At 42.7% G+C, this 1,153,433-nt stretch overlaps 2 protein-coding genes and 1 pseudogene across 2 annotated transcripts; 1 reads left to right on the forward strand and 2 right to left on the reverse strand.

Moving 5' to 3' along the window:
- The first annotated feature begins 89,630 nt into the window (after positions 1-89,630).
- Positions 89,631-888,013, forward strand: ULK4 (unc-51 like kinase 4). Its single transcript, XM_040353131.1, has 37 exons — positions 89,631-89,757; positions 96,203-96,375; positions 101,177-101,276; positions 105,149-105,288; positions 111,655-111,817; positions 113,754-113,855; positions 114,064-114,141; positions 118,425-118,500; positions 123,371-123,460; positions 135,197-135,276; positions 135,363-135,432; positions 145,315-145,414; positions 152,158-152,262; positions 156,221-156,281; positions 178,000-178,175; positions 182,466-182,512; positions 199,772-199,850; positions 268,424-268,531; positions 281,467-281,550; positions 318,573-318,734; positions 328,903-329,085; positions 342,858-342,985; positions 367,978-368,111; positions 371,056-371,177; positions 372,909-372,965; positions 389,952-390,003; positions 390,126-390,220; positions 414,165-414,216; positions 414,317-414,461; positions 439,335-439,427; positions 465,290-465,338; positions 577,536-577,641; positions 635,903-636,069; positions 637,481-637,579; positions 683,711-683,896; positions 856,367-856,455; positions 887,132-888,013. The coding sequence occupies exons 2-37, from the start codon at positions 96,238-96,240 to the stop codon at positions 887,190-887,192; spliced, it is 3,777 nt and encodes a 1,258-aa protein (XP_040209065.1). The 5' UTR covers positions 89,631-89,757; positions 96,203-96,237; the 3' UTR covers positions 887,193-888,013.
- On the reverse strand, positions 400,251-402,008 carry LOC120940345 (annotated as a pseudogene).
- Positions 888,014-921,351: 33,338 nt separating the features above from the next.
- CTNNB1 (catenin beta 1) lies at positions 921,352-943,634 on the reverse strand. The gene is made up of 16 exons (XM_040353132.1): positions 943,340-943,634; positions 933,299-933,350; positions 932,612-932,839; positions 932,276-932,529; positions 931,837-932,075; positions 931,047-931,248; positions 930,074-930,218; positions 928,888-928,991; positions 928,450-928,788; positions 928,112-928,270; positions 926,156-926,275; positions 925,925-926,075; positions 924,952-925,073; positions 924,813-924,873; positions 922,893-923,117; positions 921,352-922,258 (listed from the first exon to the last, which is right to left on the reverse strand). The coding sequence occupies exons 2-15, from the start codon at positions 933,309-933,311 to the stop codon at positions 922,909-922,911; spliced, it is 2,346 nt and encodes a 781-aa protein (XP_040209066.1). The 5' UTR covers positions 933,312-933,350; positions 943,340-943,634; the 3' UTR covers positions 921,352-922,258; positions 922,893-922,908.
- Between the last annotated feature and the right edge of the window lie 209,799 nt (positions 943,635-1,153,433).

The raw sequence follows: 1,153,433 nt of genomic DNA on the forward strand, positions 1-1,153,433 counted from the left end.
TAGCCGCAGGTTCTTTCAGGGTTAGTTTACCTTTGCCAAAAAACTGCCTATGCAAATAAGGTTAAATATATAAACCTTAGAGCGCCTTTGGATATAGAAAAGTACTAAAGTGACAATATCAGCTGCAAAATAAACTTGCTAAAGAAAAAAAAAAAAGCAATACAAACAGTGAAAGAAAGATTGCGCTAGAAATCGTCTGATATAAATACTGGACAAAACAATATCAAATAATTTATATATATATATATATATATATATATATATATATATATATATATATATATATATATATATATATATATATATATATATATATATTTGGAAATAGATCATTAACAGTCCCATATGGTGCTTGTGCTCAATAGATGTATCCTATGGAGTAGTGCTCAGACTGGGTGCCCCACATAGATGTACGCTCACCCCTGGGTGTTGAGCACCTATTGCTAGTATGGTCTGGTAAGCATGTGGGGATACCCCAAAAATCAATTCCTTAGGATGGCCTCTGGAAGTTGAGATGAGCTTTGCTGAGTGCCTGATAGTCCTGGCACCCGGAGTGTATAGCAGGCTAATAAAATGAAGGGTAATCGGCCCTGGAACAAAATATTATTTTTTATTATACAGGATATTATATAGCGCCAACAGTTTGCGCAGCGCTTTACATCAGGGAAGACAGTACAACAGAGGGCCCTGCTCGTTAGAGTTTACAATCTAGAAGGATTGCAAACAGAGATCTGAGGATGCACTTTTAAATGTATTTATTTTTTGTCCTTTTAGTTAAATCTGAACTCCGGGTTATGAGAAAAAAATAAATACCTTTTGCAGCCCCCCAGCACTGCAAGGGCAACGCGCTCATTTAGCCTAGAACAAAGCAAGCATACAACCTTTGCAGTGCAGGGGTCCCAATGCACGGGCAATTTGTTTCCACTTACCCTGGATGGACATGTGTGACTAGCTATTTAACTTTTTTTTTCCTGGAAAGTCAATAGCAGCAGCTGATTAAGCTAGACCACAGCAGTGTTTATGAATAAGCCATTGAAGAGAGCCAGGAACACTTCATTGTGTGTGATGGTTTCATGATGTAACCCAGCATCAGACAGCAAGTACTTCTGAATGCGCAACAAACAATGACATGTAGAGAACAGACAGAAAACAAAACCTACATGCAAGATCTGGGAAGAGGGAGGAAAACGAACATCCGAAGCTGCTATAAAATTTAGAGGACAGTCTGACATTTGATCAGTCACAGAAAGTGCTCTCATTCCCACTCACATATATTATTTTATTATTTATGCCTGACCATGGCCAGAGCTGTTCTCCGGGTCTTATGCTGGCCATACACTATACGAAAATTCGGCCGAAAATCGGTCGTAAAGAAAGATCTTTCGTTTTTCGGCCAGTTAATGGGCACAAAATCGAAAATCGTTTGGACGTTTTTGAGCCGAAAAAACTAAGGACAAGTTTGGAAATTTTCTGCCGAACGAACGATAAATCGGAAGGTTAATGTGTTTCCCGTCCAAACTTCCTGCACTAGGTATATGTAAAAAAAAACTAACCATTTTTTTTTTTTTTTTAAGTCCACTGAACGATTTATCGCCCATTACATGATGGCACTATCGTTTGCACTCACGAACAAACTTTCGTTTTTCGAAAGGACGATTTTTCGTGGAGTGTATGGCCAGCATTAGTTTCTGCAGTGACTGAATGAGCAATGGACAACTGTCGTACAACTTTCTGCTTGGCTGATCTTGCTTACTTCTGGGGATTACACACAACCATTCTTTATTCTGAGATCACCCAAAACCATGGCTGATGTTGCTTATTTTTGAGATTATCCATGACCATGCTTTCTACAAAGATTACCCAGGGCCATGGCTGATCTTGCGTTCTTCTGAGATAACACAAGACCGTGCTTTCTTCTGAGGTCAAAAGACCGTGCTTTCTTCCGAGATCACCCAAGACCAGGGCTCGACAAAATCCGGGCGCCAGGTCGCAATTGCGACAAGAAATTGTGACCTGGCGCCCGTGCCCGCCGGTAATCGAGACCGCGGCTTTGCGGCCTACAAGGTCGCAAAGCTGCGGCCTCAATTACCGGCCGTCTCGGCCCCGCCGCGATCGCGTGGCGGGGGAGGTGGGGCGCACAGAGGCACAGGATTCTGTGTCTCCGTGCACCCCACCTCCCCCACCGCGTGATCGATACGGGCCCGCGACGGCCGGAAATTGAGGCCGCGGCTTTGTGAAGGCCCAAGCTTCCTTCTGTGACCTGGCGCCATCTGGTGGTGGCCGTTGGCATTACAAGTAAAACCAGTTCTAATGTGTAATTTTTCACTATTTTCACTGCCATCCCCTTCCCTCTAATTAGAACCCCCAAACATTATATATATTTTTTATTCTAACACCCTGGAGAATAAAATGGCGATCGTTACTTTCTGTCACGCCGTATTTGCACAGCGGTCTTACAAGCGCACTTTTTTGGGAAAACAAACTTTTTATAATTAAAAAATAAAACAGTAAAGTTATCCCAATTTTTTTTATATTGTGAAAGATAATGTTACGCCGAGTAAATTGATTGATACCCAACATGTCACGCTTCAAAATTGCGTCCGCTCGTGGAATGCCGACAAACTTTTACCCTTTAAAATCTCCATAGGCGACGTTTAAAAAATTCTACAGGTTGCATGTTTTGAGTTACAGAGGAGGTCTAGAGCTAGAAATATTGCTCTCGCTCTAACTATCGCAGCTAAACCTCACATGTGTGGTTTGAATACCGTTTACATATGCTGGTGCTACTCATGTTTGTGTTCGCTTCTGCGTGCAAGCTCGTCGGGACGGGGCGCGTTTTCTGGCTCCTAACTTTTTTACCTGGCTCCTAGATTCCAAGCAAATTTGTCAAACCCTGCCCAAGACCATGCTTTCTTCTGAGATCACCTAAGATCATGCTTTCTTCCAAGATCACCCAAGACCCTGCTTTCTCCTGAGATCACCCAAGATCTGTGGTGCCGACATCGAGGGACACCAGGACAGGAAAGTCTCCATTTATTAAAGGCCAGCAGCTGCAGTATGTGTAGCTGCTGGCTTTAAAAAAAAAATTTGCCCGGAATACCCCTTTAACACTGACCTTTAAAGTTGTTCTAAACGTTTTAAACGTAATGCATTACCACGATCAGCCCCCATCCCCCTCCCTTTATTCTTACCTGAGCCCGATCTCGATCCAGTGCTGTGCCTAAGAGCTCTCCCGCCCCTTCACTGGACATGGACTCCTGTCAATCACAGCCTGTGAGGGGGGGGACAAAAAGTTCCAGCAGGAGACCCAAGAAAAGAAGGATAGGGCCTGCACTGTGCAAAACCATTGCACAGAGCAGGTAAGTATACCATGATTGGAATGAAAAAAAATTCTCTTTACAACCACTTAAAACTGACCATACACAATCTGATTGTAAAATCTCCTTTAGAACTACCAATTACTAGGCAATAAGGGACTGCATGTGATTAGATACAAACTGAATGTATTATTTAGGTTTGTCATATTACATAACTTTATTAACTGTAAAGGGGTTTGTACAATCAGATTGTAGCATGTATTACCACCCTTAGATGTGTAGGCTTTCTGAAATGTAACTTGACGGAAGCTTTGGCTTTAAAAAAATAAAATTACACATGCTTATAATCATTATATACACATGTACGTATTATATAATTACTGTATATCCCAAATGTCACTTCTTTGCAAACAATGTCCATTGTATACACAATTTGTGCACTGACCGCCTTCAGAAATTGAATTTTCTGCTTGTGTAATTTGCTTAGTGCCTTTTTTCAAAGGAGCGCACAGACCAGAAAATCAAATTATAGGCATCCCCTGCAGCAGGACCTCCCAGCTGAGGGGATGCAGATGGTGCTCCAGTTCTTAGGTGGTGATGATGAAGGCATAGTCATTGAGCAGATTTGTTCAGAACTAAATACAGTAAAACCTTGGTTTACAAGCATAATTCGTTCCAGAAACATGCTTGTAATCCAAAGCACTTGTATATCAAAGCATTTTTTTTTTACAGGGTATAAAAGAGAAGAGAGGCACCTCTAAGTGTAGCGATATGTTGCTAAATGTTGTACCCTCATTAAAGTGGATGTAAAGCCACTCTCATTCTTTCTAAACTACTGCCATAGTGCTGATCTATAAGGATATACATGCCTCCTGCATGTATCCTTAACTGTCAAATGTCTCCCCTCTTTCTGTTATAAGAACTGAAAAACTGCAGATTCTGCGGGTGGATCTGTTGTCTGGAGCTCTGTGGGTGGAGTTGTGATGTCAGTAGACTCCCCGCCCTCCTCTACACTCCCCTTACACTAAATTCTGCTATGATCACTAACATCCAGTCAAAACCCAGAAAAGTAACCACATGACTTCAGAAAAGGAGTGGGGGTGGGAATTAAAAAATAATGCCTGTCTATGTAAAATAACCTGTCACTCACTGCAAGGGGCAGAACGGACTAATGTTTTTCTCCGTAAATCCGTTTTATTTCACTGAACAATAAAAGAGGATTGCTCAGAGCTGGATTAACTCTGTGTGGCAAGACTGGGCACAGATGAGGAAATCTTATACTGTACATTGTAACAGCAAATACATTTATTTTTTGAGTTTATATCCACATTAACTGTAACCATATTGCTACACTTAGGCCTCGTACACACGATAGATTAACCAGAGGACAACGGTCTGATGGACCCTTTCCATCGGTCAAAACCGATCGTGTGTGGGCCCCATAGGTTATTTAACCATCGGTTAAAAAAAAGCCAACTTGCTTTAAATTTAACCGATGGATTCCTAACCGATAGGTCAAAACCGATCGTTAGTAGGCACGACCATCGGTTAAAAATCCACGCATGCTCAGAATCAAGTCGACGCATGCTTGGAAGCATTGAACTTAATTTTTTTCAGCACGTCGTTGTGTTTTACGTCACCACGTTCTGACACGATCGGTTATTTAACCAATGGTGTGTAGGCGTGACGGACCATCAGTCAGCTTCATCGGTTAACCGATGACAACGGTCCTTCAGACCGTTCATATCGGATGGACTGATGGTGTGTACGAGGCTTTAGAGGCTCCTCTCTTCTTTTTTATACTCAGTTGTGACATGACGCTACTCTTATATCAAGACATTGCTTATATATCAAGACAAAAATGTATTAAAACATTTTGCTTGTCTTGCAAAACGCTCTCAAACCAAGTTACTCTCAAAACCAAGGTTTTACTGTAAAAAAATGAATCTACAGAAAAAAAAAATTTATATATATATATATATATATATATATATTGCTTTCTTTTTAAATGAAAGATAGTGTAGGGACTTTGCATTGTAAAGCATAAAATAACTAAAACTTTACAAAACTACTATGAGTTAACAGGAATCCTCAATCTAAATTTAGAAAAGCTGATACATGGAACAATAAGCATATCCAGGAACTGGGAAAAATTAGGCAGCGCCCAACCCAAAGGTTCGTCACGTCATCCTACTTTTCTGTCTGGAAACAGTTATGTATGGTACAAGTCTTTCCACTAAGGGTTAATGTAAAAGTACAGTACAGCTGGAGATGCCCAACTAATGATCTCACCACCAAATCATGAGTCTATTTTTCCCGTCTGGCTGATGTCAGGACAGCCATCGCTAGGAGTGGCACCGACCATCGTGTAGGAAAATTGATCCTGAACAAGAATCCATGGCGGCTGTAAGATGCCAGCTGTTGAGAAGTGCGTCTAGTAGCTTCATCAGGTCATATGTCCTTCTGCTGTCCTGCTGGCATATATAATAGCAGTCCACAAACACTTAGAAACCTCGGACACATGAGCAGAGCCTGTCAAACTGGAAAAGCAGATGGTAAAGGCTGATCAAGGCAGGCAGAGGAAATATGGAGGGGCAGCTCTGGGAATTCAAGGATATGCTAGCAGGAGCAATAGGCCACCTTGGTGCTCCGACATTAGAACTCTGGAAGTTCATTAGGCCCCTTTCACACGGACAGATATAATGGTGCTTTTAGCTGCTGATTTTCTAGTTTTCTACCGCAGCTAAAAGCACACAATGCTTTCCTATGGCCCCATTCACACACAGGGAAGAGGGAAGTTTCAGGAAAAGAAAACGTAAAATTTGAAATAAAGAACGGTGAAGTAAAAAAAAGGGTCAGTGACCATCTGCAGACCCCCAATTGCCAGGAATGCAGCACCCCAAATTTCCAGGAATGCACCCACCATTGCCAGGAATGCACTCAACCATTGAAACATATAAAATATAGATGCGCTAATATTAACTTAAAAGGTGATAAAACGTACAAAGAAAACTAATCAGGGAGAACACTCCATAAACTGTGAATTACTAATATGTCCTTAATTAGTGCACAGTGATTAGCAGGATTCCATGCAGGGAAAAATCACTCTCTTCAATCTGAATTCTAATCCAGCCCTCCACCGCTGTGATCAGATGATACAGGCACTCACAGACAGGGATTGCATGAAAGAAAAGAGAAAAACCTCATTGCGCAATATTCGATGACAGATCAAAAATGTAATCAGAGCATTGACATATGCACTCACGAATCCCCGCTTTCAGTAAAGCATGAAAACGCCGCTCAGTGTGCTGTTTCCTCAGCTCGATCCGATGCACTCGGATTCCATCGCAGGCTCCTCCCTACGCGTTACGTCACAGGCACGCGACTTACTCATGGGTTCCTACTAGTAAGTAATGCACAGTTTATGGAGTGTTCTCCCTGATTAGTTTTCTTTGTATGTTTTATCACCTTTTAAGTTAATATTAGCGCATCTATATTTTATATGTTTCACTGTTTGGATTTGGTATCACACAGGATAGCAGCTATATTATTTGTTTTTTTATTTAGGTGCACGTGGAATTGATTATTTAATTAGCGCTGTAGTATATTTTTCACAGCACTCAACCATTGCCATCAGAGCAGCCTTGGAGGAGGCAGGACGAGCGCCAAAAGATATCCTACAGGAGAATCTCCTGTTTACACAGCGGCCTCTTTAAGAGAAAGTCCTGCCTCTTTTGATGGACAGAACAGTGATTCAATGGCAGCGCCGGAGACGGGACTTCCTATTACAGAAGCTGCCATGTAAACAGGAAATACTCCTCCTGTGTGCACAGCACTCGTCCCGCCTCCTATCCCGAGGCAGCCAGCCTATATATCTTTTGTGGCCCTGGCGCTGGGATCGTCGGGGGCCACAGAAGATATATATATGTTTAGATAACCAGGCAGATCAAAACCGGACAGCGGGTCGGACTTTAGACATGCCTGATTTACAATGCAGCATGAGAGGTTTGGAGAGGTTAGAACACGGAATGGTGGGCAGGAACACTCAAAACTCCCAAGTCGACAGGAACAAAGAAAATAAACTCACAATATCCAAAGTATCCAAAACATGAGACGCTATGGACTAATGCAGCCATCTAGGCTTCACCTAAAACTAATACCGTACATATGTTTTGGCAGAACCCTTTAGGCCCCAATCATATAGCAGGTTAGAGCCGTACATCTCCAAGCATTTCTACGGCAGGAATCACATGCATTTTGTGATCAGATAAGAAGCTTGTATAAATCATTGACAGGCCTGACCACAAGAACCTGTGGTCCCTGCCGCAGAAATACATGTATACAGTGGTGGTGGTGTACGGCCTTAATTAGCCATGTGAGTGAGGTCATAAATGTTGCCTTACAATTTCTTGAATATGGCTGAGCCTCAATGTCTCTATTGACAATCGATTCTAAAATATATTAAAAAAAAAAAATAAAAAAAAAAAACAGCCAAACCCCTGTGGCATCAAGAACAAAGTGAGCACCAATATAGTTCACCCGTAATAGTACAATATACACAAATGACTCAAAAAGTAACATTCTGGTGAGCATCAACGTCTCTTCTAGTTTATAAGCAGGAAACATGTAGCAACCGGATTATACAATGTCCTAAAATATACCATCATCTATGTAATGTCAGAGCACATCTTACCAAAAATGGGTAGACCCTTGCACCACATACAGTGGACATAAAAAGTCTACTGTTAAAATGTCAGGTTTCTGTGGTGTAGAAAAAAAAAATTAGATAAAGATCAATAGTTTTAGAACTTATTTCACTTTTTTAATGTGACTTATAAACCGTACAAACTCAGTTGAACAACAAACTGAAATCTTTTAGGTGGAGGGAAGTAAAAAAATATGGTTGCATACGGGTGCACACCCTTAGGCCACTTTCAGAGGATAAGTCGGATCCAAGCGGGCTACCTATTGACTCCTATAAGCAGGCGGATGTCTGCTAAAAAAAAATAAAAAACGTATGGTGATACGTTCAGCCATCCGTCTGGTGAATTGGATGTTGGATGTCCGTTTTACTCCCATCTCCCCACAGCGGGGCTTCCGACAGTGACGAGACCTGTCACCCGTCGGCTCAGCAGAGATCAACTGAGCGATCTCCCGCTGAGCTAGGGGACTGCACTGAGCGGATCCACCTCGTGTGGAAGGGGCCTCCAACTAATACTTTGTTGATACTTGGCAATATTTGCCCACTCTATTTTGTAAAAACACTCCAAATCTGTCAGATTGCGAGGGCATCTCTTGTGCGCAGCCCTCTTCAGATCACCACACTGATCTTCAATCGGATTCCGGTCTTGGTTCTGGTTGGGCCATTCCAAAAATTGAATCTTAAAACTTTTCTTCTTGTTAAGCCATTCCTTTGGTGATTTGGATGTATGCTTTGGGTCGTTGACATGCTAAAAGATGAAGTTCCTCTTCATGTTCAGCTTTCTAGCAGACGCCTGAAGGATTTGTGCCAATATTGACTGGTATTTGGAACGGTTCATAATTCCCTCTACCTTGACTAAGGCCCCTGTTCCAGATGAAGAAAAAAAAAATAGCCCAAAAGCATGATGCTGCCACCACCATGCTTCACTGTGGGTATGGTGTTGTTTTGGTGATGCGCAGTGCTTTTGCGCTAAACATATCTTTTAGAATTATGGCCAAAAAGTTAAACCTTGGCTTCATCACACCACAACACATTTTCCCACATGCTTTTGGGAGACTTCAGATGTATTTTTGCAAAATTTAGCCAGGCTTGGATGTTTTTCTTTATAAGCAAAGGCTTCCGTGTTGCTACTCTATCCCGTAGCCCAGACATATGAAGAATACGGGAGATTGTTGTCACATGTACCACACAGCAAATACTTGCCAGATATTCCTGAAGCTCCTTTAATGTTGCTGTAAACTTTAACAATTTTGGAGGGCCACCCAGTTCTCGGTAATGTCACTGCTGTGCCATATTTTCTCCACTTGATGATGACTCTCTACACTGTGTTGTTTCATGGTATATCTAATGCCTTGGAAATTCTTTTGTACCCTTTTTCTGACTGATACCTTTTAATAATGAGATCCCTCTGATGCTTTGGAAGCTCTCTGCAGACCATGGCTTTTGCAATAGGATACGACTAAGAAAATGTCAGGAAAGACCTACTACAACACTTGGACTTTATTTAGGGTTAATCACAGGCGCTTTAAAATGATGGCAGATGTGTACCGACTCCTATACAACATGAGTTTGAATACGATTGCTTAATTCTGAACACAGCTATATCCCAAGTTTTAAGAGGGTGTGTACACTTATGCAATCACATTATTTTTTTATTTTTACTTCACTCCCCTCTAAAAGATTTTAGTTTGTTTTTCAATTGAGTTGTATAGTTTATAGGTCACATTAAAAAGGCAGAAACAATTCTGAAAATGTTTTATCTTTATCTTAACTTTTTACATCACAGAAACCTGACATTTTAATAGGGGTGTGTAGACTTTTTATATCAACTGTAGGTGTTGGTAAATATAGGATTTCACAATTGGACAGTAAACTATGCGGCCAGCTATATGTCCATCATATGAACACTTGTAATGAGAAATAAGAACATATGGATAAGTAACGGGGCACGCAAAGAGCAAAAGCGCCAAAAGCAGAACATTGAAAAGTTCAGATGAGGGGCAATTTGTATGATCGGTCCCAATGTTGCTTAAGCCCATGAAATACTCAGAAAAAAAAAAAAGTCAGGGTTTAAGGCAAGCCCTCCAATTCCTGGTAGCAGTCAGATTGAGCAAAAGGCCAAACAACAAAATAATTAGTAGTTGAAGTAATTACAAAGCAGATAACATTTTTAACATTTCAGTGAATGCCAGATTTTGCCTTAGAGACAGGAGAATAAGTGAAGCTTGATAGAAATCTTCCCAGAATGCACTGCATCACTGGTCTAATCAAGGAAGATTCACTTTTTATTTTCTTTATTTTTTATATTTTTTTTTTAACAGTCTGACAAAAAAATCTAATTTTCAGAACACATTCCCTTGCACACAAATTTATAGATGGAGTCTTCTATATTTATAATTTGCTCAAAAAATAAAGACAAACATATACACAATGAGGGAGATTTACTAAAAATGGTGCAAACAGCATCTAACCTCAGCTTGTTCAATTAGGCTCCGAGAATAAACATCTGAAATCACACAATTTCAAAGCTGCATTTCAGTGCGACTTCAAAGACATCTGTGTGGCTTCATGCACAGATGTATATTAACCACTTAAGACCCAAACCTTTAGGCAGCTAAAAGGACCGTGGTTGTGCGACATGGCTCCCAAAGTTGATTGACGTTCCTCCGACCGGCGCATACTGCGCGTCACGACTTTCCGACAAAAGCCAAACGTCATTGCGCAGGCGCCGTATAGAGTCGGCTCTATACGGCGCCTGCGCAGCGACGTTCGGCTTCTTTCGGCAAATCGTGACGCGCAGTATGCGTCGGTCGGAGGAGCGTCAATCAACTAGGAACGCCCAGACCCGCAAGAATTATACCCGGAAGCCGAGGGATGAAACGGCGATAACGAGGTATGTACGAAAAAAAAAAAAAAACAGCATACCCGCAGTGTAATCAGTCTTCTCAATGTATTGTTAGAATTTTTTTTTTTAGGGTGAACCTCCAATTTAAAAATGCATTGTTTACTGTGAAAATGACAATTGCAGTTTGGGAGTTAACCACAAGGGGGCGCTGAAGGGGTTAAGTGTGACCTCATTTGTGTTTCTAACTGTAGGGGGGTGTGGCTGTAGGTGTGACGTCATTGATTGCGTTTCCCTATAAAAAGGGATCACACGATCGATGACGGCGCCACAGTGAAGAACAGGGAAGCCGTGTTTACACATAGCTATCCCCGATCTTCAGCTCCGGGGACCGATCGCGGGACTCCAGCGGCGATCAGGTCCGCGGGTCCCGCGGTCACGGAGCTTCGGACCGGGTCGCGGGGGGACGCCCGCGCCCCACGGCTGGGCACTTAAAGAGGACGTACCTGTACGTGCTTGTGCCCAGCCGTGCCATTCTGCCGACGTATATGTGCAGGAGGCGGTCCTTATGTGGTTAAAGTCGCACCCGGGAGTTGCCAAACGTATTGCAGGAATTACTTATGCAAATCTTTGTGGCGTGGCACCAATTGGAACAGTGCCATTGCCGTTCAATAGGCCTTGACTTATCATGCAATTTGACCTGTCAAATCGTTTCAATGTGAACAAGGGTTTCAACCTAGAAGATGACTGCTTACTATGCCCAGCTGCACTAGAGATTCTGTGTGCACCAGATTTAGTAAATCTCCCCTAATGTCTATTATAAACTAGCCAACCAAAGGGTGCTAAGGAGGTGTCCAACAATGACACCAACATCAAAAAGCACTTGAACCATCTGGTTAGTCTTCTGGCACTGGCTTCTTTGACAAGCCATCAATATCACTGCCAACTCACACACAAAAAAATAGAAGTAAACCCATATCCAGTTGGATGTCCTCCCTAAAGTCAGGTCACCCCTCAAACTCAACCCTTATCTTGCCTAAACTAAGGCTACAAAGTACGTACCTTTCAGATTCTGTTATACATTAAAGTTTAAGCCCTGAAGAATGTGAGAGTCTATGCCCCTGAAACGTTGACTTTAGCTTACATTTCTGTTCAATAAACATCTTAAAGAAACTTTCAACTTGAATGACCATCCCTTACCAGTCATGCCCAACCACGATCTTCTGAAGAGCCGTTTCTTTATCATTATCAGAGAGGCAACCTAAAGCCTTAACTAGGTTTACACATCTACTGGTATCATGGGTCTACCTCCAAGGTGTATGCCCCTCTGTGGGATCCACAGAAAAAAATTATTCCCAGCCTTACTGGTCCAGTGCCATTTTAAATCTAGCAGTTTTATATTGGACAGAAAATAAAAATTGCTCAGGTAAGGAATATGGGTAGAACCTATAGTAACAACTGGATTACTTTATATGCATAATCACTTGTTTTGGAGAACCTGTGTGGTAACCTCAAACTATCCTTGAAACGTAAGGAATAAGTTCACCTTTTAAAAAAATAAAAATAAAACGCACATGTTTTTGCAGGTAAAAAGATAAAAAAAAAAAAAAAAAAAAAAAAAGTGTATTTAACCACTTCAGCCCTGGACCATTTGGGTGGTCAAAGACCAGGCCACTTTTTGCGATTCGGCACTGCGTCGATTTAACGGACAATTGCGCAGTCGTGCGACGTGGCTCCCAAACAAAATTGCCGTCCTTTTTTTCCCCCACAAATAGAGATTTATTTTGGTGGTATTTGATCACCTCTGCGGTTTTTTATTTTTTGCGCTATAAACAAAAATAGAGCGAAAATTTTGAAAAAAATCAATATTTTTTACTTTTTGCTATAATAAATATCCCCCAAAAAATACATGAAAACAAAAAATGTTCCTCACTTTAGGCCGATACGTATTCTTCTACATATTTTTGGTAAAAAAAAAAAACGCAATAAGCGTTTATTGATTGGTTTGCGTAAAAAGTTATAGCTAGTAGATAGTTTTATGGCATTTTTATAAAAAAACAAAAAAAAAATCTTTGACTAGTAATGGCAGGGCTCAGTGATTTTTTTTTTTTTTGTGACTGCGACATTATGGCAGACACATCGGACACCTTTGACACATTTTTGGGACCATTGTCATTTTCACAGCGATCAGTGCTATACAAATGCACTGGTTACTGTGAAAATGACACTGGCAGTGAAGGGGTTAAGTACTAGGTGGCGCTGTAGGGAGGTTAAGTGTTCCCTGCATTGTGCTTCTGACTGTAGGGGGGAGGGGCTCTCTGTCTCATGACACTGATCTCCGCTCTGAGTACACGGAGCCGAGATCAGTGTCAGTGTCTTTCTCATTAGGCACAAGCATCTACCTCCGTGAGACGATTGCAGGACCCATGGTCCGACTCACGGGGAAGGCGCCAGGGTCGCAAGCGCACACGGCAGGCATTTAAAGGGCCACGTACAGGTATGTGATAATACCTGTCCGTGACATTCTGCTGACGTATATCTACTGTGGGCGGTCCTTAAACGATTAATTGTTTTAGTGGGAGCCTGGAAAGCATTGCACCCATGATTAGCAGACTGTGGGTGCTATGCAGTGTTCTTGCAGGCTCTGTGTATAAGCTGTTTACAATTACACATCAACAGGAAGCATCAACAAACTACCACAGTGCTCAACCGTGGTCATGGTAGTTCATTAAAGAGGATGTCCGCTGAAAAACAAAATATTAAAAGCTAGCAGCTACAAATACTGCAGCTGCTGACTTTTAATATTAGGACACTACCTGTCCTGGAGTCAAGCGCCGTCCACAGCAGAGGACGAGCGATCGCTCGTCACTCTGCTGCCCCCCGCCATCCTCGGTGAGGGACCAGGAAGTGAAGCGCTCCGGCTTCACTGCCCGGTTCCCTAAGCCTGCCGATTGGCTCCCGCTGTGTTCTGGGAGCCGAGTGTTCCCATAACACAACGGGGGGGGGTGACATCATGCCCGCAGTTTACCCGAGACTGTGTGGCCGGAAGTGGGTGCAAATACCTGTCTTTAGACAGGTATCTGCACCCCCCCTCCCCCCTGAAAGGTGTCAAATGTGACACTGGAGGGGGGAGGGTTCCCATCAGCGGGAGTTCCATTTTAGGGTGGAGCTCCGCTCTAAGAACTACAAGCTGGCAAGCTTGTATTTTTCAATTCACAGAACTCTGAATGAGTGACATCAGGGATACGGGGAGGTGCGGGGGCCAATAGATTTGTAGCATGTTACACGTTTCACCCCGAATATGGGTGCAACATGTTACAAAAGGTGAACTTATCCTTGAGGCTCGGTTCAGACTGCTGCGCTGCGAATTTGTTCTGTTTTTTGTCCTGTGTGAGGTGCAAATTTACCGCGAATTTCAGGAGTTGGACATTCTGTGATTGATGTTCGAGCCAAAAAAAAAAAAAAGTGTCAACTGCCTGTGCATTTCCTGTATTTTGTGGAGAATATGTGGTGGAATTCGCACATGTGTGAACCATCAATGCGATTCCAGAACGATTTAAATTAATGTCTATGGAAACTAAATTCGCATTGCACCGCTGTAAACTCGTAAAAAGCCCCTTTTTTTTTTTAAATCGCATCACATTCGTAGAGGAATCGCAACGCATGTATGTGAACGACTGTAATTGAAAACAATGACTTTATGGATGACATGCGAATTTAGAATGTTTTTGACGCATCACATTCGTTATGAAATCGCATCAGTGTGAACCGGGCCTTAAGCCTCGTACACACAATGAGAATATCGGACTTGGGCCGGTTCACACTACTGAGTCTTCAAAATTGCAAGATTTTACCGCAATTTCAGGGAATGCCAGTCTATAGAGCTTAATTTGCATCGCACACGGATCAAACTCGCACAGGACCCTTTAACGCAGCTTAGATTCGCAGTGCATTGATGTGAACGCCACTGATGGAAAACTATGTTAGTAAAATGACTCTGAATGAATTTGAGCAATCGCAACAGATTAAATTCGCAACAAAATTTGCAGCAGTGTGAACCGGTGATCTGACGATATGGTTCCGGCTATCGAGATGGTTCCTTTAAGGACTGTGCAGGCGCAATCCTTGCCGACGGAAATCACCGAACCTCCAGGGCGACGTGGAACTTGAGGTAAGTGGCCAGTCAGCCTCCTGGCTCTTTTTTTAACATCCTCCAATCCACGGGGATGTTAAGGAATGAGCCTGGATGCCGGCCAAGGTTCGGAGATTTCCGTCGGCAAGGATTGCGCCTGCACAGTCCTTACAGGAACCATCTCGATATAGGAACCATAACGACAAGTCACCAGCCCTAATGATCGTCTGTTTTTTTGTTTGTTTTTTTGCATGCTAGCCTTACAATCAAAAATGCAGAGGTTACTAAAGTTACGAAAATTCTTGCAAGACAGAATACAAACGTCAGAAGTGATGTAGTGTGTTGCATTACAATTTTGTTTGCGAGCATGCGTGGTCCCTGGTTTTTCAATTTTTTCAGACAAATAGTGTACTGATTAAACAAAAATCTTACGTTTTGGTATCAGACGAGCAAAATTTTCAGTTTGTCCCTTCGAATAATTTTGCATGAACTGTCGTGATCGGCTCCATGGCTGAAGGCAAGAAATTTGCATAATCTATAGTTTGTCTAAGGATTACTCCAATAAAACAAAAAACTACAGAATGATCATATTCCCTTGCAATAAAAACAAAAAAATAATAATAATAATAATAATAATAATAATAATAATAATAATAATAATAATAATAATAATAATATGTATACATATATATTATATCTGTCAGCAACAAACCATTTTGAAGTCACAAAGAAAGCAAGACACAATCAGATAATGTAATTTCATTAACCCACAGATCCTCTTTAGAACTGTTAAGCCTCTTATATAGAGAAGCATAAGCCTCTTGACTTCTTAAGAGTGCAAATAAAGAAATGGACCAATGAAACTTGGAACAAGTGTGGGTTTTGGCAAGCTGCCCCCCCATAAATCCAAATTATATGCATTTATGGAATAGGTTTTTGTGGGTGAAATTGATGAAAATCTACAATGCACTCTGGAAAAGGAGGGGGGGGTAGTAGCCATTTTAATATTCTCTGTTCCATTTATTAGTCTCTGTTCCAATGGCTATATTTTTCCAAGTCAGTCCTAAATGTTAATGTGTTCATGTGCCAGGAGGTATTAAAGGTGAACTCTAGGCAGATTGAAAAAAGACATAAAATTAATGCAGCTCTGTAACCACTGAAAGCCTACAATGTGTGCCTGTAAATGACAATGTAATAGGTAGCAAAGCATCTTTACCCCACAGTGCTAGCTCAGTGATAGGGTAATGTATGACGTTATGTGATCATGATACAACTGCCTTTGTTTTTGTTTTGGTAGTTCACATATTATATACTTCAAAAGAAAGGTAGCAAGTCCGAGACCGTGTTTATAAGCCCTACCCTGAAAATAAGACCTAGTTAAAGTGGTAAACCCTTACAACACACTTTTTGCTACAGGAAAGTCTATAAGGTGGCTTACCTGTAGCTACCCTGGATAGCTCATAAACTTGAAAAAACTGTTTTTTCATAATACATAGTTGATAAATTTTTTAAGTCCTGACGAAGGAGGATTCTCTGGCCCCCAAACAGTAATGTGAGGCTTTCTCCCTGGTGTGGTGTCGTGCTCGCCCCCTTCCTTGGACTACAGGAGAGTCAGGACGCCCACTAACACACAGCTCATTTCTATCTGCAATGGAGAGAGTGTCCTGACTCTCCTGTAGTCCAAGGGAGAGGGCGGGCACGACACTCCACACCAGGAAGAAAGCCTCGCATTACTGTGTGGAGTTACAGACAGAAGAACAGGAAGTGAGGATTTCTCCGAAGAAATAAGGACATTTAAAAGCAAAATCGAAGGATGAGGTAAGTGAAGGAGGACTGCACGGAGGTAAAGGAATCTATTTAGGAAAAAAAAAAAATTGTACCTTTACAACCCCTTTAAAGCCCCACTTAAACATCAATTAAAATATTACTATGAAAGGAAAAAGTACTGTACATATTATTCCTAGAGTATAAGGAACCATAAAGTCTGCCAGTACATTTGTTCCAAATAACAGTGTTCCTGGTATTTATAAAAGCACAGTCACAACGTCTCCAGGAATTAACAGAATATTTCCTCCTTAGTTACAGTACAACAAAGCTGCTCTGCATCTTCACTTATTTTTACTTCCCACGGCCTCGTAGCATGCCTTCTGTGAATCGTAATATTTCGAAAACAAAGTCAATTGTATATTCTACAGTGTCATGAGATAACAATGTACCTCGGCACAACTGTGGTAGGACTGACTATTGTGCAAAAGGGAGTGCATGTGCCTGGTCCTACTTTTTTAAGGGGTTAACACTGAGATGGTGGCAGTGGGCCTGTGTGTAAGATCATAAGTTGTGCCCCTTCCCCAAGTCTACCCTACAAGCCTATGCTATGGGTACTTACACACTGGGTCAGGCCTCGACAAATCCCAGTCGCCAGGTCGCCATGGCGACTAGAAATAGCATCCTGGCGAGTGGGGTCTTGGCTGGGATGGTGGACATGGCCCAGTCCTCGTACTGCCCATCACGGTCATTTTGAAATGCGATTAGCGGCGTCAGCGGGAATGGAGCAGTAAGGGAGCAGTGCGGCAGCCACTGATGTTTATTTTTTGTTCCATAGGACCGGCGCTCTGCGGACTAGCCCGAAGCTGCAGCCTCGCCTAAAAACATCCTGCCCACAGCTCGCCGCAATCCTGGGAAAAGGCCGCTCGGGCCTAGTCCGCGGAGTGCCGGTCCTAAGTGGCTTCGGCCTAGTCCGTGGCCCTTTCCCAGGATCGCGGCGGACTAGGCCGAAGCCTCGCCTAAAACATCCTGCCCGCAGCTCGCCGCGATCCTGGGAAAAGGCCGCGAGCGGCATCCGGCCGCGAGCAGGGTGTTTTAGGCGAGGCCGCGGCTTCGGCCTAGTTCGCGGAGCACCGGTCCTATGGAACCGGCGCGGTGTCCATCAGGAAAAAATAAATAAAATAAAAAACTCGATGTGAATCAAGTTTTTTTTTTTTTTTTTTTTAAATCACAGATTTTTTGGGGGGGCCAATGACAACTACAAATTATTTTCAAGATCTCAAAACCTTGCTCTTGGCCACAGAAGGGCAGGATTGATGGAATTAGAATATCAGCTGCTTTAGAGGAAAATGGATTATTTAATTTGCCTTATAAGAATGCTATTAGTCTGTCAGAGAACATGATAAAAGAGGAAAAAGGCTCAGTTGTTTCTTAAGTAGCAGCTATATTAAGGGGTCTTTTGTTAAAGAAAACTTGTGACGAGCAGCAAATTGGGTGCCAAACATAGAGAACAAAATGGCCGCCATTGCAATACTTTCTGTCACACCGTATTTGCGCAGCAGTCTTACAAATGCACTTTTTTGGGGAGAAAATACACTTTAAGAAAAAAAAAAAAATTTATATTGTGAAAGATAATGTTACGCCAAGTAAATCGATACCCAACATGTCACGCTTCAAAATTGCATCGGCTCGTGGAATGGCGACAAACTTTTACCCTTTAAAATCTCCATTGGCGACATTTAAAAAAATTCTACAGGTTGCATGTTTTGAGTTACAGAGGAGGTCTAGGGCTAGAATTATTGCTCTCGCTCCAACGATCGCGACAATACCATTTAAAACCTGTGTCCCCCACCCCGAAGGCCTCAAGACTTGACGTTACTTGATTTTACCAGGTTTTTATAAATCCCTTTTATTATTTGGAATCATTTGTCGGGATTGGTGAAGAAAAGCATATTACATGCGTACTTCATAGTATTGACTGCACTGCACCCACCTACTTCAGAATGCAGGTGTAGCTTGGTGGGTCTTCTTTGAGGTGCAGCCACAACTGACAGGAGTGGCTGCCAAAGGATGGCATCACAACAAGGAGAGCTTTCTGAATTAAATCCTCAATGTATGCAGTGAGAGTACAGGGTGCCCCCTCCCCAATGGGGCCTATGTACACTTTATACATTAAGGACACACTAGTGGTGGGTGACATGGTGGTATGGATTCTTCCACTGCTACACAACAATGGGTACATAAAATTGCACAGGTGGTGTGCCAGGGCACGCCCTAATCACCCCCATGCGGCATACATTCCCCCCAGTGCCCGGGCCAGTGTCATTTACTGGCCGCATCCTTTTCTGAATGAGCACAGTGAGTGATTGATACATTCATAACTGTGGTCATTCATAACTGAAGCCTAGTAAACTGTGTTTACTAGGCTTCATATTGTGAATGAACAGAAAGCCTCCCAGTGCAGAGCATTTCCCATTTGTTTACTGTCCCAGTGCAGCAGATGCTGCAGAGAAAGGGGGTGGGGAATCTCTGTCACAAAAGTCCATTTAGACCCCTAATATTTCACCAAAGCCCCCAGTGGGGCTCCTAAAAGAATTGTAAGAAAATATAAAAAAAAAAAATATATATATATAAAATAAAGATAGAGATATATATATATATATATATATATATATATATATATATATAGATATATATATATATATATATATATATATATATATATATATATATACACACACACACACACACACACACACACACACACACACATATATATATATATATATATATATATATATACATATACACACACACACACACACACACGTGTGTTTGAGCTTTGGGGTGCACACCCTAATGCCATAGTCTGCGTACTACAATGAATGAGTAGTCATGGTCTATACTACACTATAGGCATTTATCCGAGGTCACAGATCTTTCAAAAGTCTATTAGAATGAAGCCAATAAACTATTTATGGCTACGCTCACATCTCTGCACTCCATACATCACAAATCATCCCTATGAAAGATGCCTGTGGTTGCGACATGGTGGTTCAGCCTTTTTAGGGTTAAAACAATTAAAACAAGCAGCAAGGAGGCAACATATCGCCGATCATTTTTCAGAGGCGCGGCAAGGACTGCCGTATATCTGAATGAGCCCTAACAAGGTAGCATATGCACTTTGAGGATCATTTGTAATCCCCCCCCCCCCCCCCAATGCATGTCAACAGTAAACAATGTACTGGATTCAACACACCACAACCAGGGCAGGACTTAGGGTGGTGGGGGCCCCTATGCTTGAGTCACTTTCAGGCCCTACCTTTTATACATTACTTTAAATAGAACAAAATTATACATACACAAGCTATGTATTAGAGCTACACAATTCTGGATAAACTGAGAATAAAAATAGATCACGATTCTGAAGTAAACCCCGGCCGATTTTTGCAGTTTTTCAATTATTAAGTTATAACAGCTCATCACAATGCAATACATACTGTGAGGATAGGACCTTGTGCTGGGTGAGAAATGGCTGTTTTACGCCAGATTCTGTAGAGAAACACACGTTAATGGGTCAGCTGTGGTTTGGGCTTTTTAAGGCTGATCTAAACAGCATTCAAGGCCCCACCCCACAGACAGGAGGTCTGTGCTAAGGAGTCAGGTGACTCCCAAAAGCTCTGTGAGCGAAGACAGAGTGGATGCATCTCTGCAGGAGGCAGAGGTTATTACTGTTTGAGCAGCAAGAGATAAGCTAGGTGTGTGCTTAGCTGCAGCAGGACGTAAGCTAGATGTGTGCTTATGTCTAAGAAGATGGTAGTTCTGAGGAGCAGAACTTGGGGCCTAAGCTAAAGGCCTGAAACAGCCGGATGGCAAATGTGAAAGCCGGGAGGCTGAATTGTTGATGTATTTCCAAGATACAGGAATGATGAAAACCCCCTGCGAGGGCTACTTTTGTTTTCTTTGAACTTTACTTTTAAATAAAAGTGGGCTACCAGCCCTTAAAAACTCAGTATTGGATTGGCGTCTCACTGAAAAAGGCATCTACCCTTGGAGTCTGATCCCCAATCTTACAATACACACACACACACATACAGTACAGACCAAAAGTTTGGACACACCTTCTCATTCAAAGAGTTTTCTTTATTTTCATGACTATGAAAATTGTAGATTCACACTGAAGGCATCACAACTATGAATTAACACATGTGGAATTATACATAACAAAAAAGTGTGAAACAACTGAAAATATATTTCATATTCTAGGTTCTTCAAAGTAGCCACCTTTTGCAGCAGACACATCTCTAGAACTGTTAAGAGGAGACTGTGTGAATCAGGCCTTCATGGTAGAATATCTGCTAGGAAACCACTGCTAAAGAAAGGCAACAAGCAGAAGAGACTTGTTTGGGCTAAAGAACACAAGGAATGGACATTAGACCAGTGGAAATCTGTGCTTTGGTCTGATGAGTCCAAACTTGAGATCTTTGGTTCCAACCCCCGTGTCTTTGTGCGACGCAGAAAAGGTGAACGGATGGACTCTACATGCCTGGTTCCCACCGTGAAGCATGGAGGAGGAGGTGTGATGGTGTGGGGGTGCTTTGCTGGTGACACTGTTGGGGATTTAACCAAAATTGAAGGCATACTGAACCAGCATGGCTACCACAGCATCTTGCAGCGGCATGCTATTCCATCCGGTTTGCGTTTAGTTGGACCATAATTTATTTTTCAACAGGACAATGACCCCAAACACACCTCCAGGCTGTGTAAGGGCTATTTGACTAAGAAGGAGAGTGATGGGGTGCTGCGCCAGATGACTACCTCTTGAAGCTTATCATGAGAATGCCAAGAGTGTGCCAAGCAGTAATCAAAGCAAAAGGTGGCTACTTTGAAGAACCTAGAATATGAAATATATTTTCAGTTGTTTCACACTTTTTTGTTATGAGAAGGTGTGTCCAAACTTTTGGACTGTATATATATATATATATATATATATATATATATATATATATATATATATATATATATATATATATATATATATATATATATATATATATATATATCCCCCTCCCCAAAAAAAACGAGACCTTTTTAGGATGGTTTTGTTCTCTGTATTTCCGGGTATCTCAAGAGCCATTCGTACTGCTGTTATGCGATTCAAATCATGACGTTGCTTTCGCCCTTAGGCCTTGTACACACGATCGGTTAACCTGAGGACAACGGTCTGATGGACCGTTTTCATCAGTCAAAACCGATCGTGTGTGGGCCCCATAGATTATTTAACCATCGCTTATCGCTTAAAAAAAGCCAACTTGCTTTAAATTTTACCGATGGATTCCAAACCGATAGGTCAAAACCGATCGTTAGTAGGCACAACCATCGGTTAAAAATTCATGCATGCTCAGAATCAAGTCGACACATGCTTGGAAGCATTGAACTTCGTTTTGTCAGCACGTCGTGTGTTTTACGTCACCGCGTTCTGACACGATCGTTTTTTTTTTTTTTTTACAGTAAAAGCACGATCGTTTTTTTAACCGATGGTGTGTAGGCGCGACAGACCATCAGTCAGCTTCATCGGTTAACCGATGACAACGGTCCTTCAGACCGTTCTCATCGGATGGACTGATCGTGTGTACGAGGCTTTACTGTGTCCCTGTCGGTAATCTCACGCATGCGCCGTAACCATTCGTTGCTGTGTCTGCGGTTTTCTTTCACTCCCCTTTTGCGACGTCTTCCTTAGTCACACGGGGGAGTATAAGGAAGAGTGGAAGGAGCTAAACACTGCAAGACTTCTCCCCTGTGCCAAACAGAGGGGAAGTTCTCACAGACTGCATTCCGGCAAGCCGGTTTAGAGGGGCTAATGTGCGCAAGCGCGGTGACGTCATGCAAATGATCAGCTGCCTGTGTTATGGGCTATTTTTTAAGACAATGTTGTGTCCGAGGGTTTACATTACAACCACTTTAAATGACTGGCATATTATTGAAAAAACTAAAACGTAAGGGGCCCCCTATGGGACAGGGCCCATGGGCTTGAGCCCAGTCAAGCCCAATGGTAAGTCTGCCCCTGACCACAACACATAGATGCGATGTGGTGTACCGCGTTAGCCAAAAACGGGTCAGGTAAGCTTTCTACAGTGTTCTATAGCAACAGGAAATTTAGACCTTATTTACACCAGCTTACTTCAGAATACGCCTGTGCCAGGGCCATGTTCTGTGCAGGAAGTCCCACATGTCAAATGGGATGAAGCGGCTGCACCGACAAAGCCACTGTTCCCAATCTGACAGCCGTGTGTGTGTCGACGAACGCACATTGTCTGCAATTGGGTACACACACCTGCACCCAAGGGGTTGGCAATAGACATGAATAGGACTGCCTGCACAGGGATGAACAGAAGAACAGTGTATCCCCCCGTGAACAAACACAGCCCTTGCACGGGCGTACACAGAAGAATGCCCTTGTGAACAAGGCCTAAAAAGCAGAGACAACAGCAGTTGTGGACAGATGTGCGTGCACCCATAGGCGTGAATTGGTGCGCATCTTTGTGGACCGGTTAGGATAGAAAAGCAGATGCTACTATTGCTGCAGACTTATTTTCCACAAAATAATTTTAGAACCATTTGCCACAATATCGATCTTATCTTCCCAAAACCAAAACAACACGGTCCTGGAACAGCATGCAGTTTCCATATTTCTTTCCTAGCAGGTTCTCTTTAAAGAGTTTGCTAGCTCACAGACTGGTTATCTTCTGATTTTAACATTCATATGTCCAGCACTTGCATACATAACAGGAACATAAACAGGTCTGTACAGTTATTGGAGACTGGATTAAATATAAAAACACGTCTATTTAACAAAGAAGGATGAAATCTATATTTTGATCGATTCTTAACAGGAAATACAAATTTTTACAGTTTTGCCCTTTCATAAAATGTAGTTTGGGGCCTTTTCTCTGCGAGCTGTCACCATATTTTGACAGATTCAAAAATATACCAACAAAATGTCAATACAATTGTTGCTAACCAATAAAGACTTTTAACTAGATTCAGGTAGAGTTAGGTCGGCGTATCAGTAGATACGCCGACCTAACTCAGAATTTGCGCCGACCTATGTTTAAGTGTATTCTCAAACAGAGATACGCTTAAACATATCTAAGATACGACGGCTTGCGCCGTCCTATCTTAGGTTGCAATATTGAGGCTGGCGGCTAGGTGGCGCTTCCATTGCGGTCGGCGTAGAATATGTAAATCAGTAGATACGCCTATTCACGAACGTACGCCCGGCCGCCGCAGTACATTTACGCCATTTACGTAACGCATTACAGGCCTAAAGTTATTCCGTCAATTAGATGGAATAGTAATGTTAAGTATGGCAGCCGTTCCCGCGCCGAAATTCTAAATTTTTACTTCGTTTGCGCAAGTCATCCGTGAATAGGGATTTACGTTGTTTACGTCCACGTCAAAAGCAATAGGCCCGTGCGGCGGACGTAGCCACAATGCACACTGGGAAATGTAGGCGCACGGCGCATGCGCAGTTGAAAAAAAATGTCAATCACGTCGGGTCAAGCCTCATTATCATAAAACACGCCCCCTTAGACAAATTTGAATTAGGCGCCCTTATGCCCGCCCGCTTTAAGGCTACGCCGCCGTAACTTAGCAGGCAAGTACATTGTGAATCATGTACTTGCCTCGCTAACTTACGGCGGCGGCCTTAAGCTACGCCGCCTTAAAGTTGCGGCCATCTATGTGAATCTAGCTATTTCTGTTCAATATTACTTTCTCCTGTAAATGTCAGATGGCCTCCACTTTTTTTACTAGGTAGGGAAAATAAAGAAAATACTAACGAGGCAAATTTTTCAAGACAATGGGGGTTATTTGCTTAAGGCAAATCCACTTTGCACTACAAGTACAAACTACAAGCGCAAAGTGCACTTGGAAGTGCAGTCGCTGTAGATCCGAGGGGGCCATGCAAGGAAAATAAAAAACAGAACTTTAGCCTGCACATGATTGGATGATAAGATCAACAGAGCTTCCCCTCGTTTCAGATCTACCACTCAGATCTACAGCAACTGCACTTCCAAGTTCACTTTCAGTGCAATTTCAAGTGAAGGCACTACTACTACTACTTGTAGTTCGCAATTGTAGTGTAAAGTGTATTTGCCTTTAGTAAATAACCCCCAATGTGTGGCCACGACATATAGAGTAGCGTTTCTCAACCTTTTTTTGTTGGCACCCTTTAAAAAGTATGCAAAATCCCAAGGTACTCCAATATAAAATGTAACAAAACATAAATGTTACTTATCGAAGGGAAACTTGAACCTGGGACAATGCACACAACTGTCTTGCTTTTTTGTTCCCATGTTCCCTGCACTGCATAGATTAATTGCTAGTTTTTGTATAGAGGTTTGGAGAGGGGAGATATACCCACCCAATCCTCCGATCCTCCCAACACAAGACGGGTCTAGTGCAGTGGGCTGTTCCTGACATCACTGTGCCCATAGACCTGCTCTGGACATGAGGACATCAGAAACAGTCCACCACTGGACTATGGAGAAGTGCCGTTTACCGCTGGAACGCAGGATCGGGTGAGTATAAGGTGTTCTGATCATCCCTAGACAAAACATGCAGTAAGGGCACTTTCACACTTCCAGCGCCCGGACGTCGGCGGTAAAGCGCTGCTATTTTTAGCGCTAAAGCGCCTGAAAAACACCTCCAGTGTGAAAGGGGTCCTGACCCATGCACTGCAGGCACAGCCCCGCTACATGAGAACAGAAAAAGATTGCCCCGTAATTTGCTTTAACTTCACATCAAAAGCCCCCATCATATCAAACCCCCCCCCCCATCATGTTAGTGGCTTTCCTACCACATCAGAGTCCCTCCTAAAAGTGAGATCCCCCCCATATCAGATTCTCCCCTCCTCCGAGTTTTCGTATAGCAAAGTCCCCCAAATCTGCAGAGCCCATCACAGTTCCCATCTTTTGCCTCCAGCAGTGCAGCAGAGGATAGGAGGTGCAGCAGGTCTGGAGGCGTCAGACTTCCATTCACTTCTGAATGCTGGGGGTGGCCCTGCATGCCACCTGCCCTGGATCAGCATTATGAGTTGCCATGATGTGGGTTGACCAGCCAGCAACACTAAACATTGTCATAGAGACGCAACAAGATCAAATGGCAATTTCACAGTGTCCAAAATAAGATACACAATGAACACATGAGGATTTTTATATTTTTTGAAGATGTCAATAGAATGTTGAAGACGGGGGAAACAATAACTCAGAACTTCTGTGTTAACTATTATTCCCTACTTAAGTAAAACCAGGGTTGTTTGGGATATGGAAATCCGGATATCATACAATTAGCAAACCAAAAGAATACAAAATAAAATCTTTGCGAGGAACCACCCCTCTGATCTGTAGCTGAAAGAAATGAGTCACTCGCTATGTTACTAAGAGGAAGTGAATTTTCTAGCAATAAGGCTTCATTTCCACTGGCGTTTTTACAGCCACTGTTGTTAGGCTTTTTTACAGCTTAAAAACGCCTGTCCATGTTTATTTTGTAAAAAAAAAAAAAAAAAAAAAAAAAAAATTTTTTTTTTGTGAGCTGCAGCTTTAAAAATGCCGCGGTCGCGTTTTTGCGCGTTTAACGTCTGGCGTTTTTACAGCTCTACTCTGGAGCTTCAGAACGCCCTGGTCCCGCGTTTTTTTTACAGCTCAAAAACGTCTATGCCACTTGCAGCTCAAAAACGCCTAGGTGGGAATGAAGCCATAGAATAACATAGACAGGCGTTTTTAAGCTGTAAAAAACGCTCAGAAACGTGGCTGTAAAAACGCCAGTGGAAATGAGGCCTAACAGTTCCTTCATGCACTCTATCACAAGGCGCATACAATGAAGGTCTGACTATTAACACACCCAAATTTGTTACAGATACAGTAAACATTCAAAAGACAGATCCCTACTGATATTAAAGTGATTATAAACCAGCAATCCCCCCGCCCCCAAAATAAAGGGACTCTGTAAAATCTGCATAAAAACAAACTCGTACTTCTATTTTTTTTTTTTTGTAAAAAAAAAAAAAAAAACTCTTACTTTATGCACTATAGAAAATATATCAAAATGTTAAAATTCTGAAAATGTATAATGTTATGAAGAAAAAAAAAAAATGAAAAAGAAAATTTTGGAATTGATGGAAGCAGTGCAGTGCTTTTCTCAAAGGGTCAGATGTCATATTGAGCAGTGTTTTTTTGGGCCATGGCTTTATCATAAAGCAGTGGCCACCATGCGGCCTCTTATAATCATATCCACTCCTTAGAGAAAAAACATCCACCCCTTAGAGAAAAATATTCGCCCCTTCCTGTACACAGTGAGAGGAGGGGGCGTGCATAACCAGCCCCTAGCATCGTGAGCGAGCGCAGTGTTCATTGCTTATTGCTCAGTTTACAGCCGACGAACAGCTTTTCGGCCTCGGAGATCTCCGTAGCCTCCGACTGCACAAGCCCGGCGCCTGCACAGTCGAGGCCGGACCCAATCCAATAGAGGAACCATATCGTTAGGAACACCGGCATCCGATCCAGTCCACTAAAAACCAGACGTTCCTCATGTTTCTGGCAGATCGGATCGAATGACAGTCAGATGGAAACGGACAAACAGAGAGCAGCGAGCTGCGTCGGCCACCTACTCAGCGGAGAAATCCCCTGAGCAGGCAAATCCACTTGACGGAGTCCATCCCGTCTGAATGGGGCCTCAGAGTTTCTCAGAAGTAAAACTAGGCAGAGGCTGACCAGTCTGAAAAGCTGTTTCTAAATATTGTCAAACTATTTAGAATAATGTTGCTCAACGTAAAATTTCAAAAGAATTTAAACATATCATCTACAGTACATACCATCATCAAAAGATTCTGAGAATCTGGCGAAATCTCTGTGCAAGGAACAAGGCCAAAACGCAGTATTGGACGCCGTGATCTTCAGGCCCTCAGACGGCACTGCATGCATGACATGCAAGACATCACTGCATGGGCTCAGGAATACTGAATACACAGTTCGCCTTGCCATCCAAAAATGCAAGGTAAAAACAGTGTAAACTGTGTAAAACTGTTCTGTGGTCAGACGAATAGAAATTTGACATTTTTGGCAACCATGGGTCCAGTGTGTTCTGGGCTAAAGAGGAGAGGGACCTTCCAGCTTGTCACCAGCGCTCAGTTCTAAAGCCTACATCTCTTTGGGTATGGGGTGCATTAGTGTGTATTAGAGCTGCACGATTAATCGCAGAGAGAATCACAATCTCGATTCTCCCCGCCCGCGATCTCCCCGCGATTCTTCTGTTTCACGGCCGGTTCCACGTAACCAGCGTGGAACGCAAATGGCGCCGATATCGGAACCAACGTCAGCAGCCTGCGCCACTGGATGGATGCCTGGGCTTCTCTTGCAGATCTGTACAACTGTAGTGTGTATCCATGCGCCACCCAGTGGTTGCTGGCGGTACTGCTTCTGATGTATAAAAAAAAAAATAAAAAAAAAAAAAGAGAGACCAGTGATATGTCTATAATGTTAACCACTTGACCACCAGGCACGTAAACCCCCTTAATAACCAGACCAATTTTCAGCTTTCGGTGCTCTCACAATTTGAATGACAATTACTCAGTCATACAACACTGTACCCAAATGAAATTTTCGTCCTTTTTTTCACACAAATAGAGCTTTCTTTTGGTGGTATTTAATCACCGTTGGGTTTTTTATTTTTTGCGCTATAAAAGAAAAAAAGACTGAAAATTCTGTAAAAAAAAATAATTTTTCTTTGTTTCTGTTATAAAATTTGGCAAATTTAGTATTTTTTCTTCATTCTTTTGCATAAATGTGAAAGATGAAGTTATGCCGAGTAAATAGATACCCAACATGTCACCCTTCAAAATTGCACACGCTCGTGGAATGGCGCCAAACTTCGCTACTTAAAAATCCCCATAGACGACGTTGCAGGGTATTGCGGAGTATTGTGGGGTATTGCGGAGTATTGTGGGGTATTGCGGAGTATTGCGGGGTATTGCGGAGTATTGCGGGGTATTGCAGAGTATTGCGGGGTATTGCAGAGTATTGCGGGGTATTGCAGAGTATTGCGGGGTATTGCGGGGTATTGCAGAGTATTGCGGGGTATTGCGGAGTATTGCGGGGTATTGCGGAGTATTGCGGGGCATTGCGGAGCATTGCGGAGTATTGCGGGCATTGCAGAGTATTTTGGGGTATTGCAGAGTATTTTGGGGTATTGCACAGTGTGGGGGCATTGCAGAGTATTTTGGGGTATTGCAGAGTGTGGGGGCATTGCAGAGTGTGGGGGCATTGCAGAGTGTGGGGGCATTGCAGAGTGTGGGGGCATTGCAGAGTGTGGGGGCATTGCAGAGTGTGGGGGCATTGCAGAGTGTGGGGGCATTGCAGAGTGTGGGGGCATTGCAGAGTATGGCTGGTACTGCAGAGTATTGCACAGGGAGGGATGGCTGGATCTGTGACTGCATGTGTCACAGATCCAGCCCGAAGCAGCAGCAGCAGCTGCTGCTGCTTCCGCTCTCTCCCCTCTCACACTGTACCGTTCGGTACAGAGAGGAGAGGGAGGAACCGGCGTCATCACATGACGCCGGTTTGTTTACTAGTGATCGCTCCGTCATTGGACGGAGCGATCACGTGGTAAATCGCCGCTATCAGCGGCGATTTACCGTGATCCGTGATCAGCCGGGTCCGGAGGACCCGGCGGTCACGGAGACTCCCGTGTGCGCGCCCCATAGGGCGCGCGGGAGCGCGACTCTGGGAGGACGTACATTGACGCCCTCCCAGAGTTAGCCCTGGTTCACACTGGGTACGATTTGGAACGATTTGAGATGCGATTTGACATGTCAAATCGCATCTCAAATCGGCAGCAATTGTCGGCAATGGCACTGTCCTAATCAGTGCGACAACGCATCTGCGATTTAAAAAAGTAGTTCCTGTACTACTTTTTGCGATTTCGGGGCGCGATTTACATTAAATTGCGGCCGAAATCGCGGCAAAATCGCGGCCGCGAAATCGCGGTAAAATCGCGCATTTTACCGCGATTTTGAATTCGCAGCAGTGTGAACCTAGGCTGAAGCAACCGCCTTGTAGACGTATTTCGTCTATAGGGCGGTTGCTAACTGGTTAAATACCATATAACTCATATGAAAAAAAGCAGAATCAAAGTTTGATTCTGCTTTTTTCATAGGAGTTATATGGTCTTTGACATTATAGACATATCACTGGTCTGTTTTTTATATATTCATATTTTCAGATAAATCACAGGTTTATTTTTTTATTTATTTTGGGGGGGTTGGTTCTGGCATTCAGTTTATGAGAATCGTGATCTCTAGTCTAAGCAAAAGAATCGTGATTCCCATTTTGACCAGAACCGTGCAGCTCTAGTGTGTATGGAATGGGCAGTTTACAAATCTGGAAAGTCACCAACAATGCTGAAAGATATATCCAGGTTTTATAGCAGCATATGCTCTGATCCCATCCAGACATCTTTTTCAGGGGAGGTCTTGAATATCCTGCTAAACCGCATAGCTTCATGGTAGAAAAGTCCAGGTACTTAAACAGCCTGCCTGCAGTCCAGACCTTTCACTAACTGAAAATATTTGTCACATCTTGAAACCAAAAATATGATAAACAGGACCCAGAACTGTTGAGCAGTTAGAATCCGAGGTATGTGCTAATGACCGCTCTCTCTGGTACAACACAATGAACTAGGATTTTAAATAATGTTAGTATTAGTTAGAAGTTGACAATACGAAGAGGAATAGTAGTTCGGGGTCAGGCCGGCCAACTCTCCAGACGGTAAATAAAGTGGAATATGTTGTTCAAATTATAAGGCGGGTCAACCGGGTGGGCACGAGGGCAACAATAGGCCTCCAGCTAACCTTCCCTCGCACATCACCCACAGCCAGAGTCCTGCTGTCTGTTTCAATGGACGCAGCAGCAGGACACGTGAGCATGCCTGCACAAGTGCCCCCATTGAAAGCGCCTCTCCCTGGGGGCACCCTATGAAGCGGAGGAGCCAGGAGCGCTGCTGGGGCACCCCAGAAGAGAAGAATCAGGGCTGCTCTGTGCAAAACTCTTGCACAGAACAGGCAAGTATAACATACCTAAAAACAAACCTTTACAATCACTTAGAGATTCGCTTTCTCTATGCATCCATTATATTTTTAAGTGAAAGTAAATCCCAAATTTTGGGTTGTCGTCAGAAAAGAGGGGAAAACGTCCAATGGGGACAGTAGTTCTGTGACCTGGGGGTCCACAAGGAATTTTCTTAATTTGCAGGGACTTTATATCCACTTCCTGTTTTGCTACAGGACAGAAAGTGATGGGAAATCTCCACAATAGGACACAGATGGCAAAAAAAAAAAAAAATCTGACAGGGGTTAAAAATGAGAGAAAAAAAAAAAAGTTTTGCCTATAGTTCTACTTTACCAATTCCCACCCGGCCTATAGCAGAATGACGGCTGGGCAGTGGTTCCACTATCCTGACTGGGCATCATATGATGGTACCATGATGGACGGTATCATGTGGAGTCCCCCAAGGATCCCCCCCGTCACCGGTGCTTTTCAACATCTATCTTCGCCCTCTCTTTGATATTATCAGTAGCCAAGAACTACTCTATCACTCATATGCAGACGACACGCAACTGTATTTTCACATCTGCAACAAAAAGGATCATCATCTCAGTTTAGAGAAATGTCTCTCTTTGATAGAAAACTGGATGACCAAGAGTTATCTTAAACTCAACAGTTCCAAAACAGAACTTCTCATGTTTCACTCCAGTCGTAAGAGTCAACAACCTGGTCACCTCCGCCCATTCTGGGCCAAATCATCACCCCTAGCTCCAAAGTCAAAAGTCTCGGGGTCATCTTCGACACCTACATGACAATGGATGCACAAATTGGGTCAGTAGTCAGCGGATCTCACCATCTGTTGTGCCTACTACGCAGACTTATTCCATTTATCCCCAAAGAAGACGTAGCAGTCGTGGTAGGAACAATTGTGAACTCCAGACTGGACTATGCAAATGCCCTTTACCTCGGACTCCCAAAGTACCAAATCTCTCGTCTGCAAGTCGTTCAGAATACGGCCGCCAGACTTGTGACTGGGAAAATAACATGGGAATCAATCTCACCTTCGTTGAGAACCCTTCACTGGTTGCCAGTAAAGGACAGAATTGCTTTTAAAGTGCTCTGCCTGACCCATAAGTGCATCCATGGGAAGGCTCCGCAGTATCTTTGCGACAAGATAAAACCCCACAATACCAATCGCGTTCTGCGATCCACCGACCAAAATCTGGTCAGGGTACCCAAAGCCAGATACAAGTCCAAAGGAGAAAGAAGGTTTGCTTTCCAAGGTCCTAGACTATGGAACGCTTTACCAACCAGCATTCGGTTGGAGGAAAACCACCTGACCTTCAGAAGACAGATTAAAACTCTGCTCTTTTGATGTCAAGAGACAGGAACAACAAGCGCCCAGAGGCGATTTAGTTTGCATGTGCCGCGCTATATACGTTTTTCATTCGTTCATTCATACCATGCGATCAGCCGTGTCCAATCATGGCTGATCACGATGTAAACAGGAAGATCCGTTGATCGGATTTTCCTCACTCGCGTATGACAGATGCAAGTAGGAGAGTCATTCAACGGCTCTCCTGACAAGGGGGGGGGTCTGTGCTGATTGTTTATTAGCACAGCGGATGCCCACCCAGGACCACCAGGGATGCCACCAGACCACCAGGGATGCTCACAAAGATACCCAAAAATGCTGCCAATTAGTGCCCAGGCAAATGGCAATAAGTGCCCATCAGCAATGCCTGCCAGTGCCGCCTATCAGAGGCCATTGTCAGTGCCACCTTAGTGCCGCCTTATCAGTGCCCATCAGTGAAGGAGAAAAAAAAAACGTACTTATTTACAACATTTTAAAGAAAAACTTTTTTTCCCCCCCCCAAAATGTTCTGTCTTTTTTTATATTTTTAGCAAAAATTTAAAACCACAGAGGTGATCAAATACCACCAAAACACAGCTCTATTTGTGGGAACAAAATGATAAAAAATTCTGTTTGGGTACAGTGTAGCATGACCGCCCAATTGTCATTTAAACAGCTACAGCGCTAAAGGCTGTAAATTGGCTTGGGCAGGAAGAAGGGAAAGTGCCTGGTATTGAAGTGGTTAAAGATCTGTACAAATAAAAATCTTTTCAGAAAAGGAAAGCTAACCCCCAACTGAAAGATGGCATTTAGAGTTCAACTAAAAGCACAGAGGCAAAGACAAACCTTATCTTTGAAAAAAAGTGCAACCAAGGAATTTCGGTTATGCGATTGCACAAGAGTCTCAAATAGCATTCCCTATAAGTCTTTGCTGCTTAGTGTGAATTATTGTCATGCTGCAGTAGGAAATACCAACCGTGTCCATTAAAACTACAAATCAACACTCCCTTATTTCAAGTTTGCTCCTAGGATTTTCCTGACAGGAATACTTGTATCAGGACAAAAAAAGAAACATTTGGCCACAGCGTAGGCTTCTTGCCCCACGGATTAAAAAAAAAAAACACAACACACACACACAGCAGTTGCAGCCAGGCATGTATCAGTTTTCTTACAGATCTGGACACGGGTGCATTGTGGTCTGTGGGACATGGTATATAGCTGCAATCAGAGATGCCAAAAAAAAAAAAAAGTTGCAACACAGGCAGCACAGTTACACTCCTGTACATGTGTAGCGACGGAGTCCGCCAGCTCCCACCGGCTCAGCGGGATATCTGTCCACTGAGCCGGCGGATGACAAGTCCCTCTCTGCTCACTGAGCGGGGGGGAGGGGCTTGTGCAGTGCCACTGATTCTTATGGCGAGATCTGATGAAAACGGACAGCATGTCCGTTTTCATCAGATCTCACTCGATCAGATGATATGGACGGTTTGCATTAAAATGATAGATAGATAGAGGGAGAATGTGCTGCCTCCTCTTTGCCAGAATACAGGCTGCATTTTTTGAATCACAGAGCCGACTTCCTGAAAATTAAATCAGGACTAGAGGTCGACCGATATGGGTTTTTCTCTGGCCGATGCCAATATTTGGAAATCGGGTCGGCCGATGGCCGATATGTGTTGCCGATTTTTGAGGCTGATATTTTAGGCCGATTTTTTTTTTTTCCTCATCTCAAAAAACCTAGGATGGCAGTTACTGGCCCGCGCTGCATTCTGGGGTTTGTAGGCAGAGACAGGGCGCACAGCACGTCAGGGGAAGTTTTTTTTACAGTGGAGGATGTCGGCAGTGGCGGCCGCCGATTGGCTGTTACAGGCCCGCTGGTTGGCTGCCGCGCTGGGTGTACCAAGATGGCCGCGGCTCCGGAGCTAGGCCGAAGCCGCGGTCTTTCCTGATGCTGTGACCGCGGCGGCAATCCGCGGATTGCCGCTGCGGTCACAGCATCAGTAAAGGCCGCGGCTTCGGCCTAGCTCCGGAGCCGTGGCACCGCTAGCGGCCATGTTAAATATCGGCCTAATTTGGAAAAAAAAATAAAAAAAAAAAATCGCCCAATGCCGATTTCTCTAAAAACGGCCAAATATCGGCCTGCCGATATATCGGCCTGCCGATATATGATATATCGGTCGACCTCTAAATCAGACATCTCTCAAAGTGGTTTTAAACCCACTTTGACAACTTGCACCTACAGGTAAGCCTAGATTTAGGCCAGGTTCACACCTATGCGAATTGAGTGCGGCTTAAGCCACATCCAATTCGCAGAACATTTCTAAATACATTAATTTCAATGAGGCTGGTTCACATATGTGCGATGCATTCGCACTGTGCATTGTCGAAAAAACGTGTGCGTTTTCTAGGCATTGCAGTGCGGCTCAGGTGCGAATTCAGGCCCATTATCTTCTATGGCCGGAGCACGCACCTGAGTCGCAGATGTGTTCATTTCTCTTCAGGATTTCTCTCATTCAGCTCAATACACTTCCCCCCTCCCCCTCCCCTCTCCCAGGTCTCCAAATTCGCAGCTAAAACTGAGATGATATGCTGAACAGCTCTCTTATCTTTTTGCAGAGATAACAAAGCTGGAATTCGCACCGCACAAGTGTGAATCCGGCCTAAGGCTTAACCATGTAGGGTAAGGAGATATTTCTTGAACCTACAGGTAAGGAGATATTTGCAGAAATCACTGCACCGATGTCTACGGCGCAAGGTGGACTGAGCGTCCCGGCTTTAAGAATGGGATCATGCCAGGATTATGCTGGTCCCGCGCGCATGCGCAGGAGTGATATCATTGCCGCTCCGGCCAGTCACATCGCCGAGGCGGCGATACCCTGCAGAAGCTCCGAGGGGACATGACGGCGGAGGGGAACGAGGAGCACTTTGGGGGCTTCGATTTCAGGTAAGTGCCACATAATGAGCTAGTATGCTATGCATACTAGCTCATTATAAATCCTGTATAATAATTATGTCTCTCTTGCAGGGTTTTCTTTTTTTTTTTCATTGTTTTTCGGGGGGGGGGGGGGGAATTCCTCTTTAAAAAAAAATACAAATGTAATAACTGTGTTTTGTGTGGGGGGTGTACTAATGGGGGATTATTTGTAAATCCCAGAGTTCTGCTTTAAAAGAGAAGTGTGGGAAATAAAATAAAAAAAAAATGTGCATACTCCACTATATGGCTGAAGCATGAATCTGTTGCTGCAGCTGTCCCCTGCCAGCTTTATGCCCAAGAACTGAGCGACCAGTGCTGCATCTTTACACAGCAAAGTATGCATAAAACACATCAACATGACTCCATGGGGAAACAAAAAAAGTATTAAACAATTTTGGCTCGTGATAGTCGCCCATGCCACTTCCTGGCTAGTATATTGATGTATGCCAAACTGTGCTAGAATTTGCGGAGGGCTGGACGCAGAGGCTTTCATTAACATGACTCAAGCACCTCGAGCTGTACGGCCAGTGCAGCACAAACACTATAAAGACAATAAAATAAAATAAAAAAGGGGCAACGCCTGGCAAGCCTTTTCTACCACTGTCAACAGATGTGCAGAATCACTTTGCCTGGCTGGCTAATTATTATACATGAAAGTGGAACTGAAATTATCGAACTAAACTCTGCAAGACCTCTCTTCCCCTCTGTGAAGGATGAGCTAAAGTGCAAAACTCACGAATACAAAGGAATCAATTTAATGCTACTGAAGTCCGATCAATGAATGATCAGTTCTGATTTGTTGATATGGGTTCAGTCTCAAAGCAACAACTATGTCAGTTCTCTAAACCTGAGACATTCTGTGATAACCTGCCTGTATGATGAAGAAGATTTTATATATTATAATATATATTTATTTATTTTCGTCTAATGCAGGCATCTTTACAAAAAAAAAAAAAAAAAAAAAACTGCCAACTCTGCCATCACATGAGCAAGAAGAATACATAGAGCTCCATTACATATAGTTACATAGTTGGTAAGGATGAAAAACAACACCAGTCCATCCAGTTCAACCTGTGTGGGTGTGTGTATTTATATTCTGTCTCTACCACTTCCAATATCCCTGTATATGGTGTTCAATAAGGCCGCTTTTACAAAGAGCTGGGCGATTTTGGCCCCCCAAAATATCTGCGATTAAGAAAAAAAAAAAAAAAAAAAAAAAAAACTCGATTCACATCGTTTTTTTTCCTGATGGACACCGCGCTGGTCCTAAGCTTTTAGGCGAGGCTGCAGCTTTGGCCTAGTCTGCCACAATCCTGGCAAAGGGCTGCAGACTAGACCAAAGCCGCAGCCTCACCTAAAACATCCTGCCCGCAGCGATCCTGGAGAAATGGTCTTTTCCCAGGATCGCGGCGAGCCACGGGCAGGATGTTTTAGGCGAGGCCGCAGCTTCGGCCTAGTCTGCGGAGCGCCGGGGACTATGGGGGGGGGGGGAATAGGATTTTTTGTACTTACCGTAGAATCCTTTTCTCTGTCGCCCATGGACAGACACAGCTCCTTAAATCTTGACAAGTGGGTTATGTTCCTGTTCACACCTCTACCAGGAACATAACCCACTTGTCAAGATTTAAGGAGCTGCGTCCGTCCATGGACGAGAAGAGAACAGTCGATTTGCCCTCGCAACTCGATTCGAGATTCAAAACTATTTTTTCCCCAGCCCTACTTTTACATGTCAGCGCTAAAGCGCCGCTCGTTTTAGCACTGTATACAGCGCTCCCAAACTACCCCAAAGATGCCCCTTGCAGGACTTTTCCTAACATCCTGCAAGCGCACCGACCAGATGTGAAAAGTCACACTGAAATTAATGGGAGGTGGTTTTCCGGCGTTATTTAGAGGCCATTTCTAGCGCTAAAATGCCTGAAAACCACCTCGGTGTCAAAGTAGCCCAAGATGCCCATAAGAGTTTTTAAAAATTTACAATTCCCAACTATTATACAAACTGACTGAAGTCTCGATCATGTTGTAATGTAGGGTTGGTATGTAAAACTTACATTGGCCATAGAACATCAAAATAAAATTAATCTAATAAAAAAAGGATCATGTAGCCAGTCTCAAAAGATTCCTTTTAAGGCTTCATGTACTGCTTTGACCGCCAACCCCAGCAAAAATCGTTCTGCGATTTTGCACATTTTGGGGCCGGCCGTCAAAACGTTCCTATCCTAAATGCGATTCTTCAGCATTCAGGAGAGGGAGGGAGGCAGCTCCTAAACTATCCTAAAAGCCTATGGCCCGGATTCACATACTTCGGCGCATATTTATGCCAGCGTAGCGTATCGAATATACGCTACGCCGACGCAGCGCAGAGAGGCAAGCACAGTATTCACAAAGCACTTGCTCCCACTCGCCAGCGTAGGTGGAAGTGGGCGTGAGCCATGCTAATGAGGCGTGACCCCATGCAAATGATGGGCCGAGCGACATACAAGTACTTAAAACGAACGGCACATGCGCCGTCCCGTGGCCGCATCCCAGTGAGCATGCTCAGAATCACGTCAAAACAACTGCCTAAGATACGTCAAATCACTGCCTACGACGTGAACGTAACCTACGCCTAGCCATATTCACGTACTACGTAAACGACGTAAAATACGACGGCTGTGTTCCCTGGTCCATACCTTTGCATGAGTTGTGCCTCCTATATGGGGAATAACTTTACGCCGGACGCAAGTCTTACGCAAACCGCGTACATTATGCGCCGGGCGCAACTATGTTCGTGAATCGCTGTATTTCACTCATTTGCATATTTTATTTGAAAATCAATGGGAGCGCCAGCATAAATATGCGCCCACGATACACCGGTGTAGGGAAGTTACGTCGGTCGGATGAAGCCTATTTTTAGGCGTATCTCTGTTTGTGGGCACGGCGCATAGATACGACGGCGCATATTTGCACTTACGCGGCGTATCTCGAGATACGTCGGCGTAAAGTGCTTTGTGAATCTGGGCCTATGTGTACATTGACACATAGGGGGTTATTTATGAAAGGCAAATCCACTTTGCACCACAAGTGCACTCGCTGTAAACCCGAGGAGAAGATCTGCTGATTTTATCATCCAATCATGTGCAAGCTAAAATGCTGTTTTTTATTTTCCTTGCATGTCCCCCATGAATCTACAGTAACTGCACTTCCAAGTGCACTAGTAGAGCAAAGTGGAGTTGCCTTTAGTAAATAACCCCCATAGGCTTTTATTGAGCCCACACCAAAAGCATACCAAGTTTAGAAGCTGCTAGTGTACATGGAGCCTTAAAATTCAGCAACCGCAAACTATCATATTGCCACTGGAAATATAAACAACTTCTATATATGATTAAAGCTGACAATGTTGCCATCCCTGGTCTCCCTTCCCCATCAATATGCTAATGAAAGTTTTAAAATAAAACCCTGTTCCTCCCTATGCAGTGCAGACAGATCCTGGCTGGTGGGAGAAGCTCTATATAGCTTAAATGGGTTGTAAAGGTTCATCTTTTTCTCTCTAAATTGGTTCTTTTAAGCTAGTGCATTGTTGGTTGACTTACCTTTTCCTTTGATTACCCTTCTAAATGTTTTTTTTCTTTGTTTGAATTTCTCACTTCCTGTTCCTCCTCAGTAAGATTTCCACCATCATTCCAGCGGTGGAAAGTCATTTAGAACAGCTTACTGAACACCTTACTGAGGAGGAACAGGAAGTGAGAAATTCAGACAAAGAAAAAAATTATTTAGAAGGGAAATTGAAGGGAATGGAAGGAAAAGGTAAGTGAACCAACAATGCACTAGCTTAAAGTAACCTATTTAGAAAATAAAAAACAAACCTTTACTACCCCTTTAAAAGGGGAGAGAGAGAGAGATAGACGCCACGTAAGTGCAAATATGCGCCTTCATATCTGTGCGCCATACCCACAAACTAAGATACGCCTAAAAACAGGCTTAATCCCGCCGACGTAACTTGCCTACGCCGGGCCGAACAGCAGCTCCGTGTCTGAATGGACAAAGGGAGCGGCTCGGCTCGGTTGCCCCCATAAGTGGCTTGCCGTGGGGGACATTCAACAGGAGGGAGGGGCCAGGAGCAGCAAAGAGGGACTAGAGAAGAGGAGGATCCGGACTACTCTGTGCAAATCCACTGCAATAGAGCAGGTAAGTATAACATGTTTGTAAAGTAAAAAAATAAAAATCATTATCACTTTAATGAAAACATCCCCACGTCCTGCCTCCTTAATTCTTGCATAAGCCCTCAGCTCTGATGCAAGCAACGGACTGGTTATTGGGAGAAGTTATGCAAATATCAAAATGCCTTGATGGATGTTAGTCAGGAGGAACATTTGCATGCAGACCTCCCCCAGGTAATATGGTGACTGAAATAATGATTGTTGCTGTATGCATGTATTAATAAATTCTTATTGACTACATTCTGAACTTGAAATATACCACATTTACATCCGCGTTGAATATCCTGTTGCCACCCCCCTTCTTTGACCCCCCCCCCTCTTCCCGCTCCCCCCCCCCTCTTTTCAGTAATTTACTTTAGGCTCTATTACGTTTGTCCTCTCAAGTACTGTTAAAAGGTTGGATATTGTTAAAACTTCCAGTGTGAGCACGAAAGGATTGTAGAACAAGATACGGTCCTAGAGTCAGTTTAGATCGCAATAGATAATTGTGGTAAGGCATAGCGACTCTAGGCATTTAGAAAACCAGTCATTACTATTCTTGTATGCACTACTCTGTGGATAATAAGTAGTCTATCGTGTAATGCACAATAACTTTATTTGTTAAGGAGTTTCTTCTTTTTGTAAAAATTTTACTTTATTGTACCTGTACAATTCTTTATCACTTAAATAAAGATATATTGACAAGGAATATCCTGTCGCCATCTGAAAGCTATACTCTGAGTGTGATGCGCAAGTGTGACAAAATATGCTTCTGATCTAAAGCTCTATACATTTTATTATGTTGCTTATGCATGTTTTCTTTTTTGAGCAAGCCATTTCTTTGCCATGAATGCCAAGGAGGTCCTTAGGCTAAATGTGAAATGCGTAGACTCCAAGGATCATACAAAGATAATTGTTGTCAGCTTATTAATATGTCTTGCATAATATGTTTTTTATAATAATAATTGTCATGTAATTTTGTAATAAATACATATATATTTGAACACTTGTGTGACCGTCTCTCTCTGGTACCAGTAAAGTCCGGAATTAAAAGTTTTTTTTGGTAGATGGTCATATTTGGATGAGGTACCTCTTTAGTTAGCCGATTATTCCTTATAGTTGAAAGAATGATAGTCAAATAATGAAACGGAGTGGGTCAGGGACAGTCAGGCTGGGGAAGAAAGGGATAGAACAGGGCATCTCAACCAGAATTCCTCCAGGAGGTTGCTGGAGGGTCATTGAGCAATAGGCGATTTCTGCCTCTCAGATAAGTAACCACCGACACCATTGATCTTTTTAGGCCCCTATGTCCGCATTTTCATCCATCCGTTGCGGATGAAAATGGGACATACATTGGTCCCTATGGGATTGCGAGTGTCAGCGGATGACCGTCCGCTGACACCCGTAATCACCCGCCTCCGCAAAGATCCTATTTTGGCGGATCGGGTGAACACGGACATACGGTCCGTGTTCATCCAATCCCCCATAGGGGAGAGCGGAGGAAAGACAGGGCGGTCCCTGCACAGTGTGCGGGGACCGCCCTGTCAGCCAACGGCTCAGCAGGGATTTTACGGAGGATTCCCGCTGAGCTTGACGGACACACGGAGGCGGATCATTACTGATCCGCCCCGTGTGAAAGGGCCCTTAGCCATCTATAAGATGGAATTCTTCGGCGTATTGCCGGCGGTAGCTCGGCGCTGCCCATTGATTTCAATAGGCAGGAGCACATTAGCAGCGGTGAGTTCACCGCTCCAAAGAAGTTGCCGGCAGCACATTTTCTGATGCCCTGCCAACGCACCACTCCAGTGTGAAAGCCCTCGGGCTTTCACACTGAAGACAATAGTTTATGGGCGGATGGCAGGCGCTATTTTTAACACTATAGCACCTGCAAAACGCACTCAGTGTAAAAGGGGTCTTATGTTCTATGAGCTGTAAATATAAAAATGATAAGCAGGGGTTCCCTGGAGCTAAAAAGTCATTTCAAGGGATCCTTCAAAAGGTTGAGAAAGGCTGTGCTAGATGGCGTTTGATGTTTTCCAGTCAGGAAATGAGATGGGCTTTATGTGACTTGAGGTAGTTTCTAATGCTCACCATGAGAAGTTCACAGTGTACGGTGAAAGGCTGGGGATCCAACTTGAGAGATAGATATACAGTACATATAAATAAATAAGAAAAGCCTCCCATTTCCTGTTCTTCTGAGGAGAAGTATTTATATCCAGGACACAAACAACTTAAAAGGCCTAATGGCACAATTAATAATACATCAATTTGCTTTGACTTTAGCAACATTACCATGCTTGCGCTCATTAATGTCTGCCACCTGACATCAACAGTAAAAGTCTCAAACAAGGAACGCGGCCATGCTCCTTCATATAAAGCATCTTATTTTTGGATGGACACCAGATGGACCTTTAACCACTTAAGCCCCGGACCATTTTGTTGCTAAATGACTGGTCCTCTTTTTGCGATTCAGCACTCATCGCTTTAACTGACAATTGCGCAGTCGTGCGACGTGGCTCACCAACAAAATTGACGTCCTTTTTTTTCCCACAAAGAGAGCTTTCTTTTGGTGGTATTTGATCACCTCTGCGGTTTTTGTTTTTTGCACTATAAAACAAAAATAGAGCGATAATTTTGGAAAAAATGCAATATTTTTAACTTTTTGCGATAATAAATATCTACAAATAAGATATAAAAATGTATTTATTTTTTTCCTTAGTTTAGGCCGATACGTATTCTTCTACATATTTTTAGGAAGAAGAAGAAGAAAAGAAAAAAAAAAAATCGAAATAAGCGTTTATTGAACGGTTTGCGCATAAGTTATAGCATCTACAAAATAGGGGATCGTTTTATAGCATTTTTAATAATATTTTTTTTTTTTACTGGTAATGGTGGCGATCTGCGATTTTTATCGTGACTGCGTCATTATGGCGGACACATCAGATACGTTTGACACATTTTTGGGACCATTGTTATTTTACAGCGATCAGTGCTATAAAAATGCACTGTTAGTGTGAAAATGACACTGGCAGTGAGCGGTTAACCACTAGGTGGCGCAGTAGGGGTAAAGTGTTTCCCAAGGAGTGATTTTTACTGTAGGGGGACGTGGCTTGCTGTGACACATCACTGGTCGTGTTCATGATGACTAGGAACACGATTAGTGACAGTGTAACTAGGCAGAATGGGGAGATGTTGCATTTACACTAACATCTCCCCGTTCTATATCTCCGTGAGACGATAGCGGGTATGCCCACGGCGATCGAGTCCGCGGGACCCACAGGCGCGCTCACAGAGATTGTGGCGGGCGCACGCCCGCAACAACTGCTTCTTAAAGGGGACGTACAAGTATGTCCTTTTGCCTGCCCGTACCATGCTGCAGATGTATATCTGCGTGCGGCAATCGGTTAAAGAAAGTCTGTCATGAAAGAAATATAGGGGTTGCCATTGACATTCTGAAAAATGCAAATTAACTGGTTGTTATGCTAACCCTCTGGCAATAAAGTGGGACTAAAGCCTTTTTTTTTTGTTATCCGGTCCTGCATCTCTGGCTTTCCTATGTCAGTGAGCAGGGGAGAGGAGGGAGTGCCAACAATGGCTGGGGCATGGAAGCCTATGGGTGATGTGACAGCTCCCAGGCACAGTTAAGCATTCCTTCACACGGAGAGCTAAAGCTGTAGGATCACGTCACCATACAATTCTAGAAAAAGGCAAATGTACAGATCTTTTGCACACAGTGTAGGCAGGATAGGCAAGAGTCAAGAGAAGGAACATACTTCACAATAGTCCATTTCAATACCCTTGGAGACACCAATGAATGTCGGAGTAACTCCAGATGTCCTTAGCTACATACTTGTTCCGGTTCAGTGTACCCAGGCAAAAAAAAAGAAATCTGACAGCAAAATAACCAGCATTTTTCAGAAGTAGTCAGTTATACCAGCTTTATGTTTTTTTCATGACTTTTAAAGTGCAAGTTCCCCTTTACAGAAAATCTGTAAGGTGTGTGACGGTATTAGAATGATATCCCCGTCAAGCATTCCCTTCTCCCCATACAAGAACATCCCCTCCTGGAATCGCCATACTAAGCCACACATGCCAAGGCTTAATGCTGGAACAAGAGACTTTAAAGCGGTGGTTCCCCCTAAAACAAATTTCTAACAATACATTCGTAAGACCCGTTACACTGCGGGTAGGCTGGCTTTTGTTTTTGTTTTTTAGTACATACCTCGATCTCGCCGTTTCGTCCCTTGGCGGTGGGCGTTCCTAGTTGATTGACGTTTCTCCGATGGGCGCATACTGCGTGTCACGACTTTCCGACAGAAGCCGAACGTCATTGCGCAGGCGCCGTATAGAGTCGGCTCTATACGGCGCCTGCGCAGCGACGTTCGGCTTCTTTCGGAAAGTCGTGACGTCACGTATGTGCCTGTCGGAGAAACGTAAATTAACTAGGAACGCCCACCGCCAAGGGACGAAACGGCGAGATCGAGGTATGTACTAAAAAACAAAAGCCAGCCTACCCGCAGTGTAACGGGTCTTACGAATGTATTGTTAGAAATTTGTTTTAGGGGGAACCACCGCTTTAATGACACAAAAACTCAGCTTATATTTGGTTACAACCTGTTAGGAACAATGAAATCTCCGCCCCCCCTCACACAGTGGGGTTTCCCATACAGATTATAGGAGACAAGTCGGAGCCGACCATGCAGACACATTTCTTTAGATAAAGACATCAGTGGAGTTAATTACTACACTGAAGCAATCAGAATAATTAACATACCACTTCTCTAATCATTTAGCCTGATGATACAATACACATCTTTTAAGGGTAAACACAGATCTTCTTCACACAACACAATAGATCAATTAACGTTTAGAATAGTGAGGGGACATTAGCACTTCAATAACCTGTTAGAGGAATGAATCACACATGAAATTCCTTTCTACCTCTAACACACATGGCTAGCAGGGAGCATTAAACTGAGACATATAGGCAAATGCATCACAATGGCCCCCCTTTTTCTCCCTGCTCCGGCAAACCCGGTTGGACCTTTCCTGGTCCAGTAGGGTTGACGGGTTCAGAGCTTTTAGTCCGAGGTTAACTCCCTTTTTGCGTAACTGACCTCCCTTGGCAACTGCTTCTGACTCAGGTATGCCACCGGGTCGTCAGATCACACCCCGGTCAGTCCCCAAGTCTTTGTGCGATCTGCAGAGTCACCAGAAGTCCGTGTGAAGACGGCGAATGGGTCTGTGCGCCGCCATCTAGGTGCCCCGCTATGGGAGGGGGCAGGTTATGGCTCTGAAGTGACAATCACAGGAGATTCATAAAAAGAAAAAGTTATATTTGTTGAAACGCTGTAGCACTGGTGCTCAGAGTTCGGGGGGGGGGGGATCAGTGCCCCATAGGGTCAGCCACCCTCTGCTCCCTCCGCAGCCGCCGGTTCTCCTCTTTGAGCTTCTCCAGCTCCATCTCCAGTTCATGGAGCCTGGGGGGGTCAGCCTGCTGTGACCTCAGGTGGTTGTTCTCCTCCTCCATGCGGCTTATGCACTCCTCCAGCTCTATGTACTCACGGATCAGCTCCTGCTTGCTCATGTCCTGCAGGCTCTCCACGTGGTCCTTCATCATCAGGAACTGGGTGGTGGTGTAAGGGGCCACCGGTGGGCCCTTGGCGAACATCTCGGCCCGCATCTGGGACGCCCGCTGCGACTCCCTCTCCTCCAGTCGCTTCTTCTCCTCCCAGGTCAGCTAGTTATACGGCTTCCAGGACCTCTTCTTCTTGGGGGGTAGCCGGCGGTGCCTCTTTCTGCCCAGCTCCCTCCAGGGCCCCTCCCGCTCATGGCTGTCGCCCATGACCAGCTGACAATGGTGTTCCCTGTTGTCCGTAATACCAGATTGTACCGTGAGGACTTCGTAAATGGTGTCCAATGGTTCTTCCGGACCCAGCTCCTGGAGATCCCAAGCCGAGTCTACACAATGGGCTGCTGCTGGTGGGCGGTACCCAGGTTGAGACCAATTTGACCTGGTGTTGTCGTTCATGGGGCAATTCTGCTTGAAGTGACCCAGCTGTTTGCACCGTAAGCAGCGTTGTTCGTTGTCCTCCTGGCGTGGATAGCGAGGGCTAGATGTCACCGGTCTGTTAGGAGGTTGGCATCTAGCGGCTGGTGGGTGTGAGGGCACCGTTGGTCGTGGAGGTTGTACCCGTGGTGTGACCTGGTTTGTCTTGCGAGTATCCGCATATTCATCCGCCAACTTCGCGGCCTCTGGTAGAGTCATGGGCCTGCGATCTCTCACACAATCTTTGACATCCGTCTGGATGCGATTGTAAAATTGCTCCAGGAGCATTAGTTGCAAAATGTCCTCTGCGGTGGTGGCCTGGCTGCTGTTAACCCAGTTAGAGGCCGACAGGGACAACTGGCATGCCCATTCCGCGTAAGAGTCTTTCGTGGTTTTGCGTGAGTCCCTGAACTTCTGTCAGTGGGACTCTGGGGTTACTGCATAACGAGCCAGGAGTGCTTCTTTAACCCTGGCGTAGCTATGGATATCCTGATCTGGCACGGTCCGGAAAGCATCAGAAGCTTTGCCTGACAGTTTGCCTGACAATATTGCAACCCACTCTCCTCTAGCTATTCGGTGCAGGTTACATTGTCTCTCAAAATCTGCCAGGTAGTTATCAATTTCACAGTCCTTTTCATCAAAAGCTTTAAAAGCGCTAAACGGAATCTTCCTTGTGTCTGCTGTGCTGTACTCACTGTTCGGAGAATGTGCGGCTGCTTGTTGGACTGCTGCCAGTTTTAACTGTAGCTCTGCGTCTCTTATTTGTTTAGCCTCCTGTAGCTCTGCGTTTACTAACAGGTCCATCACTTTCAGCACCACATCCGGCGTTGGGTTCGGACCGAACCAAGCTAGCTTCTCTCTCATTAGCTTGTTGGTTGGTGACTCCTCCTGAATCACTGGTCTCTCCATCTCTTGTACTGCTGGCGTTGCTGCAATCCCGTCCTCCTGGTCTAACTCCATTAATTCTGCTATGATGATGACCCGCTTGGTTTTGTTGCTAGCAATCCTTCCACAAACTTCCAGTAGTTCTTCCAGTGTCTGCTTGGAATCCGGGTGTAAAGGGGAATAGAAGGGAAAATCCCGCTGCTGCCAACCATTTGTGACGGTATTAGAATGATATCCCCGTCAAGCATTCCCTTCTCCCCATACAAGAACATCCCCTCCTGGAATCGCCATAATAAGCCACACATGCCAAGGCTTAATGCTGGAACAAGAGACTTTAATGACACAAAAACTCAGCTTATATGTGGTTACAACCTGTTAGGAACAATGAAATCTCCGCCCCCCCTCACACAGTGGGGTTTCCCATACAGATTATAGGAGACAAGTCGGAGCCGACCATGCAGACACATTTCTTTAGATAAAGACATCAGTGGAGTTAATTACTACACTGAAGCAATCAGAATAATTAACATACCACTTCTCTAATCATTTCGCCTGATGATACAATACACATCTTTTAAGGGTAAACACAGATCTTCTTCACACAACACAATAGATCAATTAACGTTTAGAATAGTGAGGGGACATTAGCACTTCAATAACCTGTTAGAGCAGGGTTTCTCAACTCCAGTCCTCAAGGCGCCCCAACAGGTCATGTTTTCAGGCTTTCCATTATTTTGCACAGGTGATTTGATCAGTTTCACTTCCTTGTAATTACCACAGCTGTTTCATTGGATGGAAATCCTGAAAACATGACCTGTTGGGGTGCCTTGAGCACTGGAGTTGAGAAACACTGTGTTAGAGGAATGAATCACACATGAAATTCCTTTCTACCTTTAACACACATGGCTAGCAGGGAGCATTAAACTGAGACATATAGGCAAATGCATCACAAGGTGAACTTACACTGGAGCCCCTGCCCATTGCACCTGGTCCCGCTAACCTGGAGTCCGGTGATCTCCCACTCTGGACAGATCGTATCACCGCTTTACTAGTCCGGGGATTTGAAATCCCTGCGGCTTTCCCTCTTTTTTTTTTCTTCTTTTTCTTTTTGCAAGCTGGTCTCATCGAAAACTAATAGGTTACTAAAGTTGTGAAAATTCTCGTTGGACAGAATACAACTTTGTAAATCATGCAATGTAATGTATTGTATCATTTTCTAGCATGTGCAGTCTTGGTCACTCAATTTTTTCATACAAATACTATACTAAATTAAACAAAAATCGTTCCTGTCATCTTACAAGAAACATTTTCCTGCTTGTCCCTTCGGATATTTTTAGCATGAACTGTCGTCATCGGCGCTCGAAAGCTGTGTAATAACGAACAGATTATCAGACAATCGCTCCAAATATGGTTTTCTCATCGTGTGTGTACGAGGCAAAAACTTAAAAAAAAAAAAAAAAAAAAAAAAAAAAAAAGGTACAACACCAGACACTTTCACCTTTCAGGACTTATGCCTCTCAGGTGAAATAATCGAGACATAGCCTCTCCAAGTCATACTCCATTCTCCATAATCTTCTGTGGTATTTGCTGAAGTGGTATGTCCCCATTAGGGAGAGAGTTCACCCCAGCAGAAATAGACCAAATCCTGTTCTTTGTCCATAAGACTTCAATATATAGTGCAATCTACAAATAAGTGTCCATAATTACCTCTCATTATAGTGTATCCTCCATCCTAAACAAGAGATTTCCAAATTGCTCACCAATTTGCAGTAGATTAGGTCAACATTTAGGTATAAATTCCAGGACAGCCCTACCTGCCCCAGGCTGTAGCTTACCTGCCCAACTTCTCATCCTTAACCACCCAAACTCAGATTTTGTATTCTACCACATATGCTCCCCTTACCCCCACCCATCTCTCCTTTCCTTTTTCCTTCTACACTAAACAGGGCGGGTGAACTTAATTCCCCTGCCGGTCATTTTATTCTGAGTGTCAGCAGCTATGGCTGTCAGAACACCCAACTTATGGCTGTATCTGACTGGATACAAAAAATGGCCAAACATTTTCCACCTTTGAGTTTCAGATTAAATTATTTCAGGCAGAGAGGTATCAACAGGGCCACCTAGGGATTGCATTATGACCAGTACATCAGAAACTGGGCAAAACATTGTGTATGACCAACTTTAGGCCCGTTCACTTTACATTTAGTGGGAACAGTAGTTCACGCTCACTATTTTTTTTTAAGCAACCAATGTGTTTCCAGGCGTCGTGTATAGGGCAGTCCATTCATTTGAACACTCATTTTTTGTGCCAAAGAAGCTCAGGGACCAAATTCTGGCCCTCATTCAGGTGTGTTTTTATACACGTATGTTGTCGTAGTAAAACTGCACCACGTTTGAGGTGCCATCAGGAATGGATGCCCCCTGAAATTTGGTGGAGCATTTTGCCACGATTTCAGCGCATTTTAGAATCACAGGCCCATGTCCATGAATCCAAAGTGTGAACGGGGCCTTAGGCAGAGAATATCCTAGGATCTACAAAGCTCAGCATGCTTTTGCCTAGACCACAGAGCCCTAAATTACGTGCAAGATAATAGAAATATGAAATGCTGAACAAGAAATTTACTTTTGACCTTAGCCAAGTTTTTTCTAAAATGGTCAAGCAGCTGGCCAGCAGAAAAGTGCTCAGCTTTAGTAACCCTTCTGTAGAAAATGCAGCCAGGCCTATATAATGGTGACATAATGTCTCACTTCTGCTCCAACACAATGACTGACAGGACAGTCATAGAGATCCTTACCCTCTACGGTAAGTTCAAGTGTCAGAGAAGAAATTTCTAATAATGCGCTCAAAGAATTTTCTACGTCTTCTACGGATTTTGTCTTTTACAACGTGACAGACAAACACTCTTGCATCTTACGGAACCTGTTAAAACACCATCAGGGAGCTCTAATAAGGCATTTGTGACACATTTCTGGCAGGGTGCATGTAGTTGAAAGCTATACACCAAACTCATAAAAATCCTGTCCTGTAACATTTTATTGTAGTACAGACATGTGGGACAACTTCAAATAGTTCTTATTTTAGACACTTATACAGCACGCCGCTATTGTTGTGACAGATTTGATATACCGGCATATCAGTGATAAGGAAAGTGGAAGTAAATAATACCTCTTTCATGTTCGAGTTCATTGTTGGATGTGTGGCATCTTTCAGACAATTCAAAAACAAAATTAATGTGGACCTTCGCCCACTTTCTGTCATCTAACCCCCATCCCCCTCCTTTTTTTTTTTATTCCCCCCCCCTATTTTCAGGGGAACCCTCCCTGCACTTCCTGAATTCTTGCCTTGTTGAGAATAATGTATGCAGGAGGCTGTAAGCCTCTGGGAAACCCACATCATGCATCTCAGGAGGCCTCGGGGTACTCTACAGGCATGTGCCACAGCGTTCCATTGGGGGGGGGGGGGGGGGGGGGGGAGGATAGGTGGGCGGATGTCTCTTCCTGCTTCTTGCGGCTAGCCCTCCCTATCCCAGATGATGTCGCAAGGGGTGGCTGCAAGAACCTGAAAGATACAGCTGGATTCCGATGACCTCAGAGAAAACTATGATCGTGCAGGAATGGCTGGAAAGCCGCGGAACAGCACTTGCAACACTGCTGGGTTTAAAAAACAAAAACAAAAAAAAACACATTGCGGGTGACATTACTTTTTAGGGCCAGTTCACACCAGACGCAGTTCTGTTCAGTTCTGTGTGCTTTTTTTCTGCACAAAATGCACGCACAGTGTTTACCGTGTATTCTAATTAGGGTTGTCCCGATACTAGTATCGGTATCGGGACCGATACCAAGCATTTCCCCGAGTACTTGTACTCGGGGAAAATGCCCTGATACTTTACAGATACCCGACTTTCCCTGTATCCTCCTCCAGTTCCCCCATCCGTTCTGCTCTCTACCTCCATGCTCGTGTCCCCCCTCCGTGCCGCTGCCGTTCTGCTCTCCCCCTCTGTGCCGCTACTGTCCTCCATTCTGCACTCCCCCCTCCATGCCACTGCTGTTCTCCCTTCTGCTCTCACCTTCCAAGCTCTCCCTCTACGTGCTCCTGTTTCCCCCCTCCCTGCTCTGTGTCCCCCTCCATGTCCTCCTCCGCCCCCTCTGTCAGGATGGAGAGCGGCGGTAGGAGCCGCAAAACCCGGCTCCTAACTTTTCCGAATGAACAGAGCCAGTGATCACTGACTCTGTCCATTCATATGACAGAGCATCGTAAACTGTGTTTACGATGCTTCAGTTTATGAATGGATAGGAGCCTGTCTTCTGTCCATTCATTTCCAGTGCAGATGAGAAAGGGACTGGGGAATCTGTGTCATTAGTCCCTTTCTCTGTCTCAAAGGTGAGATGTCAGGGGTCTGTTATGACCCCTGATATCTCACCAAAGCCCCCCAAAAGGGCTAAGGGAAAAAAATGGCAATAAAAAATAAAAATAATTAATTGTAAAAAATAATACATATTCAAATAAAAAAACACACTGACACAACCCCCCCCCCCCCCCAAGAAAGCATTGTAAAAAAAAAAAAAAAAAAAAAAAATTGTGAAAAAATTTAATTGTAAAATAAAAAAAAATACTGACACGACATATAAAAAAAAAAAAAAAGTATCGGCAAGTACTTGAAAAAAAGTACCGGTACTTGTACTCGGTCCTAAAAAAAGTGGTATCGGGACAACCCTAAGGCCCCATGCACACGAGACGCTGGTAAACTCGAGTTCAGAGGCATTTGGGCATTTTTTTCAACTGCCCCATAACACATTTAATGTTATCCTATGTGTCCATGCACACATTCACGTTTTTTTGCGTTTTAAAGCAGTTGGGTTTAGGCTCGTTTTTTCAGAAGCAAAATGTTGGGTTCAGACGCAAAAGTTTTTGCGTTTCAAAGCTTTGGGAGGGTCTACAATGTCTTTGTTGTAAAAGCTGATAGCCGTAAACGCGGTAAAACGCCGCTAAACGCGGCAAAACACAGCGAAATTCGTGGCAAAAACGGGCGTTTTAAACGCCGGTTTTTGCCTTTGAAAACTTGAGTTTACATGTGTTTGCATTTGCTTCTCGTGTGCATGGGGCCTAATTCTAATGGCTCTAGTTCACACCATGCAGTCAGTTTCTGCACTGGAAACTGACTGCATGGTGTGAACTAGAGCCATTGGAATACATAGAAATCACTGTGCATGCATTTTTAGTGCAAAAAAATGCACACGAAAATGTACGGAACTGCATCTTGTGTGAACTGGCCCTAAAAGCGTAACAAAAATCCCAAAAGGGGATTAGATCTGTTTAAATCTCCCTTCACACCCCAGAATTGCGGGGTTTTGTTCCTGTGTTCATTCTTTTTCTGGCCCCCACCCTTCACCACAATTCTGGCTTAGACCAAAAGGATGTGGCCCTGGTCCTGCAGTCTCCTGGGATATTTGCATACCATGCAGAATCGGGCACATGGAGTGATGGAGGGGTGGCTGATCTTGAGTATGTTTGGATGCTTATAAGAACCCATTTGACTGAGTCCACCAAGAAGCGGTCACTTGTAATGGGCCAATCATGTGCGGTGGGTGTATGACAGCTTCTTGGCGGGCTTGGTCATATGGGTTCTTATAAGCATTCAAACACACCCAAGCTCATCTCTACTCTGGAAGTGATATTTCATTCTTCTATAAAGCCCTGTACACACAGCCGAGAATCCCGTCAGGAAAAAAACACCGGTTTTCCTGACGGGATTCCTGGCAAGCTTGCCGTGCATACAGACGGCCATTCAAAAGAACCGCCGTTCTTTTGAATGGCAAGAATGCTGTGACGTCATCGATGCCGTCGTCGCAATCTTGCTACACCCTACACTATCCTTGTATGCTACCGCGCATGCGTCAAAGTCTCATCGAGCATGCGCGGGTTTACCTGGGGACAGGTAAGCATACTGACGTACGGTTTTCTCGGCAGGAAACACTCTTCTGAGAATCCCAACAAGGAAATGGAGAGCAGGTTCTCTATTTTTCTCGTCGGGATTCACGGCAGTTTTCTCGACGAGAAAGCATACACACGCACGGTTTTCACTGCAAAAGCTTTCTTGTTGAGTGTGTACGAGACTTTACTCTCCCAACTCCTCCAAACAGCTTTTCTGGTGATAAAACTTCACCACTTCACAGTGGAGATGCCGGAGTCAGAGTTGTGACCAATTCATATCCACCTTACCGACACGTGACATTAATCTGATGCCAAGTTCTGCCATTTGTCACACTAACATGAGACAGACTTCTAGAGGGTATCTACCACTCTTTTTGTATTCCGAGAACTGTTTTTTTAATATACCTCCATATGAGCAATGTAAGATGAAATGTCACCTCATACAGAGAGCACATTGCTTATGTTGTGCAATCATACAAGTTCATACTGATTAAACAGAGTTTATACTGTCTGCCAACAAGACAAGGAACACAATCCAGGAAAACCCAAGGGCCCGTCATACACAACATCAACATGTCCTTGTAGGTATCCATTCACCTTGAGGACATCTCCGAAAGAAAAAAATGGAGATCACACCATCTAAAAACATGTAGTCACTTCACAGATCACAGGCCCAGTGGTGGTTCTAGAACAATTGTAAACACATCCTTCCACCTGGCCTCTCCTAATACATCATCTAGATACCTGTGTGTCTTTACAGATATCACCTGACATAAATCAGATCCATCGGCCTCAGTGAAATCCCATGCAAATGCAAGAAATAAACCTGCCCGTGTGTTTTATGCGGTCACCACTAAGACATCCACATGCAAACTTCCATGTGTAAATAAACAGTGCATATAAATCAAACGATGGGGCTGCAATATAACTCACTGCAGATGGTATTCTATTTAACCCTTTGATTTCAGGACACATCTAGAGCCAACGGGTGGTAAACAAGCCTTTGGGAGTCATGACAGGCTATTCCTGCCTGAAGACTTAGAAAGCAAAATGCACTTCAGCATTAGACCAAAATAGAATGCTGCATGGGAACATAACAATTTCAGGAAACAGATCCGATTGTCACCCATGGCTTTCAGCTGATCCTATTAAGTATAGGAGGATCTGATTGGTTATGTATAAGAGGATCTGTTATGAAAAAGAGGATCTAGTCTGTTATGTTTAGTAAAAATGCAATATCCAAGGAGGATCTGATATGTTAGAGAAGATCCAATCTAATCTGTTATGTATAGGATTCACTTTGTTATGTATAAGACAATCTCATCTGTATAATAGGATATGTTGGTGTATAAGAGGGATGTGATCTGTTGGTGTATAAGAGGGATCTGATGGTGTATGGATGGATCTGATCTGTTGGTGTATGGAGGGATCTGGTCTGTTGGTGTATGGAGGGATCTGGTCTGTTGGTGTATGGAGGGATCTGGTCTGTTGATGAATGGAAGGATCTGGTCTGTTGATGAATGGAAGGATCTGATCTGTTGGTGAATGGAAGGATCTGATCTGTTGGTGAATGGAAGGATCTGATCTGTTGGTGAATGGAAGGATCTGATCTGTTGATGAATGGAAGGATCTGATCTGTTGGTGAATGGAAGGATCTGATCTGTTGGTGAATGGAAGGATCTGATCTGTTGGTGAATGGAAGGATCTGATCTGTTGGTGAATGGAAGGATCTGATCTGTTGGTGAATGGAAGGATCTGATCTGTTGATGAATGGAAGGAACTGATCTGTTGATGAATGGAAGGATATGATGCTGTATGGAGGGATCTGATCTGTTGGTGTATGGAGGGATCTGATCTGTTGGTGTATGGAGGGATCTGATCTGTTGGTGTATGGAGGGATCTGATCTGTTGGTGTATGGAGGGATCTGATCTGTTGGTGTATGGAGGGATCTGATCTGTTGGTGTATGGAGGGATCTGATCTGTTGGTGTATGGAGGGATCTGATCTGTTGGTGTATGGAGGGATCTGATCTGTTGGTGTATGGAGGGATCTGATCTGTTGGTGTATGGAGGGATCTGATCTGTTGGTGTATGGAGGGATCTGATCTGTTGGTGTATGGAGGGATCTGATCTGTTGGTGTATGGAGGGATCTGATCTGTTGGTGTATGGAGGGATCTGATCTGTTGGTGTATGGAGGGATCTGATCTGTTGGTGTATGGAGGGATCTGATCTGTTGGTGTATGGAGGGATCTGATCTGTTGGTGTATGGAGGGATCTGATCTGTTGGTGTATGGAGGGATCTGATCTGTTGGTGTATGGAGGGATCTGATCTGTTGGTGTATGGAGGGATCTGATCTGTTGGTGTATGGAGGGATCTGATCTGTTGGTGTATGGAGGGATCTGATCTGTTGGTGTATGGAGGGATCTGATCTGTTGGTGTATGGAGGGATCTGATCTGTTGGTGTATGGAGGGATGTGATCTGTTGGTGTATGGAAGGATGTGATCTGTTGGTGTATGGAGGGATGTGATCTGTTGGTGTATGGAGGGATCTGATCTGTTGGTGTATGGAGGGATCTGATCTGTTGGTGTATGGAGGGATCTGATCTGATGGTGTATGAATGGATCTGATCTGTATATAGGAGAATGTATGATGAGAAGAGTGCTCACAGAAGTGTAGTCTGATAGCTGTAACTCTATATTATAGAAGTCAGTGTGATCAGTAGAGGGGACTCACCGATTCAGCAGCAATGGCCGATGTGTGTGTCCGGTGTAGAGAGATCCCCGGATCCGGTGAGGATGGTCCTGGACACAGATCCAATGTGGTATGAATGATTCCAGGCAGAAGGTAGTATTGGAAGATGTGTGATGGCCGACCTTCTCCTCCAGTCCTCTGGGGGGATATGATCTGTACACACGGACTGTCCCGGTGATCGGTGTCAGTAGTTCTGATGGCTCATCTCCCGGTGTTCTATCCCTGATCACTGAACACGGTGCCGCTGTGCAACCCAACCCGTACAATCCTCAACTGCCGGCCGGCTCTGCTCTTCTCCCGCCCCTGGCTCCGTCCCAGAGCTGTAACAGGATGCAGAGCAGAGAGAAGGGGCGTCTGTTGTGTGATGGGGGAGGAGAGAGGATCCCCCTCTGTATGGACTGAGCACACCGCCGTCCTACACACCACCTACCATCCCCTTCTACATGCTTTCCCCGTGTGACATATTGCAGGAAGGGTGACGTCACCCCACTAAGCCGGCTGTCAGGGGCAAAATGGGCGGAGACCGGTCCGTAGGAGACCCGAGGCCACGCCCGATCGGTATCCAGGCAACCGGAGGCAGAGCGGCTGGGGCAACTAACTCTCCAATTGGACTCATGTACATGACGAGGACTTCATAACTATTGGTCCATTCACGTCATGCTGCATGTAAAAACTCAACGCAACAATTCCAAAATGCATGTGCGTTGATATTCATTTTGCGCCCCGTTCACACCTTGGCGTTTTTTGTGAATTTTGCAGATTTGCACTACAGAACGTGTTCCACAGGAAACCATGTTAAATGAACTGCAGTGCAAATCTGCAAAATGCAAAAAGCACTAAAAATGCCTAGGTGTGAATCCAGCCTCAATGCAGGTAACATTTTGTTGCATGAAAAATGTGCATTTTAAAAACGCATGAGACAAACTGCAAAAAAAGGAGTGCAGGAGCTATAATATCCCACAAAAGTGAGTACACCCTCATTTTTGTAAATATTGTATCCTTTCATGTGACAACACTGAAGAAATTACATTTTGCTACAATGTAAAGTAGTGAGTGTACAGCTTGTATAACAGTGTACACTGCGGGACTGATGGGCACTCATAGGCGGCACTGATGGGCACTTATGGGTGGCACTGATGGGTACTTATGGGGGGCACTGATAGGTAGGCACTGGGCATGGATGGGCACTGATGGACACTAAGGGGTGGCACTGATGGACACTGAGGGGTGGCACTGAGGGAATTGCTGGGCATCACTTGTTTATCCCAGTGCCCATGATGCCAGTCAGTGCCCAATTGTGGGCACTGATTGGCATCTTTCTCATTTTTTTTTTACTGCCCCCTTCCCTGATGGTCCAGTGTAGGCTTCCCTGGTGGTCCAGTGTGGGCATCCGAGGGGGGGCTGCGCTGATAAACAATCAGCGCGAACCCCCCCTGTCAGGAGAGAAGCGAGTGAGGAAGAGCCATCAACGGCTCTTCCTGTTTACATCGTGATCAGCCGTGATTGGAAACGGCTGATCACGTGGTAAAGAGTCTCTGCCGGAGGCTCTTTACCGAGATCGGAGATGCAGGGTGTCAGACTGACACCCGCATCCAGGGCCGATCCTAGGGTCACAGGCGCCTGGGTGCAGAAAAATTTCTGGCGCCCCCACATGGGCGTGGTCATCTTACTAACTCCTCCCTGTTACAAATGTTTCTATGGCAACGACTCAGAAACAGAGATGTTGCCTTAAGGAGTCTTCATTATCCTGGGATCCTCCAGTGATCTCTTAACAATAAACAAATTACAGGAAGAGAGTACACTAATGGGACCAGGAGGGGGGGGGGTCTCTCTGATGGACACAGAGAGGGCTTCTGTTAGGAGGTCTGGTAGAAAGAGCCCCCAGACATACTACATACATGATACAGGAGATGATCAGAGACTGCAAACATGATACAGGAGATGATCAGAGACTGCAGACATGAAACAAGAGATGGTAAGAGACTGCAGACATGGTACAAGAGATGGTCAGAGACTGCAGACATGATACAAGAGATGGTCAGAGACTGCAGACATGGTACAGGAGATGGTCAGAGACTGCAGACATGGTACAAGAGATGGTCAGAGACTGCAGACATGGTACAAGAGATGGTCAGAGACTGCAGACATGGTACAAGAGATGGTCAGAAACTGCAGACATGGTACAAGAGATGGTCAGAAACTGCAGACATGAAACAAGAGATGGTCAGAGACTGCAGGCATGAAACAAGAGATGGTCAGAGACTGCAGGCATGAAACAAGAGATGGCCAGACTGCAGGCATGATACAAGAGATGGTCAGAGACTGCAGGCATGATACAAGAGATGGTCAGAGACTGCAGGCATGGTACAATGGATGGTCAAAGACTGCAGACATGGTACAAGAGATGGTCAAAGACTGCAGACATGGTACAAGAGATGGTCAGAGACTGCAGGCAAGAAACAAGAGATGGTCAGAGACTGCAGACATGATACAAGAGATGGTCAGAGACTGCAGGCATGATACAAGAGATGGTCAGAGACTGCAGGCATGATACAAGAGATGGTCAGAGACTGCAGGCATGATACAAGAGATGGTCAGAGACAGCCGAAATTATACAAGAAATCAATTCATCAGATGCAAGCTACCAGTTCCCACCAAATCCAGCTCATCAGTGCACACCAATTGCAGCCTGTCAGTGCTCCTGGATCACAGAGCAGCGACGATCTCCTGCTGTCACAGAGCTTGGATTTGAATCTCCCGGGCAACCACTGTAACAAAGTCCTGCCTCCTAGACCAGCTTGCGGCTTCTATGATACACGTCACACTGATTCAATTTTACTGCATTAGATCAGTGTTCCGTCTAGCTCACAGGACTTTGTTACAGTGCCGCCCGGAATTTCAGACCAAAGCTTGTACGATGTGCGAGACACACACAAGCAGCAGCATCGCTAGGGTTGGTGTCACCTGGTGCGGTCAGCGGGAACCACAGGTCAGCAGCCAGCAGGACCCACAGGTCCACAGACAGTTCCCTGCAGGACCTACAGCCTGTGGGTCCTGCTGGGAGGTGGCCGCTGATCTGTGGGTCCTGCAGGGGGCTAGCTGCGGATCTGTGGGTCCTGCAGGGGGCTGGCTGCGGATCCTGCAGGGGGCTGGCTGCAGACCTGTGGGTCCTGCAGGGGGCTGGCTGCGGACCTGTGGGTCCTGCAGGGGGCTGGCTGCGGACTGGTGGGTCCTGCTGGGAGCTGGTTGCGGACCTGTGGGTCCTGCTGGGAGCTGGTTGCGGACCTGTGGGTCCTGTTGGGAGCTGCCCATTACCTGTGGGTCCTGCTGGCCTGTAGGCCACCATGGCTAGCTCCCAGCAGGACCCACAGGTAATGGGCAGGACCCACAGGTAATGGGCAGCTCCCAGCAGGACCCACAGTGGGCAGGACCCACAGGTAATGGGCAGCTCCCAGCAGGACCCACAGGTAATGGGCAGGACCCACAGTTAATGGCCAGCTCCCAGCAGGACCCACAGGTAATGGGCAGCTCCCAGCAGAACCCACAGGTAATGGGCAGGACCCACAGGTAATGGGCAGCTCCCAGCAGGACCCACAGGGGGGGGGGGAATAAATAGGATTAGCATGTGGGGGTCAGGGTCTCTCACCTCAGCCATGGTCCGATGGCAGCTGCTAGCTCAGCAGGACTTGCAAGTTGCATGGCCTCCTCCATTTCTTTGGGGGGGGGGGCAATGCTTCTGTGCTGTGGTCAATTTTATATCACATGCACTGATTTCAGCCGGCAGCATAAGAGGGATCCAAACCCGGAGTTGTAGCACAACTCTTCTCTACTTCAGTGATGCTTGCCGCGCATTTCTCAAGACTCATTTCATACACCAGGAGCCTCAGCACACAGCTACAACTCCCAGAACCCTTCTGGGAGTTGTAGTCTGCAAGATCGATGGCACTCAGTCAGTCTAGCCAGACCAGGCAGAAGGCATTCAAGGCACTGGGCAGGCTTAATCAGCTCAGCTGAATCAGGCAGCCGAGCGGAGATAAATCTCCAGCCGCAGAGGCGGCGCGCTGTGGATGCTGGGGCGGCCGCGGGCTCTGACGTGACGTCGTCACTGACATCCCGCTCGGCTATCAGATTGCTTCGGCGAATCGGCGACTCAGCTTCTCAGCTTTAAAAAAAAAAAAAAAAAGTCCCGGCGGCTCGCTCGGCGCCTTGCGGGTGACAGCGCTGGGGTGCGGGGCACCCACTGCACCCCGTGTAGGATCAGCCCTGCCCGCATCACCGATCGCCGGGCGCGCGTCGGCATGTAATCCTGCTGGACGTCAATAGACGTCCAGTCAGGATTTCACAACCACTTCCCGGACGTCAATTGTCTATTGACCGGGCGGGAAGTGGTTAAGTGGAAATTTCCAAATCGGGCGCAATTAGCCATTTTCCCTCCGCGGTGACTCGTTAGTCCCATGATTGCCTAGATTTGCATGGTTGCATAAGGAGGCATGTTAATTTAAGTTTTCCCTAAATATACAGGGTTCCTTATGTTCACATAGGAATACATGTCTGGATGGATATATGTTGTGTAATGTTGCATAAGACGTTCATTAAACGCATGCTTGCTTGCCTCATTATGTAACCATGCAAATCTAGGCAATCATGCAACTTTAGGCGATCATGCATCCTATGTGATTCAGCATTTTAGGCTTATGCCGCGCACACACGATCATTTTTCGGCATGTAAAAAACAACGTTTTTCAGCATCTAGAAAAAACATAATTTTTCCAATTCATCATTAAAACGATGTTGCCCCCACACGATCATTTTTAAAAAATGCTCTAGCAAAGCGCGGTGACGTACAACACGTACGACGGCACTGTAAAGGGGAAGTTCCATGCGGATGACGCCACCCTTGGGGCTGCTTTAGCTGATTTTGTGTTAGTAAAAGACGATTCGCGCTTTTCTGTCTGTTACAGCGTGATGAATGTGCTTACTCCATTACGAACGGTAGTTTTACCAGAACAAGCGCTCCCATCTCATAACTTGCTTCTTAGCATGTGCATGTTTTTTCAAGTCGTTTTAGCCCACACACGATCATTTTTTACAACCCGAAAACCGACGTTAAAAAATGCAGCATGTTCAAAGTATTTTTTTTTGTCGTTTTTCAGAACCCGGAAAATTATGTGAAGCCCACACATTGTAACATTTTTTAAAAACTTCGTTTTTTTCATGCCAAAAAATGATCGTGTGTACACTAGGGGACAGTACATCTCTTCCATCGCTAGAGTTAAAAAACAGCACTCGGCTAAGACTCAGGTGTGCGCAGCCCATTGCATTAGGGTGTGCACCCCAAAGCTCAAACACACACTACTGATCGCTCACTGTGTTCATTCAGAAAGAGTCAGTAAATTACATTTAACCACTTAAGGACCGCCTAAGTGCCCAGCCGTGGGGCGCACTCGCGACCCGGTCCGAAGCTCCGTGACCGCACCCGCGGACCCGATCGACGCTGGTGTCCCGCGATCGGGTCACAGGACCTGAAGAACGGGGAGAGGTGAGTGTAAACACACCTTCCCCGTTCTTCTCTGTGGCTTGTCACTGTTATAGGGAACGACGATCAGTGACGTCACATGTCCAGCCACGCCCCCCTACAGTAAGAATCACTCCCTTAGGGCACACTTAACCCCTTAGCGCCCCCTAGTGGTTAATCCCTTCACTGCCATTGTCATTTTCACAGTAATCAGTGCACTTTTATAGCACTTTTCGCTGTGAAAATGACAATGGTCCCAAAAATGTGTCAAAAGTGTCCGATGTGTCCGCCATAATGTCACAGTCACGAAAAAAACGCTGATCGCTGCCATTACTAGTAAAAAAAAAAATTATTAATAAAAATGCCATAAACTATCCCCTATTTTGTAAATGCTATAACTTTTGTGCAAGCCAATCAATAAACGCTTATTGCGATTTTCTTTACCAAAAATATGTAGAAGAATACATATCGGCCTAAACTGAGGGAAAAAAAATATTTTTTATATTTTTTTTGGGGATATTTATTATAGCAAAAAGTTAAAAATATTGAATTTTTTTCAAAATTGTCGCTCTATTTTTGTTTATAGAGCAAAAAAAAAAACTCTAGAGGTGATCAAATACCACCAAAAGAAAGCTCTATTTATGGGAAAAAAAGGACGGCAAAATTTTGTTTGGTAACCACGTCGCACGACTTAAAGTGATGTAGTGCCGAATCGCAAAAAGGGGCCAGGTCCTTTACCTGCATAATGGTCCGGGGCTTAAGTGGTCAAACCGGCCCCTTCCTTTATTCACCCTAAATTATCCCTGCAGCAACAGCCACCAGGAGAGGAGGGAAGCCAGCAGCGATGCAGGAGGAAGGGGGGCTAGGGCAGTAAGCAGATTAGGGTGTGCCTGGGCACACCTGGCACACCCTGTGCGCACACCTATGACTCAGACGTTGGAACAGGCGGTTACTGACCATACTGACACATACAACTCTGACCCCACCCCGGACCATTTTGATCTGTTGATGGCGGCTCAGAGGAAACTACAATTGCACCTCACTGAGATCACACGTTTAGAAACATATAAAGGCAAATAAAGGGCTTTTGAACAAGGAGATCGGAACGGCCGTTTGTTGGCCATGATGGCCCAACACAACCAACCTCTCACGCTGGTATCGACCCTACAGACCCCGGGAGGTGGGACAGTGTCCTCCCCCTCAGACATCTTACAGACCTTTAACGACTTTTACAAGACTCTGTACTCATCCAGTCTGTCCACGGATTTCCAGCCTGAGATGCTAAACGACCTACTAGACCCGCTGACGCTCGGCTGGTTCTCCGGTCACGAAAGGGAGACTTTGGTTCAACCATTTACAGCCTTAGAGGTTCAAATAGCCATCCAATCCTTTCCTCCTGGCAAAGCTCCTGGGCCGGATGGACTCCCAATGGACTTTTACAGGGTGCATGTGGGCCTCCTGGCCCCCCTGCTAGCACAACTATATACCACATGTTTGGCAGATGGCAGTCTGCCTGCATCCATGTAGCATGCTTACTTGACACTGATCTATAAACCCCCTAAAGACCCCACTTCCTGCGCTTCATATCGGCCCATAGCACTTCTTAACACCGACTTTAAGATCCTAACTAAACTTCTGGCCCTTTGGTTATACCCCATATTGCCCTCAGTGATAGATCCGGACCAGACGGGTTTCATGCCCCAGAGGTCCACAGATGTTAATCTCAAAAGGCTTTTCACTAACATTCATGCTCAACATGAATGGAGTGGCCCTTTCTGTGGGAAACATTGCGCAGGGTGGGCTTTCCTCTGCTCTTCATAATGGCTCCAGGTGATTTACAGGTCCCCCACTTCCTAGGTGCGTCTGGGTGGTGGACTATCCGTCCCCTTCAGGCTCTTCAGGGGAACTAGACAGGGTTGCCCTCTTTCTCCGGCCTTATTTGCCCTTGCTATTGAGCCGGTGGCGGAAGCTCTCCGCACTTCACTGTACATTAAAGGTCTGTGTGGGGTTGCTGGAGGAGAAGGTGGCCCTGCACGCGGACGACATGTTTCTCTTCCTTAACGATGCTGGTCCTTCGCTGCAGGGAGCACTGACTGTTCTGGACACCTTTGCTAAGGTCACAGGACTCAGGGTGAATTGGTCCAAGTTCCTCCTCTTCCCGATTGACCGGGCGGCCATGTCTACCTCCCCACCTGATAGTCCCCTTTGCTGGGTCGATTCTCTTAAGTATTTAGGAGTGCACATCTCCGCCTCAGCATCAGAATATATACCGTTGAATCTGGCCCCGGTGCTTCTAGAGGCCCAATCAAAGCTTAAAGTAACCTCCCTCTGTCTGTTTGGGGGCGGGTGAATCTCATTAAAATTAAGATTGTTCCCAAGCTTACTAACCTTTTCCGCCATTCCCTGCAATGTGTACCCAAGTCCTTTTTTCGGAAATTGAACCAAATTTTCTCCTCTTTCATATGGGGCTCCTCACCACCCAGATACCGGCTGACAACATTAATGAGGCCACGGACGCAGGGTGGCATGGCATTTCTGGACTGCTACAAGTACTACTTGGCCACGCAGTTGGTGACTGTGGCTTGGTGGTTGCGGCTGGACAGGACAAACTCGTCCACTGTGCTGGAAGCTACAGTGGTTGGCTCATTGGAAGCCCTCCAACTCTTGTTATACCGGGGGCCCTCGTGCTCCGTATCCACTGACCCCATCCATGCTTACCACCCTGCGAGCGTGGCGAGCTGGCCTGGCCATTGAAAAATCTAAACCCTCTGAAATCTCCCCAAATGCTTCAATCTGGATCAATCCTAACCTATCTCACTTTTATTAACTTTTAGATCCCTATGTATGGTCAAAATACGGCATCAAACTCGTATCACATATAGTGTCACAAAATGCCTTGTTGCCCTTCTCTGACCTCTCCTCCACTTTCAACCCGCCCAATCATATCTTTTTTTAGATACCACCAACTGTCACATGCAATTACAGCTCAGTTCCCGCTTTCCTCCTGCATTGTGGCCCAGTCGGAGTTGGAGAGAACACTCAGGTTTAGTTGTGATGTAAAACCCACCTCGCATTTGTACTCGTATCTGCTCTTTGTGTCTCTCCCCCCCCGCCATGAAAGGCTGCGGTCCAGCTGGCAATGTGACATCCCCACTTTAGATGCAGACGACTGGGATGACGTCTGGGATCTCTCTTGTCTGTCCGGGACAGGTTGGTGCAGTATAAAATTGTTCATAGAGCATATTTCACCCCACACAGACTTCATAAGATGAACCCTGCACATTATTTGGAGGCAGTGGCAGTGCCCCGGGGTCAGACAGTACTGGGGGAAAGTGTTGGATTTGATCAATAAAGTTGCAGTGGTCCATATACCATTGGGGATGAAAGTATGTCTCTTGGGAATCATTGAAACCATTGTCCCGACCTCCGCAAAAACACATTTTAGTCAGCCTGTTGCTTTTCTATGCACATAACAATATTGCTATGCACTGGAAAAACCCACTCCCTCCTCTTTGGTGCAGTGAAAACGCTTGGTGAACACCAGCCTTCCCCTGTACAGGGACACCTATGCAAACCGAGGCTGCCCACTGAGGTACGACAAAGTTTGGAGTGCTTGGCTGGCAGAACCTGAGACTGCTTGCTGCACAGAGATACTATTGTGAGGCTTGGCCCTCGCTATTACATAGGTGGTCTTTGATACACTCGCCCTATATGGCTGAGATGTCATACTTCAGGCTATATTTAGGCAAGGATTTGATGTACCCTCACCCTGTCATATTACTTGACACCATGTATACATTACAGTAATGTAGTGTGCCAACCATTCCTCTGACTATATTGTAAGCGCTTAGGCTATGTGTGTGTTTATGTTTGTTTGTTTTTTCTCTGTTTTTATGTGTAAAACTTTTAAAAATAAATAAAAAATTGTCTGAACGCATCGGTCAGACGGCAACCTTCTCCACCGCTCCTTCTGTGACTGACCGAAGCCTCGGCAACACGCTGTCCAGGACCAGGAAATTGTAAAATCCCAGGCTCTGGAAATGCATTGCACAAACCTTTCTGCAAAGCCTCACGAAGATGTTTCATCCTCTGCTCCCTCTTCGAAGGCTGGATAAGTCCTGCAACCTTACCCTTGTAACGTGGATCAAGAAGGGTTGCCAGCCAGTAGTGATCCCTCTCCTTGATCACACAAATCCGAGGGTCCTTTCGCAGGCTTTGCAGGATCAGAGAGGCCATGCAGCATAGGTTTGACGAGGCATTCGATCCAGAGTCCTCTGGGTCACTAAGGGTGACATAATCCGCAGCCACCTCCTCCCAGCCACGTACAAGTCCTTGGGTATCTGGGAACTGTAAATGATCCCTTGAAAACTGCTGCTGATGCTGAGTGCTAGGCTCCACCTCCATGCTGACACAATCCTCCTCCTTTTCCTGTGTGAGCGGTACTTCCTGTGTGAGAATACTGTCTAGATAAAGGGGGCCTTGAGACGTAAGGAAGTCCTCCTCTTCCTCCCTCTGTTCTGCCTCAAGTGCCCTGTCCATTATTCCACGCAGCGTGTGCTCCAACAGGAAGACAAGAGGGACAGTATCACTAATGCATGCACTGTCACTGCTCACCATCCTCGTGGCCTCCTCAAATGGTGACAGGACAGTGCATGAATCCTTGATCATGAGCCACTGGCATTGCGAAAAAAAGCCAAGCTCCCCTGACCCTGTCCTGGTGCCATACTCGCACAGGTACTCATTGGTGGCCATCTGCTGCATGTACAGCCTCTGCAGCATTGCCAACGTTGAGTTCCACCTGGTGGGCATGTCACAGATGAGACCGCTCTTGGGCAGGTCGCATTCCTTTTGAAGGTCAGTCAGACGAGCACTGGCATTAAATAACCACAAACTTTCCTGGCCTGCCTCATGACATCCTGCACCACCAAATTAAGGACGTGAGCCAAACAGGGAACATGGGTCAAGTGTGCCTGTCGGAGGGCAGAGAGGAGGTTGGTGCCATTGTCGCAAACCACCATTCCTGGCTGAAGCTGGCATGGCGTCAACCACCTCTGAGTCTGCCCCTGTAGAGCTGACAGAATCTCTGCCCCATTGTGGCTCCTGTCCCCTTAGCAGACCAACTCAAGCACTGCATGGTATCTTTTTGCCTGAGTGCTTGTGTAGCCCCTAGAACGCCTACAGAGCACCGCTGGTTCTGAGGACAAATCAGCACAGGAAGAGGCCATAGAGGAAGAAGAGGAGGGGATGAAGGAGAGAGGTGTGGCAGAATCACCACTACCACCATTTTGGAGACATGGTGGCGGAACAAGCTCCAATACTGCACCCTGTCCTGCATCCTTCCCAGCTGCCAGCAGGGTTACCCAGTGTGCCGTGGAAAAAAGGTAACATCCCTGTCCATGCCTGTTGGACCATGAATCAGTGGTAATATTAACCTTACCACTGACCACCCTGTCCAACAAGGCCAAGACATTGCCTTCCACATGTCGGTAGAGAGCGGGAATGGCCTTCCGAGAAAAAGAATGGCGTTTGGGAACCTGCCAAGCCAACCCCAAGCCAAAGGCAAAAGTCATAGAAGACTTGGCCCGAGTGGTAAAGGTGAAAAGAAAGCCTTCCATCCGTCTATGCATGAGATTGTTGGGAAAGATGGTAGCCTTATTCGAGGCTGTCCCTTACGCCCAGTTTCACTCAAGACCATTACAGGGCGGAATTCTGTCAGCTTGGATCAAAGATGTTCAGGCCCTGGATCTTCCTGTGATCTTATCTCCAGCGGTTCGCCAGAGCCTCAATTGGTGGTTGCTCCCCCAAAAAGTGTCAGAAGGAAAATTCTTCACTCCAGTTACCTGGAAAGTGGTGACCACAGACGCCAGCCTTCTGGGCTAGGGGGCAGTGCTGGAAGAAGCATCTGCCCAGGGGAAGTGGTCCCGGGGGCCGAAAAGCTTCTACCCATCAACATTCTGGAGATTCGGGCAATTCATTTGGCCCTCAAAGTTTGGTCTTTCAGACTGCAAGGCTGGTCTGTTTGAGTTCAGTCCGACAATGCTACGGCCGTAGCCTATATCAATCACCAAGGAGGCACCAGAAGTCTGGATGCCCAAAAAGAGGTGAATCACATCTCAGCCTGGGCAAAAAGGCATTTCCTCTGCGGTCTTCATTCCAGGGGTAGAAAATTGGCAGGCAGATCTTTTAAGCCGCCAGCAACTGAGTCCAGGAGAATGGTCTCTACACTCGACATGTTTCAAATCATTTGTCAGAAATGGGGAACCCCAGATGTGAAACTGTTGGCTTCCAGGTTCAACGCAAAACTGGACAGCTTTGTGTCAAGAACAAGAGATCCCTATGCTCATGGCTCAAATGCCCTGACAATCTCTTAGGATCAGTATTCCTTGATTTATGCGTTCCCTCCAGTACCGCTCCTCCCATGATTCCTTCAGAGAGTCAAGAAGGAAGGAAAGTTAGTGATTTTGGTCGCCCCGGCTTGGCCCAGGAGACCCTGGTATGCAGAAGTTGTAAGGATGGCAGTAGGAAAACCTTGGGTTCTTCCATTACGCCCAGACCTACTATCGCAGGGTCCAACATTCCATCCTGCCTTACAAAGTCTAAATTTGATGGTTTGGCTGTTGAGAGCCACATTCTGAGGAAACGTTGTCTCTCACTTCCAGTCCTATCCACCTTGGTTAATGCTAGGAAGCCGGCATCCAGGCTCATCTACTACAGAATCTGGAAGGCATATGTTTCCTGGTGTGAACCCAGAAAGTGGCATCCTAGGAAGTTTGCCATTAATAGGATTCTTGCCTTTCTTCAGTTGGGCTTAAATATGAAGTTGGCCTTGAGCACTGTTAAGGGCCAAATCTCGACTTTGTCAGTTTTCTTTCTTTTTTTTTTTTTTTTTTTTTTATTATTATACAGAATTTATGTATTTTTTTTTTATTTTTTTTTTAATTTTAAAATAAGTTTATTGAAGAGCAGTACAGTACAATTCAATGCCACCAGAACATCCTGGGGCGCAGTGAAAATCACACAATACATATTAATTATTCGATATAGATTAATAATCGTCACTCAATATTAAATAGGTCATCCTAATCAACTATGTACTAAAAGATCTTATAAAGGCAGGAAAACCTGATAAGTGCACTTAGTTCCAAAGTCCATCCCGACACCCCTAATGGGCACAAACTGTGTCGGGAGTCGACTTAAAGTGTTAGATTCAGAAAGTACACCGTTAAAGGCTGGACTGAACTCGTGGCTCTGAAGAAACTGAAATCCCCAGACCCACGTGAGAGTCCAATAGTGAGGAACATAGTGTTAAATTCCAGTGGCTCAGTGTAACCAGGGACGATCCAACAATAATATCCAAAGCAGAAAATATCTCCCTTGGGTATGATACCACAGAAGAAACGTTCTCTAACTCAAGAGTTGTGAATTAAACTGACTGCTGTCAAACAATGAAGTAAAAAATAAATAAAAACAAAACAATAAATAATAATAAAAAATAAAAAAAATAACAGAGAAGTAAAGCTAGAAATAAGAAAAGAGAGATGAGATGAGAAAAGAGAAGAGAGCATTGCCAGCTGCAGATTTCAAACGCTCGTGGAGGACCCCAAGATTCCCGGCTTAAGGGATATTCCTGCATATCTGGCCCAGGGTTCCCATGTTGCTTCAAAGAGTTCAGTGGTATTTAGGATTGAACTAACCATTTTCTCCTGATTCATAATCCAAGATATCTTCCTCTTGGCTGCCGAAAACGAAACCAGAAGTTGCTTCCAGGCACTGGCCAAAGTGATTTTTTCTCCCATAAGCATGAAAGCTATTAATTTTTGAGTATGCTTAGGAGCCTGTGGGATGTGAACCCCAAGCAACGCTATTTTGGGGGATTTCTCCACAGGTATGCCCGATATCTTTCGTATGAGATAGAAGATTTTATTCCAGTATCCCCTAATTTTCGGGCATTCCCACCAAATATGAAGCATGGAGCCCTGGGCATGACACTCACGAAAACAGAGCGGTGAAGCAGCTGGGAACATCGCCGCCAACCTACTGGGGACTAGGTACCATCTCATTAAAACTTTCAAATTAGCCTCTATCGGAGGAATATTAACAATTCCTTTAACCACTTCGTTACTGAGCCTGTTTTTCAGATTCAGTGTTTACGAGACTAAAACAGTTTTTTTTGCTAGAATATTACTTAAAACTCCCAAACATTATATATATATTTTTTTCTAACACCCTAGAGAATAAAATGGCAGTCATTGCAATACTTTTTGTCACACCGTATTTGCGCAGCGGTCTTACAAGCGCACTTTTTTTGGAAAAAATTCACTTTTTTAAATTAAAAAATAAGACAACAATAAATTTGGCCCAATTTTTTTATATATTGTGAAAGATAATGTTACGCCGAGTAAAATGATACCCAACATGTCACGCTTAAAAATTGCGCCCGCTCGTGGCATGGCGTCAAACTTTTACCCTTAAAAATCTTGATAGGCGACGTTTAAAAAATTCTACAGGTTGCATTTTTTGAGTTACAGAGTAGGCCTAAGGCTAAAATTATTGCTCTCACTCTAATGATCGCGGCGATACCTCACTTGTGTGGTTTGAATACCGTTTTCATATGTCGGCGCTACTCGCGTATACGTTCGCTTCTACGCGCGAGCTCGTCGGGACGGGGCGCTTTAAAAAATTTTTTTTTTGCTTTTCGCATTTATTTTTATTTATTTTAGAATTTTTAACACTGAAAAAAAAAAAAAAAAATTATCACTTTTATTCCTATTACAAGGAATGTAAACATCCCTTGTAATAGAAAAAAGCGTGACAGGTCCTCTTAAATATGAGATCTGGGGTCAAAAAGACCTCAGATCTCATATTTAGGCTTAAATGCAAAAAAAAATAAAAATTTTGGAAATGTCATTTTTTCAAATGACAAAAAAAAAAATGTCTCTTTAAGAGGCTGGGCGGGACTGACGTTTTGACGTCACTTCCGCCCAGCAGAGCTATGGGGGACGGGCGAAGGAGATTTTTCCTTCAGTCTCGTCCCCGCTCAGCTGCCGGATGGTCGCGATCCCCTCCGCCGCTACCGACGGCTCCGGTAAGCGGCGGAGGGCGCGGGACAGCGGCGGGAGGGGCCCCTCTCCCGCCACCGATAACAGCGATCTCGCGGCGAATCCACCGCGGAGACCGCCGTTATCGTGTACAGGACCGTCGGCACTAAAGATGGATACCTCAGTTGTGGCAGCAGCTGCTGCCGTTACTGAGATATCCATCTTTAAAAACAGGACGTCTTTTGACTATGGGCTGGAAAGCAAGTGGTTAAAAGCTTTCGTTCCTACCTTATGCCACTCCTCCAGATCCCAGGATTCCTGTAGGTCCCTCTCCCACGCCTCCATGTAAAAGAATTTAGAGGTAGATTCTGAAAGTGACATGTATATAATGGAAATGCCTCCCTTTTGCTCCGTCATTTGGTTACACCAGAGCTCATAACGAGTGAAGATTGGAGGACAGGGCTTGTTCTTCCAAATTAAAGATATGAAGTGGAGTATTTGAGAGTATCGGATCTTTTCAGAATCCGGCATCCCCAACCTCCTCACACAGTGCTGCAATGAAAGCGGGTCAGAGGTAGAAAGGAAGTCCCCAATTCTATAGATCCCCTTGTCCAACCACCATTGAAAGGCTGTAATGTTCATACCCGGACCGAACAGGGGATTACGAAAGATGTGTGCTAAAGGTTGAGTGTCCGATATCAAAGAAGGAAGACACCTCAAATCATCCCAAAGCTTGAAGGACTGAGACAATGAAGGAGACATTATTGCAGGCCTGAACTTTCGGGAACACCACAGTAGATTGTCTAACGAATGATTAGGAGCCGCCATACTCTCTATTTCAATCCAATCAGGTTTCTCGTATTTTGTGTAAACGGTCGATAATTGAGCAAGCATGGCCGCTTGATAATACTTAAACAGGTGCGGAAGACCCAGTCCCCCACGCGTCTTAGGGCTGTATAGAACATTCTGTGCCAATCTATATCCCTTACCCCCCCAAATGAACTTAAGTATTTTACCCTGGAATGACTTGAGTTGATCTCTTTTAATTGCTATCGGGAGAGACCTAAACAAGTAAAGCAGTCTAGGCAAAAGCGTCATTTTAATGGCATTAATTCTGCCCAGCCACGAAATTTTATGTTGTGCCCACGTCTGGAGATCAACCTCGAGTTTGCGATACATGGGAGGGAAGTTAGCCTGGTAGAGAAGTTCAAATTTAGGAGTTAGATTAATTCCCAGATATCGGATGGAAGCATCTGCCCATTTAAAATCAAAGTATGGTCTTAAGTGGTCCACTACTGCAGGTTTCATAGAAACGTTAAGTGCTTGGGATTTGGTTGCGGATTATGTTAACCCGCAACCCCCGAAATATCACCAAAGGATGTGAGCAATCTGCAAATATTAGGGAGAGAAGTGACCGGGGATGTGACAAAAAGAAGGAGATCATCCGCAAATAGTGCGCACTTATGTACTTGTTGTCCACAGTTCACCCCTTTTATACTTTGGTCAGACCTGATAGCGATAGCTAGTGTCTCTATCGCTATAGCGAAGATCAATGGGGATAGGGGACAGCCCTGCCTAGTGCCTCTAGCAATCCTAATAGGATCAGAAAAGTAACCTTGTAATTTGACCCTCGCCTCAGGTTCAGAGTATAGGGAATGCAATATCCCCAAAAAATTCTCCCCAAAACCCCAACGCTTCAGGATCGTGAATAGATATGGCCATGAGAGGGAATCAAAGGCCTTTTGAAGGTCTAATGACAGGAGAAGCCCCTCCTGGGAAGGACCTCCATCCCACCCTGATTGAAGGATCGATATAATGTCAACCGCTCGCCTGACTTGGTCTGGGCCCTGTCTCCCTGGAATAAAACCAACTTGGTCTTTGTGGATATATTGGCTAATAAACGAACTTACTCTGTTAGCTAGAATTTTGGTGAGTATCTTCAAATCATTGTTGATCAACGAGATGGGCCTATAGTTTTCCACATGTTCGGGGTCTCTATCTGGTTTTGGAATAACAGAAATAAAAGCCTCATTGAGATGAGGGTGCAAAGCTTCCCCCTTCCGTTTGGAATTAAAAAATTTCACGAGTTGTGGAGCCAGGGTGTCTGCAAATGTTTTATAGTAAGGCGCCGAGAAGCCATCCGGCCCCGGTGCTGAACAACTCTTTAAGTTTTTGATCACCTCTAAGGTTTCCTCCGTGGAAATTGGAGCCTCCATAAGATCAATGTGGCTCCTACAGAGGCTCAGTATCGGCAACGGATCTGATCTAATCCCAGACACCTCCGCCGTATCAGCTGACTTATATAAATTAGAGTAGAAAGTCTAAAACATTTGCAAGATGTGTTTAGGATTAAGGGTCGTTGTCCCGTCTGGGGTTCTGATTTTTGGGAGTGCAAATGTGCGGAATCTCGGCGAGAGTTTAGTGGCTAGTAATGTGTTAATTTTATCTTTATGTAGATAGAATCTAGCACCACTACAACCCATGGATTTCTCAGCCTTCACTGTGAGCGCTAAATTCAATGCTAATCGAGCAGTATCCAACTGAGAAACATGGACCTTCGTCTGGTCTTTCTTATGCTGTCTACATAAAGCTGTGAATTCCTTTTCCAATTTCTCTACTTCCGAGGCTCTGTCTTTTTTCAATTTGGAGGCTATCTGGATTAGCTTTCCCCGGATCGTAACCTTGTGTACGGCCCATAACATCTCAGCCGAGACTCCATCCACATCGTTAAAACTGAAATATTCTTTCAACGCCCTGTCAATATCTGAGACTATGATTGGGTCGTTCAATAGAGATTCATTGAGTTTCCAATGTGACATGGGAGATTTGGCAAGGTGGCCCTGTAAGGAGAGGACAACCATAGCGTGATCCGAAAGGGCTGTATCTTTTATATAAGCTTTATTGACCAAGGGGACGTGTCTCGCGGAAATAAGCAAGTGATCGATCCTAGAATAGGATTGATGTGGATTGAAAAAGTGGGTATAATCCCTTTTCGTAGGGTTGAGTTCCCTCCAGATGTCCACAAGACCCTGTTGAAATATCAATTTCGCTATTTGAGAGCTGGCTCTAACAGGATGGGTTAACTGTGCTGCTAAAGGTTTGGACTTGTCTAGACTTTGGTCAAAGGCGATATTAGGGTCTCCCCCGAACACCACCGTTCCTTCCAGGAGCGGTTCTAAAACATTAAACATAGATTGGAAAAATTTTGCTTGCCCTTTATTGGGAGCATAATACGAGACAAAAGTTCATCCATTACTCCTTTGACCAACAGAAATCTGCCATCTGGGTCCTTATGTTCTAACAAAGATTTAAATTTGCATGTTTTAGCAAAAAGGACTGCAACCCCTTTTGTCTTGTCTTCAGCGTTTGCAAGAAAAAATTGGGGATAATGAGCATGGATGAACGGTGGGGAGTAACTGATTGGAAAATGGGTCTCTTGTAAAAGAACAACCACCATTTTTTGAGAATGATAAGCTTGAAGTATCTTCCTTCTTTTAACAGGGGAATTCAGGCCCTGTACATTATGTGAGACCACTCTAAGTGGAGGAGAAAGTGAGGAGTCAAGAGGCATGATCAGTGAGGAAGATGCACCATGTATCAGTAATAGAACTTACCCCCAACGATGAGAGGCGTGGAGAAGATGGACACAGGTAGCGACCTAGACTGGGACCTGGATTGAAGCAAACGAGACCCTGCATCTGCAGTCTGGCAATCAAGGAAAAGAAGTTAGAAAAGAGAAGAAAAAAAGAAAAAAAACATATCCTACATTGAATCAATTTAAACAAACAACAACGGAAATGGGAAGACCCCACCCCATTATTGCCATACAAACAACCAACGTAGCCCCTACTACGGGCTACTAGACCAACCTCCGACAGGGAAGAATCCACTGCCTAAAGGTAGGTGGAGGCGCAGGGCAACCGCCCCAGCCACAGCCATCCCTATATATCAGAAGATATATCAGTTATCAACAAAATGCAATATTAGTGAGAACGATAACATTCTATGTAAAAAAATTAAGAAAATAGAACACGGTCGGCCGAAACAAAATATCAGTAAAGATAACCACTCCCTTATATATAAAAAAAATATATAAAGCATGGATACGGGGGTTATAGGGAGTTGTGAACCCAAAATATCCAATTACATGTTAACCAATACACATAAAATGGTAATACCAATGTTGAGTTAGTGAGAAGGAGAGCAACATATAAAAAAAACAAAAAAAAAAAAAATTTTTTATCGATATATGTTTTATAGAAAAAGCACTAACATATTGCAAACCCCTCCTCGTGCCATATATGACAGAGAAGAAATGTGAGGGAAAAGAAAAAAAAAATGTAATATTCCCAGTTAATGGAAAAAACAATGGTAGTCCCCATAGAAAGGCGAGAGTTCAGTTCGGAGGTCCAGAGGGTTTTCAAACTGTAGCCTCTTCTGCCAGTCCCAGGCAATTAGCGGAGGTGAAATTCAGATTCACACGGATCCCCAACAGCGGAGAGGAGACCCAATTTGGAATCAAGCCAAGAAAACACAACAAGGGTCAGAAAAAAGAAAAGTCAGTCTCAGTTCCGAGGTCAGGTAGTAGCCGGATGCTTAGTACACCTGCTTTTATTCATCTTCCATGTGGGGGAAATTGGACTAGTGGGAGTGGGACGTTTGGATGAACTTGCTTGTAGATTAGAAGTGTCCATTGCTGGGTCCTGCGTTATGAATTTCAAGGCAAGGAAGATTTTTTCTCCCTCAGAGAGCGTAGTAAATGAGTAGGTTTTTCCCTTGTAGTTAAACTTAAGGGCAAAGGGGAATGCCCACCAGTATTTGATTTCCCTCTGCGCCAGCACTGTCAGTAATGGCTTAAGAGCTCGACGTTTTTGAATAGTCATGGGAGAAATATCTGCAAATATTTGGATATCATTTCCCTGGAAGGAGATGCGAGACTGTTGGCGTGAGATTTTCATGATCTCTTCCTTCACAGTGTAATAGTGAGGTTTTACCACAACATCCCTGGGTGAACCATCTTTCTTGAGGGGACCCAGAGACCTATGAGCCCTGTCCAGCTCTAGCTTGTGTGAGGTAATGGAGGGGATCATGACTGTAATGAGGTCCTGGACTGCCTTTGGGACATCCGTGATGGTCTCTGGAAGACCCCTGACCCTAAAATTGTCCCTCCTTGAGCGGTTCTCAAGGTCATCAATTCTGTTTAGGGCCACATCAAGTTGTTCTTCCAAAACCTGAATGTGATCAGTATTTAGATTGGCCCTGGATACAGTAATGTCCAGCTTCTGTTCAATCGCTTCCATTCTAGAACCCAGGTTCTGGAAATCAATGCGGATGTCATTTGTAATTCTATTTGCAGTTTGAGCAAGTCCCCTCTCAAGTAATTCTGACAATTTCAGAAAGAGTTCTCCTGTATTCTGAGGAATAACCAGGTCTGGGTTTCCTGAGGAGATAATGGCGTTTGTGTGTATAGGTATTGTTCCCATAGGAGATAGAGCCTGAGGTAACGGACTCTCTAAAAGAGATTCTGTGGAGGTTGAAGAAAGGGACATGAGACTCGGGGTAATGGGAACAGTCTGAGGGGGGAATGTCAGTGAAGCTGGAGCAATCACTTGCCTTCCATCCGTGTGTCTCCCAGCGTTTGAATCCAGCATCTGAGGCGCGGCCGCCATCTTGGATTCGGCCTGGTTCTTCTTGGCGGAAAACTGCTGTTCCAGGCCCCTCCGGACCGCACTACTATACATGGGGTCAGTGCTGAAGTGTTCCCCTAACGAATCCACCACATAAGAAGTGTCCCGCCACCGTGAATCCGGTGCTAGGGCCGCTGAATGGCTGAGGCAGTGTGGAGCTCCCGGCTTACGCGGCCATCTTGGAAGCCCCCGCGCATGCGCCTCCGTCAGTTTTCTTTCAAAAAACGCTTGACTCATTCCCTAGTCAGGGCCTTTGTTCAGGGTGCACTGCCATTGAATCTGCCGATTAAGTCTCCCGTGTGCCAATGGGATTTGAATTTGGTGTTGTCTGTTTTACAGAAGCTACCTTTTGAACCTTTACACCAGGTTTCTCTAAGACTGTTGACACAGAAACTGTTTTTTCTTGTAGCCAAAGCCTCGGCTAGGAGGGTATCGGAATTGGCGGCTCTTTCCTGTAAAGAACCGTATATGATTATTCATGAAGACAGGGTGGTGCTGTGGCCTCACCCGAATTTCTTACCTAAGGTGGTTTCAGGTTTTCATCTTGTTGTGGCAAAAACTGTGCTGTATGCAGAACACACCGCCATTTTGCCCTGTGCTAAAAGCACATACTCAGTCTTAATGAAATAATCCATATTTAAGCTAAATAAATTCACTTACCATTCATTCTCTGCCATTCATACAAGTCACGAGACCTCACACCAGTTTGTTCTCAAATTATCCTAGCTCCAGCCATCACTGGTTTGCCGACGCCCTCACAGGCAGTTTTATTAAAAGCCCAGTAGGAAGTGATGTCACGACATGTGACCGCCTCCATAGGAAGTGAGCTCACAGGGTGTCAGCTCCACCCAGCAGATGCCCATATACGGAAACCCCTCCAACAGGGATTCCATACAGTAATAACAAAATAATACAACAACACCACAATACAGTAATAATCAATAACAATACAGCAATATAATAACAATAATAGGATACAGTTCCTGATGAGAGGAGCTTATCTGCAGGTGTATGTTCACATCACAAAACAGTATTGATCAGGTACTGAGGGTTGACAGGAGCGCACACCAGCTAAATTTACAATGCGCTTGCAGAGCGGACGCACTGAGAAGGCGAATATCTGTGCATCACACAGGGGCCCTTTCGCCGGCCGACATCCCCCCTCCACAAACACCCTTCTCCAAATCAGGAAGTGTATCTCGACCAGTCTGTCTTCCCCAATCAGCTTTCTAGAGCGGTCTGAGGGAGAACCAACCATGGGTGACACTATGACAATACATAATAAATACATCTTTAAATTTCCACAACAATCTGAACCAAGATATAGTCCTACCGTCTTTCTTTGCAGATCCGCAGTCTGCAGAGGAAGAGAGTCTACACTCTCAGGATGCTGTAAGAGCGGTAAAGGTTTATCTGCAAGCTACGGCTCAGATAAGCAAGACTGATTGTCTATTCATTCTGCCACAAGGCCCAAAGAAGGGCCAGGCGGCGTCAAAATCCACTATTGCAAGGTGGATTCGACAAGTCATTATTCAGGCCTATGGTTTAGAAAAGGAGATACTTCCTTTTCAGGTGAAAGCGCACTCGACTAGAACATTTGGTGCTTCATAGGCAGTGCATAACCAGGCCTCCATGGCTCAGATCTGTAAGGCTTGGTCTTCGGTCCATACATTTACTAAATTCTACCAGGTAGATGTGAGAGGTTACGAGGATGCCGCCCTCAGGCGTAGTATGCTGCAGGCAGCAGTATAGATCCTCTGGCTCGATGGCGGTCTTATTCTGATCTGTGTCTCCCTCCCCTCAAATTTTAGCATTGCTATGGGACATCCCATTAAGTAATTAAGGCTCTGTGTCTCGTGATGTATGGTCAAGAAAATAGGATTTTTGAATACAGCTTACCTGTAAAATCCTTTTCTTGGGAATACATCACGTGACACAGAGCTCCCACCCCTCTTCGGAGTTAACGTTGAACACTTATTGCTTTGCTACAAAACTGGGGTACTCTCCATTTGGGAGGAGTTATATAGGGGAGAAACTCAATTCTAATTGGGTTTGCCAGTGTCCAATCACCTGTGGTGACTACATAACCCATTAAGTAATTAAGGCTCTGTGTCCCGTGATGTATTCCCAAGAAAAGGATTTTACAGTTAAGCTGTATTCAAAAATCCTATTATATATTATATTCTACCTGCATTAAAATGCTATTATTAAAGTGATTTTTGAATAACTTCTAATTTATTAGTAAAAAAAAAAATGTAAACCCTAAAATATGGTTTTACCCATGGACTGTTCTATTACAGTTATACAGGGGTTTATACTTGTACACTTTATTAAAAAAAAAAAAAAAATCATTTTTAATTCATTTATATGAATGGTGTATAGCTGCATTACATATTCATTACATATGTGGATTCCATTCATTTACTATACACCATTCACATTTAAATAGGCACATGTATGATCTTTAAATATTGATAAAAACAATGTTTTTTAATAATTAGGTTAATGTATATTGTGTAGGGGGGAATGTAACTTTATTATTTTATTAATATGTGGTGTGTAATGTGTGGTGATTGTATTCAACTTTGGTATTTTTCACTTCCAATTACTGTAATCCCGCTACATCACGCAAGATTACAGTTATATGAGCTGTTCTCAGAATTTCCCGGCATTTGTAGATCGCTTCTCAACTCAACATGAGAAGCGAGCTACAAAGCTTGATAAACAGGCACTCAGAGGAGAGTGATCTCCTCTGAGAATGCCTGAGAACTGAATAGCGGTATTTCTCTTTTCGTCCATGGACACAGCTCCTTAAATCTGGACATTTGGGTTATGTTCCTGTTATGACTAGGCAGAACATGTTAGTTATTGTAGCGCCCCCTTACTTTCAGTATGGGCACTACGCTAAAGTTAGTGGGGAATGGGAGAGTTACCTTGCTCCCATTCACTATTTGTTCAAACTGTGGGACTTCTGTCATTCCAGAAATGTCCACTGGGTCAGTCTGTGGTCCAGGGATGCAATATCATCCCTGTCCAGCAGTTGGCGCCAAAGGGGTTCTGTCAGAGTAAGTTTCTCCAGCAGCCAATCAGAGGAGTTTTTCCCTCGGGGGCGTGCTGGAGAGGAGTATATCTGTGACAGGTGGGTTCCCGATTCCACTGAAAGGTTTGCTGTCATCTGGTGACCAATGCAGAAATCTGGTGACCAATGCAGAAATCTACTGGGAGGATTCGCTCCATCTATCTATCTAGCTCAGTTACTGTAATTGGCCTGTGGCAGAGGCCCGAGCCGGGCCTGTGAGAGTGGCCTGTTCCTCCCAGAAATCCTAAGTGACATCTTGGCTGCCAGGCCTGTAAAAAAATGGTCTGTCCAGGGGCACTTTACCCACTAAGTTGGTGTGGCGACGAGTTACAAATTGGTACTATGCAGAGCAGTACTGACTGCTCTATCTAATATTCAGGCCTGATACTGCAAGGTTCTTCCTCCCTATCTATTCATCAACTTTGTCCTTCCCAATTGATGTTGATGTTGGCCGTGTTGGCCTGGAAAATAAAGCATTGGAAAAAACCTTTATTCACTGTCTGGACCTTCGCTCACTGTTTGTCTCTACAATTGCACCCTTAGACAACGCCAGGGTAACTTAAATAGGCCGATCCCAAATCAAACAGCGGCTCCTTCGGGGGTAGCGCTACATGTGGGGGCTCGTCCGGGATTCGACTGTTACAATTGGCAACCAGAAAGTGGGTGATTATTTCCTAAGGAGCGGAAAGTGTGTCCAGTGTTGTGTACTAGAACTGTACTAGAACTGTCCGGCAACGAGGGCGTTAACCTCGAATCACTAAGCTTGGGCATACGTGCGGCATAGCACGCGCCTACAACGTGTCTGGGCAAGTTCTTTCAAGTGGGCGGAGCCACCCCTGCGTGCAACATGCAGAGAGTTTCGCGCCAAACGAGGGGTAGGAACGCCCACTAGTGCGCCAAAATCGTCAGAATTACCTTTGTTTCGAACGGGACGGATCACTGCACAAGAATGTCCGGAATTTCGAAGGCCCCTACTGCTATGAGACATCCCATGACCACCCCGGGGGTCCTTTCTGTGCCCGCTGCTTCCTGTGTGTCTGTGACGGACACGGGCATTCGCTTGTCCCCGAGGGGACAGTTCGTGTTGCTGTCCAACAATGGGGTAGAGATGATTGGGCTGGCCTGCCCCCAATGCGCGGAGTTGGCCGTCAGTTTCCTGCCCATTGCCCGGTGCCGTCGGTGCCGGGTCTCCCTATTCGAAGTCTTGCCACTGGTCCAATCTCCTCGGGAATACTGCCTGGATCCATCCGCGGGAACCCTCACTAGGGAGGAAGAGACTGTGGAACCGGAGATTGCCACCGAGGTGGAGGCCTCATGGCCGGAGGCTCTCCCCACCAAGGAGAGCGCCGAGCCAGAGGCCCTGGATGATGGGAGTGCCGTCGGCTCGTCCATGAAAGCTTCACTGCCGGCTGCCTGGATCACTTACCCCCAGGAGGTAAGCCCATTGAGCGAGAAGGGAGAATTAAGTAACTTTGTGGCCCGCATACAGGCCGAAACCGCCCACGAGGCCGTCTCAGTTGGCGCGGCCTCTGTTCGATGTGTGCCCATCGGAGGGAGATCTCTCCGACCTGTTGACTGGGGGGCGATACGAAGGCCATCCGGCCTAACCCGGCCACTGCCTCGCTGGCCTACCTCCCTGCTGGAGCGGAGGATTCATCTGACCCAGAGTTCTGGTCGGGCGACTCCACCATTGAGGGCGATGACTTGCCCGACCACCTGTTTGAGCTGCGATTCCCCGAGCAACAGGGCTTTGGAGAATGTTGGAGCTTCACGAGAAGGAGAAGGAGGAAGAGGCGCTCTGCCCAGAGTGCACCTTGTGGGCCAAGTGGCCCATGTCTACCATGGGGAGCGGGTGAGTCCGTTGTGTGATGTTCCTGTTGGACTCATCGCTCCTCCAACTTAGGACATACCGTCCCTGTTCGGGCGCCTGAAGCTTGGGCTGCCGGGTACTATTCGTGTGATCGGGTGAGTTGCCTTATCCGGGTGCTCACCCAAATAGGGGAAGGTTACGGACAAGTATGCCCCCACTCTGTTGTTTTTTTTCTCTCCCGGTTTTCCCTTTCCCCCTGGCTCCTCCAGAACCACATAGACTTTTGTGTAGAACTCTTGAGGGGGGGGGTTGGGTTCAGTCAGTTAGAGTGGGGACCTTGCCAACTTCTTCACGCAGCTTTGGAACATTCGATATGGAGAAAGAACTATTTTTCCATCTTTTTTTTTTTTTGTTCACTTCCCTTTGCTGCCACTTCTGCACTTTTGAATTTATGACTGTTGCAGTACCAGCACACTGACCACTAGGGGGCAGTGCGCTGGTCGTGTGTACAGCCTAGCGGACATTTTTCGACGGACATTTGTCCAGCCGACCGATGGTGCCATTCGATTGGGGAGTCGGTTTAAGGGGGACCCTGAGGCAGGTCGTCCACACAGAGCCTGAACAAACCAATTGGGGATCCGGTGACCAGAGTACTGACAGGTATGTTTGCTGTCATCTGGTGACCAATGCAGAAATCTACTGGGAGGATTCGCTCCATCTATCTAGCTCAGTTACTGTAATTGGCCTGTGGCAGAGGCCCGAGCCGGGCCTGTGAGAGTGGCCTGTTCCTCCCAGAAATCCTAAGTGACATCTCGACTGCCAGGCCTGTAAAAAAAGGTCTGTCCGGGGGCACTTTACCCACTCAGTTGGAGTGGCGACGAGTTACAAATTGGTACTATGCAGAGCAGTACTGACTGCTCTATCTAATATCCAGGCCTGATACTGCAAGGTTCTTCCTCTCTATCTATTCATTAAAGCGGGGGTTCACCCGTACATAACACTTTTTCCCCTTAGATGGATGCTCGTTTTGTCTAGGGTAATCGGCTAGTTGTTTTAAAATATGAGCTGTACTTACCGTTTACGAGATGCATCTTCTCCGCCACTTCCGGGTATGGGCTGCGGGACTGGGCGTTCCTATTTTGATTGACAGTCTTCCGAGAGGCTTCCGACGGTCGCATCCATCGTGTCACGATTTTCCGAAAGAAGCCGAACGCCGGTGCGCAGGCGCAGTATAGAGCAGCACCGACGTTCGGCTTCTTTCGGCTACTAGTGACGCGATGGATGTGACCGTCAGAAGCCTCTCGGAAGACTGTCAATCAAGAAGGAACGCCCGCTCCCGAAGACCCATACCCGGAAGCGACAGAGAAGACGCATCTCGAAAACGGTAAGTACAGCTCATATTTTAAAACAACTAGCCGATTCCCCTAGACAAAACAAGCATCCATCTAGCATCCATCTAAGGGAAAAAATTGTTTTATGGGTGAACTCCCGCTTTAACTTTGTCCTTCCCAATTGATGTTGATGTTGGCCGTGTTGGCCTGGAAAATAAAGCATTGGAAAAAACCTTTATTCACTGTCTGGACCTTCGCTCACTGTTTTAGCCAGATTCAGTAAGAGTTAGGCCGGCGTATCAGTAGATACGCCGACCTAACTCGGAATTTGCGCTGTCCTAAGTTTAAGTGTATTCTCAAACAGAGATACACTTAAACCTATCTAAGATACGACGGCTTGCGCCGTCCTATCTTAGGGTGCAATATTTAGGCTGACCGCTAGGTGGCGCTTCCATTGCGGTCGGCGTAGAATATGTAAATCACTAGATACGCCTATTCACGAACGTACGCCCGGCCGACGCAGTACAGATACGCCGTTTACGTAACGCATTATCAGGCCTGAAGTTATTCCATTAAATAGCTGGAATAGTAATGTTAAGTATGGCCACCGTTCCCGTGTCGAAATTTGTAAATTTTACGTCGTTTGCGTAAGTCGTCCATGAATAGGGTTTTACGTCATTTACGTCCACGTCTAAATCAATAGGACCGTGCGGCGTACTTTGCCGCAATGCACACTGGAATATGTAGGCGGACGGCGCATGCGCCGTTCGTAAAATACGTCAATCATGTCAGGTCAAGCCCCATTAACATAAAACACGCCCCCTCAGCCGAATTTGAATTAGCCGCCCCGTCCGCCCGCCCGATTTATGCTACGCTGCCGTAACTTAGCAGGCAAGTACTTTGTGAATCATGTACTTGCCTCGCTAACTTACGGCGGCGTAGTGTAAATGCCATACGCTACGCCGCCGCAACTATGCGCTCGCCATCCTGAATCTAGCTATAATGCCGCGTACACACCATCACTTTATGTGATGAAAAAAAATGACGTTTTTAAAAACGTCACTTTAATTGACCGTGTGTGGGGGAAAACGTCGTTTTATGTCTTCTAAAAAACGACCAAAAAAAATTGAAGCGTGCTTCAATTTTATGTGTCGTTTTTCAAAACGTCAACTTTTACTTCACAGAAATTGACCGTGTGTAGTAAGAAACGTCGTTTAAAACAAAGTTTTTTCACCCGCGCATGCCCAGAAGCTACTTATGAAGCAAGCTTCAATGGAAAAAGTGGTGAGAACGTAACCTCGCTTTGCTAGAACATTGTGAGAAAAACAATGGTGTGTAGGCAACTTCGTCTTTGAAAATTGAAGTTTCAAAAACGTCATTTTTTACTTCACAGAAAATGTCGTTTTTTTTCATCACATAAAGTGATGGTGTGTACGGGGCATAAGTCTCTACAATTGCACCCTTAGACAACGCCAGGGTAACTTAAATAGGCCGATCCCAAATCAAACAGCAGCTCCTTCAGGGGTAGCGCTACATTATCTTAAAACATGTAACTTTAACAGAGTTGAACAGCCCGCCCAGGGGGCTGTCCCTCCGGTCATAACCCCTCAACATGCAGCCTCCGTTTTTTTCTGCCTAGCAGAGAAGAAGGACGTGGCTCCCTTTGGGCCCAGAGTCCTGAAGAGATTTTTTATTTTTCTTTATTTTTTTTTTGTGATTCTTCTATCAACTGCCGGCTGGGTGACAGGCTGGATATTTTAGATCCTTGTAGTCTCCCCAGTCCGGCCATCGAGCGTGAGCAGTCCTTAGCTATGCGCTGGGTCGGCCCCATGGCTCCAGTGGTGGCTGGTGAGCTTTTGCTCCGGGGTCCACATATGACTGGTTTGCTGTTGTCTCACTCACAGTGGACCAGGCAGACAGCTACTCCGTACCATTGGTTGTGGGTCTGTCAGGGACGCGCCAGCAGTCCTTGCAAGGATGGGTAAGTACGGTTCCTCTTGCCTCGGCGGGATAAAAAAGCTGGGCATTCCCAGGATTAAGGGATTCTCCTGTCCTCCCTTTCCCCTCCTGCCCTAGGGCCCACTGCGACCGGGGTGTACCTGTGGGGGACCGTGGGGCGCAGGGGTTCCCTTTCTGTGAGGGGGGGTCTGTCTCCGAGGAAAGTCTGTGCGTCCTTCTCGTCCACATCGCGGTGTGCTCAGGCGCCATTTTTACAGCGCCAACGCCATTTTTTGTGTCTCAATTGAAAATTCCATTGGCGGCCATTTTGCCGTGGCCGTGCTGTGACGCAGGTCGGCCTTGTGGGTGGCCATTTTTTTTGTGGTCCGCGCCCTTTTATCAGTGGGTGATAATGGAGTCAGTATCTGGCCTTTCTGCCCCTGCACCTATGGTTCCCATGGATACACTGTCAGTCCTGGAATAATTTGTTGCCAGGGTAGAAGCGGCGTGCGAGCGTAAGGGGGGTAAAAAGCGCCCCCTTTCCCCGCCATCTTCTGGGGAATGCTCTGACTCGGATTCGGGCCTGGCTGCAGCTCAGGACGCCGGTTCTGGTATGTCAGAGGATGCGGACCAGGACCTCCCTGGTGAGGAGGACCCCTCGTCTGGGTCAGTGCAAGACAGGGCACTTGTGAGTGCTCTTATTGATGCTGTGAGGGACTCTCTTAGGCCAGTTACACACGAGGCGGACTCCGGAGTCCGCCTGCTCCTGCCAGCTCATCGGGAGATCAGTACGCAGATCTCCGCTGAGTCGGCGGATGACAAGCTCCTTTCTGCTCACTGAGCGGTTTGATTTGATTTGATGAAAACGGACAGCATGTCAGCGGACATGTCTCCGCTGACATCTGACGCTCCATAGAACTGCATGGAGCGGCCGTTCTGGTCTGCCGTCAAAACTGACAGGCAGACCTGAACGGTCTGTCCATGTGAAAGGGGCCTTAAAGTGGAGGTTCACCCAAAAAAATTTTAACAGTAGATTGGGCTTAATTACGTGAAGCAGAATCAAGTGTTTTGATTAAAATCAATGCAGTACTTACTTTTTTGAGATAGATGTTCTCCCGCCGCTTCCGGGTATGGGCTGCGGGACTGGGCGTTCCTATTTGATTGACAGCCTTCCGACCATCGCATACAGCGCGTCACCAGGTTCCGAAAGTAGCCGAACGTCGGTGCGCAGGCGCCGTATAGCGCCGTACCGACGTTCGGCAACACGTGACGCGCTGTATGCGACCGTCGGAAGGCTGTCAATCAAATAGGAACGCCCAGTCCCGAAGACCATACCCGGAAGCGGCGGGAGAACATCTATCTCAAAAAAGATAAGTCTTCCAAAGGTCTTCCTTCCTTTGGAGAAGTTGCAGACACTCCAGTCGGCGGTGAAATTGTTAGCCTCCCGAAAATGGTCGTCTCCCCGTTTTTGCATGCGAGTTCTGGGCCTCATGGTGGCCTCCTTTGAGGCAGTACCGTATGCCCAATTCCACACTCGAGTCTTGCAGAAGGAGATCCTGTCCAAATGGAACAGATCTCCATTGTCTCTGGATCGTCGGGATCAGGTGAGTCACCTGGTCAGGGCTTCCCTGAGTTGGTGGCTGAGATCCCCGGCTCTTCAGTCCGGGAAGTCGTTCCTTCCCTTCCATTGGACTGTGATCACGACGGACACCAGCCTCACAGGTTGGGGGGGGGGGAAGTCCGGGGGGTCCAGTCGGCCCAGGGTCGCTGGACTCCAGACGAATCCCGCCTACCGATCAATGTACTAGAACTTCGAGCGATCAGGCTATGCCTCTCCTTGTGGTCGCAGAGGCTACAGGGTCGTCCGATCAGGATCCAGCCGGACAACGCCACAGCGGTGGCATATGTCAACCATCAGGGGGGAACAAGGAGCTCGGCTGCAGTATTGGAGGTCCCTCACATCCTGAGATGGGTGGAAAGGAGCGTGCTGGCTCTGTCAGCCGTTTACATTCCGGGCGTAGAAAACTGGCAGGCGGACTACCTAAGTCGCCAGATACTGGATAAAGGGGAATGGTCGTTACATCCGGAGGTGTTTCAACTCCTTTTCCGGAGGTGGGGCACACCAGACGTGGATCTCCTGGCTTCTCGACTCAATCGCAAGGTGTCGGGGCTTGTGGCCAGGTCCAGAGATCCTTGAGCAGACGTGTCAGTGGCCCCGTGGGGTCAGTATCGGCTAATTTATGCCTTTCCCCACTAAAGTTGCTTCCTCGTCTGCTCCGCAGAGTGGACACAGAGGGGATCCTGGTGATTCTAATTGCTCAGGATTGGCCCGGCGTCCCTGGTACGCCGAACTTGTGCTCCTGGTGGGCCAATGAGGGAGGACCTTCTGTCTTAAGGTCCCATACTTCATCCTGCTTTACAGTCACTGGCTTTAATGGCACGGCTATTGAAAGCCAGGTGCTAAGGGACCAAGGTCTGTCGGATTCGGTCATTTCCACCATGCTGAGGGCACGGAAGTCATCTTCGCGGAAGATTTACCATCGCACTTGGAAGGCTTACATCTCTAAGTGTAAAAAAAATAAAAAATCTCTATCTCTATGTGTGAAGAGATGGGGTGGCGTCCAAGAACATATTTGGTTTCCAGAGTCCTGCTGTTTTTGCAGCGTGGAGTGGATCAGAGACTTGCCTTAAGCACCATTAAGGGTCAGATTTCAGCCTTGGCTGTGTTCTTTCAACGTCCCTTGGCGACCCATTCTCTAGTGGGTACATTTGTGCAGGGGGTTCAACATGTGATTCCCCCTCTTAGACCACTGCTTCCTCCATGGGATTTGAATATGGTGCTCTCAGTTCTCCAGGAACCTTCTTTTGAGAACATCAGAGAAATTCCTCTCTTGACGCTGTCTGAGAAGGTGGCCTTTCTAGTGGCCATTACATCTGTCAGATGTGTTTCTGAACTGGCGGCCTTGTCTTGAAAGTCACCATACTTGATCCTTCATAAGGATAAGGCGGTGCTACTCCCGCAACCGTCCTTTCTTCCGAAGGTAGTTTCACCTTTTCACCTTCCTTGTGTCCTCGACCGTCGCATCCCAAAGAGGCTACGCTCTATACTTTGGACGTGGTATGTGCTCTACGGGTGTACCTGTCTGCTACGGCTCCGTCTTGGAGGTCAGACTCACTGTTTGTGGTGGTGTCTGGTTGGGGCATGGCGGTCTTGTCGGCCACCATTTCTAGGTTGATCACACAGACCATCATCCAGGCTTATGCCCTTTCCTGTCACGGCGCATTCGACCTGGGCAATTGGCGCCTCCTGGGCTTTCCGACATCAAGCGTCTGTCTCACAAGTGTGTAAGGCGGCCACTTGATCGTCCGTTCACACCTTTTCCAAATTTGACAAGATTGATGTGAGTGCATCTTCAGATGCTTCCTTCGGCCACAAGGTTTTGCAGGTGGCTGTTTAAAGTTGCAACTCCTCCGTTGAGGAGCTCTGCTTGTTTGGGGTGAAGTTAGGTCTTCTTTTGATTGCTCTTGCCACCCTCTTTTTTTCTGACACTGCTTGGGGACATCCCAAATGTCAAGATTTAAGGAGCTGTGTCCGTCCATGGACGAAAAAAGAAAATATAATTTTTTGTACTCACCGTAAAATCCTTTTAAGTCCATGGACGGACACAGCACCCACCCCTCCTTTTAAGTTTGTGCTGCTTTTTGACAAACTGAGGCTGCATGCTGCAGGGTGAGGGATTATGGCCAGAGGGACTGCCCCCTGGGCGGGGCTGTTCAATTCTGTTAACCACTCGACATCCGGGCATATTTTGGCACTTTTCTCCTTTATGTAAAAATCTAAATTTTTCCCTAGAAAATTAATCAGAACCCCCAAACACTATATATTTTGTTTTAGCAGACACCCTAGGGCAGTGATGGCGAACCTTGGCACCCCAGATGTTTTGGAACTACATTTCCCATGATGCTCATGCACACTGCAGTGTAGTTGAGCATCATGGGAAATGTAGTTCCAAAACATCTGGGGTGCCAAGGTTCGCCATCACTGCCCTAGGGAATAAAATGGCGGACATTGCAACTTTTTTCTCGTTTGGTATTTGCGCAATAATTGTTCAAATGCCTTTTTTTGGGAAAAAAAACCAGTTTCATGGATTAAAAAATAACAAAACAGTAAAGTTAGCCCAATTTTTTTGTATAATGTGAAAGATGATGTTACACCGAGTAAATAGATACTTTACATGTCAAACTTTAATATTGCATGCACTCATGGAATGGCGCCAAACTTTAGTACTTAAAAATCTCCATAGGCGACGCTTTAATTTTTTTTACAGGTTACTATTTTCGAGTTACAAAGGAGGTATAGTGCTAGAATTGTTGCACACACTCTAACGCATGCGACGATACCTCACATGTGGGGTTTGAAGGGCGTTTACGTATGTGGGCGGGACTTGAATTCAAGTTCACTTCTAAGCGCAAGCTACCGAGGACAGGGGCGTTTAAAAAAAAAAAAAAATTGTAATTTTATTTTACTTCATTTTAACACTTTATTTTACATATTTTTTTGATCGCTTTTATTTCCTATTATAAGGAATGTAAACATCCCTTGTAATAGGAATCACTGTAACAGGTCATCTTTATGGAGAGATGTGGGGTCAATAAGACCCCACATATCTCCTTCAGGCTTACAAGCATTAGATCGGTGAAAAAAATTCACCGATCTAATGCCGACAACTGCGATTGCGGCTTTGTTTACTTCCGGGTACCGGGCGTGACGTCATAACCTCACGCCCGGACCTCCGACGGTCATAGAGATGACTGGTAACCATCTGGTCACCAGTCATCTCTATGCTTTCCCAACGAACACCGGCCGATTCGCTCTCCGGGCCCCCGATGGCACGGGAGAGCCCGGAGAAGCACCGGATGGCGGCGGGAGGGGGGGGGTGTCCCGCCGCTATGATCATTCTTATGTTGGACAGAAGACGGTGACAGAAAACGGTGATATCTGAATGATGCCTGTAGCTGCAGGCATCATTCAGATATAACCGCACAAAGCCGAGGACGTCCATGGACATCCTCGGATGTCAAGTGGTTAAAGTTACATGTTTTAAGATATCTATCATGTTCTGCCTAGTCCTCTCCTATGAACAGGAACATAACCCAAATGTCAAGATTTAAGGAGCTGTGTCCGTCAATGGACGACAGAGAAAAGGATTTTACGCCGAGTACAAAAAATCCTATTTTCACTGCAGTTTGATAAACGGACTAAGCTTCCCTCAGAATGACGCACTAAGGTTACGCTCTCACTTAATTGGCTGTCTCTCTAAGACCCCTTTCACACTAATGAGTTTTTCAGGCGGTTTAGTGCTAAAAATAGCGACTAAAAACCGCCTGAAAAACTCCTGCCCTGCAGTCTCAATGTAAAAGCCCGAGTGCTTTCACACTGAGGCGATGTGCTGCCGGCATCTTTGGAGCGGTGTGTTTACCGATCCTCCCCATTGAAAACAATGGGACACCGCAGTAATATCGCCCGCAATACGCCTCTGCAGAGGCGCATTGCGGGCGGTATTAACCCTTTTCCGGCAGCTAGCGGGGGTTAAAACCGCACCGCTAGCGGCCGAATACCGCCACAATTCCGACGGTATAGCGACGCACCTCCCACCCCGGTGTGAAAGGGGCCTAACGGTCTCGGGTTCAGGCTCTGCCCCCTCAATCCTGTCTAACAACTCGCGGCTCTGCCATTGGTCGGTAGGCGTGGCCTGTGACAGCTTTGGTCTCCCTGGTTCCCCCCCCCCCCCCTCCGATCAGGGCTGTGCGGACAGCAGCGCGGCTTCATAATACATGTATATCTCCAGCTATAATAAGGAAGAGAAACAGCACAGCATTTTAAACGACCAAACTTTATTTCTGTTTTGACAAATTGTACAGAGAACGCCTATAGGTCACGTGGTAACGAAGCGCCTCTGCTATAGGCTAGGGCTTCTCATTACCAAACAGGCAGTTTCTGATCCGTCCAATCATCAACAGTCTCTGTGAAGCGTTCCGTCCTTGCCTCCTTGTTACTATGGTAAGGGAGCAATCCATTAAACTCCAAAAATAGGGGTGGTGAGGTGTAAAAAATATAATTGTTTCTTGCTTTAAAATCAATATGATTCCGGATATTAGAATAGGTAAAAATAAATAACGATCACTGCACAGGTGTGTACAAGACACCACAGCGGTGTGTTTATGTCTCCTTCCCGCCAGGTGGTAATGATGAAGTTCCCCTCAGACAGTCTGTAGTCCGGGGTCTCTGTAGTTGGTCCGGGATTAGAAGCATGGACTAGTCCGGTAGTTGGATGGGATCTGTGACATTACCTGGAGGAAGGAGATCGTGAGAGAGCTGAGGTGAGCATAGATGAGGTGTGATCTCCCCCCTGTGCTCTCTGTGTGGTCCGCTCTACCCTACAGTCATGCTCTGCTGTCACTTGTAGTGCTTCTGCTGCTTACTGTGTCATTTCTGAAGTCTGCCCAACTATTTCCAGGAAGTTCCAAAATTAGGGAAGTTAAATCTCCATATATAGCAAAACGTTTAGTACATATGCTTTAACCCCTTCATCAGCAAACAAACCTAATGCTGGCTACATACGATGAGAAAATCGGACGACTAACTCCGCTTTCAGAGCTATCGTAGAATCATCTGATCGTCCCTTCTGATTATTAGTACACCGCTTTCGAGAGCCGATCGCCACCGATCATGCAAAATTATCCGAAGGGAAAAAACACGAGAATTTTTCTCGTACAATACCAGAACAAACGGCTTTCGTTTAAACGGTATAGTATTTCTCTGTAAAGAATCCAGTCACCAAGACCGTACATGCTTGGAAATGGAAGAATAGAAACTATTGAATACCTTTTCTTATCAGCACTATATACAGGGGCGTACCTAGAGCATTTGGCACCCGGGCGGATCCTATATCTGGCACCCCCCCCCACCTTAAAATGTAAAAATACCCCACTGTGCCCCCTGCATACCTCTGCATCCTTCAATATCTCTTTGACACTTCTGTGTACCCCCTCTCCACAACTGCACCTCTGGACCCTTTTACATTACACAGCACCCTGCACCTCTGGACCCCTTTACATTACACAGCACCCTGCACCTCTGGACCCTTTTACATTACACAGCACCCTGCACCTCTGGACCCTTTTACATTACACAGCACCCTGCACCTCTGGACCCTTTTACATTACACAGCACCCTGCACCTCTGGACCCTTTTACATTATACAGCACCCTGCACCCTTTTACATTACACAGCACCCTGCACCTCTGGACCCTTTTACATTACACAGCACCCTGCACCTCTGGACCCTTTTACATTACACAGCACCCTGCACCTCTGGACCCCTTTACATTACACAGCACCCTGCACCTCTGGACCCTTTTACATTACACAGCACCCTGCACCTCTGGACCCTTTTACATTACACAGCACCCTGCACCTCTGGACCCTTTTACATTATACAGCACCCTGCACCTCTGGACCCTTTTACATTACACAGCACCCTGCACCTCTGGACCCTTTTACATTACACAGCACCCTGCACCTCTGGACCCCTTTACATTACACAGCACCCTGCACCTCTGGACCCCTTTACATTACACAGCACCCTGCACCTCTGGACCCCTTTACATTACACAGCACCTTGCACCTCGGGTCCCCTTTACATTACACAGCACCCTGCCCTTCGGGAACACCTTTACATTACACAGCACCCTGCACCCCTTTACATTTCACAGCCCCCCACAGCTCTGAACCCCCTGCATGTTACACAGACCCCCCCCTTCAGCGTAGCCTACCCTTCAGTGTAGCCCCCTTCAGTGCAGACACCCCCTTCAGTGTAGCCCCCTTCAGTGCAGACACCCCCTTCAGTTTAGCTCCCATTCAGTGCAGACCCCCACGTTCAGTTTAGCCCCTGTTCAGTGCAGACCCCCCCTTCAGTGTAGCCCCCCATTCAGTGCAGACACCCCCTTCAGTTTAGCCCCCATTCAGTGCAGACCCCCACGTTCAGTTTAGCCCCTGTTCAGTGCAAACCCCCACCTTCAGTTTAGCCCCCATTCAGTGCAGACCCCCCTTCAGTGCAGACCCCCACCTTCAGTTTAGCCCCCATTCAGTGCAGACCCCCACCTTCAGGATACCCCCACCTTCAGTTTAGCCCCCATTCAGTGCAGACCCCCACCTTCAGGATACCCACCTTCAGTGCATGCCCCCGTTCAGTGCTGATCCCCCCCTTCAGGGTACCCCCACCTTCAGTTCAGCCCCCCTTCAGTGCAGGACCCCCCCCCCCCCCCATTCAGTACCTCAGATAAGCGCGGCAGCGTCCCATGCACAGCAGGTGAGGTCCCCCTGCCCTGTGTACACATAACAGAGGAGGGGGAGGCAGCTTCTCTCTGCACGGCTATGCCTGCATGTGTTATATCAGGCGGGACGGGATCACTCAGGTACACAGCCGGCGGCTGCGAGAGGGGGGATGGTTGGTGCAGCGGTGTGTCACCCTGCACACCCACACACGGCACACCCCCTCCCCTTCCATTGATTCTGCCTGCCTACCTGATATCAGGCGGTATCGCTCAGACACAGCCGCGCCGCGGGAGGAGGGGATGGTTCGTGCAGTGGTGTGTCACCCTGCACCCCGCACAGCCCCCCCCCCCCCCTCGGCCCTATAGCTTGCCTCAGGCCCTCCTTGCCTGCCTGTGCGGCTGTGCCTTTCATCGCGCTGTCATTAATATAATCGCGGAATCGCGGAGGGGGTGCCGGCCTGACACCCCCCCCCAGTGTGTGGTACCCGGGGCGGCCCGCCCCCTCGCCCCCCACTTAGTACGCCACTGACTATATAGCAGTCTTGTGACTTCTATCAGTGTCTGGTTAAAGCCTGTAGGAGGAGTTTTCATTCTCCCTCGATTGTCCTATGAGGCTGCAGGACCCCTGACCCTCTGTCTGGACAGTGCTGATTGGCCCTGTGCTGATCACATGCACCCTCTCAAGAAAAAAAGAACAAAACTCTTTAGCAAGTAAAGATGTGCTTGGGCGTGTTCGCAGCTCCACGTGCCTAAGCCCGCCAGTAAGCTGACAGCACGCAGCGCCAATCACAGGCTCTGAGACAATTTCCGATCTCTGCAGCTGCGGACCGGGAAAATGTCTCAGTACCTGTGATTAACGCTGCACGCTGTCAGCTTCCTGGCAGGCTTGGGCATGTGGAGCTGCGAACACGCCCAAGCTTATCCTTATTAGTAATGCACACCAAACTGAGCATGTGCAGAGTGTCCCCAAGGCTCTGTACTATCAGGAGATGTATTGGGGACAGTTAAAGTGATTGTAAAGGTAAATAAAAAAAAAATGACAAACATGTCATACTTGCCTCTTCTGCGCAAGGGTTTTGCACAGAGTGGTCCTGATCCTCCACTTCTGGGGTACCCATGTGGTGCTCCTGGCTCTTCCTTCTCATCGAGTTCCCCCCACGGAGAGCTGCATTCCATGAGGGCACTTGTGCGGGCACGCTCCCGAGTCCTGATGCTGCATCCATTGACACACACAGCAGGACTCAGCCCCACCCCCCCATCACTGCATTTGATTGACAGCAGTGGGAGACAATGACTCCCGCTGCTATCAATCTATCCAATGGGCACCCGAGACAGCGGTTGGAGCTGCTGGGCTCATCCTCGACACTGGAACAAACGGGTTCAGGTAAGTAAAAGGGGGTCTCTGGACAAAGCTGCAGCACAGAAGGGTTGTCACCTTAATGCTGAGCCGCTGCTTTATGCGTCCATAAAACACAGGTTGCAGGTTGCACTGCCCCCCACTCTCTCCTCCTGCAGCAGAGCATAGTATGCATTTAGGTAGAAAATCTTGAAGCTTTAGAACCACTTTAATGTTTTTGACTAAAATGATTAAATTATGCTTAAAGGAGTTGTAAATATATTTTTTTTTTTGCTGAAATGGCTGTTTACAGGGTTTAGAGACATAATAGTTAACTGATTCCTTTTAAAAACGATTAAAATAGATAAAAAACAATCATATAATGTACCTGTAGTTTCTAGTTTCGTTTTTGCATGTTGTTTCCTGCCTCTGCTGTACAGAGCCACAGAGCCAATACAGGGCAGTGATGATTTGGAAAACGAAACTGATTGGTGCTGAGGGGTTTTAGACACACAGTAATCACACCTCCTTGAAGTTGGCGACCACAGAGAGAAAGCTCCCAGCACTGTGGTTATCAGGAAACAGACAACCATTAAGTGTGGAGATCAGAGAAGAATTACAGCAACTTGAGAGCAAAATCAAACAATGAGGACATGAAAACAGCACTGCATTAAGGTAAAGGAAGCTATTAAGATAAAAAAAATAATTCCTTTAAAAAACCCTTTAAAAGTAAGAGAGGCTTAAAGTGGAGTTCCACCTGGAAAAAAAAAAAAGAAGAAGAAAAGTCAGCAGCTACAAATACTGTAGCTGCTGACTTTTAACCGCTTACCGACCAGCCGCCGTCATTATACTGGGGCAGGTCGGCACGATCCTGCGAACCGTTGTAGCTGTATGCTGGTCCCTTTAAGTGGGATAGCGGGTGCGCGTGCGCCCGCTGCACTGTGAGGGTGCCGATGCGTGTGGCCGGCAGTCACGGTCACATGAGGCAGAACAGAGACATGTGGCTAACTTAACTGTTGTCTTATTTTTTAATAAATAAAAAAAAAAGTGAATTTTTTCCAAAAAAAAGTGCACTTGTAAGACCGCTGCGCAAATACGGTGTGACAAAAAGTATTGCAATGGCCTCCATTTTATTCTTTAGGGTGTTAGAAAAAAATAACTTTAGGTGGTTAAGAATTTCTCGAGGTGACTTGCATGGAACCAGATGTGCTTGTGATGGCGGTGGCTGTTGTCAGCAGCACCCAGTTCCAGTGGCTTTCAGTTGTCTTGTTTGTTCAACACCCAATGACTTCTGTGAACATCTGAAACAGAATCTGGGTCGGGATAGAGTTCAGAACACCTGTATGCACTTTTATAAACACTGTACAAAATGCATTCTTACAGGCTCCATTCACACTCGTATGACTCCAAAGACGTGCGACTTTGGAGTGCAACTTCAATGCATGCATCTGGCGTGTGACTTGCCCTTTTGCAAAATCAGACCTGCTGTTGCATGAAAAACATTCAGGAACGACATTAATGCAACTTTTGAGGGTTAACATTAGGGGTGCAACGGATAAAAAAACTCACGGTTCGGATGGTTCCTCAGATCAGAGTCACGGATCGTATCATTTTTCAGATCAGCAAAAAAAAATCTCCGCCCACTACTGTAATGTCCACATCTCCCCCCACTGTATACCTAGGCCGCCGCCAGGTGTACCAAGATGGCCGCCGCTCCGGAGCTAGGCCAAAGCTGCGGCCTTTCCTATGGCCCAGGCAGCGGAGCTCAATCCGTGGATCACGTGGTGTGCCGATCCGAACACATTGATCCGTTCGGATCACGGATCAATGACGATCCGTTGTACCACTAGTTAACATTCATGCCTATGGCCCTCAAGTTGCGTGAAAGTCAGACCAAAGTAGTGCATGAACTACTTTGAAGTCGCTGTGACTTTAAGTCGCCCATTTATAAATGGAGTATGACTTTTCATGCAACTTTTATCTCCAAAGTAGCATGACATGTTATGCAAGTGTGAATGGAGCCTTATGCCCCGTACACACAAGGGGTTCTCCCGTCGGAAAAAAAACTGATGTTTTTTCCGACGGATTTCCTCTAAAGCCTGCCTTGCATACACACGGTCACACAAAAGTTTGATGAACTTTTGACTGCCAAGAATGCGGTGATGTAAAAGACTACGATGTGCTGAGAAAATTAAGTTCTATGCTTCTGAGCATTCGTCGTTTTGTTTCCGAGCATGCATGTTTTTTTTTGCACGTCGAAAAAGCATACAGACGAATGGTTTTCCCGCTAAGATTTTTTCCTGACAGGAAAGAAGAGATCCTGCTTTTTTTTCGTCAGTTTTCCTGTGGGGAAAAAGTCCGATGGAGCATACACACGGACGGGATTCCCGCCGAAAAGCTCTCATTTGAGTTTCTCCGATGGGAAAACCGATCATGTGTACAGGCATAAGTGGCAGTTCACACTGATGTGATGTGGGATACGCAGCCATTCCTGTATATTTTCTTCACCGCACTATGCAATGCAGTCCAATTTCTGTGTCAATCACATGCAATTTCCTCCACCGCAATAGTGTGAATCAGGACTTAAAGGGGTTGTTTTTTTTTTTAAATAACAAACATGTTCTACTTACCTCCACTGTGCAGCTCATTTTGCACAGAGTGGCCCCGAACCTGGTCTTCTGGGGTCCCTCGGCGACTGTCTCGGCTCCCCCCGCAAGGACTCAACACCTTAATGTGATCGAGCATGGTGTTGAGTTCCTGTGGGCATTTTTCCGTGATGCAGCCGCCGGCTATTGCCGCTCTCTGTATCACTCGGTCCCGCCCCTGGCCCGCCGCTGGATGTGAATGACAGCAGCGCGAGCCTATGACTGCGCTGCTTTCAATCCATCCAGTGTAGCCAATCAACGGCCAGGCTGAGTGGCGAAGAGGTTGTCGGGGGAGAGCACGGGACTTTTGAGTGAACAAACATTTACCTTTACAACCCCTTTAAGGTCCATGTCACACAAATTGTTGTATGCTTGCACTCATTCTAGTGCCTTACTACATGCTGGGATGTATATCCTTCTATTTCATGCAGTGCCTCATACCTATCTAGATTACCTGCAAAAGTTCAGTTTTACCTGAAAATAATTTTTTTGTCTTAAATTTTTTTAGGTTTTATTTTCTTTACCTTGAAAAAGATTGTAAGGATGGAGAACTACATCTTATATGAAGAAGTTGGAAAGGGAAGCAAGTCTGTAGTGTACAAAGGGAGAAGAAAGGGCACCATCAATTTTGTTGCTATACTCTGCATAGACAAAAGTAAAAGAGCAGAAATTACAAACTGGGTAAGTGCATGTCTCATGTTTAAAGGGCAAGTTTACTTTTTAGAAAAAAATGCACTTTAGAACTTTTTTCTTTTTCTTTAGATCGTGTAAAGCAGGGGTGGCCAACCAGTGGCCCGGGGGCCACATGTGGCCCGCGAAGCCCTCTGATGTGACCCGCGACCTCCTTCTCTGGAATGGAGGGTTGGCAAGCCCAGATCGCAGGTTACCGACTTGCCATACCACAGCATCAGTGTTGTGAATGAAGCTGGTGGTAGAGGAAGAAAGCGGCTGCAGAGCAGAACCCCACAAGCTGATGCTTCCTCTACAGCGCTGGCTTTTGCCACAGGTGGAGTCTATGGCAAAGTTCAGCTAACCCGCAGTATAAGATACGAAGAAAGAGGATGGATAGCCGCACTCCAATGACCAAACGGTTGTCTTTTATTCAAAAAAACACAGCAAGTATATCACTTCACAAGGTGCAACAAAGGAACAGGTAGATAGCCGACGCGTTTCGCACTGAGCTAGTGCTTAATCATGGCTAACCCGCAGTATAGACACAAGTGCACTACGCTGTGGGTAAACCGCAGCACATCAGTGTGAAAGCAGTCTTAGGCCCTTTTCACACGATCGGCCCGATCAAATGGGACCCTTAATTCACCTCTATAGATCGACTAATGTCCGTTTACGCCGGCCTACCTCCAATCCAAAAAACAGAAGAGAATTCATCCCCTTTCATCTGGGCGGATAGTAGGGCCTATAGAGAAGCCGCGACCTGTCATCCGCCCGCTACGCTCATTGTGGCCCTCGACTGGTTACCAAGTTACTTAAGTGGCCCTCGCTCTTCAAAAGGTTGGGCACCCCTGGTGTAAAGCATTGCATCAGCGGTCAGAAGATCGCTGGTGCCATGCAGGTCTCCAACAGATCTGCCAGTGTATCTGTGTGCCCATACATCCCGTATGGGCAAGCAGGTGCAATCTGACTGGAAGAGAGAATGAACTACATAAAAAAAGTTTTGACTTTTAGTTATACTTTAATGCATTTTTGGAGATACCATACTGACAACTTTAGCCCTGGTTAACACTGCTGCATTTTGAAATTGCGATTTGACATGTCAATCACACCGTCCTAATCAGTGTGACGCCGCATCTGCGTTTCATAGAATGAATATGAACCTTGGATGTCTGCAGACTTTTCCTGAAAAGTTTGACCAATTTAGTTGACAACTCGTTTAAACATATCCCAACTATTCAGGATAAAGTCATGCATTTACATTATCTTGGGTTTATTAAACGGCACGCGTGTTTTTAAAACTCATTGGGGTTAATTTACTAAAACCGTAGAGTGTAAAATCTGGTGCAGCTGTGCATGGTAGCCAATCGGCTTCTAATTTTAGCTTGTTCTATGAAACTTTGACAAAAAATTGGTTTCTGTGCGGAGCCGCACCAGATTTTACACTCCTCCGTTTTAGTAAACCAACCTCAATAACTGCTTCATTACATCTAGAGTGAAGCAGGTGAGCAGTTCCAACCTTTTAGCGCTTCTCGTTTTCTTTGCTGTAAAGTTTACAGTGAGTTTATGTCTACTTTTGTTTCATTTTCCCATGTAGGGCAAAGCAACAGGTTTCCTTTCAATAACAACTTTATAGTAACACATTTTGCCTGGACAATTTTTTTTTTACAAAGGCCAAATACAAAATAGTGGTGTGGGGTGGGGGTTTAAAGGATATGAAAGCAGGTCAATCACACAATATTCCATTATATAGCAGGAGGAGCACAATCAGGTTAATTACAAAAATACAAGATATCAATGACAAGGATTGGCATTAGAACCAGATAAATGCCTGATCAGGTAGGGGAAGAACCTGGAAACATGTAGCCAGATTCACGTAGACGTGCCTAACGTTAGGCAGGCGTAAGTTAGAGAGGCAAGTGCTGTATTCACAAAGCACTTGCGTCCTAAGTTACAGCGGCGTAGCGTAAATGTGCGGGCGTAAGCGCACTTAATTCAAATTGGGAAGAGGTGGGCGTGTTTTATGTTAATAAGGTATGACCCCACGTAATTGAGCATGCGCCGTCCGTGGACATAACCCAATGCGCATGCTCCAAATTACGCCGCAAAGACTCATTGGTTTCGACGTGAACGTAAATTACGACCAGCCCCATTCACGGACGACTTACACAAACGACGTAAATTTTTTTAAATTCGACATGGTTCCGACGTCCATACTTAACATCTTTTTGGTGGTTTATCTTTACGTCTGAAAACGCCTTACGTAAACGGCGTATCTTTACTGCGACGGGCAAGCGTACGTTCGTGAATAGGCGTATCTCGCTGATTTACACATTCTAGGCGTAAATCAGCGTGCACGCCCCTAGCGGGCAGCGTAAATAGTCAGCTAAGATACGACGGCGCAGGCGGTCGTATCTTAGCAACATTTAAGCGTATCTCAATTTGAGAATACGCTTAAATATACGACGGCGCAGATTCGGAGTTACGACGGTGTATCTACTGATATGCTGGCGTAACTCTACCTGAATCTGGCTAAAGGTCTTTTCCAACAGGTTGGCTTTGAAACATCCCTCTCCCTGCAGCTTATACTTACCTTTCCTTTGCTTCTCGGTACCTCTGTTCAGAACTGGAGACCCAAAGGAATGCCTGTTAGCACGTGAGGTGCGAGTAACCTACTCCATGCATCAGTGCTGTCACACAGAGTCCATGGCTCAATGTAAGCTACCACTTCAGAACCTCCTAGCTTACACTGGACTTTATGTTGATGGGGAAGGGTAAATTAAAGGGAACCTTGTTCATTTTCCCTTTGTGGGCAAACCACAGGTTCTCTTTAGCCCTCTACCAAAAATCAGGATGACAATCATCTGGACTGATCGTGTGTATAAGGCTTTAGTCAGGGCCATGCTAGGCACTTGTGCTGTTGTATGACTGATTTTTCTTACTTTTTTCTTTTATTTATTTTTTGTCTTGTGTTGCCACTTTACAAGTGTCATGTTTGTACTATGTTTAAAACATCAATACAAAGATTAATAATAAAAAAAAGGCATATCAGGATGCCTTTGGTGTGACTTTTAAAGCTTGCTCAAATTTGGCTGTCGAAGGTCACATCTGCAAGTAGCTGGGGAACTCTTCTATCAGCAGCTTAATTTCTATTTGCATTTGTTGATGAATTGGCCCCTATTTATACTCTACTCAATGCATGCACTTTTTTTTTTATATATAATAATTTTATGATGCTGACAATGAATTACCCTAATGTCGAAAGCAGCATTATAATATTATTAATATTTAATTTTGTCTCTAGAGTGCACTTATCCCTTAAGAGAAGAAAATACATCTTCTGTCAGTCATTTTTTGTAATTGTTTTCAATTCATTGTGTAATGTATTTGAATATTTTAAAATCTCCACAAAGCCAAACAATTTATTCCAGATAGATAATTGGTGATTTCTTACATCTTGTTAACATTTCGACAGCAAACTTGTCTTCATCATTTTCCAATTGCCCCCACCTTTTGTGCAGGCCATCATTCTGTTTTCCAGACCTTTTATTTATATTACAATACAAAAAAAAAATGGAGAATGAGTATTTAATACTTCTGTTGCAGCAGGAGAAATACAAAATATTCCATGGCACAGTAGAGTTCAAAACAACCATAGAAGATCTCGCTTTGTGTGACACTCCAAACGATTAGGAGAGTCACACAGCAAGTGGAGGAAAGAAGTGCAGGGGATCTCTATCCTTGAAAATTTCTTCAATCATCTCTATGCAGTGCTGGAGCAACCCCTAGATAACAATAAATGGTTTATAGTTAGTTCTATTTATTTATTGTTTACGTTTTTTTTTTTTTTTTTTACTTTTTATATATTTTTAGGGCTCATGTAAAATAGATTTACAAATGAAATGTAACAGAGTGCACCAATGACATAGAGTTCATGTTATGTGGTATTTGCTATAGGCAATTAGGCTATTCACTTTGCAAAGAAAGTTGCGCTTTGCAAGGGAGCTTAATGCCCCGTACACACGATTGGACCTTTTGTCCGACCAAATTCACATTGGATTTCCGACGGAATTTCAATCGGAGGAAAAGAGAACATGTTCTCTATGTAAACTCTGATGGAATTCATCAGAATTTCCGATGGGGCATACACATGGTCAGAATTTCCGATGGAAAAAGTTGTTCCAATTCCGATCGTGTGTAAGGGGCATTATGAATAGACTGAAATTTCACTTTGCAAAGAACCAATCAGTGCATAGACAATTGAGGGATTTTTTCTTTATATTTGCTTGCACATGATTGGATGTTGGAAGTCAGCAGAGCTTTACCTCATTCACTAAGTTCTCAGGCAGTTCCTTTGCAAAGTGAACAGCTTTTACTGTAGTAAATCAACTCCTGTAAACCCTTTATTTCAAAAGGGTAACTAAGATTAGACGAGTAAACGTGACAACATTTCATGTTTACTTTGATTTTCATAATTGTGTTAGGTTTTTAGTCCTACGGTACCTATAGTAAAGAAACAAAGACATTATATACATTGCCATTAGTGCTTATTCACTGGTAGATAAAAAAAACTACAATGCTGGATCAAATATTCTAACACCTTTCTTCCTATATTGAACATAATACAGCTGGCACCCCCTAGCACACATAAATATGAACATTGAATGGGAATTGAATGTGTTGGATACTGCTAAATGAGTAAATTGAAATCTGATTGCAGTTTTAAATGAAGGAGGATGTGTGTTCTGCAATGTGTTTCTCTTGACTTACCATTAGGAGGAATTATGTAAATTCAATATACGTTTTTGTCCAGGTCCGTTTGACTCACCATGTTAAGAACAGAAATTTGGTGACGTTTTATGAATGGTATGAGACGAGTAACCATCTGTGGCTTGTCGTTGAGTTATGCACAGGTAAGATCTTTTACCCTATAATTTTAAACTGGGGTAAATATCCCATGGCTTTGTCTGTTTGGGCTTGTTGTTTTACAATGGCTGAATGACCATGGATTACTTCCCTTCATCCGTGTCCATTAACAGACCATAAACAAGATCAATTCTTTGTAATTCTGTTTTCTCTTCAAGTACTTGAGATCTACAGTAGGCCCTGTTTTGCCTTATTGCTTTACTTAAATCCCTTTTGTCTGAAACAATGCAACTCCCGGAATGATCTTGTATGAGTTCAGTGGGCCGTAATAACAATTTATTGCTTAGAAAGTTGCAGAATTTCTGGAAAAGTTTAATCTCTTTATCAAGTGGTTCATATCCAAATATTCCTGGAAATTGAAGGCGTGCGACCGTTTCTTTTTCATTGACATCATGCATATTTGCATTTAATTCATATGAACTTAATAAAAAAAAAAAAAAATGTAGTCCAGCTGAGTTTGACGCTGATATAGCAAATATGTAGCATCAATTTGGCTTAGATGTTTTTTTTCTGAGCTGATAATTAAACACATTGTAAATAGATGTGAAGTCATTTACTGCGTGCCTTTTGCATGAGTATTTTACCACTAATACCACCCTAACCTTTAGGCCGGAATCACACTAGTGCGTTGCTTTTTTGAGCTGCGTTGTCGTTGCAGATTTCTCTAGAGGGTGTTCTGCAGATCAACTGCGGTTTAGCTGCAGATCAGGTGCGAATTTGGAGACCTGGGAGAACTTCCGGGTGAGAGGAGAGTGGGGGAGAATTGTATTGAGCTGAATGAGAGAAACTCCTGCAGAGAACTGAACACATGTGCGAATTAGATGCGTACCCATAGAAGATAATGGGACTGAATTCGCACCTGACCCGCACCGCAAGACATAAAAACCGCATGCGGTTTGGAGGCAATACGCAGTGCGAATGCATCGCACATATGTGAACCAGCCTCATTGAAAACAATGTATTTTGAAATGTCCTGCGAATTAGATGCGGTTTAAACCGCACTCAATTCGCATAGGTGTGAACCTAGCCTTACATTTTTAATGTTAGATTTGAGTTCGGCCCAGGTTAAGGGTAGTGATTGGCGAATGTCCTTGGGTTTGTTTTGCAGGATATTTGGCGAATTTATCATAACATTCACTAATTGTGAAGGTTAATGCAAACCTATTATAAGTCAATATGAGATGAATATCCAAAATCAATTCTGCCCATTTTTAAAGCTAATAGGCAAAGTATTATCATACAAAGGGCACGAAAAGATGGGCACTGCCATAGACCTGTATCAATGCAAAATATTTTTTAGCAGAGCTGGTTTTAAAGTTAAATACCATGCTTGGGGGGGGTGTATTAAATGTGTCTGTGAACTGGTGCACCTGTACTAAAGCAAAACTGACATTTTAAAAGGAAAGAAAAAATAAAGCGGCTGAGGTAATGATCATTAGCATACATAGTCAGTGATGGCAGCCAGGATTTATTTTTTTTGGCATAGGTACTCTCTCAAATGCATTTGGGTCTGGTATGGATTTTAACGGGGGCCTCATACCAAAGTAATGAAAAAAAAGTTGACCCCCCCCCCCCCCTTCCTGGAATAACTTCAATTTGCAGCACCAGTCTCCCTGCACTGTCCGATTTATTGCATGTGCAGTTGGGTGCAGGCTATGTGACATCAGGAAGTCACATCCAGGTCCTAAATCCAAGATAATAACACTGGGTATCTGCAGCGGTGGGGAAGTCAGCGATTGGACTGGTAAGTACCAGTATTTGTAGCTGTTGAGATTTCGCTTTCACACGTCCTTGTGAAACTCCTTTTTAATTTACCAGTCGGAGTTGAAGTTGATGATGGCATTGATTTTTACATTTTAAAATGGATATGGATATGCTTCTGAATCCCACATTGCAGACAGCCATAGACAGTTCAAATGTCGGCCAGTTCAGCAGGGACCGGCCTGAGATCGGAACCATGTATGGGCAAGCTGGTTGTACCAGCTTCTGAATCCCACATTACAGCCGGCTATAGACGGTTCAAATGTTGGCTGGTTAATCAGGGACTGGCCCGAGATTGGAACCATGTATGTTCAGGCTGGTTGTACCCAAGTGCGAGATCTCACCTCCATATTGTTTTCCCCCAGTGGGAAGGGGCAGGGAAAGCCGTCCCTGCCAGGAGAACACAGTGATTACTGCTAGTGTCTATAGACACTGGCAATAATCGCATCAACAATACAACAGGCCGGTTGTACCCAAGTTAACCACTTGCTGACGGCCGTACGACTTTGTACGGCCTCAGCGCGGCTCCCAATCTCTAACAGGCCGTGTTTTTACGGCCTCTCCTTTACACGTTCCCCGCGCGCGCTCCCGAGCGCGCGGCGGGGAACTTCTGTACTGGCCGTGTCCCTTGGACACAGCCAGTCACAGATCGCCGTGAACGGCCAATCGGAGCGGCCGTTTCCTAGGCGATCTGTGCGGCCAATGAGAGATGATCTCATATGTTTACATATGAGATCATCTCTCATTCCCGGCTCTCGCAGACAGCGGTGCTGTCAGGGGAGAGAGGAGACGGATCTGTGTCTCTTGTACATAGAGACACAGATCGGTCACCCCCCCAGTCACCCCCCCTCCCCCACAGTTAGAACACTTATTAGGGTACACATTTAACCCCTTCCTCACCCCCTAGTGTTAACCCCTTCCCTGCCAGTCACATTTATACAGTAATTAGTGCATATTTATAGCACTGATTGCAGTATAAATGTGAATGGCGCCAAAAATGTGTCAAAAGTGTCCGATGTGTCCGCCATAACGTCGCAGTCCCAATAAAAATCGCAGATCGCCGCCATTTCTAGTAAAAAAAAAGCATTTATACAGTAATTAGTGCATATTTATAGCACTGATTGCAGTATAAATGTGAATGGCGCCAAAAATGTGTCAAAAGTGTCCGATGTGTCCGCCATAACGTCGCAGTCCCAATAAAAATCGCAGATCGCCGCCATTTCTAGTAAAAAAAAAGCATTTATACAGTAATTAGTGCATATTTATAGCACTGATTGCAGTATAAATGTGAATGGCGCCAAAAATGTGTCAAAAGTGTCCGATGTGTCCGCCATAACGTCGCAGTCCCAATAAAAATCGCAGATCGCCGCCATTTCTAGTAAAAAAAAAAATAATAATAAGTCTGTCCCTTATTTTGTAGGCGCTATAACTTTTGCGCAAACCAGTCGCTTATTGCGATTTTTTTTTTTTTTTTTTTTTACTAAAAATATGTAGAATACGTATCGGCCTAGACTGAGGATAAAAAAAAAACGTAAAAAAAAAAATTGAGCTATTTATTATAGCAACAAAGTAAAAATATTTTATTTTTTTTCAAAATTGTCGCTCTATTTTTGTTTATAGCGCAAAAAATAAAAACCGCAGAGGTGATCAAATACCACCAAAAGAAAGCTCTATTTGTGGGGAAAAAAGGACGTTAATTTTGTTTGGGAGCCACGTCGCACGACCGCGCAATTGTCAGTTAAAGCGACGCAGTGCCGAATCGCAAAAAGTCCTCTGGTCAGGAAGGGGTTTAAGTGCCCAGTAAGGAAGTGGTTAAAAGAATGATCAACTTGGGTACAACCAGACTGTTGTATTGTTGATGCGATTATTACCAGTGGCTATAGACCCTAGCAGTAATCACTGTGTTCTCCTGGCAGGGACGGCTTTCCCTGCCCCTTCCCACTGGGGGAAAACAATAGCTGTAGGAAAGACATTTGCTCCATTTATGGTCAGCTTTAGTCGAGAACCTGTGAATCCGATATAAGAGGATATTGTATAGTTTTACTGGTGATTTTTGCTTTCACTGCTTTCTCCTATAATGGAGATTAATGCATTTCAGGAGGCTCCTTGGAGACTGTCATCGCCCAGGATGAGTACTTGCCTGAAGACACAATACGAGAATTTGGTGTTGATATTATTTCTGGACTTCATTATATCCATGAACTTGGAATTATTTTCTGTGATCTGACTCCTCGGAAGGTAAGACCTCAGTATAATGTATGTTTAGTTGTTGTATTTGTGGCTTATAGACCAGCCCTCAAAATTTCCACTCGCCTGCTAGCATTTGGCGAGTGGATTTAAGCTGGGGGCGAGTGATGACATGGTTGCATGACCAATGTCCCTTCAATCTGTGCCTACACTTAGAGCCCCAATGCGATTGGCGGCCGAAGAGGAAAGGTGCATGCTCAGGAAAAGTAGTCTGGTGAGCCGCGCACAGGCAGAGCAGTACACAGGTGCTCTCCTTACAATTCTCATTAAGCCAAGGGACCTAACAGTATGACCTCTCTGAGCCTGCCCCCCTCCCCCCGAACAATGTAGCTGGAGAGCAGAGAGCAGGGAGCAGGAAGTAATGAGTCAGGTGGAGGATTGCGAAAATTACCACTCCGGGTGTCCAAGGTAGGCAGTGCAGCGCTCCCTGAAAGTTGCCCTGACATGAGAGTGGCAGCCTTCCAGTTTGTGCAGTTTTCTTGTTCTTGTGCTCTATGTAGGTGTCCAGCAGTTCAGCCTGAGCACTGTGAGCAGACTGTTCTCAATGTGCGCTGTGCTATGGTGTCAATGGCTGTGCAGTTGTGTGGATCTTGGCGCTGGATTGTACTCCCTCCCGCTGTGCTGCAACTCCTCTCCTCACTGCCAGCCTGAATAAAAGGGGGTAGTGGAGACATGCAAGCATTGAAGCCGCACACACAGGCTCCTGATGATGAGATGAATAGGAGAGGGAGAGAGAGGATGGATGGATGGGAGTTGCAGAGGAGACAGCAAGAGAATGGGGAAGAGATCCAGTTCTAGTGCCCTGTCCCTCTGGTCTGCCCCCAGTGCCCTGTCCCTCTGGTCTGTCCCCAGTGCCCTGTCCCATTTTGTTAAAGTTGTTTTTGGTAATATTTAATTGTGTAACTTGATTCTGCATAAAACATTTAACAGTGTCATTCCATGAGATAATCTACGAGGGCGTGTTTAGGGGCGCAATTAGGCGTGGAGCAGTGTATGAATTAGGTGGGGCAACTGGTGGTGAGTAACTCTTGAGGCCTGGCTAGTAGCTCAGGGCTTGAAATTTTGAGCCCTGTTATAGACTATATATTTATCCAAACAGGAGGACTGGGTACATATCCAACACTCCTGTTGAATGAACATATATAAACTTTTATATTTCCTGTGTGTTGTGTGAAGGGGTGTATGTACCTTCCCTCCAATGACCTCTTGGCTTTCCTCACTAAGTGTAACTTCAGCTCCCTGCCCCCTGCTTTCAGAAAATTCAGACCAGCTGTATAAATTTTGGAACTTTGGATAGCTGTAGAGAAGCAAATACCGTAGATAAATAGGTACAACTTATGTAGGTCTAGTCACTTCACTTGGATGTAAGGGTTTACAAACACATTTAATAAAAATTGTAAAGAAAAAGCTCACCCCCCACTTCACCAAGAGGGGTCGAATTTCGGTCAGGGTTCCATGTTGGTTCAACATGGCTTGCAGTTGGGTTATCAGATTTGCTGAGACCTATGTCAGCCCGCACATCATATTCTCTGAAATATGCCCAAGCACACTCGGGGGGAAGATCTTAAATGAGGGGTTCTTCTGATTTTATCATCCAATCATGTGCAAGCTTAAATACTGTTTTTTATTTTCCTTGCATGTCCCCCTCAGATCTACAGCGACTGCACTTCCAAGTGAACTTGAAGTGCAAAATGGATTTGCCTTTCGTAAATAACCCCCTCAGTGTTATGAGCATGTTGTCTCCCCAATCCTCTTGTACTTTGCAATGCTTCCATCAATATGTCAGTGAGATCCTATGCATGCGTGGTGATCAACACTCTGTACTGGCATTATCGAGCTTGTGTGAGATCTCGCCTCCATATTGTCCTGCGCATGCTCAATAGTGACAAGTCTGTACTGCCACTACCCTGCATGTGTGTGACCTCCCTGTCATTATTCCGACATCACAATTTGGCTGCAAGGTCCAGCACGTGCAAGGTAGTGGCAGTACAGACCAAGCACAGGATCTATGCAGAGGATAACTTTTTCTGATTAGTACTACCACCATTCTGCCGAATGCCCACCCGCCATTCCTCCCTGGCCCCCTTACCACTCTGCAGCCACCCCTCTTACCCTTTAGTAGCTCCCACACTCGCCACTATGCAGACCCCACACTATAGCACCCGAAAGTTCTCCTAGTACCATTTCAAACCCCCTACCAAACACATGACCAACCTGTACTGCTATTACCACAGGATCTCGCCTTCATATTGTGATGTTAAACAATATGACCCTCCTGCTCGCCTCCTCCCCCCTCCCCCCTCCCCCCTCAAGAGGCTTTCTCCACCCCTTTAATATTGGTCTGTACTTTAAAGTAGCAGGCATGCACAGGACCTATAAAGAGGTAAGCAACTTCAGTTTATCACCTCTACCCCCCCCCCCCTCCAATACCACTCTGCTACATGCTGGTTCTTACCACTCTGACCCACCTTCTCACCACCCACCTGTCCCCTCACTGTTCTTCTCTAACTTTCTCACCGCTTGACAGCACCCCCTTTCTTGCCACTCTGGCCCGCTTTCTTAACACTTTGCCAACCATTTTTGCCATGCCTCCTTGTCTACCACCTTTCCTCTCATCCCCACCCACCTTGGGCCCATACCTTACAGCTCATGTTCATTTGAGTTGTTCAGAACTTTATGTTCTGGCACTTTCCACATTTTTTTTTTCCTTACAGTTTTCTCTATTGGGCATTTCAGGGATGCTTCCCTGCAAGTTTATTGTGAAGAAAATAGACTTTATTCAGTATTTTCTCATAGGTTTTTAAGAACCCCTGGACCGATCTGGGTGAAATTTGGATATGTTGGTCCCCCAGATCGGGGCTATCAGGAGATATGTAATGGTAGGGATACCTTGTGTGGAAAGGGGTGTTCCAACTTTTGGGAAAATTGTGTGCTCCCTGCCTGGAGATAATCGGTTTATTCCTTAACTGATCTCAATATCTCCCAGGCAGAGAGAGGGCAGGTGTACTATAAAAGCTTGATGTGGTAATGTCGTCTGCTACTGTCATGTAAATGAACCGTAGTCTGACTCTCAGGAACCTTTCATGGTGTGATGCTAATTGACACTGTATTGTGTGAATTTTGATTGATGATAAATGTGTATTGTGTTGCAGGTGAGAAGAGCTTATCTTTTGTCACCTAAATGATTAGTAATTAACTCATGTAGATTATCTCAGAGACAGAATGTCTGTCTCCTAAATTAGGTGTATTGGAGGCTCGTTAGTACCCACTGTATGATGTTGTTGGTGGAGTGTGTCATTGTCCATCTCATTACTGCAAGTATTCTTTTTGGTGTATATAAGAGCCTGCCTTCTCAATAAAGAGGTTCTATGCCTGGTACACCCTTCATGAAGTCTTGGCTCATGTTTGGGGGAATATTCTAACCATTGGGAAGAATCATCCTGGAAACTGTATTCATCTCCACTATCCCTATACCTCATATGGTAGCGATAATCACTTATGCTTGGCGATTGAGGGACGGAAAGAAGGCCGCAGTACCATAACCACTGCAGGTCTTAACATTTATGTTACCTTGGGGATTGAATTATTGTGTGACATTCACAAAGTTTATGATAGTATTTAAGGCCTCGTGCACACAGACATATTAAAATACTTCAAAGTATGTTGGATCTTTTCAGTGTAAAAAAATGCTTGTTTTGGCGCAAAATTACGCACTTTTATGTGCATTTACAGGTTATTGCATTTAGAAGCGTAGGCACGTAAATTCATTCTATTGGCTAGCCAGTAGAATGCATTTACGCGCACCCAAAAGCAAATTTGGGGCATCATTTAATGCCCCTAAATGCTGCTCTAAAACATGAATGTAAGTACCATAATGTGGACAAGCACATTCGCTAAAATAGAACTGCTTTCAGAGGCATAGAAAAAAAAATGCCAATAAAAGCAGTTTTTTTTTTTTTTTTTTTTTTTTTTTCTGCTTGTGTGCGGCCTAAATAACACTAATGGTAAAACAAGCAGGATGTTATTTTAAATTAATTTTTTATTACATAATTGTATAGACTCGAGAGTAAGCCGAGTTTTTCAGCACTTTTTTTGTGCTGAAAATTCTCCCCTCTGCTTATACTCGAGTCTCTCCCGGCACTGTACCCATCTGAAGCTTAATCCCCCGGCACTGTGATACATCTTCAGTCTTGTATCTCCCAGCGCTGTGCCCATCTTCAGTCTTATTATCTCCCGGCGCTGTGCCCAGCTTCAGTCTTATTATCTCCCGGCGCTGTGCCCAGCTTCAGTCTTATTATCTCCCGGCGCTGTGCCCATCTTTAATCTCATTATCTCCCGACACTGTGATACATTCAGTGTAAGCTGTGTAGTGTAACCAAGCGCCGCCTCCTCCTCCGTGATAGGCTGACTCACTGCTGGAAAACCAAGTCAGTGTTCCGTCACGGAAGAGGAGGAGGCGGCGCTTGGTTACACTACACAGCCTACACTGAATGTCTCGCAGCGCTGGGAGATAATGAGACTGAAGATGAGCACAGCGCCAGGAGATAACGCCGATTAATGTACCGTACTTGAGGCACAGTGAGGCATGGGCACAGTGAGGCATGCACATGGACACAGTGAGGCACGGTGAGGCATGTAGATGGACACCCTAGGCTTATGCTCGAGTCAATACGTTTTCCCATGTTTTTGTGGTAAAATTAGGTGCCTCGGCTTATATTCTAGTCGGCTTATACTCGAGTATATACGGTAGTTTTTACAGCACTCTAATGTATTATGTAATTACACCATGTTACACAGTATGTCGGTGTACTAAATGGTGTTTATGGGGTTTAAACATGTGTTTCCTGGGAACTCCATTTGTAATAAATAGTTAAATTCTCTTTTTTTCTTGACTGATATTTAGGCTTCCTACATTTGAGGCATTGCTTGCACCGACATGCATATTGATAGGATTGTCTACAATTGTCTTTGTTGTTGGCCAGCAAACAGCAATCTGATAGCCTTGTATCACTGAGGCAGCAGCTGGAAGATAGCTATCTAGAATTGGTGCTGTGCATGGGAACAGAAGTCTAAGTAATCCCAGGAGAGTACCATTGGCAAAACACAACAGGGTTCACTAATACTGTTACACACATCTTCCATAGCTCTCTTGGAAACTGTTTTGACTAAAAGGAAACATTTTTTATTAATGTTTGAAAGGTTTTTATTTTTTTTGTCCTAAAGTAGTATTAAAGCCTAACTCCATGCTTTAGTGAACTTTTTAAATAGTTTATCTGGACCTGCTTGGGCCAAACAAACAATTTCCTTGACTAAGAAATGCAGCGTTTTTTAGTGCTGCATTAACCGTTTGTAGCCTCAGCTACATATGGTATACTGTACCATGTTTTGGCAGTGAGACAGGAACTTCCTATCCTACAGAATTGAGTCAGGTTGAGCAGTGCTCAGCCTTAAACAGGAAGCTGTGTATTTACTGAGTGAATACAAGGCCTCCTCTGGCTGTGGAGAAGGGGTGGACGGATGACGTCACAATCCTCAAATCAGCCAGTCAGAGGAGGCTTTGTATTCATTAAAAAAATACAAAGCCTCCTGTGAATGGCTGAGCAGTGTTTTAGCCTGACTTGATTTCCATCTCACTGCAGTAACACAGCTAAGTATACTGTATGTAGCTAAGGGTCCATCCCAGGAACATGCACATCTAAAGGTCGCCCAGGGATATGTTGTTTTACTTTTGCAATCAACAAGAAGTTTATTTATCACCCCCCTACTGGCTGTAATGCAAAGACAAAAACACAGCTATAGGGATGGACTGATAATATGCATATATTTTCAAAGTAAAAAAATAAATGTTTCAGCAATACTAATACAACATTTTGTGTTGGTGATTAATGCTCATTATTAATATATATTCTATATTAAATGTGACTTTAGTACTCCTTTCAATAGAGTGAGGAAGGGTTAGAATCTCTTGTGTGTATTGCTGTCTGTGACTCTATTGAAGAGATATCTTAACATTTCCTGTCACACATGGTCAATAAATTAGAGGTAAGTGGGTCCCAGCACAGGAAAGCGCACAAAGCAATAACAACTTAAGCAAGGTTCTAACATTTCACTGTACCAAAATATTTGATGTTATTACTATTTCTGTACCCATTTCCCAATACTTGCTGGGAGGAAGTGATGTGAAATTTCCTCAGAATGGACACTGGACTGCAATAAAAACTAAACTGAGGTTCTAAACCTTCCGCACATTATGCAAAATTAAATTAAAGGTTTTGGCTGGATTTAAACAGACATTTCGGTAATGTTTTGATGCACAGAACGTTTGATTTCTCCAATATGTTCCACTTTTTTTTATAGATTCTTCTTGATGGACCGGGCACTTTAAAGTTAACAAACTTTAGCTTTTCGAAAGCTGAAGGAGAAAACCTAGAAGAATTGTTTGCCTTGGTAGGATCAGCTGAGAATTCAGGAGATACAGGAGAGACTACACCACGACGTAACCTGAGAAACCATATAAAAGGTCATTTGAATTGTTCTAATGCCTAGAACACTAGAGCAGGGGTCCCCAAACTTTCTAAACAAAGGGCTATTTTACTGTCCTTTAGACTTTAGGGGGGCCAGACTGTGGCCAATGGGGGTAGAAAATGCCCCAGCATCAGTGGGAGTAAGCAATATCTCAGCTTGGTGAGCAGTGGGAGTAAAAAGATTACATGGCACCTATGGTCAGTAAGGAGAACACATTGGCAGTAGTGGGAGGAATAGTGCCTCATCATCGGTATCAGGAGGAGGAATAGTGTCCCATCGTTGGTATCAGAGGGAGGAATAGTGCCCCGTCAGTAGTAGGAGGAATATTTCCCCATTTTTGTTGTCAGTGGGAGGAATAGTGCCATATTGTTGGTGTCAGTAGTAGAAATAGTGCCCCAGTGTTGGTATCTGTGGGAAGATTTAGTGTTCAATCATTTTAAATCAGTAGGAGGAATTATAGTCCACAGTTGATGTCAGTGGCAGGAATAATGTTCCATAATTTTTATATCACTGGAAGAAATAGTGCCCCATTATTGGTATCAGTGGGAAAAATTATGCCAAACTGTTAATGTCAGTGGAAGGAATAGTGCCTCGGTGTCAGTAGGAGGCATAGGGCCCCAAGGGCTGGATGAAGGCAAGCAAAGGACCACACCTGGCCCAATGGCTGCTGGTAGGAGACCAATGCACTAGAACAGAGGTCAGAAACCTTTTTCCAAGGGCCGGATTCAATGTATGTGAATGCATGGAGGGTCGCATTCACCTGCTAATAAGATAATAATAACCCCAACATACTAATAATAACAGTACAGGTTTACCTCCCTTTAAGGTGCTTCACTAAAACAAAGCCAGTTCACCCTGAGCGAGCATGTTGCTGGGCATTCGGATTTTACTGCCCCCATCCTGGCACCCAAGGGTGGTTGACGCCAGCCCTGCCAGCCAGCATGGTCTGGAGATGGGGTTCCTTCCCTTAGGGGAGGTGGGGTCCCTGTCCCAAGGGGAGATGGGGTCCCCAGTGTCGGATCTGCAGGATCGAGACATCATTAGGAGGGACGTGGGGACTGGATAGTTCTCTTTCCTACTACGGTTACGGAGACCACTAAACCTGATTTTACTCCAGTTGCCATATGGCAAATTTGGTCAACTAAGTCCGGAGTCTAGGAAATTTTTCTGGCATGGCATTTTATCGGAAACTTTGCTATTTGCTGTTTTTGCTGTACATCAGCCACTACGGTTTATCATTACTAGGACGTCTTTACACCTGAGAGGACTTATTTTTAGTGGATTTCGCTATTTTAGTTTGCAGAGAAATTTCAATTTTTTTTGGACTGATTTTTCACATGAATTGTATTTTATTTATATTTCTTGAATTATATTATATTTAAATTTATCCGCATGCACAGTGCACTTTAGGATTAGTTGTTTGTGTTTTATCAAAGCAGCTAGCACTGTTTTTTCACATGGAGTCACTCCGATGGATTATCTTATAAAATTGGACTTGCCCTAGTGGATTACTCAGAAATGTTGGCAGTATTTTGATAAATTGGTGTAAAATTTTAATTTAATTTATTTTTATTTTTTTTCGTTTTGGATAGACTATAAAAGCTGTCATACTTTTATTGCTTCTGCGTCCCGTCACTTCCCTTCCTGGTAAAACGAAAGGAGGTAAATAGCCCAAGTGGGGCCATGGAGCAATCAAAAGCATGATAGTATCCGACCTTTCTCCATTCTATGCAAAACTTTAAAACATGTCCAGAGCTTTGTATAGGAGTTCTGCTTTAACCTAGAAAACATATCTACCTTTTTTACAATTGAATTTTTTCCAGATGCAATTTGTAATTTGAGATGTTAACATTTTCAGTATGTGTTCGTTTTTATTTATTTATATATTGAATTATATACTGAAGATATGTTTTTGTGAAACATTTTTTCAGGATCACCAGTTTATGCTGCCCCAGAAGTAATCAGAGGAGCAGATTTCTCAATTTCTAGTGATCTTTGGTCATTGGGATGTGTGTTATATGAAATGTTTACTGGTAAGCGCTAATTAACTTTTAAGCATTTTATTTGTGATGTAACCCTCATTTTTTTTAGTTCATTGCAGAAATCAGAATTATTGTATGTGAAGGTTTACCAGTCTGTAAAGTCTAAACCGAGAACAATAGCACTACAGTTAAATAAAAGGTGAACTTGAAAGCAGTCAGACTTCAGTTAACATGTCAACGTTTGTTTCTATTTTGACAGGGCAACCCCCATTTTTCTCAGAAAGTTTCTCAGAATTGACAGAGATGATTGTGAATAAAGACTTCCCCCCACCTCAGGGTAAAGTACTACTGATAAAATTACTATATTTGTTATGATAGCTTTTATTGTGAAGACATCTATTGTTGATCGTAATGGGGCTTGCTCCTTATAAGCATACCTGTCAGAGTACTGCTTTAACTTTAAGTAGATTAATTCTGGTTCTTGGACCTTTCTGATTTAGTTTATTTTACTTATTTTTTTTTGGTATCTATGATTTTGGTTTCCTTTTCTTCCTAAAGCATGGATTTCCCTAACCTTTGAGCTTGGTGCCATCCAGTTACAAGAGTCCACCTAAGTGGTTTTTGAGTTTAGCAGAGGGTATGACATCACAATCACCGCCCCCCCCCCCCCCCCCCAGAGTTTGGACCTGGTGATTTAGCCAGTTCAGCACCCGAAAACCATGTTCGTTAGAACAGAGCTGTAGGTTGGAACTGAGGGGAGTCATTGTCATCTTACCCCAAATAATAAAATGACAGTGTTTCTTTAAAAGCACACTTAATTGGTAAGGATGCAGGCCACGAAGCTGGACCTAGCCCATAAATCATGCCACCAGTTTCTGATTAAACCAATCAGTGACTCCTTCAGAAAGAGCTTTATAGCCAAGAAAGGCTGAACAAACCTGGCTTTCTGAAGGAAACCTGCATTCTATTCTAACAGCCAAGGACATTAACCAGCAGGGCTGCCTGCATTCTAGTAACCAAAGATTTTAGGCATCAGGGGCCACTTGCATCCTAGCAACAAATAAAAAGATGGAGTAAATGGGGTCGGGAAACTGGGTGGGAGCCCTTTAATCAATATTCCCCCTCCTCCTGGAGAGGTCACTAAACGGGGTGCAGTGTCATATGATCTCTGCCTGAGCTTTACAGCTGCTCTGAGTAGGAGCAGAGAAGCTGTAAACTAAGGAATAAAGAAGGTAATATTTTAAATTTCTTTGGAGAAGCATGTACAGGTATTTAGATGTCAATCTATGGGCCTGTATTTAAATAAAATTTGTCAGATTTTTCTCTATATATTAATACTGTATTCATGCAGGCACAGTTTACACTCTATTTTCAATGTAAAAAAGTGAGTGTTATACGCCAATAAATACAGTACATTTGAATGTGCCACGTAATACAGTAGATCAGGGGTCTCAAACTCAAATTACCTGAGGGCCACAAGACAAGTTTCCATATCCCATGGGGGGCCGCATGCAAACTTTCAAACTTCAAAAACAGTACTGGTGTCAGCGAACGCATTATTAACCCTGACCACTACACTACACACTGACCACTCACCATCAGGGTACAGCACATCAGGGCACAGCACACATGAGTGCACAGCGCACATCAGGGTACAAAGCCCAGCACATCAGTGTACAAAGCCCAGCACATCAGGGTACAGGGCACAGCACATAGGGGTACAGCACAACAGGCCACATCAGTGTGCACGGCACATTAGGGCAGGGCATATCAGGACAGGGCACATGGCACAGTGCAGGACATGGCACATCAGGGCACAGCACATCAGGACAGGGCACATGGCACATCAGGGTACAGGGCACATGAAACAGCACATCAGGGTACAAAGCCCAGCACATCAGGGTACATGGGGCACATGGCACATCAGGGTACATGGGCCACATCAGGGTACATGGGGCACAATCAGAGCACATGGGGCATATCAGGGCACATGGGGCACATACGAGCACACCAGGGCACAGGACATGGCACATGGCACATCGGGGTACAGGGCACATGAAACAGCACATCAGGGTACAAAGCCCAGCACATCAGGGTACCCCATGTACCCTGATGTGCTGGGCTTTGTACCCTGATGTGCTGTTTCATGTGCCCTGATGTGCCCTGATGTGCTGGGCTTTGTACCCTGATGTGCTGTTTCATGTGCCCTGTTGTGCCATGTGCCCTGTCCTGATGTGATGTGCCATGTCCTGTAACCTGATGTGCCATGTGCCCTGTCCTGATGTGCTGTGCCCCGTGTGCCCTGATGTGCCCCATGTTCCCTGGTTGTGCCCTGATGTGCTCTCATGTGCCCCATGGCACATCAGGGTACATGGGCCACATCAGAGCACATGGGGCATATCAGGGCACATACGAGCACACCAGGGCACAATCAGGGCACATGGGGCACATCAGGGCACAATCAGGGAACATGGGGCACATGAGGGCACATGGGGCACAGCACATCAGGACAGGGCACAGGGTACCCTGATGTACAGAGCCCAGCACATCAGGGTACATGAGACACATGAGGGTACATGGGGTACATGAGGGCACATGGCACATTGGGGCACAATCAGGGCACATGAGAGCACATCAGGGCACATGAGAGCACATGAGGGCACAATTGGGGCACATGGGAGCACATCAGGGCACATGGGAGCACATCAGGGCACATGGGAGCACATCAGGGCACATGGGAGCACATCAGGGCACATGGGGGCACATCAGGGCACATCAGGGCACATAAGAGCACATCAGGGCACATGAGAGAACATCAGGGCACAGGTCAGCATTTACTTGTTGTTTTCTACAAAGGCAGAGTAGCGCAGGAAGCGTCTGTCATAAGTTCACTTGTCTCTCATGTCACGCTGCTACTCCTCGGCAGCCCCCCCTCTCTTCTCGTCCATCTCAGATGATGTCACAAGCAAATGGGGATGGACGAGAAGAGAGGAGGGGCCACCGGGGAGTAGCAGTGTGACATGAGAGACAAGTGAACTTATGACAGACGCTTCCTGCGCCACTCTTCATGCACCTCGATCTACGGGCCGGTACTTTGAGACCCCTGCAGTAGATGATCATAGCTGTAAATTATGTTAACAGTGTAATTGATGTTTTTAAACACCTTTCTTGACGAGTCTTCTGAAGCACCCAGTGTATCGGACGTGAAAATGTTCAAATTTTGCTGCATGTCTTGTCTGTGTCAGGTCACCTGTGGCCAGGTGACAAGTGCACCCCGTTGGGGTCAGGAATGCACCACAGGGTAGTGAACCCTATAGCCGACTGCTGCTTTCAGAGAGGAAGCGTGAACCCAAGATCGCCCAGGGCGCGGAGTCTAAGACCCAGATTTGTGTTCACCAGAGCCTCTAGTGGTGAGGATGGCCTTCGCCGCAGCTGGATCCAGGTCGCGACCCCTGGGATCCCCTAGGTCATGCTCCGCAGAGAGAGAGGGGAAGCAGCAAGCAGGACAAACGGTAGTGATGGGTAAGCCGAGGTCGGGGCAACAGGCAGACAAGGGTAACCCGAGGGACAGGCAAAAGGTCAAGGCCACAGGCAAACAGGAGAAGTCAGGGACGAGCCAAAAACGGTACACAGAAAGGTAATCGTAGCACACTGCAGACAGGAACTTAAGCAAACAACACTGTTAAACAGCACTGCAGACCTGTAGTGCAACAGTTAATATAGACTCTGCTCTGCTCTCCGCCTGGGGGTATTTGTACTGTCCCTGCATTTTATGGTCTCAAGAAATGCGATAAGCAGTCAGTTCATCAGGACTGATTAATTTTCAAATATATATATAATATAGATTGTTCTGTTATTTTTACAAAAAAACTTAGCGGAATACATTTTGCCCTAATTTTATAAAGAAAGCTAATTTATTTGTAACATTTCAAAACAAAACTAAGAATAGGTGTTGTGTGGTACTTTTTCATTTATTTAGCAAAAAAAAAAACCCCAGTGGTGATTAAATGGCACCAAAAGAAAGCTAAAAAAAAAAAAAAAAAAGATAATTTTTTTTGGGGGTAAAGTGTTTTTTTGGGGTAATTGCATAATTAAGTAATTGTCACTCAAAGTGTGATAGCTTTGAAAGCAGAAAATTTGGCCTGGATTGGAAGGGGGTAAACGTGTCTGGTCTTGGTTAAAGCGGGAGTTCACCCTAAAAAAAAAATGTAAGATTAGATTCATGCTCATTTTGTCAAGGGGAATCGGGTAGTTTTTTTACGAAGCAGTACTTACCGTTTTAGAGCGATCTTCTCCGCCGCTTCCGGAAGCGGTGGAGAAGATGTATCTCTAAAACGGTAAGTACGGCTTCGATTTAAAAAAAACTACCCGATTCCCCTTAACAAAACGAGCATGAATCTAATCTTAAAAATTGTCATTTCCGGGTGAACCTCCACTTTAAGTGGTTAAAAAAACTGCAGCTACAGAAAGACATAATGCCAAACACACTAAAGATAAAGTAGATTTCGGGTTTACATACACTTTATACCGATCTTCGATTTTTAAGTAATTCAAGCACAATTTAAACTCCAATGTAATAATAAATGAAATGGCATTCTAATGTTCTTTTTTTCTTACCAGGCATGTCATCTACCAAGCCATCTTCTGAGTTTCTGTCATTACTTAACGGTTTGCTACAGAAGGACCCATTAAAAAGGTAAGGAGACCTGAACAAAATAGCTGGATGAATGATGTCTGCCAGTGGTTTCCCAAGGCCCATGGTGTTCATATGACAATAAATACATGTAAAATGAAAACAAACCAAACAAATTCGAAAATGCATCTAGAACAAGATCCAAACTAAAAGTAAAAACTTGGTTCAGTTAGCAAATGGCAGCAGATGAAGGTGCACACATGTCGCAGTCGTTATGCTTTGCATTGCAGCTCAGCAAAAATCATCTCCCCCATTGTGTCTGGCGGGCAGCATCTCGCCTGCATCTTCTACCCAGCTTCAATTGGTGATACAGGATGGCGTCGCTCATTTCAGAAGGGACATTTCATGTGGGACCTTAGTTCTGCTTTAATGTATTCTGCTTCTAATGGCAACATCTAGAAATTTTAATTGTGCCTAATGCCCTGTACACAGGATCGGAATTTCCGATGGGATAAAATCAGATGGAATTTTCTGTCGGAATTCCGTTTAAACTGTCTTACATACACACTGTCAGACCAAATTCTGACTGTCCAAAACGCGGTGATGTAAAACACTACGACGAGCCGAGATGCTTCCGAGCATGCGTCGACTTGATTCTGAGCATGCGTGTTTTTTTTCTCCGTCGGAGTTCCACACAGACGATCGGAATTTACGATAGGGATAAAACATGTTCTATTTCTAAACTCAGACGAAAAAAGTTCGATAGGGCCCACACACGGTCAGAATATCCGATGAAAAAATTCCGCCTGACTTTTTTCATCGGAAATCCGATCGTGTGTACAAGGCATTAGATGTACCCTGCAATTTTTTTTTTCTCTTGAATGACTTCTGCATAATAGCATTGCACTGCCAGGTCTGTGAGTGTGCCTAGACATTCTTGTGCTTGCAGCCTTATAGCTGTAAATCTGCAGTGATACCCAAGGCACTGCTGCCTCTGACTTCTAGTTTTAAAGGAGAAGGTTACCTTTTGGAACATGTTACATGTTCCACCTGTATTTATGGTGGAACATGTAACATGTTTCAGCAGCTGCAGCCTCCCTCACCCCCCACCCCCAGTGACAGCGAGCGGGCATCTTCTCTGGGTGCCCACTGTCACTATTTGAGAAAGATGTGGCTGTTATTGACTCCGCCTGCACGGCCACGTCATTCATTCAGTCCTCTGTGAATGGGAACCTACAAGTCTTGGCAAGGCTTGTAGTATCAATTTACCACCACAGTGCTGTTGAGCGCTCTGCTAGTTCATTCATTCTTCCTGTCAGTGTGTATCTGTGTGCCCATATGAGGTACAAGCAGACAGATACACTGAGAAGTTTGAAGTAGTGTTGCATGGCACCCGCGACCTGCAGATCATGGGTGCAATGCTTTCCAAGCTCCAAGTAAAATAAATGCACATTTTATTTATTTTTTACCTGCAAAAAGATTTGCATTTAGTTTTATTTTTTTTATAAGTGCACTTACCTTTTTAGAGATTTGGAGTGAGATTTTAGTGTTGTCACTACTGTGTTGCTGCTCATTGTTTTTCTTGTTGGAGGCTCTGATATAAGGAGGCAGTTCCTGCCTATACCAAAATGACAGTTTCCACTCACAAACATAGTACAGAGCAAAGCATTATAAATCAGTAAGAGGGGGAAAAATCACCTACAGGAAGACCACAGGCAGACCTTTGTCCTCTGCCTGCTTTTTTTAGGGTAAATTTCAGTTTCTCTTTACATTTTCATTTGTAGAATTTAGCCTAGGTTCACATTGGTTCAATTTGGCATGCGATTTTACGTGTCAAATCGCATGCCATATCGATGGCTATTGCCGTCAATAATGGCACCATCCAAACCGAGGCAGCCCCACACCGATTCCCAAAAGTAGTTATTGTACTAATTTTGGCGACTTCGGAGGGCGATTTGTATAGACCTCTCTGCATGAACCAGAACAGATGTCTGTCATATCGCCCCCGAAGTCGGACTGCATTACCGTGTTGTGCCTGTTTTTCGAACCCGTAGCAATGTGAACCCGGGCTTAGAGACAGAATGCAGATTTGCGGTTTACTAAAAACACAATAATAAATAATAATGTCATCTGACCAGATATAATTTCAAGTCTATAAAAGGATATTAAGCCAGTGAAATTAATAGAAACAAATGATTCAATCCAATAAGCATGCAACTCTAATAAGATAAACAAATAGAATTAGCTGCAGTAAGGTTTGTTGTCTAAATCCTCAAGCTCATGTATTCATGTTTTACAACAGATTGACACTTAGATACCAGACTAGAAGGAATTGCTTTCACAAGGTTTTACCAGCTAAGTTGTGTGGAAGAAGTTTAAAGCTGAAATCCAGGAAAAACAAACATACATATTGGGGGTTATTTACAAAAGGCAAATCCACTTTGCACTACAAGTGCAAAGTGCACTTGGAAGTGCAGCAACTGTAGATCCGAGGGGGACATACAGGGAAAAAAAAAAAAACGCATTTTAGCTTGCACATGATTGGATAATAAAATCAGCAGAGCTTCCCCTCATTTCAGATCGACTTCTCAGATTTACAGCGACTGCACTTCTAAGTGCACTTTCAGTGCAATTTTAAGTGCACTTTGCACTTGTAGTTTGCACTTGTAGTGCAAAGTGTATTTTCCTTTCGTAAATAACCCCCATTGTCTACATGCAAAAGCCATGGGCATTCTTACCTGAATCTTGGTGTTCTTTGTGTATTTCTTCCAGATCTGTGCACTTTGCCTCCGTTCTACAGACCGGTCACTGCTGCTCTTTTTTTGTGTACAGTCACTGGTCTTTTATCCGCCCCCTCTTGTAGTTTTCTGCAGGCAGCCTGTAGTGTATGTAGCTATTGCGTCCCTCCCACAGCTCTCCTATTTGCGTAGGATAGATACAGCACAATGATTACATCGCTGCTACTTTTACAAGTTAATATCTGGGCTCGCAAAGGCATTTGGTGCACACAAAGTCAGTACATTTCCTTTGTGGCTGTTAAAAAAATATATTTTATAACGTTTTTGTGTTTTGAGTACAGCTCCTTTTTTTTTTTTTTTGCTGTTGACAAAAACACGGCCAGTCAGGTTCCTCCACCCGAAACTCGCCCATCCGTGCCTTTTATGGACCTTGCTTTGTGAATTGGTGCGCAGTCATGTTGGAAAAGGAAGGGGCCATCACCAAACTGTTCCCACAAAGTTGGGAACATGAAATTGCCTAAAATGTCTTGGCATGCTGACGCCTTAAAACTTCCCTTCACTGGAACTAAGGGGCCAACCCAACTCCTGAAAAACATCCCCACAGCATAATCCCCCCTCCGCCCAATGAGTTGGACCAGTGCACAAAGCAAGGTCCATAAAGACATGGATTAGTGAGTTTGGGGTGGAGGAACTTGACTGGCCTGCACAGAGCCCTGACCTCAACCTGATAGAACACCTTTGGGATGAAATAGAGCGTAGACTGAGTGTGAGTGTGTGTGTGTATATATACTCATGTGTGCATTAAAAAAAAAAAATCATAAACCCGGAATAAGTGCATGATAATGCCATACACTTAATACATAATTAGCGAGTGAAACTATTTCTTCCTTTATGGAAATAATTGGCTCTTATCTAGTAGCAGTATGCAAAAGTATGAACCAGAATGGAAAACTTGAGTGTTTCCAAGGGCAGAAAATTCCATTATTTTTACCTTGGCTGCTGTTGTGCTTTATGGAATTACGTAGTTTTCTGCACACTTAATTAGGTTCTTCAGCATAATTGAAGCTTAATTCAAGACAAGCACATAATATACACAGCTAAAACATGTAATTTTAATAGTATTCCAACTTCAGAAAATATTCTTAATTCTCTTCAGCCAGTATTCTTATACAGGAAATGCTGCTAAACAGGATAGCCAAGTTCTGATACATATCCAGTCTTCTGATTGGACTAGGAAGGAGCAAAAGCCTAAATATGAGGCATCCCCTTCTTTCTCCCCCTGTAGATATGTTTACTATGTTAAACTGACAGCACTGTGCTTTGCAGTGGAGCTTGACTGGCTGCCAGCGCTTGCACATTGTGCCACTCAGTTCTTGAGACTTAAAAAGACCTTGTCCACTTGCACATAGGATTAAATAATGTCACATTTTTTACTGATCTGAACACAGGTGCATTATGGTCTATGGAACAACGCACATAGGTGTGCAAAGATCAATAATACACCCATGAGTACAGAGGCGTAAAAAATAAATAAAGCATTCAAATGTAAAATGTTCTACTTTACGCATGTATATGTGTGTGTGTGTGTGTGTGTATTCACACTCATATTATGATGCTGTTAATTGAAAGAAGTTGAAAATAATTTAATGCACATTTATGTGCGGTCTTTATGAGCGGTCTTGCTTTTAACAAGATCCTGAGTAAAAATATCAGTAAATTATCACATCTGTGAGCAAAAGGCCTTAGCCAGGTAACTGCATTTAAAACATTTTTTTTTATGCCCACTTATCTGTTTTGTTACTTTGATATCTGCCTGGAATTCAGCTTTAAAAAGAATTCATGGATGCATCTTAACATACATATGTTGTTTTTCTCTTCATAGATGACATATATTACATTATTTCAATCAACCTAATTTCGCAATTACTTGTCAAATAGCTGCCATGAAGCTATGATTATGACACTTCATGTTACATAATCGTATCCTACAATCCGCTAGGTTATCTATTTTCATTTACATTTATAAAAGTTACTTTCCTGAATGATTACGCCTTTTTCTACTATACTGTTGTACATGTTCTGTTAATGGAATATCTTTTTCTATCATATTATTGTATATGCTCTGTTAATGGAATTTTGTTGATAATTATAAAAATTCAATTTAAAAAGAGCAAACTACATATGTTGTTTTGCAGGATTACATGGACTGAATTATTTCGCCATCCTTTTTGGAAAGATGCATTTTCTGGAGATCCTCGGCTGGACCAAACTAGCAGCACCCTTGGGTATGATATATGCATTCTAGTCCATAGCCAATAAAAAGGGGGGTATTCATTCTTTTATACTATCAGAAAATTTGGAAAGTGGCAATGCCATGGTACAAAATTGGTTTGTCTATCCCATCTTCCCAGTATGTTTGGAGTAGTAGCAGAATTCGCCTGCAGCAATCATAATGCAAGTTTAGCAACCATTTCATACTGGTAGGTTGGAGCTCCGCACTATTACATCATGATTTATCAACATGGTACTTTCTATTCAGTGTTAATGGCAGCAGGCATTGTTGCGTCTAACTGGGTAGGGCTGTGCCACTCTGTGGCAGCTTCCAAGTCCCCACCGTTATACAAGAATGCCAGACCATTCTGCCCCCACCCCCACATTCCTTTGGTCATCGTGGTAGCCCATCATAGTCATAGGCCAATAGGCATAAGCAGGAGGGAGCAGGCAAGTTTTGACATCTGGAACTGTCAGAATGGCTTGGCATAATGGCAGGGTAGGTGTCTGCACTTTATACCTTACAACATTGCTCTCTCTATGGCATACTTGCTTTAAAGCAAGTACCTTTAAATACCTTTTGCTGTTAATAATTTAAATGAACTTTGTCCCACCTTGGGTCTGATCCTCATTTGTAAAAATTGATGAATACCTCTGTAGCTACCACGCTCTAGGGCAGTGATGGTGAACCTTGGCACACCAGATGTTCAATTTTCAATGATGCTCATGCACTCTGGAGTGTAGTTGAGCGTCATGGAAAATGTAGTTCCAAAACATCTGGGGTGCCAAGATTTGCCATCACTATTCTAGGGTCTCCTGGTCACTGGGGTTAGCAGAACAACCCGTCAATCACAACCAGCGACCTTTCCCATTTTGGCTTATGCTCTCTTGTCTAGCGTACAGCTTCTGATGAAGTAGTTACATACCATGATATGCGTGAATCTATCCTGTGAATGCCCTTAATACTTCATTGCAGCATTATATGAGTATGGACTTCCTGGGATTGTTTTTCCAGCACTTCTTGGCTTTGTGTTTGCAATATAGGTTTTTCAGTATATTGGATTAGGATGCTCCCAGTTATGTTTGGTACAAAGGTAACAAATTTCTTGAAAATACATCCTCACCCGCACAGCGAATCCAGTGTTTTCCCACAGCGAATCCAGGTTTGGGTGACATAGCCTGGCTCCAGTGCTGCAATCCTGGTTTTGTTTCAGCTGGCTGCCTCTTCTGGGTATAGCCAAGTCACTCTCGATGTACTGGGCCTACCCTCCGGCACCTCTGTGTCCCTGATCCTGCAGCTTCTTGGAAGATGTGATGCAAGAATCCCAAGAGACTAAGAACAAGTGCTAATATCCTGGAGTTGGGCTTTAAATAGGCATCATTTTAAGGCTACAAGGGACACAGAGGCATACAGAGGCATACATTGGATATGTTCAAAGCAATTATGCAGCTGTACAAACCGTTACACTTAGCCATAATTGGATATCATACATACAGGCTCACTTTAAATATTTGGAACTTGTAGTGAATCCTGTTAAGCCAGGCATAGATGGTGCAATTTTTCTTTTTCCGCAAACACAGTCAATGTTGATGAGGGTAGGCCTCCTGCAAAGCCATTGTGTTTTCCCTGCCGCAGCCGGGAGAACACACAGTGATTATTGCTAGTGGCTATACTGGTTGTTCTCAAGTTGATCTAACTAGCCGCGATTCAATCCACCTATGGCTGACATTAGATTCTAGTTTTTATTTTTATTTGGAGAATCAATCATTAATATATTTAATGAAATACTACATGATGTAGGCAGTGGGGGCCACTCCATTAGGGGTGCAGGAGTGCCTCCCAGACATTAATCTATATGCAGGTTGCCAAACGCATGCATTTCAATGTTTTTTGTCTAGTTACAATGTTGCAGATGTGTAACTTTTTGTATAATGATGATGGTGAGGATAGTAGAGAGTTAATGATTGTGGTATTTGTGGCTGGTGGTGTGAATGTTCCTCTTCCCGCTATGCACACATTGTTCCCGATGATAGCGTGGAGGTGGCACCTTATATAAAGGTTATTTTTAGCACTTTAATGTTTCCCGTCATCCGAGAAAATCAGAGGATGAGATTTGTGGGCTGGTTGTATAGGTCAGGGCCTGCTGAGCGAGGAGCCACTTGTGCGACAGTTTTATATGGCTGCGTCGATGAGTTGACCACGTTGGCTTTCATCATCTTTTGGGCTTTTGTTGGGCTTCACCCAGTTTTAAGCCTCCAACACAGCTGTTTCTGTTTCAGTTAATGACTGTTTCAACCTACATATGAAATTGATGATTATTAGCCCTGGCCTGGTATAAGGCCCCTTTCACACAGGCGAACCATTCATGTCCGTTTTTTCGGCGGACCTGAATGGGCGCTCCATGCAAGTCTATGGAACGTCGGATGTCAGCGGTGACCATGTCCGCTGACATCTGATCTGATCTGCTAAAATCAGACAGATGCCGATACGTCACCATCTGTCCTGGCGGATTAGATCGGGTGAGATCTGATGAAAACGGACATGCTGTCCGTTTTCGTCCGATCTCTCCATAGCAAGCAGCGGTGCTTGACAAGCCCCTTCACGCTCAGTGAGCCTTTGCCTGTCATCCGCCGGCTCAGCAGAGATCAACAGAGAGATCTTCCGCTGAGCTGGCGGACTCCGCTGAGCGGATCTGCCTCGTAATAGTTTAATCAAAAACTGACTCTAACAAAATGGCTGACTTTGCAAGTGGAAGAATTTATGGTGGTTTGAAGACAAAGGGTAGTCACGCCAAATATTGATTTGATTTAAAAATGTTAGTTCTGTTTGCTCACTTTACATCTTGTAAACATATATTTTTTAAAGCATTCTTACATTTACACCATTTTTCACACCTGTCTAAAATATTTTCATAGTACTGTATAATATACAGATAAGTCAGGATTTTTTTTTTTTCGGCAGTCATCACAGACTGGAATAGCAATGCAATCGAACATATAATAATACACAGTAATGGACATTATCATGTGGTTTTATTAAAGCGGTAGTAAACATTGTTTTTTTTTTTCTTTCTGGAACCTGCAAGGTTAAAGGGGTTGTAAAGCCTTCTGTTAAAAAAAAAAAAAAAAAAGGGGTTGTAAAGGTAAACATTTTTTTCCCTAAATAGCTTCCTTTACCTTAATGCAGTCCTCCTTCACTTACCTCATCCTTCCATTTTGCTTTTAAATGTCCTTATTTCTTCTGAGAAATCCTCACTTCCTGTTCTTCTGTCAGTAACTACACACAGTAATGCAAGGCTTTCCCTGGTGTGGAGACAGCCTCTTGAGGGGGCAAGCAGGAGTGTCAGAACGCCCACTAATACACGGCTCCTTTCTCTATCTGCAAAGTAGAGAGCGTCCTGACCCTCCTGCTCGCTCCCCTCCCCCCTCAAGAGGCTTTCTCCACACCAGGGAGCCTCACATTCAGAAAAGTAGGAAGTGAGGATTTCTCAGAAGAAATAAGGACATTTCAAAAGCAAAATCGAAGGGTGAGGTAAGTGAAGGAGGACTGCACTAAGGTAAAGGAAGCTATTTAGGGAATTTTTTTTTACCTTTACAACCCCTTTAAGCCATAATGTGTTAGCATGCATTGTATACTAGAACATTTTGTGAAACTTACCATTGAACGAAGCCCTTCCAGTGGCGAGCTGTCCCCAATTCAAGGCTTCCATCTTCATCTGTCTTCCTTCTGGGTTCGCAGACTCCGGCTGTGTGAGTGTTCGGAGCCGTGATGATATTACTCCCGAGCATGCGCGTGGGAGCCGCCGTTTATGGCACAGGTGGTCATTCCTTTAGAGCGCATGCAGTACACATTTTAGGAGGTATTTACAGTACCAATAATAAGGCTTACATATAGGCTTACCTATAAGTACAAATTATGCACAGGAGGTGAGGAAATATTTTTTTTGGTAGCTTTTTTTTTTTTTTGCTAAATTTTGCAGCAAAACAGGGAACACAATCATTATGAAAATACACAAGACTAGATGATTGCACACAAGTTTTCATTATTATTAGTATAAATGCATGCAAAAGAAGCATTATCCATTCCTAAAACTTCAAGCGCATAAGATAAGCCAGGCCTGAGACTTGAGGTAAATCTCTGCGATAACCTCTCAGGGAAGAATAAATTCACAAAGTATTGTTTACATTGGATTTTATTAAAAACCACGAGCCGTGCCGTGTTTTATTAGTCTGGTGTTGCTGTGGAATTGATGTGTTGGAGAATTTCATTTTCCTTGACTATTGATGTTTATAGCCTGGAAAGGTAATTACATTTTTTGCCGTTTGTACGGATATCCACACAACTTGTAAAATTTCAGTCAAGCAGTTGAATGTCCTGATGAAATACAGAAATCCTTACTGTTTTACCTGACAAAGTATTTGTAATTCTTCATAGCTAGTTTTGTAATTTGCACACTTTATCCACATTAAACAGCCAAACGGGGAACATGTATGTCCTAATTAAACAGATCAGTTTTCTGTCACCCCACCCCCTCCATCTTTCTTATTAGGCAGCAAAGCAGCATTGTCACCTCTGTCTAGTGACCAGGAAGCTGACATGAAAAGCTGTAATGTTAGGGGTTATTCTCATGGGCGTTTAAAATGCAGCATTTTGATTCTTTTTAGTTTTGTATGCAACTTAAAGCAGGAGTTCACCCGAAAAACAATTTTTAACATTGGATTGAGGCTCATTTTGTGAAGGGGAATCGGGTGTTTTTTTTTTAAATCGAAGCAGTACTTACCGTTTTAGAGATAGATCTTCTCCGCTGCTTCCGGGTATGGTCTTCGGGACTGGGCGTTCCCGAAAGAAGCCGAACGTCGGTGCGGCTCTATATGGCGCCTGTGCGCCGACGCAAAACACCCGATTCCCCTAGACAAAATGAGCCTCAATCTAATGTTAAAAATTTAGTTTTTGGGTGAACCTCCACTTTAATGCGGCAATATAGAAATCAATGGGTCCAAATACACAGCTGTCTGCAAATAAAAATGTACACTGAATTTATTTGGAGTATGAAAAATTAGGACATAGTTGGGTTGATTTACTAAAACTGGAGAGTGCAAAATCTGGTGCAGTTGTACATGGTAGCCAATCATCTTCTAACTTCAGCTTGTTCAATTAACCATTTGCCTCATTGGTACTTTTACCCCCTTCCTAACCAGGGCAATTTTCAGCTTTCAGCGCTGTCACATTTTGAATGAAAATTGTGCGGTCATGCAACACTGTAACCAAACAAATTTTTTCTTTCTTTTCCACACAAATAGAGCTTTTTTTTTTTGTAGTAGTATTTATTCACCACTGGGGTTTTTATTTGTTGCTAAACAAACTAAAAAAGACCGACAATTTTGAAAAAAACAAACAAAAAAAAACAAAAACGTTTTCATAGTTTGTTTTCATAGTTTTTGCGATTTCGGGCCGCGATTTACATTAAATTGCGGCCGAAATCGCGGCAAAATCGCGGCCGCGAAATTTTGAATTTCGCAGCAGTGTGAACCTAGGCTCAATGTCCCTTTTTAACTACATGCCGACTAGCCGCCACAGTTCTACGGCGGCAGGTCGGCTCCCCTGCGTGAGAGCACGTAGTGTAACGTCACCACGCGAAGCGGCCACTAGGGGTGCGCGCGCGCCCCCTGCTCGCTCCTGACTCCCGCGCTCGTGCCCGGCGGTCGCTCGTTACAGAGCGGGGCCGGGAGCTGTGTGTGTAAACACACAGCTCTCGGTCCTGTCAGGGGAGAAATGCCTGACCGTCTGTTCATACAATGTATGAACAGCGATCAGTCATTTCCCCTAGTGAGTCCGCCCCCCCTACAGTTAGAACACACCCAGGGAACATACTTAACCTCTTCCCTGTCCCCTAGTGTTAACCCCTTCCCTGGCAGTGGCATTGTTATAGTAATCAATGCATTTTTATAGCTCTGATCGCTATAAAAATGCCAATGGTCCCAAAAATGTATCAAAAGTGTCCGCCATAATGTCGCAGTATCGGAAAAAAATCGCCGCCATTGCTAGTAAAAAAAAAAAATATATATAAAAAAATGCCATAAAACTATCCCCTATTTTGTAAACGTTATAACTTTTGCGCAAACCAATCAATAAACGCTTATTGCAATTTTTTTTTTTTACAAAAAAATATGTAGAAGAATACGTATCAGCCTAAAGTGAGGAGATTTTTTTTTTTATATATATATATATTTGGGGGATATTTATTATGGTAAAAAGTAAAAAATATTATTTTTTTTCAAAATTGTCGCTCTAAAAACCGCAGAGGTGATCAAATACCACCAAAATAAAGCTCTATTTGTGGGAAAAAAAGGACGGCAATTTTGTTTGGGAGCCACGTCGCAAGACCGCGCAATTGTCAGTTAAAGCGACGCAGTGTCGAAACGCAAAAAGTGCTCTGGTTATTGACCAGCAATATGGTCTGGGGCTTAAGTGGTTAAAGAAGCCGCTTATCGGCTCTCTTCTTCCGTCCTCATGCTGTCAACATGAGGAAAGGAGTGCCAATAACCGGGCCAAGCCTTTGATGGGGGGTGGAAACATGTGGGTAAACAAAAACAAAAAAAGTCAGATATCGGCGCTGCAGAGGGGGAGCAGGATGGAAAAGAGGAGAGTGCCGAGGGAGGGTGAAGGTCCGCTTTAAGCTTTGAGGGGAAATAAAATGGAAGCTGATTGTTTTCTTTGTAGAGCTGCACCAGATTTTATGCTCTCCAGTTTTATTGAACTAACCCCAGTGAGTCTGGGGCCATAAATATCTGCAGATATACTCATACATGCATAAAGTCATTAGCCATGTATCGGCTGTTTGTTTATGTGGATGGTGCCCCAGGTGCTGCGTTCAGGCAGTCTGTGTAAGTCTTTAGGTATGCAGCGCTGTACAGACACAGACGCTCCTCCTAATTTGACAAGTGTGGGGGTGAGAGGCCCTGAACACACACTGCATTTGGGGCCATTCACCTGCACTCCAGCCACATAAACAAACAGCCGATTCATGGTATACAGGCCTCTGCGCCAGTTTGAAGCCAGCCTTTCTCAAACTTTTTTTTAGCCAAGAGGAGAGGCAAGAACCCTTGAAATATTTTCTAGGTCTCAGAACTGCTAAAATCAAGGAACAGTGGGGAAAAATGTTACTTACATCAGTGGTAAGTGGGAAGAATCCCCCCATTACAGTGGTGGCCACAATGCCACCCTTCCCTTACTGCATAAAAGGTAGGAACACTAGACCAAAAGATCAAAGCCCAAATGAATTTTTTGGCATTGCACAAAAAAAAAAAACAATGCGCTTCAGGGGTCAAAAAACTCCCCCTCCATTACTGCTTCAGGTAAAATCAGAACCTTGGGCCAGATCCTCAAAAGGGATATGTCGGCGTAACTGCTGTTACGCCGTCGTATCCCTGTTTCTAACTATGGAACTGATCCACAGAATCAGTTTTCCATAGTTAGGCAGAAGATCCGGCATGTGTAAGGGACTTACACTGCCGGATCTTAGGATGCAGTACCGCATCCGCCGCTGGGGGCATTTTGCGTCGAAATGCCGCCTCGGGTATGCAAATTAGCACTTACGGAGATCCACAAAGCTTTTCAGCTTCGTTTCTTCTCCGTAAGTTTTAGTTTGCAATTGTAAAATTAGGGCTGCTTTTACAAAGTGTAAACTGTTTACACCTTGTAAAAACAGACCCTTCAGTCCAGCGACACGATTTTTTTTTTGTTTTGAATTTTTTTTTCGCGCCGTATCTTTTTTTTTCCCAACGCAACTTTATTGACCCGTCGCAATCCACAAAGCTTGGCGTAACGTAATTTCGCGCTATGCACGTCGGGAAAATGACGTCACAAGCATGCGCAGTACGGCCGGTGCGGGAGCGCGCCTAATTTAAATGGGAATCGCCGGCGGATTTTAAGTTGCACAGCCAAAAATTTCTAGGTAAGTACTTTGTGGATCGGGCACTTAGGTAGAAATTTTAAGGCAGTGTAACTTAAATGGGAAAAATTAAGTTACTCCGGATCTTTGTGGATTACCCCCCTTGAGTGGACTCAAAATGGGGCTTTCCTGTGTGAATCTGTTAAGAGAAGGGCAAAATTTGGAACTTTAGATGAGATGTGTGTTAGAAAAAAACAAATAGATTATACGCTCAAAGAGGTTTATTCATATAAATATGCATGGGACATGGGACATATGACGAGCTGATATCCCGTACAATCTATTTGTTTTTCTCTATCAGCTCGTCATATGTCCCATGCATATTTATATGAATAAACCTCTTTTGAGCGTATAATCTATTTGTTTTTTTTCTAACACACATCTCATCTAAAGTCCCAAATTCCCCCCTTCTCTTAATAAATAACAGGGATGAACGTGTATGCTCGTTTTTGACCCTATACTTCATTTAAAGTCTGAATTGCCCTCCTTTATACTACTGTGTGAATCTGTGCAGGGGAGCTAATTGCTGGATCAGAAGAAATAATGGGCCAGCAGTATCTTCTGCTGGTTATGCCAAGTGGCATTGAACATGGCAACTGGCACAATCAGATGGGAGGTCAATCGGCCATGGATCAAGAAACCCCTAGCAAACTCTGGAGGAACTCTAGGGACCACTGAATCCAGGTTGAGAAGGGCTGGTCTAAAGGCTGTAAACACATATTCTCCCCATTTCCCCCTTAGCTGTTATGCTCGGTTTCTTCATAAAACATACTTAATACACTGCAGTGATTTGCTGCTCAGGTGTCATAGACAGTTTCCTGCACCACCTCAGATCGTTGGATGCGTCACCTAAGAGGTCGCCTCAGATTAGGGTTGCCACCTGTCCGGGATTCTCCCGGACAGTTCGGGTTTGGAATCATGTGTCCGGGTTTCAGACTGCCTGAAACCCGGACACATTCAGACTGGACTATGGCTTTCCAGCAGGGTTTCTGGCTGCAGTTGTCTAAGCTGAGAGTGTCCGTTACACTCTTTCCCACTGCCCAAAGCCAGCACTAACAATCCCCCCCCAAACACACATACACACAGACAGGAGAGGAGAGAGGGCACCTCTTCCTCCCCCTGCCCCTCTTTGTCTGCCTGGAAATTTTAAGTCCGGCAGCCTCAGATACATCTGGATGAGAGGTGCTGACTGCCAAGGGGTGAGTGAGCTGACCTTCTGTGACTGAAGTCTCCCCTCTTCTCTCTCCTGCCTCTGAGTGGGTACCCTAAGTAAATCAGAGTTCTCAGAGCCCCCCTTACTTCAGAGTTCCCCTTTACACCAAAGGCCACAGTGTTCCTCCTTACATCAGAGTCCTCTCCGTACATCAGAGTTCTCAGTGTTCCCCCTTAAAGGGTTCCCAGAGCATCCCTTATGTTGGATTCCCCAGAGTTCTCTCTTACATCAGAGTCTGCAGAGTGCCCCCTTACAGTGAAAGGGAACTCTGCGAGTTCAGATGTAAAGGGGGGACTCTTGTTATTAACTTCATATGATTAGAAATGTTATTTAATAGCAAAATATATGTAGAATTTATACTATAAAAAAAAATTGCTGTGCGCTGCTAAAGTTTCCGGGTTTGACTTGAAGCAACAACGTTGGCAACCCTACCTCAGATGGCTGTCTTTTCTGGTTCAGGTAATGTGGCCCTTGATGACATGATCCAGCTCTGCCCTCCTGCTGCCCAAAAAATGTTGTGCCTCCTCACCCAAAAAGAAAATCTGCTATTATTATTGCTGAAGAAGATGGTTGGGTGGGGGCGGTTGAAGGTAGGGACTTAAAGTCCATTTACAAAGTGAGGTTTCACAATAATCACAACAGTTTTTCTCTCTTGATATATACTTTAACTAAGCCCAGCAGGGTGACTGTAGACTGGCAGCAGTCATTAAGAATTAGGGAATATTAATGTATAACAACATGCAGGAAGTAAAAATACAGCTACTACATAAGTAATTCAGAAATGCATATGAAAACTGTTGTCTCCATCTACTGGACACTTCTGTTACTACAAAGTTGATGCTGCAGCTGCATGGCAGGAACACAGAGCAGCAGAAAACTAGTGATATTATGAAGAGGAAAACCTTTGCGAATGCAACTGCAATATTTACCTACTACTTCTTACCTTTTATATGTTTTGTTTGTTTTTGTTGCATCACATTAAAGTATATGTATACCCAATCAATAAAATCTCGCATTAGCATATAATTTTAAGTTGCTTCCAATATTTTTAAATCTTCATGTTTTATCAAAATGACATATTTTGATTCTGCTTTGAAGCTCCTTGTTCTGGCACTTTTTGTTATTGGGTGACAACTCTTTGTGCCTGTGTCCCAGTTGTGCGCGTGTGTTGTCACCCTGGCTGGTTGGCTGCCTACATGCCTAAGGAAGTGGTTCTGCATGCCCCCCGAAATTTCACTCTTTTTTTTTTTCTGTGATGTCATCATAACATAAAGTGTTGGACCCCATTTGGAGATCCCTGATGTGCTGGTGACATATCTTTAATTCTATTTTGTCACCCTGTCATACCATCTTCCAATGGAGACCTACAAGTGAGATTTTATCATCCAGGAATTTCACTGGTAACATCCACAACTTCACCTATCATGTAATTAAGCTACCTTTGTGTATAATTTTTTGATACTGAATAAAAAAAAAAGATGCAGGGTTGTCTAATAGGCCATAATGAGTGTTTACAGCAGGGGTGCCCAACCAGTGGCCCGGGGGCCACATGTGTCTCGCATAGCTCTTTTATGTGGCCCACGGAGCCCTTTTATGTGGCTCGTGACCTCCTTTTATGTGGCCCGTGACCTCCTGCTCTGGGATGGAATAATATAGAATACTGTTATTAAAAGTAAGTTTATTACTAATATCACAGTGTATATATGGGCATATCTGTTCTGCAGTGGTTACTGGGCTGCTTTCCTACTGATCCGCAGATGCAGAGCAGTGTGCCTGCGGGTTACCTGCACTGAGCCATATACTTCTATTACCTGCGAGTTTGGTGTGCTGAGAGTAGAGTGGGCTCTATAGAGCCGAGTGGGCTGCCATCCACCCTCTTTGCTCATTGTGGCCCGTGACCGGTTACCAAGACGCTTAAAGCGGGGGTTCACCCTATAAAATAAAAACATTTTTTTTTTTCTTCTAGCCTAAAATTCGGCATTGTAGCGCGAGCTACAGTATGCCGGTCTTAGTTTTTTTTATCGCCGTACTCACTGTTATATCGTACATAGTAGATTCCGACTGCCCACGGGGAATGGGCGTTCCAATCCAGACGGAAGGTGATTGACGGCCGGCTCTGGCGCGTCACGCTTCTCCAGAAATAGCCGAAATAGGCTTGGCTCTTCACGGCGCCTGCGCATAGTCTGTGCGCAGGCGCCTTGAAGAGCCGAGACCTACTCCGGCTGTTTTCGGGGAGCGTGACGTGCCAGAGCCGGCCGTCAATCACCCTCCCTCTTGAAAGGAACGCCCATTCCCCGCGGGCAGTCAGAATCTACTATGTACGATATAACAGTGAGTACGGGGATAAAAAAATTAAGACCGGCATACTGTAGCTCGCGCTACAATGCCGAATTTAATGCTGAAATGTTGTTCTGCAGGGTGAACCACCGCTTTAAGTGGCCCTTTCTCTTCAAAAGGTTGGGCACCCCTGGTTTACAGAATAGTGAAGGCAGAGTTGTCAATGATCCTGAATGGCAATGCTTGCTGCATTTCCTGTATGATAACTGATTTGTCAAATAACAAGTGTTCATTTTTTAATCTGGCAGGATGAACAGCGGGGATGGGGGCAATCCTACCAAAGAGCAGACTGAAAGCCCTGGCAGTACACACAAATCCTTTAAGATTGGTTAGTGGCAGTGATCGCTTGTTAAGAAATTTTCACTTGCTGCTCTTTTCATAGTTTTCTTATATTATTATTAATCTCTGTTTTAGATCATCCAGAAGATCTCAGACCCAAAAGTGGCCTTGGTGGAGAAGCGAATGAATCTATTTTCTTACTCAGGTACAAAGGAAATGCGCATACAGTAGATAATGGATGCCTTTTTTCGAAGTAAAGCTGTAATGCCTTGTACACATGATCGGAATTTCTGATGGAAAAAGTCTGACTGCCTTTTTCCATCGGATATTCCGATTATGTGTAGCCCCATTGGAGTTTTTTCATCGGAAATTCTGATAAATTCCATCGGAGTTTAGATATAGAACATGTTCTATTTTTCTCCGATGGAATTCAGTCGGAATTCCAATGTGATTTGGACGGGCAAAAGCCTGATCGTGTGTACGCAGCATTAGGTTCTACCTATTTACAGCATCTGAAAAAACTTTTGTAAAAGATAAAAACAAAGAGGAGAATTAGAGAAGTTGGAAGGGGAAATGGGAGATTTTTTAGGTGATAAGGACTTAGGATCACGGTGATGGTGAAAAGAGGAAAGTATATGGGTGTATATATAGGTATAAACACTGAATTACCAGGTTATAGATCAACTTCCAATACTGTGATATATTGGGACAGGACCATAGGATGTGGAATAATGTACCTGATCCCCCGCATTGTCTCCAGCATTGGGGGGAGACCCCTTGGACAAATTTGAACAGTCTACTGGGAGTGAGATACCATCTTAGTTAGATTTTCTGGAAAAATTCCCAGAGGTTGGCACATTTGGTAGAAGAATATGTTGTGGTTAAAGCCATTTGCCATTGATCTTTTGAGTAAACCCTACCAAAGTCTCTTTCCAAGGCTTGCATATCAGAGGATTTCGTAAACACTAGTTTGTTTTGAAGATGGGAATAGAACAGCGATATACCCCTAATGATCGTAGTTTTCGATAGGTAATATTGGGATATTTGCCAAGGGAGGGAGGTGGATAACCTAGTGAGCCGTCTTAATAGGTGTGAAACCTGTAGGTATCTGTGATGTTCAGTTGGAGGAATAAAAAACTCCAACTGGAGAGCCCTAAAACTCTTGAGAGCAGGTCCCACAAAGAGGTCCTCCAGTTCCAGTTCTCTCCTAGATCTCCAGTGCACGAGAAAAATGCCTGGTATTAATAGGGATAGCGCAGATAGAGGGAATTTCAGTGGGGTAGGTTTAGACCCGGGGGAAACATGTGTCTTTAGTGTTTGCCACGCTTCAAGAGATGCTTGTATGGTTGGTCCCACATCAGTGGATGGATGTGAAAGGAAAGGACTCAAAATCAGGTAATTGTAAAGGTTCTGACCTGGAATCTGGTATTGCTCAAGGAGAGTCCATAAGGTGGGCGGGGAGGGACAGAACCAGCTTTTCAATTGGGCTAAGATGGCGACTGTATACTAGTCTCTGATGTGTGTGTGTGTGTGTGGCCTATTCCACCCACCTTCCTATGTTCTATAATCTTGCTAAATGCGCATTGAGACCTATAATAAGGCTTACCTGTAGGTATAAAGAATATCTCCTAAACCTGTACGGTTTAGGAGATATTCCCCTCGAAATGAGTAGATGGAAGTGAGGTAGTAGGTATTGGCGCCTCTTAATTAGTGTAAAAACCAAAAAATAATACTAAATGAAAATAAAACTTAAGATGAGGAATAGATCAGTAACCTCCTATGAATCCGTGCCTAGAGGATTGGCAAGTGGATACTTGCCAGAGAGCGACACAGGGCTAATTCTGTGAAAGCGTCTTACCCCTTGTGGGTGCCTGGATCTGGTGAGTGAGGGACCCACCAGAGCATGTGAAGAGGGAGCACTAAGCACACTGTCATCTGCATATTATATGAAGCACAAACCACCTTTTTTTGCATGGACTGTTTATTTAATATCAGTGGATATTCACAGCACAGAGCACTTTAATTTAATTCATCCATTAATAATATATATATATATATGTATATATATATATATATATATATATATATATATATATATATATATATATATATATACAGTTGTATTCAAAATTATTCAACCCCCACTGAAATTGATTGTTTTGCCAAGTTTGACATTGATTTTGATCATCCTGTCATCCTGCTTACAATTAAATCAAAGAGGCATGTGTAGGTCAGACAAATATAACATAACATTTATAATGAAATAACCACGAATGTCTTTTCTGTGCTCACATCATTATCAGTTTTATTCAACCCCCAATTGACATTCAATCTTAGTACTTAGTACAACATCCTTTTACAGTTATAACAGCTTTTAAACTTGAAGCATAGCTTGACACAAGTGTCTTGCGGCGATCTACGGGTATCTTCGCCCATTCGTCATGGGCAAAAGCCTCCAGTTCAGTCACATTCTTAGGCTTGCGCACTGCAACTGCTTTCTTTAAGTCCCACCAGAGGTTCTCAATCGGATTTAAGTCTGGTGACTGCGATGGCCACTCCAAAATGTTCCAGCCTTTAATCTGCAGCCATGCTCTAGTGGACTTGGAGGTATGCTTGGGATCATTGTCCTGTTGAAAGGTCCAACGTCTCCCAAGCCTCAGGTTTGTGACGGACTGCATCACATTGTTATCCACTATCTCCTGGTACTGAAGAGAATTCATGGTACCTTGCACACGCTGAAGCTTCCCTGTACCTGCAGAAGCAAAACAGCCCCAAAGCATGATTGACCCCCCCGCCATGCTTCACAGTAGGCAAGGTGTTCTTTTCATCATAGGCCTTGTTCTTCCTCCTCCAAACATAGCGTTGATCCATGGGCCCAAACACTTCTAATTTTGTTTCATCAGTCCACAGAACACAAAACCAAAACTTCTGTGGTTTGTCCACATGATTTTTGCATACTGCAGTCGACTCTTCTTATTCTTTGGAGACAGCAAGGGGGTGCACCTGGGAGTTCTGGCATGGAGGCCTTCATTACGCAGTGTGCGCCGTATTGTCTGAGCAGAAACTTCAGTACCCACATCTGACAAATCTTTTGTCAGTTCCTCAGCAGTCACAAGGGGACTTTTCTCCACTCTACGCTTCAGGTAGCGCTCAGCAGTCGAAGTCAGCATCTTCTTTCTGCCACGACCAGGTAGCGTTTCAACAGTGCCCTTTGGCTTGAATTTGCGAATGATGCTTCCTATGGTGTCTCTTGGTATGTTTAACATCTTTGCAATCTTCTTATAGCCATTGCCCTTCCTGTGAAGAGTAATCACCTCTTCTCTTGTCTTCCCCGACCATTCTCTTGACTTCACCATGTTTGTAACCACACCAGTAAATGTCTAGAAGGAGCTGAGTATCACAGTCATTTAAAAGCTGCCTGATTGGTGCTTATTAGGCTTAATTGCTGCTCCCTGACATCCACAGGTGATTTTAATACCTGATTGAAAACACTTCAATGAACCTCTGTTCTTCAGAGTGGTAGTCTTTAAGGGGTTGAATAATTGTGTAAATGAAGAATTCACAAAATAAACATTTACTACTGTATTACAAAACCAATTGATGTCATTTTAGTTGCATATGGTTCTTTAAGAAGTCCTTGTAGGATTTCATTCTGAATATAATTACAAATGTACACTAAATTCCCTAAAACCCTTCACAGCATTGGGGGGTTGAATAATGTTGAACACAACTATGTATATATATATATATATATATATATATATATATATATATATATATATATATATATATATATATATATATATATTCCAATTTTTTTTATAACTGTATGGACCTTTTTTCAAATGTTTTTTCAAATGTTTAGTTGTTGAGTTGATTTTGAGCATTATAGTCTTTGTTTATGATCTAGAAAGGGTTTGATATATATCCATATATACCCACACACCACAAATAACTATATAGGCACGGATTCATAGGAGGTTACTGATAAATTCCTCATCTTAAGTTTTATTTTCATTTAGTATTATTTTTTGTTTTTTACACTAATTAAGAGGCGCCAATACCTACTACCTCACTTCCATCTACTCTTTTCGTTCCATTTCGGTGGAATTTCACGTAGGGGCAGCCACTTAACAAGCAGTACACTTTCTATACTAGCACCACTGCAGCACTTGAAAATAACTGGTCCGTAGCGCGGGTTCTACCTACCCCCCTCTTTCACATTCCCCTCGCAATGGGCCGCTGACTGCAGCAGCGCATGCACAGCGGGGATCCTCGGCAGTCGCCGGACCTTGCTGGAAAGAAGTATCCCGTGCGCCTGCGCGGGAGTGACGACATCGCCGCTCCAGCCACTCACGGTGCACACTAGCTCATTATGGCTTTTGCTTTTCAGGTATGAAAAAAAATAAAAAAACAGCAGCGGGTTTACTACCGCTTTAACAGGTTATCTCCAGAACAGGGACAAAAGGCAAACATAAGGGCTTTAATTAGCCGTAAGCCACTTTAACGGTGCGTGCGATCATTTTTGGAGTTGACCAAGTTCCATTCCTTCACGGTGCGATCTGGGTTGCGGTTGTTGGAACCCTGGGGAGGGTCATCAGGAATGATATGCCATGTTTTAAGTAGCTCCAAGCCTTTAGCGAGGGTGTCCACTGTGTGCTCTTTCCCATCATTGGTGATAAGTTTTGTTGGAAACCCCCATCTGTAGGTAATCTTTTTGTTGCGTAGAGCCTTGGAAATTGTATTGAGGTTTCTCCTTTTTTGCAGCGTAAATTGAGACAGGTCAGTGAAAAACTGCAAATCTTTATATTGTACTGGGAGGAGATCCTTATTGTGTGCTACAGACATTAAACGTTTCTTCACATGAAAAAATTGCAAACGCATTATAATGTCCCTTGGCACCTCATCTGGGAGATCAGAGGGTTTTGGTAACCTGTGAATCCTGTCTATTGTGACCTCTATTTATGTAAGGTCAGGCAGGATAGAGGTAAACACTTGAGTGACATAGCTACGCAGATCTGACTGTTGGAAAGACTCAGGGACCACCCGCAGCTTGAGGTTGTTCCTCCTGGAACGGTCCTCAATATCTGCGATTTTAGCCTTGACAGTCTCCATCTCCTCGTCTTTGGCATCAACTAGGCTATTAATTGTGGAGGCAGACTCCCCCATCTTTGTTTCCACATGATCCACTCTTTCAGATACAGTTTGTATATCTTTCCCAAATTTGTGGATACATGCCATCATGTCGTTATGGAGTGAGCTTCTGAGTGAGACTAGCATATCCTTAAGTGTGATATCTAAGACTGGCTGATTGCTAGTGGAGAAGCGATCGATGGAGTCTGGGAGCTCCCTGGTATCATTCCCTGAGTCTAGGCCCGTGCTCACCTCATGAGAAGGATCCGTGCCATCAAGCTTGACTCTGGACTTCTCAGGGCTCCCAGAAGCTGAGGAAGATGCAGGAGAACGACCGCTGCCTGTTGGTGAGTTCCTTTTAGGAGGTTTTGCTTTTTTCTGTGTGAGATGGGGAGTACTAGCTGCGGATGGCTTAGGAGATCTGGCGCCATCTTGCCTCTGCTCCCATGTGAAGAACTCTGTCATCTTTGGCTGGTGTCAGTGGAGTGTAACCGCCGGCTGCAGATGTCACGATCGCCATTTTCTGGGCTGCTACGGTATGTGCCGCTGTGTCCCTGGTTCGCCTGGAGCTCCGGTCTCATGCGGCCATCTCTGTCTCCATCAAGCTCCGCCCCCCTGTGACTAATGTTTTATGTTTAATCTCATTTATTACATTGGGGTTGATTTACTAAAACGGATGAGTGCAAAATCTGGTGCAAAAAAACAAAAGAACAAAAAGCGGCGCCCTCTAAGCGTAGTATGACGTTTAATTAGAAACACAAAATCAACATGAATTCTTATGAGGATGGTACTCACAAGACTGCGAGGGATACAGGCAAATCAACAATAGAGTGTCATCCGTGGCTGACTTCCGGGGTACAGGGACTCCGCTGATGTAAGCGTCGCTCGATCAACACATGCTCAGACCTCACTTGGGGGGAGACATGGTGAACGGTCCAACGGCTGTTGCACGGTGCAGCGTCTGTAGGGGATCCCTGGGTGGTTAACCAACGCTGGTGGAGCAGGGGAGTACAGAGGCGCCGTGAATCGGCATGGTGGAACGCAGCCGTGGAGCGCAAGCGGCGGGGCGTCACTTCCGGGTTAGGTCACGGGGCGGTGCACGCGTTCGAGGCATGCGTGCCTCTTCATCAGGCTCTGAAGCCGTTGGACCGTTCACCGTGTCTCCCCCCAAGTGAGGTCTGAGCATGTGTTGATCGAGCGACGCTTACATCAGCGGAGTCCCTGTACCCCGGAAGTCAGCCACGGATGACACTCTATTGTTGATTTGCCTGTATCCCTCGCAGTCTTGTGAGTACCATCCTCATAAGAATTCATGTTGATTTTGTGTTTCTAATTAAACGTCATACTACGCTTAGAGGGCGACGCTTTTTGTTCTTTTGTTTGTTTCAGAAATTGCTTCTTCTTGACAGCTGGCAGCCTCCTCAGCAAGAGTATTTATTGTATACATTGTTATATGAACTTGATCCTATGGACTGAACTTTTTCATATCATATTTTTTATATGGTTTACAATTCCCATATATTTTTTAAAAGATAGCTGCCATTCACCTTTTTTCCCTTCCTGTCCTAATATCCAGTTCACTGCCATCTTACAATTTGTTTATATGTAGTCCTTATCTTCTACATTTCATCTGGAGAGCGCTTGATTTAATTGTTTGTTTTATCAAAATCTGGTGCAGCTTTGCATAGAAACCAATTGGCTTCCCTTTTCTTTTTTGTCAAAGCTAAGGGCCCTTTCACATGGCTCTCTGATCAGGTACGTCTGTCAATTTTTCAGGTGAACCTAATCGCACCCTCCAGTCTCCCCCTATGGAGCAGCGGATGTCAGCGGACACATATCTGCTGACACCCACCACCATCCGATCCTGCCTGCAAAAAACAGATGGATGGTGGTGGTCCTATTTTCTATCCATTCAGCGGATCAGATCCGATGGAAAAGGTTCGCCTGTCCGTTTCCATCCGATCAGCTGGACTGTTTCCCCATAGTGTGGAGTGGGACTGTGTCTCTGTGTGCTCTGCGTGGTGGAGCGGACACGGACCTGTTATCCATCTGCTCAGTGAGGATCAGCGGAGCGATCCCCTTGTGAAAAGGGCCTTAATCAAACAAGCTAAAGTTAGAAGATGATTGACTACCATGCACAGCTGCACCAGATTTTGCACTCTCCAGTTTTAGTAAACCAACCCCAATATGCATACAGTACAGCATGTCAAATTCAGTAGTACCAAATACAATCGACTTCTTGTATATTTTATCTATTGCAAATATTTAAAAAACCTTGTTTTGGTATATGGTTTGTAAGTTTAAAATGTATGATTGGGCATCTATATTTGCACATTCAATTCCCAGGCTCTGCTTCCTGCTGTGTTATACCACAAAATGGTTGTGCTTTATCAGTCCTTCTCATGATGCAAGTCCATGGGTCATTGTCACAAGGCAGGCTCATTGTAGTAATAATCTTCTCTGCCTCTAGTGATTTATCTACCATTCTCTACATTTATTACAAAAACACTATGGCATGCCATACTCATAGCAAATTCCTTTCCTGCAACCCCAGACAGTGCTGACAGGGCGATCCCTTTATATTCTCCCTGGCGGATTGTGGAGGAAGATGCCCCCACCGGGCGAAGAGAGTGATTTTTGCCAACGGCTATACCAGCCGCTAGTGATAATCGCATGCAAAATCCAGCAGGCTGGTTGTACTCAAGTTGATCGATCAACTTGGTACATTCAGCTTGCCCATACATGGTTCAAACCATCTATGACCTGCCTAAGGGCGAGCAAGCATATAAACATGTGAAAGTTGCATAAAATGTACTGTGGGCAAACAGTGCAGATTTCCGAAAAATAATTATGTACTGTGAAATCAAAATGTAACCACAAAACCCTGTGTCTGACAAGTTTTAGGTAAATTAAAAAGTTGGTTGTTGTGTTTATTCATTTTGAATGAAGATCCAGCCCACTAATAGTATTTATCAAACAACTCTTATTTACACATACTTTCCGCTGCCATACCTCCCACAAATCCTGATGTCATACAGAGGCGATTCAGTTCGCAAGTGTTGCGCTTTATAAGTTTTTCACTCACTCATACTATCTGTACTTCTCTGCTGCATGTACCTCTGACTGTCACAGCCTCCACACTCTTCCCCTGCACATACTGCTGGCTGTCGTAACGTCTATACGCCTCTTCTGCACATACTTTGGACCGTCACTGCTTTCACATTCTTCCCCTGCACATACTGCTGGCCGTCGTAACCTCTATACTCCTCTTCTGCACAAACTTCTGATCGTAACAGCCTCCATATACCTCTCTTGCACATACTGCTAACCTCTATACTCCTCTTCTGCATGTACTTCTGACCATCACAGCCTCCACACTCTTCCCCTGCACATACTGCTGGCCGTCGTAACCTCTTTACTCCTCTCCAGCACATACTTTGGACCGTCACTGCTTTCACACTCCTCTCCGGCACATACTGCTGGTCGTTATAACCTCTATACTCCTCTGCTGCAAATACCTCTGATCGTCACAGCCTCCACACTCCTCTCTTGCACGTACTGTTGGCTGTCATAACCTCTATAATCCTCTTCTGCACACACTTTTGACCATCATTAGTTTCACACTCCTCTCCTGCACATACTGCTGGCTATTATAACCTCTATACTCTGCTGTACATACAGTACCTCTGACAGTCACAGCCTCGACACTCCTCTCCTGCGCATTCTACAAGTCGTCATAACCTTTGTGCTCCTCTCCTGCTCATACTTCTGACCGTCACAGCCTCTACACTCTTCTCCTGCACATACAACCGGTCATCATAACCTGTGTTCTCCTCTCCTGTACATAAGGCCTGTGTCATACCCTCCTCTACACTCCTTTTCTATAAATCCCACAGCCATAAACTCTCTACTCCTATCCTGCACATATTGCTAACCATAATAACTTTATATACATTTCTCCTTCCCATACTGCCTCCTATCATACCCGCTGCACGCCTTTCCTGCACATGATGCCTGCTATCATGCCCTCTGCACTCCATTCCTGCACATGCTACCTGCTATCATACCCTCTGCACTCCATTCCTGCACATGCTACCTGCTATCATACCCTCTGCACTCCATTCCTGCACATGCTGCCTGCTACCATACCCTCTGCACTCTTTTCCTGCACGTGCTGCCTGCTATACCCTCTGCATTCCTTTCCTGCACATACTGTCATGGACTCCACACTCATACTTTGTGTACTCCTCTCCTGCACATACTGCCGTCCATCATAACCTCTGTACTCCTCTCCTGCACATAATGCTGACCGTCATAACATTTGTACTCCTCTCTTGCATATGGAGCCGACCGTCACAATTCTGTACTGCCGATCATCCTAACCTCTTTACAGCTTTACTACTCATACTCCCTCCTGACAAGTCCTTCACGCTCTTTTCCTGCACATGACCTGCCATCATACCATCTATACTTCACTCCTGTACATACTGCCCGCTGTTGTGCATTTGTTACATGTGCATGATGTCAAATTCCCTGCAGTCCTCCACCACTGAAAGAGGTCTTCAACATTGTTTGTATTATCCCCAAGCATGCCCATTTTGGAAAAGGCACACTTTTGCTAGTATTCTTAAAATGTGCCGAGCTGCAAAGCATAGGTGTGTACTAGCCACAGAATAATGAAGGGATTTTTAAAATGCATTTTACTGCTTCAAAATAGGCAAATGTTAAGAGCCCCTTCAGTATCCATAGCTGGGTATTGAGCACAAGCAAATCGGACCACCAGGAGCTGCTTTGAATCTCTTCCACAATTTATGTGCCATTGAAGGTCAGAAATGGCTTGATGAAAATCGGGAGCACCCCTTGCTATTAGATTCATAAATCATTAGTATGTCATATGTTTGTGAAACAAAAAAGTTCTACTTCAATTTAATAATACAAATTGGAATTATTGCAGCTCTTACACCACCCCAAGACCGAGTACTGCTACTGGTAAAGGCAAGAAACTACCAGATCCTATACTGGCCTCAGTGCAGGAGACTGTTGAAAGTCAAAAGGTAACCATTATTATACTTGTACATAATTTTTCTACATTTTCAAAGGTAACCATAACAAATTATAGTATAGCCTTAAAGTGTTTGTTATTTTTTTTTTCCTGTTCTAGTTCCATCTGTTCTATAACAGTAAGCTCCGCAGTGGCTGTCATTTATAAAAAATTGCTGTATAATATCCTTTTTCAAAGTGCCATTTAGCACTCAGGTGACTGCCCGCTGGTCTCCTCTCCTGATGTGATAGCTGCCGGGGGAGGTGCTGAGAAACCCCTGCTCACCCGTCAGCCAAAAAGAGGAGGAGACAGGCAGGCAGGCAGTCACGTGAGCACCGAACGGCGCTCTTAAATAAGCTACTATACAGCAAATTTTTATAAATTACATCCACTGTGGAGCTTACTGTTGTATAACATATGGAACTATAGAAGGAAAACGGAGCAGAAGAGGAGGGGGTGAGCACTGTTACTAGCTGACAGGCAGGGAGGGGAGGACAAAGGAGGACTCCCACACAGAAGAGTAGGGCTGCGGATGATGAAGGCATGTAAACTGACCACGGTGTCGGGGCTCAGCAGCCATGATACACCGTAGTCAGTTTACATAAGGGAGGGCTCAAACTGGCAGGATCAGCCAGGTTTTTTAGGTGTTACAGGGGCCAAATGACACAGCACAAGCACTGTGCTGTATAACATGCTTTAAAGGAGCAGGATTTTTTTTGGAGTTAACAAACACTTTACTCCCTGACTGGTATTTGTGTATCTCTATTAAAATGTCAGTGGTCAATTGTTGTTGATTCATTGAAGTAAAGGAGGTCAAATGCAAATTTGAGTACTTATTCTGATCTTCTAAATGACATGGATAGGCTCCATGCTTGCTTACCTTCTTCTTAGCATAGTGTGCCTTATGCTTTATACCTCATTGTGCAGTAAGTGCACTTATACATACAAAAGCTACTGCATGTGCAATTATGCCCACTTACCTAACAACAAAATTTTTTTAGCCAGCCAGCACTCAAAAAAGGATTCATACCTATAGTAAACAATAAAACCAGAATATAATGCAGTACTAACAAAACAAACTATAAAATATGAAAAAAGTTAACCATTCCCTCGTAACGAACCAGAACGTAACATAGAGGCAGCCAATCAATGTTCTTCAAATTCCTAAAAAGTTTAAAATGTTATCCAAGCTCCTTGAAATGGTGAAAGTGCATTCTTCAGTGAAATGTTCTATATGCATGCTTTTAAGAATATTGATTGGCTGTCTATATGCACACTTCACTAGTCCCTTCCACGCGTACAGTATTACGGTACGGTACAGTAAACCCCTTATGGTACATTTTAGGATGTACCACTCTTTCTTTGTTTTCCTTTCTTTCCCTTTTATCTCTCTCTATCCTAATTTCTTTTTTTTCTATCCATCTCTCTAGCCATCTTTCTTGTTCTTTCTCTTTATGCTTTCTCTCCCTTTTTCTTTGTTCCTCTCCCTCTTTTCCTCTCCCTTCCAATGTATTCTCTAATTGTATTCCTTCTCTTTGGTGGGGGGAATAGGGGTCGGAAAAGTATTAGTGGCAGTGCTGGCAGGGAGTTGGGATGAGTGGCAGTGCTGGCGGGGAGTTGGGATGAGTGGCAGTGCTGGTGGGGAGTTGGGATGAGTGGCAGTGCTGGTGGGGAGTTGGGATGAGTGGCAGTGCTGGTGGGGAGTTGGGATGAGTGGCAGTGCTGGTGGGGAGTTGGGATGAGTGGCAGTGCTGGCGGCAGTTGGGATAAGTGGCAGTGCTGGCGGGGAGTTGGGATGAGTGGCAGTGCTGGTGGGAAGTTGGGATGTGTGGCAGTGCTGGCGGGGAGTTGGGATGAGTGGCAGTGCTGGCGGGGAGTTGGGATGAGTGGCAGTGCTAGCGGGGAGTTGGGATGAGTGGCAGTGCTGGCGGGGAGTTGGGATGAGTGGCAGTGCTGGCGGGGAGTTGGGATGAGTGGCAGTGCTGGCGGGGAGTTGAGATGAGTGGCAGTCCTGGCGGGGAGTTGAGATGAGTGGCAGTGCTGGCGGGGAGTTGGGATGAGTGGCAGTGCTGGTGGGGGTGGGATCAGTGGCAGTGCTGGGGGAAGTTCTGATCAGCCAACTTAGGTGCTCTTGATCAAGGTCATCTGAGAACTGTAGTGGGGACTTTTAATGGCAACTCTAATGACAGGTAGTGTTACTCACTGTGTCTCCGGCTTAACTGTGTCTCCAGCTCTGTGGTGTCTGGCAGCCATGACACCAATGCCGAAATCAGAAGATAGGGTCTCCTCCAGCCCTTCCCACTTCACATTCCTCACCAATCAGCTGAGCAATAGTCTCTGCCCCCCACCCCTGCTGGGAAAAGAATGCAAAGAGGCTTAGTGGGCGGCCGCGGGCTCCAGGCACAGCTGGGCTTCCACAAGCTCCAGGGAGACAGCCCTGCTGGATGGACACGAAAAGGCTGGGAGAGTGGTGCGGGCTTCAGAAACCGCACATGATTCGTTAACCCCTGGCAAATAGTAATTTGACCCCCGAGGGGGTCCCAACCCCCAGGCTGAGAACCACTGCTTTAAAGTGACAGAAAACAAGATTCTTATTGTAAAAACGGTGTCTGTACACAACCACTACCTAATGAAACTGTAATCTACTTTTTGTGAAATCTTTTCCTGCTGTGTTTTTCTGCATCCTTGTAATGTCGTCTGTGAGCTCCCAAACCTTTTCCCCCTCTTCTTTTTGTATATTTGTTTGTAATTAGCAGTACACATTAATTGTGATCATGTGTACTGCTCTATGCCAACTATGAATGCCATACATGGCTAATATCCAACATACAGTGGTAGTATGAAGAATGAACATGGCTACTCTCCAATAGGAATTTGAAAAAAAGTTATTTGGAGATGGTTGAGAGCAATAAGTATTTTTTTGAATTTGGAATACATTCTCTTGAATATAATATATATTTTTTAACTGGCGTTTAGGGTGACTTTAAATGTGCTAGCAATACATTATATTATCCAGAAGATGTCACTGTTGCTCTTGCTGTTCATATTGCTCTTTTAAATGTAGTAAACAACTGAAGAAAAAAAACGGTGACCATGACATCTAACTCTATTAGTTTTTATATTTAATTTGTTTATTGGATTACAGCACGCACCCACTATTTGAAATTCAACAGAAGTGCATTAATTACAGGAATATAAATGTTGTTTAAGAGGCTTACTCGAGGTGTCCATGTGCCTGAACCTCTACAAATGCTTTTAGCAATTAGCTGTTGATCTGGAAGCTGGTTTAATTTTACATCTTCCCATTAATGTTTCATTTTAATGTTACAAAACAGTTTTCATTTGACCTAATTTGTATTTTGTTTCATTTTAAACAGCCTATAAGCTTACTTTTTCTTATTTCTGCTTTTTAGATAAAGCTTATTTCTGGTACCTGGTTAAAAGACAGTTTTCCCATTTTACAATTTTGTTCAAAATGATTAATTTAGTTATATTTTACAATCTATCATTATATTGCAATAAGACGATGATGTTTCCAGGTTAGACACAATAGCAAACTAATACATTTTTTGGGGAATATTTATTTATGTAAACCAGTAGTTTTCCTAGCAGCATTATAATACTATTTAGAGCAGTATGTTCGATTGATGCAATATTGCAATATTTTCATATTTCCCCTTGCTCTTCCTAACTTCTGCCTACAAAACCTTGTACTTGTGGCACGTTAAGCATGTTAAAACCCATGTTTTATTTGTTTTATAATGTGTGTTACGGTGCCATTCTGAATACATACATAAGTAATTAAAAGTGGTCGTAAGCCCTACATATACCCAGTGAAGTGACTGGCCTTGGGTGAAACACAGAGATGAAAAGAATCCTCCTACAAGAGATGCACCTCTTCTCTACATCCATTCAAAGTCCAGAACTTCTAAGGCTTGTCTGAGTGGTCAGAAAAGGCGCATTTACAGTACACAATGAAAATCGCAGATCGCCGCCATTACTAGTAAAAAAAACAAAATTAAAATGCCATAATTCTACTCCCTATTTTTGAGACCCTAGAACTTTTGTGCAAACCGATCAAATACGCTTATTGCAATTTTTTTTTTTTTTACCAAAAAGAAGAATACGTATCGGTCTAAACTGAGGGAAAAAAACGTTTTTTTCTAAAAAAAAATTATGATATTTATTAAATCAAAAAGTAAAAGATATTGTCTCTTTTTATAAAAAAAAACGTAGAGGTGATCAAATACCACCAAAAAAAACTCTATTTGGGGGGAAAAAAGGGCGTCAATTTTGTTTGGGAGCCACGTCGCACGACCGCGCAATTGTCTTTCAAAGTGCAACAGCGCTGAAAACTAAATATTGGTCTGGGCAGGAAGGGGGTGAAAATGCCCTGTATTGAGGTGGTTAATAAACATAAAAAAGGCTGGAACTCTGTTTTAAAGTTTAAAGTGTGCCTGGAGAGGTCTGGGAAAAAAAGGAAAATTTTGCACCATCAAACTCTACGTAGCGATATAAAGAAACAAAGGATCCAAAACTATGTTTATCATATATGCCGATGGCATTATTAAACATAGATTTTAAGATACTGACAAAAATATGAACACTGAGATTACAGCCCCTATTGGAAACCATTATAGATTCAGATCAGACAGGATTTATGCCACGAAGAACGACAGATGTTAACCTACGTAGACTGTATACAAATATTCATACTCGTCATGTACACGAGGGATCGAGGACGGTGGCCTCCCTAGATATAGAGAAGGCCTTTGATACTATCGAATGGCCTTTTCTATGGGAAATACTCAGACGGATGGGCTTTCCATTAATGTTTATTAACTGGATCCAAACTATATATAATAAACCCTATATATAATGGCACCAAGTCAGCCTTAGTGGGGAGGGATAGTATTTGCGATCGCAAGTCCTTGTCCCCTAGCACCTCTCCCACATCTGAGTGGCCATCAGGGCTGTCTGAGCAAGAGGTTGAGGTGGGGGGAGCGAGGACAGCAGTATTTGTGGAGAAGGGACCTGGGAGGTTGCACGTGCAGCACGAGATTGCTCACCCGGTGCCATCTTGGAATTGCCAGCAGGGCCTCAGAGAGTCTCTGAGAAATAAACATCCAGGGACCCGGAGCAGCTCCGAGGTGGTGTGCTTTGGCTGTGGGAATGTTTGCCGCTTTGGAGGCATAGTGTGTAGCTGAAAATCTCCCTGAGAAGGCTGCTGTAGGTGCGAACTAGCAAGCGGACTCATGAAACTCTGATGTGTGTCCGAACACGCTAATGTTGTGGCCATGCCCCTCTGCTCTATCTTAATTAATGTACGATATGGATGTTGGACAATGACATTATCATGGTTTGTATATGGGCAGGGCCGCCATTAGGGGGGTACAGGCAGTACACCTGTAAGGGGTCCGGAGGCTGCCAGGGCCCCAGATGGCAACCCCCCCTTTTTTTTTTTTTTTTTTTTTTTATAAAAAACTATATATATTTTTTTAATATATTTTTATTTTTGGGACAATTTTTTAGGGGTCCGGAGGTCCCCAGGGGCCCGGAGATCCCCAGGGCCCCGGATGACAACCCCTCCTTTTTTTTTAATAAAAAATAATAATTATTTATTATTATTATTTTTTTTATTTTTTTCATTAATAATATATATTTTTTTTTACTAAAGGGCTCAGAGGTCCCCAGGGCCCCATGTGGCAAACACCCTTTTTTTAATTTTTTTTATAAATGTTTTATTTTTTATTTTTGTATATAGATTTTTTATTTATTTTTTATTAAAGGGCTCAGAGGTCCCCAGGGCCCTGGATGGCAACCCCCCCCCCCTTTTTATTTTTATACATTTTTATTTTATTTTTTATATATATTTTTTTTTTATTGAAGGGCCCAAAGCTTTTTTTTTATTTTTTTTTATTAAGGGGCCCAGAGGTCCCAGATGGCAACCCCCCCTTTTTTTTGTAATTTATTCTTGTAATTTTTTTTAATATATATTATATAATATATATATATATATATATATATATATATATATATATATATATATATATATATATATATATATATATTTTTTTTTCTTTATTTCTTATTTTTTTGTAAAGGGGCCCCCCCTTCGCTTCTCAATTTGCAGCAGCCCCCCCCCGCTTCTCAATTTCAGCCAGCAGCACTCCCCCCCCCCCCCCCCCCGGTTCTCTGCTCCAGGGGGCCCATGCCTGAAGCTGTGTAAGGGGCCCCATAATTCCTGATGGCGGCCCTGTATATGGGCTTGTGTGTACTTTGTGTTATGCTATGTGGACATTGAGTCAACGATACTATCAGTGTGTGTTCTGTCTTAATACCATTCTTTATTGTTGATTTTTGTACCATGCCAATGTTTTCAATAAAGGCAATTTTTTTTTAAAAGATGAAAATGGGACCTATCCATCTCTTGACTACGAAACCTTTTTTGTAAATGGGACCTTAGCCACAAAAGAAGCAAGCAGAAAGAAGAAGAGAGCATTTAGGACTAGGTGCCCTTAATGAAAATCTGGCTCTAGGTGTCCCAACTCACTAAATAGCACATCAGTGCCGATTGCCTATATGCAAGACTAACCATTTGAACGTTCAATGTTCCCTGACCTCCTTTTGTTTTTTTTTGTCTGCACTGTACCAATCATAGTACTTCCACTTTCAGCAATAACTTAAAGTATTGTACCAATGCAATCCTTTTGTTTGTTTTTTTCTTTCTCCAAATATATATTTTTGTTATTGCAGGTGGACAAAGTATGTTCCAGTCAGCAGGACCTTCATAAAAAGATAAAGAGCCTTATTTTCACAGATTCTGATCTCGTTGTGTCACCTATCATAGATAATCCAAAGGTACTTTTATACTGTTTATTGCTATGCATTTTATAATATTATATATTTTTTTCAGTTGTTCAGTAAATCATTTCTTTGGCCAGAGGCTTTAAGACATTAGGGTTGATTTATAAAAGCTGGAAGAAATCGAATACATAAAATGCTGTGCTCTGAAGAAGTGAAATAATAGATATTACATTTGCTTGTCTTTCTTGATATACATGCATTTGGCCTTATGATGTTGTTCTTGTTTTTATGGCTGTTTTGTTGTACCTGACATCCAGCATTTTTTATTTATTTGGACTTCTAAAGATAGCAACAGAGGAGATTGAACCAGCTACAGTAACCTTTTATTTTTATATGTTTATTATTGTGTTTTGCATGTATGACACTGCAGTGTTTTCTGAACTTTTTTTCATGTGTGTGGAACTAAGGCCCCATTTACATGGGCAGTTGAGTCATGTTTTTACACCCATACACATCGTGGCAGCAAAGAGGCTTTGCAGGGAGGCAAAAACATTGGGCATGTCAACTAGAAATCCAGCAATTGCCATTTTATTCCCTAGGGTCTCTGCTCAAATATATATAATGTTTGGGGGTTCCCAATTAATTTTCTAGCAAAAAATATTTATTCTCACTTAAACAAGTGTCAGAAAAAGACGTTAAGTGGTTAAACTTCCTGCATTTACATACAGATGTGCTCTAAGAAGGAAGTTGGTTACAGTGTTTCATGTTGTTACAAACTTGGCAGACTACTTGGATTTTTTCTTTAGGCAGCATTTACACGAGGCGGACTCCGTCGCTACGGAGTCCGCCTGCTCCCGCCAGCTCAGTGGGAGATCTGTCTGCAGATCTCCGCTGAGCCGACTTATGACAAGCTCCTCTCTGCTCACTGAGCGGGGAGGGGCTTGTCGGGCACCAATGTCTCCTATGGAGCGATCTGATGAAAACGTACAGCATGTCCGTTTTCATCAGATCTTACCCGATCCAATCCGCCATGGACGGATGGGGACTTGGAGGACTGCCCGAATATTTTCTTTTGACAGCTGAGTGAGCAGATAAGTCTCTCCACTTGTTATGTGAAAGAATCGACAAACTCTGCATTGGAGATCTCAGGGGGGTTGAATCGTGATCACAATTTTTTAAGGATTAATTGTGCAGCTCTAATGTCAACTTTTGACAGGCAGTACCACCAGTCAGCCCAATAGAAGTGACTGGGGCCATGCAAAAACTGTGCTGTAACGGCATCTCATTGCTGTGAGGAAGGGTTTCAGGGTAAAATCTTTCTTCAAAAAGGCATGCCACGGCTGGCATATAACTTACTGATTACCTTTTAACTGAGGGCTGCCCGCTGCTGACATACAGGGGTTGGACAAAAATTTGGAAGCACCAGGTGAAAAAACAAAATTGTTGCTTAATATGGTGTTGAACCGCCTTTGGTATCCATGATGGTTTGAATTCTCTTGGGAATTGACAAATATAAGTCTTGGACTGGGATGGTGGATAATAAAATCTAATACCACTCTTCATGCAAAAATCATTTCAGTTCTCGCAAAGATGCTGGAGGCGGAAAATAAGCCTGAACCTTGTTCTACAAAATTGACCATTAAGGTCTGGTGACTGCGGCGCTCAGGGAAGGTGCTAGAGTTCGTCTGCATGCTCGGCAAACCACAATTTGATAAAACAAGCTGTGTGAATCAGGGCATTATGGTCTTGGTAAATGGCTCTGTCTTCGGGAATCAATGTCTGCACCATGGGGTGCACATGGTTGGCCAAGATTTGTACAGTCGCTGGCAGTGACTGTACCTTTCAAGGTGATGACCGGACCTGCAGAATACCAATATATGGCTTCCCAAACCATGATTATGCCGCTACCATGTTTTACCGTTGGCACAAGACAGTCCTGGTCAGAAGCTTGGGATGGTATTTGCCACACATAAACAAGTCCAGTGGTTGGGAACAGTGTAAAGTTCAATTCATCGGACCATATTACAGCCTTCCATTGATCGATTGTCCACGATTGGGTGTTGTACCGCTCTCTTCTCATCTGAGTATTAATATCGGTCACTAGGGGTTTGGCCACTGCAGCCTGCCTGTGAATGTTTTGCTTTTTTTTTCAGTTTTTGTGGACACAGCCTTTGGAAGACAGAGATTGAGCTCTACAGTCACTTTTGCAGCAGATTTCTTTTTCCAGGTCACAATCGTGCACAATAGCCTTTTTTTCTATTTCGCTCAGTTGACCATGCCGACCGTGCTTATGCTTATCAGACGAACCATTTTCTGGAAACTGTATATCCTGTCATAACCTTTGATACTGTACCTCGCAACACTGCAAATCAATTGGCAACTTTAGTCACAGAGGCAGCAGCTAAGTGGGTGCCAACAATTTTCCCTCTTTGAAACTCAGTAAGCTCTGACATGACTGTAATAACGCAGTGAATGATGAAAGTGAGGCTTCCCACCTGTTAGGTGTCTCATCACACAGCTAGGTGTCGCATCACTTCTGTTTTTAACGCGAAACATGTGGTCACTTTCTCAACTATTGGTCAGCCCATACGTTTCAATTATAAAACAATTCTCTTTCGGTGTTTTTTTTTTTTTTTTCTTTTGGTCTAATGGTTCCTCTCCTACCATTTATGCTAAAACTGCACTGTATTTTGTTGTTCTGGCCACAAGGGTGCAGCTGACCATGCGCACTCTTGTCAACAACATGTTCTTATTTTTATATTTAAGTGTCCTTCTACTATTTTTTGTGATTTCATTTATCACAGAATTTAGCGGCACTTTTCCCTTATTTTTCAGTGCCGATTTCCCCCTTTTTTTGGTTTAAAAGTTTTATATGAAGTATTTTAAAGTATTTTATATATGAAAGAATTTTTACCATTATTCTTAGATATCCAGTTGTTCAAGTTGTTTGAATGCTTTATATCTATTTAATAGCATCTTACGTTTTTATTTCCCGCATTTTTCAGTTTATCCCTTATTATCGGTTTTAATACTGGCAGGGATCCCAACTCTAAAATGGCGGCTCGCGCCCGCGATCTCCAAAGCTCAGAGCTGGGCGGTCCCGAGTGTTATGTTTTGCTAATAAAGAGTGGCGAGGCAGCAAGCCACTCGTGCCCCTGGAAGAAGTAATTGTTGTGACGAAACGGCGTAGGGAGGAGCGGCGTGCTGACGTCACCACGAACTGTACCACGCTGTCTACCCGGAAGGACGAGCGGACAGCAGAGCCGGCCGGCTATTGTGATTACACGCACTTTTTTATCTGCTTACATGTGAGTGCATTACTTTATAATTATTAAATTCTTGAAAACGGTATTACGATATGTCAGTGCTTTTCTTTTGGGTCACACTTATGGAGAAAATTTGGTCTGACGAGCAAGATCTGTGAGACAGAGATAGAGTGTCAGCATATCCTGGATTCCTGAAATTGGCTTGTGTGTCATACATGCTTGATTAACCTTTCGTTCTAGTAAGCAGCTAGGACTTAAGTGGTGGAGGCTATTCTCATCAGCTGTACTGATTCACAGGATTGTATTTGGACCTCTTATCACCTATTTGGAGAACTTTCTGTCATCTTTTGAATCTTTTTGCGATACCTCCTTTTATATGGACTTAGCACTTTTTTCACTTGTGTTTTACCTATTAGATTGCACTGGTGATTTTGGTGCACCATCTACAGCATATTGTCATTTTATGTTGGTTTAATTGTATTTGCAGCGCAGCTTCTATTTTTTCTATTCACTTTCTCACCTGCAAATTACGTAGTGTTTCCATATTTTTGTCCAACCAGCAAGTCAGCAGCACTACCCATGTGAAAGGGCCTAACTGTAAAAAACAAACAACCATTCATAATCCAATTGTCTGTCTTCTAATGCTGTCTTAAAAATAATTCAAATACTTCTTTGGTTGATACTTTCTTGTTGAATGCAAATGCATAGCTGATTTATAATTATGCATATAATGTTCTTTCTGTTAGATTTTTAAGCCAGCTCCAGTAAGATTTGATGTGAAGACTTTAGGCTTTCCTGCACATTCTGGTAAGACCATGTAAATTTCAGGAAAACTTTGTTGTTTTTCTATATAACTTATTCCATTAAGGATAAAAAAAATAAAACATTTATAAATATATGAAGTACAGTGCCTTGAAAAAGTATTTAAACCCCTTGGAATATTCAGTTTTTTTTTCATGCTGCAACCAAAAACTTAAATATATTTTATGTGATGGACCAACACAAAGTGGCACATAATTGTGAAAAGGAAGTAACATAATAAATATTTTTACAAATACATATCTAAAAAGTGTGACATACATTTGTATTCAGCCCATTTTACTCTGATACCCCTAACTAAAATCTAGTGGAACCAATTGCCTTCAGAAGTCAACTGATTTGTAAATAGAGTCTACCTGTGTAATTTAATCTCAGTATAAATACAGCTGTTCTGTGAAGCCCTCAGAGGTTTGTTAGAGGACCATAGTGAAAAAACAACATTATCAAGGCCAAGGAACACACAAGGCAGGTCAGATAAAGTTGTGTAGAAATTTAAAGCAAGGTCAGGTTATAAAAAAAAAAATATCCCAAGCTTTGAAAATCTCACAGAGCACTTTAAAATCCATCAGTTGAAAATGGAAAGAGTATGGCACAACTGCAAACCTACCAAGACATGGCCATCCACCGGAACTGACAGACGGGCAAGTAGAGTAATATATCAGAGAAGCAGCCAAGAGGTCCATGGTAACTCTGTAGGAGCTGCAGAGATTCACAGCTCAGGTGGGAGAATCTGTCCACAGAACAACTATTAGTTGTGCAATCCACAAATCTGGCCTTTGTGGAAAAGTGGCAAGAAGATAGCCATTGTTGAAAGAAAGCCATAAAAAGTCCTGTTTACAGTTTGCAAGAAGCCATTGTGAGGATGGGACCCTGTGCTGGGTGAGAAATGGCTGCTTTACGCCAGATTCTGTAGAGAAACACACGTTAATGGGTCAGCTGTGTTTTGGGCTTTTTAAGTCTGACCTGAACAGCATTCAAGGCCCCACCCCACAGACAGGAGGTCTGTGATAGGAGTCAGGTGACTCCAAAAGTTCTGTGAGAGCAGTCACAGAGTGGATGCATCTCTGCAGGAGGCAGAGGTCATTAATGTTGAAGCAGCGAGATGTAAGCTAGGTGTGTGCTTAGCTGCAGCAAGACGTAAACTAGATGTGTGCTTATGTCTAGGAAACTGGTAGTTCTGAGGAGCAGAACTTGGGGCCTAAGCTAAAGGCCTGAAACAGCCAGATGGCAAATGTGAAAGCCGGGAGGCTGGACTGTTGATGTTTTTCCAGGATACAGAAATGATGGAACACCCCATGCGAGGGCTGCTTTTGTATCTGTGAACTTTGATGTCTTTTAAATAAAAGTGGGCTATCAGGCCCTTAAAAAAAACTCAGTCTGGTTTGGCATACTCGCTGAAAAAACGCACCTACCATTGGAGTCTGATCCCCCAATCTTACACCATGTGGGGGGAGACACAGCAAACATGTGGAAGACTGCTCTGGTCAGATGAGACAACAATTTAACTTTATGGCCTAAAAGCAAAACGTGTGTGGCGGAAAACTATCACTGCACATCACCCTGAACACACCATCCCCACCGTGAAACATAGTGGTGACAGCATCATCTTGTGGGGATGCTTTCCTCTAGCAAGGACAGGGAAGTAGGTCAGAGGAGATGGGAAAATGAATGTAGCCAAATACAGGGTAATCTTAGAAGAAAACATGTTTAGTTTGCAAAAGACTTCAAACTGGGGTAGATGGTCACCTTTCGGCATGACAATGTTACCCATTTATTATATTTGAAATTTAATATCTCAAAGATATGATGTGGGTTAAATGAGAGTTCTTTTGACCACACGTGAAAGCTTTAACACAATAACACAATTTATTGGTGAGTAGTTAAGTCCATCTAATACACAGCCATCCATCTATAGTCTATACCAAGAAAGAAAATCTTAGGTTAAAATAAAGGGATAGAGAGTATACATTAATCTACAAACAGTAGGACATAAAAGACATAAGACAAACATATTTAGTTACAAGTACAAGGCAGACCTTTCCCATAGTTACTATTTTCACCAAGGTTCCATTCTGGTGGCCGCTCTACCATAGAGTGTTTCTCTCCCATCTAGTCTGTGTATGTCATTACAGGCTAATGCCTCATTGATTGGCATGGTGTGGCTCTGATTAGTGGGCTTCCCTATTCCTGGTTAAAGACTGGCTACATCTCCAATCCCTATACTTTGCATAAGTCAACCCCCTTTAATACAAATCCTTGTCGCTATTCTGAGCGGGAGATTAACTTGACCTTTTTCCGGGAAGTTAAGTATTGATTCCCGGTTGGCCTACCTTCATTGCATATCCAAACATGGGATTCTTTGAAGTAAATATTTGTAGAAGAAAGAGGTTTGGGTCCCATTGTTTAGATACACAAGCCTAGGCACCAAATTGTCTGTCTAACGGAGACATCTGTGAGGATAATATGTTACAACTCATAACATAGATACAACTAAATGAAATATATTCATAATTACAATATTTTACAGCTATTAATGGAGATTTCACATAAACTTATAAGGCAACAACAACCCTAAACCTACAGCCAGAGCTACAATGGAATGATTTAGATCAAAGCATATAAATGTGTTTATGCCTCGTAACACACAACCATTTTTCTCGGCAGGAAAAAAAACAAAGTTTTTCCCAACGTGATTCCTCTCCAGCCTGACTTGCATACACATGTTCATGCAAAAAATCGTCCGACCAAACCGCGGTGACGTACAACACGTACGATGAGAGAAGGGGAAGGGGAAGTTCCTTTTTAAATGGCGCTACCCTTTGGGCTGCTTTTGGGCTGCATACTTGATTCTGAGCATGCTTTTTTTCCCCTCGGAAAAGCATACACACAACAGTTTTTCGAGAAAAAAGAGAACTGGTTTCAATTTTTTTGCGGGCAGTTTTTTCATCAAGAAAACTGCTAGGGAGCATACACACGACCGTTATTCACGACCAGTATAAAAGATGGCAGTTTTCTCGTTGTGAAAACCGGTCGTGTGTACAAGGCATTAGAATGGCCCAGTCAAAGTCCAGACCTAAATCCAATTGAGGTTCTGTGGCAAGACTTAAAAATTGCTTTTCACAGACGCTCTCCATCCAATCTGACAGAGCTTGAGTTATTTTGCAAAGAAGAATAGGAAAAAAACGTCACTCCTCCTAGATGTGCAAAGCTGGTAGAGACATCCCCAAAAAGACTGGCAGCTGTAATTGCAGTGAAAGTTGTCTAGACGTATTGGGGGGCCGAATACAAATGCAAGCCACGCTTTTCACATATTTATTTGTAAAAAAAAAAAAAAAAAAAACATTTATTATTTTCCTTTCATGTCACAATTCTGTGCCACTTTTTTGTGTTGATGTATCACATAAAATCCCTATAAAATACATTTAAGTTTTTGGTTGTAATATGACAAAAGGTGGGAAATTTCAAGGGTTATGAATACTTTTTCAAGGCACTGTATATATGACATTATTGCATATGTATATTTCATATTTACTTATCCTACTCATACAATACATCACAATACATTACACAGAGGAAACAAAACAACTCCACTAGCAGGCCATCCAAAAGCATCAGTGTTAATATTAAATGGCCAAAATAAAATATTATTATGGCCAATCAAATGAATTCATGCCCAAATGCTTGATGCACCTGAACACGTTTATACATGTAAAGCGTTTTTTTTTCTGCCAAGATACTGCTGCCAGGGGGAAAGGCGTTTTAGAGCTGGGTAAATGCCCCGTGTGCTTGGGGCCTTAGATAAGCTTTAAGCACACTCCAGTCTGGTATTAATGCTGCAGCTTAGCTAATACATAATTTATACGGCATACAAATGTGTTTTCCATATAAACTGGCACATACTAATACCACAACCAGGTTCTTAATAACATTTTACAAAATGTATAGGAATTCCGCAGGAAAAGCTTTGTTTTTTTTAGATGGTAGAAGCAAAAATGTTATGGAAAAAAAAGAAAAGTTTGCTGTAACTGTCTCCATTTTATATTGAAAATGCATTATACACTGATAACTTGTAAATCTCAGTCTTGGCTGTTTTTCCAATGTTGGATGAATAGAGATGTAGCCTAATGTATCCAGAATAATAACATAATGCACTGTAACGTAATAGCAAAATGTTTCTCTTGCTTGAATGCTATGTTCTACCCACAGTAAAATGTGCCTTAAAATAAGGTATTTTTCAACTCTAAATGTACATCTAACAACATTATTTGTCTCTGATTACTATAATTTCAGCAAAACTTTTGCAGATTGCTGCAGCTGAAGGATAGCATGTAAAAATATAGCTTTTTACTATTTTTCTGGTGGTGTGATATTGTAATACAGTCTTTTCTATAGATAGTATTTTTTTTTCCATGTTAGTTACATAGTTTAAAAAAGACAACTATCAAAGTCATAAAAAATTAAGAAATAATTAAACGAGAAACAAAATATAATGCCTTTTATGCACACAACCCCTAAACCCAAGTTGATCCAGAGGAAGGCAAAAAAAAATCAAAAAAAAATCTTGATGTTAAAGTTAACCAATATATTCTAGAGAAGGAAGACAATTATTCACTAACCTCTAAATGACAATTAACAATAATGTTAATAAATAATAATTAACAATAAAGCTGACTGTCACCCAAAAACGAATGTTGCCATCATCCTCTTCCTCTCCTTAGCCGCCAATGATATTGCACCTTTTTTTTATGGTACCTGCTGCCTCTTTTCTTGCCTAGACAAGGAGAACATTGCCATCTGTCCCCCACCCCTGCCCCTTTGCTTCTTGGGGTAAATGTCACACATCCCAGGAACCTAAAGTAGCAGTCTCCATGAGATCCCAAATCCAAGATGCTAGTACCAGAGATCCAAAGATCCTTATGAAAAATTTACTGCGGGGAAGACCGCACTGGATTTCCTAGGCAGGTAAATCTCTGTTTCTTAAACATTAGCAGCTACAGTATTTGTAGTTGTTGGCTTTTTTAATTTTCACAACCCCGTGTGAAGTCTCCTTTTTTTACTGCAATGCATTAACACTCTACTGTGTATTACATATAAATTTATAGTTACCGTATTTATTGGCGTATAACACGCACAGTTATATAACACGCACCCTAACTTTAACAGGGAGGTTTCAGGAAAAAAACTTTCCACCTCCCCCTGCGTATAACACGCAGGCACAGTTTACCCTCTATTTTCAGGGTAAAAAAGTGAGTGTTATACGCCAATAAATACAGTAATTTTTTTGCCTTTAGAAATGCACCCAACCCCAGCAAGAAGTGAAATCCAAAGTAAAGCTGGCCTTGCAATGATTGAAATTTCATGTCCGTCCCAGTTCAATTGTTTGATCAACTTCTGCCCAAGGGACGTGTTAGAAAATATTTTTTGATCAACGGCTGCAGCCACTGTATGAATACAATGTTGGTGGATTGCTTTATCCACCTTGTTTGTGTTCATGGAGGCATTTGTTATTTTTTAATTCCGAAAATATAGAGTGTGGCCATCCTTAGAAATAATTCCCCCTTTATTCCTGTTTAAAAATGTTGGATTTTACCTCACTTTCACTTATTTGAAAGTGAATTGCGGCTGTGCCGAGTGGGCGCCCCCTGTGTTCAGTAAGCAGCAATGCAAACTGGACCTAGAAACCTGCAGCAATCACTCTAGTAGCGGTGCCTACTACAGTGATTTTCAGCTTCCAGGAGGATCCAACAGGTATGGCACACGCATACTAAGGCTTCCTTCACATGACCATAAAAATGTAACTGATGTTATGACACGTGTTTTCTAGCAAGAAAATTCCTGCGTAATGATCAGTAAATTATTTGTGTATAGATGCCTATAAATGCGTAAAGACGCGTAAGCATACATAATAAGAAATACATTTTTCTACCTTGTTTAGACTTAACTTATGTGTGTACCAACCCATATACATACGTTTATACGCGTAAGCTTATAAAACACATGTTCTTAGACGCAGGTTTTTGGATTCTGCTAGGGCACTTTCACATTGGGGTGAGGGGGCGCAGACGGTAATTGTAGGAGCGCTTTTTGGATGCTATTGGGGAGCTTTTAACCCCCGCTAGCGGCCGACAAAGGGTTAAAAGTGCCCACAAAGCACCACTGCCGAAGCGCTGGCCATTGATTTTAATGGCAGGGGCATTTTAGGAGCTGCGTTTTTTTTTTACTCCCACGTGAATGAAACCTTACCTATAGATTGATCATTGTAATTATGCAACAAGCTTGACCCGTTTGATCATTGCAACAATATAAAAATTGCCATGCTTGGAATTCAGTTTTCATTTATACAGGGAAATCAGAAAGATCTTATCCCATTTAATATTTAATTCAGGCAATATAAAATTTGGCTTATGAATAATATGTCGATTTTTATCTGGTTATCGGGTGGGGCTGATTACCTTCATAGGAAAAAGATAATGATTGTTGCGCTATGAGTGTCAGCTATAGGCAAAGCTGTGTTGTTAACAGGGTGGAAAGGAAGGGGTTAACCGTGTCCAGGGATGGGAACACAGTTAAAATTAGCAGCAGAGAGTCAGTGAACAGTTAATTGAAAAGTGACTCCTGGTGAGAATTCAGGGCCAGATCCACAAAGAGCCGCCGTAACTTAAATATTCTGATTTAAGTTACACTGCCGCAAAATGTCTACCTAAGTGCCCGATCCACAAAGCGCTTACCTAGAAATTTTCGGCTGTGTAACTTAAATCCGTCCGGCGCAAGGCGTTCCTATTTTCATGGGGCGAGTCCCATTTAAATTAGGCGCGCTCCCGCGCCTGACGTACTGTGCACGCTCACAACGTCATTTTCCCGACGTGCATAGCGCGGTTTTACGTTATGCCGAGTTTTGTGAATCGCGCCGGGTAAAAAAAGTTGCGTCGGGAAAAAAAAAGATACGGCGGGAAAAAAAAAATTTAAACAAAAAAAATAACAGCGTCGCGGGTAAGAAGGGTCTACTTTTACAAGGTGTAAACAGTTTACACTTTGTAAAAGCAGCCCTAATTTTACACATGCAACTTAATACTTGCAGAGAAAAAACGAAGCGTAAAAGCTTCGTGGATCTCCGTAAGTGCTAATTTGCATACCCGAAGCGGCATTTTCGACTCGAAATGCCCCCAGCGGCGGATGCGGTACTGCATCCTAAGATTCGGCAGTGTAAGTCCCTTACACATGTCGGATCTTCTGCCTATCTTTTGGAAACTGATTCTGTGGATCAGTTCCAAAGATAGAAACAGGGATACGACGGTGTATCAGTAGATATGCCGGCGTATCCCTTTTGAGGATCTGGCCCTCAGTTCCTTGAAAAATGGGAGAGTCTGTAGCCTGGGTATTTTACCACAGGGAAATGTAACTGACATAAAACAGGAGGCAGCACGCTGAAGGGTAGAACAACCTTCAGGAAAAATACAAAAGAAAGAAAACAAGCAGCGCCAACCTAAGTGCAGTAGTGTTATCACATGTTTTTAATTTTAGTAGAAATGCACTCACTCGGAGTAGAATAAAAGCAGGCACATCATGATAATGTCCAACGGTAATGTCAAGCAGATGCCAGACGAAGGAGCACGCATGTTCTGAACGCGTGCACGATACTAGCATCATCCGACCACGACTATTTCCCCCTGCGCCTTGTTTACTCTAACCTGGGACACTGGAAGCCACCGGCCCAGCCAGACAAGAGCTGCCAGCGCTAGAAGATCGCCTCTTGGAGCCCTGCTGTCCACCCTGCTGTCCATTGGACATTATCATGATGTGCCTGCTTTTATTCTACTCAGAGTGAGTGCATTTCTACTAAAATTAAAAACGTGTGATAACACAACTGCACTTAGGTTGGCACTGCCTGTTCTCTTTCTTCTGATTACCTTCATAGCTGAAGCCGAAGTTTAAATGCATGAACATGCTCTTGTGGTTTTACTGCCCAGCTGCAAGTTAATATTGCCAGCGGCCATGTTAATGCACACTGCCACAGCCACTGTGTGGCGCAAGAAAATTTCTGCCACATGTCGCATTTGGCAGTAAGTAATACCAACAAACATGACCCAGTGAACGGAGCTGTGCAGCAGTTGCATGTAATGCACCTTGTTTAGGCGAGGTGTAGTTGACTTTTAGTGATTAACACAGGATGTAAGGAAGCTCCCTGTCATATACCTCTAAAAAATTATCAACCAAACATCACTTTTCAGAGGGGCGGCAATGACAAGGTGCCCGAAATATAAAACTGTAAGTCAGAGATACAGACACAACACCTTTCCATAAACATGCACATTTGGACTGGTCAGGCATTCATATTATACCAGTGGAGGCCCAGGGGTTTTGGAGAAGTTGTGCAATATGCACTTTCATGATTTTGTGTCTGTGGATACCTTTACATTGTTGCTGTTTACCCTACAAAGAATGTTCCATTACATGGTTAAATATGGTATAGTTGTGTGTTATTTACAGGGCACAGACGCACTGTATTGTGTACCCCTTAGGCCTGGTTCACATCTATGTGTTTTTGGTGCTTTCTGCAGAAACGCACTACAGTCTGTTTAACATGGTTTCCTAAGGGATATGTTCACATCTGTGCTTTGTTCAGCTGCTGCATTTTTGGAAAGGGTCAGGGACTTTTTTAAATGCAAAAAGGTGCAGTCTGGGTTCAATAGATTTCAATGAGACGCTGCAGAAAAGCATGTAGTGCATTTTTGACATGTTTTGCATTTTTTTTATCTGCTCAACAACAAATTGCCCACAATAAAATGGATCAAAAGAAAACTGCCAAGGTGTGAACCAGGCCTCAGTTGATTCTGCTTGGCAATATATGGAAAGCTTACAAGCCAGTGGCACAAGTAGCTCAGCTGCAAATCGAAATACTAAACCTGTCTGCATGCAGTGAGATCACCAGGATATTGAACCTACTCCACCCAAAATAAAACCTCTTTATGTAGATGGTTCTTTAGCTGTCTTATTTGGAAAAGCTTACATGTGTTTTACAAACCACCACCAAGCACTATTTAAAGGCAGTAATGTATTCCTGCCCAGCCATGCTTATTCCTCCATGTGGTTTTCTGAAAGACAAGTTCATTTTTTTTTCCTGTTGAATGCATGCAGTGCAATGAACGTTTTAGCAACTAGGCTGACTGCTGTTTACACAGAATATTTTTGTGCTGTCTGACACTCAGCTTATATATTTATGCTGGAAAATGCGCGATTGTGAGAATTCAAAGCTTCATCACTGGCTTCTATTACAGCCACATTACATTTCTATATTTGGCTAGAAAATTTGCTTATGACAGCAAAAGTTTGGCATATTGTTCATCCATTTACTAGATTGTGAGGTAAATGGAGATGTTCAAAGATAGATACTGTTAATACTTTATATTCTACCAGCCTTTCCAAAAATTTCCATAAATGTTTTATGGACACAGACCTAAAATGTCAATGTTCAAAAACGTCTTTCTCCATAGAGTACCCCATTGGGGAGATTTGCTAAAGCTTGTACACATCGAATCTGGTGCAGCTCTGCATAGTAACCAATCAGCCTCCAGGTTTTAGGTTGGGTTCACACTGCTCTGACGTAGAAGTCGGACTACTTCTAATCCGACTTTGCCCTACGACTTCATGTTCGACTTCCATGTGACTTCAATGAACAGGATCCGACTTTGATCTGACAATACCAGGTCCTTCGGTCTGGTATGGATTTTAAGGGAACATCTGGTGACATCATCCGGAGACCCCATCCACTTGTGATGTCACCACCCGGGGCATGATGGGCGGTGATGTCACAATGGGGTGGGGTCTTCAGATGACGTCACCCGATGGCCACACCCCGTGGCTATTTAAATAATGGCAGTGGGAGCTAGCGTCTGGAGAAGACATCAGGAGGCAGAAAAACCAGAGGAAAAACACAGCAGAGGGAGAAGAATTGGAGGAAGAAGACTTCAGCGGAGGGAAAAGAACCTGTGGAATGAGATATCCCCAGAGAGTGAAGTACCAGAGGGAGACGACGTTGGAGCGACTTTAATTAAGATACACAAAAAATGGTTCAATGCTAGTGGGGAATAGGAAAGATTGCCCGCATCCCTAATGACACATCAAAAAAGCAAAGAAAACCCTCTGACGGGACTTGATAGGGCAATAACACCAAAGATTGTGCAGACAATTAGGTATAAAAAATTTGTTTAATACAAAGTCTAAAAAAACACAGATAAATAAAGGTTTTTATCAAAAACTGCATATTCAATTTGATGTCATAGATATGAGATCATAATCAAACCACTTATTTACAACACTCTTATGCAAATGTACACAGTGAAGCTCAATGCATTTCGAGATTTTTGTGTGATTTCTCTTCATTAGGAGCAAGTGGTGTAGGTTTATGATATATATACACATGCAGGTGTCTTGATGTTTTGCAACAAGCATAGGTATAAAAGGTCAGTAGGGAGAGAGGTGCATTTAGGCTGCTCCTAGGATAGAGGGGACATCACCGTATACTCCTGACCAATGATTCATCTAACCGTTTACTTGGTCGTGGATATCTATTCCAACTCTAGAGACTTATCCAATAAGGCGATTCCGTGATATCCATCCTAGCGATTATCACTCTATTCCAACATCCAGTTAAAAATTAGAGTTCGGGTCAGGATACTTCCTCTTACTTATTGTCTCTGGGTCCCTCTATCTTTGTGTGTGTGTGTGTGTGTGTGTGTATATATATATATATATATATATATATATATATATATTGTGATAGTACAGTTCCCTGTCCTGGTAATGGTCACCCAGGATTCTCAAATGGGCAGGTTGAGGGGCTCCAGTGTTATTTAATGTGGAGGAATCTGGTCAGTTTCCTCCCAAGTTTATAAAATCCACTTGGGGACCTGGAGCCCGTAGATTCTATAGTGACATGGGTGGGATGGAATCTCCAATCCTGGGACCGGGTTTTGGAAACGGCCAGGAGTCTAGCTGGTTGATTGAACAGGTGGTTCCTGGGCTTTTAGTAGAGTCAGGACCAGTGTTCTGGACTCCACCCTCCCGAGGAGTCCAGGCAAGCAAGGGAGAAGCATGCATGTCTGCATGGTATAGACAGAGGACCCAAATGTGTGGGCTGAGCAGCACAGAAGCTGAGAGAGGGTACAGTGATTTGTACAGGTACTTTGGTACGTGGCCAAGAGGGCTGAAGTGTAAGCCTAAAGGGCTGTATTTCTGAAGAGAGCCAGGTGGCTCGGCATTTTCGGTTGACTATTTCTTACTATTTGCTGTAGCAACTTGAAACCCCCTGCGTGGGAAATTCTGGATGGACGTTTTTCTTTCTTTTAATAAAAGTGGCGTGGACTCTGCTCACTGGTATGCTCTACCTAGATGCTAAAAAACCCCAACATTACTATATATATATATATATATATATATATATATATATATATATATATATATATATATAATATATATATAAAAAACCTATACACCACTTGCTCCTGATGAAGAGAAATCACGCAAAAATCTCGAAACGTGTTGAGCTTCACTCTGTACATTTGCACAAGAAAGAGTGTTGTAAATAAATATTTTGATTATGATCTCATATCTATGACATCAAATTGAATATGCAGTTTTTGATAAAAACCTTTATGTATCAATGTTTTTTAGACTTTGTATTAAACAAATTTTTTATACCTAATTGTCTGCATACACAATCTTTGGTGTTATTGCCCTATAAAGTCCCGTCAGAGGGTTTTCTTTTGTCTACTTTAATTAAGGACTTTATCAAAAACATGTGTACTGGTTTTATTTATTTTTGTACATTTTTTGGGTGAATGAGTAGGGGTACAATGTACCCCTCTACTCATTCACATAGGATTGGGGGGGGGGGCTGGAATCTGGGGGCTCCCTTGTTAAAGGGGGCTTCCAGATTCTGATAAGCCCCCTGCCAGCAGACCCCCCACAACCACCGCCCACGATTGTCAGGAAGATGCCCTTGCCCCCCACCCCAAAGCAACTACCCCCCCCATGTTCAGGGCATGTGACCGGGTATGGTCCAGGAGGGCTCGCTCCTCCCCTGTCCCCCCCTTTCCTGACCTGCTTTCACACTAGAGCAGTGCGCTTGCGGGATGGGAAAAAAGTTCTGCAAGCAGCATCACCCTGTTAGCGGCAGAAAAGCACCACTTAAACAGTGGTAAAAGTCACTAAAACTAGCGGCACTTTACCACTAACAGACCCGACGCCCCAGTGTGAAAGGGGTCTAAGGGCTGCCCCCACCCCCCTTATTCTTACCGGAGCCTGATCTGATCAAGCGATATGCATGAGAGCAGTGGCTCTCACTGCTTTGTCCCTCCTCATTGGGCAGATTGATAGCAGCAGGAGCCATTGGCTCCCTCTGCTGTTAAACAAATTTTGTGAAGAGGGTGCTGGGCTTTCCCTGGGGGCACTCGCCGAAGAGGAGTGGTCTGGGGCATTGGTGGGGGACCCCAGAAAAGGAGCATAGTGGCTTCTCTGTGCAAAACCAACCCCCCCCCCCCCCCAAAAAAAAGCCTGCACTGCTGGATCACACTGGTTTTGAAACTCTAAGGCCCCATACACACGAGAGGATTTATCCGCAGATACGGTCCAGCGGACCGTTTCCACGGATAAATCCTCTCAAAGAAATCCGCTGATTTCGTTGGGATGGAGTGTACACACCATCCCATTGAAATCCGCGCGGAAATCCTCTGCCGATGACGTGTCGCGCCGTCGCCGCGATTATGACGCGGCGACGGGCGCGACGCTGTCATATAAGGAATTCCACGCATGCGTCAAATCATTACGACGCGTGCGGGGAATCCCTTTGGACGGATGGATCCGGTAAGTCTGTACAGACGAGCGGATCCATCCGTTGGAATGGATTCCAGCAGATGGATATGTTGTGCAGCACAACAAATATTCGATCTGCTGGAATCCATCCCAGAGGAGATTTCTCCGCGGAAACAGATCCGCTGGCGTGTACACACCATAGGATCTATCCGCAGAAACCCATTTGCTGGGATTTATCTGCGGATAGATTCTATCGTGTGTACGGGGCCTAAGTATTACCAAATTCTGCTCCCTGTGGAAAAGCAGCCTGAGCAGAAATAATGGTTGTCATGAAGCAGGCATATGCTTAAGCTGGCCTTAGATGGATCTAAATTCTGATCCTGTGGAACTGGCTCAATTTAAATCCATATATAATAAGAAAAATTGCGCTTATCCAGAAAAAGGTTAATGCATATAAATTAATATAACGCAAGACAGAAGGATATATAAACCAAGGGGAAAATATATATATGGAAGGGAAGGCAGCAGTTTCTAGTGCCAAGGCACAAAATGTATAAACTGGAGAAAAGGAGGGGTTAAAACTGCGCCATAGCACCCAGACTCGTGAATTATAAAGTCAATTGGAAAAATCAGGGTTTGGAAAAAAGAAAGTCTATAAAATTTTCCAGGGATTCCACGATACTGATGTATGGAATAGTGGATCCCACCCAGATGGTCCACAATTTTTCGTATGTAACTTGGTTGCCAGAGTCATGAGCTGCTTACCAGATCATAGACTTATATCAGCGGTCGACTGTGACCCAGCCGCGGCCTTTGAGAAAAGCAGGGGGGGGGGGGGAGGGAAGCCCACTTCCTAGATGTATCAATCTCTCCCCTGAGACACAGAATTATAAGCGACGGTCCACCGTGATACACAGCACTCAAAGTGTGAAATCCCACCACCGGTAATAGGAGCAGCTTACCAGAACTTCAATCATAAACCACAGTCGGCTGTGACCCAGCCGTGGCCTTTGGGGAGATCCCACTCCCTAGATGGAAGCACCACTTGCACCCTCGGTAATATAGAATGGTGTCACCGCACAAAAAAGGGAAACAGCAGACATAGCATAATTCCGTGGGATAGGATATTTAATAAAACAATAAAACAATAAAAGGTTTACTCACATTTGGAGAAAAACACAAGGAGCATTTAAATTTGCCGGCCGGCATGTATCAGAGCAATGCCCGTATACCAAAACGTGATGACGTCACCGCACGTCCTCCCAGATGCGTTTCGTCATTAGACGTTATCAATGGGATAGGGCGTTGCGGTGCGTCATCCTATTAATAGGCTCAGAACCCGCCCTGAGGTGTGAGCAACTTCACAGCAGACGCCATCTTGGTCATGGGCAAACATGCCCATACCAGACTAACCTCTAACTGAACCCACTTAGATAAATGAACAAATACGTGAGCAGTGTTATACTTAGTGAAAAGAAGCATAATTAAATCTAAAGTAAAAAATAGGTAGGTAGGCAGTTGGCTGCGATCGGGCACTCTCGCACCAAACTCCTGAACAGCATTAAAATCTAAATTACAAGGCCACGCTATGCGCCGTGGCAATACCTATATCTGCATATAGGAATACAGTGCCATCTAATGGTGGCTTCACAAAAGTGCACCTAAATTTTAAATGAACGAAAAAAAGTGAAAAGGAATTTCTTAAGGAAATCCTCATATGCATCAATCCAAAATGAAGCTCACAAGAGACCGATAGCTGCCAATCTCCGGAGCCACCGTGAAGAAATTATTAAAAGTGTGTTATAATATGCAGTGTATATACCAGTGAACATATTATTGAAATATTCTGTGTCTCAGGGGAGAGATTGATACATCTAGGAAGTGGGCTTCCCTCCCCCCCCCCCTGCTTTTCTCAAAGGCCGCGGCTGGGTCACAGTCGACCGCTGATATAAGTCTATGATCTGGTAAGCAGCTCATGACTCTGGCAACCAAGTTACATACGAAAAATTGTGGACCATCTGGGTGGGATCCACTAAATCCATATATGGCCATTCCAATTTGTGAGTGGTCAATCTAATGATCAGCTTCTCATTAATAGGCTTTTGAGAAAATTTGTGTTTTTATTGTGTAGTAGCCAATAGGCTACAGAGCTGATCAGTGTATTTTGACAGTGGAGGATCCACCATTGTCAAAATACAGTAACACAAGGTGGGTGGGGGGAAACTTTTCAGTTATTTTTGATCAGCCTACTGGCTGATCGAAAAAGCGGAGTCATGTGGTCAGCTTTAGACTAGGACCAAACAGTTATTGATCTGATATGATGGGCGAAGGTGACTTTATTGCAGGGGTGATCAACCTTTTGAAGAGCGAGGGCCGATAAAGTGATTTGGTAACCGGTCGTGGACCACAATTAAATAATTATTTTTGGAATAGCATGATGAAGATTTTCCTCCTGCAGCCGCTGAATGCCAGCAGGAGAGAGAGGAGGAGAAGCCAGGTTTCAGCAATTGCAGGAGGAAAATGAAGAGGATTGTGTCCTGTATATGCCGCCCTTCCTGTCGTGTAAAACAGAATGTGACAGGAAGATAGCACAGGACCCCTGGAGCAATGGAGCGGGTTCACCATTGTGACCCCTGACGTTACACCAGTGGTTGGAGGTGTGTGGTAAAAACACATCTCAACTATGGGGTTTTATCGCCTCCCAAACCACAAATGTAAATACGTTTATGCTGTCCTGAGAACTCTATAAGACTGTTTTCACTGTGATGCTCTGTAGTTTACTCCCACCACACATGCAGCGCAGTGCACCTGCTGCTTTCGCCATAGACTTCTATTATATCTCGCAGGTATGGTGCACTTCCTGAAAGCACACCAAACTTACAGGATATGATAGAAGTCTATGGCTCAGTGCAGCCAAACACCGGAAAGCCTCAGGTGCACTGCGGCACACCTGCGGTTCAGTGTGAAAGCAGCCTAATAACCCTTTTTTTAAGTGCCCATATATGCCCATTGCAAAACTTTGATGTTTAACATACTGATTTTTTATCTTTTAGTTTCTACTGGCATTACTGGCTGTTTCACAGATTCCCAGATGGAGTGATACCAAATGCACTTTGCCTGGGACAGGAATCGGTGCTATTGAGGAAGCATTGGCTTATGCGGCTTCTGCTCCCTCCGATACTCCATCCACTCTGAAGCTCTAGGGTGGTGGGTAGGCAACCTGCGATCTGGGCTTGTTGACCTGACATTCCAGGGCAGGAGGTTGCAGGTCACTTAAGAGGGCTCTGCATGCCACTGGTTGAGCACCCCTACTTTACAACATGCAACTACAAGAACTTTTAATGGGCCGTTTGCACATGATAAATGCCAGATAATGGTGGTAATGTGGATACAATTCTGCTAAACCTGATTCAAATGCTGCTAAGCTGGATTAATGATTGACTTAATGTGGTGGTGAATCTGTTACTATGCTGCGGTATGTGGGTCGAACCAAACTTTTCAATAGCTCGGGCTGGATATACAGTTATACATTGAGCCATGTGTTTAAATGAACCCAATTTATTTACATGAATGATAGCACCTAATCCTGGTGTCAAGATTATAGGATTTCCTAATAGTTGCACCTAGAAGTATATATTTACACTGAACAGCCATGGATTTTATTTTACACCTCACAATCTGGATGTAAACACTGTCATTTATGAAGACTGGAAAGCTCGGGCAGACGATGTGATGAGCCTACCCTGGAGCCTGTGATTCATTAGCACTGACCCAGTTTACATATATCAATGATCCGACGGATGTGTCTTTCAATGTGAACTTGCTGCATGAGCATTTATTACATGTATATGGAAAGCTGTCCGGACTTATTGCGGGCCTAATGCAAATCGCTGGCGCGAGATACTGTATATGTATAGCTCCCTTTGCTGTTCATAGTATTATCAGTAATGTAAGTGTTTTAGCATTGGAGGAGAACATTTAAAGCTGATGTTTTGAATATATATTTTTTGGTTTGGGATACAACACCAAACACATTAGGTATGTGTAGTGATGTTTCTCCCATTAAGACAGACAAACAGAAGGCGCCACCTGAGTGTAGTATTAAAACAAGTGTTTTAATCACAGGAATAAAAATGCCCACAAGAGGAATGTATAAAATGGGCTCATCTGGTGCAGGGGGCCACCTGATCAAAATGTTTGTTTATTTTTATATATATATATAATATATATATATATATATATATATATATATATATATATATATATATATATATATATATATATATATATATATAGTGTGTGTGTGTATATATATGTATGTCCCGTTGTTTACCTGTATACATGTGTATACACTCTTTAATTAAGTGTTTGTGCAGAGTAGCAACAAAAATATATGTTTTATTGTTTATGGGTATATATTTTGTGTGTGTGTATATGTATATATATAATATAATATATATATATACACACACATGACCGTCTTACCCAAGATATGCATACTCAAGACGTGCTCCATATGTGCGTTATATATGTTTTTATATATATATATATATATATATATATATACACACACACAGTTGTGCTCATATGTTTGCATACCCTGGCAGAATTTATGATTTCTTTGCCTATTTTCAGAGAATAAGAATGATAACACCAACAAATTTCTTTCACTCATGGTTTGTGTCTGGACGAAGCCATTTATTATCAATCAACTGTGTTTACTCTTTTTAAATCATAATGGCAACAGAAACTACCCAAATGACCCTGATAAAAAGTTTACATACCCCAGTTCTTAATACTGCGTATTGCCCCCTTTAACATCAATGACAGCTTGAAGTCTTTTGTGGTGTATATGTGGATGAGGTCTTTACCTTCTCAGATGGTAAAGCTGCCCATTCCACTTGGCAAAAAGCCTCCAGTTCCTGTAATTTCTTGGGCTGTCTTGCATGAACTGCACGTTTGAGATCTCCCTGGTGCCTCAATGATATTGAGGTCAGGAGACTGAGAAGGCCACTCCAGAACTTCACTTTATTCTGCTGTATGACAGGTCGACTTGGCCTTGTGTTTTGGATCATTGTCATGTTGGAATGTCCAAGTACGTCCCATGAGCAGCTTCCTGGCTGATGAATGCAAAAGTTCCTCCAGTATTTTTTGAAAACATACTGCATTCATCTTACCATCAATTTTGAGCAAATTTCCTGTAACTTTGTAGCTCACACATCCCCAAAACATCAGCGATCCACCTCCCGTGTTTCACAGTAGCAATGGCGTACCTTTCATCATAGACTATGTTTACTCCAATCCAAATGTAGCGTTTATGGTTGTGGCCAAAAAGCTACATTTTGGTCTCATCACTCCAAATGACTCTGTGCCCGAAGGTTTGAGACTTGTCTCTGTGCTGTTTGGCGTATTGTAAGCGGGATACTTTGTGGCATTTGCATTGTGTCTTTCTTCTGGCAACTCGACCATGCAACCCATCTTTCTTCAAGTACCTCCTTATTGTGCATCTTGAACCAGTCACACCACATGTTTTCACAGAGTCCTGTATTTCACCTGAAGTTATTTGTGGGTTTTTCTTTGCATCCTGAACAAATTTCCTGGCAGTTGTGGCTGAAATTTTACTTGGTCTATATATGCACTCCCCAGAAACTTCTTACCCCCTTGGGGTATGACGCAGCCACAGTATTTGCCACTGTGTAGCAACCTGGGAAATTATCAGCTCCGGATGTCTTTGGTGTTCCTATCTGGTGCTCGGTACTCCGGTCTCCCGCTCTCACTGCTATGCGGAGTTGATCTTTTGCACACTTTGTCTGACAATCTGAGGATCTGAACTTTTTTTTGTTGCTCTACATAAAGATGGCCTAGGCTATAAGAAGATTGCCAAGACCCAGGAACTGAGCTGCAGCACGGTGGCCCAGACCATACAGCGGTTTAGTAGGACAGGTTCCACTCAGAACAGTCCTCGCCATGGTCGACCAAAGAAGTTGAGTGCACGTGCTCCGTGTCATATCCAGAGGTTGTCTTCAGGAAATAGACATATGAGTGCTGCCAGCATTGCTGCAGAGGTTGAAGGGGTGGAGGGTCAGCCTGTCAGTGCTCAGACCATATGCCGCACACTGCATCAAATTGGTCTGCATGTCGTCCCAGAAGGAAGCCTCTTCTAAAGATGATTCACAAGAAAGTCCACAAACAGTTTGCTGAAGACAAGTAGATTAAGGACATGGATTACTGGAACCATGTCCTGTGGTCTGATGAGACCAAGACAAACTTATTTGGTTCAGATGGTGTCAAGCGAGTGTGGCGACAATCGTGTGTGGAGTACAAAGACATGTGGCTTGCCTACAGTCAAGCATTGTGGTGGGAGTGTCATGGTCTGGGGCTGCATAAGTGCTGCCGGCAGTGGGGAGCTACAGTTCAATGAGGGAACCATGAATGCCAACATGTACTGTGACATACTAAAGCAGAGTATGATCCCTTCCTTTCGGAGACTGGGCGGCAGGGCAGTATTCCAACATAACGACCCCAAACACGCCTTCAAGATGACCACTGCCTTGCTAAAGAAGCTGAGGGTAAAGGTGATGGGTTGGCCAAGCATATCTCCAGACCTAACCCTATTGAGCATCTGTGGGGCATCCTCAAATGGAATGAGGAGGAGCGCAAGGTCTCTAACATCCACCAGCTCTGTGATGTCGTCCTGGAGGAGTGGAAGAGGAATCCAGTGGCAACCTGTGAAGCGCTGGTGAACTTTGTGCCCAAGAGGGTTAAAGGGGTTGTAAAGGAATTTTTTTTTTTTTTATTTCTAAATAGCTTTCTTTACCTTAGTGCAGTCCTCCTTCACTTACCTCATTCTTCGATTTTGCTTTTAAATGTCCTTATTTCTTCTGAGAAATCCTCACTTCCTGTTCTTCTGTTTGTAACTCCACACAGTAATGCAAGGCTTTCTCCCTGGTGTGGAGTGTCGTGCTCGCCCCCCTCCCCTGGAATACTGGAGAGTCAGGACACCCACTAACACACAGCTCATTTCTCTATCTGCAACGTAGAGAGCGTCCTGACTCTCCTGTATTCCAGAGGAGGGGTCGAGCACGACAGTCCACACCAGGGAGAAAGCCTTGCATTACTGTGTGGAGTTACAGACAGAAGAACAGGAAATAAGGATTTATCAGAAGAAATAAGGGCATGTAAAAGCAAAATTGAAGGATGAGGTAAGTGAAGGAGGACTGCACTAAGGTAAAGGAAGCTATTTAGGATTTTTTTTTTACCTTTTTATAACCCCTTTAAGCTAGTGCTGGAAAATAATGGTGGCCACACAAAATATTGACACTTTGGGCCCAATTTGGACATTTTCACTTAGGGGCGTACTCACTTTTGTTACCAGTGGTTTAGACATTAATGGCTGCGTGTTGAGTTATTTTGAGGGGACAGCAAATTTACACTGTTGTACAAGCTGTACACTCACTACTTTTACATTGTAGCAAATTGTAATTTCTTTAGTGTTGTCACATGAAAATTATATAATACATTCATATACAAAAATGTGAGGGGGTGTACACTTTTGTCAGAAACTGTATATAATGTCTCCCCCTTTTTTAAATATTATTTTTCTACTTTTATATGCTCTTACTTTTATCACCTTTTTTAACGTTTGATTCATATGTATGGCATTTTCCATTACCATTAGCTATAAAATTCCCTAGCAGTTGCTGCTGTTTGTTTTTTGTTGTTTGTTTTTTGCCTCTTGCACTGTTCGCGGAGTTGCTGGTTATAGTGGTCCCACAGCCAACATTCCTGTATAAATAGCCTGCACTAGCAGTACAACTCCAGGCCAGTAGAAGGAGCTGAAGCTTCGCACACGTAGCCTTTCCACCCCAATTGTGCTCTCTCTGTTTGTTTCCTGGCCGGCTCCCCGCCTCTTGTGACGTCACATCCGCCCTGCAGCTCATGGTGGTTTCTTCGGCTTCCCTGTAAATACAGAATGTCATCCAGCCTCTCCAGAGCACCAGAGCCCTTTGTGCGCAGCGCAATGTCCTTGGAATGGATCAGAGCGGTCCCCTCTTCACCAGATGAGCCCATTTTATACCTTCCTTTTGTGAATGTTTTAATTCCTGTGATTAAACCACTTGTTTTAATACTACACTTGGGTGGCGCTTCTTGTTTGTCGGTCTTCTTTTTATCCTACAGGGTTGGCTTATCTCTGAGGACAGCTGCCATCATTATTCATACATTGGACTATGGACTTTTTTAGCTGAAGAACTGTTTCATATGTATTGATGCCCAAGTGTTTACTTGTTCACCCATAGAGCTCCGTGTTCATGATCACACTGTATTTTGCGTCAGTCTTTAAAAAAGAAAATTCTGTGTGCCTTTGTTTCTCCCATTACTTGCGGATGACAGCTTCTGCCAAAATCAGTCCCCTCAGTGTGTCTCCTTCACAGAAGCTGGATACTGCCCTGAGTGTCTGTCTTCCATCACTGCGAAGGTTAACAGCAGTGGCTCCTACAGAGAAAAGTTGCACCGCTCTGCCTTTCCCTTCTACCACATTCACAGAACTGGTATTACTACACCCCCATAATGCATTGTGTTTGTGAACAGACATGGGGCAATGCAACAGGATCTCTTTTGCCCATTCACTTTGTACTGTAGGAATATAATAATACAAGTTCTGTGAATGGCAGAAATGATAGAAGGGGGCGGGCGCACTGTGCAACTCTATTCAGTAACAGCCACTGCTGTTAACCTTCACGGCACCCAAACACAGCCACTCAGGGTGGTATCCAGAGGCTATGAATGAGACACACTTTTAGCAGAAGCAACGACCTGTAGGTAATGGGATACACACCAAAACAACATATATGATATCTTAGTGATTGGGTATACATATCATTTAATGTTTTTACAGGTGAGAAACTTGCTTCTCTGAAAGAACCTGATTGGAACAACTTTTGGACGCAGCTCTGCTCCTTGCTAGATTCCCCAGAGAAAGTGGTACCACGGGCAAAGCTGAACATAGTCTACTATCTGTGCACAGTGTCGGCTCACAAGGAAGTGGCTACTAGAATGATCAACTCCCAGATAGTAAGTAAATCTTCTACATTTATTGCTGTAGTAGTACATCTTTTTGGCAAGCCACAGCTTATAGATAGCTGTTAGGATTGCAAGTTACATTAATGTCCCTCATAAGTCAAAAAGATACCTTGCTGGTAGTGGACAACTGACACAGGACCAATGTTATAGAAATGAACAGAGGGCATAGCCTCAGGCCTGCTTGTCGTAAAGTCAAACTGTTACTTTGCCCATTTGGGGCAATGTAACAGGTTCTCTTTGCAGTCCACTTCCTCTGCTATTAATATTTAGCCCAGATGAGCTATAAATAGAACCTGTTTCTGTGCCCTGAATTGTAACAGGTTTACTTTGACGCCTTATTGTTGGTATCCTAAAAAAGCATGTTTCCATGTTTCATTTTTATCTGTGGGCGAAAGCAAGTTAAACAAGGCGAGGAAAAACACGAATAGCTATTGGTCTCCACATCTACTAAACCTTGATCAAGAAAAACAAACACTGCCGTCTAGCAGCACTAGGGTCATCGGTTCAAATCCCAACCAAGGCAAAGCCTGCCTGGAGTTTGCGTATTCTCCCTGTGCCTACAGGTGTTTCCTCCGGGTACTCCGGTTTTCTGCCAAACTTCAAAGGCATGCTGGTAGGTTAATTGGCTTCTATCTAAATTCACCCTAGTATGTATTGTATATGTATGAATGTGAGTTAGGGACCTTAGATTGTAAGCGCTTTGATGGCAGGAACTGATGTGAATATTCGATTCAGGTGCCTGACAAGTCGCGGTCTGCTCTATTCAATGGAACAGTTCTAATAGGAGCGACGTATGTCGCTCCGATTTAGAAAAAGCTTCCTGTACGACTTTGGGGGTGACTTGCATTGACTTCAATACAGAAGTCATTTTGCAAGTTGCCTCTCAAGCGGTCTTGAGATCGCCTTGCCGAGTCGCCCCCAAAGTCGTGCAGACTGTGTGAGAACCGGCTCTTACTGTTGGCTGCTTGTGTTTTGAAGTATTATACTCAAATTGCATCTTTTTTCTTACTGCCATGAAAACTGGATGTTTTTCTTTACCTAAGTGTACAAACTTTTTCCAGAAATCTAATTTTCCGCCCAACTTGAGCTATATTTTTTAATAGCAGTGATTCAGGAAAAGTAAATACTTCTGTTTAAAGGTTAGCTCCATCTTTTGCACCGTGTTTCATGTTTCCCCGTATTTAGTTATTTTTCTAACCAAGGTTACACTTGCACTAAAAAGGACCTTTTTACCTACTTAATATTTTGCATTAATGTAAATTATATGAAAATATATGCTGCACTGTTACTTTAGCTGTCCTGGGAGCAGATCTGATTTTTAACAAGTTCACAGTTTGATAGCTGTTAAGTAGACTACCATGTTAATTAACACATTCATGTTTTATGTACCCGTCATCGCTAGAGCTGCTATTGCAACCATATCTTAATTCCAGTAGAACACGCACAATGTATATTATAGTCGACCCATAGAACTTCCAGTTTGAGTGTAAAGTTTCATTGGTGGGTTTCTGACAACAGTCATTTTTTCATTCATAATCGGAACCAGCGTATCTCCAGGATTGGCAAGATTCTAACAATTCTAGTATGATAACACCTACATTTCATCCAGCACTGCATTTTTATGAGCAGGATGCATTATATTTTTCTTAACACAGTATAAAGAACACATTGTTAATAATACAAGGTATAATATACTTAAGGTATTAAACAAGTAAAAGAAGAACATATAAACATAACTGACATTGAAATGTATCCCTAATAAAAAAAAAAAAAAAGTAGGGATATAGCCGATTTGTTAACAAAATCAACAAATTAGACGAATATCTTGTTTAAACAAGATATTGAAAGGATTAATATATAATGTAGTATTTACGTGGTATAATCATCATATGCGTATTAATCACTAATCTACTAAATGGTATTTTTAAGGTTGTTAAAATAAAGAAATAAAGGACAGATAAGAAAGAAAAATGTGGGCAAGACGAAGACAGTCCAGGTTTTTCTTTCATGAATATTTGTAGATGAATAATGTAACCCATGTCGCCACGTATTTTCAAAAATAGTTGGACGGTTATGTAAAATACAAGTCAATTTATCATTGATCATAACCCAGTTCAGGTTTTGTATAACATAATCAAATGTTATTCCAGATTCCAGCAATGCGCAATGGCTATACGAGTGGCTAGGATTATATAGGATATTAAGCCTTTGGCGTATTTAAAGGGGTGGTTCATCCTAAAAACTACTTTTTTTTATTACACTGGCCCCCCACATTACAATACGATTAAGGCTATTTTTTTTTTTTTTATGCTGTACATACCTTTGTACAGCATATTCACCCGTGGCTTCCGGCTTGCGAGTCCCGCGGGAGTGGGCGTTCCTAACATGTCTGTGATTGACGTTTTGACCAAAAACGAGCTCCCCCCGTCGCGTAAGCCGCGTCACGGTTGGCGAAAGGAGCCGAATGGCGAGTCGGCGCTATACTGCGCATCGCCATTCGGCTCCTTTCGGCAATCGTGACGCGGCTTACGCGACGGGGGGAGCTCGTTTTTGGTCAAAACGTCAATCACAGACATGTTAGGAACGCCCACTCCCGCGGGACTCGCAAGCCGGAAGCCACGGGTATATATGCTGTACAAAGGTATGTACAGCATAAAAAAAAAATAATCGCCTTAATCGTATTGTAATGTGGGGGGCCAGTGTAATAAAAAAAAGTAGTTTTTAGGGTGAACCACCCCTTTAAGTAAACTCATATAACATTTTTGAAAGAGCAATTTCAGGGGATTTAAGAATAGTTTGTTTGGTAATTTCATGTATAAAGTCAGATATTTTGATCCCAAATTTACGTATTTTGGGACATTGATACCAAATGTGTGCTATAGAACCTTCTTGACCCCAATTTCTAAAACATCTAGAAGAGACTTGTCTTTTTATTTTAACAATTCTCAATGGAACCCCATGTACCATCGCAATGAAGTAATTTGATTCCACTAACAAGGTATTGATCGATATTTTAGAGAGATTGTTGATCGTATTCTACTATTCCCAAGAAAAAATAAGATCTGTTCCCCATTATTCTATTATTGGGGAGTCCCAATGTGAACTAGTGCATTGGGAAGCTATGCAAAATAAATAGTACTGCATCAAACCAGCGAGTGTAAAATGGGTTACCGTCCGTGTTACCACAGCACAATGTCTGAATAGGCTCTTGCAAAACAGTCAGGTATTCATAGCAGCAAGAATGCAGCTGATGGGTACATTAATTTAGATTGTACAACACTATAAGCTAAAATGGGTTCACCATCTTTCTGTAACTGGTGCAATGGATTGGAACTGACTAATGGCTATGGGGTTGCAAAGTGTACTGTATGTGCTAAACTATATGGGATGTCAGATCATATATTATTATAATATATAATCCTTTTTAAAAAATATTTCCTTTTGGTTGCATTTTTAATAGAATTTTCTTTAAAGCGGAACTTCACTCTCTCAAGCAACATTGATTATTTTTAATCTTAAGGGCTCTTTCACACGGAGCGGATCTGTATTGATCCGCTCCGTTAGCCCGTTTGGCTCAGCGGGAATTCCTCCGTTAATCCCCGCTGAGCTGTCAGCGGACAGGGCGGTCCCCGCACACAGTGCAGAGACCGCCCTGTCTCTCCTCCGCTCTCCCCTATGGGGAATCGGATGAATACGGACCGTGTGTCCGTATTCATCCAATCCGTTTCGCCGGACGGAAGAAAAATAGGGTTTTCTTCCGTCCGCAAAAGCAGATCTTTGCGGACGCGGATGGTTGCGGACGTTAGCGGATGCATCATCCGCTAACGTCTGCAAAATTTCTTACAAATTTCTTCAGGGACGAATATGACTAGAACTGTTTATTTGATATAGTACTGCGTAATAGGTTGGCGTTCTATAAATACTGGGAATTAAATAAACATACATTTCTGTATCAATTTTATGTCTGGAAAATCCTGCTTTATAAATATTACTAATCCTTGGCTTTATCACATATGTTGACATTGGTGCAGTCATTTGCAATAAATGATGCAAATAAAATGATCCATACATAGAAGCGCTGTGCCACAAGATGTGCTATGACACTCTTCAACAGGTATTCAACTAATGTGTGAATGGGAATTAGAAAAATATTCAGTGCTATAGGATTCTGAGGCACTTATTAAATCTAAATCCCATGAAATCTCAACATATTAGATTTAATTGTGTGCCTGTATTTTAAAAGGATGTAATATAAAATGTTTACCTGTTTTTATATTTCAGTTTCCATGTCTTATGCAGCAGTTACGGGGAGCACCGAACTGGGATATGTAAGTATTCCCTTGTATTTTTATGTGACTTAAATTTTGCATTATGTAGTTGTAAAGGATATTCTGTTTCCCATAAGCACAGTGACAGAACATGTCAGCCAGTTCCAGGGAAATACTTCCTTGGCATGGATGAATGTAGGCCTAGCTAGATTAGGAAGACAGGAGGGTGAAAACCAAGCCTTTGTTTGGTATGTTACATGTTAAAGTGAACATGTGTGCTGATCCATGCACACCAAGTACGGTATTTATCGGTGTATAATAAGCACCTTAATTTTAAGAGGGAAGTTTCAGGAAAAAACTACAATTTTAAATGAAGTATTTTGAAGCAAAATAAGGGTCAGTGCCCATCAATGCAGCCTTATCGGTGCCCATCTGCAGCTTCGCCATTTCCCATCATTGCAGCCTTGCCATTGCCCATCTGCAGCCTCGCCATTGCCCATCACTGCAGTCTGATCAGTGCCCATCATTGCAGCCTTATCCATCATTGCAGCCTGTCAGATGCTTGACTGTGCAAATCACCTCCCGCCAAAAGGAAACAAGTTTGGGACAGTCCCAGAAAATGTGCAGCATCGTCCCTTCAGCATTTCCACACCGCCAGCAAACACTGGCGATATGTAGGAGGAAACGATGCAAGGTGGTGGGCACCCTGTACCAACGGGTTAGGATCTTGTAGCATGTCTCCTGAATCCTCGGTGCCCAGGTCGGACTCCCACTTGGTTAGGAAGGGAGGAATGTATCCCTCCACCGGTCTAGTCAAAGAGGCATAAATAATTGAGAGACCATGCCAGACCGGTTCCCCCCAGCAGCACAGGCGCTCCAATTCCGTAAAAGGACGAGAGGTGCCAAGGGTCCGTAGACACTTGCGCAGAAAGTTGCAAAGCTGGAAGCCGCTCCAAAAGTCCAATGGAGGGTCCGTGGCAGATAGCCCAGCAAAGGTGGAGAGTCGGCTATCGGAGCCCACAAAATCACAGAGACGAAGTCTGCGACTCGTGGCCAACCTGCTGGAAATGGGGGATCCGAAGACCGGGCTGAAACTCTGGGTTGCCCAGAACCAGAACCATGGGAGAAGGCAGCGGTAACACCGAAGTGTGTCTAAATGTGTCCCTGGTTACCAGAAGAAGGGTGCTACCCAGTGTGGGGTGATCAGAGAGGGCCTTTGGGAGTGGCGACGTGATCCACGGCCAGCTTTTAGCTGTACTGTCAGAGTCCTCCGTCTCCATGGCCCCAAAATACATTTTTATCTTACAACCAGCTGGCCTTAATATCCATGTAAGTGAAATCAGGAGGTCGGAGATAATCAGACAAGCATTGTTTAGTACCTACTTTAGCCCTCGTTGACATTGAATGCGGCTTTGAAATTGTGTGACTTCATCTAAAATCACATGATTTCAAAGCTGCATGTCAGTGCGTCTTGGAAGACATTTGTACTGCTTCATGCACAGATGTCTATGCAAGTCGCACCTCACCTGAAATCGCCAAAGGTAGTGCAGGAACTACTTTTTTAACGCGTCAGGGCACCGCAAAGTCAGTGTCACCCCAATTTGAACAGTGCTATTGCCGACAACAGGGTGCGACTCGTCCCCCGGTGTGAACGGGGGGCTTGGTGGGTAATATTTTAGGTTCTGCTGCTTGATTCTTATTGGTGTAAGTAAGCAAAACCCTTTGCTTTCCCTTCATTCAGATTTTATACATCAATTGAAATTATGTTAAATGACCCTGCAAACGTTAACTGCGTTTTTTATTTGGTAAAATACTGCCTATTTCATTTTTATATTTTGATTACTCCAGATAATCAAAAGCAATAAAAGTGAGCATTCAAGAGATGAAAGGATGTAGTAAAATATGTTTTTCCGATGGGCCAAGGATATTGTCTCCAATTAGTTGCAGTGTGATTGATATTACTGCATACATTTTAATGCACACTTAATAAATCTTGAAGGAACCGTGTAGCCTAGTTCCATCGTAAGTAATTGATGCTAGTAGTAAGCTGTTTTAGCTTAGCTGAAATATTACTGAATTAATTTTATTATGCAGCTGTAACACGTTTGTCAATATTATTTTTTTTGAATATTGTGCTATATTTATCTATTTAATTTCCATATAAAGTACATAACAAGCTAGGCGTTTTTCTAGATGTTACGCTTTATGGACAGAGAATGCCCAGTACATCCATTGTACATGTTAAATATCCTCTGTAATAGCTTTTCATAATTTATGTCCAAATCAGATAATATTAAATAAATTGTATTTGCATCCTAATGGCTGCTTGTAATTAATTGTATCAAGTTACAGCAAATATATTGAAAAATCTTGTGTCATACTACCCTCTAGTGGACTATATCAGAAGCAGCTACTAATGAACAGAATTTATGTCGGGTGTGGTAGGATGAAAAAAATGGAAATCAATTCTTTGTTCATAGTACAGCAAGAACTGTAAAAAACATTCTGCACTGCCTATAATACCATCATAGCATTTATAAAAACTCTTATTTTTAATTTTTTCTCTTATTTATTGACATATTTTGGTACCATTTTCATATACAGATTTGTAGATGCTGCCTAAAATCACAAAATAAAAAATAATGATTGAATGGGGTATTTTTCTCAGTTCTGCAGAGCTTTTTGTTTAACCACTTGACCACTGGGCACGAAAACCCCCTTAATCACCAGACCAATTTTCAGCTTTCGGTGCTCTCACAATTTGAATGACAATTACTCAGTCATACAACATTGTACCCATCTGAAATTTTTGTCCTTTTTTTCCCACAAATAGAGCTTTCTTTTGGTGGTATTTGATCACCTCTGCGGTTTTTATTTTTTGCGCTATAAAAGAAAAAAGACTGAAAATTCTGTAAAAAAAAAAAAAAAAAAATCTAGTTTCTGTCATATTAGCAGGTTATTTCTCACACACAGCATATGCATACTACAAATTACACCCCAAAACACATTCTGCTATTCCTCCCGAGTATAGCGATACCACATGTGTGCGACTTTTACACAGCGTGGCCACATAGAGAGGCCCAACATGCAGGGAGCACCATCAGGCGTTCTGGAGCACCCAGGCCAATTCTGACATTCCTCTCCTACATGTAAAAATCATCATTTATTTGCTAAAAAAATTACATAGAAACCCAAAACATTATATATGCTTTTTTTTCAAAGACCCTAGAGAATACAATGGCGGTTGTTGCAACTTTTTATCTTGCACGGTATTTTCGCAGCAATTTTTTGAACGCGTGTTTTTAAAAAAAAAACAGTTTTGTGCTTAAAAAAAAAAAAAAAACAGTAAAGTTAGCCCAATGTTTTTGCATAATATGAAAGATGAAGTTACGCCGAGTAAATAGATACCCAACATGTCACCCTTCAAAATTGCACACGCTCGTGAAATTGCGCCAAACGTTGCTACTTAAAAATCCCCATAGGCGACGTATTGCAAGGTATTGGAGTATTGAGGGTATTGCGGAGTATTGGGGGGGTATTGCAGAGTATGGGGGGGTATTGCAGAGTATGGGGGGGGGTATTGCAGAGTATGGGGGGGTATTGCAGAGTATGGGGGGGGGTATTGCAGAGTATGGGGGGGGTATTGCAGAGTATGGGGGGGGTATTGCAGAGTATGGGGGGGGGTATTGCAGAGTATGGGGGGGTGGGTATTGCAGAGTATGGGGGGGTGGGTATTGCAGAGTATGGGGGGGTGGGTATTGCAGAGTAAAATAAAAAAAATGATGAGTGCAATACTCTGCAATACCCCACCCCATACTCTGCAATACCCCACCCCATACTCTGCAATACCCCACCCCATACTCTGCAATACCCACCCCCCCAGGGTGGGTATTGCAGAGTATGGGGTGGGGTATTGCAGAGTATGGGGTGGGGTATTGCAGAGTATGGGGTGGGGTATTGCAGAGTATTGCACTCATCATTATTTTTTTTTTACTGCAGAGTATTGCGCAGGGATGGCTGGATCTGTGACTGCAATTGTCACAGATCCAGCCCACAGTGCGGCGGCTGCTGCTGCCGCCCGATCCCCCCCCCCTCCCTCTCCTCTCACACTGTACCGAACGGTACAGAGAGGAGAGGGAGGAACCGGCGTCATTACATGACGCCGGTTTGTTTACAAGTGATCGCGCCGTCATTGGACGGCGCGATCACGTGGTAAGGAGCCGCTTCCATTGGCTCCTTACCGCGAGTGCTGTTGCTGCGGGTCCCGTAGACCCGGCGAGCACCGGCGATCGCGTGTGCGCGCCCGCTCGGGCGCGCACAACGCAGTCTCTGGGAGGACGTACATTGACGCCCTCCTAGAGTACAGGAACCGCTCTGTAGCCGTATTTTGGCTATAGGGCGGTTACCAACTGGTTAAATCCCATGGGTCACCTCACTTTGTTTTCAGGTGGGCTCAAAATTTTAACAAAGTATTTGTCCCACAACAGACTGATAAGCCCATTCACTTTTATTGCTTCTCCTAGCGGTTCCCTCTTTGGAAGAATGTTTGGAAGCTAGGGAGAAAGCCAGGAGATGAACTTGCATGCCTACGTGTTTATCTCACTTTGTTCTGTTGTGGACCTAAATGTTGCATTAAAGTGGAACTATAGGCAAAACGTTTTTTTTTCATTTTGGATAGAGCAAGGGAGAGATTTAACCCCCGCCATCTGTGTCCCATTGCAGAGATTTACCTTCACTTCCTGTCCCATAGCCAAACAGGAAGTGAGAGGAAATACATGCAAATTAAGAGGATATCTTTGGGGGCCCCCATGTCACCAGAACTGCAAGTGTTCCTATTGGAAGATTTCCCCTCTATTACTTTTCTGGCGACAACCCACACTTTTAATGCTAATGGTAAAAAGGACAAATAATGAGGGTGAATCTCCCTAAAAGCAGAGGTTCACACAAAAAGTGAACCTCCGCTTTTTGAATCCCTCCCCCCCCTCCGGTGTCACATTTGGCACCTTTCAGGGGGGAGGGGGGTGCAGATACCTGTCTGAGGTATTTGCACCACTTCCGGGTTCTGATCCCTGCTGGGAATCCAGCCTATCACTTCACCCATTCCCCCGCCCCCGCTGTCTTCTGGGAAACACTGTTCCCAGGAGATAGCGGGGACCAGTGGTGGCACGCCGCGATCCCCGCACATGCACAGTAGGGAATCGGGCAGTGAAGCAGCAAGACTTCACTTCCTGATTCCCTCACCAAGGATGGTGGCGGAAGCAGCCGAGGACCGAGCGATTGCTCAGCCTTGGCTGCTGACATCGCAGGCGCCCTGGACAGATAAGTGTCCATTTTTTAAAAGTCAGCAGCTGCAGTATTTGCTGCTGGCTTTAAAAAAAAAAAAAACAGATGGACCTCCGCTTTAACCCGGGGGCACAGACAGCAGTAAAAACTGACAGATGTTCTAATCTCTCTCCACTTTTTCCAAAAACTAAAAAAAGTTGTGCCTTTAGTTATATACTTTAATCGTTTCATGCACAGCAAACTATGCCAGCCAGGTCAGTGTAGGCTATTTTTCATTGCAAAGGCTTGTAGACCAGAATTATTCTGTAGCATGTTGCAGGGCTTATCTACTTATGGCGGGAAAAAAATCAAAAATTAAGGAAAACAACCTATCAAGGGTAATAAGGTTAACCTATTTCTATATGCACTCTTGTTTAAAATTGTCTCACAACAGTTCATTATTTATTGCATGATAATGGTGTGCTGTCCATCCATACTGTCATGGTCTTACCTCTTTGCAGGCTTCTTACATCTGACATGTGCTGGCGGCCATGTTTGCTTCCTGGGGTTCTTATAAACTTACCACACCCTGCGGCTCCTCCTTCCCATTGGGAGGAGCTGGATGCCTTGTATATATATAGGAGGGCTGTTGCTGCAGTTCCTTGCTTGGTCCTCTTGTATACACATGATCCTGAGATTGTGCTGCTGCTCTTGGTTACCGACCCGGCTCCCACGGACGATCCTTCTGGCTCCTGATCCCAGGCTTGTCTCACCACCTCTCTCTTGTTACGGACTCCGGCTTGGCTGACTCTCATTCCCGGCTATCGAACCCTGGCTCCGGTGGAAGACTCTGCTGACTGTTTGATCATCCGTTTGGACTTTAACCTTGCTGTTTGGTTTTTAATAAAGCCTTCCTATTTCATTTATCTGTTGTTGTACGTCTGATTCATGCTTCCGTGACATTAGGACCAAGCCATGAATTCTGACGGTACAGGGCCACCTTCGCTACCCATGCTGGTTGCCAGACTGGATCAGCAGGATCACCTGTTGGGTCAGTTCGCTCAGGCGTTGCAAACCCTGCTTGCACGCACGGCTCATCTCGCTCCCATTGCCGATAGGCCGGTTGTCGCTCCTGGGTCCGCTCCTACTGCCGCTCCAGTTGTTGCGCCAGAGTCTACCCCGACACCTGTTGTTGCGCCTGCGGTGTCTCGGGGTATGACCGGTTCTGCCCCCCTTCTGCAGTGCTTTGGGGGAGAGCCAACTCAGTGCCGAGGTTTCCTTAATCAAGTGGGAATTTATTTTGAGTTGCTGCCACATGCCTTTCCCACTGAGAGATCAAAGGTGGGCTTCTTGATCTCGCTGCTCTCGGACAGGGCCTTGGCCTGGGCAAGCCCCTTATGGGAGAACAACAATCCGGTGGTTGCCAAGTTTTCCGGTTTTGTTGCTTCTCTTCGGAAGGTGTTCGATGTACCAGGTCGCTCTGCCTCTGCTGCGAGGCTCCTTATGTCCGTCAGACAGGGTTCACGATCGGTAACCGAATACGCCATTGAGTTTCGTACCCCGGCAGCAGAGGTGGGCTGGAATAATGAGGCTCTGGTCGCTGCTTTCTCCCATGGTCTCTCGGATGCCTTGAAGGATGAGGTTGCGGCTAAGGACCTACCTGTGGAGCTCGAGGCTCTTATTTCTTTCCTGATATTGATTGACACCAGACTCAGGGAGAGACCTTCCTTTAAGGAGAGCCTGCGGAGGTCTCCTAACAGATTGGTGCCTACGTTTGCTGTCCCACCCGTGCCTCCCTCTCCTCCCACACCTCCTGGAGTTGACTTGCCTGGGGGTGAACCCATGCAGCTGGGGTTTGCTCGCCTGTCCGAGGGGGAGAGGGCATTCCGGAGACACGAGGGCCGATGCATGTACTGTGGTCTCGGTGGGCATTTTCGGTTGGCATGTCCGAACCGTCCGGGAAACGCTCGCACCTGAGATCCTGTCGGGGGCAGATCTTGGGTGGAGTCTCTTCGTCCCCGGTTTCCCGTGCTGATAAACCACTGATCACCGTTGTTCTCTCCTGGGTCGGGGGCTCGGTGACGACCCAGGCGTTGGTGAACTCTGGTGCTGGTGGATTTTTCATTGATAGTAAGTTTGCTGCTGCCAACTCCATTCCTCTGCAGGCTCGAGTTTCCCCGCTGGTTCTCGAGGCGATAGACGGCAGACCCCTCCAGCCGTCGCACATGACTCATGAGACCCTTCCAGTAGGGATAGCCATTGGGGCCGTTCACAGGGAGTCCGCTTGCCTTCAGGTAATTTCGTCTCCACACTACTCGGTGGTCTTGGGGTACCCCTGGCTCCAGAAGCATAATCCGACTTTCGATTGGAGATCGGCCCAGATCCTCTCGTGGTCACCACAGTGTGGGGCTAGTTGCATCCATGGGCCTGTAAAGTTGTTGTGTACCTCCTTGGACTCTGTGTTGCCTCCTGAATACGAGGGGTACCGGGATGTATTCGATAAGGTGCGCGCTGGGTTCCTACCCCCGCATCGCCCTTACGATTGTGCCATAGATTTACAACCTGGTGCCGTTCCTCCTCGTGGCAGGGTCTATCCACTGTCGGTTGCGGAGAATGAGGCCATGGAGGAGTACGTGAAGGAGGCGCTTTCCCGTGGTCACATTCGCAAATCCTCGTCCCTGGCAGGGGCTGGATTTTTCTTTGTGAAAAAGAAGGGCGGAGAGTTGAGGCCTTGCATCGACTATAGGGGCCTTAATCACATCACGATCAAGAACGCATACCCGATACCCTTGATTTCCGAGTTGTTTGATCGCCTGAAAGGGGCCACAGTCTTTACCAAACTCGTCCTGAGGGCGGCATATAACCTGGTAAGGATCAAGGCTGGTGACGAGTGGAAGACCGCGTTCAACACCAGGACCTGTCATTATGAATCCTTGGTTATGCCCTTTGGGTTGTGCAATGCGCCCGCAGTCTTTCAGGAATTCATCAACAATGTTTTCCGTGACCTGTTGCAGCAGTGTGTGGTGGTCTATTTGGATGACATCTTGGTATATTCTAAATCCATGGAGGCCCACATTCTGGATGTCAAGCGAGTGTTGCAACGGTTACGAGAGAACAAGCTTTTCGGTAAGCTTGAGAAATGCGAATTTCACCGGTCCCAGGTAACCTTCTTAGGTAACATAATTTCCGCCGAGGCCATCCGGGCTTTTGAGGCTCTAAAATCTGCCTTTGTGTCGGCTCCAATACTGTCTCATCCCAACCCTGGGTTGCCCTTTGTTCTCGAGGTGGACGCGTCTGAGACGGAAGTAGGCGCCCTCCTGTCTCAGCGTCGGACACCAGAGGGTCCTCTGCTTCCCTGTGGGTTTTACTCTCGGAAACTGTCTCCCGCGGAGTGCAACTACCAGATTGGTGACAGAGAGTTGTTGGCCATCGTGCAGGCTCTCAAAGAGTGGAGGCATTAGCTCGAGGGTTTCGGTGGTTCCGGTTCTCATCCTGACAGACCACAAGAATCTGACTTACCTTTCTGAGGCCAAGAGATTGACACCCCGTCAGGCCAGATGGGCTCTGTTCCTGTCACGTTTTAATTATGTGGTCTCCTACCTACCCGGTTCCAAGAACGTCAGGGCGGATGCCTTATCACGTCAATACTCCGAGCTGTCCAGGGAGGAATCGATACCGACTTTGGTCATACCTCCTAATCAGATCCTGGCCGCCATTCGCACCAGCCTGACCTCTCCCCTTGGAGAGCAGATTTTGGCGGCCCAATCTGGTGCTCCCTCTGGGAGACCCAACGGCAGATGTTTCGTGCCTGAGGAGTTGCGCACACGGTTGTTGCGAACCTACCATAACTCCAAGACCGCGGGGCATCCTGGAAAGAATCAGCTGTCCTGGGCTGTTTCACGTTTGTTCTGGTGGCCTTCTCTACGTTCTGCCTTCGCGCATATGTAGCGGCATGCTCTGTTTGTGCCCAGAGTAAGTCCCCTCGGCACCTTCCGTTGGGCCTTCTGCAACCCATCGCCACTAGGGAGCGCCCATGGTCACACCTTGGGATGGACTTCATTGTGGACCTTCCTGCATCCCGAGGCCATACGGTCATTCTCATGATTGTGGATCGGTTTTCCAAAATGTGCCACTGTGTTGCTCTCAAGAAATTACCCTCTGCACAAGAGTTGGCCACGGTTTTCGCCAGGGAGGTCTTCCGGTTGCACGGTTTGCCCAAGGTGATAGTGTCGGATCGGGGAAGTCAGTTTGTGTCCAGGTTCTGGCGCGCCTTTTGCTCCCAGTTGGGGATTCAACTCTCCTTCTCCTCGGCCTACCACCCTCAGTCCAATGGGGCCGTAGAACGGTCCAATCAGGCCCTGGAGCAATTTCTTCGTTGCTATGTCTCCGATCATCAAGACAATTGGGTTGACCTTCTGCCATGGGCTGAGTTTGCCAGGAACACGGCGGTTAACTCTTCCTCTGGGACGTCTCCCTTCATGGCCAATTATGGGTTCCAACCTGCCGTGTTACCGGAGTCATTCTCTCCCCAAGATATTCCGTCTGTGGAGGATCACCTTTCCGCTCTACGTGCTTCTTGGGTACAGATCCAGAGGTCCCTTGAGGTCTCCGCTCAGCACCAGAAACTCCAGGCTGATCGCAGACGGGCGCCTGCTCCTTCCTACCAGGTCGGAGACCGTGTATGGTTGTCCACTCGCAACCTCAACCTTCGAGTGCCCACTCCTAAGCTGGCTCCTCGCTTTGTTGGTCCCTTCCGAGTGCTTCGCAGGGTGAACCTGGTTGCTTATGCCCTTGCGCTCCCACCTGGCATGCGGGTCTCCAATGTGTTTCACGTTTCCCTGTTGAAACCGCTGGTGTGCAATCGCTTCACCTCCTCGGTTCCTCGGCCTCGTCCGATCCAGGTGGGCGATCATGAGGAATATGAGGTGAGCGATATCCTGGACTCACGCTTGGTCCGCGGTCGGGTGCAGTTTTTGGTCCACTGGCGTGGTTATGGTCCAGAGGAGCGTTCCTGGGTTCCCTCCGCAGATGTCCATGCTCCTGTCTTGCTCCGAGCCTTCCACGCGCGCTTCCCCCAGAAACCGTTTTTTGCGCCGCGGAGGAGGGGCCCTTGAGGGGGAGGTACTGTCATGGTCTTACCTCTTTGCAGGCTTCTTACATCTGACATGTGCTGGCAGCCATGTTTGCTTCCTGGGGTTCTTATAAACTTACCACACCCTGCGGCTCCTCCTTCCCACTGGGAGGAGCTGGATGCCTTGCATATATATAGGAGGGCTGTTGCTGCAGTTCCTTGCTTGGTCCTCTTGTATACACATGCTCCTGAGATTGTGCTGCTGCTCTTGGTTACCGACCCGGCTTCCACGGACGATCCTTCTGGCTCCTGATCCCCGGCTTGTCTCACCACCTCTCTCTTGTTACGGACTCCGGCTTGGCTGACTCTCATTCCCGGCTATCGAACCCTGGCTCCGGTGGAAGACTCTGCTGACTGTTTGATCATCCGTTTGGACTTTAACCTTGCTGTTTGGTTTTTAATAAAGCCTTCCTATTTCATTTATCTGTTGTTGTACGTCTGATTCATGCTTCCGTGACACATACACACTCACCTCTCCCTCCTGCAGTGCTCCTTGTTGTCAGCCCCTCCCCACTACAGTATAGACACCATTGTAGTAATGGTGGTTTTAGAACAATTTGTAACTTTTTTAATATCCTAAAAAAGTGAATTTTTTTTTATATTGTAGTGCTTACTTTGGTGCAGTGCAAGCTATCCAACATTAATATAGAACTTTGAGCAAAACTTTTTTATTTTTTTTTCAATTTGGATAAAGAAAGAGAGGGTTATTTTTTAAATTTTCGTGAGAGGAAATCCCTGCAAATAATAGCTGTTGTATACCCACAAAAAAAAAATGCAAAAAAAAAAAAAAAAAACCTATAAGGCAAAGGCATAATGAGCTAGTATGCACCGCATACTACAGTAGCTCATTATGAAATGCTTACCTTAGAACGAAGCATCTGCATCGCATTACGGTCACCGCCGAGGGAGCTGACATTTGCGCCTCTGCATTTCTTCCAGGTTCACGGCTCCGGCAAGATACGCTGAACCTTTTCCGGACCTTCACTGCACATGCACCACTGATGTCAGCAGCTGCATGCAAGGGGAATATCTCCTAAACCGTACATGTTTAGGAGATATTCATTTTACCTACAGGTAAGCCTTATTATAGGCTTACCTGTAGGTGAAAATGTGCTAAAGGGTGTGAGGGATTAGCTTGTGGGGATCACCTTTTCTGAAATCACAGTCTGTAAGCAGGCACTTTCTTTTAAGTCTGGCGGATGCCAGATTTTATTTATAAACGGTTTGCAGATTAAAATAAACAAAACAGTAAATTAAATCCTTGCCGTCCGGCGCTAAACTAAACAAACAGGATCTCCTCTCTATACAGTGTGGGGCTAGTCCCTGACACCCACAAAACATGCAGTAAAGCAAACCTTTTCAGTCCAGCGCTCCCCTCACTCAGGTCCCTTCCTGAGTTTCAAGCCAGAGCCCTGTTGTGCTCTCTTCCTGGACATTTAAAGTCCAGCTGATTGTGGACTCCAGTGGACCCAAACATCCGGACCGGAACCCTAGCCAGGCCCAGAGGCTGTAAAACCCGGAATGGATTCCGGTTCAGTCTCTCATGATAGAACGTATGCGAGGTGAAATGTACCTATGATCATGTATCGCACCTCGCATAGCGTCACATATTCTCCCCCTCTGCTCAAGCCCCTGCGGCTGAGCACTTGACCCAACCATACAGTGCATACGGGAGAGGGCATCTGCATTATTTTGGAGCTTCCCTGGCCTGTGCTCCACCGTAAATTTTAAAAGGCTGTAGAGCCAGGAACCACCTTGTCACCCGAGCATTTTTCTCCCTGTTATTACACATCCACTTCAGGGGAGCATGGTCTGTGACCAGCTTAAATGACCTCCCCAGTAGGTAATACCTCAGGGAGTCTAAGGCCCACTTAATGGCGAGACACTCCTTTTCTACAATGGCATAATTTTTCTCGTGCTTGTTCAGCTTCCTGCTCAGGTATACCACTGGGTGCTCCTCACCATCCCTGATCTGTGACAGTACGGCCCCTAGTCCCACCTCAGAGGCGTCCGTCTGTATAACAAACTCCTGGCTAAAATCCGGGGTTACTAGTACGGGTACCATACAAAGAGCCTGTTTTAACTTCTGAAATGCCCCCTCGGCTTCGGGGTTCCATTTGACCATGACCGTGCCCTTACCCTTCGTTAAAACGTCAAGGGGGCGGCAATGGTGGCAAAATTGGGTATGAAACGCCTGTAATACCCCGTAATGCCCAGAAAGGCCCTCACTTGTTTTTTATTGACTGGTTGGGGCCATTTTTGAATTGCCTCAATCTTATTGGTCTGCGGCTTGACCATCCCCCGGCCAATAACGTACCCAAGGTATTTGGCCTCCTCCAGGCCTATGGCACATTTCTTTGGATTGGCCGTGAGACGTGCTTCCCTAAGGGAATCTACGACCGCTTGTACACGGAGCAGGTGCGATTCCCAATCTGGGCTGTGGATGACCACATCGTCCAAGTACGCCGCTGCATACGAGCGATGTGGTCTCAAAATTTTGTCCATCATTCGCTGGAATGATGCAGGGCTCCGTGCAGACCAAACGGCATCCGCTTATACTGAAACGAGCCTTCAGGAGTGGAAAAGGCAGTCTTCTCCTTGGCCGATTCAGTAAGCGGTATCTGCCAATAACCTTTCGTTAGGTCTAGGGTCGTTATGTAGCGAGCCTGTCCCAACCTGTCCACAAGTTCGTCGACCCGGGGCATCGGGTAGGCGTCAAATTTGGACACACTGTTACGTTTTCTAAAATCATTACAAAACCTAATACTGCCATCAGGTTTTGGGACCAGCACTATGGGACTTGACCACTCACTGTGGGACTCTTCGATTACATCCAACTCTAACATATTTTTTATTTCCTCCGCAACTGCCTCTCGCCGGGCCTCTGGAATTCTATACGGTTTTACATTTACCCGAACCCCTGGTTCCGTCACTATGTAATGTTGGATCTTGTTGGTCAGTCCGGGTAAGGGGGAGAAAAAGTCTCTATTTTTCTGCACGAATGCCCTAACGTCAGTTTGTTGTGCTATGGACAGGGAATCCGTGATGGGAACGTCAGGTATCATGGGTATCCGGTCTGTTGGAGGTGGGGACGTGGCCAGTAAAGTCTCTCGGTCCTTCCAGGGCTTTAAGAGATTTACATGGTAAATTTGGTGGGGTTTCCTTTTGCCTGGCTGGTAGACTTTGTAGTTTACCTCTCCCACCCTTTCGACAACCTCAAAGGGACCCTGCCACTTGGCTAAAAACGTACTTTCTACCGTGGGAACCAGTACCAACACTCTGTCCCCCGGGCTGAAAGTACGGACCTTGGCACCCCGGTTATAGACCCTCCTTTGGGCCTCCTGAGCTCGCTCCATATGTTTCCGTACTAGGGGCAGGACGGCTGCGATTCGGTCCTGCATCAGGGAGACATGCTCTATGATGCTCCTATATGGGCTGACCTCTCCTTCCCACGTTTCTTTAGCAATATCTAGCAGGCCCCTGGGATGCCTACCATACAAGAGCTCAAAGGGGGAATAGCCTGTGGAGGCCTGTGGAACCTCTCGTATGGCAAACATGAGATATGGTAGCAAAAAATCCCAGTTTCTCCCATCCTTGTCGACCACCTTTTTCAACATACTCTTCAGTGTTTTATTAAACCTTTCAACCAGACCATCTGTCTGGGGGTGGTAGACAGAAGTACGGAGATGGGAGATTTTGTACAATCTACACAATTCCTTGGTAACCCTGGACATAAAAGGGGTGCCTTGATCCGTCAAGATCTCTTTTGGGATCCCCACTCGACTAAATACCTGGACTAATTCCTTGGCAATAACCTTAGCGGAGGTGTTACGCAAGGGTATGGCCTCAGGATAGCGAGTCGCATAGTCCAGGATCACCAGAATATGCTGGTGACCTCGGGCAGATTTCACCACCGGCCCCACCAAGTCCATGCCAATCCTTTCAAAGGGGACCTCAATTATTGGTAGAGGGACAAGGGGGCTGCGAAAATGGGGAGATGGTGCTGACATTTGGCACTTGGGGCACGATTCGCAGTACTCCTTGACCTCTGCATGCAAACCGGGCCAGAAGAATCTTTGGGTGATTCTCTCCCGGGTTTTTTCGACCCCGAGATGGTCCCCCAGTGGACCCAAACATCCGGACCGGAACCCTAGCCAGGCCCAGAGGCTGTAAAACCCGGAATGGATTCCGGTTCAGTCTCTCATGATAGAACGTATGCGAGGTGAAATGTACCTATGATCATGTATCGCACCTCGCATAGCGTCACAAGGGGTATACAATCATATTATGGCAATTTCTTGGAGACCCCCTCATCACCAGTGTCCCCATTTGGAAGATTTCCCCGCTATTACTTTTCTGGGGACAACTTAAAATTTAGGATTTTCTTTTAATTTCAATGACAATGGCAAACAGCAAATAGAGTGAATCACCCTAACGGGGGGGGGGGGGGCACAGGCAGGCATGTACTGACCATCTGGACCTCCCGGGAGTTTCCTGGTGGGCCGATGGCTCAGTGGGTTGGCTTCAGTTACAGTGGAGGTAGAGGGGGCGGGAACTCCCAAACCCTGTCCACCGATAAGCTAATTTCCCACTGTGCAGCTGTTTAGAAGGAAAAAAAAAACATCTCTGGGTCTCCCCTGTGCTCAGTGGGAGTCGGGAGGTTAGCTTATTGGTGGGCAGGATTTGGGAGTCAACATTTGCTCACCTTGCCCCCCCCAGTTTCCTCCAGCCCTAGTTACCCAGCTCTGTGGTGCCCAGGAGGAAGGGAGAGGATCAGATGTACCAGCAGTGCACAGCTGGTCCCGGACTCCCAGCTCCAAAGGAACCACCTGCAGGGCAAGCACTGCACCCAGGACCTAGGTAGAAGAAGCTGTGCAGAGCAGGTAGTGGGGGGGCTAACATTGATGGGCACTTATGAGGCTGCGCTGATTGGCACTGGTGTGGCTGCATTAATGGGCACTGGTGATTTTTTTGAAGCGGAGTTATACCCTAAAAATGAACTTTCTATTAACGTAAAAAAAAAAAAGATGATAAAAAAAAGTTTTTTTTTTTGTTTTTTTTTTCTACTCGCTTCTATCTGGCTATCTAGCTTTCATAATCTGCCTATTTCCTGGTCCTAGGTGGTTCAACTTCCTGTCCTAAGACCCCATTGCCTCCTGGGAAATGATGACACTCATTTCCCAGGAGTCTCTGGACATTACTGTGCCTAAAAATCGCCCAGCATGCACCTCTCCCTGAAAACCAGGAAGAAAAGGGAACTGGGCTTCACATGCTCACACATATGGATACGGCCACAACATGAGCTAGAGGATATAAGGCAAAGTGTTTGCAATGATTTCTGGAACGATTGGGGAGCTATTAATATGTTTTAGGGACTATTTAATGTGATTAATTTTGGCTTGCAAAAAAAAACAAAAAAACAATTATGCCCGGAACCCCCGCTTTAATGGACAGTAGAGGGGAGGGGCAGGCAGTGACACAACATCTTTCCTGTCTGAGTGCCAGCAGTATAGCTATACTCCTGACACTTTTCTTGGAATTCTTTAAAGTTTGGTGAGGTTTCCAGAAAAGGGTACAGCTTACAAAGACATTTTGGACAGTTGTTCACACCCAACCTTGTGACAACAGTATGAGGAAGGCTTTTTGCTTCTCCAGCATGACTGAAGTCCTATCACAAAACCAGCTCCATAAAAACAAAGTACAAGACTTCCCAAAAGAGTGGAGACTGCTATAGCCAGCATGGGGTTGGGATGAGCATAGGCAGCTTTGTTTTTCAGCTGATGTTTTATTATGAACCAGTTTTATTTTTTATTGGCCATGTTATAGAAGGAATAAACACATGGTGATGTCACTACTGTTGTCATACCTTGGTGAATAGTTCTTGTGGCCTAGATTAAAAATAAATTGGGGAGAGTACACGATGTTACAGCTTGTTGTAACAATTATAATCTTATTGCAGTGCAATTGATGGAAGGTTGACTTTGATACTCTCTGTTCTCAAATAGGATCTGGGTAATGCAGTTGCTGCTGTGTTCACGCCCAACTTATCTTGTTAATGGTTAGTTCTCTGGAAATGGCCAATCTCCGAAGAGTTTCCCATTGCCAATTAGTGTGTTTTTTTGATGAAAACGGACAATCTGTTTGATATATCAACAAATTTAACACAAAGCAGACTTATACAAACTCAAATGTGCATCGGTCATGATTAATATAAATATATATGCAGCCATACAAATCGACCAATAATCATAGAAGCTCCAAGCCATGGGCGGGAGGTGGGTTTACAACCACTTTAAAGCATAGGATGCATTAAGGGGAAAAAAACATTTACCTTTACAACCCCTTTAAGGAAATATGTATTTATTTTTTTCGTTTTAGATGCAGAGAGATCAGAATGCTTGTCAGTTTTTATTGCTGTCGTTAAGGAGATTCACCATCTCTATTTGCCCTGTTTACCATCATCATTGAAAGTGAAAGTAAAGAAAATCCCAAATCTTGGGTTGTTCCAGGAAAAGAAACGGAGGGGAAATCTTCCAATGGGGACACTAGTTTTGGTGACCTGGGGGTCCCCAAGGAATTGCCTTCATTTGCCGGTCTTTCTTCTCACTTCCTGTTTTGGCTATGGGACAGGAAGTGAAGAGAAGTCTCTGCAACTGGAAAGAGAATTAAAAAAAAAAAACCTGACAGGGGTTATTCCCCTCCCTTACATTATCTAAAAACTAAAAAAAAAAGTTTTGTCTATAGTTCTACTTTAAGCGGCGTGTGGTCTCAGTAGTTTTGTGTCAGTTCAAAGCTTTCTACTGTGTTTATCCAAGGCTAAGGAGTTATTGAGTAAAGGGAAGCTGTGTACTAGTCCATTAGAATTCATATCGGCTCATTTTTTCACTGTAAGTACTTGTTATCATGTTTTTATTTTCTCTTTTCAGACGTGTAAAAGTGGTGAGAGTCATTGGCCTATTGGCTGCGCATACGACAGAGCTTAAAGAAGATGTTCCTGTTGTAGAGGTACATTAAAGGATGATTCTTAAATTATTGGTTAGCATTGTGTACAACGTTATACATTTTAAATATCGATTAGAACCGCACCCAGATAGGAATTTGTTTAGCTTAAAACAAAATAGATTTTTTTGGTGAAATTAATTAGAAGTTGGTCACTAAAATTAAAAGGATCTTAAGAACTCTGGGTTCCCCCCCCCCCCTTTTTTTTTTTTTTTTAGCCAGTATGCAGACTTCACTCAACAGTGTTGTCTGTTCAACAAATGCATATCACACACTACCACAAAGTTGTGATACAAAAGAATAATAATAATAATAAAAAAAAAAAACGATATATATATATATATATATATATATATATATATATATATATATATATATACTTGTTTTTATACTGTGTGTGTGTATATAATCTATACAGTGGATATAAAAAGTCTTCACACCCCTGTTAAAATGTTAAGTGTCTGTGATGTAAAAAAAAATTAATAATGAGACAAGGATAAATAATTTCAGAATTGTTTCCACCTTTTAAGCTCATGGTAAATAGGACTACACACACACACTAACTATATTGTCAAAAGTATTGGGACACCTGCCTTTAGATGCACATGAACTTTAATGGCATCCCAGTCTTAGTCCGTAGGGTTCAATATTGAGTTGGCCCACCCTTTGCAGCTATAACAGCTTCAACTCTTCTGGGAAGGCTGTCCACAATGTTTAGGAGTGTGTCTATGGGAATGTTTGACCATTCTTCCAGAAGCACATTTGTGAGGTCAGGCACTAATGTTGGATAAGAAGGCCTGGCTCGCAGTCTCCGCTCTAATTTATCCCAAAGGTGTTCTATCGGGTTGAGGTCATGACTCTGTGCAGGCCAGTCAAGTTCCTCCACCCCAAACTTGCTCATCCATGTCTTTATGGACCTTGATTTGTGCACTGGTGCACAGTCATGTTGGAACAGAAAGGGGCCATCACCAAACTGTTCCCACAATGTTGAGAGCATGAAATTGTCCAGAATATCTTGGTATGCTGAGGTCTTAAGAGTTCCCTTCACTGAAAATTAGGGGCCAAACCCAACCCCAGGAAAACAACCCCACACCATAATCCTCTCTCCACCAAATGATTTGGAGGGGTGGTCCAATACATTTGGCAATATAGTATGGATGAGCGAGTTTGGGGTGGAGGAACTTGACTGGCCTGCACAGAGTCCTGACCTCAACCCAATAGAACACATATGGGAGGAATTGGAGGGAAAACTGCAAGCCAGAGCTTCTCAACCAACCAATCAGTGGATGACCTCACAAATGCGCTTCTGGAAGAATGGTCAAACATTCCCATAGACACACTCCTAAACCTTGTGGAAAGCCTTCTCAGAAGAGTTGAATCTGTTATAGCTGCAAAGGGTGGGCCAACTCAATACTGAACCCTACAGACTAAGAGTGGGATGCCATTAAAGTTCATGTAAAGGCAGGTGTCCCAATACTTTTGACAAAATAATGTGTGTGTGTGTGTGTGTGTGTGTATATAATATATATATATATATATATATATATATATATATAACGATGATGTTTGCGTAATTCAATATTTGCATTTCATTTAGTATGTATTTATTATACAGTATATTACAGGTATTTATATAGCAATTCTTAGCTGCCATTTTCCTCTGTTCTGAATGCTGAAATGCCTAGCAGATTTATGCCCATGCAGAAGTTTTTATTAGGTTTTTGGTAGACTTTTAAGTAGTCATTCATCCTCAATCTGGTTTGATATTACCGGGCTAATGTAAACCAGACATATTGTCTTACATTGTGCTGTACATTGAAAAGTCCTGCATTCTGCAGTAGACATCGGTGTATATATTTGCAAGTGCAGTTGGTGTAAATAAACCTTCAGGCTGGGGATAGACTAATAACAATTTGGCTGCACAGTCCTTTGATGAGACAGATGGGCAGTCAGCTGCACACCAATATCAATTATCTGTAACTTCATCCTATAGATGGTGGTAAACTTCAGAGATCCTACAAGTATACCTATAATGTTCATCACCAACTCTTTCATCTAAGCTGGTTCATTTTTTATGACCTATTTTTATTTTTATTAGACCATAGCGCCTGTCCCATTATGAGAAGCTTTTGAAACCTACAGTAAAATATCTTTGGATTTGTGTATACCAGCATTTTTCTGATGTCAAACAAAATGCAAAACATGCTTCAAAGGAGGTCAGAAGCAGCTCAAATGCATCCCAGATGCATGTTAAAGGCACCTTTAAAGTGGTTGTAAACCCGTTACAACCACTTTTACCTACAAGTAAGCCTAGATAAAGGCTTACCTGTAGGTGCAAGAAATATCTCCTAAACCTCCACAGTTTAGGAAATATATCCAAAAATCACGGGCACCGATGTCTATGGCGCATGCGCCGTAGACAACGGTGAAGGCGCACTTTAGCAACGTCGAGCGTGCCGTTCCTAATGCATGCACGGGAGTGACGTCATCGCGGCTCTGGCTAATCACAATACCGGAGCTGCGATACCCGTAAGTCGGAGAGATGTCGGTCGCCCAATCAGTGTACGAGGACGGTTGCTGAGGCTTCGATCTGAGGTGAGTATTACATAATGACCTAATATCCATACTAGCTCATTATGCCTTTGTCTTGCAGGGTTTTTTTTAGGATTTTTTTTATAGGCTTTACTTCCTCTTTGAAGCATGCTGCATTTCTCATTTTCCAAAGGCAATGCAAAAAGATAGATACCATTATTATTATACAGGATTTATATAGTGCCAACAGATTAAGCAGTGCTTTACAATATAAAAGGGAGACTGAAAAGTTACAATACAATACAAGAGGGTAAAGAAGGCCCTGCTCATAAGAGCTTACAATCTAAAAGGGTGGGGCAAGTGGTACAGAAGGTTGTAACTGTGGGGGATGAGCTGATGGAAGTAGTAAAAGATTGGTTGAAGGGGTGATAGGCTTCCCTGAAGAGATGAGTTTTCAGGGATCACCTAAAGACAGAGTAGAAGACAGCAGGACAGATTGAGGTAGAGAGTTACAGAGGATGGGAGAGGCTCTGGAGAAGACCTGGAAACGGCCATGATTTTTACTTTGATTTAAAACATTTTCATATGACAAAAACTTTACAAGCCTAACCTGCTCTATCAGATTTTTTTTTTTTTTTTTTTGCTGGAGGTTTAGTTAGGCGCACACATAATCCTATAGAAGGTGCACTGATTTACTTTGTAAGGTGATCTTAGTTATTAGTGGATGATAACCGTTTGTCTTCCTGTTTTTCTATTAGAGTCTTGGTTACAGTATATGCTGGTAACCTTACAAATGGATGTAACAGGGGTATTGTTGATTGCTAGATTACTGGGGTTCTTGTGTGTGTTGGACGTTGAATATCTATGTTGCCATAGCAACAACAGTCCATATTCCAATTTTATTTTTAAAAGAAAGTGTATCATGAAAAACAGTAATTTTGCTTGAAAGGCCTTCTTTCTTTCAACACATGCCATGTGGAGAACCCCTAAAGAGTCACAGCTAAGATTATTGCTGTGTTTAGATTTTTTTTCCCATGCAGGGCAACTAATTGTTCATATAGTTTATTATTGGTTATACAAATATGGAAATGTCATATAAGCACAGTAGGGAAGAACTGTGTATTTTTTCTTAGAACATATGGACAATTATAGTGTAAAATCAGACCTTTTATACAGGCTGTTTTTGCATGGCCATTAGTGTTTGCTACGTTACAATATATTAAAATTATTTTTTCCCAAGGTTTGTGGCATAGCAATGTGGTGACAGGTTTCATAGTTATTCTGTAAAAAGGTCTCGGAATTGCAATGTGATTTCATATACAGCTTAACTACTTCACTTCTGTATCAGGGAAAAAAAACTGGAAGACCACATTTATTTACATTACACTGTATAGATATTTACCCCTTTGACATTAAACTTGAATATTTTATGTTTGATTTACATCACCGATTGTGTGATTTTCTGCACATCAGACATATTTGCATGGACATATTTGGGTAGACCAAAAACTTGATATCATCTTTGTTTGAATAGAATTACTCATCTCTAACTACCACCACTATGGTTCACTGTGGGAATTGCATTTGTACAGTAAAGGCCCAGGACAGAAGTGCAACTAGGAGGAGTGCCAGCATGACTGAGGTGGGCAGTGAGGCACAGGAAGAGCTGGGAGTAGGGGGAGGTACTTGGGCACGTACTGGGGGATTGGGTAGTCTTGGGTGTGGGGGGTGGTTGCCAGGAGGATATTAGGGGGGTGTGTCTGGCCACCAGCTTCAGTCTGAGCTTGTGGCCTCAGAGAGAGGAACAAATTTCCCGCCCACCCTCCCCTTTTTTATGGTTGGCGTTTTTCAGGGGTTTATATTTTTAACGTTTGCAACTTGTTGAGTTTCTTTTCAGAGTCGTAGCAGCTACAGGAGGTCTATGGGGTCTTTGAAGGTGGTGCCGAGAAAATAATGGAGGTTTAAGGGGTTGGGCCCATCTGGAGGTATGGGTGTCCCTTCCCCTACTAACAAGACAATGGGAACAATGGTTTTTGGTAGTTGGTTGTATCTGAAGGAGGTAAATGGTAATTGTCCCTGAGCTGGCGTAATATGCGGCGTGGGGCCGTCATGGGGTGTACAGATACAACTACTTAATGAAAATAATTGCCCTTCAAAGATCTCTAGACCGGGCAGGTTTAAACTGAGTTTTATTTGGTTTAACTGGTTATGTAAGATTTATTATAGGCATTGGAAGAAAAGTAAACCCTGTTGACCCCCTAACCTTGTGATATAAATAATAAATTGGAAAAATGAATCACCCCAAAAAAAAATTATATATACCCAAAACCAGGGTATATACCCAAAACAAGGGGATACTTGGACCCTATAAAGCTTGCACAGGCAGCCCAACTCCTCCAGGATGGCACACCAATACGTGTCATTGCCAGAAGGTTTGCCGTGTCTCCCAGCACAGTCTCAAGAGCATGGAGGAGATTCCAGGAGACAGGAAGTTACTCTAGGAGAGCTGGACAGAGCCGTAGAAGGTCGCTAACCCGTCAGCAGGACCAGTATCTGCTCCTTTGTGCAAAGAGGAACAGCATGAGCATTGCCAGAGCCCTACAAAATGACCTCCAGCAGGCCACTGGTGTGAATGTCTCTGACCAAACAATCAGAAACAGACTTTATGAGGGTGGCCTGAGGGCCTGACGTCCTCTAGTGTGCTCTGTGCTCACTGCCGGACACTGTGGAGCTCGATTGGCATTTTCCATTGAACACCAAAATTGACAGGTCCGCCACTGGTGCCCCATGCTTTTCAGATGAGAGCAAGTTCACCCTGAGCATATGTGACAGATGTGAAAGGGTCTAAAAATGCCACAGAGAACTTTATGCTGCCTCTTAAGATCGTTCAACATGACCGGTTTGGTCAGTGATGGTCTGGGGAGGCATATCCATGGAGGGATCCACAGACCTCTACAGGCTACACAATGGCTCCCTGACTGCCATTAGGTATCGGGATGAAATCCTGTTGATGCAGTGGGTCCTGGGTTCCTCCTGGTGCACGACAATGCCGGCCTCATGTGGGGAGAGCATGCAGCCAGTTCCTGGAGGATGAAGAAATTGATACCATTGAATGGCCCCCACGCTCACCTGACCAAAAGAACACCTCTGGGACATTATGTTTCGGTCCATCTGGTTACCGCCAGGTTGCACCCTCAGTCTGTTCAGGAGCTCAGTGATGCTCTGGTCCAGATCTGGGAGGAAATACCCCAGGACGCCATCCGTCGTCTCATTAGGAGCATGCCCTGATGTTGTCAGGCATGCATACAAGCACTTGGGGGCCATACAAACTATTGAGTACCATTTTGAGTTGTTGCAATGAAATTTCAGCAAAATGGACTAGATTGCTGCATAATTTTGTCACTTTGATTTTCGGGGTGTCTTTGAATTCAGGCCTCTGTAGGTGGATAATTTTCATTTCCATCAAATGATGTGCCATCCTTTCATTCCTAACACATTACCCAGTCCATATCTGTATAGATATCCAGCATGACATGTTTGCCCGTTGAGATCTGATATGTTTTTATAGTGTTCCTTTAATTTTTTTGAGCAGTGTACTTTGCAGTATGGTCCCAAACAGTCCTTTTTGAAGAATTCCCATTTCTGTTCTGTGTTTGTCGATGCCAATATTCCCTCCCAGTCTAAGTCCTGGAGAGCAGCCCTCATCCTTGGAAAATTTGCTCTCTTGAATTTAAGTGTTTTTATCTTTCCCGTATGTATTTCTTGCTTACAGTTAACATCAAATGAAATCATGTTATGATCACTGCTACCCAGTTGTTCCTTTATCTGAACATTAGTATTAAACGCTGCATGGTTTGAGATTGCCAGGTCCAACAGAGCATCATTTCTAGTTGGGGCCTCAATAAACTGGACCATAAAATTGTCCTGTAATAGGTTTGTAAATTGTTGCCCTTTAACTGTCCCAGCAGTGCCGTTACTCCAGTCAATTTTTTGAGTAGTTAAAATCCCCCATTATTATCACTGTCCCAGCCCTTTCCATCTGTGCAAGGAGCTGAGTCTCCACCTCCTCGTTAACATTGGGTGGTCTATAACAAACTCCAATGATTAACTTTGAACTATGCAGTTCCACCCATAATGCTTCAGACTCATCACACCAGGTCCTCTTTCACGCTTGCTTTGGGATCATTTCTCACATAGAGACAGACCCCGATACCTTTCCTTTTTACCCCGTCTCTCTGAAAGAGTGCATAGCCAGGAATATTAATAGCCCAGTCATGTGAGGATTGAAGCCAAGTTTCAGCAATACTGATTACATCTTGGCTCTCCGCTTGCACCAGAGCTTCCAACTCACCTATTTTGCTTGGCAGACTTCTGGCATTGTGAAAAATGTGATATCTCGTGCCAAAAAACTCTGAGTTATATATTATATTGTTCGTGTGACGTACAATAAATAGTGAGCAGCTCCCCAAAAATTGAGACCCAAGTCAAAAATTCTATTGGTGATAGTGCATAAAGGGGGCGCTAATACTGCATAATAAATGGGTGGGTGAAAAATATATGAAAATTATATAAGATGGTCCATCTGAACCAACAATAAACAGAAATAGCAAAAGTGATACAATATAAAATGAATGTGAGTCCATAAATAGATAAATAAATGAATAAATATAGTCCATTCATGAGTGTCCGTGTTAAATTAGAACTGAATAATACAGTGCTGGAAATTCGATACAAGAGATGTCCACCTCCCCCAAGATCAAGAATATCCACCAAAGGTGCACTAATGGATGGCTCCTTACCACAAGGTGTTGACCTGATTTGTTAAAAAAAAAAGGTCAAATAAAGCATTGGTCACTGAACCAGTATCCAGGATTCAACTGCGCGGCTCTACGTTTCCTTAGTCCAAACAATAGTTATTCTGAATCTCCTTTTTGCTTCTTGTCTGGGCTCAGATACAAATGAATCTACACCTGAAGCCATCAAAAACACCTGCTCAACAACGGAACGCAAACAGGCAGTGATGTAGACAGATCGGCAGCGGCAGGGCTCTGCCGGAACCCGCAAGTGATGACGTGTGCCGGCCAAAGTGGAGAAAGAAAAAAACTTTGGCCGGCACACGTCATCACTTGCGGGTTCCGGCAGAGCCCTGCTGCTGCCGGTCTGTCTACATCACTGCCTGTTTGTGTTCCGTTGTTGAGCAGGTGTTTTTGATGGCTTCAGGTGTAGAGTCTTTCGTATCTGAGCCCAGACAAGAAGCAAAAAGGAGATTCAGAATAACTATTGTTTGGACTAAGGAAACGTAGAGCCGCGCAGTTGAATCCTGGATACTGGTTCAGTGACCAATGCTTTATTTGACTTTTTTTTAACAAATCAGGTCAACACCTTGTGGTAAGGAGCCATCCATTAGTGCACCTTTGGTGGATATTCTTGATCTTGGTGGAGGTGGACATCTCTTGTATCGAATTTCCAGCACTGTATTGTTCAGTTTTAATTTAACACGGACACTCATGAATGGACTATATTTATTCATTTATTTATCTATTTATGGACTCGCATTCATTTTATATTGTGTCACTTTTGCTATTTCTGTTTATTGTTGGTTCAGATGGACCATCTTATATAATTTTCATATAATATTTTTCACCCACCCATTTATTATGCAATATTCGCGCCCCCTTTATGCACGATCACCAATAGACTTCTGGCATTGGTGAACAAACACTTTAATGGATTTTTACATTTTTCTGTTTCAATGTTTTTAATGAAGATTTTTGTAAAGACAACACAAAAAGGGGGGAAAGGGGGGTACAATAAAACAGAATTTGTCATACAATGAGATACTGTGAGAATAATCATTTGAGTAGAGGCATATGACATAAGAGTCATAGGCATAGGTGAACCATATAGACAAAAGTACACACTAAATGTAGCGGAAGAGTTGCCCCCCCCCCCCTGACACCCCCTCTGGGAGCAAACTGTGCCCAGGGGGAGAGGAGGCAACACACCTCACTTTTTTTTGTTTGTATAGTCCGACAAGAGAATCACCCATCAGAGAAGGCACCTAATCCCAAATGATTATGGAAATTTTGGAAAGGAAAAGGGGGATAGTTTATGGTGCATATTAAATTGGTGGAAAAGATGAGAAAGAACAATGTCTTTGTTATAAAAATACAAAATGGATTTTATTTAGTACTAAAAGATATACACAAAATACATATATTAAAATCTGAAGTTTGATTGGTTTTACAAATTTCAATAGTCCTCAACAGGCGGAGTAGTGGTGAATTTGACAAGGAAAATCGCATATCCCTACATGTTTCGCAGAGATTCCGCTTCCTCAAGGGAAAGAACAATTTCCAATTTGCTTAAATGACTAGATGGAAGATATATATAGATTAGCCATGTAAAATGGTAGCTATTTATTTACTGTCACAATACCATTTTATGTCAACATCATACTCTTAAATGATCATGTTGTTACAGTTAAATTGTATTTTACATGGCTAATCTATATATATCTTCCATCTAGTCATTTAAGCAAATTAGAAATCGTTCTTTCCCCTGAGGAAGCGGAATATCCACGAAACATGTATGGATATGCGATTTTCCTTGTCAAATTCACCACTACTCTGCCTGTTGATGACTACTGAAATTTGTAAAACCAATCAAACTTCAGATTTTAATATATGTATTTTGTGTATATCTTTTTGTACTAAATAAAATCCATTTAGTATTTTTATAACAAAGACATTGTTCTTTCTCATCTTTTCCACCAATTTAATATGCACCATAAACTATCCCCCTTTTCCTTTCCAAAATTTCCACACCCCACGTTTGTGCCTACGGTTTTTGTTACAGGTTTAAGTCATCAGACCTTCACGTTCAAATGATTGTCATGAAATAGTTACATCAGGGATGCAGCATCCGATAAGATCAGTGTTCCCAACTCAGTAAACATCACTAAAACATAATAACCAAGAATGTAGCGTAGTTGGGGAGACTTTATTATCTCCTGGCAGCATTCCAACAGAATATTTGCCACATGACATGACAGAACTGACAACAAAACAGTTCAAGAATAAAGAAGGTGAGAAAAGAAGAGAGAAAAGGGAAAGAGGAAAAAGAATGGGGGGGGGGGGGAATCAGGAAAGAGCAGAGCTGGGTGTATCCCTTCATTCCGGGTCCCCTCCCACAAACCTGCCACGCCCTCAAGGAGCCTGGAGGTAAGCGATCCAGGGATTCCACACTTTTTCAAACCTAGTTTGTTTCGTCGAATACTAGTCACTTTTTCATTGATAATGATCCATGATATCTTGTGTTTCACCATAGCAATATTAATTACAGGCGATTTCCATGCACGTGCAATGGATATTTTAGCCGCTAAAAGAATGAAGAATATGAAAGTGCGAATATGTCTGGGGATCTCTTCAGGGAGATCACCAAACAATCCCGTTTTGGCCCTTCTAGGTATATTTTGTCCGGTCACTGAGTAGATTAAGTTGAACATTCTAATCCAGAACCGTTGGACCTTCGGGCAAGACCACCAGATATGGTGCATGTATTTTTACATTTTTACATTTTGCTCTGGTGTTTTTCATATCATTTTTAGTAGTACAAATGGCACTATAGTTTCCAGTGGCTGTTTGCAACATGGGGAGTTTCTTGTCACCTGCCATAACCCACCCCCCATGTATCCCCATTTCACCCTCCATTAATGTCTGACCCCTAACTGACCTGTCTGCCCGATGTAATTCTAGTTCAAAGTAATTGATCCCATTCAGTTTATCTTATTCTGATTTTTCAATAACCTGTTGCAGCCACATTTTACATTGTTCCTTACATGTGGGTAGGTAAAACACTTTCTTTGTAACTTCCCCTGGATGCAACACTTATTAGATTCTAGGCAGGTTAGAATCAGATTGACATCTGCGGAAAAATTTCAGGCGTTGACATTTTCAAACTTTCTTTACGTGAGAGCCAGCAATGGGTCTGCAGTAGGTGTGTTGGAGAATATTTCCCTGGGGTTGATTTAAGCTGGCCATACATTATACAATTTTCTTGTTCAATTTCCTTTAGATTTACCTTCAACTATGTAGTGGAAGGGCTTGCCTGATTGCATACAAAATTTAAAGTGTTTAGGTGTGACTTCATATTATATGGTTTTGGTAAATCTAAGACCCCATACACACTATTAGATTTTCTGCAGACTTTTGTCTTCAGATTTAACAAAACCATATAATATGAGGTCAAACCTTAGGAGTTTCAATTTGTATGCAATCAGGCAGGCCCTTGCACTACATGGTTTTGGTAAATCTTAAAAATAATCAGCAGAAAATCTAAGTTTGTATGGGGCTTAAGGCTGGGTTCACACCTATGCGAATTCTATGCGTGTTTCCTTGTATCCAATTTGCATAGCAGGAGAATGTAACCGGCTCTATATGGAGCCGATTCACATATCTCCGGGTGGCTGCGGAGCACACTGCACAGAAACGCTGTGTGTCTTTGCCTCCGTTTCAGGGCCAAATTCAGGCAAAGATTCTGCCCTGATTCATCCCTGAAATGGAGGGACAGCGTTGCTGTGCGATCCACGGCCAGTTTAGGTGTGAACCGAGCCTTAAGAAAACTTGTAGAAGAAAATTTGTATAATGTATTGGCAGCCTTACTAAAACTGGAGAGTGCAAAATCTGATGCAGCTGTGCATGGTAGCCAATCCACTTCTAACTTCAGCTTGTTCAATTAACCACCTCAATACTGGACCCTTTTGCCCCCTTCCTGCCCCAGCCAATTTTAGCTTTCAGCGCTCTCACACTTTAAATTACAATTACTCAGTCAGGCAACACTGTACCCATATGACATTTGTATTGTTTGTTTCACACAAATAGATCTTTCTTTTGGTGGTATAAACAAAAAAGACCACATTTATTGGAAAGAAAAAAATTTGTAAATAAGTAATTTTTCTTTATAATTTTTGACTAAAATCTATACTGCTACATTTCCTAGGTAAAAATAACCCAAATCAGTGTATATAATTTGGTCTGTGTGAAAGTTAGAGTCTACAAGCTATGATACTTTTTTTTTTTTTATTGATCACACCTGATGTACTAACTGCCTCAGAATAAAAACAGATTCCTCAAATTGGGACTTTAAACCGGACCGCAAACAGTAATAATAAAAATATACAAATTTATTGGACATAAATACCAATCAACAAAGTCAGAGTGAAAAAAAAAAAACAAACACATATGTTGAGAGCTGAAAGGGAACCCCAAGACTGTCAGACAGACAGGGACAAAGGGCTTGCAATTTCCAGAACTGTAGCTTAAATCCCAAGTGTTAATGCTCCACCCAAAAAGAAAGCGATCATAACTCAACGAATGAAGAAAGTGGTTGGTCCGTGAGAGCTGCGCACAAACATCAGACCAAGAAGTCAAGACATCAAGTGATCCACGTAGGGCAGAGTAGCCCCACTAGGGAAAAGCCAGTAACTAAGATACTTGACTGTGGTATATATTCACAGAAACTCTAAAAGAGATAAAAAAAGATTTATTCCTCATAGGCAAATCAGATTGATATGAATTAGTCCGTGTCTTGGATACGGGCATCCGAACCATAGCAGGCCATAAACCGGTGCATGAGTCTACCAAACGGCTGGAGAAGCCATATTGATCTTGTATGTAAGATGGAGCAGTGTGGCTATTTGAATGTACCGGGTAGAGCCACCCGCTGCTACACACAGATTGCTGACTGGCTGCTGATCCCCCTCTCCATCCCCCTCTCCATCCCCCTCTCACTGAGCTCAGGAGGAGAGCCGACACAGACACATGCCTCTGTTTACATTGTGTAATGGCTGTGATTGGCCATCACATGATCAGGAGGGCAAATCCGAAAGCCCGATCTGTGATGTGCTGTGTCCAAGGCACACAGCAGTCAAGGGATCGCGCCGCTGCACAACCACACGTCTGACGTCCTGTATGGGTACATCCAGTCAGAATGGCGCTCCTCCCACCCGGCCGTTTATGTACAATGGCTGAGTGGGAAGCCGTAAAGCTTTGACAAAAAACCTTTAGGCTGATTGGTTTCTATGCAGAGCTGTACCACATTTTTCACAGTACAGTTTTTGTAAATCAACCCCTATGCATAAATGCAAAAGCAAAACCCAAAGCAGGAAGGTTGTTTTCTCTGTATACTTTCAAAGGTTCAGTTTTCAGTTTAGTTGAGCGTACTTTTACCTATTCTAAGCTGCTTTTGCCATTTGTCAAGTGTGCAGTGGCTGGATTTACAAGATCCCAATAAAAGTTACCCGTATCAATATTTGATTCTTACTAGAAAATGAGAGTTGCTATCCAGTTGATTAAAACAAGAACTGAAGCCTATTTCCTTCTCTTTTGTATAACAAATAGACCCATGATTGTCCTTGAAAGCTATATTAATTTTGTGTCATCCTACAACCCTGCACCCATTTACCTCTCTGTACGGGGATGTCATTTTGAGACTATACTGATCATTCAGACCATAAAATTCATCTTCTGGGCTCTTGATTTCCCTGTCTCTCCTGCCAGAATACATCAGTAGAGGGCACTCTGACATCTCTCAAGCCTTCAGTCTTCGGCTTCTATTTAATTTCAAGAAATCCTAATTATGGAACACGTCTTCAACTGTCTCCATTTTGTGTTTTTCATGCATTTATGTACCTGCATTTTGGAGTAGGACTACGGACGTTAATACGCTTGATATCTCTGAGAAAATCACAGCTGTGGTTAATTTGTTAGTTCTTACATTCCAGGCTGATTTAATTTACTGAAGGGACATTAAAATTAATTATTTAGCAGTGTGCATATAAGTGGGAAAACTATGAACATATTAACAGTCTGAGATTGCTGTTTGCTTAAGCTGTATGATGGGAAGGTCATTTAAAAAGCTTTTTTTTTTTTTTTTTGCCTTTTTATTAAAGAAATGCTGGACCATTGTATGCTATTTAATAGCACAGTATTTAATTGTAATTTCCTAGCTCACTAGGAAAATAAATTAATTGCTACTATCCAGGCTAACATAAATCCATGTTATGGTGCATTCATTAGTTACTTGGATGGAAGAACGTTGTGTTTCATGCTGCTTTTCTGTTTTCCTGGTATTTTAAAATCCAATTTTATGCATTGTTATTGGTAAGTTTGACCTGCTGAGAAAATGCCGGTTGAAAAAAATAAATAAAAATGGATGGCATCTTTTTGTATAAACACTTGATCTTTACCAGCTTATATCTGCAGTGTTAGCTAAAGCATTTTTGTGTGGCATTAGCGTCACTCAATTAGAGTGAAGTTTTAACAGCTATGCATTCTGTGCTAAGGAGAACTCTCCAGCGGCTTTGAAGGTCATCTGTAAAACAGCTGTGACAAGATTTTCATTTTATCTCGTAACTGGTATGACAAGGCTTGTCAAGTGCTCTATATGAAAATATCATAGAATTATATGAGGGAAAAAGTGATTTATAGAGGACTGGAGAGTGCATAGAATATAGGATTGTATTTTAGTCTTATTTGCTAGATCTTTATCTAATAGTGTGATCTTTTGATTCATCCATTTTGTTTTATATAGAACATTTTCAGTTGTTTTATTATTTGATCATATACTTAAAGTTGGACTGAACTCTGGATGCTGTGCACAAAAAAGCAGACAGAAGGCTAAGGACTTGTCCTCAGTATTGCCTGTGCTTTCCTAGCAACTGACTTACCATGCCTTGTTCTGCAATGGGTATTTGTGTGGAGGATGCCTTCTTGATAGAAACGGGGCTTTTGCTTTCTCATTTCAGAACCTTTTCTAGAGAATGACAGCGAGCAGCATAGTAGTGACATCATCAAATCTCACTCCATATCTCCTGAGTCTAGCAGTCCTAGGCAGCAGTTCCTTAGATCTCACATTGCAGATATACAGTCATAAGGCAGCAGGCACCTAGGCAGTAGGTACCTTGGCACCCTTGCATACTAGGAAGGGCACTGCTATTTTTCAGGAGGAATTCAGGATAAAATGTACATTTGCAGGGCACTGCTTATGTACAATTAACACTTTTAAATATTCCCCAACAAATCTTGACTTTTTGAGTTCAATGCGACTTTAAACAAGTCAGGTCTTTGTTCGAATATAGAAGCTTCCAATGTAGAAGCGGTTTCCGTGGATATGAGGGTAGCCATTTTTAACCCAATGTCCCAGGTATGGTTATACCATGTCCCTTATATAGGAAAAGAAACACGGTGCAATATTGGTAAATCATTTAAAGGGGTTGTAAAGGTATGCATACATTTTGAGTATAGCTTCAGGTTAGATCAATTAAATAAAAATAAAATGTACCATCATCCAGAATTGATTAGGAAAAAGAGGGGGACCAGGAATAGAGAGGTAGCGGCTGCTAGTACCGCAAACCCACACCAACTATCACCCAGGCAAAAATGTATGAATGGACTTTCTCGGTACTGATAACCCAAATCAATATGGTAAAAAAAAAAAACATTTATTATGCATAAAAACATACAGCTTTAAAAAAAATAAAAAATAAACGTAACTAAGACCATCAGCCTCACTTAAGATACAGCGATAGAATTTACAAACGGAAAACCGTGGGGTATCTGGGATTGTGAGGTGGAGTCATAGAATGACCTCTACCAGTTTCGCGGATGACCGCTTCTTCAGGAGGTAGTCTGTACAATAGATGACAACATATCAAGAACTATCAAAACATAAACATCAAAACAGAAAATAATAAACGTTGAGAGTTTGCAACTTCCGATCTCTCAAAGTTTATTATTATTTTCTGTTTTGATGTTTATGTTTTGATAGTTCTTGATATGTTGTCATCTATTGTACAGACTACCTCCTGAAGAAGCGGTCATCCGCGAAACCGGTAGAGGTCTTCCTATGACTCCACCTCACATTCCCAGATACCCCACGGTTTTCCGTTTGTAAATTCTATCACTGTATCTTAAGTGAGGCTGATGGTCTTAGTTCTGTTTTTTTTTTTTAAAAGCTTTATGTTTTTATGTATAATAAATGATTTTTTTTACCATATTGATTTGTGTTATCAGTACCAAGAAAGTCCATTCATACATTTTTGCCTGGGTGATAGTTGGTGTGGGTTTGCGGGTTGTAAAGGTAAAAAATTGCGGGTTGTAAAGGTAAAAATTCCAGCATTCGCAGCCTATGAGAACAGCCGGGAACACAGGGGCAATGGGAGATGACGTCACTTCCGGGTGCAGGGGGAGAAGAGGTGGCCTTGCGTTTGGGGCATGCTTGCTCCTTACTCAGGCCTCCATTGTGTTTATGCACTCTTTGTGAGTAGTTTCACTTTAGACTTATCATTAAATGGTTTACCAATAATGCACTTGGAGGCGCCATGTTTCTTTTTCTTTGTTGCATTGCATGCAGAGACTGCTTCTAGCTCTTTACACTGGCTGCCCTTAGTGCTGGTACATGGATTCCTCTCCCTCGTCATCTTAGAGACTGTTGCTATGGACTTTGTCCCTCCTATTTTTTAATCGCATTTATTTGATCTGTGTTCAGGGTCTCTCCTGAAACGAGCGCTGAGTTTATTTTTTGTTTGCATGTCCCTTATAAGACTCGCTGAAAAGACAATCTGGTTAACATTTAGGCTCCATGCATACCTTTTGTGGGCACTGGAATTGATAAATGTTTTTATAGGTTGCTAGCTATTCTTGTTTGGACAGTGAACTGTACAACCTAGTTTTGGTACTCGTAGAACTGTCTAACTGTATAAGCAAACAACATGTCTTTGTAGCCACACTGCTTTGGCTTTTCAAAAATCTGATTGATATGTAATCAACAGTCAAATAGCCATAATTTCCCCTCCAAAGAATTTAGACTTGCCAGGATGGAATGTTATCGATCATTTTGCATCTGTCTACAGCACTGAGATATTTTTGTTTGTTAATAATTTACGATCATAGTTTAGCTATCAAAATCCACTTCCCCATGTGTGGTATATAAATCAATTGGGTTGTCAACTATAGATTGATTATGCCTATTGGAAGAAATTGATAAGAAAAAAAATTGATAATTTTTCAAGGCATGTTGGGCCACCATTAGGTCTACCAGCTTGTGTTTGATCACAATATCCAGTAACCATTGACCATTTTTTTGGTTGTATAGTGGATGCTGATTACTTATTGTCTACTGTAATTGACTGCACCATGCTATAAAAGATTATTAACAGGTAAGCACCTAAATACAGAGTACAAATGTGAGGATTGTTTTACTTGCCAGAGGATTTATAATTCTGTTCAGCCGGTTTTGTGATCTGGATATTCTTGAAAGCAAGAACAGCTAGGTCCTTGACCTCACTACTACAGCTTGGTAAAGAACATGGGTCAAAACACATTCCTCACTTACTGACCAGACAGCCATGGAGAAGCACACAAATGGGTCCTCACTCTCTTTTCCTGTCAGCAAATATTCACTGCAGCAGTGCCTGGTTGGCTGCCAAATCTTCTCCCACTGCAGAAGAGTTAGTAGAGGTGCCTTTAAGACATAGGGGTTGATTTACTAAAACTGGAGAGTGAAAAATATGGTGCAACTGTACATGGTAGGCAATCAAGCTTCTAACTTCAGCTTGTTCAATAAACTGCTTCCCGACTAGCCGATGCAGTTATACTGCGGCAGGTTGGCTCCCCTGGACGAGCCATTGTAGCTGTATGCCGACCACTTTAAGACCACTAGGGGCGTGCATGACGACTGAGCCAGTGTGCGTGCCCAGCGGTCGCGATGTCTGCCGGGCACCTGCGATTGCTCCACACAGAGACAGAACAGAGGTCTGTCAATGTAAATAGACAAATCTCCTTTATGTCAGGGGTGAGGAGACTGATCAGTTGTTCCAAATGCTTAGGAACAACAATCGGTCTCCTCCCCCAGGCAATCTCATCACCCCACAATTAGAATCACTCCCTAGGACATATTGTTGCTCTGTTTGTTTATAGTGCAAAAAATAAGAAGTGATCAAATGGCACAAAAAAAAATCTATTTGTGGGAAAAAATGGATGTCAATTTTTGTTTGTGTACAACGTCGCACGACTGCGCAATTGTCAGTTAAAGCGACACCGTGCCATATCGCAAAAAAAAATGGCCTGGTCATTAAGGGACCAAATCTCCCGGGGCTTAAGTGGTTAAACTTTGGCAATGAAACCAGAAAGCTGATTGGTTTCCATGCAGAGCTGCACCAGATTCTTTTTTTTTGTAAATCAACCCCATATTCATTCACATACATTCATATATACATATCATCATAATGTAATGAAAACATGAAAAAAGGTTTATATGCCTGCGGCCTACCCAATCCTGTAGTGAAGATGTGTATTGCCCTGCACAGCTATAGAGTATGATGACATTTCAGAGCTGTAAGATGTTAAAACATTGTTTAAGCAGAACTTTCATGAAGAATATGTATTCTGCATTCCCAAACTAGTGCCAAAGAGTGTTTAAAGGGCTTCAAGAAAGCTGTTCCAAATTTGCTAAATGTTTTGTAATGCCTTTCCACATATTGACAGAATAGGATGTTTTTAATACCAGATTAAAGAGAACCAGTCACTCAGTTTTTCCAAAGCTAGCCATGCACTTAGATTTATTTTGTTCAGGAACTGTCTGGACTTCAAAAGGTGTATGGCTAGCTTAAAAGAGAAGCTTTGGATTTTGAAAAAACCTGATTAGACTCATCTAGGTGGATGTAGCATTGCTCCCCCACTGGCTCTGCAGTGAGAACTGAGCAATCAAGCACCGCTGATTGCTTAGTTCTCCCCCTCCACTTTGAGCAGAGAGCTGGTGAATGCCAGTCAGCAGCTCTTGACTCTCCCCTCAAGCACTCACTGGAGCGCTGGGCTGTGGAGGGGGCAGAAGGGGCTAGCTCAGGCTCTCGGTGAATTGCTGAGAGGCTGAGCCAGGTGTCGGATCAAGCATCTGGGTGGAGCCCTACAATATAATCTTTCCTGGGCCTGGATCGGCTGATGCCGACTGTCAGATGAAAAGGGTCACAGGAGTGCACAACCAACTGCAATTCTGTGATCCATAGGAGAAGCTTTGGCTTCTGACCCTGAGTTTGACACATGGGCCAAGAATCAGAGGTGGAAGACTTCCCGAGGTCAGTTGGTCACAGCCCTGTTGGTGCCATTGTGATAACACATGCTGTCTTTGAACTCTTATGCATGCACAACTGTATAAAATAACAGCGCTCTTTCTCTATAGTGTTAAGGAAGAACTAGGGGACTGTGTTATTATTCGTATGATGTCAGGCACTTGACCAAGCAGCAGGGGTTAGGGTTGCCATCTTTACTTTACGTCAAACCCGAACACTTTTGCGGCGCACAGCAATTACAGTTTTTTTTTTTTTGTAGTGTGCAATATGTATATATTTTGTTATTAAATAACATTTCAAATCATATGGAGTTAATCCCCCATCATTCACAATTTTTTTTCACATACGAATTAATAGAATTAAAGGTGATGGTTGCACTGCGTTTTTTTTTTTGAGGTGTGGGAACACATTTCAGTGCTAGCAGCAACCCTACAGTGAGTTTATTTACAGAGTTTTTCTATTTTTATTTTTTAACTTAAAAGGTACAGGGAGTGCTGATAAGGGGGATCTCTTATCTAATTCAGCACCCCTCCCCTATAAACACCCCATTAGACCAGAGTCTTTTTATATCAGAACCCCCTCTTAAAGACCTCTGTAAGAAGAAGAGGGTGCTTACATAAGGTGATTCTGATATAATGGGGGGTGCTGATATAAAGATACTCGGATCTAATGGGGTGTCTGTAGGGGAGGGGTGCTGCCTGCTGATCTAATGATCACCAGCCATTAGATCAGCAGCCAACACCCATTAGAGACCCTCATTACCTCATGATCCCCTTCTATCAGTGCCCCATCCTTCCTTAGAGGCCTCCATTAAGTGAGATTTCCCCTTAGCAGGGCCGCTGCTCTCAAACATACAAAGTGCCTAATTCAGGGGTGTGTGAAAGAAGGGCGGAATGCGCTAGGAAAATAAATCAATTGAATAAATAAATAAATAACCAATTAATCAAAAAATTTGTCCAGCAATAATAAATATAAATATAAATATAAATAATAAATGGTGGGATATAATAACATACAATGATATGTGAAAAATAATAATGTCCAACAAAAGTGCAAGACTCCTAGTGGTAGGAGATCAAAAACAATAATGTGCATTAAACAGTCCAAATGACAGTGAAAGAAGTTTTGCAGGATGTATCCACTAATCTGTGCAGACTTCCACCTCCACCAGAAAATAGAAAGTAATCACCGCAAAAAAGTGCTCATGGATGGCACCTTACCAAAAGATGTTGACCTCTTTAACTAAAAAGAGGTCAAAATAGGCATGGATTAATCATAGACATCAGGTTCCATAGAACTCCATAGAAATCGATGGCAGCAGATCCAGCAGTTCCAGCATCATATAAAGCAAACCAAAAGAGAGATCGCCATAGAATAATAACGTTTATTAAAACAATTAAAAGACAGGCAACGCCAAATTGGCCCCTTACTTGAGAAGTGCCTTCACATATCATTGTATGTTATTATATCCCACCATTTATTATTTATATTTATATTTATTATTGCTGGACAAATTTTTTGATTAATTGGTTATTTATTTATTTATTCAATTGATTTATTTTCCTAGCGCATCCGCCCTTCTTTCACATATTCACGTTATTGCACTCCTTCTGCAGTATTTTGGATTGCAGCTTTGGTTATTCACTAATTACACATTTAGTATGTAATTTAGGTTTTGGCGCAAAATTTTACTCCCTTAATTCAGGGGTGTGCTATGTACACAGTACAGAGTTAAGGAGTGCTCTACACACGGACTGCAGAGTTGGAGCAGTGCGCTGTGAACAGAGGAGTGCACTATGTACAAAGTGAAGAATTCAGCGCAGCGCTACGTACAAAGTGCAGGGTTGAGGATTGTGTTACATTCAGAGTGCGGGGTTGTGGATTGCTTATGTACAGAGTGCGGGGTTGTGGATTGCTTATGTACAGAGTGCGGGGTTGTGGATTGCTTATGTACAGAGTGCGGGTTGTGGATTGCTAATGTCCAGAGTGTGGGGTTGTGGATTGCTTATGTACAGGGCCGCACACGTCATCGTCGCGGCGACGGTGCGGCCACGTCACCGCGTATCATGTCCGCGCGGATTTCTGTCTGATGGTGTGTACAACCATCAGACAGAAATCCAGCAGCGGACGCAGCGGACATGTCCGCTGAAAACGGTTCGGCGGACCGTTTTCAGCGGACAGATCCGCTGGTGTGTACGAGGCCTCACAGTGCGGGGTTCAGAAGTGCATTACTCTCACAGTGTGGGGTTCAGGATTGCTTATGTACAGAGTGCAGGTGTGCATATATACTGGCCAGTTTATAACCCCCCAGCTCTCTCCCCAAATTTCTGTCCCCTCCCCACCAGTGCAGAGTGCCTCTCTATCTTCCAGACCTTTCCCCTCCTCTCTGCCCAGTGCACAGCACTCTTATCCCCCACACAAGAGAAGTACCTTAAGCATGTCAGGCTACCGGCCCGGCTTCGGGAGATGCTGAGGACGCGACACTGGAGGGTGTATACCCCGCCCCCTGTTTCTCCTCCTCCGTTGTAGCTGCAGGGGAAACAGGGAGGGTTGTGTGTGCCTCCGTAAGAGAAGCCGCAGCCGCTGCACACAACAAGTTCTCTTGGAGCCGGAATTAGGAGGCGGAGCAGGAGCAGCTTTTCTTGGTTGTTAGGGCATGGGGGGGGGGGGAGAGGAGAGTACAGACAAGCACTGTGCAGTGCAGCCAAAAAAAGCCCTCCCTGGATTGGCACTGGCTCCATCCCCAGAACAGATTCCAGTGTCTGTTGGTATGGTGTGTGTCCGGGTTTCAAGTGAAGGAAAACCCGGGCATAAGTCTCAAAACCCAGACTGCCAGGTCAATCCTGTACAGGTGACAACCCTAGCAGGGGTTTCTACAAAGTATATTGGGCTCAATAAGGGGACAGATACGCGTCGCTCATAGATAAGTACTCACAGTTATAAAGTTTGTAAGACTGAGTATACATATTGTTGCAAAAGCCCAATAGTAACTGGTAAAAAAAATAATAATAAAAGTAAAGAACTACTCACATTATCCACTGCTCTACTGACACCATCCTGCACATACTACTCACCACTGTACAGTCCACACTTCTCACATGCACATAATACCCACTGCCATACACTCTGCACTCCTCACATGCACATACTACTCACCGCTGTACACTCCACACTCCTCACATGCACATGCTACCCACTGCCATACACTCCGAACTGTAAATTTCCTATTTAACATTACTACATTTTGCAAGTAAGATGTAAGATGCACGTCATCTCAAACTTTATTAGACCACACCCCATTTAAGCCACACCCAATATGTAGCACAGTTTAAGCCACACCCATCTCCCTGAAATGAGTTTGCCAACTCCCTGAAAGGAGTTTTTGCAGGTTGAGATGTCTGATATATGTTTTTTAGAAATTTGATTATAGATTTGTTCAGCACAGTTTTAATCAACCAAACCTATATCCAGCCAACACTGAGGCCCCGTACACACGAGAGGATTATCCGCTGGAAACGGTCCTCCGGACCGTTCCCGCGGATAAATCCTCTGGCGGATTTGGATCTGATGGTTGTACTAACCATCAGATCGAAATCCGTGCGGAATCCCTCCGCGGTGACGTGTCGTGCCGTCGCCGCGATGATGACGCGGCGACGTGCGCGACGCTGTAAGATAAAGACTTCCACGCATGCGAGGGAGGGAATCGGACGGATTGATCCGGTGAGTCTGTACAGACCACCGGATCAATCCGCTGGACTGGATTCCAGCGGATGGATTTTCTAGCATGCTAGAAATTTTTTATCCGCTGGAAATCCATCGGCCCGAAAAAAATCCGCGGATAAATATCCGCTGGGCCGTACACACCACCGGATCTATCCGCTGGAACTGATCTGCGGATAAATCCCAGCGGATAGATCCGGTCGTGTGTACGGGGCCTTAAAGGGCGAAAGGATTTTTTATTGCATTTGTACCCCTTGTGAAAGTTTAGTTCTGCTAATACGAAATGGCTGGATATTACATTAGAGAGTGTTACTTGTCTCATTTGGAACACCGCCTACGCAGGATACTGTTATATGGATGTGAAAGAACATATCTGTTCTGTTTTCTTCTTTAAATTTTAAAACTACTTTTAATCATTTCAATGCATGTTTAAATTTAAGCATAATGTGCGCGTAAGCATTCTGTATATTTAATTTAGTATTAATTATTATAGTACATACTACTATATATGTACAACACAGCTATTACTACTATTTTATATATATTTATGTATATATATATATATATATATATATATATATATATATATATATATTTATTTCAAAATCTGCTGCACAAATCTGCTGCACACATTCAGTATGTACTTGGATTTGTATTGATGATTCTCTTAGCAGCGGCTTAAACAAACTCCAATACTGGGAAAAGAAGCTTGTGTTCTAGTGCTTTATTAAAAAATGGTTCACACTTCATTAAACACAGCAACCTTTGAAACTGGATAAAAATATGGATTGTAATAATCAAAGCTATGTGTGAACATTAAGGTGATTTTCTACATCTAATTTAGCCACTGTTGAAAATATTGAGCTGCTGTTTGTGACCATTTTAATTGCATACAAAAAGCACAATAAGCCGCGACTGTACATAAGTACTGTGAATAGAGGCTAGAAAGGTTTACTTTGACGCAGTGCACCATTCCCTCCTTAAGGCTATCCTGTATATGTTCATGTACACTATAAATATGTTGTTTTGCAGCCCATGGATTTTTTTCTGTTTGTGTCTGAGGATAAAAGCATATTTTTGTTATTCTTCTTCACCCACTAATACAGTTGGCCCCAATGCGTGTGGTGTTGGAACATCTCTTTAATTGTAAGTGTAGGTAGATGGCTAAATGCACAGATGAAATACTTTACATATCTGCAAACTGTCTTATGTACGACTATTTGTAACTCAGATCAGCCAGTGTTGTAACCCAGACACTCTGATCGGTATGCAAGTTCCTGACCATTTACTTTTCTCTACTACAGTCAAAGCAATACAGCGCTTATGTAAGATTGTGACTGGATAGATAGTAGAGGAACAGCAGGTTACCAATGTGGTCATCAATTTGATGAAAATTGAAGTACTATTTAAAAACATTAGTTAAGTCACTACTTTAAATCACTTTTATGCCCTCTGTTTTAGGCACATGTAAAGCACTGTGTGCCTATTTTTTAAAGATAATGGGCCAGATTCACAACCAGCGGGCGAAACGTAACTTTCCTGATTTAAGTTACACCGCCGCAAATTACACAAGTTGGTGCCCGATCCACAAAGCACTTACCTGGAAATTTGCGGCGGTGTATCCTAAATCTGTCCGGCGTAAGGCGGGCCAATTCAAATGGGGCGAGTCCCATTTAAATTAGGCGCGCTCCCGCACCGGACGTACTGCGCATGCTCCCGACGCTATTTTCCCGACGTGCTTTGCCCGAAGTTACGTTGCGCCGAGTTTTGTGAATCGCGACGGGAAAAATAAAAGATTTGAAAAAAAATCAAAACCGACGTGGGAATGACGGGTATACTTTTGCATGGTAGAGTACGTTTACACTTTTGTAAAGGTACCCTATCTTTGCGACGGCAAACTAACACTTACGGCGACTTAACGAAGGGAAAAAGCTTTGTGGATCTCCGTAAGTGCTAATTTGCATACTTGACGCTGGATTACGACGAGAAATGCCCCCAGCGACGGCCGTGGTACTGCATCCTAAGATCCGACAGTGTAAGTCCTTAGGATCTTAGGACTGATTCTATGAATCAGCCGCATAGTTAGAATGTGAATCTGGCCCAATGTTCCTAAATACCTTTTTCCACAACTCCACAGTGCTGTCACATGATACCCCTCCGCTTTCCTTCCTCAATCTAAAGAGGAGCAGCGCGAGGGGCTGAGATTCCCGTCTGACATCAGCTGGCCAGCAGAGGGAGACCACATGACCGCACAGTGGAGCTCTGCAAGAAGGTATTTAGGAATATAAAATTGACACACCGAGGCTTAGATCTGCCTAAAACAGAAATTTCCTAAATACCTTTATTCTTGGCTAGGAAACAAACTATAGCCAAAGCCTGGAAGAAGTCCACAGTCCACTTTCAAGAAGTCAATGACCATATGAGTATAAGGTTGGGTATTGAGAAACTATGTAGCATCCTCAATGATTTACAGTCTAAATTTTAAAAAACATAGGCCTTACTTATGCCTTACCATCTTTGAACTCTTGTAGCCTGAGTATTCTATAGTTCACTTACCTGGCCTGAATCCATGGGGGATACATCCTGTTGTATCTCTCCCCTGCTTCTCTTCCCTACCCATGAAAGTATTCCTTGATCCCCTCACCCTACCCTGGCTTTTCCTGGTCTCTTTCTCCTACTAGTTTTACTATAAATGTCCTTTATTCTTCCCTCTCTCCATTCCCCCCCCCCCCTCCTAATTTTTTCCTGCTCAAACCAACCTGCCTAATCAGTGGTTTAGATCGCCTATCTGCTATTTCAAATCTATAAAGAACTCTTAAACAACACCCTACTATTGGTCCAGAACATTTACTAATTTAATTGTCTATTAATTTCATCCTAAGAGAAGTATGTATTTTTTTCCCCAGATTAATACTTACCTAGGTGGATGCAGCATGGGTCCAATGCTGCATCTGTCCCCCAGCGCCTCTGCACTGAGAACCAAGCAATCGAACACCAGAGATCGCTCGGTTCTGACAGCTCCCTGAGCAAGGAGCTGCAGACTGTCGGGGAGGGGGCAGCCGGCTCAATAGCTCACTGAGTGGCTGAGCCGGGTGTCAATCCAGGCACCTGGCGGAGCCAGACTGCATTGTTGTGATGATACGGTGCTTGGACCAACTTCTGTGACATCAGCAGAGAGTGTACTTCAGCGCGCTCTCTGCTGGAAACAGGTCATAGGAGTGCAAAACGAACTGAACTCCTGTGATCCATAGGAGAAGTACAGCCAAACAAGCTCTGGCTATACTTCTCCTTTTTAAGGGCTCCATCTGAGAAACAAAAAAATAAGGATTTTTTCCAATGCATCTAATATTATGCAGGGTTTCTAGATTTTTTTAATTTAACTGGACATGACTGGCTCATTTTTAACAGTTTATGATTCGGTGAGACCCTGTTAGCTTGGAAACATTGTTCTATGCTGGAGCCTGTTGGTAATTCACAATGAGCAAGATAATGCAATGGAGAATCATCCTCAACATTTATTCTGTATAGGATTTAGGTATAAAATTATTGATTAGACCTAGAAGATGCATGTTTGGAGATTCAGTGCATCCGAAAAGCATTCACACCACTTCACTTTTTTTCACATTTTGTTATGTTACAGCCTTATTCCAAAATGTATTCATTATTTTCCTCAAAATTCTACAAACAATACCCCATAATGACAACATGAAATACATTTGTTTGAAATCTTACAAATTTATAAATAACTATTTACAGCCTTTGCCATGACACTCAAAATTGAGCTCAGGCGGATATTGTTTCCATTGATCATCCTTGAGATGTTTCTACAACTTGATTGAAGTCCACCTGTGCTAAATTCATTTGATTGGACATGATTTGGAAAACACACATCTGTCTATATAAGGTCCCACAGTTAACAGTGCATGTGTGAGCACAAACCAAGCCATGAAATCCAAGGAATTGTCTGTAGACCTCTGAGACATGATTGTATCGAGGCACAGATCTAGGGAAAGGGTACAGAAAAAACGTCTGCAGCATGTCCCAATGAGCACTGTGGCCTCCATCATCCGTAAATGGAAACATTTTGAAATCACCAGGACTCGTCCTAGAGTGGGCCGCCTGGCCAAACTGATGATCGGGGGAGATGGGCCTTAGGGAGGTGACCAAGAACTCAACTCAGAGCTCCAGTGTTTTTCTCTGGCAAGAAGAAAACCTGCAGCACTCCACCAATCAGGCCTGTATGGTAGAGTGGCCAGACGGAAGCCACTCATCAGTAAAAGGCACATGACAGCCTGTCTGGAGTTTGCCAAAAAGGCACCCGAAGGACTCTGACCATGAGAAACAAAATTCTCTTGTCTGCTGAAACGAAGATTGAACTCTTTTGCCGGAATGGCAAGTGTCATGTCTGGAGGAAACCAGGCACCACTCATCACCTGGCCGATGTTTTTCAGCGGCAGGAACTGGGAGGCTAGTCAGGATCGAGGAAAAGATGATTGCAGCAATGTACAGAGACATCCTTGGTGAAAATCTGCTCCAGAGCGCTCTGGACCTCAGACTGGGGCAAAGGATTATCTTTTAACAGGACAACGGTCCTAAGCACACAGCCAAGATAACAAAGGAGTGGCTACAGGACAACTCTGTGAATGTCCTTGAGTTACCTAGCCAGAGCCCAGACTTGAGCATAATTGGACATCTCTAGAAAGATCTTAAAATGGCTGTACATCCAACCCGATGGAGCTTGAGATGTCCTGCAAAGAACAATGGAAGAAACTGCACAAAAATATGTGTGCCAAGCTTGTAGCATAATACTCAAAAGACTTGAGGCTGTAATTGGTTCCAAAGGTGCTTCAACAAAGTATTGAGCAAAAGCTGTGGATACATATGATTTTTCCCCCCGTTTTTTTTTTTCCGATTTATTAAAGATGTCAAACAAACTTTTTTCACTTTGTCATTAAGGGGTATTGTTTGTAGAATCTTGAGGAACATAATGAATTTAATCCATTTTGAAATAAGGCTGTAAAATAACAAAATGTGGAAAAGGTGAAGTACTGTGAATACTTACATGTTAGGCATATGGAGCAGGAAACAATGTCTACAGAACTTAGTAAATGTAAAAATACAGTATTTTCTAAATTCTCTCAATCATCACACTGACAGCATGAGGAGAAAAAAAGACGATCACCGGCTCTTATGTAAGGGACATAGGTTCCCAGTGGAAGAGGCACATCAGCCTCATTAGTGCCCACAGTGATCACCAGTAAAATAAAGTGCCACCTATCAGTGCCCATCACTGCCCCCCTTCAATGCCCACCAGTGGTGCCAGTCAGTGCCACCTAGCAGTGCTGCTTATCAGTCTCACCTACCAGTGCTGATCAGTGCCCATCACTGCCACCTATCAGTGTCACCTATTAGTGCCAATTCTCAGTGCCCACCAGTGCCACCTATCAATGCCCTTCAGTGCCACCTCTCGGTGTCACCTCTCTGTGCCCACGAATGCCGCCTACCAGTGCCACCTTATTGGTGCCCATCAGTGCAGCCCATCGGTGCTCATCAGTTGCAGCCTGTCGGTGCCCATCAGTGCAGCCTCATCAGCGTACATCAATGAAGGATAAAAATTACCCGTTTGCAAAATGTTATAACAATTTTTTTTTAATTGGTCTTTTTTTTTTATTTAGCAAAAATTTAAAACCGCCGAGGTGATCAAATACCTGCAAAAGAAAGCTCTATTTGTGGGGGAAAAAAATGATAAAAATGTCATTTGGGTACAGTGTTGTATGACCATGCATTTGTCATTCAAAGAGTGAGAGCGCTGAAAATTGGTCTGGGCAGGAGGGAGGTTTAAGTGCCCAGTAAGCAAGTGGTTACATATGTGTATTAGGCAGTAAGGACTTCACTGTGACTTCACATATGTGATCTGCTTCAGTTATTGAGAAAATGCCAGTCATATTAAGCTTCCCTCATTTTCAAAAGAAAGCCAACAAGGATGGTCTATGTCTTTCTCTCAGTGCTAGTTTCCTTAAAGTGTATGTAAACCCACTCTCATCCTTTCTAAACTACTGCCACAGTGCTGATCTATAAAGATATACATGCCACCTTCATGTATCCTTACCTGTCAAATGTCTCCCCTCTGTCTGTTATGAGACCTGAAAAAAACGCAGATTCTGTGGGTGGATCTGTTGTCTGGAGCTCGGTGGGAGGAGTTGTGATGTCAGTAGACTCTCCGCCCACCTCTACACTCTCCTTGTCAACATGCATTTTTTCCTGTGTATTTCTTACACTGAATTCTGCTATGATCACTAACATCCAGTCAAAATCCAGAAAAGTAACCACATTACTTAAGAAAAGGAGTGGGAGTGGAAATTAAAAATTAACGCCTGTCTGAAGCTAGTGCATAAGATATGTAAATAACCTGTCACTCACAGCAAGGGGGCGGAACAGACTAAGGTTTTTCTCTGTGAGTCCGTTTTATTTCACTGAACAATAAGAGGATTGCTCAGAGCTGGATTAACTCTGTGTGGCAATACTGGGCACAGTTGATAGGAAATCTTATACTGTACATTGTGACATCAAAAAAACTCGGGTTTACATCAACTTTAACCATATTCATGTTTGTGAAAGAACTATGTTACTTTGTGATATTTCTTTGCCTTTGTCAGAGAAACATCTGAAGGTGTTTGAATTTGTGTTCCTGTATATAACTTTTTTGATACCTAGGAGCCTTTGCATGGATCCTTCCTCCTAGGCTGCTTCTTTTGAAAAAACAGTAGGCCAGTAGTAGGATCATGGAACATAATTTTAGAAGATGATTATATAGTACATTTACAACAGATTTTTATAGGTGAATGCTTTAGTTCACATACCCGTGGGAGCGCTACTGAATTAGGTATTTATTCTTGTGTCTTGCCCTATAAAAAAAAAAAAAGTTTAAACATGTTGGCTGAGGTTGAAGTGGACATTGTATCAGGTGTATTTTTCATTTTAAGTTCATGCATGCAAGTTACGTGCAGATACCCACATACACTAACGCATACAGAATTTCTCTAATACCCAAATCCGTTATTTCTATTTTTAAGAAGAACAAAGTCATTTTTATATTGGTCATCTGAATTTCAAGCAAAAGATAACTCACTTTAAAATTAGCCATTTGGGAACAAGAAAAGATACATCGGGAAGAAGGCCAGATAAATCTCAGTGGAAGAATCTACAAGTCAAATGTTACAACTGCCAAGATAAATAGGAAGCTGTGAAGTCCTGTGAATCAAAGAGCAATAACAATAATGGCTATAACCCTCCTAACTCTTCTTCAGCAGTCTCAATTATGCATTTATTATCTAAACAACAGTGAGCACACAGCAGTAAGCCCAAGTCAGTAGTATATAGTCCATGAATAGCCAACATGGGAATGTGAATTGGAAAGTTTTATTGCATTAAGCTGTAAAACAATATTAACTGAGAGCCATGAAAAACATCTCATCTAGAGCATTATAACCGTGGAGTGCATTTATTAGCAGTATTTCTAACAGGTGAAGTCAAGTGGAACCCTCAAACCCACATCTTTGATTTAAACCTAAGGGCCTCCTGGTTTTACTAAACTCTCAGCTACTAAACAAGGTATTTTTCAGGGTATATATATATATATATATATATATATAACACTTTTCAAGCTAACCTAAAAAAAAAAAAAAAAAGCTGTTGTCATTCAGACATATAGGGGTTGTTTTATTAAAACGGGAGGCTTTAAAAATCTGGTGCAGCATAGTAACCAATGGGGTATCAGCTTTTTTGGTCAAAGTTTAACTGAACAAGCTGAAGTTAGAAGCTGATTGGATACTATGCACAGCTACACCAGAGTCTGCACTCTCCAGTTTTAGTAAATGAACCCCATAATATCTCAATCACATAAAGGATTCCTTTACCTAGGAAATACAGCTCCTAGTGTTTTCTATATTCCAATGTGTAATAACCACAATGATTGATCTACAAATGCAATAAATCAATCTTACACACTAAAGGTGCTTAGTGAATGAATAGATCCAAAGCACATGCTCCTGATAAAATTCCTCTCAATGCCCCTACTCCACACCGCACTTACTAGATGTTGTTGACTTCTTGATTAACAAAAAAAAGTAAAGTGAGCTTTCTTAGCCAGTATATCATGTATTGGGTCCCCCACTTGAATTTGGCTCATGCTGACATAATCATATCGCCAGGGTGGTTAACGTGAGTTTTATGTCTATCTATTTAAGCTAGATTCAGCAGATTTCTAATACCCCCCCAAAAAAGTAAGGCAAAATCTCCAGTATAATAGATTGCTAGGGGTTCTAATCCTGCCTTATGTCATAAAAAAAAGGGGGGGGGGGAGTTTGTTAGAGCTGGACTTCAGATTACTTTCTTTTTCACAGTACCTCAGTCTGTTTCCACATCAACCTTCTGTTATCTGTGATTTTTCAGCATTCCGATTTTCCGTCGTAGTACAGTACTGTCAATTCAATAATTAAAGCTTGCTGATTAGAGGAAACACAGGGATGACTATATTATAGAGCTAATCCATTCAGTCTTAACCTAGCTGAATTGCTTTTACTGCAGTGGAGAAAAGGTACCTTATATAGGGTCTAGCAGGATGTTTCTGGATTTTAAAACTGACCAAAATTGCAAACTAGAGTTCATTTGTGTATTTTGCAGTTTGCACACTTTTGCACCTACATTTTTGTAGGGTGTTGGGTTAGAGCTTTAATGGGTGATTTTAATCTCTTGGTATAGCGGTTTAATGAGGAACTTCACTCTGTCTAGAAAAAGTTTAGTTTCTATACTCTAATTGTCCTTGTGTCTGGAAAAAAATGATTTACTAGTCTATTGAATCCAGCGTTGCCTTTCCTGGCAGCCACAATTCTCCCTCATTGCTCTTCTCCGGCGTCACCATCTTAATTGAGATCCTGTGTATGGGACCTGACAGAGACCCACATTGTGTCTTTGCATGCATGAGATAAACTAAGAATGCCTAGAAAGCAGCAGGCTTCTGACAGGTCCTGTAGACTGGCAGTCCCACAGGGTGTCTGTACAGCCAAAGATATAACTTTTGCGCCATAAGCTGCTAGTTTCTGCCATTCTACGGGATCGACAGAGACCTGCTGCCTTTTGTGCATGTGCAAGAATCTGTGCTGACCATTGAGCCTTCATCATACTTGTCTAGGCGAGGATTCAGAACTGACCCAATAAAAATGTGAAAAATATTTATTTTTTCATATGTTTAAGAGAGAATGGGGAGAAAGCAAAAGACAGGAAGTGCTATGGATGATAGAAGGTCCACTTTAACTATCCCCTCATTAGGTTAGAGCTATACAAGATATGTTTAGGAGCCCAGTCATACCACTAAAATCACAAACCGTTAATCATTAGATCTAGCAAATAAGACTACTCTACTCTGCGCTATTTGTGTAGCTTCCTCCATAGGGAACTATCTGTTTGGGGATCAGTTTCTACTCCTACTGATTAATTGCTAGCAATTTTAGTAGTTCAGTTGAGATATGAAAAAAAAAGTTCTGTGTAGTACTAGCCTGATAATGTGACTTGCAGCTATGGATGCAAGTATAAATGCATTTGAAAACCTTTTTTTTTATTTATTTTTAGGTAGAGTGGTAAGGAGTTAGAATCCTTGGCAGATTGTTATTGCTGTATGTGTCCTCTTTAGGGAGTTTTGCTTCTTCGAATTATCTTTATCAACATTTTCTCACTGGAAATGAAAGTTTAGGTAAATCTAAAATATTGAGTTGCCACCAGAACAGAAAAACGGGACACCTTCTGATGGGGACACTTGTGAAAACTGGGGGATTTTCTTCATCTTTGGAAAATATCCCCCCACATCTTGTTTATTCTACAGGAAGTGAAGGGAAATCTCAATGAGAAACAGTTGGCACAAAACACTGACAACAGCTTTAACCTTCATCTACACCTATGTTTCTCAACCCCAGTCCTCAAGTACCCCCAACTGGTCATGTTTTCAGGATTAAACTGCTGTGGTAATTACTAAGGCAGTAAAACTGATCAGATCACCTGTGCAAAATAATGAAAGGCCTAAGGTCTGGAGTTGCTCTACACTACCCAAAATGAAAAAATAAAATCTTTTGGCATTAGATCTACTTTAAAACTCTCAGTAGAAAGAGAATACAATTTCCCATGTGGCCTAACCCTTAAACTTCCGCAGTATACCTGTAGTAGCTACATGCACATTTCCTTTTTTTTCTCATTTTAGTGTGAAGCCTCTAAAACCAGGCAAATATGTATGCAGGTGAGGCAAGTAAGTCAGTTGTAGGCTTTGACGTGCCATCTTCCATAATGCTGTGCAGAGGACTTTTGTAGTAATTGAGGCACATGAAGGCTTAAGGGACTGTTGCAGTGTACTGACTTATCCATATGTTTAGGTACAGCATGTACTTCGGTTTGGGAGCTCCCTGAGCATATTAGAACAACTGTAACATGGCAACAAAAGTATGTGTAGTCTCCTTGCCATGTCTGCTGGTTAGGGGTCGTGGCTGTTGAGTACGCTTGATGCTATGAAAGGTAACACAGGTGTATTGGCTGTATTCTTATAAATGCGTGCCTGGCGACAAAATATCTGTTTCCGCTCTGTAGACGGTAAATGTGCTCTAACATCAAAACCATAAAAGCCATTCACATGGAAATTGCTTGATCACATTTTGTTTATTAATGTTTCTGGCTTCTTTCATTTAGCCTTTTAATTGACAGTTTAATGTGTGTAAAACACATGGGTGTGTAAAATGAAAATTCTTTATATGCTATCCATGCTTTAAATTCGCTGTCTTTCAAATGAAAATGTAATCTCGCTGATGTATTTAGCTTTTTCTTTTATTATATATGAAAATAACACATCGAACATCAAAGGCCACTTTAAAAGCATTCTATCTAATTGTCTGTAATGACAGGACTGTATTTGATGGCTAGAAGAGCACCAGGCAGCACAATTTCACCGTGCAGTCTTCTGTAATCACGAATCTTGGCTGATTGTAACTACCTCATCTCTTTGTCTTGACTGTGATTATTTATAGGACAGAAGGCAGAGGATTTATGTTTGCAAGCAAAAGTAATTTGTAGTCTTTATGAAATATGTAATGTACTGGCTGTATTTGTTGAAAAATATTTGGTGATGTGCATGAACCATGAAATTAAATTCATGAATAGGGTGAAATATTCTTTCCACAGCTAATATAGAGCACTTCCTGGAAAAGAGGTATTATTTCAAATGGCTTTACCTGCACTATTGACATTTCAAGGGCGGTAGTATTTGCTTTCTTTTTATTAAATTATGTTGCAGTGGTTTTCTGTAGAAAACCATTCCCCAAAAAAATATGCAACATAAGGAGCATCTGAAAAGGCATTGTGTTGTGAAGAGCTAGAATAATGCAGAAATACTTGAAGGGAATGTGTAATCCTTTGCTTTGTTTATGTATTTCTTCTAAAGTCGTGAAATCTTTTTTTTTTTTTCCGTTCGGTTGGTGTAATTGCCTTAAGTTTGTCTTTATATTAGGATGCCAAATATCAGCTAAAAACTTAAAGTGGATCTGAGCTTACACCCCAGAAGGTCCCCTTTACTCCACTACCTCTGCAAAGGTCTCCGTCACCCTTCCCACCGAATTAGTAATGAGTACACATTTTAGGTCCAATATTTTGCTAGCCTAGGTGGCAGTTCAAGGGAACATACAGTACTGTATTGCCGCGTACACACAATCGTTTTGTCTGATGAAAACGGTCTGATGGACCGTTTTTATCAGACTAACCGATCGTGTGTGGGCCCCATCGTTTTTTTATCCATCAGTTAAAAAACTAGGAACTTGTTTTAAAATTATCTGATGGTTAACTAACTGATAGGAAAAAAACGATCGTCTGTAGGCACGTCCATCGGTTAAAAATCCACGCATGCTCAGATTAAATTAGGGGACGGGAGCGCTCTTTCTGGTAAAACTAGCGTTCGTTATGGAGATAGCACATTCATCACGCTGTAACAGACATAAAAGCGTGAATCGTCTTTTACTAACACAAAATCAGCTAAGGCAGCCCCAAGGGTGGCGCCATTGGATTTGAACTGCCCCTTTATAGTGCCGTTGTACGTGGTTTACGTGACCGCCTTCTGACCCGATCGGTTTTTTAACCGATGGTGTGTAGGCACGACTGATCATCAGTCAGCTTCATCGGATAACTGATGAAAAAATCCATCAGTCTGTTTTCATCGGATGGACCGATCGTGTGTACAGGGCTTTTGTGTAGCTTTTGCAGGTAGCCCCTGTCTATCTGTGTGTATATGTATTTTGACAAACATTTTAACTAGATTATGGCTAGTCTTAGAAAACTAAAAGCTAGCCATAATCGGGTCAAATGTTTGTGGAAATATGTATGCACCCAGGTGGATAATGACCTCTGTACCTGTGGAAGTTACACATATGTTCTCCTAAACTGGCGCAAAATCGGCAACTTGAAACTGCTAATTGGTATCTCCAGAGTGGTTCCATTGGGAAGTAGCTGGGCAAGTGGTGCAAAGGAACCGATTACAGCAGAAGGAAAGATGGAAATAGGAATCAATATATGGACTGCATATGACACAAGGTAAGACTGTGTTCTGGAGTCTATGGAGAAGAAACATAAACCAGCGAGATAAGCAGTGTCTTATTTAATTTTTGGTTTTGTTGTATTTGTAGTGATCAACAACTCATTTGCAGCTATGAAGTTTTCGACTGTTTTAATTAGTCAACCTTAATAGTGACTGGCAAAGATACAGGTAGCAAGAGGGAATTAAGGGTTTTAGGATTAGTAAACGTTTGGATAAACAGTGTATGCATTTACTACTTTGATGCTTGTTACATTAAATTGACTGACATAAAATCTGAACACAACATAGTTCTCTATAATGTGTGATTGTCTCAATACAGAGCACCAAGTGTAATTTCTGCTCCCTTGTTCCTCTGCTATCTGCATGAGTTGCTTCTGACAAATTTTCCAATAGAAAAAAGGTGACAGGGAGGGAGCTATTGCACACATCCTGTGATTGACAGCCTCATATTCAAACCTATGTGCTATGTAAGACCCCTTTCACACTTGTGAGACTTGTCCTGCGACTTGGCACAACAAAGTTGCATGACAAGTCGTTCCCCATGACTTCCAATGAGTACCATTTCATATCTGTGCGACTTCAGAGTAGTCCTTGTACTACTTTGGTCCGACTTTGATGCAAGTTACACAGGCACTCCCTAAAATTGCATCAAAATCGGGGCTGCAAAGTCGCTGTAAAGTAGTGTGAAAGATGGCCTAATGGAGGGGGGGGGTGTGTCCTTTCCCTTCAATCAGCTCTTAGGCCTCGTACACATGCATGGTTTTTCGGCAAGAAAGCTGCTGGGAGAGCTTTTTGCCGAGAAAACCGTGCGTGTGTATGCTTTCTTGTCGGGAAAACTAACGGGAATCTCGACGAGAAAAATAGAGAACCTGCTCTCTATTTTCTCGTCCGGATTCTCGGCAGTATTTTCCTGCCGAGAAAACCGAGCGTGTGTATATGCTTACCTGTCTTCGGTAAGCCTGCGCATGCTCGATGAGACTTCAACGCATACGCGGTAGCAGTGTAGGGTGTATCAAGATGGCGGCGACGACATTGAATGTGACAAGCGCATGCTCATCATAGTTGATGACGACACCGCGTTCTTGCCATTCAAAAGAATGGCGGTTCTTTTGAATGGCCCGTGTGTACACTCGGCGAGCAGGAATCTCGTCAGGAAAACCAAAGTGTTTTTCCTGACGAGATTCCTGGCTGTGTGTACAGGGCTTTACTGAGCTCTGCAGATTGTAACTTCAGCTTCCCGCCCTCTGCTTTCTGAAAGCTCACACAAGCTGTATATAATCAGCACTTTGAATGGCTGTAGAGAAGAAAGTGCCACAGATAAACAGATGCTACTTATGTGGGAGGATTTGTTTCTGTGCATCACCAAAGGCCAGTCACATCACTGGGTATATGCAAGGCTAGTGTTGAGTTCAGTGGGCATGTCTAATGTAGGGTACTTGGGTCTAGGGTCCCTGGACCGAAGAGCCATGAGGGGGAAAAATCGGGCCAATTAGTACTATCTCGGTACCGGTGTAAAGTTACAGAATAAAATAATATGTAAAAAAATTATAATTTTTATTTCAGAATACATACAAGACAATTACATAATTAAAATTGTGACAACCGAACAACGGCACCAAAACAGAGGTCCCCAGAGGGGAAAACATTGCGATGAGTTGAGGGTTGTGACAGTATCTCAACTAGTTTCGCGGATTTGTACCGCTTCATCAGGAGAAAGCTCTATAAATGATTAAACAATACATCAATAATAAGTTAAAAAACAGTAATGTAAACAAACAAGGGGAAAAAAACATAGGTTAGATTGCTCACCTAAAAGAAGTCCGCCAATGGGGTAAAGCGGGCGGGAACAGACAAGAACCCCCGCGGTGGCCAACAGGGACACAAGTGTGGAGGGACCTGCTTGTCTAGTGTAGACAAATACATTGTCAGCAATAAGCCAAGCCTAGGGTAAAACAGAGGGGGGTGATGGTAACACGCGTTAACATTGCAAAACGGTGGTGAGAAGGTGAAGAGTGAAGAGTGAATGTGAGATGAATAAGTGGGAAATGATGAGGCCGGGGGCAGGGGGAAGAAAAGGGGGGGAGGGGAGGGAAAGGGCCCCAAAGGGGACGAGAAGGGCAGTGGAAGGAAAAAGGAAGAGAGGGGGGGATGAGGAGGGAAATGGGATGGATGGGAAAATGGGTGAGGAAATAAGTGGGGTAGATAAGTGATTACAAAATGAAAAATGAAAAAAATATATTGTATGAATACCTGGGTGATAAAAAAGGGTAATGGTGAATGAGGGGGTCCCGGGAGCAGGAGCCCAGTAGTGGCACATATTAAGGTACAACTGTGACACATTGGTGGGTGTGTGTGTTGTTGGGAGGGACCAAACCTTGTCCCGATGGAGCATCAGGGTAATGATGCAGCCTGCCTATCAATTTTTTACATATTCTTATTTTATTCTGTAACTTTACACCGGTACCGCGATAGTCCTAATTGGCCCGTATTTTCCCCCTCTTGGCTCTTCGGTCCGGGGACCCTAGACCCAAGTACCCTATATTCTGATCTCAAGGATGATGGTACCTCCCACTATAATATTAACTTACTTTACCCCTGAGGCTCTCTTTTTCAAGGCATGTCTAATGTGTCTACTGCTTAATCTTGCCTGGAAATGTCATAATAACATCTGCACTGTTTCCTGTCGGGCAACAAGGGATACAGTCAGATACATTTCCCACTAGGGTTTGTTTTGACACAATAATTGTATGATTTAATGCAGCAGTTCACCCAAAAGTGGAAGTTCCACTCTTCCTCCTCCTCCCCGCTCCTAACATTTTGCTGGGGGGGGGGGGGGTTGGGTTTGCCAAAACCAGGTACAGTACATCTATGTGATCTGAGTGGAAATTGCAGACACTTCATAGGTCCCAGAAAGCTGCAGGACCACTTACTGGGCACAACACGTCTTGCGCATGTGCAGTGGGTATCCGGCTGTGAAGCTGCAAGGAGTTACAGCTGGCTTCCCACAATCAACATGCCGCCGGTTGTGAAGACCGGTGAAGAAATTGGTTCGGGTGAGGACGGTGCTGGATCCCTGGATAGGTGACTGTCTGTTCATTAAAAGTCATCAGCTACAGTTTTTGTAGCTGTTTTTTTTTCTCACTACTGAAAAAATTGCTTTAAGTGGTTTTCAAATGTATAACATATTTTTATTATATTTTTTTGTAAAGCCTAGAAAATTATTTTATCACAGCCACTAACACCCAATGTGTTTCAGTGGTTTTAAGGGTTCCTCTTCATCCCTGTGGCATGGTAAAAGGATTTGTTGCAGAAGCTGGCTAAGTACAAGAGCAGATGCTTTTACCAATCTACTGATGAAGTGGGCTCTTTGATCCCTCAAAACACATTGGGCCAGATTCACAACCGAGATACGACGGCGTATCTCCAGATATGCCGTCGTATCTCTGAGTTGCGCCGTCGTATTTATGCACCTGATTCTTAGAATTAGTTACGCATAGATTTCCTTCAGATCCGACAGGCGTAACTGTGTTACACCGTCGTATCGTAAATGCATATTTACGCTGGCCGCTAGGTGGCGCTTCCGTCGAATTCCACGTCGAGTATGAAAATTAGCTAGATACGCAAATTCACCAACGTACGCCCGGCCGACGCAGTACATTTACGCCGTTTACTTTAGGCTTTTCCCGGCGTATAGTTACCCCTGCTATATGGTGGCGTAAGTGCGGCTTACCAATGTTAAGTATGGCCGTCGTTCCCGCACCGAAATTTGAAAATTTTACGTTGTTTGTGTAACTCGTCCGTGAATGGGGCTGGACGTAATTTACGCTCACATCAAAACCAATACGTCCTTGCGGCGTATTAGGAGCAATGCACACTGAAAAACGTCAATCACGTCGGGTCACACAACATTTACATAAAACACGCCCCCCTGTTCCAAATTTGAATTAGGCAGGCTTATGCCGGCCGATTTACAATACACCGCCGCAACTTACGGAGCAAGTGCTTTGAGAATACAGCACTTTCCCGTCTAAGTTGCGGAGGCGTAACGTAAATCGGATACGTTACGCCGCCGCAAAGATACGCGGATGTACCAGAATCTAGCCCATTGACTGTTATTGAATATGACTTATAATAAAGTATTTTTCTGGACTTTAAAAATATGTCTAGCACTTTCTTCCTTGCAAATAAGTTTGTAATGGCCTACTGACCTTATACCATTACATCTCAGAAAGCTGTCTCAAAAAATAATCTCCATTTGGACCAGCACCAAGATAGAAAACAGAGCAGACAATTCTTGGCCTAAAAAATTATTCTATTTCTAGCCTTTTGTAGTTTTTCCCTTATAGTACTGTAACTATGCATAGAAATGTGATGCTGAAAATCACAAAGTATTGGAAAAATAAACGTTGTTTTCTCCTTTTTTAGGTATTCATTTGTAACTAGTTAGTGATAAGGGATGTCCCTTATGTGTCATCTTTTGGAGGAATTTTCTGTTATGATATTTAAATGTTGACACATGCCATTTTCAATGACATGAGTCTTTTTCTGCCTGTGGTGTTAAATTTTCAGATACTTAAAGGTATGTGTAGGCTGCCTTCTCATATAATTTAGACTATAATGCACTAAAAGTCTCTACTTTTAATTATTTCAAAATCACCTGTTTTCTTTGAAGCTACTGGGAATTCGGTATATGTACACTTTGTGAATCTGGCCGGTCATTTATAATAACAAACACATTTGATTGATACAAATTTGTTTGGAAGCTAGACTAGACTGGAACTGTGATACAAAGCAGAGTACCGTCAAACTAAAGAAGCCTTTTTATCAGATTTTCATGCAGAATCAACAAATTGATAGCAGGATAGGTGACACTAAACCTAATATGATGAAGCATGCATGTTGAAAGCAATCAGTGCTTTGTTTTGATGGAGTATTTTTTATATAATAGTTGCATTGAAAGTGATTAAAGTGTGCATTGTTAGCGTAATACAAATACTGGTGTGATTGACAGAACAGTGTCAACTGACTAGTTCTGCAAAAATATAATCAGTTTCCCTCAATTTAATCTAAGTTTTTTTTTTCTTCTAATAATTAAAATAAAAAACACAAACTTAAAAAAAAAAATCCCCTACAAAGCAATGTCATAATGTGCTAGTATGCATTGTCAAACTAATTTGGATGGAAATTGTTGCAATATAAAGTAAAATTTATTTTAAAACATCACTGGCAATATTGGCTACGCATTTAGGGCCGGATTCAGGTAGATCGGCACATCTTTCTGCCGGCGTAGCGCATCTCATATGCGCTACGCCGACGTAACACAGAGAGGCAAGCAGAGTATTCACAAAGCACTTGCTCCCTACGTTGCGCCAGCGTAACGTAAACTATTCGGTGCAAGCCCGCCTAATTTAAAGTAGGTGGACGATGGGCGTGATCCATTTAAATGAACCGTGACCCCATGCAAATGATGGGCCGAACGAACGGTGCATGCGCCGTACCGTGGGCGCATCCCAGTGCGCATGCTCAGAATCACGTCTAAAATACTCCATAAGATACGTCGAATCACTGCCTACGACGTGACGTAAACTGCGCCCAGCCCTATTCACGTACTACTACGTAAAATCCGACGGCTGTTCCCTGGTCCATACCTTAACATGACTTACACCTGCTTTATGTGGCTTAACTATACACCGGAGGTAAGCCTTACGCAAACCGCGTATATTATGCGCCGGGCGCAAGTACGTTTGTGAATCGCCGTATCGCCCTCATTTGCATATTTGCAATGAGGCGGCCAGCGTAAATATGCTCCCAAGATACGCCGGCGTAGGAAAGTTACGTCGGTCGGAGGAAGCCTATTTTCAGGCGTATCTAGTTCTATGGGCACGGCACATAGATACGACGGCGCACATTAACACTTACGCGGCGTATCTGTAGATACGTCGGCGTAAGTGCTACGTGAATCCGGGTTTCGTTTTTTTTTTTGGACTGTTTATTCACATTGCATTAAGGTACACAAGCAAAGCTGTGCAACTTGAGTCTGCAAACATCTTACTGTGGTGGTTGGGAAGATCAATAGGCTGGGTCAAGGATAAAGCTCAATTTAGTTCATACTAACATAAAGGGAAAGCGATTATGCACATTTCCACAGATGATTTTATATGTCAGTTGTTAGCTGCACATAAAACTCATATTTTAGTTTTGTGTTGCTTTCAGCATGGTGAATTCCATGATGGCTTCTTGCACTTCTTGGGGCCCCCAGTGGGTAATATTTAGTCTTAAATTCCTGCAGTCAGTGTCAGAGGCAGGCTATTGCAGAGAACTGTCCCTACTGGAGTTTATCCCTGTTGAGGAGATTTATCCTATTTACTTGTACAGTACTGTTCCTCTACCATTATTCCAAAATCCCAAATTTTAGATTGTCAACAGAACAGGAGTAGAGGGGACATTTTTCTATGGGGACACTAGGTCTGGTGAAAGCCAGGGGTTCTCCCTCACTTCGGAGAGATTTTCTCTCACTTTCTGTTCTGGCTATGGAACAGGAAGTAAAGGGAAGTTTTGCCAATATGACACAGATTGAAATAAAAAAAGACTGATGCTTCGTACACACGACCGTTTTTCCCGTCGGGGAAAACTGCCATGACAGCCTTTGGCCGGGAAAACCGGCCGTGTGTACGCTCCATAGCAAAAATTAGAACATGTTTTCTGTTTTCCTGCTGGGATTCCCGGCGGTTTTCAAGCCGGCAGTCTTTCTATGGGGAAAGCCTGCGGTGGAGCATACACACGGCCTGGTTTCCCGACCAAAGCTCTCATGGCAGTTTTCCTGCCAGGAAAACTGTCCGTGTGTAGGGGGAAAAGGCTACCGAACAGGTTCTCGGTTTTCACGGCGGACTTTTTACCGTCAGGAATACCGATCGTGTGTAAAAGGCATGAGATTATAACCCTCCCTTACTCTAGCCAAAAAAAAAAAAGTTTTGCCTATAAAACTGCTTTAAAGTGCGTATGTGCCTATTTTTATTCAGCTTCTGTCCAGTCACGTGATCCTGCAGCTGTTGTTCCACTGTGTCAGTGAGCTGCAGGGAAAAGAACAGCGCACCAGAAATGCCTGGGCCAAGGAATACTATGGGTGACGACTCACAGAATTTACAGCCATTGTCGAGGGCTCTCCGGAACCAGAGCTGCATGGTCAAATGACCAGACTATATTTCCCTGTGTAAGGGAGCACTTGACAATTATTGAAGGTTCCAAGAGCCGTGACATCACCCATAAGCTTCCATGCCCCATCCATTGTTTGCACTCCCACTTATCCACTGCAGCAGCCACTCACTGACACAGGGAAGCCAGAGCTGCAGGATCACATGGCCACACATACAGATCTTCTTCTTTTTTTTTTTCAGGGTTTACAAGATATTTAGGAGAAGGGGAAGAGAACATTTTTGAGAATATTTTTTTTATTGCTGTCCGTGGCCCTGTTAGGGAGATTTACCATTTGTATTCTTTCTGTTTACCATTATCAATGAAAATAAAATCCCAAATTTTGGGTTGTCCCCAGAATAGGAATAGTGGAGATGTCTTACAATGGAGACACTAGTTATGGTGACAATCAATGACTTCCTTACTTTAGAGCAGGGGTCCTCAAACTTTTTAAACAGGGCCAGTTCACTGTCCCTCAGACTGTTGGGGGGGGGGGGCTGACTATAGTTTGAAAAAAAAAATAAGAACAAATTCATATGCACACTGCACGTGTCTTATGCAGAATGCAGGATTCAGTAGTGTGTTTCACTCAGAACACAGGGTTCATGAGTGTGTTGCACTCCAAATGCAGGGTTCAGGAATGCGTTGTGCTCAGAATGAAGGATCAAGAGAATGCAGGAATCTGGAGTATGTTGCACTCAAAGTGCAGGGATCAGGACTGGAGAGCGTTGTGCTCAGAATGCTGGGACCAGGGGTGTGTTGCGCTCAGAATTCAAGGATCAGGAGTGCATTGCACTCGCAATGCCGGAATCAGGAGTACGTTGCGCTCAGAATGTAGGGATCAGGAGTGCATTGAGCTCAGAATGCAGGCATCAGGAGTGCGTTGCGCTCAGAATGCAGGGATCAGGAGTGAGTTAGGTTCAGAATGCAGGAATCAAGAGTGAGTTAGGCTCAGAATGCTGAGATTGTGGGGGGGGGGGGGGGGTCAGAGGACACTGCTATGGGGATGGCCCTGCCCATAACAGGGTGCTCTGCCCCTTTCAAATCTCCCCCCTCCTCACACACAATAGTTGCACTCAGAAGTGCAATCGGTGCCATCTACCAGTGCCACCTATCAGTGCCCACATGTGCCACCTATCAGTGCCATCTATCAGTGCCCATAAGTGCCACGAATCAGTGCCCATAAGTGCCACCTATTAGTGCTATCAGTGCCCATAAGTGCCACCTATCAGTGCCCACAAGTGCCACTTATCAGTGCCCCTATCAATGCCCACATGTGCCACCTATCAGAGCCCACACGTGCCACCTATCTGTGCTATAAGTGCCCATAACTGCCACCTATCAGTGCCATCTATCAGTGCCCACAAGTGCCACCTATCAGTGCCATCTTTCAGTGCCCATAAGTTCCACCTATCAGTGCCAGCCACCTGTCAGTGCCACCTATAAATCCACATCTGTCAAACTGTCACATGGTATTAAAAAAAAGTATCAGTAAACGGGTATCTGTGAGTACTTGGAAAAAAGTATTGGTACTTGTACTCGGTCTTAAAAAAGTGGTATCGGGACAACCCTAGTTATAACCCTTAGGCCTTGTACAGACGGGCAAACATGTACGATGAAAACGGTCCCCCGGACCGTTTTCAGCGTACATGTCTGCCGGGGGATTTCTGTATGATGGCTATACACACCATCATACAGAAATCCGCGCGTACTCGATATGCGGCGACGACGTGCGCGGCCCTACCAGTTCAATGCTTCCACGCATGCGTCAAAGTCATTCGACGCATGCGAGGGATGGCGGCCGCTCGGACATGTACGGTAGGTCTGTACAGACGACCGAACATGTCCGATGGGCAGGATTCCAGCGGGCATGTTTTAAAACATGTTCAGAAATATTTGCCCGCTGGAAAAAGGCCCGGCGGGCAAATGTACACTGGAATCCTGTCCGCTCGGGCCTACACACGACCGAACATGTCTGCTGAAACTGGTCCGCGGACCAGTTTCAGCAGACATGTTCGGTCGTGTGTATGGGGCCTTACTCTATCCAAAAAGAAAAACAAAATGGTATTCAGTAATGATTCCAAAAGTATTCCCTTATAAGTCTTGTATACCTCTACTGGAAGACCATTCTCCCAAGAATATGTAAACAGTTTTATATTTATATACTGGGCACAGAATGTTGGTGAGTGGTATGGCACTTAATGAGTGCCAGATATTCACATCTTTACGGAGCATTCCATATTCCTTATGTGTCTTGGATGATATGTGTATCCTGAGATGTTGTTTTTTAACTGTACAATCATAGCTGCTAATATCAAAATTTAAGTGAGGTTGTGTCAGTTACCAAGAGTACTTCTACATACTTGAAGCAGAAATATCACTGTGTACTACATCTGCCACATGAGAACCACTCTAGGTACCGCTTCTAAGTATAGATCTGGGCAATCTCAATGCATATGACACCAGAGCGCTGGAGGCATCTTGGATGTTACGTGTTACTGACCCCATACATAAGGCTTGCATTTATTGTGGAGAAATGATTGGATGCAGTTCCCAGTGCACTTACTGAGGAGACAGCATGCTACATGCTAACCATATAGCCTCAAGCATAAAGACTTACCCTGGATGAATGATGATTATGAATTCCAAGGATGTAATTTTCTTTTGTGATGCTGAACATTTAATTGCTCGGAGTACTTATCTCTAGTGAAACAATTTAATGTTGAATTAAGCAGCCTTTCAGGCCCCTTTCACACTACTGCAACTTCAAAGTTTTTACCGCAATTTTACCGTGATTTCAGGGAATGTTTGTGTAACTTGCATTAAAGTCAGACCGAAATCGTACAGGGACTACGTTGGTGCGACTTGAAGTTGCACAGATATGAATGGTACCCATTGAAAATCATGGGGTACGGCTTGTCATGCAACTTTGCAGTCTCAAGTCGCAGGACAAGTTGCACAAGTGTGAAAGGGGCCTTAGTCCAAAATAGGAAATATAAGGCTCTACTGAGGAGTCACTGCCAAAAATAGTAACCCTAAAGAAAGTTAGGCATCAGGTGAGTATATGCGTGCGTGTATGTGCGTATATAGATATATATATCTATATATTTAAAATAGATAGTATAGCGATAAAACAGTCCAGTTACTGAATCCCTCGGATAATAAAACAGCGCTAATTATAAATGAAAACTAATAACTGTGTGATGTAGCAACACAGTAAACAGTCTTTTGTGCAGCGATGATAGTGGGTAAAGTTCAAAACATCAAGGATGATAATACAGCGTGTTTTTCAGTGTGCACCATCCACTAAGAAAAACCATCCAAATTCTACCTCGTGAGGCACACTCCATCAGGGGGTCAAAATCACCAGAAGCCTCTAATGAGATAGCCTTAAGATCAGTGTTCCTCAGCCAGTTTGCTCATAAACCTCACTATCCGCAGAGATGCACCATTACAGGGGCTCCAATGAACGTCATTAAACGCAGGTAGCGCCGTAGGATTGGTATTGCCTAATTAATGCCTTCCTTCCTTTCAAGCTGCTCCCCTGTCTACTTTACAGGATTAATGCCTAGGGGGTTCTGGTCATTCTGGTGGCTCCAGACTGGCTTTGTTGTCTGGGGTACACCAACGCAGTGTGACTAGTTGCAGACGCTCCCTGGAGGCTGCCTCTTCAGGAAAACCTTCTGTCCCAGAGTCCAGTCTTCCATCCTGCTTTAATGTCTCTGGTTTTGATGGCATGGCTATTGAAAGTCGGGTTCTGAGGGACAGGGGGTTGTCAGATTCTGCGAGCTCCACAATATTGTAAGCATGTAAGGCTACCCTTCGGAAGATATACTATCGCACCTAGAAGGCTTATATCATTTGGTGCGAGGCTCTAGGGGCTCATCCTCATTCCGTGTGGGTGGCTTGGGTGTTGGCCTTTTTGCAATGGTGCATTGACCAAAAAATTACCTTGAGTTACCATTAATGATCAATTCTCTGCCCTTACTGTCATCTTTCAGCAGACCTTGGCCACGCACTCTTTGATTTGCCCTTTTATCATGGGGCTTTGTTCGAGATGTGGCCCCACCTATGCTTTTGCCAAGGCCATCATAGATTGTAAATTTGGTTCTTTCAGTTCTCCAGAAACCTCCCTTTGAGAGCATTCCAGGTATTCCTTTGCCTACTCTCTCTCAGAAAGTGGCCTCCCTGGTTGCCATTACTTCTGTGCAAAGGGTGTCAGAGCTGACAGCCCTAAACTGTAAGCCTCCCTTTCTTATGTACACAATGACTAGGTGGTTCTTTGCCGACTCGTTCCTTTCTTCACTGGAATGAGAACATAGTCCTTCCTCCCTTGTGTCCTCGGCTGTTGCATCCTATTGAAGTGCCATTGCATTCTTTGGATGTGGTCCAAGCAATTTTAGTGTATTTATCGGATAGGGCCTTGTCCCAGAGATCTGACTTTTTTGTGCTCACAGATGGTCCAGGGAAGGGCATGGTGGCCTCTTCTGCCACAATCTCCGATAGGATTCAGCAGACAATTGCTCAGGCGTATGCCATTAGGGGTGGGCTCCTCCCTTTTCTGTTCCACCACGTTCTGACTCAAGGATAAGTGCTTCCTGGGCATTCTGACATCAGGTGTCTGTGTATCATGTTTGCAAGGTTGATGTGTTGGCATCTTCGGGTGCTAGTTTTGGCTGCAAAGTTTTGCAGGCTGCTGTTTGAGGTTCTTGTTGGCCCCTTCAGAGGTAATTCTAGGTGTTGGTGTGTTTGCCTTGTTTGCAAAAATGTTGGAGGAGGTAGCTACAGACCTGCAGGGTGGGGGCTGTGAAGATTAAAAAAAAAAAATTCAAATATCAAAAATATTTCTATTAATTGTAGAATTGTCAGTAAACTCAAAAGTGTGCATTTCATGGTAACACCAATTTATAATGAAATCATTAATTCTTTTTAGATGTACAGTACAATACTGTATGCACTTATAGGCAAAACATATCTTCTGTTGTACTGCACTGCACAATACTTTGCCAAATAAGGCATAGCTTTTGTTTGCTGAAACACTGTCACTATGACATAAGATTAATGAATGTGTGTTCCCTCCTGGGAAAGGCAAAGGCTACTGCTCATCTTGTATTGAAAAGAAATAAAACACTTTTTCTCAGTGTCATTCTAGTTCCTGTTTTTAAATACTCAAAAGCAATTTTGAGACTTTGAATAGTCTGCCAGGACATTGTTGCAGTCTTTCACAATGCTATTGTGATTTTGTATGCTGAAAATAAACTCCGACTCGCTGTGAATAACTCGGATCCTTTTATCTTTCGGTTTCACTTTTCTTTGTAATTGCGTCTTTAGACTTGCATATATTTTTATATTTTGTTTTAAAATTCCAGAGAGAATAGTGAATCGTACGACCTTCTAATTTTTTTTTGTGCTGTGGTATTTTTGGACTTGTTGCACTTATTTATTACTTAGTTTAAGTCTGTACTTCGTAAAAGTCTAACCTTTAATTGCAGGGTACACAATGTCACTGATAATGTAAGCTGACATCTTGGCCTATGTTTAATCTTCAACTGCCATGATGCTGCACATGTGATCAGTTATGACACCAGCCATTGGATGGTTTGACAGTTTGGTTGAGAGCACAACCAATGTGACAGTTCGCAATCCCAATCTTGCTCACAGCTGGTTCTCCCTACTGTTCAGGCCCCCCGTTTGCCCGATCCCCCTACAGGAGGGCCTCACTGTTTTTCTTTACCATAGAGAGGATCCTGCGATCATCTCCACTGTTGGAAGGGAAAAAGGTAACGGTGCTCTCGCCAGGAAGAACCCAATCCATATACCAGATCCACTCACAGTTGCTTAGGCTCGATGTATCCTATCGCACTCCAATGTAATAAATAGTAAGAAGAGCCGGCAACACTGAAATCCTTTGAGTGTTGTTTATTGATACATCAGAGTGCCAGTAAAACAATAGCGCAACACATTTCGGCAATAGCCTTAGTTGCAGCTACGACTAAGTCTATTGCCGAAACGCTTCAGCACTAATGTTTTACTATTCATCCACCACTGTTGTCTTTCGTGGAAGCCAGGCCTTTTTATGTTGCTGAGCTCATCAGTGCATTATTCTTTCCTCAGAATGTACCAAACTGTTGGTTTGGCCACTCCTAATGTTGCTTCTATCTCTAATGGATTTGTTTTGGGTGCCAATGGGCGCCACAGGGTCACTGCTGCTTCCTTGCCTGACGTACAATTTGTCTTAATATATGTCTTCTGCGAGGCAGTAAGGGGGCAATGGACTGTTTCACTTGCATGGACAGCTCTTTTGAACGCAAAGTAGAGCAATAGATTCCAAAGGCAGATACCACACTTGGCAATCTGTTGAGTTGGCGGGAACCAGCTCCTCTAGAAGACTATTCCAGATTCCCACAACTCTTACAGTAAAAAAGGAAGAATCTGTCCAACATACCATTTCATTTGCAAGATTTTAACAGTGAGCAAATGACCATAGAGTTACTTCTAGAATAATACAATGAACATAGATGCAAATGAAATAAACAAAAATCCAAACAAAGCTTTAAACAATGATCTTCCATTCACTTTATCAAAAAAAATTGTTAGGGAATCAAAGTTTTTATGTCCCTAACAGCAATATTTTGCCCATATTTATTATTGCTTTTGGCAGCCTGATTGCTTTGGCAACAAGAACATGTTTCTCTTCTCACATTCATGAAGTCTATTATTCCTTATAAATTGACTGGTTGCATTAGTTATCTAATTTCATTTCACTAACTGCGCTGTTTTTCAGATAAATGAAAGCCATATCATTCAACACCATTGTTTTTACGGCCTTATTCTAGTTAGATGGCATGAATGATGTTAATTTCTCTTGGAAATATGTGTATTATTTCTAGCAGTTTGATGTTACCAGCATATGTTCCATTGCTTGTTTCCTTCCAAGAAAATGTCTGGTGACTGCTGTAAAAAAAAAAAAAAAAAAATATTTTTAAATCATATTCCATATTATTTTATTCCCAGTCTTATATATCAAGACCTTGTGATACCCTATTAATATTTACTTAGATATTCTTATCACTTGCCCTTTCCTCTGGGAATAATCTACCTCTTGATTTAATGCTGGAAATGAACAGAAATTCTAAAATGAATTTGTAGCTCATTAGTTATACATTTTTTGTAATGTATGCATCATTATTCGTTGTTAGCTGCAAAAGTTCTCCCTGTGACTGAGCAGTTCGATTTGACTTGTCAGACCCCTAGAAATAGCCTTTTCATTTCAAGCTTGGTACATTATACAGCTGCTGCTAATAACTTCCTATTTAGATAGGGAGATGTACATATTCTGCCTTCTAATGTACATATATCTGTTATGCCTATCGAGCAGGTAGACAGCTTGTAGGAGATGTCTAGTTATTATGTTAAATTTTAACTGCACCCAGAAGACACCAGGGGACAATAAGCTGTGCTAATTACAGCATTGGGAATAGGTGGGTTGATAGGAGGTAGAAATGTTGGCATGACAGATGTTCGACTTCGACAGTCTGGTTATAATTAATATGAATGTCCTTTTTAGTGTGAACTTTTCTTTACCTTTTTGCTTCTGTCTATTTTGCTAGCCTGTGGCAGTTCTATACCCATGAGGGTAAGTTCTCTACCATTGCGAAACCGAGCAGTATCTGAGCTGAATGAAGAAATGGAAAACAATTTTTGCTTCAGCAAGTTTAAATCATATATCCAAATAGTGTTGTTTTTTTAGTTTGAGGGCTATTCTTTTTAAGCAACTTTCTATCAGATCTCTTTTGGCCCGAGAAATCAATTGTCATGGTCTGCAGTCCAAGTGCTGTCAATTATTGATGCCTTGTTCAACACCCCAAGTAGAAGAATTCAAGCCAGCTTAGCACAATGCGAGTTAAATATTTACGGAAGATGAATCTCAGTGATTCTTTCCAGCATAGATGTTAATACAGTCATTAAATCAAAAAGCTGCTGCATGTATTACAAAACCATCTCCTCCTCTACTATCCTGACAAAAACATCTGTTTAGAGGATCCCATTATTGGCCAGATCATTTACAGACACATTGAGATAATTAAAGGTGCTTTAAAAATGATTAGACTTTGAATCTTTGAATGAAATGAGTTTAGTCAGAAACATTTCATAGGGCCCAATGTGGAAGAAAGTGTTTTTTAGTTTGTAAACTTTTTTTTGTTTCCCATTATCTCTTTAAACCACACCCAACATTTTAGCACTTCACTTTTAAATGATCCCACTGAACCCAGACCCTATTTTACAGCTCAATCTTGTTTTGAACATTTTGCAATTACAAACCAAACTAAAGTTAACTAGATAATTTCTATTCTTTAATTGTCAAGAACTGGATCACCTGCTGGTGGCACTGTTCTTCCCGGACTGGAAGGATGTAGTGCTGGTGTCCACAAGCGGGCGTCTCCCAGCAGATGCCAGCAATTCATTTTCACCTGATTCTGGGAGGGTACGGTATTTAGTCTCTCTAATACAATTCCCTCCTGCTTCTGTGTTTTGCTTGCTAGCCAAATACCACTTGTTAATTTATTCTGAGCCTTATTCCTGATCCTGACTTTGCTCCTGCTCTGTACCTATATTGGGTGTCCTGCTGTCTTTTAACTGTTCCCCCTTGTTCTGGCCTCTTCCTGACTGTTCCTTGCACCTCCAGTTTTACCCTGTTGATTCTTGTTTCCCATTTTGTATGTATTGTATTATAGATAGTTTGTTAGGTTTTCTGTCTCTTAGTTTGCTAGGTAGCTATTTTTTCACTTAATTTATGGTTTTCTTAAACCGGAGTTCCGCCTGCAGATTTTTTTTTTTAAAGTCACAGCTACAAATACTACAGCTGCTGACTTATAAAATAAGGACAATGAAGATGCCGGTGTCTACACCTGAAGCCGAGGGACGCGTCGGGTGAGGACATTGCAATGTCCGAAGCCGACCCGTCCCTCAGCTCTGGGTGCAGGCCCCAGCATCTTCAGTAAGGGGTTCAGGAAGTGAAGCCTTGTAGCTTCACAGCCTATTTGTTACTGCGCATGTGCGAGTCACACTGCACGTTCTGAATGGCTCCTGCTTGCTTCTGGGATCTGTGTGTCTCCCAGAAGACAGCAGGGCGACGGAGGAGGGGCCAGACATGGCATAGTTTGCCGCTGATTCTGTGGCACTCTTTCGCCAGAAGTGAGCTGGATTAGACAGGTATCTGCTCCCCCTCCCCTGAAAGGTGTCAAATGTGACACCGGAGGGAAGGAGGGACCAGATCAGTGGAGGTTCAGCCCACTCCTCCTTGCCCAGCTGCCAGGCCAGTTAGAAAGTGCAGCTGCTTAACGCATGCGCAGTAGGGAACCATCTGTGAAGTCAAAAGGCTTCACTACTGGTTTCCCTTACCAGGAATGGCGGCGGTAGCACCCGGGAGTATTGGTTTCCTTTTAATGCTTTCTTTCTTTTCATCTGGTAATCCAGCCAGCAAGTCTGTTGTTTTTCACAGCACAAACTCTCCAGCAGAATAGATCAGTTTACATGGATGAGACAAACCACTTAACACTGACAGGGATGCATGTAATGATCAGCTTTTATTTATTTATGCAAAACATTCTCCCAAAAGGATTTTTTTTATTTTTTATTTTGCTGTGACTGATAAAGTGTGAGCTGGAGTTTTGGATTCAATTTATTAGTGGTTCTAAATCTGATAATACATTTAACACTGTCCCTCTTCCTTCCCGACTGACAATGCTGCTCATTCCTCCAGAGTTATGTCTCGCTAAGGCTGGGTTAACACTATACTACACGACTTTCATCCTACTTTGCGCTGCTACATTGGTCCTACCAATTTAGACAAAAGTCCTACATTGAGCCTACATTGGTCCTACATCCATCCTACTTTCATGAACAGGATACTACTTTGATCCGACTTTGTGATAGTCTGACTTGTTCTTTGACCAATCAAAACAATCCCAGAGTGAGATAAATTCCTTTTACTGCTGCTGTAATCACATGTCAGATGTCAAAAGTCGGATGGTTAGGACAAGGCTCCTACTTTGGTCCGACTTCAATGATATTCAATGGGCTGAAGTAGGATCAATGTAGGACCAAAGTAGTACAGGGAGCATTTTCGAAGTCGGACCGACTTGTGTAGGACCAGTTAAGACAGCTCTCATAGGGACACATTGATTTTCACACGTCATGCTACATGAGCTCCCAATGTAGGAGCGTTTGTCGGACAAGTGTGAACCCAGCCTCAGGCTGGGTATCACTTTCACTGTCCCACAGTAAAAAAAAAAAAATAACCCCTTACAGTAGCGATTATTTGCTCTTTTTGTACTTATTTTAGTTTTTTTAACCCCATTATGTTACTAAACATCTCAGGCCTGGGTCACACCTCCTGTTTTTTGGTGCTTTTAGCAGAAACGCACTACAGTTCATTTACATGTTTTCCTATGGGACACGTTCACATCCATGATTTTTTTTCAGCTGCTGCGTATTTGGAAAGGGCAAGGACTTTTTAACGCAAAACGGTGCTATTTTGTTTTTTTTTGGTTCAATATACTTCAATGGAGAAGCTGCAGAAAAGCATGTAATGTGTTTTTGCTTCAATTTGTGTTTTGTAATCTGCCCAACAACAAATTGGCCCCAATTTTTTTTTTTAAAGGCTATTATCCGATTAATCGATTAATCAAAACAATAATCGGGCAACTAATCGATTATGAAAATAATCGTTAGTTGTATCCCTACTGTATTTTATTGGAATTGTGTACACGGACACTTTAAGTATTTATAATACATTGTGTACGCGTATATTTATTTATTTTAGTTGTTGCACTTTAATGTATTTATTGTATTGAGGAAGCGCCACATTATTTGCTTTATATAATATAAAGATCTCTGCCTCACATACATACACATACTGTGGCCAATTTAGACTGAAGTCCATTAATTTACCAACATGTTTTGGAGTGCGGGAGGAAACTAAACTTCCCAGACCTATGCTCAAAGTAGATCCAAATAGCACTTGCAAGAGTGCTGCAAGCAGTGTATTTTGTCTACTGATTCAACAATACGTCTTCCTCTGGGCACCAGACACTAGAAAATGTATGAGTAGATTCTGTATTGAAGAGCAAAGTGTCAGTAGGCCTGATATTCTAAAGCATTACCCATTGGTTAGGTATCACCTCTGATACCCTTCCATTCTTATAAACCAGGACTGTCCAAGCAGCTATAGCAGATCACAGTATTTAATGAAAATATGGTTTACGATACCGGACAGGCAAACGCTGGTTGTCAAGTATGGAGGGGGATTGATGGGAATGCAAATATACAAACACTAGTATTCAAAAATGGTAGAGAGTTTTAAAGAATGAATAACTCCCTTTAATTCATGATTTTACTGAAACCTTGTAACAAATAGACGGCTGTGGTGGAGAACTCTTGTTCAGCTTGCTCTTAATGTTAAGTATATGCATTGTTTTATTGATTTGGAAATTCACTTTTTTATAATGTCAGTTTTATGAAAGTAATTTGTATTGTCAGTCATGTGAAGCACTGTCCACTTAACCTGCTTTCTGAGCATAGCTCAAGGACGACTTAATTTTTGTTAGAAGTTTTGACCTTTCAGTAGATTATCTGCTCAATACATCGAAGGGGAGGGAGATATTGATTTCAGAAGGTCATGCTTTATAGACTTAAGTCACGTGCATTGAATTTGTTTCTGCACGGTACTTAATAATTAAATGGTTTGGTGGTGTAAAACTGCAAGGATAAAACGGTAGCTATATATGTAAGCCTTCTGCATGCAGGATTACAATACCGTACTGTAGTATAAAAATGCAGTGCAGCCCAAGCAGATCTTTTTTTGCACATTCTACAGCATTAAAGAGTTATTCCAGCCAAAACCTTTTTTTGTTTTGGATTGAAAGGTGAAGAATTAGAACCACTGTCTGGTTTCTATTGGTTTCAGTGGTACTCCATTTGGAAGATTTTTCCTCACTTCCTGTTTCGGTGACAATATGATCATCAGATAGTAAGGGAAAACAGAAATAAGGATACAGAGAGCATAAAATCCTGGCAGGAGTTTCTCAGTCTCCTAGGGGTTTCTTCGGGCTCATGAACACGGGATGCTGTTACAGTTGTTGTTGGGGGCGTCTGACATTTTTTTTTAACTGCCTCTAAATGCCCCTCCATGTTAGTCTATGTGTCCATGCACACATACATTTCCAGAGGTATTTGGAGGCAGTAGAAAAAGCGACAGCCTGTGCCTCCAGGAGCAGAGGCTGCTGAGCTGTAAAAATGAAAAATGTGGCTCAATGCCAGGTTTGGCATTTGTAGCCCATTTTACATTATAGGGAGTGTTTTGACTGAAAAAAACACCAAAAACTGTTAACACCAAAAATGCGGAAAAACATCCATAAACGCACATTTTTAACACTGCTTTTTCCTGGCAACAGTGCTGGCTTTTTTTGTACGTCCTAAGGGCTCATGCACAGGATTAATGCTTAAAAAAATAGATTGTTCTCCCAGTTTGAGATCTTTCCTAACATACTGTTCTTGTGACAACGTGAGGAAGTCTGCTTAGTGGAGTCCCGGGCAAGGGTAAAAGATTGACTGAGGTCCTTCCCTACTCTATCAGAAACAATAAGTGGAGATGTACTTAAAACCCTTAAAGCCCTGTACACACGATCGGTTTGTCTGATGAAAACAGACCGATGGACTGTTTTCATCGGACAAACCGATCGTGTGTGAGCCCCATAGGTTTGTTTTCCATCGGTGAAAAAAAAATAGAGCATGTTTTAAATTTTTCCTATGGATAAAAAAACGATAGAAAAAAAATGATCGTCTGTGTGGAAGTCCATCGGTCAAAAATTCACGCATTCTCAGAATCAAATCGACGCATGCTCGGAAGCATTGATCTTAATTTTTTCAGCACGTCATAGTGTTTTACGTCACCGCATTTTGGCACGGTTGGATTTTGGACTGATGGTGTGTAGGCAAGACTGATGAAAGTCAGCTTCATCGGATATCCAACGAAAAAATCCATCGGACTAGATTCCATCAGATATCCGATCGTGTGTACAGGGCTTAAGAGTTTGCTATATATGTCACATTCTCACACTTTCCATTGTAATGTTTTATTATGGTGATTGCAAAAGCAGTAACACCCAAAAGTGATGAATAGGATCATAGATCAAGAGTTATGTAGGGATATCTCAATTCCCAGTTATCCCACCAGATTCCACCTCCTATTAACTGGAATATCACTTTGGAACAAATTTAAATGAGAAGTTCAGGATTAGAAAAAAACAAACATTCATACTCGCCTAGGTGGATGCAGCATCAGTCCGATGCTGCATCTGTCCCCCACGCCTATATACTGAGAACTGAGCTATCAAAAAACTCTGATCGCTCAGTTCTAGGTCTTCAATGAGCAGAGATCTTGTGACAGTTACTGGCTCTCTGCTCTGCCCCTCAGCACTTATGGGCGCTCCAGACTGTGGAAGGGTGGGAGTGGCTGGTTCAGGCTCTCTGCAGCCTGCTGAGAGACTGAGCCAGCTGCTGGTCCAGGCATCTGGGTGGATCCTGACATTAAAGTTTGGATCTCCCCAGAGCCTGGACAGTTTTGGCCGTACTTCTCCATTAACTATTTTGCATCATGAAGTTTTCATGCATGAAACATGTTTAACTGCTTCACACTGGGCATCGCTATCCTTTTGTCTTTCATAAAAAGTCCTAAACCTAAGCCCAGCAGACCCTTATTTTTAAAGCTGAACTCCGGGTATGATCTTTATTGCATTGTTACCTTGATCTAGCTTAGAAATGTAATGCCGCGTACACACGATCATTTTTCGGCATGAAAAAAATGTAGTTTTTAAAAAATGTAATTTTAAATGATCGTGTGTGAGCTTCACATAATTTTTCAGGTTCTGAAAAACGACAAAAATTTTTTTTTTGAACATGCTGCATTTTTTAACGTTGTTTTAAACTATGTAGTTTTTCGGGTTGTAAAAAATTATTGTGTGTGGGCTAAAACGATGTTAAAAACCCGCGCATGCTCAGAAGCAAGTTATGAGACGGGAGCGCTCGTTCTGGTAAAACTACCGTTCATAATGGAGTAAGCACAGTCATCACGCTGTAACAGACAAAAAAGCGCAAATCGTCTTTTACTAACACGGAATCAGCTAAAGCAGCCCAAAGGCGAATGGAACTTCCCCTTTAAAGTGCCGTCGTACGTGTTGTACGTCGCCGTGCTTTGCTAGATAATTTTTTTTAAACGATTGTGTGTGGGCAATGTTGTTTTAATGATGAAGTTGGAAAAACTTCATTTTTCAACATGCTGAAAAACAAAGTTTTTTTTCATGCTGAAAAATGATCGTGTGTACGCGGCATTAGTATGCTAATTCAAATATGAAAGAACGCTGGGGAAGCCGACAAACACTGTATTAGCCAGCGCTGCTACAGTGATGGCTGTAATTTTCTGGGCTTGCTTGGCATTACCATGTTTCATGCAGCCCCTTGTTTTCTTTTTTTTAAATACAAGGCATTCTCTAATTGGATGAGGTGGAGATTTTGATGTCAGCAGCTTCCTCTCCAATCAGAGCACACCTTGTATTCCTTAAAAACAAATATTGTATATACTTGAGTATAAGCTGACTTTTTCTGCAAATTTTATATGCAGAAAAAAGCCCCCCTCGGCTTATACTTGAGTCTCTCGCTGTGTCATGCTGTCATAAAAGTAGTCAGCGGCTGTTGCCGGGTGTACTGTGCATGCACGAGCACGTCCACGAGAATGTCTTGCTTGGTCTGTTATAGGGGATTATCGTGCGTTAAACGAAGGCCATGCGGGCGCGGTTCTGTGGCTAGTGGAGTTGGTGTATTTGATGGGTCGACAACGTGCAGCAGAAAGAAGTTCTTGTGGATGTGATCACGCATGCGGTTGGAGAGTTTGATAAATTGGAACTTTTGACAGAACACTGGCTGCAGATGGGCACTTATAAGACAGGTGGGCACAGTGAGGCTGCAGATGGCCACTGTTTAGACAAGTGGGCACAGTGAGGCTGCAAATGGGCACAGTGAGGCTGCAGATGGGCATTGTTGACCCTATTTTCCCCTTACAGTAGCTGCTGCATTTCCCACCCTAGGCTTATACTCGAGTTAATACGTTTTCCCCGGTTTTTTGTGCTAAAATTAGGTGCCTCGGCTTATATTCCGGTCAGCTTATACTCGAGTATATATATTAAAAAAATACAAGACTTTCTGTAAATGGTAGCAGTGCCTAGTGAGCTACCCTCAACTTTCAGTCTTCAGTGCTGCTCACAAAGGACCTAGAAGATTGTGGATATCACTGTAGTATCACCAACTACTGTGGTGATTGTCAGCTTCCACAAACGTCCTTCCGGTATGAGAAATACTTACATTGGTCCAAGCTGGACTGATAGAAGTGCGCAACAAAGCTACCTGGAGTTCAGCTTTAACCACTTGGGATCCAAGTGGACATCAATTGACGCCCGCCCCTTTGCGCGTTCCCCGCGTGCGCTCCAGAGCGCGCAGCGGGGAAACTCTGTGTTGGCCGTGTCCCTTGGACACAGCCAATTACAGATCGCCGCGAACGGCCAATCAGAGTGGTCGTTTGCGATGCGATCTGTGCGGCCAATGAGAGATGGTCTCATATGTAAACATATGAGATCATCTCTCATTGCCGTTTTACACAGAGACAGCGTCCTGTCTCTGGAGAGTAGACCGATCTGTGTCCCTTGTACATAGGGACATAGATCGGTCACCCCCCCCCAGTCACCCCCCCCTCCACCTACAGTTAGAACACTATACAGGGAATACATTTAACCCCTTCCTCACCCCCTAGTGTTAACCCCTTCAATGCCAGTCACATTTATACTGTAATTAGTGCATATTTATAGCACTGATCGCAGTATAAATGTGAATGGCGCCAAAAATGTGTCAAAAGTGTCCGATGTGTCCGCCATTTCTAGTAAAAAAAAAATAATAAAAAATAATAATTCTGTCCCCTATTTTGTAGGCGCTATAACTTTTGCGCAAACCAGTCGCTTATTGCGATTTTTTTTTTTTTTTTACCAAAAATATGTAGAATAATACGTATCGGCCTAAACTGGGAAAAAAAATGTTTTTTATTTTTTTAAATTGGGATATTTATTATAGCAACAAGATATTGTATTTTTTTTTCAAAATTGTCGCTCTTTTTTGTTTATAGCGCAAAAAATAAAAACCGCACAGGCGATCAAATACCACCAAAAGAAAGCTCTATTTGTGGGGAAAAAAGGACGTCAATTTTGTTTGGAAGCCACGTTGCACGACCGCGCAATTGTTAGTTAAAGCGACGCAGTGCCGAAAGCTGACATTTCACCTGGGCAGGAGGGGGGTATATGTGCCCAGTAAGCAAGTGGTTAAGCTTTGGCTACGCCTTACATTTAATTTTGTATTCAGTGCAAAATTCTGCGCTACCACAATATTCATACAGGGTATAGGCCCTGGCAATCCAACTTATTTTCATTATGAATGCCAATTCCTACATCTGCCCCTCTGTGCATAATTTATAAAACAATAAAGCGAAAAACTGCCAATTTTGGCAGTAGCAACTAGTGAGTTTGCAGATCTAATTTTGCATTGCAGTTTAGAGAACTAGATTGCTGTTCTGAATACATTCTCTTTATTTTTCCATCTGCCTTTTATACATGATAAAAACAAAGGCAGCTTAGAGAGGTTTTAGCTGTTTTTTTTTTTTTTTTTTTTTTTCATGTGTAAGCTGCAAATTTTAGGATAGCTGTTAAGATGAACGTCTATCAGCCACCTGTGTGTGTTTAAAATCGGCTATCTTTAAGTTTTTGTTCATGTGATGGAAGGACACAATACATGGAAGGTGCATTGCATATTCATTATAAACAACTGTGCTGCAGTGTTGTCTTGCCACTTTTAGTTGTGTTCCAAAATGGCATGAATAAAGTATGCCACAGGCATATTGGGATTCTCCCAAATCCTGCTGGACCCACAGAGGTACGCTGTTCTGTACTTTCAATAAAACCATCAAATCTACCTCAACTGGCTGAATATTTTAACAATTGCTGCACATGGATACAGGGTTATAAAACATTTCTCAGGAGACTTTTTAAATATTTAGTAATATTTACTCAGATGCCAAAGCCTTGAATATTGCATGATATTTCCTGCTTACCTGATCTTGCAGCAATAAATATTCAGATGAAATTGTAAAAACTATTTTTATAACTTTATACTTTTTTTTACTACGCATAGGGCAGCTTTTCACTGTATGCCAGTCACAGTCTTAAATTTCCAGATTTGCCCATAGATTGTGAATATAAACCAATTAGTTTGTTACCCCTGATGTGCTTTTAGTTTTCATGTTGCTTGGCAATAACACTTGTACTATAACTCAGGGGTAATTTCAGGCCATCAATGGCCTGTCAAAGCAGTATTAAAGTGGTTATAAAGTCTAAACTTTGTTTTACCTTACCAGTTTTGCTGCTACAGAGCGGCACCGGTGCGCCACATCAAGTATATACGCAATCTAACACTTCCGGGTAGGAAGTGCACGTGCGTGCCGCCGGTGTCCCACTTCCGCTGTGATTACACACAGCGGAAGCCGATCGGCAGGTGCACGGCACCTGATGTCCTCCGACACCCGCTGATCATTCAGCAGAGAGGCAGAATGGAGATCTGCCTATGTAAACAAGGCAGATCGTCGTGACAGGAGGATAGGGATGACATTTGTGTCTCTGCAAAGCAGGGAATAAATTCCATCTGTTCCCCTAGTAAAATCGCCACACAAAGAACACAAAAACACTGGCTAGGTACACAGTTAACCCTTTAATCACCCCTGATGTTAACCCCCTTCTCATCCAGTTTCATTAGTACAGTGCCAGTTCATATTTTGGCACGAATTACTGTTTTAGTGTCACTAGTCCCCCAAAAAGTGTCAGAATGTCTGCCGCAATATCACATTTCCCTAGAAGCTGCTGATCGCCGCCCATTACTCGTAAAAAAAAAATATCCCATTGTTTGTAGATGGCATTACTTTTGGGGGGCTAAGCGTCAAGTGGTTAATGCATTCCATGCATTAAGGGAAAAAATATTTAGGTAAGAGTATCACAACCCCCCCCCCTCCATACATATCTGAGTACTCATTTGATCCAGGGCTGTGCCCGTTGTCAGGAGCGTCTAGAGCTCCTGCTCCCCATTCCAGGGCTTTGGCTATAGCATTCTCAGTTAAAACGACACAGTGCCGTATCACAAACAATGGCCTGGCCATTAAGGGGGTAAATCCTTCTGGGGCTGAAGTGGTTAAAGAAATTGAAAACTACCAGCCGGATCAACAGGTAAAATACTAAGTTTTTGGAGTACTCAGAGAAAGAAAGACTGCTCTGTTAATGCTAGTGACAGATTGCATCTTGCATGTCATTTTAGATTGTTCTATCCGTACAGACTTAATATATTAATCTTAATTATTACTGAATCCATATAATGGTATGCTGCATCTTGCATTATCCACATAAGTTAAGACTTTTCAAGTAACCTAAGTTTGGTGCTTCTTTTTATGTATACAATTTTTTTTTTTCCATACATTTTTTTTTTTTTTTTTCATAAAGAATTTTATTGAGATAAATCAAAACATCAAGTCTTCCATACAATGAACGTACAGTTACAATGAACGTACAGTATACATTTTTACTTTGATTGGATTTTCACACATTTCAAGCTTGTTTTCTCTTCTAGAAGAAACCTGAACATATAGTATCCTATCTAAACTTCCAGTTTGCTTGTTGTGTTGTTGCAGAAATGAAAGTGTAATGCTTTGCTGTGATTAATATGAGGGGGACGTTTTCGGTAATAAGGGATTAGCTGTGATCTCATGTTGGGAGGTAAATGCAGCAGCTGCTGTTCACAACACAAGAGAGTTGGCAGCACCATCCAAATCAATGATTTGTATTCATTACACTTAGAAAAAGTTTCTACTTGTTCTTGAGCCCACAGTGTGTATTCGATAATACTGGCAAACAAACACAAATGTCAGGAGCTAGCTTTCTCATCACCTGGCTTGCCAAAATCAATCTGGTCCTTGGATAAATAAAATGCTTGGTGGAAACAAGTTTATTTTGTATGCACTCGAGTGTAGAAATGGATACCACAGTCAATGCACTAAAGGGTTTATTTATTTAACCACTTGAGGCCCAGAGGACGTCATATGACGTCCTGGGCTCTGTGGGGCTATATCTGAATGATGCCTGCAGCTACAGGCATCATTCAGATATCTGCATTTTCAGCCGGCGATTCCCTACACCAGAGGAACGATCATAGCGGCTGTTTCATCGCTTAATTGTTCCTACGGGCGGCGAAAGGCCTCCCACCGCCCTCCGGTGTTTCTACCGACTCGCCTGTGCAATCGGTGAGTCTGTGACAGGATCTGCCGTCCCCGGATGCTGATCATAGAGATTTCCGGTGGACCAGATGGTCGCCGGAGTCTCTCTGATTGTCAGAGGCCGGGCACAATGTTATGACATTATGTCCGGCCTCTGCATTAAAAAAAATTGCGCTGATTCGGCTGTGTAGCAGTGATCGTTTTTTTTTTTTTTAGGCTTCCCAGCCTAGTGGTGAGATGTGGGGTCTTATTGACCCCATATCTTACTGTAAAGAGGTCCTGTCATGCCATATTCCTATTACAAGGGATGTTTACATTCATTGTAATAGAAATAAAAGTGATCACATTTTTTTTTAAAGTGTCCCTGTCCCCGTGTGCTCGCACGCAGAAGCGAACGTAAGTGAGGTGTCGCTGCGAACCTTGGAGTGAGAGCAATAATTTTAGCCCTAGACCTCCTCTGTAACTCAAAACATGTAACCAGTAAAAAAAATTAAAGCGTTGCCTATTGGGATTTTTAGGTACCGAAGTCTGGCGTCATTCCACGAGCGTGTGCAATTTTGAAGCGTGACCTGTTAGGTATCTATTTACTCGGCGTAACTTTATCTTTCACATTATGCAAAAATATTGGGCTAACTTTACTGTTTTTTTTTTTTTTTTAAAGCAAATACCGTGCAAGATAAAAAGTTGCAATGACCGCCATTGTATTCTCTAGGGTCTCTGCTAAAAAACATATATATAGCCAGATTCAGATAGACGTGCCTAACGTTATCTCATATACGCTACGCTGCCGTAAGTTAGAGAGGCAAGTGCTGTATTCACAAAGCACTTGCTTCCTAAGTTACGGCGGCGTAGCGTAAATGTGCCGGCGTAAGCGCTCCTAATTCAAATTGTGAAGAGGTGGGCGTGTTTTATGTAAATAAAGCATGACCCCACGTAAATGACGTTTTGAACGAATGGCGCATGCGCCTTCCGTGGACGTATCCCAGTGCGCATGCTCCAAATTACGCCGCAAAGACTCATTGGTTTCGACGTGAACGTAAATTACGCCCAACCCCATTCACGGACAACTTACGCAAGCTACGTAAAAATTTAAAAATTCGACGCGGTTCCGACGTCCATACTTAACATTGGCTGCGTCATCTTTTTGGTGGTTTATCTTTACGCCTGAAAACGCCTTACGTAAACGGCGTATCTTTACTGCGACGGACAAGCGTACGTTCGTGGATAGGCGTATCTCGCTGATTTACTAGTTCTAGGCGTAAATCCGCGTACACGCCCCTAGCAGCCAGCGTAAATAGACAGCTAAGATACGACGGCGCCGGCGGTCGTATCTTAGCTACATTTAAGCGTATCTCAATTTGAGAATACACTTAAATATACGACGGCGCAGATTCAGAGTTACGACGGCGTATCTACTAATACGCCGGTGTATCTCTACCTGAATCTGGCTAATAGTGTTTGGGGGTTCTATGTAATTTTCTAGCAAAAAATTGCAAAAAAATTATGATTGTTACATGTAGAAGCAAAGGGCCAGATTCACAGTCAGTGGCGTATGTTTGAGCGGGCGTAGCGCATCTCATATGCGCTACGCAAAGCACTTGCTCTCTAAGTCACGGCGGCGTAGCGTAAATGGTCCGGCGTAAGCCCGCCTAATTCAAATTTGGAACGTAGTGGGCGTGTTGTATTATAATTAATCGTGACCCCATGTAAATGAATGGCCAAAAGAACGGCGCATGCTCAGAATCACGTTGCATATACTCCCTAAGAAACGACAGCTCAATGCGTACAACGTGAACGTAACTTACACCCAGCCCCATTCACGTACGACTTACGTAAACAATGTAAAATACGACGCTGTTCCCACGCCCATACCTTAACATGACTTACCCCTGCTTTATGAGGGATAACTATAAGCCGGACGTACGCCTTACGTAAACGGCGTGGCTTACTGCGACGGGCGCAAGTACGTTCGTGAATCGGCGTATCTAGGTCATTTACATATTCGACGCGTAAATCAACGGAAGCGGCCCTAGCGGCCAGCGTAAATATGCACCCAAGATACGACGGCGTAAGGAGACTTACGTCGGTCGGATCAAGCCGAAATTCAGGCGTATCTGCTTTCAAGAATACGGCACAGAGATACGACGGCGCATCCTACAACTTACGCGGCGTATCAACAGATACGTCAGCGTAAGTTGTACCTGAATCTGGCCCATAGTGTCAGAATTGGCCTGGGCCTGAAGTGGTTAAAAAAATAAAACAATTTGGAGCTATTCATCCTAACACAATGCATATAAGTACATTCTGTATGAATGGGGCAAAAAGGAATGCTACTAGGCTATTTTTCTTCTTCATACATCATAGGATACAGAGTCAGGGTAATATTCATTACCTGCTTGGTTATACTCCATCTCCAGGTGAATGGAAACTGGTAGACCAAAGGTCTTCAGACAGGAAGTGATCCCCTATATAACCCCTCCCATACAGGAAGCACTTCAATTTTGTTACCAGTGTCTGCAAGGTGGATGGCATGGTTTGTTTCAGCTCTCTGAGCTTCAGGTCTTTAGTCCCACAAACGGTTCCAAAATGAATCGAGGGATTGATCGATCGGATGTATTTGACACAGGCTTTATATGCTTAGATAAATCGTACCCAAGCCTCACAAAGAAGACTCAAGATCCTGCAAGGTTTTGCCTGTAATGCGGCCTCCGGGTGCTGGACCCTGCGAAGTAGAATCCTGAACACTATAGCGCTAAGGCATTCCTGCAGGGTGCTGTACAGGTCCAAGGGAGTGAACCCCAAACATGAAAAGGGTACCCAGTTCTTGAAGGTCCTCAAGTGACAGGAACTTGACATGAAGGGTGGAGATCGGGCTCTTAGTTTTTAAGTGGCCCTTCGCCTGGACGGGTAAGTGAAACTAATTTATTTATTATTGTGGGGTGTCCCAGTGATTGTAACAATCAGTCAAGCTAGCTAAAGGCTGGACACCTATGTGCAGTAACCATATGGGGATTTTTGGGCTAACTGTGGGTGTTTGCAAAGTGTACCTTTTTTATCTTGTGTCTGGCTGTTTTTTACCTGTTATGATGGTGCCATTTCACCTTGGTTCACCATGGCGCACGTGCGTTTGCAAGAGTGCTGCTGTGCACAGCAGTTGTTTGTTTGGCAGCCATGACGCACGTGCAATCGCAAAAAGCGCCACTGGACTTACCAGTTTGTTTGGCGGCCATGTCGTATGCGGCTTCATCGCACATGCGCAGTAGCCTTTATTGCGCCATACGCAAATACAGCCACGCCTGTTCGCAAGTATGCACAGAATATTCCGGCCCACAGCCAGCTTATTTAAGCTGTATATGCCACACATGCAGTGTTTTCAGAAGGCAGCCGTGGGACACAGAGCAGACTCTAAACAGGCACTTACAGTGGTTAATTTCTCCTTACCCGGGTCACGTGAGTCACCAAGTCTTGCTTGGCAGGCTAAAGGTGCTCAGCAGGATTGTTGCATAGGGGCTTGGTGAGCCCTATTAAAGGGTCTCCCTTCTTAGGTGTTTTAATACCACACCCAAGTACTCTTTTTGTGGCTATTAAATGTCTTCAAAAAAGAGGAGTTTGACTAACATTACAGGGAAGGACACACCTATGTCGTCAGTAGTTCCTGATTAACCTAGTCGTACCCCTAGTGTTGTATCCCCTGAAGGACCAGAGGCTTCTGGGCAATCTGAGCCGCTGCGCCTATCTGGTATTGTGCCTACAGTCAACGCTGCTGCTTTACCCTTTATCACTAAGGATAAACTGTCCTCAGCCCAAGCCGGGTTAGAGCACAGGATTGCTGGCATGATTGCCTCCATCCCTCAGGGTGGCAAGAAGCGTGACAGATTCCCCTCCCTGGAGCCGCCTAGTTTGTAGAAGGCATGGGTTGAGAATGGGGAAGAGCTAAAAGCATCTTGAACCAGTATGTGGATCAGATGTTATGACTTCGCTGGCTGGATGCTTGTTCCAGGTCAGTGACTCAAAAAACACTGATTGGGAAGAGAAAATAATCCAGGCTTAGACCAAAAACCATCAAAAGATCTAGGCTGCCTGCACAAGGCACCATGGCTCAAAAATAGCCTTGCATATAGTGGAAAGCAAATATGATACAGCAAAAGTTCTATATCAGTACAGAGGTGCAAAGTCTTATTCTTATTCAAAGATGTTTTATGATTGTTTTAAACTTGTCTTTCAGGGTTTTAATTCATCACCCTTTATCAAGGTGTACATTATTGGTGTAACATGCAAGCTGTGATATATCTTGCACTGTAAAATAAAGCTGGCCATAGATGGGTTGCTTTTTTATTCCGACAGTGGGCAGAACTTAAAAAAAACAACTATTTTTCGATTCATGCGAGTGATTTCTATGAGACAAGCATGGTCACACATGGATTGAATTCTGCTGCTCGCTGCTGAACCAGTCGATTTTTGATCCTTCCATGGCGAGCTTAAAGTGATACTAAACACACACTGTTTCATTTACATTGTCCATTCTCTTTCTATACATAGATGATGGCACTGTAATTTTTTTAATAATAATACAAAATAATCTAAGTACCTTTTTTTCCTAATCAATATACAGTACAGCTATCACATGACCCAACTCTTTCCCAGCCTGTCTGTAGGGAATCAGTGGCAGGAGGAACTTCTAGGCCTCTGCTTTTGGTCACATGTTAAAAAAAGAAAAGAAGAAAAGAAAAAGCATTTGGGATACAGAATAAAAATAATTGATATCAATAAACTGTTCTAATTTGTCATACAAATATAATGTATATTTGAAATGGAAACCTGTATTATTTTTTGGCAATAACATGGTGTGGTCACATTTCTGCCAGTCACAGGCTGTGTCACGCCCCTCTAGTCTGTGTCTTAGAATAACAAGGAGCCTCCATCAATCAATATGTCATATCTCACCTCTGGTTAGTGGGCATGGAGGAGGAGGGAGGGAGTCGGCTGTCATTTACCTCTGTGTATATGCCCACTAGGGTTGCAACATCATCCCTTAAAGCGGGGGTTCACCCTATCGACGGTTTTTTACCTTTAAATCAGGCATTGTAGCGCGAGCTACAGTATGCCTGTCCCGAATTTTTTCCCCCCATACTCACCTTGTAGTCGTCCATCGAAGATACCGGGGAATGGGCGTGCCTCTGGAGACGGAGGATGATTGACGGCCGGCTCTGGCGCGTCACGCTTCTCCGGAAATAGCCGAAATAGGCTTGGTCTTCACGACGCGTGCGCATAGCCTGTGCGCACGCGCCGTGAAGAGCCGAGACCTACTCCGGCTGTCTTCGGGGAGAGTGACGTGCCAGGGCCGGCCGTCAATCATCCTCCCTCTCCATAGGCACGCCCATTCCCCGCGGGAGCCGGAATCTACGATGGACGACTACGAGGTGAGTACGGGGTTAAAAAAATCGGGACAGGCATACTGTAGCTCGCGCTACAATGCCTGTCTCGATGGTAAAATCAAGTACGAGAGGGTGAACTACCGCTTTAAATCCAGGACACATATTAATTACACAGGTTCTGAGGCTGATTTAATGCAGATAGGGCACCAAGCGAGTTTAATTACCACCTTAATCAGCCACAGTGTAATTACTGTGTGTCCTGGATTAAAGGGATGAGGTGGCAACCCTAATGCCCACATGTTACTCTATAGTCACATGGGCTGCTCAGATGTGATAGGGAATAAATGCTCAGGATACATAAACGGAAAACTGAGCATGTGCAGAAATCTGCCAACACTGCTCTGCAAAATCCCCAACTGCAATTGAGACATGGACAGAAGGGGGAGTGTTTCTTTGCAGAATACAGAAAACGAATCATGTAATATAGCTTCTATTGATAGTTTTTAATGATATGGGGTTTAATGACACTTCAATAATTCACCTGGTCATTAAAAGCCATAATGAAGGGGATGTACTAAGAACCTCAACAAGTATTGGCTAAAAAAACAACACTAAAAAACAAGCATCTTTTAAATCGTACCATTTGGCCATCTTTCCTTATAAAAGAGTTTGCACCTTCGGACTGGAGTAGACAACTCGCTATTTGCTCTATCATTTGTGTATCAGAAGATTTTGAGGCAACTAATGCTTTTTTGGAGAAAGCGCACAACATACTATATATTACTCCCAGGACAGGCTTTATTTACAGGCAAAGCTTGTTTGGCTATACTTCTGTGGATCACAGAAGTGCAGTTTGTTTTGCACTCCTGTGACCCATTATCGGCAAACAGTGGGCTGCAGCCCACAGTTGGCTGACATCACAGACCCATCCAGGCTTGGGCAAGATTGCAACGATGAAGTCGGAATCCAGCCACATGCGCCGGACCGGCTCCTGGCTCAGCCTCTCAGTGAGCCGCTTAGATCCTGAGTCGGCAGCTCCAGCCCCTTCCATAGCCCAGCGTTCCAGTGAACATGGGGCGGGGGGGCAGAGCAGAGAACTCTGAGAACTGAGCGATCGGTGGTATTTGATTGCTCAGTTCTCAGTGTTAGAGCTGGTGGAAGGCCACCTAGGTAAGTATAAGTCAGAATAAAACCAAACCCCATACTTCTCATGTATCATTCTTTTTTCATAAAAAAAAGTAAGCAGCTCTTTGACTTTTTTTGGAACCTTATTTATAATGTTCTATTGAGATCCTTCTTTCGTGTTTTCTTATACCACCAACTACAGTATCACAAATCAAGTTAGCTATCTTCAATTAATTGCTGTACAACTGTGACAATCTGACATCCTTTTGGTATTTTTTTTATTTTTTATTACATTTTGTACAAGATTTACTTTGACCGCCTCTAATTACCTGTGTTTTATATGTTTTTTAATGCCATTTGTAAACATTCCAGTTATAATGTTTTATTCTTGACTTTATGAACAAAGTAATGTTGTTTTTCATGCAGATTAGTTTAATGATGCTATTTTCTGTTAATTTATGCAAACATTTAATATCTCTGCAGGCAATCACCTTACTGACTGAGCTGATTAGAGATAATTTCAGGAACAGCAAGTTAAAACAATGCCTCTTGCCTTCTCTTGGAGAGCTTCTGTATACCATTGCCGTTCAAGTGAGTTAAATGTTTTATTTGTGGTTATCATTATCGTTTGAAGGCCACTTAGTCTTTTTGCATGAGGAAGTAGGCTGATATGCTTCTATATGTGTGTGTTTATATATACACCAAACAGCCATAATGTTATGACCAATGACTGGTTAAGTGAATAACATTGTTTATCTTGTTACAATGGCATCTAAAAGTCAGTGGGATATATCAGGCAACCAGTAAATATGTTGTCCCTGAAGTTGATGTGTTGAAAGCAGAGAACAATGGGTGTCAGTTTGTTGCGAATGGGGCTGCGTAGCCGCAGACTGTTCAGGGTGCTCATGCAGATCCCTGTCCACAGCCAGGAGTGCCTATAATGGGCACATGAACATCAGAACTGGACCACTGAGCAATAGAAGGTGGCCTGGTCTGATGAATCCTGTTTTATTTTACATCATGTGAATGGCCAGGTGCATGTGCGTCGCTTTCCTGGAGAATAGATGGCACCAGGATTGGAAGAAGGTAAGCCAGCAGAGGCAGTGTGATGCTTTGGGCAATGTTCTGCTGGGAAACCTTGGGTCCTGCCATTCATGTGGATGTTATTTGACACGTACTACCTACCTAAATATTGTTGGTGACCAAGTACTCCCCTTCATTAAAATGGTATTCCCTGATGGCAGTGGTTTTATTTAGAAGGATAATGCCCGGCCACACTGCAAAAATGGTTCCAAAACAGTTTGAAGGACACAACAAGGAATTCAAGGTGTTGACTTCCTCCAGATCTCAATCCAATCAAACATCTTTGAGATGTGCTGGAAAAAGTTCAATCCATGGATTGCCAACCTTAAAACGTACACGTCTTAAAGGATCTGCTACTGACGGCTTGCTGACAGATACCACAGCATACTTTCAGACCTACTCAATATTAGGTGTGTGGTCATAAAGTTATGGCTGCTTGGTGTGTAATAATGTAAAGAATTGTTTTTCAACATAAAGATGGCCTAGGCTATAGGAAGGTTACCAAGACCCTAAAACTGAGCTTCAGCACGGTGGCCAAGACCATACAGCGATTTAACAGGACAAGTTCCACTCAGAACAGGCCTCGTCATGGTCGACCAAAGAAGTTGCGTGCATTCTCAGCGTTATATCCAGAGGTTGTCTTTGGAACATATGAGTGCTGCCAGCATCGCTGCAGAGGTTAAAGGGGTGGGGGTCAGCCTGTCAGTGCGCATACCATACACCAGGGATATGCAATTAGCGGACCTCCAGCTGTTGCAGAACTACAATTCCCATGAGGCATAGCAAGACTCTGACAGCCACAAGCATGAACCCAGAGGCAGAGGCATGATGGGACTTGTAGTTTTGCAACAGCTGGAGGTCCGCTAATTGCTTATCCCTGCCATACACCGTACACTACATCAAATTAGTTTGCATGGCTGTCATACCAGAAGGAAGCCTCTTATGAGTGAGTGAGTGAGTGAAAAACTTGTAAAGCGCAACACATGCAAACTGAATCGCCTCTGGGCGCTGTTTCCATTCCCGGGGTAAGGAAGCTCCTCAACCTCAGAAGAGATGGGTTTTAATCTTTCTCCTGAAGGCCAAGTAGTCCGACTCCTGTCGGATGGTAGTTGGTAACGCATTCCACAGCCGAGGTCTCTGGACTGCAAATCTTCGATCTCCTTTGGACTTGTATCCGGCTTTGGGTATTTGGAGTAGGTTTTGATTTGTGGATCGCAGAATGCGATTTGGGTTATAAAGATGATGCACAAGAAAGCCTGCAAACAGTTTGCTGAAGACAAGCAGACTAAGGACATGGATTACTGGAACCTTGTCCTGTGGTCTGATGAGACCAAGATGAACTTATTTGGTTCAGATGGTGTCAAGCGTGTGTGGTGGCAACCAGGTGAGGAGTACAAAGTGTGTCTTGCCTACAGTCAATCATGGTGGTGGGAGTGTCATGGTTTGGGACTGCATGAGTACTGCCGGCACTGGGGAGCTACAGTTCATTGAGAGAACCATGAATGCCAACATGTACTGTGACATACTGAAGCAGAGCATGATCCCCTCCTTTTGAAGACTGTGCCGCAGGGCAGTATTGTGACATGATATCGAAACCAAACACACCTCCAAGGTGACCACTGCCTTGTTAATTAAAGAAGCTGAGGGTAAAGGTGATGGACTGGCCAAGCTGTTTTCCAGACCTAGACCCTATTAGGCATCTGTGGGGCATCCTCAAACAGAAGGTGGAGGAGCGCAAGGTCTCTAACATCCACCAGCTTTGTGATGTCGTCATGGAGGAGTGGAAGACTCCAGTGGCAACCTGTGAAGCTCTGGTGAACTTAATCAATAGATTTATGGCAAAACAAACAGGTGCTTTTGAACCTGTTAAACAGATTTAACAAAAAACATTCAATAGTATATTTGACAGACCAAAAAGGAGCAAATAAGAAAAAAAAGCAGTCCTAGTGGCTAACTAGCCGCTGGATTGCTTTTATAGTTAGGGGGGGGGGGGTTGGGAGGAATCCCTTCTTCGGGCTGTCCTGTCCCACCAGGACACCCAATTAATCAGCTACTGCTTCTACCGGCTGATCATAGAGATGAACAAAGACCGGAACTACTTTTTTAATCTCTTGGTGGGATCAAATGCTTTTAAGGGCAAAGGAGGGACCTGGAGTCTTATAGACCTCAGATCCGATATGTGCGCAAACAGTGATCATCCCACACATGTGAGGTATCATTGTAATGTCAGATCAAGCACCAGACCTCCTGTGTAAATCTAAAGTGGTAACCTAAAGGCTTTTAAGGCGTTGCTTATGTATGCATAGGAACATTTACATTGTTTGTTGCCGTTGTATGGGCGTGCACAATTTTAAAACGTGACATGTTTGGTATCTATTTACTTTGCATAACAACATGTGTATTGTGTTTTTTTGCATTTACATTTTTTTTTTTTTTTTTTTAAAGTATGTTTAAAAGAAAAACGAAATTCTGTTTGAAAAGAACTGCGCAAATACTTTGACATAAAAAAATTGCACACCCACCATTTTATTCTCTAGGGCCTCTGTTAAGAAAAATATTTAAAGTTTGGAGGTTCTAAGTAATTTTCTAGTAAAAACAAATTAGATTTTCACATGTATAAGAGAAGTGTCAGAACTGGCCTGTGAGTCAAGTGGTTAAAGTGGTTGTAAAACCCCCAACAAACAAACCAAAAAAAACCCTGCAAGACAAAGGCATAATGAGCTAGTAGGCATAGTACTAGCTCATTATGAATTACTTACCTTCGATTGAAGCCCCGGTCCCACGGGCGTGGGAGCCGTCAGTAACGGCATACTAGCTGAAGCAACGTCACGGATGTGCCATTGCTTCAGTGCGCATGTGCCGATGACGTTGGAACATGGTGATACAGGGGATATCTCCTAAACCGTGCAGGTTTAGGAGATATCCAGGGTAGCTTCAGGTAAGCCTTTTTTTAGGCTTACCTGTAGTAAAAAATGGTTGTAAAGGTTTTACAACCACTTTAATGTTTACCATAATTCTGTGTGTTTCCATACTGCTTGCTTGTTACTATGCCACTGCTAGCTTCATACAGAGTGGGTGGAACTTCTTAGTAAGGCCTGTGATAACGTTCTGTGATAACATGCATTGCATTAAGGCAGCTTATTCACTTTGAATGGACTGCCAACATCATGCTTAAAACCATACCTCACCCCCTTTTTTTGTAACTCATGGCAGGTGTGTTATCTTGGTGCCTTTTGGTGCCATCGAAAATGAATGGCACCACTATGCACTAACCTGTGAATGGTGCAGCACTGCACATTGCTATGTTTTTGGTTATGTGATCGACACTAGAGAAGCCCTGAAGGAACATTTATATCAATGAAAAGTAAATATTCCAGTTCCTTTTTCGTAGTGCTTTTTTTCTGCTTCAACTTGGATGTTCCAATAGCTTTAGGGCCATTTTACATTGGTGGCAAAGGGACAAATAATTCAAAAAAAATGTTGATCTGTGTTTTTACTGCCCCCTGACCATCCATATAAATGCTAACATTGCAGCTGGATGGTGTAGTACACACTTCGGCTGTTATACTCTGCTTTATGGACATGGCAAATTTAACTTAGTTTGTGGATTTTGTTAGGTGGCACCACCTGTCAAACTCGCCACTTTGGCTTGTTTGCAGCATGATTTTTCGATGCAAAAGAAAAAAAAGAAATTACCTTCCACGGGGCTGTGCCAGGGAAGGACAGGTGGGGCGATCCACGATGAAGCAGGTTTATAATGTGACTTTTATATGTTGCTAATTATTCCCCCTGACATATTCCCAGGTATAGGCACACCCTTGGAATGTTTTCTGCCACTGTGTTGCACTTGAATGCCCGATACAGGATCCAATATGACATGCAGCGTATTTGTCTTACTCCGTTTAATGAGCCATGTTGGCTGATCGTATGTATGTATGTATGTATGTTTTTTCTCTGAAAATGTTGGAAAAATAAAGATTGTATAAAAAAAAAGAAACATTTGAGAGGCAGCAGACTCGCCTTCTGAATACTGCTCTCACACCCTCTGAAAAGTAATCCACTGCTGTCCTTTCAAAAAAGCCCTTAAAGTATAACTGAAGAACATACACTTGAAAATTAAAATTAATTTAAAGTGTCACTAAACCCACATCACAAAAAACTCAATCAATACTGTAAATGGTGTATTACAAGCTCATACTCTCTCCGTCACTATGAGAATAATTTTCTATATTCTGCAAAAAAAATGGTTGATCTGGCTTTGCTCTATCGCCATCTTTTGTCAATGTCCCCAATTCAGCTAGGGATTTTGTAGAGCAGGGTTGGCATCTCTGCACATGGTCATTTTTCAGTGAGTTTTTCTTGCTGAGCATTTCCTCCCCATCACATCTGAGCAGCCCATGTGACTATAGATTTACACATTGGTAAATGACAGCCCACTAGCCAGCTAAACACAGTGGCTAGTGGGCTGTATATATTTCTATGGCAATTTAAAACATTTTTTTGATATTATTTTTTTTTACTCTGTATTCCGGGGCTGTTTTTTTGGTTTGTTTTGTATTTTGAGCATGTGACCAGCAGCAGAGGACTAGAAGCTTGTCCTGCTTAAGTTTCCCTGCAGACAGGCTGGGAAAGAGCAGGGTCATGTGACAGCTGTATATCAATTAGAATTTTTTATTTTTTTTCATAAAAGTTTTTTTTAATTAAAATAATTACAGTGCCATCATCCACATACAGAAAGAGAATGTACAATATAAATGAAACAGTGTGTGTTTAACATCAATTTAATGTTTAGCCTTTGGTGCATTTACATTTATATTGTACTGTATGCTGGCTCCAGTCTTTCCTGCAATCTTATACTCGCCTGTGCCTGATCAAGGGAGGTCTCACCCACAAAATCATAGAACCACATGCAGGCGCAGTACACTGTTCATGCAGTCTTATGGTGAGCATGTACCCTGATTGAATCCATAGGACTAACGGGAGAATATGCCAAGCATTATGGGCCCAGCTCAGAAGATTTTATGGCTGGGCAGCTTCATGGGTGATAACTTGCTGAAATGGGGACTAGTAGACTTGCAGGGGGGGGGGGCTTGTGGTCAGTCATCGTGACCTATAAAATAAAAGAGTGACTGCACCAAAAGTTAATATTTGGGTACAGGTTTTACTTTCGTTTAGATGTATATGATTTTAAATTTCAAATAAATTATTGCTGTATAATTCTGCTAATTTTCAGAAACATTCATAGTAGTTAACTGGGGTCTCTATGATGTGTGGTTAAGTTGTATGCTAATTGCATTGTTTATAGTTTGACTTTGAATTATATAGAAGCAGGAAGATCGATTGAGAATTAAATGGCACAATCTGCTGCTTCAGTGAAATATTTTGCTCAATAAAAGGTAACCCTAGACTGGAAACACACATTTCAAGTTTAACAGAAAACCATTAACTTCTGTCAGCATTTGGCAAGAATTGCTACAAAGATAATGATCTTGTCATTTGTATCTGGCGTCCTGTGTTTTAGAGCATGAAATATTTCTTCTCGCTTACTATTCAGGTCTGATGTACTTGGTTAAGATTATTTTTTTGCTATTTTTTTTTAACTTGTAGTTGCTATTTTTTATTATTGGCAGGCACAGAACATGGAGTGCTGTTTATTTATCAGAATGACACAGCTATAAATCCCAAGATCTTATGAGATGTGCTCTGTTTCAGGGCTGGATAAATCTTAGGAGCCAACTTTGAAGCAATATTGCCTGGGTCCTTAAAAGTACCTGTTGGTTCCTTTGTCCACATCTTTATAACCTAATAAACGGGTTTCTTTTAGGTTTGGGCCTCGTACAGTATATACAGTGGCAAAAATAATTATTTGATCCCCTGCAGATTTTTAAAGTTTGTCAACTTACAAAGAAATGAAGGGTCTGCAATTGTTATCATAGGTATATTTTAAATGATAGAGACAAAATATCAACCAAAAATCCAGAAAAAAACCTCATCGTCATGGGCAAGACCAAAGAGCTGTCAAAGGACATCAGGGATAAGATTGTAGATCTGCACAAGGCTGAAATGGGCTACAAGACTATCAGCAAGAAGCTTGGTAAAATGGAGACAACTGCTTGAGCGATTATTCACAAATGGAATAAATACAAATAACCATCAGTCTCCCTTGGTCTGGACTTCCGTGACAAGATTTTGCCTCACAAGATAAGGGGGATCAGCTCAGAACTACATGGGACGAGTTTGTGAATGATCTCAATACAGTTAGGACCACAGTCGCCAAACAAACCATTGGTAGCACAAAACTCTGGACATAGACTGAAATCCTGTAGTGCTCCCAAGGTCCCACTCCTCAAGAAGGAACATGTACGGGCCTGTCTGAATTTTGCCAATGAACATCTAAATGATTTAAAGCAGGATTGGGAAAAAGTACTGTGGTCAGATGAGATCAAAATTGAGCTCTTTGGCATTAACTTGACTTGTCGTGTTTGGAGGAAAGAAATGCTGAATATGACCCCAAGAACACCACCCCTACAGTCAAGCATGGAGGTGGAAACATTATGCTTTGGTTCTGATTCTCTATTAAAGGTACAGGCTGACTTTGCCACATTGAGGGGCCAATGGGCGGGGCCATGTATTGTAAAATCTTGAATTCTTGGAAATCTTGGATGAGAACCTTCTTCCCTCAGCCAGAACACTGCAGATGGGGCGTGGATGGGTCTTCCAGCAAGACAACCCAGGAGTGGCTCAAGAAGAAGCACATTAAGGTATGGAGTGACCTAGCCAGTCTCCAGACCTTAATCCTGGAAAAAATTTAGGGAGGGAGCTGAAACTTCAAGTTGCCATGTGACAGCCAAGAAATCTTAAGGATTTAGACAAGATCGGTAAAGAAGAGTGGAACAAAATTCTGGTAGCCAAGTACAAGAAACGTTTTACCTCTTACCTCTTAACAAGGTTTTCTTTACCAAGTACTAAGCCATCTTTTGCTTGGGGATCAAATACTTATTTTACTCACTGAACTGCAACTCAATTTGACATTTGTATTGTGTTTTCTTTCTAGATTTTGGTTGATATTCTGTCTCTCATTTAAAATGGACCTATGGAAAAAATGATAGACCCTTAATTTCCTTGTAAGTGGTAGTAACTGGCTCTTGGACTTTATCCACATCTTCCTAACCTAATAAACATTTTCTTTTAGGTTTGGACCTTACACAGTACATATAGATGCCAAAACCTGGTGTTCTTTGTCTTTCTGTAGACCTCCTAATACACACCAGCGCTGGAAAGATTCAGGAGATAAAACTGATGGCAGCCGGGTATTTACAGGTGGAATGCAATTTGTTTCTTCTTTTTTTTTCTTCAAGTTTAGCTATAAAAGTCTGGGCATACACAGGCTCGGTCCACATACATCAGAATAACACAAACAGTATAAAAAAGAAACCCTTAACAGTAGTACCATTATTGGCCCTATAACAAGACTACATGCCCCATAGAGGAAGATGATAAAAGTCTGAGGAATAAGGCAGCATGGACCCCAGACAAAATAGAACTGTGTAGACTACAACCATAAGTGAAGTGAACTCCTGCGCTGTCTAGAGTGAGGGGACAAGTGAAAAGTGGGGATACTGCTGCAAATAAAAAAGAGGTCTACCTCGATAGACAAAAAGTGATAATTGTAACAAGTGAAATATTTGCGCTGTAAAGTGTTATACAGATTAATGTGTGTGTGCATATAACCACATACATATACAAGTACAAAAAATGGGTGGGGAAAGTCCAAAAAAGGGGAGTGACACTAATATACCAGTAAACAATATTGTTGAATAGTCCTTAATCGAGGGCACAGTGCTGAAGAGGTCCAGGTACAACAAAATCCAACAATGTAGGGGTGCAATTCATCAATACTTAATCCAATCAATAACATTGTGAAGTGAAAAATGTTGAAAAACACAACAATAAAAATAAAATATAAAAATGGAAATAAAAATAAGGGTCAAAGTATTTCAGAAGAAGGAGGCCTTGTATCCAAAAAGGGTGAAAGATAGAGAGTGAGCCGTAACCAAGATCTCATATATGCACCTCTAGTGATCCCAGCAGCTCACCTCTAATCTGGCAAGCTGGATTAAATCAGCCTGATCCTGATGGGTGTGGTCCGTTGTTGGATATCACATACGGGTCTCCATAAAGTGTATTGCATGAAAAAGTAAAAAGGGTAGAAACCAAATGGTGTGATAACGTCACAGAGAGGGGTAGCAATGTCTTCTGATTTAAACCAGTGGAGATGCACTCACATGTGGGTGAAAAAACTGGGGCTCTTATCCACGAACGCCGAGCTCGTCAGTCCCTCCTTCCTCTCCCTTACTGATTCTCCAGGGTTAGGAGTCCCGTGTCCCCAATGGTTCACAAATCGGCTCTTGTTATGTATGAGGATCTCGGTAGTGTATGTGGGGTAAGAGAGAAGGACAAGCCTGATCGTGTGATATCATCAACAATAAACAAAAACCCCCCAGGAATGCCCAGGTAGTAATGCACTCACATGAACAATATAACATAAAAGACCTTCCTCCACGAGTGCGGACTCGCAATAAATCTGTGCCTCCAACACTTCCTCTCTATCTGTGGCTCAGTCCGGACACTCAGATGTGGCAGTCATACATGGGGGGAAGTGGAATAGACAACCACAGCGTAGCCCAGTCAGACGTGAAAAGTTTATTTTAAAAGCACTTAAAAACTCACATTTAAAATCGAAATTGCAAGCACTCGTGGAGGAAGGTCTTTTATGTTATATTGTTCATGTGAGTGCATTACTACCTGGGCATTCCTGGGGGGTTTTTGTTTATTGTTGATGATATCACACGATCAGGCTTGTCCTTCTCTCTTACCCCACATACACTACCGAGATCCTCATACATAACAAGAGCCGATTCGTGAACCATTGGGGACACGGGACTCCTAACCCTGGAGAATCAGTAAGGGAGAGGAAGGAGGGACTGATGAGCTTGGCGTTCGTGGATAAGAGCCCCAGTTTTTTCACCCACATGTGAGTGCATCTCCACTGGTTTAAATCAGAAGACATTGCTACCCCTCTCTGTGACGTTATCACACCATTTGGTTTCTACCCTTTTTACTTTTTCATGCAATACACTTTATGGAGACCTGTATGTGATATCCAACAACGGACCACACCCATCAGGATCAGGCTGATTTAATCCAGCTTGCCAGATTAGAGGTGAGCTGCTGGGATCACTAGAGGTGCATATATGAGATCTTGGTTACGGCTCACTCTCTATCTTTCACCCTTTTTGGATACAAGGCCTCCTTCTTCTGAAATACTTTGACCCTTATTTTTATTTTTATATTTATTTTTATTTCCATTTTTATATTTTATTTTTATTGTTGTGTTTTTCAACATTTTTCACTTCACAACGTTATTGATTGGATTAAGTATTGATGAATTGCACCCCTACATGGTTGGATTTTGTTGTACCTGGACCTCTTCAGCACTGTGCCCTCGATTAAGGACTATTCAACAATATTGTTTACTGGTATATTAGTGTCACTCCCCTTTTTTGGACTTTCCCCACCCATTTTTTGTACTTGTATATGTATGTGGTTATATGCACACACACATTAATTTGTATAACACTTTACAGCGCAAATATTTCACTTGTTACAGACTACAACCATACCTTCATAGTCCAGGAGAAACAAGCCTTGGAGCAGCCCCAAGACTCGCATGTTAGAGAAGCACACCGTGTCTTTAATGCAGCATAGTGGGCCAGGCACCCACTGGAGTGTCAACAAATTTGATAGCGCTCTCATGTTGAACTCGCAGACGACTGAGTGCTGAGTGCTAACACTGCAGCAGGGTGGAGCAAGATGGCCACTACATGTGGCACTGGAGCTAGGGTCATGGGCGTGACCCGTGCCACAGATGGAGATGGACACCCACTGCTGGGGGTCGCAGTCTGACAGGCTAGAGTGCTCTGGTTCTTAGAGGTGGCTTATATCAGTTATTGAGGTGTCAAGAAGGCCAACATCGATTGCCAGGGTGTAGCAAGATTGCTGCTACTTACAAGGCTGGATCTGTGATTCGTCCTTCAGGCCGCTGTAAAGAAATGTTATGAGAGCTTCAGGCGGTGATTGGCAAGCTGGTGAACGCCGGTGGCTGTGCAAGGATGGAACAAGGCACAGGGTAATCGGAGAGGCCAGGAGTAAGTGCTGGCACCATATACAAGTGGAGCAAGATAGCCAAAATCTGTCACTCTGGTGGTTGCAAACACAGAGAAGAGCCGCAATTTCGACCTTGGGTGGCACACTGACAGTCTGTGGAGCCGTGAGGTCTATGGAGGGAACAAGGTGGATCTGATGGAGAAGGAAAGCCAAAGGATGTGTATCAGGATGACAGGAGCTCTTCACATACACGTCTTCTTAGACTACTGTCCGGCCCAAGTTGTTTCTTCTTAAAATGAGTGTACAGTTGTTATATTTGCTAAGTACAGTTGTGCATTGTTATGACAGCGTAGGCGTTCTGATAAGAAAAAAGAAGCCAATTCAAGACTAAAGCTGAATACACATGAGCCAAAATTCATCCAAAAACAGTAGGTTTGGTGTAAACCGGCTGACTTTCGGCTCACCCATGACCTTGGAGAAGACCTAACCCATTTGCCAAGATTTTCTGTTGTTCCGTTTCCCCCCACTTATGTACCATTTCTTGTTGCCTATATAGAACATGCAAGGACTGTTTGCTACTCTGCACAGTGATCCTTTTGTTCTTGTTCTGCTCTACATTTTTATAAAAACCATTGAAACAGAATAAATGAAAATAATATATTTAGTATTTTACTATATAATGGGATATAATTCAATAAATAAAACCGGCAAAGATTTACTTAATGCAATTTAAAGCATCCATGTTTCTTATTTTACAAAATTATCACAGAGATTGTTTGAAAATGTGAAGTTACCCTGCTCCATGCTACGTCTGATGTCCCAATTGCCCAATTGTGCTCTGATCTCCTTGCAAGCCCTACTCTAGCTTCCCCACAAATTGCGCCCATCGTCATTGAATCCTATCATGATGTACAGTCCTCATCCTTCTCCTGGTGGACCACCCATGATTTTATGAGGGTGCAACATTTTCTAACCACCTATTCACTCCCATCCTGGGAGGCCCTCTGGGAGACACATTAAATCAGACTGCAGGAACATTAATTGCAATTGCGACATTGGATCTCGACTCTTCATCATACTTCCACATTCCACCTTCAATACCACAATTCTTGAAGCCATCTATAAAGTTCTCCTGCGGTGGTACTGTATCTTGACTTGGCTTGCTCATGCCTATTCTGGTATGGTAGTAGTGACAGATGCTTCAGGAACCATGGTCAGTGTGGGGACGTTCTGCATATATGGTGGTTGTGGCCCGCTTTTGGTCAAGGGTTTTTAGCCTGCTGCAGACATTGTTTCATGTGACAGTTGACAGACGCCAGGTTGGCTCTCCTACATTGTCCTATACCAAGCCTTTTCACACCTCAACATAAATTGGCTTCCTACCTTTTTATCTCTGCCAAATGTACCATAGCTCAGGCCTGGAAGTCTCCTATGGTTGCCTTCCAGGGTGTGAAAGACTAGATGACTGCTATGATGGTCAAGGAACAGATGTCCAGTATTAAGGATTCACACCCAAAGTTTCTCAAAGTCTGGGAACCCTGGATAAGCTACTGTTTCCCATCCTTACCTCCGACCAGTTATGGTTGTTTTATAGTTGTTGTCCATGCCAGTCCCGAGTCCGTGGTTTCTTTCTTTCTTTCTTTCTTTCTTTCTTTCTTTCTTTCTTTCTTTCTTTCTTTCTTTCTTTCTTTCTTTCTTTCTTTCTTTCTTTCTTTCTTTCTTTCTTTCTTTCTTTCTTTCTTTCTTTCTCTTTGTTCTTCCTTTCTTCTACTAGATGAGACTTGTCTTTGGGGATTGTCACCCCTTAGAGGACAGCTTGGCAATAATAGCAATGTTTGTTCTGACTTTTCTACTGCCCCTCCTTGGGTCTGGCTAGTTCTTTGTTGATGTAATATTATACATTGCCTATTTGTACGTGTTCTTCTTCAGTCTTCTGTGTCTGTTTAGCTCTGTTCATGTGTTTGAAAACTGTGAGCTTGTTATGTTTTTACTCTGAAAATTCAATAAATATATTGAAACAGAAAATGTGAAGTTACTAGTTATAACTTTACTAATCATTGGCTAAACATATTGCTGATTTCAATGTGCAAACGTACCATCACATTGTAATAATAAAAAAAAAAAAAAACGTAAGTGCTAAAATGTTTAGTTATTGTTCACATACTAATGTATGTAAATGTAAGCTTTTCAAACTATGTGTAATAATTGTAACTCTTAAATTTGCTGCAGAGCTTAGCTGATAGCGATTTATCACTCATCCTTATATTTTATTACAGGAGGAAAAAAAAGATCACCCCAGAGAGATCTGGACGGTTCCCTTGGCTGCTTACACTGTGCTAATGAGATGCCTTCGGGAAGGGGTAAGTCTGCTTTCTTGTTCTCCCTAGAAATCCTACACTGTAATAACCCCTTTGGCATTATGTGAGAACTGTAGCCCGCAGCAGTGCAGTATCCTGTCAAGCAAGTATAGCTCCAGAATTTAAATAGCACTGAGCAGGCAATGGGCCGCTGCATGGAAAAAAAAGAGATAAATTTACTTTTCCCCACAGCTTAGAATTAGCACGTTGTTAATTAACGCCAAACTAAGACACAGGAACTAAATGTACGTCTGAGACAAAATAATACAGCTGATTATTACCACTCTTCTAAAATGATTGGGAGTGAACAAGCCACAGTCATATAGAAGGCCATCGATTTCAGAAGCTATAAAATGAAATCACAGGTTGAGGATGCTTGTGGTATGACAAACGGCTCCTGCGAGGCCTTAGAAAGTGCCGATTTCCAGAGTCCAGTGCAGCAGTTTCAGCTTTTAATTGCTCACATCTTTTTGTAAAGGTTCTCTTAAAAAACGAATTTGCTTAAAGCTGAAACGTGGGTCCCCTCAGCTCAGTTTAAAAAAATCAGAATAGCTTAGAATCACTATATAAATAAATGAATGCAGTAGTTCATAAAAGCCCACATGACATTGTTTCTGCTCTCGGCAAAGCCCAGGGCAAAAAGCTTGTCTCCTTTGGCTAGAGAAATCTTGATAAACATTGTCCTTTTGACATGATTACAGTTCTGATGAGTAAATGAGAGAAGATTGTAAAGGCTTAACACCAGACAAAAAAAAAAAACAGTAAAAAGTTTGGATTACTTCCAAGAAACTTTAATGAATATGTAGATGGCTGCCAATGTGTGTGTTAACTGTCAGTGTGTGACATGGAGGCTTTGGACACATAGTAAATAGTTATTTGGTAACGCTTTCTAACTTTTTTTTTTCACACTAACAAGCACTGTTTAATGGGATGGAGATTCATACTGATCCAAGTCACTAACTCAATCTAAGAAGCATCAGACACATTACATTCTGATTAATTCCCTCCCTGTCATTTATCTTTGTTTAGTTACAGCATAAAAGGGCATAAACAAAAACAATGTGAGAGCACAGTTAGCATATACCCTAATGTAAGTCCAAAGTCACCATATCAACCACTTCAACCCCTTTTCTGCCCAGGTAATTTTCAGCTTTCACCCCTGTCACACTTTGAATGACAATTGCGTGGTCATGCAGCACTGTACCCAAATACATTTTTTATAATTTTTTTGAGACAGATAGATCTTTCTTTTGGTGGTATTTAATCACCATTGGGGGTTTTCATTATTTGCTATATAAACAAAAAACAATATTATTTTCTTCTTCACTAATGTGCGCTGATGAGGCTGCACTAATGGGCACTGAAGGGCACCGATGAGGCTGCACTGATCGGCACTGATGAGGCGACACTGGTGAGCACTGATAGGCTGTGGTGATAATCAGAGCACTAATGATCAGTGCCCTGGTTATCAGTGTAAATGCTGTACTAACTTTGCCCTGTCAAATTGGCTCTTTTTTCCTTATACGCTGTTTACGTGTGACCAGCTTTGATTGGACAAAGCTGATCACATGGTCAAGGGCTGCTGTGATTGGCCCTTTATTCCAATCTGTAATCCGCTGTGTCCAAGGGACACATCAACCACACACACTTCCTGTTGTGTGCCCCAGGGAAGCTTGTTCTCGATAGGACGTCCAGGGAAGCCCTCCCAGAACTTGAGAGCCCTGGTGAACATGTGGAGTCAGTCAGCCCATTAGTTGTAGTTTGATACCAGTGGATTATAAGGGTTGTAAAGGTTTGTTTTTTTATTTTCCAAATAGGTTCCTTTAAGCTAGTGCATTGTTGGTTCACTTACCTTTTCCTTCGATTCCCCTTCTAAATGTTTTTTTTTCTTTGTCTGAATTTCTCACTTCCTGTTCCTCCTCCAGTTAGCTTGCCCCCATCATCTGAGCTGTTCTGGCTGGGGGTTAGTCAGCGTGCTTGCCCCCTCCCTTGGGACTAAATCCATGCGGCAGCATTTCCCCGCAAGGATGTAGTCCCAAGGGAGGGGGCAAGCACACTGACTAACCCCCAGCCAGAACGGCTTGGATGATGGGGGCAAGCTAACTGGAGGAGGAACAGGAAGTGAGAAATTCAGACAAAGAAAAAAAACATTTAGAAGGGGAATCGAAGGAAAAGGTAAGTGAACCAACAATGCACTAGCTTAAGGGGAACCTATTTAGAAAATAAAAAGCAAACCTTTACAACACCTTTAAAGTGGAATTCGTGCCTAACAGTAACTATGTTTAAAAATATTCTCTCCCTCCTTTTGCTACCTATGCGGACTAACCTGTGTAACAAAAGAAAAGCCTATTCTTACCTATTTTCAGCCTCCTCCTGTTCAGTCATGTGATCCACTGCGCCAGTGAGTGACGACTGCAGGGGAGAGTAAAGAGCCATTGACAACGACTGGTAAAGCCTGAAGCCATGACGTCATCCATAGGCTCCCATATCCCAGCTGTTGTCGGCACTCCCCCTCTCCCCTGCAGCCTCCGCTGACTGAAAAGGGGGAGCCGCATCACATGGACTTGGCTGAAATAAGTATATGCCTTTTTTACACAGGTTAGGTAGCAGGAGGGGGAGTGATACATTTTTAAGACTAGTTAGTGTTCGGCAGGAATTTGACTTTGAGTCACCCATTGACGTCTCATGTCTGTGGTGACTTCAGCATCTCTGAATTACAGTACTCTAAGGCCAGGTTCACATCTGTTTATGTCTGCATTTGTCCTTTTTTTCACTTGTGTTGCAGCATAGTTTGACACTTTTTCATTATAAGAAATCGCAGCGCTGGAATGTGTGGAATGGACATCCCTTATTTTTCAAACTGCACAGATCTGAACAGCCTCATTGCATAACATTGCTTCCTATGGTACATGCATGGCTTGCATGCAAGGGTGTGGAGGAGTCTTTGCTCCTACATACCATACAATGGTTTTCTGTGTGCCTTGTTCACACTACAGTTTTATGTTCACATGCAGCACATAAACGCATTTAAAGCAATTTTACTAAAAGTAAAGATTTGAAAAATAAGTTGTTAAACAAACAATTTTTGATCCTTCCAGGGAACTGTCACTTTACAACTGATAACATGAAAACTCAGACCAATGTGCATAAAATTGCAAGACAGTGCGCATTGAAATGCATATTAAATACACATCACAATGTATATGCATTTGTTTGCCATGGGCTTTTATTTGCTGGTGTGAAAGGACCATGTCTGCAGTCATTGTAAAGCCAACTAGCCAGATAACTGGAAAAAGACATCTTTGTACTCTTACAATGTTTGTAAGGGAACTTGGGTGTCTTCAGCAGGATACACATTAAAGTTTTTTTTCATGTTGGTACCGCCGTAGTGTTTCCTTAAAAAGTGGAGTGGAGCAGAGCAGCTGTTAGAGAACTGCTCAATAAAATCTAAAAATGTCCTAACAATCCTAATCATTAATAGCTAATATATAGTCCCTTTACAATTTGAAATGGCACAAAATTGTAACTGGGTCTGTCTGTGTCTTAACTTGCATAGTCAAGCGAGATAGAAGTAATGTGATCTCTCAGTAAATGTCACATGTACACCATGGGTGCAAGTAATCCTTCTGGATATAGGTGCAGCTGCTCGATTGATGTTGGGATTATAAAATAGACATTTAGCCCAGGTTCACACTGGTCTGCGGGAGTGAAGCCGTACGAGTTCAGCTGAACTCGCACGATTTCACTCCCGCTGGCAGTCCTGATTTCGGCCGCGATTTCAGAGACATCTGTGCAGGTTTTTGCACAGATGTCAATGTAACTCGTGGCTCGAAATCGCAAAAAGTAGTACAGGAACTACTTTTTGAAATCGGTGCAGCGCCGACACGAAGCTTGTGGTATGCCAGACCTTCAGAGTGTCACCAGGTGCATCCAGGGTGAATATCTCCTAAATGATGCATGTTTAGGATATATTAATTTTACCTACAGGTAAGCCTTATTATAGGCTTACCTTGTTATAGAAATCTGGCTGTTTGCAGAGCACACAGACAGATATTGTGTCTCTAAAAGTAACACATTTTGTCTTAGTGAAATAATCAATTTTTAAGCTAAAAGTTTCACTCACCATTCATTCCCTTCCATTCATTCAATAACAGACCATGACACCAGCATGTTCTCAGTTCGCCATCGCCGCCATCATCCCCTGTAATGGCCTATCACAGCTCCTTTTTTTCCCAAAACAGGAAGTGCTCACTGTGGCAGCTAATCACCTCCCCCATGGGAGTGGTCATCACAGGGTGTCCCCTTGACACAACAAGCACCATATAAGGACATCCCTCTAACAGGTTGTCCTATACAATACATGAATAGAATACATGAATATAATACATAAAATGAATACAATGCTGGCTAAAGTCTTATGGGCGTGTCTGGGCAGGGAATGCATGTATGCCTTCCCTGACTCCAAAAACGTTCACAAGCTCCCATCTTATCGCTGATAGAATCCTTAATCTGCGCCATTCCATAGAATAACGCATATGTAGATTATACCATTATTGTAGGTGGAATGGAGGCTATCTACAGGCGTACGCTATGGATCCCAAACCATGCTGATCAGACATAGCCGAGACAAGAGCGCACATCCGCCTATAACTATTATTGTCCTTGCGGAGTGAGCGTATCCCCTCCTCAACGATCGTCCGTGCTAAATGCACAGAGGGCCCCTCGCCGGCGGACATATGCCCACGCCGCAAACATCACACTCCAACCTCAAGACATTTTCTACTACCAGACGAGATTCAACCAGTCTCAGACTGCCCCAGTCAGCTCTTTTAGAGCGGGTTGCGGAAGTACTAAACACTGGGTGACACTATGACAATACATATTAAATACATCGTCAAATTTCCACAACAACCTGTAGGTAAAAGTCACAAAGGGGCTTTACTACCGTTTTGAAATGCAATTGATTGTGCAATAAAAACTTGCATCATGAAAATTAATATGAAGGACTAGATCCATAGCAATTCTTAATCACCAGTTTCTTTGACTATCCAAATGCATCGTTGGGGATTATTGTCATTAATTAAAACAAGTAGAAACTGATCAAAATATCACTGTGTAAAAATGAAAATGAGAATGGGGTGCTTCCTTCATTTCACAACCTCTGCTCTAATAAATAACTGAAGCAACCTATTCCTGGGGTGCATTGTAAGACTAATTCTTCTCCTGCTAAAAGTGAATATTGCTGGTACAAATTATGCTACAGGTTGGAAAGTAAGAGTACTGGGGCAGTTTTTTTTTTCAATTGTACTGGTTTTTGTATTTTGTTTTTTTAACAGAAAAAAAATAAAAATTCTGGTCACAATAAGTTTTTGGGTTCATTCAAACATACTATTATAGGCACATTTTAAGCCTAGCATAAATCTTCCTGTGCCTTTATGTGCCCAGGGAATTGCTTATGTTGTGTGTAGCCTGCCATATCCACATGCATGGTTAAACGCTGATGCACTTTTTTGATGGACTATATGTGGCACATCCCTGGGTGCGGTAAAACACTGGGAGATTAATGGTAGGCATAAAAAATACCTTTAGTTTGTCCGTGTGCATGAACCCTGTATGTTACTTTTAGGGCCGGTTCACACTGGTGTGATGCGAGAACCCTGCGAATCCACTGTGGGTTCCCGCATCGCACCCGACTCGCACGGCAGTTCACACTGCCATATGCAAACTGCTGGGGAGTGTCATACAATGTTAACGACACCCCCAGTTCAGCTCACATATCGCACTGCGAACTGACAGTTAGGTGTAAACACCCATGTCATCCGATTCTTGTCTGAACAAACAAAAGGGTCCTGTGAGTGTTTGGACCAAATGCGGTGCAATATCAGCCATACTATCTGTATGGCTGAAATCGCATCGCACAGACATTGCATGTGATGTGAACAGCAGTGCTCTGCGAATCGCATGCAATGTCTGGCATCACACCAGTGTCAACTGACCCTTAAGGAACACTTAGGTAATTCTTGCTAGCACTCATACCAGCCTTTTTAGGGTTCCTTCAAAGGTTGCTTGAGGTTTCTAAAATAGCAATTTCTGCCTGTAAGATATGTACTCACTGACACAAATGATGATGGGGATTTTTTTGCAAACTGTAAGAGTATTCCTCCCACTGACCACATATGTAAGGCCCATTCTGACCATCACACTAATGAACCATGAGCTGTTAATATAGGAATGATTGACGAGGGTTCCCTGAAACCTGAAAATCATTTTAGAATTTTTCCATGTTCAAATTTTTGAGAAAGGCTGACTTATGCAATAGCAGCACCATTCCCTCTGCCCTTGTAAGAGTGAGGCTACTAATGGGTGATATTAAATGCATGAATACAGTATTGAAATACCTCTTCCATTCATATAGGTATTGCTGCCTTTACAATGTACTTGGTAGAAGAAAATACATTGGCAATAGAATCATAAATTAATGATAATCTGCATGGCTTGAAGTAAACCCAATTGAAATACTATAGATAACACGTGTGATGCTTCAGGTTCCTTTTGCAATGTAATTGAACAGGAAGTGTGCTGATGTTTTATTAATACACAATCATATAAAATTAGTTTTATGTTGATAAATGTTACCTTAAAATAGTCAGTTGCAGGTTATATGACAGACATTGTTTTTTCCCCTCTTTTAATGGCGGCAGACAGTGAATCGTCCAAAATCACAGAAATTACAACATATAACACTAGAGTCACTGGATGCATTTAAAGGACAACTTTTATTTGAGTGACCTTGTTCTTTATGGACAACCACCATAGTAGATTCCCTCTGTATAAATATCTACCTAAAGGCCCACTTGTGAGATCTTCCAACTTATGAGTCTATACACCATGCTCATCTGGTTGGACTTGTTTAATGAAATGATATGCATCGCAAGATCACTGCATGCAAGCTCTCACTAACAGGGAATGCACTACAGGGAGTCCATAAGGGGCCACATCAGCTAACCCTTTCAATGTACTGTAAAATCTACAGCTGCACAGAACCGCTTCCTGCTAGCTAGCTCAGTAAGTTTTACGTTTGCTGTAAGCTCATGATCACTTTGGTGACCATGAACTTGAAGTAGAACTAATGAGCAGACTCTGCTGAATACAAAAAATAGCTGTGATCAATGACTGACAAGCCTCTGATGGCATCTATTCTCCTAAAATGTTAACCCTCCCCCTTGTCGCCACTCCTCTGCTCCTCTGCTGCCCCTGCTGCTGTGTCATCTCCCTACACCTTCTCTAACACACCCCCTGCTCTTATCTGCCCCCCACTCTAGTCTCCCCGGGACACATATGCTCCCAATTTGACATCTGTATGGGTGTGTGTTCACAAATTCACACTGTATTTTTGGCTGGGTGCCTGCATGGATGTCAGATTGGGAGCAGTGGCTGTGCCCCTGCAGCTTGCTGCTTCCCAATTGATTTCAATGGGACTTCCTGCACAGGGATGCATGGAAAACCTGTGCACCCCATTGTGGGTAAACATGGCCCTCCATTGGTATACACTTTAATACACCCTGTGTGAACGAGGCCTTAGCAGGCATTTTGGAAGTTATTAAAGTGAATGACTCTTGTGCGCTATTGCAAGTGAATAAAGTAAATGTGAGTAGAATTCTAATCTGAAGCTGCAAAATCTAGTAGTGTTCACCATACACAAAATGAAAATGATATAAAGTGATCTTGCGCTAAAGAAAATAAAACTATAAACAACACCTTAATGAAATGTGAACAAGTGAACAAATAGGGAAATGGATGAATAACCATCAAATGAAATAAACATCCATAGAAAACATCAATTGAACGGTGGATCAGGGATAATCCTAGAAAGTTGACTAGTTGTATATGAAAAGTTATATACTCTGAGGGAATAGTCCTATATGTTGGATGGCTATCTGAATGAGACAATTCCCTTGAAGGTGTTACCTTGGGGGTCTTCCACAGTGGGGTAGTGAATCAGTTAAAAAATCCTCAGACTAGTCTCCCAGAACTCTCTCCTCTAGTCTAGTAGTAATTTGCATAGATAGGTGATTATGTGTTCGAGTACTGTTTTCTTCCATTCCTCTCCTCTATCTTCTCCAGTTATATATCTGATATGGCAGTTAACTCCTGCCTCTCCCGTAGTCACCAGTCATCTCTATGCTTTCCAGGCAGTGCCGACCGATTCGCTCTCCGGGCGCCCGATGGCACGGGAGAGCTCGGAGAAGCACCGGATGGCGGCGGGGGGGTCTCCCCTCCCGCTGCCTAGAAGAACGATCAAGCGGCAGAACCGCCGCTTTGATCGTTCTTATAGTGCACAGAATCGGTGGCTGAAGACGGCGATATCTGAATGATGCCTGTAGCTTCAGGCATCATTCAGATATCACCGCACAAAGTGGAGGACGTCATATGACGTCCTCCGGTGGACAAGTGGTTAACCAGTATTTTGAAATGTTTTATTTTATATTTATATAAATGTATAATATATTTTTGGCCCTCTATTTTGTGTGCATGTGTCAGTAGTACCTTGCTACTTATTTCATGAACGAAAAATCGTTGCAGCTGTTTGAATGAATGAACATATATCTATCATATGTATGAACAATTTATATTGAGTTGTATTGAAGAAGATTGTCATTTTTGAGGTTGTCATTGTGTTTGCTATAACTTTATGCTGTGATGTTTGGTGAAATATTTTACCTTTATACAAGTACTCTTTAGAATGACCTTTCATACATGACAACACTTACATGAAGCTGCTTTCCCTCGAAGCACATTATTTCTATGATATGTTCACGTATGCTAATTTTCAGGCTGTCGGTGTATATAAAAGTAAGTGCTTTTCTTGAAGTGCCTTGTTCAGTGATGTGCAGAACTCTGAATATCCACTATTTTTCCTCTCCTAACTGAAAAATATTTTCATGTTCATTCCTGTAAGAACCATATTAAACTTGACATGCATCAAACCATTCTCTGCTGAAGTGCAGAAGAATTTACATTTAACATCTCATGTTTCATTAAATATCTACAGAGACGTTGTTAGTGGTCCTTATAGCATACTGGAGCTTCCTCAGTCTAAATTGGATTATTGCCACTTGTCTGTATTTTTTTCCCATCTTCTTATGGTTGTACTATTCAACTGATTTACTTCCCTGTCTCTGGATTTAGGTCCAGGCAGACTGAATTGAATTCCCCTGAATAATTTGTTACTATGGAATTTACCATGGTGAAGATCCAGAGTTAAGATAGGTGCAGGATTCAAAAATAATAAACATTCATACTCCCCTAGGTGGATGCAGCATCGATCTGATCCGATATCCCTGTTGATCGCTCAGTTCTCAGGTCCATTCTTAGCACAGAACAGTGACTGTCAGTCACCACTCTCTGCTCTGCCACTACAGTGCTCATTGGATCACCAGATTCTGCAAAGGGGTGAAAGTGGCTGGCTCGGTCTCCTAGCAGCACGTTGAGAGGCTGAGCCAGCTGCCGGTCGGACATGAGGGTGCATTCCAATATTATTTTTAGGATCCCTGCAGAGTCTGAACTGGCTCTTCTGATGTCAGCCAACAGCGGCTAAATCTAGATCACAGGAGTGCAGAACTACGTTAAGTGAACTCCTGGGACCCACAGCAGCAGTATGGCCAAAAGTTAAAGCAGCTTACTACTCTTGGTCAGCTTTACACTGTTTAGAGAAAGAGGGAGACTGGCGTGTGTCTACTGAGTAGATCCGAAGGAAAGCCCATTATTGATTTTGGTAAATAATTTGTGACCAATAAGTGCCTTTTTAGTAACAGGATGAGCATGCTTGCTAGTTGCTTTAGGGTACTTTCACACTGAGTTGCTTGGTGCACTGGTGGTAAAATGCTGCTATTTTTAGCAGGGTTTTACCATCGTGTTTGTCGCGATTTGCGGGCGCTAATGGGTAGATTTCAACCCCTGCTAATGGCCAAAAAAGGGTTAAACATGCCTGCAAAAACGCTGCTTTGCGGGCAGTTTGGAGGCGCTACCCGATTGATTTCAATGGGCAGGGGCGCTATAGGTGCAGTATTTTTACCGCTCTCACCGCACCTTAAAGATTCGGCTGGCAGGACTTTTTTTTGCATCCCGCCAGCGCAACGCTCCATTGTGAAAGCCCTCGGGCTTTTACACTAGATAGAAAGGAGCGGCTCTTTCAGGGCGCATTGCAGGCGCTATTTTTAGCGCAATAGCGCCTGCAAAGCGTCTCAGTATGAAAGCAGCCTTAGGTGTCCAGGGTTTCTAGAGTCAGATGCATGCATATTAAAACACCATTTATTTCCCATATGCTTTGAAAAACAAATTGAATGCATTTTTAAATGCATCTAGTTTAAATTCTCTCTGTATTGTATGTTGTATATTCCCACAATCTCTATGCAGAAGTGAGCCTGATCTTGCAATCTCTAGCTTTAGTAAATAAACTCCTATATGTTCAATTATTTTTTCAATTGTTTGGCTGTGGTTCAGCTTTAATATGTAGTTGCTGGATGTTTCTTTATTCACTTTCCCAGTGAATTTCATCTTGGGATATTATGTATCTTTAGCTATGAATAAGCACTGATTGTGCGAAACGCGTCAGCACCCACGGTCTTTGAGGAGGACACTGATTGCTTATTGCATTTGCCTGGAGCGGCAGTCTCTTTTTCTTCATTGGGATATTATGTACCTTGGCATTATGTGGCATACACGCATGGTATGCTTGCAGTAAACTTTATCATATCTGGATGATAATTTGTTTAACCACTTCAGCCCCGGACCATTTGGCTGCCCAAAGACCAGATCACTTTTTGCGATTCGACACTGTGTCGCTTTAACTGACAATTGCGTGTTCGTGCGACGTGGCTCCCAAACGAAATTTACGTTCTTTTTCTTCCCACAAATAGAGCTTTCTTTTGGTGGTATTTGATCACCTCTGTGGTTTTTATTGCGCTATAAACAAAAATAGGGCAATTTTTTTTTTTAAAAAAGCAACATTTTTTATTTTTTGCTATAATAACTATTCCCAAAAAAAATACATATATAAAAATTGTACTCAATTTAGGCTGATACGTATTCTTCTACATATTTTGGTAAAAAAAATCGCAATAAGCATTTATTGATCGGTTTGTGCAAAAGTTATAACGTCTACAAAATAGGGAATAGTTTCATGGCATTTTTATTATTATTTTTTTTACTAGTAATGGTGGCGATCAGCGATTTTTTATTGTGACTGTAACATTATGGCGGACACATTGGACACTTTCGATGTCATTTTGGGACCATTGTCATCGGTGCTTTAAAAATTGACTGATTGCTGTAAAAATTACACTGACAGTGAAGGGGTTAACCAGTAGGGGGCGCTGAACGGGTTAAGTGTGTCCTAGGCATGTGTTCTAACTGGGGGGGGGTGGGCTATGTGTGACACGACACTGATTACTACTCCCGATTACAGGGAGCTGTGATCAATGTCCTATCCTAGGAATAATGGAGAAATGTTTGCTTACATCAACATTTCCCCGTTCTTACTCTCCGTGAGACGATCACGGGTATCCCTGGGGACATCGAGTCCGCAGGACACGCGGTCGGACTCACGGAGCTTGCGGCGCAATGACACATCTTAAAGGGGACGTACCGTATATCGTTGTGCGCTGGTCGGCAAGGGGTTAATGACAATTAGCTGTGATTATTCTACACAGCCATAGTTTTCTTAATTTTTTTTATTTTTTTTAAATAAATGATCAGTTTTTTTCAGAATTGTTATTTCATTTTTAGCAGCTGTCTGTAGTTTGAATTTCCTATCAGAATTTTATATTTTTAGTGACTCTTTTATCAATTTTTTCTGTTTCCTGGAAAAAAGGACTGCAAGTTCTCTGACTGCAACAGGTTATTTGAGGCTTTATTGCAGTAAAGCCCTGGTGCCCAACCTACGGCCAGAAGACTGCATTTGGATCTTTGGCATTTTATGTGTGGCCCTCTGGGCCCCTGCAGACACTAAACTGTGTATCCCTGTTATAACTATCTCATGTAATATGTCTCCAGTCCCTGAATGTCTCCTGATACTCACCCCCAGCAGTGTTAATTTTGACCTAAAATTTTGATTTTGTTTTAGTCATAGTCTTTTGGCTAAAATGCCTTTTTAGTTTTAGTCATCTGAATTGTTTTTGTTTTTGTCATATTTTAGTTGACAAAAATCTCCAGTACATTTTAGTACACTAAAATCAGATGGGTTTAGTTAAATTGTCATGCATTAGTTAAGAATTTCCAAACTCATTATATACACCTGGAGTAAAAATCAAATAACATGTAGAGGGGATGGGGAAGTAAATGGGAGCGAGGGAGTGTACAGGGCAGAGAACTTGTCTGGGGAGGCTGTTATTCTACCTTGCTGGGAGGGGAAATGCTCACCACATGGTTTGCACTTGCAGGGCATTGTTCCTGAACTCCCAGGCAACAGGCAGACAGATGGAGCCTGCATCTCTCAGCCAATACAACTTATCAGGGGGATGGGGTTTAAGAGGCAGGCAGAGCTCTGAGGAAAGGGGAAGTTCAGGTGGGTAAACGTCCCTCTTCTATATTTCCCTTTCATTTTTGTTTGTTAAAAATTGGAATTGATTTTCATCATAGTTTTCGGCAATTGACTTAAAGTGGATGATACACATAGCTGAAACAAATCCTCCTACATACGTTTTACTTGTATATCTGCAGTCTTCCCATTTCTACCCTTTTTGAAATGTGCAGATTGTGTTAGAAATTTTTCTTCGTCTTTCAGCAGTGGATGGAGAGCTGCACTTACACTGTGTGAGAGCTGATTGGGAGAAATGGACCCCCCCCTTCCACATAGGCAAAGAAACATGCAGAGCTGTACTCTGAATAGAAAAGCTCAGTGCTCCTCTCCCTCTAAGCACCCTCCTGACACACATTTTCAGCTCATTTTATCTCTTGTGTTGGAGGAACTTGTCAGAAGGGAATAATGCTGATAACGGAAGAACGGACCACCAGAGAGAAATGGCACTCAGAGCTTTGGAGAGAGATAAGTAAACACTACAGATATACGTGCTTAGGTCAAATTTCATGAATGGGGTTTACAACCACTTTAATTCAAATTTTATTTTTGTTTAGTTTTCGTCACTGAAAACATGCAGCTGACCAAAATTATGCCAAAAAATGTTTTTGTCAAAAAAAGATTAATTGTCTCCAACAACTCCTATAGCAGGTTTACAGTCTCTGACAGTTTTTTGTGTGGCTCTTTAGTGATGCCAAGGGCCACACTTGAGGCCCTCCATATCAAGAAAGTTGGCCACCACTCCAATAAAGGCGTTTGAACAATACATAGCAAGTGAGAGGGCAAACAAGTGTATTATGATTCCCCAATAACCAAGATTTACATTTTATGTGGAGTAATCCTTTCAAATCAAACACATTGGGCCGGATTCAGAAAGAGATACAACGGCGTATCGCCTAAAACGCCGTCGTATCTCTGAGTTCCGACGGTCGTATCTATGCGACTGATTCAGAGAATCAGTTACCCATAGATATCCCTAAGATCCGCCAGGTGTAAGTGTTTTACACCGTCGGATCTTGGGCTGCAATTCCAGGCTGGCCGCTAGGTGGCGCTTCCGTATTTTTACGCAAGGAATATGCAAATGAGGATTTACGCTGATTCAGAAACGACCGACCGCCCGGCGGTTTCGACGTTCACGTCGAAACCAATGACATCCTTGCGACGTCATTTAGAGCAATGCACACTGGGATATGTACACGGACGGCGCATGCGCCGTTCGTAAAAAAACTTCAATCACGTCAGGTCATCACACATTAACATAAAACACGCCCCCCTTTCACATTTGAATTACGCGGCCTTACGCCGCAACACATACGTTACGCTGCCGTAATTAAGGGCGCAAGTTCTTTCTGAATAAAGAACTCGCGCCCAAAGTTAGAGCGGCGTAACGTATCGGTGATACGTTACGCGGGCTGGACAGATACGCCATTGTATCTGAATCTGGCCCACTATGTATACCAGGAGGAAAAATGGCAAAAGTGGGTAAAGTTAGGAACTGTAGGCAAGGGAGTTTGTATTCTAGTCTCTAGATTGACTGACTGCCTCTTTAAAAATGATTGCTGAATTCACCAAGTTTTGGAATACAGTGAACAATTTGATGACATTAATATTGTTATTGTCAATAATATAACCGCTATCCAACATATCTTTGTTATTTCCCAATATTATTTGAAAGTATTCTGTAGAGAGCACTCTCTACTATTTTCTTGAATTAGATCTAATGAAGCTGTATCCCTCAAGGTGTGCAAGTTAACTGTGCTGTGTTCAATATTTGACAACCTTAGGAGATGGTGTGCTCTAAGTACCTCTCCGAGGACTGCAAAAGTCAGTTAATATTGCAAGCATAAAAATGTATCTGCTATCATCAGTAAAAAAGTGTTCCTGTATTATTTTACTGTCCACGCACACACAGACCAGAAACATTATTTACCACTCACCTCCAACGCTTTACTAGGGACTGTAAATTGCCATTGATTAGCAATAAGTGCAATCATAAATTAGGAGAATTATTTTTCGCAGCGCTCATGTTGTGTTGTTGGAGAAGCTGCCAGCAGAAGCCAGCGAGAGTACATCAATAGTTGAGTTTAATAATAAATTGGAAGTCACTCTCCTTACTGGACATGTCTCTGGTTATATAAATGTGCCAGATAGTCAAGATGCAGTTTTGCTTGCTTAGAAATAACCTGGAAAACTGTGCATATGGATCAACTACAATGTAATTAAAACATAATTAGCAGAGCGTGCATTTATTTGTCCTTCAGGGTATTTGATTCAGATAGCATATTGAATGTTTAGTTGCAATGGTAAATATTGACAGTGAAATAATAATGGTTTTAAGGCATTTTTTTATTCAACATTTTTTAAAAGCTTGTTCATTTTAAAAATGTTTGTATATGTTTGTGTGTGTGTAATAAAAAAAAAAGAACATTTTATATACACGGTTTATCACAAACGTGAGTACACCCCTCATATTTTTGTAAATATTTTAATACATTTTTTCATGTGACAACACTGAAAAAATTACACTTTGCCACAATGTAAAGTAGTGAGTGCACAGCTTGTATATCAGTGTATATTTGCTGTCCCCTCAAAATAATTCAACACACAGCCATTAATGTCTAATCCACTGGCAACAAAAGTGAGAACACCCAAAGTGAAAATGTCCAAACTGGGCCTAAAGTGTCAATATTTTGTGTGGCCACCATTATTCTCCAGCACTGCCTTAAGCCTCTTGGGCATGGAGTTCACCAGAGCTTCACAGGTTGCCAGTGGAGTCCTCTTCCACTCCTCCATGACGGCATCACAGAGCGGAGCGGACCAGCGCACCGGCGGAGCGGTGCGGTTCTCGTCCCAGAACACCCTTGCGTGCCCGCCATGTTGCTAGGACATGGCACGACCCCGATCTCTGTCTGCCGCTCTTTAACCATATGATCAGCTCCAATCACAGCCGGTCACATTTAAACATGGAGATGCTGGTAATCGTCGCTCCTCGCCTCCCACTGACAGAGTGCGTGGTGAGGAGAGCCCATCAGCGGCATCTCCTCGCAGGGGACAACAAAACTTGTAATCATGGCACTGATCATCAGTGCCCTGATTACATTATAGTGCCACCAGTGTCACAATTGGTGCCCATTAGTGATGCCAGTCAGTGCTGGCTATCAGTGTCGCCCATTATTGCCACCTATCAATCAATGGCCATCAGTGCCACCTATTCGTGCTGCTTATCAGTGCCACCTATTAGTGCTCATAAGTGTGGCATATTAGTGCCTCCTCATCAGTGCCACCTAATCAGTGCCCATCAGTGCCGCCTCATCACACACATCACTGAAGAAGAAAAATTACTTTTTTACATAATTTACTGACAGAAACAAAGAATTTGTCACCAGCAGTGATTAAATACCACCAAAAGAAATCTCTATTTGTGTGAAGAAAATTATAAAAATTTAATTTCAGTAAAGTGTATCATGACCGCGCAATTGTTATTCGAAAGTGCTACAGCGCTGAAAGCTTAAAAATGCCAGGAAGAGGGTGCAAGTGGTTAAAGGAAGTGTAACATCAAAATCTACTATAGGCAGATAGTCTGCCTGGACAGTGAAGCCTCGTACACACGACCAAGGAGTTCCTTGTTAGGCTGTCGAGAAACTCGACAAGCCAATTTTCTCCATTCCAGTCAAGGAAATAGAGAACATGCTCTCTTTTTGGCTCGTCGAGTTTCTCGACAGTTTCCTCGACGAAAATGTACACACGGCCGGTTTCCTCGGCAAAAAAATATCTCCCAGCAAGTTTCTTGCTGTTTTTTGCTGAGAAACTCGGTCGTGTGTACGAGGCCTGAGACTTGCCCTGCTGGATGCGAGCAAACTGCACCCATTGGATTGAGATACCTTTGCATCTGTGGAGCAGGAGGATGCATCAGGCTCCATCAGGGGAAGGGGACAAAAATAACCATCGTTTTCCTGTCCTAAGCAGTTTTGTGCAGACAATTCTTTGTGTATCGACAACATCTGTTCCGTGCGAAAGACTGTTCAGAGTATATTGTCAATAAAATGCGATCATGTCTGCTTCCAGAAAATGTAAACACTCTGGTATGTCTGCGTGACTGGCTAAAGTGATGCCTACTTGCCTACTATAAAGTGACTGACAGTCAATATACTAGATAAGTTTTATAATTAAAGTTAAACAAACTTTCTACGTTTTTCTTAAAGTTTAATAAGAAAAAATTACTTACATAAGTGCTACAGTTTGAATTTAAAACGTATTTGTGTGAACTGTGAAGTTAAGTCATGGATTGTGGAAACTACCGTATTTATCGGCGTATAACGTGCACTTTTTTCCCCTGAAAATCGGGGACAAAGCAGGGGTGCGCGTTATACGCCGATAGCACACCTCGGACTCTGAGGGGAACGAGTGCTGCCGGAATTCACCGAGCCGTCATCTTCCCTTTACTCGGCTTTGACGTCACACACGGGACTGTGTATGTGACTGCAGACGCCGAGCGATGACGGCTGTACGAGATGGCGAGCAGCTGCGTGAAGAGATGGTGTGTCTGCAGAGGTACACACAGGCTGCAGACGGACACGAGGCGGCAGAGGGACGCAATGACGGCTGTACGAGATGACTGGCGGCTGCATGAGGAGATGAGGTGAGGCTGCAGAGGGACACACAGGCTGCAGAGGGACACACAGGCTGCAGAGGGACACACAGGCTGCAGAGGGACACACAGGCTGCAGAGGGACACACAGGCTGCAGAGGGACACACAGGCTGCAGAGGGACACACAGGCTGTAGAGGGACACTGACCATTATTTTGCTTCTAAGTGGTTTATTTATTTATTTTTAAATCCTGAAATTTCTCTCTTAAATTGGGGGTGCCAGTTATACGCCGGCGCGCGTTATACGCCGATAAATATGGTAACTAGTGTTGGGTGATTGTATATAGTGTATCCCACATTTACCACTGACTAATGCAGAGTTGCAATGCAAGGAGATCAGCTAAAAGTAGTTGAATCTGTATGTGCGTTATAATTAATCGAAATTAGTTGATTAATCGATTAAAAAAAAAATTGATTAATCGAACACAAAAATTTTAATCAGTAACAGCCCTAATATATATATATATATATAATATTTTCATACTTGAAGTATTGAGGGTACATTTTTGTGGTTACGTGTTAGGGTGTTGGTTATCATAAGGTTAATTGTAGGAGTCATAAAGAGATAGGCATAGGTTTAATGTTGGGGTCTTAGCTGCACAAATGTTTACTTACCACCAAAAGCAGACCTAATCATATTAAACCTTCATATTCTCCAGCCTGTTTACTACATTCCTCTGACACCAGACTTTTTTCTGTTCAATATGCAGTGATTTTCCCGTTCACACGGATCCCAAATTATATGCTGCAGTAATAGTCTTGCACGTTGCTTATTTTCTGCCCCCAGTTATGATAAGGAAATGGGAACGAAAGGGCTGAAAGAAAGCCCAGAGCTAATCACCTTTTAATTCCAAGCAGACATTTTTACTCTTCCATATTTGAATTTGCAAAATACAGTGAGCATTATTATATTTTCAAGTATGCTATTGAACCATAATGTTTATTAAAGTTGTAGGAAGGATTTAAATAACAGAACAGTATAAATCCCCTGTATGCGACCTTCGGTTTATTGCTTATGTTTAATATCCCACGGTATCATATCCATTCTTAGTATTTACATATAATGAGCCTTTAGGTGTGAGATAATAGGTTATGTGAATTCCATTTACATCATTTGCTGTTTTATTAGGACGCTGGGGACTATTGGTTCTCATGTTATAATTTATTTTTCCTGTGCGATTTTTATGTGCAGTGACTTATTGGCCCTGCCTTTGGCCAGTGTTATGTGGAAGATTTTAATATTTTTTTTTTTTTTTTTTAGCAATATTCAGATTTCTACCGGTATCAAAGTTACACATAGGGCAGTTGTAAACAATGAGTTAAATCTCACTTGCAGCCCTAACCTCAGACAGTAGCTTTGTTTTTCTCATCTCCAAGCTGCACTTCTATATTTTATGATTCTTATATCTCAGTGATATCTAGTCAAAGACTCTTATATTTTTAATACAATTTTGAGAATATTCCGCCTTTTAATAGGGGAGTGATGTGTGGATGTCAGGGCACAGATGGATCCGTACTGAAATTTATTACAAGAAATAGAAAAGGAGATGACCACTGACTCCCTACCATGCTTTGAAGCTTTTTCTACAGTGCATACATGTTGGTTTGGCTTATAGATAAACATAAATACAGTACTTGAAGCAATTGTGAATTCACATGTTCACCTTTAAGGTGAGCCACAAAATATGCACTGTGACAAGACTTGAGGAATAGATTTAGAACTTTTTTTATCATTTTTTATTAAAATAATAAGATGACAATGTAAATCTTATTTTTTTTAGATTTCTATTGCATTTCAAAGGGGAAACACAGTGCCCTGACAAAGTATTCGTACCCCTTGACATTTTCCAAATTTTGTCATGTTATAAACAAAAACATAAATGTATTTTTTTGAGATTTTATGTGATAGACCAACACAAAGTGGCACATAATTGTGAAGTGGAAGGAAAATGATAAATGGTTTTCCACATTTTTTACAACTAAATATCTGAAAAGTGTGGCGTGCATTTGTATTAAGCCCCCCTGAGTCAATATTTTGTAGAATCCCCTTTCATTGCAATTACAGCTGCAAGTCTTTGAGTTTGTCTCTACCAGCCTTGCACATCTAGAGTGACATTTTTTCCCATTCTTCTTTGCAAAATATCTCAACCTCTGTCAGATTGGATGGAGAGTGCCTGTGAACAGCAATTTTCAAGTCTTGCCACAGATTCTCAATTACATTTTGGTCTGAACTTTGACAGGGCCATTCTAACACATGAGAGAGGGGTAAGTAGAACCCGCGCCACAGACCTAATATTTTCAGGTACTGGAGTGATACTAATGAAAGGTGTATTAATTATTAAGTGGCTGCCCCTACATAAAATTCCACCGAAATGGAATGTAAAAAGTGAATAGAGGTGAAGTAGTAGGTATTGGCGCCTCTTATTTAATGTGTAAACCAATAAATAAAAATATTTTTTGAAATAAGGAATATATGTGAATGTGTGGTGTTTAAACCAGTATGCTTCTATAATTCAGTGCTCATATGATTGGTTATGGATCAAACCAACCAATGTAAACCTATAGTTCAATTCACATGTGTCTTATTATGGTATGTGGTTCACACCATTAATAGACCATAGACAAAGTGACCATTGTGCACAAAATAAGCGAAATAAGCATTATAAAAAGTCTGTGCAATTATATAAGAAATATATAAAAAATATAAATGAATTAAATTAAAGTGCTCTGTGCTGTGAATTTGCTGTGAAGGCCTTTAACCACTTAAGACCTGGACCAAAATGCAGCTAAAGGACCTTGCCACTTTTTGCGATTCGGCACTGCATCGCTTTAACTGTCAATTGCGCGGTCGTGCGACGTGGCTCGTAAAAAAAATTGGCTTCCTTTTTTTCCCACAAATAGAGCTTTATTTTGGTGGTATTTGATCACCTCTGCGATTTTTATTTTTTGCGCTATAAACAAAAATAGAACGAAAATTTTGAAAAAAATGCAATATTTTTTACTTGTTGCTATAATAAATGTCCCCCAAAAATATATAAAAAAATTTTTTTTTCCCTCAGTTTAGGCCAATACGTATTCTACCTATTTTTGGAAAAAAATAAGCGTTTATCGGTTGGTTTGCGCAAAATTTATAGCGTTTACAAAATAGGGGATAGTTTTATTGCTTTTTTATAATTTTTTTTTTTACTACTAATGGCGGCGATCAGCGATTTTTTTCGTGATGGCGGACACTTCGGACAATTTTGACACATTTTTGGGACCATTGTCATTTTCACAGCTTAAAATGCATTTAAAATGCATTGTTTATTGTGAAAATGACAATTGCAGTTTGGGAGTTAACCACAGGGGGTGCTGATGGGGTTATGTGTGACCTCAAGTGTGTTTACAACTGTAGGGGGGTGTGGCTGTAGGTGTGACGTCATTGATTGTGTCCCACTATAAAAGGGATCACACGATCGATGACGCCGCCACAGTGAAGAACGGGGACCCCACGGCTGGGCTTAAAGGACAACGTACCTATACGTTGATGTGCCCAGCCATGCCATTCTGCCGACGTATATCGGCGGGAAGGGGTCGTTAAGTGGTTAACATTCCAAGATACTATTTTGATATTGGAAATTGCAGTAAGGGGGATCTAGAACATGCTGAGCCCAGAACCCAAAATAAGGGAAATAAAATGATCATACCTGAGTTAGGGAAGTCTGGAGAACCAAAATGTTACCAAGCGAGTAAGCATCCTGTGCACTGTCATGAGAAATTAACCACTTACCCCCCGGACCATATTGCTGCCCAAAGACCAGAGTACTTTTTGCGATTCGGGACTGCGTCGCTTTAACAGACAATTGCGCGGTCGTGCGACGTGGCTCCCAAACAAAATTGGCGTCCTTTTTTTCCCACAAATAGAGCTTTCTTTTGGTGGTATTTGATCACCTCTGCGTTTTTTATTTTTTGCGCTATAAACAAAAATAGAACGACAATTTTGAAAAAAATTAATATTTTTTACTTTTTGCTGTAATAAATATCCCCCAAAAATATATAAAAAAACTTTTTTTTTCCTCAGTTTAGGCCGATACGTATTCTTCTACATATTTTTCGTAAAAAAAAATCGCAATAAGCGTTTATTGATTGGTTTGCGCAAAAGTTATAGCGTTTACAAAATAGGGGGTATTTTTATGGCATTTTTATTAATATTTTTTTTTACTAGTAATGGCGGCGATCAGCGATTTTTTTTTTCGGTATTGCGACATTATGGCGGACACTTCGGACATTTTTGACACATTTTTGGGACCATTGGCATTTTTATAGCGATCAGTGCTATAAAAATGCATTAGATTACTATAAAAATGCCACTGGCAGTGAAGGGGTTAACACTAGGGGGCGGGGAAGGGGTTAAGTATGCCTGGGTGTGTTCTTACTGTGGGGGGGGGGGTGGCCTCACTAGGGGAAACACTGATCTTCTGTTCATACATTGTATGAACAGAAAATCAGCATTTCCCCTGCTGACAGGAACGAGAGCTGTGTGTTTACACACACAGCTCCCGTTCCCCGCTCTGTACCGAGTGATCGCGTGTGCCCGGCGGCGATCGCGCCCGCCGGGCACACGCACGGGAGTCGGGGGCGAGCGGGGGGCGCGTGCGCCCCTAGTGGTGGCTAAAAGGCAGGACGTCATATTACGTGCTCTCGCCTAGGAGAGCCACCTTGTGGACGTATTATGACGGTGCGGCGACGGCAAGTGGTTAAGTATACATCAAAAGTAAGGTAGTAACAGAAAAGTAGTATTAAAACCGTATACAGAAAAAATAACAGCCATACTGTATAGGCTTCACTTTTTTCTGTTTGGTGCCCAGTATCCAAAACACACTAATATAGCCTCCAAGCCCCTCCAAACCAGCATCTGCACCTGCAGTATGCCATATAGTGCATAGGAACACATAAGTGCCTGAGGTCTGAGACCATTTTAAATTTCAGAATGCTTTGCCTGGGGCAGGGTCAAGGGAGGCAGGACCAAGCAGGAGCAGGGGCATTTGGACATCTAAAATACATTGCGGATAAAAGCTGGCAATAGACATTTAGGGTAAAGAGGTGAAAGGAAATATTTGTTATTTTGGACGAGCCATCCTTCTTTAAGGTCTTCCAACAGCCCTCGTACAGATCTGGAGATACATGAGAGATTATATGATGTCTAGTTTTACTGAAAAAGGCATACAGTATATATCGGCTACAGAACAAAAAGAAGGTAGGGGCTGTTTTATGATTACATGGCTACGGAGGAAAACAGGTTTTGTTTATCACTTAACAGAAGATGGATACCTGGTCATAAAGTGTTGCCTGAGGTTAAAAACAGAATTCCAGGCTTGACCAACAACAACATAATGGGGAGTGTGTTGTTATACAAACATTCTTACATACCATACAGTTACATATAGATTAAAGTGGAGGTTCACCCAAAAAAATCATTTTTTAACATTAGATTGAGGCTGAGTATGCGAAGCAGAATCGGGTGTTTATTTTAAAATCAATGCTGTAATTACCGTTTTAGAGATCGATGTTCTCCCGCCGCTTCCCGGTATGGGCTGCGGGACTGGGCGTTCCTACTTGATTGACAGCTTTCAGACGGTCGCATACAGCGCGTCACGAGTTCCCGAAAGTAGCCGAACGTCGGTGCGCCGTATAGAGCCGCACCGACGTTCGGCTTCTTTCGGCAACTGGTGACGCGCTGTATGCAACCATCGGAAGGCTGTCAATCAAGTAGGAACGCCCATTCCCGAAGATCATACCCGGAAGGCACGGAGAACATCTTTCTCTAAACCGGTAAGTACTGAATTTATTTTAAAATAAACACCCAATTCTGCTTCGCATAAGTAGCCTAAATCTAATGTTAATTTTTTTTTTCCGGGTGAACTCCCGCTTTAAATACAAGAGGGAATATACATTTAGGCCAGTCAAAATACATTTCAGATGGCGGCATAATTCATATATATTATTACAATCATTTTAAGAGGCACTTATGTTAATCTTGAGAACAATAAAACAAGCGGTCAGTTCAAAGTGTTTAAAAAGTGGACCTGAAAGATGACTCATCGTCACAAGATAAGAGGTGAACCTAACCCACTTTGATGGGGGCTTCTTAGGAAAACATCATTGAGGTTGTGGGTAGCGGGCTTCTGTTGATTGTTTAGCCCAGAGGGGGTTCAGAGCCATGGCTATCAGAGAGAGGATCAAGGAAATGTTTAGATTTACGTGGTGATGTGAAGGATAGATGATCATCAGTGGGGGACTAAAAATGGACGACCACAGGATAAGCAAGAGTGAACTTGATCCTGGTAGAGCATAGAGCAGATAGGGTTGAACACCTTCCATTGACAGGTGACATCTGCAGAATAATCTGCAAGGAGAAGAAATGTGTGATCGTTGATGGATAGCACAATCTGACTTGCATGTCGGAATAATTCAGAAAGCGCATGATCACAGGCCTGGGTTTTGCTCTATTCTCCACCGGTGGCCCAATGCAATGTGATTGTTCCACTACGCAGCAGGTGGTAATGCCTAGTGCCTCTGGGAGTATATGGCTACAAATTTCCTTGAGTGTGTGCGCCTTATAGGATTCTGAAAGGCCGATCAGTCTGAGATTATTGCGTTGTGATCGTTTTTCAAGGTACTCTAGCTTATCGAGTATTAGTTGATTGGTGGAGGACAGCTGTATTGTAACAGCCTTGGTTTTATGAGCTTCTTCCAGGTTAGATATCTGCTGCTCAGCGTGTTGAACACAGTGGGAGTATTCCTGCATGTCAGTGCGGAATTGTGCCAGACTTGCCAGACTTTGCAGTACCACCATATCAACTACCTCAGTGATTTTGGGAGTGAACAATGTATTCCCTACCAGAGCCGATAGCATAGGACAGGTAGAAGAGTTTGTAAAGTCTCCTGCTCTCAATGCTTCAGCAGCCGGCCATCTTAGCTGCTGTGTCTGCCATGCTGTCAAGAGTCTGGTGGGTATTTTACCCAAATTGGGACACAGATCGCTCCAGAAAGTGGTCCATGAGACGCCCAGAATAATGGGGAAAGACGCAGGAGAGGTATTTTGGAGGTGGCTCGGCAGGCGCACTGCAGGATCACCGCATTCCCAAACAGTGCCCAAACCGGAAATCATGTATCTGTTCTCTCCCCTCTCTAACAGGAGGCTCAGCAGCATCACAGCTATTGGATCCTGCTGCTGTCATTCATATTTGGAAAGCAGAGAACAGGGGGTGGTGCTAAGCCATGTGTGTTAATAGATGCACACAGTGTGGCTCAGGATCTAGCATGCATGCATGCATGCCTCCATAGCAAGCAGCTTGCTATGGGGGCACTCGGGGAAGAGGAGGAGCCAAGACTGCTGGTTGGGGACCCTTAAAGAAAAGGACTGGAGCAGAACAGATCAGCATAACATGTTTGGTATTATTTACAGTCACTTTATTAAATGTGAGAAAATTGTATTGGACAAATTAGTTTGTGTTTACTTTTACTGTATTTATCTACTTAACAGTATTTGTTTTACCCTTTTCTGTATGCAAATGTGAAAAAGAATTTAAAATCAATATTTAAAAAATAAAAATAAAATTCAAGTGGCAATTTAATTTAAAGCAAAAGCCTATATGTACCTGCTACAGCTTTTAATGCGGCACTATCGGTATCGGTACGCAGTGATGGTGTGAAAGCATGTCTGCCCCCTCATGCTTTCTACACATTCATGTTGTAGGGCAGTGAAGTTACCCATCATAGCAATGGACCAATATGAGGAACGGGAAGAAGCAGGCACTACCAATATTTATTTTATTTTTATGTTAATGAATTCACCATAGGGGAACAATTAAAGTGTTTTGTACTTGCTTAATTGATTTCTACTGTATTCTGAAAATAGATAATGTTGTAACTGGACGCTTGCAGTGTAGATAGGCGAGACAGGTGGTCAGGTTTGATGGAAATCGCACATACCAAAGATTTTTTATGGTGCTATATTTTTTGTACTAGTTGCTGGTGTGAAGTAAGGTTGTTCTTTATTGATTAACAACATATACAGACAGCTTCATTATATATGCATATATTTGTGGCTTATATATACAACCATGGTACTGTGTAACAGACAACACTGAAGTCACAGTTGGATTGCTGACTGTAATAGTGGTTGGATAATGTGAACATGATGATGAATTACATGATCGAGTACTGGTCTCTTCATCATTGTCTTTTAGCAAGCAGACTTGAGCTGCCATTTTTCTGGCACAGTCTAGAAAAAAATACTGATTTCTATGGGCAGTGCCACCTGCTTCTGTAAATGTCCCCCAGTATATTGTATTTAGGTGAAAGAACAATTTGCGTAGCCGGCTTAGCTTCTTCATATTAGGTTGACTTGGCAGCCTCGTTGGAGACAAAGTATATAAAGATTGTTTACACACTGATTTTTTTTTTTTTTTTAAATGGGCAGACTGCTTTGCAGCCTTTGGCTGAAATCACTAAGTGCTTAAGCATTGCTTCAAAATGCTTTGATTACAACTGCTGTATAATATTATAGTGCATTTAGGAACGTGGCACATCTGTTGAAAGCATTACAAGGGCCCTAATTAGTGTTCCTCATATTACTGGTGTTCTAGGGACATTTAATCATCTTGTTAACATACAGTGCCACCTTTAACTAATAATTTCTTGTCCCAAAAAACTTAAAGAGAAGGGGAAACTGAATTTATTTTGGTTTCATGCTTTGTTGTACTTATTCATCTTAAAAAAAATTCAAATAATAAAAAAAAATTAAAACACGATAGGGAGTTTTTTTTGATGAACAGATGCATGGTTAAAATACATATATAGGAATTGTTTTAACATCCAATGATTTGTAATCTATGCTGTCCTGCCAGACACTATAAGCAGATCATTAAGTTACTTATGACATAAGGGTGTTATTAATATACGTTTTAGTAATGCGCTGTAGGATTTTGTAAGTGGCAGTCTTGGGTTATTCAGGTAGTTTTGCAGTGTGTCATTTCTTTGGAAAACAAATGTTTTTTTTGTGTTAATTTGTTAAACTGGAGCTGAAGAGTTTTTGCAAAATCTGTTATATTAAGTTTTTTGACACCTAGAAAGGTAAAGAAAGGTAAAGAAAATACACAAAATAGAACTTGCACATGTCCTTTCATTTACAATGTAATAAAGAACAAGTATGAGATATCATCTTGCTCTATTACAGTGATCTTAAAGATGCTTAATTGGAGCAATCTAATGCCAGATCTAGGTAATTTTTCGGGTTGTAAAAAACTTTGTCTTTCAGGCTCTAGAAAAAACAACGTTTTTTTCAACTTCATCATTAAAACGACATTGCCCACACACGATCGTGAAATAAAAAATGCTCTAGCAAAGCGTGGTGACGTACAACACGTACTACGGGACTATAAAGGGGAAGTTCCATTCGGATGACGCCACCCTTTGGGCTGCTTTAGCTGATTTTGTGTTAGTAAAAGACAATTCACGCTTTTCTGTCTGTTACAGCATGATGAATGTGCTTACTCCATTACGAACGGTAGTTTTACCAGAATGAGCGCTCCCGTCTCATAACTTGCTTCTGAGCATGCGCGGGTTTTTCACGTCGTTAAAGCCCACACACGATCATTTTTTACAACCCGGAAAACGACAAAATGTCGTGAAAAAATAGAGCATGTTCGAATTTTTTTTTTTTCGTTTTCCAGAACCCCAAAAATGCTCTGAAGCCCACACACGATAGTTTTAAATGACATTTTAAAAAAACTTCGTTTTTTTACAACCCGAAAAATTATTGTGTGTACGCGGCATTGGAGTCTTGTAGCAAAGATTGTCTAATTGCTATCAAGGAAGAAGAGCACAAGGGAGGAAAAATACAAAACAGAATAGAAAACATAATCTTGTGTGGTAGGGAGAGGAACTATCATTTGTTTCCTTTTTTTAATATTATCTTTATTTGTAGGACTCATAGGTATATAAACAGACCATAAAGCAATACATACTATATAAACAAATTACACAACCAGTATCATAACATCGTGTTCAGCTAGATTTCTCAACAGAGTAACGCGCACACAAAGGAGTGGTAATGCCGGACACTTCTAACCATGGACAGACCCTAAAACCTAAAACAGGAGGCCAGACCTAGAGGACTTTATAAAAGGTCAGCAGTAGCCTGCCTATATTCTAACACCAGTGTTACAGGTACACATGGATGTGAACTTATCAGTTAGGAAAGTGCCCACTAAGCAGGGAAAGTGTTTGCCTCTGACCCCACCAATTTGTATGTAGGGCAAATTAGAGTTCCATTCTTCAGAAGTCTGGCTAGTGGCAGCGTGAGAACTAGAGTCCGACAAATGCAGTAAGTATCCAAATGGTTATAGTGCTACCCCTTTATTTCATTGTGTTAACCTACAATGATATCTCTCATTAATTATTAATTAAAACAAAAAACAAAAAAAAATGCTAATGTGTGTGTGTGTGTGTATATATATATATATATATATATATATATATATATATTTTGTAAGGGGTTAGCTCGGTAGCGAGGTGTGTGACCCCTTGGATGAGTTCACTACACACTGAATTTATACAGACAGGCAGTCGAAGACGGTTGAAAACAAAGATTTTGGTTTATTCTTCCATCTTGCTGGAAACAAGTGCAAGCATCCGAACAGCATAAACAAAATCAAACATAAAATAAACCCTGGCCACTTGGGGCGTCTATCTTCATCACACAGGAACCTATCTATGGAGTCTGGCACAGCCTAGTGCTGGGCAGACACTGCTGGTCATACAGCAGAAAAACAATAGTCTTTTGATTTTTATCACACAGAAAAATCAATCACCTCCTCAGAAGACTTTCAGTACACTGCTCTCCTTACTCAGAAAGCCTCAGGATGCAGCAAATCTCAGTGGTAATCTTCTGGATTACTTATAGAGGCCTTAATTGCCTCATTCTGAACAGCTGAAGTTTTCTAACGCCCTTAAACCTTTTCTGGCTACTTTTTCAGCCGACGCCTAATAACAATTGGTGTATTGTCTAAACAAGGCAGAAATGTATCTCCCGTTTGTGACAACACCCACAGATTTACCTGACTTCCTGTCACAATATATATATATATATATATATATATATATATATATATACAATGTTCATCTGAAGATGGGTTTGCTACTGTTACCAAGGCATAAACCTCATACCACTGAAAACACTCCTCACAGCGCTACCCCTATAAGTTATTATGTCTAGCCTTTTATTAATTCATGACCCCACTAGTATCATAACATCGTGTTCAGCTAGATTTCTCAACAGAGTAATGTGTTCACAAAGGAGAGGGAATACTGGACTCTTCTAACCATGGACAGACCCTAAAAAAGGAGGCCAGCCCTAGAGAACTTTATAAAAGGGCATCCAGGGTGCATACATGCTGCATCCAATACTATTACTTCTTCAAACATGCAAATATATAGATGTAATAACATACAGTATATAGTCCACAGTAGTATTAGGCAGCTCTTCTAGTATTTCCAGTGCTGAAAAAACCCAATAGATCTTGAATAATCATTCACACTTGTTTCATCCATGTTAGTGTGGTAACACCCATGCAGTCACTTGTGCTAAAAAAATCAATTATGTGCTCCCCACTTGTGCCCACACTCACCAGAAGGTATGAACCTCATGCATACACATGTGAGTCACATTCACCTTATTTGCTGCTATATCTAGATGTATGAAACAAGAAATACCTCTGCTCAGATCAGATCTCAATAGCTTGTGAATGCATATAATGTACCTGGTGCTAAAGGGGTGTGACCACATTTTAACACTAAAATACTGGATGAACCCTCTGCATCCTTTCTAGCAAACGTTGCAATAACAAATAGGGTTATTTAGTTCACACATATTGCCATACATGTTTAACCACTTGAGGACCGCCTAACGCCGATATATGTTGGCAGAATGGCACGGCTAGGCACAAGCACGTACAGGTACGTTGCCCTTTAAGTGCCCAGCCGTGGGTCGCCGATGCGCTTGCGACCCGGTCCAAAGCTCCGTGACCGCGCCTGCGGGAACCGCGGACCCGATGGCCACCGGTGTCCTGCGATCAGGTCACAGGAGCTGAAGAACGAGGAGAGTGTATACAAACCTTCCCCGTTCTTCTCTGTGGCTTGTCACTGATCGTCTTTTCTCTGTCATAGAGAACGACGATCAGTGACGTGACACGTTCAGCCACGCCCCCCCTACAGTAAGAATCACTCTCTTAGGGCACACTTAACTCTTTGTGCCCCCCTAGTGGTTAACCTCTTCACTGCCATTGTCATTTTCATTTTCACTGTAATCCGTGCATTTTTATAGCACTTTTCACTGTGAAAATGAAAATGGTCCCAAAAATTGGTCAAAAGTGTCCGATGTGTCCGCCATAATGTCGCAGTCACGAAAAAAATCGCTGATCGCCGCCATTACTAGTTAAAAAATATATATTAATAAAAATGCCATAAAACTAATCCCTATTTTGTAAACACTATAACTTTTGCGCGAACCGATCAATAAACGCTTATTGTGATTTTTGTTTTAACAAACATATGTAGAAGAATACGTATCGGCCTAAACTGAGGAAAAAAAAAGTTTTTTTATATATTTTTGGGGGATATTTATTATAGCAAAAAGTAAAAAATAAAGAATTTTTTTCAAAATTCTTGCTCTGTTTGTTTATAGCGCAAAAAATAAAAACCGCAGAGGTGATCAAATACCACCAAAAGAAAGCTCTATTTGTGGGAAAAAAGGAAACCAATTTTGTTTGGGAGCACGACTGCGCAATTGTCCGTTAAATCGACGCAGTACTGAATCGCAAAAAGGGGCCAGGTCCTTTACCTGACAGCGTGATGAGAAAAAAAAAGCCGATCACCGGCTTGTGTACAAGGGACATCGGTCCCGAAGAGGAAGAGACAGTTCTGCCTTATCTGTGCCCACCTGCCAGTGCCTCCTGCCACCTGTGCCAGTGCCACCTTCCAGTGCCCACAGTGGATATATATATATATATATATATATATATATATATATATATAAAAACTAGAGATTGTAGCATTTACTAAAACAGCCCTGTAGTTTCAGTTGCATGTTTCATTTTCTTTCTTTACAGAATAAAGGCAGAACTTACTTCTGTGTGTTTTGTAATATCAATGCACTCTAGACAGCATATTGTACTTGAACTACTGTGAACCAACAGCACATCAAAATATTTGCATTTTCGCTTCACTTCACAAAAGCTCTGCAATTAGAATGTCACTGTTAGAGCAGAATGTCGACCTGTTATTGCATGGAACCAGGTTCAAGCAAAAATAAATAGGAATTGCTGAATGTCAACTAAAACGAGTGGTCTAATTTTACTCTGCATAATGACATTGATGGTAATAATAATAATAAGAACAGTTTGGCTTTCACTTTGTGAAGCAAAAATCATTATAAAGATCTTAACCACTTCCATACCGGGCACTTACGCACCTTCCTGCCCAAGCCAATTTTCAGCTTTCAGCACTGTCGCATTTTGAATGACAATTGCGCGGGCGTGCTACACCGTATCTTAACAATTTTTTTATCATTTTGTTCCCACAAATAGAGCTTTCTTTTGGTGGTATTTGATCATCTCTGCGTTTTTTATTTTTTGCGCTATAAACAAAAGAAGAGCGACAATTAAAAAAAAAAACACAATCTTTTTTATTTAATAAATATCACAATTTTTAAAAAAAAACATTTTTTTCCCTCAGTTTAGGCCGATACGTATTCTTCTACATATTTTTGGTAAAAAAAATCGCAATAATCATATATTGATTGGTTTGCGCAAAAGTTATAGCGTCTACAAAATAGGTGATAGATTTATGGCATTTTTATTTTATTAATTTTTTTACTAGTATTGGCGGCGATTTGCGATTTTTTTACTGTCACCGTGACATTGCGGCGAACACATCGGACACTTTTGACACGTTTTTGGGACCATTCACATTTATACAGCGATTAATGCTATAAATATGCATTGATTACTGTGTAAATGTGACTGGCAGGGAAGGGGTTAACCACTAGGGGGCAAGGAAGGGGTTAATATGTTCCCTAAGATGTGTTATAACTGTAGGGGGGAGGGGACTCTCAAGGGGAGGAGACCGATGTGTGTTCCTCTGTACTGGGAACACACATTGGTCTCCTCACCGCTGACAGGAGGTGGATCTGTGTGTTTACACACACAGATCCACACTCCTGCCGTGATTACCCACAATCGCTGGCACTCGCCGGCAATCGCGGCCGCCGGGCACCCGCACCGGGCTACGAGCGTCGCCGCGGGCGTGCGCACCCTAGATCGCCGGGAACGCAGGACATCATATGACGTCCACCCGGATCGAGAAGGGGTTCCTGCCGCCGTCATTTCACAATGACGCGGTAGGGATGTGGTTAAAGAATGATCATCTATTAAAGCAAAAAATGCTTCATCATATAATCCTGCATACTGTACTGGTTGATATTTTTTCTATTGTCATAAAATCCAATGCAAGAAATGCCCTGAGCCAAAATGCCAGTTTGGTCCCACTATGGGCATGCACATCAAGGAGATCAAAGGGGGGGGGGGGGAGTACTCTCCTCCCTCAGGTAGACTTTCTACTCCCGAGACTAGGAAACGTTTCTCTGATATTTTTAGTTTCAAGTTCTGGTTCCAAGCCCTCTTCTCAATGATGTGGCACACCCACTTGTCAGACCGGGGGAACTTCTGATGCCCTTTTTGACCATCTGTTTATAACATAACTCTGATGTTTGGGTCTAGAGTCTAGTTTACAACTGGAGTTTTGAACTCTGCCTCCTCTTTCTGCCCTTAAATTTGCTTAATTTCCTGCAAAGATGACAGACCTTCCAGCTCCCAATGCATATAGAGGCATTTGGCCCATTCTGAATTAAAAAACTCTCAATTTGTCAGGTCAGTCATTGCCTCCCTCCTTCCAGGATGCTTATGTGCACCTCCCTGTTATTCCTCCCTACCACCGCTATCTGCATTTTACTGTGGGTTATGAGTATTACTACATTGTCCCCCTTTTGGCCTGTCCACTGACTTTTTACCAAGGTTCTTGCCCTGGACCTAGCTCTGCTGTTTTCAGGGGACACATGTTGTCACTTACCAGGGTGATCTCCTGCTGAAGGACCAGTCCCCACTAACCCTGTCAGCCAATGTACAGCAGACATTGCAGAATCTGGAGAGATTCTGTTGGATCCTCAGCCTTCGATAGTCATCCCTGGAACCGACCAGCCTGGGTCTAACACTGGGGATGGCCCTGTCCAGGATCATTCTGCCTTGAAACTTCAATCCTCCCACTCATATGCCCTGGGGTGCCCTCATTTCATGCCTGCATGAGGGCTTTGGGCCTGATGGTTCTTCCTACAAGGCAGTGCAGTACACCTAGTTCACTCCAGTCTCAACATTCTGTAGTGGTACAAACAGACCCACCCTCATTTGTAATTATAGGGAAGAACTACTCCCTTGCAGATACCCTAGATAAAATGATCAATGTTGTCAGTGGGAACCTGTCTGAAAGGCAGAAATTGCTCAATGAACTCCTACCAGAACCAGAAACCTTTGGAGGAACCCTAGTTAAGAAATCCTGACCTAGAGAGTGGTAGCAGCATGTGAACTACGAATTAACGTATAACTACAGACAAAACTTTTTTTTTTTTTTAGATTTGACATGGAGAGGGATTAGAGCACCTGTCAATTTGTATTGCTGTCTGTGCCCCTGTTAAGGAGATTAACCCTCTCTATTTGTCCTGTTTCCCATTATCATTGAAAGTATAAGTAAAAAAAAGTCATATTTCCAATTTAAAAAAAAATCCTACATTTTGAGTTGTCCCCAGAAAAGTAACAGCAGGGAAATCTATAGTTATATTTTCACTACTTGCCGACCAGCTGCCGTCATTATAAAGTGGAAGGTCGGCTCATTCCCATGAATCGCCATAGCTGTACTGCAGTCCCTTTAACAGCTACAGTGGGTGCACGCAGGAGTCGATACACGTGGCCAGCGGCCACGATGTCCGCCAGCCACCCACGATCGCTCCACAGAGAGCCAGAATGGGGATCTGTAGGTGTACACAAACCCCGTTCTGATAAGGTAGGTCAGAGTAATCGTCTGTTCCTAGTGATTTCCCAGCGATCTCTCTGTACTCCCAGTCAGTCCCTTCCCCCCACAGTTAGAAACACCTCCCAGGGAACACATTTAACCACCTGATTGCCCCTTTGTGTTAATTTCTTTCCTGCCAGTGACATTTATACAGCAATCAGTGCATTTTTATAGCAATGATCTCTGTATAAATGTCAATGGTCCCAAAAAAAGTGTTAAAAATCGCTGATCACCACCATTACTAGTAAAATAAATAATAATAATAATGCCATAAATCCATTCCCTATTTTGTACACGTTATAACTTTTGAGAAAACCAATCAATATACGCTTATTGCGATTTATTTTTTTTGCCAACAATATGTAGAATACATATTGTCCTAAACTGATGAAAAAAACATTTTTTTACTTTTTTTTGGGGGGGGGGGGGGATATTTATTTTAGCAAAAAGTAAACAATATTGTTTTTTTTTTTTTTTTTTTCAAAACTGTTGGTCTTTCTTTTCTTTATAGCACAAAAAAATAAAAACCACAGCAGTGATCAAATACCACCAAAAGAAAGCTCTCTTTGTGGGAAAAAAGGGACATTCATTTTGTTTGGTTACAGGGCACAATTGTTTGGGTGACCGCACAATTGTCAGTTAAAACTATGCAGTGCCGTATTGCAAACAAATGGCCTGGTCATTAAGGGGTCAAATCTTCCAGTCATAAGTGGTTAAGGTTTATTGTTGTTGTATTGAAAAAAAGGTTTATTGCAAAGATAAAATGGCATTTTTTTTAAGACTGCCCTAGAGTGTCCGAGTATAAGGATAATGATTTACCGTATTTTTCACTCCATAAGATGCACTGGACCATAAGACGCACCTAGGTTTTAGAGGAGGAAAACAAGTAAATAAATATTCTGACCCACATGGTGTACTAAAATATTTTACAGTGCACATGAAATGCAGACTGACCATTGCCATAAATGCAGACTGACCATTGCCATAAATGCAGAGTGACCATTGCCATAAATTCAGGGTTACACGCAGAGTGACCATTGCCATAATTGCACAGTGACCATTGCCATAAACGCAGAGTGACCATTGCCATAAATGCAGAGTGACACGCAGACTGACCATTGCCATAAATGCAGAGTGACACGCAGACTGACCATTGCCATAAATGCAGAGTGACACGCAGACTGATCATTGCCATAAATGCAGAGTGGCACGCAGACTGACCATTGCCATGAATGCAGAGTGACACGCAGATTGACCATTGCCGTAAATGCAGAGTGACCATTACCATGAATGCCAAGTGACATGCAGAGTGACCATTACCATGAATGCAGAGTGACACACAGACTGACCATTACCATGAATGCAGAGTGACCATTGCCATGAATGCAAAGTGACATACAGACTGACCATTGCCATGAATGCAGAGTGACATGCAGAGTGACCATTGTCCTGAATGCACACTGTCCTCATGTTATCTCATCTGCCTGACAGAAGACAGAGCAGCCTGAGCTGCCAAATGCTCTGTCTTTGGCGGTGGGGGCGGAGCCTGTCATATATTCACACCATATGAGGCAGAGACATTTCCCCCTATATTTCTGGGGGTGAAAAGTGCATCTTATGGTGCAGAAAAATACGGTATGTTGTTTATGTTCAGACATTATGCCTTGCAACAGAACTTAACCACTTGCGGACCGTCTGCCTGCAATGTATTGTGTACTGGCAAATGCTCTGCCTGCTAATACCCGCTGTGATTGTACCAATGATTCACGGCCAGGATCGGCTGTGTCCAATCACAGCCCAGAACCCTGTGTTGAAAATCAACACAGGGCTCTGTACAGAGGTCAAAAATCTCTGTTTCTTATCCCTGCGAATCAGGGATACCAAACAAAGAGATTTTCTGTAAAAAAATCAACATGCATTACGCACATTACAAATTGTTAGGCACACATTTAACCCCTAGATTACCCTAAATGTTAACCCCTTCCCAGCCAGTGTCATTAGTATCGTGACAGTGTATAGTATTAGCACTGATTAGTATTAGTGTCCCTGGTGATCTGCCAGCCGCAATTGGTTCCCACTTAGTGTCAGTGTTAGATTACCCACCACACTATCCCAGTCCTATTATACATTGCTGTTCACCGCCACACTCAGTATAAGATAAAATTCCAGTATGTATATGTATATATGTATATATATATATATATATATATATATATACCATAGTTTGTGGATGCTATAACTTTTACGCAAACCAATCAATACACACTTATTGGCTTTTTTTCCCCCCAAAGACATGTAGCAGAATACATTCTGGCCTAAATTTCTGAAGACTTTTTTTTATTTAATATATTTAAATTGTTTTATGTAATTAAAAAAAAAAAAAAAAAACGTCATTGATCGAACACCACCAAAAGAAAGCTCTATTTGTGTGTACCAAAAAATGATATCAATTTTGTTTGAGTACAGTGTTACATGACTGCACAATTACCAGTTAAAGTAGCGCAGTGCTAAATAGCATAAAATGGCCTGGTCACAAAGGGGGTAAAACCTTCCGGAGCTGAGGTGGTTAAAGTAATAATAAACCCTGGTGTTGCTTTTTAGCTTCACATACTGAGTACAATAAAATAAACATTTCCCAATGAACTATGTGTTAAACTTCTTACCTCTGCACTTGTGGTTTACTTTCAATGCTACAGGGTCCTGTTCCCTTAGTGCTGCTTCTCTGAACTTCTGGTCTTCTCTGGAAAGAGTTAACAGTGGACAGTGCAGTCTCCAGTCAGTCTGTTAGCTTTGAGAAGCCAGGAATAAGAAGGAGGGAATAGCAGGAGAGTGCCTTGCCATCCTAGACTACAGGGCTATCTGTCTCTATTGATGCACACGTCATCAAAAACAGTCGTGTGTAGTAAGCTTTAACGACAGGAAAAAAACGCGCATGCTCAGAAGCAAGTTATGAGACGGGAGCACTCGTTCTGGTAAAACTGTAATGGAGATAGCACATTTGTCGCGCTGTAACGGACTGAAAAGCACGAAGACTGAAAAGTGCAAATCGTCTCTTACCAAACTTTTACTAACACAAAATCGGCAAAAGCAGCCCAAAGGGTGGCGCTGGTGCCTCTGTGAGTAGAGGAAGAGGAGAGAGTTGCTGCAGACAGGCACAGCGCTGGATCGAGATCAGGCTCAGGTCAGTATACAGGGGTGAAGGGGGTCGATACAAGTAATGGGACATTTTTTTGTCCTAAGGTAAAAAAAATGTCAACCTTTAGAACCACTTTAATTGTTTCCTCAAATACAAAATCACTTTTGAAGTGACCACAGGTACCTGCGTAGATTATGCAAAAGAAGTGCTAATTGGCTCTAACTGGAACTTGTAGTTGCTCAGTGGCTTAATGACCATATCATCTACATACCTGATTATAAACATCTAATATTTTGAAAAATAAATAAAAAGAATGGCCACAACATCTTGGTCCTTTTTTCGTTTTATGACCCTAAATGAAGTTTGACGGTGAAATATTACATTAAGCTGTAGTAGTGAAGTAAACATAAACAGATGGTTCATGGGCTCCTGGGAGTTTGTCTTGCTCTGTAAACGTGAGGCTCGGATATAATGCATATTTATGTGTTTTTTCTCCTCTATAGGAAGAGCCAATCATTCATCATGTGACTGCCAAAATAATTGAAAATGTCTGCACTACGATCACTTCACATGTCCAAGGATTCATCACTGGAGAGATTGGACCTGCACTGTGGTATCTTTTTACCCATTCCACTGTTGATTCTCTTAGGATCACAGCAATATCGGTATGAAAACCCATCATCTTGTCAGTATTAATTTTATCCTGTGCCTTCACCCCAGCAAATTAGCCTAGTTATAAAGCAGAAAAATGTTCTAGAAGGCTTTTATGATTGCAGTGTTTAAAGGGGAACTGTAGTCTTTTTAATACGTATGCAGAAGATTAGCTTAAAGAGAATCGGTCACAATAGCTTTAGTGAGTATTTGAATATTATGTTTTAAATAGTTATAATTGTGCATTTTTACATTTGAAAGATTTCAGTTATCTCTCCTTAGGCAACAGATAAGTAACAGATAAGTAAATCATGTAAACCCAAAGTCTAATAATTGTCTTTTCAACAGCTTGACTTTCCACACTACCCTCAGAACCTGAGAAATGGTCTGTGAGGTCAGGCAGTTGAAAGGCAGGAAATGTCTGAGTGCAGGAGACCTTTCTGAAGCTTGTAAACCCTCGCCGTGTTTCCACCTTTAAAGCATTCTACGTATTAAGGTGAAAAACCTCCTGTGCTGCAGCAGCGCCCCCAAGCCCCCCTTATACTTACCTGAGCCCCGTAATTCCCACGACGGGGACGAGCACACCAGCCCTCACCGGTGTCACATGGGCTGATTTGATAGATTGATAGCAGAGCAGCCATTGACTCCCGCTGGTGTCAATCAAATCCAATGACGTGGGCACCGGGGCAGAGCCAAATCCTGCTGTCGATGTCTACGGACGCAGCAGCAGGACACGGGAGCGAGTCCGGAGAGGTGTCAACGAAGGAGAGTGCTTCTCCAACAGGGCACTCAAGAAGAGGAGGAGCCAGGAGCGCTGTGGAGGGACCCCAGAAGAGAAAGTTCGGGACCACTTTGTGCATAACCAACTGCACAGCGGAGGTAAGTATGACATGTTTGTTATTTTAAAAAAAAAGACTATTCACAACCATTTTAACCACTTGCTTACTGGGCACATATACCCCCTTCTTGCCCAGGTGAAATTTTAGCTTTCAGCGCTGTCACGCTTTGAATGACAATTGCACGGTCGTGCAACGTGGCTCCCAAACAAAATAGAAGTCCTTTTTTCCCCACAAATAGAGCTTTCTTTTGCACTATTAACAAAGACCAACAATTTTGAAAAAAACACAATTGGCTAGATTCAGGTACAGTTACGACGGCGTATCAGTAGATACGCCGTCGTAACTCCGAATCCACACCGTCGTATATTTAAGCGTATGCTCAAACTGAGATACACTTAAATGTTGCTAAGATACGAAACAGCTTAAGTCTCCTACGCCGTCGTATCTTAGCTGTCTATTTACGCTGGCCGCTAGGGGCGTGTACGCTGATTTACGCCTAGAATATGTAAATCCGCAAGATACGCCTATTCATGAACGTACGCAGGCCCGTTGCAGTAAAGATACGCCATTTACGTAAGGCGTTTTCAGGCGTAAAGATAAACCACCAAAAAGATGGCGCAGCCAATGTTAAGTATGGACAGCGGAACAGCGTCAAATTTTTCACGTTTTACGTCGTTTGCGTAACTCGTCCGTGAATGGGGCTGGGCGTAAGTTACGTTCACGTCGAAAGCATTGACTATTTGCGACGTGATTTTGAGCATGCGCACTGGGATACGTTCACGGACGGCGCATGCGCCGTTAGTTTGGCGTGTCATTTACGTGAGGTCACAATTCATTACCATACAACACGCCCACTACAGCCTACTTTGAATTACGCGCGCTTACGCCGGCCCATTTACACTACGCCGCCGTAACTTAGGACGCAAGTTCTTTGTGAATACTGTACTTGCCTCTCCAACTTACAGCGGCGTAGCATATATGAAATGCGCTACGCCCGCCTAAAGTTAGGCACAGCTACGTGAATCTGGCTAAATATCTTTTACTTTTTGCTATAATAAATATCCCAATTTTTTTAAAAAATATATATATATATTTTTTCTTCAGTTTAGGCCGATACGTATTCTTCTACATATTTTTTGTAAAAAAAAAATTGCAATAAGCGTATGGTGATTGGTTTGCACAAAAGTTATAGTACCTACAAAATAGGGGATAGAATTATGACTTTTTTTTTACTAGTAATGGCGGTTATCTGCATTTTTTGTCAGGACTGTGATATTGCGGTGCACACTTTTGACACTATTTTGGGACCATTCACATTTATACAGCGAACAGTGCTATACATGCACTGATTACTGTATAAATGTGACTGGCAGGGAAGGGGTTAACACTAGGGGGCGATGAAGGGGTTAACTGTGGCAGTGATTCTTACTGTGGGGGGAGGGGGACCGACTGGGGGAGGAGACTGATCTGTGTCCCTATGTACAAGGGACATACCGTCGGTCTCCTCTCCCTGACAGGACGTGGATCTCTGTGTTTCCACACAGAGATCCACGTCCCTGGCTCTGTGACTGCCGATCGCGGGCACCTGGCGGCCGCAAGGCATGCGCATTGGCACCTGCGGCACAGTTTTCCCCCAGTGCGTGGTAAACAGGAGGACGTCTATGGACGTCCACCCGGTGAGAAGGCGCCGCACTGTAGATGTCTTTTGTCTATAGCGCAGGCGCCAAAAGGTTAAGGACCCTTTCACATGGTGCAGACTGTGTTATGATCAGCAGGGGATCTGTCCACTGATCCCCTGCTGATCTGAGTAGTGAAGGTAGATGAACTGAGGGCAGGCTGGTGTAAAGAGACGGTGGAGTCAGTTTACACCTAACCACACATAGAGCAGAGAGAACTTGCTCCTTGTCCGCCCTGCACAAACTGAGCAGACACAGGCCAAGCCCACTGTGTTCTATGGTCAGCTGGGTGTAATCAGACTCCACTGTCCGCTTACACCCAACTGCCCTACGATCTGATCTGCCTAGATGGAGGGGGGCGGATCTGTTTTTTTTTTTTTTTTGTTTGTTTGTTTTTTAGCAGATTGGATTGGAGGTAGGCGGGTGTAAATGAACACAAGTCCATTTACACCCACCAGTCTATATAGAGGTAAATGTAGAGTCTGATCAGGTCCGCCTGAAAAACTGAGAGGCGGACCTGATCAGACCTTTTATGTGAAAGGGGCCTGAGAATCATACAGAGAGATGAGTAATATGTATTAAGGCAAGTATATACTGCTGAGGATGGAGGTATTAAATTGAGCTTGTTGCCTTGCCATAAGTATATCTAATAAATACAGTGCATCCGAAAAACATTCACAGTGCTTATTTTTTTGCACATTTTGTTATGTCATAGCCTTATTTCAGAATGGATTCAATTCATTATTTTCTTCCAAATTTTACAAACCATACCCCATACCGACAATGTGAAAGAAGTTTGTTTGAGATCTTTACACATGTTTAAAATAAAATGTACATATTCACAGCCTTTCCTCAATACTTTGTTGAAGCACCTTTGGCACCAATTATAGCATCAAGTCTTTTTGAGTATGATACTACAACCTTGGCACACCTATTTTTGGCTGTTTTTCCTATTCTCCTTTGCAGGACCTCTCAACCTCTATCAGGTTGGATGGGCAGCCATTTTCAGATCTCTCAGAGATGTTCAATCGGGTTCAAGCCTGGACTCTGGCTGGGCACTCAAGGACATTCACAGAGTTGTCCCATAGCCACTCATTTGTTATCTTGGCTGTGTGCTTAGGGTCGTTGTCCTGTTGGAAGATGAACCTTCATCAAGGATGTCTCTGTACATTTCTGCATCATCTTTCCCTCAATCCTGACTAGTCTCCCAGTTCCTGCTGCTGAAAAACATCCCCACGGCATGATGCTGCCACCACCATGCTTCACTGTAGGGATGGTATTGGCCAGGTGATGAGTGGTGCCTGGTTTTCTCCAGACATGACACTTGCCATTCAGGCCAAAGAGTTCAATCTTTGTTTCATCAAACCAGAGAATTTTGTTTCTCATGGTCTGAAAGTCCTTTAGGTGCCTTTTAGCAAACTCTAGTTAGGCTGTCATGCGCCTTTTACTGAGGAATGGCTTCCGTCTGGCCATTCTGCCATACATGCCTGATTGGTGGAGTGCTGCAGAGATAGCTGTTCTTCAGGAAGGTTCTCCTCTCTCCACAGAGAAACGCTGGAGCTCTCTCAGAGTGACCATTGAGTTCTTGGTCACCTCCCTGACTAAGGCCCTTCTCCCCCAATCGCTCAGTTTGGCTAGGTGGCCCATTCTAGGATGAGTCCTGGTGGTTCCAAACTTCTTGCATTTATGGATGATGTAGGCCACTGTGCTCATTGGGACCTTCAATGCTGAAAAATTCTGTACCCTCCCCCAGATCTGTACCTTAATACACTCCTGTCTTGGAGGTCTACAGACAATTCCTTGGACTTCATGGCTTGTAATGAGCCTTCGAGATAAAATGGTGCAATAATGATTTTTTTCTGGCTAGAAATAGATTAGGGAACAATTGAAAGGAGAGCCATTTCTGGTAAAGGAGAAATGTGCTCAAGGTACATGTTGTTGTATAATCTACAAACTTGAGGGAACAGTCCTACAATATGTGAGATAAGTACCCCTCTTCACTCTGCAACTCTGGCATATATTGTCAACGTTCAGAAATATTTTGGCCTAGGAAGATTGGTCCCTCGTACCATCCGGATACAATTTTCAAGCTTTTTCTCTGGTGCATCACTTGAGACTGAAGCTTTCTGAGTAATAATCTTGTTGTAAAAATGTGTGTTTTAAATATTTCTTCCAGGTATGCATGTATAGTATTGTAACTGTACCTTCAGCAATATCTAATAAATTGTTGATACAATGTGTGGTGGGTGTACAGAAATAGAGCACAGAAATAGAGCACAGTTGTTTATAAGCTGCATGTCTGAGAGGAGGGCTGTCATTTTGTGCAGAAATCTGAGTTTGGTCAGCCAATTAATCTTGGAGGTTTGGTTAGTGACAGCATTAGGGGTATGGAAGAAACCATGGTAGAGGTTTAAAAATGTATTAACAGGTGTCATGTGTCCCCAGTTGCTGAGAGGAAGAGGGCATGAGCTCTGAAAGTTTAGCAGCCCTGTCAGATTTATATTTTTATGTACCCATTTGGGCAATTTTCCACCACTTCATGCCATATAATCAATGTCGCTGGAACAGTTTATTTTGAATCTTACAATATTTCCAGATGCAGTTGCAATCAATATCGCGCCTTCATATGGAAATCTTGTAAGAACCACAATAATATAACTAACATCTTGCAGCAGCCTATTAAAACGGAGCAGTAATGCTTCTGCGCAATAGATCCGGACGTCAAAGTCTTAAAGAAAAAAGTTTTGATCAGTCAGTAAATTGCCATCACTGCACAACTGTAAGTACATGGGCCCTGTAAACTCAGTAAGTTTTATTAAGTGTAACAGCCCTTTCCTCTGTTATTTTGTCCTCCGTTACCTTTGAAACATGCATTGTCATCTTTTGTCTATGTATAAATTCTTGTAAATATTCATGATACATCTTGCTTTTGCTAGATGTGCAAAGAAAGCAGGCAAGGTTGAGTTGTAGCCAGGCAATGATGAATCTTTTACATTCTAGAATTCCTAAAGAATACATTTAGGCGGATTGCATTTAAATTTGGTTGAAGTATCTATAGAAGATATGTACACAAAAATAAGACGTGTAAAAGACAAAAGTGTTTTAAGAGAAAATCCTGCAAATATAGGAGACATAATGTGTCATGCATTACAAACTTTGTGTTATAAAAGAATGTGAAAGTACCATGAATTCTGCTTGTCAAGTAGTAATAAATGGGCTGCACACTGATGCTGTCTCCAATGTACCATCGTTAATATAATAAATAGAAGATTTACAACATATAGTTCCACCTGTCTACCTTCGTCTCCAATGTTTTTCATCCCAGAAAGGGCTTAAGATGAGACGATTAAGCCCTTTGTGGGGTGTAATGGGTTGGTGCAGGAGGTGAACAGGTGAGATTATATGTTGTGAATCCTCTAATTCTATTATAGCTGGTTTAACATGGTGATGGTATTGGTGTGCAGTCCATTCATTTCTACTTGACATGTGGAGCAGCTGAACGAGGATGCACACCTGGACGTGCACCTGATAAGAGCTGGAGGTACAAGCAAAAAGGCAGGTATGGAGTGGCATAGCTACTACTGATACCATAAAATTATATTGTAAAATCAGTCACATAATCCCCTTGGTCTTGTTCTTTTTTTTTTTTAAAAGTTCAGCCTACTAAGTGGGATGCATGTGGTTCCTTAGGCCTTCAATCTAAAATGGTCTCATCTGCTAAGATAGATAGAAGATAAGCCTATGTGTCGGCAGAGTATTGCCATCCTGAAATGAAAAAAAATCCAAAAGCTAAGAGGTTGATCTTCATTTTAGGACAGAGGATTGCATCAATACCTTTATGCCAGTGCTTCTGAAACTATGGGTCAGGACCTAATGGTCCTGCATTTGGATCCATTCTGAGCACAGACGGCTCAAAGGAGCACCAAAATTTTTTGTCAGAAACCTTCCAAAGTCTAAAGTGGCTCTGTTACTGATTCTTGATCATGGGGGTGTGCAGGTAAGTGCACTCCTGTGACCCACTTGAGAAGTATGACCTAACAAGCTTTGACCATACTTCTCGTTTAACCACTTCAGCCCCAGAAGGATTCCCCCCCCCCTTTAATGACTGGGCCATTTTTTGTGATACGACACTGTGTCACTTTAACGGACTATTGCACGCTGTGTGACGCTGTACCCAAATGAAATTGACATCCTTTTTTTTTTCTAACAAATATAGCTTTATATTGGTAGTGCTTGATCGCCTCTGCAGTTTTAATTTGTTGCACTATAAATTAAAAACAATATTTTTTACTTTTTGCTATAATAAATATCCCAAATGTAAAAACAAAACAAAAACGAATGTATTCATCAGTTTAGGCCACTATTTATTCTTCTACATATTTTTGTTAAATTTTTTTTAAAATAAAATCACAATAAGCGTATATTGATTGCTTTGCACAAAAGTTATAGTGTTTACAAAATAGGGGATAGATTTATTTATTTTTTACTAGTCATGGCGGCAATCAGCAATTTTTATTGGGACTTCGACATTGCAAACAGATTGGACAGTTTTTTTTGGGACCATTGACATTTATACAGCGATCAGTGCTCTAAACATGCACTGATTACTGTGTAAATGTCACTGGCAGGGAACGGGTTAACACTAGGGGCGATCAAGGGGTTAAGGGGGTTAAATGTGTTCCTTGCTAGGTGTTTATAACGGGGGGGGTGGGACTCTCTGGAGGAGGAGACCGATTGCTGTTACTAATCTTCAGGAGCAGACAATCTGTCTCTCCCCACTTACACACACAGATCCTCGTTCTGGCTCTTGTGCTAGTGATCACGGGTGGCTGGCTGCCATCACGGCCACCAGCCACACGCATTGGCAATAGGATTAAAAACCTTCTGTGTGCAGCCGCCCCTGCAGCACCCCCTTATACTTACCCGAGGTCCAGCGATGTCCACGACTGTCTCAGCCGTCCGGGGCTCTCCCGCCTGATTGTCTGAGAAACAGCTGTGGTGCCATTGTCTCCCGCTGCTGTCAATCAAAGTCAGGGGCCAAACCGCAGCTCTGTGTCTGAATGGACACACAGAGCTGCAGCTCGGCTCTGGTGTCCCCATGGCAAGCTGCTTTCTGTGGGGGCACTCAACAGGAGGGAGGAGCAAGGAAAACAGAAGAGACACCCAAGAAGAGGAGGATCCTGGCTGCTCTGTGCAAAACCATGACTATGCAATTTGTGAATGGGGCTTTTTAAAGGAACTTTTAAAAGTTTATTTTCTAGAACAATTGAACTAGTTTAAATATATAACTGTTTTTCCCATAAAAATAGAGATGTATGCATCCTTCTAGTTAATTAAAGTGACCCTGCAGTCCATTGATTTTGTTCCAGGAGGGTTTACAATGCTGAATGGCCTGCATGGATTTCACTGCACTGTTGTCACTACTTCCTGTAGACCAATGAGGTCTTCTTTATCTGGAAGAAGTGCCGCGGGGTGCTCTTTTCATTCATGGCTCCATTATACTTAAGACCATGGTGGACCCTGAAGAAGGTGATTTGTTGGCATTCATTTTTCATATTAAAACCACTTTGCATCCGGGCCAATTCTGGCACCTTTCTCCTACATGTAAAAATCATATTTTTATTGCTAGGAAATTATGTAAGTATTGACCAACAATACATTTATCTATAGGGGTCAATTTGTTGTTATGAAAGGGGTATAAGTTGCCTGTATCCCAACCCACGAAACGGTGAAAACCAAAACCTCTTACTGGGATTTTTAGAGCAGAAACAACTACATGTATTACAATTACAATAAGCTTTATTGATACATGTTAAAATCATAAGGAGTTTACAATATTAAAACAAATGATGCAGTACCAATAGTGATGGATAACCCATAGAGTGAAAATGACAGGTTACAACTTTTATTTTTCAGGGGCAAGTAGCTATCAAAATGAATTTTCTAATTATTCTAATTAAATTAGATAACTCATTTTGATAGCCACTTGCCCAAAGAAGAAAAGCTATAACCTGTCATTTTCGAAAACGCATTGGATAATTTCTGTTCCCACCACTCTGTGGGTTGACAGAACAATATGGTTATCTGTCCCTGTTGACACCGCATGAACTGTTTTATTATTGTAAACTGCTTAGATTTTACCATGTATCAATAAAGCTTATTGTAATTTTAATACATGTAGTTACTTCTGCCCTAAAAAATCCCCAGTAAGAGGTTTTGGTTTTCACTGTAACAAAACATTTATTGATATCCTGGTACTCTGGTGCTGTTATGTGCTCAAATACAGTGCAACTGATGAAACAGCGGAAAAAGTTCAGTTACCATGGTAACTGGATGGAATGTGCATGGCCAGTTCCCTGGGCTTCACCATAAGTAGAAGCAGGCAATGTGCTTATTAAAAGTATGCAGATAAGTGCTTTGCAATGCTTATGAATGTTTTTGCTTGCCAGATAATTATGTGATCATAATATCTACACTTCTATCTACTTAATCATTTTATATTTTAATTAATTGTTCAAGTGTTCAAATTAAAGTAAGTGCATGCTGTAAAGAAGACTGATTGCTTCCATGACATCTGCATGCACATAGCAGCACTATTGCATGTGCATTTATCCAATGGTAAGGCAACATACAGTTCTTTTTCCTTCTCCATTGATTAGTTTCAGTTAAAAATGTATAGTGTATCAAGGTTTCTAGTTTGCCACTTAGCAGAAAATGCTGTATTGGTTAATATTAAACAAAGTCACAGATGCAAGTATGCCAAGTCGAAGACAATGTATCCATGGAGAAGCATGGGGGTTGACACTAATGACTTGCTACCCCTAGTAATACTAATTTCCTGGCTTTCATGCTAGTCCAATGGCTCAGTACTTTCTGAATCATTGACCCTGATCAATTATGGTGGTCAGGACTTTTGACCTTGCCTTATTTTACTACTTGCTTTTTCTGCTTCAGTTACTAAAGCCATTGAGAGCAAAACAACTAGCATCTTTGGATGGAGATCAACAGTGCCAGCCCCATATTTACCTAATGCCAGGTTTCCTTTAGGAATCAAGAGCTCTTATACACAAACCAAAGAGTGTAGGAACAGAAAAGGTGTAAAACAAAGTAATGAATGAATAGTGGTAATGTATGTAAAAAAAAAAAAAAAAGTCCCAGAAGCAACAAAACCAAACAAATTTTGCTTCTGTAAAGTACAGAATTGCCTTCCTGAAACTGCTGTAATATAACTCTGAAAAACGTTGGGTGGAGATTTTCTTTTGACAGCATCTTCATCTCCATCAATTTGTGTAACTTCTGTTTTATACATACCATGCAAATGTTTTTATTGTTGTGTGTTTAAATAAAGTACATATACATTTTTATCTATGTTGACTACATTGTGTTTAGTGCCTTCAAAGTCTGCCTCCAGGGGATTTTCTTGTTCTATGCTATTTAGGGACTTTATGGAGTCAATCAGCCCTTGTTCCTATGGAGTGAGACATGCTCCTAGAGAGGCTGGTCCCCACTGTAGGAGGAGAACCGATGGAAGGACGAATGGGGGGGGGGGTTATTTCAATAGCGCTATTTATTCTGCGTTCTCAATGCTTAAATTATGATATACCGTAAATGGTAGAAGATGGCGTTATTGATAGGTGTTAACTGAACAACTTATTGTCTTGGTTTAGGCTCTGTGCAGGATCACTCGTCATGCCCCTACAGTCTTCCAGAGTGTCATTGAGAAAGTGGGACTGGTGTCGGTAATAAGCGCTTTAGTAACAGGAATTTCCAAAGTACAGCAGTACATGCTGACCATGTTTGCTACAATGTTGTCATCTGGAATTCATCTCCAAAGACTCGCACAGGAAAAGGTAAGGAAGAATTTTATACTCTCTAATAAGAATTTCTGTTTTTACAATATATAGTGTAATTGTGTATCATTATCTGATGGTGTTTATATGACATCCTGGGCTTTGTGGTACTTTGTGAGGCTATATCTGAATGATGCCTGAAGCTACAGGCATATTTCAGATATCGGCATTTTCAGCCGGCGATTCCCTACACCATAGGAACAATCATAGCAGCTGTTCCACTGCTTGATCGTTCCTACGTGCGGCGAAAGGGGACATCCCCCCCTCCCGCCGCCCTTCGGTGCTTCTACCGACTCACCTGTGCGATCGGTGAGTCGGTGACAGGAACCGCCGGCCCCAGGATGCAGATCAGAGATTTTCCAGTGGACCAGATGGTCGCCAAAGTCTCTATGATCTTCGGAGGCCGGGCGTGATGTTATGACGTCACGCCCGGCCTCTGCATTAAAAAAAAACGGCGCCGCTTCCTATTTCAAGGGATGTTTACAGTTGTTTTTTAAGATTTTTTGCCTGTACTCATCGTATAAGACGACCCTCCGAGGCTTCCGACGCTTCATATTTCTTCCTTCTGGAGCCATATTCTTCTTCCTTCTTGCTGGAGCTGGAGTCAATAACGGCGAGCAATGTATTCTATTAATGAATACAAAGCCTGCTTGGATTGGCAGAGGCTGTAACATCATCAGCCCATGTCTCTCGGATTGACAGAGGTTGTTGCTCCAATCCAAGCAGGCTCTGTATTAATTTGAATACATCGCTCACCGGGATTGGCTAAGAGGAATATACTGTATGTAGCCGAAGCTACATACAGTATTTTACCGCACATCCAGCAGGCATCCGAGCAGTTGACCCGTCGTATAAGACGACCCCTGCTTTTTGGCCAGTTTTTTTAAGTGTAAAAGGTAGTCTTATATGCCAGAAAATACAGTACTAAGTCACGCAACACTATAGTCAAATTAACTTTTTATCTTTTTTTGAGACAGATATTTCTTTTGGTGACGTTTAATCACCACTGTTTTTTTTTGCCAAATGGAAAAAAGGCAAAAAATCGGGGGAAAAAAACACCTATATAGCATATCCGAAAAATCAATCAACCCTGATTTATTGACAGCCTATCTCATTTCTTGAAGCCCCAAAATGCCAGAGTGATACAAATACCCCCCCCCCCCCACATGACTCTTTGAAAAGTAGATAATCTAAGGGATTTCCTAAGAGGCAGGGCAAATTTTTTGAAGTTGTGAAGTTGTGCTCTGGCTACATACTGTAGCCAGAGCATTAAAGTGCTACCATAGTGACAATGTACTACTTTAGGGAGGTGATCAGGTTTTTTTTTTTTACACACTTTGCTTAAAACAGTGGTAATAACTGTTATAGGCAATCCTTTTTTTATGAATGCCATCCATTTATCCAGCATTGACTATTGTGAAGCTGTGATTGACCACTACTATCATATGGTACAGATGCATTGTGATTGGCCTTGTCTTTACCATGTGATCACTGTTACCAATCACAGAGATCAACACAATAGTACACAATGATTGGCTATGAATGAAAGCCATACACTGGGCCAGATTCTGGTACATCGTGCGTATCTCTGCGGCGGCGTAACGTATGTCATTAACGTTACGCCGCCGCAAGTTTTTCAGGCAAGTGCTTTATTCACAAAGCACTTGCCTGTAAAGTTGCGGCAGCGTAGCGTAAAACACCCGGTAGGGGGCGTGTTTCATTTAAATGAGGCGCGTCCCCGCGCCGAACGAACTGCGCATGCGCCATCCCTAAAATATCCCAGTGTGCATTGCTCCAAATGACGTCGCAAGGACGTCATTGGTTTCGACCTGAACGTAAATGACGTCCAGCCCCATTCACGGACGACTTATGCAAACGACGTAACTTTTTAAATTTTCGATGCGGGAACGACGGCCATACTTAACATTGGCTGCGCCTCATATAGCAGGGGCAACTTTACGCTGGGAAAAGCCTAACATAAACGTCGTAACTTTACTACGTCGGCCACGCGTACATTCGGGAATTTGCGTAACTAGCTAATTTGCATACTCGACGCGGAAATCTACGGAAGCGCCACCTAGCGGGGAAAAAAAATTGCAGTTATGATCTGACGGTGTAAGAGACTTACGCCTGTCGGATCGAATAGATATCTATGCGTAACTGATTCTAAGAATCAGTCGCATAGATACGAAGGCCCAGATTAGGACTTACGACGGCGTACATGGCGCTTTGAGAATCTGGCCCAATGTGTACAACTGTCATGTGATCTGATGTGATTGGTCACAGTGATCACATGGTACCAGCAGTAGCCCGGTACACTGATTTGTCATCCGCATGATCCTTGGAGAACATTATATGATGGCAGTGCTCCTGCTCAGCCGTCATTGCACTATAGGTTGAGAGAGAAGTGGTTAAAAATGACTAATATAAATGTACCGCTGGAATTATTTAGGCCTCTTGGCAGTGTTGTAATGTCTGTTTATTTAGTGTGCAAAAATAGTTCAGAACCAGATATTGTCTTGAGATCAGTCATAATGAAATTTGATGTGTGTAAGAGTGAACTGAATTTAGTGGTATAACCAGGGCTCAAAATTTCAAGTCTTGAGCCACTAGCCAGGCCTCAAGGGTTACTAGCCACTAGTTGCCCTACCCAACCCCTACCCCGCCCCTAATTTTCCAGCTAATCACGCCCTCATAAATTATCTTGTGAAATGTTTTATGCAGAATTAAGTTGCAAAAATAAATATTAACAACAACTTTATCAGTTCCCCTTAGCACAGCCTCACCTGTGCCCATCAATGCAGCCTCACTTTGCCCATCAATGCAGCCTCACTTTGCCCACAATTGCAGCCTCACCGTGCCCACCATTGCAGCCTCACTGTGCCCACCATTGCAGCCTCACTGTGCCCACCATTGCAGCCTCACTGTGCCCACCATTGCAGCCTCACTGTGCCCACCATTGCAGCCTCACTGTGCCCACCATTGCAGCCTCACTGTGTCCACCATTGCAGCCTCACCGTGCCCACCATTGCAGCCTCACCGTGCCCACCATTGCAGCCTCACCGTGCCCACCATTGCAGCCTCACCGTGCCCACCATTGCAGCCTCACCGTGCCCACCATTGCAGCCTCACCGTGCCCACCATTGCAGCCTCACCGTGCCCACCATTGCAGCCTCACCGTGCCCACCATTGCAGCCTCACCGTCCCCACCATTGCAGCCTTACCATGCCCACCATTGCAGCCTCACCTTGCTCACAATTGCGGACTCACCGTCCCCCATTGCAGATTCACTTTGCCCCCTTTGCCGATTCACTTTGCCCCCATTGCCAATTCACTGTGCCCCCATTGCCGATCCACTGTGCCCCCATTGCCGATCCACTGTGCCCCCATTGCCGATCCACTGTGCCCCCATTGCCGATCCACTGTGCCCCCATTGCCGATCCACTGTGCCCCCATTGCGGACTCACTGTGCCCCCATTGCGGACTCACCGCGCCCTCATTGCCGATTCACCGTGCCCCATTACGATTCACCGTGCCCCATTACCGATTCACCGTGCCCCCATTGCGGACTCACCGTGCCCCCATTGCCGATTCACCGTGCCCCCATTGCCGATTCACCGTGCCCCCATTGCCGATTCACCGTGCCCCCATTGCCGATTCACCGTGCCCCCATTCCCGATTCACCGTGCCCCCATTGCAGATTCACCGCGCCCCCATTGCAGATTCACCGTGCCCCCACTGCAGATTCACTGTGCCCCCAATTGCAGATTCACTTTGCCCCATAGAAGACTCATTTGCTCCCACTGCAGATTCACTGTGCCCCCAATTGCAGATTCACTTTGCCCCCAGAGAAGACTCGCATGCTCCAATTGGCGGCCAGATTATTACAGTAGGAAGAGGAGAGCCGTTCTCCCAGTGATCGCCCGATGGCAGTGAGCATAGAGGAAGAGGAGAGCCGTGGGATCGCAGAGCGGTAAAGCACGCTGTTTCAACTTACATTGAAATTTCCTCCGCTCTGCTCACAGCCCCGCCTCCTCCTGACCCCGCGCCTGTAATAGACAGAATGCGGGTCCAATGCTCAGATGTGTTGTCTATCACAGGCATTGGGTCAGGAGGAGGCGGGGCTGTGGGCAGAGCGGAGGAAATTTCAATGCAAGTTGTAACAGCGGGCTATAACGCTCTGCGATCCCACGTCTCTCCGCTTCCTCTATGCCATTGGGGCGATCACTACGAGAACGGCTCACGATTAACCCCGATCGCCAGTGGTGCTCGCCCCCCACTCCCAGGCAGCCCAGCTCCTCGTCAGACCTAATTTTCCACTCACAAAATGCGAGTAGGCGAGTAAAAAATTTGAGGTCTGGTATAACAGTATATTAAAATATGTTTTCAGTATTTATTTCAATAACACAAGCATGTACAGAAACTCAAGCAAACAATATACTGCACCAATTGTGTATACAAGACAATTAGCGCCACCTACCTAAAGTGTTATGTGCTATAAATAAACTATAAAGTATACTAATTAGTACTCCACAGCTGATGTACACAGTGAATTCACCTCACCATACAACATATAAAATAAAATGAAAAATATAAGTGCAGCGCTATTATTCTATGACAGTGGTGGATGATATATGAATTGAGAAGTCACAATAATTGAGAAGTCACAATAATTCAACACAGAAAAGTTCCAGCATATGAACTTTAATTGAACACATTATTATATAGATTAATGTATTTATTTGAATATAGTTTGACATCACTGGATATTTCACATGATAGAATAATAGCACTGCACTTATATTTTTTTTTTTTCATTTTAGAATATACTGCACCAATGTGTACAACGTATTATATATAAAACCATAATGATTTTTGATTCAGGTCTGAAGACTCACAGCTTGTTTCTGTGAGTATTCTTCATAAAAACCGACTTGGTTGGTTATTGCCACCCTCCTTCCAGGGAAATTTTTGGCCTCAGTAGACATATGAGATACGTATTTACACATTCCCCATTGTCTGCCTCATCAGCGCTATCTCCTGTTAAATGACTAGTCCTCTCTCTCCCTGTTATCTGCCATCCAATAGACAGTGCAGTCTCTGCAGAGTTTCAGTTGGAACCTCAATCTGAATCAAGTCATTGCTTGAACCATCTCACAGATTGGAGTACCTGGGCCTGACAATAGACAGGGCTGTATTAGGGATTCCTGCCTTTGGACAAACTTCTGTCCCAGTTTAACTCCAGACTGTTGCAGCTTAACATTCTGGTAGCATGGGACAAATATACTTGATCTTTGGACTGTTCCATGTGTCTGACCCCCAAGACTATACTTTCCCTAGCAAAAGGGATTTCCAGGCCAGCACTGAAGTCAGGGAAGATTGTGGAAAGGTTCTTGGATGCCAGCCTGTCAGGCTGGGTTGTAGTTCTGGTTTCCCTGTTAGCGCAGACTTGGTCATTGGAGGAAGTCCACCTTTCCCATCAACATTCTATAGCTCAGAGGGATTCAGTTATCCCCTCATTTGCAGGGGCCCGCAATAAAAATCCAGTTGGACAAAGGCACAGCCATGGCCTTAATCACCCATCAAAAAGGCACCACAAGTCACGCCATTTACATCTAAGGCATGAAAAATCTGTAGACAGACTTTCTTAAACATCAGTGTTTGGATCCGGGGAAATCGGCTCTGCATCTGGAGGTGTTTCTAACCCCTTGCTGTTAGTGAGGGACATTTTTCAGACTTTTGGTAGACCCACCATGAGGCCATTCCAGATCTCTATACTAAGGGCAAGTGTTCCATCCTGCTTCTTGGTTGATGGCTTTAACAGGATGGTTGTTGAAGCTACGGTTCTGAGACAGATGCCTATGGAACTCTGTCATCTCTACCCTCTTGAAGGCTATGAAAATTACTTCTCACAAAATTTACTATTGCTCTTGGAAGTTTCATACTAGAAAATACTCAGTGGGACATATTCTGTTCTCCCTCCAGTCAAATCTTGATTAGCATCCCAAAAAAAAAGAAAACACTTTCCTTTTATGTGTTAACTACTGTTTGAGACTTTCCTTTGGTTACTGCCTATTGTATAGGGGTTGCAAACCCTCAGCATTTTCCACCTTAATGCATTATATGCATTAAGGTGAAAAACCTTCTGTTAGCAGCACCCCGAGCCCCCCTTATACTTACCTGAGCGCCATAATACTTGTGACGGGAATGAGCACAACAGCTCCCACTGGTGTCTCATGTGCTGCTTGGATAGATTGAAAGCAGCACAGCCATTGGCTCCCGCTGCTGTCATTCAAATCTAATGACGTGGGCGCCGGGGAACCAGATGAGTCATGCGTCTGTGTCAACAGACGCAGCAGCAGGACATGGGACCTTGCTTCTCCGACGGGACACTTAAGAAGAGGAGGGGCCTCAGAAGTGGAGGATCAGTGCCACTCTTTGAATAACCAACTGCACAGCAGAGGTAGGTATGACATGTTTGTTTTTTTCTTTAAATAAAACCTGAACCTTTACAACCCCTATCAGCAATACAACTCCCACTTTGTACTTCCTGAGTGTTCCTGCTGGGGTCTCTATGCTTCTCTCTCTCTAACATTGCTAGGTAGATCAGACAGGTTATCATTAGAGCTCATCTTCTCAGTTAAGTCACACTCTACCAGATCTGTTTTGTGTGCTTCATGGGCTTTTTAGCATTAGGCATCTGTTTCTCAGATTTGCAAAGCTGCAACGTGGGCTTCTTTTCACAAGTTTAAGTTCTACCAGGCAGAGATTCAGGCTTCCTCTATTGTCAGCTTGGTCGAAAGGTGCTACAAGCTGCTCTCTGAGTCTGAAAAAAGTGTTTCTTAAGCCATTGTATTATGTAAGACTGTTAGCGTTGTTAACTGTGTAGGCCTCCTCTCTGTTGGACTGATGATTATCAAGCCTGTGTCCCTTGCTGTTCGATTCGATGAATAAGAATTTTTAATTATTAATTAAATCAATTTTGTGGAACACAATACAGCAGTGATTTTTAACCCTGTCCTCAAGTACCCCCAACATGCCATGTTTTGGGAATTTCTCTTAGATAAAATAGCTGTCCAAAATACCAAGCACCTGTGCAAGATAAAGGAAAACCTGCAAACATGGCCTGTTGAGAGCAGGGTTGAGAACCACTGCAGTATAGGACACAGGTCAACCTCTTCTGATCTCCCTACTGCTTTCTACGAAACTAAGGCTAGCTTTGAGTGAGAGGGATTATATAGGGAATGTATCTGCAGCTTCTTGTCAGTATCCAGTCACCTGAAGGTAGTTTCATATAACCCAACTGTAATGATTAAAAAGTATGTGTACTGTACTCCCAAGAAAAGTATTTTACTGGAAATTTAAAAAATCCTATTTCAAATTGAATTCAAAACACTGCTCTGCCAAAACATTGGCTGTATGGTAGCTATTCACAGCCAATAAAAAACCTCCTAACTGTACTATACACCCCTTGGACTGTACCACAGCCATTGCTAATATACCTTCTGTTTAATAAGTATTAAAAACAATTTAACCCCTTCCCGACCCAGCCTATAGCAGAATGATGGCCGGGTGATGGTTCAGCTATCCTGACTGGACATCATATGACGTCTTCCAGTATAACAGTCGGCATGTGTGCGGTGATCAGCATGTCCTTGATGACGCATTGGAGGAGGGGCGAAACATGTTAATGTATTTCCGGTTTCACTAACCAGTGACTGAGCTTTCGGTATCCGTGGAACGCACACCGTACAGCGGCAAACGCTGAACTTGCTGATGCCTGTTTTACAGTGCCGTCTAGTGAGTGGTGTTTGTTTCATTGTGCATTGAGTCCAGTACCGGCAGTACTTCACTATTGGCTTTTTTATCTTTTGTTTTCCACTATGAATGATCTTTCTCAGTCCATCCACATTAATATCTACATGGAAGCTTCTCTGAGAGTCCAGGTTTTAGACATTAGATCTATTAGATCACAGCCCTATTGACCCCTAGACTGCAAAGTTGAGGGTCCATTATCTCCGGTGAGTGGGGTCGCAAGAAGGGAGTGTGGCACTTGAAAATCCTATCTTGAACCACAAAGCACTTTATTCATTATATGTATAGAATTTGGTAAATTGTCATGGTCAATAATTTACAAGCACATTGTCACTTTTGAGGTTTTATATTCTGCCAGAGCTGTTAATTTACATATTCAGGTTTCCTGTATAGTTAATCTAAAGTTAATTTTGATAGTTAAATCCAAAAAAAACAACATATGCAGTTGAGACACCTGTGCGTCCTTCAGATGTAACCTTTGTCACAAACACATTGAACCTATTATTTTGACATATTAGCATTTTATAAAAGAGACTGTGGGACATTTAGGTTTTGACTGACCCCACTTTTAAAAGAGCTCTTCATCTAAAGGGAGAAGGAAGCACTTCCATATAGACATTGTATTTATTGTAATATTTTAAGGGCAGGCAATCATGTTTGCCTCTCAAATGGAAAGATATAATATGTTACAAATTACAATATTTGAGATACAGAAGGGGTCAAGACTGTATGATAAAACTGATTAAAACTGCTAATTTTAGATTCCCTCTAGCAAGTATATTTAGAACACAGTGGGCAGTATAAATGGGCAGTATAAATGGACATGATGATTTCCCCCGTAGCATGTGTATATATATATATATATATATATATATATATATATATATATATATATATATATATATATATATATATATATATATATATATATATATATATATATATAAAATATATATATAAAATAATTTCACAGGCTGAAACTAGATGGATTTACAAATTGAAAGCTATAATCTCTAAAGGTTTGATTAAAACCATCAGTTTTGCTCCAATAACACCAACCTCTTTGTCATTATAGTTCGAGTTGAATATTATGGACTGGGCCATAGCTGTTGATAATGTTGATGTGTTGTATTTGTAGAATTATTGCTCACTTACATTTAAAGGGACTTTTGTTGGGGAACAAACCATCTTTCCATCTTTTTTTTTTCTGCAACATGACAATTTCCTTTACACATACCTCTCTTGTAGTCAGTACCAGAAGCTCCCATTTTTTCACGTACCACACAGTAGAAATGTTTCTCTACAAAGGAGCCACATGTCTGTACCTGAGAAAGTCAGCCCTTCACCATGAGAGTTTACTACTCCTTTGGCCCTCTTCAGACACTGCAACTTTAATCAGTTATTACAATGATGGATGTTCAGCTCTTGATAACTTATATACCCACCCTGCAAAATGATGGCATGGTACGAATGTTTGAAAACTGACACTTTTCAAACAAGTTATATTGGATTACTACACTAAGCTTTGAGTTATTTACTTTCACAGACTGTTGATGGAAATGTTGAATTACTGAGAGGAGCTCTGCTTTGTGCCTACATTTGGATATATTGCAATATAATTAAAAACTGTGCTACAGCAAATTCAGATTCAGAATACTTTATTAATCCCATAGGGAAATGGAGATACAGTTACATTCAACGATGACAACACAAAATCACGATACCAAACAGAAACAAGACACAATTACAAACAATAAAATTACCAATAACAGCAAATTAATATGTACAATAACCATGAATTGAAATAAAACAATTAAAACTAAATTAATACTATACTGTTGTGAATCACACCATCCTATAAAACACTACATAGAATAATTAACACAGACTGAAAAATAACAGAAAATCAAACTACAAAAATGTGAATATTGCACCTCTTTGTCTAAACATTACCCTAAAAATTATTACACATAATTAACCTAATGCTAACATAATATAAAAAGCTACATAAAAATCTAGATCAAAAGCCAGATTAAAATCCTCACATCCAGAACTCACAGAGAATAATTATATAATTGGATGGCCACAGGCAATTTTTTTTTCCTGTGTCTGCTCTGTGGTGCATCATAGTTGTAATTTACACACTGCCTGTTAGGTTTGCTTTGTGTGTGTGTGTGTGTATATATATATATATATATATATATATATATATATATATATATATATATATATATTATACTATTGCTGTATTACTGTACATTTGAACAGGAGCTTAGTGTGTGACAACAGTTGCAATTGAAAGTACATCGGAGGAAGATTAAGGAGATCTATAATAGTGTAACATATCTGATTCACTACACATTTTGATATGAAGGTGATCTATATTGTGCAATTCCTGGCAGGCCTATTTCTCTAATTCATGGACTACACCTGGATAGAAATGATCTATTTGTTCTAGGGCATATTGGCTGCTCCGATGTGCAAACCACTATCTGCTAAGTGTTATTGTGATATACTGCTGGATTACTCCTGTTTACTGTTCACCATCTATCTAGCACAATTCTGGTCATACACATTGAACGTTAATGTATGTGTAGCGGGCAGCTGTTTTTTCTCTGCTGACCCTGCTTTAAATTTAGAGGGTAGTCAGAGGATTAGTTACCTCTGACCTATTTGTTTTCAAATTTGGGCCTCTGTTCCAGCCATGGCTGTACTGCAGGTAACCACTATTGTTGTCTGGGGTGTCGGTTCCAACCTAGGCCGAGGGTGGCAGCAGTCAGATCAAAGTGTGTTGGGTATTCTTTCTCAGCGGCCAATCAGTGGGGGTTGATCGCCTCGCTGTGCATGCTGGGGAAGAGTATTTAAGGGACAGACGTCATGGGTTCTGGGTCGTCGTTGTCCACCCTGGGCAGTCGTCCCACCACCCCTGTGTGTGGCCCTCCTGGCCGGGGGTGGGTGTTCAGAGTTCCTGGCTCCGTTACCACGTTGGTCTGGAGTCGTGATTTGCCGGGTAGGCCCAGTAGTCAGACTGGGTCTGCATTGACAAAGTGGTCCTGCGCTATCTGTCCTAGAGGGAGGAAGCCACCAAATGAAGTACCTATTCTGGAGAGAACCAAGCACTAGACTGGTACACTCAGGGAGGCCTGAACTTTATTGAAGGACACACTACTACTGAAAGGCCGAGCAGTGATCCAAAGCTAAAGCCAAAGTCAGTAACTAGAGAAGCAGGAAAGCAGAAACTAGCACAGACTGGAGCCTTGGACTAGGAAATTAGCTCACTGTTTGGGCAAAGAGTGTTGGCATGAGTACAGCTAAATAGTGAGGTTGATTGACAGGCTAGGTGGGGACTAGCTATGTTGCTGCTGTATCAATCAGCAGGTGAAATCCAGCCATGCTTATACCTCCCAGTGCTGTGGATCAGAACAGGCTACAGAACCAGGTTGGGGAGATTACATATAATAGAACCACACAGAGTGCCATAAACCATCTTGTATATCTGTTGTATATTATTAGTTTGAAATTTCGTTTTCAGGCATTTAAATTATACTGTACTCTGTTATATAGAATGCTAGTTTTACCCAAACCCCCTGTATTATACCAAGTCAAACCCCTCTTACATGTATAAACCACACGCTCATTCACCCAAATATTTTCGAGATGGTACTGAACCCCCCTTAGGTTGAACCACATCTACCTCTCCCCGCATTTCTGGAGATGTAGGACTAAAATTGGCTCACTTTTACACATGGTGGACATGTCCTAAACTAGAACCTTTCTGGAAGGAGGTCCACAGACTCACCAATCAAATAACCACGCTAGACTACTCACCAGCACAATTTCTGCTACACCACTCCACAATACTGAAAAAAGCCTACATACGCTCCCTGGCCATGTACATGGTCAGCGCGGCAAAGATGTGCATTCCAGCCAAATGGTTCACCAGAACCACCATCTACGACTGAATGGTTCACACGCATACAAAAAAAAGCAGAAATGGAGGAGCTGATACATCAGACACATGACACACCCTCTAAGTTCTGTAAATCATGGTCTTGACAGTTGTCGTCTGAAAATGCAATACAAATACATTACAACACATGACATCACTTCAGATTTTGTTTTCCGTCGTACGAGAATTTTCGTGACTTAGTAACCAATCCAATTTCTACTTGCGACTAGTCAGCGAAAAAAATAGAGAGAAGGCCTGAAAGACAAAACAACTTTCATTGTGCTTCCATAGTTCTCTGTGAATCATGTTATGTGCACAGGTTTTATATACTTAGTAAATAAAAATTAAAGCGTCAGCTTAAAGGGTCACTAAAGGAATTTTTTTTTTTTAGCTAAAAAGGCTTCCTTTACCTTACTGCAGTCCTGGTTTCATGTCCTCATTGTTCGTTTTTGCTCTGATGTTGCTGTAATCCTTCTCTGTTCTGAACAGTCTGTTTCCTGATGAAAAAAGTCATGGGAGCTTTCTCTCTGTGGTCACTGATCCAAGGAGGTGTGATTACTGTGTGTGTGTAAAACCCCTCAACACCATCACTGCCCTGTATTGGCTCTTTGTCTCTGTTCATCACAGAAGCATGAAACAGCATGCAAAAACAAAACTGAAACTGTAGGTACATTAAATGATTGATTTTTATCTATTTTTAATCATTTTTAAAAGGAATCAGTTAACTATTATGTCTCTATACCCTGTAAACAGTCATTTCAGCAAAAAAATTTAATTTCCTTTACAACTCCTTTAAACAATTGTCATTAAAAAATTAAAATAATCTTGCACTCAAACTGTTATAGTTTCCCTTTAAATCTCAACCATGAGCTGTGTCCACCCTTCGTCCTCCCCAGCTATACTTTTTTTTTTTTTTTTTAATAATTAGGCTTTCTAGATTTTTTCAAGCAAGTCCCATGACATGGTGACAGGGACACTCTGCACTCACAGTAATGCTGGCCATACACTCCACGAAAAATCGTCCGAAAGAACTTTCGAGAAACGAAAGTTCTTTCGTGAGTGCAAACGATAGTGCCATCATGTAATGGGCGATAAATCGTTCAGTGGACATAAAAAAAAAAATGGTTCGTTGTTTTACATATACCTAGTGCAGAAAGTTCGGACAGGAAACACATTAACCTTCCGATTTATCGTTCGTTCGGCAGAAAATTTCCAAACTTGTCCTTCATTTTTTCGGCTCAAAAACGTCCAAACGATTTTCGATTTTGTGCCCATTAACTGGCCGAAAAACGAAAGATCTTTCTTTACGACCGATTTTCGGCCTAATTTTCGTATAGTGTATGGCCAGCATAAGTAATCAATCTTCAGGGTTGAATGTAACTGGACGTCATTCACTTTGGAAGACTGAGCACGTCAGAAAGTATTGGTGATCTCACCAAATAGGAGGACTGCAGCCAGAGCTGTTTCTTTTTCATTTTAACACCTCCTGGGAAACATTATTAGACTTGGAGAGGGGATGATAGTGTAATTTAGGGTGACATTTATTGTGCACTGTTTCAGCCTAGGCTTTGCATGTAGGTGTACTCACTAGCATAATCAATCTGCGAAGCTGGCATGAATTCTTGCTAAAAAGTTTCACAAGTAAGAAAAGCAAATTAAATGCATCCCAAGATACGTATTTTATAATGCAGGAACAGTTTTGAAAATGCAGCTGGAAAATGTTTAGCATATTTATAAATGACTCATCTTTGACAATCTGTTAATAGACAAAGAGAACTAAATCTAATCTTGCTTAAACTAATGTGTTTAGATTTTCAATTTTCTCCTGTCTCTGATTAATGATCACCTAGTTAAACAATGCAAGAATTTAGCATTTTGTTTTTTATTCTGATTACTTTTATCACCATAATGAAATGGCAACCTGCCGAGGCATATTTTACTTTTCACCTTAATGTTTCTTTCACTTTCTAATTTATGTTCCTCTCATTTATTTTTCCAATTTTTTCAGGATTTTGTTACAAAGATAGTTCGTCTTCTCGAAAGCCCTTCCACAGCAATACGAGCCAAAGCTTTTCTGGTCATTTTGCAAGTTTTAATTAACAACAAAGAGATGTTACTGCTATGCTGCCAAACCAGGTACATCTAATCTGATTAAATATGTAAATCTTATTTTATGATTTACTGAAGTACAAAGCTATAATGGTTACATTAAATCAAAGCTGAAAAGAAAATATCAAAAACTTTTTTTTTTTTTTTTAAATTAGGGTTTTGGAAAAACTGTTGTTTTTAGAAGAAAACCTTAAAGGGGTTGTAAAGGTAAAACATTTTTGTTCTAAAGAGCTTCCTTTACCTTAGTGCAGTCCTCCTTTACTTACCTTATCCTTCGATTTTGCTTTTAAATGTCCTTATTTCTTCCTGTTCTTCTGTCTGTAACTACACACAGTAATGCAAGGCTTTCTCCCTGGTGTGGAGTGTCGTGCTCACCCCCTCCCTTGAGGGGGCGAACAGGAGAGTCAGGACGCTCTCTTCGTTGCAGATGGAGAAAGGAGCTGTGTGTTAGTGGGCGTCCTGACTCTCCTGCTCGCCCCCTCAAGGGAGTAGGCGAGCACCACACTCCACACCAGGGAGAAAGCCTTGCATTACTGTGTGGAGTTACAGACAGAAGAACAGGAAGTGAGGATTTCTCAGAAGAAATAAGGACATTTAAAAGCAAAATCGAAGGATGAGGTAAGTGAAGGAGGACTGCACTAAGGTAAAGGAAGCTATTTAGGGAATTTTCTTCTACCTTTACAACCCCTTTAACAACATTTCATATTCTAGACCTGCATGGACAGATCTTTTATCTGATACAACATCAAGATCTGAATGTGGCCGATCCTTAACATTTAGGCCTCAATCACAATGGGGGGTTACTACAGCAGACACCTTTGCGAGGGCCATGTTTATCCACATGGGGATCTTCGGATGTTCTGTGAATTCCTCTGCAGGCACTCTCATTGATGTAAATTAAGATGCAGTGGCTGCATGGACACCACTGCTGCTCCCGATTTGACATATGTGTGGGTGTGGTTGCAGATTTTGGGTTGGGTGCAGTAGTTGTGTCCATGTAACGGCTGTGTCCTAATTGATATCAGTGGGACTGTCTTTGCTGGAATGCACAGAACACCTGTGCATGTAAACACGGCCTTACACAGACGTAAGCTGTAGTCCCCCCCATGTGAACGAGGCTTTCGACTAACATATAGGCATTCGGGGGTTTATTTTTGTTGTTCGTCTCGTTGTATGGCCTTCTAGATAGGATGCTCAAGGTATCTGCTGTCAAATTAATTAAACTTGTACTACATTCAAAACTAAAGTGTGTGTGACATATACTTATATAATTAAGACACCTTTCCCATGGTACTCAATTAGGAAACTATTTTGCATCTGCCCTAGAATTAATTCTAGATTGGTTCATAGAGAAACTGTGACATTGTAAAGGTCTAGTCTGCTTTTATGGATGTGTCATGCTGCATGTGTAAAACAAATACCTTCAGTTTATATTATCTGCGTTACTTCCACAGTTTGCAACATGCATCTACTAAGCTAAACTACAGGCAGACAGATAATTCATATATGTGAATGGGGATGAGCTCAGGTTTGTTCAGATCCAAGTCTGAACTCACCTTAATGATCTTGCCAGAAAGGTCAGTACTGTGATCCATCGACCCATTTTGGATAGTGTAGTGTTTTTATCCACTGCAGTTAACTGACTCAGTTTGGAGCTCCTTGTTTTAGATTGACAACACTGGCAAAGCAGTAGAGGCGGACTTGCTTACAGTGTTGCCCCTTCCTTTTTTTCACTCTTACTGTGCAAGAATTTTTTTTTTTTTTAGCAAATAAAAGGGCAATTCTTTAAATCTGTTTAGAGTTCAACTTTAAAGGATAAATTCACTTAAAAAAATAAACCTTTTTTGCAGTCACAAAATGTGCATTTATTTTATTTTATTTTTTGGAGCCTGTAAGGCATTGTACCAGCAGATCACTGGTGCCATGCATCCCGATACACTGAAAGGAAATATCAATGAACTGCTACAGTGCTCCACAGCACTGTGGTAGTTTCTTTTAAACCCCAACCCGACAGCCACAAAGGATGTTGGGGCGTGTAGTTCATTCACACACTGAGCTGTGAGAATGAATGACGTGGCTGTGTGGGCAGAGTGCTGCACGGCTACGCTGATTTAAAAAAGTGACAGATAGTACAGGGAACTTCTTCCCGTACTTCTGTCACAGGGAGAAGGGGAGAGGCTGCAGCATTGAGAACATGTTACATGTTCCACCCTAAAAACAGGTGGAACGTGTAACATGTTCCCAAAGAAAGGCAAATGTATCCTTTAAAGTTAATCGTAAAGTGTTTTACGAAACCCAGGACGCTGCATTCACTATATCTGGTCTCCCACAGTGAACATGGAAATTCAATTATTTTAGTAAATATAAACAGCTAAATACCTTTTCTCATCAGCAGTTATGTGATTTCTATCAGTTCCTGGTGAAGCTTGTAGGAGGCGTTTTCATACTGCACTGAGCTGTCCTATGTGGGTGCAGAGCTCCTGGCCCTCTGTTTGGACAGTGCTGATTGGCCCTGTGCTGATCACATGCACTCTCCCAAGAAAAAAAAAAACGCTCCAGCAATACACACCAATACACACCAAACTGAGCTTGTGTAGCCTGACTCCAAAGGCTCTGTCTTATCCAGACATGTACTGGGGGTCATTGGAAAAAGAGGAGGATGTGTGCATACAAGATCAAACAGCCTTGTTACACAAAGCAGAGGATTAACCCATGTAGGTTCCACAGTGAGTATAACAAGCATGCTTTACTGCAGATACAGACTGATTTTACTGTTGAGTTTTGTGTTAGGTGCGCCATGCACTACAATCTGGTTGTACACTCTTGGAACACTTCCCTTTTAGAGCTACCAAAGCTATGTAGTATGACAACAAACCTTACCAATTTAACCACTTTCTTACTGAGCACTTAGACCCCCCTCCTGCCCAGACCAATTTTCAGCTTTCAGTGCTCTCACTCTTTGAATGACAATTGCACGGTCATACAACACTGTACCCAAATGCCATTTTTATCATTTTTTTCCCCACAAACAGAGCTTTTTTTTGGTGGTATTTTTATAACCTCTGCGGGTTTTATTTGTTAAAAATAGACAGATTTTTTTTTTACAAAACTGTTTTTATATTTTGTTATAAAATGTTGAAGACAGGTAATTTTTCTCCTTCATTGATGTATGCTGATGAGGCTGCACTGATGAGCTGCACTGATGGGCACCGATGGGCTGCATTGATGGGCACGAATAAGGCGACACTGGTGGGCACTGATAGGTGGCACTGATGGGTGACACTGAAGGGAATTGATAGGTGGCACTGGTGGGCACTGAGAAGTGGCACTGATAGCTGACAGTAATGGGCACTGATAGGTGGCAGTAATGGGCACTGATGGGTGGCAGTGATGGGCACTGATCAGCACTGGCAGGTGACACTGATAGGCAGCGCTGTTAGGTGGTACTGATGATGCACTGATTGGCATCACTGGTGGGCATTGATAGGTGGCACTCGTGGGCATTGATAGGTTCAGCTGTTTTGCACTGGTGGGCACTGATTTGTGGCACTGTGGGTACTGGCAGGTGGCACTGGCAGGCAGTACTGATGGGCACAGATGAGGCGGATCTGCCTCTTTCTCTTCGGGACCGATGTCCCTTGCACAAAACCCGGTGATTGTTTTTTTTTTCTTTTTTTGTCTCCTCAAGCTGTCAGCGTGAGGAGAAATAAAACCGTTTACTGAGCTTTTGTTTACATCATGTGATCATGTGATGGTCGGTGCACCCTCCTTCTTTACTTTTTTTTCCAGTAATCCAACATAACAGACCCAAACACACCTCCAATATGACCACTGCCTTGCTAAAGAAGCTCAGGGTAAAGGTGATAGGCTTGCCAAACATGTCTCCAGACCTAAACTCTATTGAGCATCTGTGGGGCATCCTCAAACGGCAGGTGGAGGAGTGCCCGGTCTCTTAACATCCACCCGCTCTGTGATGTTGTCATGGAGGAGAGGAGGAGGACTCCAGTGGCAACCTGTGAAGCTCTGGTGAACTCCATGCCTAAGTGCATTAAGTCGATTTGGGAGCTCATCTTCATGTGTTGGAATTCTTATTTCACATTCACTTTGGGGCGGGTGAGGAAGAATAAATACCCCTGGGAAGACTATACAATTGTGTGAAGGTACCTACAACAGTATTTACATTGAGGGCTCACTTCAGACTGAACATACAACACTATATAGCTTTTTTTGGGGGGGGGGGGATTCATCATCTGGAGAAAACAGGATTAGCAAATTGAGACTCCAACATATGAGCAAAATAAATCAACAAAGCAAGAGACTTTTTGTGCTTGTATATGTGCACTTTATTAGACTGTTTGAGTACTATTTTGAACACTTCTGTGGATAATTTTTGCCTGTAAGCACCAGTATGGGATGTATGGTTAATCTTTTTCTGCTGTGGGTGGCAGATTGTCTCCAGCTGCTGTTTATTTTTTTTTTTCACATTTTATAAAGGGTAGTTCAAATGTATTGGTGTTAAAGCGGAGTTCCAACCACAATTAGCATTTTTTAAATGTATGTCCTTTCATCCTGCGTTTTTATAATATAAATCCGGTCACTTACTATTTTACAATCCGCCGCCGATCCGCATAGATATTCAAAAAAGATAGTTTATAAACCTATGTCTACACCGTTGTCATTTTGCTTGTGGGCATTGTGAAGCCCACAAGCACTTACTTCCTGGAAGTCTTGGAAGGGGAGTGATAATTGGACAGCGCACTGCATCCTGGGAAATTATGACACACATTTCCCAGGAGCATTAGAGGGAGATGATGTCAGGATCCTAGGTGATTTCAAAGGCAGATTTTGTGGGACCGCATAGCAACAGGCATTTCCAGATGAGTAAAAAAAAATTTTTTTTTTGTTTTTTTTTTACTTTTTTAGGTCTAATGAGCACAATAATGAAAAAAAAATTTGGGATGGAAACTCCACTTTAAGTATTAAAATCTCAAATATTGCATATGAATATTTATTTCTTGCGCTTACAGCCAGCAGGTTGAACTTTAGGCTCTTTTATACTTGTCTACCTGTTTTTTCTTTGCTGCTCTGTGAAAAAAAAGCTTGTTTTATCCAGAGCTCAATTTAAAATGTACCCCCACAACACAACTGCATGAACAGAGGAATCATTTAACACCTTACCTCTTCTTACCCTTTGTATTCAGAGGAGGACATCTGTAACCGGAATGAAGTAGTCTGAAAGCAAACAGTGTACAGGACTTTAATATAAATATAGATTTCTGTACTTAAAGGGGTTGTAAAGGGAAAAAATCATTTTCCCTAAATAGCTTCCTTTACCTTAGTGCAGTTCTCCTTCACTTACCTCATCCTTCCATTTTGCTTTTAAATGCCCTTATTTCTTCTGAGAAATCCTCACTTCCTGTTCTTCTGCCTGTAACTACACACCATAATGTGAGGCTTTCTCCCTGGTGTGGAGAAAGCCTCTTGAGGGGGGAGGGGGCAAGCAGGAGTGTCAGGACGCCCACTAACACACAGCTCCTTTCTCTATCTGCAAATTAGAGAGTGTCCTGACACTCCTGCTCACCCCCTCAAGAGGCTTTCTCCACACCAGGGAGAAAGCCTTGCATTACGGTGTGGAGTTACAGACAGAAGAACAGGAAGTGAGGATTTCTCAGAAGAAATAAGGACATTTAAAAGCAAAATGGAAGGATGAGCTAAGTGAAGAAGGACTGCACTAAGGTAAAGAAAAGTTATTTAGGGAAAAAAAATTCCTTTACAACCCCTTTAAGCATGTTATATATAAAATACTGTGAATGATTAGGGGATTTGCCTCAAGCTTTTTTTTTTTTTTCCCCCTAAGTTCTGTGCATCAATCAAGTTTTTCTTTTATCGGGTCGTCACCAAATTTCTTTGGCTTAACAGTACTTACTAAATCCGGTTTAATACACTTATGTTATTACAAATGGAAAATTGTTGCATTTACTATTAAAATACTATACTGTAGCTGATAAAAAAAGAGATTTAGCCATTGCATGGTTAGGTCAAACTAAGTAGTAAAGAATCTGAAGCAGTCATCTTAAGCCTGTGGCTGTCAATACATTATGAAGATCCACATTTTTATCTTTTCTTCTATAGCTGCATTATTGCTATTAAAGAATTAAAAGGTACGTGCCCAATAAGTAAGGCCCAGGATAATAATCAATAATAATATACAAATAACGGCCCAATAAAGGTTTTATTTCCATTTTCTTTTTAATGGATTTCCCATAATAGTTTTGTCGCATCCATCTGTGTGTGAAATTTGCTCAGATCCCTGTGGCTTTGGAGTAGACTAAAATGTCTTATCAGAAAATGGTATATTTAGTGCACATGGTATAGTGAATCTGTTAAGACATGGAAGGATCTAGTGTGTAATTTGGATTCAGATGAGACATATAGATTGCAATCTGAAATTCTGTAAAGCAAAGATACAAAGCAGATAGATAGGTATATAGTAAATAACTTTTCTGCTACAACCCCTATATTTTCCAATTTTTTTGCATTCAAAAGATAAAGCTAAACTAAATGGCAGCAGATTTAATACCAGCAGTATTACCGTGTTGGATTGACTGCATGTTGCTTGATAAAATGTCTTGCATATTATTTTTTTATTAGTTATTGTTATCCTCGTCTTGTCTGCTTGCTGGTATTTTAGCTGAGAATCCACACAGCACATAGATGCATTTTATCTACTTTTTCTTCCAGAGAGTAAATGTAACTTTGTGTGTGTTCAGGTTCTGTTGAAAGACTTGACATTTAATGGTAATAGCAAGATAATTTATATTGTGCATACCAATAGAACACTTCAGTGCAATTTAATTTACATGGCCATAAACAAAATAACGGTCTTGCAGCAATACTATTTAGATTTTTCTATCTGCTGACCTGAGTAAGTTATTTTTTTTTAATTCTGTTTAGAAATGCTTTTATTTTACATAATTATATTTGTACAACCCCTTTAAAAAAAAAAAACAGTATGCAATTATTTGCAAATTTCATAAACCCATATTTTATTCACAAATGTAGAAAGAAAACATATCAAATGTTTAAATTGAGAAAATGTATAATTTTAAGAAAAAAAATAACATCGTTTTCAAATGATTAGCAGCAACACGTTTCAAAAAAAGTCGAAACAGGGCAAAACAGCTGGCACAGTAAATGGTACTAACAAGGAAAATCTGGAAGAACCTTTTGCAACTAATTAGGTTGATTGGCAATATGCACTAATACCATCAGAGATGCAGGCTTTTGAACTTGGCATTGATAACAAGCTGGAAAGTTCTTATCCTCTTTAGTTTGGAGGACATGGTGCCCATGGTTGTCAAAAAGGAATATCAAATTTGAATTTGTCTGACCACAGAACAGTTTTCCACTTTGCAACAGAACAATATAAATGAGCTTTGACCAAGAGAAGATATTGGCATTTCTGGAACATGTTCAGATATGGCTTCTTCTTTGCATGTGAGAGCTTTACCTTGCATTTCTGAATGGCATGGCAAACTGTGTTCACTGACAGTAATTTTTGGAAGTATTCCTGAGCTAATGCAGTGATTTCAAACGCATAATCGTGCATGTATTTAATGCAGTGCCGTCTAAGTGCCAGAAGATCATGGACATCCAGTACTGCATTTCTGCTTTGTATCTTGCGTACAGAGATTTCTCCAGATTCTTGAAATCTTTTAATAATATGTACTGTAGATGATAATGTATTACAATTTTATGTTGAGAAACATTATTCTAAAAGTATGAATAAAAAATGATGAGCGCAAACTGAAAATCTAAAAGTGAATATCAAGACAGTCCTAAGGACTGAGAGAGTGGGTAACTGCTCAAAGAGAACCAGGTAATCTGATTCCTGTGGTCCGAGCCAAGGGTGCAGGCAGTGCAATCAAAATGCAGGTTAGGATGAAGGAAAAAAGCTGGGACAGCCGCACTCCAAAAAAACTCCTCCTTTAATTAAAAATCACAAAATACATGCCACAGCAAAAAACAGCACAACAAAAGAAAAGCTGACGTTTCGCACTATGCCTTAGTGCTTCTTCATAGCTAGCTATTAATTAAAGGAGGAGTTTTTTTGGAGTGCGGCTGTCCCAGCTTTTTTCCTTCATCCTAACCTACAGTCCTAAGGATTGATGACAATCTATTAAACACCTTAACAATTTCAAGGCTGTGAACTATAATAGTGAAAAACCCTCAAACGAGTGCAACTAATGTATCAAATATCTAAATAAAGTCCAAAAAACTATAAATCTAAATTTGAATTAATCAATCTGCTGTGTCAGTGGTGAAAAAGACTTCTGCCCTTTAGACATCAATGTAGAGAATCTGGATGAGTCTTCACTAAGCTTGAGCTCACAGAGCGCTTACCTCCAGTTACTGGGTAATGCGTGTCAGCGAAATCCTCCAAATACTGGAATGGAATCCAATCAATGTGAAATCCGTGTCCACTAAGTCCTTCAAGTGCTGGGATAGAGTCCAGGAACGTTCTCTGGACACGGACACTCCCCAGCCTGCACACAGCGATCGCTATCCCCGGAGATCACAGCAATGAGCACACCGTGCGATATCCTCCTCCACAAAAAGCCACGGCGGTCTCCGGAGTCTTTGTCCCCCCGGCACTGTCTGTGATCACGGCTCGTCTAATGTGGATGTGTCTCCTTCTCCCGGGGACTCTCCTCGTCTTTTTCACCACTGACACAGCAGATTGATTCATTCAAATTTTGATTTATAGTTTTTTGGACTTTATTTAGATATTTGATACATTAGTTGCATTAGTTTGAGGGTTTTTCACTATTATAGTTCACAGCCTTGAAATTGTTAAGGTGTTTAATAGATTGTCATCAGTCCTTAGGACTGTCTTGATATTCACTTTTAGATTTTCAGTTTGCGCTCATCATTTTTTATTCATACCCTTTATTTGTTAGCACAATTCATATTTGAGCAGCATTTTGGTTTTCACTGGTCACTCATTATTTTTCACTGTTGGCTAGCGCTTTAGTTACCCACTTTATTATTCTAAAAGTATTCAACAGTTTTAGATGCAGCTTTTCACAGACTGGTGAACCTCTGCCTATCTTAACCTATAATGCCTCGTACACACGACCAGTTTTCTCGTCGGGAAAACTGCCATGACAGCTTTTGCCCAGGAAAGCTGGCCATGTGTATGCTTCAAGGCAGTTTTCCCGACAGGAATCCCGGCGGGAAAAATGAGAACATGTTCTCTTTTTTCCTGCCGCGATTCCCGGCGGACTTTTCCCTGGCAGTTTTTCTATGGGAAACATTGCGGGGGAGCATACACACGGCCAGGTTTCCCGGCCAAAGCTCTCATGGCAGCTTTCCTATAAAGAGACAGAGATTGCCGCTCCAGGCAGGTCTTGTTTGGTGCAATCTTCTCAGGAACTGAGGGTGCTAGCAATGCACATAGCAAATAAGAACAAAAGATGATCAGGACAGCCGCACTCCAATGCAACGTAACTTTAATGTAAAAAACTGGAAACAGGCACTACAAGTCACAGCAACGGAACCTAGGACAGCTGACGCGTTTCACACTAACTTCAGTGTTTACTCATGAGTAAACACTGAAGTTAGTGTGAAACGTGTCAGCTGTCCTAGGTTCCGTTGCTGTGACTTGTAGTGCCTGTTTCCATTTTTTTACATTAAAGTTACGTTGCATTGGATTGCGGCTGTCCTGATCATCTTTTGTTCCTATGGCAGTTTTCCTGCCAGGAAAACTGTCCGTGTGTAGGGGGAAAAAGCTGCCAAGCCGGTTCTCGACTTTCCCGGCGGTAGAAAGTCCGCCGTGAAACCTGTGTGTACAGGGCATGAGACACTCTGGCCCGTTAAGATGCCCCTTTTATTCCCAATCCTGTTACTGACATGTTGCTAATTAACCTAATTAGTTGCAAAAGGTTCTTCCAGTTCTTCCTTTTTAGTACTTCCTGAACCGGCCATACATGGGTCAAATTCCAAACAAATTTTTCAAAAATCAGAAATGTCATGCATTTTGTGATCTGTTGGTGCCACCATTGATTTTGAAATTTGACCAACAAAGCCTTCAATTTCACTTAATGTTGCAACAGAATTATTTTCATGGCCGGGAATATTTTCTTTCCACAGCTCATGTACATTTCTCTTTTAATTATATTTCGCACAGGATACTCTCATCATTGATTAGACATTCATTAATTTTTCAAACATGTCCAACATGCCCGATCATTCAAATTTGATGGCCGCACAAAAATTTGCCATTGCTGCAGCCGACTTATGGTGCGGATGTCACAACTTAGCCTGCAGTTTCCTGCTTGTGTACTATTACCGCCTTGCTGCAGTGCTTCTCTACCCTGATTACTTTCACATGTGTTGTTTGGCTGTGCTCACCTATGGGCATTGTCTGCTATTCTGTGGGCTTTTATTTCCTTCCCTTGCTTTACTTCCTGGCCTGCCTCCTAGTTTGCGTGTCTATCTAAGACATGCTCAGTGTATTTCACATTGCCTGAGAAACTTTACAGTTCTCTGAGCTCCCGTTTGCTTGTCAATTTTTTATACTGTGTCTGACTACCCGTTTACAGGACCCCAGCTTCGTTTACCATCTGTGCTTTTTCGTTACCTACCCTGACCCTTTTGTTTGCTGCTTGTACTCTACACATGTGAGTGGTCCTTGTATTCCACAGCTGGGCATACCTGGGGGCCATTGTCATTTTCACAGCAAAAAATGCTATAACAATGCATTGTTTACTGTGAAAATGACAATTGCAGTTTAGGAGTTAACCACTAGGGGGCACTGTAGGGGTTATGTGTGACCTCATATATGTTTCTAACTGTAGGGGGTCGGGGCTGGACGTGTGATGTCACTGATCGCCTTTCCCTATATCAGGGAACAGACGATCAGTGACATTGCCACTGTGAAGAACGGGGAAGGTGTTTACACACACGTCTCCCCGTTCTTCAGCTCCTGTGACCAATCGCGGGACACCAGCGGCGCGGTCACTTAAATATGGTCACCAGTCATCTTTATGACCGTCGGAGGCCCGGGCGCGACGTTATGACGTCACGCACGGTACCCGAATGTAAACAAAGCTGCAATCGCGGCTGTCGGCATGTGCTCAGTGATTTTTTTTTCACCGATTTCATGCTTGTAAGCCTGGAGGAGAGATGTGGGGTCTTATTGACCCCACATCTCTCCATAAAGAGGACCTGTCACACTGATTCCTATTACAAGGGATGTTTACATTCCTTGTAATAGGAATAAAAGTGATCAAAAAAAATAAATAAAAAAAAAGTGTAAAAATAAAATTTAAAATTATTTTTTTTCAAAATGCCCCTGTCCCCGTTATCTCGCGAGCAGAAGCGAACACGCATGCAGGTCCCGCCCACATATGTAAACGGCGTTCAAACCCCACATGTGAGGTATCGTTGCGTGCGTTAGAGCGTTAGAGCGAGAGCAACAATTCTAGCACTGTAACTCAAAAATAGTAACCTGTAAAAAAATTTAAAACGTCACCTATGGAGATTTTTAAGTACCAAAGTTTGGCACCATTCCATGAGTGTGTGCAATTTTAAAGCGTGACATGTTAGGTATCTATTTACTCGGCGTAACATCATCTTTCACATTATACAAAAAAATTGGGCTAACTTTACTGTTTTGTTATTTTTTAATTCATGAAACCCAAAAAAAGGCGTTTGAAAAATGATTGCGCAAATACCGTACGAGAAAAAAATATACAATGACCACCATTTTATTCCCTAGGGTGTCTGCTAAAAAAATATATATAATGTTTGGGGGTTCCGATTAATTTTCTAGCAAAAAAAATAGATTTTTAAATGAAGGAGAGAAGTGCCAAAATTGGCCCGGTGGTAAAGTGGTTAAAACTGTTTCAATAACCCCACCTTATCTGTTATATGTAAGTTCATTCTTCCAAAGTAATACATTTTGTCATCCTTGAAGTTGTGGCTAACACAGCTGGATGCCAGACTGTCTCTACACAGGTGTTTTTTAATTGGACAAAACCTGTTATAAATCACTTTAATGAACATATAGGAATTCTAGGAATAATTAAGTTTGTCTGGTTGTAGGACAGGTGTTACATTGACGTAGATCTTGGCAACCAATCATATCTAGGAGAGATGGCTAAGATAAGGCTTGTAAGGGTATATAAGTGCAAGTTTTACAATTGTTAGTCAGACAAGTCAGATAGGAGCTCATAAGGCTAACCTCTATGTATGCTGCCCTATTGCACATGTCATAGTGGTCAGAACCAGTGGGCAATTATCTGTCCGTAGCTTGTCTCCTCATACGAGTCAAATTGGGAAAACTTCTTAACTTGTTCTCAGGTGAATTTCCCTAACAAACTCGGTCGAGCTGGTCGACTGACTGGTCCCCATCAGGTAACGGGTTTCCAAGAATTGGCAGAAATGACCCATTCTGGTTCAATGTGAGAACAATTCACTATTGTTTCAAGTTGGTTAGAGGATAAGAATATCAATATCCAATATGCTTGCATTGTAATAAACTGTATAAATTAGACCTATATCTTGTAATACTTTGAGCATAAACCTGTATGTTCCCAGCTGTTAATAAACCTGCATTGTTGAAGTCCTGCCTGGTTCGAAACTGTGTTTTTCTACTTCAGCAGCCACATTATTTTATTTTTATTTTTTTAACCCCTGCAGGCAACTTGGTTGTACTTGCCTTTACCACTGATTCTCTGTGCTATGCACAGGTATATAACAAACATTGTAATAGAGAAAAAATGCAACCTTATTGTCCATGTAAAATAGATTTGGGGTTATACTAGTCAAGCCAGTTAATTGGAATGAGAATGCAGCATGCAGTGTTGCCAACCGCCAGTATTTTTACTGGCAGCCAGTAAAAAATGGGCACTTTTCTCCTGCCAGTAAATGCCAGTAAGAGGAAAAGGTTGCCAGTAAAGAATATGGCTGTGACACCCGGGCTCGGAACTGTGCATAGGCAGCTTGGGCCCGAAGCCGGCTGAAACCATCCACGTGCCTGCTACAGTGTGTTTGGTGGGGCGGGTCTGGTGGAGGCAGTGTCTGAGCGTGTCGTGTGATGTCATGGGGCAAGGGAGCGGAGCGGCCAGAGTCTTGTGTGCAGGTTTGCAGGACAGAAGTAAGGCAAGCCAGGAGTGGGACTGTCAGTGCTGTTTAGACTGGAGGGGACTGAAGGGACCACCTGGCATGCAGAGAGAATGTCACTGTGGCTCAGGAGGGGACGTGTTGTGTCGGTGATCTGTGTTGCTGCACACTGCTGTTAGTATCACTGTGAGAGTCAATTTCATGCGTGCATCGCCCATCCTAATGTATTGCCCTCCTGAGTTCTGTCCCTGCTTTGCCTTAAAATCACATTGCTAATTGCATATTTTACTTATTTGGAGCATAAATACTGTAATTTTCACCTAAAACTGTAATTGTGTAACTTTTGGACCTGCCAGTAAAAACTTGGCTGTGCCAGTAAATTTTGGGCGTTGTGTCAGTAAATTTCAATCTAGTAGGTTGGCAACACTGGAAGCATGCCAGGAGGATTTTAAGTTATATGTTAATTTTTGTATTGCTATGCTAGCTTAGAGCAAGCTATTTGAAAAGTGCATTATATCTGTTCAGTTTTTTTCCTGTTCCTACACAATGAAGATGCCTGTATATATTCTAGGATAAAAAAAGAATCTGAAATGTGTTGACACAGTGTGAAGCGGATGTCATTCTTTTCTCACAGCTTCTGTAACCACAGCCATTTTGTAGTTGGATGTATAGTACACAACATCTTTTCTTCTGTTTGAAGCTCATAATGGATTTCTTTTAACCCATTTTGTTACCTGATGTTGAAAGTTCTGAAGCAAAGCTACAGAAAATTAGCAGGTGAAAAATACTCCTCTGCTGCCTTGGTGGCAAAGCAAGCCTAAGATATTAAGATTTTTGACTAGATATATTGTTTATTAAAACATGCATGTGGTCCTGGTGCTTTTGAATTAAATAGGACTTGAACTTTCTAAAACTGGTCCCAAAAAAAGCATAGAAGACAAAGGAACAGTCTTGCCAGTGGTCTCCTTGCAGCTGATCTTTTTCCTCATTGGTTATTTACCATGTCTCGGTCACCACACAGTCACAGTACAGAACATTTTTAGAACTGTGTCTACTACTGATATAGACCTCATATTCTGTCTCCTTTTTGCTTAAGCACTTCAGCCCCAAAATAATTTGCCCCCTTAATGACCAAGCCTTTTTTGCGATACGACACTGCAATAACTTAACTGACAATTGCACGGCCATGCGACGCTGTACCCAAACAAAATTGACGTCCTTTTTTCCCACAAAAAGAGCTTTCTTTTGGTGATATTTGATCACCTCCGCAGTTTTTTTATATTTTTGCACTATAAACAAAGAGCGACAATTTTGAAAAAAAAAAAAAAAAATTGTTTTACTCTTTGCTATGACACATATCCCCAAAAAAATCTAAAAAACAAAGTTCATCAGTTTAGACCAAAATATATTCTTCTGCATTTTATTGGTAAAAAAAAATTGCAATAGGCGTATATTGATTGGTTTGCGCAAAAGTTATAGCGTCTACAATATACGGGATAGATTTTTTTTGGGGGATTAAATTTTTTTTTTACTAATAATGGTGGCGATCTGTGATTTTTAGTGGGATTGCAGCGGGCAGATCAAGCACTTTTGACACTTTTTTGGGACCACTGACATTTTATACAGCGATCAGAGCTAAAAATAGCCACCGATTACTGTATAAATGTCACTGACAGGGAAGGGGCTAACACTAGGGGGCGATCAAAGGGATTAAATGTGTTCCCTAGGTGTGTTCTAACTGTAGGGCTGCCAGGGCACCTGTCATATCACCTGTCAGAACCGGGATTCACCTTGTTTACAAAGGCAGTTTCCAGTTCTGCCTCTGTAATAGGTGATAGCGGGCGCGAGCAAGTGCCTACCGCTATCACGCCTGCGTGAGCCACCGTACAGCTACGCCGATTTGCGCAGGAGTGCCAGGCTGACGCCATATAATGACACTTTTGTGGGGGAAAAAATAGCAAAAAATAAAAAAATATGGCATATACAATTGCGGCACTAGTTATATTGTAATTGAATTTTATTTTAAAAATTATCTTTACTTTTCAATCTGCGACTGTTGTAATTTTCTATAATTACAATGCAATATGGCTACTGTGATGTACCTGGGTGTGTTTGAACCGGGATCTTCCTGGTCCCACAGCTGCAGCCTTACCTGTTGTCCTACATTAGAGATCTGGACTATCTATCAGCTGGGCTGCTATCAGCTGGGGACAATTTTCAATCAATGCAGCCCATAAAAAGAAAATTATGCTATCTCTCAGTGCCCGTTTGTGTGGATTAGCTTTTGGATGAGCATTTTTTGGGGTTTTTTTTTTTTTTTAGATATGTATTTTTGGATATAAATATTTTTCTACATATTTTTTTTTCTAATTATTTTTTTTTTGTAATTTTTCTAGATATATAGCCAGATTCAAGTAGGGTGCCGCATCTTTAAGGCAGCGTAGTGGATCGTATTTACGCTACGCCGCCTTAAGTCAGAGAGGCAAGTACTGTATTCACAAAGTACTTGCCTCCTAACTTACGGCGGCGTATCGTAAATGGGGCCGGCGTAAGCGCGCCTAATTCAAATGAGGATGAGGGGGCGTGTTTTAAGTTAATGGGGGGTGACCCGACGTGATTGACGTTTTTTACGAACGGCGCATGCGCCGTCCGTGTACATATCCCAGTGTGCATTGCTCCAAAGTACGCCGCAAGGACGTATTGGTTTCGACGAGAACGTAAATTACGTCCAGCCCCATTCACGGATGACTTACGCAAACAACGTAAAATTTTCAAATTTCGACGTGGGAACGACGGCCATACTTAACATTGGGTACGCCACCTAGGGGGCAGCTTTAACTTTACGCGGTGTATCTCTTACGGAAACGGCGTATCTTTACTGCGACGGGCGCACGTACGTTCGTGAATTGGCATATCTAGGCATTTACAAATTCTACGCCGAACTCAACGGAAGCGCCACCTAGCGGCCAGCCTAAATATTGCACCCTAAGATACGACGGCGCAGGCTGTCGTATCTTAGCTAGGTTTAAGTGTATCTCAGTTTGAGAATACACTTAAACTTACGACGGCGCAGATTCAGAGTTACGTTGGCGTAACTAGCTAATAATTTTTTTTTCCAAAAATATCTTTTTTAAAAAAAAAATTTTTTTTCTTTTTTTAGAGAATCCCAAAAAAAACGATTTTTCTGGTTAAAACGCATGAACAATGACCAACTTTTTAGCATTTGTCATTGTTCATGCGTTTTAGCCAGAAAAGTTGAGATTCGACTTAATAAAACCAAAACAAAAAAAACATACACATGAAAACACATAAAACATTTCCAACAACATTAAAAGTATCTTTTTTTTTTTTTTTTTTTTAAACCCTCCCCAGAACATCCATCACATTTTTTAGTCGTCGCTCCACTTTTTTAGTTTTTTCATACAAACATGTATTGATGTCCTCTATGTCAGCCCAGCAGGCCATCATCTCTCCAATTAACAGCTGGGCGCTGTATGTGTCCAAGCCGTCCCCAGCCAGAAAAGCTCCTGAAATTTGGAAACAAACCATGTATTAAAAATATGCAGGCCTACATCTATTACCTGAAGCTGTGGTGTATGACACTGACCTGTTGTGGTGCCAGTTTCCACTTCCTCCACATCCCGCAGGGGTGGGGCTTGGGTAGGATGTGTGGGGTCTCTCTGCTCCTGCCCTATGAGATTGTAAAACAGGAAAACATGCTTCAAAATTATTAGAGACCTGAAAGAGGAATATGAATCATTCTTTTTGTAAAGTGTGGTACAATTGTCTTTTTTAACAATCCTAAGTTGAACACAGGATTGTATCCATTACCAAAGCTGCTACATTTCTCTATCTTTGGTCAAGTTTCCAACATGTTTTCCAACATGGAACCCAAAAAAGTATCCACTGGTTCACCTGTGTGTGACACCCTAAATAGGTTGTTCTTGTGGCCAACACTTGTCCTACTGAGTCCACATGTGTAACCAACTGCTGAGCATACTCTCCTTTTACTGTATATTGGCTTCAGTTTGATTATTTAAATCTAGTTAAGAACACATCTACACTAAAAAAAAAAAAAAGTGGTCTCGCATAAATAGATCAAGATGTCAAGTTTCATGTTTGTGGGCACAATAATTGGTCGTATGAGTCGTCGTTCATTCGCTCACTATTAATAAAATACAATCTCTTTGTCTGATACAGTGTTAACTCCATCTGTCCATGCCTAAATAGGCATGATGACATTTCCAAAACACTGTATCAGACAAAAAGATAGTATTTTATTATTAGTGAGCGCATGAACGACGACTCATATGACCAATTATTGTTCCCACAAACATGAAACTTGAGACATCTTGAACTGTATGTACAACATGAAATAAAAAGCACATGCAGCACAATGATAATAAAATACTTATCTGAGTACACAGTAAAATTACTTACTTTTCCTAATGAGTCTTTTAATCTTCTGCAATTGCTCCAGCTCCCTCAATTTTAGGTCAGACCATATTTTGCGGAGCTGTTCTTTAGATCTGCACACCCAAAATTTTTGGTGGAGACTTTTCACCACTTTGTCCATGATTTGGGCCTTCACCTTGTTTGGATATTTGTAAGGGCCATGTTTTCCATCATTATCCTCCCTCCTCAATATTGCCACCATTTCCACCATCTCCTCAAACGCCATATTTGTGGCCTTGTACCTCCTGGTCCTGGATCTGGTGTGTGCTACTGCCTGGCTTCGCTCCTGGCTTGAGGTTGCCACTTGCTGAGTGTCCTCCATGTTGTATTGCATTAAATGACCGAGAAGGGGCGGGGAAAGTACTAGAACGATAGTCGGGGGCGGGGAAACGTGCGGAGCTTCACGCATGCGCAGTGTATAAAGGGATACCGCATGAGTGAAAACGGCGTTCACAGTCTGTGGAAGAAGGCGGAAGAAACGACCGTGTACAACGACGGTACGTAACTTGATTTTGGACTTTATTATTAGTCATCAGTGGATGCGTTTGTGGCCTATATATGGGGAGAAAGCTTATTAGTAGAGGCTTGACTGACATTAGCTTTTTCGGATTACTTTTGACTTGCAGAAATAATGGAGGCCTTCAAAGATAAAGATTTCTTTACTGAATTTGTCCAAAGGTGGAGAGATGTCCCTATATTGTGGTAAACTAAAAGCAACATTAATAAAAGCAAATATGCCAGGAACAAAGCATTGGAGACCCTGCTTGTTTTTGTAAAGACAAGGATCCCCACAGCAACAGTCAAGACTGTGGAAAAAAAATTTGCGACCATTAGGGGCACCTACAGTACACAAGTCCTGACCTCAATGAGGTCTGGAGCTGCAGCTGACAGTATCTATAGGCCAAACCTGTGGTACTATAGTCAGCTACAGTTCCTGGACGACCACCTGGAGTCCAGGACATCCCTTTCTACCCTTCCCCCCAAGAGGGAGCTCCAAACTTCAAGAGCAGCCATGCTCAGAGGAAGAGCCAGAGTTCCTGGAGGAGCCTGATTGTGACCCATGGAGCCAGGTATTGCATTTTGATCAAAAATGTATGGAATAAAAGTATAATGATATCAAATTGATGTTACTAGTGCTCCAAATTTAAATGGATTGAACAAAAAGTGTTGGACATATCAATACACAGTAGTGGAAATGCGAAAAACAGTGCGCTTACCCAAAAATACAAATAAAAGCAGCAAACTCAAAAATGTTTTATACCAACATAAATAGCAATAGTAAAGAGGTGGAGTTGCGCTAAACCATGATAAATATGCCTTGATAGGTCATATAGACACAAGAAAAAAATGTACAAAATAAATTGAATAAAGAGTCCAAACATTCTGACAATTAAGTGAAAAAAAATTGAAGTCCAACAATCAGAAAAGTAGTGTAGTAGCGCGCTGCTACTCGGGTGGAACAAATTCTGGAGACCTAACTATCTGATAATGCTGACCCTTACCGAGATGTAGGATCCTAATTGATCAAAACGAGAAAGAGGCCAAACACCTGGGCCACACAGGGGATTGGAATCTTGATATAATCCTCCCGGGAGCTCATCAGCAAAGCGACCAGAAAAAACAAAAAAACTAAAATAGTGTGATACTGTGGGATGATGGGTAGGACACAGGACATCCCCCAGTGATGGGCAACAGACAGTGTGACATAAACCTCCACCAATGGACACACTGACCCTTACCAGAGCCCTGGATCCCTGCATCTGGATCTACTGAATCTGGTAGATTTCCAAGGACATAGTTGAGCATACAGCTTTTTCTTAGGAACAGAAACAGAAGCTAATATGAATTTGGAACCACTAATCAATATGAAGATAGGAGTTGACTATCTATAAGTTTTCCAGAACAGTTGGCGAGCCACCCGGGGAAGGAATTTGCAGGTGACCCTGAGAATCCAAATGAGGAGCTTGAGATGATCTGAGAATTTCTGATAATCAGCTGGTTGAGGACTGTCTGGCCGTTTGGTGCTTAAGAGGATCACGTCCGTGAGAGGATCTACTGCTTTGTGTTATTCATATCTCCTCTGCTATTTCCGATCCTTGCAGGGATCCAGGGCTCTGGTAAGGGTCAGTGTGTCCATTGGTGGAGGTTTATGTCACACTGTCTGTTGCCCATCACTGGGGGATGTCCTGTGTCCTACCCATCATCCCACAGTATCACACTATTTTAGTTTTTTTGTTTTTTCTGGTCGCTTTGCTGATGAGCTCCCGGGAGGATTATATCAAGATTCCGATCCCCTGTGTGGCCCAGGTGTTTGGCCTCTTGCTCGTTTTGATCCATTAGGATCCAAAATCTCGGTAAGGGTCAGCATTATCAGATAGTTACATCTCCAGAATTTTGTTCCACCCGAGTAGCAGCGCGCTACTACACTACTTTTCTGATTGTTGGACTTCAATTTTTTTTCACTTAATTTTGACAGAATTTTTGGACTCTTTATTCAATTTATTTTGTACATTTTTTTCTTGTGTCTATATTACCTATCAAGGCATATTTATCATGGTTTAGCGCAACTCCACCTCTTTACCAATACACAGTAGTGCCCAAACATGATGGGGACAAGAATGAAAAATGCTGGGGTCAGAATGATTGTCTATGAATTTCTGGGACGCCATCAGGGGGGTATAGGCAGTACACCTGTAAGGGACCCGGAGGTCCCCAGGGCCCCGGATGGCAACCCCCCTTTTTCGTATTTTTATATATATATATATATATATATATATATATATATATATATATATATATATATATATATATATATATATATATATATCTATATATATATATATATATATATATATATCACTAATTTTTTTTCTTGGGTAAAGGCCCCCCCCGCTTCTCAATTTCAGGCGGCAGCACCCCCCCTGCTCCAGGGGGCCCATGCCTGAAGCTGTGTAAGGGGCCCCATAATTCATGATGGCGGCCCTGTCTTTAATATATATTAGCATTCAATTTGCATCTGTCATTAGTTGAAAAAATGTGTGTGATTTATGAAGACAAAAAATAAACTATGTACCTTTTTTTTATACACAGACAGAGCAAAGCCAGGAGGAGGCAAAGCCCACAGGGAGGCGGCAGAGCCCACTGGGAGCCAAGTGGAGGCAGGCCCCAGTGGGAGACAGGAGGCACGGCGTGATACCATCTCGCATATTCCTCCTCTCCGCACTCCCGCAAAAAGGGCCAGGAGGATTATTCAAATGGAGGAGACCCAGGCCCTGATTCGCAAAGCAACTGCTGAGAAGAAGAGGGTTTTGCAGCGCTCATCGCAAGCAAGCTCCATAATCTGGAGAGGGGCCAGCGTGTGCGCTGTGAAACCCTCATCTTTAATGCCGTAAACATGGCCATGTTGGGGCAGCTCGATGATGACACCGACATTGTGCGGATCACTCCTCCTGTCCTTGCTGCTCCTCCTGTTCCTAGTCCTGCTCCTGCTCCTCTTCCTGAGCCTGCTCTGGATCCTGCTCCTGGCACAACCTCGCCTCCAGGAACCCAGCCTCTGAGGACTCGGTCTGCAGGGAAGAAGACAAGCAAGTCAAAGAGATGAGAGATGTGATGTCCCTAATGGTCGCAATTTTTTGGATCACATCCTTGTTTGTTTGCTGTGGGCATCTGCGTCTTTTCAAATGCAAGCAGGCTCTCCAGTGTTGCCTTCCTGGCTTCTTTGTTTTTATTAATGGAGCTTTTTGTTTGCCATCAGTCTTTATTTTCTATTACTTTTATTACACCAGAATAAATGGATGTTTTGTTTGCTGACAAAACTTGACCATGTGTTTTTTTTAAAAATAGAGAGATCGCTAGTGAGTAGGCAGGGACATTTAAAAAAATACAATTTTCTAATTAACAAGGGACACTAACCTCCTTGTGGGTAAATTATACTAAATAATAATGTTGTGGTAACTTGACACACTCCAAAAAAAAATAAAAAAATGGAAAGCAGTCTAAAATATTATCCAATTAATAACCAAAAAAGAAGAGTTACATTGACTGTTTGCTTCTGTGGTATGTACATCCCTGATCCCGATTTCCCTTTGCCCTCGGGAACACAGGGTCTTTATCCCTAGTTCAGTTCACGGGACTTGCCCTCACTGTTGTTATGTATTTTCAAGTGAATCTGCAGTGCTGTCTCTTTCTTTTGTATGAAAATTCTAAAAAAATTTACAAATGTTTGCTTTTACACTTTGTATGACACTTCTTTTAATAAAAATATATATATAAAAAAAAAGATTTTAAATATGCCTAAATTTTTTAGACAGAGATCTGGCTTAAAAATAACAATAAGATTCATTAGATAACAATAAATAATAAAGTACCAAGCTTGTCATAACTATGTGACAATATCCGCAGCAAAATATTTGGATAAGTGTAGCATTAAAAAGAAAAAAAGAATGTGCTGCTGTACACAATGCAATCATTTCAAACCTAACGAATGTGCTATCTCCATTCCGAACGCTAGTTTTATCAGAACGAGCGCTCCTGTCTCGTAACTTGCTTCTGAGCATGCACAGGTTTTTCATGTCGTTTTAGCCCACACACGATAATTTTTTACAACCCGAAAAACGACATTGTTTAAAACGTCGTTAAAAAATGCAGCATGTTCGGAAAAAAAATGTGTCGTTTTTCAGAACCCGAAAAATGATGTCTAGCCCACACACAATCATTTTAAATGCCTTTTTCTTTTTTAAAACAACGTTTTTTACATGCCGAAAAACTATCGTGTGTACACGGCATTAGGCTGGCTCTGATTGGCCAAGACTCCTGCTCAATGTGAGATTGGCTGTGATTGGCCAAGACTCCTGCTGAATAACAAAAGCTTAACTCTATGCTTTCTGGTTTCAATTCTGCTGTGTCATTGAGCTTACCTAATAGTCAAACAACAAATCTTAAAAGGCATATTCTCTCTTTTTGCTTCTGTGAACACAATATACAACTTTTATATGACATCCATATATAAAGTCACAGTAAATAACTCTTCTTTTATCTCTCACATATGAGCATATGAACTGTATTAAAGTGGATGTAAACCCACTCTCATCCTTTCTAAACTACTAACATAGTGCTGATCTATAAGGATATTCATGCCTCCTGCATGTATCCTTACCTGTCAAATGTCTCCCCTCTGTCTGTTATAAGAACTGAAAAACTACTGATTCTGTGGGTGGATCTGTTGGAGCTCTGTGGGTGGAGTTGTGATGTCAGTAGACTCCCCACCCACCTCTACACTCCCCTGGTCAACATGCATTTTTTCCTGTGTATTCCTTACACTGAATTCTGCTATGGTCACTAACATCCAGTCAAAATCCAGAAAAGTAACCACATAACTTCAGAAAAGGAGTGGGGGTGGGAATTAAAAAATAATGCCTGTCTCCAGGCTAGTGCATAAGATATGTAAATAACCTGTCACTCACAGCAAGGGGGCGTAACGGACTAAGGTTTTTCTCTGTAAGTCTGTTTTATTTCACTGAACAATAAAAGAGGATTGCACAGAGCTGGATTAACTCTGTGTGACAAGACAGGGCACAGATGATAGGAAATCTTATACTCCTACATTGTGACATAAAAAAATAAATAAAATTGGGTTTACATCCACTTTAAGGTTATTAGCAGGTCTAGCTGTGTATACATGCAAGTCACATTAGCAACCTAGGACAGGTCTTAGCTGACCAGCTACAGCCACAACATCTAAGGACTGCAATTTATTAAATTTTGTTCTGCATACATATAACAGAAAATAACTACAGTATATTGAATATAGATATATTACATTTTTGTCTACATGCGTACAGCGTGAAAAAAAGGTATATCTAATATAAATATATTAAATTTTGTTCTGCATGCATACAACATGAAAAAACAATGGGGCAGATCCACAAAGAAACGACGCCGGCGTATCTATTGATACGCCGGCGTACTTTCAAAATTCCCGCGTCGTATCTTTGTTTTGAATCCTCAAAACAAGATACGACGGCATCTGGGTTAGATCCGACAGGCGTACGTCTTCGTAAGCCTTCGGATCTTAGATGCAATTTTTCGGCGTCCGCTAGGTGGCGTTCCCGTCGTAATCCGCGTCGAGTATGCAAATTAGCTATTTCCGACTATCCACGAACGTACGAGCGACCGTCGCATTCTTTTACGTCGTTTCCGTTCGGCTTTTTCCGGCGTATAGTTAAAGATGCTATCTGGTGGCGTACTCAATGTTAAGTATGGCCGTCGTTCCCACGTATAATTTAGAAAATTTTACATTGTTTGCGTAAGTCGTCCGTGAATGGGGCTGCACGCCATTTACGTTCACGTCGAAAACAATGACGTCCTTGCGACGTCATTTGGAGCAATGCACCCTGGGAGTTTTGACGGACGGGGCATGCGCAGTTCGTTCGGTGCGGGGACGCGCTTCATTTAAATGCAACACGCCCCCTACTCGCCGCATTTGAATTCCACGCCTTTACGCCGCGAGAGATACACTACGCCGCCGTAACTTACAGCGCAAATTCTTTCAGGAGTCAAACCAAAGCCAGGTAAGTTACGGCGGCGTACCGTATCTCAGATACGCTGCGCCGGTGCAGATCTTTGTGGATCTGCCCCAATATATCTAAGGCTTGGTCTGCTTTAAGAAAATCAGCATTTTCGTTTCCAATGTTTTTTTATTACGTTTTCAAAAAAATTGGGGAGAGGGGTAGAAAATGAGCATTTTTTTATACCTCTTTGCTAAGTTTTCTCCAATATTATGAAGACTGTATACCTTAAGATTTCATAGGAATACTATTTTATCAACAAAAGGTTTCACTCTTGACCAAAGCAGGATCTGCAGCTCTGTGTGTTGAATTTGTTTGACATAAATGTGCTGTCTTTCCTCACCCTGATATAACTTTTGATTCAAAGGTAAAAACAAAGAAAACCCAAGTGCCTATGTTGGAGACATTTATCATGTTTAGCTAAAAGTGCTTTGAAGTTAATGAGGACTAGTGACATTTTTTTTAGTACACATTGCTGAACCAATATCTAATAGGGTTGTTTATCAAGCAAATGGTTTTAGACCTGGGAGAATTCACACTTACCACAGCTCTGCTTTTTTTTTTATACTATGTATATATAAACTTTATATCTACTTTACATCATAAAAACATGTTTTAAACCATACTGCAATAATCAGAAACAATTGATAGTATTAGCAAATACACAGCTATTTAATTTCTCTAAAATGTATAATTTAGAGACATTTGTAATGCTAAAGAACATTTCATTTAATATTAAATCACTCTGTTCCCACTATGTATGTCAGTTCCTTTCCAGTTTTCTCAACTTGACTCAGGTGACATTGGAAGAAATGATATATTATTTTATGTTGTCAGAAGGTCTTATCTTTTGCATTTACTTATTTTCAGACTTGTGATGTACATTGAAAGAGACAGCCGAAAAACCACACCAGGAAAGGAGCAGCAAAGCATCAACGAATACCTGTCAGTTTGTTTGGACCTCCTCATCCATCACATCGTACAGGAGTTGCCAGGAATTCTGGGTAATGTGCATGACGTGAACAAATTTCACAGTTTGTTTTTTTGAACATCTTGACTCTGTATAATAATTTGGAAGAGGTGACTACTAGTAAATTATATATTATTTAGAAGTCAAATCCAAGCTAAATGGATATTTGAAATACAGTAAAACCTTGGTTTGCAAGCATAATTTGTTCCAGAAACATGCTTGTAATCCAAAGCACTTGTATATCAAAGCATTTTTTTACAAGGTATACAAGAGAAGAGAGGCACCTCTAAGTGTAGCAATATGTTGCTAAATGTTGTACCTTCATTAAATGTAACAATATTGCTACACTTAGAGGCTCCTCTCTTCTTTTTTATACTTAGTTGTGACATGGCACTACTCTTATATCAAGACATTGCTTGTATATCAAGGCACAATTTATTAAAACATTTTTCTTGTCTTGCAAAACGCTCTAAAACCAAGTTACTCTCAAACCAAGGTTTTACTGTACATGTTTGTAAATGGTATACCTGCCAAAATATACTGTGTTAAGCTTGCGTTTGAGACCACACTATTTTGTGGCTTAGCTTTGCAGCTTCCTGAGCCACCTATTTGCCTCCAATCTGCTGCTTGCATAATTGATCAGTCACTTGAAATTGTTTACTCAATGACCAGGCAGGTGACCTAGGATGGCGGTAAGCCTGAGCCAGGAATTAGGAAATCATTTTTTTTTGTCTGTGCAGTATGACGTGTGTGTACATCACAAGACTGTCTGAACAGAATAACTAGTGATGCATTGGAGAGGCTGCATCAAACCAGAGGTTTGTATGGTTGGGAGAAATTGCATGATGATTGTTTTATGCTAACTGGACTAGCTTAACATTTTTCAAATTATATTTAAAACTAAAAAATACAAATTGACTGTGCAATTTCTGTTGATAGCCCACCCCCCTCAGCAAGGTATTTCACCTATCTATGCTCCTTCATCAACTCCCTGCTCTAATAGAGCCCCCACTTTAGTAAAAGAAGCATCCGGCAACTCCATAACATCAAGCATATTTATTGTGAAGTCTTCACAGTGAGTCAGCAGCAGACTTGTTTTGGCGATAAGCCTTGTTCACAGCCTTGCTGCTGACTGTACTCACCGTGAAGGCTTCACAATAAATACGCTTGACGTTATGGAGTTGCCGGCTGCTTTTTTTTACTCGATGACCGTTTGTCTATTGGTGTGTGGGAGGACATCTCAGCTTGGTCACCCTGACTGCAAACTTCCAAAGTATGACTTTGTTTCCCACTGTTCTGAGCCATACAATGTTTGATCAAAGCCCCCACTTTAGTGTTCTAAAGGCTTCTGAATATGTTGGGGTTAGGCGGGTGTATGTGACTTCCCCTATTTGACATGCTTGATCTGCCTATTGCAAGGCTCAAACACAGTCACACGTGTGGTCAATGATAATATTCATGTCTGTAAGCTCAAACACTAAGGCCTTGACACACAATAGGTTAACCAGAGAATAACGGTCTGAAGGACCGTTGTCATAGGTTAACCTATGAAGCTGACTGATGGTCCATCGAGCCATCAGTTAAAAAAACGATCGTGTCAGAACGCGGTGACGTAAAACACAACGACGTGCTGAAAAAAACAAAGTTCAATGCTTCTAAGCATGCGTCGACTTGATTCTGAGCATGCATGGATTTTTAACCGATGGTTGTGCCTACTAACGATTGTTTTTTTCCCATCGATTAGGAATCCGTAGGTTAATTTTAAAGCAAGTTGGCTTTTTTTTAACCTATGGTTAAATAACCGATGGGGCCTGCACACGATCGGTTTGGACCGATGAAAACGGTCCATCAGACTGTTGTCCTCTGGTTAACCTATCGTGTGTACGAGGCCTAAGGTTACCCAGGGTGGACTGTTACATCAAGGAAGTTGTACCATCTTGTTTAGAAGAAAATAAATACCATCACAATTAGTATTATATATTAGTATTATTTTTATTTGTTTTCATTTCCCTTTAGAGATTGTGGGCCAGATTCAGATAGAGATACAACGGCGTATCTCCTGATACGCCGTCGTATCTCTGAGTTCCGTCGGTCGGATCTATGCACCTGATTCATAGAATCAGGTTCCGCATAGATCTCCCTAAGATCCGACAGGTGTAAGTGACTTACACCGTCGGATCTTAGGCTGCAATCTCATGCTGGCCGCTAGGTGGCGCTTCCGTTTGTTTACGCGAGAAATATGCAAATGAGGAGTTACGCCGATTCAGAAACGAACGACTGCCCGGCGCATTTTTTTTGTACGTCATTTGCGTTCGGCCTTTTCCGGCAGATAGTTACCCCTGCTATATGCGGCGTATCCTATGTTAAGTATGGCCGTCGTTCCCGGGTCGAATTTTGAATTTTTTCACGTCGTTTGCGTAAGTCATTTGTGAATACGGATGGACGTAATTTACGTTCACGTCGAAACCAATGACGTCCTAGCGACGTCATTTGGAGCAATGCACGCTGGGAAATTTAGCGGACGGCGCATGCGCCGTTCGTTCGGCGCGGGGACGCGCCTGATTTAAATTTTACACGCCCCCTAGCCGCGGAATTTGAATTCCGCCGGGGGATTTACGATACGCCGCCGCAACTTTACAGGCAAGTGCTTTCTGAATTAAGCACTTGCCTCAAAAACTTGCAGCGGCGTAACATAAATCAGATCTAAAGATCCACTGACCTATCTGAATCTGGCCCTGTCTCTTGTAAAAATCTGCTAAAATTTATATGAATCAGTACTGCTTGGACCTTGAAGAAGGGGACACACCCCAAAAGCTTGTCCTGAAAAATTGTATGTTAGTGCAAATATAAAAAAGTATCATGGACAGTACTCAATTGTTTCTGTCACAAGTACACTATCAATCAAGATAGTATATATGCATATTGGTTTTCCTATCTATTTATACCTTGTTCATTTATGGTATAATTTGGTTTTACAGGTGATATTCTCAGTGCCTTATCTAATGTATCAGGACGTAAACATCCATCAACTATTCAGGCTAAGCAGCTGAAAATGTGTCTTCCTAATATGGCAATAATACTGCATCTTGTCACATCTCAGGTATAATATTACTGCGATAGGCGCGTTATTGTTTTGTGCGCAGCACACACTGATTGGAAAAGGCACAGATGTCAAATTGCTTTTCAAATTTGTGCAAAAGCCAAATAGACCTGCAAAGTTTTTTTTTTTTTTTTATATATACCAGAATTATATTGCTGTAGTACAATATAAAATTCTAGCCATACGATAACTGTAAAAACAATGTAATGTTCTGTCTATATGAACCTTCCATAGCTAAAGTGGTATTTATTTTTATTCAGTTTGTTTTTATTTGAAGAAAAAGTCAGTTAATATACAATATAAAGACTGTGTGAACTACCGTATGATCTAGACATTGTACACAACTAACCATTTATAGGTGCTAAAGTGGTATTAAACCCCAAAACAAAAATGTATTATATTGCCGTTTACAAATCCTAAATGTGGTGGCTGCATTTGTATTTTTTTTTTCTTTATTTTAACCTGTAATATCAGTCTGTGGAAAGGATAGTATTTGATGCACTAGCAGATATAGAGGGGACTAAAAAAAAAAAAAAACGCCAGCTAACACTTAAAGGCTAAGTTTACTTTAAAAAAATAAAATAAAAAATTCCATACAGGTAAAAAATGTGCATTTACTATTTTTCTTCTTAGGAGCCTACAAAGCATTGAACCTGTGATCAAATGATCGTGGGTGCAATGTGAGGCTCCTGCAGACACCCAGTACAGCTGTCTGCCCATACCTCCCGAATGGGCAGTTACTTAAATTGGTTCTAAAGGCAGAAGGTTTTTTATTTTAATGTATACTATGCATTAAGATAAAAAAAAGCTTCTGTGTGCAGCAGCTCCCCTACTACTTTACTGAATCCCATCTCAATCCAGCAATGTTGAACGAGAGCCTTGGCTCTCCGGTACTCTCCCTTCTCATTGACTGAGACACAGCAGTGAATGCCATTGGCTGACTTTCAATTAAGGTCAGTGAGCCAATGAGAAGAGATGTGGGGCAGGGCCGAGCCGGGGATCCATGTCTGAATGGACACACAAAGCCACGGCTCTTCTTAGGTACCCCCATAGGAAGTTGCTTGCTGTTTGCTTGTGATCAGCTGTGATTGGGCACAGCTTATCATATAGTAAAGAGCCACATCATTGGACACAGCTCACCATGATCTCCTCACCGATCCCTGACGTCATGAGACGTCCTCCCAGAACAAGAGCGTTTCCGCCCAGCCATCATTGTACAATCTATGGGAAGATTATTGTTGAAATGAATGGTCTAGTGACATCAGTGCATGGCTGATTAGACACCCAGGGTTGTCACATGGGGGTAAGAGAGGCCTCAGCCATATGTAAGCTGCTATGGCTAAATGGAGCAGCAGGGGAATGAATGGAAAGCAAGTATAAGAAGCTGCAGGGGCCAGTATTAAAGTGAACCTGTTGTACTGCCCTGAATGGACAAGGCACAAGTTCACTTTGCGTGGTACAGAAAGCCAAAATAGCCTAAATCCTTCATATTAGAACACATTAAAGTGAGGCCTATGTTAACTAGCCTCTTGTTTTGTGGCATATAGTTTTCTACAGGCATAATTTTTTGCATTTGTTATTTGCGAAATGTATTAATCTTCTTTGCAGAGGTAGTATTATTGTGTGTCCATGATCCATTCAATTAAAGTCAACCTACTGAGGTAAAATATATATTTCTAGCCGTTTTTCCAATGATTTTGTTTTAATTTGTATTTAATTTTTTTTAAACAGGTTTTTCGTCCCCACGTCATATCTGAGGAATTTCTGTACAACTTTGGTAAACTGCTGGTAAGGCAATTTAATCTGTTTGACATTTTTATATACCAGTAACAATATAGGGTCACTAACAGCTTCACCCAACAGTTTAGAGATCTCAGTTTATAGGGACATCCATACTTTACTGTGTGGTGCATAGGTCACTGAAGTTTTCTATATATTAACCCACTACAGGACAGGATGTGATGATGCGTAATCTACCCCGTTGTGGACACACAGAATAAAAGCTGACAAAAGTTCATCCATGGCTTAATTGCAGCCAGGAGAACAATTGCCATGGCCTTGAAGTCTTCCCTGACAAACTTTCTTTTTTTTTTAAATCTCAGTGTGCAAACATAATTTGAGATAATGTTTGCCATCAAAAATGGCAAATCTGAATCCTCCTGGAAACAGTGGAACATATAGCTGCAACACCCTACATGCACTGCTCATATATAGCATTATAAATGTATATTTCTACCAGATCTAGCATATCAACAGGTATGGTACCAGGAGTAAACAAATTATACAATAACTTAATAACTCTTAAGATTGAGAGTAGTGACAAAGAATCTTTGGAAATATAAAAATATATTAAAAATAACCAACTTTTTGGGGTACCCAGAAAGGGTTTCCCCCCCAACCCCAGCACTTTTGATCTTGGCATTGGAGCCATTGGTGGTGGCAATCAGAGCCAACGTTGATATTTCAGTTGTGCCATATGCTGGAGTTCAGTAAAGAGCCTTTTTTATTTTTTTTGCAGATGACGCTCTCCTGATCTTGACTAATAGGGATATATATATATATACAGTACAGACCAAAAGTTTGGACACACCTTCTCATTCAAAGAGTTTTCTTTATTTTCATGGCTATGAAAATTGTAGATTCACACTGAAGGCATCAAAACTATGAATTAACACATGTGGAATTATACATAACAAAAAAGTGTGAAACAACTGAAAATATATTTTCAGGGTGGCCAGACGCTCCACCCCCAGAGTAGCGGCAATTGTGACTCCGCTACGCATTACACATGTTAATAATTTTGAGGTACCCAGAACGGTTAGGAACCAGAGGACCGTCCAGGTGACCCAAAAAAAGGGAAAAAACAAAGGGCTCCCAGGTGTCCCAAAGGGGAAACTTGTTAAAACGAATCAAATACGCAACCAACAGTGAGAGAGAGGGGGGTTGAAGAGAGATAAATAGAGCTTGAAAAGAAACAGAGGAGAAAAGGGGGGATAGAGTATGTTGCAAAGGCATGTGGAACAGCCCACATCAAGATCGTCTGCATGATGGACCACAATGAAGTGGAGCTTGTGGTTGTAGATTGGCGGTGCGCCTGATCGAGTCTCCCAAATGAAGGATCTGTCTGCCAAGGTGAGCAGTGCAACGTCTAAGCTAGATGATATTGTTGCTGCGTCATGCACGTGGGCTCTCCACTTGGCCCAAGTAAGGTCAGATTTTTTGTGGGTGCCTCTACAGTCAGCTAGCCATCTCTCTGCCGCCATGATCTCCCCCACCTTCCCCAACCAATCCTGCTCGCTAGGAATACGTGGGCTTTTCCAATGTATCGGAATGAGGCGTTTTGCTGCATTGAGGAGGTGGGGGAGAGCACTTCGCTTGTAACGAGATAGGGAGATAGGGGGAATGTGAAGCAGAAAATGTTTTGGTAGTGCCGGAATATCAATGTCCAGGCAATCAGATATGTGTTTTCTAACCATGTCCCAAAACGGCTGCAACACTGGGCACTCCCACCAAATGTGGAGGAACGTGCCCTTCTGTCCACATCCCCTCCAGCACCCATCGGGGGCTGCGGGAAAGATTCTGGCTAGGGTGGTAGGAACCCTGTACTGCCGCGGCATCAGTTTGTAGTTGTTCTCTTGGGTCTTATAACCTCTGCAGTTTTTAAAAAGAGCAACAATTTTGAAAAAAAAAATAATAATTTTAAGATCTCCAAAAAAATATATATATATATATAAAAAAAACGAATTTCTTCCTCCGTTTATGCAAATATATATTTTTGTTCATATTTTTGGTAAAAACAAATCCTGCAATAAGCGTATATGGATTGGTTTGCGCAAAAGTTATTGCGTCTTCAAAATAGGGGATAGATTTATGGCATTTTTATTATAATTTTTTTTATTAGCAATGGCGGCGATCTGCGATTTTTATCATGACAGCAACATTGCGGCAGACAGATTGGACACTTTTGACACCATTGGCATTTATACAGCGATCCGTGCTATAAAAATGCACTGATTGCTGTGTAAATGTCACTGGCAGGGAAGGGGTTAAACACTAGGGGGCAATCAAGGGGTTAACTGTGTTCTAACTGTAGGGGGATGGTCTCACTAGAACATGACAGCGATCCCTGCTCCCGATCACTGGGAGTAGTAGATCCCTGTCATGTTGCTAGGCAGAACAGGGAAATACCTTGTTTACATCTCCCCGTTCTGCCTCTCTGTGCCATGATTGCGGGCCACCTGTGAACATCGAGTCCACGGAACCCATGGGCATGATTGCCGCCGATGACGCAGCGACGTATGGGTACGTTGTTTTGCGCACCCGTGCCATTTTGCCGACGTATATCGGTGTGACTCAGTCGGCAAGTGGTTAAATAAATAGACATGCTTTTATTTATTCAAGATTGGTTTTATGGCTCTGCTATGATACAGCACCCTCTCCTATTGTGTTTCCCAATAAACAAGCCCAGCTGAAACAGGGCTTAATCGTTTTGAGCTCTAAATAAATTCTCAGCCTGCTCAGAGATTTTGTTCTACAAAGGGATCCTTTTTTTGTGTATGTCAGACTGATAAACTGAGGATCCCTGGAGTATCTATGTGGTGAAATACAGTCCATGTGTGGTGAGATGCAGACTGTTGGCAAGGACTCTATAGACGACTGCCCAGCAGTGGGTTGCTTCAGGTCTGTTATCCATGGACCATGTATGTTAGTAAGTAAGCAGGTGGCATGGTTTTATTTCCTTATTTTTTTTTGTCTTCATGCTTGTAGATAGTATTTATATGGTCTATGAACATTAAGACCCCTTTCACACTGGGTGGGTCATTTTGCAGGTGCTATTGCGCTAAAAAATAGCGCCTGCAAACCAACCTGAAACTGCTGCTGTGTCTCCAGTGTGAAAGCTCCGAGGGCTTTCACACTGGAGCGGTACGCTAGCAGTGCGGTAAAAAAAAGTCCTGCTAGTCGCATCTTTGGAACGGTGAAGGAACGGTGTGTATACTGCTCCTCCACCGCTCCTGCCCATTGAAATCAATGGGACACCGTGGCTATTCCGCCGGCAAAGCGCCAATGCAGAGGCGCCTTGTGGTGGTTTTTAACCCTTGCTCAGCCACTAGTGGGGGGGGGGTAAAATCGCCCCCGCTAGCGGCCGAATAGCGCCAAAAAATTAACGGTAAAGCACCGCTAAACTGTGCAAACTGTGAACTCGCACAGGAATCGGATTGCATGGGTGAGAACACCCATGTGATCCGATTCCAGTATGGGGGGAAAAAAAAGTCCCTGCACTATTTTCCTGCGCATCTAGGGGTAGATTCAGAAAGAATTTACGTTGGCGTATCTATTGATACGCCGCGTAAATTCAAAGCTGCGCCGGCGTATCTTCTGTAATCAGAAAGCAAGATACGCCAAAATTTGAATAAGATCCGACTAGCGTAAGTCTCTTACGTCGTCGTATCTAAGTTGCATATTTATGCTGGCCGTTAGGTGGCGCTTCTGTCGATTCACGCAAGGAATATGCTAATTAGGTAGATACGCCGATTCAGAAACGTATGTCCGCCCGGCACATTTTTTTACGTTGTTTACGTTAGGCTTTTTCCGGCGTAAAGTTACCCCTGCTATATGAGGCGTATCCTATGTTAAGTATGGACGTCGTTCCCGCGTCAAATTTTGAAATTTTACGTTGTTTGCGCAAGTCGTTTGCGAATAGGGCTGTACGTAAGTTACGTTCACGTCTAAAGCATTGACGATTTGCGGCGTAATTTCGAGCATGCGCACTGGGATTCTTTCATGAACGGCGCATCATCCACATTTGAATTAGGCGGGCTTACGCCGGACCACATACGCTATGCCGCCGTAACTTAGGGCGCAAGTTCTTTATGAATACGGAACTTGCGCCCAAAGTTACGGCGGCGTAACGTATCGGAGATAGGTTACGCCCGCAGAAAATTACGCCGGGCTATCTGAATCTAGCCCCTAATGCGAGTTCAGCCATACAACTGTATGGCTGAACTCACATTGCACAGACATTGCATGCAATCGGCACCACAGTGAGGGTGCAAATCACATGCGATGTCTATGTTCACACATTTGTAAACCCAGGCTTTTGGAGAAGCTTCTGTTGCATCATTTTTTTTCCTGTCCCAGGGGTGGTGTGACCAGGTCATATTTGGGTCAGCTGTTCCACATATATTATGTATACAGCATTATAACAGCAGTAGAGACCACTCCATAAGGGGCACCACCCCCCAATCTGTGCGACCGGCCCCTATCTACATGCAGGGCGCCGGACGCATGGATTTTAACATTTTTTTTATTTTTAAGCACATGATTAGAGCCTGAGGCTTTAATTGGCTTTGAAAAAGGATGGGCTTGGAGCGCAGAACACTGCGCCCTAAGCCCACCAAGTTGTGTGACATTAGCAAATTATTATTCGTTAGACCCCTTTTACACTGAAGCGTTTTTACAGCGCTTTAGCGTTAAAAATAGCGCTATTAAAACGCTTTATGGGCTGGAGCGAACGGGGAAGGGGTAGATGTGTCAGGTTTGTTTGCCCCCCCCCCCCCTCGACTGATGGGGCACCAGATGTCACTGATAAGTGATCTACAGTAAGAATGCCTGTAGATCATTTTTTCTGCCTTCACTGGCTGGTGTCCCATGGTCAAGCCAACACAAGATAAGAAATGATTGGCTTGGTTGGCTTTTTCCAAAAAATTGCTTTGATTTCCTCCAAGAAATGTCAATTTTAATGATAGAAAGATCTCCAGGCAGATCATGGATTGGTAGCTGGCTGTCATTGAAATGCTGTAGGTTGTACAGTGATATTTCACAGTAGCTTTGGATTATGTTGCCTCTGTCACTTTAAAAAATTGGCCTGCTGACAATTATAAAATGCATGCATCTGGAGGTGTCTGTGTGCTGCAGTTTTAATTGCTCTCTGTACGCCCAAATGCAGGAGTAAAGCTGCTGTGATTTACAGCAGTAACAAAGTTGGCCCAGCTCTTCCTGTCTTTCACAGGATGCAGTTCATATAAATAATTGGCAAATATAAATATGTTGGAGCAGGCAAGGGACAACACTACTCAGAACAGTTTGCACTTTCTCTTTCAAAACAGTGGCATTTGTACATAGTAAAAGGTTTGTGCAGATAGGTATGCGTTATAGGTAGCTGTACTTGATACCTATTAGTTGTTTAATTTTTCTTTTTTTTTTGGAGTCACTTTATTGGATATTTTTAACATATAGGCTTCATGGCTCAAAGTATTTTAGAAGGACATTCAAATCATGTATGTGTGAATGAGCTGTTTCACAATTCCTTTTTTCTTCCTATCATAACAATATTAATCTGGGAATGCTGGAGAGGATTACATTAGGGAGTAGTGCTGTTTATGTCTGGTACTGATAATTAGAAGATGGTAATGGTTCAGCAAAGTCTGTTATATGCCGCATACAAGAAAATAAAGTGACTTCTGTTGATTTAATTTCTATGTATGCTCTTTCCACAGGGTATTGATTCCAAGAAAACTGATTAGTTTCATTTACAATTTACTAGCCTCCAGTGTAGAAACGGCTGCAAAACCTGAAAGTGTAGAAAAATTTTGTACATAAACCATGTAATGAGGTTGTAATGTAAGAAAAAATATTACATTGCAACGTACAATCCTAAAATATATTTATTTTGTCTAATTAGAATGCTAATACTTCATAAGGTGATAATGTTTTTTGTCTCATTTTGTGACTTTTTGTAGTCATTGCTTAGCATTCTATTGTAATGTGAATTTCAGATATTTTAAGCAGTGCACTAGCTGCATAAAATGAATAATCAAATGAAAAACATATATATTTTTTGTATTTACATTATTTGCCCAAAAGTCTAATATAATTATAGAATAAACACAGTTGGGGCCAGTTCACAGGAACTCCAGTCAGTACTAGAGCAGACTTATCACTTGGAGTATCTAGGCCTTCTCCTAGATTCTTCCCTGTCAAGAGGCTTCCTTCTTTTTCCCAGGGAAAGCTCCAAACACTTTGCTTCTCTGTTCAGAAGCTACAGTCCAGGAGCTAGCTGACAATCCACCTTTGCATCAGGGTTCTGGTCTTAATGGTGTCCTCCTTAGAGGCAGTTCCATTTGGCCAATTTCACTCCAGAATATTGCTACCCAACATTGTTGCTCTGTGGGAAACAAAGGCTTAGGCCCCGTACACACCATAGAATCCATCCGCAGATAAATCCCAGCAAATGGGTTTCAGCGGATAGATCCTATGGTGTGTACACGCCAGCGGATCTTTTTCCGCGGATATATCTCCCCTGGGATGGATTCCAGCAGATCGAATATTTGCTGACATGCAGAACATATCCATCTGCTGGAGTCCATCCCAACGGATGGATCCGCTGGTCTGTATAGACTCACCGGATCCATCCGTCCGAAGGGATCCCCCGCATGCGTCGTAATGATTTGACGCATGCGTGGAATTCCTTATATGACAGCGTCGCGCACGTCGCCGCGTCATAATCGCGGCGACGGCGCGACACGTCATCGCCAGAGGATTTCGGCGCAGATTTCAACGCGATGGTGTGTACACGCCATCGCATAAAAATCCGCGGAAATCCTTGAGAGGATTTATCCGTGGAAACGGTCCGCTGGACCGTATCCGCGGATAAATCCTCCCGTGTGTATGGGGCCTTAGACTCTTGAATATAGTTATTTCCTGAAACCTAAGACCAGGCTTGCCCTGATCTGATTGGTCACAAGCCCAGCACTGGAATTAGGGAGATCCTTCCTCCCACTGGTCTGTAGGATTCTCATGATGGATGCCAGCTTGTTGTTGCTTTAGATTATCACCGGGGGGGGAGGGAACCAGAAGTCTTGCAGCTCAAATAGCACCTGATTCGATTCTGGCATGGGCAGAACTACATGTGAACTTCTTACACATTCCAGGTGCTGAAAATTGACAGGTGGACTTCCTCAGTTGACAATGTCTTCACTCAGGGGAAAGGTCTCTTTACCCGAGGTGCTTCAAGAAATCAGTTTAATGGGGGGGACCTGATGGACCTTTTGGCTTTCAGGTTCAACAAAAGACTATTTGGGTGTGTCCCCACTCCCCAGGTCCTGGGATCCTCTAGCCTTTGCAGGGGACACTCTAGTGACTCTGTGGAATCAGTTAAACCTGATCTGTGGCATTTCCTGTCTGAAACTCCTTCCTTGCCTACTCCACAGGGTTAAGTTGGAGGGCATTCTGATCTCATCACATCAAGCTGTCCCCGGCAGATGTGCTACTCAGAATTATTTTGACTTCTGGCAGACTCTCCCTGGGCCCTCCCAGATATGGATCTTCTATCCTAAGAACTTGTTTACCGCTCTGTATCCTGTTTCAATGGTTTTAATGGCCTAGCTTTTGAAGGCCAGGTCCTGAAGGCTAGGGGCCTACTTGATTTGGTGATTCCTATGTCGACTTGCAAAATAATCATCGTACAAAGCATTTTTGTCATGGCATTAGGCTAGCAATTACCATCTCAGTAAGTTCTGTGAGAGATAATTCTGTCTTTTCTCCAGTCTGGTCTGGATGGATCAGCATTTGGCCTTGAGTAACATCAAAGGTCAAATCTTTGCATTCTTTTTTCAATAACTGCTTGCCTCCTTCTCCTTGGTGAAGGCTTCTCTGCAGGGTGTTGTGCATATTGCCCTACCTGTGCATTTCTCAGTGACTCTGTGGGATCCCAACCTGGTTCTGTTGTTTCCCCAGAAATCACTCTTTGAACCTCTCAGAGATATCCCCCCATTCTACTCTCGCTTACAAGACTGCCTTCCTTGTTGCTATCACCTCTGTGAGGCACGTTTCTGTGTTGGTGGCAAGAAACTCATTGTGCTACACAGAGACAAAGTTGTTTTGAGGTCTAAGGCCTCTTTTTTACCTAAGTGGCTTCCACCATAACAAGACATGGTTGTCCTATTTCTATGTCCTGCTTCATGACATCCCAAGGAGATTTCCCTCCACTGTCTGGATGTGATATGTGCAGCGATAAGAGCCGTTGGAGCCAGAAAGACTGACTTTTTTTGTCATTCCTGATCTCTGTTGGGTTCAAAGAAGAAGGGACAAGGTGCGCCAATCTAAGTGCAATAAGCCCAAATTTAATGAAGGATATAAATAAAATAAATATACATGTGCAATGCCTACTCACAAACGGAAGTAGATAGTAGGCACAGAACCGGAATGGAGAGATGCAGATAATCGGTGGTCAGATGCGTGCCTGGAGTCATTCGGTGATCTCAACTATCATCATCAGTCTGCTGTTGCCCGTAATTTGGACACCCGCTAGTTGAGATCACCGAATGACTCCAGGCACGCATCTGACCACCGATTATCTGCATCTCTCCATTCCGGTTCTGTGCCTACTATCTACTTCTGTTTGTGAGTAGGCATTGCACATGTATATTTATTTTATTTATATCCTTCATTAAATTTGGGCTTATTGCACTTAGATTGGCGCACCTTGTCCCTTCTTCTTTGAATCTTTCAGAGCATCGCTTCTGCTTTAGGTGCTGCCGCCAAGTGTCCCTTACAGCCAGTTATATTACTTTAATCCAGGACTTTCTTGGACATTATCTTTGGACTTTTTTATTAGACTTTTTTATTAGACTTTCATATACCTCAGCCCATTGTGTTTGCTCTATTGGATCATGCGCCACATATCCTCTCTTTTCTTAATACTGATCTCTGTAGGGGACAACCTGCTTCCCAATCTACTGTCTTCAGGTAGATTCATCAGCTCACATTTTGATCCTACAGAAGTAGGGACAAGGTTCCACCTTTCCCTGTCAAAGTGCACTTGAGAAGAACAGTTAGTGCTTGAAGGGTTTTCAGCATCAGGGATAGGTTTCTCAGAGTTGAAAGGTTACCATTTAGTCTTCTGTTCACATATTTCTTAGGTTTTACTAGATGGGTGTTCAGGCCTCATCTTATGCCAGCTTGAGTTGTTACGTTCTTTAGGTGGCTCTGGCAGCCCTACTGAGCCCCTTCTCTTAACCTGTTGTTCAAATGGACCTATATGCACATTGTTTGTAGTGTTGTCTATCCCTCAGTTGGATTGCTTTTGGCGTTCCCATTGTTCCTGAATACATCCTGTGTCCCTTAATGTATGATCATAAAATAATGGACACTGGTCCCTTACCTCTCTTCTTATGATCCACTTCCACTGTTGCTTGTTATAAAACTGAGGCATGATCGGGATGGGGGCTTCTTTCACTAGGCTGTTTTAAAAGCTTTGTTTGGCAGTGTCCAAGGCAGCTGAATAATCATATGTACCTGATTACATCCTGTGTCCCTTAATTTTTTCCTTGAAAATTATTTTACTGTAAGCTAAAAATCCTCTTACATCTATGCAATACATGATTTTGTCCATGTTTTAGTTATTTAAAAAGGCTGCAGGTATAGAGAAAAATACCTGCTGAACTGCCAAAAGAGAGGTGAGCTCCTAATTTCTTGTAGTGGGTTGCCAACATACTGTCTCTGCTGCACGAAAATCCTAATAATTGCCATAAGCTGATTCCTTTTCCCTCTAACACCTCCCCCATATTTTATTGAAATTAATAAATGAGAATGCAGTGCAGAGGCAACATTGTCAGCTCACTACAGGAAATTTGACACTTTTTGGATTTCTGGCAGATCGATGTGTATTTTTCTGTACTTGCAACATTTTAAAGAAACAAATTGTGGGAAAATGTGCGTTCCCTCCAGAAATGTACTGAATATGTTTTTTGTTTAGCCCAGGCATACATTTTTAGCTTTGTTGAGGCAAGGGAAGATGTGTAAAGGTTAGGTTTCTGAAGTCCATAGTTAATATTCTTAGTATAGTTACCTGACCTATTGATGTTCTTTGATTATTATCAGGACATGATCTTAATTGAAATGAAATGTTTTGTTTGCTTATAATGAATTTGTTTCTCTAGGATCTCTAGCTTATCCCCATAGTCCCAAAACATATTGAAAGGATAGCAATCTTCCACTTGTCATTTGTCCTGTTGTGTGTTTGCACTTGTTGTAGAGGCCATTGTAATGGGAATACATAAGGGTACTGTGAGGCATACTAAAAAAATATGCTGTTGCTTGTATAAAGCATAGCTGCCCTGTTCTTTTAAAGGATTAAATGCCAAAAGCAAGAGGTTTCTGCACATACTTTTTTTTCTAAACTTCCTGGAAGGCAGAAAACCCCCTGCATGTAGGGGAATCAACTAAATAGATTTTCCTAAGTTGGAGCTCTAGCATGGCTCCCACTAACACTCGTCAGCATTGCTAAACAACAAAGAGGTATTTATTACTGAGATGGTGTATCAAATATGGAAGCCCACATTTTGGTTCCTCTTCTGGCCTCCAGGATAGCAGAAGCAGGGGAGGCTAATATGTACCATATTCCTTTGAAATCTTATCTTGTCTCAAGAAAGGGGGACCCTGTTTGACAACATATAATTTCTTTTGTGCAAAAAAAAAAAAAAGTAAGTAAAACTGTAGGCAAAACTTAAAAAAATAAAAAATAAATCATTGTGTATAGGGTAAGGGAGGGTTATAACCCCAGTTTTTTTTTTTTTCCATCTGTGTTCAATTGAGACTTTTCGCTTAATATCATGTTGTGTAGCCAAACAGGAAGTGAGTAGAAATCCCTGCAAACTAGGGGCATTTTTTGGGGACCCCCAGGTCACCAGAACTAGGGTCCTCATAGGAAGACTTTCTCCACTTTTACTTTTCTGGGGACAAGCCACAATTTAGGATTTTCTTTTACTTTCACTTTCAATCATAATGGTAAACAGGAAAAATAGAGAGGGTGAATCTCCTTATTGGAGGCACAGACAGCAAGAAAAACTGGCAGGCGTTCTAATCCCTCTGTACTCTTTCTCAAACCTTCAGTTATACTTTAAGTGAGTCTGTGGTATGCAATTTCCCACTCCCACTTGGACAGGCAAAATTGTCTTGGATGCACATTGGCATATCTAAAGAGTTTAATTTCCTAGAATTCCAGGTTACTGATAACTGATAGATCCTTGGCAACCAGGCAGCCTGGTTCATTACAACTGTTTCTAAAAAAAAAAAGCCCTGGGCATGTCTATAGGTTGTAGTTATAACCATGAGTTCATGACTGCATGTCTCTCATTGCGTGAATATTCATTTCAATTGCCCAGTCATATGCAGATTAACCACTTCCTGCCCGGCCACTGTATTAAAACAGCTGGACAGGATAAGTGTTGATGTAGGAGAGCGTATATTTATGTCCTCCCATATAGGCTGCTTGTGTGCACCTTCTAGAGCCTGCAATGATGTGCTCTGTGATCACTGTGTCTCTCAGACGCAACAGATCACAGAGTGGGATACAGGGCCAATGAAATCATTATGACATACTAGTATCCACATCTACATCAGAGCAGCTATTGTACATGATCTCTGCTACAGCAATACAATGTCACCAGACTGGTGCAGCTGTCCCAGTGTCCCCAGCCACCACCACACCAATCTCAGTGTCACCATAAGGCCTCATTCACATGTTTGGATCATTCTTCAGAGAGCATTAGACAAGCGGTGAGGAGGTAATACAATACCTCCTCTCCGCCTGTCAATTGCTCTCTGACCCTGCATCTTTGACCCTGCACAGGTGTCCCCATTCACTAAATGGTAGCAATTGGCGAGCACTATGCCTGCTAAAAGCAACAAGAGGTATAACTTCTGCCACGGATGCGAAGCAAAGCATCACAGCCATGGTATGTATACACATCTGGGTGCTGCCTCTGCAGCTAAAGTGGGAAGCTGTCAGGGAGTGGAAAAACTTTCTTTCACTCATGGTTAGTGTTTGGCTGAAGCCATTTATTATCAATCAACTGTGTTTACTCGTTTTAAATCATAATCACAACAGAAACTACCCAAATTACCCAGATCAAAAGCCCAGTTTTTAATACCTTGTATTGCCCCCTTTAACATCAACAACAGTTTGAAGTCTTTTGTGGTATTTGGCTCTTTGTCTTCTCAGATGGTAAAGCTGCCCATTCCTCTTGGCAAACAGCCTCCAGTTCCTGTTAATTCTTGGGCTGTCTTGCATGAACTGCACATTTAAGCTCTCCCCAAAGTGGCTCAATGATATTGAGGTCAGGAGACTGAGATAGCCACTCCAGAACCCTCACTTTATTCTGCTGTAGCCAATGACAGGTCGACTGGGTTGTGGATCATTGTCATGTTTGAATGTCAAAGTACGTCCCATGTGCAGCTTCCTAACTGATGAATGCTAATGTTTCTCCAGTGTTTTTTGATAACATACTGCTTTCCTCTTGCCATCAATTTTGACCAAATATCATGTGCCTTTGTAGCTCACACATCCCCAAACCATCAGTGATCTACCTTCGTGTTTCACAGTAGGAATGGTGTACCCCTCATCATAGGCCTTGTTGACTCTTCTCCAAATGTAGTGTTTATGGTTGTGGCCAACAAGCTAAATTTGGGTCTCATCACTCCAAATACATTTGTGCTAGAAGGTTTGATGCTTGTCTCTGTGCTGTTAGTCGTATTGCAAGCGGGATACTTTGTGGCATTTGTGTAGTAATGACTTTCTTCTGGCGACTCGACCATGCACCCCATCTTTCTTCAAGTGCCTCCTTATTGTGCATCTTGAAACACTCCCACTTCTGTGATCCGTAGGAGACCTACAACCAAAAAAAGCTTTGGCTATACTTCTCCTTTAATCTGATCTACTTTTTCCTCCTACCTGATTCTCTACAATGCTTTTTGTAGCCTGACCCAATCTCTGTATTCCTGGGCTATGACTGAAAATGTGGTTCCTTGTGGTACTTTTCCTTACCACCTGACTATACTGTCTGGTGTCGCGGCCTAGCTGATCATAACGGCTGCACTGCATTTGTTGTCTGTGATCAAGTTCCTTCTGCACACTAAGAAAGTCTGGACACTTTAGTGCAGTGGTCATCAACCCTGTCCTCAGGGCCCACTAACAGGCAAGGTTTGCAAGATAACTGAAATACATCACAGGTGATATCATTTGCTGCTCAGTGATTGCAGTATTCTTGTCTGCATCTTCCCAAGGTAATACATAGAACCTGGCCTGTTAGTGGGCCCTGAGGACAGGGTTGATGACCACTGCTTTAGTGTCTAAGGCCCCTTTCACACTGTGGCGGTATAGCACCACTATACCATCGGATTTGCCGCCGGGATTCGGCCGCTAGCGGTGCGGTATTAACCCCCGCTAGCGCCCGATAAAGGGTTAATACCGCCCGCAATGCGCCTCTGCAGAGGCGCATTGCGGGCGGTATTGCCGCGGTTTCCCATTGTTTTAAATGTGAAGGAGCGGTATACATACCGCTACTCTCACCGCTACAAAGATGCTGCTTGCAGGAGATTTTTTCCTCTCCTGCCAGCGCATCGCCTCAGTGTGAAAACCCTCCGGCTTTCACATTGAGGTTGCTGGGCAGGAGTTTTTCAGGCGGTATAGCAGTGCTATTTTTTGCGTTGTACCGCCTGAAAAACTTCTCAGTGTGAAAGGGGTCTTATAGAGAGCATTCTGCTTCCTACTATGGACACAGGATTTGACCTATTCTTTGGCATTTGTTTACAATATATAACTCAGTTTAATTGTATTTGTTCTGCATTTTGGTATACAAATTTTGGCCTTCATGTGTTTTTCTGAGCTGGAATTAGAAAGTATCTGCACACTGATTGTGGTGAATACTGCAGTAGAGGAGAGTTTTGCTGCTCCAAGCAGTTTAATGTTTGACATATTCCCAGCCTGTGCAGGGTACGTGCATTTCCTCCAGCTACATCAATCTATTAGTCTGTAATCTAAAGGCATCCACACCAGTTGTTCTGTTCTCCCAGTTCTTGGTCATATTATATAAAGTATATCCTGTGGTGTATCTCCAACCATTCTCAGAGGAGTAGCTGATTCAAGTCAGAGGTAGAACAATATGAAACAGGGGACTCTAAATATGTTTTAAATAGTAATCACTTGCCAGCCACCATTAGCAGACTCATTTTGAAGTGAAATATAGCTTGTGTCTAAGTCCCAATGGGACATTATTAGAGTTTGGTGGAAGATAATATAATCGGAAATCCCTTTTCCAGTTCTACTCTAGGGATCCTCCTTGGACAGAGCTCTGCCCGTAAGAAGATTGTTAAAAGTTCTGCTTTCCCATCTGCCTATAAGAGTGTACAGGATTTACTGCACTCCCGTAGTTAAATCCCAGCATTTCATAGGCAGCATACAGCAGACTACTACTTAATCCTGCACTCTGCAAGGTTTGATATTTTAATATCTATAACAAAGGCAATTAGAGGGAAGGGTTATCTGCAGAGCCCTACTGTAAATTGCAGAAAATCAAGATGTAGCCAGCAAATGAATACACCAGACAGATAGCAGTGAATGTTACACTAGCCTGTGTTCTAGATACTCATGTCACAAATAACTGTTTTTATTTCAAATCACAGAATTCCTGTTGTCAAGCTGCTGTACATGCTGGCGAATGTACATTAATTATAGAGAGACTAGGGTAAATTAGAGAGTGGGATGACAGATTTCTCAGGTCCCTGTTGGTAAAGCTGACAGCTTTTCATATTTCTAAAGATAACCAAGAGAGACATATCACAAAAAGGTAATTTGTTGTAAAAAATACCACTTCTTACTATTGTGAACAACACAAAGTGTGATCCTTAGGATATCCTTGGATGTGGTAGATGGAGAGTTTGTAATCTGTAAAAAAAGAAAATGCTGCTATGTAGTAGTATTTTTTTGCTCACTGTAGCAGTAATATTTTACTTTGTGATGATTCTCTTTTTTTTTTTCTGTACTGACATAACGGATATACATTTTATAAAATACATTGACATCTAGTTTTTGATAAAGTTCTTGGTTATACAGTAAGGCCCCGTACACACGACCAAACATGTATGCTGAAACTGGTCCACGGGCCAGTTTCAGCATACATGTTTGGTCGTGTGTAGGCGCGAGCGGGCCGAATTCCAGCAAACATTTGCCCGCCGGGCCTTTTCCCAGCGGGCAAATATTCCTGGACGTGTTTTAAAACCGTCCGCTGGAATCCTGCCCGCTCGGACATGTACGGTCGTCAGTACAGACCTACCGTACATGTCCGAGCGCCCGCCGTCCCTCGCATGCGTCGGACAACCATCGTACAGAAGCCCTCTGTACGACGGACCGGTTTCACCCTACATGTTTGCTCGTGAGTACCCGGCCTCACAAAAAACAATTTTAGTAATGAATATAAGCAATGTGTTAAATCTTCCAGTTTATTTAGTCTGCATTCTGGAAATGCTAATAATTGTTATTCCAAATGAGTTACATAGGAAAAAAAATATATATTTATCTATGAAAGTTGTGTTTTATGGTGTCCCCATGTTTCCACCTGGGAATATGGACGAGTTTGCTGTGAAGCTTACCGTCACTCTTTCTGTAGAGGATAACTAGGTCTAAGCCAAACAAAAAAAAGTGCCTGTCACAATGAAGTAGCAAGATTTTATTTTTTGTGCAAGCTGTGCTGTTTGTCACTGGTATGTATTGGAAAATTTGAGCACATACCAATTTTAAGGATCGTCGGGTATTATGCTGCAATGTTTTTGTTCTTTATTTGTAAGACGTATTGACCTGTATTTAGTTATATCAACAGCTTATCATTTCAAGGCCCCTTAGAGCCAGTTCACACAGGGGCAACTCGTCAGGCGACTCTGCTCTATTCAATGGAACTGTTCTAATAGGAGCGACTCAAGTTGCTCCGACTTAGAAAAAGATACTTGTACGACTTTGGGGGCGACTCTGGATGACTTGCATTAACTTCAATACAGAAGTCATTTTGCAGGTCGCCTCTGAAGTCGTCTTGAGATCGGTCTGCAGAGTCGCCCCCAAAGTTGTCCCGCCCGTGTGTGAACCGGCTCTTACGCACGGGGTGGGCTTCATTGCAGTCTACCTGCTCAGTGAGGAATCTGTGAACTGGTCTGTGTCCGCTCCTCTTATGAAGAGCAGACACAGCCCGCTCTCCTCTATGGGGGTTAGATGTAAACGGACCGCATGTCTGTTTTTAGCGCATAGGATCGGATGTCGGTAGGTGTCAACATGTCCGTTGGAGGAAACTAGAGGGTCTGATTGGGTCCATCTGGAAAACTGACAGATGGACTTGATCAGTCCGCTCGTGTAAAAAGGCCCTTAGTGAGCAGTAAAGTAAGACCGACCATAGACAGTTTGAATCTTGGCCGGTTCAGAAGGAACTATTCGAGATTCAAACCATTAAAGGGTAGGCTGAATGTTCCAAGTTGATTGATCGGTAAACTTGGGTACAACCAGCCTGCTGGATTCACATGCAATTATTACAAGTGGCTGCTATAGCCTCTAGCGATAATCACTGTTTCCCCCGGGCAGGGATGCCCCCCATTCCCGGAGAAGACAATGGCTCGGCAGGATGAATTCCCTGTCCACTCTGTCTAAATTAATGGGATTTCCTTCTTGCAACCCGTGTTTGCAGGAAAGAAATTTGCTCAGTCAATGACCTGCCTAAGTATTTCATCTTATTCCAACCCCAATAGTCAAAACAAGCAGTTAACCTTTGCAGTGTGGAGCAAGAACTACTGCAAAGGTATTTTTGTTTCTAGCCCAAACTTTGACTTCTGTTTTCTGTGATTAAATTATAATTGGAAAAGAAAGTAATGATATATATGTCAATATAAGCAACTGCTGCATGAAAACGTTCCATTTAAATAAATGATTATTATTATTATTTATTTTTATTTTTGTAGAACCAAATTAAATCTGTGGATGCTGGTGAGACTAATTTGGAAGGAGCAGTGGGTAAGTGCATCTCAGGGCAATTCAAAACATTAAAGAATTACTAGAACAAAGATTAATTGAGTCACCAAGAGTTCTGCAACACAACAATGGCTTTTTTTTTTTTTTTTTTTTTTTGTGACCAGGTCAAGCTGCATCAGATGAACTGATCAGGACAGCTCTATCAGCGTTTGAAGCTGTAACACAGCATCCAGTCTTGTTGACACTTCACCACTCCCCAGTAAGTCTTGGCAGAACTTGAAACAATATTTTCCTACTAGTTGGAGCAATTCCCATAAGCCATCCAAGCAATCAGTAGCTTCTAGGGTCACGACTGCAATTTAAACAGTGAAACATTTTCAAGCATCAGTCCCAATCAGGTTTTTTTTTTTTTAATCCTAAATTGTATAGAAATATTTTATACAATTCAAAGATGATTTCAGTAAAGGTGAACACATTTAGATTATATGTGACATTTAATGTGAATTGAGTTCCCAACAATGTTTGGGTACTGTGAACATGTCAAAGTAGTTATTATGGAAAAATTGTATCATAGCAATGATCTGTGTTCCTGACAGCATAGGTATTCATGATATGTATCAATACATCCATAGTTCAGGCATGGTAATGTTTTTCCCTGACAGTCACACACGTTCAGTTAATAGGGTAAGGAGAAACTCTGTAAATGCAAAGTGCTACAACCAATAAATATAATTTGCTAGAAATGCCTTCTGCTGTTATGCCCAGTTGTAGGCTTACCACATGCAGCATTGTTGTGACCTAAGTAGTGTCAGCCCTGTCCAATGTGTTTTGTCAGACTCCTTAACAACTCCTACTCTCAGATCTCTACGATGTAAATGCTATTCGTTCTGTTCTCCGCAATAAGAAATAAGACGGCTCTTTGGGTTAACACTCAAAGTAAGCAGGTCTCAGGCAAGATCTAAAAGTGGTTGTTAACTTTTACAAATACCCAGTAAAGTGACTAGCCTTGGGTAATACACAGAGATTAAACAAATCCTTATTCATCTGTTGTACCTGTTTATCTGCAGTCCTTTCTTCTCTACAGCTGTTCAAAGTGCAGAATTTATAAAACTTTTCTGAACTTTCTGAAATTAGAGGGAGGGGAGCTGAAGTAAAATTCTGCAGATATTTGTGAGAAGAGTTCTGAGATCTGATTGGAGAGAAGGGGCACCCCCCACCCACTTATTCACACACCACACAGGGACAGAGCTGAGACTGTCAGTCACAGGCTGTGTGCTGGAGCTCCCACTCCTGTTAAGGTGTCAGGAAAATTTTCCCCAGGTGACTCATACAGATAGCAGAGGAACAAAGCAGCAGGGAGAAATAACACTTAGTGCTCTGGATTAAGGCAAGTATACACTATAGAGGGATATCCTTTGTTCATATTTTGTGTCGGAGGTTTACAATCACTTTAACCTCCAACAAGATCAGCAGGCTTTTTCTGCACTTATCAGAACCAAACACACTCGATTGTATTTTTAACAGACCAACAGGGAGCAAATAAGAGCAGTTTATTATTTGGGATTTACATACACTTAAAGCTGTTTATCATATAAGCTTTGGTGTCAGGCCAATGGAAATGTTTCCAAAACACCCAGTGAGATTCTCACCCAAAAAGTTGCTAAAAGGTAGAGGTAGGATGAGAAGTTGCAGTTAATATAGTGTACATCTACAATTTTTATTTTTTCATGCATTATGGTACCATGCATTTATTTTTTTTGTTTTTTAACTATTTTGCTTTAACACCAATTGACCACATATATTTGGCCCTATGTAAATAGTTTACTGTACTGGGACCACAAAAGCTCCTAATGCATACCTGCATATGACCGCTGTGACTGCTAATCACATGATCAGAATTCCCGCCTCAACCTCCAGGCATTTAGAGACACTTAAAGGGCTGGGAAGCGGCAGCAGGAATTGTTTAGAACATTAATTATTGTGTTGAGCGTTTCATCAGAACAAGAAAAAGCAGAACCACATAAAATAGCAAAAAATTACAAACAAGCTAGGGAAATGCACAAAGGAGTTGACCTCATGCTATAATCCAACGCAATGGAAGATGCTTCAGTAAATAGTAGCTGTATACTTTGGCGTGTAGTGTTCAGTGAAACCATTCAGATTTCTATATTTTCTTTGTGGGGAAAAACAAATAGGTATAGGTTATGGGAATATGGTCTGGGAATGGAGGAAAGGGGACTGGGGGTGAGGACTTCAGCCTTAGGAACCATGGGTCAATAGGAAAAAACGGGAGCGGGATAGGTTCTAGGCTCCTGAATACATTTAGCTGGGAGAGTAGATTGAGTGACCCTAGAATACCCAGCACCTCATACCTATTGATTATAAAATGGCAGTAACAGGAGATTGGGATTATAGCGTTGCTCAAATTAAAGAAATAGACATGCATTATAAAATGTAAGGTTTTATTACATGAACATAGAGGAAGGGATCAATAAAATGATTGACAGAGCATATTGGAAAATATTTTTACTGGTCGCTGATATCCATATAATAGGGGTGGTCAACAGAAGGTGTCATATCCCAACATGTTTTGCCAACATTGGCATCTTCAGGGGATTATTTATAGACAACCAATATCCATACAGCTCTAGTGACAATAAAAATAATCAATCATAAAAGGTTTCTCATCATACAGATTGGTATAGATTGTATCCAGATAATAGGAATGCATTCCCTGGCAGCATTCAATTAAGTCTGGAGTAACACAGACTGTTGGTATAATTTCTGTGACATGGGCATAAGGTTGAGAAAAATGGTGACCAGATTATCAGACAGAGAATCTTGTAAAGTGCTTTTATATCCCTGTAGCTTATGGCAAGAAGGATTTTAGTCATTAATTTCTATTAGTAAATTGTGCATATGATTTTTCTATTATAGTCCACTTAGTACTATGAGGTACTCCATCAAAAAAGTCCAAAAGCAGTATGTCTCCATGCTAAAGTAGCTCTGTTTTATGCAGGTTATAAATTGCACAGTTGTTTTGTCTACTTTCTAAAATGGTCACCTTCAGATTTCTGATATTAACTGTCTGGAGCTCTAATAACACAGGAGATTAAAATCTGAACTGCTTATGTCTGAAATCCCCTTCAAGGAGAGCCAGGTGCTGAATTGCTGTTATTTAACACTGAATTATACAGTAATATAACACATTTTTAGTTGATTAATGTAGGCTCTAAGCATGTTTTTATTTTATTTTTTCTCCAACAAATTACTGTTACGGTACTTCAGTACCTATTACTTATTTATCCTTCTAAAGTAAATTAGAGTATGCTATCAGACAAATTGCCTAGCATATAGAACAAAAGATTTTTAGATCGGAAATGAGACCTTGCTCCCTAAGGCCCTTTTCACATTGGAGCGGGAGCCGCGGTGGCGGTATAGCGCCGCTAAAAATTGCGGCGCTATACCGCCGGGTTTGCCGCAGGAATCGGCCGCTAGCGGTATTAACCCCCACTAGCTGCCAATAAAGGGTTATTACCGCCCGCAATGCGCCTCTGCAGAGGCGCATTGCAGGCGGTATTGCCGCCGTTTCCCATTGTTTTAAATGGGAAGGAGCGGTATACATGCCGCTCCTCTCACCGCTCCAAAGATGCTGCTGACAGGAGATTTTTCTCTCTCCCGCCAGCGCATCGCCTCAGTGTGAAAGCCCTCGGGCTTTCACATTGAGTAGGCAGTGAAGGAGTTTTTCAGGCGGTATAGCAGTGCTATTTTTAGCGCTGTACCGCCTGAAAAACTTCTCAGTGTGAAAGGGGTCTAAAGAAGAATTCAGGAAAACATCAGAAAACATCTACCCTGTTTCTCTTCTAAGCATTTTTAAAATTGGATGTTGGATGTAGATGTTTTATTTTTATTAAATTAATTGTTGGTAATTTTGTTTTGTAAACCAAATACACCTTTATTTCTCACAGTTATATTACCAACTTTATGTTGCATTATTAAAATGGGTACTTTTAGTGTTTACGATTAATTAGCTATATAGGGGCCAGAGCCAGAATATGATCATAGGCAAATAATTTACATCTACACACACAGGGACAACTAAACATTTTAATTTTGTGTGATTTAAAGTGTTTTGCAGAAATGAATTGCATGTGCATTGTCATTGTATTAATGACAAGGCAGTCATTTTTCCACCCTGTCAGATTCCAGATTTCTACTGCAGCCAAGAAAATGCAGAGAATGAAGAAATTAGGATTGATTTAGATGTTTTTTTTCTTATTTCAGGTACTTATATAGTGTTGTAAGTTTATGCAGCACGTTACACATATATATTGTACATTCACATTAGTCCCTGCCCTCAAGGAGCTTACAATTTAAGGTCACTAAGGCCCCTTTCACACGGGCAGAACGTTCAGATCCGCCTGTCAGTTTTTTAGGCAGACCTGAACGGGAGCTCCGTGCACCTCTATGGAGCCACGGATGTCAGCGGTGACATGCCCAATGACATCTGATCCGCCAAAATGTGATGGAGGAAAACCCTACTTTTCCATCCGTCTGATGGACCGGATGACGACGGACTCTATGGTCCGTCGTCATCCGATTTCCCCATAGGGTCGGTCCCTGCACAGTGTGCGGAGACAGGCCTGTCATCTGCCTGCTCAGCGGGGATCGACGGAGCGATCCCCACTGAGCAAAGCAGAGCCCACACACAGATCTGCCCCGTGTGAAAGGACCCTAAGACTGGCCATAGTCAGTGCGAATTTCCTGCAACTGGGGGTTGCACAGCTGACAAGGGAATCCCTCCTGCCAAGCAATTGTCTTCTTCCAGCGGAGGGGGGCAGGCTTGCAACAGGAAAAGACAGTGATTAGCACTAGCAATAATTGCAAGCGAATCCAGAAGGCTGGTTGTACCCAAGTTGATCGATCGATCAACTTGGTACATTTAGCCTGCCCATTAATGGTTTGAATCTTGGCCAGTTCCTTCTGAATTGGCCAAGATTTGAATGGTCTATGGCTGGCCTAACTCACATTTATACACACACACATACTAGCACCAATTTAGATAGGAGCCAATTAACTTACCAGCATGTCTTTGGATGGCGCTATTAGAGATGTTAAGGAGCAGTTGGTAAAACATAAATGAACAAAGAAAGGATACAACCTTGCCCGGTACCCACTTTTTCAAAAAGGTTTTGGAAAGATTCAAAAACAATTTAGTTTAAAGAGATGGATTATTATTAAACAGTTGCTGATATGAATGTTCTTGAGAACCCAAAGAACAAAAAAGCCCTCTTTAAACTCCCAGTGTAGAGTTAAGTGCTGTATTTAGACCCATGATAAATTACGCATGAGGTATTATGTTGACCTGTTTTGAATTATCTATTGATTAATTCTCTGGAATAAATCCAGAAGGTAACAGATGTGCAATGAAATGAGCCGGACAATTTGCAAACAGTGTTTAGGCTAAGCTTAGCCTATAATGGGTCATAAATTTTGAGGTGACATTGGCTTCTTCCTTATCAGGCTTAGGGAGTGTTGATATGAGCTTTTTGAAATTCTAGGGCATATTCTCATTTTAAAGTAATTTGTCATTGGAGTTTGTAAAATAAAGAGAGATAAAGGAAGTTTTAAAAACCTTTTAAAATATGTAGCTGAAAACCTTTGGGATGCAGGTGCTTATAAATGTTGGTGATTTTAATGCAGATGCTCCTTACTCTTTAGACTTAGCAGGACTAATTACTTCTAATTGTACAGAAAACCAATGACATTTTTTTTAAAATACATGTATCTGTTTAGCTAGAAGCAGACAAACATTTCAAGCCTAATGCCGTGTACACACCATCACTTTATGTGATGAAAAAAAACGACGTTTTTAAAAACGTCACTTTAAATGACAGTGTGTGGGGGAAAACGTCGTTTTATGTCTTCTGAAAAACGACAAAAAAAATTGAAGCATGCTTAAATTTGATGTGTCGTTTTTCAAAACGTTGTTTTTTACTTCACAGAAATTGACCGTGTGTAGCAAAAAACGTTGTTTAAAACAACGTTTTTACACCCGCGCATGCCCAGAAGCTAGTTATGAAGCGAGCTTCAATGGAAAAACGTGGTGAACGTAACCTCGCTTTGCTAGAACATTGTGAGAAAAACGATGGTGTGTAGGCAACTTCGTCATTGAAAATTGAAGTTTCAAAAACGACGTTTTTTACTTCACAGAAAATTACGTTTTTTTTCATCACATAAAGTGATGGTGTGTATGCGGCATAAGTTCACCTTCAGCAACATTTTCTAAAACTCCTTTTGTGCAATTCCATATCTTTTGATTAGTACATACCATCACACCTTCAGTTTACACAAGCAGATGTTGAAGAGGCTCCAGAAAAACCCAGCCATTTGCCCACTCCAGGCCATTCAAGCTGTTACCTGTTCACAGTGCAATCTCTCCTTCTCCAGCTGAACTCAGTAGTGGCTACTCACTATTAGTAGTGGAGGCACACAATTGTAATATCCGGCTTATCCTGCTAATGCGGGGCCTGCAGATTTTGTAGAGAGGGCTCCCCCCTCATCTGCATGTGGAATGGGAGAGGAGCTTTAGCATTTAAAACGGGAAGGACACTGGTATGTACTATTCAGAAGATATAGAACTGCATAGCGGGAGTTTTGAAAAATCATGCTAAAGGTGGAGTTACATTTTAAGTCACAAACTGAAGATTGAAGACTGTTACCAGATACAAGGCCAATAGGTCCATTTGTAATCATCTCCTACAAGCAGATCCAAGATCCAAATATACTGTTGTAAGTGGTAAGTTCACAAAAACAGGGTTGTTAATAGATGTTTTGGGCCTCAGCGTGGTACACATGTAGCCCAAGTTCTCCTCTACAAGTGTGCAAAGTTTGTTGTCTGGGGGACCTACGGCTGGGGAGCAGTGTTTTTCAAAGCCGGCCACCCCTTGCATAGACTCCCATGTTAAACTGTCATTTCTCCGGTGACTTTGGGGACCCGGTAGCGGCCGGTCATAGGTTCCCTGGACCCAAAACTTGGCACACATGTAGCCCCATTCCTCCTCTACAAGTGTGCAAAGTTTGTTGTCTGGGGGACCTACAGCTAGGGAGCACCAAAGCCGGGCACCCCTTCCATAGACTCCCATGTTAAACGTCAGTCTAGTCATGGGCACAGTGAGGCATGGGCACAGCGAGGCATGGGCACAGTGAGGCAAAGTGAGGCATGCAGATGGACACCCTATACTCAAGTCAATAAGTTTTCCAAGTTTTTTTGAGGTAAAATTGGCTGCCTCGGCTTATATTCGGGTCGGCTTAAACTCGAGTATATATATGGTATATAAGAGATGTTTTTTTTTTGTATAACTGATCACATAACCTCTGTTCTCAGCTGCATAAGATGCTTAGAGCGGTGGGGGTGGAGACTGCATGGGGGGGGGGCTGTTAACATAAGGCAGAGAAAGAGCATGGCTCTTCCCGGTGAAGAAACTTTGCAGGGGGCAGGTAAGCACAATTTATGGCCTATAGAGGACAGGAGGTTGTGCTCCCAGCACAGCCAAAAATGTACCACTCTGGGAAGGATGTGCTTCTATAAATGACATGGAAAGTTAGAAATAGGAAAGCAGGGGAATTAGCAGGATCACCAGGTATTTTAAACTAGAAGATACAAAGATACTTTTTTAACACAGGTAAATGGTATAACAGACACACGTTAGAAACACAATATACAAGATTAAGTTGTTGCATCTGAGGAAAATGCAACTTCTAATGCTGCCTCTCCTGTCTAGTGTATCTTATGACCCTTTAAAATAGGCAGAGTTGGTTAATGTTTTGAACAGAGAAATGGTACTATTCAACTGGGTCCAGTAGGTATCGGAGTTGTACACATATCAAAGAATCTAGACAAATTGCTAAAAAAAACAGTAGATATGTAGCATGTGAATAACTCATCAAACCTACAATGAGTTTTGGAAATTACCTTCTTCACCATAGGTTGTGCATTCGAAAGATCATCCTTTTGGGACATTATTTAAGTACAGTCTTGTGAAGGAATAAGTGGAATCCAACATAGCACAATACCCCATGAGAAGATAGGAATTCATTCTCAAATGTTTCAATCAATACAGCAAAATGTTAATAGGTATCTTGCCTTTCTGGCCAGAAGCCATTATTTGTACTAAACACTAGAAGTCAGGTTTTATTGAGTAATGAGCAGTCATTAGTATTTCCTAGGAGTGTTTGACATATATGCTTGCATTCTTATGAGAAATAACAAGAAAACTTTTTACAAGGATTTATAAAACAAATTGATTTCCCAGGTTAAAAAGTTATTGCTTTAAAGTTTTATACTTTCAAAAAAAGGTAAAAAACAAATGTAGACATAAGTGTGCAAAGAGAACCTTGTTAACATAGTGCCCTAGAGAAAGCAAGAAAACACTGTCATCTAGTGGCAAAATTACCATATCAGACTGAAAACCTGAACACTTTGGAAGTTTCCTCTTTCCCAGTGGGTCTAATTTGTGATTGAAAACATAGTCTGAACACAGCAATTAATTGTATGCTAGTTGCCTCTAGAACAAATTATAAAGTGAAACGGGTCCATTCCTTTGTTTACAGCACCATTTTTTTTGTTTACAAACTATTTTTATTGGGTGCAAAAAGGTGGTACATAAGAGCCGGTTCACACTGGGGCGACTCCTGACGAGTCGTGTCCCATTCTATGCAATAGAACCGTTCTAATAGGAGCGACGCAAGTCGCTCTGACTTAGAAAAAGGTTCTTTTACGACTTCGGGGGCGGCTCGGGGCGATTTGCATTGACTTCTATACAGATGGGGCCCACACGCGATCGGTTTGCCCGATAAACGGTCCATCGGTCCGTTTTTATCATACAAACCGATCGTGTGTATAGGGCTTAAGAATTTATGAAACTCTGTATTAGGAATTTGGTGTCTGGATTTTAATGAAGAGAATGAGGTGAAGTTGTTTTCTATAATATAAGCGAGGGAAGTCAGGTTATTGTTAGTCCACCATGTGAAGTCCCCAGCATCACTCATATTTTGGTAGAAATTTGGATCGCCTATGAAAGAGGCACGTGGAGGAGATTTAGATATAAGGTTGAATTTTTTATTGTATAATTTCCATAGTTGGTATGATTGTGAAACTATTTGGTTAAGAGTGTCAATGGTGTGGCTCGAAATTTTGTTTCCCCATAATATGCCTGAGATGGGATGGGATTAAGAATATGCCATTGTGCCATTTGAGACCATCTGGCAGATAAGTAGTACAGCCAAAAGTCTGGGAGGCCCAATCCTCTGCATCTTTGTGAATTATATAATACCAATCTTGATAAACGTGGGTCAGAATCTAACCATATGAATTTATTAATCTCTGTTTGGAATTTAGTGATCATTATTTTATTTAGTCAACTTGGGAGTGCCCTAAATAGGTATAATATCTTTGGTAGAATAGTCATTTTAATTGCTGTGATTCCACCTAAAAATTATATTTTGAAGGATTTCCACTTTTTTGATCTTAATTTCTATATTAGGGGGAACGTAGTGTGAGGGGTTAGCTCGGTAGTGGGGTGTGTGACCTTGGATGGGTTCACCACACACTGAATTTATACAGACTGGCAGTCGAAGAGGGTTGAAAACAAAGTTCTTGGTTTATTTTTCCATCTTGCTGGAAAACAATTGCAAGCACCCAAACAGCATAAACAAAATCAAACATAAAATAAACCCTAGCCACTCTGGGCGTCTACCTTCCACACAGGAACCTATCTATGGCATCTGACTCAGCCTAGCGCTGGAAAGACAGTGCTGGTCATACAGTACAAACAATAGTCTTTTGATTTTTATCACACAGAAAAATCAGTGGTCTCCTCACCTCCTCAGGAGACTTTCAGTACGCTGCTCTCCTACCCACAAAGCCTTAGGAATGATGCAGCAAATTAGTGGTAATCCTTTGGACTACTTATAGAGGCCTTAATTGCCTCATTCTGAACAGATGAATTTATCCAACAGCCCTTAGACCTTGTCTGGCTATTTCTCGCAGCCGACGCCTAATAATGATTAGTGTATTGTCTAAGCAAGGCAGAAATGTATCTCCCGTTTGTGAAAACACCCACAGATTAACCTGACTTCCTGTCACATACCCCCCCTCTTGTTTCAACCCTAGGGTTGGGACACAGGTTGCCAGGCAGACATGCACTCGGGACAACCCATCTGCATTCCCCATTTTAGCACCGGGGCGATGCGTTACTAGTTCAAGCTCTAGTTCTATCATGCTCTGTTTACTGTCCAGATCGGACTTGCTCTGTATGCTGCTCATCAAACGTTTCATCCTTTTTTTTCAGTTCCTCATTTTCCTTGTTTACTTCATCTTTTTCCTTCTGTTGCTTATTAAGGGTTCTCTGCTTTGTTCGCAACTCTTGGTTTAGGTTTTCAAGGTCTTCTGTGAGGTTATTCTCCCTAGCCTTGCTAGTTTTTAGGGCCTCTTTAAGCTTTAGTTGTAGCTCATTTAAATCTTCAATCCGTGCCTTTAAATCTTTGGTCTGTGCCCTCCACTTCAATGGGGCATGATCCGTCACCAGTTCAAACTGTCTACCCACAATGTAGTACCGGAGAGAATCCAAAGCCCATTTCACCCAGGGGATTTGTATTTGTGCCATTATCTCTTGTTTTATTAAATTGATCACAAACAGCAAATTATCATATTCCGTATTCAGGCCCCACAGCTTCACTTTATTGGCTTCATACTGGGCTTTCTTTTTTTGACGGCAAGCTCTGGAAGCCAGCTTGTTTTTCTCCTTACGAGCTCGCGGCCTGGCAGTGATAGGAAGCTCCGATACGGGTGTTAGGTCACTGATTACTTAATTCAGTTTATGCAGTTCACCACCAATCTGCAGAAGTTTTCTTGGATTTGGAGTCAGGTCTTCCACATCTGTCCTGCGAGATTTCTTCACAGTGTACTTGTCGTGATGCAGACCATTCTTCTGGTACATATTACTAGGAAGTGTGTCTCTGTCCCATTCAGACGGTCTCAGCATCCCTTCATGTTGAGAAGGCATTAATTGCTTGCTATATTCCCAGAAATACCTTCGCTTTCGTCTTTTCCTCGATGACAAGGCAGTTAATCCTTTCAAATCTTCAACAGATCATTCAATCATTTTCATAACCTGGCTCTGAGAAGGTATCACTGATATCATGTTTATCATCTTCATTGTCTTCTTCTTCCACTGAGTCACTGGCTCCTCCTTTCACAGGTGTATCATCATCACCACTGCCTTTTTTCTGGTTGGCTCATAATCCGAATCACTGGCAATGTGATTTTGAGCATCTTCATTTTCAGAGTCACTAGCATTACGATTATTGCTACCATTTTTTACTTCGCTGGATTTTTCGTTCCCTAGGTTCATCATCTTCTGAATCATTTGCTTCATTCTCAGATCCGCTGCCTCCTCCTTTCATGTCATCATCGCTGTTGTCATTCTCATATCGATGCACTGGACTTTCAACATATGATCCATGTTGTCTGTTATTTCCCTCATCATCAGAGTCACGCTCATCTTGAACTGGGATTGCACCACCGTCATCTGAGTGTTCGGGGCTGTAATAGTCCGCTTCCATGGCTGGGCTTCTCACACTTCCAATTGTGGCCACATTCTGCGGAGGACAGAAAAGCTTTTGAGTCTCTATGAAAGGCAAAATGGCACAGCTTCTTCGGCCTATGGAGGGCTCTTCAATTGTCCTTTCCTGCTTTTTGGCTACAGCACCACAAAAACAAATATTTTCCTTGGCTGCATCTCGAACTACAAATGGCTTAACTTTGAATGCCTTGCTAAGAGCAGCTGCTTGATATACAGCCCCCATAGCTGCTGCTTCGTCTGCATTTATGTTCTTTCCCAACTCCTCCTTGCCCACTGCTTTAAGAAGCCATTCTTGAACTTTAGGTACACGAGTGGCTCCACACACTATGATCACCTGATCAATTTCATCCATGTTAATTTCAGCACCACTCAAAGCCTTTTGCACCGGTATGGGGACTCTTTCAAATAGGTCTTCACAAAGCTTCTCACTGTTTAGCTGAGCAAGAGTGGGGGTTTTACTGATAACTTTTTCATCCTGATAGGGACTTGAAAAGTCATCAAGACGATGATAATCCACCTATTTTGTTCCCCATATTTCAAAACTAGTTAGCTTTGTGTCCTTGGTCAGATCCTCACAATATGTGTCCCACTGCTCCCAGTGAGATGTTAAGGGTGGACTGTTTCCAAGGATACCAGTAAACAAATCAAATATTTCAAATTCTTTGCACTCCTCCAACAACAGACAATTCTATGCTGGGCTTTGTTACTGTGTCACGATGGCCTCCATTTGCTGCTGGTGTCTCTGGGCCAGATTCACAGTCCGGCGGCGCAGCGTAACGTAACCCGTTTACGTTACACCGCCGCAAATTTTCCAATTTAGTGCCCGATCCACAAAGCACTTACCTGGAAATTTGCGGCGGTGTATCGTAAACAGGTCCGGCGCAAGGCGGCCCAATTCAAATTGGGCGGGTACCATTTAAATTAGGCGCACTCCCGCGGCGGACGTACTGCGCATGCTCCCGTCGCAAATTTCCCGACGTGCTTTGCGCAAAATTACGACGCGCCGGCGTTATGTGAATCGCGACGTGAAAAAAAGACTTGCGCCGGGAAAAAGAAAACATTTTAAAAAAATTCAAAAGCGACGCGGGAAAGACGGGCATACTTTAACATGGTGGAGTACTTTTACACAATGTTAAAGGTGCCCTATCTTTGCGACGGAAATCTAACACTCGCGACGACGTAACGACGGGAAAAATCTTTGTGGATCGCCGTAACTTCTAATTTGCATACCCGACGCTGTATTACGACGCAAACTCCCCCCAGCGGCGGCTGCGGTATTGCATCCTAAGATCCGACCGTGTAAAACAATTACACCTGTTGGATTTTCTGGCTATCTATGCGTAACTGATTCAATGAATCGGTCGCATAGCTAGAACAACAGATACGACGGCGTATCAGGAGATACGCAGTCGTATCTGCTCTGTGAATCTGGCCCTCTGTTCCAAGCCTGCCATGCTCTCTCGGTGGACCTGTTGTTGAGCTGCCATGCTCTCTTGGTGAGCCTGTTGTTGAGCTGCAAGGTTCTGTTGTTGAGCTGCAATGCTCCGCTGTTGAGCTGCAATGCTCCGCTGCCAATCTGCATTCGTCTGCTCTTGATTTGCATTTGATAAAACCAGCTGTTTCAGTATCTCCTCCATTTTGGGTTTACTTTGACTGCCCGCATTCTCCACCATATGTGAGGGGTTAGCTCGGTAGCGGGGTGTTTGACCCCTTGGATGGGTTCACCACACACTGAATTTATACAGACTGGCAGTCGAAGACGGTTGAAAACAAAGTTCTTGGTTTATTATTCCATCTTGCTGGAAAACAATTACAAGCACCCAAACAGCATAAACAAAATCAAACATAAAATAAACCCTAGCCACTCTGGGCGTCTACCTTCCACACAGGAACCTATCTATGGCATCTGACTCAGCCTAGCGCTGGGCAGACAGTGCTGGTCATACAGCACAAACAATAGTCTTTTGATTTTTATCACACAGAAAAATCAATGGTCTCCTCACCTCCTCAGGAGACTTTCAGTACGCTGCTCTCCTACTCACAAAGCCTTAGGAATGATGCCGCAAATTAGTGGTAATCCTTTGGACTACTTATAGAGGCCTTAATTGCCTCATTCTGAACAGCTGAAGTTTTCCAACGGCCCTTAGACCTCGTCTGACTATTTCTCGCAGCCGACGCCTAATAATGATTAGTGTATTGTCTAAGCAAGGCAGAAATGTATGTCCCGTTTGTGACAACACCCACAGATTTACCTGACTTCATGTCACAGTAGTTTTTTTGATGATAGGTCTTTGATATTAGGGGTGAGGAAGATACCCAAGTATGGGAGCGATTCTAATGACCAGGAGAAATTGAAAGAGGAGCGTATGGTATCTAAATGGAAAGGTGGAATATTTATTGGCATACCAATAGATTTAGAAACATTTACCGTCAATCATGAAAAATGTATTAAGGGTATGTATAAGGTTCGGTAAAGCTATGTTTGGTTGTGTGAGGAATAGGATCATGTCATCTGCATACATGCTTAATTTATATGTGTTGTTATTTGTTGAATAGCCTTTGATATCTGGGTATATTAGGATTGCTGTTGCTAAGGGTTCAATCACTAGAGCAAAAAGTAATGGAGAAAGGGGGCATCCCTGTCTTGTGCCCCTGCCCACTCTGAAAATACAGCACTGTTTTTCTTAAACCTAATTGGATAAAGTCAACATGAAACATGTAACTGACTCCTTACCTAACATTTAAAAGCTATGGGCCAGATCCTCAAACGAATTACGCCGGCATATCTATGGATATGCCGCGTAATTTCAAAGTTCCCGCGTTGTATCTCTGTTTTGTATTCACAAAACAAGATACAACGGAATCTGGGCTCGATCCGACAGGCATACATCTTAGTACACCGTCGGATCGTAGGTGCATATTTACGCTGGCCGCTAGGTGGCGTTTCCGTTGAATTCCGCGTCGAATATGCAAATTAGCTAGATACGGCGATCCACGAACATACGTCCGGCCGGCACATCTTTTTACGTCGTTTGCGTTTGGCCTTTTCCGGCGTATAGTTACCCCTGCTATATGAGGCGTATCCTATGTTAAGTATGGCAGTCGTTCCCGCATCGAATTTTGAAAATGTTACGTCGTTAGCGTAAGTCGTTCGTGAATAGGGATTTGCGTAGAATGATGTGACCGTCGTAAGCATTGGCTTGTTCCGGTTTAATTTCGAGCATGCGCACTGGGATACCCCCACGGATGGCGCATGCGCCGTTCCAAAAAAACGTCATTTACGTCGGGTCACGACGTATTAACATAAAACACGCCCCCATCACATAGATTTGAATTGCGCGCCCTTACGCCGGGAGAATTATGCTGCGCTGCCGTAACTTTAGAGGCAAATGCTTTGTGAATACAGCATTTGCCTCTCAAAGTTGCGGCGGCGTAGCGTTACTAGGATACGCTACGCCTGCATAAAAATACGATCCGCTACGTGGATATGGCCCTATATGTTCACACCTGTGGGCTGTGGGAATGCACATGTTAGCATGCGTGTTACCTGCTGAAGTGCTGCGGTGCCATTCAATTCTTTTTTTTTTTTTTTTAATTTTTTATTTATCAACAAAAAGCCAGTCCTCACGGACTTTCAACATACATTACAGCAGTGTAGATATAGTAAACATCCCGTATCGGGCAAATATCAGTGAATGGTACATGCATACCGATATACGTTGTAGTCTACCACATTCGGGTTTCCGATTACACCATAACATTACTTCCGTGTGACATAGTAAGCTACCCTGTCCGTTCCGACCGGCTCCTCGATCCATTTTCCTTTTTCCAAATAACAAAAGAGTAGCAGGGTGAGAGACAGCGAGAGAGTAAAGAAGAGTTAGATAATAGGGGGGGGAGAGGGGGAGGGAGGGGGGGGGCTGCACAGCCATGGTAAGCGCATCTAAAGCGCCCCTAAGGGCGTGTACCAAGTTTCCACAGCCGTGGATTAGCTGGTTTGTCGAATTATCTCGGGCCATTCAATTCTAATGGCACCCCAACAAATGCGTTTTTGCACTCCACAACGCACAATAATGCACAACATACAAAAGAAAAGTAAAAAAAAAGCTTTTTTGGGTTTTAACATAGGACACAATAACATTGTTTTGATAGTTAGAGTTGCTGAATAAATAACACACTTTTTACAACTTCAAATATCTATATGTCTAGCCTGAACCACTTGTCCTGAAAGTTCTTCCCTGAGGCGGTCAATCTATATGCTTTAGTATTTTTTTTAAATAACATTTGCTATTTTGTTCATATATTGGAAACTGCTTTGAAGAAGTCAAAAACGTCTGCACCACTCAAACTAATGGTTTTACTAGACAAGAAATAAGAAACAATTAAAAAAATGATAGATGGAAATAAAAATCTGACAGAGGTTCTACCTTTCCCCTACTTTACTTACTTACTATACATTTTTGTAAATATTTTATTATATCTTTTCATGTGACAACACTGAAGAAATTGCACTTTGCTACAATGTAAAGTAGTGAGTGTACAGCTTGTATAACAGTGTAAATTTGCTGTCCCCTCCAAAATAACTCAACACACAGCCATTAATGTCTGAACCGATGGCAACAAAAGTGAGTACACCCCTAAGTGAAAATGTCCGAATTGGGTCCAAAGTGTCAATATTTTGTGTGGCCACCATTATTTTCCAACAATGCCCCAAGCCTCTTGAGCATGGAGTTCACCAGAGCTTCACAGGTTGCCACTGCTCAATAGGGTTTAGGTCTGGAGACATGCTTGGCCAGTCCATCACCTTTGGAGGTGTGTTTGGGGTCTTTATCATGTTGGAATACTGCCATGAGGCCCAGTTTTCGAGGGACAGGGATGATGCTCTACTTCAGTATGTCACAGTACATATTGGCATTCACGGTTCCCTCAATGAACTGTAGTTCCCCAGTGCCGGCAGCACTCATGCAGCGCCAGACTATGATACTCCCACCCCAATTCTTGACTGTAGGCAAGACACGCTTGTCTTTGTACTCCTCACCTGATTACGTGACACACACTTGACATGATCTGAACCAAATACGTTTATCTTGGTCTCATCAGACCACATAACATGAACCAGCAATCCATGTCCTTAGTCTGCTTGTCTTCAGCACCTAAACTGTTTGCAGGCTTTCTTGTCCATCATGTTTAGAAGAGGCTTCCTTCTGGGATGACAGCCTTGCAGACCAGTTTGATGCAGTGTGCGGCATACAGGCTGACCCCTTACCCCTTCAACCTCTGAGGCAATGCTGGCAGCACTTGTATGTCTATTTCCCAAAGCCAACCTCTGGATATGACTCTGAGCATGTGCACTCAACTTCTTTGGTCGACCATGGTGAGGCCTGTTCTGAGTGGAACCTGTCCTGTTAAACCGCTGTATGGTTTTGGCCAATGTGCTGCAGCTCATTTGTAGGTTCTTGGCAATCTTTTTATAGCCTAGGCCATCTTTATGTAGAGCAACAATAATTTTTTTTTTTAAATCCTCAATGCCATGAGGTGCCATGTTGAACTTACAGTGACCAGTATGAGAGGGTGAACACACCTGCTCCCCATTCAGACCGGAGACTTTGTAACACTAACGAGTCACATGACACTGAGGAGGAAAAATGGCTAATTGTGCCAAACTTGGACATTTTCACTTTCAATTTTAATTTGGACATTTTCACTTTCAATTTTAACTTGAAAATTTCTCACTGATTTCCCTAAATAAGGGTATATGCACAAGCTTCAGTGCCCACACCAGAGGCGATTCAGTTCAGTCCAGTCTGCAAAATGGCTAAATTAGCCCTGTTATTCAGATTATGTTAAAAACAGAGGGTTTTGTTTGCACACATTTGCAAATATATGCACAAGCTTCAGTGCCCCCAGAGGCGATTCAGTTCGCATGTGCCGCGCTATATAAGTTTTTCATTCATTCATTCATTCATTCACACCAAGGGACCTCTGTGAATACTGTGGTCCAAACTCTCAATTTCCAGAGCCTCCATAGTAGGAGCACATATAAGAATGGATAAATTAAAGCTCCACCCAAAAAGTTATTGTTCGCACAGCCTACACCAACCCCCCCCCCCCCACATTTGGTACTTTTGTTTTACAGACTGGAACCCCTCTTTAAGGGCAGGTATGCTTGAAGGGAGCCCATACCTCTTTTTATAAAGGCACAGGGACGCATGCGACGCCCAGCAAGAGCACAATGGCAGCAAAGGCTTTATACAACTCACAACTGATAAACTGATTGCAAATTAGACTTTTTTTTTTTACATTTCTTTTTAACATTAATCATTCTGTCCCTAAAATAGTAATGGCTAACAGCCAAATTTGAAGTTTTGTTACGTGATTTGGGTTAAAATTCATTCATCCATTCTAATTCAAATTTGTGCAGTTTCCAACCATAAAAATAGAATTTTATGTTATTAATGTCAAATTCACTTTAACATGACTACCAATGTAGGAACAGATGTCAGGTGAAATCTAATGAGTTTATGGAAAAACAAAAATGATGCCATAATCAGAAGTATTATTTGATGTGTTCTAATTATAAACTTAATAACTTTAGTGGTTTTCTGAATTGGCCAACCTTTAATTGGACTTAACAGTAATTAACGACCCTTTAATAGTTATGGGATTGAAGGTAAAAGCTTTTCCAAGTTCTTAGTTGGCAACTGTGTGTCTTTGGCTGCCCTTTAAATTGACTTAGTTTTCATTTTCAAGTGTAGCCATTTGATGAATGTTTTCATGCTGTGCTGTTCTACATTTTAGTGAAAAGTTTAATCAAAATACAAGTAATTTTTGTTGGAAAATATGTTAATATATGTACTCTTTTGTAAGTGTAAAAATACTGCAATTATCTTATTTTTATCTGCTTAAAAAACAGTTTTGTTTTATTATGTTCTGCTCACTCAGAATACCACTATCGAACATTTTGTGGACCCTAATCCACACATTACTTTTAGAAGAAGACGCTTGCTAAGAGACAATCTCACAGAGAGACACTTTGATAGATAACATGTGGAGGATTAATGTGGAACACGCCCAAAGGGTACATACCGTTGTGAACATTGGGCCAGATCCTCAAAAGAGATACGCAGGCGGATCTGCTGTTCCGCCTGCGTATCCCTGTTTCTATCTTTGGAACTGATCCACAGAATCAGTTTCCAAGAGATAGACAGAAGATCCGACATGTGTAAGGGACTTACACTGCCGGATCTTAGGATGCAGTACCGCATCCGCCGCTGGGGGCATTTCTCGTCGAAATGCCGCCTTGGGTATGCAAATTAGCATTACGGAGATCCACAAAGCTTTTCAGCTTAGTTTTTTCTCCGTAAGTTTTAAGTTGCATGTGTAAAATTAGGGCTGCTTTTACAAAGTGTAAACTGTTTACACCTTGTAAAAGCAGACCCTTCTTTCCAGCGACGATGTCTTTTTAAAAAAAAAATAATAATTTCCCGCCGCAACTCGTTTTTTTTCCCGACGCAACTTTTTTGACACAGCGCGATTCACAAAGCTCGGCGTAACGTAATTTCGCGCTATGCACGTCGGGAAAATGACGTCACGAGCATGCGCAGTACGTCCAGCGCGGGAGCGCGCCTAATTTAAATGGGACTCGCCCCATTTGAATTGGGAACGCCTTACGCCGGCCGGATTTAAGTTACACAGCCAAAAATTTCTAGGTAAGTGCTTTGTGGATCGGGCACTTAGGTAGAAATTTTCAGCCAGTGTAACTTAAATGGGAATTTTTAAGTTACGGCAGGTGGCTGTGGATCTGGCCCATTGTGACTATTGTCGCTTTATCAATCAACTTAAGGATTCTTTGGTAATTGGACCTACTTCCATCTGGCCCAGACATTTTGTCAATTGTGAAACAAGGGGCATAGTTTACTTACTGACAGGAGGATGTAATGTGTTCTATGTGGGTAACACAAAGCATATGCTATGGCAACATATTAAGGAACATGTAGGTCATATCAGGGATGGTGTCCATGAGAGTCCCATTGCAAGACATTTTAATGAATGTGGTTCATGGAATTTTTGACACCCTCCGGTTTATAGCAATTGATAGATTACATCAAAATCCCTGTGGAGAGGGAAGATTTTGATAATCACATTTTGTGTTCGGAATCACGTTGGATCTTTAATCCTAATGTGAACCGCCCCCCTGGTTTAAATGATTTTGTAAGCTATGCCCCTTTTCTGTATGATTTAGAGCCCTATCCATCATGTTATACTTAATGGATGTTTTCACTATACAATCACCAGGTCTTTTCGGGTGGTTTATCTCAATAGTGAGAAGACATGGACATTTTTTTTCATCCTTGTTTTTTTTTCTCCTTTTTTACCTGCCTGTTTGTTTGTCTGTCTGTTTATTTGTCTGTCTAGTTGTGTGTGTGTATTGGTGTCCTGATCTTTGACAGGTCCCTGCTAGGTCGCCATTGGACATTTTGATAGTAGACATTATATTCAACCCTGGGGTTGTTGTTTTATGCCCTTTGAGTACTGATGCTGCTGGTTGGTTTGTGGCGATGCACGGGCTGGAGTTTTTGGTTAGGATATGCACTGGGGGGAGGTAGTCTGGTCAGGTGGGGGTGTACACCTCTGGGGTGTGCTGTCCGTGCACTCCATTTGAGACTACCTGGTTGTGCGGGTGTGCTCTCATGTTGAACGCACTTCTGGTCAAGTGGCCTTCTTGGATAGTGGAACGCTGTGTCACTTCTTTTGTTGTGCGTGGACATCTTGGACAGACACTTGCCCCTTCCCCATGGACGTTTGTTTGTATTGGGGATGCCCTTTTTGGGCATCTATTAGGTGGATTTCTGTATGTAGCACAGTCAGTTTGCATTGGGTGATTTTTGGCGCCACCTTTTTTAAATCCATGAGGATGGGCTGTAATAGGCTATTCTTTGGTTTGATCAATGGAGAGAGACCCTGGCCAACACCCTGTCGACCGCTCCTTCCTTTGGGTGTATATATGGGGGTAGGTTGGCTTTGGGGACTTTCAGGTTGGACTGCGGGTTCCTTGGGAGACTCGGATACTTATGGTTTCTGTCCCCTCCACATATGGGAGGTATTGCCATGCATTTTGCAGTGATGTGAGACATTTTTACCCATTATTTGTGTCATTGGTGGGTGATTTATATATCTCAATATTGGTAAGCATTGCTGGCAGGATGTCTGTTTCTCTGGTCTAGTCCACCATCGGTGGGTGGTGATTCATCCCAGATTCTGATATGTATATATTTGTTATTAGAATAAGGATCCTTTGACTAAGCCATTGGATGACATAAGCACTTGTTGCAGGGACTACCTAACCGCTGATTGAATTTTGAGTGGCTCACCATATCCAGGTGGGTCATGTGTGTTTTTTACAACATAGCAGTGAGTTTGATGTGATGTAAATACCATATATCCTCTGATCTAGCTGGGTTTCCTTTCCCGTATGTTTATGGCTGACAAAGGTTTTTTTCTTTCGTCTCCCCTTAGCTCGTACGCGCCAGACAATTTTGAGGTACACTTATAGACTTTGTATCATGTTGTGTTTTTTTTTGGCCTTGTTTTTTCCTCCCTTCAAGCCTCAGTTCCATGTTCTTGATCTGATGGGACTGACACCCAGTATGGTCTTCTGCTGATGTAGCCCATCTGCTTCAAGATTTGATGTGTTATGCGTTCAGAGATAGTATTCTGAATACCTTGGTTGTAACGCGTGGTTATTTGAATTACTGTTGTCTTTCTATCATCTCAAACCAGTCTGCTCATTCTCCTCTGACATCAACAAGGCATTTTTGTCCACACAACTGCCTCTCACAGGGATATTTTCTATTTTTTGGACCATTTTTCGTAAACCCTAGAGATGTGTGTGAAAATCCCAGTAGATCAGCAGTTTTTAAAATACTCAGACCAATCCGTTTGTTACCAACAACTATGCAACATTCAAAGTCATTAAATCCCCTTTCTTCCTCATTCTGATCAGTTTGAACTTCAGCAAGTTGTCTTTACCACGTCTAGATGGCTAAGTGCATTGTGTTGCTGCTATGTGATTGGATGATTATGAATTCATGTTACCAAGCAATTGAACAGGTGTGCCTAATAAAGTGGCCGGTGAGTCTAAAGCCCTGTACACACGGCCAGGATTGTCGTCGGGGAAAAAAGACGTTTTCCCTGACGGGATTCCTGGCAAGATTTTCTTGCCGGCTGAGTGTACACATTCAAATAACCGCCGTTCTTTTGAATGGCACGAATGCAGTGACGTCATTGACTGCGACGAGCATGCGCTTGTCACATTCGATGCCGTGCGACGTGGCTCCCAAACAAAATTGGCGTCCTTCTTTCCCCCCACAAATAGAGCTTTCTTTTGGTGGTATTTGATCACCTCTGCGGTTTTTCTTTTTAAAAAAATTCTATATTTTTTACTGTTTGCTATAATAAAAATCCCCCAAAAATATATAAAAAAACATTTATTTTTTCCTCAGTTTAGGCTGATACATATTGTTCTACATATTTTTGGAAAACAAAATCGCAATAAGCGTTTGATTGGTTTGCGCAAAAGTTATAGCGTTTACAAAATAGGGGATAGTTTTATGGAATTTTTATTAATATTTTTTTTTTTACTAGTAATGGCGATTAGCGTTTTTTTCGTGACTGCGACATTATGGCGGGTACATCGGACACGTTTGACACATTTTTGGGATCATTGTCATTTTCACAGCGAAAAGTGCTATACAAATGCACGGATTACTTTGAAATCGACAATGGCAGTGAATGGGTTAACCACTAGGGGGCGCTAAAGGGCTTAAGTGTGTCCTACTGTGTGTTTCTTACTGTAGGGGGGGGCGTGGCTGGACGTGTGACGTCACTGATCGTCGTTCCCTATGACAGGGAACAGACGATCAGTGACAAGCCACAGAGAAGAACGGGGAAGGTTTGTTTACACTCACTTCTCCCCGTTCTTCAGCTCCTGTGACCCGATCGCGGGAACACCGGCGGCGATTGGGTCCGCAGGTCCCGCAGTCACTGAGCTTCGGACCATGTTGCAAACGCGCGACCCACGGTTGGGCACTTAAAGGGCAACATACCTGTACGTGCTTGTGCCCAGCCGTGCAATTCTGCTGACGTATATCGGCGTTAGGCGGTCCTTAAGTGGTTAAGTATTGTATTAGCAGATACTGTATCAGTTAAACAATATCTGCATTTTTTTACGGTTGCTGCAGATGGCACCTAATTACTAGTCTGTTTATTATAGTACGCTATAAAATGGAGTTTAGGCCCCTTTCACACTGGGGCGTTTTTTCAAGCGTTATTCGAGCGTTATTCAAGCGTTATTTGAGCGTTATTTGAGCGTTTTTCAATCGGTTTTCGAACATTATTCGAGCGAAGCCTCATCTGCAATTCCAATGTGAGCACCGCTAAGCCCCTAACATTTTAGGGCGTTTTTGCAGTGCCTCAGTGTGAAACGGTAAGGCATTTTTACAGCATTTTCAATTCATTTCAATGGAGAGGGGTGTTTTTGGAGCGTTTTTTTTAGCGCCCAAAAGCTGCTCCAAAGATGCTGCTTGCAGGACTCAGTGTGAAAGGGTCCATTGAGATGCATGGAGAGTGTTTTATGAGCGTTTTAATAGCGCTATTTTTAACGCTAAAACGCTGTAAAAAAGGTTCAGTGTGAAAGGGGTCTTAAAGTGTATGTAAAGCTTATTTTTTAAAGGATATGTTCACTTTTTTCCCCTAAATCCCAGCTGCCCTATCTACCTATCTAATGTAATGCTTTTGCAGAAATAAAAAAAACTTTTGATTTATACTACACAGTCCTTACCTCCTTGTATGTGCTTGTTGTATAAAAGGCCTCTCCTTTACTTTGTGGAAAAACCTTAGGACGTGACACAGGAAGTAGTTCACCAGCTGACCTCATTAACACACACCCTGCATTATCTACCCACATTTCAAAAACTACAGATAGTTGTCAAGGTAGCTTTTGCATCTTTTACTGGTAAAACTTTGTGTTTTTACATATTTTTACATAGTATTTTTATATGAAGAAGCAATAATTTACTCATTCCTTCCTCCCACACGTTGACTGTTTCTGATAATTTACTCAGTTTTTCTAAATTTTCTGGGAAGTTGGTTTCCAGACAAAAAATATAATAGCTAAGCCGTCTAAGTGTACTTTTGAGGATTAAACTTAATATAAACAATCCATTTTCAATGTGTATAATATTTGCAGTTTTATCTAGATAGAATAATAGCAAACCCTGGTAGGTTTAGCTATAATTCTACAACATCACAGATAACTTGCTAGTTTTGAGGATCGCCCCTATTGATTCTAAGAGTTTAAATAACTGGTAAACATAGTTGAAGGAAGAGACTGCAATAAGACTGAAATCTTCTACATAGGTAGTAAATCACTACGTCTCCTCACAGATGATAATTTTAATTATAGAGCTTAGCCTGTAAGACCCTTTAGTTTGTGGTGATACTGATTCTATTTCTGTTCTTGCAGTAATTCAATCCAGACCCTTTCTTGCTCTGTTTTAGGTTGTGGATGCTATCCTCCCACCTTTAGTCTCCTTGGTGTGCAGCCAAAATGGTAAGCTAGGCCACATCAAGTATGTCTTCATGCAGCTTCAACATTTTGTTTCAATTACACAGCTGTATGGTAACATTCTTGGCTTTACTTTTTTTTCTAGTGGAATGGAGGCTTTTCAGCTTGCGGCTACTTGCAGAAACCACATCACTACTTGTTAACCATGAAACTGTGGCTGAGGGAAGAAGGGAAGGCCTCCAGTCAAACAGCACATTTATGTCTCTGGTCAGAAACTCATTACTTCCACAGTAAGTTTTTTTCAACTGAGCCCAATAGTTGCTAAGAACCTTTTCTGTCTGTATAGTTATATATTTTTTTCATCTGTTTATCATAATTTTTTCTATGATCTTGTTAGTATGAGGTCCACATTCCACAGCATCCTTTCTCTCTCCTCTTGACCATGGAATAACCCTTGAAATAATTTTCACGTCTTAGAGAACCCATTACTAACTTTACAGCTCATCGTACATTAGCCACACCACAATGTAATTAATCAGAGAGTAGCCACCTTACACTGGAGGCCAGTAAAACGAATATCATGGGGCATTGGTGGTCAGTGAAAAAATACCTCTTACATTGGGGTTCAGTGAGAGGAATGTTTCTTACATTGGTGGTCAGTTGAAGTATACCCCCCTACAGACAGCTAACACGATCATTAACATAAGTTGTTAGAGAGGAGAAACTCTACTTCTTCCATGGAGCTGGCACTGCCATGTGTCAGAACTATGTTCTATGGAAATTGTCTGGCGGGAGATCAATCCACTACACACTGTTTAAGGAAGTCCTAGCAGCCTTTGAGGAAACCCTAGTTGAGAAAGACTGTTCTACAATATTTGGCATTTTCAACGTCTGCAGATCCTTAAAGTATACAATATGTCTAGCCAAAAACATTATCCAGTTTTCTATAGAATGGTGAAAGATTAGAGATTTTTTTTTCACTCCCTTACCTGCTGACAATGGTTTCAACAAACAGAAGTGAAGGTAAATTTGACACAGGAAAACAATCAGCAGTAAAAAGCTGATAGGTCCCCTTAATCTACTAACAAAAAAACATTTTTTATCTTTGTGGCTGTGGGAACATTCCCTCCTTGTCTGGTTAAACCTTGCAAGCAAGTCAGGAAGTGAGTGTAAACCTCTCGAATGAAGCCCTAAATATGGCAGTACAACCTAACAGGGGTTCTAGCCCTTCACAACGCTATTAAAAACAAATAAAAAATGTGTGGATGGACCTGCACTTTAACTAGTATATGAGGTGTAAAAGATTATGGCCGGCGTAACGCAGAGCGCCAAGCACAGTATTCACAAAGCACTCGCCCCCAAATCTACGCTGGATTTCCTCGGCGTAAGCCAGCGTAGGTGGAAGTGGGCGTGAGCCATGCTAATGAGGCGTGACCCCATGTAAATGATGGACTGAGCGTCATAAAGATACGAATAACGTACGGCGCATGCGCCGTCCCGTGGCCGCATCCCGGTGCGCATGTTTAGAACCACGTCGAAACAACTGCCTAAGATACGTCGAATCACTGCCTACGACGTAAACGTAACCTACGCCAAGCCCTATTCACGTACTACTACGTAAACAACATAAAATACGACGGCTGTTCCCTGGTCCATACCTTTGCATGAGTTGTGCCTCATAGATGGGGAATAACTAGAAAGCCGGACGTAAGCCTTACGCAAACCGCTTATATTATGCGCCGGGCGCAACTACGTTCGTGAATCGATGTATCTCCCTCATTTGCATATTTGCAATGAGGCGGCCAGCGTAAATATGCGCCCACGATACGCCGGCGTAGGAAAGTTACGTCGGTCGGATGAAGCCTATTTTCAGGCGTATCTAGTACTGTGGGCACGGCGCACAGATACGACGGTGCATTGTTACATTTACGCGGCATATATCGAGATACGTCGGCGTAAGTGCTTTGTGAATCCGGGCCCAAGTGTTTAGTATAAATGGGTATTATGCCAAGTGTAAAGGTACTTACATCCGAAGTCATGGTATAATTGTACCAAGAAAAATCCTGCTGCCTACTTCTTATGCAATCAGTGTATGAGGTTGCCTCCTGTGTCAGTTAACACCTACTGACTTCTTTTCCTCCAAAGGCAAAATGTAATGGAATGAGCCAGGAGAGTACATACAGGGGTTGCGACTGCGACTTGGCTCCATGCTTCAGGGGGCCCTGCGTGGCCCCCCTGTACACCTGGATAGGGGCAGTAGCGGCATGTAGACCCTGACCAGAGGCCCTTCATGGTTTCTTGAACCGGGGCCCTGAAGGTTCTAGTTATGCCTCTGGTAGGAGCTCTTACAATGTCTTATCCATGAATGTAAGACTAAAAAATAATTTGGACGTAAGCCTAAACAGTGAAAACAAATTTAGGCTGTATTTTAATATGCTGGGTTTTACTTGGCACTGTAATTGATACTACATGGAATTGGTGTTTTTATAAGGACGGGTCTCAAGTGACAAGACCAGAACACTATCCTACTGCCTCACTCAATTTTAGTCAAGTAATTGCGCTGTCTCTGCTAAATACTTGTTTTATTTCCATGAAGATTCCAGCATCAGGGGTTGATTTACTTTCTCAAAATGTTATTTAAAATTGTAATAAAAATTGTAATTTTTTTAGAAATATGAATGCATTAGATGGATGTAGGCAGGACTTCCACGTGGATCCCTAATGACATTTGCTGAGTTGAACCGTGTTGCCAGCTAGTGGGACAGATATCCGATGAAGCTGACTTTCATCAGTCGTGCCTACACACTATCGGTTAAAAAAACGATTGTTTCAAAACGCTGTAACGTAAAACACAACGACGTGCTGAGAAAAATGAAGTTCAATGCTTCAGAGCATGCGTCGACTTGATTCTGAGCATGCATGGATTTTTAACCGATGGACGTACCCACAGACAATTGTTTTTTTCTATTGTTTTTTTAACCATCAGATAATTTTAAAACAAGTTCCTAGTTTTTTCACCGATGGATAAAAAACCGATAGGGCCCACACACGATCGGTTTGTCTGATGAAAACTGTCCATCAGACCGTTTTCATCAGACAAACCGATCGTGTGTACGCGGCATTACTTTTGAAAGGCCCTATCATTTACATTTACTGTGGTACACTTACTGCAGAATCTGTAATTGCATCTAAAGTACTATATATGTGTTATTCAGTATTAAAGGGATTGTAAAGGTTCATTTTTTATTTTCTAAATAGGTTCTTTTAAGCTAGTGCATTGTTGGTTTACTAACATTTTCCTTCAATTTCCCTTCTACATTTTTTTACTTTGTTTTTTTCTTTGTCTGAATTTCTCACTTCCTGTTCCTCCTCAGTAAGCTGGTCTGGCTGACTAACCCCCAGCCAGATGATGGGGGCAAGCTTACTAAGGAGGAACAGAAAGTGAGAAATTCAGACAAAGAAAAATACATTAAGAAGGGAAATCAAAGGAAAAGGCAAGCGAACCAACAATGCACTAGCTTAAAGGAACCTATTTAGAAAATAAAAACAAACCTTTACAACCCCTTTAAAAAGTAATCATTTCTCTCCTATTCCTGTATTTTTTTTTCTTTATTAAAAATCCATCCAACTCTAGACAATCCTTGTTTTTATTTACATAGAGCAGGGAAGGGTTATAACATCTTGCATTCCGTTGCCTGTATTCCCATTGAGAGGGTTTCCTCTCACTTCCAGAAAAGTCCAAGGTGTCCTTTTATGAAACTGCGGTAAAATACCGCTTTTCAGTTCTCAGGGGAGATTGCTCTCCTCTGAGTGCCTGTTTATGAAACTCTGTAGCTCGCTTCTCATGTTGAGATGAGGAGCGATCTACAAATAGCGGGAACTCCTAAAAACAGCTCCTCTCACTATAATCTTGCGTGATGTAGCAGGATTACAGTACGAGGAAGTGTAAAATATAAAAGTTGAACACCAATCAGCACACATTATTCCCCAACATATTAATAAAATAATAAAGTTAAATTCCCCCTACACAATCTACATTAACCTAATTATTAAAAAACAATGTTTTTATCAATATTTAAAGATCATACTTGTGCCTATTTAAATGTGAATGGTGTATAGTAAATGAATGGAATCCACATATCTAATGCAGCTAGCTATACACCATTCATATAAATGAAAAATACATTTATAATCATTAAAAACATTTTTTAATAAAGTATACAAATATAAACCCTGTATAACTGTAATAGAGCAGTCCATGGGTAAAACCTTATTTTAGGGTTTGCAATTTTTGTTGTTACTAATGAATTAGAAATGATATAAAAATTACCTAATAATAGCATTTTAATGCAGGTAGAATTATTTATATATATATATATATATATATATATATATATATATATATATATATATATATACATATATATATATATATATATATATAAAAATATATATATATATATATATATATATATATATATATATATATATATATATAAAAATATATATATATATATATATATATATATATATATATATAAAAATATATATATATATATATAATATGTGTGTGTATAAAAATAAACACACACATATATATATATATATATATAGATAGATAGATAGATAGATAGATAGATAGATAGATAGATATGTATACAGGCATACCCCACTTTTAAGTACACAATGGTGTTGATTTACTATCTCTGGAAAGTGCAAAATCAGGCTCACTTCTGCATAGAAACCAATGAGCTTCCAGGTTTTATTACCAGGTTTAATTGAACAAGCTGGGGTTAGAAGCTCATTGGTTTCTATGCAGAATTGAGCCTGATTTCTTTATCGTTACATCACGGGACACAGAGCGGCATTCATTACTATATGGGTTATATGGAGTACCTTCAGGTGATGGACACTGGCAATCTCAAACAGGAAATGCCCCTCCCTATATAACCCCCTCCCATAGGAGGAGTACCTCAGTTTTTACGCCAGTGTCTTAGGTGTTGGTCATGGTTTAGCTTGCCTCCGCATCCTTGGGATTAGGTGAGCTAACCGGTTCTGTCCAAAGGCCTCAGCGCTAAAGTGGTCAGTAACCGGACCCCAAACCCTTGGGGTATAGCCCATAATGCTTTTCTTTTTAGAGAGCTGGACCCTGGGCCCAGAACTTAGAAACCTTTGGGTGCCTAATGTTTTCTGTTGCCAGAGTGCTATATGGGCCCAGGACAGTGGATCCTTCATAGGAACCCAGGGCCTGAAGGTCTAGACATCCCCACGGAGATGGGGGAAGATTGGGCCTCTTGCTTGGCAAAGTCCTGCGGCATGGAGCAGGTAAGTGAGGGGAAAACTTGCGGAACTTGGTTCTTAGCAGGTTTTTTCTGGGGGGTCACAGGGGACATGCCTAAAGTTATGCGCTGCATCTGGTAAACTAGTCACATATCTTAATGATAGGATGGCTCTATGTGTATTTTTTCCCCATAAGAAGTGACCTCCCTTGTAGTGTTGGAAAAGCATTTGAGTAGGGCATGTGTAATATAAAGTGTATGTGTGTGTCAGAGAGCTATGCTTACCTGCAAGCCTCCAGGCGATGCTCCATCAGTCTTCCTCCTCAGAGCCTGCAAAGCAGGCAAAACGCTGACCTCCTCGTGGTTCCAGCTGGAGCAGAGAGGCTCCCTTCCCCCCACCCCCCCCCCCCCCTACCGGCGCGCGCGCGCGTTCACGTGTTATAGGCGCAATTCGCGCCGTTTAGCTGAGGGGGGAAGGGCGGGTCAGTGGTTTAAGGAAGGGGCGGCCCTTCCTTTTCGTTCCAAACAGCTCATTCGATACATTGGAACTGGGGAGGAAAGACCAGAGCGGCAGCACGGGGCGCCGAGGACACACAGTGGCCAAAAAGAATATTGCAGTCTTCAGAAGACTGTTTTCAAGCCTAGAAATAGGCTGTTTCTTTCCATCTCATAGTTTTTCTTGCAATACTACTCAGGGGGACAGAATGCTTTTTCTTTCCTGGATTTGAAACAAAAACAAAAAAAAAAAAGAGTCATCTAGGGGAGAGGAAGCATTTTTTATCCCCCAAACAGGTGTTTGGGCAATTAACTTTTATAGTTCCAAGTACCAATAAGTAGCAGGTGTGCCTCGGTATTGTACCATGGCATCCGGGTCAGAGGGTACAAGAGGTGGGGATTCCCCCAGAGAGTCTGAGGTCTCGGACAAAGCTATGCCGCTGCTTTCCCCACAGGGAGCCTTGGGGCCATCGGGATCTGGGGCTGGAGCTGGCGTGGGTCAGTCCAACCCTAAGATGGTCACGGACGAGGTATTACTCACCTCTTTAAGAGAGATGGAGAAAAGAATGGGAAAAATGATAGCCACAGCTATGCGGGGCAGATCTCCGTCGCCCGAGCGTGGACCCTCAGAAGAGGAGGTCCTTTCCTCAGGGGAATTGGACGATCTCTTGGACAAGGACCAAGTAGGTTCAGGGATCGAAGATCCGGATACAGAGGAGTCTGGAGCAGTCTCCCAAGGGGATGGCTGGTGGATTCAAGCCTTAACGGACTTGGTCCATAATGCATTCAACTTGCCAGTACCAGATCTCCAGGTATCGACGGTTTCAGCTTTGGGCTCACTGAGGGCGTCTCAAAGCAATGCAGTGTTTCCGATCCACCCTCTATTAGAGGGAGTTTTGTTCCAAGATTGGAACAAGCCAGATAAAATCTTCTTACCACCTAAAAGATTCTCTGCCCTATATCCTATGGAAGATAAATTTTCCAAGAAATGGGCTACTCCTGCAGTGGACGCAGCCATCTCATGTGTTAACAAGTCGTTAACATGCCCTGTAGAAAACATACAGGTATTCAAGGATCCAGTTGATAAACGCTTGGAAGCACTACTTAAGAACTCCTTCACTACTGCAGGGGCAGTAGTACAGCCAGCTGTGGCTGCGATTGGGGTTGCTCAAGCATTATCGGATCAAATTAAGCAGATGCTTAAACTTATTCCTGCCCAGCAGGCAGAAGAATTTTCGGATTTCCCTAGGGCCATATGTTTTACGGTAGACGCAATTAAGGATTCTATCCAGCAAGCGTCACGTTTATCGTTATCCCTTATCCATATGAGAAGACTCTTATGGTTAAAGAGCTGGGAGGCCGAGCCCCCATGCAAGAAGCTCCTGGTAGGGTTTCCCTTCTATGGAGGACGACTCTTCGGAGAAGACCTAGATAAATACATTCAGACCATTTCAAACGGCAAAAGTACTCTCTTGCCAACTAAGAAGAAGTTTCAGGGGCCTGCGTTTAAACGACAGTACTCCCCTGGGCAGGGGCCCTCTAATGCCAAACAGTATCGACGGCCTCCTGCGAAAGCAAACTTCGGCTTCAACAGCAAGTCTCAAGGACAGGCTGCTAGAGGCAGAAAGCAGTGGTTTCGCAAACCAGCAAAACCAGCCCCCAAGCCAACCTTATGAAGGGGCGCCCCCACCCACGAAGGTGGGGGGAAGGCTGCGACTCTTTTCAGAGGTTTGGGAAGCCTGCATTCCCGACGAGTGGGTACGGTCTTCCGTGGCCACGGGCTACAAATTAGATTTCCTAAAGTTTCCTCCTCCTCATTTCCAGGAGTCGAGGATTCCAAACGATCCGGAGAAAGGAGCCGCATTAATGTCGGCATTAAATCATCTACTTTCCCAGGAAGTAATGGTAGAGGTACCAGTCCTGGAACAGGGGCTAGGTTTCTACTCCAACCTATTCATCATCCCGAAGTCCAAAGGAGATGTCAGGCCAATTTTGGACCTAAAGATGGTAAATGCATACCTAAAGATCCGCTCATTTCGGATGGAATCCGTGCGGTCAGCAGCTGCCACACTCCAAAAGGACGACTTCATGGCGTCCATAGACATAAAGGATGCCTACCTTCATGTTCCAATTTATCAGCCACATCAAAAATATCTACGCTTCATGGTGGCTTCGCGTCACTTCCAATTCGTGGCGCTTCCCTTCGGGTTGGCTACGGCCCCCCGGGTGTTCACGAAGGTCCTAGCTCCAATCCTAGCCAAACTAAGGATCCAAGGGGTCACGATCCTAGCATACCTGGACGACCTCCTAGTCATAGATCACTCGTCTCCCGGCTTGGAGCGAGCAGTGGCCCTCACGGTCCAATACCTCGAGAAGTTCGGCTGGGTCCTAAATCGAGAAAAGTCAGCTTTCCTGCCCACAAGGCAGTTGGAATATCTCGGCATGAGATTAGACACAGAACAACAAAGAGTGTTTCTACCTCTGAGGAAGGTCAAAGCCATCAAGGAATTAATCCTACTGGTTCTAAGCAAAAAGGAACCGACTATTCGCCTATGTATGAGGTTACTAGGCAAGATGGTGGCCACATTCGAGGCGGTACCATACGCCCAGAGTCACACTCGCATCCTGCAGGCAGCCATCCTGTCAGCATGGAGCAGAAGGCCACAGGCCTTGGATATCCCGTTGCCGCTCTCATCAAGAGTCCGACAAAGTCTGTGTTGGTGGTTAGACCCTCAGAACCTACTGAAGGGGAGATCTTTCAGCCCAGTGGCTTGGAAGATAGTGACCACAGACGCCAGCCTGACAGGCTGGGGAGCAATTTTGGATGGTTGCACTCGCCAAGGTACTTGGGCAAAGCTAGAGGAGCAGTTGCCCATCAACATCTTGGAGCTCAGAGCTGCTCGACTAGCCCTCAGGGCTTGGACGTCAAAATTGCAGGGGTTCCCGGTGAGAATTCAATCAGACAATGCCACGGCCGTGGCATACATAAATCACCACGGGGGAACCAGGAGTCAAGCCGCTCAGAGAGAGGTGAGCTTGATTCTCCTATGGGCAGAGGCTCATGTGCCCTGCATATCGGCAATATTCATTCCCGGAGTGGACAACTTTCAGGCGGACTTCTTAAGCCGCCAGACTCTATGGCCGGGGGAATGGTCTCTGCATCCACAAATCTTTCAAGCACTCTGCCAAAGATGGGGAGTGCCGGACGTGGATGTCATGGCATCGAGACTCAACAAGAAGCTAGACAGGTTCATGTCCCGCTCAAGGGATCCGATGGCCTGCGGAACCGATGTGCTGGTTTGCCCTTGGCATCAGTTCAAACTTCTTTATGCGTTTCCCCCGCTCCAGTTACTACCCCGCCTGCTGCGCAGGATCAGGGTGGAGCACATACCAGTCATCCTGGTAGCTCCAGCATGGCCCAGAAGGGCATGGTACTCACTAATCTTAAGGATGGTAGTGGGAGACCCTTGGACTCTTCCTCTACGGCCAGACCTGCTATCGCAAGGTCCGATCCTCCACCCTGCCTTACGGCATCTAAATTTGACGGCCTAGAAGCTGAATCCCTGATTCTCAGGGGTAGAGGTCTGTCTCAGAAAGTAATCTCTACCCTAATCAGAGCCAGGAAACCGGTCTCTAGGGTGATTTATCACAGGGTCTGGAAGGCCTATGTAGGCTGGTGTGAGTCCAAGCTATGGCTTCCTTGCAAATTCACCATTGATAGAGTTTTAAGTTTTCTCCAGCTAGGAGTGGATAAAGGATTGGCATTAAGCACAATCAAAGGACAGATTTCTGCTCTGTCAGTGTGGTTTCAGCGGCCGCTGGCCACCCACTCGCTGGTTAAGACCTTTCTTCAAGGGGTCTTACGTATTAAACCTCCAGTTAAATCCCCGCTTTGCCCGTGGGATTTAAACCTTGTTCTGTCAAGTTTACAGAAACAACCGTTTGAGCCGTTGGCTGAAATTCCTTTGGTTTTACTGACAAGGAAGTTAGTATTTTTGGTCGCCATAGTTTCCGCAAGAAGAGTATCGGAACTGGCGGCCTTATCCTGTAAGGAACCATATCTTATTTTTCATAAGGGAAGAAACAATATCAAGCAAGTGGACATTGATGGTCAGACTTTCAGGCCAAGGAAGTATGGTTTTGTAAAAAATATATAATTTAATAGCATATAAATAAATTAAACAAGATATACAGAAAATAAATACAAAAAAATTATCACAAATTGATCAACAGCAAGTGACCACTGTACATTCCTCGGAAGTCGCCAACGCACGTTTCGCCGTGGGGCTTCTTCAGGGCGAGGATGAGGAATATAAAGTTAGCAGAGAGATAGAAACTTATATGACTGATGGTCCTCTGACGGATGCATCCACGGGGCATATAAGATACAGGTGAAGATAAACAGGTCGAAAGATAAGCTTAGATACAAGCTTTCATATATCGAAAATCTTGGGTAGATCGAAAGAGTCAAAACTACAAATCCAAGGAGTGGAAATTATACACCACAGGGGGAGTTGTAACTCGGACTATTTCTATGAGGTCCTGGACAAACTGGGACAGCAGATGGCAGTACAGCAGCAATGTAGGGGAGCTTACATAAAAGAACCCTTTCTGTAGCAGCATTTGCATAGGGCATTAGTAAAAGCCATATAACTGATTGCAGCAATGCGTCTGTGTCCCAGGGTGTACACACGGTAACACCTATTATTTTTCATAAGGACAGGGTCGTTCTCCGCCCTCATCCTTCCTTCCTACCGAAGGTTATATCCAGTTTTCATTTGAACCAGGATTTGGTATTACCATCCTTCTTCCCTAAACCTACTTCCAGAAAGGAAGGGTTGCTGCATACCTTGGATATCGTCGGGGCCATGAAGGCCTATCTTAAAGCTACAAAGAAGATCCGGAAAACAGATGTGCTGTTCATATTACCGGATGGGCCCAAGAAGGGGCAGGCAGCTGCAAAGTCCACCATTTCTAGGTGGATTAAGCAATTAATCACTCAGGCCTACGGCTTGAAAGGGTTGCCTCCTCCAGTATCATTAAAGGCTCATTCTACTAGGGCCATGGGCGCCTCCTGGGCAGCACACCACCAGATCTCTATGGCTCAAGTTTGCAAGGCGGCAACCTGGTCTTCTGTCCACACGTTTACAAAATTCTACCAGTTGGACGTAAGAAGGAATTCTGATACAGCCTTTGGGCAGGCAGTGCTGCAGGCTGCAGTTTGAGACCCTCGGATTCCGGGGGCTCCTCTTTTTTGAGTTAAATTTAAAATTTAAGATTATTTTCTCAACTAAGTTGGATTTATTATGATTTGAGTATTTCTCTAAATTAAATCCTTTTGTCTTGGAGATGTTCTCCCTCCCCTCATTGTAAGCATTGCTTTGGGACATCCCATATAGTAATGAATGCCGCTCTGTGTCCCGTGATGTAACGATAAAGAAAAAGAGATTTTTAATACAGCTTACCTGTAAAATCTTTTTCTTGGAGTACATCACGGGACACAGAGCTCCCACCCCTCTTTTGAGGACCATTTTGGGAGGCATACTGCTTGCTACAAAACTGAGGTACTCCTCCTATGGGAGGGGGTTATATAGGGAGGGGCATTTCCTGTTTGAGATTGCCAGTGTCCATCACCTGAAGGTACTCCATATAACCCATATAGTAATGAATGCCGCTCTGTGTCCCGTGATGTACTCCAAGAAAAAGATTTTACAGGTAAGCTGTATTAAAAATCTCTTTTTTGCACTTTCCAGCGATAGTAAATCAACCCCATTGTGTACTTAAAAGTGGGGTATGCCTATATATATATATATATATATATATATATATATATATATATATATATATATATATATAGATATATAGATATATTCACATATACATACACTATAAATTCCTAACCTGCTCATTTTGGGGTGTGTAATGGTGGGGAAGATGTGATCTGACTTTATGGCTGCTTGTGTGTGAAGCATGGAAGTCAAAAGACTTCCTTCTTCCTCCACAATACTCAGCCAGCTTCGTGCTCCTCTCTCTGATTCTCCACCTCTGAGATGGTGAATCAGAAAGTGAGAATTCTGTCACAGATCGACAGTGAGGCTCCATGCACACTGGAATAAAAAATGTTGCTTCTACAGGAGTTTTGTGTTCTCCCTGTAGTAGCAACTCAATGTTATCCTTTGTGTCCATACACATTGGGACGTTTACAGGCATATTTTTGAGAACAACATTTAGAGGCAGGAAAAAAAAACCTTCTCATTTGCGTTTCTGATTGGAGCTCACTGGCAGAAAAATCGTAAAACTCTCCTAAACTCGTCTAAACTTTGTACAAAAAATGCTCTATATGGACGTTTTTTACTCCAAAAAGAACAGACTTTTTTTAAGCCCAGTGTGCATGGAACCTGAGGTGCCGAGATCGCACCTTCATAAACTGTCCGTTTCTGTGACAGTCGGTTACAGATTCTCACTGTGCTGCGATGATCAGTGGAGAACATGTTCTCTGCTGATTACCTCAGCTTCATAAACTGGTAATGAACTGAGATCAGCTGCGATACTCGGGATCGCCGCTGATCTCACTTTCATAAAAGGACACCCAAGTGTCAGTATCACACTATATCACTATATCAATCTTGCCCACTAAATGTGACTGTGTGTTGTAGCCCCATATGTCAATAATCAATATTTCTTCTCACCACCACACAAGGAAAATGCTATATTGAGTCACCATGACATCACCAACATATCCTGGCCACTCAGGTCCCTTTTCTTAAAGCAGAGCTCCACCCTAAAGTGGGACTCCCGCTGATCGGAACCCTCCCCCCTCCGGTGTCACATTTGACACCTTTCAGGGGGAGGGGGGTGCAGATACCTGTCTAAAGACAGGTATTTTCACCCACTTCCGGCCACACAGTCTCGGGCAGACTGCGGGCATGACATCACCTCCCGTCCCCATTCCCCCCGTTGTGTTCTGGGAACACATTTGGCTCCCAGTACACAGCGGGAGTCCATCGGCAGGCGTAGCGCGCCTCGCACTTCACTTCCTGGCTCCCTCACCAAGGATAGCGGGGTGGCAGCAGAGTGACGAGCGATCGCTCGTCCTCTGCTGCGGACGGCGCTGGACTCCAGGACAGGTAAGTGTCCTAATATTAAAAGTCAGCAGCTGCAGTATTTGTAGCTGCTGGCTTTTAATATTTTTATGTGTTAATAAACCCAGAACCCGGCATTCACTATATCTGGTCTCCCACAGTACACAGAACATGGAACTGCAATTATTTTTACAATTGCTAATACATTTTCTCATCAGCAGTATATAGCAGTCTTGTGACTTCTATCAGTGTCTGGTTAAAGCTTGTAGGAGGAATTTTCATTCTCCCCTGATTGTCCTATGAGGCTGCAGGACCCCTGACCCTCTGCCTGGACAGTTCTGATTGACCCTGTGCTGATCACATGCACGCCACCAAGAAAAAAAAACTATCCAGCAATACACACCAAACTTTGCATGTGCAGCTTGCCCCAAGGCTCTGTTCTATCAGGATATGGTTTGGGGAATGTGGAAGAGGGGAAGCATCAGAGAAAACAGGATCAAACAGCCTTTTACACAATGTGGATGATTAACCCCTTAGGTTCCACAGTCAGTATAACAAGCAATCTTTACTGCATATACAGGCTGATTTTACTGTTGTGGATTTAGTAAGACTTGACAGTGTTTCAACAATTACCACAAAGAACGTATGTAGTAACCATACCAAAGAGATGCAGCCCCAGAGTGGTTTAATGTTCTATTTTCTTGATAATTTAATATTGATCTGTAAGTTTTCCTGCATGCACACAAGAAAACTTGGCTTGATGTATCCAAGTGACCAGCCGTCACCTGGATAATGATCCTTGGTCATAGGGTCAGTATGTGCTTAGAAATCTCTCCAATGGTGATGGAGGCAGCAGTTAACAAGTAGGGAAAAGTTAGATTCTGTCTATAGCTCCCACTCATCTTATTTCTTGCTTTGGTGTTACAGAGAAAATCTCACCAGTAGAGGTATCAACAGCATTTTCTTATTCTTATCTAGTTTAAAAAAAAAAAAAAGTTATGGCTGGAGTTTGGATTTAAGATAAGAGACTTTTCAGTAGCAAACTTTTAGATGTGAGCAGCCATTCCTCCAGTGCTCCCTCCTCTTCTCTGAAAGCAGATACAGCTTGAGTGAAGGCCGAGGAGGTAGTAGAACACTAATGACTGTATGCACGGTATCTTCTGTACCTGTGGGCTTCTGCTTAGTACGATTTTTCATGTCTTATTAGCTGATTGCATTGCCTAGAATCTGGTTTCATTGGATATTTGTTGACAGCTTTCTATCACCATCTGCATTGTTCTACTCAGCTGGTCTAATTTTTTGTCATTCTGTTGAAGAAGATTAAGAGAAGAATTGTGCCTCTCAGTTTGCACACTGACACTTTTCTTGTTTTTGGCAGAATGTTATTATTTGTTTACTTTCTTACGGACGGTTACACAGTACAGTTGCTTTCTGAATAATGATATTGTCAGTATGCCTGGTTTCTAGACACTGTAGATAATGGCAAACAAATTCTAGTTCTGTATACTGGAGGCATATTACAAATAGTTTTTATTGTGTATACATAGAAGGTTTGTCTTTCCATTTTTATTTTAGTATCTCATTATCTTTCTTTATTGTAATGTTTGACTTTTACTAATCCTCCATCCTTCCTTTCTTTAAATCTACTATATAGACATCACCGACTAGCCAGTTAGGCATGAACATATAGTAAGAGCTGCAGATCTTAAGGGTTTAATATAAATGTCTAATTTATAAATGCTGCTTTTTTACTTCCAAAGTATTTTATTTTCAAGAAATAAGAAATAATATAAAGACAATAAATCACAATACATCTAATGCCGCGTACACACGATCAGTTTGTCTGATGAAAACGATCTGATGGACCGTTTTCATCAGACGAACCGATCGTTTGTGGGCCCCATCGTTTTTTTTATCCATCGGTTAAAAACCTAGGAACTTGTTTTAAAATGATCTGATGGTTAAAAAAAACGATAGAAAAAAACGATCCATCGGTTAAAAATACACGCATGCTCAGAATCAAGTCGACGCATGCTTGGAAGCATTGAACTTCATTTTTCTCAGCACGAAGTTGTGTTTTACATCACCGCGTTCTGACACGATTGGTTTTTTAACCGATGGTGTGTAGGCACGACTGATGAAAGTCAGCTTCATCAGTCTAATGAAAAAATCTGATGAAAAAATCCATCAGTCCGTTTTCATCAGATGAACCGATCGTGTGTACAGGGCATTAGTGTAATCAAGATACCTCCCGGAGAGATATAACAAAAAAGAAAGGATAATCAACAACCAATAAGCGAATATAAACGGAAGAACAGGTAAAAATAAAAAGGAAGGATACAAAAGGAAAAAGGGGAAAAAATAACATCGGCAATACAAGAATATTGGTTAGGGTTGCTTAAGCATTAAATAAGAGGCTGGACTATGCCTAAGAGGCCCCTGAAATGCTAGCCATATGAGGAACGGATATCTCTATCTCTCTGCGGCACCCCTATAGGGATCAAGCTGTAAATGCTGCTTTTTTTTTAACACCAATTGATTAGTAATCATACCATGACTACCGTGGAGACTTATTGTATGACTAAGTTGGCCTATTTTGCTCATAATCTTACAGAGATTGGGAATTTTAAAGCTATTTTTAACAGAAGTGTTATCCAGTTGGGTCAGTTTTTTAAAATGTATCTAAATTCAATAACAAAAAATGGATTTATTGCAGCTTACCAGTCCTTAGATGTGGTGGTTGCATTAAGCCTAGTAGACATGGGCCGAATGTCAGACGACATTGGTCGAATCAATAAAAAACAGCTGACATTCGGAAAAGTCGGAAAACCAGCAGCCAGCAGACTCATGATTAGCGCTCTCAGCCATCAGCCAGAGTGTTGTGGTGGGGGGCTTTCAGCCTATAAGGGCCTAAAAGCTCAGCGGGGGAGACTGTCGTACTAATGTTGGATCGTTAGTAGATCGGCTCCAACCTGAGCTGACTGTTCACAGGCTTTTTTGCCTTCAATTTCACCTGGTGATCTTGCCAGAAACACAATTCATGTTCTAGGGTGTGATAATACTCCTTCACTGTACTATATCAGTGAAGTCAAAGCATAACCGTGGAAAGTGTTCTGTAGTTCACAGAGGTGAATTGGTCTACCAAAGCTGGCTGCACCATGGCCAATACATCACTTTCCTTTGCAGCATTATTATTGAATGTGTAATGGAAAATTGAATAGGTTACGCTAACTATAAAAAGGTATCACAAAAGTGCATAAACCCAAAGTGACAAATGATGAATATGAATAAATGAATAAACCATTAAATGCATAAAATATTGGATAAAGTGAAAAAAATCTAATAATTGATTCCACCCATTACCACAAAAAAAACTAAAAGTGTATATAGCACATACACAGTGAACCAATCAGTGCACTGCTGCATACAAATGTGAAATGAACAGAGCAATTTTAACACCTGTGCATAAAAGGAACGGAACAGCGCTTGACGTCACCACCCAGCTCAATCACCTCCAGCAGGAATGGGTTTACCTGTGAGTGTCTGGCAGGCACCACAGGTTTAAGGCTTGTAAGTGAGTTGTTTTTATATTTTCTTATCAATACATTTTTAGCTGTTTTACACTATGGAAACATTATGTTTTCTTGGCATGGCACCTGCAATTGGGACATACTAAGTGAACCTTGATGTGCGCTGACTTGGATTACAGTACTCGGTTTTGATTGGACCAGATCGGGAATTTAATTCAAAGCTTCTCCTGATTCTCTGTAGTGGGGGGGTCATGGAGATCTGGTAAGCAGACATTTGTTACAATTTCAGTGGTGGATCTCACAAGATTGTTTCATGACCAAAGAAAAGAAAATATCTTTATGGAAGAACTGATTAAAGACTTTTATGCACGGGTGTTATAATTGCTCTCTTCATTTCAACTTTTTTTTTGCAGCAGTGTACTGATTGGTTCACTGTGTCTGTGCTATATACACTTTTAGTTTTTTTTGTGGTAATGGGTGGAATCAATTATTAGATTGTTTTACTTTATCCAATATTTTATGCATTTAATGGTTTATTCATTTATTCATATTCATCATTTGTCACTTTGGGTTTATGCACTTGTGTGCTACCATTTTATAGTTAGCACAACCTATTAAATTTTACATATTTGTTCACTGTTTTGTTATTCAGCAGGATTTGCAGCTTTCTTATACACAATTATTTACCCATTTGTTTTGGGGGTTTTTCACATCCTTAGCGCAGTTTCTTTCCCCATTTTCCCATTGAATGTGTAATACTTAGTGGTGTTAGCTAACAGGAGATTTGGCTGTCAAGATCCCTTCCTCTCAGCACTCAGACACTGGAGGTGGCGGTCCAGCTTAATTGACACTAGGGGACAAACCTCTGCAAATATATGGGAGGAGAGAAGGCTGTGAAAGAGAATGATATGATGCCACTCGCAGAATTGCCACATTTATGTGTAATACCCACGTAGAGAGTGACAACTCAGAGTCTGCCTTAGCATTGTTAACTGAGTGATCGTCAGTTGCCTGGCAGGATATAAGGATTATTGTAATTGTATTTTTTTTTAAATGCCAAACATGTCATACATGATCTGTGCAATTGCCTTGATCCTCTACTCTGTCGGTCCCCTGCCAGCATTCCTGGCTCCCCCCCGCCGAGTGCCCCATAGCAAACCGCTATCCGGATCCAAGCCACAATCTAGAGCCATGATGTGTGTGTCTATAGCAACACACACAGCATGGTTTGGCCCCGCCCCATGCTCTCCTTACATGCTCTGTATGACAGCAGTGAGTGCCAATGGCTTCCATTGCTGCCTATATGTACAGAAAGAGAGCTGAGAAAGTCAAATAAGTATAAGGGGTAACATGGGGGGGGGGGGGGTTGTTGAGCTGAACACAACGTTTTTTTTTTACCTTAATGCAGAGAATGCATTAAACGGTAACTCCACTTTCATGGGGGGAAAAATGTAAAAAAAATTGCATATACAATTACGCCAAAAGTCATATTGTAATTGAATGTTATTAAAAATCACCTTTCCTTTTCAATCGGCAGTTCTGTAATTTTCTGTAAAATGCAATGCAATATGGCTACCTGGAGGTGTTCTGTACACATAATGTGTACTGACCACTCCCCAGAAACATAATTTCCTGATTGTGTGATTGGCTCACTGATTTTCCCTGAAGTCTACACTAATAGCCAGATTCAGAGAGAGTTACGCCGGCGTATCAGTAGATACGCCGACGTAACTCGGAATCTGCGCCGTTGTAAGTTTAAGTGTATGCTCAAACTGAGATACACTTAAACCTAGCTAAGATACGACAGCCTGCGCCGTCTTATCTTAGGGTGCAATTTTTCCGCTTGCCGCTAGGAGGCGCTTCCGTTGAGTTCAGCGTAGAATATGTAAATGCCTAGATACGCCGATTCACGAACGTACGTGCGCCCGTCGCAGTAAAGATACGCCGTTTATGTAAGGCGTTTTCCAGCGTAAAGTTATTCCAACAAATAGCTGGCCTAGCCAATGTTAAGTATGTCCGTCGTTCCCACGTCGAAATTTGAAAAATTTACATTGTTTGCATAAGTCGTCCGTGAATGGGGCTGGACGTAATTTACGTTCACGTCGAAACCAATACGTCCTTGCGGCGTACTTTGAAGCAAGGCACACTGGGATATGTACACGGACAGGGCGTGCGCCGTCCGTAAAAAACGTCAATCACGTCGAGTCACCAAACATTTACATAAAACACACCCCCCATCCTCATTTGAATTAGGCGCGCTTACGCTGGCCCCATTAAAGCTACGCCGCCGTAAGTTAGGAGGCAAGTGCTTTGTGAATACAGTACTTGCCTCTCTGACTTAAGGCGGCGTAGCGTAAAGATGCGGCGCCCTACATGAATCTGGCCATAAGACAGATTTTTGGCATCCCCTGCAACAAAAATTAATTTTTGGCTGAGATACTCCCAATAGGAAATTGCATTTAAAGGGGGGCAGACCCTGCATCTTTCCTCATTACAGCAATGATTCTGCTGCAGCTGATTGATAATTATGAAACCACTCCCATTAGATTCACTTAGCATGAAGGAACAAACATTGATTTTTTCAGAATAGCAAAAGGTAGGAATCTGCAACAAAGTTTGTTAAAATTCTTGCAACGTACATAGATCACCCAAAGTGGAATGTTTTTTTTTCCAACAAAAGTGTAGTTATGCTTTAGCCAATTAAAGACCGCCCAGTGCATATATACTGCAGCAGGGCGGCTCTATTGCGCGAAACAACGTACATGTACGTTTTTATGCATTAGATAGTGTGGGCGCGTGTGCTGCATAGAGGAGGAGCCGATACACATGCCTGACAGACCCGATGTCTGCCGGACACCGGCGATCGCGGTACATAGAGGCAGAACGAGGATCTGCCTATGTAAAACAAAGGGTTCCCTCAGTGTTCCCTCAGTGTGTTTCGAACTGTGTGGGGGAAATTCTGACATGGGACAATATGGAGATCTGCTGTTCCGAGTGACCAACAGGGAACAGCGATCTCTGTGTTGTTCCTGTCGGCACTTCCCCCAGACAGTTGGAAACACATTTTCATTGATCGCCCCTGTCGTTAACCCCTTCCCTGCCAGTGTTTTTATACAGTAATCCATGCATTTTTTTTTAGCACTGATCACTGTATTGGTGTCACTTAGGGCCTAATCCACAAAAACCCGGCGCAACGTAACTTTTGCCATTTAAGTTACACCGCCGCAAAATCTCTACCTAAGTGCCCGATCCACAAAGCACTTACCTAGAAATTTTGAGCGGTGTAACTTAAATCCGTCCAGCGCAAGGCGTTCCTAATTTAATGGGGCGAGTCCCATTTAAATTAGGCGCATGTACTGCGCATGCTCCCGACGTCATTTACCCGACGTGCTTTGCGCGGTTTTACGTTGCCCCTGGTTTTGAGAATTGCGACGGCGTAAAAAAAAAAAAAACGAGTTGTGGCGGAAAAAAAAATGACAGCGACGCGGGATAGAAGGGTCTACTTTTACAAGGTGTAAACAGTTTAGGCCTTGTAAAAGCAGCCCTAATATTGCGACGGCAAACTAATACTTACGGAGAAAAAACGAAGCTTAAAAGCTTCGTGGATCTCCGTAAGTGCTAATTTGCATACCCGAAGCGGCATTTCGACGAGAAATGCCCCCAGCGGCGGCTGCGGTACTGCATCCCAAGATCCGACAGTGTAAGTCCTTTACACATGTCGGATCTTCTGCCCATCTATGTGAAACTAATTCTGTGGATCAGTTCCATAGATAGAAACAGGGATACGACGGCGTATCAGTAGATACGCCGGCGTATCCCTTTTGAGGATCACCCCCTTAGTTTTTTTTGCCATCTGTGTCCCATTGAGGAGATTTGCCTTCTTTTACTTTACTGGTGACAACTCAAACTTTTTTTTTTTTTTCACTCAAAAACCCAGCAGGTGTTCTAATTCCTTTCTAGTCTATGCAAAGATTGTGCATGTACTCACCCTTTAGTCTTGGGGAGTTTCGAAGTTTCTTACAGAGGCAATAAATACTTGTTAGTCTTGCATGCACTTGACAATCGTGCATTAACCATAAAAAATTGTAGCTGATGTTAAATCCACTTTAATCAAGTTCCAGCCATGTAAATACTATTGAATGGGCTAAAGTATTTTGTCATGTTAAGTTTTGTATAAGGCTAAAATAATAATATGTGGTCATTCCGCTTACTGCAATTATTTTCCTAAATAGTTATTCATTCACCTTCTGCCTGTTCATCTCTTGACAGCTGTCACAACCTTTCCTAATCTTCACAGATATTAGCTACCGCCAATGGAAACGCCACTTTCAATTACCTGAATAATATTTAGGAATGTGAAAAGAGAGAGGATACTCATATAAAGTATGTGGTTGTAAAACATTGTATGTAAAAAATAAATGGAAATATATAGCTTAATTAAAACATATCTATTATTCATTGGCTCATTCGAACATCATATTTCTCAGACTCGGGGAATGTTCTACTCTTTACAAGGCAAACAAATCAAGGACAGATGGACAAGTACTATTAGAACTGTAATGTCTTCAGACGCAAGTAATGCATTTGGATCATAGATTGCATTTATGAAAGATAGGGTCAATTATTGTAAAGGCACAATGCTATAAACATGGCATGGTAAATCTGCTAAAGGTGTCATAGTTCCTTAACATGTTATGAAACAATGACTCTACTGACTGACATTTTTAAAGGTGCTAGGCTATTTACAGAAAAAATGCCACAGCAGGAAAAAAAAACGTTTGGCACCCAAACTCCTTTCTGTACAGTTTGCCAATGAAATATGGAAATGATGTTATAGAGTTCATTGGGACTTGGGCTGAGGAGGCCGATGCTGTAACCTATTTGCTAGTAGGTCATTATCTCCCCCCCCCCCCCCCAGAGAAAGACCTGAATTTCCCTGCAGACTGTTGTGTTGGCTTATGGCCCATCAGTGACTTATGCAGTTAGCAGAGGTATCAGGGATAAGAGAAGAGCCACACTTGGTGCTTTGGATTCAGGCTGCCACTGTAGTGGGATGCCCTTTGTTCATTTCTCATGTCTGAGGCTTACAGAGACTTTAAAGGATAACTAAAGGTTTGTGGTTTTAAAAAAAAATAAACATGTCATACTTCCCTTTTCTGTGCAGTTGGTTTTGCACAGAGTGGCCCTGATCCTCCTCTTTAGATTAAGGCTTACCTGTAGGTGCTTGAAATATCTCCTAAATCTCCACTGTTTAGGAGATATTTACTATAATCATGGGCGTCACTGTAGTGTGCCATTCCTCATTAAGGCCGTGCCGTCACTGCCGGCTCCCGCGCACATGCGTGAAAGTGACGTCATCATGGCTCCGGCACATCAGAGCGCCAAAGCCGCGATACGCGGAAGTAACCCCCAAGCAAGATGTTGGCTGCCCTGGTGTTGGAAGAGGACGGCTGTGGGGGCTTCGATCAGAGGTGAGTATTGCATGATAAGCTAGTATGCCATGCATACTAGCTCATTATGCCTTTGTCATGCAGGTGGTGTTTTTTTTTTCCTGCGTTTACTTGCTCTTTTAAATTTAAGTTTGTGGGTAACGCAATGACATCAGCAGGGCTCCTCCTGAAGCGTTTCATCTAAAGAGACATCATCTGGGGATACATCCTTATTCAAAGAATATAAGAGAGGATATAGGAGATAACTGACAGTAGCAATTTTTTAACTTGTGGATACTGAAAAAGTTCAGTGAGGGACAGCTTATGCATCTCTTAGAGGGATCTAGGGCCAGTTGAGGCAGTCATAGTATGTAAGAGTAGAATGCCTGATGAAGCCTAAAGCCACGTACACACAACCATTTTTAATGTCCTAGAAAAAACTACGTTTTTTTTCGACGTGATTCTTGTCAAGCCTGCCTTGCATACACACGATCGTGAAAATTAAAGCAAAGCGCGGTCATGTACAACACGTACAATGGCATTATAAAGGGGAAGTTCCATTCAGATGGCGCCACCCTTTGGGCTGCTTTTGTGTTAGTAAAAGTTTGGTGAGAGACGATTTGCGCTTTTCAGTCTTTGTGCTTTTCAGTCTGTTACCGCGTGACAAATGTGCTGTCTCCATTACAAACACTAGTTTTACCAGTACAAGTGCTCTCGTCTCATAACTTGCTTCTGAGCATGCATGTTTTTTTCACGTCGTTAAAGCCTACACACGACCATTTTTCACGACGTGAAGAACGATTTAGAAAGAAAATTTAGAGCATGTTCTGACCATTTTAAAAAATTGGATTTTTCACGTCATGAAAAACGGTCGTGTGTACGCGACATAAGCATTTAAAAAATCCCAAGGAGGTGTAGCGAGGGGGAAGGAAGGATTGCTAAGAAAGTGGGGATAATAGTACAGAAATGTGGTGATCAGGTTGATAAGTTGGGTTCTGTCCTTGGATGGCAGACAGAGGAGATTGGGAATTTGTGTGGGATAGCAGCCTGTGGCTTCAATACTTACCCGCAAAGGCGTCTTGAATAAGGCATAGTATTTAGTCAGATGCAACTTGTGCTGCCTGGCAGTATTTAGTATATGGCTGTGACTGGTAACCCTAGGCCACCTTAGATTCTGTTTCATAGCATGATATAGGTAGGGAGTCCTGGCTTTTTACGGTGCCAGATAAATTGAGAAATTTGAGGTTGTATTGATTGGTTATATTGATCATTGCTATCCTGCCTAATCAAAAAAAGGTTGTATGAGTTTTCTGGCTTGCAGTTTTAAAGTGGCTCATGTAGTTGTCTCAAGTAAGTTTCATATACCTGTGAGTCTTTTCAGTTTTTTTTAATTAACCATATGCAAACATTCTGATTTGTGAGGATGAAAACGAACCTTTGTTTCAGCACAGATGCCTATAAAGTATTTACTAATCCCACTATGGGTACACTGTTTTAATATATCATACTTTCTTGTGAAGGCTATAGAAATTGCTTTTTCTTTGAATTACTGCAACCCATTGCTTGTTTACTCATGTATAACAAACCTCATATATTTGTTCTGTTCATAAATATCTGCATTATATTGGGGAACTTTGTTTTCCAGTATACCGGGTTATTTTTATGTCACAGAAATGCATTTTTCCATTCTTTATAGAAATTGCAACCAAATTACAATAAGATAATTAATAAAGGATATGTGTAATTTAAAAGGCTTTCGCAAAACTTCTTTTGAAATGAAAAATTTAATTAAAACATGTTTTTATTGCTTTCAGCATACTGCATCACTAATATTCTGTAATAAGGCAACATTCCAAGCATTACAGAAATAACTTTGCATGCTACACACTGCTTACCATAAACTTCTATGGCTTTTTCTTAAAGCAAACTAAACCCCCCAAGAAAAGTGTCTTGGCATTAGATACTTTTGTTCAGCAGAAACTTTGCATGTTTTCTCTGCCCAAAGAAAATATATTAGCTCTTTCTCCTAGCAATTTGTTGTGTGTGTGTATACACTGGCTGACAGGCATCAACAGTGCAGTGTATTCGCTGGCATCTGTAAGATGCTGAGAATTGAGCCAAATACTGGGAAGATGCAATTTCAGCATACATGTGCAAGAGCTATATCCTTAGTGGCAAAGAGGGAAGACTCTAGAACATTGTGTGGTGCCTGCCTGCTTCTAGGGCCATGGCCTACCAACTATCCTGTCATTCACAAAAACTTCCCAGAGACGCTATGAAGGGCAGAGAAATACTCACCTTTTTTCACATTTTGATCCCTTGCTGAAAGAAACAAGTACAATGTTACTTATTAATTTGTGGTAGCACCTTTTTTTTCCGGCCTCAGTAAACTTAAACTTTTTTTTTTTTTATTCGAACATTTTTTTGGGGCTGTATGTAGAAAGATGTGTTATTTGTTTTATAAATTCTTTATTTAATAGTTGAGCAGAGGAATACACAACATACTTCTCTATACAGACAATGCTTATATGCAGAGTATACAAAAAAATGGGAGGGGGGATGGGGATAATTAGAATTATGTTGTTCTTTTTATAACTATAAACTATTCTACATAATTCACAGAAACTGAGCAGGACAATAATTATTTGAAATAAGGAAACACAAGGCTAGTGGTACAAAGAAGAAATACAGCAATCTCCTTTGTCAGGTTTTTATTGTTGGGGGTGCACCTTTTGTGACAACTGTCTCAGAGGGGATTTCTTCTCACTTTCAATATTTTTTTCCTGTTTTGTCTGAAACAGGACATAAAAGGACACACGTTATAAATTTAAAAAATAAATAAAAATCTGAATTGATTTGTAAATGCACAACAAAGACCATCATTTCCATTGTTTTTCCTCCATAGAGGAATAACTGAAATTAACTTGTGAATTATAACTAGTTGGGCTTTGTTAAATATTACAGAGACAATTGTACTGCAAGGATGGGTCTTAGCCATGAACTGCCCTTTTTTCTGTGTAGCATGTGGTTTTATTAACCAGGTAAGGTAAGGATAGTCTACTGCCTGTGCAATGTAACAAGTGAGTTTTTTAATTATTTTTTTGCCAAGAAAGAAATGAGCTTCAGATGCATCTGTAATGACCCAGCAACCAATCACTTTATGCATTCAAGTTTTTGAATCTTCATTCATAGCACAAGAGGAAGAAATAGACTAGTTGATGTGAAAAGCACAGGCATTTTTTACATGACTAATAGTTAACACTAAATCCATAATCAACTATGATATGGAATTTTATTGATTAACTATATATTTTAAGGATATATTTTAAAAATTCTTCTTTCTTCCAGGTATGACAGAATCCTTCTGGAACCTGACCCAGTTCCTGTGTATGCTCTTAAGTTGTTGGTGCCTTTGACTGAATACAGTCCTGCCTTTATCAGGTAGGTATTCAATTGAATAGGAAGAAAGCAAAATGTCAAGAATTAAAGCTTAACATTTAATGGAGTTTATGAAGTTGTTCAAGTTTTTATCTTCTGAAAAGCCCACACTTTGTTGTGTCACAAATTTACCAGTGGTTCATTGCTGCTCTGATTTATTTGTGGTCTTTTGATATTGATCACAATTGGAAGATCATGAGAGGTTACTGACGCTTCCAGTACATGCCAAAGCAAGCAGAATTAGCAGAGTAGACAGCAGAGGTAGACCATAGCAACCTTATTTGAAACCTTATGGAATTATACTCCTGTTAATAAAAAAAAAAGCCCCAAAATTGCAATTCTCATCAAAACTTGTGAGGTATGCACCTGTACTGCCTTAAGATTAAGATACACATGCATGTTGTGAGGAGGCTCCCTTTATATCTTATACTGAGCCAGGGGAACAACTGATATTTTTTTGTATGTCAACTTTGTTGGATTAAAAATAGTTGACCTTCTAAAGCAGACACCAATATATATATTTTTTTCTGTTCCCAGCCCCACCCTGTTTTATCATAACTGACACAAGTAGTACTGATCGGAAAGCTCCCTTTAGTTCTTGGGGCAAGAGCTTGTTTTTATTCTTGATTTACATCTGCTCAGAAGAAGCCACATATAGATCTTAATATCTTTAATTCTTCCACAAGTGTACCATTCTGACAAGGTGAACTTTTATATATGCTTAAAGGAACACTAAAGCTTTGTTTAAAAAAAAAAAAACATGTTATACTTACCTCCACTGTGCAGCTCGTTTTGCACACAGTGGCGCTGAACCTGGTCTTCTGGGGTCCCTTGGCGACTGTCTCGGCTTCCCCCTGCAAGAACTTTCCACCTTCATGCGAGCAAGCTCGCATGGTGGAAAATCCTTGCGGGCTCGCTCCTGTGATACAGCTGGCGGCCATTGCCGCTCACTGTATCACTCGGCCCTGCCCCTCGGAGGGCCGCGTTATTGGATATGATTGACAGCAGCACTAGCCAATGGCTGTGCTGCTTTCAATCAACCAATGAATGAGCCGAGAAGCCGGCCCAGAAACCTGTGCGTTCACGGCACGGGACTTTCGAAGATTCGGGTAAGTAAAGGGGGGCTTGGGGGGCCGCTAATGCTCGGATGTTTTTTCACCCTAATGCATAGAATGCATTATGGTGAAAAAAACATCTACCTTTACAAGTAATTATTTATAAATGTGACATGAACTGGTCATAGTAAAATATTTTGTATATTTCTATATTTTGATTTGTCTGATTTTAGAATGCAAGATGTATTGTTATGTGCTTGCTCATTACTTCATTTGTGTGTCTCTGCTTTCTATGAAACATGTTCTTTCATAACAAGTATCAGTTCTAATCATATGAAAAATTTGTCACCTACTTGCATAAATTTAAGTTGGCTGTAGACATACTGTACAAAAGCAGTCTATCCTGCAGGCAATACAATGGTGGTCAATCTTGCAGGCATTGTCCAACCTCCCAGAAGCATATCTTCAGCTGCCAGTATATTCAGCACACCTGAGCATCCATATTTATAGAACAGAAGAACCCCATTCACCAACTCATACTAATCTTCCTTGCACTCTCCCATTGCTCAGTTGCTCTGTTAGAGCTTGGTAAATACCTGGTCCTTCCAGCTATTAGGGAGTATGTGATGTCCTAGGATACAGTGCTCAAAAACTTAAACACTTTACAGTGCCTTTAAAAAAATATTCATACCCCTTGAAATTTTCCAAATGTTGTCATGTTATAACCAAAACAACACAAAGTGGCACATAATTGTGAAGTGGAAGGAAAATGTTTTTCAAAATTATTTACAAATAAATATCTAAAAAATGTGACGTGCATTTGTATTCAGCCCTGTTTACTCTGATACCCCTAACTAAAATAGTGGAACCAATTGCCTTCAGAAGTCACCTAATTAGTAAATAGAGTCCACCTTTTTAATCTCAGTATAAATACAGCTGTTCTGTGAAGCCCTCAAAGGTTTGTTAGAGAACCTTATGCCCGGTACACACAGTCCAAAAATTGGATGACAGATTGTCTTGACTTTTTTTGCTTGCTAATCACAAGTAGAAATTTAATAGGTTACTAGAGTTCTGAAAATGATTGTATAATAGAATAAAAATTTGGAAGGGACATAATGTGTTGTAGTGTATTTGTATTGTATTTCGGACAACAACTGTTCTGATTAAAACGAAAATCGTATGATCCGGTATCGTACGAGGAAAACTTGTGTGCTTGCACCATTGGATAATATCGGATGAACTGTCATGATCGTCTATTGAAAGCTGTGTACTAATAATCAGATTTTTGTATGATTGCCTTAAAAGCAATATTTTTTCTACAATTTCCGAGGGGAAGGGGTATGGGCCATTAGTGAACAAACCACATCATGAGGGCCAAGGAACACACCAAACAGGTCAGGGATAAAGTTGTGGAGAAGTTTAAAGAAGGGTTAGGTTATAAAAAAAAAATATCGCAAGCTTTGAACATCTCAGGGAACACTGTTCAACACTTGAAAATGGAAGAAGTATGGCAAACTGAAAACCTAGCAAGAAATGATCATGCATCTAAACTTACAGGCTGGGCAAGGAGAACATTAATCAGAGAAGTAACCAAGAGGCTTATGTTAACTCTGGAGGAGCTGCAGAGATTCACAGCTCAGGTGGGAGAAGCTTTCCACAGGACGACTATTAGTCAGGCACTTCACAAATCTGGCCTTTTCTGAAAGAAAGCCATAAGAAGTCCCATTTGCAGTTTGTGAGAAGCAATGTGGAGGACACAGCAAACATGTGGAAGAAGGTGCTCTGGTCAGATGAGACCAAAATTTAACTTTTTGGCCTAAAAGCAAAACACTATATGTATCGGAAAACTAACCCTGCACATCACCCTGAACACACCATCCTCAATGTGAAACATGGTTGATGGGAAGATGGATGGCGCCAAATGCAGACCAATCTTAGAAGAAAAAAAAGTGTTTAAATACAGGCAGGATACTGATGATCAGGAGTATCGCTGGTCCAGTCAGGTATACAGAGTCACCCAAGATTGGGGGGATTTCCCCTTTGGAACAAAAAACAGTTAACCAAAGAAAAGCGTGGTTGTAAAGGAACCCCAAAGGATGTCCTTGGTTCCAAAAAATTTTTTTATGCATATATCCACATTTCAATTGTTATTCATTTAAGATTCAATTAATTGCTACTAGCGCCGCACATTGTGTCATATGAATTTGTATTATCACATTTTGGGAAAGTGTGGGGAGTGTTGGCAGCTGTTTTTATTTTTTTTTATTTTTCATTTTAAGTTTTAGTTTTAGCTTTAGCTCACAAGGTTTTTTGTGTATTAGAAGAAACCCTGTTTGTCTGCAAAAGACTTGAGACTTGCCGCAGGTTCACCTTCCAGCAGGATAAGGACCCTAAACATACAACCAGAGCCACAATGGAATGATTTATATCAAAACATATGTATTTGTTAGAATGACCCAGTCAAAGTCCAGGCCTAAATCCATATGAGAATCTGTGGCAAAACTTGAAAATTGCTGTTCACAGATGCTCTTCATCCAATGTGACAGAGCTATTTTGCAAAGAAGAATGGACGAAAATGTCGCTCTCTAGATGTGCAAAGCTGGTAGAGACATCCCCAAAAAGACTTGCGGCTGTAATTGCTGTGAAAGGTGGTTCTACAAAGTATTGACCCAGCAGGGCTGAATACAAATCAACACCACACCTTTTTCATATATTTGTAAAAAAAATTGAAAACCATTTATTATTTTCTTTCCTCTTCACAATTATGTGCCACTTTGTGTTGGTCTAGTACTTAAAATCCCATTAAAATACATTATAGTTTTTGCTTGTAACATGAAAAAATTTGGAAAATATTGGGGGTATGAATAATGTTTCAAGGCACTGTACATGAAGAGGCGTAGCAAGGAGGTAACCCTGTGTAATCTCCAACACCATATCACATGTAGTTTACATAAAGTTAGGACTCTGCACTCCAAAAGGGGAAACCTGATAAAAAGCATCAGTGGTTAGGTGGTTCCTCTTACAAGACATCGTCATTTTGCCTTGAATGGGCCAAGTGGCAGAGTGTCTTTAACTGAATGAAGGGAGACAAGACAGTATAAGTAGTCAGAAAGTTATATTCACCATTTATCTTGGTGGGAAATATGGTTTAGACAAAGATATCAAATCTACACTATATTACCAAAAGTATTGGGATGCTTATCTTTACAAGCACATTAACTTTAATGACATCCCAGTCTTTGTTTGTAGCCTTTGATATTAAGTTGGCCCACCATTTGCAGCTATAACAGCTTAAATTCTTCTGGAAAGACTGTCCACAAGGTTTAGGAGTGTGTCTAGAAGAAAAGCCCCCCCCCCCAAAAGGGTTGGGATTTTAAGGGCAATGAGATATAGGTACGAAACCAATTAGATATTATTATGTTTTTTTAAACATAATTTAATTTAAGAAGTCAATGCTGTAAACAATATAGAATTGACTGATGTTAAAACCAATAACAGATTAACAGTATCAGTTACAAAAATTGCAATTTGACACATATGAAATCTCCAAAGTGGAAATTGAACGCCCAACGTGTTTCAGGATATTATCTTTGTGGAGGACGTGTGTATCTATAATAGAGAGTACAGTAATGTTGGTGACATGAAAACAGGATACAGACAATGAGCGTGGTTGAAAACAGAGAGGCACAGCTGAACAGAACAAAACAACAAGCATGTGATCAAATACCATCATAGATTGAAAATATGAGTATAAGACTGAAGTCACCTTGGTGTCAAACTGATAATAGATTTACTGCTCACTCTGGATCGGAAAGTGAAGACAGTAGATGTGAGCTTCAGTTTCAAGCGATCTTACTGAAACCCCAAAAAGGGGATAAACGGTATGCAGCCCCAAAAAGCCAGTTGAGAGGCATCCGTACTCAGAATAAAAAACGAGTAGCACCTACTTTTTTTTTTTATTCCGAGTATGGATGCCTCTCAACAGGCTAATTGTTTATTGTGTGCTTTGACTGCAGAGAAGAATGTCTGTTTTGTGTACGCATGTGATTGGAGGGCACTATACATATACATCATATGGTGCACTTTTTGTGTCTACAAAATAGACCCTTACAACACATGTTGAAATATAGCCCTTTTTGTAAGGGTAGTCAAAAGCCAGGGATATTTGCCCGTCATTGAGTGACTTGTCATAGTGGTAAAACCCCCTGTAACACTTGTCCAATGGTGCAAGAACACAGTGGGGGTTATTTATGAAAGGCAAATCCACTTTGCACCACAAGTGCAAAGTGCACTTGAAATTGCACTGAAAGTGCACTTGGAAGTGCAGTCGCTGTAGATCCAAGGGGGACATGCAAGGGAAATAAAAAAAACAGCATTTTAGCTTGCACATGATTGGGTAATAAAATCAGCAGAGCTTCCCCCTCATTTCAGCTCTACCCCTCAGATTTACAGCGACTGCACTTCCAAGTGTTTCAACCCCCAGTGTGTTGATCCTTTTCTCTTTACAGAAAAAAGGCCATTTACAAAAAGGTTTTAGCAACGGAGAAACGTCCCTGTGCGATGAATATCTCTGATTATTTGGAGGTCAGAAAAAAAATATTACAAGCAGTGCTTGAAATCAGTAGCAGTTAATGGGCCTTTTAGGGTCATCCTAAAAGTTAGAGTTTGTATCTGGTTGTCTATTTGTGAGGGTTAAAACAAAAGGTCCAGGCATAAGGTAGTCATTTGAAAATTGGTTGGCGAGATAGTAATGTATGTTTTACTATCTTTTGTACATACCTGCAAAAAGCAACTTTATTGTCTGGAAACGGTATATTATAAAATAATCAAAATCTCTAGATATAAATGCAAAGTCTGCTATGGCATGGAAAGAATATATCCATCATATTGCTTTCTGCAGGGAAACACTTAAATCAAAAGTGCTACCAAATAATAGCAACATGTATATTAATAATTAACAGAGGTCGCATATTATTCTGTTTTTTCACATAAGTCTAGAGAATTGTTTTACAAATACGTTTTCTGTGTACAGAAGGCTTATTTACAATACAAAACAAAGCTCTGAGGCCCAACTGTTTCCTGCGAGGCATCTATGTACCATTACACAGCTAGTGTTCTGTGACTGAGCTTACCCACTGTGACATCACAGAGCTTCAGACATAATCAATGGCAGTTTGATTTTGATTTGCTATTGACTTAGGTAGCTGTTTAGAGAGTGTAAATAGAGAACAGTGCAGATATAGAAGAACGTACAAATAGTAAATAGATGCATTCAATTGCATAAATGTATTGCTTTTAAAGTGGAAATTTTGCTGAGTTTTAAAAAAAAGTGCTTTGCATGTCTTCTCTGCTACAAACCCTTGCTCTTGCCTATCAATTTTTCAAATAGAGCGTGCACTCCTTGTATGTGCAGTGCATTGTGCATGTTAGCTCATCCCTGGCATCTTTAAGATCACCGGAATACAGGACGATGTAACTTAGCAACATAGCACCCAAAGGAATTGTTCAAAGCTGGCCTCACTTGGACACAGTGTTTGCTCCTTCAAAATAGTTTGTGCAACAATGTCTAATGGAACATACACAGGAAACTTATACTCACAGGTCATTTTGTTAGGGACACCTTGCAAGTACTGGGTTGGACCTTTTGCCTTCAGAACTGCCTTAATTCTTTGTGGCATAGATTCAACATTCCTCAGTGATTTTGGTCCATATTGACATGATAGCATCATGCAGTTGCTGCAGATTTGTCAGCTGCACATCCATGCTGCAAATCTCACATTCCACCACATCTCAAAGGTGCTCTATTGTTTTGAGATCTGGTGACTGTGTTGGCACCTGGAGTACAGTGAACTCATTGTCATGTTCATGAAACCAGTTTGAGCCCTGGTTCACACTAGTGCGATTTGACATGTCAAATCGGTGGCATTTGCCGGCAATGGCACCGTCCTAATCGCAACTGCGGCGCTGCACTGATTTTAAAAATTAGTTTCTGTGCTGTTCTCTGTAATCGCGGCCGAAATCGGGACTGACAGGTGAGAGTGAAATTGTGCGAGTTCAGCTGAACTTGCACGGCTTCATTCCCACAGCCCAGTGTAAACCTGGGCTAAGATGATTTGAGTTTTGTGACCTGGTGCCATTATCCTGCTGGAAGTAGCCATAAAAATATGGGTACACTGTAGTCATACCAGGATTGACATGGTCAGCAACAATACTCTGGTAGGCCATGACGTTTAAACAATGCTCAGTTGGTACTAAGGGGCTCAAAGTTTGCCCAGAAAATATCCCCCACACCGCCCCCAGCCTGAACTGTTGATTTAAGGCAGGATGAATCCATGCTTTGATGTTGTTTACGCCAAATTCTGACCTTATCATCTGAATGTTGCTGCTGAAATCCAGGCCCGTCAGACCCGGTAATGTTATTCTAATCTTCTATTGTCTCATTTTAGTGAGCCTGTTTGAAATGTAGCCTCAGTTTCTTGTTCTTAGCTGATAGGAGTGCCTCCTGATGTGTGTTTGTTTTGTTGTGCATTTAGAGGTGGTACCCTGCATACCTTGGTTGCAACGAGTAGTTATTTGAGTTAATATTGCATTCTCCTCTGACATAAACAAGACATTTTCATTCACACACCGCGGATATTTTCTCTTTTTCGGACCATTCTCTGTAAACCCTAGAGATGGTTGTGTAAGAAAAGAAATGGCTGCACATCCTGGAATGCCGATTGCCTTTTATTGTTCAAATTGACAACACCAAAGACACCAACATGAGGTCACGTAGATGCGTTTCACACAAACATATTATGCTTATTACTTAATCATTAATCATCAGTAATGATTAAGCACGAGATGTTTGTGTGAAACGCGTCTACGTTACCTCGTGGAATGGACTTTTCTTCATACTCCTCATGGTTCTCAACCTGTACTGGGTGAGGATGTGGCACAGAGGTAGTAAAGTGGTTGCAGACCAAAGGTTTTAATAAGGAGACATGGAATACATTTGAGATATGCATATTAGAAGGAAGGTCTAAAGCGTAAGCCACTGGGTTAATCCTGCAGAGAATATGGAAAGGCCCAATAAACCGAGGTGCCAACTTCAGTGAGGAAATACAAAGTTGGAGGTTGCGAGATGACAGCCTGACCCTGTCCCTAACCTGGTAGGAAGGCACAGGCCGACGTCTGCGATGAGCATAGAGTCTGTATATATCATTGGCATGTCGCAAAGCCCTCTGGACTTGTGCTCAAGTGGAACGAAGACCACAGAGATGCTGCTCTAATGCAGGGATGCTCTGCGGAACAACTTAGTCAGGCAACATGGAAGGTTGGAAACCATATTTTTATATAAATGGGGACAATCGTGAAACAGAATTCAAGGCAATATTGTGAGCAAACTTAGTCCCAAGGTAAGAGTCCTGACCAGTTTTTATGATGGAGAAAGAAAGCTGAATTCCCAACTGTGCACAAACGGCTTGCCAGAACCGGGACACAAACAGACTACCCCTGTCCGAGATGATCACCTTGGGTAGCCCATGTAAGTGAAAGGTCTCCCGATCAAAAAAGGAAGCCAGTTCCTTAGATGTGGGCAACTTCTTAAGTGGAATACAATGAGACATCTTCGAAAACCGATCAACCACCATAAGGATAACTGTGTTGCCCTGAGAGTTGGGTAACTCCACAATGAAATCCATGGACAGGTGGGTCCAAGGCTGCTCTCCATTGGGTATGGGTTGTAGGAGGGCCACTGGAAGGTGTTGTGGTGTCTTAGTCTGAGCACACACGGAACAAGCGGCTACGAAGGCGGCTACATCAGCATGTAGACTAAGCCACCAGAATTGTTGGGAAATGGCCCAAAAAATTGATTCTTCCCAGGGTGGCCAGCAGCCTTGGGAGAATGGTAAGTCTGGATCACAGCAGTACAGAGACTCTTAGGGACAAAGCAGCGGTCACAAGGTTTCTCAGGAGGAGCATGGACCTGAGCGGCAAGAATTTTGTCACCCAAAGGAGAAGTGGTGCGAACCGTAGCCAGAATGCGACCAGGAGAAATCACAGGAACAGGAACCAATTCCATCTTAGAAGTGGAGGAAAATTGTTTGGACAAAGCATCAGCCCTTACATTCTTAGTATCAGTTAAGAATGAAACAATGTAATTGAAACGTGACAAGAATAGAGCCCATTGTGCCCTTCTGGGAGAGAGGCGTTTAGCCTCAGACAAGAATGTGAGATTCTTATGGTCAGTAAGAATTAGAACCTGCACAGTGGTACCTTTGAGGAGATGCCTCCTATTCTTTAAGGGCTAAAATTATCACTAACAACTCTCCGTCCCCAATCTCGTAATTGCACTCTGTAGGTGACAATTACTTGGAAAAGTAGCCACAAGGATGCATAGCGCTCTCAGAGGTACGACGTTGAGACAGAAGGGCGCCAACTCCAGTCTCAGAAGCATCAACCTCAAGGCTATTGGGTAACCTAGGATCAGGATGTGCCAACACAGGAGCAGAAAAAAAAGCAGCCTTGAGACTCTCAAAGGCCTTAATGAACTCCGGAGACCTACTCTGTGGGTTAGCGTCCTTTCTGGTCATATCAGTCAGAGGCTTGACCAGAGACGAAAAGTTACGAATGAACTTTCGATAATTGGCAAATCCAAGAAAATATTGCAGATGACGTATACCCATGGATCGGGGCCACTGTAGGACTGCTGAAAGTTTCTTTGGGTCCATCAAACAGGCAATGGATATGACATAACCCAGGAATTTAACCTGTTCATGATGGAACTTGCACTCCAATTTACGATAGAGATTGTTCTCTCTCAGCTTCTGAACCACATGACAGACATCTGTGTGGTGGCTCTCTAGGAACTTGGAAAAAATGAGGATATTGTCAAGGTAAACCACCACACATAGCTGCAACAAATCTCAGAGAACATCATTGATAAATTCCTGGAAAAATGCCGGAGAGTTGCAAAGGCCAAATGGCATTATGAGGTACTCATAATGGCCTGTTCTAGTATTAAATGAAGTTTTCCATTTGTTGCCCTACTTAATCCTCACAAAGTTGTATGCTCCTCTGAAATCAAGCTTTGTGAAAACCGTTGCTCCCTTGAGACGGTCAAATAACTCCGTAATCAACAGAATTGGATAAGCACTCTTAATCGTAAAACACCTGTAATCAATACAAGGTTTCAGTTCACCACTCTTCTTCACAAAGAAGAAACCAGCACCAGCAGAAGACAAGGACTTGCGGATGAATCCTCAAGAAAGTGCAGCTGCAACATATTCCTCCATAAACCTCCTCCTCTGAGACCAATAAATAGTAAACCTGGCCACAAGGGAGTATGGCACCAGGTTGAAGGTCAATTGCACAATCATATGACAGGTGTGGAGGCAAAGTACCTGCTTGACTTTTGTCAAAGACATCGCCTAAAATTGTGGTACTCCGTCAGGGAGGAGAGTGAAGAGGTTCATAGGACCTTAGCCACCTTCTGGAAACATGTCTTGCTGCATTGTGGTGACCAGGAGAAAACCTTAGGACAAAGCCAATCAAAAGAGGTGCTGTGCCTCAGTAACCAGGTGAGGAAATAACTTGGAATTGGATTATCTCACAGTAAAGAGCCCCTATAGGCATGGACAACGGAGCAGTCTCATGAGTTACATGGGCAAGTTGTAAAAGTCTCCCGTCAAGAGCCTCAGTGGCAAGTGGAGTGGCACGAAGCTACAGCAGAAATGAGTGCTGCGATACAAAGCCAGCTTTAATGAACAGGCCTGCAGCCCCAGAATCGATTAGAGCCTTTATCTGAACAGACGACTCAGACCAAGAAAGGATATCCAGGACACAGAGGCTTATCCTTCTGGATAACGGGGAACGAAGCAACACCACCTAAGGTCTGTCCGCTACTGGACCTCAAGGTTTGGGCGTCCCCTGGACGGGTAGGACAATACTTCAAAAAGTGACCTCACTGGCCACAATAAAGGCACAATATTTCCCTCCTCCTAAAGGTTCACTCATCCACAGAGAGACATGTGACGCCCAATTGCATCTTCACTGACCAACTCGGTATTAGGAGGAATGGGAGGTGAGGGAATCAAGGGTGGGACTTCAAAGCTCGGAGACAAATGTACAGGCTTCCGCAAGCGCTCCTTAAAAGAGAGTCTGTCTCTTGAGTCTGGAGTCAATGAGGATGGCAAACATGATCAACTTCTCCAGCTTAGTGGGTATATCTCAGGCTGCTATCTCATCTGTGATGGTATCTGAGAGACCATGAGAAAAAGCAGCCACGAGGGCCTCATTGTTCCAAGTGACCTCTGCTGCCAACAGTACGTAATTCTTTTTTAAATATTCTTTATTTATATATTCAAAGAAGGTACAGGTAACACATCACATCTTTTCCATTGACCATATACATATTTCAATTCTCATTGTTCTTCCATTAAACTCACATATTCACATAGTCTGTTTATACAGAAAAAGACACCAACAGTCAGACCATCTACAGACTATGGGGCTACTTATATATAGTGTGAGGGGTTAGCTCGGTAGCGGGGTGTGTGACCCCTTGGATGGGTTCACCACACACTGAACTTATACAGACTGGCAATCAAAAACGGTTGAAAACAAAGTTTCTGGTTTATTTTCCTTCTTGCTGGAAAACAATTGCAAGTATCCAAACAGCATAAACAAAATCAAAACATAAAATAAACTCTAGCCACTCTGGGCGTCTACCTTCCACACAGGAACCTATCTATGAAGTCTAACACAGCCTACCGCTGGATAGACAGTGCTGCTCATACAGCACAAACAATAGTCTTTGGACTTTTTATCACACAGAAAAGTCAATGGTCAGAGTGAGGTTTTTTGACGGCCAGCTCTGGAAGCCAGCTTGTTTTTCTCCTTACGAGATCGCGACCTGGCAGTGACAGGAAGCTCCGATACGGGTGTTATGTCACTGATTACTTTATTCAGTTTACGCAGTTCACCACCAATCTGCAGAAGTTTTCTTGGATTTGGAGTTAGGTCTTCCACACCTGTCCTGCGAGATTTCTTCACAGTGTACTTGCCGTGATGCAGACCATTCTTCTGGTACATATTTCTGGGAAGCGTGTGTCTGTCCCATTCAGACGGTCTCAGCATCCCTTCCTGTTGAGAAGGCATTAATTGCTTGCTATATTCCCAGAAATACCTTCGCTTTCGTCTTTTCCTCGATGACACGGCAGTTATTCCTTTCAAATTTTCAACAGAATCATTTTCATAACCTGGCTCTGAAAAGGTATCACTGATATCAGGTTTGTCATCTTCATTGTCTTCTTCTTCTTCCACCTCTCTAGTAAACTCCACTTTCTTATCTTTGTGGTGCCACACAGGATTCATGCTCTCCATGAAATATTTCACATCGCTGTAAATCTTAATTCCGTCAGCTGTGCCTTTACCTTTCAGTGGGGAGGCAGACATTGCACTTTTTCTACAAATTTCCTGCATTATATCTTCAATACCTTCTTTGGTAAGATCCATTTCAGTCGTGTCGTCTCCCCTGCTATCTTTTACCACAGCTTTGTAAAGTCCTTTATCTTCATTTGTAAACTTTTTCATTACAAGTGTCCCTGACCCAGTTTGATTATCAAATTGTCCATTAGATAGTGGTTTCTTGTCCACAGACCACTTGAGCGTGGTCTCTGTTTTGGTATTTTTAACTTTGCATATCATAATAACATGGCAGTCTTCTGTGACCTTCTTTTGGGACTCATCATAAACTTTATCAAAATCCTCCCCAGTAAGGGTAACAATGAGCTGGTTTGATGCTTTTCCATCTACTACTTTTTCAGTATACGTTCCTTTATCTTCTTCACCAAAGTCTTCCTTAATTATTTCAATAAGTCCATTTTCCTTGTCAAATGTTATTTTTCATTTCGGTGTATTTTGGATGACTTTGTCATTAAGAATCATCTCCAAAACTGCATCAGAGGACAGTTTTTCTACTAACCAGAGGCGCACATCTCCATTCTCCAGTACATCCACATTCCAGCCTGAGTTTTTCCGTATCAGTGGATGTCGTACATCCTGGCTTTTGCGCATCAGTTCCTCTAGTTCTTCCTTTGTTAGCATGTGACTAGCAGATACTCCATCTGTATTTGGCACTTCAACAGCATAGGTGCCTACATCTTCCTCAGAAGGGTTTGTTAGAATAAGTTTAGACTTATTTCCATCGGTAGAAATGTCTGTTCTCTCTGAGTCTGGAGCTCCCTTGTAGTCCTTGGACCAGAGGAACTGTGGATTGTCAACTGGCTCCGGGTTTTTAAATGAAAGGTAAACAAATCCTTCCTCGTCTACCCCAACCTCAATTTCATTCATGCCTTTTTTTCTGGTTGGCTCATCCTCCGAATCACTGGCAATTCGGTTTTGAGCATCTTCATTTTCAGAGTCACTAGCATTACGATTGCTACCATTTTCTACATCGCTGGATGTTCGCTCCCTAGGTTCATTATCTTCTGAATCATCAGAGTCACGCTCATCTTGAACTGAGGTTGCACCACCGTCATCGGAGTCATCCAGACAGTCAGATTGTCCATCGCAAACAGCATTAGTTGGAACACAATTAAGATTTTTACACTGATACTCGTTACTTTTGCACATCTGCAGTTTGCAGTGAACTTCATCACTGCCATCATGGCAGTCCGTGCGACTATCAAACCGCCAGAAGGTCGGAATAGATTGATCTTCACTAGCACAAGCCCACTGCTCATTTTCACAAGTGATCTTCTCCAATTTACAGTCCTTTTCATCACTTCCGTCTTTACAGTCTTTTGCACCATCACATTTCCATTCCATTAGCAAGCATTCACCAGATGGACATTTAAATTCCCCACTTTGACAGCGGACGTGTTTAGTGACTATACAGTTTTGTTCATCTGAATGGTCACCACAATTACTGTCTCCATCGCAGTGCATAGTATAGGGAATACACTGTCCATTAGTACACTGGAACTTGTTACTGCCACATTTCTTACGTTCACAGCCTTGTTCATCAGGCTCATCATTGTAGTCTGGTTTACCATCACAGATCCAATTCTGAAAAACGCAGCAAGTCTTTGAAAGACACCAAACAGAAGGATCTGGTGATCTCCAGCAGTTTTTCTCATCAGATTCATCAGAACACTGTGGCACCCCATCACAGCGGTATTCCTTTTTAAAACATTTTGTACTACTTTCACACTGAAAAAAAATCTTCATTTGTCTTTTCCTCTTTTTTGGCTACAGCACCACAAAAACAAGTACTTTCCTTGGCTGCATCTCGAACTTTAGGTACACAAGTGACTCCACCCACTATGATCACGTGATCAATTTCCTCCATGTTCATTTCAGCACCACTCAAAGCCTTTTGCACAGGTATGGGGACTCTTTCAAATAGGTCTTTACAAAGCTCCTCACTGTTTAGCTGAGCAAGAGTGGGAGTTTTACTGATAACTTTTTCATCCGGATAGGGACTTGAAAAGTCATCAAGACGAAGATAATCCAGCTCTTTTGTTCCCCATGTTTCCAAACTAGTTAGCTTTGTGTACTTGGTCAGATCCTCACAATATGTATCCCACCGCTCCCAGTGAGATGTTAAGGGTGGACTGTTTCCAAGGACACCAGTAAACAAATCAAATATTTCAAAGTCTTTGCACTCCTCCAACAACAGACAATTCTCTGCTGGGCTTTGTTGTTGTGTCATGATGGCCTCATTTGCTGCTGGTGTCTCTGTTCCCAGCCTGCCATGCTCTCTCGGTGAGCTGCAAGGCTCTCTTGGTGAACCTGTTGTTGAGCTGCCATGCTCTCTTGGTGAGCCTGTTGTTGAGCTGCAAGGTTCTCTTGGTGAGCCTGTTGTTGAGCTGCAAGGCTCCGCTCCAAATCTGCATTCATCTGCTGTTGATTTGCATTTGATAAAACCAGCTGTTTCAGCATCTCCTCCATTTTGGGTTTACTTTAACTGCCCGCGGCACTCCACCATATGTGAGGGGTTAGCTCGGTAGCGGGGTGTGTGACCCCTTGGATGGGTTCACCACACACTGAACTTATACAGACTGGCAATCAAAAACGGTTGAAAACAAAGTTTCTGGTTTATTTTCCTTCTTGCTGGAAAACAATTGCAAGTATCCAAACAGCATAAACAAAATCAAAACATAAAATAAACTCTAGCCACTCTGGGCGTCTACCTTCCACACAGGAACCTATCTATGAAGTCTAACACAGCCTACCGCTGGATAGACAGTGCTGCTCATACAGCACAAACAATAGTCTTTGGACTTTTTATCACACAGAAAAGTCAATGGTCTCCTCACCTCATCAGGAGACTGTCTGGCACTGCTTCTCCTGTTCACACAGCCTTAGGAGTGATGCAGCCCATTAGTGGTTATCTTCTGGGCTACTTTATAGAGGTCCTTAATTGCCTCACTCTGAACAGCTGGAGTCTTCCAACGGCCTTTAGCCTTCCTGGCTATTTATGGCAGCCGACGCCTAATAATGATTGGTGTATTGTCTAACAAGGCAGAAACGTATGTCCCAGCAGTGACAACACCCACAGATTTACCTGACTTCCTGTCACAATAGTAAGACAAAATAAACAAAAATATCTCATAATATCCATCTAATCCATCTCTGATTAAGTCTTACTGTTTAAACCATATGGGTTCTATAAATCACTATATATTTGCTTCCAACGCCCCACTACTTTTTATTAACTTTGACCTATATCTGACTCAGCGCGCTCCCCATCCTTTTATAATATTATCCAAAGCCTACCCCCTCCATAAAAATAAAATAAAAAAACACAAAACAAATCCTTGATTACAGTCCCTCCTAATTATACCCATATATTTATTTCTCTTTACATACTTTCCTCAATATTTTTCCTTCTTTGCCGTTACCAAAAAATACTCCTGACCAGCAGGAGTGTTACTTGATGGACTGTACTTCTTTTTCCCCTTTTACCTCCCATTTCCCTTTTCCTTCCCCCTCCCTCTCTCTCACAGAGGGTAGGGTGAGGAACTTTAATCTACCCCCCCCCCATCCTCCCCAAAAAAAGGGGGGGACCCCCCTCCCTGGAGACGGAGCAGTCTTTCACATTGCACAGGGTACCCTTCCCTTTCCAATATATATGACTCCCATTAAATATTCCTAATTTTTATACTTTCCCTTCCTTTAATATCTTCCCTTCTTCCGAATTCTTAAATAGATTCCAGCTCCTCCATGTTTGGTTATATTGCTCTTTCTTATTTTCTTATTCTTATTCTCTAATCCTGTTAAGCCATTCTAAGATTGATGGGGGTCCAATGTCTCTCCAATGCAGGGAGATCCCTGCTTTAGCTGCGTTGATCATATGACACAGTTTCGATTTTTCATAAGTCTGAACCGAAATCTGTGAACAATGAAGGAGAAAGAGTGCGGGATCATCAGTTAACTGTAAATTAGTAACTTGTTGCATAATTCTTTGAATCTCCATCCAGTATGGTCTTATTTTTTTGCAAGACCAAAATATATGTAACCGTGTCCCACACTCTTCTCCACATCGCCAGCATCTATTCGAGTTTTATATTGAGAATTTATGGAGTCGTGCTGGGGTGTAGTACCATTGCATCAAAAGTTTATAGCTGGATTGCTGTGTACGTAATTCAATGGCGTAATCGCCAACAGTTCTTGTACTCTGTTTGATGGACATGAGGAACTTGGTAGCAGAAGCGGAGCATGCAGGAACGTCAAATACTCTGGGTAACTCGGGACATTGGGTTTTTGCATCTCCCGTAGAGGGTTTGCTCAGGTCAAGGCTCTCTCAGAAAGCAGAAATATCACAAAACCTACTTTGCTTCTGTCTGTGGGAAATGCCTGGGGCAGCATCTCAAAGTATATCTCAACCTGATTGAGAAACCTGGATCATCCCCAAATTGCTGGGGAAGCGGAGCAGAACCGGACATATCTCTTATACAGGTAATACTCAAGGCAGGTGCCTGCACAGAGACTAGCAGCAGCAGGGAGAGCCTGCAACACAGGTTGTACCGGAGCATCCACAGTGGGAAATTCCAGGTGAGCCATGTGATTCAGGAGTGTCTGTAATGCTAAGGCAAACTGATCCATGCAGTGATCCTGCTCATCCAACCTGGAAAAAATATTACCAACAAATGGATTGACTGCATCTTCTGAATGCTGCAGCTGTCCCCTGCCTTCTCTGAACTGAGAACCAAGCCACCGAACATCGCCGATGGCTCGGTTCTCACAGATCCCGGAGAGGAAAGCTGTTGACTGTCAGTCAGCATCTCTCCTATCTTCTTCTCCACGCTCACTGGAGCACTGAGCTGTGGAGGGGCAGGCGGCTCACTGAGACTGCCATCAATCAAGGTAGCTGGCGGATCCAGACCTGGAAGTCGGGATGACGCGCTGCCTCGACTGATGGCAGTGATGTCAGCGGACTTCGGACCGCTCTCCGCTAAAAATCTAATTACACTCCTGTGACCCATAGGAGAAGCCCATCCTAAAAAGCTCAGGCTGGACTTCTCCTTTAAGTAACCAGCAGGACTGACAAACAGGATATCATCAGGTTAGTCACTGTGGAAAATATTGGAGCTGGCAATTAACACAGCTGAGCGGCCTGCTCTGAGAAGGAAGGGCTTAGCCCAGCCCTGACAGCATCCCCACATCAAATTCAACCAATTGTGAAAAAATAGTGCCATGTAAAAATGAAAGGCAAGGCAAACTGTTGTAATATGTTGAGGAGGGCAGAGCTTGTCCCCGTCCATTAAAACTAGGGTTGTCCCGATACCACTTTTTTAGGACCAAGTACGAGTACCGATACTTTTTTTCATGTACTCGCCAATACCGAATACCGATACTTTTTTTTAAATGCAGCCACGTGTCCCCAAATTCAGCCATGTCCCTAAATTCAGCCATGTCCCTAAATTCAGCCATGTCCCTAAATTCAGCCATGTCCCTTAATTCAGCCATGTCCCTTAATTCAGCCATGTCCCTAAAGTCCCCATCAGCAGTGGCCACCGCAACATCCCCATCAGCACAGCAATGCCCCCATCAGCAGTGTCCCCAGCAACATGTGTCCCCATCACCACTGATGGGGACACCTCTGATGGGGATATTGCTGTGCTGATGGGGACATCGATTATGGGGTCACCGCTGATGGGGACATTGCTATCCTAATGGGGACACCATTGATGTGGACACCCATGTCCCCATCAGCAGTGTCCCCAGCAATGTCCCCATCAGAACAGAAATGTCCCCATCAGCAGTGTCTCCATCATCGCTGATGGGGACACCTCTGATGGGGACATTGCTGTGCTGATGGGGACACCATTGATGGGGACACCCGTGTCCTCATCAGCGGTGTCCCCATCAGAACAGCAATGTCCCCATCAGCGGTGTCCCCAGCTGCACAGCAATGTCCCCATAAGCTTGTGTCCCCATCCAAATGTGTCCCCAGCAGCACAGCAATGTCCCCATCAGCCGGTGTCCCCATCAGCCGGTGTCCCCATCAGCCGGTGTCCCCAGCAGAGGTGTCCCCATCAGCCTATGTCCCCATAAGCATGTGTCCCCATCAGAAGTGTCCCCAGCAGATATGTCCCCATCAGCCTATGTCCCCAGCAGATGTGTCCCCAGCAGAAGTGTCCCCATCAGCCTGTGTCCCCATCAGCCTGTGTCCCCATCAGCCTGTGTCCCCAGCAGATGTGTCCCCATCAGCCTGTGTCCCCAGCAGATGTGTCCCCATCAGCCTATGTCCCCATAAGCCTGTGTCCCCAGCAGATGTGTCCCCAGCAGCCTGTGTCCCCAGCAGATGTGTCCCCATCAGCCTGTGTCCCCATCAGCCTATGTCCCCATAAGCATGTGTTCCCAGCAGAAGTGTCCCCAGCAGCCTGTGTCCCCAGTAGAAGTGTCCCCAGCAGATGTGTCCCCATCAGCCTGTGTCCCCAGCAGATGTGTCCCCATCAGCCTGTGTCCCCAGCAGAAGTGTCCCCATCAGCCTATGTCCCCAGCAGAAGTGTCCCCAGCAGATGTGTCCCCATCAGCCTGTGTCCCCATCAGCCTGTGTCCCCATCAGCCTGTGTCCCCATCAGCCTGTGTCCCCAGCAGATGTGTCCCCATCAGCCTATGTCCCCATAAGCATGTGTCCCCAGCAGCCTGTGTCCCCAGCAGCCTGTGTCCCCAGCAGATGTGTCCCCAGCAGCCTGTGTCCCCAGCAGAAGTGTCCCCATCAGCGCAGCACAGCAATGTCCCCATCAGCGTTGTGCAACATTCACTTGCCTCCGCTGTAGCTGGCTTCTGCTCCTCTTCTTAGATTCCAGAGTCCCAACTCCCGCCCGCTGCTACACACGTGGAAGATTTGTAATTTCAAACAGCGGGCGGGAAGAGGGGAGGTGCCGCGCCTGTGACGTCACTGGTTGTCGGGACATCGGCGGTCCCAGCAGCCAATCAAAAAGCACAGCGGGCGGGCCGGATCGAACACACAAGCGGGCCGGGGTTTGGAGACCCCTGTGCTGGGGGAACACAACAGCTGTCATTTGCATTTGAATAGCTGGGTGTTCCCCCGCCGCGCTGTCATGTATAGCCCCTCCCCCTTGCCCAGAAACTTTGATAGACAGTCGTATCAAAGTGCCCGGGCAAGGGGGGGTATACACATGACGGCGCGGCGGGGGAACACCCAGCTATTCAAATGCAAATGACAGCTGTTGTGTTCCCCCAGCGCATAGTAACTAGATATCGGCGGGGGGGGGGGGGATTGACTTGGCTTTGTCCAAGGCGGCAGCAGCTCTCCTCTCCCCCATTCGAGGACTGCTCTGCTCCGCCCCCTCTCCACCCGCACTCAAAAAAAAAAAAAAAGTATTCTATTCCAGTATCGGGAGTATTTGCGCGAGTACAAGTACTAGCGCAAATACTCGGTATCGGTCCCGATACCGATACTAGTATCGGTATCGGGACAACCCTAATTAAAACACTTGTTCTTGGGAAGTAACCCCCACGCCCAGTCATCCTGGTCCTTGTGAGAGGTATCCTATCTGATTTAGGATCACTATATATGTTGCAATCTGGCCATACAATTTCTATACAACCAACTTTAGATTTACAGAAGCTATGTAATATAAGTGCCTGCTTAAACCTCCAGATCATAATTGTAGATCTAAAGGAGATTGTACAATCAGGTTGTAATGTGTGGGTGAGCTTTAGAGTGAGCTCTGAGCTTTAAAGGGAAGTTTACTGACTTGCAGCCTTCAGATCAAATAACTGCAACAAAACAGAAGTGTTCCAAGACTTTCCAGGACTGCCCTAGTATGAATGGTGGAGAATGCACACTGTACAACGGGTATAGAAAAAAAACACCACTTTAAAATAATCACATTTTGGTTGACTTCCTGCCTGAAATGAAGACCCCGTTTTTGTTTTATCCAGCTGTATTTAATCAGTGCAACTTATTACATCCAAGTGAAAGATATAACACCAACATGTCAGAAAAAAAAACTGAATCTGTTGGAAAAAGGATCACCCCCACCTAAAAATGACATGCAAACTCAATCAGGTGTAGCTAATCATCTTCTCAATGGCACACAAAGCCACTTGACTTTCAACTCTAATCATCTGTGGTCTGTTTGATTAGCTCAGCATGAAAAGAGCTTTCCTCCAACATTTCATTCCATGGTAGTGCAGCTGAAGCAAGCAATCAATTATGGGTGGCAAGACAAATGTCAAGAGACGGATACATTTAAAAAAAAAAAAAAGGCTTTATCAATGCCTAGACGCACAGTGAAGTCCATTAATAAAAACTGAAAAGTATTTAGTACAACACAGACCCTCCCTGGATCAGGACATCACTCCAGACTGGATGAAAAAGACAGAAGGAACTGGTCAGAGAGTCTACCAAAAGGCTTACAGCAACTCTGAAGCAGTTGCAGGAATTTAGGACAAAGAGAGGTCATTGTGTGCATGTGACAATAATATCACAAATTGTCCACAAATGTGGATTGTATGGGAGGGTGACAAGAACAAGGCCACTCCTCAAGAAAGGCCACATGCAGTCATGACTGAGCTTTGCCAAAATGCACCTTGAAGATTCTGAGGCCACATGTTCTGGTCAAATGAGACTAAAATGTAATTGTTTGGCCTCAACACCAAACAATATGTCTGGTGGGAATCCCATACAGCTCACCATCCAAATAACATCATTCCTACAGTAAAGCATGGAGGTGGTGATATTATGTCATGGGATGCTTCTCTGCAGCAGGAAATGGAGCACTTGACAGGATAGACAAAATATTGGATGGTGTGACTGCCTTTTTTTTTTCAGGCTTTTCCTTTATGTTCAGCTGGAGATTCTGCTAGTAACAGTTCTAGTCCTAACACGATAATGCTCATTCACTGTACTGTATTAGGACAACATAAATATGATAGGACTTTGAAGCCTCACCCATCTCTTATTTGTCAATACCATAAAGGGGTTTGGTTCTGTAGTCATCAGAGATACCTGGAAACAGTGTAATCGATAAGAGTGCAGTACAGGCAGAAAGCATGGGTAATGCTCTTTAAATTTGTTTGTAATTGGCTGACAGAAATAAGCATGTAACATGCGTATCTGAAGGTATGCTTGGAATACCCTCTTTCATATTGCAGTAGATAAAATGGCAGCATCTTTTTCTCTATCTTTTGAGTACTTCCCTTTTCTACTAATTACAAATACTTCAATGCATGTTAGCAATGAATCATCAGATTGATATTTTTCCGCAGTAATAAAAATCAATGTGGGCTTGCTTTTATCAAAAAAATTACACCTAGTCTTTTTCTTTGTTCTGTTGAACAGTCTCCTTGACATGGTATTGTCAGGAGAAGAAGAGTAGGAGTGTGTTTATTAAAACATTTCTTGCCAGATAAATATATATTTTTTTCTAGTTTAGGAGTAAAATATTGATTTATGTTGTATGTGAAAATGTAAAAATGTGGTTTATTTGTTTTCATTACTATGTTTTTAGCACAGTGAGCTGTTGGCCTAAAACTGGTTGCTTTATGCACAAATATTTGAGCAAAAATATTCATGCAGAATAAGACAAAAAATAATATTTAGGAGTTATGCCGCGTGCTCACGACCATTTTTAATGGTCTAGAAAAAACAACGTTTTTTTCAACCCGATTATTGTTAAACCGGCCTTGCCTACACACGATCGTGAAAAAAAAATGCTCTAGCAAAGTGCGGTGACGTACAACACGTACGACGGCACTATAAAGGGGAAGTTCCATTCGGATGGCGCCACCCTTGGAGCTGCTTTTGCTGATTTCTTGTTAGTAAAAGACGATTCGCGCTTTTCAGTCTGTTACAGCGTGATGAATGTGCTATCTCCATTACAAACGCTAGTTTTACCAGAACATAACTTGCTTCTGAGCATGCGCATTTTTTTCACATTGTTAAAGCCCACGCACGACCATTTTTAATGACGTTAAAAATGTCAACGTTAAAAACGACGTGAAAATTTAGAGCATGGCCATTTTTTACGTTGTGAAAAATGCTCTGGAGCCCACACACGATCGTTTTTAAAGACATTATTTTTTTTATTTTTTTTACATCCCGAAAAACAGTTGTGTGTACGTGGCATTAGGCTAGTATTAGATATAGGTTAGGGAAGATGTTTGTGTATAACTTTTAGAGCAGGACCTGTGGGAGGGGGGGGGGGTTATAAAAGATGGAATGATATGAAATAAGCAAGTTTTTATTTTATTTTGTTTTTGCACCTTGTCAGGGATTTCCCAGATAGACAGTATATTATTGATATTGTTAGAAGTCGTAGTATTATTCAGGGCTTATATATGCTAAGTAACAGGAGACTGTACAGTTACAGTTTAATCCAATGCAAGACAGTTGGGGGGGGGGGGGGGCTTCTTACAATCTAACAGCTGAGCAGAGCATGTTACTAGTAATTTTTAAGCACCTTTTCAGGTACTTTAAAATAGTTTTTTGCATGTGTAAGCTTCAGGAGTTTTAGCTGGATTCAGGATGGCAGGCGCATAGTTGCGGCGGCGTAGCGTATGGCATTTACACTACGCCACCATAAGTTAGCAAGGCAAGTACATGATTCACAAAGTACTTGCCTGCTAAGTTACGGCGGCGTATCGTAAATCGGGCAGGCGTAAGGGCGCCTAATTCAAATTCGGCTAAGGGGGCGTGTTTTATGTTAATGGCGGTTGACCTGAAGTAATTGACGTATTTTACGAACGGCGCATGCGCCGTCCATGTACATATCCCAGTGTGCATTGCGGCAAAGTATGCCGCATGGTCCTATTGGTTTCGACGTGGACGTAAATTACGTAAATGACGAATTTTGACGCGGGAACGGCAGCCATACTTAACATTACTATTCCAGCTATTCGATGGAATAACTTTAGGCCTGATAATGCATTACGTAAACGGCGTATCTCTACTGCGTTGGCCCGGGCGTACGTTCGTGAATAGGCGTATCTAGTGATTTACATATTCTACGCCGACCGCAATGGAAGCGCCACCTAGCAGTCAGCCTAAAAATTACACTTTAGGATACGACAGTGTACGACACTTACGCCGCTCCTATCTGAGCCTAATTTAAGCATATCTGGTTACCAGAATACGCTTAAATTAGCGCCGGCGCAAATTCAGACTTAGGCTGGCGTATCTACTGATACGCCAGCCTAAGTCTTTCTGAATCCACCTATTTGTTTCTTAGGATAGCCAGGGGAGGAGAGAAGTTCTTCAGGCGTAAAAATGCACAAAAAGAAAACATGCATATAGAACATTTACAGGCATTCCCACTCTGTGGAATGAAAAAAATTTAATATGCTAAACAAAAAAGCTTATGTACGTTTTTGAGCATAGGACGTAGAGTGTAGGGTGATTGAGCGTACAAGCTTGAACAAGCGCAAATAGAAAGAATAGGATTCTGCGTAGTAAGGCATAGTCAGGCGTAGGGAAACCAGCAGAAAATTTCTGAAGTGTGAATGGTGGCTAAAAGGACAAATGGTAAAGTAATTCAAAAGTTATTCACACTTCAAATGTAATCTTAACCAGTTTTGGGATCATTTGTGCTCCATCTGTGTATGTCATCCCATGACATACCAGTGCAAAATGTCATAAATCCTGCACAAAGTACTGAATAACAAGTTCATTAAAGGAGTTGTAAAGACAGAAGTTTTTTTTATCTTAAGATAACAAAGCCTTCTGTGTGTAGCTGTTTGCTGTGGGGCCACTCAACAGGAGGGAGGGGCCAGGAGCAGCAAAGAGGGACCCGAGAAGAGGACCAACCAACTACATAAAGGCAGCCAAGACTTTACAATCACTTTAAAGTTAAGCTTCACTCAAAAGGGGAATTTCCACTTGTTTGCATCCTCCCCCCCATTGCCACATTTGACACTTTTTGGGGGACTGTGGGAGCAGGTACCCACTTCTACTTCTGGGTCAGATCGCCACGGCAATCAACAAAAATGTTTGGCTTTCCTCCTTCTCCCTGCAGCCTTCTGGGATACACACAGGTCTCAGAAGACTGCAAGACCATTCACAAAACGCGTTGCGAGTCTGCTCAGGGGATGATGAAGTCAGGTGACCTTGACGATACATGTAGGGACATATAGGCACCGGAAGTGATGCAGGCGAGCTCAACGCTCGTGGAGTCATCACCCCACATCCATCACTGCGTATGTGTGACCTTGTTCACCCACCTACATTTGTAATTGTATTGTCAGATTCAAGGACCCAATCACGTTTCACCCATGCACACTTATGTGACAATCACTACTACCTTGATTGTGCTCTATGAGCATTCAGTTTTTTGTTTTTTTTGCATGTTGTTTGCACACCATTACCCTCTCAGTAGGTTTTTCATCCAAGCAACATTTTGAGTTCACCCATATGTAGCAATGTTTTGCGCATTTATTATCTGTCACTTGCACTTCACTTGCACTTGTATTATTTGCATCATTTGTATTATTTATGCCATCATGTGATTTTAGTGGATCATTTGCACATTTATTAGTCATTTCCTGCAACAGCTCAGCACTATTCTTTTACCTATCTTTTAACAGATTTATAACCACCTGCATTTAACATGTTTTGCAGTTTGGCTTGGTATGTGTGACTAATGTGTTAATTAGTTAAAACCTGATCTACTCTTCATACTTGTTCATTCAGTTTTCTAAAATGACCTCCTCTTTTGATCTTATCCTCCCAATTTAGCAGCTGCTTCTTAATAATGAAATGTAACTAGCAATAATCAAGTGAAGCATACCAAAATTGTCCTCTATGCTTATCAACCCATGAATTCATGCCTGATAATTATACGTTATTGGGGGGACTGAAATTAACTTCTGTTTGTTGATCTTTTCATAACTTTTAGGCTGCATTCACACTATATCATTTAGCAAACATGCATGTTTACAAAACACGCCTGGCACTTGTGGCACCCATTGTTAATGGTACCCCAAATGCAAAAAGCAGAGTAAGTAGCTTTTTTCAGTGTTAAAAACACTTGGAAGTTTAAAAAGGTACATGAGCTACTTTGTCACGTTTGCCGCAAATAAATAGGCTGCTCTATGCAAAACCATGCAAAACACCTTCCAATTAAGCAAAAGAAAATATGAAGATTTTTTTTTTTTTTTTTTTATATTAAAACGCAAAGGGCAATAATATGTCATAAAGGCATAGTTCAGTAGTGAAATCTTTGATACTTATAAGTTAGTGTGAAATGGGCAACAAATCCCTCCACCAAACAACTGTGAAGTAACAGCCTTTTTAAAACAAGATGCATGTATATATCATTCAAACATACATGTTATATTTATTTTTTATAGGGACATTGAACATAGCAACTTGATACCCAAGCTTTTTCAGATGATTATGGTAAGCGCAAGTTTACTTTACCATTTTTTCAAAAATGTTACTGTTTGCACACACCAAGTGTGACACAATTGTATATAGTATGGTAATTTTTAGTACTTTTACATGTTCATACTGTAGCTAAATACTATGAATTTGAGAAAAAAACAAAATGCACAGTTAATTGACAGAAGAGACTTTGTATGTCTCTTCTGCCAAAAAACTCCATTCCTACTCTACATTTACAGTGTACACTCTTAACATCTGTAATGTGCACAGGAGCTCTGCCCAGTTCAAGATGGTGCAACTCCATAGGCTGCCCTATGGCCAAAAGTGGGAGAAACTGGCAGCCACTACTGCAAAGATGGTGCTGAAACTGTAGAGTGTTGAGGGAGAGCATAGAGCTGTCCTTTGGCAAACAGGGCAAACTCAGAGGTAGTTTTACCCTAAGGTACACGCATGCCATGAATTATTATCCCCATGTTGATAAGCACAAAGTCCTTTTCCCCACAACCCTAGCCCGGTGGTTCTGGGGATCCTTATTGGAATCTGGAAGTCCTCTTTAACCACTTACTGCCGCTGTATGCAGAATTATGGCCGCTGGGTAATTCTGTTATCCTGACTGGGCGTTGTATGACATCCAGCAGGATAAGCCACTTGTGCGCACCCCCCGGGGGCGTGCAGCATGGCGCTCGGTGGTGCAGTGTGTTGATTCGACACACCGCTTCTCCAATCTAGGTAAAGAGCCTCTGATGTAGGCTCTTTACCACATGATCAGCTGTGTCTAAACACCCATCAGTGCTGCTTCACCAGTGCCCATCAGTGAAGGAGAAAACATACTTATTTACAAAATGTTATAACCGAAACAAAGAAACATGTGTTTTTATTTTTTTCACATGTGCAGTCTTTTTTTTATCTGTAGCGCAAAAAATAAACAAGCCAGTGCCAGCCATATGCCACCAAATGAAGCTCTATTTTTGTGTGTTTGTGTGTGTGTGTGTGGGGGGGGGGGGGGCAGATGAAGAATTTCATATGGGTACAGTGTCGCATGACCCGCACAATTGTCATTTAAAGTGTGACACTGCTGAAAGCTGGCCTGGGCAGGAAGGGGCTAAAAGTGGCCTGTATTGAAATGGTAATAAGAAGTAGGCCCCCAGATACCACCCCCCCCTTATGTGAATAAGTAAGGGGTTTATAATAACTCCACTCAGTAAAAGAAAAAGTGTAAATAAAGACAAACACTGTTGCTTTATTAAAATAAAATAAATACTCATCGTGTTTTCAATTATTTTTTGAATAAAGGTTCACTATTTCACAAGGACAAGCAGGGAACTTCTGCCTTATTTTTATGTTTTGTGTACAATAGATCTCCCAGTCTTGGACATAAACTGCTTATTTTACTGGGGAATTTTATATATTTTTGTGTATCTTTATGGTGTTCATGTCAGCACTTGGCATAAAGGGACACCCCCGATTTCCATAGTGGGTGGACATTTTTTAGCCTGAATACAGAAGCTTTCTTTTTCATGGGGCTAAAAACTAAAGTTCTGTTTTCAGCTTCTCAGTTCATGTCCATCAACCATCCTTTGTCACTACACAGATTAGCAGACCTCCATGCAGCCGTCGCTGGTCTTCTGGAGCAAAGGGTTATTGCCCCCTTTCTGTGATGGAAAGGTTTCTGGTATTTTTATTGCAACTTTTTCACGGTTCCAAAATCAAAAGCGGGCATACACCCTATCTAGGATGTCAAAGTCCTAAATATTTTCATCTGACCCCAGAAATTCTACTTGGAATCCACCAGTCATAGCCTTCCACCATCAGGGAGCCTTTCTAGCCTTTGTAGACATCAAAAATGCGTCATTGCATGTGCCTATTTTTCCAGCAATTCAGTTGTTTTGCTGTGGATCACCAGTGATTTTAGTTTGTAGCCCTTACATTTGAATGAATGAATGAATGAATGAAAAACTTATAAAGCGCGGCGCATGCAAACTGAATCGCTTCTGGGCGCTAGTTGTTCGTGTCTCATGACATCAAAAGAGCAGAGTTTTGATCTGTCTTCTGAAAGTCAGGTGGTTTTCCTCCAAGCGAATGCTGGTTGGTAAAGCGTTCCATAGTCTAGGACCCTGAAAAGCAAACCTTCTTTCTCCTTTGGACTTGTATTTGGTTTTTTGGTACCCTGACCAGATTTTGGTCGGTGGATCGCAGAACGCGATTCGAATTGTGAGGTTCTATCTTGTCGCAAAGATATTGCGGAGCCTTCCCATGGATGCACTTATGTGTCAGGCAGAGTGCTTTAAATGCAATTCTATCTTTTACTGGCAGCCAGTGAAGGGTTCTCAACGAAGGTGAGATTGATTCCCATTTTTTTTTCCCAGTCACCAGTCTGGCGGCCGTATTCTGAACGACTTGCAGACGGGAGATTTGGTACTTTGGGAGTCCGAGGTACAGGGCGTTAGCATAGTCCAGTCTGGAATTCACGATTGTTCCCACCACGACTGCTACGTCTTCTTTGGGGATAAATGTAATAAGTCTGCGTAGTAGGCGCAACAGATGGTGCGCTCCGCTGACTACTGACCCTATTTGTGCGTCCATTGTCATGAAGGTGTCGAAGATGACCCCGAGACTTTTGACTTTGGAGCTAGGGGTGATGATTTGGCCCAGAATGGGCGGGGGTGTCCAGGTTGTTGCCAGTTGACTCTTTCGGCTGGCGTGAAACATAAGGAGTTCTGTTTTTGAACTGTTGAGTTTAAGATAACTCTTTGTCATCCAGTTTTCTATCAAAGAGAGACATTTCTCTAAACTGGGATGATGATCCTTTTTGTTGCAGATGCGAAAATACAGTTGCGTATCGTCTGCATAAGAGTGATAGAGTAGTTCTTGGCTACTGATAATATCAAAGAGAGGGCGAAGATAGATGTTGAAAAGCACCGGTGACGGGGGGGATCCTTGGGGGACTCCACATGACACTGTGCGCTTTTCCGACGTGAAAGAACCCAATTTAACTGTTTGTGATCGGTTTTCAAGAAAGGAAGAAAACCATGGTAAATCACCTTCTGCGACTTCTGCTACCTTGGCTAGTCGCATCAGTAACAGTTTGTGGTCTACCGTGTCAAAGGCTGCGCTTAGGTCCAGCAGAACCAGGAGACAAGATTCTCCTTCGTCTGCGGCCTCGAGGGCATCGTCCCATATTTTGAGTAAGGCCGTTTCTGTCCCGTGTCCGGGACGGAAGCCTGATTGTAATGGATCCAGTAGATTGTGTGTATCTAGATGCTGTTGCAGCTGTTGTACCACTACTTTCTCCATTATCTTGGAGAGAACATTTAGGCCTGTTATGGGACGGCGGTGAGTTGGGTCCTTGGGATCCAGGTTAGGTTTTTTCAAGATGGGCTGGATTGTGCCCTCTTTCAACAGGGATGGCACTGTGCCTTCCTTAAATGACTGGTTTATAAGCTGTGTGATGGGTGGTGCCAGGATGTCGGCACATTCCTTCAGCAGTTTGGTGGGGATGATATCATTGGGCGATGTGCTGTTCCGCAAAGCACCAATGATATTTTTTGTGGTATCGATGGAGATCGGTTCCAGCGTGAACTTTGTTGATTGTAGAGCGTTTCTGTGGGTGTTTTGTGGTTGATTGACTGTGGGGTTGAGGGGGGTATTGTTTTGCAAGATGCTTTCCCGGATTCTTTCAATTTTGTTGATGAAGAAATCCGATAGTTCATTACAGAACTCTTGGGTGTCTGAGTTGGGGACTTCAAGACATCCTGGATTCATGGTCTGGGTGACCATCTTGAAGAGTTTGTGGGGGCGGTTTAGGGCGCTGTTAATCGCCATAGAAAAATGATGTTTCTTGGCTTTGAAGATTTCTTTATGATATCGTGTTGTTATTGCCTTGTAGATGATGAGGTTATCCTCTGCAGGGCTTCTTTTCCAGGCGGCTTCCGCCCTTCTGCGCTCTTGCTTCAGAAGCGACAGCTGGTTGTTGAACCAGCCAGACTTTCTTTTTCGGATGCAGGCTTTGCGTTTCGGTGCTACTAAATTCGGCTGACTGTAGCAGGGCTGCGTTTACGGCATCCAGTGTATCTGCGGCTGTTTGATGTGGATGGATTGTTTTGATTCTGTTTCCCAAGGTAGATTTAAAGAGTTCCGAATGAAGCTTCTTCTGAGATCTAGCCCAGTGTATTGTCACCGGCTTGGGTGCTTTTATCACTAGGGGAATTTTGGAGATTATGAAATTGATTGCATGGTGGTCTGTCCATGGCAATGGTTCATTTTCTAAAATGCTTATTTTCAGATTTTGTCTGAAAATTAGGTCGAGTGTGTGACCTGAAGCATGTGTTGGCCCGCATATAAGTTGCTGTAGCCCTAATCCCTCCAGGTGATCGATGCAGGCGTCCGCATTTGGCCTGTCTTCTGAATCCCCATGTGTTCACCAGGGTTCTAGTCCCTGTGATTGTCTTGTTATACTTCCAGGGCATCCCCATTGTGGGATATCTGGAAAACGTGTTGTTGAAGAAACAGTCAGCACAGCTTATACCTTGAAAAGATTTGGTTGAATTCTGAGCATTCAGGATTCTGGGTTGGGACCAGCTTATCACAAGAAAAAGTCTGCTCCCAGACCTGAGTCCAGTCCAGGAGTTCATTGCCCATTTCCACTCCAGACCACTACAAATCAAAATCCTGTCATTGCGGGGCAGATTAGTTCATTCTATGGACAAACCGATACACTTGTCACCAAGGGCCAGGTTGTCACTTGCTTTGAAGTACAAGATGTGCTTTAATTATGAAACACATAATGAGCACATTTTAGTTGATATGAGCATTAACAGAGTCAAGTACTTGAGTGATGGATGGCATTAAAACAATTATTTGTTAGAACTGCATGCTCATGTAGATGTCACTAATCTCTTTGAGTGAGAACGTGGAAGGAAGCTCCCAAAAATTATGCATTCCAGTTTTTTGTGCCACAAAGACACCCCAAACGTCAAAATCACCAAGCAAACAGGGCTGCCATATGAGAGAAAGGGGAGTAAATATACTTCTCCATACCCAGAAGTAATGGGTATTAGCTTAGCTCCTTTAGCTGTTCCCAGTGGCTGAACTCGGCAGTTGGGGACTGAAAGAAAAGTGGGCATTTTATCCTGAGGGGGCCATTAAAGCATACAGTAGCAGCTGCTAGATGGTTTTCTTTGCCAGAGTTCTAGCTGTGTAACAGAAATAATTTGGGTGGCTTTACAGGGTTTTTAAAGTGTCATCTATGTTGTGGATGTGATGCGCAAGGCTTGACATGTTTGGTATTTAGCTACTTAACATAGTCTTGTTAATTACAGGAAATTTGGGAATTTGTGTGAACTAAAATTCATTTTTTTTTTTTTTTACTGAAACAATAGATTTGATAAACAGTTACACAAATATCTTGCAACATAAAAATGGCAGCTACCTTTTTTTTTTAATTCTTAAGGGCTTGGCTTTCAGAAAATATATAGTATATTGATTTGGAGGTTTTAAGTACATTTTTATGTAAAAAATGAGAATTCTAACATGTATTTGAAAATATTAAAAAATGAGTCTGATATCAAAATGGTTGAAATTCTTTAATTAAACTCAATTGCTCAGTAACTGTGGCATGGTTGTGTGGTGGAATCATTGGGTTTACAAAGGCCATAATTATGTATGTTGGTTTATGTAATCTTTTTCTATCCGAGTATTCTAGTATTTTTTTGTATTATAAATGGCACAACACCATTTTTTTTGTATCACTGTTTATAGCTTTTGTTCTGCATATATATTCATATATATATTTTTTTCAATTTCATATACACTTGACTGATGAAACCTCAGTATAGGACTGTGCAAACGTTAACCTGTCTGAGTATAATGCATTTATTTTGTGAAATAAAGCAAAATGCTACTCTGCAGTTGCCTAACTTAATTTGGTTTCAAATAATTTACATTTGAAATGAGGCAAATACCAAAAAGCACAATTTATGTGTGCTGTAAAAGTGTTGTTTGTTGAAGAAAGACCTTCAAGGTAGCTGAATCCAGTTTATTGCATATATAAAAAGTCCTATAAAAGATGATGGATTTTACTAGTAAAGTCTGGAGTTAATGATTAGTGTCCCTGAACTTTTCTACTCTTTAAGGCATCATTTGTAAACTGTATTTCAATGTAAATGTAATATTGGATTTCAGTATGGTTTGTGCTAATATGTGTATTTTTTGGGACATGAAATGTGATTTATTGTGTTTTCATGAAACTTTGATTGTACCTACAAGGCTTTTTCAGAGAAGATAATTATCATTCGGTATAAGATTATTTTTCTATTTAAAATGATAAAAATAGAAGTTGACATAGCAAAAACATTCAAAAGAGATGGAGCGGCTTCAACTTTCAGTAAAATTGCTGGCAACCAGTACATAGTGCCAATAGGGTGACATTAAAGTTAACCTATACTTTTTTAAAGTCCTCATTTTAAAGGAGACACCAGAAGATACCTACTGTATCTCTACTATTCAGAGGAGCATTTTCTGTCCCCTTCTTAATTTGATTTCACTTTGATTTCTGCTTCATTTAACTCTATGCACAACACTCGTTGCTTTGTGTTTTGTAAAGCATTTGTGTGCATTACATTACATAAAAATGCAACATGCTGCACGTGTATGGTATGAACAGAGCATCTGTAGAACAGTTGTTTTTCCAGTGTGCCTGCCTTAAGCCTGCATTGATCAACACAGCTCTACTATGTACTTGGCATTATCAAGCCTTTAGGTTGGAATTTGACTTTTAACCAGTTCAGCTCACACCTACTCTATGGACCAGAGCAAATTTTCCATTTCCACTATGGGCCTATTGATTGGGCAATAACTTTATTATTACTTATGACAAAGATGTAATAAGTATAGGGCCAGATTCACATATAACTGCGTATCGTATCGTCTATATGTTACACCGCCCCAAGTTTTCAGCGCAAGTGCCTGATTCACCAAGCACTTGCGTGTAAACTTACGGCGGTGTAACGTAAAGGCGTCTGGCGCAAGCCCGCCTAATTCAAATGGGGCGTGTACCATTTAAATTAGGCGCGCTCCCGCGCCGGACGTACTGCACATGCTCTGTTTTGAAATTCCCGCCAGTGCTTTGCGCGAAGTGACGTCGTTTTTTTGAACGGCGACGTGTGTAACGTACTTTCGTATTCCCGGACGTCTTACGCACAAAAAAAAAAATTGAAATTCGACGCGGGAACGACGGCCATACTTTAACATGGCTCGTCTAAATTTAAGCCATGTTAAAGCAGGCCTAACTTTGCGACGGGAAAAAACGACTAGCGACGACGTAACGAACGCGAAAACCTTTGTGGATCTGCGTAAAAGCACATTTGCATACCCGACGCTGGAAAACGACGCAAACTCCACCCATCGGCGGCCGAAGTATTGCATCCTAAGATCCCACGGTATAGATACTCTCAGAGATACGACGGCGTATCAGGAGATACGCCGTCGTATCTCTTCTGTGAATCTGGCCCATAGTGTGTATTTTTTTGGAGGACAAACTAGATTTTCGTTTGATGGTATTGTCTTGGAAAATATGTTTTGTTACTAAAAAGAAAAATCTTTTTTTTTTTTTTGTTATACTTTGACCAGTGTTAGTTTTAAGACAACTAATGTGACCAGTGTTGTAAGTAACGGCGTTAAAATAAACGCTGTTACCTAACACAGCCCCTTTTGAGGGTAACGAGTAATCTACCAGATTAGTCTTCCCCTCACGGCAACGCCGTTCCCATTACTTGGGCGGCGTTACCGTAATTACTAGGGATGCACCAAAATTTCAGCCAGCCTGCCACTGTAACTAAAAGCTAAACTCACTGGTTGCTAGGGCCGCCCCGCTTGGCGTGTAGCAACCAGTGACGTCACATTTGGCCTGCACTGTGCGCCTCTCTCACTTTGACTCTGATTCTCCACCCAGTGCCCACCCACCTTCTCCTCCTCTCCTCCAGCCACGGCGGAGAGAGCAGCATCGAGTCCAACCTCCTCCACCGCTCCAGCCCACTGCCCAGCATGCAGCAGCCCAGTGACCAGGCTCCACAGCTCGGCTCAGCTGTACTCGGTCCTTTCGTCACGACCTCCCGCGGCGCCCTGGCTCCCGCTGCGCATTTTGAAATCCGGCATCAGCCGACGAACACAGCCGCGTCATAGTAACCCTTCACCCGCCGAGAGATACACTGCAGATTACACTGGATCTGGATGACAGCGGCTGCGAGGTACAAGGTACAGCAACAAGCTGTATAGGCTACTGTCACGTACCTTGAGGGAGAGCCCGACGTGCAGGAAGTGGCTGCTGTTGCTCCTCTGATCCCGGACCCCTGGTAGAGTAGACAGGGGGAGCGGGAATGCAGAGTCGCACAAGCGCCAGGGATGACGCTGGTGCAGGGGCCAGATGGAGCTTCTGCGAAGTCTGAGGAAGTCTCTGAAGGGCAGGTGCAGGTCGGTAGGTAGCAGCCTGGATGCAGGAACACTGGAACAGCAGGAAAGCCGGAAAGGAAGGTATTCGGAGAGTCTGGCCGCAGCAGGTCCCAGAAGACTGAACAGGGTCCCAGAAGACTGAAGAAGCAGGAGCAGCCGGACTGGTAAGCAGGAGAGGCCCAGGTAACAGAGAGGTCGACTAGCCGGGTCGGCAACAGGCGGTCGGCGGAGTACCAGGGATCAGGCAGAAGGATGGTCAGAACAAGCCGAGGTCAGGGCAGGCGGAAGACAGGAACAACAAAGACAAGCCGGGTATCAGGATCTGGATCAAGCAGGAGTAGTTGGTACAGGTACAGGTACAGGTGGTCTCAGGAAACGCTGCAGCCCGGACAGCAAGGGGCCAGGCTCCCAGGACACTTTAAATAGGTTTGTTTTGGCGCCAGATGGACGCCTGCACGTGCCCGCGCGCCGTTACCGCCGATGCGCGCTCCCGCGCGCCGTTACCGCCGGTGCGCGCGTGCACGAGCGCGCTGCCGCGATTGCGCGCGCATTGCGCGTGCCGGTGCGCCGCTAGCGCCCTCTGGTGGCCGAGGTAATTCATGACATTGCCCCCCCCCAAGGGGCAGCCTCCGGATGCCCAACTGAGTCATCTTCAGCGGGTGAGAGACCTTAAACAACTGAATTAGTCTTTCGGCGTGTATGTTGTCCTCCGGTTCCCATGAATTTTCCTCCGGCCCATACCCCTTCCATTTAACGAGGAACTGAATTTGGTTGCGTCTCTTCCTGCAATCCAGGATAGATTCCACCTCAAATTCCTCCTCACCATCGACTAATACTGGTTCTGGGGGATCGGTATCCCGTCCAGGGAAGGAGTTGGGAACGTCCGGTTTGAGCAGGGCAACATGAAACACCGGGTGGATTCGAAAGGACTCTGGTAAGTCAAGTTCGTAGGCCACCTCATTTATTCTTCTCTTGACAGCAAAGGGACCCACGAACTTAGGACCTAGTTTCTTCGTAGGGCATGCAAGCCTTAAGTTCAAGGTGGACAAGTAAACTTTAGTTCCGGGTACTAAGTCGAGTTCCCCCCTTCTTCTCCTGTCAAAGATTTCCTTATTGCGTTCCTGTGTTTGGGTCATTGTTTCCTGCAGGATCCTGTTATTTGAGTTAAAGAAATCCAAGGTGTCTTGAACGGCGGGTACCGTACTTTCTGGAACAGAATTGGAGAGGAACAGTGGATGGAACCCATAGTTGGCAAAGAAAGGAGACTGTTTGGTGGCCGAATGGATAGAATTATTATAAGCGAACTCCGCCAAGGGCAGCAGAGAAACCCAGTCTTCTTGCGAAAAGGACGAGAAGCAGCGGAGATACTGTTCAAGGGTCTGATTCGTTCTCTCCGTCTGCCCATTTGACTGAGGATGGTATGCTGAGGAAAACGATAGGCCGATCTCAAGACTACTGCAAAGTGCCCTCCAAAACCTAGAGGTGAACTGTACTCCACGATCGGACACAATATCCGCAGGAATGCCGTGGAGTCTGACAATTTCTCTGATGAAGACTTTAGCCGTCTCTGGAGCCGAGGGTGTGCCCTTTAAGGGGACAAAGTGTGCCATCTTAGACAGCCTGTCCACTACCACAAAGATAGTGGTGAAGCCCTCTGATGGGGGAAGTTCCACGATGAAGTCCATGGAGATCCTTCTCCAAGGTCTTTCCGGTACGGGTAATGGCTTAAGGAGCCCCCAGGCTCTGAGTTTACTACCTTTGTTTCGAATGCACGTAGTGCACGATTCCACATAATCTTTGCAGTCCTTCAGGAGTTGGGGCCACCAAAAGGTGCGTTGCAGAAGTTCAGCGGTCTTTTGTATCCCAAAGTGCCCAGCCAGCTTGTGGTCATGGCAGGAGCCCAGAACACTAACTCGCAGCCCCTCGGGTACGAAGATCTTATCCCGGTACCATAGCAAACCGTCCCTGGATTGTAGCTCCAAATCAGGTGGAGAAGAAATGCCAGCGGATGCCTGCCTGATCCGGGGTACCAAGTCTCTTTGTAGTAACAAAAAGTTCCCTGATGACAGGATAGTATCCGGAGGATTGGGAGGCTCCGAACTGGCGTACATGCGGGAAAGAGCATCCGGCTTGACATTTTTTGACCCTGGCCTGTACGTAATGTGGAATGAAAATCTCGTAAAAAAAAGTGCCCACCTGGCCTGGCGTGGTCTAAGTCTCTTGGCCACCCTCAGGTACTCCAGGTTCTTGTGATCTGTAAAAATCAAAATCGGGTGCGCTGCGCCCTCCAGGAGATACCGCCACTCCTCCAAGGCGGCTTTTATGGCCAGCAGCTCCCGGTCCCCAACATCGTAATTTTTCTCTGCTTCAGATAGTTTACGGGAAAAGTATGCGACAGGATATAGCAGTGCCTTGGGACCCTGCCTCTGAGAGAGGACTGCTCCAACCGCGGTTTCAGATGCATCTACTTCAAGAATGTAGGGCAGGCTTGCGTCGGGATGTCTCAGGATGGATGCCGAGGTGAACAAGCCTTTCAGGGTTTCGAAGGCTGTTTGGGCCTCTGGTGTCCAGCGAAACCGAGCAGACAGTTTAGTCAAGTCCGTTATAGGAGAAATGATGTTGGAAAAGGCTTTGATGAACTTCCTATAAAAATTCGCAAACCCGACGAATCGCTGAACACTTTTTCTGTCAGTCGGAGCTGGCCAGTCAAGAATTGCGGAAACTTTCTGAGGATCCATCTCTACGCCCCTTACAGAGATGATAAGTCCCAGAAACTGTATACTGGGGCGCTCGAACTCGCATTTGCTGGGTTTTGCGTACAGTCCGTGGGTACGGAGACGTTCAAGCACCTTCCTCACATGTACCCGGTGTTTCTCTAGGGAAGGGGAGAAGATTAGGATATCATCCAGATAGACGATCACAAAGAGGTCCAGATAATCTCTAAAAATGTCATTGACAAAGTGTTGGAATGTTGCCGGAGCATTGCAGAGCCCAAAGGGCATGACTAGATATTCAAAGTGCCCGAAACGGGTACGGAAGGCGGTCTTCCACTCATCCCCTTCGCGAATGCGGACAAGGTTGTAGGCCCCTCGGAGGTCCAATTTAGTAAAGATGGCCGCGGACCCCAGACGCTGAAATAGTTCGGGTACCAAGGGGAGAGGGTATCTGTTTTTAATAGTTATTTTGTTGAGTTCCCGGTAGTCCACACAGGGGCGAAGGGAATGGTCTTTCTTTTCAACAAAAAAGATGCCCGCACCCGCGGGTGACGTGGAGGCACGGATGAACCCCCTCCTCAAGCTGTCATCGATATAAGTTTTCAGGGTCTCAAGTTCAAGTCCGGTTAAGGGAAAGATCCTTCCGAAGGGGACTTCGGCACCAGGAAGGAGTTCGATGGGGCAGTCATAGGCCCTGTGAGGTGGGAGGGTCTCGGCTCCCTTTTTGCTGAAGACATCCAGATAGTCATGATAAATTTCTGGGACGGATTGACGAGTCTCAATGTCAGAGTCCGAACAGAGTAATGGCAGAGGTGGAGACGGTAGTTGCAGGCAATGCTGTCGGCAGAATGGAGAGTTAAAGTCAATTTTACCAGTGGCCCAGTCAATCTGGGGGTTGTGGACTTGGAGCCATGGTACTCCCAGTATGACAGGGAACAGGGGGGAGTTGATCACATCCAAGCATAAGAGTTTGTGATGGTTATCGGCAATGGTGGTGGCAAGAGGCTGGGTCTCCTGGGTGACGGGACCAGATTTTAACACCGAGCCGTCTGCTAAGTACACAGAGAGTCCAGTAGACCTGGGGCGGAGAGGAATCTGATATCTGAAGGCGAATGATTGATCCAAAAAGCAGCTACAGGCTCCTGAATCAATAATGGCGCTGGTTTGTATAGTTCTTCCTGGAAGCTGGAATAAAACAAGGATAGCCAGATGAGTGGAATTGCTTGGAAGGACAGGTAGGGATACAGACGACAAGGATTGACACTTACGCAGCTTGGCAGGACAGGTCCTCACGTAGTGTCCGGACTCCCCGCAATACAGGCACAGGTTGTTGGCCCTACGGCGTTGTCGTTCCTCCGGCGTAAGTGAAGGGCGAAGGAGGCCTAGCTGCATGGGCTCTGAAGTATCAGGGATAGAAGAGACTGTGGGAGCTGGTGGAGGTGGATTGACCGTGGAAGGTACCCGTGGCATCATCCAGACCGGGCGGGATGGGACAGTGGTCCTTTCAGTCCTGCGCTCCCTCAGGCGCCGATCGATCTGGATGGTCAAGTTGATTAAAGCATCCAGGGTCCCAGGAACTCCTACCCGGGCCAGCTCATCTTTTATCGGTTCGGACAGGCCAAGGCGAAACTGGTAGCAAAGAGCCGAGTCATTCCAGGTTGTGTCAGAACACCATTTACGGAATTCGGACACATAGTCCTCTGCGGGTCTGCGACCCTGTTGTAGAGCATGTAATGCAGCTTCTGCAGTGGCAGTCTGATGCGGGTCCTCATAAAGCAGAGACATAGCCTGGAAGAAGGCTGTTAAGCTGTCAAGTGATTCATCCTTGTTCTCCATGAGGCGATGAGCCCAGGTTTGTGGTTCGCCAGACAGTAGCGAAACGACGAAGCCCACCTTAGTGGCTTCCAGGGAGAAAGTCCGGGGTTGGAGAGCGAAGTATAAGTCGCAAGCGTTGCGGAAGGCTCGGAATTTGCTACGTTCTCCTGCAAACCTCTCGGGCATGGGAACTTTAGGTTCAGGTGGCAGCATTATTACTGATGGCGAAGCGGATGCCCCTGAAGTCGCAGAGGCTGTGGCAGGAGTGGACAAGGCTTGGACCCGATTTTCCAGACGTGTATAACCTTCTTGCAGGGTTCGGACGGCCTGGGTTAGTCCTTCCAAATGGTGGCAGAGTTCCTGCATCGGATCCACTCCCTGCGCGGGCTCGGACATGGCTGTCCGGTACTGTCACGTACCTTGAGGGAGAGCCCGACGTGCAGGAAGTGGCTGCTGTTGCTCCTCTGATCCCGGACCCCTGGTAGAGTAGACAGGGGGAGCGGGAATGCAGAGTCGCACAAGCGCCAGGGATGACGCTGGTGCAGGGGCCAGATGGAGCTTCTGCGAAGTCTGAGGAAGTCTCTGAAGGGCAGGTGCAGGTCGGTAGGTAGCAGCCTGGATGCAGGAACACTGGAACAGCAGGAAAGCCGGAAAGGAAGGTATTCGGAGAGTCTGGCCGCAGCAGGTCCCAGAAGACTGAACAGGGTCCCAGAAGACTGAAGAAGCAGGAGCAGCCGGACTGGTAAGCAGGAGAGGCCCAGGTAACAGAGAGGTCGACTAGCCGGGTCGGCAACAGGCGGTCGGCGGAGTACCAGGGATCAGGCAGAAGGATGGTCAGAACAAGCCGAGGTCAGGGCAGGCGGAAGACAGGAACAACAAAGACAAGCCGGGTATCAGGATCTGGATCAAACAGGAGTAGTTGGTACAGGTACAGGTACAGGTGGTCTCAGGAAACGCTGCAGCCCGGACAGCAAGGGGCCAGGCTCCCAGGACACTTTAAATAGGTTTGTTTTGGCGCCAGATGGACGCCTGCACGTGCCCGTGCGCCGTTACCGCCGATGCGCGCTCCCGCGCGCCGTTACCGCCGGTGCGCGCGTGCACGAGCGCGCTGCCGCGATTGCGCGCGCATTGCGCGTGCCGGTGCGCCGCTAGCACCCTCTGGTGGCCGAGGTAATTCATGACAGCTACCTACGGGGGGGGGGGGGCAGTCTGTATGTCACGGGGGGGTTTGAGTCTTTATTTCACGGGGATCAGTCTGTATGTCACGAGGGGGGGGGTGAGTCTGTATGTCACGAGGGGGGGAGAGTCTTTATTTCACGGGGGTCAGTCTGTATGTCACGGGGGGTGAGTCTTTATTTCACGGGGGTCAGTCTGTATGTCACGGGGGGTGAGTCTTTATTTCACGGGGTCAGTCTGTATGCCCCGAGGGGGGGTGAGGCTGTATTTCATGAGGGTCATACAGACTGACCCCCCCTTGTGTATAACTGCACTACAAAATTCCTTTACAATTTAATAATGCATATTTTAAAATGTTATTACTAATAACATTTTAAAATATGCATTATTTGTAAAGGAATTTTGTTACCGTTCACTGCCCTACTGACACCGCTCATTGCCTACTGACACCGCTCACTGCCTACTGACACCGCTCATTGCCTACTGACACCGTCCACTGCCTACTGACACTGCTCACTGCCTACTGACACCGTCTACTGCCTACTGACACCGTCCCTACTGACACCGCTCATTTCCTACTGACACCGCTCATTGCCTACTGACACCGCTCATTGCCTACTGACACCGTCCACTGCCTACTGACACCGCTCACTGCCTACTGACACCGCTCACTGCCTACTGACACCGCTCACTGCCTACTGACACCGTCCACTGCCTACTGACACCGTCCACTGCCTACTGACACTGTCCACTGCCTACTGACACTGTCCACTGCCTACTGACACCGCTCACTGCCTACTGACACCGTCCACTGCCTACTGACACCGTCTACTGCCTACTGACACCGTCCACTGCCTACTAACACCGTCCACTGCCTACTAACACCGTCCACTGCCTACTGACACCGCCCACTGCCTACTGACACTGCCCACTGCCTACTGACACCGCTCATCATCACACTCCACCTGCCCAGGCAGCAATACTGTACAATATAGATTCAGTGTGCACTGCAGCAGTGTCACTCACACTTCACACTGAATCTATATTGTACAGTATTGCTATTAATAATTGTACACAGTATGAAATGTTCTAAAATACTGTATATAGTGTTTTTATTCTTCAATCAGTTAATATAAACATATTTGATATTTAAGATGTTATAGAACGTAATTGCATTGTAGAATATTAAAAAAAAAATCTCAGTTACTTTTCCAAGTAACTAGTTACTTTGCTAATAAAGTAACTGAGTCACTAACTCAATTACTTTTTTAAAGGAAGATGAACAACACTGAATGTGACCATAGAAAAAAAAAGTATACATTTTATTCTAATATGGCACTAACATTACAACTTTGGTACAAAGCATTGCAAAGTTGTTGTTGTTGTTTTTTAACTAAATAAAGACTTTCTTTTAAATCTTGCACTTTTTTTTTTTAATATGACAAAAATGAATGAAAAGAAAAATAAGTTTAAGTTTAAATATCAATGCTTACAAAATAGAAATTTGACCTTATATTCAGCCCTGACATCCCAAATGTCCATCAAAGAGCATAAATGCTTGGGTATACAGATTTAAAGGGCACCCAACAGGGTTGTCCACTCCTGTTTGTATTCCCAGCGGATACATACCCATTAAGGACATAATTTGCAGACACAGATGAACCATTTTTGCTGATGGATGTTCCCATATCCACCACTTCCTCAATAACTATTCTTAAATTGCTAGATTATTTTGCCAGGATGTTTGGCCTCATGGTTAATGGACACAAATATGCATCAGTCCAAAAACTGAAATAAAACCAACTTTAAACTTTCAACGAACCACTAACTCTATACCCTATTTGGGGTATCACGTCAATATAAATGCTATTTCAATGCAATTGTTCCCAGTTTTCAGACACATATCTGCAGACCTGGAAAGATGGTCCACATTCCTGTCCTTTGGGTTTGGGAGACTTTGCTCAAAATGAATGTGTTGCTTTTTAGGCTGTATCACATCCCAGTACCTAGATGAGATAAGCTGGCCAGCACAACCTGGTATGTTGAGTGTTTTTTTTTTTAGATCACATAGATTTTTTTCATTGAATTTCGGGATTCTTTTGATTACAGTTGTTTAGTATATAATTCAACTCATTGACTTCTCCATGGCGTTGTGGTAAATGATTGATTATTTTTTATTGTTTTTTACTGTAGGGTTTTGGTGTGTTCTTGAATCCTTTTTTTGTAGCTGGAATTGTATTTTTATGCAGAGTTATCTACTTCCCAAGTTATACTTTCAGAATAAAATACTTTGCTTTTACCACATATTAATAAAAGGACACTTTTTACTCCCAAGGTTCCTGGGTGGTTTGAGAGTTCCTGACTTATTCGCCTATCACCAGACTGCACAAATAACACATCTACCACGACTACCAGTGGGTACAGATGGAAGTACTGGCATGTTCCCAGTTAGCAATAGATTTATTGATGTTTATCCCAAATAGGTTGTGACTCCCTCTATGTCCCTTTCACTTTTGGTTTGGGATGGGTAGATAAACGATACTGGGCTCCATGCATACTCCCCTTGCCCCTATTAAGGGAAATCCTGAGTTTCAGTTTGGCTGCAACCTGAAACTGTTTTCAAAAATTAAAAAATAAAGGCTTACTAATTGCCAGGGACATCTCAACAGGAGAGGGAATCCATAGGTTAGATTACTTTAAAAAAGAACACGTTCTCTACAAACATATTATTTCCTATGTACAGACTAAGCTTAAAGAGGCCAGATGACCCCCTACAAGTACATTGTTTGAGTCAATGTGCAACCATTATTTTCCAGCACTGCATTAACCCTCTTGAACATGGAGTTCACCAGAGCTTCACAGGTTGCCACTGGTGTCCTCTTCCAGTCCTCCATGATGACATCACAGAGCTGGTGGATGTTAGAGACCTTGTGCTCCTCCACTTATATATATATTATAAAAAATAAACAAAATAAATGCAGCGCTAATAAAAAAATATTTGACTAAGTAGCATGTGAAAAAATCATTTTTGAAGTGGAACGTGAAAATGAAAGCAGAGTCCCATTAAAATTCCAGCCCATTAATTGACAAGAAACTGACACCCATCCATGTATATGCAGATGATAATGACTACTAGACAAATAAACAATAGGCTAGACACAAGATTGGTCTAAAAAGTTAGATTTTTATTTTGTTACAACAATATTAAAAACATGATTTAAATGAACAAAAGCGTATGTAACTCTGTAGGTTAACATTACCAATTCACCATGAAAAATCTGTGCATTGTGTGTTTGACATGTTTTGCATAAATAATCACTGCTTCTTCAGGAGATTTTAACATATTGCGTTATAGAACAGATATTATTATCATACTACAAATAGAGAGAAAAAGAAAACATTAATCATTTCATAAATCATTTGTAGTCATTAGCCACTTTCTGCCCGTCCTAGAGCAAAATGACGGCCAGGAAGTGGTTCAGTAATCCTGACTGAGCGTCATATGACAACCAGCAGGAAAAGCTGCGATCACGTGCCTGTGGGGGCATGCAGCACATCGATCGGTGGTGTAGTGTAGTCTGACACACCGCATCACCGATCTCGGTAAAGAGTCTGACGGAGGCTCTTTACCACATGATCAGCCGTGTCCAATCACAGCTGATCACACTGTGGCCCCCACAAAAAAGGAAGGGAAAAGACAGCCTTAAATCCAATAAAGAAATTGATAAGAATTGTAAACTGAGCTCAAGTATACGCTGCTATAGAGCAAACACAGTTGAATCAGTCTAAAAGGTAACACATTGTGACAGCAGGTGCAGTAATGCAGGACAAATCCTAACAGCAGCCACAATACTTTGCAATAACTCAAATTATCCAAGAGTATGTGTTGTACAGGACACCGGGGGTGGGTCCTGGACGGGTGCTATACGGCACCACTGTTTGGACTATGGTCCATTTAAATAGAGGTAGAAGGTTCAGGGGGTCACCCAAAAGTGGGTGAAAAGTTCCAGGCAGGCGCTAATTCAGAGAGGACTGGCTCGCAGTCTTCTCTATCTTAATAAAGTAGTTTGGGGCCTGGAATTTTGGAGGCTCCAAAGTGTTATTTGGGTGGGATGGAGCCTCCACTCCTAAACCCTGGGAGCCAGCGCACAAGGGGTTAAAATCTCACAGACAACCACCCATTAAAGCAGGAAGTGATGCTGGAGGGAGTGAGTGAGTTGGGAGAGTGCACCTGTGAGGACAAGATGGAAGTCTGCTAGCTGCTCAGAGAGGACTTTTTTTTTTTTTTTTTTTTTTTTTTTTTTTTTTTGGGGGTTTCAATATGTTTTTATTGAGAATTTTAGAAAACATAGCACTAACAATTAATGTTGTAATAATACAGATATACAGATATTAATAATTATTGCTTATTAATCATGAAAAGAAAAATGAGAGACAAAAACAAAAAAACAAACATATTTTTAAACATTAAGTGAGTACGAATGAGGATATATGTATTATAAAGTATTAGAGAGGACTTTTGAGTAGTTTTGGAAGTGAAGCTGTGTCTGCAGGGAAGGTCTGGAGAACTTCTTACTAAAAACGTATGTGCCTTTCTTTTGGTTGTTTTTCTGAAGAAAGCCTTTTTCCTAATTTATGCTGGAAACAAGCAGGACTTTTGTTGTGACGTTTTGGATGCTGAAGAAAAGCTTTATTTTGTTTTGTTTGGTCACCAATAAAGACCCTTTGCTTTACTGACACGGTTTTACGCACTTGTCTCGCGGAGCTTAAAGACCCCCAAAGTTTACAATTGGTGTCGAATGCGGGCAAAGTGCATTTGCAAATGAGAGAGAAGATCACCGCTCAAGGTAGGTCTATTGTAGGGTCGTTTCACAAATATAGGACTCCAAGGGTGCAGGCAATGCACTAAGGCAAATATTGGTATAAAGATGAGGGATGGACAGCCGCACTCCAAACCAAACGGGTTGTCTTTATTCAAATCAACAGCAAGAACACAGCAGATCACAGCAATAGGAACAGGAGAATACCGACGTTTCGCACTGGCTTCAGTGCTTATTCATGGCAAAGTGCATTTGCAGGCGCAAAAACCGTTTAAAACTGACATTTAAAGAGACAGTATACTTATGGCATGTCTTGGGTGAAGTCAGCCCAGGCGTTACAAACAGCAGACAAAGGCATGGAGGAGGTCGTTAAGGCTTTGGCACAAGCCACTGTGACCCAGCAGCAAGCGTCAGCAGAGTCAAACCGTCGCCATGAGGAAGCGATGGCTCAGCAGCAGCAGGCCCTGGCACAGGCTATAGCTGCGCAGCAGGAAAATACACGGCTGCTATCCGCCCAGTTTACGGCCCAGCAGGAGTCCACTCAAGCACAGGTGGCTGCCTTGCAGGAGGCCGTACAACAGCTGGCTCAGGGACAAGCGCAAGCGGTCGTTGCCGTTAGCAACCCAGTGTCTGTTAGAGCCAGCCATTTCTTGCAGAAACTAACACCCAGCGATGAAGTGGAAGCCTTTCTTACCACCTTTGAAAGGATAGCAGAGAGAGAAGCGTGGCCCCGGGACCAATGGGCCGGCATTATATCGCCTTTTCTCACTGGTGACCCGCAAAAGGCCTATTTTGACCTCCCAGCTGAGCACATCAAAGACTATGAACGTCTAAAAGCTGAAATCCTGGCCCGCCTGGGAGTGACCACAGCTGTCCGGGCTCAGAGGGTGCATCGCTGGCGGTACAAATCGGACCAACCGCCCAGGTCCCAGATGCATGAACTAATCCAGTTCGTCAAAAAATGGCTGCAGCCAGAAAAATTGTCAGGCCCACAAATGGTGGAACGAGTGGTGATGGACTGGTACCTACGGTCCCTGCCAGATGACCTACAGCGCTGGTTGTACGGTATACCGTGGTGGAGGACCTGCTTGGGCCTGCCAAGCGTCGAGAACCCACGCCAAGGACACCCAGACCAGCCACCAACCTGAGGAGAGAAGCCTTGCCAGATGTTGGCGTCCGCAGGTTTACACCATCTGCCCTAGAACCACGGAGGTCGGTTCCTGTACCAAAGATGGGAGACATACAATGTTGGCGATATCGGTCCTGGGGGCATACCCGGGCACAATGCCCACTGCAGGAGGAGCCTATGGAGTGCGGAACTGGTCGGAGAAGCTCCTTCTATGTGCGAAGTGTGTGTACCACTCATCTTGACCTGGCTGCAGGACGGTTTGAGTGTGAAGTGTGGGTGAACCACCTTCCTGCCAGGGCCCTACTGGACTCCGGTAGCATGGTAACATTAGTACATGCCAGGGTACTTGGGAGGCTTAGACCAGTGACTAAAACTCTTCGGGTGGTATGCATTCATGGGGATACCAAGGAGTACCCCTTGGTTCCGGTGACTGTCTCTTATGGCCATGCCTCAGTTACACAGGATGTCGGGGTGGTAAACCGTTTAATTCATGACATCATAGTGGGGCGGGACTGTCCACTATTTCTGGAACTATGGAACGAGGTGCAAATGGCACCACCAGGGGAACTGGGGGCACTGGGCCTGGAAGGGACAGGGTCCGGAGCTGAAATACACCCCTCTGATGTAGAAATACCTACCATTGATAATGAAGTCGCAGGGAATGCTAATGTGGAGGATAGTGCCCCTGACCCAGGTCTTAAACACGGGTTGATCTCTGAGGGGGGGGAGGTCTTCCCATTCATTACAAGTTATGCTGGGGGAGGATGATGAGGAGCTCTCCCCGGTTGAGGAGGATGAAGGGGAAACATCCTCAAGGCCAGTACATCCAGATCTAGATGTGTCCAGAGGTGCATTTGGTACCGCCCAATTACGGGACCCTGCCTTGGTTAATGCTCGAGAGCAGGTTTCTGTTGTTGATGGGGTCCCACAAATGCCAGACGCAGACCAGAGGTTCCCTCACTTTGCGTTGAAGGGGGACTTACTGTTTCGAGTGGCTGAGAGCCGAGGGGAAACTATAGAGCAGTTGCTGGTTCCCCAACCGTATAGGCGGATGCTCCTCGATCTAGCCCACAACGATGCACTGGGAGGACACCTGGGGGCGGAGAAAACAGAGGCCAGGATAAACGACCGGTTTTACTGGCCAGGGTTGAAGGCCGAGGTTAAAAGATACTGTGCGTCTTGTCCCATTTGCCAGTTAACTGCCCCAGTGCCACACTATAGAAACCCTCTGGTGCCCTTGCCGATTATCGAAGTCCCGTTTGAACGGATCGCTATGGATCTGGTGGGACCCCTGGTAAAGTCGGCACAGGGCCACCAATACATATTGGTCATCCTAGATTACGCAACTAGGTATCCAGAAGCTGTCCCTTTGAGGAAAACCTCCTCTAAGGCCATCGCCAGGGAGTTGTTTCAAATGTTCTCACGAACTGGGTTCCCCAAAGAGATCCTGACAGACCAGGGTACCCCTTTTATGTCAAAGGTAATGGCAGACTTGTGCAAATTGTTTCAAATTAAGCAGTTGCGGACGTCTGTCTACCACCCACAGACCGATGGCCTAGTCGAAAGATTCAATAAAACCCTAAAATCCATGTTGAAAAGAGTAGTCCAGAAAGATGGGAAGGATTGGGATATGTTACTCCCTGCCCTGTTATTTGCTATCCGGGAGGTCCCGCAAGCATCCACAGGTTTTTCGCCATTTGAGTTAGTGTATGGTCGAAGGCCCCGGGGGTTACTCGACCTGGTAAAAGAAACGTGGGAAAGTGAATCCTCACCACACAAAACGGTGGTAGAGCATATCTCTCAAATGCGAGAGAGGGTGGCTAAGGTGATGCCACTGGTGAAGGAGCACATGCAGAAGGCCCAGGATGCCCAAAGGAGAGTATATAACAGGTCAGCTAAAATTAGACAGTTCCAAGTAGGAGACCGGGTGGCTGTTCTAATACCCACGGTAGAGAGCAAATTCTTGGCCAAATGGCAGGGCCCATTTGAGGTAGTAGAGAAAGTCGGTGAGGTAGATTACAAGGTACACCAGCCAGGGAAAAGAAAACCCTACCAGATCTACCACATCAATTTGTTGAAACCCTGGAGAGACAGAGAACAAGTGTCCGCGGTAGTAGGGGTACAGTCAGGGGACCATGCAGGGATCGACTTGGTGCAGGTTGCTGCTACCCTGACTAGACCTCAAACCCAGCAAACAAAAGAGTTTCTACAAAAAAATAGAGATATGTTTTCAGAGTTGCCCGGTCGCACCAACGTCATCGAGCATGACATTGTGACCGAGCCCAATGTAAAAGTCAGGTTAAAGCCTTACCGTATCCCAGAAGCTCATAGGGTGGTAGTGTCCGAAGAGGTTAAAAGAATGTTCGAGCTTGGAGTCATTGAAGAGTCGCAGAGCGAATGGTCAAGTCCAATTGTGTTGGTACCCAAGCCCAACGGCACCCTCCGCTTCTGCAACGACTTCAGAAAGCTTAATGAAGTCTCCAAATTCGACGCATATCCCATGCCACGAGTAGATGAGCTAATTGAAAGGTTGGGGCCTGCCAGGTACATTACCACGCTAGACCTCACAAAAGGGTACTGGCAGATTCCCCTGACTAAGGAAGCCAGGGAGAAGACAGCCTTCTCTACCCCAGAAGTCCACTTCCAATATAAGAGGATGCCATTTGGTCTACACTCAGCCATGGACAAAACTCTGCGTCCACACCAACGGTACGCTTCTGTCTACCTAGATGACATAGTCATCTTCAGCACTGATTGGGAGTCCCACCTTCCCCGGGTTCAGGCAGTCGTAGACTCCTTAAGAAGAGCAGGGTTCACCATCAACCCTGAGAAGTGTGCCATTGGGATGGAGGAAGTAAAATACCTAGGGTATATTGTGGGTAGAGGGCTGGTGAAGCCCCAAATGAGTAAGGTGGAGGCCATACAGGACTGGCCCCGTCCCCTAACCAAGAAGCAGGTCAGAGCGTTTTTTGGGCATAGTTGGCTATTATAGGAGGTTTGTCCCCAACTTTGCCACTGTTGCTGCACCACTGACCGACCTGACCAGAGGCAGAAAGTCAGTGATGATAAAGTGGAACGCTGAGGCCGAGACGGCTTTTCAAAAGCTTAAGACAGCTTTGTGCCAAGATCCGGTGCTTGTAGCTCCAGATTTTACAAAAGATTTTGTAGTACAGACAGATGCTTCAAGCGAAGGGTTGGGAGCGGTCCTGTCTCAGGAAATCAATGGGGAGGAGCACCCTGTGGTCTTTCTTAGTAGGAAGCTGACGGCAGCTGAAAGAAACTATGCGGTGGTGGAGCGGGAGTGTCTGGCCATCAAGTGGGCTCGAGATTCCCTGCGATATTTCCTCCTGGGCAGAAAGTTCCGCTTGGTGTCAGACCATGCTCCGCTTACCTGGATGAGACAGAATAAACACACCAATGCCAGGGTAACAAGGTGGTTCCTTTCTCTCCAGGAGTTCAATTTCATGGTAGAGCACAGACCCGGGAGACAGCATCAGAATGCCGATGCCCTCTCCCGAGTTCATTGTATGGTGTCTACTGTTGCCTCCAACACCTCCGCGTTGAGGCAGAGGGGGGGGATATGTACAGGACACCGGGGGTGGGTCCTGGACGGGTGCTATACGGCACCACTGTTTGGACTATGGGCCATTTAAATAGAGGTAGAAGGTTCAGGGGGTCACCCAAAAGTGGGTGAAAAGTTCCAGGCAGGCGCTAATTCAGAGAGGACTGGCTCGCAGTCTTCTCTATCTTAATAAAGTAGTTTGGGGCCTGGAATTTTGGAGGCTCCAAAGTGTTATTTGGGTGGGATGGAGCCTCCACTCCTAAACCCTGGGAGCCAGCGCACAAAGGGTTAAAATCTCACAGACAACCACCCATTAAAGCAGGAAGTGATGCTGGAGGGAGTGAGTGAGTTGGGAGAGTGCACCTGTGAGGACAAGATGGAAGTCTGCTAGCTGCTCAGAGAGGACTTTTGAGTAGTTTTGGAAGTGAAGCTGTGTCTGCAGGGAAGGTCTGGAGAACTTCTTACTAAAAACGTATGTGCCTTTCTTTTGGTTGTTTGAAGAAAGCCTTTTTCCTAATTTATGCTGGAAACAAGCAGGACTTTTGTTGTGACGTTTTGGATGCTGAAGAAAAGCTTTATTTTGTTTTGTTTGGTCACCAATAAAGACCCTTTGCTTTACTGACACGGTTTTACGCACTTGTCTCGCGGAGCTTAACCACTTACCCCCCGGACCATATTGCTGCCCAAAGAGTACTTTTTGCGATTGGGGACTGCGTCGCTTTAACAGTCAATTGCGAGGTCGTGCGACGTGGCTCCCAAACAAAATTGGCGCCCTTTTTTTCCCACAAATAGAGCTTTCTTTTGGTGGTATTTGATCACCTCTGCGTTTTTTATTTTTTGCGCTATAAACAAAAATAGAACGACAATTTTGAAAAAAAATAATATTTTTTACTTTTTGCTGTAATAAATATCCCCCAAAAATATATAAAAAAACATTTTTTTTCCTCAGTTTAGGCCGATACGTATTCTTCTACATATTTTTCGTAAAAAAAAATCGCAATAAGCATTTATTGATTGGTTTGCGCAAAAGTTATAGCGTTTACAAAATAGGGGGTATTTTTATGGCATTTTTATTAATATTTGTTTTACTAGTAATGGCGGCGATCAGCGATTTTTTTTTCGGTATTGCGACATTATGGCGGACACTTCGGACATTTTTGACACATTTTTGGGACCATTGGCATTTTTATAGCGATCAGTGCTATAAAAATGCATTGGATTACTATAAAAATGCCACTGGCAGTGAAGGGGTTAACACTAGGGGGCGGGGAAGGGGTTAAGTATGCCTGGGTGTGTTCTTACTGTGGGGGGGGGGGGTGGCCTCACTAGGGGAAACACTGATCCTCGGTTCATACATTGTATGAACAGAAAATCAGCATTTCCCCTGCTGACAGGAACGAGAGCTGTGTGTTTACACACACAGCTCCCGTTCCCCGCTCTGTACCAAGCGATCGCGTGTGCCCGGCGGCGATCGCGCCCGCCGGGCACACGCACGGGAGTCGAGGGCGAGCAGGGGGCGCGCGCGCGCCCCTACTGGCGGCTAATAGGCAGGACGTCATATTACGTGCTCTCGCCTAGGAGAGCCACCTTGTGGACGTATTTCGACGGTGCGCGGTCGGCAAGTGGTTAAAGACCCCCAAAGTTTACAGTGTGTATATGTATATAACAACTGAGACAAGGAGGGGTGAATCTATGCTTTACCTTAGACTGGTTCCATCATAAGAGTATCTGTGAGAGGTCGTACATATATACTTCCTTAGGAATATTTTCTGTTATGGGGTAAGTCTAGGTAAAATGGGGACAAAACCAAATGATCCTTTAAAAGACATAACGCAAATGCATCTGTCACTATATATCAAAAAGGCATGGATATCATAGATAGCATATAAGCTCACAAGGCTTACCTTGTAATGGGCATGTAAGTAGACGACTGCTATAGCCTTGAACAGATCAGACAGGTGTCCACTGCATTCCCCACAAAGAGTCCCCTAGAATAAAAAGCTATGCAGATATATTTACACTTAGGAAGAAAAAGATGCCCTGAGGAATGTTCTATGGGTAGTTCACAATGAATTAAGGTAAAAAAAAGGAGGGTTTAATATTACTTTAAAGCGGAGTCCCACCCTGTATTTGAAGTTTGGCCCCTGCTGTTGCTGATCACAGTGCCTTAAATGTTCAGAATGTTTGTTTTATTTTTTCTAAAGCATTTTACCTTTTCAGGTCAGTAAAAAGGTAGACTTCTGCAGAACCTCGCCACAGCAGGGTATGTCATATCTTGCCGCCCATTGCGCCGCTCAATGGGCAACCTGTAATTGACCGAGTGTGCTGTGCTTTGTTCACACTACACAGACATGAGATTGTAAGGTGCACGCTGGGTAGCCAGCTGCACCATTTCCCAGGAAGAAACTCCCAAGTGGCTTCAGATGCCCACACTAAGCTCACTGGATCCTGAGGGTACAGTGAGTATAAATTAACTTATTAAAAATAAAAAAAATTCATATGCAGCATATGCCAATTTAGATTACCATCACGGGGGAGATTTAAAGAAAAAAAATAGGGGTTTTGTCCATAGTGCTGGCATTGGATTTCTGTACTACTTATTCTAAGGTGATAATATTCTACAGAACAGCAAATAACAAATAACCATTCAGCCGATGTGAGGTTTTATAGCTGTAATTAGTGTGTGTGGTTAAAAAGCAGTCCACCCAAAATTAACTTTTCAGTTATTGATGCATGCTGGCGAATTAATTCACATGAGCTATCTATATCTGTAAGCCGTAGTTTTGATGGTGTAAAGCCTATATTGGATTTGGGCTGACTGCTTCCAAAGATCTAAGGTTTGAGGTTATAAGGTTACATTTATTGTGGAAAGGCTGCATGAGAGACATTGATGACTGTTTTAGTAAAATGCACTTACCTTTTAAGTTTGTACTGAGATATGTTGTCTTACATTATATGTCTCATCTGTATTGAAGCTTTTCTTAGTAAACAACTGTGCACTTTAAACTTGGGTTATATTTATACCCTGCAGATGAATCTAAACAAGTCTGCCCAGATTGGCTTGTAGTTACAAATAATTCACTATGCAGATTTGTGTTATTTATTACACAATAGAAGGGGGTGGATTCAAGTGAGTATTTTAGGATGAGAGCACTGGGAGAAATGCAAGCAAGCTTGGTAATTTTCTGTAGACACAGGGGTAGATCCACATACAAATAGATCGGCGCAGCGTATGTGAGATACGATACGCCGCTGTAACTTACATTAGACCGGTTCGAATCCCCAAAGAATTTGTGCCGTAAGTTACGGCGGCATAGTGTATCTCAAGCAGCGTAAGGGCGCGGAATTCAAATCGGCGATTAGGGGGCGTGTTTCATTTAAATGAAGCGCGTCCCCGCGCCAAATGAACTGTGCATGCGCCATCCCGAAATTTCCCGCCGTGCATTGCGCTAAATGACGTCGCAAGGACGTCATTTTTTTTTAACATAGACGTGACTTACGTACATTTCGATTCACGGACGACTTGAGCAAAAAAAAAAATAATTAAAATTAAACGCGGGAACGACGGCCATACTTAACATGGCAAGTCTAACTATACGCGACGAAATAGCAGCTTTAACTATATGCCAAAAAAAGCCGACTACAGACGCCGTAAAAAAATGCGCCGGCCTCTCGTACGTTCGTGGATCGTCGGAAATAGCTAATTTGCATACCTGATGCGGAAAACGACGTGAACGCCACCCAGCGGGCGCCGAAGTATTGCAACTTAGATCCGAAGGCGTACGAAGACGTACACCTGTCGGATCTAACCCAGAAGCCGTCGTATCGTGTTTTGAGGATTCAAAACAACGATACGAAGCGGGAAATTTGAAAGTACGCCGGCGTATCAGTAGATACACCGGCGTACTCGCTCTGTGGATCTGCCCCACACTGTTCAAATCATTGCTAAAAGCAGTGATATGCTGTTTTTTAAACCGTGTCCAATGTGTTATACAGCAAATGTTACTAAGATCTGCATATCCCATTTAGGAAACTCTGCTGCTAAAAAATGCTTTAAAACAAATGTTAATATTTTCATGTCCCACCGTCCATCACCTACGCCTCCAGTAGGATCTTCGACTGTGAGATTACGAATAAACCGATTCAGATCCAAATGGATTGGGTCTGTTAGAGGGTGCAAAGTTCAAACCTTTCTGAAGTAGTGAGATTCATCCAGATTGACCGAGGATAGATTAAATATTTTTATGGTATCAAATTCTCTACTTTTTTCCTTTTTGATGGCTCTTGTGTCTTCCTCCTCTTTGGTGAGTTGTCTTCTTACTAGTGACATAGCAGTCAGTGTTTGGACCCACAATGTGCAGCCAGGAATGCAGGCATCCAGAATTCCTACAACTGTCAGATGTTGAAGATCCTATTGGTCTGTGTAGTTCTGAAAGAGGTCTGACATTCAACAAAACTGAGATTTCAAAGAAAGAAGTCTTGTAATAATGCAGAGCTGTTAATTGCAAATGACCATGGAGTACCTGATTGCCAAAAAATTGGTGGTTTTCTGCTTTATAACTATGACTTTTCATATACTGTACCAGTCAGTGGCAGATCCAGAGTCTAGTCTTGGGAGGGGCACTGCCGGAAAATAAGGTGTTGCTTACAGAACTGTACTTGACATGTCATACAGTCCTAATTGTGTTTGAAACAGTGACACATTTATTATTCCAGATTAGATTATTACATTACAAGCGGATAGCATATATTAACCCCATGGTCTTTTTTTTTTTTTTTTTTTATAGTGCAAAAAATAAAAAACACAGAGGTGATAAAATGCCACCAAAATAAATCTCTATTTGTGAGAAAAAACAGACAAACATTTTATTTGGGTACAGGTCGCACGACTGCGCAATTGTCAGCTAAAGTAACACAGTGCCATATCACAGAAAGTGGCATGGACATTAAGGGGGTAAAACCTTCTGGGGCTGTAGTGGTTAAGATTGAACAAGACAAAAATGTCAATACGAAAAGGGCAGCATTTTTTTTTAATACATAATGCGATACAACCTGTATTCTGCGATAATCCACAATCCTTATTTTTTGTACTCCCTTTCATTCATATAGGTAGGTGCTCTGTTGGGGGAGGGGCTTCCATGGTGGAGGAATAGAGATGAGCGGCATCTGGGATTGCAGGCAGCTTCAGCTGACACACAACCACGACTTAATCATTCTGTCTTTACGCCACGCTGGAGCCTGGGGAAGATTTAGGGAGGAGGTGGGTGGAGCCAACACTCACAGTAGGCTTGAAGGAGGAAGCAGGCTCTGAATGCTGAGGCTCTCCTCCTCAGCAGCGGCTCACGCATGACTGATGTTACTGGTTGTTAGACACCAGGTGGCACAGGTGCTAGCAACCAGTACAGCGGGCAGTAGAGGCCAGCAGCGCGACTCCACCCACCTCCTCCCTCCGTCTTCTAGAGGCTCCAGCGAGGTGTAAAGACAACAGCAGGGTCGGCAGTGGCGTCGCTGCTTCCCTCCTGCCGATGATACTGATATTTTCAGGGGGGGCAGTTTCCCCATTGCCCCCCCCCGATCCGCCCCTGATACCAATAAGGTCTACAATTGTATTTTTCTTTTGTTCAGTCAAATACTGGCTTCCTGTATTATGGCAAACAATTTGTATGAGTGGATTAAACAGAAAGTCATCATTCTTATTCCACTTGCCTTGGTGGGGGGGGTCGGGGGTCACAGGGCAGACAACGCTTTCAAGTCTGTAATAGAACAATAAAATGCATTTCAAGACTGGTAGGTAAATACATAAAAATAAACATGAATATCAGCTAGGGAAGAATATTTTGTGTCTGTTACAGAATATAGAAGGTCAGTCATCAAATTAGCCCTGATTCCAAAGCCAGACAAAAGAATACACATTTAATTTTCCACTCTCCGCCATTGTTTTTGTTCTCAGGCCATATTTAGTATTCTGTGAAGACTCAGTCCCACGACACAACTGTTATTCGCCATAGGAATGTTGTCAAGCACAACTTCACAGAGTATTGATTAACAGACAAACTTTGCAGCATGTGTGAATGTTTGTCATACTCAATATATGGTGTATTGTAAACCAACAAAACCTTTTTTCATCTAGCTTGTACTTGTGCCTACAGAGTTTTACAACATTCATGCCATTGGCCTTTTTAGCCATGTTTTCTGCATTGAACTCTCTTTTTCCTTTTCACCACTGTTCATTTCTGCTATTTTTGTCATACTGCGGAAAATGATTGCCATGCATCCTGATTCTTTGAAATGTTCCATTTTTTTTTTTCATTTTTTTTTGTTGTATATTTTACTTATTTATCAGGTAGGTTATAGACTTATAGAGATTTACCCGTGTTTCCTGTGTTGGTGACAAATGTTCGAGCAGACAGGAAGTAAGGTACAGAAACAAAGATCTCTTTCCTTATTCTACTAAAGCTAGCCATATGCTGATATAGCCTATAGACTGAACTACTTAACAGATTCCTCCATCCATGTTAACAGTGCAGATGGACGGATCTTCCTCTGTAGCATTTGCATTTTGATAGTTGACTCTTCTAGCTTTCAAAATGCCAAAACACCTCTACAATTAATTGATTGAAGCCACTTTTGTACCAACAAATTCCTGATAAGCTTTTGAAGACGGAATGAAAAAAAATAAAAAAAATAATAAATAATAGATTCCTCCATCCACGCCAACATTTTAACAGCCAGTACTGCCAGCTGTCAAAATACCTGAACAGCAGCTACATCTGACTGTATGCAAGTGGTTTTTGGCTGGCAATTTTATGATGTTATTTTCATTTTTCAATTGAGGGAAGTCGGGCAACCCACTCACTGAATTTCATCCAATTACAAAATTCATACAGTATATGACCAGTTTAAATTAAGGTATTTTTTGTTGTACCTGTATCTCAGTTGGAAGCTTCCCCTCAATTAAAGTCTTGTTTTTTTTTTCTGTTTAAAAATAACATACAGGTTATACTTGCCTGCTCTGTATAATGGTCTTGCACAGGGAAGCTCAGATCCTTCTCTTCTTGGGTCCCTCATAGGCACTCTTGGCCCCTCCCTCCTGCCAAGTTCCTTCACAGCAAGCAGCTTGTTATGGGGACACCCGAACTGAGAGCTGCTCTGTGTGTCAATCCAGACATAGAGCCGTGGCTTGGCCCTGCTCCCTCTTTTGCCTTATTGGCTAACTGACTTTGACAGCAGCGGGAGCCATTTGCATCCCACTGCTGTCTCAGCCAATGAGGAGGGAGAGACAACTGAGGCTCTCGTGCAACATCACTGGATTGAGATGGACCTCAGGTAAATATCAGGGTGTTGGGGGGAGCTGCTGCACACATAAGTTGTTTTTTTTATCTTAATGCACCTGCCGACCACTCTTTATCAATTTTACTTATACAGGGTGGCAGTTGTGCACAGGATCACATATATACAGTTGTGCTCATAAGTTTACATACCCTGGCAGAATTTATGATTTATTGGCCATTTTTTAGAGAATATGAATGATAACACAAAAACGTTTCTTTCACATTCATGGTTAGTGTTTGGCTGAAGCCATTTATTATCATGATATCATTAAAGCTCAATGATATTGAGGTCAGGAGACTGAGATGGCCACTCCAGAACCTTCACTTTATTCTGCTGTAGTCAATGACAGGTCGACTTGGCCTTGTGTTTTGGATCATTGTCATGTTGGAATGTCCCATGTGCAGCTTTCTGGCTGATGAATGCAAATGCTCCTCTAGTATTTTTTGATAACATACTGCATTCATCTTGCCATAAATTTTTGACAATTTTCATGTGCCTTTGTAGCTCACACATTCCCAAAACATCAGCGATCCTCCTCCGTATTTCACAGTAGGAATGGTATACCTTTCATCATAGGCCTTGTTGGTCTCCTCTTCAAATGTAGCATTTATGGTTGTGACCAAAAAGCAAAATGTTGTTCTCATCACTTCAAATGACTTTGTTCCAGAAGGTTTGAGGCTTGTTTCTGTGCTGTTTGGCTTATTGTAAGAGGGATACTTTGTGGCATTTGCGTAGTAATGGCTTTCCTCTGGTGACTCGACCATGCAGCCCATCTTTCTTCAAGTGCCACCTTAATGTGCATCTTGAAACAGCCAAACCCCCCCTTTTTTTTAGAGAGAGTCCTGTATTTCATCTGAAGTTATTTGTGGGTTTTTCTTTGCATCCCAAACAATTTTCCTGGCAGTTGTGGCTGGAATTTTTGTTGATCTACCTGATCGTGGTTTGATTTCAACAGAACCCCTCATTTTCCACTTCTTGATTAGAGTTTAAACACTGCTGATTGGCATTCTTAATTCCTTGGATATCTTTTTATATCCCTATCCTGTTTTATACAGTTCAACTACCTTTTCCAGCAGATCCTTTGACAATTCTTTTACTTTCCCCATGGCTCAGAATCCAGAAACGTCAGTGCAGCACTGGATGAAAGGTGCAAGGGTCTGTCAGGAGTCCAGAAACTCATTGACCTTTTATACATGCACACTAATTACAAGCAAACAAATCACAGGTGAGGATAGTTACCTTTTAGAAGCCATTCAAACATATTTGTGTCAACTCCCTAGGGTCTCTGTTAAAAACAAAAATATATAATGTTTGGGGGTTCTGAGTAATTTTCTAGCAAAGAAATTATGATTTTTACATGTAGGTGCGAAGTGCCAGAATTGGCCCAGATGAGAAGTGGCAAAACGGAGACCCAACAGTAAAAACATGGGTTCTAAGAATTCCCCTCACACACTGTGCCTTGTCAAGTCCTATGTGTTCTATCTTTTATTTATTTTTTAAAGCATTAAGGCTTTGCACGTTCATAGGCTTTATAAAAAGAGTAAGTACAGCAAGCTTTTACAAAGCATTTTAAAAGTTTGTAGCAAGCTTTGAGCAACTTTCTTGAAGCATTGAAAGCATCCTTTAGCTCCAGTTTAGGGATATAGACACAAATCTTAATGGAAATGCCATCACTTTAAACATGCTGCTAGGAGGCTTCTACAGGCTTTCGGGAAGCTGCAGCGCTACTTGAAATTTGTTGAAAGGATGTTAACAGCTTGTGTAAAGTGACAGCACTCCTGTTAAAGTGGTTGTAAACCTCATATTCAACAGTTCCAAAAGACATGAACCTACTTTTAGCCTTTTCTTTAAACATCAAAAGCACGTTATGTATACCTGAATATCATCCTTGTGCCTGTCAAAGCTCTCTGGAGGTGGGGTCCTGACATCGCAGGACTATCCCCACATTTTTACATCCCTTCCCCCGGCTTGAATGCCGAGCTGGACTCGGAAAACAGTTATCCCCATTAACACTTAGTAGCATTTGAGGCACGGGGTGCAGACTTTCCTAGCAGAAGGGAGTTGAACAACTGTGGGGAATCCTTACACAGCAGGACACTGCCAACACTTTTTGGTAACGGAGGAGGAAAAGGGATTATACATGGTTTTACTGTCATCATCATTAATGCAGCCAAACTGCCTCATACAGCTGCCAGGTATCGAATATACGCTACCCCAAATCTACACTGGGTTTCCTCGGCGTAAGCCAGCATAGGTGGAAGTGGGCGTGAGCCATGCTAATGAGGCGTGACCCCATGTAAATGATGGACTGAGTGTCATAAAGATACAAATAACGTACAGCGCATGCGCCGTCCCGTGGCCTGCATCCCAGTGCGCATGCTCACAATCACGTCGAAACAACTGCCTAAGATACGTCGAATCACTGCCTACGACGTGAACGTAACCTACGCCCAACCCTATTCACGTACTGATAGGTAGGGAGACCGCCGCTCCAGGTGAGCACAGGCAGGTAATCAATGTCCACTCAGGAATCACACGGGTGCTGGCAATGCATAGAATTAAGCAGGTGGGAGAATGGATGGACAGCCGCACTCCAAAAAGTCTTGTTGAAAAAAGACGTGCTCTTTATTGTAAAAGGGAAAAAATGCACAGCACACAACAGCATACAGTGGGATAGACAGCTGACGCGTTTCGCATTAACAACTAATGCTTAGTCATAGCTCACCTATTCACGTACTACTATGTAAACAACGTAAAATACGACGGCTGTTCCCTGGTCCATACCTTTGCATGAGTTGCGCCTCATAGATGGGGAATAACTATACGCCGGACGTAAGCCTTACGCAAACCGCGTATATTATGCGCCAGGCGCAACTACGTTCGTGAATCGATGTATCTCCCTCATTTGCAATGAGGCGGCCAGCGTAAATATGCGCCCACGATACGCCAGCGTAGGAAAGTTAAGTCGGTCGGATGAAGCCTATTTTCAGGTGTATCTAGTTCTGTGGGCACGGCGCACAGATACGACGGCACATACTTACACTTACGCAGCGTATATCAAGATACGTCAGCGTAAGTGCTTTGTGAATCCGGGCCATAATATGCACAGATATGATGGTTTTCAGAATGCTCGTTGCTCAATGTATTTCACTTTTCTGCTTCTTCAGGAGCTATAAAGAAGCATCAAACATCAAAACCGTGGATTTTTTTCCAACGGATGTTGGCTCAAACTTGTCTTGCATACACACGTTCACACAAATGTTGTCGGAAATTCCGAACGTCAGGAACGCGCTGGACAAGCTGAGAAAACTGAAGTTCAATAGGCAGTTCAGCTCTTCTGCTTGATTCCGAGCATGCGTGGAATTTCGTGCGTCGGAACTGTGTACACACGATCTCCGACAACAAAACTCGTTGTCGGAAAATTTGAGAACCAGCTCTCAAATTTTTGTTGTTGGAAATTCTGACAGCAAATATCCAATGGAGCCTGCACATGGTCGGAATTTCCGACAACAAGCTCCCATCGAACAATTGTTGTCGGAAATTCCGATCGTGTGTATGCGGCATTAGGCTTCTTGCACACAATACTCCTGTTTAAGCATCTACCTTTTCAGACTTGTTTTGTATGTATTTGCGCGAATTTTCACGCATATGCATTCGGACAAATTTGCGTGCACGTGCGAAGACTTGTGTTCACGTTTTTATTCTGCACAATATGTAAATGATCAAAATGTAATATGCAAATACAGTGCTACCTGATGTGAAAAAAGGTATCAAATGTTATATTAAGCAGCGCTCAAGAGAATCAAATAAAAAAACACATATAATATTGCTAGACTATTAAGTGAAAAATAATGAGTGATCCACCCTCTATGTGAAACAATATATCAGTGTCAAAAATAGGTGCCAATAATACACCCAAAATAACAGGTTGGCAAAAAAAATCCATAAACTGATTGTGTGAACGTAAATGAAGTTCATAAATGGAGAACAGAAGAAATCCCTTCACGATATGTAAATGGTCATTCACACACATTTGGCGCGTATTTGCATGAAGTGTAAATTACTGACCAGTAAATATTTTTACTGAAGAGTACACGGCTCTTGTTTACGTGCCTGTGCGCATAGGCGCATTACAATTAATGGCCTGTATTTTAGTTCAGTACAAAAAAAAGCTGTACTGAGCTTTTTCAAGCTGCAGTGTGCAAGAGGGCTAAGAGAGCGAATAGAATCAATGCAGTTATCAAAACACATCATTTTAAATTACATACTGGTTACCTACATACATTTGCATATACATACATAGCCAAAATTATTTAAACTCACAAGATATATACTTGGGGGCAGATCCACAAAAGGATTACGCCGGCGTATCTATTGATACGCCGGCGTAATTTTAAATTTCCTGCGTCGTATCTTTGTTTTGTATCCACAAAACGAGATACAACGGCATCTGGGATTGATCCGACAGGCGTACGTCTTAGTACGCCGTCGGATCTTAGATGCAATTTTTCGGCGGCCGCTAGAGGGCGTTTCCGTCGAAATCCGCGTTGAGTATGCAAATTAGCTATTTAAGGCGATCCACGAACGTACGTCCGGCCGACACATTTTTTTACGCTGTTTTCATTCGGCTTTTTCCGGCGTATAGTTAAAGGTGCTGTTATGAGGTGTACTTGATGTTAAGTATGGCCATCGTTCCCGCGTACAATTTTGAAATGTTATGTCATTTGCGTAAGTCGTTCGCGAATAGGGATTTGCGTAGAATGACGTCACCGTCATAAGCATTGGCTTTTTCTGGGTTAATTTCGAGCATGCGCACTGGGATACCCCCACGGACGGCGCATGCGCAGTTAAAAAAAAACATTGTTTACGTCGGGTCACGACGTATTGACATATAACACGCCCCCATTACATCCATTTGAATTCCGCGCCCTTACGCCGCCAGAGATACACTACGCCACCGTAACTTACGGCGCAAATTCTTTGTGGATTCGAAAAAAAAAAAAAGTTGCAGCGGCGTAGTGTATCTTAGATACGCTGCGCCCAGTGTATTAATGCGCCCAGGTACGTGGATCTACCCCTTGATTTGTACAAAAAAAGCCATTAACAAATGAATGATCTCAATGAGGGTTTGAACGAATCTCAGAGAGGTATTTAGTAAAGAAACACTCACCATATGTAAATATCACAAACACCCTAATGAGCAGAGGAGGTGTGGCACCACAACTTGTTTTTATGTGTTGGTTTTTTTCACACTAGGAAAGCGGAGAGGATTGTAGATGATTGGCTGCTCCATTCCTGGCCAGTCTGGAGGCAGATGATTTTTGCTGCTTGGCTGTGTGAGGTAGACTGGTCAATTTTTTTAGATTTTTGGAGGTTTACAACCACTTAAAGATCTGTATTCACCTTTAATATTACTTTGTATCATTGCTTGCAGCAGAGGTGACTAGAATCAAATGCGTAACGGTTGCTAGACATGGATGGTTACTTTGCGCACTTGATTTAGAAACAGTGCTGTGTAAACAAATACTGCTAGCAATCTAGTAATAGTGGTTATCATGGTTTACCTTAATAACCCCTTTAAATATATTCTGAGCAATTGGCATATCTAAGAAATACAGAAGGGTCTTGTGTTTGTTGTAAGGACCTTGAAGACTCTAAACATCAAGAAAGCCTAGCAAGATTTTCCATGATCGGTTACTATCTATCAATTTAATTTATCCCAATGTTTCTATTTGTTTTATTTTAGGCACTTGTTTAAATATGAATGTGCACATATTAAACTCTGACAGACTGCATGTTTTCTGTTTAACACTTCTAAACTGCATTTATCATCAAGCATATTTGAAATCTAAAACTTCAAAGCTCATTGAATATCTACAATTTTGCTTTGATATCTAAGCCCTTTAAAGATATCTTTCAGATATTATTTTATTCTTGCTTTTTTGATCTTTCTAAAATACCTATCAGCTGTTTCAAACTTTTTTTTTTCTAACAAGCTCAGATTTTTTTTCATCAAAAATTCTATCAGTCCTTATTTAATTTTTGAGGTTGTCCTTAAAGTTGAGTGTGTAAGATTGCTAACTTGTAGCATATTTGATCTATAGTCAAAGTTAATGGACATTTTGTATCTAAGACAAGATGGAGCATCATAAGCAAATTAACTCAGATGGAATGATTTATTAGTCAGGCATGACAAAGTGGCACTAGTGAAGATCTTTCTTCTTCGTGATCAGTGGGTCTTGATCATTGTGAAAATGTAAATTTAGTGAAGTCAAAACCTGCTCTTTAGCTCAAAAAGTCTATTCTTGAGTAATTGTGCATTTGAGTTGCAAATTAGGTAATGGAAATCTTCTCAATATAAAAAAAAATCGTTGTCTAATTTTAATTTCTGAAGGCAGAGTTGAAACCTATATATCTTAATTGTACAGTACAGGACAGAGGGGAAGCACTCATAGGCTCTGGGTTATAGGCTTGTAACTTCAGGTTTAGGATGGTAGGCTTTTAAGGACATGCCCACTGGGTACCTCTCCTATAGCCCTGTTTCATTCAGTGAGTCCTCAATTTTTTTGCCAGTGTCCGATAATGACAAACGTCTTCTCCCTTACAAGGAAATCCCTCAAGTGGATGACCAGGTGTAACACCACACCACAGGTCGCACACTTAAATTAAGCTTCTTCACAAAGCCCTTAAAAGGTGGTCAGGCGTCTCCTACCATCCCAGGATTTGTCAGGAGTTTTCACCCTGGAATGTGCATTTGTTTTCTGGACACACCTACCCTATATTTCACATCTTACTCAACTTCAGAGTGACAATGTGCTCCTTGCACCAGAGCAAAAACCAATTCTAACACTTGTCTCTGCATCCGTGTCTAACTTTATTTCAGACATGCAACAGTAGTCTATCTGACAGAAGCATAATTCTCTGCAACTATGACATAGCTCTTCAGGCAAATAATGGCTTTAATACAGCCATCTCTGTCCAGGCCTGTTCTACTCTCATAACTTTACCTTAATATGCCTGCTGTAGACGAGGTAGCTACAAAAATGGATTAAGAGGACATAACGACTGTATTGGAAGATTTTTCTTCCCCAGGCCGAAGTAAAATTGAAGAGGGAGCTTCACGCAGCATGCTTGCTAATGTGGAAAAGCTCTCATTTGCTGTCTGCAAAAGCCTTGGCATTATTCAAGTTGATTCTCCTTAGACTTGCCCTGCCTCTTTGGGTACAATATCTGCAATCAGCTCTTGCTGTCATTTCAGTATGTCAAATTGCAGCTAACTGGTCTAGTACAATAAACAACCATTATGACCCTGCATACCAGGATTATGTTTTATCAGATCATTTACAACAATTAGATTCTGCTCTGCTTTTTTTCTGTGGATGCTCTAGACCATGTCTTGAGGCACATTTTCAGAATGGATCTAATCTCTATTCTCATGCACAGAATCATGTGGCTAAAACCCTGGGCAGCTGGAACCCCCTGTAAAACACGCCTCACAACTATGCTTTTTTAATAGAAGATGTCTGTCTGGGGAGTCACTTGACCAGTTCATAGAAGATTTCACATGAGGGAAGGTATTACTTCCACAGCAGAAGATTCCACAACCTCCTCCCCTGGAAACCCTTAACAAATCTCAGTGCACCTAATCATTCTAGCCAGGTTTCAACTTTAAAACCTAAGATCAGCCCTTCCATTTAGCACAAGTTGTGGGCCACAAAGTCCAACAAATATTCCCCAAAGCCCTCTACCCAATAAAGGTGCTCCCTCACCTGTGGGTTTATTTGGTCATTTCAAAGGGGTACACCTGTAACATTCATCCATTTCAGTCCTGCTTTGATAATGGGGAAATCTTTCCTTCCCTAACACTGGAAAGTTATAACAACAACAGATGCCAGTCTTTCAGGCTGGACAAGGGTGTTCCAGTTCCTCATGGTACATTTAATATGGTTTTACCTGCAGTAACCAAGTTCCCCATCAACATCTTGGAGCTCAGAGCCATAAAGATTGCTCTGGAACACTGGACCTGCCTTTTTTGCAAGGGCATCTAATCTGGGTGCAGTCAGACAATGCCACTAGTATGGCCTACCTCAATCACCAAGGGACCACCACGAGTCTTGCAGCCCTGAAGTGGGTCCTTCACATAGACATATTCAAACATGATATGTCAGAAATGGAGGACCATGGTTGTAGATATTCTGGGCTCCAGATTCAACAACAAACTATTTAAGTTTGTGGCCACAAACAAGTAGCTTCTAGTGCATGGCCTTAGACGCCCTCATGGTTCTCTGGTCTCAGTTCAGCGATTATAATTGCAGCAAACTAGCCCACAAGGACCTGGTACACAGCCATACTCAGACTTCTAACAGATGACCCCTAGCCTGTTCTTAATAGTCTATACCTATTTTTCAAGGTCTCCTAGGTCATTCTGCTTCTCAGTCTCTGGCTTTAACAACATGACTGATGAAGGCTAGGTCTTAAGAGACTTTTTAAGTTCCTCATTCCAACTCATTCTGTCGTAGCTGGAAATATTTTCATACCTGGTGTAAACACAGGTATCTTAATCCCAGAAACGACTTTGTGCCTTGCATTTTGACCTTCCTTCAATCGGTACTTGACCAGAACTTGGCCTTAAGCACTCTGAAAGGGCCGGGCCGGGTCTTGTTTATTCCTTTTCAAATGCACCTGGCTTCCATCTTCCTTGTCAAAACCTTCATTCAAGGTTTATCTTGCATTAGGCCCCTATTACAGCACCCTGTGCTCCCTTGGCTTCTTGGCTTGATTTAAACCCATTAGGGATTTCACCCCTTTTTGGTAGTTATATCATCTGTCAGACGTATCTCTCAGTTAGCATCTCTCACGTGTCAAAAGTCATTCCTTGTTCTTAACAATTACAAGGTTCAAGACCATCCTTTTTACCTAAGGTCATATTACACTTCCACCTCAAAAATGACATAGTCCATAGGCCCTGCTCCAAAGCATCAAAAGGAAATCTTTCTTCATTGCTTAGACATAGAGCCATTAGCGTCTACTGCAAAGCAACCGTTTCTATCAGGAAGACTGACTTTGTATTTGTCCTCTTCTCAGGGCCTCAGAAAGGACGCCCTGCTTCAAATCAACCATAGTTTGACGGATAAACACTGATCTCCAGGTATTACACCCTGAAGTACAAATCTCCTCCTGCATTCTTTCATGCTCATTCCACCAAATCAGTGGGAGTTTCCTGAGCTTTCCAGCATCAAGGGTCTGTAGCCCAGCTTGTAAGGTTGCCAGCTGATTTTTTGTTCATACCTTTTTAAAGTTTTACCAGGTAGACATCCAGTCCTATGGATGTGGACCTATGCTTTTGTTGTCTACAATATTGGGGATGTAGGGCTTTTCTATACCCACTCACACCATTAATTTCAAGTCTAGGTTTACATCTCTGTGTTTTGTGTAGGTGCATTTGCATGGGCACAGCAGCCCAAACATAGGGAAAAGTCCCTGATTCATTCGCCATAACCCACCCACAGGGCAGCCACACAGTTTGAATGATGCAGCAGGACAATGACCCTAAGCATCCAAGAAAGTCCACCACAGACTGGCTTAAGAAAATGTGCTTTTTGGAGTGGCCCAGTCTGAGCCCCGACCTTAAACCTTTAGAAATGCTGTGGAATGACCTCCAGAGAGCCGTTTACACCAGACATCCTACAAATGTGTTTGAGCTGAAGCAGTTTTGTACAGAAGATTGGTTAAAAAATATTCTTGAACATTGTGCAGGTCTGATCAAGAGCTACCAAAAGTGCTTACTTGAAGTCATTGCTGCCAAAGGAGGTTCGACCAACTAATAACTCCAGTGGTTCATTAACTTTTTTCTTCCAACACTGGGCCAGATTCAAGAAGCACTTGCGCCCGCGCAACCATAGGTTACGCGGCGCAAGGGCTTACTTGCTCCGGTGTAACGAGTGCTCCTGATTCAGGAACCTCGTTACACCGACTGCAGCCTAGGATGTGACAGACATAAGCCTCCTTATGCCTTCACATCCCAGGCTGCATTCTTGCGTTGGCCGCTAGGGGGCGCGGCCATTGTGATCGGCGTATAGTATGCAAATTGCATACTACCACCGATTCACAAAAGTTGCGCGGGCCCTGCGCACGCAAGGTACGGAGTTTCCGTACGGCGACTTTAGCATAAGGCTGCTCCTGCTAATAGCAGGCGCAACCAATGCTAAAGTATAGCTGCGCTTCCCGCTCGCGACGTTCAAATTTTACGTCGTTTACGTAAGTGAACCGTGAATGGCGCTGGACGCCATTCACGTTCACTTAGAAGCAAATGACGTCCTTGCGACGTCATTTGCCGCAATGCACTGCGGGAAAGTTTCCAGACGGAGCATGCGCTGTTCGCTCGGCGCGGGAGCGCGCCTAATTTAAATGATTCCCGCCCCCGGCGGGATCATTTACATTAGGCGCCCTTACGCAGGGCTAATTAGCATAGCGACCGCGCAATTTACGGAGCAATTGCTCCGTGAATCGCGGGCAAAGCGCAATATTTGCGTGGGCGCAGAGAAAAATTTTTGCTCTTTGCCCACGCAAATATTGCGCGAATCTACCTGAATCTGGGCCACTATGTTTAATGGGTGTATTCATTAAAGACACAAGAAATTAGAATTGTTTGTGTGTTATCAGCTTAGGACATTGTGTTTGTCTATTGTTGTGACTTGGATGAGGATCAGATCCCATTTTATGGAAAACTACTGAAGAAAAACAGTTATTTCCAAGGGTTTTACAGAACTGTTTACCTGCTACTGTAATTGTTATGTTTCAAATGTTGTTATATACAAAGACATGCCTTCTGAGACCTAGTTTGAATTACCAGTGGTTACCAGTGGTTATCAGTGCAAATACCAACAATGGTATTTGCTGACTCGACAACATACACAAGCAGCTGAACTCTTAAGTGAGATACAGGGGTTTAACTACTTAGCACCTGTGCCCCCAGGGCAGCGCCCTTTACCACCAGTGACAGCTGTAAACAGAAGCCAGTTATTGCTTTTTTTTTCACTCACGCTGTGAGCGTGAAGAAAAGAAGAAACCTGCTAACCGGCTTTTGTTAGAGGGACACCGGTCCCCTTAGTGCCCACTAGTGCTGCTAATCAGTGCCATCCAGTGCTGCTAATTCATGCCCACCAGTGCCATCTAACAGTACCCCTCAGTACTGCTAATCAATGCCCACCAGTACCACCTATCAGTGCCCATCACTGCCTCATCATTGGTGTCGCTTATCAGTGCCACCTAAACAGTGCCCACCAGTGTCACCTATCAGTGTCCATCAGTTCCACCTATTAGTGCCCATCAGTGAAGGAGAAAAATTATCTATTTGCAAAATTTTATAACAAAATCTGAAAAAAAAAATATTTTTGTTTTCAACATTTTCTGTCTTTTTTTGTTTGTTTAGCAAAAAATAAAAAACCCAGTGGTGATTAAATACCACCAAAAGAAAGCTCTATCTAAAATTTCATATTGGTATATTGGTGCATGACCACGCAATTGTCATTCAAAGTGTGACAGCGCTGAAAGCTGACAATTGGCCTGGGCAGGAAGAGGGTATAAGTGCCCAGTAAGTAAGTGGTTAATACAACATAGTTAACTTAACCACTTAAGGAACAGAAGGATTTGCCGCCTTAAAGACCAGGCGATTTTTTGCGATACGGCACTGTGATGCTTTAACTGACAATTGCACGGTCATGCGACGTTGTACCCAAACAAATTGGATGTCCATTTTTCCCCACAAAGAGCTTTCATTTGCTGGTATTTGATCACCTCTGTGGTATGATTTTTTTGCGCTATAAACAAAAATGTGTGACAATTTTGAACAAAAAACAATATTTTTTACTCTTTGCTATTCTAAATATGCCCCCCAAAAATAAAAACATAACACATTTCTTCATCAGTTTAGGCCAATATGTATTCTTCTACATATTTTTGGTAAAAAATTGCAATAAGCGTATATTTATTGGTTTGGTATAATGACTACAAAATATGGGATAGATTTATGGCATTTATATTATTATTAGAGTTGTCCTGATACTAGTATCGGTATCGGGACCGATACCGAGCATTTGCGCGAGTACTTGTACTCGCGCAAATACTGCCGATGCCCTGTCCGATACTTCTCTATTGACCGGAGAGTGTTGATGCGCCCGTCCATTAATACGGCGCACGCTGATGACATCATCACGTAGGACGTCAATGCCTCACACTCCTCCTGTCAGCTATTTAATGCAGGTTCTTGCATTCAGTGTGTGTAGAACTGGGCGGGGAGACGGTGCGATGACGTAATCACGCCGATCTCCGCGAACGGAACAGCACTGTGTGGACTGTCATAGAGCTAGCAACGCCCATATTGAGGAGAAGAGAGGGCAGCACATAGGGAAAGCCCTAGGCGGGGCCAGAGCACACCATCAGTCTGCAAGAAGTGCATCACAAACGTCTCCCAGGGATGAAAGGTGGGCGTGGACCGCCCACTGCTGAGCCGTGCTTAACTCTGAATGGCAGCAACGGGGACAAGAATTGTTTATGTGGCTGTGGTGAGGTGAGAGCGTGTCGCTGGATAAGTGTGTGTGTGCGGGGCATCGGGGTGGGCACTCACCCTCTACACCCCTCCTTCACTTTATTCTCCATATGTGTGTATGGGGGAGAGAGTACATGACCCCAGGAGGAATGACTGCTCTTCACATACAGGCATCCCCCCCCTTCTTTTCCTACAGGCCTATCAATCACTGTATAGTGCCAGGCCTGCCTGGGGAATAGTTTTACCATAGAGGGAATGGCAAAGCCAATGCTGGCTGTGAACATCTCATTGTACTTTATTATAACTTTACACTATACAATTATTGCTTCTAATTATATACACTATATACAACCTTCCACTGACCACCAATGTAAGGGGCATTCTTTAATTTGAAAACTGTCACACAACATTAAAAAAAAGTATCGGTATTCGGTATCGGCGAGTACATGAAAAAAAGTATCGGTACTTGTACTCTGTCCTAAAAAAAAGTGGTATCGGGACAATCCTAATTATTATTATTATTTTTTTTACTAGTAATAGCGGCGATCTGCGATTTTTAGCCGGGCTGCAACATTGTGGCGCACAGATCGCACGATTTTGACATATTTTTGGAACCATTGACATTTATACAGCGATCAATGCTATAAAAATCCTCTGATTACTGTGTAAATGTTACTGCCAGGGAAGGGGTTAACACTAGGGGGCGTTCAAGGGGTTTAATATGTTCCCTTGGAGGTGTTTCTAACTGTAGGGTGATGGGATTGACTGGAGGAGGAGAGAGATTGCTGTTCCTAATAACTAGGGACAGCAGATCTGTCTCTCCCTGTCAGAATGGGGATCTGTCTGTGGAGCGATCGCAGGTGGCCGGCGGACGTTGCAGCCAGTGACCACGTGCATAGGCTCTGGTGTCGTACCCTCTATCGCTCTTAAAGCCCCCGACGTACACCTAAGGCGATTCACCCAGGAGAGACAACCTGCTGCAGGATAATGAAGGCGACTGGTCCTTAAGCGGTTAAAGTGCAAGTAAAAAATCGTTACCATCCCCATTCTAAGCCTGTAAAGAAAAGATTTCTATACTTACCTGTTCTGAAGGCACTTCGATCTGGTCTACAGCTGCACCTTCTGTGTGCAGAAGAAAGCTGTCAATGTCTGGGAAGTGACGTCACCCATTGACTTAGGCCGCGTACACACGACCGGTCCAAACCGATGAAAACGGACCGATGTCCAGTTTCATCGGTCCAAACCGACCGTGTGTACGGCCCATCGGACTTTTGTCCTTCAGACCAAAGTTTTAGAACTTGCTTTAAAATCGAACCGATGGTTAGTACACAAAAGCATCAGTTCAAAACCCGCGCATGCTCAGAATCAAGTTGACGCATGCTTGGAAGCATTGAACTTTGTTTTTTTCAACACGTCGTGTGTTTTACATCACTGCGTTCTGACCCGATCGGTTTTTGAACTGATGGTGTGTACGCACAGACCATCAGTCTGCTTCAGCGGTGAACAGATGAAAACGGTCCATCGGACCATTCTCATCGGATGGATCGACCATGTGTACGCGGCCTTACTGTGGGGCTTTTGTTGTCAGCTGCCTCTCCTAAACACTGAAGCCACTGCTGACAGCTCAGTTTGCGACCGGAGCGGCTTCAGAATAGGTAATATAGTAATCTTTTCTTTACAGGGCTAGATAGATTAGGCTTAGGATAGGGGTGGGTGTAGGTTTAGAGTTAGTTTGGTTTTCTCTTTGCTTCTACTATAAGCTAAGGACAATAATGATAATGTTATTCCAGTCTTTGAAGTGCAAAGAAACTAAGATGTTCCTCACTCCTAACTCTACAGTGATAAAACAAAAATAACTGGAAGCAGGAGAAGCAGGAATTGTTTAACGAAGGACTGGCCTAGCTAAGAGCAAAACAGGAAGGGGGAACAAAGGAACATACCAAGCGTGCAAAAACATAAATATAGAACAAATACTGCTGTAGCAGCACAATAACTTTTGGAGATGTTAGTATCTCTGCTTTTTTGATCCTCCAACCAAGCTGATAGTATACACATTAACAGGTTAGCCTGCTCAATAATATGCTCAATTCCACAAAACACAACGGGGCAGATCCACAAAGATCTGCCCCAGTGCAGCGTATTTGAGATACGCTACGCCGCCGTAACTTACTTTTTTTGTTTGAATCCTGAAAGAATTTGCGCCATAAGTTACGGCGGCGTAGTGTATCTCTTGCGGCGTAACGGCGCCTAATTCAAATCGGCCAGTAGGGGGCGTGTTTCATTTAAATGAAGCGCGTCCCCGCGCCGAACGAACTGTGCATGCGCCGTCCCTAAATTTCCCGCCGTGCATTGCGCTAAATGACTTCGCAAGGACGTCATTGTTTTGGCGTGGACGTAAATTATGTCCAGCCCAATTCACGGACGACTTACGCAAACGAAAAAAAAAAAAATAATTATACGCGGGAACGACGCCCATACTTAACATTGAGTACGCCACCAGGTTTAACTATACGCCGAAAAAAGCCGACTAGAGGCGACGTAAAAGATTGCGACGGCCACTCGTACGTTCGTGGATCGTCGGAAATAGCTAATTTGCATACTCGACGCGGAAAACGACGGGAACGCCACCCAGCGGAAGCCGAAGAATTGCATCTTAGATCCGAAAGCGTACGAAGACGTACGCCTGTCGGATCTAACCCAGATGCCGTTGTATCTTGTTTTGAGGATTCAAAACAAAGATACGACACAGGAAATTTGAAAGTACGCCGGCGTATCAGTAGATACGCCGGCGTACTCTCTTTGGGGATCTGCCCCAGCATGTTTAGTGTTTGTTGAAATTTTATTTTATGCTTGGCTAACGTGGGAGATAATATGAAAACATTATTACCAAATCTAGGCCAGCAAATTAGTTTTTGTGGTATGGTATACCTTTTATTTATCTAATCTTTTGGAATAGTATGCTATTTCCAATAGGCATAGCCAATATATTGGTGCAGATTTTAATATTGCCATTGTTTTAAGATAATTGTCAGTGGCAAGCTTTACACATCATCTTTTATATTCCAATAACTAGGTTGAGAGCGAGTTCTTTCTAAATTGCAAAGAAGTGTGTTGTAACTAAATTTCCTGTGAGAGGCGTTAATTAGTTTTCTCATACTGAATCATCAAAGATCCCCCCCCCCCCCAAGCTGCAGTGAAAAACACATTTGCTTTCCGCTTTTGGTACCATTACATTTTGCATTGCAAGTGATGAGCAAATGGCTGTAATGTGGTTGGCTTCCTCCAATTTAGTTTCAGTGCATCTAAAAATATCTGCCGTGCTTTGATGTTTCATTAGATTAAAATTCATGTTTTCACTCTTCATTAAAACTAGGTAATGCAAGATTATTATTCTATTGTTTTCATGTTGATAGGGTTTTTCTGTAGTATGCTAAAGAACAATTGCTGATTTAATCTCTGTTTTTGTATGGCAAGTTAATGGATTAGTATTGAAATTATGTTTTCCATCTCAGGCTCTATTCTTCAGAGAGTTATGACCGATGTTTTCTAAGCAATTGAGCACAATAATAAACACCCTCTTCTGTAAAGTAGCTTTTACATGTAGTCATGTTGGAGGAAATTCAGTGGAAATAATATTGGGTAGCACACTCAACACTGAGTTGCTTATTTAAAGCCCTGCGTTTTTTATGAATTAGGCTTATCTCCATAGAGTTAGTATAGAGTGTAGGCTTCACCTGATTTTCTGAGGAACTTTACATAGATAGGACTGTCCAGTGACTTACAGTATTATTGTGTTTGAGCAGTTACCAGCTGTAGGCTGGCCATAGTATGGACATGCTGAATGTACCAAGTTGATCTTTACTGGCTAGTATAGCTGCCAGCAAAAATCATTGTCTTCTCCCAGTGTGGATAATACAGCAGGAGGGATACCCCTGTGAACATTGTCTGTGAATTTTTTTCCTGCAACCCATGATTGCAGGATCATGGGTTGCAACCCTGCAACCCATGATTGCAGGAAATACATTTTCTCATTGTATGGCCATTTTTTTCCTGCAACCATGGGTGTTGACAGGGGAATCCCTCCTGCCGAAACATTGTGTTCTCCCGGGGGGAGCCAAGATTCAAACCTTCTATGGGCTGCCTTAGGTTGCTTTTAAATCATGGTAACTCTTTGCCTATTGAGGACCCTTGGTTAAAGACTTAAATTGCAGAAAAAAAGAAGCACCAGAAAGGATGAATCGATGAGGTGGGTAGGTGCCAATGATGCTCTTTTATTGTATGTTGATATCCAACCAGTTCTGGGGGTAAAATAATCCCCTCTCTTCAGGGTTTTAATATCCGGGAGAGTGATTGACTTGGTAGTGTGAAGTATAGCTGCTGATGCAAAGCATTCAGTGCCTGTCTACATTTCTGTTTTTGAAGTCTCGATTTACAGAAATGTGAAAGCAGCAATTCAGTGTGCAGGCATATTAAATTAACACACCACAAACCAGATGGCTTAGGGACACCATAGGTACAAACCAGCCATAAGAATAAATAGGGTGGGTATAGGACCTGAGCAAGCTGTTTTTGTTGTGAAGGCTGCATGGTGCCTTGCAGGGTGAAGAATATCAAAGTGGGAATGAGGGTATTTTTTTGTGGGCTATGTTGAGCGACAGTTAGGTAGTATATTTAAAGTAAAATTATCTTTTAAAAGCCAACTTCAGGGCAAAAGAATATGGCAAAGCAAGCTAGAAAAAATGTGAAAGTCAGATAAAAAATTACTTTAAGGTAAGCAATAATCGCTCCAAACATATACAGTAACTTACTGAAAACTTACCCTTACTTGCTTTGCCCTTAAAAGAAAGGTTGCAGGGTGATTGAGCTTTGGTAGTGGCTATAGAAGGTGGGTAGGGCTGATAACTTAGAAATATTCTTATGATGCTGATAGGTGATTTAACTGACCAGCATCTGTCTTAATCAATTCAGCCCCAGGAGATTTTACCCCCCTCCTGACCAGAGAACTTTTTACAATTTGACACTGCGTCGCTTTAGCTGACAATTGCTCGGTCATGGAATGCTCTACCCAAACAAAATGTGCGTCCTTTCCCCCCCCCACAAATAGAGCTTTCTTTTGGTGGTATTTGATCACCTCTACAGTTTTTATTTTTTGCTCTATAAACAAAAAAAGCGACAATTTTGAAAGAAAAAAAAAATATATATTTTTAATTTTGCTATAAAAAATATCCCCAAATTTCTTTTTAACCATTTGTCGACCGCTGCACGATGATATACGTAGACAGAATGGCATGGACAGGCAGATGGGCGTACCTGTACGTCCCTGCCTCCCAGTGGGCAGTGGGTCCCATTGGGCCCCCGATGCCTGCGGCGGTCGGCATTGTTCCAGGAGCGATCCGTGCTAAGGGGGAGGCCACCGATTCATGGCCACCTCCTCATGATCGCTCCTGACAAATGAAAATGTAAACAGAAACATGTCGCTCTCCTTGTGCCAGTCTTTTCGTCCGGCGCCGCGGAGAGACGACACCAACAGTACACTGACACCAGTACATGTAGGCACACTTTTCACCCCCCAATCATCCCCCGGTCACTTCCTGCACCCCCATTCACCGTGTCACAGATTGCAGTGTTAATTTCTTTACTGATCACTGCATTTTGTGTCATTTGTGACTGTAAAAAGTGTTAGGGCAGTTAGTGGTAGGCCCCTTTAGGTCTAGGGTACCCCCTACCCCCCTAATAAAGGTTTAACCCCTTGATCGCCCCCCAGGTAACCCTTTCACCCCCTGTCACCAGTGTCACTAAGCAATCTTTTTTCTGATTGCCGTATTAGTGTCACAGGTGACACTAGTTAGCCAGTTAGTTATTTAGGTTCACTGTCAGCTTTTTATAGTGTCAGGTACCCCCATGTACTACCTAATACAGGTTTTAAATTCGTGATTGCCCCCTAGTTAACCATTTCACCCCCTGTCACCAGTAATCACTGTATAAGTGTTACGGGTGATGCCGGTTCATTCGTTTTTTGTTTTTTTTTATAGCGATGTTTATTAACCAATAAAGCTTTAACCCCCTGATCACCCGTCAAGTGATATCAGTTAGGTTTTAGGGTCAGTTAGGGTCTGCATCGCCCCTGTCAGCGGCAGATTAGTGCCAGTAGCGCTAACACCCACGCATGCAGCATACGCTTCCCTTAGTGGTATAGTGTCTGAACGGATCAATATCTGATCTGATCAGATCTATACTAGCGTCTCCAGCAGTTTAGGGTTCTCAAAAACGCAGTGTTAGCGGGATCGGCCCAGATGCCTGCTAGCACCTGCGTTTTGCCCCTCCACCCAGCCCAGCCCATCCAAGTGCAGTATCGATCGATCACTGTCACTTACAAAACACTAAACACATAACTGCAGCGCTCGCAGAGTCAGGCCTGATCCTTGCGATAGCTAAGAGTTTTTTTGGTAGCGTTTGAATCTTACTACTGTACCAGTAAATTTAGAGCCCAAAATGGCAAATCGAAGGTACACAAGTGAAGAGGTCTACACGTTTATGAGCATGATAGTGAAGAGGAAATTACTCATCTGTCAGATTCAGGCTCCTGTAGACGACAGTGGCTCCATGACAGATAGCTCTGACGAATGGAGTTGTGGTCCCTGCCAAGGTCAGCTGTATCCGACCCCATTCTTCTTCTGCTGTTGTTGAGGTGCAAGAACTGCAGGGCTCTCGTATGAAGCAGAGAAGTACTAGTGCTGCTCATCCTTCTGGTGAACTGGCAAGCACTGCAGTATTATGTGGTGAGTCCCATAAGTCAGTTCAAGCTGGCGAGGTGGCAAGCACAAGTAGTGTCCCATTGCCACCAAGAAGACAAAGACAGGCCTGTCTTGCCCATAGTGTCCTTTCTGCAGAATTCGCCAATCCTAATTGGGAGCCCACCACTTCTGCAGCACCCGTACTTCTCCCATTCACTGGCCAACCCAGAATTCAGTTGGAAGTTGATTTACATCTCTTGATTTTTACTCGCTGTTTTTCACGGAAGATCTCTATAGATCTATTGTTGACCAAAGTAATTTTTTATGCTGGTCAATTCATTGCCGCTAATCCCCAGTCCTCTCTTGCCAGAGAATGGAAACCAATTACGGTTTCCGAAATTAAGACCTTTCTGGGCCTATCCCTCGACATGGGCATAGTTAAAATTAGTAAGTTGCGGTCATATTGGTCCATTGACCCAATTTACCATATGCCCCTCTTCTCTGCCTCCATGACCAGGGCATGATACGAGTAGATCTTGCGGTTCATGCACTTCAACGACAATGAACTCTGTCGTACTTGTGGAGACCCTGAATACGATCGGCTCTACAAAAATCGGCCCCTCGTAAACCACTTTAACTACACGTTTTGCAGCCTTGTTTACTCCAAATTAAGTTTTTCTGTGTTGAGTCCCTGATTAAATTTTCTGTCCGCTTGTCTTTCAAACAGTATTTTCCCAGCAAGCGTGCCAGATATGGGGCCAAGATTTATAATCTCTGTGACAGGGCAACAGGCTATACATCTAGTTTTATGTTTTTTGAGGGAAAACATAGTCACTTGGAGCCAGAGAACTGCCCAGATTACATAGGGAGTGCTGGCAAGATTGTGTAGGACTTGGTGTCGCCCTTATTCGGAAAGGGGTACCATTTGTATGTGGGCAATTATTACACGAGTGTGCCACTTTTTAGTCACTTATTTGATCATCAAATTGGCGCCGTGCGACCTAATCGCCGGGGCTTACCCCAGAGGCTTGTAGATTTCCGTCTTAGGCTGGGGAAGAGAGCCTGCTTCAAGTGTAATAATTTGCTTGTTGTGAAGTGGAGGGATAATACGAATGTTTTCGTGTCCTTGCTTCACGCAGACACGATGGTCCAAATTTCTAAGGTGACTGGTGTTGTGGAGAAACCCCTCTGTGTCCATGAATATATCCAAAATATGGGAGGTACCTAGTTGCCCGTAAGACCAGACTCTGGTACAAAAAAGTGTCCTGTATACGTATTTCAATTGGCTTTGCTGAACGCTCATGTGCTATACAGAATTCAGGACAGACTGGATCCCTCGAAGAGATCGTCATGAGCCTTCTGTATCCAGACGGTGCTTCATCTCACCATCCCAATCCAAATGCAGTAAGCCGGCTGCATAAGAGGCATTGTCTGTATGTCCTCCCTAGTACCCCTACCCAACGAGCCCCCCAAAGAAAATGTGTCTGTAGAAAGCACGGATATAGGCGTGACTCCTGCTATTATTGTCCATCCTGTCCTGACAATCCTGGTCTTTGCATTGGTAAATGTTTTGAACGCTACCATACACTAGTGCAGTTATAGCATAGTGTACAGCATTTCACAGACTAGGACACACTTTTACAGGGTATCCCAAGATGCCATCGCATTTTGAGAGACCCGAACATGGAACCGATTTGTTACAGTTAAAAAAAAAAAAAAAAACACAAAAAAAAAATAGTTGTCGTTTTGTTCTTTCTCTCTCTATTGTTCTGTTCTTTTTTTACTGTGTTCTGTTCTGCAATGTTTTTTTGTTATTATGTTTTATAATGTTTGCTTTTCAGGTATGTAATTTTTTTTATACTTTACTGTTTACTGTGTTTTATTGTTTACCATTTTTTTTTGTTTTCAGGTACGCCATTCAGCTGCAGCGCAGATTTATTTATCTTGACAGCAACAGCATTTGCTCCCACAATACCTAAAGCTGTGACTCCAATGCTGTAGGAGGTGATTTTACCACCACAGTTAAAAAAAAGAGCATATATGACGAAGCATGGGGGCAGCAGGGATGGAAGACCGATTTGCTCCTAACTTTTGGGGAGGATGCCCCCATGCTTCAGCATATATATATATATATATATATATATATATATATATATATATATATATATTTTAGGCACAGATTGCGTTTTTTTTTTTTTACGATGTTTTTTTTTTTTTTGTATTTGCTTTGCATGTATGGTATGTCTTATTGTGATTAGTAAAAATCAAAAATTTACGCCCTTCGAAAGCCTGAAGGCGGTGCTTGGTTTTCGGGCCCCGTACACGGCTAGGCTCACAAAAAGTCCCACACATGTGGTATCCCTGTACTTAGGAGAAGCAGCAGAATGTATTTTGGGGTGTAATTCAACATATGCCCATGGCATGTTTGAGCAATATATCATTTAGTGACAACTTTGTGCAAATAAAAAAGTTTGTAATATTCCTGCAACTTGTGGCAAAATAGCTTGGGGTGTCTACTTTTCAAAATGGGGTCATTTGGGGGCGTTTTGTGCTATCTGGGCATTTTATGGCCTTCAAAACTGTGATAGGTAGTGATAGGTAGTGAGGAGTGAAATCAGAAATGTACGCACTTAGAAATTCTGATGGTGGTGCTTGGTTTTCGGTGTCCCGTACACGGCTAGGCTCCTAAAAAGTCTCACACATGTGGTATCCACATACTCAGTAGAAGCAGCAGAATGTATTTTGGGGGTGTAATTTTACATATAACCATGGCATGTGTGAGCAATATATCATTTAGTGACAGCTTTTTGTAAAAAAAAATTTTTGTAATTTTTCAATTGCTTGGGACTAAAATATATATATATATATATATATTCAATGGGCTCAACATGCCTCTCAGTAATTTCCTTGGGGTGTCTACTTTCCAAAATGGGGTAATTTAGGGGGGGGGGGGGTTGTGCTATCTTGGCATTTTATGACCTTCGAAACTGTGATAGGTAGTGAGGAGTGAAATCGAAAATGTACGCCCTTTGAAATCCTGAAGTCGGTGATTGGTTTTCGGGGCCCTGTACGCTTCTAGGCTCCCAAAAAGTCCCACACATGTGGTATTCCCATACTCAATTGGCTCAACATGCCTCTCAGTAATTTCCTTGGGGTGTCTACTTTCCAAAATGGGGTCATTTGGGGGGGGGGGGGGGTTTGTACTGCCCTGCCATTTTAGCACAAATTCCATAAAATGTACCCTAGTTTGTACACACTATAACTTTTCCGCAAACCAATAAATATTTGCTTATTGACATATTTTTTTTACCAAAGACATGTGGCTGAATAAATTTTGGCCTAAATGTATGACTAAAATTTAGTTTTTTGGATTTTTCTTATAACAAAAAGTAGAAAAATATTTTATTTTTCAAAATGTTCGGTCTTTTTCCATTTATATTGCAAAAAATAAAAATCGCAGAGGCAATCAAATACCATCAAAAGAAAGCTCTATTTGTGGGAAAAAAAGGATGCAAATTTTGTTTGGATACAACATTACATGACCGCGCAATTACCAGTTAAAGCAGTGCAGTGCCAAGTTTTAAAAAGTCCTCTGGTCGTTAGGCTGCCAAATGGTCCGGGGCTTAAGTGGTTAAAAAACATAGGGCCAGATTTGCAAACCAGGTACTAAGTATTTGGATTTTAATTGTTTTTATGATTAAACAAATTAATGTGTAATCCGATGTATTGATGTGGCTGTGCTAACATCGGTAACGTTTTTTCCGGTATACATTATTGTTTTTTACATATTTTTGCTTATTTTAATTATTTTATTAAACGCACCATAGGCTGTGACCTGCACCCTTTAGGACCTGGAAGCTGTTGGCTGTGGATGAAGACATCCATTGCTGACACTGCTTTGTCCATAAGAGGAAGTGACAGGCAGTCTCTGGAGCTGCCTGTGTCCCATTGGACGCTGCGGTGTGAGCACTTCCGCCCACACACCGCGGTGTTCAGAGATGCACTTCCGCCCATACCAATCTTGATGATGATTGGCGGTTGCTATCAGGTGGGACGCGTGTCATTTAGAGGCGACGTGACTGATGGGAACGCCTGATTGGGCGCCCGAAAAGGGATGCTGGTGATTGGTGGACGCAGCAAGAACCAGCAGCGTCGCAGAGTAACTGTCATCGTACGTCCGAGCTTCCTATTGGCTAGTGCGGACCAGGTACAGGTGACAGTGATAATTAAAGTGTACCTAGTGTTATATAAAGTGTGCATACCATACAGATAGCCATATCCCATGAATAAGTCAGGTTTTATGACGAAACATGTCGGGGGCGTGGCTATAATCTGACCTCTTGACCACCTACCAACGTAAGAGGCCAGTGCAGTGTCTTGCTTGCGCTAGTGACCAGCGCCTGTTCGTTTTTTGCTTCACGCCATTTTCTGGGGGCTATCAACTTAAAGTGTGGATCGAGTGCCGTGAGTTACCTGGATTTTCTTTCCTTGGTCCGCCGTGACCGTAGTTTGCCAGCTGCACAATATTGAGGAGATTTCTGCTGTGTTTATTCACGTTTTTACCTTTTTGGCATTGTGTGAGTGCATATTTTGCAGAGTTTTATGTGGTGTGTTATTAAACTGGTTTTACGTTATCACACTATGTTATACTTTCTTCATTATTTATGAGGATCTTATTCACTACTTGATTGAGAATGGAAGCTCGCCCTATGGTTTGAACCAATTATTACACGCTATTGTGCCAAAGCACGAGAGTGTTAGGCTGTTCGTTCTGGTGAGTGGCCATTTCTATTGGTGAAGGAATCACTTTATCTCACATCGGGTGTGGTGGAAGAATTTTTTGAATTAATTTACTTTAAAGACTTTACACCTTGAAAGAGAGAAAGAAAGTTTACCTCCTATTACTTTTCCATTAACTTTTATTTTGCCTATGAACACTTTCAATCACGGGTTTGAATCATTTGGACTTTTACATTATTATATTGTGTTTATTTATTCACTGTGTGGCTCATACACACATGAGCGCTGTTTATATATAATTTACGGTTTAATTTAATATTTAAACACGTTATATATACTTTGTCATATACTTTTTTCTAAAAACAGCAGCTGTGATTCTCTTTGATTGTTTAGTCCTAAGCGCAGAGGTGTGTGTCATTAGGGCCCGTTTATTTTGATCACACACTTTTTTTCACAAAAAATAAAAATCGCAGAGGCAATCAAATACCATCAAAAGAAAGCTCTATTTGTGGGAAAAAAAGGATGCAAATTTTGTTTGGATACAACATTGCATGACCGCGCAATTACCAGTTAAAGCAGTGCAGTGCCGAATTTTAAAAAGTCCTCTGGTCGTTAGGCTGCCAAATGGTCCGGGGCTTAAGTGGTTAAAAAACATAGTGCCAGATCCACAGCCAGCCGCCGTAACTTAAATATTGCCATTTAAGTTACACTGCCACAAAATTTCTACCTAAGTGCCCGATCCACAAAGCACTTACCTAGAAATTTTCGGCTGTGTAACTTAAATCCGTCCGGCGCAAGGCGTTCCTATTCAAATGGGGCGAGTCCCATTTAAATTAGGCGCGCTCCCGCGCCCGCCGTACTACGCATGCTCACGACGTAATTTTCCCGACGTGCTTAGCGCGGTTTTACGTTGAGCGGGGTTTTGAGAATCGCGACGGGCGTAAAAAAAAAATGCGAGTTGCGGCGGAAAAAAAAAATTTGAAAAAAAAATGACGGCGACGCGGGATAGAAGGGTCTACTTTTACAAGGCCTAAACAGTTTAGGCCTTGTAAAAGCAGCCCTAATATTACATTTGCAAACTAATACTTACGGAGAAAAAACGAAGCGTAAAAGCTTTGTGGATCTCAGTAAGTGCTAATTTGCATACCCGAAGCCGCATTTCGATGAGAAATGCCCCCAGCGGCGGCCGAGGTACTGCATCCTAAGATCCGACAGTGTAAGTCCCTTACACATGTCGGATCTTCTCCCTATCTTTTGGAAACTGATTCTGTGGATCAGTTCCAAAGATAGAAACAGGGATACGACGGCGTATCAGTAGATACGCCGTCGTATCCCTTTTGTGGATTTGGCCCATAATTATTTTTTCAGTTTAGGTCAATATACATTTTTCTACATATTTTTGGTAAAAACAAATCACAATAAGCGTATATTGATTGGTTTGCACAAAAGTTATAGCGTCTACAAATACAAATTTGTATTATTAATTTTTTTGCTAGTAATGGTGGTGATCTGCGACAGAAAGATCGGACACTTTTGACACATTTTTGGGACCATTGACACTTATACAACGATCAGCACTATAAATATGCACTGATTACCAGTGTAAATGTTACTGGTAGGGAAGGGGTTAACACTAGGGGGCGATCAAGGTATTAAATAAGTGTTCCCTGGGTGTGTTCTAACTGTGGGATGGGACTGACTGGGGGAGGAGACATATCGTTGTTCCTAATTGGTAGGAACAAACAATATGTCTCCTCTCTCCTGACAGAACAGAGATTTGTGTGTTTACACACACAAATCCCCGTGCTAGCTCTCGTGCATCGTGTCCCGCACCGTGCCTCAGAAGAAGACGTACCCGTATGGGGTTTCGCCTAAAAAAGGCCTGAAAAACTAGGCTTATACTCGAGTAGATACAGTAGTTATAAAATAGTGATGTAGAGATAATTGTTCATGTTTTTCATTGGCCTAGGCCTTGGTTTAAGTTGTTTTTTCCCAGTGTGATTACAGGAAATAAAAATATACAGTATATCTTAAAACTTGTTTTTAGTGCTGAATCTGTAAAGTTTTTCTGTCAGTTAACTAACATTTTAGACTGATCTAGACTGAATTCTTCAAACTCAAGGCATGCCAATCTCCATTATATTTTAGTTGAACTATAATTCCTCTATGAAAGCAGATGAAAAACATCCATTTGGAAAGGAACACAATTATTTATTTGTCTGCTCTTCTGCTATTTATTCATTCTCAATATTTTCTGTGCTTCCTGTGCATGTAGCTACAAGGCCTCGGGAGCATTAATGCATTTGAAATCAATGAGCTATTATAAAAGGAAGCCTTTCAATAAACCTAAAATGCCTACCTATGTTCTGTGCAGACCTACTTTTATTTTTTGCTGCCTTTTTCATTTTCTCTTGTTTAACCAGCTGTGGCTCAGGATACATACTCCAAAGCAATTTAAAGACCTGAAATGGTTGATCTTTTCACAGTGTAATAGTAATTCCCTATTCCATAGTAATTCCCTATGCACAAGAATGCAAATGTGCAGTCTGGCTGGCAAAATTAAATTGGAATATTCTTTTTTTATTTGTTTTATTTCTTTCAATTGTTTAAACTGATCAAGTCAAATCTATTGAATCAAATACAAATGTACTGTCTAGAATATACGGGTTGGTACAGGAGGAGCCATGGTCTGCAGACATAACTCCAAACCTGAGGATATCATTTCAGTCCTTATTGACGTGGTCCACACATGCCTAGACTTGAAACTACCTGCATCACCTACACTTACAGTTGCTAGCCTGGATTCTCTAAAAAGCCCCCCCCCCCCCCCCCAAATCTGTTCAAACATTCCCAGTGCATTCCGTATGGCAACCAGTCTTATTTGTCTTCCTATCTTAAACGGACTCTAAAGCCTTGTACACACAATCAGATTTTCCGCAGATAAAGCGTCAGATTTTAGTCCGAAGGGTGTGTGCCTGAATTTTGCCTTGCATACAAACGGCACACAATTGTTGGCCAACTAACACGACTGTAGTGACGTACTGGATGTACTATGTGATTTTTCAGCTCTTTAGCACCACCCTTTGGACACCTTCTGCTAATGTGTTTGGTGAGCATTGATTCTGATCATGCTTGTTTGTACTTTGGACTTTTGTACACACGATCAGAAAATCTGACAACAGACCATTGCCCATGGAAAATTTAAAATCCTGCCATCCAACATTTGTCCGTGGGAAAATCCGACAACAATTGTCCAATGGAGCGTACAAACGGTGGGATTTTCCACCAACAGGCTGTCATCACACAAGTCCCGTCTGAAAATCTGATTGCGTGTAAGAGGCTTTAGGCCGGCCATAGACGGTTCCAATCTTGGCCAGTTCAGCAGGAACTGGCCTAGATTCAAACCATGTGTGGGCAGGCTGAATGTACCATGTTGATTGATCAATTAACTTGGGTAAAACCAGCCTGCTGGATTCACTTGTGATTATCGCGAGTGGCTGCTATAACCGCTAACAATAATCACTGTCTTCTCCCAGTGGGGACAGCTTCAACCACCTGTACCAGCCCCCTCCCCCCACCCGCCCCGCTGGGTGCAGACAATTGCTCAGCATGAGGGATTCCCCTGTCAGCACTGTCTGTGTTAATGGGGGAATTGTGAACATTTCTTTCCTGCAACCTGCAGTAGAAAAAAAAATTGTGCAAGGTTTATGGCCTGCCTGTCCTGTTAAGGATATTCCCTTGTTTAAAGGCTCAGTGGATAAAAGGCTGAAAGTCCTTTTGAAGACCTTATTCTTCCTTGCATGTCCTTTCCCGCAACCTGCCATTGTGTCTATGTCCATCTGCCAGTAATTAGCTGTATAGGCTATGGTTATGTCTCGACATCCTGGTCCCATCCTAAGGGACTGTTCAGTCTTCCAGCAATTGGAGCTCATGCCTGTGGCTGTACTCCGTTGTGGTAATGGGCTGGCGGACATTATATATCAGATATCCAGAAGAGTATCTCTTCTCTTAAGGTGCCCTAGCCATTGTTCCGGAAAAGGAGAGGTTTTAAAGTGCGTACTCAAACTTGTTCACTGACCCCAAGGAAAAAGGAGATATCTATCCCATACTGGATCTAAAGGTCCTTAAAAGCTTCTTCTGGGTGCAAAAATTCTGCATGGAACCTGCCAGGTCAACCATTGCTTCCCTCCATCCTGAAAACTTAGTGCCCCAGTGGAGATCATGGATGCCTGCTTTCATTTCCCCATCTTCCCAGTGCATCAGCACTACCTGCATTGTGCTATGGGCATGCAACATTACCAATGTGTTGCCCTTCCCAGTTGCCTGTCCTCACCAGGTTGCTTTGCTTGCAGGGCATCCTCATAGTGCGATATCTGTATAACCTTAGGCTCTTTCAGCCCATGTCAAACATACTGTACAGACCCTATAGAGATTCAGGTGGATTCTAAATCTCTAGCTATCATCACTGGAACCATCTCATCTCTCGGAGCATCTGGACCCTAAATACAGCCCTGAACAAGGTTTTGCTTCGAATAGATAAACTCCTGACTTTCTGCTGCCATGTTCAGACTCTACAGTCTAGGAGCCAAACAACCCTCTACTTTGGCTTTAGGGTTTGGGGTTTATTGGTAGCCTTGTTTGAGGCAGTTCCGCATGCACAATTGTACTCCAAACCATTGTAACTCAATATGCATTCAGTATGGGACAAGAGGTGTAGTCTCTGGACCGCCCTATATGCTTGACCAGCAAACCCAGGCTTGCCCTGCTATGGTGGGTCAGAAGTTCTCTGCTGGAAATAGTAAAATACTTTTTTTCAAACGGCTTTTTTTTTTAAAAAAAATGGTTTCATAAATTAAAAAATAACAAAACCGTAATGTTAGCACAATTTTTTGGTAAAATATGAAAGATGATGTTACGCCGAGTAACTAGATACCTAACATGTCACGCTTTAAAATTGCTAAAATGTTTACTAAAAATATGTAGAATACGTATCGGCCTAGACTGAGGATAAAAAATGTTTTTTTTTTTTTTAAATTGAGCCATTTATTACAGCAACAAGTAAAACATTTTTATTTATTTTTTTAAAAATTGTCGCTCTATTTTTGTTTATAGCGCAAAAAATAAAAACCGCAAAGGTGATCAAATACCACCAAAAGAAAGCTCTATTTGTGGAAAAAAAAGGACGTCAATTTTTTTTGGGAGCCACGTCGCACGACCGCGCAATTGTCGGTTAAAGCGACGCAGTGCCGAATCGCAAAAAGTCCTCTGGGCAGGAAGGGGGTTTAAGTGCCCAGTAAGGAAGTGGTTAATGAAGGTCTTTGCACAGGGTGATGTTGACATTATCACTCCCGTATGTTCCCTAGTGCCTCAATGGGATCTCAATCTGTTTCTGTTGGTTCTTCTAAAACACCCCTTTGAACCTATAAGAGACTCTCCTGTACCTACTTATACTCGCAAGTTTGCCTCTCTCATTGCCATTACTTCTGTGAGATGAGTCACTGAGTTGGCGGCCTTAACTTGTAAAGTACCCTTTCTACACAATGATACAGCTGTTTTTAGGCACATGCCTCTTTTCTTCCCAGGTTGTTTTTTCCCTTTCTTTTTAACCAGGGCATCGTTCTATCATGCTAAGGAGATTTCTCTCTATTGTCTGGATGTGGTATATGCAGTTCCCTACAGCTACCTTTTGACAGTGTGACTCCTTTTTCATCATTCCTGAAGGTCTGCATAGGGGAGAACCTGCTCTACATCCCTCTATTGCCATATGGATTTGACAATTCATCTATCAAGCCTTTGATCTCAAGGGCAAGGTTCCACCTTTCCCTGCAAAATTCTCTCCACTAGATATGCAAGGCTGCCACCAGTCTTACCAGGTTGATTACGTTTTGTGGACAAATATCAATAGTCACAGGCACCTCACCCCAATTATAAGAAAAAATGAGAAGAGGAGGGAAAAAGGGGTAACCAAAAGGACCCCGGGGCTTTTGAATGGTGCAAATAGATAATCAGACAAAATTGATTATAGAATTGGAAAATATAATTTATTACAAAAATAATTAATATGCCATAAATACGATAAATTTGAAATACATCTCGATTAAATACGTGATATCAAGACGAAGCATTGTTTAAGTCAGCTCTACATGTTTCACTCCGACGAGTTTCTTCAACAACAAGACATATAATTAAATGACTGTAAAAACAATCATTGATATATAAATGATTGTTTTTACAGTCATTTAATTATATGTCTTGTTGTCTTTTCTTCTGATATTTAGCATTGTATGTCTGAAAGCTCCTGAAGAAACTCGTCGGAGTGAAACATGTAGAGCTGACTTAAACAATGCTTCGTCTTGATATCACGTATTTAATCGAGATGTATTTCAAATTTATCGTATTTATGGCATATTAATTATTTTTGTAATAAATTATATTTTCCAATTCTATAATAAATTTTTGTCTGATTATCTATTTGCACCATTCAAAAGCCCCGGGGTCCTTTTGGTTACCCCTTTTTCCCTCCTCTTCTAATTTTTTCTTACCAGGTTGATGTTCATACCTCAGCTAATGCTGACTTCAGTGGTAAGGTTCTTCAAGTGGCTTTGTAAGCTCTGTTGAGCCACCTCTGTTAAAGCTAAACTCCAGGAATTAAGCCTTTTTTGAAAATGTGGTGGCTTATTATGACTTAAAAGAGAAATATGGCCAAAGTTTTTTTGGCCATATTTTTCTTTTGGGTCACAATGGTCAACTTTGTTTTGCTGTCCATTGGCCCATTCAGTTGATATCACAGAGCAGAGGCATCCCATGGTTTCAGGAAAGAAAATCACATAATCTATGATTTGCATTACTGAGCACCTTACTTCTATTATTTTCTTACTGCTCCTTTCAGCAGTACATCATCATCACATAAAACTTGCATAAACACACTTAAACATCACATAAAACATGATCATCACTTAAAACTTTGCATATTTATACACATCAGTGTGCATTGTATCTTTGGCACTGTAACCTGGTTAGTGTAGCTTCAAAAAAGGGGGGAGGGGGAATAACATATAAGCACTCACATTGGCCCACATCCGAAATAGTAGTTCAAGAAGAAGGGGGTTGTACTACACTAGGTAGTGACATGGCGGACTTTCAAGGGCAATCACAGGGACATTTAGAGTTCATAAAAAATAAATTTAATTACAAAAATACAAATATACAAATAAATTTCAATATATATTAAGAAAAATACATAAATACATATAAAGCAATATATTTATCTCGCCGACGTGTTTCGCCTTTCGGCTTCTTCGGGACGAGCTTTGAGATTTTATGACAAGAAGATATTGCTACTTGTATGTCAAAAGGTTGGTGGCCATCCAGTTCATCACGAGTCATTGGAATCACAGGTAAAAAAAGGGTACCAGGTGATGCGTTGGCAAGCCCGATGAGAGGAGAAGAATCTCCTGGTGATGTAAAGGGGTCACAGCGAGGGTAAATAGCTGATTCTGGAAATTAAAGCAGAAGAACAAAAACCGGGACCAGCAAGGCAGAGGGCAGGTGGAGAAAGCCTAGGGGGAAAGTAAATTCCTGATATAGGACAACCACGTTGCACTGTCCAAAGGACAAACCGGAAAGTTAGGAGCCTTGGAATCTAAAAGATGTAGTATGTCCCGGGGGGGGTAGCAGCCTGTGCGAAAGGCGAAACGCGTCGGCAAGATAAATATATTGCTTTATATGTATTTATGTATTTTTCTTAATATATATTGAAATTTATTTGTATATTTGTATTTTTGTAATTAAATGTATTTTTTATGAACTCTAAATGTCCCTGTGATTGCCCTTGAAAGTCCGCCATGTCACTACCTAGTGTAGTACAACCCCCTTCTTCTTGAACTGGTTAGTGTAGCATTTTGTGCTGGCCATTTTTCTGTAACCCATAATTCTTCAATTTAACTTTGTTGAATCTCCAATATAAACTTCTAAACAAAAATATTCAGATAGGCAAGTGGCTAATGAATTATTGTCAAATTACCCAGTGCATAGTGACGCTGCCAAACAGGGCTAGGCATCAAGGTTTACATAATGGGGGTTATTATTTTTTCATCCTATAATAAGTTGTAATTGCCCAAGTTGATTACAAGTTTAAATGAATGCCTTAAATTGTGCTGACTGTTAAGAATCCTAAAGCTTTCATTTATCTTGTACCATTCATGAAAGCCAATCCCTAAAGCCTAGGGTGTTCTATTATGCAGATACCAAGTTCATCTCACTAGCCTACATTGCCTTTTCTGTACCTTGCTGTAGATCAGGGAGGCTACCTACCACAATATTGTGGGGCTCCTGCAGTGCTGTAAAAGATAACTGAAGGAATATGCAGTGCACCTATTTGTATATTGGCACACAGCCCTCTTTGTTTGGATTTATGTTGTCTGTGCCCAGCATTTGCTCAGCTTTGCTAATAATTATCAGACGCCTGTTCTCTTTGTGCTCTGTGTTTCAATTCACATTTTACACTGTTACCTGCTTGACCAAGCAAACAGATGACTATTCATTTCTCCACACATTGTTCATTGCCATTAGCGGTTACTATGGTAGTTAAAATGCATGCAGAATCTGTTCACCTTGTCACCAGGTATTGGATTTGCTGGGCTTTTACCAGGAGTACCACTGTTATTTATTTGAATGTGCACTTTGGATATTTAATTTTTCTGGTTGTGTGCATAGTTAAAGTGATTGTAAAGTTTCAGTTTTTTCCCCCTAAAATAATACAAATGTTATACTTATCTGCTCTGTGCAATAGTATTGCACAGAGCGTCCCTGAATCTCCTCTTCTGGTCTCCCCTCTGGCACTCTTGGCTCCTGCTCCCTTCTGAGTTCCCCGAAACAAGCCGCTTGCTATGGGGACACTCGCTTGGGCTTGAAAGATCAACTTGAAACACAGCTAAATACATGATTTGCATGTAGTATGCAAACTGTTTACCTGCTAATTGATTTTCAGTTCTGTTCAGTCACTCTTGTTATCCAGACACCCCTGCCCAACTGCCACAGATCAGCACCAAAGCTGATCTGCTGCTTGTATTTGTGTCACCATGTAATCCCTCATAACGTGTAGGTGAGGTAATGGCATCACTGGAACCGACCTGCTATTCGCTGGATCCCACTTGCTAATTTGGTAAAGCAGCCACACAACCAAGCCTCACCCAGCCTGTCAATCAGGCAATATGCTGGTTATGGACATGACTTCTATTTTGAGTATTCTTGTTCAGTGCCTGTCCTGACCTTTGGTCTGTCCCCATCTCTGTATATGCCTGTGAACTTGTATTGTGGTCCTATTCCTGCTCAGTTGTTATTTCCATAGGTGTGCTCCAGGGCACACCCACCCACACCCACTAGGAAAGTCCATCACTGCTTGCGAGGTTGTCTGGTAAAGATGTGGTGGGGTGTGCTTACGGTAGGTTATAGGGCTCACACCATCTCCAAACATGAGGATAGCACAGACAGTCCATTATCCATTTTTTCAGATTTCTCAGCCTTCTCAGCCCATGGACCCTTCTGATATACCTCAACAGAAACCAGATGCTTACATTACAACCGACCCCACAAATGCATCATGTACCATGTCTCAGTTTCCAGTAAACACTGGTGGTATCCTGTGTGCTTGGAATAGTTGTTCTCCTGCTGGTTCAGAATGCTCTATTACCTGTATAACTAGCTGAACATCTTACATTTGTGTTCCTCCTTTTTTAATCTTGCGAACCTCCATTTCTGCCCGTTAGCTATCGCCAACCTGCATTAAGAACCTTTCATCCTGAAGTTGACTTTGGCAACCTGATTATGTCAGATTGCATCTTTCTTCTTAAAATGATATTAAAACCCCAGTTGTAATGCACTTTGAGCAGCTGATATAATCACCTACTGGTTAGACACTCCTCCTTCCTCACCCTCTCTTCTCAAGTTAAAGGGGTTGTAAATGTTCGTTTTTTATTTTCTATATAAGTTCCTTTAAGCTAGTACATTGTTGGTTCACTTACCTTTTCCTTCCATTTCCCTTCTAAATATATTTTCTTTGTCTGAATTTCTCACTTCCTGTTCCTCTTCAGTAAGCTTGCCCCTATCATCCAAGCCGTTCTGGCTGCGGGTTAGCAGCGTGCTTGCCCCCTCCCTTTTGACTACATCTTTGCTGGGAAACGCTGTAGTCGATGGAATGCACTAGCTTAAAGGAACCTATTTAGAAAATGAAAAACAAACCTTTACAACCCCTTTAATAGACTGATTGGAGACTATCCACTGTTGAGTATTTCCTGTGAAAACTAGATATTCAGGGAAGCAACACTGAGGGAGCAGGAGTAAGCAGCATTGAAAGTTGTGAGCAACAAGTGCTGGAGTAAAAATATTAACAAATAGCCAATGGGCAATGTTTATTTTATTGTGCTCAATGGGTAAGCTAAAACTGCTGAGGGGATAGTACTACTTTAAAGTTTTTTTCTAATGGAAAGAGAATATGCTAGTGTGATGATCCTAAAGAGCTTATTAAATTTATATCCTGTGCTAAGGGAAGCAAATTCCTCCCACCTTATACTTGAACATCTCTTCAGCCTTTTATGCGCTGAAGCAACATTCTTCCTATTTTAAGGCATCACCTAGGCTGTTAAACCTATTGGTAAACCTGATTCTAAAGTGAGTTTACAACCCTGGTTTCCCATAGCAACAGCTCATATCAGAAATTCTGTTTTATCTATCCTTGTGGCTGTTCAGCCCAGACCTTCTGTTTACTTTGCAAAGTGTCAGGGAGAAGGATTGGAATGGATTGATTCTTCTAAAGGTTGAGGCATCTCAGTACCAGGTGCCCATGTCCTTGAAAATCTCACTCACTTGTGGATTCAAACTCTAAATGATTGCTTTCAGATTCAGTCTCTACTTCTGTTGTTTTCTCTAGTGACTTTGAGACTGTTGAGAATGTCAAAAGGCTAATATCCATGCCGACCTCTTTTTTGAATGAGCCAGCCCCCTCAACTTCCAGGTTTGGGTTTGTCTCTTCTGATTCTAAGTCCTCCTATTCTGAGTCTAAGCCTTCTTCTTCTAGGTCTAAGCCTTCTTCTTCTAGGTCTAAGCCTTCTTCTTCTAGGTCTAAGCCTTCTTCTAGGTCTAAGCCTTCTTCTTCCTATTCTGGGTCTGAGTCCTCCTATTCTGGGTCTGAGTCCTCCTATTCTGGGTCTGAGTCCTCCTATTCTGGGTCTGAGTCCTCCTATTCTGGGTCTGAGTCCTCCTATTCTGGGTCTGAGTCCTCCTCTTCTGGGTCTGAGTCCTCCTCTTCTGGGTCTGAGTCCTCCTCTTCTGGGTCTGATTCCGCTTCTTTTGAGTTTAAACATAGAACCAAGAGAAAAACACTGGTACATATGGAGATCAAGAAAACCATATCCCTGAAAAAGAATAAATTGAAAAAAATACCATGGGTGCTATCAACAAATTAAACAATATATAACTGGCCTGCACAATGTCCTGACCTCAACCCGATAGAATACCTTTGGGATGGATTAGAGTGGAGGCTGCGAGCCAGGCCTCCTCTTCTGGGTCTCAGGCCTCCTCTTTTGGGTCTCAGTCCATCTCAGATAGTTCACCTCTTCTAAGTCCTCCTCTTCTGAGTTTTAGTCCTCCTTTTCTGGGTCTATGTCTGCCTCTTCTAAATATGAGATGGCCTGGTCTATCACAGACGCTTGCTTTTCTGTAATGGAGGCAGTCTTCCGTTAATGAATTTGTTGTGCCTGAACTTGAGCAAGGTCTGACACGCTTGACCATCCCAGTGCCACACTTGTCTGAGACAGTACCAGTTTTGCTAGTCCTACTTGCGCATGAGACTCAGAAAAGGCGAAACCAATCTCAGAAGAGACAAATCTGGAATCTGGCTCAGTCACAAAAGACACTGGCTAGGGGTGCTAGGCCTCGGAGGCAGGCTCTGGGCATATCTTAAGAGTTTCTGGGTGAAGTTCAGTAACGGGAGACACAGGTGCTGGCAGGTCTTGTAGAGGAATTGGAGCTAACAGAAAAGTATTTCTACTTGTGCTTAGGTTTCATTTATTTTATATTTTTCTTGAGAATTGATTTAAAGCAAGTTATACCCACCTTTACTCCACTGTTTCTGTCCCTCACCCGCCCTGGAATCTTCTGCTGGTTTTTGGCCATGACTTCTCTCCTACGCATGTGCGGAAGGCCATCAATCCGGCATACAGGAATCGGACCAGCTACTGCTAACTGAGGGGTGCGTGTGCAGCTCAGTTTACATGCTGGGGGATGCTGCAAACAGGCAGGTAAGTGTATTTTATGACAAAAGAGACCGGGCGTGTCTCTTCTGCAATAAAAAAACCTGCCGCTTGCACCGTCTAACAACGGAACTTTGGTACTTTGGACTGAGGTACTTGCCATACATATTGGTCTTTTGGTGTCCCCAGCAGCTTTAGAGTCACTAAAGAAAGCTACAAAAGTGGAGACTGACTCACAAAGCAACACTGTGCAAAAAAATATCTCCCCCATTCTCAGTTTGAGTGTGGCAATGCAGAAGATTACAGGAAGCTAATATGAAACATTCAATATCTGTCTGTTACTTGTTCTATGTAAAAATGCATTTTAAGTGACCTTGTCTGTAGAACAAAGATAAAAAAAAGTGTTTTTAATTGAATTTCCTATTACCTGTGCTGCTGGTCTGTGCTGTATTGCAGAGATACAACTGTTTTAAGTATCTTTAGGGACGAGTGTATGACACACCCAGAAGTGTGCTGAATGCTGATCATTCTACACGTAGCACTATCACCCTAATACAGGGCAGATTGTGGGGCTGCTCTCTTCTTTGGGGGGGGGGGGTATTTTGTTTCTATTCTAGCTAATTAATGATTTTCCAATGAATATGCAACTTGATTAATACAAGGCTAGCCATTTCTGGCATCTCTGCTGGAGAAATTGGAGTTTAAAGCGGAGCTCCGCCTTACAAAAAATATTAAAAGCCAGCAGCTACAAATACTACAGCTGCTGACTTTTAATACTGGACACTTAACCTACCTGGAGTCCAGCGACGTCGGCAGCAGAAGACGAGCAATCGCTCGTCACTCTGCTGCCCCCACCGCCATTTTCGGTCGGTGAGGAAACCAGGAAGTGAAGCATTGCGGCTTCACTGCCCGGTTCTCTACGGCACATGCGCGAGTTGCACTGCGCCGTGCTCATGGTCCCTGGGGGGGGGTGGTCTGACGTTCTGCCCGCAGTTTACCCGCAGACTGTGTGGCCGGAAGTGGATGCAAATACTTGTCTTAGACAGGTATCTGCACCCCCTCCCTCTGAAAGGTGTCAAATGTGACACCGGGGGGGGGGGGGAGGGTTCCGATGAGCCGAAGTTCCACTTTAGGGTGGAGCTCCGCTTTAAGTTAATTTATGGAGAATGAGATGTTTTCATGTTTGCAAGAATATGTATTTAATATCAAAAAGTCCCATAAAGTTAGTTATAGGGTTGACTGATAGTAAGTCTAAAACCCTCTGTATGCTACAAGAGTTTTGCTATGAAGTTAGAAGTTGCAGTCAAATCAGTGTTTCCTTAATTATTTATTTGGGGCCATATAAGTAGTTGATATTTTCAGTACACTACAAAAAGTCTCTGCATGTGAATTAAATTGATTATTGCGAACATTCCAATTTACTGGAAAAGCTTGCACATCCCTAGTGAAATGGAATGGGGAAGGTGGGGGAGATCATGGAAGCAGAGGAGGTCACTTTCAGTCTCTTCCAGCTTGGAAATTGCCCCGCTCGCTCTGGCTTACCCCAAATTTAAACAACTAGTTATAGTGAACCAAAACCCGGGGCTACGGCATCCAATCAATCAACGAACCAGGTGTGAACATTGAGTTTGCATGTTGTGAACAATAACTTTGACTCAATATTATTCTGGTCATCAGTATAACAATTGTGTTGTGAGTCGTATGTTGGTATTTTGTTAGAAGTTAACGGGGTCCTCCTCCCTCTCCCTGTCAGGGGGTGGGGGGAGTTGTGTCCATAGGGACCGATTGTCCAGGACACAGGAGGACTTCACTGGTTTTATACAGCGATGACATAGCTCACTGAAATATGACATTGTTTTTCAAAGTCATAGAAGATGACGAGTACTTTGCTACTTTCTATGCTTTACGTTTTACTTTTCATTTATTCTTGTATGTGTTTTTACTTGTTCTGATGAAAACTTGGTTCTAAACCTTAATTATTTTGTTTTTTAATTATAAACATGCCATTCTTGAGTACAAACAACTGGCCACTGCCCCCATCTATAACTGGCCTTCGCAGCAAGAAGCACATGGAAGGGTGATGCATGTCAATCAAAACCAAAGAAAATCCCTAGATTAACTCACCAGCCAGCCTGCTACCAGTACCAACCAAATTCTCCTCGCCAACTATTTGCATTAAAAACAAGGGTTTTGTTAGCACAGATTTGCAAATAGATGTGTAAGCTGCATAGCCACTGTGCAGCACCCCAGTATTATCTGCAGTCCTAACTATGTAAATGTATAAGCAATGGATAAGCCTGGAAGGGGCCCACCCCTCCTTAAAGGCACATGGGCACACTGGACACCCAGCATATAGCACAATGACAGTATCCAGTGCATCCCCTCACCAATATAACATCAGTACAAATAACTGGCCACAACCCCCACTTGTAACTGGTTTTCACAGCAAGGAGCACATGGATGGGAGACACATGTCAAACAAAACCATTTGGTTGGTAGTAGGCTGGCTAGTGAGTTGAGCAGGAAATTTTCTTGGGTTTTGTTAAACATGTCATACTTACCTGCTCTGTGCAATGGTTTTGCCCAGAGCAGCCTGATCTTCCTCTTCTGGGGTCCCCCGCTGGTGCTTCTGGCTCCTTGTCTTCGGCAAGTGCCCCCATAGAAGCCTGTGTGGGCTTGATTCTGAGCCATGCTGCCTTCTTCTATTGACACAGATAGCGTGGCTCGACCCTGCCCCCCACTCTCTGGTCACAGGATTTGTTGGCCAGCCAATGGTTCCTGCTGCTCTCAATCTGCCCTGTGATGAGACAGAGAGAGTGCTGGATCAAGAACAGGCTCAGGCAAGTATAATGCCACATACACACGATCATTTTTCAGCATGAAAAAAACTAAGTTTTTCAAAAATGTCTTTTAAAATGATCGTATGTGGGATTCACATAATTTTTCGGGTTCTGAAAAACGACAACATTTTTTTTCGACCATGCTGCATTTTTTAACGATGTTTTAAACAATGCCGTTTTTCGGGTTGTAAAAAAATGATCGTGTGGGGGCTAAAACGACGTTAAAAATCCGTGTATAAACAGAAGCAAGTTATGAGACGGGAGCACTTGTTCTGGTAAAACTACCATTCGTAATGGAGTAAGCACATTCAACACAGACATAAAAGCGCAAATCGTTTTTTTACTAACAGAAAATCAGCTAAAGCAGCCCCAAGGGTGGCGTCATCCGCATGGAGCTTCCCCTTTATTTTTTTAACAGAAGGAATGTGTATTTGATAATGAATCGGTTACATGTAAAACAGTTTGGTACATCAAAAATACAGTAAGCAATATGACAACAGGAGAGAATGAAAAGAACAGACAAAATCATAGGACAAAGCAAGAAGCCATGCAGCATCAGGTTAACACATCCCAGCAAGGTACTGTACCTATCATAATCATTTGAGAGAAAGCAGTATACGGGCACACTATAGGTACCTAAACATTACGGACAATAAGCCCGATAGACAATAAAGTGGGATTGAGAAACCACTAAGGTTCAGCTTCAAAAAATAGCTCTTGAAAACACCCTAACAAAAGACAGGGGACAAAGAGACAGGGAGAGGGGGAGAAGGGAACATATCTCCATCAGGTTCCACCATAGGCAAACCCAGAGGCCACCAGACCGGGCCACAGGAGCACCCACTGTCCGGGATCAGAGCGCGAGATGTCTTGCCGCCACCCACGCGGCCCAAATCTTGTGGAACTTCCCAGGACAGTTACGTCCCCTGTACGTCGGTTTATATAGAGGCAAAGCCTCTTGGGGAGCTGCAGTGGCTCAACGCGATTGGCACTGCGCTGACAAGCCATTCACCTCTGCAGCTAGGGGTTCAGATCCCGGTCTCAGCTACATGTGAATTGAGTTAGGTGGTCTCAGCCCGGCTCCTGGTGGGTGTGCTATGCGAGGTAAGCCTGCGCTTAGTACGCCCACCCCCCTCCCACAAAAACCACCACACTCACACGCACTCGAAATTGGGTTAACATGCACGCACTTTGACCATGCGGTCTCTAAAAAGAGAGGCGAAGGACTAACGGGGCTGGTTGAGCGGGCTAGATCCTCTCACTCCCTTATAGGGAGTCCCTCTGCCCCGTTGGGCTTCAAAGCGGAGCAGGTAGGGCGGGCTGTGTGGGAGGACCCCCTCACACACCCACCATTGCCACCCAGGGCATGGAGAAAGGTGGCAGATTGCTTCTGGGGGAGGCCTGCCTACTCCCAACTCCTGCAGTCCGGCTCCTCTCTCGAGTACACGCATAAAATACACTTTAAAAAAAAAATATAGAGGCAAAGCTGCGTTATCCAGGTTTCTCCAGACAGCAACCCGGGGAGGCTCCGCAGCCTTCCACTGGAGCAATATGGCCTTTCTGGCATAAAATGCAGCATAAAAAATAAACAGTTTCTTATGCGAGGTTGTAGGCAAATTATCCGTGATACCCAGCAATAGGACCAAGGGGTCAAGTCCGACAGATATTCCACTAATCGAGTCTATGTCAGCAGCCACTGCCCTCCAGAACTCCTGTACCCACAAACACATCCAGATCATGTGAATATAATTACCAATCTCTAGCCTGCACCTGGGGCACCTGTCATCAGAAGTACGATACATTACTGCCAGTCTCTGAGGTGTATAATATACCCTATGAAGGAATTTAAGCTGTATAAATTTATCGCGCGCAGAGATCATCAGGGGAATAAACTGTTGTAGTCCCTCAGACCAGTCCTCCTCGTCCAGCGCCGGAAAGTCCCGATGCCAAGCCGAGAAGGCCCTGGAAGCTCCAGTGCCACCCGCACAGGTAAGATGGAGGTAGATGGAGGACAGCGTCCCGCCCGCAAAGCGAGACGTGAGCAAGCTCTCCACCGTGTGAGGCTCGACCTTAATAGACCCGGGAAATTGCACTCTAAGGGCATGTCTCAGTTGCAGGAACCTAAAATACATCCATGGGGGCAGCCCAAACTTACCCTTCAGCATTCCAAAGAGGAGCAAGCGTCCCCCAGGCATGACATCTCTCAACGTTCTCACTCCATACCTGGCCCACAATTGCGGGTCAGGCACAGTCCTCAGTTGGTGCATGAAAGGTTTGCCCCATAGAGGAATGTGAGGGGAGAACGTCTGCAGCTCACCCAGAGGCCTTGATACCTGTCGCCACACCTGCAGTTTAGTCTTTATAGGGGTAGTAACCTGTGAGTTGGAACTAGGCCCCCTGTAAACCAAGTTGCTCAGCTCAGAGTACGACCCCAAGACAGCCGCTTCCAAATTGACCGAGGGATTAGATTGATCCTGCGCGAACCACCATCGCACAGTGACCAAGACAGCAGCCCAGAAATATTTCCTAAAATTGGGAAGAGCTAGACCACCCCCCGAAAGGGAGAGCTGGAGCGTAGACTTTGCCACCCTAGGGACCGACCCCTGCCATATGAATGAAGTGACAATTTGGTCTAGTTTGGCAAAAAAAGAGGCAGGTATAGCGACAGGAGTGTTCCTAAAGACATACAAAAATTTCAGGAGAAAGGACATTTTTAACAAATTAACCCTGCCCACAGGGATAAGTGGCAGAGACTTCCAGACTGAACTTCTTTGCACAAGCTTCTGGAGGTCCGGAAGCCCATTCGCCTCCATGTATTGCGGCAGGCGTCTATGAATCTGAATACCTAAGTATTTAAAGCTATCGACCCACTGGAGAGGACCTGGCAGATCCCGGGGGGAGGGGGGGACACACAGCCCAGGGGAAATATGACCGACTTATCCCAATTTATTAGAATCCCAGATAATCTGCCAAACACATCAATCAGTTCAAGGGCCGCCATCAGAGACTGTTGGGGATCCTGCAGGTAGAGGAGGGTATCATCTGCGTACAAGGACACTTTCTCAACGATAGGGTGAATCGGAATTTCAGCAACTACCGAGGAGGACCGAAGCATAATTGCCAAAGGCTCGATGGCAAGAGCAAATAAGGCCGGGTAGAGAGGGCAGCCGTGCCGAGTGCCTCGGTGAAGTGGGAATGGAGCAGAGAGAAGGCCACTGGAACTTCCCCTTTATAGTGCTGTCGTACGTGTTGTACGTCACCGCGCTTTGCTAGAGCATTTTTTTAAAACGATTGTGTGTGGGCAACGTCGTTTTAATGATGAAGTTGGAAAAAACAACGTTTTTTCAACATGCTGAAAAAATGATCGTGTGTACACGGCATCGGGACTTGGTCACAGAAGGTTTTTTGCCTTAAAGCAGAGAATGCATTTAGGTAAATAAAAAAACCTTAAGGCTTTACTACTTTACAGCTATCATTTTTCAGGAACAGATGTAAACATTTTTTTCTCTGACTGGACATGCTTACTATACCTTTAAACACACTTTTGTCAGGTTTTAGCAGAAATAGTAAAATAATGCCCTATAATCCAGGTAAGTACAGCTAATATAAGTACGTGCATCTGTGTTTTCTTAGCTTCCTGTAATCCATTGTACCACAGCACTAAGTCTGGCAGAGAGAAAGGCAACACAATGAACGAGACATGGCTTCATTGTTTTGAGCAGTGCTGTCAGTTAAAGAAAACCTATCACTTTGTCCATTCAAGGCATTGTGACATGTTCTCTTGGCAGGTCACCCCCCCTTTCTGATATTCACTTTCACTTCACATTTTTTGTCAGAGTCCATGGAAATAACTGGTTCTTTTTGGGTATAGGTTATAATTTAGGGATTGTATTCCACAAACCGACCAGTGGAAGAGTGCGGCAAAGGTGTATGTCGAAGGGGCATGTCGATAGTGGCCTGTTAAGGGAACCTACCACTATAATGCATCCAACTGAATTGTATGTTACTATAGGCCAGGGGTGCTCAACCTTTTAAAGAGCGAGGGCCAACATAAGCGACTTGGTAACTGGTCGCAGGCCACAATAAGTGGAGCGGACAGAAGACCGATCCGTGTCTGCTCTGTATATGCAGAGCAGACGCTGCCCACTACTCTGTGGGCCCTCCCATGCGATCCAACCAGATGGAAGGGGACGGGTCCCCTTCTGGTTTTTTTATTGGATTGGAGGTAGGTGGGTGCAAATGGACACAAGTCTGTTTACATCTTCGGCTTCATAGAGATGAATGGAGGGTCTGTGTGGATTAAACCAATCATATGAAATGGGCCTAAGGCTGCTTTCACACTGCTGCACTGCAGTTTACCTGCACTACGGGTGCAGCACAGTGGACCTGTGGTTTTCCTGGGTTAGCTGCCCTTTGCCATCGAGATCTATTATATCATGCAGGTGTGGCACACTTTTTGAAAGCACATCAAATCTGCAGGTAATAACAGAAGTCTATGACTCAGTGCAGGTAACCTGAAGGTGCACTGCACCTGCAGATCAGCTTGAAAGCAGCCCAGTAACCACTGAAGAACAGATATATGCCCAAATATACACTGGTTTTAGTAATAAACGTACCTTTAATAACAGTCTAATGCCCCGTACACACCTTCACTTTATGTGATGAAAAAAAATGACGTTTTTAAAAACGTCACTTTAATTGACTGTGTGTGGGGGAAAACGTTGTTTTATGTCTTCTAAAAAACGACCAAAAAAAATTGAAGCATGCTTCAATTTTATGTGTCGTTTTTCAAAAGTGCACTTTTTACTTCACAGAAATTGACCGTGTGTAGCAAAAAACGTCGTTTTCTAAGACGTTTTTTCATCCACGCATGCCCAGAAGCTACTTATGAAGCAAGCTTCAATGGTAAAACGTGGTGGAACGTAACCTCACTTTGCAAGATCATTGTGAGAAAACGATGGTGTGTAGGCAACTTCGTCTTTGAAAATTGAAGTTTCAAAAACGTAATTTTTTACTTCACAGAAAGTGTCGTTTTTTTTCATCACATAAAGTGATGGTGTGTACGCGGCATAAGAATTAAGGTATCCCCTGCTGTCCCAGGCAGATAGCATTTGGTATCACTCCCCTTGTGACAGGAGCCAGCACTATACAAGAAGCATCCACTTATGTGGCTCTGCTCCTTCTGCAGCCACTTGCTTCTTTTACCGCTGGCTTCATTCAGAACACTCATGCTCTGGGATGGCAAGTCGGCAAACTGTGATCTGGGCTTGCGAACCTGCTATCCCAAAGCAGGAGCTCCGCGGGCCACATCAGAGAGCTCCGCGGGCCACATGTGGCTTCCGGCCCACTGGTTGGGCACCCCTGCTATAGGCAGACCATTCTTTTTGAATTGACTGTTAACACGTGAAAAATTGATCTTGCATGATTTTTCACAACACACCAAATGGCCTACACCCATAGCAAGGGCATTGGTCAACTTTGGTCAAAGCAACACAGTTTTTTTTTTTGATCCACTGATGCCCCGTATCTGGAAAGGCATGTTTTCTTTTCTTTTTTGGTAAAGGTGAACTATATCCTTCGTGAAAGAAAAATTAATTTTTAATGTGTTATTTTATTATATCTGCATATAACGCTTCACTACTCAAATACAGTGGTGGCAACATCTATGGCTTTCAGAAAAACTTTGATTCTTCTCAGCAGAAATGTTATTTTTATATTTAGATGTATATTGTACCTTTCTAAAATGATTCCCCTTCTTTAGAAAAAAATGGTCAGTAATGTGTGTAGTGATGCATGAATTTCTGTCTTCCCCACCACCTTTACTCTTTCTCTGCAGTAATAGACCTTTCAATATGAGCGAGTCAGTACCTCTCAGGCACTTGCATGTGATCACTTCTGTAGAACAGACTTGCCCGGCTGTAATTAGCACCTCAGGTATTCTGCAGTTACTGTTAAAAGAAATAGAAGGCGCTCACTGTAGGTGTAAATTACAGCATGAAATGTCTCTGCGGGTAATAGTTGCTACCTGTAGCTGGGTGTAAATATTTAGTTTGGTCTAGCAAGGGAAGTATAAATTATATAACACTGTGCACAGCACATAGTGTCAGACAAACCACTGGTAGAGGTGTCATCTCTAAGCGGAGGGGGTGAAAAGTTTTACTCTCCCTGTCTTTATTGAGCTAAAGAGCCAAACACGTGTATGCATCCAGCAGTGAATTAGAAGCCCCTTAGGATCACAGTGGTGTTTATATATTAGTAGCTGTACTGCAAAGAAAAAAATCATATATGTAGCATGCCAAAATGTTCCTGTTTCTGAAGGTGTTTTAATATACCAACGGGATGCTATTGGCAGATATCGCAAAAGTAAAATTGCCAGATATCACATACAGGCTGATGCATTATTATGGCTTATATTATTACCTTACATGCTAAATTGTTATAAAGAGTGTGTCTTAAGCTGCTCGGAAAATACAACTGTTCCAGATGAAAAGCATTCAATTGGTGCCACTAGTCCAATAAAATACAGGCATTAGGTGATTATGGAAAAAAATAAAGGCATTAGGTAACAACTATACAACCCCAATTCCCCAAAAAATGGGATGCTGTGTAAAATCTGCATAAAAACAGAATGCAATGATTTGCACATTTCTTATTCGATATTTTATTCAAAACATGTGAAATATATTTCATATTTAAGAAAAAAATTGGTAATTTTTTAAATTGTTGGCAACGCGTCTCAAAAAAAATTGGGAAAGGGCCATGTTTGCCATGGTGTAGCATCCCCTCTTCTTTTAACAACACTTTGTAAATGTATGGAAAGTGAGAAAAACGGTTGCTGGAGTTTTGGGAGAAGAATGTTGTCCCATTCTTGGCTGATATAGGATTTTAACTTCTCAACAGTCCCGGGTTTTCTTTGTCTGGTTTTTCATTTTTAAGATGCACCACATATTTTCAGTTGGTGAAAGGTCTGGGCTGCAGGCAGGCCAGTTAAGCACCTGGACCATTCTACTACAAAGCTATGCTGTTGTCATAGATGCAGTATGCGGTTTAACAGTTTCCTGCTAAAATATGCAAGGCCTTCCCTGAAAAAGACATTGGGCCGGATTCAGATACATTGGTGTATCTATCCGCGGGGCGTAACTTATCTCAGATACGTTACGCTGCCGTAAATTAGGGCGCAAGTTCCGTATTCAGAAAGAACTTGCGCCCTATGTTACGGCGGCGTAACGTATGTGGTCCGGCATAAGCCCGCCTAATTCAAATGTGGATGATGTGGGCGTGTTTTATTCAAATTTAGTGTGACCCCACGTATTTGACGTTTTTTTTACAAACAGCGCATGCGCCGCTCGTGAAAGAATCCCAGTGCGCATGCTCGAAATTACGCCGCAAGTCGTCAATGCTTTAGACGTGAATGTAACTTACGTACAGTCCTATTCGCGAACGACTTACGCAAACGACATAACATTTTCAAAATTCGATGCGGGAACGACGTCCATACTTAACATAGGATACGCCTCATATAGCAGGGGTAACTTTACGCCAGAAAATGCCTAACGTAAAAAAATTCGCCAGGCGGACGTACGTTTCTGAATCGGCCTAACTACCTAATTTGCATATTCCTCACGGAAATATACGGAAGCGCCACCTAGCGGCTAGCGTAAATATGCAGCCTAAGATACGACGGTGTAAGACACTTACGCCGGTCGGATCTAAGGCAAATCAATGCGTAACTGATTCTATGAATCTGTCGCATAGATACGACAACGTAACTCAGAGTTACGACGGCGTATCCGGAGATACGCTGTCGTATCTCCTTTCTGAATCCGGGCCATTGTCTGGCCCGGATTCAGAACAGTTTTCCATTTTGCAGTAGACCAATTTTAATGAACTTTGGACCAGAGAAGACGACAGCGTTTCTGGATCATGTTCAGATATAGCTTTTTCTTTGTATGATAGAGCTTTACCTTGCATTTTTGGATAGCACAACAAACTGTGTTTCAAGTGATTTTTGCAAGTATATCTGAGTCCATTTAGTGGTGTCTATCACAGAATCATGCTCATTTTTTAATCCATTGTTGTCTGCGGGCCAGAAGGGCATCAGAATTCAATATTGCATTTTGGCCTTATCCCTTGTGCACAGAGATTTCTCCAAATTCTCTGAATGTTTTGATGATATTATGTAGTGTAGACAATAATATATTTATAGTCTCTGCAATTTTACCTTAAGGAACATTATTCTAAAATTCTTCGAAAATTTTCAGACACAGCTTTTCACAGATTTGAGGCACTTTAAGGCCGGCTTCACAGCAAGGGTCTGATGTGTCCCTGTACATCGTTTCAGGTGTGAATCAGGTTTGAATTTTCACATGAAACTGAGCCAAAAATGCACAGGACCCCTTCCCAGTGCTCTCTGCAACTGCCCCGGAGCTGTGTGAACTGGCTCTCAGTCTCCTGTCATGCAAATTGGATGCAGGGAAACCCGCAACCAATTTGCACCTGTGTGAACCCAGCCTAACTCTCTAAGATTCTCTTTTTATACCCAGTCATGTTAGTGGCTGTTGCCAAGTGATGTAATTAGTTTCAAAATGTACATCCAGCTCTTTCTTAGTATCACTTTCTTTGCCAGCTTTTCGTTGCCATTTCCCAACTTTGTGAGACGTGTTGCTGCTATCAATTCCAAAATGATGTTATTTTTTTTCTTAAAATGCTGAATTTTCTCAGTTTAAACATTTGATATGTTTTCTACTTTCAATTGTGAATAAAATATTGGTGTATGAGATTTGCAAATCATTGCATTCTAATTTAATGTAGGTTTTACACAGCGTCCCAACTTTTTTGGAATTGAGGTTGTAGTTTGTTCAGTGTTGTAGCAGAAATTACAGGGTGTGTGCACACTGTCGGCGACCTGCTTCCGCTGTGATCACACACAGCGGGAGTCCAGTGGTGGGTACCACAAACTTGATGTCCGATGGCACCTGCCGATTAGACAATGTACAAGCAGAATGGCAATCTGTCTATGTAAACAAGGCAAATTTCCATTCTGTCAGAAGGGAAAGGTATTGATCCTGTGTTCCTGCAAAGCAGGAACATGGATTACTTCCTTCCTCAGTCTAAGCACCTCCAACTCAGTGAGAAAGCACAGGCACATTGTTAACCCCTTCCCAGCTAGTGTCATTAGTACAGTGACCGTGCATATTTTTTTAGCACTGATCACGGTTTTAATGTCACTGGTCCCAAAAAAGTGTCAGCTAGTGTCCGATTTGTCCACCACAATATCACAGTCCCACTATAAGTGGCTGATCGCCTCCATTACTAGTAACAAAAAATAAAAACTATCCTAAAGTTTGTAGATGCTATAACTTTTGCACAAACCAATCAATGTACGTTTATTGGGATTTTTTTAACCGCAGATATGTAGCAGAATACATATTGACCTAAATTAATGAAGAAATTTGATTTATTTTTTATTGGGTATGTTTTATAGCAGTAAGTAAAAAATATTGTTTTTCTTTTCAAAATTGTCTGTGTTTTTTTGTTTATAGCGCAACAAATGAAAACCTCAGAGGTTATCAAATACCACCAAAAGAAAGCTCTATTTTTTGAAAAAAAGGACAGAAATGTTATTTGTACAGTGTCGTACAGTGCAATCGCCACTTAAAATAACTTAGTGTCGTATCACAAAAAATGGCCTGGTCATGAAGGGGGGCAAATCTTCTGGAGGTCAAGTGTTTAATAAAACAGTTAGAAATGGCACTCTTAGGCCCTGTACACACGATCAGTCCAAACTGATGAAAACGGACTGAAGGACCGTTCTCATCGGTTAACCGATGAAGCTGACTGATGGTCTGATGTGCCTACACACCATCAGTTAAAAAACCGATCGAGTCCAACGCGGTGATGTAAAACACGACGACCTGATGAAAAAACAAAGTTCAATGCTTCCAAGCATGCGTCCACTTGATTCTGAGCATGCGCGGGTTTTGAACCAATGCTTTTACGTACTAACCATCGGTTTTGACCTATTGGTTATCAGTCCATCAGTTCAATTTTAAAGCAAGTTCTAAATTTTTGGACTGAAGAATAACTGACTGATGGGGCCCACACACGGTCGGTTTGGACTGATGAAACTGAACTTCAGTCCGTTTTCATCAGTTTGGACTGATCGTGTGTACAGGGCCTCACTCAACATCAGTAGCCTCCAAAGCAATATGGGAAACAGCTACTGTGCCACATTCCCTTTATCAATGTCGAGAATGTCCCTGGACCCTCTCATTAAGCACTTGAGAATTTTGAACATAGGACGTATGTCCTAACCTCTGTAAAACTTGTGTATTACACACCAGGAGCAGCTTTTGTGTAAACCTATACTTGCAGATAATGTGCACATGTCATTGAATAAATATGACATACTATATTGTACAGGATTTACTATTTTAAATTTGCAGCTAATTCACACTGCAGCTGCACTGCACATATGTTAACCGTCTCTATAGAAAGCCGTTTCGGTTCATGTCATGAGAATTGGATTGGAGATTTGGCTTCTCCCACGCTGTTTTTGAACGCTGCTGACATATACCGAGTGCAGTACACTCGGCTGGGCTCGGCCACCCTCGGCTCCTCTCGCGGAGCCGATCGTGGCCGAGCCCAGCCGAGTGTACCCGAGTGTACTGCACTCGGTATATGTTTGCGGCGGCGCTCAGAAAGCCGACATATACCGAGTGCAGTACACTCGGGTACACTCGGCTGGGCTCGGCCACGCTTGGCTCGTGGAGCCGAGTGTGGCCGAACCCAGCCGAGTGTACCCGAGTGTACTGCACTCGGTATATGTCGGTGGCGGCGCTCAGAAAGCGGGGATCGGCGTATAACGCGCACCCACGATTTTCCCCTGATTTTAAGGGGAAATAAGTGCGCGGTATACTCCGATAAATACGGTACTTTAAATGAGGTGCTCAAGGGGGGTGCATCCCTAATCAAACTAAAAGTATGGGACTTTGAGTAAGTGAGTAACTTGTATAGCGCTACAAATGCGAACTAAATCGCTGCAAGGCACTTTTTGCATCCAGTGTCGTCCTGATCCTTCAGAAGAGATGGATCTTTAGTTTTTTTAAAAGCCCTGGTGGTTTTCTTCCATGCGGATGGTCGTAGGTAGAGCGTTCCAGAGCCTTCCTTGGACTGCAAATCTTTTCGTTCTCCCTTAGATTTGTAGTGGGATTTGGGGATTTGGAGGAGGTTTTGGTTAGTTGACCGGAGGACGCGATTGGTGACGTAGGGTTTTACTTTCTCGCTTAAGTATTGAGGAGCGTTTCCTTGTGAGCATTTGTGAGTGAGGCAGAGGGTCTTAAATGTGACCCGATCCTTTACGGCTACCCAATGGAGGGTCCTCAGGGACGGGGTGATTAATTCCCAGGGTTTTTTCCCTGTTATCAGTCTGGCTGCCGTGTTCTGGACGACTTGTAGATGTGAAATCTGGTATTTAGGTACTCCTAGGTAGAGGGAGTTTGTGTAGTCAGGAATTGATGATTATTCCAACCACTACTGCTGTATCCTCTTCCGAGATGAAGGAGATGAGTATGCGCTGTAGGCGGAGAAGATGGTGAGATCCGCTGACTACTAATCATATTTGTGCGTCCATAGTCATGTCTGAGTCAAAGATGACTCGGAGGCTTTTGACTTTGTTGCTTGGGGTGATGGTTTGTCCATGGATGGTGGGTGGTGTCCATGTGGTCCTAGAGTTAGATTTTCGATTTGTGTGAAGGATAAGAAGTTCTGTTTTGGATCCATTGAGTTTGAGGGAGCTTTCTGTCATCCAATTATCGATCAGAGTGAGGCAGGCTATAATACAATGTAAAAGTATATCTATTTATTGGGAAAAGAATGTATAACAATGTACATAAAGGGTAAATGCTTAAGGCATGCAAAACAGCATGAATATCAAGTAAACTGAACTTGAAAAATAGTACATAAATAAGACCATAGTAAAGAACATAGGTGACATAACATAGAAGCAAATATACAAAACACATAAAAATGATGAAATAAAACCATTTTGTACAGAAATAAGTGTCAATATGACCAATTGTAAAAATGGGGACTGCATCCTATGAATCTCAACGCGTTTTGTCAATAATCTGACTTATCAAGAGCGGGAGTGTCTGTAAAAAATATAAAATGGTCTAAATAAGAACCCATGTTGTGGGAAAGTGATCTACAAAAAATATGTAGATGGTCTAATCCACAAACTTACATCCCATTGAGAGTTCAACCTGAGCGACACTGGTGTGCAAGAGTCGCCATACAAGTACTTGTATATTCATGTTGTTTTGCATGCCTTATGCATTTACCCTTAATGTATATTATTATACGTCCTTTTTTACCCTGGTCAATAAATGGATATACGTTTCAATTGTGTCAAAGCCTGCCTCACTCAATGTCTCATACTTTTATTTTTTGTAAAAGAACTGCAAAGAGTAATAATGATGATCAAAGTGTAGTAACTCGTAGCAACTGATTTTCAATTTACTGGATTCCAGTCACTGAAAATTAATTCTGATGCTCTGCCTTGGGTTATTGCACTTTGCACATGGCTCATTGACATTTTCAGCAAGCCTGATTAGTTCCGCTAATCCTAAGGGACAAAGCTGCTAGAACCATATGTAGTATTTACATTACTCTAAAAAGGTTTTCTGAGCCAGGTAGTCTAAATGGGTTTTCTGATCCGGGTACTGTGAATGTGTTTTCGGATCCTTCCAAGGTTCTTGTTACTGTAGCTAGTAACATTTTTTTTGCTGCTATTTTTATTTATTTGTTTTTCATTATTCTTTAAATTCAGGGCACGTTGTCCTGCTCGCATCTGGATGGCATAGCAGCAGCATAATGCTAAAAGCAAAAATGCTTGCAGTTTTGATCGATAACAACAGAGCCTGGAAAAACACTGGAGGCCTGAATACGATTCCTTTTCTTTCAACAGCACAAATAAAATGATGCAGAGAATGGAAGCCTAATGCAGTCCATTTAATGCAAAGCTCTCTGGGGAATGGACTGGAGATTAGACCTGCTGCCCTTCTTATTAAGACCCTAGTGCTCAGGATGCTGACTGGGTGAGCAGCATCTCCATATCAGACACCAGGTTGCCAGTGAGTGAAATTCTAATTATGTCTTAAAGATCCCTGTGACAAACTCAGAAGCTGTGTTTTCATCATTTTTAAATTATTACTTAGGTCGCTGTGGGATTAGCCAGAAGATAGTGACCTGTGACCGCCCATTAATCTCACAGGACTTCATTGTGAAAAAATTAGACTTGTTTATGATTGTGACTAAAATTGCAGTGCTAGGTTTCTTCAATAGACAGAAGGCAAATTATAGGAAATAATGTAGTAAAAATGGAGCCAGAGTGTGCTTAATGGCACATGATTATATTTAATTTTCTGGCTATTTCAGTCATTATGGCTACATTATCCTTACCGATACCTAATTTAAGCTCGCTGCCAATGAGTTTTGTTAGCTCACTTCCCTGGAAGATGTATTGAAACATTAATCGTCTGTCATTACAGTTTCTGTTTAGCCAGAATTATACTAATGTGTAATAATTCTTTAGCCAACTTCTGTGTCTCATTTATTTGTACTAAACTTTGCAGATCGAAGTGTTAAATAATTGCTCTACAGCTATATTTATTATGATTTCCACTCGTATTAAGCCAAATGTATGTTTTTGTGTGGCTGCACAAAATAAAATAGTGGATGTGAGAATAATCTAACACACTTGATAGCTGAAATTACATAAAGATTTTGTGACATTGGAGGGAGCCGTACATTTCGGAACAAATGTGCATTACAGCAAGGCCCAAATGCCTTTGTTCACTAGGCCTTTTTTAGCCAAGATTAGCTACTTGGTAACCGCCCTATAGCCGAAATACGGCTACAAGGCGGTTCCCTAACTCTAGGAGGGCGTCAATATACGTCCTCCCAGAGAGTCACAATTGCGCGCCCGAGCGGGCGCGCACACGCGATCACCAGCGCTCGGCGGGTCCACGGCACCCGCAGCAACACGGATCGCGGTAAGGAGCCAATGGAAGCGGCTCCTTACCACGTGATCGCGCCGTCCAATGACGGCGCGATCACTTGTAAACAAACCGGCGTCATGTAATGACGCCGGTTCCTCCCTCTCCTCTCTGTACCGTTCGGTACAGTGTGAGAGGAGAGGGAGGGGGGGGGATCGGGCGGCAGCAGCAGCTGCCGCACTGTGGGCTGGATCTGTGACAATTGCAGTCACAGATCCAGCCATCCCTGCGCAATACTCTGCAAAATAAAAATAATGATGAGTGCAATACTCTGCAATACCCCACCCCATACTCTGCAATACCCCACCCCATACTCTGCAATACCCCACCCCATACTCTGCAATACCCACCCCCCCATACTCTGCAATACCCACCCACCCATACTCTGCAATACCCACCCATACTCTGCAATACCCCCCCCATACTCTGCAATACCCCCCCCCCATACTCTGCAATACCCCCCCCCATACTCTGCAATACCCCCCCCATACTCTGCAATCCCCCCCCATACTCTGCAATACCCCCCCATACTCTGCAATACCCCCCCCCATACTCTGCAATACCCCCCCCCCCATACTCTGCAATACCCCCCCCCATACTCTGCAATACCCCCCCCATACTCTGCAATCCCCCCCCATACTCTGCAATACCCCCCCATACTCTGCAATACCCCCCCCCATACTCTGCAATACCCCCCCCCATACTCTGCAATACCCCCCCCCCATACTCTGCAATACCCCCCCATACTCTGCAATACCCCCCCCCATACTCTGCAATACCCCCCATACTCTGCAATACCCCCCCATACTCTGCAATACCCCCCCAATACTCCGCAATACCCTCAATACTCCAATACCTTGCAATACGTCGCCTATGGGGATTTTTAAGTAGCAACGTTTGGCGCAATTTCACGAGCGTGTGCAATTTTGAAGGGTGACATGTTGGGTATCTATTTACTCGGCGTAACTTCATCTTTCATATTATGCAAAAACATTGGGCTAACTTTACTGTTTTGTTTTTTTTTAAGCACAAAACTGTTTTTTTTTTAAAAACACGCGTTCAAAAAATTGCTGCAAAAATACCGTGCAAGATAAAAAGTTGCAACAACCGCCATTGTATTCTCTAGGGTCTTTGAAAAAAAAGCATATATAATGTTTTGGGTTTCTATGTAATTTTTTAGCAAATAAATGATGATTTTTACATGTAGGAGAGAAATGTCAAAATTGGCCTGGGTGCTCCAGAACGCCTGATGGTGCTCCCTGCATGTTGGGCCTCTCTATGTGGCCACGCTGTGTAAAAGTCGCACACATGTGGTATCGCTATACTCGGGAGGAATAGCAGAATGTGTTTTGGGGTGTAATTTGTAGTATGCATATGCTGTGTGTGAGAAATAACCTGCTAATATGACAGAAACTAGATTTTTTTTTTTTTTTTTACAGAATTTTCAGTCTTTTTTCTTTTATAGCGCAAAAAATAAAAACCGCAGAGGTGATCAAATACCACCAAAAGAAAGCTCTATTTGTGGGAAAAAAAGGACAAAAATTTCAGATGGGTACAATGTTGTATGACTGAGTAATTGTCATTCAAATTGTGAGAGCACCGAAAGCTGAAAATTGGTCTGGTGATTAAGGGGGTTTTCGTGCCCAGTGGTCAAGTGGTTAGGGTTTGTTTTTTTGACTTTGACACCCATTTACCCAAATCCAGTCTAGATCAGTGAAGACACAACTTAGCATTTTGGAACCCTTTTCATTGACGAAGATCTCTGTTGAAGAAGCAGTTAAAGCCGAATGTTTGGCAGATGTTTTATGAAAAAAATAAATAAATGCAGCTCTGTAATCATTAATGGATTATTAAAGGAGAAGTACAGCCAAAGCTCATTTGGCTGTAATTCTTCTGTGGATCACAGGAGTGCAGTTCGTTGTGCACTCCTATGACCTGTTTTCAGCAGACAGTGGGTCGAATGCCCGATATGGGCAGATGTCACAGAGCCGGTTCAGGCTCAGGAAAGATCACATCTATATGGTCTGGATACGCCCACATGCCTGGACGGGCACTTGGCTCAGGCTCTAAGCGGGGCTTTCCAAAACCCTCCACAGCTCAGTGCTCCAGTGAGTGCGGGGGGGGGGGGCACAGTAGAGAGCCAATGACTGACAGTCACAGCTCTCTGCTTTAGGATGCTCTGAGAACTGAGCGATCGGCAGTGTTTGATCGCTTAGTTCTCAGTCCTAGAGCCGGCATGGGAAAAGAGGCAGCATCAAACTGATGAGCACAATTTAAAAAAAAAAACAATTCCCAAACTTCTCTTTTACATTTTTTTTTTTTTTTGTAAATGAAAGCCGCAAAGCTACCTGATTTTGACCTGGAATCAACCTTTTGAATTCCCTGTTGTAATATAACATATTTAGACAGTTTAAAAAAAGTCATCAAGTTCAGCTAATAATGGAATACCTCCATAAACAGAACCCTGTACCTACAGTTAATCCAGAAGTAGATGAAAAAAAAACATTATAAAGCACGATCCAACTTTCTGCAACAGGGGAAAACATCCTGTTCAATCCTCTTAGGCAATTGGATATTCCCCGGAAAATTTTGGAATGCATCCTTTTTAAAGGGGTTGTAAACCCTTGAGGTTTTTCATCTTAATGCATTATATACATTAAGGTGAAAAACCTCCTGTGATGCAGCAGCCCCCACCAGAGCCCCCCTTTTACTTACCTAAACCCGGTCTTTCCAGCGATGGTGATGAGCACACAAGTTCCAGCTGGCATCTCGGGTCCTGATTGGATAGATTGGTAGCAGCCATTGGCTCCCTCTGCCGTCAATCAAATCCAATGACATGGGTGCCGGGGGCGAGTCCTGCTGTCTGTGTCAATGGATGCAGCAGCAGGACACGGGAGCGCACCCGCACGAGTGCCACGAAGGAGAGCAGCTCTCTAATGAGGCACTCGAGAAGAGGAGGAGCCAGGAGTGCCGCCGAGGGACCCCAGAAGAGGAGGATCAGGGTCACTTTGTGCAAAACCAACTGCACAGTGGAGGTAAGTATGACCTGTTTGTTTTTTGTTTTTGTTTTTTAAACAAACCTTTACATATCATTTTAACAATCGACCAAGCTGGATTAAATTTGTTTCTCAGCACTTGCTGTTAAGAATCCTAAACCTCTTTTTCTCCGTATTAAATCTCTTTTCCTCGAGATGCAAGCTGTGACTCATTTGTCCTCTGCAATGGCATAAAAGTGAGCAACATTGCAGCAACATCACTATATAGACCATTAAGCACTTGCCAACCAGTAAGTCACTGGACTAAGTCACATGGAGTTGGCCAACTGGTAAGTCACTGGACTAAGTCACATGGAGTTGGTTATACCCAGATGATGCCTGCAGCTGGAAGCATCATCCCCAGTACCATTTTTTTTTAGAGCCGACAGACGTTTCTCTTGTAAAGGCAATCTAGCAGCTAACTCCCACGAAGAGTCCAGATTGACCAGCCAGCGCTTCTGCTGGCTGATCACAGAGCCGAGCAGAGACCAGATCGGCTTTGTTCGGCTCTGGGATATGGTAACCCAGAAGCGATTACCTGACATCAGTTCCGGTTTACACGAATGTAAACTGCACCATTTTCAAAAATCAAAAGCATTCAATCATATTGATCTTGATGTGAAAGAATTATTTTAAGGGCAGAGAAGGGATCCGGGGGCTTGTAGAGCTCTCCATAAAGAGTACCTGTCACCTGCCTATTGCTGTCACAAGGGATTTTTACATTCCATGTGACAGCAATAAAAGTGATAAAAAATAAAAATAAATACTAATAATAAAAAAAAAGTAAAGCCATCTCTCCGACTCCCCCATGCTTGCACGCAAAGGAGAACATGCGTGTCGGTCCTGTATGCACGCATGTTGAGGCATTACTGTGAACAGCAGAGCATGAGCAGTAATTCTAGCACTAGACCCCCATGTGTACATCTAAAGTGGTAACCTGTAAATGCTTTTAAAGTGTCACCTATGGATAGTAAAATGTATGTTACTTGTACCCTATGACTAATCTATTCTGAAAAGTGAAACGCATTAGAGCTATCTTGGCACCTGATGGACTGTTTGTGCATTATTTGGCTTTAATAAATAAGAAATGGGCTTTTATGTCAAGCGGCTCTCCCTTCCTTGTTTAGGAGTTTTTAAAAAGTTATATGTGGCTCATGACTGTGGAGTGTCAGCTCCTGCAAAAAAGTACAACCTGTAGCAGAGCATTGTCTGTTTATAGTAGATTATTAATGTTATGATCAACCAGATCCCCCAATTCCTTCTTTATTGTTGACTCCCCCAATTGTACTTCCCTTGTACTGTATGATGCATAATCTAAAGTACTATATCATTTCTACATACTGTATTTATTGGCGTATAACACTCACTTTTTTACCCTGAAAATAGAGGGTAAACTGTGTCTGCGTGTTATACACAGTGGGGGGCTGTGGAAAGTTTTTTTCCTGAAATTTCCCTCTTAAAGTTAGGGTGCGTGTTATATGCCGATAACTATGGTAAGTTAAAAGGGTTGTAAAGGTTTGATTTTTATTTTCTAAATAGGTTCCTTTAAGCTAGTGCATTGTTGGTTCACCTACCTTTTCTTTTGATTTCCCTTCTAAATGTTTTTTTTCTTTGCCTGAATGTCTCACTTACTGTTCCTCCTCAGTAAGCTGTTCTGGCTGACTAACCCCCAGCCAGAACGGCTCAGATGATGGGGGCAAGCCTACTGAGGAGAAACAGGAAGTGAGAAATTCAGACAAAGAAAAAAAAAATTTAGAAGGGAAATTGAAGGAAAAGGTTAGTGAACCAACAATGCACTAGCTTAACCTCTTTGCCACCGCGCCATAGACAAAAGACGTCTACAGCGCGGTGGAGTTGTTCTGGGAGGACGTCCCTGGGACGTCCTCCCAGAATCCTCCTCTCGCACGCCCCCTGGGGCGCGCTCCCGGAATCATCTGTGAGCGCCGGCGCATCACAGATCGCGGTAAATTGCCGCTGATAGTGGCCGTTTACCACGTGATCGCTCCGTCAAATGACGGAGCGATCACTTGTAAACAAACCGGCGTCATGTGATGACACCGGTTCCTCCCTCTCCTCTCTGTACCGATCGGTACAGTGTGAGAGGAGAGGGGGGAGAACGGAAGCAGCAGCAGCTGCTGTGGGCTGGAACTGTGACAAATGCAGTCACAGATCCAGCCATCCATCCCTGCGCAATACTCTGCAATAACACCAATACCCCCCATACTCTGCAATACCCCCCATACTCTGCAATACCCCCCATACTCTGCAATACCCCCCATACTCTGCAATACCACCCATACTCTGCAATACCACCCATACTCTGCAATACCCCCAATACTCTGCAATACCCCCAATACTCTGCAATACCCCCAATACTCCGCAATACCTGCTAATATGACACAAACTAGATTTTTTATTTATTTTTACAGAGTTTTCAGTGTTTTTTCTTTTATAGCACAAAAAATAAAAAACCCAGAGGTGATCAAATACCACCAAAATAAAGCTCTATTTGTGGGGAAAAAAGGACAAAAATTTCAGATGGGCACAATGTTGTATGACTGAGTAATTGTCATTCAAATTGTGAGAGCACCGGAAGCTGAAAATTGGTCTGGTTAGGAAGGGGGTTTAAGTGCCCAGTGGTCAGGTGGTTAAAGGAACCTATTTAGAAAATAAAAAACAAACCTTTACAACCCCTTTAACGAATAAAGGTTCCAAAACTAAACCTTGGGGTACATCACTGACATCCTTGGACCATACCTGGGATTCTATCAATGCACATGCTAGGGCATGTCCAGAATGACCTGGGTGCAGGGGAAATGGTTTGAATGATGCTTGCCTGCAGACTGAAAACATCTGGTGGCAGAAAAAAAGTATTGCAGGGGAAATCTCTGGATTGACAGTGATTATTGCAGAATTTTTTTTTTTTTATTGCATCTTTTATTGGGCTATTTTGATTTAACTAGTTATTTTTGACTGGAGTTCTGCTTTAATTCCTCCCTCGACAGCAAACTGAGGACCTGGAAAAACAGACAGGAAGATTTTATTGCTACTCGTTCAGGCTTGAATACACTCCCTGACAGCCTCTGGGATATAAAATAGTATTTGATCATGCTGATGGGAGGTCAACTGTTAAGAATTTAGAATAGTCCCTAGATATAATCTGTAGAATTTGCTTCTTCGAGAGTAGGAGTCATCATACAAGGCACACAGGAATCCTAGGTTTTGATGGTTATCTATCCGTTGAGCTCAATTGGCCCGTGGTAACCTTGCCATGCCATGAGAGGAGACTTAAAACCTTTGCTGTAGACCTTAAAGCCAAATGACACCACTTACAGTGGGTTGGTGGGGACTTCCCTTTCAAATGATAATGAAGAAAAGAGCAAATCATATTACCTGTATAGCCAGAAAAAGCTCTAGGAGCTTAAATCCTTGATAACTTTTTCACCTTCGTATAATGACATTTTGTTTAAATGCTTGGGTAAGTTCTTGACACTCATTAGAACTAAGGAAGCGACTTGGATACGCTATGAGAAATCTTCAACATTACAGAACAAGTCCAGATGAATGTACTCTACAGCTACACCATGACCTGGATAAAAGAGAACCTTCACAGATAAATCTTCAAGAGAGACACATTATATCTACTGTGGGCCATGGCACTTCGGAACTTAACAGTCTAATAAAATAGCAGTTTACCATATTTAATCCCAGTAAAAAGGCCATAAAACATAAAATGTTAGATGCAAAATTATATATGCAAGTACAATTTAAGTGCATTTTGCTTTTTTATTTTTTATCCTTAAATCACTAAGGATTGTAGAGACGGGGTGAGAGGGCCACCAGTTTGACATGTCTGCTCTCTTGTGCATGTAGACTGCTGCCCACCAATTGTTGTTTTGTCCCTTTTGCCTCTGGTTAGTTGGAGGACATCACATAAGGGAAAATATAGATGGAACTGAGAGACGCTACATCAATCTATGCAGCAGAATGCAATTCCCCTTTTGAAAAAAGTAGAGCATCCTAATATACACAGAAGGAGGCAAGGGAAAGCCTATGACTTAAAGGGTTTGTTAAGGAAATTTTTCGTTCATTTTTGCTCTCAAGTTGCTGTAATTCTTCTCTGATCTCCACACTTCCTGGTTGTCTGTTTCCTGATGACCACAGTGCTGGGAGCTTTCTCTCTGTGGTCACTAACTTCAAGGAGGTGTGATTTCTGTGTGTCTAATTTCGTTTTCCAAACCATCACTGTTCTATGGCTCTGTATGCTCTGTAAGGCAGAGATGCAGGAAACAACATGCAAAAACGAAACTAGAAACTACAGGTACATTATATGATTGATTTTTATCTATTTTTAATCGTTTTTAAAAGGATTCAGTTAACATATTTATGCAGTCAATGAAAAAAAGAGGGTTTTGCATTTATATATTAAAGTTATATTAAACCCCAAATCCTAATGCCGCGTACACACGACCGTTTTTCATGACGTGAAAAATGAAATTTTTTAAAATGTTCATTAAAAATGATCGTGTGTAGGCTCCAGAGCATTTTTCATGACGTGAAAAATGGCCATTAAAAATGTAGAACATGCTCTATTTTTTCACGTCGTTTTTCACATTGTCATTTTTCACATCGTGAAAAACGGTCATGTGTAGGCTTTAACAACGTGAAAAAAATGCGCATGCTCAGAAGTAAGTTATGAGACGGGAGCGCTCGTTCTGGTAAAACTAGCGTTTGTGATGGAGATAGCACATTCGTCACGCTGCAACAGATTGCCCCAAGGGTGGCGCCATCTGATTTGAATTTCCCCTTTTAGTGCCGTTGTATGGCACCACGCTTTGCTCGAGCATTTTTTTTCAGGATCGTGTGTAGGCAAGGCAGGCTTGACAAGAATCACGTTGAAAAAAACATTGTTTTTTCTAGACCATTAAAAATTGTCGTGTCTACGCATCATTAGATGTGGTGGAAGCATTTCAGGCTTTTTCTTTCTCTGTTTCCACCTGGTCATATGGCCAGTAACACCCCTCCTCTATTATAGTGCACCCAGTCTGGTTGAAAAAGCCACAGGGGCACCTTTGGACATCAGCAATGTCTGTCTGGGGGAGAAGAGTGTTAGATGTGCAAACCGATTTACTGTAAATACACTGACAAATGGAAGCTGAACTCCAGCAAACACTTTATAAGCAGCTACAGCAAACAGTTTTCTTCCTTTTGGAATAAAGGTTTTACATAAATAAGAGCTGATCATTGTAAGTACCCCTGTTCGTGTTAAACGGTTTGCCTCATCACCGTAACTGCTACATCTGCAAGACAGCTTGTTCTTTTGAAAGACAAGAAAAACAACAGGATCTCTGGCCTGATCACAAGGTGAAAATACAAGAAAGAAAGCCTAAAAAAAATAAAAAAAATGCACCCACCACATCTAAGAGTTCATAAGCTGAAATATAAGGTTTGCTTCTGGGATTACTACTGCTTTAATGAATTTCACCACCAAAAGTGTTTTCAAAGTATTGGCAGGACTTGTACTTCGCTTTTTAAGCATATGGTCATGCAGTATTTGGATGATTTCAAATTATGCACTCTGTTGTGGTTCTACTTAGTCCTAGTCTGAGCATGAACCTCCAATGGTTGCACCAACATAGTGGTGTGGTAAGGGCTGTTTCCAGGTGATCCATGATCCTGCAGGTTTGAGGACAGAAAAAAGAATGGGGTATGGGGGTGCTGACTCTTTCTTTTATAGAGTTAAATTGGTCCTGTGGGTTGGTTAGGGGCGGAGCAACCAATCATGTGTATGCTGCCATGAAGGCACCAGGAAACTGTAATAAACATGCTCTGGGAAACTCAGTAAAGCCCTGACAGCATTTTTTTTTAGAAGTATGGCCCTTTTAAATGAATTAAAAAATCCCTGCCAGTTTTGGTAGCTTTACCAACACATGCAACAAATCCAGCTAGTTCTTAAAGGACATTTATGGCCAAAGCTTTTTTGGCCATCCTTCTCCTGGGGATCACAGGAGTGCACTCAGTTCTGCACTCCTGTGTTCCAGATGCAGCTGACAGCAGACTAAAGCTTGCTGACTGACGTCTGACATTACAGACCTGGTTCAGGCTGTGCAGGGATCCCGAAAAATAATGTTGGGATCCGCCCAGATGCCTGACCATCAGCTGGCTCAGCCTCTGAGAATCTGAGCCAGCTGCTCGCACCCTCTCCACAGTCCAGCCCTCCAGTGAGCATAGGAGGGCAGAGAGCTGATCTGAGTCACCAGCTCTCTGCTCACTGAAGACCAAGTAATGAGCGATCAGCAGTCTTTGATTGCTCAGTTCTCAGTGTGGAACCTGCAAGGAACAGCTGCAGCATAGAATCATTGCCGCAGCCATCTAGGCAAGTATGTATATATATATTTTTTTTTTAACCTGCACATGGCACTATTTGCCCCAAAGTTAAAGATAATTACTTTTAGATCCTAGATAACTAAACTGGAGGTAATTAAGACCAACTATCTCTGTACGTTGTGTGGCAGGTGGTATTTGTGTTGCTGCTACTCACTCCACCTGTCACTGATGTTAAGATCACTGACCACTTCAAGGGTGACAGCTTCCTTGCAACAAGTGCCTGATGGGAAATTTGATATACTAGGTCTCCATCAGGTCTGCTCTCTCCTTGTGATTGACAGTAGACAGTGGGCAGATCCTATAGCCCAGGGATATGCAATTAGCGGACCTCCAGCTGTTGCAGAACTACAAGTCCCATGAGGCATAGCAAGACTCTGACAGCCACAAGCATGACACCCAAAGGCAGAGGCATGATGGGAATTGTAGTTTTGCAACATCTGGAGGTCCGCTAATTGCATATCCCTGCTATAGCCAATAGCAGACTGTCTATTGACTGTAGACTGTGCCCACTGCCTGTTGTCAATCACAAGGCGACTGGATCTGATTGGGAACTAGCGTCTCAGTTTCCCCATCAGGCTTTGCTCACCCTGGCGCAAAACTCCTCCGTGCTATGTTGTCTCTGTGATAGCTACAGCAGCGAGGAAAGAGCTCAGTTGCACTGAGGATGAAGTATCTGTATGAACACCCTTGGTTTTGGCGCTTCTCTACTTGTGATTCCCCTGGATTCAGGTACCTGTTTCCAACAGGTACCTGAATCTGTCACATACACTGACATTTGTTGCAAAGAAGACATTCTCCTGCGCTTGGGAGTGGGCCCAGAGGTACCTTCACACTATAATTGCATTCTGGCTTTCATGGATAATGGTTTCGCCTTGCTGCCCTCATAGGACTGGGGGAGTCTGGAACCCCTGACACTACAAAACAAAAGAGAGGGTGCATCAACCTGGTGTGTTATCCTAAAAACCTTACTTTATTATTATAAAATGTGTTCAGTATTATACTCACAAAATGACAGTTGCATTAAAGCTCATCCCAAAGAACAACACATCCAGTCCACAGTGGCAGAACAACTGAAGATCCAATCGGTTAACGCTTTTCCTCAGAGCTCTGGTGTAACCTCTGTTTTGTTTTTGTGGTTTCACTGGCATTTGTCATGCTGGGGCAGGATGGATTTCTAAAGATTGTCTTAGTGACTGTAAATTCCCCAGACTGTATGTATTTTAACTTTATATTTAGCCGTTTGCCTGGAGTTCTACTTTAAGTAATTTGATATTCATGTTGGTTAGGAATGTTTGTTTCATTACATTAAAGTGCAGATGTTTATTTTCATGGAGCATCCACATACACTTTCTTAAAAGCATCTGTAAAGAAATGTGTACTTTATGACATGCCCTTCTGGTATTGCATTTTAAACTGTATTTATTTCTGATAGTGAATCCCTTGCTTGTTGTATCTGTGAAAAAGTGTTCAGCTTTAATCAGACTTGTCATTTTTGGGTTAGCAGTACAGATAAGAGCAGTCCTAAACAGATTGCCTTGTCTTCTTAGACTGTGGGCAAAACACAAAGGAGGCGCCCTGTGTCCTTTGGGACCCCAGTCCTTGTTGCACAATTTCTTTTTCTTTCCTGACGTACAAATTCTAGCGATGTGCGGCTGGTTCTTTCTCCACATTTTCTGCCTCGAGGCATGGTACTGTAACAGCATCCAAAAGAAATTGCCAGCCTCATGGGTGCAGTTGATGAAGTGATAAACCAATTTAGGCCATGGCTTTAAACATCACTGAGCCTTTAAAGTTGCCTTTAGCAGCAACACTGGCATAATGGAATCTACATATTACAATAATGAAACTAGATTGGAATAACAACGAATATTTCATTTTGTGCCTCATATAAATATGCACTTTGATATAAATCTGTTTTTACTTAGAGGATGCAATTTAATTTATTGCATTCTTTAAATAAATGTATGATCTCACATCAACAGTTGCTTATGGCTAAATGATAAAATTACAGTTTGTGTTGCCATTGAAGTGAATACAATATTTTATATTTTTTTTCTTTAAAACAAATTTGTAGGCATAAAATACACAAATCCAGCAAGTGGGGGAAGCTACTGAGTAAGAAGAGTTCAACAGGCTGAGTCAGGCAGCACTGCACAGTGGGAACAGTAGTCTAGAGGTGATATTCTACTGTGGAAGTCAGGTGTTTGAACTACGTTCCCCAGAGAGGAGATTGTGGGAAGGGGGGCATAAACTTATTTTTTCTGGCTGTACAGAGAATAATTTCCTCTTATTGTGTGGGAGACCTGAGAGTGCACATCGCTGTCCAGTGTGCACCATCACTTGCTGCAAATTGACAGTTAGAAGAAAGGTTCCAGAGTCCTGGTGTGCTTATGGCCAGAGCTACCTGGGTGCAGAGTGGAAGGAGGACTAATTGCTATATGTGACTGGATTGTTAGCTACAATAATGCTGGGACTGGTGAGCTGCCACTGCAGTGATTAACCATCTGATGTTAAAGAGCCCTTTAGGAACTAAACAGCTACAGTGGGGCAAAAAAGTGTTTAGTCAGCCACCAATTGTGCAAGTTCTCCCACTTAAAAAGATGAGAGACGCCTGTAATTGTCATCATAGGTATACCTCAACTATGAGAGACAAAATGTGGAAAACAAATCCAGACAATCATATTGTCTGATTTGGAAAGAATTTATTTGCAAATTATGGTGGAAAATAAGTATTTTGTCACCTACAAACAAGCAAGATTGTTGGCTCTCTCACAGACCTGTATCTTCTTCTTTAACCACTTAAGACCCGGACCAAAATGAAGGTAAAAGACCAGGGCCCTTTTTGCGATTCGGCACTGCGTCGCTTTAACTGACAATTGCGCGGTCGTGCGACGTGGCTCCCAAACAAAATTGGCGTCCTTTTTTCCCACAAATAGAGCTTTCTTTTGGTGGTATTTGATCACCTCTGCGGTTTTTATTTTTTGCGCTATAAACAAAAATAGAGCGACAATTTTGAAAAAAAATGCAATATATTTTACTTGTTGCTATAATAAATATCCCCCCAAAAAATATATAATTTTTTTTTCCTCAGTTTAGGCCGATACGTATTCTTCTACCTATTTTTGGTAAAAAAATTGCAATCAGCGTTTATCGATTGGTTTGCGCAAAATTTATAGCGTTTACAAAATAGGGGATAGTTTTATTGCATTTTTATTAATTCATTTTTTATTACTACTAATGGCGGCGATCAGCGATTTCTTTCGTGACTGCGACATTATGGCGGACACTTCGGACAATTTTGACACATTTTTGGGACCATTGTCATTTTCACAGCAAAAAATGCATTTAAAATGCATTGTTTATTGTGAAAATGACAGTTGCAGTTTGGGAGTTAACCACAAGGTCGCGCTGAAGGGGTTATGTGTCACCTAGTGTGTGTTTACAACTGTAGGGGTGTGGCTATAGGTCTGACGTCATTGATTGTGCGTCCCTATATTAGGGAACACACAATCGATGACAGCGCCACAGTTAAGAATGGGGAAGCCGTGTTAACATACGGCTCTCCCCGTTCTTCAGCTCCGGGGACCGATCTCTGGACTCTAGCGGCGATTGGGACTCGCTGACCGGTCACGGAGCTTCAGACCGGGTCGCAGGAGCACGCCACGGGCGCATGCCCGCGACCCGCCGCTGGGCTTTATACAACCACGTACAGGTACGTAATTGTGCCCAGCAGTGCCATTCTGCCGGCGTATATCGTCGTTAGGCAGTCCTTAAGTGGTTAAGAGGCTCCACTGTCCTCCACTCATTACCTGTATTAATGGCACCTGTTTGAACTTGTTATCAGTATAAAAGACACCTGTCCACAACCTCAAACAGTCACACTCCAAACTCCACTATGGTGAAGATCAAAGAGCTGTCAAAGGACACCAGAAACAAAATTGTAGACCTGCACCAGGCTGGGAAGACTGAATCTGAAATAGGCAAGCAGCTTGGTGTGAAGAAATCAACTGTGGGAGCAATAATTAGAAAATGGAAGACATACAAGACCACCGATAATCTCCCTCCATGCAAGATCTCACCCTGTGGGGTCAAAATGATCACAAGAATGGTGAGCAAAAATTCCAGAACCACACGGGGGACCTAGTGAATGACCTGCAGAGAGCTGGGACCAACGTAACAAAAGCTACCATCAGTAACACACTACGCCACCAGGGACTCAGATCATGCAGTGCCAGATGTGTCCCCCTGCTTAAGCCAGTACATGTCCGGGCCCGAGGTTTGCTAGAAAGCATTTGGATGATCCAGAAGAGGATTGGGAGAATGTCATATGGTCAGATGAAACCAAAGTAGAACTGTTTGGTAGAAACACAACTCATCGTGTTTGGAGGAGAGAGAATGCTGAGTTGCAACCAATGAACACCATACCTACTGTGAAGCATGGGGGTGGCAACATCATGCTTTGGTGCTGTTTCTCTGCAAAGGGAACAGGACGACTGATCCATGTACATGAAAGAATGAATGGGGCCATGTATCGTGAGATTTTGAGTGCAAACCTCCTCCCATCAGCAAGGGCATTGAAGATGAATCGTGGCTGGGTCTTTCAGCATGACAATGAACCCAAACCACACCGCCTGGGCAATGAAGGAGTGGCTTCGTAAGAAGCATTTCAAGGTCCTGGAGTGGCCTAGCCAGTCTACAGATTTCAACCCCATAGAAAACCTTTGGAGGGAGTTGAAAGTCTGTGTTGCCCAGTGACAGCCCCAAAACATCACTGCACTGCATGGAGAAATGGTCCAACATACCAGCAATGGTGTGTGACAACCTTGTGAAGACTTACAGAAAGAGTTTGACCTCTGTCATTGCCAACAAAGGATATATAACAAAGTATTGAGATTTGATATGGACCACATACTTATTTTCCACCATAATTTGCAAATAAATTCTTTCCAGATTTGTTTCCACATTTTGTCTCTCATAGTTGAGTTATACCTATGATGGCAATTACAGGCCTCCCTCTCTCTATCTTTTTAATCGGCAGGAGAAAAAAAAGCCAATCACCGGCTCCTGTGTACAGGACATCGGTCCCCAGTGGAAGAGGCACATCAGCCTCATTAGTGAACACCAGTACTGCCTGCCAGTGACCACCAGTGCCACCTTTCAATGCCCACCACTGGTGCCTCATCAGTGTCACCTAGCAGTGCTTCCTTTCAGTCTCACCCATCAGTGCCCATCATTGCCACCCATCAGTGCCCACTGCCACCCATCAGTGCCCATCACTGCCACCTATAAGTGCCCATTACTGCCACCTATCAGTGAAACCTATTAGTGCCAATTCTCAGTGTCCATCAGTGCCACCCACCAGTGCTGCCTATCAGGGCCCACCAGTGCCGCCTTATCAGTGCCCACCAGTGAAGCCTATTGGTGCCCATCAGTGCAGCCTCATCAGCGTACATCAATGAAGGAGGAATAAAAACTACAGAGGTGATCAAATACCACCAAAAGAAAGCTCTATTTGTGGGGAAAAAATAATACAAATTTCATTTGGGTATTGTGTTGTATGCCTGAAGAATTGTCATTCAAAGAATGAGAGTGCTGAAAATTGGTCTGGGCAGGAGGGGGGTTAAGTGTCCAGTAAGAAAGTGGTTAAAAGCGAAACTTTCAGTATCATTATTGTACTAGCTACTATTACACACTTACCTGTGGTTTGCCCATTGTTTGGTCTATACCATGCAAGTTTCTACATTCTCTGATCTTTATGAGCATCTCTACCCCCTCCTGTATGTACCAAAGTACATGATGACCAATAGTAATATAAAGAAGGCCTAGAGAGCCATTGACAATGCAAGGAAGTATCAAACTTGCATATTGTAGAACCTTGGAATTTGGGGCACCATAGGCATCTTGGTTTATACAGGTATTTCCTGGTATTAGAAGCAAAATGTACTGTAATCGTCTGTCTATCATACTTCATAATTAAATAGAAAAACAATCTCCACTACAGGTGCCTTTTAAATGGCTATCTAAGTTAAATTACATAATGTTCATAAATTTGATGCTTAATAACAATCTTGGATTACTATCGACAGAATTTAGAAGGTTATCAGATTACCGGTATATTAAAATATTTAAAATCAAAAGTGTGTGTTTTTTTTTTTTTTAAGTGATTTCTCTATCCAGTAATCTGGTAAAGGAAGACTACTGTAATGTTGTCTTGTTTTGTCTACAGTGGCAGCTTACACAGAACCACCAGCTGCACAGAAATGTTACATTTATTTAAGTTCAGTTTCTATTTTTACTGGCACATATACTTGTACATTTAGGGTTACAAGACCATTAGGAAGAAGCTTGGTGAGAAAGAGACAACTGTCGAGCGATTATTTGCAAATGGAAGAAACGCAAAATAACCAACAATAGCCCTCCGTCTGGAACTCCATGCAAGATTTTGCCTCATGTGGTAAGGATGATCATGAGAAAAGTGAAGGATAAGCCCAGAACTTCCACAGGAGGAAACTTGTGAATGATCTCAAGGCAGTTGGGATCACAGTCACCAAACAAACCATTGGTAACAAAATACGCCGCCATGGATTGAAATCATGCAGCACCCGCAAGGTCCCCCTCCTCAAGAAGGCCCATCTGAAGTTTGCCAGTGAGCATCTAAATGATTCAGAGAAGGATTGGGAGAAAGTACTGTAGTCAGATGAGACCAAAATGTTGCTTTTTGGAATTAACTCGACTCGCCGTGTTTGGAGCAAGAAAAATGCTGACTATGACTCGAATGCCGCGTACACGCGATCATTTTTCGGCATGAAAGAAAACGTTGTTTTTAAAAACGTAATTTAAAATGATCGTAGTACAGAGGTGAAAACATGATGCTTTGTGGCTGTTTCTCTGCTAAAGGTACAGGCCGACATTGCCGCATTGAGGTGCCAATAGACGGGGCCATGTATTGTAAAATCTTGGATGAGAAAAATTCTTCCCTCAGCCAGAACACTGAAGATGGGTCGTGGATGGGTCTTCCAGCATGAAAAATACCCAAAACATACCCAGCATGAAAAATACCCAAGGTAACAAAAGAAGTGGTTCAAGAAGAAGAATATTAAGGTCATGGAGTGGCCTAGCCAGTCTCCAGCCTTTTATTCTATAGAAAATTTATGGAGGGAGCTGAAACTTCGAGTTTGCCAAGTGACAGCCAAGAAACCTTACGTTTTAGAGAAGATCTGTAAAGAAGAGTGGTCCAAAACCCCTTCTGAGATGTGTTCAAACCTGGAAACCAACTACAAGAAACGTCTTACCTCTGTGCTTGCCAACAGGGGTTTATCCACCAAGTACTAAGTCATGTTTTGCTTGGCGATCAAATAATTATTTTATTCACTGAACTACTTGATTTATAACATTTTTATCATGTGTTTTTTTCTGGATTTTTGGTTGATATTCTGTCTCTATCATTTAAAATATACCTATGATAAAAATTATAAACCCTTAATTTCTTTGTAAGTGGGCAAACTTACAAAATCTGCAGATCAAATAATTATTTTCCCCACTGTATGTGATGTCACTTCTCACTGCTTCAAATCCTTCTCACTAGCCAAAAGCAATCAGATAACTCCGATAACAGATAACTACTAGGCAGATTGATGGATGGCAGTCTAAAAGCACAATGGAGCCAACATTTAATACCTGGTATTTTCTGAGCCACATGTGGCCCTGTCAATCCTTATCTGCAATCCTCAGTGGTTTAAGGATAACAAAAAAAGAACACATTTAAGCTGTTCTCCAGTTAATAATTCACACTTCCTTAATATTTTTTCTGTTATGGCCTGTTTTTTTATATTAAATATGGCAAATTGCTATTTTATTATGACCCACATAGATGGCCTCTTAAGCCTCGTACACATGTATGGGATTCCCGGCGGTAAAAAGTCCGCCGGGAAACCCGAGGGGAAAACCTAGAACCTGCTCGGTAACTTTTTCCCCTACACACGACCGGGTTTCCAGACAGGAAAACTTCCATGGGAGCTTTGGTCGGGAATCCCGGCCGTGTGTGGTTCCGGGAATCCCAGCCGTCGGGTATCCTGGCTCCATCACAGTGTTTCCCATAAGAAAATTGCCGGGTTAAAAATCACCGGTAAAGCCGGCGGGAAAAAAGAGAGCTGGTTCTCTTTTTTTTGTGCTAGTTTTCCTTTTGGGAAAACTGCGATGGAGCATACACACTACCGGTTTTCCTGGCCAAAAGCTCTCATGGCAGTTTTTCCGACGAGAAAACCGTGTGTACGAGGCTTCACACATTTTTTGAACCAGTTGTCTTCTCTGTCCAGAAAGAGCATGTCACTCTTCTCTGTGGTTTTCCTACATCTTAGGGTGTTTGTAAACACCTACATATACTCAGTGAAGTGATTAGCCTCAGGTGATACAGAGGGGAGCTCTGAGAGTTGATTGGAAGGAAGGGGCTCATCCCCTTCACATAGTACACCGGAAGAAAATTTGAGGCTGTCAATCACAGGCTGTTCACTGGAGCTCCCTCCCATCTACTTTTTTTCTTTTGGGTTCAGGAAAACCTGCCAGAAGGGACTCCTGTTGATAGCAGAGGAAAGAGGCAGGAGACAGAAATAGCACTAGGATTGAGACAAATGCACATTTTAGAGGGATATGCTTTGTTCATATTTCATGTTAGAGGTTTACAACTGCGAGGTGAGGTGCACATTTACTTTTTATGTTCTCTATCTGCTGCAACTTCTCCTGGCTTCAACTAGAGGGTGCTAAAGGGTAGAAGACACCCTGGTAATTATTTCTATTAAAGAATGCAATTCTCCTTAGCTCCCTCTAGTTGTGGCATGAATCAGATGTTGCAGGAGCAGAATAATGTAAACACGCTGCTTCCAAGTTAAGGTCTTGTTCGGTGTGTGGCATCCCTTGTCACTCACTGAAAAGCGATCTAAGGTGAAATGATTTTCAGGGGCCTATTGAGACGCAGTAAGGGAGGTAATATGTTGCCTCCTTACCATCTGTTTCAAACCAATTTTGGTTTTAGCATCACAACTACAGCATGTGTACAGCTCTGAGTGGCTACTGACTATCTTTAGGCGATTGGTCTGCTTGCATTTATTATTCCCTGGCCACCCATGTGAACAAGCCCTAAAGTTTCTCAACCTGAAACTCCTGGTTTTAGCAAGATGCCCCTTACAACTGAACAATTTGAGCAGGCAGCAGAGACAAGTAAGAATTAGGGACACATTCTGAAAGTGAACCTATCCTTTCATTTTGTCAGTTTTGCAGAGAGCAGTGACAGGCATATCTGGTAAGCATCAACCAAGTTGTTTTTTAAAAACCCAATCTAGGGTAAGTGCAACGGCACCAATTCTAGGACCTGGTCTTCAGTATGGAACCATTATTAGAGCACACCTTCAGATGTTCCCTTTGCTGCTAAGAATGGCAAGCTCTGTATGAATCTATAACTGCTGCTGAGAAACAGTTGAATGAGGGATCCCAGAGTGCCTCTGCGTTTTTCTGAGGTAGGCAATCGGGTATTAATCTACTATTGTATATAACTGCTAGCAGATATTCTAGTGCTCTTTTGGATATTGCATTGATTGTGGTTATGCTAAAGTTAGTGGTGCGTACTATAAAGCTTTTGGAGGTTTTTATGATGATGTTGGGAGGATAATATAATGCTTCTGGTGAAAATGACAATTATAGGAGATATTATAATATACCATTGGTGAGGAAATATAATTATGCTGAGAGAGTAATATTATATTGCTGCTAGAGAACATCTGTCCTTAGAAACATCAGACGATTTTTGGCTACTTTGCAGGCCACTTTTTTAGTCCTATGGATTAGGATGTAAAAGCGGAGTCCCACCGAAAAGTGAAACTTCCGCTTTAAGCATTTCTCACCCCCTTACATGCCACATTTGGCATGTAATTCTTTTTGGGGGGGAGTGGGGGCTTTGTTAGGAGTGGGACTTCCTGTCCCACTTCCTCCTTCCACCTAGGTGACTCCTCTCCACCTAGACGGCCCCTCCCTCTAGGCGATCTCCTGGGACACGTGACAGGTCCCAGAAGATGGCCTGTCCACTCCTAGGGCGACTCGTGCATGCACAGTGCATGCCCGGCCGTGAAGCCGAAAGCTGTCTGGCTGCCCAGAGTGGCAATGGAGGCGCTGGCGGAGAGGAGGGGGAGAAGAACGACGTTCTGGGCGGCTGCATCGATGGACCGCGGAGCAGGTAAGTGTCTGTTTATTAAAAGTCAGCAGCTACACTTTTTGTAGCTGCTGACTTTTAATAAACGTAAATAGTCTGGAACTCTGCTTTAAAGTCTATCTATGGAACTGCACATTTTAATCTAAAAATCTAGCCCCCCCCCCCCCCCTCTTCCCTTTGGTTGCTACCTACTAGTCTGCCACCTCCATCCATTCAAATGTTTCTTAATGTACACCACTAGACCCAGCACTGTTAGGTCTCTCGTCTTTCTATTGTCTTTCCTGATTTGACTTGTCGATAATATGTTGCCACCATTGTTTTTGTTGATTGCATAATCACAATAAATAAAATAAAAATAAAAAGTCTATCTATAGGCAAAACCTTTTTCTTTTAGTTTTAAATATGGAAAGGATAGAACCTCTGTCAGGTTTTACTGCTATCCAGAGCTCTAGAGAGATGTATCTTTCGGAGACGATGATTCATTAGACAGGAAGTGAGGTTAAAATCTGCAGCAGGGTGAGGGGCAACAATGAAACGCTAAGGGGGGTTCTAGTATCCCCATAAGTGAGTAAAAAGAAAGAAAATATATATTTTTTCATGTCTTGGGTGCTGAAAAGGTTGTCCCCAGAAATGATGAGCTCAGGCATGTTTTGACTAGGATCCGAACCCACATCTGCAAGCCACCAGGAAGCTGCCCGCCATCTGTATGGCCCAATCATTTGCGGGCATCACCCACCTCACAGCCACATATATACAAGTGTATATGTGCGTCTGTGGAGTGGGGAATGCCACAGCCGCAGATGATTGGCCCATAAAGGTGACTGCCTCCTGATAGGCTTACACACAAGGGTTCAAATCCTAGTCTGAACATGCCCAAGCTCATCATTGGAGTTCCACTCCTCCCCCCACCCAAAAAAGCTTGGATTTTTGATATACTTTAACCATATCCCTGAAATATAAGAACTAATAGCATTCAGTATGTTAAGATCATTAAGTACTTCTGTGTTCAGGCCTTTGAAACTTGATTGGCTGTTTTTTGGTTTCTGGTTTGACCATGATCTGACAAAGTTTTGAATACTCAGGCCGCGCCTGTCTTTTAGCATAGGAACTTATTGCTGAATAGAACTGGAATAAGAGGGGACTTTAATTAAAAGGACATGCAAACCATTGTATGTTTGGAAATATAATCAGATTTGCTTCTTGTATTTCTTTCCTGTGCCCTTGGTGTTTCATGGCTGTCCTGCTTAAACACTGAAGCAATTAGTTTTGAGAAGGCTGATTCTTCAGGGTCCAGTGCTTCCATGCCTTTCATTTGCAAAAGCCGCACATTTTAATGAAGTTGTTTCATCTGTGTTGCCAAACACTAGAATTTTGCTGCTTCAGTTCTAATTATCTCAGTTGGCGATTGCTGTGTTTTATTAAAGCTGTCAAACGTACTGTTCATTAAATGCCCACGTTTGCGACATCTCTCCCACAAATAATATCAACTTGTTCTTTTGATGGATTGAAGGAACGTATTTCCTTCTTAATCCAAGCAAAATGGATTTACCAATCATAATAAATTCTAAAGTTGCTGTGGACCCCTTGCGAGGAGAACATTGAATAAAAAAAAAGAAAAGTTTATTTTAGATGAATTCACTGCATAAACACTCATTAACCACATGCCGACTGCCGCACGCAGATATACGCCGGCAGAATGGCACGGGCAGGCAAAGGGACATTGTGGATGCGCACACAAGCTCTGTGACTCCGACCGCGGGTCCCGCAGACTTGATATCCGCGGGCATACCTGAGATCGTGTCACGGTGAATAAGAAGGGGGAAATGCTTATGTAAACAAGCATTTCCCCAGTCTTCCTAGTGACAGGACAGTAATCGGAATCTGTGATCACTGTCGTTTCACACATAGCCCCCCCCCCCCACAGTTAGAACACATCCCTAGGCACACTTGGCTCCTTCAGTGCCACGTAGTGGTTAACCCCTTCACTGCCAATGCCATTTTCACAGTAATCAGTGCATTTGTATAGCACTGATCGCTGTAAAAATGACAATGGTCCCAAAAATGTGTCAAGTGTCCGATGTGTCCATCATAATGTCGCAGTCATGATAAAAATCGCTGATCGCCGCCATTACTAGTAAAAAAAATATTAATAAAAATGCCATAAAACAATCCCCTATTTTTTATACGCTATAACTTTTGCGCAAACTGATCAATAAACGCTTATTGTGATTTTTTTTACCAAAAATATGTAGAAGAATACGTATTGGCCTAAACTGAGGAAAAATTTTTTTTATATATATATATATTTTTGGGGGATATTTATTATAGCAAAAAGTAAAAAAATATAGATTTTTTTTTTTTTAAATTGACGCTCTATTTTTGTTTATAGCTCAAAAAAAAAAAAAAAAAAGCAGAGGTGATCAAACACCACCAAAAGAAATCTCTATTTGTGGGGAAAAATGGACGTAAATTTTGCCACGTCGCATAACTGCGCAGTTGTCAGTTAAAGTGACGCAGTGCCGAATAGAAAAAAGTGGCCCCTTTGACCAGCAAAATGCTCTGGGGCTTAAGTGGTTAATCTAGATATATTTTTTATATTTTAATAGTCACACTCAAAGATAAAGTTCTACTGCCCAATTTATTGAATATGTTTATTATTTTGCTAGCGTGAAATACATTTATGAGCAGTCTGAAATGTTACCATGGGGCATCTCTTCTTTTTATAAGCAGGCAGCATTAAGGATCTCCTTTTAGTAGTTCAGTTCACCTAAAAGTGATTTCAGTGATAAGCCATCTGAAATCTTATACAGTATTTCTTGATGAGATATCTGCCTTTTTAGTTCTAATGTCTATGCACTTCCTGGGAACATTATGTTGGGGTTGCACCTTTTGTGTTAGATCTTTCATTCTATATCATGTAGAATGTAACAGCTGGGTTGGAGCATGCACAAGTGAGCAGGATCATGCATAATTCCCAGTGGACAGGAATTATGGAGAAAGTTATTCCTATTCGAGTAACCAAGGTATATCTGATGTATCTTTCATTCGTGGAGAAAATGCTAAATACTCAGAAGTTTTTCAACAGGTCCGGTGGATATTTAAATGCTTGAAGCTTGTAAGAGACCATTCAGACTGTTGCAGTACGTTACTGCACATGTGTTAATTTGTATATTGTGTTAAAGCAGCCTATTGATTTTAAATGGGCTGCTTACACACTTCAGCTCACATTTTAAAGAATAGACAACATTTTTAGAGTGCGGCACACCACAACATACACTGCACTGTAAAAATGTTGTGGTGGGCTAAAAGGCAAGCTCTTTGTGTTTCACTAACTTCATGAGTTAAGGTGCTATTACAAATGGACTGCACTGTGTTTTATGTGTTACTGCACAATATAAAAGGTCATTGTCACACTTTCAATCTAGCTATTAAAAAAATAACTAAATAGTTTCCAATACTCAGGTTAAAACAGAGTTGGTAGTTATACATATGCACTATATTACCAAAACTATTGGGACACCTGCCTTTACACTCACATGAACTTTAATAGTGTCTTAGGGCCAGATCCTCAAAAGGGATACGCCGGCGTAACTGCTGTTATGCCGTCGTATACCTGTTTCTAACTATGGAACTGATCCACAGAATCAGTTTTCCATAGTTAGGCAGAAGATCCGACATGTGTAAGGGACTTACACTGCCGGATCTTAGGATGCAGTACCGCATCCGCCGCTGGGGGCATTTTGTGTCGAAATGCCGCCTCGGGTATGCAAATTAGCACTTACGGAGATCCACGAAGCTTTTCAGCTTCGTTTTTTCTCTGTAAGTTTTAGTTTGCAAACGCAAAATTAGGGCTGCTTTTACAAAGTGTAAACTGTTTACACCATGTAAAAGCAGACCCTTCTGTCCAGCGACGTTATTTTTTTTTGTTTTGAATTTTTTTTTTCCGCCGTATCTTTTTTTTTTCCCGACGCAACTTTATTGACCCGTCGCGATCCACAAAGCTCGGCGTAACGTAATTTTGCGCTATGCACGTAGGGAAAATGACGTCATGAGCATGCGCAGTACGGCCGGCGCGGGAGCGCGCCTAATTTAAATGGGAATCGCCCCCATGAAAAGAGAAACGCCTTGCGCCAGCGGAATTTAAGTTACACAGCCAAAAATTTCTAGGTAAGTGCTTTGTGGATCGGGCACTTAGGTAGAAATTTTAAGGCAGTGTAACTTAAATGGGAAAATTTACGTTACGCCGGATCTTTGTGGATTACCCCCTTAGTCCATAGGGTTCAATATGGAGTTGGCCCACCCTTTGCATCTATAAAAGCTTCAGCTCTTCTGGGAAGGCTGTCCACAAGGTTTAGGAGTGTGTCTATGGGAATGTTTTACCATTCTTCCAGAAGCACATTTGTTAGGTCATGCACTGATGTGGAGAAGGCCTGGATCTAATTCATCCCAAAGGTGTTCTATCTGTTTGAGGTCAAGACTCTGTGAAGGCCAGTCAAGTTCCTCCACCCCAAACTTGCTCATCCATGTTTTTATGGAACTTGCTTTGTGCACTGGTGCGCAGTTATGTTGGAACAGGAAGAGGCTAAACCCAACGCGTCTCACATGTGGGAGCATGAAATTGTCCAAAATGTCTTGGTATGCTGACACCTTAAGGGTTAGCTTCACTGGAACTAAGGGGCCAACCCCTGAAAAACAACCCCACACCATAATCCCCACCAAATGATTTGGACCAGTGCACAAAGCAAGGTCCATAAAGACATGGATGAGTGAGTTTGGGGTGGAGGAACTTGACTGGCCTGCACAGTTTTTGTTGGAAAGATGCATGTGATCAGGGCCAATCAGAACTGTCCAGACAGAGAGTCAGAGGTCCTGCAGCCTCATATAATAGTCAGAGTGGAATGAAAAGACTGCTATATACTGCAGATGAGAACATTTATTTAGCAGTTTATATTTAATTAAACCTTTCCATGTTCTATGTACTGTGGGAGACAAGATATAGGGAATGCAGGATCCTGGATTTAGTAACACTTTAAAGGCACGGCAACACGCCAGGTTCAAATGTTGCCTTTGCAAGGAATCTGATAACTTTCAGTGTGTGTAACTGTACCAAATCCAAAAAAAGCAACCATGGCAACCATTCTAATCTGTTTGAAACTAGAAAAAAGGAAAAGATACACATGGGCAGGGCGTTGTGCACAAAAATACAAAATGTCTCTGGCACACTTTCAAACTACCTGGCAAAAAACATAACTAAACTTTTTTTTAACTGCTCTGGTTAAAAACCGAGGATTTGGTTGCATACATTAGCGAATATCTGTAAAAGTGGGAGACTTGCTGCACAATTGCATCAGAATCATTTGGGTCCTGCACTAAAGTTCCTGAAGTGTTATTTGGCTATTTGCCCGTAAGGGCACATGTTTGGTTTGTTATTAGGTCAGGGCATAGGTTGTTTGTGAGCAGTTGTTCAGTTTTCACAGTTTACAGTGTTTGAGAATACAGCACCTCTAGCTACCTCTAAAACTTTCCACTATGATTAACCATTTTTGTAAACATGTAGCTGCAGTAACACAAGGCACAACACCTAAACTACCCTACAGGTCCTCTTCTAGTCAAGTTTTTTTTTTGTTTTTTTAATCACAAGCATTTATTGCATACATTTAATATTAAGATCGGATTAGCTAAATATATGACCTAAGATGAATCTGTACAGTTATCTATTTCAAAGGTTTGTGTGCAACATGCACAACTTTTTGGTTCTAGCATAGGTAAATGATGTGCATGTGGGGTGGAACTAAACACTTTACATAAAATAAATTAAAAAGAAAGCACTATTTGTGTAGTGGGGAAAGGAGGTTGGAAGTTTATTCTGAGGCCCCATACACACCATAGAATCTATCCGCAGATAAATCCCATCAAATGGGTTTCTGCGGATAGATCCTATGGTGTGTACACTCCGTCGGATATTTATCCGCGGATAAATCTCCCCTGGGATGGATTTCCAGCAGATGGATATTTGCTGACCTGCTCAACAAATCCATCTGCTGGAATCCATTCCAACGGATGGATCCGCTCGTCTGTACAGACTTACCGGATCCATCCGTCCAAAGGGATTCCCCGCACGCGTCGTAATGATTTGACGCATGCGTGGAATTCCTTATATGACAGCGTCGCGCCCGTCGCCGCGTCATAATAGCGGCGACGGCGCGACACGTCATCGGCAGAGGATTTCAGCGCGGATTTCAATGCGATGGTGTGTACACGCCATCGCATAGAAATCTTCTGAAATCCTCGAGAGGATTTATCCGCGGATACGGTCCGCTGGACCGTATCTGCGGATAAATCCTCTCGTGTGTATGGGGCCTGAGGGTGAAGATCCACTTTAAGGAGAGACAAATAGAAATGATGCTTCCTGGCTTACACTTCAGTGTATCAAAAGTATTTTTAGCTGAATGTAAATTTTCAACAAAATTTACTAGAGGCTGCATCGTTGGTAAAAGTTGACAACCCCTTATTCTCCTTAATGGCTTTCCTAACAAAATGACCAGGGAGGCCATAAAGCACATGATTAGGGTTTTTAGTTTCAATATTGGGTTGTCACTAGGGTTGTGGTTCATCTGAACAGGTCATGTAGGATCTCCAGATGCAGTCTCTTTTCTGCATCCTAGCCTCCAATAGTCATGTGTAATTAGCTTTATGATGACTAATAGTTGGGCGATCCTACTACAATACAGTCACAATCGGCTTTAGGCAAGAAAGCGGAACTAAACCCTCTTATCCTTTACAGCCAAGAAAGCAGCCATCTTGGCTTCTGTTTTATTTGCAGTTTGCAGGGCCGTCTTTTATTGGAAAGGAGATGTACAGGTGTTGTGTGCATTCCCGTGCCAGTGTCTCATACATTTCTATTGGAATATGCAACTGCACAGGCACAGACACAGCCATTGTGTCCTAATATGACATGCTGGTGTAGGTCCCCAAACATACTTTGTATGTGTTTGGGGACCCATACTTCCATGATATGTTAGGAAACAGTGGCTGTGTCAGTTCAGTCATGTGTCCCAATAGAAATATGTGAGAATGGGGATTAACGCAACAACTGTGCATCCCTGCGCTGTTAGAAGATAGCTCAGCATGGGAGACACATGTTTGCGCACTGTGTGAATGGACCATAACAGGTATCTTTCAGGGCATGCGTTGAATGTAACTTTTCTGGGAAAGTTAGATTGGTGGGTTTAGTTCTTTAAAGGAGAAGTAAATCCCAAGCTCATTTGGCTGTACTTCTCCTGTGGATCACAAGAGTGCAGTGCGCTCTGCAGTCCTGTGGCCCGTTTTCAGCAGACAGCAGGCTGAAGCCCACTGTCTGCTGACATCGCGGAGCTGGTCTAGACTCCGTCGGGCAGGATTGTGATAATGAAGTTGGGATCTGCCCACATGCCTGGACTGGCACACGGACGCTCCCGCCCTCTTTACAGCCCAGCACTCCAGCGAGTGAGGGCAGAGCAGAGAGCTGCTGAGTGACAGTCAGCAGCTCTCTGCTCGGGGAGCTGTGAGAACCAAGCAATTGGCAGTGTTTGATCACTCGGTTCTCAGTGTTAGAGTCAGCGGGGGACAGATGCAGTATCCGACCGATGCTGCATCCTCCTTGGTAAGTATAACATCCCACGTAGAGATCCCCTGTTTTGGTTGGGTAGCAGGACATAAAATTGTTATCTAATTGTTCTCATTTTTTCTGTTGATATTTCATTACCTTTTATTGAGTTAATTTGGAAAAAATATATATGCTTAGGCCAAACCATGCCCGTTGAATTAAGTGAAAATAGTGAGATTGTTACAGAACACTTGTTTAAAAATGTTACAGCTATTTACATTTCTTGCTTGTCTCCCCAACACAACGTAATTACAAAGTACAATTTATGTTGTCTTCTTTTTTTGTGATTTAGACAATGCATTTGTCTTGAGTGACAAATTAATGATACAGACAGGAAAGCACTTTACGCAGACATTGCCATCTATCATTTATCAAGGCACCAGCGTGAATTTCTTAACAGCATCCTCTTTTTTGTTTTGATATAGATTAACTTTAATACATTTTTTGTTCCATTTGTTATGTGGTCCTCCAACATGAACAAAGGATATTGTCATATCAGTGTTTATAAATAAATCTCTCTCCTTATATGCTTCAGAAATAATTAGACCCACTAGTGGTAGGTGCTAAAAGAATCATTAATCTTCCTCAAAGAGGCAACATGCCTTAAACAAGTTTTATATAAGACAGATTTCAAGTACATCAGGCAGCTGGGATATATGTCCTTCTAGCTGAACCACCCACTTGTAATGTGCTGAATCCTCCAAGAAATGTGCCAGTAATTAGGAATGTACAAGCTCATGCACTTGAAGTGCGTTCTATGCTCACTTTCTCTGCTTTGTTTATTACAGACACATCAGGATAACATGCTCGGAAATGTAATTCAAAATGTCATCTCTTTATTATACAACTTGGTGATACACAAAGGCACAAATATGAAGCTGCTGTATGAACAAGGTGGGTAAAATGTAGAGGTTAACTTGTTTTGTAATTGATTAATGCATACTTTGAAAAATCTGCCAGCTTGAAAATAGCAGAAAGCCAGCTTAAAGTACTCAAGCAGTTCTGAACCCCTTAAAGGGGTTGTAAAGGTTTGTTTTTTATTTTCTAAATAGGTTCCTTTAAGCTAGTGCATTGTTGGTTCACTTACCTTTTCCTTCGATTTCCCTTCTAAATGTTTTTTTTCTTTGTCTGAATTTCTCACTTCCTATTTCACCTCAGTAAGCTTGCCCCCATCATCTGGCTGGGGGTTAATAAGCCAGAACAGCTTACTGAGGAGGAACAGGAAGTGAGAAATTCAGACAAAGAAAACAAAGAAAAAAAACATTTTGAAGGTAAATTGAAGGAAAAGGTAAGTGAACCAACAATGCACTAGCTTAAAGGAACCTATTTAGAAAATAAAAAACAAACCTTTACAACCCCTTTAACAGTTTCCATTGCCTACAATGGCTAATTCACACATTGTGCAGTGACAGACTTTTACTGCATTGTAAAACGCTTGTCCCCGCAAGGATACACAGAAAACAACTGTCCCATTCACACTCCAATGCAGCCTGGAGCAGTGCTGCAGCATGCCACAATAACAATACAGACATACAGCACATTGTACAGAACTGCCTGCCACTGTACAGCAGCGCTGCTGTACAGTGACATGAATGAAATGTAATTTTGTACATTTCAAATAAAGATTGTACAAAAAAAGCTGTGTGATGCACTGATTTCCGTCAGAGAGGTAAAACCCTCCGGAAGTTGTGTGAATACAGCCTGAATGTTGCAGTAGATCTAAATTCAATCAATAAAATCATATACAGTGGGGAAAATTATTATTTGATCCCCTGCAGATTTTGTAAGTTTGCCCACTTACAAAGAAATGAAGGGTCTATAATTGTTATCATAGGTATAGTTTAAATGATAAAGACAGATATCAACCAAAAATCCAGAAAAAACATATGATACAAATATTAGAAATTATGTTGCAGTTCAGTGAATAAAATAAATATTTGATCCTCAAGCAAAGCATGAAGTAGCACTTGGTGGAGCAATCCTTGTTTGCAGACACAGAGGTAAGACATTTCTTGTAGTGCGCTACCAGGTTTGCACACATCTCAGGAGGGATTTTGGTCCACTCTTCTTTACAAATCTTCTATAAATCCTTAAGGTTTCTTGGCTGTGGCTTGGCAACTTGAAGTTTCAGTTACCTCCATACATTTTCTATAGGATTAAGGTCTGGAGGACTGGCTGAGCAACTCCATGACCTTAATGTGCTTATCCTTGAGCCACTTCTTTGTTGCCTTGGCGGTATATTTGGGTCATTGTCATACTGGTAGACCCATCCACGACCCATCTTCAGTGTTCTGGCTGAGGGAAGAAGGTTTTAATCCAAAATTGTACAATACATTGCCTGTCTTTTGGCCCCTCAATGCGACAAAGTCAGCCTGTACCTTTATCAGAGAATAAACCCCAAAGCATAATATTTCCACCTTTGTGCTCGACTGTATGGATGGTGTTTATAGGGTAATAGTCAGCATTTTTTTCCTCCAAACACAGCAAGTCGAGTTAATGCCAAAGAGCTAAATTTTGGTCTTATCTGACCACAGCACTTTCTCCCAATCCTTCTCTGAATCATTTAGATGTTCGTTGGCAGACTTCAGACAGTCCTATAGATGTTCTTGAGGAGGGGGACCTTGTGGGCACTGCAGGATTTCAATCCATCATGGCATATTGTGCTATCAGTGGTTTGTTTGGTGACTGTGGTCCCAGCTGCCTTGAGATCTTTCGCCATGAGGCGAAATCTTTTATGGAGCTCCAGACTGTGGGTGATTGATAGTTATTTTGTATTTTTTCCATTTGTGAATAATTGTTTCAACAGTTGTCTTTCTCAACAAACTTCTTGCTGATGGTCTTGTAGCCCATTTCAGCCTTGTGCAGATCTACAATCTTGTCCCTGATGTCCTTTGATAGCTATTTGGTCTTGCCCAAGATAGTGAGGTTTGAATGGAAGAAAGAGATTCTGTGGACAGGTGTCTTTTATACACATAACAAGTTGTCGCTAGGAACACCTTCAATTATTGTTGCTTGGTATTGGCTCAAATACTAATTTTACTTACTGAACTGCAACTCAATTTATAACATTTGTATCTGTATGTGTTGCTTTTGGATTTTTGGTTGATATTCTGTCTATATCATTTAAAATACACCTATGATAAAAAATTAGAGACCTTTAATTTCTTTGTAAGTGGGCATACCTTTAAAAATCTCCAGGGGATCAAATTATTATTTTCCCCACTGTAGAGGTCTTGCATATACCCAAAGCAGCCTTCCAGACCAGTCTGAATACCAGTTTGTTTTAACAGACAAAGCTTCAACACTTTTGGTAGTGTTTGCGTTCATACAAAGGAATTAAGGGTGCCGCTTCAGGCTCTAGTAGGTCCTGAAGCGCAAAAGTGATGATGCTGGCAACCACTGGGAGTGCAGGCAGGGAAAGAGCCGGTCTCGGCTCCATAGAAGTCAATGAGGAAGTAAAAACCCTCATGTAAAGAGTGGAAGCAGACGCAGCCTAGACTCCATCCAGGCAACACACCTGACATGTTTTGCTTCACCCATGGGGCTTAGTTATGACTAAGCCCTGTGAGCGGGGCAAAACATTTTGAGTGTTTGAGTTTGCCACCAAGACCCGTCTCCACACATTACTTTATTCTATTGGTTGAACTAGATGAACTATTGTCTTTTTAAACCTATTTAACTGTGTAACACTCCAATTGGACCCTCATTTTTTTTTTATTTTGTTAATGCTTGTAGAAAGCAAACAGAAAAAAAAAAAACAATGTACTACACAAATGTTCATGGACAAATAATACGAATACAACAGATTAATCCAGTTGTGGGGACAGGCATAGGATCCACACATAATCCTATGTGGATGTGCACTAATAAACAAAACAGAAGGTCAAGCAATAACCAACTGGTGATATGAACATAGTTTAAAAAATAAATAAAATAAACAATCTCTAGACTTTGACAGGTTGGAGGTCTCTCCCTGTCCAATGACATAGTCTTTTTAAATTGGCACCCTTTCCTGCCTCTCACATGGCAGTGATTTGAGCCTTCTCACAGGTTGTTTAGAACCCAGTATTGAATTATGAGACTCGGGAGGAGGCAGTACTTTTCAAAAAGTCTTCATTAACATACTGTATAAGATACAATTTCTGTGGGTTGTGTTGCGGGTACACTTCAGGGAGGTTTTTGGGGCGCTATAGAAAGTCTGACCATCGATAAAATAGCTGTTTTTTCAAAAGCATTTATTTTAGCATTTATTGTTAATCCAAATCTTAAACAAAATCTGTAAACAAACCCCTAACTGTAAGGCCTCATGCACGCTGGGTGTTTTTACAGCTGCTTTTAGGGGCATTTGGCATTTTTTCTTGCCTCTAAACTCCCCTGCATGTTAACCTGTGTGTCCATGCAGCTTTTAGCAGTGTTTAGTGGAAGGGAATTTTAGAGGCAGGGAAAATAAATAAATAACGGCCAGTGTGTCCAGGAGCAGCAGAATTTTGGCAGAATAAACGCTGCTAAATGCACCTAAATGGTAGGCCAAAAATACATGATTATTCTGGCTAATAAAATTAATTATTGCCCAAGCTCTTGACGCTTGTGAACACACCTAAAAGCTTGTAAAAGTTTTAGACACTTACAAGCGTCAGGCTTTTTTTCTGCCAAAATACTGCAGACATGAGGAAAGCTTCTAGGAGAGTTTGCAAAATGTCCTGTGTGCATGAGGCCTAAATGTGAAGTTTCCATTTGAGCCAAGAAATATTTGTGCTTTCTGTGTTTCTATAGTCCTAGAACTAGGACTTATCTATGGTTACGTGGAAGACTTGTACGGGCTGAAAATATCTGCACATTCTAATGCCCCGTACACACTATCGGAAATTCCGTCAAGAAAACTGTAGATTTTTTCTGACGGAATGTTGGCTCAAACTTGTGTTGCATACACACAAGCACACAAATCTTCTCTGAAATTCCAACTGTCAAGAACGCAGTGACGTACAAGACGTATGACGAGCCGAGATCAAGGAAGTTCAATAGGCAGTTCGGCTTTTCTGCTTGATTCTGAGCATTTTCCGTCTGAAAAATAGAGAACCTGCTCCCAATCTTTTGCTGGCGGAAATTCTGACAGAAAATGTTGGATTGCGCATACAGTCGGAATTTCTGACCAAAAGCTTGCATCCAACTTTTTTTGACGGAAAATCCGATTGTGTGTACAGGGCATTAGGCTGTATTGAAGTCTGTATTGAAGTGCTGACAAATACATCATTTTACATTTAATATATTTTAGTATTTTATTGTGGATACTGATAATTCCACATTCACAGTAAAATATTCAATGAAGCTGTGTTTTCTATTAGAATAAAGTATGTACAATTGTACTTTTGAAGTATTCTATTATACCAACTTATTTTTCTGTCTGTAGTGGTCTTGCAGGATCATATAGCGGATCAATACAGTATAGTGTATCCCTCCAAGGATTACACATTTGTTTATAAATAGTTAAAATGCAGGAATGAAAAGCAGTGTTGGCATAAATGTAAAGTGACAGCTCTTATCAAGTCACACATACAGTAGTTTCCCTTGTCAGTTAGTCCCTATAGACGTAAACGTGATACATGATAGGGATATAAAACTACATTTTTATTACTTTACAACTGTAACCAGTCACACTATATCCATAAAGTGGAACATTTGTCACAATAAAATGACTTTCAACTATAAATGATGCTTTGTTAGCGATTCTGATACAATTCATCAATTTTATACTTGTATACACAACATTAAAAAAAAATGTTTCTCTTCAGTAGAGAAGAGTAAACAGGGTAAACACTACCAGCAAAAATAGGAAATCAGTGCTATATCTAAATAGATATGCACAGATATTTTTCCATTCCACAGGGGACCTCAGACTGTTCTATAAATAACTAAATCAAATTTTATACCAACCCTTTTCATCTCATTTGCTGATTTCAGATTTTTCTGCACGTTTTTCTTATAACAGTATAAATGCATACTATGCTGATAACAGATAAGTCCAAATGAATAAAGGAAAGGTTGAGTTGGAATACTGCTTCGCTCGCTACTAGTTTAAAGCCAAGTGTAACAGTGTTGGTAGATCAGAGCTAAAGTAAAAAAGCTGGCAAATAGAAATAAGTGAAATTATTTACAGTATTCCTGTTGCAACTGAGCACATGCATCAATAGAGGTTGCCTTCAGTAAAAACAGTTTGTCAATATGACCAGTAGATCTAAAAGTATAGTGAATCAAGGGGCAACTTTGCTTTTAGTGAAGTTCACCTTTTTTTTTTCTTCTAAATTTCAGCTTCTCTGTGTACCAATATACCATTAATGTAACTCCATTGCAGAATAGAAAAAGCTTTCTCTGTCTATGGACAGGCCTTACCTCAGCCTACTTTGTTGAAGCATCTTTTGATTATATTATAGCACTATTTCCCCACTATTCTTTGCAAAAATACTCCAAATCTGTCAGATTGCGAGGGCATCTCCTGTGCACAGCCCTCTTCATACCACCCCACAGATTTTCAGGTCTGTGCTCTGACTGGGCCATTCTAAAGCTTTAATCTTTTTCTGGTAAAACCATTCCTTTGTTGATTTGGATGTATACTTTGGGTCGTTGTCATGCTTAAAGATGAAGTTCCTCTTCATGTTCAGCTTTCTAGCAGAAGCCTGAAGGATTTATGCCAATATTGACTGGTATTTGGAACTGTTCATAATTCCCTCTACCTTGACTAAGGCCCCTGTTCCAGCTGAAGAAAAACAGCCCCAATGCATGGTGCTGCCACCATCATGCTTCTGTGGGTATTATGTTCTGTTTGGTGATGTGCAGTGTTGTTTTTGCCCCAAATATATGGAATTATGGCCAAAAAGTTCAATCTTGATTTCATCAGACCATAACACTTTTCCCACATGCTTTTGGGAGACCAAGTGTGTTTTTGCAAAATTTAGCCAGGCATCCGTCTTGCCACTCTTTCCCATAGCCCAGGCATATGAAGAATACGGGAGATTGTTGTCACATGTACCACACAGCCAGTACATGCCAGATATTCCTGAAGCTCCTTTAATGTTCTTAGTATAATCACTGTTGTGCCATATTTTCTCCACTTGATGATGACTGTGTTCCATGGTTTATCTAATGCCTTGGAAATTTGTACCCTTCTCCTGACTGATACCCTTTATCAGTGAGATCCCTGTGATGCTTTAGAAGCTCTCTGCGGACCATGGCTTTTGCTGTAGGATGCAACAAAAAAAATAAAAAATCTCACCCTCTCAGTGTAGTTACCAAACTTAAATATATAGATTTGTTTCCTCAATGCTTTTTTGCTTCACTGCGCTGACCTGCCTGGTGCCGCACAACCTTTTATAGGAGATACTGTAAATCTTGACCATTAACTGTGCCCTATTTATGCCTATGGATGATCCATACTCTACTCTTGTCCAAAGTAATGAATGGGGACGAACTTGCAAACATGTGCACTTAGCACAGAACCTAGATCAGATCTTTTTCTTGCAAAGGCTGTATACTTTAGTATTTTTATGTGAACTAGGCTAAGGCCAAGCTCACATCTGTGCATATGCAATTGATGCAGTTTATGATACTTTTTTTGCAGCACATTTTCAAGCATGTTTTTGATGTGTGTTCATGCTTCATGTTTTTTTTTTATTAAAGATTTTGCAAACAAAATACATTGAACATTCAGTAACATGGAAGATAGTCAGACAGAAGTGAATCTTATAATTTATACCAGATAACATAAAAGGAATGTAGGTCTCTGCCCTGACTCCCCCCGCACCCTGATTGGGAACAAGCTGTGCTGGGAGAGGCCGGGCTGAGCAATTACCTGATATGCAGAAACCCTCAGTGTAAAGGGAGTACATAACAGCTAGTACAGCACTGAATATAAACAGTGAGCAATATTAGAATTGTTTGCCACTCAGGGCTCAATGAATTGACTATCTGCAGCCGATAATATGCATTAAAGAAGGACAAGGGGAGAGACCGAGAGGGGGGGGGGGGGGACAGTAGGGAGAGAGAGATCAGGAGAGATAAAGAAAAAGGAATAGCATCAAACCACAATTTGTAAATTCCATTATTTCCAACATTCCCAATTTTTATCGAAAGGTGAGCAAGAGGCTTTTCTGATCGCGATAAGTCATAATGGTAGTTGAGGTTGACCTGTGCTAGGACTTTTGAGGGGTTAGGAGAATAAGTGTTTTTCCAGTGTCTGGCGATAACTAGTTTGGCAGTGATTAGAAGTGTGAAGTATTGCCAATGCTGGGTCAGGGATTCTCAGAACGCTGGTGATGTCCGCTATAATACAGAAAATTTTCCTCCAGTAACTAGACAGGTTCTTGCAGTACCAGAATATGTGTAGGATTGTTCCTGGGATGCCACAATCCCCCCAACATAATGTGGATTGGGAGGGAACTATTTTGGCTAGTTGGTATAGAGTTCTATACCACCTCGCCAAAACCTTCTGTGTGAGTTCCCAGTGATTAATGCAGTGAGAAGCCGTGTAATTGTAAAGTAGCGCTGTGGACCATTGTTCGGAATAAAAAACTTTATTTAGATCTTTTTCCCAAGCCACCATGGGCGGTGATTTAATAAACTTTTGTTGGAGTGTATTGTAAATAAGAGAGATACCTTTACATTTGTCTTTGATAGATGTGTAAAACAGCCACACTCGTGAGTTTAAGTTATTCAAAGGGGGGAAGGGGGGGTTTAGTTAGAAACGAGGCAATCCGTCTGTAAAGAAAAATACTTGAACTAGATATATAGGCCCGGATTCACATACATTGGTGCATAGTTATGCCGGCGTAGCGTATCGAATATACGCTACGCCGACGCAGCACACAGAGGCAAGCACAGTATTCACAAAGCACTCGCCCCCAGTCGCTGTTAAAGATACGCTGGGTTTCCCCAGCATAAGCCAGCGTAGGTGGAAGTGGGCGTGAGCCATGCTAATGAGGCGTGACCCCATGTAAATGAAGGACTGAGCGTCATAAAGTTACGAATAACGTACGGTGCATGTGCCATCCCGTGGACGCATCCCAGTGCGCATGCTCAGAATCACGTCGAAACCACTGCCTAAGATATGTCGAATCACTGCCTACGACGTGAACCTAACCTACGCCTAGCCCTATTCACGTACTACGTAAACAACGTAAAATATGACGGCTGTGTTCCCTGGTCCATACCTTTGCATGACTTGCGCCTCCTATATGGGGAATAACTTTATGCCGGACGTACAACTTACACAAACCGCGTATATTATGCGCCGGGACGCAAGTATGTTCGTGAATCGGCGTATCTCCCTCATTTGCATAGGTAATTAGGAAATCAATGGGAGTACCACTTGCGGCCAACGATACGCCGGCGTAGGAAAGTTACGTCGGTCGGATGAAGCCTAATTTCAGGCGTATCTCAGATTGTGGGCATGGCGCATAGATATGACGGCGCATAGACTTACGTGGCGTATCTCGAGATACAACGGCGTAAGTGCTTTGTGAATCCGGGCCGTTGTGTTTAGTCTGTAAGGATTCAAATGACTTAGGGGACCCTAGCTCCATAAGTTCAGCGACCCACTCTATACCGTTTTCTTTTCATTGGGTGACAGAACAGTAAGGGAGAAGTATTTCTAGCGCTTTGATTGGAATTCTAAGCGTGGACATTGAGCTATCATGCTGTGCTTGGGAAAGTAAGTGCCTCCAGGCCAAAACTGAGGCTTGGGTGGTAGAAGGGAGGGTGAATAGAGAATTTGGCTTTCACGTGTCTGCAAGCAGTAGACGTTTCAAGTTGGGTACTTTGGCAAGGGCTGCTTTGATAAGCACCCAAAGAGGTTCAGAGGGGGACCTAATCCAGTGCTTGATTTGTGCTAACATAGTGGCCCAGTAGTAGTCTTTTAGTTTTGGTAGCCCCATTCCGCCCACCATGCGATGCTGGATAAGGTGTGTATGTGAACACCCTGCCTTCTTCCCCTGCCAGAGATATTGTTTGAGCGTTTTGTGGAGCTCAGAGAAGTGGGAAGTTTTGGGAATTGGGAGTGTATGAAATATGTATACGATTTTTTTAAGGACTAGCATATTGAAGGCTGTGATTCTCCCTGCCCAGGATAGTTCCGTTTTTGCTATACGTGACAGGGTCTTACGGATGTCTGAGAGAAGGGGTTTGATATTGGTCTCTGCTAAGAGACATTTTTGCCGTGAGTAAAATACCTAGGTATGGGATGGAATTTTCTGCCCAAGTGTAAGAAAGCAGTTGTTTTAAGTGCATGATGGTTAATGCCAAGATCTAATATTAAGGATTTTGTTAAAATTGACTTTGTAGTACGAAAGGGTGCTAAAGTGATTAAGGGTGTCGTGGGCGAATGGCAACGAGACAGTAGGGTTTGAAAGGAGCAGTATGACGTCATCTGCGAAAAGATTAATTACGTGGTATTTCTGTTAAAATTTAAAGCCTGATATGTGGGGGTGAGATCGGATGGCCCCTGCCAAGGGTTCCATCATCAGGTTTAAAATGGAGGGAGAGAGAGGACATCCCTGGCGGGTGCTATTCGTGATTATGAAGTTTTTATATAGGAGACCAGATGTAAAGACCTGTGCAGAAGGGTTTGAGTAAAGGGCGAGTATGGCGGAGAGGAATTTACCCTGGAGGCCAAATTTGTGAAGGACTGTGTTTATATAACCCCAGTGGACTCTGTCAAACACCTTCTGCATCAATAGAGAGAAGCAGAGAAAGCGTTTTTCGAGACTCAGTGAAGTGGACAATGTTTAGTAGACGTCTAATGACGTCAGATGTTTGACATTGCTTAGTAAAACCGGTTTGGTGCTGTCTTTTTAGAAATGGCAAAATGTCCTAAAACAGTTTATTGGCTAGCAATTTAGTATACAACTTGATGTCTACATTTAATAGGGATATAGGGCGAAAGTTGGATGGCACGTCTGGGGATTTACCAGGTTTGGGCAGGGTGATGACGTAAGCTTTAAGCATTTCTGCTGGGAAGGAGCCTGTATATAGGGGTAGTAAGTTCGGAATTAGGGTGTGTCTGAATGCTTTATAATAAGCATTTTGAAAGTCCATCTGGACATGGGGCTTTGTCTAAAGGGAGAGAGACTATTATGCGTTCTAGTTCTTCCGAGGAAATAGTGGCGTTCAGTGAATGCAGGTGAGAGTTGGAGAGAGAGAGAAGGTTGATTTTGGCTAAGAAGCTATCTATGTCCCCGTTCACTGGTTGTGGAGTTGTAGGATCATCTTTAAGGTTATAAAGTGAAGAATAGTAATCGTCAAACGCATCCGCTATTGCCTGTGGGTTTTCTACTTTGGCAGAAGTTTTGGGGTGAAAGATGTGGGGAATTCTGGTTTTGGTTCTCTGTATTTTGAGACGGTTGGCTAAGAGCTTACCTGCCTTATTATTATTTGCGTAGTAATTTAATTTAAGCTTCCGCATGTAGTGATCGTGTCGGGTGCATAATGTTTCTCTGAGAGTGTAGCAGATAGTTTAGAGGCTAGATAAGGAGAGGGGTTAGACTGGTTTTGTGATTCCAATGTGCGGAGTTCGGTGAGGAGAGCTGTTATTTTCGCTGAATGGGAGCATTGTAACCTGGCATTTAACTTGATAAGGACGCCCCGCACAAAAGCTTTGTGGGCGTTCCAGTTACATAGTTACATAGTTAGTCAGGTTGAAAAAAGACACAAGTCCATCCAGTTCAACCACAAAAAATAAAAAAAACAAAATAAAAAAACACAGTAAAATCCTATACACCCAACTCCATACCCACAGTTGATCCAGAGGAAGGCAAAAAACCCCAGCAGAGCATGATCCAATTTGCTACAGCAGGGGAAAAAATTCCTTCCTGATCCCCCGAGAGGCAATCGGATTTACCCTGGATCAACTTTACCTACAAATCTTAGTACTCAGTTATATTCTGTACATTTAGGAAAGAATCCAGGCCTTTCTTAAAGCAATCTACTGAGCTGGCCAGAACCACCTCTGGAGGGAGTCTGTTCCACATTTTCACAGCTCTTACTGTGAAAAAACCTTTCCGTATTTGGAGGTGAAATCTCTTTTCCTCTAGACGTAAAGAGTGCCCCCTTGTCCTCAGTGTTGACCGTAAAGTGAATAACTCAACACCAAGTTCACTGTATGGACCTCTTATATATTTGTACATGTTGATCATATCCCCCCTTATTCTCCTCTTCTCAAGAGTGAATACATTTAGTTCTTCTAATCTTTCCTCATAGCTGAGCTCCTCCATGCCTCTTATCAGTTTGGTTGCCCTTTCTCCAGTTCTCCGATGTCCTTTTTGAGAACTGGTGCCCAAAACTGAACTGCATATTCCAGATGAGGTCTTACTAATTTGTACAGGGGCAAAATTATATCTCTGTCTCTGGAGTCCATACCTCTCTTAATACAAGAAAGGACTTTGCTCGCTTTGGAAACCGCAGCTTGGCATTGCATGCCATTATTGAGCTTATGATCAACTAAAACCCCCAGATCCTTCTCCACTACAGATCCCCCCCAGTTGTACTCCCCCTAGTATGTATGATGCATGCATATTCTTAGCCCCCAAGTGCATAAATTTACATTTATCTACATTAAACCTCATCTGCCACTTAGTCGCCCAATTAGACAGAGCATTGAGGTCGGCTTGTAAATTGGAGACATCCTGCAAGGACGTTATTCCACTGCATAGCTTGGTGTCATCTGCAAAGACAGAAATGTTACTTTTGATCTCAAACCCGATATCATTTATAAATATATTGAAAAGTAAGGGTCCCAGCACTGAACCTTGGGGTACACCACTGATAACCTTGGACCATTCAGAGTAAGAATCATTAACCACGACTCTCTGAATTCTGTCTTTCAGCCAGTTTTCTATCCATTTACAAACTGATATATCCAATCCTGTAGACCTTACCTTACACATGAGCCGTGTGTGCGGAACTGTATCGAACGCTTTTGCAAAATCCAAATATATCACGTCCACAGCCACGCCTCTGTCCAGGGTTTTACTTACCTCTTCATAAAAGGAAATCAGGTTTGTCTGATTTCCTTTTATGAAGAGGTAAGTAAAACCCTGGACAGAGGCGTGGCTGTGGACGTGATATATTTGGATTTTGCAAAAGCGTTCGATACAGTTAGTAAATGTACTAGTTTCATTGGGGTTTTTAAAGCGAAAAAAATCTTCTAGCTTCTGGGAAATCTCTTTATGTGACCCTGGGTCTTCAATCACTGACTTGTTATATCTCCAGATGTGTGTTGTTGCAAAGCTTTTTAATAGGCATTTTGTCTAGGGCAGGGGTCTCCAAACCTTCTAAACAAAGGGCCAGTTTACTGTCCTTAAGATTTTAGGGGGGCCGGACTGTGGCCAGTGGGAATAGATGTTTTTTATAGCATTGACAAAAAAAAAAAGAATAAAACAGCATGAGGTCCCCTCCACAATCCATACAAGACCCTTATCCAAGCATGCAGTCTGGCAGGCCAGGGAAGGTGAGGTGATGAGTGAGTTCCCCCCCTCCTGAACCATATCAGGCCACATGCCCTCAACATGGGTGGGTGGGTGCTTTGGGGCAGGGGGGGCTCTGTGCTTCCCACCCCAAATCACCTTGTCTCCATGTTGATGGGGGTCAAGGGCCTCTTTCCAAAAACCCTGGGATGTGATTGTGGGGTCTCCAAGTAAGGGGAGCTTATCGGAATTTGGAATCCTCCCTTTAACAAGGGGCCCCCAGATCCCACCCCCCCCCCATGAATCACATCTTTGCTATCAGGGGGAGGAATAGTACCCCATTGTTGGTGTCAGGGACAAGAATCATGCCCTATTATTGGTGTCAGTGGGAGGAAAAGTGTCTTGTATCAGTGGGATGAATAGTAGTCCAAGGGCCTGATAAAGGGAAGCAAAGGGCCACATCTGGCCCCCGGGCCGCAGTTTGGAGACCACTGGTCTAGGGGAATAGTATGTAAAAGATTTTTCACTGGCATTCTGACACTGCCAAACATCGTATAGCTCTTCCTTGATGAGGAGGTCCCAGAGAACAGGGGAGTGACTCCTGATCGAAGAGGTAGTGTCTAGATTACTTTCAACAATGGTGTTACAATCTCCACAAAATAATATGCTTCCAACTCGCATCTGGGATACTTTTTCGATGACTTTTTTGATTAACTTGATTTGGTGCGAGTTGGGAGCATAAACATTCGTCAAGGTACTAGGCATATTGTTAATGATACAAATCAGGATAATATAGCATCCATCTGGATCAATAAAGGAATTTTTGAGTTCAAAGGAAACCGTGTCCCTTATGGCCAGTATTACTCCTCTCTTCTTTGCTGGGATAAAAGATGTATAAACATGAGGAAATCTTACGTGGGAGCATTTTGGGGAGGCCAATTTGTGGAAGTGGGTTTCTTGAACTACTAATATGTCCTTCTTCTGAAGAAGTGCTTCTTTCCATAAGCATCTCTGTTTGGCAGGATGGTTAAGGCCTCTTGCATGTACAGAAAGGAGTTTAAGCCCCATGGTCAAAGTTCCAGGTGATGTGGAAGTCCATAGAGGCGGCTTGCTTGAATTTATTCAACGAAGGTGGAAAGTCAATGTGGTGGGTGCTTGGAGCTGGAAGTTGAGATAAGTGGATTTCCAGGGAGAAATAGGGGAAGAACATGAAAGTGTTGGGAAGGATATTCATAAATCTGCTGGGTGGATTCATGCTGTACCAAAGCATAGGCTTAGAGAAGTGTTCAATGTTCAAGAACGAGAACTTCAGTGTTCGCAACGGGGCAATCAGGTGTCTGGGTTAACAAACGACAAAACACATTTTAGAAAAAATGGGTCCGAAAGGACAAGGCAGCAAGAACTGCCAATATCAGTAGGATTCCCCCAGTGCCTGTGGTACGATGACGGGTACCACAGGCACTGGGGGAATCCTACTGAGATTAAGAAATCTGGACGTAGAGAGCATCAGGTTCACTTTGTGGGTGCTTTGTGTTGAGGCTTGAACTGCCAATCTTGTTGGACTTTATCAAGAGAAGACTGGTGTTATGAAGGAGGGTTGTGACCCGGCTCAGGTGGAAGGATGTGCCACTTTTTCAGGAGGTTGAGGCCTTCCTCTAAGGAGTTGACAAGATGGTTAGAGCCATTATAGGATATGTTGTGTTTGGCTGGGTATTTTTCAATGGTATATTATCTTGTGATTTCTCAAGGCTTTGGTGAGTGTCGCCAGGTTGCGACGTTGTTGAAGTGTGTGTTGCGAGAGGTCTGGTAAGACTTGCAGGTTGTTAGCTTGTTCTGGTAGGTTGTCTGTTTTGCGAAATGCATCTAGAATTTTTTCTTTAACCTGAAAAATATTGACTCTCGGCAACACGTCCTTTGGTACCTCTGAGGGTAGAAAGGATGATTTTGGTACCCTATGTATTTTGTCGATGGTGAGGTCCGTTGGGGACAATGAGGGAATGGCAGCTTGGAAGAGTTCACAAGCAAAGTGCGGGAGTTGCTGTGCAGAGATGGATTTGGGAATGCCCCTGATTTTAAAATTGTTTCTGCGGGAACAATCTTCGAAATCGGACAATTTCAATAGAATTTTTGTGATGGCATCCTGTTGTTATGCATGAACGTCCACTAGCGCATTAAAGGATGATGTGACATTGCATATCCTTGTCTCCACTTGGTGAACCCTATCTTCCAGGTCGCGCACTTCTGCTCTGCATTGTTGTATACATGAGACCATATCTGATTGTAATGAGGATCTCAGTGACCTCAACATCTCTTTGATTGTGATATCAGATATGGGTTGCCCGTAGTAGGAAAATGGGCTATGGGGTCAATGTAGGTCATGTTGGCAGAATCAATGTCTTGGGGGTCACTCACCTCCATATTTAGAACGGAATATCTGTTGTTAGTGATTACCTCTAAGTGCAGCGCTAAATTGCATAAGGTAAGAACCATATATACAAAATATTCTTTGCAAAGTGCAAATATAGTGCTTACAACCAAGTGAGAATAGATTGGACCTGAAATAAAATATAATATAAATACCTAGAGGTATGTGAAAAAAATATATAGTACGTGTGAATACCAATATGTACCACAAGGGTGATGTGGAGAAAGTCCAATGTTGGAACTGTTCTTATTACAAAACGTTCTAATGAGAAGCAAATAAAGAAAAAATGTCTTTGAGGTAGACTAAGTTAGAAAACATGTGAGGTGAGTCATCTCAAGACAGGAATCAGATGCACGTTCCGTGGTACTATCCAATAATAGTTTAAACAGGTGAGAGAAGTCACATCAAGGTATCACCCCTGCAGGATCAACCAAGGCATCCAAATGGTAAATGTAAAAGTTGGATACTCTTACCAGATAAGGTGGACACACTCGTCAGCGACGGTGGGTCAATCAGGACTGTAAGAGCTCCTCAAAACGATGGCAACAATGGAACAGCCGATAAAATTGTTGATAATCACCATCAGAAATTAAGTATATCCAAATTGAGTTAAATCCCTGAAGGAATCCTTACAGAGGGCAGCAGGTGTACATGTTCAATCCTTGGAACATGGAAGGAAAAGGAAAACAGCTCCACATAGTGTAGTTATTCCCAATAAAAAAGGCCTTTATTAAGCATGGATAAATACAATAAAAACAAGAAATAAGATAAAAAAGCACAAGTCTTTGGAAGAGACCAGTACAAGTGATCACATAGAAAAAATAATAATGCAGCGTGGTGAGCAGATGACATATATAGGCTATGTACCCGACATGTTTCGAGCTACTGGCTCTTCAACTGGGGCATAAACCTACAGGCCTGCACCACGCCATATATATACTGCATACAAATGATGAACAAATTGTGTCAATAAGCCAAAACAGCTGTGAAAAAAACAGCTCAGGAAATTAGACCAATCACGGTGGTATCCTGCAGACAACACCCACTACTGTCAGCAGGGAACCACCACTCAATACAGCGCCCGTCACATGATGCCCCCATAAGCATGATCATTGGTCCAAAACTCGCCCTGAGGTGTGTGCGCGCCACCGCGATGACGCAATCACGCTCCCCTCACGGAGTCCTGCGCTCCAAGCTGGACTTCGAGTGTGCGCTCACCGGCGATGACGTAATCACGCCATCGTCACGGCGTTGTGCGCTCCAGGCTGGACCACGACCAGCCTATCATAGGGATGCATATGGGCAGGGGCGCCATAATGACAAGTTGGCGTCGTGATGTCATCATGCCGCGCCCCACAACAGTGCGTTCCATACAACACCACTGGGTGATGCCAGAAACTGGCCAACCCGTGGTAGAAGAAAACGCCAACTTGGTAATTAAGGGGGAAGTGACTTATTTGTAATTAGGTATCGCCTAATATACAGGAGGCTGTAGATGACGCAATTATTCATCTGAAACAAAACATTAATACATCGCATAAAACAAACGGGATATCGAAACTATATGGGCTCGATTATGAGTGACATACAATCAAGTGCCTAGGCCAAAGACCACATATATATGGAAGCATTCTATCACATACAAAAAACTCCACATGGAAGCGGTATAGGCAAGAATATTAACCTGCATGATAATCATACCATAAATGACAAAGATGACAAAAAATAATATGAATAAAGACAGTCTAGGATTTATTAATAAATACATTGATGTTCCACTTGATGTTTAACCCACAAGGAGAGAAACACCGGAGCTGGTAGATCCAATACATTTCAAGCTGGGAAACACCTCTAACCCGTGACTCCCCTCTCCAGTGGGGGGTAAATTTTCCAATTATCTGAAAACTCATTCACTCTGGATTTTTTTGGTGATGTTCTAAATAGTGCTTGGGCACACTGTGGTTAGTCTTACCCTTCCTAATACGTGCAATATGCTCGTTAACCCTGATGGAGAATGTACGTATGGTCCTCCCAACATACTGTTTTTTGCACGGGCACGTAAGAAGGTACACCACATATCGAGTGTCGCAGGTGACAAAATCCTTCATCCTGTAAATGGTGGATGTTACTGTGGAAGAGAAACTTTCCATTTTCCTACTTGTGAGGGTGTTAAGAAGACACACATTACACCTTCTACAGGCATAAAATCCCTTAAATTCAGGAAAGAATGAAGAATGAAGGTTTTGTTGGAGATGGAGAGCTACAGGGTGAATTGGATCCACTGGAGATGATGCCATCCGCAGCAGCAGCTGCGTCTGTGTTTTCCTGTGATAAGCCTGTGAGATCCGGCGATGTGGGCACAAGAGGTCCGGCATTCAGTGGCGCTGGATGACTCCCATTGCTATTTTGTTGTAGCCCACGGTTCACCACTTAGTGCCTGTGGATGAACTTTACAGGCGTCTCCTCATGGCAGGTGATGTCCTGGGACACTTAGAAGTTTGATGGGTCGGTAGAAGAATGTTTACCAGGCTCCCGACAGGTGTGGCGATTGTAATTCCCCCAGTGCAGAGCGGAGCTCTTCTCCTAAGCGGCCACATTGTGGTGAGCAGTTGCCACGCCCCCCATGCTTCATGTTTTTTTGTTCCTGCACCTTTTCAAAAAACACACTGCAGGAAACTGCATAGGTGTGAAAGGGACCCATTGAAAATAATGTTAAATGCCTTGCAGTGTGTTTCTGCGCTTCAACAAACACACTAGAAAACAAGTTATATTTACCGTAAATTACAACTTTAGTCTTTTCCCAGCGAGTTATGGACCCGTTAAGGCTGGAAAATAGCATGAACATGAAGCACCTGATACTGTTGGCTGAGGCTTGTCGGGTGATACCAGTGATATAGCAGCGACTCTGTTATTTTATCGATAACTTACCATGCTATTCCCGACATTTTGTTGGTTATAACTTTACTCAAAGTGAAGGTATCATTTAATTAACTGTATATACTTCTGTTAAAATTTGCTAAAAAAATACAGTAGGTGAAGGGGAGGGGTGGTGACCTCATATTATCTACTTTGTCCAATCCGAGAACACTTTGTGTTCATTTAAAAAATACAAGGCATTCTGTTAACGGCAGTGTTGCCAAACAAGTCAGCCCCCTATAGTCATGTGCAGTGGGGCAGACACTCGCATAGAACCAGAGCAGGACATGGAAGATAGCGGCCATCACAATATTAATGCTGATTACTGCAGTGATTTATAGCTTCCCCATCAGTCCATTAGGCATGATTAATGCATACTTACATTGTGCCAAACTCGAACAATGCAAATATGCAATACAAATAATTCTTGGGCCCCGTACACACGAGAGGATCAATCCGCTGAAATTGATCCGTGGATCGGTTTCAGCGGATAGATCCGCTGGTGTGTACGATCCAGCGGATATTTATCCGCGGATATATTTCGGGCCGACCGATTTCCAGCGGATAAAAATTTCTTGGCATGCTAAGAAATCTATCCGCTGGAATCGGCTCCAGCGAATCGATCCGGTGGTCTGTACAGACTCACCGGATCGATCCGTCCGAACCCATCCCTCGCATGCGTCGTAATGATTCGACGCATGCGTGGAATTCCTTATATGACAGCGTCGCGCACGTCGCCACGTCATCATCGCGGCGACGGCGCGACACGTCATCGCGATGGGAATTCGGCGCGGATTTCGATCCGATGGTATGTACACTCCATCGGATCAAAATCCTCAGATTTATCCGTGGAAACGGTCCGGAGGACCGTATCCGCGGATCAATCCTCTCGTGTGTACCCGGCATAGGAGTTCAGCTTTAAACTGTGTACCTAAAGTATAACTATTTTTGATAGAGCAGAGAAGGCTGTCTGAGTCTCTGTTAAGGAGATTCACCCTCTCTTATTTGTCCTGTTTACCATTATCATTAAAAGTGAAAGTGAAAGTAAAAGAAAATCCCAAACATCCCAAAACTAGTTCTGGTAACCTTGAGGTCCCCAAGGAATTCCCTTAATTTTCATAATTTCCTCTCACTTCCTCTTTGGCTATGGGACAGGAATTGGAAAGAAATCTCTGCAATGGGACACAGATGGCAAAAAAAACTCTGACAGGGGTTATAACTCTCCCTTAGTTTACCAAAAAATGAAAAAAAAAAAAAAAAAAAGGCCTACAGTTCTACTTTAATAATTTACTTGAAGTTCAACTCTGCTCATTCTAAATGGAGGGACATTGATCAAGACAGTAGACAGGAGGGGTTATTTACTAAAGGCAAATCCAAAGTGCACTTGAAATTGCACTGAAAGTGCACTTGGAATTGCAGTCGTTGTAAATCTGAGGGGTGGATCTGAAATGAGGGGAAGCTCTGCTGATTTTTTTATCCAATCATGTGCAAGCTAAAATGCTGTTTTTTTTTATTTTCATTGCATGTCCCCCTCGGATCTACAGCAACTGCACTTCCAAGTGCACTTGTAGTTTTCACTTGAAGTGCAAAGGGGATTTGCCTTTAGTAAATAACCCCCACTGTGTGTTGGCTTTTAAAGCTGGTAATATTTCCTTTTGATTCTTTGTGTTGCCCATTGTAAAAATAGACACGCCTAGGAGAAACATTGCTGTACAGTATTTATGATTTTACCATAATTGTACTGAAAGACGGGATACATATGGTCAGAATCGAGAAACCTTGCAGACCAGTGTCACAGTGGTAAAAAAAACATAGAGGGGTAGATTCACGTAGATCGGCGTTTCTTTGTGCGGGCGTAACGTATCCTATTTACGTTACGCCTCAGCAACTTTTACAGGCAAGTGCCGTATTCTTAAAAGAAAGTTGCGGCGGCGTAGCCTAAATAGGCCGGCGTAAGCCCGCCTAATTCAAATTTTGAAGAGGTGGGTGTGTATTATGTAAATCAGGCTTGACCCGACGTGATTGACGTTTTTCCCGAACGCCCCATGCGCCGTCCGTAGAATTTCCCAGTGTGCATTGCTCCAAAGTACGCCGCAAGGACGTCATTGGTTTAGACATGAACGTAAATGACGTCCAGCCCCATTCACGAACAAATTACGTAAACGACGTAAAAAATTTAAAATTTTACGCGGGAACGACGGCCATACTTAACATTGGTACGCTGCACTTACGCCACCATATAGCAGGGGTAACTTTACGCCGGGAAAAGCCTAACGTAAATAGCGTAGATGTACTGCGTCGGCCGGGCGTACGTTCGTGAATTTGCGTATCTAGCTGATTTACATATTCTAGGCGTAAATCAGGGTACAGGCCCCTAGCGGCCAGCGTAAATATGCAGTTAAGATCCGACGGGCGTAAGAGACTTACGCCGGTCGGATCTAATAGAAATCTATGCGTAACTGTTTCTATGAATCAGGCGCATAGATACGACCGGCCGGACTCAGAGATACGACGGCGTATCTGGAGATACGCCGGCGTATCTGGTCTGTGAATCTGGCCCAGAATCTTTAAACGTTTTGAATATTTTTACATTTTAGAAACTCTGCATTAGCTCTGGAGACCTCATCTCAAATGCACTGCATTATAATCCACTGAGAAACAAATATTCTGATGAGCTGATTGTTTGGAATTGCAAAATCATCCATGGCCAGCAACATCAGAAGAATTTGTGCTCTTCATTGAAAAGTGCATATATAAACTGCCCCTTGTTTCATGAAGTTGGCTTTGTGTTTTCAAAGACTTTGAATGTGTTACAAATTAAATAAGCCACACCTACCCACGTCTGTTTGGCTGCACAACAAAAGTTCCATTGAGCACTAAAGGTAAAGAAGCAGATGAAAGTCTTGCACATAAATGTGTTTTTTTATACAGGGAATTGATAAATGTTTAATACAAAGATAACGTGCATTGCTTTTTATTTAGCTTGTTTGAAGTGCTAAGCGTTTGTGTTTGATCTTTCTTTGTTTTATCTGGTATTGCAAATGTTATTAGTCATATACAAATGATGTATGCTTGTGTGGTCCAGGTGTACAAAGGGACATTTTTCTCTGAAAACACGCCAAGCAAGAAGCCGTGTTATTTACTTTGCCATTTAGAGTAATATATACACTTTTTTTTTTTTTTTTCAGCAGCACAGCAGAGATTAATTGCTGCCGAGTCTTGATAATGCTTAATCTCATTGATGCATTTTAATGTTGCCTGCCAGATACATAGCATTTGTTGCCATTGAGAAAAGGAATGAGACATTTATACTCCCCCTACCTAATTGGGGGACACTTATACAAAGTATGCATGTTGCAAGTTGGCAACTCCTACTCTAAAATCAGCAGTTTTGTTTATTTACCTCCCAAAATAGTAGAGTGCACAGTTCAGACATATAAGCTATCATACTTTTTTATAATTGGTCTGATATTGCCCTGTTCTTACAGAGGATACCAGAGTCTGTCAGGCTGGGGAGCTGTTCAGAACACCCTATTAGTGCGGGGGACCTGGTTGTCGGAGAAAGCTTGCCTTGAATTCAGCATTCTGGAACTCAGGGGGATTTGGTTGTCTCTTCAACAAAGGACTCCTGTTGTGGGGTCAAGTTCAGGAGCTTTCATCTTTGAAAGTTCTCCACGGGGCATACTCTGTCCTTCCTCCTTTCTAGTCTGGACTAACATTTGGCCTTAAAGCGTTGGTTCTCAACTCCTGTCCTCAGGACCCACTAACAGGCCAGGTTTGCAAGATAACTGAAAAACATCACAGGTAATATCATTTGCTGCTCAGTGTTTGCAGTATTTTAATCTGCATCTCTCCGAGGTAATACTTAAAATCTGGCCTGTTAGTGGGTCCTGAGGACAGGAGTTGAGAACTACTGCCTTAAAGAGTAATTCTACTTTTCTTAGAAAAAACATTCCCCTCTGGGCGCTAAAAGTAATCCCATCTGTTTCTGCTGTCAAGAAATAGCTGCTTGTTCCAGTATGCCTTTTGGATACTGGTTCTGAATGGTAGTGACTAATTTATTTTAATCAGATGGTGCACTTTCTCTGTTCTGATGAGAAAAGCTAGTGTCTGCATCCCTTAGGGAAGTGATTATCTTGCTAAAAGTGTGATTTTTGTTGCAGAAGATGCATAAAACCTGTTTTGTAGATTAGTGCAGTTCCTTCGTCACCAACTGTTTACGTAATGCCCCAGGTTGCATTGAATTTGACCAAAAATTACAGTGCTGCAGATTGAAAAGGAAAGTTTTTGTAACATTACAATATGCCCTTTGTAGCCATTGCATTTGCTATATTATTATATAATTTGTTTTCATATATATATATATATATATATATATATATATATATATATATATATATATATATATATATATATATATATATATATATATATATATATATATATATATTCCCCTTGAATCTGGAATTACCCATTAAGGGACAAATATCTGCTTTGGTCATTCTCTTTCACAGACCTTTGGCTTCATACTCCTTTTTAAGGCCTTTGTTCATTGAGCAGCTCACATTTCTCCCCCTGTTAATTTCCCAGTGTCCCCTTGAAACCTCAATCTGATTCTCTTTACTCTTTAAAAGACCCCCTTTGAACCTATTTGGTACATTCCCTTGTCTGACCTTACATGTAAGGTGGTCTTTCTGATGGCTGTCACCTAAGCAAAGAAAGTCTCTGAGTTAGCGGCCTTATCCTGTAAGGCCCAGGTGCCTAACCTCTGCCCCTTTGGCACTCAGGGGCTCTGCAGACACAAATCAATGTTTTCCTGTGGCCTAGCTAGCAGTGATTTCTTGCAGTCTCTTGTCATATATCTCCAGTATAAGACTGTCTCTTGAAGCATGTCCCCAGTCTCCAACAATTCCTATAGCATGTTCAAAGTCCGACAGTCTCCTGCAGTATGTCCACAGCTTCTGACCATCTCTTGAATCATGTCTGCAGTCTCTGACCATCTCCTATACCATGTCCAGAAGTCTATAACCATCACTTGTATTATGTCTGCAGTCCCTGACCATCTCCTGTACCCTGTCTGCAGTCTCTGACCATTGCATATGCCATGTCCACAATCTATGACCATCTCCTGTACCCTGTCCACATTCTCTGACCATCATATCTGCAGCCTCTAATCATTCCTTGTATCATGCCCATAGTCGTTGGCTGTATCTTGTTGTGTGCCTACCATCTCTGACACTGAATAATCACTCACTATTATGTGTGGCCCTTTGGTGTTGTTTGGGGCCGCACATGAGGCCCCCATAATAAGAAAGTTGACCACAACTGCTGTAAGGAACTTTTCTTTTTTTTTTCATTCAAATTTATGTTTATTTTCAATAAAAGTACATACATTTGTACTATAACAGCAGTATACAATTCAGTAATACACAGTAAATAATAAATCCAATGCATTGTTTTACATAGAAGATGGTCTTGTCATAGAAACTGACTATCATATACAGCCATATCATATGCTATCACCATACGGTGAGAGTATAACAGATTGTAATAGTTAAAAAGAAAAGCTAGGTATAACCAATAATTTATAATTAAATAAATAAAAGGATATTTCCATATACTATATAATTCCTTAGGCTTATTGTTGTCACACAATAAAAAACCCCATGTGTGTACTGGGTCTAATTTTATGGAACGAATAAAGGACAGGATTTCTGGATAACAATGACCTCTCTGACACCCCCACTGGGAACAGTCTGTGTCCAAGAGGTTAAGCAAACCTTTCAATCCCCCTTCCCTCCCTCCAATAATTATCACCAATACCCACCAGTATCTGTAAATATATATTTTCAAAACCCTTAACATACCTAACATCCCCAAAAATTTGGTGGAATCTTTTGATAACCCAAACATAGGCTAATACAAATGTTTATATATATCTTATTTTTTTTTTTTCTAAACACAACACTCTGAGAATGAGAAATAACAAGAATGTTATCCTCGTGTAAAAAACAAAATGATCAAATCAAATAACAATCAATGAAAAGAAGAGAAAAAAGAGAAGAAAAGAAAAAAAAAGAAGATCAGGGGAAAGTAAAAGGAAAAAGAGATGGCAGCCTGCCTGCCAACGAACAACATCGTCCTAAGGATATACATATCACCACAGCCTTTATGGGATAAAAGATATTCCCATAAATTTCATCCACGGTTCCCATATTTCATGGAAAAGAGTAGACATATCCAACATGGAACAGACCCTCTTTTCTTGTTCCATAATCCATGTAACCTTTTGTTTCATATACCGGATGGAGACAGTAGATTTTTTCCACGCAGCTGCAATTGTGATCCTGGCACCTGTCAGAATGTATAGGATGAGTTTTCTAGTAACCTTGGAGGTTTGGGGTAACATCCCGTGAAGCAAAGCGATAGTGGGGGATTGATGCAAATTACAGCCTGTGACACGTCTTATTATGTTGAACACCTTATTCCAGTATCCACGTATTTTGGGGCATTCCCACCATATATGTACCATAGACCCCAATCCCTGACAACCTCTGAAGCAAAGGGGCGAAGTTGACGGATACATGGAAGCCAGTTTAACGGGAACTAAATACCACCTAGTATAAATTTTTACATTAGCCTCTACAAGGGATATATTCACATATCCTTTAATGGATCTAGTATAATTACTACACCAGTCAGATAAATCCCAGTTGTTATTAAGTTCCCTTTCCCAGGCCAGCATATGAGGTAATTTGGTGCAGTTATTAGCAAGCGATTGATATATGATTGAAATATTCCCCTTCCTTATCAAACCCTGATCACAATTACTTTCATAAGGTGTCAATAGTCCAGAGATCGAGCCACTATCCCATAGGCTTTGCGCATAGTCATGTAGTTGAGAAAATCTTAATTTTTCTGAGACAGGAAGACCTAGCTTGTCAATGAAGTGTTGTTCAGGAAGTGGACCCGAGCGCGAAAAAAAACGGCCTATACGATACAACCCTTTGTCATGCCACCATTTGAACGAATCTACTTCAATTTTAGAAACAAAGAGTGGGTCTAGAAAAATACTCGATAAAGGTCTGCCTTTAGAAATTAGAGAGGGATTGTTTTTAAGTGAATCCCATAAAACAAAGGTTTGAGAAAGAGTCGGAGATAAAATAGAAGGCCTATTCTTGGTAGGACTCCACATTAACTCCTCTATCGTTAGATTCGGGGTCGCCTGCTCTTCTATATCTAACCAGTCAGGGCGTTCATGTTTAAGAAAAGTTTCCGATAACTGTGCCAATCTTGCTGATTGATAGTACCATAATAAGTTGGGTACCCCCAGACCCCCCTGTTCAGGCAAGTTATAGAGAGTGCGAGATGGAAGGCGTGGACCCTTATTGTTCCAAATAAACTTGATAATCTTTCCTTGAAAGGATTTTAGATGACTTTTAATTATCGGTATGGGTAATGATCTAAAAAGATACAAAAGCCTAGGGAGAAGAGTCATCTTAACCAAGTTAATTCTACCAATCCAACCTATATTCTGAGTCCCCCAATCTCTCAAATCTTTCTCAAGTTTTCTATACATAGGTGGATAATTGGCCAAATACAAGTTTTGGATGTTGGGAGTCAAATGGATACCTAGGTATTTGATATAAGAGGTGTCCCATTTGAATCCATAATTTTCCTTTAGTAGAGAAATCGTGGATTCAGAGAGAGAAACATTGAGGGCCCTAGATTTGGCCATATTCACAGTTAGACCTGAAACTATAGAAAATTTGTCTAAAAGAGAATATAATTCCGGTAGGGATGTATCTGGAGCGGTCAAAAACAGTAAAAGGTCATCTGCAAATAAGACACATTTATGCTCCATTTTGGCACATCTAACTCCCCTGATGCTTGTGTTCTCACGAATAGCTATAGCCAAGGATTCCATAACTATTGCAAACACCAGGGGAGACAGAGGACAACCCTGCCTAGTACCCCTATGAATCTCAATAGGTTCCGAAAAGATACCCTGAAAGCGTATATTAGCTTTAGGATGAGAGTAAAGTGCAGATAAGATTCCAAGAAATTTCGTGCCAAACCCCCAACGTTTCATCACTTCTAACATGAATGGCCATGATACTGAGTCAAATGCTTTCTGTAGATCAATAGAAAGAAGCATTCCCCTTTGATTAGTATCACCAGTCCAACCCGAGTTCAAAATGGAGATCAGATCCACAGCCCTCCTAACCTGATCAGGACCTTGCCTTCCAGCTATGAAGCCTACTTGATCTTTACTAACATACTGGCCAATGAAAGAGGACATTCTATTGGCCATTACCTTAGTGAGTATCTTAAGATCGTTGTTAATGAGGGATATAGGTCTATAGTTTTCCACCAGGCTATGGTCTTTTTCTGGCTTTGGGATAACCGAAATATAAGCTAAATTAAGTTGCCTGTCTATGGGAACTCCACCGGTCATGTGGTTGAAGAATTTAACCATGTAGGGTGTTAAAATGCTCGAATATGTTTTATAATAAGCACTTGAAAACCCATCAGGGCCCGGGGCTTTATCTAATTTTAGGTTTTTAATTACTAACAAAACTTCTTCAGCTGATATGGGAGACTCCATCATTTCTCTATGAACTTCAGTCAATTGAGGTAGATTCAAATTGTCTAGAAAATCATCCATTCCCTCTGAAGAAGAATCATCAGTGGATGCATAAAGCTTAGAAAAAAAATCATGAAAGGCCTCCATTATCTTCCTAGGATTCAGGGTAAGAGAACCATCAGTCATCCTTATTTTAGGGAGAGACCGTGATTGAAATCTGGGTGAGAGTTTATGAGCTAGCATCGGGCCTATTTTATCTTTAAATTTATAGAAATTAGCTCCAGTCCATTTCATATCTTCCCCAGCTTTGGTGGTAAGTACCAAGTTTAGGGCAGATCTAGCTGCATCAAGTGCCTGAGTAGGAAAGTTAAGAGGATCAGATTTATGTTTTTTACGGAGCTCTATATAGTTGTTTTCCAGCTTCCTTATGTCTATGTTTCTTTGTTTCTTGAGGCCAGCGGCCACTTGTATAATTTTGCCTCTGATAGAAGCCTTGTGGGCAGCCCACAGAGTTTCAGGGGACACATCTCCTGTATCATTATGCTTAAAGTATTCTAGAAGAGATTGCTCAATATCCTTCAGTAGGGCAGGGTCCTTCAAAATAGACTTATTTAGTGTCCAATGAGACACTTTAGGAGAAGTGTCCTCTCTCCTCAGTGACAATAGAACCATCGAGTGATCTGACCAAGAAACATCAACTATGTGAGACTTAATGGCAGCTGGGACGTGATGGTTAGAGATTAATATATGATCTATACGCGAATAAGAATGGTGAGGGTTAGAATAGTGAGTATAGTCCTTAATTTTGGGGTTCAACTCCCTCCAGATGTCAGTTAATCTAGACTGATGTAGAATGCGTGCTACTTGTAGACTAAGTTTAGTCGGTCTGACGATTCCATTGACAGAAGGTTTGGACTTATCCAATCCTGTGTCAAAAGCTAGATTAGAGTCTCCACCCATAAGAATGATCCCCTCCATAAATGGTCGGAGGGTATCAAGCATCTGAGAGAAAAACTTTTTCTGACCTCTGTTAGGAGCATAATAAGAAATAAATGTGTATAGTCTGCCATCAAGGGTACCTTGTAACAATAGAAACCTACCTTCCGGATCTCCGAATTCTTTAGTCAGGTTAAAATTACAATACCTAGAAAACAAAATGGCCACACCCTTAGTTTTGTTTTCTGCTTTAGCTAGGTAAAACATTGGAAAGTGGGCATGCATAAAGGAAGGGTTGTATCGTTTAGGAAAGTGGGTTTCTTGAAGGAAAACCACATCTACACGGAGAGACTTATATACTTGAAAAGCTTTGCGCCTCTTAACAGGAGAATTCAACCCCTGAGTGTTGTGAGTAACAACACTAAGGGGTTTAGATACATCATTCGATCCAGCCATAAGTCTTGTCTACATCTATGAACATGCAGGACCGTACAGATATCATCAATAGTCTCGTAAATACGAACAATGGCAGGCAGGCTGAAGAAACGAAGAGAGTATGAAGAAGAAAGAAAAAGAAATGAAAAGGAGAGATAAGAAGAGAAAAATAAAAAAACATATAGCACAATAAACTATTAGATCGTGCAAGGTCAATTCGTGACCCAGAATGGGGGAAGAGAATGATTCTCCTTCCCTCATTCAAACAAGAAATTTTTGCATAGTCCCGGAAAGGGACTATATTCTTACCCATTGGGTCGACAAAGTGTCGACACAAGAGGTAAGTTGAGGTTCAATACCTCACCGTCGTCAGTTGCCGACAGATTAAACATCACATCTTAAAACTAGTTTAAGAAAAAAGGCATGTGAATCATAGGATGACCAAAAAACAATAGGAGAATAATCTAAAGAAAAACTGCATTAAACTAGACATGTAATCCCGGAGTCTTCTTTTTTTAGAAAGCTTCTGGGATAAAAATTCATCTGAATAAAAGAATAAGAGATACGTCTTGGGTAAGTCTATTCAATATCAGGGTGCTTGGTCACCTCCAATTTTCCTGTACTTGACCTTGTTCCAAGGATTTTGAGTCGGACTAGTAGGTGTGTTCCTCTTGGCAGATGGAAGTTGAGGCGGATTAGTGTCCATGACAGGATCAAGAGATATAATTTTCAGATCAGACAGAAGTCGTTCACCTTCTTGGAAATTATGTATTATATGGTTTCTACCATTATAATTGAATTTTAAGGCGAAGGGGAAAGCCCATTTATACTTGATGTCTTTGTTGATGAGGGCAGACAATAACGGTTTCATTGCTCTTCTTTTCTGAATGGTGTATGGTGAAATGTCAGAAAATATTTGTATATTAGTACCTTGGTATTGAAGATTCTCCTGTTGTCTGGACCGTTTCATAATGTCTTCTTTGGTGGAGAAATAATGAGGCTTGACCACCACATCCCTGGGCAAACCATCTCTTCTCAGTGGGCCTAACGATCTATGAGCCCTATCAATCTCCAATTTTATATCAGGTGCAGATGGAAGGAGGATTCTCATAATATCTCGTATTGCTGAATGAATATCCATAATGGATTCAGGGAGACCCCTAACCCTGAAGTTTTCTCTTCTTGACCTGTTTTCCAAATCGTCAATCTTAGCCTGAGCGGCCTCCAGTTGTTCTTGTAGGAAATGGATATGATCATCATGTTGGTCAGTTTTAGAAACGTTAGTGTCCAGTTTATGCTCAACTGAATCAATCCTGTTGCCAAGACATTGGAAGTCTGCCCTAATATCTTTAGTAATTTTCTCAGCCGTGTGAGCTAAACCCCTTTCCAGCATTTCAGAAATCCTGTTATAGAGATCAGCAACATTGAAAGAAACTTCTGGGGCAGTTTCAACGTTAGCAGGTACTTGTATAGGGTCATGTGAGGGAGAAACCATAGGAATCCCGTGATCAGCCATTATAGGTATTATACCCTCCTTTACTACAGATGAAAATAAAGCTGAAGATGTAGTAGAACTTAAGGGAGGAGGTGATGAGGAGGGTGTCACATGAGACGAGAAATGTTCAGTAAACTTAGGATCCACCACAGGCACCTGAGGACTTGTATGAGGAGGTGTGTCCATATTAAAAAGACTCTCCTTGATAATTGAGTTCTTATTTTTTTTGCCCTGTTTCCCCTTCATATATAATAAGTGTTATAGTGAATTCTTATCAGCAGGGGTAGAGTCGCTCTATATCGTAAAATCAACAGTTCACTCCTATAACAGTTCCTATAGGCATAACAGTCTTATACCCACCATCTTACAGTAGGTATTACTTATGTGAACAGATCAGGCCCAGATTTGGGCCTTTACAGTAAGTATAGTGAAAAGATCAGCATCATAAAGATGCCTCAAATTACATATCATGCAGGTGTTATATTAGCGGATTGGTTTGTAGCTTTTTGTCAACCAACATCGGACGGTGTGTAGGAGTACCTCAGCAAGTTTCCATAGCAGGGACAATCATAGGATAATTTCACACTGTAAAGCACAGACCCTGGGCATCGTATTCAGTCGGTAACCAACCTTCGACTACTGTTATTAGATAATCATTGCAGACAGGTAGTCAGTGAACTAAGAATTACCTCAGTTTAGATAAAAAAAATAAAATAAATAAATATAATAATAACTCCAAAAAGTATGATACAGTGGATTATGTATGTTTCAGGATGTCACGGTGACTTGTGCTGAACATTCATCCATATACTATCAGATCCTTATAGCAATTCCACAGTATAATGGTCACAATTCACTACACTATGAGTTTAAATCACTGAGGCGGAAGAAGAGAGAAAAGTGGTTAATCTCAGTAGTTTTGCCACGGAAAAGTGTCTATAATATTTTTCAAATTAGTAAGAAATATGCAGGCTGTTAGATGGCGGCTTGCATTATATAATCTCAACGCCTTTTACAGTGAGTGAGGTAAAATAGAAATTGCAGAGTCCAGGATGTGCTTGGGACCGTGAGGAGAAGGCCTATTGAGATACTGTCAGGCCTTTGTAGATTTTCAGTCACTCAATTAGCCTTCTATATATCCCTCTCTTAATGTTATTTACCAGAGGATGATTTAATTTGTAAAAAGAACAATTCCAGCAGTATATGTCATTTTTTAAACTCAGGACAATTCCAGCAGTATATGTCACAGTATATGAATCCTACTGTAATAGGCCTGCAGGCCACAAGATGGCGGTATCACCTCAGCAGTTGTATTATATTACACACTGCGTCAGAGGGCCCCCGGTAATGAGGACGGGCGCCTCTTCTAGTCACCTCACGGAGATTTGCTCCGGGCACCCTCAGCAGGGCTTAGAGTAGCAGGCGGGAGTGAGTCAGCTACCGATTCGTCTGCCCTCCCTGTCCCACTCGATCGCGGCGTCTTCCGCAGCTTCCCAGGCCTCAAGATGGCGTCAGAGTCCCGGTGCTGGATTAGGCCTCGGTTCTATCCCCAGAGATGGCGGACTCCCCGGACACCCAAAAAGGTAAGGAGCCGTACAGGGAGAGTCCCGGTTACCGGATGATAGGTTTGGGGTACTTTATCTGTAGAATAAGAGTCAGATGGCTACCGATTCTGTTAGGTCAGACGGAGCTCATCTCAAGAACGTCGTAAGGAACTTTTCTAAGACTCCATTCACACTTTGTTTTTCCTGCACGCATTACAAAACACACATAAAACTTGTGTTTTGCCACACATTTCGAAAACACCCTACAAACATGCAATGTGCTTGCAGCGACATTAATTGTTAATGCTACCCCAAAGGCAGTTAGCAGACGCATGGCAAATGTGCTACAAATGCGCCAAAATGCACATTGAAGAAACGTGTGACGCTCCCTGCCCAAAAAGGTTTTGGAGCTTCTTTGGTGTGTTTGTTGCACAATGGGCAACCTATTAAAGTAAAGGGGCTGCCTTTGTGCGACGAGCAGAAACATGCTAAAAAAACATGCTCCACCTACTACCTTAGGATATTGCCCTTCCTTTCTTATGTCTGGCTCCAAAACACCATAGTGAAATTTCCCTGCACTGTCTGGACCTGGCGTGTGCTGTGAGATATTACCTCTTATGCCACATACACACAGTCGGAATTTCCGACAAGAAAAGTTTGATGTGAGCTTTTGGTCGGAAATTCCGACCATGTGTGAGCTTCATCTGACTTTTTCTGTCGGAATCTCCGACAGCAAAAATTTGAGAGTTGGTTCTCAAATTTTCCGACAGGAAAAGTTCTTGTCGGAAATTCCGATCGTCTGTATGCACTTCCGACGCGCATTGCTTGGTGTATCAGACAAGTTATAGTCTGAAGTATAAGGTTCCTTCCTTCCCGGTTAAAGCACACTCTACCAGATCTGTTGAGGCTTCTTGAACTTTTCTGCATCAAGCTTCTGTTTCACAGATTTGTAAGGTAGCTTCTGTTCACATGTTTAAATTCTACCAAGGGGATGTTTAAGCCTTCCCTGATGCTAGTTTTGGGTGTAAGGTGCTACAAGCCCACCTCTGAGCTTGCTGTCACTGTACCAATGCCCACCTCTGAGCTTGCTGTCATTGCACCAATGCCTCCCTCTGAGCTCACTGTCACTGCACCAATGCCCACCTCTGAGCTCACTGTCACTGCACCAATGCCCACCTCTGAGCTTGCTGTCACTTCACCAATGCTCACCTCTGAGCTTGTTGTCACTGTACCAATGCCCATCTCTGAGGTCACTGTCATCGCATCAATGTCCACCTCAGAGCTCGCTGTCACTGTACCAATGCACACTTCTGAGCTCACTGCCACTGGACCAATTTACAACTCTGTACTGCCATGCTAATTCATACTCATATACAAACACCTGTGTTATTAATGACATTGACTGTGGCAACGATCAAATAAAACTAGACAAGGGTGCGCCCTGCACACCAAATGTCACTTGTCTAAAAAATGCTATTGTAAATCGTAAAAGGTATGCGTATGACCATAGATATGCCTGTAAGGTGATGTCTATCTCTCAGATATGCAATACGGGTATACTCATCCATGTGGGCACAAATAACCACTATTGGATGAGCCCCATATCGCCATATCCACAAAAAAGCTTCTCTCTTAATCAAGACTGTATTGACAAAAGGCATAGCTGACCCCACTAAAAAGAAAGGGGGGGGGGGGAGAATGTGTCAGATCAAAAATTTAATCATATGAACCTAAATGAAAATAAAGTCAGAAGGTGCTCCCAAAATCAAATCACCCAAACCTAACATGTTTCACTCTTCACATAAAGCTTTGTTGCACCCTTGTCGAGTTTTATTTCATTCATACTCAGCCTGTTCAACAAACAGGCACACTTTGCTGGTGTAGATTTGAAAAGCCATGCAGGTTTTACTGTTACATTTGTACTATGCCAATACTATTGATTAAATAAATTGCTTAAATACCACATCCTAACGCTTAATAAACTGTGTAAAATGTGGCCTGCTATGGATTGTGGTGTAGACAAATATCCAAACCTTCTGAAGTGCACATTGCACTGAAATCTCTCTAGCAGTTGGAAAGTATGTTTATTGGACAGAGCATGCTTTAAGAGTGCTCACTTACAGAAGTTGATGTTATCTGCCATTTTGTTTAACATCTTCTACTTCTTTCATCAGTTTATCATAAGCTTTTTGGTACTGCATATAGACTGAAATCACATTTATTGTCTGTATATCTTATAAAATAATAACATTGCTTGAATTGAATCTGTTATGGAGTGATAACTTTCTAGTACATAAGTTTTGAAGAGATGAAAGGTACATTCTACACAAAATGTAAAAATTGCATACAGGGTGAAGAGCTAACTTCTCAATACTTTATTTTATTTTCATCTAGCCCAGGGGTCTCCAAACTTTCTAAAAAAAAGGGGCCAGTTTTATTGTCGTTCAGATTCTAGGAGGGCCTGACTGTGGTCAGCAGCAGTGTACATTTTTCTGGAACCAATGGGCATAAACATATAAGCATATTTGGTGTTAGGAGGAATAGTCCTCTATAATTGGTATCATTGGGAGGAATAGTGCCCCATCGTTGGCATCATTGGGAGGGATAGTACCCCATTACTGAAGTCAGTAGGAGGAATGGTGTCCCATTGTTGGTGTTAGTTGGCAGAATAGCGTCTCATATTAGTGAGAAGAATAGAGCCCCAAGGGCTGAATAAAGGTTAGAAAAGGGCCACATCTGGCCCCAGGGCCACAGTTTGGAGACCACTGATCTAGCCAAATGTTTTGCCAGTCTTGTAATCTGGGAACACATTTTTGCTTACTTGTTTATGATGTAGAAAAATGTTCCCAAACATGCCAACCGCACTCTCATTGACACCTGTGTGGTAAATATAACCTTATGTGACAAAAGTGTCTTTACTAATCCCTGTCCCTGTTTTTAAGGTACTGTCCCTCTCCCCCTCTTTCCTCCTGTTGTGTCCCTCATTTTGGTCTGATCTATATATTTGTATATAAAATGTACTACTTTATCTATCAGTGTTTCACAGGGTTAAACCTTTCATCCAATTTTTAAATTGCTGCTTTTGTAAATTCTACTTTCTGAGATGGGGAAAAAGGGACACCTATTAGCAAAAGTTTGTAGCCCTAGTACACACCCCATGTCACATTAGCCTACAAACTTTTGCTAATAGGTGTCCCTTTTTCCCATCTCAGAAAGTTGGGAGGTATGTTATAGGTGTTTTTCACGCCAACCAATCAGATTCAAACTTTTAATCTACTTAGTGGACAGCAAGCAGCGAGAGCTGCTGTATGGTTGTAGTAGATAGAATGAAGCTCAAGTTAAGGTAAATTGAGTGGATTTTCTGACTTTAACACAATTGCAGTGCTTTACAAGATATCATTAGTGGTTTCAGACTTATTATATCAGGTCCCCCATCCTAATATTAAAAAACCTTATGAGAAAAAAAATTATATAATATATATATATATATATATATATATATATATATATATATATATATATATATATATATATATATATATATATATATATATATATATATATATATATATATATAACCCTGGCTTCCATATGCAAGGCACGTTTTATGATCCTTCTAGCGAAATCCTGAGAGTGCTAAGGATGCTAAAGCTTTTGAGAATACAATCCTACATTGTGCTCGAGTGCCTTTTATGATAATTTGGGTAATCGGCATTCCCAGAATCTCGTTGGAAGGATCATCACATCACCCTCTGCTGTGTGGTTGTTGGGGAGTAAGGTTAGACATTTCTTAATTGTTTTTTCCACTGGTATTTTTATTTTATTTTTTTACTTTAATTTAATATTTAGGATGGGACTGTGATGTAACACACAGACCATGCTGTTGAGTGCAATGTTGCTTTAATAGGTGTAAGAAAGTGTTCTTTTAGTTTCATTGTTTAACTGCCAAAATAACAGATTTTACAAAATGTACTAATTGAAAAGTCTTATGTAAGCTACACTGATGCAAAATTGTGTTCATTTAGGCTGTTTTAACTCCATCAGCTTTTTTAGAAAATTATGTAATGTATTCCATTCCCTAAGGCAAAACTAAAACACCATCTATTTTTGTGCTTACTAGCTGTTTTGTTGCAGTGTTTGCATGCTTGTTAACTGGTCTTTCTAAGATCAACATTTATTACGTTCTTGTTTAAAACTGTCACCTGCTTCTTTTAATCTTTCAGTTAGCTTTTTAGTCTAGAAGATCAATACCTAAGTGAATGGAAGAAAAAGTATAGGGATACTCTTTGTGCCATACAGAAATCATTGTAGGTCTACTTCTTTGTACTTACTGAAAGATATCAAACTACTCACCGCAAAAGCCAACATCCAATCAGGGCAGTGCTTTCAATCTGTCCCCTGGTGCCCATAGTACACTATATTACCAAAAGTATTGCGACACCTGCCTTTTACATGTACATGAACTTTAATGGCATCCCAGTCTTAGTCTGCATGGTTCAATATTGAGTTAGCCCACCCTTTGCAGCTATACCCGCTTCAACTCTTCTGGGAAGACTGTCCACAAGGTTTAGGAGTGTGTGGGAATTTTTCTTCCAGAAGCGCCTTTGTGAGTTCATGCATTGATGTGGACAAGAAGGCCTGGCTCACAGCCTCTGCTCTAATTCATCCCAAGGTGTTCTATTGGGTTGAGGTCAGGACTTTGTGCAGGCCAGTCAAGTTCCATCACCCAAAACTCGCTCATCCATGTCACAGTCTTCCATGAGTTCCCATCACTGGGACTAAGGGGCCAAGCCCAACCCCCAATACATAATCCCCCTCCACCAAATGATTTGGACTAGTGCACAAAGCAAGGTCCATAAACACATGGATGAGTGAGTTTGGTGGGAAGGAACTTGACTGGCCTGTACAGAGTTCCGATAGAACACCTCATGCATGAATTAGAGCAGAGACTGCGAGCCAGGCCTTCTCATCCACATCAGTGCCTGAACTCACAAATGTGCTTCTGGAAGAATGGTCAAACATTCCCATAGACACTCCTAAACCTTGTGGACAGCCTTCCCAGCTGTCAAAATTGACGCTCTATTTTTGTTTATAGCGCAAAAAATAAAAACTGCAGAGGTGATCAAATACCCTCAAAAGAAAGCTCTATTTGTGGGGGAAAAAAGGACGTCAGATTTGTTTGGGAGCCATGTTGCATGACTGCGCAATTGTCAGTTAAAGCAATGCAGTGCCGAATCGCAAAAGGTGCTCTAGTCTTTGGCCAGCCAAATGGTACGGGGCTGAAGTGGTTAAAGGAATTTTTTTTTTTTTTTTTTTTTTTAGAATGGCCTAATTTTTTTTTTTTTATTATTGCATTTTAGTCCAAATATGAGATCTGAGGCCCCATTGACCCCATATCTCATATTTAAGAGGACCTGTCATTCTTTTTACTATTAACCACTTAAACCCCGGACCAATATGCTGGCTAAAGACCAAAGGTGTTTTTACAGTTTGGGACTGCGTCGCTTTAACAGACAATTGCGCGGTCGTGCGACGTGGCTCCCAAACAAAATTGGCGTCCTTTTTTCCCCACAAATAGAGCTTTCTTTTGGTGGTATTTGATCACCTCGGCGGTTTTTATTTTTTGCGCTTTAAACAAAAATAGAGCGACAATTTTGAAAAAAATGCAATATTTTTTACTTTTTGCTATAATAAATATCCCCCAAAAACATATATAATATTTTTTTTTTCCTCAGTTTAGGCCGATACGTATTCTTCTACCTATTTTTGGTAAAAAAAATCGCAATAATCGTTTATCGGTTGGTTTGCGCAAAATTTTTAGTGTTTACAAAATAGGGGATAGTTTTATTGCATTTTTTTTTTTTTTTTTTTTTACTACTAATGGCGGCGATCAGCGATTTTTTTCGTGACTGCGACATTATGGCGGACACTTCGGACAATTTTGACACATTTTTGGGACCATTGTCATTTTCACAGCAAAAAATGCATTTAAATTGCATTCTTTATTGTGAAAATGACAGTTGCAGTTTGGGAGTTAACCACAGGGGGCGCTGTAGGAGTTAGGGTTCACTGTGTTAGTGTTTACAACTGTAGGGGGGTGTGGCTGTAGGTGTGACGTCATCGATCGTGTCTTCCCTATAAAGGGAATGATGCGATCGATACGCCGCCACAGTGAAGCACGGGGAAGCCGTGTTTACACACGGCTCTCCCCGTTCTTCAGCTCCGGACCGGGTCGGGACACGGGCCGGGACACGGCTGGGTACAAGTACAGGACGTATATATACATACATGTGCCCAGCCGTGCCATTCTGCCGACGTATATGTGCAGGAGGCGGTCCTTAAGTGGTTAAAAGGGATATTTACATTCCTTGTAATAGGAATAAAAGGGACCCAAAATGATAAAAAAAAAACTGCGTCAAAATAAAGTCAAATAAATTAGATTTTTTTTTTTAAAGTGCCCCGTCCCGATGAGCTCACGCGCAGAAGCGAACGCATACATAAGCACATGTGAGGTCTTGCCGTGATCGTATAACACTCACTTTTTTACCCTGAAAATAGAGGGTAAACTGTGCCTGTGTGTTATATGCAGGGGGATGTGGAAAGTTTTTTTTCCTGAAACTTCCCTCTTAAAGTTGGGGTGCGTGTTATACGCCGATAAATACAGTATATATAATGTTTGGGGGTTCTAAGTAATTTTCTAGCAAAAAAATACTGTTTTTAACTTGTAAACACCAAATCTCAGAAAGAGGCTTGGTCCTTAAGTGGTCAATCAAGATGGCCACACCTAGAAACGCTAGGGGGTGTTTTCAAAGTGATTTCTTAGCAGAATAAATCATGGAGACATGAATTAATGGGTGAGAATGTGTTGATGCGTTTTGTTCCGCTTTAAGTTGTGAACATCTAAAAAATTATAGCAGAAAAATTGCAGTCAACATAACAAAACCTTATGATGACTAAACCATTCTGAAAACAGCATAGTAAAGTAAATTACATCACGATTCTTTTGCTTAGACAAAAGATCACGATTCTCAAAAATTTAATGCCAGAACCCCCCCTTCCCCCCAAAAAAATGTTTTTTTATAAATAAACCTGTGATTTATCTGAAAAATATGAATATATAAAAAAAGAGACCAGTGATATGTCTATAATGTTAAAGATTACATAACTCCTATGAAAAAAGCAGAATAAAACTTTGATTCTGATTTTTTCATAGGATTTATATGGTCTTTAACATTATAGACATATCACTGGTCTCTTTTTTTTTTTATAGATCAGAAGCAGTACTGCCAGCAACCATTGGGTGGCGCATTGATACTCAGTTGTACAGAACTGTGAGAAGGTTTAATACATCAGCAGTACCGCCGGCAACCACTGGGTGGCGCATGGATACAAACTACTGTTGTGAGAGAAGCTCATCCAGCGGCGCAGGCTGCTGACGTCGGTTTCGATGTCGGCGGCATTTGCGTTCCACGCTGGTTACGTGGAACCAGCGGTGAATACAATAGAATCGCGGGTCATCCCACGGGGAGATCGCGAGCGGAGAGAATCGAAATCGCGATTCTCTCCGCGATTAATCGTGCAGCTCTACATACTAGGGCCAATTTAACTGCCAGCATATAGTATCTTTGGCGGGTGGAAGGAGTACCTGGAGTAGACCCACGCAGGCAGGTAGTGTTGTTCTTGGGATTCGAGCCATTGACCCTAGTGCTGCAGTGCTGCCATATTAGTAATATACGAACAGACAATTTTGTGGTTTCCTGGGATAACCACTGCCTTAGTATATCAAACTAACCGGAAAGAACGGATTCACTTTAGGTTTAGTTGATGCACTAAATTTTAACGACAGGTTAACCAAAGGAGTAGATTTTGGATCCTGTGTCCAATGTACTTTTGCACTGAAAACTACAGGCTTCAATCCTCCAATGGTGAAAGTTAACATACCGTATTTGCCGGCGTATAAGACGACTGGGCGTATAAGACGACCCCCTAATTTTCCAGGAAAAATTTTGGTTTTGGGATATACTCGCCATATAAGACTACCCCCTTCCTACTAGTCTTTCTGGAAGCTGAGGGGTAGCCAGAACCGCTGACAGAGACAGGCTTTTTCAAATCTCACTGTGCCATTACATTACATTACATGTCTCACTGTGCCATTACATTACATGCCCCCACTGTGCCCCCCACTGTGCAATCACTTGCCCCCACTGTGCCATCACTTGCCCCCACAAATCATTGACGCTCGCAGCAGACGGAGACTGTCACCGGCGTATAAGACGACCCCTGACTTTGGATGCATTTTTTTGCATCAAAAAAGTCGTCTTATACGCCGGAAAATACGGTAGTGATTTTGTTAATGAATGATGTATTGTATCAGTGATGCAGGTTTTATATTTTGAGAAACAACATTAGGTACTTGTTCCCTTATGCCAGGCTCACACTGTTCTGGTGTGCTAACACATTTTTGGTAGGGCTGCCAACACACCTCAGTGTGGCAAAACCACACCTTACCCATTTTGTAATGCAGGTGATATAATTTGCTGCTCAGTGATTGCAGTATTGTAGTCTGCATCTCCCCAAGGTAATACATAAAACCTGGCCTGTTAGTGGGTCCTGAATGGCACCCCAGTGCAGTGATGCATGTAGTGCATATTACAGCTCTGGGAAAGTGTCAACCAACCCTTATAAAGGGTGCTATGTATTTTTTGTTATAATTCATATTTGATATACTCATGCCACATTATCTTCTTTATTGATTTTTGTAGTTCCAAATACAATATTTTATTTACCACATATTGAGTTACATTAGAGTAATATTTTGAACAGACCAGCCAAAATGAGTATGGACAGGTATCCATTTCTGTAGAATTCTCACTACGATTCATTTGAAATCCTTGTAAAATGTCTCAAATATTTACTCTTTTGTATCAGTATAAACAGTTTACCCACATAGCTGTCTATGTGGTTCAAAAATGCTCATATCAACCTGTTGATACTGAGATTTAGTTTGTTCACCCAAAGTTTTCATCATTTCAAACTAAACACCACTTCTTTGATATCACAATACCAATACATGTTTTGCATTATCCTTGTATCCCAGGCACTAAATTCTGCAATTTCTGGCTTGTTATATCCTGAATATAGGGCAATTAGTGCAGAAAATCTTTACCACTCAGAATAATTCCCTGTGCTCGCTGTACATAAATAAACATGACATATATATATCTATATATATATATCTATATATTATATATATATTATATATATATATAGTGCCTTTTCCACATTTTGTCATGTTACAACCAAAAACATAAATGTACTTTATTGGGATTTTATGTGATAGACCAACACAAAGTGGCACATAATTGTGAAGTGGAAGGAAAACGATAAATGATTTTCATTTTTTTTTTTACAAATAAATATGTGAAAAGTGTGGCGTGCATTTGTATTCAGCCCCCCTAAATCAATACTTTGTAGAACCACCTTTTGCTGCAATTACAGCGGCAAGTCTTTTTGGGTATGTCTCTACCAGCTTTGCACATCTAGAGAGTGAAATTTCTGCCCATTCTTCTTTGCAAAATAGCTCAAGCTCTGTCAGATTGGATGGAGAGCGTCTGTGAACAGCAGTTTCCAAGTCTTGCCACAGATTATCAATTGGATTTAGGTCTGGACATTTACTGGGCCATTCTAACACATGAATATGCTTTCATCTTAACCAATAATCTCCAAAATGCAGCCTAGGGGGCAAGAGAGGCCCTTTGCTTGCCTTATCTGGCCCTTGAGACACTATTTCACCAGCTGACACCAATTATGGGGCACCATTACCACAACTGACACCACCATCAATGGGGCACTATTCCTTCCATTTAAACCAATGATGGGGCATTTTTTGACTCTCACTGGCCACAGTCTGGCCTCCCTAAATCCGGAAGGGCAGTAAACTGGCCCTTTGTTTAGAAAGTTTGGAGACCCCTGATCTAAACCATTCCATTGCAGACTACGATTGCCCTGTATTTGGCTTGATCCATCTTCCCATCAACTCTGAGCAGCTTCCCTGTCTCTGCTGAAGAAAAGCATCCCCACAACATGATGCTGCCACCACCGTGTTTCACAGTGGGGATGGGGTGTTCAGGGTGATGTGCCGTGTTCGTTTTCTGCCACACATAGCGTTTTGCTTTTAGGCCAAGAAGTTTAACCACTTCCTGCCCGCCATATAGCAGAATGACATGCGCAAAGTGGTTAAGTTATCCTGACTGGACGTCATATGACGTCCAGCAGGATAAGTTGCGATGGTGCCCCCGCGGGGGCACACCACATCACCGATCTTGGTAAAGAGTCTGTGATCAGCTGTGTCCAATCACAGCTGATCACAGCATAAACAGGAAGAGCTGTATATCTGATTTTCCTCCATTCGCACTGACAGACGTGAGTAGAGGAGAGCTGACCAGTTGTTCTCCTGATGCTAATTTATTATCAGTGCCCCCCCCCCAGGATGCCCACCCAGGACCACCAGGAATGCCCACCAGGGTTGCCAATATGTGCCCATCAGAGGTGCCAATCAGTAATGCCTGACATTGCTGCCTATCAGAGCCACCCATCAGGGCCACCTATAAGTGCCCATCAGTGCTGCATATTAGTGCCACCTCATCAATGCCGCCTCATCAGTGAAGGAGAAAACGTACTTATTTACAAAATTTTATAACTGAAACAAGGAACAACTTTTTTTCAACATTTTCGGTCCTTTTTTTATTTGTACATAATACCACCAAAAGAAAGCTCTATTTGTTGGAACAAAATGATAAAAATGTTTTTTGGGTACAGTGTTGCATGACCGTGCAATTGTCATTTAAAATGCAACAGCGCTGAAAGCTGAAAATTGGTCTGGGCAGGAAGGGGGGAAAGTACCCTGTATTGAAGTGGTTACTTTTAGTCTCATCTGACCAGAGCACCTTCTCCCACATTTTTGCTGCGTCCCCCACATGGCTTCTCGCAAACTGCAAACGGGACTTCTTATGGCTTTTTTTGGCAATGGCTTTCTTCTTGCCACTCTTCCATAAAGGCAAGGTTTGTGGAGTGCACGACTGATAGTTTTCCTGTGGACAGATTCTCCCACCTGTGAAGCTGTGAATCTCTGCAGATGCTCCAGAGTTACCATGAGCCCCTTGGCTGCTTCTCTGATTAATGCTCTCCTTGCTCAGCCTGTCAGTTTAGGTGGACAGCCATGTTTTAGTAGGATTGCAGTTGTGCCATACTCTTTCCATTTCCGGATGATGGATTGAACAGTGTTCCGTGAGATGTTCAAAGCTTGGGATATTTTTCGATGTTCAAAGCTTGGTATATTTTTCATAACCTAACTCGGCTTTAAACTTCTCCAGAACTTTATCCCTGACCTGTCTGGTGTGTTCCTTGGCCTTTGTGATGCTGTTTGTTCACTAAGGTTCTCTACCTCTGAGGGCTTCACAGAACAGCTGTATTTATACTGAGATTAAATTACACACAGGTGGACTCTATTTACTAATTAGGTGACTTGTGAAAGCAATTGGTTTCACTAGAATTTAGTTAGGGGTATCAATACAAATGCACTCTAAACAGTATAAATCTTGCAAGCTACCTTAAGCATATATTGACTTATTGTATAGAAAGCTGCTAGCACTGATCACATCCCATATGATAGTGCAATATAAATATAAATAAAAGAAAGTGCTGCACTAACTTATTATTAACCTGTGCTACTTACTATTTCCGTGTGTACTTGGGGGGGATCCATAGTGGAGAAGGATCTGGGGTTTTGGTAGATCATAAGCTCAATAATGGCATGCAATGCCAAGCTGCAGTTTCCAAAGCGAGCAAAGTCCTTTCTTGTATTAAGAGAGGTGTGAACTCCAGAGAGAGAGAGAGAGATATAATTTCCCCCCTGTTCAAATCATTAGTAAGACCTCATCTGGAATATGCAGTTCAGTTTTGGGCACCAGTTTTCAAAAAGGATATCTGGGAACTGGAGAAAGTGCAGAGAAGGGCAACCAAACTGATAAGAGGCATGGAGGAGCTCACCTATGAGGAAAGATTAGAGGAACTGAATTTATTCACTCTCGAGAAGAGGAGAATAAGGTATGATCAACATGTACAAATATATAAGGGGTCCATATAGTGAACTTGGTGTTAAGTTATTCACTTTACGATCAACACAAAAGACAAGGGGGCACTATTTACCTCTAGAGGAAAAGAGATTTCATCTCCAAATACGGAAAGGTTTCTTCACAGTAAGAGCTGTGAAAATGTGGAACAGACTCCCTGCAGAGGTGGTTCTGGCCAGCTCAGTAGATTGCTTTAAGAAAGGTCTGGATTATTTCCTAAATGTACATAATATAACTGAGTACTAAGATTTGTAGGTAAAGTTGATCCAGGGAAAATCCGATTGCCTCTCAGGGGACCAGGAAGGAGTTTTTTTCCCCTGCTGTAGCAAATTGGATCATGCTCTGCTGTTTTTTTTTTTGCCTTCTTCTGGATCAACTGTGGGTATAGAATTGGGTATATGGGATTGTACAAGATTTGTTTATTTTTTATGGTTGAATTGGATGGACTTGTGTCTTTTTTTCAACCTGACTAACTATGTAACTATGTACTTCCACGTTAAGCTTGGTCAAAACATGCATATGAACCACCTCTGGGTTCAGTATTTGTACTGGGATCCTGGGCTGATTGCTGGTATGTTTTCCACATATATATAATAAAGGAAACTAAATAGTGTGATATTGTTTAAACTATTTTTATTAATAAACATTAAGTCCTTTATTAATGTACATTTCATTGGTACTGCAGTGCATCACTCTTTAAAGACCAAAAAAAACGCTGTGTCTACTGAACTAATGTATCCCTTCCCTGCTGAGACCGATCCACTGTCTCCTGCACCGCCCTGTCCCGTCCCCAATGCGTCTCGATACTGGGAATGTGATGTATCTTCCTCAGGGGGAATTTGACTGGACGGTTGCTGTGTCGGTCAATATATTGTGTTATTTATATGAATACAAATGGACGCCACACTTTTCACACAATTATTTGTAAAAAAATCAAAAACCATTTATCATTGTTCTTTCACTTCACAACGATATGCCGCTTTGTCATCACATAAAATCCCAATAAAATACATTAAAATTGTTGTCAATTTCAAGGGGTATGAATACTTTTTCAAGGCACTGTATAACTAAAATATCACTTTTGATTGAACAGGCCTTTAAAAAGGTTTTGATTAGGCATGTCCCGATACCACTTTTTTAGGACCGAGTACAAGTACCGATAATTTTTTTCATGTACTCACCAATATCAATTACCGATATTTTTTTTTAAATGCAGCCATGTGTCCCCAAACGCAGCCATGTGTCCCCAAACACAGCCTTGTGTGTCTCTCTCCCAATGCATCATGTGTATCTCTCTTCCAATGCAGCCTTGTGTGTCTCTTTCCCAATGCAGCATGTGTGTCTCTCTCCCAATGCAGCATGTGTGTCTCTCTCCCAATGCAGCCTTGTGTGTCTCTCTCCCAATGCAGCCTTGTGTGTCTCTTTCCCAATGCAGCCTTGTGTGTCTCTTTCCCAATGCAGCCTTGTGTGTCTCTCTCCCAATGCAGCCTTGTGTGTCTCTCTCCCAATGCAACCTTGTGTGACTCTCTCCCAATGCAGCCTTGTGTGACTCTCTTCCAATGCAGCCTTGTGTGACTCTCTTCCAATGCAGCCTTGTGTGACTCTCTCCCAATGCAGCCTTGTGTGACTCTCTCCCAATGCAGCCTTGTGTGACTCTCTCCCAATGCAGCCTTGTGTGTCTCTCTCCCAATGCAGCCTTGTGTAGGTCTCCCCCTGCCGTTTAGTTGATCGGCGCTCGGGGAACATAACAGCTTTCATTTGAATAGCTGTATGTTCCCCGCCGCGTCATATATGGCCCCTCCCTGGCAATAGAATGTACTTCTTCTCTTTCCTTCGGTGCACCCCAAAAACGGAGACTGCGCTTCATGCAGTCTGTGTTCGCCTTTTCTGTAAGATGCAAAATATAGTTTTGTAGTATACAATAATTTTTACCGCTTTTTAGGCTGTTCCCTTTAATGATTACTGTAACATTGTAGCAAACTTTGAAAAATCACTTGTGTCTAAATTGGAGACAAATAACATTAGAATTGGGCTATTTTCAAAAAAAAAAAAAGCCAGAGCATAGCAGGACATCAATTTCCTGTAACAATACATTTAGAAGACAGAGAATGAAAATCCAATCAGTGGAGAGATACAGCAGAGTAGTTTTTAAGAGGCTGCTAAGAGCGAATGTGGTGAAATGACATTGAAAGTCATTACTGCTGATAACACATTAGACTTTACACCATGTACCTTAGAATAATGAAAGGCATGTGGTGCTAACATATGACAACCCCACTACAATTTAAATTCATTTCTTTTGTTACATGGTTCTATATTTTATGCATCAAACATTGCATTGTATACTTGATCTTTGTGATAAGACAGAATTAATTGCAATATCAATGACATTTAGAAAGCTTAATATTTATCTTTGTGTTGCAAAATCGCTCTAGGTAAAAATAAGCCCTTCCAAAGAATGGAAGCTATTAAAAAAATGGTGTGCTTCGCTACAAGATATGTTTACACTACACAACATAAAATCTTACTGTAATGCAACTTTAGACCAACCAAGAGAGATTTAGATCACTGTGTTTTTTTTCTCTTAACCTATAGTTTAAAGGTACACTGTGGCAAGCATTGTAGAATGAACAATGATTTCAGTGAGCTTGTGTCTTTTTTTTTCATCCAGCTAACTACAATTTTTCATCCAGGTGCACCCGTCCACCTCAATCCCTTTTACCATTACCTGTAGACTCAGAAAAGCCTGACTGTGATCGTGGAAAAATTAAAAATAAATTATTTGTACCCCTCATCTGCTGGTTGCCGTTTGATATTAGGGTCTTAAGCCTTTGAAATATTATCTATTCACCACAATTCTCTGTCCAATAAACGTGTGCTAATATTAGCCAGTAAAGCTCTATAACTATTATGGGTGGATCGATGGACCATAAAGTCAGGGAAGTTAAATGCTTAGTAATAAAGTGAAAGCAGGATTTGAGGGATAAAAAGAAAGGACATTAAAGTAGAACTATATGCATTTTGGATACAGTGAGGCCTCGTATACACGATAGGTTAACCAGAGGACAACGGTCTGATGGACCGTTTTCATCGGTCCAAACCGATAGTGTGTGGGCCCCATAGGTTATTTAACCATAGCTTAAAAAAAAGCCAACTTGCTTTAAATTTAACCTATAGAGAGGGAAGCAGGAGACATGGGACGGAGCAGTCACACTTAGAGAGAGCTCCAGTCTTCACAGGGCTCTCAGCCACACATCAGGGCTATTCATACTGCCAAAAGCTCTTTTTATTGACACCCCTGCACACTAGCACCTGTGCATGCCGAATTCAGGGAAGAGGAGACGCTGGAGCAGCCAGAAAACCCTCACTCATTATCTCCTCAGATCACAGCAGCGTGGCAAGATGGCTAAGCATGGTGCTGGAACCATGCTTTCCCCTCCCCCCTCCTCCTCTGCACAAGAACTTCCACAGGCACCTCTGGAAATGAACTCTGCAACAAACAGTGAGTACACCCCACTTACTAAGGCAGACCTGGACATTAGCCTAGAAGCTATTTGCACTAAGCTCCTTGACAAATTCCAGACAGAGATCCAGAAGTCCACAAGCACATTGTCCCAGGAAATAGCCTCACTGGGGTCTCGTACAGACCTGTTAGAAAACAAGCATGATGAACTCTCCATTGCTTTTAATGACCTCTCCAGGGAACATGAATCCCTCTCATCTGCTTTTACACAGCTGCAGGCACATGTCCAGGACCTGGACGACAGAAACAGAAGGTCTAACCTGAGAATTAGAGGGGTCCCAGAAACCATCACAGACCTGGTACCTTACTCCATTAAGCTTTTCCAGCTCCTGTTGCCAGATCATAGTCCCCAGGCTTTTGTCTGCGATCGTATTCACCGTGCATTGAGAGCTAAACCCTCTCCTGACAAACCACCCAGAGATATAGTGCTATGTATGAAGGACTTTCTGGTGAAGGAGGAGATCATGCGCGCTGCTAGAGGCATGAGAAATATCACTTTGGAGGGAGTCCAGCTGCAAATCTATCCTGACATATCCCAAGCAACGCTGGACAGACGCAGAAGAATGAAGGAGATCACATCAGTGCTTTACACTGCCAGGATCAGATACAGATGGGGGTTCCCTTTTAAGCTGATTGTCCCTTACAACGGAACCACTTACATCGCCACCACCATCCCAGAAGGACAGGATATTTTACTCAAGTTGGGACTGATGGATCCTAGCAATCTCCCGCGCACCCCATCCACGCCTCGCCCAGCACCTATCTGGAACACACCAGTAATCAGAGGAGACCGTCGCAGATTCAGACCTGACGCCGATCCATGGCGCCTGAAATAACTACCCTTTTCCTTGGTTCACCCATTTAATCCTTTTTTCCTCAGGTTTACCTAACAATTGGTCTCAGGTTTTGACTCTGTTTTTTTTCTTTTTTTTCATATTGATATAGCTTTTTGCTGCTCACTTTAACCCTAGGTTAAGTACATATTTAAATAAGTATTCTGGGTTTCTATTATGAGGTTTCATTTAGTTTATTTTGCAATTTTGCCCTCATGCTACTTCAAGTTATTACAATATCATAGTACATGTAATGGTGTAGATGATATAGTGTCATCATACATATTTGTTAAGAGGTTGTCAGTTATGTGGTAACACTGCCATCTACTGCCATATGCTGGTATGTCTTACCCTTTTCAGGATTTCCATATGCTGACCATTTTTTGCTATGCAAGATATATTGGCTAGCTGACTCCTACACACTGATGGTCTGGTATTACTGATATAGTAATGTTTGTAATTCTCCTGTAGCTCCTTTCATGGGCAAATATTGCCTAACTCGCCTCAGGCTTAATTGTGTATGTATATGTATGTGTATGGATATATGTATATATACATATATTTTTTTTTATCTGCCCTCTGTGGGCCTTATACATTTACCAGATAGTTTTTCTGGTTTAACATAATAGATAATTACACCTACCTCATCTAATGTGGTCTCTCTTATAGAATTTTTTGCACTTAATATGACTTGCGTAATTCAGTTATGGGTTCCACTGCACAATTTTTGGACTTAGAGTCTGTGTCTAAGATAGTTTATATATGTTTTTTTTTTTTTTTTTTTGGCGGTAATCTGTTTGGTTGTCTCAGCAATGATCGTCACAGGTATTTTTTCTAATGTAAATTTTTTGTGGCTCCCCGCCCCGTGTCGCTATGATTTTCCCCCACTCAGTCAGGACTGCTCTCTTTAATATGAGGGTTGCCCTTTCTCGTCTGAACTGCGAATTACTATGGTTTTTCATTTTACTTAATTTAACATTGGTTACAGTGTTGGTTATTCGCAGTTGTATGTCGACATCACTGAGTTTCAGACCAACTGGTCTATTGTTGCTTCACTGTCGGTTGAAGAAAAAAAATTCTTTCAACCCCTTTTTTTTCCTACATTTCTATGTTTGGTTAAACATATTTAATGGTACATTAGATGTAATCTCTGATAGAGATGGTAAATATGGTACACTCTTTGCAAAAGTTTTTTTATTTGTTGAAGTTATACTTGTCTCAGGTTTCCTTACAGTCTGGATTAATAATAGGTCATTAAACAGATCAAGACCCTTGGCTCCCTGCCCCCCCCCCTAAACTTACAGTTCCTCAGTTACCTCACTTCCTGTTGAATTCTTATGACACTCTCTATGGTTTATGGCTATTACATTAATCTCTCATAATGTGCAGGGATTCAATTCCCCAAACAAAAGAAAGAAGGCGTTCTTGCAGTATAATAAGTTGAAAGCCAAGATTGTTATGTTGCAGGAAACACACTTTATGAAGGATGCTCATCCTACCTTCTTTCACAAAGCATATACTCAATCCTTTTACACCACATCCTCCTCCAAAACCAAGGGAGTGGCAATTTTTTTCCACCATTCTTTTCCATTCGAAATCCAGCAAGTTTATAAAGACCATGAAAGTAGGTTCATCATAATTAAAGGCACCCTATCAGGTAGAGAGCTTACTGTAGCTAATGTTTATGCACCTAATGATGCACAGACCTCATTTTTCACCCAATTTTTTAACAAATTGCAACAACTCCACTCTTCACATATCATAGTAGGTGGTGACTTTAACTCGGTCATGCAACCGAATCTGGATCGTAGCAAACAAAACTTGAGTTCTAAAACACTATCTAAAACAACCATTACACATTTAAACGATCTACAGCTAATAGACTCTTGGAGAGCTTTAAACATAGGTGCACGTGAATATACATTCTACTCTCACCCACATGACTCATACTCTCGCATTGACCACATATTCTGTACCCCTATTATTCTAGCTAACACACATGATGCCGCAATACACCCTTGTTCCTGGTCGGACCACCAAATTGTCACTCTTAGTACAGAATTCATAGGCCTTACCCCTACCCCTTACTCATGGAGATTAAATGAATCTTTACTTTCGGACCCTGTTCATCAACAAGAAATAGCATCTGAAATTAAGGATTATTTCATATTAAACTCAAACCCTGATATCTCTCCCTCCACTCTGTGGATGGCACACAAAGCAGTAGTGAGGGGTCACCTTATTAAGCGAGCTGCACAATGTAATAGAAGTAAATGGGAAAAGATTCACTCCCTTACAAAAGATCTCCAAAACTTATATAAAGACCATACACGTTCACACGACCCAGATACCCTTAAATTGATATCACAAAAACGCACAGAGCTGGACTCTCTTCTCACTTTTAGAGCAGAAAAAGCTCTTCGGTGGTCTAAGGCAAAATTTTTCTTATCTAGTAACTCTTATTCTACAATGTTCGCCAGGAAACTCAATCAAACAATTAAACCCACACACGTTTATAAACTTAAAAATAGCTCAAACCAACTAATCACTCACCCACAAGAGATTCTTTCTATCTTTAAAAACTTTTATTCGGACCTTCTTTCAGCGCCAAACTCTTCAATCCCTCTCTCCTCCATTAATTGGTTGGATAATCTCCCCTTCCCCAAATTAACTAAAACTAATATAGAATCACTAAATGCACCCTGTACGGAGGAGGAATTACTTCAAATAATTAAATCACTCAAAAAGAACTCTGCCCCTGGCCCCGATGGTTTCTCCTCCTTATATTATAAACAATATCACCAATTTCTTATACCACACCTCTCCAAACTATTCAACAATATACTGAAAGGAGACCAATTCCCAGAGGAAATGTTACTTGCAAATATGTCCCTCATTCCAAAACCGAACAAGGACCACACACTGCCCCAGAATTATAGACCCATCTCAGTCATTAACAATGATCTTAAAATTTTTAGTAGACTCTTAGCAAACCGACTATCTGCTATAATCCCCACTCTAATTTCCCCATATCAATCTGGTTTTATCCAAGGTAGACAAATCACGGATAACATTCGGTTAGTTACAAACATCATTCAGGATGCAAATATACACTCTCAACCACTCTTAATGTTAAGCCTTGATATTAACAAGGCTTTTGATAGTGTTTCCTGGACCTTTTTAGACATAGTCTTGAAAAAATATGGCTTTCAAGGTGAGTTTGTACATGCCTTCCATGCTCTTTATCATAATCCAGCCACCAGAATAAAACTCCCGGGCTGCAACTCTGAATTCTTTAAACTTGGCAGGGGGACACGACAGGGATGCCCTATGTCCCCGCTATTATTTGCGCTGGCGATAGAACCCTTGGCTACAGCAATTCTTAATCACACAGACATTAAGGGCTATTCCACAAAAAATGGTACATATAAGTTAAGTATGTATGCGGACGACATGCTTTTATTCCTCACCCAACCGAATATTGCTCTTCCCAACCTCTTACAAACACTTAATATATTTTCGTCACTATCAGGTCTCTCAGTTAATGTATCCAAGTCTATAGGGATGCCTATAAATATCCCTTCAGCTCAATTAGAATCATTGCGGTCCTCTTTTAACTTTTCATGGTCAATGGAGTCACTCCCATATCTAGGCATCTTTCTTACCCCCAATATTAAAGATATAGCTTCCAAGAATTATACTTCGCTATTGCTGAAACTGAGATCAACTCTTAGAATGTGGAAACCCTTCAACATCTCATTCCTTGGTAGAATCACAGCGGTAAAAATGATAATATTGCCAAAACTTCTTTACATGTTTCGAGCACTTCCAATTAGAATCAACAAAATTCTGATTACAAAATTCCAGTCTGATATTCATAAATACATTTGGGCAGACTCACACCCTCGTCTTTCCAGGTCTGTTTTATTTAAATCCCATAGGGATGGGGGTTTGGGCCTTCCGGATTTTTGGCTATACTACCTAGCCGCCAGATGGTCTCAAATGGCACAATGGCACATTTCCAACCCTAATCTCCCATGGGTAGCATTCGAGAGAGATTCGATCCTTCCCTATTCTATTTCCGGCATCCTTTGGGGAAATAAAATTCCTAATCACGCTATAGAATCCCTTAACCATATAGTGTCACAATCATACCAATTATGGAAATTATACAGTGGAAAATACCATCTCATCACTAAATCTCCCCCACATGCATCCTTCATTGGTGACCCGAAATTTCATCAATACACCAAGGGCTTGGGAGACTTTTCTTGGTGGATCAGTAATAATCAGACTTCCCTATTCAACTTTCTAGAAAACAATAACTTCATTCCCTTCTCCTCGTTGAAATCTAAATATCAAATTCCCAACACAGAATTTCACAACTTTCTACAGATTAGACACTTCTTTAACACATACTTTCAGACTACAGACACAAACCCACCTTCCTTTTTTGAAAAACTTTGTCTGAAATCCCCTAGAAAACGTGGCTTTATTTCTGAGGTGTACCCCGAACTCATTAATAACACAGATTCTCCAAAACTTTCTTACATGCAGAAATGGGAACAGGAGATATCCTTCTCTTATTCCCCAGATGACTGGGAAGAATCTATCAACAACCTTCACAAATGCACTAGATCAATTGCTATTAAGGAAACTGCACTGAAACTATTCACCAGATGGTACTATACCCCAGTTAAACTACATGTAATATTTCCGACCGTTTCACAACTATGCTTCAGAAACTGCAACTCCATTGGTTCATTCTCACACACTTTCTGGGACTGTGATAGAATCACATATATATGGAAACAACTTGAGAAATTTGCCTCTAAGATTTCAAACTACAATGTCAAACTGACAGTTCAGAACTGTCTTCTGTTCTCCCCTATTATAGGCCTCCCCATACAGCACATGAGACTAATCCACACAATCTGTGTTGCGATCCACTGGCTGTTTGCTTTTCACTGGAAATCCCCCACAGTTCCATTAGATCAATTGAAAACGAGAATTAACAATATAAACCTTATGGAAAAAATCTATCACATTGTTCAAAATTCGATCCATATATATAATAAAAAATGGGACCCATGGTTTGAACATTCTGCTACTTTCTTTAATCCCATCTAAATCGCATAATTCCTTTTGCTGATCTGTTTATCCTAATAACACTTATGGTTTTATATCTACTTTTTGACCCTCATCTTAATTCTCTACTCTTTAGAACTATGTTTTATTAATGTTACATAAGATTTGTATAGTTTACTATTGTCTATTTTTTGACTCCTGGACATTTTCTTATGTGTACTCTTTTTTTTGTATGCCATTTTGCTTTTTGTACCACCATTTTGTACCAAATAAAAAAGTTTGTAAACAAAAAAAATTTAACCTATAGATTCCTAACTGATGGGAAAAAAACGATCGTTAGTAGGCACAACCATCGGTTAAAATTCCATGCATGCTCAGATTTAAGTCGACGCATGCTTGGAAGCATTGAACTTCGTTTTTTTCAGCACGTCATTGTGTTTTACGTCACTGCGTTCTGACATGATCGTTTTTTTAACCGATGGTGTGTAGGCACGAAGGACCATCAGTCAGCTTCATCGGTTAACCTATGATAACGGTCCAATAGGCCGTTCTCATCAGATGGACTGAAAGGGTTCTAACCCCTGCAATGTTTTTTAATGTATTTTTTTCCATTTGCCTCCCATTGTGGAGTTTTACCTTTTTTTCCTGGTACATAGCCAAGATGGGAAGTGAAAATCACTGCAAATTAAAGGGGTTGTAAAGAAAAAAAATGAAAGTGTAAATGATCCTAAGAACAAAAAATACTGCATACCTGTCAAAGGTGGTGGCAATTCTGGTTTTATTTTTTCAAGTATTGTTTTTATTTTTCTCCTGGTGATTTTGACAGGAACCATCACTGACCTAGGATGAAGGCACTTTCCCCACTCATCCTACTTTATCAGGACAAAAGTACAGAAACCTTTGCCTCTCCTCTTATGTTTAGTATAGAGGCGAGAAATTCTTTATTCCTCAGAGATAACTGGAACAATGTAATTCATAAGAATGCACTTATATAGTAGATTTATGCCAAGATCAACAGATTTTTTCTTTTTGCAAACTTCAAACAGACATAACAAAATGCTTTCAATTTAACAGGCCAGAAGGGACCAATTATGAGAAGTTCATTTTTGAGGTTGCCATACCCTTTATGCGTTAATATATCAATATATCAGCGGCAGTCTGAGTAAAAGCTGAATTGCAGATCATGATTACTGTTGTGTGTTTCTTTTTTGAGAAACGTCATCTTTAAAACTTTTATTACCATATATATAATTTATTATAGCCTGGCCATACATAGCTCATCAAAATAACGGTTCTCCAATCCCTTTCAGGGTCATTCTTTAGATCTTTGCAAATATATCTGCTTTTCACCTTTACAGATTTGCTCAATCTTTTGCGATTTTTAAAAGAAAAAGTGCCAAATATTACCTGTGTCAATTAAAAAAATTTCTGACAATTTAAACTGATTAGTTGTTTGCAGAACCTTAAAGGGGCTGTAGAGGTACATTTTTATTTTTAAAATAACAAACATGTCTATGCTTACCTACTCTGTGCAATGCAATCGCACAGAGCGGCCGGGAACCTCCACCTTTTGGGTCCCCCGTAGGCGCTTCTGGCTCCTCCTCTCTGGCCAGTCCCCCCCCCATGGAAAGCCGCTTCCCATGGGGGCACTGCTGCGTCCATTGACACAGACAGCGGGACTCAGCCCTGCCACCCGCTCCCTCATCTCTGGTTTTGATTGACAGCGCTGGGAGTCAATAGCTCCCAGTGCCCCAGCAAAGCCAGCAAGACCTGGACGTGATTGGAGAAAAGATCTACAGATGTGCACATGCTTGATCAAATGAGGGCTCATGTAATTAAATGGGAGGTGAGGGGGCAATGCTGACACCTAAACATTTTTTATTTTAATGCAAGAAATGCATTATGGTGAAAAATGTTTAGACTTTACAACCACTTTAATTGATTTTGGAAGCTTTCTATGTAAGAATTATTGACTATGCAACCTGCTGATGTGGACACATACATACTTTTCTTTATCATTAATTAAAGAAGTTCTATCATTATATATGTTTTAATGTTGTTCAGTTCTCTAGGGCAATGTTTTTCAACTCCAGTCCTCAAGGCGCCCCAACAGGTCATGTTTTCAGGATTTCCCTCCGATGAAACGGCTGTAGCAATTACTAAGGCATTGAAACTGAGCAAATCACTTGTGCAAAATGATGGCAAGCCTGAAAACATGACCTGTTGGGGCGCCTTGAGGACTGGAGTTGAGAAACTCTGCTCTAGGGGACCAAGTGTGTATAGAATTTGGTGCTACTGAGATCAATCCCTATGCTTCTAAGCAGCATGGTTGGACAGGTTTCCACCCTCTGTCCAACAAATCTGCTAGAGAGGAGATTTGTGATCAATAGCTCTGATTCACAAAAAAGAATCACAGAGCCTGCAGTGCTGTGTGTCTATTAGGGCTGCTTTTACACATACACAACCCAGTCGATGGATAACACAGTGCTGCAGGGCTGTGTGAGCTTTTTGTTTTATTACTGTATAAGCAGCGCTTAGCACAGCACCACTGGATCAAAAATTCTGGGGCTTTCCTAGGATGTGACATTCAGGCACTGCGAAGTGGGCCGTTCCCTCTTTGGATCCAACAATATTTTGCCTTAATAAAGGACTGACTGTAGCTATTGAAATGCTCCAGTGTTTAAATATTCCACTGATAAATGTTTGGAAGCCATTTCCAAATCCGTGTATACAACCTGCTATAGCTGTCGTGTCAGTCTGTCAAACCTTAAGAAAATAGACTCTGCTTATATCAACAAATCTAGCTACATTCTTACTGAACCTTTAGTTGTAGAGTGCTTAGATTTTTTGCCTTCAACCCTACATTATTGTGGTGTTCTCTTAGCTGATATTATCCATTGTATCACCCGAATGAGTCTCCTGTCAGTGAATCTCTCTATTCCTGAAATGTAGGTCTGTGGAAGAGCAACGTAAATTGCACGCCCTGAACTTTTTTGGTGCTTCCCAAGTCAATTTTATACATTTTACATTTGCTGGTGGTTTGAGTACTCATTTACCCTGATGGGAAAAGCCTAAGCCTCAAGCTGGCAAGTCTGCTCCTGACTCTGAAGCCAAAAAGAGATCCTTTTAATTCTCCCAGGCTTTTTGCTCTCAAAAACAAAACCTAAAGCCTGCTGTACATGGATCAAAATGTGGCCAATTCAGAAGGAACTGACCAAATTTTTATCTATGGGCAATGTGGTTGTACAGAAGTAGATCTACGGATTGACTTGTTTACAATCGCCCTGTCGAATCTTTTCTGTTCAATCAGTGTCACTGGCTATAGTTTGAAAGCACTAATTTCCCAACCGTATATTACATGACCAATTTCATTTTGAGAACACTAATTTTACAACCATGATTTATATGACGTAAAGATTTTTAACATATTTTTCACAGTAAGTCTTTGTTCTTCCTTCTTCCACATAACTTGGCTCCCAGATTGGAGTTTGTTTGGGGAAAACAATATGATGAATTATGATGCATTTCATGGGTCCTAACCCTACTTTATCTGGTTCTGGCAAATTATAGATAACAGTCAAAATGCACATCAATGAATATTGTAAATCTATACATAAAACACTTTACTTTGTCTACACATAAATACCTTATATTGTGAATATGTTTATCTAAGACTGGAGTAATGGGCCTGGGGGGCCACCATCCACGCCAAACCTCCCCAGGTTAACTATATCTTTAATTAGTTGGGTGAGAGTGATCCCAATATGGAGTTGGGGAGACCTATACACTGATCTAGTGTTACCTACCCCGTGAAAAATGTGTCAATAGGAGCCTGGCGATCTTCCTTTTGAAGTGAAGGGGAGAGATAACCCTTAATTGTAATAGCCCCTTTCCTAATCCCATTCATTCCTAAACAGTCTTTCAGATTTCTAGGGGAAAAGGAACGTGCCACTTGACTATAGCCTAAAATGTCAAGGTAAAAGAAAAAACAAAAACACACCTATTGTAATCAATGGAATAATCATTAAGGGCCTCATACTATAATGTACCCATATTCCATTAATGTAAACGTGCAACTAAGGTCTTACTGTCATAGGTATAATAAAATTCCACACATGACAAAATATCTTACATAGATTTCTGGGCTCTTTAAACCACACTCATTAGGACCCAATATCTATGCCCTCACATTCCTTTAACGAGAGCCTTAACGATTAAACCAGTGGACCAATCTCTCAGCTTCAGCAGACATTGTCATAAATCAAATTTGGTCCCGTCAAATTAAGACCCTTCTACTGTTAGTGAAATATGACCACACCCACTATTTGATGTGATTTGGAGGGTGTGTATGGGGAGGGGTTTTGGGGGGTCGTGGTTGAGTTCCAGCACCTATTGTTTGAGAAAAAAGGCTATATATATATATATATATATATATATATATTTCTTTAGTTTCCTGTCTTAAAGGTTTGTTGGTCCCAGTCTTCTTTTCTTGCCTTTTCTCCAACGACCTTTAGGACCACAAATTTGGCACCTCAAAAGTCCCACATTTTGCAAGCGTTTGTTCACTGTGGCATAAACGATGAGGAATACAATTTCACATTCATAAAGCATAAAAGGCATCCAGTACAGCTATATTAACTATTTCTCAGCTTTAATTAAATCTGGGAAGTAGGGAGTTGGGTTATGACTTAAAGGGGTTGCAAAGGTAAAAAAAAAAAAAAATCCCTAAATAGCTTCCTTTACTTTAATGCGGTCCTCTTTCACTTACCTCATCCTTCGATTTTGCTTTTAAATGTCCCTATTTCTTCTGAGAAATCCTCACTTCCTGTTCTTCTGTCTGTAACTACAGGCAGTAATGCAAGGCTTTCTCCCTGGTGTGGAGAAAGCCTCTTGGGGGGGAGGGGGCAAGCAGGAGGGTCAGGACACTTTCTACTTTGCAGATAGAGAAAGGAGCTGTGTGTTAGTGGGCGTCCTGACACTCCTGCTCGCCCCCTCAAGAGGCTTTCTCCACACCAGGGAGAGAGCCTTGCATTACTGCGTGTAGTTAGACAGAAGAACAGGAAGTGAGTATTTCTCAGAAGAAATAAGGACATTTAATAGCAAAATCGAAGGATGAGGTAAGTGAAGGAGGACTGCACTAGGGTAAAATAAGCTAATTAGGGAAAAAAATGTTTTACTTTTACAACCCCTTTAAGGCCTCATTCACACAGGCGGACTCCGTCGCTCTGTCCGCAGATCTCCACTGAGCCGACGGATGACAAGCTCCTCTCTGCTCACTGAGCGGGGAGGGGCTTGTCGGGCAGCGCTGTCCTCCTATGGAGCGATCTGATGAAAACGCACAGCATGTCCGTTTTCATCAGATCTTGCCCGATCCGATCCGCATGGACGGATGGGGACGTGGCCCCCATACGTCTGTTTTTAGCGGATCGGGTCAGATGTCAGCGGACATGTCTCCGCTGACATCCGACGCTCTATAGCGATGCATGGAGTGGCCGTTCAGGTCCGTGACAGACAGACCCGAACGGCCCGTAGTATGAATGAGGCCTTTAAGTCAAAAACCCCACTCCCTTCTTCCCAGATTTAATTATAGCTGAGAAATGGTTAATATAGCTGTACTGGAAGCTATTTAGGGAAAAAAACTTTACAACCCCTTTAATTAAATATATTTGAGTTATAGGTCCACATTTTTTCACGTGTACTGTAAATGAAATATAACAAGAGCAGTTTTCTTTATATGTTGTACATTTGTAATCACTTTATATTGCTAATCTATGTTTTTGTATATATATTTTAGGACTGGTACATCACATGTCAAACTTGATTGTGGAAACAGCAGCTTTGTATCTTGAGGTTGATGACAAAATTCGCTTGAAAACTGCCAATGCACAGCTTCTCCTATTGCTTGACATTTTGCATTGCATGCTAAAATACACATCTGGTGTGGTACGACTGGTCATTCAGGTATGGGGAACAGAAAATGCTATTCATAGGGGAACTTGATATTCTGTATACTTTGGTCATTCTCCATATGCCCAAATTATAGCTTGTAACTCTGTAAACCTCTGAAGTATTTTTTTTCTTTATTTTCGGTTTCCAGTGAGAGCTAGAAAACAGAGTAGCAATATGTATGTTAAAATATTTAATATTCAGCTGAGTTAATACAGACTGTGCTTAGAGTACCAGCAGATGGCCAGTTGAAAAACATTTTTATAGGCACACGTAAAAAGCTAACATAAATAAAACATTTATATCATTAATTGGACAAAGTTGTGACTTAATTGGATTAAATTACTATTAGGCGTTAGGCTAGGTTCATATCAGTGCGGCTGCGATTTGATCCGATTTTTAGTGTGATTATGTAGTGCAAGTTGGTTACCATTTGCCTGCTGCTGTTATGAGGGCTGAGTCATTCATTGTTAAGGAGCTGGCACCTGCCGGCATCCTAACAACCAGTGACTAATTTCCTGACGGTAGAATATAAACATAAGCCAACATTAAATTTAAGAAAATGTAAATACACGATGTGCAGGTCCCTCTTCAATCCATAACAGGCTGTCCAGGTCTTTTATGGATTTTTGTGTCCTAGGGAGGTGTTTCTAACTGTGAGGGAGTGGACTGATTGGGAGTATAGAGAGATCTCTGTTCCTAATCACTAGGAACAGACGATCACACTGTACTTCCCTGACAGAACGGGGATCTGCTTTGTTTACACTGGCAGATCTCCGCTCTGCCTCTCTGTGGAGCGATCGTGGGTAGGCCAGCAGACATTGCAGCCACGCCCATCAGCTTCAGCGCTGCACCGCAGGCACCCACCCACTATAACTATTACGCGGAGCATAGTGCCAGTATGTCGATTTGCGCAATAGAGCCATCCTGACGCAGTATAACTGTGGTGGCTGGTCAGCAAGTGGTTGAAAAGGAAAGGAATTTTTAAATAACATTCAATTACAATATGAGTTGTGTCACAATTGCATATGCTTTATATATATATATATATATATATATATATATATATATATATATATATATATTCAGGATTTTTTTTCCCATGAAAGTGGAGTTACCCTTTAAGTTTCCTTTAGGGATATTTGACAGCAAAACGCTGTGTGGGAAACTCACGCTCTGTGCGTGTATACATCACTACATTCAAAACACACTGCACTTGCGATCTGCAGTGGCTGGCAGTGTTAACACCCCAAACAAAGATCAAAAATTAAGTGCATTTGCCTGCACCATATCCAATGGTACAGTAGACCTATGTGATCTAGTTGCTGTTCACTTGTAAAGTACTGCATGCGCTACTTGTGTATATTTCTTATAGTACTGAAAATAAAAGTACATTTTACTAATTGCTTTCTTCATGTACATGTAGGCACAGAAGAATGGTCAAGGAGGAGACCCACATGCAGCTGAAGACCTTCTGCTGGCCAATAAGCCTCTGACAGACCTAATTAGTTTGCTCATCCAGCTGGTAATATCTTAGTTATTTGATATTGTGAATTTAACCTAATTTTACAATCTCAGTTTAGTAGCTTGCTTTTTAACTCCATTTGAATTGTATGGAACATAAAAAGGTTACTAAGTTCAGTACATTTACCTTACAATTCTAATTAAGCTCACTAGACCAAAATAAATATGTGGACTCCTGCTGAAAATGATCATCAGGCAAACCTAGTGACTTCAGTCACTTATCCACAGCAAGTATAATCAGGTTAAAGTCACAACGTGTAATATGCATATGTGTTCGAAGACCGTTTCTGCCACAGATAATATTGAAGCCATAGAAACAGCACGACAGCCAAGGCAGCTAATAGGAGAGATCAATAACATTCAGTTACATATATCTTTTTGACTTGGGAGTGTTGGATACATGCAATGGCCAGGAACCAGCAACACAGTGCAGTTCTATCACAGACCACCAGAAAGGAAAATATTTTGCATCTTGTTTTAAGAATGGTTTTATTTTAGTGTCAATCCTATAGTGACAGGGTAATTTCAGTAAAACAGTAAAGTTCATTACAGCTAATAAACATTATGCCCCAGATAGATGCTAAACCAGCACCCTTTGTAGGAACATTATTTCACTTAAGCCCCGTACACACGACCGGGTTCTGATGGAAAAAGTCAGATGGACTTTTTCCATCGGAAATTACGACCTTGTGTATGGTCCATCCGACCTTTTTCCAAGGAATTCCATTGGAGTTTAGATAGAGAACATGTTCTCTTTTACTCCGATGGAATTCCTTCGGAATTCCGATGTGAGTTTAGCCAGGCTAATGCCTGATCGTGTGTATGGGGCATAAGAGGCTTGACCATTTTATCAACTACTCATAAGGGTTGGTGGTTTACAAATCTTACTCCAGTTCCCACTTTCTGCAGAGCAGGTGTCACAAACCTAAAAATTATCTACAAGTGTATATGATAGATCAATAATGTATTGACCATCAACAGTAGATTTTGAAACATGCATATATGTATTGCTGCACAGTGTGGAATAGTAACATAATTTAAAATTTTAGGAGTCACAGTCAAGAATATTACATATATATGTGTATATGGATGTTACAGTATTATGTGTGCAAGGACAGGACTCCTATATATTATAATATTGTCTGGGTGGGGACGTTAATTTTTATGTCCTATAATAAATGTTAAGGCGATTGTTCGATAATATACTTTAATTGCAAGAAATATTGAATTATAGTTGTCTTTGCAAGATATTATACAATATATGGTCAAAAATCAGACCGTGTTTCTATTTTCTGATTAAATCATCACTTGACACAGGACTAGTGCAGACACGGCATTACAAATGAGATTAAAACTTTGAGGTTTTGTGACCCTTTAGCTTTCCCTATCACAAGTTGAAATTAATCAAAGGTGTAGTACTCTGTGACAAATGAATTTGACATGGGAACGATTTGTGTTCATACTTGTTACCCAAAATTGCTGAATACTGAAAAAAGTTAAATTACATTAGTATATTTCTAGGGATGTTAAACTGAACATTTACTTAAAGTCCTATTTTAAAATTTGAAACGTGCTGACTTTCTTAGGTCATGTTTTTATCACTTTGTAATTCCATATTGTAATGCACCTAATGCTGGATAATATGGTGGTATACTGCTTATTCCATATAGTGAAATAAAAAAAATATATATATATATATATATACACACACAGCACTGTGCAAACATTTCAGGCAGGTGTAAAAAAAATGCTGCAAATTAAGAATGCTTTCAGACATAGAAATGTTAAGAGTTTATTTTTTAAATAAATTAACATAATGGAAAGCAAGTGAACAGAAAAGAAATACAAATCAAATCAATATTTGGTGTGGCTACCCTTTGCCTTCAAAACAGCATCTGTTCCTCTAGGTATACAGTACTTGCACACAGTTTTTGAAGCAACTCGGCAGATAGGTTGCTCCAGACATCTTGGAGAACTAACCACATATCTTCTGTGGATGTACCGTATTTTCCGGCGTATAAGACGACTTTTTAACCCCTTAAAATCGGACGAGAGGGCCTCCGTGATAGGCGAACACTGAACACAGTACCTCCTGGGAAGCTGAGTGTTCCGCCTATCACGGAACAGAAGAAGTAGGAGGCGCGGCTTTTGAAAAATGGACGGCCGCGATTCTGCATGTCTTAGGATAATGTAAGGGATCGTCAAGACACAGTCAGGCATGTCATAAGGGAACAGCGAATCCGGCATGTAATGGGGCACAGTGAGTCTGGCATGTAATGGGACAGTGAGGCATGTAATGGGGCACAGTGAGGCATGTAATGGGGCAGAGTGAGTCTGGCATGTAGTGGCACAGTGAGGCATGTAATGGGGCACAGTGAGGCATGTAATGGGGCAGAGTGAGTCTGTCATGTAATGGGGCAGAGTGAGTCTGGCATGTAATGGGGCAGAGTGAGTCTGGCATGTAATGGGGTACAGTGAGTCTGGCATGTAATGGGGCACAGTGAGTCTGGCATGTAATGGGGCACAGTGAGTCTGGCATGTAGTGGGGCACAGTGAGGCATGTAGTGGCACAGTCTGGCATGTAATGGTGGCACCGTGAGGCGAGGCATGACTAGTAGGAAGGGGGTAGTCTTATACGGCGAGTATATCCCAAAACCAACATTTTAGCTGGAAAATTAGGAGGTCGTCTTATACGCCCAGTCATCTTATACGCAGGCAAATACGGTAGGTTGCCTCAAATCCTTCTGTCTCTTCATGTAATCCCAGTCGGACTTAATGATGATAAGATCAGGGCGATGTGGCAGCCAAACCACCACTTCCAGGACTCCTTGTTTTTCTTTACACTAAAGATGGTTCTTAACCACTTGCCGACCAGCCACCTCAGCTTTACTGCGGCAGCATGGCACGGCTGGGTCTAATGACGTTATGTTACGTCGCTTTGCCCTGTGGCCACTAGGGGCACGCTGCCCGCCCCGGAACCAACTTTGAGTGCCTGGCGCCTGTGATGCCCGGCGGGCACCCGCAATCACTCGTGACACAGCAAGAACCGGGATCTGTGTGTGTAAACACACAGACCCGGTTCTTTCAGGGGAGAAATGACTGATCATGTGCTCATACAAAGTATGAACAGTGATCTGTCATTTTCCCTAGTAAGTCCCATCCCCTCTTCAGTTAGAACACAGAGAGGGAACACGGTTAACCCATTGATCGTCCCCTTGTTAACCCCTTCCCGGGTTGCCGTTTCGTGCATGCGCAGTGCAAAAAAAAGTGATGCCCTATGGCCGTTTCGTCATAAACTGACATCATCAGGGGCAGTGTTTTATCAGTGTGTCCCCGTCAGTGTTTTATCAGTGTGTCCCCGTCAGTGTTTTATCAGTGTGTCCCATTAGTCTTATCAGTGTGTCCCCATCAGTGTTTTATCAGTGTGTCCCCGTCAGTGTTTTAATAGTGTGTCCCCGTCAGTGTTTTATCAGTGCTGCATTCCCCACCCAAGGCTTATACTCGAGTCAATAAGTTTTCCCATTTTTTTTGTGGTAAAATGATGTGCCTCGGCTTATATTCAGGTCGCCTTATACTCGAGTATATACGGTAATTATATTTAAAGAACAGTGAAAATGTGCATCACAAAACAGACCACTGTATTTGTTTGGAAATGGCCTTTTTTTTTCTTTACAGGGCTTGGTGGACAAATAGGGGTTGATTCATTAAAACTGGAAAGTGCAAAACCTGGTGCAGCTGTGCACGGTAGCCAATCAGCTTCTAATTTTAACTTGTTCAATTAAGCTTTGACAAAAAAAATGGAAATTGATTGCTTTCTAAGCAGAGCTGCTCCAGTTTTAGTAAATCAACCCCATACTGTAGTTTTACTTTTAGTATGCTGTAATTTTACTTTCTGTACACATAGTAACGTATACAGCATAGATTTAGAATATCTTAGCTGTGTCACATTTATGTGAACCCGGTAGCATGACAAAAATAAGCATTTTCCTGTTATCCTTTACGTTGACTGTTCAAGAGGTGACGTGTTTAAGCAGATTGCATAATCTTATGAAGAAGACCCCACATTGTTGCATTTATTGATGGTTTTCTCAAGGATACGTATCAATAATTAAGGCAGCCGTGCATAGGAAATCAATGAAAAGACAAATGGGGCCTGCTTGAATAATTAATAGTTCTTGATAAACCTATAGCAATACAATTAAACCGAATAAAAAGAATTAAAAAGTAGGCCTTGTCCAGTTAAATGTTAAAGCCCTCATAGTCATTAAACTCTGTCCACTCTCTAAGCTGCAAATAGAGCCTTCAAAGTGAAAAGCTTTTATGTAAAGTTAGGACTGATCATACAAATCAGATGAAAAGAAATCAGTGGTAATAGCTTTCATAAACTAATAAGACTAAGAGCTGTCAGCTTTTGTGGTTTAATGAGTGAGACTTCAAGACAATGCTAGAACTTGAATTTTTTAAAGAACCGTGTGTTATTAATTAGCTCATACTACTGTCTGAATCATTCTTGGTGGCCAATATTTTTGTATGTCCTACATGTTAATGCTTGGTTCTTGATTCGCTTTGTTTTGTAGGTCTGTTGTTTGGAATAGTTAAAGCATCCTTTATCTTTTTTTTTTTTTTTTTTTTTATGTGACACTAAAGAAATTAATAAACAAAGGAAAAATAAAAACAAAAATGTTTACATAATAATGGTAAATAAAATAGAAATGAACAAACAATTAGCACAGAAATGATAAAGGGAGAAGAAGACTTAACTAGGGCTGATTATGGTAAACTAAAGGTTAATAAGGGGTGAAACAGAGGAATTTTTATTTATTTATTTTTTTGTCTCCGTTCCTCTATTTTGTGTCTCCACAATATTCACAAACTAAGTCAGGCAGCTTTTTTCTTTTCTTTCTTTTTTTACAGCAGCAGCTGCTAGAGCTGCTCTGTGTACACAGTCCCTTTGATAAATTAGAGCTGAGAATTTTTGGTTTGAATAGGGGGGTTGTGACAGCAGGGCAGAAGTACTAGATATACTACAAACCTGTGTACTCCAGGGTCCTGTGATGAAGTTTTTTTGGGGAATGTGTAGCATGCCCAGTGTCCCTTCCTCAACTAGTTAAAGGGGTTGTAAAGGTTAATTTTTTATATTCCAAATAGGTTCCTTTAAGCTAGTGCATTGTTGGTTTACTTACATTTTCCTTCGATTTCCCTTCTAAATGTATTTTTCTTTGTTTTCTTTGTCTGAATTTCTCACTTCCTGTTCCTCCTCAGTAAGCTGTTCTGACTGACTAATCCCCATGGATGATGGGGGCAAGTTTACTGAGGAGAAACAGAAAGTGAGAAATTCAGACAAAGAAAAAAAAACATTTAGGGCTTGTACACGCGACCGGATCTATCCTCTGAAAACGGTCCGGCGGACCGTTTCCAGCGGACAGATCCGCTGCGTCCAGCTGACGGATTTCTGTCTGATGGTTGTACACACCATCAGACAGAAATCCGCGCGTAAACAATACGCCGTGACGATGACGCGGCGACGTGGGCGGCCTTGAAGTTTAAAGCTTCTGCGCATGCGTCAATTCAGTACGACGCATGCGGGGGATGGCGGTCGGTCGGACGTGTCCGGGTGAGTCTGTACAGACGACCGAACACGTCCGACGGATAGATTTCCAGCAGACAGATTGGTTAGCATGCTAACCAATTTTGGTCTGCTGGAAACTGTCCGATCCGCCGGACAATTGTCTGCTTGGGCCTACACACGACCGGATCGGTCCGCTGGAACTGGTCCGTCTTAGAAGGGAAATTGAAGGAAAGGGTAAGTGAACCAAAAATGCACTAGCTTAAAGGAACCAATTTAGAAAATAAAAATAAAAAACAAACCTTTACAACCCCTTTTAACCACTTCCTTACTGGGCACATATACCCCTTCCTGACCAGGTGAAATTTCAGCTTGTGGCACTGCGTCACTTTAACTGACAATTGCGCGGTCGTGCGACGTGGCTCCCAAACAAAATTGACGTCCTTTTTTCCCCACAAATAGAGCTTTCTTTTGGTGGTATTTGATCGCCTCTGCGGTTTTTATTTTTTGCGCTATAAACAAAAATAGAGCGACAATTTTGAAAAAAAAAAACAATATTTTTTACTTGTTGCTATAATAAATAGCCCATTTTTTTTAAAAAAACTTTTTTTTTCTCAGTCTAGGCGATACGTATTCTTCTACATATTTTTTGGGAAAAAAAAAAAATCGCAAGAAGCGTCTGGTTTGCGCAAAAGTTATTGCGCTTACAAAATAGGGGACAGAATTATTATTATTATTTTTTTTTTTTTTTTACTACTAATGTCGGCGATCAGCATTTTTTTCGTGACTGCGACGTTATGGCGGACACATCGGACACTTTTGACCCATTTTTGGCGCCATTCACATTTATACAGCGATCAGTGCTATAAATATGCACTAATTACTGTATAAATGTGACTGGCATTGAAGGGGTTAACACTAGGGGGTGAGGAAGGGGTTAAATGTGTACCCTAAATTGTGTTCTAACTGTAAGTGGAGGGGGGTGACTGGGGGAGGTGACCGATCTGTGTCCCTATGTACAAGAGACACAGATCGGTCTCCTCTCTCCCCTGACAGGACGTGGAGCTCTGTGTTTACACACAGAGCTCCACGTCTTGTCCCTGTAGCCGCCGATCGCGAGTCCCTGGCGGACATCACGGCCGCCAGGCACTCGCATCGGCATCTCAGCGATGCGGCGAGCACGCGCGCGCCGCCGTCGGACGCGCCCGCGCCGCTGGATGCGCGCGCAGGCCGTGTTTTTACGGCCTGTTAGAGATTGAGAACCACCCCGCGGCCGTATAAAGTCGTACGGCCGTCGGGTAGTGGTTAAGGATACAGTCCAGTAGACAAACTTTTGGCTAAAGGTTTTCTTCACCCGCTTTTAAAAAAAAAAAAAACATTCAGCTCCAACACAAAATAAGGCCCCTTTCACATGGGGTGGATCAGTAATTATCAGCCCCGTGAACCTCCGCTTGCTCAGCGGGGATCGCTCCGTTGATCCCCGCTGAGCCGGCAGGTGACAGGGTGGTCCCCGCACACTGCCCTGTCTTTTCTCCGCTCTCCCCTATAGGGGGATCGGATGAACACGGACCGTCTGTCCGTGTTCACCCGATCCGCCAGACGGATGGAAAAGTAGGTTTTTCCTCCGTCACACTTTGGCGGATCGAAGCGGGTCGGATGTCAGCGGGCATGTCACCGCTGACATCCGCGGCTCCATAGAGGAGCACGGAGCGCCCGTTCAGGTCCGCAAAAAAAAACTGTCAGGCGGACCTGAACGGGCCGCTCGCGTGAAAGAGCCCTAACGGTTACCCTAACGGTTACAGGGCTTTTAGTAGTCATAATTTACAAACTCCTTCCTAACGCAACTTTTTTTCTTGTTATTCAAGGGGATCTCTACTTCATTCTTCAAACAAGTGGCATTTTTTTGTCCCCCCAACTTGCACAGTACAGGGGTCTAAAAAGACTTAACCAAGCTTTTTACCAAGATTTTTAATGTGTGTGCTTACAGCGCCACATCTTGTTCGGAGTTACCTTGTCTATTTGTGCACACTATGGGCCAGATCCACATACAATTAGATAGGCGCATCGTATGTGAGATACGCTACGCCGCTGTAACTTACTTTTTATTCTTTGAATCCACAAAGAATTTGCGCTGTAAGTTACGGCGGCGTAGTGTATCTCTCGGCGCGTAATTCAAATCGGCAAGTAGGGGGCGTGTTTCATTTAAATGAAGCGCGTCCCTGCACTGAATGAACTGCGCATGCGCCGTCCCTAAATTTCCCGCCGTGCATTGCGCGAAATGACGTTGCAACAACGTCATTTTTTTAATGTAGACGTGAATTACGTCCATCCCTATTCACGGACGCAAAAAAAAAATCAAATTTCGACGCGGGAATGACGGCCATACTTAACATGGCAAGTCTAACTATACGCCGCAAAATACCAGCTTTAACTATACGCCGGAAAAAGCTAGACTAGAGACGACGTAAGAAAATGCGATGGCCGTGCGTACGTTCGTGGATCGTTGGAAATAGCTAATTTGCATACCCGACGCGGAAAACGACGCAAACTCCACCCAGCGGACGCCGAAGTATTGCATCTACGACCCGAAGGCGTACGAAGCCGTACAAACCCAGATGCCGTTGTATCTTGGTTTGAGGATTCAAACTAAAGATACAATGCGGGAAATTTGAAAGTACGCCGGCGTATCAGTAGATACGCCGGCGTACTCTCTCTGTGGATCTGGCCCCATATATGGGTGCCCTTTTACTTTTGCATTTAATAAACCGCTTAACAGAATAGCTTATCTAACTTCTCTCATTTCCACTCAAAATCTTATTCTGTCAGTTTAATTTCTAAAAATTCTTATACAACTGCAGCAACATCCTAGTGAGGGTCAACCACTTGTCTTACCATTCAGATGTTTTCGAGTCATGTGACACTCTTAGGCCCCGTACAGACGACCGAACATGTCTGCTGAAACTGGCCCGCCGGGCCTTTTCCCAGCGGGCAAATATTTCTGGACTTGTTTTAAAACAGCCCGCTGAAATCCTGCCCGCTCGGACATGTTCGGTCGTCTGTACAGACTTACCGTACATGTCCGAGCGCCCGCCATCCCTCGCATGCATCGAATGACTGCGACGCATGCGTGGAAGCATTTAACTGGCAGGGCCACCCACGTCGCCGCGTCATCGTCGCGGCGGCGGCGCGGATACGCCCCGCGTATTGTTTACTCGCGGATTTCTGTATGATGGTGAGTACAGCCACCATACAGAAATCCCCGGGCAGACATGTACGGTGAAAACGGTCCGGCGGACCGGTTTCATCGTACATGTATGCTCGTCTGTACGCGGCCTTAAAGATTCCAACTCTTTATTCAAGTTTCCTTTCTGGGCAGATAGGGTATTCAAAGTATAAATTCCCATCCCTGGCACTTCTTAATGTGTGCAAAATCTTTCCCCAAGCTACCCTTCTGTACCTGTAGGGAGGCTAGTCTCACTACGCTGTTATCTCTGTTGTGACTGTTAAACAATAAACCATCTTATCACATGTTTTAGTCTCAATCATCACATAAAACTCACTTTCAGGTTTACCACCACCTTTGCTGTTACTGATAGCAACCAGATCATAAGAGAACCACACTGCATTACTCTGTTCTGCTTTAACAGTAATATTCAGCAATATATTACACATCTCCCCTCCGTCAATAATGTTAAGAATAGTGTCAGAACCCCCTTTTCCAGTGTTTGCGAGAAACTATGCATGGTTATTCCCTGCAGCTTCCTCACAGTACATCAACTTATTTGGCACATATTCCCATTGAGTATTGATATATGCATATTGGGCCTGGTCCACCCATTGGCCTCTACTTAGAGTTCTATTAGGACTCCCTTTGTTTTATGCTCAGCAAGACATAACACTGAAATAGAAGTCCCCGGTAGCCCCCACGTTAGACTATTGGAAGCACCTGGTCAATTCAGCAATTCCACTCTATAAATTTATGTATACCTCTAAGGGCTGCCCAAAGAAAATATTTAGGTTTTTAATATTTGGCTTAATTCAACTTCTACAAATGCCTTCTCAGAGATGCCCTCATTGAATTCAGCCTAACTTGTTCTGGACCCTACTGTGGTCGCCTATGGAGGTGGTTTGTATGATATTCTATTTAGATACATGGGTAATGGGGAGTGCGAAGAATGTAATTCAAATTATTTTGTAGAAACCATCCTAGTAATCACCTGACCACGCCCCTCCCCCATCCTAGTAATCACATAAACTCGCCCCTATCCTACTAATCACCTGACCTTTCCCCTTCCCCCCCATCCTAGTAATGACATGACCTTGCCCCCCCATCCTAGTAATGACATGACCTCACCCCCCCCCATCCTAGAATTGACATGACTTCGCCCCACCATCCTAGTGATGCCCTGACCTTGTTCCCATCCTAGTAATGACATGACCTTGCCCCCCATCTTAGCGAGGACATGACCTTGCCCCCATCCTAGTAATGACATGACCTTTCCCCCCATCCTAGTAATGACATGACCCACTGATAATGGGGTACTTTGACGCAGTAGTGGGCTTTAAGCACTATGTGGCCATATATTGTGACCAAACCCCCATATTTTTTGCTTATTTGTTGAATATGTTCAGGTGTTTTTTTAGTAGCCTTGCATAATTTAAACATAATTTTTGCATGTGTGTTCTGTAATCTTTTCTTCTGTTTGCCGGTCTTATAGTTGCACCAGCTTTAATGTTATGCATTTTTGGGGTGTGCCCCCAAGTCTATATTTGCCCATCCTACTGATGGCATGACCTTGCCCCCATCCTAGTAATGACATGACCTTACCCCTATCCTAGTAAAGACATGACCTTACCCCCATCCTAGGAAAGACATGACCTCGCCCCCCCTCCCCAGTGATGATGTGACATTGTCCCCATCCTAGTAATGACATGACCTCGCCCCCATCCTAGTAATGGCATGACCTTGCCCCCCATCCTAGTAATGACATGACCTTGCCCCCCATCCTAGTAATGACATGACCTTTCCCCCCATCCTAGTAATGACATGACCTTTCCCCCCCATCCTAGTGATGACATGACCTTACCTCTCATCCTAGTAATCACATGGCCTTGCCCCCCTCCCCATCCTAGTAATCACATGACCTCTCCCTTTTCCCAATATGATCATCCCAGAGTGGGGAGATACAGAAACTCCTAATAAGGTGAGTAGACAGAGCAGTGTTTACCTCCGCTCATTTATAGCGGTCCCGGCTCTCAGGTGGCGCTCTCTCTCTCCCCTTCTCCAGTCCTGGCTCTCTTAAGTGGCACATGCCTGATGAAGGGGTCCTTTGAGGCTCTGAAACGTTGTTACACTGTTGTAACTATGTGATCTTCAATAAAGCTTTGGACCCATTATTTTGGAGATCCTTGGTGTGCTGGTGACATTTCTTCTCTCTCTCTCTCTCTCCTTCTTCGGTTCCAACTCTCGGAAGGCATTTTCTCCCCCTACGGTCCCGGATCAGAGTCTCTGTACCTCCTCTCCTCCTGCCTCAGCACACTGCCATGCTTCTCTGTCCCAGGCTGCTCGCAGTCCTGATTGGCGCTCTCCCACCTCATGACAGACAGGCCGCTAACTGTCTCCCGCTGTTGTCAACACACTGCCATGCTTCTCCAGGCTAGTCTTGGTCCTCCACTCTGTTCAGGAGGCGCACCCCTGCACAAAACCCTATATATATATATATACGACTGCCGGCCACGTGCATCTGGTCCCCCGCCGTGCAGTGGGTGTGCAGGCCCTCTGGCACCTCTCATAGAGAACCACATATATATATATACATATATATATATATATATATATATATATATATATATATATATACACAGTACAGACCAAAAGTTTGGACACACCTTCTCATTTAAAGAGTTTTCTTTATTTTCATGACTATGAAAATTGTAGATTCACACTGAAGGCATTAAAACTATGAATTAACACATGTGGAAATTATACATAACAAAAAAGTGTGAAACAACTGAAAATATATTTCATATTCTAGGTTCTTCAAAGTAGCCACCTTTTGCTTTGATTACTGCTTTGCACACTCTTGGCATTCTCTTGATGAGCTTCAAGAGGTAGTCACCTGGCGCAGCACCCCATCACTCTCCTTCTTGGTTAAATAGCCCTTACACAGCCTGGAGGTGTGTTTGGGGTCATTGTCCTGTTGAAAAATAAATGATGGTCCAACTAAACGCAAACCGGATGGAATAGCATGACGCTGCAAGATGCTGTGGTAGCCATGCTGGTTCAGTATGCCTTCAATTTTGAATAAACCCCCAACAGTGTCACCAGCAAAGCACCCCCACACCATCACACCTCCTCCTCCATGCTTCACGGTGGGAACCAGGCATGTAGAGTCCATCCGTTCACATTTTCTGCGTCGCACAAAGACACAGGGGTTGGAACCAAAGATCTCAAGTTTGGACTCATCAGACCAAAGCACAGATTTCCACTGGTCTAATGTTCATTCCTTGTGTTCTTTAGCCCAAAACAAGTCTCTTCTGCTTGTTGCCTTTCTTTAACAGTGGTTTCCTAGCAGATATTGTACCATGAAGGCCTGATTCACACAGTCTCCTCTTAAAGCGGAGGTTCACCCCAATTTTTTTTTTTAAATTACATCTAGCAGAGCCAGCATACTAAGGACATTTCATTTCGGCAGGTAATTTTTATTTTTTTCGCCATACATACCTTTATATTCTGTTTTTATCCAGGGCTTCCGGGTTCCGATGACTGCGGGACTGGGCGTTCCTATGCTTCCGTTCGATGATTGGCGGCTTGTGAAACAGGTGACCTGTCGCACAACGCGCGTCACCAGATGTCGGGAAATAGCCGAGCTGCGAGTCGGCACTATACGGCGCCTGCGCAGTCAGCTCTACACGGCGGGCGCAGGCCCCGTATAGTGCTGACTCGCAGCTCGGCTATTTCTGGAAATCTGGTGACGCGCGTTGGCGACAGGTCACCTGTTTCACAAGCCGTCAATCATCGAACGGAAGCATAGGAACGCCCAGTCCCGCAGTCATCGGACCCCTGAGGCAGGGATAGGAACGCCTAGTCCCGGAGTCATCAGAACGCGGAAGCCCTGGACCAAATCAGAATAAAAAGGTAAGTACGGAGAAAAAAAAAAAAACTGCCGAAAGTATATGCCCTTACTATGCTGGCTCTAATGTTAAAAAAAACGTTTTTAGGGTGAACATCCACTTTAACAGTTCTAGAGATGTGTCTGCTGCAAAAGGTGGCTACTTTGAAGAACCTAGAATATGAAATATATTTTCAGTTGTTACACACTTTTTTGTTATGTATAATTCCACATGTGTTCATTCATAGTTTTGATGCCTTCAGTGTGAATCTACAATTTTCATAGTCATGAAAATAAAGAAAACTCTTTGAATGAGAAGGTGTGTCCAAACTTTTGGTCTGTACTGTGTGTATATATATATATAGGTTTCACGCAGGGGTGCCATTCTGCCCCCGTAAAAAGATGTGACCTGGTCGGGAACCGGTTAAAGCAGAACATCATTATCTCAATCAGCATTGACTATTGTTATTCCTTATGCTGCTAGCATTAGTAAATACATCATATTTACATTATTTAAACTGTATTTTTTACATTTCTTCAGTTACTTTCTGGTTTCCAGGCCTTGGCAAATAATGTCATACATCCCAGGAATGTTCAGGGGGGAGGAGGGGTTTTCTCAGCTAAGAACAACCTCCTGTCTGCATGCCTGAGCTAATTGCAGTTGGATTCAAGGAAGTAAATGCTAAATCATCTGCCCTTACTCAAGATGGCCACAGCCAGAAATGCTAGGGGGTCTCAGCAAAATTGTATTGAATTTTTATAATCCAAATGAAGATTTTTTTTATTTTTGTTTATCAAGTATGGTTATGTATGATATGTAATTGATGATATAATGCCCTGTACACACGATTGAAAATTCCGACGGCAAAAGTCCGATGTGAGCTTTTGAACGGAAATTCAGACCGTGTGTATGCTCCATCTGACTTTTTCTGTCGGAATTTCCACCAACAAAAGATTGAGAGCTGGTTCTCAAATCTTCCGATCGTCTGTAGCAATTCCGACATGTAAAACTCTGGCACATGCTCGGAAACAATTTTGACGCATGCTCGGAAGCATTGCACTTAATTTTCTCGTCTTGTCGTAGTATTGTACGTCACGCGTTCTTGACAGGGCGAAAGTTCAGAGAAAGTTTGTGTGACCGTGTGTATGCAAGCCAAGCTTGAGTGGAATTCCGTTGGAAAAACCATCCAAGGTTTTTCTGATGGAAAATCCGATCGTGTGTACGCGGCATTAGAGTGTGGTGTCTTTGTTTCTGGAGGGGCTGCTGCATGAAGGTAAAAAGCCTTGACTTTACAACCACTTTAAGACACAGAGCTACACAGGTGAGTGGAAACCCAATATGGGCACTCCTTGGGGTGCTTTGGGGACACACTGGGTCGCAATTTAGTTTGCCTTCCTAGCAGTCAATCAATGGGCAACTGCCCTTCTTTAAGAGCCCCCTAAACACAAGCTAGAATAACAGATCCTTGTAGACAGAATAACAAGCACAAGTAAACTAACATAACAAAGTGGTATACACCTGATGTTCCTTTTTGCTACAGAGCATATCTCTAGCTACACACTGAAGGTTACAAATTCTATAAATGATGCAGTGGCCTTTACAAAATAAAAGAAATATATATGTAAAAGAATTATTAATATGAAGAGCATAACTATGTGATAGCTGCCATACTCTTTTTGTCAGTCTGCTTGAATTAGGCGTACCTTGGAGCACAGAAGACAGCTGTATGTACCATATTCCCATATTAGCCCTGTTTCTGCCAACCAGCATAGAGCATCATTGCAATTTCCAAATAGTTTATGAAATGGGACTGTCCAGTATGACATTCTGGTTATATACGATAGAAGAATCATAACCAGTTATAGCAGGTATGTCAAACTCAAATGAAGCTGACTGAGGCTTGCACTGTTTTCAAAAAATGCTTCAACACTTTGGGCATTTACATGACAAATTTTAGAATATAATAGTGCAGCATTTTAATTATTTACCAATTAATTCTGTGCATTTGAGTACTATATTCTGAGAAATGTTTATCCTTATATGGGTTCAATATTGAATGAGTTAAGTGCAAAATTACTTAAAGGGGTTGTAAAGGTATTTTACGTCCCTGTTCACATGTGAAATCGCATTTCAAAACGAAGCAAATCGTACCCAGTGTGAACCTGGGCTTACTAACATAAAATCAGCTAAAGGGTGACATCATCCGAATGGAACTTCCCCTTTATAGTGCCGTCGTACGTGTTGTACGTCACCGCGCTTTGCTAGGGCATTTTTTTAAACGACCGTGTGTGGGCAACGTTGTTTTAATGATGAAGTTGGAAAAAACGTAGTTATTTCTACATGCTGAGAAACTTTGTTTTTTTACATGCCGAAAAACTATCGTGTGTACACGGCATGATAGTGTTAACTGTGCCTAGGCGGTACCCTGATAACTCACAGTGCCTTTTTGTCTTCAATTTCTCCTTAATAGCAGCAGTTCAATTCCTAGTATGTAAGGGTTTCTAGGCATACCTGTGCCTACAGCCTCATAGATCAGCACGCTCGCAGTCCATTAAAAGTATAAGCCTGTCTGCCTTGGTGGCAGAGTCAGAACTTAATTAATTCACAGATCACTGAATAAATGACGTGACTGTGTGGGCCGAGATTCACATAGCTGTTTCGATTTTAAATGTGACAGCAGTTGTAGGGGAGAGGAACCCATAGCCACTGTCACAGTGGGGCATTCAAGGGGTAAGAGAACATGTGCTGGAACATGTTGCATATTACACCCTAAATACGGGTGTAATGCCTCGTACACATGGCCAGATTTTCAGAGAAAAAAAGTCAGACAGGCTTTTTTTCTAGGAAAGTCCGGATTTGTGTAGCCTCCATCTGATTTTTTTTTTTTTCGAAAGTCCGACGGATCTTAGATAGAGAACCTGTTCTCTTTCTTTCTGTCGGACTTCCAACAGACTCACGGTGGACTTTTACACGGTCAAACGTCCGACCGTGTGTACAAGGCATAACATGTAACATGTTCCAAAAGATGTTGGACATTTGTAAAGTTTGTTTTATAAAAAGAAAAACAAAATTTAATTTAAAAACTCTCCTTATTGAGCTCTCAGTTTTACATTAAAGAGAATCAGTCAAGATTTGGCTTATGCAAGAATCTGAAAGTTCAGTCCTAATTATAACTGTGCCGGCTTACCAATTTAAGATATATGTTTAAATTCTTATCAAGCTTTACTTGCTTTATCTGAGGACAAATTATGCGTTGAGGTTGCCTGTCTGACTGAGACACTGAATAATGCTTTTTGTCACTGAATTCTGAAAAGAATTATATATGGAATGCTTTACTTTTGTGTTAAAAAGCTCTTTAGAACAACTGCTACGTATATACTGTATAATTTTAGAAAACTGTAATAGACAAGGTGTGCATTAGAGATTGCATGTGTGCTTGACTGAGCTGTTGCAAACATATTTTTGTATGGCCTAATATAGAATAGAATGCTGGACTTTGTCTTTGAAGAACTTTTTAGAAATAAGATAGCACAAATCATTGTTGGCATTTGTCACCCAAAACTAATGATGTAAAGAAAAAAATGACATGATACATTTTACTTCAGAGAATACATGTCTGAACAAGATACTAAAAGGATATTTTTCCAGTAGCCTGAAATGGAATAGATTGCTTTATGTTAGATGCGAGTTTGGAAACACAAGAAAAACTAGGTTGATATTGGCAACAACAATAGTAAACAATAATCATGAGAATAAGAGGGGAAATATTGCGCTAGTCCAAAAACTAAACCAAAAGGTGCAAAAAAACAGGTGAAAATGCAAACCAAATAAGAACAGCTGCACAAAATGTGAACAAAATTCTAATACAACTATAATTAAAATGTAGCGCTGAAAATAAGAGAGACCAAATCGCACAAAGTGAGATGTGCCTCAATGTGCAAAAAGTGAGACATACGGTAAATAAATAAGTCCACTTAAAGTCCATTCAAAAGACTATGGATTGTGATAATCAAATCAGACGTGTAACAATAATTGTCATCTCATAAGCCTTCTTGCAAAGGAGTAAGGGAGAATTCTCTTACCGGAACCAGTGGATCTACTTATTAGGCAGAGCGTTAGAGCGTTTAAAATCCCAATGGCAATTCGCATCAACTGGTATTAAGACTCTGGATAAATCGCAGATGGTAACTCGTTTAAAGGAAATCCCGGCCTCAAAGGGACTCTGGGTTCACTGGATATCCCTGTGGTCCTCAGATGATGATGAAGTCACCTCCAATTTAGGAATCCTTTTCAGGACTGAAGGATGGCATGATGGAAAAAAACTCCAAACAGCAACTCAATCAACCACAACATGAAAGAAAGGGGAAAAAAGAGGAGGTGCTCAGTGCAGGTAAATGTGGGTTTATTGAAAAACCAACAAGACTTAAAAGTGATCACAATACAAAATATGTTTAAAAAAGGGCAATAAGTGGAGTGGTGTACCAAGCCCGACATGTTTTGTACACAAGTACTTCAACTGGGGCATCCTATAGTAAACAATAGTCAGGCTGCTTTCACACTGAAAGTGACAGTCGTTAGTGGTAAAGCACTGCTCGTTTTAGCGGCACTTTATCACTGTTTTGTGCCTCTTTTCGACTGCTAGCGGGGTGCTTTTAACCCCAAAGAAGGGGTAAAAAATGCCCGTGAAGCGGTGCTTTTGAAGCACCTTTTCAGGCCTTTTGAAAGCACTGCCCATTCATTTCAATAGGCAGGGCGTTTTGGGAGCAATGTATACAGCACTCCCAAACTGCCCCAAAGATGCTGCTTGCAGGGCTTTTCCTAATGTCCCGCAAGCACACCGCCCCAATATGAAAAGTCACACTGAAATTAATGGGAGGCAGTTTTCAGGTGCTTTACAGGCGCTGTTTCTAGAGCTAAAACGCCTAAAAACCGATTCAGTGTGAAAGGAGTCTTAAGGACTATTATGTTTAACACTGGCATATACTTGTGAAATGCTTTCTTTTGGTTTACAAGATCTTTCAAAATGACAACTATGTATTGCCAAAGTGCTTTTGCATTTACAGTACACTACCCCTCCAATTTATTGTGGAAAAGGGATATGATTGCATAAAGTAGGATGGGAGGGTGTTAGGGATTGCATGAGTAAATTAGTGAGAATTGCACCAGACATTGGAAATAGAGTAAAACTTTTAGGCATAAACCCCAAAAGGTTTGCCAGTATACACCAATCTAGGCCTAGTATATACCCTAACTCGTGGTTCTCTAGCTCTGTCCTCAAGTATCCCCAACAGGCCATGTTTGCAGGTTTTCCTTTATCTTGCACAGGTGCTTTAAATCAGAGTCAATGGCTTGGTATTTTATTTATTTTTTTAATTTATTCTTTATTAGGAAATTGTTAAAATACAACACACACCCACATTGGTGTAAAAAAAGCTTAGTACAAAACAATAAGTTAACATACATCTTCCCTAGTTTTCTCCCTTTGTCGTTTCCCCCTTCCCCTCCCCCTCTTGTCATCTTTACCCTCCCCTACCCCCTACTGCCCTTCCCTCCTCGATCTGTCATCCTTCCTTCTACTTTATTCTCTATCTTTTTCCATCATTCCCAGTACATATTTTTCTGACAATTTAAAGGCTCTCCATTTTTCCCATATTGCTCTTTAGCAGTGGTTCTCAACCTGGGGGTTGGGACCCCCTTGGGGGTCAAATGATGATTTGCCAGGGGTCACCAAATCCTGGGCTGTTCCTGAAGCCCGCACCACTCTCCCACTCTTCTTGTAGCTGCTCAGCAGGGCTGTCCCTGGAGCCAGTGGCCACCCAGCTGGGCTGTTCCTGGAGCACTCAGCCTCTTCGCAGCCGCCCATTCAGTTCATGACATGGGTTGGGGGGCAGAGACTAGAGGTCCGCTGACTTGCGCTTGTGAACAGCGATCTTTAAGTCTCACCACAGATTTTCTATTGGATTGAGGTCTGGGCTTTGATTTGGCCATTCTAACACATTTACATGTTTCCCCTTAAACCACTCAAGTGTTGCTTTAGCAGTGTGTTTGGGGTCATTGTCCTGCTGGAATGTGAACCTCTGTCCTAGCCTCAAATCACACACAGAGTGGTACAGGTTTTGCTCAAGAATATCTCTGTATTTAGCACCATCCATCTTTCCCTCAACCCTGACCAGTTTCCCAGTCCCGACTGCTGAAAAACATCCCCACAGCATGATGCTGCCACCACCATATTTCATGGTGTTCTTTGGGTGATGTGATGTGTTGGTTTTGCGCCAGACATAGCGTTTTCTTTGGCCAAAAATTTTTGTCTCTTCAGACCAGAGCACCTTCCTCCATACATTTTCTGAGTCTCTCGCATGCTTTTTTGCAAACTCAAAACGTGCCATTTTGTTGTTTTGCTAAAAGTATTGGCTTTCTTCTGGCCACTCTGCTATAAAGCCCAACTCTATGGAGAGTACGGCTTATTGTTGTCCTATGTACAGATACTCCAGTCTCTGCTCTGGAACTCTGCCCTCCTTGCCCAGTCCGGTTTGCTGTTGTGCCATGTTTTTTTCATTTGGTTATGATAGATTTGATGTTTGGATATTTTTTATAACCTAACCCTGACTTGTACTTCTCAACAACATTGTCCCTTACTTGTTTGGAGAGTTCCTTGGTCTTCATGGCAGTGTTTGGTTAGTGGTTCCTCTTGCTTAGGTGTTGCAGCCTCTGGGGCCTTTCAAAAAGGTGTGTATATGTAATGACAGATCATATGACACTTAGATTGCACACAGGTGGACATAATTTCATTAAGTATGTGACTTCTGAAGGTAATTGATTGTACCAGAGTTTTTTTTGGGCTTCATAACAAAGGGGGTGAATACATACGCACATGCCAATTACCTTTTTTTTTTCTGAAAAATAGTAATGTATTTTTTTTTCTTAATTTTACTTCACCAACTTAGAGTATTGTGTTCTGATCCATCACATATAATTCAGATTAAAAAAACATTGAACGTAACAAAATAGGTAAATAGCCAAGGGGGGGGGGGGGATACTTTTGCAAAGCACTGTATCTTCACCAGTCATGCTCAAAGTGTGAATGCACACTCCCCAGAGATATTTGACCCCTTTTTACAGTAGGGTAGTGTAACTATTGATATTATATTGGTGCAAATTACCACCTAAACTGGAAGAAGATATTGAAGTCTATTCCCAAGGTGTTAATGGCTTTTGGGGGCAAAAAGTGCAATTTTACCTACCTGCAAAAAGGGGTCAATTATCTACAGTGAGTGTGCATTTGCACTTTTTGAGCACAAGTGGTGAAGATTTGGACTAATAGAGGAGTCACTTTGAAGGATTTTTAATTTTGGAGGAGAAAAATTACTTATTTGCAAAATTTACTGACAAAAACCTTTTTTTTTTTTTTTGGGGGGGGGGGATAAAAAACCTAGGAGTGATTAAATACTACCAAAAGAAAGCTCTACTTGTGTGAATAAAATGATAACAATTTCACATGGTTACAGTGTAGCATGACCACGCAATTGTCATTCAAAATGTGACAGCGCTGAAAGCTGAAAAATGGCTTGGGCAGGAAGGGGGTTTAAGTGCCCTGTATTGAGGGGGTTAAAAACTATACTGATTTGTATATATGTCCAGTAAATGTATTTAGACTGCACATCTTAGAATTTATACCATGAAGATGGCTTAGATTTCCTTTCTTTTTTCGAATTATTCTGGATTTCACATGTTATCTACAGTGGCAAAAGATAAAAGGTGATGTTTATACCTGACAGTTTGAATGTTCACCAATTTTCTTCTATCAGCGGTGGAAATAAGAACTTGTTAGTTTTCATATAGAAAGCATCAATATATTTTATAAAAGATTTGTGTCTAATGGATATCCTCTGGCTTCCTCTGCCATGGGTGGTGTGCCTGCAGGTTCCATTTATAGAATTCCATCTTTGCCAGTACCGTTGGTGTGCAATGACTAACAATGATAACTGCCTTATTAGACTTATACAGTCAATATAGTCATGCTGTGTACATGACATATTCTGTTCCATTTTCTTTCCCGCACATGAAAATAATAACAACTGTGCCTCGGCAGCAAACACCTGCTCTGTGCAAATTGTTTTTAGACCTATTTCTGTCCTACGGAGTTTCACAACAATGTTACAGACCTCACCAACATAGATGTCATTTTCTATTAAGTGTGCTTTTGTATAACCTCATTAATGTGCTCAAGCAAGTGTGCCCTGGGGATACTTCAGACAGCTTCATTGTTGTGCTAAAATTAGAATGCCCTAAAAACTACAGCTGGATAAAAATGTCACTTCTGCTTCAAAGATCACATACAGTGTGAACCGTGGTTTTATTACATGAACACTCACTTGGTTGGCGCTAAAAGCATTGTTTTCCTTCACCTGATCTTCACAATATACTTCAGGCCCTCTGAGAACTTGATATGTCATTCAAGCCTTTTTGTAGGCACACTGCTTTTTCAGAATGGAATGTTTTTCTTTCTGTATATCTTTTTTTTTTTTTTTTTTTAGGCTTTTAAAGTTGACACCATTGTTAAGTATACCACTGTGCTTTATCTTCTAATTTCTATCTTACTTTTTATTGCTTCACACAAAACCCATCTTTGATAAGTTGCAATTTAATGTACTTTCTCCTGGCAAAGATGTACCCATGATTAATATACTTTCTGGCAGCAGCTCCACTGGTTGCTTATGGTGTTAATGGACACACATTTGTTTAACCACTTCCATACGGGGCATTTTCACCCCCTTCCTTCCCAGACCAATTTTTAGTTTTCAGCGCTGTTGCACTTTGAATGATAATTGCACGGTCATGCAACACTGTACCCAAATGAAATCTTTGTTTTTTTCCCCCCACAAATAGAGCTTTCATTTGGTGGTATTTGATCACCTCTGCGGTTTTTATTTTTTTGCAACAAACAAAAGAAGAGCGTACATTTAAAAAAAAAACACAATATTTTTTACTTTTGATTTAATAAATATCACAATTTAAAAAAAAAAAATGTCCTCAGTTTAGACCGATAAGTATTCTTCTACATATTTTTGGTAAAAAATAATAATAATCACAATAAGCGTATATTGATTGGTTTGCGCAAAAGTTATAGCGTCTACAAAATAGGGGATAGATTTATGGCATTTTTATTTATTATTTTTTTACTAGTAATGGCGGCGATCTGCAATTTTTATTGTGACCGTGATAATGCGGCGGACACTTTTGACACATTTTTGGGACCATTCACATTTATACAGCGATTAGTGCTATAAAACTGCACTGATTACTGTGTAAATGTGACTGGCCGGGAAGGGGTTAACACTAGGGAGCACTGAAGGGGTTAATATGTTCCCTGGGAGTGATTCTAACTGTAGGGGGAGGGGGACTCACAAGGGGAGGAGACCAATGTGTATTCCTCTGTACTGGGAACACACATCGGTCTCCTCACCTCTGACAGGAGGTGGATCTGTGTGTTTACACACACAGATCCACACTCCTGCCGTGATCGCCGGCAATCGCAGGTGCCCGGCGGACATCACGGCCGCTGGGCACGTGCACCGGGTCACGAGCAGTGCCATGCGCGCTCCCTAGACTGCCGAGAAGAAAGGACGTCATATGATGTCCACCTGGAGGGAGGGAGGGTACCTGCCGGCGTCATTTTATAATGGCCCGGTAAGGAAGGGGTTCAATTTGTCATCTTTCTCTACAGCTAGTTTGGGTAAATTGCACAGAAACCTATAGGCTGAGAACCATTGTCAAATCACTCTGAAGCCCTGTACACACGACCGGTAATCCCGCCAGGAAAAAAAATGATTTTCCTGATGGGATTCCGGGCAAGCTTGCCCTGAAAAGCCGTGTATACTCATGGCCACACAAAAACCCGCCATTCTTTTGAATGGCAAGAATGTGTGACGTCATCGAGTACGTCGAGCCGGTGTCTTGTCACATTCGATTCCATCGCTGGCATCTTGCTACACCCCAGACCAACGATGTATGCTACCGTGCATGTGTCGCAATGTTATTGAGCATGTACGGTTTTTCTACCCTGCAGGTAAGCATAGAGATGACCGGTTTTCTTGGCAGGAAACACTCTGGCGGGAATCCCGACGGGAAAATAGAGAACAGGTTCAAAGTGTACAAAGCTTGACTGTTTATACCATTGCCTGTTATGGTGATTCTCACACAGCAAATTCATCATTTAAGCCTAGTTTCGAAAAAGAAAGGGGAATCTGATGCTTTGTTTTATTTACTAAAAAAACAACCAACAAAAAAAACAATGGTAAAAAGCGCTAAATGGAAACTCCTGTGAAAGAAAGGCAGATGACCGCTATGCTGAAAAATAGTCTATGATGGTGTTGTAAAACCATAAAAAAGTTTATTGAAACAATAATCATCTTAAACAATGTAAATCAATAAATGTAGAGCTCCCCTCTGGCAGATGGAAAATCCAAACAGCGTTGGCAACCTTGTGCATGCAGTGTGCTGCAGACCAGCCCTGCAAGACGGTACTGCAGTGATCAGCTGTCGCTCCTCCTGTCAATAAGCAGAGCCCAATGGGAAGGATGGATGTCCTGCCAGATGGATGCAGCCAATTGTGTGGATAGGGGACACCGAGTCCAGCTGTGCTGAGACTTGTTAGTTGTGGCTTATAGAACCGGCGCTGCAAGAGCCAAAAATGGTCTTTACCCCACTTGATTTAAAAAAAAAAAAAAAAAAGGTTGGATTAATTGATTGTTGGTTTTATTCTACCATATATAGTTCTTACAACATTGGTACCATCATAGACTAATTTTCAGCATAGCAGTCATCTGCCTTTCTTTCACAGCAGTTTCCATTTAGTGCTTTTTTTACTGTGTTTTTTGTTTTTTTTTGTTTTTCTATTCTAGCACCGCTCCTGGTGCAGAAGCTCCACACAGCTGTTTTTGGCTCCCCATATGGTACCATTCATTGTCATCAAGGGATTCACTGTCTTGGTCCCCTAGCATCAGACTTGTTTGTGGTTATATTGGTGTATTTTATTTACTGCTGTTTTATAAAGTGTGTCCTCCTTCTGTATAGCAGCTTATAGATTATGGTCGATCCATGGATCGACTTTAGTACAAACAGCCTGCCCATAGATGGATCGAATCTCGGCTGGTCCCTGCTGAACCGGCCGTGATTTGATCCATCTTCGGCCGGTTTTAGACAAATCATTTGTCGGTATTACGGTATCTTCAACTTCATCATCACAGATTCTGCTGCTTCTTTAAAGCAAAGTTCCAGTCCCCCATTTTATCTTTTTTTCTGCCGTAATTGGGTCCACTTCAAATAAAACATTTAGATAATGACATTAATGTGGCCCTTTTATTTTATGTTTAAATCCTTTAAAACTAACCTGATCCAGAAGCAGGAAAGGAAAGGGATCACCGCTCCAGGCATGTGTATTGAAATGGCACTCTCCTCGGTAGCTATGACTAAGCACTATTGAAAGTATGAAACTTATAAGTAACTTATCCTATAAACCAGGGCTTGATAAATTTGCTTGGAATCTAGGAGCCAGCTAAAAATGTTAGGAGCCAGGAACGCGCCCCGTACCGCCGAGCTCGCGTGCAGAAGCGAACGCATATGTGAGTAGCGCCCGCATATGAAAGCGGTGTTCAAACCACACACATGAGGTATCACCGCGATTGGTAGAGCAAGAGAAATAATTCTAGCCCTGGACCTCCTCTATAACTCAAAACATGCAACCTGTAGAATTTTTTAAACGTTGCCTATGGAGATTTTAAAGGGTAAAAGTTTGTCGCCATTCCACGAGCGGACGCAATTTTGAAGTGTGACATGTTGGGTATCAATTTACTCAGCGTAACATTATCTTTCACAATATAAAAAAAAATTGGGCTAACTTTACTGTTGTCTTATTTTTTAATAAAAAAAAGTGTATTTTTTCCCCAAAAAGTGCACTTGTAAGACCGCTGCGCAAATACGGTGTGACAGAAAGTTTTGCAACAACCGCAATTTTATTCTCTAGGGTGTTAGAATAAAAAATATGTATAATGTTTGGGGGTTCTAAGTAAAGGAAAGGAGATGGGCAGGCAGGGGAAGCTCCATTAGTATTGCTGGTTGTCTTGTCATACCAACAGCCACCACAAGATTACAGAAGGAAGCATAGGACTGCAGAAGGCCGCAAAGCCGCGGCCTTAATTACCGGCCGGCTCGGTCCAGCGCCATCGCACCGGGGGGTGCGCTCTCGGAAACAGGATAGCCCAGCTGTGCCGCCCCAGGTCGCTAATTCTAGTCACAAATGTGACCTGGCGCCCGGGGTTTGTCGAACCCTGCTGTAAACTGCTGTGGTTTGTACTTTTGTTATTTATTTACAATAAAGGCGTTTTTATTGGAGTGCGGCTGTCCAGACCTTCCCTCATCTAAAAATAACATCCGCATCTGAAGCCCTCTTATATTTATTTCTGGGATTCGGTATAGCTGGCTACCTTGCATGCACTCCCTGATATCCCGCCTGCGCAGTAATGCCACTGTGCTGCGCTCTTTAATCCTGCCACATTGCCATAGAAATGGCGGCGTCGGCAGAATTTCCCACCCTGTTGCTATAACAACCTGTCAATCAGAGGATATCCCAGAGATTTTGTTATTAGGCGATTCCCTTGGGAGAGATGATGCCGATATTGCAGGAGTCCATGGGAATGACCTAGTGACAAAATCATCTATGTGGTCATAGCCGGAAGTTCGGCAGAAAATAATACAAAATAAGGTATTTACAAATAATAAAAAAAAATATATTATCATTTATAATAGAATTCCGGATGGGCATGTCAATGATTGAGCATGTCAATGATTGGGCATGTAAAAAGTGGGCATAACTCTGCTTTAACTTTCACACAAGTTGTATTTATCCCAGGCCAATTGTGGTTTAATAGATCACAGCACAGTTCTAGTGAGTATAGTAAAGTAATAATAGACTGTATATTTAAGATGGTTAATTTCTGCCCAAATTTGATATTTTGCTTTTGTAGAAATGTTTAACGGCATCTTTCAGAAGGCTAGCTTTTGTGCTCCATCAGCAGGGATCAAATGGAAAACTCTGTAATAAAGCATGGCCCTGGTTCATTTCATTTAGCACACATTGATCAAAATACATTGTTCTATGAAGGAAATCACTGTAAATTATTTTATTACATTACCTCATGAAAAATTGTGGCCTTCATTGTAACTGCTGTTAGTATTAATGAAATGCAGATGAGCGCATTATATTCTAAAATATATTCATCCTATATTCATTAAACTTTGGAAATGTTAGCACTGGGGAAGAATGTGGAATAATGTCATGTCTACACATCCGATTAACCACAATCAATCTATTCTGATGAGAGGTGAAGAGAAATTGTCCTGCATGAAACATGAAAGATGTGTTCACAGGTTCTTCACTTTTCTATGATTAGACTTTTTCTTGAGTTCAGGAAGCTTTCCCTCCTGAATCTGGAAATAGATCTTTCTGTGGGATTAATTACAGGAATGTATGCAACACAAATGCTGTTGCTGAGGGTACTCGCTTGGCTTCCTAAAATGAAGCGGGCAGCCTCTATTCTACTGCATCTGTTGTTAAGCAAAACTACCTGCCTTTTTCATTTGGATTATGTGAAATATTGTTTTTTGTGATATGTGAGAATCTCTAGTTTACACATGCTATGCACATGTGGAGATTAATTGTTAATATGAAACATTTTGTCAGTTTTATGCAAAATTCTAAAGCTGACCCTACATACTGTATTAAAATGTGTTTGTACAATCTCCTTTAAGGCCTGGTTCACAATATTGCGGGTGGTTGCAGGTGCGGAATCGTATGTTTTCCCGCAGCCGTAACTACCTGCAGCCAAAACTCACTGCTCTTTAAAAACGGGCAAGGATGCCATTCGTTCTTAATGGCACCCTCACGCATCTAAAATTGCAGCATGTTTGTGGATGCGGGAACCACTACGTTTTTAAAATGCTGCAGGATCCTTTTTCCTGTATGAAACATGGGCACAGCAGTCTATCCAAATGAATAGGCTACCGTGGCCACACAAATACAGGTGTATGTGCAAAAGCTAGGACTCATTTATCTCCCCATTAACATCACTTAGTGTCATGAATACATAGTCTCACAAGGTCCATGTAAAAGGGGTTAATGTGTAGGAAAAAATATATACAGGAACAAAGTCCAAAGACTCTTAGGGCTTGCGTCACAGAAGAACAGAAACCAGGTTCCCCAAACTGCAGAAAAACAACAAGGAAAGAGGCGCCTCTAAGGCCCCGTACACACGACCAGTTTCCTCGGCAGAATTCAGCTTCCGACCGAGTTTCTGGCTGAATTCTGCCGAGGAAACTGGTCGTGTGTACACTTTCGGCCGAGGAAGCCGACGAGGAGCTCGACGAGGAAATAGAGAACATGTTCTCTATTTCCTCGTTGTTCTATGGGAGCTCTCGTCCCGCCGAGCTCCTCGGCGGCTCCAGGACTGAACTGGCCGAGGAACTCGATGTGTTTGGCACGTCGAGTTCCTCGGCCGTGTGTACGAGGCCTATGAGTAGATATATAGAAAGACACTTTCATACAGTTTATGCACTCACATTTGGTAGAGCATATCGGTCCCAATGGATTTAAAGTGGCCGCTCCTGCCCCTTACTAAGATGGCTTCACTCCGCGTGAATGGATGCCGGCTACTGCAGAGGAATTCAAAATCAGAATGAGGCTTGGAACTCAGAGCAGAGGTGGCAGCAGGGAGAACTCTGCTCTGAGTTCCAAGCCTCATTCTGATATTGCATTCCTCTGCAGTAGCCGGCATCCATTCACATGGAGTGAAGCCATCTCAGCAAGCGACGGAGCTACACAAACGCAGTATGCAGGAGCGGCCACCTTGACTCCATTGGGACCGATATGCTCTGTTTACTTCTACCAAATGTGAGTGCATAAACTGTATGCCTATTAAAGTGTCTTTCTATACATCTACTCTTAGAGGCGCCTCTTTACTTGTTGTTTTACCGTGCCCACACAAACGTAGCCTATAGAACCACAATAGTGTGAACCAGGCTTAAATGTACTAAGACCTATATAGTGCAAGGGCTTGTCTGACTGGATCTAAAGCAAACTAATCCTTGACTAAGTTAGTTGCATTGGACAAAAGTTAGGTATTCAAGCTCTCCTGGGAACATGGACTACCACAAGTGCCTAAAACTATTGTCTATCCTATTTGGGTATTCAACTTTAAATAGTGAGCAAACCAAAGGCAGTCATTTCACTAAGTGTTGGATTTACTCACCTCTCTACCTGCACACACATCGGAATATGTAAACACAGACTGGAGCTAATTTTCCCAGGCTGGGCAGCAATCACAAATTTGGGGCCCCTTATACAGCTTTAGTAGGGGCCCCCCTTGGAGCAGAGAACCAGGGGGGGGGGGTCAGACAAGTAAGAAAAAAAGGGGGCGGGCGGCCTGGCCTCTTACAGGTTTAATGCCTGTACCCCCCTGATGGCGGCCCTGTTCCCAGGACGCTGTCCCTCTCTCTTTTAAGGTCCGTACACATAGGCCAAATATCAGGCGGCATCCATTGGTTCAATAGGAACCAGTCCGACAGAAGCCGGTCATTCAGCCAGCTTTTAACGGGGGGGAAGCAGTCCCCCTGTCAGAACACAATAGCTCAGCAGGAACTATTGCTGTACTAACATCGGGTCGTTATTACAGTTGCTCATCAGTTTATTTTCCTTCAACCCACTAGGAGTACCAGGCTTTATTAAAGCACCTGTGGATATCTCCAGGACAGGGGTGAACCAGTGCAGTCTAGGCGTCTAAGTAACCCACTCATCATTTCCCAGGCCCAACTCCAGTGCCCCCACTCTACAGGAATCTAGAATAAAATAATGTATTATATTGCAATTTACTAGTTCTCCGATGTGATTGTACAGAAAATACTTGTTGATCGCGCCAGAAATATATAGTCCTCGTCACTTTTTGTGAGCTGAAAAGACAGCAAAAGCAATGTCATTTTGCTTGTTTTAAACTACTAATTATATCAGCTACCGTGTAATAGAGATGAACAGAGACAGGGGTTGACGAAGTCTATACAGTGTGACAACAGTGGTCCCCTATATATATAAAAAATAGTGAAATGAGTGTAGCTGAAAAGCTATAAGCCTGTTATTCACAGGATAACCAGGTGAAAATAAAGGGAAAAAGGAAAACAATGCATCCATCTCATCTAAGAACTAATAAACTGCAACATATTACATTTTTAATTTTGGGTTCAGAATATGCTTTAACTTTTTCTGGATCCAGTAACCACACAAACCGTACCACCTTGGCAGCAAGTACATGCTATACTAGATTCCACATCTTGTTATACCCACAGGTGCCTACTGCTATCTTTCGATTATTGCTCACACTAGTTCTATTTATGGAAAGCTTTTACAATATATTCTAGTACAATTGTGTTAACAGCGCCAATCAATACTGCAGCAGAGCGCACTTTATTTACTAATGCAGATAATCTCATTGTTAACCACTTGCCAACTGTGTCACGCAGATATACTGTGGCACAATTTCTCTCCTGGGCGAAATCCCGTACGGTACGTCCTACCCATTTTCGCCCACCAGAGGGCACGCGCCACCAAAGGTGTGCACCCGCTGCACGGCGGGGGACCTTATGCGAGTGACTGCCGGGTACGATCGACAGGGATTTGTATGTGTAAACACATAAATCCCTGTGCTGTCAGAGGAGAGGAGCCATATGGTTTCTTCCTACGAAGTAGGAAAAATAATATGGCTTCTCTCCTAGTCACTCACATCCCCATACAGTTGAAACATGCTGAACGAACACACATTTAACCCCTTGATCGCCCCCTAGCGTTAACCCCTTCCCTGCCAGTGACATTTACACAGTAATCAGTTTCCTTTTTTATAGCACTGATTGCTGTATAAATGCCAGTGGTCTCAAAAAAATATTAAAAGTCTCCGATCTGTCCGTCGCAGTACTGCTAAAAATCGCAGATCACCAACATTACTAGTAAAAAAAGAAATATAAAAATTACAAAAAAAAATTTCCATAGTTTGCAGACGCTATAACTTTTGCGCAAACCAATCAATATACGCTTATTGCGATTTATTTTTTTTACCAAAAATATGTAGAAGAATATATATATATATATATTGGCTTAAACATGAAGAAATGTGTTTTTAAAAACACGTCATCGTGCGAGCGCCGTATGCGTTCCATCATGGAACGCATTACGGCGCTGAGGCGCCCATAGAGAGAGAGAGGACCAGTGGCGCAACGGCGCCTGTTACACTCGCTCACTCCATTATTTTTTATCAGCAGCCTTTGATTGCTACAGATTGACCTCTCAGGGCAGACCAGCCCTTATATTAATGGCACCATTTATTAAAATAACATTTGCATACTATTATAGACACTGATGAGTGTAAGGCTTATAACATATGACAGAAGGATCGCAACACAAAACCATAATGTGTGGCCCTAGGCAGATACAGATGACACCTGAAGATGTATCGCAGGCACTGACGCATTTCAAGGGTATACCTCTTCCTCAGAGGTATTACTGCATGTTCCCAAAATGTCAATATATTTTATTTTGCACATCATAGAAAAGGAAGGGAAAGCAAGATCTCTTCAACGGGGGCATAACAATCAATGTACACCCTTTTAGTAGGATGGTGAAGTATTGGAACTTTTTTTTAATTCTTGTTTTGTGTTTCCCCACTGGGGAGATTCCTAAGAATACTTACCTGTTTTAAGCTGTTTTTATTTTACATTTCTTCAGTTACTTCCTAGCTTCCAGGCTTATTACAATATACATCCCAGAAGTCTTCAGGAGGGGAGGAGGGGTATTCTGAGCTAAGCATATCCTCCTCTGTGTGTGCTTGAGCTAAATACAGGTGGATTCTGTAAAGTAAATGCTACATGAATAGTTTGCCTTTGCTCAAGATAGTTACAGCCAAAAATTCTAGGGGGTGTTTTTCAAGGTGATTTTTAGCAAAATAAAGCATGGAGACATAGATAGATGGGGGATATTGCTTTGAATTAGGGCTGTTACTGATTAATCGTTTTTTTTTATCGATTAATCGATTTTTTTAATCGATTAATCGACTAATTTTGATTAATTATAACAAACATACATTTTTTGGATCACCACCATATATATTCCCACTGTAATATCCACAGACATCTCCCCACTATAATATCCTCAGACATCTCCCCACTGTAATATCCACAGACATCTCCCCCACTGTAATATCCACAATCACCCCCACTATAATATCCACAGACATCTCCCCCACTGTAATATCCACAGACATCTCCCCCACTGTAATATCCACAGACATCTCCCCCACTGTAATATCCACAGACATCTCCCCCACTGTAATATCCACAGACATCTCCCCCACTGTAATATCCACAGACATCTCCCCCACTGTAATATCCACAGACATCTCCCCCACTGTAATATCCACAGACATCTCGCCCACTGTAATATCCACAGACATCTCACCCACTGTAATATCCACAGACATCTCGCCCACTGTAATATCCACAGACATCTCGCCCACTGTAATATCCACAGACATCTCGCCCACTGTAATATCCACAGACATCTCCCCCACTGTTATATCCACAGACATCTCCCCCACTGTAATATGGTCCACATCTCCCCCACTGTAATATGGTCCACATCTCCCCCACTGTATAGGAAGATTAGTGCTTGCTTAGTCTTACCAGAGAAGCCGGTCGAACACGAGCAGTTGAGGCCGGGTGATGATGTCAGCGCACCACTCTAGGCTGACCGAGGCCGTCGCGGGGTGGACCAAGATGGGAGGACCGAAGCCGCGGCCTTTTCTTATGGCCGAGGCAGCAGCGGATCATGTGGTATGCCGATCCGCATATGGTGACACATTCGGATCATGGATCATTTACGTTGCACCACTAGTCCGGGTCAAAAGAATTTTGATCGATCAAAAAAACGATTAAGGAATTAATCTTTAATTTCCACAGCCCTACTTGGAATATTAAACATGAATTAAATAGCATTTATAGTGCTCAGATGCAGTGTAGTTCCACTTTAAGGCTGCCATACGTGGCTCAAATTTTGAGCTGTGCATGCCCCTCTGAGCACTATCCCGCTTGATAAAATTTGATTGTTCAGCTGACTTTTTTGTCAAAGAAGCTATGTAGAAAATTGTCAGCTATCACAATACAATATCCAGCAGAGGAGATGCATTCATCCTCGTTGTTAAGCATGGATAGATGAAGCTGTTAGAGATCTTTTGTTCAGCCTGCTGAACAAAAGAATTCAATGCATGTATTGCAGGTTGTAGACCCGCTGTTCTTAGTATTTTACAGACATGGTCAGACATGCCCCCCTTCCATTCTCTGTAACACAAGTCTGTGATGAGGGGTGTAGTTGTTACTCAGCTATGCAAGCACAGAGCACTGGGATAGGAGTGCAGGAACTAGCATTTTTCACTGAGGTACAACTGCATTTTGATGCATTTCCAAACAAAAATCAGTCACAAATTATAATATCAAGAGGTTCAACACTATAAAGAGACAAAAAGGTGTTACATTTCAATTGGTCTTTAGGCTGGATTCACACTGCCGTATGGAGCGGGCCACAGCAGGGGACCGGTGCGTCCCTGTTCACTATTTCAGGTCCGATTTCGGTCTGAACTTTTGGCTGAATTCGCACCTGAAATGAACAAGAAGATGCACAGGACCTCAATTTGCTTCAGAGCCGCTCCAGAGATGTGTGAACAGGCTCTATTGAGAGTCGGTCACAATCTCCTGACATGTAAATTGAATGCAGGGTTAACCAATAGTGTGAACCCAATCTTAAAGTGGTTTTAAAGGCTCAATGATTCTTTGCATGAAGGTAAAAAAAATTCTGTGTGACTAGCCTCCTCAAAAACCTGAACCCTGTCTCGATCCAGCGATGTGCACAAGAGCAGCGGTTCTTCCAGGTCGCTTCCTTCTCACTGAGCCAATGAGGAGAGAGCAGGGCTGAGCCATACTCTGTGTCTTAATGGAGCAGCGGCTCGGGAGCGAGTCTGCTTGGTTGCCCCCATAGCAAGCAGCTTGCTATAGGGCTACTCGGCAGGAGGGAGGGGCCAGAAGTGCCGGCGGGGGACCTGAGAAGAGGAGGATTGGGGCTGCTCTATGCAAAAATGTTTGTTATTTAAAAAATAGAGAGAAGATCACCGCAGTCACCGCTCCAATTAGGTATGTGGATGAATCCGTATCCTCTCAGAGAATACCAGGTGCCGGCAATGCACGAAGCAATTGTAGAAAGAAATGTTTGGACAACCGCACTCTGGAAAAACCTTCTCGGTTGCCTTTAATTGATAAAAGTATTCAAACACCACACATCACAGCAAAGACAGGGGCATACAGCTGACGTTTCACACTACAATCAGTGCTTACTCATAGCTGTGAGTAAGCACTGATTGTAGTGCGAAATGTCAGCTGTATGCCCCTGTCTTTGCTGTGATGTATGGTGTTTGAATACTTTTATCAATAAAAGGCAACCGAGAAGGTTTTTCCAGAGTGCGGCTGTCCAAACATTTCTTTCTACAATTATTTAAAAAATAAATAAAAAAATCTGCGTTGAATTGCACTTTAAAGCGGTTGTATACCCTCTCTGTCATGTTTTACCTACAGGTAAGTCTAGATTAAGGCTTACATGTAGGTGTTTGCAATATCTCCTAAACCTACATGGTTTAGGAGATATTTGCCACAAAGAATGCACTGATGTCCACAGCGCAGGCGCATTGAGAATAGCCATTCATTAAACCGGCAATGCCAGCTTTGACAGCTCCCGCGCGCATGCGCAGAGTGACGTCTTCGCCGCACCGGCCAATCACAGCGCCGGAGCGGCGATACCCGGAAGTAACCTTCCGGAGAGGTGTCTGCGGCCGGAGGTAGAGACGAGGACGGCTTGGGGGGCTTCGATCCAAGGTAAGTAATTCATAATGAGCTAGTATGCTAGTCATACTAGCTCATTATGCCTTTTTCTTGCAGTTTTTTTTTATTTTGGGTATACAATTGCTTTAGGCATACAAATTGCAAAGCTTTTGAAAAGAAAAATGTACAGTCTAGGAAATGTGTATCCTTTATGGCAATCTTTTTGTTGTCGACACCATATTTCCTCTGTGATCATTTTTTTTTTTACACTTGCTAAACCAAAGTGCTAGCCAATTATGCAGCATATGTTCAATGAACATAAATGATTTTTGCCACTTCAGTCTATAAAAGATTAGCCTAATGTATCAGTGTGAGCTCAGATTTTAGGGTAGTTACTGATACGTGTAACTGTTTGCCTGTGACAAAATAATAAAGCTTTTTGAAGTGTGAGCATTTGGAACATAACGAGCACCAATATGCTGCTGTGACATTTAGGAAATGATGAGGGTGAGTACAAGGTGACTGAATGGCGGTGCTTCGGTGCTGTATAGATTTATTAAGTCTCCTGCAGAGTTAAGAACTAGTCACTCAATAAGACGGTAAGCTTTAGATCAGCAACCGCAAACGTCAGTAATACATGGTTTGCTAGGGACATGGGAACTATTCCAATAGCCCTTTCCCTGGGTGGTCTATCTAGCCCTTTTCAAATTCCTTTTTTTTTTGTTGGTATGTCCTGTGCTAAAAGCAATTTCTGGCTTCTTGCGTTTTCCTGCAGCTTTCAGTTGCTTACCCTGGTCTGTCTTACATTAGGTGTCTTTGTATGTCTAAGTATTCTAAGGCTTCAGCCTTCTATAATTTGCTTGTGAAGCCTGAACACCTCATAAATCTGTGTTTTATTCACAACCTCTGATTGGTATTTCAAGGCTGTTGCTACCTAACTGAATACCTCGGAGAGAAAGGTTCCTTGTGGAGGAAGTAAATCAATGCAATTTACTTATGTGCTGTGATTTGTGGGGTGAAAGCCTCACTTTCAATCCACAGAAAAGAAAAGCTATTTCATGTAGCACAGAGTGGCTGCTTGATGCAGTCATTCTGGAAATAGAATGTATTTTTCTCAGTTTTTTTTACTCCTGTTACTTGAAAACATGAAATTATAGCTTGTGAGAGATGACAAATTGACAGCCTCGGAAAGTGCAGCCATCAGTCATCCATCGGGCAGCTGTTGCATTGTTGTCAGTTGCGTTGCTCTCCTGTGTGTTTATAACGTCATCCTGCAGGTAAATTTTTGTAAAATGTATTCAGTTTCTTTTTCTGCATGATGCACTTCAAAGGACCACTATGATAAAAAATGTAGCATCTGATAACTATGGGGGTTATTTACTAAAGGCAAATCCACTTTGCACTACAAGTGCACTGCAGGTGCACTTGGAAGTGCAGTCGCTGTAGATCCGAAGGGGACATGCAAGAAAAATAATAAACAGCATTTTAGCTTGCACATGATTGGATGATAAAATCAGCAGAGTTTCACCTTATTTCAGATCCACCCCTCAGATTCAGAGCGACTGCACTTCTAAGTGCACTTTCAGTGCAATTTCAAGTGCACTTGTAGTGCAAAGTGGAGTTGTCTTTCATAAATAACCCCCTATATGTGACTAGTAGTTAAGGATTCATTATAACAGTGGTTCTCAACCTTCTAGTGCCGTGACCCCTTGATAAAATTTCCCAAGTTGTGGGGACCCCTAACAGTAAAATTATTTTCATAGCGTGGGTTAAAAGCACCCAAGGCAAGACAAGTAATTTGCGCCCCTAACCCGCGGACATTTAGCGCTCCCTGAGTCCCTTCCACTCGTACAATATTAAAACCCCTTATAGTACATTTTAGGGTGTACCCCTCTTTCTCTTTGTTCTCCTTTCTTTCCCTTTCATCTCTCTCTATCCTAATTCCTTGTTTTTTCCCCCATCTTTCCCTCTAACTGTCTTTCTTGCTCTCTATTTTTTTTCTTTTTTCTCCCTTTTTCTTTGTTCCTCCCCCTCTTATCGTCTCCCTTCCTGGGAGAACAGTGTGGGCTTCAGGAACAGCCTAGGATTTGGTGAACCACTGCATTATAGGAATACTTTTATCCTAATTTTAGACTACAGGACACAGGAATTAATTCTTAGGTCATTGATTATGTACAACTATACCAGTGATGGTGAACCTTGGCACCCCAGATGTTTTGGAACTACATTTCCCATGATGCTCATGCACTCTGCAGTGTAGTTGAGCATCATGGGAAATGTAGTTCCAAAACATCTGGGGTGCCAAGGTTTGCCATCACTGCACTATACCTTCAGGTGATTGGACTGTGGCAAAAGCTTTGCTGGGACCAGCCCCCAATGTACCAATGTAACCTTGCCCCCTCCATTAACGATGAACCATTTCTCCTGTTGGGAGATTTTTTTTTTCTTTCTTTCTTCAATGAAACAGATCTATCAAGAATTTACTGCTTATTGTCTTATGGCTCATTAGCAGTTTCTGGATTGCTTCTGGCCCTGGGTTGCTGCCTTAGGCACTCACATTGGCACATGGTGCAACAAGTGTAGTTACACAGGTCCAGGGCTATGGTCCATGCCTATGGCACCTAGAAGACCTCTTTAGGGGTATTCCACCATGACAGGCCATGAGGCCAGGCCTGGACCCTGGACCTACAAATTGTATATGCTACATTATATCCTTTATCCTAGAAGACACACTTCAGTGCTAACCACAACATAAGGTTTTGAAAGCACAGGTAATGGGGGTAATCTACATGCTTGTGTTTTTCCCTAACAATTATTGTTTTGCTTTATTTGACTTTGTAGGTAACATTTATATAGTGTTTACCTATTCAATTTTTTTTCCACCTTACTTTATTTTTTGGCTAAAGATGTAGTGCATAAAGACTCCTTAGGCCTTGTACTCACGAGCAAACATGTCCGATGAAACCGGTCCGCGGACCGTTTTCATCGGACATGTCTGCCCGGGGACTGCCCGGGGACTTCTGTTCGATGGCTATACACACCATCGAACAGAGGTCCGCGCGTAAACAATACGCGGGGCGTGTCCGCGGTGTCGCCGCGTCGATGACGCGGTGTCGCCGCGACAATGATGCGGCGACGTGGGCGGCCCGCCTTTAAAATGCTTCCACGCATGCGTCGAAGTCATTCGACGCATGCGAGGGATGGCGGGTGGCAGGACATGTACGGTAGGTCTGTACAGACGACCGTACATGTCCGGGCGGACAGGTTTCCAGCGGACTGTTTTAAAGCAAGTCCAGGAAACAGTTGTCCGCTGGAAACCTGTCCGATCCGCCCGAAAATGGTCCGCTCGGGCCAACACACGGCCAAACATGTCTGCTGAAACTGGTCTGCGGACCAGTTTCAGCAGACATGTTTGGTCGTGAGTACGGGGCCTAACTGTGCACCTGCCGCCATTTTCTGCCAACAGCACAAGCTGATTGTTTGCTGTCTCATCTGTTGCCTAATACTTCAGAGACACAGCCACGGGAACTCAGTTTAACATGTGGGTTCTTGTGATTCCTTCATACCGGACTTGCTGAACCCCCTTATCCATTCCATGAGAACCTGATAGGGGAAGATCCTCACTTAGCAATGGGGGACTACAGGTGTTTGGGATCTGGAGCAAGTGAGACAAATAGCGAGAATTCCACTGAAGTTCCTCCCCAGTTGATAGCTGTTCCTCTGTTCTGGAGCAAAGGTTTTACACTGACACTGCTCTAGCCTCCTGAATCGTGCTCCCACACAGACATGGAACATGTGGCATGTCTGACTAAAGCAGAATTCTCTGCCACTTTTTCTGATCTATTCCAAAGGCTATTATTCATGCATTAGGACCTGAATTACCTGGCTTACGTACATTTGTGTAGGGTAAAAGGGATGTTAATATTTTAGCAGAGGCTGCTGACATTTTCTAACTACTTCCCGCCCGGCCTATAGTAGAATGACGGCCTAGCGGTGGTTCCGTTATCCTGACTGGACATCATATGATGTCTTTCAGGATAACAAGCCAGCACGCGCCTGCAGGGGCAACCAGCGCGGCGATCAGTGGAGTGGTGTGTTACTCTGATACCGCATCTCCAATCGTTGTAAGGAGCCTCTAAGGCCCCGTACACACGACCAGTTTCCTCGGCAGAATTCAGCTTCCGACCGAGTTTCTGGCTGAATTCTGCCGAGAAACCCGGCCGTGTGTACACTTTCGGCCGAGGAAGGCGACGAGGAGCTCGACGAGGAAATAGAGAACATGTTCTCTATTTCCTCGTTGTTCTATGGGAGCTCTCGGCCCGCCGAGCTCCTCGGCGGCTTCAGGGCTGAACTGGCCGAGGAACTCGATGTGTTTGGCACGTCGAGTTCCTCGGCCGTGTGTACGGGGCCTGACAGAGGCTCTTTACCACGTGATCTACTGTGACCAATCACGGCTGATCACAGCGTGAACCAGGAGGTACCACCACAGCTGCAAATCAGTGCCCATCAGCTGCCAGTCAGAGTCCACCCAAATAGCCAATCGGTGCCCATCAAAGTGCCAATCAGTGCACATTAAATGCCAATCAGTGCCCCATCAGTAACACCTGTCAGTGCCCTTCAGATGCCTGTCAGTACCTCCTCATCAGTGCTGCCTATCAGTGCTGTATATCAGTGCCGGCTATCAGTAACCATCATATATAAATATTAGTGCCTCCTCATCAGTGCCACCTCATCAGTGCCCATTAGTGCAGCCTCATCAGTGACCGTCGGTGAAGGAGAAAACAAAATTGTATAACAGAAACAAAGAAAAACTTTTTTTATTTTGTTTGTTTATTTTGTTTGTTTGTGATCAAATACCACCCAAAGAAAACTTTATTTGTGGGAAGAAAATGATAAAAAAATTATTTTGGATACAGAGTTGTATGACTGTGCAGTTGTCATTAAAAGTGTGACAGCGGTGAAAGATGAAAATTGTCCTGGGCCTGTATTGAAGTGTTTAAACACCAAAATTTGGTTAAGTTAATCCTTCAGCTTCTCACTATATGTTGGCTTTGGTGGACTCATTGGTTGAATCAGTGCGTACCAGTCTCTGGCTGGATGCATCTAGTTAGGCACATCATTAGGCATTCCATTAGGCACAAGAAAGAAGGCAATACGTATATCTACAATACCTATAAGCCTTTCCCTAGTCATAACCAAACGCATTGAGCTCTGTATGATGATTGGCATAAATCTGAGAGAATATTCACTCTTGGTGGTGTGTTTGCTGCCTTGTACCCTATGGAAGAGGAATTGAGAAAGAGATGGACTGCTCCCACTGTGGAATTGCCCATTCTTGCACTAAATTATCATGCTACCATTCCTATTGAGGATTTTCCCTTCTTGAAGATTCAGTTGATCCATGTTTGGAGACACTTTTGAAACCTCCTTTTCTCTGTCCAGGCCCAGCCCTGCAGGTGGCTATTGTCACTCTGCCAGTTACTTGGACTATAATGAACTGAACAGGAGAACTCAACAGTAAGGTTTCTCCTGATATGGATAATATACTGTAGATGTTCTTTCTGCAAGACCACAGTTTTTGTCCTCGGCTCTAATATTCTGTGTAGACATCGTGGAGAATGTTCTTAATTTGTCTTTCATTTCTGTGCATTTGCACAAAATTTTAAGGCTTAGGGCTTGGTCAACTGACCCTGCCTGAGAAAAGTGACTCTTGCATATGCGCTTTGAAGGTGAGTTTCTCTTTGGAAAATCCATTGGGGAATACATTGAAGTGGTTATAGAGGGAAGTGGGTTCCTGCTTCACCATCCTCAATTACACCTACCTGTTGAATTGTCCTTGTCTACTTTACATGCATGATTTGTTTGCCTAGAGCAGAGACATCCTGGCCCTTTGTTGCACTCTGTCTTTTGGAGAGTCTTCTCTCTTATGTCTTCTACTACCCGTTCCTACTTACTGCTTCACAAAAACCAGACAGTTTTCCTATCCTTTGCAGCTTTACAAACATAAGGCGTGATCATCTCTTTCATTATCTATTTTCCAAATCTTGTTCAGGGCACCTTGTTCGCTTAGGGACACATACCCCATTAATGCCTTAAAACATCTGTCTTAATTTCTTCAGTAGCTGGGATTCTGCATGGTCTTCAGTAGACCTGACACTATATGCATCAAATGAGCATTTTATAGCTTTAATGGCAAATATATTTTGATGAGTTTTATTCTCTATCTATTCATACAGCACTGTAGTACATTGTACATTGCTGGAAAAATCGCAAAACTCTGTGGTGCTATTTTGTTACTATTATATACAGTTTATATCCCAGGGTTACTTTGAGACCTTTTTTTTACAAGGTTCCTGTGCCTTATTCTTTTAACCTTTTGCCAAATGCTGAACTTCACACTTCTTCCTTTTGGTTGATCCCACATAAATCTCAGGCTCCTCCCCTGACCTTGTAGCATCTGGGTTATCTGGATCTAACCCTGACATCATTCTATTCAAATTCTTCCTCCATTGCACCATTTTTGTCTGCGTCTTGTCGTCATGTTAAAGAACATACTCTCATTAGCACCCCTTGGCTGCACCTCCATCAGATTCTGCTGGGGAAGTTTTCTCCATTAAGGGTCACAAGGCCTTTTCTCCTCTCTACATGGGGAGGTTAGCTCCACTATCCAAAGCTCTTTTACACCTTTTTATTATAACACATACTGTACCTCCCTGACTTACAGTCCTTAGACTCTGCTCTGAGCTTTTTATATATCCTTCCCACCCTATATCAGATCTGCAGATTATCAAGTTGCCCATTGTATGGGCTAAGAACCAATTCTGCTCTCGCCTTCTCAAACTCCTGGCCCATTGTACCAGTCAAATTTCATTCAGCAGCTTAGTGCCAGGAAAGTTTTCATTGCCCCTGTTTTCAGTGCTTCTCTTCTGCATTTTTCCCCTCTCCTCATGCGGTCTCTAGGTGCCCTAGCACTTGCGTGAGAGAAAATTTTATATTTCCATCACGTCTAGTTAAATCCAAATTTATGGCATTTAAAGAATTGGCTATTGATAACTTAGGGCGCTGTAATTTTTCTGAACTCAGTTTTATGGCTTGACATGTTTGCCATCTATTTATTCGACACAACTTAATATTTTATTTTGTACAAAAAAGAAATTGGGGGATTATGTTGTGTTTTAATGTACAACATAAAAATATGCAACTGCTGTAATGTTATGCTACAGAGCTTCTGCTTTTAGAAAGGACACAATGATTTGGAAGTTTTAGGGTATTTCATAGCCCACAAATGCATATTTTAACACATGTAAAAAATATTAAAAATTGCGCCAGAAGCAAAGAGTGCTCACGTGCCATTCCTAGCAGTCTTCCATCTAGCTGTGGTCTGTGAGCAGAGTCAAATGGTTCATGCATGTCACAAAGCAGTTCTGTGCTGCCACCAGTGCTACCTGAAAGGTAAAGGAGATGTCACAGGAGTGACCCTGTGGCCTGTTTTCAGCCGACAGCAAGCTAAACTTCGTTGTCGGCTGATGTCACTCAGCCAGTCCAGGTTCTAGATCAATTCCAACTTTACAGTTAAGATTCACCCAGATGCCTGCATTGGCAGCTCTCAGCCTCTCAGCGAGCCACTGGGAGACTTAGCCAGCCACTCCTGCCCCCTTTACAGCCCAGCACTCTAGAAAATGCTAGAGGAGCAGAGGGCCATGGACTTAAAGTCACCGGCTCTCTGAAGACCAAGAACTGAGCAATCAGCAGTCTTTAATCGTTCAGTTCTCGGTCTAGAGCTAGCAGGGGTCAGCTGCAGCTGGGATCAGTGATTCAGCCATCTAGGTGAGTATGCATGTTTGTATTTTTAGATTCCCAAACTTCTCTTTTAAAGCGGAGTTCCACTGAAAAAAAAAGTGTAGCTGCTGACTTTTAATAATCAGACACTCACCTGTCCCAGGAGGGTGGGAGAGGTGAACTTCCTTCCAGTGCAGAGGAGCCACGGGAGAAAGTGGGAGCTGGATGCCTCTAAAAAGAGAGTATCCCCCCCCCCTCCAAAAAAAAATGACATGCCAAATGTGGCATGTCAGTGGGTCACTGTGACTTAAAGCAGAAGTTACATTTTTGGGTGGAACTCTGCTTTAACCACTTCCATACAGGGCACATATACACCTTCCCGCCCAGACCAATTTTTAGCTTTCAGCGCTGTTGCACTTTGAATGACAATTGCGCGGTCATGCTACACTGTACCCAAACTAAATTTTTATCATTTTGTACCCACAAATAGAGCTTTCTTTTGGTGGTATTTGATCACCTCTGGGATATTTATTTTCTGCAAAAAAAATAATAAAATGACCGAAAATTTTGAAAAAAAATTGTTTTTTTTGTTTCTGTTATAAAACATTGTAAATAAGTAAGTTTTCTCCTTCACTGATGGGCACTGATGGTACTGCACTGACGGGCACTGATGGGCACCGATGAGGTGGCACTGATGTGGTGGCATTGATGAGCACTGATGGGCGGCACGGATGGGCACTGATAGGCGGCACGGATAGGCGGCATGTATGGACTTGGATAGGCGGCACGGATGGGCACGGATAGGCGGCACGGACGGGCACGGATAGGCGGCACGGATAGGCGGCACGGACGGGCACGGATAGGCGGCACGGACGGGCACTGATAGGCGGCATGGATGGGCACTGATAGGTGGCATGGATGGGCACTGATAGGTGGCACGGATGGGCATAGATGGGCACTATTGTATGTGTTGTACTAATGGATGCCAATCAGTGCCAAACAATGCCTGCCAATCAGTGATGCCCATTGTGGGCACTGATTGGCATCCATTGCGGCACTGATTGGCATCCATTTTTTGTTTCCTCATCCCTGGTGGTCTAGGGTAGCATCCTTTTTTTTTTCCCTGGTGGTCTATATGGCCATCTCTGGTGGTCCAGTGGGCATCCCTGGTGGTCCAGTGGGCATCCTCGGGGGGGGGGGGGCTGTGCTGATAATCGATCAGCACAAACCCCCCCTGTCACAGGAGCAGCCGATCGGCTCTCCTCTACTCGCGTCTGACAGACGCGAGTGAGGAAAAGCTGATTACCGGCTTTTCCTATTTACATCGTGATCAGCCATGATTGGACGCGGCTGATCACGTGGTAAAGAGTCTCCGTGAGAGACTCTTTACCTTGATCGGTGTTGCGGGGTGTCAGATTGACACCCTGCAACAACGATCGCCGCGATGCGCGCCCCCGGGGGCTCGCAGCGGCTCAGAATCCTGAGGACGTCATATGACGTCCAGTCAGGATTCTACAACCACTTTGCCGACGTCAATATGTCATTGTCTGTACTGATACTTTTGCTGGACAACTTGGTCTGTACTTAAATGTGAAAAAGCACTTTAACTAGTTCCCGACCATCTGCCATACATATACTGCGGCAAGGCGGCTCTATTGTACGTAATTTTGTTCAAAAGCCACTGGGGGCGATCGCATGCTAATTAGCCACAGGGGAGCCAATCAGTGTGCCCGGCAGACGCGATGTCTGCTGACCACCTGCGATCGCTTCCCACAGAAACAGAATGGCAGTCTGCCGATGTAAACAAGCAGACTGTGGTTCTGTCAGACATGGACACTGTTGTCTAGTGTTTCTGCTAATCAGGAACATGGTTCACAATGTTCATGAAGTGAAAAATCGCAGAGTTGATCAAATACCACCAAAATAAATCTCTATTTGTGGGGAAAAAAGGGCATCAATTTTATTTGGGTATAGCATTGCACAACCTTGCAATTGTCAGTTAACTTTACACAGTGCCGTATCGCAAAAAATGGCCTGGTCATTAAGCATGGAAAAGTGACTTTTATATACTAAATACCTTAAAGGGTCACTAAAGGATTTTTTTTTTTAGCTAAATAGCTTCCTTTACCTTACTGCAGTCCTGGTTTCATGTCCTCATTGTTCGTTTTTGCTGTAATCCTTCTCTGTTCTGAACACTTCCTGGTTGTCTGTTTCCTGATGAAAAAAGTCATGGGAGCTTTCTCTCTGTGGTCACTAATCAAGGAGGTGAGATTACTGTGTGTCTAAAACCCCTCAGCACCAATCAGTTTTGTTTTACGAACCATCACTGCCCTGTATTGGCTCTGTGTCTCTGTACATCACAGAGCAGGAAATAGCATGCAAAAACGAAGCTGAAACTGTAGGTACATTATATGATTGATTTTTATCTATTTTTAATAATTTTTAAAAGGAATCAGTTAACTATTATGTCTCTATACCCTGTAAGCAGTCATTTCAGCATAATTTTTTTTTTTCCTTTACAACTCTTTTAATGTTTACTGTTTTAGCTGCCAAAATGATTTGTAATTATGCACATCCGGATTTACACACTGGCCACATTGCACAGTTAGGAAGATGAAACATATTATTTCCTGATTCAGCATCCAGCTCCTTATGTCATTGGTCTCCGGCCTGCTCACTGGATAATGAATCCGCATCATCACAGCTGTCCAATGGCTTAGAAAGTATCAAAAAGATGTTTGTGGCTGTACAGTGTGACTGAGATGTATACATGAATAGCACATAGAATTAGTTTTGCCTATTTCAGCTACAAAAAGAGGAATAGATACAGAATGAAAGAGATTTCTCTGCAACCAGCCTTTTTTTTTTTTTTTTTACAGGCTTTTTTACAGTGCATATGGAAATGTAAAATCTATTGTATTCCCTAGTGTTTTGGTAAAACACAAGATCTTTCTCTACCACATATTTTGTATTCTAATTTCAAAGAAATAATTCACCATGTGAGTTGTGAAATGATTGTTTGATTATGTTACACCTGAAAGGTCAATAAATCAATGGACAAATAATGGCCCGGGCATTTTAGACTGAGAAGCCCAGGATGGGGGGGGGGGGGGGGCGGCGGCGGTTAATGATGGGATGTGGGGTTCCAGCACCTTGTGCCTCTGGAACGCTTTACATTACACAGCACCCTGCACCTCTGGGCCCCTTTACATAACACAACACCTTGCACCTCTGGACCCCTTTACATTACACAGCACCCTGTACCTCTGGATCTCTTTACATTACACAGCACCCTACACCTCTGGACCCCTTTACATTACACAGCACCCTGCACCTCTGGGCCCCTTTACATAACACAACACCTTGCACCTCTGGACCCCTTTACATTACACAGCACCCTGTACCTCTGGATCTCTTTACATTACACAGCACCCTACACCTCTGGACCCCTTTACATTACACAGCACCTTGCACCTCTGGACCCTTTTACATTACACAGCACCGTGCACCTCTGGACCCCTTTACATTACATAGCACCGCACCTCTGGACCCCTTTACATCCCACAGTTTGTTACACAGACACCCCCTAACAGTTCTATACCCCCTGCATGTTGCACAGACCTCCTTACAGTACAGACCCCCTCCCTACAGTGCAGACCCCCCTCCCTACAGTGCAGACCCCCCTCCCTACAGTAAAGACCCCCTTCCTACATTACAGACCCCCTCTACAATACAGCCCATACAAACCCCCCTACATTACAGAGACGTGACCTGCGGGCCGCCACGGGCCATCGCAGGCCACTGTGGCCCACCGGGCGTATGCCCGGTATGCCCTATGGCCAGTCCGGGCCTGTTCACCAATGTTACCTATGGGATTGAATGTAGACTTGGCAGGGAAAGGATTTAGGGTGTTCCTTCTCCTTTTAGTCTGTGCTTGCAAAAGAGTGCCAATTTGCTGAACGGGCTAAATACTTCAGAGCAGGTTACTCTGGCAGAGAGCACAAAAGTTGAGTTGAGTTGAGAGGTATCTAAATATAGCGCGGTCTTACCCCAAAGGGCCCCGACGCACATAAAAAGTGAGTCTCAAGGCATGTGTTTGGTGTGGTTCGGGGGATCAGCTTTGTTGGTGAGCACATGTGTGGGAGGGTGCATTGGGTTGCACGGCAGTTTGAATCCATTAGCACCTATTGTACTAGGGCATTGGGTGCCATTCTAAATGGCACCACACCCCTCCACAGAGACTAAAGGAAAATTCGGTCTCATTTCACCCCTGAACTTTGCCTTTCTTTGGTGACTATGGGTTATCTGCTTGTATTCTTACATTTTTTTTTACTCTGCATGGTCATGTGTGTTTATCACACCTCTTATGTAGTTCATCTGACACTCTGTATATTCAATGATTTGTGGTAGACCACATGATTCATATTATTCTTTTTAAATGTGTTTGACTTGTATTGAGCCCGATCTTTCAGGTTTGTCCGAACATTTGTAAATACAGTGTTTGAGGTTTCAAGCAGCATTGGACTATACATGTAAGCAGGTTTCATCCAAAAAAACTTTTTAAGATTCATAGGCTATGGTTTTGTATACTTCAACACTATAGAAATAAGTGTGATATTGAGGATATGATTTAGCCAGAATATATTGTTATAATTTAGTTATTTTACTACTTGTAAGTGTTTTTTTTTATTATTGTGACTCTTCATTCCATTCCTATTTTAGCTGCCATCAGAAGATACAGAAATCTTTGAAAGCTCATCCCATTGCTTGTCACTGATGGTCCAGTTGTATGGTGGAGACAGCCAGGACAGTATGACTACAGATAACATGGAGAGCTTTGCTCAAGTATTGCTGGCAAGAAGAGAACCAAAGCATCAGAAGTTATTGCTGAGAGTAATTAAAAGATTGGTGAGTACATGGCATAACATTTATGTAAGTAGAACTTTAAGACACCCTCTGTAATAGAAATCTTGTTAAAAATGTTACTTAGCTATATTCATTTATATAAATATATGTATTTCTGAAATGATAGCTCAAGATGTACTGAACTGACTTCTGAAGCCTTTTCTGGGCCACTGACAACACTATGTGGAAGAAGTTAAGGGCCCGGATTCACGTAGCACTTACGCCGATGTATCTCGAGATACGCCACGTAAGTGCACATATGCGCCGTCGTATCTATGTGTCTGACTCTGAAAGCAAGATACACCTGAAAATAGGTTTCATCTGACCGACGTAAGTTTCCTACGCCGTCGTATCGTGGGCGCATATTTACGCTGGCCGCAAGGGGCGCTCCCATTGATTTACTGGACCAATATGCAAATAAGTGAGATACGCTGATTCACGAACGTACTTGCGCCGGCGCATTAATATACGCGGTTTACGTAAGTCGTACGTCCGGCGTAAACTTAAGCCTCATAAAGCAGGTGTAAGTCAGCAGCATCAATGCAAATGGCTGCACCAGGGAACATAGCCATCGTTTTTTACGTTGTTTACGTAGTACGTGAATAGGAAAATCACAAGAAAACAGCGCTCAGAGTAATCCAATGACAACAATCGGTTAGCAGGGGTTAAAAATACGAGATAAAATGACAGCAGCAGTTATGTATAAAAATTAGTGGTTAACAATTCAAGAGTGAGAATACAATCAGTCCATGCATTGAAGCTGTATTCTCTGGGCAAATTTCAATAGATGACCAAGGGCTGCTCTCCAAGAGTGAAGTCAACTCAGGCATACATGTAAAAAGAAAGACAGGAAAAAAAGCGCCTCTGAGTCATCTGATTTAATTACATTGATTAGTGTAAATATCCAACACTTACATGAAGTATTGCAGGAACAGGAGTGCAAGTGAGGAAGTATGACGTGGAGCCAGCTCGTGTCTCAATCCTGATGAGGAGCGAACAAATCAGCTGGAAGAGAAGCCGGGTCTGATGGCTGTGTAAGAGCGGTGCTGAAGCACAGCTCTCAATCCAATGAGGTTAGCAGGACGGTGGCCGATAAGGGCCAAAGCAGTACAGTTCAGAGCAAATGCAAGTGCACGGCGCTCGTTCCGGAGGTAGTGACGTCAGCGGGACGGTGGCCGACAAGGACCAATGTAACACACAACGCGTTTCAGAGCCTAGCGTCAGTCAATGACAACACCGCGCGCTCCTTTTTCAAGTGTAAAGAGGAAGAGGCCTTACAGGATTATAAAGGGGAGAACATGTGATGGTGGTTAGCCAATGGGGAGCCTGGAAATACGATCGGTGTAAACAAGTAAGAATAGAAGGAGAATAATTAAAAAGGAGAACCTTTAATGGCTGTAAAGAGGAGAGACACCTATAATTATTATAGGAGCGGTCAGGTAAATGTAATATATGGAATTAGAAGATACTTAGATGGGATAATCCATATATGTGTCTGGGAAGGACAAGGCAAATTATAGCCATACTTTAAAACTTGCAAGGGTGCCAGATCAACTAATAATAATAAATATATATAAACGGCACTTCCTGTATACATGTGAAAAATGGAGCAGGAAATTAATAAAAAATGTAAAGTTCATATCGAGGATACATTCATGGAGATTAATAATATAAAAATAGAGGTATAATAATATCAAGGCATCCAAAAAAATAATAATAATAATTTAACAGTCATTTAAAAAAAAAATCATTTAAAAGAATATATATATATATATATATATATATATATATATATATACATACACACATATATACATATATACATACGCATACATACATATATGCACTGGGAACATTTATATCAAAAAAGAAACTGATAGATAGAGAATCATTCATATGGTAATAGCCAGCAAAGCTATATGGGAAATTATTAAAAAAAATTATATATATCACAATAATAACAGCAGGTTATGCATCATGCAAATTATACACATAAGGGATACAGGAATTATAGAGATCAGAAAAAACACTGGTTAATATTATCTATATTTTTGTGTATTATAAGATGGTATTTACGTCCAGTTCCTCATTTAATCCGAGAGGAGCGAGACAATTAAGCGTGAATATCCAAAAGGTTTCGCGCTCACAAAGACGCGAAAAACGCTCAGCCTCCGACAACTTTTTGGGTATTGATTCAATGGTATTAATAGATTCCGAAAATATACCTTGTAATCGTATTTTAGCCTCAGGAGAAGAATAAAGTGCAGATAAAATTCCCATAATTCTGGAACCAAATCCCCATCTCCTCAGTACTGCAAACATATATGGCCAAGAAACTGAGTCAAAGGCCTTCTGAAGGTCTAATGAAAGAAGCATACCCTCTTGCTTATGTTCCCCAGTCCATCTAGATTGCATTATAGAAATTAGATCGACAGCCCTCCTTATCTGGTCTGGACCTTGCCTCCCGGGAATAAAACCGACTTGATCCTTATGAATATATTGACCTATGAAAGATGACAATCTATTGGCCATTATTTTCGTCAAAATTTTAAGGTCATTGTTTATAAGGGATATTGGTCTATAATTCTCAACTTGACTGTGGTCCTTGTCAGGTTTCAGGATTACCGAAATATATGCCATATTGAGTTGTTTACCTATAGGGTTACCATCCGTTAAGTAATTATAAAACTGTCCGAGATAGGGCGACAGGACAACTGAAAATGTTTTGTAGTAAGGAGAAGAAAAACCATCCGGACCGGGAGCCTTATCCGTTTTCAAATTATTGATCACCGTCTGAACTTCCTCGGCCGATATGGGAGCCTCCAATACCTCTCTATGTACCTCTGTCAATTTAGGAAGATCTAAGCCATCAAGCAACTTCTCCACTTTATCAGACGCATAGTCGCCATCAAAAGCGTAAAGTTTGGAATAAAAGTTTTGAAAGGCTGTCATTATCCGCCGAGGGTTCAGAGTAAATGAACCGGCTGCTTGTCTAATTTTGGGTAGAATCCTTGATCTAAATCTAGGGGACAATTTATTCGCCAGCATCGGGCCTATCCTATCTTTTAACCGGTAAAAAATAGATTTTTAATACAGCTTACCTGTAAAATCTTTTTCTTGGAGTACATCACGGGACACAGAGCGGCATATTCATTACTATGTGGGGTTATATGGAGTACCTTCAGGTGATGGACACTGGCAATCTCAAACAGGAAGTGCCCCTCCCTATATAACCCCCTCCCATAGGAGGAGTACCTCAGTTTTGTAGTAAGCAGTATGCCTCCCAAAATGGTCCCCATAAGAGGGGTGGGAGCTCTGTGTCCCGTGATGTACTCCAAGAAAAAGATTTTACAGGTAAGCTGTATTAAAAATCTCTTTTTCTTTATCGTACATCACGGGACACAGAGCGGCATATTCATTACTATGTGGGATGTCCCAAAGCAATGCTTACAATGAGGGGAGGGAGAACATCTTCCAAAGACAAAAGGATTTAATTTAGAGATATACTCAAATCATAATAAATCCAACTTAGTTGAGAAAAAATAATTTTAAATTTAACTCAAAAGGGAGCCCCCGGAATCCGAGGGTCTCAAACTGCAGCCTGCAGCACTGCCTGCCCAAAGGCTGTATCAGTATTCCTTCTTACGTCCAACTGGTAGAATTTTGTAAACGTGTGGACAGAAGACCAGGTTGCCGCCTTGCAAACTTGAGCCATAGAGATCTGGTGGTGTGCTGCCCAGGAGGCGCCCATGGCCCTAGTAGAATGAGCCTTTAATGATAACGGAGGAGGCAACCCCTTCAAGCCGTAGGCCTGAGTGATTAACTGTTTAATCCACCTCGAGATGGTGGATTTTGCAGCTGCCTGCCCCTTCTTGGGCCCATCCGGTAAAATGAACAACACATCTGTTTTCCGGATCTTCTCTGTAGCTTTAAGATAGGCCTTCATGGCCCTGACAATATCCAAGGTATGCAGCAACCCTTCCTTTCTGGAAGTAGGTTTAGGAAAGAAGGATGGTAATACCAAATCCTGGTTTAGATGAAAACTGGATATAACCTTCGGTAGGAAGGAAGGATGAGGGCGGAGAACGACCTTGTCCTTATGTAAAATAAGATATGGTTCCTTACAGGATAAGGCTGCCAGTTCCGATACTCTTCTGGCGGAAACTATGGCGACCAAAAATACTAACTTCCTTGTCAGTAAAACCAAAGGAATTTCAGCCAACGGCTCAAAAGGTTGTTTCTGTAAACTTGACAGAACAAGATTTAAATCCCACGGACAAAGCGGGGATTTAACTGGAGGATTAATACGTAAGACCCCTTGAAGGAAGGTCTTAACTAGCGAGTGGGTGGCCAGCGGCCGCTGAAACCACACTGACAAAGCTGAAATCTGTCCTTTGATTGTGCTTAATGCCAGTCCTTTATCCACTCCTAGCTGGAGAAAACTTAATACTCTATCGATGGTAAACTTGCGAGAAAGCCATCGCTTGGACTCACACCAGCCTACATAGGCCTTCCAGACCCTGTAATAAATCACCCTAGAGACCGGTTTCCTGGCTCTGATTAGGGTAGAGATTACTTTCTGAGACAGACCTCTACCCCTGAGAATCAGGGATTCAGCCTCCAGGCCGTCAAATTTAGATGCCGTAAGGCAGGGTGGAGGATCGGACCTTGCGATAGCAGGTCTGGCCGTAGAGGAAGAGTCCAAGGGTCTCCCACTACCATCTTCAGGATTAGTGAATACCATGCCCTTCTGGGCCATGCTGGAGCTACCAGGATGACTGGTATGTGCTCCACCCTGATCCTGCGCAGCAGGCGGGGTAGTAACTGGAGCGGGGGAAATACATAAAGAAGTTTGAACTGATGCCAAGGGCAAACCAGCGCATCGGTTCCGCAGGCCATCGGATCCCTTGAGCGGGATATGAACCTGTCTAGCTTCTTGTTGAGTCTCGATGCCATGACATCCACGTCCGGCACTCCCCATCTTTGGCAGAGTGCTTGAAAGATTTGTGGATGTAGAGACCATTCCCCCGGCAACAGAGTCTGGCGACTTAAGAAGTCCGCCTGAAGGTTGTCCACTCCTGGAATAAATATTGCCGATATGCAGGGCACATGAGCCTCTGCCCACAGGAGAATCAAGCTCACCTCTCTCTGAGTGGCTTGACTCTTGGTTCCCCCTTGGTGATTTATGTATGCCACGGCCGTGGCATTGTCTGATTGAATTCTCACCGGGAACCCCTGCAATTTGGACGTCCAAGCCCTGAGGGCTAGTCGAGCAGCTCTGAGCTCCAAGATGTTGATGGGCAACTGCCTCTCTGGCTTTGCCCAAGTACCCTGGCGAGTGCAACCATCCAAAATTGCTCCCCAGCCCGTCAGGCTGGCGTCTGTGGTTACTATCTTCCAAGCCACTGGGCTGAAAGACTTCCCCTTCACTAGATTCTGAGGGTCTAACCACCAACACAGACTTTGTCGGACTCTTGATGAGAGCGGCAAAGGGATATCTAAGGCCTGTGGCCTCCTGCTCCATGCTGACAGGATGGCTGCCTGCAGGATGCAAGTGTGGCTCTGGGCGTACGGTACCGCCTCGAATGTGGCCACCATCTTGTGGGCTGGAATGCTGACTTTTCTCGATTTAGGACCCAGCCGAACCTCTCGAGGTACTGGACCGTGAGGGCCACTGCTCGTTCCAAGCCAGGAGACGAGTGATCTATGACTAGGAGGTCGTCCAGGTACGCTAGGATCGTGACCCCTTGGATCCTTAGCTTGGCTAGGATTGGAGCTAGGACCTTCGTGAACACCCGGGGGGCCGTAGCCAACCCAAAGGGAAGCGCCACGAATTGGAAATGACGCGAAGCCACCATAAAGCGTAGAAATCTTTGATGTGGCTGATAAATTGGAACATGAAGGTAGGCATCCTTTATGTCTATGGATGCCATGAAGTCGTCCTTCTGGAGTGTGGCAGCTGCTGACCGCACGGATTCCATCCGAAATGAGCGGACCTTTAGGTATGCATTTACCATCTTTAAGTCCAAAATTGGCCTGACATCTCCGTTGGACTTTGGGATGATGAATAAGTTGGAGTAGAAACCCAGCCCTTGTTCTAGGACTGGTACCTCTACTATTACTTCCTGGGAGAGTAGATGATTCAATGCCGTCATTAATGTGGCTCCCTTCTCCGGATCGTTTGGAACCCTTGACTCCTGGAAATGAGGAGGAGGAAACTTTAGGAAGTCTAGTTTGTAGCCCGTAGCCACGGAAGACCGTACCCATCTGTCGGGAATGCTGGCTTCCCAAACCTCTGAAAAGAGACGCAGCCTTCCCCCCACCCTCGTGGGTGGGGGCGCCCCTTCATAAGGTCGGCTTGGGGGCTGGTTTTGCTGGTTTGCGAAACCACTGCTTCTTGCCTCTAGCGGCCTGTCCCTGCGATTTGTTGTTGAAGTTAAAGTTTGATCTTGCAGGAGGCCGTCGATACTGTTTGGTATTAGAGGGCCCCTGCCCAGGGGAGTGCTGTCGTTTAAACGCAGGCCCCTGAAACTTTTTCTTGGTTGGCAAAAGAGTACTTTTGCCGCTTGAAATGGTCTGAATGTATTTATCCAGGTCTTCTCCGAAGAGTCGTCCTCCATGGAAGGGGAACCCTACCAGGAGCTTCTTGCATGGGGGCTCGGCCTCCCAGCTCTTTAACCATAAGAGTCTTCTCATATGGATAAGGGATAACGATAAACGTGACGCTTGCTGGATAGAATCCTTAATCGCATCTACCGTAAAGCGTATGGCCCTAGGGACATCAGAAAATTCTTCTGCCTGCTGGGCAGGAATAAGTTTAAGCATCTGCTTAGTTTGATCCGATAATGCTTGTGCAACCCCAATCGCAGCCACAGCTGGCTGCACTACTGCCCCTGCAGTAGAGAAGGAGCTTTTAAGTAGTGCTTCCAAGCGTTTATCAACCGGATCCTTGAACACCTGTATGTTTTCTACAGGGCATGTTAAAGATTTGTTAACACATGAGATGGCTGCGTCCACCGCCGGGGTTGCCCATCTCTTGGAAAATTTATCTTCCATAGGATATAAGGCAGAGAATCTTTTAGGTGGTAAAAAGATTCTATCTGGCTTGGTCCAATCTTGGAACATAACTTCCTCTAGCAGAGGATGGATCGGAAAAACTGCGTTGTTTTGAGGCGCCTTTAGTGAGCCCAAAGCTGAAACAGTCGATACTTGGAGATCTGGTACTGGCAAGTTGAATGCACTATGGACCAAGTCCGTTAAGGCTTGAACCCACCAGCTCTCCCCTTGGGAGGCTGCCCCAGACTCCCCTGTATCCGGATCCTCGATCCCCGAACCTGCTTGGTCCTTGTCCAAGAGGTCGTCCAATTCCCCTGCGGAAAGGACCTCCTCCTCTGAGGGTCCACGCTCGGGCGACGGAGATCTATTCCGTTTTCTGCCCCGCATAGCCTTGGCTATCATCTTTTCCATTCTTTTTTCCATCTCTTTTAAGGAGGTGGACAGTACCTCGTCCGTGACCACCCTAGGGTTGGACTGACCCGTGCCAGCTCCAGCCCCAGATCCCGATGGTCCCATCAAGGCTCCCTCTCGGGAAAGCAGCGGCATAACTTTGTCCGAGACCTCAGACTCTCTGGGGGAATCCCCACCTCTTGTACCCTCTGAACCAGATGCCATGGTACAATACCGAGGTACGCCCGCTAACTTATCGGTGTTTGGAACTATAAATAGTTATTGCCCAAAAACCCGTTTGGGGGATAAAAAAATGCCTTCTTTCCCTTTAATGTTTTTTTTTTTTTTTTTCTTCTTTTTTTTTTTTTTTTTTTCAAACCCAAGAGAGAAAAAACATTCTGTCCCCCTTAGTAGTATTGCCAAAAAACTGCTGAGATAGAAAAGAACAGCCTAACTCTAGGCTCCAGGACAGTCTTATTGAAGACTGTAATATCTGTTTTGGCCACTGTGTGTCCTCGGCGCCCCGTGCTGCCGCTCTGGTCTCTTCCTCTCTCAGTTCCAGCATACACTGAGCTGGGAACAAATGGAAGGGCCGCCCCTTCCTTTAACATGCTGGCCCGCCCTTCCCCCCTCAGCTAACGGCGCGAAATTGCGCCCATATCACGGGGACGCGCGCGCGCCGGCGGGGGGGGTGGGGGGAAGGAGACCACACGAGGAGGCAGTTTGTCCTGTCTCCAGGCTAGGAGGAAGAACCGTGGCAGCAATCGCCTGGAGGCTTTGCAGGTAAGCACAGCTCTCTTTACACACACACACACACAGGCCTCTTTCTCAATGTTTACAATACTACCAGGGAGTTCACCTTTTATGGGGAATACACATAGAGCCATCCTATCTTTAAGACATGTGACTTACTTTGCCAGATGCAGCGCATAACTTTAGGCATGTCCCCTGTGAACCCCCCAGAAAAACCTGCTAAGAACCAAGTTCCGCAAGTTTCCCCTCACTTACCTGCTCCATGCCGCAGGACTTTGCAAAGCAAGAGGCCCAATCTTCCCCCATCTCCGTGGGGCATTGACCTTCAGGCCCTGGGTTCCTATGAAGGATCCACTGTCCTGGGCCCATATAGCACTCTGGCAACAGAAACATTAGGCCCCCAAAGGTTTCTAAGTTCTGGGCCCAGGGTCCAGCTCTCTAAAAAGAAAAGCATTATGGGCTATACCCCTTTGGTTTGGGGTCCGGTTACTGACCACTTTAGCGCTGAGGCCTTTGGACAGAACCGGTTAGCCCACCTAATCCCAAGGATGTGGAGGCAAGCTAAACCATGACCAACACCTAAGACACTGGCGTAAAAACTGAGGTACTCCTCCTATGGGAGGGGGTTATATAGGGAGGGGCACTTCCTGTATGAGATTGCCAGTGTCCATCACCTGAAGGTACTCCATATAACCCCACATAGTAATGAATATGCCGCTCTGTGTTCCGTGATGTACGATAAAGAAATCTAGCACCAGTCCATTTCATAGCCTCATCTGCCCTTACTGTAAGCGCTAGATTCAATGCAGTTCTAGCTGAATCAAGTTTGGAAGTAGGAAATTCAGAAGGATCTAATTTATGTTTTCTACTCAAGTCCACATATGTCTCTTATGTGTATATAATATAATATAATAGCTCAAAGTAAACTTAAAGATCTTACATTAACCAGCACCACTTGCCTGGCTCCTCTGACTGGAATGTATAGATGCAATAAATCTCGCTGCAAAACTTGCCACTTCGTTACCCATGGCCAAAAACATTTTGTCCATAATGAAAAAACCTACAAGCTAGAAAACTTCTACAACTGTTCCACCGATTACGTTGTGTATTGCCTTTCTTGTCCATGCAACCTTCTGTATGTGGGCCGTACAATCAACCCACTCAGACAACGCTTTGGTACACATCGTCGTCTTGTCCAAGCAGGCTGCGATGAGCATAGCGTCCCCCGCCATTTTCTGAAACACCATGATCAGTCGACTGATGGCTTGCGGGTATGGGTCATTGAATCAATACCCAAAAAGTTGTCGGAGGCTGAGCGTTTTTCTTGTCTTTGTGAGCGCGAAACCTTTTGGATATTCACGCTTAATTGTCTCGCTCCTCTCGGATTAAATGAGGAACTGGACGTAAATACCATCTTATAATACACAAAAATATAGATAATATTAACCGGTGTTTTTTCTGATCTCTATAATTCCTGTATCCCTTATAATGTGTATAATTTGCATGATGCATAACCTGCTGTTATTATTGTGATATATATAATTTTTTTTAATAATTTCCCATATAGCTTTGCTGGCTATTACCATATGAATGATTCTCTATCTATCAGTTTCTTTTTTGATATAAATGTTCCCAGTGCATATATGTATGTATGTGTATGTATATATGTATATATGTGTATATATATGTATATATGTGTGTATATATATATATATATATATATATATTCTTTTAAATGATTTTTTTTTTAAATGACTGTTAAATTATTATTATTATTTTTTTGGATGCCTTGATATTATTATATTATTTTTATATTATTAATCTCCATGAATGTATCCTCGATATGAACTTTACATTTTTTATTAATTTCCTGCTCCGTTTTTCACGTGTATACAGGAAGTGCCGTTTATATATAATTATTATTATTAGTTGATCTGGCACCCTTGCAAGTTTTAAAGTATGGCTATAATTTGCCTTGTCCTTCCCAGACACATATATGGATTATCCCATCTAAGTATCTTCTAATTCCATATATTACATTTACCTGACCGCTCCTATAATAATTATAGGTGTCTCTCCTCTTTACAGCCATTAAAGGTTCTCCTTTTTAATTATTCTCCTTCTATTCTTACTTGTTTACACCGATCGTATTTCCAGGCTCCCCATTGGCTAACCACCATCACATGTTCTCCCCTTTATAATCCTGTAAGGCCTCTTCCTCTTTACACTTGAAAAAGGAGCACGCGGTGTTGTCATTGACTGACGCTAGGCTCTGAAACGCGTTGTGTGTTACATTGGTCCTTGTCGGCCACCGTCCCGCTGACGTCACTACCTCCGGAACGAGCGCCGTGCACTTTCATTTGCTCTGAACTGTACTGCTTTGGCCCTTATCGGCCACCGTCCTGCTAACCTCATTGGATTGAGCGCTGTGCTTCAGCACCGCTCTTACACAGCCATCAGACCCGGCTTCTCTTCCAGCTGATTTGTTCGCTCCTCATCAGGATTGAGACACGAGCTGGCTCCACGTCATACTTCCTCACTTGCACTCCTGTTCCTGCAATACTTCATGTAAGTGTTGGATATTTACACTAATCAATGTAATTAAATCAGATGACTCAGAGGCGCTTTTTTTCCTGTCTTTCTTTTTACATGTATGCCTGAGTTGACTTCACTCTTGGAGAGCAGCCCTTGGTCATCTATTGAAATTTGCCCAGAGAATACAGCTTCAATGCATGGACTGATTGTATTCTCACTCTTGAATTTTTAACCACTAATTTTTATACATAACTGCTGCTGTCATTTTATCTCGTATTTTTAACCCCTGCTAACTGATTGTTGTCATTGGATTACTCTGAGCGCTGTTTTCTTGTGATTTTCCTATTCACGTACTACGTAAACAACGTAAAAAACGATGGCTATGTTCCCCGGTGCAGCCATTTGCATTGATGCTGCTGACTTACACCTGCTTTATGAGGCTTAACTTTACGCCGGACGTACGACTTACGTAAACCGCGTATATTAATGCGCCGGCGCAAGTACGTTCGTGAATCAGCGTATCTCACTTATTTGCATATTGGTCCCGTAAATCAGGATTGAGACACGAGCTGGCTCCACGTCATACTTCCTCACTTGCACTCCTGTTCCTGCAATACTTCATGTAAGTGTTGGATATTTACACTAATCAATGTAATTAAATCAGATGACTCAGAGGCGCTTTTTTTCCTGTCTTTCTTTTTATTAGTACGTGAATAGGGCTAGTCATAGGTTACGTTCAAGTCGTAGGCAGTTGTTTCTACGTGATTCTAAGCATGCGCACTGGGAAGCGCCTATGGGACGGCGCATGCGCTGTTCGTTATTCGTATCTTGATGGCGCTCGGCCCATCATTTACATGGGGTCACGTTTCATTAGCATGGCTCACGCCCACTGCCACTTACAACGAGTTACGCCGAGGGAACCCAGCGTAGATTAGGGAGCAAGTGCTTTGTGAATACTGTGCTCGCCGCTCTGCGCTACGTCGGCGTAGCATATATTCGATACGCTACGCCGGCATAACTATGCGCCAAGGTATGTGAATCCGGGCCAAGACAAACAGTCAGACCTTACAAAAAGTTATCTTTAGAGAAAAAAAAACAGCCTAACATTCTTTTGTTCTTTATCTTTTATCTTTTATTTTCCTGCTCTCCTAAGTGCTGAGGCATTAAAGTATATGTGAGAATAACTGTTAGTATTGTGTATGGCAACTATTCACATTCTTCATTACTTTCCAGCATCTGCACTAGATACATTAAGGTGAAAAGCTAATTGGTTGCTAATACAAGATGTTCTCACAATGTTTGGTCTTCTCTCATCTCCCATTACACTTCATCAGTCTCACTTATGTATTAAAGTATGAAAGGGAAATGGCTGTATTGGCAATAACAGCCAACCAGATTTTTATTTTTATCTGGAAAGAGAGAAAATAAGTACATCCAGTTGTATGCCTGAGTTGGTTCTGATTCCAAGTGTTTATACATGAAATTTTCAGGGGCATATTTTTAACCAGTTCCCGACGGCTGTACGACTTTGTACGGCCGCCGGGTGGCTCTGAATCTCTGGGACGCCGTGTTTTTACGGCCGCCCCTTTCCTCGTTCCCCGCGCGCGCTCCCGAGCGCGCATCGGGGAACTCCTGTACTGGCCGTGTCCCTTGGAACACAGCCAATTACAGATCGCGGTAAATAGCCAATCAAAGCGGCTATTTACAGCGCGATTCTGTGGCCAATGAGAGATGATCTCAAATGTAAACATATGAGATCATCTCTCATTGCCGGCTCTCCCTCCTCACACAGACAGCGCGTGTGAGGAGAGAGAGCAGTCTGTAAGTGATACAAAGTATCGAATGTGAAAAAAAAAACTTGCCCAGTACCGAATCAGTGCCCAGTAATATCCATCTGTGCCACCAGTGTCCACTTGTGCCACCAGTCCACAGTTCCCACCTTTGCCCAGTGCCCACCTGTGCCAAGTGCCCACCTGTGCCAAGTGCCCACCTGCCACCTCAGTACCCAATCAGTGCCCAGTGATACCTGTGCCACCAGTGTCCACCTGTGCCACCAGTGCCCACCTGTGCCAAGTGCCCACCTGTGCCAAGTGCCCACCTGTCACCTCAGTACTTTTCAGTGCCCACCTGTGCCACCTCATCAGTGCCTACCTGTGCCACCTCATCAGTGCCTACCTGTGCCACCTCATCAGTGCCTACATGTGCCACCTCATCAGTGCCTACCTGTGCCACCTCATCAGTGCCTACCTGTGCCACCTCATCAGTGCACATCTGTGCCGCCTCATCGGTGCACATCAGTACCCATCTCAGTGCCCACCTGTTTCGCCACATTAGTGCCATCTGTGCCGCCTCATCAGTGCACATCTGTGCAATCAATCAGTGCACATCTGTGCCGCCTCATCAGTGCACATCTGTGCAATCAATCAGTGCACATCTGTGCCGCCTCATCAGTGCACATCTATTCCACCCCATCTCTGCCACCTCAGTACCCATCTCTGCCACCTCAGTACCCATCTCTGCCCATCTGTGCCGCCTCAGTGCACATCTGTGCCACACATCTGTCGCCAGCAACAATGTCTAAGCGTCTCTATTCCACCGAGCAGGCATTTGCAATTATTGCCGCAAGTGACGAGAGCAACGGGGAGCTCTCGTCATCCGATTCCCAGCTGGATTCCGATTCGGATGTAGACTACGAGCCAGTCTACAGCAGTGGAACCGATACAGGCTCAGAGGGGGAAGATAATCAGCCCGCCAAAAGAAGGCGCTCTGGTGAGGCAGTGCCATCCACCAGCACCGTCATGCCATCCACCAGCACCGTCATGCCATCCACCAGCCCCGCCTTCCCTATGCCCTTCAGTACCCCTTGTGGCTTCCTCCAAATTCCGGAGAAGCCAACATTCCCCCTTTTACTGCCCAGCCAGGAGTCCAGGTGGACACGGACAATTTTTCACCAATACATTTTTTCAATTTATTTTTTACTGAGGAACTGCTTTCTAGCGTTGTGGCCCAGTGCAACCTATATGCCCAACAGTTTATCACCAACAACCCCACATCGTCCTATGCCCGTCCCTACAATTGGAGAGATCTAACAGTGGAGGAGTTCAGGATTTTTTTAGGCCTCACCTTTTGTATGGGACTCAACCCAAAAACGAAAAACATTCATTTTGGTCCAAACGCCCCATTTATCATATGCCCGTCTTTTCTGCATCAATGCCCCGAAACCGATATTTCACGATCATGAGGTTCCTCCACTTCAATGATAACACCCAGTGCCTTCCCCGAAATGACCCAAATTTTGACAGGCTTTTCAAAATTCGCCCCTTATTAGATTATTTTTCAGAATTATTCCCCCAAATATATACCCCGGAACAACACATTTGTGTCGACGAGTCCCTAGTAAAATTTTGTGGCCGACTTAAAATCAAACAGTTCATTCCAAGCAAAAGAGCCCGCTATGGGGTGAAGATGTACAAGTTATGTGAACGAGCCACAGGGTACTTGTATTCCTTTTTGGTGTACGAAGGGAAGGACACCCAGCTTAATCCCCCCGATTGCCCAGACTACTTGGGATCAAGTGCAAAAGTTGTCTGGCAACTTATCACCCCCCTCCTGGATAAAGGATACAACCTGTACGTGGACAACTTCTACACGTCTCTTCCTCTGTTCCACAACCTGCACCGAAAGAAGACGCCAGCATGTGGCACCGCCAGAAAGAACCGGAAAGGCTTTCCTCAAAGCCTTGTGAATACAAAGCTGAAGAAAGGGGAATCGGCGAGTCTGCGCAACAAGGAGGTTCTGGCAGTGAAGTGGAGGGACAGAAGAGACGTGTACATGTTGTCGTCCATCCACAATGATTCCTTTGTAGAAACCCGCAGAAGGCGTGGCACCACCATCCAAAAGCCCACCTGTATCCGGGACTACAATTCGTTCATGGGGGGAGTCGACTTAAACGACCAAATGATGGAACCATATCTACCCACAAGACGCACGTACCATTGGTACAAGAAAGTAGCTATTTATTTTTTTCATTTGGCCGTCTACAACTCCCATATTATTTACCGCAAATCCACCCAAAACCCCCTACCCTTCCTTGGCTACCTGGAGGAAATTACCACTTCCCTGATATTCCCGAACGACCTGCCCCAACACATCCGATCAGATGTTCTAAGTCGGCTCTCCGAACGGTACTTCCCGGATAAGGTCCCTCCCACAGCATCAGGCCGACGAGCTCAAAAAAGATGTAAAAGTGTGTGCCAGTGGAGGAGTCAGACGGGACACAGTTTATTATTGTGCAGAGTGTCCTTCACAACCAGGCCTCTGTGTAACTGACTGTTTCAAACGTTACCATACTAAACTAAAGTATTAGTTTAGTATGGTAAACGTAATTCTCCGTTCCTGCCTTCTCACCCCTTATGCCACTGCCTGCTTTGTAACTGACCCCGGCTTGTTATTGGACCACGCTTCTGCCTAATGATTTTGCAATACCGCTGCCCGATTTGGAATTGACCCTGGACTGTTTTTCGACCATTCTTCTGCCTAACGATTCTGTACTGCCTCTGCCTGATATGTAACTGACCTCGGACTGTTTGACCATGCCTTTTGCCTGCCTCTTGGACTGATCTTGTACCCTGCTACTGGACTAGTGGGATTCAACACAGGGGTCTCACATATGTGAGGGGCACCAGAAAAGTTTTTCTAGATGAAGAAAACAATTTTTTTGTTTTTTCATCCTAGATTAGGGTCTGGTTGCCCGGAGGCTTCAAAGAGATTTGGGTGGGAGAAGCCTCTACCCCTGTCCCCATTCTGTCCTGAACGAGGCCCTCCTTCTGCCTGCTGCCTGTAGGACCTATGCCATCATGCCTCTGCCTGTTGCATGAACTGACCACCTGCACTAACACTGACGGGATAGTATCCCTGCCTGGACGTTGCTGACCAAGTCCCTGCCTGCTGCCTGGACCAGTGCTATCCTGCTGTGTAGAACTGCGCTACTATTACCACAGGTAATCTTTTGTTTACGCTTTGCTCAGCATAATGTATTTTGGGGTGTAATTCTTGGTATGTGCATGCTATGTGTCTCTGGAACACCTGACGGTGTTCCTTGCATGTTGGATCTCTATATGTGGTCAGGCTGTGTAGAAGTCTCACACATGGGGTATCGTTTTACTCAGGAGGAGTAGCAGAATGTATTTTGGGGTGTCATTTTTGCTATGTACATGCTATGTGTTGGAAATATCTTATCAATGGACAACTTTGTGTAAAAAATATGCGATTTCATTTTTTTTCCACATATTCCAAAAAATTCTGGAAAAAAATGAACCGTTCAAAAGACTCATTATGCCTCATAGATTATACGTTGGGGTGTTAGCTTTCCAAAATGGGGTCATTTTGTGGGTAATTCCATTGTCCCGGTGTTCCAGGGCCTTCAAAAGTGTAATAGGTTGTCAACTAGTTAGATGTGCAATTTATGCTCCTAAAACCCCTGATGGCGCTCCCTGCATGTTGGGCATCGGTATGTGGCCAGGCAGTGAAAAAGTCTCACACATGGGGTATCGTTTTACTCAGGAGGAGTAGCAGAATGTATTTTGGGGTGTAATTTTTGCTATGTACATGCTATGTGTTGGAAATATCTTATCAATGGACAACTTTGTGTAAAAAATATGCGATTTCATTTTTTTTCCACATATTCCAAAAACTTCTGGAAAAAAATGAACCGTTCAAAAGACTCATTATGCCTCATAGATTATATGTTGGGGTGTTCGCTTTCCAAAATGGGGTCATTTTGTGGGTAATTCCATTGTCCTGGTGTTCCAGGGCCTTCAAAAGTGTAATAGGTTGTCAACTAGTTAGATGTGCAATTTATGCTCCTAAAACCCCTGATGGCGCTCCCTGCATGTTGGGCATCGGTATGTGGCCAGGCAGTGAAAAAGTCTCACACATGGGGTATCGTTTTTCTCAGGAGGAGTAGCAGAATGTATTTTGGGGTGTCATTTTTGCTATGTACATGCTATGTGTTGGAAATATCTTATCAATGGACAACTTTGTGTAAAAAATATGCGATTTCATTTTTTTTCCACATATTCCAAAAAATTCTGGAAAAAAATCAACCGTTCAAAAGACTCATTATGCCTCATAGATTATATGTTGGGGTGTTCGCTTTCCAAAATGGGGTCATTTTGTGGGTAATTCCATTGTCCTGGTGTTCCAGGGCCTTCAAAAGTGTAATAGGTTGTCAACTAGTTAGATGTGCAATTTATGCTCCTAAAACCCCTGATGGCGCTCCCTGCATGTTGGGCATCGGTATGTGGCCAGGCAGTGAAAAAGTCTCACACATGGGGTATCGTTTTACTCAGGAGGAGTAGCAGAATGTATTTTGGGGTGTCATTTTTGCTATGTACATGCTATGTGTTGGAAATATCTTATCAATGGACAACTTTGTGTAAAAAATATGCGATTTCATTTTTTTTCCACATATTCCAAAAAATTCTGGAAAAAAATGAACCGTTCAAAAGACTCATTATGCCTCATAGATTATACGTTGGGGTGTTCGCTTTCCAAAATGGGGTCATTTTGTGGGTAATTCCATTGTCCTGGTGTTCCAGGGCCTTCAAAAGTGTAATAGGTTGTCAACTAGTTAGATGTGCAATTTATGCTCCTAAAACCCCTGATGGCGCTCCCTGCATGTTGGGCATCGGTATGTGGCCAGGCAGTGAAAAAGTCTCACACATGGGGTATCGTTTTACTCAGGAGGAGTAGCAGAATGTATTTTGGGGTGTCATTTTTGCTATGTACATGCTATGTGTTGGAAATATCTTATCAATGGACAACTTTGTGTAAAAAATATGCGATTTCATTTTTTTTCCACATATTCCAAAAAATTCTGGAAAAAAATAAACCGTTCAAAAGACTCATTATGCCTCATAGATTATACGTTGGGGTGTTCGCTTTCCAAAATGGGGTCATTTTGTGGGTAATTCCATTGTCCTGGTGTTCCAGGGCCTTCAAAAGTGTAATAGGTTGTCAACTAGTTAGATGTGCAATTTATGCTCCTAAAACCCCTGATGGCGCTCCCTGCATGTTGGGCATCGGTATGTGGCCAGGCAGTGAAAAAGTCTCACACATGGGGTATCGTTTTACTCAGGAGGAGTAGCAGAATGTATTTTGGGGTGTCATTTTTGCTATGTACATGCTATGTGTTGGAAATATCTTATCAATGGACAACTTTGTGTAAAAAATATGCGATTTCATTTTTTTTCCACATATTCCAAAAAATTCTGGAAAAAAATGAACCGTTCAAAAGACTCATTATGCCTCATAGATTATATGTTGGGGTGTTCGCTTTCCAAAATGGGGTCATTTTGTGGGTAATTCCATTGTCCTGGTGTTCCAGGGCCTTCAAAAGTGTAATAGGTTGTCAACTAGTTAGATGTGCAATTTATGCTCCTAAAACCCCTGATGGCGCTCCCTGCATGTTGGGCATCGGTATGTGGCCAGGCAGTGAAAAAGTCTCACACATGGGGTATCGTTTTACTCAGGAGGAGTAGCAGAATGTATTTTGGGGTGTCATTTTTGCTATGTACATGCTATGTGTTGGAAATATCTTATCAATGGACAACTTTGTGTAAAAAATATGCGATTTCATTTTTTTTCCACATATTCCAAAAAATTCTGGAAAAAAATGAACCGTTCAAAAGACTCATTATGCCTCATAGATTATACGTTGGGGTGTTCGCTTTCCAAAATGGGGTCATTTTGTGGGTAATTCCATTGTCCTGGTGTTCCAGGGCCTTCAAAAGTGTAATAGGTTGTCAACTAGTTAGATGTGCAATTTATGCTCCTAAAACCCCTGATGGCGCTCCCTGCATGTTGGGCATCGGTATGTGGCCAGGCAGTGAAAAAGTCTCACACATGGGGTATCGTTTTACTCAGGAGGAGTAGCAGAATGTATTTTGGGGTGTCATTTGTGGTATGCACATGCCATGTGAGAGAAATAAGCTATTACAATTACACTTTTGAGAAATTTTTTAAATAAAAAATAAAAATCTTAATTTTGCAAAGTGTTTTGGGAAAAAATTACAACTTCAAATAACTCACCATGCCTCTTACTAAATACCTTGGGATGTCTACTTTCCAAAAAGGGGTTATTTGGGGGGCATTTGTACTTTCCTGGCTTGTTAGGGTCTCAAGAAATGAGATAGGCCTTCAATACATCAGGTGTGATCATATGTGATAATTTATTATGATTTGCACTATAGCTTGTAGACTCTAAAACTTCCACACAGACCAAATAATTTCCAAAAAATTTGGGTTATTTTTATCAAAGACATGTAGCAGTATATATTGTGGCCAAAATTTATGAAGAAAAATTAATATTTTGCAAAATTTTATCACAGAAACTAAGAAAAAAACATTTTTTTTCAAAATTTTCGGTCTTTTTTCATTAATAGCGCAAAAAATAAAAAACCCAGAGGTGATCAAATACCACCAAAAGGAAGCTCTATTTGTGGGAAAAAAAGGACAAAAAAATCATTTGGGTACAGTGTTGCATGACTGAGTAATTGTCATTCAAAGTGTGAGAGCCCTGAAAGCTGAAAATTGGTCTGGTCAGGAGAGTGTTTAAGTGCCCAGTATGGAAGTGGTTAAGGTCCATAATGTAGGGTGACCAGACATCCCTGGTTTCCGGGGACAGTCCCTGGATTGAGGAGACTGTCCCTGGACCAAGTCTGTTCCCGGTTTTGTCCCCGGATTGGATTTGAACAGGGGCTGAGGCAATTTCAAAGACAGTCAGTGCAGAATTAATAAAACAATTCTGAATTACACACTCCTACTAGCTTAGGGGGTACATTTGTTGCCATTATCTGTGCCCCTTTCTAATGAGCATGTGCTGGTCGGAGCGGAGGGAATGTTTCTTAGTTTCGGGTGCATGCCCATCCAGCTCCGCTGTGTGTTCTTCAGCCTTGGCTCAAGTCCCGGCCGCAGCCGCCTGCCTGCTTATCTGCTTGCCTACCTTGGTGGAGTGATCTTCCTCCGCACCCCACCCAGTAGTAGCCGGGGCCCGGAGAATAAGACTTGACAGGCTGTGAGGCGGGCAGCAACGGCAAAGAAAGGCGTTGATTGCCGCCGTTACTAGTAAAAAAATAAATATGTCCCCAGATTTCATTTAAAAAATCTGGTCACCTTACCATAATGCCTTTGCCTTTATGAATTAAAGTGTATGTCCAGTCCAACTTTTTTTTAAGTTTTGAATAAATTTTGAAAATGTTTGTACCCTGTTGTGTGCTTACTGCCATCTGGAGAAACCCCTATATTACATTGATTTCAAATTACTTCCTGTTTTCCCTTGAAAGCAATTTCACCAGACTTGAAGTTACTGGAAATCTCCAACAATAGCACAAATAGAATTGAGAAGGTTTTGTTTTAGCAATGTTGGGGGAGGCAGCTTTTTTTTTCCATGAGATTTTCTCTCACTTTTAGTCTAGTAAAGCCATTGTCGTTGTGACAAGCAATTCTGGGCTTTGCACCTAGAAGATTACCGATACATACTTTTCCTCTTTGTGATGTAGCAAAAACAGTTGGTATATTGCAGCTCTGGGTATTACAGATACTCGCGTTTTAGATGTGTATCTCACTGTATATGCAACTTTATTTGTATAGCTTTCATAGTGTTCTGGGTTTTCTCTTAAATTTTTTTCCTGTGTATATCTCACGTTTTGCAGTGCATGACTAGCTGTGTGTGTTTCTCACTCCTCCTAGGCCTCATCTTGCTAGATAGGTCATTATTATAGTGCCCATTGCAGAGTTAAAGTGGAGTTCCACCCAAAAATGGAACGTCCACTTTTTGAAATCCTCCCTCCTTGCGGTGTCACATTTGGCACCTTTCAGGGGGGAGGAGGGAGCAGATACCTGTGTAATACAGGTATTTGCTCCCACTTCAAGGCATAGGTGACCGTGGTGATCGCGGTGACCTACACCCCATCTGGTGCCTAATCTGTCCTCCCCGTTGTCTTCTGGGAGACACACAGGTTCCAGAAGACAGCAAAGTCCAGTGAGGATGCGCAACGCGACTCGCACATGCACAGTATGGAACCAGGAAGTGAAGCCACAAGGCTTCACTTCCTGATTCCCTTACTGAAGAAGGGGGCGGCAGCAGCCGAGAGCCGATGGACAGATTGGCTTCGGCTGCCGACATCGCGGGTGCCCTGGACTGGTAACTGTCCATATATTAAAAGTCAGCAGCTGTAGTATTTGTAGCTGCTGGCTTTTAATAAAAAAAAAATTGGCAGACCTCCGCTGTAAGGGCATGTAAAGGGGAGTGTGGGAAGCAGAACAAGGGCAAGAGTATAAATAAATTGGAGAGCATGCCTAAACAGTTCTGAATAATATTCCTGTTACAAATAACTAATTAAGCCTACAAATGGTGATCAGATGTGTTTTTTTTGTGAGTTCCTATATAATTTGATATTGATTTTTAATTTTAACCTTGAAGAGACACTATTTTACTTTGTTTCCCCTGTGTACTATATGCAATGTGTTCTCCATTTATGTTTGATACTGTGTTTTGCACAAGTATAACTTCTAGTCTTAAAAAAGTATTTTACTGCTTTTGCCTTGCAATGTTCCTCCAATAAAGGAGCAAGTAAAAGTGGGTTTCTAAAACTGCTTTTCAAACAGGTATTATTGTACTTGCCATAGCAAGGTTAAATATCAGCACTGACAAGCCAATATAAGAAACATTTCAAACCTGTTTTTTAAATAACAGAACTCTCCTAGAAAGGCATTACTAGATTACATTTTTAAAATGGTTCTAGAGGAAGCTATTACATTGTAATGTGTCTAGTAAACTACATCATAAGTTTATAACAAATGTAATCAGCATGTTAATGTTCAGTTCTACGGCCCATGGTTTGTGTTTTTATGTTAACATGGCAGATTCACATTCAGCTCAAAGTAGGGATATAATTCTCTTTTGTGATTTTGGTTGCAAGAAAACCCAATAGAACCCTTCATTACCTGTTTCATGCCGCAAGCTTGTACTTAGAGCCTTCATCACATAAATTTCCATTTGATAAACAGAACATTACAAGTACGGTATATTTATTTTACCAGCTACATAAAAGTAACTAAAAAAATAAAACATGACTTCTCAGCTTAGCACAATAAAGCAGAACAAGTTCCAATGTTGTAAGATTGCTTATGTATAAACTCCGTAATGTGTTAACAATATGGGAAATAAGTAAATAGAAAACAGAGAATGTGACTCAACAAACATTCACTGCAAGTGAATCTACCTGGTGCATGTTTTAAATGACAGTTATTTTTTCACCTGCAGTGAATATTATAAATATACCCATATGTGTGATCTATGGCAGAAACACTGAGAATGGCTGTATACGAAAGTTGGAAGGTGTGCTCCAAAAGCAAAGTAATCAAGGGTAATTATACCACTGCTGTAATTGCTCGAGATAGAGGAGGAAGCTTACTATCAGTTTTTTTGTTTTGTCTTTTCGTTCAACTAAAGTAAAAACAAAAACTGAAGCGCTCAGGAGGAGATCATGCACTAACAACAAAATGTTAGTATAGCGATTTTCCCACTGAGCTATTGTAGTCTGGTAGGGGGTGGTCCCCCTACCAGAACACATCAGTCGGATGCCAATCGTCAGACCTTTTTCGGTCATGCCCCTTCAACAGAAGCTGGGCAGGCTGCCATACACACAAGCGGAATGTTGTCTGGTTTCTATTGAATTTTTAATGTTTCATATGCTTGCAATCCTCAGGGAAGTTAGCGTATGTAGCAGTGCAGAGAGACAGAGGAGTTGATTTACTAAAACTGGAGAGTGCAATATCTGGTGCAGCTGTGCATGGTAGCCAATCAGCTTCTAACTTTAGCTTATTAAATTAAGCTTTGACCAAAAAAAATTGGAAGCTGATTGGTTTCTGTGCAGAGCTGCACCAGATTTTGCACTCTCCAGTTTTAGTAAATCAACCCACTGCTTGGCTGCGTCTTTGCAAGTAGAAACAATTTTTTGTTTAAATCTGGACACAAGATCCGCTTCCGCACCTAAAAGGGAATTTGTGCTGAAAATAGAGCTGGTCAGACTAGGATACATTTTTGTGTGTTATGTCTTGGTTTTGACAAGCTATATAGTGGGACCCTCTGATTCCTCTAGTATTTAATTATTTTGTAACTGTACTTTCTCCCTTCGTTTTGTAAAGTAGTGCACAGAAGAAGAAGTTATTTAAAATTATTATTACAAATGCTGCTTAATGCTGAAAGTGCAGTAAAGTGGGTAGCAGATAGTTTGAAAACTGACCTGTGAAATCGTGCAGTCTATATACACAGCAAAAAGCCAATTTAAAATGGTTGTAAACACTTACATATACCCAGTGAGATGACTTGCCTCAGGCTCTACACAGAGATAAAAAAAAAATCCTCCTACATAAGTTGTATCTGCTTATCTGCAGCCCTCTCCTCTCTGCATCCATTTAATGTTCATAATTTATAAAGCTTGTCTGAGCTTTCAGAAAACAGGGGACCGAGAGCTGAAATTGCACACTGCAGAGCTCAGTGAGGAAAGCTCTGAATGCTTATAAGAGGAAAGGGACAACCCCCCCCCCCCCTTCACACAGCACACAGGAACTAAGCTTAGGTTGTCAGTGACAAGCTGTGTGCTGGAGATCCCTGCCATGTCACCGTATTTCTCTTGATGTCAGAAAGACAGTAGTCACTTCCAGTTCATGTGTATTTATTTTTGGGAGTGTCTGGTGCAGACGTCACATCTGGTGTGCAGCATGGAGCAGCAGAAAGGTAAGCGGGATCCAGACTGGAGGGGAGCAACTAGCAGACCGCGGTATGCAACCTGGGAGCGCTATAGCAGAAGGTGAACAGGAACTAGAGAGGTAGGACTGAGGATCAACAGAGCTGGGGGACCAGACCATAAAGAACTAGCAAATGTCACATGTGGAGTGCAGCATGGCAACAATATAGCGGGAGGTGAGCAGAGACTGGATAGAGAGAAAGATCAGCAGAGTTTGGGGTTACGGCTGAGTGGGGGATCAGCAGAGTCTAGGGGTTATTACTTACTGGGGGATCAGTTGGGAGTTAGTAATGAGCGGGGATCAGCAGAGCTGGGGTTTCTACTGAGTGGGGCATCAGAAGAGCTAGGGGTATTACTGAACCAGGGGTTTGCTAAACAAGTGTAATAATGTGATGGTGGTATTACTGAGTTGGAGGTAGAACCAGTGCCGATCCTGACCTCCCTGGGGGGGTGTTCTGCTGTCAGAAATGACATCTTACCTTAAAGTGAGAAGCAGGGGGGGGGGGAGTGCTTACTTCTTACCTCTTCTTCCATGCAGCCAGTTGAGAAGCGGGGTAAGGGACCGAAAAAGACTTCTCACCAAGTGGGCCTCTAGTAATTTGGGGGGCCCTCCACAGCTTTGCGGGGCCCTAAGCGGCTTGCATAGTGAGCCTATAGGGCTGATCGGCCCTGGGTAGAACTTTAAAACAAACAGAAAATGTGAAAGCAGCCAAACATTTTACTGAAACACAACTGGCCAGTGTGAAGAGTTCCATAGCATTTTTCTTCCGCTTTTTTAACTGAAAAATGTATCAAAAAGATTCAGTGTGAAAGGGCCCTTATACAAAAAAAAATGATGCAAAAAATAAGACTCTGCCAGCAGCAGTTGACGAATTACATGCATTTTTCTAATGTAATGGATACTTTTATTTTCTAACTTAGATTATGAAAGACTGTTGAATTCAGTTTAGCTGTTATGTACAATGATACCTTCAGCTTCCATTTCTCCAAATGTTATCCATTATTCCTATTAGGTTTTATTTTCTGACATGATGAATAAGAGCTATTTTATTATGGATGCTGTAAAAAAAAAAATTGTGTGTCAATGATGCCAGAGAGTAACAAAATAATGTAGATAATTATACCCCCTGTTGTGAATAAAAGCTATAGACAGTTTACACAGGAGTTTCACAGAAATATAAAAGCACAATATGACAGACTGAGTTCTTTTATAAAGGTCATGGAATTTTGAGGTGCCAGGTAATATCTTTTATAGAGGAGTATAATTTTCTTATTAGCCAAAAGTTCCACTTTAACCATAAATTATACTGTTCTAAATTTACAGTCAGTCATGCAATGTCTGTCAGAGACTGCTTTATAAATATTCTTAAAGTTTACCTGTACTGAAATAGTTATTAACATGTAACCTGGATGTAGGAACAGGTACCTTCTCTCCCTTTAGCATTGTAACAGTCAGGGGTTAACACCGTTTACGATATTCCATTCCAGCAACCCACGACAGCTTATCCAGCAGACAGGACCCATTCCATTCCCCAGAATAAACGAGACACACAGCTCTGTTCTCTGAGTCAAGATCAAGATTCAAGATCTCCTGCAATACATGAATTATCATTAATGTCCCATCTCATGTAATCCGAGATATCAGTTCTCAGTCATCCTATGCCCCTAAGGGACATAGGATGACCCTAAACCCAAGAGTCATTATTAAAGCTGGCACAGGAGTACCCCGCATCCTTCAAAAGTCTATGGGTATCACGGGCCATTCTGTTACAAGCATTATTTTAGATCGCCCTGGGAGTCTTGACACCTGGGGCATTCTGTCATTTAAAGCTTAAACAGGAATTTTACTTCCCCATACATATTTTTTTTTTTATTTCCTCTCTTAAATTGTCTGATAGGTTGCCCACAATAACATACTAACAGTGAATCCAACATTGTTCTGTTGTGATCTGCCATTCTGCTGCTGTATGCCAGGTCCTGCACCCCATGTTCCTTTCTGACATCATCAGGCGCTGGCTGTCTCTTCCTCACTCGGGCAGTTGGATGCCTGATGATACACTCTTGTCTGCCCTCCTCTGGCCTGATGTGTTGAAGCTGATGCCTCCTGGGATATGTGATGAGGATATCCCAGGAGGCTTCAAGAGTGGAGAAGCCATCATTCTCGCCAAGGTGAGAATGGAGACAGGGGGAGAGATAAAGTGAAAAAAATAATAATAAAAAAAAAAGATCTGATTAGTGATGTATAGCCCTCAGCTAATTAACTGAGCCAGAGACTTGAGGGCTGTATGAAGATTTAGGCCGGCCATACACGGAACAAATTTCTTTCTGGCAACCACCGGAATTGTCTTCTCCCGGTTGGGGTGGTTCATGGGAGGCAGCCGCCACCGCAGGCTAAATACATTGATCATCACTAGCGGCTATAGCAGCAGCATAGCAAGCGAATGTGGCACGCTGATTGTACCCAAGTTAATCAACTTGGTACATTCAGCCTGCCCATTAATGGTTGGATTTCAAATAAGGGCTTAGGCCGGCCATACACAGTTAGAATCCTGGCCAGTTCATCAGGAACCGGCCGAGGTTCCAACTGTGTATGGCTGGCCTAAGCCCTTATATGAAATCAGATGTGCTGTGTAATGCCCTGTACACACGATTGGAATTTCCGATGGGTCATACACATGGTCGGAATTTCCGATGGAAAAAGTCTGTCTGACTTTTTCCATCGGAAATTCCGATCGTGTGTACGAGGCCTTAGAGTGGGTATTAGGGCATATGTTGTCATAGATACCTATTTAGCTCTAGGAGTATACAACCAGTATGTCCCAGCACAGTTGATTGCAGACAAGAGTCTAGACCTAACACAACCCTTATGCCGCGTACACCTGGTAATTTTTTGTGATGAAAAAAAACGTCATTTTTAAAAACGTCATTTAAAATGACCGTGTGTGGGGAAAACGTTGTTTTATGCCTTCTGAAAAACGGCAAAAAAAAATCGAGCATGCTTCAATTTTTTATGTCGTTTTTCAAAACGTCGTTTTTAAACCCGCGCATGCTCAGAAGCAAGTTATGACGCGAGCTTGAATGGAACAGAGTCCCGCCGTACGTGCTGAACGTAACCACGCTTTGCTAGAGCATTTTGAAAAAATTATGGAGTGTAGGCAACGTCGTTTTTTAAAATGAAGTTTGAAAAACTTCGTTTTTTTTCATGCTGAAAAATGACGTTTTTTTACAAGACAAAAAATGACCGTCTGTACGCGGCATTAGATCGAAGTGAAATTTAAAGCTGAATTCCAGGCAGATATATATTTTAAAAAAAAGATTTAATGCAGTTATGTTTCTAAATAAAAATAATGAAAACTAGTATACATACCTTTGTCTGTACTGATATCATTGTGCTGTAAAACCTTGCAAAAGAGCACTGTCAAAAGTGGGCTGGGGACAGGTTCTTGGTCAAGCTGTATTGCTTTAACACAGTTGAAAATGTAAGGCTGTATTTAAGTAGCTGAATCACAAGACTGTTTTCAATACCGTATCATTATTATACCCAAAGAGCTTTGTCATAGTATAACCATTAATCTTTATAAATAAGTGATGACCTAATTTTTGGGGGGGGGGGGGGGTTTACTGACACTGGTGCACACAGAATCTGGTGTAGCTGTGCATAGTAACCAATCATCTTCTAGCTTTGTTCAATTAAGCTTTTACAATAAAACCTAGAAGCTGATTGGTTACTATGCCCAGCTGCACCAGTTTTAGTAAGTCTCCCACATATTCTCACTAGATGTTAGGATTGCTTGTGTCTCATAGGATTATAATTACTATATGAATATCTTATAACATGTAAACATTCTGTTTTTGCTAATCAAATTAATTTAAAACACAAGAATAAACATATTTTTCATTAAGTAAAAATAAGCCAGTCATCTAATGGTCTGTAAAGGTAATATGCTCATTACTTAACTAGTGTATCATTTTAAAAAAAGGTTCTCTATTATTGTGCTGAGAAGGAGAAACTGAAGGCAATAAAATAATGGAGAATAATGCATTTTAGTACAAATATTCTTTTTCTTATAGTTCACTCTTCCAGTAAGTACTTAAAGGTTAAATTACCCATAGGGAATCAAATCGATTTATTACAAAATCTTCTGTACTGTTCTCAGTTATGATTTTGCTGTATGGGGACCATAATAAATGCTGTACAATCCATCTAGTGCAGTGGAGTGGGCCAATGCTCTTATTAATTTATTTATTGCAGTAGGAAGTGTTCATTGGTGTTTTATGCTTCAATGACACATATTCTTCTCTGGTAATTACAAAAAGGGAAAAAGTGCAGGATATAGCCATCCTAGATGATTCCATGACCAGTGCCTTATAAAATGGTGAAAGCACAAAGAGAGACTGTACCACTCATGGTGGAATTGTATCTGTATTTGTAAAACACATAGGGGTCAAGAAACAAGCCCACAGCAACTAGCTAACCGGCGTGAGGACATTGTTTGGTGGATGAGGGAATTAGAGAAGGGGGCTTACTTCAAGCAAGTAAAACCAGCTCTAATGCCTTTGTCACAGCCTGCAATATCTCTTGCCTCCATTATAGGGAGAATTCACCTAAAAAAAAATTATATCAATTTTGTTTGGGTACAGCAAGTAGCGCAGTGCTAAATAGAAAAAAAATGCCTGGTTTATGAAGGGGGTAAATCTTCCAGAGCTGATGTTCGGCGGGCACCTGCGATTGCCCGCAATCATGGAAGGACCGTGGATCTCTGTGTCCTGTCAGAGGTGAGGAGACCGATGTGAGTTCCCAGTACAGAGGAACACAGATCGGTCTCCTCCCCTTGTGAATCCCCGCCCCCTACAGTTAGAGTCACTTCCTAGGGAACATATTTAACCCCTTCAGCGCCCCCTAGTGTTAACCCCTTTCCTGCCAGTCACATTTACACAGTAATCAGTGCAGTTTTATAGCACTAATCGCTGTATAAATGTGAATGGTCCCAAAATGTGTCAAAAGTGTCCGATATGTCCGTCGCAATGTCTTGATCACAATAAAAATCGCAGATCGCCGCCATTACTAGTAAAAAAATTAATAAAAATCTATCCCCTATTTTGTAGATGCTATAACTTTTGTGAAAATGCGCAATGTTTTAAATTGACATAATTATTGTTTTTATTTTGGTCATATCACATCTATGTCACATATGTCACTTACATCACATTAACACTACATGTGTTTGTTTTAATCTTCAGCACGCATTTACCAAGTGATATTCCAAAGCGCAGCATATAATTTACTATTTTTGTCTATGTGCACAAGCTTATGAGACGTGTGTAACGCTTGCAGCTGGTTAGTGATATCTATTAGGCGTTGTGTTGATTGAGGCTCGCAGGAATTCTATTACTTTCTTGAAAAATTACTGTGCAAATATTGTGCGAGATAAAAAGTTGCAATGACCACCATTTTTTTTCCTAGGTTCTCTGCTAAAAAAAACATATATAATGTTTTGGGGTTCTGAGTAATTTTCTAGCACAAAAGTGATGATTTTTACATGTAGGAGCGAAGTGTCAGAATTGGCCTTGGTATGATATTTTGCAAGCAAATTAATATTTAATGGAAACATTTAGCAAGGCTTACACACACATGAAAATATTGCACATTTACTAGTAAACCTTGTTTTTTTACCCATCATCGCTAGCAGCATTTCCTATATAAAAGGAAAAAAGACTTCTGGGTTACATAGCATATGGTATCCTTTTTCTCAGGGAGTGTGGTCTTGTCTGAACTCTCCTTTTCATACTTGTTTTATATTTTTTATAAGCTTAGGAAAGGACAAACAAACTGATTGCATAGTGTTGGGGGTCCACCTAGACCAGTGATTCTCAACCAGGGTTCCGTGGAACCCTAGGGTTCCTCCAGAGGTTGCTAGGGGTTCCTTAAGCACTGGGCAATTTCTGCCTCTCAGATAATTTCCCACTGACACCATTGAACTTTTTTAGCTATCTGTAAGGAGGTAATTCTTCCCAATGACTACAAGTGTAAGGATCATTCTTCCCACTGACCATTACACTAAGGTATCATGAATTGTAGATTTCTAGATTTTTAGCAGGGGTTGCCCGAGACTAGAGAACTTTTTCAAGGGTTCCTCTGTGTTGAAAAGGTTGAGAAAGGCTGGCCTAGACAGTACAATGTGTGACAAGCGTATATGCATCCAAGTAACAGAAACCTGACCCTGGAATACATTTTCTAACCTTAGCCATACTGTAAATGCAAATGTATATATTGTCAATTTTATTGTCACATTTCAGTGTAGCTTTAAAGCTTTTATCAGAAGAAAAGGTTTCAGAACTTAATAAAAGCCTTGCATTAGGTATCTCTGCACCAGATGACCCTGTACACATTGTAAAGCTCTCTAGGTTGAAAACAAGAGAGTGGTTAAGATCTGAATGTATTTTTGGAAATGCAATACGATTTTGTGCTCTACAAAACAAAAGTATGGATAGGTTTTATTTTGAAGGCTTGTATAGTCTAAATATAAGTGCATGTTTGGAGGGCTTCTCTATCCCTGGCCTCTGCTGTTCAGAGTGAAGACAAAAAAAAAGAGCTTGTGCAGCAACCTCTTGAGGTCAAGTGTTCTGCAAGATAATAACAGTAACCTACAAGCCCTGCAGTGTTCTGGTGCTCATAAATCAGTGAAGAAATATCCAATTTCCTGGAGAGGATGGCATCTCTCTATCTTTGAGACAGCAAGGTGAAATTGATATCTTCATCAAAAGAATTATGTGACCAAATGGAAATGGAAGCCTGTACCTGCGGAAAGATGAGGAAAAAGTGACATTAACTGAGCCCAGATAGAACAGCCAGGTGAGCAGCTTCTACTTTGAAGTGTATGGTATTTTTGAAGATACAATAGTGTATTAGCTATACCATCCCATAAGGGGATCTGTTTCACTCTGACATAGCTACTGAATAGTGCCATGTCAATAAACAAAGGAATTCTGTTATTAATATCCATAGTGAGCAAAAGACAGTGAGTCATAACAAAGAGAAATCAAAGTAGCAGAAAACTCAATCTCTAGCATTTATATCATGTAATTTCATGGTTAACCAGACAAGATCTTCATTAAAGCTATACACTCCAAAACATAATTACAATGCCTTAAAAAAAAGATGCATACCCCTTGAAATTTTCAAAAAAAAATAATGTTACAACCAAAAACGTAAATGTATTTTATTGGGATTGTATGTGATAGACCAACACAAAGTGGCATATAATTGTGAAGTGGAAGGAAAATGATAAATGGTTTTCAATTTTTTTGCAAATAAATATCTGAAAAGTGTGGCGTGCATTTGTATTTGACCCCCCTTACTCTGATACCCCTTACTAAAATCTAATGGAACCAATTGCCTTTAGAAGTCACATAATTAGCCACCTAAGCAGGGTTAGGTTATAAAAAAATATTGGTAGCTTCGAACATATTGCGGAGCACTGTTCAATCCATCATCTGAAAATGGAAAGAATATGGCACAACTGCAATCTTACCAAGACATGGCTGTCCACCTAAGGTGATAGGCCGGGCAAGGAGAGCATTAATCAGAGAAGCAGCCAAGAGGTCCATGGTAACTCTGGAGGCGCTGCAGAGATCCACAGCTCAGGTGGGAGAATCTGTCCACTTAGTCATGCACGTCAGAAATCTGGCCTTTATGGAAGAGTGGCAAGAAGAAAGCCATTGTTAAAAAGACATAAGAAGTCCCCTTTGCTGTAATTGCAGTGTAAGGTGGTTTTAGAAAGTATTGACCAAGCGGGGCTGAATGCATATGCACGCCACGCTTTTTTCAGATATGTATTTGTAAAACATTTGGAAAACCATTTATCATATTCCCCTTCCACTTCACAATTATGTGCCACTTTGTGTTGGGCATTACACATCACATTCTCACATCAAATCCCAATAAAATACATTTAAGCTTTTGGTTGTAACATGACAAAATGTGGAAAATGTCAAGGGGTATGAATACTTTTTGAAGACATTGTACCATAAAAATGCAATGGCATTATTTTTTTTAACAACAAGGTTGGTTTTTATTGAGAAAACATACTATCACACAAGGCAGACATTAAAACACTCATATACTATCCAGGAAAAATTGGACAAATGGGTACAAAGACATTCATATGCATAGCAAACAGTGTACATTTAGAATATCCAGTATGTGTACAAATAACTAGTGAAATACACGGGTTCGTACCAGAACATAGAAAATCATACATAGGTGAGGAAAGGGGGATATTCTGCGACCTCTGTCGGTAGATCTTGTGCAGCCTCTGTGACGTATAATAGATGTGGTGCATGAATTTAGTTTGTAGCAGCTTGTCCCTGGAAGAGATCATCAGTCTAAAGCCAGCCTCAAATCATTCTTCCCAGGTCTCCCTGTCTAGACTAGGGATGTCAGTCTGCCACCTCTCCCACAAAGCCTCTATCTTAGGTGAGTCCACAATAAGAAAGGGAAAGTACAGTGTGGATAGAGTTTTTTTTAAGAGTCTCCTGCGCTAAAAGTGCCTCAATAGCATCCGCTTCTAGTCTTATGGAGGAAGGAAATTGGGCTCTTGCAGCGTGTCTCAAATGGTAATACCTAAATAGCATCCTACCTGGAAGTCCAAACCCAGCCGAAAGGTCTCAAAATAGTAGCAGCATCCCTTGGGGCATAACACCCTTAAGTATTTTTATCCCGAAACAGGCACAAAGGTGCAGGTCTGGTGGCATCCTAAAGTGTAAAAGTGCAGGGTTTACCCACAACGGATAAATGGGAGAATGGTGGTGTGAATAAAAGAACCATTTCCTAGCCACCCCCCATACCTTAGTGGGGGCCGGGAGAAAAGGATAAGCAGTGGCACCTCTATACACTAAATTGCCCAGCTCTCAGAGTGAACCCAGAATAGCTGCTTCTAAACAGGTGGCCGCATTGGATCTGGATTGCTCGAACCACCAACGTACTGTGACCAATATTGCCGCCCAATAGTACACTTTCAAATTGGGTAATGCAAGACCCCCACAGCTCACTAGGAGCTGCAAGGTCGACCTGGCTAGCCTAGGGTTAGCACCCTTCCACATAAATGTGCTTATACAGCTGTCCAGCTCCTTAAAAAAGGGAACCGGGTGCCAAACCGGGCGATTGCGGAATACATAATTAAACTTAGGCAAGTAAAGCATTTTCAGTACGTTAATGTGGCCTAGAAGTTTGAGAGGCAAGTCCCGCCACTTGGAGCACTGGTCCTTAAGTCTCAAAACTATGGGCTGTAAGTTGAGGCGACGAAAGGCCTGGAGGTCTCTCATCACCACAATCCCCAAGTATTTGAATTCTTCCACCCAGAGCAGCGAGGTCTGCGACGATGCTCCTCGGGCCTGAAGATCTAGTGGAAACACTATGGACTTCGTCCAATTAATCTTGACCCCCGTGAAATGCCCAAATTCATTAAATACCTTCAGTGCTGAGTGAGTGAGTGAGTGAAAAACTTATATAGCGCAACACATGCGAACTGAATCGCCTCTGGTCGCTGTGCCCATTTCCTGGGTAAAAACCCTTTGATCTCAGAAGAGATGGGTTTTAATCTTTCTCCTGATGGCCAAGTGGTCCAACTCCAATCGGATGGTGGTGGGTAGCGTGTTCCACAGCCGAGGTCCCTGGACTGCAAATCTTCGATCTTCTTTGGACTTGTATCTGGCTTTGGGTATCTGGAGTATGTTTTGATTGGTGGATCGCAGAATGCGATTGGGGTTATGGGCTTTTATTTTTTCGCATAGATATTGGGGGCGTTGCCTTGAATACACTTATGCGTTAGGCAGAGTGCCTTGAAAGTGATTCTGTCTTTTACTGGCAGCATTTGGGAGTGCGAGATAGAGGGCATTTGCATAGTCCAGTCTGGAATTAATGATATGTTCCTACCACGACTGCTATGTCCTGCCCATAGAGAGAGCCCAGCATCCTGTAAGTATAGCAAAGCGTCATCCGCATAAAGTGAAATTTTCTCCTCCAGAGGGCCAATCCTGAGTCCCTGGATATTGCAGGACTCCGTATCGCCAGTGGTTCAAGAGCCAGGGCGAACAGACTAGGCGACAGCGGACATCCCTGTCGGGTGCCCCTCTGGAGAAGAAAAGGATCAGAGAGGGTGCCATTCGTGCGGAGCTTGGCCTTGGGCGATTTGTAGAGCATGCCTAGCCAATGCAGAAATTTATCGCCTTTGCCGAAACGTTTTAGTACCTCCCACGAATACTCCCACACCACTGAGTCAAAAGCTTTCTCCGCGTCCAGTGAACACAGTGAAGCTTGTGTTTTGCAAGTTAAGAAACAATCTACAGATGTTGATGTCCGTGCCCTTCCCCGGCATGAACCCTGTTTGGTCTTGGTGGACCAGATCTTCAATGACCAACGCCAATCTAGTAGCCAAAATTTGAGCAAACAGCTTGGCGTCAGCATTTATCAGGGAAATTGGCCTATACGAGGCACATTCCTCTGGATCCTTACCGGGTTTGGGCACCAACACCGCCTCAGACATAGAATCTGGCAGAGAGTCCGTGGCAGAGAATTGTGCTAAGAGGGAAGTGATTCTGTGTGTCAGAACCTCCTGGTAAATAGAATAAAATTCAATAAGGATGCCATCAGGTCTAGGGGCCTTGCCCGACTGCATGTCCTGCTTTGCTGCCTGAACCTCCTCCAAAGTGATATCCTTCTCTAACTCTGCACTTTTATATGGGTCTAAGCCTGGAAGCGGGACCTGGTCTAGATAATGTGTCATGTGATAAAGTCATCGGCACTATACGTCACCCTAGAAGAGTATAGTTCCTGGTAGAACTGGAGAAATCTGTTACTGATCTCCTCGGGGGTAGTCAAAGGTTGGCCGTCGGAGTCCCTTAATCTACCCACATGTGCTGTCATGAATTGCCCCTTGGCCAGCCTGGTTAGAAGTCTGCCATTCTTATCACCGTATTAAAACACCCTCTGTGCCTTATCTAGCAATGATTTCTTAGTAAGGTCAATCCTAAGCAGAGACAAGTCCCACTATGTATGCTGGCAGGCCACATAGGTAGTTTGGTTTGGATCGAGTACAAAGTCCCACTCCTTATCCCGGGCCTGTTCCTCCAGTTGTCTATACAACTGCTCAAATCCCCTTTTCCGTCCAGCTATTTTGGAGATGCACTCTCCCCCAGCCACAATTTAAAGGCATTCCACAGTACCAAGGGCCCAGAGGAGTCAACATTAGTCAGCCAGAAATTATATATAGCTTTGGGGAAATGTTCTTGGATCTCTGAATCCATTATCCAGTACCTGGATAATCGCCATAGCCTCTACCCACCAACCGGGGCCGCCCAGACCCTAACCATAAGCAGGGGTTTATCCCAAATGCCACGGGATAGGATTTCAGTAGACACCACCTCCTGTAGCAGGGCAGGCGAGGCAAACGCCAAGTCTATATGGGACAGCGTCCGGTAGGTGGTCGAGAGGCAGGTGAACTGGGCATCAAATGGGTGGAAATTACGGCAGAGATCCATCAAATGAAATGAGGCCGCCCAGTGAGACAGGCTAGAGGAGGTAGGGGCCATCTGATTCAACCTGTCCCTCTCTGCAGACATCACCAGATTAAAGTCCCCAACAAGCAGCACTCTATCCACCCTATACTGTGTAATATCATGCCTTAAAGTGTGTAAACAGGTAACATTAGCAGGGGGAGGCAAATATAGTCCTGCGATGACATATGGAATACCTGAGATGAATGCATGCACCAGGATATATCTACCTCCTGGGTCTCTCCTCACCGCCAGAAGCTGGAAGGGGGAGAGACTTATGCACCAGCATACCCACCCCTCTCGCATGTGTGGAGTAGGAGGCATGGTAGTGGGCACAGACCCAGGCCCTCTTCAGGCCCAAGACCCGTGTCCCCACCAGGTGGATTTCCTGCGGGAAACAAATCTGGGGGTTATAACTCTGCAAATATTTAAACACTAGTGACTGCTTAATAGCTGAGTTAAGTCCCCTTACATTCCAAGATAACACTGTAAAGTTAGCCATAAGCAAGATATATGGCTAATAAAAGGATAATCATACTCCACAGTGCCCGGAGCCCTCCCACCTGTGCAGGGTGTCCCGCACTCCACTGTACCCTGCATGTCGCGATGGGACACCTGGACCTTACCAAGAATTCCCGTTATGTTTGTGCATGGAAAAGAACAGAGACCAACCAGAAACAATACAGACCATAGAAAAAATAAACCAAGTTCAAAGTGGACCGCAATGGCCATCCAACCCCTCCCCCCACCCCGTGCTCCCCTAAACAGCAGGCGGCACATGATCCCCATAACAAACTATGTCTTCTCCACCATGGTGGCACAAAAACAATGCAAAAAACGGTAGAAAAATAAAGAGTTTAAAAAATAACAGTTAGGCACAGTCAAAAGCCAGAGGTGCTGGAGGTTTCGAAAAATGGGCAGTCAAGTATATCATTCAGGGCATGCCTGAGTCATTCACCTGGGTAAAACGGGTACAATCTTGCAGTCTTACACAGAACGAATGTAGAAACAGGGGACGGTGTATAATGAGAGCTGGGTAGTGCAAAAAAAACAAATGCAAAAGCAAGAAAGCCACATGATAATGCAAAACCGATCCATGTGCTAGGAGTCCCATGAGTGGGACGCTGCGGGTTAGGCCCCATACTCACGACCAAACATGTCTGCTGAAACTGGCCCGCAGGCCAGTTTCAGCAGACATGTTTGGTCGTGTGTGGGCGCGAGCGGGCCGAATTCCAGCAAACATTTGCCCGCCGGGCCTTTTCCCAGCGGACAAATATTCCTGGACTTGTTTTAAAACAGCCCGCTGGAATTCAGCCCGCTCGGACATGTACGGTCGTCAGTACAGACCTACCGTACATGTCCAGGCGCCCGCCGTCCCTCGCATGCGTCGAATGACTTCGACGCATGCGTGGAAGCATTTTAAAGGCGGGCCGCCCACGTCGCCGCGTCATTGTCGCGGCGACACCGCGTCATCGACGCGGCGACACCGCGGACACGCCCCGCGTATTGTTTACGCGCGGACTTCTGTACGATGGTGTGTACAACCATCGTACAGAAGCCCTCTGGCAGACATGTATGGTGAAAACGGTCCGACGGACCGCTTTCACCATACATGTTTGTCCGTGTGTACCCGGCCTAAGGGTAACATACCTGTGTCCCAACCAGAACAAGAAAAAAAGTAGATGAATCCCGGGGGGTTGTAAATTCACTATGGCAGCAGCGCCTCCAGCCAATCGTTGGGGCCTTTGGGGCTGGTGAAGATCCTGACCAATTCTCCATCAACTACCCGCAGCTTGGTCCTCGGGTAGCAGAGATCGGAGCAGTTCTTCGGTGAAGACCGTCGGGTTGCGGCCCTCCATCCCCTTTGGCAGGCCGACTATACGGAGGTTATTCCTCCTGCTCCGGTTCTCTGCGTCTTCCGCACGGTACTCAAGGGCCCAAACTTTAGTTTAGAAGGACCCGGATAGAAACTGCGTGGTCTGTCACTGAGTCCTCCACGTCCCCTACACGCTGTTCAGCCACTGTCAGTCGGGAGCGGATCTTGTCAAGGTCCTGACTCAGCAGCACTACGTCCAGTTGAACAGCTTCGATCTTGGAGGTGAGAGCGGTCTGGCATGTTGTAATAGCCGCCATCACCTCCGGGATGCCCGGCAGGGAAGTCTCTGGCTCCTCCTCATGGTCCGTCTGTGACACCATGTTGTGAAGGCACACTGGCGGTGGCTGCAGACCAGACACTGGGCTCGTTTTAACCTCAGCCCCCAGGGGGAATTTCAGTTTCTTACCCCATTTCGGGCCCCCAGAGTATTTAGAAGGCATTCAAGGGCAGTAGAGCCATCAGTGCCCTATAGTAACCAAATGCTTTAACTGGAGGTAAAAATTAGAAGGAGGGGACTTATAAGGTGCCGGAAACAATGAACTCTATCGTGTATAATAAAAAAAATCTAAATTTTATTTAATAAATCAGATTAAAAAAATATAATCTCTTATTTTAAAATCGCAGATTTGTTGAAGTATAACTACTGTACTAAACATCGTTCTGAAAACATGTTTTGCTAAACTTTATAGCTTCTTCAGGAGATTTGTAGTTATCTGTACAGCGTCTTCACTGCAATGTATAAAAGAAAATATAAGACAAGAATAAAATAATGACAAAAAAAGACAAATGTCATCAAGTAAACATCTTTATATAGGAGAAGTCACATAATCAGCTGAAAAGCTCTTACCCCAAAAGGAGAATAGCTCTTGGGTTAGTATGCAAACATATCCGTGTCAATGTTTTGCCATTTCAAAGATATCATCAGGTCATAGAAGGACCATAATGCCCAAACAAACATCTGTGAAATATCGAAATGTATGATGTAACATTTAAATATCTATAGCTGTTATTTTATTAAAGAAAAAGAAAAACCCACTGGGTGAGCCACACTACTACATACTGTTTATTAATAATAGGTGTTGCCTAATGTATAGGAAACCAATTCCAAAAGCTGCAATTTTGTTTTTCAATCACTGGAGGGAGCTCCCCTGGTGTTTTTTTTCTTTTTTAAAAGGACAGCTATAGATATGTATATACTTCCACAAATATGCAATTTTGAAATTAGAGATTACTGGGCCAGATCCACAAAGCACTTACGCCGGCGTATCTCGAGATGCGCGGCGTAAGTGTAAATATGCGCCGGCCTATCTATGCGCCGTATCCCCAAAACTAGATACGCCTGAAAACCAGATTTTTCCGACCGTAATCTTTCTACGCCGGCGCATTGTGGGTGCAAAAATACGCTAGACGCACCATTGTTTTGCTATGCAAATATGCAAATGAGGGAGATACGGCGATCCACAAAAGTACGTTTGTCCGGCGCAGGCTACGCGATGTGCACATCAGCTGTACGTCCGGTCTAAAGTTACCCCTCATAAAAGCAGCTTTAACTTTGCACCAGACGTGTGCAGGTCAGCTAAAGCAACACCGTTAGGGACGAGCTGAGCAGCCACACTTGCAGGACAACAATCTGTATGCCAACATGCCAGGGGCATCCATGGTCATAGCTATACTACTGGCTTTAGATGCGCGCAGATGGAGGAGGGAACGGAGGAGAAGGAGGGCATGGGAGAGGATATACCGACCGCGCATATACGTCTTTGGCATGTGTGATTCTGAGGTGTATCGCATCTTCAGATTCAGCCCTACTGCCATCATGAAATTAACCACAACCCTGAAAGATGATATCACCAGCCAGACACACCGCTCACATGCAGTGGAGCCACTGGTCAAGGTCCTGGCAACACTCCATTTCCTTGCCAGTGGCTCTTTTCAGCGTACAAGTGGAGTGGTGGCTGGGATGGCACAATCCTCCATTAGCAGATGTGTGCACCAGGTTGTCCCTGCAATCCTCAGACGCATGGCCAACCAAATCATCAGACCCACCCAGGAGGACCTGCGGGTGAAGGCAATGCGTGATTTCTACAGAATTGCCAGATTCCCACGCACGGTGGGGGCCATTGATTGCACACATGTGGCACTACGCCCCCCCCCGTGAGACAGAGCACCTATACCGCAATCGGAAGCATTGGCATTCCATCAACGTACAGGTGATAGCCGATGCCCAATGCCTCATATGGCACGTCCGTGCCAAACACCCAGGATCCAGCCATGACAGCTACATATACCATCAAAGCCCCATCCCAATGGAATTCGAACAGAACATGTATGGGGACAGCTGGCTGGTTGGTGAGTGACATGGGAGTCAGGCATGACTGTCCCCCCCCATGATGCAGACATCACGAGGGGCACATGCACGACTAACATCCTCCTGTCTTTTCCCTTCCAGGTGACTCTGCATATGCACTTGGACCCCATCTCATGACTCCATTCCAGAATCCCCAAACCCCAGGAGAGGAAAGATACAATGATGCACACGCACGTACTTGTGGAGTGGTGGAATGCACCTTTGGCCTCCTGAAGTCCCGTTTACGATGCCTGGATAAGTCTGGGGGTACCCTGTTGTATTCCCCAAACTTTGTGTGCCAGATCATCGGGGCATGTTGCATGCTGCACAACTTTGCTGTGAGAAGGGGCCTGGAGATTGACATACGTGATGACCTGACCCCCGAACCAGACAATCCCCCCCTGACCGAGGCTACCCCGTCTTCTGAGGGAAGAGCAGTCAGGAGACGCCTCGCAGTAGGCATCTTTGCACGTTAAACACACACATTAATCATGGCACAATGAGAATGCACGCATGCACACCACTGTGGTCCCTAGCACAGACACATCACATCCTCATCAAATTGGATTAGCACAAGCCCACCATGCAGGACTTGGGAGCAGCAACGCCACACCAAGGCTCCAATTATGTCACTGTACATTCATACACCATTCACACGGACCTGGGGATCACTTCTCCCTGGTCCTGGGGATCCCTTCTCCACCACAACCGAGGGTGACACCCCTTTTCCGGCAGGAATGTCACCCCCACAATCATACATCATTCACAAACATAAAACAAATCATAATCACAGTAAAAAAAAACTTAAAACACTGAAAACAAAAAAAGACAAAAACTTAACGCCGCTGGCGTGACCCACGCCAGGGGCGGCCACGGGCCGGCTCCGCAGGGGAGACTCATGGGGGGGGGAATCAGGGGAAGGAGGAGCATCCTCTGGTCTCTGCCCACCTGGCGGCCTGCCCTCCAAGGCCACGGCGATCCTGGTGAGGCCCACATTGAGGGCTGCCGTGTTGGCCTGGACAGCCTGGGTCAGGGCACGCACCTCCTGACCCACACCTGCTGTGGCAGTCTGCAGGTCGTTACAGCAGTTAATCATTGCCAGTGAGTTGAAAGACATGTCCTTGATGGAGGCCAGGCTCTCCTCCATCCAGCCCAAAGTCTGGGTGACCTGACCCAGGTGGCGGGTCTGACGGGCCTGGTACCTTCTTAGGTTTTCCGGCAGAACCTCTGCCACCCCCCTGGTCTTGCGGGTCGCCTTCCTGCCTCCAGATGAGGCTTGTGGCCTGGGAGTAGGGGAGACCCCTGGGGGGAAGCCCTGTTTGGGGAGGAGTGGGAGGGGCTACCCCTGATGGAGGCCTGACTGCTGCCAGCCCTAGGGGAAGACTCCTCCAAATGGAGTGTGATATCATTCCCCGACATCACCTCCTCCTCAACCTCCTCCGCCTCAACCTCCTCAGAGGACTCCGGGCTTGCCTGGGGGTCTTCCTCAGACTCATGTCCGGTGGAGGCTGCGGACTGGCCAGATGGCCCAGCACCCTCCTGCACATCGGTGGATTAAACACAACATACACAGGTTGGAGGATCCACACACTTGTCACATATTCCCTTCCCCCCCACACATGCTACTCACCAGATAGAAAAAAAAAACACTTACCTGTCCTCACGGCCTCCTCAATGGAGTCAAAGCCAGGCAGCCCCTCCACTTGCTGCCTGTGGAAGCTGAGGCTTGTGGCCTGGGAGCAGGGGATCCCCCTGGGGGGGGCAGCCCTGTTGGGGGAGGAGTGGGAGGGACTACCCCTGATGGTGGCCTGACTGCTGTCAGCCACAAGGGAATCCTCATCCCAACACAGCATCACTTCTCGGGCAAGCTCCCTCGGTTCATCCTCAACCTCCCCCCCTCATCCTCCCCCCCCTGAACCTCCTCCTGAGGTGAGGTGTGGCCACTCCCCTGCCCTGGGGACTCCGGACTTTCGTGGGGCTCCTCAGCAGCCTGTTGTCCTGGGGGTGGTGCAGCCTGGCCTGATGGCCCAGCAACCTCCTGGCCTGATGGGCCAGCAATCTCCTGGCCATCTGTGGAGGACACAAAACATTCACAGGTTGGAGGATCCACACACTTGGCACATATTCCCTTCCCCCACCCACACATGCTACTCACCAGATGGAAATAAAAAAAAACACAAGCAGACAGCTAATACAAATTCAAACAAAAAACACAGAAGAAACAGACACAAAAAACACTCCGAAAATACACACACCTACTACAACCTCCTACTACAATAAATCTTTAATATAACACTACACTCGCCAACAAACAGCCACAAACAACAGAGTAAAAGACACTTGCTTTAGGAAGGGGAACACAGGGATGTACTTTTGCAAGGGAAGTGTGTTTGTCTGGGGCTATTTAAGCACAGGGCGATTCTCAAACTAAGTATGCTTGGCCTTTTTCCCATCTCACTGATTGCGCAGAGCCGAGTTCTGCACATGCCCAGTGAGGTGCAGATTCGTGCGCGCATGCGCAGTACGGCCGGCCCTTCATTTGCATGGGGTCACGGCTCATTTCAATGGAGCACGCCCACCTCCTTCCCACTTGCAATAACCCCGCCTTACGCCTCGGAATTTACGTCGCGCTGGCGCAAATTTGGGCGCAAAAGCGCTGTGGATACGGCACTTACGTCACAAAATTAAGGCGCCCTAACTTAAATGATATACGTTTGGAGTAACTTAATTTGCGCCGCTCTACGTGAATCTGGCCCCAAGTTCACTATATGGACCACTTATGTGTTTATACATGTTGAGCAGATTCCCCCTCAATTAAATAAATTCAGTTCAGCTAATCAATCCTCGTAGCTGAGCTCCTCCATGGCTCTTATCTGTTGGGTGCCCTTCTCTGCACTTTCTCCAGTTCCCCAATATCCTTTTTGTGAATTGGTATCCTTAACTTAACTTAACTTAACTGAACTTCGCTATTCCAGATGAGGTATCACTGATGCTTTTTACAAGGTCAAAATTATGTTTCTCTCTCTGGAGTCTATACTTTTTTAATGCAAAAAAGTATTTGGCTTACTTTAGAAAACTGCAGCCTGACATTTCATGTAATTATGAAGTTCAACATTTAAAGTTTAGGTTTAATTATTCAAACTCTGTATAGTCTAAGGTTAATAGTAGTGTACCCTAAGGTTACGTTTTTGAACCATTACCTTTTTTTTTTTAGATGTTATAGAGTTTGGGATTAAAAATACCATGTGTGTTTGCAAATGACACAAAACTACTGTATATAGTATTCAGTCCTACCCAGGCTCATTTTAGGATATCTACAAAAATTACAAAGGCACTCTTTGAGGAGAGGAAAAGATGTTTCTCCTCCCCATATACAGTGGCTTGAAAAAGTATTCATACCCCTTGAAATTTTCCACATTTTGTCATGTTACAACCAAAAACATAAATAAATTTTATTGGGATTTTACGTGATAGACCAACACTAAGGATGAGCTCTGGCGTGTTTGCATAGAACACGTGCAGAGCCCGCCAGGAAGTGTGCACGGTGCTGCGCTAATAACAGCCAGGGAGACATTTCACGATCCCTGCAGCCGAGCATCGGGACAATGGGGGTTATTTACAAAAGGGAAATCCACTTTGCACTACAAGTGAAATTGCACTGAAAGTGCACATGAAAGTGCAGTCGCTGTAGATCTGAAATGAGGGGAAGCTCTGCTGATTTTATGTGCAACATAAAATGTTGTTTTTTATTTTCCTTGCATGTCCCCCTCGGATCTACAGCGACTGCTCTTCCAAGTGCCTTTCGTAAATAACCCCCAATGTCTCCCTGGCTGTGATTAGCACAGCGCCGTGAACACTTCCTGGCGGGCTCTGCACGTGTTCTATGCGAACACGCCAGAGCTCATCCTTAACCAACACAAAGTGGTTGTTAAGCTACTATCAGATCTTTATATCATCCCCATTGTTAGATAAAAACATGTGTCCTAGTGCCTGTGCTTTATTTAAAAAAAGCTGATTTCTACCCATGTAAACACCATCTCCCAACGATCATGCGACTCTCGGCTCTCTCCTCCCCCCGCCTGATAGCTCCAGTGGGCAAGGCCAAGATTCCCCTACTGACGTCAGCCGGGAGGCGAGGAGGAGAGAGCCGGGAGTCATGTGATCGCCGGGAGATGCTGTTAAAACTGGTAGAAATCAGCTTTTTTTAATAGAGCAGGGAACCATCACTCTAGGGATCTAGAGTATTTAGCATGCCGTGGTATATATCGCCTGAAGGATGCGAAGACATCCCCTGCAGCATGAAAGCTAGGGACAAAGGTAAGCATTCTAAATATTCCCTCCACGGTTTATTTTTATGTGGTTTAAAATGGAGGATGGTCAACCCTTACAAACTACTTTAACCAATTGTCTTTGATGCTCAGGATACATGTTTTGCCTCTTAGAGCAATCCTGACATTGTAATAGGGCAAATTAAACAGAGACTGCAAACCAGACTTGTGAAGGTAAGTTCGATTTTTACAGCTACTGTCTAGTGATTACAAAAGTGGTGAGATGAAAGGAGTAATAAAGAACTGACAACAGCCTTTCTGCACAGCATTTGGGATAGCAGGAGTAATGGCATGGTTCACTCCATGGTATCTTTACATTGGATCCAGGTAGATTGAACACTCACACTCACACACACAGAGACTCCAAGTCAGATTTATAAAGGCAAATTTGAGCTTGGAACAGCCTCCATGCACAATTTCTGTCAGACGGGACAGCAAAAATAATAGCATGGGTCACTCCAAGCATAAAAATATGGGAGCTTACATTGCTGACTTGGTATAGTTATAGGCTCCAGTGTAAGTTATTCTTATATTTCCCTTATGATTTAGTCATTGACATGCAACAATTGTGAGCCTATTAGATATTCAAACATCTTAAATGTATGTATATTCTAGGTCAGTGGCTCTCCATGTTGGGAAGCAAGGATGATGATGCAGTGGCATAGGGCCGGGGCTGGTTCCTGTGCTATATTTACTGCCTGAATTTGGGGAGAGTGTGCCAAACGAATGTGCTGGGTTAATAAGGTAGACTTTTCCATTTCTCCTTTGCTTGGTCATATGACAACAGATTAAATGACCAAATGAAGGGGAAGGTGTCCCTGTGTTATTGTAAGATGTGGGTGCCAAATAAGGAAAGATGGTGGACACTCAGCAAGGGGGACTGGGATGCCCAGAATGGTGGGGCACTAGACAATTTTTTTTTACCAAGAATCTTGAGTAGCTATGCCAGTTGCCAGATAATTTTCAGATGCGCCTCAAGCATAATTTTTACCCTGCAATATATATATAATTTTTTTTTTTAAAAGGCACAGCATCCCTAGCTGTAGACAGCATTGTGTGTTTATGAAATAAAATATGCCTTTTTCCTCATGTAATCTTTGCTCTATGGTGTTATGCACCTGTCACAAATAAGGAAAATTCAAACTGAGAATATGATAAAAAAATAGGCATAAGTATAGGTTTTAGTGGAAACCACATGTCAAAATGATCAGTGTTAGATCCAGAGATATAAGCAGTTTGTATTTCACAGGAAACTGTTGAGATTTACATTTATCCACAGCTGCCTATATCTCTGAATTATGTATTTTTCACTGAAGATAACCTTTTCTTGTGCATTTTTTCATGATATTCCCAATTTGAACTGCCTAGCTTTGTGACAGGTTTAGCAATCTTTATTGGTAGACTTGCCACACTCTAGGAAACTGTTAGTTCCTGATTATTCAGCTCCGATAATGTGTCCAACGGATGCTCTATATTAATAAATACGGTACACACTTTGCAAAGCAAAACCACAAACATATATGTAAATAGCTTTATTTTAACGTTTCCATTAGAACATATTAAGCAAACCACAGGCAGCTGTTTTATCACAATAAGCTCATGTACTTTGGAATAAAAGTAGGCCATACTGTTGCAGCAGGTATTCTTTTCCCATCCTGACTTGTTTATATTTCAGCGGTGGATAGCTTATTATATTGTCCCTGCAAATAGAACACACTAATACAATCTTTCTACTGACTCTCTAATGGACTCGAGCCTTTGAGTGTCACTGACAGATAAAGATGCTTTCAGAAATATCAGGAGTGAGCCCTATCATTTCACATTGTGATGCCTCAATCTATGAGGACCTGTCATGATATGCAGCTAGACATAAAAGTGTTTATTTTTTTCAGAGCAGCTGCATTATTTCCCACGTGTCTGTGTACATAGGTTGCAGTGAAGAAGGAAAGAAATGTGTAGTGACTTTTAACAGGCCTTTCCTACTTCTATGTTATCATTAGTGGCCTTAGTTCTATATTTATATATACATAACATTAAAAAAAAGTATTGAAGACGTCACCATTTTTCTAGGTAAATATACACTATATTACCAAAAGTATTGGGATGCCTACCTTTACACCCACATGGTGGCTCATCTATGTTTATAAAGACATGGATGAGCAAGTTTGGGGTGGAGGAACTTGACTTACCTGCACAGAGTACTGACCTCAACCCAATAGAACACCTTTGGGATGAATTAGAACTGAGACTGCTAGCCAGGCCTTCTCCTCCAACATCAGTGCCTAACCTCACAAATGCACTTCTGGAAGAATGGTCAAACATTCCCAAAGACACTCCTAAACCTTGTGCACATCCTTCCCAGAAGAGTTGAAGCTGTATTATCTGCAAAGGGTGGGCCAACTCTATATTGACGGACTAAGACTGGGATGCCATTAAAGTTCATGTGGGTGTAAAGGCAGGTGTCCCAATACTTTTGGTAATATAGGGCCATATTCTCAAATAATTTACGCCGGCGTATCAGTAGATACGCCGACGTAAGTCCGATCCTATGTTTAAGTGTATTCTCAAACTGAGAACTGAGATACACTTAAACATGCCTAAGATACGACGGCCTGCGCCGTTGTATCTTAGGCTGCAATATTTACGCTGACCGCTAGGTGGCGGTCAGCGTAGAATATGCAAATGACTAGTCACGCCGATTCTCTAACGTACGCTTGCCCGCCATAGTGTTTTAACGATGTTTCCGTAAGCGATACGCGGCGTAAAGATAAACATGCCCCCTAGGTGGCGTACTCAATGTTAAGTATGGCCGTCGATCCCGCGTCGAAATTTGAAAATTTAACGTCGTTTGCGTAAGTCGTCCGTGAATGCCGCTGGACGCCATTTACGTTACAGTCAAAACAAATGACGTCCGTGAGATGTCATTTAGCGCAATGCACGTCGGGTAATTTACCCGACGGAGCATGCACATTACGATCGGCGCGGGAGCGCGCCTAATTTAAATGATCCACGCCCCCTACCAGGATCATTTGAATTAGGAGGGCTTGCGCGGGTGGACTTTACGCGACGCCGCCGCAAGTTTACAGGTAAGTGGTTTGGGAATCAGGCACTTGCCACTTAAACTTGCGGCGGCGTAACGTAAAGGACATACGTTCCGCCGCCTCAGATCTTTAAGAATATGCCCCATAGTGTATTTCTAAAGGTACTATTGACATAAAACACCACATGTCAGTAACAACCCATGCAATCCATACATTCAAAGAAACCAAAACAAAATGACACAGGCAAAAAGTATTAAACAAGCTAACTGAAATGTATTTATTATTTCGTACAAATAGCTAGATTCAGGATGGCGAGCGCATACTTGCGGCGGCGTAGCAGCTTATGCCATTTAGGCTACGCCGCCGTAAGTTAGCGAGGCAAGTACACGATTCACAATGTACTTGCCTGCTAAGTTACGGCGGTGTAGCCTAAAGCGGGCGGGCGTAAGGGCGCCTAATTCAAATTAGGCTGAGGGGGCATGTTTTATGATAATTAGGCTTGACCCGACGTGATTGACGTTTTTTTGGAACTGCGCATGCGTCGTGCGCCTACATTTCCCAGTGTGCATTGCGGCTAAGTCCGCCGCACGGGCCTATTGATTTCGACGTGGATGTAAACGACGTAAATCCCTATTCACGGGAACGGCGGCCATACTTTACATTGGCTACGCCACCTAGGGGGCATCTTTTAACTTTAGGCGGCCTATCTCTTACGTAAACGGCGTATCTGTACTGCGGCGGCCGGGCGTACGTTCGTGAATAGGCGTAAGTAGTGATTTACATATTCTACGCCGACCGCAATGGAAGCGCCACCTAGCGGTCAGCCTAAAAATTACGTTTTAGGATACGAGGGTGTAAGACACTTACGCCGCTCGTATCTGAGCCTAATTTAAGCGTATCTGGTTACCAGAATACGCTTAAATTAGCGCGGGCGCACATTCAGACTTAGGCTGGCGTATCTACTGATACGCCAGCCTAAGTCTCTCTGAATCTAGCTAAAAATCTTTAGTTGGTAATGACAGCTTCAAGATGCTTCCTGTATGGAGAAACTAGTAGCATGCATTGTTTGGGTGGGATTTTGGCCCATTCTTTCATGCAAACATTCTACAAATCTTGAAGGTTCAGTGGGCCTCTTCTATGAACTTTGATCTTTACTTCTTTCCATAGCTTCTCTATTGAATTCAACCCATGCAATCCCGTGCATATAGGCCATGGCATTTAAGTGCATTACTTATGGTTTTCGTTAAAAAAAATTGTAACTGCTAATTCCAGGTCTTTCTGAAGCTCTCCACAAGTGGCCATTGGCTCTTGGACAACTCTTCTGATAATTCTTTTCACTCCTCTGTCAGAAATATTGCGAGAAGCGCCTTGTCATGGCCAGTATATGGTGAAAAGATGGTCTTTCCACTTCCGGATTAAGGCCCCCAACAGTGCTTACTGGAACATTCAGAAGTTTAGAAATACTTCTTTAACCAATGCCATCAGTATAATTTGCAACAATAAGGTTGCGAAGGTCTTGAGAGATCTCTTTACTTTTCCCCATCATGACATGTTTCTTGCAGGAGCTGCTGCGGTTAGGGGAGGTTTAACCTGCTCTAGATCCTGCATTTTTCAATAATGAGAACCTGTCACCTAAAAATCATCACCGGAGTGAGAGCAATAATTCTAACACCAGACCACCTCCATTGACGCCATTTCACCGTCACACAAAAATTTAAGGTTTGGCATGTTGGGTATCTATTTACTCTGCACAATCTCGTCTTTTATATTTTACCATTTTACCAAATTTGGGTAATTGATTGCGTTTGTTTGCCCTAAAATTCACATTAGTTGGGTTTTTACTGAAAATTTTGCGATAACTTTTGCGAAACCTTTGCGATAATATCGCGTGACATAAACAATTGCAACTATAACTATTTTATTCTCTGGGGTGTCTGCTTTCAGAAAATATATATTTGTGGGTTTTGTGTAATCTTCAGGCCTAAAACTATTAAATGTGTGCAAAAAACACACAAATGGCTCTGGCAGCAAAAGGGTTAAGAGTCTTAATACAAACCAGCACTGGCTTCTGTAGCTGTAGATTGGTGACACAAGGTCTGCAGGTGGATGGGCAGTTTGTTTCACTTTTTGGTTTTACAACTTTACAGGGCATGTTTAAAGTAAAACATCATAAACAATTTTTGTGCTCCCCAATTCCCATACCCCCACTCTTATTTGGAAGCAAATCCATATGTTTCTCTTTCCTTCTCAGTGTCCCTCATTTTGGACAGATGTGTAGGCCTCTAAAATAAATGCAGGACTTAAAGCAGTAGTCGTCTTAAAAAAAAACTGTCCCCCGGCAAACTAATTGCCATTTGTTAATTCTTGTGATTTGAACATCTCTTATAACTGGCCCTTTAACCTCCCAGTAAGTACAAAATTAACAGCATCAATGGCTAGAGATTCATTTTCTTGACTGCAGAGTTTTTTTGCATGTAGTTAGCAAATCATTGTAAGTGAATGCTCATCATACCTTTTTCAGTGGAGAAGAGGAGAGGAGAGTATAACGGTATATGGACTATTTTATGATTTGACATGTGGGGATCATTTTTCACCTCCCACATTCTTTCAGCACTATACACTCCCTTTTTTTTTTTGCACTTTAACGTTGATGAAGCTTTCTTTTAAGCAAAACATGTCAGTTATTTGGGGTTTTTAGTTCATTTGGGGGGGGGGGGGTGGTTGGTTGAGGGTATTCAAGGCTTCAGTGGGGGTATAGCAAATTGATTTGATGAGAGATGAATGGTGGTCATTAGAGCGGGCATATGATCTATAACAAGGTAGCATTTGTAGAACTACCGATATAGACAGATTGGCTGGAATAGAACTGTAGATTTGATAGAAGAAACTAAGCAGATACGCAGATAGAACTAATGATACAATTATCTGAGCTGAGCTGTATAACTGTTGAAAGATATCTATTTATCATACTATAAACAGTTTATAGGCATCTGTCAGGTTATCTATCGCATTGACAGGTAGGGTATTAACCACTTGCTGCCCGCCCACCGTAAAATGACGGCTGGGCGGTGCGGCTCTAGTTCTGGGTGGACGTCATTTGATGGCCACCCAGAAAAAACGCTTGTGCGCGCCCCCTGTTGCTAGGACACGGCACGACCCCGATCTGTTTAATCGGCTGTGACCAATCACAGCCAGTCACATGTAAACACTGAGATGCAGGTAATCGGCTCTCCTCACCTCACACTGACAGAGTGTAAGGAGGGTAGAGATGATCAGCGGCATCTCCTCACAGGGGACAGCTAGGTATGTAATCAGGGCACTTATCACCTGATTACTATTAAGTGCCCACAGTGCCAGCAGTGATTGCCCAACACTGCCAGCAATCAGTGCCAACCAGTGCCCATAATTGCCACCAATCTGCCCAAAAGGGCCAGCAACCAGTGCCCACAAGTAATGCCAGTCAGTGCTGGTTGTTAGTGCTGCCCATCAATACCCATCACTGCTGCCCATCAATGCTCATTACTGCTGCCCATCATTGCCACCCATCAATGCCCATCAGTGCCACCCATCCATGTCGCCTATCTGTGCCTACCAGTGCTGCCCATCTGTGACCACCAGTGCTGCCTATCTGTGCCCACCAGTGCCACCCATCAGTGACGCCTATCAGTGCTCATCAGTGCCATTTAATCAGTGCCCATAAGTGTGGCATATTCGTGCCTCCTCATCAGTGCCACCTAATCAGTGCCCATAAGTGCTGCCTCATCAGTGCCCATAAGTGTCACCTCATCAACGCCCATCAGTGAAGGAGAAAATAAATCTCTATTTGTGTGAAGAAAATGCTAAAAAAATCACATGGTTACAGTGTAGCATGACCGCGCAATTGTCATTCAAAGTGTGACAGTGCTGAAAGCTTAAAAATGGATTGGGAAAGATGTGGGTTTAAGTGCCCTGTATTGAGGTGGTTAAAGTAGCCTCCTGCAGATAGACAGTTTGCCACAAAGTCAGCAGATCAGATGGCTCTACTATATCACGTTTAGACTAGGAGTAGGGAAGATATTTGCAGTATTAAAGACCCCGGGTCGGATTGGGAGCACTGTGATAATCTCTCGTCTTTCTTTTTGTGAGGTGACCCTTTTAAGTAAAAGCATGATACATTTTTTCCCACACTTTCTCAATATTTTATGTGTGAGCTAATAAAAGTTAGGTTTTAAGACCAGTTGGCTTAGGTGCGGTCGGATACGCACCCTTCTGTTGTAGCTAAAAGGTATATGGACCGTGTCACACGCTTGATGCCTGCAATTCAGCAGCTCAGAGCAGGAGACGTAGATGTCACCTCATTCATTATTCTGGGGAAATTTCTTTACATGTATGGCCACCCTACAGGATACTGTTATTTTAGGATTTACCACTTGGTGGTTTCTACTGTACCTGTATTCCAAAATTGTATTGATATGGCTAACCACTGGGTGGCACTGTTATTTGTCTACAGTAGTTTTGTTAAAGTGAAAAATATAGGAAAGGAGCTTCTGCTAACAACTATATTGTTAATATGCACTTCTTGAATTAGGGTTTTTTACAGAATTGCCAGGTACCGAGTTGAAATTAAAACTCTTACCTGTTTTTTCTTTTTTGCCTGTTTTTTTATTTTTTGCCTGTTTTTTTTATTTTTTGCCTGTTTTTTTTTTTTTTTAAATGCACTTTTTCATATTGCATATTACTACCATTGCAAAATCAATTTTCCAAATACTTTTCTCCTATTTAACACTAATGTAACATTTTCAGTGAAGGAAAGTTAGAAAAGGAGCTTTGCTCAAAGTGGTCTGTTGTCATTTTTAGTTCATTTTTTTTTAAATATCTGTCAATGGCAGAGAACCGGGCACCATTTGGTATGAAACAAGTCAAGGCATATATTCTAAAACCATTTTGATTTGCTCTTCTTTAACAAGTCCTCTGAGCAGTGTGTATTAGTCCATGGATCTCTTTTTGTCTTTTGTGTATGTGTTCACAGCGCTTTGTTTTTATTGCTTGTTATTTTACACTTACACTTAAAGGGGTTGTAAAGTCAGAAGGTTTTTTTATCTTAATGCATTCTATGAATTAAAATAATAAGCCTTCTGTGCGCAGCAGCATCCCTCAGCCCTGGGAGGGAGGGGCCAGGGGCACAGAAGAGGCACCCAGGAAGAGGAGGATTTGGGCTGCTCTGTGCAAATTAACTGCAACAGAGCAGGTAAGTATAACATGTCTGTTATTTTTGTTAAAATGTATTTATTAAAAAAAAAGTGACTTTACAATCACTTTAAATTGGTTGGAAAATCAGCTGCAGAAGTTGGAGAAGAAACTGGCGAAATCTGGTGAGGTGGCATGCCAGGTTTCATTGATTTCGGTGTAATAAGGCTGGATTGACCCTGTTGCATCAGGCGATCGCCTGGGACCTGTCACGTGTCCCAGGCGATCGCATACAGGGAGGGGCCGCTGTAGGCGATATGACGTATCGCCTAAGCGGTCCCTGGGCGGAAGAAGGAAGTGGGACAGGAAGTCCCACTCCTCCTGAAGCCCCCACTCCCCCCCCCCAAAAAAAAAATTACATGCCATGTGTGGCATGTAAGGGGGCAAGGAGTGGATTAAGCGGAAGTTCCACTTATTTTTCAAGTTAATGTCAGTGGGCTCCCCTCTGCTCTTCAGCAGGGCTTTGGTCGAAATTTTTGAGAAATTGATGCGTTAATGCATACAGATCAACCCGCTGCAATACAGGTGCATTGAGGTGCCATCTCTGCCCCCTATTTGTGTAATTATTGATTTGCATTAACTTCCTAAGGGCTTTTTCACACGGGTGTTAATACCCTGTGTTTATGCAACATTTATTCAGCTTTTTGTAAGCCTTATAACCACCCTTCAACACCTGCCATAAATATTATAATGGCACCACACAGTGCTGTTCACACATAGTACTGTATCCTGTTGTATCATGTTAAAAATTAGGCAGCATGTTGCTTTCTTTTTTTTTTTGTAAAATTATTTTTATTGAAATTTTTCAACATGACAGACAAACACAAACAAGAGAGTGTCACGGCACAACACCATGGGCCTGATTTACTATGCTCTGTGCGCTGCGCTGGTTCATGCGTTAATTAGTACTCCGGGTGGAGGCTTAATTGGGCGCATGAACCAGCGTAGCAGCCGGCGCATTGAAAGTAATATGTTAAGCCGCGCCGAACTCCCTATAGAAGTCTATGGGAGAAATCAAAAGTGTTCATTTTAAAGGCTAATCTGCTAGTTTTGTCCTAAAAAGTGTTTGGGGACCTCAGTCCTGTCCCAGGGAACATGTATCAATGCTTTTTTTATTTTTTAAAACGGCCGTTTTTTCGGGAGCAGTGAAATTAATAATTCTTAAAGTGAAACAATAAATGTGAAATATTCCTTTAAATTTCGTACCTAGGGGGGGTGTAATGTCAGCATGTGAAATAGCGCATTTTTCCCGCACTTAGAACTCCCCCTGCACAAAATGACATTCAGAAGGAAAAAAGTCATTTAAAAATTCACACGCGGCTATAATGAATTGTCGGCTCTGACAATTCTAAAGGGATTCATTCATAAAACAAACAAAAAAATGTGTAGGGGTTCCCCCAAATTAAATTACCAGGCCCTTCAGGTCTGGAATGGATATTAAGGGGAACCCCGCCGTAAAAAACAAAAAAAAAAAAGACGTGCGGTTCCCGGCAAATATCCATTCCAGGCCCTTCAGGTCTGGTGTGGATTTTAAGGGGAACTCCACCCCAAATTGAAAAAAAAATGGCGTGGAGTCCCCCTAAAAATCCACACCAGACCCTTATCCGAGCACGTTGACCTGGCCGGCCGCAGAAAAGAGGGGGGGACAGAGTGCGGCCCCCCCTCTCTCCTGAACCGCACCAGGCCACATGCCCTCAACATGGGGAGGATGTCCCCATGTTGATGGGGACAAGGGTCTCATCCCCACAACCCTTGCCCGGTGGTTGTGGGGGTATGCGGGCGGGAGGTTTATCAGAATCTGGAAGACCCCTTTAACAAAGGGGACCCCCAGATCCTGACCCCCCCCTGTGTGAAATGGTAACGGGGTACATTGTACCTCTACCATTTCACCCCAAAAAAAATGTCAAAGTGTTAAAAATGACAGTAGCCGGTTTTTGACAAATCTTTTAATAAAATCTTCTTTTCTTCTTTCCTTCGGGTTTCTTCCGCTGCTTCTTTCTTCTCGTCCACATCTTGCCCGACGTCTTCTTCTATCTTCTCCGTCCGTCCTTCAGCCTTCTGGTCCCGCATCTTGTGTCTTCTGCGGTCTTCTTCTCGGTCCGCCAGCCTTCTCGTCCGCATCTTGTGTCTTCTCCGGACCCAGCGTTTGAATTTGAATTGGCCGTCGTCTTCCCGCTCCTGGGACCCGCCCCCCTCTGACGCCACAAGTAAACTCCTTAGAAGGTCATGTGCGTCAGAGGGGGGCGGGGTCACATGAGTGTGACACGGCGGGAACTTCTTCTCCGGGCGGCGCGATTGAAATTGAATTCCCCCGCTGTGTGACGCTCTGTGACCCCGCCCCCCTCTGACGCACATGACCTTCTAAGGAGTTTACTTGTGGCGTCAGAGGGGGGCGGGGTCACAGAGCGTCACACAGCGGGGGAATTCAATTTCAATCGCGCCGCCCGGAGAAGAAGTTCCCGCCGTGTCACACTCATGTGACCCCGCCCCCCTCTGACGCACATGACCTTCTAAGGAGTTTACTTGTGGCGTCAGAGGGGGGCGGGTCCCAGGAGCGGGAAGACGACGGCCAATTCAAATTCAAACGCTGGGTCCGGAGAAGACACAAGATGCGGACGAGAAGGCTGGCGGACCGAGAAGAAGACCGCAGAAGACACAAGATGCGGGACCAGAAGGCTGAAGGACGGACGGAGAAGATAGAAGAAGACGTCGGGCAAGATGTGGACGAGAAGAAAGAAGCAGCGGAAGAAACCCGAAGGAAAGAAGAAAAGAAGATTTTATTAAAAGATTTGTCAAAAACCGGCTACTGTCATTTTTAACACTTTGACATTTTTTTTGGGGTGAAATGGTAGAGGTACAATGTACCCCGTTACCATTTCACACAGGGGGGGGGTCAGGATCTGGGGGTCCCCTTTGTTAAAGGGGTCTTCCAGATTCTGATAAACCTCCCGCCCGCATACCCCCACAACCACCGGGCAAGGGTTGTGGGGATGAGACCCTTGTCCCCATCAACATGGGGACATCCTCCCCATGTTGAGGGCATGTGGCCTGGTGCGGTTCAGGAGAGGGGGGGGGCCGCACTCTGTCCCCCCCTCTTTTCTGCGGCCGGCCAGGTCAACGTGCTCGGATAAGGGTCTGGTGTGGATTTTTAGGGGGACTCCACGCCATTTTTTTTCTCAATTTGGGGTGGAGTTCCCCTTAAAATCCACACCAGACCTGAAGGGTCTGGTATGGATATTTGGGGGGACCCCACGCCATTTTTTTTTTCAATTTGGGGTGGAGTTCCCCTTAAAATCCACACCAGACCTGAAGGGTCTGGTATGGATATTTGGGGGGACCCCACGCCATTTTTTGGGGGGGTTTTTACGGCGGGGTTCCCCTTAATATCCATTCCAGACCTGAAGGGCCTGGTAATTTAACCACTTGACAACTGGGCACTTAAACACCCTTAATAACCAGACCAATTTTCAGCTTTTGGTGCTCTCACGTTTTGAATGACAATAACTCAGTCATACAACATTGTAACCAAATGAAATTTTTGTCCTTTTTTTCCCACAAATAGAGCTTTCTTTTGGTGGTATTTGATCACCTCTGCGTTTTTTTTTTTTTTTTCGCTATTAATGAAAAAAGAACGAAAATTTTGTAAAAAAATGAATTTTTCTTCATTTCTATCATATCATTTTGTAAAAAAGTAATTTTTCCTCATACATTTGGCCTAAAATGCATACTGCTACATATTTTTGGTAAAAAAAAAAAAAAAATTTGGATATTATTTAGTCTGGGTGAAAGTTATAGGGTCTACAAGCTATGGTACCAATTTCTGAAAATTGAACAATTTGATCACACCTGAAGTACTGACAGCTTCTCTCATTTCTTGAGACCCTAACAAGCCAATAAAGTACAAATACCCCCCAAATGACCCCTTTTTGGAAAGTAGACATTCCAAGGTAGTTAGTAATAGTCATAGTTAGTTTTTTGAAGTTGTCATTTGTTCCCACAATTCTTTGCAAAATTAAGATTTTTTTTTTTTTATTTTATTTTTTTTTTTCATACCAATATTGTCATTATAACAGGTTATTTCTCTCACATGGCATGTATATTCCACAAATGACACCCCAAAATATATTCTGCTGCTCCTCCTGAGTATGGCGATACCACATGTGTGAGACTTTTACACAGCGTGGCCACATACAGAGGCCCAAAACCGAAGTAGCAACTTCAAGCATTCTAGGAGCATAAATTACACATCTAATCTCTCAACCACCTATTACACTTTTGAAGGCCCTGGAGCACCAGGACAATGGAAACGCCCACAAAGTGACCCCATTTTGGAAAGCTAACACCCCAACGTATAATCTATGAGGCGTAATGAGTCTTTTGAACAGTTAATTTTTTTCCAGATGTTCTTGGAAAATGTGGAAAAAAATAAAAACGCATTTTTTTTTACAGAAAGTTGTCCATTTATAGGATATTTCCAACACATAGCATGTACATAGAAAAAATTACACCCCAAAATATATTCTGCTGCTCCTCCTGAGTATGGCGATACCACATGTGTGAGACTTTTACACAGCGTGGCCACATACAGAGGCCCAACACCGAAGTAGCAACTTCAAGCATTCTAGGAGCATAAATTACACATCTAATCTCTCAACCACCTATTACACTTTTGAAGGCCCTGGAGCACCAGGACAATAGAAACGCCCACAAAGTGACCCCATTTTGGAAAGCTAACACCCCAACGTATAATCTATGAGGCATAATGAGTCTTTTGAACAGTTCATTTTTTTCCAGATGTTCTTGGAAAATGTGGAAAAAAATAAAAACGCATTTTTTTTTACAGAAAGTTGTCCATTTATAGGATATTTCCAACACATAGCATGTACATAGAAAAAATTACACCCCAAAATATATTCTGCTGCTCCTCCTGAGTATGGCGATACCACATGTGTGAGACTTTTACACAGCGTGGCCACATACAGAGGCCCAACACCGAAGTAGCAACTTCAAGCATTCTAGGAGCATAAATTACACATCTAATCTCTCAACCACCTATTACACTTTTGAAGGCCCTGGAGCACCAGGACAATAGAAACGCCCACAAAGTGACCCCATTTTGGAAAGCTAACACCCCAACGTATAATCTATGAGGCATAATGAGTCTTTTGAACAGTTCATTTTTTTCCAGATGTTCTTGGAAAATGTGGAAAAAAATAAAAACGCATTTTTTTTTACAGAAAGTTGTCCATTTATAGGATATTTCCAACACATAGCATGTACATAGAAAAAATTACACCCCAAAATATATTCTGCTGCTCCTCCTGAGTATGGCGATACCACATGTGTGAGACTTTTACACAGCGTGGCCACATACAGAGGCCCAACACCGAAGTAGCAACTTCAAGCATTCTAGGAGCATAAATTACACATCTAATCTCTCAACCACCTATTACACTTTTGAAGGCCCTGGAGCATCAGGACAATAGAAACGCCCACACAGTGACCCCATTTTGGAAAGCTAACACCCCAACGTATAATCTATGAGCCATAATGAGTCTTTTGAACAGTTCATTTTTTTCCAGATGTTCTTGGAAAATGTGGAAAAAAATAAAAACGCATTTTTTTTACAGAAAGTTGTCCATTTATAGGATATTTCCAACACATAGCATGTACATAGAAAAAATTACACCCCAAAATATATTCTGCTGCTCCTCCTGAGTATGCCGATACCACATGTGTGAGACTTTTACACAGCGTGGCCACATACAGAGGCCCAACATCCAAGAAGCACCATCAGGTGTTCTAGGGACATAAATTACACATCCAATTTCCTTACAATCTATCACATTTTTGAAGGGCCTTCATATTTCTAACACAGCATGTACATACCAAGAATTACACCCTAAAATACATTCTGCTGAGTAATGGGTAAAAAAAAAAGAAGATTACCTGTGGTTTTAGTAGTGCAATTGTCCACAGAAGGAGAGCCCCGATCCAGGCAGCAGGCAGGGACGTGGTCACTGGTCAGCGACAGTGAATGGAATTGTCCAGGCAGCAGGCAGCAGGCAGGAATATTGTCCATAGTCAGGAAAAATATTCGTCCTGGTAGGAACATGGTCCAAGTAGCGGGCCATGGGTAGGGGAATGGGGACAGGGGTAGAGGCTTCTCCCACCCAAATCTCTTTGAAGCCTCCGGGCAACCAGACCCTAATCCGGGAATGAGAAAACTAAAAAATTATTTTTTTCATCCAGAAAAACAATTCTGGAGCCCCTCACATATGTGAGACCCCTGTGTTCCCACTAGTATAGCAGGGTAAAAGATCAATCCAAGGGGCAGGCAAAAAACGTGGTCAAACAGTCCAGGGTCAGTTCCAGAGCAGGCAGATGTAGGTACAGTTTAGGGTTAGGCAAAAGAGTGGTCGTATAACAAGCCAGGGTCAGTTCCAGAGAAGGCAGAGGTATGTTTAGGGTTAGGCAAAAGAGTGGTTGTATAACAGGCCATGGTCGGTTCCGGAGAAGGCAGAGGTATGAGTGCAGTGGCATAAGGGGTGTGGGGGGGGGAAATTACAGGAAATTAGAATTGCGTTTACCATACGTCCCTAATAATGAAGAAACGTATGGTAACGGCGGAAACATGTTCCAATACAGAGGCCTGGTTGGGAAGGACAATCGGGACAGTAATACACAGTGTCTTTTCGAATTCCTCTTCTGGAGCACACCCGGCACCTCTTCTGATTTCTGTGGCCTGTTTCAGGGGAGGGGGTTTTCTCAGGAAAGTGACGCTCGTGGAGTCTGCTCACAGAATCAGAGCGAATATTTTCCGGTGGGTTTTCGGGGTACAAAAGGGCGGTGATGACTTCTTCTTGATAGTCCAGATATGATACGGGGTTCTCTGATGACTTTTTGTAGATTACATAGGAGTTATAAAAGGCCAAACTAAAAAAATAAATGGACACTTTCTTGTACCAGTGGCGGGATTTTCTTGTGGGCAGGTAGGGTTCTATCATCTGGTCATTGAAGTCCACTCCCCCCATGAACAAATTATAATCATAGATGCACTTTGGTTTTTGGATTGGGCCGGTTCTTTGGGGGACTTCCACGCAGGTGTCGTCGTGGATTGATGTAAGCATGTGGACGTTCCGTTTGTCCCTCCACCTGACAGCCAATATCTCCTGGTTCCTCAATGCTGCAGACTCCCCTCGTCTGAGCTTTTGATCCACCAGTTTTTGCGGGAAGCCTTTCCTGTTGGGTCTTATTGTGCCACATGCTGGGGTATTCCGGAGGTAAAGACAGCGAAACAGGGGCAAGCTGGTGTAGAAATTATCCACATAAAGGTGGTATCCCTTTCCAAAGAGTGGATACATCAGATTCCAGACCACTTTTCCGCTGACTCCCATATACTCTGGACATTCAGGGGGATGCAGTTGCGAGTCCTTCCCTTCATACACCATGAATGAGTAGAGGTACCCTGTGGCTCTGTCGCAAAGCTTGTACATTTTGACCCCATATCGGGCCCTTTTGCTGGGGATGAACTGCTTGATGCCCAGCCTGCCTGAGAATTTGACAAGGGACTCGTCCACGGATATGTTATGTTCAGGGGTATATAATTGGGGAAATCGTTGAGCGAAAAAATTTAGAAGTGGCCTAATTTTATATAGCTTGTCAAAAGCAGGGTCATTTCGGGGAGGGCACTGGGCGTTATCGTTAAAGTGGAGGAACCGCATAATTATTAAATATCGGGATCTTGGCATAAGGGAGGAGAAGAGTGGCATGTGGTGAATGGGTTTGGTGGACCAGTAGGAGTACAATTGGTTTTTTTTTGAAAGTGCCATAGTAAAGGTTAGGCCTAAGAACATTTTAAATTCGTCCACGGTTAGTTCTCTCCACTCAAAGGGGCGGGCATATCTGGAACCAGGGTTACTTCTTATGTACTGTTGTGCGTAGAGATTGCACTGGGCCACAATGAAGGATAGCAAATCTTCGGTGAAAAGTAAATTAAAAAAATTAAGCATTGAAAAGTTTTCGGTGTTCACCTGGACACCTGGTGGCTGGGCAGTGAAAGGGGGGATATTTGCTGCTCCGGAATTAGGGGGAAGCCACAGGGGGTTTTGAAGGCCATAGGGAAGGCTGGCATGGCCCCTTTGTTGCAGTGGCACAGCGCTTGAGGCGGACGGCACAGCGCTTGAGGCGGACGGCACAGCGCTTGAGGCGGACGGCACAGCGCTTGAGGCGGACGGCACATCGCTTGAGGCGGACGGCACATCGCTTGAGGTGGACGGCCCTGCGCGTCTGGGAGTAGGCCGCTTCTCCACGCCAGCACCCCTTCTTTTCCTGGGCCCACGTTCCTCTTCAGATTCTGAATCCGACCCACTGTCTATAACTGGTTCATAGGCCGAATCCGAATCGGACAGAGACTCCTCGCTGCTCTCATCGCTCATGGCAAGTAGAAGATGTACGGCCTGCTCACCGGTAAAGAATTTTTTTGCCATACTGGTGGCTGGTGAGGCTGTACTGCAGAGCACTGTGGTGGCACTGATGGACACAGGTGGGCACTTATGTGCACTGTAGTGGCACGGGTGTGGCTCTGGTGGGCACAGGTGGCTCTGGTGGGCACAGGTGGCTCTGGTGGCTCTGGTGGCTCTGGTGGGGCTCTGGTGTGCACTGATTAGCAGAAGGCGGCACTTATGTGCACTGTAGTGGCACGGGTGTGGCTCTGGTGGGCAAAGGTGGCTCTGGTGGGCAAAGGTGGCTTTGGTGGGCACAGGTGGCTCTGGTGGGCACAGGTGGCTCTGGTGTGCACGGATTAGCAGAAGGCGGCACTTATGTGCACTTTAGTGGCACGGGTGGGCACAGGTGGCTCTGGTGGGCACAGGTGGCTCTGGTGGGCACAGGTGGCTCTGGTGGGCACAGGTGGCTCTGGTGTGCACTGATTAGAAGAAGGCGGCACTTATGTGCACTGTAGTGGCACGGGTGTGGCTCTGGTGGGCACAGGTGGCTCTGGTGGGCACAGGCAGCACTGGTGGGCACAGGCAGCACTGGTGGGCACAGGCGGCACTGGTGGGCACAGGCGGCACTGGTGGCCGCAGGCGGCACTGGTGGGCGCAGGCGGCACTGGTGGGCGCAGGCGGCACTGGTGGGCGCAGACGGCACTGGTGGGCACAGGCGGCACTGGTACGGCACTGTTTTGGCACTGGTATAGGACTGTTGTGGCTCTGGTGGCACTGGTGCGGCTCTGGTGACACTGGTGCGGCTCCGGTGACACTGGTGCGGCTCTGGTGTGGCACAGGTGGCACAGATGTGGCACTACTGGGCACAGATGTGGCACTATGGACACAGATGTGGCACTGATGTGGCACTTTAGGCACAGATGTGGCACTGATGTGGCACTATGGGCACAGATGTGGCACTGATGTGGCAATATGGGCACAGATTTGGCACTATGGGGCAATATGGGCACAGATGGGCACTATGGGGCACTGTTATGGATGGCAAAACTCACAGTTTATCTCCTCTTCTCTCTCGCTGATACTGTGTGAGGAGAGGAGAGGAGATAAACTTTCATTGACCTTGCTGTGTTTACATTGTGATCGCGCCGTCATTGGACGGCGCGATCACATGGAAAAAGACCACTGTTACTGGTCAATTTCCCTGATCTGTGTAGCGCCGGGTCTCATAGACCCGGCGCGCACAGAATCTTCTGTGTGCGCGCCCGAGGCGGCGCGCATTGCTGCTTCTGCGGGGCGCCGTTAATTAACGGCAACCCCCAGTTAAGCAACCACCTTGCCGCCGTTATATGACGGCGGCTGGTGGTTAAGTGGTTAATTTGGAGGGACCCCCTTTTTTTTTTTTTTTTTAATGAGCAATGACTGTATTCTTTATAGCCATGAGTACTTTAAACTTCCTTTTTTTTGTTTCACTTCAGAAATGACATCTTGTACAGGGACAGTTCTAAGCACGGGAAACATGCGTGTACCCCCCCCTCCCCCCCTGTATGAAATTTAAAGGAATATTTCACTTTTATTATTTCACTTTAACCACTTCCATACCGCGCCTATTCTGGCACTTCTCTCCTTCATGTAAAAATTATATTTTGTTCCTGGGAAATTAATCAGGACCCCCAAACATTATATATAATTTTTTAGCAGACACCCTAGGGAATAAATAAAGTTAGCGGTCATTTTTTATTTGATTTCCAACGGTATTTGCGCAATAATTTTTCAAACGACTTTTTTTTGGCCCAAAAAAAAAACACGGTTCATGAATAAAAAAAAAAAAGTAAAGTTAGCCCAATTTTTATGGATAATGTTAAAGATGATGTTACACCGAGTAAATAGATACCTAACTTGTCAATACCTCACATGTGTGGTTTGAATGGTGTTTACATATGTGGGCGGGACTTACATGCATATTTGCTTCTGAGTGCGAGCTTCTAGGGACAGGGGCGTTATTTTATTTATTTGTTTTTTTTTTTTACCTCATATTTTTATTCTTGCACTTTTTTGACACTTTTTTTGATTTTGGATCACTTTTCTTCCTATTACAAGGAATGTAAACATCCCTTGTAATAGGACTAGTGTGTGACAGGTCCTCTTTATGGAGAGAGGCGGGGTCAATAAGACTGGAAAGCATGGTATTGAAAAAAAAAAAAAAAGTTCTCATGCTTTCAGCTGCAATCATGTTCGTTCAGCACAGTGGTGTAGTGTATAGCACTTTGACCTAGCAGGAAAAGAGTCGTTGGTTCGAATCCCGCCCGTGACAGCATCTGCATAGAGTTTGCATGTTCTCCCTGTGCCTGCGTGGGTTTCCTCCCACAATATAAAATCACGCTGTAAATCGGATCCGGTCTAAATAAGCCCTAATATGCAGTAGTATATTTAGGTTTTGTTCTGCCCTAGGCCTGACTACATATCTGCACCTCCTAATAGAAAAATTACCCACCCCTTCCTGTCAAAGCCACACCCTGTTTTTGTATGACCCGCCCAGTAATTTTCAGGGGACCCACACACTAGTTCTGGGGGGCACTGGATTCCCTTAACCACTTCCGTACCAGGCACTTACGCACCTTCCCGCCCAAGCCAATTTTCAGCTTTCAACACTGTCGCACTTTGAATGGCAATTGCGCGGTCATACAACACTGTACCCAAACAAAATTGGCGTCCTTTTTCCCCCACAAATAGAGCTTTCTTTTTTTGTTATTTGATCACCTCTGCGTTTTTTTTTTTGCGCAACAACTAAAAAAATACTGCAAATTTTAAAACAAAAAAACGTTTTTATTTTTTTAGGTTAATTTTTTTGTAAATAAGTTTTTCTCTTTCAATTACGGGCACTGATATGGCGGCACTGATGGGCACCGATGAGATGGCACTGATGGACATCGATGAGGTAGTACTGACGGGCACAGATGAGGTGGCATTGATTGGCGGCGCTGCTATGCGGCACTGATGGGCACTCATAGGCGGCACTGATGGGCACTCATGGGCGGCACAGATGGGCGGCACTTATGGGTGGCACTGATGGATACTTATGGGTGGCACAGGTGGGCACTGTGCATGGATGGGCACTGTGGGGTGGCACTGATGGACACTGTGGGGTGGCACTGATTTTCCCAGTCAGTGCCCATTTGTGGGCACTGATTGGCATCTTTTTTCTTATTTTTTATTGCTTTTTGTTTTTTTGTTCTATATTTTTTTTGTTTTTGCACACCCTGGTGGTCCAGGGTGGGCATCCCTGGTGGTCCAGTGTGGTGATCCGAGGGGGGGCTGCGCTGATAAACAATCAGCGCGAACGCCCCCTGTCAGGAGAGCCGCCGATCGGCTCTCCTATACTCGCGTCTGTCAGACGCGAGTGAGGAAGAGCCATCGATGGCTCTTCCTGTTTACATCGTGATCAGCCGTGATTGGACACGGCTGATCACGTGGTAAAGAGTCTCCGTCTCCGTGAGAGACTCTTTACCGAGATCGGAGATGCAGGGTGTCAGACTGACACCCTGCATCACCGATCGCCGCGCTGCGTGCCCCCACAGGCGCGTGCGGCATGAAATCCTGCAGGACGTCCTGTCAGGATTGTGTAACCACTTCCCGGACGTAAATCGGCCATAGGCTGGGCGGGAAGTGGTTAATTTGCATAGTTTTTCTCTCACTTCCTGTTTGGCTATGGGGCAGGAAGTGAAGGCAAATCTCCCCAATTGGACACAGATAATACAAAATAAACTGACAGGGCCTATAACCCTCCCTCACTCTATCCAAAATTAAAGAAAATAAAACTTGTTGATTATAGTTCTTGTCAGGGGCGGACTGACCATTGAGTCACTCGGGCACTGCCCGAGGGCCCCATGCCACTAGGGGGCCCCATCCGGGTTGCCAGGCTCAGTAAAACCAGGGACAGTATGTAAAAATCTGTGTTTTTTTTACATCTGTCCCTGATATGTCCGAAAATGACATGCTTTTAATGTGAATATCCCAAGATTTTAGCTGCCCGCCTCTGCACTACCTCCTGGCGTGGTGGTCATCTGTAAGCCAGAGGGGCCCCATAATCTTCTATTGCCCAGGGGCCCCATGAGTTGTCAGTCCGCCCCTGGTTCTAGTTTAAGCACAAATTTCATAGAGTTTTATTGAGAGCCCTAAGAAAATATAACCATGCCAATAGGCCAGGATAGAGCGTTGCTAATATGTAGGAATGTGTGCGTTAGAGCACCCCACCCAATGTTAACTAAAAAATTATTAATTTGCAAATAAGTATTAGCTGCTCATTTTTTGGGGATGTCTGCACCCCTGATAGTGACAACATTTGTGAGGTGTCTTCACCCTTTCTAATTCATTCACTTCCTGTCACATAGCCAAACAGGAAGTGAGGGTAAAACCTTACTAATATCTTTTCTTGGGGACACAGAGATCAATCTAAATAGTTTTCCATTATGTAAATTGCACTCTAGCATTTTGCTGTGTACACCCCAAATTATTAGGGATCTTGGACTTTGGGGTCCATTGACTAAAGGCAAATCCACTTTGCACTACAAGTGCAAAGCAAGGAAGAAAGAAAACAAAACAACTTTGCTTCTACAGGATTGGATGTTAAAACCATCAGTGCTTCCTCTCTGATTTTCAGCAACTATGCTTGTACTGCAGAGTGGCTTTGCCTTTACTAAACCCCAAACTAAATAATCATTTGGGGCAGGGATCCTCAAACTACGGCCCTCCAGCTGTTTTAGAACTACACATCCCATGAGGCCTTGTAATGCACTGACATTCACAGACATGACTAGGCATGATGGGAATTGTAGTTCCTGAACAACTGGAGGGCCGTAGTTTGAAGACCCATGATTTGGGGTGTACACAGCAGTGCTGGAGTGCAATTTGCTTAATGGGGACACTAGTTAGATTGACCTGTGTCCCCAAGAAATGACACTGGTAGGGTTTTAACCTCACTTCCTGTTCAGCTGTGTGACAGGAAGTGAAGCCAATTTTAAGAAAAGGGACACAAAGCTCAACACAAAAATAAAAAAACACAAAGCAGGGGTTCTAACACTCACTTGGCTTCCCTCAAACACCCACAATTTGAATAGGATTGCCTTGCGCTAGATTTAAGCACAGTGCTGTAAATCAGCACGTCAAGCCTGTCCACCAATAGCAAACCCCCCCCCCCCAGGCCATGTTTGCAGGTTTTCCTTCTTCTTTCACATGTGCTTTAAAATACAGTCTGGACTGCAATTCTTGATAAGAGAAATCCCCAAAACATGTCCTGTTGGGGGTACTTGAGGGCTGAGGACCACTGCAGAATAAATAAAATACTTACCAGTTTTTGTCTTTAAAGTCATGGAGAATAAACATGGCAAACATTTCATGATTACACACCAGGAAAGAAGCTTAGACAAAAATCACACATAATTTGTTAGGCCCAAACCTAGTTCAGCTGCAGCTGTCAACATATGTAGCATGAAAAAGTAACAAAAGACAAACTTAACAATTTTAAAGTAATTTTTATTGGTCAACAAAACAAGGAAAGCAAAAAAAGACAAACAAACAAAAATACATTTCAAAATTCTAAATAACCATAGCTTTACACATTTTTCATAAAATAAGGCCACATAGACAAATACATCAAAGTGAACATCATTTAAAAATAAACCAAAACCATTGGCAAAATAAAACAAAACCCATGCAACAAACCACATTTGTGTTTAGCAACAGCATTTCTGCCAGCCTGCCCCTTCTGAGGGCAGCTGAGGACTGATCGATCCAAGCTTTTTATAACAGTGCTAGTAATGAAGCAATTGAAATCACATGAACAAATTGCAGTCTCTAGTTTGGGTGAGCTTGTAATTGGGCACACCTGCAATTAATCCAAACCACGCTCTATGAGCATCCAATGAGTGTTTTTCACCTTTTAAAAAGAAAGGATATTTTTTTTCTAAGTGTTTGAGCATGCTCAGTTCATCACACATGTAGGAACCAAGCTGCAATGGAATGAGAGCTTTTTTTTTTTTGTTTCCCCTGATCTGATGCTTTCCAGCCTGAAGGGGAGGTGTTAAAGACAGAAGTAAACACGCACATTTAATAATCTATTTGTGTGAAAAAAAAGGTTGCCAATTTTGTTTGGGAGCCACGTCGCACGACTGCGCAATTGTCAGTTAAAGCGACGCCGTGCCGAATCACAAAAACTTGCCCGGTCATTGACCAGAAATATGGTCCGGGCTCAAGTGGTTAAAAATTAACAAAACAAAAAAGTGAGCCCAATTTTTGGGGATAATGTGAAAGATGATGTTACACTGAGTAAATAGATACCTTACATGTCACGCTTTACTATTGGAAACACTCCTGCAATGGGGCCAAAATGAATTCCGTGAATATCCCCATAGGCGACCTTTTTCTTTTTTTTCCAGGTTACCAGTTTATAGTTACAAAGAAGGTCTAGTGGTAAAAGTATTGCTCTCGCTCTAACGCACGCGTCAATACCTCACATGTGTGGTTTGAACAATGTTTATATATGTGGGCGGGACTTGCGTAAGTCCCGCCCACATATGTAAAATGTATTTTTACTTTTTGCTATAATAAATATCCCCAAAAATATATATTCAAAAAACTAAAAAACCCCTCAGTTTAGGCCGATACGTATTCTACATCTTTTTGGTTCCAAAAAATCGCAAATAGCGTTTAGTGTTTGGTTTTTGCAAAAGTTATAGCGTCTACAAATTTATTTTTTTGTTGTTTTAACTAGTTATTGGGGCGATCAGCGGTTTTTATCGGTACTGCGACATTATGGCGGACACATCGAACACTTTTTTGGAACCATTGGCATTTTTCTAGCGATCAGTGCTGTAAAAAATGCATTGCTTACTCAAACAATGCCACTGGCAGGGAAGGGGTTAACACTAGGTGCGAGGGAGGGGTTAAATATGTTCCCTGGGTGTGTTCTAACTGTAGGGGGGGGGACTGACATGTGTAAATGACAGATCGCTGTTCATGAAGGGGAACTCCAGACCCCCCCAAAAAAAAATAAGATGGGTTCCCTCCAGGTGCATACCAGGCTCTTAGGCTTGGTCTGGAACATAAGGGGTTAAACCCGCGCAAAAAAAATAGCGTGGGGTCCCCCCCAAGATCCAAACCAAGCCCTTATCCCAGGCACGCAGTCTGGTCAGACAGGAATGGGGGTGGGGACGAGCGAGCGCCCCCCTCCCTCCTGAGCCATACCAGACCGCATGCCCTCAACATGGGGGAGTGTGTGCTGTGGGGGAGGGGGGCACTGCCCCCCCACCCCAAAGCACTCTTGCCCCCATGTCGATAGGGACAAGAGCCTCTTCCCGACAACCCTGGCCGTTGGTTGTCGGGGTATGCGGGCGGAGAGCTTATCAGAATCTGAGAGACCCCTTTAATAAAGGGGTCCCCAGATTCCGGCCCCCCACCCTATGTGAATGAGTATGGGGTACATCGTACCTCTACCCATTCACATGGGGGAAATGGAAAGTAAAAAAAACACACCACACAGAATAAAATATTTTATTAATCTGCTCCGGAGCCCCCCCTTTCTTCTTTAGCTCTCTTAGAAGGGGGGGTTTCTTCTCTCCCGATCTTCCGCCGGGACCCTGGGCTTCGGTGATTTCTGCCGGGGGAGGGCGCCATCCCTCGGTCCTCTCCGGAGCCTTCCGCCGGATGCCCCCACCCCATTTAAGCTCTTTTTCATTAGGGAGGGGCATCCGGACTTCGGGGTCTTCTGCCGGGGGATGGCGCCTATCCCCCGGTCTTTCCGGTGCCTTCCGCCAGGGTTCCGGTCTTCCTGGTCTTCTGCCGGGGGTGCGCCAACTCCCCGGTCTTTTCTCTTCTGTCTTCTCTCTCTTCTGCCTGGCTCCCCCGCGGAGCCAGGGCTTTCTTCCGTCTTCTTTCTTCTCTCTTCCTTCTTCTGCCTGTCTCCTCCGCGGAGCACAGGGCTTGTCTCCGCTGTCTTCTTCCTTCTCTTCCATTCGATGTTGACACGACGAGGTTCCGCGCTGACATGCCGTGTCAGCGGCGGGCATGGACTTATATAGGGTAATGCCACCATGTGACCTCAACCCATGTGACATCACATTCCCTGGGCATGATGGGAATGTGATGTCACATGGGTTGAGGTCACATGGTGGCATTGCCCTATATAAGTCCATACCCACTGCTCAGACGGCATTCCAGCGCCGGACCTCGTCGTGTCAACATCCAATGGAAGAGAAGGGAGAAGACAGCGGAGACAAGCCCTGGGCTCCCGGAGGAGACAGGCAGAAGAAGGAAGAGAGAAGAAAGAAGACGGAAGAAAGCCCTGGCTCCGCGGGGGAGCCAGGCAGAAGAGGGAGCAGAGAAGACAGAAGAGAAAAGACCGGGGAGTTGGCGCACCCCCGGCAGAAGACCAGGAAGACCGGAACCCTGGCGGAAGGCACCGGAAAGACCGGGGGATAGGCGCCATCCCCCGGCAGAAGACCCCGAAGTCCGGATGCCCCTCCCTAATGAAAAAGAGCTTAAATGGGGTGGGGGCATCCGGCGGAAGGCTCCGGAGAGGACCGAGGGATGGCGCCCTCCCCCGGCAGAAATCACAGAAGCCCAGGGTCCCGGCGGAAGATCGGGAGAGAAGAAACCCCCCTTCTAAGAGAGCTAAAGAAGAAAGGGGGGGCTCCGGAGCAGATTAATAAAATATTTTATTCTGTGTGGTGTGTTTTTTTTACTTTACATTTCCCCCAGGTGAATGGGTAGAGGTACGATGTACCCCATACTCATTCACATAGGGTGGGGGGCCGGCATCTGGGGGCCCCCTTATTAAAGGGAGCTCGCAGATTCCGATTAGCCCCGCCCGCATACCCCGACAACCAATGGCAAGGGTTGTCGGGAAGAGGCTCTTGTCCCTATCGACATGGGGGCAAGAGTGCTGTGGGGTGGGGGGGCAGTGCCCCCCTCCCCCACAGCACACACTCCCCCATGTTGAGGGCATGCGGTCTGGTACGGCTCAGGGGGGGGGGGGCGCTCGCTCGTCCCCTCCCCCATTCCTGTCCGGGCCAGACTGCATGCTTGGGATGAGGGCTTGGTTTGGATCTGGGGGGGACCCCCTCACGTTCCGGACCAAGCCTAAGAGCCTAATGTAGCCCTGAAGGGGGACCCGTGCCGATTTCAAGTTTGAAATTTGGCGCGGAGTTCCCCTTCAGGGCTGAAAACAGCTCGGAGATTCCCGTGCGCCGCGTCACGCAGCGCAATCACGGGTACGCCGCTTGGTATTTACCAAGATTTTCACGGCGTACTGACAAGGCGCACGGGAATCCCTGACTTTTCTCTCTGCGCATGCCCAGTATGCAAATGAACCTCCCGAGGTTCAGGCGCACTGTGCAAGCGTACGGGGATCTGTTTTCAAAAAACACTTTCCCTTTCAATTCGGCCCGCCAAACACTTTAAAACACATGTCACTTCACTTCCCCTGCATCCCCCCACCTCCCCCCCTAATAAACTCCCGCCCAAACCTCTGCAATTTACAGTTTAATGTGCCGTGCGCCAGGTCTGTACTGGTGCACAATGCACCCTCTCCTGGGCGCACGGAGCACATTAGTAACTAGGGAAATACACTGCACTAGCAGCGTATTTCTTTAGTAAATGGCCAAACGGCTGCTACTCCTGCTTTTACTCCATGAGTCATGGAGTAAAGGCTTGGTAAATCAGGCCCCATGTCTCTCGCGACCAACATGGTCGTAACATTGGCATCTTACCTAACATAGGTAGCTGCCTTCAAAAGAAATACATACCTCCCAACCCCTAACCCCCCCCCTCCCTCCCTTAGCCCCGTAACTCAGTCCACCACCACCTCCGATATTAGTGTCTGGAGAATTGAAGATCAGGTACGTGTACCCTGGCAGTAAATACAGTTAATGGCAGATATACATTACCCAACTCATTGTTTATTAACTATTGACTATACGCCCCGACCCGCACCCCCCCGCCGCGGATTGGTCTGGAGGGGTGCCGTACTGCCCTCCCCCCACCATCTTCTCGGAAGTGTGCCCCCTTGTTTCACATGTACAGTAGTTAAATCAAACGTGAGGCTCTCCGTTCATCCCTCCCTCTTAACCAGCAGTGGCATCTGCATCAAACCAGGCCCGCCAGACCTTATTAAACTTATTTTTGCATCCCCTTGAGAGATAGGTCGCCTTGTAGAAGGGCATCATCGAGTTCACCAAGCTCTTCCAAAACGCTATACCCGGCGGAGCAGGTGATTTCCACTTAAGTAATATGGCCTTCCTCCCATAGAATAGTAATATATTCAGCAAGGTTCTCTGGGCCCTGGATGGGACCACGTCCTCCACCAATCCCAGAAGGCACACCTGTACCGATAGCGGGACAGGCACCAGTAGAATATCCTTCAGGCAAGAAACCACCCCCTCCCAAAACACTTTTATTAGCGGGCATTCCCAAAAGATGTGCTTGGCATCAGCCGGTGCGAAGGAGCACCGCCAGCACTCAGAGGTAGCTTGCTTTCTTGAGGCATCAACGCTTGTCAGCCACCTCCATGAGTTTCAACGATAATGCTTTATAATCACACGTTAACAGCACCTAGATCTTTTATGGAATGTTAACAAAGCATTTGTGATTGTGTTAGCTGGGCATTGGGGGAGAGGCAGTAAAGGTTACTGTATCCCAGAATGCACTGGGAAATAATAGAGAACTAGGACAGATCAACTCCAGTCACTTCCTCTATGAACAGAGCAGCCATGTGGTAACACCATTTGCTTCTGTAGGCAGGCAAAATCATCAAGCCAGCCAGCAATACTGACAGTATCAGGCAGGAGCAGAAGCATTGAGCAATTTTGCCAGTGGCAGAGCGTTTTTTTTTTTTTTTCCCACCAGTGTTGAGCTGGACCAAGTCAAGTGTCAAAGGGATCAAAGTATATGAATCCATCTAGCAGAGAATTCACAAAATGTCTGCTATCACAATCCAGCCTAACCACACCTCAAATTAGATCATTTCCATTACATCACTTCCCCTTTAAGCACTTCCCCCTAAAAAAAACAATGCTTACACAGGCATTTATCAAGTGTTCTTGAAGCATTTTCACAATAAAAAATGTGACATAAATACATCATAAATGCCAAAGCATTGCTTTGTTCTTCATAATCAACACACGTGTGAACGAGCACTGAGAGGGACCAGTGCAACATCAGCAGTGTGCTAAAGCCAGGTTAGAAACTGCCTAGATGCAAGACATTTCTCACAAGCTTTCTTTCTCTAAGCATGTGTTATAATTGGAAAATGTTACTTCATTTTGTTAGATAATTTCCCTACAATAATACTTTGAAAATATTGTATCAACAGTTTTGTCCGAGAAGCAGGTCAATAGTTACACTTTGTGTGCCCTAGATACTTTTCCCTTCCAGAGCACATAGAGTACAGAGTGCTTCCTTTGCTTTCCACTTAAAGTGGAGTTCCAGGCTTTTTTAATGTTTATTAAAAGTCAGCAGCTACAGAAAGTGTAGCTGCTGGCTTTTAATAAACAGACACTCACCTGCTCCACGGTCCAGCGACGCGCTGGCCGGAGCTCCATTCCTCTCCCCCCCTCTCCAGCCGGCGTCTTCATTCTTAGTGTGGGCACCCGGCCATGACAGCTTTCGGCTTCACGGCTGGGCACTCACTGCGCATGCGCAAGCGGCGATGCGCACTATGATTGGTCATCAGGCGATTGCCTGGGACCTGTCACGTGTCCCAGGCGATCGCATACAGGGAGGGGCCGCTGTAGGCGATATGACGTATCGCCTAAGCGGTCTCTGGGCGGAAGAAGGAAGTGGGACAGGAAGTCCCACTCCTCCTGAAGCCCCCACTCCCCCCCCCCCAAAAAAAATGACATGCCATGTGTGGCATGTAAGGGGGCAAGGAGTGGATTAAGCGGAAGTTCCACTTATTTTTCAAGTTAATGTCAGTGGGCTCTTCAGCGGGGCTTTGGTAGAAATTTTTGAGAAACCTATAACTGTGATGCTTTCTTCAGGTCTTTAGCTCAGACTATTGCAGTGACGAGGCAAAAAGTCCAAAGGACTGTTTTGTTTTTTTAAATAGTTTTCCCTTTTTCTTTTTTTTTTTGGCCCTAGGCCAAGGCTGGAATAGGGGTAACTCATAATCAAAGCACAGCCCAACAATGGTGCTCATTTCAGGCCCTATTGTTTAACCAACAAGACATTATGGGGGAGATTTACTAAAACTGGAGCATTCAGAATCTGGTGCATCTGTGCATGGTAGCCAATCAGCTACTAACTTTAGCTTTTTCAGTTAAGCTTTCACAATAAAACCTGGAAGCTGATTGATTTCTCTGCAGAGCTGCACCAGATTTTGCACTCTCTAATTTTAGTTAATCTCCCCCCTAAGATGCAGTAAGTGCTTAAAGGAAATCTATGGTCCCAGAATTCACATTCATTTTATACATTAGAATTGTAATAAAAATACAAGTAATAGTTTATTTTGACAATTCAATATAAGCTTACTTGAAAAATCTCCTTTCATGTTGTAAGTGCTGCCCGTCTGCTGGCCATCTCTTTTCACAACTTCCTGGATTCCCTGCATGCTTTGCAGCTTCTCCTCTTTACTTTTAATTTCTAAGGACTATATATCCCATGGTACTTTGCTGCCTGCAAGCTGTGATACCTGTACTCTACCTTCTGAAACTCCTCCTCTCACCACCTCTGTAGCTCAGAAGGCAGGCTCTGTAAAATGTGTGACACAGCAGTACCTACTTACAGGGGGCATAGTGCATGCATCTCATAGAATTCAAGGAAGTAAATGTGTGGGATCTTCCAGATCATCCAGATGATTAAGAGTAGGCTAGAAATAGTTGAAATTCAATGTGGAAATAAGTATATTATTTAAAATATTGACCAAAGAAGCACTTAAAAATGAACTAAAGGCTGCTGTTTGACCCAGAAGGAACGTAGGGTTCACTTCATGTGAGCTATTTTTTCCTGTGATACTGATGGGCTTTTTGCCCCATTGCAGTCACCTCATGGTTAGATTGTAGCTGCTCTGCAAAATGGGATTAGATGTGGGATTAATAGCAAATAAAGGTCTGCTGACATCCATACTTTTGAATGCATTTTTCCACCTGCAAAATTGGCAGGCAATTTATTAGCTCGTACTCTCCCTTGTGACTCACTGATATTCCCACAGAGCATTCTTTTGGTGTATGATCTAAACTGCTCATTTATCAAAATAATTGTTTAATAACACAGTGATTATGTATGCTGTATTTGCAAGGTCTCCTGATAGTCTGGTCTCCTCCATAGTCTGGTAAAACATCTTGAGCCAAAGCTACTGCATCCTTAGTGTAGCCGCATGGATGTTCTATGAGAGTTTTATATGAATTTTTCATTATTTTAAAATGTTTATAATAAAATGTCGATATTTTTATACTAATTTGTGTTGGCACCATTAAAGTCCCATCCATTCCCTCTATATATGTTTTAAAATAAAATAACGTTTTTTTCAAAAATGTCGCTCTATTTTTGTATATAGCGCAAAAAATTAAAATCGCAGAGGCGATCAAATACCACAAAAAGAAAGCTCTATTTGTGGGAAGAAAAGGACGCAAATTTTGTTTGGGAGCCACGTCGCACGACCGCGCAATTGTCTGTTAAAGCGACGCAGTGCCGAATTGTAAAAACCCCTTGGGTCATTTAGCAGCATATTGGTCCGGTCCTTAAGTGGTTAAAGTGCACTGATCCTTTAAGGCAGGGGTCTTAAACTGGCAGGCCTCCATCTGTTGCGAAACTATAAGTCCCATGAGGCATTGCAAGGCTGACAGTTAAAAGCTTGACTCCCACAGAGGCAGTGGCATGATGGGACTTGTAGTTTTGGAACAGCTGGAGGGCCACCAGTTTTAGACTGACCCCTGCTTTAAGGGCTGGAGACATGGGGAAAAACTGTGCCTAAGGCAGGGCTGGATTACCAATAAGCAAAATAGGCATGTGCATTGCACAGCAAGGTAAGGGGGCACCACAATCCCAGATAACAAGCAATTGAAAATAACTTGCTAAGCTATTGCTAGATTTGTCAGGCTTTGCACGTTTGTTGCACTATTGCAGCAAGTACGCATTGCACGACTCAAGGTCAACTTCTTTGCCAACTTTCTGCAAGTCTGCTGCAAGATCTGGTTCAGTTATGTTGTGCAATAGTCACCCCATCACAGGGATTTTTAGGCTGTAGACTTGCAGAGGTCTTCCTGTAGACTCACCACTGCAACTTGGCCCTTGCTATAGGCTTGCCATGCAAATTTGCTACAAATTGGAAAAGTGTCAACTAGAACTTGTGCTTCAAGTGTTCTGCAAGTGGCTCTGCAAGTGACTGGCACTTGCTACTGGCCAGTAGAAATGCGCAGCAAGTTAACAGACTTACAATTCAAATTTGTGGCAAGTTTTCCTTGCTGTCTAATGTTAAATGCCGTTTTCCTCTAGATTTTTTTTTTTTGTTACCTTAAAAAAATCACATGCTAAATTAAAAATAAAAGCTTGTACAGGGTAAACAAAATTTCTCCTTGAGAATGAGATCTGCCTGCTATACTCATGGGTTTCTTACAGATGATTGTTGGAAGATCAAGTGCCAGTTTATAACTAGAACTTATACTTGCAGTTGTTTTAAATGCATTCAAGGGCCCAATAATTAAGGGGTGAATTTAACAAATATTCATCTATTTCAGCTCATTTATAAAACTCATCATGGCTCTTTCTTTTTCTATGCTTTTTATTAAGACCCCTTTCACACTGAGGACATTTTGCAGGTGCTATAGCGTTTAAAATAGAGGCTGCAATCTGCCCTTAAACAGATGCTCTATTCACTCCAGTATGAAAGCCTGAGCGCTGTATCGGTGCATTGCTGGTGGTATTAACCCTTTCTCGGGCCTCTAGCGGGGGTTAAAAGTGCCGGTAAAATAGCAGAGTTTTACCGCCGATGCTAATGGGCGGCACCAGTGTGAAAGGGGTCTAAAGGTAACAGGGTTAATACAGCACTGCACAACTAACATTGTGGTTACAGACCTTGAAGAAGATTGTCAAACTATTGTAAGTCATGTACATTTTGGAAACATAAGGGGATAGGAATCCAAGAATCAGGAGACATTCTGTTAAAGCTGTATATTTATTTATACAGGTGCACCGAACAGTGCTTAGTAATCTATTCTGTACACCAATATTTGAATATAGTGACAGTAAGTAGAAAAATAAAGCATGGTAGAAGTAGAGAGCATAAAAGATTCTAAATGGATGATTGTGGGGGAAGTGGGTGGGGTTGAATCCAATCTGAAAACCATAAGCACTCCATGAAGTGTAAGAGCGTATGGTCGAAGTCAGTGAGCATGTAATGGGCTATCCAAGATTCCTAGACTTTTTGGAATTTGTGTATAGAATTATGGAGTATGGCTGGCATTTTTTTGTCTGTAAGGTATCAGGACATCTTTTGTTTAACTGGGATTATGGTGGGTATTGCTAACTTCCAGGTCTTTACTAACATTTTCATGGCTGCCGTAAAAGTGAGATGTACTGCATCTCTCTGATTTGAGATTGAGTTGAGCCTCCAAAGGATTTTGTTCAGATTCCCCTACCCAAAACTATATACATGAGCTGATAGGCATTGTTCCAGAAATGTTGATATTTCATTATCTCACAAGTTATGTGCCAATTTCATTGTAACCCCTGAAGAAGTGAAGGGGATACCCTGATGTAAATATGGATAATCTCTGGGGTACCATATACCATCATAATACCAATTTGTTGTGAACCTTGACTGCAGTAGAGTTTAGAGAGATAAATTGCAACTCTTATTTGTTTCTAGTTGATTTGTTCTAGTCCAGGGGTAGGCAACCCCCTGTATGGGTGCCGCAAAGCCTCTTTTGCCGGCACGCGACTCCCTCCCCATCAGCAGAGCAGTGCAGGAAAGTGTCAGTGAGACACTAATGCATTCCAATTTCAGAATTCCCCATGCCGCACCTGTACTGAGGGGGAGGCACTGTGGCCCCACACATTGTAAAAGATCGTAAACATTGTTTGTCAGCTTTTGTGATGGGTAAGAGATTGGGTGCAGTTCTGCTGGGGGGGGCGGTCCCTGTTTCAGGAGGAATCGCCATTATGGAGTTCATAGCTTTCCTGAATATTTGACATTATCCCATGTTTTAACATATGTTTCAAAATGGGATTGTCTGAATTCTTTTGCAAGGATGGGAGCGTCCATAAAAAAATTGTCTATAGCTTTTGGAGCCATATCCATAGATTCCAGGCTGACCTAAATTGGAGTCCTTCTCTTTTCTCACAGCTCATTTACAGTTCTTTACCTTTTTTCACAGTTTTCTAATTTTACATGACTGCCATTGTTCAACTAATTTTCCCAAACATTTTTTTTTCCGCTTTACAAAAGTAAAAAAATATGGACCAGATTCAGGTGCCACTCCGGCGCAAGCCCGCCTAATTCAAATGATCCGGGTAGGGGGCGTGGATCATTTGAATTAAGCGCATTCCCGCGCCGAACGTACTGCGCATGCTCCGTTTTTTGAACCGCACCAACGTCATTTTTTGAACGTTGACGTGAGTTACGTCCTTTCCTATTTACGGACAACAGAAAAAAAAAAAAAACGTAATTCGACTCGGGAACGACGGCCATACTTTAACATGGCAAGTCTAAATATAGGACACAAAATAGCAGCTCTAACCATACGCCGGGAAAAGCCGACTAGCGACGACGTAAGAGAATGCGACGGCCGCGTGTACCTTTGTGGATCGACGGAAAATGCTAATTAGCATACCCAAGGCGGAAAACGACGCAAACTCCACCCAGCGGGCGCCAAAGTATTACACTTACGATCCGAAGGGCGTACGAAGCCGTACGCCTGTCGGATCGAAGCCAAAAGCCGTCGTATCTTGGTTTGAGGATTCAAACTAAAGATACGACGCAGCAAATTTGAAAGTACGCCGGAGTATCAGTAGATACTCTGGCGTATTTCTTCTGTGAATCTGGCCCTATGTTTTTTGATGCTGTCACTGTCATATATCTCGACTCTGATCTTCCCATATTTTCAATTGGGTGGAGCCAGGTTTTCAAAGTTTTGACTTTCCCTGAATTTTTACAGGATCCTCACTTTCTGGAGGCTGTTTTAAAATATTTTGATACATTACCATGTTAAAAAACTTCCCGAAGAAAAAAAAAAAACCTTGGAAATGGTGGTCATAAAGAAAAGGCCTGGTTTTGTAGATTACTTTATAATTGACATTATTTGCCACATTTTTAAATCATTTATAATTGTTTTTTTATGTTTGCTTAAAAGTGACAACAAAAGTGACATAATATCACTATTGGAATTCATATAGCAGAACATTTGGATTTTACCTGCCATCTAGAATATTTTACAAAATGCTTTTTTTTTTCTTGCTGTTTTCAGACTAACATGTCTGACACTACTTGTGATACAATGCTCCAGGAATGCCTCTGAAGAGCTTATGTATCCTTCCAATTATTTCTATGTTATCAGCTTTAAAATGATTAGCCACCTCATCTGTCTGTTAACTCTTAGACTACAGCTGTCTAAAAAATTGTTCTTATGAGTCACATAGGTGCAGCATAGTATTCCTGCATGTGATTGCTAGCTACAACTGTAGGATTGCCATAGATGGGATAATTTTTCCTGATACTGAAAACTTGGTCTTTATTTGTATCTGTTGTCAGGGGTTCACTCCAACTATAGCGCTTTAAGGACACCACCACTCGCTTTTCTCATTTCCAGGGCTGGTTTTGCCCACTTTTATTTAAAAGAAAGTTCAAAACAAACAGAAGATTCCCTTTCAGGGGTATTCAGTTTTTCAGTCCTGCTCCCAAAATAAATTATTTTCAGCCCTCCTGGCTTGTAAATGCCGCTCTCCAGGCCTTATGCTTTAGGGACTTGGTCTGTCTCCCACAGACCGGACATTCAGCACCTCAGTGCGTACAGCAAGTAGCCTCATGCTACACTGGCTCTCACCTCTCTCTCCTAGGTGAAGCCCTACTGACTTCCATACCCAGACCTCCTGCCTGCAGGGTGGCGTCGTCTCCAACTGGGAGCCTAGATCCTTGGTTTGGTGTTAACTTAAAGCCCAGAACACAGCTGACTCACTAGTGAACTGTCTGTTTATTAGACCTGGACCCTGGCAGGGTACCGCCCTGCGACACTGTATAAAGATGAGAATTTCTAGTGACTTTTCTGTGCATATCACACTTTTATTTAAAGCTGGTTCCAGACACTGACCAGAGGTAGTGAATGTATATTTAATAGGTGGGTATTCTTACTTTTAGATGAAAAAAAAAAAATCAGCTGAGTAGTTAAGAAATATCCGACCTTTATCAGCATTGTTGGACCCTGGAAACATTAAAGGAAACCTTTAGCCCTGCTTCATATTGTTGCGGGATTAAAATTGTGCGAGTTCAGCTGAACTCACACAATTTCATTTCTGCATGTCAGTCCAACGATTTCAGAGACATCTGTGTGGTTTCCTGCACAGATGTCTATTGAAATCGTACCCAAAATCGCCAAAAGTAGTACAGAAACCACTTTTGGGAATCGGTGCAGCCTCCGCAAAGTCAGCGTAGCACCACTTCGGACGGTTCCATCGCAGGCAATAGCCACCGATTTGGCATGCAATTTGACATGTCAAATCGTATGCCAAATCGCATCAATGTGAACCAGGGCTTAATGGGAGAAACCTATTGGCTGCTATTGCTTCTGTTCTAAGGAATGCTTGTTACTTGACTATTATACTGACCCACTTCATTCAGTACTTTCTGGGAAAAAAGTATGCATATGTAATGAGTAAGCATAAAGTTACAATTTCTTATCTGGGTTATGGCTCAAAATATTAAAGCCACGGTGTCAGCCAGGCAACCTGAATTTGTATAATGAGAAAGTCACGGCAGCCGTTTCTCTCTGGAAAGATTTCCTTTATTCACACTGTCTCAGGTCATGTTGTTTGCTGCATGATTTTGGACATGAGGCAGTGATATATTCAAAAAGTTATCAGAATAATAATGATTAGGCCAAAAAATAAATATGCTCAGTTTGCATCTTTTGGGCACATTGAAATACGTTGATTAATAAGATCATTATCCTCTTCATGCTTTGATTTTGTGGAACCCCAGGCTTGCTCCAGAGGTTGCTAGTGGTTCATTGACCTCTCAGTGGAGTCTCTCATATTGTCTCCTAGATAGGTAACCACTGACAGCAATGATCTTTTTAGCTGTCTGTAAGAGGGTATTTCTCCAATGACCACCAATGTAGGGAAGCACATCTCCACTGACCTTCAATGTAAGAGAGCATTTCCCAGTTGACTACCAAAGTAAACGGGCATTTCTCCACTGACCACAAATGTAACAGGGCACTTCCTTCTTGATCATCTTTGCAAGCAATATTTCCTCCACTGACAGCCAATGTATGGGGCGATGCTCCACTGACCACCAAAGTAAGAGAGCATTTCTCCCTTGACCACAAATGTAGTAGGGCATTTCTCTACTAACTCGCCATGTAAAAAGGGCATTTCTGCACCAACTACCAACATAAGAGGAAATGTCTTCACTGACCACCAGTATAGGAAGGTGTGTTTTTATTTATTTTATGTGCCATTGAAAGGTCATACTCTTTTTTTCTTTACTCCATTTGTGGTGTCCACTTTACATTCTCTCTCCTCATTCATTCATTCACATAATAGATAGTGAATCTGGCCTGATAGCACTACACACTGCATACTACAGGTACTGTCAATCAGGGCACAGAGGAGGATATGTAAAGTGGTTGTAAACCACTTGTGGTAAAGAAAAAAAGACTAGCACATTAAGACAGCAATGTCATAATGTTCTAATATGCATTGTATACATTATGACTTAATTTAGAACAACCGTGGTGTCAGCGCAGAGATTGGTGACATCTTCACCCAGTCTTCCTTACGGGTGTGCAGCCCTCGTCTACATGGGGGGGGGGGTAACATCTTTCCTGCATGCATGTGCAGGAGACATCATTTCTGTCACAGACCCTAAAGGTCCAGCACTGTAAGCCGGACCTTTAGAGTGCATGCGCCAATGATGTCACGTTTAGGAGATATTTACAGTACCTACATGTAAGCCTTATTATAGGCTTGCCTGCATGTACAAGTGGTGCAACAGAGTTTACAACCACTTTAATGGTGTGGGAGATCAGAAGTGTCATACTTTCCTTCTTCTTATAGAGCCCCATAGCAGCCACATTAGAAGTTATAATATAGGTATAACCACTGCAAATATACAACAAAGCATCATATAACAGCAAAGTTTGTCAGTCTATTATTAATAGTGTATGCAGTTGCATTTTTTTTTTCTTTCGTTTTTGTGAATCTGTGGAGAATTTAGTACTTGATTAACACTTGCAACATTATCCTTATGTACTTTTAGATATTATAAATCCACACATTTTCTGTGGCCTAAGTCATTAAAAAACAGACAATTTATTGTCGGAGATAAAAATGAAGAAAGCATAATTTGACTTGGATGACATAATATTTTGATCTATGGTCCGGTGATTAATCGGTGTACATTCTTGTTATATTAATTATCACTTTAAGTACATGAATTACTTTTTCTAGATTAGAATGTTGACTTTTGTTCCTGACAAGGCGTCAGTGTTGCTAAATTATGAGAATTTCATTTGTCCACATTTTTCATTTATGAATTACTTTTTGTTTTTTTTATGTTTTTACACAAATTGGTACAAAACCAAAAAATGTAATTAATGCATAAACAGCTGAAGGTATTCATTTGTAATATGATAGTATCAGAAGTAAATTAGACATCTGGGAAAAACAAGGGGGGAACTAATGCGCAAACCAGCCTAACCCGGGAAAAAATATATATAGTGGTACAAATAAATTAAAAGTTACAATCAAGCAGCAGCCACAACTAATAGTGCTCACGCACTGACAGCATATGATAGACAGGGGGATGTAGTGGCGCTTGCAAATACTAAAAACCGACAATAATTTAAAACAATAAAATATTCTAAACAATGATTCCTAAAGTATGAGAGTGAGTCCGTCCTCTACTGGGGTAAAAATGTGTAACACTCGAGGTCTATGCCCAAAGAATACCATCCAACATCAATAATTAGATGTGGAAGGAACTGCGAGTGAATAAATAATGAAATCCAATGGATAAAAGTGCCTGACTGGCCGCACAGTGTACATGGGATAATAATCCTTTTTTTAAAAATATGTGTCATAAATCCTTAAAGTGCTTGATGAAAAACAAGTGCAAAGTGCTAATAATTAAAACAATAATAGCAGTGAATGAAAGCTCCAGCTCTCCTGGAAAGTAGTGGTTAATTACTAATTAGCAAACACATGCAGGAAAAAGCAACAACTGAAAAGAAGTCCAAAAATGCAAGTGTCCTAAAAACCTAAACGGTTCAATCATAAAACTGTTGTTTTTCTGTGCAATGAAAAAGATATAATAATATAATAATAAAATAAAAAATAAAATAAAAAAATAAAAAAATCATAAATAATAGTCCAAAAACAGATAGTACAATATCACTGCAGGATTAGTGATAGTGAATAAAACTATATCCAGTGCACAATCAAGTGATAATGAAATATTAAAAATAAAGTCCAAAGTGCAAAGTGCATCTGTGCTCCATTCAACAATTCAGATGATCAGTGGTTAATTCAGTGAAGACTTGTTACATTGTGCTCATTCAATGAAGACTTGTTACATTGTGCTCATATGTCTGTGAATCAAACCAGCCCGATTTTCCTCAGTGTGGGGATTATTTTTACCAGCCTCTTACCTTCTTGAGGCTTTTACCAAGCCTGTAACAGGAGCTGCTCTGCAGTCACATAAATACAATCCAGGATCCAAAGACGGCTCACACTCCTCCCCATTCAGGCTCTCAAAAAGAAACACAGGAATGCCTCCATAGCATAAAACCACAGGATATCAGTTTAATAAAGAAAAACGAATACACTCACAAACATTGCTGTGTTAAACAGCGTGTGTACAATCGAGTGTCACCGCTCTGCGGCCGCAAAGCAGGTGACTTCACCAGCAAGCCCTCTGTGTCCTCCTCACGCGTATCGCGACAGCCCTACGTCGCTTAATCATAGGATAGAGGGCAGCTGGTGTGGACATGATTTTTATAGCGCCGGCATCACAAGTAAAGAGCTATGCAATTAGATAGCAATCATAAAATAAAAGTACATCTACATCGTTGCGATCAATCTAGACATATAGTGTTTCTACAGTGATGTTAGATAAAATATGAATATATATAAAAAAACACATAATTCAGACACAGCGATCCTCTGAGTTAAGTGCTCCCTCTAGTGGTAGGAGGAAGGAATAGTATAAGTAAGATATAGGTGGACTGTTAAATGTCGCCACCTGCTGGAAATGTAAGGTGCATATTTCAAATGCCCAGCCATCCACCTCATTGTCGTGCTGAACATTTAGATTAATCCAATTATATTCAGAGAGACAGAACATAATAAGAAAAAAGGCAGTGCGGAACCCAGGTAGGCAATCTTCTACTAATTTATGAAATAATTCATAAGTGTAGAAACCCTGATCAAGGCTAAAATATATGTGGTGGGGAGATATAAAGCCACAATAAAATAAAATTAAAATGAATAATCCAATGTAAAAAACCCCTTATGTGGCAATATTAACCATAAAGTGACTCATATGTATAAAACAATGGCCAAGGCTAATAAATATATGGTAAAAAATTCCAGAGCCACAATAAGAAATATAATAAGGAATAAATGTTAAAAATGTCAATATAAAATGGCAATAAAAAGGAAAATCCAATACTGTAAGACCAATACATGGTTGCGCTAATCAAATAACCAGGACCAGTAAATAAGTACGGTGATGTAACCCTAAAACCACAGCAGTACCTATTTAAAATTATTGGTAAAATAATTATAAAATCACTAGTAAAAGAATCAGGCAAATAGGTAGTTAAAAGTTGGATATAAAACAATTCAAATCAAACTCGACATTGTGCCCCTGTGGCGTGAGGGTGCATAACTCGTGTATCCAACGAGATTCTGCCTGACTAATTTTCTGCACTTTATTGTCTCCTCTCCAATGCGGTTTGTATTTCTCTATCCCCCACACCATCAATGACGAGGGGTCTCTATTGTGGCACTGGTCATAGTGGCGGGATAGACTATGCTTGGGGAACCCATTGATTATGTTTTGTGTGTGTTCCCGAAGTCTTTTCCGCAGTTTCCTTTTTGTTCTGCCCACATATTGAATCTTGCATGGACATTCCAACAAGTACACTACCCCCTCCGTCTCACAGGAGATAAATTCTTTGATTTTATATTGTTTCCCTGTAAAACAGGAATTGAAAGTCTCTTTCTTCTTTTTGCTCTCTTTGGTGCGTTTGCAAGTAAAGCATTTTTTACACGGATAGTACCCTTTCTCATTAAAAAATGAAAAACTTTTTTTCTCTGGTGGATCTAGTACGTTTTTAGCAATAATATCTCTCAGCGTTGGGGCCCTCCTATATGTGAATAGGGTTTTTTCAGGAAGTACCTGTGCCAAATGTCGGTCGGCCTTCACAATATGCCAATATTTTTTACAGATCGCCTCTATTTGCTTGTGTTGTACACTATAATCCATTATTAATGGTATTTTTCCAGTGAAGGAGCTGTTTCTCACAGAGTCCTGGATCAGCGTGTCTCTATCCAAAGTGACTACATCTTTGATTTTTTTCTCAATAAAATCTGGTTTGTAACCTTTTTCTATAAATCTTTTGCCAATAAAATCAGCCTGTTCCAGGAATACGTTGGTTTTCGTACAGTTTCTCCTCAATCTCAAGAGCTGACCCTTCGGTATATTCTCTAACCAGGGATTGTGGTGGCAGCTGTCCAGAGGCAGATAACTATTTCTGTCCACAGTTTTAAAATGAGTTTGAGTTACTAGTTTCGTCCCTTCTTTAGTAATCTCAAGGTCCAGAAAGTTGATTTTTTCATCACTCAGCTCCCAGGTTAATTTAATATTCTTGTCATTTGAGTTAAGATAAAAACCGAAGTCAATAAGACTCTCCTTATCCCCATCCCATATAATTAAAATATCATCAATAAAACGCCTGTATAAAAGTAACTGCTGTGGTTTCCTATTATATAAAACCTCTGCTTCCCACTCTGCCATGTAGAGATTCGCAACACTTGGTGCATATTTTGCGCCCATGGCAATTCCACAAATTTGCTTGTAATACTCATTCCCGTACCAAAAATAATTATGATCCAAACTATATTCCAAACAATTAGAGATAAACTTTTTTTGTGCATTTTTTAAGTCACTTAAAGTGTTCAGTGCCCAATTGGTGGCCTGTACTGCTTCCTTGTGGTTGATGATTGTGTAAAGTGATGATACATCTGCAGTAGCCAAATACACTGTATTTCCATCTAGTGAGATAGTATCTAATAGCTGAATCAAGTGTTTTGTGTCTCGGAGATAGGATTCGGTTTTTTTCACTAAGGGTTGTAGGAACCAGTCTATGTATTCTCCTATTCTCGCACCTACGGAATTTATTCCATTCACAATGGGTCTTCCTGGAGGTTCATCTCTTGATTTGTGTATTTTTGGGAGTGTGTACAGAACTGGGATTTTGCATCCTACAGGTTGTAAATATTTCGCTTCTTTCTTGTTTAGTAGGTCTTTCTTGGTCCCTCTTTCTACAAGTTTCGCTAGATCATCTTTATACCGGATTATGGGGTTCCCTGTCAGTTTTAAATATGTTGTGTTATCACTCAATTGGCGATCAATCTCCTTTTTGTAGGCCACTTTGGACTGGACAACAATAGCCCCCCCCTTATCGGCTGGTCTTACAACTACATCATTTCTTTCTTCTAATTTTCGTATGCCATTCTTAATGTCCCCTGGATCAGATATTCTCTTGATTTTCATGTCATACAAGTCTTTTAGTACCATCCGTCTGAAGGCTTCAATATGTCCATCATTACTTATGGGCGGCTTGAAAACTGATTTATTTCTAAGATTACTGTATATAACATCTGTTTCTTCAGTAATATTTCTGGTTATACCTTCTCCAGGTTTATTCATCATATATTTCTTTATGTGGAGACTTCTTGCAAATTTATTAATGTCCACATATGCATCAAACTTATTGAAGTTTTTCTTTGGGGCATATTTCAGGCCTTTATCCAGTACTTTGATTTCCTCCTTAGTTAATTCTACTCCGCTGATATTGATGATTCCTTCTCCTATTGGTCTCTTCTTCTTCTGCTTCTTTGCTCCCGCCCTGCATCCTCTCTTTGATTTCCGTGTCCTCCAGATTGATTTTCTTGGGTCCTTCCTGGTGTTGCTCTCGTCCTCTCTTCTCTGTCCCGATTCCTCTGAGCATCCTGGTTCCTGTGATCTCCTTTCCTTGTTTCGCCTGGTCTGGGTTCCGGACTCCAATTCCTCGAATTCTGCACCCCATTCTCCCGATGACGCCTGGGGGATTCTTGGCGTCTCTGCTCTAAAAAACGCCTTGGTGATCCGTTTCTATTTTCTCTTCCATGAGAATAGTGCCGATTTGGTGTTCTCCTATTTTCATAATGTCTTGGTGTTCTTCCTCCTCCACCATCATCTCGTCGCAAATGGTCATAATGATTATATACAGGTACGTTATATGAATTTTCATACATTCGTCTGTCTTCCTGTTGATAATAGTTTCCTTCTCTTCTAGGGTTCTCATAGTAATTACCTTCTTGGTAAGCTTGATTTCTCCATGGTGGTGTCCGTGATCTTCCCCTATATGGCATCTGTTGGTGTGGTCTAGGGGCAACATAGGTATTGGGGTTTTGCCAGTTCTTTTTCCAGAAAGGTTTCCAACCATTGTTGTTCCCATTTTTTCTGGGTTTTTGGTTCGGGGTGTTTACCCCTTGATGTGTTCCCGTAGTGTTAGTGTTCTGACTTGTTGTGTTTTCACTGCTAGCATTTTGCCTCATATCCAGTTCAGGTGAACTCCTATTTGATGCAATCCCTGATTCTTCTAGTTTATTCTGCCATTTAAATACCAGATCATCTTCATAATCTTTCATATCTCTCTGGTATTTTCTTTTTTTCCTTGCAACTGTCTCCTTGTCCTTTTGCTCCATATCTCTCTGTAACTGTTTAGATAGGGCTATAAATTCGGGAAGTTCTTTACTGCCTTCTAGATTTGTTTTTAATTCGGTAACGTTTCGATCAATTGTTCTAATTTTACGTTGTTTTCTTTTTATCAGTAATGCCAACAATTCAAGACCTTTGTCATTAAAAAACTGAAACCACTCATCAGTGGATTCCTTATCGGTTAGGCCATCATTAATGGGTACATCCCACCTTAATCTCCTTGGGATCAATCTATCCTTGATGTACTTCTCATGGGTTGCAATATCCCACCAGGAGCACTTAACTCAGAGGATCGCTGTGTCTGAATTATGTGTTTTTTTATATATATTCATATTTTATCTAACATCACTGTAGAAACACTATATGTCTAGATTGATCGCAACGATGTAGATGTACTTTTATTTTATGATTGCTATCTAATTGCATAGCTCTTTACTTGTGATGCCGGCGCTATAAAAATCATGTCCACACCAGCTGCCCTCTATCCTATGATTAAGCGACGTAGGGCTGTCGCGATACGCGTGAGGAGGACACAGAGGGCTTGCTGGTGAAGTCACCTGCTTTGCGGCCGCAGAGCGGTGACACTCGATTGTACACACGCTGTTTAACACAGCAATGTTTGTGAGTGTATTCGTTTTTCTTTATTAAACTGATATCCTGTGGTTTTATGCTATGGAGGCATTCCTGTGTTTCTTTTTGAGAGCCTGAATGGGGAGGAGTGTGAGCCGTCTTTGGATCCTGGATTGTATTTATGTGACTGCAGAGCAGCTCCTGTTACAGGCTTGGTAAAAGCCTCAAGAAGGTAAGAGGCTGGTAAAAATAATCCCCACACTGAGGAAAATCGGGCTGGTTTGATTCACAGACATATGAGCACAATGTAACAAGTCTTCATTGAATGAGCACAATGTAACAAGTCTTCACTGAATTAACCACTGATCATCTGAATTGTTGAATGGAGCACAGATGCACTTTGCACTTTGGACTTTATTTTTAATATTTCATTATCACTTGATTGTGCACTGGATATAGTTTTATTCACTATCACTAATCCTGCAGTGATATTGTACTATCTGTTTTTGGACTATTATTTATGATTTTTTTATTTTTTTATTTTATTTTTTATTTTATTATTATATCTTTTTCATTGCACAGAAAAACAACAGTTTTATGATTGAACCGTTTAGGTTTTTAGGACACTTGCATTTTTGGACTTCTTTTCAGTTGTTGCTTTTTCCTGCATGTGTTTGCTAATTAGTAATTAACCACTACTTTCCAGGAGAGCTGGAGCTTTCATTCACTGCTATTATTGTTTTAATTATTAGCACTTTGCACTTGTTTTTCATCAAGCACTTTAAGGATTTATGACACATATTTTTTAAAAAAGGATTATTATCCCATGTACACTGTGCGGCCAGTCAGGCACTTTTATCCATTGGATTTCATTATTTATTCACTCGCAGTTCCTTCCACATCTAATTATTGATGTTGGATGGTATTCTTTGGGCATAGACCTCGAGTGTTACACATTTTTACCCCAGTAGAGGACGGACTCACTCTCATAATTTAGGAATCATTGTTTAGAATATTTTATTGTTTTAAATTATTGTCGGTTTTTAGTATTTGCAAGCGCCACTACATCCCCCTGTCTATCATAGACATCTGGGAAACAATGCCAGTTTTCACATGTTAAGTAAGTCTTGTATCTGTGGACCACTCCTATAAAGCAGACATAAAGTAAGGCATTTTACTGTAAAGAGTTATGACACTACAACACTAAAAATGTCACAACCTTCATCTTCAGGCTTGAAGGTGTGAGTGTGTTGAAACTTTTTTTGCTAAAAGTGTAGACAGGAAATATAACCATAATTCTTGGCTCAAATTGTTGGAATATATGTAGCCTTAACCTGGAGAAAACAGTAAGTTAAAGGTTAGGATTGTCTACGGCAAGGGGTTCAATAGTGAATAAAAAATATAGCAGGATATCTGTAGCTATTCTAATGGTTAACAACCCCCCACCCTTTTTGAATTCCTTAACAATACAAATTTTAGCTGCAGACTGACCTGAAAGTAATCTGAAAATAGTGACTTGCCTTGGCATTACTGTTCTCTTTGTTACCTTTCTCAAACACACTTCTTCTTCCCCTAAAACATAAAAAACTAATAATAAAAACCCTGCATAGGCTCAACAAACTCCAACGAAAAAGAAAATGGGAAAACACAGCCCATTGTGCAATGGACTGTAAAGAGAATAACCAATATTAAAACTTAAATCATGCGGTGCAAATCAATCATACTATATTAAAAACTCAATGCCCACCAATGATGCCCCCTTTCAGTGACAAAGGTGAAGATGTAGCAGAGGAATATGATAGCACAATGAACTCAATCCTAGGTAGCAAAAATGAATTTGAAAGTGAAGGTTATATACAAATGGATTGGAAGATGTGCTTAACTGGTTCCCAACCTGGTATGGATCCTGGGAGGGTCAGACACAGATATTGGAGAGAACTGGCAGTTTGTGATAAATGTTGGTTCTTTACTGTATCCAGAAGGGAAGAAGCTGGAGTATCGAAGAAACAACATAGGTCAACAGTGGTCTAGAGGAGCCATGTAACATGGAAGCTTGCTTCCATTCATTCGGGAGTCGGGACATACACAGTCCTCTGCCTGCTGATGCTGAGACTTAGTTGCTTGCTGCAGAGAGAAGAGATTGGCAACACCAGTGACCGGACGCCCTAGACAGCAGGGCACCCTAGGTGGCTGCCTAGTTTGCCTAGTGGTAGAACCGGCCCAGTGGATTCCTGAGGAAGACAACAGTGTAACCGGCCTGTGTTATGTGTTTTGAAGTGGCCACTTGAATTCTCCATCAGAAGCCTGTGTAACAGGGTGACAAGAGAACATTTGGAAGACACGGACACAATCACTCTATAACATGAGGTTTATAAACAAAGGCCTTCAATGGCAAGATTGCCAGCTATTATTTAATGAAAGCTGCAGATTTACACATATTGAAAATCACTTTTGAAATTACCATAACATATGGCTTGTATGAGATTATAGTGATTACATTTACATGTACTTTAATTGAGCACAACTATATTCAGCCTTATCAGGCTGTAAAGTTATGAGTATACCTAATATTGTCAAAAGTATTGGGACACTTGCCTTTACACGCACATGAACTTTAATGGCATCCCAGTCTTAGTCATTGGGTTCAATAAATGGTTGTGAGAACAGTTTGGGGATGGCCCCTTCCTGTTCAACATGACAGTGCACAAAGCACTCACCTCACAATTGCGCTTCTGGAAGAATGGTCAAACAATCCCATAGACACACTCTTAAACCTTGTGGACAGTTTTCCCAGAAGATTTGAAGCTGTGTAGCTGCAAAGGGTGGGCCATCTCAATATTTAACCCTACAGACTAAGACTAGGATGCCATTAAAGTTCACGTGCGTGTATAGGGAGCCATCCCAATACTTTTGACAATACAGTGCATCTTAAGAAAGTTATGATTACATCTTCGGAAACCACATATTGATCTTTTGAAATTCAGAATTGTTTTGAAATTGTATGTTAGCGGGAAGATTTCTGGAACATATGAATTATGTGATTCTCATGCTTGAGTTGATCTGTGACCTCATTAACTTCAGAGGGGCAATGTCTCTTTAAGTTATAACAGTGTCAAATCCTTTGATCTGATCCCACCAAGAATTGACCCCAGAAACAGCCCGCCCTTCAGCTTTACACTCTGTAGTACAGAGGTGCTTTGAAAAGGAAATAATGTCCAGCTTTTGGACAATGATATCAATTCATCATGCTCATACATCTTGTCTTATTACAGGAAACACATTTTAGAATTTCCCCAAACTGATGTTTAAACACAGTGTGGGGCCATTAAGCCAGACAAATAATAATCTATTTTCTATACATGGTTATATACTTACTGAGATCATGGATTAGAACATTATAAAAAATAATATAACAAATTATAATAGGTAAAAACAAGGATATAACAGTAAGTAACAGTATGTGGACTAATGTCACAATAAGAGCAGATGAGATGTAATTTATTTTTATGTTGTGTACATATATATTTGGTGCTCTATAAACCCCTTATAAATTTGAGGTGGAATTGAACTAAAACATTTAAGATTTATTGCGTTATAAGGAACACCTATAAATATAAAGTGTGCCAAAATAGGCCCCTAAAAATCTACCTTTCATGTCTGAAATTCCTCCTGAAAAATAGCTGGGCACTTCCTGGTAGGAATATGGGCTTTAGCAATTCTATGCCTATTGCCTCAGAATTGTAGATCTGCTTTGGGAAATAGAAGGCGCTGTTGTTTGTAACCGCTAGTTTCAGGGGATATTGAGTGAGATCTGGTGATGTCACTACTTTGTTGCTCACTGTTCTCCTTTCTGGAGACTCTTGACATGAAGAAGCAAGCCATTGCTCTGCTAAGATGGTCACCTCTATACAGACGTAGGGCTGTACAAAGATAACAAGGTGTGGCAAAGGTAGCCAAAAGCTGAACAAAAGAAATCAGTTAAATCTCCTATCCATGCTAACACTTTGGATGGAGGAATCTCCTCTACCAGCTCTTATTAACCAGCAAAAGAAAAATCGCCTCTCCAGGTGAGAAATTCCAGGCACAATGAATAGTGTGAGACTCCCCACACAAGGTGCAAATCCTGGCTCGCCTGTCGTAGAAGACTGAATAAAGGAAAAAATTGTCTGCACACCGACGTTCTTGAAGTCCATTTATTGAATGTTCCATACAAACAATGACATACACCGCGGTTGCATTAGCCGAAACAGAGGTGGACTAGTTCCGCACAGTGTAGCTGTGTGAAACGAGTCCACCTATGTTCCGGCTACTGCAACCGTTGTGTCATTGTTTGTATGGAACATTCAATAAATGGACTTCAAGAACGTTGGTGTGCAGCCAATTTCTTCCTTTATTCAGCTGTTATAACCAGACAGCTGCAGCATGTGCGACTGCCTGAATACCCTGCATCTGATTGGATGCAGTTACTGTTCAGCCGATTATTTTGCACCCATCTCAGTCGATTTTTAAATTGACTTTTTTCAAGCTGGGTGGTACTCACAGGGCCACCCATAGCTGGAAATTTGAGCCGTGTATGGCCAGCTTAAGTCATTAATGAGGAAAAATCAAATGCAGGGGGACCACAGCCAAAACTGGTGACTAGTGTTTTGAGACATAGCTTCCACAGTTCAGTTTCTTCCCATTTTTATTTGTAGAGATAAACATAATTCGCATGTACAGTAAATGTGGCAGATTGTTTTTTTTTCCCAAAAAAGTTAAAAATCACATCAATCTTTATATACATATACAGAAATTACAGAAAACTGATGCTTCATAGTATAATGTTCCATTACAGGGCTTTTTCATCATCGTGCAATGCTTTTGGCAAAGTAAAAAAATAATTCAAGCAATAACTTATACCTGCCATCTGCGTTATGAAAATGTATCTGTGCATTAGCTCTCGGTCTATGGGAAGCATTCTAAAACTCACCATTTCTAAACCACTTTAACACCTCCAGGTGCATGCTTCTTATGCTGTATAATAAAGTGCCCCTTGAGGGATGCAGGAGGGAGAGCTTCTAGCTAAATTGAGTATCAATAAATCTTAGTTTTTCCTCCTTTGACCTGGATTTTATTTTAAATGAACAATATTCAGTCATCTCTTATGTATCCTCATTGCTCCACCATTCTTCTATCTAAAACAAAGTTAATAACTGTTGCCCTACATTTTACTAAATTAGCATGCTGATTTTGAATCGCATTATTTTTTTATAGTGGAGAGTTTTAGTTCCCTTTGCTATCTATGTATGAAGAAATTCTAAGTCTATGTATATCTCTCTGTGGGCCTCATTATGAGCATGGCTGCTCTCACAGCTCATCTCATTCTTTCTTGTAGTCTGAGTGTAGTACGAAGAATGAAAGGGTGTATTATGGTTGCTATGGGAAACAGGAATGCTTCTCCCCTAAGATACTTTTATAATAGGGCCATCTGGTATTTTCCTTAGTTATAGTCCTTTATTACATTTATATACACCCACGTGATGTGTGTTGTGCTTCTTATATGTCCCTCATCACTAATCCAGATTATTAGGGTGCAGTATGGTGAGAGTATTATTACATCACATATTGACTGATAACTTTAAAGGGATCCTGAACTCAAAAAATAAAGCTTGAATCAAGGATCAAACATATTTGCATAGCAGAACACCCAAGATTTCAGGAATCCCAGGGGATGTGGAAGCTACCATAGGTGTGCGCAGCCCATTACATTAGGGTGTGCACCCCAAAGCTGAAACACACATGTGTATATAGGGCAATGGACAGTGTCAGTAGAACAGTTGATGGTGTCAGTGGGCAAGGACTGTTGTCAGTAGTTTATTTTATTTGTATTATTTTTTACAATAATTTTTTATTATTTTCTTTTACAATATTTAGGAGCACCATTGGGGGGCTTTGGTGAGATATCAGGGGCCTTAACCAACCCCTGATATCTCACTTTTGAGACAGAGAAAGGGGCTGAGTCCCTTTCTCTGCAGCCAAGCACCAGGGGCAATCTCTGCAGCACAGGGTGATTAGGGTGTGCCTGGGCACACCCTGTGCGCACGCCTATGGAAGCTACATATAACTACACATAGGCACATCTAGGTGTATGCTATGCATGGCTACTGGCAATGTGGAACTGACCAATTAAACACAAGTTCACTTTAGGTGCCTTTTCCATGTACACTGGCTACATAATGCAACCCCATTGCAAAAAAAAAAAAAAGCTATACTCTTTATGGGACTGGAGCAAACACTTTGGTTTTGAATCCAAATGTGTGTGTCATAGTACTCCAAATATTAATACACAAGGCATGTGTAAATGCATTTCCTTTAAATCAGAACCTCATTCACCAAGAAGAAAAAACATTTTAGGTCGAACAGAAAGAGGCAAGCAAAGATAAGACTGTATATACAACATTAAACGTCACCATACGTGTTACAATTCCACTATAAAATCTCCTTTAGAACTACCAACAATGTAATTTGAGGGCATACATAACTGGATATAGATTGATTGTATAACTCAGGTCGGTGCTCATATTACATCGTTTTGGTACATTTTCCTAAGGTAGCTTTAAGTGGGCAGGATGTAATTGGAATGTTTGGCCAGAAGCAGTAGCACCAGTAGAAGTGCCCACATCAAGGAACAATTTTTAAGACATCCAGCTAGTGAATTAGATAAACTTTCAGGGCCACTATGCCGTTTTTGTGCACTGAGGGGCTTTATGGAATGCTGCACTAAGAATTCTATTTAAATTGAATGGGCTGCAATGCACTCCAATGCACAAAAAATAATCTTGCTGCAGTTTTTCCAGCATAACACTACACACATCATGCTATGTGTTGCATTCCCATTAATTATAACACAGGTGATTTGTAAAGGTTTGTAAGGGTTTGTTAAGGTACCATTAAAAAAGGATGACACTGGAACATACCAACATGCAGGCAGTGCATTACTGCTTGTTGCCCCACAGGGCTGGTGTAAACAAGCCCTTAGTAAGTATACCAACAAAGCAGCTTACCTAAGTATACTGACTGGAAATAAGGACTGATTGAATAACTTTTGTTCTTCAATGCTTGTTTACATCATTTCCCATCTTTTAATTATTAGATTACACTTGCACTAAGGTTTTGCCTACACCAGTTTTTTTTTTTTTTTTTAACTAGGGGGAATTATGGGTTCTGCCGGTTTTGTCCAAATATTGTGTGCAAGCCAGCAGATAGATCAAGCCTGCCTTTTTGTTTTCCTCTCTATCAGCACTGGGGTCACATTAGTTGACTGAGGAAGAGAAACCGAGGGAGATGAGAAACACTGGAATGCAAGACAGTACCAGTGTGTAAAGGTGTATTTGCCTTGTAAGAATAAATCACCTATAATGTTGTCATACACTGTCAGTAATGTTTAAGGGGAAAAATAGCAGAACATCATTATAAATTAACAGAAAACAAGTGGGAAAAAGTGTCAGAGGCAGCTATATTCACCATGGAAGAATGCCAGAAATGTATATGAGGAAAGTATAGGGGTTGTAAAGGTATTTTTTTTTTCTAAATAGGTTCCTTTAAGCTAGTGCATTGTTGGATCACTTACCTTTTCCTTCCATTTCCCTTCTAAATGTGTTTTTCTTTGTCTGAATTTCTCACTTCCTGTTCCTCCTCAGTAAGCTTTCCCCCATCATCCAAGCCATTCTGGCTGGGGGTTAGTCAGTGTGCTCGCCCCCTCCCTCAGCAAGCTTACTGAGGAGGAATAGGAAGTGAAAAATTCAGACAAAGAAAAAAAACATTTAGAAGGGAAATCAAAGGAAAAGGTAAGTGAACCAACGATGCACTCTCTTTACCACTTAAGGACCGCCTAACACCCATATACGTCAGCAGAATGGTATGGCTGGGCATAAGCACATACAGGTATGTAGCCTTTAACCACTTAAGGACCGCCAAACGCGATATACGTCGGCAGAATGGCACGGCTAGGCACAGGCACGTACAGGTACGCCGCCTTTAAGAGCCCAGCCGTGGGTCGCGTGCACGCGCCCCGGTCCGAAGCTCCGTGACCGCGCCTGTGGAACCCGCGGACCCAATAGCCGCCGGTGTCCCGCGATCGGTCACAGGAGCTAAAGGATGGGGAGAGGTGTGTGTAAACACACCTTCCCCGTTCTTCACTGTGGCAATGTCAGTGATTGTCTGTTCCCTGATATAGGGAACAACGATCACTGACGTCACACATCCAGCCCCGCCCCACCCCCTACAGTTAGAAACACACATGAGGTCACGCTTAACCCCTTCAGCGCCCCCTAGTAGTTAACTCCTAAACTGCAATTGTCATTTTCACAGTAAACAGTGCATTTTTATAGCACTTTTCGCAGTGAAAATGACAATAGTCCCAAAAATGTGTCGAAATTGTCCGATGTGTCCGCCATAATGTCGCAGTCATGAAAAAAAATCGCTGATCGCGGCCATTAGTAGTAGAAAAAAAAAGATTAATAAAAATGCCATAAAACTATCCCCTATTTTGTAAACGCTATACACTTTAATAAAAACCGCAGTGGTGTTTAAATACCACCAAAAGAAAGCTCTATTTGTGGTAAAAAAAAGGACGCCAATTGTTTTGGGAGCTACATCGCACGACCGCGCAATTGTCAGTTAAAACGACGCAGTGCCGAATCGCAAAAACTGGCCAGGTCCTTTACCTGCATAATGGTCCGGGTCTTAAGTGGTTAAGAGCCCAGCCGCGGGTTGCACCTAGTGGTTAACCCATTCACTGCCAGTGTCATTTTCACAGTAATCAGTGCATTTTTATAGCACTGATCGCTGTAAAAATGACAATGGTCCCAAAAATGTGTCAAAAGAGTCCGATGTGTCCCCCATAATGTTGCAGTCACGATAAAAATCGCTGATTGCCACTATTACTAGTAAAAAAAATATTAATAAAAATGCCATAAAACTACCCCCTATTTTGTAGATTCTTTAACTTTTGCGCAAACCGATCAATAAACGCTTATTGCGATTTTTTACCAAAAATATGTAGGAGAATACGTATCGGCCTAAACTGAGGAAAACATATTTTTTTTAGATATTTTTTGGGGATATTTATTATAGCAAAAAGTTTTTTTTCGAAATTGTCGCTCTATTTTGGTTTATAGCGCAAAAAATTTAAAACGCAGAGGTGATCAAATACCCCAAAAGAAACCTATATTTGTGGGGAAAAAAGACGCCAATTTCATTTGGGAGCCGCATTGCATGACCACGCAATTGTCAGTCCCTTTAAGTAAAAAACAATAATAAATAATTATTGGCATGCTCTTTATCCTTAATAAAATAAAAATACATTTAGCCCATAAAGTTGAGTTTATTCTGTAGGACTCTAGCCAATTCAGTTACTGAACAGCACTGCCTGATCATCATAATATAATTTGCTTATCTAGCCTATTAGTAAGAAGTATGATAAGTTTAATCATAAAAGTAAACATTTAATCAGAAGAGCCACTGTGAATAGCTGCCCATACCGCACAGTACATTTACATAAAGAAAATTACAACACTTAAATATTTAAAGCGTTTATATATCTAAGCAAGTATGTATTTCTAGCATAGTATTTCTTTTATGCTATTGTTTAGCTACAGGTAATGTTTTGAAAGTCAAGGGCATAATGTAAAGGTCAAGATTTCTTTCTATTGTGTCTTGTACGATGCAGCTTATGTTTTACATTATGTTCTGCTATTTGGTATATGCTTGTTTTTTTTGTTTTTTTTTTATTCTTGGAGAAATGTCCATCTAAGTTTTCCTTTAAGATTAAACAATGGCACTCATCATAATGCTTGTCAGTATTTCATGAGATACTATGCATTTTTGTGAATAATAATAAAAAACTACTACCAGGGAGAAGACATCAGAAGTAAAAAGATGTCACAGCCTTTCAAGGAGTTTTTAAAAAATGCTCAGTGAAAATGATTAGCTTAAAGGAACACTAAAGGTTCGTTTTTTATTCGAGCAATTGATTGCTATAAGCTAGAGCATTTAAATATCACTTACCTCGTTTTTCCTTTTGACCTCCAAAATACAGTAATCCAGGTTTAAAAATGCCATTTCCTGTCACTCCTCTTCTTGCTTTCCACCAGCATCTGAGCCGTTTTGCATGGTGGAAAGCAGAATGTGCTCACCCCCTCCCTATGACTACAGCCCTGCGTGAAGATGCTCTCTTATCCCTCACAGGCATGGAGGCTAAGCCTAATGGGAATCGTAGTTCCCATTAGGCCGTGATGTAGCAAGAATGAATGCGCACCGCAAACCAGGAAGTCAGTGAGAATAATGATTCAGGAGTGACGGAGGTGAATAAAACAGCTCGATTTCAACAGGTATCAAACTAGTTATAATGCAAAACATTACTTTTTACTTTATCAGCTACTGTCAGACTTTAATTTAAGAGGAAAATATTTTTGTCTTTACAACCCCTTTAATTAGAAAACAAGAATCCATAAACAGTCACTACATTAGCAGAACAATTGCCTTTTTTGGCTGGTTGTGATAAATAAACACCCATTTCTCCTTTTTACAGAAGACACCCAATCAAATGCTAGGTATTCTAACTAGTATATATAGGGCATGAATAAACTAGCAAACATAATAACATAAAGCACTTATTAAAACATTTCCACATTTCCCTTCAGAACAGTACAGTCCTTCCTAAACTGTTTGATGCATCTTGAAACATCCTTTAAAAATAAAGGCCTTCAGTTTTTAGTAGTAAACAAAAAGCTGGAGGTCTACATACTTCACATGCTGCCTTCCCAAATTTTCCATAAAGGGTTAATTGTATGTATTAATCTTGAGGTGATAATGTAAAAAAAAAAAACTTACTCTATACTACTCATTATACCACTTTTAAATTTCTTAAAGCGGAGGTTTACCCTAAAAACATGTATATACCATTCCATCCAGCATACTGCCGACATGTTTTTTTTTTTTTTCGCTGTACATACGGCCGTATAGCTATTCCCCCCCCCCCCCCGACTTCCGGGTAGTGGATCCCGCGGGAGTGGGCGTTCCTATTCAGAGACTAAGTGATTGACATGATGACAAAAGCTTCCCCCCGGGCATAAGCACGTCACCAGTTTCCGAAAGAAGCCGAACGTCGGTGCGCAGGCGCCGTATAGAGCCGACTCGCAGTTCGGCTTCTTTCGGAAACAGGTGACTCGCTTATGCGCCGGGGGGAAGCTTTTGTCATCACGTCAATCACTTAGTCTCTGAATTGGAATGCCCACTCCCGCGGAATCCACTACCCGGAATCCGGGGGGGGGGGGGGGAAATAGCTATACGGCGGTATGTACAGCGGAAAAAAACCCAGCATACTGTACATGTCGGCAGTATGCTGGATGGAATGGTATATACATGTTTTTAGGGTGTTATTGGGTTGGCATTTATTGGGTTGTTATTTGGGTTGGTTTACTAAAACTGGAGAGTGCAAAATCTAATACAGCTATGCATTCAAACCAATCAGCTTCCATTTTTTTTTTGTGAACATTTAATTGAAAAAGCTAAACTTAGAAATTGATTGGCCATTATACAGAGCTTCACCAGATTCTCTCCAGTTTTAGTAAATCAACCCCATTATGCTCTAACATGAAAAATCCAAGAGAGAAAAATCTTTTCACCCTAGGACCATGCAGAGCAATTAATGAACCAAATGATGCCAATGAGATAGATGGTCAAGCCGCTGCACCAAGTTTAACCAACAACTTTATGGGTTGAAGGAACGCTGTATCATCCTACAGGCAGTAGGATGAAAGATGACTCATCAGAGCAAATTGTATTACTTTTTTCTGTTGCCTTGGGCCTGGATTTATGCTCTTAAGACTAAGTGATTATGGAAAGAATAAATCTCACAATAACTCCAGTTTTGCACTCATGTTCTCTTGATTTTTATTGAATAGGCTTTTTTGTGTGGTAGTCTTAAATGCTAGTGGTTCCAACTTTTGACATCAATTCCAGCTTTGTCAAGCTCGCAAACTATTTTTGTTGAGACTGGGCAACAGTAGTACCGAATAATTTTTGGGGTTATTTTGAAAGCTGTATGTGGCATTTGGCAACTGTCCCTGCAAACATATTAGTATATACATCTTTTCATGTTCAGTTGTTGCCTTAGGTTCTCCTTGATCAAATCTTCCCATGCATATGTTTTGAAAAATACAACTCAGAACTGTGGAAAACAAAATCTTTATCAAAATGCTTAATTTTCTGGAAGCAAAGCATTATTTCCATACTAACTACCAAAATCTAACTATGGCAAATGGCACTTTTGGCAAATACACAAACTTTTTACCAATGATGAACTGAAGCAGGAGTCTAAACAAGCCGTGTTTGCTGAATTGAAAAAAATCTTGGCATTCAGTCAGTGTGCCATCTTTTCTAGTTTGTTTTAGGACTAATATGCATTGGAAGATGACAGCTGGAAGCTTATAGCTGGGGGCTAAAATTATTTGAGCCTTCACTTTGTACTTGTGTGTTGGGAATTTTTTTTTTTATAAAGGGATATAAAAACACTCTTAGCCGGAAAATAAACAAATGAGTAAATGAGAGATTAAACGGGGGGGTTAAGCGATATGTCCCCAAAGACCTACTTTAATGTATATGCTGTAGTTAACTAGTGTTGGGTACAACCCAAATCAAAGCAATGGTGAATAAAAATTAAAACATAAATATGTCAAACAGTATTATGGAATTGTTTGGGTGACTAGTAAAGAAAAAAAATCAAGCTTTTCAATTAGCAGTGAATTATATATGACTTGTGTTATTGAATCTCACAGTATCTAACTTGGTTACATTCTAATATGTACAATATGCAATATGTCAGATTTTAAATGTTAAAAACAACTTCAATAAAATATTAAGAGGAGAAAAGCAGTTAACACAACCTCAGCAGGAAACAAATGTTAATATGATAAGTTTCTGCAGATTTGAATGTATGACTACCATTTATTTGCTGAATTTAAATGTCAGCAATAAATATAAAATGCAATCCTTTTATTATTGCTTTAATACCATGTTTCCCCCAGTTTGTTAGAAAAAGGCTACTAGTTAAGAAATATTCTTAACTTTGTTGCATGCACAAATTTTTAATAATAATCAAGACTGCAGACTATGAGGGCCTGTGCCCATGAACTCCACCCAGCTTTGAACCCCAGCTTGCCCTTGATTACAACATAGTTCACTGATGGTCAAGATTAGCACTTCTAAATTTGAGACCATGGTACTTTAAGAAAAAAGGTGGTATGCCTCTTTCAGTTTAAAAAATGTGCATACCCACCCAGCACAGTGGTGCAGTGAGTAGCACTTTCGCCTAGCAGCAAAAGGTTTGCTGGTTCGAATCCCAACAACGACACCATCTGCCTGGAATTTGCATGTTCTCCCTGTGTCTGCGTGGGTTTCCTCCGGGTACTCCGGTTTCCTCCCACACTCCAAAGACATGCTGGTAGGTAAATTGGATCTCGTCCAAATTGGCCCAGTATATATGTATATATGTTGTGTATGACTGTGTGTCCCTAGCGTGTCATGATCCTATGGGGTAAAAATGACCGCACCAGCCAAGCAGATACTGGCTGGAAAAAGCGCCCAGAGGCGATTCAGTTCGCATGCGTTGCGCTATACAAGTCATTCATTCATTCATTCATTCATTCATAAGATTGGGCCACTTTTCCTTTGAATTGAGAGGTGCCTTTAGAAGTTATTGGGTTATCTTCTGAAGATGCTGCCTGGGAAGTTATTTTAGAGCCCAAGGTAGGCAGAGAACACAGTGGCTGGATAATATGTCCCAGCTGACCAGAGAAGAACTTTCAAATTCTTAAAGTGGAGTTCCACCCAAAAATGGAACATCCGCTTTAAGGACTCATGACCCCCCTGACATGCCACGTTTGGCATGTCATTTGTTTGAGGGGGAAGTGGGTACCTAGTTTTGACAGGTACCCAGCTCCCACTTCTGCTCATGGCACGGAGTGGAACTTCTCCACTCCCCCTCCCTCCCTGCAATCTTCTGGGACACGTCAAAGGTCCCAGAAGATTGCCCGGCCATTCAGAATGTGCAGCGCGACTTGCACATGCGCAGTGTGCATCCAGCTGTGGATCTGCAAGCCATCACAGCCAGGTGCCCAAGCTCGGCACCACGCAGAGGAAAGGGAGAGCAAGCAAGGTTTTGGGTGGCCGCACCGCTGGACCGTGGGACAGGTTAGGTTCTGTTTATTAAAAGTCAGCAGCTAAATTTATTGTAGCTGCTGACTTTTAATAAACACAGAAATATGTGGAACTCCGCTTTAAGGAATAGAGGTAATCTGCAGCTGGGCAATGAGAATTCTAGATGGACCTGCTCAACAATGACTACTTGACTCTAATGGAGATCTGAAAATGAATAAACGACATATCAGGCCGACACTCCACACCATGAGAACAGTTAGAAGTATAGATAATTGTCAATATATTTTGCTGTATATTTTTTATATAGTTTTTTATTTTTTGTGTGATGTTTCACATGTTGCTGTTAAATGTCTGCATAGATCAGTTCCCTGTTTGGCCTTTTTATTATTCATCTGCAGTTTATTAATAATTGATGGAGTTTTATATGAGAAAATCAACATGTACGGTGGAATTTCATCTTTCATTTACAACACATTTCAGAGAAATGCATACATTTTTAATTAGCTATTAACACAGGCACATGGAGTCATCACTATTACAGAAAAGGCTTGCCGATCTCATCGGTAATTATAACCTGTTGGCCCTCACACCAATGCATGGGTATTCGGTCAAGTTGTCCTCTAGAGCACACTGTGAAACTCACTCATTTGGCAATCCTCTGTAGAGTGACAAGTAAAAAGCATCTCTCAGCTTAAAGTCTCATTAGCACAATTCACCTTTGTACAGAATATCAATTAAAAGCACAGGAGTCAAAGTATTCACTTTAGTAATTTCACATTCAGAACAACAAGCATAAACAAGCAGCCCCTTATTAAAAGTAGGTTTTATATTTGTAATGTTACAATATATTGCAATCTATATTATACTACAGTGCATTATATTTATTTTGGGTCAAGTTTGCAATATTGACATTATGAAATAGCTCTTTTTGCTGTGGAATATTAAAGAATTGAAGGAAACAAGCCAAAACCCTCCTTTCCTGTTCCTATTGAAAGGACCATTGTGACTGTCACTGTCCCTGTTCCTTTACTTAAAATCCCGCCATGCAGTCAACACATGAATTATTCATTGTGTGCCAGGCCTCTTCTGATGCTTCTTGAAGAAATACAGTTTGCTATGCAGTGCACAGCAGATATGCAACACTTTTGGCAAGTACAAACAGATAAGCAGGCCTCATCTGCTGTGTGAAGGAGGCAGCATTAATAGGATTATGAAAATAGAACAGGAAGCCCATCTTGTAAGAGTACAATATTACTGATAGCTCTACTTAAAAAGTACAACATTCAAAAGTTTTTATGCTACCCTGATGTAAAATCAAAGAGATACGTTAGGTGATACTATTATAGCTCATCCTGTAAAATTACAGCATAAACTATCATTTAAATATTACTTTTGTGCTTTTGTCATAATATTTACCTGACGGCAATTTTGGCATTTTTGCTAAATGATTGTTGAGATGACAGAGTAAGTGAATTAGTCGGTGCATTTTTCTTATGCTGTGAATAAAGCTATAAACTGTTCAAAAATGTCACACAGGAATGGAGAAGTTTGTGTGTACAAACTAGGCGTGCTGAAAACCATAGAACACAAAAGTTAGAAAAAAGGTCTACCAGTCTGCCATTTTTGTGGCGTCTGTTTTTTTGAGGTCTAAGTGAATAAATGTCACAACATACAGCAGCAGTATAATTTCAAGTGATTTTTGGGCAATTCTAGGTCCAAATTCCCCCTATTTTTAATTCTCATTATTTATCCTTATTTTTCATTTTGTTTGTTAAATAGATTTTTTGTATATACCTGCTGTAGAAAACTTCCCCCTGCTTGATAACTGTATGAAGCGTCCTCTATATGAAGAAATGTAGGTTTTGTGTGTATTATATAGTGGGAGTTTTTCTGTGACAATGGGGTTGATTTACTAAAGGCAAATAGACTGTGCACTTTGCAAGAGCAGTTGGTTCAAAGCTTAGTAAATGAGGGAAAGCTCAGTGGATTTGCACAGAGCAGCCTGGATCCTCCTCTTCTCGGGTCCTTCTTTGGCTCTCCTGGCCCCTCCCTCCTAACAAGTGCCCCCACAATAAGCAGCTTGCTTGGGGGCACCCAAGCCAAGCTGCAGCTCCGTGTATCCTTTCAGACATGGAGCAGCGGCCAGGCACCACCCCTTTCTCTTCTCATTGGCTGACTGACTGATTGCAAATCTTATGCTGCGTACACACGATAGTTTTTCGGGTTCTAAAAAATTAAGTTTTCAGGCTCTAGAAAAAACAAAGTTTTTTTCAACTTGATCATTAAAACGGCCTTGTCTACACACGATTGTGAAAAAAAATGCTCTAGCAAAGCGCGGAGACGTACAACACGTACGACGGCACTATAAAGGGGAAGTTCCATGCGGATGGCGCCACCCTTGGGGCTGCTTTAGCTGATTTTGTGTTAGTAAAAGACGATTCACGCTTTTTTGTCTGTTACAACGTGATGAATGTGCTTACTCTATTATGAACGGTAGTTTTACCAGAACAAGCGCTACCGTCTCAAAACTTGCTTCTGAGCATGCTCGGTTTTTTCACGTCGTTAAAGCCCACACACGACCATTTTTTACAACCCTATAAACGACAACGTTAAAAACATGGTTAAAAAATAGAGCATGTTCGAATTTTTTTTGACTATTTTTTAGAACCCGAAAAATGCTCTGAAGCCCACACATGATTGTTTTTAATGACATATAAAAAAAAAAAATTTTTAGAACCCGAAAAATGATCGTGTGTACGCGGCATTATACTTATCCCCTATTCAGAAAGATATTGCCCATGGAATCCCTGAGGCACTTTATTCAGAGCTGTGCCCATCCGTACACTATACACTCTGGAGCACTCGCGTACTGAAGAGCTATTGTGAGTAGCTTCCAGGAAATGTGAGTAGCTTCCAGGACGATATCGCTATGGATTCTGAATGAGTGAGTATTATGCCGCGTACACACAATCAGGCTTTTGCCCGGCCAAAATCACATTGGAATTTCGACAGAATTCCATTGGAGTAAAATAGAACATGTTCTATATTTAAACTTGGACTTTTTTCCATCTGAAATTCCGATCGTGTGTACGCGGCATAAGACTTGTAGGTGAGGGATGGGAGGGAAGTTTTGGCTGGGGTCGGGATAGAGTACAATATAGGTGTACTGTATAATGCGCACATTAACTTTTAGGTAAGTAAAAACAGCCTATGCTCAATGCACAAAAGTTTTACTTCAAAATTTTGTAGAAGGAAAGCAAGATAAAGGGCCCTTTCACACGGGGCGGATCAGTAATGATCTGCCTCTTTGTGTCCGTACAGCTCAGTGGGGATCCTCCGTAAAATCCCCGCTGAGCTGGCAGCTGACAGGGCGGTCCCCGCACACTGTGCAGGGACCGCCCTGTCTGTCCTCCGCTCTCCCCTATGGGGAATCGGATGAACACGGACCGTATGTCCGTGCTCATCCGATCCGGCAGACGGAAGAAAAATAGGGTTTTCTTCCGTCCGAAAATGCGGACAAGGCGGACAAATTACGGGTGTCAGCGGATGGTCATCCGCTGACACCTGTAATCACATAGGGACCCATGTATGTCCCGTTTTCATCCGCAACGGACAGATGAAAATGCGGACATACGGTCCGTACGTGTGAAAGGGCCCAAAGAGAGAGAGCATATATGATTTACATTATTGATAATGTCACTGTCAAGGCTGAGAAAGGATACATTATGTGGGGTTATTATAGCTTTTATAAATATTGCTTTATTAGGAGATGAGCTGCCGAGAGAAGCAGTGAGCTAATCACATTAGGGATTATATTATTTACACATCCAATGTAGTGAATACTTTCAGTTGCAATGGGTACAAGAAAGTGACATTTTATTATTTCAGCAGTTTTAAAAGAATGAGTCTGACTGCCAACAGAAAGAGAAGACTAATGTTTAACAATACAAAATTAAAAAATGGACTTGTGTAGCAACTATACAGGTTTAGATAATTTTGTGAACAAAAGTGAGGTTATCCTACAAATAGAATTACTGTGTCTCGGGTTTTCAAAAGGATTACAATTAAGCCTTAAGCAGCTACTTTGGTCAATTGTGCCCACTAATGTAATTGAAATAATACAAATATTTAGTATTTCTTCTTAACAAACTATAAGCCAAAAGGGTCTTTTGATGCATGCCCCAACTAGAAATCAAGGTAAACCGTGTTTGTTTAACCAAGTAAAACACCTTGATATAACAGTATTTTCAAACAAGTCTCAACTAGAGCTCACCCATCTTTACTACTTTGTTCTTTTTTTCTACAATGGTCTGAAACTGAACACACTCTTCTATCAGTCACATACGGAAAAAAAAAAATCACCTTTGATGTAAACCACAACAAGGTTCTGTAGAATTGCTACACCAGGGTGGTGTAATGGAACAGTTTGCATTCTTAGAAATAGTATTGGAAAATAATAGTTTGATAACAGTAATCTTTTACGTTTCCAAACCATGGTTCCAGGATCCATTAACAGACCAGGCTTTTCACACTTCAGGTAGCAGCACAGGAGTACAGATTTGTAAAGCTTATAAAAAGCACATTCATTATCCCATCCTGTGATACTGCAATTTCCAAAGGAAAATGTACAATGTTAGGACAAAAAACAGCAAGTACAAGGAACCACCTTGCATGCGAAGGTGCACCATGACATAAACCAGTGTTATATGAGAGAATTATGTCATTATACATGCACTAGCTAACACCAATAGAGAGAAAAATAAATAGAAATGATGCCGCGTACACACAACTGTTTTTAATGTCATAGAAAAAACAGAAAAAGTTTTTCTCGGCGTGATTCTTGTCAAGCCTGCCTTGCATACACACAATCGTGGAAATCGGCACTATAAAGGGGAAGTTCCATTCAATTGGGGACACCCTTTGGACTGATTATGCTAATTTTCCTTCTCAAAACCTGCTTCTGAGCATGCGTGTTTTTTCCCCCGTCGTTAACGCCTACACACGACCGCTTTTCATGACGTGAAAAACAACGAGAAAAAATAGAGCATGTTCTAAATTTTGAATGCTCATTTTTCACGTCGAGAAAAATGCACTGCAGCCTACACACGGTCGTTTTTAATGACCAATTTAAAAAATTGCATTTTTCTTGTCATGAAAAACGGTCGTGTGTACGCGTGTGTAGAGTTCAGTTTTCCATAGTTTGTCAATCCCAAAATGACATTAAAGACTAATATCACAATTTTTTTTTTCTGTATTATAATCACTTGCCCACAGGGCCCTTTTACCCCTTCCTGCCAAGGCCAATTTTCAGATCTTAGCACTGTTGCACTTCGAATGACAATTACGTAGTCAGGCATCACTGCACCCATATGAAATTTGTATTATTTTTCTTTCACAAAAATACACTAATAAACGAGAAAAATAAAAAACTTTTTCAGGGTTTATTTCTCTTTAAACCCCATTAAAAAAATCTGTGGAATGACTTGAATACTGCAGTCCACAAATGGTCACCATCAAATGTAACTGAACTTGTGCAGTTCTGCAAAGTAGAGTGGACAAATAATGCAAAGTCTAGATGTGCAAAGTTATTAACATATCCCAACAGACTAAAGGCTATAATGAAAGCAAAAGGTGGCCCAACAAAATACTGACATAAGGGGGTGATCCTTTTTCCAACTCATTGATTCTGTTTTAGAATTTTGTACTGATGTTGGTTTTATATTTTTCATTTGGATGTTATAAGCTGCACTGAGTAAATACAGCTGGATAAAACAAAAATGATGTCTGTCTTCAGCTTAGGCTACAAAGCAACAAAATGTGATTATTTTAATAGGGGGTGGTTATTTTCTGTACCCACTGTATATAGAACTCTTCTCCTCTCCCCATAGTTGCTTCCTTCTCCTTACTTTGACCCTTAACCCTTATAAAAACAAAAACTGTCTCTCATCAGACCTGCCTTCTTGACCTTGCAGTTCTACCATTTTTAGTGACTAAACTATGGCACTTGATAAATAAATAAATCATTAGTAAGGCCTCATGCACGCTGAACGTTTTTACAGCTGCTGTTTTTGACTTTAGGCCTTTTTTTTTCTGCAGCCAGCAAACTCCCCAGCATGTTATCCTACGTGTCCATGCATACACAGGCTTTTATCAGTGTTTTTTGGCAGGGGCGTTCTCTGGTTGGAAAAAACCCCAAGAGGGTTTTAGGAGGAGTTTTTCAGTTGTAAAAATGCTCTAATTCTGATAAAAGCTTAACCACTTAAAGACCGTGTCACGCTGATATACGTCGGCAGAATGGCACGGCTGGGCAAAGTGACGTATATTTCACGTGGGCCCCTGCCGCAAGCTCCATGACCGTGGGACCCGCGGACTCTGTCTAGAGGTTAACGGCTTCACTGCCAGTCACATTTATACAGTAATCGGTGCATTTTTATAGCACTGATCGCTGTATAAATGTGAATGGTCCCAAAATAGCGTCAAAAGTGTCCGATATGTCCACCATATAGTCGCAGTCATGATAAAAATCGCTGATCACCGCCATTACTAGTAAAAAAAAATATTAATAAAAATGCCATAAAACTATCCCCTCTTTTGTAGACACTATAACTTGTATGCAAACCAATCAATAAACGCTTATTGCAATTTTTTTTTTACAAAAATATGTAGAATACGTATCGGCCTAACCTGAGGAAAAAAAAAAAAATTTATATATTTTTGGGGGATATTTATTATAGCAAAAAGTTAAAAATATTGAATTTTTTTTTAAATTGTCGCTCTATTTTTGTATATAGCTCAAAAAATAAAAACCGCAGAGGTGATCAAATACCACCATAAGGAAACTCTATTTGTGGGAAAAAAAGGATGTCAGTTTTGTTTGGAAGCCACGTCGCACGACCGCGCAGTTGTCAGTTAAAGCGATGCAGTGCCGAATTGCAAAAAGTGGCCCAGTCATTTGGCAGCCAAATGGTCCGGGGGTGAAGTGGTTAAAGACAAAATTAGGCTTTTTAGAGTTTATCAGCGTTTTTGAGCCATGAGCTTTTGTGGGAGTATAGTTTTGCTAAAATACGCTAAAACTGATAATGCTAAAAAACGCTGAAAAACGCTGCATTCTATAGCTACAGTTTTCTACAGCTAACGCTACTGGCTTTTTTTAAATGTCTAGTGTGCATGAGGCCTAAAGATGCAAGCAGCTAGCATGATTTGGCTAGTTGGGCAGCCAATCCAGGTAAAGTCAGTGGGTGGACTATACCTCCCCCACCCTCAAATTAGAAATATGAAGAAAAAAGATATCTATGTTTGACTGGGCTTTATCTTTAACGCTTGGTTCACATATGAGTAGCATGTGGCTCACAAAAGGGGTTCGGTGTGTGCTGGTTCACCGTTTCAGTTACAATTTCAGCCCGAATTTTGGGCTGAGTTTGGACCTGAAAAATGGAAAAAAAGATGTACAAGACCTGCTGCGGAAATATGTGAACCAGCTCCGTAGAGAGTCGGTCAAAATCTCCTGCTGTCCAATCTGCGTCCAATTCACAATAGTGTGAACCCAGCCTATGAAGGAAAAGTTATCTGCTGCTGAAAACCATTAAAACCCCTTTTCACACTGGGGCGCTTTGCAGGCGCTGCAACACTAAAAATAGTGAATGCAAAGCGCCCTGAAACAGCCGCTGCTGTCTCTCCAGTGTGAAAGCCCCAAGGGGTTTCACACTGGAGCGGTGCGCCAGCAGGACGATAAAAAAAGTCCTGCTAGCCACATCTTTGGAGCGGTGAAGGAGCGTTGTGTATACCCGCTCCTCCACCACTCCTGCCCATTGTAATCAGTGGACACTGCGGCAATCCCGCCGGCAAAGCGCTGCTGCAGCAGTGCTTTGGGGGTGTTTTTAACCCTTTTTTGGCCGCTAGCGGGGGTAAAAGCGCCCGCTAGCAGCCGAATAGTGCCGCAAAATTGATGGTAAAGCGCCGCTAAAAATAGCCGACGCACCCACCGCCCCAGTGTGAAAGGGGCCTAATGGCATTTTTGTTTTAACCACCACAGTTGGTTAATCACTTATTTGACTTCCTCCTTAAAGGCTAACATGGACAAAAGATTTGGAACAATATGGGATATTAAAGTGGAGTTCCACCCAGGAAAAAAAAATTAGCCCAAAAATCCCCCAAAAAATAGAAAAATAAAATTTGAAAAAAAAAAAATGTTTATACTCACCCGAAATAACCTGTTGCTATGCGGAAGTCCGTAATCTGCCTCTTTTTTAGCTGTGGTCCGTCTTCTTCATCTTCTCCTAGCGCTGCTTTCTGGGAGCTGTGTGTGTTCCCAGAGAGCAGCCGCTCATTCACAAGTCGGCACGAGACTCGCGCACGCGCAGTAGGAAATGGGCAGTGAAGCCATAAGGCGCGGGACCTGCACCAATCGAGGGATCGGCATCGGGGGGGCCATCAGCGCGGGTGAGTAGGACAGGTAAGTGTCCTTATTAAAAGTCAGCAGATACACTGTTAGTAGCTGCTGACTTTTAAAAAAAATAAAAATTGCGTGTGGAATCCTGCTTTAAAGACTTGGAGTAACTAAACAAGCTACATAGGTCTCAGATTCGTTAAGAGCAGTGCTCGAGAGTCTTACCTGTGTAAAATAACTATTCTGCTTTACTAAGTGGTTCCATGTCATCATTGCAACAAGAGAGAAGTAGACTTTGACCCACTGAATAGCCTCTTTTTTTTTTGTCATACATTTGCTGGAGTGACTGACAGTAGCAGATTTATATCTAAATGTGTTATCCTCTACTTCTGTTCATTAGCTGGTGTGCTGTATGATCCTTGCAGCTGTTTTTTCCATAATGTCTTCAACTGCTCCTTACTGGACGTTTTTACAGCAGCTGTTTTTGGCAGTAGACGTTTTTTTCTACAGTCAATAAACTCTCCATCATGTTATCATATGTGTCCATGCACACATAGGCTGTTATCAGCAGTTTTGGGCAGTGGCGTTTTTGAGCAGTAAAAAAAAAAAAAAACTAGTGGGTTCTGAGAGACGTTTTTCAGCTGTAAAAATGCTCTAACGCTCATTAACGTCGATAAACGCTGATAAACTGATCAATTGAAAAAAAAAAAAAAAATTTCTTCAAGAAAAAAAACACTAAAGCTAAAAAACGCTAATAAACGCTATTGAAAAAACGTTGAAAAAGCTGAAAAAAGTTTAGAAACTCACTGCAAAGCTACTGGTGTTTTTATAACGTTATTTTAACGTCCAGTGTGCATGAGGCTTTATAGTCATATTTCAAGGCAGCAGAATTTTAGTGTTTGACTACTACAACTGCACAAATACACTTGGCACAAAAAAAAAGAACAATGCCAGCTATGAAACAACAGCAAGCTACTCCATACAATGTTTGACATGTAAGGGGATGTCATGGGATTGTACACCCCATCAACACCCATCATACCATAGGAACATGGCCGCGGCCCCTTTATTGGGTTTAAAACTATTTTAATTATGAAATGAACTTTAACCTTTAATACCAAACACAATCGCTGTTAACAATTAACAGACCAACATGCTTAGTCACTAAGACTCAAGCAGCAATATCTTATACCAACCAAATACCAGTTTACCAACCACTGTCTACCCACAAAGTGGGCAACATTACCCAATAAGATAGACCTTTAATATCAAACAGAACTGTTGGTAACCAATAACAGACCAACTTGCTTAGTCACTAATTCCCTGTACACACGATCAGTTTGTCTGATGAAAACGGTCTGATGGATTTTTTATCAGTTATCCGATGAAGCTGACTGATGGTCAGTCGTGCTTACATACCATCAGTTAAAAAAACGATCGTGTCAGAACGCGGTGACGTAAAACACGACGACGTGCTGAAAAAAATGAAGTTCAATTCTTCCAAGCATGCGTCGACTTGATTATGAGCATGCGTGGATTTTTAACCGATGGACGTACCCACAGACGATTGTTTTTTTCTATAGGTTTTTTATCCATCAGATCATTTTAAAACAAGTTTCTAGTTTTTTGACTGATGGATAAAAAACCGATGGGGCCCACACACGATAGGTTAGTCTGATGAAAACGGTCCATCAGACCGTTTTCATCAGACGAACTCATCGTGTGTACGCAGCATAAGGGTCAAGCAGTAATATCTTATATAAAACAAGTAACAGCGTACCAACCACTGTCCACCCACAAAGTGGGCGACATTAGCCACATAAAGGGGGACCATGATGAGGGGAATTAAAGGGGAGGGAGGGTGGGAAAGCAGGTCAAAAGATCCAGAAGGATGGTGAGGTGAGTCCAGCTGACAGACCTGAGGTAAATGCTGACTCCTCCCAGTGACAGGAGAGGATATGAGTAAAAGGTTACACTCATTGACTAGATGTTTCCCGCCAAAGGATTTGTCACCAATCCAGTGCACTGCAGCTGAGATATGTCTTCCTAGCAACAGCAGGCAGCTTGTCACCTGAAACACAAAACAGAAAGAACCAGCAAAGCAGCCATAGGGAGACATGTACTTAACAATTATCATAGCCCTCTATTAAGAGTAAAATGCAATGGGTGTTAGGGGCGACAATCCCATGGGGCCACTTCTCTATTTTATTCTTTCGTGGCCTTGACATGACTACTGCAATGAAGAACTAATACCTTTTCTTATCTTGGCATTTGAAGACAGAATATTAAAAAGCATAAAGGAAAAACACTTTTTACATTTTGTATAGAAGTGACTTAAAATACAATTTAACAAATAGTAATCTGAAGCTTAATTTGGAATGATGCAAAAATTCATCTAATGGTCTTGGCATCCTCTAATTAAAGCTCACTAAATTATACTATTGCATGACAGCAACCACCGAAGCATATCTTAATGTTGCTGAGTAGTTTTTGATATGCTTTTGTTTATTTGGCAATGAGTGGTGGTAATTTGCTGTGTTTTAACTGGTATGCAAGCTTCTCTGAAGTTACATGGATTAGTTCCCTTCCCTTGTTTTCTTGCCTGTCTCTCTGAAAGTTCCCCACGCATGTGCTGTGCAGTACCCCACTACACAAGGCATCATTCCTGGAGCACTCAACAGATTTCATTTCCCACAGGCTTATAATGAAAAGGTGTCCCACGCATGTAAGCAGATATCGGTTTACTTTGATACAAATTGTACATGGTGCATTGTAACCAATCCCCTCTCCACTCAAACATAAGTCCCATGCGTGAAGTTATACTCCTGGTATTGTGTAAACTCCTCAAAGACAATAAACAACTATGAAAACAAAGAACATGTAGTTATCCTCAAATAAAAGCAAGAAACTCAAATCTTAAAACCACATTAAGAACAATAAATAGGTTTACAGCATGCAAATAATTTTTTTTTTGCTTTCTCAGTACTAAGATGCCTGCATAAACTGCAGACACCGTGAGGTTTATTTACTAAAGCTGGAGAGTGCAAAATTAGTCTCACTTATGCATAGAAACCAATCAGCTTCTAACCTCAGCTTGTGCATTTAAAGTGATTGATTGTAAACGATCGCTTTGAAAAGCAACCCATTCAGTTTCAAATGGAATTGAAAGGAAAAACATTTTTGTACAGATTTAAAATAAAATAAAAATTATAAATACTGTATTTATTGACGTACTTACTTTTTCACCCTACAAATCGGTTGCAAATGGTGTGTGCGTGTTATACGCCGATACCGCAATTTGGGCTGCCTTGGAGAGAACCTGGAGGGGGGCAGGACAAGCGCTGTCAGATTACATACAGCTAGAATCTCCTGTTTACTCAGCGGCCTCTGTAATAGGAAGTCCCGTCTCCTGGGTTGGATTGGACCAATGTTCTGTCTATCATAGAAGCCGGTCCAGGAGGCGGGACTTTGTATTAAAGAGGACACCGAGTAAACAGATTCTCGCTGTATGTAATCTGACAGCGCTCATCCCACCCCCCTCCCTGATATGGGCATTGATCAGGCTGCATTGATAGGCACTGTCCCTTATTTTGCTTCAAAGTTCTTTATTTAAAAATAAAAAATAAATCCTGAAACGTCCCTCTTAAAACGAAGGTGCGTGTTATACGCCTTTTTTTTTATAAGTGATCACATTTCCTCTCTTCTCAGCTGCATAGGAGCTGGGGGAGGAGAAACAGCAGTATACTGAGCTCCCCAGTAAATGGCTGTGCATGTCAGGACAAGTCTGATCATTGGAGAAGAGCATACTGAGTTCCCAGCATAGCTAGAGAACGAACCACGGTGTGCTCGCCTGCTTAGTGTGGTCAGTTTTTAATAGGAAATCAGAGGGACTGGTTTCACATAAAGGAAGCAATACAAAGAGAACAGGATACTTTCTCATGCAAGTACATGGTACAACATACATATTTCAGGAATATCAGGAATATGAAGTGTTGGAGTAGCAAACGCTTTAAGCTTTAGCAATAAAACCTGGAAGCTGATTGGTTTCTATGCAGAGGTGAGCCTGATTTTGCACTCTTCAGCTTTGATAAATTAACCCCTTAAGCCCTGTACACACGATCGGATATCTGATGGAATCTAATCTGATGGATTTTTTTGTCAGATATCCGATGAAGCTGACTTTCATCAGTCCAAACGCTGTGACGTAAAACACTACAACTTGCTGAGAAAAATAAAATTCAATGCTTCCAAGCATGCGTCGCCTTGTTTATGAGCATGCGTGGATTTTTGACCAATGGACTTCCACACAGACGATCGTTTTCTTTTTCTATCGTTTTTTTTATTCATAGGAAAAAAATTGAAACATGTTCTATTTTTTTTAACCGATGGAAAACAAACCGATTGTGTGTACAGGGCTTTAGAGTTGCATCACTAATGGTCTTTCACTGGAAAGGGTGGCTTCATAAACCAGTAGTGAGTTGTGTGGAAGAGCCAGTCCAAAGATATACGTTCTTATAGGGAACATCTAGAAATGCTAATTGTGCCTAAGCAGTAGTCTAAAAATGTACCTTTTTGTCTTGAATTCCTTTTGAAAATAATCAAAGTAGTTCCTGATATGTGACCGCCATCATGTACTCATACTCTCTAGTCAACTACCTGTTTATCTCCAGTGTGAGATCATGAGTTTATGAGATAATCATGAGCTGTTTCTCATAACAAACCCTATAACCGTAATGTAAGATTTGGTGCTGTACTTTGCTGCTTACTGGAGAGAAAGCTGTATCTAAGTATCTGCAATGCAAACATCTTCCTGCTTTTGCTCCACTCATTTGGTTGACTTGTGTTTCTCCACCTCTGCTTCTGCTTCCTGATCAAGATGAGATAAAAAAAAGGGAGCTACTGGATAACAGCAAAAAACAGAGAAAATGTTCCTAATAAAAACAGTTCATGTAAATCAGGCTTTGGATGTTGATTCTAATCACTAGGGCAGCACTCCAAGAGGAAAGCAAAAACTCTAAAAAGGTAAACAGAATAAACAGAGTAAATAACAATAACAGAGTAAACAGCTGGCATGAAGAAGGAGCCTATCAAATACTCTGAAACGTGTCCCGTCCTTTAGACACCATTTCCTGACTCCTGCGTTCCACGCTGGTCCCAGGTGCACTTCTGCTGACATCAACCATGGGTCCAGCGCTCCACGCTGGTTCTACATCCTCATGCTGTAACATGGGTTGATGGTCGTGGATGAATGGCACAACAATGGGCCTCGGGATCTCATTGCGGTATCTCTGTGCATTCAAAATGCCATAAATAAAATGCACCTGTATTTGTTGTCCATAGTATATGGCTGCCAATACCATAACCTCACCGCCACAATGGGCCACTCGATCCACAGCATTGACATCAGCAAACCACTCACCCACATGATGCCATACATGCTGTCTGCCATCTGCCATGTACAGTGAAAAACGAGATTCATCCGTGAAGAGAACACCTCTCCAAAATGCCAGATGCCATCTAATGTGAGCATTTGCCCACTCAAGTCAGTTATGATGACAAACTGCAGTCAGGTCGAGACCTCGATGAGGACGACGAGCAAGCAGATGAGCTTCCCTAAGACGGTTTCTGACAGTTTGTGCAGAAATTCTTTGGTTATGCAAACCAATTGTTGCAGCAGCTGTCAAGGTGCATGGTGTCAGATGATATTGGAGGTGAAGATGCTGGATGTGGAGGTCTTGGGCTGGTGTGGCTATACGCAGTCTGCGGTTGTGAGGCCAGTTGGATGTAATACCAAGTACTCTGAAACCCCTTCTGAGATGGCTTATGGTAGAGAAATGAACATTCAATTCAAGGGCAACAGCTCCGGTGGACATTCCTGCAGTCAGCATGCCAAGCATGCTCCCTCAAAACTTGCGACATCTGTGGCATTGTGCTGTGTGATAAAACTTCACATCTTAGAGTGGCCTTTTATTATGGCCAGCCTAAGGCACACCTGTGCAATAATCATGCTGTCTAATCAGCATCTTGATATTTCACACCTGTGAGGTAGATGGATTATCTCGGAAAAGGAGAAGTGCTCACTAACAGATTTAGACAGATTTGTGAACAATATTTGAGAGAAATAGGCCTTTTGTGTACATAAAAACAGTTGTAGATCTTTAAAGCGGAGGTCCACCCTAAAAAAAAAAATTACATAAAAAGGGTCCTAAAAATGTGGAAAAATAATGAAAAAAATATATACTTACCAGAAATGACTGTTGCTAGGCAGATCGTTATAATCTGCCACTTCCTATTCCGCGGTTGTCTTCATTCTTCTCCTCCTTCCGTTGTCTTCTGGGGCATGCGCAGTAGGAAGCCTTGCGGCTTCACTGCCTGTTTCCTTTAGTTCGAATGGCTTGGCCTCAAGGGGTGCGACATCGTGGGCACCCTGGACAGGTGAGTGTGCATATTAAAAGGCAGCAGCTACAGTGTTTGTTGCTGCTGACTATATAAAAAAAAAAAAATTCCGCTGGAACACCACTTTAAGTTCAGCTTATGATAAATAGGGGCAAACACAAAAGTGTTGCGTTTACAATTTTGCTCAGTGTATATGTGATCCAGTGACAGTCACTTCTACCATAGGCAAAATGGCTGCTTCATATTTTGAACTTCAAATCTCATCTGTAATATATTTACAGGTCCAAAGTGACTAAAGCAAAATAATGTCACCCTCCTGTACGGAAGCTAGGTTGCCATTAGCTGGTGGCAATGCAGATAATTTTTTTCTTCAGGCTTGACATACTTGAGTCCCCTTTTTGCCATCATGGGGAATAAAAAAAACTCCCTTATGCTGGTATAAAACTTTCAGTATTTTTTAGTAAAATTTTCTTAAGCAATTTAATGAAGCCTATAGAACGCTTATGCTATTTTTAACACACTAGATAATAGTGCTACTTGCTGTAGTATGTCATATCCTAGATAGAATTTAACAAGATTTTGAAAATTAGGTAATTTGGAATAATATGTACTGTGCCTGTTATGGCCAATATATGTTTTATTTGAGATGCTGTATGTGTCTGGGCACTGTTGAAAATGGAGCTGGTTATAACTCGGCACTCTTGTTAGCTGCTTACTTGGGTTGTGTGCAGTGTTCTACATTTACTAATACTTTTAATCAGTATTATGTTATTTAACCTCCCTGGCGGTATGATTCTTTCAGATTTTAGGTGCTGAAACCGGTACCATTATTTTGCATGGAAATTTTGCGTTTTAGATTGCAGGCCTGTAATTCTTAGGAATAACTCACCTAAATTTGTCCAAACCAGAGTCTAGGAGATGTCTCAGGTATGATAAAGTTTGAAACACAAAATCCTAAATTATAATATAATAAATAATAACAAATAATAATTTAATAATAACAATACTTTTTATTCAAGAAATTTTAGTAAATAATATAATCAAACACTCAACACAAGAATTTTTTTTTGGTCAAACAAGGGTGCAATATTAGTAGTCAGTAAACGTCTCGGGTATGGAAGATTTTAAAACAAGGTACAGCACAGAGTCCAACGTCACAGTCGGGACAATAGAAACAGGTTTCTTTTCGGATTTTCCTTCCGGTGTCGTCACGCTTGGAGCAGCAAACCACACACATCCTTGTGGGTGATGTTTTCTTTTCAGTGGGTGGAATGTGGTCCATAAAGTGATGACCAGTCAGGTTCACAACACCAGCAGCCGACGTCCAGATCAGTTTACAGCCGTTGGCGTCTGGTGCTTTAGAAAGATGAGTTCTGCAACCTTCCACACAAAGTCCGCATGGACCATAGGCCTGTCACTGTTTTTTTTTTCAGAAGAATGAAGGCATTCCACAGGCACTGTTCCAGAAGATTCCATGAAGATTTTTTTTGTTGCTTCCTCTGGCTGGATAAAAGGTGATGGCCTGGTCAGCTCTGTCCACACCTCCCATAGTGTTGTTGTAGTCCAACAAAACCTGTGGCTTCATCAAATCCTTTCCACCTTTGGTGTGTACCATTACGGTCGAGGTGTTATGAATGGTACTCATAAGGCACACGTCTTTTTTGTCCCGCCACCTCAGTGCCATCATTTTCCCTTTCTGCCAGGAAACTACTTCTCCTGCCCCGAGCTTTTTATTGGCAAAGGTTGGCGGCGTTAGGCCTCACGGTCCCATATGCGTCCATCTTGTTCAGGAGAAGGAACTCATAGAGTTCTGGGGACATATAAAAATTGTCTGTGGTGACACAGTAGCCCTGGTTCAGCAATGGCTCAATCAAGGAAAGAACCAAAGCGGTTGCCATTCCAAAACTGCTGAATCGCTGGCAGAATTTGGTCCCTTTCCCGGTGTACAGGACCGAATTCCAGATGTACCTAGAGCTGGATTCACATAGCATAAATGACTTTATGCCAAATCGAGCTTGCTTTGATGCAATATATTGGCCCAGATTCAAGAAGCTATTGTGCAATAGCTGTTTTGCTCCCGCGTAGCGAATGCCCCTGATTCAGGAACATCGCTACGCGGACTGCAGCCTAGGATATGACAGACATAAGCCTCCTTATGCCTTCATATCTCAGGCTGCATTCTTGCGTTGGCCGCTAGGGGGCGCGGCCATTGTGATCGGCGTATAGTATGCAAATTGCATACTACCACCGATTCACAAAAGTTGCGCGGGCCCTGCGCACGCAAGGTACGGAGTTTCCGTACGGCGACTTTAGCATAAGGCTGCTCCTACTCATAGTAGGCGCAGCCAATGCTAAAGTATAGCCACCCTTCCCGCTCGTGAAATTTGAATTTCACGTCGTTTACGTAAGTGATTCGTGAATGGCGCTGGACGCCATTCACGTTCACTTAGAAGCAAATGACGTCCTTGCGACGTCATTTGCCGCAATGCACGTCGGGAAAGTTTCCCGACGGAGCATGCGCTGTTCGCTCGGCGTGGGAGCGCGCCTAATTTAAATGATTCCCGCCCCCGGCGGGATCATTTACATTAGGCGCCCTTACGCAGGGCAAATTAGCATAGCGCCCGCGCAATTTACGGAGCTACTGCTCCGTGAATCACGGGCAAATCGAAATATTTGCGTGGGCGCAGAGCAAAAATCGTTGCCCTTTGCCCACGCAAATATTGCGCGGATCTACCTGAATCTGGGCCAGTGTATCCAGCTAAGTCTACCTTTGTAGGCCATAAGACTTTCGTCAATAGTTATGTCTCTCTCTGGAACATAGATCTGCTGAAAATTATTCAAAATAAGTTGGTAAATCTCCCAAATTCTTTTCAGTGTTGGAGCTGGACTCTCATCAAATCTTCATTATTGGCAAAGTGCAAATATTTCATAATCAGCGAAAATTTCTATTCTGACATGACGGTGCCAAAAAAAGGAGTGGCCAATAATTTGTTGGTTGTCCAGTACCATTTCTGCAGAGGTTTCCCCACCACTCCCTGTAAAATTATAAGGCCAAGAAACTTCCAGATGTCCTCTCTGGTTACTGGTTCCCATTTTCTGCGCCTTGAAAATCGCTGATGGGTAGCAGCTTGTTGCTCCTGGTAGCGATTCGTCTCCAAAACAATTTTGGTGATAACTTAATCTGTCAAAAAAAGTCCAAGGGATTGTCATCCTCAACATCCACATTGTTCCCAGGTGCTCCTGTAAATGGAAATCTTGGGGGCGCTACGTGCTCCGTACCGCAATCAATTGAGCACCAAGTCCGCACATCGCTGGGCACAGTCGCAGTATCGTCGCTAAAATCACTTTCTGCGTCTGATGGCGAACTCAACTCCTCTGCAAACAATTCTGTATCGCTGTCGCTGTTTTCCAGCAGGTCGCATAGTGATTTTGAGGTGGAGGCACGCTTTTTTGATGCCATGGTCGCTATGCAGTTTACAGTCACAAAGTACAGTAAATCTGCAGACAAGGGCACTGGAGAAAGCACTGGGGGGCAATCTAAGGTCACTGTTTTTTATTTTTTGTATCCGTGTGTTTTCACTCTATACTTTTGAATTTGCCGCCGTACTGCCCCCCTGTGTCGTGACGCTCGCAGGGAAGGGAATCAGGGGAACACACAGTGCATCGGGCGAAAAATACGGCCGCCGTGCACTGCGGAAATACATTGCTGGATCCCTGGGAAAAGGTAAGTAACCTCTTCCAGCATCCAGCGAGGCAATCCCGAGTGTGGCTCGGGGTTACCGATAATAGCAATATCTCACCCCGAGCCACACTCGGGAATACCGCTAGGCATGTTAAACAGCACTTAAATATCCAAGAAATATAGCAACTTGAGTACTAATTTAATTGGTAGTAATAATTTGATTGCTTTTAGATTCTTTTCACACTGGAGCCACAGCCACATTAGCGATAAAGCGCCGCTCATTTTAATGGAGCTTTACCGCTTTTTGGCCGCTAGCGGAGTGCTTTTAACCACAAAAAAAGGGTTAAAAACTGTTTTGCAGCGCCTTGAAAGCGTTGCCCATTCATTCCAATGGGCAGGAGTGATTTGGGAGCGCTGTATACAGCGCTCCCAAACTGCCCCAAAGGTGCTGCTTGCAGGACTTTTTCTAATGTCCTGCAAGTGCTCCGCCCGGGTGTGAAAGAAGCCATTGCAATGAATGGGATGCAGTTTTCAGGCACTTTACATGCGCTATTTCTAGCGCTAAAACGCCTGAAAACGTGTGATAGGGGTCTTACTGAAACCCACATGGTATACCTGCTTACATTTCTAAGAACTAAAGAAAATATTTGGAATCAAAATGAATGCAATTTGATGTCTTTGTCCCATTTAGAGAGATTTTCTATCACCCACCCGCTGATCCTCAGTCAGCGTTAGGGATAAGGGCAACAGTAGAAGCCAAATAGAAGTTTTAATGCTAACAGTTGTGGCTGCAGATTACCTTGAGAGGCGCAAGTTCTCGGATGCGCCGTCATATCGGTGCGTCTAATTCTCAATACAAGATACGCCTGAATTTTGGCTTGATCCGACCGACGTAAGTCTCCTACGCCGTCGTATCTTGAGCGCATATTTACGCTAAAAAAGGGGTAGAGAAAGGAAGCGCCACCTAAGTGCAGTATTAAAGAGGTTCTTTTAATGACACATTGTAAAAAACACACTTACAAGAAGGTAAGGAAAGAAGGCTCATCTGTAACATCCTGTAGTCCTCGTCCCGGATCCATGGGCTGCTTTAGAAGTGAAGAAAGCAGATTGTGTGGAGTCTTCAGTCTGCTTTCTTCACTTCTAAAGCAGCCCATGGATCCGGGACGAGGACTACAGGATGTTACAGATGAGCCTTCTTTCCTTACCTTCTTGTAAGTGTATTTTTTACAATGTGTCATTAAAAGAACCTCTTTAATACTGCACTTAGGTGGCGCTTCCTTTCTCTACCCCTTTTTTGTTTACCACAGAGTCAGCTCTCTGAGGACAGCAGCCACCATTGAACAGCCACATCACCTGCATTTTTAACCATTGAACTGCCTGTTACTACTATTTCCAATGGACTAATCACCATACTCCTACCCATATATGTACTTTGTATCTGCGCTGACAGTTACCTCTCCTATTGCATATTTACGCTGGCCGCAAGGGGCGCTTCCATTCATTTACGCATCGAATTTGTAAATGACCTAGATACGCCGATTCACGAACGTACTTACGCCTGTCGCTGTAATCTACACCGTTTACGTAAGGCGTACGTCCGGCGTAAAGTTATTCCACCTAAAGCAGGTGTAAGTCATGTTAGGGTATGGATGACGGAACAGCCGTCGTATTTTAGGTCGTTTACGTAAGTCGTACGTGAATGGGGCTGGGCGTAGGTTACGTTCACGTCGTAGGCATTGAGCCGGCGTATCTTAGGGAGTAAATTCTAAGTGATTCTGAGCATGCACGCGCATGCGCCGTTCGTTCGGCCATTCATTTACACGGGCTCACGCTTCATTTTAATAGATCACGCCCACTACCTCCCTACTTTGAATTAGGCGGGCTTACGCCGGCCAATTTACGTTACGCTGGCGCAACGTAGGGGGCGAGTGCTTTGTGAATACTGCTCTTGCCTCTCAAAGTTACGTCGGCGTAGCACATATGAGATGCGCTACGCCGGCACAAAGATGCGCCGCTATACCTGTATCCGGCTAAATATGTTTTACTTTCTGCTATAAAACATATCCAATAAAAAAAAATCAAATTTCTTCATAAATTTTGGACAATATATATTCTGCTACATATTTTTGATAAAAATTCCAAGAGTATATTGATTGGTTGTACGCAAAAGTTATAGCGTTTACAAACTTTAAACTGTTTTTTTTTTACTGGTAATGTCAGCAATCAGTGACTTATAGTGGGACTGCGTTATTGCAAAGGGCTGTCTGACACTAACTGACACTTTTGACACTTTGTGGGAACCAGTGACACTAGTACAGTGATCAGTGCTAAAAAAAAATTCACTGTCACTGTACTAATGACACTGGCTGGGAAGGGGTTAAACATCTAGGGCAATCAAATGGTTAAATATGTGCCTAACCAGCGTTTGGGTGTACTATGTGTGCTGTTTTTACTAAGGAATGTGATGGATTTTTATTCTCTTTTTTGGAGGGAATGAAAATCTATCACTTCTCCCCTGTCAGGACAGAGCTTTGCATTGTTCACATATGCGGAGCTCTGTCCAGCCTCTGCTCAACGATCGACGGGTTCCAGCTGACATCTATTGGCTTGCACCTGCTGATCGGCTTCTGCTGTGACTAATCCCAGCAGAAGAGGCCGCTCTGTAGCAGTAAATCTGCTATGGGGTGGTCGGCAAGTGGTTAAAAGAAACCTGTTCTGAGAAAAATGTGTTTTTGATTATTTCCTTTTTAAAATTTTAGGTGCTTGGGTGTAGGTAGGGTCACCTACCTGAAACAAGTATACAGCCATTAAAGTAAAATCCGAACACCTAATGTTCATATTTGTTCTGGAGTGAAAGCATTGAAGCCAAAAGATCACCATGACAACCAGGTAACCTCCGTTTTCAGAAGGAGGTGTTAGCAATGGCAGCTGTCATATTCCTCTCAGTAGAGGTTTCCTATAGATCGGGCAGTCAGAGTTAAAAGGAGAAAAACAGCAATGACTTGGATATTATGACTTGATTTAGAGAAAGTAGAGAGGACTGTTGCATATGTGAGATTTGTACAAAGAAACATATAATTTATGATGAATTATAAAATGCTATTAGTATTGAGGTCAGTTTTGGTGACAACAGGATAGCCTGAGAGCCGGAATTATGCGTGCTTTGAAATGTCATCTAGCTCTGTTGCTGTAGAAACACTTCATTTTCCAGGTACAGTGTGTCTCGCCCCTGACTACATGGAGCGAAATCTCTTCTATATTTGATGCTAGAAATCTTTTGCCCAAAGACATTTGATTTGTCTACACAACCGTTGCAGTTGCCTTATTAAAGTAAGAAAAGTTATTCACTAAGATGTACACAGAGGTGTCACAAAATCTACACCAGCCTGATATTAGAGGGCATTCAAGAGTTTTCACTTTTAGCCTGGGTTTCCATTATTGCGACCTGAAAGTCGTGTGATTTTCCTGCGAATTTGGGTTGTGATTTTGATGTGACTTAAAGCAATGCCTGTGTATGCTATGGACCTCAAGTCGATTTAAAGTGGGACCAAAGTAGTGCAGGGATTACTTTTTTTTCCAACTATTTTTTTTATTGAGTTTTATGCAAAAGTATACAGGGTATTGCACGGCATGTGAAAAACAAAAGTGCAGCGCCAAACATGAAAATCTAACCATACATAGGTGGGGCTAGAAAAACACAAGTGTGATGTGTCACACTTCAAGATTAGGAGGATAAAACACTGGTGCGATATATATCCAAACACATGTGACAAAACAATATATGAATGATAAAGTTCAACGTGAATGGTGAGAATTCATAAAACACATTTGATTATGTGTATGGTGTCCATCTCAATAAATCCAGCCTTACATGGCCACAAGGTAACCTGGATGGGCGTGAGTGACAACGCCAGCATCCAATCAGAATGTGGCCACGAATGACCCGAGTCATGTGACCGCAACTGCAGCACATGACCGCGGGTCCCAGTGAAGCCAGCAGCCAATCAGAACGTGGCCATGAATGACGGAGCCAGCAGCCAGTCAGAACGCGGCCGCGGCTCCCTCATTTTAAACCTGCAGTCATGTTATTACTACATGTCTGTCAGGCGGCCATTCAGATCGGAGGAAATATAACTCCTGACCCCTAGTGGTCAAACCAGAGAAAGAACGAATTTCTCAATAACAGTCGGCCACCAGAACTCAGGACAGAAATGTATTAGATTAATTTTAAGGAAAATGTGTGACACATATAAATATAAACCGGACAAGTCTATAAATTTTTGATTAGGATATATAAATGGCTTATCACAGATCGCATAGTAATACAATCATATGGGAAAGTCTATATATAGTGAAAAATGAATGAATATTATATGGAAATAATTAAATAAATAGAAAAAGGAGAAACGAGTTTTATTAGGAGGCGGGTGAATAATCATATATCATTCCACCTATTAGATGTTATTCTAAGGGGAACATGAACTTCACGTTTGACCCACCACCGTACGGTGTTGCTGGGTCCACCACTTCTGGTAAGGGTATTTTATCTCTCTACCCCTTGATGATTGAAACATCTATTAATGGGATCGTAGCTACTGTTGCATTGGAAATTTCACCAACATCAGTTACCATATAAGCTCTGCAGGCTGGATTTATTGAGATGGACACCATACACATAATCAAATGTGTTTTATGAATTCTCACCATTCACGTTGAACTTTATCATTCATATATTGTTTTGTCACATGTGTTTGGATATATCGCACCAGCGTTTTATCCTCCTAATCTTGAAGTGTGACACATCACACTTGTGTTTTTCTAGCCCCACCTATGTATGGTTAGATTTTCATGTTTGGCGCTGCACTTTTGTTTTTCACTTATCTACACAATTTATTCCTTTGTTTGTGTTGGCTGCCACCTTTTGATACTTTTTGGATCAGCGCAGTATATATTTTTTATATTTTTATTGCACGGCATACCAAAGACACATAAGCCAGTAGAGAAAAACAATGTATGCAAACATAGGATAAAGAAAATAAACCCACATTATATTTTTAACAATACTGATGACGACTGTGTTTCATTTATGGTATAAACTAAAAGGTGTACATATTTCGCACATGCCACCCAGGTCCATGTGCATTCAGCTAATAATGCATTGTGCAGATTCAGGAGGCACAGGTTGACGAGTACTGGAGCCATCTGTCCCAGATCTTGTTATATTTGCCTGGACACCCCCTATTGATGTAAATTATCTTTTGGTACGTAAGGGTATTATTAATTTCAGCAATCCAGGCAGCCATTGTGGGAGCTGCAGCCTGGATCCAATTCCGGGCTTTAATTTTCCTAGCTACAAGCAAGGTTTCGTGTAGGAATCTGAGAGTATGTTTGCTTATATCAGTGTCAGGAAAGATTCCCAACAGGTATTGCTTGGGGGTCAAGGGACACCGGTGAGCCCATCTGATCGTGGAGGAACCAGACAATCTGCAACCAGTATCCTCGAATACGAAGGGCAGTGCCAGATGAGGTGGCCAAAGGTGCCAACTGATAGCAAGCATCTGGGACACATTGGGTTATGTGAGGGCCGAAATGTAGCTAATTGATGTGGGGTTAAATATGCCCTATGTGTTATGTAAGTGTGCAGGTCTCCAGTGCCTCGCCCCAGTCCCCATCATCCAACTCCCCAGCATCATCAACCCATTTGGTCTTAGCATTGTAGGCAAGTTTAGTGGCAGCTGGAGTAATAAGCATGTTGTAGAACATGGATATGCGTTATGCCCCATTGTTACAGATTATAGCCAGTACATCCAGGGATGGTAGGTCAGGGTAGGAGCCCATGAACTGGGTATGTAGGGCTTGGCGTACCTGGAGATACAAAAAGAACATATGGTTTGGGAGGTTAAACTCTGCCTTTAAAGCGGAGGTCCACACAAAAAATGAACCTCCGCTTTTCGGAACACTCCCCCCCTCCGGTGTCACATTTGTCACCTTTCAGGGGGGTGAAGATACCTGTATAATACAGGTATTTGCACCCACTTCCAGTAATAGACTCCCGTGGGAGTCATGCCCACTCCTGTCCCGTTCCCCCGCTGTCTTCTGGGAAACACACTGGTCCCATGAGACAGCGGGGACCAGCGAGGATGGGCCGCACCGCTTGCTCTTGCGCAGTAGGGAACCGGGCAGTGAAGCAGCTGAGAGACGAGCAATTAAAAGTCAGCAGCTGCAGTATTTGTAGCTGCTGGCTTTTAAAAAAAATAAAATTTGGGTGGACCTCCGCTTTAATTCATCAAATGTTTTGAGTGTTCCATTAGCGAGAATGTGGGACAACAAATAAACTCCCCTGCATATGTCCGGGACTGCTAGGCCCCCAGGGAAGTTGGGATCTGAGGAACCTACCAGGATAATTTATGTCTACTGGGCCCCCATACGAAAGACTGTAGCAAGGTGTCCATAATCTTGAAGTATCTGAGTGGGATGTAGACCGGCGAGTGCCATAGAACATAAAGAATCTTGGGCAATAGTATCATTTTGACTAGTCCCACCCCGCCCAATACTCCCAGTGATAATTTGGCTCACGTCTGTGTTTTGGCTTTAATCAGTGGGAGAAGAGGTTCTACATTTAGCGAGGTATAGTCAGCTACATCCCTAGAAATCAGGACCCCCAAGTGCTAACTCTCAGCAGGGGCATAGTGGCCTGGTCTTCACATGCGGGAAACATATCCAAGGGGAGGATCTGGAACTTATCACAGTTTATTTTAAGGCTATAGAATCTGCCAAAGTTGTCTATGATCTGTAGTACAGTTGAAAATGAGGGGCCAGAGTCAGCCAGTGCAGGGATTACTTTGAAGTCGCACAGATATGAACGTTTCTCACTTGCAGTCCCAAGTCGCATGACAAGTTGCACTATTGGAAACGTAGCCTTACCTATAGATACTGTACATCAGTTATTTTATGATTGTTTCTGATCATGCTACCAAGTAAATATAAAATGCATTGGTCACTGGCCAGCCTATTTATTCATTTTTCTTTTCCCTTTGAACCTACAAACCTGCAGTCTATTTGCGAAACTTCTGCATTTTGTATCCAAAATAATAAATGCTGACAATGAGCTATAAATAGGAGTTTAAAAACTGTGACCAGTTTATATTCTGGGTTAAATAGTGAGCTGTTAAATACCATTAAATAGCGAACTATAAGCTGTCCTAATACATAAGTGGTTGCATAAAATACATACTCTGTACAGCAGTGTTTCTCAACCTTTTTCCAGTCGGGGCACCCTTAAAAAGTATTTTTAGTCTTAAGGCACCCCAGTCCAAGGCTTGGTTCACATTACGGTGTGTCGCAGAACACGCGCAAAACCTCTGATGGCACACTGGTTAAGAAAGACTGCTGTACAGTATTGCCAAAAACATTCAGCTTTGGCTTTTGCCTGCCAGTTCCTGTGTCACTGCTTTTGTGACTGTGTGTAAAAGGCTAATAACAGGCCCTCTGGACAAACACTATACCAAAAGTGTTGGGACGCCTGCCTTTACACGCACATGAAGTTTAACATCCCAGTCTTAGTCCATAGGGTTCAATATTGAGTTGGCCCACCCTTTTCAGCTATAACAGCTGCCACTCTTCTGAGAAGGCTGACCACAAGGTTTAGGAGTGTGTCTATGGGAAAGTTTGACCATTTTTCCAGAAGCGCATTTGTGAAGTCAGGCATTGATGTGGACGAGAAGGCTTGGCTTTCAGTCTTTGTTTTAATTCATCCCAAAGGTGTTCTATCAGGTTGAGGTCAGGACTCTGTGCAGACCAATCAAGTTCCTCCACCCCTAACTCGCTAATCCATGTCATGTTGGAACAGGAAAGGGCTGTTCCCACAAAGTTGAGAGCATAAAATTGTCCAAAATGTCTTGGTATGCTGATGCTTTAAGAGTTCCCTTCTCTGGAACTAAGGGGCCAAGCCCAACCCCTGAAAAACAACCATAACATAAAGACATGGATGAGAAAGTTTAGGGTAAAGGAACTTGACTGGCTTGTACAGAGTCCTGACCCCAACCCGATAGAATACCTTTGCGATGAACTAGAGTGGAGCTTGCGAGCCAGGCCTTCTTGTCCAACATCAGTGGATAAACTCCCTACAGAGGCGCATTGTGGCGGGAATTAACCCTTTATCGGCCGCTAGCGGGGGTTAATACCGCTAATACCGAATCCCGCGGCAATTACAACGGTATAGCGCCGCTATTTTGAGCGGCGCTATACCGCCACCACGGCTCCCGCCCCATTGTGAAAGGGGCCTTAGACTGGGAAGGAATACTGCCATTGAATAGAACAGAACAGAGATGAGAATTCTTCAAAAAGACTGTATGCAAACTCACTGCAAAGTATATTACCATGGGCAATAAGTTTAAAAGGCTAAAAATAAAATCTATGTGGCTCACAGCCAAAGTTAAAAAAGCTATAAATAATAAGAATCCATAGTGGAGAGGAATCTGGGAGTTTTGGTAGATCATAAGCTTAAAGGGGTTGTAAAGGTAATTTTTTTTCCCTAAATAGCTTCCTTTACCTTAGTGCAGTCCTCCTTCACTTACCTCATCCTTTGATTTTGCTTTTAAATGTCCTTATTTCTTCTGAGAAATCCTCACTTCCTGTTCTTCTGTCTGTAACTCCACACAGTAATGCAAGGCTTTCTCCCTGGTGTGGAGTGTCGTGCTCGCCCCCTCCCTTGGACAACATTTAGGAGATATTCTTTGTACCTACAGGTAAGCGTTATTATAAGCTGTAGGTACAAGTGTCCAAGCACTGTTTACTACCCCTTTAATCACCTTGCTCATTTGATCGTGAACCAGTAACAGCCAATTGATGAGGTCATACATTTGTTTAGTCTGTTGTCTTCTCTTATCAGCCCGCACTCAGTGTTAGATTGGCAACACTGCTTTTAGTGTTGGAGTTTTTTTTATATATACAGTAAAATAATTTTTTTATAATGGCTACAAAATTGGATGACATTGTTTTTTTCTTTAACATCTCTTTGAATGTTAGTTTTAGTAGGATTGTGTATACAGAACAATTGTATATTTAAACAACGGTGATTGTTAATCTTCATTATAGTCTTTATTACAGTCTTTAAAATTTAGTGGCCTTGATAGCAAAATAATACTTGGAAATAATCAGAGTCCTGCAGGAATGCATGGGAACCGCGTTCCTGTTCTTTTTCCACAGCAGAAATGCTGTTTACCGTTAGAAGCAGGGCCGGACTGGCCTACCGGGATACAGGGGAATTTCCAAGTAGGCCACCTGTCCTGGGGTTACTTTGCACTGTTGCTGCAGCGGTGCCCAGGGCTGATTCTGGGAGGGTCAGTTGCAGAGTCCTTTCCTCCCTTCTTCTCCTCTTTTGTACCTCACATGCTGCAATGTTGGCGGCCGGCCACTTTAACAAAGTCCCACCTCCTAGACCGGCTCCTGTGATTGACACCTCTGAAGATATCCCCATAGGATGAAACATGTAAGGCTGACCTATACAAGTACGCTATGAGCCGCGGAGTTTTTATATCCTTTGATGCCTTTTTTACCTGTCTGTTTGTAAGTACCATACAATAAATTGCTTATTGGTTTTACCTACGGGCTTCACTATTGAAGTTTCCTTTCTGCATTTTATGACCGCATATCTGCTGATGAACGCAATGTATGCTTTTGGACCTTCATGACATTCGAGATGTTATTTCATAATTGATGCTGCCTGTGGATAATCGTTCTAACCTGTACACTCTGTTGGAAGTGCGATTGCCACTGACCTGCATGTTATCTGATTACATGCCCATAACGATATTGTTCTGGTAAGCGGATTGTTTGTACGGTGGTGTGGTGTGTTTTTTCCGTGTCTGCACACTGAAACTTCGGTGGAGGTCCTATATCTTCAACTTCATTGATGAACATATATTTTGTGGACTTTATGTACACATTGTTTATTTGGATTAATTTTTCATTCCATTTATTTTGAGCGGTGTACTATTGGATTATAAATGGAACACTGATTCAATTTCCCGACATTAGATCAGTGTTTCGTCTAACACAGGAGCCGCCGCCGGTCTAGAAGGCAGGACTTTGTTACAGTGGCCAGCCCCTGAACATTGCAGACTCAAGCTCAGTGACACAGCGAAAGATAACTGCTGTGTATGAACCAGGCACAGGTGAGTCTGCATTTGATGGGCACAGTGAGTCTGCATTGATGATGGGCACAGTAAGGCTACATTAATGATGGGCACAGTGAGGCTGCGTTGATGGGCACAGTGAGGCTGCATTTGATGGGCACAGTGAGGGGAATCTTGGGTGAATTCCCACAATTTTTTCCCAGGACTTGACCCCTGGAAATAATATATTTTATCAGTCGGTCTACATTAATGAGCTGGTATACTAAATAGGCTGCACCTGAATATAGTATATGACAAATAATAATGTAATCAGAACCTTGCATTTCTTGTGGGACAACTAATATAGGAAACTTAGTGTAAAAGTGGCATTGCCCTGGTGCTAATTGGAATTCAGCTAATCTTCTGACTGTTTTTGAAAATGTTTTCTATGTTTGCTCTAAAAGCAGAGATCAGCTAGACCAGTGATGGCGGACCTTGGCACCCCAGATGTTTTGGAGCTACATTTCCCATGATGCTCATACATTCTGCAGTGTACTGTAATTGAGCATCAAGGGAAATGTAGTTCCAAAACATCTGGGGTGCCAAGGTTCGCCATCACTGAGCTAGACTATATGCACAACAGTTACGTGTAAGAGATTTCTTTAGAAATATGATACCAAAGAGCATCTGTGTGACATTTTTGACCCCTAATTCAATTTGAGGAAACAAGTAGGGCATATTGAAGAATACTTCCAGCTAACCTACCCTAGAAGTGAGCAATGCCCATGTCTACATTAAATCTGGAAGAGGTCCCAGCACCCACCCTAACTACATCAATTAATCAAGCTCAGTAATTTTACAGCCCATTTTTGCTGGTTCCAACCCTGAGTATATAGGGGTTCATTTACCTGGAAGCTGATTGGTTTCTATGCAGAGCTGCACCAGATTTTACACTCTCCAGTTTTAAAAAATCAACCCCATTGTCTATAACATATTTACATTACAATAATAAAGTCTGGTACATGCTCATTATTATTGAAATCACATTGATAATGTCAGGCTTTGTGCTTCTAAATTCCTCTGCTAGCATTTCTTAGTTAATAGGAAGTGCTCCCCTGCATAGTATTGGAACCATTGCCACATACATTAAAAGAAAATGTATGAACTGCTGTTCCTGTCAGCAGTCTTCTGCCAGAATGTACTTTTCTGTGCTCTTTTCCACAGGGCTGGTGCAAGGATTTTTGATACTCTAGGCGAAACCTAATTTTGCCGTGCCCCTTTGGCTCTGCTCCTGACTCCACCTCCTTTGCCCTGCCCATGTATACGGTGGAGGAGGCAGGGTGGAGATTTTTGCGGCACCTCATCTCCTATTTCTTCAGTCATGGTCCCCAGGCCCGCACCTCCCCTTTTGGACCTGGCCTGAAGACAAATAGTGACGGCATCGGCTCGTTTCCTCACTGCAGCCATGGTTCGCAGGCCCTGGGCCTGCACCTCCACCTCTGGACCCGGCCAGAAGAACTGGAAGACAAACAGCGCCGGCAGTGGTAGCACTAGGGTTGGTGTCACTTGCCACCAGATTCAGTGTGCCACTTGCCACCCAATGTAGTTTGCCACTTGCCACCCATAGCCTGGCTATCTCTCCCTCCCCTTCAGCTGGGTATGCTGCAGGCTGCAGTTTTCCCCTTAGAATTGCAATGGGCCCACCAGTCCTCGGGACTACATGTCCCATGATACTCCTTCTGCTCCTTTTTCCCCCCTCTAGCTAATAGGAAGGAGATGGAAGAAACATAGCAGGAGGCAACAGCATGAAGAAGAGAGGGGGGAAAGAAGAGCCCACAGCTGTTCTCTCTCCACACAGAGACACAGATGCTCAGATCTCCTGCTATTCCCTGCTGCTGACAGAAGGAGGGAGGGGGATTGGGCAGGAAACAGAGAGCCCTCTTCAGACATCCACGGCTCGAGTGGAGGGGAAAGGGGGCAGCACAATTTCTCCTCATCAGACCTGCTTCTATCATTTGCCGTCAGAGAAAGCAAGTGGAAGGAAGATCCACAGCACTCGCTAGGCAAATTAAGTGGTCACAAGGCCCCTGTGAGCCGTCTCTGCCCATAGCAATGCCCCCGACTGATGTGCGCTCTAGGCCGGCACCTACCTTGCCTATAGGTAGCACCGGCCCTGCTTGTCCACGTAAAAATTATATTTATAGGTAGAGCTTACATGGTTGAGCTTTTGTGAGTTTTTGTTGGCCTCAGTCTTCAAACAATAAGTACACTTTGTGATGAAGAAAAAAACATGTTGCTCCAAACAGTGACAGCAAACCTAATTATTCCTATAATATGAAGAAATTATTACTACTACTCCCCCCTTATTCCTGTCAACCAGTTGTAAGTTGGTGTATGAAATAAGCAGACCTAGAGGGATGTCAGAGGTGCCTTTTATGTCATTTTATATGAGAAACCTCAGAGTGTGCAGGTAACCTAATAATTAGCATAAATCCAAAATGAGTAGAATCATTAATAATCTCCGACTATCTCTCCAAAGACAGCAAGAGAACGGCAAAAAGGTGAAAGATTATATTTGCAAGCTTGCTTGGTTTGCCTGCGTTAATAAACTTTTAATGGTCATAAGATAGCTCCAGACATTGAGCTGCTTTGCAGAGAACCAGTATAGAACAAAGGAATGCAGAAAACTGTTCTTAGCATCATATACAGTAAGTTGTTATTCTTCGTTGTATCGCTTATTCTATTTTGTGATGGAAGGTGCCTGAATGAGTCTTTATTTGTACTACTGCACTGTGCTACACTGTTACAGTAATATGTTCATGAAGCAATGTCATATTCTTCTTGCCAGCGCTTACAAATAACAGAGTGGTACATATTGTTTTATAATGGATAACTTTTGTATTGTGAAAACTCTTTTCGTGCCTCCTAACAAAATTATGTACTAATGTTTGCCTAGCTCAATATACTCTCATTAATTATTAAGAGTCAGGTAAAAAAAAATTGCTGGAGGACATAGTGTAAACAATGTAGCAAAATTGAAAACATATTTTAGCTTGCAGTAATAGCTGTGTCCTTCTATGTCAATTAAGGTTAGATTCACAACATGAAGAGATTCTTTAAAGCAGTACTTCATGTAATCCTTCTATAACTAGGCCGGGAACCTCTTGTGAGGAAGAAAAAACATAGATATTTCTGAATTACTTTTGAGTTTAGCAAACATCATATGGCATGCCAACATTGATTGAAGCCTACATGGCTAGCTCAAAAAAAATCCACTCTACTCCTGCCACCAACCAATTCACCACTTTTCAAAGCCATTTTTAACTTACCTTACTGCACTGTTATGTGACCCTCCATGGTACCTCTTCCACTGGTTAACCGCTTGGGATCCGCGCTATAGTCAAATGACGGCTACAGCGCGGATCCCAAAATCCAAGTGGACATCAATTGACGTCCGCCCCTTTGCACGTTCCCCGCGCGCGCTCCAGAGCGCGCAGCGGGGAAACTCTGTGTTGGCCGTGTCCCTTGGACACAGCCAATTACAGATCGCCACGAACGGCCAATCAGAGTGGCCATTTGCGATGCGATCTGTGCGGCCAATGAGAGATGATCTCATATGTAAACATATGAGATCATCTCTCATTGCCGTTTTGCACAGAGACAGTGGTGCTGTCTCTGGAGAGGAGACAGATCTGTGTCCCTTGTACATAGGGACATAGATTGGTCACCCCCCCCAGTCACCCCCCCCCTCCACCTACAGTTAGAACACAATGCAGGGAATACATTTAACCCCTTCCTCACCCCCTAGTGTTAACCCCTTCAATGCAGTCACATTTATACTGTAATTAGTGCATATTTATAGCACTGATCGCAGTATAAATGTGAATGGCGCCAAAAATGTGTCAAAAGTGTCCGATGTGTCCGCCATAACGTCGCAGTCCCAATAAAAATCGCAGATCGCCGCCATTTCTAGTAAAAAAAAAAAAAAAAAATAATAATAATTCTGTCCCCTATTTTGTAAGCGCTATAACTTTTTGCGCAAACTAGTCGCTTATTGCGATCTTTTTTTTTTTTTTTTTTTTACCAAAAATATGTAGAAGAATACGTATCGGCCTAAACTGAGGAAAAAAAATGTTTTTTTTTTTTTTTTTAAATTGGGATATTTATTATAGCAACAAGTAAAAAATATTGTATTTTTTTTCAAAATTGTCGCTTTTTTGTTTATAGCGCAAAAAATAAAAACCGCACAGGCGATCAAATACGACCAAAAGAAAGCTCTATTTGTGCGGAAAAAAGGACGTCAATTTTGTTTGGGAGCCACATCGCACGACCGCGTAATTGTTAGTTAAAGCGACGCAGTGCCGGAAGCTGAAATTTCACCTTGGCAGGAGGGGGGTATATGTACCCAGTAAGCAAGTGGTTAAGACAGGTGATGTAATGCTGCAATCTAGGCCCACTGCTAACCAGTCTTGTTACCACCCCTTGTTGTGAATTTGCCCCTGATGAAATCTTCTGGACCTTGCTGATGGGCCCAGTAGGAAGTGTGCATGCTACTAAAAGGTGAGGAGATCCTTCCACTCTGCACTGAAAAATAGAGAAGACTTATGGCAAGTCACTTGACTGCAGATTTCGGTTAGCATTTGAACCATTCAGCAATTTTTTTTTTAAATATGGTTAAGTGGGGGATCCCTGGCCAAAGAGCTACTTAAACCTGTCATGAGAAACCTACTACCTACAAGGGAAAGGCTACTTGTATGAGTTTTATGCTGACCCTCTGTCTTCACTACTTTCTTTGTCACTGGCCTGAAACAATCAGGATAAGGTAAGAAGCGCTAGTTATGGGGCCAAGAAGTATTGAAGCTGTATCTGCAGGTAACTAGCATTCTTACTAGGGTTGTCCAGATACCGATACCAGTATCGGTATCGGGACCGATACCGAGTATTTGCGGGAGTACTCGTACTCGCGCAAATACCCCCGATACCTAAATAGAATACTTTCCCCCCCTTTCCCCCCCCGCCGCTGCCGCCGCATCGCGCCGCCGCATCGAGGGACATGGCTAGAGGGACATTGCTGCATATGTGAGGGACATGGCTAGAGGGACATTGCTGCATATGTGAGGGACATGGCTGCATATGTGAGGGACATGGCTAGAGGGACATGGCTGCATATGTGAGGGACATGGCTAGAGGGACATTGCTGCATATGTGAGGGACATGGCTAGAGGGACATGGCTAGAGGGACATGGCTGCATATGTGAGTGACATGGCTAGAGGGACATGGCTGCATATGTGAGGGACATGGCTGCATATGTGAGGGACATGGCTAGAGGGACATGGCTGCATATGTGAGGGACATGGCTAGAGGGACATGGCTGCATATGTGAGGGACATGGCTAGAGGGACATGGCTGCATATGTGGGGGACATGGCTGCATTTGGGGACACATTTAAAAAAAGTATCAGTATTCGGTATCGGCGACTACTTGAAAAAAAGTATCGGTACTTGTACTCGGTCCTAAAAAAGTGGTATCGGGACAACCCTAATTCTTACATTACAAGGGGAGGTATGGCTGTCTCTTGCAATCTTGTAGAGCAGGGGTCTCAAAGCTATGGACCTCCAGTTGTTCAGGAAATACAACTCCCATCATGCCTAGTCGTGTCTGTAAATGTCAGAGTTACACAATGCCTCATGGGACATGTAGTTCTGAAACAGCTGAAGGACCGTAGTTTGGAGATCCCTGATGTAGAGGGACCTCATTTAAACTGTGTATGCCACGAATTTATATTTTTTCATTTGTGAGTGCAATCAGCTCATTTATACTTTACAGTCATGGTATTTCCTTTTTTTTTGAACAGATGACAATTGTACAGTAAAAAGATAAGGGTCTAGTTAAGCTGTTTGCTATGGTCATTTAACTTATGTGGCCAAATCATATCTTTCCTCGTTTTACATTTTTGGAATAATTTTCTTGGTTGCTTTTGCTAAGATTCAGCCCTCTGAAAAGTGTTGTAATTTTGTAATGTTATCACAGATTCTGTCAATCTTCTGATTTTGTTTGTAGGGAGTGATTTATTACTGCTACATATGTATCCACCGTTTTGCTTGCTGTTCCGCTATAGTCTGCATAAAGCTCAATGAAGCGTTGACTTGTAGGAGTTAACAATAAGGTTGTAACATAACATAAGAAACAGTCATATGACAAACTTTGAAGTGCACTTGTTGCCATAGATATCTGCTTGTTCATACACGTATTTGTGAGATCTTAGCATTTTAAAGCCTTTTTAATCCTTCACAATAAAGTTGATGAGTATAAGGATGTGTGCCAAGAAACACCTGGGACACAGACTATTGTAACACAGAAATTATTTTTCAAGTGTGCTGACTTTGTCCAGGCCTGTTCGCAGGCACCAGCTAAAGATTGTTTTTGTCCTACCACACACGCAAGACCAAGAGCTGTTAAATGTGCTCAGTATCAACAATGCTAGAAGGAATTTTTTACATACACAGAATGGATTGCTAAGGCCCTTACTGTGATATTAAAGGTGTGTACCTTTCTTACCTTCTATTATTTTTATGAGGATGCCAATTTAAGATTTAGAATGTTAATATTAAAACTCACCTTGATTATTGTTTTTACCTTTTCTGGTATGTGAGCTTAAAGGGTAACTCCACTTTTGTGGAAGAAATATATGGCAAATAAAAATAATAATATATAATATACAATTGCTACACAAGCCATATTGTAATTGAATGTTGTTAAAAATTCCCTTTCTTTTTCAAACTCCAGCCATAAAGGTTGGGGACTGCTGCTGTACACCAGCAAGTGCACCAGCTCATTAAAATGAATTAAGCCTGGTACTCACTTCAGGTTTTTTTCATGCAACTTTGTCAGTTGCACAAAAAACTGGCGGCTCTGGTGAGGAGCCGCTGTACCAACCACGCAAGGTTAGTCCAGCGATCTCCTGTGCTGAGCTGTTGTGTTCTGATAGGGAGATGCCCCCCCCCCCCCACCAAAATACTCCAATAAGCTCTCTCTGTTTTTCACTGAGAGCACTGATTGGGAGTCGGTCAGCTGCTGGTTTTCCAGTATGCACATCCAACAGAAGCCGGCGGAAGGGACGGCTTCTGACGGACAGGCCGACATACACACGGGCAGAATGTCGGCTGGTATTTTTTGCACCAGCAAATGTCTCCTGACATTCTGCCCATGTGTACAGGAAATGGTCTCAGGGCCAGTTCACACCATAGAAATGCAGCCCGGATGCTTTTCTGCATGAGTGTTTTTGATACAGTCCAGTGCATTTTTCTTAACCTTAAATAAGAATATGTCTGTTCCAGTGCATTTTTAAAGCGTTTAGGTGCTTCCCGGTGTGTTTTTACTGCATTCCAGTACAGTCCAGTGTGAAAAAAAATTCTGGAAATAGAACGCACTGCAAAGTGACCGCACTGGTGTGAACTATGCCATTGAAAACCATACAGCATCCTATGCATGTGTTTTTGATGCAGAGAAAAACACACTGGACTGCATGTGGTGTAAGCTGACCCTCAGGCCTTGTTCACAAAAGTGTAGTACAGCGTACACCCAGGCGAGGGCTGTGTTCACCCACACGGGGATCCACATATGTTCCATGCATCCCTGTGCAGGCAGCTCTTTTCATGTCAGCTGGGGTGCAGTGGCTGCATAGACACAGCCATTGAGTCCGAATTGTTATGAATGGCACTGCCTGCATGGGGATGCACGGAACACCGGTAGGAATCTGCAACTTAAGCCCCATACACACTATCAGTTTTCCTGCAGGTTTTTCTCTTCAGGTTTACCAAAACCATCTAATATGAGGTCAAACCTTAAGGCCCCATACACACCATAGAATCTATCCGCAGATAAATCCCATCAAATGGGTTTCTGCGGATAGATCCTATGGTGTGTACACGCCAACGGATATTTATCCGCAGATAAATCTCCCCTGGAATGGATTTCCAGCAGATAAATATTTGTCGACATGCACAGAATATCTATCTGCTGGAATCCATTCCAACGGATGGATCCGATCGTCTGTACAGACTTACCGGATCCATCCGTCCAAAGGGATTCCCCGCACGCGCCGTAATGAATAGACGCATGCGTGGAATTCCTTATATGACAGCGTCGCGCCCGTCGCCGCGTCATAATAGCGGCGACGGCGCGACACTTCATCGGCAGAGGATTTCAGCGCGGATTTCAATGCGATGGTGTGTACACGCCATCGCATAGAAATCCTCTGAAATCTTAGAGAGGATTTATCCGCGGATACGGTCCGCTGAACCGTATTCGCGGATAAATTCTATCGTGTGTATGGGGCCTAAGACTGGTTTCACACCTATGCAGTTTTAGTGCTTTTTGCATTTTGCAGATTTGCACTACAGTCCATTTAACATGGTTTTATATGGAACACGTTTGGTAGTGCAAATCTGCAAAATGCAAAAAGCACTAAAACGGCATAGGTGTGAATCCAGCCTAATGCCGCGTACACACGATCATTTTTCGTCATGAAAAAAACATTGTTTTTCAGCATGTCCAAAAAACAAAGTTTTTCCAACTTCATCATTAAAAACGATGTTGCCCACACACCATCGTTTTTGAAAAATGATGAAAAAAGCGCGTGACGTACAACATGTACGACGGCACTCTAAAGGGGAAGTTCTATTCGCTTTTGGGCTTCTTTAGTTGATCCCGTGTTAGTAAAAGACAATTTGCGCTTTTCTGTCTGTTACAGCGTGATGAATGTGCTTACTCCATTATGAATGGTAGTTTTACCTGAACGAGCGCTCCCATCTCATAACTTGCTTCTGAGCATGCGCGGGTCGTTTTAGCCCAGACACGATCATTTTTTACTACCCGAAAAACACATTTTTTTCAGAAGCCAAAAAACGATGTGAATCCCAAACACGATCATTTTAAATGACGTTTTTAAAAACGTCATTTTTTTTCATGCCGAAAAATTATCGTGTGTACGCGGCATAAGAGTTTCAATTTGTATGCAATCAGGCAGGCCCTTGCACTACATGGTTTTGGTAAACCTGAAGAGAAAAACCTGCAGGAAAACTGATAGGCCCGGATTCACAGACATTGGCGCATATTTATGCCGTCGTAGCGTATCTTCTTTACGCTACGCCGATGCAGCGCAGAGAGGCAAGCATGGAATTCAGGAAACCAGTGCTCCCAAAGCTGCGACGGCGTGGCCTGGATTTCGAAGGCGCAGACCGGTTGTAGGTGGAAGTGGGTGTGACCCCAAGCAAATGAAGGTCCAAGCGTGGAGCAATGTTTTACGTCCGGCGTATCATGAACGGCGCATGCGCCGTGACGCGGACCTATGCCCAGCACCCCTATGCACATGCTCACAACTACGCCGGCGCAACTTCCTAAGATACGCCGGCCCACCGGCTTATGCCAAGCACATAAATACACCCAGCCATACGCCCGTCCGGCGCAAAAGTACACCATTTTGCGTTTTTTACCCCTGGAGCACAGTACTTTTGTGGAGCCATGTCAGTTGCTAAGGTGGACAGGGAGAGGAGGAAACTTCTCATCAGAAGAGAGACACGCCACATGGGTGATCTAGCCTGTGACCTGCGCCGTGTGGCAGACAGCCTGGCCTCCTCAGCCAAGACCCAGGCTGATTGCACAGTGGCTGTGCAGGGCACCGCAGTCACTATGCAGCAGTGGCTCACCCAGCAGGCTGAGCATACCAGCTCGATGTCGGACTCCCTGCAGGAGGTGAGCGCTAACTGCGTGGCCATGGTCACATGTCTGGATGACCAAGCCGAGACCCTGGAGGCCATGCATCACCACATGGTGGCAGGGGGTCCCTCACGATCTGGTGTCCTGGGCTTGAATGTGCAGGCCAGCCTGGAGCATCATATCAGGGCAATTGGGGAGCTGAAGGCCACAGCAGCAGGCCTCATGGCGGAGGTGAAGAGCCTGGGAGTGGCTGTACAGGCCAACACTGCTGCCATCGAGGCAGAGGGAAGGCAGAACAGGCACCACCAGCAGCAGACTACCACCCGCCAGCTTCGGAATACGAACTCTGTCCTCACCCGCATTGCCGTTGCGTTGGAGGGCATGCAGCCAACTTCTGCCAGGAGCGACAGCCCAGAGGATGCACCTCCCCCTGATGCAGCACCCCCCCCCCCCGGTCGTCGCCATGACTCCTGAGGAGCCGTACCCTGGGCCCACGAGAGGGGAAATTACTCTCCTCATGATTTATGCCGCTCAGACTATGAGCTTTTTTTTTTTGGAGAGATGTGCACAGAAGGATGTGCCGTCCTCCTATAAGGCTTATGCCATTTCGGCCAATGGCATGATCCCTTTTATATTTTTTGTAGTCACTGCACTCGGTCAGTAGTGCAGGCTACAGTGTGACTGGTTTGTGAATGTGTGGGTGACATTCCTGCCAGCAAGGCGTGTCACCTTGGGTCGTCGGGGAGAGGTTATCCCCACGACCGTGTGAATGTGGTATGAATGGACAGCAACATCATTGGGGCCTTGGCGTGGCGTTGCTGCTCCCAAGTCCTGCATGGTGGACTTGGGCTAAACCAATGTGAGGTGGATGTGGTGTGTGTAAGCTAGGGACCACAGTGGTGTGCATGCGTGCATTGTCCGTGTGCCATGATGAATGTGTGTGTTTAATGTGCAAAGATGCGTTCCACGAGGCAACTCCTGACTGCTGTTCCTTCAGCAGACAGGGTAGCCTCGGGCAGGGGGGAATGTCTGGTTTGGGGGTCAGGTCATCACATATGTCAATCTCCAGGCCCTTTCTCATGGCGTAGTTGTGCAGCACGCAACATGCACCGTTGATCTGGCACACAAAGTTTGGGGAATACAACAGGGTCCCCCCGGACTTATCCAGGCATCGAAAACGGGAATTCAGGATGCCAAATGTGCGCTCCACCACTGCACGGGTACGTATGTGTGCAGCATTGTATTTTCTCTCTCCTCTGGTTTGGGGATTCCGGTATGGAGTCAGGAGATGGGGCCCAAGTGTATATGCAGAGTCACCTGGAAGGGAAAAGACAGGAGGATGTTAGTCGTGCATGTGCCCCGAGTGATGTCTGCATCATGGGGTCGGACAGTCATGCCTGACACCCATGTCACTCACCAACCAGTCAGCTGTCCCTGTACACGTTCTGTTCGAATTCCGTTGGGATGGTGCTTTGACGGTATATGTAGCTGTCGTGGCTGGCCCCGGGGTGTTTGGCACGGACGTGCCATATGAGGCATCGGCTATCACCTGTACGTTGATGGAATGCCACTGCTTACGATTGCGGTATATGTGCTCTGTGTCACGGGGGGGCCGTAGTGCCACATGTGTGCAATCAATGGCCCCCACGGTGCGTGGGAATCCGGCAATTCTGTAGAAATCCTGCATTGCCTTCTGCCGCAGATGCTCATGGGTGGGTTTGATGATGTGGTGGGACATGCGTGTGAGGATTGCAGGGACAACCTGGTGCACGCATCTGCTCATGGTGGATTATGACATCCCAGACACGACTCCACTTGTACGTTGGTAAGATCCACTGGCGAGGAAATGGAGTGTTGCCAGTACCTTGACTAGTGGCTGCACTGCATGTGAGCGTTCTGTCTGGCTGGTGATTTCATCATGCAGGGCTGTGGCTAATTCCAGGATGGCATCAGGGCTGAATCTGAAGATGCGATACACCTCTGATTCCCCCATGCCAAAGACGTTCATGCGCGTTCGTTATATCCTCTCCCGTGCCCTCCTCCGTGCCTGTGGACGCAGTAGTGCTATGACCATGGCTGCCCCTGGCATGTTGGCATACAGATGTGTTGTCCTGCAAGTGTGGTTGCTCAGCTCGTCTGTAACCGTGCTTCTGCAGCTGCTCTCCAGCTGACCTGTGCACGTCTGTTGCTGAGTTACACCTGCTTTATGAGGAATAACTTTACGCCGGACGTACAACTTATGCGCACTGCGCGTAGCCTGCGCCGGGCGCACGTACGTTGGTGAATCGCCGTATCTCCCTCATTTGCATATTTGAATACAAAATCAATGGGAGCGCCAGATGCGTCCGGCGTAAATATGCGCCCACTATACGCCGGCGTAGACAAGTTACGTCGGTGGGATAAAGCCTATTTTTAGGCGTATCTTAGTTTGTGGGTCCGGCGCATAGATACGACGGCGCATATTTGCACTTACGCGGCGTATCTGGAGATACGTCGGCGCAATTGCTTTGTGAATTCCGGGCCATAGTGTGTATGGGACTTAGTTTGTTAAAATCCTTTCAATGTACAGTGATCACCTAGAGTGTATTTGTTTGTTTTTTTGGCAATACTCTTTTTTTAGAAATAAATCCTTCTGTTGTTCTCAGCTTTAGATATCCTACTTTTGTCTTGGTGTTTATAGCTGCATTATACTGAACTTTTAATCCTAAGGTAAAGAAAAAGCAGTGTTAAAAAAAGTCAGTGCATTAGCCATTTTTTGTTAAGTTGCATATAGGAACATGGGGTTTTTTTTTTTAAAAGGTGTCCCTATTTTATTATGTCCAGCTATGATATAGCCTTTCATAGAGGGTGTAAACCACAAAATTTATTTTTAGGAAGCGTTTTTTTTTTTTTTGTTTGTTTTTTTAGCACCACATGTTGCCTAGCATAACAGACCATATCCAACTGTCACCTCCCATATCCCCAAAGCATCATATGGATCATGCCTGGTTTAACATCAAGTACAGTCATTCATAGCCTTGATGATCCTGCAACGGTTTCTGATACTTTCAGGTCTGATTCACACTGCAGGTTGCAGTTTGCATATTGCTGGTGCATTTTGCGTTTTTCAATAAATGTTTTTCATCCATTGAAGTCTATGGAACCAAAAACCAGATAAAAGTCCCTGGCCCTGTTCCGTTCAGATGTGAACTAAATCAATAGGAAACCATGTTATATGGACTGTAGTGTGTTTCTGCAAAACTGTAAATGTGCTAAATAATGCATAGGTGTGAACCAGGCCTTACCAAACTCGTTGTGCACTGAGCCCTGCCCATGTCAAACTGAATTTTAGATAGAATGGATCTTTAAAACAGAACTTCACTTAAAGTAAAAAAAAAAAAAAAAAACAGCCAGAGCCCAGGCTATCATGCACCTGTTACCTGGGGCAACGTCATCACAGCATCTTGGGCTCACTGTAGTACTGCATTCAATGGCACTCCTACATCATTACATGAAAGCCAGTCAGCGCAGAGGAAAGGACTGCCCACTGCCTCTGGTGGAAGCACTCTTTGCCCTTTGCAGATCCTGCCTTGCAGTCATCTATTGCTGCTATTTCCATATGCCAGACTATTGCCAACTAGACAGGACATACGTTGTATGAATATAGAACATGAATCTGCCTTTGAGGACCCTGCTGTCTTAGAACAGTTACAGCTGATGCCCTCAGCATTGTTGATTTGTGTTCGAGATAGGGATTTGCCAAGTTTCTAGAATGTCCCTATATCTTTTTGCATATGCACAACATTTTCTGATTAAAAGCTTGGTCTGCTGAACCTATTTGTAAAAAGCAATTTCTGCATGCCTTTTGATGGTGAACATCTAATTTGAGAATACTTTGATAAATTCATGAAGGATGGTACTGGGTGAAAGGTGCCTTTACCCCACAGGAAGAAGGATCTCTGCTACTTTTTAGTGAAAGAATTACTCTCCTCATGTGTCCAATTCCAAACTTTTTTTTCAAGGGTCATAGACTCTACTAAGCCTTTCTAGAAATCCTCCTCACAACGACGAGACGTCCCCACACTTCAGAGTTGGGGGTGGTCTGTTATCATTTGTGACAGTTTGGATCCAAGACATCCCAGACCTCTGAATCCAATCTGTAATTTCAAAAGGGTATAAAATAGAGTTTATATCTTGGTCACTTCTTGCTTTTTGTCTTCCAATCTGCAAGCTTCAGCCCAAAAAAAGGCAGATTTAGTCACCGATTTGCACCAGTTTCAGGCATGAGAAGTGATTCTATCAGTTTCTTCTGAATAATGGTTTCTAGATTTCTAGTCAGACCAATTCACACTCCAAAAACCAAATGGGGCATCCACCCAATACTGGACTTAAAGGGCCAGATCCACAGCCAGCCGCCGTAACTTAAATATTCCCATTTAAGTTACACTGCCGCAAAATTTCTACCTAAGTGCCCGATCCACAAAGCACTTACCTAGAAATTTTCGGCTGTGTAACTTAAATCCGGCCGGCGCAAGGCGTTCCTATTCAAATGGGGCGAGTCCCATTTAAATTAGGCGCGCTCCCACACCGGACGTACTGCGCATGCTCACGACGTCATTTTCCCGACGTTCCCCAGACGACGTCACATACTGACGAAACGTACGTCGGGAGGAGGAGACGCTTTGACGTGCTGCGTCTAGGTCCCGAAGGACGGGCGTTCGTAGTAGCCGGCCGGCTCAAAACTTTTATGCTGATATTGATCGACTTTTATGTAAGTGCATTTTTTGCTTTATTAAACATTTTATCTACGGTACATCACTATGTGGATTTTTATTTTCTTTTGGTGACACACTCTGCTGTGGCTGCTTGTGAGAGTACCCTTTCCTTAGCTGTTGAATTGGAGATAATCCTTTAAAGGCCCTGGCTGGGTTTGGCCACAAGCGCTCTGTTTTTATACATCTGGTAAGAGTCCCCCCTTACTTGGTGATATTTATTGGTGGTGGCTTTCCCTTGGTGTGCCTTTATTGGATTCATTTGCGGTACATCACCATATGAGACATATTTTCTTTCATGTATCCTGGACCTTGATCCTATCTATTTATTGGAGGAATACCATCCAGATCATTGGTAAACAGCTCCGGATAAAGACCCTAGCTGGGGGTTCCAGCTGCAAGCCCTGTCTGCTTGCCTTTCTGGTAAGCGCATAATCATATTCATCTATCACACTGGTGGAGGATTTGTGTTTGCCAGTCACTCATCATTTTATTCACCTGAGTTGAACTTTCATCACGTTTTTGTATGAACTCTTTTGTCCGTTGGATTTTGGACACGATTTATATCAATTATATTTATTTATTATTATTCACTTAATAACTTATTATCACATATTGTTAGCGCAACTTAACCTTTTTTCTGTCTATTTATTGTGTGTATATCACAATTTTTGTTGCAGCTTTTGTAATATTTTTAATGTTTAGTTAGGTAGCGCAGTTTCGCATTTTTTCCAACCATTTTCCCGACGTGCTTTGCGCGGTTTTACGTTGCGCCGGGTTTTGAGAATCGCGACGGGCGTAAAAAAAAAAATACGAGTTGCGGCGGGAAAAAAAAAATTTGAAAAAAAAAAAAAGACGGCGACGTGGGATAGAAGGGTCTACTTTTACAAGGCCTAAACAGTTTAGGCCTTGTAAAAGCAGCCCTAATATTGTGTTTGCAAACTAATACTTACGGAGAAAAAACGAAGCGTAAAAGCTAATTTGTGCTAAGTGCTAATTTGCATACCCGAAGCGGCATTTAGACGAGAAATGCCCCCAGCGGCGGCCGAGGTACTGCATCCTAAGATCCGACAGTGTAAGTCCCTTACACATGTCAGATCTTCTCCCTATCTATTGGAAACTGATTCTGTGGATCAGTTCCAAAGATAGAAACAGGGATACACCGTCGTATCCCTTTTGTGGATCTGGCCCAAAATCTCCAAACAGATTTCTTTATGCACCAAATTGTGGATATAACCAACAAGATCTGTCATTGCTTCTCTAAGAGAAAAGTTCTTGCCCACTTCTGGCTCTTTTATGAACCTAGGGTATACATGACACAAGTTATCTTGATGACTTCCTACTGGAGGACTTCTTAGCTGCAATCCTGGCTACCAATGACCAGAGGACAATTCGGTTCCATCAAACCTTTGGCTGCATAGTTAACTGTCCAAAGTATCATCTCTAACTTTTTTCATTTTCTGAAGTAGCTGAGTTTAGTCTTGGACAAAGCCCAAGCCAATATTTTCCTTCTCCAAGAAAAGGTTGCTTCCCTAAGGTCCCCTCACAAGGATCCTCAGGTCAAAACAACACCCCCAATTTCACTTCGGCATGAGGGTTCTGGGCTTGTGGGTAGCTTCCTTCCAGGCCATTCCTTTACCCAGTTTTACTTTGTCCAGTCAGACAAGTTCTCCCCGATTTGATGGATTTCCAATTAGTCTGTGCTTCACATGCCCTGAAAGGTGGTGTCAACAGATAGCAGCCTTACAGGCTGGGGCACAGTTTACAACTCCCTGACTGTCCTGGAAACCTGGTCCCCACAGTAGTCAAAATTTCTCATCAACATTCTGGACATGAAAGCCATTAGATTGTGTCTACAACACTGGATCTTCCTTCTGCAGGATCACTAAGTCAGCAGTGGTCTACATAAAACATCAGGGGGCACCAGAACACAGGCTGCCCTAAAAGAAACAAATCTGATACTCTTAGGCCAGGTTCACACCTATGTGAATTGTGTGCGGCTTAAACCGCATCTAATTCGTAGGACATTTCAAAATACATTGTTTTCAATGAGGCTGGTTCACATATGTGCGATGCATCCGCACTGCGCATTGCCTCCAAACCGTGTGCAGTTTTTATGTCTTGCGGTGCGGCTCAGGTGCGAATTCAGTCCCATTATCTTCTATGGGTATGCATCTAATTCGCAGATGTGTTCAGTTCTCTTCAGCAATTTCTCTCATTCAGCTCAATACAATTCTCCCCCACTCTCCTCTCACCTGGAACTTCTCCCAGGTCTCCAAATTCGCATCTAAAACGTTGCTAATCTGCTGAACACTTCTCTTATCTCTCTGCAGAGATAAGAGAGCTGAAATTCGCACCGCACTAGTGTGATTCAGGCCTTATTGGTGCAAACTCACATTCCAACTCGGCTGTTCACATCCCTGGAGTGGATAAATGTTGAGCAGTCATCATAAGCTGCCAACAGTTAGACACATGGGAGTGTTTTCTGCATCCAACAATCTCTGTTAAAGGTGGGAAAAAATAGATATTGACATTCTGGCCTCCAGCTTCAACAACAACTACAAAACAAATTGTAGCCAAGGTCAGGGATTCTCTATCCTTAGCAGTGGGTTCTCTGGTAATTCTTGGGCTAAGTTCAAACCAATTTATGACTTCACTCCAATGGGGATCCTCCCTGGACTGCTGCACAAGATAGAGAAGCAAAGGGTTCTAGGGATTTTCATCATACCAAATTGGCCCAAAAGGAAATAGTAAACAGACAGACTCCTGATATATGGACTTTGTACTCTTCAAAACAGACCAAAGGTAATGGCCCAAAGCGCAGGCCCCAAGAGACAGACAGGTCAAGATACAGGTTTTTGCTTCATCCATTTTATTCCAGAGACCTCTTACCTAGTAGTACCGCCACAAGACTTTTCTTTAAGGAGTCCTTAAGATACTTCCTGTATCACTTTTAGTATCTTACAAAAGTACAGGGTATTTTTTATAATTGTATTGACATAAAAAAAAGCTTTACATATTTTTGCAATTGAATCCAACTAGAAAAATCGATGTATCTTGTATGAAAATTGTGTGAATCTTGGATAAAACCTTTAATAAATACACCTGTACGCGTTTTTTTTTGTGAGAGTTTTAATGCACTTTAATGCTTTCTAAGGTTATGTTTTTACAGTTGATTACTGGCTTGATTTCCCGGCGATGAATCATTAGTTGCACATTAATTAAATTTGTGTATATTGCCTGCTCTATGCATGCCCTTTTGGTTTTATATTTTATGTCCTCCTTTTGTGTTTAGTATCTCTATTCTTTTAGACAACTTTTCCCTGCTGTACAATGGGTACGTTTTACTAGCATCTTTATTACCTGCAGAGATTTTGCATTTCAGAAATTAACTGCATTTACATATCAATTATACTATTCTTTATGTCTCATCTTTTCTATTAGGACTGTATAAAAGGAAGAGGCCTAGTCCTTTATTAGCTTCATAAAGACAAGTAATTCCTATTAAAAAGCAACAAACTAGCAATTAAACGAAGATATAATTGTATGTTCTCACAAAGAAAATCACCATATATTCCTAAAAGACATGCCATACAGAGTGCGTGAGAGATTAGAAGCAAAGCCACATTATTTTACAAGTTTTTCTCTTGACAAAGTAACACACTAATACCAGGCAGGGTAATTTAGAGTATAGTCAAGCTGAAAAGCTGCAAATTGCAACATTATTTCTTTTACTGCCAATGAAAACATAATATAATGGGATGCCTTTTGTCCCAGAAGGTCCATGAGCTAAACAAACAGGAAAAGCAGCAGTTCAGACAGTGACTTACCTGAAGGTCACATGCTGCACCCTCCTTCTTCTTCATCATTGCCTATCACTACCTCTTTCCTTTTCTGCATTATAATTATCCTGTTCATCATGTGGCTACCCTACCTCCGTGAAAGCTGCCAGTGAGTAAGAAAAATAGATAAAGGTCTGGTGTCACCAGAGACACACCTCCATCCCTGCATTTAGCGTCAAAAAAGAAAAATTCGCCCTTGGGACTTTGAGTGAGGTGAGCACTATGGAGCCACTAAAATAACAGGAGTAATTACAGTATATATTTAATTCGAGTAAAAAGCAGTACATACATTAATGTCATTAATGTCATGAACATGAGCCAATTCATACAGAATACAAAAAATGGGTAAAATAATATACCCATATATTATTTTACCCATTTTTTGTATTCTGTATAAATTGGCTCATGTTCATGACATTAATGTATGTACTGCTTTTTACTTGAATTCAATATATACTGTAAATACTCCTGTTATTTTATTGGCTCCATAGTGCTCACCTCACTCAAAGTCCCAAGGGCGAATTTCTCTTTTTTGACGAAAAAAATTCAATTATTTCTTTATAACATAGTTTATAGGTATCATTAGGGGCTTCAACTACATAGGGTGTGTTGGATTGGGCACTCCAAGCCATGAGTTGTACTGGAATAGAAGAACTGTGCTAAGGAAAAAATAAGATGTAACCATTTTTGCCTTAGTGTTTGTTAAGCCTAAAACTTTTTCTAGTTTTGGATAGAGTGGGGAAGGATTGTTGGGTTTTTAGTTCTAACCGGGGGTTGGTTAGAGACCCCTAACCTCCAGTTTTGCAGACAGAGGTTTCACCAGAAAGGAAAACCTTCACTAGATATATAAACAGAAATAACAATCTGACAGAGGTTCTATCTTCTCTTAGACCCAGTTCCCACAGAGCCGCACAACTTTGGGGGCAACTCGGCAAGGCGATCTCAAGACGGCTTCAGAGGCGACTTGCAAAATGACTTCTGTATTGAAGTCAATGCAAGTCGCCCCGAGTCGTCCCCAAAGTCGTACAAGAACCTTTCGAGTCGCTCCTATTAGAACGGTTCCATTGAACAGAGCGGAGTGCGACTTTTCAGGCGGCTGAGCCGCCTGACGAGTCGCCCCTGTGTGAACCAGCTCTAACTGTACTAAGCAAAATGTTTTTTTATGTTTGCCGTGTGTTTTTGTTTTGAGTTTTCTTCACTTCCTGTCTAGTGAAATGTCGGTATAGTAGTAAAAACCTTAAGGATTCTAACATTTCCCCACTCTATCCAAAAAAAAAAGGGTGTGGCTGGACCTACACTATAAGGTATTGCTGTGGATACTCTTGTCTAGGCAATTTTCTTTTTTAGGCCTGGCGATGTGTGTTTTTTGTGTGCCATCTCTTTACCAACTTTCCGTCCAGCCGCCGCCGATATACAGCAGTGTGGCGCTTTGCGTAATAGACACAGCGGGTGTGCGCTGTATAAATGTCACTGGTCCCAAAAAAGTGTCCGATCTGTCTGCCGCAATGTCACAGTCCCGCTAAAAATTGCTGATCACCGCCATTACTAGTAAAAAAAATAATAATAATAATCAAAATGCCATAAATCTTTCCCCTATTTTGTAGATGCTATAACTTTTGCGCAGACCGATCAATATATGCTTATTGTAATTTTTCTTTACCAAAAATAGGTAGAAGAATACATATTGGCCTAAATTGATGAAGAAATTCATATTTCGAAAAATAAGAAAACATTTTGTAGCGCAAAAAAATAAAAAAGGTAGAGGTTATCAAATACCACCAAAAGAAATCTCTGTTTGTGGGTAAAAAAAGGACATACGTTTTGTTTCGGTACAACGCCGCACGACCACACAATTGTCAGTTAAAATAACGCAGTGCCGTATCGCAAAAAATGGCCTGGTCATTAAGGGGGTTGAAGTGGTTAAATAATAAGTTAGTAAACAAAGGCGTATAACGGAGGCCACGTACACACGATTGGTTAAACCGATGATAACGGTTTTCATCGGTCCAAACCGATCGTGTGTGGGCCCCATCGGTTATTTATCCATAGGTTAAAAAAAAAGCAATCTTGTTTTAAATTTAACCGATGGATACCTGACCGATAGAAAAAAAACGATCGTTTGTAGGCACGTCCATGCTTGGAAGCATTGAACTTCGTTTTTTTCAGCACGTCGTTGTGTTTTACGTCACCACGTTCTGACACGATGGTTTTTTTAACCAATGGTGTGTAGGCACGACTGACCATCAGTCAGCTTCATCGGTTAACTGATGAAAACGGTCCATCAGACCGTTTTCATCGGATGGAGCGATCGTGTGTACAGGGCTTAAGTGTACCAAATTTATTGCAGTTATTTGTGAAAGAACATTGCGGGGCCCATACTGTGATGACTTCATTATGAACCCAGTCATCAAGTCTCAATTACCATTGCTGCCTATAATTCCCCAACTGAGGAAAGCCTTCTTGAGCTGCTTTTTGCCCCCCAACTATCTAATTAATACTTAACCTTCACAGCCTGTAAAGATTCTATCATGACTTCTGCTCTCCGATCACATGAATTTTACTTTGACGTTAATTAGAAATTCATCTAGTTACAATTTTTTCCAGCAGGATAGCAAGACGGTGGAAGTCAGTGCCTTGGGATCTTTTTAACAGATGATTAGGAGTACACCTTTGTATAGATTAGACAGGTAATTAAAGTTTTTAGTGCTTAAACTACCCATTCTAAATTGGAATGAATGGGGATATGAATGCCAACACTGAAAGATGGCTGTGCCATGGAGAGGATCTGCCCTGTGGTTTTTACGCTGGTATCGCATAGTGTTTATGCTCATATTTAAATTCAACAAACACTGTAAATATTTGCACTGCATTCCGCCATGAACAGTTAACCTGAAAATATCTGCATAGTTGCTGTATAGAAGAATACTGGATGTTTTCTGCGTTGTTGGTTTCTTTGGCAACCAATGGCTCTGAATGAAAGAGCCTTGTAAGTGGCATCATTGAGATGCAGCATGAGGTTCAGCAGTTATGATATGGGCTTTCTTCTTGATTATTTTTTCTTGATTAGAGTAGTTACAATAATAACTCTGAGAACATTCATTTTGATGATAATGGCAATAGCGAAAATATAATTACCCAGACACATAAGTGTTCCCTTTGTTGTTTATTGTTACTGTGTACCAGAACTGAAAGGTCTACCTGATTTTATTTTTCCGCAGCAGTGTTTTGCATTATCAGTTACTTTACTATCAGCAAGCTTCTGTTTATGATGATTCTGTATGGGGAGAACAGATGTCAGTGGGGCATAAAGGGAGGGGAATTTACTAAGACTGGAGCAGCCGTACAAGGTAACCAGTCAGCTTCTAGCTTTTATTTTTAAAGCTTAAATGTATAAGCTAGGGCCAGAAAATGATTCATTACTATGCACAGCTGCCCCAGATTCGGTCTGCTCCAGTTTTAATATCATTTCCCTTGTGAGTATAGCTCTTTCCCTGGAACTTCAAAAACTACAGCTTGTTTATATGGTGGGGTTGATTTACTAAAATTGGAGAGTGCAAAATCTGGTGCAGCTGTATATGGTAGCCAATCAGCTTTTAACTTCAGCTTGTTCAATTAAGCTTTGACAAAAAAAATAAAAAATCTGGAAGCTAAATGGTTTTCTATGCAGGGCTTCACCAGATCTGGCACTCTACAGCTTTAGTAAATCAAACCTATTATGTTTTTCATGATTTTGTGTGATGTAGAGAAATGTTCTTGGTGCCTTGGCTATTTGGATTTTCCTTTCATAAAATTGTTTGCAGATTGGCATGTGACTGCTATTGGTTATGGAGGCATAGGGGTGGATTTACTAAAGACAAAAAGACTGTGTACTTTGCAGGTGCAGTTGCACTAATTTCCCCAGAGCTTAGTGAATGTGGTGAAGCTTCACTTTGTAAAGAATACCCAATCAGGTGCTAGGAAATTAACAAAAATGATTTTGCTTGCACACGATTGGATGATGGAAATCAGCAGCGCTTTGCCACATTCACTAAGCTCTAGGAAAAATGTGTACAACCATACGTGCAAAGTACACAATCTTATTTTCCTTTAGTAAATCAACCCCATAGAGTGGTAGTAATTACCAGCTGTTCTTTGAGGTCGCAGTTCTTGTGTTTCCATTGCACAAAGACTGGCACAGCAAAGTGAAGTGAGAGCTAAATATTCCCTAACTCACCCTTTATCATATTTGTAGAATAAGCTATATCTTTTGCTACATATGTTCTGTAATGTGCAGGAAGAGCAAAAGTGTTAAAGAAAACCTGTTGGGATGAATATGTTCACACTGGGGCGGTGCACTTTCAGTGTGGTGAAAATAATCCTGCTTGCAACAACTTTGGAGCATGTTTGGGGAGCTAAAACAACTGCTCCAAAAATGCATCTTCCCATTGAATGCAGAAATGCATCCATGATGTGTGAAAGTGCCCTTAGGTAAGTTGTTACTACCAACTTTTTTCTATAAAGATGTAAGCTCAAGGGCTATTATCTTTCTTCTTCTTTAGCTACTTAGTAGGTCACCTACCTGGAACAAGCATAGTATATGGCATGTCTCAACACTTGATGACAGCCCTGCTGCTTGCACCTTTAGAAATAAGTCCACATGTAACTCCTCAACAGGTTAAAAAAAATCTGTTTATGGTCTGTGGCGAACATAGTCAATGCTACAATGGCAGATGCTTTCCATGAGTAGTAAAATGGCCCAATAGCTTATAAATCCTGCATGCACCCGAAAACCTACAAATGAAGTACAGTTAACATAATCTTAAGGGAAAAAAGTACTTTTAGGTAGATTCAGAAAGAGTTAGGCTGGCTTATCTACAGATAAGCCGACCTAACTCTGAATCTGCACCGACCTATGTTTAAGTGTATTCTCTAACAGAGATACACTTAAACATATCTAAGATAGGACGGCTTGCGCCGTCCTATCTTAGATTGCAATTTTTCAGATGCCCGCTAGGTGGTGCTTCCATTGCGGCCGGCATAGATTATGTAAATGAGCTTGTACGCCGATTAACGAATGTATGCCCGGCCGCCGCAGTCGTATTACGTAGTTTCCGTAAGGCCTTAGGCGGCCTTAAGTTATTCCACCTATGAGGTGGAATAACAATGTTAAAGTATGGCCGCCGTTCCCGCCGCGAGGTTCGAATTTTTTACGTCGTTTGCGTAAGTCGTCCGTGAATCGGCAGTTACGTCGTTTACGTCCACGTCGAAATCAATAGGCCCGTACAGCGTACTTAGCCGCAATGCGCACTGGGAAATGTAGGCGCATTCGCAGTTGCAAGATACATCAGGAAACGTGAGGTCAAGCCTCATTTCCATACAACACGCCCCCCTCCAACCAATTTGAATTAGGCGCCCTTACGCCCGCCGCGATTACACTACGCCGCCCTAAGTAAGGAGGTAAGTGCTTTGAGAATATGTACGTTCCTCTCTAACTTAAGGCGGCGTAGTGTAAACACGCTAGGCTACGCCGACCTTAGTTTTGCCCGCCCCTACCTGAATCTACCCAAGTATTTTTAGTTTTGGATAGAGTATGGAATAGGCCTGTATTTCAGGCAGATTTCCCTTCACTTCATGTCCTACAGGTGCAAAAAGATGTCAGAGGCTATCCTTTGTTTTTTTTTGTTTTTTTTTTATTTATTTTTTTTTTTATTTTTTTTATTTCCGCCTCAGAGAACTATCAGGATACTCAATCAATTTGCGTTCAATTCGCAGTCCCCTTAGTTCGCATCATGGTTGGAAAATTTATTTATCTATCCATTTTTTTTTTTTTTGTTATTGCAAAAGTGCTTTTTTTTTTCTTTTTTAAATATATGTCAATAAATATACAAAAGGAGAGAAAGGAAAAAATGCTTAAATACATAAATAGATACATTAGTTTCCCCTAGCCGAACAAACCCTCGTCCCACCCTCAAGCCACCCCCAACCCTTATCCCCTCCTTCCCGCCCTCCCCTATCTCCGGAATTCTGTCTCCTATTGAATCACTCTTTGCCCATTAACCTTCCTACACTATATCATATCATCCTATCTATATACCTTGGTGCAAGTTTAAAATTAGCCCAATCCTGCCATTTTCGTTTAAATCCGCCTTCTCCTTCCTCTCCCATGTACCTGAGCTGTTCAGCATAATATATATCATTAATTCTGCAAAACCAGCTCTTCTCTGTCGGGCTCATAGGGTCCTTCCATTGTTTGGGAATCAGACTCTTTGCTGCATCTAGTACGTGAGGAAGTAAAGTTCTCATGTACTGTTTAGTTGACATTTCTGTCCCATGGAACAAGCAGACCCATGGATCAGGAAGTATTTTAATTCCGGTTATCTCCTCAATTACTAATAATACATTATTCCAGTATGTTTTAATTTTTGGGCAGGTCCACCATATATGTGACATAGTGCCCACTTCAAGACAGCCCCTCCAACAATATTTGGAGGTGTCGTCTTGATAACGGTGTGCTATGGCCGGGGTTATATACCATCGTGCTAAACACTTAAAGTTCATTTCGATCAATGCACAATTAAATGAAGTCGTATGCGTCCTTTCTAATATTTTCCTGACCTCTGTCTCGGTTTTACCCGTTCCCAATTCCTCTTCCCATTTATTAATATAAGGAGGGAAACCGGGGTCTTTCAATCCCATCAATATTTTATAAATTGCGGAGATCGCGCCCCTTCCCTTTGGAGCTAAACACAGACGCTCCAAAGGGAGCAAGTATCTATCTGACCTCAGGGGGAAGGGGAAGGAATCTACAAAATGCGTCAGCTGCAAGTATCGCCACCTGTTCAACTCAAACAATTCTTTTTTTTTACTTAGTTCCTGGTAGGTAAGAATTTTGCCATCTTTTAATATGTCTTTTAATTGTGCATCTGGTTTTTTAATCCAGTTACCAAACAGGTCCATTTTCCCTGGTACAAAAAAATTTGTGTCAAATAAAGGGATTAGTGGGGAGTTATAACCCCATCTATGTTTTTTATGTGCCCTATCCCATATAGACGTGGATGCCAATGTGATTTTGTGCATGTGCGGATTTATTTGTCTAAAATGTGGCGGTATCCAAATCTCTTTTCCTAACAGTGACTTATTTGAACAACTTTCTAATCTCACCCACCTTTTCTCTTTGTTATCTCTGACCCAGTCAACCACCCGTGCCATGTGAATGGCCCTATAATATGTGTAAATATCCGGTACCCCCAAACCACCATGTTCCTTATCTCTAATTAACACCTCCATACTTATGCGCATTTTTTTGTTCCGCCATATAAACCTATTTAATAACTGTTTTAGTATTTTAAAATAAACACCCGGTAGTGCGATTGGTAACATTTGAATTATATATAATATCTTAGGGAGAGTAAACATTTTAAAACAATTTATTCTCCCTAGTAGGGATCTTTGTCTCAATGCAATTCTCTTTAAATCTTTTTTAATATCATTTAATAATGGTATATAATTCTGTAGGTAGATTAGGTCAGGGGATGATGTAATATTAACTCCCAAATATTTTATCTCGGTATCTTTCCAAATAAATGGGAACTCTTGCTTATATCTCCGTACGTCCTGTGCGTTCACGCTAATATTGAGGATTTCTGATTTTAGAGGATTGATTTTAAAATTTGATACGTCTCCATACAATTTGAGGGTTTTTAATAGATTCGGGAGTGTTATAGTTGGATTCGTTATAAATAATAAGATATCGTCGGCGAACGCTGCAAGTTTATGTTCCCCATCATTTGTTTGAATCCCCCTGATGTCGGGGTTATTTCTAATCCCGGCCAGCAATGGTTCCAAAGATAAAATAAATAAAAGAGGGGACAGGGGGCACCCCTGTCTAGTCCCATTGAACATTTCGAATGTCCCTGACAATGTCCCATTCACCTTAACTCTTGCCGTTGGGTGTTTATACAGAGCGCTTATCCACCCCATCATTTTTGGACCGATCCCGATAAACTCCAATGTGTTCAATAGAAATCCCCAGTCTACCCTGTCGAAAGCCTTTTCGGCGTCTATAGACAGGAGTAGACCTGGGGATTTACTATCTTTTATTATCTGTGTCAACAGAAGTGTTCTGATGCTATTGTCCCTGCCTTCCCTCCCGGGGACAAAACCTACTTGATCAGTATGTACTAAATCTTTCATGATTGTTTTCATTCTCCCTGCTAAGATTTTGGCGAACAATTTTACGTCTGCATTTAATAGCGAAATGGGTCTAAAACTAGAACATAAGGAGGGATCTTTACCTATCTTAGGGATTACTGTAATTGCAGCCTCCAATGCCTCTTGACGAATATCCCAGTTTAAACCGATACCGTTTATATAAGAGCACATCCTGGGGATCAGAATGTCACTGAACTTTTGGTAGTATGCAATTGTTAGCCCATCGGGGCCTGGGCTTTTCCCCTTTGGTAACTCCTTTAAATTATTACGGATTTCCATTTCCGTTATAGGTTCTTCTAAAAAACTAATTTTGTCATCTGGTATTTTATTTAAACATGTGTTACTTAAAAATTTTTTTGTATTAACACTTCTCCTTTTTGTTTTTTCTGAGGAGTCCCCTTGCGATATCGAATACAACTTCCCATAGTATTCTTGAAATACTCTTGCAATCTCTGATGTTGTATGTACCTTACTCCCTTTGCCTGTTTGAATACTTTCTATAAAATTACCCTTAAATTTGTTTTGAAACCCTTTTGCTAGGTATTTACCCGACAAGTCACCCCATTGATAGTTCTCTTTCTTACGTCTGTAAGATGCCGCTCTATTATCATATTCAATGAGATCTCTTAATTCCTCTCTTTTTAAGATAACGGTGCGCTCCGCTTCATGCTCTCCTGTTAGTTTATGGGTCTGTTCAAGATCCAAGATAGTTTTATATAACTCATCATATTTTTTCTTAGTTTCTTTTTTTTTTCGCTGATCCTATTGCGATCAGTATGCCCCTGATATAGGCCTTGTGAGCCTCCCAAACTAATGATTCCGACATGTGTTCGGAGCAGTTTGTCTTGAAATACCATTCTAATTCCTGTTTTATCCTTTCTACAACCTCTTCGTCCTGTATTAAATCCTCGTTAGAGGCTATCCTTCTAATGTGAATTCTATCCCCTTTTAGACAGGTGTCACAGGAACAAATGTCCCCTTCGGTTCTGGTGGAAACTTCAAATCTTCCAAACGGGGCACAGGCAACAATAAAAACTTCACATGGTTCTAACCTCTCAACACTCACAATTTTTTACAAAAAGTTTTGCTTTTAGTTATACTTTAAAAGTGAAATAATTAATGTATGCCCTGATCTGTGGATTTGCCTCTAACACTGTGCTTGCACAAATTAAATACTAGCTTCTTCCTTCAGCTTCCATGTATTTGTCGCTACTTCCCATGGCAGAGAACTGATTGCATCCTGAGACCAAGGCTGAGACTCAGTGGTGGCCCGTCCATAGAGTGCGCACAGGAGCGGCCCCCATTCATGCGTCCGGCCCCCCTAATCTACATGCGGGCCACCGGATGCATGGATTTCACATGATTAGAGCCTGAGACTGTAATTGGCTTCAAAAAGGGTGGGCTTGTGTGACAATAGTGAATTATTATGCGCTCTTGTCTTCCTTATTCTCCTCCTGGCCAATCGGGAAGCAGTTCCTGAGACCCGAGTCTTAGGACTCCCGGCCAATCGGGTCTCAGTCAGGACCAACTTCCTGTTCAGCCTGGAGAAGAAGCAATGGCCCTGGAGCAAGGAGCTGCAGCCCGGATCCATGTCTACCTGATTTGCCTTCTTCCTAAGGTAAGGAGGCAGCTGATTGCCACTGCATTCCCATCTGTCTCTGTGGGGGGTGATCGTCGCATTCCTGTCTGTCTCCTGCGGTGGGGGGGTTGGCATATTTGCAGAATAATACTGTTAGATGTGTGTTATGAGAACTGTAAACTAAAGTTCTACCACTGAAATATGTGTAAGTAAAACCATGGTAAGGAGTATTATATAAATTGACATATGACCACTAAGGACCAGTCACAGGTTGATGGTGCATTATAGGACTTTTGTGCAGAGTCAGGCAACAATCTATGACAGGGGTGATAAACCTTCTCAATTAAGAAGTGATTTTGTAACCGGTCGTGGGCCCCATGACATTAAATGGTTCATAGTTTTTTTATGTTTTATTTTGAATAGCATAATGAATATTTTAAACAACAATCGGGATCATGATTTTCCACGTTGGATGTTTATCCACTGTTTAATCACAAAAAGAAAGTGGGTGACAGGAAAATGGAAAGCATCAGTTCCTGTATATGCCGTCCATCCTGTCCAAGTGTACAACACATTGACAGGAGCCCCCCTGTAGCATAGGATGGGGTCAACATTACAACCCCTGATGCTACACCAGTGGTTGGTGGTGTGTGGTTAAAACACATCTCAACTATGAGCCCTTACTGTCCTGAGCCCCCTTTAAGGCTGCTTTCACACTGATGCAATGCAGTTTACCTGCACTACAGGTGCACCTGTGGCTTTCCTGCGGGTAAGCTGCGCTTTGCCATAGACTTCTATTATATCTTGCACATGCAGTGCACTTTTTTAAAAACTCTTGCATTCTGAAGTTTTAGTGCGCATTTAGAAAGCGCACCAAACCTGCAGGATATAATAGAAGTCTATGGTTTAGTGCAGCTAACCCACAGGAAAAACTCAGGTGCACAGAGCTACACCTGCAGATCAGTGTGAAAGCAGCCTAATGGTTCCCTTGGCAAAAGTGCAGTACTGTATATGTGTTGTTTAATACACTGACCTTCCTTTCCTCTTCCAGCTTCTGCTGGCATTGCTCTCCAGACTGCTAGGTTCCAGGTGAAGTGCACTTGGTATCACTCCTACAGGGACAGTAGCCCCAGCGCTACAGAGGAAGCAATGGCTTATGCGGCTCCTGCTACCTCTGCAGCTGCCTGCTTACTCCACTTCCGGCGCCAGCTCAATGAACTCTGATGCTCTGGGATTGTGGGTCGACAACCCCTTGATTTCTATCTGGGCTTGCCAGCCTGCCATCCCAAAGCATTGACATCCGCTTCCCTGATTTGTGGTCCTGGGCCACATTACAGGGCTTGCAGGCCCCTGGTTGAGCACCACTTATCTATGAGAATTATTGAGGATAGTCTGGGATAGTTAAACTTTACGCTCTGAAGAATTAAAAAAAATATTTGGAAATATTCAAAGAACCAGTCAGGGCTGGGTTTATATAGAACATGAATATGCAGTCTATAATTGTGTAAAGGCTTGTAAGTTATTGGGCATTAATAGTTATAACAGTGTATTGCTTGAGCCCATTCATGAGTGATTCAACAACTTAAGCTGAGTTAATACACTGGCCTCCAGCCTCCATCCACATAAATGACGCCAATGAAGCAATGCCCCCCAACCTAGGACATTGTTTACAGCTGTCACAATACATCGATCAGCGGCTGCAGCTGATCGATAAAAAATGTCCCTTCAACAAAAGTTGATCAAGCGACTGACACACATTAGATTGAAATTTGTCTGGTCCCTGTTTGAAGATATATATATATATATATATATATATATATATATATATATATATATCCTATATATATATACTGTGTGTGTGTATATATATATATATAGTGTAGTCTTAGAAAACGTGACCACGTTACAAAAGCTATTGAATAACACAACACTAATTGCTGGTAGTCAATGCCAAATAGAGTTATTTAAACTTTTTATGTTGTTATCATTCACTTTAAACTGTAAAATCATCTCATGTTTGGCGATTCAGGTGCTGTATATTAAGAGTTTCATGGTCTATTAATGGCAATAATTTGTTCAGAGTAAATAATCTTTTTACAAAAAAAATAAAGGAAAAATCGATAGTATGCTAAATTCTATTCTTACTGGAACTAGAAAAACGCTTCTGTGAAAGGTCAGGTGGCAGTAATAGACATTAAGAAAGATGGAATGTGCCATTTGGCATTTACTTCTGAATAAATCTGATGATTCACTGTAAGATACTGTATCAGACAAAGCATTAATCAGTGATCAGTGCATCATGTACATCCAAACAAAGGCCAACAATTCCCTCAGAGCAAAGAAGAACCACATTCACACATTCACATATTTCTCCTATGTAACCTTTAACTAGATGGCCTGTGATTTTTCCATATCTGCTGGATATTGCCAAGATTTTATACATGGCATGTGTACAGAAACTATCAGACTGGATTTATTAATGCATTGGTGAAAGCCAGACTGGCTCTCTTGACAGGTTTACAGTGATTGCGAATAGATGGTTTGTTGCCATTGTAATGTGGAATATCACGGTGTACCAGTGCACCTAATATACCTGTATACTTGTATGTATCATTTCTAATCTTAGTCCTATAGCACAGTGTGATTAACGTTGATGAAAATTAATATACAGGCACACCTGTGCGGCAAATTTGTTTTAGAAATGTATGTATTTTTTTTTTTTAAATGTTATAGTATAACCGCTTCAACCCTGGAAGATTTTACCCCCTTCCTGACCAGAACACTTTTTGCAATTTGGCACTGCGTCGCTTTAACTGACAATTGCGCGATTGTGCGATGGTGTACCCAAACAAAATTTGCATACTTTTTTTCCCACAAATAGAGCTTTCTTTTGGTGGTATTTGACCACCTCTGTGATTTTTTTTGTGCTATAAACAAAAGAACAGCGACAATTTTGAAAAAAAAAATCCATATCTTTTACTTTTTGCTATAATAAATATCCCCAATTTTTCCCTCAGTTTATGCTGATACGTATTCTTCTACATATTTTTGGAAAAAAATCGCAATAAGTGTATATTGATTGGTTTGCGCAAAAGTTATAGCGTCTACAAAATAGGGGATAGAATTATGGCATTTTTATTATTATTATTATTTTGCTAGTAATGGCGGCAATCTGTGATTTTTATCGGGACTGCGACATTATGGCGGACAGAACGGACACTTTTGACACATTTTTGTGACCATTGACAATTTTACAGTGATCCCTTTATTTGTGTGGATTTGCTACCACTTCCTGTTTTGGCTATGGTATAGTAAGTGAAGTTAGATCTCCTCAATGGGACACAGGTGACTAAAAAAAACCTGACCGGTGTTATAACCCTCCCTTATGCTATCCAAAATGAAAATAAAGATCCTGGGGAAAAGCTGTATTGTGACTGGTTCACATAACAATCAAGTACAGGATTCTCTTCCTCTCTCTCTCTCTCTCCCTCCCTTCCCCTCTCCTTTTATTGTAACTGTAGTGTCTCCCTTTAGAATGTAAAGTGCTAAATAAAATATATATACAATTTAGCTATACCCTTTTTCAAGAGTTTACCGGCTGATGAACTGTCTGTACCTTCCTCTTTTCCAACAGCAGGGAGTGGTCCATACTGCATCAATGAATAGTGCTCATGCAGTGACATGTGAGCACCAACAAGGGCATTATTATCATTACCCAGGGAGCAGTCCTTTGACAGCATGGGCTTAAATGATGCTGGCCAACCATTGTCCAGTGTCAGAAAATAATAACTGTGGGGGATAGCTACAGATTAAAGTGGACCACTGAAAAAAATTAAAACCAGCAGCTACACATACTGCAGCTGCTGGCTTTTAATAATAGGACACTTACCTGTCCTGGAGTCCAGCGATGTCGGCACCGCAGCTGATGTTTTCATCAGCTGTCCGGTGCTGCCGCCGCCATTGCTGGTAAGGGAACCCGGCAGTTTAGCCTTATGGCTTCACGCCAAGGACCCTACTGCCCATGTGCGAGGCTCCGCTCCTTTCTCCTACTGACCCGTCAATGGGTGGAAGAGGAGGAAGCCAAGCCGTGACATTAATACCCACAGCTGTGGCTCCTGGAAGTGAGACCAGGATTCCACCCAAAATGTGCCAATTGTGGCATCGAAGGGAGGGAGGAAACAAATGAGCGGAAGTTCCAATTTTGGGTGGAACTTCGCTTTAAGGCGCTTTTCACACGGTGGATAGAATTCAGCTTTTAGCTGTGAATAGATCAATTTATCTACTGCAGCTAAACTCTGACTATAGCCCCATTCACACACTGCATTTAACAACAGTTTTGTTACATGGGGTTTGGTGCGGTTAGAAAAAATAAATTTGACTGCGTCCAGGACCGATTTATTGCAGCTATCTGCACATAACTGCAGATACTCTCAGTGTAGTATTTCACCTGCAGATAGCAGCGGCAACAAGGAAAGAAAAACAACATGAAGCACATCAGAAATGGCAAGAATGTTCACAAATAAACGCAGCCGCATGTAAACGCACGTAAATGCAGCTAATCGCAATGTACAAATGCAAGTGATCTCTGTGTCTGGTGTCTTGGAATTTCAAAACAACAAACCATGCTTTTAACAGCGGCAGAACAGCCGCCCATGTGAAAGGGATTGTAAGCTGTATATTGTAGCACAAAAAAATAATACTATTAGAATTCTATTCTATTTATTAAAAAATATATATATATATTTTGCCTGGAGTTCTACGTTAAAGAGATTCTGTTATATATTTTTTTTTTTGATCCAACAAAATTTTATTTAGTTTGCAGAGGTACAAATTATACAAGGTCCCCTTAACATTGCGGGGACAAGATAACAACATAGGTTAGGACATCCCGTACTCAGTGAGTATTTATAGGTAGGAGGTATAGCCCCCTCCCCCCAAACCGTTTCAAACAACACCATCCCGCAAAGTATCACCGTCCCCATCTCACCCCACATTGATGCCCAGAAGTCTATCCATCACAAGGTCTACCGGGGCTAGACCTGGTACATCCAACCACTTTGCCCACAATTTCTCAAATTTGTGGGTACTACCCCTGTGTTGATACACCACTTTCTCCATCCTCAGCACCAGCCCAATATTATTAATCCATTCAGCCAGAGTCGGAGGGGCCTCAGCCCTCCAGTGAACCATAATGAGTTTCCTTGCTTGGAACAGAACCCTGTGTATCGCCTCTCTGTCCGCTTCCTCCCATTCGTACTCCTCCAGAGCCCCCAAGAGACAAGCCCTCGGGTCCTGTGGAAGAGCCACGCCAAAAGTCGAATTTACTGTACTCACAACTCCCGCCCAATACGTATGGAGCTTTGGGCATCTCCACAGCATATGGATCAGATCACCATGGTCTCTTTTGCACCTGGTACAGGTTGGATCAAGCTGAGGATTCATCTTATGGAGCCTGTGTGGGGTATAATAAGTGCGCAGCAAAATATACAGTTGTGTGAGCCTCTGTGAGACATTCAGCGAGCATTTACCCACTGCCTGAAAGATTTCCTCCCATTGTTCCCCATCCAGTTCGCCCGCATCCGCCTCCCACCTTTCCCGTATCCTCAGGGGATGCTGCTTCATCACGTACTGTAGCAGAATGGCGTAGCACTGGGAAATAAAGCCTTTTGACGTCCCAGCATCCCCCAGAAGATCAAAAGCAGGGGTCGGCGACAGGCACCACTCAGAGGAGCGACCCTGTGCCGCCACTGCGTGCCTCAACTGCAGATAGGAGAAGTGCATAGTCTGGGGCAAGCCAAACGCCCCCTGCAGTGCAGAGAACGAGCGGAGCACCCCGTTACTGAATATGTGTGTGAGGTGCGTGATCCCATACTGTTTCCACCTGGCCCCGGACTGTAACTTGGCTAATTCAGTGTATGTGTCGTTCTGCCATATAGGGCTGTATTTCGTGTAACCCTCCGCATTTTGCACGTATTTGACCTTATTCCATACCTTCTGAATTAAGCTAAAAGTGGGGAGCTTCTTGTGCGGTTTAGCAAAGGCTTGCGCCTCCAATGCCTCAGGGATCGGCCTTCCGCCCACGGTGTGCTCCATAAGCTTCTGAGCCGAGGATCTCACCGCCGGCCGAAACATGCCAACCAGTTGCTGCATCTGAGCCGCCAAATAGTACAGCCAGGGGTTTGGCAACGCCAATCCCCCGCCATCTTTAGGTCTCTGCAGGTGTTCCAGTTTAATCCTAGGCATCCTATCTTTCCATATGAGATCTCGGAAAATACTATTTACGGTATGAAAAACCTTCAGGGGTATAACCATAGGGGTGTTGTGTAGAAAGTACAACAGTTGCGGCATGAGTATCATCTTAATAAGATTCACCCTGCCGGCAACCGACAAGAATAGGGCCTTCCAAGTCTTAACTTTGTCTCTAAATTTCAGAAGTAAGCGAGAGATATTTAGATGTATGAAATCCCGTGGTTTAGCCGTGATCTGTACTCCCAGGTACTTAAAGGACGAAGTAACGGGTATGGGGCATACGGGGTTGATTATCTGCGTATCGTCGCCATCTAGTAAAAGTAGTGATGATTTTGCCCAGTTTATAAGCAAACCAGAGAACTGTCCAAACTCTGTAATTGCCACCATAGCTTCCCTGAGGGAGGGATCCGTGTCGCCCAACAGAAGGAGAGTGTCATCAGCATATAGCATCACTTTTTCCTGCATGTCACCATAGCAGAATCCAGTGATGCGGGGGTTAGTTCTGATGCCAATGGCCAACGGCTCAATAGCCAAGGCAAAGAGCAGGGGGGACAGGGGACATCCCTGTCGCGTCCCCCTCCTCAGTGCAAAGCTCCCCGACAAAGAGCCAAATGTCCGTATCGCCGCCTGCGGCTGACTGTACAGCAGCCGCACCCAGGAGATATAAACAGGGCCAAATCCAAATTTGTGCAACACGGTCCAGAGATAGTTCCAATCTATGCTATCAAAGGCCTTTGTAGCATCTAGGGACAGCAGTGCCCTACTACCCATATTATCCGCCCGTGCTTGCATGTTAAGGAACAGCCTCCTCAGATTAACCGCCGTGGACTTATTGGGCATGAACCCAGCCTGATCCCCATGAACCAAGGAAGTCACCACCCCATTCAGTCGAATGGCGAGCACCTTGGCCAATATCTTAATGTCACTCTGTAATAGGGAGATGGGGCGATAAGCCCCCGGGTCCACGGGATCCTTACCTGGCTTGAGTAACAGTACTATATTTGCTTTGGACATTGAAGGGGGCAAAGTCCCCCCCTCCCTGGCGCTGTTAAAGACTTTTAGAAGCTGTGGCAATAACACCTCGGGATATTGTTTGTACACCTCCATGGGCAACCCGTCCTCTCCTGGGGCTTTACAGTTAGGGAAAGCACTGACTGCCACCTGTAGCTCCTCGACAGTGATTGGTTTTTCTAACATGGTACGTTGGCTATCGGACAGCTCCGGGAAGACCATTTGGGCCAAATACCTCTCTAGATCCCCCTGGGTGTACATCGTGCCAGAACTGTACAGGGTCTCATAGAAACCCGCCAGTTCCTGCATAATCTGGTCTGGCTGAGAGACTACCCTTCCTGACCCCGATCTTATAGCCCCTATCGCAGGCGAGCGTTGATGTGAGTTTGCAATCCGCGCCAATATACGGCCGGTTTTCTCACCCTCCTCAAAGAACGCCTGCTTAGCAAAGAACCTCTTCTTCTCAGCCGACGAGGAGAGCAATTGCTGGTAGGCAGACAGAGCAGCCTGCCAGGCCTCTCTGGTCAGGTCAGAAGGATCAGCGACGTATACCCGCTCCATTTCCTGGACCCTGTTTTCCACTTCTATCAGTAGTGCAGCCGAGGCCCCCTTCACCTCATTCACTCCCCTTATAAGCAGGCCCCGAAAATACGCCTTGAAAGCATCCCAGTTTAACACATTCCGCTCCATTCCTTCCCCATCAGCAAAATACCTTCGTATGTCCTCCTCTATTTCCACATGGGAACTTATCAGCTTCAGCCAAAAGGCATTCAGCTTCCATGGTGCCTTAACCAAGCTCCCCTGCGGTGCCACGCAAAGCTGCACCACCAGGGCAGAGTGGTCCGACACACTGCGGGGTCTGTGTGATAGGTCCGCTATCAATGGAAGCATGCTCGCATTTCCCACCCCTAGGTCTATTCTTAATAGGCATCCATGCGTCTTCGAAAAGCACGTGAACTGCCTGACCCCGGGATTACGGTGTCTCCAGATATCCACCCAGCCCACCTCTTGCAACAACCGCGCCAGGGGAGTACTCCTAGCGAGGGCAGAGGGACCGGGGCCCGGGTGTCTATCCGCCACCTGGTCTAGACAACAGTTAAAGTCGCCAATCACGAGCAACGGGACATCCGGCCTACCATCCAAAAAGGAGAGGAGGAGCCGGAGCACCGCTGCCGTGAACGGCGGTGGGATATAGACACATGCTAAGACACATACCAAATTACCCATTTTGCAATGAATAAACACATAGCGACCTTCCGAGTCTATCATACTGTCAATTTCCTGAAAATCCAGAGCATTGTGCACTAATACACTCACCCCCCTAGAAAAGGAGGTGTGTGTAGAGTGATATGCCTTACCCACCCACCTGTATTTCAAAAAGCACACAGTTTCCGCTGTCAGGTGTGTTTCCTGAAAACAGATCACCCCTGGTAAAAATTTCCTCAAACACATAAATAACATCGTGCGTTTCAGTGGAGAGTGCATACCCCTCACATTCCAGGATACGATAGACACCTTAGCCATGTGTATCTTCCACTATCATCAAAAAACAGTATACTAGCGAGCAAACCTATGTAGGCTGGCCCCTCTCTCGGGGGACAGGGCACCCCCCCATACCTGTTCTGTCCGGCACAGTTTCTCGCACAAGGGCTGAAGGCCCAAGTCTGGTGTGTTGTACCTCTTTCTTTGTATGGTGGCTGAAAAGATTAAAGTTAGTAAAACTTATGGACCGAACGGGTCCTAAAACTTCTTGGACCGCCAACAGGGCGGATTCAACACTTTGTGCGACTAATCGTCGACTTACTCCAGTCACATCAACCATCAGCACAGTACACTTTACGTTTAGGTCAGCTCTTCTCGCTTTGTGTCGCCAATCATTGAGTCCCCCGGCCAAAGGGAAAAATAAAAAGATTCAATTAGGTAAAAAGTAGGAGATCCCCCCTAAACAGAAAAAGGGCCAACCGTTGAAGTATAATAGCTCTTCCAACATGTGCATACTAGGTGCCTGGAGGCAAAACAAAAGATATAGCCTGGGACAAACTTGCTCATGTCTCACTCCCCTTCCTCCTGCACTCGGCGTTGCAAAGATTGCTCGTTCCGATCCAGCCATGACATGGCCTCCTTGGCAGATTCAAAGAACTGGGCTTGACCCCGCACCACCACCCGGAGCTTCGCAGGGTAAAGCATGGCATATGGGAGTTGCAGAGCTCGCAGCCGCCGTTTTACATCAAAGAATTTGGCCCTGCGCCTCTGTACTTCTTGTGAGAAGTCCGGGTAGAAGGACACCCGGACACCGTTATGTTGTATATTCGCTCGCTCCCGAGCCTGGCGCAGCACCGCCTCCCTGTCCCGGTAGTGTAGTAGTTTCGCCAGGATGGATCTAGGGGGGCCCCCCTGTTGCGGTGGGCGAGAGGGTACTCGGTGGGCCCTTTCCACTGCAAAAAATGGCGACAGTGCATTTTTGCCAAAAAGTTCAATCAGCCAGTTCTCCACAAACATGGTGGGGTCCTTGCCTTCCACCCTCTCCGGCAGACCCACTATACGAACGTTGTTTCGTCTGAGACGGTTCTCCATATCTTCCACCCTGTCATATGCGTCTCTAGCCATCTGCAAAGCAGCTCTGGTGTCTTGGGTCATGGGCTGCATCTGGTCCTCCACCTCACTGACTCTGCTTTCCACGGCAGTAGTACGTTCGCGGATTTTCTGCATATCCTGCCTCAGCAGTCCAAAATGTTCTTTCAGTGTGTCCACAGAAGCTGTACACTTATTTACTGCTTTGAGTATATCAGCCAGAGTGGGTTGCGCAGCATTCGCAGCCTGTGCGTCTGCGGCCTGCTCATCCTCAGGCCTGAGGCCTGCTTGATCTCTGTCCTCCTCCTCCCCCCAGTAAAGTGGGACACTGTCCTCCTGTGCTGCGGGCCTAGTGTGGGGCGCATCACCCGAGCGGGACGGTTGTTCCGGCCCCCCCGTCCCAGTCATCTTCTGGGCATAATAAAACATTCTGTTATATATAAAACAATTTTTGCACATGCAGCCATTCACTGAACTTAACATTTTCCTGAATTCGTCTTTGTCAGAACTAGTGTTATCTGTGTTATAATAATACATTTTTTTAAGAGCTGCTATATTGAATAATTTTCCACAGCATCCATGCAGAAGGAAGTGTAGAGAGGTCTGTGTTAACTCTTTGTAGCTACCCTCTTTTTCCCTGATTGCTTGACATTGGCAGCATGAATTTAAAACAGACCTTAAAGGAGAAGTCCAACCTGAGCTTTTGAGCTGGATTTCTCCTCTGGGTCACAGGAATGCAATTAGTTTTGCACTCCTGTGACCCTTTTTTAGCGGAGAGTGGTCTAAGTCCGCTATCCGGTGACATCACTGCCATCAGCCGGGGCAACGCGTCATCATGACTTCCAAGTCGGGATCCGCCAGCTGCCCTGATTGATGCCAGTCTCAGCGTCACAGCAAGCCGCTGAGATGCCGGCTCCCCGCCCCTCCACTGCTTAGCGCTTCAATGAGCGCTGAGAAGTAGAGCAGAAGCGATGCTGACTGACAGTCAGCATTGCTCTGTTTGGGGAAGAGTGAGAACCGAACCATCGGCGGTGTTCGGTAGCTCATTTCTCAGTGCAGAGACGCCGGGGGACAGCTGCAGCATTGGTCTGATGCTGCATCCCTCGAGGTAAGTATGAAAAGGAAAAAAAATATATATACTTCTCTTTTAAACTAAAAAGGAAAGCCCCTTTAATTACATTAGAGCCTCCACTCTCATTAAATCATCACCTTAAAGTGATAAAAAATCCTGTGGGAAGTTAGTAAATAATATACCGACCTTGGACTATAGATCCTTGGAACACTAAGGCCTCGTACACACGATAGGTTAACCAGAGGACAACAGTCTGATGGACCGTTTTCATTGGTCCAAACCGATCGTGTGTAGGCCCCATAGGTTATTTAACCTTAGGTTAAAAAAATGGCAACTTGCTTTAAAATGTAACCGATGGATTGCTAACCGATGGGAAAAAAACGATCGTTAGTATGCACAACCATCGGTTAAAAATCCACGCATGCTCAGAATCAAGTCGACGCATGCTTGGAAGCATTGAACTTTGTTTTTTTCAGCACGTCGTTATGTTTTACGTCACCGCGTTCTGACACGATCGTTTTTTTAACCGATGGTGTGTAGGCGCGACGGACCATCAGTCAGCTTCATTGGTTAACCTATGACAACCGTCCGTCGGTCCGTTCTTATCGGATGGACTTATCGTGTGTACTCGGCTTTAGAATCTAAACTCTCTTGAGAAGATGCTCTTTTGCTGTGCTTCAGTATTTTCTTGTGGGATTTGGGATACTCCGCTTTCTTGGAATTTCCTAAGGTGGTTGGGATGGGGATGTTACTCTCTGCTGCGTGGAAGCCAGGGTGATGGAAAGTATGTTTTCTACTTTTTCCCCATGCTTTTTCACAATTGAATATGTGAGAGAGGACCATGGTATAATACAGTACATTGGCCATATTTTTAGTGCAAATATCATAAGTAATAAGATCATTCAAGTTCCCTTTTTTGCCCCAGTAGTTCTTATTTATGAAGTTATTCATTGTAACAACTTAAAGTGAAACTGTAATAGTAGGTCAAATGTATTTAAAACATTTTTTCAAGTTTATTTTTCTTATTTTTATATATGTTTTTAAAACTAATATTTTATGGCTGTATCACTCATAACACTGGAATAACATAGCACCTATGAGTTTTTACCACCTCAATACCAGCATGTCGCATCCCCTTTAATTTCAAGACCATTTTTTCCGTTTTCAGCACTGTGTGTTTGACTGACATCTACTCATGCAATGGTGTTTACAATTAATTTTATATAATTTTTTGAGACAGCAAGGTTTTCTGTGGGTGGCATTTTATAACCACTGGGTTATAAATTTAGGAGAAAAACATTTTGAAAAAAAATTGTGTATACATTATTTCTGTTAATAAAACACATGAAAAAAAAAATGGCAGCACAGTACAAATATCCCCCAAATTACCCTTTTTGATTCTAGAAAATAGACATCTGAAGCTAATCAATTTTTTTTGCATGCTGGCATTGAGTGTGTTAGATTGAAATTATGTTTGATCCCCCCAGGGTCAGAGGGGCACACAGAAGAAAACAGTATGGAGTTGACTTAATAAAGGCAAATATACAGTTCACTGCAAATGTTCTTGCTCCCAAGCTTGGTAAATGAGGTAAAGCTTCACTTTGCAAAGAATACCCAATCACATGCAAGGAAAATAAAAAAAACATTTTTGCTTGCATATGATTGGATGATAGAAGTTGACAGATCTTCACTTCATTTCAGAGAGCTTCCCCTCAAATCTAGAGCAACTGCAGTGCACAGTGTATTTGCCTTTATATGTTAAGCTGGACTTTCACTTGTGTAATAGAATATTATATATATATATATATATATATATATATATATATATATATATATATATATATATATAAATATAATTAAATGTACACTGTTAACTTGAAAGAATAAAAGTTTCTGCAAGACTATTGCAATTACACACAGTCACTGGGCAAGTCTGAAAAGTGGATTTTCTCTTCTTTAATATTACTGTAGTTTAAATAATTATTAATATTATTATAATAATTTTATCCTGTTTCAGAGCCAATCTGATTGGCTCTGTGCATTTTGCCAGTGACTTCTGCTAATGACAGACAAAACGCACGCTCAAAAATATCTGCTCATTAGAACACATGTTTTACTAAAATGGCTGGTCAGGGGTTGGTTAGGGCAAGAGCATAGAAGAAGATATTTGCTTTCAGACACTCTCCTTCTAGAGGTGACATTTTGTCAAAACAGAGCAGGTAGATAGGGAGACAGAGCGAGATGATTCACTTCTATGAGCAACAACGCTGCAAACCTTAAAGTTCATATAGTAACGGCCAATGTGTTCGGTGCCCACCACCTCCGGATAAAGTGCCTGCTCACCTCCAGTACCACTATCTGACCCCAGAGTCATTATAGCCTTTAGTGAACTCCACTCTAGATGGTACTGGAAAACTCCTCGTAATATCGTCCCTGAATCACGCTACTCCACTTCTTGGTAGCCGATCAACCATGAAACATGTCAAAAAATAGAAATGGAGCAACCATAGTTCTCTCTGCTTCCAATTATTAGTAAAACTGAATCAGAGGATCAGTTTAATACAGGGCACTTTCACCCGCTTCCTGCCCAGGCCAATTTTCTGCTTTCCGCTTTCACCCTCAGCATTTCAAAATTCACAGAAATTATTTATTCCATCTCAGGCAGGTACAGGCGAGGTGTGGAATTGAACCTTTTGTGTATTATCCATAGATATACAGAAAATATATTTGATGAGAACAATTCCTTCAAATCTACAGTTTTTCTTGTATTTATTTGACAATATTTATGTAGACTGTAATGGATTTTCTATGGTTACATTCACTGATATATGTAAAGGGAAAAGTAGACATCTAAAACCTGTTGTCAGGTCATTGTCAATTTAATCAGTAAAAAAAAAAGGTATTTTTTTATTCATGTGTTATTTTTAAAGTTGTGTTTCATAAAAGGCTTCTCTTCCTAGAGAAAATCTAGTTGCTACCATAATGTAAACTGTCAATAACTAGCTTTATTCTAGCAGTGATCTGCTCTCCTTAAAATCTTTTATGCAAAAGAACAATCTCTCTGCTTACATTATTTTGTCAGAATTGTTTTAGATATTCAGGCCAGGTATGACTACAGATTAAGATAAATAAAAAAGCCTCCGATGCTTCCAGGAGGCACAGTTGATGTCACTGTAGCAATAGGCTGAAGTGCATTCTTCTGCTGGGAGGCACTGTGGCATCACTTTTGCCTCCCGGAAGCACTAGAGGTCAGGTCCAAGGTGATTTTTTTTTTTGTTTCTTTCTTTTATTTGTGTAGTGATGCATTGCCCTATGGAGTGTGTGCTTTATTTACTGTACAATGCCACATCTTACTCATTGGGAAAAGGAGACAATTCTTCAACTGGTGTTTGATACTAGCTTTACAGACAATACTCGTTTTACTCAGAATTTATTAATGGTAGCTTGCTCAGTGCTGATTGATGTAATTTTGCACAGTGTTGTAGGATCACAGCATGCCTTACTATCAGCCTCCTGTTGTGTCTGTTCCCACATGTGTTTCTTTAAAAAAAAAAAAAAAGAGCCTTCATTCTGACTTCTTTCCACCTTAGATAACATCAAACGAGAAACATTTAAACAGTCTGAAGAATGATGAAGATCTTCTTATCCACACTCTGGAGAGACTTGCTCAGGATTCAAGGTGAGTCCCCTCGGGCAAAGAGGAATTTCCGCACCCTAAACAAACGGCTTTATTTTTAAATACTAAATAACAACGTAATTGGTTTCATGTTACCCGTGTCAAGGAAGACTTTGCAGAGAACATGCAAGAATTTGTGTTTTGGGAAGCTGCCTGTAATTATAATTTTTGGCAACATATTTTATATACCGTATTTGCCGGTGTATAAGGCGACCGGGCGTATAAGAAGACCCCCTAATTTGACAGTTTTTTAAGATTTTTTGCCTGTACTCACCGTATAAGACGACCCCCCTTCCGGGGCTTCTGACGCTTCATATTTTTTCCTTCTGGAGCCATATTCTTCTTCCTTCTTGCTGGAGCTGGAGCCAATCACAGCGAGCAATGTATTCTATTAATGAATACAAAGCCTGCTTGGATTGGCAGAGGCTGTAACATCATCAGCCCACGCCTCTTTGACTCTCAAAGCCAATCCGAGCAGGCTACTGTATGTAGCCTGCTCAGATTGGCAGAGGTTGTTACTCCAAGGCTCTGTATTCATTTGAATACAACCCTCACCGGGATTGGCTAAGCTACATACAGTATTACCGCACATCCAGCAGGCATCCGAGCAGCTGACCCGGCATATATGACTACCCCTGATTTTTGGCCATTTTTTTTTAGTGTAAAAGGTAGTCTTATGCCCCGTACACACCATCACTTTATGTGATGAAAAAAAATGACGTTTTTAAAAACGTCACTTTAATTGACTGTGTGTGGGGGAAAACGTAGTTTTATGTCTTGTAAAAAACGACCAAAAAAAATTGAAGCATGCTTCAATTTTATGTGTCGTTTTTCAAAACTGCACTTTTTACTTCACAGAAATTGACCGTGTGTAGCAAAAAACGTCGTTTTCTAAGACGTTTTTTCATCCACGCTTGCCCAGAAGCTAGCTTCAATGGTAAAACGTGGTGAACGTAACCTCACTTTGCAAGAACATTGTGAGAAAAACGATGGTGTGTAGGCAACTTCGTCTTTGAAAATTGAAGTTTCAAAAACGTCATTTTTTACTTCACAGAAAGTGTCGTTTTTTTTCATCACATAAAGTGATGGTGTGTACGGGGCATTATACGCCAGCAAATACTGTAATTTTATATTGAATGTATTGCTGAAGTCTGTAAGACACAATATAGGATTATTAATAGAAATAGAAATATCCAATGAAAAATAGTATATGCAATTTTAAATATAGTACAAAATAAGCATTTTTTCATACACTGAAATTTTGGATATTTACCAGCCATCATTGTGCCAAACCGGTAATTTTGTAATAATGGTTAAAAGACCCACAGACATGAGATGATGGTTGTTGCCAAATCTGCCTGCTAACTAAAATCTGGCTGATTGTATAATCATTATTGCATATATTTATGGACACTGTGACCAGAGTAAAGTCAGAATTCCTCATCTGCATACTTGTTCCAGATTAGTGAGTTAAAGAATTAAAGCCACTAGATTAGCATTACAGCCAGTTAGCTAGCATTTTTATCAGGAGAGTTCAGCAATATTTTTCCTCAGTGTAGGTATCGTGAAAAAAGCCTGAAGCAACTGTCTTGAGCAGCAAGTTTTATGGCCCAGTAGCAGTAATAGGAGTTTGTTATATATGTGTATGAAACGCCAGACAATAAATAAAGTGATGTGATGCAATAACCACAAGGGAGTTTATCCTTATCAGGTCAGAAAGACTAAAACATTGCCTAGTACTGGAAAAATACACTCACTCAAACTGAAACCTGCTTATTTTTCCAGGGAATACCTTTTTCATGACCTGCACATTTCACTTTGGCACAGCAAATTGTATGATGCTGCAGAGTTCTACTATACTATCAGTGCAATAATATCTACTGCTAATGCAATTAGCGATGTTTCATTATGTGTGTAAAATCAACACTTGACATTTACAATTATTAATGTTAGCAGTCCCCTCGGATTTCCTGTGTAGTAAATGGCAATTTGTGCCAAATTCCGTTGCTCGGTTATTGCGAGCTGCGTTACAGATTATTATTAGTGTTAGCATCATTGTCAGCATACTGCTAGAGAGGAGGGCCCTTCTACAATGACCTTTAGAATATAAGCGATGCAGAAACACTACATACATTTATTAAAGGAGATGATGGAAGTTGGGTACTCGGCAGTCAAGGAATGAGAGTAATGGTGGCCATGCATGCTTTGATAAAAGATCAATTTATTTTCTGAACGATCTCTCAATCATTGATTGAAAACACAATTCTTTGATATGCCACACACAGGGAAGTAGATTTTGATCAATTATTAGAAGATACAATTGTAAATTAACGGTTATAACCCTGTTTCCACCATGCAACCTCATAATCTGAACAACTGACATACAATAAAATTCATGGCCAAATTGTGTCAGTGCTGCCAAATGATTAAAAACGATTGATAGTCTTCAACCATTGATAATCGACTCGTTTTGATCTAATATGATGGAATCTAACTCGGTTGGAAGGGGAAGTTATGGCTTTTCAGTTTGTTTCTGATTCCATCGCTCTGGTCGGATCACACATCAAGAAAAAAAAAAACAGACCGTATATGGCCACCAATAGATGGATAGGAAGCAGGTAGGTTTATTTTGTTTTTTTGTTCAATCGTTTTTATTAAATCATGAAAGAAAAATACAGAACCATTAACCACTTAAGGACCGCCTAACGCCGAGATACGTTGGCAGAATGGCACGGCTGGGCACAGGCATGTACAGATAGGTTGCCTTTAAGAGCCCAGCCGTGGGTCACTCGCGCGACCTGGTCTGAAGCTCCGTGACCCCGCCCGTGGGACCCGATCGCCGCCGGTGTCCTGCGATCGGTCACATGAGCTGAAGAATGGGGAGAGGTGAGTGTAAACACACCTTCCCCATTCTTCTGTGTGGCAGTGTCACTGATCGTCTGTTCCCTGTTATAGGGAACGCCGATCAGTGACGTCACACCTACATCCACGCCCCCCAACAGTAAGAATCACTCCCTTAGGGCACACTTAACCCCTTAGCGGCCCCTAATGGTTAACCCCTTCACTGCCATTGTCATTTTCACAGTAATCAGTGCATTTTTATAGCACTTTTCGCTGTGAAAATGACAATGGTCCCAAAAATGTGTCAAAAGTGTCCGATGTGCCATAATGTTGCAGTCATGAAAAAAACACTGATCACCGCCATTACTAGTAAAAAAATAAATTATTAATAAAAATGCCATAAAACTATCCCATATTTTGTAGACGCTATAACTTTTGCGCAAACCAATCAATAAACGCTTATTGCGTTTTTTTTTTACCAAAAATAAATAGAAGAATACGTATGGGCCTAAACTGAGGGAAAAAAAAAAATTTTATATATTTTTTTGGGGATATTTATTATAGCAAAAAGTAAAAAATATTGTTTTTTTTCAAAATTGTCGCTCTATTTTTGTTTATAGCACAAAAAAATAAAAACCGCAGAGGTGATCAAATACCACCAAAAGGAAGCTCTATTTGTGGAAAAAAAAGGACGCCAATTTTGTTTGGGAACCACGTAGCACGACCGTGCAATTGTCAGTTAAAGCGATGCAGTGCCGAATAGCAAAAAGGGGCAAGGTCCTTAACCTGCATATTGGTCCAGGTCTTAAGTGGTTAAAAGATATCAGATATACCAGCATGGCACACAGGCCGACAGTACAAAGTACTCAAATATTGTTCAAATATCTTGAAAAGCTAGAAGTAGGTAGGTTTTAAATAATTAAATAAATATTTTTAGGTTGAGACCAAATAAAGCAGAAAATTCATAAAACTGAGGACTGCCTATGTTAAATATGTAAACTCTATTTATTCCTGTTAAGATGTTTAACTTTTTTTTAAAGTTTAGCTCACAAAATAAGCATTTATGCCAAGTGAACCACAGATGAAACATTGATCAAGTTGCTTACGTTATGGTGCTTGGAGACATTTGGATAGTGGCTAGCCATACACAGGGATGGACTGGCCATTGGGACTACAGGGAGTTTCCCGGTGGGCCGATGGCTCAGTGGGCCGGCTTCAGTGACAACGGACTGCCCCCCCCCCCCTCCGCTCACCTCCTCTCCCTCCCTGCAGCGCTCACCTGGGGGGAACAGAGAAGCAGGGGGAGGAGCAGGGAGGGGACAGACAGCTGACTCAACAGCTATGGCCTGGGAGTTTCTCACTTCTGCCTAATCTTGTCCCATAAGGGGGGGCACCGAACTGATACTTTGCCCCGGGTGAAATAATGTCTAGCTTCCCCACTGGTACTGCTTATAAGAGTACTAGTATCAGCCGTTCTACTCTAATAAAGCAGAATGGCTAGTGGCTAGTGAAGGTGGAGAGGGGGCTTGGGTGGCGGGGCAGGTGCGGGAGTTGTCCGGCCACCATGAGAGAGACCTGTCAAAGTGGGCCAGTCTGGATGAAGTCCAGGGCCCAATTTTTGTCCCAGTCCAGCCCTGGCCATACATGCACAACTCATAAAACAAGCTTGCTTGCACCTGTAAAGCAGGGATAGGGGAATGCTAAGGTTCTTCCTTGCTTAAGTGAAATAATAGCAAGTGTTTAGGAAAGTCACTCCAAGTGACTAAAATGATATTAAAAGAAATGTTTTTTAATTGAAATAAAAAAAGATGTTAAAATTACCTACTCCATGCAACAATATTGCACAAAGCAGACCCTTACCTCTTCCTTGGTGGTCCCTTGCTGGCCACTGTCATCTTCTTCTTCATCTGAGTGGCTGTATGCGTCCATAGACATATGCAGCATAGCTTGACAACGTCCCTGCTTCCTGTTCACTGGATTTGATTAGCAGCAGCAGGAGCCTATGGCTCCCACTGCTCTCAGTGTATCCTGTGAATCTGGAAAGAGAGAGCAGCACCGCTGCAGCCAGGGACAGTGCTAGAGCAAGAGAGGAGACAGGTAAGTGCCTTCTTAAACCCTTCCCTCCGTCATGTCTCAGCACTTTAAGTGGATCTAAATGCCAACAGTTTGGCAAATTAGAGTCTTTATCTAGGGCCATATATATGTAGCCACTCAACGTTAAAGCCCACCCGCCGTGAGGCCGCATATATATGCACCAAAACAGCAGCAAGTGGTCAGGGAATGCATTAAGATAAAAATGTAACTTTGTAACCACTTTCATTTTTTACCCGAGCGAGCCTGGTTTAGGGTGGGAAGGGTCTTCAGACATAAAATCATCACCCTTCTTAGCCATAAATGGGCACTGCAGTGTGAACAGGGCTTCGGGATGGTGGCCAATATCTATCTAGTTTAGCTCCACAGCTTCATGTGTGAAAGCCATATCTGGGATTTGATATGTCTACAATACTATCATGTGATGGTTCTGGACCACATCTGTACCAGATAAACTCATTCATACCTCAATCTGGTCACTGTAATGAGTGTTGTAGCTAATGCTGTGGAGTTTTTTTATTCAGTGGAGCAGGTGAGGCTGTGGATATCAAATATCTGTGCTGTAAGTCATTTAAATTGTTTCCTGTGTGATCTCAGCACCTGAGATGAACATGTGAGTGAGCAATTGACAAGCTGCAGAATATTTGTTCTGCTTTGCCTTGTTGTAAAGTGATAAAGTTGGATTCTGTGTAGAAAATAAACCTTTTAATCCAACTATACATTTCTTTAAAAGAAGATTATTTTTGCTATAATTCAGTTTATATAAGTACCTTATTTTGGTTTCAGATAGCTTCCTGTGATTACCTGCATAACAAAATTCAGACTGGGAGTATGAGCCAATTAGACCCCACTGCATTAAATATTTTTTCTAATGTAAATGTGGCAATAGACACTGGTCTTTGGCTGTTTTTGACTGGATTGAGTGACAATTAAGGCCCAGATTCTCAAAAAAGCGCCTATCTTTAGGCGGGCGTAGTGTATCTCAGATACACTAAGCGGCCGTAACTTAGAGCGGCAGGTCCCGTATTCAGAAACATTTTCCGCTCTAAGTTACGGTGGCGTAGTGTATCTGATACGGCGTAAGTCCGCCTAATTCAAACTAGGCTGGTAGGGGGCGTGTTGTATGTAAATGTTTTGTGACCCCACGTAAATGACGCGAACGGCGCATGCGCATGCTCAGTATCACGTTGAATTTTCAAATTAAATTACGCCCGCTCAATGCCTAGTCGACGTGAATGTAACTTACGTCCAGCCCCATTCACGGACGACTTACGCAAACGACGTAAAACACGATGCTGTTCCGACATTTCCGACGTCCATACCGAACATGACTTACCCCTGCTTTATAAGGGGTAACGTTACGCCGGCGTATGTCTTACGTGAAACGACGTATCTTGATACGCCGGGCGCACGTACGTTCGTTAATCGGCGTACCTAACTCATTAGCATATTCAACGCGGACATCTGCGGAAGCGCCACCTAGCGGCCAGCGTAAATATGCACCCTAAGATATGACGGTGTAAGAGACTTATGCCGATCGTATCTTAGCCAAATTTATGCGTAACTGATTCTAAGAATCAGCCGCATAGATACGACGGCTCTCATTTGGACTTACGATGACGTACATGGCGCTACGCCGTCGTAAGTCCTTTGAGAATCTGGGCCTAAATGTCTACAAGGCACTCCTGGCCCAGGCTCATTGGGGGAAAAGCTGAACTTCGAAAACCTGTCTGAATATTGATTTCCTTGTTAAGGTGATGCCAAAAGTGTCCTCAAGACCCCTCCACAACTCTATTATATGCACTAAACATGAACCATCAACCAAGGTTACTGTTAATGTTTAAGTGGCATGACAGCTTAGCGCTGCCTCTTGATCCTGCTTGTGATGGGTGTACAGCATTGATAAGCTGTTCTTTGACTGAAACATCCAGAGTGTGGAACTTCAGGATTGTTGCACAAAAATGGAATGGCAGATCAAGATAATCTAAAGACAAACTTGAATCAAACATGTTTCAGGGGTCAAAAGACATCTCCCTTTGTCAGGGTTAGTAAACGTATATAACAAAATGTTGAAAATTTAACTAAATTCACATGACATATGCAACATATACTTAATTCTCAGCCTCAGCATATATAAGATTATAGATAAAATCTAAATAAAGTGATTGCAAAGCTTAACTTGTTAAATAAAAATAATAGACATGTTATACTTACGTCTCAGTGCAATGGTATTGCACAGAGCAGCATTGAGGTTCTTGGGTCCCCCGCTGATGTTCTTTGCTTCTTCTCTTCTTGGTGTGCCACCATAAGAAGCTGCTCCTGGGTCAGGCTGTGTATGTCTATAGACGCACACAGCCTTGCTTGGCCCTGCCCCTCCTCACAGGATTTGATTGACAGCAGCGAAAGCCAATGTTAAATATGTGTGTTGTGAAATTAAGTAAAGCCCTTTTTATTATTGTTGCTATTTTTTATGTTATGTTTCCAAAGCAGACAGACAAGGCTTCATAAAGAAAAACAAATATTAGTGGCAAGTCAGGCGAGAATATCTTATAGTAAGTCCAAAACTGCTTAGACCTCCACTGTTACCAGTAATGGACAGTAGTACAGTAAGTCATCTTTAACCACTTCCCGACCGGCTCACGTACATATGGCAGGTTGGCTCTCCAGTGCAAAACCACGTACAGGTACATTGGCTGCTTAAAGAGCCTTAGCAGGCGCGGGGAGCCTATTGCGCGTGGTGAAGGCAAGGAACAGAACGGGGATCTGTGTGTGTAAAATCACTGTTCTGTCAGGGTAGTAGAGACAGATCATGTGTTCCTATTAAGTAGGAACAACGATATGTCTCCTCTAGTCACTCCCATCCCCCCACAGTTAGAACACACCCTGAGGGAACACCATTTAACCCCTTGATCGCCCCCTAGTGTTAACCACGTTCCTGCCAGTGACATTTATACAGTAATCAGTGTCTACTTTTAGCTCTGATCAGTGTATAAATGTCAATGGTGCCAAAAAAGTGTCCTGTCCCTCTGCCGCAATGTCGCAGTCCCTATAATAAATCACTGATTGCCACCATTACCAGTAAAAAAAATAAGAAAAATTCCATAAATCTATCCCCTATTTTGTAGAAACTATAGCTTGCGCAAACCAATCTATTTTTTTTACCAAGAATATGGAGAAAAATATATATCGGCCTAAAATGATGAAGAAATCGGTTTTAAAAAAAATGTTGGGATATTTATTATAGCAAAAATTTAAAAATATATATATTTTTTTCAAAATTGACGCTCTTTTTTTGTTTATAGTGAAAAAAATGAAATGCCACCAAAAGCATCAATCAAAAGGGCATCAATTTTGTTTGGGCACCACGTCGTACGTGCAATTGTCAGTTAAAGCGACGCAGTGCCGTATCGCAAAAAATGCTCTGGTCATTAAGGGGGTAAAACCTTCCGGGGCTGAAGTGCTTAAATGCACAACACAACACAGTTCCCCATAAATGTTTACTGTACAAAGTAAGGTTCGTTGGCATGGACCATAGGGATTTTGGAGTACATGGATTGAAAACTGGCTACAAGGGCGAGTTTAGAGGGTAAAAATAAATAGGGAGTACAGGGTTCTGTGCTGGGACCAATCCTATTTAATTTGTTCATAAACGACCTGGAGGATGGGGTAAACAGTTCAATCTCTATTTGCGGATGACACTAAGCAAAGCAGGGCAATAACTTCTCCGCAGGATGTGGAAACCTTGCAAGAAGATCTGAACAAATTAATGGGGTGGGCAACTACCTGGCAAATGAGGTTAAATGTAGAAAAATTTAAAATAATGCATCTGGGTGGCAAAAATATGAATGCAATCTACTCACTAGGGGGGGAATCTAGGATGGAAAAGGGCCTGGGGTCCTAGTAGATGATAGGCTCAGCAATGGCATGCAATGCCAAGATGCTGCTAACAAAGCAAACAGAATAGTGGCATGCATTAAAAGGGGATTAACTCAAGAGAAAATGTGATAGTTCTCCCACTCTACAAGACTTTGGTTCAGCCTCACCTAGAGTATGATGTCCAGTTCTGGGCTCCAGTCCTCTGGAAGGATGTGCTGGAAATGGAGCGAGTACAAAGAAGGGCAACAACGCTAATAATGGGTCTGGAGGATATTAGTTATGAGGAAAGGTTGCGAGCACTGAACTTATTCTCTCTGGAGAAGAGACGCTTGAGAGGGGATATGATTTCAATTTACAAATACCGTACTGGTGACCCCACAATAGAGATAAAACTTTTCTGTGGATTAACAAGACACGTGGCCACTCATTAAAATTAGAAGAAAAGAGGTTTAACCTTAAACTGTGTAGAGGGTTCTTTAATGTAAGAGCGGCAAGGGTGTGGAATTCCCTTCCACAGGCAGTGAATTCAGCGGGGAGCATCGATAGTTTCAAGAAACTATTAGATAAGCACCTAAACGACCACAACATACAGGGATATACAATGTAATTCTGACATATAATCACACACATAGTTTGGACTTGGTGGACATGTGTCTTTTTTCAACCTCACCTACTATGTAACTATGTAATTGAACATTTAAGAGGAAGGGCTGTATCAGAAGACCTAGCAAGAATGAAATGTGGTCAGATGAGAACAGGAAAATGGAGTTAGAATAAGCAACAGGATCACCAAAACTGGATGACCCAAGATTGTAAAAATGATACCTGCTCTAACAAATCTTGTTTTTTCCTGTGACATGCAGATGGTTGGGTTAGAATTTGGTGTACATACCATGAATCATTTGTAATAAAGTGAAACAGGAGGCTCACAACCTGAATGTGCAGCAGACAGATCTGGACCAAAATCCCGAGGACGTTTTTAAGCACTTTGTTCATATTCTGGTGTTACTTTTTACAGTGCTAGTGTAGTTTACTACTAAAAAAAGTTTATCTATTCACTGTGACCCTCTGTATATTAATATGTCTGATGTATAGAATAACCACCATTAATCTTTCCAATCTCTTCTTACAAGTGAAGAAAATCTTTGTCTTTTCTCCTCTTTGGTATGCCACCCTCCCACCAGACTACAAGGTTCTCATATTACCCCCGCCCAGAACTATGCTTATATCGGCCACATCCTCTTGCCTCGCTGCTTTGATCCACAGGCTGGTGTGAAAAGCTGCAATATAACTCAGCTTATTTATTTTCTCTTCATTTTGACTCGCATAGTGGTCTTTTTGTTCAATGCTATTTAGATAATAATTTATCTGGTCTTAAAAAGAAATAGATGAGTAATTGGAATGGATTCAGTATGCCAACATCCTTTTCCTTGTCGAGTGCTTTGTTTGTTTTTTCTCCTTGGCAACAGGCATACAGTTAAGGATACTGGCTAAAAGTACTACAAGCTTATGATGAATGCTACATTGTAGAATAGTTTTTATGAAACGATACAATAAAATGATCTCTATGTTGATCTGTTCATGTTTTATAATCAAAACTTGGCATTTGTGCATAATCAGAAGCAAATGTATGTATGCTTTGCATTAAAAACACTTTTTGTTATACCTGTATTGATGTAGGGCTTTCCAGAATACATTAAACCAATCACATCTGTACCCTGGGAGCTTAGTGTCTAGAGTCTGGGTTAACCTAGCAGTTCGGGGGTCTTTGTGTACTGTGGGAGACAACTGGGGTACTCAGTGGAAACCCACAAAGGTTTAGGAGAAAATTCAAACTTTACTAAGAAAGTCGCTCTGAATTAAATTGAACCAAGGACTCCAAACTGAAAATTAAGCATGATAATCTTTTAGCCACTTTTAGCTCCACCAGGAACTTTTGACATTTACACAGAATATGCATACAACCTTATGAATCTTCTTTTCTAAAGTTCTAAAGCTTTTTCTTCTAATCTGAAGCCAGAGCTTTAGAATAGCACAATTTTCGAATGGTTTAAAGGGGTTTTAAAGGTAATTCCTTTCCCCCTAAAGGGCTTCCTTTACCTTAATGCAGTCCTCCTTCACTTACCTCATCCTTCAAATTTGCTTGTAAATGTCCTTATTTCTTCTGAGAAATCCTCACTTCCTTTTCTTCTGTCTGTAACTCACCACCGTAATGCGAGGCTTTCTCCCTGGTGTGGAGAAAGCCTCTTGAGGGGGGAGGGGGCGAGCAGGAGTGTCAGGACGCCCACTAACACACAGCTCCTTTGTGTCCTGACCCTCCTGCTCGCCCCCTCCCCCCTCAAGAGGCTTTCTCCACACCAGAGAGAAAGCCTTGCATTAGGGTATGTAGTTACAGACAGAAGAACAGGAAATGAGGATTTCTCAGAAGAAATAAGGACATTTAAAATTGAAATCGAAGGCTGAGGTAAGTGAAGGAGGACTGCGCTAAGGTAAAGGAAGCTATTTAGGGAAAAAAATGTTTTACCTTTACAACCCTTTTAATTTAACCGTATTCAGCAAATCTGTCTCTGTTCCAGGCAAGTATAATCAACAGATAAGACACCATATAGGGGTAAGGCAGCCCATTATTTCATTCAACCAGTGAGTTTAACGAAAAAAAATGACCCGATTCCCCCATCCACACATCCAAATTAGGAAGGGGAGTCCTGCTGTGTCATTGTATTCTAACAGCAGGGAGACTATCCCGCCATCAGAAGACTATCCCGCTATCAGATGACTATCCTGCCATCAGAATACGCTGATCAGCATTGCAGGCTATAACTTTGAGCTGGGAAAATCTGACAGGGTGGTTGTACAGAAGATGATTGGTAGATTGACTTCTGTGTAACCACAGTGCCCATACATGGATCAAAATCCAACCAGTTCAGAGACCTGTCGAATTCCGATCCATGTATGGCTGGCCTAACGAATGAAACTGACTTTAAAATGAGCATTTGTAAGCTTACTAGTAGAGAAGATGGTAGCGTATAGAAAGCGTGTGAATTATTTTAGATGATAATATCCACATTTTATTTAAAGTGTTAAAGCCCTTCTACGGGCAAATATTAACCCTCCTCCTACCCCCCTCTCAACCTTTTGGCAGTTTTTTTTTTACCTTTGTAATCAAGTTTTAACTTATAAAAGCCCACCTTCTGGGTTCCTAGTTGGGGCTATATCTGGGCGTTGATATTCGGTTATTGAGAAGACCCCCTCTGATGGACAGAAAATAGGACGTGTCACTATTCACACAGGCAGTGGCATGGACACTTGAAGGAGGACCCTGCCTCCTGTACCCAAAAGGAAAGTGAAGACTTGGACGCAAAACTTCATGTGACTGTAGATTTAGATTTTTCATGTCTGTGAAAAGTTGAAGGGGGTGTGTGGGAGGGGGAACCCTGTAGTTCAGCTTTAAATGATAATTTCTATTTAGCAACTAAAAAGCCTGGACTTGTCAATCTATATTATCGTAAAACAACTTAATAGGTTTGGACCATCCAGAAATAGGCTTGTGAAACATGCAGCAGCCCTCCAGCACTGGCTGGGTTAATCGCTGTATTCACTGGAGAACTGAAAAAAATATTATTTTTTTGTAGAACAAGATGCATTTGTGAATCTCATTATGAGCAGAGTCTACTCACATTTGCTATTCTTTTCTAAAGGTTTTTTCTTTCCCTTGACTTAGTTATAATTGCTTTTCCACGTCTTAAGTAGCCTCAGCATTTAATGAGAAAAGGGCCCGATATTACACTGAATTATTCTATCAAGAGTTATTTGCATTTTTTAAATTAAGTTATAGAGTATAAGCTAGACTGAATAATCAAATCATGTTCACAATATGAAACATTTACTGGCGCACAACTTTAACCTCGTAGTGCTTGCCGTCACCTTGCCTATGCGTAATTCTCAGGCAACAGTAATGGCAAAATGTCGGGTTAATTCTTTGCTCTTCAGAGACTTAACGTTATTCACTAAAAGGTAAATGGGACAAGGCGGAAATGCATATTTCTTGCAAGTTAGTGCACGTACTTGACAAGAAGACATGTGTACTAACAGGCACTGTAGCTGCATACGTGTACAAAGCTCATTAAAAAAGATGCTCCAACCAATGTAGTGCTGTCTTTCCAAAAAGTCTAAAAGTTGTTTTAACTCAGCTAAACATTTTAACTGGGGGGAAAATTCTGACAGGCATTGTGATGGAAAGCGTGCCAGGTATCAGGGTGATACACAGCATTTCAACCCGTATATGGTCATTTCAGTAATACTTGACAGGGTGTGTAGCACCCAGAACAACAATTGTTCTGATTTGCTTGATATACATACATGTCAAAATAAAGCAGGCCATAGATGAGCAGAATTTTGAATGAAAATTCCTACAAAAAAAAGGTTCTGAGAAAGCTTGTTCACTTTTCAATCATTAATGGGTCAACGTTTATTTTCACCCACATTGACGGGAAAATTTGAAAACTTACGATAGAATTTTTTTTAGAACAAACACATTTTTACCAGCATATATGGCTTTCATTCAGTAAAGTCCATTCATTCCAAAATATTAACAGCAAATGTCCTCTTTTGAATGACAAATATTCTGAGAATTTTTGTATACATTTTCCTAAGATTTTTCCTCATTAAAAAAACGTTCCTTCTATGGCCAGTTTAACCTCTTCACGACCGCGCTATAGCTGAATTATAAGCTACAGCAAGGTCGCACATTGCCGAGAGGGCGTCATATGATGCCCTTCAGTGATCGCGCTTCCTGCGCACCCCCTGTGGCACGCATCGGCATTGATCAGGATAAAAAATGTGGCCAGCTGTGTCCAAACACAGCTGATCACAGTGTAAACAAGATATACCAGTTATTGGCAATCCCCTCCTCGCGCTGACAGCACACGAGAAGAGCCAATATGTTGCAATCTACAATGATCATCAGTTTCCTGATAATCAGTGCAGCCCCAACAGTGGCCACTACTGCTGCCAATGAGTGCCCACCAGTGCTGCCTGTCAGTGCCCACCAGTGCTTTCCTGTCAGTGCCCACCAGTGATGCCTTTCAGTGCTCACCAGTGATGCCTTTCAGTGCTCACCAGTGATGCCTGTCCGTGCCTATCATTCCTGCCTATAAGTGCCCATCAGCGCAGCCTTATCAGTGCCGCCTCCTCAGTGCACATCAATGAAGGAGAAACATTACTTATATACAAAGTTTTCATCTTAAAAAAAAGTTTTTTTTTTGTTTAGCAAATAAAAAAAAAACAGTGGGTTGAATACCAGCAAAAGAAAGCTCTATCTGTCTCAAAAATTATAGAAATTTTGTTTGTGTACAGTGTTGCATGACCGCACAATTATCATTCAAAATGCAACAGCACTGAAAAATGGCCTGGACAGGAAGGGGGGTGAAAGTGCCCAGTAGGCAAGTGGTTACAGTGATTGTAAATGCAATAAAAATAAATAACAAACAGGTTTATACTTATCTGCTCTATGCACCAGCGCTCCTGGCTCCTCCTCTTCAGCAAGTGTCCACCATAGGAAGCTGCTTCCTGTGGGGGCACTCATGTGGGCTCACTCCCAACCCCTGGTGTCTGCATCTATAGGCGCAAACAGCAGTGCTCGGGCCCGACCCCTGCTCCCTTGTTACTAGTTTTGATCGGTAGAAGTGGGAGCCAATGGCCAGGAAGTGAGGGGAGAGAGCTGCTGCAGATGGACACACCTCTAGATTGAATGAGGCTTCATGGAAGTATAAGGGGGAGTGAAGGGGGGATAATACTACCTAAAGATTTTTTTACCCTAATGCATTAAGACAGCCCAGCAGCTAGCATTTTCAGAAGGAGATCAGCAAAGGCATTTTTCTTATACCAGTAAAGGTTTCCTATTGCTCTCTAATTCCTATTTGCAAAATTGTGCTATATGGGCAGAGGTTGCAGGACAGCCCCAAAAAAACAGTAGAGTGTCTGTGCTCCAAACACTGTAGAGGAGTAGTTACATAGTTAGTCAGGTTGAAAAGAAGACACAAGTCCATCCAGTTCAACCATAAAAAAAAAAATATATATATATCGTACAATCCCATATACCAAATTCTATACCCACAGTAGCATCTAGTATCCAAAATATTCAGGGGAAAAAAGCATATTACACACTAAGCAGTTCCACTTATGCTAATTGTATAGAACACCCAGGGTAGTGTAAAGACAGGAATATAGGGGCAGATTCACAAAGCGAGTACGCCGGCGTATCTACTGATACGCCGGTGTACTTTCAAATTTCCCGCGTCGTATCGTTGTTTTGAATCCTCAAAACTAGATACGACGGCTTCTGGGTTAGATCCGACAGGTGTACGTCTTCGTACGCCTTCGGATCTAAGATGCAATTCTTTGGCGTCTGCTGGGTGGCATTCACGTCGTTTTCCGCGTCTGGTATGCAAATTAGATATTTCCGACGATCCACGAACGTACGAGCGGCCGTCGCATTTTTTTACGTCGTCTGCAGACGGCTTTTTCCGGCGTATAGTTAAAGCTAGGGTAAAGGAAGCTATTTAGGGAAAACAATTGTACCTTTACAACCCCTTTAAGTGCTGCACCACATAAGTATATGCATTATTTTGCTTCTGATCACTAACTGCACATCTGATGTAGTCCTATGTTTATATTATGCACTTGCCATTGAGCCACCACACACATTTTACAAACATTTACATATTGCGAGCGCAGTATATGCCCAGTCTCAGAACACTTTCTGTGTACATACCCTAAAGCCTGCACATCTCTTTGGAAGTGAGGAGTGACTATGAAGGATGTGTAGGGTGTGGGCTTGGTAAGGGGACTTGTAAAAACAAATGCAAAAGATTAGATCAAAGTAAAATAGGGTGACAGATTGTGGGAGAGGAAACAGTCATGGCTTAATAGAGAAAGCAGGACGAAGTAAAAACAAAGTACAGGAAGAGCATACATTTAGGAAAAATCTGAAGGAAAGCGTATATTGATATAAATAGAAGTAGCTCAATGAGAATCTATATGTGATATGTGTGTGACCAGCCTAAAGCTGAACTCCATGCAGGTATAAATAGTTCAATTAATGCAGCTATGTATACATTTCTGAAATGTATTTTGGATTACAACTATTGTATGCCCTAGAGTTCAAGTTAGTATCAGCCTCTTGTAAAATCACAGGCTGAGTACATGGAGCTGACCTTGCTTTACTTTTTTTTTTAAAGCGTAACTTAGTACTTTTTTTTTATCTTTCCATCTATTAAATCTTCTGCCCTTGTAGTTTTAACTTTGGATAGTAAAAAAAAAATTCTGCCAGTAAATACCTTATACAGCCCACTTCCTGTTTCTTGTCTGGGAAAAAAGCCTAGGCTTATGACATCATTTAATGCCTCTTTTGAGAGTTTGCCAGGATGGGAGGGGGGATGAGTCATAAGAGAGCCAATTAGAGCTGCAGAGCTTGAGGTGTGCCTCTGTGTAAATCCAGGAAATGAACAGGCAGCAGCTTCAGCTGCCCACAGTTAAAATGGCTACAGCCAGACTCAATGGAGGGAGATGTATGCAGCATAAAAGCAGTAAAAAATCACAGTATATATAAAATAATATGCAAAGTGGTTGGAGGGACGCTTCAGAATGGCAAAGATGTTTGTATTACAAATTATGTGAGCAGGCTGAAGTTCCTCTTTACCTGTAGCAGAGAAAAGTCAGGTCACCAGCTAGGCTATATTGTTCAGCATGGCAGAAATACCAATTATTTGCCCAGTAGAACATCTCCAATGTGAATCTTGAATCTTGAATGTGTATCCTTCTTTAACCGCTTTAAGACAACCGCCGTCATTATACTGCGTCAGGTTGGCTCTCCTGGGTGAATCTCCAAAGGTGTACGTCGGCCGCTTTAATATCGATAGGGGGTGCGTGCTCGTGGCACGACGCCAGAGCTGATGTGCTCCGGCCACCAGTGACTGCTCCACAGAGAGCCAGAACAGGGATCTGTCAATGTAAACAGACAGATCCCTGTCAGAACGGGGAAGGAGAGACATATCTGCTATTCCTAGTGATTAGGAACAGCAATCTCTCTCCTCCTCCAGTCTGTCCTATCCCCCCCCAGTTAGAAACACCTACCAGGGAACCCATTTAACCCCTTGATCACCCCTAGTGTTAACCCCTTCTCTGTTAGTGAAATTTACACAGTAATCAGTGCAGTTTTATAGCACTGATCGCTGTATAAATGTCAATGGTCTCAAAAATGTGTCTGCAATGTCGAAGTCCAACTAAAAATCACAGATTGCTGCCATTACTAGTTGAAAAGAAAAATTCTAATAATAAAAATGCCATGAATCTATCCCCTATTTTGTAGACGCTACAACTTTTGTGCAAGCAAATGATACGCTTGTTGCGATTTTTTGTTGCCAAAAATATGTAGAAGAATACATATTGGCCTAAACTGATGAAAAAAAAATTGGGGGGGGGGATATTTATTATAGCTAAAAGTAAAACATCGTGTTTTTTTTCAAAATTGTCGCTCTTTTTTTGGTTTATAGTACAAAAAATAAAAACCGCAGCGGTGATCAAATGCCATCAAAAGAAAGTTCTATTTGTGGGGAAAAAAAGGACATTTTTGTTTGGGTACAAAATCGCACGACCGTGCAATTGTCAGTTAAGCGATGCAGTGCTGTATCACAAAAAATGGTCTGGTCATTAAGGGGGTAAATCCTTCTGGTCCTTAAGTGTTTAAAGTGAAACGCCAAGCAACTACAGCAGTTAACTTAAATGTGTTTTGATATCTTCCTCCTATAATCGCCTGTACAACAGCACTGAGAATAGAAGAGGGAGGGACAAAATGATGAGCCAATCAAACTCTGCTGCAGTGCACCTGTGATGACGGTGTTAATGCTCATAGGGGTCAAGAAAAGTGTGGGCAGAAGAACAACCTTATCAATATACTGTTGTTCCCCTGCTGTCATGTCAGCTGGATGGGGTATGGTTTACCCAGTGTTTTTGGGTAAGCTTTGCTCCTGCTGCAGTGGGGGATGAGGATCTGGATGCCTTGACTAAAACATTGGCTGCACAGAATTACAAATCCTACGGCAGGTAAAACCATTCCCTTATCTGAGTGTTTATATGTTCATTTCATGAAAATAATAGTAGTACAGCCGTGGCCAGAAGTTTTGAGACTGACACAATTTGCATATACTCCAGAATGTTATGAAGCGTGATAAATCCCTCTTTGCCATGAAAATGAACTTAATCCCATAAAATAATTTTCACTGCATTTGCAAAGACACCTTCAGGTCGCCCAAGAAACTCCAGCAAGTGCCGGGGCCGTCTTCAACAGTTGGGACAGACTGATATTCTGCAAAAGGTACAGGGATTGGACTGCTGAGGACTGGGATAATGATGCCTTTTCCAGCATGATGGAGCACTTTGTCATCAGGCAAAAGTGATAACTAGGTGGCTTGGGGAACAAAACATCAACATTTTGGGTCCATGGCCAGGAAACTCCCTAGACCGTAATCCCATTGAGAATTTGTCGTCAATCTTCAAGAGGCGGGTGAAAAAAAAAACCCCACAAATTCTGACAAACTCCAACGCCTTGTACACACGACCATTTTTCACGATGAGAAAACTGCCATTTTTTAAATTGGTCGTGAAAACCGGTCGTGTGTATGCTCCCTAGCAGTTTTCTCGACGAAAAAACAGCCTGCAAAAAAATTGAAACCAGTTTGTTTTTTTTCTCGTCGTGTTTCCCGTCAGTCTTTTTCTCGTCGCGAAAAACGGTCGCGTGTATGCTTTTCCGAGGGGAAAAAAACACGCATGCTCAGAATCAAGTATGCAGCCCAAAAGCAACCCAAAGGGTGGCACCATTTGAAAGGAACTTCCCCTTTATAGTCCCATCGTACGTGTTGTACGTCACCGCGCTTTGGTCGGACTTTTTTTGCATGAACGTATGTATGCAAGTCAGGCTGGAGAGGAATCACGTCAGGAAAAACATTGTTTTTTTTCCTGCAGAGAAAAATGGTTGTGTGTATGAGGCACAAGACTTGATTATGAAAGAATGGGCTGGGGATCAGTCAGGATGTGGCCCAGAAATTGATTGACAGCATGCCAGGGCACATTGCAGAGGTCTTGAAAAAGAAGAGTCAACACGACAAATATTGACTCTGTGCATAAATGTAATGCAATGTAATTGTCAATAAAAGCCTTTGACACTTACTGTATGAAATGCTTGTAATTACAGTGCCTTGCGAAAGTATTCGGCCCCCTTGAACTTTGCGACCTTTTGCCAAATTTCAGGCTTCAAACATAAAGATATAAAACTGTAATTTTTTTTGAAGAATCAACAACAAGTGCGACACAATCATGAAGTGGAACAAAATTTATTGGATATTTCAAACTTTAAAATAAACTGAAAAATTGGGCGTGCAAAATTATTCAGCCCCTTTACTTTCAGTGCAGCAAACTCTCTCCAGAAATTCAGTGAGGATCTCTGAATGATCCAATGTTGACCTAAATGACTAATGATGATAAATAGAATCCACCTGTGTGTAATCAAGTCTCCGTATGAATGCACCTAATCTGTGATAGTCTCAGAGGTTCGTTTAAAGCGTAGAGAGCATCATGAAGAACAAGGAACACACCAGGCAGGTCCGAGATACTGTTGTGGAGAAGTTTAAAGCCGGATTTGGATACAAAAAGATTTCCCAAGCTTTAAACATCCCAAGGAGCACTGTGCAAGCGATAATATTGGAATGGGAGTATCAGACCACTGCAAATCTACGAAGACCTGGCCGTCCCTCTAAACTTTCAGCTCATACAAGGAGAAGACTGATCAGAGATGCAGCCAAGAGGCCCATGATCACTCTGGATGAACTGCAGAGATCTACAGCTGAGGTGGGAGACTCTGTCCATAAGACAACAATCAGTCGTATACTGCACAAATATGGCCTTTATGGAAGAGTGGCAAGAAGAAAGCCATTTCTTAAAGATATCCATAAAAAGTGTTGTTTAAAGTTTGCCACAAGTCACCTGGGAGACACACCAAACATGTGGAAGAAGGTGCTCTGGTCAGATGAAACCAAAATCGAACTTTTTGGCAACAATGCAAAACGTTATGTTTGGCGTAAAAGCAACACAGCTCATCACCCTGAACACACCATCCCCACTGTCAAACATGGTGGTGGCAGCATCATGGTTTGGGCCTGCTTTTCTTCAGCAGGGACAGGGAAGATGGTTAAAATTGATGGGAAGATGGATGGACCCAAATGCTCTCCATCCAACCTCACTGAGCTCGAGCTGTTTTGCAAGGAGGAATGGGCAAAAATTTCAGTCTCTCAATGTGCAAAACTGATAGAGACATACCCCAAGCGACTTACAGCTGTAATCGCAGCAAAAGGTGGCGCTACAAAGTATTAACTTAAGGGGGCTGAATAATTTTGCACGCCAAATTTTTCAGTTTTTTATTTTTTTTTAACTTCATGATTTTGTCCCACTTGCTGTTGATTCTTCAAAAAAATTACAGTTTTATATCTTTATGCTTGAAGCCTGAAATGTGGCAAAAGGTCGCAAAGTTCAAGGGGGCCGATTACTTTCGCAAGGCACTGTATATAGTACAGGGGTCTCCAAACTACGGCCCGAGGGCCGAATGTGGCCCTTTGCTAGCCTTCATCCGGCCCTTGGGGCACTATTGCTCCCAATAATATGAGGCACCAATTCCTCCCAATGACACCAACAATGGGGCACTATTTCTTCCACTAACACTAATGATGGAGCACTATTCCTGCTCCTACTGATCACCAACACTGAGGCCGTGTTTATTTTCACTGATGCTTGGCCCGAGGCATTTTCTACCCCCACTGGCCGGAGTCCGGCCCCCCTGATGTCTGAAGGACAGTAAACTGGCCCTTTGCTTGAAAAGTTTGCAGTGCCCCAATATAGTATACATAGTAACATCTGACAAAAATATATAAAACACTGAAGCAGCAGACTTTGTGAAAATTAATATTTGTATCATTCTCAAAACATTTGGCCTAAGGCTGTATATCTTATTTATTTGGGTTATTTTTTTATTAATTGTTTTTATTTATATCGTACACAGAACATGGAAATGCAATTATTTAAGTAAATATAAACTGCTAAACACCTTTTCTGATCAGCAGTATATAGCGGTCTTGTGACTTTTATCAGTGTCTGGTGGAGCACTGGTTAAAACTTGTAGGAGTTTTCATTCTGTTCAGACTGGCCTATGAGGCTGCATTACCCCTGACCCTCTGGGCAGTGCTGATCACATTCTCCCTCCCAAGGGAAAAAAAAATACTCTCTAGCAATACACACCAAACTAAGCATGTGCAGACTGTCTCCAAGGCTCTGTTCTATCAGCAGATGGATTGGGGACAGTAAAAGAAGAGGAGGGTCAGAGAAGACAGCCTTTTTACACAATACAGAGGATTAGCCCCTTAGGTTCCATAGTGAGAATAACAAGCATGCTTTACTGCTTATACAGACTGATTTAACTGTTTTAGTTTTGTAACACTTTAATTGCTTCATATGAACAGTATGCAGATGTGTCTTCTACTTAGGCCAAACCATACACTGTTTGAATCTTGGCTGGTTCCTGCTGAACCAGCCGAGATTTGTAAATGGGCATGCTGAGTGTGCCAAGTTGATTGATCGATTGATCAACTTGGGTACAACAAGCCTGCCAGATTCTCTCTCCTGGCAGGGACGGCTAACCCCACTCGCATGAGAGAAGATCATTGCTGATCCCCCTGTCAACACTGTCTGTGTTGATGGGAGAATTGTGTGAATTTCTTTCTTGCAACCGTGACATTTGCACCATGTATGACCAGGCTTAAAGTGGATATAAACCCTCCATACACCCAGTGAAGTGAACAGCCTCAGATGATACACAGGGATGAAACCAATCTCCCTGCATAGGTTTTACATTTATATCTGCTGTATTCACATTTATATGCTTTGGGCCAGATTCAGAGACGACTTACGCCGACGTATCTATTGATATGCGGCGTAAGTTCTGTGATGTGCCGTCGTATCTATGCGCCCTATTTAGGGAACAAGATACGCCTGAATTTTGCCAAGATACGACCGACGTAAGTCTCCTACGCCGTCGTATCTTGGGTGCATATTTACGCTGGCCGCTAGGGGCGCTTCCGTAGATTTACGTGTAGAATATGCAAATGACCTAGATATGCCGATTCACGAACGTACTTGCGCTCGTAGTATTAAGCTACGCCATTTACGTAAAGCTTACGTCCGGCGTAAAGTTACCCCTGCTATATGAGGAACAAGCGTATATTTTTACGTCATTTACATAAGTCGTACGTGAATGGGGCTGGAAGTAGGTTACGTTCACGTCACAGGCATTGAGCTGGCGTATCTTAGGGAGTAAATTCAATGTAATTCTGAGCATGTGCGCGCATGCGCTGTTCGTTCGGCCATGCATTTACATGGGGTCACGGTTAATTTAAATACAACACGCCCACTACTTGCCTACTTTAAATTACGCAGGCTTACCCCGGCCCATTTACGTTACGCCGGCGCACATATGGGAGCAAGTTCTTTTTGAATACTGAATTTGCCTCTCAATGTTACGACGGTGTAGCACATGTAAAGATGCGCCCGTCTCTCTGAATCTGGCCCTTTGTTTATATGTTTAGAAAGTGATTGTGTTAGGAGATTTTCGCTTCCTGGTTAACACAGAGTGTGATGTCTGGGCATACAGCCAAGATACCTAACATTGCTGATTGGAGGAAAGGCACACACCCCCTCTCATCATAGGCAGAGACTCTCAGAGGTGTTTTGTAAAAGGACCTGCTCTCTGCTAATCTATTTTAGCAACCTCCCCAGACAGAAATGTCAGGCTGCTTTTGTCTAAAAAGTCTGAGAATTTTTCAGGAGTTATCAGGCTAATAAGGCTGGGTTCACACTACGATTTTCCCGTCCGTCAGCCGCATACGATTTATATGAAAAACCGTATGCGGCTGAAACAGACGGGAACGTATGGAACCGCACATATGTGCGTTTTCCATTGGCGTTAATGTTAAAGAAAAATGTATGCGTTTGCCATACTGTTTTAAAAACGGCCGCAAAACCGTGGTTGAACACGGTTTTGCGTACGTTTAAAAAACGTTTTGCCAGCAAATCGTACGCACCCGGATGCATCTGAGTGCATACGATTTGCAATGCATTGCCTATCTATACGTTTTCCCGTCCGGGCCCGTACGTTTTCAATACTGAAATCGTATGCGGTTGACGGACGGGAAAATCGTAGTGTGAACCCAGCCTAACAAAGGAATGGGTCAGCAGAGAGCTACGGGACTTAGCTCATTGAAGAGAGATAACAAAACACTGCAGATATATGTGCCCAGCTCAAATTTAATGAATCGGGTTTACATCCACTTTAAAGTTGATGTATTGTAATTGTGGGCTGCCCAGCAGGTTTAGGAATGACACTTGCAAACCCCCCAACAGAGTGACTAGCAAGCATTGTACATCACACCCGACAGGAGGAAATGGTGCTTGACTGTCTACCACTATGATCCCTCTTCTCACGTAAGGTAGGCTCACTCCCTCGGCTTTCGATTTTCAAAGAAGTTGGAAAAGTTGTTTCAACAATAATAAGCTCTTCCAGTATCAAACGCATTTATTATCACCCCATAATGTAGCCTTCGGTCCAATCCTTGCCTGAGTGGCGCATTGGGCTGTAAAACCAGGGGCAGGATTGTGCAATTTATGTCCCTGATTTTTAGCTCGTCCGTCTATTCAGATTGATTGGAAATACCACATTGTGGCTGGGTGTGATTGCATTTATCTTAAAGCGGTTGTATACCCTGTACATTTTTTTTTTTTTACACCTGTAAATGAAAAGCCATAATGAGCTAGTATGCACCGCATACTAGCTAATAATTAAATATTTACCCCACGAGGTGAAGAGAACTTACCTGGTCCACGGCGAGCGAGATGTCATCTTGCTCCTGCGTGTCTTCCGGGTATCGCCGCTCCAGCGCTGTGATTGGCTGGAGCGGCGATGACGTCACTCCCGCGCATGCGCGCGGGAGACTTCAATTCGGCAAGGTCTGACGGCTGCCGGTTCTTTAGCCGAGGATCCCTGCTGCGCATGCGCTGCTGCAATCAGCGGCACATTGCGGGGGAATATCTCCTAAACCGTACAGGTTTAGGAGATATTCTTTAAACCTACAGGTAAGCCTTATTATAGGCTTACCTGTAGGTACAAGTCAAAAAGTGGGGTTTACAACCACTTTAATAACCATGCAGCAAGGGTCATAACTGTTTTTCCCTATAATGTATAGATTGGGAAATCGCTATATTTTTTTAGGAATACTCTCATGTAGATATGTAAAAACAAAGATGAAACCCACATTAACCCATCATTTTAAATGTTGTGAAAATAGCTCACAAAACAATGTACAGAAAATACAGTTTCCCTTTAAAGATCTTCGATTTGATGACTAATGCAGAACTACAGGTACAGTATAATAGGAAAATGATGGGAAAGGATAAAATAGCACATTTCCAGTGTGCTGTAATCAGCATGTTTTATTCTGTTTAGAGACAACTGAAGAAGGGCTAATTGTTCCTTCTGTTTGCGAAAAGTGCAAGCTTTCACATTTACAGCACTTTTTTTATAGCATGAGTAGCAATCCACTGGAGGTTTCACTGAATAGAGTAAGCTAGTACTTGCTGTAAGACAGTTGTTAATACAGTAAAACCTTGGTTTGAGAGCGTTTTGCAAAACAAGCAACATTTTTAAATACATTTTGCCTTGATATACAAGCGATGTCTTGATATACAAGTAGCATCATGTCACAACTGAGTATAAAAAAGAAGAGAGGCGCCTCTAAGTGTAGCAATATGGTTACATTTAATGAAGGTACAACATTTAGCAACTTACTGCTACACTTAGAGGTGCCTCTTTTCTCTTTTATACTCTGTAGCTCCTGCTGGATTTTGCTTCCAATCCCCTTGTGGAGGCTTCCATTTGTGGATGGACATTTTTTATGGTTACACAACCTTGCTATAATCTTTTTATATAGACTATAAATTGAAGGATTTATGAATAAATGGTTGTGGAACGAATCATTTGAGTTTCCATTATTTCTAATGGGGAAATTTGATTTGATATACAAGTGCTTTGGATTACAAGCAGGCTTTTGGAAGGAATTATGCTCGCAATCCAAGGTTTTACTGTACCTTCTTCATCCTGCTGGGGAAAATGCTCCATAATCAACAGAGGGAAAGTAAATAAAAATGTGCAGTAAATGTGGAAGAAGGCCGTGTACAATCAGAATTACTGTAAATCTGTCAGATCAAGATAATTTCCCAAAAACCACACGATATGGCCAAGAGTATGTTATGTGGACACTTCCCCAAATTATTGAGTTCGAGTACACAAAGCAAGGTCCATTAATGACATGGTTTGGTGTGAAGAAGCTCAAGTATCCTGTACGAAACCCTGACCACAACTGTATTGAAATTTTTTGTGATTCATTGGAATGTCCGTTTTTTTTTTTTTTAAAGTGTATTTTGTGCGTGTACTCGAGAGAGGAGCCGGACTGCAGGAGTTGGGAGTAGGCAGGCCTCCCCCAGAGGCAATCTGCCACCTTTCTCCATGCCCCGGGTGGCAATGGTGGGTGTGTGAGGGGGTCCTCCCACACAGCCCGCCCTACCTGCTCCGCTTTGAAGCCCAACGGGGCAGAAGGACTCCCTATAAGGGAGTGAGAGGATTAGCCCGCTCAACCAGCCCCGTTAGTCCTTCGCCTCTCTTTTTAGAGACCGCGTGGTCAAAGTGCGTGATGTTAACCCAATTTCGAGTGCGTGTAAGTGTGGTGGTTTTTGTGGGAGGGGGGTGGGCGTACTAAGCGCAGGCTTACCTCGCATAGCACACCCACCGGGAGCCGGGCTGAGACCACCAAACTCAATTCACATGTAGCCGAGACCGGGATCCGAACCCCTAGCTGCAGAGGTGAATGGCTTGTCAGCGCAGTGCCAATCGCGTTGAGCCACCGCAGCTCCGGAATGTCCGTTTTAAGCAAGATGTGAGTGTAGCATGGGAATACCCTTGAGCATCCAGTATGGCTTAGGGCTCTTTCACACAGGGCGGACCATTTTCGGGCTCCGCTTTGCTCAGCGGGGATTGCTCCATCAATCCCCGCTGAGTCGGCAGATGACAGGTCTGTCTTTGTACACTGTGCAGGGACCCACCTGTCAGAGCGCCGCTCTCCCCTATGGGGGATCGGATGACGACGGACTGTAGAGTCCGTTGTCACCCAATCCGATCCGCCAGATGGATGGAAAATAGGGTTTTCCTCCGTCACACTTTGGTGGATCAGAGCGGGTCGGATCTCAGTGGGCATGTCACCTCTGACATCCGTGGCTCCATAGAGGAGCACGAAGCGCTCGTTCAGGTCCGCCTAAAATACTGGCAGGTGGACCCTAACACTTTGACAGGCAACACCTTTTCTTCAGAGCCATTTAAAAAAAAAATATTATTTATTTTATCTAAAATGATTTTTTACACTGTTTCTTTAAAAGATTTTGTATTAACTTTATTGCTATCACAAGGGATGAACAACATTAGTGACCGGTCCTCTTTATTTAGAGATCTGGGGTTTATTAGACTCGAATATCTCCTCTGGCCTCCAATGCAGCTCGGTCTGATCAGCTGCTTTCCTGCCTGCTAACAACAAGGTAAACAGCGAGATGGAACCAAATTCTTGTTGCTTCTAGTTTTCGGGATTGCAGAAAGGGAGGAACAATGTCAGTTCCTCTCACTCTGTGCTGTGCAGCTGTCGCCGTTGGTCGGAGCACTCCCAGGCTCCACGATTGGATGGCAGAGCCCAGGAAAGGTGGTGACGACAGGAGGCCACATTCTGCCCAACTGCATTGAAGGGAAACACTGGCTGCAAATTTTAATACAGGGATAATGCCTGTAGCTGTAGCCCCCAAATAATGACTGCGGTTCTATTGCCCTATGCTGACTTTACTCAGCCTTTCCATCTTTACACCAACATAAACAACCATGGGGCTATGGGTGGTGCTATCCCAAGCACAACAAGGTAATGAGTATTGCTCTATAGGATTTAGGGGATTATTGAGTGGAACTACAGGGTAAGGACTATCACTATATCATAGCACCACTGGGGAAAGCCATGTGGAAGCAACAATGGCCTGATAAACAGTGCATACCTGGCACGTGAGCTCCTCCCAGGATGCAGGCTGCAATTAAAAGGCCTGAACACGGTCACTTGACAAGTAAACTTTGACACCATCTGACATGGAGACAGAGCTAACAGCATTATGATTCCTGTCTCTGATGAATGAGAAGAAGAAATGAGTAAATGTACAAAAAGTTTTGGTTTAAAGCACACTAATGCTGTTTTAGGAGCAAGAGTATAAATGTGATCCCTAGCTAGTGTTTCTGCATACAACAAATTGTCTGTTTTATGTTCACATCAGGCAGGTACCTGTTTAATTGATCTATGGCAAGGGTCTTCAAACTTTCTAAACAAAGGGCCAGTTTACTGTCCTTCAGACTTAAGAGCGACTGGCTGTGGCCAGTGGGAGTAGACAATGTCCTGGCATCGGTGGGAGTGAACAATGCCCAATTTTTTTTTACTAGAGAAATGTTGTGCAGAGTATTGAAATAATGCGCTGGAAGCTTCTTGGATACAGAGAATACTTTACTTTCATGGAGGATATTAAATAATGTCTTATAGCATGGCTTTATCATGGAACAGGACGCGGGAATATAAGAGAACACATACAATGAAAAAGATTCCTCTGAATACATTACCATAGATGCACACTACAGTGGCACCTGCTGGACAGACAGGTATAATGCATACAGTATATAGTTCAGTTTATAAGCAACCTTGCTGTTGTATTTCCAACAAGAAATAGTGTCACATCATTGGTTTCAGTGGGAGAAATAGTGCCCCATCTTTGGTGTCAGTGGGAGGAATATTGCCTCATCTTTGGTGTCAGTGGGAGAAATATTGCCCCATTGTTTGTGTAAGTGAGAGAAACATTGCCCCATTGTTTGTGTCAGTGGGAGGAATAGCACCCCATCATTGGTTACATAGTTAGTCAGGTTGGAAAAAGACCATCTAGTTCAACCAAAAAAAATAATACAATCCCATATACACAATCCTATACCCACAGTTGATCCACAGGAAGGCTAAAAGTCGCAGCGAAGCATGATCCAATTTGCTACAGCAGAGGAACAAATTCCATCCTGATCCCCCAAGAATATAAATAAATGTCAGTACCCATTTATTATTATGTACACCTAGGAAAGAATCCAAGCCCTTTTTTTTTTTAAGAAATCTACTGAGCTTGCCAGAACCAGTTTCACAGCTCTTGCTGTGAAGAAACCTTTCCGTATTTAGAGATGAAATCTCTTTTCCTCTAGGCGTAAAGAGTGCCCCCTTGTCCTCTGTGATGACCGTAAAGTGAATAACTCCACACCAAGTTCACTATTTGGACCCCTTATATATTTGTACATGTTGATCATATCCCCACTTATTCTTCTCTTCTCAAGAGAGAATAAATTCAGTCTTTCTAATCTTTCCTCATACCTGAACTTTTCCTTGCCTCTTATCAGTTTGGTTGCCCTTCTCTGCACTTTCTCCAGTACCTCAATATCCTTTTTGAGAACTGCATATTCCAGATCAGGTCTTACTAATGATTTGTGTCTGTGGGAGGAATAGTGCCGCATCATTGGTGTCAGTGAAAGGAATAGTGCCACATTGTTGGTGTTCGTGGGAGCAATAGTGCCACATTGTTGGTGTCAGTGGGAAGAATAGCGCCCTTTCATTGGTGTCAGTGGGAGGAATAGTGCCCCGTCACTGCTGTCAGTGGATGGAATAGTCCCCCATCGTTGGTGTCAGTGGGAGGAATTATGTCCCACTGTTAATGTCAATAGGAGAAATAGGGCCCAAGGGCTGGATAAAGGCAAGCAAAGGCCTGCAGTTTGGAGACCACTGTCATTTTTTTGCATATAGCACAATCAGACTGAAAGTACCAAGTTGTAGCTTTGTAATTGGCTCTTGTGCAAAAGTACTTAAGCCCTGTACACACGGCCCAGAATCTCGTCAGGAAAAAAATGTTCTTGGCAAGATTCTCTTGACCGCTGAGTGTACACAAACTCCATTCAAAAGAACCGCCATTCTTTTGAATGGCACGAACGCGGTGACGTCATTGACTACGACGAGCATGCGCTCGTCACATTCAAAGCACTTGTATATCAAAGCAAAGTTGTACCTTCATTAAATGTAACCATATTGCTCTCTTCTCTTTTATACTCAGTTGTGACATGACGCTACTCTTATATCAAGACATCGCTTGTATATCAAGTCAAAATGTATTAAAACATTTTGCTTGTCTTGCAAAACACTCTCAAACCAAGTTACTCTCAAACCAAGGTTTTACTGTATTTGTGAGGCTCTGTGAGTTTAGGAAATCAGTAAATATTCCGGATGCCAGTAAAATATACTTCTGTCTGGGAAAGGACACGATCAGCAGAAATGAAGACCGCAGTGCTGAGTATATGAAAACAATAAATAAATGATTGGGATTAGATGGGGTTTTAATATACTATGCTCTGGACATTTTTGAAAATAAGCTAAATATATTAAAAAAATATATTATGTTCTGCACACTACACAAGCCCATAGTCCAAATGTTTTATTTATAATATACCACGACAGCCTATGCATAAAATATTTTCACATTTAGGAACATTAGCAGGTTTGCTGCAGGGTGGGACCATTTCATAGGCAGGAAACTACATAATGCCAGCACACATCCTGACCTTCAGAACACTGAGGAATTCAGCATGCTGCCCGTCTTGTACACCTTTTTTTTTATTAAGTTAGACAGTTTTAACATCATAATTTTAGTAAACTCTTATAATTAAACAAACCAGTGCCGCAGTTTTTATATAAATAAATGCAATTAATCATTTTACCACTGGGAATAAACTGACTCATTTACAAATGTAATAACCTAAGTCTCCCGTCACAATCTATGCGGTCATCACTTATTTTTCTCATTCAGGCATCGCTCAGATGTACCAATCTACTTCAGACCCATTTGTCAGCAATCTGGTTATCTGAGAACCTATATTGTTGATGCACAATGGGACCTTCCCAACGCACTTAGGCTATGCGGTGGGGGGAGGTAAAAACACGCATTCGAGTCACATTTTTACTGCCCCACAACTGCTCTCTCTTAACCACTTAACCCCCGGAAGATTTGGCTGCTCAATGACCAGACCATTTTTTGTGATACGGCACTGCGTCGATTTAACTGACAATTGCGCGGTCGTGCGATGCTGTACCCAAACAAAATTGACGTCCTTTTATTCCCACAAATAGAGCTTTCTTTTGATCATCTCTGCAGTTTTTATTTTTTGCACTATAAACAAAAAAGGAGCGACAATTTTGAAAAAAACACAATATTTTGCTATAATAAATATCCCCATTTTTTTTAAAAAAAGCAATTTTTTTCTCAGTTTAGGCTGATATGTATTCTTCTACATATTTTTGGTGTGCTGATGTTTTTATTTTTCTGATAAATCCAAATTTCATTGTGTATGGGAGTGCGGCCATCCTTTGTTTCTTCATACTAGTTTCTGCTGCAGTGGCAGGGCTTGCACACCTACCTACAAGCTGTTTAATTTGGAGCACTGCCTACCCACCTGAAGCGACTGAATTTGTTTGCTTATACTAGGATGAGAAGGAGATGAGTCATTGCTTTTGCTCATATATAATGTTTATGAGGATTGACATTTTTTAATTTCTTGTATTCTGTTTTATTTCAGCTTGAACACAGATGTCTCTTCCATGATCGGGGAGATTCTTAGTCTAGTCGGACATCAATAGACACCTAGATGCTCGACAACTACAATGTCATTCAGATTTCAAATGGTGTGCAATTTTATTTATTTTTTTAATAAAAGGCTAAAAGTATATTGCAGTGTTGAAATGTACAGATATTTAGGCCTGGTTCACACTAGTGTGATTTCAAATGTGACTTCAGTCGCACAGAATCGCATGACAAGGAAAATCTCATTGTTTTTAATGGTGTCTGTTCACATCAATGTGACTAAGTACACAGCGCTTTTGGAAAAGGTTCCTGTGCTACTTAGGTGCAATTCAAGTATGATTTTGGCCCCATAGAATATACAAGCCACATTGTTTTGCAGCTGTGTGAACCTAGCCTTGTGCATACATTTAGTTTATGCACGATATGCTGATATATTCATTGCAAACAGCAAATAAATACAAGATCTGAGATGTTTGCATTGAAAACGATATATTACACATTAAAGTATCATTATAAACGACCGTACTGACACAGGAGCTTGTGTCGGCGGTGTTTTGAAGGGGAAGCAATTTATCAGTATGAATCAGAGAACAGGAAGAACAGTCTCTAGCTAGTCATTACTATTTATTTACTGCACTCTGTATTGTAAGGTGTTGCAAAGTGGTAAAGTAGATTTTAAGCCAAAACTTTTTCACTTGAATGGAATGAGGAAGGACAAACATCTGCCAGGTATTTACTGATACTGCTGCCTTGCAAGAAGTGGCCGGAAGTCACTAGGAAGTCATCCTTGCAGAGACTCAGACAGCAAAAATAAAACCTGACAGAGCTTTCAACCCTTCACTCTTTAGCCTAGGTTCACACTGCTGTGAATTCAAAATCGCGGTAAAATGCACGATTTTACCGCGATTTCGCGGCTGCGATTTTGCCGCGATTTCGGCCGCAATTTAATGTACATCGCGGCCTGAAATCGCAAAAAGTAGTACAGGAACTACTTTTTGAAATCGCAGATGCGGCGTCGCACTGATTAGGACAGTGCAATTTCCGACAATTGCCGCCGATTTGAGATGCGATTTGACATGTCAAATCGCATCTCAAATCGTTCCAAATCGTACCCAGTGTGAACCAGGGCTTAATGTTTTTATGGCTACTTATTTCCCCATGGGAGAGATGTACCCTCACTTCCTAATTAATTGACCACAGTTGTGGGGGTCATCAATAAGAGCTCAACATGAATTCATACCCATCACTACGCTATCCAAAACACAAACATGTTTGACTGGGAGTCTTCTTTAAAAGAAAGACCACTAATGTTTTTCGGCTCTAAGCAAGATGGAGTTTACTGCTTTGTTGTACAAGTGAATCTTGAGATATACTGACCCAAAGTTATTTTAGATTTATACTTGGTTGTTTATTAGTGCTTGTTTTTACTGTTGGTTTATTTGCAAATAAAATGGTTTAATAGTGAAGAAATGTTATTGTTTATTTTATGTATAAAGTATGTCTTTTCAATAAACCGCTTTTAAATATTATGCTTTTTTTGTTGGTTTGTATAATAGCAGTAATTTATTTGTCAGTGTGTGTTGTAAAATGTAATTTTTACTAGGTTTGTCTTACAACAGGGACTTTTGCATAAGGACTGCACTAAGGACATGATGGAGGCCATAAAAAACTTCCTTACCAATCTTTCTATTGCAAGTTGCCATGTATGAAGCAAAGTGGTTTACTCTGGCTGGTGTACCCAGACTCCTGTATCTGCTTTATCACCTGGCGGCAATGGTTTATTTACTTTGACTCATATTGGTCAATTAAAAACTTTGAAACCTCAGCAGAAGACGTGTACAGACAGTACAGAGGATCTGTCCTTCCCGAAGCAGAAGAATTTAGCTCCTTATTTTGAGATCCTAAATATATATATATATATATATATATATATATATATATATCTATATCTATATGTATAGATATAGATATATATACATATATATACATACACAGCATAAATGAGTACACCTCTTTTGAAAAGTGAAGCCTCGTACACACGCATGGTTTTCTCGGCAAGAAAACTGCTGGCAGAGCTTTCTTGTCGAGTACACCGTGCGTGTGTACGAGGCTTTGAGGTTTCTCCTCAAGAAAACTGCCCGGAATCTAGACAAGAAAAATAGAGAACCTGCTCTCTATTTTCTCGTCATGATTCTCTGCAGTGTTTTCCTGCTGAGAAACCTGAGCGTCTGTATACTTACCTACCTCCATGGAAACCCGTGCATGCTCGAAATTACTTTGACGCATGCGCGGTAGCTTCCAAGGCATAGGTAGGGTGAAGCAAGATGGCGGCGGCGGAAACTAATGTGACGAGCGCATGCTCGTCGTAGTCGATGACGTCATCGCATTCGTGCCATTCAAAAGAACGCCGGCTCTTTTGAATTGTACGTCTGTACACTCGGCCGGCAAGAAAATCTTGCCAGGAATCTCGTCAGGAAAAACAAAGTTTTTTTTCCTGACGAGAATTCCGGCCGTGTGTACAGTGATTTTGACAAAACTGTTTTTTTGTTTTTTTTTAGAACATGTGTTTAGCTCATTACATGAAATTAAGGTTAATCATATAACTTAGATCAGCCTTTGTCAACCAAGGTATCTTGAGGTTTCTTAAGGGGTGCCTTGGCAAAATGCCAAAAAATTGCCCAAAAATTGTATATAAGCCGGCATGTGGATGAAGCTGTCTTTTGGTTACACAAAGCCACAGGTTTTCATTGTGCACCTTTAAAACCTTCTAGCTATCAGTATCCTAACGACCAATGGCATCATGAGTTGATATGGAGGATGTCAGTTGCCTGCATAGCATCCCCTTTTAACCCTCCATTGCCCCTCTCCATCAGTGCTTGTGTCAAATTAGCTGAATGATGGGGAAAAAATTAGGGAGAAAAGACACTGGAATACTAGTCTGTACCAGTTTGCAAAAGTGTATTTTCTTTGGAAGAATAAATCACCTCTAACATTGGGTGGCCTACTTGTGTGGATGTTGCTGCGTTATGTAAAACTATTAGAATAGTTTTTACATTATAATGGGGTATTTTAATTATCCAGATATCGACTGGCAGAAGGAACCACACATTTGTCTAAGCCTCGCCATTCACAGAAAAAATTGCAGGACAACTTCATGGGTAATGTGGTGAATGCACCAACAAGAAACAATGCGTTACTAGACCTGCTGATTACTAACAATACAGACCTGATCGTGGATGTAGAAATACGGGGCAACTTAGAAAACAGTGACCAGAGGTCAATTTGTTTCAGTATAAATAACAGAAATAGGAAACACAAGGGCAATACAAAAACAGTGAATTTCAAAAGAGCCAACTTCCGCTTTAAGAGCATATTAAATAAAGGTATTGGCCAGTGCATTCCAATGGTAAATAAGTTTAAAAGAGCTAAATGAAATCCTGGGTGGCTAAACTCCAACATAAAATTGCATATAAAAGCAAAACAAAAGGCCTTCAGCAAATACAAGGCTGAGGGGTCATTGTCAGCATTTCAACTTTACAAAGAATGCAATAAGAAATGTAAGAGTGCAATCAGGGCAGCTAAGATAGAACACGAAAGACACATAGCAGAAGAGAGTAAAAAAAAAAAAAAAAAGTATATAAATAGTAAGAAAGCGAGGCCAGAACATATTGGCCCCTTAATGGATAATGAAGGGAATTTGGCTACAAAGGACAGAGAAGGCAAAGGTTTTGAATATATTCTTCTCCTTGGTCTTTACAAAGAAAACAGGGGGGGTTACAGTATCCAAGACTCTAATGTTAATTTCCATAACCTGTCACAGGAGGCACCCTCATGGCTATGGGAAGACAGATTTAAAAATAGACTTGAAGAACTTAACATAAGTCTCCGGGACAAGATGTCTTAAACCCCGAGGGTCCTTAAGGAGCTCAGCCAGGTAATAGCCAGACCATTGTTCCTAATTGTTATGGACAGTTTACTGACTAGAATGCTGCCAGCTTATTGGAGAAAAGCCAACGTGGCACCAATATTTAAAAAGAGCTGAGACATATCCCTGGGGACTACAGGACAGTTAGCCTAAAAGCAATAGCCTGCAAGTTATTAAAGGTGATGATAAGCGACTATATACAAGATTTCAGTAATGAAAATAGTATTAGCAGTAATCAGCATAGATGCATGAAGAATCGTTCTTGCCAGACCAATCCATTAACCTTCTATGAAGAAGTGAGCTGCCATTTAGATAGAGGAAGGCCTGTGGATGTGGTGTATTTGGATTTTGCAAAGGCATTTGATACAGTTCCCCACAAGTGTTTACTGTACAAACTGAGGTCTGTCGGCATTGGACCATAGGTTGAGTACCTGGATTGAAAACTGGCTACAGGAGCGAGTTCAGAGAGTGGTAATAAATGGGGAGTACTCAGAATGGTCTGGTGTGAAAAGTAGGGTCCCCCAGGGATCTGTCCTGGGTCCAATCCTGTTTAACCGGTTCCCGACCGGCTCACATCTTTTTACGGGGGGCAGAATGGCACCCCTGCATGAAACCCTGTACGGGGTTCCCTTTAGGAGCCGCCAGAGGGTGTGCCACTGGAGGCACGCATGCCCGTTGCACAGTGGGGGACCCGATCGCCGCCGGCCATGCCCGATCACGTGCAATGCATGAGAGCCAGCATGGAGCTTTGTGTGTGTAAACACACAAATCCCTGTGCTGTTAGGGCAGAGGAGACCTGTTGTTTGTTCCTACTAAGTAGAAATAATGATATGTTTCCACACCTAGTCAGTCCTATCCCCATACAGTTAGGGTACACTGAGGGAACACACATTTAACCCTTTGATCGCCGCCTAGTTTTAACACCTTCCCTGCCAGTGACATTTATACAGTAATCAGTGCATATTTATAGCACTGGTCGCTGTATAAATATCAATGGTCCCAAAAATGTGTCAGAAGTGAAAATCGCAATAAAAATGCCATAAATCTTTCCCATAGTTTTTAGGTGCTTTAACCACTTAAGCCCCGGACCTTTAGGCAGCTAAATGCCCAGGCCAGGTTTTGCGATTCGGCACTGTGTCGCTTTAACAGACAATTGCGCGGTCGTGCGATGTGGCTCCCAAACAAAATTGGCGTCCTTTTTTCCCCACAAATAGTGCTTTCTTTTGGTGGTATTTGATCACCTCTGCGGTTTTTATTTTTTGCGCTATAAACAAAAATAGAGCGACAATTTTGAAAAAAATTCAATATTTTTTACTTTTTGCTATAATAAATATCCCCCAAAAACATATCTAAAAAAAATTGTTTTCCTCAGTTTAGGCCGATACATATTCTTCTACCTAATTTTGGTAAAAAAAAATCGCAATAGGCGTTTATCGTTTGGTTTGCGCAAAATTTATAGCGTTTACAAAATAGGGGATAGTTTTATTGCATTTTTATTAATTTTTTTTTTTTTACTACTAATGGCGGCGATCAGCGATTTTTTTCGTGACTGCGACATTATGGCGGACACTTCGGACAATTTTGACACATTTTTGGGACCATTGTCATTTTCACAGCAAAAAATGCATTTAAATTGCATTGTTGTGAAAATGACAGTTGCAGTTTGGGAGTTAACCACAGGGGGCGCTGTAGGAGTTAGGGTTCACCTAGTGTGTGTTTACAACTGTAGGACTGACATCATCGATCGAGTCTCCCTATATAAGGGATCACTCGATCGATGCAGCGCCATAGTGAAGCACGGGGAAGCCGTGTTTACACACGGCTCTCCCCGTTCTTCAGCTCCGGGGAGCGATCGCGACGGAGCGGCTATAAACGAATAGCCGCGCCGTCGTCCCGGATCGCTCCCCGCGGGAATCCGACGGCCGCATGTAGCGGGGGGGGTCGCGATCGAAACCCCCCCCCGCTAGAAGGCAAGGACGTACCTGTACGCCCATTTGCCTGTACGTGCCATTCTGTGGACGTACATATACATGCGGCGGTCGGGAAGTGGTTAACTTTTGCGCTAAACAAATCAATATATGCTTATTGCTAAAAAAAATATGTAGAAGAATACATATCCACCTAAACTGATGAAAAAAAAATTGGGGATATTTATTATAGCAAATAGTATAAAATATATATTTTTTTCAAAATAGTCGCTGTTTTTTGTTTATAGCGCAAATAAAAACCACAGAGGTGATCAAATACCACCAAAAGAAAGCTCGATTTGTTGGCAAAAAAGGACGCAAATTTTGTTTGGGTACAGTGTTGCGTAAACCACGCAACTGTCAGTTAAAGAGATGCAGTGCCAAATTATAAAAAGTGCTCTGGTCAGGGAGGGGGTAAAATCTTCCGGGGCTGAAGTGGTTAATATTTTCAGAAACAGTACAGAGGCTGAGAAAAACAGCTCAATCTCTGTATTTGCTAATGATATTAAGCTTAGCAGGGCAATAACTTCTACACAGGATGTGGAAACCTTGCAAAAAGACCTAAACAAAATAATGGGGTGGGCAACTATCTGGCAAATGAGGTTTAATGTTGAAAAATGTAAGTTAATGTATATGGGTGCCAAAAATACGAACTCAAGTTATTGGCTGCAAGCAAAGCTAACAGAATATTGACATGCATTAAAAAGTGGATTCACTATAGAGATAAAACGATAATTCTCCCACTCTACAAGTCTCTAGTCCAGCCGCATCTTGAATATGCCATCCAGTTCTGGGCACCAGTCCTCAGGAAGGATGTGCTGTAAGAGAAGGGCAACAAAGCTAATTAAGGGAATAGAGGACCTCCGCTATGGGGAAATACTACAGGCATTGAACTTATTCTCTCTGGAGAGGAGACGCTTGAGAGGGGATATGATATCATTGTACAAATACCATACTGGTATTTAGTGAAAGGGAATTTAAAAAGACACGCGGCCAATTCACTAAATTTGGAGGAGAAGCTGTTTAACCGTAAACTGCGTAGAGGGTTCTTCACTGTCAGAGCGGTAAGGATGTGGAATTCTCTTCCACAAGCAGTGATATCAGCAGGGAGCGTTGATAGTTTCAAAAACTATTAGATGGGTACCTCAACGACCACAACATACAGGGGTATATGATGTACTATTGAAAGGTTATGTGACTATGTAAGAATGGGGGGCCATATCCACAAAAGAGATACTCCGGCGTAAGCCGTCGTATCTCTGGTTCTAACTTTGGAACTGATCCTCAGAAGCAGTTTTCCTAAGTTAGGCAGAAGATCCGACATCTGTAAGGGACTTACACTGCCGGATCTTAGGATGCAGTACCGCATCCGCCACTGGGGGCATTTCGAGTCGAAATGCCTCTGCTAGTATGCAAATTAGCACTTAGGGCGATCCTCAAAGCTTTTGTGCCTAGTTTTTTCGCCGTAAGTGTTAGTTTGCCTGGTGTAAAACTAGGGCTGCTTTTACAAAGTGTAAAGTTAGTCACACCTTGTAAAGGCCCATTCAAGTGACGGCATTTGGTATGCATTCCCGAGGGAGAACTCCACGGCAATTTGTAAATTCCAAACCGGCATGGGTTCCCCCCCAGGAGCATACCAGGCCCTTAGGTCTGTTATGGGTTGTAAGGAGACCCCCCCTCCGCCGAAAAATCGACGTAGGGGGTCCCCCTACAATCCATACCAGACCCGTATCCAAAGCACGCTACCCGGCCGGTCAGGAATGGGAGTGGGGACGAGCGAGCGTCCCCCCCCTCCTGAGCCGTGCCAGGCCGCATGCCCTCAACATGGGGGGGTTGGGTGCTCTGGGGCAGGGGGGCGCACTGCGGGCCCCCCCACCCCAGAGCACCCTGTCCCCATGTTGATGAGGACAGGACCTCTTCCCGACAACCCTTGCCGTTGGTTGTCGGGGTATGCGGGCGGGGGCTTATCGGAATCTGGGAGTCCCCTTTAATAAGGGGGCCCCCAGATACCGGCCCCCCACCCTAAGTGAATGGATATGGGGTACATCGTACCCCTACCCATTCACCTGTAGGCAAAAAGTAAAATGTAGTAAACACACAACACAAGGCTTTTTAAAATAATTTATTATTCTGCTCCGGATGCCCCCCCTGTCTTCGTTATTAGCTCAATTAGCAGGGGGGGCTTCTTCTTCCACTCTCCGGGGGTCTTCCGCTCTCCGGGGGTCTTCCGCTCTCCGGGGGTCTTCTCCGCTCTCCGGGGGGGGGCTTCTCCGGACTCCGGGGGGCTTCTTCCATCTTCTCCCCTCTTCCGCTGTTGACTCGGCGAACCCCGGTTCTTCTGCAGCTCTCCGGTGCCTTCTTCTTCAGCGCTGGCTGCCTGCTATGTTTGTGTGTTAGCTCGATTTCAAACAGGCAGCCAGCGCGGTCTTCTGTGGCGTCATCTTCTCTTCTGTTCTTCTCCCCTCTTCCGAAGATGACGCCACAGAAGACCGCGCTGGCTGCCTGTTTGAAATCGAGCTAACACACAAACATAGCAGGCAGCCAGCGCTGAAGAAGAAGGCACCGGAGAGCTGCAGAAGAACCGGGGTTCGCCGAGTCAACAGCGGAAGAGGGGAGAAGATGGAAGAAGCCCCCCGGAGTCCGGAGAAGCCCCCCCCGGAGAGCGGAGAAGACCCCCGGAGAGCGGAAGACCCCCGGAGAGTGGAAGAAGAAGCCCCCCCTGCTAATTGAGCTAATAACGAAGACAGGGGGGGCATCCGGAGCAGAATAATAAATTATTTTAAAAAGCCTTGTGTTGTGTGTTTACTACATTTTACTTTTTGCCTACAGGTGAATGGGTAGGGGTACGATGTACCCCATATCCATTCACTTAGGGTGGGGGGCCGGTATCTGGGGGCCCCCTTATTAAAGGGGACTCCCAGATTCCGATAAGCCCCCGCCCGCATACCCCGACAACCAACGGCAAGGGTTGTCGGGAAGAGGTCCTGTCCTCATCAACATGGGGACAGGGTGCTCTGGGGTGGGGGGGCCCGCAGTGCGCCCCCCTGCCCCAGAGCACCCAACCCCCCCATGTTGAGGGCATGCGGCCTGGCACGGCTCAGGAGGGGGGGGGACGCTCGCTCGTCCCCACTCCCATTCCTGACCGGCCGGGTAGCGTGCTTTGGATACGGGTCTGGTATGGATTGTAGGGGGACCCCCTACGTCGATTTTTCGGCGGAGGGGGGTCTCCTTACAACCCATAACAGACCTAAGGGCCTGGTATGCTCCTGGGGGGGGGAACCCATGCCGGTTTTTTCGTTGAAAATTGGCATGGAGTTCTCCCTCTCAGGAATGCATGCTGAGCGACGCTGTCATTTTTTGTTTTAATTATTTGTTTTCCCGGCGCGTCTTTTTTTCACCCGTCGCAACTTTAGTGTCCCGTCGCAATCCACAAAGCCGCCCGGCGTCAATTACGTTCGCGCGATGCACGTCGGGAAAATTACGTCACACGCATGCGCAGTACGGCCGGCGCGGGAGCGCGCCTCATTTAAATTGTAAACGCCCCCCGGAGAGGAGGAGCGCCTTACGACGGCGGCACTTAACTTACACTGCTTGAAATTTTTACGTAAGTGCTTTGTGGATCAGGCACTTAGGTAAAAACTTTAAGTCAGTGTAACTTAACTGCTGAAAGTTAAGTTACGCCGCCTGGCTGAGGATTTGGCCCGGGGTGCCTTGAGACTGTTCATAATTTATAAAGGGGGCCTTGACTGAAAAAAGTTTGATAGAAACTGACTTAAATTACAAAATCTTCAGTTTTACTGAAGTAAAGTAATTTACTTCAAATTAGTTGATGCAAAAAATGACAAAAAAAACGATTACATCTAGTATTTTGCATGACCTCCAAGGACATCACCTATTCTTCTAGGCATGAAATGAACAAGTTGGTGACATATTGTGACATCTATCTTTTTTCAATTCTTCAAGAACAACCTCTTTTAGAGCCTGGATGCTGGATGGAGAGTGATGCTCAACTTGTCTCATCAGATTTCCCCATAGGTGTTTGATTGGGTTCAGTTTAGGAGACATACAATACTTGGCCACTGAATCACTTTCAACCTGTTCTTCTTCAAATGCAACAATGGCCTTAGATGTGTGTTTTGGATCATTGTCATGTTGGAAAAGATCATGACAACCAAGGGCATGGACTGATGGTAGCGTCTTCTCTTTCAATATGGAGCAGTACATATGTGAATTCATGATACCATCAATGAATATCATCTATTATGGCTTACAGCTCATAAAAACCCTGAATCCACAATCTCAAAAAATTTGAATATTACATGCAATCAATAAAACAAGGATTGTACAATGAAGCACAGTGGACCAACACTAGCAGATGACATGGCTTCCCAAATCAACACAGACTGTGGAAACTTCACACTGGACTTCAAGCATCCTGCAGTGTGTGCCTTTCCATTCTTCCTCCTTGGTTTCCAAATGAGATGCAAAATTTTCTCTCATCAGAAAAGAGGACTTTGGACCACTGAGCAACAGGCCAGGTCTGTTTTTCTTTAGCCCATGTAAGACGCTTCTGATGTTGTTTGGGCTTGACAAGAGGAATACGACAATTGAAGCCCATGTCCAGGATCCGTCTGGGTGGCTCTTGATGCACTGACTCCAACCTCAGTCCACTCCTTGTGAAAGTCCCCAGCACTTTTGAATGGCCTTTTCCTGACAATCCTCTCCAGGCTGTGGTCATCCCTGCTGCTTGTGCACCTTTTTCTTCCACACTTTTCCCTTCCACATAACTTTCTATTAATGTGCTTTGATATAGCACTTTAGGAACATCCAACTTCTTTTGCAATTACCTTTTGAAGCTTTCCCTCCTTATGGAGGGTGTCAATGATGGTTTTCTGCACAACTGTCAGGTCAGCAGTCTTTCCCATGATTGTGATTCCTACTGAACCAGACCGTGAGACCATTTAAAGGCTCAGTAACCCTTTGCAGGTGTTATGGCTTAATTAGCTGATTAGAGTGAGACACTGACCCTAAAATATTGCACCTTTTCACAATATTCAAATTTTCTGAGATTAGGGATTTAGGGTTTCCATGAGCTGTAAGCCATAATCATCACAATTATGACAAATCACGGCTTGAACTAACTTGCTTTGGATGTAATGAGTCTTTCTCATATATTAGTTTCACCTTGTAAAAGAAATTAGCTTTTGCAAGATATTCAAATTTTTTGAGTTGTATGTGCTCAAGTTTCATGAATTGAGTTTACATCTACTTTTTAAGTGGTTCTAAGGGGTTCTCCATGCATGAAGGTAAAAAACCTTCTGTGTGCAGCGGAACCCATGTACACCCACCTACTGTCTGGAGAAGTCTGGCCAAAAGTGGTTTTCGTGGAAGAATTGCGGCCAAAAACCCATACCTCTGAAATGGAAACAAGGCTATATTACTCAACTATGCACGGAAACATAGGACCTGGGTTGCAGAAAAATGGCAGCAGATGCTCTGGACTGATGATTTAAAATCAAAAATATTTGGTTATAGCCAAAGGCAGTTTGTTTGCTAAGGGCTGGAGAGTGTTTTAATAATGAGTGTCTGCAAGCAATAGTGAAACATGGTGGAGGTTCCTTGCAAGTCTGAAGCTGAATTTCTGCTAATTATTTGGAGATTTGGTCACGATCGGTGGTGTCCTCACTGCTGAGAAATACAGGCAGATACTTATCCATCATGCCATACCATTAGGTATGTGATTGTCCACAAATTTATTTTGCAGCAGGACAGCAACCCCAAATATACACCCAATGTCATTAAGAACTATCCTCAGTGTAAAGAAGAGCAAGGAGTCATGGAAGTGATGGTTTGGTCCCCTCAGAGCCCTGATCTCAACATCATAGAGTCTTTCTGGAATTACATGAAAAGACAGAAGGATTTGAGGCAGCCTACACCCACAGAAGAATTGTGGTAAGTGTTCCAAGATATGTGGAACAACCTACATGCTGAGTTCCTTTAACAACTGTGTGAAAGTATACCTAGAAGAATTGATGCTGTTGTGAAGGCAAAGAGTGGTCACACCAAATATTGATTTGATTTGGATTTATTTTCTGTTCATTTACTTTCCATTTTGTTAATTGATAAGAAATAAACTATTAACACTTGTATTTCTGAAAACATTATTCGTTTACAGCATTTTTTCACATCTGCCCAAAACCTTTGCACAGTAGTGCTTACTATACTTACTTGTCCTTAGATATGAGAGCTGCATTACATTCACTTTTCAGTCTTTTTTTTTTTTTCTTTTTTCATCTGGTGATCCTGCCCCTGTGTTCAATGGTGATGTTGTGAATCATAGGAGTACATAATGCCAGATCTATTCTAGATTGCAAATTATGAGTAGCATGTATAGCAGAGGTCAGTGGGATGCTTCTGTCTCCATTCATCTTGCAATCTCAGTTCTAGACATACCTTCTCCAGTGGAGACAGAGTGCCCACAGGGGGCGTATGTGGAGTCAGGAATCATTCTCTAGTTATATCAATTACATTGTCAAAATTGCCTATTACAAGAGTCTGTGTGGGGAGCAAATCTTTTACAAATAAAGCAAGTTGATGTAACACATCAAAGGTGTAATGAGGAGGAATATGGATATTAGCAATAATTATTTCAATGTCACACAATTAACAATGCAAGCATATGTATCTGCCTTCCCCCATCAACTACAACCCGATCACAGGTTCAGGGTAAACTAAAATGGATACCCCACTGACTATTCTGAATGGTGGGTGGTTTGGAAAAATCTACGCGTAAGGAGATGAGAGGTACTGTATCTATAGTGGCGTGCATTTCCTGCAGTCAGATCAGGAAAGGGCAGAAGGAGAACACATAATCAAAAGCAGACTGCCTTTTTCAGTGGGTGGTTTACCCCCCTGATATTCCACAAGATAAGTTCATCTGACTGTTCCCCCATAGTTCCAGCTTAGACCAGACAAAGTCTGCCAAGTTAGGACCAGCTTCCATGAAGGCGGAGGAAGATTTGGTTGAAAAACAGAACTAGAAAAACAGTAGGTCCCTGTTGCAGTGGTTGCTCTGGAACAGCACAGAAAAAAAAAGGAAACAAAAAAAAAATAATAAAAACATAATAAACAGAAACATAGTGAGTAGAACAATTGGTAGCCACTTTCATCCATTAAGATACAAACGACTCCCTACAGGAAGAAAGAAGGGGGATCCATAAATTGGTTAATCACTAATTCATTTCCAGCATAAGATAACTATGCAAGAAAAAAAACTAGGCATCAAAGCCTGCAAATATGATTTTTCTGCCTCCATACTCCAAAAAAAAGAAGAGGGTGGAAAGTCCTGAGATCAAGGAGTAGGAGCAAGATATAAGGGGCATTTGTCAGGAGGCACTGAGATCAACAGGACCCAGAGAAGAGTCTTACACCATAAGCTGATAGCAAGTGGCATATTATAATGCACCCTTTCGTGAGTTGTGGTGATGATCAAGCTAGTCCTGAGCAGACTAAGCATATTAAAAAAAAAATGTACTTTGTCCCCACCCACCACCGTAGTCAAGCAGTGTATACCATAAAGTATTCTATGTGTAGGCATTGCAGATGTTTAGGCATTGCAGATGTTGTTTGACTTCTTGAAAGTGGGACCTGCACTTCTGGAGAAAGGTCAGGGAAGCGCATAATTCTGTATCCATTAAAGAAAATCTCTAGACCCACAAATGTTCTTATCTCTAAAGTTTAACAGGCTCGCAAAGGAAGAGCCTCAGTGGATTACCAGGAGGCAAAGGACAGGGGGGACATTGTGTGCACGTTCAACTGCAAAGAAGGGAGACAGTTGTTCCTTTCAAAACGTCTTTAGGATCCAACATTCAGCAAATTCAGATGAATCTGTGGTTTCGGCTCTCTCTTGGAAGCCTATGATCTGCACAACAGTGTACGATTGAACTGGAGAGAAAACATCTCTGTGTGGGTTGGGAACAGCAGAATTGGTACTCATGGCTGACTATGGATCGCCAGACCAGTCCATGTTTCCTGCCTGTGCAGGTGTATCATAGGTAACATCTTCAAATAGTGACAGGAATCCTTCAGTGTGGGCATCAGGAGGCTGAGATCTCTGAATCTCTGAGTGTCTTGCAAACTGCTCTAGGCAGGCAGTTGCAGGCCGGTGTTACATTTTATGTCAAATTTCGATTTGATTTTAGTCCTAGTCTTGACTAAAATTCCATTTTGATTTTAGTGGTATTTTAGTTGACTAAATTTGTGTTCATTTTGTAGACAAAACTATTTCTGTTGACTAAATTAACACTGTTGCAGGCTCTTTAGTATTCTCCCTGGTGGATCTAGCATGGCATGGCACCAGTGCCATCTTGAAATGTCAGTTTGCTGCTCCTGCTCCATCCTTCCCTTTGGTCATGGTAGGGTAATAGTGGAGCAGAGGCATCGAGGAAAGCAGACACTGCCAAAGGTATTTGTGAGTACAGGCGGTGGGTAGGTGGGTCTGGTGTGGGGATCTGCAGGATGATTAGAGGCTGAAAGCTGGAGCTGAGCGACACTGCTTTCTTCCAAATGCATGGCTAGCCATTTCATTGTTGTTACTGGAGCTTTCAGCATGCACGTGATCAGTATGTCACGTCTGTCATAGTGATCACATGTTCAGAAATCACTCTGAATGAATGGTTCCTAATCATTAGTGGGGACCCAGCTGTCAATGACAGCTGCGATTGGGATCCTGCAGTCATGCGAAGTGTCAAGGAGAAGGTATATTTAACATATCTTTGACATGGAACATTGTGCCAGGAAAAGTTTTTTTTTTTTAATGGAGGGTAGGATGGGGCTAAAGAATTTCATCTGGCAGACTTGCATGGAAAGCTAATCAATAAATTGTAATTTTCATTAAAAAAAAAATTCTGTCATGTGTATGTATGGATAGCATTACTAATGATTGCAAAAAGTAACATTCCATTAAAACATATTTTCCTGCGATCAATCTCATTATTACTAGTTTTATGACAATATATCTGTTTCATTGTTTATTTCTTGTTTATCAGCACATGTTGCCTTTATAGAAACAGGTCACCTTGGCATTAGCAATTCACCATGTCAAGGAGCTCAGAATACAGAAATACAAGAAGCCGACAGCATAATTCTATATTATAATATATAATATTTTATGTAAAATATATAATATTTTATGTGGAATTAATGCAATTTGTATGTGGTTTAACAGATGGGTATAATAATTGCAATAAATGTGTTTGATGTATAGTTCTTTCTTTCTTTCTTTAGTTGCATCATAAGTTTGTAATTCTTCCTAAATATGGTTGCAAACTAAAAATATTTTACATATTTCTGATAACTAAACACCACAAACAAAACCAATGAGTGCATGATTGTAAAAAATATTACTCCCAAAAAGTGTTTTATGACTGGTTCATAGAAAACAACATAAAAATTACTTTGGTAAAGTTATATTGTAAAGCATCATTAAAATTTACCTGTATATACACTGCTCAAAAAAATGTAAGAAACACTTTTGAATCAGAACTCCTGGGATATTGATCTGGTCAGTTAGGTAGCAGAGGGGGAGGGGTGTATACAGAGGGGGTTGTTAATCAGTTTCAGCTGCTTTTCTGTTAATTGAAATTAACAACAGGTGCACTAGATGGGAAACAATGAGACACCCTCCAAACAGGAATGTTTTTTTTCAGGTGGAGGTGTCTGACATTTTTTTTTCCCTACTCATCTTTTCTGACTGTTTTTCACTAGTTTTGCATTTGGCTAGGGTCAGTGTCACTACTGGTAGTACGAGGCAATACTTGGACCCTATAAAGATTGCACAGGCAGTCCAACTTCTCCAGGATGGCACATCCATACGTGTCATTGCCAGAAGGTTTGCCGTGTCTCCCAGCACAGTCTCAAGAGCATGGAGGAGATTCCAGGAGACAGGCAGGTACTCAAGGAGAGCTGGACAGAGCCATAGACGGTCCTTAACCCATCAGCAGAACCGGTATCTGCTCCTTTGTACAAGGAGGAACAGGATGAGTACTCCCAGAGCCCTACAAAATGACCTCCAGCAGGCCACTGGTGTGAATGTCTCTAACCAAATAATCATAAACAGACTTCATGGGGGTGGCCTGAGGGCCCGACATCCTCTAGTGTGCTCTGTGCTCACTGCCGGACACTGTGGAGCTCGATTGGCATTTTCCATTGAACACCAGAATTGTCAGGTCCGCCACTGGTGTCCCATGCTTTTCACAGATGAGAGCCGGTTCACCATGAGCATATGAGACAGACGTGAAAGGGTCTGGAGAAGCCGCAGAGAAATTTATGCTGCCTCTAACATCGTTCAGCATGACCGGTTTGGTGGTGGGTCAGTGATGGTCTGGGGAGCAGGGCTCGAGTCCTGCGGGAACGACGTCCCTGCACTATTTTTACAGCAGGAACGCCCGTTCCCTTTGCAGGACTAGCCGAGCCGCCCGAGCCGATCAGAGTCCAGCCTCGTCTGTATGAGGTATGCGACACCCTCCTCCTCTGTGGCGTTGCTAGCGGGGGTTGCACCCGGGTGACACCAAGGCAGAGGGGGGGGAGCGTGAAGAGATGACAGTGCGTGCAGTGCAGGCTTAACTGTGTCCGATGGCAGATGAACATGGCATGCACATCGGTACACAGTAACAGATAGATCACTGCCGAAGTCAGACCCTGCACAGAGCTGCAGCGAGGTGCCGAGTGCTGGAACGATCCCTGCACTCCTACACTCAGCAAAGAAGATATCCATTCCACTTCCACTGCACCCGACAGATTATTTCTAGTCCCCGCCTCTGACATGATGTCATTCAGAGGCTGGACAGGAAGAGAGAAAGGCACCGCGCGGGAACGTGCATGTTGCTGGCATTAGGTAAGTGAGCAATGGCAGACAGAGGAAAATATATGTTGTAGTGACTCTTTTCCAGTGCACAGGACTTGTTAATGTTTAATTCAGCACAAGGAGTTAATGAATACTGCCATTAATCTCTAATGCAGTAGTGCCCAGTAGAAGTTAATTAACCCCCGTGTGCTGTATTAGTGGTCAGTGTCAGTGTTAATGAACCCATTCATGCTGCAATAAAAAGGGGTAACTAACACTGACCACTAATACAGCACAAGGGAGTTAATTACCACAACCACTGGCCACTACTGCATTTGTGATCCATTGCAGTGTAAATTAACTCCTTGTGCTGCAGGGCTTTAAAAAAGCATTAATGCCACTGACCATCAATGCCAGGGCTATTATTGTAGCTACTGCACCAATGCTTTGAATCATTGTAGAAATGGACACCAATGCTGACAATTATTTTTGCAGAAACTGACACTGTACTGGCAGCTATTATTGCTGAAACGGATGGGGGGTTGTTATTTCCTGGGGAGTTCTAATTTTTTTCATATCATATTGTTAGTTAAATGTGCTAATTGCTTTATAGTTGTTAACAGCACTACTATTGGCATTATATGCAGTGTTATATGGGAAAAAATAAAATGGGGGGGGGGGGGGTGACACCATTTCTTACAGCACCAGGTGACACCAACCCTAGTGACGCCCCACCCCTGGCTGTGTACAACCCCCTACCACCCCTGGCTGTGTCTAACCCCTCTACCACCCCTGCCTGTGTCTAACCCCCTCCCTACCACCCCTGCCTGTGTTTAACGCCCCTCAATACCACTCCTGCCTGTGTTTAACCCCCCACCCTACCACCTGTGGCTGTGTATAAACCCCCACCACCCCTGGCTGTGTCTGAATCCCACCATCACTGTTGCATGTAAATCTGACTTACTGATAAATTTCATTTGGGTTTTAATTGCAATGATATAAAATAATTAATGTGGGGGCCTTTTGGTGGGCAATTTTTTTTTTGGGGGGGGGGGGGGGGCAGCACTTCATTCCTGGGCCCAGGCAGCACAATGTCTTGGGCCGTTCCTGATATATATATATATATATGTATGCATTTTTGAGGTGGGGAATCTTGGGTGAGTTCCCACACTTTTTTTCCCAGGACTTGACCCCTGCTGGGAGGCATATCCATGGAGGGACGCACAGACCTCTACAGGCTACACAATGGCACCCTGATTGCCATCAGGTATCGGGATTAAATCCTTGGACACATTGTCAGACCCTACGCTGGTGCAGTGGGTCCTGGGTTCCTCCTGGTGCACGACAATGCCCAGCCTCATGTGGTGAGAGCATGCAGCCAGATCCTGGAGGATAAAGAAATTGATACCATTGAATGGCCCCCATGCTGACCTGACCTAAATCCAAAAGAACACCTCTGGGACATTATGTTTCGGTCCATACGGTGCCGCCAGGTTGCACCTCAGTCTGTTCCGGAGCTCAGTGATGCTCTGGTCCAGATCTGGGAGGAAATACCCCAGGACACCATCCGTCGTCTCATTAGGATCTTTGCCTGATGTTGCCAGGCATGCATACAAGCATTTGGGGGCCATACAAACTACTAAGGACCATTTTGAGTTGTTGCAATGAAATTTCAGCAAAATGGACTAGCTTGCTGCATAATTTTTTCACTTTGATTTTTGAGGTGTCTTTGAATTCAGCCCTCTGTAGGTGGATAATTTTCATTTCCATCAAATGATGTGCCATCCTTTCATTCCTAACACATTACCCAGTCCATATTAGTATAGATATCCAGCATGAGATTTTTGGATTTTTGCCTGTTGAGATCTGGTATGTTTTCAAAGTGTTCCTTTAATTTTTTTTGAGCAGTGTTTAATATATAGGCTCTCTTTGTTCGCACCCAAAAGTTCAGAAAGTAATTGGTTCCTTTAATGGCTGCTTTCTTGCAATTGGAAATATAAATTGTTTCCATATTCCCCACTCACCAATGCTGTGCTTTAGTAGATCAAAACTTGCAATTTGTGGTGCTACATTTCGGGTTTGCCACAGTTCCCAGAGTTTTTAACAAGTTTCTGGTCTCAGTCCTTGCAGAGCTAATCAGAGCATATTGGTGAATACCTTTAATGACAGCATGATCATAAAGACAACATGAGCTTGTGACTTGAAAAACGGGCTGCAGATCATTCTACGCTCCCTGCAGAGCTCTGAATTCCTGATGAATCTCCAAACACCCTCCCTAGCTAGCTCCAGACCCACAGGTCTCCTACCGCCACTGGGTGCCACAGCTGAGTCTGCCTGCACGGCAGACCGCCGCTCTGTGTCCCCCAGCCACCGCTTCAGGCTCCAAGTGAGCTTGTCCGGAGAATATCAGTGAGGAGGGAACGCCCCCTCCCTCCGACCCCGCATAACCACGTGCTCACACGCGCGTATCAGACTGCTGGGAGGTTGTGGGAGCCGTGCTACACTGGAGGAGACCATGCGGGACGCACGCAGCACATGGGGCGGCTACCCGGCCATAGGTAAGACCATCCTACCAAAGGATGCTTATGTCAGTGATAGATGGGGTGGGCTGTCCTTGCTGTTCCACAGAACCAGGAGTAAGCCCCTACCCCCCTCCTATGTCGTGCGGAGCAGCAGCAAAAAAAACGCCAACACAGCCAGGTGACTCCACTATGTCTTAAACAGACATAGTGGAGAAGTTTGCCAATGCAGAGCATACCCAGGCTAACCCACCAAGATCTCCCCCGGAGGGTCCTGCCGTCAAACCAAGTCCCGCAGGCCCCCCTCTTACCTGCTCCATGCCGCAGGGTATTGCATAGCAAGAGGCCCAACCTTCCCCCATCTCCATGGGTTTTGTGCTAGACCTTCAGGGACTCAGGTCCTGGAGGGAACACCACTCCCCTGGACCTATACAGCATCCTGGCAGCAGGTACTTTTGGACCTTAAAAGGCCCAAAGCTCTGGACTCTGGATCCAGCCCTCCGAGGAGAGGCGTTATAGGCAAAACCCCACGACTTGGGGCCCGGGTACTGTCCACTTTGGCTCAGAGGCACCTTGGACAGATCCGGTTAGCCTGCCCTGGTCCCAAGGACGTAGAGGCATAGCTATTTCGTGACCAACACCTAAGACACTGGCAAAAAAACTGAGGTACTCCCACTATGGGAGGGGGTTATATAGGGAGGGGACTTCCTGTTTGAGAATGCCAGCGTCCATCACCTGAAGGTAGACTCTATAACCCACATAGTAATGGCTATGCTGCTCTGTGTCCCAATGATGTACGATAAAGAAAGAAAGGTATTTGTGGGGAAATAAATCTAGTAAACACCTAGCAAGAATGGTCCAGAAAAAGAAAGCCAGAAATTATATTGATAAAATTAAAAACCAGAAGGGGGAGATGGTTCACTCAACAAAGGACATAGCAGAAACCTTTAAAACTACGAGGGGCTGTACTCTGTGGAGCAGATCAACTGGCGTTTAGGAGAGAAAAAGATTAAAATAAGAGTTTTTAGAAGGGGCAAGATTGCCGAATATCGGACTGAGTGAAGGATCGACCCTGGAGAACCCAATAACCGAGAAAGAAATCAGTAGAGCGCTGGCGGACTCAGCTCCCAGCAAAAGTCTGAGCCCTGATGGGTTCACAACGCTCTACTTTAAAATGCTGATTCCCAGATTGTGTCAGTACTACAACAGTCTTGGGAGTGAATATGAAATGAGTAGGGATGCCCTAGCTGCCACAATTATAGTAATTCCGAAGGAAGGGAAAGATGACAAGCGTTGCTCCGGGTACAGGCCGATCTCGCTGCTTAATGCAGACACTAAGCTGTTTGCAAAGGTATTAGCAGAAAGGCTGAAAGGATTGATGAACACACTGGTCCATCCAGACCAGGTGGGATTTATCCCAGGAAGAGCGGACAGGCACAACGGGGTGAGAGCCCTGCTACTCCTCAGAAAGATGAAAGTGGATGGGTCCCCAGGGCTTCTCCTGTCGAATGACGCTGAAAAGGCGTTCGACAGGGTAGACTGGGGACTCATGACTCAAACCCTCGAAGCCATGGGCTTTAGGCCCAGGCTTTTTAAAATAGATTAAGACACTGTACTACCTTCCAACTGCAAGGATTAAAATAAATGGTAAGCTCTCCCAAATATTTGCGATGAAAAACCATCACGAGACAGGGGTGCCCCCCTTTTATTTGTGTTGTTTTTAGAGCCCCTCTTGTCCAGCATTCGTAATAGCCCAGATGTGAAAGGGATCAAAGTCGATGAAGAAGAGCATAAGCTATCCGCATTCGCCGATGTTTTATTTTATATTGTCAACCCCAGAACGTCAATCCCGAATTTACTAAAAATACTCAAAACAGTACGGCGACATTTCGAACTTCAAAATTAACGTTACCAAGACTGTTATCCTAAGGCTGCATTCACACCTGAGCGACAAAACGCCGGACGCTTCTGCCGCTAGAGGGGAGAATTCCCATTGCTGTCTATGGAGATGGTTCACATCTCATAGACGCCGAACGCCTGTCGTCTGAAAAAAAGTCCCGGACCCTTTTTTTCAGGCGACATTGGCATTTGTCCATTGACAGCAATGGGAAGACTTTGAAAAAAAAAAAAAAAAATTGAAAGTTTCACACCCGCGGCAAAATACGCCGCTGCGGCTGTCGCTCAGGTGTGAATGGAGTCTAAATGTAAATATCAGCAAGACAGAAGAACGGTTCCTAAGGACAAAGTTTAGGTGTCCTTGGCAGAAGGAACTCAAGTACTTGGGAATCAAATTAGCCAATTCAACTAAAAAAGTGTACAAAATTAACTATATCCCTCTACTGGACGAAATTAAAATAGAAATAAAAAGGGTAATCAATAGACCTTTTTCCTGGATAGGCCGAATACATTTCCTGAAAATGGTTCTCCTCCCTAAAATTCTTTACAAATTTCAGCTGATACCAATTGCATTGCCGAAACCCTATTTTAGAATTCTTAAAAGTTCAATAATGAATTTTATATGGAAGAATAAAAAACATAGAATTTCCTTCCTGGTTTTAAAACAAGAAAAAAAAAAACGGGGGTCTCGTGGTCCCGGACATTAGAAAATATTATGAAGCAGCAGTGCTGTCGAGGGTTGTGGAGTGGGCCAGAGTCAACCAAGAAAAAAAAGATGGATTAAGTTAGAAAACGCAAAGGCTAAATTAGGAAGTATAATTTGGAACCCCCCTCAGTTTCGAGCACTGGAAGAGAACACTCACGAATTAACACGGAATGCACTAAAAATATGGGACACACTACACAAACAAATTGATAAGGATTATAATTCACCTCTCATTGAGTTAAAGGATAATGAATATTTTGCACCAGGAAAAAATACAGTAGGTGGGAATCGGATAAAAAAAGATAAAGCGTAGATGGGTTGGGGGTGTGGCTTGCGCATGGAGGAGTGAGGGAGTGAGATGGTGAGCTCCCGTCCTCCGTAGCTCCAGGACTAAACTACCGGCAAACTAGGGGACCGCATACCAGCATACAAGCTGCCTGTTCGGGTGGATGCCGCTTGCCCAGCAAAGTGTGAGGAGAACTGACACGCCGGGGTGAGAACACTGCGATCGTGCTATCCGTGCAGTGTGACGGCAGTAGCAGCTGCAAAAGCAGACCAGCCCCGCCGCTCACGCTACGCTACACACGTGGATAGTTGGGAGAGCGGAGTGTGATCGAAGCGAAGCAGCTGACAGGTCAGAGGAGCGGGACGGAGTGAGGGCACAGCGGCGGATGAAGCGGTTCTGAGGGCAGCGTGCTCACTGGTTGCTGCTTACCCGTTGATACCCGGATATCTGCTTGTACTGGGCACCCGCCTGCCGGGAAAATTAGAACACTCGCCGGGTGTAAACAGCACTGACGGCTCCCCTCGCTCTCGGCGCCCATGTGGAGACTCGGAGAGAGAGAGGAAAGCAGGTGTGGAGACTGAGTTTCCACCGGGCAGCTGGCAGCTACTAATATTGTATACTTACTGAGCAATACTGGACTGGACATTTAATACACTCAGCATTATCGGCATTAGATCTCTATGACTCTCTTGGCTAATTTCTGGTAATAACTGCTGTTGTGCTGAGAGGGGGGAGCTGAGTATTTGGACTGTGGGAGCCCCTGCTACGGGATCGAAAAGTAGTGGTGGGGAACACAAGGGATGCTCCCGGGCAGGCAGCGCGAGAGTCGGACATCACGCAACGCGGCTCTGGCAGCACATCCACAGATATCATTACATACATCCAGACCCGCGGAACAAGAGATTCAACGGTACTTCCCGGCAATTCAGGGGGGGGTCGCCTCCCCGAAGGTAAGAGCGGGGTACTGATGGTAAGGGGCAGACAATTGGTGCCCTCAATAGGACTGTACCCCAACACCAAATATCTATTAGATCAGATATGGAGGTCCTACAGGCTCCGCAACTGAGTCCTCGGCCTTCGGCAGTCCCACCGGGGGCCTCAGTGAACCTCCCTCCACGAGAGGTTGGGGGGCTGAAGAGTGAGATTGATGTTTTGAAAACCCTGATTCAAGCTCTCCCTACCAGGGCCGATATTACTGACTTGTTCATTAAAGTGGAAGAGGCACATACTAGGGACTTTGAGCAAGTTCGGGGTGAAATACAAGAGTTAGAGGCTCGTACGTCAGTGGGAGAGAGCGGGCTGAAGGCCCTGGAGGCACGCGTGGGGCTGCTAGAGAACGAGAGAGACACGCACAGGGATGTGTCGATATCTCTTCAATTACAATTGGAAGAGCTCCAGGACAGGAGTCGCCGCAAGAATATACGGGTTCGGGGTGTCCCAGAACCGGCAGACCAGGAGGATTTACAAGAAATCATTAAGGGTATTTTGCAGAATTTGATGAACGATTCTACCTTAGTAAACTATGAGATGGACAGAGTGCATAGGGCCCTTGGTCCCAAATCAAAGGATAGTAGACGCCCGCGAGATGTGATTTGTAGACTACATTATTTTTCACATAGGGAGGTAATCCTTCGGAAGGCATGGGTGGCTGGCTCAATTGATTTTCAAGGAGCCCCTGTGAAGCTGTTACCCGACTTATCGAATGCTACCCTCCACAGAAGAGCGTTGCTCCGTCCAGTCTTGGACCGGGTGAAGGCCTGTGGAGGGTCGTATAGATGGAGGTTCCCCATGTCTGTGCTTATCAAAAAAGGACAAGCATCCTTCTGGCTACGCTCAAAGGGCGACCTCCCAGGACTCTATACATTCCTGGAAATGGAACCATTTGCGGTCCCCGATTGGTTACAATTGAACCCCAGAACAGTAGATGTTAAGTGATCCTGAACTTTCAGAGGAGGAGGGGGGGGGGGGAAATTGGGGCAGAACTGGAATAATTTTTTGTCTCCTTTTTTTTTCTTCCTGTTTTTGGGTGTCCCCCTTCCCCGCTCTCCTTGGTCTTTTTTTTTTTTTTGGTTTATCGCTGAGCGGGAGAGCGGGGGAGGGGGGGTACGAAAATGAAATGACTGGTTTACTATAGGTCTAAGAGAGACATTATAGCTAGAGGGAAGTACATATTTGCCTTGTTTGGACGGACATTTAGACAAATGTTATATAGCCATGTTAAATATTCCTTTTTTATGTGTGGTATTGTATAGGTTTTTAGTTAAGGTTTTGGGAAGGCAAATTAATATGTTGGTAATTGGTTGGGCTTGGGGTAAGGCGGGGAAAGGTGGGAGGGGGGTACAAGGTATAGTAGTGGGGGGGGCACTATTGATATAGGTTATAGAAGATAAGTGGACTTGCTTTATTCTTGAGGACACGGGGGGTGGGGAGGGCGGAAGGGTCGGAGAGCTGGGGGGAGGGTATAGTATTGGGTACATGAGGTTATATGATGCTAAAAAATGGTATATAACAAGGCCTAAGAACATGATGTTAAGCTAGGACGGTAGAGGAGAATTGCTTCTCTTCTATATGTATAATTCTTTTTTTTTTTTTTTTTTTCGGCATCCTGATGTTCCCCGACCTATATTAAGAAACTAGTAACATAATTAGTGACATAGGGTTGGGGTAAGTAGTAGGGGTGGGGTGGGGGGGGGGGTTAAGTTTCTTTTTCTTTTTTATATATACATATTTTTTTCATATTTTTTTCTCTCCGACACGGAGGTGGTAGGTTTGTAGAGAGGAGTGCACTCACTACAGTAGGGTGGGGGGGTGGGAGGGAATCACTTAATATAGCACGTAGAAGAGGGGGAGGGGGGGGGACTGAGGCTGAATGCCCTTCCCTGGACTCCCTCCCACTTGGGGGGTATTACAAAAGAATAAACTTTTTCTCTTTGTTTTTTTTTTTGCTTTGTGTCACGGTTTAATCCAGCTTATTTGGGAACCTGGTCGTAAAGAGTAGCACAAGAAGAGCACGGGGGCACCTGGGGGGGGGGGGTTTAAGGGGTCGGGGATGGGAGTCTACTAGAGAAAGAGGGGAGGAGGGAGGTAGGGGGTAAGACTGGGACTGTAGAGTTAGTATGAACCCAGCCTGAACTCTTCCTGAACCCACCCTGATCGACTGATAAATGCAAAGAACTTGGGCTTATTAGGAGGGGAGCATATGGATGCCTGGAATAAATTATCAAGGGGATGGATTCTCAGTGTCTACAATTAGTACTACTACTAACCATCATTAATTTTATTCTAACGCTGGGAAGAATAATGGATACGGAAGGCCTGAGCAGGGGCCAAGTTTAAAGGCTAAACATAAGGCGTAAAGTAGGAGCCTAGGGGAAGGGGGTACCTGGGGAGGGGGGGCACTAGTAGGGGTATTAAGGGGGGGGGGCAAATTATCAATTTTTTTTTTTTTCTTCTCACTCAGTCTCAGTCTTTTTTTTTTGGCTGATATTACAAGGCAAAGTCGGTGTCTGTTATTAGTATTAGTTGTGCCAGCTCTGCCTGGAGTTTCTATTGGTTCGGGGGGGGGGGGGGGGGGGCTTGCCCCCCTTCTCCCCCTCCCCTTTTTCCCCCCCCCTCCTTGTTTGGGAGGAGGATATAATTACTGAGAGGATCAAGGGGAGGGAGAGGGGAGAGGAGGGTAGGGAAAGATGTTTTTTTTTTTTTTCTTTCCTCTCCTTTTTTCCCTTTCTTAGACTGGAAGGGGTGGATGGATGGAGCGGGGTAGGGGGACGAGGAGGATCCCTCACTGGGGCGTGCGCAAGCAATCTTCCCCTGTTACCCCCCTACACCCTACGAGTGTTGGCCTAAGAGTGTCCAAAGCTTTGGCTTGGTGGTATCCCTGGGGGGGGGTATAAGATCTCTAGGTGATACCAGCTTGGATTCGGGGGGTGGGTTTCTTTTTTGTTTTCTTGGGGGGGGGGGGGGGGTTTCTGCGCGTCGTCTCCTCCACGGCCCTCATGGTGCGATCCGTCCTTGCGTTCCGGGTTTTGGGATATTTGGAACTCTGAGGGGCCCTTGGGGGGTACTACACTGGTTTCAGAAATGGATCCACTGGTAGTGATATCAATCAATGCCAAGGGTCTAAACATACCTGAAAAAAGGAGGATCTTGGTGCAAGATCTGAAGAAAAGGGGATGTAACATTGCTTTGGTACAAGAGACCCATTTTAGGACGGGGGGACCCTCCTTTCTTGCAGGTAGACCTTTCCCGTTGGTATACCATGCGACAAATGCAGAGGCTAAACGAGGGGGAGTGTCTATCTTAATATCAAACAATACCCCATGGTCTCTGACGGAGTCCTTGGTGGATCCGGGGGGCCAATATCTGGCCCTGAAAGGGAATATAGGTGGCAAGGTAATAACCCTTGCCACCTTTTATTCCCCCAATACATACCAGGACCGCTTTCTGAGAAGGTTTTTAGATAAATTGGCAGGTTTTCAGGAAGGACAGTTGATAATGGGTGGAGATCTGAACATGCCACTCGATCCAAAGTTAGATACAACTTCGGGTGGATCATCAGTTACAGGGGGGACCCGGAAGAGAGTCCAGCAGATGCTGCATCAGGCAAGGTTGACAGATGTATGGAGACTGACGCATCCAGGGGAGCGAGACTATTCCTTTTATTCCATTCCGCACAAGTTATTCGCGCATAGATTATTATTTCACCCCACATAACCAGTTACACTCTGTAAAGGAGGTTGTAATTGGAGAGATTACGTGGACAGACCATGCACCAATTGTCCTAAAATATGCGCTGGGGGACTCATGGGCAGGGGGGATGGTATCTTGGAGACTGAACAAAAGCCTATTACAGGAGGAGGTTGTACTAGAGGACGTGCGGAAGGAACTTAGGTGGTATTTCGAGGCCAATATGACCCCAAATTGTAACCTGGGTATCGTGTGGGAAGCCCACAAGGCGGTAATTAGGGGGGTGCTAATGAAACACGGGGCAAGGATAAAAAGAGAGGGAGTTGAGGGTAACAACCCTCATGACAGAAATTGCAAATTTGGAAACAAAACAAACATAATCCCAACCCCGTGCTGGAACGCGACTTAAGGGCGGCACGTAGACAAATTACAGAATTACTCCTACAGAGGGCAAAATGGCAGAAGGCAGAATTACGAAATGGGTAATAAAAGTGGAAAACAATTGGCTAGTGCACTCAAGGAACAACAGATCAAAACCTATATCCCAATGATTCAGGGTAAAGAGGGGGAGAAAATTGTGCTACCTAGAGAGATAGCAGGGAGGTTTGGGGATTTCTACAGCGCCCTATATAACCTGCAAACAAACCCTCAGGATCAGGTGGAAATGGGTAACTACATAGAAACCTCGGGTATCCCGAGTTTAACATTAGAAATGAGCCAGGAAATGGAAAAACCAATTACAATGGAGGAATTGCAACAAGTAGTGAAAAAGGGGAAGGGAGGGAAGGCACCAGGGCCGGATGGATATACCATTCAATACTACAGAACTTTCATGCCTGAATTGGGCTCATTTATGGTGAAACTGTTTAACGGCCTAGGGGATTCAGGTTCCCTCCATAGCGAGTCATTAAAGGCGGTGATTCCTAAAGAAGGAAAGGACCCCTCCCAATGTGGGAGTTATAGACCAATTTCGCTGCTGAATGAAGACCTGAAGCTCTTTGCCAAGATTTTGTGAAGGGGGGGAAAAAAAACAAAAACAAACACACGACAATGAGAATTAACGGAATACCACAAATGATGCAAAACCATTGTAGAGACGCTATAAGCATCCCAAACGTGAGCAAGTCTCGTGCCCTCTCTTTTGGTGGAGTCTGAAGTGGTAAAAAAAAAAACAACCACAATAGGGATAAAACTTTTCCTCGAAAGGGAATTTAATTTTAGTGACTGGCCACATGTCCTATTAGAGTAAAAGCAGCTTAACCTTAAATTGCATAGAGGGTTCTTTACTATAAGAGAAGTTAGGATGTAGAATTCTCTTCCGCAAGCAGTGGTTTCAGCTTGGAGCATCGGTAATTTAAAAAAAAAACATTAGATAAGTACCTGAATGACCACAACATACAGGGATATACAATGCAATACTGACATAAAATCACACTTGTCTTTTTTTTTTCAACCTTGCCTACTATGCATGCAATGCTGTGCACAGAAGACCTGTATCCGTCTTTACAAGCAACATGTCGACAATGAATGTAGTAGCTTACTCTATCAAATCATTACTTGGAAAGTCTCAGATAGACAGCATGTCTATACAGCTGTCATTACATAGTGAAAGAAAAACAGCAATGAGAATGTGAACAGGCAGAGACAGCAATGGCAGGATGGGTGGACACAAGCCAACAGGTAAATAAGTCGAAACGCATTAGTAAAAATCAGCTGATACAAAGGCTTCTGACAAGGCAATGCCCCAGTACGGAAAATACACTGTAACTGTGTTGCCTGTATATAAATCATACTTTAGCTCTCCCCGTTTATCCATGAGATAAATAGTCCTATGTATCAAGTTTCCATGCTCATTGGATGCAGCCTTAATGTGTATCGTGCTATTGCCTCTGCTGCATATGGAATGATAAATACCATAGTGGTTCTTATTTACTCAGCTGGGTTGTGGGTCCAACAGGGCAGGTACACCACTAAGTTTTATCCACTTCCAAGCAGACATTGTCACCTTGAGAAAAGTGGATCTATGTGGGACTTTCAAAGGGGGTTGACAATGTTATTATTTTAATTACACAGTGGGAACATGTAGTCTGGGAGGTATCCATCCTGCTTTTAGCACTGCGTTTCAATAAACGTTTTGTAATTTTGTAGTTAATGCTTATTACCATTTCTTGTTAATTTTGATAAACGTCCAGAAAGCAATGAATGACATTTTAAAAATTCTTTGTGAAAATGTTTACAATTGAACACGGTCTTCATCAAAGTATTTACCGTGTGTGTGTACACAACGCTCGAGGCGATTTCGGTTTCCTCTGCAATCATTCTGATACTAAACCCATCGATCACGGTTGAGAACAGACTTCACTTCATCCACATTCTGTTCCGTGTTTGATCAACTATCAGAATGATTGTAGTGGAAAGTGGGAAATACCAAGTCAGTCAATTTTGACCCAGGATTTGAACATGGGAAACATTTTGGATAGTATAGCCAACGTCCAAACAGCTACTACGTACGCTCTGAATGACATCCCACTTGAACACTTCCAGGGATGCTATGAAGAATGGCGGCAAAAAAAAAAAAAATTGCTGGGAGCATTGTGTACACTCACAAAAGGTGTATACTGTAAGCCACTTCAGCCCTAGAGGATTTAGGCTGCCCAATGACCAGAGCATTTTTTGCGATTCAGCACTGCATCACTTTAACAGACAATTGCGCGGTTGTGAGAAGCGGCTCCCAAACAATATTGACGTCCTTTTCTCCCCACAAATAGAGCTTTCTTTTGGCAGTATTTGATCACCTCTGCGGTTTTTATTTTTTGCTGCTATAAACAAAAAAAGCGACAATTTTGAAAGCAATAGCCATTTATTGATTGGTTTATAGAGTCTACAAGATAGGGGATATTTTTAGTAATGGCGGCTACCTGCAATTTTTATCATGACTGACATTATGGCGGACACTTGACGCTATTTTGGGACCATCGTCATTTATACAGTGATCAGTGCTATAAAAATGCACTGGTTACTGTGTATTTACACTGGCAGGGAAGGGGTTAACCACCAGGGAGCGATCAAGTGTGTCCTAGGGAGTGATTCTAACTGTATGGAGGTTGGGGCTACCAGTGACACAACACTGATCCCGACAACAGGGAGCAGTAGATCAGTGTCCCATCACAAGGCAGAACAGGGAAATGCCTTTTACACAGGCATCTCCCCGTTCTGCAGCTCTGACATGATCGCAGGACACCGGCGAACAGCAAAACCATGGGTCCTGTGGGCACGGAGCTCACACCTGCAAATTCAAAGGGACGTCCCTTTGCATAGCCATGCCATTCTGCCGGTGTACACGTTTGTGCAGCGGTTGGCAAGTGGTTAAAAAGACCCTGTTTAATTCTAAAAAGGTTTTAATAAAATATTCTTAAAAGGTTCTGGACACACCGCGTAGTCTTTATGGTTTGTGATAAACTGCATATTACGTTTCACCATGTCCAACTACCACATGCTCTTGGGCAGTTCAATGCAATGAGGATCAGGCCCTTATCTCAATGCTGCCGAGTATGCCCGATTTTGATGACTGAAGAAGTCCATCTGCCATTTTTTTTAAATTTTGGAATGCACACAGCCGTCAGAGCTGGTGAGGTGATCTTGCAGCCAAAGGGTCCAGCATTAAAGACGCAACCAAACTGCCATGGGTTCCAACATGGGAACAAAGCAACTTACATTTTTCTAGGGGGGGGGGGGGAGAAATGTCTATTACCAAGAATAGGCCCTCATACTCCAAGTGACGAATCAGACCCAGCACCAATTTCTGGAGATTTGGGATTCATCTGAATATCTTTATAGGGTTTGCAGTCAGACATTGGTTGTCTGGGTCCGAACTAATTTGTTTTCACAATAGGGAGAGCCTGGGATTAAACAAGAACAGGGGGGGGGGGGTGCAATACCTTGATAAAACCTGCGCTGCAGCAAGCAGTCAAAAAGGGGAGAACAAAATTAATGTTTGATCCCTACAGCAGTTATAGAATTCGCTAGGGATGTTCAAATATGCATATCCTTGATGTCCACAGAGGCCAGATGAACGCCTGGGTAAAAGAAATCAATGACTGACTGCATTGAGTCCATGTCAAATTATGAATTTAAAAAAATCTGTAGCCAGGGTCTCTTGCTCCCCATGCGGTGTAGGCAAGGAAATGTCACTCCAGGTGAGCTGGGGAATGGACTCTGCCCAGAAGTGCTAGCCTCAAGCTCAGCAGCCGTAGAATATGGATGAAAAGGAATGGATGACTGCACACAGAGGTAGTGATAAATATATTGTAAAATGCATAACACCACATGAGGCAAACAGGTAGATGCATTTCACACAGCGACTATTCATTACAAATTACATAATGTTCAAGTGCAGCATCACTGGGGTGGAAAGCTCCTTTTCACTGTTCCCCCCCAAAGCAAAAGTTTTGCATAGAAATCCTGTAACCTCTCCAACAAACTCTGAGCCCAAGGTAGAGGAGGCACTCTAGAGCAGAATGAAGATCTGCCAACTTTTGTTGAGATCTTGAAAAGTTTGACAGCATGTTCCAGGAACAGATGGCCACCCCTAATTGCAAGGAGTGACTGCTTCCCGGCATGGCAGAATGTGGAAGTTCAGGAGGACCTCTTCATCCCAGAAGCTTTAAACGCAAGGCAGTATTTTTTTGGAAGCAGAAGTAAAAGAACACCGTCTCAAAGGCGCATGCTTACCCATAGGATTTTTGCTTTTTTTCTGGGGCAAAAGAGCAAATGTACAGGCAGCACATTCTGGACACTTGCAAATCATATCTATTAGTACATTAATAGTATTGCCATGGGTAGGAGCTCCAGTGGAGGACAGAAGAACCCCATGCCAAGAACCTGGACCATAGAGACATGAGTGCAACAGCTAAATCGCATACCAGGTATGGCAAGGCATAAGACATTGCATAAAGTTTAAGTCTTTTGTCCACAGGGTTCTTTCTTGAACAGTTAAATCCTCTATATAGGGACCATTAAGCTTTTTTTGCTGGGTCTACAAGCAGGGCAAATCCCCCTCCAAAATGAGTCACTGCTGGGCAAAACACTTGGGAACAGCAAAGAGCTTTACAGATGAGGCAAATCTGACAAGGTTAAAGCAAGGAGGGAAGGGGGGGGGGTGTTACAGAGTAGGTTAAAACTACCCTTACTTATCAGTGCAGGGAGCCAAGCACATGCCTGCACAATAGGGGTAATGGGGGGGGGCTAAGAAGTTTGACAGGGTCCATATGTCTGCCCACATTAAAAAAGGAGAATGCACAAGATCAGTGCCTAGGCACACACTTTCCACCAACTGGAGCTTTGAATTCTAACCCATAGAACAGAGTAGTTAGGCCAACCCTATCCAGAACTCTTCACCCTGCCAGTGGACATTGAGGATTTTCAGGGACAAGGTTCTCAGGCAGGTTTAGTACAACCTGTAGAGCAATGTTTCTCAACTCCAGTCCTCAAGTACCCCCAATGGGTCCTGTTTTCAGGATTTTCCTCAGATGAAACAGATGTGGTAATTAAGGCAGTGAAACTGATCAAATCCCCTGAGCAAAATAATGGAAAGCCCAACATGACCTATTGGGGTACTTGAAACATTGCTGTAAAGCACACTACAGCAAGCTCACTGTATTGCACCACATGCCCTAGGCCAGCATGTAATGCAGGGGGTCCATTTAAGTCCAATCTTCCTGGTGGGGTACCGTGCCCAGGGCAAAGTGAGGTATATGCACTCTGAATATTTACAAAAAAGCCTGCTTATTCTTGACAGAGAAAAAAAATAAAAAAACATAAAAGTTTGCTTATATTAATCCAGAGAGATTATATTCTAAAGGGGAGAGGGGAATCTACCGCAGGCTTTCCTCACAATTGCAGTGTCCAATCTAAGGCAGCAGGAAACAGCATTCCATAACATACAAAAATTGTATGAAGCCTGCAAGCTAAGTCTGCAACAGTGAAGCTGTATTGCAATTTTACTAGAAGATACTTTTACATCTAGTGCCTTTAAAGTGGTAAAACATAGCATACAGCTGAAACACTGAACGCACCAACCATAATATTAGATATTTTATTGTACAGCATTTGCAGAGTACATATTAGTTCAGCATATTATGTAGGCTGGCACTGCTGTCCTCCAAGAAAGCCAGTTACCCTTCAGTTTGCTTTAGCCAGAGCTTTTTTTCTCAGAAAATAGGTGCAGAAACTCAACCACAAACCGTTCAGATTTCACAAACAGTAGAAGGGTCTTAAAGGGGCATTAAATTCCAGAATTGCATTACATACAGAGTGCAGAGTTCAGGGGGTTACAAAGCTGTCACTTGTAAACACAGAAACCAGACTGTGTTTACAAGTGATTGTGGTGAGCAGGCACCAAAGGGTCTGAGCCAGAGGTGGTGGAACAGAGTTCCCCCTGAAAAAAAGCCCTGGCTTTAGCTAAATACTTCATGGTCAGCGACTTACACCCACAGCATGCATGCAGCATTTGGCTGAGATTTACACGACTAGTCATTTCATAGAATGACAGGTGTGCATGTTAAAGACCAACCTGAACCCCCCCCCCCCAGGACAGCTCAGGGAGTGAAATGCTGAAAGCCTTAACCACCAACATGCATATATGTGGCCTCAAAAGTAGTCGGCCTTTAGTCCAGGCTCTCGCTGGAAGCCTGTGTCCCAAAACCAAACGATTGGGAGGCCTGGTTCTGGGTCAGACCAGGCATAACCACTTATTACATATGCTCACAACTACTGTGTGTATGTATTTTACTAACACTTGTCAAGTTGTGTTCAGGCATTAACATTTGTTTCACTCACTAAAGTGTTCGTGAAGCCACCCACTCTTTATATAGTTCCACACCGTGCATGTTAGAATTTACAACAGACATCTTTGCCAGCATACATAGTGTGGTGAAGGCAGAAGGACCTTCACAGAATATATGAGAGTAGCCACATATCAGTGTCCTTTTTGCTGCCATCATCAAGAAGCGGGTGCCTAAACTTGTAAAATTGTTGGTAATGGGGTCCCATTTATTTTATGTGAATTCCATCTAGGCTGCACATGCGACGCTAAATGCATTTTTTTGGAATGTTCACTGTATATTTCCAGTGAAGCAAAATACATGCAAGAGAATACATAGTCCACCCCTACAGTACTATGACATATCCCATTGAATATTTTGGCATGTTGACATTCCATCAATCTAGGTATTGAAGGCAATGTTTGCTTTTGAATCCAGCCAAAAATGTTCAGCAGATGACAGAATGGATACCATGAAGTATACTAGTCATTAGCATTGCAGCATAATCATACAACATAATCACACAACAGTGAAAAGAAATGATAGTCTTGCTCAAACTGCACATCTGAATTTAAAAATAACTTTACTTTGTTCATTCCATTTACAAACATTTAGGTTCATTCCTCAAGACCACAGAAACCCATTCCACATGGACTTGCTTAAAATAACTTGACACAGCAGAATGCATTAAAAGTCCACTTTTAATTCTTCTGAGCCATTTCATGATTTTTCATTAAGCATCTGTGGCCTCAGAGTACATAACTTTGGGATAAAAGGCAACTGGTAAACTGTCCATTACAGGTTCCAAATAAGTTCTTACTGGCCCCTACCCAGACATATCCCAGATAAAAGCTTTGATCAAAAATCGATCCATCTGCTTATTAAGCATATTAAAAGAAAACTTTTTGGACCATTTCTATTTGTCTATTTTTTTTTTTTTATACAAAAAGGCTACACAATGTTCCACTTTATTCCGGATACAATTAGAGTGATTATGAATTAGTGTTCTACACTTACTTGGATCCTTAAAAATTAGAAACCGCTTTAGCAATAAGCACTAACTGAACACTACAGAGACTTAAAATGTTACCGCAGAAAGGAAAAGAAAATCTAAAATACTAAGAAAAGCAAGCTAGGTCAGTACCATTACAGATAAAAAAAATAAAAATAAGATAAAAATAAAAAAGTTATTTAAACAAGCAAGGCTAGTGTTTGATAAGTTCCAGCTTGCAAACTATTCTTGTGCATTCTTGATGTACGAGTCACTTCCAAAATCCAAATGGTATTGTTCCTCCGACCAAAAAACAAATAAAAAAATAAAGGACCAGAACATAAAGTTTAGCTTCCATTGTTCCCATAGGAAACTCAGCTTGGTTAGTGTGTCAGGCACTTTCTGGAGATAACCAGCCCACCCCATGAGCCATCTCAGCAACTCTACAGGCCAATCACAATGCAAATTCATTCTGACGATAACTGCAAGAGAAACAAAAAAATTATAAGCTTTATATGAAATAGATCTTTTTTTTTTTTTTTTTTTAAGACACTAAAACCTAGGTTTGCAACCACATATACTTCAATTAAGACGTGCATCTTGTACTGCAAAAAATAAAGTTGCTATGGTTGATTACACATCTCAAGATGGACAGAGCACATTATGTCTGCAGAGTGGACAAGACCACACTAAACACTAAGTCAATAGGTTTTAAAGCCCCCAAAAATAGCTGGCTTTGTGGAAGTTATGAAACCGTTTACATTATACAGATATACATTATTACCGCCACTATACTGCAAGTCACATGCACCCCAAGGCATGTTCTCTGTAATAGTAAAGTGAAACGTATATCGGTTAGGGGTGTATGCATCCAAACTGCACTACCATCCCATTTACAGCAAAATGTGTGCTGGTTGAGGATGCAAAATATAGAACCGACAAAGCTGTAGCAAAGACAAAAGCATATTTTGACAGAATATGACCTCCCATAACATTACTAGGAGACATGCTGGGGGAGCCATACAAGCCAAACCAGCATTAGCATGCATTCTAGCTGCATAGTGTTGCCAGTTATATTAAATGTGAATGTCTAAATAAATTAGCTGCAATACTCACCGAAAATATATATAATTTACAAGTCAGTATCAAACCAGGCCAACTGGTTGCTGTCACCTGGTGGCAGTCCATCCATAAGATCCTGAGCATGGCCTAAGTCTGGCAGTCCATCAACTGGGTACTCTGCTCCTGGATGATGACCTCCCATGTCATGGTCCATCATTGGGTCCATTCCCATTGCATCTTGCCCATATCCTCCAGCATGGAAGGACCTGTAACTGGGATCTTAAAAAAAAAAAAAAAAACACACAACTGTTAGCAATTGTAATTTTTTTTCCCCCCATCAATCATGTTATACTTGCCTGCCTGAATCCTACTTTTCTTGGGGGTCTCTGTCATCCTGTCCCCTTCCTCCTGTTGAGTGCCCCCACAGCAAGCAGCTTGCCAAGGGGCACCCGAGCCAAGTTACAGCTCCCCGTGTCCATTAAAGGGGTTGTAAACCCTCAAATTTCTCAGGTAAAAAAACTTTTGTAATGCTGCAGTCCTTTACTTACCTGTACCCCATGCTGGGGATGAGCACACCAGCAAAAGCCAGTGTCTCGGGTCTCGATTGGATGATAGCAGCACAGCCATTCGCTCCCGCTGCTATCAAATCCAGGCAGAGTCCCGCTTTCTGTGTAAATAGATGCAGGACACGGGAGTGCTTCGCCAAAGGGGCACTCAAGAGTAGGAAAAGGGCCACAGCAAAACCAACTGCACAGCAGAGGCAAGCATAACATTGTTTCTGAACCTTTAAATAAATATCCTTTTAAGACATTGAGCTGCGGCCTGGCCCCACCCCCCTAATTGACTTACAGCAGTGGGAGCCAATAGCGCTGCAATGTCTCAGCCAATCATGGGGGGCGGAGTCAGATGGCCAGGACACCAACATAAAATGTTAAGTATTAGGGGAGCTGCTGCACACAGGCTTTGCATTTTAATGCAATAAGATGAAAATCTACCTTTACAACTCCTTTCAGGCCCCGTACACACGACCGAGTTTCTCGGCAGAATTCGGAGCTGGAGTCTGCCGAGAAACTCGGTCGTGTGTAAACTTTTCACCGAGGAAGCCAACGAGGAACTCGTCGGGCCAAATAGAGAACATGTTCTCCATTTCCTTGTTGTTCAATGAGGAAAGTTGGCCCGCCGAGATCCTCAGCGGCTTCAACACAGAACACGTCGAGTTCCTCGGACGTGTGTATGGGGCCTAAGCCTTGTACACATTTAGAAGATCGAAAAAAGTCTGTTAGTGTGTACTAGGTTTAAGGGCTCACACAGGTGGACCGATCAGACCCTCCAGTCTCCTCTATAGAGCAGCAGGTGTCAGACGTGTGTTGATACCTTCCAAAATCTTATCCTGTCCACTAAATCCGTCCCCCCCCCCCCCCAATCTGGTGGATCGGCTGGTAGTCAGGTGGTCCGTTTACATCAGACTGCCCATAGATAAGTGGGTTGCGCCTGTCCTCTGCATAAGCAAAGTAACCCTGGACCAACCATCTGCCTGCTGGGGGTCTGCCCATTGTGTAAGGCCCCTGAAAAAGCAAGGCGGATGCCTCACATTAGGAGCGCCAGATATTTTCCACTTTATCAGAGTGAAAAAGTAATTGGGGTTTGAAAGCATGTGTGAAAACAAGCATTTCACCTTCTCTAGAAAACATCAAACCTTACCGACTGCCATCCCAGCTTTTACCACCTTGTTGCCTACTCTAAACATCACATTTGTACACTGCACACTTGTCAGTGGCCTCAGATCTTTGCCCAGTGAACCCATTTAACGGTGATGTTTAAGTGGCCCATGTAGCTAGGCATTGCATGCTAAAGCACCTATAGGCCATACATGCCAGAATGTACTACCCAAGCAGTAGATGTTTGTCCCCCTCCTGGCAGCTCTTACAAATTTATAGTGATTACATTTTAGTACCCCTCTAAAGTGAAACTCACCATCTTGTCTGTATCCAAGAGGCTCTCCCTGGGCACAAATATCTACACCGAGATCTCCAGTCTGGGAAGACAGAACAAAGTAATTCAGTAACATACTCAAAGATCAGATCATAAAAATGAATAAAGAGAAAGAGCTAACCTCATTCCAAGGCATGGGCTCAGTCCTGAACAGAGAGCTGGTCAGTTCAACAGACAACCGCTTCTTGTAGTCCTGAGGTTTGTCTTCAGACATGCGGAACAGCACAGCTGCGGCATATGTTGCTGTCAAAGGGAATAAAGTTAACATTAGAAAAAACATTAGAAAAAACAAACATTTAAAGCGGTAGTTCACCCTCCTTTCCATCATTAGACCATTAAATTCGGCATCGTAGCGCGATTTAATCCCCGTACTCACTGTGGTATCGCTGATTGAAGAAATCGACTCCCGCGGGGAATGGGCGTGCCTATGGAGAGGGAGGATGATTGACGGCCGGCTCTGGCACGTCACGCTCCCCGAAGACAGCCGGAGTAGGTCTCGGCTATTCACGACGCCTGCGCACAGGCTATGCGCAGGCGCCGTGAATAGCCAAGCCTATTTCGGCTATTTCCGGAGAAGCGTGACGTGCCAGGGCCGGCCGTCAATCACCTTCTCTCACCATAGGAACGCCCATTCCCCGGATTCTTCAATCAGCGATACCGCAGTGAGTACGGGCATAAAAAATGTAAGACCGGCATACCGTAGCTCGCGCTACGATGCCGAATTTAATGGTCTAATAAAAAAAAACTTTTTTTTTTTTTTTAACAGGGCGAACCCCCGCTTTAACTTTTAAAGTTAGTCTTTACAGGTTAGAGCAGTGGTAAATGAATCCAACAACCAAATCCATCTAAGCCGCTATAAAAATTTTAGGATTGCCCGTTTGGTGCCCCTTATGGCACAAGTCATCTCATTTGAGGTCTATTAGTTTAAAGTATATACTCTAAAGTAGAACACCATTACATGGATAGCGAAAATACTTGTGGGTAGTGGTCACAAAGGTCTCTATAGTCCGCTTATAAATTGTAAGCCACAGCTTCAACTGTAAAAACACATGCCACATTGTTGATTAGCTAAAGACCCAAATAAAATATCTTACCAACTCCCTCATTTCGTGAATGAAGCAGCTCTGTAAGTGGTGCTGTAGCTCCTTCAGCTTCAATAGCTTCTGCAGCCTCCTTGTCCTGGGCCAGCTCACAAAGCACACCGGCTGCAACTCTCTGGATGTTTTCAATAGGAGAGTACAACAGCTAAGAGGAGAGAAAAAAAAAAAGTTAAGCCTTTCAAAAAGATTAAGCTACATAAAGGGTGAACCAGCGGCCCCACTTACCTGTACAAACAATGGAATGGTATTCAAGCCTCTGATCACAATTCGGTTGTGTACATCACGTGCAAGGATGTGTAGGGCTCCTGTGCATCCTTCAACAATTTCTTCCATACGCACACCTTCCTGTAATGAAAAACCACACTTATCAGAAAGACAATACACATGTGCATATGAATGCATCTTCATGGCAAAATCTCAAAAAGTTATCATGGTATCAATATTAGGTATAGCATTAGCATGCATTAATGCTACACTCAAAACCTTAGATTGCAACTTGGGACAAAATACTTTGAAGTCTAATGGGCTTTGTGTTTACTTGGGGGGGGGGGGGGGGGGGTGTGATAAAGTTCCAGGTGGGGGTGATAAAGTTGCAGGTGTTTTTTCCCCCTCAGAAGAGATGTTGCAGCACCGAATCAAGATTAGGGCAATAAAGGCATCTTTAAAACCATTAATGTACTGGGGGGCCAAGGTTGTTGTAATTTTAAAGTTCATGTTTTAAAAATAAAATTACACATTTCAAACCATCTTGAGTCTTTCCAACAACTTTTAGCCACATTCCATTAGAGAAAACCGATCAATAAACTTTCCCCCCCCTTGGAATTTAATCAGAAATTACTTTCAATTGACAGGGCAGTGCAGGGAGCCAATAAACTTTTTTTGCTCCCTGCATTGCCCTGTCAATTGAAAGTAATTTCTGATTTAAACTTGACTGAAAGCAAAACCACCCAAGTGTACTACCAGAAGACCATACACTTCGAACATAAGGAACTACATTTGACGGGTTCGTCCTTTAACCACTTAAGGACCGCCTCCTGCATATATACGTCAGCAGAATGGCACGGCTGGGCAGATGTACATACAGGTACGTCCTGTACCCAGCCGTGGGTGCGCTCCCGTGACCCGGTCCGAAGCACCGGGAACCGATCGCCGCTGGGGTCCCGCGATCGGTCCCCGGAGCTGAAGAATGGGGAGAGCTGTGTGTAAACATGGCTTTACTGTGGCGGCTGCATCGATCATGTCATCCCCTTTATAGGGAGACACAATCGACAACGTCACTCCTACAGCCACACCCCCCTACAGTTGTAAACACACACTGGGTGAAACAACTCCTTCAGCGCCCCCTGTGGTTAACTCCCAAACTGCAACTGTCATTTCCACAATAATGAATGCATTTTAAACGCATTTTTTGCTGTGAAAATGACAATGGTCCCAAAATTGTCCGCCATAATGTCGCAGTCACGAAGAGAAAAAAAAAAAAAAAAAGCTGATCGCCACCAGTAGTAAAAAATAAAAATGCAATAAAACCATCCCCTATTTTGTAAACGCTATAAGTTTTGCACAAACCAACCGATAAACGCTTATTGCGATTTTTACCAAAAATATGAAGAATACATATCGGCCTAAACTGAGGAAATTTTTTTTATATATTTTTGGGGGATTTTTATTTTAATTTTTTTTCAAAATTGCTTTGTTTGTTTATAGCGCAAAAAATTAAAACCGCAGAGTTGATTAAATACCACCAAAAGAAAGCTCTATTTGTGGGGGGGGAAGCCAATTTTGTCCGGGAGCCAAGTCGCACGACCGCGCAATTGTCAGTTAAAGCGACGCAGTGCCGAAGTGCAAAAAGGGGCCTGGTCCTTTACCTGCATTTTGGGCTGGGGCTTAATTGGTTAAAAGCAGGGATGGTCATCCAAAAGGAACAAACAAGTTCCAGCTTTCCTTAGCAATAGGTACCGCAAGGAGCACATTTTGACATATCAAGTCAGGCAAAAATCACCTTTAGCACAAAATGACAACACGTAACCAGGATGGTACAGTTTTTCAATTTAGTCCAAATACCCACTGTACAAACTAGGGCGACCTTTTAGTCCAAAATGCTATCAAGTCATTGAACCCAGTCCTGGGGGGGGGGGGGGGCAAAATTAAAGTTACAAATTAGAATAAGCACCAATATCCTACCACAAATTGTTGCTGTGTTCCACCCATGGAAGTGCGGCGCTGTGTGTCTTGGTGTGCACGAACCAACAATTGGACCAGTCTTGGAATAGCACCTTGTTCCCGTAGAGGTGCATGATTAGCTGGGCAAAGTGCTAGATTACGTATTAATCCCACAGTGGCCTAAAGGAAAGAAAAATTTGTTAAATATGCCTGCAACACATTCATCAAGCCTTCCAGAAAGCATCAAACACAAACCAGAAGCGTTTTTTCTGGTCTCCAATTGTCCCAATGTGCATGGACAAATAAAACATTGATCTTTAAGCCAGTGTGAACCCAAAGGATTCGCAAAAAAGACTTACCTTGATTAACGGCCAGTGGGAAGGCGGATGTAATAGCTTTACAACAACTGGTAGTCCATAGTGGAGGCGAACAGCATTTTGTGCCATCTCAGCTTCCTGATGCCTGCTGGTAAGGTGACGAAGGGCACATATAGCAGGTTCAGTAATATCTTCCCTATCACCAGCACGAAGAACTGTGCGGACCAGGGCTTCAATACCACCAACTTGGCAGACCATCATTTTGTTTTTGTAATTGTTACATGTGAGGTTTGACAGTATACCAGCTGCACAAGTTACAACATTGATATCATCTGATCCAAGAAGTTGAACAAGGGTTCCTAGAAGACCTTCCATTCCCTCCTGCGGGGGGGGGGGGGAAACAAACAAAAAAGTTAAGTCGGTTATACAAACTACATGGGTGAAGAGCGAGAGAAAAAATAAATAAAAATACGCACACACCTGCTTAGTTGCAGCATCCGACAGATTTCTTAGAGTCCAGAGGCAATTTTGAACAAGCCGCTGGCTTGGGTCTGTGAGGTGCAACCCCAACGCTTGCATACCACCTACAAAAATACAATGATACATTACACATTTCAACCTCAAACTTTATTGGAAGCACATTAACATTTCCACCACTTCCATACTACAGCTTTTGAAAAGCAATGAGAGATTTTGGCAAATTTCTTTAGGGGCAGCGACTGGCAACTTGAAGTACTCTTCATGGATCCTTAAAATAAAGTCTGTTAAAACGCCTGTTGAGTGCACCCATAACAAGCTCCCAGTGCCCATTTCAGTCCCACCCGCCTTTTCTGGCCAACATTGATGGCAGCAAGAGCCAATGGCACCATGCTGCCGTCTCAGCAAATGAGGGGGGGGGGGGGGGGGAACTGGGCAGCCGAGAAACATGCCTACAACAATGCTGGATCTAGATGGGGCTCAGGTATTAGGGGGCTGCTGCACACAGGTTTTTTTTTTATCTTAATGCATGGGGGGGGGGGGACTGGACTTTATAACCACTGTAAAGATAAAATTACAATGCAATTTCTGACTACCATTGGTCATTCTTTTGACACACATTACCAGAAGATGGACATTGAAAAAACCAACACCACTCCTGCGCTTAAGGATGGTCACCAGATCAGGACAACATGTGCAATCTGAGTTTCCTCTGGAATAGTGTTTCAGCCCTCAGACAGGGGAATCCAGCCATATACTACAAAAATTAACACAGGGGGCAGACACTCGGTACATTACCCAAGTTCTTTTTTTATAAAAAAAACTCCTCTTGAAAGCTCGGAGGGGGGGGGGGCGGGGAAGGTGTCCAAAAGACATCGGCATTTAGACACTGCATACAGTTTAGCGGATATTGTTATGCATGTTGCTTGAGTATTCAATTAACCATTTGGTTTTATTTTTAAAATAAAACCTTAGTGCATTACCCAAGGTTATGCCCCGTGTGCTTTTTTTTTTCAAAGATGGGACATGCAAAAAGTTGGTAAAATTTGCCAAATCTCACACATATTTATACATTATACCAAGGTAAAAAAAGTGTCCAGTAGTAATGGAAGGCAGAATGACTGTTCATTCACATGGTATGCACAGATGTAAAAAAAATTGCCATATTACATTTAAATGCAAAACTCACCAGCTTCAACAATAGCAGGCTTATTGCTGGAGCATACAGAAAGAACCTTCAGTACACGGCTTGTGGTCCACAGAAGTTTCTCATAACTGTAAGTGCGCATTATTGTCACCAAGGCTTGAGGTCCACCACTTGCAAGGATAATTAGCTGCAGAAAAATATGAAAGTTCATCCTCTGTGATGATTATGACTAAAATTTAAATATTAGACATGCCCACACAACAGGACTGTTCAGATGCAAAAACATTATGGAAGCAAATTGTTTGCTTCATACTAGTGTTATGCAACAACTTTAATACTGCTAAAAAGGAGAGGGAAAAAATGCCCCCAAACACACGATTTTTTTTATTTGGTGCAGAGAAACCATTAGCTTTCATGTCACTGCTTAAGCACACCTGGCATCATAACTACTGGACAGTCTAGATTTGAATGAACTAGTATTTAAAATAAAGGCCATTTGACATCAAATACAGTCATATCTTTACGACAACTGTCCTTAAATTTTCCAAAAGCTTGTGCAAACGGGTAACTAAATCTTTACATGTGCTGATTAGGCACCCCCTGCCAAAAAAAAACAAAACAAAGGAAATATATAAGTCAGCAGCTACAAATGCTGTAGCTGCTGGCTTAATATAAAGACTTACCTGCCCTGGATCCAGCAATGTACTCACCCGAGCCGATTCTTCAATCGGCTTTGGGTGCAGGCACCAGCATCTTCAAAGGAACCCAGTAATGAAGCTGTGCAGCTTCACAGCCAGCTTCCAACTGCACATGTGAGCCGTGCTTTGGGATTGACCTCGCAGTCTTCTGGGACCCGTGATGTGTCTCAGAAGGCTACGGTGGGGGGGTGCAGAGGAGTGAAATTTCCCCTTTTGGATGGAGCTCTGCTTCAAGTATTTGCACAACGTTACCTTATATCTGCTGCCATTCTCCAAATCCTAAGTTGCATAACAATCATAGATGATACGATACATACCTTGCTTTCTTGATTTCCATAAGCCAATATTTGAAGACAGTCTGTAGTAATGGCTAGAAATTTTACATTTGTTTTGTTCAGCAAGGCAACCATTTTCTGAAGACCACCAGCCAAACGGACAGCCATTTTGGCACCTTCTTGATGCAACAGCAGATTGTGCAGAGTTGTGATGGCATAGAAGAGCACAGAGTCCACCGGTGACCTGCAAGTCATGCACAGCATTAGAAAATCTTGCCATTTGTCATGAAAAGCAAGGTTCTCTACATCGATGAATACATACCTGAACTGCCTTACTAATCAGATATAGTAATTACCAACATTTACAGTTAACAAGTCCTCCTCCCAGCATAGGAGAGCATTCAAGTACAATTGAACTAGTCACATGCCATAGACTTCCAAACCATCCATTACTGGCAATCAAAGGGTTATTTGTATAAATAAGCACTGATGCCCTTGTTTACAGATCTCTACCCAGACCCATGCTGGACAACCATCTTCCTCCCTAAAGTATTGGGAGGACAGTATATGGTAGACAGTTCAGGGATTCTTTTGTTGCAGCGATGTCATCGCCCACTGCTCTGTGATATCATGCATCTCAAGCAAAAATCCCAATGGATCTTCCACCCAAACTTGAGTTTGTGCAGATCATAGCAAGATGTGCCATATGAATTGCCCGATTCCTTAATAAGGATTACATTAAGCTCATAAAACCACCCCGTCCCCCCCCCCCCCCCCCAAATATAAACACCGCCATACAACATCAATTTTTCATAAAACTTAGTACACATACCCAAGCATTTTGACCAAAGCAGGAATGCCTCCAGATTTAAAGATGGCCAATAAGCCCTCACGGTGGTGAGAAAGATTGTGGAGAGTTCCGGCAGTACACCGTGCTGTTTCAACATCATTTGTGTTTTGCATTGTGCGAACAATTGCAGACACCATCTGTGGAGAGCGCATGATGGCATGGCGTGAGGCTTCTTTCTTGGAAAGCTGATGAACCATAACTGCAGCCTTGTTGACAACAACCTAAGAAAGGGAAAAAAAAAAAAAAAAAAAAAAGTTTTAAACAATGTCTGCTTTTAGAAAGGCCAGATGTTCCTATTCCAATAAACTGAAAGAAATCAATACTTAATTCTAGTTAGATTAGACGTGGCGTTTGGACATCTTATTTTAATAAAGCTGCAATGAATGAAAAAATAAAAACATTTTACAACTGTAAATTATACCTGGTCCTCATCATTGAGTAGTTTGGTTAGCTCTGGTATAGCACGGGTTGCAAGCTCGGCATCATCTTGGTAGTTTATCAAGTTCACCACGGCATGTTTAAGCATCTGTGAAGGCTCAGCCAAGCGCTGCACGTTTGTGGGGTGGGCAGAATCAAACTGCGTGGATGGAATTTGCATGCCTTCATCTAGGGTTTCAGGAAACATGGCAGCCCTCACCCTCTGAGCTCTGGTCATTGCAAACTGCCCATCAATATCTATTGTGGAGGTGAAATACAATTAAAACCAAATTTTCAGCAACATTGCCAACACATACATTTTGCCAAAAAGAGTGCTTACCAGACACTTGATCTTGAGTGAAAGGCTGCGAAAATCCCTGCTCCCATTCATAGAGTACTTGTGATGTATCCACATCTTCATCATCTGGATTCCCCTTGCCACTCAGAGATGGCGCAGTAGTTGTGGCTCCAGAATGAATGCCAGAATCTAGATAAGACTGTTGCTGCCAGTGGCTGACTGCTGCTTTGCGATCTGGCTCCATCGCCATGTCTAGTTCCATCAGGTCAGCTAAAACAGAACAAAATGACCCATATATCAAACCTGCATCTGATTATAGGTCACCATTTTATATAGTGCTGGAAATAGCGTGTTTACTCATAAAATGCAACATCTAGCAGATAGATTACACTAAATGTGAGAGGAAAGCAAAACCTGAAAAATGCCATTTTAAAGCAAATATAAAAATACTCAGACTTTAAAGACCAGTCAAGGTTTCCACTCAAAATTCATAGTGCAACCATCTTTACTCGACCACAAACCCATCAAGGGGCTGGCACCAAAATCTCTAGAATATAATCCCTTGAAGGCCAACACCAGTGTGTTAACCACGCAGGTTCTTCACGCCAAAGATTCATGGAAAAAGTGTATAGGTGCTGCAGACTATCCCTTTCCTTACTCCAAAGACTTGTGGCTGGTATTTAATTTGCAGATCAGTATTCTTTTTTTTCATAAAAACACACCACTTACCTTGAGTAGCCATGATTCAGTGTTCAGCAACCACTGTTGTGCTTCAAAGAGCCTGAAATGCAAAGACCATAATCAATAGACATACAACATTAAAATGCAAGCAGACAAATACAGGAATGTGAACCGTGCACCACACCTTACTAGTGTTTGCTGAAAACCATTTGTTACGAAAACCACCCAATTGGTCATGTTCCGTCAAACAGCAGGACAGGCCAAATAGGGGCAAGAAGAAATTACAGCTGAGGGAGGATTTTAGAATGGAAAAAAATCCTGTTTGCTACCAATTGTTATCATCCGTCTGCTCAATACACCTCAACCCAAATCATTGACACACCCCAGCAATAAGCACATTTTACTTTAAAGGGGTTGTAAAGGTTTGTTTTTTATTTTCTTCTTTTTTTTTTTCTAAATAGGTTCCTTTAAGCTAGTGCATTGTTGGTTCACCAACCTTTTTCTTCCATTTCCCTTCTAAATGTTTATTTTCTTACTTCCTGTTTCTCCTCAGTAAGCTTGCTACCATCATCCGAGCCGTAGCCAGAACAGCTTACTGACGAGGAACAGGAAGTGAGATTCAGACAAAAAAATAAAAAACACATTTAGAAGGGGGAAACAAATAAAAGTAGTAAGAGAACCAACAATGCACAAGCTTAAAAGTAACCCATTTAGAAAAGAAAAACTAACCTTTACAACCCCTTTAGCATACCACTCATAAGCAAGTGTTGAACAGATAAGAGTCATAGAAGTTAACTACTGGATTCAAAATTGACAAAATGCAATCCATTTTCCCTTTAATATATGTAGGCTCACTCAGTAAAAAAAAAAAAAAAAAAAAAAGACTGATCTATGGCCAGCTTAAAGGGGATCTTCACCCTAAAAAAAAAACCTAAAAGTTGGCTACAAATACTGTAGAAGCGGACTTTATGAAGACTATGTGAAGTTCGACTTTAAAAGGGAAGGGAGGTTCAAGCCTCTTTAGACAGATTTACTTCAGTTCCCAATTTAGGTGAAAGTACAAGAAAAGCAAAGGGAAACCACCATTAACAGGCACACGTGATGACATTGCTGTGTATCTGTAGGAGAGAGCTTTGCCTTAATTCCCATCTCAGTTATAAATAAAAAAAAAGTAAGATGCTTGAGGGGGGGGGGGGGGGGCGGGATTCACACACACACACCAAGTGTTATGCATAGGGTTCAGCTTAAGTGCTTACATCTACTAAACAAACCGGGTGACCCTAGCAGAAGCACTTTTCAGGTGGGTGGATCAGTAAGGATGTGCACATTGTTATGATGATCACTTGATTTGCCAGGAAAAACGGCTTTTCAACTTGACATTACATAAGCTTGCTACCATATATCCCATTCCCAACGAGTTATAAAACAAGTATTAAGAATGCAAATGTGTGGCTGGTAATGGCGCCTAGGGTGAAGTAGCTGTCCCTTTAAAACATAACTGAATGCATGATAAAACAAAAGTAAAAGTGATGGTGTCAGAAAGCAACATATACATATCAAATTGATGTAGGCCCCTTTCACACAGTCAGACCGTTCAGGTCCACTTGTCAGCGGACCCGAACGGCCGCTCCATGCAAGCCTATGGAGTGTCGGATATCAGCGGTGACATGTGATGCGTTAAAAAAAAAAAAAAAAAAAAAAAATAAATCAGACGTATGGCGATACGTCGCCATCCATCCATTGCACATAGATCTGAGGAAATTGGACATGCTATGCGTTTATCAGCTCTCTCCATAGAAGACAGCGGTGCTCGACAAGCCCCTCCCTGCTCAGTGAGCAGAGAAGGACCAGTCATTGGCCAGCTCAGCAGAGAGATCTCCCGCGACGGAGTCCACCTCATCTGAATGAAGCCTTATAGTATCTTTTACCAAAATGCTAAAAGTACTCAAGTAACCACAGAAACTGACTGAATTGTGATTACCATTATAAAAAATAAAAAAAAAAACACTTCAGACTTATTAGCACCAAGACCCTAAGGATCCATCAAAAAAACAAACACACACACGCTTCTACAAGAATTAGGTTTTCCCTGTAGAAGCAGCTCAATGTTATTCCACATTAGGACAAACCTTCACATTAAACTCACCTAGACTGTACAGAGAACGCTATAGGGAGCGTTTTTTTTTTTTTTTTTTAGCCAAGTGTGCCTGGAGCCTTATGGCCCTTAAACGATCAGAATATCGGACAAAAACTGTCTGAGGAAGAATTCTACGATTTTCAGAGCGTGTGTACACTACTTTTGAGAGCTGATCACAACAGTTCATCTGATCGGACAAGCACAAAATTTCCTTGTACGATTTGTTTAGTCCGTAAAGTTGTCGGCCAAAAAAAAAAAAAAAAATACATATCACTTGCAATTGTTTTTCCTGTCATACAAGGTTTTTTGTGACTTTGGTAACCTATTCAATTTCTACTTGCAACTAGAAAGCGAAAAAAGTTGTCCATATTTGGATCGTGTGTACAGGCCAATAGGCTGCAGTCTTTCAGAAGCAGGCGGAGTTTTACCTGTCTTTTTCCAGAGGCAGGATTATACAGCTAAAAGTTATTGCATGAAGCTTAATATACCCCACATTTCGATCCTTTGGGGCAACAGGACATTGGTGTGGCATCGAGGTAGACCCCTTCACCCATGTGGTAAGAGTTTGTCCTACTTCAGATCTTTAACAGAGAAGTGACTGAACTAACAGTTGAGAGTCTGACACTGGGCACGGAGAACGGACACATTAATCACGCTACTGGGTATAGCATACAATGGCTGGCATGTTATTTTCTACACAGCCAAGATAGAAGGAAGATTGCTAAAATTGAAGCTTCCTACTCACATGCTACACATGGGCGGTGACAATGGGGTTCTACCTATATACAAAATTGACATTCTCCAGGTGGAGTGGTCCACAAAGCTTATTGAATATGGGCTAGCTGGATTAATGCACAGGGGGCTCGCAATTTAAACCTATACTGATGTGCATATGTTCTGTATAGGCCAATTCCACAATAAAGTTCAGGCTCCGCTGTTGAACGCTTCTTCCTTGGTTTGAGTGACTCTAAAGCTGGACATTGATGGATTGAATGCATATCAGCCAGTTCAGCAGGGATCTATGGGCAGGTTGAGTGGACTGACTTGGGTACAGGCACCATGTTGCATTTAAGCCTGAGATTACCAATAGTGGTCATAGCTGCTGACAGTAATCAGTGTTCTCCAGCAATAAGGCTCACCACACTCACCCCCCACCCAACAGCTCTGCAGGAGGGATTCCCCAATCCACACCAACTGTTGATGGGGGGAGACCAAGCGGTTTTATTTCCTGCAACCTATGGTCGTATAATCTATGCTTGGCTTTACTATATCCCCAACCCCCCGCTTTTTATGGCATGTTTATACAACTGCCTTACTTAAAATGCAGTGTTGCCATCAGTACCTATGTATATTAAAAGCAGAAATCCAAACAAAAACACCCACACAAACGCAAGCCTTCCATCTATTATAGAAGGCAGCATTAAAAGCAAATCAATTTTTGACTGGTGCAGCACAAATGCTGGGCTTCGTTTAGCATCTTTAGAAACCAGAAGACTGGATTTTGGAGAACCATTTAGAGCCAACAGTCCGTTTTGAATTCTTTGGACTTGGCTACTATTGGGCTTAATAAAAATAAATAAAAAAAAAAAAAAAAAAAAAAGTACACCATTACCATTCTCATATTTAGAAGCTTTGAGAAAGGCAAGAGGAAATCATCAATTTACCAAGACCACCACTTGGCGAAAGCCCAGTTACAGTATTCTGGGTGTAGATCTAGAACCAATAACCCTTCTCCTCAGTTACATTTGCTCTTGTAACCATATGTTGGAAAAAAATCCCAGCAACTTCAAGTTTCAAAACTGGTAAATGAATGCCTGCTTGACAACTGGCCACATGCAATCCATATGCACACTAAATAGCTTACATGAGAATGAAATCTGTCCAAGGCACAATTATATTCACTCCCTTCATCTATAGCAATAAACCTAAACCTTAAGAGCTCCCACTTGTCAGGGAGTTTGTAAGTGATAAAAACCTCAAGCGGTATTAAACTGAAAATCAAACCCATTGCAGCACACCAGGTCATGGTAACAGAAGGAAGCGCATCAATTTTTTTAGAAAAGAAAACGCTGTGCTGCAGGTGTAGCAGTCTGAGGGTTGAGCCAACCCAGTTACTGGCAACAGTGTTTTTACAATTACCAGCTTTTATGCAAAACCTTTAACCCCCAATAAAAAGTTTGCTATAACTGCCTAGGAAGCATTAATTGGAGTTCGGCTTCAATATGTTGGCTGTACAAACAGATTTAAAAACCAACACTCCCCTCCCCCTAGACCGACAATGTCATTGTCCAAAAAGTGCTGCTTCATCCAAAGTAGAGGCACTAAGAAAACTGGTGCAGCCATTATTTCCAAGGACTCGCAAGTTGCCATATATTATGTTTTTTGGATCAATGCTTTATTTTTTGAAAAAAAAAAAATTAAGACTAGAATATCAAAAACCCACAACCCTCCATGGAAACATTCTCCTCAAAAATGTGTCCACACTATGGTAAAAGGCCGCACTGTATCAGTTTGCCCTGTAGGAAAATATAGGGTCTATGAATTGTTAGTATGATGATGTAATGCTCAACTCTGGCATTAAGCGCCTGCATTTAGAGAAAAGCACCCATTGCAGAAGTGAAGGTGGCTTCCAATTCATTGTAAATCCCATTGTTTAAATAATGAAAAGCAAGGGTCAAAATGAAAAACTGAAATCCTTTGGAGAAAACCACCCCAAAAAAAAAAAATTCAGACGTCAGCATTTAGTGGTTCAGCTATTCCCTATTAGAGCAGACAGTATGCAGTTTTCAACAATGGCGATACAACACAGCTACCTGCATGCAGTTTGTGCCAAACAAATCACTACAGAAACCGCTATCTGGGCTACCATGTAGGCTTAGCCGGAACCAAATGCCAAGCACCATCATTCATACAGTCAGGTTGTGATTAAAACCACTTCCAAAAAGGCTGGTTGCCAAAATGGGAAATTTTAAGTCAAGCCAAGATTTGCTCAAATGGAAATGTCAAAGCTTTTGGTAACATCTTACACCATAAGCTATGCATCCCACCGGTGGGCCATTGTATGGATGAAACATTCTCTGCATATGCAAAGTTATTACCCCCTAAAATGACTGGTTATTGGCAGGGGATGTGAGGAAAATCTACACATGTGTAACATCTGCTTTTAAACCAACGAGTGGCCCAAGCGGGACAATTTACCAAGACAACTGAACAAGTTTTCCATGTCACTAGTTCCATTTGGCAATTTTGTTCAAAAAAGGCCAGCGGTAACACTGCATGCCTGACCAATCTGAAACATCACATATCAAATTGTATGCAGTAGTGCAACTAATGGATGCTTCCTAAAAGGCCAAACCCCAAACTCTGCTCATGCATGGCTTCTAGCCAATCAGGCTAATGCCAGAAATTAAACCAACACCTGCTGGCCATTTTACAGCAACATGTTGGGAAACAATAGAAGTAGAACACCCAAAGCAGTCAGGTAAAATTGTAAAATGAAAGCTGAATGTTTGGTTGCCATGACCAAACACTGCTTCTGTTTAAAAGCCAAGCACCAGAATTAGAATAGCAAGAAGCCATTGAAATACATTGCAAGTCGTATTAAAAAGCCATGTGTAGAGTTCAATCATTCAGTTCCTACCCATGACACCAGGACTACATAGGAAATTAAATCTTTAATACTAAAAGGTAACCACGTATATGCAGTTCTATTCATACCAAAACGGATGTACTGGCAAGGAAAAAATAAAATTAATGTTCCATTAATCTAAAAGGCATCTCTGGAGTGAAAAACATGCTTTTCCTAGACGTTTGGTCAGGATTCTAATGTATTCATGCCAGCCAGGGAACTAGTGATGCAAAAAGTTCAGAAATGGATTCTTCAATCTCTACACTAAACCCACAAGGAAGTTGTTTTTTTTGAATTGTAGCAAGAAGCAGAACAGGAAAAAACTCAAGATAAACAATGCAGAAGTGCCAGCTACCAAGTCAATGGATTGCCTGCCACACAAGTCTGCTGTAAATGCCATATCAATGCAACACAACACTAGAATCTGATTAGGCTACAAATAAAAAAATGGTTAGCATCCAGGCCCTGTATACACGGGCACCAAAGTGACACCACTGAGTATCAGTCTCTAAACTGAATTGTTGGTGGGGAACACCATAAGAACCAGGGTGGATAAAAAGAAATCATTTCAATAAAAAAAGATTTTTTTAATAAAATGCTTTTGGGGTAAAAGCAAAATAATCCAAAGATAGTTTTCCATTTAAAGATGCATTAATAATTTAGTTTATTCAGCATGAAATTGAGCTTGTGTGGCTTGAGGTAGTCTACAATATTTACTTTTTTCTGGTAAACTCATGCAATGAATCCAAGCTCAGCCAGCTGAGACAACATGCACTGCATTGATGCATTCCCACAGTAACCATGAGATGAGACAAAGTTCAGGAATATTCCTTTATTTTGCAAAGCTTTGTACACTACAAACTGTATGATTAAATCAGTTCTGATATTGCCGTTTTACTAACCTGACAGCTTATTCTAAATAGGAAGCCTTAAATTTTGTTTGCAAATATTGAAGATGCCAACTACCAGCAAGAAGGAGCCCTTACATTTAAAGAGCACCTGTCATTTCCATCATGGCAGCACCTGTTAGCGGGCATCCACTCACCTGCTGCCACCACGTCCCTCACCTTGTTGAGTCACTGCCGCATCACCAGCCATCCCAATAAAGTGACTAGGACTGTCAGTGAGGACAAAGGTGACAGTTTCTCTTTAAAAATTATGATTCAAATCAAGCCTTTTTACCAGTGATTTAAATCGAATCCACTGCGACAACAGAAGCACATGAGACATTGATGTAGAAACTTGCTTCATTAACATGAGAAAAAAAAAAGTGAATATTTTTGCTCCAGAACAGCCCTTACATTGATATTAATTCCTATGCAGTAACAAACCATCATGTATACTGGGAAAAGGCCACAGGCTGCAGTGTCAGTAGTGCACTTCCCTACAACGCCACACTTATCACAGACAGGGCTAGCCATGTAGACAAGTTTGTTTCTAAATTTCTCTTGTGCTCAAACCCAACAGAAGTCTTTCCAGTGACCTGGTTCAATACATAATAAAATATCTGTACAATCAGTATACGAGGTACATATACAACCACAGAAACTCATCCGCCAATGCTCTGGCAAACTGCTAGAGACTAGTCCACATTTTCAGATGAGGCTTTGGCAAAGAAAAAATAAATATAAAATATAATTTGTTTCCCCCCCCACCAGGAACCAGCAAACTTGCAAATGAGAGATGACAAAATTCTACTAGAAACCAAGCCGGGTGGGCTGTTCATAGACAAGCAACCCTACCAGACGTACTTTACCACAGATTTTAGCCAATGCAAAGCACCGGATGTTATGCAGGCGAATGTCAGAGCACAAGTCTAATAACTGATCAAAAGTTACTGTCTATGGCAATCTGCCAAGGACTATTCCCTTTTCATGTACAAGACCATGATATGGATCATAAAAATACTTACTACGTTGAACACAAGAACACCTTCTGCTAGAGGAAGAACTATACAAACAAAATTAAAAGCAACCAGATGCCATTTTAGCCACTAGGTTTGACCAGAAACTCAGCTGCGATTTTTTTTTGCAGGCTACAGCGTTGTGCAAGACACACAATGAGGTTTTGAGTCTCTGCATTCTCAGCAGTCAGGAATGGAATTTCACATTTGCTCACATAAGCAGTTTTCTACACTGCAAGCAAATCAACTGTAGCTGAATTCTTGCCAGCTATGCACCCCAAATATCCCAGAGAGGAATCAGCAGCATCCAGATGAGATATTACTACTGATAAGTGAGAAATGCAGCAACCTGCCAGATTCACATATATGTACCACCAGGGCAAAGGGTAGCATGTATACCAAATGCATGTCAATACTCCATGTAGCCTAAAAGCATGCCATACATTGAATGCCCTAGTCCTATTAAATGAGAGGAAGTGTATGTTGGAGGGTGTGGGCAGCTGTGATGAAGCAGAGTCTTTTAGCAGGCCTCTTGGTGTACTATATATCTTACTCACATTCAATTAGAACACTTCCTGCCCAGAGGAAATGGATGGCAAACAAGGGAACCCTTGATATTGGAGGAATCTAAAACGTTGCAGCTTACCCCAACACTATGCGCTCTTCAAAGCAGCTTGAATGGCGGATGTCTCCTAGACACAAGCATACGTGTGAACTAAAACCGCACACAAATCAATGCATCAACCCAGCCTGTGAACTCCACTGACCTGAAAGCCCCGAAATCCAAGTACACAATTTTTTGTAACGTTTCAAGTAGCACCAAAACCCAACTTCTTCACATCTAGTAACCGTATACAACACACATAAACACTGTCCAGGGAAATTACACACCAAGCTTTAAGACAAGACTTTCATGTTTCCATTAAACATCCCTCCTTATACATTCCATAGATAACTCCACAGTGATTCCAAAGACAAAGCCTGAGTCTACTCTATCAGTTTGAGAAGAAACTCTATATAAGGGGAGGGATATCCTGACTTGTCTGCACCTCCGCCCTAGACAAAGCCATAAAAAAAAAGTTTCAGTAGGACTATGGGATTACAGTCCTCCAGCAGACAATAGGGGGGAAGTTAGCAGTCTGCAAAGGCCAAGCTCTAGAACTGAGGGAGTTTTTATATACAAAACCCCCCGCTAGCAGGATGCCGATGGTCCGCTCCAGAGTCTACCAGACTAAAGGGATCCAAAAAGTGATCTGCCAATAAAATTCAAATGTTAAAGTCACATGGCTGAAAGTACTAATTCCCCCCATCTCGGTAAACAGGACATGGATGGCAGTAAATACAGATTCCCTTCTCTACGATCTGGACCTAAAAGATGGGTAATCGGGACATATACGTCAGTGAATACAGATCCCCTGATCTGGACCTGATAAATAGGAGGTAGATTTCAGTGAATAAAGAGCCCCATCTCTATGATCTGAATCTAGTAGTCATGACACAAGCATCAGTAAATACAGATCTCTATGATCTGGTAACCAGGATATGGATGCCAGTATATAAAGATGTCCATGATCTGGTAAACAGGAGGTAAAAGTCAGTAAATTCAGACCCCCCTCTGATAATCAGTAAATATAGATCTCCGATCTGGTAATCGATGCATGGACGTCAGTACATACAGACCTCTATGATCTGGTAAACAAAACAAGTAGATGTCAGTAAATACAGGTCATGGATGTCAGTAAATACAGATCTCTAAGAGCTGGTCACCAGGAGAAATATGTCAGTAAACAGATCCCACTACTCTATAATCTGGACCTGGTAATAAGGAGGTAGCAGTCAGCAATTACAGATCTCTGGTAATCAGGGCATGGATGTCAGTAAATACAGATCCCATCTCTATGATCTGGTAATCAGGGCATGGATGTCAGTAAATACAGATCCCCATGATCTGGTAATCCGGACATGGATGTCCGTAAATACAGATCCCCATGATCTGGTAATCAGGACATGGATGTCAGGAACACTTTACAATGGTCAGATAAATAAAAACAAAGTCACTGAGCCGCAATCAGAGGATATTACACAGGAAAACAGAGTGAGTTGGTGTCCTCCCTATAGAAGGGCCATGGAGTGGCCTCCCTGGGAGGAAGTGCTGGGCTCCTCCGTACACGATCGGATGGGGAGAGGAGGAGATCGGAAGGCTGCAGTCCGATGATGGGGGAGGGGGGATGGAGTTGCAGTCCGATGATCGGGGCTGATCCCATCCCCGGAGGATCCCCTCCAGAGGCCGGCCCTCCGCACTGCAGGACCCCGAGTAGGAAGCTGGTGAAGCTCCACACCCTGCACGTTATATAAGAGGCCGCCCTGCACCGAGCACACCCCGGGTCACCCTCCCCTCCCCCACATATACACTATACGTACCGTACGGCGGCGGTGTCCTGGTTCCGCTGTTATAAAAACAATGTCGTCCGGTGTTGGCCTCCTCCTCCTCCACCAACCCCCGTTCTCCGTAATCCCCCGCACCACCTATACGGGTGACGTTCCGCGTTGTGCAGTACCGAACAGGTACGTCAGTCTGGCAGTATATGTCCGCGTTTTCTTCCCCCGTGTCCGCCCGGCCGAACACACTCACACCACCGTCTTCACTCCCTCTCCACACACCACGACACACAGGCTTAAAATGGCGCCGTACACTCTAGTTTTATAGCAGCTCTCTTCGCCGGCTCCGTGTATCCTTCCGCCACCGCCTCCTGCCTTCCACACACACAGCACGGCGACGGGGAGGGCGGAGTGATACGAAAAGTAGTCCCGCCTACCTTTGCTTCCTGCGGCTGAGCGCTGGTAAGTGAAGTGCAGGTTGGCCGGTCCGGGTGTGGGATGAATATATTATAGGGCGGGGAAGGAAGGAGAATGGGGGTGGGGACTGCCGAGAAATAATATACGGCTCATACACAATTACAGGCACTATTCTATTGTATGTGCACTGTTTCCACATACATGAGGCGTCACTGAGTGACACATACATGTAGGTGAAGAGTATAACGGAGGAAGTTGTAGTGAGCACATATAAATTATATAATACACGGAGCGCAGTGCTGAGTATACACGGTGCAGTCACACACACAGCTCTCTCCCTCTCAGGTGAAGGGCGGAGGAACACGGTGTGCGCTGTGACCCGCCGCTCATTGTCAGGATTGGAGTGCCGGATCCTCCGGCGGAGTGATCCTAGACTGGTGATGCGGCCCACGCACCTTTCCCCCGGGTTGGAATGTGAGCTGGAGGAAGGCAGAGCCAGAAACAAAGAGGGAGGGGGGTGGGGAGAACATTAACCCCTCCGACACCAATACAAACTTTTTCCCTTGTCCACACACAACTCCAAATGATTGCAAGCATTGTCTGTAACCCCAGCCATCTTGTCTACAGCTTCCTTCCTTACTGTCACTTACATGGTGGGGTGTATAATTGGATGGATTGCCACAAGGAGCTCCTAATTCATCCACATGGAGCTGCAGCGAGACCTCATTTACTCCACTTCCGAAGGGATTCATAAAATGGTGCAAAACCTGACGGATGACCAACTGGAGGAACTTAAAGTGGATGTTTACGTGGAAATTAAAGGAGACGTTTTAGATCTATGTATAAACACAAACATCCATACTCACCTCTATGCTGGAGCTGTCTCCCACCAGCTCTAAGACAGAGAATGGAGTGATCACATGACCGCTGATCACTCAGCCTGTACAGAGTGGAGATCAGTGACTGTCAGTCATCGCTCTCCAGCACTCACTGGAGCTCCAGGGTGGAGAGCGATTGGCAACATCTGGCTCCAGTTCTTAGCCGTGCGCTGAGAGGCAAAGCTAACAGCCAATTAGGGAACTGGATGGATCCCGACAATATGATTGTGATCCTTCAAGGTCCTGGAGCGGCTCTGCTATGTCAGCTGATAGCAGGGTAACAGGAGAGCAAAAGTAAGTGTACTACTGTGACCCTGAAGAGAAATATGGCCAAAAAAAGCTTTGTCCAAAAGTTACCATCAGGGCCGCCATCAGGGGGGTACAGGCATTACATCTGTAAGGGGCCCGATGGTCCCCAGGGGCCCGTCTGGCCCCCCTCATGTTTTTTTTTTTTGCATTACACCTGTAAGGGGCCTGATGGTCCCGGTTGGCCCCACTCCCGTTTTTTTATTTATTTTTTATTTTTTCTTATTTATTTATTTTTTGCATTACACCTGTATGGGCCCCTCCTTTCTTTTTTACATTTTTAAAACACTTTTTGCATTACACTTGTAAGGGGCCCAATGGTCCCCAGGGCCCCTCCTTTTTTTTTTTTACATTTTTAAAACACTTTTTGCATTACACTTGTAAGGGGCCCGATGGTCCCCAGACCCCCCTGGGCTTATTATCTCGCGTCAGGAGAGAAGAGATTACACTTTTTTTTCCTGTCAGCACCCCCCCCCCTGTTCTCTGCTCCAGGGGGGGGCCCTGCCTAAAGCTGTGTAAGGGGTCCCAAAATTTGTGATGGCTGCCCTGGTTACCATCTTTTACTTCTCCAACCTGTTGACTGATGTCGTTTTTCTTTCAGGGAACCAGTTAAGGATGAGTTCAGGCACGTTAGCAAACGGACGTGCAGAGCCCGCCAGGAAGTCGGCACTGTGGAGCTCTTATCACAAGCAGTAAAACATTTCCCGATCCACGGCTGCAGAGATCGGAAAATGTCTCACTGCCTGTGATTAGCGCTGAGCAGTGCCGACTTCTTGGCGGTCTCTGCACGTCCGTTTGCGAATGCACCTGAGCTCATCCTTACAACCAGTACTTTGGGCCAGATCCACAAAAACCTGACGTAACTTAAAAAATCCAATTTAAGTTACACTGGCTTAAAGTTTCTACCTAAGTGCCTGATCCACAAAGCACTTATCTAGAAATTTCAGGCTGTGTAACTAAAATTCCGCCGGCGCAAGGCGTTCCTATTCAAATGGGGCGAGTCCCATTTAAATGAGGCGCGCTCCCGCGCCGGCCGTACTGCGCATGCGCGTCGGCCGTACTGCGCATGCGCGAAGTTACGTTACGCCGAGTTTTGAGGATCGCGACGGCTTAAAGTTGCGTCGGGGAAAAAAAAAATGACAGCGGCATGCATTCCTGAGGGAGAACTCCATGCCAATTTTCAAAGAAAAAACCGGCATGGGTTCCCCCCCCAGGAGCATACCAGGTCCTTAGGTCTGGCATGGGTTGTAAGGAGACCCCCCCACGCCGAAAAATTGACGTAGGGGGTCCCCCTACAATCCATACCAGACCCGTATCCAAAGCACGGTACCCGGCCGGCCAGGAAGGGAGTGGGGACGAGCGAGCGCCCCCCCCCCCTCCTGAGCCGTGCCAGGCCGCGTGCCCTCAACATGGGGGGGTTGGGTGCTCTGGGGCAGGGGGGCGCACTGCGGGCCCCCCCACCCCAGAGCACCCTGTCCCCATGTTGATGAGGACAGGACCTCTTCCCGACAACCCTTGCCATTGGTTGTCGGGGTCTGCGGGCGGAGGCTTATCGGAATCTGGGAGTCCCCTTTAAAAAGGGGGCCCCCAGATACCGGCCCCCCACCCTAAGTGAATGGATATGGGGTACATCGTACCCCTATCCATTCACCTGTAGGCAAAAAGTAAAAGTTAATAAACACACAACACAAGGCTTTTTAAAATATTTTATTATTCTGCTCCGGACGCCCCCCCTGTCTTCGTTATTAGCTCAATTACCAGGGGGGGCTTCTTCTTCCACTCTCCGGGGGTCTTCTCCGCTCTCCGGGGGTCTTCCGCTCTCCGGGGGGGCTTCTCTGGACTCCGGGGGGGCTTCTCCGGACTCCGGGGGGCTTCTTCCATCTTCTCCCCTCTTCCGCTCTTGACTCGGCGAACCCCGGTTCTTCTGCAGCTCTCCGGTGCCTTCTTCTTCAGCGCTGGCTGCCTGCTATGTTTGTGTGTTAGCTCGATTTCAAACAGGCAGCCGGCGCGGTCTTCTGTGGCGTCATCTTCTCTTCTGGTCTTCTGTTCTTCCGATGTTGCCTCGTCGCCTGTTGTCGCTGTAATGATGGAAGCGCGCCTTGCATCACATTTATATAGGCATCACCGTCCCATCATGCTCCGGTAGGTACCCACGTGGTGGGTGCCTACCCACGTGCACCCACCACGTGGGTACCTACCGGAGCATGATGGGACGGTGATGCCTATATAAATGGGATGCAAGGCGCGCTTCCATCATTACAGCGACAACAGGCGACGAGGCAACATCGGAAGAACAGAAGACCAGAAGACCCTGGCGTCACAGAAGACCGCGCCGGCTGCCTGTTTGAAATCGAGCTAACACACAAACATAGCAGGCAGCCAGCGCTGAAGAAGAAGGCACCGGAGAGCTGCAGAAGAACCGGGGTTCGCCGAGTCAAGAGCGGAAGAGGGGAGAAGATGGAAGAAGCCCCCCGGAGTCCGGAGAAGCCCCCCGGAGTCCGGAGAAGCCCCCCCGGAGAGCGGAAGACCCCCGGAGAGCGGAGAAGACCCCCGGAGAGTGGAAGAAGAAGCCCCCCCTGGTAATTGAGCTAATAACGAAGACAGGGGGGGCATCCGGAGCAGAATAATAAAATATTTTAAAAAGCCTTGTGTTGTGTGTTTATTAACTTTTACTTTTTGCCTCCAGGTGAATGGATAGGGGTACGATGTACCCCATATCCATTCACTTAGGGTGGGGGGCCGGTATCTGGGGGCCCCCTTTTTAAAGGGGACTCCCAGATTCCGATAAGCCTCCGCCCGCAGACCCCGACAACCAATGGCAAGGGTTGTCGGGAAGAGGTCCTGTCCTCATCAACATGGGGACAGGGTGCTCTGGGGTGGGGGGGCCCGCAGTGCGCCCCCCTGCCCCAGAGCACCCAACCCCCCCATGTTGAGGGCACGCGGCCTGGCACGGCTCAGGAGGGGGGGGGGGGCGCTCGCTCGTCCCCACTCCCTTCCTGGCCGGCCGGGTACCGTGCTTTGGATACGGGTCTGGTATGGATTGTAGGGGGACCCCCTACGTCAATTTTTCGGCGTAGGGGGGGTCCCCTTACAACCCATACCAGACCTAAGGGCCTGGTATGCTCCTGGGGGGGAACCCATGCCGGTTTTGTTTTTTACAAATTGACGTGGAGTTCTCCCTCGGGAAAGCATACCAAATGCCGTCGCTGCAATGGGCCTTTACAAGGTGTGACTAACTTTACACTTTGTAAAACGAGCCCTAATTTTACACTTGCAAAATAACACTTACGGCGCAAAAAAAAAGCTAGAAAGCTTTGTGGATCGCCTTAAGTGCTAATTTGCATACTAGCAACGGCATTTCGACTCGAAATGCCCCCAGCGGCGGATGCGGTACTGCATCCTAAAATTAGGCAGTGTAAATCAATTACACATGCCGGATCTTCTGTGTAACTTTGGAAAAAGCCTTTTGAGGATCGTTTCCAAAGTTACACACAGACTGAACAGCACTTAAGTCGGAGTATCTCTTTTGAGGATCTGGCCCTTTGTTTTTGGTGGTATCCACTCCCCTTTCTTCATTCCTTGCCTACTCCAGGATCATAATTATAATGGAAAGGCGCTAAATCCATATACAATAAATAGTGGTAACATATAAAATATACATATAAGATGACTTCCATCACGTAAAAAACACAAAAGGAATATCACTTATGAGTGATTAACATAAATAAAGTTCCAGTGAGTAGAATACATTACAAATACAAGTGTCAAATAACTAATCAAAAACTCTTGGTGATGAAGTAGTAGTCCAATACATCAAAGTGTCCACAAAATAAGCTGAGGAGTGGTGCTAGATGTAACCATATTGCTACACTTAGAGGCTCCTCTCTTCTTTTATACATTTATTAAATAATTTTGCTCGTCTTGCAAAACGCTCTCAAATCAAGTTACTCTCAAACCAAGGTTTTACTGTATATAGTATGTGTATTCAGGGCTGGACTGGGACAGAAATTTGGCCCACTTTGACAGGTCTCTCCCATGGCGGCCGGACAACTCCCGCAGTTGGGTGTCAGCGGACCGGCTATCCCATAGGGATACATGTATGTCCGTATTTCATTCGAAAACGGATGGATGAAATACGGACATAAAGTCTGCATGTGTGAAAGAGCCCTATCTCTTTAACTAGATATGGATTAAACACAGGCCCATCTTCCGGCATTAAAGGGGTTGTAAAGGAAAAACATTTTTTTCATAATAAGCATCCTTTACCTGCAGACATTCCTCTTTTCACTTCCTTGTTTTTGCTCAGAAGTTGCTCTATTTCTTCTCTGTTCTGTTCACTTCCTGCTTGTCTGATTGTTACTCACCACCGTGAAGGGAGGCTTTACTGCGGTGATCAGTAACGTGCTCGCCCCCTCCTGGGAACTACATCTGTGTGGCAGGACACTCTCTACGTATTAGAGACTTCAAGGAGGTGTGAATTACTGGGCGTCCTGCAATGCATACTGGGAAATGTAGTTCTTACGTGAACGAGCGCCGCAAACCAGGAAGTGAATGAGAGAACAGAAACTAGAACGCCGGAGGTGATATAGATGAAGGAATTTAATAGGTATTTACTTGTTTTTTAACAGAATCATTACACTATTCTGTCTGTCTACCTTGCAGACATTAATTTTAGGCAAAAAATTGTTTTCCTTTACAACTCCTTTAATGTAACAAATAAATAAATATAAAAAATGTAGATTGTTGGACCACTTGCTTGTGTTATCCTTTTTTCTTCTTTTTCCCTTTTTTCTTTGGAACAATCCTAATTGCATGTTTTGTTCTGAAAGCAAAGTGAAATCATATTTTGTGAGAGTATAAGAAGGGTAAATCCATTTCATATTGACATGTAAACTGTACCTGACACCCACAAACTGAATACGATTGTACAACATGTTTTGTTCACCATATATCTTTCCCTGCACATTTTTTGGTACATATTTATTTTGATACGTGTTGTCTTTGAATCATTAATTGTTTGATCTTTTTGCACATTTTGGCGATTTGATCACCCAGAATTAGAACAGCACTTTTTTGTTTTTAATAACAGCAATGGGGTTGATTTACTAAAAAGGGAAAGTGCAAAGTCTGGTGCAGCTGTGCATGCTAGCCAATCAGCGTCTAGCTTGGGCATCTTCATTTAGGCCCCTTTCAGACTGGGGCGGGAGCTGCGGTGGCGGTATAACGCCGCTAAAAATAGCGGCGCTATACCGCCGGAATTGCCGCGGGTATCAGCCGCTAGCGGTGCGGTATTAACCCCCGCTAGCGGCCGATAAAGAGTTAATACCGCCCGCAATGCGCCTCTATAGAGGCGCATTGCGGGCGGTATTGCCGCGGTTTCCCATTGTTTTCACTGATCGTCGTTCCCTATAACAGGGAACAGACGATCAGAGACAAACCACAGAGAAGAACGGGGAAGGTTTGTTTACACTCACTTCTTCCTGTTCTTCAGCTCCTGTGACCCGATCGCAGGACACCGGCGGCGATCAGGTCTGTGGGTCTCATGGGCGTGGTCACGGAACTTCAGACTGAGTCACGAGCACGCCGCCGGCGGCGTGTGCACGACACATGGCTGGGCACTTAAAGGGCAACGTACCTGTACATGCCTGTGCCCAACCGTGCCATTCTGCCACCGTATATTGGCGTTAGGCCATCCTCAAGTGGTTAAAATGGTTAATAAACTCACGTGGTGCCCTATCTGCATTAAATTAGCCTCAGAAAGTGTAATTCATATGTGTTCAGGTTTAAAGGAATGAGGTGGCAACCCTAGAATCACATGCAATGTCAGACATCGCTATAGTGTAAACCGCCTGAAGCTTTACAAAAGAACCTGAAAGCTGATTGGTTATTATGCAGAGCTGCACCAGATTTTTCACTCTCCAGTTTTAGTAAATCAACCCCAATATGTATCAACAAATGGTAGCTTTGCACCAAATGCTTTTGTATACCCAGTTATTACCTTATAAGCCTAAAAGAGAAGCATGACCAAAACTTGTTTGGCCATACTCTTCCTCTTCTAGGTCACGGGAGTGTACTTACTTTTGCACACCTATGACCCAGAAATAGCTGACAGCTGGCTAAAGCCACTGTCAGCTGACATAAAAAAAAAACGCTTCAGGCTCTGACAATAATGTTGGGATCCACTCAGATGCCTGATCGGCAGCTGGCTCAGCCTCCCATTGCGCTGTTGTGTGAGCTCTGGAGGGGCAGAGCAGAGAGCGATGACTGACAGTCATCACTTTGTGCCCAGAGCTGACTGAGAACTGAGTGATCAGCAGTCATGTGATCACTCAGTTCTGTGGCTTGAAGACGCTCATTGATGTGAGTTTGTATGTTTGTTTATTTTTTTATCCCCACACTTCTCCTTAATGGTGACATCATCACTGTGCCGTGTATAGCGTGTGCTAAGAGCAGAGCTGTGGGTGGGACCCAGTCTGCCTACAGAGAAGCACAGAGGGCAGAGATAAGACCAATCACCCGACACAAGGAGAGAGGGCAGCAGTGACTGGTCTTTAATAGGGTTGTCCCGATACCGATACTAGTATCGGTATCGGGACAGATACTGAGCATTTGCGCGAGTACTTGTACTCGCGCAAATGCTCCCGATGCTTCTGCCGATACTATTTTTTTTTTCCTCAAGTGACGAGAGGGGGCGGAGAGCGGGTGCAGAGAGGGGGTGGAGAGCAGGGGGCTGAGAATGGGTGGGGAGACAGCGGAGATCATTGGAATTGCTTAGAACGGCGGAGAGCGGGACTGAGAAGGGGCGGAGACCTAGCGGCGAAGATCGTGCTAAGTGCTGAGCTGAGAGTGGGCGGAACGGGGCGGAGAGCAGGTGGAGATCAGACGAGCTGGAAGGACATCGTAGCAGGCAGGCAAGTAAAAGATTCTGTGAAGTGACTATAGCTATTTAGACGTAACGCAGCAATGTGCTTCTGTCCAGCCTGATTCTCGGCACCCGCCCGCACTCCCGCAGCATCGCTCCCTGACGTTTGTCACATTAGAGCTGGGGATGGAAAGCTTTTCCTAGGCGGCTCCTCCCCGGCTCTGACATGTCTCACAGGTCATGAGGAGGAGCCTGAGAGGAGGGGCAGCTCTCTCACTGAATTGAGCCACGCTGTATCTGAGGTCTGTGTTCGGAGGAGTGAGTTTTAAAGTGTGCTAAGTGTGCCAAATCTGCCCAGGAAAAGCTTTCCATCACCAGCTCTAGTGTGACAAACGTCAGGGAGCGATGCTGCAGGAGTGCTGGCGGGTGCCGAGAATCCAGCTGGACAGAAGCACATTGCTGTGTTACATCTAAATACAGAAGCCTGGCTTCCGCCCACCCTCTCCAGCCACAGGGTGTCTGTGCTGGGAGAGGGAAGACATTCCTGTATCCACCACCCACCTGCACTCACCTACATGCTGTACCCAACTGCACCAACCTACACCCACTGCCCACCTGCCCTCTGTACTCCCCTGCACCCACTTGCACTCTGCACCCACCACCGATCTGCACTCTGCACCAACCTACACCCACTGCCCACCTGCCCTCTGTACTCCCCTGCACCCACTTGCACTCTGCACCCACCACCGATCTGCACTCTGCACCAACCTACACCCACTGCCCACCTGCCCTCTGTACTCCCCTGCACCCACTTGCACTCTGCACCCACCACCGATCTGCACCAACCTACACCCACTGCCCACCTGCACCCTGCCCTCTGTACTCCCCTGCACCCACTTGCACTCTGCACCCACCACCGATCTGCACTCTGCACCCACCTGCATGCTGTACCCAACTACACCCACTGCCCACCTGCACCCTGCCCTCTGTACTCCCCTGCACCTACTTGCACTCTGCACCCACCACCGATCTGCACTCTGCACCCACCTGCACGCTGTACCCAACTGCACCCACTGCCCACCTGCACCCTGCCCTCTGTACTCCCCTGCACCTACTTGCACTCTGCACCCACCACCGATCTGCACTCTGCACCCACCTGCACGCTGTACCCAACTGCACCAACCTACACCCACTGCCCACCTGCACCCTGCACCCACCACCCACCTGCACCCACCACCGATCTGCACTCTGCACCCACCTGCACGCTGTACCCAACTGCACCCACCTACACCCACTTGCACACTGTACCCACTGCCCACCTGCACCCTGCCCTCTGTACTTTCCTGCACCCACCACCCATCTGCACCCACCACCCACCTGCACGCTATACCCACCTGCACCCACTGCCCACCTGCACCCTGCCCTCTGTACTCCCCTGCACCCACCACTTACCTGCACTCTGCACCCACCTGCACTCTGCACCACCCTGCACACTGCACCCACCTGCACTCTGGACCCACCTGCACACTGCACCCACCTGCACCCTGTCCCCACCTGCACACTGCACCCACCTGTACTCTGGACCCACTTGCACCCTGCCCTATATACTCCCCTTCACTCTCTGCCACCTATCAGTGCCAGCTAACCTGTTAGTGCCCATCAGCACCAGCCACTAGTCGGTGCCCAAAAGTGCCACCTATCAGTACCAGCCACCTATCAGTCCCCATCTGTCACATGACATTGAAAAAAAAGTATCGGTATTCGGTATCGGCGAGTACTTGAAAAAAAGCATCGGTACTTGTACTCGGTCCTAAAAAAGTGGTATCGGGACAACCCTAGTCTTTAATAAAGGAAACTTCTGCACAGAGGTAAAGTTCCATGCTGGATTACTGCACAGATCTGCAAGCAATGCACAAGTACACCAAGATTCAAGTGGTAATACACGTCTCTTGTGTTTAAACAATATTTGCTTATTCAAGAGTTCAGCTTTAAATATAGGCTTTTCAAACACATGCAGTCTATTTTATAAAGCATAATGGTAGGGCTATAGCAAGGCAGGACAAACACATGTAATGCTAACATGACACAAAATAAAACTTGTAAACTGTAATCAGTAAGTTTAATACACTAGCTAAGCGATGAAGGGACACTGTATAGACTGGTTTAGTTTCACAACCTATGTTTTCTTTGTCATGCCTGTACACATTTGTCGCTCTAAAATGCCATAAACATATTTTTTACAGCTCAGTTTTAGTCTGGGAAAACCGGCATCGTCTCGTACTATTTGCAAATGACTCATGGAAATGTGTCATGTAAAATGTGTCCATTTAGAAAAGTGCATGCTACATACACCTGGGTTTCTTCTGTCTGTCCTTCCAAGAACAAATTTAACGCTAGGCCAAATCTGAGTAAATATTTGAGGCACCGGCGTATAGCATAGAACTGCAGAGAACACAGAAGCATTCACATTCATTTCTAAAACACTCAGGAAAACATACACCGTGGGGCAGTTTGGGGAGAAGCCATTTAATCTCTGTTATTAAATTATTTAAACTGGAAATCAAGCCACCAGATTAAAGGTGTAGGTGAGCAAAGAAACCCTTGATATATTTTCGCTCGTAAAAATAGTGAAAGTACCATAAGTTTCCTTTTAAAATCAGGTCACATGATGCTGCTGGTCTGCTTCTTATTTTAAAAGCTACAGCCCCTAGGACAGTGGTTCTCAACCTGGGGGTGGGGACCCCCTCGGGGGTCAAATGACGATTTGCCAGGGGTCCCCGGATCCTGGGCTGTTCCTGAAGCCTGCACCGCTCTACCAGCCTTTTCGCAGCTGCCCCTGGAGTCTGTGGCGGTCCAGCTGGGCTGTTCCTGGAGCATGTGGCCGCCCACTCAGCTTTATTGCAGCTGCCCATTTAGTTCACGGCATAGCTGGGGAGTAGAGACTAGAGGTCAGCTGACTGGTGAGGAATGTGAAGTGGGAGAGGCTGGAGAAGACCCTATCTCCTCATTTCGGCATAGGTGTCACTGCTACGAGACACCACAAAGTCAGAGACACAGTGAGTAAAGCCCCATACACACTATCAGTTTTCCTGCTGGTTTTCTCTTCAGGTTTACCAAAACCATGTAGTACAAGGACCTGCCTGATTGCATTCAAATTGAAACGCTTAAGGTTTGACCTCATATTAGATGGTTTTGGTAAACCTGAAGAGAAAACCATCAGGAAAACTGATAGTGTGTATGGGGCTTCACACTACCTGTGTGAAGTCCTGGACTCTGAACTCTCCTTTAAGCCTCACGTTCAATCACTGTCCAAATCTTGCCGCCTCAACCTCCGCAACATCTCCAAAATACGCCCCTTTCTAACCAATGACGCCACAAAGCTCTTAATTCACTCCCTGGTCATCTCTCGCCTTGATTACTGCAATTCCCTTCTCATTGGCTTACCGCTGCATACTCTAACCCCCCTTCAATCCATCATGAATGCCGCGGCCAGACTTATCCACCTTACCAACCGCTCTGTCTCTGCTACTCCTCTCTGTCAATCCCTCCACTGGCTTCCGCTCGCCCAACGAATTAAATTCAAAATACTAACTACAACCTACAAAGCCATCCACAATTCTGCCCCCTGCTACATCACTGACCTTGTCTCCAAATACCAACCTAATCGCTCTCTTCGTTCTTCTCAAGACCTCCTGCTCTCTAGCTCTCTCATCACCTCTTCCCATGCTCGTCTACAGGACTTTTCCAGAGCCTCTCCAAGCCTATGGAACTCCTTACCCCAAACTATCCGTCTATCTCCTTCTCTTTCAGCTTTTCGAGGATCCCTGAAAACCCTCCTCTTCAGAGAAGCCTATCCTACCCACATCTAACAACTGTATTTTAACTTTGCCCACCTGATCACCCCCCACATCTACTACCCTCTGTTCCACTTCACCCTCCCTTCTAGATTGTAAGCTCTAACGAGCAGGGCCCTCTGATCATTCCTGTATTAAATTGTACTGTAACTATAATGTCTTCCCTGATGTTGTAAAGCGCTGCGTAAACTGTTGGCGCTATAGAAATCCTGTAGTATAATAATAATAATAATAATTATAGTTGCCATTAAAAGCCCCCACTACAGTTCTCAGATCAAGAGCACCAAAGTTGGCTGATGAGAACCCCCCGCTGCACTGTCACTCATCCCATTCCCCTTACCCCCCACCAAAGAGTAAGAGACGGAATAAAAAATAAAGAATACATAAAAATAGGGGGAGGAACAGGAAAAAGGGAGAGAAAGAATAAGAGAAAGAACAGGAAAGATGGCTAGAGAGCGAGGTATGTGGGGGCTGGAAAAAACAACAAGAATTTAGGATAGAGAGAGATAAAAGGCAAAAAAAAGGAGAACAAAAGAGAAACAGTGGTACATACTAAAATGTACCATAAGGGGTTTTAATATTGTACAAGTGGAAGGGACTCAGGGAGCGATAATATGTCCATGGGTTAGGGGCGCAAATTACTTGTCTTGCCTTGGGTGCCGACAACCTCCTCTACAAAAATAATTTTACTGTTAGGGGTCCCCACAACTTGGGAAATTTTATCAAGGGGTCACGGCCCTAGAAGGTTGAGAACCACTGCCCTAGGAGATCACTGCAGAAGCTAATGTTGGTAATGCAATGTAGTCACATGACACTGGTATTGTACTGTCAGTCACCCTCTGCTGGCAGAAGGAGAGCTAAAGAGTATAAATATATTGAGGGTTCTACGTCTAGTTCACTTTCTAAGCTATTATGACACCAAAGTAGCAGAATTGTGGCAGTTTTATCATGGTAGCACTATTTAGGTACATCATCAGTTGGGACTAATATTAATTAAGGTCTCATTCAGGTGGGCACTGAGACTCGTCCTCCATGCTGTGCCACTTTTTACTGCATGTGCATCCCCCCTTGGAGCTGCCTGCAGGCAGTCCATAGACGTGGATGCAGACTCAGCAGCTGCATGAACACAGTCACCTGTAAAAATCTGATATGTGGGGAAAAGCAACCAAGCAGGTTGTCGGTTTTCCCGGCGGACTTTTGAAAACCGATCGTGTGTACGAGGCATTAGGTGCAGAAAAAGAGGGTATGTGGCTCATGATCCAATAGAGCATACAACACTACAATGAGGTATATAAAATAGTCTAGTGATCAATCAAGTCCATGTAAAGAAACTATTCATCCAGAAAGGTCATGTTGTCAGTGTTTTGGGATTGCAAGGGTATAATATTGGCAGATTGCTTACAAAAGGGGGCTACAATAACAGGAGAATACTACAGGAACGTACTACGAAAACTACGGGATGCTATCAAACAAAAAGACGAGGTTTGCTGTCAATAGGTGTGTTTCTGCTAGCTGATAATGCACCTGCATGTCGAGCTGCAGAAACTGTCACTTTTGTTCGCAATTGTGGCTATGAATCTCTGCCCCATCCCCCTTACTCACCTGACCTGGCACTTTCAGACTTCTTCCTGTTTCCAAATATGAAGAAACATTTACGGAGGAAGACATTTCCACAATGATGAGGCAGTCATTACTAAAGTTGATAGCTGGTTTTCCTCCAAATCTGCATACTTCTACACAGATGGTATTAAAGGTCTGTTACACAGATGTGAGAAGTGTGTAACTATAGGAGGTGGATATGTAGGGAAGGAAGAGTCACTAAATTTCAGATCCCGAACACATCTGGATCTTGGTGAGGGTATGAACCTTTTGGCCTCCCCTTGTACATATACAGTATCTCACAAAAGTGGGTACACCCCTCACATTTTTTTAAATATTTTATTATATCTTTTCATGTGACAACACTGAAGAAATTACACTTAGCTACAATGTAAAGTAGTGAGTGTACAGCTTGTATAACAGTGTAAATTTGCCGTCCCCTCAAAATAACTTAACACGCAGCCCCTAATGTCTAAACCACTGGCAACAAAAGTGAGTACACCCCTAAGTGAAAATTTCCAACTTGGGCCCAATTAGCCATTTTTCCTCTCCAGTGTCATGTGACTCATTAGTGTTACAAGGTCTCAGGTGTGAATGGGGAGCAGGTGTGTTACATTTGGTGGTATCCCTCTCACTCTCTCATACTGGTCACTGCAAGTTCAACATGGCACCCCATGGCAAAGCACTCTCTGAGGATCTCAAAAAAATTGTTGCTCTACATAAAGATGGCCTAGGCCAGTGATGGCGAACCTTGGCACCCCAGATGTTTTGGAACTACATTTTTCATGATGCTCATGCACTCTGCAGTGTAGCTGAGCATCATGGGAAATGTAGTTCCAAAACATCTGGGGTGTCAAGGTTCACCATCACTGGCTTAGGCTATAAGAAGATTGGCAAGACCCTGAAACTGAGCTGCAGCACATTGGCCAAGACCATACAAGGGTTTAACAGGACGGGTTCCACTCAGAACAGGCCTCAGCATGGTCTCAGCCATGGTGCTCAGCATCATATCCAGAGGTTGTCTTTGGGAAATAAACGTATGAGTGCTGCCAGCATTGCTGCAAAGGTTGACGGGGTGGGGGGTCAGCCTGTCAGTGCTCAGACTATACGCGGCACACTGCATCAAATTGGTCTGCATGGCTATTGTCCCAGAAGGTAGCCTCTTCTAAAGATGATGCACAAGAAAGCCCACAAACAGTTTGCTGAAGACAAGCAGACTAAGGACATGGATTACTGGAACCATGTCCTGTGGTCTGATGAGACTTAAAAGATAAACTTATTAGGTTCAGATGGTATCAAGCATGTGTTGCGGCAACCAGGTGAGGAGTACAAAGACAAGTGTGTCTTGCCTACAGTCAAGCATAGTGATGGGAGTGTCATAGTCTGGGGCTGCATGGGTGCTGCTGACACTGGGGAGCTACAGTTCATTAAGGGAACCATGAATGCCAACATGTACTGAAGCAGAGCATGATCCCTTCCCTTCGGAGACTGGGCCACAGGGCAGTATTCTAACATGATAACAACCCCAAACACACCTCCAAGACGACCACTGCCTTGCTAAAGAAGCTGAGGGTAAAGGTGATGGAACGCTAAGCATGTCTCCAGACCTAACCCCTATTGAGCATCTGTGGGGCATCCTCAAACGGAAGGTAGAAGAGCGGCAAGGTCTCTAACATTCACCAGCTCTGCGATGTCACCATCCATGGAGGAGTAGAAGAGGACTCCAGTGGCAACCCGTGAAGCTCTGGTGAATTCCATGTACAAGAGGATTAAGGCAGTGCTGGAAAATAATGATGGCCATACAAAATATTGTCACTTTGGGAACAATTTGGACATTTTCACTTAGGGGTGTACTCACTTTTGTTGCCAGCGGTTTAAACATTATTGGCTGTGTGTTGAGTTATTTTGAGGGGACAGCAAATTGACACTGTTATACAAGCTGTACACTCACTACTTTAGATTGTAGCAAAGTGCAATTTCTTCAGTGTTGTCACATGAAAAGATATAATAAAAGATTTACAAAAATGTGAGGGGTGTACTCACTTTTGTGAGATACTGTATATATTGATTAGAGTCAGTTCTGCTTGAAGCCTAACACTGACTGTAAGGATACTGTTTTGTGTGTACATATGCTTCCAACATGCTAGAAATCTCTCGGTATGCCAACACTGTTTCTCTGTAGACATCTGGCTGCAGCCACTTCCTGCTATGTTATTGTACACAGGAAAGAGAAAAGACTGATTTTGCTCCGAGTTCAACATATTAAAGTAAGAGATGGCAGTGTTGGGTGCCAGAACTGCCAGCTTACCATTTTTTCCACAGTAGCTGATTCCAGATTTTGTTTAAAGAAAAACGCTTCTTGAGGGGACTGTTCATAAGATTGTGTGAGAATATATTTGTTTTTGTTTAACTGATAGAAGCAGAATGAAATCTAGACATAGATATATTCCTAGGCCGACTTGCTATTAGTTTATTTGTAAGTATGAATAAGCTTTCTATTAGAAATATATACAACCAAAGCACTCTAAACTCAGGCTATGCCTATACCTTATGTTTTTTTTTAAATATGTTGACTTGGCGAGGAGTGACCCCGTTATCACTCAATTTACAGTGTGCGTTTACCTGTTACTTTTTGCATTTGTTCATATGCACTTCATTGCTTCTTTTTTTTTTTTTATTCTTTACAAAATTCTTTATATTTATCGATTCGTGGAGCAATAGGTTGTATACAATATTCTGTTTCAGTATATTTATTGAAAGTTTTTTCCATAGAGGACACCAATTGTAGGCAAATAATGACATCAATAATAAGGTCCACAATGCAGGTGGGACATATAAAACCATTAAAGCGGAGGTTCACCCTAAAAAACATCTATATACCATTACATCCAGCATACTTCCGACATCTACAGTATGCTGTTTTTTTTTTTTTTTTTTTGCCGGACATACCGTTTTATTGTTATTTTCCCCCCGACTTCCGGGTTCTGGCTCCCGCGGGAGTGGGCGTTCCTATACAGAGGTTAGATGATTGACGTCTGGTGAAAAACTTCCCCTGGCGCATAAGGCGCGTCACCAGTTCTTCGTAACTAGCCGACCTGCGAGTCGGCTCTATATGGCGCCTGTGCAGTCAGCTCTACAAGGCGGGCGCAGGCGCCGTATAGAGCAGGTCGGCTAGTTACGGAAAACTGGTGACGCGCCTTATGCGCCAGGGGAAGTTTTTCACCAGACGTCAGTGACGTCACCACGCCAAGGAGGAGGGCTCCTCAAGCCGGCCGGCTTTTACCTATTCGTTTGCTACACGCTGTTTTTATCTATACTTGTGTAAGTACATTACTGTTTTAAATAAATCTTTATACCCTGCGGTATCACGCTATTGCGTCCCTCTCTATCTCCCGATATATGTATTGTGGACCACTTGACTGCTGCCGTTTTTCTGATGGGTTGCAATTGCGGGTGAACCGCAATCCTTTTCCACTAAATACCTGAGCCTGGGATCCTGCCGCTGATTACGAAGTGTCTTAACCAAGTGTCCAGGGGATTGAAAGGCCGTGGCTGGGCTATAGCCAACTGTGTTAAAGGCTTGCCATCTGGTAAGCTGCTTATGCTTATGGTGGAGGGATTGCACAGATCGCATGCATGTCACCTGGTGGTTTGAAGTTTTGACCAGTCATTGTCTCAACATATAAATCAACTCTGAAGGCTCTACTTGAAATATTTGATTGATGCTACACAGAATTTAACCGTTCCTTCATCTGTTGAATATTATAGACTTTTTAATTTTGGGCGCGGCTTTTTCTATATTGTCAATCATCTAACCTCTGAATAGGAACGCCCACTCCAGCGGGAGCCAGAACCCGGAAGCCGGGGGGAAAATAACAATAAAACGGTATGTACGGCAAAAAAAAAAAATATACCAGCATACTTTAGATGTCGGAAGTATGCTGGATGTAATGGTATATAATTGTTTTAGGGTGAACCTCCGCTTTAGGAACAAATATAAAATCCCAAATAGTATACCACCAGTCATTTTCAACACAAAGGGTTGCTTATAAAGTATAAGTTCAACATAAAGATAAAACATACAACAATTCTACTCAGAGAACCCCCGATAGGGGAAATATTAGAACCTATACCTCGCCACCACCCACCAGTTAGCCGGTATGGGCCATGAGTATACAAAGGTTGTATTCATTGGATAGGTGGTCTGCAAGCATACCGAGTCAGTAGGTATTAACTAGTACAATTCACATACAGTAAGTATATGAACAAGATCCAAAAACCTGTCAGTTACATGAGACCTTTTATTACAACCACTCTGGAAGACATTTTCCGTTTTTAGAACAATAGGAGAGTGCAATTCTAAAACAGAAGTGTAAGTGTATGTAGGGTGTAGAGCACTTTGTTGCTTTTTCAAACCTTTGCACTTAAAACACATTTTAGGAAAAAAAAACTTAAAGCGATTGTAAACCCTTTACAACCACTTTTACCTACAGGTAAGCCTAGATTAAGACTTACCTGGAGGTTCTCAAAATATCTCCTAAACCTCCACGGTTTAGGAGATATTTACAATAATGATGGTCGCCGAAGACAATGGCGCAGGCGCACTTTAGAAATGGCGATAGTGCCGTTTCTAAAGGAGGCCACGCCTACTTGGCGGCTCCCGCGCTCATGTGCGAGAGTGGCATCATCGCGGCTGCGGCCAATCACAGCATCGGAGCCGCTATACCCGGAAGTAACCCCCAGGAGAGATGTCGACCACCGGAGCGGTGTACGAGGATGGCTGCGGGGGCTTCGATCTAAGGTGAGTATTACATAATGAGCTAGTATGCTATGCATACTAGCTCAGTATGCCTTTGTCTTGCAGGTGTTATTATTATAATATTTTTTTGAAAAGTAGGTTTACAACCACTTTAAATGCATTTGTAAAAAATCTGAACGGTACGATACATTTTTTACATGCATTCTGGTATGTATTTAAACGTGTGACATATAGGGAATGGTTTAAATGTTAAAAAAGCAGAACTTTGACACCATTGTGGGAGCTATGTAAAATAACTCTAAGTACCTAACCACCTTTGGTGATAAGGGCCCTGATCTTGAGCTATGTTAAAGGCGATACAACTTGGTCTAACATTGCAGAGAAGTTATAATTACTCCGCTCAGGCCCAAGCAGGCAGTAGACTAACTCAACTGTAATTATCGAAATAATTTTTTCACATTACAGCCATATGGATCAGACACTTGGTCTGTGAAGGAATGTGATAATCAGAAAAATGCCTATTTTCTTATGTGTATACATGTTTCTATGCATCTTTTCTATACTATAAAGTCTATATTCTACTTTGTATATATATTGTGAGGGGGTTAGCCCGGCAGCGTGTGTGTGACCCCCTGGATGGGTTCAGCACACAAAAACAATTAGGCACAGCAGACGGTGGTAGGAGGAAAACAAAAAGGTGCAGTTTTTATTTGAACTATGTACAAAAATAAATGTGACAGAAACAAAAGAAACACAAAAATAAACCCTGGTCACTTGACCGCTCACTAAACACATCAGTGTCCCTAACTAACACCTGGGTACAGCCTAGTGCTGCCCCAGTCCCTAAGGCCCCTTTCACATTGAGGAGTTTTTCAGGCGGTACAGCGCTAAAAATAGCGCTGCTATCGCGCCTGAAAAACTCCTTCACTGCACACTCAATGTGAAAGCCCGAGGGCTTTCACACTGAGGCGATGCGCTGGCGGGAGACAAAAAAATCTCCTGTCAGCAGCATCTTTGGAGCGGTGAGAGGAGCGGCATGTATACCGCTCCTTCCCATTGAAAACAATGGGAAACCGCGGCAATACCGCCCGCAATGCGCCTCTATAGAGGCGCATTGCGGGCGGTATTAACCCTTTATCGGCCGCTAGCGGGGGTTAATACCGCACCGATAGCGGCTGATACCCGCGGCAATTCCGGCGGTATAGCGCCGCTATTTTTAGCGGCGTTATACCGCCACCGCAGCTCCCGCCCCAGTCTGAAAGGGGCCTTACTCCCTGCTGTTTAAAGTTGTGGTGGTAGTAGTAGCCACACAGGCTTTGTCTCACCGCAAGGCGCAAGAGAACACTCCCCAGACTATTCACACAGGTCTGGTTCCAGGTTGGAGCATATCTCTCTGCATGCTGGGAGTTTTTGTAGAGGACCTGATACAGTTGGGCTCATCAAGTCCTCCCAGCAGGACTCCCAGCACTCCCCCTAGAGGTATAAACTGGCATAAAGCCTGAACCTAGGTGATATATACATTGCATCCTGGATGCAACCAGGGAATTTAACCTGCCTGCTGCCTATATATGTAATATGTTTTAATAAAGTTCTTACTCAAAATGGTCTCTAGTAACACCCCCTCCCATCGAGATGACTGGAGAAGCTAAAGATGGCGTCTGCCCCCTACTCCCACGCATCAGAAGAATGAGGAAATGGCAGACTGAACAAGTGATGAGCAAGCTTTAGCCAATCAGATGTGCTTTTTAGACTCACATTAACATAATATTGACGTATTGTGCTGTGTGTAAAGAGCTTAGCACTGCCTTTAATAAAGCAGAGATTAGGAAGTAACTTGCACGTATCTCCACACAAATTTGGATCAGCAGCAGAGATTCAGAGTGAGCTTGTTTGAGGCTCTGGTCTATTACAGGTCACCTTTTGAGAGTGCATGGATCTTTCTGTACCGATATACTATTTGCATCCTAAGAATTTTGTTAAACTTTTGAATAAAACCTATTGTAAACAAAAAAGCAGATCTTGACGGGTACCTGCTCCTACTTACGGTCCAATCACTGTGGCAATTTAGGCGAAAGTCCCCCTCTCCTTTCCTCGCAGTCTCTTGGGACACGTGGAACCATTCACAAGGCTCAGCGAGGTGGGCAGCCTTCTGTGAAGAAGCAAGGAGCCGGGTTGGGTGAGAACATCGCTGGATCCTGAGACAGGTAATTGTATGTTTTTTTAAGTCAGCAACTACAGTATTTGTAGCCAGGCCCGGATTTCCCACAAGGCCACCGAGGCCAGGCCTCGGGGCGGCAGGGCACAGAGGGGCGGCAGCAGCATGGAGTCCCCCGACAGCCGGAACATACAGTTAAGGGCGGTAAGTTGCTTTCTAGCAGGGCTAAATGTAGTGTGGGGAAATCCGCTCGCTCGTTAACAAGTGATTGTGGCGATGTTGCCGAAATCACTTGTAAAATGTGTGCTGCCGTCCGTCCACCCCTCCCCCCCACATAACTCTCTCTGCAGGCTCTGTCTTCGGGACTCCGTTCTCCCCCTAGCTGCCGAGTCAGTCTCCTGTCCCTCCCCCCGATGTACACAGTGTGACAGGAGTTCTAGCACAGTGCTAGGACTCCTGTTTTGGAGGTGACAGGGTCAATAAAGAGAACCTGTCACCTCCAATTGCTATCACACAGGGAATTGTTTTCTCCTGTGTGATAGCAATAAAGTTTAGTGAAAAAAACAAAGAAATAATAATTCAATTAATAAAATAAAAAAGTAATTAAAAAGTAAAGAATAAGAAAAATAATGCATAAAAAAAAAAAGTATACAAAAAAAAGTAAACGACAAGCTACAAAAAAAAAGAAAAAAAGTAATAAAAAAAAAAAGAAATTAAAAATATTTGAACTAACCGCGCCGCCCCTGCTATCCGGTTACCATTCTCCGTTGATTTGGGCGGGGGGTACATTGCGGAACCTGGCCTTGGGGCGGCAGGGAGAGCAAATCCGGCCCTGTTTGTAGCTGCTGATTTTTTAATTTTTGTTTCCAGGGAGAAGCTCCTCTTTAACTAAGTTTTAAAAGCTTATTTCATAAAGCCAAGGGCCCATTTATACCTGCAGTGCTGGGCTGCACTGACCAACACAGTCTCAACATGAGAAAAAGGCAATTTGACCTATGACCCATTATCTGGATTGACACCAAAATGCAAAAAAATAAAAAAAACATGCACTTTTGCACAGTACTTTATGCATTGCAATGCATACATAATAATAATAATTAAACAACATGACAAGCTGAAATGGAAGAAAGCAGTGAAACGGCACACACCAGTGCATATGTGTTGTGTTATGCGCCCAATAATGTGCACGCTGTAGTGTGAAAGGGCTCTTACATTAGTAACCTAATTTTTAAACAACGTCTTTTTCTTTGACAGTACAGTGAGATTCCAGGAGAGTCCATGGAGATTTAAAAGTGATTGTCACCTGGCTGAAAATAAAGATCGTTATCCTTATGTAAAGCTTTGTGAACTGAATATGCTTGTAGGAAACCACAGGCAAAATGCATCAATTTTGAAAACCGCACTTGCATTAAATTATATATGTGAACTGTACCATTGAGAAAATGGTATAAAACTCCCTATGCAGTTTGTAGACAGTCTTGCCAAACTGCACTAAAACACAAAAAAGTCATATACAGCTTTGTCCAATGCGTGTTAATTTTCTCAAACAATGTGTTCTACTGGCAGGTGTACATAGAAACAGAAGTGAAAGTGTAGGATCATACTGTACATAGAGAAACAAAAATTGGAGCCTCTGGAATCATTTGATAAATATTATACTAATGCCTAGCAGAGAATTATAAGCTTGTGATTATGAAAACCTCCTTTGGATAATAATGACATCATGATGATGCTTCCATTGATACAATGTGGGTAGATCTGCCAGGCCCCTTTTACAGCACTTTTCTCTGCATAGGCTATGCACAGTGATGATTCGCTACTACATTTACATTAGGGGTCAAACTCTATTTAATTGTGGGCTGCATCAGCATTATGGTTGACCTCAAGGGGCTGGCTGTATCTGTAAAAGAGCACCCCCCCTTACATCAGATGTCAAGAGTCCCCCACCTTCTCTTACATCACAGTGCACCCCCTTTACCTTGTGCTGCTGCTGGGGAGAAGCTGAAGTCAGAGATGGGAAGCAGAAAGTGCAGGGTCTGGAGGAGGACCAGAGGAGGGCTGGAGTCAGCTCAATGCCAAGACCAGGAGAGGCAGTTGCACAGAGAGGCACACAATCTATAGGAATTGTTTTGTCCTCCTCTCTTCTGATGTGATGGAGGGGGGGATTGTGGGTGCAGAGAAACGCCTCTCCGCAGCTGCACAGAGATGCTAATCATTGAAAAAAATGTACCTTAAAGCGGTGGTTCACCCTCCTTCACATCGTTAGACCATTACATTCGGCATCGTAGCGCGAGCTACGGTATGCCGGTCTTAAATTTTTAATCCCCGTACTCACTGTGCTATCGATGATTGAAGAATCCGACTCCCGCGGGGAATGGGCGTGCCTATGGAGAGGGAGGATGATTGACGGCCGGCTCTGGCACGTCACGCTCCCCGAAGACAGCCGGAGTAGGTCTCGGCTCTTCACGGCGCCTGCGCACAGGCTATGCGCAGGCGCCGTGAATAGCCAAGCCTATTTCGGCTATTTCCGGAGAAGCGTGACGTGCCAGGGCCGGCCGTCAATCACCTTCTCTCACCATAGGAACGCCCATTCCCCGGAATCTTCAATGAGCCATAGCACAGTGAGTACGGGGAAAAAAAATGTAAGACCGGCATACAGTAGCTCGCGCTACGATGCCGAATGTAATGGTCTAATAAAAAAAAACATTTTTTTTTTTTTTAACAGGGTGAACCCCCGCTTTAATGCAGGGAATGAATTAAGGTAAAGTAACTTGAAGCCTTTAGAAACACTTTAAAGGGGTTTAAAGGTTTGTTTTTTTATTTATAAAAATGTTCCTTTAATCTAGTGCATTGTTGGTTCACTAACCTTTTCCTTCAATTTCCCTTCTAAATGTTTTTTTTCCTTTGTCTGAATTTCTCACTTCCTGTTCCTCCTCATTAAGCTGTTCTGGCTGACTAACCCCCAGCCAGAACGGCTCGGATGATGGGGGCAAGCTTACTGAGGAGGAACAGGAAGTGAGAAGTTCAGACAAAGAACAAAAACATTAAGGGGCAGATCCACAAAAGAATTACGCCAGCGTATCTCTTGATACGCTGCGTAATTTCAAATTTTGCGCGTCGTATCTTTGTTTTGTATCTACAAAACAAGATACGACGGCATCTCGGATCGATCCAACAGGCGTACGTCTTAGTACGCCGTCGGATCTTAGATGCAATTTTTCAGCGGCCGCTAGGTGGCGTTTCCGTCGAATTCCGCGTCGAGTATGCAAATTAGCTAGTTACGGCGATCCACAAACGTACGTCCGGCCGGCGCATTTTTATACGTCGTTTGAGTTCGGCTTTTTCCGGCGTATAGTTAAATCTGCTATATGGTGGCGTACTCAATGTTAAGTATGGCCGTCGTTCCCGCCTCGCATTTTGAATTTTTTACGTTGTTTACGTAAGTCGTTCGCGAATAGGGATTTGCGTAGAATGACGTCACCGTCGTGAGCATTGGCTTGTTCCGGGTTAATTTCGAGCATGCGCACTGGGATACCCCCACGGATGGCGCATGCGCAGTTTAAAAAAAACTTTGTTTATGTCGGGTCACGACGTATTTACATAAAACACGCCCCATCGCAGAGATTTGAATGCCGCGCCATTACGCCGCTGTAACTTACCGCGCAAATACTTTGAGGATTCGAAAAAAAAATATGTTACGGCGGCGTAGTGTATCTTAGATACGCTGCGCCCGGCGGAGAGATGCGCCGCTGTACGTGGATCTGGCCCTTAGAAGGGAAATCGAAGGAAAAGGTACCACAATGCACCACAACGCATAGATGGCTCATACCAGTGTCATGGTAAGTCGGTATGCATTCTGCAGTGAGATTTGATATTATTAACACCATATTTTGCGCAATAACATGATGTGTTGTAATGGGCAGCCTTGGGGTTGATTTACTAAAACTAGACAGTGAAAAATCAGATTCAGCTGTGCATGGTAGCCAAATCAGCTTCTAACTTCAACTGCACCAGATTTTGCACTCTCCAATTCAACCCCCTTGTGTTACTGGCCTTACTTTAGTACAGTTCAGCTTATCTGTTTATCCACGTAAATGTTGTTTCTTCATGAAGAAATTGTAGTAGTCCGCGCTTTCTTGGTGTGCCAGCCAGAGTCAGAGAGGATCCTGCTAGACATTTTATTCCAATCCCTTTCCTTCATCTTTAATCGCTGTAGGTCCACCCTACTGCAAGAACACAATTGTTATTTAGCTAAGGTTGGATAACCAGACTCTAATTAATCAGCATCAGAGGCAGCCATACAGTCATATTTACTCCTTCACATACTGAAGTCAGCTTTTGATCGACAGTTGTATCTTCATAAGCTGCAGTTACAGTATGGCTGTGAACTACAATGCTATGCTCGAATTTTGTACTGTCATTGGAAACTGCGGGGAATCAAAATAAAGATTCTAGCCTTGGTGATTCATGTTACCACGTGTTGGTGATTTGAGAATATATATTGATAGAAATTGTTATTTTTGAGTCCATGGAGCTGCCCAAGCATGTCAAAACCACAGGTATCACAAATAATTGATGGTAAACACCTAGGGCCAGATCCACAAAGAACTTACGCCGGTGTATCTATTGATACGCCGCATAAGTTCTACGATGCGCCGTCGTATCTTTGTTTTGTATCCACAAAACAAGATACGACTGAATGTGGGCTCGATCCGACTGACGTACGTCTTAGTATGCCGTCGGATCTTAGGTGCATATTTACGCTGGCCGCTAGGTGGCGCTTCCGTTGATTTCCGTAGTAGTATGCAAATTAGCTAGATACGTCGATTCTCAAACGTACGTCTGCCCGGTGCATTTTTTTACGTCGTTTACGTAAGGCTTTTTTCGGTGTAACGTTACCCCTGCCTCTATGAGGTGTACGCAATGTTAGGCATGGACGTCGGGACAGCGTAACATTTTCCGTCGTTTACGTCGTTTGCGTAAATCATTCGCGAATAGGGCTTTGTGTAAGTTACGTTCACGTCATCTAGGCATTGAGCGGGCGTAATTTAATTTGAAAATTTGACGTGATACTGAGCATTATATATATATAAACTGAGTGATAGTAATGGTTTCCCAGTGAGTCGACGATAGTTAGAATTATGTTTCAAGGCTTGCTGGTCCACCTCTAATGAAGCAAAAATACATTTCCACATTTCCAAAAGACAAATAATACCAAGCCACCTGGCTTTGTACCTTCACATCACTGCTGCTCAGGTCTTTTGCCTTGCTCCTCTAGACCAGCTTACACCACACCTGTGCTCATGTAGAACAGATGCAGCATTCTCAACTCTCTTTATTTGCAGCCCATATGAAGCTCTTCAGTCTCCTAGCCTCTCAAAGCTCTTTGAAGCCTCCTAACTCCTAACTTCCCAATCTGGGAACACTAAAATCTGGAGAAAACTGTTCACTCTGATCACAATTGATATTCTGGAACCATGCACTCTGCATTCATGTGAACCCTGTGTCACTTTTGTCTACATTTACACAGTGGCAAGGCCTCATATAGTCACACACACATACATTTGGCCCAAAAAATACTGAATTTGATTAATACATTTTTTGTTTTCTTTTCAGAAAGGCTGGGCTTATCTTTTTCAGCTGCAGGCTGGCAATACGTCTTGGGCAAACTTTAGTATTGTCTACAGTGAGCAGAAAAGTAAATACATATTAAGGCTAGGTTCACACTGCTGCGAATTCAAAATTGTGCGATTTTGCAGCGATTTGTGGCCGTGATTTCAGGGAACACCAGTCTATAGAGCTGAATTTGCATCGCACACGGATCAAACTCGTACAGGACCCTTTTTTCCTGCAGCTTAGATTCGCACCGCACTGATGTGAACTGCACTAATGGAAAACAATGTTATTTAATGACTTGCAAATTTGAGAAATCACAACGGCTCAAATTCGCTGAGTTCCCTGAGAACAGACAATTAAGGGCATTTATTGTAGCTCAGTATCTGAAATGCAGTCAGGGAGTGCCACTTTTTAATATGCACTAGTGTCTGCGGTGACGCAAGACATAACTGATATCTGCAAACCACTCTAAGGCCTCGTACACACGACAGAGAAACTCGACGTGCTTGGCACGTCGAGTTCCTCGTCTCGTTTTGGGATGAAGCCGCCGAAGAGCTCGGCGGGCCGCCTTCTCTTATAGAACAACGCGGCCAACGAGAAAATAGAGAACATGTTCTCTATTTTCTCGTCGAGTTCCTCGGCGGCTCCATCGAGCCAAAACTGTACAGACGACAGAGATTCTCGGCAGAATCCGGGTTTTGACCGAGTTTCTCGGCGAATTCTGCCGAGAATCTCTGTCGTGTGTACGAGGCCTAAGCTTTAACAATATAAACCCCATTGTGTACTTAAAAGTGGGGTATGCCTCTAACTAGCAGCAACACACTCGCTGAATCTGTTGTCTTTGGCCTTGTATTTTTCAGCTGATTTTAACTTCTTAAGAAGAAATCCATGTATGCTGCAATCAGGACAGTAGTGGATTTCTAATTAACCCTGATGCCAATATAATTAACAGAGGTGTGTGACGGCATTATGCCACAGCAACTAGCTGCAAGTAAAGATGACTGTCAAAGAATGGTACTTTGTGCTAAGAATTTAATGACTATAGACACAGTTGATTAAACAAAACTTTGTTACACAATTTTTTAAGTACAATAAACTCATATTTTGATGTCTATTGGCTGACCACAGTTGAGCAGAATGACCAGCAATGAAAGTCTTTCCAGGAGTGCCTAGCCACTCACGCTGAAGCTTCTCCAGGGAAAAAATTAGACATGTGCGTTCCCGTTCGTAACAAATGGATGTTCGTACAAATTTGTTAGTATTCGTACATTCGGATCAATTCGAACATCCGAAAAGCTGAAAGAACCCTAATACAAAAATTACGGAATTACGAATAAGCAAAATAACGAACAAGCGAAAATACGAACGTACGATTGGACAATCTTACTAAAATACAAAACACCGAAACAGCAAAAGAACGAAAATGACATCTATAATGAACGATTTGCATTCCGTATTATAAATCCTTTGTCTGTTCGTAATTTCGTATATTCGGATTTTGATTCGTATGTTCGTATTTTCATTTGTGTGTTTTGTAAATCTGTTTCTTTGTCTGTTTGTAAATTTGTGTTATCATATCGTTTGGGCAGTGAGTGATGTATCTTACTTAATATCTTAGCCAATCAGCTTATCTCTTTTGTGCTGAGTCACATTGGACAGTGTAAAGCCTCGTACACACATTTTTGTCTAAAGGGAGTTGGCCGGACTTTTGTTGCCGAAAAGTTTGTCCGATGGAGCGTACACACAGTCGGATTTTTTGGAAAATGCTAATTTTGAAGATTGTTGGCAAAAAGTCCGACCCTGTGTACGGGGCTTAAGAGAAAGTCTTAATATGGATTAGCCGCGTGTTGAAAATGAAAATAAAATACGAGATTGCGAATGACCACGCCGCACTGTATTTACGAAAGTACAAAATTACGAATCCATTAAATGAAAATTATTATCTAACAAAATTACGAATTTCCAATCAACGAAAACAAATTAGACAGAATTACGAATCATTCGGTATAAACGAAAATAAAACTGTTACGAAAATACGAACGGGTCCGAATAGGAAAACTCGCGTTGTACGAAATTACGAATCTACGGAATGAGACGAAACAAAAAAAAACATTTTTTTTTGTTGTGCACATGTCTAGAAAAAATGATAAAGTCTACTTTGCAATGTTCCTATAATGTATAGGCTCATTGACAAAATCTTTGCTTTTATTGGTCTCAGTTAGGGTAATAAAAGTACCCGTTAATTCTGCAGCTACCCTGGTCTGACAAAGCTTTTGAACCTATCAAATGACTAATCAAATTACATGTTTATTAGCAGTCCTAGCCTTCCCTTCTACTTTGGACCAAGCACAAATAGAACTTTGCTAATGTCTATCTAGCAGTTAAAAAAAAAAAATACATATTTGTAGTTAGAAAAAAAAAATTATTATGTTTTCTATACATTTTTTAAACCAAAGATTGATAAATTGGAAACAATTTATTTCATAAACTTAAATCTACTGAAATTCAGAGTCTGGTGTAGGTGTCAAAAGTCCTGTGACAGACAAACTATTTAGAAAAAAAGTATAACATTACAAATCATATAGTCAAAAAACTCAAACAATAGTTCTAGAAAGAGATTTTTTTTTTATTATGCAAAAAAAAAAAGAAAAAGCAAACTGAGTCTGAGGGGAAATGAAGTATTCATCCTTTCTTTCCCTCACCTGAAGAGCAATCTAGTCACTGCCAATTAACTTACCTTTTCCTTCCATTTCCCTTCTAAATGTTTTTTTTCTTTGTTTGAATTTCTCACTTCCTGTTTCTCCTCAGTTAGCTTTCCACCATCACCCGAGCGGTTGAAAGTCATTTAGAACAGCTTACTGAACACCTTACTGAGGAGGAACAGGAAGTGAGAAATTCAGACAAAGAAAACAAAGAAAAAAAACATTTAGAAGGGAAATGGAAGGAAAAGGTAAGTGAACCAACAATGCACTAGCTTAAAGGAACCTATTTAGAAAATAAAAAACAAACCTTTACAACCCCTTTAATAGTTGTGGCGCACGCCATATTTTTTTCCTCTTGTCCATGTATTTAGTTGTGCAGCAAACAGGTAACCTTAACCTCAGTCAAAGCATTATGAATATCCAAATAAATGGAAGAATTGAATATTCTCCACTTGTTGCTAAGGATGCCAAGGGAGTATTTCACCATTCTGCAGGCACAGCTGAGTCTATAACTGAAAATATGCTTTTGGTGGGTCAGGCCTCTCTGAATATATGGGTGCATCATTATATGTTCTCTATTCCAAATACCTAATCTCTGATGAACACAAAAGAATGAGCTGGCTCACTTGTTCAGGTCCATGGTTTATCCTGCAGAAGATGGAGTTCATTATCTTTCAGCCCTTCGCCTAGTTTGCTGTGGTGAATGATGACCAAATCACTGTTGTTACCATAGGATCCAACATCAATGTATGTACATTTGTAGTCAAAATGAATTACAAATTAGAAATTACAAAGCAGTACAATAGAAAAATGTTTTTGTAATTAAAATTAGGGCTGTGGAAATCAACTAATAATTCCTCAATTAATCGTAATTTTTTTTGATCGATCAAAATTCTTTTGATCGGTACTTCTCCGCTGGCTTCCGGGTCATCAGGGAGTTCCGTCGGAGATCCAGTGACGTCACGGACAACGAAGGGGCTTGCCATGTCCATCTGAAGGGCTCCTTTGCTGTGCCTTCATATCTGCATGCCGGCAGGACCTTACTATCTGCCACATGCAAGGGCTGTTACACTTTCCTCTATCAACCTGGGATTCTATAGCCATCCACTGGGAGTTGTGATAGTTCCCTTCACGGGACATATACATGCCGACGGACTGATGTTAACCTCTCCGCATCTGGATTCAGCAGTGGTACTGCTTTTGCTACCGTTTGGTATTACTCGCACCATTTTTACAGTTTATGTAGCTACATCGATTTTATCTCCAGTGCAAAATTTATTTTGTTACCTACTTGAAGACAATAAAAGTTTTAATGCTATTCCCATCGAGCGCTGCCTTTGTGTGTTTTTTGTATCCTGCTATCCATTTTTACAGTGGTTGGTAGCTGCACTGGGAATCAGCCTGCAAGGAGATCAGCTAAAAGTAGTTGGATCTGTATGTGCGTTATAATAATCGAAATTAGTCAATTAATCAATTAAAAAAAAAAAAACTATTAATCAAACACGAAAATTTTAATCAGTAACAGCCCTAATTAAAATACTTTCTTCTGCTCAGAGATGGCATCACAGCCCTAAGGTGTTTTACATCTATAGCTCCTAAGCAGTTAGGGAAGCCACTTTGCTTTTGTTGATGTTGGCATTAAGGCCCCGTACACACGACTGGATCTATCCGCTGGGATTGATCCGCTGATCAGTTCCAGCAGATAGATCCGGTCGTGTGTACGGCCTAGCGGACAAATCTCGGCGGATAAAAATCCAGCCGACAGATTATCCGCGGATAAAAATTTTGTAGCATGCTACAAAATCTATCCGCTGGAATCCAGTCGAGCGGATTGATCCGGTGGTCTGTACAGACTCACCGGATCAATCCGTCCACTCCCCTCCCTCGCATGCGTCGTAATGATTCGACGCATGCGTGGAAGTACTTACCTTCCAGCGTCGCGCACGTCGCCGCGTCATCGTCGCGGCGACGGCGCGACACGTCACCGCGGATGAATTCCACGCGGATTTTGATCCGATGGTGTGTACAAGCCATCGGATCCAAATCCGGAGGAGGAATCTCCGCTGGAAACGGTCCGGCGGACCGTTTCCAGCTGAGATCCCCTCGTGTGTACGGGGCCTAAGGTCTGGCGTAATTTGCTCCAAATGGCATTGCAGGTTACAATGATGATATAGTGTAATGCAAAATGCAGAGGATATGAATATGAATATGAATATATGAATTTCCTGTACCTAGAAACCTAAAAATTACAAAAATGAATTTTAATACAATCAACTTTTTTACTTGTAGTTATGATCCTGAATACCAAATATTGGGGTTCATACAGGGCAGCTATAGAAAGGAATTCAACTATTAAAGGTATCAACTGCGGTATTAAGTCTACCACCCTATCCTAAACCAAATATGCATAATTGGGATGGAATTTGTATACTACATAGTTTACATAGAGTTGCCTTTCAGTGGACATCTGTGTAAAAGCAAATAATTTTTCCAGGTGACATTGTGAATCCTGATACTGCCCTTTACTCTCACATATGAGGTATGGATACACCCAATAACGCCCTTTGGTTTGCCCCAATCTCCTCATCCTCCTCAATATAGCTAGCGCAATCACAATGATTAGGGCTGTTACACATAACATACCGATTGCCAGTGTCTCTCCAAAAAGAAAAATGTGTTCACCTCTCTCTATCACACAAGTGAGGTGGATGAAGGCATTACCCATTTATTCTGGGTGACATTTTCCTGCTTGTGCGCTTAGCACTAATATTTTTATTCAATAAACGGATATCACACAACTTATAAGGTAAGTTAAGGAGCAGACAGACAACACACTGGCTGAATGCGAGGTTGTATTTTCAACATTCCTGGAACTATTAGTATGCAGGCATCATGAATCAGAGTTAATTGCATTTCATTTGTTTCTGGCAGGGGTGTAATTAGGGAAACAGCAGGAACACTAGCTCAAGGTGGAAGTATGGTGGTGGGCGTGCTACGTCTTTAAGGTAGGAATGGTACACCTATATTTGAAAATGCATTATACCTACAGTATATATTTGGCTAGAAATAAAGCAGAATTTTAAAAACAACTGTATTTTTTACTGCAGACCAGGCCTGAGAGATATAATTTCTGACTGGACAACACTCCTGGTTATTACAGCATAGTAACCCTTATGTACAATATAATAAATCTGAATACCTGCTTTGGCTTTTGTCAGTCAGTCTTCCTTTTTCTTGCTGCAGATGTATGGGAATGACCAGTTACTGGGTAAAACATTAGACAAGCATTTTTTTGGGATAGAATATGAAAGGGTTAGACCCTCTGTCGATTTTTATTGCGGCCTCCGGCCTGTGTCCCTGTTGGGGAGATTTGCCCCTCTATTTGTACTAGAGACTATTAATACCAAGAAAGAATATGATGGGAAATCTAAAGCCTCGTACACACGATAGGTTAACCAGAGGACAACGGTCTGAAGGAAGCTGACTGATGATCAGTCGTGCAGAAACACCATCAGTTAAAAAGATCGTGTCAGAACGCGGTGACGTAAAACACAACGACGTGCTGAAAAAAACAAAGTTAAATGCTTCCAAGCATGTGTCGACTTGATTCTGAGCATGCGTAGATTTTTAACCGATGGTTGTGCGTACTAACGATTGGTTTTGACCTATGGGTTAGCAATCCATTGGTTACATTTTAAAGCAAGTTGACATTTTTTTAACCTAAGGTTAAATAACCTATGGGGCCTACACACGATCGGTTTGGACCGATGAAAGCGGTCCTTCAGACCGTTGTCCTCTGGTTAACCTATCGTGTGCACGAGGCCTAACATTAAGGGGTGTACTCACACAGGGCATGGTTAATCAGAACCATACCTGAGGAACTCAGACGTGTTCAGACATGAGTCAGGACTCTCGAAGAAGCTGTCACTGCGAACAGCCAATCATAAGCATGGAGACATTCCCTGTCCTTTAGCTGCATATATACAGACCCCTTGTATGCATGCAGGGCCACAAATCACTGTCTGCCTGCAATAATAGCTTCCTGACAGGATAGCTCAGACAGGTTCAGACTCATGTCCGAACATGCCTTAGCACATCCCAACTGAGACACCTAAACTCATCCCTACAGAGTAGTATTATCCCTGTGCTGGTCTGTGCTTTAAGGAAGCATTCTGAGGCATGCTTCATCCCGTCTGCCACCCCATAGTTGCCAACAGTCCAAAATTTCCCGGGACATTTCCGGTATTTAGACCCTTGTCCCTGTCTTACTGTGTCCCGGGAAATTTCACAGAAAACTGGCGTTTTCCAGATTTTTCGCCAGAACCACTGCTAGAGATTCGGGGCCGGCACTAGTGAATTGTCTCCGCTGCCATTTTACAGAAGACCAACTCTTGTGAGGAAGAAACAAGAGGCGGAGCCAGGGTGGCAATGAAAGTTGGCTGCCAATAGAAATGGAGCTGCTCCATTTCTATTAGCAGCCGCTTTCCTTGCCACCCAGGCATTCACATTTCTTCTTCCCTTCGGCCTCCATGAAAGCTGGTCTTCTGTAAAGAGAGACCAAATCACCAATACAGAGCAGCATGGACTAGCTGTAACTGTGGTGACAAGTGCACTGTATCTGTGGCGACAAGCGAACACTGCATCTGTGGTGACAAGAAAGCAATGTATCTGTGGTGACAAGTGAGCGTTGTAGCTGTGGTAACAAGTGAGCGCTGTATCTGTAGTGACAAGTGCACTGCATCTGTGGTGACAACGTGAGAGCTGTATCTGTGGTAACAATTGAGCACTGTATCTGTGGTGACAAGTGCACTGCATCTGTGGTGACATAGTGAGCACTGTATCTGTGGTGACAAGTGAGCGCTGTATCTGTGGTGACAAGTGCACTGCATCTGTGGTGACAAAGTGAGAGCTGTATCTGTGGTAACAAGTGAGCGCTGTATCTGTGGTGACAAGTGCACTGCATCTGTGGTGACATAGTGAGCACTGTATCTGTGGTGACAAGGGAGTGCTGTATCTGTGGTGACAAGTGAGCGCTGTATCTGTGGTGACAAGCGCACTGCATCTGTGGTGACAAGCAGGGATGAGCTTTATGTTTGAGTCAAACATGAGTTAGACTCGAACATTGTTTTTTCGGGAGCAGTGATTTTAATAATGCTTAAAGTGTAACAATAAAAGTGAAATATTCCCTTAAATTTCGTACCTAGGGGGTGTCTAAAGTATGCCTGTAAAGTAGTGCATGTTTCCCGTGTTGAGACTGTCCCTGCACAAAATATAATTTCTGAAGAAAAAAAGTAATTTAAAACTAACCTTTAACAATTTTTATTTTGGTTCCCTGCACAAAATGTCATTTAAAACTCGTGGTTATTCATGAATTGTCGGGTCCCGGCAATACAGAGAAAAGTTATTTGTAAAAAAAAACGACAGGGGTCCCCCCAGTCCATTACCAGGCCCTTTGGGTCTGGTATGAATATTAAGGGGAACCCCTGCCATTTTTTCCAATGACTTTTATCTGTATTGCCGGTACCCGACAATTCATTAATAGTTTTAAATGACATTTTGTGCAGGGAACCAAAATAAAAATTGTGAGGGTCCCCCCAAATTCCATATCAGGCCCTTCAGGTCTGGTATGGATATTAAGGGGAACCCCACGTTATTAAAAAAAAATGGCGTGGGTTCCCCCAAAAAATCCATACCAGACCCTTATCTGAGCACGCAACCTGGCAGGCCACAGGAAAAGAGGGGGGACGAGAGAGCGTCTCCCCCTCCTGAACCGTACCAGGCCACATGCCCTCAACATGGGGAGGATGCTTTGGGGGTCTGTGACCCCTAAAGCACCTTGTCCCCATGTTGATGGGGACAAGGGCCTCATCCAAACAACCCTTGCCCGATGGTTGGGTCTGTGGGCGGGGGGCTTATCGTAATCTTTATCAAAGGGGAACCCCAGATTCCGCCCCCTATGTGAATTGGTAACGGGGTACATTGTATCTCTACCATTTCACAAAAAAAGTGCCAAAAAAGGTGAAAAAACACACAGACAGCTTGGGACACGTCCTTTAATAAAAAATAAAAAAATAAATTCCAGCGATGTACATCCTTCCACAACCCGAACCCGTGCTACCCGCCGCTACGAACGATACAGCCTCCTCCATAGAAGGCTCCCGGGCGAATGACGCGTGAGCCATGTGACACCAGTGACGTGGACGAGTGACCCCACCCCATTCTGATGTAACAGGGGTTTTCTCCCTCCATCCCTCTCGTCTTTCTCCCCCATCCCTCTTTCATCGTGGCATGCGCAGACGTGTATTTGCAGATGCCCCTCTTGCCAGGCATAGGCTAGACATTAGCGCGAACAGGAGAATGCCTATTGCCAATGCGTCAAAATACACGCGCACGTTAGCAATTAATGCTGGTGCCAAATAGCCTATATAGAGACAGCAGCTGCACTATTGCAGTGCTGTCCGATCTGCAGCTTTACCTGAGTCTGATCCTGTATCTGCATCTGATTACCTGTGTTTGACCCGACTTCCTTGACTACGCTTGCTTATCTCCAGTTCTGACCCTGGCTTGCCTTAACCTTGCTATACTTGCTATTCTGCTTGATATCCTGCTATCAACCTCGGCCTGTCTACTGACCAATCTTTGCTTACTGCTTATTCCATATCGGATTTTCTTTGGTTGACCTGGCTTGTCTGACCCTGCTCCAGTTTTGCTCCAGTCTTGCTCCATCCAGTACCTGGTGATGCTGTCCTGCATCCGCTGTGCATCCACACCTGCTGCTTCTGCTGCTCACCATCCAGGCTGGTCTTGCGACTCATCAGCTGCACATATCTACCATCAACAAGGAATTCCGCAGGCACTCCTACCTCACTGCACTTTCGCAGCCACTGTCGCAACTCCAGTGGCCTCTGAGCCAGGGCTGTAAGAGAGGTCTTCTACTACACGGCAGGCTCTGTTACAAGGTATCTGACAAACTCTAACCATACCTCCTTTAAGCCAACCCAATATTTAGTTTAGACCACACTCCTTTTCCCACTGCGGCGCACTATGCGCGACACCGTTTTCCACCCCCTCACTACACCTTGCCTGCAAATGAGTAATGCTCCGTCCCCTAATTATAATAAGACTCCGCCTTCAGACATAAAGTGTCCCTATAGATTTTTTGCGAATGTTGGCAACTATGCCACCCAGACCATAGCTTCCATGCTCAGTGATCTATGAGAGTTTTGTGCTCAGGCACGGTTCACACTGAAGCAAACTGAACTGGACTTCAAGTGAACCGTGCCCCACATTACCTAATTTATACAGTCCTGGGCACAGTACGCTTAACTAGACCTGGGAATGGTTGGATCGCTCATACTACACAAGCGAAGGTTCTTGTTTTACATACATATATCCACGTGCAGACATGCTTTGGGCAACTTAGATAAGTGCCAATTAACCTACCAGCAGGTTTTTGAAGTGTGGGGGGAAAATGAAAGACCCAAAGGAAATCTACGCAAACACAGGGAGAACATGCAAACTCCATGCATTAGACTGGGTTCACACTATAGTGATGCTGGAACTAGCACAATACCATAGCACTGTGTACCGTAGTGTATACGCTGCCGGTGTTCTGTGAAAACAGCCAAGTCGTCATGTACAGTAGTGTATACGCTGCCGGTGTTCTGTGGAAACAGCCAAGTCGTCATTTACCGTAGTGTATATACGCTGCCGGTGTTCTGTGAAAACAGCCAAGTCATCATGTACTGTAGTGTATACGTGCCGGAGTTCTGTGAAAACAGCCAAGTCGTCATGTACCGTAGTGTATACGCTGCCAACAAAATCTGCAATTACTGCTGTTGGAGAGTCACTGAAAGTGACATAATTGGAGATTTTGACGAGTAAGCTCTTATGACAGAACACCGGTGATCTGACGATATGGTTCCGACTATTAAGATGGTTCCTGTAATGACTGCGCAGGCGCAATCCTTGCCGACGGGAATCACCGAACCTCCAGGGCGATGTGGAATTTGAGGTAAGTGGCCAGTCGGCCTCACATCCTCGCTTTGCTCGGATGGCTCGCTACGCTTGCTCGGCCTCCTGGCTCTTTTTTTAACATCCTCCAATCCACGGAGATGTTAAAGCGGGGGGTTCACCCTGTTAAAAAAAAAAAAATGTTTTTTTTTATTAGACCATTACTTTCGGCATCGTAGCGCGAGCTACGGTATGCCGGTCCTAAATTTTTAATCCCCGTACTCACTGTGCTATCGTTGATTGAAGAATCCGGGGAATGGGCGTTCCTATGGTGAGAGAAGGTGATTGACGGCCGGCCCTGGCACGTCACGCTTCTCCGGAAATAGCCGAAATAGGCTTGGCTATTCACGGCGCCTGCGCATAGCCTGTGCGCAGGCGCTGTGAATAGCCGAGACCTACTCCCGCTGTCTTCGGGGAGCGTGACGTGCCAGAGCCGGCCGTCAATCATCCTCCCTCTCCATAGGCACGCCCATTCCCCGCGGAAGTCGGATTCTTCAATCAACAATAGCACAGTGAGTACCGGGATTAAAAATTTAAGACCGGCATACCGTAGCTCGCGCTACGATGCCAAAAGTAATGGAATAATGAGGTGAAGGAGGGGGAACTACCGCTTTAAGGAATGCGCCTGGATGCCGGCCGAGGTTCGGAGATTTCCGTCGGGAAGGATTGCGCCTGCGCAGTCCTTACAGGAACCATCTCGATAGGAGAACCATACTGACAAGTCACCGGTCCAGGGATCTGGGTGGGTCCTGACTCTAGGGTCGTGATGACATGGTGCATGGGCCGACTCTGTGACATCAGCGGGGAGGGGACTTTGGGCGGCAGTCTGCTGAAAACAGGTCACAGGAGTGCGAAACCAACTGAACTCCTGTGATCCATAGAAGTAAAGCCAAGCAAGCTTTGGCTGTACATCCCCTTTAACCCTCTTGTTTTCTAATATTGTAACTGTATTGTCTCGCTTTTTTATTGCAAAGCACGTCTCAAACTGCTGGTGCTAAAAAAAATCCTGTATAATAATAATAATATTATTATGCTGTACGCCCATTCACCTGCAAATCCATCCGTGTGAATGAGCTAGCTGTGTGTATGAGAAAAGTTGATTCATTGACCTTCCTTGCTCTGGCTGGGGGCAGCACATGCTCTTTATCAAAGCATTAAACAAAAGAAAACAATAACAAGTGAACCTGGAAGCATAATGTAAGGTGTGGCTCAGCTACTACAAAATCCCCCCCCCCACCCCTCCTCCACAGCGTGGGCAAGGTCACACAGTATGCCTTGTTCCATCCAGCAAGTCCTGACACAATTGTTTACTTTTCTAGGCTGATAATCTTTATGTTTGCTCTAATGTTTCTGCAGGAGAGTGACTAATTCCCCGCACACATCATCCTCTGTACACTTCACCAATCAGGCATTTTATAGTGTGCTGCCTGTGTTGTGTTTAGACAGATAATAGCAGTGACGGAGTCAGACAAGCTCAGTAACCCGAGCTCTCCCCCTTCCTTCCCCTCACTGAGGAGAGGACGGAGCTGACTGGAAGTCGGAGTATTGATGGAGGGAGAGCGGAAGACGCGGGCTGAGTCATGTGACCACGCCCTGACTGGCTGGTTGCAGTACCCAGGCATGGCTCCTGGAGTAAATGAGAGGCGCACACGCTCACTGGTTTCGGTGTCATGGGGCACAACTGTGTGTGAACTTTTTTTTATGATGCTCTAGGAATGTGAATGTCTGTAGCAGTTGCTGTCACGCTCAGTCTGTCGAAGAACAGTGTAAATAAAGTGTGTGCGTAGAAATTCCAGTGCCTGAGGCGTTCTTCTCCACAAGACGGCCATTTACTGCCTGTGCAGTGTTATTACAAAAAATACAGAAAAGAGCAATGCATACTATATACACGCACACACACACATATATATATATAACCAGCATCCCCAGTTATAAAGATTTTACGAGTTATGATGGATGCGCACGCGTTTCCTTTCTAACTGCTGACCCCCCAAGCCAATTCTAATGCCGCGTACACACGGTCGTTTTTTTTTTGATGAAATAAAACAACGTTTTTAAAAACGTCATTTAAAATGATCGTGTGTGGGCTTCACATCGTTTTTTGTCTTCTAAAAAACGATCAAAAAAAAAATCGAACATGCTTCAATTTTTTATGTCGTTTTTCAAAATGTCGTTTTTTGTGTCATAAAAAATAAATGATCGCGCGTGGGCTAAAACAACGTTTAAAACGACTTTTTTAAACCCGTGCATGCTCAGAAGCAAGTTATGACGCGAGCTTGAATGGAACAGAGTGTCGTTGTACGTGTTGTACCTAACCGCGCTTTGCTAGAGCATTTTCAGAAAACGATGGTGTGTGGGCAACGTCGTTTTTAAAAATGAAGTTTGAAAAACGTCGTTTTTTTTTATGATAAAAAACAAAGTTTTTTTACAAGACAAAAAACGACCGTGTGTACGCGGCATGACACTCATCTCCTACATGTAAAAATCATCATTTTTGTTTGCTAGAAAATTACTCAGAACCTCCAAACATTTTATTTTATTTTAACAGAGTCTATAGGGAATAAAATGGCGGTCTGTGTAACTTTTTATGTTGGGCAACAATTTTTCAAACTTTTTTTTTTATATACTTTCATGAATAAAAAAAAAAAAAAAACTAAGGTTAGCCCGATTTTTTTTTTTTGGGGTTCAATAAATTTTTATTATCAGATTTTTAGACAAACATATCAACATCAACCGGGTCATAAACCCAACAGAGGTTTACCCGATCGGTAAGAGTACATGAAAGTATTGTTACAAATAATATGGGTAACATTTAAATTACCATAGCCAATGCTTGGATGGAAAGAAAGAGAAAAAGAAACATACAAATAAATGTTGAGTAAACACGTTGGAAAAATAAGCGTATGTAAGTAATACATAGTATAGTGTAGCCCAACATGGAATTAAAACCACCCATGTCCCTGCCGCCCCTCTGGGAGCCTGCTGCGGCCAGGAACTAGGGTAGTGATGTCCATGGTATTTATATAGTCAGGGCTGAGGTTCGAAAGACCGTCCACCAGCTTTAAAAAAAATACACTGTTATCTGAGAGCTCGGTGAAAACACCGAGCCCGCAGAGGACAGGTAGAAGCAAAGTATGGTCTGTTTAATTGGCCCTGGGTGAGGGCCACATAACAAAAATGAAGCAAAACTAAAAATAGATAGTAAGGTTAGATTAAGGAAAAAACAAGAAAGAAAACAGAAAAGATAAGGAAGAAGGAAAAAAGAAAAAAGGGGAGGGGGGGGGGGCCGGCGTGCTCCGATTTTTTTGCATAATGTAAAAGAGTATTTAACAACCTAAGCCCCGGACCATTTTGTTGCTAAAAGACCAGGACTCTTTTTGCAATTCAGCACTGCGTCGCTTTAACTGACAATTGCGCGGTCGTGCGACGTGGCTCCCAAACAAAATTGACGTCCTTTTTTCCCCACAAATAGAGCTTTCTTTTGGTGGTATTTGATCCCCTCTGCGGTTTTTATTTTTTGCGCTATTAACAAAAATAGAGCGACAATTTTGAAAAAAATGCAATTATATTTACTTTTTGCTATAATAAATATCCCCCAAAAAATATATAAAACCTTTTTTTTTCCTCAGTTTAGGCCGATACGAATTCTTCTACATATTTGTGCAAACCAATCATTAAAAATCGCAATAAGCGTTTAATGATTGGTTTGCACAAAAGTTATAGCCTCTACAAAATAGGGGATATTTTTTTGGCATTTTTATTAATAATTTTTTTTTACTGCTAATGGCGGCGATCAGCGATTTTTATCGCGACTGCGACATTATGGCAGACACATCGAACACTTTTTATTATACAGGATTTATAGAGCGCCAACAGTTTACACAGCGCTTTACAATATAGACGTGAGACAATACAGTTACAATACAATAAAATACAAGAGGATTAAGAGGGCCCTGCTCAGAAGAGCTTACAATCTAATAACTTTTGACACATTTTTTGGACGTTGTCTATTTTACAGCGATCAGTGCTATAAAAATGCACTAATTACTGTAAAAATGACACTGGCAGTGAAGGGGTTAACCTGTAGGGGGCGCTGAAGGGGTTAAGTGTGACCTATTGAGTGATTCTTACTGTCATGTCACGTCACTGATCGCTGTTCCCGATGGCAGGGAACACGATCAGTGACAGTGTCACTGTGACCCAAACGCGGGACACTGGCGGCGATCGAGTCAGCAGGTCCCGCTGCTCGCGGCAGGGTCACGAGCACGCCGCCAGCGGCAATTTAAAGGGGACATACCTGTAAGTTTTGCCTGTCCGTGACGTTTTTTCGACGTAAAAGTGCGTGCGCTGGTCGGCAAGTAGTTAAAAACCTCCATGGGCAACATTTTAAAAATGTTTACAGGTTACCTGTTTAGAGTTACAAAGAAGGTCTAGGGCTAGAATTATCTAACGATCGCAGCAATACCTCACATGTGTGGTTTGAACACCATTTACATATGGGGCTCGACGTACGTAGGTGTTTGCTTCTGCGTGCAAGCACGCGGGGACTGAGGCACTTTACTTTTTTTTTATTGTTTATTTTACTTAAAAATGTTGTATTTTGACACTTTCTCTATAAATGTAATTTTTTTGATCACTTTATTCCTATTCCAAGGAAAGTCCCTTGTACTAGGAATAGTGCATGACAGGTCCACTTTACAGTGAGATCTGGGGTCTATAAGTCCCAAGATCTCGCCTCTAGGCCAGAAAGCCTGAGATAAAAATAAGATTTCTGCTTCCCAGCCGAGGCAATGGCAGATTGGGACATTTTTAGTAACCCCAAGGAGAGTAGTAATGCGGCGCGCAGTGCGTGTGGCCGAATTGTGAGTGTTATGCATGGAATGCAGGTGTCAGAAGAAATTAATAATGTACAAAATGCAGGGGTTAGATATGTGCTGGGGGGGTGCTTTGGGAGAGGAGAGGGCTAGTGTTGGGGGGGGGGGGTCAGATATGTACTTGGTGGTGCTTTGGGAGGGGAGAGGGCTAGTGCTTGCTTGGAGGGGGGTTGGATGTGTGCTGGGGGGACACTTTGGGAATAGGGTGACCACATTTACAAACTGCCATTCAGGGACACCCCGTGCCATTCTCTGGGTTGATGGGGAATTTAGCGGCGGGTTATTTGTCAGCTGAATGTGCAACTTGCCATAACCTGCCACCAGATGCAGTGCTGCGCCAGCTCTAGCAACCAGTTCTGGAAATGTAGTTACTAGTTAGTAGGCGGGTTACTGTGTCCTCTATTTCATTCCGGGACATTGTATTGTCCCGGAATGAAGGTGCCCGGGACCAGGGACAGACATGTCAATTGCGGGACAGTCCCGGGCAATCCGGGACACGTGGGCACCCTATTTGGGAGGGAAGAGGGCTAGTGCTTGCATGGGGGGTTGGATGTGTGCTGGGGGGACGCTTGGGAGGGGAGAGGGGGTGGGTCAGATATGTGCTATGTGGTGCTTTGGGAAGGGAGAGGGCTAGAGCGAGCAAGGGGGGATCAGATATGTGCGGCTGTCAGAAAAGCTATACAGGGAGATTGGTGCTTGTAACTCCCCCCACCACAGCACCAATCACCCCTGAGGCTGCCTAAGTATTGGGTCAAGCATCAGAGCATTTGCACGAGTACAAGTACTCGTGCAAATGTTCGGTATCGCCACCGATACCGATAATAGTATCGGTATCGGTGCAACCCTACCTGGCCTCTATTGACCTCAAATCACATCAAAGTCAGACCAAAGTATTGCAGGGACTACTTTGAAGTCGCACAGATATGAACGATACTTATTGGAAATCATGGGGTACGAGTCGCACAAGTGTGAAAGGGGCCAAAAAGTGATTCAAAAAAAATAATAATTGGATTTACATCCACTTTAACCACTTAAGGACCGCCTCCTGCACATTTACGTCGGCAGAATGGCACGGCTACGCACAGGCACATACAGGTACGTCCTCTTTAAGTGCCCAGCCGTGGGTCGCGGGCCCGGTCCGGTCAGAAGCTCCATGACCATGACCGCGAGACCCGCGGACCCGATCGCCGCTGGAGTCCCGGGATCGGTCCCTGGAGCTGAAGAACGGGGAGAGCTGTGAGTAAACACAGCTTCCCCGTTCTTCACTGTGGCGCCATGATCGATCGTGTGTTCCCTTTTATAGGGAAACACAATCGATGACGTCACACCTACAGCCTTACCCCCCCTACAGTTAGAAATAGATATGAGGTCAGACATAACCCCTTCAGCGCCCCCTTGTGGCTAACTCCCAAACTGCAATTGTCATTTTCACAGTAAACAATGCATTTTTTGCTGTGAAAATGACAATGGTCCCAAAAATGTGTCCGAAGTGTCCGCCATAATGTCGCAGTCACGAAAAAAATCGCTGATCGCCACCATTAGTAGTAAAAAAAAAAAAAAAAAAATAATAAAAATGCAATAAAACTATCCCCTATTTTGTAAATGCTATAAATTTTGCGCAAACCAACCGATAATTGCTTATTGCGTTTTTTTTACCAAAAATAGGTAGAAGAATACGTATCGGCCTAAACTGAGGAATTTTTTTTATATATATATTTTTGGGGGATATTTATTATAGCAAAAAGTAAAAAATATTGCATTTTTTTCAAAATTGTCGCTATATTTTTGTTTATAGCGCAAAAAATAAAAACCGCAGAGGTGATCAAATACCACCAAAAGAAAGCTCTATTTGTGGGAAAAAAAGGACGCCAATTTTGTTTGGGAGCCACGTCGCACGACCGCGCAATTGTCAGTTAAAGCGACGCAGTGCCGAAACGCAAAAACTGGCCGGGTCCTTTAGCTGCCTAAAGGTCCGGGTCTTAAGTGGTTAAAGTGGATGTAAACCTGAATTTTTTTTTATTTTTTTTGATGTCACAATGTACAGTATAATATTTCCTATCATCTGTGCCCAGTCTTGTGACACAGAGTTAATCCAGCTCTGAGCAATCCTCTTTTATTGTTCAGTGAAATAAAACGGACTTACAGAGAAAAACCTTAGTCCATTCCGCCCCCTTGCTGTGAGTGACGGGTTATTTACATATCTCATGCACTAGCCTGGAGACAGGCATTATTTTTTAATTCCCACCCCCACTCCTTTTCTGAAGTCATGTGGTTACTTTTCTGGATTTTGACTATATGTTAATGATCATAGCAGAATTTAGTGTATCAGCATAGATCAGCATAGATCAGCACTATGGCAGTAGTTTTAAAAGGATGAGAGTGGGTTTACATCCACTTTAACCACTTGAGATCCGCGCTATAGACGAAATACGTCCGCAGCGCGGCTCTCAAGTGCCAAGTGGCCGTTTAAACACGGCCTTTTATGTGCATTACCCGCGCGCGCCACTGGGTGGCGCGCGGCGGGTAAAAACTGTCCCGACGCATCGCCGAAGACCCGATGCGTGTACCGGGCGGCCGCGATGTCCGCCGGGTACACGCGATCGTCGGTGACACGGCGGTGACAGCAGGGACGTGGAGCTCTGTGTGTAAACACAGAGCTCCACGTCCTGTCAGGGAGAGAGGAGACCGATCTGTGTCTCTTGTACATAGAGACACAGCATCGGTCCCCTCCCCCAGTCACCCCCCTCCCCCCACACAGTTATAACACACCCAGGCTACACAGTTAACCCCTTCCTCACCCCCTAGTGTTAACCCCTTCACTGCCAGTCACATTTATACAGTAATTCGTGCATTTTTATAGCACTGATCGCTGTATAAATGTGAATGGCGCCAAATTTGTGTCAAAAGTGTCCGATACGTCCGCCGCAATATCCCAGTCCCAATAAAAATCGCAGATCGCCGCCATTACTAGTAAAAAAAAAAATAATAAAAAAAATCATAATTTTGTTCCCCATTTTGTAGGCGCTATAACTTTTGCGCAAACCAGTCGCTTATTGCGATTTTTTTTTTTTTTTTTACAAAAATACGTCGAAAAATACGTATCGGCCTTAACTGAGAAAAAAAAATAGTTTTTTTAAAAAAAAATTGGGATATTTATTATAGCAACAAGTAAAAAAAATATATATTTTTTTTAAATTGTTGCTCTTTTTTTGTTTATAGCGCAAAAAATAAAAACCGCAGAGGTGATCAAATACCACCAAAAGAAAGCTCTATTTGTGGGGAAAAAAGGACGCCAATTTTGTTTGGGAGCCACGTCGCACGACCGCGCAATTGTCAGTTAAAGCGACGCAGTGCCGGACGCTGAGATTTCGCCTGGGAACGAAGGGGGTTTATGTGCCCAGTAAGCAAGTGGTTAAATAATACATTATTTTAAATAACAAGCATGTCATACTTACCTGCTCTGTGCAATGGTTTTGTACAGAGCAGCCCCGATCCTCTTCTTTTTTGGGTCCCCTGCAGGCTGTCCTGGCTCCCCCCCCCCCTGCTGAGTGCCCCCAATAGAAAGCCTAATGCTCCCGAGCCACGCTTCAATGAATGTACATCTTCCATTCACACACAGAGCTTGGCTCGGCCCCAGGCCCGGATTTCCCACAAGGTCACCAAGGCCAGGCCTCGGGGCGGCAGGGCACCATAGGGCGGCAGCGGCATGGAGTCCCCCGATGGCCCAAACATACAGTTAAGGGCGGTAGGTTGCTTTCTAGCAGAACTAAATGTAGTGTGTGGGGAATCCGCTCGCTCGTTAACAAGTGATTGCGGCGCCAAAATCACTTGTAAAATGTGTGCTGCCATCCGTCCTCCCCTCTCTCTCCCCCCCACATACCTCTCTCTGCTGGCTCTGTCTTCGGGAGTCCGTCCTCCCCCCCCGGCGGCCGAGTCTGTCTCCCGTCCCTGGCGCTGCTGTACATAGTGAGAGGGGTGAGCTGTGCTCTTCCCATCTCAGCTGTGACAGGCGTTCTAGCACAGTGCTAGGACTCCTGTTATGGAGGTGACAGGGTCAATAAAGAGAACCTGTCACCTCCAATTGCTATCACACAGGGAATTGTTTTCTCCCATGTCATAAGAATAAAGTTAAGTGGAAAAAAATTTGATAAAAAAAATAAGAAATAATAATTTAATTATTAAAATAAAAAAGTAATTAAAAAGTAAATAAGAAAAATATAAAAAAAATAAGAAAATAATATAAAAATTAAAAAAGTAAACGACAAGCTACAAATGAAAAAAAAAATGATAAAAAAGTAAAAAAAAATATATATATTTGAACTACCCGGTTGCCATTCTCAATTGATTTGGGGGGGTGGTTGGGTTGGCGGGGAGGAGGTGCATTGCAGAACCTGGCCTTGGGGCGGCAGGGAAAGCAAATCCGGCCCTGCTCGGCCCCATCCCCTGCCCTCTCCTCATTGGTTTACAGGCTGTGATTGACAGCAGCAGAAGCCAATAGAGGGAGATCCGGGAGAGCCACTGCTCTCATGCATATCGCTGGATCTAGATGGGGCAGGAATGCAGAAAGAAGTTTATTTTAGAATAGAATGCTTTACGGTAAAAAAAAACTTCTGCCTTTAAAATAATTTAACTAGACATGAAAATACAATAAAAGTTCACCTTGTTCCATGTAGAAAACCTGCTAATTTCTTAATAGAGACTTTTGTATTTGGATTATTCAGCTGTCTAGGTTGGCCCTGGAGTCTAGGAATGTCATTGTCTGCAGGGAAGATCTCTCCCTCTAATTTTCTGGAGTTTCTGGGAATGCTGACCTCTAATTATACAACCAGGTTACAGTATCAGAGCAGCCTTGTTATAGATGAGCATTGAGTGTTTCGATCGATCTATCACGGATGACCAAGTCTGAGTGGTTAGCGCTCCAGACAAAGTGTTCAGAGAACTGATCTTTCTGTCTCAGGCTATTTTGCTTTCAACAAAGCTAGGAATTTCTCTTGTGGCCATGTCTGACTTATCAGTATTGAATCAGGAGTTTGTGCATGATACAGGGTAGGCTGTCACAAAATTCCTGGAAACAAAGTAGCAATGAGTCACTGAATACTCAAACTGTGATAATGGGCAGACAAGTGGTTTCATTGTTAGTAAACGCAACTTAGCTTGAAAAAGGATGTTACAAGAGGAATTATTGGGGAAGTATTTCTCGTGACTGAAAAAATCATACACAATCTGATTTGTTGTCCAGGAACAATCATTCGCAGGCAATTGCTTCATTAGTGATTACATGCGAGGGGATGTAATTAGCTGCGGGAATCTACCTCCCACAGTTTTCAGTGGGGTTCTTGCCTATAGCTAATTGCTGGGAAACCTTGCTGCGTCTCCTGCATGTAATCGCTAACAGCCCCATTTGCAGGTGTGAATGAGGCCTTAAGTCTGCCATAGATGGTTTGAATCTCGGCCGATTCAGCTGGAAGATTTGAACCATCTATGGGCAGGCTGATTGTACCCAAGTCGATCCATCGATCAACTTGGGTACAACCAGGATGTCGAATTTTTACATGCGACTATTGTCAGTGGCTATACCCCTTAACAATAATCACTGTGTTCTACCTGCAGGGATAGCTCCCCCCACTGGAAGAACACAATAGGTCCATGGGAGGGATTCCCCCATCAACACTGACTGTGTTGATGGGGGAGCCAAAGGATTTTCTTTCCTGCAACCCATGGTTGCAGGAAAGTAAATCGTATCATCTATGGCCTGTCTTAGGCTGGGTTCACACCTCCGATGGATGCTGCTCACAGCAGGGGTCTGGTGCGTTCCTGTTCTACATTTCAGGGATGGAACAGGGATGATCTTTTGCCTGAATCTGGCCCTGAAATGAAGCCAAAGACACATAGCACTCCTGTGCAAGCCGCTCCACAGCCGTAACGGTCACAATCTCCTGTCATGTGAATTGGATGCGGGGGAAAACTGCATCCAATTCGCCTAGGTGTGAACCCAGACTTAGGCTGGTTATACACGGTTCGAATGTCAGCCAGTTCAGCAGGACCGGCTGAGATTTGAGCCGTTAATGGGCAGGCTGAATTTACCAAGTTGATCGATCCATCAACTTGGGTACAACCAGCCTGCTTGATTCTCTTGCGATTATTGCTAGCGGCTATAGTGGCTTCCCCTGTCCGCCCCAACCAGCTTAAGGCTGGCCATGCACGGTGCGCCCCCACCGTCCCTAGCCTGAGGCTGGCCATACACAGTGCAGATTCCTTTCCTGCAACCACAGGTTGCAGGAAAGAAATTCAAACAATTCCCCCATCAACACAGACAGTGCTGACTATAGCAGCCATTAGCGATAATCGCAAGAGAATCTGGCAGGCTGGTTGATTGCATCCAAGTTGATTGATGCATCCCCCCAAAGATGCTACTTTTCTGGATAGTACTCTGAAAATCTTGGTTCAATAATATCACTGGCCTAAAGCAAGCATACATACAGTGGATATAGAAAAGGATCACCCGCATTTAAAATAATTACATATTGTTGCTTTGCAGCCTGAAATGAAGACAGGGACATTTTTTTTTCCAGCTGTTTTTACTCAGTGCAACTTATAACATCCAAGTAAAAGATATAACACCAACATATCATAAAAAAAATTAAAATATAATAGTTGGAAAAAAGATCGCTCCCTCCTAAAAATGACTCAATCGGGTGTAGCTAATCAACTTCTCGATGGCACACAAAGCCATTTGACTTTCAGCTGTGGTAATTTTGATTAGCTCAGCATGAAAAGAGCTTTCCTGGAGCTTTTCAGTCTCTGGTAGTGCAACTGAAGCAAACAATCAACTATGGGTGGCAAAGCACTGTCACCGGGATCTCCTGGATAAAGTTGTGGACAGGCACAAGTCAGGAGATGGGGGGAAAAAATCAAAGGCTTTTTTAATGCCTAGAAGCACAGTAAAGTCTATTATTAAGAAGTGGAAAGTATTTAGTACAACACAGACCCTCCCTGGATCAGCACGTTGCTTCAAACTGAATGAAAGAGCCAAGAGGAAACTAGTCAGAGAGGCTACCAAGAGGTCTAAAGAAACTCTGAAGCAGTTGCAGGAATTTTTGGGCAAAGAGTGGTCATTGTGGGCATGTAACAACAATATCACAAATTCTCCACAAATGTGGCTTGCATGGGAGGGTTGCAAATAAAAACAGTTCCTGCTGTGAAAAAAGTGCAGGAACTCCGTTCCCATGCGTTCCCGCAGGACTTGAGCCCTGATTCCTACAGTAAAAACATGGAGGTGGTAATATCCTGTTATGGGTGTGTTTCTCTGTTGCAGAGACTGGAGCAATTGTCAGGGTAGAAGGAAAAATGAACGGGGCAAAATAACGTAAAATTCTTGAGGAAAATCTGCTGCCCTTTGCCAGAAAGTTGTCAATGGGAAGAAGGTTTACCTTCCAACATGACAATGACCCAAAGCACACAGCAAATATTACCACACAGTGGTTGAAGGAGAAAAAGGTGAATTTCCTTGCATGGCTTTGACCCCTTTCACATTGAGGAGTTTTTCAGGCAGTACAGCGCTAAAAATAGCGCTGCTATCCTGCCTGAAAAACTCCTTCACTGCAGACTCAATGTGAAAGCCTGAGGGCTTTCACACTGAGGCGATGCGCTGCCGAGAGACAAAAAAATCTCTTGTCAGCAGCATCTTTGGAGCGGTGAGAGGAGCGGCATGTATACCGCTCCTTCACCGCTCCTTCCCATTGAAAACAATGGGAAACCGCGGCAATACCGCCCTCAATGCGCCTCTATAGAGGCGCATTGCGGGCGGTATTAACCCTTCATCGGCCGCTAGCAGGGGTTAATACCGCACCGCTAGCGGCTGATTCCCGCGGCAATCCCGGCGGTATAGCGCCGCTATTTTTAGCCGCGTTATACCGCCACCGCTGCTCCCGCCCCAGTCTGAAAGGGGCCTTAGTCAGAGCCCAGACTTAAACATCTGTGGAATGACTTGACTGCAGTCCACAAATGGTCACCATCAAATTTTACGGAACTTGAGCAGTTCTGCAAAGAAGAATGGGCAAATATTGCAAATCTACTGCGCTCGGTATATGTCGGCGGCGGCGCTCAGAGACAGCGCGGGAGAAGTGGGGAGGACACCACCAAGGCCGCAGAGGGACGCCGGACCGGACAAGGCCGCCGATGAACGCCGGGCAAGACACCGACGAGGGGCATTCAAACTGTAAGTATTTTTATTTTTAATTTTTTTTCCCTTCTAGGTTTGGGGTGCGTGCTATACGGCGGTGCGTGCTTTACCCCGATAAATACGGTAGTACTTATTTTCTGGGGTCGCGGAGGACTGCCTGATCACATGACCAATGTGATTGGCTGTCATAATGGTCACATGATAGGAAGCCCATCCCGCCAGCCCCTGACCAGCTCTCCTAGCACACCTGTCTTCATCTTCATTCCTTACATAACCAGAAACATGCTGTCTCTTCTGGGTTCTTGCAGTTGCAGTCTTGATGATGTGCCAACAGGTCCATCACTCAAGCTGCTATCTTGTAAGCTTATTCCTCCTGGGCCATGTGAAGTGGATATCCCAGGAGGCTGCTGGAGCAGAATACACGCCATGACAAGAATAGAGACAGGTGATCGAGCCAGAGTGAAAAAAAGGGTAAATTAACAAAAAAAAATAGCATTTAGTGCTCATGCCACATTGGACACATATGTGCTGCATGCAACGCTAAAGCCCACCCTGTTTGCCCCTGCACATATGCATTATGTGGGGGGCAAGAGGTTAAGGCCAACTTTTTTTATTTTAACAATTTAATTTTTTAATTACACTCTGGCTAACCCTTCTCGAATCCCGTCTAGGTGTGTATTGTGCTCCAACAGTGTCTTGGGGTATCCCCCTTAGACCCCTTTCACACTGAAGCGTTTTTACAGCATTTTAGCTTTAAAAATAGCGCTATTAAAACGCTCATAAAACGCTCTCCATGCATCTCAATGGACCCTTTCACACTGAGTCCTGCAAGCAGCATCTTTGGAGCAGCTTTTAGCCGCTGAAAAAAATGCTCCAAAAACGCCCCTCTCCATTGAAATGAATTAAAAGCGCTGTAAAAACGCCTTACCCTTTCACACTGAGGCGTTGCACTGGTGGGGCGTTGAGAAACGTCCTGCAAGCAGCATCTTTGGAGCAGCTTTTGGGCGCTGAAAAAAATGATCCAAAAACGCCCCTCTTCCATTGAAATGAATTAAAAGCGCTGTAAAAACGCCTTACCCTTTCACACTGAGGCACTGCAAAAACACCCTAAAGCGTTAGGGTCTTAGCGGTGCTTTACCAGCGTTTTTCGAGCGCTGGCAGTGTGAAAGGGCTCTGAAAGCACTCTGGCTTTCACATTGGGATTGCAGATGAGGCTTCGCTCGAATAACGCTCAAAAAACGCCCCAGTGTGAAAGGGGCCTTAGATAGCTCAGGAGACAGCAGCTTTTAAACCTCAGACATGAAATATGAAAAAAGCATATCCCTCTATATAGTGTGTACTTGTCTCAATTAGGAGCACTAAGTGTCACTTTGTCTGCTGCTTTGTTTCTCTGCTATCAGCATGAGTCACTTCTGACAAGCTTTCCTGACACCAAGAGAAAAAAAGTGACAGTGGAGGGAGCTCCTACAGATTGACAGCCTCAGCTCTGTTCCTGTGTGCTGTGTGCTACGTGAAGGGGGGGGGGGAGGGGTGGGGGTCCATTAATTTCTCTCCAATCAGCTCTCAGAGCTCTCCTTACTGAGCTCTGCAGAGTGTAATTTCAGCTCTCCACCCCTTTTCCTCTGACAGCTCAGTTTTTAAAATTTAAATGGCTGTAGAGAAGAACAGACTGCAGATAGACGGCTTATGTTTATCTGTTTACTTGTGTAAGATGATTCCTTTTATCTCTCTATATCACCTGAGGCCAGACAATTAATTGAGTATATGTGAGTGTTTACAACCATTTTAAAGCAGAGTTCCACCCAAAAATTGAACTTCCGCTTTTTGGATTCCTCCAGGTAATCCAGATATTTCCTCCCACTTCTGCGCACAGATCACCACGGCCATCTACGCCATGTCCGGACCCTCCTCCGTTCCCCCCTGCTGTCTTCTGGGAGACACACAGGTCCCAGAAGACAGCAGGGACCAGTGAGATCTCGCAGCACGACTCGCGCATGCACAGTAGGGAACCAGATTCCCTTACCGAAGATGGCGGCGCCTCCACCCAAAAGCCGAGGCACAGATTGGCTTCGGGTGCTGACATCGCGCTCGCCCTGGACAGGTAAGTGTCCATGTATTAAAAGTCAGCAGCTGCAATATTTGTAGCTACCGACTTTAAAAAAAATTTGGGGCGGAACTCTACTTTAAGGAAGCGTGAACTTGGTTGTGCATCATCATGAGGCCACTTACAAGAACCCAGAAGAGACAATCTATTCCTAATGATGTAAGAAAAAATTATGAAGGAGCAGGGCCCAGGGTACAGTAGTGGAGTCATTTATTATAGCAGAACAACACTGCATTTTCTAGGCATGTGAGTATGTTTTGAAAAAGCAAAAACTAAAAAAGGTAAGAGGTGATAAAAAAAACCAAAACACATAGGCCCGGATTCACAAAGCACTTGCGCCGACGTATCTCCAGATACGCCGTGTAAGTGCAAATATGCGCCGTCGTATCTGTGCGCCGTACCCACAAAATAAGATACTCCTAAAAACAGCCTTCATCCGACCAACGTAACTTGCCTACGCCGGCGTAGAGTGGGCGCATATTTACGCTGGACGCATGTGGCGCTCCCATTGATTTTCGATTCAAATATGCAAATGAGGGAGATACGCCGATTAAGTTAAGCCCCATAAAGCAGGTGTAACTCAGAAGCAGACATGGAAAGGTCTGCAACAGGGAACTCAAGCCCGCGTATTTTACGTAGTTAACGTTGGACGTGAATATGACTAGGTGTAGGTTACGTTCACGCCATAGGCAGTGATCCGGCGTATCTTAGGCAGTTGTTCCGACGTGTTTGTGAGCAATGCGCACTGGGATGCGTCCATGGGACGGCGCATGCGCGGTTCGTTATACATATCTGTCTGGCACTTGGCCTATCATTTGCATGGGGTCACGCCTCATTTGCATGGCTCACGCCCACTTCCACCTACGCCGGCTTGCGCCTAGGAAACCCAGCGCAGTTTTGGGAGGAGGTGCTTTGTGAATTCAATGCTTGCCTCTCTGCGCTGCGTCGGCGTAGAGTAAAGCCGATGTCTGTGAATCCGGGCCATAGTGGGTGAAGTTCCTCTTTAAAATCAGATACCCATTTTCACTAGGTGTCTTGCTTTTTTTTATTGGCCCATATATTTGTAACAAATGGAAAAAGAAAATATGGACAGCCGTACTCCAAAAAACCTTGATGGTTGTCTTTATTTAAAAAATGAAAAATGCACTACAAGTCACAGCACACAACACGGGAGTAAAACAGCTGACGCGTTTCACACTATAAATTAGTGCTTAATCATAGCACATATATCATAGCCATATAGCCATATATTTGTACTTTAAAATGATACCTTAAAAACACTCCTAATATACTGTATCTCTGGGGAGGCTCATGGAATCGTTGTTGTTTTATTGCAGGTGTTTTTTTTTAAAGCCTGAGCTGCTAGAAATGAATGGATATGTCACCTGCGAAGAGCAAATTTGAGGACCGCATTTAACATCTGGTACCAGCACTTTAAAAGTTCAAAGACAAGAGTCAACAGAGTCAACTTTTGAAGGTTTCATTCCACCACCATAAAAATATTTGCTTCACAGAAGCTGAGCATCATGACTCAGAATGTTTCTATTTCCTTTCTTCTTTTTTCCCCTACAACTCTTCTTTTCTTTGTTTACAAATTCTTCATAGAATTTTGGGTTTGGTGTTTTCTGCCCCAGCTGGTTCAACTACAACAAAGTATTATCTTAAAAGAACCCGTAATTTACATTCATACTAAAGTTCTAGGTCAACATGGCTGCCATGAAGGCAGCTAAAAAATATATACAACATATTTCGTTATGCCTTTGCAATATAAAAGTGTGTTTCTGTCCTTTAAAATCTCCTGTACTGTTCTTGTTGTATACATTCATTTTTTTTTCTATTTTTTGCAGGATCCCTAAACTATGAAATGGCGATGAAACATTTAACATGGTAATTTAACATGGTTAAATTTGATTTGCCACATGGCTGTTGCATCTCCCTGATTACGTCTTATGCAAATGCTGCAATTATGTTTCTCATATAGAAGTATAATCATTTCTTATCTCATAGCACAGTCAACCAACCTGTGACTTTACTTCTGCGGGGGAACAGATTCTAGTCTTTGTAATATACATTTTATGTTCATACTAAATGTTAGTCTGCTCCTAATTTTCACCAACAATGTGATCAATCTATGCTTTGATTGACATGATGAGGCATTCACAAATGCAAAAAGACCTCTTGTCTTAGGCTGGCCATACACGGTGTGAATTTATCTTGATTTCCCTATCAACACAGGCATTGCTGACAGGAGAGTCCCTGCCGCAGAGCCATTGTAATCTCCTGGATGGAGGGGGGGGGGGGGGGGGCGGGCTTGAGCAGACTCTAGTGATAATTGCAAATAAATCCAGCAGGCTAGTTGTACCCAGGTTGATTGATCGATCAACTCGGTACATTTAGCCTGCCCATCAGGGCTGCCATCAGGGGGGTACAGCCGATACAACTGTAAGGGGTCCCGGGGACCGAGGGACCCATCTGGGCCAGAAGAAGGCAGGACGGTGAAAGGGAGCCGTGTTCTCTGTGTCATTGAGCTCAGACATTGAGCTCTTTACTGCCAACTCTGCATACAATGTGCATGTGAACCCCTCGTGTGTGCTACCTGTGCTCCTCTGTGTCAGCAACATGTCAGCTTTGTGAAAACGAGCTGGGACCAGGTAGGAATATTTCCTTTACAAGTGGGGGCTGTGAAGGAAAGGGAGGGGGGCTGTTTGTGTACAGGGAGGGGCCAGAGGCTTGTGTTTACTGATTTGTGTATGTGGGGGGCTGACATATATATATATATATATATATATATATATATATATATACACTGTATATATACAGGTGTGTGGGGGGGGGCAGGGGGGTTCTGGCATATATACAGGTGTGCGGGGGGGGGTTGGCATATATACGGGGGTAAGGGGGGCTTGCATATTTACAGTATTGGGGGCTGACATATATACAGGATTGGGGGGGGCTGAGTGCATACAGGTGAGGTGGCCGGTGTGTGGACTAGGTGGCATGGCCCATGGGCAAGCCCTGGGGTCAGGCTCAGGGGGGCCCAGGCCTAAAGCTGTGTAAGGGGCCCAAAAATTTCTGATGGCTGCCCTGCTGCCCATACACAGTTTGAATCATGGCCAGCTATTGCTGTTCCGGCTGCGATTTGAACCATATATGGCCTGCCTTAACTGACCATACACCAGTAGAATTTAATTTGAAAATGTTCATTTTTAGAACTTTGTTTGATTGCTAATGGTTATTGAGGTCAAATTGATGATGATTTCTGACCGTAGTAACAAGAAAATTTTAAGAATGGAAGATTTTCTTGAATAAATAAAATTCTACCTGTGAATGTGGTTTTCTATTTGGAAGAAAATGTACATATCGTAATGCGCATGTGCTAGAGACAAAAAACGACGGGCGAGATTCAGCATTGATTTACGCCGGCGTATCTATAGATACGCCGCGTAAATTCAAAGCTGCGCCGGCGTATCTTCTTTCTGTATTCAGAAAGCAAGATACGCCGACATTAGCCTAAGGTCCGACTGGCGTAAGTCTCTTACACCGTCGTATATCTTAGGGTGCATATTTACGCTGGCCGCTAGGTGGCGCTTCCGTCGTTTTAGGCGTAGAATATGCAAATGACCTAGATACGCTGATTCACAAACGTACGGGCGCCCGGCGGATTTTTTTTAAAAATCATTTGCATAAAGCTTTTCCGGCGTAACGTTGCTCCTGCTTCTATGAGGCGTACGCAATGTTAAGTATGGACGTCGTTCCCGCGACGAATTTTGAATTTTTTACGTTGTTTGCGTAAGTCGTTCGTGAATAGGGCTGGACGTCATTTACGTTCACGTCGAAACCAATACGTCCTTGCGGTGTACTTTGGAGGAATGCACACTGGGATATGTATACGGACGGCGCATGCGCCGTTCGTAAAAAACGTCAATCACGTCGGGTCACCACCCATTTACATAAAACACGCCCTCCTCATACTCATTTGAATTAGGCGCGTCTACGCCAGCCCCATTTACGCTACGCCGCAGTAACTTAGGAGGCAAGTGCTTTGTGAATACAGCACTTGCCTCTCTGATTTACGGCGGCGTAGCGTAAATACGATACGCTACGCCGCCGTAACAATGCGCCCGGCTATCTAAATCTAGCCCTACCTGTTTAATACATCTTGGATTCCATTCAAGTAGCAGGCATAGAGGAAATTTTGAAGGCTTTTAAAGTTAGATGAATGAATGAATGAATGAAAAACTTATATAGCGCAGCACATGCGAACCAAATCGCCTCTGGGCGCTTGTTGTTCCTGTCTCCTTTGATATCAAAAGAGATGAGTTTTGATCTTTCTCCTGAACGCTAAGTGATTTTCCTCCAACCGAATGCTGGTTGGTAAAGCGTTCCATAGTCTGGGACCCTGGACCGAGAATCTTCTTTCTCCTTTGGACTTGTATTTGGCTTTTGGTATTTGGAGAAAATTTTGGTTGGTGGATCGCAGAACGCGATTGGAGTTGTGAGCTTTTATTTTTTCGCATAGATAATGGGGAGCATTCCCATGGATACATCTATGCGTTAGACAGAGTGCTTTGAAAACGATTCTGTCTTTAATTGGCAACCAATGAAGGGCTCTGAGTGAAGGTGAGATTGATTCCCATGGTTTTTTCCCAGTCACTAGTCTGGCGGCCGTATTTTGAACGACTTGCAGACGAGCGATTTGGTACTTTGGGAGTCCGAGTTAAAGGGCGTTTGCATAATCCAATCTGGAGTTTACAATTGCTCCCACCACGGCAGCTATGTCTTCTTTCGGAATGAAAGGAGTGAGTTTACGTAGTAGGCGCAGCAGATGGTAAAATCCGCTGACTACTGACCCTATTTGTGCATCCATTGTCATGTAGGAGTCAAAGATGACCCCGAGACTTTTGACTTTGGCGCTAGGGGTGATGTTTTTGCCCAGAATGGGCGGGGGTATCCAAGTTGTTGCAGGTTGATTCATACGCTTGGCGTGAAACAGGAGATGTTCTGTTTTCGCTCCGTTGAGTTTAAGATAACTCTTTGTCATCCAGTTCTCTATCGAAGAGAGGCATGTCTCTAGATTGAGATGGTGATCCTTTTTGTTGCAAATGCGAAAATACAGTTGCGTGTCATCTGCATATGAGTGATAAAGCAGTTTATGGCTGCTGATGATTTCAAAAAGAGGACGAAGATAGATGTTGAACAGCACTGGCGATAGAGGCGATCCTTGAGGGACTCCGTACGATACCGTGCGTTTCTCAGAGGTGAAAGGTTTGTGATCGGTTTTCCAAAAAAGAGGAGAACCAAGGTAAATCACCTTCTGCGACTTTGGCTACGTCAGCTAACCGAGTCAGTAACAGTTTGTGGTCTACAGTATCAAAGGCAGCGCTCAGGTCCAGTAGAACCAGGAGACAAGATTCTCCTTCGTCTGCGGCCTCTAGAGCGTCGTCCCATATTTTGAGCAATGCTGTTTCCGTACCGTGTCCGGGGCGGAAACCCGATTGGAATGGGTCAAGTAGGTTATGGGTATCTAGATGCTGTTGCAGCTATTGTACCACTACTTTCTCCATTACCTTGGAGAGGACATTTAGGCCTGTTATGGGACGGCGATGAAGGGGGTCCTTGGGGTCTAGGGTGGGTTTCTTCAAGATGGGCTGAATTATGCCCTCCTTCAACTGGGAGGGCACTATCCCTTCCTTGAAGGACTGATTTATAAGCTGCGTGATAGGAGGTGCCAAGATGTCGGCGCATTCCTTCAGCAGTTTGGTGGGAATGATATCATTTGGTGCTGTGCTGTTTCGCAGAGCACCGATGATATTTTTAGTGGCATCGATGGAGATCGGTTCTAGAGTGAACTTACCTAATTGTGGTGAATTTCTGTGGGTATTATGCGAATGATTGGGGGGGGGGGGTTGAGGGGGGTATTGTTTTGTAGAATGCTTTCCCGGATTCCCTCAATTTTATTAATGAAGTAATCCGACAACTCATTGCAGAACTCTTGGGTGTCTGAATAGGGGGCTTCAAGACAGACGGGATTCATGGTCTGAGTGACCATCTTGAAGAGTTCACGGGGGCGGTTGAGGGCGCTGTTGATAGCCTTGGAAAAGTAATTTTTCTTGGCTATGAAAATTTCTTTATGGTATTTTCTTGTTATGGCCTTGTAGATGATGAGGTTTTCTTCTGAAGCGTTTCTTTTCCAGGCGGCTTCCACCTTCTGCGCTCTTGCTTCAGTAACGATAGCTGGTTGTTGAACCAGCTAGAGGTGTTTTTCCGGATGCAGGTTTTTCGTTTCGGCGCTATTAAGTCGGCTGACTGTGATAGGGCTGCATTTATGGCATTCAGAGTTTCTGAGACCGTTTGGTGTGGGTGGATTGTCTTTATTTTTTCCCTTAATGTGGTTTTGAAGAGTTCCGAGTGGAGCTTCTTCTGACATCTAGTCCAGTGTGTTGTCACTGGTTTTGATGTTTTTGTTAAGGGGGGGATTTTGGAAATTATGAATTTAATTGCATGGTGATCTGTCCATGGCAACGGTTCGTTTTCCAAGACGTTTATTTCCAGATCTTGTCTGAAAATAAGATCGAGCGTGTGACCTGAGGTATGTGTGGGCCCACATACTAATTGCTGTAGCCCTAATCCTTCCAGGTGGTCAATACAGGCGTCGGCAACGGGGTCTTGTGAGGAGTTGGCCCAAAGGTTGAAATCCCCGAGCAGCAAAAGGTGTTTGCTGATATGGGTGTAAGTGGAGATGAACTCCGTCAATGATGGCAGAAGCTGCGATTTTGGGCCAGGTGGTCTATAGCAGAGTAGAATATGGACGGTCTCCTGGGGATTTGTTTGTAGTTGTAGAGTAAGGGTTTCCATGAATGGAAGAGGGTTTTGAAGGGCTGGTTTAGTGATTGCCAGGTGATTCTTATGGATCACTGCCAGGCCTCCTCCTCTTTGCCCTATTCTGTTTTCAGTTATGATACGATAGTTTGTTGGCACCAATTCTCCGAGAATGGTGTTACAGTCGGCTGTGAGCCAGCTCTCTGTAATAAATAGACAGTCTAAATCGTGTTGTAGAATGAAATCGTGGATTTCTAGTCGGTGTTTTACCGCTGATCTTGTGTTGATCAAAGCACATGATATGTGCTTAGGCTTGGCTAAATGGCTGAGATTCTTGACAGTCGATCGTCGATCGATCTTCAATAATCGCTCGATTCTTAGGGCGCTTTTGGTGATGGCTGGTAGTATTGCGGCAAAGCGCCTCAGACCCCAAATGTTTTTTGCGGAATACCGCAGCTTAACCATGGTTGCCAAACACCATGCGGGGGGGGGGGAGGAGATTTATTAGGGGTGATGGAGGGGAGATTAACTTAATCCTCCCTCCTGGCTTGGTCCAGAGGAAGGCAAAAAACCCTCAGTGATGGCAATATCAAATGCTCTGATGAACAATTTTTCTGAATTTTGAACAATAGTTTGAATTAAATGCTACTGATGCATAGCCAATGGATGAAGGAATCATCCCAGCTGGGGCAATGTATTGTGACAGCTGCACCCGCAACTGTTAGAAAGCAGTGATCAGCAGCTGCTGATCCAGAAACTATTTCCAACATGCCCCTTTGCCAAAAGTTAATCAATCAATTCACTTTTTTCGAGCAGAGACTGCCACACACTGACCGAGATTTGGCCAGTCCCTGCTGAACCATCTGAATTTCTATCAGCGTATGGCCAGCTTTATTCAATACACTCCTTCCTACTAAGCCCCCATTTGAAAAGGTAGAGACATTGAAAGCATGGGGCAAAGTTCTACTGTTACAAAAAAAACTCTAGATTTATATGTAGCTTAGCTACTTATGTGTGCATCTACTAATCATGTTAACAAATGATTCTTTATTTGGCCAATTTGTGATAGGTTTACTTTAAAGCCCAACTCCGGGCAGAAAAAAATTATCCCTTACAGTGGGGCTGTGCCCACAATGCAAGGGTTAATAGCTTGTTTTGTCTAGGGGGTTGGAGAAACAGTTTAACTTACCTGATGGCTCATTCCCCTCCCGGCAGACGGCACTCCCTCATGATTCAGCGGTGGACTGTCCCTTGGCATCCTCAAGCCCAGAACAAGACTATAGTTCCTGCTCTACTCTTGATAACATCAGGACTGTCTAAACCAGGGGTCTCAAAAACTCCAGCCCTCCAGCTCATGCCTCTACCTGTGGGAGTCATGCTTGTAACTGTCAGCCTTGCAATGCCTCATGGGACTTGTAGTTTCGTAAAACAGCTGGAGGGCTGCCAGTTTGAGACCCCCTAGTCTAGACCATTCAAGTGCGGGGCTGAAGAAGTTCTAGCTGTGGGGAAGAGTGGAGTAACTCACCTCTACTTTTTCCTGCCCAGACTAAAAGGAGCTGGCTTACAGTATATGGTATATTGTATTGTATTGTAACAAAGAGCGATGAATTCCTTAGGTTTTCCCTTGGTATTCCCTTGTCATTGCCTGACCCAATAAGGGGTCTCCTTTCACCGCTTGCCAGGCACCATTCTAATTGCAAGGTCTGCATAAAGAGTGTACAATTAAGCTGGCCATACATGGATCAAAATTTGTTCGGTTCAGCATGGACCAGATCAGTGGCGTCACTAGGGTTGGTGTCTTGTGGTGCGGAAAAAATTGGTGTCACCCCCTCCACCAACTATAGTACCCCTTCAGTACAGACCCTCCTCCCTAAATACAGAACCCCCTCCACTAACTACAGAACCCCCTCCATTAAGTACAGATCCTCCCCCACTCAGTACAGACCCCCTTTCCTCAGTATACACCCCCACATTAAGTACAGACCCCCCTCCATCAGTATAGACCTCCCCCTCCCCCCATCAGCATAGGCAACCCTAGTCCTTTTAAGATACAATAAACTGTTCAGACCTCAGAACAGTGTGGGATAGGCACATCGGTGTGTCCCTCCTCGGACTCCCTCCTCCTGTACTGTGTACATGTAAACAGAGAGAAGGGAGGAGATGGCTTCCGCTGAGAGAGACAAAGATCAGTGTAGGGGTGTGCGGACTTTGCAATGCCGCTGCCCACGGGTGTCACCCCTCTGACGGGTGTCACCCGGGTGCAGCCCACACCCCCCTAGCAACGCCACATGACCAGATACGTTTTGATCCTTGTATGGGCCAGGGAGGTTGTACAGAAGTTCATCTACCGACTAATTTCTGTACAACCATCCTGTCAGGTTTTTCTCACTTTATCAGTGCAGCAGGCTATGCCCCGCAACACTGATTAGTGTATTCTAAGGGTGGGGAGGTCTCCCCGCCATTAAAATACAAAGGCTCGGTGGGAAGGATTCCCCCATCCACCACAAATTTGTGGATGAGGAAATTTCGACTTTTTTTTCATCCAACCCGTCTGGTTGTACAGAAAAAAAAGATTTATCTATGGGCTGCTTTCACCTACTGCAGACAACGAACGTAAATCGGAGTTGGAAAATAATGCTTACAAATGGGAAATGTTAATATTTGGTGAATGTCACTTCTTTCTGCAAATGTGCAGGTCCTTTATAACTATGGTGAAAAAAAATAGAAGTGAAGTGATTATTTGATGTTCAATAAGTATGCTGTTTGTTGTTGTGAAACTCAAGTGATAGACTGTTTTAAAGATTTGGGTTTCACCCTTCCCTATATAATGTCTTGATAACCTTTTCAGTCACTAAACGTGTATAGGTTTTGTGAGTCACGGCAAATTGTGAAACTGACTTTCTCTGTTTGGAGAGCTCCCTCAGGCTGAATGACTCATTTTTTTTACAGTGAGCAGGTGTGACAGTTCTTAGTTGTCATTTAGGACACAAAACATGAGTGTGCACTGTGACTGGGACCATACTGAAGATTTATTACATTGAAGATGGACTGGTGGGAATTCCTACACCTCCACACTGGGTTTTGAAATTCTAGGGATTCCAAACTGTGCGTAACATTCCATTCAACACATGAAAGCTCTGTCTATCTATCTATCTATCTATCTATCTATCTATCTATCTATCTATCTATCTATCTATCTATCTATCTTGTATTCACTTAAACATTTATTCAATAACAAAACAAAGAGCTATAAGGTAAAGAACCTATTGCAACCAACAGATGTTATGCTGGCCATAGACGGTTCGAATCTCGGCTGGTTTATTAGGAACCAACGAGATTCGAACCATGTGTGGGAAGGCTGAATGTACTAAATTGATCGAATACCCTTGTGATTATCACTAGAGGCTGCTATCAGTATTTACCGTCTTCTCCTGACAGGGACGGCTTTCCCATTCCTCCTCCACAGAAGACAATGGACCGGTAGGAGGGATTCCCCCATCAACACCGACCAGCCTAACTCTACAGAGCAGCCGTATTGATAAGAAACAGTTTCGAACTTATTGCTATGACAATATACACAGTTTAATTTTGTTATATAAAGGCCTAGTCACACCAACGAACATACATTATGGTGTGTATAACGTACTCGCTGGAGTGTGTTGTACACCCATACCAAAGTGCATGTTAACAATGCATTGCAGACTTATGTTATGACATGTTGGGTTAGCCTGATTGCAAGGCTGCAAGGCTGTTCATCTGACCTGTTTGATTGATTTTTTTGAATTTCTTTGAAGTTTTACTCTCTAATTGCACAGTTGTGGTTTCTTCATGTATTTAGGTCCAGGAAAAACATAATAATAAACAAATATTTATTTTACATTTTCCTGCGTTTGATTATAAAACATTGTAATTCAGTGGAAGCTTAAGTAAATTCACATTCTGTATGCACACATAAGGGCCCAGATTCAGATACAATTGTGTATCTATCGGCGGGCGTAACGTATCTCAGATACATTACGCCGCCGTAACTTAGGGCGCAAGTTCCGTATTCAGAAAGAACTTGCGCCCTAAGTTAAGGCGGCGTAGTGTAAATGTGTCGGCGCAAGCCCGCCTAATTCAAATGTGGATGATGTGGGCGTGTTTTATTTAAATTACATGTGACCCCACGTATTTGAATTTTTTTACGAACGGCGCATGCGCCGTCCATGAACGTTTCCAAGTGCGCATGCTCCAAATTACCCTGCAAACTGTCAATGCTTTCGATGTGAACGTAACTTACGTACAGCCCTATTCGCGAATGACTTACGCAAACGACGTAAAATACAACACTGTTCGGTCGTTTCCGACGTTCATACTTAACATGACTTACCCCTGCTTTATGAGGGGTAACTTTACGCCAGAAAAAGCCTTACGTAAACGACGTAAAAAAATGCGATGGGCGGACGTATGTTTCTGAATCGGCGTATCTACCTAATTTGCATATTCCTTGCGTAAATCTACGGAAGCGCCACCTAGCGGCCAGCGTAAATATGCAGCCTAAGATACGACGGTGTAAGAGACTTACGCAGGTCGGATCTTAGGGAAATCTATGCGTAACTGATTCTACGAATCAGTCGCATAGATACGACCCCGCACACTCAGAGTTACGACGGCGTATCCGGAGATACGCCGTCGTAATTCCTATCTGAATCCAGGCCTAGATATTTTAAAGCAGAGTTTCACCCTAAAAATTAACTTTCTATTAACAGCTTGCTTTTAATGTAAAAAGAAAAAGAAAGATTTTTTTTTTACTCACTTCTATCTGACTGTTACTAGGCAGATTTCGTAATCTGCCTAGTTCCTAGTCCTAGGTGGTTCAACTTCCTGTTCTAAGACCCCATTGCCTCCTGGGAAATGATGACACTCATTTTCCAGGAGTCTCTGGGCATTACTGTGCCTAAAAATCGCCCAGCATGTACCTCTCCCTGAAAACCAGGAAGAAAAAGGAACTGGGCTTCACATGCCCACACATATGATGGATACGGCCACAACATGAGCTGGAGGATATAAGGCAAGTGTTTGCAATGATTTCTGGAACGATTGTGGAGCTATTAATATGTTTTAGGGACTATTTAATGCAGGGGTGTCCAAACTTTTTTCAAAGAGGGCCACATTTGATCAAGTGAACATGCGTGAGGACCGACCATTTTGCCTGACATTATTTGAACCCTTAAAGTTTGGTCTAAGTGTGTTCATCCGAGCAACTAATACACAGCCCAAGAATTCTCTTGCCTTTGTGGCTGTGTGTGGTGAAGAGATGAGCTCAGGCGTATTATTATTTTTTTTAACAATAAGGTTGGTCTTTATTAAAGCAAAAATAAAAAGAGACATACAAGGTATCAGAGTACAGTGCATACATGGCAGGACAGGTGTAGCACATAAGAAAAAAAAACTTGAATTAAAGCAAAGAACAGCACAAACCATATTGAGTCACACCTAAGGTCCATTATGAGACCGGATGGAAGGAATATATCTTCATTATTCACTACAGATGAAGAAAGGGGAGGGAAATTGGGAAGGAGGGGGGGGAGGAGGGAGGGAAGGGGGAAGAGAAGGGCAGGGGGGAAAGAGGGGAAAGGAAGGGGGAGGGAGCAAGAGGAGGCCAGGGAACCCACCACCGACAATGAGCAGAATACCAAACACTATCATAGGGGATCAGTCCATGGTCCCCACTCCCCACCCATGTTCAAACTTCAAAGGACAACCCCTGCTCAAATACGTCATCTTATATAGAGGGAGGGCAGCGTTAACCGCATCCATCCACATTCCCAGAGTGGGGGGGCCTAGATGTCTATTTAACCAAAATTGCCCTTTTTGGCGTAGAAAAACAGTAGCGACATTAACAGCTTGGTGAACTTAGGCCTCTGCTCATCATCCTTCACCCCCAGCAAAGCCAGCTCTGGAGAGACCGGAAGACTCAGATGGAGGCGGACATAGTCTCAAAGACTGCGGACCAAAAATCCGCAAGCTTGGGGCAGGACCAGAACATGTGAATGTAGGTACCCTCGGCGGTACAACATCTTGGGCAATTCGGGGAGCGCAGCGGATAAATCCCATGCAGTCTCTGAGGTGTAAAGTATACCCTGTGCAAGAACTTAGTTTGTATCAACTTATCCCTAGAAGAGATCACCAACTTATAACTATCCTCAAAGCAATCATCCCATGCCTCCCTATCCAGGGACGGGACATCCCCCACCCACTTCATCCACAGGGAATCCAACTTAGGGGAATCTTTAGGAAGAAGCGTCAGGTACAAGGAGAACATGGTCTTTGTTATAGAGCTCTGAGCCAGCAGGTCCTCAACAGTGTCTGCCTGAAGTACAGGCGGAGCGGGGAATTATGCCCTGAAGGCATGCCGCAGCTGAAAGTAGCGGAATAGCATCCAGGGCGGTAGGCCTTTCCCTACTCGACAACTCCTGAAAGGACAACAGAGATCCACCTGAGACAATATCCCTCAGCAATTTGACACCCCAGCGGGCCCACAACTGTGGGTCCGGCATAGTGCGGAAGTGGCCAAGCGCAGGGTTCCCCCACAACGGGGTGAAGGGAGACCAATGTCCCGGGGACATAAAACGGCGCCTGGCCATGCCCCATACCCGAAGCGTAGTCTTCGACGGACCCGGTAGCGTGGGGTATGGAGAGGACCCCCTATAAAGCAAATGACTTAATTCAGTGAGAGACCCGACAATCGCCGCCTCGAGGCAGACGGCCGCATTAGCCCTGGACTGCTCCAACCACCACCGTGCCATAACCAGTACAGCCGCCCAGTAGTAGACCAGCAAGTTGGGCAGGGCCAACCCCCCACAACTAACAGGCAGCTGGAGGGTGGACCTGGCCAACCGAGGGGGAGAACCCCGCCATAGAAAAGAGCCAATGCAGCCATCCAGGTTCCTGAAAAAGGAAGGGGATATCCACACAGGGCAGTTCCTAAATATATAATTAAGTTTAGGGAGATAGATAATTTTTAAGACGTTAATTCGCCCAAAAGGTTCAACGGAAGGTTACGCCAGCGTGTGCAGTGATCCCTGAGTCGTTCAACCACCGGTCTCAATTTGAGACAGTCAAAGGACTGAAGGTCACGGGAGACCCTGATGCCCAAATATGTGAACTTGTCCACCCACTGTAATGCCGTCAACGGGGCCACCTCTCTAGCCCTCACATCTATCGGGAAAAGAGCCGATTTGGACCAGTTAATGCGTATCCCTGAATACTTACCGAATTCATCAAACATCTCCAAGGCAGCCGCCAGGGAGTCAACAGGGTCGTGAAGGTAGATGAGAATGTCATCTGCATATAAAGATATCTTCTCCTCCAGAGGACCAACCCGAAGTCCAACCACACGGTCCGACTCCCTGACCAACACCGCCAAGGGCTCTAAAGCCAAGGCGAACAGGCTGGGTGACAAAGGGCACCCCTGGCGGGTCCCCCTCTGGAGGAGAAAATAATCCGACAGAAAGTCATTCACCCGAATCCTAGCCCTGGGAGACTTATATAGCATTTCGAGCCACTGGAGAAACTTAGGTCCTAGACCAAATCTCCTCAGTACTGCCCACAGGTACCCCCACTCCACGGAGTCAAAGGCCTTCTCAGCATCGAGAGAGGCCACGACCCTAGTCCCCCCATTGCTGTGGGAAGTAGCCAGGTTCAAGAACAAGCAACGGATGTTGATGTCGGTGCCTTTCCCCGGTCAGGCGTATTATTTGGATATACTGCATATATCTCTTTTGTGGCCCCAACGAATCCCCGAGCGCTGCTCAGGACTAAGGATGAGCTTGGGTGTGTTATTTGGATATTCCGTAATTATCGGCGTATAACACGCACAGGCTTACCATTGAGATAAATGAAGCCTCACCAGAGCCGGAATGCAGCCTCACCAATGCCATCAGTACAGCCTGATTGATGCCCATCTGCAGCCTCAGAGGGGACAGGGAGGGGGCGGGACAAGTACCGTCAGATTACAAACAGGAGAATTTCTTGTTTACTCGGTGGCCTCTTTAATACAAAGTCCCGCCTCCTATGATAAACAGAAGCGTCATCCAATGGCATCCCAGGAAACAGGACTTTCTTTTACAGATGCACCTGAGTAAACAGGAGATTATCTTCATGTAATCTGACGGCGCACGTCCTGTCCCCTCCGAGGCAGCGCCGATATATACGGTATATATCTTTTGTGGCCCCCAGGGCACATGTGAGGCTGCATTGATTATATATATCTAAATCCCCAGGGGGCCATATTAAATCACCAGGGGGGCTGCAATTGGCCCGCAGGCCGGATTTTGGACATGCCTGATTTAATGTGATTAATTTTAGCTTGCAAAAAAAAAAAATTATGCCCGGAACCCCTCTTTAAATAACTCCAGCCCACTGGCAAAGTCTACTAATACACATTATTAATGCCTTGATTGCAGGACTGAATATTTATTTTAATTCCAGGGTTATATGAAAAAATATATGTTTTTCTACTGTATATTAGAGCACCAATGCCTCCTCAGCACATCCATATACCGTATTTATCGGGGTATTGCGCGCTCCGGCGTATAGCGCGCACCCCTAAAATGGACCCGCATTCCTGTAAAAAAAAAGATTTTTAGTACTTACAGTTTTGGTGTCTTGCGCAGTGTCCATCGGCGGTCTTGTCGGGTCCGGCGTCCGTCTGCGGCTGGTGTCCTCCTCGTCGGGTCCGGCGGTCCTTCTGCGGTGTCCTCCCCGCTCGATCCCCGCTTCCCACACTGAGTTTGAACTACTGCGCCGGCATATACCGAGCGCAGTACACTCGTGTATAGTCGGTCAGGCTCGGCTTCTCTCGCGGTCACGTCCTGTGCGTCCTGTACATCCAGGACGTGACTGCGAGAGGAGCCGAGCCTGCCCGACTATACACGAGTGTACTGCGCTCGGTATATGCCGGTGCAGTAGTTCAAACTCGGCGCGGGAAGCGGGTATCGGCGTATATCGCGCCCCCATGATTTTGCCCTGAATTTCAGGGCAAAAAAGTCTGCGGTATACGCCGATAAATACGGTACCTGTTAACAGCTGGGTCTTTGTGAGATTACAAACAAAGGACTTTAATGTCGTTGTGTTTTAATTTCACCCCGTTCTGACACGATCAGTTTTTTAACCGATGGTGTGTAGACACGACTGATCGTCAGTCAGCTTCATCGGTTAACCGATGAAAACGGTCCATTAGATGGACCGATCGTGTGTACAGGGCTTTTGTCAAGGTGCTGTAGTTCTGTCTTTTTGCAGCTCATTCAAATCATTGACTTTTCAGAGGCCTGTGCAGTAGCTTGGCAATAGTTTGCTGGCTCAGAGGTTCTCACTGTGGACCATCTGCTTCTTTGAGTCTAACTTCATATGTGACTACGTTGACCTCTGTTCCCATACTGCTTCACCACCTTCTCTTGAATATATCAGTGTGCTAAGAGCTAACGAATGGCGCCAGCCATCTTCAAACACCTAGTCACAGTGACCCGGAATCCCACAAGAACTTTGTAGCATGTCATTCACACAGCCATGTTATATTTTACTTTCCAAAGGCTGTCCTTCAAATTATGTTCCCAACTTCCTGAATTCTAAACCTACTGTATGCTCTGTGCTAATTATTATGCTAATATTTTAGTTAACATAATTAAAAAGTTATCATCTGTAACCTTATTACTTCCCATTTGCACGGTTGCTTCCACAGATTCAGTATAATTATATGCTAACACTATTAACGGTTACATTATAGAAATAACAAAACATTGATTTATTTCTTTAAAAAAAAACTCTTTCTTATAAAATTATAAAGACAGATGTTCTTCTGATCCTATAATGTCAGCACAATTACTGCATGGAGGTCAATCATCCAGATGCTTGTTTTCTGTATAGCAAGCTGGAGCGCAAAATATTTGTTCTATTTGGGCGTTTATTTTCATTATATTCTCTTCTCACTTAGTTTACATCAGCAAGCACTTGGATTATACCACAGGGAAACATTGATGTTGAGATAATTCACTTTAGTTTGCACAGAAGAAAATTAGCTTGTATATGACTAACGTGCTAGAGTATACCACAAATGACTTTCGGTACTGTTATTCTCTGTTAGCCTGGTCAAAGGCTCGACAATGTTATGATTGATGCAGTAGAGTAAAGTAATCTTTAAAGATTATTGCCTGCTTATATGACTAAAACTGGCCATATATTTAAAGTGGAGGTTAAAACATTTACCAACAATCTGTTTGTTGTTCCAGGCAAGGACCTATAGTTAAAGCAGAGGTTCACCCGAAAAGTGGAGGTTAAAACATTTACCAACAATCTGTTTGTTGTTCCAGGCAAGGACCTATAGTTAAAGCAGAGGTTTGCCCGAAAAAACATCTATATACCATTACATCCAGCATACTTCCGACATCTATAGTATGCTGTTTTTGCCGTACATACCGTTTTATTGTTATTTTCCCCCCGGCTTCCGGGTTCTGGCTCCTGCGGGAGTGGGCGTTCCTATTCAGAGGTTAAATGATTGACGTCTGGTGAAAAACTTCCCCTGGTGCATAAGGCGCGCCACAAGTTTTCCGTAAGTAGCCAAACTATATGGCGCCTGCGCAGTCAGCTCTACACGACCGTATAGCGCCGTATAGAGCCGACTCGCAGGTCGGCTACTTACGGCAAACTGGTGACGCGCCTTATGCGCCAGGGGAAGTTTTTCACCAGACGTGAATCATCTAACCTCTGAATAGGAACGCCCACTCCCGCGGGAGCCAGAACCCGGAAGCCGGGGGAAAAAAAACAATAAAACAGTATGTATGGCAAAAAAAACAGCATACTGTAGTATGCTGGATGTAATGGTATATAATTGTTTTAGGGTGAACCTCCGCTTTAAGCCCCGTACACACGATCGGAATTTCCGATGGAAAAAGTCAGACAGACTTTTTCCATTGGAAATTCCGACCGTGTGTATGCCCCATCGGAGTAATTCCATCAGAAATTCCGATGAATTCCGAAGGAGTTTAGATAGAGAACATGTTCTCTTTTCCTCCGATGGAATTCATACGTGATTTTAGTTAGACAAAGGTCCGATCGTGTGTATGGGGGCTTAAGAAACGCACACTTCTTCCTGTGAAAAGTTGGATTTCAACTGTGCACCCAAGGAACAGAATAAGTAAATTATGAAACTCTTTAGCTTCATTTAGATGCCCCCCCCCCAATGTCCCCCTTATAGTGGTTGTAATATTACAACACACGTTGTGCTACAGGTATGCCTATATTAACCACTTCCATACCAGGCACTTACGCACCTTCCTGCCCAAGCCGATTTTTTTTCTGGGGGGGGGGGGGGGGCAGCATTTTATTCTTGGTCCCAGGCAGCACAATGTCGTGGGCCGGCACTGCACATAATGATTTAATGCAAACGTTGTACAAGCTAGGACTTAACCTTTTGGGTGGTTCAGTGGATATGCAGTTGGCTAAAGGATAGATACCAGAGTGTGGTTGTAAATAGGGTTCACTCAGAACAGAGACCAGTCACTAGTGGGGAATCACAAGTCTCTGTACTGGGTCCTGTTCTATTTAACCAATATGTAAGTGATGTAACTAAAGGTTTGCAGGGCAAGGTATGTCTGTTTGCTGATGACACAAAGGTGTGTAATATGGTTGATATCCCTGGAGGTGTCTGTAACATGGAACATGATTTGGCATTGCTGGAAGATTGGTCAAAGCAGTGGAGACTGAAGTTCAATATTTCTAAATGTAAAATATTGCACCTAGGAAAAAAAAAAAATCCCATGAAAGATTACAACATTGGGGGTACAGTGTTAGCCACACTACAGAAAAAAAATGTGGGGGTTCTAATTGCAGATGAATGCAAAACGAGCAAACAGTGTGACTAGGCAGTGGGAAAAGCAAATAGAATACTAGAATGTATCACTAGAGGAAAAAACAACAGGAGGAAGGAGGTCCTGATTCCCCTATATAGATCTTTAGTGAGACCTCATTTAGAATACTGTGTCCAGTTCTGGAGACCTCGCTTACAGAAAGATATTGATAAGACAGAATGAGTGCAGAGACGGGTAACAAAAATGATGAAAAGTGTGGGGAATAAAAGTTATTAAGTCTGGAGGAGAAAAGGGAGACATGATTGAAGCCTTTAAATACATCAAGGGGTGAATACAGTTCAGCAAGGCAGTCTTTTCAATATGAAACCAAAATCAAGAACAGGGGAATATGACCTCAAACTAGCTAGAGCAAAGTTCAAAAAACAATTTAAAAAGTATTAGGGCCCTTTCACACGTGCGGACCGTATATCCGTATTTCATCCATCCGTTTTCGGATGAAATACGGACATACATGTATCTCTATGGGATAGCGGGTTTCAGTGGATGAACATCTGCTGACACCCAATCTCATCGGTCCCCGCTATGGTCCGTTTCTGTAGACGGAGGAAAATCCTATTTTTCCATCCGTCTGCGGAATTGATCGAGTGAACACGGATAGACATTCCAAGTTCATCCGATCCCCCCATAGAGGAGTGCTGAGATCTGGCAGAGCGGTCACAGTGTGCAGGGACCTCCATGTCATCTGCCGACTCAGCGGGGATCAACGGAGCGATCCCCGCTGAGCAAGAGGATATTAAAGGAACAGATCCTCATGGGATCCGTAAGTGTGAAAGGGCCCTTATTTTACTGAAAGGGTTGTTGATGATTGGAATAAACTACCAACAGAGGTTGTGAGACTGTCAACAGTCAACATGCTTGGGATAACCATAGATCAACAGGTCAGACAACAAGGTTAATGAAAAATAAATAAATAAAATGGGCAGACTCGACAGACTACTAGAGTCTTTTTCTGATGTCACTTTTCTATGTTTCTATGTTTATAAATTGGCAGTGGTGGAGGGTGCAACATGGTCAGGATCCTGAAACCATCATCGCGGAAGCAGAGCCTAATTTGATGTAGATGTTTGCCATAATCTCAGGCGTGCTATGCATATGTTTAGGTTAAGGTGAAAGCTCACCCTATCAAAGGGTTTACTTCTGCTTTAAAATGTCATTTTATAAAGTAAAGTGCAGAAGACCTTTGTTCCTGGCATTTGTCCTTAAACGCATAGAGCCCTAAACATGAGTACTTCTGGGTCCTGCGAGGCTTTGACATCACATGTGAAAAGGACCTAACATTACATGTACTAACTGTATGTCCTTTATATTTAGATACTTATACAAATAACATGTGTTTGACCTGCTCCATTTACCATTCCTCAGTAGAATTTATACAGGTTGGCAGAGTTATAGAAACAAAAAAAAAGGTAATTTGGGGGGTATTTGTATTGTCCTGGTGTTTCTCAAGAAAGCCATCATCAGTACATCAGGATTGATGGAAAAAACAACCTGAATTTGCCACATATGCTGGTAATGTTACAGACACTGGCACAAATGCTTGCCTAGTTGTTATCAATCTGTGTGGTGTGGTTTGAGGAAAATAAATGAAATATGAATGAGAACAATTTACACTGTATCATAGACAGGGGGTATCACCTGTAAGGGGCCCGGAGGTCCCCAGGGGCCCGGATGGCAACCCCCTTTAAAAAAAAAAACTTTTTTTTAGGGGTCCGGAGGTCCCCAGGGGCCCGGAGCCCCCAGGGCACCAGATGGAAACCCCCCCTTTTTTTTATTCTTTTTTTTTATAGAAAAAATATATTTTTTCAATATATTTTTATTTTATTTTTTATTAAAGGGCTAATTTTTTTTAGAGGTCCGGAGGTCCCCAGGGGCCCAGTGGCCCCCATGGCCCCGGATGGCAACCCCCCTTTTTTTATTTATTTTGTATAATAAAATATATATTTTTTTCAATATATATTTTTTATATTTTTTTTAAAGGGCTAATTTTAAAAAAAAATTTTTTTAGAGGTCCGGAGGTCCCCAGGGGCCCGGTGGCCCCCATGGCTCCGGAATGACAATCCCCATATTTTTTTCCCAAAAAATATTTTTTGAATATATTTTTGTATTTTTTTTATTTATATATATATATATATATATATATATATATATATATATATATATATATATATATATATATATTATTAAAGGGCCCAGAGGTCCCCAGGGCCCCGGATGGCAACCCCCCTTTTTTTATAAACAAATTTAATTTTTTTTATATTATTATTATTTTTTTAATTTTTTTTTATATATATATATATATATATATATATATATATATATATATATATATATATATATATATATATATATTTTATTAAAGGGCTCAGAGGTCCCCAGGGCCCCATGTGGCAAACCCCCTTTTTTTATATAAATGTTTATTTTTTTATTTTTGTTTATATATATTTTTTTTTATTAAAGGGCCCCAGGGCCCTGGATGGCAACCACCCCCTTTTTTTATATATTTTTTATCAAAGGGCCCAGAGGTTTCTTTTTTTTATTAAAGGGCCCAGAGGTCCCGGATGGCAACCCCCTTGTTTTGTAATTTCTTTTTATACATATATATTTTTTTTTATTAAAGGGCCCAGAGGTCCCCAGGGCCCTTTTAAAAAAAAATATATATATTTTTTATTTCTTTTTATTAAAGGGCCCAGAGGTCCCCAGGGCCCCGGATGGCTACCCCCCCATTTTTTATATATATTTTTCTTTATTTCTTCTTTTTTGTAAAGGCCCCCCCCCGCTTCTCAATTCGCGGCAGCCCCCCCCCCCTGGCTTCTCAATTTCAGGCGGCACCCCCCCCCCCGGTTCTCTGCTCCAGGGGGGGCCATGCTTGAAGCTGTGTAAGGGGCCCCATAATTCCTGATGGCGGCCCTGATCATAGATGATTTGATGCAGCTCATTTTAGAGCAACAGCATGATGGATGTGTTATGAGGGAGCTACATGGTGACTGAATACACTGTTATATACTGTAAGTGTTTGTGTGTGTATGTAAAGGAGGGGGATCATTTAGTATTGTATATTATTTTAAGATTTTTTTTGTAAAGCATGCTCTCATCTAAATAGGAATACCCATTATTGACTGTTTTACTTTCATGTCTGTAAGTATGCAGAATTATCATTTAGCCAAGTGAATTATATAGGGTCTAACGTATTGGCATAGGTTATGGGTCGGCTACATAATTACAAAAATACCTCTAAGAACATTTAGCTTGTGCTGTTGCCCCAGCACAGTCAATCTGTTGTTACTGCCCCCAACTGTTTTTAGACATCATGGTGCCCTAGGCACACCTGAATAATAATGCATGGTGCAAGCTCTTCCACTTATAAAGCTGCTGATAGAATTTGCTGTAGGAGGTGGCAATGATGTCTGCTTTCTAAGAGACATGAGAGATAGTTGCCTGCTGAGTTATACAGAGCCTTCTAACATCTCTCAACATCCCCTTTACTGCCAAATTAAATGTCTAGAATTGACCAGATAGGGTAGAAAAAAAATATAGCAACTTGTGAATTTGAAGGCTTTGTGCTGCTCTATCTTCCTGATGCCCTAGGCACTAGCCCACAAGTGCATTATGGCAAATACACTGTAGACTACCTCCTCCCATTATTATATGTGCTCCTGTCCTAAAGCTGTTATACTTCAACAACACTATCTCCAAGATTCCAGATCTTATATCCAGCATATTATATATTATATATGATACTGCCCTTTATTTTATCAGTATTTTTTAACTGTTCAGTGAACACAAAGTACTAACAATTGTTCAAAATGAACTAGTTTCTGTGAATTTGGCACCCTTGAAAGACATTTATTAACCACTTGCCGACCGCCGCACGCACTTATACGTCGACAGAATGTCACTCCTGGGCAAAAAGAGGTACTTGTACAACCGCTTTAAGAAAGCGGTATTGTGGATGCGCGCCGCAAAGTCCGTGAGCCCGACCGCGGGTCCCGTGGACTCGATTGCCGCGGGGATACCCACAATCGTCTCACAGTGAGGAAGAACAGGGAGATGCTGATGTAAACAAGCATCTCTTCGCTCTGCCTAGTGACAATGACAGTAATCACAGCTTCCTGTAATCGGAAGCAGTGATCGCTGTCTTGTCACACACAGCCCACCCCCCCTACAGAAAGAAGCACTCACTAGGGCACACTTAACCCCTACAGCGCTACCTAGTGGTTAACCCCTTCACTACCAGTGTCATGTTCACAGTTATCAGTGCATTTTTATAGCACTGATTACTGTGAAAATGACAATGGTCCCAAATGTGTCAAGTGTCCAATGTGTCCACCATAATGTCACAGTCATTATAAAAATCGCCGATCGCCGCCATAACTAGTAAATTTTTTTTTTTATAAAAATGCCATAAAACTATCCCCTATTTTTTAGACGCTATAACTTTTGCGCAAACTGATAAATATACGCTTATTGCAATTTTTTTTTACTAAAAATACAGTGAGGCAAAAAAGTATTTAGTCAGGCACCAATTGTGCAAGTTCTTCCACTTAAAATGATAAGAGAGGTCTGTAATTTTCATCATAGGTATACCTCAACTATGAGACACAAAATGTGGAAACAAATCCAGACAATCACATTGTCTGATTTGGAAAGAATTTATTTGCAAATTATGGTGGAAAATAAGTATTTGGTCAATATCAAAAGTTCATCTCAATACTTTGTTATATATCCTTTGATGGCAATGACAGAGGTCAAACGTTTTCTGTAAGTCTTCACAAGGTTGTCACACACTGTTGTTGGTATGTTGGCCCATTCCTCCATGCAGATATCCTCTAGAGCAGTGATGTTTTGGGGCTATCGCTGGGCAACACAGACTTTCAACTCCCTTAAAAGATTTTATATGGGGTTGAGATTTAGAGACTGACTAGGCCACTCCAGGACCTTGAAATGCTTCTTACGAAGTCACTCCTTCGTTGTCCGGGCGGTGTGTTTGGGATCATTGTCATGCTGAAAGACCCAGCCACATTTCATTTTCAATGCCCTTGCTGATGGGAGGAGGTTTGCAATCAAAATCTCACGATACATGGCCCCATTCATTCTTTCATGTACATGGATCAGTCGTCCTGTTCCCTTTGCAGAGAAACAGCCCCAAAGCATGTTGTTGCCACCCCCATGCTTCACAGTAGGTATGGTCTTCTTTGGTTGCAACTCAGCATTCTCTCTCCTCCAAACACGACAAGTTGTGTTTCTACCAAACAGTTCTACTTTGGTTTCATCTGACCATATGACATTCTGCCAATTCTCTTCTGGATCATCCAATTGCTCTCTAGCAAACCTCAGACGGGCCTGGATATGTACTGGCTTAAGCAGGGGGACACATCTGGCACTGCAGGGTCTGAGTCCCTGGCGGCGTAGCGTGTTACTGATGGTAGCCTTTGTTACGTTGGTCCCAGCTCTCTGCAGGTCATTCACTAGGTCCCCCCATGTGGTTCTGGGATTTTTGCTCACCGTTCTTGTGATCATTTTGACCCCATGGGGTGAGATCTTGTGTGGAGCCCCAGATTGAGGGAGATTATCAGTGGTCTTGTATGTCTTCCATTTTCTAAATATTGCTACCACAATTGATTTCTTCACACCAAGCTGCTTGCCTATTGCAGATTCAGTCTTCCCAGCCTGGTGCAGGTCTACAATTTTGTTTCTGGTGTCCTTCAACAACTCTTTGGTCTTCACCATAGTGGAGTTTGGAGTGTGACTGTTTGAGGTTGTGGACAGGTGTCTTTTATACTGATAACAAGTTCAAACCGGTTTGGGAGCCACGTCGCACGACCGCGCAATTGTCAGTTAAAGCGATGCAGTGCCAAATCGAAAAAAGGGGCCCGGTCATTGACCAGCAATATTGTCCGGGGCTGAAGTGGTTAAGAGGCTCCTCTGTTCTCGCTCTGTAATGAGCGACCGCGGGTGCCCGGTGGGGAGCGCGCTCGCCGGGCACGCGCATCAGGACCAGGGGAGAGCGGGGGGCGCGCGCCCTTATTGGATGATTCGCGAGATGATGTATAGCTACGTGATCTCGCACAGCCGTGCAGACCTGCCGCCGGGCAGACCTGCCGGCAAGCAGTTAAAGAAGAAGATACAGGTCTGTGAGAGCCAAAAATCGTGCTTGTTTGTTTGCTCCACTGTATGCAGAAGAAAACGTTTCGGCCTAAGCTGAGGAAAAAAATTGTTTTTTAATATATTTTTGGGGGATATTTATTATAGCAAAAAGTTAAAAATATTGAATTTTTCGCTCTATTTTGGTTTATAAAAATTAAAACCACAGAGGTGATCAAATACCACCAAAATAAAGCTCTATTTGTGGGGAAAAAAGCACATCCATTTTGTTTGGGAGCCAGGTCGCACGACCGCGCAATTGTCAGTTAAATCAAAGCAGTGCAGAATCGCAAAAAGTGTCCCGGTCTTTGATCAGCAAACTGGTCCTGGGCTTAGGTGGTTAATGGCTTGCTTTTTCTCTATGCCATCTCTACAGTGAGAATATTTTCCCTAAAATGTTTCTTTCGAGACAATATGGCCATTATTTAACAAGCTGGAAACAAGGTCAGGATCACATATGCCAAAAAAGACAGCATTGTTGATTAGTATGTTTTTGTGTATCTCATATAGGTTATGTGTTTATTAGAATGACCATGAACTAAGCTCTATTTTTACTCAAAACTAGCACTAAATGTAGCTTTATTGTTTATGATCGCATCATAGTGAATATGGATATCTGACAGGCTTGATTTGTGTAAATAAATCTTAAGAAAAAAAAACAATTCTTAAGAAGAAAATGGAATAGTGACGTATTTTTAAAGCTTATCTGAAGTAATTACCCTGAAAACCTAATTATGTGTCTTACTACTGGTCCATCACTTTGATTACCAACATTAATTGATTACCAACAGAGCTAGCAATCTTTGAAGCTGGTCGGTATCTGAATTGTAGACTTCCCCAGATTCTAAGTGTGTTGTGGTGTTCTTTAATATATCAGACATGATGTGCCGACATCAGGAGATGGCTGCAATCCACAGTAAATACAGTTGTAGATTTTTTCACCACAGGTATACTTTAATACCAGTTTGATGCTAAAAACAATCTAGGTAAAAATTTGCCATTGATGAATTCTTCTTGAATTTTCCATGGCCGGGGAGAGTTGGCCGGGGAGAGTTAGAATGCAGCCATCTAGTTTTCTCAAACCAATCCATAACCCTTTACCACTGGGGAGTTCTTAAGAGATGACCCCAAAAGGAACCAGTTCTCAAAAAGCATCACTGCCCACTGCTGATGGGTTTTTGGCTTTTCAGCGCTTTCCGTGCTCAGCATAGGCGACAGCATAGGGAGTCTAATGCCTCGTACAGATCGCCAGAGGACAACGGTCTGAAGGACCGTTTTCATCAGTCCAAACCGATCGTGTGTAGGCCCCAAAGGTTATTTAACCTTCAGTCAAAAAAATGAGAACTTGCTTTAAAATTGAACCGATGGACGCCTAACCGATAGGTCAAAACCGATCGTTAGTATGCAAAAGCATCGGTTAAAAACCCGCACATGCTCAGAATCAAGTCGACGCATGCTTGGAAGCATTGAACTTCTTTTTTTTAATACGTCGTTGTGTTTTACGTCACCGCGTTCTGACACGATCGGTTAATTAATCGATGGTGTGAAGGCGCGACGGACCATCAGCTTCATCCTTCGAACCGTTCTCATCAGATGGACTCATCGTGTGTACGAGGCTTTAGAAACAAGCACAGCTAGGCCTCATACACGCGGCCGAGAAACTCGACGGGCAAAACACATCGTTTTGCTCGTCGAGTTCCTTGTGAAGCCGCCGAGGATCTCGGCGAGCCAAATTTTCCCATTGCCGTTGGGGAAAAAGAAGACATGCTTTCTTTTTGGCCCGACGAGATCCTCGGCGGTTTCCTCGTTGAAAAGTGTACACACGACCGGTTTCCTTGGCAAAAAAAAAAACCCAGCAAGCTTCTTGCTGGTTTTTGCCGAGAAACTCGGCCGTGTGTACGAGGCCTCATTCTTCAGATAGACATTTATGGTTTCTCCAGATTTAAACACTGTTGAAGCTTGAGATATATATATATATATATATATATATATATATATACACACACACACATATATATACCGCATTTATCTGCATATACCGCACACTTTTTTGCCCTTAAAATCAGGGCAAAATCGTGGGTGCGCGATATACGCCGATACTCGCTTCCCGCACTGTGTTTGAACCACTGCGCCAACATATACCGAGCGCAGTACACTCGGGTATACTCGGGCAGGCTCGGCTCCGCTCGCAGTCATGTCCTGTGCGTCCTGTACGTCCTTTACGCGAGAGGAGCCGAGCATGTCCGAGTATACCCGAGTGTACTGCGCTCGTTATATGTCGGCGGAGTGGTTCAAACACAGCGCGGGAAGCGGGGATTCAACTCAGAGACAGCGCGGGAGGACACCACGGACACCACGATGGCCGCAGAAGGACGCTGGACCATTTTTTTCCAGGAATTTCAAGGCTACATTAGGGGTGCGCGCTATACGCCGCAGCACGTAATAGGGCGATAAATAGGGTATGTATGTATATATATATATATATATATATATATATATATATATATATTTTTTTTTTTTTTTTTTTTTTTGAAGCAACAGCTAGCAGAAAGGCTATCAACTGATAAAACATGGGACATTGCACTATACTAAGTAATAATACAACAGTTAAATTGTTGATTAGCTTCATTGTTTTTTTAATCATATTAATAGACAACTCTAGCTTGCTGTTTACTATACTATTTTGCTAGTGTGACTACTGATTACAGCATGTGTAGTTATATTTACCAGAGGTTCATAAATAATAGTAAGCATCGGTTTGTGATAAAACCATGCACAAAATTTCCTGTATAATTTGTTCAGCAAATAATGGTTTTGGACAAGAAACCCAACAGTCATTATTTTAATTCCGTCCCGTGCAGTGAAGACAGGCTTGTGTCTGATCTTTTGTTAGATCTGTTGAAAGATCTGACAGTATATGGTGAGCCTAACAGAAGTGAGTCCCAACTGACAAGTGCGGAGTATTCCCCCATTGTTGTATTTGTGAAGGTGTTCAGGGGATTTAATGGAATCATTGGAATAACATTATTGTGCCATTATGAAGTGTGGCAGCCAGAACAGAGCAGATGGAGAAGCACAACATGGGGGAAAGGAGTGGTTTACAACGAGATGCTGTGTGAGTGCATCCCAAGTTGCTGGGTTAGATACTAGGGAATCTAGGAAAGAAAAAAAATGAAAACACTAATCAGATCAGGGAAGAGAGTTGTAGAAGTTAAGAACTAAGCAGTTATCAGTGAAATGCTCCTTATATAGGTTGAGCACAATGCTTCCTACAAGAGAGACCCAATTTGTGCCAAGATTTAAGAAGGATGGAGAAGACCCAGAGCTTTTGTAAGTGAATACACTGGACCTCTCTGCCCTGTCACTCCTTGTAACAATTTTATTCTAGGATTATATGATGAGTTTTGTCCGACGTTTAATGTTATATACTGTAGAAGTCATATTTGTTACTGTGACGCTGCTATTACTGTGACTTGAGATACTGTTATTTTCTTATCTTATATTTGTATTATAATTACAGAGAATATAGGTGGTCTGTGGTTTACCAAATTATCAAAAAAGACTTTAACAGTTCCAAATTGTACACCATGCAAATGTGTGCAACTCATTCACAGTTTCTAAAATACCTCCTGTGGCTGAATGTGAATGCTGCGTTTGTTCCTATTTTCCAAAAGTCGGTAAGAATTTTTATAATTATATAAAAATTACTTCTTACATGCTTTTTTTTTTGGCTCTTAAAGAGCTTTTTTTGCAAATCGACAAGTTGGAATAACTGTAAAACAGTAAAACTGACACACTTTTGTATAATTTGATAAAACAATGGGTTTGAAGTGATACAACACATTTATCACATTAAATTCGACATTATGATAAATTTGTCCCATTTTTACAACAGATTAGCAAACTATGGCACATTAACAGATGCAACAGCTGCAATTTTATTGATAAATGTTCCCAACTGTATAGATCTTGAAGGAGAAATAATATAATTGATGTGAATTGTGGTGCTGGTCTAAATAATATCATAAATAAACATAGTGCACTAAGCCTAAATTATTTTGATGGATGAGACCCCCCTCCCCATGTATTCCAGAATTTTAACATAAAAAATAAATGAATGTGGCAAATTTAAATCACTGTGACTAAAATATACAAAATGAATAAACAAACCCAAAAAGTTTCTATGTGTCTTGGCCATCGGACCCATAGTTTATGTACCCTGAGTAGATTGATTTATAGTTCTCCATACAACCTTTGTAAGAAGAAATGCTAGATTACAATGCCTACATGCAACTTCTTTCATCTAAAGTGACTTTTATTTTTGGGTTTTCAGAGGTTTATTCAGCAGGCGTTTCATACTTGTACATTAGTAAAAAATATACCAAACCCCTTAAATTTGGGGTGGTTTCTTCTGGACTGAAGCACTCTTCTTCAAGCCAGATATATCGTTGTTGTCCTCTACCTAGTCTTCCTTATATCTGGCATGCAAGAAACAAAGAGAACACTTTTGGGTGGGATTCAGTTTGAAATGTCAGTTTACTGGAATTTTGTTTCCCTTGTTAACTGTTTAACATTTTTATGCCACAAATCGTTATCAGAAAGAAACATGGATAGTGTTTTTTTCATTGTCAGAAGAGTGTTTGGACATGCAGACTGATTAGATAAAGTCAAATGTTTCTGCCATGTTTGTGAATGACCAAACTGTATTGCAAAGTAAAAAAATCCACAGTCACGTTGTATAATTAGACCTGGTTCACACAGGGGCGACACGACTTTGGGGGCGACTTGGCAAGGCGATCTCAAGATGACTTCACAGGCGACTTGCAAAATGACTTCTGTATTGAAGTCAATGCAAGTTGCCCCCAAAGAACCTTTTTCTAAGTCAGAGCAACTTAAGTCACTCCTATTAGAACGGTTCCATTGAATAGAGCAGAGCGCGACTTGTCAGGCGGCTGAGTGGCCTGACGAGTCGCCCCTGTGTGAACCGGCTCCTATATGCAGTGTTGATAGTTGTGACTTAAGCCTTGTACACACGATAGGTTAACCAGAGGATAACGGTCTGAAGGACCGTTGTCCTAGGTTTACCTATGAAGCTGACTGATGGTCCGTCACGCCTACACACCATAGGTTAAATAACCGATCGTGTCAGAACACGGTGATGTAAAACACAACGACGTGCTGAAAAAAGGAAGTTCAATGCTTCCAAACATGCGTCCACTTGATTCTGAGCATGTGTGGATTTTTAACCGATGGTTGTGCCTACTAACGATCGGTTTTGACCTATCGGTTACCAATCCATAGGTTAATTTTAAAGCAAGTTGTCTTTTTTTTAACCTATGGTTAAATAACCTATGGGGCCCACACACGATCGGTTTTGACCGATGAAAACGGTCCTTCAGACCGTTGTCCTCTGGTTAACCTATCGTGTGTACATACAAGTGAATGCATTTGCGCAATTAAAGCATTTGTTACCCCAGCATTTCATATTCCTGATATGTGCCTGCTGTACCATGTATTTGTATGAGAAAGTATCCTGTTCTCTTTGTATTGCTTTCTTTATATTAAATCCCTGGTGTTCCTTCCAGTCCCTGTGCTTTTCTATTACAAACTGACCACACTAAGCAGGAGAGCACATTGTGGTCAGTTCTCTAGCTATGATGGGAAAACAGTGTACTCTCCTGCAATGATCCAACTTATCCTGACATGCCCCCGCTGCACAGCCCTTCACTGGGAAGCTCAGTGGGCTGCTGCTTTTCCTCCCCCATCTCTTAAGCAGCTGAGAACAGATGGAAAGTGATCACTTATAAAAAAAAAAGGGAAAAAATGATTTATAATTTTTTATATCTATACAAAAATGTTTTGCCTTTGATTTCTATTTTAAAACTGAATGGGTTGTTCTACAAGGTAATCGTTTACAATTACTTTAAAAATAAAAAGTTGATCTTCCCAGAAATCTTGTCAGCTCACAACTTCCTGTGCTCTCTGCCTGTTCTGCAGTCTTGTCGGTTACATTATTCCCTGTTATCTCTGAGGACTGCAGAACCACCCCCCTCTATGTTATTGAAAAGAGGAGATGGAAAGGTGATTGTACAGTGAGTGACCATTGTCACCCTAGGACATAAATTGTTTTACTGGCAAAATCACCAGGTGAAATTAAAGCTTGAGAAAGGAAACTAATTCCTCCACCAAATCTAAGGAATAGTGAGTTGCAAAATATAAAAATTTGTTCTTGGGTAAGATATTCTTAATACAGTTTCTCTGCTGCTTTTCAGTTGTTTTCGGAGATTATATAAAGTGGTGTCTGCCCTGAAATTCTATGACATTGACCCCACTTTTTCATTTCATTTCTTAGGACATGGTAATATTTTTTAAAAAGACAGACAATCATTGATATAGTAGTCGGACCAGGCAGATGCAGAAAAAATGTCCTGAAATGTTTTTTTGAGCTAAGGAAGCCACACTCTTTCATTATTCTAACAGATTTTTGTAGAAATGTCCAGACAGGCAGAAAAGATATTTTGCTATTCCAGGCCATTAAAGTTTAATGGGAAAAAAAACATTAAACAGTATGAGTAAAAATTAAAATGATATACCTTTTACGATATGAATTATAATTCCGAATAACTATCTTTATTTGGTCTTTATAGATAGCTTCCAATAAATTTTGTATGTTTCTTTATTGTTTTTTACAATTGCTTTTGCATATGTATTTGTTTGCTGCTGAGTGTTTGTAAATTTGTAGTTTTAGTGTTGGTTATAGTTTCACCTTACTGGCCTAGGAGTTCATGATTAGTTGCAAGCAGCCATTTTGACTGTTCTGTTTTCTGGAGAAAAACTGATCAGTGGGTATCTCTGAGCTGAATGAAATGTTTATTGATTTGATTCAAATGACTCCCTATGGTACAGCATATCTGTGATAAACCTTGTTTATGTATGTATCATAATCCCTAATATTCTTGGAGGCCTTGGAGAGCTCCATTCTGACACACTGGCTATGTGTTTGAGGTTCCAGGTGTTCTACGTGCTTCCTATGCTGTCTGAAGCTTTTTTTATGGAGCACATCACTCTTCTGCTACAGCCTAGTATGTATTTGCTGCAAGAGAGAAAATGGTTCACCTCAGTTTTTTACTGTGTCATGTGTATTTAGGACCCTTCTCGTTAAAAATTGGTAATCTATTACAAACTTTGCAATTTTAAATGTTATCTTTCTGTCTCATTTGCATAGATGGTAGTTAGACCACTTAAAATAAAACATATACAATTTTACATAAATGTAATTACCCATCTATAACTCTCTTTAATGTTAACACTACTACACACCATATTTAAAAGGAATGTATAGTGTTGTTTTACATGATTTTTATGGTGATAGAATTTGTTTTTCTATTTAAGTAAATATAAAATATAGCTTAGTCATATTTATTTTTTTACCTTTGAGTCCATACGCATAGTTACATTTTGAAAACTGCAGTTTATTATTAGTGAGTATTTTAAAAATATATATAATTTACCCCAATCGGAGGTAGTTTGCCTTTAGGCTTTTTTAAGTCTCAATAGCTGCTTCATCATATACCATAGACTTAGTTCCCCTTTATATAATGTATTTATTGGCGTATAACACTCACTTTTTTACCCTGAAAATAGAGGTTAAACTGTGCCTGTGTGTTATACGCAGGGGGCTGTGGAAAGTTTTTTATTCCTGAAACTTCCTTCCCTAAAGTTAAGTAAAGTAAAAAAATCCACCTTAAGGTCTGTCTCCTGTGTACTTTAATATTATGTATATGTAGTGTAGTACAAGTACAAAGTCTACAAATTCTCTTGTAGAACAGAATGAGTTGTGGATTTAAAGGGCATCTTCAGGTATCAATATAATAATGCAATTCAGGAAATTCTGTCAATGGGCTGAAGTCATAAAGTCCATTCAATATACCAGAGTGTGGGCTTAATAGATTCCAGTGCAGATTTAGAGGGTTTTTCGCTACTGAGTAGGGCTGCAGCGCCATGTCACATCATGCACTAATGTGTATGGGTGAGGCATCAGTAGACCCATAGAAAGGAAGGTGCATTTTTTAAATGCTAATATTGAGGGCCATTCAAAACATGGGTTCACTGGCAAATATATGAATTTAGCTAACCGGGTTTCCAGCTGCACAAGCCAAATGCCAAAATGAAAGTTAGAACAATTTGGCAGGTAGGCTGTGTCCTCTGAGTCAATTTAAAAGGAATCTGTCATGAAGAAAAGAGCTCTTGGACATACAGCATTCCACTAATTAGATAAAGGAACATGCTTCTGCTGAGTCTGTCATTGTCTGGATTAACAACGTAATACAAAATTCACACTGGGCACAGCTATGCCTGCAATGTCCAGAGTTTCTGCATTGACACAGATTTCTATTAAACTCAGAAAATTAAAGAGAAGGCCAAACAGCTGATCTTCCGTTTCTGAATTTGCACTAATTTCTGATTAAGTTTAAAATGTAAAAGCAGTGCCCAGAAGACTTTTTTTTACTGCCACACTGTACAGTTTTCAATCTTGGGCCATGTAATACATGCAGTGAAGGTATTAAGACCAAGGTGCAGAAATCGGAGACAGAAGACTTCACTATGAACATTCATGATTGAGATACCTCATAGTTTTCATGGCAAAGGTTTTTAGAATCCCAGTGTATAAAATCCTTCCATCCAATAAAGGATTACTATCCACTTATCCACTTGAATTTTTCACTCCCGTATTGTCTGCGCTTAAGGATTCAGTTTACATTGACCATCTGTATCTTGCCCTGATAATTTAACTATATACTCGAAATTCATTGACTAGTCATTAGCCTAGTCAAGGTTTTCATTTTGAATTTCGATTTTTGCTCTCTTTGTATCTTATTTCTTTGGCTATCCATTGACATTTTCAAATCACTTGTGTCTTTTTTTTGCTTTCCAGGAAAATGATAATGATATTATTTTTATCCATATACTTTCAAAAGATTTTGCTCTGTGTTTTGTATATTTATTGCCTGCAAGCAGAAGCTGTTAATCCACCCTGGTTCTTGTCTTTTCTCCATTTTGTTGTTAAGGACAAAACCTTTGTTCTACTGAAGATAATTATAAAAAGGAGATTATATTTATTTCTACACTGTTGCAGGCTAGATTCACATTGATTGCAAAGGTATCATGTTTGACTGGGGCGTCTTAAGATGTGATGATGCAAATATTCTTTAGTTTTGACTTTAGAATAAAAGACTCCAAATGTTTTATTCAGTTTGTTGGGTCCTTACATGCTTAAGGTTTAAGCGCTTTTAACACATTTTTGTAATCAGTTCTCAAGGTGTGAGTCTGCTGTCTAGACTTTTACATGTATTTAAAAAAAGGCAATCACATCTCATAGAACTAAGAGCTGCATCATTTCTCTGCAGCATTAGAATTGCCACATCCAGTGTATAAAATACACTGTAAAAATGTTTGCATACCTATGCCATTACTTTTAACAATATTTTATTTAATATGCCTTAAATTGTTCTATAAAACGATAGACATTATCCAGAGTTTTCAAATACCCCATTGCTCAAGGAACTATATCTATGGTAAAAATTACAACAGTGTTGTGGCAAAGGCCCACTTTACTTTCCATTATTACTTTATGTTTTTGAAAGAGGACTTTTATGTAATGCAAGGTAGCCTGATTCCATTATTATTTTTTTTTGTTTGCACATCCTGAATGTAGGTTATCAAGCACCAGATAATTGATTGGTTATAAAAAACTTGTCTATAAATGAAAATTATAGCCAGCTTTTTCTTAAGTACGGTTGTTTAGCTCAGGAAATGAAAAGACAACAGTGTTTTGAATAGACAATAACATAATATAGAACTAAGAACCTTGACAGCCGCCTGCAGTTGATACATCATTGACTTGGGTCTTAGATCTCAGGATATCTGTAAGCTTTTCCATGACTTGAGCGGTTAGCAATGATTACAGTTGTACTCATCTATAAATCAACACCTTTTTATTAAGCTTCTACTTGTGTCATGGTTGCACATGGGTTTTCTAATTATTGAAGCTACAGTACATTGTGTTGGAACCTAAAGGAACTGAAGGATCTGCATTAATACAATTAAAGGCACCATGAATGATTTTTTTTATTTTTTATCATAAAGCATTTTTTGTAACAAAAAAATTATCATTTGTATAAATATTCTTTATTTAGAATGCATGAAATGCTATTATTTCCTCTCTCCCTTATCATTATTAAACATACATTGTGGCACAAATGTATACATATTACAAAATGGCTCCTCATTTGCGATTCACGAGCAGGTTAGGGGCGTACTCCCTCACAGTATGTATTATTGTAGCTGAGGATTATGGGACTGCAGATGCACACTGCGGCAAAAATCTAAAATTCATCGGGAAAATTAGTTCTATTCTGCTATCACTAAGGGAAGAATCTTCAAAACAATGGAATCATTCTAAATGATTAGTGTTGTTAAAACATAAAGCAATAAAAAAGTTTTTTTTCCCTCCTCAAATTGTATTTCATTAATAAAAACTGTTAAAGAAGATTTCTATTTAAAGGCTTCGATGCTCTGCGGTGCCATGAAATCGATAATTTTTGATCTTGTTTGCTGGCAACATGGTGAGCTATTGCACTGACTGCAGGCAGCTTACATGGTTTTTCCCAGCTCAAATTGTTCATATTCAGTTCATCACATCTGCTTGCCAAAAATATAAAGTGGCATTGGTTAGAATTCATTAACGCCCCATCCACGCCTAACACTCTATTGTTACAATAACGCTGTTGTTGTTTTTTACAATATGTATACATACCATTTCAATATACACCTCAACTAATAATAAATATAGTATTACATCCATGGAAAATGTATAGTGAAAAAAAAAGGGAGTTCGATGTGTGCTTATAATCACATCATGAGAGGTCCACGGTTCCTATTTAGAAAAATTTCGCACAGGGAAACTTCTTAAGAGAGTCCCCGCTGTGCAGAGTGAAAGGCATGAACCAACCAAAGACAGAATTCATCTGTGTTTATATTTTACAGACAATGAGGAAATCTAGTCTTTGTATGCCCTTTTTCCCTCCACCTTATTATTTTGCAAAAAAAAAAATCTGCAAGATGTTCCCCATCTCGCTGCCTCCCCCACCGGCACCACGAATGCTCACACCCCCACAAGACTGCGCTGTTCCATCATCTTTTTTTATACTTCACAATACTGCAAGCGCCATCTTTGCCTGATGTGTTACTTGCTGATATCAGTCAATTTATTTTTTCTGCTTGCTTAATTATTAGTAAGACGGCGTCTTTTTTTTTTTACTGGAAACACTGAGCCTTGCCAAAAGCTGATTAAGGGTTAATAAAAGCAATGTATACATTTAAAAAAAAAAAGAATTCAAATATAAAATGGGGAAGAAATCACTAATTAGAAACACATAACTAATTACTTAAATTAGCTGTGCAAACGATCAATAATGAACAAGGCTTCCTGATAGACAGAATTACCTTGATGATTGTTTTTCACATGCAGTCTTTCTGTATATTTCTGATACCTGGCACTTGCTAATCCACTGCACTGCAGTATTCCTTCTACCTGACAGGACTGCACTACACTGTGAATGGGTATCACAAGCAGCCAGTGGATTACTAAAGCCATTAAATTATGATTAGTTCATTTTTTTAAGCAGACAAACAAAACAAAAGCATATGAAAATTGCAGCCATCAGCAGCATCCAACCGAAGCATGTAAGGCCCACTGAGAACTAACCAAAGCTGCTGTTATAAAATACATAATATGTGCATTTTGTATTCTAGAACTGACAATAATATTTTAAACAAAATTAAAGGCTTTTAGTAAAGTGAAATTACTAAAATTACTTGTTTTTTTCCCTTTACGACATCTCCTTACAGGTTTAGATCAAAAGGAGTTCATTTACTTAAAGAATATGTTCCCCCAACATTTCATATTCCTGATATGTACCCATGGTACCATGTACGTGTGTTAAAAAGTCTGCCAGTCCCCTGCCTTCCTTTTTTAAACTGACCATGCTAGACATGAGAACACGTTTATAAATATCTTTTTTATATACATATATACATACATACACACTATATTACCAAAAGTATTGGGATTCCTGCCTTTACACGCACATGAATTTTAATGGCATCTCAGTCTTAGTCCGTAGGGTTCAATATTCCGTTAGCCCACCCTTTACAGCCATAACAGCTTCAACTCTTCTGGGAAAGCTGTCCACAAGGTTTAGGAGAGTGACTATGGGAATGTTTGACTATTCTTCCAGAAGCGCATTTGTGTGGTCAGGCACTGATGTGGACAAGAAGGCTCTAATTCCCCTCAAAGGTGTTCTATCGGGTTTAGGTCAAAACTCTGTGCAGGCCAGTCAAGTTCCTCCACCCAAACTCGCTCATTTATGTATTTATGGACCTTACTTTGTGCACTGGTCTAAATCATTTGGTGGAGGGGGTATTATGGTGTGGGGTAGTTTTTCAGGGGTTGGGCTTGGCCCCTTAGTTCCAGTGAAGGCAACGCTTAAGGTGTCCGCATACCAAGACATTTTGGACAATTTCATGCTCCCAACTTTGTGGGAACAGTTTGGGGATGGCCCCTTCCTGTTCTAACATGACTGCGCACCACAGTGCACAGAGTAAGGTCCCTAAAGACATGGATGAGCAAGTTTGGTTGAAGGAAACTTAACTGGCCTGCACAGAGTACTGACCTCAACCCGATAGAACACCTTTGGGATGAATTAGAGTGGCGACTGCAAGCCAGGCCTTTTTTGTCCAACATCAGTGCCTGACCTTTACAAATGCGCTTCTGGAAGAATGGTCAAATATTCCCATAGACACAATCCTTGTGGACAGCCTTCCCAGAAGAGTTGAAGCTGTTATAGCTGCAAAGGGTGGGCCAACTCAATATTGAACCCTTTGGACTAAGACTGGGATGCCATTAAAGTTCATGTGCATGTAAAGACAGGCGTCTCAATACATTTGGTTTTATATATATATATGTATATATATATATATATATACACACACACAGTATATATATACAGTGGCCCGGATTCAGAGAGCAATTGCGCCTGCGTAACCATAGTTACGCAGCGCAATTGCTGACTTGCTGCGGCGTTACGAATGCTCCTGATTCAGGAACATCGTAACGCCGACTGCAGCTTAAAATCTGCGTGGCATAAGGCTCTTATGCACGCAGATTTTAGGCTGCATTCTTGCGATGACCGCTAGGGGGCGCTCCCATTGTGCTCAGTGTATAGTATGCAAATTGCATACTAACACCGATTCTCAGTGTTGTGCGGGCCCTGCGTACGCAAGTTACGGAGTTTCCGTACGGCGTCTTTAGCGTAAGGCTGCCCCTTCTAATAGTAGGGGCAGCCAATGCTAAAGTATACCCGCCGTTCCCGCGTCGTGAAATTTGAATTTCACGTCGTTTGCGTAAGTGATTCGTGAATGGCGCTGGACGCCATTCACGTTCACTTTGAAGCAAATGACGTCCTTGCGACGTCATTTGCCGCAATGCACGTCGGGAAAGTTTCCAGACGGCGCATGCACTTTACGATCGGCGCGGAAACGCGCCTAATTTAAATGATTCCCGCCCTCTGCGGGATCATTTAAATTGCGCGCTCTTATGCTGGGCAATTTTGCCGGCGCGCCCTCGCAATTTACGGAGCTACTGCTCCGTGAATCGAGGGCAGCGGCGCAAATTTGCGGGGGCGCAGGGCAAAATCGTTGCCCTGTGCCTCCGTAATTTATGCGCAAATCTTACTGAATCCGGGCCAGTATATGTACTTTAAGGCAAATGGGCTGTTCACTTTACAAAGGAAGTTGTAGGTTGCAGCCAGAACTCCTTGGGGTTGATTTACTAAAAGCAAATATACGGTTTATTTTGCAAGGGAATTTGCCCCAGTGCTTAGTGAATGAGGTTAAGCTCTGATGACCATCATCCAATCATATATATGTCTTTTTTTTCATTTTCGTTGCACTTGATTGGGTATTCCATGTAATGTGAAACTTCACCACTTTCACTAGGCTCTGGGAGTAAATTTGCTCAATTGTTTTTACATATATATAGGTAGATTCACAAAGAGTTAGGCCGGCTTATCTACAGATAAGCCGACCTAACTCTGAATCTAAGCCGACCTATGTTTAAGTGTATTCTCTAACAGAGATACACTTAAACATATCTAAGATAGGACGGCTTGCGCGGTCCTATCTTAGATTGCAATGTTTTGGCTTACCGCTAGGTGGCGCTTCCATTGCGGCCGGCGTAGATTATGTAAATGAGCATTTACGACGATTCCCGGACGAACCTATGAGGTGGAATAACAATGTTAAGTATGGCCACCGTTCCCACCGCGAGGTTCGAATTTTTTACGTCGTTTGCGCAAGTCGTCCACGAATTCGGGATTTACGTTGTTTACGTACACGTCTAAATCAATAGGCCCGTACGGCCTACTTAGCCGCAATGCGCACTGGGAAATGTAGTCGCCCGGAGCATGCGCAGTGTCAAAAAACGTCAAAAACGTGAGGTCAAGCCTCATTTCCATACAACACGCCCCCTCCAAGTCATTTGAATTAGGCCCGCTTACGCCCGCTCGTTTTAGGCTACGCCGCCAAAAATGAGCAGGTAAGTGGTTTAAGAATCACTACTAGCCTAACTAATTTACGGCGGTGTAGCCTAAAAAGACTAGGCTAGGCCGCCCTAAAGTTAGGCGCCCCTACGTAAATCTACCTAATAGTGTAACGGAATGACCCATGACACCCAGAGACTTTTGAAGGATGAGGGGTACTCCTGTGCCAGCGTCACTAATAACTCTTGGGTCTAGGTTCACCCTGTGCCCCTTTTGGGCATAGGGTGACTGAGATATATTAATTATAAATTACATGAAATGTGACTGATAACTGATAATTCATATTGCAGGATATCTTGGAATATTACAGTTTGGTTCATGCTGACCCACACCAGGTCAGTGGAGTGTTTTCATTCAATGTGAGGACACATGCTTTTGAGGTGTTAATTGGGGCTACTCCTGAAAGACATTCCATTGTCCATTGTGAGATGCTAACTAAGTCGTAAAGGTCAGATGTCTAGCTTTTAGGTGTTAATTCAGCCTGGCTCCTAAAGACCTTTCATTATGTATGCTAATAATACTGTTTTATGTGTGGAATGTGACTAGTCAAGCTGTTGTAATTATCTCCTCTAATGCGGAGACAGGCTGTCTGGACAATGTTTAGTAATTAGCCCATCTGAAGGTGTATTGAAGCCCCATTGTGTGATGCTGGTGGTGGAGAGTTCTTTGTTCCTTTGATTACTGTAACATGTTGTACTGTATATAAGAGAGCTAACCATTAAAGCATGGGTTCATTCATTTGACTCAGAACACAGAGCGTATGTCTCGTCTCTCTGAGGGAATTCTTATGGATCGTGAATGCTGGATTGTGGAGTGTCGGAAGCTGTCTTGGGTTGATGGAATGGGATTATCGTAAATGGTGGTGACCGTTACATATAGATATTCAGGTTAGACAGTTCCACCACTTTCTGGTACAGTTGCAGAGTGTCCCAAAATATGTCTGTGCAGTCCAGCACAAGAGTTTGACTATGGTTAAACTACACTATGTAATATATCAGGCCTGGACTGACACAACCCCTCACTTCCTCAATCTGGATGGGGGGACTTGTTATAAGGGTGCAAATACATATATAAGAAGTGTTAGATCACCTTTCATTAAAGGAGAACTATGGCCAAATCTCTTTTTGGGCTAAAGCTCCTGTGACCCAGATTTAGCCGACTGCAGGCTGATGTTACAGAGCTGGTCTAGACTCTGCAGAGAATTTGACAACAATGTTGGGATCCGCTCAGATGCCTGTCTGGTGGCTGGCTCTGCCTCTCAGCACACACTGAGACCCTAACCAGGTGCTCCGACCCTCTCCATGGCTCTGGCGCTGGAGAAGTAGAGCACAGAGCGATGACTGACAGCCACCACAATGTCCTCGATCAAAGACTCAGTAATTTTTGATCGATGCTGCATTCACCCAGGTGAGTATCAACAGGAGAGACAGGAGAAGCCGCCGTGCCTCCATTGTATGTTTTATCGCATTCAACTTTCTACGATCTCGAAAGTGCATAGATACTTGGCCTAATAAATTCATTTTTTTATGGTATTACGCTATAGTCCTTTTCTCTTTTGTCTGATCGTTCGAGACAACAGATACCACTTCACATATCCCACAGAGGGTTCGGAGGGAGACCTAAAATCCCCAGGCTTGTTGAGATCACTGTAATGGTGGTCATATTGACAGGGTAAAGAGACTGGGTGCCTTCCTGGTGGATGAAGTTCTCTCCATTCTGCAACCTCTTTCTTTGGGTGTTTATTTGGATTTAACCCCTTAAGGACTGATTCATCCTGCAAAAGATGTACATGTTCCTTTACTGTACATATTCAATTTAGTGGGACTTTTTCTTTATTCCCATATGTTTTTTTGTGTGTCACTTTCACTGGCTCCTTCACACGAATTGTCTTTATGAACTGCCACTGTGAGATGATTTATTTTTATCACTGTTATATATAGGATCATTCTAATGTATCTTAGACCTATTTCACTTAATATTTTAAGTGCTGTACTGTATTTTTCACGAGTATGAATGTTTACTGGCAGTAGATAGTAGAATGTAACTGGCTAGGATTTTTAAATATTAAACCTCAGTACAAAGCGCTCAAATTGTGTTATTCTGGTGCTATTATCTACTATTAATCAACCAAGCCTCCGTTCCTAGTTGATGCCTTCTACGGTGAAACACTGCGGGTGGAGCACCAGTTTTTGACATCACCACGCTGGCTGGCTTGAGCCGCGGCTGTTTGAATTGTTTCATTGCTTTTGGATGTCAGTTTGTTTGGAAGTCTTAATAAATCTTTTAAATGGAAATGCTGCACCATGAAGCTTTTTCTTGTTTTTACCTGGTAAATATATCCCAAACGGAAGATACTCCGGAGGACTTGGTGATGCTATACATGAGGAATATAGCATAAAAACAGCAGTCTGCTGTATCGGTAGGGATATCCGCTCTAGGGGAATCCCAGGAGGAATGTCCATAGGTTGATCAAACCATTGCTGAGCCAGTTTGATCTCTATATCATGAGAGCCCTTCTTATCATTTAATAACGGAAAGAAGTCCCAAGCTACAACCTGAATGTTTAATATCACCTGTTTTATTTCAAACACTGTATGGACTTGAAAGTCAACACTGTTTATATTGGATTTATTTTTTATGTGGTTGCGCGATTATGAACTTTTTCCCAATCAACCATGTAAAACATATAAATTCATCATTCACATAAAGTGCTCCTGGTGCATTAATAATTTCACACCAAAAATTCAAAAACCGCCTTTCCTATCTCATTAGTAAACTCTAACATATACAAAGTGTCCAATTTCTTTCCAATGCTGTTCCTCTGTAAGTCAATCAGTGATGTCTCTTTTCAAAGTGCTCTGTGCTCAAAGTACCAAAAGATTATATGCATATATTCTCTTCTGCGATTCTTCACCATGCATCACCACCCCACTCGTACACTCACCAGATGACCATGACCTCTCTGGAAAGAGTATGGTCAAAATGTGCTTGTCCCCCAAGGGGTTAATAATCCCAGGCAGCAGCTTTTTCACTATAGGGTAATTATCGCCATAAAGTGTAAAACCTTTTTATTTAAATATAATCTAAAAATAAAACATCAATATATCCGCTTACATTATAAAGTGCATCCCCCTTGCACCTGGGTTGGGTTACTTTTGTATAACCAGGCGCCCCCACTACCGTTCAGTGTGAGTACAGACCATCCTCAATATCTCACCACTCACAGGTGTCAGGCTCTCGTTCAGCACAGACAGGGCCTGCAGCTTACGCATGTATTTGCAAATGTGTGCAACTAAACCCATGTTTTTAACGCACTGTTAGACAGGTGAATTCGGTTGGTTGCTGATTGGTTGGTAAGTTGAGCTTGGAAATTCTGTGTGTTTTGACATCTTGTTCAGCACAGATAGCTTCCTGTATCCCTTCCCCATGCCAGAATTTTTAATGTTCAGGATCATGAAAGATTGTGTCCTTTATTATTTGGCCGTATTGCTTTGGTAAGGCATGCAACATGAGTACCCCTTGTGTAAGATTCAATTATGCAGACTGCAGAAATGGCACCACACTGATGGTAAGAGAGTCCAGGAAATTAGTTTAGAGAGAGATAAGCAAACAAAAAAGCAAAAAAAAAAGCACAACACACTTTGGGACTTGGATACTCCCCCTTTCTCATGAGTGCCTGGACTCAAAGACAGCTCTAAAATACATTTCGATCTCTTAAGAGGAAACAGTGTCAGCAGGTTGTGTAGCTTAAAAAGTCAATGACAGTCTATTGTGCCAAAACACGTAGTGTGGCCAGAATACCTCTATGCCAGCACTGAAATGGGAAGACATGAAGCACATGAGATACATTGGTGTTTTAAGGTATTTGAAAGAAAAGCTCAATAAAAAATGATAACATGCTGGGATACAGAACTATAGTGGGAAAAAAAAAATGTAAAACTTGAGTTAGGCTTTGGGTCTCCACATGCATGGGAATTTACACAGTGCTATCCAAGTCAAATTCCTTTGGTAACCACTAATAAATACAGCATTTATACAGTACTAAATGGAATTAGTGATTCTGTTAAATGAAACACAAAAGATGGTGCACCAGCCCAGTGAATTATCCAAAGCACCATTTATTAAAAGAAAATAATACTTATGTAGTTTATTTTCCAATGCCATTTGGTTGTAACCTTTCCTGCTACATGTGAGGAGCTTTTATTGCTTCTTTGTTTGTGAGCATAATCCTTTATACTTTTCTTTAATGCTTTGGATAAGGCACAAGGCTGCTGGGCCCTATTTTGTGTTTAATTATATAGTGTTTTTGGATCACCCCAGTCTGAGGAGGGCTGCAAGACATGATGGTTACTGGAGGATTGGTGACATTTCCACAGATCAGCAATTCCAGAAGTAGAGCCTATCTACCTCCATTCTTTGTCTCACACTTGAGCACAGAAGAGAGCTTTTATTCTTTTACATTAGTGATTCTGTTTACTTAAGGTGTTTTTCCTATAAAAATAACAAACATGTTATACTTACCTGCTCTGTTGCAGTGGATTTGCACAGCTCCCAGCGTGCATTGCATTGCCGGCACCCATGGTTTGGTTCCAGCGAGTAGGTTCTTTGATGACTACTGAGCGGTTATTTTCTCTCTCTAAAGTGACGCAGTGCCGAATCACAAAAAGGGGCCTGGTCTTTGGCCAGCCAAATGGTCTGGGGCTTAAGTGGTTAAATACATGTATCCCATCATTAGGTAGGTCAATTATTTTTTTCTTGTTTTGAGCAATTTAAAATCAACACAAGAGCCATGTCTAAATCTTTCCTTTCTAAATTGTGGCATACGAAAGTTGTTTATATTCTTTGCAGCAGCAATATCACTTTTGTAGATATGGTCTGCAAAATAATTTACTCCAATTTTTTTAATGATGAAAACTGTCTCATCCCTTTTTCCTAAATTGCAGTCTATTAAAGCTGCTTACATACTGTGCATCAATTATAACATTTTTGTGAGTATTGGCTGAGAAATAATTATCTCTAACTTGTGTTTCTTAAGTGGTTAATGTAAAGTATTATTGAACCCTTGGTGTAAATACCTGTTTTACCTCTAGCTCCATGTAACTAGCTGCAAAACATGTATTTACCCTCATTTTCAACCAAAACATTTACCTTTTCACTTGAACAGTCTCTACTCATTGTTTGTGCTCACCTTAACTTTTGGTCAGGAAGAGTGCACTGTATAAATGGTATGGTATGATTTATGATGTGTTGGAAAGCATGTGCACTATAACTGTAATCAGAACTCTGGCCACACTTTGCATATGCACCCTAAACATGTTGCCTAATTATTAACAGTGCTAACTGTACACACTGTGCATGCTCCCCAAAGTATGACACCCAAGCAAGCACATAATGCTAAGGAACATGGACACAATGTACATGCACCCCCATAGAATGGCACCTGAGTAGGCACATAATGAGAAGACCCAGCAGGGCTGCTTCATTGAGACCTGCAAGCCACCTTTATAGGGGGAAGTAAGTAACACTCAACTGTAAAAGCTAATTATGCTGCAAATATATTAAGACTAAACCCCAAAAGGGGACTGAAAACAAGTATCAACATAAGGTATGCTGTTACATTTTATTTTCTTCATGGAGGGTTTAATAACACTTAGGGATAGAAAAGGGTTTGATTATTTTAAGTAATGTTCATTTAAATTAAAATGTATGTATTGTAATATTATAGATTAAAAAGTGGAATATTGGTCACCCTAAGGCCTCGTGCACACAATAGGTTAAACAGAGGACAACGGTCTGATGGACCGTTTTCATCGGTCAAAACCGATCGTGTGTGAGCCCCATAGGTTATTAAACCATCGGTTAAAAAAAAGCCGACTTGCTTTAAATTTAACCGATGGATTCCTAACCGATAGGTCAAAACCGATCGTTAGTAGGCACAACCATCGGTTAAAAATCCACGCATGCTCAGAATCAAGTGATCGGTTTTTTAACCGATGGTGTGTAGGCGTGACGGACCATCAGTCAGCTTCATCGGTTAACCAATGAAATCGGTCCATCAGACCGTTCTCATCGGATGGACTGATCGTGTGTACGCGGCTTAAGAAATTAATGCAAGCATTATATTATTTTTCTTTCAATACGTTAGTTAGAGAGAGCACATGGTAAATCCAGAAACCACATCCCTGGTGCGTAAAACAAGGAACCGGTTCATTAATAATAGGTCTTCAGCACTAAGAACCTCTATGTATAAAGATGAGAACACTTAAATAAAATACAGATTTTGAGCATCAGGATCTAGGAAGTCCTTGTATCCCACATGACATGTTTTATTGTAAACACCAGTTAACAAGAGCAACGAGAAACCAGAACTGACCCTCAGGGCCTCTCAGCAAGAAAAAAGAAGGGGAAAAGAAGAAGATAATGAGAGAAAATGGGGGAGTAGGGGAGAGAAAAAAAAGGGGGGGGAGTGTGTGGACAAGGTACCACCAGCTAGACACTCCTTCCAGGCCTGGGGAGCCAACATTGTAGTCCCTTGTAGTCAGTAGACAAACTTGTGCCAATAAAACCATTTTTTAAGAAATTTCTCACTAAGGACCTTTTCTGATTATATTATATTTCATGTCTATTTAAAATAGATAACACTTTCAATACAAGATGCTATCATGCTATGGAAGAAATGAAATAGTACAGTTTAAAATCCAAGAGCCTTTTCATCAATCTGGTGACTAAGATTAATATAGTTGCTCCTTGTACAGAAAATAAAATCCATCATATTAAAGAGAGGAATAGCTCTGGAAACATATTACTTTAAAAAATTCCTTCCTTTTTAAATGTATTTTTTGTGTTAGAGGTAGGTGATGGTGTATTATTAAAGGCAACTTATTTTCAGTGAGTTTGTATTTTGGGGTATGGATTCTTAACAGAGTTTGGGTTTATACTTGCTTCTTTGTCATGATTTCATTTTATGCACAGATATGCAGATTCTTCCTCCAATACTATCTGTATCCACATAACAAATGGATTATTCTCATATTGTTCTCAATCAGTCTGAGCAGACTGCACTGAATGGTGCAATCATATGCAATGCTCAAATATTTGTTGGTAAATATAGAATTTTTTTAATTTGCTGTCCTCCATGACTAAAGTACAGAAACTTTTAAAGCAGTGACCTGCCTTTGTGTGTCATCCTGTTACTGTCAGTAGCTTGCATTATGTATTTAGTTAGTTATAAGAGGGGTTAAAGGTGATGCCATACTAGAGGTGCTGTGCTGTGCATTACTAGCCAGGAAATACTGTTTTGCAGTAATAAGTTAGAGAAAATATGGATGTCTCCATTTACCATGTATCCATTAAAGCTTAATGTGAATGTAAACCCACCACTCACCCAGTATAAACTAATGGCACAGTATTAATTTATATATACATGCAAGCCTCCTGCATGTTTCCCTACCTTGCAAATCTTACCCCCTTCAGCAATAGGAGCCCTGCAAAATTCTGGATTCGGTGGGTGGGTCTGTTTGCTGAAGCTCGTGGGCAGAGTCATGATGTCACATCCCTGCCCACCTCTACACTCTCCTACTGTCCTATTCCTGAGTTTTAAGTAACATCCAGTCATAACTCAGGAAAGGCACGACATGACTTCAGCATGCCCAGTCATGCTGAGGCGTGGAGCAGCCAATTATTTGAGAGCTGGAGAATTAAAGGACGGGGATGTGAAGCTGGAATCATAACACCCTCTCTCTCTGCTCTCTGCTCGTTCATGAGATAAAGAAATCAGATGTCAGTCACAGCACTAGGGGATGTGACCTCACAAACTTATCTGTGTGTCATTTTTTATCTTACTACAAAATTACAAGAGGATTGCTCAGAGCTGGATTAACTCTTCGTGGCAAGATTGGGCACAGATTACTTGAAATCCTATACTGTACCAGGTAGAAGTCTTCATTAAAAACTTTTTTCCGGTTTACAGCCACTTTAACTTTGTTAGGTATTTCTACATGTGCCACTACTGGGAAGATTTTCATTTACTTCTTGTTATGATGGGAAGTGATTTGAAATCTTGATATACAGACAAAAAGAAAAAGAAACACATTTTTACCAGAGTGGGGTATTAGAACTTTGGACAATTCATTGCTATCTGTACCCTCCTGGCCAGATTAATGTAGCCCGATTTCTTGTATGGAAACAACAGGGACAGAAAGGGAGGGACGATCACCTAAATGAGGTCACAGACATAACTGGACACATGTAAACCTCCAATGAGGGCCATTGTATAGACACCTAAGCCCATTAAATGAATTGCTCTAAGTGACACATGCAGGCTAATTTACAAAAGTATCAAAAGTATTTATTTAGATTTTCCGATACACAATATTACCCAATTTAGTGAAAAATAATACAGCAATAGCCTGCACCTCACCCTTTAAAAATAAGACGTTGTCTTGTTCACATGGACAAATGTCCTGACGTCACAGCGACCCTACATATGGCCAGGCATGATAGTTTTAGTTACCTTACTGTGGAAGGCAAAATGTAGCATATACACTCACCAGCCACTTTATTAGGTACACCTGTTCAATTTTCAAAATTGCTTGGTAACACAACTTGCTAATCAGCCAATCACATGGCAGCAACTCAATGCAGTTAGGCATCTAGACGTAGTGAAGGCGACTTGCTGAAGCTCAAACGGCATCAGAATGGGGAAGGGTGGGGATTTAAGTGATTTTGAACGTGGCATGGTTGTTGCTGCCAGACGGGCTGTTCTAAGTATCAAAAACGGCTGATCTACTGGGATTTACTAGCGGATGTCTTATACAGATATAATCAGTTGCTATGTTACAATCAAAATTTTAAACATGATGAATGATTATGTGAACTTGCAGGATGTACAGATGGACAAATTGCTTCAAAATTCTCAATGTGCTTCTTGAACATAATTTACTTCATCTGGAGTCAATGCTACTGACAGGGTGTCAATGAGGTAGAAAGAACAAAATAACATTTACAGAGATAAAGAGATTAATTTTTTACAGTCTTATAGTGAGATATCCTCCTGAAGAAATCCCCGTCCATAGAGGACGTAACGCGTATGGAAGGAGCATCGTGACGTCACCCGCGGCTATCACTTTGCTCAATATACACGCTGTGTACTTTGGCACCGATCGTGGTGCCTTCATTGTAAGTGTTTTTTTTCTTTTATTACGATTAAATCGTTTATCCAAATGGAGAGCACTATGTTTTGGCATTTGTTTATTACATGACCTGGGATGACCTATCGGTTTCTCTGTGACATCTCTACTACTGCTGGATTTGCTGATATTCACACATAAAGCGCATTTGACCCTCCATAATCAAAGGGTCCAGGTGGTGAGGTGAGAGGCCATTTCATGTGGTGGTGGATGTGTGTCTAGCACGTGTGAAGTTACCTACACAGTCATCTGTCTGTCTACATTGGCACTCACTGGAGGTGTACTGCGATTTTATGGACTTTCTAATCATCTTTTATTATTTCATTTGAGCGCTGTACCATCTGTATTTGTTTCTCTACAGGGATTTTGTGATTATTGACCCTGGTGTTCAGCTGACTAACACTACTTCAAGGTGCAAGGTGTAGTGATGGCCACATGTTGTGCCTCGTCTTACACCAAACTGTACCTGGGGAGGGAGGGGAGTAGGAGAACCAAGTCTTTTTGGACTATGGTCTCTCGGTTTACCTGCGCCACATTTTAACATTTTATTGTGACACAGGTACTTCGATTACATCTTTATCATGTGGAGTGGTGAGGGACATTTTGTTGGATGATTTTGGTAAATGTTTCTTCGTTCTTCAATTAACTATGTCATGCCACCAACAGGAAATAGCTTTTAATGGATGTCTTGGATGCTAGTTAATCAGTGCCTTGTGTGAATACGATTTTTAATATTGTTTTTCTTTTTGCATATAACAAAATTTTATCTGTGAATATTGAATAAAATTAATATTTTATTTATAATTCATGTGATGATATACAGTATCTCACAAAAGTGCGTAAACCAGTCAGGTTTTTTAAAATCATTTATTATATCTTTTCATGTTACAACACTGAAGAAATTACACCTTGCTACAATGTAAAGTAGCAAGTGTACAGCTTGTATAACAGTCTAAATGTGCTGTCCCCTCAAAATAACTAAACTGTCTAAACTGCTGATAACAAATAAGGGGAAAACACCCCAAAGTGTAAATGTCCAAATTGATCCCAATTAGCCATTTTCCCTCCCCTGTGTCATGTGACTTGTTAGTGTTACAAGGTCTCAGGTGTGAATGGGGAGCAGGTGTGTTAAATTTGGTGTTATCGCTCTCACTCATACTGGTCACTGGAAATTTAACATGGCACCTCATGGCAAAAAGCTGGGGATCTGAAAAAAATAATTGTTGCTCTACATAAAAATGGCCTAGGCTATAAGAGGATTGCCAAGACACTTTATCTCCAAAAAATCCCATGGGCATTTAGTTGGATTTTGCATTGATTGATCTATAATCCAACACAGAATGTGCTCACAGGGAGTGGGTTGAAGTATGCTGAATGTCATTCAGTGCTCAGCTGAGAGAAAGTCTGATATTGGACCCTGGGGCCAAGTGTCTGTACAGAATAGCTTAAGGAAGAAACTGATTTTTTTTAACTAGAGCTAGGCTGCTAGAATATTTCATTTTGGCGTTTAACCAGTTCCCGACCCCCGCATGTACATATACGTCCACAATATGGCACGTACAGGCACATGAGCGTACAGGTACGTCCCCGCCTTACCCGGGTTCGGGGGTCCGATCGGGACCCCCTCCGGTACATGCGAGGGCCGGGAACGGTGTACGGGAGGTCCGGGAGGAGGGGGCGGCTATTGGTTTCCAGCCGTCCCCTCTCGATCTCCCTCCGCGAATGAGCTTCCACCTGAGCCCTCCCTGCCTGTGTAACTGTAAACACAGGCAGGGAGGAAGTGACGTTTTCTCCCCTCTGGCGGTCTTTTCGTCCGGTTCCAGAGGAGAGAAGACGTCAGTACTGTGAGTTGCACCAACAGCACACTGACACAGCACACATAGGCACATAACCCCCCCCGATCACCCCCCCAGCACCCCCAGATCACCCCCTGTCACAGTGTCACTGATTGCAGTGATCATTTATTTTCTGATCACTGCTTTTAGTGTCAGTGTGACAGAAAAAAGTGTCAGGGCAGTTAGGTTTAGGCCCCTTTAGGTCCAGGGTAGCCCCCTACCCCCCCCCCCAATAAAGGTTTAACCCCTGATTGCCCCTAGAGTTAACCCTTTCACCCCTATTGCCAGTGTCACTAAGCGATCGGTTTCTGATCGCTGTATTAGTGTCACTGTTGCCGCTAGGCAGTTAGTTTTTTTTGAGGTTCGCCGCCAGGTTTATATAGCGTTAGGTACCCCCATAAATAAAGGTTTTAACCCCTGATTGCCCCTAGAGTTAACCCTTTCACCCCTATTGCCAGTGTCACTAAGCGATCGGTTTCTGATCGCTGCATTAGTGTCACTGTTGCCGCTAGGCAGTTAGTTTTTTTTGAGGTTCGCCGCCAGGTTTATATAGCGTTAGGTACCCCCATAAATAAAGGTTTTAACCCCTGATTGCCCCTAGAGTTAACCCTTTCACCCCTATTGCCAGTGTCACTAAGCGATCGGTTTCTGATCGCTGTATTAGTGTCACTGTTGCCGCTAGGCAGTTAGTTTTTTTTGAGGTTCGCCGCCAGGTTTATATAGCGTTAGGTACCCCCATAAATAAAGGTTTTAACCCCTGATTGCCCCTAGAGTTAACCCTTTCACCACTGATCACTGTATAAGTGTCACTGGTGACGTGGTTAGCCAGTTAGTTATTTAGTTATTTTAGGTTCGCCACCAGGTTTTTAGAAAGCGTTAGGTACCCCCATATATTACCGAATAAAGGTTTTAACCCCCTGATTGCCCCCTAGTTAACCCTTTCACCAGTGATCACCGTATAAGTGTTACGGTTGACGCTGGTTGGTTAGTTTGCTGTTTATAGCATCAGAGCACCCGCCGTATATAACCCAATAGGTTTAACCCCCTGATCACCCGGCGGGTGATATAAATTTAATTTTAGCGCCAGTCAGGGTCTGCGTCGCCCCAGGCAGCGTTAGGTTAGAGCCAGTACCGCTTACACCCACTCGCTAAGCATACACCCCCCTTAGTGGTATAGGATCTGAACGGATCGATACCTGATCTGATCAGATCTATACTAGCGTACCCAGCAGTTTAGGGTAACAAAAACGCATTGTTAGCGGAATCAGCCCAGATACCCGCTAGCACCTGCGTTTTCCCCCTCTGCCCAGCCCAACCCACCCAAGTGCAGTATCGATCGATCACTGTCACTTACAAAACACAAGACACATAACTGCAGCGTTCGCAGAGACAGGCCTGATCCCTGCGATCGCTTACAGTTTTTTTTGAAGCGTTTTCTACATTTGCTTTTCTATAGTCAGGTGCTTTTTTTACCTGTGAATCCTTACCATTGTACCACTAAATTTCCAAAATGGCAAACCGAAGGTACAATGATAAGCAGGCCTTGGAGTTCATGTGCATGTCAGATAGTGAAGAGGAGGAGGTCACGCATCTGACAGATTCTGGCTCAGAATATGAACCCATTTACGACAGCGGCTCCATGTCAGATAGCTCGCACGACGAAGTTGAGGTCCCTGCTAAGGCCAGGCGTACCCGATCCCATTCTGATGTTGTTGAGCAGCAAGAACCGCAGGACCCTCGTATGGAGCAGAGATCCAGTACTAGCGCCGCTATTCCTTCTGGTGGATTGGCAAGCACCCTGGATTGGCAAGCCTAGTACACCCTGGTCGTTTATCCAGCACTGCAGTAACACTTGGTGACGTGGCGAGTCCCATAAGTGCAGTTCAAGCTGGCGATGTGGCAAGCACAAGTAGTGTCCCGCTGCCACCAAGAAGAAGACAGAGACAGGCCCGTCGTGCCCATAGTGCCCTTCCTGTAGAATTTGCCTATCCTGATTGGGTCCCCACCACTTCTACAGCACCTGTACTTCCCCCATTCACTGGCCAACCCGGTATTCAGGTGGATACAGCGAACTTTACGTCACTTGATTTTTATTCGCTGTATTTCACGGAAGATCTCTATAGATCTATTGTGGACCAGACTAATTTATATGCTGGTACCTACATCGCCGCTAACCCCCAGTCTCGCCTTGCCAAAGAATGGAAACCTCTCGAGGTTTCCGAATTTAAGACCTTTCTGGGCCTTACCCTCAACATGGGCATACACAAATTTCCGTCATTGCGGATGTATTGGTCCACACATCCCATCGACCATATGCCGTTTTCTCTGCTCACATGGCCAGGAAACGATACGAGGCGATCCTGCGGTTCCTGCATTTCAGTGACAATGCACTTTGTCGTCCACGTGGAGACCCTGAATTTGACCGGCTCTACAAAATTCGGCCCCTCGTAAACCATTTCAACGAACGTTTTGCAGCCTTGTTTAATCCCCAGCAGGTTGTATGCGTTGATGAGTCCCTGATTAAATTTGCTGGCCGCTTGTCTTTCAAACAGTACCTTCCCAGCAAGCGTGCCAGATACGGGGTCAAGCTCTATAAGCTCTGTGACAGGGCAACAGGCTACACATGGAGCTTTAGGGTTTACGAGGGAAAAGATAGTCAGGTAGAGCCGGAAGGATGCCCAGATTACATGGGGAGCGCTGGCAAGATTGTTTGGGACTTGGTGTCACCCTTATTCGGAAAGGGGTACCATTTGTATGTGGACAATTTTTACAGCAGCGTGCCACTTTTTAGCCACTTATTTGATCAACAGATTGGAGCATGTGGCACCGTGCGACCTAATCGCCGGGGCTTCCCCCAGCGGCTTGTAGATGCCCGTATTAGGCCGGGGGCGAGAGCCTGCTGCAGATGTAAAAATTTGCTCGCTGTGAAGTGGCGGGACAATAGGAATGTTTTCGTTCTTACCACCCTTCACGCAGACACGACAGTCCAAATTCATACGGCGACTGGTGTTGTGGAGAAACCCCTCTGTGTCCACGAATATAACCTTAATATGGGAGGGGTGGACCTCAACGACCAGTTAATGGCGCCGTATCATATTGCCCGTAAGACGAGACGCTGGTACAAAAAAGTGTCTCTACATTTATTTCAATTGGCTCTACTGAATGCTCATGTCGTATACAGAGCTTCAGGACGGAATGAATCCTTCCTTCAATTCCAGAGGGATATCATCACAGAACTCCTGTATCCAGGCGGTACTGTACCTCACCAGCCCCTACCAAATGCAGTAAGCCGACTGCATGAGAGGCATTTTTCTTATGTCCTCGAGAGTACCCCTACCCAACGAGCCCCCCAAAGAAAATGTCGTGTCTGTACCAAGCGCGGATTTAGGCGTGACACCCGTTATTTTTGTCCCAAATGTCCTGCCAATCCTGGTCTTTGTATTGGTGAATGTTTTGAACGCTTCCACACACGAGTTAATTATTAGTGTAGGGTGAAACATTTCACAGGCTAGGCTCACTTACACAGGGTCTCCCAAGATGCCATCGCATTTTGAGAGACCCAAACCTGGAACCGAAAAGTTGAAGTTACAGTTCACAGTTACAAAAAAAAGTGTTAAAAAAAAAAAAAAAAAGTAAAAAATAAAAACACACAAAAAAATATAAAATAAAAAAACCAAAAATAGTTGTCGTTTTATTGTTCTCTCCCTCTCTATTCTCTCTCTATTGTTCTGCTCTTTTTTACTGTATTCTATTCTGCAAAGTTTTATTGTTGTTATGTTTTTTCATGCTTGCTTTTCAGGTATGTAATTTATTTTACTGTTTTCAGGTACGCCATTCAGCTGTTGCGCGGACTTATTTATCTTGACAGCAACAGCGTTTGCTCCCACGATATATAAAGCCGCGACTCCAGTGCTGTAGGAGGTGATTTCACCACCACAGTTAAAAAAAAGAGCATATATGCCGAAGCATGGGGGCAGCAGGGGCGGAGGAGCGATTTTGCTCCTAATGCCGCGTACATACGGTTGACATTCCTACGGAGGCTTTCCCGTGGAAAAGTCTGACCATGTGTACACGGCATAGAAAAGTCCGACCGTGTGTACGCGGCATAGAAAAGTCCGACCGTACGCGGCATAACTTTTTTGCGGGAGGATGCCCCTATGCTTCGGCATATATATATTTTAGGCACAGGTTGCGTTAAAAAATGTTTTATTTTTTACTATGTTTTTTTATAGGTATTTGCTTTGCAGGTATGGTATGATCTTACTGTTATACTGGAATGTTACTTTGTTTTAATGTTAACCATCATTTGCTTAGCAGGTACGCCATTCAGTTGCAGTGCGGATTTATTTAGCGTGACAGCAACAGCGTTTGCTCCCACGATATATAAAGCCGCGACTCCAATGCTGTAGGAGGTGATTTCACCACTACAGTTCAAAAAAGAGCATATATGCCGGAGCATGGGGGCATTAGGGGCGGAGGAGCGATTTTGCTCCTAATGCCGCGTACATACGGTTGACATTCCTACGGAGGCTTTCCTGTGGAAAAGTCTGACCATGTGTACACGGCATAGAAAAGTCCGACCGTGTGTACGCGGCATAGAAAAGTCCGACCGTACGCGGCATAACTTTTTTGCGGGAGGATGCCCCCATGCTTCGGCATATATAAATGGTGCATGTATGCCCATCATTAGAAGTGGGTGGATGAAGGGAGGTATTCTAATGGTAGGCATACCCACCGATCAATCTTTTTTTTGTTCAGCCAACAGGCTGCATGAAAAAAAAAAAAGATTACAATACATGTCCAACAAGAACCATCAACGTACTGGTATGTTGCTGGACTTTGAATGGTTATACCAGAATGATGCCTGCGGGTTTAGGCATCATCTTGGTATCATTCTTTTCAGCCAGCGGTCGGCTTTCATGTAAAAGCAGTCCTAGTGGCTAATTAGCCTCTAGACTGCTTTTACATTCAGTGGGAGGGAATGTCCCCCCCCCCAGATATAAACGGCGCCATTGAGAATATGGGAAAGCATTTTATCACACCGATCTTGGTGTGGTCAGATGCTTTGAGGGCAGAGGAAAGATCTAGGGTCTAATAGACCCCATTTAAAAAAAAAAAGAGTACCTGTCACTAACTATTGCTATCATAAGGGATATTTACATTCCCTGAGATAACAATAAAAATGGTAAAAAAATAAATAAATGGAAGGAACAGTTAACAAATAAAATAAAAAAAGCGAAATAAATATATAAAAAAATAAAAAAATAAAAAAAAGCATCCCTGTCCCCCCCTGCTCTTGCGCAAAGGCGAACGCAAGCGTCGGTCTGGAGTCATATGTAAACAGCAATTGCACCATGCATGTGAGGTATCACCGCGAAGGGCAGATCGAGGGCAGTCATTTTAGCAGTAGACCTACTCTGTAAATCTAATGTGGTAACCTGTAAAGGCTTTTAAAGGCTTTTAAAAATGTATGTAGTTTGTCACCACTGCGCGTTTATGCGCAATTTTAAAGTATGTCGTGTTTGGTATCCATGTACTCGGCCTAAGATCATAATTTTTATTTCATCAATAATTTGGGCAATATAGTGTGTTTTAGTGCTTTAAAATAAAAAAAAGTGTATTTTTTCCCCAAAAAATGCGTTTGAAAAAACGCTGCGCAAATACTGTGTGGAAAAAAAATTTGCAACACCCACCATTTTAATCTGTAGGGCCTTTGCTTTAAAAAAATATATAATGTTTGGGGGTTCAACTTAACTTTCTTGCAAAAAAATAATATGTTTTTATGTAAACAAACAGTGTCAGAAAGGGCTTTTTCTTCAAGTGGTTAGAAGAGTGGGTGATGTGTGACATAAGCTTCTAATTGTTGTGCATAAAATGCCAGGACAATTGAAAACCCCCCCAAATGACCCCATTTTGGAAAGTAGACACCCCAAGCTATTTGCTGAGAGGCATCTTAAGTCCATGGAATATTTTAGATTTTGACCCAAGTTGCGGGAAATATAAATATATATATATATATATATTTTTTTTTGCGCAAAGTTGTCACTAAATGATATATTGCTCAAACATGCCATGGGCATATGTGGAATTACACCCCAAAATACATTCTGCTGCTTCTCCTGAGTACGGGGATACCACATGTGTGAGACTTTTTGGGAGCCTAGCCGCGTACGGGACCCCAAAAACCAATCACCGCCTTCAGGCTTTCTAAGGGTGTAAATTTTTGATTTCACTCCTCACTACCTATCACAGTTTCGAAGGCCATAAAATGCCAAAATAGCACAAAAAAACCCCAAATGACCCCATTTTGGAAAGAAGACACCCCAAGGAAACTGCTGAGAGGCATGTTGAGTCCATTGATTTTTTTTTTTTTTGTCCAAAGTGATTGAATAATGAGAAAAAAAAAAAAAAAAAAAATTGTCACTAAATGATATATTGCTCACACATGCCATGGTTATATGTGGAGTTGCACCCTAAAATACATTCTGCTGCTTCTCCTGAGTACGGGGATACCACATGTTTGGGACTTTTTGGGAGCCTAGCCGCGTACGGGACCCCGAAAACCAAGCACCGCCTTTAGCATTTCTAGGGGCGCAAATTTTTGATTTCACTCCTCACTACCTATCACAGTTTCGAAGGCCATAAAATGCCAAAATAGCACAAAACCCCCCCAAATGACCCCATTTTGGAAAGTAGACACCCCAAGCTATTTGCTGAGAGGCATGTTGAGTCCATGGAATATTTAATTTTTTTGCCCCAAGTGATTGAATCATGACCAAAAAAAATTAAAAAAAAAAATGTACAAAACATTGTCACTAAATGATATATTTCTCACACATGCCATGGTTATATGTGGAATTGCACCCCAAAATACATTCTGCTGCTTCTCCTGAGTACGGGGATACCACATGTGTGGGACTTTTTGGGAGCCTAGCCGCGTATGAGACCCCGAAAACCAAGCACCGCCTTCAAGATTTCTAAGGACATAAATTTTTGATTTCACTCACACAAATCTTGAAGGCAGTGCTTGGTTTTCGGGGCCCCGTACGCGGCTAGGCTCCCAAAAAGTCCCACACATGTGGTATCCCCGTACTCAGGAGAAGCAGCAGAATGTATTTTGGGGTGCAATTCCACATATAACCGTGGCATGTGTGAGAAATATATCATTTAGTGACAACGTTTTGTAATTTTTTTTTTTTGGTCATTATTCAGTGACTTGTGGCAAAAAAATTAAATATTCCATGGACTCAACATCCCTCTCAGCAAATAGCTTGGGGTGTCTACTTTCCAAAATGGGGTCATTTGGGGGGGTTTTGTGCTGTTTTGGCATTTTATTGCCTTCGAAACTGTGATAGGTAGTGAGGAGTGAAATCAAAAATTTATGCCCTTAGAAATCCTGAAGGCGGTGATTGGTTTTCGGGGTCCCGTACGCGGCTAGGCTCCCAAAAAGTCCCACACATGTGGTATCCCCGTACTCAGGAGAAGCAGCAGAATGTATTTTGGGGTGCAATTCCACATATGCCCATGGCATATGTGAGAAATATATCATTTAGTGACAACGTTTTGTAAATTTTTTTTTTTTTTGGTCATTATTCAATCACTTGGGGCCCATAAAATTAAATATTTCATGGACTCAACATGCCTCTCAGCAAATAGCTTGGGGTGTCTTCTTTCCAAAATGGGGTCATTTGGGGGGGTTGTGTGACATCTTGGCATTTTATGGCCTTCAAAACTGTGATAGGTAGTGATAGGTAGTGAGGAGTGAAATCAAAAATGTATGCCCTTAGAAATCTTGAAGGTGGTGATTGGTTTTCGGGGTTCCGTACGCGGCTAGGCTCACAAAAAGTCCCACATATGTGGTATCCCCGTACTCGGGAGAAGCAGCAGAATGTATTTTGGGGTGCAATTCCACATATAACTATGGCATGTGTGAGCAATATATCATTTAGTGACAACTTTGTGCAAAAAAAAATCAGTTTGTCATATTCCCGCAACTTGTGTCAAAATATAAAATATTCCATGGACTCGACATGCCTCTCAGCAAATAGCTTAGGGTGTCTACTTTCCAAAATGGGGTCATTTGTTTTGTTTTTTTGCTATTTTGGCATTTTATGGCCTTCGAAACCTTGATAGGTAGTGAGGAGTGAAATCAAAAATTTGTGCCCTTAGAAATGCTGAAGGCGGTGCTTGGGTTTTGGGGCCCCGTATGCGGCTAGGCTCCCAAAAAGTCCCACACATGTGGTATCCCCGTACTCAGGAGAAGCAGCAGAATGTATTTTGGGGTGCAATTCCACATATAACCATGGCATGTGTGAGAAATATATCATTTAGTGACAACTTTTTGTAAACATTTTTTTTTTTTTTTTTCCGTCATTATTCAATCACTTGGGACAAAAAAATTAAATATTCAATGGACTCAACATGCCTCTCAGCAGTTTCCTTGGGGTGTCTACTTTCCAAAATGGGGTCATTTGGGGGGGTTTTGTACTTCCCTGCCATTTTAGCACCTCAAGAAATGAGATAGGCAGTCATAAAATAAAAGCTGTGTAAATTCCAGAAAATGTACCCTAGTTTGTAGACGCTATAACTTTTGCGAAAACCAATAAATATACGCTTATTGCGATTTTTTTTACTAAAGACATGTGGCTGAATACATTTTGGCCTAAATGTTTGACTAAAATTTAGTTTATTCGATATTTTTTACTTTTTAATAAGAAAAATCATTTTTTTTCAAAATTTACGGTCTTTTTGCGTTTATATCGCAAAAAATAAAAATCGCAGAGGCGATCAAATACCATCAAAATAAAGCTCTATTTGTGGGAAGAAAAGGACGCAAGTTTTGTTTCGGTACAACATTGCATGACCGCGCAATTACCAGTTAAAGCAGCGCATTGCCAAATTGTAAAAACACCTTGGGTCTTTAGACAGCGTATTGGTCCGGGGCTTAAGTGGTTAAAGAAACCCAGCCAGGAATAGGCATTTGAAAAACTCAATCACCAATCACTAATGCCACGTACACACGATTGGTTCATCGGATGAAAACGGACCGATGGATTTTTTCATCAGATATCCGATGAAGCTGACTTTCATCAGTCTTGCCTACACACCATCAGTTAAAAATCTGATCGGGTCCAACGCGGTGACGTAAAACACAACGATGTGCAGAGAAAAATGAAGTTCAATGCTTCCGAGCATGCGTCGACTTGATTCTGAGCATGCGTGGATTTTTGACGATTGTTGTGCGCCCGGCGTATTAAAATACGCTGTTTACGTAAGGTGTCCGACCGGTGTAACTTTACCCCTCATAAAGCAGGGGTAAGTCATTTGAGCGTCCCGTTTCTTCCAGCTTCCCCGTGGTGTGCTACATGCGCCAGACTTTCTAAAGGGTGCTACATACACCAGCACGGGGCCCCCGCCGGATGGGTAAGCAATTCCCCCAAAAACTGTGACAGTTATCCGCGGCTCCTATATATCTGTTGGCCGGAGTATGGAGGTGCTATTTACCTTTTTATTGACAGCAACTCCCCAATCAGCTTTGAGTTTCTATACTTTGGACTTTTTTTTTGCAATTATGCGACTTATCTTGTGAATAGGAGCTTTACCACTATCACTGCAATTGATGGACTGATGTATTTGATTAACTCTTACCGTGATTCCTGCACTCCCTATTCTTTCTGGTTCTATGCTGGCCTATTGGAACATTGTTTGCAGGCTATGGCCGGGATTCACGTAGAGCGGCGCATCTTTGTGCCGGTGTAGCGCATCTCATATGCGCTACACCGACGTAACTTGGAGAGGCAAGTTGAGTATTCACAAAGCACTCGCTCCCATATTTGCGCCAGCGTAACTTAAATTGGCTGGCGTAAGCCCGCCTAATTCAAAGTAGGCAGGTAGTGGGCGTGTTGTATTATAATGAATCGTGACCCCATGTAAATTAATGGCCGTACGAACGGCGCATATACTCCCTAAGATACGACGGCTCAATGCGTACGACGTGAACGTAACCTACGCCCAGCCCCATTCACGTACGACTTACGTAAACGACGTAAAATACGACGGCTGTTCCGACGTTTCCGACGTCCATACCTTAACATGACTTACCCCTGCTTTATGAGGGGTAAACTTACGCCAGACGTACGCCTTACGTAAACGGCATATACTATTGCGCCGGGCGCAAGTACGTTCGTGAATCGGCGTATCTAGGTCATTTACATATTCCATGCGTAAATCAATGGAAGCGCCCCTTGCGGCCAGCGTAAATATGCGCCCAAGATACGACGGCGTAGGAGACTAACGTTGGTCGGAAGAAGCCTATTTTCAGGCGTATCTTGTTCTGTGGGTACGGCGCATAGATACGACGGCGCCCATTAAGACTTACGCGGCGTATCTCGAGATACGTCGGCGTAAGTCGTACTTGAATCTGGCCCTATGTATATTTCTTGATGAAAACATCTAATATATAGCCCCAGTTCAAGATCTGCATTTTACTAGTATTTCCAGTGTTCACCCTCAGGGTCATTGCTATCACGTCACTTTTGATGACTGATTCATGTCTGGATAATTAAGGGTCAATAATTATATTTTGGTTAAGTGGTTTTTCATTATACCCCCACTTTTAGAATACAACGTTGTACTTTTTTACAGTGTAATTATTATGATTAATTTCGATATTCTGGAGGAACACTCCCCTTTGGGAGATTTTGTGTATATCATACCAGGGGAGTTTTTTTTTACAATTTGCATATTCATTAATAAAGTCTCTTTAATACACTGATGGTTATATGTGGTTGATTCACCCTCAGACTATCGTTTGGGACTCTATGTCCCAAACCCCTCCTTTTTTTTCTAGTATTTTTATTGTCTATTGGGTGGATCCCGTCTTCTAGACGAATCAATCCATCAGTGGTTTTCTCGACGAGACAAATGCCCGTTAAAAATTTAGAACCTGCTCTATTTTTTCTCCTTGTTTTTCACGTCTTGAAAAACGGTCGTGTGTGCGCTTTAACGAGGGGAAAAAAACATGCGTGCTCAGAAGCAAGTTATGAGATGGGAGCGCTTGTTCTAGTAAAATTAGCGTTCGTAATGGAGATAGGACATTCGTCACGCTGTCACAGACTGAAAAGCACGAATCGTGTTTCTCACCAAACTTTTACTAACATGCGGTAACACGAAATCAGCAAAAGCAGCCCAAAGGGTGTCACCATTCTAATGGAACTTCCCCTTTATAGTGTCATCGTACGTGTTGATGTATGTGTTGTACGTCACCACGCTTTGCTAAAGCATTTTTTTTCACAAACATGTGTATGCAAGGCAGGCCTGATAGGAATCACGGCAAATCACATTGAGAAAAACTAAGTTTTTTTTCATGACGTGAAAAACGGTCGTGTATGCGGCATCAGAAAAGACTTGGTCTTCAAGTGGTTAATGACAAATGTTCACACAAATGTATAGGAGAAATACAATCTATACTGAAAGTCCTCTCTTTGTGGGATTTTAGAGGCAACAAATACAATATGTAAAAATGTATTCCATGCTTTAGCCCAGGTTCACATTGATGCGATTTGGCATGCGATTTGACAAGTCAAATCGCATGCCAAATCGTCAGCTATTGCCAGCAATTGCACAGTCTGAATCGTTGCGACGCCGACTTTGCAGCACCACACTGATTCCCAAAAGTAATTTCTGTACTACTTTTGGTGCGATTTCAATAGACATCTGTGAAGGAACCCGCACAGATGTCTCTGAAATCGCCCCCGAAGTCGGACTGGTATGCGGGTATGAAATTGTGCAAGTTCAGCTGAACTCGCACAATTCCAATCCCGAAGCAGTGTGGACCTAGGATTATTGTTATTTTTTTTTTCATATTAATTTCATATATATTTTCTAGACAAACATAGTACATCTACTTCCTGTACATTCCCACCACTATGGTGTATTCTCTTTTCCTTCAAGAGATGGTAACCTAATCTGTGAACAGGGTCCAGTACATATTGCAGCAGGCCAGGTAAAATCTTGTATTTGAACAGTTTTGGCCTTCAGGCTGTAGTTTGGAGACCCTTTCCGTAAGGGGTCCACAAAAGATGTCTGCATCTGCAACTCAAGAACGTTAAATTTTCTACTGAAACAATGCTGAATTGCTAAGGGTCATTCTTCAGAGCTGATGACATTAAAGGAAAAGTAGGGCCAAAGCTCTTTTGGCCTTACTTCTCCTCTGGACCACAAAAGTGCATCCACCTAGGTGAGTATGATTGTTTTTTTTTTAATCCCGCACTTCTCTTTTAATACATTCGATATCAGTTTGGACTGTACTTGTCGAGAACCAAAGACCAGGCAAACTCTGTACTTTCATCTTTTACCCCATTTATTTTGCTGTTGCTTATTGTTAGAACTGGATATACTGTACATTATGTCACACTCAAGAAAACAACATAATTTGAAAGCCACACAAGACTATCATTCAGTATAATGAGGCAAGTTTTTAGGCAGGCAATGGATGCAATTTTATTTCCTTCCAGCACAGGTGGAAGGTGAGAAAATTGCTAATTTTCAACACCAACAAAATCAGCGTTGATGGGGGAATCCCTCCTGCAGCGCTTTGGTGTTCTACCAGCGGGATGCCTTCCCTGTCGGCAGAACACAATGATTAGTGTTGTCAGCTATATCTATAGCTAATTTGGGAAAACCTGACAGGCTGGTTGTACACAAGTCAATCATAGATTGACTTGTGTACAACCAGAGTGCCCATACGTGGATCGAAATTTGGCCGGTCACTGCTGACCTGGCAGAATTTTGGTCCATGTATGGCCGACTTTAGTTCTTTACGTCATTCAGAATGGTAAAAAAAATTAAAATTTCATTCAGTGGGGAACATCTCTTTTAATAATGCTTAAAGTGAAACATTAAAGATACAAAATTCCTTTAACCACCTCCCACTTGCCGTATAGTAAAATGACGGCGGGCGGGATCCTCTCTTGTTCTAGGATGTCGTGTCCCAGGTGACGCGGATGATGCAGCTCTTTACCCATGTGATCGACTGTGACAGAGTGACAGAGTGTGAGGCGAGGAGAGCAGATCAGCAGCATCTCCTCACAGGGGAGATCTGTACAGGTAATTAGGGAACTGATCATGAGTGCCCAGCAGTGCCACCTATTTGTGCTCATCACTGCCACCTATTAGGGCTCATTAGTGCTGCCTATCAATGCCACCTATCAGTGCCCATCAGCGCTGCATATTAGTGCCTCATCATCAGTGCCCTACAGTGCTGGTTCATCATCAGTGCCATACAGTGCTGGTTCATCAGCGCCCATAAGTGCTGCCTCATTAGTGCCCATCAGTGTGGCCTATCAGTGCCGTCATTGCCGCCTCATCAGCACACATTAGTGTAAGGGAAAAATCACTTATTTACAAAATAACTTTTCTCTCTTTTCATTTGGGTACAGCATTACATGACTGCTCAATTGTCATTCTAATGCCGCGTACAAACGATCGGAATTTCCGACAACAAATGTTCAATGGGAGCTTGTTGTCTGAAATTCCGACCGTGTGTAGGATCCATCGAACATTTGCTGTCGGAATTTCCGACAACAAAAATTTGAGAGCTGATTCTTAAATTTTCTGACAACAAATTTGTTGTCGGAAATTCCGATCGTGTGTACACAATTCCGATGCACAAAATGTCACGCATGCTTGGAATCAAGCAGAAGAGCCACACTGCCTATTAAACTTCATTTTTCGCGGCTCGTCGTACCTCTTGTACGTCACCATGTTCTTGACGTTTTGAATTTCCGACAACATTTGTGTGACTGGGTGTATGCAAGACAAGTTTGAGCCAACATCCGTCGGAAAAAAATCCACGGTTTTGTTGTTGGAATGTCCGATCATCTGTATGTGTCAAAAGAGTGACAGCGCTGAAAGTTGAACATTGGCCTGGGCAGGAAGGAAGTGCTAGAAAGTGCTAAAAGTATTGAAGCAGTTAACCTCCCTGGCGGTATGATTCTTTCTGAAAAAACATGCTGAAAGCGGTACAATTATTTGCAAGGAAATTTGGTGTTTTATATTGTAGGCCTGTAATTTTTAGGAATAACTCACTTAAATCTGACCAAACAAGAATCTAATAGGCATCCCGGGTATGACATTTTTTTAAAAACAAAATTTTAAATTATAATATAATAAATAATTATAAATAATTATAGCAAGTAATAATATAATTAAAATACAAATTATTCAATAATGTAATCAACTCAAAATCACTGAAATTTGCTCAGTTGCAGAATTGTCGCTGTCATTACTTTTATTTTTTTTATGACGAATTTCCCCACAAATTGCTATCGCACAATTCTGCAAGTGATTATAATTTATTATCGCTGTTTTCTAGCTGCTCTAAAACCATTTTTGACATAAAAAGACACTTTTGGTTGCTATGGACAATCTACAGTTTTCAGGCAGAAAAAAAGGTTTTTATTATATAAAATGACATGCATGACACTGGGCAGACCACTAGGGACAAGGGGTGTGTGTTTTTTTTACATACAGTACTGTAATCTATAAGATTACAGTATACTGTATGTATAGTGTTTGTTTACTTTTTTGAATTTGGCGCCGATCTCCGCTCCCGTGCGTTGTAACGTCGCAGGGAACGGAGATCGGCGGCACAGGAGGACGCTGTGTGAATCGAGCGAGGTCCCGCTCGCTCACACAGCGCGGTGACATCGCTGGATCCAGGACAAGGTAAGCCAGCGCAAGCTGCAGGCTCTGCATATCTACCCTGAGCGTGACTCGGGGTTACCGATTTTGGTAGAAAAAATCAACCCCGAGTCACGCTCAGGGATACCGCCAGGGGGGTTAAAGGATCACTAAAGGAATTTTTTTTTAGCTAAATAGCTTCCTTTAGCTTACTGCAGCCCTGATTTCATGTCCTCGTTGGTCGTTTTTGCATTGAAGTTGCTGTAATTCTGCTGTGATCTCCACACTTCCTGGTTGTCTGGCTCCTTATGAAAAATCTCATGGCAGCTTTTCACTGTGGTCCAAGCTGTGTGTCTAAAACTCCTCAGAACCAATCAGATTCATTTTAAAAACAAAACACTGCCCTGGATTTGTTTGTTTTTGTTCTGTGGGTCTCTTTACTTCACAGAAACATGAAACCAGTTTAAAAACGAAAGTGAAACTGCAGGCACATTATATGATTGAATTTAATCTATTTTTAATCATTTTTAAAAGGAATCAGTCAACTTTTATGTCTCTATACCCTGTAAACAGTAATTTCAGTAAACATTTTTTTCCCCTTTAGTGACCCTTTAAATAACATGCTTAGAGGATGCCCCAAACCAGCCTGTGAGGTTGCCCACTTTTAGGATGTACTGTGGACAAACTGGCATTTTATAAAAGAAAAAAGTGCTAAATCATGTTTTACTGCCGCCTTTTTTTTTTTAAATACACAAACATTGTGGGGACCCTTACAATGTCTCAGATCCCAAAACCAAAGGTTTTCCTACACATTCTATAGGAGTGCCACTTAGCAGGAACCAACATGGATCTCCACAAAATAAATACCATGCCCTTATCTTTGTTTAGTGTCTGATACGGCTATCAAAGGGGGACCCTGTGCCGAGTGCCAAGAAAAAGTGCAGTCCCTTCTAAATAACCATTCCAGACCATAATTCATGATTATGGTATGGTTATATGTATGGCCAGGAAAGAGGAGGTAGCAAGCATTCTGCCACCCTACCCCCTCGAACTATGCTAGGCCCCATTTGCTCAGCATAGAAGAGGAGGGTAGTCATTCCTGGCAGGAATGGTGGCTGATATCATTGACCAAATATGGATTTGGCCATATTTGGTCAATGATGGCAACCAGCAACCCGCCCCTTCATTTACATTTAACTGCTGGCTGGGGATAGCCTGGCCAGCAGATGGAAGGTGGGAGGGTGTATCACTGATTGTATACCTCTGCTGAATGTTCGACTTCCTGCTGCAGCTGGAGGTCCTGCTCGGTGGATGGGTGAACACCTAATTTAGTTTGTCTGTGCGCCAAACGCTGGACAGTGAAAGTTCAAACCAAATCCTCTATCAGTTTGAACTTGAACCTCATCCCTATACATAACATACATTTATTTTCACCCTGTAATAAAGCTGCAGTAATACTGTTTTTTATAAAAACAATAGCCATGCTATAAAGCGACACTTTGGACTAGATTCACATAGATCAGCGGATCTTTAGATCCGCGTGATCTATGTGATTTAAGATCCGCTGCCGCAAGTTTGAGAGGCAAGTGGGTAATTCACAAACCACTTACCTCCAAACTTGCGGCGGCGGATCGTAAAACCCCCGGCGGAATTAAAATTCCGCGGCTAGGGGGAGTGTACTATTTAAATCAGGCGCGTCCCCGCGCTGATTTAAATGAGCATGCGCCGTCCGCGAAATTACCCGGCGGGCATTGCTCCCACTGACGTCGCTAGGACGTCAGTGGTTTCGGCGTGAGCGTAACTTGCGGCGCGCGGGTTTCTGAATCGGCGTACACAAACGACGTAAAAAAAACAAAAATCGACGCGGGAACGACGGCTATACTTAACATTGGCTGCGCCTCATAGAAGTAAGTATACGTCGGAAAAACCGCTACGGAAACGTCGTAACAACACTGTGTCGGGTCCGCGTACGTTCGTGAATTGGCGTATCTCGCTGATTTACATATTTCTCAGCGTAAATCAGCGAGAATGCCCCCCGCGCCATTTTTAAATTGCAGGTAAGATCCGACGGTGTAACACAGTTATACCTGTCGGATCTTAGGCATATCTATGCGTAACTGATTCTATGAATCAGGCGCATAGATACGACCAGCCTAAGTCAGAGATACGACGGCGTATCAGGAGATACACCGTCGTATCTCTCTGTGAATCTAGCCCTTTCTCTTTTTATACACTTAAAGGCACCACTGCAAAGAAAAGGGTTAATACATACCCCTCTATATCACTGGTCAGTTCAGACATACATTACACACTTAGATCAAGGGGAAGAAAGTATGAAAGCACATGGTGGTGCGATTTCCCTATGGTACAAGCTTGCCTGCGGTATGTGTGCACGTTACATCAACTTTAATCAATATAAAGACAGCCAAGAGATTGCGTGTAATTAGTTTCAATATAGGTCAGCTTCTACAGCAGCTTTGGGGTCTGGCTCTCTAGCTACGTAATGACTGGTGCCGTGTCCCTTTAGTAGTTAATCACTGGAAAGGAAGAGAATAATTGATCTATAGAGATTTACCTCTAGCAACAATAGCCATGTTTAAATGATGTGCTGGGGAAGAAGAATTCTAATAAATACAAATGTGTACTGCCACAATAATGTTAAGACACTGTTGAACCCTTTGTAAAGTTGATAACAGTTGTGCAAGTGTTCATCTTGTGACATAAGAGTAGTACATGTCTGAGCTTGGCTGTACCAAAGCTCAACAATAAAGGTAAATGTAAAAGCAAGAAACTACGGTATTGCTGGAGGGGGTTGGTATTCATAGAAGCTCAGGCCGTCAGACGGGATCATGCTATTCAATAGGGGTCAATTCTTACCAGGGCAATGTTCTTGGGATCCACTCTATAGGGTTCATACTGCTTAAAGCGGGGTTCCAATCACATTTTGCACTTTTTAAAACTAAGTTATTTCATTAGGCAATTCCATTGTACAAATAATTTGACTTACTGTGTCCAAATCCGTCGCTGATCGCCCAAGTTTTTGCGTAACGATACTTTTAAATGTAGTTCTCATTTTGCTTGTGGGCATGTGAAGCCCGCAAGCACTTAGGCCGCATACACAAGATCGGTTAAACCGATGAGAACGGTCTGATGGATAGTTTTCATCGGTCCAAACCGATCATGTGTGGGCGCCATCGGTTATTTATCCATCGGTTAAAAAAAAGCCAACTTGTTTTAAATCTAACCAATGGATTCCTAACCGATAGAAAAAAAGCGATCGTCTGTAGGCACAACCATCGGTTAAAAATCCACGCATGCTCAGACTAAATTAGGGGACAGGAGCGCTTGTTCTGGTAAAACTAGCATTCGTTATGGAGATAGCACATTCATCAGGCTGTAACAGACAGAAAAGCGCGAATCGGCTCTAACCAAACTTTTACTAACACGCGGTAACACGGAATCAGCAAAAGCAGCCCCAAGGGTGGCACCAATGGATTTGACCTTCCCCTTTAAAGTGCCGTCGTACGTGGTTTACGTGTCCACATTCTGACACGATCGTTTTTTTACGATGGTGTGTAGGCGCGACTGACCATCACTCAGCTTCATCGGTTAACCGATGGAAAAATCCATCAGACCGTTCTCATCGGATGGACCGATCGTGTGTACAGGGCTTAACTTCCTGAATAGTGCTGACCAGCCGTGACGATCGGTGCATGATGACCATCATGCACCGCCTGTCCCGCCCCATTCTCGGGTTGCCATCACAACGGGCGGCGATGTCGGAATGTGATGGCAACGAGGATAACACAAACAGTGTAAGAAGCAGTGGCACTGAAATCTTCATTGAATCGCGTCACTTCCGGTTTTGAAGTGCCGCGATTCTAGCTGTAGGGGAAGCACACTGCATCCTGGGAAATTATGACACATATTTCCCAGGAGCAGTAGTGCACTGAGGAGCCGAGGGAGATGACGTCACAAACCGAGGTGATTCAGAAGGCAGATTTTGTGGGACCACATAGCAACAGGTATTTCCAGGTGAGTTAAAAAATAAATAATATGCAAATGTTTTTTTTCAGGGTATTATATGCATATTAATGCTAAATTGTATTTTTGATGGAAACTCCACTGTAATATCCCAGATACCATTTCAACAAGGCTTGTTCAACTTAATTCCACTTTAACAAGTCATGATTCGCTTGTATAACCATACACTCAGGTTCACTTAAGTTGGAACTGTGACATTCACACAGACAAACAAGAACCAATGTTTGCAATGCCTGAATGGACTTGGCCCACAGCAACATAATGTCCAAAAAATATAAAGTCACTCATATTAAATGTTCTCTTCTCCCCTCAAGGTACTGCTGAACTCAGAAAATTATACCATTGAGGTCCATACTTCAAATAATTTAGCAAATGCCCAAACTAAATGACAGAGAACACTTTGTTGTTCATATTTCACAATCAACTATCCTTTGGCTAATTCTCCAACATGAAAGTGTGCACTTGTTTTTCTGCCTCTAAGCTGCTCATCTTATCTCTTTGATTCACAATACCTTCTGGCATTTCACTAATGCAGCAGGTAGTTGTACTAGAGTTGCTTCGGGACAGTGAATTCTGACTAGTAACTTTGGGTTACTGAAGTGTGTACTGAGCTTTTTAGTATTTGCATTTCATTGAATAAGTGCCATGTGTTATATTTCAGGCCACAGTGTATGTTTTGTCATATACTGTTTGGCAGATTACTGCATTTTTTTTTTTTGGGATGTGCAGAGATTTGGATTCCAGCCAGGTCAATAAATAGTGACATGAATATAACTCTTTTACTGAAGACTTCTCCACAGAGCAGAGGTTACCTCCATGCACAAGAATGAAAGATGGAGAACAACTAATTGACTCTGGGAGCAACACATCATCTGTAATACTTATAGACCATGGAACCTAAAGCTCTTAAAATGATTGTATCCTTGAGCCCCTAACGACCTTTCACCCGTCTGAGATATTGAGTCCAAGAGTGATGAGCCTTGCCTGTTTACTCCCCCCCCCTTTTTTTTTCCTCTATTTGAATCCGTTTTTTTACTTTTAGAAAAAAAGGGGGAAAAAGAAACTTCACTGAGAAATTGTGCCACGCTTTTAAACCTATGATATGGTCTACAGGTATAGATTGGAAGCAGCGATTCTCCTGTAAAACATAAGTACAGTACAGTGAACAAATCTGAAAAAATATATAAAGTCGCGCTTCCTAAGAGCATACTGGTTAACAAACTCTAATAAACACCACAGAGTGAACATTTTGTATAGTAGCCAAATGAATAATAAATGATTAAAAAATCAAAAACACCTGTGATACTGAGTAAACAAATACATATAGGGGGTTATTTACAAAAGGTGCAAACTACAAAGTGCAAAGTGCACTTCAAATTGCACTGAAACTGCACTTGAAAGTGCAGTCACTGTCAAACTGAGGGGTAGATCTGAAATGAGGGGAAGCTCTGCTGATTTTATCATCCAATCATGTGCAAGCTAAAATGCTGTTTTTTATTTTCCTTGCATGTTCATCTCGGATCTACAGCGACTGCACTTCCAAGTGCACTTTGCATTTGTAGTTTGCACTTGTAGTGCAAAGTGGATTTGCCTTTTGTAAATAACCCCCATAGTGTCATAAATGCTTGAACATAAACATGAATAAAAATGAATGAAATAGAATAAATAAGTGTCCAAAAATGAAGTCCAAATATGAAATAGATTTGGTAACAATCCCCCCGTGTAAGTAGTTTATAGTCTATCCATAGGTACACGCTCTTCAAACTGGTAAAAAGTGATTGTGAGATCCACCACCAATGGAAAGATTCGCTGCTTACCGGAACTCAGTGATCCCCGTAACAGAGGATCAGGGACAGCATATAAATGGCTTAGCCTGTTATCAGGAGGCTTCGGGAGGCGTCCTGCTTCACTGCTAGTCAGATCCCTCAATGGACATTCAAACCCATGAACAGGTGGTGTAGTATGAAAAATATATAGAGGCTCCAATAGTGTAAAACCTTAAGATTTATTGTTAAAAAGCAGTAAAAATCACACGTACAATGTATCTTGAATCAGAAAGCCTTGAGTCTGAAGTGCCGGCCAGTACACAATCGGACAAACCCGTCTGTCTGGGTAAGCGAGCAGTGACAGGGAGGTGACGGTCAGCACATCGCACTGCTCCGCCCTACGTCGTTTCGTAAAAGAATTACGTCTTCCTGGGGCACTGCCCCTCTTCCTCTTCTGAGGCCCCACGGCGACTCTCGCGGCTCCTCCCCGCAATAGATTACCTCCTCTGGGAAGCTCTATACTGAGGGGGTTACCTTGCGGGCCCTCTCCTGTGTCATACATTTGGCGTCCAAAGCCACCGAGTGTATGACTCTGCCCGGCCAGGTAAGGTTTAGGTAAGTAAAATGGGGGGGGGGCTGAGGGGCCAGGCACAGCAAGGTGTTTTTTCACCTTAATGCATAGGATGCTTTAAAGTGAATAAACACGAGGCTTTACAACCCCTTTAAAGATATGACTTTGTCTGCTGACAAAATGTTTGTAGGGCATACCCCCTGGAAAGGCAGGCTTAGCTTGATGGGGTTAAATAGTAACTCCACTTTTGTTGAGAAAAAAAAAACAGTCCTTTCTGGGTGATCAATATTCATTGCAAGGATTTTAGAACATTTTGGATGTACTTGCAGTGTTCTAATGAGGAAAATTGCAGGGTCTGAATTCCTTTATAATCGATTAACCCTTATTTCAATGAAAATGAAAATTTCGCCACAAAATTATCGCCCGATCTCGGTCATAGATAATGACCTGAAAATATTTAGCAGATTACTAGCGGATAGATTAGCTGCAGTTATTTCCCCCTTAATAAATCCAGATCAAACAGGATTCATCCCGAACAGACAAATAACAGATAACATAAGACTGACTACAAACATTATTCAGGACTCTAACTTACATTCTAAATCCGCACTTTTACTCAGTCTCGACATCCACAAAGCCTTTGACAGCGTCAGCTGGTCATACTTAGACACATTACTCCCTAGATATGGCATAAATAGCAAATTCTTTCATGGATTTAAAGCTCTTTATCATGACCCCCAAACTCGTATTAAACTTCCAGGCAACAATTCTGACTTTTTCCCTCTGTGCAGGGGCACCAGGCAGGGTTGCCCACTCTCCCCACTCCTTTTTGCCCTGGCAATAGAACCTCTAGCCTGCGCAATTAGAAATAATATAGATATCAAGGGCTACACTAAAGGGTCCAAAGAATTCAAACTAAGCCTCTACGCAGATGACGTCCTTCTCTTTTTAACGAATCCTCTCATCTCCTTACCTAATCTGACCAAGATTCTAGATACCTTTCATGATCTATCTGGATTGGGTGTAAACCTGTCCAAATGCTCAGCCTTACCCATCAACATCCCACCAACCTTAATTGCAACGCTCAAAGACAATTTTCCATTCACTTGGTGTACGGATTCATTTAGATACTTGGAAATACCTATCACCCCCTCATTTAAAGCTCTATTCCATGCGAATTACCCACCATTATTCAATAATATCAAAAACACAATAAAACTATGGTCTTCACACCAAATATCTTTCTCAGGAAGAATAGTGGCCATGAAAATGGTCTTACTACCCAGACTTTTGTTCCTTTTTAGAGCTCTTCCTCTTACATTGCCCAAAAGCAAGTTAGATTCACTCCAAAGGGAAATTAATAAATTCATCTGGCAAAACAAAAAAACAAGATTTAGCTACTCCCTAATGTTTAGGACCCAATTGAAAGGAGGACTAAGCATCCCAAACTTATGGCTGTATTATCTGTCAGCCAGATTTACTCAACTTGCACAGTGGTATGCCCCAGCCTCCCAAATACCATGGCTCCAGTTCGAAGAGCAATCCGTCCTCCCTTACCACCTACAAGGTCTACTCTGGTCCAAATCCATTTTGCCTCAGAGAATTAGACCGTTAAATACAATTGTAACACATTCCCTACAACTGTGGAAAAGACAGGTCACCAAATTTAACTTGTCTTCAGACATCCCTTTCTTTGGCATCCTTCCTAGGAGACCCTCATTTCACTCTCCAAGATAATTACCAAAACTCATTAGCAATATGGAAGCTACACAATCTAACGAATCTAAAATCTCTCACCCATAACAATACTGTTTACTCATTCACTGAACTACAAACGAGATTTGACCTTGCACACAAAGATTATGAAAATTATGAAAAGATAAAGCACTTTTACCAAAAATACTACTCACTTACTCTAAATAACCCTTTCTCACTATTCAAACGGATTTGTATTTCCTCCCCTCGTGACAAGGGTTTAATATCAAAAATCTATAAAAACCTAAACGAGTTCAACATGCCTGAAAAAACACACCCTATGCTACAATGGGAATCGGACTTAAATGTTTCATTCTCCCCCGAACAATGGAATGCCATATTTGACAATCTACACAGATGTACCAAAACTACCACCATTAGAGAATCTGCCACTAAACTGCTGTACAGATGGTATCTAACCCCTGCCAAACTTAATTTGTTTTACCCATCAACTTCTCCACTCTGTTTCAGGGGTTGTCCTACACAGGGGACGCTATTACATATATTTTGGGAATGCTCCCACATCAAACCCATCTGGCACAATGCAAGTCTTATGATTGATCGAATTTCAGGTAGAAAAATCCCAATAACTCCTCAAATGTGCCTTCTATTTGCTCCCATTCAAGACATACCAATTGCAAGTTCCAGATTAATCCACACTCTCCTTAGCGCCATCCACTGGGCCATAGCTTTCAACTGGCGTTCAAACAATGTGCCATGACCTCAAATTCTTAACCGCATGGAAAATATCAAATTATCGGAAAGAATACACCACACGCTATATGACACTATGCATCTACACCAAAAAAAATGGTCTCTGTGGGAAGCCTCACTACGGATGTAAAATCCATTACAGGTATTCTGCTTTAGCACATCCACTAATTATTATTATTATTTTTTTTTTCTCCCCACGGAGATCGTACAGATCTGTAAATCAATTGTATACATTCTCTCATGAGATATATCTTTACTTGTATGTAATGTATAATGTAAATGACTCTTTCACTTGTTCATTTTTTACCACTGGTAAATGCTTATACTATGACCTTATGCTTCAATAAAAACGTTTGTAAACAAAAAGAAAATGAAAATGTCCTTGCAGAGGATGCCTAAATTCTGACTTGTATCATTGTGCAGAAAATCAGTGAACCAATCACACAAGCAGAAAATTACCTTTTCGGGGGGCGTTCTGTGGTGAATGAAATACCTGCAGGCTACCATATTGCATTGAATTTTACAGAAAATTACAGTGCTGCAGATTTTTTTTAAATAACATTCAATTTACAGTATGGCTTCTGTAGCCATTGATTATGTTATATTTTTTATGTTATTTATTTTACCAATCAAAATGGAGAGTTTGGTTGGTTGAAAACTCCTGGAAATTTTGAAAATCAACTATATTCATGGACGGCATGTGCCATAGTTATTCAGGTATGTCATGTCACTTAATTGGCTGGTCTGTTTTCTTCATTGACTAAGGCTGGCTATACATTATACGTTTTTCTTGTAGAATTTTCCTTTAGATTTACCAAAACCATATAATATGAGGTCAAACCTAAACACATTTCATTTGTATGCAATCAGTACATAGTTGAAGGTAAATCTAAAGAAAACTTGAATTGTTTTACCATTTATTCAAAAATCTCTAGGTAAATAGCACATACACCCTTTTTAGTGTTTTTGATTTAAAGTTCACCCTCCAAATTTTTTTTACCATACAATTAGTACTGAATTCAACTTTCAAATTTAATTGCAGGTTCTTACTTTGCAAAAGATTGCTTAGCTGTGCCTGCCTTGCATGTGTTTATTTGCTCTGGTGTGTGGAAAAGAGTAGTGTCTGATAAACTGGCCTAATATTTTCTATAAACCAGTCTACCGTTGTCTATCTCCTAATCATCCTTTCTAGTTAGAAAGGGATGATTCAGAAGCAAATAAATACAGTGTTGGCCGTATGCAGACACAGCAGCGCAAATAGATGTTTCTGCATATAAATTGTACTAGATTGTAGTAACGTTTATAATGTGGAGCCTGGAACAATTTAAATAGTTTGTTAAGTTTAAAAAAATGCATAACCTTTAAAGTTTAGGCCGATATATATTCCTCTACATATTTTTGGTAAAAAAAAAATTGCAATAGGCGTATATTGATTGGTATCGCGTCTATGGGATAGATTTAGGGACTTTTTTTTTTACTGGATAATGACAGTGATCTGCTGCGATCTGTGATTTTTAGCGGGATGGCGATATTGCGGCAGACAAATCTGACCCCAAATGACACTTTTTGGGGACCAGTGCCATTATTACATTATTACATCAGTGCTATAAAAATGCACTGATCAATGTAAAAATGACACTGGCAGGGAAGGGTTAACACTAGGAGAGCGATCAAGGGGTTAAGTTTGTTCCCTGGGTGTGTTCTAACTGTAGGGGGGTGGGCTACCAGGGACATGACAGAGATTGCTGTTTCTGATCACTGGGAACACAAGATCTCTGACATGTAATCTGGCAGAACGGGGAATCGCCTTGTTTACATAGGCTATCTCCTGTGCAGAGACAGACGTACACCTACGGCGGTTTGCACAGGAGAGCCGACATGCCATAGTATAATGACGGCGGCTGGTGGTTAAAGGCGAAGTTCACCTTTTCAGACAGAATTTAAATTTTCATGATAAAAAGAAGCCTTTTCTCGTGTTTTTTTCACGCAAGTCATCCTAATTTGCTTGTCTCTCACTTACCTTGTCCATGCAAGCTTTGATTTTTCACTTTTCTGTTTGAAATTTAAAAAAAACGCTTCCATCATTTCCTGTAGATCATATCCCATTATGCACTGCTTTAGTGTATCACAGAATAGATGTGTATTACCACTATGGACTAGGCATGTGCATTTTGTTTCGTTCCGAATCGAAATTCGGACACATTTTTCATTATTCGGACATTCGGATGCATACGAATTCCCGAATTGTAATATTAACAAATTTAACCGAATCCGAACGAACGTTTTCGAATCGAAAATTCATATAGAATGAACTCAGATTCGAATAGAAAAATATTAGAATAGAGTAAAATAAAATACATTTATATATATATATATATATATATATATATATATATATATATATATATATATATATATATATATATATATATATATATATATATATATATATATATATATTTTATTATTCTACTCTTCTAATATTTTTATATTCAAATTTGAGTGCATTCTATATGAATTTCGAATTTCAGAAAATGGAAGATAGATAGAAGAAGCCAGGTCATATTCTATTGTATTTGATTACATTCTATTAAATGCCATTCTGTTCTTTACTATTCTTTGATTTTCATTCTATTGTTTTATTATTTTATATTCAATTTTATTGTATTCTTTTTTAGAAATCGATTTATATTTTTTAGATTTTGATTAAAATTTGCTTTAAATTTTCATTCGAATTTGTTTTCGAATCGAATTGTTTTCGAATTCGATTCGAATAGAATTTATTTTCGAATCCGATTGAAATATTATCGAATCCGGTGGAAATATTTTCGAATTCGACCAGATTTTTAGAATTCGGTCGAAAACGAACGAATTCCGAAAACAAATTTAACACATGTAACGAATCTAACTTAACGAAATTAATTAAATAACGAATTAAAACTAAACGAAACTAAACAAAATTTTCCCTTTTGCACATGCCTACTATGAACCACACCTCCCTCATTACTCCATCACCTCTTGTTTTGTTTCCACCCACCTAATTCTTAAAGGGGTTGTAAAGGTTTGTTTTTTATTTTCTAAATAGGTTCCTTTAAGCTAGTGCATTGTTGGTTCACTCACCTTTTACTTTAATTTCCCTTCTAAATTTTTTTTTCTTTGTTTTCTTTGTCTGAATTTCTCACTTCCTGTTCCTCCTCAGTAAGCTGTTCAGTAAGCTGTTCTAAATGACTTTCCACCGCTCGGATGATGGTGGAAAGCTTACTGAGGAAAAACAGGAAGTAAGAAATTCAGACAAAGAAAAAAAAAATTTAGAAGGGAAATCGAAGGAAAAGGTAAGTGAACCAACAATGCACTAGCTTGAAGAAACCAATTTCGAAAATAAAAGACGAACCTTTACAACTCCTTTAAGGTGACCATACACATTGCAATCTGATTGTACAATCTCCTTTAGATCTCTCATCAGTTATGTAGTGCAAGGGCCTGTCTGGTTTGATAAAAATGTAATAGATGGTTGAAGTGGGTCCCCATATTCCATAGTTTTGGTAAATCTAAAGAAAACTGTACAAAGACTGAACAATCAGATTGCATAGTTAATGGACATCCTTATACAAGTACATAGCTTCAACATAGCTTTTTAAGCTATTGTCCAGTTAGACAGGATCCTACTGGGCTTGTCATCTCTACACTCCTGAATGCTAGGAAGTTGACTTCTTGCAAAGTCTACCACTGCACCTGGAAGACCAATATTGCTTAGTGCAAGTCAAGAAACAGCCTTGACTATTTTGTTTTAGAGATCTTTAGCCTCTAACTTACCAGATAAAAGAGAAGTATGGGTTTGTCTTTTTTTTTACCCCTTTATACTTACATCTGTCCCCCGGCGTCTCTGCACTGAAAACCGAGCCATTGAACATTGCCGATGGCTCGGTTCTCACTGCTTCTCCACACTCACTGGAGCACTGAGCTGTGGAGGGGTGGGGAGCAGCTATAGGATGCATTAAGGCAGTGGTTCTCAACCTTCTAGTGCCGTGACCCCTTGATAAAATTTCCCAAGCTGTGGGGACCCCTAACAGTAAAATTATTTTGTAGCGTGGGTTGTCGGCACCCAAGGCAAGACAAGTAATTTGTGCCCCTAGCCCAGGGACTTTGGCGCTCCCTGAGTCCCTTCCACTCATACAGTATTAAATCCCATTATGCTACATTTTAGGATGTACCACTTTTTCTCTTTGTTATCCTTTCTTTCCCTTTTATCTCTCTATCCTAATTTTTTCCCCCCCATCACTCTCTCTAACCATCTTTCTTGTTGTTTAATGGCAACTATAATCACAGGTAGTGTTACTCACTGTGTCTCCGACTTTGTGGTGTCTCGCAGCAGTGACACCTATGTCGAAATCCAGAGATGGGGTCTCCTCCAGCCCCTCCCACTTCATTCTTTACCAGTCAGCTGACCTCTAGTCTCTGCCCCCCAGCCATGCCATGAACTGAATGGGTGGCTGCAGGGGCAGACTGACCATTGAGTCACTCGGGCACTGCCCGAGGGCCCCATGCCACTACGGGGCCCCATCAGGGTTGCCAGGCTCAGTAAAACCAGGGACAGTATGTAAAAATCAGTGTTTTTTTTTACATCTGTCCCTAAAAAGTCCGAAACTGACATGCTTTTGATGTGAAAATCTAGAGATTTTATCTGCCCCGCCTCTGTACTGCCTCCTAGTGTGGTGGCCATCTGTAAGCCCGGGGGCCCCATAATCTTCTATTGCCCGGGGGCCTCATGAGTTGTCAGTCCGCCCCTGGGTGGCTGTGAAAAGGCTGAGTGGGCGGCCGCAGGCTCCAGGGACAGCCCTGCTGGGCAGTTGCAAAAAGACTAGGAGAGCGGTGCGGGCTTCAGGAACAGCCCAGGATTCGGTGACCCCTGGCAAATCATCATTTGACCCCGAGGGGGTCCCGACCCCCAGGTTGAGAACCACTGCATTAAGGTGAAAAAACATGAGGAGTTACAACCCCTTTAAGGTTTGTAACAGTTCAAGTCTATTTTGTTCTGTAGCATACATGGAGTAAACGAATTTCTAATAAAAATTGTATTCTTCATTATTATGTTTTTGCATCAACAGCTCTGGAGAATGTGTCTGCAATGGCCATCAGTTTTCCAGGGATATATAGCTTAGCGTCAAGTCATATTTCTGCAACTGCAGCAATGTTCTTTGTACTCTTAAAAAGAGCTTGACCAATGTGGCTTGTCAGAATAGACTGCAATTGCTAACAGCTGTTTTTCAATCTGTGCTAACTTTCTCTGTACCCAGTAATGCTTTAAATGCATAGAATAAAAGTTTTCTCATCTCTGGATGCTTGTGCTTTTAGTTGCTTGGGGTAATAAAGCTTAAATCAGGTGCTCCTATTGGATTTTTCTTCCTTCAGATTTAAGGCTTTTACTTGCTCTGGTCCCAATATCATTGAATGTCTTTTTAAAGTAGCATTCTCAGTGGTGCAGTCAGAGATGCTTAATATATTTCACAAAGTACCTTGTCATGCCCAATAAACACATTCAATCAATTTAGGCCTATGCTGCGGGCGTGTTTCCAGTTGCAGCAATTTTGTTATCATCAGGTTTCCAACACTATGAATTTTTTATATATTGCATGTAATTTATTTCTTTCAACAAGTTTTACATGTTATCCTAGCCTAGCTTTTACTTTTTTCTTAACCTTTGATCTTAAAGGGGTTGTAAAGGTTCGTTTTTATTTTCTAAATGGGTTCCTTTAAGCTAGTGCATCGTTGGTTCACTTACCAACAATGCACTAGCTTAACCACTTGAAACCTGCGCTATAGACGAAAGACCTCCGCAGCACGACTCTCAAGTGCCGGGTGGACGTCCCTGGACGCCCTGTTGTTTACATTCCCTGTGCGCGCCTCTGGGGGCACGCAGCGGAGAAACACTGTGCCCGGCGCATCGCTGGGAAGCCGATGCGCGCGCCTGGCGGCCGCGATGTCCGCCGGGTACCCGCGATCGGCGGTGACAGCAGGGACGTGGAGCTCTGTGTGTAAACACAGAGCTCCACGTCCTGTCAGGGAGAGAGGAGACCGATGCTGTGTCCTTTGTACATAGGGACACAGCATCGGTCACCTCCCCCAGTCAGTCCCCCTCCACACACAGTTAGAAAACACCCAGGGAATACATTTAACCCCTTCCTCACCCCCTAGTGTTAACCCCTTCCCTGCCAGTCATATTTATACAGTAATTAGTGCATTTTTATAGCACTGATCGCTGTATAAATGTGAATGGTCCCAAAATTGTGTCAAAAGTGTCCGATATGTCTGCCGCAATATCGCAGGCCTGACAAAAAAAAATCGCACATCGCCGCCATTACTAATAAAATATAAAAAATAAATCATAAATCTATCCCCTATTTTGTAGGCGCTATAACTTTTGCGCAAACCAATCAATATACGCTTATTGCGATTTTTTTTAACAAAAATATGTAGAAGAATACGTTTTGGCCTAAACCGAGGAAAATAATATTTAAAAAAAAAATGGGATATTATTATAGCAAAAAGTAAAAATTTGTGTTTTTTTTTTAAATTTTCTGTCTTTTTTTGTATATAGCGCAAAAAATAAAAACCGCAGAGGTAATCAAATACCACCAAAAGAAAGCTCTATTTGTGGGAAAACAACGATAAAAATATAATTTGGGTACAGTGTTGTATGACCGCGCAATTGTCATTCAAAATGCGTCAGAGCTGAACGCTGAAAATTGGTCTGGGCACGAAGGGGATTTAAGTGCCCAGTAATGAAGTGGTTAAAGGAACCTATTTAGAAAATAAAAAACAAACCTTTACAACCCCTTTAACGTTATGATGCTACTGTTGGGCTGTGGCAGCTGTGCCCACATCATCTGCTGTTATGTGGATGTCTGTATGTCCAAATGATTCCTAATTCTGCTGCAAAATGTCACTGGATAACTTGGATATTGCGTACCATCAAGTTCATCATTGATTGCTGAAAGAAACTTCCAGTTGCATGTATAGCTGGAGTGACTAAAGCCTGGTAAACACTAATAGTCGTTTTTTTTTTCCATTCAATCCAGCAGGGCTTAATTAAAAAAAAAAAAAAAACAGCTCCGGAGGAGCCACTGTACTAATTATCCGACATTAGTATAGCGATCTCCCCTGCTGTTCTATTGTGTTCTGCCAGGAGAACACTCCGGTCAGTGCTCTCAGCCATTGGGAGCATAAGGTCAGCAGACCTTTTTTCGGTTATGCCCCTTCGACAGGTTTATGTCGGACCGACTGCAGTACACATGGGCTGAATGTCAGGTGGTTTCTATTGAGCCGTCCGATATTTGGCCCATGTATCCCAGGCTTAAGGCATGCAACAAATGCAGTCTTTTCCTACAAAAAGTCTTCCAAAACCTTCTGGGCGGGATTCAGAAAGATGAGCGCATCTTTCTTCCGGCGTAACTCCGCTGTAACTTTGGGCGCAAGTTCTGTATTCAGAAAGAACTTGCGCCCTTTGTTACGGCGGTGTAACGTATGTGTTGAGGCGTAAGGACTAATTCAAATGGGGATGTTGGGGGCGTGTTGTATTTAAATTTTACTTGACCCCGCGTTTTTGACGTGTTTTTTGAACGACGCATGCGCCGTCCGTAAAATATCCCAATGTGCATTGCGCCATAGTACGCCGCAAGGACGTATTGGATTCGACGTGAACGTAAATGATGTCCAGCCCTATTCGCGAACGGCTTACGCAAACGACGTAAAATTTTTAAAACTCGGCGCGGGAATGACGGACATACTTAACATTAGCTATGCCTCATATAGCAGGGGTAACTATACTCCAAAAAAAGCCTAACGTAAACGACGTAAAAAAATGCGCCGGCGGGACGTACGTTTCTGAATCGGCGTAAATACCAAATTAGCATATTCCTCGCGTAACTATACGGAAGCGCCACCTAGCGGCCAACGTGATTATGCAGCCTAAGATACGACGGTGTAAGACACTTACACCAGTCGGATCTTAGGGATATCTATGCGTAACTGATTCTCTGAATCAGGCGCATAGATACGACCGACCGCACTCAGAGATACGACGGCGTATCAGGAGATACGACGGCGTATCAGGAGATACGCCGTCGTATCTCTTTTCTGATTCCGGCCCTCTGGGTATTTATATCCTTTGATGTCTCAGGTGACATTTTGCTCACCAAATCTATTCTCTCTAAAAGCCCGGCTTTATACCAACTTATCTTCACAGAATAGTTGTTACATTCACATTTACTGTATATAAAACATAATGCTGGCTTTCTTGGAATAGGTAGGTTGGCTCTTGGAAAATATAGCTTATGTTTCCAGGCCCTCTTAGAACAGGTGTCACATCTGGGAGATTTGAGTGATGTCTATGCATGCTTGGTATGTGTGGATGTCTAGTTTGCACTTCAACGTGGGACACAATTTGCTCTGTTGGGAAATTGCTGGCCTCACCTACCGGAAGTGATGCATCTGGTGGCACCACCACCGTTGAGATCTAATAGGGCTTGAGGTAGGATGAAAGCCTGGAATCCTCTGCTGACTGCAGCTGGGCACACTTCAGTGCATATGTTAAGATCTGCTATTTCCCAGCGTAGCATAATGTTTGAACTCTACCTTTCAGGAATACCTGTGGGTGCTCTGACCTTTGGTTTGTCTATGCCTTTGATCTTTGATCTATTTGCAGTTTAATTTGAGGTGTATGAAGGAGGATTTTGGGAAGACAGTTATATGAAATGTATTTGCAGGAAAAGAGAATGAGCTAGATGTCATCTCTGGTATAAACTGTTAGGCCTTGTACACACGGTCGGACAAAACCGATGAGAATGGTCCGACGGACCGTTTTCATCGGTTCACCTCTGAAGTGGCCTGACGGCCTGATATGTGTACACACCATCAGTTCAAAAACTATCGGGTCAGAACGCGGTGACGTAAAACACACAACATGCTGAATAAAACGAAGTTCAATGCTTCCAAGCATGCGTCGACTTGATTCTGAGCATGTGCAGGTTTTGAACCGATGCTTTTCTGTACTAACCATCGGTTTGGTCCGATGGGGCAGCGGTCCATCGGTTCGGTTTTGAAGCATGTTTAGAAATTTTGGACCGAAGGAAAACAGACCGATAGCCTATACACATGGTCAACTTTGCTTCATTCTCATCGGACCAAACCGACCGTGTGTATGGGGCCTTAAGGGGTAAACGCACGGGCTGAATTTTGGGTGGCATTGGCTGGTTCAATAGAAACCATCCGACATTCAGCCCATGCTCGGCAGCAGGTCCAGCAGAAGCCGTGCCAGCTTCTATTGAAGGGGCATCACAAAAAAAAATCTGCGTCCTGCGTGCTGACTGGTGTGTTCTGGCGGGGGGGATGGGGCACCCCCCGTCAGAATACAATAGCTTAGTGGGGAAGATCACTGGGTTGAATGAAAAAAACTAAAATAAATAAGAAAGACAATTCCACTGTGCCCTTTTTTAACATTTCAATAAGAATTATTTGCTGATCATATAATATGTAAGACATAAAAATGTGTCATTTTATGTAAAGACACTTGAACTGATGAGAAATATTTGTCTAATTGTGCTTATACTGCAGCAGTTCCAACTATGTTCGGTTTTAGCATGATGAACTCATTCTGGTACTTGGGGCATTCTTGCAGTTTCTATGGAAACAGAATAAAATGTCCAGATACAATTAAATCATTATCTCTCAATTCATTAGATATGTTCCTCTGGCTGCTATAGTTAACTTAGTATAAAAGGCTGGCTCCTCTTTCGGTGTATCTTGTTTTTCCACTAGCTGAGCTCCTCTATTATTTTTTGTTGTAGCCACTGAGCATTTATTATGTGACTCACAAAGTGGGAAGGTCACCCAAAACTAGCTATGTGGACAAGGGGTCTAAGATCACAAATGACATATATTAAAAACATCCATAGATATAATGGGCAGTGAGTTACTTTGTTCCAGGTTATTTAAAGAAGTAAAAAAATTGAAACAAAATGAATTCATTTTAATATATTCTTGAAGACACTGAAAACAGTGGACATTATTCTCCATGAATGGATTTCATATATTACGAGAAAAAAATTGACTTTTAAACAAGAACAAATGTTGTTACCATTAGTGTTGTTTGCATCAGCAGGAAAAACCAACAAATGGCCATTTGCTTAAATCATCAGGAGGTTGTTATGGTGGACCACAGTTGACAGACATTGCTAGCAATCAGGTTAGTTGGAGTTTTCTTGTCTGATGTTTTATTTTTATTATATATTTAGGCATAAGCAAATCTGCCTGGGTTTGATTTGCGTAGGGTTTTTTGAAAAAGTTATAGCGTTTACAAAATAGGGGATAGTTTTATGGCATTTTTATTAATATTTTTTTTTTACTAGTAATGGCAGCGATCAACGATTTTTATCAGTACTGCGACCTTATGGCGGACACTTCGGACACTTTTGACACATTTTTGGGACCATTGGCATTTTTATAGCTATCAGTGCTATAAAAATGCATTGATTACTATAAAAATGCCACTGGCAGGGAAGGGGTTAACACTAGGGGGCGAGGAAGGGGTTAAGTATGTTCACTGGGTGTGTTCTAACTGAAGGGGGGTGGACTGACTATGGGAAATGACTGATCGCTGTTCATACATTGTATGAACAGACAATTAGGCATTTCTCCCCCTGACAGGACCAGGAGCTGTGTGTTTACACACACAGCACCCGGTTCTCGCTCTGTAACGAGCGATCGCGAGTGCCCGGCGGTGATCGCGCCCGCCGGGCACGCACATCGGCGCCAGGGGCCTATTGGCTGCTCGAGATGACGTAGATCTATGTGATCTCGCCCAGCAGAGCCGACCTGCCACCATATAACTGCGGCGGCTGGTCGGCAAGCGGTTAAAGAGGTAGAGATCTACCTGAAAAACATGGGCGAAGTCAAAGATCACCGGGCACAGTGTCACCTCCTCACACCTGATTTAAACCTCTAATTGCCATACTATAGCGTCACAATCGCATGTATTGCACGGCAATCATGGGTTTAAATCGGGTGGTGAGGAGGCCTATCAAACACGCTTGGATTGCTTTTCAGGGGAGCAACAGTGCTTGCTGCAATTGTGACTGAGCTCTTAGTTGCATTCGACAGCGGCACCTGTAATGCTTGTTTACACGTAAAGTTTGTGGGGGTGTGGGTGGTAAAACCCTGTGGTTAAGTCCTGGGTTTTCCACCCCCAATCCTTACCCCCTTTAGCTGCTGAGGCATCAGCCAAAAGTGTACAAATGCCGTAACAAGAATTAAATCCCCTGTTGCTTTTGGGGGGGGGCTATTGCCACCAACCATGACAGGGCTTATAACTCCTGCTGCAGCTGCGACATGCGTACACTCCTCACTACTGCAGCTAAAGGGGGTGCAGTTGGGGCAAGGGTGATAAAAACACGTCTTACCTATGGGGTTTTGCCACTGCCAAATGTTACTGCTCTGAGTTACCTATAAGGCTGCTTTCACACAGATTTATTGCAGTTTACCTGCACCGCGGATGCAGCACAGTGCATCTGTAACTTTTCGGGGTTAGCTGCACTTTTCCATAGACTTCTATTATATCCTGCAGGTGTGGTGCACTTTCTGAAAGCACAGCAAAACTCCCGCATTCAGAAAGTGCACCAAACCGGCAGGATATAATTTGAAGCCTATGGCTTTGCACAGCAAACCCGCAGGAAAGCTGTAGGTACACTGCACTGCCCCCGCGGTGTAGGTAAACCACAGTGCATCAGTGTGAAAGCAACCTTATATTAATATGCCCACAGTATTGCTTCACACTGACTTCTTTCCTGCTGCTGGCACCACTCTGGTTGATAGGGACAAGAGCCTCTTCCTGACAACCCTGGGTGATGGTTGTGGGGGTATGCGGGCAGGGGGCTTATTGGAATCCGAAAGCCTCCTTTAAGAAGGGGGCTCCCAGATCCCACCCCCCATGTGTACATTGTACTCCCTACCCATTTACAAAAAAAACAATGAGGTCCTTGGATGGTTATGGGGCGTGGCCTCCTGGGGACATCACCCGGAGACCCTTGTGACGTCACACCTGAGGGTGGGGTCTCTGGGTAACACCCCCAGATTGGGGCTATATAAGAACTGGCAGATGCCAGACCTGACACAACAGTGAGACGAGCCAGCGTCGGAGGAGGACTGGATCAGCAAAGGAAGAAGTCATAGGCAGTTAAGACAGCTCTCATAGAGAAAAATTTGACATGTAATGCGACTTATGCTCTCACAAGTCGGGTCCCATGTCGCACCAGTGTGAACCGGCCTAAGTCACAGATTGCTCTGGCCCCTTCTCTAATTATTCTTTACATGACAGGACATGTTGGTCTTTGTGTACGGACAATCTGTTTTCAAAACAGCATCCAAATAAAAATTTCTTCCTAAATATAGCCTTATGAAAATTACATTTGGCAACTGGGTTGTTGTTAAGAGACATCATAGACACTTTGACATCCCGCTGAAAGGTGAGCCAAAGGTCATGGCCACTTTTCCTTGCTTTGCCTTCTCCTCTACCTGGGGCTTTTTTATTTGGTGCCTTTGACCGAGAGCCACCCTAAACCTAGGATCTCTCTATCATCTATAGCAACCTTTAGGGGGCTACTAGTGGTAGTGCAAGTAAATTATATTCTGGTTCAGGGCTAAACCTGAGCCGTTGGAATCTGGGTCAGGGTTCTTAAAGTTCAGGACTGGATGACTTATCCAGGCAACTCTCTGGTCCCTTCCCAGGTCCTAGAATGTTGGAGAATGTTCTATAAATTAGTGGGTGGAAGCTAGGAGGGTTGTCTTGCATATTTGGGGGCCCTTAGCCAGGCCCAATCCCAGGAAGTGGGCCTGGCAGGGGACTAGGTGAGCCTTTTAAACAGACATGAGTCATGCCAGCAGGGAAATCAGGTGGAAGATGGAGATGCAGTGCTGAGGAAGTCTGTCGGTGGCCCCGTTATTATTCCCTAATAAAAACAACAAAAACAACCTCAAAGACTGTTTTCTATGTCTGGATGCAAAAAGGAAATGCTATGTGACTGGCTGGGCAGCAGTGGGGAACCCTGTCACATGCAGCCTTTACAGGGGTAGTGCTACACATCTGATGCTGAATGAGAGTACTAAGTTGACATTAACAGAGAGAGGGAGGGAGACAGGTGGGGGAGAGAAGGGAGAGAGATGGGTAAAGTTCAGTCATAGTGCAGAACTCACTCACTCCTCCCAGGCTGGTCCGGTGGCTAAGGCAAAGGAATACATTTGCAAATTTTAGGCAAAGGGCAGACACAAGGAGAGGGGCAGGAGGAGGCGGTGCACACATATCTCTCCCCTCTCCTGTCTGTGCAGGAAAGGAGAGGGAGTGGCTCGCTGGGCTCTATGAGACTGTCACAGACACATTGGAAGATGCAGACAGCCACTGCAGGCAGCTTCTTCTGATGGACAGCGTCCGTGGGTTGCCTGGGGGGGGGGGGAATACAACGGAAATCTAGGGGCATAGCCCACCCCAGCACTCCCCTAGATCCTATTTTCAAGTAAGTATTTAGCTTTTCGCTGCATTTATATTTAGTTTAATTCAGTTTTGCATGAAAGGTCCATTGAACGACTATCTATTAAATTGACCCTGTTGCAAAAATGAATTCCCTTGAAAAGATATACTTGCTAAAGAACAGATTATATACTCACATATCCTGCTGCCTATGCTGCCTAACATTGCTAAAATCAATCATACCTTGAAGTCTGCGGGGAAACCCAAACTCCCATGTGTGGTGTGTTCATACCATTCCACCCCACAGCTCAATCTGTTTTTTTTTTGCTGATCTTCACATCACTATAGGACACAGTAATGCCATGGGGGTGAATGGAAAAAAACAATGAGTGCTGTGGGAGACTCAGGAGCTTGACACTCCTGGAAGTGTCAGTTTCCCAGTAGACTACAACCTCCGACTGCTTTTGTGCTTTAAAATCCATTATATACCTTGGTTTCTGCCGTTGCATGCTGCCTGTCCTTCAGATCTTACTTGACTACCCAGGCCTGCCACCAGTCCTGACTTATAGCTTATCCTGACCCCATTCCTAGTCTGGGCATCCATACTTTGCTTTGGTTCTGCATGCAAGAGTCAGCTTTCACAGTTTAGGTAATTGCAAGTGCCACACCTTAGTACTGTCAGAAGTGCAACATTTACACATTCAACAATATTGGAAAGGATTTTGCACATGAATTGTGTCCCTTGTTGTGAGTCTTCTGCCCCCTGCTGGTGATACAGTGTACCTCAACCAAATTCCATGACAGTACTTCACATCACACTTTTTGTTGTTTCATTTTGCTGAGTCACCACAAATTGTGTGCAATATGCCATGCAGCACATCTGTGTCTTAATATCACAGGATTTCAAAATTTCTCAAGAAAAGATGTCAGTTTTCAATTTTTTTAACCTTAAAAATCACAATTTGAAAGTGGTGGTTTAAACCTTTTAAAACAACAGTAATATCTTGTGATGACATACAGACTATTTAACTTTACACAAGTTCCAGGTAATAAAAAAAAAGCTAAACTGATCTAGTCTGTACTAGTGAAGCAAATCTCACATGGTAGAGAAAGCTTACTCAGCAGAATCCATCAATAAACTTGGTGAGAGAGTTTTTTTGCCGAGGAAACTGGTCGAGTGTACATTTTTCATCGAGGAAACTGTCGAGGAACTCGTCGAGCCAAAAAGAGAGAATGTTCTCTTTTTCCTCTACGGGAATGGAGAAAATTGACTCGTCGAGTTCCTCGACAAGCCTAACAAGAACTCGACGAGGAAAACTATGTGTTTCACCCGCCGAGTTCCCCGGTCGTGTGTACGAGGCCTGAGAGTCTCTTAAAAAGTTCTTCCCATTAACTGGGAAAGGACAATCATGTCAATTGCTTGACATACCACAGTCTCAAAGTGGTATATCAATATGGAAAGAGCTCCGCCGCTACTTTGAAATAACTCTCCATGATACTTGCAAGTCTAAAAGGTGTATGCAGCATGGCCAATAATCAAAATCCACTATAATATTTCTTGTTTCCAATAATGGCAATTCTTACTGTACTTAAAAAAATCAATTCAGGAAATTAGATCATGGAAAGTTAAGTAATTAGAACTGAACTTAATCAAGTAGCTACCCAATAAGGTTATCTGGAGATCATATGCATATAAACTAGCTTTGATTTATGCCTTTTACATTAATTTTTTTTCTAATAAAGTGGCTTTAATGTTCTCAGTTTAAATGCCTCTGTTTTATGTAATAAAAGTTACATGTGTTATAATCTAGTAACAACAACAAAACAAGCTCAGTAAAAGATAAGCGTGTCAATGATTCATTAAGACTGAAAGGCTTTCACCTTTAGCTTTTCAATCCTACCATGATAAATCCAGTAATATATTAGAAGTCCAGACATATTGGTTGCTGTCTAAAAACGAAAAAAGCAATAAGTAGGAGGCTCTGGACTCCAAGTGTAATGCCGGGTACGTACACACAACCGTTTTTCGGGTTCTAAAAAATGAAGATTTTTTTAATGTCATTAAAAACTATCGTGTGTGGGCTTCAGAGCATTTTTCAGGTTCTAAAAAATGGGCAAAAAGAATTTCGAACATGCCCTATTTTTGCACAACGTTGTCGTTAAAAAATGGTCGTGTGTGGGCTTTAACGATGTGAAAAAACACGCATGCTCAGAAGCAAGTTATAAGACGGGAGCACTCGTTCTGGTAAAACTAGCGTTCGTAATGGAGTTAGCACATTCACCACGCTGTAACAGACTGAAAAGTGCAAATCGTCTTTTACTAACACAAAATCAGCTAAAGCAGCCCAAAGGGTGGCGCCATCCGCATGGAACTTCCCCTTTATAGTTCCGTTGTACGTGTTATATGTCACCGCGCTTTGCTAGAGCATTTTTTTTCACGATCGTGTGTAGGCAAGGCTGTTTTAATGATCGGTTTGAAAAAAACATCGTTTTTTCTAGAGCCTTAAAAACATTATTTTTTAGAACCCGAAAAACGGTCGTGTGTACGCGGCATAAGTCCTATTCTACAGGTTAGTGTGGAGTTTAAGGTTGAAGTGTGTTAACACTGGTCAGTAGGGTCTTCAGAACGCTTCATATTGTAACCAAAAGGACAAGTTGAAGCACCATACCTGAATGTTAAAGTTCCAAAATATATGTGTCTTCCAAAAAGATAATCCAATAAGTCCATCAAGTCCAACCTATGGATAGATACCCTTTTCTTCAAATTACATAAATGATTATAACATTTGTAAGTATGACATATAACATGGTGAATCTTACTGAATATTAGATGGGATTCTGTACCCTGTTACTTTTCTGTGCATTTCCACTGCTTCTAGGATGTTCTGCTAGTCTGTCTTTCTGTGGTCTTTCATATTGGCTGTTTATTTGCATCTGTTTTAGGCCTATGTCCCTGCCCTCTTCCCAAACGTTTCATCTACACAAATCGAACAATATGGGTACATCATTTGAGCCTAATGTAATTGTTTGCATTTAGTCTGTGCTGACTCATCTTCCCAGTTTCCTTCGTCTTTCAATGGTTTGCTTGTCAGACTTTTGTAATACTGTAATAGACTTTAGTAATACCTATAAGGCGTCAGATAGTATCAGAATTATGCTTCCACATCAAGAGAATGTACATGTGTGTGAAGTTATCTAAGAATCTCAGAACAGAAAAAAAAGACATGTAAAAATATTATTTATCCATCAGAAAACCAATAAAAATTACATCTCGAAAGATCAATGTTTCTGGCAATGCTCATATATGAAAGATTTTTCAAACAACTGATCCTCAGACTGCTAGTTTATGTCTATGGTTACTCAAGGAATGTTTTATTGGGGGGGGGGGGGGAATCAGCCTTAGCAGAGGGGAATAATTAGGCAATGCAACTGGTGAGTCTTCCTCCACTCCTCCATGATGACATCACAGAACTGATGGATGTTAGAGACCTTGCTCTCCCGAACCTTCTATTTGAGGATTCCCCACAGATGCTCAATAGGGTTTAGGTCTGGAGACATGCTTGGCCAGTCCATCACCTTTACCCTCAGCTTCTTTAGTAAGGCAGTGGTCATCTTGGAGGTGTGTTTGGGGTCTTTGTCATGTTGGAATACTACACTGCACCCCAGTCTCTGAAGGGAGGAGATCATGCTCTGCTTCAGTATGTCACAGTACATGTTGGCATTCATGATTCCCTCAATGAACTGTAGCTCTCCAGTGCCGGAAGCACTCATGCAGCCCCAGACCATGACACTCCCACCACCATGCTTGACTGTAGGCAAGACACACTTGTCTTTGTACTCCTCACCTGGTTGCCACCACACATGCTTGAAACCATCTGAACCAAATACGTTTATCTTGGTCTCAACAGACCAAAGAACATGGTTCCAGTAATCCATGTCCTTAGTCTGCTTGTCTTCAGCAAACTTTTTGCAGGCTTTCTTGTGCATCATCTTTAGAAGAGGCTTCCTTCTGGGACAACAGCCATGCAGACAAATTTGATGCAGTGTGCAGCGTATGGTCTGAGCACTGACAGACTGATCCCCCACCCCTTCAAACTCTGCAGCAATGCTGTCAGCACTCATACGTCTATTTCCCAAGGACAACCTCTGAATATGACGCTGAGCATGTGCACTCAATTTCTTTGGTCGACCATGGCGAGGCCTGTTCTAAATGGAACTTGTACTATTAAACCACTGTATGGTCTTGGCCACCGAGCTGCAGCTCAGTATTAGGGTCTTGGCAATCTTCTTATAGCCTAGGCCATCTGAGATGCTCAGAGAGTTATTTGCCGTGAGGTGCCATGTTGAACTTCCAGTGACCAGTATGAGAGAGTGAGAGCAATAACACCAAATTTAACACACCTGCTCCCATTCACACCTAATACCTTGTAACGCTAACGAGTCACATGGCACCGGGGAGGGAAAATTGCTAATTGGGCCCAATTTGGACAGTTTCACTTATGGGGTGTATACTTATTTTGTTGGAGGCATTTGTGCTCAGTGAGGTGGGTGAGGGAGAGCAATGCTAAACAGGAGATGGGGGAAAAATTGCCTGTTTATTATGTTTATGTAGGGTTTCAATCATGTACAGTAATTCCACCATGTTTCTCAATTCCTTTACCAGTCAATATAATGCTTTAAAATAAAAAGGATGGCATGATTTTTCAAGCATAAAAGGGTACTTCTGCTTATTTATTATTATTATTATTATTCAGGATATATATAGTGCTGATAGATTGCACAGAGCTTTACATTATAAAGGGAGACAGTACAGTTACAATACAATAAAATACAAGAGGGTTAAGAGGATCCTGCCATACGAGCGTAAAATCTAATAGGGTGGGATAATATGTAAATAAATTGTTGCAAAAAAATTTGATTTGGTTGGGAGATTTAAATTTTAATATTTGTTGTCTGCCTGAAATTGAGTTTTAAAGTGTACGTAAGCAAAACATTAAAAATGCTAAGTATATTAGCTTACTGAGTGTCCATTAAATAAGCTGAGCCTAAATTCTGCCAGTAAATGCCTGGTACACACTATAGCCCTGTACAAAACCCGGCAGGAAAACTGCCATGGAGCTTTGGCCGGGAATCCCGGCCGTGTGTATGCTCCATCGGCACTGCTCGCAGTGTTTCCCATAGGTAAGTAGTAGATCTGGCGAAAAAAAGAACTTTGGGGATCCCGATGGGAAAATAGAGAGCCGGGATTCTCGGCTGTTTTCTTGACGGGAAAACTGCGAGGAAGCATATACACGTCCGGTTTCCCCGGCCAAAAGCTCTCCTAGCAGTTTTCCTGCTGGGAAAACCGGTCGTGTGTACGAGGCTTATTCGTTTTTTTCATTCAACCCAACGGGTTGAATGAAAAAAGACTGTCAGTTACTGTACGATCCAACGTTAGTACAGTGATCTCCCCTGCTGAGCTGTTGTGTTCTGACAGGGGAACGCCCCCCCGCCAGATCACTCCGATCAGCGCTCTCAGCCACTGGCTGAGAACACTGATCAGGAGCATGTCAGTTGCTGGTTTTCCAGGATACACGTCTGACAGAAGCCGACCAAAGGGCTGGCTTCTGTTGGACCGACTGGCTTACACAAGTGCCAAGTGTCGGACGATTTTTATTGAGCAGGCCGATGTCAGCTGGTATTTGGCCCATGTATACGAGGCTTAAATGCCTTCCCACAGACTTCCCATGGTAAGATCACAGGTTTACGCAGGAAGGAGCATTGTTGCCCTGTGCTCCCTTCCAATCCAATGCACAGCTCACTTGCACATTTGGCCTGTTATTGGAATCCAGCCACACTAGGCAACGACAGGAGTTTCCACCACCTGTTTGAGTTGTAATGGCTTCTGGAGAGTGGATTGACTGGCTTTATTACTAGAAAGAATTATGCACAAAGAAACGTGACAGCAGAAAAAAGACCAAGTGGTCCATCGTGTCTGCCCATTTTTTTTTTTTTATACGTGTTTTGTATTTTATTTTTTTGTTAACCTTTTAATCTGAGTATAGATCTATGTTTGTCCCATGTATGTTTACAACCAAATATTAATGACTCACTACCTCTGCTGGAAGTCTATTCCAAGTATCAACTGCACGTATAATTATACTTTCTAAGATTAGTTTTGAGCTTTCCGCCAGTTAGTTTGAGGTCATATCCCTGCGTTCTTGATCTTGGTTTCATATTGAAAATACTGCCCTCTTGAAACTTATTCACCCTCTTGATGTATTTGAAGGTTTCAATCATGTTTCCCATTTCCCTTTTTTCTTCCAGACTGTACATGTTAATTTCCTGAAGTTGCTCTTGATAGGTTTTATACCTAATGCCTCATACACACGATCAGTTTTCCCGACAGGAAAACTGTGAGGAGAGCTTTTACCCGGGAATCCTGTCCGTATGTACGGGGCATAAGACCTTTCACCATTTTTGTTACCTGTCTCTGGACTCGTTCTATCTCATCTATATATTTTTTTTTTACGGTGAGGTCTTCAGAAATGTTTTCGGTAAGTTCTCTGGAGAACTTAGGTGTGAACCAGGTAGAGAGATGTAAAGGCGTGCACAGCGCATGGCAATGGCAATTTCACTTTTACAGCGCCCAGGGGCGATTCAGTTCGCATGTGCTGCGCTATATAAGTTTTTCACTCACTCACTCAGATGATCCACAAGGGCCTTGTGAATGTGTAGGGAGACCAGCTACAATTGTCATGCTTCTGCAGTAAGCCAGAAGGATTGCATACCTACTTATTTACAAGTGAGGATGTACTTGCAGGCAGGTGGTGTCTGATACCATGCCAGTACAGAAAATGCAAAAAGGCTTCTCAGTGCCAGTTGCAATCATTATCAATGTCAGTAGGATAGATGGGGTTCAAAGCTGCTACATTTCCTAAATTCCCATTCTCCCTTAATCTGTCTTTGCCCTTCATTTACACTAGTATATAGTATGGTAATGAGGATTTAGGGTTAATTTATTATTATAGGCATTGTGCATTCATCTAGGTAACCTAATACATATTTTATTCCCTTAAGATGAAAATGGGAATAATTAGAGAGAATGGAATACAATTATTTTGCTACTGGGCTGATAATTGGAAGCTTAGATCCCAACACCTCTAGTGAGATATCTGCACAGTACTGGCAAGGAGGGGAGCATATTTTATGTAATAAAGCACCTTTAGCTAGATGGTTATTGCCAGTTTCCTAGTTTATCATAATCCAAGTTGGTTTGCACTATAGTCTTGAACAATTTTACAGGCTCCTCAACTGTACTGAAATAGGCTATTTTCACTGCACACTGTAAGCTTCTCACAGTGGACATAAGAAGCTGCAGTAAACCGGACAGACTTTTCTTGTCTGGAGGACATCCAGCATTATCCACTTAGTTTCTCCCAGCCTTAAGTTCTGTACACACGCTCGGTTTTCTCGGCGGTAAAAAGTCCGCCGAGGAAACCGAGGGGAAAGCAGAGAACCCGGCAGGAAAACTGCCATGAAGCTTTGGTCGGGAATCCTGGCAGTGTGTATGCTCCATTGGCACTGCTTCGCAGTCTTTCCTATAGTAGTAGATCTGGCGGAAAAAAAAAAAAACGTTAGGTGGGAATCCCGACGGGAAAATAGAAAGCAGGTTCTCTATTTTCCCTACGGGATTCCCTACTGTTTTCCTGATGGGAAAACTGCGAGGAAGCATACACACGTCTGGTTTTCCCGGCCAAAAGTTCTCCTGGCAGTTTTCCTGCCGGGAAAACCGGTCGTGTGTACAAGGCTTCACTGTTGGACTTCGGTTTTTTCAGTCATAGAGTCTCAAGTCCCGTACACACGATCAGTCCATCCGATGAGAACGGTCTGAAGGACCGTTGCCATAGGTTAACTGATGAGGCTGACTGATAGTCCGTCACGCCTACACACCATAGGTTAAATAACCGATCGTGTCAGAATGCGGTGACATAAAACACAACGACGTGCTGAAAAAAACAAAGTTCAATGCTTCCAAGCATGCGTCGACTTGATTCTGAGCATGCGTGGATTTTTAACCGATGGTCGTGCCTACTAACGATCGGTTTTGACCTATCGGTTAGGAATCCATAGGTTCATTTTAAAGCAAGCTGGCTTTTTTTAACCTATAGTTAAAAAACCTATGGGGCCCACACACAATCAGTTTTGACCGATGAAAACGGTCCATCAGACCGTTGTCCTCTGGTTAACCCATCGTGTGTACGAGGCCTCAGCATCAAATGTGGACATTATCTACGATGTAGTAGTGATTGTCACCGGCGCAAATGAATATATTATGGGTAATAAATTATGTTCTATTGGCCTGCTGCAGTACTGTGTAAACCTTCAAGGAGGTTTAGGTAAGAAAGCAGAAAAGTGTTGTTACTGCGCTGGTCTAAATATATGATGTCACAAAATAATTAATTTACCCCTTAAACCTTAATAAAAAGTGAATAATACTCATATATAATAATATAGTGCTGACTCCAGTACAGTAATGTACGTGATAGGTCACTATAAAAATAGCAATAACCAGCTCTCGTGAACGTGTACACTTGCGTAATGCTGTGTACCTCTACTGTGCCATCAAAAATAAATAAATGAATAAATCAAAAGATGTGAATAAAAATCAATATCCAGCTCTCTAGAGCATGTACATTAAACACAGTGCTATTTTGCCTACACACAGATATAAATATAAATATAAATAAATATGTAAGTAACCAAATAAATATATATAGATAAAGTGCAAAATCAAAAAAATGTGTTTCAAAGTTCATGTGCAACATATGTGCAAAAAATGTGTTTCAAAGTTCATGTGCATTCATGTTGTAACACATCCCAAAAATCGTGGGTAAACACAACTTTTACAGTTATAATCCAAACGTTTTCCATTAGGATCGATGGATATTTTTTATTCACATCTTTTGATTTATTCATTTATTTATTTTTGATGGCACAGTAGAGGTACACAGCATTACGCAAGTGTACACGTTCACGAGAGCTGGTTATTGCTATTTTTATCACGTACATTACTGTACTGGAGTCAGCACTATATTATTATATATGAGTATTATTATCTACGATGGTCTGCATGGCATGCAAAAGCAGCCTGTATAGGAATGCCCATTCCTCCAGACTGACATCCACCCATTAATTAATTTTGGTATTTTCATAATTCCTCCCAAGAGCCAGCCCATTGCTTGCTTTAGGGCTGAGGTATTTTTTGAGCAGTACTGAGACAGGGTGCTGTGATGTTTTCAGGAATCTATGCACAGCACCCTGCCAGTCCTTCCCACCAACCATGATCTGCTTGCACTGCAAGAGAAGCACATGGACTCAACATCACAAAGGCAACTGTACAGATGTGAACCTTTAAACTACACTGCATGGATTAGCCAAGGAGGGGCAGTAGGTGTACCCAAGCCGTGTAGGCCAACAGCTGGCTTGTGATAGGGCAAAGCAACACAAAACATGTTTCACATTGCAGCAGGGGCTGCAGAGTAAAAATCATACTGGTAAGAACTAGGATCTGGATCATACTGGAACATATTAGACCCAGGATTTGGATCAGGACTCACCAAAGTACAAGGATGGTCCGACGTGAGAGCAGAAAGTGCCAGTTCCCCCTAGGGTGTGGAGTCCAAGGGTCAGGAGTTATTCACATTGATATTATGGGGGAACTCTAGCCTTTCACATTTCAGGGAGAAGAAACAGCCAGATCACTGTTCACAGTACACAGAGTTCTGTGCTTTTATGTGTGATTGGACACAGTCAATCACCTGATTTCAGCCAATCACAGCACAGGTCAGTAGGGCACATGCACATGTGCCCCCCATACCCACCAGAATGCTGTTACGTACATGTACGTGTTCATGCCTTTACCTGCCACCCACTCGCAGTATATTTACTGTGCACAGTCAGCAAAATACAGGCATACCCCACTTTTAAGTACACAATGGAGTTTATTTACTAAAGCTGTAAAGTGCAAAATAAGGCTCACTTCTGCATATAAACCAATGAGCTTCCAGGTTTTATTACCAGGCTTAATTGAACAAGCTGGGGTTAGAAGCTCATTGGTTTATATGTAGAAGTGAGCTTGATTTTGCGCTTTCCAGCTTTAGTAAATAAACCCTATTGTGTACTTAAAAGTGGGGTATGCCTGTAAATATGATATACTTTCCTGCTCTGTGCAGTGGTATTGCACAGAGCAGCCCTGGTCCTTATTATCTAGGGTACCCTGCTTGCTATGAGGCAGATGCGTGGGCTCGATCCCGAGCCGGGTTTATAGCAAGCAGGGTACCTCGTCTATGGACACACACAGTGCAGCTTGGCCCCAACCCTGTTTCCTCCTCACAGCATTTGATTGATGGCAGCAGGAGCCAATGGCTCCTGCTGCTTTCTCTGTCCCTGTGAGTAGAGAGAGAGGGGGAGGGGAGAGCAGAGAAGCAACAAGGCACATTGTTGGATCAATTGGAAGTATTTTTAGAAGTGGGGGAGCAAAGCAAGCTGTAAAAGTTTTTTTTTTTTTACCGTAATGCAGAGAATGCATTAAGGTAAAAAATATTTTAGCTTTAGAACCACTTTAAGATTGCAGCTCTCTTGAAAGCAGAAACATGTCTATTCCAACACAGACAAAGTGAACTTGGTCAGTCTGCACACTGTATGCTAATATTTAGCATTTTCATTATAATTAGTTTGGCTCCCTATGGACCTATTTCATTTTAAAATTATCATGAGCTTTCAAGAAATAGCTTTACAGATGTAAGATTATGCTTTTCTCAGTTGAATCTTTTTAATGTACATAAACAGTTGGAATTCTTCTGCTGATGCGTAGAGGCTTGAGATTTCATAGTATGTGGTCTAGTAAACATCAAAAAACCTTCCCCATTGTGGAAACACCACTTTTCCAAACAAAATCCTTATATATATATATATATATATATATATATATATATATATATATATACACACACACACACAGTATCTCACAAAAGTAAGTACACCCCTCACATTTTTGTAAATATTTTATTATATCTTTTCATGTGACAACACTGAAGAAATTACACTTTGCTACAATGTAAGGTAGTAAGTGTACAGCTTGTATAACAGTGTAAATTTGCTGTCCCCTAAAAATAACTCACACAGCCATTAATGTTTAAACGCTTGCAACAAAAAGTGAGTACACCCCAAGTGAAAATGTCCAAATTGGGACAAAATGTTCAATATTTTGTGTGGCCACCATTATTTTTTAGCACTGCCTTAACCCTCTTGGGCGTGGAGTTCATCAGAGCTTCACAGGTTGGCAGTGGAGTCCTCTTCCCCGCCTCCATGATGACATCACTGAGCTGATGGATGTTAGAGACCTTGTGCTCCCCCACCTTCCATTTGAGGATGCCCCACAGATGCTCAATAGGGTTAGGTCTGGAGACATGCTTGGCCAGTCCATCAGCTTTACCCTCAGCTTCTTTAGCAAGGCAGTGGTCATCTTGGAGGTGTGTTTGGGTTGTTATCATGTTGGAATATTGCCCTGCTGCCCAGTCTTTGAAGGGAGTGGATCATGCTCTTCTTCAGTATGTCACAGTACATGTTAGCATTCATGGTTCCCTCACTGAACTGTAGCTCCCCAGTGCTAGCAGCACTCATGCAGCCCCAGACCATGACACTCCCACCACCATGCTTGACTGTAAGCAAGACACCCTTGTCTTTGTACTCCCCACCTGGTTCCTGCCACACACACTTGATGCCATCTTAACCAGATAAGTTTATCTTGGTCTCATCAGACCACAGGACATGGTTCCAGTAATCCATGTCCTTAGTCTGCTTGGCTTCAGCAAACTGTTTGCGGGCTTTCTTGTGCATCATATTAGAAGAGGCTTCCTTTTGGGATGACAGACATGCAGACCAATTTGATGCAGTGTGCGGAGTATGGTCTGAGCACTGGCAGGCTGACCCCCCACCCCTTCAAACTCTGCAGCAATGCTGGCAGCACTCATATGTCTATTTCCCAAAGAAAACCTCTGGATATGATGCTGAGCACATGCACTCAGCTTCTTTGGTTGACCACGGTGAGGCCTGTTCTGAGTAGAATCTGTCCTGATAAACCGCTGATAGGTCTTGGCCAACATGCTGCAGCTCAGTTTGAGGGTCTTGGTAATCTTCTTATAGCCTAGGCCATCTTTATGTAGAGCAACAATTCTTTTTTTCAGATCCTTTAGAGAGTTCTTAGCCATGAGGTGCCATGTTGAACTACCAGTGACCACCAAAATTAACACACCTGCTTCCCATTCACACCTGAGACCTTTAAACACGAACGAGTTACATGGCACCAGGGAGGGAAAATGGCTTATTGGGTCCGATTAGGATTTTTTCACTTAGGGGTGTACTCACTTTTGTTGCCAGCGGTTTAGACATTAATGGCTGTGTTGAGTTATTTTGAGGGGTCAGAAAATGTACACTGTTATACAAGCTATATACTCACTACTTTACATTGCAGCAAAGTGTCATTTCTTCAGTGTTGTCACATGAAAAGATATAATAAAAAATTTACAACAATATGAGGGGTGTACTCACTTTTATGAGATACTGTATATATATATACGGGGCATTCGCTATAGCGCCATGTGCTAATTAGAGGCAATTAGCACTAATAAGCAATCAAATTACCATGATCGTGGTAATTAACGCCCAAACAAAATTCACAATAGCACTGGGGAAAAAATACTCCCAAAATCGAATTTATTATAACTCCCAGACAACAGATAGCGTCCAAACCCTTAAGCCCCGTACACACGGTCGGACTTTTGCCCAACCAACTTCAAAATCCGGCACTTTTCGTATTTGTCCGACCGTGTGTACGTTCCATCGGACCAACTTTTTTGGCTTTCATCAGACAAAAAGTTGGGTCTGCGAACGGACCAACTTTCTGGCAACAAAAGTCCGATGGTGCCTTGTCCGACCGTGTGTACAGCAAACCATCGGACTTTTGGACAAAGTACAAAAGCGCATGCTCAGAACCAATGTTAAACTCAACCAACAATAGCAGAAGTTAACCAAAGGGTGGCGGTAAAGAGCAAGTAAAACCACGTGATGTTGGGAAAGTGTTAGAAAAGTTTGCAGAAAAGTCCGAGCGTGTGTATGCTATGGGTGTGATCGGACAAATCAATTAAGACAAAAATCCAAGGGAAATTTTGTTGGATGTCCGACCGTGTGTACGAACCTTTACTCTTGTTAGGACCTAGAGAACCGCACATGGAAATAATGTTTAGAGCATGATATAATCGCCTTAATAGTACTGAAATATGTGGTATATTGTTTGAAGCTAATCTGTTTTTAAAGTGTTTTCTACATTGAAATATCTTTAAAAAGTCTGAGAAGAAATAAATTCCCCATCTGTACAACTAGGTGCCAGCACAACTGAGCATGCTCAGAAATGCAAACTACTCTAGTTTTAACTCCAGTGGCTTTTTTACAGGGAGCTATAGTAAATACCAAAATTAGCGCTGGGTTAAACGGTGTTTGAAATGAGAGTTATGTAGTGAAAATGAGAGTTATGTAGCCCAATGCCAGTTTCAGCCATTGATTCTAATTGTACAATTGTAACTTCCCCAAATTAATAATTTTCTTGTTGAGATGAATGTATCTTTCTCTCAAGGAAATTGTCCTTACAACAATGTAGCTTCTTCGTCACTTTGCAAAGTGCACACACTATTTGCCTTTAGTAAATCAATCCATATGGCTCTCCATATCATATTGTTATTGTGGTTTATTTATATTATTATTATACAAGATTTTTATAACACCAACAATTTGTGCACTGCTTTACAAAATAAAGGGGGACTGTATAGTTATAAATTAGATTGCATTATAGCAAATGTATTCAAATGATTGAGAATGCCCTGTATTGTAAAACAAGGTTATTTATAATATATGTATGTATAATATGTAGATAGATTAATAAACCATGTCACTTGATATGTTGTTAAACAAATGTTAATGAGGCGTAGGGATCTAATTATCTATCTGGACTGACTGTCAGAAGATTTCTGAGCGCTTACAGGTTCATATGTCTTGCTTCTAATTCTGTAAGTTTGTCTATCCTCTTTAGCCTCTGTTCTTCTCTCCCTTCCGTTTGCTCACTATCTTGTCCAGCATCTTGGTTTTGTCCAACAATTCCTTCAGTTGTAGCCAAATCAATATTCCCTATGTCCTCATGTACACATATATTTGGCAGATTTTATATTCAACTTTATTAAACAATACATGCTATACCAATATAATTTTCATACAGATTTTGCCTATACTTTTCTGGAGTGGTTATTGAAAATATCTAGGGCTGCGGAAATTAACTATTAATTCATCGATTAATCTTTAATTTTTCGATCGATCAAAATTCTTTTGATCGATTAAAATTCTTTTGATCGGTACTCGCCTCTCAGCCACCTTCCGGGTCTTCAGAGAGTTCCGTTGGAGATCCGGTGACGTCACGGTCACCGGCGGGGCTTGCCGTGTCCATCTGAAGGGCTCCTTTGCTGTGCCTTCATATCTGCATGCCGGCGGGACCTTACTATCTGCCACACGTAAGGGCTGTTACACTTCCCTCTATCACTTCCCTCTATCAACCTGGGATTCTACAGCCATCCACTGGGAGTTGTGATAGTTCCCTTCATGGGACATCTACATGCCGACGGACTGATGTTAACCTCTCCTCATCTGGATTCAGCAGTGGTATCGTTGTACACATTTTTATACCAGTATCATACTTAGCTACATGTTTTTATGACTGCTTTTGCTACCGTTTGGTATTACTCGCACCTTTTTTACAGTTTATGTAGCTACATCGATTTTATCTCAAGTGCGATATTTATTTTGTTACCTACTTGAAGACTATAAAAGTTTTAATGCTATTCCTATCAAGCGCTGCCTTGTGTTTTTGTATCCTGCTATCCATTTTTCCAGTGGTTGGTAGCTGCACTGGGAATCAGCCTGCAAGGAGATCAGCTAAAAGTAGTTGGATCTGTATGTGCGTTATAATTAATCAAAATTAGTTGATTAATCGATTAAAAAAAATCGAATAATCGAACACAAAAATTTTGATCAGTAACAGCCCTAAAAATATCCCATATTATATTTTTGGTTTGTTACATCTTTGGGATGGAATTATCTATGAAAATGTTTTTAGTGGCCTGCATACCTCTAATTGAAATATAAGAAAGTTGTAGAAATATTAAATGCCACCTTCATTTGATAGTGCTGGCTCTGCTGTCTTCCATAATCATAAACAATTTTTCTCTAACCAATTCCGTAAATGCAGTAAAAAACAAAACTCTTGAACTTACATAGGTGTGCTAAACATTCTTTCTAGATTGCACTTGTCTATTGGTTAGCATTTTTATTTTCTCCAGGGAAACTCTTAGAAATATAGAATAACAGAAACATAAAATGATAGCAGGAAAAGAGGTTCAACAAGTTTTTTTTTTACTTTTTTGAGTATAGATTTATGTTTGTCCCAAGCATGTTAAATTCACTTACTGTTGACTGACTCACTACCTCTACTGATTATTCCGTATCAGCTTTCATATATGCATTGAGCAAATAATTACTGCTCATAAATGTATACAAATAACCTTTGCTTCTTTGTGTCCAAATCATTAGCATACATCTGCAATTTAAATTAATTATGCGTATTAAAAAGTACCTTGAAGTAGGGGCTTTACAATGTGTTTTCCGTTGCATTTTTGACTAAAGCCTAACATCAGAACAGATTGGGATTTCCTCATGGGAAAATAATGTCTTGGCCTTCTGGTAAACATTTGCTGAGGTAAGGAAAATTGTTTGTGGGTTTTTTCCTCCTATCCTTTTTATCCTCCCCCTGTGCCCTCACCACCTTCTTGCTTTGTTTGCAACACAATGATTGTTTATGTTCCACCTCTCTTGTTACACTGGAATGTTTGCAAATCCCTTTGCATTTGATGGGCAGTCATCAGTTAAAAGACCTCTAACCATGAAGCCATTGGCTTTTTTTATCTTCAAGTCTGAGGAAGCTGCAGCCCTTTAAAGGAAAACATGATGACTACCTAATATAATTGTTATGTTGCACTAAATAATTGTTTTTCTTAATGATCCCACTTTAAATCAATAATACCTACTAAGGAATAAATCAACTAATTAGATCCCTACGCCTCATTAACATTTGTTTAACAACATATCAAGTGACATGGTTTATTAATCTATCTACATATTATACATACATATATTATAAATAACCTTGTTTTACAATACAGGGCATTCTCAATCATTTGAATACATTTGATATAAAAATATAATGCAATCTAATTTATAACTATACAGTCCCCCTTTATTTTGTAAAGCAGAGCACAAATTGTTTGTGTTATATAAATATTGTATAATAATAATAATATAAATAAACCACAATAACAATATGATATGGAGAGTCATATGGATTGATTTACTAAAGGCAAATAGTGTGTGCACTTTGCAAAGTGCAGTTGCACGCTGCAAGAGCAGTTGCTCCAGAACTCTGCTGACTTCCATCATCCAATCATGTGCAAGCAAAAAAGCATTTTTTATTTTTATTTTCTTTGAATGTTATTGGGTATTCTTTGCAAAGTGAAGCCTTACCTCATTCACTGAACTCTGGATCAAGTGCGCTTGCAGAGTGCAACTGCACTTCAAAGTGCACAGTCTATTTACCTTTAGTAAATCAACCCCATAGAAAGAGAAACAGAAAGAGAGAGAAATAAAATGACTCTAGATGTCTGGACACAAATATATAAATTAAATATAATTTAATAAATACAACATTGGCCTGGATTCAAGAAGCAATTGCGCCTGTGTAACCATAAGTTACACAGCACAATTGCTTACTTGCCCCGGCGTAACGAATGCTCCTGATTCAGGAACCTCGTTACGCCGACTGCTGCCTAAGATATGCGCGGCATAAGGCTCTTATGCCCGCATATCTTAGGCTGCATTCTTACGATGGCCGCTAGGTGGCGTTCCCGTTGTGCTCAGCGTATAGTATGCAAATTGCATACTAACGCCGATTCACAACCTTGCGCGAGCCCTGCGTACGCAATTTACGTTGTTTCCGTACAAAGGTTTTCGCGTAAGGCTGCCCCTGCTATTAGCAGGGGCAGCCAATGTTACTTATACCCGTCGTTCCCGCGTCGCGAAATTTGAAAGTTACGTAGGTTGCGTAAGTGAAACGTTGCCCTGCGCCTCCGTAAAAAATGCGCAAATCTACTTGAATCCGGGCCATTGTATTTAAACTACAAAATTGTACATGCAATATGGACAATGTTATAGAAGATTAAAGCAGTTAAAGCTGATGAGTCTCAATTTTGGAGATTACTTAACCACTTGCTTACTGGGCACATAAACCCCCTTCGTTCCCAGGTGAAATTTCAGCTTACGGCACTGCGTCGCTTTAACTGACATTTGCGCGGCCGTGCGACGTGGCTCCCAAACAAAATTGACGTCCTTTTTTCCCCACAAATAGAGCTTTATTTTGGTGGTATTTGATCACCTCTGCAGTTTTTATTTTTTGCGCTATAAACAAAAAAAGAGCGACAATTTTAAAAATATATATATATTTTTTACTTGTTGCTATAATAAATATCCCATATTTTTTTCTCAGTTAAGGCCGATACGTATTTTTCGACGTATTTTTGTAAAAAAAAAATCGCAATAAGCGACTGGTTTGCGCAAAAGTTATAGCGCCTACAAAATAGGGGACAGAATTATGATTTTTTTTATTATTTTTTTTTCTTACTAGTAATGGCGGCGATCTGCGATTTTTATTGGGACTGCGACGTTATGGCGGACACATCGGACACTTTTGACACAAATTTGGGACCATTCACATTTATACAGTGATCAGTGCTATAAAAATGCACTAATTACTGTATAAATGTGACTGGCAGTGAAGGGGTTAACACTAGGGGGTGAGGAAGGGGTTAAATGTGTATCCTAGGTGTGTTCTAACTGTGTGGGGGGAGGGGGGTGACTGGGGGAGGTGACCGATGCTGTGTCCCTATGTACAAGAGACACAGATCGGTCTCCTCTCCTCTGACAGCACGTGGAGCTCTGTGTTTACACACAGAGCTCCACGTCCCTGCTGTCTTACCGATGATCGCGTGTACCCGGCGGACATCGCGGCCGCCAGGTACACGCATCGGCTCCCGAGCGATGCGCCGGGACAGTGTTTACCCGCTGCGTGCCCCCCAGTGGCGCGCGCGGGTAATGCTTTTAAATGACGTCCAAAGACGTCCAGTTGGCACTTGAGAGCCGCGCTGTTGACGTCTTTTGTCAATAGCGCGGGTCTCAAGTGGTTAACAGTGCTAACATTTACAGACTTAGTAGCAATATCCACTAGGCTAGCTACTGTATATAGGTTTGCTTTACTAAAGGCAAATAGACAGTTCTCTTTGCAAGGGAAGCTGCACTTTGCAAGTGAACTTTTTCTGGAGCTTAGTGAATGAGGTGGAGCGCTTATGACTTCCATCATTCAATCATATACAAGCACACATGCTGCTTTTCCCCCCTTGCATGTATTTGGGCATTTTTTGCATTGTGAACATTAACCCCATTTAATAATCACTGGGGAAAATTCACTTGCAAAGTACAATTTCTCTTGCAAAGTGAACAGCCTATTGGGGGGGGTTATATCAACCTCACATATTTTCAGTGCTCTGTATGTACACTGTACAGGCATACCCAACTTTTAAGTACACAATGGGGTTTATTTAGAAACCAATGAGCTTCTAACCCCAGCTTGTTCAATTAAGCTTTTGTAATAAAACCTGGAAGCTCATTGGTTTCTATGCAGAAGTGAGCCTGATTTTGCGCTTTCCAGCGACAGTAAATAAACCCCATTCCTGCTTCTACTTAATGTGGTGAACGAACTTTAGACACTGAAGATAACACAAAAGTAAATTAATTTTTGCTGGTGTTTGCTGAAAAATCCTACTCAGATTACTGAGATCCTAGTCAGATATATTATTACTTATTTAAAAAAAAAAATGCAATGCAAAACATTAGCCACAGTCAGGCATTTAGACAACGTGCAGTGGTTCACTATAAAAATCCATAAATTCTTTTTTTTTTTATGCTGTTGGGTATATTATTTATTTCCAAGAGGTTTTCTAAAACAATAAATTAGATTCCTTGTATATTAGTCCACAGCGACAAAAACACTATTGTACTGTATGACTCATTTAGTCTTGCAATCTGTAATGCTAATTTAACTAGATCAATAATTTACTGCTGTTGCTGTATTCTTTTGTTGCTGTTGAACTGCAAATAATGCTTATGTGGTATGTCATTTTTTCTGAAAACAAAATTAAAACACATTCGTCAGTGACTCCCTGTAAACTGGAAGTTCACCTGAACTTCAAAATTAAAGACTAGCTATGGTATTGAGAACATCTAACAGTGTCAATTGTGCCTAAACAATACCCTAAAGTACCTATTGTCTTGAAATTCTTCTTAAAATTTGCAGTATAACTTCCTGTTATTTGATTGTGCCTGGGTACTCCTTTGCCAATGTCTTAATAGCTATATATCTGCAGAGTGAGATCTAAAACACTGCTGTTTCTGACTCCTACTCTCAGGAGATTTGGTGATATCACTGTTGCACTGATCACTGTTCTCCTTGCTGGAGGCTCTTTTGCAAAGGATGACCACCCCCATGCAGGGACACATTGCAAAACAAGGCATGATAAGTCAGTAATGTGGAAAGGATCAGCTGCAGTGAGAACACAGGCTAAAAAAATGACTGGTCCCTTGCCCTGTACCTTCCTTTTTTTGCACCACTGCTCTTTAACCACTTGCCGGGCAGCACAGCCAGGCACAATCACATACATGTATGTCGCTGACTAGTGGGCACAGCGTGCCACTCCCACAACTGCTATGGACACAGTGGATTGTGGCTCCCGGTACCTGGCCGATTTGAGTGGGCAGGGTATCATGTGATCTCTATTCCATCACATGATCACAATGTAAACACAACTGTTATGAATTGGTTATTCATTATCATTATCTTTTTTTAACATATTGTCACCAGTCCATATCCCTAATCACGGCCACACCAGATTTATAATGACACTGTACTGCACTAGTGACAATATGTAAAAAAAAAATGTATTTAATTTCTTAATTTTCCCAAAAATTGTGACAAAAACTTACAACTTCAAAAAACTTGCCATGCCTCTTACTAAATACCTCAGACCGTCTACTTTCCAAAAAAGGGGCATTTGGGGGGTGTTTATATTGTCCTGGCATTTTAAGGGCGTCAAGAAATGAGATGGGCCATCAGTACATCAGTTTGTAGACGGTATAATTTCCACACAAACCACAATACTGTAGTATACACGTATTGAGATTTTTTGCCAAAGACATATAGCAGAATATATTTTGGTCTACATTTATGAAGAAACTGTATTTTATTAGATATCTTTTTAACCACTTCAGCCCCGGAGGGATTTGCCCCCTTAATGACCGGGTCATTTTTTGCGATACAGCACTGCATCGCTTTAACTGACAATTGTGTGGTCGTGCGACGCTGTACTCAAACAAGGTGTCATTTTCCCCCACAAATAGAGCTTTGTTTTGGTGGTATTTGATTACCTCTGCTGTTTTTATTTTTTGCGCTGTAAACAAAAAAGTGACAATTTAAAAAAAATAATCAATATTTTTTACTTTCTGCTATAATAAATATCCCATTTTTTTTGTTGAAAAAAAATAATTTCTTCATCAGTTCAGGCCGATATGTATTCTTCTACATATTTTTGGTAAAAAAAATGACAATAAGCATATATAGATTGGTTTGTGCAAAAGTTAGATCGGATACAAGATAGGAATTTTTATTATTTATTTTTTTACTAGCAATGGTAACAACCTGTGATTTTTAGCAGGACTGCGACACAGATCGGACGCTTTGACACTTTTTTGGGACCATTGACATTTATACAGCGATAAGAGCTAAAAATAGCCGCTGATTACTGCATAAATGTCATTGGCAGGCAAGGGGTTAACACTAGGAGGTGATCAAGGGGTTAAATGTTTGACCTAGGGAGTGTTTATAACCTGGACTGCCTGGAGAAGGAGACCGATCGCTGTTCAAAACCAGTATGAACACAAGATCTGTCTCCTCTCCCCTGAGAGAACGGAGATCTGTCTGTTTACATTGACATACCTTCGTTCTGTCTCTCTCAGGAGTGATTGCGGATGCCCAGTGGACATCGCGGCCGCTGGGCATGTGCATCAGCTCCTACATCACCTGGTGCGTGCCCCCTTTACCCCTTAAAATACCCGCCATACAGCTACGATGATTCGTGCAGGGGAGCCAACCTAACGCCGTATACGGTGGCTGGTCGGCAACTGGTTAAACAGAAAGTAGAAAATATATTTTAGTCTTTTTTTATTTATATTGCAAAAATAAATAATAATAAAAAACAGTAATCATAAAATACCACCAAAAGAAAGCTCTATTTGTGTGAAAAAAAATTATAGTGTTGCATGACTGAGCAACTACCAGGTAAAGTAGAACCACAGTGCTGAATAGCAAAGAAATTGCCTGGTCATTTCTTTGCTATTCAGCACTGTGGTTCTACTTTACCTAGTAGTTGCTCAGTCATGCAACACTATCAGGCCTCGTACACGGCCGAGTTTCTTGGCAAAAACCAGCAAGAAGCTTGCTGGGGGTTTTTTTTTGCCGAGGAAACCGGTCGTGTGTACACTTTTCAACGAGGAAACCGCAGAGGATCTCGTCGGGCGAAAAAGAAAGCATGTCTTCTTTTTCCCCGACGGCAATGGGAAAATTGGGCTCGCTGAGATCCTTGGCGGCTTCACAAGGAACTCGACGAGCAAAACTATGTGTTTTGCCCGTCGAGTTCCTCGGACAAGGCTTCAGGGTAAAACCTTCCAGAGGTTAAGTGGGTAAGGCGCAAGTTCACCTTTTCACAAAGGATGTTTTTAGCTCTTCAAGAGTAGAACCATATTTAAATTGCACATGGAAATGGGAAGGTAATCATCTTTAGTATGTTTAACGGATGACAATGTAGATCTGACAGTATAGGCACTGAACAATAAAATTGATCCGGGCAGAACCTACCGGTAATTAAAATCTTCTACAGATTTTAGACAGCAAGTCAAACAGTTTGCCAAGAAAAAATAAGCATTACACTTAACCGTGAGTTATCATGAAGGCAAAACTAGGAGTTATATTGAGTTATAGTAAGGAGATAAATATATGGTGGTCAGGTTTCAAAATGTTCTATATATCTTTCATGCTTTCATGACAATGTGTAGCACAGTTATTATTTATTCAGCTCTTGCCGATGCTGATACAACCGTTTTTGTGAAATGCATCAAACTGGCCATTAACAGCTAAAAAAAAAAAAAATTTTAAGGTTGAACAGCATTGGATTGCTGAATAATTGAGAAGTCCATTACATGAACAATATGGGATACTAACACAGAAGAACAAAGATCGCTCCATGGAGAGGTGTCTGATGGCGTTAATGAACATTCGTTGAAAATGAATGGCATTGTATTGAGTGTTTCTTACTGAGGGTAATGCACATTATTTTATACATGACAATATTAGTCATTTGGTGATGACCTGCAGTCATTTTCTTTGTGTGTAATGCCACACATTTAGTTCCAGTTTTCGTTGTTCTCTATACTAGCAATACATGTATATATTTGCAAGCCTACTAACCCATAAAAACTATGGGCTAGATTCAGATAGCCCGCCGTAACTTTGTTTGGGCGTAGCATATCTCAGATACGCTACGCTGCCGTAACTTGGTGAGGCAGGTTCTGTATTCAGAAAGAACCTGCGCCCTAAGTTACGGCGGCCTAGCGTATGTGGTCCGGCGTAAGCACGCCTAATTCAAATTGTGAAGAGGTGGGCATGTTTTATGTAAATAAATCATGACCCCACGTAAATGACGTTTCTAACGAACGGCGCATGCGCCGTCCGTGAACGTATCCCAGTGCGCATGCTCCTAATCACGTCCCAAATAGTCAATGCTTTCGACGTGAATGTAATTTACGCAAAGCCCTATTCGCGAACGACTTACGCAAATGACGTAAACAACGTAAATTTCGACGCTGTCCCGACGTCCATACTTAACATTGGCTATGCCTCATATAGCAGGGGGAATTTTACGCCGGAAAAAGCCTTACGTAAACGACGTAAAAACATCCGCCGGGCACACAAACGTTTCTGAATTGGCGTATCTAGCTCATTTGCATATTCTATGCAGAAATCAACGGAAGCGCCACCTAGCGGCCAGCGTAAATATGCACCCTAAGATACGATGGCATAGGAGACTTACGCCGGTCGTATCTTAGCAACATTTAAGCGTATCTCAATTTGAGCATACACTTAAAGATACGATGGCGCGGATTCGGACTTACGACGGCGTATCTACTGATACGCCCGTTGTAAGTCTTTCTGAATCCAGCCCAAAATATACATATCTTTTATGTTAATTGTCAGCATCCGTATAAAAAAAATGCTTGTTTATGGCCCCTTTCACACATGCTGACTGTTGTCCGTTTTTTATCAATTGGTTGACAAATGAAAAACAGACATCAATGCATCTCTAAGGAAAAACGGATGTAATGGATGTTCATCCATTTACATCAGTTTACATTCGCATCTGTCAACATCCGTTTTTTTTAATTGGATCAATGCACTATTTTTCTTCTATTAAAAAAAAGGATAAGACAAAAAACAGATGTAAACTTAGAAATGGTCAGTTTTTCATCCATTTATGCATTGGTAGTGGCTGTAAACCTGATGAGAAACAGAGGGGCAGCTGATGAGAAACAGAGGGGCAGCTGATGAAAAACGGATGAATCCGTTTTGATGTTAATGAACTGATAAAATGAACAGTCCGCATGTGTGAATGGGGCCTTAGCCATAGTATCCCTTTCCTATCTGTGAGAAATATAATGTTTTATGGTAGGGCATAGTGTAGCTGCTAAAAATAAAGCAAATTTACATTTTATTTCAGTTTATTGCAAGGGCCACCTATTTTTGTAACATACACCAATAAATATTTTTAAAATCCACTTAGCTACCCATAGAACATTAATAGCTTCAACACTAACATGTATTGTTGACTTGTTAATCCTATAAATAATTTACCAATAAATCCATCCAGAACAGTGTGTGATTGTTGGATTTTGGATACCATGTGCTTAGATGTAATAATATGATTTTGTTTTATTTATTTATTTATTTTTTTCCCCAAAAAAAAACATTTTATTGAAGTCTGAGTTATTTCCGTACAAATGTTAGTCATATGACAATTACAGAATAGAGAGTAGAAGGTCCTATATGTAAGTACAACAGTTATAATGATTTTGGTTTATAACTAATATGCCAGATATGTGAAAATTGTCCCATAACAGTCTATAAAGTCTCAATAATAGGAGATTGTGCTAATCTCTTTATACACCAAGTTTAAATTTTAAAGAGAAGCTTTAGTCTCCCCAAAAAAATAATAGAAGTCAGCAGATACTAATACTAAAGTTGCTGACTTTTAATATAAAGACACTTACCTGTCCAGAGGTCCAGCGCTGTGCTCACCTGAACCCATTCTTTACTGGGCTTTGGGTCCCTAGTGCGACATCTTAACTAAAGGAAACTGACTGTGAAGCCTTGCGGCCTCACACTGGGCATGAGCGAATGATCCCAAGGTCTTCTGGGATCTATTATGTGTCCCAGAAGGTTGCGGGTGAAGGAAGAGAGAGTGTAAACTACCTCTCAGATCGCTGTGGCGATCTGTGTGGATGTGGGAGCGGGGTACCTGTCAAAGCCAGGTACTTGCCCCCCCCCCCCCAAAAAAAGTAAGTGTTAAATGGTAAAGGGGAAGGAGGGAGTAGGCAAACAAGCAGAACTTCCCCTTTTTTGGTGAAGTTCTACTTTAAGGCATCCAGTTGCTTTCCTACGGCTCTCAAAATCTGCTTGCATGGCAAGCCTTTTATATTGTAGCTGACAAGAAATTCTACTGTCAGGTCAGGAGTTTAAATGTCTGCACAACAGTTCATAATAAGTACTATATAAAAAACGAAAGTAAACTGCGCTTATGTAAACGTATTAAACTTGTGTAAAGCAGCACCACTGACGTGAGATTTGATCAAATAAATAATAAATATATAGCAACAGGTGAAATATGAATGCGAATATACATATAAATATAAATGTAAAACAATAAGTGTCTTTCAACTGTCATCAGTGTAATGTCTTCACTTTAATCAAAAGTGCTTGAACGCTGGTTCAATTCATCCACCTTGTGATAACCACCACCATAATAAGCAGAGCATATTGACTAGACATGTGCACAGAAATTTTTTATTTTTTTTTTGTTCTGTTTCGTATCGTTCCGTAGGTTCGTTTCCGTACGTTTTTCGTAAGACGCCCGTTTTCCTGTTCGTTCCCGTTCGTTTTTCGTATGACGAGATTTTTTCGTATTCCGATTGTTTCGTATTTTCGTTACCGTTTTATTTTCGTACATGCGGGATGGTTCGTTATTCTGTTTAATTCATGTTCGTTACTTGTTAGACAATAATTTTCGTGAATTTTCGTCAATGATTTTCATTATGTGTTTTGGATTCCTTTTTCTGTTCGTGTTTTCGGTCGTGTGTTCGTGTGACATCTATGACAATTTGTTGTGGATGTCATGTGGGCATGCGACTGAAGATACGAACAGAAAAAGGATTTTCGTGATTTTGTACTTTCGTAAATATATCGCGGGATTCGCGGCACTTTCAACACGCAGCTCATCCATATTAACGATTGTTAAGCCCCATACACTTGGTCAGACTTTTTTAACAACAAACATAAAAACAATCGTTTTCTGTTCGTTTTTAAACTCCATCAGAAAACCATTTTTGGGTTCAAAAGTCTGGCCAACTGATCTCCCTTCAGATGAAAATCCACAGAAAAGTTTATTTGGCTTTACTGTACTACTCAGCACAAAAGAGAAGCTGCTTCACTAACTACACTCACTGCCCATTAAAAAAAAAAACGAAAATTACATCTGTGGCAAGGGATTTGCATTCTGTGTTTTGGGTCCTTTTTCTTTTGGTGTTTTCGGTCGTGTGTTCGTGTGACATCTGTGGCAAAAGATTTGCATTCTGTTGAATCCAAAATACGAACAGAAAAAAGGAATTCAAATTACAGGGTGCGGGTCTTTTGTTGTGGATGTCGTGTGAGCATATGACTGAGGGTGTGAACAGAGAAGGGATTCAAACAAGATACAGAGTGCAAATCTTTTGTTGTGGATGTCGTGTGAACATACGGCTGAGGATACGAGCAGAGAGGGGATTCAAACAGGATACAGAATGCAAATCTTTTGTTGTGGATGTCGTGTGAGCATGCGACTGGGGATGCGGACAGGGAAAGGATTCAAACAAAATACAGAGTGTGGGTCTTTTGTTGTGGATGTCATATGAGCATATGACTGAAGGTGCGAACAGAGAAGGGATTCAAACAAGATACAGAGTGCAAATCTTTTGTTGTGGATGTAATTTTCGTTCTTTTGCCGTTTTCGTTTTGTCGTATTTTCGTCAGATCGTTCGTTCGTATTTGCGGTTGTTCGTTTTGCGGCTCATTTGTAATCCCGTCGTTTTCGTATTTTGGTGCTTTAATTTTTTCGTATGTACACATTATTCTGTGGGTACGAAAATGAACATTTTCGTACGAAAATAACATTCGTACGAATGCGAATGCACATATCTAATATTGACCACCTATTAGGGGGGGTCAAATAAGGCTTATATGTTCCATCCAAGCTTGCCAGGACGTTGGCTCAATACAAATGCAATGACAGGAGATAAAACTTTTACCATTTTTACCCCAAGCCAAAAAAAAAAAGAATTGTGTGGGACCCCCCCAAATCCATACCAGACCCTTATTCAAGCATTTAACCCAGTAGGTCAGGAAGGAAGGGAAAAGCGAGCGTATCCTGAATCATACCAGGTCACATGTCCTCAACATGGAGGGGTGGGTGCTTTGATGTTGATGGGGACATGGGCCTCATCCCCACAACCCTGGTCAGTGGTTGTGGGGGTCTGCGGGTAGGGGGCTTACCATGTAAATGAGTATGTGGTACATGTGTCGAAGAAAAAAAAACACACACACACAGTTTTTGACAAGTCCTTTTTGAAAAATAAAAAAAAGTCCCCCGATGCAGATCCATCATCAGTCCCCATGCCTGCTGTCCCTGCCGGACCTGATAAAAAGAAAGAAGAAAAAAAGAAACACTGCTCCCAACAAATGCTCCTGTGGTCTGCCTGCTCCACAGTGTGGCAGTTCTTTAATGTGTAACGTCACGTGGTGGCACCGCCCCTCTGTGACATCACCGACCCAGCATGAACCCTGGTGATAAATATCGATTTTTTTTTTTTTACTCCTTTGTGAATTGGACTTAAGCGCTTACCACGTGTTTTTTAAACCATACTTACCGGCATATTTTTCATTTTGCGGTAAATACTGCATAATTTTTTTATTTTTTTTAAAGTGGACTTTATTTACCGCATGCAACAATTTATTCAAATGAGTCACGGGAACACATTTTCGCATGCGATAAATGTTAGTGAATTGGCCCCTTAATAGTTAGAGGGTTACTTGTAGTTGATATTGTTCTCCCTGAGATTACTTGCATTACATGTAGATGTGTGTACTGAGAGGTGTCACGAGTTCAGTGGACCGACTGTGTCACCAGGGGTGACACTCGACTAACAGGCAAGACAAAATGCTAGAGCGTGTCCAAATAGATGGTTTCATGATACAGCAGTAGGTCTGAATTGTACTTAATTTATTGTCATGATCCAGCCATGAAAAAGGTTATTTAGAATATACAGGACATTCTAACAATACAGTCTACAGAGTAATTTAGAATATTTTAATGGGAAGCATTATTCAGTGCATAGAATTATAAATAACAATCTGTTACTATGCTGTCTTACCTTTCAAAAATAATTATGAGACCATGGTAACAATGAAAAAAGGCTCACTGACACAGTAAGCTAAAAAAAAATATATATATTTTTTGAATCAATCAAACATGAAAAAAAAAATACTCATTCAAAATATTTTTTATTTAAAAATAAATTATGCTAGAAAATATATATCTGGAACTATTTTTACCCACCAAAATATAAACATTTAAAAACAGACCAAAGTGAAAATGGGGCCACTCAGGACTGAAGTCACACATACCGTATATATAAATAGCCAAAATAAACCATCTTGAATTATAGATTCACTATCAATATCAATGATAAGGCACTGATCTCTATAGATATTGCACATGAAGATATATAATGTCTCATATCTATCCAAATCTTCCATCATATTGTAAATAAATATTTTTTATATTAAAGAAAAGTTGGTGTTAGAGACAGTTCTAGGTGCAAACCAAGGACTTTATTCTATAGGCCTTGCTTCACAGCAGACATAGCCAATTAAGATATCTACAAATATAATGGAGAATGGAATTTTCTAACAGGAAAATATATACACTGTTGATCTACTGACTTTTCAGATGAAACACAAACGTTCTAAAATATGCTTCCGGCTTACTCCAATTCATGAGATTGACAACCTTTATGTATATTGTAGGATGTGAATCAATCCTGGAAAAAGGTGGTTATTATTGAAAGTCCAATAACCCAAGCTGATAGATTAGCAATGTCAGCTAAAAAACAAATATATATTATTTAACCAGCAGAATAGACCCATCAATCCGAGCTATATATATATGATTTAATAGATATCATCAGATAGCAAAGTTCAGAATCTTAATGTTACATTATGCAACAGTTTCCAATCAGTATTTTAACCCAACTGTATATCATATGGGAGCTGGCCAAAAGTTCTTATAAACTATGCAACATCCACTTAGCCACTTAAAGTGTCACTAAGGGAAAACAATTTATTTTTTTGCCATCTGTGTCCCATTGGGGAGATTTCACTTTACTTGCTCGTCTACCATAGCAAAAGCAGAAAGTGAGTGAAAATCTCTCCAAAATGAGGGAATCTCAGAGTGTCACCAGGGTCACCAGAACTAGTGTCCCCAAAATGTGGGAATTCCTTTTACTTTCACTTTCGATAATGGTAAACATGACAAATAGAGAGGGTGTATTTCCCTAACGGGGCACAGACAGCAATAAAAGCTAACAGGTGTCCTAATCCCTCTCCCCTCTATTCAAAACCAAAAAATTCCTTTACCCCAGGTGCACACTGAGCTGCGGGAATGAAGCCGTGCGAGTTCTGCGGAACTCCCACAATTTCACTTCCGCTTGTCAGTCCCGATTTCGGCCACGATTTCAGAGACATCTGTGCAGGTTTCTGCACAGATGTCAATGTAAATCGCTGGCCAAAATCACAAAAAGTAGTACAGAAACTACTTTTTGAAATCGGTGCAGTGCGGCAGGTACGGCGTCACACCGATTAGGATGATGCCATTGCCGCCAATTGCTGGCAAATGCCGCTGATTTGACATGTCAGATCGCATGTCAAATCGTACCAATCTGAACCAGGGCTTAACCCCCGTTTACATTAGCACTGCTTGTTATGCGAATTGATAGGCCACCCAAAGCACCTTGCTCCCAGGTCTGCAGGTGGGGGCTTATCAGAATCAGGAAGCCCCCTTTAACAAGGGGTCCCCCATATCCCAGCCCCCTCCACGCTATGTAAATGAGTATGGGAAACATTGTACCCCTACCTATTCATCCAAAAAAGTGAAAAAAATAAACAACAGTACACAGACTTTGTGGGGTACTTTGTGGACAGCCTTCCCAGAAGAGTTAAATCTGTTATAGCTGCAAAGGGTGGGCCAACTCAATATTAAACCCTACAGACTAAGGGCCAGATCCACGTGGCATATCGTAATTTTTGGCAGGCGTAGCGTATCGTATTAATGCTACACCGCCGCAACTTTGAGAGGCAAGTGCTGTATTCACAAAGTACTTGCCTCTAAAGTTACGGCGGCGTAGCGTAAATCTGCCGGCGTATGGGCGCGGAATTCAAATGTTAAAGATGTGGGCGTGTTTTATGTCAATTTTACTTGACCCGACGTAAATTAATTTTTTTCTGAACGGCGCATGCGGCGTCCGTGGGGGTATCCCAGTGCGCATGCTCGAAATTAACCCGCAACAAGCCAATGCTTATGACGTGAACGTCATTCTAAGCAAAGCCCTATTCGCGAACGACTTACGCAAACGACGTAAAATTTTCAAAATTTGACGTGGGAACGACGTCCATACTTAACATTAAGTACGCCTCATATAGCAGGGGTAACTTTACGCCGAAAAAAGCCTTACGGAAACGACGTAAAAAAATGCGCCGGCTGGACGTACATTTGTGGATTCGCGTATCTAGCTAATTTGCATACTAGACGCGGAATTCGACGGAAGCGCCAACTAGCGGCCAGCGTAAATATGCACCTAGCCCAGTTTCAGGCGTATCTTGTTTTGTGGATACAAAACAAAGATACGCCGGAGCAAAATAGAACTAGAATAGAACTTCTTTGTGGATCTGCCCCTCAGGCTGGGATGCCATTAAAGGTTATGTGCATGTAAAGGCAGGCATCCCAATACTTTTGGTAATATAGGGCCTGATCCACAACGAGCAGGTTTAACTTAAATATTCGGATTTAAGTTACACCGCTGCAAAATCTCTACCTAAGTGCCCGATCCACAAAGCACTTACCTAGAAATTTTGATCGGTGTAACTTAAATCCGTCCGGCGCAAGGCGTTCCTAATCTAATGGGGCGAGTACTGCGCATGCTCCCGACGCGATTTTCCTGACGTGCATTGCGCGAAATTACGTTACGCCGAGTTTTGTGAATCGCGCCGGGTAAAAAAAGTTGCGTCGGGAAAAAAAAGAGATGCGGCGGGAAAAAAAAAAATTCACAGCGTCGCGGGAAAGAAGGGTCTACTTTTACATGGTGTATTAACTTTACACTTTGTAAAAGCAGCCCTAATTTTGCGACAGCAAACTAATACTTACGGAGAAAAAACGAAGCGTAAAAGCTTCGTGGATCTCCGTAAGTGCTAATTTGCATACCCGACGCTGGATTTCGCCGAGAAATGCCCCCAGCGGCGGCTGCGGTACTGCATCCTAAGATCCGACAGTGTAAGTCCCTTACACATGTCGGATCTTCTGCCTATCTATGTGAAACTGATTCTGTGGATCAGTTCCATAGATAGAAACAGGGATACGACGGCGTATCAGTAGATACGCCGGCGTATCCCTTTTGTGGATCAGGCCCATAGTGTGTGTGTGTAATGTGTGTGTGTGTGTATATATATATATATATATATATATATATATATATATATATATATATATACACATATCATTTAAAGTTCAGGGGAGTATTATGAGAATTGTTTTATAAGTAGCAATATAGGGCCAAATCCACAAAGAAATTGCGGATCTTAGTTTTAGGCAGAAAAGTTACACTGGCGCAATTTTAGTATTTTAGGTAGCGATCCACAGAGCACTTACCTCTAAAATTGCACCAGTGTAGCTGATCTCCTTGCATCTTAAGCGATCCCTAATTAAAATGGGCGATTCCCATTTAAATTAGGGCGCGCTCCCGCGTCGGACGGACTGCGCATGCGTGTGACGTCATTTTTCCCGACGTGCATCGCGCATACGTAGTTTACGTCGGGCTTTGTGGATAGCGACGGGTTCGTAAAGTTGCAACGGGAAAAAAAAAAGTTACGCGACGGGAAAAAAAAATCAAATTTTAAAAAAAAAACGCGGCGATCGAAAAAAAGGTATGGTTTTGCATGGTCTACTAAAGTTAGTCCATATAAAACCAACCTTAGTTTTGCGCAAGCAAATTCGTAACTTACGCAAATCACACAATGCCTAAAGCTTTGTGGATCTCCGTAAGTACTAATTTGCATACGCAAGGAGGGATTTCGACTCGAAATGCCCCCAGCGGCGGATGCGGTACTGCATCCGAAGATTCAACAGCGTAACTAAATTACGGATGTCGGATCTTCTGCCTAACTTGGGAAAAATCCTTTTGAGGATCGCTCCCAAAGTTAGGCACAGAGATACGCAGGCGGAACAGCAGTTCCGCCTGCTTATCTCTTTTGTGGATTTGGCCCATAGATCTCACATAACTGTCCTAATTTATGCAAATTGCAAACTTCAAAGACATCACAAGAGTAAATCTGGACCAAAAGCTGCATCATCTTCCATCCAAAGCATCTCCCTGTCTTCCTTTTAGAGGAGTGATTCTGGACCAAAGCAAAAATCATATCCCATCCAAAGCAGTGGAATACTTCCAGCATTAAGTCTGGCACAGATTTTACGCTCCATTTCTTTATTTGTTTTCCAGTAAAGAAAGTTTTGTACAGACTTTGTTGGAATTTCTAAGGATATAGCCAGCCACATAATTTTGTTTAGAAACATTTTTATTGTAGTCGACAATTCTTTCCCTCATTTAGGACCTGGAATCTCTTTAGATGCTTTATTTAATGAAAACACACCTTTCAGAATCCATTTAAGAACAAAAATATTGCATTTTGCCAGACTGACTCAGTTGTGCCATCAGTTTTACTGGCATTAAGCTACTGAACTGTGACAGGAAGAGCAAAATTGCCTAGCAAGTGTTTTGACAAGAGACCCTGAAGATCTAAGTTACATTGGATGTCTGCCACTAAAACTCCAATGTCCTTCTGCAAAATATTATGAAACTGTGTATTTGTAGTTCAGTGATTTTTTATTTTATTTTAGCTGACCATATCTCTTTATCCTATAGCAGATATTTCTATTACAAAAAGTATTTGAAACATAAAGTAAAAGCTATGTTATATAATAAGTAGTGTGTCATCAGCAGGTGGAATGAAGTTCAATGTACTATAATTGGATGTAGACTTCTAATCTGTCACAATAGACAGAGGGATAGCATAAAACTTGTTAAAAATGTACACCCCACAAATAGCTATCTATGCTACAAGGTGATGACAATGCAATGACACAACTCGAATGGTTGCATGGGGAATCCGTTCAGTTTTGAATAATCTATGAATAAGCTATGGCCATCTTAGGGCCAGATTCACAAAAGAGATACGACGGCGTATCTCCTGATACGCCGTCGTATCTCTGTTTCTAACTATGCGACTGATTCATAGAATCAGTTACGCATAGATAGGCAGAACATCCGACAGGTGTAATGGACTTACACTGTCGGATCTTAGGATGCAGTACCGCGGCCGCCGCTGGGGGGAGTTTGCGTCGTAAACCAGCGTCGGGTATGCAAATTAGGAGTTACGGCGATCCACGAAGATTTTTCCCGTCGTTACGTCGTCGCGAGTGTTAGATTTCCGTCGCAAATATAGGGCACCTTTAACATGGTGTAATAGTACTCCACCATGTTAAAGTATGCCAGTCTTTCCCGCGTCGCTTTTGATTTTTTTTTAAATCTTTTATTTTTCCCAGCGTAAATCTTTTTTCACGTCGCGATTCACAAAACGTCGGCGCGTCGTAATTTAGCGCAAAGCACGTCGGGAAATTTGCGACGGGAGCATGCGCAGTACGTCCGGTGTGGGGCATACACACGGTTGGAATTTCCCATGGAAAAAGTCCATCTGATGTGCGGAGTGAAGTCTTCGCCGCTCTGGCCAATCACAGCCAGGTAGTAACCTCCGGGGGAGATGTCTGCGGCTGGAGGGGGAGACGAGGACGGCTTTGAGGGCTTTGATCTAAGGTAAGTAATTTATAATGAGCTAGTATGCTAGTCATACTAGCTCATTATGCCTTTGTCTTTCAGGTTTTTATTTTTTTAAATTTTGGGGGATTACAACCACTTTAAAATGATGTCACTGGTACAAAGCATTTTTTGTAATGTGGCACTACAAAAAGGAATAAAGGCAAATGTAAAAAGTTTACATCCAAATGGTTAAAAAAAGTAAACCATTGCCACTGCAAAGCAGGCAGAATGAGCCACTGCCAAAAAGTATTTTTAATAAAGTGCAAACTACATACAATACTGTGCAAAAGTTTTAGGCAGGTGTGAAAAATGCTGTAAATTAAGAATGCGTTCAGAAAAAGACGTGTTATAATTTTTTTTTTATATCTTTTAGCACTGAACAAAATCCAAATCTAATCAATGTTTGTTTTGACAACACTTTGCCTTAAAACAGCATCAATTCTTGAATGCTTCTAGGTACACTTGCACGTGGTTTTTGAAAGAACTCGATACGTGGGTTGTTCCAAACATCTTGGAGAACTAACCACAGATCTTCTGTGAATGTAGGCTGCCTCAAATCCTTCTGTCTCTTCATTTAAATTAAAAGCCATGTTATATACAGTATTTATCGGCGTATAACACGCACAGGCGTGTAACACGCACCCTAACTTTAAGAGGGAAGTTTCAGGAATTTTTTTTTCCACAGCCCCCTGCGTATAACACGCAGGCACAGTTTACCCTCTATTTTCAGGGTAAAAAAGTGAGTGTTATACGCCAATAAATACAGTAATAAGTAAAGTGTCATCAGCAGGTGGAAATAAGTTCAATACACTGTAAATGGATGTAGACTCCTAATGTGTCACAAGTATTTTATGAACAACGGATAGCATGAGATTTGTTACTAACATAACCCCACAAATAGCTATGTTATGCTACAAGGTGATGGCTCCCAGGTTAGCTCGAATTAGTGTTTGGGTAGCGTAGCTATTATTGCACTTTGAAAAACCCAGAAGTGAAAAGGTATGGTAATTTAGTGATAAAAAAGATGCCCCCAACTTTTTTTGACCCATATATACTCACCTCTCCAGTGAGCCCCTGAAATTCCTTCCTCTACCTCAGTTGGTGCAAAATACTGGGTGATTTTGAGCATGGGGAAGCATGTCACCTCCTCCTATGTGAGGGTACTCAGGTCTAGTCATCAATCACTAGACCTGAGCACCATCACATGACAGAGAGGGTGATGTCACTGCTTCTAGGTTTTGACACCAGCTGACACTGGGTATTTTGTAACCAGTTGTAGGAAGAAATGAAGGGAAAGCACTGCACAGGTGAGTGTCAGTGGTTGGTGGTGGGGAAAGGGAGGCATATGAAAAGGGATTTCTACTTCCCTTAGCACATTTTTTAATTCATTTCTGTAAATTACCTTATTCCTTTATTTACAGTTTTAAGCCTATTTAGGCTAGTGTGATGATTTAGGCTTTGGCACCCCAATGCATGGCATCGGAAGCATCATAGTCTATAATGCCCCTATTCTGAGCAGATGATGATATCCACTTTGTTATTCCAAATTCAAAATATTCAGTTTTAATGTACTTAACATTCTGCTGCTGCTCCACACTGAGATTGAAATTTGCCAGTGTGATAGAGTGACAAGTTAAGCTGTTGCCAAATGTTGGTAGACACCATAAACATTTGTATTGGAGGTTCATATTCATTTTCCTTCAAATTGCTGAATTGCAAATGATTTCAGCAACAAAGTTTTACCTTGGAGAATAATCACGAATAAGTACGGACATAATATACAAATAATAATAATAAAATGATATGAATGCATTAGTATTCTATCTTCATTTCACTCTGGTCACAGAGTTTCGCTCGGTTGTATTGTTTTTATCCTGGTCACGTAGTTTTATTGTTCCACATATCACGAAATATCAATAGATGTCAAAGCATTTGGCACACCATTTATCAAAAGAAGTCATTTCACATCTCCTAGTTTGGTGAGGAACTCTCTGCCCTGCTTTCTTGTTTAGTTATAACATTTTCTGTGTATTTTTTTCTGTGTCTGGAAATTGCTGGTAGTATAAAATGTAAGCACTCCATAACAAAAGCAGATTCAAACTGCAGGTATGAAGAAGGCATTTATTCTAAGAGAAGCTGTGAAAATTTGAAACATTTTCATAAAGGATAAGAAAAACTACCAACGCATGTTTGATGAGATGGATTGCATTTATTTAACCTTTGATAATGGTGTTTTTTTTCCCTTGTGTTGTGAGGTCCTGCATCAGGAGTAATAAGCAATATATTTCTATTTGATTTCTAAACGTGGCCATAGACATAACTGCAGTATGTGTTTTGGACATTTAATTTAGTGTGGTTTGTTTTGTTTCGAATGGAAATTTGGACAATTTTGACAATATTCGGAAATTCGTTTTTTTTTTTTCAGAATCACAATAGGAATGAATTGAAATGAATACAAAATAAATTATAACTACAAAAATTCATCTAAAAATAACAAATTCTAGTCAAATTAGAAATTATTTCAAAATGTAAACATATTGCTGACTTTTGCTGATTTCCTTCAAAAACTGTGTACAAGTGTACCTAAATGAATTAATGCAATTTTGAAGCCAAAGGTTATTCAGATATTGATTTGCATTGGATTGTTTTTTCTGTTCGCTTATTCTGCATTTTTTAAATTGATAAAAAAAAAACTTTAAATATATATTTTTGAAAGCATTCTTACTTTACATTATTTCTTCACACCTGCCTGAAACTTTTGCAAAGTACTATACATAGAGACAGGAAAATGTTGAAGTCATATTTTCTTTTATAACTTCGAACACTTCACATATAAATAAATAAGGCTTATTAATACAAAGAACGTGTCAAAAATCAAACTGTCTAGAGTTCAGGTGAATAAATAATTATAGCGTCATTTGTGTCCAGATCAACATATATGTCTTTTATTATCCAAGACCTTTCGATTTTTTTCTGTTTCAATCTATTTTTTAAAGGTTTAAAGCAGAACTAAAGGCAAAACCTTTGTAAGCGAGGGCTAGAACCCCTGACAGATTTTTTTCACCATCTGTGTTCCATTGCGGAGATTTTCTTTCACTTCCTGTCCCATAGCCAAACAGGAAGTGAGAGGAAATCCCTGAAAATTCAGGGAACTCCTTGGGGGCCCCCAGATCACCAGAACTAGTGTCCCCATTGGAAGATTTCCTCACTATTACATTTCTGGGGATAACCCAAAATATGGGATTTCTTTTACTTTGACTTTCAATGATAATGGTAAACAGGATAAATAGAGAGGCTAAATCTCCTAAACAGGGGCACAGACAGCAAAAAAAATTAATCCCTCTGTAAGTTATATTTTAAGTCAGTCATAGATGGTGTGATGTTCTTTTCTGCAACCACAGGTTGCAGGAAAGAAAATGGCTTGATTCCCCAATCAACACAGTCAGTGTTGATGGGGAAATACACCATGAACATTTTGACGTTCTAGGCTGTACCCAAGTTGATTGATGGATCAACTTAGGTACAATCAGCCTGGCGAAATACAGCATGAACATTTTGACGTTCTAGGTTTTACCCAAGTCGATTGATGGATCAACTTGGGTACAATAAGCCTGCTCATAGATGGTTTGAATCTCGGCAAATCTCTGCTGGACCAGCCAACATTCAAACCATCTATGTCCGTGTCACGTACCTGGTAGTGGAGCCTGATGTGCAGGGAACGGCTTCCCTTGCTCCTCTGACTCCGGAGGCCCTGGTAGAGTGAACAGGGAACCCAAGAGTGCAGAGTCGCACAAGCGCCTGGCGGGAACGCTGGTGCTTGGGCTGATCTGGGATCCTGTGCACTCCGCAAAGATGTCAGCGGTGCTGAAGAAGACTGGACAGGAGATGACTGGAGCTAGGTGCAGGAAGCCGGAATCAGCAACTGAGGCAGGTGTATCGTAGAACAGACACTAGCAGGTTCAGACAGGCTGGGTCATACACAGGCGGGCGGATCAGGTACAGGGTCAGAGCAGGAGCGGAGTCATGGTCCAAGGCGGGTTGGCAAATGGCGGGCAGCAGACAGGTCAGAGGGACAGACAGAGACGTGGTCAGACAAGCCGAGGTCAGGGCAGGCAGAGATCAGGGATAATCAGGAGCAAGTCGGGTCTCAGGAACTGGCAGGTAACGGATAACGGGTATCAGGTAGTCTCAGAACACGCTGTAGACCGAACAGCAAGAGGCCCCAGTGTCAGATCCATTAAATATTCAAGTTTGGCGCCAAAATGGCGTCAGCACGTGCCCGCACGCTACTCTTGAGCGCGCCTGTGCGCATCAAAGTCCCACGATTCCGCTCGCCTGTGCGTGCCGATGCGCCGCTACCGCGATTCCGTGTGCCCGTGCGCGCCGGTGTGCCGCTACCGCCATCTAGTGGGCAGGCTTGCCCATGACAGTCCGGCTTTACTGTAAGTACAAAAAGAACAGTACAGCCATAGAACATTTATGGCAAATGTATGCAGAACTTGCCAGCAATGCAGGCGAGACACAGTTTGAGTATAACAAACAACAGTGATGTATGTACATTGTAAGTACAGCAAACTTTTAAGGATCAAACTAGACCATCAAACCCAACCAGGGATGGTAAAAAAAATTGAATTCCAAGAGTGCTGGTCAAATCGAGTGGAACTAGCTTCTGCTCCATGCTGCTTCATAGGACAACAGAAACAAGAAGAAGACCAACATGTTGCTGCACAACTCTCATCACAATTAATAAAAGGACATTTTCATACATGTTGCCATTTGCATATGTTTATACATTAATATTATTATTATAATGTCTATGATATTTACTTTTTTTCCCTTTCAGGCACATGGGGGAGGGGGGGCAGTGTTAACTGGCAGGGCTTCCTTACCTTTTATATAATCACCAAAAAAACATTCTGTTTTTAGGAACATATCTGCATATGGCAAGAACCAGTTATGATATACAAATTAAAGTTATTCTTATTCATATTTTTTCTCATTATTCATATTAGTCAACTTAAAAATATTCTTCCACTAATCTATCTCTACAGGAAAATTCATGTAATGATTTGGCATGGGTTAGGACTACTATTACTGCACGTTGTATGCTCATCTTAGCTCTTGCACTTACTTACCTAATAAACCTACCACCTTTATTTTAATAGATTACATTTCATTCATGATGAGAATGTGAGCTGCCTTTAAATACAATGGAGCGGATCTAGTGTTCATAAATTGTACCAAATATAAATAGGAATCTATTGCATAGTACATATTCAATCCATTTCTATTACCAGCATTTAACTCAGTTAATCTTCTTAAATGGCTTTGTATATGTATAGTATACTTATTTTAATGCTCCTTGTTTCCCCCTATTTGTATTCTAGTGGCAGTGGAAGACATGCACAAGTGAAGGCATAACATGCTTGTAATGACTATACAGGCATACCCCCCTTTTAAGTACACAATGGGGTTTATTTACTGTCGCTGGAAAGCGCAAAATCAGGCTCACTTTCACATAGAAACCAATGAGCTTCCAGGTTTTATTACCAAAGCTTAAAGGGGAGTTCCACCCACAATTTCACTTTTTAAATATAAATACCCCTGTAATACACAAGCTTAATGTAGTCTAGTAAAGTTAGTCTGTAAACTAAGGTCCGTTTTGTTAGGTTGTTAGAGCATTTAGTTAGTTTATGATCTAGAAATAGACTGTGGCCAACTTAAGTGTGGGCATCATGAAGCCAGACTGTATGACTTCCTGGATTTCAGCCTTGCAGATCTCGCACATGCTCAGTGCTGCACAAGCGATGTAATAGGTTTCAGTCAGGTTTCCATAGCAACGGGAGTGTCAGAGGAAGTTGTCGCCCCTTCTCTATGCAAATAGGCTATTTGCAAGGACTACTGGGATACATGATGCCTATCCCAGAAACCATTGCGAATAGCCTTGTGACTTAATAGCCTAGGCCAGGGGTAATGAATTAAAATTCACTGAGGTCCGGTCAGCAAAATTTTCTTCCAGCAGGGGTCCGAACATCATGTCATTACCCGTTGCGCCTTTTCGCATGTGCCAAACCGCATGTTGCTGCCGCACTATTTTGGAAAAGACGTCAAGGACGTCTTTCCCCAGTTTTTTTGCGGGCAGTGCAGCCCATTAAAAAGGGCTGACCTACCCACGACATATGCACATGTACAGATCTGAACCCATTCTTACATCAGCATCCTCAGTCCCCAGTGCACATCAGAGCCCTCTTGAGGAGTGTCCTCAGGTCCTCCTTTATATCTCCCCCCTCCACAGTAATGTTCTCAGACTACCTTGACACTAACCCCCCCGCCAGTACTGTCCTTTGCCCCAATTTACATTATCCCCCCTCATTACTATCTTCAGCCCCCTTCACATTACTGTCCTCATTGCCCCCACATCACAGTCCTCAGCCTCCCCCCTGTCATGTCCACATCTCCCACCCTGTAATATCCACATCTCCCCCCATACATCACAGTCCGCTCAGCCTCCCTCCCCCCCCACCCTCATGTCCTCAGCCCACCACATGACAGCCCTCAACAACTCCACTTTAATGTCCTCAGCGAGTTATCTTTTTCCGCTTTCCAGACCAGTGTCCTCACTCCCTGTAACTCAGAGGCATAACTAGAACCATCTGGGCCCCGGTGCAGGGAACCATAAAGGCCCCCCTGATCTCTGGTCCCGGGGCCCTTTCCAATGATCATGGTGTCCGTTTTGTCCCATGTGAAAGGGCCCTAAGGGGGAGTTCTGTGGATTGTAATATAAAGGGGAACTCTGATGTAAGGGGTGCTCTGGGAACCGATATAAGGGGGTCTCTACTCACCAAAGCCCTCACTTATATCAGAATCCCCCTTTACATTACAGTCCACGGAGCTCTCCCTTACATTGGTGTGCTCAGAGGCTGGCGAGATAAGAGAAAGCCTCCATCATAGATGGAGGCTTGGGTCAGTGGTGGTGCGCCCGGTCGCTGCCCCCTCTCTCCAACCACCCCCCTCTATCACCAATAGATAGATTCATGCAATGCATGAATCTATCAATGGCCGCCGCCGACACCCCCTATTCTTGGCACTCGCAGTTCCCCCTGCTGTGTTAGAAAAGAGAATAAATATAAGGTAGCATGGAGGAAACCACTGCTGCCCCCCTCCATCCAGAACTGTCCCGCCTCCTGCTGTCGGCTCTGTGTGAGGATTACAGAGACGGCAGGGGGAAGAAAAGGCTGCTAAATGGCGGGGGGGCATTGTGCCCACCCGCCGTCTGCCCTACTGAGACAGGGTAAGTGCCGGGCAGACAGCGGTAGGGGGGGCACAGTGGGAGCATTCGATGGGCACAGTGGGAGCGTTTGATGGGGCACAGTGGGAGCGTTTGATGGGGCACAGTGGGAGCGTTTGATGGGGCACAGTGGGAGCGTTTGATGGGGCACAGTGGGAGCGTTTGATGGTACAGTGAGGCTGCAATTGATGGGGGGTTTTTTTTTCAGTTTATTTGAGCACCAGCTGCCATTGACTTGGGCAGTGGAGTTCTGCCACTGTGGTCAGCAAGCAGGCCTAGTCACCTGTGCTATACATACACATAGGCTGACAGAGCATGCTGGGGCTTGTAGTGCACCATACCAGGGAAATCCCAGCAGGCTGCTGTGTTGGTAGAGGGGCACTGGAGGTGACAACAGACTCTCTCTTCATGACTGACCCACCTGTGAGCTGCTTTCTTTTCAATCACTGAGAGGTTTGAAGGAAGGAAGAAAGGCTGTCCTGGAGAGCTGTGGATCCCCTATTGTGGAGGGTTGCAATCTTTCATCCACTATCTATCTAGCTGCAGGCTGCTGAACTTTCCCTTTGCAAGGCACGGAGCTGCCAGGGATTGGATGTGGGCGGGGCTGCTGGTGCACACAGGAGAAGCTCCTGCTCTCTCTATCTCCTCTCCTGTCTGAGTGTCCGGAGGAGGAGGGGGGTGGGCTGTCAGTGCGAGGTCTTGGCAGTGTGACAGAGAGTAGACGCTCTCTGCTCATAACTGCAGCCAGCAACAATGGAGCGATATCCCGGTCTCCTGAGGGCCCCCCCGCAGTGAGGGAACTACAGAGCCACTGCAACTTTGCCCCCTCACTCACCTTGCATAGACCGAAGATCGGAGGGAGGCACGGCATAGCTCCGATGGAGGGCGGGTGTTGTAAGATGATGATTGGTTGCTAAGACTGCCCTTCATCCTAGCAGCCAATCACCTGCTTGTTTACCTCCGGCAACTCCGCCCTGCATCCAGAACTGTCCCGCCTCCTCCTGTCGGCTCTGTGTGAGGATTACAGAGACGGCAGGGGAAAGAAAAGGCTGCTAAATGGCGGTACCGCGGCGGGCCGCATAAGAGAGTGAGGCGGTCCGCATTTGGCCCGCGGTCCGCCATTTAGTGATGCCCGGCCTAGGCTAATAAAGAGGAGGAAGTAATGAAGGACTACAAAATAAAGGTATTTACAAGCAAAAAAATAAATAAAAATTGTCCATTCTGAACACTATGAGATTAGGGCATGCAGCACAGACAAAGATAAAAAAATGGGTGGAACTCCACTTTAATTGAACAAGCTGGGGTTTGAAGCTTATTGATTTCTATGCAGAAGTGAGACAGATTTTGCGCTTTCCAGCTTTAGTAAATAAACCCCATTGTGTAATTAAAAGTGGGGTATGCCTGTATTCAACTTAATTGTTATGCATGCGTGTCTTAGGCTCCGTTCACATCTTGGCATGTTGGGCAACAATCGCGGTAAAATTACGCAAACAGAATCGCAGGACGCCTGTCGCCCAAAAGAAGCTCTTGTACTTCTTTTGGGCGACAGGTGTCCCACAATTCTGTTTGCACGATTTTACACCGATTGTCACCCTACGAATCGTGACAAAATCACCACGTATTTGGGGTGCTATTGGAAGTGACAGGGAACGCACGGGTATCCTGCAAATTTGTTGCTAATTCGAATTGAAATTCAGAACGCAGAGATTGCGCCTTCTTTCCTTAGCTAAGAACAATCTTTTCATTACTCATGCACAATGTTACCTGAATCAGGGGGACAAGTCAATGTGGGTCCAGTGATACAATAATCTAAACCACAGATAGAAGTCTAAACTCTCTTGCAGCCCCTTATGCCTAGAGTTCTTTTGATTAGTTTAGGAACAAATGCCCAGTGTTAGCCAGAATGGGGAAACAAAACAAATTCAATATTTAAAGCGGTAGTAAAGTCTGCTTTTATCTAGAGGTAAGCCTATAATAAGGCTTACCTCTAGGTAGAGTGAATCCTAATCGTGCAACGTTTAGGAGATTTTTACTTTAGTAGCAGCTGGTGATGTCACCAGTACAAGCTGCACTCTCAATGGATGGCATGCCTTCCATTGAGAGCACTGTGCTGCGGTCGGTACCCATGAACCCGGAAGAAAGACTGGGTGAAGATGGAATTCCTGTCAGCGGTGACAGTATGCTGCTTGAGGGATCAATTTTTTAGGTAAGTCTGTCAGAATAATGCGCCAGTATGCGATGCATATTATCATATTTTGATATGAGCTTGGAGGGGGACCCTTTTTTTTTTTAAAGATGGTTTACTACCACTTTAATTTTAGGCTTGGTGCTGCATCTTTACCATGCTGTCTTAGCCACTGTTCCACAAGCCCTGCTCTGCACTGGGCGTGACCAATCGTTTCTGAACACCAATAATAAATGGCAACTCAATCCAATCTTCCTGGCAGCAAGGTTTCAGCTTCATCTATTAGTTCTCTGGTGTGTGTCAATATATGCCCAATGCTGCTGTGCATATGTGTGCATTAACCTGATAACAAGGATCTGCAATATTACAATATGATGTGTCTGTACAATGTTATCCACAAGCTGTTTAGATACAAAGTCTGGACTTTATTCAAAGATCCAAGGTTTGCTAGCAACATATGCTTGACATATGTCTGTGATGCAAATTGACAATGGCCCCAGCACCCTACCTTTTGAACGACGATTCCAGCAAGGTGTGCGGTGGGAATATTTCAAATATAAGTGAGTACGTTCACATAAATGGCAGGTGCTCAAGAGATTTGTGAGTAGTTGCATCATTTAATAACAAACCACTGCAATTAAATGTGTATAGATAGTAAAGGATGTACAAAGACACTAAAGCTTTGTGTAGAAAATAAATATGGTCTATTAACTGAGTATATTTTTGTATGTATCTTCACACAACGGTCACACGCTAAGAAAGCAATATAAAGATATACCAACTCATATAAAATATATGAGACATAATTTTGATTTGGCAGTGTTTCTACCGAATAAAAGACAACAGCATCTTCCGGAGTAAAGGATGTTTCATCTTCAATAAAAGCTTTCTTTCTAAGCAGGTTTAATACCACTGGTTTCTGTTTTTGAAGGAATTAGATGTAAAACTATTTTCCTGCTTTTGGTTTCCTTTGTCTTGCGGAATATTGCTCCCACAGCACCATTATAATGAAAGAAGCTTGCTGAAAAACCCAGACGACAACAAACAAGCAAAACACTTAAAAAGGAGGATCTGAGGATCAATGGCTTGATGAGGTTTTACAATAGCATTAGACGAATCCTTTAGAAGCTCTAGATCTCATCAGACACGTATAAAACATTCACCTTAGGAAAAATGTACAGACTTGTTTACAGAATAAGGTATAATTAATTGAAATGATGGCTTTGCGCACTGTGGGAGAATTAAAACACCTACACTTACTGTCTCCCTGCTCTGGATGTAAATGAGTTTGTACGTATCTGACAGTAACAGATAGCTGTACGCCGTGACTTTTGTATTGATTTAACATTTGAAGAAGGGATTCGGAAAGTGTGATAGCTGATTTGTGGATGATCAGTCCATTGAAAGTTATATATCTTTTTTAAATGCCTGTATATTGTTAAGTGTGTGTAGAAACAAAAAATAATTAGGTCAGCCGCACTCCAATCCAACGTAGCTTTATTGTAAAAAAACTGGAAACAGGCACTACAAATCACAGCAACGGAAACCTAGGACAGCTGACGCGTTTCACACTAACTTTAGTGTTTACTCATAGCTGCGTGTTGGACCACAACCCAATAATATGTGGGTTATATAAGAAATTATTATAGCATCTGCATAAGACAAAAATAATACTGGGGTTGATTTACTAAAACTGGAGAGTTTAAAATATAGTGCAGTTGTGCATGGTAGCCAATCAGCTTCTAACTTCCGCTTATTAAATTCAGCTTTGACAAATAAAACTAGAAGCTGATTGGTTTCTATACAGAGCTGCACCAGATTTTGTTGTCTCCAGTTTTAGTAAAGAAACCCCTCAGTATGCTTAAATATCTGTGTACTGTAACATTAGCAAGACTGGTGTAAGCATCATATTTGCCCTAAACACAATTGTACACCCCAGGGGTATAGGTGGAAAACCCAGGGCCCCATGGCAACATTTTAAAGGATCCCCAACAGAAAAAAAAAATTATATTTGTATAAGACCCCAATTAGGAGGTGCAGGTGTTGCTTCCAAGGTATTACATCAGTTGCTTAACATTGCCAAGCTATCTCAATACAGTGGGGTTGATTTACTAAAGGCAAATAGACTGTGCACTTCGAAAATGCAGTTGCCTTCATTTTCCCCAGAGTTTAATGAATCTGGTGGAGCTCTGCTGATTTTTATCATCCAATCATGCACAAGCAAAAATGCTGTTTTCAATTTTTCTTGCACCTGATTGGGTATTCTTTACAAAGGAAGCTTTACCACATTCACTAAACTCTGGGTTAAATGAGTGCAACTGCACTTGCAAAGTGCACAGTCTATTTTTCACCAATAAATCAACGCCAGGGTCTAAACAACAATTTTGAGCCCATACCAGCGGATTCTATATATTTTAAGCCCTGATGAACGGGGTAATGTGTGATCTCCAAAAGAAGGTAGCTGTGGAACCTAATATTCTTGGAATAAAACCTCACTTTAGGCTCTAATACTTTAGAGTAGCACTTTAATTTTCAGACTTAAATATTACTTCCATAATTAGAGGTTATTGTGACAGTTCACAGGAGCAGCCCACCCAGATCCTACCACTTGGATACCACCAATACAATTTTACCAAATACGCCAATAGCACATAAGCATTAATTACCTAAGGTTTCAGCGCCATTAAACTATCACTTCAGATAGCAGAATGAGAGTGGTACAAAGTATCTTAAAAATGGTTTACTTCTGTTACTTAGGCTGACCCCATCCAGATCTCCATCGTGCAGGATTTGACAGCTCACCCAATTTCTGCTGTCATTTGTAAAATCAGAAGCCAGCATAGGAAGTCTTCCACTACTCTCTTCCTCTGCCGTGCTCTGCGCATTAGGCTTCGTACACACGACCAAACATGTATGCTGAAACTGGTCCGCGGGCCAGTTTCAGCATACATGTTCGGTCGTGTGTGGGCGCGAGCGGGCCGAATTCCAGCAAACATTTGCCCGCCGGGCCTTTTCCCAGCAGACAAATATTCCTGGACGTGTTTTAAAACTGTCCGCTGGAATCCTGCCCGCTCGGACATGTACGGTCATCAGTACAGACCTACCGTACATGTCCAGGCGCCCGCCGTCCCTCGCATGCGTCGAATGACTTCGACGCATGCGTGGAAGCCTTTAAATGGCAGGCTGCCCACGTCTCCGTGTCATCGCCGCGTCATCGTCGCGGCGACGACGCGGACACGCCCCGCGTATTGTTTACGCGCGGACTTCTGTACGATGGTGTGTACAACCATCGTACAGAAGCCCTCTGGCAGACATGTACGGTGAAAACGGTCCGACGGACCGCTTTCACCGTACATGTTTGTTCGTGTGTACCCGGCCTTAGATGTATTCATTTGTTTGCAATCTGGTTTTGCTGGAACATACAGTACTTTTAGATAGTGCTGAATCCACTCTTCTTGCTGCCTTTCACATATATAAAGCCAAATGTTAAAAAACGCCAATATTAAAAAAAAAGTACCAATTATATTCAAACATACCTTTTATTACTGAATGTACTTAGTGATGCTGAAAGGGAAACAAAAGGAAGTCTTCAGCACAGGCTTCAGGAACTAAACTCATATGAAGCCATGTGGGTTTATTTTGCAGGAGATTAAACAAAACTCTATTTAAACTAAGCTGAATACATTTTCTTATTTAATGACAATTGCAGTGTTTACTGGAGTACTAGTAGCTCACTGAAAGCATTTACTTGTTTCCTGGAATTGTTTTTCCAGAATTTACTATACAATACACTAGTTTATTTTCCTGTTAAAAAAATTTGTAGAAATGATCAAGACACCTTACCATGAAATTGCAGTCAGTCGGCAGAGTGTAGTACACTGTAAAATATAGACAGCATATATAGCAACTTAGGGCCAGATCCACAGCCAGCGGGCTTAAATTAAATCTTGCTATTTAAGTTACACCGCCGCAAAATCTCTACCTAAGTGCCCGATCCACAAAACACTTACCTAGAAATTTTCAGCGGTGTAACTTAAATTTGTCCGGCGCAAGAGGGGCCCAATCTAATGGGGCGAGTCCCATTTAAATTAGGCGCGCTCCCGCGCCGAACGTACTGCGCATGCTCCCGACGCGATTTTTCCGACGTGCATTGCGCGAAATTACGTTACGCCGAGTTTTGTGAATCGCGCCGGTTAAAAAAATCTAAATAAATCATACATTGTCACAAAACTAAGGCCCCGTACACACGACAGAGTTTCTCGGCAGAATTCAGCGAGAAACTCGGTCAGAGCCGGATTCTGCCGAGAAACTCTGTCGTGTGTACACTTTCGGCCCGATGGAGCCACCGAGGAACTCGTCGAGAAAATAGAGAACATGTTCTCTATTTTCTCGTTGTTCTATGGGAGAACTCGGCCCGCCGAGCTCCTCGGCGGCTTCAGGGCTGAACTCGCCGAGGAACTCGATGTGTTTGGCACGTCGAGTTCCTCGGCCGTGTGTACGGGGCCTCAGTCTATAAATGTATATAATCCACCGCAGTGTCCTTCTATCACCAATCGGCTTCTGACACCAAAAACTCCAAAATGTGAGTTGTTCACCTTATGTGTTATTAAACTTGTTATACCTCTGCAACCTGAAGCGCCTCTCCATTTGTCTATTTACAGTGTACTGGCACATGGTTTCTGCTCCCATATGATGGCTGCCTTGAGCGGTGGATCCCTACACCCTCCTTATGGTCTGTGAACTTTTCTTCCATACCTGTTGGATCACTTACATATATCATTGCATTTTCCCCCACCCCTTCCCCTTTTACTTATATGCCTCATTACCTGTGGGATAATTTTTTTTTAGTTCCTTGCGCATATACGTGTCTTATAAAATCATTATTATTATTAATTTTTTTACTAGTAATGGCGGCGGTCTGTGATTTTTATCGTGACTGCGATATTGCAGCGGACATATCGGACACTTTTGATACTATTTAGGGACCATTCTCATTTATACATTTATAACACTAGGGGCGATCAAGGGGTTAAATATGTGTCCTAGGGAGTGATTCTAACTGTAGGGGGAGGGGACTCTGAACAAGACAACACACCATCGGTCTCCTCTCACCTGACAGGACCTGCTCCATTACTGGGCAACCACATCGGGTTCCCAGTGACAAGGCAAAAGCGCATGCGCCCCCTAGTGGCCTGGGAAGGTGAGGACATCATATGACGCCCACCCAGAACGAGAGCTGCACTGTCCGGCCGTCATATAACGGCCGGCGGTAGGCAAGTGGTTAAAGTTAATTTGCGTGTAAAAGCAGGCATCCCAATACTTTTGATAATATAGTGTATATTATTTTATATCTTTTTATTTTTCTAGTCCAATATCCCTGTTAAAATAACAGGTAAGATACAAATGAAACTCAAAGAGAAATGATCACAGCAGATATTTTTAGATCATGCTTACAATAGTAATCACTACTGACCCATGGAGAAAGAATGCATAAATTGTACTGATAACACTTCTGTAATGTTCATTGAAGGATTGCTTTTTCTCTTTAACAGTTGTACTCTCTCTTCGTCACTGGATAAGTGATATGATGGACCTTTCTTATAATCTGGAAAGCCAACTGAAAATGAAGCTGCCTTGCAATATAATACTTCCACTTGAGATCTAAAAGAAACGAATGCTGTAAAAAGCCTCCAATCTTCTTAGAAAGATGTATTGGAACTGCAGTGTAATCACAGCCGGATCTAATGTGAGGCCACCAAAGCCACAGCAAAATTTATGAGTGTGACATAAGTTCAGAAGCTTGTTCCCAGAAATAATAGCTTAAGGTCTTGGTACAATCACCAAAAGGCACAGAAGAATGTGTTGAAGCAGTGGAGACCAAATAGGGCCCCTGGTTATCCTGCTTTTCTCCGTATAGTCCGCCTTTATCATCCCAATGTATGTGAAGTGGTTCTTTCGATTGACAAAAAATAAAAATACATTTTAAACTAATATGTAGTAAAATTAGATAGAAAAAATGATAACAAAGCAAGAGAATAAAACATCAAGACATTGCCTACAAAAAGTGGCCTGGTCCCTCAGCTGTTTGTTTCCTTGCCTATGTCATGACCGAACCACAAATAGTTTTTTTATAAGATATATATTATATTACGATTTATATTATCTATAGCTGCAACAAAACAGTTTATTAGAAAATCAGTTCATTAGTAAAAACAGAACATTTTATGGGAACAAATTGATCATTTAAATTTCAGGAAGATTATAAATAGAATATACAAGCAATTATGATGCATGGCTTATATCCCTGTGTGTATAATCCATAGACCATCCAGTGGAATTTTAGTCTCATTAGATTTTTTTTTAATAGTTGTACAGTCATGTAGCACACTTTTATTTAGGGCTTCCTAAAACCCATCTACTGACACATTTTAAAACAGGAAAATGCGTCCTTGATGTGAATAAATCTCTCCTACAGAGACACAGACATACCAAAAACATATTTTTGCAAGGGTTAGAACCTCTGACAATGTTTTTGCAGCTGTCCTTAAAGCCCTGCTCCAAAATGTTTTACAATCCCTTCCAACCACCGCTATCTAACCCATGCTTCTATGTGTTTTTACTTCCTTATTGTGCAAAGCCAGATATATTCACCTAAATCCTCCTTCCAGGTCTCTTGCCACTGCCTGTTCCAGGTGGACGGACTACTGATCCAGTGCTGTGATACTCTCCCCAGGATCTCCAGTCCCCTGTGATGACATTATCCTCTTCTGGATTCTGAGTGGATTCCGCTGCTGGACATCCAATAGGAAGTGTCTACTTCATACAGCCATTGATGTGAACAGCTGAAGAAGGCCCCTTCCAGAAAGTAAACATAAAAGGAGAAGACTCGGAGCTGAAGCATCATGTGACTACCCCTTAAAAAACGTGAAAGCAAAATTAATGAGTTTTTTCGAGGAATGGATCCCTTGAACCTATTAACGATATGTCTCAATCTTTTAAAAAGTTGGGCCATATTTTTGAAAAAAATATAAAAACTTGGTGGGACATTACGTCCTTTGAACAATATTTGTCAGCCAAGCTCATCCCTAGATGTCTGAGGTGGGATGTACCTCCGAATGACGGATTGGTGGATGAAGATTCTTTGTCTGAGTGGAGTAGTTTTTTCATCAAGAAGGGATATGAATTGTTGGAATTGCTACTCACTCGTAAACAAAGGAAAATTACATTTTTGGACTCCCAAATTAAAGATATCACTACCAATTTGGAACCATTGAAGGATAGTGAAGAGTTTTTAAAACTCTCAGGAGAATTGAAAAACAAACTTACAAAATGGGATTCCGAGATCCAAAATAAAAAGAGAAAAAAATGTATTAGAGATCTCAAGGATTTTAGTGAAGGGAACATATTTAAATGCCAAAATAACCCAGGTCCTATTAATGGCACTACTGGTAGTGGTCCTACTATAGTTCCTTCTATTTTTCCGATGGAACAGTACTCTGCCAGCACACCAGGTAGAAATTCTACCTATGAATATGATTATTCCCAACCAGTGAGATCTTTTTCTCCGCAAACTAATCCCCCGTTTAGAGGGAATAAAAGGGGTAAAAATAAAAGAGGAGGGGGGAGGGGTGGGAACATTCCACCACATGTATATGAGGGGGAACACTCCTCCTCCCCCCGCTATCATAATGTCTCTCGTGATTGGAGAGACAGTCGTTCATATCATGACGAAAACAACTACCACAATAGAGAAAGGCCTAATTTTCCCCATGACCGACCTATTCCAACACACAATAGGTTTGCTCCTTTATCAGATCGTAATACATATAATGGAGGGGATTTTTTAGAGTCACGCAGGGGACCGATACTGTCTCTCCCCATTCATCCTCCCAGTTCGGGGGAGTGGTGGAGGCAGCCTCAACAATTCACACCACCTGGTGTCAGCCACCCCAAAAACGAAAAGAAAGAGAGAAAGGAGAGGGGGCAGGAGAGTACAAAAGATCCAAACCCCAATAGGGACAGGGATTTATAATCTTAGTGGTATCACATTAACTGATGATGAAATGAGAGTCCTTGACCGAGGCCTTAAATTTGCACCTACCAAGAATTTAAATACATTTTGTGAGTTTACAGAAGTATATTAGAACTCTCAATATAAATAAACATTTTCTATCACATCCATGTGAGAGAGTATTTCCAGTTAGAAGTGAACATTCTTCCCTGCACAATAAATCTACTTTTAATCCTCTCAATGTAGAAAATACATTTTTGGAGGTCTTTAAATACATGGTCTCCAAAGATTTGGAAGTACTAAAAGTGAAGAAAGTTCAGGATCCCCAGTTTGTTAGACGAGGTATAAAATCTCTGGAGGAGCGTAGAGAGATTGTTATACATCCAGCAGACAAAGGAGGAGGCCTAGTGATCCTTAGAAAGGAGTACTATTACTCTGAAATGAGCCGTTTACTCAGTGATGTTGATACGTATAGAGTTCTTAATAAAGACGCTATGTTAACATATAAGGAAGAGTTACATTCTATCATTGAAGATGGGAAAGATTAAAGGATCCTAAACAAAAAGGAATCTCTTTATCTTGACCCTTTGTTTTGTCGGACTCCGATTTATTTATTTCTTACCTAAAATTCACAAACACAGTACTCACCCACCAGGCAGACCCATTGTGAATGGGATTGATTCTGTCTCAGCTAGATTGGGTCAGTACATTGACTCCTTCCTCCAACCACTTAAAAACTCCCGCCTTCTTAAAAGATACCAAGCACATTATACAGATCTTGGAAGGTTTAGAGTGCCCTCCTTCCACTATCCTTGTTACAGCGGACGTTAGTTCACTATACACAAGTATTAGTCATAAAGACGCTATGTCATGAGTTGAATGGGCATTATCGTCCTCTTCTTTATCTGGCAGACATCAAGAATTCCTATTAGGTTGTTTAGAATTCTGTCTATCGAGAAATTATTTCTGGTATGACAATGAATTCTATTTACAAACCAGGGGAGTCGCAATAGGGGCTCGTTTTGCTCCCAGTGTGGCCAATTTATTCATGGCCAACTTGGAGGAACAAGCTGTTTTTTCCCAGCGCCTTCCGGAACTGATGTGTTATCTGCGATTTATTGACGATCTTATCCTTATTTGGAATGGCGAGAGGACATCTCTCCAATCTTTCATTGATTATTTGAACACGAATGATAAGAACATCTCTTTGACGAGGAATTTTGACTACGATAAAGTGGTCTTTCTTGATTTGGTCATCAATAAGGGTGTCTACCACTTTAAATTAGTCAATTATTTCAAACCTACTGACCGTAATTCCTATATCCCCCTGGGGAGCTGCCACCATCGCTCCTGGTTGTGCAACATCCCCAGGGGGCAGTTCATTAGGTTACGTAGAAATTGTACTAGTGATGATGATTTTCATGCTCAATCACAGGTACTGGTATCTAGGTTTGAACAAAAGGGTTATGATAAGAATGAAGCTGGAGAGAGAGATCAAGAAGGTTAAGGCTATGGAAAGACAAACCCTTTTCTCTGATCGTATTGGTAATGAAATAACCAATGAACATAACTTCAGGATGGTACTTGATTATAATGTTCAATATAAAAAATTTGAAAAAATAATTGTAAAAAATTGGTCGATATTGAAGCAGGATAAAGTGTTGGGTCCTGTTATACCATCGAAACCCCAATTTATTTACAAAAAGGCCCCTTCGCTTCGGGATCGCTTAGCACCTAGTGTACTTAATCCTCCAACTGCATTCCATCCGAGAATAGATAATTCTAGTTTTTGGGAGGTTTCTATGCATGTGATAGGTGTGTTCCCTGTAGAAATTCTAAAGGGAATGTTAAGAAACTGAAAAGGTTTTTGGCCACTGCCACCAATAGAGAGTACAATATTGATACATTGATTACATGTGATACAGTAGGTGTAGTCTATATGTTGGAGTGCGAGTGCGGACTCCAATTTATAGGCAGGACCTCGAGATCATTACATGTTCGCTTGGCCGAGCATGTGAATAATATTAAAAAAGGTCTCAAAACTCACAATGTGTCTAGGCATTTCAAATTATTTCATCAGCAAAACCCCAGGAGTTTAAAATTTTGGGGTATTGAGAGAGTTTCTAAACATTGGATGGGGGGCAATTTTATACGTCAGTTGAGTAAGAGAGAATCTTATGCCGCGTACACACGATCGGTCCATCCAATGAGAATGGTCTGATGGACCGTTTTCATCGTTAACCGATGAAGCTGACTTATGGTCAGTCGTGCCTACACACCATCGGTTAAAAAAACGATTGTGTCATAACGCGGTGATGTAAAACACAACGACGTGCTGAAAAAAACAAAGTTCAATGCTTCCAAGCATGCATCGACTTGATTCTGAGCATTTTAACCGATGGTTGTGCCTACTAACGATCGGTTTTTTTTCTATCGGTTAGGTATCCATCGGTTAAATTTAAAACAAGATTGCTTTTTTTTAACCTATGGATAAATAACCGATGGGGCCCACATACGATCGGTTTGGTCCGATGAAAACGGTCCATCAGACCGTTCTCATCGGTTTGACCGATCGTGTGTATGCGGCATTACTGGATACATGAAACTCAGGTTTTATGCCCCGGCGGACTTAATGTTGATTTCGATATCAATTGTTTTATAACTGATCAGTAATTTTTGTATTTTATATATACACATATATATATTATATTTTATGATGGTCATGGATGTCATCATGCGCTTATAATTATCATTTCATTTACTTGGATATAGATGATTCCTATCCGATTTAATGTGATTAAGCATATTTGGCATATATATATATATATATATATATATATATATATATATATATATATATATATATATATATAATATATATATATATATATATTGTATATATGTGTTTTTTTTTCTATTTTTAATATATTTTTATAATTAATATATATTTATTTTGCTAAATACTGTTTTTTTTTTAAGTGATATAGCTCGCATCCCTATCTATGTATTGGTTTTATACACATATTTAATATAATTCCCCCTTTTTTTTAGTTTTGTTTTGATTTATCCCTCCGCTTCCTATGGTTGCGAGCAGGTACTTATTTCACAACTGTGAGTATGGGGGACACTTCCGGGTTCGCGCAGCGTCTTATGTCTCTGCGTTGGGTCACTATAGCAACTCTTTGTTTACTCTACATAATAGCGGGCGTCACGATTGCTTCCGCATCCGCTGAAAAAGTCCCCGCCCATAGGGACGTAATGCGTACGGAGCATAGGACAGCGCAGTGACGCCACCCGCCTATCTGTTTTACATGCCGATCAAGCTAGCACTGGCTTAGTGCTCTGTTTGTAAGTTTTTTATTTGTCATTATTAAAAGTCAATTTTATTGCAGAGAGCACTATGGGATTGTTCTTTGTCATTACATGATTAATGATATATTGAAAGTATTCCATCGTATATGAGATCGCTGCCCAACATTAGGATTTGGATTCATCCATTACACCTAGGGGTGCAACGGATCAAAAACTCACGGATCGGATCGATCCTTGGATAAAAAAATTTATTTATGAAAAAAAGTCGGATTCAAGTCTGGGCTCTAGCTGGGCCAATGGCTCTATATGGTAATGTACACCATTGCCCCCCACTCGTCACTGTAATGTCCACCATTGTCCCCCACTCGTCATCACCATCACTGTTCCAGTCCAACATTGCCCCCACACTAGTAAACACTGTAATAATAGCCAGTTTAACATTGCCTCCGTTAGTAGTCACTGTAATATAATAGCCAGTTTAACATTGCCCCCACTAGTAATCACTGTAATATAATAGCCAGTCCAACATCCAACTCACTGTACTTGCACTGTAATGTCCACGATTGTCTCCCACTCGTCATCACCATCACTGTTCCAGACCACTCCAACATTGCCCCCGCACTAGTAAAGAACACTGAGTCCCCGTCCTTCATAGCGGCGCTCACTTTTCCCCCTCAAGCTCCACACGTTCATCCTGATTCCCAGAGCGCGCCAAGACAGCCAGCCAATCCGGGCAGCCTTCCAATCAGAGAGGGCACTCATCACGCGGGCCAATCAGGTGCAGAGACGGGACATCACATCCAACCAATCACAGCCGCTCTGTGATTGGTTGGGGTGGAGCAAGATGGCCGCCGCTCCGGAGCTAGGCCGAAGCCGGGGACTTTCCTATGGCCGAGGCTCCGGAGCGCTCCGGGGATCGCGTGGTGTGCCGATCCGAACGGGGTGACCCGTTCGGATCACGGATCGGTGACGATCCGTTGTACCCCTAATTACACCCGTAAGGGAATGCTGTTTTTTACCCTGGGTCCTAAATGTGAGGTGAGCAGCCATCTTATTTCCACTGGTAGAGGTGTTTTCACACATCACAAGGATTTCTGCATATTCCATCATTTACATTGAAGAACTCAATGAGGGTGCTTTATTGTTCATATAGACTGATTTCATTAGCGCTGCACCATCTGTTTTTATAAGTAATAAAGGACGTTTCACAGCTGCAGCTACTGGACTAGATCGGTTATGCAGGGAGAGAAAAAGGAAGGGTAGAAATGGGAAAGATTCCACCTCAGAACTGCAGCAAATGTGCACTGATAGGCTCAGAGATGAATTAAGACAGAAAGGGTCCTAGGCAAGATAGTAGCATTGCCCCCCCCATCCCTTTAACTGGCATTGATAAGGGTTAAAGGGGTTGTAAAGGTTTGTTTTTATTGTCTAAATAGGTTCCTTTAAGCTAGTATTGTTGGTTCACTTACCTTTTCCTTCGATTTCCCTTCTAAATGTTTTTTTTCTTTGTCTGAATTTCTCACTTCCTTTTTCTCCTCACTATGCTTGCCCTCATCACCTGAGCTGTTCTGGCTGGGGGTTAGTCAGCCAGAAAAGCTTACTGAGGAGGAACAGGAGGTGAGAAATTCAGACAAAGAAAACAAAGGGAAATCAAAGGAAAAGGTTAGTGAACCAACAATGCACTAGCTTAAAGGAACCTATTTAGAAAGTAATAAACAAACCTTTTTAACCCCTTTAAAATAGGTTAAATAAACTGTCCTGTCTGCATTGTCTGTACAGTTCTATCAGACACAAATTGCTTACAAATGGATTGTTACTTGTAAAGCACTAGGTGGAATGGGCAATCATACTGGCTTATGACAGGAGCATGAAGACTGTAGCTAGGCCCTGGACATCCACCATGACTTATGCCGCGTACACACGATCGGTCCATCCGATGAGAATGGTCTGATGGACCGTTTTCATCGGTTAACCGATGAAGCTGACTGATGGTCAGTCGTGCCTACACACCATCGGTTAAAAAAACGATCGTGTCAGAACGCGGTGACGTAAAACACAACGACGTGCTGAAAAAAACAAAGTTCAATACTTCCAAGCATGCGTCGACTTGATTCTGAGCATGCGTGGATTTTTAACCGATGGTTGTGCCTACTAACGATCGTTTTTTCCCATCGGTTATGAATCCATCGGTTATGAATCCATCGGTTAAATTTAAAACAAGTTGGCTTTTTTTTAACCGATGGTTTTATAACCAATGGCGCCCACACACGATCGGTTTGGGCCAATGAAAACGGTCCATCAGACCATTCTCATCGGTTTAACCAATCGTGTGTACGCGGCATTAGACTCCTGTCTAGGTTGCCTTTTGAATGACCAACTCTAAATAGGTTTCATGGAAGACAAGAAGAAACAGGGGTGGAGAGGGAGAAGATACCTTCCCAGAATTTCAGCCATGGAGAGGGAGAGGGAATGGGAGGGGTTAGGGATACAATAGATTTCTCATAAGACCAGCAGTAAATATTCACTGTACATTCAAAGGTGGTGTGTAGAGACATGAAACCCAGATAAGGACAGGAAAAAGTTCCTGCGCAGAGCTGGAACCATTGTAAAATTATACACTGATAGGTTGTGTGGAGAGTGAGGAAGGCTAAAGAGGAGAACACATTCCTGCAACCAACAAGGTACCATGATAGGCTGTGTGGACAATAGATAATGGTGGGGAATACATAGGAACAAATTCCATCTACCTTCCCTGTTCAGAGCCTACCAAGCTGCTAATTGTACAGTAGATGCAGTTTGTGGAGCTTATACAGACCTACGTGGGCGAAGGTGGTCATGCTGATAACATCATCACGTGCTTGGATATTTAATGCAGAAAAATTCAGGCATGTCTATTTCAGTGGGATTACATTTAAACAATTATCGTTACACGGTGTTGTGTTTATTGAATTTAAATATTTTGTCCTTATCATTTACAGCTTCTTCCAATCTTCTATTGCGACCGCTGGGCCATGTTGCGTGCTCTGTGAAGGGAGTGATGCAGATGCAATATAAATGAAGAATCACACGGTTTGTTTATTTTTATTTATTTTTGTTTTCAACTTTATTGAAATAACATCTGTATTCAGTTCAGCTGATTACAATGCAGTGTACTATGTTGCAGCATGCTGCACTGAAAAAGAAAGTACTGTGTGTCCTTAATTTCAGTGCACACCAAACAACCAAACAAATAGGACTCAAGGCAAATTGCCTTGTCTATGCTTTGGTACTGTGTTGGGCAAGGTGGTCAAATAAATAGATCTGTCACCTGCACTGCCGTCATTCCATTAAAGCGGAAGTAAACCCATGGATTTGAAAGTTTCAAAAAACAGTTAACATTCCCGGCATGCCGGAAATGCTAGCTGTCACATTTGCTTGTGCTCTCATCCAAACTGTCAAACCATCCAATGGCTGGTGTCATAACTGATCACATGTGCAGCATCATGGCAGTTGCAAATTAAACAGAGGCCAAGATGGCAGCTTCCTTGGTTGAAAACGATAGGAGGGTTTACTTCCACTTTAAGTAGAATGTGCTTTGCTTTACACTCACTTCATTTTTTTTTTTGAGGGGGGGGGGGCGGCAAACAACAACAATGCTCTGCGCTCCAAACACACCCTTATTTGAAGCCTATTGGAGCCTCTGGCTATTATCAGGTGCTTAAAAAAAACACCCACTCTGCATTAGGATCCATAGTGTATGTAGATCAGGGGGCCGGATGCATGGATAGGAAAGACAGAGCCTGTGCGCCCTCTATGGATCGGCCGCCACTGTTAGCTACCCTTAGAGCCGGTTCACACTAGGGTGACACGACTTCCAGCGCGACTTTCAGAGGCGACTCCGACACGACTTGAACATGAACCACAGGGCGATCTGGGGCGATTTACAACACAACTTGAAGTTGTCTCCAGGACAGGAGACTTTCCAGTGGCCAATAAAACAACAATCAGCTCTGGGAGAGGGAGGGGGAGGGAGGGGTGCAGGAGATGTTTCCCTGAGAAATGTATGTTATCTTCCTGGAAAGTAGCTTCAGATAAGACACTGATCCGACTTCTGAGGCAACTTCCATTGAAATCAATGGGTACAAATCGCCTACAAGTCGGATTGAAGTAGTACAGGAACCTTTTCTGAAGTCGGATCGCCTTGAGTCGTGTCTATTAACACTGCTCCCATTCACTTCCATTGTTTTTCTCTACAGCACGACTTGGGACGACTTGAGGCGACATGAAGTCGGATCGCAAGTCGCCCCAGTGTGAACCGGCTCTTACGGGATGGCAGCCACTTACGTGGTCATAACCAGCAGATGCTCACCTGGCCAAAATACAGCATCAGTGCAAGTTTCCTCCCAGCCACCTTATATGCAACACATCTTTGCACTTGAATTCAAACAGAAACAACTTTCCAAGCAGTTTTTCCCCACTGTCACTTGAATCCTAGGTGCTAGAGGCAAGTTGAGCTGTCCACACTCATCAACTAGAAGCATAGCACAGGCATGTCCAAAGTCCAGTTTAATGTGGCCCCCATGGTAATTTGGATATATATTGTATTTATCGGCGCTGTCTCGGAGGGGACAGGGAGAGGGGGAACGAGTGCTGTCAAATTACATACAGGAGAATCTCCTGTTTACTCAGTGACGGAGATAGGAAGTCCTGTCTCCTGGGCTGCCATTGGACAACTCCTCTGTCTATCATAGGAGGCGGGAGAAATTGTATTAAAGAGGCTGCTGTGTAAACAGGAGATTATTCTGTATGTAATCTGTTGCTGCTTATCCCGCCCCCCCTCCCTCCGAGGCTGCAGATGGACATCGATCAGGCTGCATTAATGGCAATGGAGAGGATGCATTCATGACAATGACTAGGCTGCAGATGGGCACTGATTAGGCAGCATTGATGGGCAATGACCCTTATTTTGCATCACAGTTTTTTATTTACATTTTTACATTTTTTTTCCCTGAAACTTCCCTGTGTGTGTTATACGCCGATAAATACGGTATATCCAAATAACACGCCCACGCTCATCTCTTCACCACACACAGCCACAAAGGCAACAGAATTTGTGTTGGGCAGTGTATTAGTGCTCGAACGAACAAACTTAGACCAAATTTTAATGGTTCAAAGAATGTCAGGCAAAATGGTCGGCCCTTACGCATGTTCACTTTATCAAATCTGGCCATCTCTGAAAAAAGTTTGGACACCCCTGGCATAGCAGATGTATTACAAAAGTCTTCTTTTATTGTATAAATTGTCCACAATCATGGCAATAGCAGTCCCCATACTAGGATACTAGGACCACACATTTCACCCAATCAAGGCTTAAAGGAACACTAAAGGTACAATTTTTTTTTTAAATAACATACATGTTATACTTACCTCCACTGTGCAGATCGTTTTGCACAGAGTGACCCGGATCCGTGTCTTCTGGGGTCCCTCGGCGGCTGTCTCAGCTCCTCCTCGCAAAAGCTTTCCACGTTCATGCGAGCTCCCTCGCATGGTGGAAAGCTTTTGCGAGCGCGCTCCCGTGATACATAGCCGCCGACTGTATCACTCAGCCCCGCCCCCGGCGCGCCGCGTCATCCGCTGTGATTGACAGCAGCGCCAGCCAATGGCTGCGCTGCTATCAATCCGCCCAGCCTAGCCAATCAACGGCCAGGCTGGGAACCGAGCAAGATGACAAGCACGCACCCGGGACTTTCGAACGGGGAGGTAAGTAACCGGGGCGGTGCTGTCAGATGTTTTTTTACCTTAATGCATAGGATGCATTAAGGTAAAAAAAAACTTTTACCTTTACATCCCCTTTAATCAAAGTGATAATCTCTACGATTATGCCATGACTGGGTTACACACGTTAAAAGGGCGGTCCTAGGGCAGGGACTGTTATTGCAACAAATGAAGACTTTTGTGATACATCCAGTTTGCAGCAGCTTTTCTCTTTTTTCAAAGTTGGCCATGTTCCAGTGGCTACACCAGAAGCAATGCACCAAGTTATTGGCTCCTTATTCTTGTCAGTATTCAATGATCAGAGTGGTGAGCCTACTGGAGTATACACTGTGTGATGTCAAAGTCTGGGCACTGCAGGCACAGAAGCAGGAAAAATAGGAGGATTTCTGTCTGTCTAATGGACAGCAGTATCCTTTGTCTACTGTCCCTATGCTAGTGAGACAGAGATAGCAGAAGTCAGAGTAGAGGAGGAGGATGAGGTGGAGGGTTGGAATACTGGCAGTGAGAAGGAAGAAAAAGTACAGGCTTTCAGGGAACATTTCAGCCCAAACCCAAAGGAGTTTTGGATGGGTGGGGTGAAATAATGGTGGACAATATTGTTCTCAACGACATCTATGGCTCAGCTTCTCCTGCAGCAGGCAATTTCATGCTGAAATGCCTGCATAAGGAACACATGACTGGCTATGAAGGAAAGGGTTGACCATACTTTTGGATGTCAAATGTAAAGGGGAAATGGCATATGCCATGCAACTATCCAAAAAACGCATTTCCATAAAGTGACAGTATCCTTTCTCACTCCCAACATGCCTCTGATCCTCAGTGATGATTTTTAATTGTTTTCCAACCACAACCGACAGGCAACAGGCAACAGTCACAGGCAGCACTTAAATTATATGATTGCAGACTACTTTGGGTCCAGATCTGATATGGACATACTTTGCAGTAATGACCCAATGAAATATTGGATGTCTAAGCTGGAGCTTTTGGCTTACCTTGCAGCCAGTTAGCAGTATGGGTGAGCTTTCAGCAGGTGTTTTTTTTGACAGAGAGACACATTGACTTGTCCCCAAGTATGTGGACCAGCTCCTTGGATCAGCAATGATTTAAAAATCCCTGCTGTTGATGCTACAAACTACATTTTTCCTTGTAATCTGGCCCAAAATAAAATTTCATACTTAAAACCATCACCAGCTCATGTCACCTCTGCTGGCCTTCCACCATTACCAGCTTCTGCCCCCACTGCTGCCCTGCCACCCTCACCAGATCTGGCATCCTCTGCTACCTTACCACAATTATCAACTCTTACCACTTCTTCTGGACTGTTGCCATTACCAGCTCTTCCCACCACTTCTGGCCTACTACTACCAACATTAACAGCGTCTGCCATATCTCTTGGCTGCCATTATTACCAGCTCCTTCCACCTCTCCTGGACTGTGACCATTACCAGATTTTAACACCTTTGCTGGCCTGCCTCCATTACAAGCTCCTGCCACATCTATTTTTTATTGTCACCCCTTTTTAGATTTCAGCTCATAATAATATAATCACATTTTATTGCTTGATAGAACCTGCTTCATCCCTCTCAAATTGCAGCTTAATAAAGCTTATATACATTGTATCAAGTGTACAATTTTTACATTTTTGTTTTTACTTTTAGGGTGGTTGTGGACACTCCTTTCCTTTCTCCATTCCTGAGGTCTATGTCAGTTTAAACAAAAACAGTATGTGGGACTTTACTCTGGGACAAAAATACACAGAAATACATGCTAATTTAAAACTCGGCCATCATTGTAAAAAAATAAACTGGGGGTGCACAAGCCTAGTGCATTACCAACCCCCCCCCCCCACTTTATTAAAATTATAAAACACCAAAAACATATGCACAAATAACCTCATAAGCTATCGTTGTTAACAGTCAAAATATAAGATGATCTTGTTTTGAACAATTTACAATCAACACAACCATATCTAAATCTTTCCTTCCTAAATTGTGGCATACTAAAGCTGTTTACATTCTTTGCAGCAGCAATATCACTTTTGTAGGTATGGGCTGCAAAATAATTTACTCCAATTTTTTTCATGATGAAAACTGCCTCATCCCTTTTTCCTAAATTGCAGTCTATTAAAGCTGTTTACCTACTGTGCATCAACTATAACAAATTTGTGAGTATTGGCTGTGAAATAATTATCTCTAACTTGTATTTTCTAATAAACCTTGCCATGTTGCACCCTGTTAAATTGAAGCCTTATAAAGTTGCATACATGCTTTGCATTGACTAAAAAAATGTCTGTTGGTATAGTCTGTGGAAATAGTACACCTTAGTTTTTATTATTTTTATGAAGCCTGCATCATCATCCTTAACTTGTGACATACTGAAATAGCTTACATACTGTAAAATAGCTTTCATATTTCTGGCTCTTGTTTGTGAAATTATACACTCTAATTTTTATTTTGAATTAAACCTATGTTACTGCTCTCCTTCAATTGTGGCTTAATAAAACTACTTACATAATATGTATTGACGGTAAAATATTTATGGGAATTGTCTGTAAAATAAAATAAAAATAATTTCTTCATTAAACTTGCCTTGTTGCTACTTCTTTAATTTAAACGGCTTACATACTGCATTGGGCATGTTGAAATTGATTGGTTTGTGTCCTACTGCTGTATTTAAGCCAAACAATAATGTAAAAGTACAATATACATACAACATTTTTGATTCCAGAATATTTTTTAGCCAATGCTGTCTGTGATACAGTTCTGTAACACCACATACAGCTTAGGGTCCTTTCACACATGTGGACCGTTTTTTAGATCAGTTTTTTATCATCAGTTCATCCGTTTTTCATCCGTTTTTCATCCGTTTTACATCCGTTTTTCATCAGTTGTCATCCGTTTTTCATCAGTTGTCATCCGTTTTTTTTTTGTTAGAACTTTATTTTTATTACATATTTTGATGAAAAACGGATGTTAGCGGATCGGATGTTAAACGGATCGTCCGCTAACATCCATTTTTCGTCCGTTCAAATAGTGTTTTCTTCCGTTCAAAAAAAACGGAGCTTAACGGAGACGGATGTTAACGGACGTTAGCGGATGCTCATGCGCTAACGTACGCTATCCCATTGGAAAGCATTGCAGTCCATAAACGGACGTATGAAAAAAACGGACGAACGGTCCGCACGTGTGAAAGGACCCTTAAAGGCATTTCCCAGGCATGTAATTGAAAGTTAAAAATGCAGCATTCAAAGTAATTGATACAACGTTTTATTTGATTGTTCTAGTTTTTTTTTTTATATAAAATAAAAGGCAAACCCCTAGACTGTTCATTGAGCCAGAGAAAGTGAGTGTTGCTTTGTGCTTGACTGCCGCTGAACTAATCTGGGAGAGGAACCTGTGGCAATCAGCGGGCCTTACAGGGTTAAGGGTGACACTACTAAAGAATTTGAATATCTATTCATCCAGTCATGATATTTACACAGCTCTTCCACACAGCACAGTTCTACCTGCCAAGAGCATGGTCCTGATTATTCTCTTTTTTTTTAGCTTCACTTTGGTTTCAGGTCACTTTTCCAGATAGCAAGCATAACTTGCCACAAACTTGTGGCAGTGTTGAATTGTAACTCCTGTTAACTTGCTGCATATTTTCACTAGCAAATTGTACACTTGCAGAGCACTTGAAGCACAAGTTCTAGGTGACACTTCCAATTTGTAGAAAATTGAAGTTGTAAGTCTCTAGCAAGAGCAAAGTTCCAGTGGTGAGTTTACAGCAAAGGCTCTGCAAGTCACAGTAACCCCTGTGTAGGGTGACCACGTGTCCCGGATAGCCCGGGACAGTCATGCATTTTGCAGGTCTGTCCCTGCCACCTTCATTCCAGGACAATTCAGTGTCCCAGAATAAAACTGACACAGCCACCCCCCGGGCCAATCTGATGCCCCCAAAAAAGGCTGCCACATCACCGCTTTACTCACTGACAGTACTTGTCCTGGCCGTGAATGCCTAAAGGAGCACAATCCCCGCCCCCTGCTTGTGAGAAATAATAAATCCTGTCTCTTGTGTCCAATCACTGTGCTGTGATTCATTACAGCACAAGCTGATTTTTGGGAAGGGAGTCCCTGAATGGTAGTTTGGAAATGTGGTCACCCTACCCCTGTGGTGGGATGACTATTGCATAACATAACCGAACCAGAACTTGCAGCAGACTTGCAGAATGTTTGCAAAGAAAGTCATGCAATGCAGTTTTGCTGCAATTGTGCAACGAACTTGTGAAGCCTGGCAAGTCAAGCAATAGCTTAGCAAGTCATTTTAAAATGTGCAGCTCAATTGCTTGCAATCTGGGTCCTTAACCCTACTATGTCACTGGACAGTAAAAGGAGAAGCAACACATTGATAAGTTTATCTCCCTGACAATCTGCTCTCTCCTCCGACCAGTATTGTTCTTGAACTGAAACACACCTGATTGGTTCCTTTTGCTGCTTCACCCTCCCCTGTCTAAGTTCTGCTGTACAGACGGCAAGAGGTTGATAACAGGTCAGTCCAGGTACCAACATTGCTTACATTTAAAAAATGCATTTAATGATCTAATAATAATTACATAGCTGCATTCATTTGTGCCTGGAGTTCAACTTTAAAGTCAATGGGCCGGATTCATGTAGATCTGCGGATCTTTAGATCTGCTAGATCTACCTGGTTTACGATCCGCCGGTGCAATTTAGCGAGGCTAGTGCATGATTCACCAAGCACTTACCTCGCAAACTGCACCGTCGGATCCTAACTCCCCCCAGCGGAATGCAAATTCCGCGGCTAGGGGGAGTGTACAATTTAAATCAGGCGCGATCCCGCGCCGATTTAACTGCGCATGCGCCGCCGCGAAAAAGCCCAGTGCACATGCTCCAAATGACGTCGCTAGGACGTCATTGTTAGCGGCGGGTACGTCAATTGCGGCCATCGGGATTCCCGACGGACTTACGCAAACGACGTACAAATTTTGAATCTCGGCGCGGGAACGGCGGGCATACTTAACATTAGCTACCCCTCATATTAGCAGGGGTAGCTATCCGCCGGAAAAAGCCGAACGCAAACGACGTAGAAAAAGAGCAACGGGCGGGCGTACGGACGTGAATCGGCGGTTTTCCTCATTTGCATATGCAACGTGTAAAAAATAGCGACGACACCTAGCGGCCGGCGGGAGATTACAGCCTAAGATTCGACTGGTGTAAGTCACTTACACCAGTCGGATCTAAGGGAGATCTATGCGGAACTTATTCTTATGAATCAGTCGCATAGCTCCGACCGTCGGATCTCACAGATCCGACCGTCGGGTCTCACAGATACGACGGCGGATCAGGAGATCCGCCGGCGTATCTATTGATGAATCTGCCCCAATGAGTTATGTTGCCATGTATGCATTTTAATTTTAGTTTACTTTGTATGAGAAAAAAAAACAACATATTAACTCAACCATTAGCTAAACTGGCAGTGAAATATGTATCATAATACATCCAGAAAACATTTAAGGGATAAATCTAAATTTTCTCATATAACAGCTCACTAGAGACTAATACTTCAAAGACGTATGATGTTTAATAGCTGCTTAGTATGCTTATATAATTTAAGTTTAAAACTGTTCACACCCTAAAGATTATGTTAATTATAAATCTGCTAAGTATGAAATTGGTTAATATCAATGATGAGGTATTAGAAGTCATCTACTGCAGGTATGTTTATCTGCATATGACCTGTTTTGACTATGTGGTATATTTGGTATAGTTACGTTTGCACTGGTCGGTACATTTTGGCTGCTCCACTGCATGAGCCGATCATTACTAAATCCAGACAAACAATAACCAGACTGGAAAAGAATCATACGTCTATGGGCATATGATCACATGTCTATGGGAACACAGCAATGAATGCAGACACTAAGGCCCGGATTCACATACATTGGCGCATATTTATGCCGGCGTATCGTATCGAATATACGCTACCCCGATGCAGCGCAGAAAGGCAAGCAGAGTATTCACAAAGCACTTGCTCCCACTCGCTCTCATATCTACGCTGGGTTTCCTCGGCGTAAGCCAGCGTAGATGGAAGTGTGCGTGAGCCATGCTAATGAGGCGTGACCCCATGCAAATGATGGGCCAAGCGCCATAGAAGTACTTAAAACAAACAGCGCAAGTTAAGGTGTGCGGTTGTGACTTCAGTAATCACTCCCCGACATGTTTCATCGAAATGATTTCTTCATGGGGTTCATGAAGAAATCATTTCGATGAAACATGTCGGGGAGTGATTACTGAAGTCACAACCGCACACCTTAACTTTCTAAGCTTGAACGTGGAATGGTCTAATCTGCCACCAGCTCAATTACCTAAGCAGCAGCTCCAGTACACCTGCACAAGGGCTGTGAGTAACACTTGGGCTATTCGTTGGTCCGCTGTGACCACTAGTTCACCTGGAGGATATCTTTATTTTTTGTTTTACACCGTGTCAGTTTTTGGATTTATACACTGCTTGTAACAAGAGTTACCTTTGTGAGTGCATTCTTTGGGAGATTTGTAGTGTGTTATTAAAAGTTGTGTTACAGTATCACACTATTGTGCTCTCTTTTTCTTATTTGCATATGGCTGTTATCTTGGAGTTTTCTTTTTGCTTCGGATCTCCATCTGTTTAACTGAATGCTCCACTCTATATGAAAAGAAGGAGTTCTATCAACTAAACTGAGGGGGTCAGTTAACAAGCCTGTGTGCCTAAACACGAAAGTGTCAGGCCATTTGTTGCGGTGAGTTTGCATTTCTGATGGGTGGTGGAAGCACGCAGTCACTGTGGTGTGGTGAAAGCACGTATTGAAGATCGGGAAGGATTTTTTCTTTTCCTTTGTTCTCCATTTATGAACTATTTATATATATTTTTTTGTTCACTTAGACAGTTCATGGACTTTATTTGCCAACCTGGTATTTTTTGATGCGATTTTTGCACGGATTTTTGGACACTTATATATTGACTCACTTAGAGGGTGGATTATTTATTTATTTTTCACTATGTCACTGTACCAATATTATATTTTTTTGAGCGCTGTTTAATATCACATTTGGCACCTTATTTATAATAGGTATCACTGTATTTGCATAATATCCTGGATGTGTACATAAACCTCTAACATAACAAAGCTGCGGGGAGCAAATGGAAACACTGCCCTTCACTCTGCACACAGAAACCTTTGCAGACTTCTTCCTGTGCGCTCTGTAGCAAGTTCAGATGATGTTTTTGAGCATTTAGCAGGAAACAAGAGGGCTTCTGGCTGCAGATCGGTAATTGTTGTGACTGCAAAAAGCATGTTAGATCAGTGTTCCCCAAACTTTTTCCAGTCCCGAGACACCCCTGTTCAAGGCTTTGTTCACATTACCGCTTGTCGCAGAACACGCACAAAATCCCGCTCATTCCTGACACGCAGAAAAATGCTCTATTTAGGGGTTCCAATAATTCTTAATGATACTCAACACATTGGCAAGCATAGGGTGTTTTTGGTGTGGCACAATGTTATTGGTCAGTGATTTCTTTCCCTGCATTTCTGTGGACAGGGCAGTCCATTGAATTAAATGGGATGCCATACACGCAGCATACAGCCACATAAATGTGACCCAGGGGCTTGTTCACATGTGAGGTTGGGGGCACTAAAAACTTGCAGTTGAGCTGTTTTTACCACACCCAATTGCTCCCCCTTTAGCTGCAGAGGCAGCAGCTGGGGGTGTACACTAGGGTTGCAACCTCAATCCTTTAAACCGAACACATATTAACTACACAGGTTCTGAGGCTAATTTAATGCAAATAAGGCACCAAGTGAGTTTAATTACAACCTAAATCAGCCGCAGAACCTGTGTAACCCTAGTGTACACATATCATGGCCACGGCTGGAAGTATACCTCCAGATAAATGGGGCTGCACTTTATATGTGTCATATCACATTGGTGATCTTAATATAGCGCTGCATTTTATTTTATTTTAAATGGGGCTGCACTGCAACCACCCCACAACTATGTCTATAGGCAGAGAGCACAGCACACACTCCTCCTCGAAGGTTCTGTGGGCTGGTATCTGACAGCAAGCCCACCCACCACCCAGTGTTTCTGCTGGTATGGACATGCTATGGAGGTTTTAACTCTTTTCCTGGCCAGACCCAGACCAGTGTGTATTCTCAGCGTAAGCAATGCTATATTTTCATTAAAGCCATGGGGAAAAAAGTTGTTGCCTTGTTCCTATATTTTCCAAATGTTCATGTTCAGTGTAGGTATTCCTCCTTTTGGGATTTGGATTTTAGACTATATATAGAAATATAGAAATCAGTTAATATATACACAGTGTGCCAGCTTCTGTATAGGAACTTCAGCCTCAGTTCAGTTTCTAATTGTATTATGCCTTCCCCTGACTTGTACTCGGTCATGAAGACAGATGTCTTTGGTCTTATGACCAAGTTGGAAAAACTATACCCTCCCGTATTCTGTTTTATGTTCCAACTGCTGGCATGCTCTAACTGGTGTTTACTAAACCTTACAATCATATATCATATGTATTAAGTACCTGATGCTGGAGTACAATGAAGAGAAAGGCCTATCGCTAAGTTCCAGACTCCACTGTAGGTGGAACAGGAGGAGTCAGGCTCAAAGAAGCACAGGTCGCCTGCTGGAGTGCTTGCAGCTAAGTTCTTGACTGAGGTGTTGTCAGAGGAAAGTCCAGGTATACAGCTGATGCACTGGAATGGTGTCTGCAGACAGGTAGCACCTGTGAAAAGCAGCAGGTTTCAAGCAGAACAGGGAGCAGGAGAGTAGTCAGTTTGAAGCCAAGGTCAGATACCAGGTGTTGATAAGAGCAAGCATAGTCAGAAGGATAGCTGGGGTCATACACAGGAGAGCAGATAGAGATGATCCATTAGACAAGTCAGGGTCAGGTTCAGGCAGCATTCAGAAGACAGGTCCAGAGGCAAGCCGGGTCAGTAACAGGTATTCACAGATGCAAGGGTACACAGGAACAAACGCACTGGAGAGCCAAAGATCTATCCTCCTTATAAAGGCTGTTTTGTGGCAAACAGTGCGCTGACAATATGTTAACGCAAAGATGAGTTGCAGCAATTCAAATGGCTATTCTTTTGTCAATGAATAGTACATGAGCAACAATTTCAGACTGACAGTGGTGCTGAAACATTTTATTAATAACTCTACTAAAATAATTATATATTATATTATATATAAGAATATAGACATAGGTCATTCTCACCAATGGACAAATATATTACACAGTCATTAGTAATACCAATCTTAATTTCAGTTCCTATAAATTAATACATATATTATTACACCAAAGTCACTGTTTGGAAGTAATAAATCTTTTGATATAAGAGCTTGGTTAAAATGTCAATCCCAGTAAAGAAGAGATACAATATTTCCTTTAGAATTATTGAAGTGATTTGAATGTCCAACTAGCAACTTGTCTTTACAGAAAGTGACCCAATCGATAAATTCTGTACTGAACAAAATCTCTGTTTCACGTCTAATTAATTCTTAACCAATCTTCTTTTTACACTGGAAAGTTCATTTAATCCTCCTCCTATCACCAATGGCATGACATCAAGTAGGCATTTATTTAAATTCTGGCACCATTGCCTGCACAGCTCCTAGCACTGACTGCCAATTGCAAGCTGATATTTTATACTGATTGTTTTGTGGGACAGGCTCTTTTGCTTTGTGCATTTTCTGTATGCCAAGATGCAACCGTTATGTTCTTCGAATCCCTCACATAGAAAATATTTATATATATATATATATATATATATATATATATATATATATATATATATATATATATATATATATATATATATAT

The sequence above is a fragment of the Rana temporaria genome, chromosome 5, assembly GCF_905171775.1.
Source record: "Rana temporaria chromosome 5, aRanTem1.1, whole genome shotgun sequence".
NCBI classification, from domain to species: Eukaryota; Metazoa; Chordata; class Amphibia; order Anura; family Ranidae; genus Rana; species Rana temporaria.

Excerpts from the sequence above, each read along its gene's own strand:
- ULK4 (XM_040353131.1), top strand. The coding sequence starts at position 96,238 with ATGGAGAACTACATCTTATATGAAGAAGTTGGAAAGGGAAGCAAGTCT. Across the intron at positions 156,282-177,999 it reads AGGCTTTCCTGCACATTCTG|GTGAGAAACTTGCTTCTCTG; the intron begins GTAAGACCATGT and ends ATGTTTTTACAG. Across the intron at positions 856,456-887,131 it reads AGACTTGCTCAGGATTCAAG|CTTGAACACAGATGTCTCTT; the intron begins GTGAGTCCCCTC and ends GTTTTATTTCAG.
- CTNNB1 (XM_040353132.1), bottom strand. Across the intron at positions 932,530-932,611 it reads CACTCAAGATCAAGTGTCTG|ATATTGATGGGCAGTTTGCA; the intron begins GTAAGCACTCTT and ends CCTCCACAATAG. Across the intron at positions 926,076-926,155 it reads CCATTCCATTGTTTGTACAG|CTGTTGTACTCTCCTATTGA; the intron begins GTAAGTGGGGCC and ends CTCTCCTCTTAG.